Source organism: Ovis aries, chromosome 7, assembly GCF_016772045.2.
Source record: "Ovis aries strain OAR_USU_Benz2616 breed Rambouillet chromosome 7, ARS-UI_Ramb_v3.0, whole genome shotgun sequence".
NCBI classification, from domain to species: domain Eukaryota; kingdom Metazoa; phylum Chordata; class Mammalia; order Artiodactyla; family Bovidae; genus Ovis; species Ovis aries.
In genome coordinates, this window is record NC_056060.1 from 45,428,790 (window position 1) to 46,582,222 (window position 1,153,433).

General features: G+C 42.3%; 4 protein-coding genes, 2 long non-coding RNA genes, 5 other non-coding genes and 3 pseudogenes across 26 annotated transcripts; 8 read left to right on the plus strand and 6 right to left on the minus strand.

The window, feature by feature from the left end:
- Positions 1 to 1,863: 1,863 nt before the first annotated feature.
- On the minus strand, positions 1,864 to 500,329 carry TLN2 (talin 2). 12 transcript variants are annotated; one of them, XM_060417825.1, is made up of 61 exons: positions 500,194 to 500,329; positions 408,903 to 408,988; positions 325,567 to 325,658; positions 285,492 to 285,556; positions 230,879 to 230,925; positions 213,765 to 213,936; positions 211,367 to 211,464; positions 209,811 to 209,940; positions 208,769 to 208,921; positions 206,820 to 206,962; positions 205,103 to 205,230; positions 188,651 to 188,714; positions 187,543 to 187,647; positions 172,754 to 172,909; positions 169,623 to 169,724; positions 168,821 to 168,897; positions 165,917 to 166,097; positions 164,901 to 165,014; positions 161,830 to 161,938; positions 160,854 to 161,062; positions 158,482 to 158,580; positions 154,541 to 154,708; positions 152,842 to 153,136; positions 149,807 to 149,973; positions 146,236 to 146,364; positions 144,915 to 145,028; positions 142,794 to 142,907; positions 139,959 to 140,093; positions 137,186 to 137,314; positions 134,924 to 135,059; positions 118,555 to 118,763; positions 117,282 to 117,401; positions 116,011 to 116,208; positions 114,856 to 114,995; positions 105,646 to 105,739; positions 104,626 to 104,715; positions 99,874 to 99,996; positions 98,415 to 98,558; positions 96,594 to 96,755; positions 90,196 to 90,336; positions 89,587 to 89,768; positions 87,782 to 87,914; positions 85,293 to 85,394; positions 78,780 to 78,950; positions 68,659 to 68,805; positions 64,367 to 64,468; positions 61,794 to 61,913; positions 53,763 to 53,909; positions 48,247 to 48,413; positions 46,898 to 47,081; positions 43,414 to 43,539; positions 43,091 to 43,207; positions 39,815 to 40,000; positions 35,879 to 35,986; positions 24,017 to 24,122; positions 23,050 to 23,174; positions 10,544 to 10,669; positions 8,151 to 8,213; positions 7,877 to 8,059; positions 4,692 to 4,817; positions 1,864 to 2,731 (listed from the first exon to the last, which is right to left on the minus strand). In XM_060417825.1, exons 6-61 carry the CDS (start codon positions 213,898 to 213,900, stop codon positions 2,603 to 2,605), a joined length of 7,662 nt encoding a protein of 2,553 aa, XP_060273808.1. In that variant the 5' UTR covers positions 213,901 to 213,936; positions 230,879 to 230,925; positions 285,492 to 285,556; positions 325,567 to 325,658; positions 408,903 to 408,988; positions 500,194 to 500,329; the 3' UTR covers positions 1,864 to 2,602. The 12 variants fall into 12 exon arrangements, with proteins under 12 accessions (XP_060273808.1, XP_042108302.1, XP_042108299.1 ...); XM_042252368.1 differs by lacking the exon at positions 325,567 to 325,658; XM_042252365.1 differs by lacking the exons at positions 230,879 to 230,925; positions 325,567 to 325,658 and adding an exon at positions 243,317 to 243,400.
- On the plus strand, positions 316,906 to 325,570 carry LOC114115611 (uncharacterized). The gene is made up of 3 exons (XR_003589912.3): positions 316,906 to 322,981; positions 324,059 to 324,151; positions 324,979 to 325,570. It is a non-coding gene; the product is annotated as an uncharacterized LOC114115611 (long non-coding RNA).
- On the plus strand, positions 386,299 to 386,372 carry TRNAG-CCC (transfer RNA glycine (anticodon CCC)). The gene has a single exon. It is a non-coding gene; the product is annotated as a tRNA-Gly (tRNA).
- Positions 488,980 to 489,040, minus strand: LOC121820092 (U6 spliceosomal RNA; annotated as a pseudogene).
- A 118,401-nt stretch (positions 500,330 to 618,730) lies between the features above and the next one.
- On the minus strand, positions 618,731 to 634,157 carry LOC114115856 (uncharacterized; annotated as a pseudogene).
- A 26,302-nt stretch (positions 634,158 to 660,459) lies between these two features.
- LOC101102490 (C2 calcium-dependent domain-containing protein 4A) lies at positions 660,460 to 661,949 on the plus strand. Its single transcript, XM_015096998.3, has 2 exons — positions 660,460 to 660,541; positions 660,733 to 661,949. Exon 2 carries the CDS (start codon positions 660,773 to 660,775, stop codon positions 661,865 to 661,867), a length of 1,095 nt encoding a protein of 364 aa, XP_014952484.3. The 5' UTR covers positions 660,460 to 660,541; positions 660,733 to 660,772; the 3' UTR covers positions 661,868 to 661,949.
- Positions 661,950 to 683,991: 22,042 nt separating this feature from the next.
- On the minus strand, positions 683,992 to 684,063 carry TRNAW-CCA (transfer RNA tryptophan (anticodon CCA)). Its single transcript has one exon. It is a non-coding gene; the product is annotated as a tRNA-Trp (tRNA).
- A 29,245-nt stretch (positions 684,064 to 713,308) lies between these two features.
- LOC114115938 (small nucleolar RNA SNORA2/SNORA34 family) lies at positions 713,309 to 713,444 on the plus strand. Its single transcript, XR_003590043.1, has one exon. It is a non-coding gene; the product is annotated as a small nucleolar RNA SNORA2/SNORA34 family (small nucleolar RNA).
- Positions 713,445 to 730,612: 17,168 nt separating this feature from the next.
- Positions 730,613 to 730,711, plus strand: LOC114115916 (U6 spliceosomal RNA; annotated as a pseudogene).
- Positions 730,712 to 786,093: 55,382 nt separating this feature from the next.
- LOC101102735 (C2 calcium-dependent domain-containing protein 4A) lies at positions 786,094 to 787,849 on the minus strand. Its single transcript, XM_042252369.1, has 2 exons — positions 787,775 to 787,849; positions 786,094 to 787,320 (listed from the first exon to the last, which is right to left on the minus strand). Exon 2 carries the CDS (start codon positions 787,317 to 787,319, stop codon positions 786,168 to 786,170), a length of 1,152 nt encoding a protein of 383 aa, XP_042108303.1. The 5' UTR covers position 787,320; positions 787,775 to 787,849; the 3' UTR covers positions 786,094 to 786,167.
- A 14,165-nt stretch (positions 787,850 to 802,014) lies between these two features.
- Positions 802,015 to 983,198, plus strand: VPS13C (vacuolar protein sorting 13 homolog C). Of its 5 annotated transcripts, XM_004010549.6 has the most exons (85): positions 802,015 to 802,152; positions 815,885 to 815,928; positions 816,594 to 816,636; positions 820,958 to 821,053; positions 823,229 to 823,330; positions 826,759 to 826,821; positions 831,769 to 831,834; positions 832,134 to 832,243; positions 835,050 to 835,109; positions 837,208 to 837,267; positions 838,309 to 838,389; positions 839,267 to 839,324; positions 850,041 to 850,168; positions 851,717 to 851,823; positions 852,544 to 852,715; positions 853,837 to 853,899; positions 856,067 to 856,196; positions 856,759 to 856,853; positions 862,492 to 862,634; positions 863,800 to 863,992; positions 865,384 to 865,498; positions 866,406 to 866,542; positions 867,697 to 867,820; positions 869,134 to 869,251; positions 870,904 to 871,033; positions 873,736 to 873,814; positions 874,488 to 874,627; positions 879,010 to 879,163; positions 880,064 to 880,143; positions 881,665 to 881,724; positions 883,025 to 883,187; positions 883,930 to 884,046; positions 885,046 to 885,149; positions 885,337 to 885,504; positions 885,998 to 886,302; positions 889,770 to 889,917; positions 890,654 to 890,762; positions 895,451 to 895,587; positions 897,854 to 898,010; positions 899,381 to 899,460; positions 899,943 to 900,002; positions 900,665 to 900,821; positions 902,455 to 902,571; positions 906,290 to 906,393; positions 906,802 to 906,969; positions 908,411 to 908,715; positions 909,867 to 910,014; positions 912,471 to 912,621; positions 916,121 to 916,233; positions 920,415 to 920,584; positions 921,920 to 922,167; positions 923,162 to 923,391; positions 924,922 to 925,014; positions 927,320 to 927,685; positions 928,075 to 928,161; positions 929,791 to 929,946; positions 930,110 to 930,374; positions 930,991 to 931,151; positions 932,431 to 932,552; positions 933,055 to 933,349; positions 934,854 to 935,243; positions 936,665 to 936,769; positions 937,492 to 937,656; positions 942,265 to 942,393; positions 942,678 to 942,811; positions 944,826 to 944,952; positions 949,832 to 950,067; positions 952,104 to 952,245; positions 953,395 to 953,535; positions 956,731 to 956,812; positions 956,924 to 956,993; positions 957,607 to 957,718; positions 957,824 to 957,937; positions 962,084 to 962,223; positions 963,805 to 963,886; positions 965,069 to 965,182; positions 965,984 to 966,059; positions 966,470 to 966,633; positions 967,958 to 968,003; positions 969,488 to 969,611; positions 970,620 to 970,734; positions 975,938 to 976,026; positions 979,510 to 979,633; positions 980,987 to 981,070; positions 981,367 to 983,198. In XM_004010549.6, exons 1-85 carry the CDS (start codon positions 802,053 to 802,055, stop codon positions 981,466 to 981,468), a joined length of 11,262 nt encoding a protein of 3,753 aa, XP_004010598.3. In that variant the 5' UTR covers positions 802,015 to 802,052; the 3' UTR covers positions 981,469 to 983,198. The 5 variants fall into 5 exon arrangements, with proteins under 5 accessions (XP_004010598.3, XP_004010599.3, XP_004010600.3 ...); XM_004010550.6 differs by lacking the exons at positions 826,759 to 826,821; positions 831,769 to 831,834; XM_004010551.6 differs by lacking the exons at positions 975,938 to 976,026; positions 979,510 to 979,633; positions 980,987 to 981,070; positions 981,367 to 983,198 and adding an exon at positions 971,468 to 975,281.
- Positions 866,830 to 866,901, minus strand: TRNAR-CCG (transfer RNA arginine (anticodon CCG)). Its single transcript has one exon. It is a non-coding gene; the product is annotated as a tRNA-Arg (tRNA).
- A 58,321-nt stretch (positions 983,199 to 1,041,519) lies between the features above and the next one.
- Positions 1,041,520 to 1,041,591, plus strand: TRNAS-GGA (transfer RNA serine (anticodon GGA)). The gene has a single exon. It is a non-coding gene; the product is annotated as a tRNA-Ser (tRNA).
- A 31,435-nt stretch (positions 1,041,592 to 1,073,026) lies between these two features.
- On the plus strand, positions 1,073,027 to 1,075,011 carry LOC132660098 (uncharacterized). Its single transcript, XR_009601324.1, has 2 exons — positions 1,073,027 to 1,073,160; positions 1,074,342 to 1,075,011. It is a non-coding gene; the product is annotated as an uncharacterized LOC132660098 (long non-coding RNA).
- The last annotated feature ends 78,422 nt before the right edge of the window (positions 1,075,012 to 1,153,433 follow it).

Here is a 1,153,433-nt window from a genome sequence, read left to right on the forward strand (position 1 = left end):
CCTATACACCTACTCCCTCTTCACACAGAAAGGCATCTTTATGCTCCAGGCTTGGAACCATTTTTCATCTGAAAACACTCTCGTTAGGTGCTCTGAAATGAAAATTCACACCCGCTCCCCCCAAATTCATATTTCCCTTTGAAGGAAAACCAGAACCCTCCCTCCCTTGCTGCCATCCAGGCACACCTACAGGAGCACCTATTACATCACGCCCGGAGCACAGCCTTTCCCCATTTCATGAAATGAGGAGAGACCAAGCCAGTCACGAGGTGACTCACGTATGTGGTGCAGGGTGGATGGGGGAGGGGCAGATGAAAAATCAGCAACATGCCAGGTGGGGAACCAGCTTCCCCAATGCTCACAGCTGCAGAACATGCCGGATGGAGGATATTCACCCAGGTCCTACAAAATCAACTTTGTTCTGTACCTGTTTTTTGGAGTTGTAAAAAGGGTAGGCCTTCCACCTGGCTTTCTGATATCAAAGGGTTTTCTGATATCAAACTCAGGACGGGTTTTAAACGACTCTGAGGCAGAGACACAGAACTCACTGGCTGGCTCCTGCGATGCCAGGCTGTGACCCAGAACAGCTGGAAGGGAAGGAGCAATCACATAGCCTGGAAGACAAGGGGGTGATGGTGGGGCGTGGTGGGGCTCCCCAGGGGCCTGCTATGTGAGGCCATTAGCACATCTAGATCCTGAGCCTCTGGATCTGATTCCTAAGAGTCTCAGAAAGCATGCTACGCCCACCCGCAAAGGGATTCTTGGAGACAGCCCCTAGTCCACAGGCTAAGAAATGACAGGGTGCAGCCCAGAACAGCAGTGAAGACTTGTGCTGGCCACACTTTAGTAGGGTGAGCCACGAGTTTGTTAGCTTCTCCCATTAGATGGCAGGGCCTGGCCAGCTCCCTCTTCTTTAGGGTTAATTCCTTCATCCCTACCTCTCTACAGACTCTCTCCACTTGCTTCTCATTTATACTGTATTTCTTGTAGCTTCCTCCTTGCCTGGGAAAAAATTCTACGTGGAGCACTTACAAGTCTCTTATAAACAGGAGGAGCCATCCAAAGTTTAATTGCATTTTACAACCATGGCATGGGCCAGGGTCTGTTAAAGCAGGACCACTGGGCAAGGTCTGAAGGTGATACTTTTTGAGAACCAAAGCATCAGCTTTTCCCAGGGTGGAATATTCAAACTATCCTGCGAATGAAATATGAGATGTGAGACCACATGACTGGAGAAATGGAGGATGACTGCTGTCAACAGTTACCAGCTTTTAAAAAACCACGTACCTCCATCACCACTGTCTTCCCCCAATGAAATTTTTTTCAAAGACACCTGCTACCTGGCATTAGTATCTATCCCACAAGCCATTCATCCTTCACATACTGTCTTGGGATGAGGCTCAAAAAAAGTCTTAAAATGCCCTTCCAAGGAGAGGGCTCTGAAAAGAGAAAGGAGGTGGGGGTGGGAAATATAAGATTCTTGAACTGTGGCCTCCAGAAGACAAACTCTGAAAATATCGTATGTCATCACTTTTAAGATGGGCTAATTAGCAAAACTGTTGTTAAAAATTCGTAATGGTGTTAGAATGCATCTAGGTTTTAGGACTATTATGACATAGAGAAAACATCCATCTTGGGTTAGAGAGTGGGTGGCAGAGTTTTAAACAGGATTCTGAATGCTGACCATTTTGACAGCAGAAAATCTGATACGGGGCCTAGAAGACAGGGTCCCCAAGGAATGGCTTTACTGGAGCTGAACCCTCAGTTTGAATGCCTAAGGTGGGGGCTGTTGTATTGACTGCCACCTGGAGGACCTGGGTTTATGTGAATGAATTTGTATGAACTCAAACAGCCTCTGCAGAGTAAGGAGCCCACACATTTTATTACAGCCCCTGCTCACCGAGCCCTGACAGTCCCCCATGCCTCTGCCCTTTGGATTATGGAGGAAAAAAAAAACCATTCAATTTTCTGGGCCACAGGATACAAGTTGGATCTAGATTGTACAAGGAGCTTACACACTGAGGCAAAAAAGCGTGCAAACAGGAGCAGGTAAGGTTCACCCTCTGGGTGAACCAGTGCTAGAGACAGGCAGGAAGGCCTGAGCTGCCCTCCTGGAGTCCACACTGGTTTATGTTTCCGGCTTTTATGAACTGTGTCCAACTCCAATGTCCACCTTCGCCTGAGAGGGAGAAGATCTTTGAGTATCCATGGCGTTAGTGATTTCCCCCGAGCTGCTTTCGTTTTTTCTACTAAGATTTCACAGCAGGCCCAGCAGCAGGCCTAGAGAAGGACCGACAGAAGCACGAGTGTCCGAGGGCGACGTAATACTGCCTTCGTTTTGTAACAGTCCGTGAGCCCGCGCCCCTCTCTCCTGAGATGCGTGAGGTTGGGGGAGGCGGCGGCGGAGCTGTGGGTGGGGCTCACTGTACCGTGAGACATCACGATCATGCAGCCGGTGCCCGACGGCACAGCGGAGGGAGCCGGAGCGCCCAGGGCCCGGGCTCGCCCCAGGGGGAGGCGAGCAGTCCCCGGCCTCCCAGGACCACTGTCCGTCCAGTTCGCGCGCGGCCGACCCCTGGGGCGCGCACCCCTGGCTCTGGCCTTATCCTTCGTCCTCCCTCAGCTCGGTGGGTAGGAATTTATACTGTTGTTGGCGGATCTGGGCCAGTTTTTTCCTTGCTTCTTCCAGTTCTCGTTCCTTCTTCAGCATTTCCTCCTGGGCGGCGATGATCTAGAGGGAGAGCAACAAGCTGGAGGGGTGTCAAAGATTCTAGCAAACTGCCCTCCCCTCCATGCTAGCCTCAAGAGCTCCCACAGCCTCTGCTACCACGGCACACGGCACTGCCCCAGGAGTGTGTATTTTTAGCTCTGGAGACCCACCTCTGGGCCACAGTTCAGGGTTTAAGACTAGTGATCCAAGACAATAAGCTGATTTCTGGCCACGGATTTAGTAACCGACATGGCCTGCATCCCTACGATGCACGTGGCTCTGGTGTAAGCACTTTACATGGAGTGTTCCATCACTTCCGTGGTGACATTGTAAAGTTCGGCCTATTGAATGTCTCATTGTTCCAGAGAGAAATGTGAGGCTCAAGAGATGTGGGTCCACTTTCCCGAAGGGCCTCAGCTAGTGGAGTAGGGCCCATCTCAGGTATTCTTGAAGCTAAAGCTGGAGCCCTAAACTACTAGATGGCTTTCATATATTTATTTCAAGCCTCTAAGGTGTGATCTGAAGAATATTAGTTCATAGGTTTCAAGGGGAAAGGGTAAGCCTGTGCTCTAGAAAGCCACATAGATTTCTGAAAAGCAAAGGTCTTTCCAGAGCCTTGCTAGACTAACAAGCATTGTGGTATCTAAGGAAGGAGAACAGAGTTCAGCCACTTCCAGAACTGCTGGATCACAGAACCTTCTTCATGGAATTTCTCATGGAACTACTGTATCGAGAAAAAGACTCCAGTAAAAATGTATCCCGCTGCTGCTGCTGCTGCTAAGTCACTTCAGTCATGTCCAACTCTGTGCGACCCCATAGATGGCAGCTCACCAGGCTCCTCTGTCCTTGGGATTCTCTAGGCAAGAATACTGGAGTGGGTTGCCATTTCCTTCTCCAAAAAATGTATCCTGCTGCTGCTACTGCTAAGTCATGTCAGTCGTGTCCGACTCTGTGTGACCCCATAGACGGCAGCCCACCAGGCTCCTCCGTCCCTGGGATTCTCCAGGCAAGAACACTGGAGTGGGTTGCCGTTTCCTTCTCCAATGCATGAAAGTGAAAGGGAAGTTGCTCAGTCATGTCCGACTCCTAGTGACCCCATGGACTGCAGCCTACCAGGCTCCTCTGTCCATGGGATTTTCCAGGCAAGAGTACTGGAGTGGGGTGCCATTGCCTTCTTTGAAAAACATATCCTATATATTTCCAAATACCGGAAATCGTTCAGGAAGAGTTAAGAAGGGTGTGGGAATAAGTAAGTTCAGCCATGGAGCCTCAGTGCTCTGGGTGGAAAACCCATCTTGCATGAAGGATTTATATGAAGACACCCAAACTGCAAGCCCAGTTTCCTGACCTTTCCTCCTCACTCCCATGCACAAGAATGCAGGCCTGCGTAAGTCAGATTCCCATCCACTCTTGTAAAACTTCTGGGAGAGGATCATGGTTCATTCTTTCTTTCGTAGGGCCAAAGATCTGGAGTAGCAGCTCCAAATGCAACATTTGAAGATAATATTGCTGTCCTTAAACTCTCTTCTTTCCCTTTTCTTTAAGAGAATCCCTGATTTTTAGGTAGACACACTACTACTCAGAGAAGAATACTGCATTTCCTTGCATCCTTTGCAGCTAGGTTGGCCACGCGACCGAGTGCTGGCCAATGGCATGTGAATTAACTGATGCAGACAACTTCAGAGTCATGCCTGCCCTAACTTTTCATCTTCCTGCTGGCTGGAAACCTGAAGCAGTTATCAAGCCATCTCAGACCAAGTGGCCAAGGGAACATCTCAGGGATGGTGGAGTGATAAGGCAGATGGAACCTGCATCTCAGACACAAAGAAGCTGCTATACTGTCCCTAGACTGCTTACACCCAAGACTGTCTTACCAGGGAGAAATAAACTCCCGTCTTGTTTAAGCCACTGTTATTTTGTGTCTCCGTTATAACTCAGTGCTCCTCTTGGGAGTAAACACTGTCTGGGTTTAATCACAAACCTGAGCAATGCCCCCTACAAACTTTGTTTTCACTACAACATCGTCATCATCAGCTTTGCCAAATGCTGCCTTCTGGGCTGCACGAACAAGGTTGTCTGAGGCTCTTTTCACAGCATTTCCTGCTGCCTGGAGAGGGGACAAGACACACATGATATCATTAAAAACAGTCATTTGGATTCAGCAAGAACAGACATGGAGGCACAGTTCCTGAGACTAGGAATCTGTTTATCATCCAATTATATATAACACAGTTTCTCTCTAGGTAGTATTCATTTGTCTGTCTGTCCACTCATCCGCCCATCCATCCAACTATTTATCCATGCATCCATTGATTGCACTGGATACCATTGCATTGGATATGCATTGCATACCAGCACTGGCACCTACCTAAACTTAGCTCATTCATCAGATTGAGACACACTTCCTGGCTCCCATGGAACATGCAATTCTTATGGGAATTACAGTTACGTGAACACATGATTATAGCACTATGATACATAGGTTAACAGGAGCTTGCTCAGGAGCTGTCTCCTGGGTGAGAAATTCACCTCCTCCTGCCCCATCCAGCTGAGGCATACTTGAGGAACTGGCTCAGAGATCACTTTTTCTGTCTGCCTTGGCCTTACCCACACCCTCCCAAGCACCCCTGGAATGCTCTGTGCTGGCTTATCTGCAGCCCTTACCACACTTGTGGTTGCCTCTATCCCCCATGGACAGTAAGTAACTTGAAGGCAGGAGCTGTGACTTGAATCTTTGCATCCCCAGCACTGGGAGCAGTGGGTACCGGGGCTTGTGCTCACCTAAGGCTTTCTGAGGGAATGAAGGGAGAACAACCTACCCCCTGACCCCCAAGGGAGGAATGGAGCCCTGCAGTAACTAGGGCCTTTATAGAAGTGGTTTTAGAGTCACAGCTGGCCTTGGGTTGCAGGCTCAAGGAAGGGGCAGGTGGTAGAGACAGTTACAGAAGGGATGGTCCTCATGCAGCCTAGATCTGCAGCAAGGGTGGACCAGGGGACTTGACCTCTGCCATCTGAGGTCTGGAATTTCCTTTTCATTGTGGTTAAGGTTTTGTTAAATCTCCCATAGTCCTTGCCCAGCCCTCTTAGAGTCAGGAACTTGCACTTGAGGGTAAGCCATCAGAGTGTTGAAATTTTCTCAAAGTTAACTGGGGACTTCCCTGGTGGTCCAATGGTTAAGACTCCACACTCCCAAAACGTGGGGCCCAGGTTTGATCTCTGGTCAGGCAACTAGATTCCCACATGCTGCAACTAAGACCCAGTATGACCAAATAAATAAATAAATATGAAAATAAAAAGTTAACTGGCTCATCCGGTTGGTGGTCTGAAGTGGCCAAGGGGTTTAAAAAAAGAAAAGTGGCCAAAGGGGATCATGAGGGCTTGCACAAGAAGGGGAGTGTAGCGCAGTCCATTAGCACTAGACAAGCAGTCATCTATGCCTATTCTCAGAATAGCTTTATGAGGTCAGAAATTATTAGTGCACTTTTCCATGCAGAAAGTGAAGTTGAGTAATCTAAGATTCTGCAGCTGATAAACAACAGACCTGGGATTTGAACAGAGGTCTGTGTAGCCCCAGAGAACCACTGGGATATGGAAAGGGACATTGCAGCATACAGTTAAGTCAGAAATGAGGACATAAGAGTGACGCTCGGCTGCACCTCTGTAAATCCTTAGGACTTACAAAATCACTTTCACATTTCTTGATTCTTGTAAGAGCCAGTGCCAGCATCTCTATTCTCATTTTACAAAAGAGGCAACTGAGGCCTGAAACGTTTGAAATGATTTGTATAAGATCATGCACTTAATGCACTGTAGAGGCATTAAGGTCTTGAACCTAGGTATCTGCAGAGGTCTTGAACACAAGTATCTCTTAACTCAGGACATTTTCCAAAGAAGTGTCCCCCAAATCCATAAGTCACACATTCACAAACATGCAGCTCCCGACTTCCCCCCTGGGTTTATGCCAGGAGAAAAATGAAGGAAGGTGAAGGAGAGAGATGGACACAGGAGAACCAAACGACCGCAACGCACTTTACAACTTAGAAAATAACAACGAAAGTCTGGAGTTTCACTGGAATTATTCAAATATTTTGCCAGTTACGATCTTACATAAACATCTTCAGCAACATGAACCATGTGCATTACAACATTTATAACAGTGAACATCTAGAAAACTGGACACCAACACGTCTAATTTTGTAAAAAGAAATTCTGAGATAATTAGTTGATAGAATGTCATGCGATCATTAAAAATGAGACTCATGAAGAGTGAACCAGTTAGCATTGCATAGGGCCATTACGAAGACTTTTTTTCAAGGAAAAAAAAAAGTGTAATAAAATGTGAAGTGAAAAATGCAGACTGTCTCTGCTTAGGATGACAACTAGACAAAAGCATTTTGTATAAGATAAAAATAGGACAAGAAAAAACATAACATTGGACACATGAAGATGCTGAGGCTATCTTTTTCATTCCCACATTTCCTTTACTGTGTTTAAAATACTTTTATAATGAAAACAATCCGGAAAACTTAGATCCACTGGGCAGGATTCATGCGTCACCCTCATAAGTGTGTTCTTTGAGCTCTGGGAAACCTTAGCAGCATCTCATATAAATTCTTCAGTCCTTTGGCTCTTTTCTTTAGCAAACACTAAATGAGAGCCTCCACTGAAACAGGTACCATCTTAGGGGTGAGAGATGCAAAGATAAAGATCTGGGACCTGCACCCAAGAAGCTCAGTCTCATCAAAGGCAGACATACAGATAAATCTGGTGGTACAGGGTGACAGGAACCATAAGGTTGGTCTGATCAGAGGCTCTGGCAGGGCAGAAAAAGGACTGACTCCCCAAGGTCTAGGAGTCAAGGAGGGCTTCCTAGAAGAGGTGGCTTTGGAGATGAGTCATGAAGGATGAGCAGGAGTTCACCAAGATTGGTCTGGTGGGAGGAGGGCCCCAAGACATGAGACCAGAAGGTACACGTGGAGAACGTCAGTTTGGCGGGGCGGCAGGTATAGGATGCATGCCTCGCATGGCAGGAAATGAGAAACGTGGGACGGAGCTGGCTGATGGAAGGTCCAGTAGGTCATGCCAAGAAAGTTAGACTGCTTACCCTCTGGTGACACTTACCTGCTCCAACAGGAGTATTTTCCCACCAGCATCAGTGACCATTACCTGTAGCCGCCTCATGGCCTCCGAATCCTGATCAGCCTTCACCTTGCAGGCCACAAGCAGCTGAGCCGTGGATGCAGCTACCTGCTTGGCAGATGAGATGAGCTTCTCCTCGCTGGCGTGTCCCTGCACTGAGGCGTTGGCTGCCTCGCAGAGACTGCTGGTCGCGGCTGCCACCATCCGGGCCTGGCAACAGTCAACAGAGAAGTGACCCCCAGCCCAAACCTCCCTCAGGGGATCCAAAAAGCCAGTGGGGAAGAAGGAGAGAGTGACTCACGGCAGAAATCAGGCCCTGCGACCACTGTCCATCGTCCGCAGCATTGGCAGGAATGGAACCCACCTAGAGAGGAGCACAGAAAGGGTAAGGAGAGTGGGAAGGTACAGGGTGACTGCACCCCTCACGCCCTACTCATGACCTGGAACTGGACAGAAAAGAGGCTCATCAGACACTCAGCATCTCCCGGGGACCCCTGCCAATGGAACCTTTTCCCACGCGGGACCCTAGCAGCTCCAAGACTGCAGGTCCCGGCCAGTTTCCACCTGGGCCACAAGAAGGTGACTGGAAACGTCCTCAATGGCCTCCATTTAGCCATCAGGTACCACATTTCTGGGAAAATGGCTTAGGAACGATGGATGGGGCTATCTTGACAAGTCTGTTTCCTCTGCTGACCCTTCTCCATTTCTAACACGGGAGCCATGAAGGCCTCTTCATTCAAGAGGTGAGGGAAGTGGAAATCTCTCCTGATTCCTGACTCTGGAAGTCACACTGTGACTTTCTAGCAGATGATGTTAAAAAAGGAGTACATCTCTGTACAACTGAGCACAGATCCTTGTCTTAAGGAAATACAGACCATTTTGTCAGGGGTGGGGAGAGAAGTAAGAAGCTGGAAGTAGGATGGTCTCTGTTTCTATTTAGAAATTATGGCAACAAATAAAATGTTTTCTGACCAGATGTAGAAGGAGCTATGGGAGCAAATCCCTTTACTGGTGGGAGGTGTGTGGAGAGGCAACACATGAGTAGCTAAATTTGAATATGAAACTTGGGCTGTCTTAGCAATTACAGGCATCTCATCAGGGCTTGCTGAAGGTCAGATGAGGCCCCAGGGCTCTGCATATAGTTCCCCCAATCCAGCTGAACCACTGTTGTTGTTGTTCAGTTGCCAAGTCATGTCCAACCCTGAGAACCTCTGTTACCAACTTTTTAAATGCTTGAACATATAAGTTCCTTGGAGGACAAAGCCTTGGCCATACTCGAGTCCAGTTCTCTAGAATCTAGCCCTCTGTCCAGCATGCAGATGAGACTTCATCAAGATGCAGATGAACTGAGCTTCCTAGGTAGGATGTTCTTCTCAATGATCCATACTTGGTCTTTACGTATCAACCAGTTAACAAGTCCTAGGTGAGTAAGGATGGCAGTCTGCTCCCTCAATAGGGGATAAGTGAGAAGGGTAAAGGGACAGATTTATGCTGGCTGGGGAGATGTACATACATCAAATTGGGACACAGTGGTTTGGAAAGAGGAGCCAATGTACATAGGTTGGATTAAGACATGGCTAAGCTTCCCTGGTGGCTCAGTGGTAAAGAATATGTCTGCCAATGCAGGAGAAACGGTTCAGTCCCTGGGTCGGGAAGATCTCCTGGAGGAGGAAATGGCAACCCACTCCAGTATTCTTGCTGAAATAGTTCCATAGACAGAGGAGCCTGGTAGGCTACAGTCCAAGGAGTTGTGAAAGAGTAGTACACGATTTAGTGACTAAACAAGAACAAACAAGCTTATGAGAGGCTTCATGGAGGAAAATGGAAGGCCACTAGCTAAGCCTAGCCATCTCTATTGCAAGTTTTTAGGTCAAGACACAGTCACATCTGTCATCTGTACACTAACAGTAAAGGCCTTTTAATATCAAACAGAAGTGATTGACAGGTATGGTGACCAAATTTCCCCAACCTGTCAGGATTTCTGTGGCGCCTCTATGATTGAAAGTCTTTTCTGCAAGATGTAATCTGGATGGAGTGGTTCCATGCCATATGGGCATAACAGGACACATGGAATATTTTCAACTGAAAGGCCTTCCCACATGCAGGATTAGTCTAATGTACTATTAATCCTCTGGATCACTGAAAAAGAACTAGGCTTTCATGCTAATGCAGATGGAATGGGTGACTGGAGATAAAGCAGGTCGAAGAAATCTCAGCTTTAAAAACAGACCAGTTTTTGACCAAAGGACTCAGGAAAATGCTAACTGCAGAGCTGGATGGCATTCAGCTCAACAGTCCTAAGAAAATGAATGGAGTCACTGGAACTGAACAAGGTATTACAAAGCCCCTGACTACGGTGCTTATATAGCCATCCACCGGGAACATGTGACAGTTTACATCTTTAAATAGACTAATGGACAACAGGGAAATAAATGAATGTTCAGGCCCTGATGGCTGCCTGGAGTGGGAGCTCTCCTTAACAAGAAGCAGGCGAGAGCCCTGGAACCCAAATCCTTCATTCTGTCTGTCAAGCTGAAGCAGAGTGTGCGGTGCGACGGGCAGAGCGGGGTGGCTCAGTTAGGCACAGGGCGACAGGGCTTCCTTGCTCAGGACACACGCGGCACTGCCTTTCCCTCGGTCTGCAGAGGCTCCAGCAGCCCAACCTTCCTCACGTGGCCAGCGAGGTTTACAAACCTTTCCTTGGGCCACCAGCTCCCTCTGGGCTGCCGAGGCCGATTTGACCAGGGCACTCGTGGCAGCAGCAATGGACTTAGCAGCTTCCAAGATCTGTTCTTCAAAATCCAGGGTCTCGTCTGCTTGCTATAACCAAAAGAAAACAGCATCATACACAATTCATATGCCAAAGGACACTTTCTGCCAAATGACTTACTTCTCGGTCACCTGGCTCTTCAACTGTACGTGGCTTCTTATGGACAAACCATACCCAGGGTAGAAAGGCTTAAGCTGGCTGGAGGCCTCTCCATCTGCTGCCTCCCCCCACCCCCTCTCTAAAAGATAAAAATTACCAGCGTTGAGATTCTGTACACTTTTAAAATCAGGCCATTTTAAGACAGATGATTTTTCCAGACCAGAGTCTTTAAAAGGACATAAATTCACTGGGAAATAAAATATATACAAATATATACAAATGGTTTCATCAACATCAACAACTCAAATCAAAATAATCAATAATCAAAATTCAAAGACTAAGTGGTAGCACACTCTCGCCGTGTAAGGCTTGAAAAACGGGTTGAAAAAAGGAAGATGGCTGTCAGCTGTCAAAAACCCTTATTTCTCTTGGGTGAAAACAAAGGTAAAAATAGTATTTGCATTTCTGTGGTTGAACAGAGAGTCACATGCCAACCAGAGATCACACGTGGTAGCAAAGAAACCAGGCAATGTGCCATCAAGGTAGGGCTGGCCCCTTGGAAGCCTGAGCATGGCTCCACCTGGGGAAGAACACAGGCTCCACTGCCCTGGGGCGCTCAGGTCATCAGGGCTCTGCTTGAAACGCCATCACCAGGTCTCCTGCTGCCAAAACGCCTGGGTTGTTGAAGAGAAGCTTTTGGGAAGTTGGGCAAGTGTAAAGACCCTAGTCCCAGGCTCAGTGGGACAGAGCATCACCATAAAGGGTGGCCAGACTAGATAACCTGCAAGGTCCCCTCCAGCAGTGTTGCTCTGTGGCCATGAGCCAGTGTGGATATGGATAAGTGCCTCTTTGGTCACAGTACCTTAAAGACGTGGCTGGTACCTTTCAGGCATTAAGAGATGATGGTCAAGTATAGCAATAGTTTTCTTTGTGTGTGTTGGTAAAATAAACGTAACACAAAATTTACTCTTCAAATCAACTTTAAGTATACCATTCAGTGGCACTAAGTATATTACCAATGTACAACAGCAATACGTTTTTAAGAATGCCTACTATGCGCAGGTATTTTCTAAGGCACTTCCGTGCACACTGACTTAATTCTCACCAAAAAAGCAAACAGTCTTACACTGAAGTTATCTTTATCCTTATGTTTACATTGGAATGCTCAGGCTGAGGGAGGTGGAGTACTGGCCCAAACGAGGCCAGTGGAGGCGTAAAGAATCTAAATCTAAGCTTCTCTGCCTTCATCATGATAGGTTTTTCCCAGACAAGGCCACCTCTTAGGGCACCAGTACAGGGGAGACTTCAGGTCAGAGACTCCAAGTTGGCTCATGGATGGTCCCATGTGAACCACCAAACAGGATGGATAAACAGACAGAATGCTTTTCCAGTTCCCTATTCTTTATGGTATCTCTCATGATTCAAGATGTGGCCATTCTCATTTCTGTTTTAATAACTCATTATCAGAAAAATATTTCCATGCAAGTCCTGTGGATCTGAAGACGGACGGTAGCACTTGAGAAGTTCTGAGACAGAAGCAGTATATTCTCTATTTCTGACAAAGTCTTGCTTCAGGAGCATTCAGGATAGAAATGGGTTCAGTTCCAAAAGATCAAGTTTGGATTCCTGGGGTGGGGAAGCCTGTGGTAATCGTGGAATATAAAATTTGTTTATTGAAACATAAAACAACCCATCGTAACACACTCTGGCATAAAAGGTACTGTTATATTGAGTTGGCCAACAAGTTCATTTGGGTTTTCTGTAACATCTTTATGGAAAAACTCAACTGAATTTTTTGGCCAACTCAATACACAAGCCACGAAGAAATGGTACTGGGCTCTAATCGGTGTATTCAGTGACCTTGAATTAAGAACTTTTCTGGAAATTCGTTCTGCGAAAGTTAAGAAAAGTTAAGCTTATAAAAGATATAAGCACTGGGGAAACCACAGAGTTTCTGACTCCGAATGGAGCTCCTACTCATTTTGCAGATGAGGAGACGGGAGGCTCGTTGGTGGCTCCTAACATCTCCCAGGCCGTTTTCACAGGTGGCCTCAGCTATGCTATAGTTTCTAAGATCGAGTCCACTTCACAGGAGGTTTCTGATTTCCCAAATTTTAACATGCACAAAAATGGAATTTCCTTAAAACTAAGTGCCAACTCTAAGCATGGATAGATCTAAAAGAATATCTCGTTAGAATCAATGTAAAAGACCTTTCCCATATCTTTCGCTACCCTTGAAGTATTCTGTTTTGTTTTCATAAGACACATGGATTAACATATGCCATATGCACACTACTATATACAAGACAGGTAACCATCAAGGACCTCCTACTGTATAGCACAAGGAACTCTACTCAATATTCTATGATAACCTATGTGAGGAAAGAACCTGAAAAAGAATGAATATACGTGTGTGTGTCTGTATAAAACCAAGTCACTTTGCTGTATACCAAAACCAATGTAACACTGTAAATCAACTACACTCCAAAACAATCTAAAAAAACCCCACATACTTGAAATATATACTCAACTTGGAAATATTTCTTACACCACATATTTTTCTTACTATGGCAAGTGTTGTAACACCCTTTGATGAATATCTTTTCTTTTCTATAAGATCTCTAGATTTTAAAATAGACATGGCAGGAAGCCTTATCTCTGGGAGACATTTGCTCTGATTAAAAAGTATGAGAGTTTCCAAACAAAAGGCTTAATAAAGCTGACTGTGATGGAGAGTAAACATTTAAATGCTACAGTTGGGCACAGTTCCATGATGATATCTGCTTTCTATCTGCTGGATCAGTATCTTTCTGTGGGCCAGATTTACCATCAAGACTAAATGCCCACTGTATCTCTCCTGATGTTTCCTCACACCATACAACTTCTAGCCTAAGAGAAAATGGGATTTCTCCAAGTCAAGGAGAATTCATGAAAAGCCATGATACTGCAGTCTGAGTTCCTGTTGGCTTTAGCTCCTCCCACCAACATACAGGATGGACTCTGGGAGAGTGGTGTGAGGGCAGCAAGAAAAAGAAGGACATATGCTTAACCATGTTGCAAAAAAGGAGACAAGTGGAACAGGCGTAGTCTTTGAAGGCCTTCCCTAAATAAAAGAATCACAATTCAAATGCTGGGCTGTTAATGGAATAAACCCCACTGTAGCTGGGAGATCGAGAACAGTAACTTAGAGATGCTGCTAGGGAGCCCTGGGCAATAATTTGCAGACCAGGACACCTGGATATGAGGAAATGCTTTCACTCAGTGGGCCGGTAAATGGACAGCCCTTCCTTGCTCAGATCACTGAGGGTCTGGTGCAAGATGCAGGTGGCATAGGCTACCCTAGGGTGAATGCAGGCCTGGGCTTAAGACACCAGTGAGCTGAATCCTACATGCCTGTGATCTCCTCCAGGGCATGGGCTGATGTTTCACACAACTTATGTCTCTGGAGCATAGCATGAGGCAGAGATACCCATGCAGAAAAGGTTTGTTGAGAGAATGTATCCATTTAATATGAGTTTCTGAGTACTAGAGTTCAGCCAGGGGACAATTTACATGGTAAGCAAAGGGGAGAGGCATGGAGTAAGTGCCTGCATCAGTAACTTTCCATTCCTGATCTCTGGGGATAACTGGACATACATATCAAAGCACTGGCTTCTGCCCTGTGGAACACTGTGGGTTGTTAATTGTATGCCCTGCCTGTATCCCTCAACTGGCACTCACAGTCTGACACTGATTCACGCATATACAGATGCAAAACACAGCAACATGTTACTAAGAGGCCCCCTTAACAAAATAGTATAAAAGATGCTAAGCTAACAATCTGCCCTTAAGGAAGGTGCCAGCTGCAGCCTCTGAGATCTGAATCCACCTTCTCATCCTCTGTACAATACTCTTTCCCTGGTCTCTACTCCAAAAGACTATTGGCCAGGTCACCTGTAGTACTCAGCCATTGGTCTTTTCTGGACTGTTGAGTAGACTCTAGCTTTGAGAAAAGTCTAAGTACCCTTTTGCGGACACTTTTCCTGTGAGGTGATCTTCTCCAGAATTCCTTTTTTAAAAAGTTAGAGGTCTGGTGAGATCCTTCTGGGGAAAGGCCACACTTTGGGCTGACTCCCTCACTACCTGCTTCCCATGCACGAGAGAGCATTTGAGACTCTCGTACTGATGGAGAAGAGGAAAGAGGGGGAAAAAGAGGGCAGAAAAGGGAGGCCTCTACTCATTTCTGTCTTTCGACCTTTCAGGAATTCTTGTTCTAGGGACAAATCTGACTCTATATTGGATCTGTTTTTGTTTTTAAACTTTAATGTCTGTATTCTATTGTGTTTGCTATGAGTTAAGAATGTTGCCTAGAACCTGAAATATATAAAGTAGCTCACTGTCAAGGCTCTGGCCTCTAAAGGTATAACACTTCTATTCATTTAAAGACAAAAATCTGCAGAAGAGACAATAACATGTGTCACGTTTGAGTTTATTAGGAGTGTTGTGACCAAACCTACATGGACAGCTGCAAGAACAAAGGATCCCAGAACCAAGAAATCTGTACTAACCAAGCACACCCTTTCCCCTTTTAGTATTAAGGAAGCCTAAATCCTAACTCGGGGAAGATGGTTCTTTGGGACAGTAGTCCACCACCTTCTTTGTCAGCTGGCTTTCTGAATAAAGTTGCTGTTCCTTGCCCCAGTGCCTCATCGCTTAATTTCCTGTCATGTTGTGTGGCAAGCAGTATAAGCCTGGTCACAGTGACATTCTGAGAACATAATCTTTGTGGCAGTTCACTCATTTTCCTAACCTACCTTCCAGCCTACCTATCCAATAAGGCTGTTATATATAAATTATTAATATACACAGAGCATATAGTAAAATGCTCAATAACTCACAATTAACTTCATTTTTCTTTCTATCAATACACATACTTTTTGTGGTTTTTAACAACAGTTTTTGAGACTGTGACTTAAACTAGTTTGTTTCTCTGCCTGAGCCCTATTCTTCACCCATAATTCTAGTAAAGGTTCTAGCTGCTATCTCTGAATAAAACCTGCAATACAAACAAAAAAGAGAAATCAAAGATAAATGAAGTGTCAAACGTCGGCACTGCTTCTAGCTCCTCTTTTGACACCCAACCAGGAATTAGACACCTGGGCTTCAGGCCCTGCTCTGCCCTGTCTGGCCATGTGGCTGGGGAATTTGATGCCCTTCTCCAGACAGCAAACAAACATTTCATTTTCTGTTTATGAAATCTTTTCAAAAGAATGCATGAACTAAAATTAGCACAGACTCCATTTTTTCTTCCTTCCTCTCTTTTGGCCTCCTTCCTAAAGGATCTTTAGTAACCTCCACCCACCCCACCCTCCTAGACAGGTCCCTGGGCATGCACCTGGCAGAGGAAGAATGTGTCCATCTGTGGTCCTCTTTTTCCCCCTTTTCTTTGTGAATTACATCCCTGCAATATCGCATCCCTTCCCCTGATGGCCTTGATAGTGAAGGAGCTGAAGACAACCATAGGAGATGGTCTAAGGGTCACTAGCCTCATTTCTGCCTCCCTCCCTGAAAACCTTCTCCAAGGGATCACCTTGCTGAGTGCAGATAAGCATCATAGTCATCTCTCTCACAGCTGGCCACTAAAACCAGACTGCAACTCACTGTACTATCTTTCCAGTTAGGAATCATGCTGTGTTACTGAAGGCCTTGTAGATGCTTACAATTAAAAACAAGGTCGTAAATCACATCAGAAATTAAAAAAATATATCTGGGTATAATTTTTTAAAGTGTGAACATCTGCCTATAATTTAAATGTCCTCCAGGAAAAAAACCAGAAGGCAAACAACAAGAACTTCCATAACATGAGTGAAGCATTTTCCTGCCAGGTGGAAACCTGAGTGGAACAGGCAGTCTCAGGTTCTTCCCTTTTGGTCGTGAGTCTGGCCACTAGCAGTTTGCTTCTGATTTTGAGTTGAGAGGTGCTGGAGGGGAGACCTTACCTGAACCCAAAGACCTGAACAGTATGTGAGCCAGGTCAGCTTTTCTTCTGGAGGACCCCAGGTCGGTTGTCTTTAGGACTACCACACTTACTAGTCTTAATGAAAGGGAAACTTCTCAGAACCATGGGAACTGCCAAGAGACCAGAGCTGGTCAGTTGGCCTGGTCTCCCCAGGTTGATCTGGTCCTAGGGGAAACTCCAGGGAAACAGTCAACAGACAAAGCAGGTGCCAGAGAGAAAGTGCTGCCAAATGGTTATGCCAGCCCCCTGGGAAGGGACCAGCCTCTGCATCCAGGTGTGGAATAATTGCATGTGTCTGCAACATCTGATGGACAAAGTCCAAGCTTGTCCCATTAGTATTTTTGGAGCAGTTTTCCCACAGTAGCCACCACTCTTTCTTTAAATACCACTGGAATAATCTTTTAAATGCTATTTCTGTTCTTTTTTTCCTGTATGTCATTCCAGATTTATGCTACAGATATCTATCCATCCATCTATCCTTTATCAGTGGAGAAGGCAATGGCAACCCACTCCAGTACTCTTGCCTGGAAAATCCCATGGACGGAGGAGCCTGGTGGGCTGCAGTCCATGGGGTCACTAAGAGTTGGACATGACTGAGTGACTTCACTTTCACTTTTCACTTTCATGCACTGGAGAAGGAAATGGCAACCCACTCCAGTGTTCTTGCCTGGAGAATCCCAGGGATGGGGGAACCTGGTGGGCTGCCATCTATGGGGTCACACAGAGTCAGACATGACTGAAGTGACTTAGCAGCAGCAGCAGCAGCAGCAGCAGCAGCAGCAGCAGCATCCTTTATCAGAATCTACTAATTGCTATTTCTATTTGATAGAAAAATTCTTAAAGATGTGTCAAACTCTTAAAAACATATATAGGCACTCAAGTGTCTATCTAGGAAGCATGGATGAAGAACAGACGACAGAATTTTTCCAAAGATTTAATTAGGTAGAATTGTTACACTGTAAAGTCATGTGACATGAATCCTGTGTGTGTCTGAGGAGGGTCTGAGAGACCCACTCCTCTGTTTGGTGGGGAGTCATGTGGGAATACATGCTGACTAGGGTTCCCACTCACCTTTATTCTTCCGCCAAACTCATGTCTCCTGGCCTGGAAGCAGCTAGTGGTACATGAGCTCAATGCCCACTGCTTAGTCATAGAGAAAATGCTGTATCCTTTTCCTCCCTGAACATCTGGCTGCTTTTCCCCATTTGCTCAACTAATCAGTAGAGCCTGCTGGTCAACAGCAAAATGTACCCTAAAAAGATACATCAATTCTAATGTAGGGCTTCAAACTTCAAGTCCTTTTAAACAGAGCTTTTCATTGTTCAGAACAGCTTGCTGCTGCTTTTCCAAGACTATCTGTCATTTTGGCCAAACAACTTTAACTGGGCTTAAAACTCAAAACAACGCCATCTAGCTGCGTGAAGGTAGCATTAACTATGGCAGCATCTCGGAAACTGGCTGAAGGAGCTCCTGCTGGCACATGGCCACTGCTCTCTTCTCAATGAGGAGGATCCCAGGGACAGGCTCCACTTCCTAACTCCCAACACTGTATTGACCTTCCCTGTGTCACCACTTCTCTGCTGCTGTGACCTGTCACTAGGCAGTCCCTGCCAGCAGCATTGGGCTGGCTCTTAGATACACCAGAAGAGGCTTTCCTAACCCACCTGTACACACCTCTGGCTCACTATCTTCATAGAGCAGTGTCTGCATATTCAGGAGTGACCTTTACAAGAGCACATCCTCTTTGCTCCAAAAATCAGAGGTATTAGCACAATACTTCCCCTTTCAGAAAGCAGAGTTTTAACTCTTTTGTTGAAAGAGATCAGAATGAACCCGCATATCCTTCACAGGCTCTCCTAGGGGGAGGAGGTCAGAGCCAACTGAGTTAGGCTGTTATGAGCCAGGAAAAAATGTTTCACAATCCTGAACTTCCTGTTGCACCCAATTAGGCTATGGAATCACTTTCTGATTGTCGGCATATTCTAAATATTATCAACCTCTACTGACAAGTTAACCTACAACAGGAAACTCAACAGACAGAATATATTACACACTGCATTATCTTTATTAGATATATTTCGTCCCCAAAGTTTATATAAAGCCCAGTGACTCACCATCCATACATTTGGTTTGGCTGATTTGGTTTATACATTTTGTTACTGTGGGTGGAAAGCAACGTTACAGAGAGTTGATTTGTGTTTGAATTTTTTGCTGAGAGCTTGATTGTGAAAATTACTAATTTCTAAATTGAAGATCAGGATAAAACTGAACTGAAATGAAATGTAAATCTAGATGTGTCTGGAGGTTATAATCCTGACCCTGTATCACAAACATGGGTTTTATTCTCCCACATTGAGCACAGCCTTAAAGGATTCATCACTGCACAAAACTAAGCTATACAAAATATCTAAGCTCTTATGAAACATCACTAATTATGATTTGTTTCTATAATAAACAAAATAATCTAGCAGTACAAATACAGGTTTTAAATGCTACAAGAAGAAGTGGAATATAACAAAGAGATGTAATGAGTAATCTACCTCTGATTCTAACATATTCTTTCCTGTTGCCTTATGAGCTATATTAGGAACCCCCGGAGACAGGGCAAGACACTGTAGGAATATGTTTGATATATAGTTGGATTAAATAACAACCTAATATATCAAACATATCACACAGAGGCCTGCAGAAAGGCATCCAGGTCTGACTGAGCTGAGAATGGGGCACAGCATTGCAAGCTGCAGCCATGGGAGGGGGGAGGGGGAGGGAGCCACTGAGGCACCTCCGTTACCTGTCTGTGGAGCACAGGTGTGTCTGCAGGTATGGACACGGCGCCGCCAGCGGTATCCTAGGCACATGCACCTGGGCTCACTGACATTCTCATTTTGCCTTTATACCATCTTCCCAAGCAAACGGTGGATCCAAAGATGCCAATTTGTTACTTGTGTCTGGGCGATTCCCGGTAAAAACAGATGCTTACATTTTTAAGGGCCCAAGCTGGGAACATACCAGGAATCATCTTTACAAACCCTGGAAAATTTCTATTTTTAAAACAGGCAACCTGGGAATGTGGTGGGCAAAACACGGAGATGAAGACATTGCCCATCCCCCAGACTCCCTCAAAGCAGTGGAGCTGCTTGCCAGGTACAGAAGCAAAGCACATTCACCCAATCTTGGGTGCCTGGGGTTTTATGTAGAGTTATCAGGGACAGAGGTATAGAAGCAATGGCCTACTTACAGAACCCTGAGGATTTGTGATTGATTAATTGATTGACTTCCATTTTGGAAGGGGATGGGAAGAATTGGTTGGTCTCAAAAGACTGATTGATTATGATGTCAGATTGCGATTTTTTTTTTTTTTAACTGGGGAGAAATTCCTTCTTGAAGTCAAGAAAGATATTTTATTTCATGCAGGCATTAACCACAGAGCAGATGGCATTCCCAGACAGGCACAGAATCTGGCTTAGGGTGATGGGTTCTTCAGAACGGTTTTATAGATAACACAATCCATGTGGTGCGAGCCTTTGTCCCTGGCTGGAGTGAGATTTTTAATCATTTTAAAGACTCAGGAAGGGCCAAATACTCCCTCATATGAAGATGGGAGTGACACAGAGTAGGTACCCCCAAGGAAGGGACTCAAATCAACACTTATGTCAACTGTGACCCTGGCTTTCCTTATAAACCCACACTGTAAGCAGAAAGGCTGGGTGATCCCAGGGCACTGGGGGAATGCACACGGGCCCAGTTCAGCAGTCATCACTAACTTTTTAAGTGCTATTATTTTTAAAACATTGTCTTATGAAATTTTAAGACATAGACCCTCCCACCACCCCAGTCCCACCATCATCCTTGCACATTCCTCACCTGTCTCCTTCATTCACAAGTGTTTCTTTTAACAGAGTTGTGATCATACTGAGTACAGGACTCCACATCCTGTTTTCTGGCATAACTTAATGTTATGCCAGGAGCATCTTCTTCATGCTACACAGACTGATCATCCATTATTCCAAACAGCTACATACTTGTCCTTCGAGGAGACACTCAAGGGCACCTCCAAATTCTTGCTGCTTTGAATAGGATGAAAGGAGCAACTCTCTCATGCACACAAGACTTTTATCCTCTCTGGATTTCCTCCTCAGGACAGATTCCCAGAGGTGGGATTAACGGCTCAAAGATTATGGGTAAACCAAAAAACATCCCCCATGCAGCTGCACCAGAGTTCCTGATACTAGGTAGGCCAAGAGGACTGGAATGGGCTAAACTGCCACCTGGAGCCCATGCAATGCTGCTTCTAGCTCAGTCGAGGTCACCTGACTCTGGCAAGTAATTTGCCTCTGATTCCGCATCCCTAGAGCAGGGATGCTAATGCTGCTGCCTTGTGGACTTGTAAGGACCAGATGAGTTAATCTATGTAAAATGCTATGTACCTAGCATGTGCTTGGTACTCAATCAGTGTGAGTTTTTGTTTTTGTTTTGTTTTTTTTTAGCTAAGGCCATAAGCTCATGGATCCATGGAATAACTTTTGTTTCAGACATTTCCTAGGAGGTAGTAGATAAAAGTTCCAGAAGTGTATTTTTGGTGATAGTGATATTACTAAGTCTTGCGACATGTCAGGCACTATTTCTAAATTAACTAATATGTTATGTCAATAATGCTATGGGGCAGGAACTCTAATGACCCGGTTTTTCAGATCAAGAATCGTGAGATAAATCAAGAGCTGGACAGAGGGGAAGCAGAACTGACAGCAGACAGAGCTTGGGAAGATCCTGCCAAAGGACAACAGGACTGGGATTGAGACAGGAGCTCTTAGAGCTTGGGAAGTGGTGGTGTAAATTAACGCCAGGCTAATTCTCCAGCAGAAAGAGCAACTGACATGGCTGCAGCACTAGCAGACAGAAGCCTTCCCCAGAGGACGGGAAAGTACGTGGCAAATCAGAGAAGGAAAAGGACAATGAATTAAGTTTAAGCCTCAAAATCACAGTTAATGGCTGCCTGCTTCTTAGCTGAAAGAAGTTTTCCACTCACGCTGAACTTATTTTATAAAGCGGAAATAAAGTCAAGTCCAGAAGATGGAGTTGCCCTTACCCCTACACTTAGCTCTGAAGTTTGCAGAGAAAAACTTGGTTAAAATCTCATATCACCTAAGACCCTCAGGTCAAGGCCAGTAAAGAGGACCTTGACAAACTCAAAAACTAGAAGCCAAAACTCTGAACTTTTGAGTTCAGATGAGAAATTCTAAAAAAGGCCTTTACCAAATTTAGAGCGACAATTAGGAGACTGGCTCTAAGAATTCCAAGGTTTTAAGAATGTTTGCAAACTTAATAGATTGCCTATATGCCCATGTGTATTTTACACACATCATGAGCCCAAGAACTGCTTTTGAGCACTTTGGTGTATTTTAGTACTCAAACTCCACCTTTTTTTTAAAAATTATTTTTTTATTTAAAGGTACACTTTTAGGCATATCTAAACTGGAGATCCAACTTTTTTTTTTGAGAAGAGCCAGATTTTACTTCCTAATTGTATGTGGGTCCTTGGAAGGGAGGTGAGGTTATCAGCAGGGACTTGCTTGACTAGAAAGATGGCTCCCTTTGGTTCCACCATCTTCCTGGTGAAGACAGACATGGGGGAGACGGGATTATGGTTTCTTTACAAGGTTGGGCTTTGTCCCCCAGAGAGCACCAGCGCACCATCTTTTTACATATTAATTGTCCTCTCTACTGCACTACCTTAAAGTATCTCTTTCTTTTAAAAGACTTTCTCTTAACACACATTTATGATCTTAAGTTCTCAACATTTATCTAGATGACAACCATAGATGGAGAAAACATGCCAGTTAACCACAGTCTCCAGCATGTACTGAAAAGAGTCTGTTACTGGGTCCACTTTTGAGGTTCACATTACTCTCTGTTGATTTTTAAGGAAAGGAGAGGCCCAGCACTGCTACTTTTGGTAAAAAGCATTATGGAAACCAGAAAATTACAGGGTGACAGTCTCACATTCAATTACTGGGGCTTTCTATAGAAAACAGCCAATACCTGCTTCATATAACAGTGAAACGAAAATCACGACTTTGTTTCAAGAAACACCTGGATTCTTCCTCTGGCTACCCAAAGGTATCTCTTGGGGTGGTTAACCGGAAAGACCTACCCTTGGGTTTTTTTCCATACCAAGTAAAAAGGTGCTAGGCAGGCAGAACAGGTTTGCAGGTTACTAGTTCCCGCACAGGTAGGGACATGAGCTTGCTGAAGCCCACCTGGCTCCACTCACAGCCATCCAACTGGAAGACCTACTGGAAGACATCAGACAAGCAGCCACACGTGGACACTCACTTTCGGTTTTGCTCTTGGCTTCAGTTGCTCTAACTTCTTAGCAGCAGCCTCAATGGATGCTGCAGCCCCCAGTAATTCTGTTTCTGCAATGACGGTTGGGTCTTCGGGATCCACCCACTCTGTTCCTAAAATCAGTCCAAAAAGGGTCATTCTTGGTAGCTGCGGACCTCAGGGCAGTGACTTAATTGCAAACAATATCGGGATTTGCATGCAGGCACGCTCCATAAGCCAACCAGCTGCACTCTCCTAACGGATGTTCTCCCCAAGCTCTCGTAGAGGTCAACTGCGTGCAGTGGCCTCCTGTCTGATCCTCGTTTTCCAAACCAGTTGTACAGACAGCCCTACCACAGAAGCAGCCATCAATGAGAGCTGCAAAAAGCAAGGTCTTACAGACCAAAGCTAGCTTGAGTTTTACTCTGATTTGTAACTTAAAGCTCATGAACGCAAGTCAGCATCCACAGGAGAAATGAGATCATGCTGAGCACAGAGATTTGTCTTTCTCTTCTGGGAACTCATCCTCATGAGTTCCCAGAAGAGAACAACCACTCCCCTCAAATGCAAACAAAGGGAGATTGGTTAGAAAACCCTTCCCGGGTGAGCTGATTGCTTCCACGTACAATGTATCCAGATAGCACCATTTCTAAACATGAAGAGTATTATTTAAATAAAAATAAATATTCAAAGAAAAATACAGAAGAAAATGGATGGCAAGACCCTTAAAAGAGAAGTGAACAGTTCTAGATGGATTACACCATTTATGTTGAAGCACTTAATGCATAACTGGAGAGAAGACTTGTTTCAGGAGGATATCACTTTTTAAGTCTAACTCTACTCCTATTAGCCTTTAAAAATATCCTCACTCTACTCCTCTGGCTGTCAAGAAAAGGCCTGTGTTGGCCGCACGTTCTCTCTGCTCAGTCGGCTGTCCAGGCTGCCCCACAGGATGCCATGTGAGAATCCAGCCTACCTTTCATGGCCTCTGCTGCCTGGATGAGCTCGGTCACGGCGCCTGCCACGCGCTTGGAGAAAGCAGCCAGCTGGTGCTTGAGTTCTGGTGTTGGTTTCTGAAGAATCTGTGTGTGAAGAACACGCCAGACATGTAAGGAAGATGGCAGCCACTGTGACAGGAAGCCCACTCTTGCGGGTGGATGCAGAGCTGGACCCCCTGGTTTGAAGTTGCAACTCTGTCCCTGAGCGACTTCAGAAACTTAGGGGAAACACCTAAGACTCACTGGCCTCCAGTTTCCTCACGTGAGAAATGAAGAGTTGGGGAGCAGGGGTTTTCCTAAGGTCCTTCTGACATACTTCCCTGAGATCATAAGGGAGATCAAGTTCTTAGTTGTTCTTCTGTTTGTGCCTAAGACAAATCTACTCACATGAAAACTACCCAAGGTGAAAGAATGCTGAGTAAACACAAAAGCCCAGGGCCACAGGTCATCTGGTGCTTGTGACAAAGCAAATATGGGGCCAGAAGACACGTGTGGGACTTAGGTGGGATCTGGGAGGGAAAAATCCTCAAGAGGAGGGCTGCTCCTAAAAGGACAACTCATTTCCAGGGTTCTGACTGCAAGCTCTCCTGGGAGAAGTCCTACGGACTTCCCTTCTTTTAAACCTGGCTTCAAGGGGCTTTAAACTTGCTTTTTTTTAAATGGTGTTAAAAAAGATCCTAAAAAATATAACCCTAATCCAATTTAAAGGACATCCTCCAGCTGATTTCTTCTCAAATTAATTCAAGAACAGAACTATGAAATAGACGAGCATTCCCTACCATCCTCCCCCATGGATTTACATCTGACTCACACCTCCCTAATCTTGAAATTTCCTTCTTTCAATACTCTTTTCTGCACCTCTTACCCATGCTTTACAGGGGTCCTGCTGAGATTTAGAAATCCTCGGATATTCAGGAGGAAAGCACCACTGCTGATGACTATGGACAGTTTCGGAGCCTCTGAGCAGTAGACAAAGCGTGGGCATTAGCTTTGTCAAATCTGTGGTTCAAACTTGGCTCCACCTGCTCCTGGTTTGTGACAATGGGTATATTACTAACCCCCCTCAGAACCTGTTTTCTTATTTGTAAAACTGTAGTGATGTTTATGCCTTAGGAGTGGCATAAACATCAAATGGAATCACACACAAGAAGTATCTTACACAATGCCTGGAGCACAGCAGGCGTTCATGAAATGTTAAATTCCCTTTTTGGTGTCCTATACCCTTTTCACATGGCCAGGAATTGTACTCTTTCGCATGAGTTTGCAAAAGATGTCTTTTGAATCCAAAAATTATAAGAGAATTTAAAGAGAAGCTTGGTGAAAAGTCTGGGGTTGGGAGAGTTAACAGGGTTACACATTGACCAGTCCCAGACATACCAGTGCATAGAAGACGTTATGTTACACCCTTGAACTGATCAGTCAAAGATTCTTGAACATCACTTCCCAGGCATCTATCCCTACCCTCCTTCCTCTGGCACTCTTCTAGATTTTATACTTGTTACTGTTCTGAGTTCAGTTGTTCTGTTTTTCTCCTTCCCTCACCCTAGGACCTACCTACACATGTCACCATGCAGATATTAACTCAGTACAAACCTGTGAATGAGTGAACAAATGAATCAAGTACAACTGTCTTTGTTTACAAATAACATGAATGTCTACGTAGAAATTTCTGAGGCATTTGTTAAAAAATAAAGGAAAAAAAGGTAGAATAAATGTGTTTATTAGCAAGGTCACACGGTAAAAGGTCAGTCTACAAACACCAATTATATTTCTACATATTACCAGTGAGTAAAAAAGATTTTCACTGCCAATATGCTATTACGTATTAGCAGGGGGAATTAAAGTTTTAAAAAAGCAATACCACTTACAGTAGCATAAAGATCATGACAGACCTGTTAAATTCGATAACAAATGTGCAAGATGTGGATGCTAAAAACTATAGTGTTGAAAATATTAAAGAAGACCCACAAAAATGGATATAGTATATTCATTGATTAGAAGATTATTAAGACATCAATTGTTCTCAGATAACTCCATGATCCTAGCCAAAATCCCAACAGGATTTTTTTTTTTTTAAGATACTGACAAGATGATTCTAAGTTGTATATAAAATGCAAAGGACCTAGGACAGCTAAACCATTTTGAAAAAGAACAAAGTTACAAGTCTTATAATATCTGATTTTGAGACTCGTGATAAAGTTGTAATAGTGATCAAGACAACATGATATTGTACACAGACACAGATCAACGGACCAGGAGAGAGTCCAGAACTAGATTCAGTCGGCCATACTGGTTGACTGATTGAGAACAGGATAATTTTGTCAACAAACGATGCTGGAACAATTGGATAGCCATAGGTAAGAAAATGAACCTGGCCCTTTCCTCACACTATATGCATACATGAACTAGAAATGGAGTAGAAATCTGACTGTAAGAACGAAAACTGTAGAATACAGGAAAATAACCTTAGTGATCTTAGCTTCTTAAATAGGGGACAAAACACATAAATTATGCTTTAAGACTTTAAAAAGCAAGAACCTGCAAGTTTGTCTTAGAACCTTAAAAACATTATGCTACATGAAAGAAGCCAGTTACAAAAGACCCCACGCTGTATGATTGTGTTTATATGCAATGACCAGAACAGGCAATCCATAGAGGCAGAAACAAGATCAGTGTTGGACTTGGGCTAGGAGTGGGGCTGAAGGGAATGAGGAGAGCTAAAGAGCATGAGGTTTCTTTTTAGGGAGAAGAAAATGTTCTAAAATTATTATTATGGCCATAGTTGTACAACTCTTACATACAGTGAAGATCAAGGAATTGTATGACTTAACTGGAAAAGTTTGTCATATGCCAATTATATCTCAATAAGGTTGTTAACAAGAAGAGAATTAACTAGGCAGGCAAATGAAAGAAGCAAGCAAGGAAGCTGGTAGTAAAGCATGTCACTCCAAAATATACCTCTTTGGCATACAGATTGCTTTCAGTTGGTTATTTTGAGAAAAATCAGACACAGGAGATACTCTGAAAACAGGGAAGTTACCCTTTGAAAGGGAAATACACGTTTATAAAAGAAACCTCCTTCTCTGTACCAGTAAGAGAAAGCTGACTCAAAATCACAAGAGAATGCTATCAACGAAGAAGGCTCTGACTTGGACTTTCCCAGTGGTGTAATGGATAAGAATCTGCCTGCTAATGCAGGGGACATGGATTCTATCCCTCTTCTGGGAAGATCCCAAATGCCCAGAGCAACTAAAACTATGGGCCACAACTACTGAGCCTGTGCTCTAGAGCTCACCAGCCACAACTACTGAGCCTGCATTCCCTAGAGAAGCCACCGAAATGAGAAACCCATGCACCACAATAAAGAGTAGCCCCCACTTGCAGCAACTAGACAAAGACCATGTACAGCAACAAAGACCCAGTGCAGACAAAAAAGAAAAAACGCTCTGACTTAAATCTGCTAACAATCTTAACCCTCATTAACCCTGCTTTTCCTGACCACCTGCTCCAACCAGCCTCCTCGCACCATATACACCTTTGTTTTTTTTTTTTGTTTTGTTTTGTTTTTTTTTGCCTAAAGGCAGTATATAATTGGGTGGCTTAGGCCAGTTTGTGAATTACTCGTTTTTTTCCTGGGTAGCTTCCATTTATCCATGGGGTACACATGTGAATAAAATTTTGTTTCTTGTTCTCTGGTTAATCTGTCTTACAACATGCAATCTCAGGCAAGAACTCAGAGCAGAGGGAAAATTATTTTTCTTCCCCCACACTGGGATATAATCCTAAAAATAACTTGATAACCTTGGTGAACAATCTGCCTGCAATGCAGGAGACCTAGGTTTGATCCCTGGGTCAGGAAGATCTCCTGGAGAAGGAAATGGCAACCCACTCCCATATTCTTGCCTGGAGAATTCCCATGGACAGAGGAGCCTAGCAGACTATAGTCCATGGGGTCGCAGAGTCGGAGCCTGGCAGGCTACAGTCCATGGGGTCGCAAAGTTCGACATGACTGAGTGACTAACACACACTTGCAAGTAAACATTCAGTTCTTCCTAAACGTTTAATATTTCAGATAAAAGACATATATTAGTTGCACTTTCATTTTTACTCAAGTTCTATCTGCACTTTTTTGCTTTTGGTCTGCATTGCTGTCATTTGTTTTCTCTTTAAATATATATTTGTCTTCTGCTGCCAGACACTGTTGGACTTCCTTGGTGGCTCAGATGATCAAGAATCTGCCTGCAATGCAGGAGACCTGAGTTCAATCCCTCGGTTGGGAAGATCCCCTGGGAAGATCCCCTTTGGCCTCCTCGCTCCCCTCTAGTGTGCATTGTGCGTTTGCATTATACGTTAACAGATCTGCCCAAGAGCAGAAATAGCTGCTCAACCATAAAGATCAATTCTTCTCCTTCTGATGCCGCCATGTTACTCCTTAGAAGATGAAATCCCTTTCTCAGTCCTGTAACGGGTCACAATGACCCACTACTCACACTGTGTACATGCAGACTTCTTTGGTGAACTTTACGTACAATGTCAGCACACCATTTCCCTTAAAGACAGAGATGGATGCAGAGCAGACTGAAGAGATACTGGGCCACACCTAATGAAAGTTCTCAGCTTAAACACTTACAACCTTATTAATGCCACCAGCATTAATAATTACTTGTACTCTGCCTACTTTACAAGATTATTGTTTCTTGCATTACCAGATGTGTGACTGAGCTTCAGATAAAACTAATAATGACTAGGTGAGTTGAAATGATTGACCAGATATATAGTGCCAGGACATCAATGACTGTAACAGTGTAACTCATGCGAAGAAGAAACAAGAGGGAACTGTATCCTGGAGCATAACAGACTAGTAAATCAGGCGGTCCAGAGGCCTCTGGTTGGTTACCGTTAACAGGACCTGGTCCTATAATAGCACATTGAATGGCCTATCAACAAAATCCTGGCCTGACCTGCCAATGAGCATTTCTAGCGCAGTGGAACAAATTGGTCACAAACTGCCTTCCAACCTCTGGTTGCAATTAAAACTGAAAGGGAAGGGAGTGTAAAATAAAGAATGTTGCCCACCATCCAGGCCTGTAAGGATTAAGTCATTCTCCACTAAGTTACTGACCTACAATACATCCTGAAAGAAATTCAGGGCAAGGGTGAGGCCCTTTGTGTTCCAGGAAAACGACTGAACTGATCCTCAGAGAATTAGATATTTTCAGGAGATTTTGAAAATGAACCTGAATTCTTACATCTTATACTGTGAAAGTACTAAAACCTTTAACGAAGATGTCTGTTCCTAGTGACTAGCAGCAAGCTTCTCCCGAGATGAGTGCTTAATTGTATGTACTCTCTTCGCTAAAAGCACATATATTCTGATGCCTGCCTTCTCACTTACCTCTTCAAAACAGTTCTCAGAGCTCTCTGAGAGACTGTCTCCCAGGATATAATCCTCAGGTTCACTCAAATAAAATTTTTCATTTCTTTGATTGACTATTAATGTTTTTCACCGACATGACAAAGAACTCATGCCTAGAAAATACAGAGAACTCTAAAAGTTCAAGAAGACAAAAACCCAATTAAAAAGGGCAAAAGATCTGAACAGAGATCATCTGAGAAGATATACAGAAGGCAAACAGGTACATAAAAGATACTCCATGTTGTAAATTAAAACCACAGTAGACTTCCCTGGTGGTCAGTTCAATCCCTGGTCAGGGAACTAGATCTCACATGCCGAAACTAAGACCTGGTGCAGCCAAAATATATACATATTAAAAAAGAAACCACAATAAGATACCACCTCATACTCACTAGAATGGATAAAACTGAAAAGACTGACCATTCTAAGGGCTCACAAAGACATGGAGAAATGGGAACTCTCATATACTGCTGCTGGAAATAACCACTTTACAAAAGAATTTAGAAAAGAATTTAACTTTACAAAAGAATTTAACTTTCCTAAGAAGTTAAAAATGTACCCATCCTATGATATAAATATTCCATTTTAATACATTTATCCAAGAGAATGAAAACATATAGGCAGAAAGACATATATAGGATGCTCTTAGCAGCTTTATTTTTAACAATCAAACCTGGAAACAACCCAAGTATCCATCAACAGGGAAACAGATTAGAGAACACCATGTAACAATAAAAGGGGTCAAATTACTGCTACACATAAGAATGTGGATGGAATTAAAAATACTGGTGCTGAGTGAAAGAAGCTAGACAAAGAAGAGTACACACTAGGTGATTACTTTCATATAAAAGTCTGGAAAGGGTAAGCAAATCTATAATAACAAAATGCAGATCAGTGGCTGCCTGGAAGTTTTGAAGAGTAATGGATATACTCATTGTTTTGATTGTGGTGATGTTTTCACAGATGTATTCAAATATGAGCACTCAAACGGTAAACTTCAAATATGTGTTTATTGTATGCTAGCTATGCCTCAATAAAGCTGAAACAAAAGTGAAGGGTGTGGTAGGGAGATTCACTTAAATCACCCAAGTGGAGTGGTGAAAGCCTTCCGTCTTTAAAAGAACCTTGATGGAATGAGAAAACCACTTCTGTATACACTCTGGCTCTAAGAAAGTCAACGGCCCTGGCAACAAAGCACCCTATTTAGACAAGGCAGAGCAAAGGAGTTCTATTTTTATTCTGCAATTAAGTCAACATGATTTCTAATAGCAGGAAACAGAACAAAATTAAAGTGCAGCTAGTGAAACTGAGGGTAATTTTAACCCTGTTGAAGAGCTCTTATTGTGGGTTAGCAGCAATATTGAACTGTGGTCGCTGCAGAGGCCAACTGGCTGCCTCTCATCCTGCAGTAGAAATCCTCCACAACAAACCAGCTAACAGCAAATGCAGAAGGCCAAGACTGCTCAAACAGGCACAGCTAAAGCTACATAAAGTAGCTCCCAGGGCAGCAAGGACAGGGTTCTGCCTAAATTAGATCCCTCTGTTTATAGAATGATAACTGGATTCTCAACCAAACAAACAAAACATTCCCCAAGGAGGGGTTCTCGATTTGGAGTTTCTAAATTCCCAAAGGATCGAGGGGGGTGTCTGGGAATCCTCCTAACAGTTTAAGGACATTTATGTTTATGTGCTGATGTTTTTCTGATGAGGGTAGGGAGATGGCAGGAAATGGGCTTTTAGCTAATTCAGGGAGGCCCAGATCCATCAAAGGTTAAGAAAGCTGAAATCATGATAGTTATTTGTGCCTCAATAGAGAAAAATAGGAGAATGGTATCGGTAAAGGGTATAAAATTATTATTGAGAGTTTTTTTTAAACAAATAAGAATCTGAACCAAATAAGACAAAATTAACAAAGTTAGTTAATTATAGATGGTAGACACACAAATGTTGACATGGTTTTCTGTGTTTTAAGATTTTTTTTTTCTAAAGTAAAACTAAAATATACAAACCAGCCAAAACAGGTGAGGAATCCTTGACTCTAAGATATTTGAACTGAACAAGCCAGAGCAGGATACCTTCTCCCACATTTTCATGTGTCTAAATTTAAGAAAAACAGCCCCTGAAGAGGATGGCTGAACTCCTTTGGACCACTTAAAAGTGATCTCAGTTTATTCCTCTAAATTGCCAGACACTTTCTCAAAGTGAGGAGGAGGGCAGGATGGGGAGTATGGTGTATGTGTGTATGTGTGTGTAAATCTCTAGTTTTAACTGCTTTTTAATTCACCACCCTCAAATAGCTTATCTTAGTATTCTTTCCCTCTACCTTAAAGGTAATTTCCAAATAAATCTAACGTCTTCTCTAAATTTGCAATTTGGCTTTCTTTATCTGACTCTGAGTTCCCTCAGAAGTGAACACTAGTGTCTATGTCTGTGCATTTCCAATTTCTTCATTTCTTCTTGGGTCGGGGCTCCACCAGCTCTGTCCTAAGCGGTCTTACGGCTCATGGTCCTCTCATGTGGAGAGCTTCCCTGGTGGCTCAAGTAGGAAAGAACCTGCCTGCAGTGTAGATGTCGGTTCTATGCCTGGGTTAGGAAGATCCCCTGGAGAAGGAAGTTGCAACCCACTCCAGTATTCTTGCCTGGGAAATGGACAGAGGGGCCTAGCAGGCTGTGGTTCATGGGGTCACAGAGAGTCAGACATGACTAAGCAACTAAGCAGGCATGCCTCTCATGTGGAACAATCTTCCTCATACTTAGCATTGTATTAGCCCAGATTTCTTCCAAATCTGTTTGGAGAAGGAGTGAGGGCACATGAGGTGAAATGTGAGCTTATTTTCAGCTGTAGGACCAAGGAAACTACCACTGTCTGCAGCTTAGAGGACGGAACGCTGTCACAGAGGTTCCACCGTTTTTAGTTAGGAACTGTTATTTTTCATGTTTATGATAATGAACAATGTCTGGATGTTTCCTTTCTGTATTTTTATTGGAAAATATCCTTTATGGAATATGTGCAAGTCTCTAAAGAGACAAAAATATATGAGCTAATGTTTTAAAACAAATATTTGATGTGATTTCATTCTTATCTCCTTGGACATTAGAACCATCAGCACTTGTCACCATAAAAAGGCAATAACATCCTTCTTGCAAAGCATGAGACCATTTCTGTATGCAGTATAAAAGTTTTCATGTCATCTAGCTTTTCTTCCTATTAGTGATTTTAATTTAGCACCAGCGTTTTTCATACTGTAAATCTCAAAACAACCATGGGGAAACAGGACATTTATACTTCTACTTTACTTATGGGTTACAATGATAATAATTGTATAGAAAAATAAAAAGAAATTCGGGTGGCAGGCTTCTAACAGACACATCGACTACCACACAATCAACCAAATTAGGTTTGAAAACATCAGGTTTCAGAGTCCTGTCTCTTTAGTAAATATCAGGAAGAACTCAGAAAACACCAGGGAAGTGGGGTCCATGGAAAGAGGCAAGTGGTCGCTCCCCTATTGCTAACCTCTGGCCTCACACGAAACCTCCTAAATCACAGGTGATGTGGAGTCTCCCTGTGGAATGTGTGCTTCCTGTTCCAGAAGAACCTGCTGATTATCACTAGGGCTGAGGCCTGACAGTCATTGTGTCTGTGCTAAGTCGCTTTAGTAGTGTCTGACTCTTTGTGACTCCATGGACTGTAGCTCTCCAGGCTCCCCTGTCCATGGGATTCTCCAGGCAGGAATACCGGCATGGGTTGCCATGCCCTCCTCCAGGGGATCTTCCCGACCCAGGGACTGAACATGCGTCTCTTATGTTTCCTGCATTGGCAGGTGGGTTCTTACCACTAGCGCCACCTGGGAAGTCCGACACAGTCATTAAGTGGCCATAAAGCTGGGGTCTCTGAGTGTGTGGCCTGGAAACGGCTCCTAGGTCTTCCCTCATGTTCACTGAGACCCGGAATCCTGGGCTTCTTCTTGAGCAAAGAGGCTGACCATTCTCCCTGGCCCCCACCCCCAGGAGGCCTTGTCTGCTGCCACTAACACACGGTGTGCAGGGAGACGAGCTGCGGAGACAGGAAGTGCCTTGGTGGATGCTGCACCTGGTTCCCAGATACTGGGAGAGGGGCTACAAGTGGCTTGAGGTCAAGGAGGGGACCCTATGAGGGCTCCCTTTTCCTTCTCCCTTGGGAGAAACCTCTTAAAACAAGTGCGGGCACCTGTCCTTCCTCATGCAGACAGAACTCACCCTGGACTAGTGGAGAAGGAAACTCAACGTCTTCACTGTTTGCCTTGAAGGCTGCTGCAGCCGTTCCATGCAGCTTCATGGATTTGGCAGAGATGCCACTGCTGGTGGGCCCCAATGCAGTAACATTCTCATTAAATGGTTCACCAAGAGCAAAGATGTGCAGGGGCCTGGACCTGCTAACCCTGAGTCAGTTGTCAGTGCAACACAGATACGGACATAGGAGTGGGAAAAAATATGGATTAACCAAGAAACGGACCTGGAGGAAACAGGTGAAGTAAGGATCCCTCCTGTGAGTAATAAGAAGATACCAGAATTGTGGTGCTGGAGAAGACTCTTGAGAATCTCTTAGATTGCAAGGAGATCAAATTAGTCAATCCTAAAGGAAATCAACTCTGAATATTCATCAGAAGGACTGATAATGAAGCTGAAGCTCCAATAATACGGCCACTTGATGCAAGGAGCTGACTCACTGGAAAAGACCCTGATACTGGGAAAGATTGAGGGCAGAAGTAGAAGGGGCGGTGGAGGATGAGATGGTTGGATGGCATCACCGACTCAATGGACATGAATTTGAGCAAACTCCAGAAGACAGTAGAGGACAGAGGAGCCTGGCATGCTGCAATTCATGGGGTCACGAAGAGTAGGACACAGCAACTGAACAACAAGGAAGTTTTAAACGACCGAGACAGAAATCAAAGCATAGCAGAGACAAGGAGAAACAGGGGGTCAGGGGAGAGCCCCCACTTAGGAAGCAAGGTGGGCACTGTTGCTGCAGCCCCGCATCTCTGCACCTCCGCTCAGCCAGGATGGGCACCTTACAGAAGTATTTCAGCGAAGCGTGTAGCAGACGTGAGCTCAGCCAGTGCCCTGGCCTCCCCACAGTCTCACTTAATCCTGAATAAGCTGCCTGTCTAACATCTGAGCAAACTCAAGTCCAGAGAGATGGTGGTTGTGCAGCTAGTTTCTTGGCAGAGCCTGAATTTGAATTCGACGGTTCTAAACCTTAGCCTGTTTCCACTATGCTTTCTAATGTTTAGACATAACAAGATTCCATGTGTCCAGAACAGATTGTCTCATCAAGAAAAAGATACCTTTTGGAAGGCTTACTGGCTTCATTCTCTTTACACTGAATTTCCTGCTAAGTGTACTCATGGGCTGAAAACTTCAGTTTCAACACAGAGAGCTCGTTTGGCTAAGGGAGGCTCGTGCCTGCAAACGCTGACTGACCAAGATGTTCTCACCTGGCTCACAAGCAATATACTGGCTTCTGCTCACAAGTATTCAGGCTTTGGGAGCCCAGTGTGAGGAACCCCAGACTGGTCATGCTAACAAAAGATGCACTTTTGTACTGACCACAGTTACTGGTGGCTCAGCGGTGAAGAATCTGCCTGCCCATGCAGGAGATGTGGATTCGATCTCTGGGTCAGGAAGATCTCCTGGAGAAGGAAATGGCAACCCACTCCAGTATTCTTGCCTGGAAAATCCTATGGACAGAGGAGCCTGGTGGGCTACAGTCCATGGAGTTCCAAAGAGTTGGACACAACTTAACAACAGGACTAAACAACAACAGTTACCTGGGTGAAGAATGAAAGCGATGCTCCCTTAGGAAACCAAAAGTGCTTAACGTCAGAGGGAAATTTAAGTTAAAGAGAAGGCACTGAAATGCTAGGATGGGGACAGCTGAGAATAATAACTAGGGCACGGTCCCAGGTCTGTCATTAGTAGCTGGTAACCTCAACCAGGAGGCCAAACATCTTTGAGTCTTGGATCCTTCCTTTGCCCTGTGAGCCTCATGTGGTTGCATGAAAGGAGAAAAATTTCAATGCCCAGACAATCAAAAGGCTTGACAGTCTTTGATGGATTTTTTTGTTTGTTTGTTTGTTTAAGATTTGGGAAGAAGCAAAAGTAACGAAGGGAGGGGAGCTACCGTCAAGTCTCTCCTGGGGTGTTGTTTATGACTCCTGAACAAGCTCTCTTCCAGACCTCCCCCAGTTCTTTTGGATTTGAATGGCACCTCTCTCCAGGCTACACTTGTGAGTCGGAGCAGTGAATTGTGAGACGCTTTTTGGCTTAATCTAGTCCAAGCCTTGCAAGTGGAGCTTGCATGAAGCTCTAAGTGGGATTTTCCCAAGGAAAGGATGCTTAGCTCCTCCCCAGCCCCAGCCCTGCCCACGCCCCTCCTCACCACCAAAACGTGCTCCAGGAGGTCCAGGTAGCCGAGGGTGCACTCCGTCCCATACCGCAAGGCTCTGGTGCGCACCTCCTCACTGACGTCAGGGTGGAAGGAAGCTTGCTGGAGAAAGAAAGGAATGTCACCTTAAGACAGGGAGAACCAGGAGGCAAGTGGACCAGGCGGCCACGTGGTCCTGTACGTCCTACCCGTTTCCACTTTAGGTTCTCTGACAAGTTCGTGTCTTGCTTTTTCCAGTGCCGAGGGGCCAGACAAAAGCAAGTGAATCTGGCCCCTTTTTCCTTCCTTTCTCATCACGCCGACCCTCACATCTTTTATTGAAAGGAAGAAATTCCTCACTCTGTGACCAGACCACACTGCGGTCATAGCCAGTCTCCTGACTGGGCCCACTGGCTCCTGGGAACCTTCGGACAGCAAGCTCCCCAGCACCCTCAAGGTGCCATAAATAACTCACATTATACATGTCGAGATAAGCAAACCAGGACATATGGTTAACACAGCATCTGGCCCCCCTTCTTTTTGTACTTGTGACCTGCTGACTTGAGTTACTCAAGAGATAGCGTTTCACATGGCACGTCCATTCACAGGGCCACCAGATGAACTACATAACATCCAATGATGTTTGAATTAACAATGACAACTTTTAGCCTAAGGATGGGGCACCCTGGTGTGTGTGTGTGTGTGTTTTTTGCTCAGTCTGGCAATCCTACCCATTTAGCCTTTCCTGCTATAACTTCACTCTGGAAAGAACTTGAAGGGGCTTACAATACAAAAAACTGCAAAAAAAAAAAAAAAAAAATCACAAGTCAGGACAAACACAAATCACACATTAGGATAAAAGGTCAAGGCAGAAGGGGAAGAGTGACCTGTCTTCGTGCTTCCTCCAGTCAAATCCTTCTTCCCAGGGATTGGGGGCTATTTGGAGAATACCTGGGACTTCTCCTCACCTGCCCCCCAATTTGAGTGGCCAGCATCTATCATTTATGAGCCTGGTTTTATTCATCTGAGAACTAATAGGCCAGGCCTTTAACTCCTTCCACACTTTCATCAGCCTTGCTCCCCCGTGTCTCCAAGTGTGAAGACAGAGCCCAGGTCTGGTTCAAGGGGGAAGACAAGGGCTATGATGCTCCTCTAGTAGGTAATGCACAAGGCCCTCATTGAGAGCTGTGTGGGTGCTGGTCATCACTGCTGGTGACTCTAACTTGACAGAACCCTCGGGGAAAGCAACCTAGCAATAACTAGAAAGTCACACCATTTGACCCACTAATTCTACGTCTGGGAGTTTTGCCTAAGGATATTATCCAAAGCATAGAAAAAACCCAAAGATGCCCAAAGATGTTCACTGAAGTTGATGATTAAGGAAAGTGCAGATAATCTAAATAGCTAATAGTAGGGGAAAGAGTATATTCATTAACAATATATTTCATGCTCATTAAAGAATCAGTTATAATGACTTATAGTGACAAAGAAACAGTCTTGTAACATTAATCATAATTGGAGATATGAAGTTGTGTCTGATAAAGACATAGGAACATGAAAGCACGCTCAGAAAAAAAATATACACTGGAATTAACTGGGGGTGTAGGGAAGTCCGTGTCCCCATTGGAGCAATTAATGTAATCCTCCACGTCTGGGAAGATGAGTCAGTGTGGGTCCTACTACACTTCTGTTTCTGCCCTGGCTTCCCTGTTCAGCCCAAAGGTGGTGTTCAAATACGGCCATGTAGCCCTCTGCTTGGCACACAACTGTTCCTCCTTGGCCCACCAACTGGCATGCCTAATTTTCTATATATTTACTGCACACCGTTTCTGGAAAGCTGCCTCATTTCCTTTCTGCAAGGGATGGGAAATACCAGAGACCATAGGAAACGTAAGCATCAGTAAGTCCTGTCCTGAGAGGAGTCTCCGGGCTCAGCAGTGACCTTGTCATCAGGTCTGGTATTAGCATGTGAAGCTCTGGCTGGATGGCTTGATCCAGGGCGAGATCACAATGAAGAGTCAGGGCTAATACTTTAATCCTTAACCTCGTCCCTTGAAGATGGGAACCCAGAGGAGGAAAATCGGAGCTATCTTCCATTTCACATCTGTAACATGGAGACAGAGGTTCCCATTGTTCATCAACCATGGTGACCTTGATCTCTGTGACTGGGAGGCCACAAGGAGCAGAAACAGACTGGCCCGGAGCTCAGAAGGTACGATCTCAGTTCTGGTTCTGATTGTGTGACCTTGGTCATGCCACATCATCTCTCCAATCAAATTAGGAGAATTCCTAATTAGAAGAATTCCCTTACCCTTTCCATCTAGGATCGAATGACAGGCCATACACACCTGCCCCTCCAAAACTATGAGGTGCTCTGCACGTGAACCGTGGTGGGGCTCACCAGCCATATCTGGCTGGCAACTACTGCAGCGATGGAGGTTATAATCCAAGCAGAATGATCACTTCTGCCAGGATAGATCCCACTGAGTGCATCAAAGCTGTACTTGGGAGACTTCCCAGGTGGTCCAGGGGTTAAGAACCTGCCTTGCAATGTAGGGGACGTGGGTTTGATCCTGGGTCAGGAAACTAAGATCCCATATGCCAAGATGTCAAGGGGCAATTACGCCCTGATGCCATAGCTGTTGAGCCCACGCTCTCTGGAGCCCACGTGCTACAACTAGAGTCTGCGTGTCGTGAGGAAAGATCCCTCGTGATGCGACTAAGATCCAACACGACCAAGTAAATAAATAAAAAGAAATAAAGTAACAAAACTATACTTGGGGCCTGAGGAGAGAAACTCCCTGGCCCAGCACCCGTGGAACTTGTGACAGTGGCCCCACCCTCTTGTCACCCTCTCCTCCTCCCACCTGCCCTCCCCCACACCCTGGGGACCAGGAAATGCAGTGTTGTTCCCCACACCCAGCCCTTCAGCCTGACTGCCTCGCCCTGCCTCTGCCCAGGGACACCAGCCCATCCTATCCCTGCCGAAGAACAGGAGAAGCCATCGTCCGACCCCGCACCAGCTCTCCCCACAACTCACTTCACCACAGAGAAGGGCCCGTTCCCAAGGACCCCAAGGTGCAACAGCCGCTTTTCCCCTTCTGTGGTTCATCTCCATCTGCGACCAGGCGGGTGGGGGATGAGGGGGTGGGGTAGGGGTGAGGTGTCACTGATCCATCAGGGGGAGAAGTCAGGGTCCCAGGGACATGGCTCTCCCCAGAAGGGTGCAGGACGTGGGTGGGGCTGCTCAGTGGGAGACGGGGGGCCTCTTATGGCTCCTTGGCTTAACAGATGTAAAGTGAAGGTTATAAAGCTCAGGTCTCCCCAGCTCTCTCCAGCAGCACCAGCTCAGGGCAGCCGCCCCTGCTGTCTTCCTAAGGGTTGGAAGGGCTTCCCCAAGATGCCTGGTGCAGTTTGGTTCCTCTAACTCACTCCCTCACCCAATCATGGCAATACCCTTCCTGGCACAAAATGGCCGATCGAGGAAGCAGGTAAGGGCACAGGCTGACGAGGGGTGCAGTTTTCCTTTGGAGGGCCTGGGACAAAACCTCACAGTCCTGCTCCCCTACTGCAAGAGCAGCCTCTACTACAGCCCCTATAATAAGGTGTCCCCCACCTATTTAGGAAGAACTGAGAGATGAAGTGGGAGGGTAAGTCAGCAGACCAAGTCCACACCCTTTTAAATACGAAACTCCTCCAGAGTGTCACCTCCCATGGCTGACGGGCACACCTGCCATCAGTGTGCACTCTATCACACAGGCTAGGGTACTGAGCTGCTCACTCCTACACATGGCCAGCCCCTCTCCTTCTCCAGACTGACTGCAACAGCTCAGCCACGACAGAGCACCACCCTACCCACCCCAATCAACGCCAAGGCCTTTACCTTGCAGGCCATCAACATGTCTGACAGAGCACCACCCTACCCACCCCAATCAACGCCAAGGCCTTTACCTTGCAGGCCGTCAACATGTCCGACACAGCCTTCCGGCTCAGATTGGCAGTGGCTATCACGTCCTCCTGTCGACAAGAGTTCCCAGCGGCCACAGCTTTGGCCGTTGCCATGGTGATGCCTTTGGTCATCCTGATGGATTCTTCAGGTGATGATGTCTTTTCAGGTACCTCTTTTGACTGGAATACCTGGAAGTTAGAAGTGGAAGAGCTGAAAAAAGTCAAAAAGGGAAGGACGGAAATAACATATGCTTCCCCTACTGGCTGCAGTGCAGTGTCTGAAACTGAGCCAGCTATGGGAGGAAACTGGTCAAATGGCAGGAAATGAAAAATGTAACTGGAGTACAGTAATATCAGTCTTGCTTTCAAAATTCCAGCGTGGATAAGCCCCACACACCTGTCTGCAGCATTCCTGGGGGGAGAACATGGGGCGGAGAATGATCTACACCGTTAACACGCTTGCCTGCGGAAACTGACACTCCATGTGCATTAACTCTGCCCCTGGGGTGGTGGGTGGGGTGGACTGTGCAGCTTCCCAGATCTTCTGGCCCATTCCTGTTGATACCTCAGTGGTTCCCAGAAGCTCCACAGCCCTGATGCTGGTTCCAGAGCAAGACTGACCTGGATGAATCACTCTGGACTCAGCTCTCTCTCTTAAAGACAGTGTGAGGCTGGGGGAAAAATGAAGCATTCCATTTCTTCTATTCTCAGCCTATCTTACAAATATAACTGCCTAATTGTGTGGAGGTGTTCATGTTGAGCCTGCCACCGTGACATTGGGAATTATTTAACAATACTCATACACCTTTAGAGAAGCTGAAATATATTAGCCATGGTAAGTTGAGTATCTCACTTTAAAATTCCACCTGCCAGTCAAGCCAACCATTTCTGCTTCCAGCCCATCTGCCATGGTTCTACCGTGAGAGACGGGTCCCTGCATACAAGGACTCCTGAACCAGGCGGGGCCGCCCCGTCTTCAGTCCTTGTTATTGTTCAGTCGCTAAGTTGTGTCTCTGCAGCCCCATGGGCTGTAGCACACCAGCCTTCCCTGTCCTTCTCTATCTCCCAGAGTCTTCAGCCCTAGGCAGCCATGTTTGAGCCACGATTCAGAAGGGAGGACCCAGCTGACATCCCTGTCATGTGCCAATCAGGGTTGAACATCACTAACTTCCTAAAAATGAACAGCAGCAATCTGACTGCCCGGGACCAGCCCTTAATGCTTCAGTGTGATGAGCATGGACAGAGCCCTCCATGCTAACATGGGCCTTGGGGCCTCAGGCTCCTTTGGGAACCTCCTATGTTCATGGACATGCATCGTCTGGGTCAATTCTTTTCTTTTTTTTCGGATCTAGGTCAGTTCTAGTCTGACCATGTGTAATATCCCAGAAATTACAAATCTCTTCCATTGCCACTGTTTGGCCCACCCACACCTGTCAGAATGTGTCTCTAGACTTCTGACAAGAAACCCCAGCCCAGGGACTTCCCTGGTGATCCAGTGGTTAACAAACTGAGCTTCCAATGCAGGGGGTGAGGGTTCCATACCTAGTCAGGGAACTAAGATTCCACATGCCATGTGGTATGGTATGGCCAAAAATAAAATTAAAAAAAAGAAAAGAAAAGAAAAGAAACTCCCAGACCATGTAGGCAGGCAAGAGCCAGGCAGCGGTCTTAAGGATACTGCCTGTAGGTTTTCGTTTCTTCTTTGTGTGAGAACTAAGCACAATGGCAACCAAGGTTGGAGTCATTAAAAACAGGACACAAGAACCCAAGTCTTCGCCACTAAAACCCAACAGAACTGCTCATCTCTACTGCTTCCCAGATGGCACCAGTGTTAAAGAACTCGCCTGCCAGTGCAGGAGACAAGAGATGTGGGTTCGATCCCAGGGTCATGAAGATCCCCTGGAGAAGGAAATGGCAACCCACTTCAGTATTCTTGCCTGAAGAATCCCATGGACAGAGGAGCCTTGAGGGCTATAGTCTGTAGGGTTGCAAGAGCTGACATGACTGAAGCAACTTAGCATGCACACACTGCTGACCCTCAGGAGCTTGTGGCCTTTGCAGGTGACTCTCTGAAGACTCCTCCTTCCGAAAGAGAAGCTGAATCTGTGAGCAGATCTGCTATTAAAAAGGAACCTCACATGATGGCCCATGTTGCCTCTACATTTAAATTTTATTTATCTGTGATTCTTTGAAAAATGTCTTAAAGCTGTCTGTGTATAGTCATTTGGCCTACTAAGAATAAAGGTACATATAAAATAATGAAAATAAATAGCATTTGTAATAATAAATTAAAAAAAGAAGAATCTCAGTTTGAAGCTACTCATTTTCAGCATATTTGTTTTGAGGGATTAGGATGAGGCAATCCACAACCACCATGGAGTCAAAAGAACAGGAGACAATCACAGTAACCCCAGGATACCCTCGTTCCAAGACAGTGGAACTGGGCAAGAGTGAACACAGGGTCGAGTCTCTGAGACCAGACACCTCACGTGGAAGGCAGCCTGAAGTTAAAGGGAGGTGTCCCCGGTAAAAGCGTCTGGGTTTTCCTAACAGTGATCTCAGACTCCCACATCTATCTGTGTGCAGCAGGATGAGCTGTTGTTGATGGCCATGGGAATCAGGAGGGGCCATGTGTGGCCCCTCAAGGCGAGGACTTCCCTGGTGTCTCAGTGAATAATAATCTGCCTGCCAATGGAAGGGACACAGGTTTGATCCCTGGTCCAGGAAGATTCCAGATGCCGCGGAGCAAGTAAGCCCATGTGCCACAACTACTGAAGCCTGTGTGCTCTAGAGCCCACGCCTTACAACCAGAGAAACCACCTCAGTGAGAAGCCTGTGCACCGCAACAAAGAAACAGCCTGTTTCCTGCAACTACAGAAAGCCTGCATGCATCCATGAAGACCTAGTGCAACCAAAAATGAATAATAACATAAGTAAAATAAAAAAAAAAAGCATAAACTCAAGGCAAGTGCAAAGGGCCACGGTGAGTCTTCCCTTTGCCAAGGCTCTTCTGCAGTGCTTTCATTTTATGCTGCAATTTTAGTGGAATTAAACCTGAATGGTCCCAAGTCATACATTAATTCATTTAATTACAAATGCAAACTGATCCTAGCCCAACTCTGAGGTCAGTATCAGATAGGTTCTCCATGGCACAAGGCTGCCAACAGGCAGGTCAGTGGGCCTCTTTAGCTCAGGCACTCCAAGCAAAATCTCAGATAAGTTGCACTGGGGTTGGCTGTTGGACATAGGGCCCTAGGGAGGTGATTGGTGGCTCCTTACCGTGAGCTCCTGCTTCATGTACTCAATGGTGGCCTCTAGTGCCCGTGTGCCCCGAGTGGCCTCGTCCTCCACTGCCTTCACGGTCTTGAGGAGGGAGGTGACATTGGTCACCATCACCTGCATGGGAAGACAGGCCAAGAGAAAACAAAGTGTGCTGAGGTCCCATCCCTCTTAGTGCAGGTCTGGTGGCATGAGTGCCCACATCTCTACGTGAGGAAGGAACTCAGATGCACACTGCCCCCCTCCAAAACCCTGCAGTGTCATCTCAGTCTCTCACTGGGGCACCCCTGGCACACGTGCCCCTGGCTGGGGCTCCACTCTACCTTGGCAGCCCCCTTGAGCTGGTACATGGAGGGGTCATCGGCAGGCTTGCTGGCAGCTCCCTTGGTAGCACCAATGAGATCTGAGAGGGCCTTGGCCACGTCTTTGATGGCATTGATCAATACTACCTGAAAGAGAGCATGCACCCTGGGTGAGCAGCCATGCCAAGATCACACAGCACAAGAGCAGGGCAGGGGGGCACCTGGGAGGCAGGGCTCAGCATCCACAGCTCCCCCGCCCGCAGCACAGGAGGGTCCCCAGGGCCTGCCCTTGGAGACTCCGGTGTAGGAGTCTGGGTGGAGATCCAGAATCCATGCTTGAAGAGGCTCCCTGAGGGAGGCAGATGCTGAGCCAGCATGCAGAACCCAGGTACAGTCTATTTGGCAAGTTCAGAAACAGTCCTGGCCGACAGCTCTGCTGAAAAGCTGCCTGTGAAAGGATGAAGGCAGCTCGGCAGACACCCCGAGAGACAACACCACTCATCTGTACCCAGAACTGGTCACCAAAACCACTGAGAACAAAATGCATGCCCCCCTGGCCTGGCCTGCAGCTCCTATAGCAGCCCACCTGCATCCCCAGGTAGGATCCTGACCTACTCGCCATGCTACAGGCATGCAGGTCTATCTCTTTCCCCATTGCAAATCCTCCCCCACTGACCTCAGGGCCTCTGCTCTGTCCCCTTCTCTGCCTGGACCCCAGCTTTTTTCATCCTTCAGGTCTCAAAGCAAATGTCATATCCTCAGAAACCCTACCTGACCACTTGCGCCACAAGCCCATCTCCACCGGAATGCCCTCAGCTTGCCCTGCTTTATTTAATGCACTTAGCTGTAGTATAATAATGATAAAGTAATGTGGAATTACTTCATTATATACCATCTGCCTTCCTCAACTGGGATGGAAGCTCCAGGAGGGCCGGCCTGGACTTCTGTTGTGCTTTGCACTCAGAACAAGGCCTGGCGTGTGGTGGGCACTCAGCAAATCCTCAGGGAATGAGTGGATATACAAGTGTGAACCCACGTAACGCTAGATGGAACTCAGCGCCTTAACTCTTCTAACTGAACAGACAACAGATCACTTCTGGGTGTTAGACCTGGAATCTCAAGTACCAGGCGTCCTTAGGAATTCCATGATACTGGGTATTGCATTTAAGTCTTCTGGGTCCAATAGCTACAATAAAAACTCCTAATTCTTACAACAATAGCTTCCCTGCACAGAGGGCAGTGTTCCAGGTGCCAAGTACAAGGCACACGATCTTATTTAACCCTCATCACTACCTTTTCGAGTGGGAACTACAATAATTGTGTCCATACTTGAAGAGCCTGGGATCAGCTGGGTTGGGATTCAGACTCTGATCAGCGTGATGCCAAGGACACGGTCTTCACTTCCACACTGTATTGGGCTCCTGTGGCCCTGACTCCTTTATCTGCAAATGGGGTGAGTAGTGCTAGCTGGCCCCCCACCCCCTACCACACTGCCAGCAGGATGAACCAGATAACAAATGTGAAAACATCTTAGAAACACTAGCGTCCCAGACACTGCAAGCACAGCCATGGTGTGACTCCCAGCCTCCCACCCTCTTTAGCTTGTGGCTTCTCACCCACAAAGTGCATGGACCTCTGCCTGCCTCAAAAACCACAGGGCAGGCTGGGTTGTGACAGGGCTCCTGAGGAGGGGCTGCAGTGGGGACCACAGGGAGAGGCGGAGCAGGCAGGCGTGCTGCTGACACCTGGCACAGGCTGTCCCCTCCCAGTCACCGGACAGTGACCAGGAAGAAGTGGGTGTACCTTTCAGACGGGGCATTTTGCACTGGTGGTCTCAAAAGAAGATAGGTTCTGGGACATCTGGATCATTTGGGAGTTAAAGACTAAGCAATGTGATACATTTTGGATTTAAATCCAAAGATCTAAATCCTCCCAGCTGATTCATTCCAGGTCGAGCCAGGCTCGGGTTCCAACTGTACTGATGCATTTTCTAGCTTTTCCTTCCTGCATGTGGGTAAGAACAATGCCCAGGCAGAGACTTCTGTGAATGCTTTGAATTCCACAGGGCAGTCAATCTGGGCCCTGATATTATCAAAGAGAAAGCCAGCACAAGGAGTAAAAAGCCAACACACGGAATGTTTCCTTCAAGGGGCTCCGCTCCACTGGAAGATGTCAGGAAGGGAGGGCTCACAGCCATGGGGGAACAGAGCTGGTGGTCTTGTATTCATCAGCACAGTAGCTGTCATCAACTCTGGCACAGGACAGAGGGACGCTTTGTCTCCAGTGATGTCCAAACGGGCCTAACAGGATTGTTAACTGAGTTTAAGCAGTGGAAACTGAAGTGTTTACCATTTGATGGTGCTGGGGGGTGAAACAGCAGAGAGATGTTTAAATCTGGCACTCAGGAATGGGAAGAATCCATCAATGATGGCCATGGTTGGCTGTTAGTTCAGCAAGAGCTCAGCTACTCTGTTGGGTATCCACAATGTGTGGAAGCCATGTGTTTGTTTCAAAGATCAATAAACCATGGTTCCTGTCCTTGAGGAGTTGATGGTCTTGGCTGGGGGCTGGGGACCCAGCAGGTAACATCAGTGAAGGGGCTGAATCCAAAACAGAGAGTCACAGAGCCTGGAGACCATCTCTGCCCCTCAGTTCCTCTCTCTCTTCCCCTTCAGAGTCAGACTTCTCAAACGGGACATCTATACATCCTGCCTCCTACCTTCACCCTCATCTGGCCACTCCTCACTAACAGCCCTGACCGGGTGAGCACTGCCATCCATGGCCCTGGAGCTGGCTCTCACGTCGTCTCCTTTCTTGCCTCCTCGGCAGCGTCTCTGGAGGGCTGAAGCACTGCTTGCTCTTAACACCAGGCCCCCGGCTTTCTTCCCACCCGCTGCTGCCACTTCTTAGTCTCCTTGCGCACGTTGTTTTTCCTGAAGATGGTCCAGATGATGGATTCCTCAGCTTTGCCCTGACCCCGTCTCCTCATTCTCCTCTGTGGCTGTGGTCACTGTTTATTGGCAAACAATCCCTGTATCCACACCGGAGCCAGCTCAAGCCTACTCACTTGTTCCACCTGAGTGTCTCTCTGGAACTTCTAATTCAACACACTGCAATCTGAATTCATCTGCATCTCCACCCAGGCCAGTCCTCCAGGGAGCCTCGACTGGGTGCTGGGAGCCACTGTCCATTCACTGATGTAGCCTGAAACACACGGTTGTCCTGGCCAGCTCCCTTGCTGTTATCTCCAAACACTTAGTGTGACCAATCATTTACCAAGCCTGGCAGAGACCGCCTCTCAAATCTGTGCGCTTGTATCTATCGCCACGGCTGTGCTACAGTCCAGGCCACTCTCCTGCCTGGATAACTGCTTCCTACCAGTCCCTAAACCACAGACACACCCACACACACACTGCCTATTCCCCAAGTTCCTATTTTACCTGCAGTTTCTTCTAAGACCTGTGCATCGAGTCTGTGCGAACATGAGGCCTGATGACATGCGTACCTGGGTCTCAGGGTCATCAGAGCCCAGGCTGGCGGCCCCCAGCTTGACCACCTCAGCGAGCTGGGTGATGGTGGCTGCAGAGGACTGAGCTGCCTGGGCCAGCTTGTCTGGAGTGGATGCAGCCCCCGACACCAGCAACTTTGTGTCTTCCACCAAGGCCTTGGCTGTCTTCAGAATGTTCTCCCTGAGAAGGGGGGGGAGGGTATGGGAAGGGGGCAGACAAAGGGTAGACCTTGGTCACTGGTAGTCAGGAAGAAAAGAAATCCTGTGTGTGCTCAGTCATGTCTGACTCTGCAACCCCATGGACTGTAGCCCGCCAGGTACGTCTGTCCATGGGATTTTTCAGGCAAGAATACTGGAGTGGGTTGTCATTTCCTACTCCAGGGGATCTTCCCGATCCAGGGATTGAACCCCCATCTCTTATGTCTCCTGCATTGGCAGGTGGATTCTTTATAACTAGCACCACCCAGGAAGCCCAGTTAGGAAGAAAAGAAACCCTCCTAAGGGCTTTTATTAAAGAAGAGAGGTGATCCAGTTCTCCTCTTGTAATAGGAGGCTCTCATCTCCCATGTAAGAGAATTAGGATAGAGGAGAGGAAAGTCAACTCAGAATTCCCAGTCAATTAACCATAAAACTTCAATTACAGATTCAGGGCTATCAGTTTGGTCCCCTTTCCCAGCCCTGTAGCTTCCTCCCTGTGGTTCCCAGTATCCCTGAAAATACTTCATAGTGACAGGGGGCTATGAGGACACATGGGCAAGGGGACCTGGACGTCAGAGCCCAGGGGGCTGAGTTTTGGAAGGAGTGACGGGGCACTGGGAATCACCTCCTCTGCCCCGTCCTGGGGCTACGGAGAGAGGAAGAAAGGTGCTGGACGTGTGGCAAGGACATGGGGGGATGTATCCAGCAGCAAACGGAGACACTAGCCCCAGCCTCTGAAGCAGAGTCTGAAGAGCCAGCTTGGGAGAGACAGCAGGCTTGGAGCTTCACTCTCCATTTAGGTAGGAGCTAAATGCCTGGCCGGGCCACTCCCAGTCCCACTAGGGTTAGTGAAAAAATCAAGGGCATAGCTTTTTAGCTTAGGAAAAAAAAAAAAAAAGATGAAAAACTTGGAACAGACTGGATGTAGCCTGTGAAAGGCAAAGCTGGAACACAATTCTGTTTGTAATTGAGAAAAGGCACTTATTTGGATTACGTGGTCCATTTCCCCCATGTCCATTTTGAACATCCTTTCAAAATAAAAATGCATAACCATATTTCTGGATGTTGGGCAGCATCTCCAAAGTCCATCAGGCCACACTGAACTTCTCCCTGTCCAGGAGCCCCCAGGATGGCTGTCACTCCCATACCTGTGGTCTGCGAATGTCTCGTTGTTCTCTGCATTCAGAGTCCCTGCAGTCGCAAACATGATGGTGGTGTCCAGGTCGGCGATGATCCCGGATACGGCAGTGGCAGCTGTGATACATGCCTGGGTTCCCTTGTTCCCAGCCTGGAGAGCTGACAGCACCAAGGATACCTGAGGGCAGAGAGGGCACGTCAGCGGGCGTGGAAGATGGAGAAAATATAACCCCAAAGTTTTCAAACTAAAAAACAAAAAAGAACACAAAGAACACAAAAAATAGAAGAGGAGGAAACTCTTCCAAACTCACTTTACGAGGCCAGCATCACTCTGACACCAAAACCAGGCAAAGATGCCACAAAAAAAGACAGTTACGGGCTAACATCCTTGATGAACACGGAGCAAAAATCCTCCACAAAATATTAAGAAACCAAATTCAACAAAACAATAAAAGTATCACACACCATGATCAAGTGGGAATTATTCCAGGGTTGCAAGATTGGTTCAACATCCAGATATCAATGTGATATACCACATTTACAAAACAAAGGGTAAAAAATTAAATAAGTCACCTCAATAAATGCAGATAAAGCATCTGACAAAATTCAACAGCCATTTATGATAAAAACTCTCAACAAAGTGCATATAGAGAGAACACATCTCAGTGTAATAAAGACCACATACACCAAGCTGATAGTTAACATTCTATTCAAAGGTGAAAAGCTAAATGCTTTTCTTCTAAGATCAGGAACAAGACAAGGATGGCCACCCTCACCAGGGTGATACAATAGTAGAAGTCCTAGCCAGAGCAGTAAGACAAGAAAAAAAAAAAAAAGGCATTCAAATTGGAAAGCAAGAGTAAAACTGTCCCTATTTGCAGATGACATGATATTCTATATAAAAAACCCTGATGATTCCATAAAAAAAACACCAAACTTTTAGAACTAATAAATTAATTCAGCAAACTTGCAGGATACAAAATCAATAAACAAAAACCTATTGTGTGTCTCTATACTAATAATGAACTATCAGAAAGAGAAATTAGGAAATCAATCCCATTTATAACTGCATCAAAAAGAATAGAATACTTAGGAATAAATTTAACCAACGAGGAGAAAGACTCGTATACTGAAAACTATAAGAAGTCAAAGAAATTGAAAAAAGTACAAATAAATGAAAAGACATTTTGTGCTCATGGATTAGAAGAATATTATTAAAATATGCATACTATCAAAACCAATATACAATTCAACACAATTCTTGCCAAAATTAAAATGGCATTTTTCAGAGAAAATGAACAGTCCTAAAATTTGTATGGAACCATAAAAGATCCAAATAGCTAAAGCAATCTTGAGAAAGAACAACACTGGGAGCATTGTGCTTTTTGATTTCAAACTAAATCACAAAGCAACAGTAATCAAAACAGTACGGTAAAGGCATAAAAACAGATGTGTAGATGGAATTAGAGAGCTCAGAAATGAACCCATTCATATCTGATCAATTAATTTATGAAAACGGAGCCAAGACTATACAATGGGGGAAGAACAGTGTATTCATTGAATGGTGCTGAAAAAACTGAACAGCCAAATGCAAAAAAATTAAACTGGATCGCTATGATTCACCATACACAAAAATTGACTCAAACTGGGTTAAATGCAAGACTTGAATATAAGACCTGAAACCATAAAGCTCCTAATGAAAATATAGCTGGTCACTTCCTTGACAGAGGTCTTGGCAATGGATCTGACATTAAAAGCACAAGCAACAAAGCAAAAATAAACAAGCGGAACTTGTTTACATACTGATATACATATATATACACATATATATGAATATATACGTATATATAAAACCAAAAAGCTTCTGCACAGTAAAGAAAAACACCAACAAAATAAAAAGGCAGTCTACTGAAATGGAGAAAATATTTTCAATTCATATATTTGATAAACATAAATAGAACTCAAACTTATACAACTCAATAGCCAAAAAGTCATCATTTTAAAAATGGGCAGACTATCTAAATGGACATTTTTTCTGAAAAAGATACACAGATGGCCAACAGGCACATGCAAAGATGCGCCACATAATTATCAGGGAAATGCAAATCCAAACCACAATGAAATATCTATCACCTCACCTCTGTCAGAAAGTTTATTATCAAAATGAAGCAACAAGCATAGGCGAAGATGTAGAAGAAACGGAATCCTTATACAACTTTTGCTGGAAATAAAAATTGGTACAGCCCTATATGAAAAATTTTAAGGAGATTTTCAAAATATAAACATAGAACTATCATATGACCCAGCAATTTCACTTCTGGCTATGTATTCGAAGAAAATGAAAACACTAACTCAAAAAGACATATGCACCTTCATGTTCATTGGAAAACTATTTGTCATAGTCAAGACATAGAAAAAATCTAAGCACCCATCAAAGGAAATTAGATAAAGGAAATGTGATACATACATGCAATGGAAAATTATTCAGCCATAAGAATGAAATCTTGCCATTTTCAACAACATGAATGGACATCAAAGACATTATACTAAGAGAAATAAATCAAAGAAAGACAAATGCCACATATCCTCCCTTTTATGCGGACTCTGAAAACAAAGACAAAGACAAACACCGAGCCCAAAGGTACAGATCGGTGATTGCCAGTGGTGGGGGGTGAGGAGGAGGAGAAATGGGAAAAAGAGAAGAAACTTTTCGTTTTCAGTTTAAATACACTGAATAAAAATGAAGACAAAACAAAAAAATTCAATCAAATGTACAGAAAGAGAGATCGGATTTGTAGTTATGGTAAGGGGGTGGGGTAGAGTTTGGTGATGGTGAGACTGAAGGAAATTGGTCAAAGGCACAAACTTCCAGTTCTAAGGTAAATCCTAGGGCTGCAATGCACTAATGATGGCTATAGCTGACACTGCTCTGCGATCTTTATAAAAGATGCTGAAGTCCCAAGAGTTCTCATCACAAGGAAAAAATACACAGGCACAGGCACTTTTTGCATTTATAATGAAGTATGAGTAACATACAGTGTTATTTGTCAACTATATAAATCTCAATAAATCTAGGGGGAAAGTAAAAAACAAAACCAAACAGAACAGTGAATTTTCTCTCTGGGAGTCAGTATGGCTTGGGGTTGCCAGCAGTTTGGATCCAGCAGCCTGCCTGACTCAGCACTGCCATTGCTGGTGGCACCACCTTGGGCAGGGTTTCACCTCTCTAAGTCTCAGTTTCCTCATCTGGAAAAGGGGGCTATTACTTCTTACCAGTCAAGGCCAATGGGAGTAATAAGTGGGGGAAGATGCATATAAAGTACTTGGCATGTAATAAGGGTTTACTAGATGGTGCTGGAGAAGACTCCTGACAGTCCACTGGACTGTAAGGAGATCAAACCAGTCAATCTTAAGGGAAATCAACCCTGAATACTTATTGGAGGGACTGATGCTGAAGCTCCAGTATTTTGGTCATTTGATGAGAACAGCCGACTCATTGGAATGGGAAAGATTGTGGGCAGAAGGAGAAGGGGGCGTCAGAGGATAAGATGGCTGGATGGCATCACTGATGCAATGGACATGAACTTGGGCAAACTTCGGGAGATGGTGAGGGACAGAGAGGCCTGGTGTGCTGTAGTCCATGGGGTCACAAAGGGTCAGACACAACTGGGCAACTGAACAACAACAACAAGCTCTCGGCTGACACTTGTCACTCCTTCCCTTGGCTGCCTCTTGACTAGAAATTCTCGAGTGGACCCCAGAGGGGCTGGAGCCCAAAGAGGATGCCTTCCTTTAACCTCTCCACTCCACCACCGCCCTGCGCCACCACCTACCACCAGCACACCCTTATGCTTCTAGAGACATCTCCCCCACAAGGCAAGCTGTGTCTGCCCCAGCCCTGGGGATGGCTCCTCTGCCACGGTAGAGGAGCTGAGCTCCCTTCACAACCACCTCCTATCTCCCAGGCCTCCCCCCATGTTCCTGCCACACCAGCCCCCTTCTTCCTTCTCCACCCACCTGCTGTCTTCCTCTTATGGGTCTGTCCTCCTGGCTGGGGATGATCACAGACATACCTAGGCAAGTAAGGATGATGCTAGGTGGAGATGGGAGGGCAGGGAGATGCAGCAGGAATCTACCCGTAAGTCTAGATACTCTGAACAAGCCAACTCCCTGCCTCTCATTCCTCTCCTGGCATCCTGAGTCAGGGGTACTCTGCTTGGAGAAGCAGAAAGATGGAGGGAGGCCAGCTCAGGAAGATCAGGCTGCAAGGCCATGCTCACTGGCACCTCGCAACTTGGACCCCCTCCTCCCCTCCTTCATGCTCCTATTCCAAAGTCTCCTACAGGGGAACTTGGCAGGAGTAACTTCAACAACAGGAAGGGCTTTCAAAGGAGGGAAAATGCCTTCCTCGAGCTGAGAGATTTATTTCCTTGTCCTGGGGAAGCCTGGATAGTCCTGTGGGCTGCGGGAGACCGATGCCTGACCATGGTGAGAGACCACGGACAGAGGAGCCTCTGTCCCGGCAGCTTCCAGGGGAGGGTCCCCTGTGCACCCCTCAAGTCCTGCTGCCAAGCTTCTCAACAATGCAGAGCTCTCTGTCCTGCAACCCAAGCGAAGGAGAGGGCAACACCCGCTAAGCACGAGTGATGCTGCTGGCACCCCACGCGGCCTGTACAGCAGCGGCCCTGAAAAATAACTCTAAGAAACCAGCCAAGCAAAACCATCAGCAAACTGCAGGAGGGTCCAGGAGGGAGGGGCATTCAGAACGGGGTGCTGTGAACCAGGGAAAACCTCCTAGAAGAAGGGGTGTTGGAGAACAGAGTTGAGGAACAGTGGTTGAAATCAATCAAACCTTGAACGGTGTGCCTGGCATGGTGCCAAGCTCTTTGACACTGATCTCTGCATATAACCTGCACAACCCCTAGGCCAGATAGTCTACTTCTTCATCCTCCCTTGACTGACAAGGAAATTGAGGTGTGGCAGGGGCAAGGAGCTTAGCTGAGCCCTATGCTCTCTGCTATGAGAGTCTGTCTCTACAAACAGCTGCCCAGAGTCAGGAAATGTCCTGTGGCTCCTGTCCCCCTTCCCCACCATGTGACCTTGGGGGGCTTAACCCTCCTCACTGCACTGTCTCCTCTGGAAATAAACAGGTTACACAAGAGGAGATGTGGATCCTTCTTACCTAGTCTCAGCACTTGGGAGCCTCCTTGAAAAGGGAGGGTGGGGGCAACAATGTCCCCAGGGGCGTCAGGAGAGGTCCTGGCGCTGGCTGTGACTTGGACGTGGTCTGACCAGCCTGTCCACAGGTGAGCCCATCAAGGTGACCACCAGGGCCCTGACCTCGGTGGGACAGTCCCTCAGCTTCTCAGGACGACGGATCACCCCCAGCTGCCCTGGGGAGACCCTGGGTGGGAGGGAAGACATCTGGACCTGACCGGGCCGGCTGGTTTGGGGCTTGGTTGCCTGGTCTGTGCCTGGGCACAGCTGGGTGTCATTGTGCCTGCCTGGCCTGAGGGCTGCTCCTTACCTTCTCTGTGACAGCACGGGCACACTCGATCAGCTCCCTCTTGGTGTAGCTGTCCGTGGGGCACACCTGGAGGGCCCCCGCCTTCTGCACTAGGAAGATGCAGCCGTGGCCCAGGTCCTGTACCCGAGTGCGAATCTGGAAGCCGATCTGTGGAGGCAAGTCCGGGGTGGGGAGGCAAAGTATGATGGCCCTGCCGTCGAGGTCTTCCCTCCGTGGAAAATTTCTCCTATGTCCTAGGGGAGCCTGGCTAGGAAAATTCCACTGCTGTTAGGAGGCTGTGTTTGGTGAACTATGGAATTTGGTTGGGTTTGCTTCCCTTTTTAGAGACTGTAAAATGCCCACAGTCCCCAGTAAGCAAGCTTGGTAATATTTGTTACCTTTTCTGCTGCATTGCTTATCTGTATCCTGAGCCACTAGGTAAGAATGTTAATTAGATGAACTCTGTGGGATTATTCATTCAACCCGTGTTTATTGAGCCCTTCCTGTGTGTCAGGGCCTCTTTGAAGTAGGCAAGGCATTTAATTTCATTGATTCCTCACAAAAGCCTGGAGAGGGTAATTAGAAGTTCAGAATATACAGCTTTAGTATAAAGCATATTTTAAAGGGTTCAGATTCTTACAAAATTGCTGTGTTTACCAACCAGAACGCCTTTTTTCCTCAGCTGTACCACGGAGCGAGAGCAGCCGTGCTGGGCCCAGGCTTCCTTTCCAGCAAGCCAGGTTGAGGTTTCCGTAAAAAGTCACACTTTTAGAGCTGCTGGCCCAGCAGGCATGCATGCTTTTTATGACCCCTACGTTGTGTGATCAGAAATGGTAATTTGCTTAAAAAAAGCCAAATAAGCTCCACTATGGATAAGGTGCCAGCTGTCTCTTTGTGGTGTAATAAATTCCACCTCCATTTCCCAACTATGGTTTTTCTAGTAGTCATGTACAGATGGGAGAGCTGGGCCCTAAAGAAGGCTTAGTGCCAAAGGATTGATGCTTTTGAATGCAGGGCTGGAGAAGACTCTTGAGAGTCCCTTGGACAGCAGGGAGATCAAACCAGTCAATCTTAAAAATCAACCCTGAATATTCACTGGAAGGACTGATGCTGAAACTGAACCTCCAATACTTTGGCCACCTGATGCAAAGAGCCAACTCACTGGACAAGACCCTGATACTGGGAAAGATTGAAGGCAAAGGAGAAGGGAGTGACAGAGGATGAGATGGTTAGATAGCATCACTGACTCAGTGGACATGAATCTGAACAAACTTTGGGAGATAGAGGAGGACAGAGGAGCCTGGTGTGCTACAGTCCATGGGATCCAAGAGTTGCACAAAACTTAGCGACTGAACAACAGCAAACAGTCTCCCAAAGCTTCTGGCTTCGTTTCACAATTCCCACTTCGGTCTGATCAATACAGCCCAGGTAAGCAAAGGAACACAGAACAAAATACCCCTAAGCTAAGAGTTATTTTTAAAAAATCCACAATAATTAGAAGCTGGGTGCTTATCCTTCCAGCATCTCTCAAGAAGAGTTACTCAGAGTCCAGGTTTTATGAGTAAAACCTGGGAACTCACACACCTGGGAATTTGAGCTACCTGGATGCAGTCTTCCAACATCATCCCATGTGTCAGAGTTTAAGAAAGGGCGATTCTGGGCAGTGAGGAGGCTGCAACTGCTCACTCTGTTATAGAGAGACATAATGCTTTCAGGGGAAAATGTTATTCCCTTAACGCTCTGAGGCCCAAAGGATGTTTAAATCATTTGTAATGCATTCTCCTGCCTAGGAAGTGAGCTTCTGCTCTTTGGGGTGTCTTCTAATCACACATGAGCAGGTGCTACAAAAGCTCTGTAATTAGGCAGGGCTTCTTGCTGACCGTCTCCACATGGAATGAGACACGAGCATCAGGCCAGGATCGTGCAATCAGACAGCTCTGAAAACACATCTGGACTAGAGCAGCATCAGGGTCACCACTGAGAACGAGAGGCTTGAATTTAGCCCACACAGTGGCAATGCCATTGAAATGCATCTGTTTGCTGGGCATGTCTGCTGGTTTAAACATAAGGTCAAGCTGAAGCAGGGGGATGCCCCAGTAAAGACTATTCTCAGGCTGGCTCTAGAGGCTTTTCAGACCCATATGGTGTAACCCTAAGTTCCCAAGAGTCAGAGCAAGGGACTTCCCTGGTGGCCCAGTGATTAAAAATCTGCCTGCCAATGCAGGAGACACAGGTTCAATCCTTGGTCCAGGAAGATTCCACACGCCAAGGAGCAACTAAACCTGTGCGCCACAACTGCTGAGCCCTAGAGCCCATGCTCTGCAACAAGAGAAGCCAGTGCGCCACCACAAGAGAAAGCCTGTGTATAGCAAAGAAGACCCAGCACAGCCAAAAATAAATGAATAAATAGTTTACAATTAAAAAGAAAAGAGAGTGAACCCAAAGATAAGAGCTCTGCTGTCAAGGATGAGCACAGGTCTTCAAGGGCAAGATACTAACAGGGAAGTCAAGCAGGGGGATGGAGAAAGAAACAATCACAGACTTTCACAATAAAAAAAGACCTTATGAGTTCAGTCTTCCCATTTTACAAATGAGGAGACTGAGGCCCAGAGAGGTGCTGTGATTAGCCCAAGATCACACAGCCAATCCCTCACAAAGCCAAATGACAATCTAAGTCTTTCATCCCAAGCATGGTACACTGTTCATTAGATCACTGTTTTTCTAATTTGATTTTTTTTTTCCACTTAGCAGAACTCTTTCCCACTCCCCAACAAAATCTTTCATGGAAACTCAACATCTAAAACTTAAGGAACTTGTTATTACTATACTCTTTCTTTGGAGTTAAAATTTATATTCTTGGCCTAAATAGTCAACAGTTGAGGCTAAGTGATTCAAAGGTGGGATTATAAAGGCCAGTTACAGCCTTGGCCACCGACTTGTTTCTATATTTTTCCCTGGTTGCATGGTGTGGAGGATACTGGCCTGTGCATAAAGCAAAAGGGGAGCATTTTCTTACAGATACCTGACCACCCCAGACAGAGCAGACGCCATGCCAGTCAGAAGCCAGCACAAAACCACCCATGCCCCAGGGCAAGGCCCGGGGCGGTGGGAGGGCGGGGCGCGGGGTAGGGGGGGCAGTGTTATGTTTAAAAAGGGAAACTCAAGTCAAACATGTGCAGAATTCCAGAGCACCAGCTGCGTGGGGTTTCTAGAGAATGTGGTATGAGGCTACCGTGCCAGAAAAGACCTGGTTTCCAGAAGAGCCTTCTCCAGGCACCCCTCCTGCTCCCTGCACAGAGCCAAGCCTGGGCTTTCTGTTTGCAGAATGACAGGGCCCTGGGACAACCACAGGCCACTGAAATCACTCCCCAGTCACGTAGGGGTGGGAAGGAGGCGGCACCCACTCCTGAGCCATTCCAAACCTGAAATCTATGGGCCGACATGATAAATGGTGGAAAGACACCCCCTCAACCTCCGCCACCACGACCCACTCATGTTCTCTTAGCCCCCTCGGAAGGCGGTGCTATAAAAACACCCCCAAAGTCCTGGCGTTCAGCCTGCTTCCTGGAGATGACATCATGTTTGTAGCAAGCAATCCTCTAAATACAGCTATGGAGCTGGCAGTGGTCACCAGTGGGAAATTTCAGTTAGGAAGCCCAAGGAAGTCCAGCACCAGAAAGCAAAGGGATGAGACCAAATGAATTCAACAACAGAAAAGCTTTGGAGTCCTTAGTCAACCCTGGGCTTGGTCCTGGAGTTTGGGTCTGTGCTAGATCACATGACTATCTTCTATAGCCTGGTGCAGGGCAAAGAGCACAAACTGTGATTCCCAATAAACCTGGGTTCGAATCCTGACTTTTCTATCTACACAGTAACTTGTTACCTTCTTATTATACTTGAAACATTCACTTAGTCCAAAAAGTTATTTAAAAACGGGGCTTCGGACTTCCCTGGTGGTTCAGTGGTTAAGAATCCCCCTGCCAATGTCGAGGACACGGGTTTGATCCCTGCTCCGGGAAGATTTCACATGTTGCCGGGCAACTAAGCCCGTGCACCTGGAGCCCTTATTTTCAACAAGAGAAGGCAGAGAAATGAGAAGGCTGCTCATTGCACCTACAGAGTGGCCTCTCACTGCAATTAGAGAAAGCCCGCGTGTAGCAATGAAGACCCAGTGCAGTCATAAGTAAGTCAAATTTTAAAAGGAGGGTGGCTTTAACACGAACTGTTGCAGCTGTGTGGTCCTGGGCATTTCTCAGTGTTCCTTGAGTCTCCTTGGTTTGCTTATCTATGAAATGGGAAGGGCAAATGATTCTCGCCTTATACACTGCAGTTCAGGGAAGATGGGCCAGAGCCCATCACAGGATCTGTGCCTTATGGATTGGATAAACGGTTTGCATATTCCTATCTGTCTCCATGGGCGCATGGGTTAGTGAAGGACACCAGAATCAACACACTCAATGGTACTGCAATTTCATGGGATGTTTTGTACTGCTGGAGGAACATCCTAGAAGGGAACACATTTTGAAAGGCTGTTGCAGATAAGGGCTTTACAAATGCTAAGCTTCTCAAAGCAACACTAAACTTCTCAGCAAACAGCACTAACCCCTTCCACCTTCCACCCCCACAGTGATCCAACTCACCGCCAGTGTTTATTATAAAGGAATGTTGCTCTAAGACATAAAACTTGGAGTTTGAAATTGGCAACTTGAGTCAAGCAATACTTAAACCTCAAGAAAAACCCTCAATTCCCCATCCTGCCCAAATAAAAGTAAAATGGAGAAGATTGTCTCCTGGTTTTGTGCCTTGCGGGAAATTAGAAGCCTGGCTTTCATGAAGTTCTGGCTCTCATTTCAATTGGAAGGAGCCTAAGAAACACTGATCCATCATCTTTTACTGCCTCAAACTAAACAGAACGTACAGATTTTTCTCAGGCTTCAAGATCAATTACATCGGAAACCAGGTCAAGTATAATTTGCCTGGGAGAGCTTGTGGAAGTTGGAAAGGCAGTAATGGATGTTATCTGACAAACTACAGTTTCTCCTGAGACAGAAAACATGGCAGGGAAAACCAGCATGTGCAGGGCACTGCTTTCCCACCTACAAAAAGTGTGCCTTGGAGTGGAAAGTTTTAGGGACGTCTAGAGTGGACGCCCATCCCATCTGGGGGAGAGGGCTGTGGTTCTCACCACGGGCTCTTGACAAATGTTCCTGCCAGCTTTTAAGACACCCAGTGTTATGAGTGGTTACAGCAACGTGCTCTCAGACACGGCACTATCATCATGAAACCTTTCCCCAGTATTTACATTTAGAAGCCAGTGGCTCACGGGATATATCTTTTTCCTTCTTTTTTAAAACGAGGAAGTGTAGTAGCAGTGTAGTGTTAGTTGCTCAGTTGTGCCTCTTTGCAACCTCATGGACTGCAGCCCGCCAGGCTCCTCTGTCCATGGGATTCTCCAGGCAAGAATACTGGATTGCCATTCCCTTCTCCAGAGAATCTTCCCCTGGGTCTCCTGCATTGCAGGCAGATTCTTTAACATCTTAGCTTTTTAAAGGGAAGTCCCTTTAAAAAGAGGAAGTACATCATAAAATGCCAAGCTGTCAGAGGGTTTTAACTTTTCTGGAGAAGTTATTGCAGTGATGTTAGCAAAAGTTTTGAATTTCCCATGGAAAAACTAGCAGATACAAAGCTCCAGCTTGATGTTCAGAGGGCAGAGCCAGGACTTTTCCTGTCATTGTCACATTCTGGAAAAGCCCAAAATGCTGACTCGGCAGAGCAGACTGCAGGCCCGCAGTGAAGGGGCCAGCTTCTTACTTGCCCTGGATATAAATATTTTCACATGCTGTGATGTGGGGCTCTCTTGGGTATACACATAATTCCACAGGCTTGGGGAAAAAAACTACATTGCTTCAGGGATCTCCTAGCCTTCTCAGTTTTCCCCCAAATATCTGTCTGGCAAATGCACACAAAGAATTTTCCTTTAGCAAGCCACCAGTAATTTTATATTCTCTCTGCCCCTCTGCGCTCCAGGTCACACTGCTCGTGTGTCTGGAATGTAAAACACATCTCAAGATGTAACGGTGAACAGGGGAAACCTTAATGGAAACGTCAGCTGCCGCAAAGGCAGGGCCAGGATGTAAAGGAACTTGCTGCTTTGCTTTTAGCAATGCAATTTTTTTCCTGGCCTATTTTGTTTCAGTGGTCTGGGCTGCAATTAGAAAACTGTTTGCTTCATACACAGGGTGGGATTGCTAGCTCATAAGAACTCAGATATGAATACGTTCTATAGATCACGAGGTCTTCACTCAGCAATGCTGTTTAGGCTAGCACTGAAACTCCGGGAGTTGGTGACGGACAGGGAGGCCTGGAGTGCTGCAATTCATGGGGTCGCAAAGAGTCGGACACGACTGAGTGACTGAACTGAACTGAACTGAAACTAACCAGAGAAAAATCATGGAAATTCCATCTTTAAAGATTCCTAGAGACAAGAGATCCAAACCAAACCTCCCCCCACAATCATAGTCTCTTTTAGTTTTCAATCCTCTCAAAAAGCCAAACACTTCTTCCTTTTGTCCAACCAAGCTTTCCCTTACTGTAACAGAAGTTCCCTTATGCTTGTTTATGAAATTCAAAATTGCATGTTAATCAAATGAATTATGAGTCCAGTTGCTCTTATTAAAGGGGTGGGGGTTCTGTTTTTTGTTTTTTAAATGATGGGCCTGTGTAAAGAAATCAACAGAATCTTATGCGGGTCTCTGACCATTTTTCTTTCCTGACAGTGACTTGACAGACTCATGGCAAATAGAATTATTCATGCTGCAGTCTAAAAACTCAATCAATCATCCTAAAATCTCAAAACGCAGGCACTGTTAGACACTAAAGTCATCCCATGCTGGATATATATGTATGCAAGTACATATATATGTGATACTTCCATTTACATGCATTGTTACAACACACGTTAGAAAGTGATTTGGTTCTGGTTCTTCACTTTGGTAGTGTCACTGGGAGTCTTGGTGAAGACATGCTTAGACCTGACTCCCCGGAGAAACAGTAACTTGGGGACACTGTCTGTCATTGAAAGGAGAAGGGAAGACCAGCCACAACCTTCTGCCTTGACAGCCTGGTACATCTCAGAATCCCATGGACCATATCGTTACCTTGTTGTCCCTGGTCCCTGAAATTCACTCCACTATTCTTTACTGCAAGCTGGACTGTCTTTCTCTAGGGGGCCGTGCACTGGGTCAGGCCCCTTCCATGTGTTTAGCACTGATTCGGGTGTAATCAGGGGCCCCAGAGTTCCACCCACCCTGTGTGCTGGTCAATGGACCATTTGATTTCTCAGAGGTATGAGATATGGGACCTCTCAGAGAGTGGCCTCTGGAGTCAATCTTTTGCCTCTTTAAGCCTCCTACAGGTGTACGTGTTCCAAGGTGAGTCTGTGTTGGCTATTAAGGAAAGTGGCTTGGGGAAGACAGGGAGGGAAGGACAAGAAGTCCACAGGGATCCAAGGACAGGGATCCAGACCAATTCTTCAAAAGTTACCAACATTTGGGCAAGACTTTGTTTCACAAAAGCAGGCTGGCTACACAGGTTTTTCTCAAGGGAGGGGCAGGTAGATCCCATACTTGGCTTGTCTAATACTTCTGTGAGCCTTTGGAAAATACACAAATAATCAAGTGGGTTGCTAAGCAAGCACAGGAAGTACGAGGAGAATGGCCATGTGCGCCCTGCTCTTGGGATGGGCTGGGGGACAGGAGACGTGGCAGAAAACTGTCAACAGAGTCCTTCTGTCTGGAAGACCCCTCCCCAGATGGCTCCAGCTCTACGCCCAGCAGCCTGAGGAAGCCCAGCGAGCCTGGAACACAGGCGGGGCTACTGGGTGTGAACCTGCAGGGTTGGCAGCAGAGGAGAGGGAACTATCGGGATGCAGTGTTCTGGAGTGGAGCTGAGCTATGGAGACCGCCCGCCCCTCCCACCCCCACCATCGCCCGGCCGGGGGAGCGGGCACTAGTGTGGGATTGCGTCTAAACACAGGGACTTAAGGTGGCAGACCTCCTCTGGTTCCGCCGTGGCTGCTGCCAGCTGGCCCTGGAGAGCCAGTTGCCCATAGTCACTGGTCATTTGTGAAGCCAGTCCTCCCAGCTCCTCCGGGTTAGTAACCGACTTAGTCATCTGGAAAAAGAAAACAAGCAAGACACAAACACACACAGACACACAGAGAGAAGCATGAGAACCACGTGTTAATACCACTGGGAGCCAAAGGGTCTCATTCACTTTTAAGCTTGTGGCTCGCGTGTGGGGGCCGGACGCTGGAGAGCCCAGTTCAAGCAAAGCCCATGCTGCAGCCCACACGACAGGCCAGCGGGTCCTGGCTGGGTCAAGGCGACATGCTCGGGTGCAGGCTGTGCAGTGTGGAGGCCGCGCCAAGGGGTCCACTCTCTGGGAGGCGAGAGCGGTAGCCTCCACCAGCCCTGCCCTGCGGGTCACCAGGGGAGCTCCCCTGAGAAACCACAAGGGAGCCCAGCCCTGGGCAGGGCGCACCCCCGGTCGTATGGTCTCCCAGGCTGGTCTGGTCTCTGTGGACGCAGGAGCAGGTGCCATGCCACCGAGAGAGGGCATGAGGACAGGATCATCAGGAAATCGTGCCTGCGGTGATGGGTAAGTCTAACGTTTTGCTGGAAGGAACTCACAGAATACAGCTTTGTAATAACACTGCTCTGAAGAATAATGATGTTGCAGTCATAAATTCAATGAGGAGAATACTGTAGCCTAAATGGTCAAGGTCTGCCTTTTTTACTCTGAAGATATTCTATAGTTTTCTTCCGCTTCACAGAAAAACTCACCTCAGTGTACTCTACCGAGCTAATGTGCTTGCTTCTAGTTTTTCTTTTCGCCTCTGACAAAAATGCCTCTTAGGTCTCACAAGGGCAGTTGTAAAGTGCCACCGACACAGGTGTCGATGTCCCTGTGGGATCCAAGGCCTCCTCCCTCCGTCCCCCCTGTTCTCTCACTCTGGGTGACAATACTTCCTCACTCTTTGTGGCATTTGAAGTCCTTGATTTTAAAGGACTTGAAAAAAAAAATCTGTTAAATGACTACACAACCACTCAAGCTGGACAGGAACGTGGGCGCATCTAAGGCATGTTTACCAGGAAATGTCATAGGCTTTCGGGTGGAAGTGTGGGGTTGCAGAAATACACACTGCGTGCCCAGAGAACAAGGCTGTGCCCAGAGCTGATCCACGTGACCCTGCCATGAGGAGCACAATGACCCTGGGGACTGTCAGTGTTGGGGGGCTCTCACCCCCCAGGGCTCTTCACCCCTCAAGGCTCCAGCCAGCCCACCCAGGAGCAGCAATACTGGGCCCCTTAGGTGTGTGGACACTGAAGGTCAAGACGGGTGGGCTGAGAAACTTTCTTCCAGAAACTCCTGAGGCCACTGAAGATATTTTCACCGCTTCTGCGCTGAGCTCCCTGCTCAGAGGAGTCAGCGCTGCTGGGCTGCCGGATTTGAGCCATGGTGCCCCTAAGCACTCCTGAGCAGGGCCAGCTCAGGGCCAACTCCAGCCTTCTCCCCGTCGCCGAGACGGGTACTGTTCCTTCCTCTGCAGTCCAAGTCCTTTTCAACAACATCGAGCCTGGCACAACCACAGAGTTTCTAAGAATGAACAGCTGCCGCCAGGGGAGCCTCTGTAGTCCAAGCTCAACCTCTAGTGGACACTTGACTACACGACAAAACCATCCAGAGAGGCGCCTGGCTTGGTGGGGCAGGGACCATGCGGTGGCCTAGTCTGGTCCCTGCAACTCAGGCTTAGGTGGCAGCATCTAAGAGGCCATCTCTTAATTTTATCCTGTGACATCTGAGCCTTCAGAAGTTAAGAACTTTCTTACTAGGTCCTCATACTAATGCTCTGAGGACAATACTTTTCTTTCCTTGTACAACTTTTTAACCTATCAAGATAGTATTCACTGGATCTCAATGCCATTTTCAGCTAAATATCCATGTAATACAATTCTGAATACATTACATTTCAGAAAAAAAACAAAACAAAAAAGCCACCTCCAAAAGTTACATGCCTTTCTGTTGCCAGGAGAAAAAATTTTTCATATAACCACAGTGTTTCATTTTGCCTGAAAGACTGTCAATATTGTACTATTCATTATAAGCACTGTCCAAACATTTAAATTTGATTCCACCAGACAATCTCAGTTTTGTCTCCAAATGCCTTCTCTTGTACTGTAACTTTAATCGCTAAAAACATCTCAAGTTTTCTGTGAGATAAACAGGATTTTGTTCTTTCTCTGTAACTCGCAACTTCCATCTCATTTCCTCATTTTCTCCCTTTTCTTTGCTCCCCTGTCCTCATGCCCAACTCTCAGTCATTTTAATCTGGAGCTTTTTCATGAGAAGAGTGTCCACTGTGGCCTGTGTCCAGTAGCCTGGGGCTTTTAGACCACAGGCAGCCAGAAACACAGACCACAGACTGGGACAAAGCTGCGGCCTGGGAGGAACTAGAAATACAGAGAACTGATCTCTCCCCACCACAGACCCCAGATCTGAAGATCCAGTGGTGCAGCGGGTAAGAGGGCAACCAGCAGTGGCGGAGCAGCCCGTTTTCCTCTTACCATTTCCTGAGCTGTTACCGCGATAGCTTTGGAGTATTTAACCACCGTCGTCTGATAGTCGACAAACGTCCCCTTCGGTTCTGGAGGAGTACCTTCATCCAGCTACAGGGGAGAAGAAAAGAGCCCATGGGTCATCAGAGGCTTGTTCAATGTGAGCTTCATTTTTCAGAATCAGTAACTTGGAAAAAATGGAGAGGCCTGCAGAGTTTTTTGGTCCAGAGTCAGCAGAATCCCCCAGCTTCTGTGATAGGGACTTCTGTGATAGAGGTGCACACAAGTCACTCAGGGCACACAGACAAGGAGAGGCTCCCCATTTGTTGGAGGAGACTGGTAGGGCTGTCTGGAGGAATGGTCCTCCAGTCAAGTCTCACCAGGTCAGGGGTTTGCCATACACAAAAGGTGGGGAAGGAGTCTCAAGGAGCGGGATCAGCACTCAAGCACACGGGGAGGTGGGTGTGAGTCGGACACATGCAGGAAAGTCAGAATGGAGAACAAAGAGCGGGGGAGGATACAGACCCTCCATCACAAAGGGCTTTCCTAGAACAGTGTAGCCCAAAGATGTCTATACCCTAGAACCCTCGCTTCTGACCTACCTTGGGGAAGAGGAGGTGAAAACATAGCAGAACTTGTTTATCTGACTCTAGCGCCACAAGAATTGAGAGATCAGTGTGGAGGGGAAGGGGTAGAGGAGTGGGTCGGGGGTCTGCCCCTTGAAGGCTGGAGATTTTACTGGCTCAGAAGACTTGATTTGAAATCTGGTTCCAAGACTTGTGAATGGGCCTCAAGCTGGGTATTTAAACTGGTTCTCTGGTCTTTCATTGGAAATGTCAAAGCTCATCATAAGGCTGTAATAAAGATCAACTGAGACGACACCCCATCTACATGAAGAGAGTAGAAAGGATAAGCATGATAATGAAGATGATGATGGTGATCAAGTCCATGGTGGTTATGAGGAAGGCAACCCATCCTCACCACCACCACCATCACGACTGCCACCACTGGCTGCCAAACAATATTCTAGGCGAGGAGACAAGGTGAACAGAAATGGACACAGGAAGAGTGAGAGCAGTGAACGGGAGAGGGCTGTGGAGGGGGTGGGAATCAGGCTGGACCTATTTAACGAAGAACTTTGCAATCATGAAGAAAATGGTGGGATCTGCAGTAGGCGATGATCTATCTAAGATCTCCCTGGCAGCTCTCTGCTAGACAGTCTGGGAACACACTAGGGATCACAGCGCAATTAGGAAAAGGTTAGATGGAGTCTTCAGTGGGAGCTACATATCGTGAGCAGATCCCTGCTACAATGTGAGTTGAATGAATGCGTCACTGTAGCCTAGTATAAAGAGCTTGCATAAGCTGGATGTAATCTCTACTAAACCAACAACACAGACTCCAAGATGGATCTTTTTTTTTAATGTTTCTTTATCAGGAGATAGGGGGCCTCACTGGTCAAATGAGGATTGAGGTGTGGACTCACATACTCAGTATAAATTAACTGGGCATCTCGTAAGGGTCAGGCCATGTGCTGGGAACCTCCATATGAGATGTCATGTAACTGCAAACATGCCAGGATGTTAGAGCCAGACAGGAGCTTAGAACACAGTGTCCATGGGCCGCCATGATGAACCTTTTCCCAGTGTGAAGACAATGAGAGCAGTAAGAACAAAGAAGTGACTATTTTAAAAAATAGGATTTAAAATTCATTTAGTTGAAAGAACTTTCCATCATTCTGAAATTATAGCCTTTCTAATCTTTTTTTTTTTGGTGTTAACATGTCCTTTATTTTATGGAATATTACTGATGTAGATACCAAGGGTTTTGTTTGTTTTTTTTAATTACCTTCCTTGACCAAAAGGAAAAAAAAATATCCCCCAAACACCAAAGCAAACAAGGAAAAGTGACTTGACCATAAAATCCCAAAGATTGAGACTAAGCTGATTGAATGGAGGAAAACAAGGTTTAGAAAGCTTGAGTAATTTGCCCAAGGTTACCCAGAAAGCTTATTACTTCATGGTAACCTATTAATTCCCAAACCTTCTGGTGCTTATATACAGACAGAAAAGTCTCAAAGAGATCCTCCAGAGCAGAGGCTCTAAAAGTGTCAAGAATTGTACCCAAGTTAGAATTAACTTTATGTACACTTGGATTTTTTCGGTCACTCACTGCCTTTTGGAACTTCAGACAATGATTCTAATAGTATGTCAGTGTTTTAACCAAATAATCCAAGCTCAGAAAATGACATATTTATATAATATATATTTATATAATGTGTTGCTGCTTAGGTGATCAAAAGACCTGAGATATCACTTAATACAGAGTTCTCAGTGATGAGCAGGCCCGGGTGGGCTTAGCAAAGGAAAGAGACACTATATGGTACCTGGGATGTAAGGTCAGGGTAGATAGGAGTTCAGGAGCATCAGTGAAATCCCAATCATAGTAACTCCCCTACATATAAAGGAAATCTATTCCAAGAGCGTGTCTGTAAGTCCAGTTTGTTTTAACTCCAACAAAGTTAGCCTTGGTAACCAACTAACACAATCAACTATATAGCACTGTACACTGTATTATGTTTATAATACTTTTTACACAAATAATACATACAAACAAAAAATAAACATTTAAAATCTTACAGTACAGCACCTAGAAAAATACAGTAGCACTTTACAACAGCTGGCATACCAGGGCGGGCATTGAGTGAACAGGCAATTAGAGTTACTACTGGAGGAGAGAGAGGAGGTAGGAGATGGTAGAGCTGAAGGATCGTCAGCAGTAAGAGATGGAGGGCAAGCTGCAATTTCACTCGTGCCTGACGTTGATGGTACAGGTTCTGGTTCCTTGCTGGAACCAGATGCATGTTTGCAACTTGAAGGTTCATTCATATATAGGGGACTTACTGTATATACTTTGCAGAACTGAGGGGGGGGAAAAACCCTCTGCTCATAGTCTCGGGGGCTCATGTTATTAGCAGTTCCTAATTATTACCCTCAGGTAACACCAGGCCTATTCCCCAGTACTTCCAAAAGAATCCAGTGTATCCTGGGCTGAGAGCAGAGCTGTAACACCCCTGAAATCAGACAGTGCAAAAGCCACTTTCCTTCTTGAAGAGCTATCCCAATATGCAAGGCTCAAAGGCTATCAAAAAAGACTTCCCTCTTCCAGGAATTTATGCAACTCTTCCCTATAATAAGAGTGATGGTGAAAAGCACCTCCTAAGAAGGAAAAGATTATCATTTGACTTTCTAATTTGTACCTTGAGTTGCATTATTTAATATCTTTGGTAGATACAGGGCTTAATTTCAAAGTTTTGTTGTTCTGATTTTCTAAAAATCAAACAAGCCCACTAAGACTTAACTAAGGGCCTTGAGGAAGAGGAGAATTCCATTCATTTTCTGCCAAACTATCCAAAGCTGAAGCATGAGAAGCCCATAGCAGAAACTACTGGAGTGCTTTGACAAGGCAAGCTTGGGGGCTCTGAGGGATCCCAGCATCCCAGCCCAGCTTGGGATGTTATCAGTCTGATAATGTCTGTATAATGTTTAATGGGAATTATCCTAATGACAGTTTCAGGCTATCATCTCTTTACAGAGATACACACCAACCAATCTTCTCTAAATTAGCAATTAAAGACCGCTTATTATCGTGAAAAACCACATTAATGTATTCACATTAACAATGGACATTCCAAAACACAGATGAAGTCCACAGTTCTTGGCTATGCTATCAGAAAATGGCCATTAGATGCTGATGAAGAGTTGTTCATTCTAATGAGTTACTGGCATGACTAAGGAAGGATTCCTTGGGGAAAGAGCATGAGGTACTGTCCAGCCATCCTTTCCTACTGACCCAACTCAATTGAAGGGTCACTGAAGAAGAAAGGATACCTCTGACATCTCTGCTGTTCTCTGAGGGTTTTACACTTACCATTTCCATGGTCTCTGCAACGGGTTAGATGCCAGAACCATGGGGAGATTTTTTTAAATACTAGGATCCATGTTAAAAATAAATAAAGTAACGGAAATTAAATTAAATTAAAAAAATACTAGGATCCACCACCGCACAGAGATTCCAAGGGTTTAGGGCTGGGATAGAGTCGGGGGATGTACACTCTAACATGCTCCCAGGGGTTCCAAAGGAACCAATTTGAAGACCAGCACTTGGGAATTGCTTCATTACTTCATGTCAGCCTAGACTGCCAGCTCCTTAGAGAAAAACCTCTGGGACCAAGTTCAAGGGACATCTTGGAGGAAATGGAGTTAAGGAGTGCAGGAGGGCGTCTGGGAGCCCAGACCCACCTTGCTCATGGCTTCTGCGATGGCGTCAACCATACCTCCCACCAGTCCCACTTCACTGGCAGCTTCATTCAGCGTCACCATGATGTCGTCCACAGCCTCTTTCATGAGCTGGGCGGCCTCCGTGATGGCATCATGGGTGTGCTGTGCCTGAGAAGGAGGGGTTGGAAGAAGATGATAATTGTAAGCAGTTTCCATAAGCAGAACACAATGGTGCTCAATCTCTTATTGCTTCAATTTTTAAAAAAGATAACCTTAAAAAGCAGAATATAAAACTATACTCTCACTATGTAACACAAAAATGTATTCTCTACTTTTTCCTCTTCTTTTATTGTATTTGTATATATTTCTTTGCCAGATAAATAAAAACCAGAAGGACAAATAGAAAAAAATCTCTTTCTGGAATCAAAATGGAAAAAACCCCTGCAATTTCAACCAGCGTCTTATGACTAACTTTATGTTACTATGTTTAAAGTGAAAGTGAAGTTGCTCAGTCGTGTCCGACTCTTTGCGACCCCGTGGACTATAGCCCGCCAGGCTCCTCTGTCCATGGGATTCTCCAGGCAAGAATACTGGAGTGGGTTGCCATTTCCTTCTCCAGGGGATCTTCCCGACCCAGGGATCGAACCCGGGTCTCCTGCATTGCAGGCAGACGCTTTATCCTCTGAGCCACCAGGGAAGCCTAAGAGTTTACTAGATAAGAGATATTGTATACTTTGGTAAGTGAAGTCGCTCAGTCGTGTCCAACTCTTTGCGACCCGGTGGACTGTAGCCTACCAGGCTTCTCTGTCCATGGGATTCTCTAGGCAAGAATACTGGAGTGGGTTACCATTTCCTTCTCCAGGGGATCTTCCCAACCCAGGGATCGAACCCGGGTCTCCCGCATCGGAGGCAGACGCTTTAACCTCTGAGCTATCACTATGTTTAGGGTGGTAGAAAAAAAATGCCACAGATACCCTAAAAAACAAATTGACAGATTTAATAGGAAAAGAAAAATGATATAAATAAAAAATATGCTTACAACCAACACACTTCTATTCAAAGTTACCCAACACACTAGAATTCCATTTCTATAAACACGACTGGATTATGGAAATATAAGTACAGACAGGAGAGAGAAACCTGCAGAAAGCTACATGGGGTTTGAAACTGTGTCACACATTATATTTACATGAGGTTGGAGGATGAATGGTGGAAGTTCTCCAGGGATAGACACTCTGCAGGCAAAGCTGGAGTGCTCATGAGTTCCCCTAGACAGTCCTCAGAGAAGCTTTAACAACACGTATGCAGTCCAGAGCAGGCGCTGGCGAGTGAGTGAATGAAAGGCTGAAAGAATGGTGGTGCCAGCCTCCTTAAAGAACACCTCAAGTGATAGCAAGATGAAGGGGCAAAGAGCTAAGGTCCTGAGGTCAGAGAAAGTACTGGGGCTGAATTTTGTCTCCACTGCTAACTAGCTAAGTGGTCTGGGGTGAGGCTTCCTAAGTAAAATGGTAATGACTATAACCATGCTATGCAGTGAAGGTCTAATGAGGTGATATGGTTGCAGGCATCTTATCATTTATAATAAGAGCAGTCTAGTAGGGGACTGTGCCCTGACCCGGGAAATTTGACCTAACGCTGGGCAACTGGTGCCAGAATTCTATTGCACCAGGTACTGGATGCCTCCACACAGTGGTCAAAGCTGCCCTGATGCTCCTCGGAGGAAGATGAACCCTTGAAAAGGACCAAGAAACTGCATCTTTACTTTGGTAGATGAGAAAGTAAGGAAGCCAATAAGAGATGGCAAGTGATAACTCCTTTGCATGATTAAATAAAAGAGAAGAGTTCTAGGAAGAGGCTACATGAGCCACGTGAACTGGCTCAGCCTGTGGCATTGAAAAGTCATGGGAACCAAGAAGAGTCCTTTCAAATCAACATCTGATGAGATGTGAAATGTATTAATTATGGATGGTTATTCTCAAGGTGGGGCTTCCCAGGTGGCTCAGTGGTAAAGAATCCACCTGCCAATACAGGTTCAAGATGTAGGTTCGATCCCTGGGTCAGGAAGATCCTCTGGAGAAGGAAATGGCAACCCACTCCAGTACTCTTGCCTGGAGAATCCCATGGACAGAGCAGCCTGGTGGGCTACAGTCCACGGGGTCACAAAGTTGAACACGACTTAGCGACTGAACAATAACAACATTCTCAAGGCAATGGTGCTAGGACATAAACGTGAACTATTGACATTACTACTGAAATTACTTTAGAAGGTAATCATGACAAATAACCTTGAGGAACAAAGATTACTTTGTTCCTTTGACTCTTCCCCAGACCAGTGTCCACCTTCTCTATTTCTCAGGCCCTCCATGGGGTTGGGAGGCACCTCCCTTGCAGACAAATTCCATCTCCCTGGCACAGAGTTCTGGCTGCCACCTGGCTGGTTTACTCACAGCTCCACCCTCTCATGCTCTGCCTGCAGGGACTGGCTCTGTTTGCCTCCTCCCTCCTCCCCTCCATCTAAACCCTAGCCCTGTTTTCAAGGGCCAACCTCAATACCACCTCCTCCCAGAAGCCCTCCAGGTATGGTTGTATGCTCATCAACCTTCCTCTATATTCCTACAGCCCTGAGATGAAACACAGGAGTCAAAAAGTCATCAGAAGGCAATGGCCTCAAAGTAAAGAACTGGGTGACAAGTGATGCTGCCTGATTTCTGGTAATGGAAAATGATACAGCTTCTACCTGGCTCTCTCTGAGGATGTATGCCTTTGAAGTCTTCAGCCCCTATGTGAGAAGGCTGGCTATCTTGAGGCTGTATGCCTGGCAGACTGCATGGTGAGACCATGTAGAAGTAGCAAGGGGTGTTCCAGACCCCCAAAGTCTGGGTGATTTCCGCTCGGGAGCCAGACCTGGGAGTGACTGAGCCTTAGGTCCTTCAAGCCCCAGCGGCCATATGGCTACAGCCGCAGGAGGGACTGGGTGAAGACTGCCTCATGGGGCCCAGTGTACATTTGCCAGAGATAATACAAAAATAGCAGTCTTTTAAGTCACTTCATTTCAGGGTGGCTTGTTTGTAGCAACAGCTGAGTGGGACAGCACCTAAGAAGGGCTCCTAACCCAGCCTTGGCATCAGAGAAGACTTCTCAGACATGTCTAGGCCCTGGAGGAAGAATTCAGTCTCTCACCAGGTGAGGAGAAGGGGGGAATGGAGGAGGCTTCCAGGCAGAGGGCACAGCCTGTACAAAGGTCGAAGGGTGAGAAGGCATGTGCACCGAGAAGAGGAGTGGAGCCCTGTATGGGAAGAGTCTGGTATAGTGCCTGGCACACAACCCCTGCCCCTTCTGCTGTCTCTCCGCCAACTAACCTCAGCCCCATCTCTCCAGCCAGGCTCTGTGCTCCTTGCAAGCCATTTGTTCTGCTTTCCTCTAGAAGGTGGGTTTAAGGTACTGAAAGAGACTCATTTTTATTTTTGGAGGTATTTTTATAAGCATAACCTTCACAGGCCATTGGTGCAAATTTCTCCTCTGGAGACTCATTTAGAAATAAATGGAGCCATCTTGGGACTTCCCTGATGGTCCAGGGGCTAAGATTTTGCACTCCTCATGCAGGGGGCCTGTGTTTGATCCCTGGTCAGGGACTAGATCCCACATGCAGCACTAAAGATCCTGTATGCAGCAACTAAAAGACCCCGCATGCAGCAATAAGACCCAGCACAGCCAAACAGGTAAACAGAAAAAAGAGAGAAATGGAATCATTTGTTTTTAGGCTTCAAAAGAGCATGGGTGGCACAGTTCGGGGCAGAGATGTGGTGTGTGTGTGTAGCGGGGGTGGTCAGAACAGGACCTGGCCCTCCCCTGCCCCCAAGCCACAGACTGGGCTCACTGGGGCTATGATGACATGCCCCAGCTCCTCTAACTGGACCAAGAAAACCCAACAACATTCCTAAGGATGCTGGCAAGATGCCAAGGGCTAGCATGTATTTGTATACGCAAAAGCCAACCTGTGGACCCAGTGTGACTTTTGTTCAGTTTTAAAGTCTTGGTTCTTGTATCCTGGGCTGGGTATTTGAGCATTTTATAGACAATGCTTCATCTTAGGTGACAGAGAGGGGACCAGGAATAACAATAAACATCAAACCACAGAAGAGCGGCGATGCAAGGACAGCCGCTAATTTGCAAGGGACATTTCCAGGGGACCCTTCTGTGCTAAGCATTACGCTGAGCGCCATGCACCTTCTGAAATCCCGACAGCACTCTGGAAGGTGGGGACTGGATGAGGGCCCTCTGACAGCTGCAATCTGGAATGGGAGCTTAAGCACTTAGAGCTTACAGGCCTGGTAGAGGACAATCGCCACTGACCAGCTGGCCATTTGCTGAGCCTAGGCCACCAGTCAAAAGGGAAATGAACCTATGGCTAGATCAGGTCAGGCTTAACGGCACTCCTGAAAAAATAAACCTTAATGGAGGGAATGTACCATCTACAAGGGGGAGGTTTCAGCCTGTCCCTCTAAAAAGGGTGCTTTTAAACAAAGTGAAACAACCAGGTACCAGGTGGCAAAAGCAAGAGACCTCAGGATCAGGAGCTATCCATAAAGTTGGCTGGGCGCCCCTCGCCTAACATCCTGGCATCAGCCTGGCCCCAGCTCTCTCAGCCACTGTGGCCTCCATGCCTGACCATGAACTTGTTACCAGTTGCCCAGTTTTTCCCCTGGAGCCTCACTCCTTGCCTCCCAGGGCCTAGACTGCATGTGTCTTTCAACTCCAGGTAGCTGGCCACTGGATGAAACCCAGCCCTGGAACCTCACCCATTGCTGAAAACTAAGACATTTGGTTGATCTTTGTCCTCAGTTCCTAGGAACTTTTAACCTCTTAGTATTTCCCAAGTGATCACACAAGTGTCTGTTATTTATGGTGGCCACACAGTAGCTTATGCCAACAAGGTCTCATGGGGCCATTAGGTAGATTCAGAATAGGGCTGGCTGGGACTTTAAGCAACACAGTATCACTCTGACCACCACCTCTGGGGAAATGAGGGGGAATGATGGAATCGTTGGTCATATGATCGTGAAATCCCAATAAAAGCTCTGGACAGGAAGCTGGTGGGTGATGCATAGCAGTAAGCTGGGACGGTGATACATCCTGAGGATATGAGAGTTGCAAATTTGAGACCCTCTCAGATCTCACCCTCTGGGTTTCTTCTTTTGGCTGGTTATCCTCTATCATGGACTTCTCAGGTGGTGCTTGTGGTAAAAGAACCCGCCTGCCAATGCAGGAGACTTAAGAGATGTGGGCTCAATTCCCAGGTAGAGAAGCTCCTCCAGAGGAGGGCATAGCAACTCACTCCAGTACTCTTGCCTGGTGAATCCCATGGAGAGAGGAGCCTGGAGGGCTATATAATCCATGGGGTCATAAAGAGTCAGACAAGACTGAAGTGATTTAGCATGTGCACACATGCATCCTTTATAATAAAAGTGTGACTGTAAGCAGAGCAATTTCCTGAGTTGAGTTGTTTCAGCAAATTAACCAACTTAAGGAGTGGTGAGAACCCCTGAATGTAGCCAGCTGGTCAGAGTAAGAGAGGTCTAGGGAGCCTGGAGCTTAGGGCCAGTGTCTGAATCGAGGACAGTCTAGCAGGGGCCTGTGGTCTTACCTGGGGAGTCTGACCTAATGCCAGGTAGTGAGAGAACCACACTGCCCAGGTGCCATGCAGTGGCCGTGGCTGCCTTGATCCACCTTAGGGAGAAAGGAGCCTTCCAAAAGACCCAAGAAACTGCTTTGGTAGATGAGAAGGTAGTGAGAGACGGGAAGTGATAACTCTTTTGAATGATTAAATGAAATAGAAGAACTCCAAGAAGAGGCTATGTGAGCCACTGGAACGTGAAAATTGAAAAGCCACGGGAATTAAGAAGAGTCCTTCAAATGCAACGTCTGATGAGATATGACATATGTGATCACGGATGGCTATCCTGCGGGAACTGTGCCAGAATGCAGAGCTCTCTCCCTGAGGGATGTGATGGAGGGGAACTGGTCATTTAGGCCAATGGCGGATTTCACGGCACCGAGAAGGCAAAACACAAAATGTGCAGACTGCTTCATTTCGATGGAAGCCTGAAAAATGACATCTATATGTAACTCTTCAGAGAGAGAATCTCACATAAATATGATCTCATTGATTAAAAAGGTAAAATGTAAGGTGCAGTTCAGTTCAGCCGCTCAGTTGTGTCTGATTCTTGGCAACCCCGTGAATTGCAGCACGCCAGGCCTCCCTGTCCTTTACCAACTCCCGGAGTTCACTCAAACTCATGTCCATCGAGTCGGTGATGCCATCCAGCGATCTCATCCTCTGCTGTCCCCTTCTCCTCCTGCCCCCAATCCCTCCCAGCATCAGTCTTTTTGCATGTTTCTGTAATTCTCACTCAGACTGAAGTGACTATGGGTGGCAAAAACTCTGTGCCTTTATATTAAAGCAGGTACACATTCTGAGGGAGAAGAGAGCGGCTCGCCAAGTTATCTGGTTTCCCATAAAGGCACAGTAAGGGATCAGAAGCTAATTTGGGGAGTGGCAGAAGTAAATCACAAAACAGTTTTCTGAAACTCCCTAGAAAACATAAAGGACACTTTTTCCACACCAAGCATCAAAATCTACAAAAATACATCCTTGCTCTTGGCTGTCCCAGAAATGAATCACCCAGAATTCTCTAGAAGGTCTATTCTCCTTCACTCCACATATGAAAGTTTTACAGATACTTAAAGGGCCAGATCAGAGTCTTTGAAGCCTGCTCCAATTACTCTATGCCTCACCCAGGACCGCTTTGTCTAACTCCAATGGCAACCTCATCTTGATCACACTGCGGAGGCCAAACCCCACATGCAGGCTGCCTTCAGACAGGGAAAGACACAGCAGGCTCTCAATTAAGGCAGGCTTAGCTGGCCAAGGACATCAGGAAAGGGGGGCCCCCAGGCTCAACAATGAGGTCGTTACCTTAGAATCTGGAGGGGCTCCTTGTTATTGTTCCTCACAGAACAACACAGGAGAAAAATCAGACTTCACTCCTCTTTGGAACCAAGTCTGAAGTCCAATTCCAAGGGAGCCTTACTTCCTTATTACAATGTTTCAACTACAAAGCCCAGGAAAGCAGGCGTGGACATCACAGGAGTTTGGAAAATGGAAGAAAAGGCTATGGGGGCAGACCTCAACTTCAGTAGAAAAAAAAAAACCTGATAATGAGAACTGCCCAATGATGGACAGCGGGGGATATTTGTTGGAATGTTACAGGCAGAAGCTGAAAGGTCCCTTCAAGGAGGATAGGGGGCAGGGGACTGAGGGCCAGAGCCCTGGCGGTAGAGGAGTATAGAAGGGGCTCAGTGGGATGAGGGTGAGGTCATACACCAAATGCCTTGTACTCATGTGATTCATTAACACCAGGCTCTGGGCCTGCCTCTTTTTAATTTTTTTTCTTGCTAGATCAAAACCACTGAAAACCATTCAACCACATTTTAACCACATATCCTCTGCAAACAAAGACTATGACACCTAACACATACATACATACATCACCTAACACACAGCAAGTAACACCTAGTGAATATTTGCCCAAAGAATAGCAATCCCCTTAATCCAAGGGGATTAAGTCTGTATGTGGCCTCTTTGGAAAGGGGCTGCAAGCCAAGGTGCAGTGTCCCAGGCTCCCTGTGACAGGCTGGTGGAGTCAGCAGATACACGGGTGATTGCTATTGGTGAGAGGATCCACATCGAGTCCTGAGTTGCTGTCACTCATCACACATTCATCACCTGGTGCTTTAGACCTTTCACTGAAAGCTACCCCACGCTGGTCTCCACCACCTCCGATCAAAAGATGTCATTATCAAGCTTACAGTGCTGACTACAAATGCTCAACCATGAGTTTCCTTGGCAAAAAAACAGACTTCCATGCGGACCTCAGAACCCGCAGTCCCAGCAGATGTGCTAATATCGTAAACATGCAGAGGCATCCTAATTTGAGTTATCTCTGAGAACGAAACTCCCTCAGGTTAGGAGTAGAGATGTGGCACTTAAACAGCCCTGGAGAAAAGACAACCCAGAACTGAGTCTTGAAGGTGAGTCCTGGCTCCTCCAGTTCAGGGAGAGAGAAACGTGGGTGGGCCTGACTCTGGGACACCTATCACTAACCCATCACAGCCAAGAGGGCATTCTTGTTCTTGCTCCGCCCAGCACTTCAGTAACTAGACTTATTTTGCCAGAAGACTCAAAACAACTTGAGGGCTGAGGCTGGCTCGCAATATTTTTAGCATCCACAGAATTAGCCTCTTAAGAGTTGTCAGATGCATGAGTGAAAACCTGAACATAGAGGCTGCAAGTCAAAACATTATCCATGCTGTCTCCAGAATGGAGTTTCTAGACTATTGATGGGTTGTTATCCCACGCTGCTCACAATAAAGCCCCAGCTCCTCCGTGTGGGGAGGAAGCCAGTCACAATACAACCCAGACTCCCCTCCCATCATCCCTACTCTCCATGTCCTATACACACCAGCATGCATGTATGTGCTCAGTTAGGTCTGACTTGGTGCCGCATGAACTGTAGCCTGCCAGGCTCCTCTTGTCCATGGGATTCTCCAGGCAAGAATACTGGAATGGGTTGCCATTTCCTTCTCCTTTGATCCTTGACCCAGGGATCAAACCCGAGTCTCTTTGTGTCCCCTGCACTGGCAGGTGAATTCTTTACCACTGTGCCACTGGGGAAGCCCAGGCCAAGTGCTAAGAGATCACAATCCTTCTATATCTCTATCTCTACCTTTGCAGATGCTGTTTCCTCTTCCTTCCATGGCTCTAGCTACCCTTATATACCAGGTAGTTTCCTTTTGTTGAGACTCATCAGCCCTCCTCCCCAGCTCCACGCTGAGTCCACCTCTGTTTCCATAGGGTGCAGGCTCAGCCCTGTCCCCACAAGCGCCTCATCAGACATCTCAGGCAACTCAGCAGAGAAGTCAGCTTCCACATGTGTACAATGGGAACCACCTGTGTCACAGAGTGTTTATGAAGATTAAATAGGATGAGGGCATAAGATGTTGTAAACGACATAGAGTCAGCACTCAATAACTATTAGCTCTGAGAACACTATTTGCGATTCTGACTCAGTCTAGAGTTTTCTCTGCTATACCACTTGACTCATTTGAAGATCTGAGAGATACAACAAAACACACTAAGAAATACATATGGATCCCTGAAGCTTGTAGGTCAGTACCCTACAGAAATCTTCCCAGTAGTGTTCCCTCAAGTCAGTCTGCTTAGAAGAAGACATTCGGATCAGATGACTTAACGGAGGAACCTGTTAGAACAAAATCCGAGTGTCGTGGCAAGCCTCCACACCCTCTCCAGGTTCCAGAAACCTGAGGAAACTCAAGGTTCATGATGGACTTATAAGTCAAACAATCACTCGGACAAAAATCATTCCCAAGAGAAAAGAACATGCTGCCACCATCTCTGGCCACTTACAGTACCCGAGCGACACATCAGGCTGAAGAAACATTCCACTTGCAAACTGGTGAGGGAGATTTTCATATTAGACTGCTGTCCCCCAAGGCAACAGCAGCGTGTGCCACAGGTGACTGGGCACCATGTTACTCTTTGAACTTAACTACCAGGAATGGAAATGACACTTACTGGAAAACAGCAGAAGTTTGCTTTGTGTAAGCTGTGTGTCAACACCAAGTAGGTGCCCAGCTGGTATGGTTTTTATTCCTGTAATAACCACACAGTATATTTTTCTTTCCCAAGGACTCTTGCCTACACATGCCTGACCTCTAGAGCCTGTGAGCCTCAACTACTGACCCACACACTGCAGTTACTGAAGCCCATGAGCCTAGAGTCTGTGCTCTGCAACAAGAGAGGCCACCGCAATGAAAAGCCCACACACGACAACAAAGTAGCCCTCACTCCCCGAAAGTAGAGAAAGCCCATGCGCAGCAAGAAGATCCAACACAGTCAAAAAATAATAACAAAATAATGATAATAAAATGGCTAACAACAAAAAAAAAATATGCCACCATCCAAAATGCGGAGGTGCCTTCCCCCTGGAGGGACATGATACAGAGGAACTTCTGATGGCTTCTCAGCGTCCTCAGTGAGTCCCCAGCATCCTGAGTTGTACCTTGGGGTTTCCTCCGCCTTCCTTGGCCGCATATAGCATCTGCAGGGCAGACTCTGCGAGTGTCTTGGTCTGGTCCAGCACCGTCATCTGCTGCTGATGGTCCAGAATCTTGGAGGCGACACCCACTGCAGCTAAGATTAAGGGCTCAAAGTAGCTCGCCAGCTGTGTCACCTTTCAAGACAAAAAAAAACACCACATACAGCTCCTTTAGGAGTCCCACTGGTGAAGAAGGAGCTCCCTGGGTGGCTCAGTGATAAAGAACCTGTCTGCCAAATCAGGAGATGCAGGGGTTGAGGGTTTGATCCCTGGGTTGGGAAGATCTCCTGGAGAAGGAAATGGCAATCCATTTCAGTATACTTGCTTGGAAAATCCCATGAACAAGAGAGCCCAGTGGGCTGCAGTCCATGGGGTTGCAAAGTCAGCCACGACTGAGCATAGCACCATCACCGGTGGGGAGAGGACTAGGGCAGAGATGGAAGGAGTCGCAGGGAGAGGCAGATCAGCTGGACTCCACTTTTATTTTTCTCTGCTGTACGTCCAGTGTTATGAACTACAGTCACCATGTGACATTTATTAGATCCGCAGACCTTATTCCTTGTTCAGCTTCAATTTTGAGAGTACTTGTAATGAATGAACTCTTGCTTGGATTTTTATTCCTCTGGGAAGTTCTTTGTCTATCTCTGATCATAGCAGAAGTGCTAAGAAATCTGTCCTGAGATCCACAGTGAGGTGTGAGAATTTTACAAATCTTACAAAATTTTACAAAGATTTAACTTCACGAATAGAAAAGCCTTTGAAAGAACCAAAGGTGAACAAGTTACAGACTCAAAAGGAAGGGGGCTAGGAGAGGGGCAGGGGAGGAGGGGGATAAGAAAAGCAGCCTTGGAGTAAAGGCACACTCAAAAGGGTTTTAGAAAGTCAACCCGCTGCCCTCCACCCCCAAGTATTTTGACCAAACCATGGATTTGGGAAAAAAATGATTTCCCATCAGTCAAAATGTTCTGTTTATGATGAACCCAACCTGGGACAGATCATGGCACCTGGTCCCATCATTTCATGGCAAATAAAAGGGGAAAAAGTGGAAGCAGTGACACATTTTATTTTCTTGGGCTCCAAAAATCACTGCAGATGGTGACTGCAGCCATGAAATTAAAAAGACACTTGCTCCTTGGAAGGAAAGCTATGACAAACCTAGACAGTGTATTAAAAAGCAGAGACATCACTTTGCTGACAAAGGTCCATAAAGTCAAAGCTATAGGTTTTCCAGTAGTCATGTATGGATGTGAGAGTTGGACCATAAAGAAAGCTGAATACCAAAGAATTGATGCTTTTGAACTGCGGTGTTGGAGAAGACTCTTGAGAGTCCTTTCCAAGGAAATCAAACCAGTCAATCCTAAAGGAAATCAACCCTGCATATTCATTGGAAGGACTGTTGCTGAGGCTGAAGCTCCCATACTTTGGCCAGTCAGCTGATGTGAACAGCTGACTTATTGGAAAAGACCCTGATGCTGGGAAAGATTGAGGGCAAGAGGAGAAGGGGGCAGCAGAGGACGATATGGCTAGATAGCATCACCAACTCAATGGATATGAATTTGAGCAAACTTCAGGAGATAGTGGAGGAGAGAGGAGCCTGGAGTGCTGCAATCCAGGGGGTCACAGAGTAGGACATGACTTACTGGTTGAACAACTACGTGGGAGAACAAAAAAAAAGCCCATCAATACAGTTAGGCACTGCTACAGCAGAGCTCTGTCTCCAGTTGGTAACACTGTAGATGGTGCACACAGCCGTCCCTTGGTATGTGCAGGGGGTTCCAAGATCCCCACAAATACCAAAAATCCGAGGATGCTCACATCTCATATGAAATGCTGTAGTACAGTCGGCCCTCTGCATCTGTGGTTTCCACATCTGTGGATACATGGGGCTGACTGGACATGTTCACCAAAGCTCACCATCTACCTAGCATCTGTAGTATCAGATGTTAACATTTTGCTGTACTTGCTTCAAATGCCATCATCTATTCCCACTCAGATAAAATACACGAGGAGGGTGGTGGTGGTGGGGGCTGTGGCAAGGTGAGGGTCCAAAATATGAATGTTCATTACACTAATACTGTGAGACTTCCTTGGTGGTCTAGTGGTTAAGACTCTGTCTTCCTAACGCAGGGGGCCTGGGTTCAATCCCTGAGTGGAGAACTAAGATCCCACATGATATAACTAAACCTATGTGCTACAACTAGAGAAGCCTGCACATCACCAAGAAGAGCCTGTGAGCCACAGTGAAGACCCAGAACAGTCAAAATAAATAAGCAAATAAAGTAAAATTATATATATATATATATATATAAAGCTAATAGTGAGATAAGACTATCAGCAAAAAACAAACACTTTTACTTTTCTATCCCTAATTACAGTTTTCTTACACATAGGTTTCAAAGCACTTGAGCAGGGCTGCTGCTGGCCCTTATGGTGCTTTGTATGAATTTTAATTAAAGGAGCTCCCCATTCTCTGGGCAGACTGACTGATGCCAAGGCACGTGACTTGGCTGGATTTTGCCCCCAGGCTCCCTGCTTCTGGCAAAGACCTCTGTGTCAGGCCCAGTCTGCACGATCCAGGGCACATTCCTGCATGTTTGTATTGGATTTCATCTCCACTTCCCCAGGAAGGGCGCTGGTCTCACCACCAAGAGCAGTGATGGGTCATCAGGAGTCAGGGCTCAGGATGGGTCCTGTCAGTACTAAAGGAGTCAAAATATTTAACACGCTAGAATCCAACATGTTTTCTAGATTACTTTTACTCAGATAGGAAAGAATCTGCCTGCAGTGTAGGAGACCCAATTTCTATTCCTGGGTTGGGAAGATCCCCTGGAAAAGGGATAGGCTACCCACTCCAGAATTCTTGCCTGGAGAATTTCATGGGCAGAGAAGCCTGGCAGGTTACAGTCCATGAGGTTGCAAAGAGTTGGACATGACTGAGCGACTAACACTTTATTATTTTGAAAGTGCATTTTAGGGATTTCCCTGGTCCAGTGGCTAAGACTCAATGCAGGGCACCTGGGTTCAATCCCTGGTCAGGGAAGCAGATCCCACATGTTGCAACTAAAGATCCTGCATGCTGCAACTAAGACCTGGCACAGCCAAGTAAATATATATATATATATATATACTTTAAAGTACATTTTTTCAATGCAACTATAAAATGCTATGCGCTGAGCATAACTGAACACAGCTAACCACGTGCCTGACTGCCTCAGGGAGGGAGGGTGGTGGGGTGATGGGGAGTAAGCTGTAGCTGCAAAGCCTCTAGATTTGAATCCTCCCTACTGATTCCGTTTTAAGACATCTTAGGCAGGTTCCATCCTATTATTAATACTAAATTTTAGTTTTCTCCTTGGTAAAATGTAAGTAAGTTTCTTCAGATTTCTCAAGGATTAAGTCAGCATATCTAAAGGCCTTAGCACCGGCCTCCATATAGCATAGCAAGCACTAGGGGTCCTATTCCTCACATATTGTGGGGCAAAAGTTTGAAAGGGATGGGATTTTTTTTCTGTATTTAAGAAGTCTGGCAAGGACTTCAACACCTTCTGTTCTTAGAGACATGATAGAACAGGAAACCTCCTTATGTGAGTTAGCACAGAAGTTAAAATAAAACAGAATTTTGAGTATTTGCTACATGTTGTGAGACCCTAGGCCTAGGGAAGGTGAGTGGGTTGAATGGTGACCCCTCCCAAAGGTATGTCCATGTCCAAACCCTGGAGCCTGTAAAGGTGATCTTACAAAAGGGTCTTTGCATGAATATTTAAGGATCTTAAGATGAGATCACTTTGCCGATAAAGATCCGTATAGTCAAATCTATGGTTTTTCCAGTAGTCATGTATGAACGTAGAGTTGGACCACAAAGAAGACTGAGCGCCAAAGAATTGATGTTTTCAAATTATGGTGCTGGAGAAGACCCTTGAGAGTCCATGGACTGCAAGGATATCAAACCAGTCAATCCTAAAGGAAATCAGCCCTTCACTGGAAGGACTGCTGCTAAAGCTCCAATACTTTGGCCACCTGATGCAAAGATCTGACTCACTGAAAAAGATCCTGAGGCTGGGAAAGACTGAGGGCAAAAGGAGAAGGAAGTGGCAGAGGATGAGATGGTTGGATGGTATCACCGACTCAATAGATATGAGTTTGAGCAAACTTTGGGAGACAGTGAAGGACAGGGAAGCCTGGTATGCTGCAGTTCATGGAGCTGCAAAGAGTCGGATATGACTTAGTGACTGAACAACACAGCAACAAAGATGAGATCATCTTGGATTTCTTGGGTGGGCCCAAAACCTGATGACAAGTGCCCTTAGAAGAGACAGGAAAAGGGAAGGCAGAAAAGTGGGCAAAAAAGTGGCCAGGGAGAGAGACTGGCCAAGATTTAGTCAAGGAAGGCCAAGGACCACCACCAGCAGGAAGCTGCAAAGAATAGATTCTCCCCAGAGCCTGCAGAAAACTTGTGGCCCTGCCAACACCTTGATTTTGGGCTTCTGGAGTCCAGAGCTGTGAGAGATTAAATTTCTGTTGTTTTAAGTCCCCCAGTTTGTGGTACTTTGTCACAGCAGCCATGGGAAACCAAGCCAGGTGGGGTCTGAGAATCTGCCTTTATCACTCCAACTGGTACCGAAGCTGCTGAATTGGGGCCCCACATGAGCACCTCCACAAAACACTGGAACCAGGTGAGTATTAACCATCAGCCCACGATCTGTGTGGACCAAGGGCCCCTAGGCTACCTTTGTCTAGAACTCCCTTTCAGAAGATGAGCCTTGTTTAGCCAAGGGGCCAAGAATCAATTGATAACTCAAGTGACACAAGTAAGTCTTCTTCTCAGGCCACCCACTGACAGAGGAATTACCTTCCACACAAACAACATACAGGCAGAGATAAAGATGTTACCCTGGAAGTTTAGAAAGATTTTCTTATGAAATTTCTACTGGCATCAAAAGCAGCTGTCGAGGACTTTCCTGGCGACCCAGTGGTTACCCCACCTACCAAGGCAAGGGACACAGGTTCGGTTCTGGTCCCAGAAGATTCCATGTGCCACCGGGGCAGCTAAGCCCACAACTACTGAGCCTGCAAGCTCTAGAGCCCATGCTCCGCAACAAGAGAAGATACTGCAATGCGAAGCCTGTGCACCTAGAATTCCTCTGCAATGAAGACACAGCACAGCCAGAAAATAAAATTAGTATGTTAAATAAAAGTAACTGCTGAAACGAAGTTCAGCTCCTCTGCCAAACTTATTCTGCCCACAGTAGTCACATACACTGTACACCAGCCTCCAGGCCTGTCCTTCCACCCTCACAAACCATTTCACACCGGTGGACAAGCCCTTTCCTATCATAAAGGGGCTCAGTTGAGAAATGAAATTGACCACACTTGAAATGGCAGAGAAACACTGGCCATTTTAAATCTCAAACACCTCTCCTTATAACCGGCAGCAAGCTTAGTAGGCCCTTAGGTAATGTGAAAAAGCAGGAATATTGATTTTTTAAAATCAATACCTGCAGAGACGATTTTGGCTACTGGATTTCTTGATCTGCACATTGATGCTGATGGTGGCACTGAAAAATGCTAGGAAACCCTGCATGTTGTTAAAAATCCAATGCCTGTCCTCTCTCTGCTGAGGCACAGGTTGCTTGCTTGACAAGCCAATGCTCCCTGAAGGATCTGCAAAATGACCCCAAACAGGCAAAGCATTATGCGGTGCCTAAAACCACGTGGATCTGAGTGCTCAGTTGAAGGGCTGACAGAGTGGCCACACGGAAGTTTTAGCCATCGAGGGGGAAGTCTGAAAGTCTGCTTTGCTTCCTCATGTCTGAAAATGGACACAATACCAGAAACCGTGGAGGCACACTGTGTCCTAAACACACTGGGAGAGGCTGGCCAGCCAGGGCAGAAAAACGGCAGACACCAGGCCAGGAAAGCCAAGTTCAGTCTCTGGCTTGTTCCAGGGAAGATCAAGAGCAAGAAGTAACTGGAAGTGCCTTGTAACCTGCAAAGTCTGCCCATAGCTAAGTGCTCAGGCACTTCAGTCGTGTCTGACTCTCTGGGACCGTATGGATGGTAGTCTGTAAGGCTCCTCTGTCCATGAGATTTCCCAAGCAAGAACACTGGAGTGGGCTGTCATTTCCTACTCCAGGGGATCTTCCCGACCCAGGGACTGAACGTGAGGCTCCTGTGTCTCCTGCATTGGCAGGCGGGTTCTTTACCACTAGTGCCACCTGGGAAGCCGCAGAAAAAGTTCCCTGCAGTTTCTGTCTCAATGCCAAGTGAAAAGAGATCCTTGAGGGGGTCATTTTTGGAGAAGCTGTTAAGGGAGGCTGAGCGGTCTTTTCGCTAACGTAGGCCAGCACTGACCTGGCTCTAACACCGGCGAAGAACCTTTGAGGAACAAGAGCAACAGAATCAATATCCTCTCTCCCCACCACCCCTGCCTCCTTCTTGCACACTCTCAGCAGGGTCCCCGCACCCAGCGTCTGTTACCTTATGTCCCAGCTGAGCTGCTTCTCCCCGAGCCGCTGTGGCAATGGGATCGATAAGGTGCCCGATTTCCTGGACCACTGAAGTCAGCTGCTCCTGCAAAGCCTGATAAGGAGACAGATCTGTCAAGTTCACCCCACAATGGCTCCCCACGTAGCTGTACTGATTTAAAAAGGCTCACGTGAAAGATAAGGGAGGTCACAAAAAACTGGATGTCAAAATGCCTGGGCGTACCCTCCAGCCACTGTTCCACTCTAGCCCTCCCAGGGACCCTTGGATAGACCTGGGATAGACCCCCTAGTTCTACCTATAAGGGGCATGAGGTGGGCCCTAGGAACACTTTTGCTACTGGCTTCTCACTCAACTGGTGCTAGTGGTATCTTTATTTTGGGTTATTCAGCATCATTACTGGAAAAGTGGAACTGTGGTAGCTTACCAATAAGGGAAAACAACTATGTCCAAGTGGAAGGAACTGCCTTGGGGTCTGAGGGAATATTCAGGTTGCTGTGTCCTCAGAACTAAGAACCCCTAAAGCAGGGAATGGGGAGGAGGGTAACCTAAAAATGATATTGGCTCTTAAAGAAGGACTATTTCCCAGACACCATACAATGAAAATGCCAGATGAGGTGCCCACTAGGCTTTGGTCAGGGGCTCTATGACTGTACTTGGTGACGTGGATACCACTGTTGAAAATGGCACTCTCAAGGCATTTCTTCTCAGGTTTGAGAGACAGTTTAACTTCTCCATCCCAAAGAACTGAACTTGAGCTCTCAAGAGATGGGGAAAGGTGCCTAGATGATTCTGAAGTGTGAAGGGGGTGAGGAATTCAAAGAGGGAGAGTGCTAACTGGTGGTGGGAAAGATCAGATCCTTCAGTGGGAATCTTCCATGGAGCTCTCCGAGACAGACAGGATTTCTAGGTCAGAATGCTGGGTGTTTTAGGTCTGCACATGCCAGCACGGAATGGGGTGATTCCTAAAAAAGTGACAATGTCCTGCCTGTTAAATAGGACATCTGGGCTACTCTCCCACCCAGCAATGCTGCACATGGGCTGGTGAGCTTTGAGCAGAGTTCACTCAATGAGAGGAGCAACCTAACCCACAAGCTTGGAAACAAAATCCTGGGTAAAAAATAAAAAAAGGAAAAAGAGTGATAGAGGTGGGTGGAGAGAAACCTCCACACTTTCAAGGGTCTTATTTAGCAAATTACTTCTGGTCTTCCTACTCATAATGTAACTGCAGTTAAGAATGTAAGAATATCCAGGCAAGGTTGTCTTGTTAAATTAAATATGGTATAAATAGGAAGCACATGCATATAAAAGGAAGGGATTTTCTTCCCAAGGAGGAAGTCAAGACAGAGGATATACTTTGGAAGGGTGGTGAAAGAATGGGAGAGCAAGAAGTGGGAGGGGTGCTCATCATCTCAGTTTCTTGCTCAGGGTGCTAGTTACAGAATGTGCTTAGTTGGTGGCGGTCTATGAAGCTGTACACATATGACTAGCAACTGTTTTTATGTATATTCTACTTTAATAATAAGTTAACAATAATTCTAACATTCTACATGGAATGAGAATGGATATTATTTCTTTCTTTCCTTGGAAATGGGGAAGATGGGTAAAGTTGGAGTGAAATAGTTCTATTACTAAAAATAACTAATTATAACTAAAGACCCTGCTTAGAGACAGGCCAAAGTTCATTTTTTTTTCCCTATTCTTTGGCCATCCCACACGACATGTGGGATCTTAGTTCCCCAACCAGAGACTGAGCCTGTGCCCCCTGCAGTGGAAGGCAGTGTCTTAACCACTGGACCACCAGGGAGGACCCCAAAGTTTATTGTTGATGAGCTCTGGATCAGGAAGGAAACATTAGTCAATAGACCATCCATATTTATTAAGCACCTTGAGTTTCAGGCACTTTCACACAGGAAAAAAAGAAGTATGAATCAGGGGACTTTGTAATAAGTAATAGAAAAAACTCAAGGGAGCAAAGTAGGAAAGTCTATTCTCAACTTCAAAATAATGGGCAAGAGAGGGCAAAGTGACTCTGAATATTGAGTAATAAGGGCAGAATCTTTGATCTCTTCACGGACAAAACACAGAGCATTGAGTACTGAATTTGCCCATTAGTCCAAAAAGCACATTGCTGAAATATGACACGGAAGCACTCAAAATTTACATGCTTAGGTCTGCTCTACTGAGGTATTCAACTGAATATGGTAACTCCACTTACTGATATACTTTTCTTTGACAATAATCATTTCCTCCCAAATTTTAGCCGCAGTACACATGTTCTTTCACCAAAGCATTGTTCTCTGCTCCACATGTGCCCTACCCCCTCCCAACAACTTCCCAGGCTGGTTCCAGGGGAAGATGGTCCAATGATGAAACTCTCGCATCAACAATGTGTTGGTGCTATTCCCCCATTCCTAAAGCCTGGTGCTGGGATTCTTCAGTCCTTCCACAGGCTTTCAGGCTGACCAAACAGCCCCATATACCTCCACGGAGATGTCATCCCTCGTGGCCAAGCTCTGGCTGACGGCCGCCAGCGAGGCCTGCTCGATGTCCCGGATGCACCGGTTGATGCTGTCGATGGAGAAGTCACACTCTCTCTGTCCCGGGGCCTTGTCCCTAGAAGGGACAGGGCAAGTTGAACAAAGGCTCCGTGAAGGGCAAGCCCCACAGCCTGCTCTAGCACTAGAGGGCCTGGAGCCCCTGTCTACTTTCTACCCCACCAGACTTCCCTGGTGGCTCAGACAGTAAAGCGTCTGTCTACAATGTGAGAGACCTGGGTTCGATCCCTGGGTTGGGAAGATTCCTTGGAGAAGGAAATGGCAACCCACTCCAGTACTCTGGCCTTGGAAATCCCATGGATGGAGGAATTTGGTGCAGGCTACTACCCATGCGGCTGCAAACAGTCGGGCACGACTGAGCGACTTCACTTTCCCTTTCCATTGCTTTAGCAAGTGCATCCCTGACCTTTGCTCGGCAATGCTTCTCTGCAGAACCCAGGCATTTCTTCATTTAACACCTGTGCTCAGTCTGCTTATTTATGGTGGAAGGTAGGGTGCTGTCCTGCATCTCAGGCAGGTTGCCAGGCAAATGAAACAGTCTGGTATTGGATTCTCCATTCAGTGGCTTAAACATAGAAACATCATTTAAAACAAAACAAAACAAAACAAAAATCAGTGCATTTCCAGTGTAAATATACTATGCTCTCTACACTGCATACTACTCACAAAGTCCTGGGCTATGGCAGGAGTTAAAATGTTTAGTGGATCTTTCTTCGCAAGGTATTAGAAAGTTGATGTAATCCTAAGTTTTAAAAGTAATTAAAAGACAAAATATAACTGAGGAAAGGGATGAAATTCCATACTGTGGGCAATTAACTTTGGTCAACTTCAAAAATATTTTATCTACGCAGGGAATAACTTTTCAGGCTCCTGCTATCACCAAGGAGGGTAGGGATGCCAAGAGTTACTGTAGGACCTAGAATATTCTTTTTGTCTTATTAGCAAGGTAAGTTAACCATGAAGTGAAAGTGAAAGTTGCTCAGTCATGTCCAACTCTTTGCCACCCCATGGACTGTATAGTCCATGGAATTCTCCAGGCCAAAATACTGGAGTGGGTAGCCTTCTCCAGGGGATCTTCCCAACCCAGGGTCGAACCCAGGTCTCCCGCATTGTAGGTGGATTCTTTATCAGCTGAGCCACAAGGGACAAAAGTACAAAGTACAAAGTGAAGTCGCTCAGTCATGTCCGAGACTCTTTGCGATCCCATGGACTGTAGCCTATCAAGCTCCTCCATCCATGGAATTTTCCAGGCAAGAGTACTGGAGTGGGTTGCCATTGCCACAAGGGAATCCCAAAGTTAACCATGAATTCTGCTCAATATACAGTGGTGCTCTCTGCCTAAGCTCCTAGGTATAGACAATATGGTACAATGGTTAGAAGGACCTAGGCTAAAGCAATCAGACCTGGGGATGATCTTGGGAATGTTATCTAAATTTCTTTCTGAATTCTCTCATCAGGAAAAGGGAGATAATAGCAGCATCTACTTTACAAGGTTGTTATGATAAACATAAATTTAATACAGGTAAAATGCCTTGAATAGTATCTACCATATAACAAATACTTAAGCTAATATTTGTATTGTTGTGATAAGTGCTACCATTGGTCCCAAAGAAGAAAACAATGATGACAATAATCAATAACATTGCTATTAAATAAAAGTCCTGATGGGCTTATCCCCCTCCCGCCCTGTCAGATGCAGGCCGCAAGCAATTTCTGAAGGAGACACTAACCTGATGGACGTGATGAGACTCTTGATAGAGTCAGACACAGTGTGGGAATGTCCGGCTAGCACAGACCACGTGGGCGGGTCTTTGGGGTTGATGGCCAGTGAGCGGGCAGTGCGGATGAGGTACGATGAGCTTTCCAGCATAGTCTTGGCTGAGACCAGGATTGGTTCCTGTGCCTGGGAGCCCTGGAACCAGACAGCGGAAGTCAAGCACAGGGCACACAGATTAAGTGAATGAGTTTGACCCAGGAAGGTCATGTTCTTTATCAAGACAGAGGGAAGGGAACCATGGAAGCTGGCTCACATGGAGCCTGGATGGGGAGAACTTGGGGAGAATACGTCCAATCTTTAAGTATCATTTTTGAGTTTGACATATACCAAGAATCAGCCCCAAACTGCCCAGAGATTGTTCTCAACATATAAAACCACGGCATCACCTTTTGAGAGATATACCAACATAGTTTCATTAACTGCACGTGTCATCACTGACAAAATAACAGTGCCCTATGTGTTGACAGAGAGGGGTTTGGAATTCTTAACTGTTCGTTCCATTCAGGGACACACAAAACTAGCCACAGGCCTCAGTGTCACTGTTGCTGTGAAGACTCCCTACCTCGGAGCTGATCTGGGCAGGGACGCTGACAAACTCAGGGTTGGAGGCGAATGCCGTCAAGTTCTCCACGGCTGCAATCAGGGGGGCGGTGGCGACGCGACACTTGTTGCGGTTGTCCTCGGAGAAGTCCCCATCCAGGGCCTGACGCGGGCAGACACAGAGATCACTCCTGGGCCACGGCAATCACCGCCCAGTGAAAAGGTTCAATGGGAATACTCAAAAGGTCTGGTGAATTCATAAACAAGGAATAAGAACTGACGAGCAGGATTTCTGCCAGCAAGCGGAGTGGCTAATTGAGCAATGATAAGGAATAAAGCTGAACGTATATGGCTCACAGGCCAGCCAACCTCACAGTCCATCAACTCCCTGCTCACATGATTCAAAGGGTGCCCTGTTCTCCACTCCCCAGTCATGCTACCAAACCTTGCGGCTGAGTCACTTTCTTCCCTACTTTTGAAACTATGTTTTGGCCCCTCCATTTCCACTCCAGTTAATTCTATTCCCTCCAAAACTATAAAAATACAGGTTTTCGCACTGCGTAGCACTTTGAACTTCTAAGTTTACTCAGACATCCCTGCATAACTGACAGAGGGAGGACTTTTGTATCTGCTGTTCTGAAATGAGCAAAACGGAATGCAATGGAGAAAAAACAACTATTTTAAACTAGAGTTAGAACTAGTTTAAACTAGAGTTAGAACTAGTTTAAACTATTTTAAACTATTTAAAAAACTAGAACTATTTCCTAAAATATGGAAAAATCTCACAGTTGTAATATTTAGGTAAGGATGTCAGACACAATATGATATCCATGATATGATTCCATTTGTGCAAAGTACAAAGGCAGGTGAGACTACTTCTGAGTGTTGGCTGTCAGATCGCCCTTTCGAGCCAGCGAGACTAACGGAGCACAAAGTGGGCTTCTGGGGGCTGGCCATATTCTGTCCCTTCATGTGGCTGCAGTTACTTAGGCTTCTTCAGCCTAGGAAAATTCACTGAACTCTACACATATGGATTTCTTGGTCTATGTATCTTATGCTTTCAAAGCTTATTTCTTTTTAAAATTAGCAGGATTAATACCATACCCCTCTTCTCCTTTTGCCTTGGGTGTAAGATGAGATGGTTAGATAGTATCACCAACTCAATGGACATGAATTTGAGCAAACTCTGGGAGATGGTGAAGGACAGAGAAGCCTGGTGTACTGCAGTTCATGGGGTTGCAAAGAGCTGGACACGATTTAGTGACTGAACAATAACAACGTGACCAGAGCACTGAATGAGTCATCACATCACCGATTAACAGCCTGCCTGGAAACCAATCCAGGAAAGCAGCCTGTGACGCATGCCAGCCCAGCCCGCAAAGGGTTAACACCTGGATCCAAAGTTCCCCAACCCTGGATGCCACATTCTCAAGTCCAAGACTGTTAGAACCAACAGTCTGTGATCCAGTGACAGCACTCCTGTCTCACAGCAAAGGGCTACATTTGAGAAGGCAGTTACGCTTGTAGAATAACATACACTTCCTTGTTAAATGACCAACCAAACTTTTAATGTAACCATTATGAGCAGTATATAAAAGTCAGTTTAGACAATTAGTGAGCAAAAAGCCAGAGGCACCAGCATTAGGAAGTAAACTGGATTTGAGATGGGAATGTTTCTATTTTTCAACACGGCAAGAGGAGGCAGGCATGATTAGATTTAAAGGCTATTTGAATAACAATATTCCAATCAAGCCTTGGCAACTTGGGACAGTAATTATACATCCACCATGCTACTATTTTCAGAGGAATTCCCATAAGCCCGGTTAATTTAGTATCTTTGCTAATACTGTGCAGAGCTCACCTCTGCTCATGCCCTTCTCCACCAGACAGGCACTGACCTTGACCCAACCTTGCCCATTTTGTGGTTCTTCCAGGCCCAGTGGAAATCCAGCGTGCCTGCTACTCAGTCACACTGATGGCTTCAATTCTGACTGCCACATGTGCTCACTAAGTGTTAAGTTAGCACCACCCGTTACCTGCCCTGCAGCACTGCCCTGGTGATGTGGCAGTGAGCAATCCCGCTGTTCTCATGATCTTACACTATTACCATCACTGATTGCTTGAGGTCAGGCCCTTCCAGCTCAGTGGAAGATGCCCAGCTTCTGGGCGGTGCCACTTATTCCTCCTACTCTTGCCCTCTCTGCTCTCCTCCCATCCTCTTCTTTACTTTCGACAACGCCCTCAGTCTATTAGGAAGGCAGATTTCTGATCATGTCACCAAACTTCAGGTGAACTTATGAAAAATGTCGAGATGATTACCCCAGGTAAATTCCAAGGAATGGTTTTTCTAATTGTGCAGTTTCATCAACTGCATCAACAGGATGATGAAAAGTGTTTTTTTTTTTTTTGAGCATGGGCCCTAAAATCATAAATCATGTGGCCCATTGCAGGTCAAGGGCAGGACCCTGAATAGTATGGACTGTGGACTAGAATGGCAAGCTCCAATCCAGCACTGTTGTTCATCTTTAAGAGGGAAAAGCACCAAGTGTCAGAAAGTATGGTTTGTTTACATGGAGAGTTATTTCAGTTTTCATGGAGAGTTATTTCAGTTATTTTCAGTTCAGTTATTTCAGTTATTTCTGGGGATGGCTGAGACTCCCCAGTAAACTGAATACTTAGATCTGGCTACAGGTAAATTTTAGGCAGACATGACAGTTTTCATAGAGACATTCCACGTCACGTAATGACTAGCACCCCAGCCATAACAACAGCTCCACTGAGCCAAATGTGCAGTCCCCACCAGGAGAAGGGCACTCTCCACCCTGGGCCAGCAACTCTGAATTTTCTTATTTAGCAAAATCTCACAGAGATGGGGAGAAATCATTTCTGCATGCGCAACAGAATCAAGGCTTCATGGATTTCAAGGATTAGAAGGGATCTTGCTGCTGCTGCTTAGTCGCTTCAGTTGTGCTCGACTCTGTGCGACCCCATGGACTGTAGCCCACCAGGATCCTCTGTCCATGGAATTCTGCAGGCAAGAGTACTGCAGTGGGTTGCCATGCCCTCCTCCAGGGGATCTTCCCAACCCAGGGATTGAACTCGGGTCTCCTGCATTGCAGGCAGATTCTTCATTGCTCAGCCACCAGGGAAGCTCCAGAAGCGATCTGAAAGATCACTTAATCCCAAAGCTCCAATGTTCCAGGTGACAAAACTAACACCTAGAAAGTGACATGTGAGGCTAAGCTCATGCCTCAAACCAGAATCCAAGACCCCTGGCTCCCTTCCCTCCTACTGACCTTAGAAAAGGCAACAAGAAAAGGCATAAGAAGCCCAAGAGGTTTTTTTCTCCCTCCTTTTTATCTCAAGAAACCCACTTTACCAATTCAAACAAAAGGATGATCAAGAAAGCATACTTACAGCCGAGTTTAAACTGGTTAGTGAGAGCTGGACCTGGTATCTTTTGGACGCCCAGGAAGTACTTCATGGCAAAACCCTGAGCTTCAACTCTGCTGTGAAACGCAAGGTTGGGCTCCGGCTTCTCAGAGCAACAGAAGCCGTTGTTGCACAACTTCTACTTGGCATCCAAACCTGAGTGACTGCACATTTAAAATAACATTCCATTCCCCACATCTGATTTGAGGCTAAGTAAGAAGCTGACGGAAGGGAGAAGCCGGCACGGGTGCATGTAGGGACAAGCAGGTAGATGGCACCCACGGTTAGGGGTCCGAGTGCTTCCAACTTGGCCGGCATCGAGAGCAGGGCCTGGTCAGGAGGGTGCACACATTTATTCTTTCTGAGCCATGCTTTGGGATCACAAAGAATGCCATCAGTAGAGATTTATGATTCCTGGAGGCAGACATTCTAATGGGTGCTGATAACCCACTGTGATGTAATCTGCTCCCTGCTCTCCAATGCCCCTCCGGGAAGGGGGAGGTTCCCCCCTTTCTTCAGGACTAGAAAGGTGTGGTGCTTAGGCGTACCCTTGTGATTTAAAGGGAAAAATAAGGTTGATTAAGAAGTACAGAGCTTAGAGCAAAATGCAGCCTTGATGGCAGCCATTTCAGGCATTTAGAGAATTAAATATTTATTTGTTCTGCTATTTGGCAGAATTCTTAACCGCTCCTTAACTCAGGAAATCTATTCGATATGTAGTATGGTATGCTGCACTGAAAGGACCTTCACCATTTTCCTATTAGTAAATTAAAAGCAAAGTTTATTTTCTTCAGCAAAGCCTGCCCCCTGATGGGAATCGAAAAGCCAAGCTCACTTCAGCAAGCTGAGGGGTGAGTGGGTTATTTCTATGCCTCCTGCGCTGCTACTGATCCCTGGGGTACTGGTGGGCGAGGAGGCCTCAATCTCCCCCACGTTACAGCAGCCTGCATGCACAGGCCTAGCTTTCAGGCCATCCCAAGAGCTCACTGGCTATAGGGAGCTACAAAGAGGGTTTGCCACTGTGAGCAGAATCTGAAGAGAAGACGAGATCTTAAAGGAGACAGGTCAGGACTGAAAACCGAGGAACGGGGCAGCAAAGAAAGGTGACTGAGCGACTTCACTTTCACTTTTCAATTTCATGGACTGGAGAAGGAAATGGCAAGCCACTCCAGTGTTCTTGCCTGGAGAATCCCAGGGACGGGGGAGCCTGGTGGGCTGCCGTCTATGGGGTTGCACAGAGTTGGACACGACTGAAGCGACTTAGCAGCAGCAGCAGAATTTGTAAAGAAGAGTTTCTTACCTTTTCCCTTTCTTGGCCCATCTAAATACAGCCTGTTTTTTGACAATCGAAACAATCAGAAAATGGTCAAGTTTAACTGAAGTAAGTAAATTACATGGCAACGAACTATGATGTCACTACTTTTCAATTCTACAGCTGTCTTCCACCCCTGCATCTCCCCAAACTTGCACACAAGCACTCTAAACACACCCAGGGATTTCTTCCCAGGCTGGTGAGAGGGGTTAGTCTCTCCATGGTATGCACTCTGCAGGCCAAGAGCGAGAGCGGGTTTGGAAAGAGCAGGGGATCTGGGTTTGAATTCCAATCCCCTCCTTACTAGCTGAGTCACCCCAGGAAAGGTACTTAACTTCCTGTAAAGATGGGGATGATGAGCACAGGGTGGTTGGCTGTGTGGCCTGAATGAGAGATCTATACAAAATATGGAACAGGCCTTGCTCAAATTAAATATTAAAAAATGTAAGCTTTCTTCATTTCTAATACTATGGATCTTGATGCTCATTAAAGTGAGCTGCCACCAGGATCCTGGGGGCACCTGGGCATGAACTTTAATTTATTTATTCATCTTCAATCGATCCTATTATATCTTCAAATAGGTGCCTTTTACTTTTTAAAAAGGCTGTTTAAACAGCTGCACAGTCTCTCCTTGGCTTCTGCTTGGCCCAGCCTGTTGACTAATTTCTCCACAAGATTAAACTGGCTTTGTGGACAGAGGGGTCTCGTGGGCTAGAGTCCATAGGGTCGCAGAGTTGGACACAACTGAAGCGACTTGGCATGCAGGCACAGTGCAGGAACGAGGAGGGTGGTATCATATCCTCAGGAGGGAATAGGTGGTAGGGGAGCCCCGCTCCTCCAGGACTTGCCCAGCAACAAAGCAGCTCACCTCACCTCCACGACTGTGAAAACCCTTCAGTAAAGTCAAGCCCTCTGACACCCCTCCCTCCGGCAGGTCTGGTTTGCACAGAACTGGCAGCTTGCCTCTATGACAGTCTCCTTTGGAGGCTCTTTGCCTGGGGTCAACTGTCTAGACGGTGGCTGTCTCCCCACCTGGTCAGCTGCTTGCTCTCTGCTTGGTGTCCCACGTAGGGCAGGCCAGGTTTACAGTCTGACTGCCCAGATACAAACACTACAGCCCAGTTACGGCAAGTGCCTCCTCACAGGGCACCCTGACCTGCCACTCCCACCCCCGCACCTGTTTATGACCTCGATCACAAAGATGAACTTGTTATTGACACGGGACATTCTATTTTAAGAAGTTGATGCTCCACTGAAAATATTTAAACAACTAAAAATGGAAGAGATATCATAGGCTAGAATAGATTTTTTTTTTTTTTTAAGATGAAAGAGATTTTCCCAGCAATTTCCCATCCCCTTCTTCTTCCACCTTATCTCAGTCCAGAGATATGTAACAACCATGGTAAGGCCCCTCAAAACTGTCCCCCTCCACAAACACATAGCTTACCCCTCCCTACACACTATGCAGAAGGTTCGTAGAGACCAAGGCTGTTGGTTTTTCCTAAAAACTATGTCTATCACCAGTGAACTCCTCCTCAGTGACTGAAATCACGAGAACAAATGAGAAGTTGCCCCTCACTAGAAGCAAGTCTAGGAGCCGAGCTTCACTGCCATACCTCTTTCTCACCTGCAGCAGGTGTTACAAAGATTCCTGAGGTCTTAGCTCAGTGACCTACCTTTATGGTCTTCACCAGGTTGGCGGTGCTGTTGGCGACCTCCTTGGCGGACTGGACAAAGTGCCTCTTGGCCACGGGGTTGCCTGTCTTGGATGAGGCGATGCGGCAGGCGTTGCACAGGGCTGAGGTGTGCTTGGCGACAATCGTGGCAGCGGACAAAACCTACAACGCAGGCACTAGGTTGGGGGCCCCCCACGCTTCAGTGCAGAGGGGATCAGTTCAAAAGAAGTCCACCCAGGTCCCCAGCCCTGGATTCCCCCAACTCACACATCTAGGGCTGCTGTAACTAAAACCCATGTCTCTAGCTCTGCTACCCCCAGAGTCTCACCAAGAAAGGGGAGGGCGAGAATTATTAAGGTAAAAAGAAGAAACAAAGAGAAAGAAAGCTGGTGCTGCTGTGGTGATGGGAGTGGGCTGGGCTCCAGGTGGTCTTAGAGGAGAGGCTGTCAGTATGCTTTGCAACCTCTAGCCAGGAGGGATATAGCCCAGGGCCTAGGTTGGGGTTACCCAACAGAAATATAGTGCAAACCACATACCTAATTTTAAAACTTCTAGTAGCCACATTAAAATAAGTACAGAAACAAGGGAGGTTACTTTAAATGACATATTTAATTAAACCTCAGATATTTCACCATGTAATCAATTTAAGAAGATTAAACTTTTTAATCCTTTATCATACTAAGTCTTTGAAATCGGTCTGTATTTTATACTTACAGCCCATCATGGTTTGGACCAGTTACATTTCAAGTGCTTAACAGTTATGTGCAGCTGTGTGTCACCCCCACCCCCAGGCAGGCTGTAGGCGCCTTATGAAGGGGTCTGGCTCAAGAATTTTGCAGGCTCCACCTCAACTGCTTTTCTGAATCTGCCTGATCCACTTTGCTGAGGCTGGTAACACTCTTTGGCCTTAACTGGACAGGTGAGGCATCTCAGGTACACTGATGCTAGTTGGGGTCCAGGTGGTCCCTGTATTATCTTCTTTACTGGGGTCCTTCTCTTGCCTCAAGGATACTGGTCCCAGGGTCAAGCATGGACGAGTCCCTCATGAGCTGCCTCTGCTGGCCCATATAGGCCACTCTTGTTCCTTATAGTACATACTGCTGGAATTACTGGGCTTACCAGGTGGCGCTAGTGGTAAAGAACCTGCCTGCCAATGCAGGAGACATAAGAGATGCAGGTTCGATCCCTGGGTCAGGAAGGTCCCCTGGAGGAGGGCACAGGTCTCACAGAGTTGGATAAGACTGAAGCAACTTAGCACACTGGAATTACTGAATCTGATCCATGCCACTTGGGTATCAGAAATATCACAGAAAGTTGCAAATTCTACCTAGTTCTCAAATGTCTCTATGGCTCTTTTTGCACTGCAGGTTCTGACCCAGCTTTGGGGCCTGGCTCAGCACCACTATTTCCAGGAAGTGACCCCTGACAGCCCCTCAGAGAAACCACTGACAATCCTGGCATGGTCATCATACCCCAATCATTCCAGCATATTGGGTCTTACTCATGGTGACCCTCAGTGCTGAGCACAGAACAAGCCCTCCATGTATCTCCCCTGAACTGATGAATGGAACTGTGAGCCTCCTGATGAATCTCGCTGTGATTACACCACTGTGACTGCCTTCCAGCACTCCATTCCAAAGCACCTACCTGTATTCACCTTCATCATATTTTGCCATAATCCTCTAAGTCATTATCTGGCTGGCCTTGCAAGCTCTGAAAAAGCAGTAATCTTCATCCTCCTAGTCTCCTACCACCCACCTCCAAGAGCTCAAGGATGCATAGACCTCACATTCCTCACCCCCTTCCCCTGCCCAAGGTTACCTGTGATGGGCTGCTGCCGGGATCCACCAGGTTCTGGCACGCCATCTGGATAGCCTGGTTGGCCCTGGCAAACTGGATGGGATCCACAAGGCCCTGGTGGCCTGCCTGGCTGTTTGGATCAGAGATGCCGACCAGGTAAGCAGCCTGGGAGGGAGGAAGAAGGCCACAGCTCAGGCTCTGTGTGCACCTAGATAAGCCTGCGGGGGACCCTGGGCCCACAGTGTGCCTGCAGCAGTCATTCTCAGGCACTCCCAGTGCCAGGCGGTCAGAGTCACCTCATCAGTAAGAGTTTAGGGGCAGACAAGCTGATGCTCGCTTGGGCCAGGGAAGTGCCAGCAGGAGTCTGCTATGGGCTTTGGGGAACAAAGTCTCCTTGTTCTTCAGAGAGCTTCGAGAAGCTCTTCCAGGGGAACATGACGAAGGATGCATGTAGCCCTGGGTGCTCTGGCAGCCACCTTATGACTGAGGAGGCCCAGGCTCAGCATGAAGCTTTCTCTTTAGCTGGCAGACGGGAGAGGGAAAAAAACAACTGGGTGTAGACTGATGGTGTGGAATTGCTGGGTAAGCCAACCCTGGAACCTACCCTACACGAGGGCTTCTCATCTCATAGTCTAATGTATCTTAGTGTTTTGGCCAATTTTTTCGAACAGTAAGTAAGAATGAGTAAGACGGTTCAGGGAAACAAAATAAAGGTAATATTTAGTCTCCAACAGGACAAGAGGCTAGAAGAGAGGTATCTTCTTCAAATGCTTTGAGTGTGTTAGCCAAATAACGGGGAAGAGATGAATCTGTGAGGGAGCATTTTAACCTCAGCTCATTTCCCCTGAGATACGAGGAGCAGAATAGGAGGGAGGCAATTTCACTCCCCAAACTAGGGATGTTTTTCTTTGGTTCAACACCATCTTCCTGGCTTGAGGTAACTGTCAGATGATAAATCCTTCAAGGTAAATGCTGACATTTTTGAAAGTTCAGTGACATGAGCCCAGTAATTATTGGGAATGCACAGGACCTTCAAAGACGAGCCAGGAACATGCCTGATCACGTCTCTGAGTGATGGCATCTAATTTTTTTTCCCTCTGATTCTAAAAAAGAGCATGACTAAGATTTTTGCAACTCTAAAGCCTCAGAGGGAATTTGAATTATGTAGTACCCATCTCCCCTGACCCCAAACAACTTATCTGTAACTATGACCTTAAAAAAATGTTTTTTAAAAAGCTGGCCTCTGAACCCTTACGTTGGCTTTATAGTATTCAGGGTCCTCTCCAGTCTGGTCTCTTCCTGGGGGTAACTGGCTGATATTTTGCCTAAATGCTCAGGAAGCAAAAGAGCCACCACGGTTTCCATGGTTTAAGTGGTGGTGGTCGGAGTTGGGGCTGAAGGCCCCCGCACCTCCCTCGTGGACCAGGCACAGGATGGGCTGGAAGGCCTACATCATGGGGCATGGGGACCAGTCCCTTACCTGGGCTGCAGCCTCCGTCAGCCCACAGAGAGCCTTGGACGCAATCCCCACACACTCCCCAAAGGCAGGGAGGTCCCCGGTTTTGGCATTCTGCGAAATCCCTGCCATCGACTCTCCCAGAACCTGCAAAACACATCACCAGTGATAATGTGACCAGCATTCCTTCAGACCATGAGTTAAAGGGGCTACCCTTCCAAACTTGCATACTCAAGGACATTTTATTTATATTATTTGCATTATTTTCCTTTATTTGCAGTAAGAAGAGATTCAAGATAATTATATCGCTTCTATCTCATTAAAGAGAAGTACATAATGAAAGTATGAAGCTTTCTTTTAAAAGTTATCTATATCTCAAGGAGGTACAGTTAATATACACCAATCACTAAAGTAAAATCTATACAGGGTATCCTATGGGCAAATGGTCTAAACTGACCATCACACAAAATCACACATATCTATCAATGTAATTCACCACATTAACAAATTGAAAAATAAAAACCATATGATTATCTCAATAGATGCAGAGAAGGCCTTTGACAAAATTCAACATCCATTTATGATAAAAACTCTCCAGAAAGCAGGAATAGAAGGAACATACCTCAACATAATAAAAGCTATATATGACAAACCCACAGCAAACATTATCCTCAATGGTGAAAAATTGAAAGCATTTCCCCTAAAGTCAGGAACAAGACAAGGGTGCCCACTTTCACCGCTACTATTCAACATAGTTCTGGAAGTTTTGGCCACAGCAATCAGAGCAGAAAAAGAAATAAAAGGAATCCAAATTGGAAAAGAAGAAGTAAAACTCTCACTGTTTGCAGATGACATGATCCTCTACATGGAAAACCCTAAAGACTCCACCAGAAAATTACTAGAGCTCATCAATGAGTATAGTAAAGTTGCAGGATATAAAATCAACACACAGAAATCCCTTGCATTCCTATACACTAATAATGAGAAAGTAGAAAAAGAAATTAAGGAAACAATTCCATTCACCATTGCAACGAAAAGAATAAAATACCTAGGAATATATCTACCTAAAGAAACTAAAGACCTATATATAGAAAACTATAAAACACTGATGAAAGAAATCAAAGAGGACACTAATAGATGGAGAAATATACCATGTTCATGGATCGGAAGAATCAATATAGTGAAAATGAGTATACTACCCAAAGCAATTTACAAATTCAATGCAATCCCTATCAAGCTACCAGCCATATTTTTCACAGAACTAGAACAAATAATTTCAAGATTTGTATGGAAATACAAAAAACCTCGAATTGCCAAAGCAATCTTGAGAAAGAAGAATGGAACTGGAGGAATCAACTTGCCTGACTTCAGGCTCTACTACAAAGCCACAGTCATCAAAACAGTATGGTACTGGCACAAAGACAGACATATAGATCAATGGAACAAAATAGAAAGCCCAGAGATAAATCCACACACATATGGACACCTTATCTTTGACAAAGGAGGCAAGAATATACAATGGAGTAAAGACAATCTCTTTAACAAGTGGTGCTGGGAAAACTGGTCAACCACTTGTAAAAGAATGAAACTAGATCACTTTCTAACACCGCACACAAAAATAAACTCAAAATGGATTAAAGATCTAAATGTAAGACCAGAAACTATAAAATTCCTAGAGGAGAACATAGGCAAAACACTCTCAGACATAAATCACAACAGGATCCTCTATGATCCACCCCCCAGAATTCTGGAAATAAAAGCAAAAATAAACAAATGGGATCTAATTAAAATTAAAAGCTTCTGCACAACAAAGGAAACTATAAGCAAGGTGAAAAGACGGCCTTCTGAATGGGAGAAAATAATAGCAAATGAAGCAACTGACAAACAACTAATCTCAAAAATATACAAGCAACTTATGCAGCTCAATTCCAGAAAAATAAACGACCCAATCAAAAAATGGGCCAAGGAACTAAATAGACATTTCTCCAAAGAAGACATATGGATGGCTAACAAACACATGAAAAGATGCTCAACATCACTCATTATCAGAGAAATGCAAATCAAAACCACAATGAGGTACCACTTCACACCAGTCAGAATGGCTGCAATCCAAAAATCTGCAAGCAATAAATGCTGGAGAGGGTGTGGAGAAAAGGGAACCCTCCTACACTGTTGGTGGGAATGCAAACTAGTACAGCCACTATGGAGACCAGTGTGGAGATTCCTTAAAAAATTGCAAATAGAACTACCTTATGACCCAGCAATCCCACTTCTGGGCATACACACCGAGAAAACCAGAATTGAAAGAGACACATGTACCCCAATGTTCATCGCAGCACTGTTTATAATAGCCAGGACATGGAAACAACCTAGATGTCCATCAGCAGACGAATGGATAAGAAAGCTGTGGTACATATACACAATGGAGTATTACTCAGGCGTTAAAAAGAATCCATTTGAATCAGTTCTGATGAGATGGATGAAACTGGAGCTGATTATACAGAGTGAAGTAAGCCAGAAAGAAAAACACCAATACAGTATACTAACACATATATATGGAATTTAGAAAGATGGCAATGACAACCCTGTATGCAGGACAGCAAAGGAGCCACAGATGTGTATAACAGACTTTTGGACTCAGAGGGAGAGGGAGAGGGTGGGATGATTTGGGAGAATGGCATTCTAACATGTATACTATCATGTAAGAATTGAATTGCCAGTCTATTTCTGATGCAGGATACAGCATGCTTGGGGCTGGTGCATGGGGATGACCCAGAGAGATGTTATGGGGAGGGAGGTGGGAGGGGGTTCATGTTTGGGAATGCATGTAAGAATTAAAGATTTTAAAATTAAAAAAATAATAAAAATTAAAAAAAAATCACACATATCTGCCGAGCTGTAGATGAAGACACACCCAGAAAGTAGAAAACACACCCGTCCCTTCATTTATTTATTGGCAGTAAAATCTAAATATATCTTTAAGGAGTATACATGTAAAGAGGAAGATAGTCTGAAACTAAGGCTAAAAAAATTTCTTAAGGCTAAATTCTTAAAGTATTTCCCTCTACTTTGAAAATCACTGGTATATTCTCTTTTCAGAGGTCTTGAAAATAATAGCCAAAAGGGATTTTAGTATTCAGAATCCAACCCAAGGAGGTCAAGCACCCTGCACAAGGGGAGACAGAAGGTCACAGGGGCAGAGGCAGGGTGTCTGCCCCATATCTGGGGCTGTGTCTTCTACAGTCTCCTCACGTCCCAGGAAGGCAGGTGTTACTTTCCAGGGTCACAGATGGTAGAACTGAAGGATGTGCAAGGGACACTTTAGGGAGACTATCAAATTCACGTCTAGAGCACAACACAGAGCTCTTTGTTTGTCACGATGCCATCTTGGATGGGGAAAGAAAGAAATTCCCTGAAGTTGCCTAGATATACAAAATAATCCAGTTTACATAAGCACTTGCAAAGCAGTTGGTGGGTATTTTTATATACGGTATTTTCCTTTCCTTCTCCCTGCACCCCTCTCTAAGAAGAACAGTTTCTTTGGATCTAAGTGAGGGAAACACGCGCAGCCTCCGTTTAGACAATCCATAGTACCATAAAGGATGCTGGACAAAGCAAACTCTAGTCTTAGCCCAGCTTGAAGTAAGCCCTCCTGACACCACCAGTACAGCTGTCTCTCCAAGCAGGAGAGCCCGAGCCATTCTCATTGCAGGCTTGCTGTTGTTCCGTCGCTATGACAGGTTGGGCTCTTTTGTGACCGCATGGACTGTAGCCCACCAGGCTCCTCTGTCCAGGGGATTTCCCAGGCAAGAACACTGGAGTGGGTTACCATTTCCTTTTCCAGGGGATCTTCCCGACCCAGGGGTTGAACCTGCATCTTCGCATTGGCAGGCAAGTTCTTACCACTGAGCCACCAGGGGAGCTCTGCTGTCTCCCCAGAGCTAACGTAAACGTGACGTAAGCCAACGCGCAGGAACACTCCATGTACAAAGCCAAATGGCAACTGCTCAATATCCATTCAGCTGACTTGCATTTCATTTCACCTGGTCCTGAGACATTCTCAAAAACACTGGTGTTATTACCAAAGGTCAGTGTTTCTCAACCTTTTTTTTTTAAAAAAAACTTTTAAAATATTATTATTACTGCTCTGCTAAGAAGACTTTTTAGACTACCCTCCCTCTAATTGCCACGCATATTAAATTAAATACTAAGAAATCAGAATTTGTTGAGCAAGGTTAAGATTTGGAGAAGGGAGGATACAAACCATTGTATTATCTTGGATATTTTCACTGCTTGCACCCCCAAAACCCCCACAAATTTTCATGTCCCTTGAGAACACATGCCATAAACGGATGGTAACAGGAACATACAGGACAGTCTCGTATATGGTCGTTGATAGGCTTTCACCAGCATGCAGTCCCAGGTGATGGACATACATGCTTAGATTCACAGTAAGACTCATCCCTGAGAGGGTATAAGCAGTGGTTCTCAGAGTGTGGCTCCTGGACCACATGGCCAGACCTGGGAACTGGTCAGAAATGCACAATCTCGCCCATTTTGGGAGGTACTGAATCAGAAACTTAGGGGTGTGGGTGTGGCCTAGCAATCTGTGTTCAACAAGACCCCCAGGTGATTGCGATGCATGGCTAGGTTTGAGAAACACCCGGGCAAAGGCACCACGAGCCTTTTAAGACATGGGCATCCCCAGGCCTGTGCACACAAAGCATGATTCTTGCCCACAGTGCGGAGGGATGCTAACAGCAAAGTCAGGCTCACCTTGGAATTTTCCATCACACTCTCGATGCAGTCAAAGTAGGAGAGGTCACTGACGGGTTCATTAGGATTGTCCAACATCCCCTTAACAGTCTACAAAGGAGAACATGACTTAAAAAGCAACCCAGCCTTAGAACAAGGGAAACAACAAAAAATACCAATTATCACAGAATTCTGATCACAATCGCTCATTACACACATTCCTGGGAGGAATTTCAGCTGCATCAGTGGCCTGATCCACAACCTGGGTCTCAGTCAGGCCCTTCAGAAGGTGCAATTAACTCTCCTCTCCACCCCTAGCCCACCCTCTCTCACATGGTAAGTATTCCTATTTCAGAAAACTAAAGGTACATAGGGTATGACCAAGCCACATCTACTGAGATAAACAATACAACCTGAATTGGTTAAGACTGCTTTATGCACAAGTGGGCACATTGATTTTATTTTTACCCACACATACTCTACGGGCATAAATAAATTTACTGTGAAAAATAAACCCTAAGTATGAATATAAATTGATTAGCACCCCCCCCCCCCCCCGCCGTGTTCTGGGCCACCAGGGGCCTCACGGCCACCTTCATAGTAATAAGTGTTATTCTTGGGTTTTCTCTAATGTATCCTTTACATGCTACAAAATCAAATGTACAAGAAGACCATTTTTACTCAAAAAGTACTCTATCCTAGCTTCTCCCAAAAGCCCTAGAAAAATTACTCTCAAACTTTTTAGGTAGAAATTACTCATTCTCAGCCTCCATTCAATACCAGAGGCCTCTTCCTGTTTGAAATAAAGACTCTCTTAAAAAAACAACTCTTAGAGGAAATACGGAAGCAGGGGTGATAACCTCACCAAATCTAATTTTTCTTGAATTCCATCCCACTAGATAGATGGAATTCAAGATTAGAACTTTGGCCCCAAAAGTTTCCTAGGAAAGAAAAAAGGCAATCAAGGAGAATCTAACCCTGGAGGGAAAGGACAGATAGACACATGCTCTTAAATCCTCAGCAGCCTTTCCAGGGACCCACCTCGAGTTCCCGCAGGGCGTTATCACATTCCTTCTGGCCAGGAGCTTGCTGCGTGCACAGTGTGATGAGCTGGTTGATGCTCTCAGTCACAGCTCTGAGACAGAAACAGGAAGAGTGTTTTGGGTTGTGTTTTGTAAAGATCAACAGAAATTTACCCAGTGATGTTTTGTGGGTTCGACAGGACTACAATTAATTCACTATAAAGGCTGCGGTCCCCGTGAGAGCTCTTTCACAAGGCTCTAAACCAAAAATAAATCACAGAGAAGAGAGAATGAGAATCCACACCTTGCTTCTCATTATTTATTCACTGATTTAACCTTAAAAGTACTAATAGCTCTCTTAAGAAAAGCATCAGAGAAGGCGATGGCACCCCACTCCAGTACTCTTGCTGGAAAATCCCATGGACAGAGGAGCCTGGTAGGCTGTGGTCCATGGGGTCGTGAAGAGTCGGACACGACTGAGCGACTTCCCTTTCACTTTTCACTTTCATGCATTGGAGAAGGAAATGGCAACCCACTCCAGTGTTTTTGCCTGGAGAATCCCAGGGACGGGGGAGCCTGGTGGGCTGCCATCTACGGGGTCGCACAGAGTCGGACATGACTAAAGTGACTTAGCAGCAGCAGCAAGAAAAGTGTGGCCATATACTCACAAGAAAAGTCACAACGAAGTTGCAAATAGCAAAGAGCTCCTGTTAACACTGAAGTCAATATCCTTCACTAGCAGCCCATCAGGAATAGGATGATCTCAGCCAGGCTATTTTGGACAGCCTTTATGTAGTTTGAACTACTCTGTATATTTTAAAATAGTTACACTGTAAACTGTGCCTTATGATTTTAAAACCTCTTCTTTCCTTTCATTTCTACCTGATTGACCAGTTCCTAGAAGCTATAACAAAATCACTCTTTAAAAGAGCTATTTTCTTTGTTAACATCAATAGGAACCAGAGATTCTTAGATGACTTTATATGTGTTTCTATTCTTCCAAGAACTTAAGACACAGCCCAGAATTTTTTCTTCATTGGCAAGGGTTCTCCCTGGGCAGTTCTTCCTGGGCAGTCACTGTTTAGGTCAAGCCATGGATATATTTCAGAAAGGTATGGTCCATTCTGAGTTAATTCCTTTAATAAGGTGACTAATATGGATCCAGATTTTAATGGAGGGGGGATATATGGAGGTCTAATTATTCCATTACCTTTTTGATCCAGATTTTAATGGCGGGGGGAGTATCAGTTCAGTTCAGTTGCTCAGTCATGTGACTCTGCGACCCCATGAATTGTAGCATCACCAACTCCCGGAGTTCACCCAAACTCATGTCCATTGAGTTGGTGATGCCATCCAGCCATCTCATCCTCTGTCGTCCCCTTCTCCTCCTGCCCCCAATCCCTCCCAGCATCAGGGTCTTTTCCAATGAGTCAACTCTTCACATGAGGTGGCCAAAGTACTGGAGTTTCAGCTTTAGCATCAGTCCTTCCAAAGAACACCCAGGACTGATCTCCTCTAGAATGGACTTGTTTGGGGGGTATATGGAGGTCTAATTATTCCATTACCTTTTAAAATGCCAAAACACATGAAAAGATGCTCAACATCACTCATTATCAGAGAAATGCAAATCAAGACCACAATGAGGTACCATTTCAAACCAGTCAGAATGGCTGCAATCCAAAAGTCTACAAGCAATAAATGCTGGAGAGGGTGTGGAGAAAAGGGAACCCTCTTACACTGTTGGTGGGAATGCAAACTAGTACAGCCACTATGGAGAACAGTGTGGAGATTCCTTAAAAAACTGGAAATAGAACTGCCTTATGACCCAGCAATCCCACTGCTGGGCATACACACCAAGGAAACCAGAACTGAAAGAGACATGTGTACCCCAATGTTCATCGCAGCACTGTTTATAATAGCCAGGACATGGAAGCAACCTAGATGTCCATCAGCAGATGAATGGATAAGAAAGCTGTGGTACATATACACAATGGAGTATTACTCAGTCATTAAAAAGAATACATTTGAATCAGTTCTAATGAGGTGGATGAAACTGGAGCTGATTATACAGAGTGAAGTAAGCCAGAAAGAAAAACACCAATACAGTATACTAATGCATATATATGGAATTTAGAAAGATGATAATGATAACCCTGAATGCGAGACAGCAAAAGAGACGCAGATGTATAGAACGGACTTTTGGACTCTGTGGGAGAGGGAGAGGGTGGGATGATTTGGGAGAATGGCATTGAAACATGTATAATATCATGTAAGAAACGAATCACTAGTCTAGGTTCAATGCAGGATACAGGATGCTTGGGGCTGGTGCACTGGGATGACCCAGAGAGATGGTATGGGGAGGGAGGAGGGAGGGGGTTCAGGATTGGGAACTCATGTACACCCGTGGCGGATTAAAACCAATACAGTATTGTAAAGTAAAATAAAGTAAAATTTAAAAAAAAGAAAGTTAAAAAAATATAATAAAAGAAATAAAATGCCATCCTTCCTGATTTGAATTGCTTTTGTAATTTTGTTGACAATCAGTTGACCATATTTGTGTGGGTCTACTTATGGATTCTGTTCTATTGCATTGAACTGTGTGTCTAACCTTTCACCAATATCACACTGTTTGGATTACTACACCTTTACACTAGGTCTTAAAATTGAATTACCCTTGTTTTTATAAATGGAAAAAAGAGAGAGAGAAAGAGAGAGACAGAGAGAGACACGAGATAATTCCATAAGGAGATGTTACAATAAGGTGCAAAAACAAGACTTAAACCCATGCTTATCTGACTCCAGTGCCAGATCCAAAACCATTTTTCTGCCGGGTGATAACTGGTCTGTACCTTTGGCAGGACCCTGAATGCTATTCAGTCGGTAACCACTGCAGCTAATGGGCAACTTAAACTAACAAAATAAAAATAGGATGCACATTGCTGCTAATCATTAACACTGTCTAATATAAAAATGCCTCATTTTATTAGTTAAATTGGCTTTGCAGCTTCCCACAGAATATCAAATTAGATGGAAAGTGATGTTGCCAATGTACCAAGGCAATCAGCTTAATTATTTGATGAGGAGCTACTGCTATGAATTTTAAATTTAGCAAGAATGATGGGAAGAAGGAAAACATTCCTCAACTCAAGAAAGAATCCTCAAATAGTTTCTGTAAGATTGATTCATTTTAAAAAACAAAAAAGATTGATTCATTTATTTGGGGAAAAGTGCTTAACTATGGTGTCATGGGGGAAGCACTGTGTCTTCCAGGTGCAAAGCCAAACAAAGACAAGTGAGACAGCAGGACAGTCTCCAGTCGGGACCACCTTTGGAGGGTGCAGTTCATGACGTATTCATTGGCAGGGGCCCCCAAAGAGTCCAGCACCGTGTTGTGTGGCAGCCTTCAAGACACATTTTAGAGTGGGCAGGCTACATGTGTCAACACGGCAAAGGGTGCAAAAAGGCCCCAACTAGGATGACAATCATTTGGGGAATATTTCCACATATCACACAAGCTTTCCATTTAGCTTCTTTCAATGCTCCCCATTTATCTACGTTAAAAAAGCGTGGTCTTTATATAAAGATATTTCCATTAGAAACTAGGTGTTCATGGGAATTCCCTGGTGATTAAGCAGTTAAGATTCAGTGCTTTCACTGCTGTGGGCCCAGGTTCGACAGCTGGTCAGGGAACTAAGATCCCATAAGCCTCGTGGTGCAGCCGAAAAAGAAAAACCCCAAAACAAAAACACAGTATTATGTAGAAAATAGATAACTAACGAGAACCTACTGTACAGCACAGGGAACTCTCTCAGTGCTCTGTGGTGACCTAAATGGGAAGGAAATCCAAAAAGAGGGGTCTATGTATACACATGGCTGATTAATTTTATTGTACAGCAGAAACTGACACAGCACTGTAAAGCAATTATGCTCCAATAATAATAATAATAATGAAAACCCAAGTGCTTACAGTTGGTGAATTCAGAGACTATGTAGCTATTCATTGGCCTACGTCAAATATTTTTTAGAAGTAAAAAATTTCAAATAAAAACTTGGGGTTAAAAAAAAAACAACAGACTAAGGGTTTGTGGTTGGATAATCCATAACAGTGCCAGCATGGCACTGCTTGTCTGAATGAGTCACCTCATAATACTGATCCATGACTGAAAAGCATTATTTAGGTATCATTTATCCTCATAAATCATTTTAGAGTGTGAATTGCATAGCTAAATAAAAAACCTACAGAGGCAATTAGTTATGTAGATCTGACAATTGGAAATAGTATTTTTATGGTTCAAACTATAAAACATATTCATAAGAGCATAGGATTAGAGAAAACCCAAACACGCAACAATAAAGGATGACTAAACAGACAGTCTACAACATAATTCTGGAGATCTGTTAAGTCATGATATCATATTCCTTGTATCATAGAATATTCATGATATATAATAAGTTTATATTAGAAAAGAATATATAAGTATATATAAAGAATATATAAATGTGTAAACCATATGCACCGATACCAAAATGTTAAGTGATTTTACAATATTATTTTTAAAATTTATTATTACTATTTCTTGCCACTGATCGGCTTGCAGATCTAGTTCCCTGACCAGGGACTGAACCTGGGCCACAGGTGTGAGAGTGCCAAGTCCTAAGCACTAGACCACCAGGGAATCCCCAAACAATATTATTTTAAAGCAAAGGTTTTAGTAAATTGACTAAAACAATACGAACCAACCAACTCACATCATCGTAAAAATATGGCCAAAATTAGTTGCATGCTCCCTGTGTTACATGTAAATCCCATTAGGCTTGAATTGTAGTTATTTTTATGTTCCCCATAGTTTTTTTGGTAAAGAACAAAGCTATACAAATTCATTTTAAAAATACAAAAAATTAAATAACCATAATTTCATCATCTAGAGCTAGTGTTTTCTTATAATTCATTCTTTATCTAAGCATACGTAGCTACTCTCTGTCTTTAAACAATTGGAATCTACAACCTTAGATGTTAAAGGCTTTCTAACCTACAGCCAGTTAGTGTTCAGAGATACTAAATCGATTCAGGCAGGAGTTTGTGAGCTCTGGAAGGAGACTATATGTAGACAGACAATTGGGGCAGAGGTGAGAGAAGAAAATCAATCAATTTGTGCTCATGATGATCTATTAAGCATCCAATAGCGAGCGAGCTTGGAGGGAATAAAGCAACTTCAGACAATTCCCATCCTTAAAGGAGGATGTGCTTAGGAAGGCAGCAAAGAGCAAACCAAAATTTAACCTTTGTTATTCCCCGGGTCCTACCATCACAGGCATGGGGAGTAAAAAAATAATCCAGTTTAAAGCTCTCCAGGAAAGCAAGATGCTAGCAATCCAGTTGGAGAGGCAAGATAATGCACAGACAAGACATGAAGGTGCACCAAAGGAAGCAGTGATGGGGGTGTGACATCAGACAGGACTGGCGGGACACAGGCAGGACTCGCTGGGAGTGAAAGAAAAGTAAAGCCTTGACCACAGGTGTGGGCTCTGCCTATTAGGGAGCACCAGACAGGGACCAGAGCAATTGTTAAGTCAGGGCTCAGCAAGATCCCAATTTTGATAATGGGAACAGAACGCTGTAGAGGAGACTGAGAGACAGAAGGCCCAGTGTACATTTTTCTACTTTATAGCACAGAATTGCTATTTGCTGGGTCATCCTTTTTCACCATCTCTGGAGCCAGAAAGATGCCTGCCTGGCAGGAACCTCAAGGCAAAGGGCAGCATGGGAAGAGGCACCTCCTGCAAGGTCCTAGGGAGCCCTGGGGAAACCGGAAAGCCGCTGAACTCCTGGCTTAGGACGGTCCTGCTGCTGGCGGCAGTGGGCGTCAAGTCTTCAGCTCCCAGGAGGCCTTTTGAGCAGGGTGACTGTAGTCTGAGAAGCAGCTTGGGGGTGCTTGGAGGTAGAACACTCCTTTTTTTTTTTTTCACCACTGCAGATTGGCTTTTCACTTCCTTGACTAAGTTCAGGGAGCATCAAACCAGCCCCAAGTCACAGAAAAAGCTGATAAACAATTTACAGAGAGTCTCCAGCCCACCCAACTGGCCAGAAAAGAGCTGGAGCCAAGCATTTACATGGGAAGAACAACAAACCAGACACTCCACAGAAAATGAATTCCTCCCCATGAGGCATCAGAAACCAAGGGACCAGTTTGTACCAGGGCTCAAATGCAGAATGATAAGCAGAGCAAAAAACCCACATACTCTACTGCTCTCCCAGAAGTAAATCATTTTTTTTTCCAAAAGCAGGAAGAATCATGGTGACTAGAAAGAACAAAGAAAGGGTTCCAGTCTGCTGACATAGGAGCAGGGTGGAGCTGAGTCGGTCCAGGTGTGGGTCCCTACAGTGGCATGTCTGGGGTCTTTGGACACCCACACGGACAGGGAGGGCATGACTGTCTCGAAAATAGGGAGGCCAGTGGGACTGCAGATGAGGACAATAACCATCAGATTCCTGCTACCCAGCTCCAAAGGTGCTTATGCACAGGACTTTTGTGAGGCCCAGACAGAACGGCGGTGGTATGCCCTGGGTGGGCCTGTCCTGACTGGACCGGGGCTGTCCTTTCTTACTCACAGTGTGTGCCCACCACTGGGCCCATATCAGGCATGCAACAAAAATTGGATTAATGAACAAATGAAGTAACAAGAGAATGAATGATTGCACCCCAGTGGGCAGAGCTTTACCCCAAAGAGGAGCTGGCCTGACTCATGCAGGCAAGCTCCCACTGGGAAAATACCCCAGGGAGCCAAGCTTGCCAAGAAGCCAAGGAGAAACGGCCAGCAACTTCCTGCAGCAGTTCTAACCTAAGACTATCAATTCACGTGATGATTTCTGAGTGCTGACTTGGCTGTGGAACCATCAGGCTGGGAATTCTCCCTATCAACTGCTGAAAGCCAGGACAGACAGGGCAACGGAAGCTTTCTCACCTCACCTCCAGGGCCCTTCCTTAATGTAACCACCAGGGGGCGTGCAGACACTCACGGAGCAAGGACACCAGCAAATAAGCTTTCAGGTCCCAGAGTCCCTTTTTTAAGGGGCTTTCAAAATGTCCATTTATACTCTCCTCTCCTTCCCACAATTTATGAGAGATGACAACATGCCTCGAGTTGGAAACTGTAATTTTGAAAAGGGGCAAAAAATTGAAGATAACGAAAAACAACTGAGTTCAGTTACCTGGAAACATTAGCTGCCTTATCCAAAGGCTGTTCTTGGAAAAAAAGTAATTAAGAGGGTTTTATATCAGAAATGGAGAAGGCAATGGCACCCCACTCCAGTACTCTTGCCTGGAAAATCGCATGGACGGAGGAGCATGGTAGGCTGCAGTTCATGGGGTCACTAGGAGTCGGACATGACTGAGCGACTTCACTTTCACTTTTCACTTTCATGCACTGGAGAAGGAAATGGCAACCCACTCCAGTGTTCTTGCCTGGAGAATCCCAGGGATGGGGGAGCCTGGGTTGCCGTCTCTGGGGTCGCACAGAGTTGGACACGACTGAAGCGACTTAGCAGCAGCAGCATATCAGAAATAGCTGCTCAACAGAGAGGATATCACTGCTCCTCTTCATCCCCACCCCGAGCTCAGGAGGGCATGCACCTGCTGGACCAATCACAAGCAAAGCATAAGATGGAGGTGGGGAGATGTGAGTATGTATCTCAACACCTAGTGGCTCTCACTGTTGTTTGAAGGTAAAGTATGTTTGGGCCTCCCAGGGGGCACTAGTGGTAAAGAACCCACCTGCAGATCCCCTGAAGGAGGGCATGGCAAACCACTCCAGTATTCTTGCCTGGAGAATGCCACAGATGGAGGAGCCTGGAGGGCTACAGTCCATAGGGTTGCAAAGTGTCGGACATGACTGAAGCAAAGCACTCAAAGTATGCTGATGAGAATGAATAAAGAAACTCAAAAGTTTTCAAGGGAGTTGCTCTGAAATTATCTAAATCCCCCCATAAAAAATAATACTGCAAACAAAGAGGAGACCAGAGACAGGTACTAACCAGTGGTACTAAGATACCTTGTCTATTGGGAATGGAACAGAGCTCAAGGGTGATGTGGGCTATACACATTCCTATTTTGCGAATGGGGAAGTTAAGATGGGTTGAGTGGTCTGACCAAAGTAACCTACTTAGTCAAGCATTGAAGTCTGTACTAGAATTTGGGACTCCTGATTCTGACAACTTAAAAAAAAGCCAGGAGAGATAAAGACATTGAAAAACAAATAAGCAAACAAAACCAAATTTTAAAAATTTTAAGTAGAATTCAAGCCATGCTTTTTAACAATCACTCATCTGCACACTTTGAAAATGTTCCCCATTAGGCTACAGACCCTAACTGTCCTGCATTTAATCCTTCACTGCTGTTAGGCTTCCAATAAAGTGATACTAAGTAAGGCTAAGAAAACAGGCCTATACCACCACAGAATTACAGGACACTCTACCCCCTTGGTTCAGGAATACGAATGTGGGATTACCAACATAAAATCTTCCTTAGCTATCATTGCAGTTTCTCCAGATACCAGCATTTCATCACTAGTCACTAACTAAATTGCCAGAGTGGACCTGGGGCAGAAATTATATCGTATTACCTACTTGCTTGGGTGAAGACAACAGCAAAGAAGGACATTCACATCATCCCAAGGTCAGATTCATGTTTAAATATATTCCCCCAATTTACTCTCTTCACCACCCCATCCATCCTGACTTTAAGCCCTTCTGCACGTGACGAAGTGACCATGTTTAAATCCAGCTAATTAACATGGGTGCCAGGCTCATAGTAGTAAACACTCAAGAAATGTTGAATGGCTAGTTGAGTATTTTTTTTTTTAAACTTTTCAGCATCTTCTGATTTCTTTTTAAAGAACATATGGTACTTTCATAATCTGAATGATATTAGCACTACTTAAAAAAAAATCTGTTTACGCCACCATATTTATAAATCAATGGAGGCCTTCAGTCTAAACAAGTCCTCCTGAAAAGGCTTTAAGAGGAGACAGAAGGCATGTTTAGTGGAGAATGCGCATGCAAATGAGCCCATTTAATAAGACACCAGCATCTATGTCACTGTCGCTTCTAACTCTGAGAACAGAAGGTTAGCACCACTTCTTCGCTCAGCAAAAGCAGCAGGATGTTAGGCGGACCTCGCAAACACTGATGCTATTTAACCACACATGAAAGCCCATTTTGTTCCACACTTACCTTGCAGCTGCAGCCAGGAGATTTTTCGCGTTGGGGGCTCCTGGGTCTACAGAGAGAGATTTGGCAGCTAACAGTAGCTTGCTGGAGGCCATGGAGATATTCTTGAGGTTCCCTATGACTTGGATCTGGTCTTCTTTCGTCTGGAAGGTGAAAAGGAGCCAAAGTAATTAGGGGCTGTCCATTTCTCCTAAGCAGCATTCAGAGCTAGGAGGTCATCTGTACAGATGGCATGAAGCCCAATTAGTCTGCAGACGCCTAGCGTGTCGAGACTCTGCCCAGTGTCTACTGTTCCCCAAACAGATCCCAGACCAAGATGCACACAGAGGCACAGAAATCCATTCCCATGTGGGTCAGCCAAGAACTATGCTGTATCACAAGTGTGGGTATTAATGGGGGGTATGGGGTGGGGAGTGATCAGGCCACAATTCCAGCATCTTGTTCAACAGTGCTGGAGTTGTCCAGGGACTGGTGCATCCCAGCCTGGCACATACAACAACCATCACTGTCTGGACATTGAGAGCTGACTGCATCCCAAAAGCTTCTGACTCTGGAAATAATACATTGCTCACCTGGCTTCCCATCCGAGAAACAGATAAGAAACAGAGTAAGAAGCATGCTGGGTACCACTTTGAGGGAGTTCAAAGCAAATAAATAGCTCACAAATAAATAGCTCAGTGAGCTCACCCCAGACCAGTCATGCTCCCTTGTTCTAAAGTAGGGGTTTATCTATTCATCTGAAGGAGGTAATTTTGAATCACTTGATACTCAGGGTTAGACACAACCTTTTCAAATGGACTCACCAAACCTCAAATAACATGAGTTTTTAATAGTACCATACTACATTTGAAGTATAGGATGCAGGGCTCTCCTCCTTCTCTCCTCTGCCCTCCTTTCAAACAGTATAAGATGATCAATTCTATTGGAAGATCACGGGAGAAGTTATCGGTCATCTTTATCTCACACATAAGCTAACAGCATCTTTGGGAATGCCATTCCTGTAAGCTCATGAAGCTCTCTGAGCAGCAAAGATGATGTAAAGCCGTGGGCTGTTCACAGCTTCCCAGCTCCTATGTGCCGCTTAGCCTCAGGGGCTGACAGTCCACCAGAGGCAAGAGGCAAGGGTCAGCTCCACTCAGCAACAGCCCTCCCTCTCACCTGTGCCTGGCCTGCCATCTCAATTCCAGCATCGAGGAACTCGTCGAAGTCATCACTGAACTTCCCGGAGGCTGCGGCCAGCTCTCCACTCTGGCCCCGGGTGGCATGGACCACTTCCCCTGCAGACTGGTTCAGATCGGCGGCTGCTTGGTTCAGTTCACTCTGGGCTTCCTGGAAGGGCTTTGTGCTTGGAGGTAACTGTGGGAACGGAGGGCACATTGCGGAAAGAGTTTTTCTGAGTATAGGAAGAATGGTGGATGCTGCAGAGGGGAGACAGGCTCTCCAGGATGCATTTCTGAATCGTTTAGGTGAAAAGGCTCTGTGTGGCCTGAGCCCACGTTAAGCCTAACTTTCAAAAAAATACACCCATTCACTCATTCACTTAAATTTGTTGAACACTTATTCAGTGCTAGACAGAGTGGATCTAAAAATAGTTAAGGACAGCTTTCCACAGGGCTTCTGTGCTCCTAGCTGTACAGTCAAGATTTGTACCTGGACAACCTGACTCTGGGATCTGCTCTCTGAACCCACGCTCTATCTTGGCATTCTCAGATGGAAACTTGCAAAGTTTTAGCTTTCTGGAACTAAAAGGCAGACAGATGCTATTAACCTTTAAATCCTATTTTTCCAAACTAATAGCCACCAATTTTATTTATCAGTTGGTCTCTGCTAACAATATAGCTTTCCCTCAGAAGTGCCACTGGCAGAACTGTAACTGTTGGTAGAAAGTTCTAGAGAGTTAAGCTAGATTATATGAGTCACACCACACCTACTGTCTGCGTACCTGGTTATGTGCCAAGCACGCAGCAGAGAAGAAACAGAGATGAAGAAGACCAAGTCCCCCCAAAGCGGGCTTACAAAAAAAAGAAGGGAACAAGCTCCAAAATGAAATCCCACAGACCACTCACTCTTGCAGTGAGTTCCGGACACTTGCGTCCCTTTATCACTGATTGTCACGGCCTGAAATGTCCTGGGGAGAGGTCAGATGATCCAAACCCTCCCCCTCAACAGCCTGCCCCATTCTTGGCTCACAGGGACAACCCGAGATCGAACGGCAACGTGGGCTCAAGGAAAAAGTAAATTTTAGAAGCTCTACCTGGGAATTCGGCTGATCAGAAAGCAAAATAAGGAAAAGGCAAATAGGCAGGAAAACCAGGACCCCCTAAGAGAAGGCTAGCTACTCAAAGGGTCCCTGGAGGGGAGAAGACCCCACCTGCACCTGAGGTGAGCCCAGGCCCAAAGGTACCCCTTCCCGAGCCAAAACCTCTCACCGAGTCCACCAGCAGCTTCTTGCTTGACTCCCCAATGCTCTTCAAGGCCACATCCACATCCTTCTGCCCAGGGAGACAGTTCACACAGTTATTCAAGGAGTGAGAAACGGCTTTGGCCACCTGAATACACAGAGGGAGAAAAGCCCCGTCAGAAAGCAGCTTCCAGGGCAGACAGACTTGCACATGTGCTGGGAGTGAGCAGAGCTAAAAGAGACAGGGAAAGGACCCGCCAGCACCTACCTGACACTGTTTACCATTGCATCAGGGTATTTAGCAGAGAAGGCAATGGCACCCCACTCCAGTACTCTTGCCTGGAAAATCCCATGGATGGAGGAGCCTGGTGGGCTGCAGTCCATGGGGTCGCGAAGAGTCAGACATGACTGAGCGACTTCACTTTCACTTTTCACTTCGATGCATTGGAGAAGGAAATGGCAAGCCACTCCAGTGTTCTTGCCTGGAGAATCCCGGGGATGGGGGAGCCTGGTGGGCTGCCGTCTATAGGGTCGCACAGAGTCGGACACGACTGAAGCGACTCAGCAGCAGCAGCAGCAGCAGGGTATTTAGGCCTCTCACTCGGGGGAACATCCTGTGTCTTGGCACCAGGTGTGACTACAGCACTGGAGGCCAGGCCAAGTCCTGACTCTGACTCAAACACAAGCCTCCAATATTCTGTCAGGTTCTAAGACAAAGACAGCCAATACCAAGAGGAAGAGAAACAGTTCCCCGCTAGGGAGGCCTGCAGAGGGCCCGAGGTGGAAGGAGGCCCCGAGCTCTTTGGATCACCGTTAGGCAGGCCTGTGATGAATTTCTGCCCAGAGACCCTCTGGTGCCATCACCTCCACACCCTCCCCAGCTCAAGGGCTGGAGGGGCGCTCTGAGCTCTTCCAGAGCAGCTTGGAGTTTGCCCACACGCTGCCTTGAAAGGAGGTTGCGAGGCTCTACGTCTGCACTCTCTGGGAAGACTCATCTGAAGAAGCACTAGAGAGAGTTTAAAGTGTTGAGTTTCTAAACCATGTGTATCTACCTCACCTCCCAGGCCAGGAAGAGGGATATGTGTAAGCGCACTCGGGCCAAGACAAGCTTGCTGTGACCAGGCCCTTCAAGCTCCGAGCACAGGCCTTGACAAAACCCCTGTACTTTCTGTTGACTGAATTAAGAAGATCTCACGTTACGGGGGCTACCAGGCAAAGCTTTTGAAGGTGCTCATTATTGGGTGACAGCCTGTCAACATGTCACCGTGATGGTGACCTTAGCTGCCAGTTCTGGGCCTCACCTGTGCTAGTCTCTGCTGACTCTCGGCGTCTCCAGGTGCAATCAGGGCCTGCTTGGCCTCTTGGATGAGCATGGCCGAGCCCTCCATCACGTCCCTGGCAGAATCCAACATGGCGTGGGCAGCCGCCGGGTCACTTGTGGAGGCAGCCACGCCCCGGGCAGCCTGGGCCAGTGTTTTCAGAGCTTGGGCTGTCTCTCGAGCAGCCACCCCTGGGGATTGGGAAAAAAAAAAAAAAAAGAAGCCCACCAGACTTTCTATTAGGTTTCATCCAAAAGCCATACTTCTACTTGGGAGTAAATCTCTAGATCCTTCTAAAGGGAAGAGAATCCTCAGACAGTGCCTGGCACAGGTAAGCTCCAAACGGCTTTTTATAAAATTTGAATTGATGTGCTTCTCAAAGAAGTAGCCCATGCCACTGGCTCTGGGCTGCTCCAAGAGGGATGTCACAGCAAATGCCACACTAAAATCTATTTCCTTCCGCTTCTGTCCCCTGCACTGTCCCATCTGTCCTCAGACCTCAAATGCCAAGTGCACAGGATCCAACTCACAGATAAATCATTCTAAGTCACTTTTTTTCCCAGTCATTTCTATCAGGGCATAACTTACATACAACAAAGTGAACAAGTCTCCCAGGAAGACTCACTGAGTCTACAGATGTGTACACCCACGTACCTGGCATCCAGATGCAGACAGAACATTTCCATCACCTGTACTCCTTCCCAGTTAATAGACTCTCACACCGGAAGTAATCCCGATTCTAGTTTTTATCACCTTAGCCTAGTTTTACCTGCTCTTAAACTCCATGTTTTCTGAACCACACAGCAGGTGTTCTTCTTTGTTTAGTTTCTTTCTCTGACCATAATGCTGTGAGATCTGCCCATGCTGTCACACACAGCAGTCCATTTTTCCCTTGCTGCATAATGTTCCATTATGGGAACACAGCAACATCTGCTTATCCACTCTTGCTGGACATTTGGGGACTGTTTCCTGTGTGGATTATTATTAATGAAACTACCAGAAAAATTCTCATAGCAGCATTTAGGTAGACAAATGGAATTGATTCTAGCAGATTTAAACCTAGAAGTTGAATTCCTGGGCCACAGAGGAAGTGTATGTTTAGCTTTGGCGGGCACTACAAAACTTCTTCAGAACGTTTTTGCCATTTTACACTCCACCAGCACCATATGAGAGTTCAGATACTCTACATCCTGACCCAACCTTGCTATTGCTAGACTTTTTTCTTTTTAGCCAACTCTGAGGAGTGTTCAGCTGCATCTCACTGAGATTCTTCTTCTTTTTTGCGGGGTGGGGGGTGGCAATGATTGACATGTGGGATCTTAGTTCCCTAACAACAGACTGAATTCATATTACCTGCAGCACACAGTCTTAAAGTCTTAACTACTGAACCACCAGGCAAGTTCCTTACTGAGGTTTAATTCTTCTGCCCCTAGTGAGCAGTGATGTTGAACACTTTTCTCAGTGGCTGTTTGGACATCCTCTTTTGTGAAGTGCCTGATCATCTTTAAATTTACTTCTAAAGATGATGGGCGGAGAAGGCAATGGCACCCCACTCCAGTACTCCTGCCTGGAAAATCCCATGGATGGAGAAGCCTGGAAGGCTGCAGTCCATGGGGTGGCTGAGGGTCGGACACGACTGAGCGACTTCGCTTTCACTTTTCACTTTCACGCACTGGAGAAGGAAATGGCAACCCACTCCAGTGTTCTTGCTTGGAGAATCCCAGGGACAGGGGAGCCTGGTGGGCTTCCGTCTATGGGGTCACACAGAGTCGGACACGACTGAAGTGACTTAGTAGCAGCAAGATGATGGGATTTGGTGATAAACTGTAAATATAAACCAATTCTTAAAAAAATGATAGGACTTCCCTGGTGGCACAGTGGATTAAGAATCCACCTGTCAATGCAGGGGACATAGGTTTGATCCCTGGTCTGGGAAGATTCCACATGCCTCAGAGAACCAGTCCAGAGCCACAACTACTGAAGCCCACACACCTCAGAGTCTGTGCTCTGCAACAAGAGAAGCCACCACAATGAGAAATATGCACACTGCAACGAAGAGTAGCCTCCGCTTACTGCAACTAGCAAAAGCCCGCACATAGCAACAAAGACTTGGCACAACCAAAAATAAATAAATTTAAAAAACTTTAAAAACTATAGCACCTCCTCTCATAGAAAGGAGAGGTGCCACCCTACATGACACCTAGAACTTGGCACACCGAAGAAAAGGATGAAGACTGGAAATGCCGAAGCGTGTAACAAAAGGCTCCCAGAACCCAGGGGACTGCAGAATATCCAGCCTTAAAGCTTGTCTCATGAAACCATTTCAGATGAGGACCAGCGCTGCAAAGCCTCTTGTCTATGGACACACTTGAGATCTGAGGTTTCTTTCATCTCAGATGTGTAAGAAAGGGGTCAGACCCTGTACAGTGCTCTCTGGGACACAGAACCATGAGGGATTCTTGTCAGAACCCACAACATCCGCATGAAGAATTCGGATCATCTTCTCTTTCACCACAGGCTTCAGCTATAGGCCGAAGGCTTCATCTACAGGCTTTGGCTGGATGGTCTCCAGGCACCACTGAGCATGGCCTTTACTGCCGCTGATTTGGCTGAGTGGGCACAGATGCAGCAGGTGGTCCTTGCCTTACTGGGGACGAGGTGACCTAATACAATAAAGAATGTGAAAGGCTCCAGACCCGTAAAACAAGCTCATAGTGTTGCAGACTGGCTCATCTGTAAATATTTAGGAAGCCACACAGCTGGGACATAACTTTATAATCTAATCAAGAAAAATTACAAAGCTGCCAATCTACCCTTTATCACCTGGCACTTCTGAGCATAGCATGTGGAATGAGTGCATGTTTTTTAAAAAGTGTTTTTTATGGAAGAGGAGAAAACATAAAGATAAATAAAGCCAAGGTGAAGCAGACAGACACGCTGAGCAGAAGTCTGCATTTTATGCTGAAGTTGCCGGCACAGGGTGGAAGAACATCCTTGCTCAGAAGGGCCCCAGAGTGGTTAAGACCTTGTACAGCTCGGGGGTGGTGAGCTGTGTGGGCTAAACTCTTGCCACTTTTTCCCTCTGGGCATTGGTTTCCCACAGGTTGTAGGAGAGGATGAGACCACATCTCTGACCAGAGAAAATTCGACACTGTGATTCCTTAGACCTCGCCTCTTGACTTCCTACAGGGACTCTTGAATTTATCTGAGTTGTATGATTTTGGAAGAATAAAACATTTATCACATCCAATTAGAAAAGTCATGATCATGCAAAAATCATTCACGAAAACCTTTTATAGACTCAGACAGTTTTTCTAAAAGGCAGAAACCAGGAGAGTGGAATTCCAAAAGCTGAGGCATATCCACCCTATGGTGTTTTCTGCTGAGGACTCACTATGAAATCTCTAGGCACATCAAGAATCCTCTCTGGAAGGATTAGGTTTTGGAGAAAGCAGAAGCCACACCAACAAATGGATAAAAGAGGACCACCAGACGGCAGGGAGCCCAATAAACATCCAAGTCTGTATGGGGCTGAATTTATGGCAACGTTCTCAATAGTGATGTTGGTTATCATCAAGGTCATGTGTCCAAGCAATCACCACTCCCACCCACCCCAAATTATTCCTGTAGTCAAGCATGCAACATACCCCAAACTGCCAGTGGGAAACACTGAAGCAGGCAACTATTTCAATAACCACAATCCTTGGAAGACACAGATTACGTTCACAGTATTCCTGTCAGCTACTTCTCAAAATATTGGGTTGGCCAAAATGTTCGTTTGGCTTTTTCCATAAGCGGGAAGTGAAAAACCCGTACGAACTTTTTGACGAACCCAACATATTCAGCAACAGAGCTTAAGGAGGCACATTAATAATATGAAATACAGGGGAATTCTTTATCAAATTATCATTCCTGATCAGAATTCATGTAGATTGTGTGTAGACAGCATTAGATCACATATCAAACTCACAAGGTAAAAACCATGTATGCATACTCATAGCTGATTCATGCTACTGTAAGCAGAACCTAAGACAGCATTAGAAAGCAAATGGCAACCCCCTCCAGTACTCTTGCCTGGAGAATCCCATGGAGGGAGGAGCCTGGTAGGCTACAGTTCATGGGGTCGCAAAGAGTCGGACACGACTGAGCGACTTCACTTCACTTCATACTCCAATTAAAATATAAATTTAAAAATTCATGTATGAAAGATTTTTAAAATCTGCCCCAAAGGATCTGGAAAGGGTTCTGTGTAACTGTAATCAGACGAGACTAAATGCATTTTGAACACCATGCTGGCCAAACCCCGCCTCCCCACCCCCCACCCCGCCCCACCCACAGACACATACATCTGCATTAGAATACAGTCCAGGGGCAGCTTGTGTATAACTTCTGCATACCCCACACATCGCAGATGTGGAGAGGGAACTAACACCCAGGGAGAAGTCATCCACACTCACGTCCTCTCCCTGCTTCCCATCAACACTTCAACTTTATTGAAACGGCCTTCAACAGGGAGAATCAGTGACTTAGTTTTTCCTTAAGCCAAGCGGATGCTTCAGTCCCTCTCTTCAGTGTCTTTCTAGGCAGACACTGTGAGCTGAGAGACATCCCTCTCTCCTGGTTTCCTTGCTATAAGGATGCACATTCTCGTGTCTTTCAAAGATTTCTATTGCTCAGCCTTCTCCTTAAAGGGTTCTGCAGGGTTATATCTGATAAAATTTTTCTTATTGTACCACTACCCCCACCCCAGGGCAAACTTATCTACCTCCCTATCATGGTATCAACCAACACCATTTTATTCAAATTTTAAAAATATTTATCTCCAGCTCAGACTTCTCTACTGAGTTCCAGAGGCAAATATCTAGTTGCCTAATGAGTGCCTCTCTGTGGATATCCTGCAGACACTTCAAATTGAATCCATTTGAAGTTGAACCTGGAATCCTGAAATTCCAGCTCTCAACATGGCCGCCCATGATCCAGTGTTTCTACCACAGGGAGTTCAGCTATCAGGCTAAACTTAGAGCTGTCTATGTTACTTTTCTTAAACTTAGGAAACAATTGCCAACAATTGTCAAGTCTCTTTGTCTTTAATCCATCCCTCATCTCCAAGGCCATTTCTAAATACAGTTTTACATTTGGAAGTTCTCAGATCACGTACTGCTGAAGCCTGGTGTGAAGGATTTTGAAAACAATCTTGTCAGTGTGTGAAGTGAGTGTAATTGAATGGTAGTCTGAAAATTCTCTGCATTGCTCTTTTTGGGATTGGCATGAAAACTGACCTTTCCCAGTCTTGTGGCCATGGCTGGGTTTTCCAAATTTGCTGACATATTGAGTGAACTGGTTCCAAATAGGAAAAGGAGTTCGTCAAGGCTGTATATTGTCACCCTGCTTATTTAACTTATATGCAGAGTACACCATGAGAAACGCTGGACTGGAAGAAACACAAGCTGGAATCAAGATTGCTGGGAGAAATATCAATAACCTCAGATATGCAGACGACACCACCCTTATGGCAGAAAGTGAAGAGGAGCTAAAAAGCCTCTTGATGAAAGTGAAAGAGGAGAGCGAAAAAGTTGGCCTAAAGCTCAACATCCAGAAAACAAAGATCATGGCATCCGGTCCCATCACTTCATGGGAAAGAGATGGGGAAACAGTAGAAACAGTGTCAGACTTTATTTTTGGGGGGCTCCAAAATCACTGCAGATGGTGACTGCAGCCATGAAATTAAAAGACACTTACTCCTTGGAAGAAAAGTTATGAGCAACCTAGATAGCATATTCAAAAGCAGATATTACTGTGCCGACTAAGGTCCGTCTAGTCAAGGCTATGGTTTCTCCTGTGGTCATGTATGGATGTGAGAGTTGGACTGTGAAGAAGGCTGAGTGCCAAAGAATTGATGCTTTTGAACTGTGGTGTTGGAGAAGACTCTTGTGAGTCCCTTGGACTGCAAGGAGATCAAACCAGTCCATCCTAAAGGAGATCAGTCCTGGGTGATCATTGGGAGGACTGATATTGAAGCTGAAACTCCAATACTTTGGCCACCTCATGCGAAGGGTTGACTCATTGGAAAAGACTGATGCTGGGAGGGATTGGAGGCAGGAGGAGAAGGGGACGACAGAGGATGAGATGGCTGGATGGCATCACGGACTCGATGGACATGAGTCTGAGTGAACTCCGGGAGATGGTGATGAACAGGGAGGCCTGGCGTGCTGCGATTCATGGGGTCGCAAAGAGTCGGACACGACTGAGCGACTGAACTGAACTGAGTGCAGCACTTTAACAACATCACCTTTTAGTATGTTAAATGGCTCAGATGGAATTCCATCACCTCCACTAGCTTTGTTCATAGTAATACTTCCTACAGCCCACTTGATTCCAGGATGTCTGGCTCTAGGTGAGTAACCACACCATAATAATTATCGAGTCATTAAGACCTTTTTTTGTATAGTCTTCTGTGTATTCTTGCCACCTCTTCTTAATCTCTTCTGCTTCTGTTAGGTCCTTACTGTTTTCGGTCCTGTATCATGCCCATTTTTACATGAAATGTTCCCTAGATATCTCCAGTTTTCCGGAAGGGATCTCTAGTCTTCCCTAATCTATTGCTTTCCTCTATTCCTTGGCATTGCTCGTATCTCTCCTTGCTATTCTCTGAAACTCTGCATTCTGTTGAGTATACCTTTCCTTTTCTCCTTTGTCTTTCACCTTTCACTTCTCTTCTTTCCTCAGCTATTTGCAAAACTTCCTCAGACAACCACTTTGCCTCCTTGCATTTCTTTTTCTTTGGAATTATTTTGCTCACTGCCTCCTGTACAATGTTACGAACCTCCGTCCATAGTTCTTCAGGCACTCTGTCAGATCTAATCCTTTGAAGCGATATATCACCTCCTCTTTATAATCATAAGAGATTTGATTTAGGTCATATCTGAATGGACTAGTGGTTTTCCCTACCTTCTTGAGAGATTAAAATGCCAGTATTCTTTGGATCATGGAGAAAGCAAGGGGGTTCCAGAAAAACATCCACTTCTGCTTCATTGATTACACTAAAGCCTTTGAGTGTGTGGATCGCAACAAACTGTAGAAAATTCTTAGAGAGATAGGAATACTAAACCACCTTACCTGCCTCCTGAGAAATCTGTATGCAGGTTAAGAAGCAACAGTTAGAACCAGACATGAAACAACAGACTGGTTCCAAATTAGGAAAGGAGTACGTCAAAACTGTATACTGTCACCCTGCTTATTTAACTTCTATGCAGAGTACATCACGTGAAATGCCTGGCTGGATGAAGCACAAGCTGGATTCAAGACTGCTGGAAGAAACACCAAAAACCTCCAATATGCAGATGCCACTCTAATGGCAGAAAGTGAAGAGGAACTAAAGAGCCTCTTGATGAAGGTGAAAGAGGAGAGTGAAGAAACTGGCTTGAAACTCAACATTCAAAAAACTAAGACCACGGCATCTGGTCTCATCACTTCATGGCCAATAGAAGGGAAAAAGTGGAAGCAGTGAAAGATTTTATTTTCTAAGTGATTTTCAAAATCACTATGGATGGTGACTGCAGCCATGAAATTGAAAGGCACTTGCTTCTTGGAAGGAAAGCTATGACAAACCTAGACAGTGTATTAAAAAGCAGAGACATCATCTTGCCGACAAAAGTCCATATAGGCAAAGCTATGGTTTTTCCATTAGTCACGTATGGATGTGAGAGTTGGACCACAAAGAAGGCTGAGCACCTAAGAATTAATGCTTTCAAACAGTGGTGCTGGAGAGGACTCTTCTGAGTCCATCGGACTGCAAGGAGATCAAACCAGTCTATCTTAAAGGAAATCAGCCCTGAATATCCAATGGAAAGACTGTTGCTGAAGCTAAAGCTCCAATACTTTGGCCGCCTGATGAGAAGAGCTGGACTTACTGGAAAAGACCCTGATGCTGGGAAATATTGAGGGCAAGAGGAGAAGGGGGTGACAGAGGATGAAATGGTTGGATGGCATTGTCGACTCAATGGATATGAGTTTGAGCAAACTCCAGGACATAGTGAATGCCAGGGAAGCCTGGAGTGCTGCAGTCTATGAGGCCACAAAATGTTGGACACGACCTAGCAACTGAACAACAACAAAATCTCCACAACAAACCACTAACATTTCTATGTGGATAATTGCAACAGCCTTCTCACTGGTCTCAGTGCCCCCAACTTTGTTTCTCTCTCATTTATCTGCACGTGAAAGAAGGGTAATCTGCATTAAAGGGCAATCTAGACTGTGTCCATGGATGCAAACTTTTCAGTACGTTCACATGCTCGGAGATTAAATTTCAATTTATTGCTTTTAAAAATATGTATTTATTTGGCTGTATCGGGTCTTTGTTGCAGCTCATGGGCTCTCCAGTTGTCGGGCTTCGGCTCCAGAGTTGGCGGGTTCAGTAGTTGCAGGGCACAGGTTTAGTTGCCCTACCACATGTGGGATCTTAGCTCCCTGATCAGGGATTGGACCTGTGTCTCCTGCATTGCAAGACAGATTCTTTTTTTTAGTAAGTACTTTATTTCTGGCTGCATTGGGTCCTCGTTGCTGTGAACAGGCTTCCTCTAGTTGCACCAGCCGGGGTGTCTCTTGCTGCAGAGCACGGGCTCCAGGCGCACAGGCTGCAGTCATTTCGGCACCCTGGTTCCGTAGTTGCGGTACATGGGTTTAGTTGTTCCACAGCACGTGGGATCTTCCCAGAGCAGCCGTCAAACCCGTGTCTCCTGCACTGGCAGGCAGATTCTTATCTACAGGACAACCAGGGAAGTCCGAAAGGCAGATTCTTAACCACTTGACCACCAGGAAAGTCCCTCAATTTATTTAAATTGGCTTATGAGGCCTTTTGGGGCTTCCCAGGAGGCTCAGTGGTAAAGAAACTGCTTGTCAATCCAGGAGCCACAGAAGATGGGGGTTCGACCCCTGGGTTGAGAACATCCCCTGGAGGAGGAAATGGCCACCCACTTGAGTAGTCTTGCTGGGAAATCCCATGAACAGAGGAGCCTGGTGGGCTACAGTCCACGGTGTCGCAGAGTCTGATACTACTGATCGACTGAGGATGCATGCATGACGCCTTTCAGGATCTGACCGCAGCCGACCTGCACAGCCTTATCTTCTCACTCCCTACCTCCCTGCCTTTTACTTGGATCCTTCTCAGTTCCTTTGATTAGCCTTCTTCTCCTGCTTTTGGGACTTCACATATGCTGTTTCCAAGTCCACATAGTTGGTACCTGCCAAAACGAAATGGGGCTGTTCCTGGTCTGTTCTTCAGACACCAGCTAGACAGTCTGTCATTCTGGATGTTAATCAGTATCAGATGATACAACTTGTAAAGCAGTCCTTCCTTCAGTAAAAATCCATTTCATCATCTACATAAAATTTGGCAAGATTTCAGGAACGTGCAGAAATTCTTGAAACTACATCTCTATTATGCCTTACACTTTTAAAAATTGACATACACGTCTCCTTCTCCTTAGATAGTATGTGAGTTGTAATAATCCTTAAGACCCCTATCAAGTGTCAATTCTGCTTTAGTACCTTCCTTTAGCCTCTCATGAAGACAGAATTGCTCATTTTTACTGTTGTAGGTACTATATCACACTCTGCTATAATTCTTTTTGTGCTCTTGTTATGCTTTTATTTTCAAGGTAATAAATATACACAGTTTTTTAAAAAACCAAAGAGGCAGAATAACTTATTGCAGATGAATCCTCCCCTCCTGAGAGACAACTAGAAACACTGGGAAAAATATATGAAACATCTGTTTGAAGACAATGGAGAGATACCAAGGAGCCGAGGTAAAGAAAGCCAAGATCCTGAAGAGAAAGCAAGCACGTAGAAGTGAGGACAATGTTGCTTTTCCCTCAAGGCATTTTCTAATTTGTAAACTGCTGCCCAGAAGCTGAGAGGCTGAGCAAAACCTTCTGCAATTGCGTGGGGTTGGGATGCTAAAAACATAGTTCTGAGTTCAACTGTCAGAATGGCGCTCATAAACACCACAGGTGTTTGGACAGGTGGCACAAAGGGCTACATCATGGAAAGTAAATTGGAAGTAGACTTTACAATATCCAGTCAGTTTAAATCCACTCATATTATGGTGATCTGCTCATTTCTAAACCACCTGCTAAAATGAAAGAATAATCCTCTGTATCAAAGGAAGCACAATCTAGAACCTCAAATTATCTCTACAATGAAAATACCAATGATTAGCATTAAGTTTTTAAAATACCAGAAACATCAGGAGATAAGATCAGTAATTGAAAACAGAGGGAAAAAACCCCAAAACAGACAACAAGATGCCCATAGTTGATCTTGACATTGGATCCTCAAGGCTGGGACTTTGGAACTTTCCTGATGGTCCATCCAGTGGTTAAGACTGTGCTTTCAATGTAGGGAGCATGGGTTTGATCTCTGGTCAAGAAACTAAAACCTTACATGCTGCATGACAAGGCAGAAAAAAAAAAATTTTTTTTTAAACTTTTACCTGGGTTTTAGGTAAATGTGAAAAGTATGTTGAAGAAGTTAGATGACAAGATAGAGAATTTCTGCAGAAAAGGGGGAAGTATAAGAAAGCTATCAAAAGACTAATATAAAATATGACATTAAAATGTATAAAATATGACATTAAAAATTAAAAACTCAACAGAAGGTTTAAAGATAGAATAGACACAAATAAACAGAGGAATAGTGAGCTGCAGATTTAAAAAAGCCCACAAAATAAAGCAGGAAGAAAAATTATGCCCAACATAGGAAAAAAGCATAGGAGACACATATAGTGAAAATGTCCAATATAGGGGGTAACTGGAATCTACAAAGAGGAGAGAAAAAATGGGATGGAAGCAATATTAGAAGGTACAGTGGTTGAGTTTTTTAAACCTGACCTAAGAAAACGAATCTCATCCTCAAGGAGCACTAAAACCCAAGGCAGGATAAGTGGGCAAAACAGCACACAACAAAACTTCTGGGCACAGTGGTTGAAAATCAGACTGAGAAAATTCAAAAATTCAAAAAAAATTTGAGAAAATTCAAGTAGCAGAGGGAAAACTAAACCCATATTACCTGTAGAAGAGTAAAGTGACAGCTAACCTCACAGCAAAAATAAAGGCAGCCAGAAACCAAAGGAATAACATCTTCAAAAGCTAGAAGAAAACAACTGCTAACCTAAAATTTTATAGTACATCAAATTATTCACCCAAAATAAAGGTTACACAAAGGCATTTTTAGGCAAAAAACAACTGAAAGAATTGGTCACAGCAGACTCGCACTAAAGGAAATAATGCAGGGAGTTCTTTGGGCAGAAAGGAAATAAATAATCCCAGGTGGAGGCACACTGCGATCCGGGAGGAATGAACAACAGTGGAAAGGTCAATATGGAGGAGCACTTAATTATTCAGTTCAGTTCAGCTCAGTCGCTCAGTCGTGTCCGACTCTTTGCAACCCCATGAATCGCAGCACACCAGGCCTCCCTGTCCATCACCAACTCCTGGAGTTCACTTAAACTCACATCCATCGAGTCAGTGATGCCATCCAGCCATCTCATCCTCGGTCATCCCCTTCTCCTCCTGCCTCCAATCCCTCCCAGCATCAGTCTTTTCTAATGAGTCAACACTTCGCATGAGGTGGCCAAAGTATTGGAGTTTCAGCTTTAACATCAGTCCTTCCAAAGAACACCCAGGACTGATCTCCTTTAGGATTGACTGGTTGGCTCTCCTTGCAGTCCAAGGGACTCTCAAGAGTCTTCTCCAACACCACAGTTCAAAAGCATCAATTTTTTGATGCTCAGCTTTCTTCACAGTCCAACTCTCACATCCATACATGACCACAGGAAAAACCATAGCCTTGACTAGACGGACCTTTGTTGGCAAAGTAATGTTTCTGCTTTTGAATATGCTATCTAGGTTGATCATAACTTTCCTTCCAAGGAGTAAGCGTCTTTTAATTTCATGGCTGCAATCACCATCTGCAGTGATTTTTGGAGCCCGAAAAAATAAAGTCTGACACTGTTTCCACTCTTTCCCCATCTATTTCCCATGAACTTAATTATTACTATGACGCAACTTTGAGTCTGTATTGAGGAGGTTAAATATATATAGAATTAAAACACTCAACAAGGAACGAGTTGGAAGAAAGATAAAGTGTAAGTGTCCCAAGATTCTTGCACTGTCCAGGAAGAGGTAGACATACTAACCTATATTATACTTTAAAAAAAATTGTTAGAGAATAGGCAATGAGGGCTTTCCCGGTGGGCCAAGTGGTTAAGAATCTACCTGCCAATATAGGGGACATGGGTTTGATCCCTGGTCCAGGAAGATCCCACAAGTCAGGGAGCAACTAAGCCTGTGGGCCACAACCTTGCTCTGCAACCAGAGAAGCCACCACTATGAGAAGTCTGCAAGAGTAATGCCTGCTCACTGCAATTAGAGAAAGCCCACGTGCAGCAACAAAGACCCAGCACAGCCGCAAAAGAAACAAAATAGGCAATGAAAGTACAAAAACCAAATCAAGGGTAACCGATTTTAAAAAGCACTTATAAATCTGAAAGGAGGCAAGAAAGGAGAGAAGACAGGGTAGGTAGGACATATAGAAAAGAACTAGTAAGATGACAAATTCAAACCTCGATATAGCAGTAATTACATTGTATGTAAGGAGATCGAATACTCCAACTGAAACGAAAATACTGTCACAGCAACAAACAACTTCTCCCCCCATAAAAGGACAACTGCATGATATACACGGGACTCACATTAAATACGAACATAGAGAAAAACTGAAAGTGAAAAGGGAGAAGATTGATGATGCATACTATAGCGAAAACCAAAATACCTATGCAAAAAACTATAAAACAATACTGAGAGAAAGGAAACCTAAATGAATGTAGAGACACGCTGTATTTGTAGATTGGAAGTTCAGCGATATAAAAATGCCAATTATCTCCAGATTCAGGAAACCAAAATCAAAATCAAACCAAGAAAAAAAAAAAAAACTAAAAATGTTTTTATCGGTGGGAAGGCACAAATTGATAGGCTGCATCTAAAACAGAGTGGATATAAAGATTCAAGGAAGTCAGGACTAACTTGAGGAAGCACAGTAAGGTCAGGGCACTTATGTTATTGGATATGCTTAGTATAAAACTGCAGTGATTAGGAAAGTGTGGTGCTAAGGTAGGAACAGACAGTTAAAGCAATGAAAAAGAAGCAAAGTTTAGCAACTGATTCACACACATTGATTCGCTTCATTTATAATGAAGTGGCCTTCAAGACCATTGGGGAAAGGAAGTGCATGGATGCCCCAGGGCAAAAACAACTCCACTAGGACCCCGTTTGCCACATATAAAACTCAGTCCAGATGGATCACAGTTCTAAATATCGCAAGTCCATCACAAACGAACAGGTTCCATTCTAAGAGCACATTCATTAAGCCCAAATTGTAAGTCCAACAAAAATACTTACCCAACTGACACAATCAGCTATTCAGTACTGTAATCGGTTTAGAATACTTTACACACAAAGAATGCATAAAAACACACACACACAAATATTTTAAGTCTTACAGTACAGTACCTAGAAAAGTACAGTAGTACAGTAAAACAGCTGGCATACAGGGCCTGGCATCAAGTGAACAGGCAAGAAGAGTTACTGACTGGATGAGGGGGAAGAGGTGGGAGAGGGTAGAGCTGAAGGACTGTCAGCAACAGGGGATGGAGGGCAAGCTGCAATTTCACTCATGCCTGATGCGGATGGAATGCATACGTGCATCTTTCAAAGTCCACAGTCTGAAGGTCATATACAGGGGACTTAATACATGGAAACTGAAACAAAGCTTCTAGACTATAACAGCGAAGAATCTCTTCATGACTTGGAAAAGTAACATTGTTAAATGGGACACAAAAAGCACCAACCATAAAGGAGAAGTACAAATTGGACTATATTAAAGTTTAAGTTTTGTATATCAGGAAATACCTTTGAGACAGAGAAAATGCAAGCCACAATATACATGACAACTAATTCCTGCAAATATATGAGGAAAAGACAGAAAACCAATAGTTTTAAAAAAGCACAAAAGACATGAAGAGATGCTTCACAAAGAAGGTATCCAAATGGTTGATAAACTGAAAATATCCTCAACCACACTGCTTCTCAGGGACACACAAACTAAAAACCGTAATGTGATTCCACTACACACTGAATAGAAAAGCTAAAATTGACTGAACAGAGTGGGGACGAGGATGTAGAACAAGTAGAACTCTCAGGCACTGCAGGAAGGAGTGTAGCTGAGTAGCTGCACAGCTTTGTTTTTTCTTAAAGTTGCTAAGCCGTGTCCAACTCTTCTGTGACTCCATGGACTGCAGGCCACTAGGTTCCTCTGTCCATGGGATTTTCCAGGCAAGAACACAGCCTCAGTTCAGTTCAGTTGCTCAGTTTTGTCCCACTCTTTGCAACCCCATGAACTGCAGCATGCCAGGCTCCCTGTCCAACACCAATTCCCGGAGTCTACCCAAACCCATGTCCATTGAGTCAGTGATGTCATCCAACCATCTCATCCTCTGTCATCCCCTTCTCCTTCTGCCCCCAATCCTTCCTAGCATCAGGGTCTTTTCAAATGAGTCCACTCTTTGCATCAGGTGGCCAAAACATTGGAGTTTCAGCTTCAACATCAGTCCTTCCAATGAATACCCAGGACTGATCTCCTTTAGGATGGACTGGTTGGATCTCCTTGCAGTCCAAGGGACTCTCAAGAGTCTTCTCCAACAATACAGTTCAAAAGCATCAATTCTTCGGTGCTCAGCTTTCTTCACAGTTCAACTCTCACATCCATACACGACCAAAGGAAAAACCATAGCCTTGACTAGATGGACCTTTGTTGGCAAAGGAATGTCTCTGCCTTTCAATATGCTATCTAGGTTGGTCATAACTTTTCTTCCAAGGAGTAAGTGTCTTTTAATTTCATGGCTGCAATCACCATCTGAAGCAATCTTGGAGCCCCCCAAAATAAAGTCAGCCACTGTTTCCCCATCAATTTGCCATGAAGTGATGGGACCAGATGCCATGATCTTAGTTTTCTGAATGTTGAGTTTTAAGCCAACTTTTTCACTCTCCTCTTTCACTTTCATCAAGAGGCTCTTTAGTTCTTCTTCACTTTCTGCCAAAAGGGTGGTATCATCTGCATATCTGAGGTTATTGATGTTTCTCCCAGCAATCTTGATTCCAGCTTGTGCTTCTTCCAGCCCAGCACTTCTCATGATGTACTCTGCATGTAAGTTAAATAAGCAGGGTGACAATATACAGCCTTGACGTACTCCTTTTCCTGTTTGGAACCAGTCTGTTGTTCCATGTCCAGTTCTAACTGTTGCTTCCTGACCTGCATACAGGTTTTTCAAGGGACAGGTCAGGTGGTCTGGTATTCTCATCTCTTTCAGAATTTTCCACAGTTCATTGTGATCCACATAGTCAAAGGCTTTGGCATACTCAATAAAGCAGAAATAGATGTTTTTCTGGAACTCTCTTGCTTTTTCCATGATCCAGCAGATGTTGGCAATTTGATCTCTGGTTCCTCTGCCTTTTCTAAAACCAGCTTGGATATCTGGAAGTTCACGGTTCACGTATTGCTGAAGCCTGGCTTGGAGAATTTTGAGCATTACTTTACTAGCATGTGAGATGAGTGCAGTTGTGTGGTAGTTTGAGCATTCTTTGGCATTGCCTTTCTTTGGGATTGGAATGAAAACTGACCTTTTCCAGTCCTGTGGCCACTGCTGAGTTTTCCAAATTTGCTGGCATACTGAGTGCAGCACTTTCACAGAATCATCTTTCAGGATTTGAAATAGCTCAACTGGAATTCCATCATCTCCACTAGCTTTGTTCGTAGTGATGCTTCCTAAGGCCCACTTGACTTCACATTCCAGGATGTCTGGCTCTAGGTGAGTGATCACACCTTCGTGATTATCTGGGTCGTGAAGATCTTTTTTGTACAGTTCTTCTGTGTATTCTTGCCACCTCTTCTTAATATCTTCTGCTTCTGTTAGGTCCAGACCATTTCTGTCCTTTATCGAGCCCATCTTTGCATGAAATGTTCCCTTGGTATCTCTAATTTTCTTGAAGAGATCTCTAGTCTTTCCCATTCTATTGTTTTCCTCTATTTCTCCCAGCAATTACCCTGGGATGCCAAAAATCACAAATATTGATAGTTTTGGGGATCATATTTGATTAGTTTTTGTATGCTTAGCATCAAGCCCAGTAACAAGCATGCGGAATGTGCTTGAGAAATGTATGTTGAACTGCTGAAATAAAAACATCAGGTTCATTGTCAAATCAATGAACTCCTCCCACCAGCCCATGGTCTGTACCTGGCCTCAGGGCATCATGAAGGCGAGTCTCACCTGTGTAGTGCTCATTGCCTTGAGCAGCACAGGTCAGCAGCTGCGCCATGGAGGAGCCTACTGCTTTAGATGTACTTCCCAGGTCCTGAGCACATTTTTCCAGCTGTAAGAATATGCAATGGGGAGAAGAACTTAGAAGAACTGAATCATCCACAAATGTCTTAGTCCCCAAATAATGCAAATCAAACTGGGCTTCAACTCTTTCCCATCTAATATACCAATGGCCCTATGAAGAAGTAGGGTGATAGAGGGGAAAGAACCCAGGCTTCAGGGTAAACAAATCTGAGTTCACACCCTGCCCTCTGCTTCCCTCCTCTACTTGCTACCTGTGATAGGTTTGGGTAATTCACTGAACCTCTCCAAGTCTCTGTGTCCTGAGATTATAGTATCTAGCTCAAAGGTTTTCAGAGAATTAATGTAGGTACTCAACAAATGGTAGCTATTAGCATTATGCCTTTAGAAGCTAATTCAGAAAGTCTGCAACAAATCCTTAGTGAGAATTAATTATGCCTTGGCAGGAAGTGGGCAGACAGCCAGCTGTTCCACCTTCCTGGCACGTGGGACCATTACCATTGTTCAATTTGATCATAATACTTTTATGGAATTCTAACCCGAAGGAAATGCAATAGAAATAGAGGCTTGGAGTGGTAAATGAGATTATGAAAACGGGCAAAGTGCTTGCTTCCCATGACGAGCACGTCATCTTGCTTTGTCAACAGAATAAATAATTCAGAGAATAAAGTCAATAGAGGCCTAGGATATGAGTAATTGTTTGATTACTAGATGAGGACAACATTTTGGAAGAGAACTTTTGGGTGATCAGGAAGTGCATGCCATTTTAACTACAAAACATGTTTTCTAAGAGGCATTTTCTTCAAGTGAAAAACAGAGCCTGGTCCATTACAGGCAACCATATAATACAGTACACACAATAATTTCTTTAAAAATTACATGATGTTTCTTGCATTCTAACTAACCAGTTGTTTTATGTAAAGGCAGAATGGGCTTCTTGGAGCACAGAACTTTGCAAAGGGTCACCTGGACCACAGTGCAAAGCCGCTGGCCCAGGAGCCAATCCTGACCTCATCATTAGCTGGGGCACTTTAGGTAAGTGACTTAACCTCTCTGAGCACGAGTTGCCTAGTTTTTACAATGAAGGGTAGCTTGCCTTGATTATTTCCTGTGTGCTTCCTATGTACCAGGCATTGTTCAATGATAAATTAGTCTCTTTATATTCTTAACGTTTTTAGTTCATCCAAAGAATGGCACTAGTTAAAAGTTCTCAGTGTAAAATATCAAGGACATTGTTAGGGAGTCCTGTAGATCTGGGTTCAAACCATGATTGTGATGCTAATCCCAGGTAGCATGAAGAAGAACAGTGACCAACATACACCTCTGTTTTCTCAGCTGTAAAATGGGATGAACAACACTTGTTAATTAAGTTACTGTCAGGATAAACTAGATGGATTGTGTGTGTTTACACTGCTTAACAGGTGCTTAATAAATGAAGGTATCTTATCAGCAATGTTCAAGAGTAAGGGAAAGGAGGTATCTATATACAAACGAGGACAATTGGTAAAACTGTAGCCAAGAGAACCCCGGCATAGGCATTAGGAGATAGAATGTGATTAAGTTAGATTTCTGGTGCCATCATTCCATTTGCTGTTGTGGGTTTACTACAGCAAAGTGCTTTGTCACTGCCCATTATATTATGGAAAAAAAAATTTTTTTTTAATATGACTGTTGAAAATAATTTGCATTTATCTTTATAACTTAACTGCCACCCATTTCACAGATAAAATACTTTGAACACAGAGATCAGGACTTGCCCACAACTGGTGGATGATACATCCTGAACCAAGAAAGCCAGAACTTCTATGTGTAAACATAGTTCATTCAGCTGCACTGGGCATTCTTTTCAGAAAAAGGCACAGAATTAGAACCCTGGCCTCAACCACCAGCAGGTATTGTTTATGGAAAAGAGGGGTGAATATTAACAGATGCCTGGTCATCCCAGTCACACCCTAGGGGAGCACACACAGACCCATCACCACAGACCCCTTGGAGCCATCTCTACCCTAACACAGTTCTAGAGACACGGGGCCATCTTGGGCTTTGCACTAACAAAGCTTGAAATGTAGGCGCACTGACCTGCAACTTCTAAAAATGCCTTGATGTATCCTAATAGAAGGTGAAGCCCCACCCCTGGCAGCCACCGACATCTCCTACCGTCTCCCCGGGGAGTGGCTTCAGCTGACTCTCCACAGCCGCCATCTTGGCGTCCTGCAGTTCACTCTTCAGGGTCTGCACGGTGCTCAGTGCTGAATCGATTTCCATGGGACCACAGGCTTCATGGGCCTGTCAACAGAGATGGAAATATGTACACGAAGGTCTGCTTGGAAAAGCAACCCCAGTACCTTGCAACACATGAATGCTTTTCTGGATATAACCAATGACTCTCCTAATTTAGCAAGAGCAAGCAAAGGTAACTAGCATTTCCTAAGAGAACAAAATCATGCTCAGTTAAGACTTCAGTCCTAAGTTCCCTAAATAATCAATTGTGTGTGCTTCATAACAGGATATACCTAAAGTCTCCCTGAAGCTGTTTGTATCTGCAATACACTGCCTCTCAGACTAAGAGCATCCTTACTCACTGTGTCTGGGTTCTAGACATGGGGCAGCCAGCACAGTATGAGTGCACACAGAAACCTGGGAAGCATGTGGGAGCTGAATGAACAAACCAACAAATGGACCCAGGACTCTAGGGACAAGTCTATACCAAAATTCAGTTCAGTTCAGTCACTCGGTTGTGTCCGACTCTGCAACATGGACTGCAGCATGCTAGGCTTCCCTATCTATCATCAGTTCTCCGAGTTTGCTCAAATCATGTCCATTGAGTCGGTGACGTCATCCAACCATCTCATCTTCTGTCATCCCCTTCTCCTCCTGCCCTCAATCTTTCCCAGCATCAGGGTCTTTTCCCATGAGTTAGTTCTTCGCATCAGGTGGCCAAAGTATTGGAGTTTCAGCTTCAGCATCAGTCCTTCCAAGGAATATTCAGGACTGACTTCCTTTAGGATTGACTGGTTTGATCTCCTAGCAGTCCAAGGGACTCTCAAGAGTAGATTCTTTTTCAAATCTCTAGATTGTAAACCATTACCTTTTCATACTGAAGGTTATGAAAGATGCTTTTCCTTAGTAAAAACTTTAAAGAAAACTACTTTATTCTGTGATCTTTTAGAAACACTAGTCTCCAAATGCTTTAATCACATCCCCCCAACATGCTTATTAATAAATTATACACATACAAATATATTAAAAACAGGTAAATCTTAGCATCTTTCATTTTTAGATAATAGTAACAACAGCAGCAGGACACACTATTTGATTGATTTCTATGGTGAGTATTACTAGGTGAGGACGCTGAGACATAGAGAGGTTAATTAACTTGCCAGGTTACAAAATTAGTCGATAACAAAGCCAGAATTTGAATATTTAGATTCAAATTCTTTAAAAAAAAATTATTTATTTGGCTGAGCTGGGTCACATATGAGACCAGTTCCCTGACCAGGGATCGAACCCAGGCCCCCTGTGTTGGGAGCACAGTCTTAACCACTGGACCATCAGGGAAGTCCCAGAGCCTATACACTTAACCCTCACACTATATATAAAAGTAATTGGAAGCTCTCACAAAATCTTCATGAACCCAGTGCACAATCTTGCTTGAGTCCCACTTTGGGGCTCACAGCTCCAAAGCAGTTGTTGGAGGGGGGTGTATCACGGTCACTGAGGAAATTTGTTAAAATGCAGATGTTTGGGCTCTATAACCTGAGATTCTGACTTGGGTACTCAAGGGCAAGGGCCAGGAACCTGTATTTTAAGTGCTTCCATGTGATTCCAGTGCAGATGGCTTCGGGACCTCTATTTGAGAAACAGGGTTCAAAATAACTTTTTTATTAGATATAATCTAAATCTCTAGATTATATCTTTCCTTAGGTGATATAGTACACTGTTTATATTATAAATTCAAATCAGCTTCAAATCTTCTTCCCTTAGTCATGTATGAGGCTGCTTGCTTCTACAAAGGGATTGTTACAGTAAGGAACAATGAATTCATGCCAGAACTTCATGCTAATACCATATCAAACAGAACGGTAAGGAGGGTCTTTGGTAATGAATAAGTTCCAGAGACAGAAACTCCTTAATCCCTGCTGCTGCAGCTAAGTCGCTTCAGTCGTGTCCGACTCTGTGCAACCCCACAGACGGCAGCCTGCCAGGCTTCCCCGTCCCTGGGATTCTCTAGGCGAGAACACTGGAGTGGGTTGCCATTTCCTTCTCCAGTGCATGAAAGTGAAAAGTGAAAGTGAAGTTGCTCAGTCGTGTCTGACTCTTTGCAGCCCCATGGACTGCAGCCCACCAGGCTCCTCTGTCCATGGGATTTTCCAGGCAAGAGTGCTGGAGTGGGGTGCCATTGCCTCAATCCCTAATTCTGTTCTATTAAGAATCCTGGTAAGGTGAATGTTCCCGTTTAAGACATGGAAACCTTTCAGGACAAAGGGAATGCAGATGATCCTCCAGATTAGACCCACCACCTACATAATTTGTTACTAAATTCACAAGATAGTATCTGAATGATGTGATCACTTACTTTGCCCACAGTCTACCTGCATCAAGAAACAGATGACCAGTCTCCTCTAAGATTGTGAGAAATAGGTCATTGCTAGTCCCAGCGTAAGGGAGGAGGGGGGAGTATGTAAACTAGCATAGTTTAACCAAAGTCATCTGTAACCAGAAGGTGATAACTAAGTCGAGGAGACAGCAGTTAAGAGTGGTAGAAGCCAGTCCACACGAGCATATTTAATGGTCAAGCAAATGAAACAATTTCACCAAGAAACATGCCCAGCAATGTTCTGGCCCCAAGGAACACCCAGGTCACAACAGGTAGTAAGGAATTAAAAGCTTCACTTCTGGCAAGCTAACTGCATGACAAGGGTGCACTTGCCTTCTGTGAGGCGGTACGCAGCTCTGCCAAGCTGGTGGCGAGGTTCTTGGCACACTGGCTCAGTTGCATGGCCGCAGCCTGGTCGCTGACGGTGGGCACTGCAGCTTTGGCAGAGGATACCATCTTGCTTCCAGGCTGTAGAGAGAAAAACAGAAAGTCAGACAACTCCTGGGCAGCAAGAGTCAGAGAAGAGAGACCCAGAGAGCAAGGCCCCCGTATCAGTCACAACTCACTTTGGCCTAAAACAATGAATATTAAAACTATCTAGTTTCTCCCCAAATTTGCCACCCCAAATCAGATACTCTAGGGCAGGACATTCTAGGAATGTTTGAAACAAAAAGTATGTGTCTTTGTGGGTAGAGTGGGGAGTAAAATTAAAATTGGGATGGTGGCTTGAAATTCTTATTTAAAAAAGATTTGAAAGAGAGTTCTTTTTTTTTGAAAGAGATTTCTTGTTAAAGATATTGTGTTTCTTGGAATAGCTCTTGAATCTGTGTCTCAACTATATCTAATAGACTATTCAGAAAAATACAGGGATGTAATATGAAACAAATGACCTCTCACATCTCAGAATCCAGGAAAATTTCACCATGTGTGGGTGCTGTGTGCATGCACATATACTTTCCAAAAAAATATACTACTTATTCTGTTTTTCAATCTCCTTGTTCCACATATTCTATTTTTTGATAGCTGTTATAACACTCCAGTGTATGTCTGTTATGACTTTTCAATCCTGTATTGAGTATGTTTTCATATTTTCAAATATAATAAACAATAATGTGATAAATACTTCTGTAGCTAAAATTTTGTACACATTCATTTTAAAAAAAATAAATTCTATGAAATAAAGTTATCAGAGCAAAGAGTATACATAATTTTAAGGGTTTTGATATGTATGCTACACAACTGCTCTTAGCACAGCTATAACAATTTAAATGCCAGGTCATAAATATCAACAACATAGGAATATTATTAATATTTAAAGAATTCAAGAGGATTTATATGAAAAATTAGCATGAATATACAAAAAGCTTAAAGAGACAAGTTTATATAATAAAAACAAATAACTGAAACAAGACCAATGTTAAACACTGTGAAAACCACAGAAAGGCAAAATCAAACAAGAAAGCTTGACCAAGCAAATTGGTAAAGACTTTTTAATGACTGCTTTCCCAACTTGCAAGAGATGTATTAAAAAGTGTGCTCCATACACTGCTAGCTGTACATTTAGATTCATTCACCCTTCTAGAAAGGCTCTTTTATCACGCATAGGAAGAAAGTTTAAAATGCAAACTTGAAAAAAAGTTTGAAACTTGTGGTCTGTTGATTCCATTTCTATTTATTTCTGACTCTGAACTTATTCTTGTAGAAGTCTGATGCACAGCAAGATTAGAAGAACAAAAGAAACAGGAAAACAAGTGTAGGGGCTGGCAGAGTAAGCCTGGAACACATCCACACTGTACTATTCTAAGACCCCACAATCCTGCTGACCGTGGGGCAAACACGACTGACTCCAGGCCCGCTAACCACCTACAGCAGAAGACAAACAGCTTGTCTAAGCCATAATTCTCGATGTCCCAAGATAAAAATAAGCTGCTTGCAATCTGAGTTCTAGTAACTTACTCTGAGGAGACAATTTAGGAGGGGCACAAAGATTTGAGCACACATTAAGTCTTTTTTATCATATCACAGGTTGTTTATGATGGCAACTAATTGTAAACAACCTCTATGCCCAATGACAGGAGAACAGATAACCACTGAGTATAGGAGATGAGAGACTATGAATCAAAATCATCAAGGTTCTTAAAATAAATGTTAACATGAAAAGCACAGTTAACACACAGTGAATCCCAAGAGAATGCATACATACATAAATATGTTTACGTATGAAGTTAAAATGTGAGGAAGCACAAGCTTTTCATGTTCTATGCCTGCATGTCAGAGCTAAGGCACTTTAACCAAATAGATGTATCAGTGGGTCCTGTAAGCAGAGATTTGAATAGACAGGGATGAGTTAGAAACATATCAAACCAAATGGACTGTTTACGGAGTCCAAGTTGGCAAAGTGCTGAGAGATGTGAAAACAAGAAGTACAAAGGGAGTGTTCCCACAACTTAACAGTCATATTTTTTTGAATTAAAAAAAAAAGTGAACCTAGCCTCATTTAACAAAGACCAACAATACTTACTAATTCTACAACTGTCACAGAAAGCATGACACCTTTGGAGAGGATGTACTCACTGATTCTTGTTTGCCTGGCTATGAATAGCGGCAGGAGATATTCTGGAAACTTGTTATAGTGTTAGTCATTCAGTCGTGTCCGGCTCTGTGACTCCATGGACTGTAGGCCACCAGACTCCTCTGTCCATGGAATTCTCCAGGCAATAATACTAGAGCAGGTAGTCATTCCCTTCTCCAGGGGACCTTTCTGACCCAGAAATTGGACCGATTGAACTGGGGTCTCCTGCATTGCAGGCAGATTCTTTACCATCTGAGCCACCAGGAAAACTCAATGAATAATGGCATGACATATTCCAGAAACTAGCGAACCTAAAGCAATACCGAGTACTAGGCTGTTCTCAAAAAGTGGAACTGGTTACATGTGTTCCCTCAGAGAAGAGCAATATAGATAGAAAAATGGCAATTTCCCTATATGTCAGCATCTTGCTTTGCCAAGCTCCATCTCCCTCTCCAGGTCTGCTTACTATGAACACTTTGCTCTTGCTCTAGAATCTGTGAAGTCCTCTCCTAAAGGATAAAGGGAACCCGCTGCCCAGTGTGGGGTGGGGTGGGTTGTGGTCCTGGGGAAGAGCAGGCTGAATGCTGCTGCAGTACCTGGAGGAAGTTCTGGCTGGAGATGATGAGAGCCAGCTGGGCGCTCAGGTCTTCTGCTTGAGCTTGGCTCCCTCTGACCCCCTGGACCAGCTGAGGAATGTGATCGGCCACCGCCTGCAGGAAGCAAGGAAGATGAAAACTGAGCACATCCGGGATGGTGAATTACCAAAACAGCGTGTGGGGGCAAATGCCCCAAGTGATAATGCTCTGTAGGTGTGCCTTCACTCCTGGGGGGATGCCTGGTCCAGACCCTGCATTCACGCAGCAGCTGTAGCCAGCAGGGTCCCTGCCAACACTGAGTCCCAACACAGTACCTGTGGGTAGGCTCTTCCTGCACACACCCTACCCTGTGGTCCTCCAGGTCTCAACACACCCAGCACAGGCGATCCTCTGTAACTTGGCCTGAAAACAATTTCCCCAGTAGCACCTCACACCATCCTGACTCCTGAGGATTGAAAACCCTAGAATTAAAGAATCTCTCCAATTTATAGGTAAATTAGAGATTTATTCAGTCCCATGATCAGAAGAAAGTGAGAGAAATACTCAACTAACAGTATACTTGAGCATGTCAATTTCTGACTATGTGGTTATACTTTCTGTCCATCAGCTTTCATGTCACCATGGTTCCTCTTCCTCTGCTCTCATTTCTCAAATGGGGAAACCCACTGCCCAGGGCAGGGAAGGGAGTACAGCATCCTGCGGTGAGAGCACTTGAAAGAGGCCACGTCCACCGTGCAGAGGAGGTGACGGCCTTTCACTCCGAGTTCTCCCACATGCCCCTCTGTGCCCACGCCCCATCTGTCTAGCCAGGCCCTCAGAGCTCATGGCACAGAGGCCAGCACTCTCAGGAAGGGCCCAAGAGCAGCCCACCCTGGTGACATGCTCTTTTCAGGAGTCCATTCAGGCAAGAATCTAAAAACAAAAAAAACTTCGAGGAGACTTTCCGTGGATCCTCTCCAGGAATCTGGTCCACTTTCCTTTCTGCACGGCATCCTGATAGACAGCAATACTCTCATCCCCTGACAGGGATACCCACAGGCTGAGTATGTTCAGTTTCCTCATAAAATGTAGAGGTGAGGGGTTTCATACTATTTACCTGGACACAAGTGGCATGTGCTCTCTGAGAAGGGAAATGCCATTTTGCTCTCCCTACTGGCGGCTGATGCCAGGCCCCGATAGGAAACCATCTCCCTCCACAGCAGGCGCCTGACTCTCAGAAAAAGCCCTCCTTGACATGCACAGCCCCAAGGTCAGGGTCCTCCTGTATTGCTGAGACTCTTCTACCAGAGAAAACTTGCTCCCTAATGAGGGGCTGGGCTCAGAGACCCGGGATTTGGGACTTAAAGGGTCCCGGATGGTGTCCCTGCAGAAGTAAAGCCATTTCTAAAGCAGAGGCAACAACACCCCTCATGCACGCAGCATTTCAGAGGGGAGTTGAGCAAGGAGAGAGAGGGCTCCTAAATCTAACATGTCCCTACACCCAGGTCCCACAGAGGACTGCAAACACTTGCGGGAGACTTCAGTGAGAAACGGTGCCAAGATGTGGGCAACAGCTATGCAACGACAGCGTGCATCTGGCACTGCTCAGGGCTCTCCCAGGAGTCCACTGTGGGCCCTCAGGGAAGGCAGCAGCGGCGTGCTGCACCCTCGGCCACACTGCGGCTTCAGCATGGAATCAGGGCCTGGTCTCAGAAGATCAATCAGGCAACCAGAGTAAGCCCCAGAGCACAGCAGCACTGAGACCAGGAAGGATGAATAAATCCAAGACTGAAGGTACATGCCACTGTTCAAAGGGAGGGAGGCACTTGGGAAATTGATGCTTCATTACTGCTTCAGAGCCCAAAAATGGCCTCATCATCGACTGTCCTTGATTTGTGCTCACAAAAAGGAGGAAACAATGCTGGTAAAAACATTGTGCTTTCCTTCCAAGTACAGGCCATCCACTTAACAGACAAAAGCCAGATGTGTGTATGGGCGTGTACACCTGAAACATGGGAGCCAGAACAAACTGGATTAGGGGCCTGCATGATCGCTCTTAACTGAATTAGCTGGGCACCACGTGCTCTAATGCTATCAGGGTATCCTTCAGCAGACCTGGCTCTCCGGTGGCCAGAGCCTCACCTTGCAGCTCTGCACCAGCTGCTGCTGGGCCGCAGGGTTCTTGTTGGACACGGCTGCGTTCTGGGAGGCAGCGATGGTCTGTGTGGCTGCAGCAGCAGCCTGCTTGGCTGCAACCTGGGTGGGGGAGGGGGGTGGGATAGAGAGAGGAGGTGAGCCAGGGTTCTTGTGTGCAAACACACACACACATACACACTGACATCCATTCTCTCCACTAAAGGGGGGCAACGGGCAGCTATAAGAAAGGGAGCGCCAGGCACAGACTCCACCCTTTCAGCACCACTGACATCCTAACCTAGCTGAGTCCTGATGTCTTCCTTTGGTTTATGTTGCCTGGGACAAATGAAAAAGAGAGGCTGGCTTGAGTGTGCAAGTTCTGGTGTTCATTTGTCTTTCTACAAAAGCCAAGGGACAAGTCCTAAGACCATATGGAACTGATAAGCAGCACCAAGCCTAAATGTTTTAGGAAAAAGGCCTCTCTCTCACATGAGGCATGGGCTGCTTTCTGGGTCAAGTGCCAGGCACACACACTGGTGCTCCTGACTTGCCTGGGTTCAGAAGGGCCCAGGCCTTTCTGGGCCTGGCATACTTAATCATGTTGACTCTCCAGTCTCCTTCTGCGGACATGGAGGCCAGTTGTTTTCCGGAACCCAGAAAACTACACATGTTGGGATTCCTCACCAGACAGGCAAGTTCTGGCCTCAAATCCCCCCAGATTGTATTCTAAGAGTCTCCTGTGTACATTTGTAAGATTCATTTTCTAAAGAATTTGTACCTATTACTTTTTTCCCAAGAATAAATGGGCATTCTGAAAAATGACTAAAGTATTTATTAGTCCCTTTCATACCTCTTTATTCCCATCTCCAGTCTTCAAAAGTGATTACTTTCTATTGGAAGTCCTGAAAAAACATTACCTCCAACAAAATATTTACATTTTAGCTACATTTTTACACTTTTTTTCTGAACATGTACATCCCTTAATGCCAGGGGAAAACATAAAAACCCCAAAATCATGGTTCCTCCTGAAAGAAAATTTGAATTTTATTCAAGACTGTTAAACTTTGAAAAGATCTTGGCTTTGTGCAAGCGTGACCTGAAGCAGTTTTTCAAACTGTGTCAATGGATCTAAACCACTGGACCTAAATGTATAGTGGCCCTAAACCAGCTGTTCAAGCTGCTCATGGCATCTAATACCTTAAACTGTGTCATCCGTATTGATTTTGCTTCCTTTGGATGGGCATTGCCTTATGAATTCGATTGTTCTTTCAATGGACTTTCTGCAAATCTAAAGTCTAGCAAACCAGGCTCTTTACTCCTTACTGACCTCCAGTCGGTTGACGATTTTTTTCTTAATAGCATTCTGGGCCGCAGCATTGGTTGCCACCCGGAGACCTTCGGCAGCTTCTCTCAGCCTTTGCTGCTGGTCCTCGTTCTCAGGGTTGGCTGCAGCCCCCTGCCAAGGTGAAAGCAAAGATTCCAGGAGGTCCGGGGGCAATGTGCCAAAGACACTGAATTTATGCCTTCAATTTTACTTTTTCCTAGGAGTACAAGATATCTCGGAATGCTCCGAGCAGTATCTTTATGACAAAGATGTTTCCTCTCAATAAAAAAATATCTACCGGGGGATGGGATGTTTCAACAATGCATAGCTAAACAGGAGAAATCCAATGGTAACGCTTAAGATCATAGTCTTCGTCATCCATATCAATTACCTTGTGGTCAGAAACCCACGGTTTAAAACATGTTAAGTCCCTCCTGCTCACATCTCTTGGGAACTATATTTTAATTAGAGTGACAGACACATATCCTTGCTGAAAGGTTCTCCTGTCCTGCTGCACTGGCGAATGAGAATGGGCTAAGATTACAGTATAACACAGGGGCCCAGGTTGGGGGGAGGAGGGAGAGGAATGCCATTCAAAGTTCTATGAGGCAATGTTGTTCAAGAAAGACTATATCTAGAAATTACATTTCTAGAGAGCCTGAGTTGGCAAATGTGTTCACGTAGAATTGGTACCCAATTGTACTAAAGTAACAAGAGAAATTGATGCTACTATCCAGGCATGGAAAGGGGAGGGTTCCATGCACTGCTGATGGCCATGCTTCCCTTGTGTAAGCCCATGGCTCTTTTATCATGTTGCTGTAGAAGTCCAAGTGGATTTTACTTAGATAAGTAGGTAGAAGAGAAAGGCTAAAGATAATGTAGGGAGAAGATAATTTTACTGCATGATGAGTGAGTGTGTAAGTCTTAGTCACTCAGTCATGTCTGACTCTTTGTGACCCCATAGACTATATAGCCTGCTAGGCTTCTCTGTCAATGGAATTCTCCAAGCAAGAATACTGGAGTGGGTAGCCATTCTTTTCTCCAAGGGATCTTCCTGGCCCAGGGACTGAACCGTGGTCTCCTGCATTGCCAGCAGATTCTTTACCATCTGAGCCATCAGAGAAGCCCCAAATCAACAAAAACATAACGCTTATCCAGTCTTCTACCTCCACCGGCAATAAAAGCATCAATCAAGATTCTTTGCACAGGGCCTGGATGTTTTGTGACCAGCACTGGATGTATATACATGAACGAGTTTCTTTCCATGAACATTTTCAGGCTATAATAATTGCTTGCAAGGCAGAAAGAAACACACCACTTACTGAAAATCAATTTTTTGAACGTCTCCATTTCCCATATGGCCACCTAGCCAAGTTTACCAATTTGCAAAAATTGACTTCTCTGAACTATGGTATTTATAAGAAGCCATAGGAATTCACACTGAGTGGAACAGATCTAACACCTATGGCAGAGTTGTATTGGCAATCTTCTTGGATGGAATCTCCCATTCTTTCAAACTTAAAACCGCTTTTACTAGTCTTGATTTTGTGTTTCTAGCAACTAAAAAATTGAATCTTTGCACTTCACATGTGAAAGGATTGTTAGGGCTCCTTTTGCATTCTTCTGCTTTTATGAGAGTCATTTTTTCTGGTCACTGGGTATTTTTTATCAATGCCTCCAGTGTTAACTTTGTGTTCCAGCAGCAGGAAAGCACCATTTCTGTACTTTATACTGACATGTGTGCCTGGATCCTTCCTTAGCAATGTCTTTTATGATGAACATATATTAGATATGGGGTACTAATTTTGGCCTGCAATCTTAGTTACTGATTGTTTATATTTTTTTCTTCACATTAAATATATTTTTTGTAAGTCTAACTACCATATATTCTTTATCTTTCAACAAAATTCAGCAATTAAAATATTGCCATGACGACTTTTAACTAAAAGATTAAAATAACTTGGAAAAACACTCAACTTGTCCCATTTAATATAAATAATTCAAAATAACAAATACATGGGTAAGCTGGTATATGCAGTGAATGGGTCTGGGGACCACTACACATCTAGGAACAAATGTGCACATTGGTCGGCTTAGTCCTGGTTATGTGATAATAGGCTTAACTTGGCTCTTAGCTCTAATTTTCTCATCTGTAAAATAAAGGACGGACTAGACTTTTCACTCTGGAGGAGAGCATGGCAACCCACTCCAATATTCTTGTCTGGAGAATTCCATGGACAGAGGAGCCTGGCAGGCTACAATCCCTAGGGATGCAAAGAGTTGAACATGACTGAAGCAACTCAGCATGCAGACTTATCATTAAAGTTCTTTCCAGCCTAGCAAGCAATTTTTGTGAACATGAGGGTTTGCTTGAAATGGCTTTGTTTAAACTTAGAAAGAAGGGGGGAAAAAAGGAAACAAAACTAGTAACAACCTTAAAAAAAAAACAACAACTTACTATAATCCAAAGGTCTAATGTGTATTTTTGCTAAAAGGCATGGTTAGAAGCAGAGCTTCTTGGCAGAAAGAGGGATCAGAGCAGAGGAAGGAAGTTCAGACTCTGCCCCTCCCTGGGATTCTCTTCAGTCCTACCCAGGATATATCTCCAAGGACTCTCAGCCCCTCAGGCAATATAATGATGAGTTAGACAAGGAGGAAGGTCTATCGGATACCACTGCATGTCACAGACATTGGAAGTGAATGAAATTCACATACTTGGTTGAGATACCCTACTGTTCTGTTAGAAGCCAAGGAGACAGGCTAAGGTGTGGGGGATGTATAACGAACCTGAAAATACATAGAAATACATTCAACATGTTACCTTGGGGATATGTAGTTGAAGGTGGTTTCTATTTTCTTATTCATATATATACATGAATTTTATAAGGTATAAAATTATATAAGGTAATTACATATAAAATTATATATAAGGTAATTTGCTGAATTTTGCCTTTATATATACTCTTTTTCAGATTCTTTCCCCATATAAGCTATTATAAAATATTGAGTACAGAGTTTCCTCTGTACTATATGTGCTATACAGTTAGTTCTTGTTGTATAGAACTTGTAGTTCTATCTTATGTATAATAGCATGTATATATGAATCCCAAATTCCTAATTTATCTCTCCCCCACATCCCCTTTGGTAACCACAAGTTGGTCACTTATGCAAAATCTTGAAAGAAGTTTAGCTGAAAAGTCAAATGGAGGGGTAAAGTGACATTAAGGCTACAGGAAGAAAACAGGTCAAAATGAATTTACTGTTGAAAATCTCAACTTTAAATTAGTCATCATTTTCAATAAAGTCAATGGCAGTGACTCAATGGAAAGAACACATGCTAAGCAGGGATTCTGCTATCTATGGCTGAGTCAGCACCATCGCCCTAAAGAGTTTCATTCATGTGTTCCATGACTTCCCTGTTTCCCACTTGAAGAAGGTTAAACATTACAAAGCCACATAGACTTTAAACAAATAAAACACATATTCTGCTACCCACTCTCTATCCTGAAGGTAACTTTCAGATTCTTACTTTCAATAACGTTCACTTTTCAAGTGAATAAATCCAATGTACTACCTTTGCAGCCTCCACCATGCGAGCTGTGGAGTCAGCCAAGAGTTTAGCTGCTGCCAGGAGCTTCTTGGAATTCTCCATGTCGATTTCAGCTTCCGCGTCTGACCTCATGGCGTTGACGAGGTCTGAGGTGGCCTGGGCCAGGACCCGGGCCTGGCGTACCATTTCACCTAGAGGGTGGGACAGAGGATGCAGTCTGTGTGTCTGCCTCTTAAAGCTCAGGGGAAACCTCAGGGGCCAGTACATTCTCGTCTCTGTTCCTCTGGCAAAAAGGACAAAGAGAAATGAGCCTCCATGCTCCATTCGAAGCAATGAAGCCAAGTCAGACCCAGAACCAAAAACATTCCCTGTGGCTGCCAGGCCTGTCTACCCCAAAGGCATCCAAGTTCAGTCTCTAACTGTGCGGGATAAAGATGACATAAGTAACCTAAGAGGAACTTTTTATAAAGAGAAGGCAGGGAACAAGATTATGTGGATTTATTACGTGCATTTATGCTTAGTAAATACTTACATAAAAAATACTATTTTCCTCATATCAAGAGTCTCTTACACCAAAGCCCCTGTGATAAGCTCTTTGAGTAATGTGCATAGAAAAAAATTATCTTTTAATTTTGAGCCTGCCTAACATCAGATGAGTGGTATCACATAACCCACTCTATTTGTGTCTCTTGGCTCTAACTCACAGAAAGCTCAGACCCCAGTTTCATGCTCAGATGCCGAGATCTGCTTTGGCCCAGTCTCCCTCTCAGTTATTTCTTTGCTCACTCTTTCCTTCCCAGCATTGGTTTTGATCTTGTTATTAGGAACTGTGATTTTATTGAAATCTGTTTCAACTTCCTTTTGGAAGTGGGAGGGCTACCATCATATACATTAAAAAATAAAACGATTCAAATATGAGCAATATCCTCCTTTGGGTCATTTGTGGAGAATCTTGAAGCACTATCAGCATGAAGTGGGAACGGGAAACTTCATGAAAATCAAAATGTGCTTGATTCAAGGTATCCTGGATTAGCTCCTGGGACAATGAAAGGACATTAGTGAAAAACTAGTGAAATCTGAATAATGTCTGCAGTTTAAAGAACTGTAATGTACCAGTGCTCATCTCCCAGTCCTGACCAATGTCCTGTAGGCTGGGGGAGATGTTAAAGGAATCAGGGAATAGTAAAGGAAAAGTCTATTACTCCAGCAACTTTTCTATAGATATAAAAAATATTCCACAATATGAAGTTTATTTAAATAAAAGAACCAAAAGAATCTACTTCTTAAATCACTCAATAAAGATGGAGAAAAGCACAAGGTAGTTTTCTTAAAAAAACAACAAAAAACACAACTCAACTGCTCTGTGCTGATGAATAAGTACAAAAATAGATATCTTTCAAACTACTGGTGGGGTTGCAAACTGTAGAACCTTTCTGGGGAGAAATTTCAGACGTTTAAAATTAAAAATGTACATACTTATTGACCCAGAAATTCAAATGATGGGAACTTGTCCTATATATACTCCCCAAAGTAAACAGAGACATTTTTGCAAGAATCATTACTATATTAATTTTGTAAAACAAACAAAAATTTGGAAATTACCATTAGAAAACAACTGGTTAAGTAAATTATGATGTATTCTTGAACTGAATACTATGCTCCCATTAGAAAGAATAGTGTATAGGTCAACAGGCAGAAACATTCTAATATATTCAGTGAAAAATGTTGCAAAAGAGTATATGTAATAGAACTCCATTAATATGGAAAGAAAGAGGATGTTATATACACATACACCTATATCTAGGCAGGAAGACTGAACATTTCTGAACAGGTAAAACAGAAATTGGTAAGTGGTCATTTCCAGAGATTTAGATGGGATAGTAATGGGCTGGGTCTGCTGCTGCTGCCGCTGCTAAGTTGCTTCAGTCGTGTCTGACTCTGTGCAACCCCATAGATGGCAGCCCACCAGGCTCCGCCGTCCCTGGGATTTTCCTGGCAAGAACACTGGAGTGGGTTGCCATTTCCTTCTCCAATGCATGAAAGTAAAAAGTGAAAGTGAAGTCGCTCAGTCATGTCCGACTCTTTGCCACCCCATGGACTGCAGCCTACCAGGCTCCTCCGTCCATGGGATGGATTTTCCAGGCAAGAGTACTGGAGTGGGGTGCCATCGCCTTCTCCGGGGCTGGGTCTGGGGAGACTTAATTTTTAACTAATAGGCTGAAAAGGTTATATATACATATTTGTGTGTGTGTGTGTGTATGTATGTATGTATAGTGATGTTTGACATCTTAGGAAAACTTTTCTGGTTGGAAAGAAACTGCCCCTCACAAAGCTAGCAAATAGAGACAGGAAAAGGTCCAGCCAAGAGTATGGTGGCAAACTAACCAATCCAGAGCTATCCTCTATCTGGCCCCTATAGCCAGGAGGCAATATTTCTCTGCCTTCATCACCCCAGAGCCATGATCAGGCAACTTGGGATCACACCTATAAGCAAGAGCCAGCTGAAACTATTTAGTCAAACCTAAGTTGTTCATCTTGCTCCATCTTGCTTTTTCTACAGAAATCCCAATAAAGGCAGTGTCCTGAGCTCTCTCCTCAATCCTATCTCTTGCCATCTGGTCAGAACCTGATGCTTCCCTTGTGACCCTGTGTGATAGGCAGAGACACCCTGACTGGGACCTCTGAGTATAATAAACTTCCAAGCCTCATTCTTGCGTCTTCCTGTGGCTACACCAACTTTACCATAGCCAACATGGACATTCTGGGAACAAAAGGGATATACTGTGCACCTAAATTTTATATATATATATATATATATATATATATATATATATATATATATAAAACTCTAGATGACGTTAAGTCTCTTGGTGTTGCTTGGATGGACAGATTAGGAGCCGATCTTTCCCAGCTTCAGAAGAAGGCTCTGACTGAGAGTGATTAGCATTTGCCCTTTTACCAGGCGTCCAGGAAACCATCATCTGACTTGCTCACAGTCAATGCCATCAGGGAACCCCAAACCGCCTGGCCCACCCACAGCCCACAGCCCAACTCCTCACCAGCATCGCCCATGGAGCTGAAGATGCTCTCGGTGACACACATGATGGTGTCGGTGGCCTGGTCGTAGCGACCGATGGGCTCGCCTCGGCTGGCGAACTGTCGTACGTGCTGCAGGAGATCGTGGAGGGCCTGGCTGACCACGCTGGCAGCCGCGCTGACCTGCTTCAGCAGCTCAGTGTCGTCGGTGGCCGCCTGGCAGGCGCGGACGCAGTTTTCTACGGAGCGATCCACAAGCTTCCCCGCTTCAATCAGCTGCTCCTGGCACACAGGGGAGCTGATGGTGGGGCTCACGACCTGAAGCGAGACGGGAGTGGGTCTTGGGCACCACATCACAACTCTAGGTTCTCCAGTGCCCACTAGCATTTCTGCCATGTCCTTCCCTGCCCTGGGCCTCAGTTCCTTACTTACAGGACCAGCGATTAAACTGAACCATCACAGGAGGTTTCTCATACTCGACCATTTCACTTTGTGATTTTTAGATGCCCACTAACTTTCACCTCCATTAGTGCTCTATAACCACTGATACTACTGACTACTTCTATAGAGAGAAATTTCTGATATTTACCATTCACACCTCCTCCTCCTGGGAACCTCTGAACTGAGTCTTCCAAGCTGAGATAAAGACTATGTCAAAGAATTATGATTTTTTTCCAGATATATTTCCTGGAAGTCTGCTTCATGGTTGAGAGAGTAGAGTGGGTTGCATCAGCATCTGTGAAACTAGGCTGGTGAACAAGGAAAGCAGGAGGAGGGAGACCATCAATGATGCCTCCAACTGATGCTGCACACCCTCTCCTAGGACTGGAAATGCCAGGGGGAACCAGATTACAGAGCCATGAGTGTATGCTCGGTTGCTCAGTTGTGTCCGACTCTGTGATTCTATGGCCTGGAATCCACCAGGCTCCTCTGTCCATCCATGGCAGGAAAACTGGAGTGGGTTGCCCTTCCCTTCTCCAGGGGATCTTCCCGACCCAGGGATTGAATCCATGTCTTCTGCATGGGCAGGAGGATTCTTTACTGCTGAGCCCTGAGGGAAGCTCTTACAGATCTGTACAGTATGTTGTATCGTCAGGTGGAGAAACTAACACCTACCATCCTGTGATGCATTATCTCAGCGAAGATACACGTGGTTGAGTGCAAAGGGTATCTGAAGTTAGACCAGCCTGATTTGTAAGCCTAGTCCAGGCACTTATGATTTCTGTGGCTGTAATCACTCAGTAACATCTAAGAGCCTCAGTTTCCTCTTCAGTAAACCAGGGGTGATGGTGCTACATGAGGTACTGTGTTATACAGAGTGTGTACATCCTAATGACAACCATGAACTACATCATTATCCCTCATTCTGATACTGTGCAGCGCAGAAAGGGCTCCCACTAACTCTGCAGATAATGCTGTAACGGCATAATCCAAGAGCTCTTTGTGCACAGGGGTAAACAAGACATGCTGTCAAGTCCGAAGGGGAGATACAGCAATTTACATGTAGAAATGGCAATTAGACACAGAAAAGTACCATTGCTTCAGGGCTTGAGCAAGGAAAAAATTATTAAAGTGGAACTGGACAGCTTATGCTAAAATACTACCATTTCACCTGAAAGGCACCCGAAGCAAGCTCTGAATCTTAGGCAATTTTAACAAGTTCTGCCCCTGCTTCCTCTCACAAACACTCTGAAGAAAGGGCTGGGGTGCCCACCAGCTTACCTTGGCGCACGCCACTAGCTGGGAGGTAGAGAGGGCGCACTGGGTGGCTGCGGCGATCACCCTGTTCTGCAGGACCGTGTCCTCAGCCACTTGGGCAACATTCTTTGCCTTTAGTACCAACATGGCAGCAGCATTGGCAACAGCTTTAGCCAAACTCATTAAAACGTCCTAAGAAAATGAAAACAAAAAATAGTTATTTATATTTTCCCAGTCATCCATCAGAGCCGGAAAATAAAGCACTTAAATATTTTATGAAAATTCCATTTGGCCTTTTTCCTTCAGTACTTTAGAATAAAACTTTTTCCACTTATTTTACTGAAATGTCAAGTTAGTCTGAGAGCTAATTAAGGAAGGAGACTTAATCCTAATACTACAGTCTCCTATACTATAAGTAGCATAGGTTTCAATCTAAAATAGGTTAATTTGAAGGAAGGGCTTTTGTTTTAACCATTGATTCACATTTGTGCATTTAAACAACACTTAGAATCTTGACAACACCTCCTGAGTATGTGGTAGATCCAGCTGAAAATATATACTATGAGTGGTAGGAAGGATGAAATTCATGGCCCATGTCATCATGCCCCACTGTGACTTGAAAATTTATCTTTTGGATCTCTACTTTGCACAAGGATCCAAGCTGTCATCAGAAATTCAGCCACATCTTGGCCTCCAGAGGGCAACGTTGAACATGCATGGATAGGACCTCCAGCCCAATAGCTCATGAATTCTCTGAACATAAGTTATTCTCAGTGTTCTGTAGCCTTCTAGATGGAGATAAATTATTATGAAAAGTGGAAAGGGAGCCTATGTAAATAAACCAGCCTCAAGAAGCCCTCACCAATGATGCAAAGCACTCTGAGCCTTTAAAGATCAGTTTATGTTGCAGGTCAACATCAAGGCTTTCTGCCTGCAGGCTGGAGAATCCCTCGACTCACCCCATCAGGTTTGTCATCATTCTGTGACCTAAAGAATCACCACTGCTACATTTAATGCACTTCTTGGCTTTTAATATTGAAGGTCATTTATTTGGTTTGGAAATGCCTTCCCAAACATAGAGGCCAATTTTATTTTGAACCAACATGTCAAAGCTTTCTCCCAGAGGAAATGTGGTCAGAAGTCTTTACTAATTCATCAGATAATGAAAAGCACTTTTGATTCTCAATGCAAAGGGTACCCACAGAGTCTTTACAACAAGATAGTTTATAAGATATACTGGAAAGAGTGTTCTGCTTGTCCAATTTTATACAGAGCAAAGACTATGTTTGTTGTTCCTGCCACTCTTTTGTGACCCTATGAACTATAGCTCGCCAGGCTCCTCTGTCCATGGGATTTCCCAGGCAAGAATACTGGAGTGCGTTGCCATTTCCTTCTCCAAGGGATCTTCCTGACCCAGGGATTGAACCCATGTCTCCCACATGGTAGGAGGGTTCTTTACCACCGAGCCACTTGGAAAGCCCAAGACCATATATCTTACCCAGGCAAATCAGAAACCCATGAATCCACCAAGTAAGGAGATTTTAAAATGGACAATAACAAAGCCGTCAGAAAAGGGCAGTTTGATCCAGTCTTTCTTAGGTTGCTGGTGTTTACTCGATGTCCAGGGAGAGGCCACAGCCTGTGGTGCCAAGAGGTGAAGAGGCCTTTGGGATCTGACCGGCATTCATCTGCCACATAACTTCTATAAATTGATCCCAACACAGCCTGCAAAGTTATGGTTCCTGGCCCTCTATATCAATGCTTAGTGAAAGCAAAATTTGAAAGTCACAAATCATTATCAAGATTTTTAAAAGCAGTCTTTCAAAATGCATCAAAGTATTCTTTCCCTTGAAAGGAATCCATCTTCTCACCCAGAGACCAAGATTTGGTCACGGCTTTGTTAGACTGATTTAAAGAAATCCTGATTCTCCTACTAATTTTGTCCACCCCCCCACACACAAAAAATACAGTTAGAAAAAGAACATGATCCTGTGGCTATAGTTGCTGACAAGGCCCTTGTCAAACTTTTCAACAAGACCACTATTATGCAGCTCATGTAGAATAAACCTTTGTTAACTCTGGGAACATGCAGTACACTGAAAACTCAAGAAAAAGCTCCAAGATAGGATCTCAAGAACTGGAAAACCAAGAGAGTAAGAAATCCAATGTCAGTAAGCCAGGGGTTACCCACACCTAGAGGAGACTGTAGATCACCTTACTGCACTGGTGTTTACCGAGATACCTTAGAGAACAGGAAACATTCAAGCCAGGGCTTTCCTGCTAAGAAAGCCACCATGAGACCCTATCCTGAACTTGAACCTGCTTCTCTAGCCCATCTGAATGGAAGCAGACACTGGAGGCGGAGTTTATATTCACATGTGATGGAAACAGTTTGTCAAAGAATAAAAGGGGAGAAATCCATTTTTTTTAAAAAAACCCACAAAGCCACAAGGATATAGGAGATGCTTTAAAGAAGAGCTGTGACTTCCCTCTCAACTTTTCCCAGACATTAGAAAATAAGTTGACTGCTTCAGGATAATTAAGCCTAGTAAACCAATGGACGAATCTCGTATTTAACCAATTTCTAAGTAGGTACCTACCTCCAAAGAACTACTTGCTCTAATACAAAATCCACAGGACAACACATGTGTTTGGGGATCTAATCAAGGGGAAGGAAGGACGAGGACATAATTAGCTTGGCTTTAGCAGGTTGTATTTATGTGGTCTACAGTTAGTTCCGTTTACAGTTATTACTGGCCACGCTAGCACAGAAATGGCTTCCAGGAATACCCCTACCACCCATTCTGTGTCTCAGCCTCCCTGATCACATGAACGTTCATGCACTGAATGCTCAAGCCTTAATGCAGGATCTGAATGAGTCCTATGTCCCCAGCACTCCAGGAATGTGGAGAGTAGAGGAGAAGGGGTATGTTTAATGTATTCACAACATACATGATCTTATCTTAGATTAACTAACACATCTCGAGCTGATGAAATCCAGTAGTGCTAGATGAAATAGCAAGCAAAATTGCCCTCCTCGAGGCAACTGGAATGCTGATTGAACGCTGGGTGATTTTATTCTAAATTCTATAGAAATTCCAAACACTGAACCTGACATAGGATTTAGAAAAGGGTACCTTCCTGAAAACCTGGGCTTGACCTGCAGCAGTTTAATGAGAATGTATCTGTATGTTCCTTGTAAAATTAAGACTGAGGAGGAAGAGGAATGAAAGGCATCTGCCCATAAGTATGTGAGAAGAGGAGTTCATCTGGCCTGAAGATCCCCAGCAGAAGGCCTCCCCACCCTATTTGCGGGGGCTGGGAATGGAGGCAGACAAGTTGAGATCTTGTCTGAGCTGGCAGTGCAGCCAGCCAGCTGCAGACAGTGGCTACAGCTGGTCCCCAGAGGATATGTCTTTGGTATTGAAAAAAAAGGTGGGGGGTGACAAAAAGGACTTCTCTGCCACACTTGTGGTTTTGAATATGACACAGACATATTCAAAGCTCTCAACACAAAGGAATGCTTATGCTATGTGGGAGCAGAGTGTATGGGAGTGCATGTGTTTCCACTCTTCCATGCAGACTCAAGAATGATGCAATTCAAAGCTGCCCCAAATAGATAAAACAAGACTGGCCATGAGTGGATAACTGTAGACTTGGGTGGCTGATATAAGGATGGTTGTGACATTATTCCCTCCATGTTTGTGTTTAAAGAAAGTGCAGCATGCTGACTAGTGAGAACAGCCCAGCAGATGTTTCAGTGTGGTGATGTATGGTGTAAGTGAATTGAGTTTTTCAATTAAAATTTTTTTTTCGTTAACACATGAAAAGATCACAGTCTAAGATAATCTACCTTCACCTTTCTCTTGTCAGTTCAAGGAAGACTCCATTTTTCATTACCTTCTCCCTGCTTGGGTCTAAGACCATCACTTAGGTTCCAAGATTATGGACTGCAAATATCTCACCTGGAATCGCTCGTCAGTCTCATTCTCTCCAATCTGCCGCAGAAGATCCCCGCTGGCTTGTCCTATGCTTCCAGCGGCGGTCAAAACTGTCTGTCGAGGCTACAAACACAGAGTACATCTTAGTGGGAAAGAGAGCGCACTGCCTCCCCAGGGCCATCAGACAGGGCAGCGCAGGAAGAGGAGTCCTATAGGAGGGCTTCCTCCTGCAGCCCAATAAACTCTGGAACTGTCTGCCAGACAGGAGACATACACGTCCTTGTGGAATCCGTGCAAGAAACTGGTTGATGGCTCAAAACCAGCAATGTCGGAATAGATTTGAAATGATCAATTGACAAGCCTCATTCAATTGGTAGGAAATTGGAGTACAGACTTGTATTCCCTTTACACGTGTATTGGTAACGTGTGTGCTAGTTTCTCAGGCTGCATCTAATCAAGAAGCCTTGGGTGGGGGAAGGGAGGCTTCATTCCAAGAGCTTGTTGGTTGTTCAGTCGCTCAGTCATGTCCAACTCTTTGCGACCCCATGTACTGCAGCATGCCAAGCTTCCCTGTCCCTCATCATCTTCCAGAGTTTGCCCAAATTCACATCCATTGCATTGGTGATACCATCCAGCCATCTCATCCTTTGACACCCTCTTCTCCTTCTGCCCTCAATCTTTGCCAGCATCAGGGACTTTTCCACTGAGTTGGCTGTTCACATCAGATGACCAAAATACTGGAGCTTTTGCTTCAGCATCAGTCCTTCCAGCCAGTATTCAGGGTTGATCTCCCTTAAGATTGACTGGTTTGATCTCCCTGCTGTCCAGGAGACCTTCAGGAGTCTTCCCCAGCACCACAGTTGGAAGGCATCAATTCTTTGGTGCTCTGCCTTCTTTACCGTCCAGCTCTCACCGCATGTGACTATCAGGAAGACCATAGTCTTAACTATATGGACCTTTGTCAGCAGATTAATGCTTCAGTTCAGTTCAGTTGTTCAGTCGTGTCTGGCTCTTTGCGACTCCATGAATCTCCACACGCCAGGCCTCCCTGTCCATCACCAACTCCTGGAATTCACCCAAACTCATGGTGAAGAGTCGGACACGACTGAGCGACTTCACTTTCACTTTTCACTTTCATGCATTGGAGAAGGAAATGGCAACCCACTCCAGTGTTCTTGCCTGGAGAATCCCAGAGATGAGGGAGCCTGGTGGGCTGCCGTCTACGGGGTCACACAGAGTTGGACACGACTGAAGCGACTTAGCAGCAGTAGCATGTGCATCAAGTCCGTGATGCCAACCAGCCATCTCATCCTCTGTCGTCCCCCTCTCCTCCTGCCCCCAATCCCTCCCAGCATCAGGGTCTTTTCCAATGAGTCAACTCTTTGCATGAGGTGGCCAAAGTATTGGAGTTTCAGCCTCAGCATCAGTCCTTCCAGTGAACACCCAGGAGTGGTCTCCTTTTGGATGGATGGGTTGGACCTCCTTGCACTCCAAGGGACTCTCAAGAGTCTTCTCCAACACCACAGTTCACAAGCATCAGTTCGGTGCTCAGCTTTCTTCACAGTCCAACTCTCACATCCATACATGACCACTGGAAAAACCATAGCTTTGACTAGATGGAACACTGTTGGCAAAGTAATGTCTCTGCTTTTTAATATGCTATCTAGGTTGGTCGTAACTTTTCCTTCCAAGGATTAAGCGTCTTTTAATTTCATGGCTGCAATCACCATCTGCAGTGATTTTGGAGCCCCCCAGAATAAAGTCTGACACTGTTTCCACTGTTTCCCCATCTATCTGCCATGAAGTGATGGGACCAGATGCCATGATCTTCATTTTCTGAATGTTGAGCTTTAAGGCAACTTTTTCACTCTCCACTTTCACTTTCATCAAGAGGGTCTTTAGTTCCTCTTCAATTTCTGCCATAATGACGGTGTCATCTGCATATCTGAGCTTATTGATATTTCTCCTGGAAATCTTGATTCCAGCTTGTGCTGCTTCAGCCCAGCGTTTTTCATGATGTACTCTGCATGTAAGTTAAATAAGCAGGGTGACAATATACAGCCTTGACGCACTCTGAGTAATGCTTAGCCAGTATCAAAGGTTGCACCATAGCTTCTGCACACAGTTCAGCAACCCCAAACCTTGCAGTGTGGTAACGTGAACCACTGGGATGGAAGGAGCACCTAGGGCAGCAAGAGTCCTGTGGGTCCCAAAGGCTGCATCTACCTCATCAGAGCTTGAGTGACTTTAGGGGAGAATGGGTCCATGTATATACATGGCTGAGTGCCCTCACTGTCCACTGGAAATTACCACAACATGGTTAATTGTCTATACCCCAACACAAACTAAAAAGTTAAACAAAAGAACCTTGAGCGACTGCTCACCCCAACGCTCACCTCTCCAGAAGTCGGCTGCACAGCTTTCAGCAGATCTGACACAGCCCCGGCGAGGGTCCTCGCGGCTCTGAGCAAGTCCTCCCCGCTGCCCACCTCGTCATCCATGAGGGCGGCCAGCAGCTTCACGCCCTTGGACATCTCCGTCAGGTTGGAAGAAATGGTGGTGATGGCGCATCCCACGGCAGTGTAGTCGGTGTCCGCAGGATCACCTAGGACAGAGAAGGACTGACACCATCAGAGCAGGGCAGTGAAGGCTGCAGGGAGCCCAGGGTAACACACGACAGGTGGTGACACTGGCAGCAGACCCCGCCCCCTTGCGACATCCTGCAAGAGTCAGACGTCTCGTCTCCCCATCTCCAAGGCTGCTCTTCACGGGGTCCCTTCACCCCGAGGTCTCACACTTTGAGATTCTGAGCATGAACACCTTTAAAGCTAGCATCTCACGGTCCTTTGCAGAAGGCCTCTCCAAGGTCAGCAGCTTGGAGAGGTCAACTCTGTCCCTGAAACACTGCAAGGCTGCTTGGTGATGCCAAGATTGTCCCTGGCTCTCACTTCACAATGCAAGGCTGAGGGCCATGCAATCCAGAGAAGACCACAGCTAGACAAGACAGAGGAAGGCACCCGTGACGGCCAGTCATACAAAACCACTTTGAGACTGTAAGCTCCCAGAAGGCAGAAACTGGCCTCAGTAAACTTAGAAGTATGTCCAGCAGCTTGATGGACAATGAGCTGAGTAAGTGCTTTTCACTGAGGGTGCATGATAAAGTCACAAAGGCAAGAGAGGTTCCCCACATTTCTCCCGGGTCAGGGGGAGAAAATGCTTGAAGCATTGTGAGGGCCTAAAAATAGACTCTTCTCTCTGAATAGGAAAAATCTGTTGCTTCAATCAAAGAATAAGAACTTCTCTCGTTTTTTTTTTTTTTTTGAACAAAACCACAATACACCACAGATCCACAGGGACACCACAGGGACTTACCGGCTGTGAGGTTAACAACTGACGCGGTTCCAGCTGTGATGGCATCGACTTGAGAGTGGATTTCGTGTTTGGACTCGTCCACTTTATTCTGAACCCACACCCTAGACGCCTGCAAAACCAGATAACCGCATGACACAGTCACTGAGCAGGGTTACCCAGGAAACCAGAGAAGCCGTGCCATGAAACGAGACCAGCATTCTGACCACACTCCTCTCACTGGGCCGGCACCCATGAGGCCCTTACATCATCTTCAACAATGTCCTTAACAGGCCTCTTGCTCATTCATTCATGCCACATGGAAAGAAAATTCTCAATGCTTCTTACTCGGGTTACCTTTTCTTTAAGATTTTGGAGACAAAATCTCTCTGTGGTTTTACATAGGTAAATTCAGTTTAAAAAAATGGAGATATGTAGTATCTTATAATAATACTGCACAGTGGCACCAACATGCATGCTCAGTCATGTCTGACTCCTTCTGACCCCATGGGCTATAGCCCTTCAGGCTCCACTATCCGTGGGATTTCCCAGGCAAGAAGACCGGAGTGGGTTGCCACTTCCTACTCAATGGGATCCTTCCCCTCAACTCAGGGATTGAACTGCATCTCCTGTGTCTCCTGCAGTGGCAGGCAGATTTATTACCACCGAGTCACCTGGGAAACCCACTGGCACCAACAACTGTTGCTAATTTTCATCTTCATTTTTTTAGAGAATGGAGTGAGAATCAGGGTATTTTAGCTGAGTCTTCCCTCAGCATAGCAACTGTCTTTTATGACATGAATATCATGCTGATGTGCACCTTTCCCAGCAGGATTTTGAGGGGTGGTCTTCAAGACCCCTGCTCTGGATCCATAATATGTGATATGACCTTGAGCAAACTTCATCCAGTTCCTGTGCCTAAATTTCTTCTACTGTAGAAACTCAGTGGTCTTTTGAAACCTTTCTAGTTCTTATACTTTACGCTCATGTGACTCTTAGCAAATTCTGCTTTTGGCCATTTCTGGTCTTAGCCAATGAGTGCTAACACTAGCAATGGTGATCCCATGTTAACAGATGGTTCTGGTCTCCTTCCCCAAATAGTCCCCAAATATTAATCTTGGTTCAGAGTATGTCTAGCATTAAAATATTTTATATATGAATTCTTTGAAAATTGGTGAAGCAAGAATATCAAGTCCAGATATTTAAAAACTCCTTCTCCCAGCTGTGCTGGATATGGGAGGCTGCCATATGTATTTTTAGTTTCAAGTTCCTGAAAGCAAAATACTTAATAACTTCAGAGACTTGAGAGAAACAGCTTTGAGGATGCTACACCCTTCAGGTTTACAGGTACACAAGTGAAAAACACACTGAGCAGAGAGAACTTGGAGGCAGCTGTCCTGGCTGGATGAGGTGAGGCTACAAACTGTGTCTTGGTTCTGCCCCTATGATGTCCAGGCAGTACTATAGCCATGGTTTCCAACCCTGGCTGCATATGAGAATCACAAAGAGAGATGAAACACCATGGAAACCCAGGCCCCACCTCCAGCAACACTGATCTGCTTGGTCTGACCTGGGCCCTAGGCTTTGTCCTTTAAGCCTTTCAGGTGATTCTAATGTGCAAAGCAGGACAGAGAATGACAAAGGTAGCCGGTGCTTGGCAAACTTCCCTGTGGACACAAAACAGCTGGGAACTAAAATGTAGATTCTGATTCAGAAGGGTGGAGTAAGGCTTAAGATTCAGTACCTCTCACACGATCCTAGGTGCTGCCAATGCTGCTGGCCTGGGGATCACAATTTAAACAGCAAGGGACTAGATGATTTCATGCAATGGCAGCTATGGGAAGGCAGTTAATCGCCCTGCCTCACTGAAAAGTTCAGTAGTAGGAACCCAGCAGTTCACAAAGCATGGTTCCCAGACAAGCAGTAGCACCTGCGAACCTGCTGGAAATGCAAATTCTCCGGCCCCACCCCAGACCAACTGAGTCAGAAAAAATGGAGGAGGGGCCCATTTTTAGCCTCTGGATGACTCTGAGGTTTGCTCGAGTATGAGAACCACCGGTATTAACAACAAATCCAGCTAATACTCACTGGGCTTGCACTGTGTTAGGTGCGGGGCTAAGAACTTTGTGACGTGAAAGTGAAAGGTGCCCAGTCCGACTCTTTGTGACCCCATGCACTATACAGTAAGAACAGTACAGAGACTACAGAGTCCATGGAATTCTCCAGGCCAGAAAACTGGAGTGAGTAGCTGCTCCCTTCTCCAGGGCATCTTTCCAACCCAGGGATCGAATCCAGGTCTCCCACATTGCAGGCAGATTCTTTACCAGCTGAGCCACAAGGGAAGCCTGCACACAAGGGAAGAACTTTTTTCGTGATTGTATTGTCAACCCTCACAACAGCCTTTCTCAGGGATAACAAAGTGGACCTTAGAGAGAGTAAGTTGCCCAGAATGACACAGCCACTGAGCCGTGGGGCTGGAATTTGGGCCCCACTTGAGTTTAAGTTCTTAGCCTAAAGGGGTACTGCCAATAGCCCGTAGCATTTTATGATTCTTTCTTCCTGTGCTAAGTGCTAAATTGCTTCAGTCATGTCCAACTCTTTGTGACCCTATGGACTATAGCCCTCCAGGCTCCTCCGTCCATGGGATTCTCTAGGCAAGAATACTGGAGTGGAGATCTTCCCAACCCAGGGATCAAATCAGTATCTTTTATGTCTCCTGCATTGCAGGTGGGTTCTTTACCACTAGTACCCTCTTCCTTGGGTGCAGCTTAAAGACAGGGACTCCATCTCTTAAAAAATAAATGGATTGGGACCTCACCCAGCTGGAGACAGAGATTCACCTCACTGAATCCAGCCAGAGTGCAGAATCCCATTTTCTGTGAGGGCAGAGACATCAAATAAAAATGCTGAACTTCCCTGGTGGTCTAGTGGCTAAGACTCCATCCTCCCAAGGCTGGGGGCCTCGGTCCAATCCCTGGTCGGGAAACAGATCCCACAAGCCACAACTAAAGATCCCATGTGCTGCAAATTAAGACTGGCACAGCCAAATAAATAAATATTTTTAAAAAGTAAATCAAGTGCTGAACGACTCTCACCATATCCTGGCCGAGAGGTGGCAGGGAGTCGAGCTCGCTGAGGTCGTCCTGGGCCTGCTGGACAGCGTGCATGCTCGTGTTGATGGTCCCCATGAGGGCCTGCTGGGCTGAGGTCTGCAAAGGTAGATAATACAGGGGTCACATCATGCTCCTGGCCTGGCAACAGAGTCTCTATGTAAGCAAGGGAATTGGATCTGGGATCAAGACACAATGGTCCAGAGTATCTTTCAACAAATTGCCTGAACCACCTTCTATTTCAACTGGGGCTGGAAATAGGTATTGTAATACATGAATAGAATACTAAATAGGGGTGTTTGCAATAGAGTGATTATAATCAGCAGAGTGTAGTGTGTGTAATTAGCTGACAAGAAGGCTCAGAAAGAGTCCCCTGCTGGGAGCTCAGGGGACCCAACCCTTGAGTATTCAGAACAGAAGTTCCCCTGCACAGGAATCATGTGGGTGTTACATCTGAATTCTTGGTAAGTAGATAAAGATTTCACCCAAACCTACAATACAGTCAACATGCTTCTTTAGTCAAATCACTTCTGGGCTTTCAGGCTCTTCTGCTTTCAAAAAGTTCTTGTCCCAAAGCATGAGATTCCACAGAGACCCAGTCAGACGAGCATAGTGCAAGAAACCAGTGCTGTGCTCGGGGGATGTATGGAGTGGAACAGACTTGGACTGCTTCTGAACCTCTCTGAGGGGTACTGGGCTGATGAGCAAGTGGGCGAGCAGGGTCCTGGCCCTCACTCACACACCACGTGGAGAGGCCACTGGCTCTTGCCCAGCCCTTGAGGAAACCTGTAGTCCTAGACAGAGCACTGCCAGAGCCACCCATTTAAAAGAAAACACACTGGGAATTGGGCATTTGGGACCTCACAGCTGAAGAGCCAGGATGCAGACAGGAAGTAGCAAGAGTGGGGATAATACACACAACCCATCAGCAGGCTGGTATTGCTCCCTGGACACCAGGGGCAGGCTCGTGATGGGCAGGGCAAGGCCCCCGGGAGCCTCACCAGTGGGGGCATGTGGCCGCGGTGCATCTGCCCAACCATGACCTGCTGCTGTGGGGAGGGCATGCTGCCAACATTGAAGGTCTCAGGCCCGCTGGAGCCAGAGCGCATTACAGCTGGCAGCGCCACCGAACCGTGCTCCACCTTCCCGGTGCGATTGAACTGCTGCTGCAGGATGGTGGACCTGCGGGGAACAGACGCTTTGGTCACTGCGAGGTGGCCGCTCACGTGGAGTGTCATGTCACCTGATACCACAGGTGTCAGCAATGTTCGTGCTTCATGTTACGACAACCAGTTTAAAAGAGGCAAATAGAGACAGAATCACAAAGGAGGTAACAGCACTAAAATGCTCAGCAAAACCCTGAGATGAATGAATCTTTTTATATAATCAGTACTATAATTAATTACTGGCATTATGCTATTAGCTGTTCAGAAAGACACAGAAAACAATGATGTTCTAGGCCTAAGTGAATGATCTGGATACAGTGATGTAGTATTTGGTAAATTCTACCTGAAATAGCATTCATTCAACACAAATCTACTGCATGCCAGGTTCTATTCTAAGCCCTGGGGACAGAGATCAGTAATCCATAGTCTGAAGGAAGAAATGTGGAAATGAACTTCACATCTCCCTCAGCTTAGCTCTCTTTCCCCAGGTGGAAAGCCACTGACCACAGAGGATGTTTCAACATGTGTGGAGCCTTGATGACTGGCTGACCTTGGTACCTCGTCCAGATGATTTCAACTTAAGTCTGGGAAGACTCCCAGGGCATCTAGTAAAAAAAATTCTCAAGTTTTTACCTCTTGATATTTTCCAGGAATGAGAGGTGAGTGCAAAGGACTTTGAGCACATGAGCGTAAGAATCTGATAATCCAGAGGACAAACCCACATTGAATGCGGGAGAGTCTGTGTTGGGGGGTGGGGAGGGAGTGGGGCAGTTGTTGGTGAGTAGCTGTGTTAAGGCACAGGAGCCTCTGTCCCAGGATCCTGGAACCATCACAGTTCACTTCCTGTTGCCCAGGGCAACGGTTGTGAGTTAAGTTAGGGTACCAATCGACAGGTATCCATGGAGTGACATTAACATCTGCAGAGGAACTGGCACTAGAGAGGGGCTTCTCTCAGAGCTCAGCTGCATTCCAAGATCTCAGCCAATGTCTAATACAGGGAGAAGTCAAAGATCTTGTGATGAGGATCTCCCTGGACTATGATGCCCTCTGCAGTGGGGAGGGGCTGCAGCGGCGCCAGGCAGGGGAGGGTCCCAGCACTCAGGGCACAGACACTTACTGAGCTTCTCCTAGGAGAAGTTCAAGTGCAATGGAATTCTGTGAAGTGCACAGCTGACCCTATTAGGAAGCACTAGCTTACTAACGTTCATCTGACGGTCATTAATAACTCCAAGAAATTCAAGTCTTTTGCCAGAGGGTACCAAACGGTACTTGAAATGCTGCTGCTGCTGCTAAGTCACTTTGGTTGTGTCCGACTCTGTGCGACCCCATAGATGGCAGCCCACCAGGCTCCCCCGTCCCTGGGATTCTCCAGGCAAAAACACTGGAGTGGGTTGCCATTTCCTTCTCCAATGCATGGAAGTGAAAAGTGAAAGTGAAGTCGCTCAGTTGTATCCAACTCCTAGTGACCCTATGGACTGCAGCCCACCAGGCTCCTCCATCCATGGGATTTGCCAGGCAAGAGTACTGGAGTGGGCTGCCACTGCAGTACATCAAATTTGGCTCCAAGTTGTATACTAATAGGGGACAAATAGAGAAACACTTCCTAGGGGATTATGACGCAAACTGTGAGAAAGTGGTACACAGCAGCCAAGGTAGAGAAATAGTGACTACGCTTGGGCATCAAGATGCTGCCCTAGGACAGCGCCCTGGAGGAGATGTCACAGACCTGAATCGAGTCCTGGCTCGGCCCAGGTGTGCATCTCAGCTAAACTCCAGGAGCTTCAGATTCCTCATCCATGGTCTGAGGATGACCAGATCTAGCCTACCTCTTCCATGGGGGATGTTGCTGGGATCAAGTAAGACAGCAAGATGGAGACACTCAGTATAGACAAGAAGAACTGTCACTACAGTGTTCTATGAACATGAAGGGAGTGGGTGAACAGGCTTCTCAACAAGTCTTGCCTATTCCTAAATTTTAATAAATCTCAGTTTCCTCATTCACAAAATGGGGCTAAATTGAGACTGCTCTAAATTTAAAATAATGATAAAAATAGCAAATATGCATTATGTCCTGGAGATGGCTTAATGTGCTTTATTTGTTTTATAAGCATTATTAAGAACTCAAGCATCAAAATCAACTTATGAGGTAGTACTATCAATCATTATTCTCATTTTATAGATGAGATGAAGGCGACAGAGAAAACTCATAATGCCCTCAAGGCCACACACTGGAAAATAGACTCCAGACTGAAACCCACTAGCTCTGGCTCCAGAGTCCATGTTTTTACCACTTCCCTTTGCTACCTCATGACATGTGTATCAAGCATGGCAGCAACAAGCGTCTCATAAACGAAAATTCCCCTATTGGCTAGGTCCCTAGCCCCAAAGATACAGAACTGAACTCACTCTCTAGGCTTTGATAATAATGATGCAGCTTATGAGAAATAAATCAGAAATTCAAAACAGGACATGAAGGCTTACCATGTCTAAAGGTGGAATTAAGCCCTACATGGTCTTCCGTGTCTCCCTGAAATCCCCAGCCGCCCTCACCCCAACAGGACACCCTCAACAGTGACGACAATGGTCTGGGGAACCACACTTTGAGAAGCAAGACTCATCTGTCTCATCCATTGTCACCTCCTCCACGTGAAGGACTTCAGGGCAACCGGCCCAGAGTTAGCCTAGGAAACCTGCCCATGCTGGGAGAAGGCAGTTATCCCTGATCTTAAATACACTTACTTTTTAGGGGAAACGGACTCTTCTAACATAGTCGACTCCTCATCGCCCTCCAGTCCAAATCTATCTTTACTTTGTTTCTGAGGTAAAACAAGACAAACATGAAAGTTAGCAGGTCTTGACACAAGCTCCTTTTAAGGAGGCCTTTTAAAATGAGCCACATAAGCAGGTACATTAAGGTTTACCCCAAATTTCTTGTATGGGATATTTAATAAGTGACAGGTGAATAAAATCAATAGTTATAATGAAAAAGAATGTAATATTTAATAGATATATAAAATGCCTTTTGTATATACTATTGCACAGACAATTTCATATAGTTAAAATTAAGACACTAATACTCTACTAGAACTTGGCTATTTCAGTGGGTGGTATCTTGAAACCTTAGGAAAGGTTATTTTGTGTACCACTATGGTATATAACACCCTCCCTCTCATTAAAACTGGATGAGCGAGAAAGAAAAAAAAAAGAAAGAAAATCTTTAGGCCCTCAACCCAGTTTCTAGAGAGGAAAATGTAACAACTACTTAGAGAGGAAGATGCTCACGGGTGAGCTAGGCTCATTCATTAGCTGAATGATACACTAGTGCTCACTACCTGGCAGTCAATGACACAAATGTGAGCTGCAGCAAAATTAGAAATGGATATGTGGTCAAAGACTGCACACTCAAGCAATCTTAACGTCAAAGATTCCGTTAGTGCATCAAGTACTTTACATGAGTGTTTTTATTTTCCAGGTAGCTACATCATCTAAACTGAGACTTTTTAATAAAGAAGTGCTATCTAATCCGCACAGTATGAAATACCTTTTTGAGGATGATGTCAATGTAGCCTGCAATCAGCTGGGATATTTGCTCTCCTTCAGTGGTCTGTACGGAGTAGTAGCTTTCCTGATACTCCCCAAAATCCTAGGCGGGGGGTGGGGGGGAACGCACGTTAGAAAAAATACAGTCACATCACCAGTTTCAAAGGTGAGGGGGTCCAATCTTGGAACAAGTCCTGGTATAGATTCACTTGTTCTTGCTCATCTCCCCTAAATACAACACCCTAAAATGTATTCAATCAACAATGGAAGGGCTCTGAAAGCTGGAAAGTTGTATTGACTGGTGACCTCAGTACTCGAGCGACCACAATCTGATGAGTTCTCGAGTTTTATTTTATATCCCACATTTCCAAGGCTGGGTGCTGGAGAGGCCTGAAACTTGGAACCTCCAACAGGAAGTTTATGAAAGTCTGTTCTCTCTGGACAAGGGACCAGGAGATGGGAAGCCCAACAAAGACCTAATTGGGAGCCTCAAGCAGCTTCACAACTGAGTTGCTCATGGGCAGCTGCAAAGCAGTGAAAGCCTGGCCATCCCAGGCCCTTCTCCACAACCCAGGCAGGCAGGTGGTCTGATCGCTCTGCAGCAGTGGCCACAGTGAAGCCCTGTGTCTCCCTCCCCTCCACTCATCTTCTGTGTTCCTAAGAAAGGTCACCTGTTAATAGTAGGTGGCCACAGGAAGTACTTTCTTCCTTCATAGACAGCACTAGCAGGCTTTGAGCAGGAACCCCAGCAATGTCAGAAGAACAAGGCAGCCCAGAACATTGCCAGGGCTCAGAAAATAAATTTCCATTGCAACTCAAGTCCATAGAAGTATGCCAGAACACTGGACTATACACTAAACCTAAACAAGGTGACTGTCTACGAAAACAGAGGTTTAAAGAAGATCAGGAGTCTCCTAATACAAAATCCAAAGCATCTAGGATATAATTAAAAATCACTACTCATGTCAAGAACCAGGATGAATACCATGTAAGAAAAAAAAAAAAAAGATAATCAACTGATGCCAATACTAAAATGAATCAGATGTTGGAATTATCTGGTAAGAATTTTTAAATTTTGAATCATAAAAAATGTTTCAACAATTACAAAATCTCCTGAAAGAAATGAAAACAAGAGGGTTAAGTCGTAAAACAGAACCAGACTGAAATTTGCGAATAAAAAAATGCTATAATCTAAGTAAAAAACTCATGGGATAGATAAAATAGTACTGTGGAAATGACAAAGAAAAGAACCAGTCAGCTAGAAAATAGATTGATAAAATTTAGTCAATTGAACCAACAGAAAACAGGCAAAACAAAACAGAGCTTTAGGGATCTGTAGGACAATTTAAAAAAGACCTAATATCCATACCATCAGAAACACAGGAGAGGAGAGCCTCCTACTGTTGGACCAAAATATATACATATATATATATATATATATATATATATATAAAGAAACAATGATTGAAAACTTATAAAAAACAGTGAATGACCTAAGCCTGCAAATTCAAGAAGCTAAGCAAACCCTACAACAGAATAAGCCTAAGAAATCCACACCAAGAACTTATGAAAACTAGAGAAAGACAATCTTCAAAACATTCATAGAAAAGCAGCATGTTACCTATAAAGGAACACCAACACGATGACAGAAAGCTTCTATGCTGAAACGGCAGAGGCCAGAGAGAAGTGGAATGACATTTTTCAGGCACTAAAAGAACTGAGAATCTCAAATTCTGTATCTGGCAAAATTAATCTTCATGAATGAAGGGAAAATAAGAAGAGTCTCAGTCAGCTAAAGGAAAACTAAAGAATTTGTTGCTAGCAGATTTACCTTTAAAGAATGGCTTAAGAAAACCTCTCTGAACACAAAGAAAATGAAAACAAAAGAAAACTGGGAACTTTAGAATGAGAAAGAGCAATGAGATGGATAAAAACAGAAGTAAATTATATCCTTCACCTCATGCATTTTCTTCAATCTTACTATATGGTTGAAGCAGAAGCAATACCATCTCATGTAGTGGTCAATGTATAATATACAGAAGAAATACTTGAACAATTACACTCAAAAAGCATGGCAGGTAAGTAGACCTAAGTGGAAGGAAGGTATGTTTTCTGAAGATCCCTCCCAACTGGCAAGAGTATATCAATCAATGCTCAAATTAGATAACTAATATTCCCTCCAAGGCCCCTTCTTGATACCTTTTTTTGCTGATGCCCTGATGTAAGATCTTGCCTAGATACAGATATTTCAAGTGTTCATGAGAGCTGGAGAATAGTACAGTTTGGGAGTTCTGAAGAAACTGACAAATTTCAACACTTTCTGATTCTCTTATGGCTCAATACACACTACAAAATAATTGCACTACTGATTTTCGTATATCAGTGTGGCTGGCTATAGTGAGGGCCACACGGTATACTCTGCTAAAAGCAGATACTGACGTTGGGAGGAAGAATTCAGAAGTTTAAAGGTCTGGAACAAACACACATCCTCCCTACATTCAGTGTATTTCACGTTGAGCATTTTGTTATCATCGTCTCATCTGACTCTGGTAACTCTGAGAAACAGGTATCACTACTCCCATTTCACAACCAAGGACATTAAAGCTCAGAGAGGAGAAGTAACTTGAGCAAAGGCATAGAACTGGCTGATTTCAAACACTACCCCACAGTCTGTGCTATTTCCACTGGATAGCACGTTCTCTTCATAGGCAGGCTGGGAAAACACAGCTTGGCAAGATGTCACAATTCTTAAGAGCTTATTTAGAAACTTCTAAAACTAGAGATGAGAAGCATCCGTACGGCCTCACAGCATCATCAAATTGCTTTTTAGGGTATACTGGGGATGGCATCAGAACCACAGAAGAGAGAGAATCATCCTTGACTGGCTCTTTCTAATTAAGGAACTCAGACAGCCTTAGAGGACCAGAGAGAGAGAGGTGGCTAAGGAGACCCAGCTCTCAGACATCTCCCTCACTTATAGACCAGTGACTACCCCCATTCCCTGCCCTAGGGACCCCCACCATCTGTCCCTCTCCAAGGCCAGGGAAGCCCAATGGGCTTGTATTGTTTCCCCTACCCCATGGTATCACCCAGAATATGCTAGCCCACTCACTGCCCTCAGTCAGTCCCTACCAGTGTGAAGCTCTTGGGTGAGGCTGCCCAGCGCTTGACCGTGGTCAGTGGCCACTCCTGCAACACTTCCTTGGTCTTTTCATCCACACGCATCACTGAGTCTTTGGTGATCCCCAGCAGGCGAGGCACCAGCTTGTTCTTCCCTTTCATCTTTTCCTGAAACAGGAGGTACAAAGAATCAGTGCTCTTCCTCTGAATACATCTGATTTTTCCAAGTCATCAGTGATTTTGTGATAATTTACCTGCGGTCAACCTACATCACTGTTTCGAAATAGGCGGGGCTATTGGAAAATCAGAGTATTTTAAAAGACTGGATAAATCACTCGTAAACTAAAGAGATGGAAGCTAAAACAGAGCTATCAGAAGACTGGAAGGATCCACAGAAATTGGAAAGATCCACAAGTTTTCTCTGCAGACAGATACCGTCCAGAAGGTCAGGCTGCTCCAAAAACAGAGATTGTGACAGAAAAAACATATCCAGAGAAAAAGAAGTTAAAGTGAACTCCTAGTAGCCACCTCAGTGAGTAACACAAAAAGATTAATATAGAATTTAAATATGGCACTTCAGCTATTTAGAATTAACTAAAATTGCCAGAGTAGTATCTTCTCATTAATAAGCACCATTTTTTAAAATATTCCCTGAAATATATTTCCGTCTGGAGGCTTGGGTTTTGCTATTTTTAATGTGTATCTATGGACTCAAAATATTTTGATAGGTTTTAATAAGTTTTTATGTTTTTTTAAGTTTTTAAAGAAATAGTTATCATGCCTATTAAAATAATAATTCCTACCTCATTTCATGCAAAGATGAGCACAATAAAGGACAGAAATGGTATGGACCTAACAGAAGCAGAAGATATTAAGAAGAGGTGGCAAGAATACACAGAACTATACAAAAAAGATAGTCATGACCTAGATAACCACAATAGTGTGATCACTCACCTAAAGGCAGACATCCTGGTATGCAAAGTCAAGTGGGCTTTAGGAAGCATTACTATGAACAAAGCCAGTGGAGGTGATGGAATTCCAGTTGAGCTATTTCAAATCCTAAAAGATGATGCTGTGAAAGTGCTACAGTCAATATGCCAGCAAACCTGGAAAACTCAGCAGTGATCACAGGACTGGAAAAGGTCAGGTTTCATTCCAAACCCAAAGAAAGGCAATGCCAAAGAATGCTCAAACTACTGCACAATTGCATTCATCTCACACACTAGCAAAGTAATGCTCAAAATTCTCCAAGCCAGGCTTCAACAGTACCATGAATTTCCAGATGTTCAAGCTGGATTTAGAAAAGGCAGAGGAACCAAGAGATCAAATTGCCAACATCTGCTGGATCATCGAAAAAGAAAGAGAGTTCCAGAAAAACATCTATTTCTGTTTTATTGACTATGCCAAAGCCTTTGACTGTGTGGATCACAATAAACTGTGGAGAATTCTGAAAGAGATGGGAATACCAAACCACCTGATCTGTCTTCTGAGAAGTCACTGAGCAGGTCAAGAAGCAACAGTTAGAACTGGACGTGGAACAACAGACTGGTTCCAAACAGGAAAAGGAGTACGTCAAGGCTGTATATTGTCACCCTGCTTATTTAACATATATCAAGTACATCATGTGAAATGCTGGGCTGGATGAAGCACAAGCTGGAATCAAGACTGCCAGGAGAAATATCAATAGCCTCAGATACGCAGATGACACCATTATGGCAGAAAGTTAAGAAGAACTAAAGAGCCTATTGATGAAAGTGAAAGAGAAGAGTGAAATAGTTGGCTTAAAACTCAACATTCAGAAAACTAAAATCATGGCATCTGGTCCCATCACTTCATGGCAAATAGATGGGGAAACAATGGAAACAGTGACAGACTTTATTTTGGGGGGCTCCAAAATCACTCCAGATGGTGACTACAGCCATGAAATTAAAAGACGCTTGCTCCTTGGAAGAAAAGCTATGACCAACCTAGACAGCATATTAAAAAGCAGAGATATTTTCCTTTGTTGTACAGAAGCTTTTAATTTTAATTAGATCCCATTTGTTTATTTTTGCTTTTATTTCCAGAATTCTGGGGGGTGGATCATAGAGGATCCTGCTGTGATTTATGTCAGAGAGTGTTTTGCCTATATTCTCCTCTAGGAATTTTATAGTTTCTGGTCTTACATTTAGATCTTTAATCCATTTTGAGTTTATTTTTGTGTGTGCTGTTAGAAAGTGATCTAGTTTCATTCTTTTACAAGTGGTTGACCAGTTTTCCCAGCACCACTTGTTAAAGAGATTGTCTTTACTCCATTGTAAATTCTTGCCTCCTTTGTCAAAGATAAGGTGTCCATATGTGTGTGGATTTATCTCTGGGCTTTCTATTTTGTTCCACTGATCTTAAAAAAAAAAAAATAGTAGAGATATTACTTTGTCAACAAAGGTTTGTCTACTCAAAGCTATAGTTTTTTTAGTAGTCATGTGTGGATGTGAGAGCTGGACTATAAAGCTGAGCACCGAAGAATTGATGCTTTTGAACTGTGGTGTTGGAGGAGACTCGAGAGTCCCTTGAACAGCAAGGGGATCCAAGCAGTCCATCCTAAAGGAAATCAGTCCTGAATATTCATTGGAAGGACTGATGCTGAAGCTGAAACTCCAGTACTTTGGCCACCTGATGCGAAGAACCGACTCAGTGGAAAGGACCCTGCTACTGGGAAAGATGGAAGGCGGGAGGAGAAGGGGATGACAGAGGATGAGATGGTTGGATGGCATCACTAATGTGATGGACATGAGTTTGAGTAGGCTCTGGGAGTTGATGAAGGGCAGGGAAGCCTGGCATGCTATAGTCCATGGGGTCTCAAAGAGTCAGACACGACTGAGCGACTGAACTGAACTGACCTCATACTCATGATATAGCAAATTCAAGATAGGTTAATAATTTAGAAAGAATATACAGTTGGATATTTTTGTGATTCCAGCGAGGGATGGGGTGGGATGTGGAAATGTCTACCACAAATGCCAAAATAAAGGAAAAGATTAAAAGCTTTAACTATAAAATATATGGACTTTGCTATGTTTTTTTGAAAAGAGAAAGAAATGAAAGAAAGAGACCTCACCATAAAAAATTAAAAGACAAATGACTGGTGAATAAATATTTACAACTAATAGGATGATAAAAAATTTCATATGCTTTATATGTCACAGGTTATCATAAATCAAACATAAGTGGCAAAGAACATGATCAGAAAATGTTTAAAATTATAAAATAACTAGTCAATAAGCCATAAGAAGAAATTAGATAAATTTTCATGTATATATGATAGTTTATCTTTTACAAAATTAATGCTCAATTAAATAAGGTATGAAAGAGGAGCACTATTGATGGTCATTTAAAACAGCAAAACCTTTATGGAAGAAAATTTGTTAATAACGATTCAAAGCTTTAAAAATGTTCCTACTTTTAGTCCAACTTGCTGTTAGAAACTTATTAAAAAAGAAGTTACAAATGTGTATAAAAATAACAAAGCAAGAAGGCTCAACTAGAGTTTTTCAGAGCAAAAAAATACAAACAACCCAAAATGTCAATATAAGAGATTTGATAATTATGATATCCCGAACAGAAGACTACTCTACAATGGTGCACAATCATGCTCAGTCGTGTTCAACTCTTTGTAATCCCATGGACAGTAGCCCTCCAGGATCTTCCCTCCATGAAACTGTCCTGACAAAAAATACTGGAATAGGTTGCCATTTCCTCCGCCAGGGGATCTTCCTGACCTAGGCACTGAACCTGTGTCTCCTGCCTTGGCAGGTGTATTCTTTAGCACTGAGCCACCTGGGAATCCCTACTCTACAGAAAAACAGCTGGATCCATGATAATAAATTATTCACATTAAAAGAGTTTGTACAGCATGATCCTATGAAATAAAATTTTAAACACTTTTTTTTTTTTTTTAGAAAATTCACTACATGAGGAAATGGTAGCAATGATCATCTCACATGATTTGTATTATTGTCCTGTGCTTTTCCTTACTCCAAAAATTTAACTTAAAACACATTTCTAGTGGTCAGGAAAAAATAAACTTTTCAAAAATATTTGCAAAAATCTAGTCATTCCCACACCACCACTACAAAAGCAATATGCGTACAAATTAGCACAAAGTGTGCAAGCATACATGGAAGTGTATGCAAGAGGACAGGTACTTAAACCAGTAGTATGACCGATGCTTAATAAATATTATCATTAATTTTCAGAGCCTCCCTCAAATGTTACCATCATATCAGCACCATCAACTTCCCCACCTTGAAATGAAGGGGCCAGCGATAATAAGTGATAAAGCCAGGATTAGAACACAGGTCTGAACAAAAACATCCCTGACTTTAAAAGCAACTGTCTACCAGTTTACTACTTCTGAGGGAAACAATTAGAGAAATTGCAAAAATACCCCTCCCAGTCTCCGTGGGCGGTTCACAAACCATCGGACAGTGAAGGTCATGGCACACCTCCAGCTTCCTCCCAAGAGGAGGAGATAAAGGCAGTAGGAATCTGAGTGGGTGTCTGAGAAGGGGAATATAGCCCTCTGAGAACCTCTGAGTCCTTAGGGAAAACTCAGGGAAGAGTCAGATCCTTTGTAGAGAGGCTAGTTCCACCAGGGGTAAAATCAGTGCAGGGTGGACCATGCCAGTCAGCATCACTTGGCTTCGGGAGCCACTGGTTTAGTCATACAGGGTTGGCACCAGCCCAGCTGCAGGGCCTAGGAAGAGGATCAGAAATAAAATATGGTTTGCAGCTGTTGCCTTCCTGCTCTCAAATCTGCACCTCCCCAGTGAGGGGCTTTGGGGTGAGGCAACACAGGATCCTGATGGATTGCCCCAACTCCCGAGATCATTCTGGTCTGGTCAGTGAACAAGCAAACAACTTACAGTGGGCATTCCAGTACAAGTTCATAACTGGGGGTGGGGGAAGAGGGTATAAAAGAAACTCAGAAAATACTGTCACTCAGCAACAGGGACCACCATCAAGGGACACAATTATTTTTGAGTCTACCCACAAAATGCAGAGCAGCTGGGGAAAGTTAAAATAGCATGGGGCTTGGCTCTGTGCTAGTGATATAAGGGCTCTCCCAAGAGAGGATCTGCCTTAGAATTTTAGTGGCAGACCTACATAATAGGAGAAGGTACAGAGGCAATAAGTTTCCTACTTCCTCCCTAAACCTAGAATCTGAGTCCACCCGACACATCTCCTCTCCAGTATTCCAACTATAGACACCAGTATCCTTTTATCTCTGGGAGAAGACAGCAGCCTAGGCAGGGTCCAGTGAAGACCCAATTCTTTCGTGCACAGACACATGTAGACTCTGCTTGCGATTCTGTGAGCTACCTAGCAACTTCTATCTTGAGGCAATCCTCATCAGGTTGGTTTTGTTCTGAGGGGGTCGAGCTTGCATAACTTAGAGGCAGGAGAAGGTATGTTTTCTACCAAGGAGAAGTAGGATCCACTAATAACCCCAGCCTTTCCTCATTCAGGGGCTTCCCAAGTGGTGTGGAGGGAAAGAAGTGGCTCGCAATGCAGGAGCCGTTGGTTTGATCCTTGGGTCAGGAAGATTCCCTGGAGAAGGAAATGGTAACCCACTCCAGTATTCTTGCCTGGAGAATCCCATGGACAGAGGAGCCTGGCAGGCTACAGTCCAGAGGGTTGCAAAGAGTCAGACAGGACTGAGAATGCACACGATCCTCTTCCAAGCACCTCTTGGCCGTTACTGTGGATTCAGTCCTGGCAGCTGGCTGTGATTAAGTCTGCTTAGCCTTGGGCTCTTCTTGCAGGTGTGTGTGCTGGCTGATTCCTACATCACCTGTGCCATACATCAGGTTCGGACTGGGGTGGAGGGATGCCAGTGGGCTAAACTGTGGGCATGCTTTGGCTCTAAGCCCGACTTCAACGTGGCCTAAGTCCGTGAGCCTGCTGTGCTCACCAGAGTTCTAAAGTGGCTTCCTGCCAAACTGCTGCCTTGGTGCTTCGCTGTGTCATCAGTATGCTTTTTTTTTTTTTTTTTTTTAATCTTTTAGGCACATGGCAGAGAGGGATGGCTGCTCAAAAGCAAAATGGTGTTAAAGACTCTGCTTATTAGCGGTTTCTCTCCCTAAAAACAACTGGCAATTCATTTTGATTTAATTCATGATTCTGAGATGCTTTGAATGCCTTCTGTGATGCTTTTACAGTTCAGAGAGAAGAGGGCCAGTTCCCCAGGTTTCTCACCTCAAGTCTCTGGTTGTGGTTGCAAGGAAAGTTAAAGGCAAATTTATAAATCGGAAGGTTTACACAAATATTTCTTGCAAAGAAACAAGATCTTTTGCAAGTCATGGGAAATGCCTTACTGTTCCTTATGGGGTTTTGAAAAACTTATCAACATAAACTGCAAAAGATTTCAGTGAAAAAGGAAGACTGTAGATGCTTACAGCTCCCATCTATTGAAATCATTTGTACAAGCGTCTCCTTTTCTGTATTATTTCCTTTAAACCTCATGAAAAGTCAGCATCCTAGGTTAGCAAACTGAAGTTTAGACACGAAAGTAAAGTAACTTATGGAAGGTCAAACTAGGTGGCAAAGCCAGAATATGACACCAAGGTCTTTTGTTTCAGAGTGTATGTTCTTAGCCACTGAGAACACTGTCATGTAACAGGCTCATGAGAGTCATCCTCCCTATTGGGGCCAGCAAACTATGACAGGTACTAAAGCCAGTTTTCTGCCCCATCATCCCCTGATTTTTTGGCCTGAGAGCTAATAGTAAATTTTCTATTTCTACAGAGTTGAAAGAAAATCAAAAGAGGAATAATACTTCATGAAAAGTGAAAACATTATATTTCATAGTCCATAAATAAAACTTTATAGGAACATAACCAAGCTCATTTATTTACATACTGCTTACTGTTTCTGGGCTATAAGCACAGAGAGGAGAGGCACAGCCAGCAAGGTCTCAGACATTGACTCTCTGGCCCTTTATTAAAAAGGTTTTCCAACCCCTGCTCTGTATCATGATTCTAAAAACCAATTAAAAGTTGGAGGACTCAGGGGCCAGGAATTGGGAAGTTGTAAGGAGGGGTAAGGAGTTAGCTAACCTAAAATGTACTAAATATGCAGCTACTACATTTATTTACATACATTATCTCACTGAATCTTCATTAGAGCTCTGTGATGACCTAGAGGGGTGGGATGGAGGGGATACTCATAAAGCTGATTCATGTTAATATTCAGTAAAAAGTAACATAACATTGTAAAGCAATTATTCTCCAATGGAAACAACAACAATAAATGGGAAAAAAAAAACCCTGTCAGATTCTTCATCTGAACCTGTCAAGATACTACTTGGAGTGGGTTGCCATTGCCTTCTCCACTTAAAATGAAAAAGAATTATAATTCCCATTTTTCACATGAAGAAACTGAGGTTGAAGAAGGTTAAAGATGTCTCTCCAAGTGATGAGTTTCTGCTATTTCTCACAGAGACAATATTATATCAAGAATTCTAGGCCAATCTTCCCAGCTCCAACACCCAAGCACTTTCTATAATAACAATAGAAAATATAGCATGAAGTACAGCTGACCCTTGAACCACATGGGTCTGAACTAGGTTAGCCTACTTTTTTCAAAAGTTAATTCCATAGAACTACATGATCCACATTTGTTCAATCTACAAATGGGGACAAAGTGTTCACCAATATAGAAGGAAATATGACGGAAGGATCTATAAACACATCAAACTTGTTCTCTCACAATATATATGATTGATCTGAAGGCTGTGTGGTATAATTGTGTTCAATATCAATATATACATTTTGTAAATTATAATTTCATTGAGTTTTTAAATTTAGGATTCTGAATAGCCTATTCAAGTAATGAATGAATCACTCACTTTTAATTTACTTCTTAAATTATGCCAGTGAACTTCCTTCAAGATTTAATGGTATGTTCAAATTGAGGACCTAGAGAAATCTGTTATTTATGCCATTAAAACACATTCTACCCCTTACCCAAACAATTTTGTGTGTATGTCTGCCATTCTGTGTGTGATCTCTTATCACCATATATTCTAAATGGTTGCACATAGTTATACACACATACACATGGGTTATTTCATGTTTTTGACATATGTCATGTAAATTTACTTGATCTATTCACTGAATTTAAAATAAATCTAAAAATTTACAATGACTCTGTATATTGTTATAACATGTACAAGTATCTGCACACTGAAAATTACAAAATGTTGAAAGAAATCAAAGAGGATCTAATACCGTGTTCATAGACTGAAAAACTCAGCATAGTAAAGTTATCAATTCTCCCCCAATTGACCTATAATTTCGATGCGATGCCCATCAAAATCCCAGCTTAGTTTTTTTGTGTGTGTGCATACAGACAAGGTTTTTCTAACGTGTTCATGGAAAGGAAAGGGATCTAAAGTAGCTAAAACAATTCTGAAAAAGAAGAAAAAAGTGAAAGGAATCATTCAGGTTGATGTTAAGGCATACTATACAGTTAAAGTGATCAGGACAGTGTGATATCAGCAGAAGGACAGATATGCAAATCAGCAAAACAGATTAGGGCACCCAGAAATAGATCCACAGCAATATATTCAAATTAATTTGACAAGGATACAGACTCAATACGATGGGGAAAACACCTTTCAACAAACAGTACTGGGGCAACTGGACATCCACAGGTCAAAAATGAACCTTGATTGAAAACCTTCACACTTTATACAAAAACTCAAAATGGACCAAGGACATAAATGCAAAACCATAAAGTATCCAAAATCTTTGGAGCCTAGAGTTAGAGCTCTTTTTAAGTTTTTTTAATGTATTATTTGTTTTTGAGTTTTTCTGCTTTTAAAGTTCATTTATTTACTTAGTTTGGCTGCACTGGGTCTCCGTTGCTTTGTGTGGTCTTTCTCTAGTTGCAGCCAGTGGGGGCTGCTCGCCGGTTGCAGTGTGTGGGCTTCTCACTGCAGTGCCTCCTGTTTTTGTTCAGCACAAGCTCTAGGGCATGTGCACCTCAGCAGGTGCAGCTTGTGGCTCTAGAGTGTGGGCTCAGTAGATGTGGACATGGGCTTAGCTGCCCCACGGCATGCTGGATCTTAGTTCCTAGACCAGGGATTGAATCTGTGTCCCCTGCATTGGGAGGCAAATTCTTCACCACTGGATCACCAAGGGAAGTACCAGACAGAAACTCTTGGATGTAACACTTAAAACAAGATTCATAAAAAGGAAAACGATGATAAAACACTTGTCACCTAAATTAAGAATGTGTATTCAAGCCTGGCACGCTGCAGTCCAGGCAGTTGCAGAGTAGGACATGACTTAGTGACTGACTAAACAACAAGATTCTGTGAGAGACCTTGTCAAGGAGATAAAAACACAGCTACAGACCATGAAAAAATATTTGCAAATCACATTCAACGAAGGACTTGGATCCAGAATATATAAAAAACCCTTAAAATTCAACAGTAAGAAAAAATCTAACTAGAAAACTGGCCAAAAAAACTGTGAACAGATATTTCACTGAAGGGGATACACAGATGACAAATAAACACAGGAAAAGATGTTCAAAATCATTAGCCATTAGGGAAATGCAAAATATAACTGTAATAAGATTTCATAAAACATATCAGAAAGGCTAAAATTAAAAAAAAATGATAACGCCACATGCTGGAGAGGATGATAAGAAACTGGAGCACTCATATTTTGCTGGTAAGAACGTAAAATGGTATAGTCACTCTAGAAAATAGCCTGGCTGTTTGTTATAATGCTTAATGTGTTCTTACCATATGGCTCAGCAATTGTTCTCTTGGGCATTTATCCCAATGAAATGAACACTTCATTCACACAAAAATCTATACACAAATATTTATAGCAGCTTAGTTCATAATAGCCACAAACTAGGAACAACCCAAATGTCCTTCAGAGATGAATGACTAAACAAACTGCTACTTCCATACTACGGGATACTCTTCAGCAATAAAAAGCGATGGGACTATTGATACACATTATGACTTGGATAGATCTTAAGGGATTTCTGCTAAATGCAAAAAAGAAGTCAAAAATTTATGTATTGTATGATTCCACTTATGTGGTACTCTTAAAATAACAAAATTATTGAGACAGAAAAGAAATTAGAGGTTGCTACTGGGTAAAGAGACCATGGGAAGGGAGCAAGGTGTGAGGAGAAGCAGGAAGGGGTGGGAGGTGTCTATGGCCATAAAAGGGTAGCACAAGGTATTCTCGATGGATTACAGTTCAATATCTTGACTACAGTGGTGGTAACACAAGTCTACACTTGTGAGAAAACTGCATAGAACTAAACACACACACATAAATGAGTACATATAGAACACAAAATCTGATTAAGGTCTATGAACTGTACGTACCAAGGCGATTGTCTAGTTGTGACACTGTACTATTGACATGTTACCATTGAGGGAAAATTGATGAAAAGAGAACTCTCAGCATCTTTATAATTTTTAAAATGCTATTGAGATATAATTCACATAGCATACAATTCACCCATTTAAGGTATCTGATTCAGTGGATTCTGGTATCTTTACAGATATGTGCGACTATCACCATGGTCAATTTTAAAACATGTTCATCATCTAAAAAAGAAAGTTCCTGTACTATTAGTCAATACTCACTTATGTCCCATGATCCCACTCCACTCTTAAGCAATCATTAATCTACTTTCTGTTTCTATGGATTTTCTGTTTCTGGACATTCTATACCAAAGAAATCTTGTGATAGGATTTTTTGTTTTTCTTGTAAAGAAATCTTCCTTCACTTCATATAACAGTTCCAAAATTCATCCATGCTGTAGTATGAAGCAGTACACTTCATTACATTTTATGACCAATTAATATTTCACCTCATGGATATATGACTTTTTGTTCATCCCTTCATCAGATGATGAATATGTTATCTTTTGGCTAAATGCAGCTATATACTTTACAGTACAAATTTTTCTGTGAATACATGCTTTGAATTCTCTTAGGCATGTATACCCAGGAGTAGAACTGCTTGGTCATACGGCATTTCTATGTTTAACATCTGAGGAACTGCCAGACTGTTTTCTAAGGTGACTGCACCATTTTACTTTCCTACCAGCAGTATATGAGGACTCCAGTTTCCCTACATCTTTACCCATACTTGTTACTTTGACTTTTTGATTCTCTGCATTATTTTTCCAAGTTCCTGTGAATCTATGGTTATTTCAAATAGTTAAAAATATGATTCTGTTTATTTTTGCTAAAAGATAAACAAACATAGCAAATATTAATAATAATTTTTCTTCATTTCCTAAAGATATATGTTAAAAATTTTTTTTTACATATTACCACACTTCCTAGAATGCACAAAACAATGTTAAAGGGTAACTTGTTCTGATCTCAATTTCTGTAAGTTTCTCTCTAGCACTTCTCTGTTGAGTAGAATACTGTGATAGGTTTAAAACATTCTATCCTGTTGAGGAAGTATATTTGTATTCTAGAATTTTACAGAAATTTTTATAATGAATAGTTGACTTTTATCACACACCTTAGGAGTTTTATTTAAAATGATCACATGATGCCATCTTCTCTAATTTTATTTAGATAAAGCTGATTCAGAACATTATATAAGTTTAAGGTGCATAGTATAATGATTTGATATATGTAAATATTGAGAAAAGATTACCACAGAATGTTAAGACATTCATTATTTCACATAATCACCTCTTTTTAGCTGTTATGAGAGCACTTTAAGTGAGAATATTGAAAGCAACAAAGGAAAAGCAACAGATAAATACACAAGGAATTCCCATAAGACTATCTACTGATTTCTCAGCCAAAACTCTGCAGGCCAAAAGACAGTGGCACAATATACTTAAAGTAATAAAAGAGAAAAACCTACAACCAAGAATACTCTACCCAGCAAGGTTCTCACTAACATCTGATGAATAAATCAAAAGCTTTGCAGACAAGAAAAAGCTAAAAGAATTCAGCACCACCAAACCAGCTTTATAACAAATGCTAAAGGATCTTCTCCAGGTGGAAAAGAAAAGTCTACAACTAAAAAGAAGGAGGTTACAACGAAAAAGCTCACTGGTAAAGGCAAATATACAATAAAAGTAGGAAGTCATCCACATACAACTAGCAAGGAGGTTAAAAGACAAAAGTAGTAAAACCATCTGTATCCACAATAAGCAGTTAAGGGATACACAAAACAATTAAATGTAAAATACAATATCAAAAACAGTAATCACGAGGACAGAAGAGTACAAATGCAGAGGATCTAAAGTGTATTTGTAATTAAGAGATTAGTAACTTAAAACAAGTAGGTATACACATACACTGCTATACAAAAACCTCATGGTAACTATTATAGATACACACCGACAAAAAGAGAAAAAGGAATCCAAACCCAACACAAAAGATAGTCATCAAATCAGAAGAGAACAAAATAAGAAAGGGGAAAAAAAATCCGAAACAACTACTGAAATGGCAATAGAAATATGAAAGTCGCATAGTCATGTCCAAATCTTTGCAACCCCGTGGACTATACAGTCCATGGAATTCTCCAGGCCAGAATATTGGAGTGGGTAGCCTTTTCATTCGCCAGGGGATCTTCCCAACCCAGGGATCGAACCCAGGTCTCCCACATTGCAGGCGGATTCTTTACCAGCTGAGCCACAAGGGAAGCCCAATAGAAATATACATATTGATAATTAGCTTAAATGCAAACAGACTAAATGCTCTAACCAAAAGACACCAAACAAACAGCTGAATGGATACAAAAATAGGACCTGTATATACGCCACCTACAAGAGACTCATTTCAGATCCAGCGATACATTCAAACTGAAAGTGAGGAAATGGTAAAAGGTATTCCATGCAAATGGAAATCAAAAGAAAGCCAGAGTAGCAACACTTAGACAAAAAAGACTTTAAAGTCAAGAATCTTACAAGAAGCAAAGGACACTACATAATGATCAAAGGATCAATCCAAGAAAAAAATATAACAATTGTAAATATATATGCATCCCAATATAGGAGCTGCTGCTGCTGCTGCTAAGTTGCTTCAGTCATGTCTGACTCTGTGTGACCCCATAGACGGCAGCCCACCAGGCTCCCCCGTCCCTGGGATTCTCCAGGCAAGAACACTGGAGTGGGTTGCCATTTCCTTCTCCAGTGCATGAAAGTAAAAAGTAAAAGTAAAGTTGTTCAGTCACGCCTGACTCTTAGCGACCCCATGGACTGCAACCCACTAGGCTCCTCCGCCCATGGGATTTTCCAGGCAAGAGTCCTGGAGGGGGTTGCCATTGCCTTCTCCGAATATAGGAGCACCTCAGCATAAAACACAAATGTTAACAGGCACGAAAAAAGGAGAAATTGACAATGACACAATAACACAGGGGGAGTTTAACACCACACTTATATCAATGGACAGTTCATTCAGACAGAGAAATCAGTAAGAAAACACAGCCCGTAAATGAAACATTAGACCACATGGACTTAACTTGATATTTACAGAGCATTCCATCCAAAAGCAGCAGATTACACATTCTTTTCAAGTACACATGGAACCTTCTCCAGGATAAATCATATGCTGGGCAAGATGTAAAAATGAGGAAGTTACTGGAAGAGTTTCCTCATCAACTCAATAACACACTCTGCTTGTTCATAAACTGAATTCCAGACCCATCTCTGTCCTTCTAGGTTGGAAGGCCAGCAATTTGCCAAAAAAAAAACAAAACAAAACAAAACAAAACAGATCTGAAGGCCACATAAAATCTGCAAACGCATCTGCTGCTGTTAAGTCATGTCCGACTCTGTGTGACCCCATAGACGGCAGCCCACCAGGTTCCCCGAGCTCTGGGATTCTCCAGCCAAGATCACTGGAGTGGGTTGCCATTTCCTTCTCCAATGCATGAAAGTGAAATCGCTCAGTCGTGTCCAACTGTTAGCGACCCCATGGACTGCAACCTACCAGGCTCCTCTGTCCATAGGATTTTCCAGGCAAGAGTACTGGAGTAGGGTGCCATTGCCTTTTCCGAGCAAACCCATCTAACAGGATACAAATTAAGTACCATTAAGTTTGTGGTCAACAAACTTCCTAGTCCAGTGCACGCCTGATAACATAAGTGAAACATTCTTAGGAGAAAGCACTAGCAAGTAAAAGTAAAGGCACTCCTCTGGGGACTTTACAGTAGTGACAAAGAGCAGGGCCAAGACACAGCTGTTCTGAGACCTGAGGGCAGCCAGGCTCACTCACCAGCCTCATAGCTGACTTCACGTCTGTCCCACTGCTCAACTCAGGTCACAACTGCCAAGATGCTGCACGTGCAAATGCTAGGGGCCTGGGGACTACCTCTAGACTCTTGAGAGTCTTTTGGACTGCAAGGAGATCAAACCAGTCAATCTTAAAGGAAATAAACACTGAATATTCATTGGAAGGACTGATGCTGAAGCTGAAGCTCTAATACTTTGGCTACCTCATGGGAAGAGCCAACTCATTGGAAAAGACCACGTGATCCTGGGAAAGACAGACAGCAGGAAAAAGGGACTACAGAGGATGAGATGGTTGGAGGGCATTACTGACTCAATGGACATGACTTTGAGCACACTCTGGGAAATGCTGAAGGACAGGGAAGCCTGGCATGCTGCAGTCTATGGGGTCGCAAAGGGACAAGACTGAGCAACTAAACAACAACAAAAAAGGGACTACCACCAAGCTTATCTGTGAACACTTTTAACAAAAGAAGTGGTAAAGATAAATGCTCCCTCCACCACACCCAACTCACCTTCACCAGGAAGAAGGACACACCATATGTCCGAAGGGACCGGGCCAATTTGACATACTTGACTTTGGCTTCTATTTCGCTCATCTCTCCACAGTTCTTGTGCTCCTACAAAAGCGACAGAGGCAGGGACCAGTTACTGCAGCTCTGACCACAGGTGGACTTGGTGAGAGGTACTACTTCACATGGCATCTATTTATTTGCAGATGCACGTCCCTGCTGACCAAGGGTCAGAGCACACAGAAAGCACTAATGCAAGGCTTCTTAACTAGAATGCAAGCCCAAATTCCCTGTAGATTTTGCATTATAGGGAACAATTCATGCATGCGCAGTGTGACAAGAACAGGGGCTGTAACTGTAACCTAATTTTCAAAGCACTCTATGTTTCAAAAGGTTCAGGACCAATACTTCAAACGAGGACTAGAAAAATATTATTGTCCTGAGAGAGCTATCATTCTAATATACAGGCAAAAGATAAAATTTTCCAAACAGCATGACATATAAAAGCCTGGACATCTCAATGTGTGGAAACAATAATGGATTAAAAACTATGTTTTATACACATGAAATTTATCTCTTTCAATTTATATTTACATTTCAATGCCAAAGAAGACTTTGATATTTTGGATTCACTAGAGTGAGTGTTTCTTGGCAAAGTTGACGACAAAGCTTTTCTTACTGGTTGCCTAGAATAGATACCTCTCTGAATTTTAGAATAAATCTGGATTTTAAAAAGACACCAGTTCCCAGATTCTAAGGTGCAAAAACAAATCTCAGGATTAAAAAAAAGCTCCTTGTAGCTTCTTCCTTGGTACATTTTAATGGAAAATCACCTTGTTTCAATGCTTCAAAGATAATGTCTTTGAAATTAAATGTATGCACATTTTTCTCAGAAGGGCTAAGTAACCTTTAGCAAGAAGGTATGGATTAAGATAATAAATCTGCCCAAAGTAGAACTGTCAGATCCTTTCCTCCTGAGTCACTAATCATTTATTATATAAGTGGAGTACATGCTTGGGGTCTGAAGCTTTTATGTACAGAGGCCCCTCTCAGACTAATGAATGAGGACAGGAAGTGAGGAGAATAACAAAGTTCTGACCATTCCCAATACCTGAAATATTCTCTTTTCAGCTCCTCTCTGCTTGATGTATTCTTTGGGCAGGAATTCTTTTAGACTGAGAGAGAGAGAGAGAGTAAAAAAGGTAAGACATTTAATTGTACTCTATGATGAGAAGGAAAGAAAAAGAGACTTTTCATAAAACTCACAGTTAAGTCCCTAACTCTCAGTATTTTATGGTATAATTAATAACAGACGGCCATATCCCACAATGCACTTAAGTAGAACACAAATATAAAACTAGTCTGATAAAAAGGTCAGACTATTATAACATAGTTCAAGAAGAAAGAATGTCCTGAAATATTGTAAAGTAACAAAGCAAAGCACCCTAGAGTGTACAGTATGCTAGCTTTTGGGGAAAAAGGAGGAGAATATCCATTTTATACTTTTAATATGTATTTTTTAAACATTAGAAGGGTAATTCTAGTACAAATAAAAATGATTCTTCATGGAAAGAAAGAAAAAACAAGGAGAAGGGAACATGGATGGAAATTAAACCTTTGAATTTTCCTTATACGGTAGTCTTCATTTTAGAACCAAAATAAATCACAAAGAGGATAAAATGCAACACCTAAAACTCTAAAGCAAACTGAAACAAATGAACCGAACAGTGTTTGATAGAGCCTAACTCTGAAAAAGTCTTTGACTATATCCACCCCAATGAGAAATATCTTAAATATAAAATGAGCCATAGCAGACTTGTTAAATCATTATTTTTAAACTAATATCTACTCTCACTCTAAATATATACACAAATACACATACTGTAAAATTAGTATATTACATTATATAAGTAAGTAGATGTTAAAAATAACTAGAATAAAGTAAATGAGTAATTATGGTAGTTGTCAGAAATCAAGATTTTTAGCATAAAATAGAGCAAAAGAAGTTAAATGAAATCTTGCACTCTCTCATTTGAATGCAAATACTAACCTGAATTTTGATTCACTTTTCTTTTTCTAAAAACCTTTTCTAGTTCTGTCCACTGCAGAGGCTAAGGGCAAGGACAATGGGGTTGAGACGAGCACTCTAGTGGATTAGCCAGACGGCCTTCAATGTCAGTTCCACTAAAAAGAATCCTTAGAGAAATGACTGATTCTAGCTTTGGGACAGGAGATGTATAAAATGTTCCTGGGGCTTCCTGCGCCTGAGGATCAAGTGAGTGACGTGAAAGTCACGCAATTGTGTCCGACTCTTTGCAACCCTGTGGACTGTACAGTCCACGGGATTCTCCAGGCCAGAATACTGGAGTGGGTTGCCATTCCCTTCTCCAAGGGATCTTCCCAACCCTGGGGTCTCCTGCACTGCAATCAAGGAAGTTATCAGAATGAAAATGGACTGACACCAAGGGATAACCGATCAGACAGGAAGGAGCACACACTCCCCCACACACTAACACGATTTTTAAAACCTCATACAAAAGAAGAGAAAATAGAACAATGAACCTATTGCCCAGACTCAACAATTACAACTCATGACTCATCTACTTCCTTATCCACATTACCTCTAATGGATGATTTTGAGGCAAAGCCCAGACGTCATATAATTATTTTTATGTGAGGGGCAATTTGAGTGTCAGAAAGAATGAAGACCTCAATGGGTCAAAACACAGGTGTGTAAAATTCAGTAACGATTCTGAGAAATAATCACTGATCACCTTAAGAGGTTACTAGGGCACAAGTTCATACTGACAATTGACAAAGGAAAAGAAACAAAGCTAATAAATGCAGAAGGAATAACAGAAGTCCAAAATGATCATTTTACAACTCTACATGGGATAGTCAATAGCTCTAAGCAAGCATGAGTGGCTGCTAAAACCAGAAAGTGGCAAGTCAATGGGGGACTTTATAATAGATGGATGTCTGATCCAAATCAAATGGTCAGTTTCAGCATTAATGAAAGTGGGATAACCACACAACACATGCCTTCTGACTGAGAAACCAGTAAGTATACAGTTTCACCTAGAAGTATTCTTGGCAACAGAGAAAAAAAAAACAAGTAAATATATAACTGAATATAAATTTCTTTAAGAATCCAGATATAAATATAAGCTTACCAAAAAACCTCATAATAGTTTAAAAGAAGAGAGATAGAGAAACATGGTAAGTGATACTACCAGGATACTATGAGCCAAATCCCATCATGGTAAATATTATAAAAATAACCCAGGTTTTTCACAGATAAATGGCTTGTGGGTAGAGGTAAAAAATTTGACACACAAACAGATTAAGAGAGTTTTAAGAAATGTATTTATGGGGTGTCACTGGTGGCTCAGTGTTGAAGAATCTGCCTGCCAATGCAGGAGACACAAGTTCAATCCTTGATCTAGGAAGATCCCACATGCTAAGGAGCAACTAGGCTTGTACACCGCAACTATTGAGCCTGTGCTCTAGAACCTGGGAGCTACAACTACTGAGCCCACGTGTCACAACTACTGAAGCCTGCACACCCCAGAGCCCCAGCTCCGCAGCAAGAGAAGCCCAGGCACAGCAACTAGAGAGTAGGCCCTCTCACAGCAACTAGAGCAAGCCCGTGCAGCAATGAAGACCCAGCACAACCAAAACTAAATAATTACTTAGAAGAAGAGCTGAAATCTGTTAGTACAGAAAGAAAGAAGAAATGTATTGTAAAACCCACAGTTACAAAGATAGTGTAGTACTGACATTAGAATAGAATTGAGAAGCCAGAAATTAACCCTTGCCTTTACAGAAAACAGATTTTCAACAAGAGTGCTAAGATGCTTCAATGGGAAAATAACAGTGTTTTTAACAAACGGTGCTGTGACAGCTAGATAGCCACATGCGAAACAATGAAGTTGGACCTCTTATCTCACATGACACATAAAACGTTAGCTCCAGAACTTCCCTGGTGGTCCAGTGGTAAAAATCCACCTGCCAGTGCAGGGGATAGGGGTTCAATCCCCGGTCTGGGAAGATTCCACATGCAGTGTGGCAACTAAGCCCGTGAGCCACAACTACTGAAGCCTGTGAGCGCCAGGCCTGTGCTCCACAGCAAGAGAAGCCACTGCAATAAGAAGTCAGCACACTGCAGCTTGAGAGTAGCCCCTGCTGGCCGTAACTAGAGAAACCCCGTGCGCAGCAATGAAGACCCAGGGCAGCCAAAAACACATAAATGAATAAATAATAACTTAAAAAAAGATTGCTATAAAAAATGAACTCCGAATGGATCACTGACCCAAATGTAAGGGTTAAAAGTTTAACTCTTAGAAGAAAATAGAGTAAATTTTTATGACTCCGGGTTAGGCAAAGGCTTTTAAGATATAATACTAAAAGTACACGCAGCAAATGAAAAAAAGTAAACTGGACTAAATAAAAATCTGAAAAACTGAACTGCAAGAGAAATCACTGAAAAAAGTGAAAGGCAACCCACATACTGGGATAAAATAAGTGCAAATTATGTAGCTGATAACAACTTGTATGAAATCTCTTGCAACTAATGATTTTGTCCATCTCATGCAAAGAGTTGACTCATTGGAAAAAGACTCTGATGCTGGGAGGGATTGGGGGAGGGAGGAGAAGGGGACGACGGAGGATGAGATGGCTGGATGGCATCACTGACTCAATGGACGTGAGTTTGAGTGAAGTCAGGGAGTTGGTGATGGACAGGGAGGCCTGGCGTGCTGCGATTCATGGGGTCACAAAGAGTTGGACATGAGTGAGCGACTGAACTGTACTGAATGATTTTTTAAAAAACAATTAAAATGGTCATAGGGTCTGAACAGTCACTTCTCCAAAGAAGATATAAAAATAGCCAAAAAGTGTGTGAAAATATTCTCGACACCAGCAGCCATCAGGGAAACACAAAGAAAAACCACAATATCACACCAGTGCATACCCAGTAGGACACTACAATAAAAAAGACAGGTCATAAGGAGTGTTGGCAGGGGTATGGAGGAATGGGAACCTTCACACATTGCTGGTGGGGATGTAAAACGGCACAGCTGTTGTAGAAAATGATTTGGTAGTTTCTCAAAACATTAAACAACAATTCCACTCCTAGGCATATATCAAGGAAAAGTAAAAACATATGTCCACATAAACATCTGTACATGAACGTTCATCGGAGTATCATTTGTAATAGCCAAAAGATGGAAACAACTCAAATTTCCATCAACTGATGAATGGATGAAAAAAATGTAGTTGAGCCATACAGTGTAACTTTATTTGGCAATAAAAAATGTATGAAGTATGATATATGCCACAATATGGAAGCACTATGCTAAGCGAAAGAAGTTCATGGCAAAAGACTGCAAATTGTTATGTTTCTGTTTATATGGAATGTCTAGAATAGGCAAATCTATAGAGGCAAATAGGATTAGAGGCTGCAGAGGTTGTGGAATGGAGAGGGAGATCAGGGAAGTGACTGCTAAAGGACAGAGGCCTTATTTTAGGAGGGATACAAACATTCTAAAATCAGGTTGTGGTGATTAGGTTGTACACTCTTGTGAATACACTAAACAGTGCTGAAATGTAAATTGTGAATGGGTCAGTTGTATGGTATGTAAGCTCCATCTCAATAAAGCTGTTCTTCAAAAAGGAAAAACATCAACCACTTTAGGCCTTATTTGGCTCTTCATACAAACCAAGTATAAAATGACATTTCACATACTATGTGGGGGAGAATTTAACACAAACCGGGTATTAAATGTCATTAAAGAATTGCTGCTAATTTTGTTTGGCATCAGGATGCATTTGCAGTTAGGCGGGATTTTAATTATTTAAAAATTCTGTAATTGTCAGCAAAACATACTTAAGTATTAACATGTGAAATGGTATGCAGTCTTGGATTTGCTTTCAATCACACTAGCCAGAAAAAGGGGCAAGGGACTTCCCTGGTGGTCCAGTGGTTAGGAATCCACTTTGCAATGCAGGGGACATGGGTTCCAACCCAAGTCAAGGAGCCAGGATCCCACATGCCAAGAAGCGACTAAGCCCCAGCACCACAACTTCTGAACCCGCACACCATAACTAGAGAGTGTGTGCACCTGAAAGAAGGATCTGAATGACTCAACAAAGGTCTTGCATGCTGCAGCTAAGACCTGGTGCAGCCAAATAAACAAAAAAATATTTTAAGAAGGGGTCAAGTTAAAGTTCTGGCTACATTAAGACTTGAATCATGGTGCCTCTTCAACCTGTAAACTGCACTGGTACAAAAAAAATTCTGAATACATTTTCTGGAAGGTTGGGGAACTAGGTTTGAGCATCAGCAGAATACTCAAGCCTAATCAAGAGACCCCCATGTCAGTCCACAGGAAGTAACCTAGGGAACAACTAGGCGGCAGCACCTTAGATGCTGTGACTATTGTTAAGCAGCTTTGGGGACAAAAAGGTCTGATTGAGAGAACTGGAAGACTTCAATGTCACAGAAGAGGAAGCTGAGTCACAGAGAGGTCAGACGACTTGGCTGAGGCCACAGCAGCACAGAGCCTCTGCCCTCCAGTTCAAGAGCAGATGCATGTGAACCCAGGGCTGTTCAGGTTCCCCTGGAGCACACGAACAATGATAACCGGGAAGCATCAGGGTGGGCCACTGCTGTGAGCCTCTGGACGGCAGCCCCACAGTATCAACAAAGGAGACCTGGCAAAGGGGCCCATGCCAACCCCCTCACAAGAATGACTGTTACTAGAACACCAGATGGTGGCATGTTGGTCATTTATGGTGAGAAAGTTCTGTGGGGCAACAAGCTGCCCTCGACTCAGACTCTGCAAACTAACACTCCCGTTCTGTGGTAGGAAGAAAAAACAACTTCTAGAAGCTTGCACTGGAGGTGTGACCCCTGATGTTGCAAGAGTCAATTTCGGGGTAGTGTACTATAAAGTGCAGGCTTCCTTGGTGGTTCACATAGTGAAGAATCTGCCTGCAATGCAGGAGACCCGGGTTCAATTCCTGGGCTGGGACAATCCCCTAGAGAAGGGATAGGCTACCCACTCTAGTATTCTTGCCTGGAGAATTCCATGGACAGACGAGCCTGGTGGGTTACAGTCCATGGGATCACAAAAAGAGTCGGACATGACTGAGAGACCAACACTTCACTTACTGCATTTTCAAATATGAATTGAGGGAGCGTGCGTGTATGCGTGCACGTGTAGGGGATGTATTCTTCCCCAGTAAATCAACAGCATGCACAGTGTCAGCAGGAAGCCAGAAAGAGCAGGCAGCCTGCCATCATTGCTGCCTGCCAGCCCACGGGGGACCAGTTCCAGCTCGGTTGTTTTTTTTTTGATTACCAGACCCAAGTATGGAAGGTTCCTAAGCGTACATGTGAAATCTGTTGGCCTTCTCTGAGAAAATGGGTCAGATGGTCAAATCTGATTGGAAAATTTTCTCCTAATCAAGCAAGCACTGGCCAAGCCAAGTCCTACCCACTGCCTCCTGAAATATTCCCACCTTAAAAGGGCAGCCTGCAAACCCTCTGCCAGCCTCGTATGTATCTTCTTTTCTGAGTGCAAGAGTAACACTGATTACTAATACAGCAGACTAGTCAGAGTTCCTCTCACACTCTCAGATCCACGGCAGGCTGAAATCTGCAGCCAACAGACTCGTCTCTCATGAACTCTACTTTTGCTCTGCCTGAGTCAGTTGTCTTTCTTCTCCCGTTTGTATTGATCTGCATTTATTCTTCAATCTTACTGCTGGCTGTGTATCACATAATTATGCAATAAACCAAAGTAGCCCCTAACCTGGGGCTAAAATAGTCCCTAAAACAGTACAAAAGAGAGCTTACTAAATGCTTCCTAACAGTAAATATTTACAAAAAGTTATTAGATATAAACAAGACATGTGAACTACTAAACAGAAAAAAAAAAAAAAAAAAACATTGAAATTTAAAAATAGTCTGTCCTCAGATTGCTTCCTGATTGTCTTTATATTCCCTTATAGATGACATGGTATATCCAACAAAGATAATAGAGAGCCCTATCCAGGTGACCCACACCAGGAAAAAGTTGGTCCTGTATCAAAAGACTGGGAAATAAATGCCTAAGTTGAAAGTTAAAATATAGGGTTTCAGAGAGGTAGAAGCATAGATTCTGTCCTTTAAATTATTTTGGGGGATGATCCAAGAACAGTAAACCATGTCCATAGGGGGTTTTCCACTACCAACAGCTGCCATTTATTGAAAGGCAAACAATGTTTCAGGGGTTTTACATGCATAAATAGATTAAACTCTAACAACATTCTTGGAAGAAAATATTTCAACATTCCAGTTTTTTTATACATGGAACAGGAGGCTCAGTGATTCTAAGGAAGTTGCCCACAATCATAGCCAACAACTTAAGCCTCATCTGTGGGCTCCAGAGACCACGCTCTTAGCCACTTAGCACTCTGGTCTCCCCATGTTACTCTTCGGTCAAAAGACATACCATATGATAGGTATTTGAGAACCTTGGGACAAAGAAACAGAAACACCCAGTCAGACAATGGCAACAATGACCGCAGTGGTGGCAGTCAATATTTTAGAAATGCCAAGAGGCAATGAATAAGGGAAGCGGAATTTAATAAACACATCTCGGGGAGAGGGGTCTAGATTCAAATCCAGACACCCACTTAAAACTTCACTTTCATATATCAAATGTAAGCTGCTTCTATAAGTAATTCCAAAAGAGGCATTCTAAAGATGTTTTCTGGTCTCAAAAAAAGTGCACAAGTACATGGGAGGCAGCCATGGTTTGGGAAATGTTAACCGCTTCTCACCTGTCCCAGAACTCTCATCTAGAAATTGCACTACCACAGGCAACTCCCCTCTCTCTTAGCTGGTCTTATCACCTGGGAAGCATTTAAGATTCCCACCTAGGAATGGTGCTGCTCATATGAAAACAATGGCCGCCCTCTCATTCCTGGGGAAGGAGGGCAACAATATGAACATAAAGCAGTGAAGAGGGCTTCCCTGGTGGCTCAGTGGATAAGAATCCGCCTGCCAATGCAGGGGACACAGGTTCAGTCCCTAGTCTGGGAAGATCCCACGTGCCTCAGAGCAAACTAAGCCCATAGCCAAAACTACCCATGAGCCCTAGAGCCCGGGCTCTGCAACAAGAGAAGCTACTGCAACGAGAAGACAGCACCCTGCAACGAAGAGTAGCCCCTGCTCTCTACGACTAGAGAAAGCGCACTTGCAGCAATGAAGACAGAGTGCAGCCAGAGTTAAAAAAACAAAACAAAACAAAACGGGCAGCGACAAGTCTACCAGCACACAGCGGAGCTCTAAAGAGGACAGGAGGCATGGCACAGAGGTGCAGCAGAGACAGTGTCACTCAGGGACGCTAGAACACCCAGGTTTCCTGAATCCAACCTTTATGCTGAATCACCAAATGACTAATAACATTTCAATTTGGTATCACACAAAGTTTCAAAGTGTGGTCTGAGGACCAGCAGCATCGGTACCACCTGAAATCACGTAACACTCGCCAAGTTTTTAGGCTTTGCGCCAAACCCACTGAATAAGAGGCTTTGAGGTAAGACCCAACAGTGTGTTTTAACAAGCCCTCTGGATGGGCCTGCCATACGCTCAAGGCGGAGGAACCACTGGTCTAGCGGACTGAAAGCTTAAATGATGGAGTTGGATACACTGGATTTAAATCTTGGGTTTAAATCCAGACTTAAAGATGAAAATGTGACTTAAGAATATTGGTCAAGTCCTGGTTAATTTGAACTGATGAAGTAGGTGGAAGAAAACACTGGTCGAGCTGGAAAATAGTTACAGTGGCAAAAAAGCAGAGAGTGAAGATCACACGGGGAAGGCACAGGCAAGGCGCTGAGGACCTGTCTCAGTCACACGGCAGTTGTGTGCTCCTAAACCAAACCCAGTGCCCTTCAGTGTAAAGATGGGAAACCCCACAGAGGTTCAAAAATAGCCTAGGGTTAGATACATGCAGAGGTTCCTGGTTTGAAAGTTATGCAGTCTGAAAGTCGTTAGGGAGGGAGACAGCAACCTTAGGAGGCTGAAGCTAGGAGGAAACAGTATTGAGTGCTCATCACCACCCCAGACTGATGGGAGCACTCCCGGCTGTGAGGAGCATGGGACAAAAAACCCTCTTCCACTGCTGGTGGGAATGGAAACTGATTACAGCCACTATGTAAGATAGTATGGAGATTCCTATAACAAACTAGAAATAAAACGACCATATACCTGAACAACAGCATTCCTGGGCATATACCCTGAGAAAACCATAAATGAAAAAGACTCATGTATCTCAGTGTTCACTGCAGCACTATCTACAATAGCTAGGACATGGAAGCAACCTAAACGTCCATCGACAGATGAATGGATAAAGAAGCTGTGCATTTTTACAATGGAATATTACTCAGCTACAAAAAGGACCACATTTGAGTCAGAGCTAATGAGGTGGATGGACCTAGAACCTGTTAAACAGAGTGAAGTCAGTCAGAAAGAGAAAAACAAATACTGTATACTAATGCATATATATGGAATCTAGAAAGATGTTATTGATGAACCTATCTGCAGGGCACCAGGGGAGACGCAGACACAGAGAACAGGCTTAAGCACATGGGGTGGGGAAGGAGCGGGAGGGGCAAACGGATAGAGTAGTGTGGAAACATATACATTACCATAGGTAAAATAGACAGCCAGTGCGAATTTACTGTGTGACTCAGGGGGCTCAAACTGGGCTCTGTGACTACCTAGGGGGATGGGATGGGAGGCAGGTTCAAGAGGGAGGGGCATATCTATATCTATGGTTGGTTTATGCTGGTGAATGGCAGGGACCAACCTAATATTGGAAAGCACTTATCCTTCAGTTAAAAATAAAAATAATAAATAAATAAATAAAATGGCATTATCTCTGAAAAAATTTTAAAAAGCCAACTAGAGAAACCAGTGCATGGGCAGTGGAGAGGAAGAGGAGGGAAGATAGAGCTGGGAAGAAACAAAGCTGAAACTCTTGCTTTGCTGTGGGTTTGAAAACAGAATCCACAGCCAAATTATTCTGACAAAGCACACACAGAAGACCAACTACAAAGGAGGACTGTGTGTTTGAACAGATGCCAAGAAAAAAACCGACTTAAGACTTCGTACTGTGTCAAAAGCTTTGTTTGTTGACAGTAGAATTATCTTGAGTTTGTGGGGGAAAATTTCGAGGTCCGCTCTAAAGCCTTCCTCAGAGACTCATACCCTGGTTGCAGTGTTTTCTCAGTGAAACACTCCTAAGGAACACAGTAACAGGATGAGGGTGAAACCAAGAATGAGGGAGGTTCCCCCTGCCTGCCTGCACCCAACCACTGGACCACTCCTCCCCGAGGCATCCAGGGTCATGGAACCTTCGTGCCTGACCTCCAAGGTCTCTTAATTTTTTCCTTATTACATGGTATGTATCCAGCCTCAGTGATTACAAGCTTTTATCACCTCACACACAGACTACAGCAACTATCCTTTTTAAAGACATTAACTGTGGGAACATGAAATACAAAGCATACACCTCAACTTATATACCAATCACCAAGGATAAACACACGTTACCATATTGCCATATTCGCTTTATGATTGCGACTTCTCTGGTTTTAAAGAACAAATTACAGATTTAGCTGAAGTCCCACACCATCCTTCTTTCTCACCCTATAGGTAGTCATTTTCCTGAAGGTAATTTCCATGCATGGTTTATTACGTTCCTCCCTCTCCTTGCGTCTATAAACAATACATTTCTGTTTCTCTTTGTATTTTTAAATTCAACAGATTCATCTTCTAAACTATCATTTCCTCTGTGCTCTGGTGTCTTCATACATTAAAATGTGTGCCCATCTGAGAGGCATGAAAAACCTATATCCTTATTGATTTTGCATTCTAGATTGCTTACGAGGCTGAATCTCTTTCCCTATCTTTACAAGTAAGTTGAATTTCCTCTCCCCCAAGTGCCTGGGCATTATCTTGATCTTTTTCCCTAGTGAGGGTGCTCAGTCACTGTCATATTTGACTCCTCTGACTCCCTGGACTGTAGCCAATCAGGTTCCTCCGTCCATAGGGTTTCCCAGGCCAGAGTACGCCATTTCCTTCTCTAAGGGATTTTCCTGACCCGGAGATTGAACACACGTCTCCAGCCCTGGCAGGATTCTTCACCACTGAATCATCTGGAAAGCCCCATTTGGAAAACGTCTTTTGCCTGCTATATTAACTTTCATTAAGGCAAGTTCGTCAACCTTCAGAACTGTTACATCACCCTATGTTAATAATAGAGTGTTTAAATTACTATAGCTTTCTAAGAAATTGGGATTAGTTGTGAGTCTTCCATATATTTTCACACATACAAACATATCTATATATTTACTTTTCAGCCCTGCAGATGAATACCATGGTTGTCTGGATCTAGGTGATGATAAGCTGCTTTAATATACTGATCTTTCTTCCAGAGACTGCTTTCTCTTAACAGTTCTGATAAATTTCTTCATAGATTGAGTGAATTATCTCTGTAGATAAGCCCATCACTCACAACTGACAGTTTCATTTTTCTAATCCTGAAGTTGTTTCTTTTTCCTTCCTTATTTCATAACTTCTTTGTTACTTATTATCTCCCTCTACACTAGAACAAAAGTTCCATCAGGGAAGGAATGTTTGACTGTTTTACACTGCTGTCCTCAATGTCTAGAGGTTACCAGGTAGAAGACATGAAAAAATTATCTACTCAACAATGAATTTTGTGTTCCTAGAGAAATCAGTAATAACTTGCAGCTACAGATAAACAGAAGTAATGCTGGACTTTACTGATTTTTTTAATGAATTTTAGGTAGGACCCATATTGAATTTAAAATTTTATTGGTCTGTATTCAGTTCAGTTTTGCTATCTTGATCTGCTAGCTTCAAGGTAAGGTGAGGAATTTTTTTTTTCCTTTCTGTTCTCTGAAACAAACTGAGCCTACTTTTTTTTTTTTGATTCATTTATTTTATATTATGAAGACTATTTCTTTCAAGATCATAGATCCATCCAGATTTTCTTATTATCCATTTTTGTCTATATTTTCAATTTTTGGCTTCAAATTTCCATTTTATTTTCTTATGATTTTTAAAATCCTTATCTGAAGTTCTGCTGCTATAATTCATTATTAATGATTATTTTTTCCTCTTTCTTTTGTTTTACTTGACCAAATCTATCAGAGATTTATACATTTTATTAATTTTTTCAGAGAGGCAGCTTCAGGTTCTGTTGATTCTCTCTGAAATTTCTATCTCATTCTCTTGACTAAAACATTTTCTTTATATTATTTGGATCTTGTTCTACTTATCACTTCCTGAGGAAGGTACGTTAAATTATTCCACTAAATTTGTGTCTCTGAAATTACCTGTTTCTCTTGCACCCATTTTCCCAACAATAAAGCAGCTGGGGGGACACTAAATAATTCTTAAATCCCTGAAAACTCTGAGAATCGTTTAGTCTCTGATTTTCATTTTTCTCAATAAGCACCTTTAGTAAGGTGCTACTGAGTACAGAAATCATCAAGGGGTCTTAAGAAAGGTGGAAAAAAAAACACACCCAATACTCATAAAAAGGTCCATAGTAACTACCGTATGATCCAGCAATCTCACTCATTGGTGTATATCCAAATAAATTGAAATCAGGGTCTGCAACCCATGTTCATTGCAGTATTATTTGGAATAGCCAAGATAGGGAGATACCTTAAATGTCCCCTGATTGATGAATGGGTAAAGAACATGTGTGGTAGATATATACACTGAAATATTTTCCACCGTAAGAGAAAAGGAAACCCTGCCACTTGTGGCAACACAGGTGAACTCAGAGGGCAACATGCTGAGTGACACAAGCCAGACAGAGAGTGGCCAAAACGGTTCGGTATCACTTACACAGAGCTCTTTCTTAAGCCGTTCTCACAGAAACAGAAAACAGAAACGGTGGACACGAGGGTTGGGGGAGAAGGGCAAACGGGGTAACACAGGCCAAAGTGTATGAAGTTTACAGTAAGAATCTAGCACACAGCATTACAACTATAGTTAATAACATGGTACAGTGCACGTGAAAGCTGCTGAGTCAATAAGCATTCTCAACACACACACACAATGTGAGGTAATGGATACGTTGGTTATTTTGATCTTGGTAATCATTCTATATGTATATGGACATCATATCATCAAGTCGCATACTTTAAAATATACATAGTTGTCAATTATTCCCAATTATTCCTCAATAAAGCTTTTTTTTTTTTTAAAAAAAAAAAAAAGGTCCATAGTATGCTGACTTTGAGCACAAGTGCTACACAAATTTTCAAAAAATTAAAAGAAAATTAATTTTATAGTTAAAAGTAAAAAAAAAAAAAAAAAAGGAATTAAAGTCATTAAACATACCTCCATGTACCTTACCCAAAAGCTGTGTGACTAAAACCTCTGCCTGGCTTTAGCTTCAACCAGGCTGTGTGACAAGGCCAATCTTCTTTTTTTCAACTGTGAATTGTTCAAAGCAAACAGTATATATGACAGCAAGATGGTGAAAAACAAAGACTAGTGGACATGGTTTGTCATCAGGGACAGCACCGGGACCCTAACCCTGAAAGGTCTCAGACTATCCAACATGCAGTCAGGGAACTGTGACCTCGCTGTTTTGTTTAAAAGGAGATGAATATTCTCAGGCAAGTTTTTACCTGTAATGTGTGTGCAATAATATACATAATTAAACATCTACATTAAATAAAAATGCCTCATTACCTAGACTAAACTTGGCCTAATTAAAGAGTAAATCCAATTCATGAGAAAAATAATTTCTATGAGGCACAATAAGCTTGTTTTAATCTGGAACCTGAGTCAGGATACATATACCACCAGAGCCCTGAGCTTTATACCATAATCTCAGAAACAGGAAAGTTGAACACAATTGCTTAACCTTGGTGACCTCACACTACTAAGAGAAGGTACATCTTTAATAGAGTGTAGGTGTGCCACATTCGACAGCCCATAAGTCCCAGGAGACAGTGTATGAGCAATACCAGTGCTCTGATACTGCCTGTTATCCTCACACAAGCAGTTGGTGGTGTGATGACACTCACTGGGATGTAATAGGCACAACTTGTAACAGAGCAAAGAGACCAAAGAATCCTGTGATCACATTTTAAAGTACTTTCCTAACCTTGCTGCACACTGGGAGACCAGTGAAGGGGGCAACTTTGCCCTCCAAGTAGATATCTGTTTGTAAAAAAATGTAAATCCCAATGTGAGGAGTCAGAAGCTACCTACAGAAAAAGTCTATGTAACCATGGACAAGCCACTTCCCCTCTCTGCTGCTTCTTCTGCATCCATAGCATAAAATATACTGCTTGTTCAATTCACAAGTAGGCACTGAGGATAATCTGTCCAAAAACTCCAGAGAAAAGGCATAGATAAAATGATCAGGGTAGCATCATTTGAGGTACCCAATAAAAGGCTGAATTTGGATCACCTTCTGATCAGGGCCACACAGGCTCACAGGTATGAAAGCTTAAAAACTAAACATGTAAAACTTTTTGGTTCATAAATCTCTTCACTTTCTCCCATGCTTCATCAGTCACTCAAAGAAACAAAATACATTTCCTCCCTCCGGGGCTTAATTCTTTGTGTCGTCAGTTTCCGTGGCCATAATCCATAGGTTTATGATACCAAATGTATCTGAGGGACCAACTGTGAGGGCAGAATATGGGAGGGTGAGAGTAACTAAAAGCTCATGTGCACGTGGTTTTCTGGAAGGCATCTGAGGTATAAGCACAGAGAAAGGCAGATTTCCAAGGCTCCTGCAGGAAGGAAGTCAGACCAACTGGATACAAGCGGCCCTGAGGACCTTGGCCAAATGACTCATTTGGAGGATGCAGAACAAAGTCAATGACAGGACCTGCTTAGAGTGTCTCAGACTCAAGGTCGCTATGCGGAATACTGCAGGACAAAGCATCACTTTGGAAGGGCTCCCTGGGATTCATCAACCGAAGGGAAGAGTTTTTCTTTTTGTAATAACAACTCAGTTTAGAACCAACAGCACATGGCCGAGGCATTCTCTGCCACCTGGAGAGAAGGGCATGTGCTGGTCCCAGTTACTTTCCACCAAAGCAAAAGTGAGGTTAGGGGCCAAATAAACAGTTGTTATTGTCTCCTTTCAATACACTCAGATACAATATGATGAATGACCTACTTAATGCACCTCACATTGGTGTATCCTATAGAAAAGATGATGCCTACCCACCCCAGTCGGCATTCCTGTCAGGTCCCCACTTGCAAAGCCTCTACAAAAGCTCACTCTAGGTGAGAGGATGATTTTGACCAGGTTAAGACGTCCTGTTGTGATATTTTTGGCTCAGCCAAATATTTCATCGGATCTAAAAGGAACTGGAAGAGAGAAAGAAAAAGTGGGGGAAATCAGATAAGGAAAGAAATATTATCAGAGAAAGAAAGAGACAAAATCCTTGGAGAAGCCTAGGCCAAACCAGAGGGGAAGATGAGCTCTGACAAACAGCTGCCTACACATGGTGAGGCTTGTCTGCTGGACATCTCTAGGAAATCCAGTCCTAAGGCCCATGTTCAGTGGGGCCGTGATGAATCTGGAGGGTTAGCTTTCTCTTGAACCCATAAGTGTTGAGCCAGAAAAATCACCCCCATCATTTCATAAAAGCAAACCAAAGACCAGATGTGTGGGAAGTGTAGAGCCAGTATTTAAAAATATATACATCACACCTTTTCAGAGCAGTGACAATTTCACTAAATTATACTAAATGATGTGCAACTTTCTCTTTTATACTCTGTTGTTCTAACACTGGAGTCTTTAAAAGAAACGCAACATGACAAAATGCTGCCCCATATGAAGAAGTAATATTGTAAAGAGCAGAGATTTCAGAAGATGGGAAAAGTGAGTATCTCAGTTCTAGAGATAACCTGGATCAGGGGTCCCCAACCTCTGGTACTGGGTCCATGGCCTGTTAGGAACTGGGCTACATAGCAAGAAGTGAGCACTGATAGCTGCTCCCTATGGCTGCCATTACCGTCTGAGCTCCGTCTCCTATCAGATCAGCAGTGGCTGATTCTCATACTAAATTCTCATACATCACAATGTAATATAATAGAAATAAAATACACAATAAATGTAAAGTGTTTGAATCATCCTGAAGCCATCCCCCACTACTCTGTTCCTGGGAAAATTATCTTCCATGAAATTGGCCCCAGGTGCCAAAAGGTTGGGGACCACTGCCTTAGACAACAGCTTGGAGGGGTACTGCAGACCCGTGGTCCAGAGGAAAACACACCCTGCCCAAAAGTGGAACAAGCTATCTTCATAGTCATCCCAACACTGAATTTCTAGGCCCCTTGCTTTCTCCAAGGCCCACAAATGTCATCATATATTGAATCAAGTAAAAGCTAACAGTCTCACAACTGACCAAAACTACAGTGTGTATGTTGCATAACAAGCTCAAAAATAAACAGTGAAAACAAGAGAAAAAAGAAAACCAAATGGTCATTTACTCTAAGAATCCAGGCTTGTGTTTATGCTCCACATGAGGTCCGAATTGAATCTGGGCTTGAAATCCACCAAACTCACATGCTTTCTCGAAGGAGACAGGGTGGGAGCCATTCAGGATATCATCCCGAGCCTGCAACACAAGAGGAAGCAAAAAGCATCAGGAGCTTGGGGGGACCAACACAATTTCTCCAGTGCCATGTTCCTGGCACCCAAGCCTACCCTCTCTAGGGAAATGAGGGGAAGTGTGCCAGCCAACCCAGAGTGAGGCATTCATTCAGGACGCTGTGAGCGACTGCAGCGCTGCAGAATTAATGCAAAGGGAAAACAAGTCCATGCTCAAATTGCCTATAGATGGAGGGAATCAGCAATGCCCAGTATATTAAAACTAAAGCTTGAGTGCAATCTAGGGAGGTAGAAGTGATTGTGAAAAATAAAGGGGCAAAGGGAAATCCTTGTATAATGACCAGATTCATAGGGGACAGAAATGCAATAGATTTTTATGACCCTAAGTGATAAAGTTAATAGAAGAATTACCTAGAAGTAAAATCAACCCAATCCTCACCCCAAGATAAACAGAACAGACAAGCACTCAGTACTGCAGACATCTGGGTGAAATGATAAGCAAATACACAGCCCAGGAATCAGGAAGGCACTGCACTTGAAATCTTTCTCCTGTTTCCTGACCCCTCACTTGTGTTGCTATTTATTGTCTTTCCTTTCTCTAGTTAAATGACCCCCAGAACACTTTCAGATGTACACTCTGACCTATGGCCCTGAGCCTTAAACCAACAAGAATTTTCTTATTGTCTGGATCTCTCTCTCTCCCTTCTGGCCTACCAGCCTCATTTCTCCAAGCCCTTCCTCCATCCACTAACTTGGGGGCCAGCAAAGTTTTCCAGTAAAATGCCGGAGAGTCAACAAATTACATCTTCTGGGCCATGGGTCTCTGTCTCTACTGAACTCTGCCGTCAGAATAAGAGTGCTGCCACTGACAATACATAGACAATTATGTGATAAAGAAGAGTATTTACCAATGTGCAATATGAGATGTGGTTCCAATAAAACTTTAACATTTATAAATACAGGCGACACCATGGCTGCATTTTGCTGACCCTCCCCCTCCCACGTTATTTCTATGAGCCAATAGGTTGATAAGTAAAAGGAGAGGAAAGGGAAGGAACACAGGGAAGAATGGAAGAAGTAAGAGAGGAAGGAAGATGTTTTCCTTGAGCCAACAGAAGTCTTCAGGACTGTCTACTCAAAGCCCACATCTTACGTACTGGGTAACTACAACTCAGATGAAGATTCATCTGAGTTTAAACAGTTGGTTAATGGTAAAAATTTAAAATGTTATTGAGAGAATATCTTTAAGTTAATGAGAAATACTGATTTTCTGACCAATATCCACCCTTGTTTTCTAGATGTGAGGTAAGAAAGCAGTAGTACATGTGAATGGTGAGCCAGCAATTTCCTGCAAAGCCAGGAGACAGAGAGAGACTGCAGTGGCTACCAGAACCCCCGCTGGGAAGCCAACCAAAGCCCCTCTCAGGGTGGCTGGCAGCTCACAGTGGACGTCAACCTGCACCATAACTCAACATGATTGAAAAGAGAACGTCACAGACAGGGCAAGAACCAGAGCCCAGTTGCTGCCCTCCACCAGCCACAGCCGGAGTTCTGGAAAGCTCACCAACCTCAGGGTCTGAGCATTCGATACTGTACCTGAACATAGAGCAAGTTCAGCTGCACGGGGTCTCTTGAGTCCACATTCTGATCAGAGTAAAAGAACTTCCGTCTAAGCAGCAGTGTTTCATTTTCATCTACTCCTTGTTCTCTGAATGTTCGGCTGTGATCCAGCCAATTTACTGCAACACAAGATGACATATGAAAGAACTGTGTCTACTTTTCCTCTTAGTTCAAGGGGATTAACCAAAACAGCAGCATGATGCAGATGTGGATTTTTAATATGCTCGTATCCAGTTATAGTTGCTCCTTAGATTAAATCTGAGCTCTTTAACTTGGCAAAGTAATTGGATGCATACTGCATGACATATGAAAAAGCAAATGACAGAGAAGTTCATGGCTATTCCTAAGTTAGTAAAACCCTACAATGAATTTATAACATGCCGATTCCTTGAGTGGAGGAAGAAACAAGGAAAACAGTGCTTTAAGCCAAGACAATCAAGTCTGCATTTTCTTTTAAGTCAAGACTGGTCTTTACTCTGATCAGGTGAAATAATTTATAAACTCTGAGCATAGTGAGTTACTATCCTTGACCTTAGGCAGAAAAGAGGAGGGAACTGGAAGTAATGGGACCAGGAGAGGACGGGACACTGAGGGGTAGGGGAGGGCAGAACCCTGCACATGGCCCACCAGTAACCTCACCCATTTAGAAAATACTGGCCTGATACCTAGATGCATGGGGATGGATCGTTCCTCTACGCTTCCCACAGCTCTCATTCCTACACTCCTCCCCAGGCTTAACACACACACACATACTGAGAGCAAGTATTTATTAACAAGCTTTGACTTTAGCACCGGGAATGTATCGAATGGACCTCCTCTCCCACACTAGCCCAGAGAGCAACATGCACAGTATAATCCTCAGGATTTGTCTACCAAGCTCTCACCTGGAAAGAAGCATGCAACTGGAAATTGAATGAGGCAAAAAGAAAAAAAAAAAAAAAGAGAGAGAGAGAGAGAGACTGGAGAAAGGGTCAGAGGAAATGAAAGCCCCACTGAAGTCCAACGAACATAAGGACAAGGATGACATCTTCCCAATGCAACAGCAAGACAAAGAACAATGAAAGAAAGTAAGAAGTTGGGAAGGTCTGAGTGAAAAGTGCATAAAGTATGATCCTTCTGGGAAGGTGTGTTGGGGAGACGTCAGCCAGTGCACAAAACACAGGCTCTGGGGACACATGGTATACACATACTTGTTTTTCTGTATATTAACTCTGTAGCCATAGAAAAGGGTTTTCCTGTGGTGGAATTATATTACTATTTTGTAACCCCTAAGGAAATAATGGATCGAGCCAATAGTCATCCAAGGCTGTTAACGTCACAAAAAGGAAACAATCAAATTCAGCTTCCCAATGGACGTACCACATAGGAGTCGCTATTCTTAAACACAGATACACATATCTGATCAAGCCTCCAGAACTCAGGAATTAAAAGGGACCTATGAACATGTTAGATGACACTGCAGGCATCTAACAATATGCAGAATGTAGAAAATTTTATACAAGTAACAATCCAGGTTTTTCCCCTCAATAATTACAAGGCAGAAAAAAAAAAAGAGAGAGAGAGAGAGAGAGAGAGAGAGAGATGGAAAGAAAGCCTTGGGACTAAAAGAGTTAAGCAGCCTTTCATCCAAGCTTATTTGGACCCTAGTTCAAACTGCTAACAAAAAAGCTTTTTTTAGAAGACAGCAGAGAAACTGTAAACATGCATATATTTGACATTAAAAGATTACCTTTTAGGTGTCAAATGCTATTATCACTTTTTTCCCCCTTAAGGGTCTTTTTCTTTTAGTGACATAGACCCAAATATTCATAGATGAAATAAAACAAAGGAATAAAGACCCCTGTTCTGGACCATACAAATTATGGGAGAGGAGAGAGGCAGGGCAGCCCATGTGCCCACATCACACTTCCTCCCTGGACACTCACAGTCGTCATCCGTGTGAAGCTTGGCCTTCAGCTTCTCCATCTTCCTCTCATCTCTTAACAGTGTCCTGTCTTTTTTTAGCGTACCCGTCCCTTCTTCTTTCTTTTCTTCAATTGTTTCTTGGATTAAAGAGTATTCTTCATAGTTTGTAATTCCTAAAATTATCAATGAGTTTATCAGTTAGATTAGTGACTACATTGCCATCAGTCCCTTTCATCCTGGGGCCTGTAATACTCCAAGGAGTCCCTGGGAATGAAGGACAGAAAGAAGCCTTGCCAAGGTAGAAGGTCAGGGTCACTCCAGGGAGCATGCATCATGTACCTGGCCACAAAGGAGGGTCCTCCACTAGTTAAGTCACATTCCAATGTCATGCTAAAGTCTCCTGAGTAATTTTTGAGTAGTAAGAACAAAGTAGAAATAGAACAGAGGAAGGTAAGACAATGTCAAACAAGCAGTGTCTGAAGGACCTGGGCTTCATTTTCATGATGAGAAAAATAAGACAGGAAAGGCCACTTTCTACAAATATTCAAGCCAGTTCATATAGTGCAACATCTGTAAGACGTTACCAAAAAACAAATGAACATTTTGGCCAACCCAGTAGAAAGGAGACAGACTTGTTCTTTGAGGAGACGAATAGAAGCAAGGTCGGGGGTGGGGGGCAATGTCTAATATGATTGTATAGGCTGTCCCCATGAGTCTTTAGGAGGTAATGGGAATCAGTGATGCTTAGACAGAATCTCCCAGTCATGGGTGGGAGCCTGAACCATATGATTTCAGAAACATTATTTTCAACTGGAGAATTCATTTTATTTTGAAAGGGAAATAAAAGCTCTCACTTGTGACTCAGAGAGACGCTTAAGTGTTTACAATACCAGTTAGCCGGTTTGCAAATCAGGAAAATGAACACACTCTCTTGGGATTGCGCCAAAGTCAATGTGTTATGATATGTTTAAAATTGCCTAGACACCCAAAGTGGGTGAAAAAAGGAGAGGCATGTTATTAAAAACAAAGCAAAATCCAGAAGCTTGGCATGTGAACGCTCACCTATCCTGCTGCAGATAGTAACCAGGAGTTCCCCAACCGTCTTGGAGTCATCCACCATCACCGTTTTCACGGATCCATCGAGCATCCGAATTTTCTGAGGTCTCTGTTTCTTTTTATATTCCAAAATATCCTAGAGCAAAATCATGCAAATATTTCATGTTGCCTGGGAAATTAGTTAATAAACTTGGGCACTTCTCTTTAATAAAAGAATTTTCCCTAGCTCCCTCTGATTCCCTCCTAATTTTTCACAAGATTTTTGCCACTAATACAGAATCTCCAGTGCTAAACTGCTTACATAAAGATTTCTTTAAAATCTGATAGTAAAATTGCACCCCCAGAAGTACTACTTATAGCTCACAGTTACTGAAAACTAACCTCTATAAAGTCAAAGTAGCCTATGTCCTTCTGAAAGGATGAGAATGATCTGCTGTAATGAGAATTAGCAAAGGAAAATGCCTACTTGTTTTTTGAAAAGACTGTGCTTCTCCAATGGTCTCTTACACAGTAATAAGCGATTTGTATACATATGTCATAAAAGACATAAATAACGCCCCCATAATTCTTCATGTAATGGTGTATCACCGTAAAAGTGGTTTTCACTATAATGACAAAACCAAAAAGGTAATAAGTTTGAGAGTTATGCCTAAATAAGAGATTTCTCTTTACTACACTTCTTAAAAATAGAACTATGGAAGGAAAACTAACTGGCACCTCATACTTCACTCTCATTTATGGAATATTGACTAATCTGATACTTCGGTACATCAAAACCCAGTATATCTCAGAAGTTTGACTAATCTGATATGTCTATTCTGTACATCAAATCCCAGCATATCTCAGAAGTTAAGTTGAACAGGATATAACACGTTAAAAAAAACTGAAGTGTAGTTGATGTACACATTGTATTTGTTTCAGGTATACAGCAAAGGGATTCAGTTACAAACGTACATTTTTTCAGGGCATCTTCCATTATGTGTTATTATATGGTAATGAATGTGGTTTCCTGTTGCTCATTACTTTTCACTCTTTATTTCTTCCGCAACACAACCATTTCTGTTGTTAATATTACTGATAGTGATTAAACACAGCTAATATGAACTTTTTATAAAAGCAAAAACACTGGTTATGATTTAACCTCTGACAATCTTTAGGATTGATAGATAGATTGATGGCTTGATAGATAGAATGAACAACTTTTTTGTTCCCTCTGGATCCTTACTTTCTATCACCAGTCACCAGGGAACTTCCTACATACTTAGAGGAAAATGCTCTATTTCATAACTACCAAAGTCCAACAAATGTCGACATAGCTTACAATCATAGCCTCATGCTGCTTTAATTACTCTGTGAAGTTTCAAGAATTTGGACTGTTGATATTTCCTATCACTAACCTGGACAGACTTTACAAAATACATTACATCAAAACTATTAAACAATGCTCTGAAATCAAAACAGATTTTCCAATCTCTCCTTTTCTTTGAAGCATAATCATGTTGCCTTCTATGGAAGGCCTAGGAAGAAAGTGATGAAAAATCAAAGAAAGATCAACAGCATACCCCATTTCTCAACATGTAGTAATCCAGTGTTCTGCCTGCTTCCAGCCAAATTCCTTTCCTGGGGTCTTCATCCGAGAGAAATAGCCCATAGTCAGAAGCTGGAGGAAAAATAGAAGGAAAAATAAAAGGGAAAGTGATGATGAACCCATCACTGACTTCCAGGCCCTTAAATCTGCTGACTTGGCAGGATGGGAGGTGGGTCTGGGGGAGGCAGTCTCCTTCATCAGAGAAATACTTCATTCTCCAAACATGAGCAGCCACTGGACTAAAACAGATAGAGAAGAATAAGAGCTGAGCTGCAAAACCAGCACCCACATATGAGGTTCAGATTTCTTAAAACCAGTGGGCAGTAGGTATGTCTAAAATTTAGGGAAATGCCAGAAAACAAGCAGTCTAAATTTCTTGTTACTGAACTGGGCTTTTGTTTCCTACCATGTGCTTTAAAAGTCAGGCCAAGAACTTATGAGAGACTATGGAAATAATCACTCAAGTCCAAGGCCACTCAGGTAAAGAGGGGCTGATGGAGACTTTATACTTGGCATAATCCTTCCATCACCCCCACATGGCATTACAAAATAAAAGATGGAGTTCCCATGAGGTGAAGTCTCTGCTCCCCATACCATCAAATTATGAGTAAAGTTGGAGAGTTAAACCTTGTGTTCTTCACAGAAATCCCTTAATTTAACCCAGGAAGTACAAGATGGTGGAGGCAGGAGGAAAGTGGTATCATTTGCTGTCTCAAAAGCAGAGACATTACTTTGCCAACTAAGGTCCGTCTAGTCAAGGCTATGATTTTTCCGGTGGTCACGTATGGATGTGAGAGTTGGACTGTGAAGAAGGCTGAGCACCGAAGAATTGATGCTTTTGAACTGTGGAGTTGGAGAAGACTCTTGAGAGTCCCTTGGACTGCAAGGAGATCCAACCAGTCCATTCTGAAGGAGATCAGCCCTGGGATTTCTTTGGAAGGAATGATGCTGAAGCTGAAGCTCCAGTACTTTGGCCACCTCATGAGACGAGTTGACTCATTGGAAAAGGCTCTGATGCTGGGAGGGATTGGGGGCAGGAGGAGAAAGGGATGACAGAGGATGAGATGGCTGGATGGCATCACTGACTCGATGGACGTGCGTCTGAGTGAACTCTGGGAGTTGGTGATGGACAGGGAGGCCTGGCGTGCTGCAATTCATGGGGTCGCAAAGAGTCGGACACGACTGAGTGACTGAACTGAACTGAACTGAACTGAACTGAACTGAACTGAACCCAGGAAGTACAAGATGGTGAAGGCAGGAGGAAAGCAGTATCACTTCCTGTCTCAAGATTTGTCTCTTCCTAAATGTGATTCAAGGAAACCTCAGAGACCCAGATGAGGGCCAGAGCTCCTGTTGTTTCTTAGAAAAACAACTTCAAGATCTATAAAGGTTTGTATCTTCACCAGAGCTTTATAGCAATCCAACTCAAACAAAGTTTAAAAAAGTCTGAGAATAAACAGTAACAGAAAAGTAAAAACATCAGATATGATTGGATAACCAGAACTTGGGAACCCGGGCAAACTTTATTTTCTTTTTTTTTTTGGGGGGGGGTAGGTGGGTTAATCTAGAAATAACAGTGTTTTGAATAATATAGACATTGCTTTTGGACCAAAAGATTTGTGGTTTTGTGAGTAACAGAACTTTTCAAGAAGACCCATGCCTAACAATAACTGTCTTTGTTTGATTTTTATGATTCCAATTTTTAAGGAAAGTTTTACTCCATTTTCACACTAAAGGCTTATGAATTCGGGAGTAACCTCAATTTCTTATGCATCAGTCAAACACTAAATAAAGGAAGGATATGTAGAGAGAAGACAAAGGGAAATGGAAAATAAACTTGTATGACTGACTTGTTTAAACTCAGATTAACTGTGGTCAGTGGTTTAACCAAACATTAAACAAAACATGTATCACGATTTTTTTCTTTTTAAGGTTTGAGATAAAGATGAGAAGCCCCTGCAAAGAACTTGAAACATGATGCTTGCCCTGGGTCCTGATGGGAGTTCCAGTCTTCTTCAGGCTGCTGGCAGTAGAAACAGTGAAACAGGGCTCAGGACACACAAAAGCAATAACTGTCAGAGCAACTTCATCTGTACTCTACAGGCCTTTATACCAAACAGTGATTTGTAAACTGCGGAACGCGTTGCTGAAGTATGAAAGGGACATCATGAGGATGCCGATTCACTGGCAGAACCACAATGATGTCATTACAAGTTTTACATACAAGGTGAGTAAGGTCCAGGATAAGAATTACATTTGAAACATATACGCTAGCTGACCTGTGCACATATGCAGAGCCTCTGTTTCCTTAGCTACCAAGGGCAAAACATACAAACACACTTCAAGCAGCCAGCAAATAACCCATGACCTACCTTGGCCAGTTTGCGCCTCGGGCACCCTTTCTCGAATGACTCGACATGCATCGTACACAGCCGTGGATGGCTCAAACTGCATGGTCTTCACCACATTGCAGTGGCGGACACAAATCTTTAAGGACAGAGCCACCATTTTCCCAGGAGATTTGAGGACTCTCACTTAGAGTGTCTGGAAAATACAAAGGGACAAACTGTGACATTCATGATAACTGGCCAAAAAAAAGTTAGACCCTGAATCAGCTTCAGCTTTAAAAATCTAAAAAGAATAAAATGGCAATTAAAGAGAAGGCTTTGGACAGAACTACGAATTAAAAAAATTTAGAATAAGACAGCAGCACACAGTCTTGGAGTTACCACAGCGTGGCAAGGAGAGCCTCCCAGAAGGAGGGAACTATAGGCATTCACCAAGGCTCCTTCCTCAGGCTGCTCCCTACTTGGGGTTTATCCAAGTTTTAGTCAGTCATGTCCAACTCTTTGCCAACCCCATGGAGTATATAGCCCATCAGGCTCCTCTGTTCATGGGATTCTCCAGGCAAGAATACTGGAGTGCGTAGCCATGTTCTCCTCCAGAGGATCTTCCCGACCCAGGGATCGAACCTGCATCTCCTGTATTACAGGCAGATTCTCTACCGTCTGAGGGACTGGGGAAGCCGTTGGGTTTTCCCATGGGAGAGAGGAGTTTCCCAGGCGAATGTCCTTCAGCTGAGAGGCAGACCACCCACTGCGGTCTCCTGTAGACACCTGTCAGTACCCTCAACCACAGGGCTCCCTCCCCAGCAGCTCCTGGGCACAGAGAAGGAGCACCTCTGCCCTCTGGGGGTGCTCCTCACAGCCAAACCGCACCAGGTCTGTACCAGAAGACTTGGCTTGTAGACCCAGACCCATCCCCAGGAGACAGCAACTGGCCGCTCTGCTTCCATTTCCCCACAACAAGAGAGCTATGCTGTCTGCCCTGCATAATTCATAGAACTATAATCCTGAGCGGACATCAATGCCAGGCCAACGCACAGCCATCACTAATGAGGCCAGAGTGAGATATTTTAAACACTCAGTCTACCAGGCGGCTTCACACTCTTCAGGGGTCTCAACGTAGAGAAAAAGATGATTTAGTTGTTCTTTCATTCAGACAAAAGCCTGGGATATTTTACTTCTTACCCAGTTCAATGGCTTTAAAAATAGATAGGTGCTTAGGCTAGGTTTGAATTATTTCACAAAAGCCTTCTTTTGCCATTTTAAATCCAACCACTAGATGCACTTTCCAAGTTGATGGCTTCTAGGTTATTTCAATTACCTATTCTATTCCTTGGCCAAACTTACCCCTGACACCCAGCCCAGTCCAGTCTCTATCAATGCAGGCCTTGGGTGCAAAAGGGAGGCACTTCTCTGCACCTGAGGAGCCACCACAGACTTACCCAGCTCACTGTCATTTTGGCAACCAAAATAAGGCACTTCACAGCGAGTAGCTATTAGAATCCTAGAAAGGCATGGATAGCAAACCTTCAGGAGTGGCAAGCTCACACTCCTTTCTTATCTTTCACTAGATAAGATCTATAGGAAGTAAGCACCACAGCTCCCTCTGAGAATGGAAGCCCTGAACTGAACTGAAGATGCAACAAGGTGGCCACAGGCAGAGAGGACAACAGGTTGACCAGGCCCAGGCCTGGGGTGGGAGCCTCGATCTGCTTCTCAGCAAGCCTCAGTGACCACTAGCTTCCTAATATCAAGCAACTCTGGTCACTTGGCTATGGAGAACACTTTTAAACAGAAGCTCTGGTATCCAGGGGCAGGGTGTACACACACTCTCATGCAGCAGGCATTTGGTCTGTCCAACTGTACAGTCATTCTGACCTCTGCTTACCTTCTGCATGAATTCTGTCCATGAAAACATGAAAATATTTCTTACTTGAGAAATATCAAGATATATTTCTTAGCAAACAACAGTATTCACTGACAATCTGCTCTAAACAAAATTAATTGACTCGTCTGGTCACTGGCTAGACTGAATTATTCAGAATATCTGACGGCTTTCCATCTATAATACTGCGGTCTTACAAAGCCATATACGCAGGCATCCTTTGGAGATGTTGCAGATATGGTTTCAGACCACCACAGTAAAGTGAGATACTGAAATGGAGTGAATCACATGGATTTTTCTGGTTTCCTCGTGCATATAAAAGTCATGTTTATACAATAATGTGGTCTCTTAAGTGCACAATACCATTATGTCTGGAAAGAAAATACATATACTCTATCAGAAAATATTTTATTGCTAAAAAATGCTAACCATTCTCTGAGCTGTTAGCAAGTTGTGATTGTTTTGCTGGTGGAAGGTCATGTTGATGAATGCTGACTGATGAGGGTAGTAGAGCTGAAGATTAGTTTGGCTGTGGCCACTGCTTAAAACGACAGTGAATTTTGCTGTACTGACTGACCTTTCCTTTCACAAAGGATTTCTCTACAGTACTTCTAATTTCCTTCGAGAACTTTTCCTCTGCATTTACAACTTGACTGTTTGGCACAAAAGGCCTAGCTTTTGGTGTGTTTTGGCCTTTATCACTAACGAAATAAATCATTCCTAGCTTTGGACTTAAAGTGAGAGTCGTGAGACTCTTCCATTTATCTGACCACTTGGAGGCCACTGTAGGGTTATTTACTGGCCTAATTTCAATACTGCTGTATTTCGGGGAATAGAAGAGGTCAGAGGAGAGGGAGAGAGATGGCTGGTCAGTAGAGTAGTCAGAACACACATATCAATTAAGTTCCCTGTCTCCTGTATGGGTGCAGTTCAAAGTTCCCCCAAACAATTATAATAGTCACATCACAAATATAATAATGACAAAGCCTGAAATACTGTTAGGATTACCAACATGGAAAACAGAGATATGAAGCGAGCAAACACTGTTGGAAAAACGGTGACAGAGATAGACTTGTTTGACTCAGTGTTGCCACAAACTTTTGATTTATAAAAAAAAAAAAGAAAAACATGTGGTATCTGTAAAGCACAGTAAAACAAGGTGCTATGAAATGCAGTATGCCTGTAAAGTTCGACTCAACTCTTTTTATAGGCATATTTAATGAATCAACTCTCCAATTTGAGGAAATCAAAATGTATGGTATCACTTATACATGGAATTTTTAAAAATAATACAAATGAATGTATATGCAAAACAGAATCAGACTCATGGATAAAGAAAACATGTGTTACCAAAGGGGAAAAGAAAAGGAGAGGGACAAATTAAGGGTGTGAGACTAACAAATACAAACTACTATGTATAAAATAGATAAGCAAGGAAGATCTACTGTATAGCACAGGGAATTCCGGCCATTATCCCATAACCTGTAACGGAGTATCATCCACAAAAATACTGAATCACTATGCTGTACAGCTGAAACGAACATCATACTGTACTTCAACTATACTTCAATAAAAACAACTCGAGAGATAAATTGACAGATCCGCTGTGATGCAGACCACTCCATGGGTTAGTTTCTCCCCTGCGGCTGGTGACAGCTATGGGGATTCCTGAACCTGAGATCCATGAGCATGAAAATGAAAGTGCCTCAGCTGTGTCTGACTCCTTGGGAACCCATGGACTGTAGCCTGCTAGGCTCCTCTGTCCATGAAATTCCCCAGGTAAGAACACCGGAGTAGGTAGCCACTCCCTTCTCCAGGGGATCTTCCCAACCCAGGGATTGAAACTGGGTCTCCCACATTGCAGGCACATTCTTCACTGTCTGAGCCACCAGGAAAGCCCCATGAGCATGGCTGGTGGTAACAATCGGTGGGAAAGACTGTGGAACTCAATGATATCATGGATGCTGTTTATACAATACACCAGAGAGAGTGGGATGGTTAATATATTTCATTCCCTGAGAACAGGAAGCAGTACAATATAAGTGTCCCTGCATGAGTCATCTCTTCCCCGTCTAATCATTGGATTTTCTGAAGAGTAAATGAATGGTCTCTGCAGCCAAGCAGAGAAAGACTCAATCACAGAAAGACAGAGCCATGACATGGGGTGAGAGCAGAACTGAGCAGCAGGACAGACCACATGGGAGCTCAGCAGGAAGAAGACACTAGGGCAGCAGGGAGAAAGGGGCAAACGGAGGTCTGGGGGTTCTAGGGCAGATGGTGCAGAACCAACGAGCAACGTGGGAGAGAAGCCCAGAATACTGGGAAGAAGAAGGCAAGAAGAGAAGAAGAAAAAATTGACGGTGAAGGAACATCTCTATCCAAAACAACTGGGAAAATGAAAAAGCCATTGACTGAGGAGGAGAAAGGTGCTGGAAGGCACAGGCTGGGGTGAAAAGCCACCAATGAGTCTCTTTGGGATGTATTCAGTGAGACGTAGAGCGGAGTCCAATACAAAACTGGAGGTATGGGACCTCTCTGGTGGTCCAGTGGCTAAAACTCCACACTCTGCATGGAGGGTGCCCAGGTTCCATCCCAGGTCAGGGAACTAGATCCCCCAGCCACAGCCAAGAGTTCAAATGCCACAACTAAAGATCCCACATGCGGCAACAAAGATGGAAGATCCCGCGTGCTCCAACTAAGCGCTGGCACAGGCAGGTAGCTAGACAGAGAGATACATACATACACACACACACACACACACACACACACACACACATTAAAAAAAAAACTGGAGGTATAAGTCATCATAGTCAAATTCTTGGGGTTAGAAAGATCATCTAGGCAATGAGCAAGAGAGGAAACAGACCTCAGGTCTGGACCACAAGAAGGCCTAGTGGCAGGGGAGGGAGGAGTATGAGAGGGAGTGCAGACAGAGAAAGGTGTGTCACACAGGAGGGAGCGATCACCCGGGTTAAATGCTAGTCACAGTCCAGGAAGAGGGGCACTGAGCTAGGACAGCTGAACTGGACAGCTTGAAGGTCTCTAGCAGCAGAGGTAAGAGGAGATAAGAGGAGCGGGAAAGGCCAGAGCAGCAGCTTTACGAGACAGATGAGAAGGGCTGGCACACAGAGTATAGATGCCTGCTGGAAGGCGTGGAGGGACAGGCGGTAGCTCTCATTTATGCTTTGAAGGCTTTTTATCCAGAAGCAATTCATCACACGCTTGCTGCAAACTTTACAGAGTATCTATATAGCTCTGGCTGCCCCCTTATTACAGCCCAAGGGGCAGTCCCGGGATAGCTAAGTGCCCTTCCTGGAGACAGGTGCCTGACCACACACACTGCAGCGTGCATGTGTGTGAGAGGAGAGAGTAGGATTAGGTAAGCCTTGGTTCAAGCAAAGGGTGCTGGATGGGAGCAAGTGGTCCAGGGTCAATCCCAGCCCGTCGATACCTTGGACCTTCTCTCTCGCCTTTCCAGAGAGCAGGAAGTGACCAACTCCCATGAAAGGAGCCAGCAGACATGTGATGCTCAGCTAACTCCTCCCCATCTCCTTATCCTGATATCTCATGATGGAGGCCACCCTCCTTAGTTCAGGACAGATGTTCAACAGAATAAGGGACACCAGATTCATTACTTGATCCATGTTCAACTTTTCTACCCTCTCAAAACAATCACTGCAAAAACCATCAGTTTCACTACATGGGGACACATTACACAAAAATACAAAAAAATCCAATTAGTCACCCTGAAAGAGCTGTGCACAGTGGTTGAAAACTAAAGGGCTCAAATTTCTTCTACTAGTCTTGGCTCTCCCTTTTATTATGACTCAGTGTTCCCAACCATGAAAGCATGAAACAAGACAGACAATTTCCTACATGGGAATATTTTTTAATGTAAATTATGTATATAAAATGCTTTACAAATGACGAAATTCTGTATAAGGACATACTTACTACTAACACCCAAGAGGATCCCCCACACAGAAAACCCTCAGTGAAGTTTTGAAGCCAAAGTGCCTAGAGATTTAACCACCATTCCACCAGGAGCACAGCAGTGAGATGTTCCTAGCCCTACTCTCAACATGACAGACGTGCAGAATGGACGGCTGTTGGAATAAAGTGTCCTGACTTACAACAAAAAGAAAGTAGGCTTAAAGTATAAAGCAGCCTAGAGATGCGAGCAAAAGATGGGTATGTATTCAACACCCCTGAGAAGACTCTCTAGATCCACTCAAGCCCAAAGAAATTTAGGCAGCTCTGATCACACGTGATAAAACGTGACTTTCCCTCTCCACTGTGATGTTTTCAGGTCAGTGCAGCACTGACTCTGACAACATCTGACCCTCCTGTCCACTTCTCTGTATTCTTAGCCCTCCTGCTAATTCCTGGCCCTCCAGGATGGGAGTCTAGGAGACACGACCAGGCTGCTGCTTCTCATTTGGCTTCAGGAAGACAGAGAACTGAACATGTGCGCTATTTCTTTCAGTCCTGCTAGCGTCTGAGTCACCTCTATTTTATGTTCCTATCTGTGTTCTTCTTCTGCCCGAGGTGGAATGTCTGCTATAAAACTGGACCTTGAGTTCATCTATTTTTTGCTAAAACACAAGTATAGGAATTCCTGGCAGTCCAGTGGTTAGGAGGACTTGGTGCTTTCAATGCCGTGGGCCCTGGTAGGAGAACTAAGATCCTGCAAGCTTCGTGGTGAAGCCAAAAAAAAAAAAAAAGACAGGGTATAAAGGCATAAAACAGTCATTTCTCTCCTTTGCATCATCTCTTCTCATTCTGACCATTCTGGCCCTGACTGTGTGTGTGAAGGTTGCCTGGACCAAGACAGAAACCTTTCTGTGCCATCCATTGTGGAAGATGAGCCAATGGAACCAGTGGGGAAGCACAGACACTCTCTCCTTTTAAAGTAAACACTTTTCAGTCCCAGAGAGCTGTAAACAGCCCAGCGTGATGGCAGCGGTGCTGGCTTGAGGCTAGCTCCAGTACACCCTGGGACAAACAAGCCTGACTCAGCCAGACCTCCTCCTCTCTGAAAGCACACCCACTATTGGTCAAGATGAGCAATCACCCGGGTCTTGGATCTCTGCCCTGGTAAGTGAAGGCCACGAAGTGCTCCCACTGCCCCCTACCCCTGCCTTACCAGCTGCCACCCTGAGCTGGTCATTTAAGCGCCAGCTGCCTCAGTCTTCTCTCTGAACTAGGAGACAATAATAAAGTTACCTCTAAGATGGCTAGAGAACTAAAGAAGTTCATACATGTCCAAGGCACACAGAAAGTACTGGATCAAGGTTTGTTGTTATTATTTATTAGTCATGGTAGTTGGGAAAACACTGGAAGCAGCACACTATGTTCAGCCATGGCCTAAGCTGCAAACGTCAGTTAATTGTTTAGTTTGCATCTATCATACACTAGATATTATGATGTTGGTGCAAAAGTAATCACGGTTTTACATTGGTGACCTTTGCTGTTTGATACTGAAATACACTCATAAATAAATGTGGTTATGTTATACATCATTTTAATGTGTATTTCTCACTTTATGCTTTTTTGCTAATGACTTATTAGCTGCTGTGTATATTATATTTATCTTAGACTAGGAAAAAGATGTTAGGCAGAAAGTAAATTCAAGCAATTTTCTTATTTGAGTTCAAAATAGGATTTAGAGCAGCGGAGACAACTTACCACAACCCAATTGGCCCAGGAACTGCTAATGAACACACAGGGCAGTGGTGGTGGTTCAAGAAGTTTTGCAAAGGAGAGGAGAGCACTGGAGGTGAAGAGTGCAGTGGCCAGCCACTGGAAGTTGATAATGACCAACTGAGAGCCATCATCGAAGATGATCCTCTCACTACTACATGGAAAGCTGTTGAAGAACTCAACGTCAACCATTCTACAGGTCATTCGGCATTTGAAGCAAACGAGAGAGATGAAGAAGCTTGATAAGTGGGTGCCTCACGAGCCGACTGCAAATCAAAAAAATCGCCCTTTTGAAGTGTCATCCTCTCTTATTCTACACAATAACAATGCGCCATTTCTCTATTGGATTGCAATGTGCAAAGAAAAGTGGATTTTACACAACAAGCAGTGATGACGCGCTCAGTGGCTGGACCAAGAAGAAACTCCAAAGCACTTGCCAAACTTGCACCAAAAAAAAAAAAAAAAAGGTCATGGTCACTATTTGGTCATCTGCTGCCAATTGGATCCACTACTGCTTTCTGAATCCTGGTGAAACTCTCACATCTGAGAAGCAAGCTCAGCAAATCGATGAGATCTACCAGAAGCTGCAACACCTCCAGCAAGCACTGGTCAAGAGAAAGGGCCCAGTGCTTCTCCAGGACAATGCCCAACTGCACACCACACAACCAACGCTTCAAAGGCTGAAAGAACTGGGCTACAAAGTTTTGCCTCATTTGCCATATTCACCTGACTTCTTGCCCACTTCTGCAAGCATCTTGACAACTTTTTGTAGGGAAAATGCTTTCACCACCAGCAGGAGGCAGAAAATGCTTTCCAAGAGTTCAATGAATCCTGAAAAATGAATTTTTATGCTATAGGAATAAACAAACTTATTTCTCATTGGCAAAAATTTGTTGACTGTAATGGTTCGAGCAATTCTCTTATTTGAGTTCAAAACAGGATTTAGGGCAGCAGAGACAACTTACTATTTTGATTAATAAAGATGTATCTGAGCCTAGTTATGATGATTTAAAAGTCACGATCCGAAACCACAACTACATTTGCACCAACCGTCTAGTCGAGGCTATGGTTTTTCCTGTGGTCATGTATGGATGTGAGGGTTGGACTGTGAAGAAGGCTGAGCGCCGAAGAATTGATGCTTTTGAACTGCGGTGTTGGAGAAGACTCTTGAGAGTCCCTTGGTCTGCAAGGAGATCCAACCAGTCCATTCTGAAGATCAGCCCTGGGATTTCTTTGTAAGGAATGATGCTAAAGCTGAAACTCCAGTACTTTGGCCACCTCATGTGAAGAGCTGACTCATTGGAAAAGATTTTGATGCTGGGAGGGATTGGGGGCAGGAGGAGAAGGGGGCGACCGAGGATGAGATGGCTGGATGGCATCACTGACTCAATGGACATGGGTCTGAGTGAACTCCAGGAGTTAGTGATGGACAGGGAGGCCTGGCATGCTCCGATTCATGGGGTGGCAAAGAGTTGGACACGACTGAGCGACTGAACTGAACTGAACTAATAATACTTTTACAGGCATTAGGGAAGCAAAGACAGATATAATTCCTGCCTAGTTAGAACTTACTGTCTAGCAAACTTGTTCATCTTTATTCAAATCATACAACATGATTTTTTGAAATGTAGAACTATCCTGGGATGAGCTGTGATGTTGAACATTTTTGTGCATCAGATAACTGCTAGTACCTGGACTGTTGCTCTTGGGTGTTGGTTGAATTCCCTCATATCAAGAGCCCAAAGGGAAAAGAATCTCACCCTCTGGAGCAGGGTTGGCATCACAGTAGGCCCATGTCCTAGGGCTCGTCAATGTCCTCTGCCCAGAGTGATCTATATGAGGTGCCTTTGGCTCTGCACCCTGCTAGACAGTAGAGGGGTGGCAGTCAGCTGGCAGGACCACAAGGCCAGGCCACCACGCCTCAGTGGAGTCCTGGATATGAAAAAGAGTATGAGCTAACCAATCCCAGCCTCTTCCTCCAGCCACTGACTCCATTTTGACCCACTGGAGGACTGCTGTACCCAATTATGATTGCTGCACCTCACCCACTCTGTGGGTCTGCTCCTCTCTCAGCAGGCAAAATACAATTCTGTTTAGTAACAGCATGCATCACATAACCGAGAATGTCAGCATAAAATGTGGGTCTATACAAAAGCTATCACTCATCTGTGTTTATATCTCCTGTGAACGGTTCTGCTCTCAAAGAAATGCCCTGGAAACAGCTTCCCCTTCTCTCCACCCCTCACCTCCTCCTCCTCCTGCAAAGGAGGAAGGAGGAAAGCTCATCTGACAAGTAAGAACCCATCTGGGTAGTCGCAGCTACCCAGAGGTGCCTCCAAAGCAAAAGCCAGGGTCTTGTATTTCACCTGTTCTCCTGGGCTGTTAGGTACCTTAGGGCTTGCCTTGAACATTCAGACCCCATATAGTGAGCCTGCCAGGCACACAAGTGTCTATATCATTATGGCCACCTATGACTCTTAAGGTCATAGCACAGTACCCACAAGTATGTTTGATAAATGTTTGTGGAATTAATAGGTACACCATGGAAAGACAGATGTTTTTTTTCTAAATTAGTCATTAGGAATTATTCACACTGACAGCATGACTCAAGGATGAACAGAGGGCAAACATCCAACAGACCCAAATATTCCTACTCATCCACAAATGTTTACACTGACCACAGAAACTCAACCTCCATGGCTCACAAGATGAAGTTCTCCGTTTCAGAAAATGAGAAACAAAGAAAGAACCAAATCCACATCAGTTGGGAACAACTGGAAGATCCCTGGGGATCCCTTCTCAGGTACTTGCCAGAAAGGAAGGCTCAATACCTGTTTATTTAAAGCACTGTTGGAGATACAAGTCAGCATTTTTAATTTCACCAAGAGAACCAAAGAATGCCTACAATGGAAAATTCAGAAGGATGAGAAAAAATCTTTGAGATTATTTTCCATGTTTAGATGAAGAAACTATAATCTTGAGACCAACAGATTTTCTCAAGGTCACATTGGTAGCAAAGCACAAAGCAGAGCTCCCCTTTACCACAATGAACAGAGCTGGTTATGTACGTGGTATGGTCAGAATCCTCCGAGGATCCCTTCAACTTACCCTCCAATTCCCAGATGGCTCCTGGCACTGGCACCTGAAACTCCATCATTAAGTACATAGTTGGTCATAATGATTTGTGTCCAGCTAAAGTTTGCTGTAAAAGCAGACACCTACATTTATCACTGTATTAAAAAGCTACATTTCAGAACCTCTCAAGTAAATGAGATGAGAGCTGCTCATTATTAAAGAGGATGCCTAATTACCAGGAAATTCTGAGGAGGGAGGGATAGGTTGGTGCAAATCAATCCAGAACCTGACACTGTTGAAAAAGGTCAACGAGCAGAGAAGCACAGGAAGAGCTGCTAAAAGGAAGGAAAACAGACACCTACATGTTCACAGAGTTGTAATTTGCTTAGAGGCCATTTTTAATACATACAACATTTTGAACTATATGAGTAATCAGGCTCAACCTGCTTAGCTCAAAGGTCTGGGCCCCTCATTCACCCATCTGCACCCCCTACTCACATTGTAAGAACCCTTCATTTTAACGGAACAAATGTATTTTCAATCCCTGCATAACTTGATTCTTTTCACCTTGCAGCAAACATCTGTCTAAACGTGCACCACCACGCTTCTCCATTCTTCCTGGTTATTCACCAGCATCAAGCTTGGCTTTGAGGGGACTTCCTTGGTGGTCCAGTGCTTAAGAATTCGTCTTGCAATTCAGGGGACATGGGTTCGATCCTTGGTTGGGGAACTAAGATGCCACATGCAGAGGGGCAACTAAGCCCGTACAAGGCACTATGCGCCACAACTACTACTGAAGCCTGCACACCACTACTAGAGAATCCGTGCACTGCAGTGAAAGATCTCGCGTGATACAACTAAGACCGGACACAGCCAAAGAAATAAATCTTTTTTAAAAAATAAAAAGCTTTGTTTTTAGAAACTAGTCTTTCCAGAAACTAGAAACTATAGTCTTTCCAGTTGGCAGAAACCCTCTCCTCTCCTAGGCTCTCAGAATTCTCATCTGTAGCCCTCTTGGGGGGGTATCTGCACTGGATCAACCATGAGATGCTACGCCTTGTGTCCATTTGGCATGGAGCAGTCAATGGCACTTTCACAGGTGTCTTTTCACTTGATGTGCTCAACAGGTTACAAAGGAAAACAAGTTTGGTGTCGCTTTGCCTTTCACAGCATGGAGACAGAGGATCTGGGAGGGTAGTGAATTCCTGGCCTGTGTGTGGCATATACTGCTGTCTCCCATCAAACTGCTAAGAAGGCAGTGCTGGTTCTCCAGGAATTCCACTAGTCCACCTATGCTCACCAAGACAAGTAAGGAAGAAAGCTCGACATTTAAACAAAATACTTCTCTGTATTTATCTGGCTGCACAGGGTCTCAGTTGCAGCACACAGGAGCTTTAGTTGCAGCACGAGAACTTGTTAGTTGTGGCATGTGGAATCTAGTTCCCCGACCAGGGATCAAACCCAGGCCCCCTGCATTGACAGCTCAGAGTCTTACCCACCAGACCACCAGGGAAGTCCCTATAAGGCTCCACATTTAACTCTGATTTTGAATTCTTTTATATCCTAACTCATACAAATGATCTGAAGCTGTTTACAGAAATAGGACAGAGAAATGAAAGGTCAGGTCTAAGAAAAAAAAAAAATAGAAGAAAAACAAAAGTGAAGGTCAAGACCAGGAGAACTATGAATTATTTACTATTTATTTGGCTAACTGGGAATAAACACATCCTATTCTTTCTTCTGACCCTAGTGATAAGCCTGTAAAATCCTAAGAAAGGGATTCTTGAGGCTACTGCTGATGTTGATAAACACAAGCTTTGTAACTAAAGGTACACACCACTGGCATGGGTACAGATAGACTAGCTTTCACTTGGGAGGAAAAAAGGAGAGGGGTTTGTTCTACAACGATATGGAAAAAATACATATTCAGTGTGTTTCTGACTGAACCTGGAACAATGTATGAAGGGAACTGCACCAAGTTCCCCCTCAGGTCATCTTTCTCCAGCTTGTGCGGAATTTAACGCTAAAACAGCATACACCTGACTGCCGGCAGCTGCCAAGTGTGCCCTTCAGGTGTGAAGTGGCAGCACAGCCCATCATGCTTGGTTCACTTAAGACACGGAGGAAAATCTCCCACTTCCTGCTCCAGTTTCTTTCACTGACAGGGTTTTCACCGATGACCTCAGACCAGCGAATTCCTGGCCACAAACCCCCAGCATCATCCATCATTCAAAAAGGTAATAGTGCGTGGTTTTGGCAAGGATGGATTCTGAAGAAAAAGGAGTATTAAAAACATATTATTTCTATTTCTTTATGTTAATCCATTAACCATAAATCAGCAGTGCATTTGTGTTAGAGCCCAGACTTTAAAATCTGGCACTTATGTGGAGAATGGAAACAAACCAAGGATGTGACTAAAATGTACATTTCTGGAGAGTCAAAGTCCATCAGCATATTATCAGAGTGCCAATCTCAGCATTTACTCATGAGACTAGATTTTCCAAAGGATCTCCATTTTCTATGGTTATTCATTCCAAGATCACCCTTGTTTTATAACTAAGAATTGCAATGTTTCAGTTACACTTAATATAGTCTGTGGTATCCCAAATCTCAGCCTGAGACGTCATTCAGCTCAGCTCTCTACAAAATACATAAATCTTTGCTCTAACTTTCCCATTCTTCTGAATCCCTTGCCTTCATTTATTTTTTAAATTTCTTAAATCAAAGAGAATAGCAAGGAACATAGAAGCAATTATGTGTCTGGCACTGGTTCCAAGCCCTTTTCATAGTCATTGAATCTTTGCTGTGACCCCAAGCTAAGGAATTTAGGCTTCACCCAGGGAAGACAACCAGGACACAGTGGTTACGTGGCTTGACAGAGGCCACTGCTGAGGGCTCTGCCTCCAACTGTGTGCTTTTAAAACAGAAAGAAACAGGGAAAAATAAATGCAGTGCGTGTGTTAGAAGAGTGGTACAATGCATGAGCTGTGTGTTTTGTTTTTTACTAACAACTGGATTTTTACTGGTTGTAGTATTACATGTCATACACTGAACTAAGCACCTGACTTAGTCAATGAGAGAGTCCTTATTTACCCTGGAAAATCAGGCTTAAGAGGCTATGTCTCCTAAGCAACAGGCTCACAGAGGTGCAAGGGGAGGTTGAATCTAGACTTTCTGCCAGCTCTGCCTTACCCAAAGATGAGCACTGCTAACATTTTGACACACCTCCTTTCTTTGTTTACGCATAATTTTATGTAGGTTGGAATTCTGCATTCCAGCGCTCCCCCCATTTCAATTATACAATCATCATTTTCCACAGTATTGCAAAGTTTTTAGGAACACTGTTTAAATAGATGTGTAACACTGCAATGCAAGGCATCCTGATTTACTTTGCTCTATCTTCATTTTTGTGTACCTGTTTTTGCTATTATGAATAAGGCTGTGAAAATATTTTTCTATTTAAAAACTCTTGTTTTTTATTTCAGATTTTCTTAGGCTAGGTTTTTCTTTAAAGGAATCATCAATGTTTTTAAAAAGCAACCCAGAAGATGTTAAGGTAAGAAGGAAAAATGAAATCTGAATGTACAGATATTAGTGATTTGATTTATGGATTAGCTAAGTGAATATGCATTAACAACAGGAAAAGCCAGAAATCAATTTAGATTTTTATGGTGCAGTCCATCGCACAGAATGATTCTGCTAGCAAGGGCTCAGGGTGCAAAGGACTCTATCAAAGGACAAAGTAGACAAGAGGCATGAATGGGGGAAAAACAGCTGGCATGGGCAATAAACTAGTTTTACAGAAAAGAGGCGGAGGAAAGATGGATGCTTAACATACATTTAAAAATATATTGTGAACAGTGGAAATAACAGACAAAAGAAATAATTAAGACTTTACTAAAGAAAACAGCATGGATATGCATGGTCAATATCAATGTTCTGCTTTCTGTAAGCCCAGATTTCTAAAACCATCCAGTAGACAGAATCAGAATTACAAGAAAGATATTAACAAAACTGAAGCACTATGATGGAGCACCATTTTCCTATACTTAATAAAATAAGGCCAAATCAAAAGTCTTGCCAATTACATCAGTGAGTGATGGATAAGATTTACATTTACATTACATTTCCAAATGACAAAACTAAATCTAATTTTAAGTCTGTGTACATAAATATTACTTCATTAAGAGCATGAGAAAGAAAGGAACATGTCCCCGGGGTTATGACATGAAATGATGAACTCTTGACAGCATGGGTAAGCATAGCATAGTATTTTAAATTATGATTTTAAGATAGTGTTATAGTTCTCCATAACCTAGACTATTTGGAAAATAATTCTGAGAACATATACAAAACTTAAGCTAAAGGAGGATAAACAACAGAAGAAAATACAGAAACCAGTCAAGAGAGAGGGAAACCAAGGCTAAGGTTCTCTAAAGAAATGGCAGGACTGAAGTGTTTTCTGGCTTTGAAAGCGAGAGTGCCTCATCAACAGGAATTATGATACAAATTCTGTCATCTATCAGTATTGGCTTATAAAACTGATACTCATCCTGTCCTCCAACACAATACCTAACATATATTTATGGGTTGAATTGTGTTCCCACCTCTCCCTGTTCCTAAAACTCGTATGTTAAAGTTCTGATCCTAAGAATCTCAGAATATGCCTTTATTTGGAGATGGGGTAGTTATAGATATAATTCAGGTTAAAATGAGGCTGTTAGAGCAGGCCCTAATCCAAAATAACAGGTATGCTTATAAAGAGGGAAAATCTGAACACAGAGACATGGACAGAGGGAAGCTAATGTGAATAGATGCAGGGAGACGGGCATCTACAAGCCATGGAGAGAGGCCTGGACAAGACCCTTCCTCTCTAGCCCTCACAATGACATCTTGATCTCGCACTTCCAGTTTCCGGAATAGTGAAGCGTCAATTTCTGCTGCTTAAGCCACCGAGTTGCGGCTTCTTTGTTACAGCCGATTCAGCAAACTTACACACTCAGAATTATGGTTCAATTCAGATTTCAACTAGTACCATTTTCCTAAATAAAGGAAATTAGTATAATTTTGACACAAACTGACTAACATGTAGTAAATGCATGTTTTCTTTATGAACATGTACAGGTAGGCAGAGGCTTTCCTGGTGTCTCAGTGGTAAAGAACTCACTTGCCAGTGCAGGAGATGCAGGTTTGATCCCTGGGTCGGGAAGATTCTCTAGAGAAGGAAATGGAAACCCATTCCAGTATTCTTGTTTAGAAAATCCCATGGACAGAGGAGGCTGGCTGGCTACAGTCCATGGGGCTGCAAAAGAGTCGGACAGAACTTAGTAACTAAACAAGAACAACAAAGGAAGGCATGGATGCAGCTCCTGCCGTCTGCAGAGGCACATGGATATGCATATATTCTGTGTAAAGTCACAAGAGTAGCAAGTGATGGCAGGGGATGGGGCGACAGGAGGGGTAGGGGCTCTAACCTGGATACCCCTACCTCCAAGGCCTTGCTATAATACCACCCAACACATCTAGACTGTAATGTGGAAAGGACAGTATGATTGAAGACTAGAAGAACTTGGAATTCTTAGAGGAAAATATGGGAGAAACTATGTGTTTTATTGGAGTGATAAAATTATATTTTCTGAGTGTGATTTTTTTTTCTCCTTTAGTTATACACTTTTTCATGAATTTAAATAAATTCAACTACAACAAAACAACACTTTCAATTACTCTAATCTTGATGAAAGGGAATGGCTCTCTTCCTTCTAAGATCATCCCATCCACTGTACAAAGAGACAGAAAGCTCCCCAGGCCTTTTTATGTCAGGCAATTCCATTAAATAGTCCATCCCTCAATTGAGTTATTTTCACAAAATTCTGCCGGAATCTCTCTGCCATGTTCAACACAACTACCTTAAGTTGTAGAACTAACTGTCAAAGGCACAAGTAACTCATAGACACAGTAAAAGTCAGATGCCAAGGCTAGGGTGAAAGCATCATAGAAGGCTGATTAACTGGTCAATCAGTTACTAGTTACCAATCACTTATAATGTATAAGACACTGTGCTGAGTGCTTCAGGGAAAAATGGGATGAAACACAGCTGGACCTGTATTTAGTGGGCTTAACTGCTCAGGGGGCACATATGACCCACAACCAGAGAGAGGACTCCTCTGTGAGGTAACCAGGGAATTCTAGAAAAAGGGAGACGAATGACAAGTGGACCAGAAGTGTCCACAGGATGAAGATGGGACTCTGGGAAGAGCCAGCTGAGAATCCTGTTAGGCTGAGGGTGAGATGTGAACTTAGCCTTGAGCAAAGGACGGAATCTGAGTAGATGAGGGAGAGGATTTGAGTAGATGAGAAAGAAAAATAGCCCTCCAGATGGTGTTAGGAGAAGCTACCCTTTAACCCCAGAGGAAATTCGACTCTTCCTTCAAGAGTCAGCTTGTCACCCCCTCCTACTCTTCTCTCAGACTGTACTCACCTCCCAGGACTTCGTGACCACCATGCCTCCAGGCCCCAGCACAGACCCTGGGAGATAAGTAGATATTTCATAAAGACTGAACACTGAATCACTGTTTCTGAGCCTACTCTTCACACACAATGATGAGCTCCTGGAGGGCCCATAATTACTTGTTATCCACAGCACTGGGCAGACTTTCAGAACTATTTGATAAATAGTCGGATGCAATCCCTCCATATGATTTCCTTTTCATCACAAAGGAACAAGCATCAGAAAGAATTTATAGGTCTGTTAAAAAATTGGGCCAGTTCCTTCAGATTTAAAATAACCATCTTTCAGCCAAATTCAAGCATATCCCCTCCACTGTCTTGACTAATATTGAGAGAAACCATGTTATGGAGAAAACAAATTTGGTCTTGGAGTTAGAACACATGGGTTTTGATGGCAGTACCACCATTTCGGGCCTGTGTGAACTTGTGACTCCAGAGTTAAAAGGCACACTGAGTCTCAGTTCACACAAAACTCACTTAAAATAATAAAGATCTTGTTGTTGGAAAAGTCTAACCACAGTATTAGCTGCTACCATTTTTATTAATACCTAATATGCTGTCTCGATAAAAACAAAAAATGTGGAATTCTAAGTTATTCCACCTCCTAAAAGAGACACAAAGACAAATAATTGATAGTTATTTGGCTGGTGGACAGGGTAGGAAGGGTAATGGCTCCTCAATAAGAATTAACGTACTACACCTTGTTTGAATGATTCTTTCTCCCCCTTACCTAAAAGGTAGTCAGTGGGATAATTTTATGACTCAGATAGGTTTCAGATGTAGAAAATTTTTTGACAAGGCAGGGTGGCATCATGGGTACTCTAGTCCTTAAATCTTACATAGAACTAATTTCAAGAGAGAGACAACCAAGTTTCAGCCCTGGATCTGCTTCTCACTATGGCAGGAAGCCAACTACTGCAACTGAATGGTGTACAATAGGCTCGATCCTTAAAGAAGCATTCATCCACTTCTTCACCCACATAGACTCATTGAGCGCCATTTACTAGTCCAGACGCTCCTCCATGGACAAAGAGAGTCCCAACAAGCAATGCAGGGTGATGAGTCTCGAATAAGAACTGCTGTCACTCTGATCAGCAAAGTCCTCTCAGTGTTTAAGTAATTGTAGGATGAAGTAAGGGCTCTCAGTGGTTGTGAGTCCCTGAGGCTCCTGAAGAGCTCTAAGATTAGTCTGGGTCCTTGGCAGGCGAAATTTAACTGGGGGTGGTTCAGTTAGAATGGGAATGGCCTATAGCATAGGCAGGCAAGAACTGACCACCCACACAGCACTGCCCCACAGAGTGGCACAAGTCCTCAGCAGGACACTGTGTCCTCTTTGAATGGTCTGGGTTTCCCTGGTAGCTCAGAGATAAAGAATCCACCTGTTAATGCAGGAGGCCCGAGCTGGGTCTCTGGGTTGGGAAGATCCCCTGAAGAAGGAAATGGCAACCCACTCCAGTCTTCTTGCCTAGAGAATCCCCATGGACAGAGGAGCTGGGTGGACTACACTCCATGGGGTTGCAAAGAGGTGGATACAACTGAGCAACTAACACACACATAATGATTAAAGGCCTAAAAATAGCTGCTGGGGTTGTCTCAAAAGCTATGAGGAGGGGAGAAAACAACTTCTCATCAGCACTTATGTGACTACTGTGTGTTACTGGTGGCCCAATGGCGCATCCATTGTTATCCTCATGGCCTTACATCACCATGGCTCCCAATGCAGCTGCAACTGACAGGCTGTATCATTACCAACATTTCATATATAAAAATATGACTATTAAAATACTATCAAACTCTCACACTTAAAAAGAATGATAGATGGTTATTTGTGTTACAGAAGGTATCCTGACACACAGTGAATTCACTGAACAAGCCTTCTTGAAAATTCACATAGAGTCTCATTGTTTATCATCAAGTCCTCAAGGGACTGCAGCCTTTAACTCTGGGCCCTTCATCAAAGACAGTCTTAAGGGGCCCAGACATAGGAGTCCTGCTCCAGTCTGCTCTATTATTTCAGTGGATCTCAACTTTCTCTGGATTGGTTCTGATTTTATTTTTTTTTAATTTAAATTTATTTATTTTAATTGGAGGCTGATTACTTTACAATATTGTATTGGTTTTGCCATACATCAACATGAATCCGCCACAGGTGTACACGTGTTCCCCATCCTGAACCCCCATCCCAACTCCCTCCCCATACCATCCCTCTGGGTCATCCCAGTGCACCAGCCCCAAGCATCCTGTATCCTGCTTCGAACCTGGACTGGTGATTCGATTCATTTCCTATATGATATTATACATGTGTCAATGCCATTCTCCCAAATCATCCCACCCTCTCCCTCTTCCGCAGAGTCCAAAACACTGTTCTATACATCTGTCTCTCTTGCTGACTCACATACAGGGTTATCGTTACCATCTTTTTAAATTCCATATATATGCATTAGTATACTGTATTGGTGTTTTTCTTTCTGGCTTACTTCACTCTGTATAATAGGCTCCAGTTTCATCCACCTCATTAGAACTGATTCAAATGTATTCTTCTCAATGGCTGAGTAATACTCCATTGTGTATATGTACCACAGCTTTCTTATCCATTCATCTGGTGATGGACATCTAGGTTGCTTCCATGTCCTGGCTATTATAAACAGTGCTGCAATGAACACTGGGGTACACGTGTCTCTTTCAACTCTGGTTTCCTTGGTGTGTATGCCCAGCAGTGGGATTGCTGGGTCATAAGGCAGTTCTATTTCCAGTTTTTTAAGGAATCTCCACACTGTTCTCCATAGTGGCTGTACTAGTTTGCATTCCCACCAACAGTGTAAGAGGGTTCCCTTTTCTCCACACCCTCTCCAGCATTTACTGCTTGTAGACTTTGGTTCTGATTTTAAAACTCCATGGCTCCATGTTTCAGAAAGATTTTATGTACTCTCTAAACTACATACATTTGTAATAATCAACCTTCCACTTTCTGGTCACGAAAGACTTAGCTCTGATCAAAAAGCATAACCACCTTCTCCACACTGAGCTGCAGGAACTCAAACCAAGTGAAAGAGCTAGGCTTTCCCTGTGCTCACCTGCCTGCTTTCAAGATTTTCAAAATGCAGAAAGCATGCTCAAGGGCCTTCCAAGCAAAGAAGCATGGCTTTGCTTCAAGCTCCTTCTCAGGCTTCTACCTTCCTCATGAAAGGCAGGTAAGCACCTACTGGGGTTGGGCTCGGGGCTGCTCTGACGGTCTCTACCGTTTATGGTGGCTGCTGGACCAGGCACAACAGAATGACAATCCAGGAAGGACTGAAGCAAGGGCTGGGAGAAAGGACACATTAGGGAAGCCAGAGGGACCAGAACCAGAAAGGGATGGGAAGCTGATGGGAAGAAAGCTGGGGGACACATGGGAAATTGTTAGTCAAACTTATCTATGTATTTTGTTTTGGGGGAGCATAATTATAATCCAAGCTTCCCCTGATTGTTACTATCTTGAGTGAGAAGGGGTTGGCTAAATATTTCAATGCCTCAGAAAAAAAAATTATAATGAAAAATCCTTTTGAGTTTTCCCATGTACACACTTGAAAGGCATGTATAAAGTTGACTGTGAAAAACTCTCTTCATTCTCTGCCCCCTGCCCTAGTGGTGGCTATCTCTGTGAACCAGCCTAAATGTCAAAAGAAAAAGGCATCCTCTCAGGAAAATATAAATATTTATAGATAACATTACTCCATCAGTCCTGAAATGTTAAACAGAGCAATTTCTTCATTCTTCTCTTTATTGATTTAGGTATGCAGTACATAATAATCAGAAAGCAAAAAAAAAAAAAAAAAACCAGAATGCAAGTCACTAGGTCATGCATCAAATAAATGGAGACCAAAAATAATATTCATTAAATCTCTCTGTGATATATCCCCAGAGAGGTACAGAAACAAGAAATCAATGCCAAAAAAAAAAAAAAAAACCAGCCTCGGGCCATTGGAGATTGGCTGCTCAAGTACCACCTCCTGTGATGAGAGTGTCCAAGTCTGTGGAATTCCTGCCCCAATATATATGCTCTCAAGGGCTAATTTTTACCAGCTGACTGAAGGACCAGTGGGAAAGAGTGGAAATGCAAGGGGGATATCAAGTCTTCATTCAGCTCTAAAAATAATTTGGGAAAGTGAAGAGAAAGTAAAAAGCCTGTTGGTGAATGAAAGTGAAAGAAGAGAGTGAAGAGGCTGGCTTAAAACTCAACATTCAAAAAATGAAGATCATGACATCCGGTCATATCACTTCATGGCAAATAGATGGGGAAACAATGGAAACAGTGAGAGACTTTATTTTCTTAGACTCCCAAATCACTGCAGATGGTGACTGCAGCCATGATATTAAAAGACACTTGCTCCTTGGAAGAAAAGCTATGACAAACCTAGACAGTATATTAAAGAGCAGAGGCATTGCTGACAAAGGTCCATATAGTCAAAGCTATGGTTTTTCCAGCAGTCCTGTATGGATGTGAGAGTTGGACCATAAAGAAAGCTGAATGTTGAAGAGTTGATGCTTTTGAGGTGTGGTGTTGGAGAAGACTCTTGAGAATCCCTTGAACTGCAAGGAGATCAAACGAGTCCATCCTAAAGGAAATCAGTCCTGAATATTCATTGGAAGGACTGATGCTGAAGCTGAAGCTCCAATACTTCGGCCACCTGATGCGAAGAACTGACTCACTGAAAAAGACCCTGAGGCTGGGAAAGATTGAAAGCAGGAGGAGAAGGGGACGACAGAGGACAAGATGGTTGGATGGCATCACTGACTCAATGGACATGAGTTTGAGCAAGCTCCAGGAAATGGTGAGGAGAAGGCAATGGCAACCCACTCCAGTACTCTTGCCCAGCAAATCCCATGGATGGAGGAGCCTGGTAGGCTGCAGTCCATGGGGTCACTAGGAGTCGGACACGACTGAGTGACTTCACTTTCACTTTTCACTTTCATGCATTGGGGAAGGAAATGGCAACCCACTCCAGTATTCTTGCCTGGAGGATCCCAGGGACGGGGGAGCCTGGTGGGCTGCCATCTATGGGGTCACACAGAGTCAGACACAACTGAAGTGACTCAGCAGCAGGAGATGGTGAAGGACAGGGAAGCCTGGCGTGCTGCAGTCCATGGGGCTGCAAAGAGTCGGACACGACTGAGCAAACTGACCTGGACTGAACCTCAGTTTTCTTGACCTCTATTAGACCTCACATCTTCTAAAGTCTCAGGTCTGTTTTCTGGGTCCCTCTTATGCAACCCCAAATTGGGTTCTACCGGCACGACAGTCATCTTTACAAGTGATAGCCAACTTGGAATAAGCAAGGATTATGACTTAACAGTGTGATATCTGCACAGCTTTTCCAACTCAAGAAAGATGCCCCATTGTATTGTCAGTTAACTCTATCAACTAGCTCTATCAGCTTGACTGAAAATTTTTTCTTCAAAAATCAATTACTGTAATCTATCACATCAACAGGTTTTTTAAAAAATATCACACAATCATGTTAATAGATGCAGAGACAGCATTTGACAAAATCCAACACTCATTAATGATAAACTCTCACTAAACAAGAAATAGAAAAGAATTTTCTCAACTTCACAAAGATTATCTATGAAAAATGTAAAGCTAACATTATACTTTAAAAAGTGAGAAACTTAAAGCTTTTTCACTAAGATCAGGTAAGAAGCAGGATATTCCCTCTAACCACTTCTTTTCAACATCACTCAGGGAGTCCTAGCTAATACAATAAGCAAGAGAAAAAAATAAAAGGTATCCAGACTGGGAGAAAAGAAATTAAAGAGGATGACATGATTCTCTATGTAGAAAATCTAAAAAAGTTGACAAAAAAATTAAAACCCTTGAAGTAATAATTGATTATAATGCACATTTGGAACATTCAAGTTAATATGCAAAACTGAATTTCTTTCCTATACACAAACAATGATCAAAAGGAATTTAAAATAAAAAATTCCATTTATATCAGTTCCTCCCATAATAAAATATTTAGGTATTAATATAAATCTAAAAAAACACGTATAAGATCTCTATGTGGAAAACTACAAAATTTAGATAAAGAAAATTAAAGAAGTAAATAAATGAAGGGATAACCCATGTTCACAGAGAGGAACACACGATACTGTCAAGATGCTGGTTCTTCCCAACTTGATCCATACATTCAATCAACCCATGTCAATATCCCAACAAGATATTTAATGGGTATCAATGAAGTGATTTTAAAATTAAAAAAAATAAAATAAAATTTATATGGACTTTCATGGTAGTCCCATGGCTAAGACTCTGCACTCTCAATGCAGCGGGCCTGGGTCCCATTCCTGGTCAAGGAACGAGATCCCACGTGCTGCAAATAAGTTCACATGCTATGACTGAAAGATCCTCATGCTGCAACTAAGACCCAGTGCAGCCAAATAAATAAATATTTTTTTAAAAAAGCAAATGATTTGAATAATTTGTTTAAGTTTATATGGAGTGATAAAACTCCCTGAATAACCAACATGACATAGAAGGAAATAACAGTTGGACGACTGAGGATACTCATTTTAAGACTTATTTACTATTGTACTCCCATTCCACAGTAGCCAAGGTAAGGAAATAACCTAAGCACCTGTTGACAGATAGGCAGATAAAGACAGAATGATATATATATAGATACATACATGTAGCATATACTACTGTGGAATACTTCAGCCTTAAAAAAGGAAGAAAATCTTGTCATTTGTGACAATATGAATGAAACTGGCAGACATTATGCTAATAAGCTGGACAGAGAAAGATGAATACTACATGGTATCACCTATACATGGAATCCTAAAAAAAAAAAAGTCAAACTTGTAAAAACAGAAAGATGCTCAACACTGCTCATTATTAGAGAAGTGCAAATCAAATTACAATGAATGGAAACTGACACAGCCATGATGGAGAACAATATGGAGGTTCCTTTTAAAACTAGGCATAAATCTACCATATCACCCAGCAATTCCACTACTGGGAATATTCCCCAAGAAAACTACAATTCTAAAAGACACATGCACCCCAATGCTCACTGCAGCAATATTTACAAGAGCCAGGACATGGAAACAACCTAGATGTCCAGTGACAGATGAATGGATAAAGAAGTTGTGGTACGTTTATAATGGAATATTACTCGGCCATAAAAGGGAATGGGTTTGAGTCAGTTCTAGTGAGGTGGATAAACCTAGAGCCTGTTTATATAGAGTCAGAAAGAGAAAAACAAATATTGTATAGTAATGCCAATACATAGAATCTATGGTACTGATGAACCTATCTGTAGGGCAGGAATGGAGACACAGATGTAGAGAAAAGACTTGTGAACACAGTGAGGGAAGGAGAGAGTGGGAGGAACTGAGAAAGTAGCATTGGCATATAAACACTATCACGTGTGAAACAGACGGCCGCAGGGAAGTTCCTGCACAGCACAGGGAGCCCAGCCTGGCGTTCTGGCAGCCTAGAGGGGTGGGACGAGGGAGGGGAGGGAGGCTCAAGAGGGAAGGCATATATATATGTAAAATTATGACTGACATGTTATGGCATAGCAGAAACCAACACAACACTGTTAAAGCAATTTTTCTCCAATTTAAAAAAAAAAAGCTTGTAGAAACAGTAAACAAGTAGTTGCTAGGGAACTGAGGGGTAGGGAAAATAAGGACAGGTTGGTAAGATGGTACAAACTTTTAGATAGAAGATGAATAAGGTCTGAGAATGTAATGTAAAACATTGTGACTACAGTTGATACTGCATTGTAAAACTAAAGACTGCTGAGAGAGTAGAACTTAGATGTTCTAAGCCCCTGCCCCCCGCGAAAGGGTAACTATGTGAGATAATGGATATCTTCATAACTCAATGATGAGATCCTTTCACAGTGTATATAGAGTAGCAAATCATCACGTTGGCAGTTTTATTTGTCAATTATACCTCAATAAAGCTGGGGAAAAACAGACTTACTATAAAGCTACAGCAATCAAGAGTGGTATTGGCAGAAGAATAAACCAATGGACCAACGGAACAGAAGAGAAACTTCAGAAATAGATCTCCACAGATACAATCAGTTGATCTTTGACAAAGAAGCAAAGACAATACTGTGGAACAAAAAAAGTCTCTTAATGAATGGTCCTGGAACAACTAGACAACCACACACAAAAAACAAACCTAGACACAAAGCTTACATCCTATACAGAAATTAACTCAAAATGGATCAGGAATATAAATTTAAAATAAAAGTATAAAATTCCTAAGAAAATAACACAGGAGAAAACTTGGAATACCTGGGATACGACAATGCTTTTTAAAACATAACACCAAGTACATCATGTATGAAAAGAATCTATTGATAAGCTGCAACTGATAAAAATTTAAAACTTCTGCCCTGTGAAAAATAGTATCAAGAGAAAATATTTGCAGAAGGCATATCTGATAAAGGACTATTATCCAAAACATAAAAACAACTTTTAAAGTCAACAATAAGTATGGCAAAACCAGTACAGTATTGTAAAGTAAAATAAAGTAAAATTTTAAAAAAAAGTCAACAATAAGAAAACAAACCACTTGGTTAAAAGTGGGCCAAAGACCTTTAGAGACATCTTGCCAAAGATATGCAGGTGGCAAGTAAGCATATGAAAAGATGGTGCACACGATGTATCATCAGGGGAGATGTAAATCAAAACGAGATACCTACCTATGTGCCTATTAGGGTAGCCAAAATCTGGAACACTGACAATACCAAACGCTGTTGGTGAGCATATGGGGCAACAATAACTCTCATCCATTGCTAGTGGGAATGCAAAATGAAATAGCCACTTTGGGAGAGAATGTGATGATCGCTTACCATACAATCCAGTATCTATATTTCTCAGTATTTATCCAAAGGAGCTGAAAACTTATGTCCATATAAAAACCTGCACATGGATGTTTATAGAAGCTTTATTCATAACTGTCAAAGCTTGGAAGCAATCAAGCTATTTTTCAATGTGGTTTAGTTGCTAAGTTGTGTCCACTTCTTGTGACCCCATGCACTGTAGTCTGCCAGGCTCCTCTGTCCATGGGATTCTTCAGACAAGAAGACTGGAGTGGGTTGCCATTTCCTGCTCCAGGGGATCTTCTCAACTGAGGAATCAAACACAGGTTGCCTGCATTGCACACAGATTCTTTACCAACTGAGCTATGAGGGAAGCCCGTCCTTCAATAGGTGAATGAATTAATAAACTGTGGTACCTCTAGACAAAGGAGCATTGTGTGTGCATGCTCAGCTGTGTCCAATTCTTTGTGATGCTATGGACTGAAGCACACTAGGCTCCTCTGTCCATGGGCTTCTCCAGTCAAGAATACCAGAGGGGGTATTACTCAGTGGTAAAAAAAAAATATGAGCTATCAAGCCATGAAAAGACATAGAGAAACCTTAAATGTATATTACAGAATGAAAGAAACCAATCTGAAAAGGCTATGTACTATGTAATTCCAACTATGTGACATTCTGAAAAATGCAGAACTATGGAAACAATAAAAAAGATCAGTTATTTGGGGGTTGGGGTGGAGTTAAGTAGAGCACAGAGGATTTTTAGGGCAGTGAAAGCAACTGTGTATCATATTATAAGGATGAATAGGTGTCCCTATATGCATTTGTCAAAACCCATTGAATGTTCCACATCAAGAGCGAATCTTCAGGTGAACTATGAACTTTGATAATAGATTTGGGATCAATATAGATTCATCCTTGGTTTAAAATAACTTTTTTCTTTTTTTACTCTGTTGAGTGATGTTGATAATTGGGGAGGTTTTGCATATGTGGAACCAGGGGATATATGGGGACATTCTATACTTTTCTCTCAATTTTATATTGTAAATCTAAAAATTCTCTTAAAATAATGAAATCTTATTAAAAAAGTTTTTCCTGATAGATAAAATTCTCAAAATTCTCTTTTCGTGGGTCTATACCTAGAACTGTATATACCTAGGTATACATCTAAACATAATTCTATGTTTAATTTTTTGAGAAACTGCCTGCTGTTCCGAATCAGCTGTACCATTTACCTTCCTCACCAGACATGAATGAGGATTCTACACGTTCTTCCCAACACTTACTGTCTTTTCGATCATAGCCATTCTAACAGGTAAAGTGCTATCTTGCTGTGGTTTTGATTTGCATCTCCCTGACGACCAATTATGCTGAGCACATTTTCATGTGATTATCGACCATCTGTTTATCTTCTTTGGAGAAACAGTTATTCTAAACCTTTTGCTGTTGTTCAGTTGCTCAGTCATGTCTGACTCTTTGCGATCCCATGGACTGCAGCACCCCAGGCTTTCCTGTCCTTCACCATCTCCCAGAGCTTGCTCAAACTCATGTCCATTGAGTCAGTGATGCCATCCAACCATCTCATCCTCTGTAGTCCCCTTCTCCTCCTGTCTTCAGTCGTTCCCAGCATCAGTCTTTTCTAATGAGTCAGCTCTTCGCATTAGGTGGCCAAAGTACTGGAGCTTCAGCTTCAGCATCAGTCCTTCCAATGAATATTTAGGACTGATTTCCTTTAGGATTGACTGGTTTGATCTCCTTGCTGTCTAAAGGACTCTCAAGAGTCTTCTTCAACACCACAGCTCAAAAGCATCAATCCTTTGGGGCTCAGCCTTCCTTATGGTAAACCTTTACTCCATTTAAAAAACTGGATTATTTGCCTTTTTATTCTTGGATTATCTGACTTCTTTCTACACATGAAAGTGAAAGTCGCTCAGTCATGTCCGACTCTTTGTGACCCCATGGACTGTATAGTCCATGGAATTCTCTAGACCAAAATACTAGAGTGGGTAGCCTTTCCCTTCTCCAGGGGATCTTCCCAACTCAGGCATCGAACCTAGGTCTTCTGCACTGCAGGCAGATTCTTTACCAGCTGAGCCACAAGGGAAGCCCCTTTATATATATATAACATTTTGAAATATATATATATTATTATTGAAGTATAGTTGATTTACAATGTTGTGCCAATCTCTGCTGTAGAAAGTGACTCAGTTACACATATGTAGACAGTCCTTTTTCCATTTTTTCCATTTTGATTTATGACATGTTGAATATCCCTGTGCTATACAGCAGAACCTGACTGTTTAACCATCCTATATATAACAGTTTACATCTGCTAACCCCAAACCCCCAGTCCTTCCCTCCTGTTCCCGCCCCCTGTTTTAGCCACCGCAAGTCTGTCTTCTATGTCTGAGAATTGCTTCTGTTTTGCAGACAGGCTCATTTGTGCCATCTTCTAGGTTCCACATGTGAGTGGCATCATATGGTATTTGCATTCTCTCTCTAACTTACCTTCACTTGGTATGATCGTCTCTGGCTGCCTGCTTGTGCTGCACATGGCATCCTTTCTCTCCTCCGGATGGCTGAGCAGTATTCCACTGTATATACGTACCATACCGTCTTTGTTCATTCACATGTTGATGAACATTTAGGTTGTTTCTGTATCTTGACTATTGTGAACAGTGCTGCTATGAACACAAGGATGCATGTATCTTTTTGAATTCTAGTTTTATCTGGGTATATGCCCAGGAGTGTGATTGCTGGATCATATGGTAAATTTATTTTTAGTTTTCTGAAGAACTTCCACACTGTCTTCCACAGGTGATGCACCAACTTACATTCCCAACAGTATAGGAGGGTCCCTTTTGCTCCACATCCTCTCCTTATAGACTTTTTAATGATGGCCATTCTGACCAGTGTGAGGTAGTACCTTCCAGGTTTCATTTACATTTCTCTAATAATTAGTGATGCTGAGTATCTTTTCATGTGCCTACTGGCCATATGTAGTTCAGTTTATTACTTGTTTTTCTTTTTCTGCTTGTGCTAATGGTATAATAGTTAAGAAACTGTTTCCTGACTTAAGGTCATAAAGCATTACACCAATGCTTTCTTCTAGAATTTTATAGTTTTAGCTCTTACATTTGGACCTTTGATCTACTTTGAGCTAATTTTTTATATATGGTATGAGGTAGGAGTCCAACTTTAGTTTTTCTTTATCAGCTTTTAAAACTAAGAAATAGCTTTCTTCTAACTTTCACTGAATAGTGGACTTAGGGAGAAAGACTAGCTATTTCCAAGTCCAAAATTAACTTATGAATAAGAAGAGAAGACAGCAACTGAATTTTTCTTGAAGAGTCTGAAATCACCTTCAGTAATTGTAGAAATCCAGTATTTCAAGCATTGAGGTGAAGCTCAGTGCTCTGTGATTCTCCAATGACCAGCCAAGTAAAAAGACGACTTCACATGCTAAGGAATACCACGTGAAACCAACAAAATAAATGGAATTAATGGGTACCAGTAATATACCCTGCACACTGCTAGCCCCTAAGGTATAGTATACATATAAATATATGTAAAACACAATCACTTACCCTAATGGCTAAGCTTGTGAAATAATGTTGGTTTTCCAGGAAGTAGTTCAATTTCAATGAGTGAAGTAGTTCAATTATGTAAGCCTTTGGAGGAAAAAAAGGGGTCAAATTCCTTTTAGGAAATATATCCTATTTGCTCACATCAACAGGGCTGGTGAAATATTCAAACAGGGGCAGAAGGTTTTTATAAAAACAAGATATTACAATCTTGTTAATAACCATTCCAACAACTCTTTTATTGAGTATTAGACAGTGGACAACCATTTCATCAAATAAACAAAAAAAAAAAAAAAAAAGAAAGAAAGAAAGAAAATTTCCTGGTTTTGAAGACACAGATAGAAGAGATTCTCTAAATAGAGGATGATGGGAAGAAGGTAGTACAAGGGTCTCTGCATCCTCAATTACCTTTAGAATGAATGTGCATGTATTCATAAGAGATTTTTTTCAAGGCTTAAATGGATTAGAGCTTGGTTTAACTGAGTCTTTAAATTTTTTAAACAGCTTAATATTTGCCTTTTATTGGGTCTCACAAACACAAAGAAAGTGGAAAAAAAGGAAAATGTATTCAAAACCATGTTTAAAAGTATGTAGGAAGATAGAAAATACAGAAGATCAACATACCCATCATTCTCAAGGGAATGAGCCAGGCACCTGCAATCAAAAGAAAACTGTCTCCCTCTGACAGCTCATGGCTTAGCCTCACAGGGACCTACCTGAGAATGTCAAGAAAACTTCAGAAAGTGCCTCATTAGAGAGAAAGCCATCCATAAAACTAACAGATACCCATGGAGAAAGGCAGGCCAAAAATAAGAAGTTTTAAGAACAAAAATAACAGCTAGTAGCACTCAGATACCTTCTGATGCTCAGCTCAGAGTTCCTCTCTGAATCACCATAGAAAAGAAGAATCACTTTAGAAGCTGTACAGTCTTGGAAAGTGTCATGTAAGAGTGACATGGAAGTTACCTCTCACCATTTATGATCATCCATCATGCAGCAGATATATAATGATTATCTGACCTACGCCATCTAGGGACCACATAAAGTTGGTGACACCAAGGAAGTGATAGAGCCTAGATGATACCTACCTAAGTTTTGGTCTACCAGCATAAGCACTGATACGAAAAGTGGAAAATTGATAGTTTCACCACCAAATAGGTAAGTCACCAGGATTGTCTGGGGTTAGCAGGTTAGCAGGATAGGAAATTATTGGAGTAGAGCAAAATGTAGCAGAATATGATTATCATATGACTGACTGCTGCCAAGGCCACCCAGAACTCCCTGCTCTGGTCCTATAAGCTACAGGGAACTTTTTTGCTTTAGTGAGTAGATGGGTTCTCCTAGGGGCTTCCAAATTATAACTCCTCTCAAGACGTCTCCTTGAAATAGGAGACCTCCTCTATCACTTAACATCTACTTAGCTCCGATGAATAAGGCTTTATGAAAAGGCTCAATTTTCCATTTACTGTCAGACTGTCTTTCCCCATACTTGGTATACAGAAACATCCAAACTTTCTTCTAATCCTAGGTCTTAATTATGAGGATTAATTATCAAGACTTCATATCCAGACCTTCCTTTGAAAAATGTCTCTCTTTTAAGACAGGGTTAGAGAAAGCATATGGTCTCTACTATAACTCAGACATACTTAACAATAAATCCATTTAATTCAACAAATGTTTCTTAAAGATTCTACTGTATACAACGTTCTAAGTGATAATATTATTTCAACTTTTGCTCCTGTTGCGATGGCACTGTCTAATTGGGATTTTGCCTGTACAAGGCCCTCCAGGAAAACCATGAAGTAGAACCTGAAGTTGTTCCTTTAAAATGCCAAGGAAGCCTAGGTGGGTGTAAGGATAGTTTCAAAACTACAATCATTTAATCTTATGCCAGAATTATACAGTGAGTTATTAGTAAAGAAGAATGAAAATTATAGCCCTCAGCTTCTTCCCAAGACTAAATAACTGCAGCATGAGGTTTAAATAGAGCAACGACTAACAGTTAACCTCACTGTTAATCTTCAGTTTCTCAATGCAAAGACTCTTAGGTTGCCAGTACGATTACGAAGTTCTGATTCTGTATCGGAGCTATAGACAGGAAAACATCCACTTTCCTCATTGACAATCCATGTGAGATTGCATCCTGTTTGTAATTTTCCCTACTGGAAACTAAAGTCATCCAGTCTCAACCAGAATCTTAACGAATGAAGAAATTCCAGTGCCAAACACTTCAAAACTCCACATGACAAGGCAGAGCAAACAACATGACCCCTACCTGGAAAGAACTGAGAGAACAAAACCAGCAAGCTGGAAATAAAAATCATTCATTCTGGAAGTTTTTACAAGACGCTTTCTTAAAGAACCCAATGCTGGAGAAATTAGAAAAGGCAGAGAAAATTCATGTACTGCACAATGATACTGTAATGATGTTATAACCAATTTTTTAAACGCAAATAAGTAGAGGTAATTCTGGTACAGCTAAGAGACAAAACCCTTAGCATAGATTCAGTATGGCTCTATTTTTAAAATAATGCCTCTGACACACAGCAGTTCAATTTCTGTGTTAGCCTCTAAGAAGCACAAATCAATATTTCACAATATGATTCTGTGTATGACGAACCTCTTCACTTATCTCAAGGATAATTGCAGCTATTAAATATTATTCTATGAATACAAGTTAATAGCAGAAATGGAGACTTAGCTTACCTAATTCCCTCTTTGGCTGGTTCCCAAAATTCACCAACTCCCTCCATCAGGAGGGACAAAGAGACAGCAAGATAGAATGGGAAATACCTATTAAGGCTCCACATGATGAAAGCGACTGAGATATCTGGGATATGATTCTATATCATTCTGCCTTTGGCAGGGTAGAGGATTTAATATCAAATCTTTCTGCACATCCAAGAGGATGGATGAGCCCCTTAAGAATTCTCTTTTGCCAAGAAACAAAATGGTCTACCTACTAGCACTGCGTTAGCCTTTGGTGATGATGAAATTTTAAAAGGCATGTGTAATAAAGGTGTGGCTGGAATAAGCAAGCATAAAGCAAGTTGTTCCTTGCTTCTTTAACCACCAGCACTTACCTTAGTCCTTCCTTTCAACCCTCAAAATAATAAGCACACAGTCCTATTTTAGTAGGGAAGGGTTTAAAATACTTACGTTAATATAACTGAACGTCTGCCAAGAGGAAAAACACTAATATCTGTCCTTGTGCTAAAACTCATCCCACGCTCGAGCTTTTTCCCCCTCTATGTCCACCATTCAGTACCACACATGACTCGTGACATCTTTAGTTTCATCTATGTGTCAACTTCACACTAGTAACCACAGACTCCTGGTCTAACTAAAAGCTCTCCTTTGTAATTTCTCATATAGCATAGCAATATACAGGCCTCAAAGAGCTGAGTGTCCTTGGACAAGGCATTTATCAATTTGATTCCCACTTTCCTCCTATGTAATAAGTGGTGATCTCAAGAGTGGCCTGCCAGCATCCAATGCCATACGTCTGGGTGCACATCATTCCTGTTGGCTCATCCCTATCAGGAGAAAGCTAATGTCAGTCTTGGATCCTTGAGTCCATTTATCTCAAAAGACTCATGATTTGAAATTAGGAAAGAAAAATTTAAAAGGCAGTAGTGAGCACATTCAGAGAAGGCAATGGCACCCCACTCCAGTACTCTTGCCTGGAAAATCCCATGGACGGAGGAGCCTGGTAGGCTGCAGTCCATGGGGTCACTAAGAGTCAGGCACGACTGAGTGACTTCACTTTCGCTTTTCATTTTCATGCATTGGAGAAGGAAATGGCAACCCACTCCAGTGTTCTTGCCTGGAGAATCCCAGGGACAGTGGGCCCCTGTCTATGGGGTCGCACAGAGTCGGACACGACTAAAGCGACTTAGCAGCAGCAGCAGCAGCAAACCCCTATTTTTGAAATTTTTGATTGTTCAAATAGATGAAAATCAAGAAAATAATTGTTCATATTTTCATAAGCCACAGAACACAATTCTAGCAGATACAAGGTAGAACTATCACTCTGAAAATCTGAATGTCAGTAATTTTGAAAGCTTCAAATGCATGATCAGCTCCTGTTAAAACGTCTTCTGTGTATTTACATGTGCTAATGTCTCACACGTACTCTTCTGTGCTATCACCCAAATGCTCAAAAATCATTAGGAGCCACATGCTGTCCAACTCGCCTTGTGGCACATGGGAGAATGTGGACTCTGCTCACCTTTCAGAACAGAATGAGAATGGATTTTGTGGGGAATGCAGACCTATCCTCCCTATAGCCTCCACGTCCCCTGACTCCCTGCACTGCATAATCACATGGGAGCAGCCCATAATCGTCCAGCATCCATTCCCATCTGCTCATTCAGATCTCTGCTTTCTCCAGCAAAATAACATCACCAGAGTACAATCCACAAGCCAGGCTGATGACATGGAAGCCCAGATTGCCTGGATCTGAAAGAAGAATCTTATTGTCTAAAAAGACAACTGGCTCCATTTAAGATTCCTCCTTGCCCATCAGCTTCAGCCCATGCTCCCCCTTAATCCCCTGAACATATGCTGTGGCAGTTCCTGTCCTCTCCCTGCCCTTGCCAGGGCACAGGAGCCTAGCTGTTCCCAGCAGTTGGTGGCTTCCTCTTGGCTCACCAGCACGTACTAACAGAACGGATGCTAAAGACCAGCTCATGGCAAAAGGCATTTTCTCAGATTCTTACACTTAACCACTGCCTACGTCCACTTACCTTTCACCCAATTATGATCTCTAACAGTGAAATATCCCCAACTCACGCTGCAGCCACCAAAGCCCAACCATACCCAATGTAGGGGGTTCCACTACAACCCTACGCTTTGAAAGCTTCTAGTTGTGATCAGAACGGTTCCAACTAGGATGAGTTCTCTTAAAGGGTTCGCTTAGGCAGGCGTAACCAGAAAAGTAGGTCAGAGGACTGAGTTACGGTCTGGAGGCTTATATGCATGTTGGCTAGCAAAGCCAAGCCCCAGAGTTCTGGATGGTTTGCAGGATGCAAGCAATGCTATCTGCAGTTGGATCCTCCTGCTACTGCCCCCAATACTCCCACATCAGCCTTGATGACCAGCACATGACAAGACACACTCCTGCATCTTCCAGTTATCCCCAAAGCCCAACAACGCTTCCCTTAGGTGGCAGGAAAAACAAGTCACCTAGATGTTATTGGTACAAACAATTTTCCAGTCACCATGCTCCAGCTGTCCAAGGCAACAACTTCTGATTAAGACAGGCCTGATCTTGCTTAGTTGCAATGCTTTTTTCCTATTTGGTCAACAGATGTCACATTAACGTGGTATTTTTAGCTTTCATACTTACCTGGCTGTCTTCTTGCCTTTACTCCATCATGTACTTATGCTTATGTATGTAACTGTACACACACAGACATGCACACACACAACCACACACTTTTGACATAACACACCTGATTGTTAAGGGATTAAGTCAGCACTCTAAGCTCTTGAAGACAATCTGACAAAGCAGCAGAAGAAAACTGTCAGAGCTTACCCATTTCTTTGGTTTTTCCCTCATTACTGTGATAGTTGTTGTTGTTTTCTTCCCCTCTCTGCCCTCCAAAGAGAAAATCTTACACCTTTCGACAGACCAATTTCTGAGCCTAAGCTACAAAACAGCACTGTCCCATGTCCCATGTCATTTGAGACCTTCCCACTTCTAGGTCCTCCAGGATCAAAACACTCCACACCCTTTCTTGGGGCTCACAGACAGGAAGATTTGCTCAGAAGGGCAGAGGTGGCTTATTCTATCTGGTGAAAAGCAAAGAATTTCCTGAGTGTCACAGTAACTTTTAAATCCATCAGAAACTAACACTAAGTTTTTCAAACTTGGGAACAAATATGGAAACATGACCACTTACAAAGAGCAAGCACTGGAGGTTCAACAGTGTAAATCTTCCAGGATCTAAGGAACATTAAACCAGCCATTGAAAACCAGCAGAACTTATTACTTCTGAGTAGAAAACAAAATTCCCTCATAACTTTACTGTGAAACCATTTGGAGTAGGACCCTTAAAGTATATTCTTGGGCCCCTGCAGATATATCAAATCCTTCACTCTCCTCTATATTTAGGGGAACAGTGGAAATCCTGGACCTCAGCCATCATACAGTTGACAGCAAAGGAAAAATAATAATATCACAAGCCAAAAACCCAACTAAGGGTCAATCTAACAAGAGCAGTGAACTTGATGGGTCCCTGTTCAATGAAATGGCCAATCAACAGTTCTTATGAATGCAAACACCTCCCCACATACTTTACTCTTTTCAGCCTTATCTCCAGCCCCAAATGAAATACATGAACTTACAAAAAAAACCAAAAAAACCAAAGGTCTTATGTCAAATGAAAAACTGCCTAATGATAAGTCAACTTACTAAGAAGCAAAGTGTTAGAAGACAACTTATACTTTGAATTCTTGTCCACATTCGTATCAGCAGTAACCATAGAGCTGACTGTCTATACTGCACAGTGACCTCAGTTGGTACTGGCATGGATTAGCCATGATTTAAATTTAAGGTAAGATACATTTACATTCCATAAATGTATTTCATGCATGAACTACAGAATGAGCTTATGGCTGCTATCTTATCAACACAGCCACCAAAAACTCATTCACAAATTCATACTTGGTTTTGGTAAACAGAACCATCACTAGATCCCTGGATGAACTATACAAAAGATGCTCACTTTTCCTTTGACTTAAAGCTCTGAGATTTTTGAGGAAAATAGAACAAATGATTTTCCACATAGGTTCAAACCATTAGCCCTCTTCACGTTTAGTTGTGGAAAAACACACAGAAAGTAATTCTAAAATGCTAGACTATTTACCTAAACTCACCTGGTTTGGGACCCCCTTTCCCAAACAGCTCTGCTCCCACTGGTATCGTCATGTTTAATTCCTTTCTACTGTAGCACAGGTTTATTAGCAGAGGGCTTGCTAAAGTCTCCATTGTCCATTCAAACAGTCACTCCATATGGATATTAAGTAAAGAAAATCCACTTAGTGATGTGCCATGAGGAGGGGAGGTCATATTGATCATCCTGATTAGCACTGTCAGCTAGGGTAAGGAAGACGGGCTGGCGCTAAGGGCCAGCTGCACAGGGTACACAGACCAAGACAATGAGCAACATCGATGGCCTCTGAACCATCAGTCTAGGCAGTGATGGATGTCATGTGAACAGCTTATGGGGTTATTAAGGGTAGAGAACTGGCCCGAGAGAAACCCAAAGTCCATCTCCTTTCATTAAGATAAAGTTGGATTTTCCATGACACAGTGCAGGGCTAAGGTTTTGTCCCTTTTATCATGGACACACACAAAAAATCAATTCATATATTAAATAAGTAAAAACTCATGAGCCTGTGTGTAAAACAAATTATAAAACGCAACTTGTTTTATTTTAAATGAAGAACAAAATATATAAAATTCCTTAGTAGACACAATTATATTTTATTCAATTCTATATTATTTAATCTGCATTGTTTAATGCAGATTAATTGCATTTAATTGCATGGTCCAAGGGAAGAACAAGAAGCCGGGGCTTTCTCTGCATCGTTTTGTGCATGGAAGGGATACACGCTTAACAAGTACAGGTACAATATATCACACTGCAGTCTTCACCTTACACCTTAGACTGAATGGAGCCTGTTCCATCCTTCTAGACCAGAAAGAGTCCTTCCTAAGTTACAATTAAATAGTTGAAATCAGAAATCATCAGTAAAAAAATGTCCCTGTATTTACACATACATGTACATACTCACTTATACCCTTTCCCATTTCTTTCCTTCTGTGCTCCCCAAAGAAGTCTCTACTATTAATAATTACTTAATTGTATAACCTGGAGTGAATCATTTTAACTTTGTGGTCCTCAATTTCCAAATTAAGACTAAAAATCATTTTCACATTAAGAAATGTCTACAAACCACAGGAACACCCTAAAGACTAAATTGAGTAAGTAATGCCCAGTAGAGTTCATATTAGAAAGACATTATTATCCTTCCCTTTGCTCTCCAGCCCTTCCAGCACTTAGCCCTGTCAGTCCCAGAAAAGCTTGGCTCACGTGGAGCACCTCCCGGGAAGGACGACAGCAAATGCTTTCTTCTGGAAAGCAGCCAGATTTTCGTGAATGTGCACACATGACATCTAAAGCTAGCAGAGTGATTTTCCAATCCAAATTGGCTTCGTGTCCTGAGCTTGTCTGAGTCGGGAGGCTCTATTAGTAGGATCACTAGAAATTCTGTGTGGGGAAATCTCTGGGTTTTGCCCTTCCTTTTGAGCATCCAATAATGAAAATAAGAGGGACTTTTCCATTGGGCCAATTCTTAATGGTCAGGGAGCCCTTCAGAGCAAATGAGAAGCCTCCTGTTGCAAGAAATCAAGCCAAAGAACATCACGTGGAAGTGTAAGACTGCAGGCCCTTGGGGATGTTTCTCAGCCACTTTGCCACTTCCATCACCGCTCCAGGTGAACATATTACTGCTGCACAATCGAGTTCCACAGCCTGAGGACTTGACTCACCTTGATTTATGCTTCCAGAACACACTTGGGAATATGGGCCTAGGGGTACCACACACAGGGAGGCTGAATCAATGTCCTCAAGATAGTGCATTTTTGTCTCTATTGATCAAGAGTCACAACTCCCTTCAAAGACACTGTTTTCAGTAACTGCATATCGACTTCCCTTTCTCCTGATGATAACAATGTGGGGCAGCAGATTGTGCTCCCAATGCTGTGCTTCCCAGTGGACCTTCAAGAGGACCCCGTCATAGAGTGTAATCTTGCATCCTTCGTGTTTTCATCTTGTTTGTTGACACTCCAACCGGAGTCCTTGAGCACTGAAGGTGTGAACAAATACATCCTTAAGAGACACAATCGATTTCTATTCCTTTGCTACACAAGCAGGTTTAAGGAATTTGAAAAATCACCTTGGTGATGTAACAAAGGCAACAGGCATCTAGCCCCACAGACCACTTCCTACAGGTTAAGATTTAAAAAGCTCATGGAAGCTCCTTCAAGTGGCACAGGATTCCAGTAAGTTGCCTTTTATAATATATTGGCCAAATTAAAATGGAAGGCTTACCAGACACAGCAGCTTCCTGCATATGGAAAATTTCACTGCACTGAGTATAAACACTGAGTGTAATCGCAGTTCAAAACTCTGCTCACCTCACAGCACCTCAAGCTGGAGGTCAGTAAGAGGACGGCCTTCAGACTATGGCATTCTGTAGTGGCTGTTACATTAATTCCCTAGAGCTGCCATGTGCATGCATGGTGGGCTGTCAGCGTCTGACTCTTCACAATTACCATACGATGGGTATCTTCAAACCACTGGACTTTATTTTCTCACAGCTACAGAAGCCGGAGATCTGGAATCAAGAGTCTCTGGTGGGTCACCCTCTTCATGATGACTCTAGGGGGTGTTAGTTGCACAGTGGTGTCCACTCTTTGCAATCCCATGGACTATACAGCCTGCCAAGCTCCTCTCTTCATGGATTTTTCCAGGGAAGAATACTGGAGTGGGTAGCCATTCCCTTCTCCAGGGGATCTTTCCATCCCAGGAATCAAGCCTGGATCTCCTGCACTGCAGGCAGATTCTTTACCATCTGAGTCACCAGGAAAGCCCAAGCTGACTCTAGGGAGAATCACTCCTTATTTCTTGGAGCTTTCCGAAGGTTCCATCTCCACATAAGTCACCCTTCTCTGTGTATCTCTGTGTCCTCTCCTCTTTATATAAGGATGCCAGTCATCAGATTAACCCAGTACAATCACACCTCTGTCTTTAAGCAATTGTATCTACACTGAATATTTCCAAATTGGGTCCCATACTGGGGTTTCAGGTAGGCATGAATTTGGAGGTGACATTATTCAACCCACTGCAGTTATTAATGAAAACATCAAGTTGGACTCTTATGGGAAGGATTAGCTTGATATAAAAATAATACTTTCTGGGACTTCCCTGGTGGTCCAATGGTTAAGAATCTGGCTTGCAATGATGGGGACAAGGGTTTGATCCCTGGTCAATGGACTAAGATCCCACATGCCGTGGAGCAACCAAGCTCACACCACAACTAGAGAGCCTGAGCACCACAGTAGAAGACCCTGCATGGCACAACTAAGGCCCAATGCAGCCAAATAAATAAACATATTAATAAAGACACTTTCTGCAGAAATAGGAAAACAAAGACTATATTTAAAGCCACTAGAGCTGGATAATAGGGTATGTAAGCGACTCATCAAAGGAGATAAACTGAAGTTAAGCTAAGACAAGCCACAACTATGAGTAAGCCCACACCAAGAGCTTCCATACTTCTCTCTCACCCTTCTTTAAGGGGGTAGAGAGCTGTGTTGTCAGAGTCAAATGGGGAAATTATGTGACATTTTTCCGGGGAAAAAAAAAACACCGCAGCTCTGCTTCCTTCCCCGCCTCCAACCCAAGAAAGATTGTAGACAATACACGCCACGCTTGCACCTAGACTCATTGCTACCCTCATCTAAGAATCAAACACCTCAGCATCCAAGCAACATAACTAAATCCAAACTTGGAAAAAGAAAGCAGAGCACAGTATAGGCCAGTTAGAAATGCTTCCTTTGCTTCTCCAAGTTGCTCTGCAAAAATTAAAAAGCACAATTGTTCAATGCTAGTTCAAAACTAGCTTCGATGCTATGAGTCTAACTTGTAGGATTAACAGAAACTTCAGAAGAAAAGTCATTTTAACAATGCATATTTTCTAACTGAACCTTTATTCTCTATATATAAAGCTGGGAAAGGTTTTTAACATCTTCAGCATTACATTTCACTCTGAAAACTAACACATCAGGAGAAACGATCTAGAAAGCTTCAGGAAACTCCTACACCGCTGCAAGCTCTCCAGGTTTCAGGAACAACCACCTTCGTTGTGCCATAAAAGTGTTTCCAAGAGGAAGAATGTTGAATGACTAATTCTCCAAGCTTGCTGCTCTGCTTTGTTCCTCCTGCGGGTGGACAAAGCCTTGGGCTACCTTCAACATGCAGTCCTGGTGAGCGGTACCCTGTCCTGGCGAGTCCATGCCTCTGAGCCCCTCTTTAGAGCACATAGGAGTATTTTAATACACAACCAGTTCAGAGCAGTCACTCCAGTCCCCCAGCCGGGAGTTCCTGCAGGGTCTTCCGTCAACACTAGGGTCCATGGTCTCAGTAATCACCTCACAGTAACAGGCTCCAATGTCTGAGAGTCTTCCTTTGTGCCCTGGGAGTAGCAGGGAAGACTGGAAAGAGGAATGAGAAGAATGGAATAAAAACTTGCCCGGGACTTCCCTGGTGGCCCAGTGATCAAGACTTCATGCTTACACTGCAGAGGATGGGGGTTCGACCCCTGGCTGGGGAACTAAGATCCCACATGCTATGTGGCAAGAACAAAAAAAGAGTATGCAAGAATGTCATGATCAATGTACATGTCTGAATCTATCTGGGGAAAAAAAGTAAGCAGGAAATTAAAAAAAAAAGAAAAGAAAACTTTTCAAATCTTGTACCAGGAAATCGTTGATGAAGAGGGACATAGAGCTATCAGAGTATCTAAATATCAGAGTATCTAAACAAAAGGTGGAATAAAGGAATAGGAGGAAACGTTCAAATCCCACTTCAAATCCAGTGAAACTCTGTAGAACTGTTTCCCCAGGTCTTGGGTGACTATGGCCCTCTCTGCTGTTACTGAAGGAGGAAATGTGTATCTTAAACAGCAACGGACAGATGAACCAGCATGGATCATTAGACCTCCTTTACGATTCTCCTTTCATTTAGGAAAGGACTTTTCATTCGGCTGATGAAAAACCCTGCTTCCTAGTCTATACTTTAAATGCGACAGCATATGTTTTCACTCAATAGTAAAAGGTATACATTTCTTCCTTTACATCTTCAGCACTAAAATCTTTCTCCCTCCTCTATGCCTCTGATTTAGATGTTCCTAAAACCGAAATGAACAGAAACCTCAAAGGAGCGCCACTCAGAGTGACAGGCACTTCAAACAGTTCAGCAGTCAGAGGTGTGAAGAGGCATCGAGGGCCATGGCCGTGCCAGGCGGCCTTCGGGACTCAGGTGTGACAGCCCATGGCAGGCTGCTCGCAGAGGCCTGACACAGGCGGAGCAGCGAGTGTGTCTCCTGCTGCTGCTTCACTTGTGTTTCTTCTCTCTGCAGCTCTGCTAATAGCGCTTTATAAATGTGCAATCGATGGTAAGTGGGTACCTCAGCATATTAGATCAGGGAGGTGAAACGTTGGCGTCACTTAGCTCAGGGAGACAGAGCAGACTGTGAAGCCAACACCAGGAAGTGATCACCAAGAGGCCTTCAGAGGATGGCTCTCGAGGGAGAGCATGTCAAGGATGGCCACTGCATCACTCCCAGCAGCGGCAGAGCCCCTGCACTCAGCCTCGCTCAGACGCAGCAAGTGGACTTGGCCGGGCCAACTTCTGCCTTCTGCCAGACACGTTGCAGCCGCTGCGCTGTTTTCTTTAAATTCATAAAGCTGACAGGATGGAAGCAAAGCGGCTGACCTCACTCCAGAGAATGCCTATGCACTGTGATGTATAAACTCACAGTCCAAACAGTCTGAGCCCGTGAAGCCTTACATTTAAATCCAAACTCCAGTCAGGACATTTTATGGGCATGTGGCATACCACAGCCTTGTCCCCTTAGGTTAAAAAACCTTCCTGAGGGGATGTTTCTGTGGCTAAGACTTTGCCTTCCAATGCAGGAGAGTGTGGGTTTGATCCCTGGTTAGGTAGCTAAGATCGCATATGTCCCATGGCTAAAAAAAAAAAAACCAATACATAAAACAGAAGAAATCTTTTAACAAATTCAATAAAGACTTGAAAAATGGTCTACATTAAAAAAAAAAAACAACTTTAAAACCTTCCTGAAGATGCACACTGGGGTGACACCTTCTCACCTGCCAGAGCCAGTCCAGATGGCACAGGACACACAGGCCACAGAGAGGAACATGTCATTTCTGCACTGTTCTTCTGAAAAAGTCATTATTTGTTAAGTGCTTTCTAAGAAAATGAGATTAATGAGACAGCCCAGAAACTAGATGAAAAGGCAATAGCAAAAGCACCTTAATTACTGAAGTGTACTGGTGGCTACCCCCTCCAGGATTCTTGCCTGGGGAATTCCATGGACAGAGGAGCCTGGCAGGCTACAGGCCATGGGGTTGCAAAGAGTTGGACACGACTAGAGTATAATGATGTTAAGAATTCAAGAAACAAATGTTCTAGGGAGAGAGCAAAAGCCTCAGACTCACACAAGATTCCCTGTGAAATTCCCAGGTGGTGCTAGTGGTTAAGAATCCACCCGCCAATGCAGGAGATAATAATAATAAGATGCGAGTTTGATTCCTGGGTCAGGAAGATCCCCTGGAGGAGGAAATGCAACCCACTCCAGTATTCTTGCCTGGAGAATCCCACAGACGGAGGAGCCTGGTCGGCTACGGTCTATAGGGTCGCAGAGTCAGACATGACTGAAGCGACTTAGTAGTAGCAGCACACAAGATTCCCTATGAAATTCCGTATATAAGATGAAGACTCAGGAGAAACTTACAACATCCGTTAAGAGCTTTGACTGCATCTATCTAGAAACAGTTATTTTGAGAAAAAGCATAATGAAAGCAGTAAAAAATGTTGCAAAAGAATGAAAACTTACTCACCAGATTCTAAAACGACAATAAAGTTGAAATAACTACATCCTCACAGTTTAGAAGACTCGCAGATAAATTAGACACGATATAATGTTCATATGCAATAAAAGTGTCACCAAAATTTCAGGAGGAAACAGTACTTAAAAAGAGGGGCTATGAAAATTTGAATAAAAAGATCACACTTCATACTGTAGGCCATAAAATTTACATCAATTAAAAGTTAGATTTTTTTATAAAGAAAACATAAAACAGAAAGATCTATGCAATTTATCTCAGTCAGAATGGCAAGGTCTTTCTAAGTAAAAACAACACAAGAGAAGAAATCACAAAGAGATTTCACAATATAAATAGTAAAAACATTATAAAATAAACCCAGAAGATAAGTAAGTAATCAACTTTGAAAATATGCTTGCCGAATATTTGAGAGATATACATATCTGAGAGATACTAGCTAGGGCTGGCAAAAAAATAATTAAGAAAATAAAATGGGGGGAAGTTCATTCTCAATAACATGTTTAAAGTACAAATCCAAATAAGGCATTCTCTAATTATCATGTTAGGAGGTATCTGAACACTCATCAAGTTGGCAGGAAATACAGTGAAATACACACTTCTCTCTACAGGAGGTACAATTAAGGGGGACAGCCAGTATGGCCATATTATTTAAAGATTATAAATATGGTGGTCACATTCTTTAGACTGCTAACTTCCTTTGTAGATATTTAAAGGAAATAAAGATAAGCAGTTTTTAGGTTTGAGAACATTTTTCCCTCCTTTCATAAGCATGATAAAAAATGTTACAAATTACACATTCATACTGCACAAAGGATAAAAGAAAATCTTCCTAAATTACTTAATAATAAATTTTATTATCGTCAAATTCTGGTTTGTTAATGATTTATAGTTTGCCATGTTTTGATTTCCTACAATGTGCATATACAGCACATATTCTCATAATCAATTTAACTCTTGACTCAAAGCTACTCTTTGGTGGGTATGCTATACCCACTATGGAGTAGTATGCCAACAAGAGTCTGTCTGTTCTGAAACCTATTCAAGTCAGTTGTATTTATTATGTATTTGTATATTTAAATATCTGGGCTTTCCTGCTGGCTCAGTTGTAAAGAATCCATCTGCCAATGCAGGAGAGGCAGGTTCGATCTCTGGGTCTGGAAGATCCCCTGGAGAAGGAAAGGGCAACCCACTCCAATAACCTTGCCTGGGAAATCCATGGAGCCTAACAGGCTACAGTCTAAGGAGTCACAAAATAGTTGGATACAACTTAGTGACTAAACACCACCACCTGATCTCTTCACACATGGATGGACATGTGGTTTCATTTCCAATTTGGGAGTTGACAGTACTGGGCGCCTGTGTCTACTGTCCAGCCTGTGACATCTGTGTACAAGTCTTTGTAAGAACATAGCTTATGTATTTCTCTTGGGTGAACCCCAAGGAGTAGAATGTCTAGGACATATGAAAGGTGCTATATTTGTTCAAAAAGTGATGCTGGGCAAATTGTTTATTTGATTTAAAAAAGCTAGATCATAATTGATACTATACATGACAATAACATTTATAGGAATTGATAAGGATTTTAAAAAACTAGAGCATAAGACATGAGAAGCCAAAGAAACTGCCAAATGTTTTCCAAAGAGTTGTACCATTTCACATTCCTACCCTTAATGTGTATGAGTCCCACCTGCTCCATGTCAACTGTATGTATGTTTTGTAGGACACGGGATCCCTTGTTTATGAAATACACACTATACACAGCTGAGTCTACTTTTAAGGCATTAGAGTATAAGGTGACCAATCCTAATTAATTATGAGTAGGAATTTTTAATTTCTACCCTCTCCCGATAACACAGATGATAATGAAAAAAAAAGCACACTGATAACAATATACATCTATTGAGTGTTTACCATATGCTTGATTCTATGCATTCCATCTTGTAAATACTCTACGACCCGACAAAGCTAAGTATGTGTGCGTGCTAAGTCACTGCAGTTGTGTTCGAATCTTTGAGACCCTATGGACTATAGCCCACCAGGCTCCTCTGTCCATGGGATTCTCCAGGCAAGAATACTAACATGGGTTGCCATGCCCTCCTCTACAGGATCTTCCTGACCCAGTGACCGAACCTGTGTCTCTTACATCTCCTGCACTGGCAAGCAGGTTCTTTACTACTAGTGCCACCTAGAAAGCCCTAATAAGCCAAGGGCTAAAGTTAAACCATTAAACCCATCTTATAAGTGATTTAAGTATGGGGGAAAGACAACAAATAAATTATACATGATCACAGAGCTAATGAATGGCAGAGTCAGGTTCGGTCACTGAGCTTTAGCTCTTAACTACTATCTGTATCCTGGAATCCCTAGCTATCATTTACACATTCCTGAATGTTGGCTATTCATCTTTTTTAGTATTTATTTAGCCGTGCTGGATCTTAGTTGTGGCATGCGAGATCTTTAGTTGTTGCATGTGGGATCTAGCTCCCTGACTAGGGATCGAACCCAGGCCCCCTACATTGGAAGTATGGTGTCTTAGCCACTGGACCACCAGGAAAGCCCCTCAGTTATTTATTTTACAAAGCTATGAATGATTCCTAATATTTCTTTTCAGTTCTACCTCAGAAACAACTGATTTCAAGTCTTTAAGAAACAGATTGAGAAAGAAGCCCTGGAATATTATTTTGAGCTAAAGAGTCAGAACAAATGTTCAATTCTTACAATACCAACATTTCTACATAATATAAAATCAGCACAGCAATGACAGAGTGGATATTGATTAATTCAGTCCAGCACCTCACTAAGTAAATGCAAAAGTTGGTCCTAAGCAGTGAGAAAGTATTATTTCGAGGAACATGGCTTACTTTGTAACAGTGCTTTTCTGGTGCAAAGAAGAAAAAAAGGAATAAAAATAAAACCTCCTGAGTAGACAGACTCATTAGCCACTGTGTGCCAGACTGCTGTCCTGTTACTGAAAAGCCTGACCATAAAGACCCAGGGCTGGAAGATAACCAGGTCAGCAATGTGTTGTATTTTAAGAACTTCCTGGCATTTGTAGCCATTATTCTAATGGGTGAAAACAGAGGGTAATTGTACAGCCACTTCTTTGTCTAAGGAGAGCCTAGGAGTCCAACAGGGATTGAGGACAGTAGCTGCATTAAAGAGAAAGCGAGGAAAACGGCCCTTTCTAGCAGCGGCAGACTGTGATATTGACCATGAGATAGAGAATTTTGATTCATCATCAAAAGGAAAAGAAAGGTTAGAAAAAATAATCAGCATCTCCCCAGTACTGACACAAAAAAAGGAAACAGTTCTACTAGAGAGATTAACTCCAGGTAAAAGGGTCTTCAAGAGAAGGAGGATTGTTCGATGACAAATTAGATTTTTAATACCTACTGAGAGCACAGCATGCTGCTGGGGTTGGGGAACAGGAAGTTAGATGGTAGTTAGACACAAACAAGAAGTAGGAAACAGAGAATTTCCTGGTGGTACAGTGGATAAGAATCTGCCTGCCAATGTAAGGGACACGGGTTTGATCCCTGGTCCGGGAAGATTCCACATGTCACAGAGTAACTGGTCCCTGAACCATGATTACTGAGCCCATCGGCTGCAACTACTGAAGCCTGTGGGCCTAGAGCTCGTGCTCTGCAACAAGAGAAGTCACGAAATGAGACGCCAATGCACCACAACAAAGAGTAGCCCCTCGCTCACCCGAACTAGAGAAAGCCTGTGCACAGCAACAAAGACCCAGCACAACTGAAAATAAATAACTAAATTTTTTTTTTTTAAAGATGGCAGAAACAGAAGGGGGGTCTCGATGCCAGATTGTAGTTTATCATGCACTTGGGGGAAATGCCTATGATCCGGAAGGAACCACGACACACTCAGGGCCGGTCACTAGCTATTCACCACCACCACCTTCGCTAACACCAAATGCAGCCACACTGTCCAGTCCTCCCAAAATGCTGCCTCATTTAATTCTACGCAAAATCACATGAGGCAGGCAGTGCTCATCTCCATTTTATAGATTATTAAACAGATTGGGGAAAGTTTCGCTACTTGCATCCACCCATGTAGCTGTTAAGTGGTAGAGTCAGGAGTCCAGTGCAGTTCTGTTTGACTCCAAAGCTGATGCTTAGTTACTAGGTTATAAAAACTCTCCAGAGCCTTCAGAAACTCTTTCAAGAATGATCCCTCTGGTTAGTGAGGGCCTGGAAGGCTTCCTGTAGGAAGGAAAGCCATATGGCAGAGAGACTGAAGAAAAGGGGGCAAGAATATCACAGTGGGCATCCACTTGGTAGCATGTGGTCAAACACAAACATTCACCACTCACTCCATGTATGCCAAGCTCTGGTGACAGTGATGAGAAATTCAGGCCTGATCCATGCTCTCCAGGGACTCACTGTTTATCAAGAGAGGCACACACCTCCACGAGGGTGAGTCTACCAGGCAGGGACATACTCCTGAGGGTCTGCAACATTTGGCAAGCCCCACCATTTACACCTGATCTAAAAAAACAACAGTGAGCGCTCTGTTTACCAAATAGCATGGCACTGCCATAAATCAACAGCATAAAGTCAGTTTTCATGTCCTGGGACTCAACAACTTTGAAACTTTAATCTGTTCTTAAATTGGATGATACTTGCATTATTTCAAATTATGAGAAAACAAGGAGGCTTTTAAATATTTTAATATCAGCCTATCTGTTTTTGGAGTATAGTTGATTTAGAATGTTGTATCAGTTTCACTGGTACAGCAAAGTGATTCAGCTATAGATATACATATATTCATTCTTTTTCAGATTCTTTTCTCATATAGGTTATTCCAGAATACTGAGTAGAGTTCCATGTGATATACAGTAGGTCCTTGTTGGTTATGTATCTTATATATAATAGTGTATATGTGTGTTTATCCCAAGGTTCTGATTTATTCTTCCCCCCAGCCCCACCACATTTATTCTTCCCCCCAGCCCCACCACATTTCCCCTTGGTAACCATAAGTTTTTTCGATATCTATAAGTCTGTTTCTGTTTTGTAAATGAGTGCATTTGTTTCTCCTATTTAAAAAAAAATAGATTCCACATATGAATGATATATGATATTTATCTTTCTCTGTCTGACTTATTTCACTTAGTATGGTAATCTCCAGAATCCATCCATGTTTTTGCAAATGACATTATTTCATTCAATATCAGCCTATCCTAAAGTGACATAATAGATTATACATGTGATCATAAGATGCAGTCATACAACTCACCCTTTGCTTCCTGAAAAATTCGGCCTTAAACTCATTAGGTGCAAAAGAACAAGACAGGTGCCAGTAATGGGTATGGGAGGGGGTACCATGGTGCTCAGAATAAAGGAAAACTAGAAGGAACCCCACAGTGTAAATTGGAATTTAAAGCACAAGTGTCAGTTTTCAAGAGAGATAGGCAGGTTTTCAAGACAGACAGGCCGACAGATATACTTTTCCGTATGTCTGTAATACACAGACACACAAAGTTGTAGTACTGGCAAAGCAAATACACGTATGTACACACACACACACACACACAGAGTCAATCTTCATCATTTACTGATTCCATATTTCTGAATCCATTTACTCGGCAAAGTTTACTTGTAACCCTAAACTTGATACCTGCAGCAGTTTCCTGGTTATTCTTGGACACGTGCAGAGTAGGAAAAACTCTGAATGACCTGATATACATTTTCTCAGCTGAGATTCAAGAAGGCAATGTTCTGTCATCTTGTTTCAGCTCTAACACTGTAAACATGTCCTTATTGTGGTCTATTTAGTGCCATGTTTTTTGCATTTTCTGCGGTTTGCTTAGTAATTACATTGCTTAAAATGGCCCCAAGTGTAGTGAAGACCTGTCTTGTGTTCCTAAGTACATGGATGCTGCAATGTGCCTTATGGGGAAAACTGCTGTTGGTCAAGAGTTCAATGTGAATGAATCAACAATATATATTAAATACATTGTCTTTAAACAGAAACACACATAATACATGGCTACATACTGATTACTTAACAAAGATGTTGTGACCTGAGGCTGGCAAGAACCCAACCTTGTATTTCTCGAAGGAGCAATGGTTCAGTATTTGGTAATTCTATGTTCACACTGGCTTTATAAATCACAGTACTGTAAATATCAAGAACCACTGAGGAAGCCTGGGACGGATGATACCCCAGTAGCAAAGAGCACACTCAGTGCCCAGATATTGGCTTCAAATCACCTTTTTTCTAATAAAAGCTGCCAAAGCTCCTTGGAGAAATGGCTGATTCCAGGACTGGAGAAAGGGCAATATAAGATGAACCCGGCATATCTTCTTCTGTCAGAAAGTAAAGAATTGCTCAAAGAACGATGATGCATCAAAAAACCACAGGAACAAATTTGAGTGGGCTCCCACTGGCCACATCAAGAACAATGTGAACATAAAAATAATAGTTACAGATTATGTCTTGCTGAATAAAATATGAAAACATTAGTCCATACCAAAATAAATGAATAAACAAAATGAAAATTTGATAAGAAGTGGAATAGTTACACAGTTTCCAAAATATCTCCCAACAAAGTCGTCATTCATCAGAACAGAGAAAAACAAAACAACAGTCAAAACCTTTACAGAAGTAAAATCTAGCCAATACAACCTCAATCATGTGATGCCATGAACATCATCAGCAATGGGGCAAAACTAGATTGTGTACCACGTGTGTGTGTGCTCAGCCGTGTCCAAACCTTTGTGACCCCATGAACTGTAGCCCACCAGGCTCCTCTGTCCATAGGATTTCCCAGTCAAGAATATTGGAGTGGGTTGCCATTCCATTCTCCAGGATCTTCCCAACCCAGGAATCGAACTTGAGTCTCCTACGTCCTCCGCACTGGCAGGTAGGTTCTTTACCACTGAGCCACCTGGGAAGTCCAGCGACAGGACACAAAATGAACAGCATCATTCTTGTGATATTCTTGACCAAAGATGCAAAACTTCAATTTGTTCATGAGGTAAGACCATAACATTGAAAGATAAGCTACAAACTAATAGCGTTTTCATCTGCAATAGTGTCACAGTCATGAAAGTCCAGAAGAGACTCACAGACCATTGAAACTAAGGAAGACAAAAGACACATAAAAGACACATGACAAGTAATCACAATGAACGATTCTGCATTTGGTCCTCTTGCTATAAAGAACGTGAATGGGACATTTGTGGTGCAACTTGAAAGGCATCTGAGGATTAGATGGCAGTAATTGTGATGACTGCGCTGTGGTTAGTTCAAGGATGGCCTTTTCTAGGAAACATCTGCTCAAGTAAAATTAACCGAGGATGACTCTGCATTAGGTCAGCAACTTAAAATCAGAAGGTTCAGGGAATCATTCTTTGTGTTGTACTTTCAAGTATTTCTTTAAGTTTATGATTGTTTCTAAAAAATTACAAAGTTGTGGTTTTGGTTTTTTTTTAAAGGAGGCATACCAGAGCAGTAAGCTCGGAAAGGAAGCTAGTCCAGAGGAGCATTCCTTTCTACTAACTTTTCCTCTGCCTCTAAAGCAAGGAAATACCCGCCCCCACCGCCCTGTTACTGCACGCTCACAAACCCTCAGAGCTCCCACACTGCCTGTGTCCTCCCCCGACAGGCACAGTCCCTGCAAGGGTTCTCAGGGTACACTGAAAGACCTCTAATTGGTCATCTTCTGGTTTCTGCCCAGTACTCCACTGGAACTCATTCTGGCCACTTTTCACATCTCTTCCCTGCTGATAACATAGGTCTTCCCTTTCCAGTCTGCCCCCTGCACAGCACTGGACACCAGTGGGTACTCTAGTGGACCTCCCCATCTCTGATCTCCTCCCTCTCTGTCTCCTCTGGAGGCTCTCTACCTTGCCTAAATCTTATGATCCTTGAGTCCCCTCCTCCTCCTCTTCCACAGCTTTGCCTGGTGGATTTTATCTGCTCTTACGACGTGAAATCACCAGATCTGTAGAAAAAGGCCAGGCCTCCCTGTGTTCTCCTGATCCATGATGTCATCACATTTCCCCACAATCTTTCACCATATCAAATTGATGCTATCAACAAAAAATCACCAAAATGTATGTTACCCCCCACCCCTGGGTTTCTGATCTCACTGGCAGCAATTCAGTTCAGTCGCTCAGTCATGTCTGACTCGGTGGCCCTATGGATGGCAACATGCCAGGCCTCCCTGTCCATCACCAACTACCAGAGCTTGCTCAAACTCAAACCCATCGAGGTGGTGATGCCATCCAACCATCTCATCCTCTGTCATCCTCTTCTCCTCCTGCTTTCAATCTTTCCCAGCATCAGGGTCTTTTCCAGTGAGTCAGTTCTTTACCTCAGATGGCCAAAGTGTTGGAGATTCAGCTTCAGCATCAGTCTTTCCAATGAATATTCAGGACTGATTTCCTTTCTGATTGACTGGTTTGATCTCCTTGCAGTGCAAGGGACTTTCAACAGTCTTCTCCAACACCACAGCTCAAAAGTATTAATTCTTTGGCACTCAGGTTTCTTTATCATCCATCTCTCACATCCATACCCAACTACTGGAAAAACCATAGCTTTGACTACACAGACCTTTGTTGGCAAAGTAATGTCTCTGTTTTTTAAATGCTGTCTAGGTTGGTCATAGCTTTTCTTCCAAGGAACAAGCGTCTTTTAATTTCATGGCTGTATACACCACCTTCAGTGATTTTGGAGCCCAAAAATATAAAGTCTGTCACTGTTTCCACTGTTCCCCCCATCTATTTGGCATGAAGTGATGGGGCTGGATGCCATGATTTTAGTTTTCTGAATGTTGAGTATTAAGCCAACCTTTCCATTCTCTTCTTTTACTTTCATCAAGAAGCTCTTCGGTTCCTCTAAGCTTTCTGCCTTAAGGGTGGTGTCATCTGCATATCTGAGGTTATTGATATTTCTCCTGGCAATCTTGATTCCAGCTTGTGCTTCATCCAGCCTGGCATTCTGCATGATGTGCTCTGCATGTACATTAAATACAGGGTGACATATACAGCCTTGACACACTCTTCCCCAATTTGGAACCAGTCTGTTGTTCCATGTCCAGTTCTAACTGCTGCTTCTTGACCTGCATACAGATTTCTCAAGAGGCAGGTCAGGTGGTCTGGTATTCTCATCTCCTTAAGAATTTTCCACAGTTTTTTGTGATCCCCATAGTCAAAGGCTTTGGCATAGTCAACAAAGCAGAAATAGATGTTTTTCTGGAACTCTCTTGTTTTTCCATGATCCAACAGATGTTGGCAATTTGATCTCTGGTTCCTCTGCCTTTTCTAAATCCAGCTTGAACATCTGGAAGTTCTTGGTTCACATACTCTTGAAGCCTGGCTTGGAGAATATTGAGCATTACTTTGCTAGCATGTGACATGAGTGCAATTGTGTGGTAGTTTGAGCATTCTTTGGCATTGCCTTTCTTTGGGATTGGAATGAAAACTGACCTTTTTCAGTCCTGTGGCCACAGCTGAGTTTTCCAAATTTGCTGGCATATTGAGTGCAGCACTTTAACAGCATCATCTTTTACAACTTGAAATAGTTCAGCTAGAATGTTAGATCTATGAGTTAAGGTAAATTGAAAGTGGTCAAACAGGAGATGGCAAGAGTGAACACTGACATTTTAGGAATCAGTGAACTAAAATGGACTGGAATGGGTGAATTTAATTCAGATGACCATAATATCTACTCTTGTGGGCAAGAATCCCTCAGAAAAAATGGAGCAGCCCTCATAGTCAACAAAAGAGTCTGAAATGCAGTACTTGGGTACAATCTCAAAAATGACAGAATGATCTCTGTTCATTTCCAAGGCAAACCATTCAATATCACAGTCATCCAAGTCTATGCCCCAACCAGTAACGCTGAAGACGCTGAAGTTGAACAGTTTTGTGATGACCTACAAGACCTTCTAGAACTAATGCCAAAAAAAGATGTCCTTTTCATCAGAGGGGACTGGAATGCAAAAGTAGGAAGTCAAGAGATACCTGGAGTTAACAAGCAAGTTAGGCCTTGGAGCACAAAATGTAGCAGGGCAAAGGCTAACAGAGTTTAGCCAAGAGAACGCACTGGTCATAGCAAACACCCTCTTCCAACAAAACATGAGACGACTCTGCATGGACATCACCAGATGGTCAAAACCTAAATCAGGCTGATTATATTCTTTGCAGCTGAAGATGGAGAAGCTCTATACAGTCAGCAAAAACAAGACCAGGAGCTGACTGTGGCTCCGATCATGAACTCCTTATTGCAAAATTCAGACTTAAATTGAAGAAAGTAGAGAAAACCACTAGACCATTCAGGTATGACCTAAATCAAATCCTTTATGATTACACAGTGGAAGTGACAAACAGACTCAAGGGATTAGATCTGATAAACAGAGTACCTGAAGAACAATGGACGGAGGTTCATGACATTGTACAGGAGACAGGGATCAAGACCATCTCTAAGAAAATGAATGCAAAAAGGCAAAATGGTTGTCTGAGGAGGCCTTACAAATAGCTGAGAAAAGAAGAGAAGTGAAAGGCAAAGGAGAAAAGGAAAAATATACTCATCTGAATGCAGAGTTCCAAAGAATAATAGAGAGAAGAAAGCCTTCCTCAGTGACCAATGCAAAGAACAGAGGAAAACAACAGAATGGGAAAGACTAGAGGTCTCTTCAAGAAAATCAGAGATACCAAGGGAACATTTCATGCAAAGATGGGCACAATAAAGGACAGAAATGATATGGACCTAACAGAAGCAGAAGATATTAAGAAGAGGTGGCAAGAACACAGAAGAACAATACAAAAAAGATCCTCATGATCCAGATAACCATGGTGGTATGATCACTCACCTAGAGCCAGAAATTCTTGAGTGCGAAGTCAAGTGGGCCTCAAGGAACACCACTCTGAACAAAGCTAGTGGAGGTGATGGAATTCCAGCTGAGCTTTTTCAACTTCTAAACGAGGATGCTGTGAAAATGCTGCACTCAATATGCCAGTGGCACCAGCAACCACCCAGCTGTCAAAGTTGGAAGTGAAAGAGTCATCCCTGACAGGCACCTGTCCTCTGCTCTCACATCCAATCACCTGACGACTGAAAACTCCAGTTTCTAAGTGTCTCTCAATTCTGTCCTCTTCTCCAGCTCTAGAATACAATCATCTCCTGCCCAAATTCGTGCAAAATCATCCCAACCGGGCTCCTCACTTCTGTTCTTACTGCCCCTGAACACATACTCCACAACCTAAAGATCCCACTCACCCTAAAGCCTTTAGCGGATTTCCCCTGTTTTTAAGAAACATCTAAACCCCTTACTAGACACTAAAGATATCTTTGTCATCTCTATCTTAAATCCTCTGCACCAATTATATTACATTTTCCATCTTCAGCCTGCCAACGGTCCTGCTGCCAGCATCCAGCAGAATGCCGAGTACTCTGCAGACAGTCAATGAGTGCTTACTGAATGAACGAACGTATCGCTTAGATGAGGGGACAAGAGACTGACCTATTATCTAACACAGACTCAAATCTTCAGATATACAGAAGTATTAAGCATGTGACTAAAACCTCTGGCAAACGCTTCAAAATGTCAGAGAGGGTCTGCACAAAGTAATTAGCAGTTCAAGGTCAAGGTCTTTGAGGTTAGATATTAAAGTGGAAGAAGGGAAACACAGTTGCTCACAATCAAGTACAAAGTGGTTCCCTCTATCACATGCCACACTAGGACTTGATGCCACTTTATTTAAGGTGTGGGGCACACTGCCCATGGTGTACTGATAGTAGACTCAAATATAGTGGGGCAGTGGGCTTGCCCAGGAACAGACAGACAGACCCAGATACACACAGACACACACAGACACACACACACACACCCCCAAGGGCTGGGGAAAGTCAGATCTGCTGTACATAGGGGTCAAATAAACTCTAAGAAAGAAAGAACAAATGAAAACCAAAAACCAAATGAGGAACATTTATAGAAACTCACATGACACACAATGGTATGGAATGATCTTTCATTTATTATTTCTTATATTTACCCTAAAACTCTACTAAAATCTGGCCATTCTGGAGGCTTCACTAAAAATAGAGGCTATTAATAATATGGTCCCAGCTAGGGTCACCCACTTTAATTTAGGTCCTGCTGGGAGTCAAAGGAAACATGGAGTCAAGTAAAAGAAAACAAATGCAATGGAATTAAGGCAAGTTTAGCTAACAACCATAATTGAAATGGAATCAGTCATCTAATTAAGGGGTGGGGAGTGCCACCAACCTTTCCAGGCTCAGAAAGAGCACTTGATGTCTAGATGACAAATAAAAGGCTATCATGACTTCTAGTGACCCCAGGATGGCTCTGATGCCTACTAACCATTCACAGAGATCTTTCCCTGAGAGGAATGACAGTCTAAGAACACTTGAAGGGCAGGAGAAGGCCCACAAGCACAAAAAGGAAGCAATATTCGTGGGACCCAGGACCACAGGTGAGAACATCAGGAGATGAGAAGATCGAGGACCCTTCAGGCCCTGCTGGTACTGGTGATGCCACCGCACCGATAGCTGCAGCCCACCACAGAGTGCTGGCTGCGGGCCAGGCCTGTGCTGAACAGTATCTTACAACAAACATTGCGGGGAGGATACTATTATTTCCATTCTTCATAGCAGCAGAAAGGTCAATTACACCCAATTTGTAAATCAGGCAAATGGTGAAATAAAGACTTGAACCGAAATCTGCCCAACTTCCAAATAATGACCTTCTTTCTGAAGTAACATGTCTAGTTACTCCCTTATAAATGACTATTCTTATTCAGAAGAAGAAAGGGAGTGTCAGCTTAAAACACTCACAGAAGAACCTGGTAGTGAGGAAGCTAGCCGACCAAAGCATGGTATAAAATCATCCTGCTTCACTGATCTTATGTTCAGGTTAGAACAACCAATGCTAAAGTAATGGATGACCAAAACAATACTTTAATTCACCATCCTTCATGGGGAAAACGAAACACTGTCCTCCAGGCCTGGATTCCACCATCACTGAACTTCTCCCTGTTGAATGATAGGTGTTCCTTTCCTAATATTACTCAAAATATTAATGAAGTAAAGTGAAGCCCCTCAGTCATGTCCAACTCTTTGGGGCCCCCTGGACTGTAGTCTACAAACCTCCTCTGTCCATGGAATTTTCCAGGCAAGGGTACTGGAGTGGGTTGCCATTTCCTTCTCCAGGGGATCTTCCCGACCCAGAGATCAAACCCAGGTCTCCTGCACTGCAGGCAGATACTTTACCGTCTGGGCCACCAGGGATAATATCAAGCTAAAGAAAATCTTTATGACATTGCAGATGTTGCCTAAGTTTTATCAGTCACCAGCAATATTACTTATACTACTACTAATACTAACACCCAGGAACCCTGTGCAACACCAGTAAGACTAGTTACTATGATCACTATGCAAGTCTATCCAAACAGACACACATAGCCAAGGAAGGAAAAATCAGATATTCTGTCCTTTTACACCTAGCGGTGGTGGCCTATGTATCTGAAGAGGCATTTCCTGCAGTTTGGAACTGTGGCAAATACAGCAATTGGCTCACTTGTACAGAGAGGCTACAAAGCTAACATGATGCTCAGGCTCTTTTGCCACTGTGGCGCCCAAAGGCCCATAGACTGTGCCAATGAGACAGCTTCACAGGTGACTCAGCCTTTTTATGGTCCAACTCTCACATAAAGTACTGGGGCATAATCGATGAACAATGTTATGATAGTTTCAGGTGGACAGCCAAGGGACTCAGCCATCCATATGGGGGATTCATTCTCCCCCAAACTCCCCTTCCATTCACGCTGCCACATAACACTGAGCAGAATTCCCTGTGCTATACTGTAGGTCCTTGCTGGTTATCCATTTTAAATACAGCAGTGTGTTCAGGTCTATCCCAAACTCCCTAACTATTCCTTCTCCCGCACCTTCCCCGGCAATCACAAGTTCGTTCTCTAAGTCCACGAATCTCTTTAGAAGCCATTTCTTTTCACAGGAGGCACAGAGCAGGAGCCAGCCATTCACTTGAGTATCTACCGCTCACCCAGTACTTACTGGGTTCCTCATTAAAGACCTTCCCACAGCAGGAGCCAGGGCAGCTTTCCAGATTCTGGCAGGAGATGAGGATTCTTAAGGTGGGGTGGGGTGGGGTGGGGTGTATGCTGGGGGCTTAGCCTAGAACTCACTCCTCCAAACCTTCCAAGGATCCTAGAAGCACTTGCCTCCAGACTTAAACCTACTTCAGCTCTAACTCCCTGGAGGAGATCCTGTGTCTAATACAGGAAATGTGAGCAATAAGAAGAAGCTCATCACTTCTACTACTTTATTAAATTTGTAAAATATTAGGTATAAAATACTTAACCACAAAGGATAAAAAAACAAACTCAATCTATTTTCATTATATTTTGGTACAATATCATTTGGGCCAGGGTAATGCTTATACACCATTGTATCACACCATTTTATAAACCTGAACCTACATTGTAATTCACCTCATTCATAAACATGAGATAACTTGACCTACTTTCTAATATATTCAGCTCCTTCTTGTCTGCATTAATCTGCAGTGACATTTTAAAAGTTGCTCTAATAATTTCCATTATATGAAAATGCATTTTTCATTTACATCCTCTTTGATTTTCCTCCTACAAACAAAATACTGTGTTTTCAATGGTTAGCCTACAAATGTCATAGGAAACAAGATATACAGGACAGCTGATATAAAAGGTTCCACAATGAACTGGGCTCAGTTTTTTGGTGGGGGATGAGGGTGGCTGGAGGAGGAAGAGGCAAAGAATGGGGCAATTTTGCCCAAGTCCACATAATATGGGATGGTGGGTTTGGCTCTCTTGTTGTATAACCTGTGGCAAATTAAAGAGCACAGCTTTAAAAAGTAAATATGATTTCATATCAAATAATGTAATGCTTTCCAAATAACATAATGCATCCACTCATCCCAGTAATTCTCCAATCTCAGGTTATAAAGAAGAAATCCACTTCTACTCTTGTAGCCACTTACCAACTACATCCACACTTGACCATCAATAGCCTCTCAGACTTGGGTTTCTTCCATCTGACGGAGCCCTCTTTAAGTCCATTATCAACAATCCTTTCCAATAGGTCCTGCTGTGTTGGAGAACTTCCTCTGGCTCCCCAACACCGAGAGTAAAGGTTTGCAAACTACAGCCCACAAAGAATGGTTTTTACATTTTTGAATGGTTGAAAAAAATTAAAAGAAGAATTACACTTCATGACATGTGAAAACTGTGAAACAAATTTCAGTGTCCATAAATCTAGTTTTATTGAAACACTCATTTATTTATGAATTGTCTATGGCTGATTTTGCATTCTAGCAGCAGAGTTGAATAGTTACAAGAGAGATGGTAACTTAAAATATTTACAGCCTAGTCCTTTACGGTAAATGACTGCCAACTCCTAGCTTGGGGTGTAGCATCCATAGCTCTTGGCCTGGCAGTGCAGGTCATGGAAACTTGGATCTAACCAACCTTCCTAAGCCTTATTTTCTTTTATTTGAAGCCATAACATCTACTTCACTGAAATGCTCTTCTCCATTTGTCCCCAACTTAACTCCTTTTCCTTCCTTGCCTTCTCCAAAGCTCCACTTAATTCCAACAGCTTTTAAGTTTTTTTTTCTAAAATTTATTATTATTGCTCTTATTTTATTTATTTATTTAGTCACTTGGCTATAGGATCTTATTAATAGTTCCTCGACCAGGGACTAAACCTGGGACAGGGCAGAGAAAGCACCAAGTCCTGTTAGGATTTCCCTGTACCACTAGGGAATTCCCCCCACACCCCAGTAGCTTTTAGATATACTTCTCTTTCTCCATAAAAAGTGAGATCATGCAGATTTATATTCCATGAGGTTAAAAGAGAAAAGTCATTTTTAAAGTGCCCAAAGGTATTCTCCATAGCACTATTTACGGTAGTAAAAGATGAAAAATATCCTAATGTACACCAACTGGGCAGCGCGAACAAGGTCAAGGCAGTTCACACGATGGAGGATGGAACAGCTGTGCCAAGGGGTGAACTCCATCACTATGACCACTGCATTACACCACCATGACCACAACGGAACAGGAGCCAGGAGAGAGTAAGTGAAAAAAAGAAAGGTGGAGGGGAGTGTGCACAGCATACTGCTATTTGCCTAAGAAGTGGGTGAGACTTAAATATCAGTGTGAAAACATACAACCATTTGCTGAGACATTTTTTTCAAAGGTGCAAGAAGTCCTATCTTTTTCAATCGCTACATAAGGGGAGGGAGGGAAACAGGATGGAAATGCACCTGTGCTCAGTTCCTCAGTCGTGTACGACTTTGTGCAACCCTACGGACTGTAGTCCGCCAGACTTCTCTGTCCAACGATTCTCCAGGCAAGAATACAGAAGTGGGTTGCCATGCCCTTCTCCAGGGGATCTTCCCAGCCCAGGACTGAACCCTTGTCTCTTATGTCTCCTGCATTGGCTGGAGGGTTCTTTATCACTATCACGTCTGGGAAACCCAGGATGGAAAAGGGTGTTTGCATAAGCAAACACCTCTGAACATATACACCTTATGTTATCGATGAGACATAGAAACCTTGACCATGTTGTGCAAAATTATTTAAACTGAAACTGAAAAAGAGAATTTCCTAAAAGCAAAAAAAAAAAAAAAAAAGAAAGGAAGAAAGCAATGAACCTAACTATATATCCAGTTGGTGGTATAATGACAGAGAAGAATTATTCCAAATGTCTTTAAAATACTCTATTGTGCACATAGCATGATATAAAGCAGACGAAAAAATATAACAACATTAGTGAAACAGAAATCTGGGTGAATGAAAATATACAAAGTTGATAAAGCTAGGTAAAAAGCCTGTATATCTGAATTGCACTCAGAAGTATTAATATTAATTAATAATGAGTTTGTCTCTGTGTATGTACACATACACACAGACACACATTCATCAGTACCTACTCCCTAGTTCAGTTCACTGAGAGGATCCAGGAATAACAATAAATCCAGTAGTAATAAATATTCCTAGTTTCTACACTGAACCTTCTAAATACTCAAAAGAACTAGGGTTTTTTAGAGAAGCAGTGGATCCAAGTTTGAGGTATAAAATGGATAAGAAAAACTAATAACATTTTGTCATACAAGAAAGGACAAAAACACAAATTATGCCAAAATGACTTGGTCATTAGTTTCCACTGGTCAAATATGGGACAATTTGAGTATCAATAAGAATATTAAATTGAAAGACATCAGTAACATTTACACTGAAAAAAAGAAAAAAAAAAGAAAAAAAAAAAAAAAAAACCTCACTGTTAACTTGTAGATAACCCTACAAAAGAGAACTCATTGCTTTTTCAACAAAGTATCAAGGATTTATCCTGACATTTCTAGGTGAATCTCAGGGTAAACAGACAGTTGTGATTAAATGTCTCTCTTCCTTCCTTTCTATTTTTTTTGGCCACACCACACTGCTTGCAGGATCTTAGTTCCCTGATTAGGAATTGAACCTGGGGCCCCAGCAGTGAAAGCACTGAGTTCCAACCAGTGGACCACCAGGGAACTCCCTAAATTTCTTCTTATGTAAGTATTCTCATTTATAAATAAGGAAGGCATGACAGAATTGGCATATCACTATTTTGTAATCACTAATGAATTAAAAGACATAGGTAATAGTCATCAATGATCAACAGTATCACAAAATAAGACCACTGTTTACTGTCTTTCTTAATGAAAATAGACAGCCTGCCTATGATATAGTCTTGCCAAATAAAACAAAAGTCTGTATATGAAGCTGACCAAAACTCGAGATTCAGTGAATAAATTACAGCAAACACAAGGAACAGAGGAACATGTTAAATGGCACTATGGGGAATCAATGATGAAAATCCAGACTGTGAAAATTTCTACAGCACAGTTTCTCAACCTCAGCACTACTGACATTTTGGGCCACATAATCCTTTGTTGTGAGGGGCTGTCTGTGTACTGTGGGTTATTTAGCAGGACCCTTGGCCTCTACCCACTAGATGTCGGTAGCACCTCTGAGCAGTGACAATAAGAATTGTCTCTAGGCCAAATGAAGAGAGAGATCATCCCAGGTGGAGAATCTCTGCTGTCCAGGATAAACAGCCAGTTTCTCCAATAAATCACAAGGGTGGGACAAGATAGAAGGGTAACCTGTAGATCAAAAGGGGATTAGAGAGATGTCAATCAACTACAATGTATTTTTAAAAAAATACTTATTTATTTACTTATTTGGCTGCACCGGGTCTTAGTTGTGGCATGTGGGGTCTAGTTCCTTGACCAAGGAATCGAACCTGGACCCCTTGCATTGGTAGTGAGGAGTTTTAGCTACTGGACCATTAGGGAAGCCCCCAATTGCCATGAATAAACCTTATTTGGATTCTGATTCAAAGAAATTAAAAAAAAAAAAACAGGCAGTAGAAGAAATTTGAACACTTATTTGATATTTAATGATATTAAGGAAGCATTGGTAATTTCTATGTTTTTGGTGTGATAAGGTTTCGTAGATATGTTTTTAAGTCTTATTGATTAGGGACATATAATGAAACCTACTGACAGAGGAAAAAATTAAATAGCATAGCAGTGCCTCCAAGTAACTGGTGGGAGACAGCAAGGTATATGTGATGTAAGACCAGCTAAGAATTAATCATCATTGAACCTGAGTGATGAGCATGTAGCTCACATACAATTCTCTTAACTTTTGGATATGTTTGAAAGTCTCCATAATATAGAGGTATGAATAAATCAATCTGGCAGGCAATTTCATTCCCAGTCCTCACAGAGCACATAAGCCCCAGAATGACCAGCAGAGGGACGTAAGAATTTATAGCTCCCCAGGTTTTCCCAGTTTCTAAATGCCTCTTGGGGTCCTATTGGGATGCTGAAAGTAATCATATTGTTTATGACACAGCCCTTATACACAGGAGCCAACAGCTTAGCTGCAAGTTCCTTCAGTGCTGGGAGACTTGTGTTGGACTGAGCGGGCGCTAGAATTCTGGCATCTAAGGTGGCATCTGCCTAAGGGATATTCTGGGGCAAATTTGTCTAGAAAGGATTTTTGCCTAAGTCCTGGATACAGACGTTCACCTTCAAGTAATCCTGGAAGGAACCCAAGCTCTGTGAGCTGCCCGGCCCACCTCAAATCACCCTCCTGGGTAAGAGAAAATAAACTTCTATCTTGTTTAACCTATCAGGATTTATAGTCTTTTCCACTATGCACAGCAAAACTTAAACCAGTTAAGGCAGAAATAAATTCTCCTTTCTCTTGGAAGGCTGTTCTAGCCTATAAGAAATAGCCACATCTTTCTCTGAACTGACTCTCTTCCTGAACATTTGTCACTGATGCCTCTGCACTCTTTCTGGAACTTCTTTCTTCCTGGAAATTTGCAGACCAAACACAACGATGTCATTGCGTGCTCCAGGGCCAATTCTTATTTCTGTCTTTCCTAGCTCAGAGCATTGACTGTGTCTCCTCTGAATTCGAGTTTCTATGAACAGTGGCCACCAGAGAGGACAAGGGCCTTGCTCCTCACAGCTTATCCTCCAGGCCTGTGTTAAACTCTCCAGTGGGACAGAAAAAGGAACCAAGAATCCTGTGTGACCCAGATGCCTAAGCCAAATGCTCTCCTGTAGCGGAAATCAAGTCATTCTTCACTCCTTAGAGGTAAATAAATGGACAACTATAAAACGTACTTGGGGAATGTTTAGAATCAGGTCATAAAAGACTAATAAAAGAGACTTCTTAAATGTCACTTATTTCCCTCTCTTGCTCAAGGGTTGGGTTCTATCCCAGTCTTCTAGAAGCTATGTTTCTAGGCATGCGATAAAACATTAACCAAGATTTAAATTATCCTGAGACTTTTCCCCCAAATCACTTTTGCTCAAGTATCACTTGAATATAAAACTGAAGATCAATGATCTTTGTAAAATGGAACCAAAATTGTCTCCTGTGTATTACAGCTCTGTTCATTTAGCACACTTTCCTACCCTGACAACCCATCAATTGATAGATGAATAACAAATTGCCAAGTCAGAATTTATCTTTGCAAGATGATGGTAAGGTCATCTTGGACCCAGTTCAGTTAAGTTGCTCAGTCGTATCCAACTCTTTGCGACCCCATGAATCACAGCACGTCAGGCCTCCCGGTCCATCACCATCTCCCGGAGTTCACTCAAACTCACGTCCACCAGGTCAGTGATGCCATCTTGGAATAATCATTATCTAATTGAAATGTGAGAATTCACCTCTGATCACCACTGCAACAAGGGAAATATTGACCCCTCTCTATTCATTCAGTCTCAATGTCACTAAACTCAGATAGTTCCTCTATAAACAAACAAGCATGCATGCATGCTAAGTCATTCAGTTGTATCCAACTCTTCGTGACCCTAAGGATTGTAGCCCACCAGGCTCCTCTGTCCATGGGATTTTCCAGGCAAGAACACTGAAGAGGGTTGCCATGCCCAGGCATTGTTCTAAAGACATCTCTTTCATGCTTATTTCGGGAACGTGCACAAAACAGGTCAAGATGTTTGGAGAATAAGCACTATTTGCACTGAGGAGCCCATGTTAACGCCACCACCTTGACCTAGCATAGGAGACAGAGAGGAACTCCATCCGTGGCCACTGACACCTCAATGGGCTATGACACAGAAAGCAGATGACCAGCTCCATGGTAGACGGTGGAGAGACTGCTGGTTCCACTATTAAAGCTCCACCTGGGGTCTATTTAGTAAGTAAGGCAAGCATCCCAGAGAAGGGAGAAGGCCAACACTGTGTGGACCCAACAGCCATCCATCCGGTCACTGTCATAACAGGAACTCACTAAATACAGTTAAGCCAGACGATTTACTCCGACCAATGCATTCATGAGAGAAAGCAAAGTGTGTTCAAAGTACAACCCGATTGTCTCTCCAATCTTTCTAAAATAACTAACAAAACACACCTTATATTAAAATAATCGGAGAATTCACCTGGTGGTCCAGCGGCTAAGGCTCCACGCTCTCAATGCAGGGGGCACAAGTTCAAACTCTAGTCAGGGAAACTAGATCCCATATGCAACTAAAGATACCATATACCGCCACTAAGACACAGCACAGCCAAATAAATAATGAATAAATACTTTCAAAAAAGATAATCAAATGCACCTAACTCACACACAGATACTTGAAGGTCTAAGAAAACTCTTAGATCAATAACCACCATTGATAAAGCACCTTTCCAGTTTGCCAGCACGACAAAGAGTATAAAGCCCTCTTTATCGCTTTGAATTCACAAAAGGGACATTAGGCAGGTAAGTACTTTCCAATTTCCAGTCATTCTGTATAAAGAGTCCCTGATCACACAGTGCAGCCACAAGGTTGAAGATGGGAACTAAAACTGAGCTGATTCTCCTAGAGTAGCAGGAATTTTTGGGGGGAAGATAGAGGTTTGTTGAAGAAAGCATGCAAGAGACGGAAGTCTTTTCTTATCTATAAAATTACAGCTGCCACCATGCCCCCAGCCTGGGCCAGAATCTAAGAAGCACTTCCCAGTGGAGACCTTGGATAGCTCTCATTGAGATTCTCAACCTCATGGTATACAAAATGTCAAGGGTAACATCTGTTTCATGGGGCTGGCGTGAAGATTTCCATAGATACCAGGCCTCTAGTACCGAGCTACCTAACACATCAGGTCCTCATTAGATGGTGGTTAAGGTCAAAGATCAATTGGGCTTCACTGGTGACTCAGTGGTGAAGAATCTGCCTGCCTAGACAGGAGATGTGGGCTCAATCTCTGGTTCAGGAAGATCCCCTGGAGACGAAATGGCAACCCACTCCAGTATTCTTGCCTGGAAAATCTCACGGACAGAGAAGCCTGGCAAGCTATAATCCACTGGCTCGCAAAAGAGTCGGACATAACTTAGTGTTTAACCAACAACAACATCAAAGACCAGGCTACTGCCCCTTTATAGACACCAGAATCTGAAGCTACTTTCCAACAGCAGAAAAAACAACAACAACAACACAAAAAAAACTTCTCCTGGCCATCAGCACTAGCTCACAGGCAGGTAGCACACTCAGAAATCAGTTCTTGCTAAAGCCTGTGCCAGTGAGACCTCCAAAAATAAAGTGGGTTCCCAATAGGGATGAGAAGGCAGAGTCTAGAAGAAGACTCAAGACTGTTGGGGCTGTGTGCAAGGAAGGATCCACTCACATGTGCTGTATCGCAGGGCCTAGGCGTGAAGACATCAGGCTCAGAGAAGAAGAGATATAGCCACTACAAAATCTGACTGCCATGGGAACAGCAGCTACCTAATTATGACAGAGTAAACTGTTGCTTCTTGGTTCTAACATTCAGAGTCAAGTTATATGTAACTCATGGAAACCTTTGCAGGGATAAAAGAATATAATCATTACCAACTCCAAGAATATACAATTCAAAGGTACAGCTGCCCAAAATGGAAAGGTTGAGTGGAGGAGACACTCCATTCAACAAGAAACAGTAGACAAGAAACAGTGATTCTAGGACACAGAAATTGTGCCTCTAAGACTGGAAAAGGCTGCACGTGTCATCCACAGGCATAGAGGCTAAGGCTAAGTCACTTCAGTCGTGTCCAACTCTGTGCGACCCCATAGATGGCAGCCCACCAGGCTCCCCAGTCCCTGGGATTCAGGCAAGAACACTGCAGTGGGTAGCCATTTCCTTCTCCAATGCGTGAAAGTGAAGTCGCTCAGTCATGTCTGATGCTCAGCGACCCCATGGACTGCAGCTTTCCAGGCTCCTCCGTCCATGAGATTTTCCAGGCAAGAGTACTGGAGTGGGGTGCCATATAGAGGGAGGATTCAAAGCATGAATCAGCCATAGAAGGAAGAGAGGTGGGGAGGTCAGAAAGAACAAACCAGCCATCACAAGATACCAAAAAACTGCTTTTTAAAACTGATAAGGGAGAAATGGTGCTGCAAGCATAATATTTATATATGTGGAAATCACCGAACAAGCAGGAAAAATGATCCGTGGGGGTGGCGGGGACGGGGAGAGTGGTTACTTCTAAGAAGTAAAGCTGGTAAGTGAAGGAAGAGAGAGGGTGAGATACTTGTTCCTTTCCATGAGAAGCTTTTCTGTAGCATTTTCTGTTTTTAGCCATTTGCATACATTACTTTGACTTCTTTTTTTTTTTTTTTTTTTTTAAATGAAAGATCCTCTATAAGACCATTGTTTAGACCACAGCAAGAGGATTCTTCTCAGCTTCTACCAGGCCTGACCTTGGTGTGTTGAGAAGACTGCAGCTGGCTTTACGCTGTGTTTACTTTATTTTAATCTTAACGAAGTCATGTTTAAACTCTACAAGTGCAGTAGGCATTTTACAGTTCTGGAAAGCTGTCCAATTCTGGTTTGTTGTAAACAGAAGAGAAAGGCTTTGATGGTCATTTTAGATTGTCAGAATATGGGGCTTCACAGCTAAAAAAACAAGGGCGTCATTTTCAAGATACATGTTCAATAGGCACAAGTATTCAGAGCCTTGGAGTCCATGAAATACAATCAATTCTTAGACAGCAAAGGCTCAAATCTTGAGTCCTCCGGGAAGCCTTTTGAACTTTGAAAGAAATTAACTGATGAGCATAATTAGCCAGAAAGCTTAAGAAACAGCATATTCCATAACACCCATGGATTAAGTTTAATTACGAAAAACGATCTGGAAATGGTTATTGTTGTTGTTCTGCAACATTTAGGAAATACAGACAGCAGAGGAAGGACCCCATCACAAGTCTGGAAATCCTGATCAAGGAGATAATACTAATTAGGACTCCCAGGCACTCCAGGAGCCCACAGCGGGTGGCAAGGGGCAATGCCTACAGTCGACAGAGTCACCTCGGGAAACCAGCTAATGGAGATGGCAGGAAGACAGAAGTGCATAACAGATTACATTTTTAATGAAGAAAAGCAAGCACAGGAACAACTTATCTTTTCTGACATAGCTGTTAAGTGACTGATACAGAGTAACAAATAGCTATGTAGATCCTGCCTTGAATTTTACAGATTCAATCCTCTCCTAAACAGCACTGGGAACTAAAAATTCCCCAAGAGCCAAAAACAATGTTTTTCATTTAAAATCAGTTTTAAAATATTTTCTCTTACTAGCCTGCAGGGAACATGGAGATAAGTTCAGATTATTGCATCTATTCTCAAATCTGGAATATACCATGAGTCATTAAGTTAAACAGTAAACAAATCATTTATCACATGCTCCCCGCCATCTACTCTCCATCAATCTCTCTCATCTCTCTCACTTGCTTGCAATGCTTTAAAGCATCCCGTTTAGTCTTGTGAAGCATAGCTGTCTCACATTTAATAGCTTATCGCTACAACATCTCACCCAGCATGGCCTTGCCTTCTGAGAGGCTCACAACGTGACTGATTGATAACATTGCTCATTCTTTAAATTTTATTCAGAGTAGGACTGGCCCAGATCCCTACAATTCTACTTTCTCTCATTTATGTCAAAATAAAAGTCCCTCTAGCATTTATTCATGACTTCAGACACTTGCAGAAACATCAACATTTCACATCATCTCTCTTATTCCTATACATTTAAGAGAAGTGTTTCTGTTATTGTCATCATTGTTTGATACAGCTTTTCCCTTTAAAAAGGGGGGGTGGGGGGGGCAGTAAAATAAATATCCCTGGGGTGGAAGCAACCCAACTGAAGCATACAAATCAGGCAGTAAGCCAAGTGTCAGGCTGACAGAAGGAGAAACAGCCAGATAAGTCTGTCAGATTTCATTTAAGTTTCCCAGAAACCAGGAATATTAAAACACAAGAAAGCCAGACATCACTGGGGGGAAGAGTTTAAAAGGACTGAATCACCATGTTGCAATCAACAAAGGCCACAGTTAACAGCACAGCATTCCTGAAGCAATCAGGGTTAGGCAGCAGCATCCTGAACCATGCGTTAACGACTGCTCCTCCCTCCCTCTGTCTCACTGTCCTCATACTTCAGTCCATTATTGCCGGTGTCTTCCACCCATCCCACCCCTCCAACACATCCCCACAACTGCAAGGAGGAGTAAGCAAGAACCATACTCTTCCATTCTCTGCAGACCCACGGCATAAGAACACACCTGACACAGTGTTTTTGGATCTGAAATTGATGGGAAAGCCATATATCTGATGCTGGGAAAGACTGAAGACAGAAGGGGAAGGGGGTGACGGAGGATGAGATGGCCGGAAGGCATCACCGACTCAATGGACATGACTTTGAGCAAGCTCCGGGAGATGCTGAAGGACAGGCAAGCCTGGCATGCTATAGTCCACAGGGTCGCAGAGAGCTGGACACAACTGAGCGACCGAACAACAATGGTATATCTGATGTGTTTCCTGTCCACTGTGCCCAGCCCTTCACTGAGACTAGCCACCTAGTGCCGTCTGCACATCCTCAAAAGACAACATCCATCACAAGACATCCAGAAGATCTCAGGGCAGGATGGCTCCTTTACTCTTTCCTGTCCTGTATACATCTGGTCCCACTGCCCTCAGCTCTGAACTCTTGACCATGTCCTTGACCCGTTCCCAGCCTTACCTTCCTCGCACCTGGCATTTGCAATTGTCTCCACAGTTAGATATTCAGCCCTTCTCACCCCTAGCTCTCAGGATCCCTACAGTGCAGGCAGACACTTATCCGTCAAACATCACGTGTCCAGAGGCTGCCCACAGTGGCGTGAAGCGAGGATTCTGCACACTTTTATCAGACAACTCAACACACTGTCACATCTTCATTTTTCCACTGACTGCAAGGTGGCTCACAGATAAATTTAATGTTCACATGGACAAGCCATTTTCACTTAGGTTCCCCAGCAGAACAATCCCATGTCTTTTCACCTCTGACTTCTTGACAGAGAAGTCAACCATGCCAGCTGTCACAGTACTTTCTGAAAATAGCCAATGTATATAACTAGAGTATATTTCTTTTCCACTTTAAAGGAATGATGCCGTTTTAGAGGTAGAAGAGCTCTTATCAATCATGCACCCCAATATTTCCCAGAAATCAGTCCCCAGGCTGGCGCTAGCTGATGTTTAATGGTCAGTGGTCACCAGAGAAACAAGAAGGAGGAAGGAAATAAAGCTCTTTTTCACAATGTTAAACACAATCAAAAGGCAAACTCACGACACACCTACTTTTTCAGTAGTAAAATATTTCTTCTTTCATGAAATGATAGTAGCAGATGCTAGTTATTTTTGAAAAATATTTATGAAAAATTGTAAATACAAAATAAAGAGATTAGCATATAAATAGAGAACACTCATGCCCTATCCAGCTTAAACAATTACCAACCTCCTTTAAGTATAGCCTGAAAAATCTAGTAAAAATAGATCTTCATTTTCTGTTTTCCTCTTCCACAAAATCTAAAAGTGTGGGACTTATGAGGCTGGCCCAGCCTCTACATTTTACAGAAAAGGATTTGGAGACTAGCAAAGATTAACCCATCTAGAGTTGCACAGCTGGTCAAGAACTAATATATCTGTTATGCCAAGATATGGTTTTGGAGCAGAAACCAATCCTTTTTAACCTGTCAAACTTTAACTGAGTCACAGCCATGACTTGAAGAAGACCGCCTTTTGTCCCTGCCCAGGGCACTTCATACACACTACTTGGGAGCAGAGAGAAGGCGACAGCACCCCACTCCAGTACTCTTGCCTGGAAAATCCCATGGATGGAGAGGCCTGGTGGGCTGCAGTCCATGGGATTGCGAAGAGTCAGACACAACTGAATGACTTCATTTTCACTTTTCACTTTCATGCATTGGAGAAGGAAATGGCAACCCATTCCAGTGTTCTTGCCTGAAGAATCCCAGGGATGGAGGAGCCTGGTGGGCTGCCATTTATGGGGTCGCACAGAGTTAGACACAACTGAAGCGACTTGGCAGCAGCAGCAGCAGCAGCAGGCATAACAAGTACAACTAAATGAGGAAAACCAATAATCTGCAACCAATGCATACTTCATCTCACGCTGTAGCAACTGTGTCCCATCGCTGGAGGGCTCCAGGAACCACTCAACAACGATTACTGAAACTAGGTCCATCATTACTAAAGAAAAGGGTATCTTTTTAGATATCATGCTGCTGCTGCTAAGTCACGGCAGTTGTGTCCAACTCTGTGTGACCCCACAGACGGCAGCCCACCTGGCTCCTCTGTCCCTGGGATTCTCCAGGCAAGAATATTGGAGTGGGTTGCCATTTCCTTCTCCAGTGCATGAAAGTGAAATGTGAAAGTGAAGTCGCTCAGTCGGACACGAGCTCGGTGTCCGTAGCCTACCAGGATCCTCCGTCCATGGGATTTTCCAGGCAAGAGTACTGGAGTGGGGTGCCATTGCCTTTCTCCTTAGATATCATATGCATGAGTTAATATACAATATTTGACTTTTTCTTTCTGACTTGCTTCACTCTGTATAACAGGCCCTAGGTTTATCCACCTTGTTAGGACTGACACAAATACATTCTTTTTTATAGCTGAGTAATATTCCATTGTATGTGACTGAGTGAAGTCGCTCAGTCATGTCCGACTCTTTGCGACCCCATGGACTATAGCCCACTGGGCTCCTCCATCCATGGAATTTTCCAGGCAAGCATACTGGAGTGGGTTGCCATTTCCTTCTCCAGGGGATCTTCCCGACCCAGGGATTGAATCCAGGTCTCCCGCATTGCAGGCAAACACTTTACCGTCTGAGCCACCAGGGAAGTACCACTGTATAATGTACCACAATCTCTGTACCCGTGGAGACACAGACCTAGAGAACAGAACTGTGGACACGGTAAGGGAAGGAGAGTGTGGGACTAATTGAGAGACTAGCATGGAAACATATACATTCCTGTATGTAAAAGAGATAGCAGGCGGAAATTTGCTGTGTGACACAGGAAGCTCAACCCAGGGTTCTGTGATAACCTAGAGGGGTGGGTTGGGGAGGGAGACGGAAGGGGAGTTCGGGAGGGAGGGGACACATGTATACCTCTGGCTGATTCATGCTGATGTATGGCAGAAACCAACACAATATTGTAAAGCATCCTCCAGTTAAGAAACAGAAAAGCTTGCTCAGAGTTCTACATTGACTTCTCATCTAGTACTTCCCTCCCTATCTCCAAAATTATAAGGTAAATTTTTAGTGAGAGAACGACAATCCACACAATAAGGTAAAAAACCAGCCACTAACCCCTTTCTCCAAGCCGCACCATGCCCCCATCAAACTAGCAGGCGGGAAAAAAAAATCACACAGCAGTGGAGGTAATAAGACCAGGCAGCTACACTCCTATCTCACAGAACCGTGGTAAAAAAAAAATCAAACAAGACAGCATGAAGCGACAATGTTTTAATGCTCTGTAAAATTTTATCAGTGCAGGAAGGTGACCCATTGAGAATAAAATATCTTTTTTAACAGACTCACCTAAATTCTCAGTTTATGTGAAGTCGATTTCCCTGAAGCATCTGAGACTCCTTCAGCAGCAATACCTAAAACAGTTATGAAAACCATCAGAATCAACTAATGTTATAGACATCAGTTTTCAAAAAAAATAAAAAAATCTCAATCTATACATTTGGTCATTTCCCCCACACTAAGCGCGAAAGGAAATAACTCAGGAAACAATGAATTTCCGCTGCAACACATGGGCTGGGAATTTTCTTGACCAACAGGGAATCGAGGTCCCAAGGCACTTATTTCAGAGACCAACATTACGTTCCAGTTGGCAAAGAAGCAAAACACATTATTTTCTTCCCTGTGATGGGAATGTTTAATGGCTTTAGATTTAAACAAAGATCAAATATATACATTATCCTTCCTGCCCCCACCTATATTTAAAACAAAAATCACAGGCACTGCACTGATTGTTTTTAAAATCAGCATCCATGAGCTCTTGTCTTATTCACTTTTTTCCTCCGTAGTTCCTGAAACCTGTCTGTGAAGCAGTCCGGTCTTGCTTCCACTGTTCCCATCTCACTCCCAGTTCCCTGAGGCACTGATATCCGAGCATTTAGCACCTTATCCATGCAAAACCAATTTGAAAGAGAGAACCATAATCAATCATAGATTATGGCCAACAAAATGGGCCAGCATTAACATTAAACAATTAACGCTGTTAACAGTTAAACAATGGCCTGAGAACACAAATATGAAACAATCAAACAATAAACATGCAGCCACAGAAACAAGTTTCATATGAAATAGACCAAGTGCATGTAATCTCGTCTGGGTAAGTATGTGAGACTAGTTAATAAAAGATGTTGGCTGGCTGTATGGGAGGAGAGAAAAATCTAGCGCGTGCTCTTTCTCTCTATTTAAAGAGAATAAACTCAAAATAGAATCAAATGAGTACTAGAAAAATATACAGATGAATAGTTTTATAATATTAAGATAAAAAGGCCCTTTTTAAACATGACATCAAAATGTAAACCTTCGCAACATTTTTCTTTTTAATCTCCAATATAGGAAAGGCAAAGACAAGTAAAAAATGAAGACAAAAACCAACAAACTTAGATACTTTGGGTAAAATAAGAAACTAAGTAAAATATTCATGAGTGAAGTCACTCAATCGTGTCCGATTCTTTGTGACCCCATGGACTGTAGCCTACCAGGCTCTCAGGAGCCTCTCAGTCCATGGAATTTTCCAGGCAAGAGTACTGGAGTGGGTTGCCATTTCTTTCTCCATTAGAACATCATAAGTCTGGCATATTTTGCAGAGAGAAAAAGGGCAACACATAAGTTACTTCTACCCATTTCCCTTGTTTTCTACAGAACCGGTCTAATTGTAAAACAGTATTATACTTAAGAGACCCTCCATCCAGCCACCGTTCACCGTCCTCCAATGGATACCGTCCGTGGCCATGCAGTATCCCATAGGAAGACCAGGTGTGTCTTCTTTAAGCCCTGGGGACCAAATCTATCCCAGTTTTTCAGGATACAGTTCAAAGGAGTGAGGCTGGAATTGTTAGCTCCCTTGTCCTGAAGAATCCCGGACGAGGTCCCAAGATGAAAGGTTGTTGCTGAATCACGCAAAGACGCCGGGATTCTTGGCCTCCGGAGGAGAAGAATTCAATCTGGGGCCAGAGACGAGGCTTGATCGCTCAGAGCTTTTGTGTAATAAAGTTTTATTAAAGCATAAAGGAGACAGAGAAAGCTTCTGACATAGACATCAGAAGGGGGTAGAAAGAGTGCCCATACAAGAGCTAAAGGAGGGACTTCCCTGGCAGACCAGTGAGTGGTTAAGATTTCGCTTTCCGGGGAGCTAAGATCCCCCATGCCTAAAGGCTAAACAACCAAAACATAAAAACAGAAGCAGTATTGTAACAAATTCAATAAAGTCTTTAAAAAGGATCCGTATCCAAAAAACTCTTCTAAAAAAGTCAATAAAGAAATTAATACCTCAGCTCAAAATGGATGAAGCAAATTAATAAACTTCCCATGAGAAGAAATAGAACAGTGAACGATAACAAATGCCTGAAGCGATACTCAATTATACTAACAATGAGAAAATACAACTTCAGAAAACCGAGCTCTTTTTATCCGTCAGATTGGTGATATCCAAGACTGACAGGAGGTGTTGTTATGGCCACAGCTCACGATGTAGCCACTTTGGCAATTATATCAGCATGTAAACTGGCATGTAAACCTTTTGATCTAGCAATCTTTCTCTAAGAATCTGCTCAGATTATTGTGAAAGCAGAAAGATGGATACACATAATATGTTTATCATCACTGAAGGCAGAGGGAGTAAGCATCCTAAAGGTTTACAAATAGGAGATGTCAAGTAAACATGTATTCATTGGTGATATTTATTGGTATGAAAAGAGCCATGATACACTTCGGAGTGAATAAAACAGGCAAGACTTCCCTGGTGGCACAGTTGATAAGAATCTGCCTGCCAATGCAGGGAACACATGTTCGATCCCTGGTCTGGGGAAGATCCCACACGCTGCGGAACAACTAAGCCTGTGTGCTACAACTGCTTAAGCCTGTGTGCCTAGAGCCCATGCTCCACAACAGGAAAGGCCACCGCGATGAGACCTGCGCACGGCAATGAAGAGGAGCCCTTGCTCGCCGCAAATAGAGAAAGCCTGTGCACAGCAACAAAGGCTCAGTGCAGCCATAAATAAATAAATAAAAATTAAGAAATAAAACAGGTAAACTACCATGCAAAGTATGATTACATTTCTGCTTGTGCATGCCGGTGTTTCTAGATGTCCTTATACATGCTAGAAGGACGTTTATTAAAACAGTAATGATTGCCTGACTATCTGAATTTTAAAGCATTCCTGCTTTTCTTATAACTATTTGAATTTCATATAATGAGCATGAATTTCTTTTTTCCCAAAGAACACAGCAGAGCTGTTTTTTAATGTCACGCTTGAGTGTAAAGTAATACACTGCATAGATTGCTACTTTCCCTCCGTCACCTTCTCTCTCCTCCTTGCAATGTTTGTGTCACACATGTGCTTGCTGTGAACACTAATGAGAGAGGTCCCTTCCTTCTCTCTGGTTCCTGTTCATTCCTGAGGGCCACTTCATCCTTGCCTTAGGTTCCTAAGACAGACCTCTATCCTTATTATAAATCTCTCTCTCTCTTTTTTTTTGACTTAAGCTAGCTTGAGTTTGTTATCTGTGACCAAAGGAACCCCATGTAATATAGTGCTGCTTTTGATTTTCCACCTTCTCAATCATCCATTCCATTTGAAAACAGAACAGTAAATCTTGTAATCACATGAATGAAGATTTGTTGTATACAATGCCATGTATTGTTTATGACCTGCAGCCAAAGGAACTGAAGCAGGCAGCTCAAAGTTAGTATAACAAAGGCAAAAATACTATTCAATACTTCAAGAGATAGAGGAGCTCTTTCCTGACTAACATGAGAACCCATGAAAAGACTATTTGAAAAAGAATAAAAACAAAGGGGACATATTTGTCCAGATGGGCTATTTCTATGGTTAAAATAGTGTCCATTATCATGTTTTAACCACTTTGCAGATTTATTTTTATTGGGTTATATTTACATATGAAAAGCCTTTTTTCTTTCTATTTAGACTATAAAATACATAAATGTATTCCCATAATGGGCCCATTATGTTCAATTTATCTCTGGCAGACAAATTTACTCTTCTCATTGCCCTATCTTTAAAGGTTCAGAAGTTCCATATAATACAAGAATTCTCCTAAGACTATAATTACAAACCTGGCTAAAAAGCAACAAATATACAAATCCCTTCAGAGGTGTATTGGATGTCAAATACAAATCTAATTAATCCCCCTCAATCTCCCAAAGGGTCCTATCCCCAAAAAAATTTCTGTAGAAAGTAGCAAAAGGACTATCCAATTTCAAAGACAAGCCATCGAATGTTTAACTAAACATCTGCGCCTCCAGGGCATCACTCAGACAAACCCGCAGGCCACCCAGTGCCCACTGCTGGCCTCTGTTCTGACCGCACCCCCACCCAGGGCAGGGGCATCTTTCTAAGTAGATAGATGGGGGAGCCAGGTAAGTCCATATTTGAGGCTGAGATGCATTAGGATTTGAGATAGAACATGGCATTTAGGGGAAGAGCAATAGCACAGTGATTTACAGTGACTGATCCTGATTCTGTCATTTAGTAGACCTATTAAAAAGCAGAGACATCACTTTGCCAACAAACGTCCGTATAGTAAAAGCTATGGTTTTTGCAGTAGTCATATATGGATGTGAGAGTTGGACCATAAAGAAGGCTGAGTGCCGAAGAATTGATGCTTTCAAACCATGGTGCTGGAGAAGACTCTTGAGAGTCCCTTGGACAGGAAGGAGATTAAACCAGTCAATCCGAAAGGAAATCAACCATGAATATTCATTGGAAGGATTGATACTGAAGCTGAAACTCAATACTCTGGCCACCTGATGCAAAGAGCCAACTCACTGGAAAAGACCCTGAAGGTAGGAGAAGAGAAGAAGAGGAGAAGAGGCCAACAGAGGATGGATGGTTGGATGGCATCACTGACTAAATGAACATGAGCAAACTCCGGGAAATAATGAAGGACAGGGAAGCCTGGCATGATGCAGTTCCCTGGGGTCGCAGAGTCGGACACGACTGAGCGGCTGAATGACAACAACAATTAGTCATTTGGCCCTGGTGTACCTCAGTTTCTTCCCCTGTAATAATAATGCCCAGGAAAAGGGCTGTTGTGAGGATTAAAGGCAGTAATACATCTAAAACAATGAGGCAAGTTCAAGAATCAAACATGACCTTGCTTGATCTCCAGCTCAGTGGTCAGTGAGATGGCCACTGCCCACAGGCAGAAACTCACTGCCTGATCAGAGCAAGGTCCCTAGAGAACCCTAGGACAGAATATGTCTCTACATAGGATACTTAACTATTCAAAATGTTTATTTTCAATATGAATAAGACCCTTCCAATTAAATAGAAATTTATTCTAAAGGTATCAGGAGCCGGTTGTTTGAAGGAATGCTGCCTTTAAGTAGCCTTCTCTGGATAAACCTCTTGGCAGCTCCCATGTTCTACCTTTTCTGGAGTATTTTGAGAAGTGTTTATAGACGTGATGAAAAGGCAGAAAAGCTGCTGGCTAAAATGCTTGTCACCAACAGAAGGACCTAACTGTTTTGTTTTGTTTTTTGCACATCTTGGACCACTTCCTACTTCCTTGTGGAAACTTAGATATAACTCTCCAAGTCCCATGTCACGCATTACCAGAGAAAAGAGAGGAATACTTAGATACTTCAGATGCAGAAATAAAATGAAAATGGATGGGTGAAGTTCCTAACACAGTGCATGGAGCCCAGGAAGCATCGAGTAAAAGGTACATCTTTAAATGATTCATCTGAACAGCAGTAAAGAAGCAAAGCACATATTAAATAATCTGGGACTACATAAGGCGCTTTTTCACCATGAGAGTCTTATGGACTCTTTGTTTTCCACATCTCACTTGGCAAAATCCCCACAAGGAATGCAGGGCCAAGTTGAAGGGGGTTTTAAGCCATGAAGAGCCTACACAACGTATATGGCTGACCCAAAGGAGCCAAGAACACATCTGTCCTAATATTCCAACCAAAGATGGAAAACAGGGCAACACGACACTCAAACTTTACCCTGGTACCATCTACACGAGCATAAAAATAAGAAGATAGGCCTGTACGGGCAACATCCCAAGTGTTTTTGGTGCCCAAAGTTACAAAAGGGCTTTTATAAGGCAAGACCAAGCAAAGGGGCGGGAGGGCCACTAGATTTTAGCCAAACATGGGCAGAATATACTACTCTTAGCTTGAAGTTACCACTAACATTTGACCCATTTATTACTAATTGCTCAAAAACAAAATCCAAGAAGAAAGAGACCAACTGTGATGTTTCAGTAGCCATAAAATAAAGACAGGAAGAGCCAAAGAGAGAAAAGAGGACAGACTGTGAAAACAAAATTCTTCCAACTTCCCAACTTCCTCCAATTCTACCCCTTGCCAAGGATTATTTTTTTCTCCTCTGAAACCTTGAGAACATTTTCTTTGAAAGCACAGTTCAATAATTAGAGTCCAGCTCTACTGTGTCAGAAGGTATCTGACTCCAAGGGAAATGACAATTCTCTGTTCATGGCTTTCCTTGGCTGACTTTCCAGCTAGAGACTGGGTCCAGGGGTCAATATATATATGCATATCCTAATCTAATTCATTCCTCCCTCGGTGAAGCCAAGCTCCAAGTGTCAATGCTCATGGCCCTCAGAAGTAAGGAATGATACGTGACCTTGATCTCTACAAGCAGAAAGAAAGGCTCCAAAAGTCCCTCTAGATGCCTCTTCCAGCAAACCAGGAAGTAAGAGGTGTTATGAGTGAAAAAAGATTCTCAATATATATGTGTGAAATGCTGGTTTAAATCAAGGAGTTCCTTTAATGCAGAACATTTTGGACAGTTCAACGTGCTAATGTGGATATAAATAAGAGGCCCCAACCTTATCTATATACAGATTCCTTTACCTTTTGTGGTCTGCATCTTGGTACACATGTCCAGGTCAACAGTTTGGAAAATAATGTTATAATTAGTTCTTTTATGCAAATGACTATTGAAGGCTCACTCTGCCCCACGACACACGCAATGACATGACCCAGCACCATGCCCCTAAAGATCAGGTCACAGTGCAAACAATATTAATGCTAAGTACTGTGAAGCTTCTGTTTACTAGGAGGGTTAGAGAAGTGCTCTAATTACACTGCTTTACCTCCTTCAGTCTTTAGATGCTTTTCACAGCTGGACAACTTGAGAAATGCCCTGAATTCCCTGTCACGCTATAATACACTGTTTTCCATCTCTCGTTTATATATAAGTAAAACTAAAATAGTAACATGAGGTAGAATGTAAGCTTTCACAAGAACAGGGACTCCTCTTGGTATAGAGCTATTCCTCCAGACCTAGAATAGCAGGTACAAGGATGTTCCACAAATATTTGACTATTATGAATAAGTGTTAGTCACTCAGTAGTGTCAGACTCTGCAATCCCATGGACTATAGCCTCCAGGCTCCACCGTCCATAAAATTCTCCAAGCAAGAATACTGGAGTGGGTGGCCATTTCCTTATCTGCTATATGAATAAAGTACAGAATAAACTTATATAAGTGTATCAACTCATTTTATGAACTGGCCAAAATATATGCTCTACAGCTTTAAATTGATTTTGAAATGCTTACTGTGAAACAATTTCCTATTTCTTTCCTCAAAAGTAGTTTGCTTTGCCTGTATCATTCCTACTAATATCTCCCATCCTTTGTAATTCCCTCCCACAAAACCACCCCTCTAAAATAAAGGATATTTTTCCTTTGACTTTTGGATTAGAAAGAATTTCAATATTCTGAACTTAATGTATACAATAACCCTTGCAACACATTCAAAAGAATAAATTTTAAAAGTTTTTGCTAAACTCAATTAACTCTAACAAAATAGGATAATGCATTAAAATTTTTTAACAAGTTATTTTTTTTTCTTTAAGGGGATGAGGAGGAAAGAGCAGGAAAAAATTGTTTTAGTTCTTCCTTGGTCATTCAAAAAATTGACTAGACCTTTTCCCACGCCCATTCCTCTGACAAAACTATTAATGCCAGCATGTTTCTATTTGGCAATTTTCAACTTTTGGTTAGGCTATAGTCCCTTTTTTCTTTTTTTACTTTTTTAAAATTAATATCATGGCTTTACAATGTTGCATTCGTTTCTACTGTACAGCAAGGTGAATCAACTATATATGTTTACATATCTCCCCTCTTTTTTGAATTTCCTTCTCATTTAGGTCACCCCAGAGCACTAAATATAGAGCTCTCGGTGCTATATGCAGAAGGTTCTCAATAATTCTCTGTTTCATACATAGTATCAATGGTATATATATATATATGCATACCCTAATCTAATTCATTCCACCCTCCCATTTCCACCTTGTTATCCATACACTTGTTCTCTACATGTGTCTCTATTTCTGCTTTGCAAATAAGATTATCTATGCCATTTTTTCTAGATTCCACATATATGCATTAACATATGATATCTGTTTTTCTCTTTCTGACTCATTTCACTCTGTGTGGCAGTCTCTAGGTCCATTCATGTCTCTGCAAACGGAACAATTTCATTCCTTTTACGGCTGAGCAATATTCCGTTGTGTATGTGGACCACATCTTCCTTGTCCATTCCTCTGTTGACGGACATTTAGGTTGCTTCCATGGCCTGGCTACTGTAAACAGTGCTACAGTGAGCACTGGAGTGCATGTATCTTTAGGAATTCTGGTTTTCTGTGGGTATATACCCAAGAGTGGGATTGCTGGATTATAGTCCCATCTCTTGCAGCACCCCTGCCCTGTGCCCCCAGCATGCCAGCCCTTCTCCAGCCCAGAGTAAACCATCTAAGAAAGCCATTTGAGTCTATCCTCAGCTTCCCAACTGCGCGGATCTCCGGGGCCCCTTTCTGCACCCCCACCTCATCTGGCCTGGCAGTCAGTGCCTCAGCACCAGCGAGCCCACACTCCACCTGGAACCCTGCACTCTCTGTACTGCTTCTCTGCGGTGCCCTCTGCCCTCCCAGCTTCCATGCCTCAAGTGGCCTCCTCACACCCCTGCTCACCCAGCACCCCATCGAGTTCCACCTACTTCAGGGAGACTTCGTGGACCACATCTTTGTTTCTACATTTACCATGTCAGGTTCAAATAATCTATTCAAGTGTCTGTAGTCCACACAAGACAGTGAGCTGCCAGAGGACAGGAGCTATGACTTCCCCGAGAGTTCCCGCCTCAGCTGACAGCACTGTTCCTAACACCCATTATGTGCTCAGTAGGTATCTGAAGAATGAATGAGCGTGTGTAGTATGATTAATAACTTCGAGACACCAGGGACGAGAATAGGAAGCTTTAAGAGACTGGACTACTACAGCAGCAGGGTCAGGATGGGCTCAGGGGCCTGTGTGTATATGCGTATATGCACACACACACTGAAGACAAGGGGCGCCTCATTCCATGAACCTCCTTCCTGCTTCTTCAAGGCCAAACTTCCAGTTAACAAACCCTGACTCCTGCCGCCCCACTTTCCTTTTTTAGTCCCAGAGGTTTTGGTTGATGACTCACTCTCCTGCCACAAACCTAAGTGTCTTTGAGTAAGCGTCTCTCCTGTTTGGCCTGCTGTCAATAAGGGAACTACACCTTTTCATAACTATACTTTTCCCCCCATCTCAAAGCAAAGAAAGGCTTTGAGATTTAATGATTAGAGGATGGTATCAGATGTCCCCCTCTAAGCTATTCCCTATTGTAACTCCTAAAGAACGTCTGTTGGCTCACTCCAGCTTGGACCCTGTAGGAGAGTAGAGTCACACAGGGACCCACAGCGCAACCTGATGAGAGAGTCATTTCCTAGGCAGGTTGATAAGAAGTCTAGGGGTCCCCAAGGAGAGAGGGGTCTGGAATTCTCAAGGAGGAAGAAACGACAAACTTTTTTTCCCCTCGACATTCCTTCAGTTCAGTTCAGTCGCTCAGTGGTGTCCGACTCTGCAACCCCGTGAATCGCAATAATGTATCCTGCTTTGTGGGGCCCCAAGTGGAGAAACCTCTATGGGCCTAAGAGTAACATGCTAAGCTTGGGCTTAAAGAAAACATACGCATTGCGTTAGAAGCTAAGATGGTGCCTGCAGGAAGGAGTGAAGGCGTGGTCTATATTGTTTGTCAAAATTTTTGATTGGCCCTCTTGATTTCCGTGCTCGTGGACAACACGTGATCACCATAGACCCCTGTCATGGTGTAAGAACATGGTAATCTGACCTTTAACTTGATTGGTAGAACTATGGAAAGTCCCTCGCAAAAACCGCCCTGCTTGCCTTTATAAACCAAGAGCTTACGACAATAAAGCGGAACTGCTCAGACAGAACCCATCGCATCTGATTGTCTCTCGCTCGCCGAGGGGCTGGGATGGCGGACAGCAGGCTCACCTCTCCTCGGGACCCCTTAGCCTTGCTGAGGGAAGTTCCACGGCCTCTCTCTTTTTTCGGCGCGCCCCCCTGCACTGCTTGAGGACAGTCTCTGGAAAAAACCTTCTGGCTAATCCTGTTATCTTAAAATGTAAATTATGGGAGTAGGTCTAGTGAGGTCTTTACAACCTCCAGACATTCTTTTGATTCACTGTAATAACTAGAGAGTATATAATTCCATTGCTAACACTAGCAAGGGGGTACTCTTTCTGCCCCTTCTGATGCCTATGGCAGAAGCTTTCTCTATCTCCTTTATACTTTAATAAAACTTTATTACATAAAAGCTCTGAGCAATCAAGCCTCATCTCTGGCCCCGGACTGAGTTCTTCTCCTCCAGAGGCCAAGAATCCCGGTGTCTTTGCGTGGTTCAGCAACAACCTTTCACTGACGCACATGGAGACGCAAGTGTTAGTGATCAACCAGCAGAGCGTTTCTTTTAGGAAGGCAAGGTGGGAGACTACAGGTAAACAAAAAGGTTCACCTGTACAGTGGAATACTGTTCAACACTAAAAAGAAGTGAGCTCTCAAGTCGTGGAAGGACAGTGAGGAATATTAAATGTGTATCATAAGTGAGAAGCCAATCTAAAAAGGCTATATACTGCACGAGTCCAACCAAACGGCATTCAACAACAGAAAAGGCCACACTGTGGAGACAGTAAAAAGTTCAGCAGTGCCCAGAGGCTGGGGGCTCAGATGGGATGAATGGGCAGAGTACAGAGGACGTTTAGGGCAGTGAAACTATTCTATGTCAAGCTATTGTGGTGCATACAACTCAATATACACTTGTCAAAGCTGATAGAACATACAACAGCAAGAGTGGACCCTAATGCCAAGAATGAACCTTGGGTGGTTATGATTTGTCATTGGAGGTCCATCAGTTGTAACAAACATACCCTCTGGGAAGGAATGTTGATACTGGGGTGGGGAGGGGTGGTGGGGGTGGGCTATGCATGTGTGTGGAGAGTGGGCGTGTAGGAACTGTGCTCACTTTTTGGCCAATCTTGCTATGAACCAAAAAGTACTCAAAAAATAAAGTCTACGACAGTAGAAATAAAATGAGCAAGAAGAAAAGGGTGAGGTGTGATGTCATGGACGCCCCTCCCTTGCCCGGCACTGACGCCAGGGAAACTCCTATGGCAGAGCCTGGGGAGAGGCTCAGAGTGAGACAAAGTGGGCTTGGCCTGCAGAAGCAGTGGTGGAGGACCTGGGCTCCTCTGGCCAACTGGATAGCACTTGCACCCAGAGCAGTGAGGCTGAACTTGGGCTGTCCCACGTGGAGATCCAACCTGCTAGAAGTGACCCTGAGAAAGCCTCCTCCCCCACGTTTATTCTCACTGCCACCTCCATCTTTAACTTGTGGGCTACTCCTCCGTACTAGCTCCTCAAGAACTTCTTCTTCTGTACTGAAATCACTCAACTGAAGAACACACAGAGAGAATACTACTTTGTCAAGTGGTACACTATCTGAATTTCCATCAACAACAATGGAATATCCCAGGGCTAGGGAAAGGGGTGGCCTTCCCATAGAGGAGAAATATTAAACTTCTATGAATTCTTTTAAACACTTGTTCTTCCAGCCCTCAAAACCTGGCTGCCCAGGAGTTGTGAGTACCATAAAAGCAACAGGAAGAATCAAGGTGCATTGTGGAAATTCATTAGCTTCTGGGCAACTTAAAATAGGCGTTACAGACAAGAACACGGGGCCTTTTGGGAGGATGGCTTGGCTACTCAAGAACAAATTAGCTACTAAGGTATACATAATGTGAAATCAGGGACACTATTTTTTTAAATAAATAAGAACTTGTCATCACTTACAAGTAGCTATTGTATCCCTCATAATTCATCATTCAAAGGTAATTTTGCTGCCCTCATATCTCTTACTATGTGCAATCTGGTCTTCATGAACGACCACCTGATACATTTTCCAAAAGGCTGAATCCCTCTGATCTTTGTTCCACTGGCCAATGGTTCTCCTATATATATTCATTTTGGTACATTTCATTCAAAACCAAAATACTCCACAAGAAATAGTTCTTTTGCCACTGAAATTTCCTCTTCTTGTTACCACATTTCGAATGTCAATCCTCCTGAGCCATATGTGTCTTCCTTCTTTCCCTGACCTGTCATTCCAAGTTCCTCCTTTTCCCAGGAGCCTTCCTTCCATGTGGTTTCCCCTACTCTTGCTGTTCTCTCTGTTTTCACGGGTCTTGGTAGATTCTCGCATACTTTGGCCATTCATTATATCATATTGTATTCCTTCCAATTCTGGTTCCACAAGATTCTATAATTCCAATAGATAAGGTGTCCAGCTATTCCAACAGGTAAGGTGCCCAACTGCCCAACACAAAGCCTGGTGCCCAGTCACCCACAGCCAGTGGCATCCTGGTTCCCTTACACCCATGTTGAGTGCCCAGAGCAGTGTGGGTCCTCCGAGCTTCACTCCACTCCTCTATAAAAGGCAGGAGGAGGACCTCCTTCACAAGCCAACCTAAGGGCCACATAAGCATAAGGCCTGGGGTAAAAAACACCTGTAACCAACACTGACTTTTTCTCTGAAAGTGTTATCTCTGGGCTCTGGAACTGGAATAAAATGTCTGTAAGACAACATCAAGACTCACATCTTTCCTGTATTTCTTCAAGGCATCTTCACATAAAGGAATGTTCAATAGATGATTTTCAAGCTAATGGCACTTACTGTTGGATAATGGATTTCAGAGCTTTTGTTTTTTTTACAACTTCATGTACCATTTAAATACCTAAAGCTTTCTATTAACAATTTCAAATAGCTAATAAAGAGAATAATGAATTCCTAAGTAGTCATCAGTAGTCATGTATGGATGTAAGAGTCACACCATACATAAAAAAGGCTGAGCAATGGCTGAAGAATTGACGCTTTTGACCTGCGGTGCTGGAGAAGACTTGAGAGCCTCTTGAACAGCAAGCGGACCAAACCCTCAATCCTAAAGGAAACCAACCTTGAATATTCACTGGAAGGACTAATGCTGAAGCTCCAATACTTTGGTTACCTGATGCCAAGAGCCAACTCAATGGAAAAGACCTTGATGCAGCAAAAGATTGAGGCAAGAGAAGACAGCGACAAAGGATGAGATGGTTGGATGGCATCCCTGACTCAATGGACATGAGTCTGAGCAAACTCCGAGAGGTAGTGAAGGACAGGGAAGTTCATGGAGTTGCAAAGAGTCAGACGTGAATTAGCAACTGAATAACAACAACAAAACTACTTTTCACTCAGCTCCAACAATTACCAACTCATAGTCACTCTCATTTTGTCCAAACTCCCTCTTATTTCCTTGTGCAAATCTCCACTGGAGATTATTTTGAAGCAATACCAGCTATTATCCCACTTCAATATAACTATTTTCTAAAACTACAATTTTTAAATCTGAAAAATGCACAAAAAGAAGCCACTTTCACTTAGAAAAAAGACAAATTCTTATCCAATAATGTTATTGCCATCTCATCTTCTCTGTCCCTGTTGCATACTTTAAGACACAGATGACTCAAGACAGACCCAGCAGGCCTGAGTTCTGATTCCCGGCAGCACAGGAGCTATCTGGGTGACTGTGGGCAGGACAGTCACACGGCCCCTCCCTGTAGGCCTCTGTTCCCAAGGAGGAAATCAGAACAGGAGGGCTCTGATGCTCACAGTTCACCTGCTTGGGCACAGCTAGAACTTCCCCTTTTCTATGTTTCTTTGTCATTCCCAGCACCAGCTTCACTACCCAGAGTAACCTAGTCTCCGCTGCTGCTGCTGCTGCTGCTGCTGCTAAGTCACTTTAGTCATGTCCAACTCTGTGCAACCCCATGGATGGCAGCCCACCAGGCTCCCCTGTCCCTGGGATTCTCCAGGCAAGAACACTGGAGTGGGTTGCCATTTCCTGCTGCTAAGTCACTTCAGTCATGTCCGACTCTGTGCGACCCCATAGATGGCGGCCCACTAGGCTCCCCCATCCATGGGATTCTCCAGGCGAGAACACTGGAGTGGGTTGCCATTTCCTTCTCCAATGCATGAAAGTGAAAAGTGAAAGTGAAGTCGCTCAGTCATGTCTGACCTTCAGTGACCCCATGGACTGCAGGCTTCCAGGCTCCTCCGTCCATGGGATTTTCCAGGCGAGAGTACTGGAGTAGGGTGCCATTGCCTTCTCCGAGTCTCTACCTACTCTTTGCCAAAAACAGAATTAGCAAGTATACACTATTTAAATAGCAAAGTCTCTTCTAGGAACAAGTTTCCTACATAATAACCTTGCATTAAAAAAAAAAAAAAACAAAACATTCCTTATATATATATTAATTAAATCTCTCAAATAAAAAACAGAAACTATAAAGCAGTGTTCTGCTTGACTCTTTCCCCTGGCCTCTGCCCTTATGGAATAAGCAAAAGCAATTCTTGAGTTCCCCCCCTGCCCCTGGGTGAGACTGAGCAGCTAGTCCACAGAAATGACCTGCTAAAAATCACTGATACAAATAGCCAGATGCCTTTGGGGAGGAGGGGTGACTCCCCAGATTCCCCTACTATCCCCTCTAAGGTAACTATGAATTCTCTTGAAATTCTTTTGGACCGAATCCAAACTCAAATATAAAACTACTCACATAATTGTGCAAATTATCTACCTCTCTGCGGACTTCGGTTCTCAATCTACCTTACCCAGTAACACGACTACTAGTCATTCGTGGCTAATTAGCCCTTGACTGGTGGCTAATCCAAATCAAGAGGTGCAATGTGTATAAAGTCTACCAATTTTGAAGATTTAGTAAAACAGACTATAAAATACCTCATTGATACATTTTGTACTGGGACTACCCTGGTGGTCCAGTGGCTAAGACTCTGTGTTCCCAGTGGAAGGGGCCCAACTTAAATCCCTGGTCAGGGAACTAGATTCTGCATGCCACAAATAAGAGCCCACATGTCATAACTAAGACCCGGCACAGCCAAATAAATAAATACATATTAAAGAATAATGTGGATTACCTATGGATAGCATTAAAAAAAAAAAAAACTATAGCAAAGACACTTTTGAAAATAAACAAGTAAATTCCATATTACATTTTGAAATGTTAACACTTCATATGTACTCGGTGAAATAAAACATTAAAATTAATTTCACCTTTTTCAATGTGGTTAATGGAGAATTTAAAATTACATGCATTGTATAATATTTCTAGTACAGCGCTTCACTAGATTCTAATTCCTTTTCACAACAGCAAAAATAAGTTTCATGTTAACCCACCATAACTGGTGTTATTTGAATATAAGCCTAAAGCTAGAATTGATTTACTTGGACTTCTCTTTCAAATTATTTTGTACACTTCGCCTAATGGTTCCTGCCAATTCCCATTAACATTTAAATATTTAAGTGTTCCAGTAAGACAATCATCACTACCTTGAGCATAAAATATCACGTAATCACCAGATAGACCCCATCAGACTTCAAGTCAAAACATTTAAAGGCTGTGCTATTTAAAAAGCAATTCCCAATCCCTATTTTTTATCTCACAATCAGAATATAACATTTCTTCTGGCTGTTATGACCTTGAGTATTAGAATTTCACTGTATGCAGCTGAGAAAATACTCAAACTCACATTTCTACTATAAGACAAAGGAGAGCTGGGTATACTCCATAAATGAGCAGGAGGAAAGCCACTTACCTGCCTTCTACTGGTTTTCAATGGATGAAATAATTATGGATGAACATCTGATTAAACATAGGGTTGAACAGTGATTTTTTTTTTTTTAAGTCAAACATTCTACCTGATCTCTGAAGGTCAGTAGACTTTACAGCTCTTTCTAGCTGTGTTTCTTTGTTATCAGCAGAGATCAGAATAAGTTGGAGCAATTTCAAAAAAGTTTAACAAAAAAAATTGGACTCCATGGAAATTGATGAACGAAGTTAAACCTCCACTGTCAAGCCCAGCACTATCCACAGGGTGGTCTGCCCACAACTAGTTTATGACTGGTCTGCAATAACGCAAGTACAGAAATTGAGAGTAAACATTTGGAAAGTTTTATAGTAATTTGACAAAGTATTTATGTTGGTTGAATGTAATAAAAATAAAAGTGCTTATAGTTTATGTCTGTTTTAAATATTTCATCTTTATTGTATTTTTTATTGACACACAAAAGTAGGCCAGCCCAAAACAAATTATAAATTAAATTACTGATGGTTCCTTTCAGAAACACTAATCTAAACCAACCCACGAGAATCCTTCATTTTCTGATCATCTCATTCTTCATGTGTAGCACTTGGGAGGCATCAGGTAATAAAGGGGAAAGGGAGCAGAAACTACATTTTTAGGAAGGAAAAACCACCACTTACAAGAGGGTGAGTCAGGCAGAACTATGTCCAAGACACAGCTAGGATTAGGGTCTATAACACTGTCAGGGGAAGCTGACTGATTGAAACCACCCATCCCAGCCAGGCACCACAGTAACTATTTGTATGAGTTGTTTTAGGACAGGAGGTCCTGGTAAGGAACACGGAACTAATAAGCCACCATCAACCAGAAGAGTTCAGGAAAGATCAAAAGGAGACACCACATGTCTGACCTGACCTCCCAGAATCATCCATCTTGGCTGGACAAAGCGTGCACCACCAGGAAGGACTCTGAGTCAGAATGATTGGCTAAAGACAATCCGGAAACTAATCCCATCTCCATAAAACCTGAGACTATGAGCCACATGGCAAAATTGTTCTCCTGGGTTCCCTTATCCTACTGCTCTCCACCTGGGTGCCCTTTCCCAATAAAATCTCATGCTTTGTCAGCACATGTGTCTCCTCGGACAATTCATTTCCAAGTGTTAGACAAGAGCCCAGTTTCAGGCCCCGGAAGGGGTCCTTCTTCCTGGAACAACATGTTAATATTTCTACCTCTACAATACAGTGCCATTTTTCTTCAGTTATAGCTTCTTCTTTTTTTGGCTATACCATGCAGATTACAGAATCTTACTTCCCCAGCCAGGAATCAAACCCAATCAGTGAAAGCGCAGAGTTCAAGTCTTTGTGATCCCGTGGATTGCAGCATGCCAGGCCTCCCTCACCATCTCCTGGAGACTGCCCAAGTTTATGTCCATTGAATAAGTGATGCCATTCAACCTTCTCATCCTCTGTCACCCTCTTCTCCTTCTGCTTTCCACCTTTCCCAGCATCAGTGTCTTTTGCAGTGAGGCGGCTCTTTGCATCAGGTGGTCAAAGTATTGGAGCTTCAGCTTCAACATCAGTCCTTCCAGTAAGTATTCAGGGTTGATTTCCTTTCAGATTGACTGGTTTGATCTCCTTGTTGTCCAAGGAACTCTCAAGAGTCTTCTCCAGCACCATAATTCGAAAGCATCAATTTTTCGGTGCTTGGCCTTCTATTTTCCCAATTATTCTCCAATCCTATCACAATGTTGAGGTTCTTTTTTCCTGTTCTTTGATCTTAGTTTTGAAACAACAGTCAGTTTACTAAGGTATTGATAAGCCCTAATTTCTACCTCTCTTGCAACACTCTGGGATTATTTCTCTTTTACTTGAATACTTACAGCAAAAATATTTCCAATGCTAGCTTTTGGTGGTACATTTTTGAGGGCATATACCTGAACTTATTTTTATTTTGCCCTTGTATTGTTTTTCACTTTAACATTTAAATGATATTGTGCTAGATAGGAAAATTAGGGGTTTAAAGTTCTTTTCACATTTAAAAATTTATTTTTCAGCTGTGTTTCTGCAAACAGAAAAGTCTAATGGCAAGCTCCTTTCTTTGTAAAAGATCTGCTATGTCTATCTGGAAGCATTTAGAATAGTAGTTTTGCTTTTGTTAGTCTAAAAGTCACTATATGTATTTGTAGTATTTTTCCTTGTCTCTCACTCTGAGCCTTTTCAGTTCACGGCCTGTTATTTAAATTTTTGTGACTCAGAAAAAGTCACATTTTATAACATATAAATTATACCTTTATATATTTTAAAGCTTAGTTTGCATTTTAAAAATATTTATATATTTAAAAAATAAAATAAAATCCCATGGATTACAAATCACTTTGTGATATGATATGCAAGTGATGGGTCCTGATTGACTATTAAATTATAAACGAACTAAAGTTCATATGTGGAATGATTACAACTCAACTGAACAAAAATGTCAAGTGTTCATTAAACATGCACAGAAATCAAGTAATGGTGTTTTCAAAAAGCCTTCTAGGTTGAAGTTAAAAGCCAAAAATTTTTAGGTGAGTAAGGAGCTCATTAGTAAGCATCAACCACATACAAAAGGTTCTGAGGGACAGAAAACTGAAGAGGCAGCCTCTGAAGAATTCACAATTGAGACGACAAGACAGATGGTACCCAAAATATCAAGGAGCAGAGAGTTAAGCAGCTTAAGCATCAGATGACTCGCACTGACTGTCACTTCAATTACAATCAATCTCAGACTCCGTTTCCTAAGCACTGGGTCATCCCACAGAGAGGCTACTAAGAAGGCTGAGTCCTCCCCATGTCTGTGACCCAAGGTCAAGGGCTGAGCAAGGAGTCAGCATCCAGACACCCACCCCATGGCCAGTAGTCACCAGCTGTTCATGCCCAGCCAATTACTTCCCCTCTAAGCCTCAGTATCCTCATCTGTAAAAAGGGTTAATAATGCATATCCCTCAGGATTATGCGGATGCTGGGTTATGATGCTAAAAAACTCAGGGATTTGAATTTGTAGACAGAAGGAAAGAAGCCACAGCCCAGAGGAGGAGGGAGACTCCTGGAGAAAGGGAATTATGGGGGAGGGGGCAAAGGAAGCTGCTTCTGCCCCAGAGCTCTTTCCTCACACTGGACACTGGCCAGGAGGGGAGGGAAGTGGGTCAGGGGGCACCTCAGGGAGCTCCGTTCTCTATGTGGGATGGGAGGGGTGTTCTCTATGAAAAGTGAGTGCCAAGGAGGAGCTGGAGTAAGGGGACTCAAGCAAGGTGAGAAGTGTGCATGCTTCCCAGAGGAATCTGAGTATGTGTGGACCAGGGGCTCCTAAAATGACACCATGTGGGAAGGATCCCAGTGTGTGCAGGCACCAGCCTCAAACGGCTTCCCCAGAGGAAGCCTTCATTCTCTAAGCCCCAGGGCAAGGGCATGGGGGTCCAAGCTCAGGGCCCCAGTCAAGGAGGAAGTGTGAGCAGGGGATTCTAATCGAGTGGGAGGAAAGGAGGAGTTTCCATAGAGAGGTTTCAGTGAGGTCAGAGAGCGGAGATTCACGGTGTCACCAGGGTGCAAAGAAACTCTCAAGAGAGCTGCTATTCCTTGGGATGTGGCTATGGAAACTGGAAGGAAAGGCCTTGGCAGAGAGCCAGTCAAGGGTCAGCTGGGTTGTTAAAGGGCACACCTGCAGTGGGGGCCGGAGCTGCCAACCATGCAGGAGCCTGGGAAGGTGTGAAGGCCCACACGTGGGGGATTAGCTCCTGGGGGATGCCTGGCACTGAGCCCCAGGGACAGCACATGGTGGGGAAGGAGCCCCTGGGCAAGGAGGGTCATGGTAGCAAGAGGTGATGGACTTGCAGGAAGGGCAGCTGGGCGGTGGCAGCAGGGAGTCGACCCCTCCTCCAGATCCCGGGGTCCTGGGAACGTCCTGCCAGGGCAACAGGGACTAAGGCAAGGCAGGGGCTACGAAAGAGCCTGGAATCAAAGTGTCAGCAGGCAGCACTCCAGGCTCAGCCCTGTCACCACAGAAACTGCTCGGTCACTAGGTACTGCACTCTCAGGGACTTCCAGCTCTCTGGCTGTTGCCACACATTCTGGCATAGAAAAGTTTGGCAGAGGACTTCCATCGTGGTCCTGTAGCTGAGAATCCGCCTGCTAATGCAGGGGACACAGGTTCGATCCCTGGTCTGGGAAGATCCTGCATGCCACGGAGCAACTAAGCCCATCTGCCACAACTACTGAGCTGGTACTCTAGAGCGTGTGCTCTGCGACACGAGAAGCTACCACAATAGGCCCGCACCCCACAGCTAGAGTGGCCCCTGCTTGCAACTTCTGCTTGAAAGCCCAAGCAAAGCAACAAAGACCCAGGGCAGCCCCATAAATAAATCAAAACTTAAAAAAAAAATTTGGCAGTGAGTAGATTGAAAGGCTTCATTTAACTGTAGGGGAGGAGAGGGGAGGCTTACAGGCCCACCCAAGGGCACCTGTGTGCTGAGGAGAAGCTACAAAGCAATTTAAGGTACCTGCCAGCTGAGTGTCTTCCTTGAGAAAATGACTGTGCCCCATGTCAAGCCAGAGAACCTGAAAAGAAGAACTCACAGACTTTGAAGACAAGCAGGTACCTACTATGTTACTGCTAGGCCAGGCACTAGGCCTCTAACGCCTTCAGGTATCAATACACTGGAAACAAAGAGAATGAAAGATGGTGTCCAATACCTGATCTGCCCTTGAATATCATAATTAGATGAAGAAGAGCCCAGAGCAGAGCAAAAGGGACGGAGGAAACATATCAACCAAAGGCAACAGATATTTAGTACAAAGGCACTTTTAGGTGTAACATTGATTCGTTTATTTTTAGAGAAGATATTTATATTTAGGAAAAAAAAAAAAGCTTCAATCTTTTAGAGTTACATACTGAAATATATATATAGATGAAATGCAATGTTGAGGATTTAAACTAATCAAGTGAGTGGAGAAGGAGATCTTGATGAAACAAAACGAACTGTAATTAATAAGCACTGAAGGGGGGGATGGGTACAGTGGAACTCCTACTGTGCTCTCTGCTTCTGTAGATGTTTCCAATTTCCAATTAAAAAACAAAAACAAATAAATGAGAGGTACTACATGAAGGCACAGTACATTGTTTGTAACCTAACTGTGTTAATTTGATAACAATACTGCAACACACTCAAAATTCTGAAAGTATGTTTAAATGATAAATATGCCTCTGGCTTTAGAGGGAGATCAACAGTTTCATAGGGATGCAGTCTTTTCTGTAAGTTTTCTAAGGAAGCACAACTAGCCAGCTGTACATACAGGCAGTCATGCTTGAGAAGATCCAGGAAATACATCTGCCCAAACAATGTGTCACCTTGACATCAAAGTTTGGCACCTTCCCCTCCGATGACATGAAGTAAGTTTGACTGATTCACAGGCGTGATAGGCAATAGACTCCTGTCATGCTTTGCTGCCCAGGTGAGGAATCAAGCAATGGAAAGGTGCCAAGTGTCAGGCATCCTCGATGTGACTGGCATTCCCATCTTAAAGCCACCAGAGGAATGGCAACAAGTCGGGGAATAAGCCTGCTCTAAAAGCTAACAGCCGATAACGTCGATTTGATCAGCGGCCTACTGGCCTCACTTGTGTAAGACCCATATCATGACCAGACTGAGCACAACTAGGTTGAAAGAGGACTCCCAAGAAACAGGAGTCGAGGTTGAGGAATTGAACCACCACTCCTCCGTACCCAGCACACACATACCCTTATCCTTTCCACCATCAAATTCAGGACCCTATCCAGGGGTTGAACCTGCGTCTCTTGTGTCTTCTGCACTGGCAAGCAGATTCTTTACCACTAGCGTCACCTGGAAAGCCTCCTTTTGTGTTGTCACTTTGCAAAGGATTGGCTTAAGCTGGTGTTTCTCAGCCTCGGGTGATTTTGCCCCCCCTTCCTCAGGTAATGGGACATTTGGCATTGTTTGGATTGGACACTTTTAGCTGCCACAACGAACTAGGGAGAGTTGCTACCCACGTTTGATGGGTGGAGGCCAAGGACATTGCCCAGCATGCTCCCGTGTATAGGACCACTCCACATGACAAAGAATTATCTGGCCTAAATATCAATGGGCTCAAGTTAAGAAGTCCAGGCTGAAACAAGTAAAATGAAAAGTGAAAGGAAGATTCAGACATGTTCAGGGAGGGAGGGAGGGAGGGCAGGCGGGCAGGAGAATGCTACTATCTTCTGTAAGTCCTGTGTTTACATATTTCTACCACTGCTCTTCAGCCAGATGCGCTATCTGATGCCATGTCCTCTGCTGTAGCCCTTCTTCTTTTGTCCACTAACACGAGCGGGACCAGACACTCGAGAGACTACAACTGCCAAGACCAATATTTGCTCTTTTCCAACGGCCATGTTTACTCAAGATTACTCTGCCCTTGGTGAACTGGAAAGCACTTGGTTGTTGACACACTTGGAATAGAGCCAAGGAATAGTCTGACATCCTTTCTCATGGGTGGCGAAGAGAGAGTATGGTTAACAGATGAGCCGTCTCTAAAAACCACCTCAGCTTTGGGATGCAACCCCTTTGAAACCATTGGGAAACAAGTTCCTATCAACCGGGCAATCCTGTTAACATTCTCAACAGCACAGGAGACCTTCGAGAAGCAGAAAAAGAATGGCAGTGAAATTAGGAAAACGACACAGAGAGGGAAGGGAGAGGGAGTACAATTATCAAATAATTTAATGGCACTTTGACCTGAAGGAGACAGAAAGGAGAACTCATACCTAATTACTGCTCCATCAACTGCAGTTTTATAGCCAGCTGAGACTATATATATCTCTTGATTGTAAACCCAGAAATACAACCCAGCACTGACCTCCATGGTGACCAGTCAAAGATTCTCTCCTTGTTTGATTTTTATTATTTACATTTGCATAAGTGGCCTGTTTATATACTAGATACTTCTGGTAACTGAAATTCAGCTGCACCCGAACTGCACAATCACAGATTTTCTCTCACGGGCCACAGAGCTTCATTTTTCACAGCCATTCATGCCCCTTTAGCACAAAAATTAAACTGTGGTAACTTCCCTGGTGGTCCAGTGGTTAAGAATCCACCTTCCAGTGCAGGGGACGCAGGTTCAGTCCCTGGTCGGGGAAAATCCCACATGCTGCAGGGCAATGAAGCCCAAGCACCACAGCTAGAGATAAGCCCGCACACCTCGATGAGCACTTGCACACCGCAACTAAGACCCGACACAATCATAAATACATACATACATAAATAAATATTTTAAAAAATTAAACTGTGGCTACAATTACTACCAACCAAATTCACCTGCTAACATGAGAAGCCAAGAGATTTTGGACTAAAGACTGTACACATGCCACATGTGAATTCCAACTGCTATTCACTCCAAGAACGTCTGGGCAGAAGGTATGCCTGAGATGGCAATTCTGACATCCTGGCAACAGTGAGCACCCATGCCTGCTGATAGATTCTTTCTCAATCTCCCATGCCTGGACTAATGTGGGCACTGATGGATTCTTTCTCAATCTCCTCATTTCTGGGAAAGAGTTGAGGCGCTAGACCCACAAGAGTCCATGACTTTAGGGTACAGAGGCAAGGTCAGAGCAGACCCTTTGGTCATTTCAAGAGAACTCACACTCAACCTCTGCATGAAAGGGTTGAATATTGAACTCTCAAAAGATAAGTCCGTGAGTTAATTGTGGGAACCTGTGAATGTGGCCTGATTTGGAAAAAGATTACAGATACACATCCGGATAGATACTGACGATACTGGGTTGAGATGGCCCTTGGACTACACAGGGAAGTCCTAAATCCAATAAGAGGTGTCCTTAGAGGAGCCAGAGGGAAGACACAGAAGATAGAGGTCTATGTGTGGAGTGCGGAAGCCACAAGGCAAGGAATGCCCGGGCCACCAGAAATGAGAAGGGGTCAGGAATGACTCTCCCCCAGAGCCTTCCAAGGGAGCACGGCTCTGCCAACACCTTGATTTTTACTTCAGGCCTCCAAAACTATTAAAGAATACATTTCTGATGTAGCAAGTGAAAGGTGGCAAAGTAGGCCGCTTTGGTATAATGATTATTTTCAGCTGTAGGCAAGGGAGAAACAGCAAATGCAGGGAGAAGCTTTCTGTGATCTGCCCTTATCTGCCTCAAGATAAACCTCCAAAAGCAACTGGACTGTAAATCCCTACCCTGGAGTTTCAGCACCCAGGAGAGGAAATACAGCCCCCCACTTATTTCCCTATTAAGTACCTGTATTAAACAGATGCCCAGCCCCCTTCCCTATTACGATGATGTTGTTTAATCACTAAGTTGTGTCTGATTCTCGCTACCCCATGGATTATAGCACGGCAGGCTCCTCCATTCTTCACTATCTCCCAGAGTTTGCTCAAATTCATGTCCGTTGAGTCAGTGATCCCATTCATGGATCACAGCCTTGTCGTGGCAACGAGGCTTGTGTAACTCAATGAAGCTATGAGTCATGCCGTGCAGGGCCACCCAAGATGGACAGGCCCTAGTGAAGAGTTCTGACAAATCGAGGTTCACTGGAGGAGAAAATGGCAACCCACTCCAGTATTCTTCCCTAGAGAACCCCATAAAGTGGTATTTAAGCCAAAATTCTACCTCTACCTCTTAGAGTTACTTATTATACCCTATGTGTATCTCCCATTATACATGAGGCATACATGTCAATAAACTTCTGTTTTCCTCCTGTCAATCTTTTATTACAGGAGGTCTCAGCTGAAAACTCAGAAGGGCGGAGAAAAAAATATATTTCCTTTATACATAAGCCACTCAACTTGCAGTAATTGGCTAACATGGTCCTGGGAAGCTACTCCATGGCCCAACGCTGGGCCTGGCCAGCCTTAGCATCTCAGAGTGGCCAGGTCAGGGTACACCTGGGCATCTTCCAGAAGCTTCTGCCTGAAACTTGTGAAAAGCTCAGGTAGGCAGGGATGAGGATATGCCTTCAGCCCTGAAAGCCCAGGCCAAGGATGTTTTCCAAAGGATGAGCTCTGCGGAAACACAAGGAAGTGCTTCCATCCGTCATGGGCAGAGCACCACTCCCAAGAAACAACCCCTCCCAAAGGGATTGGGAGTGGGAGGGGGGACACCTACAACCTTGCGGGTTCTCAGATGAAGGGTTGTTCATCATCAACCACCTTTCCTGACACTTCCTGAGAACTTCCCACTGGCCATACCACCCAGGTTCCTACTTATTTTCGGTTTTGATTTCATCATTTTCTGCCTTTTCTTTAAATTGGTACCTCTTACATATGTTGCTGTTGTTTAGTTGCTAAGTTGTATCTGACTCTTTGCGACCCTATGGACTGTAAGTCAACAGGCCCTCTGTCCATGGGATTTCCCAGGCAAGAATACTGGAGTGGGTTGCCATTTCCTTCTCCAGGGGATCTTCCCAACTCAAACTCGAGTCTCTTGCACTGCAGGCAGATTCTTTACCACTTAGCCACTTGAGAAACCTGAAAATTTTCATTTAGTGTTGCACCTAAAAAGACATGTGCCCTATTGGTATGCCTCCTGAGAACACTGAAGCCAAGGGGATTTGAGCAGTTTGCCCCATATTGTGGGTTAGCTGATGGAGAAGCCAGAAGTGTGACTTGGAGCAGACTCCAAAGCGCACGTCTTCAGCCTTGGGCCACTCTGCTCTGCCTCCCTTGTGTCCAAGAGGCTTGTACTAAGCCCACCCCACCCTGTTCCAGCATGCTCCCTGCCTGGGCCCCCTGCCTAAGCCCCACTATGGCAAGGTCCCCGTTCTTCCCAGCCTGAGCCTCAGCCACGGCCCAGGCCCCTTCCCTTGACCCCAATACTTAATGGTGTTCAACAATAATAGGTACATAAAAACGCTCATGCCCGGTATCAGGGGTTCAGAGAAAATCCAGACAAGAACAGGGAAGTTTAAATAAACGGTTATGTCGTAAGAACTATAGGAGACCAGAGAAGAGGGAATTCCCGAGGTCCTAACTCACGCGTGTCATCTTCACCTACAAAATGACATCGGCTCTGGCTAAAGTTAATGATCCCCATAAAGGCAGGCACCTCACACTCAAGCAAGGTCCTGTCCCTCTGTCGGCAATGCCACCGCCCTCCGGGAGCCCACATGGCCTAACTGCTCTGACTCCAGCCTCTCTGTGCTCAAATCCACCCTCTGCCAAAGTGCCAGGAATCTCAAGGACACATAAAGCTTTACTACCTTTTCAGTCAGTGCTTCCTTTCGGCCAGGCATTCTGACAGTGCACTTCAGCCACCTTTGAAATACCTGGTCCCTTGAGCCAGCAATCACAATGGTGGCGCTCTATCATCAGGAAATACTCTTAACATGCAGAAATGCTTTCATATATGAAGACACTAAACCTTCCCTCTCCACCCTAATAAGAATTTGAAAACAATCTTATGATCCAAAAGAAGGGGCTAAGTTATTAACTGGGTTTGATTCTCTTGACTGGATATTAATTACCTAGCTAGGAAAAAAAATGTTGTTTATGGGATTTTGAGAAAATGCTTACTCTCTAATAAATAGAAAAACCAGAAAGCTAAACTGTACTTATGGCATGACCACAACCAATCCAGCCCATGGAAGAGAAACCTAAGGCAGTTAGTCAAAATACAAGTGTTTCCTGAGTGATGGGGCTCTAGGTGTTTCTCTTTTACTTTTAAATTTTGCCACACATTTTCTATAATGATAATGTTAAGAGCAGAGGAAAAATGAACTTTCTAGTTAAGACAAAAGATAAGGCTCCCACAGCTCCCCACTGCTGCCGCAGTTGTTCAGAAGGACACAGAAGGACACAGAAGACCCTCCACAAGTGAGCGCTACCTCAGCTTCCACAGCCCCTTCCCCCCGACCCTGTGCACCCCACCTTCCAGGCACATCTCATTACTTCATAGTCCTAGAAGCGCCCTTACACCCTCCACCTCAGAGCTCCACACACTGGTGTGTCCGCCCCCCAGGGAAACTGAAAATACAATGTTATTAGTCACAGGTCCTAAAAGATATAGGGGCATGCCTAAGATAAGAGAGAGGGAGTACAGATGTGGGTTCTGTCTTTAAAGGAGTGGAGGGGAAGGGTGACTAGCACTTGAAGAGTGCACTTTATATTGGTGAATTTAACACCTAGGAGCAAGAACTAGTGTGCAGGAAGAGAAAAATGGGGTCACTCAAGCAGTCAGTTATCTAGGTTACCTAGGCCTCTCTAAAAAGGGTCCTTAGTGGAAGGAGCAGCCTAGTTTTTGTCTGATTGTTTAGCTGGTAACTGTTATACAACCAGTAATAGATTCATCTGAGATGCTGAGATGAATGTCTTTGAAACAGATGCCTCAGCAATAGAAACCTAATGTTAGCCATTTACACTGTAACTTTTTAAATGCAAAGACATTCCCCCAGTTTCTTAAGGAGAAACTAACTTCCTCAACAAAAGAAGGGCCTTTTTCTGTCTATTAAGATGCTTACAGATCTGGTCAAAGTGTTCTCCCTCTTGCAATAATCCTTTACTAGAGAAGACTCTTGATAGTCCCTTGGACTGCAAGATCATCAAACCAGTCAATCCTAAAAGAAATCAACCATGAATATTCACTGGAAGAACTCATGCTAAAGCTGAGGCTCCAAATACTTCGGTACCTGATGCAAAGAATCGACTCACTGGAAAAGACCATGATGCTGGGAAGGATGGAAGGCAAAAGGAGAAGGGAGAGACAGAGGATGAGATGGTTGGAGGACATCACCAACTCAGTGGACATGAATATAAGCAAGCTCTGGAAGATGGTGAAGAACAGGGGAGCCCAGCATGCTACAGCCCACGGGGTTATAACGAGTCGGACACAATTTAGCAACTGAACAACAAAAACTAGTAAAGCAAGGGTAATCAAAACAGGTCCAAGTTCATTCGGGATTAATATACAGCTATGTAAGGAATTTAAGGGTGCAACTGTTGCCAGAAAGTGCCCCTCCAGCAATCCAGAAGCACTTCATTAACAAGTGGTATGTTAATTGTTGCTCACATACCCCTGGGCACAGATTCCCCTGAAATTCTCTACTGAGCAATGATGTCTTAAATTTGGGGCCGATCATATTTCAAAAAGCTCTTTAAGGCACGTCATCTGTCAGCCTAAAGCAATTTATTGTGAAGATACTTTAATGCTTTCAAATTTTCCTTAGAATTCTAAGTTAGATGACTTCTTGCTATTTCAAACTAATGAAAAATTTTACTGCACCAAAAGAATATTATGAACACTTCTCAAAATGATATTTATGAACTTTCTTCACCATGGCAAGTCAAGGGGAAGTTTGTGCCCTGAGTGTTAGCAGGGACCTCTCCCAGCATGCATACCGCAGTGTTTTAACACTTATTAGCAGCCTGTTTGGGGTTGCTGCTGAAGCTCTAGTAAGCAGACACACACAGATTATCAGGTCAGACATGCACCTCTGCTCTATGAGGCTAACTGCACAGGTGACAAGGGGATATTTATAAGCAATTCTGAGCACATATGTGTCAATGGGGAAAATGAAGCATCTTATACAGTTTGAGAAATTAACATGCTCAGGAAGAACAACATCAAAGTGAGATTTGTAAGAAAATCTATAAGGCATATAATCCAGGATGGGGCCAACCTAGGCAAAACCGGAAATGGTCACATAAATTTTTCATCTAGGTCTGAAATCTTCAGAGATTGAAGTGGGGGCGGGGGGAGTAGTTTGCTATCATGGGAAATAGCCAATCAGATCATCTTTGCTTTTACTGTGAGACCAGACTCTCAACCCCACAATAAGGCCAGGAAGTTGGGCTGCCTGATTCCTACCAGACTGTGACTTCCACTGAGTCTACAGGACTTTCCCCTAGTGGGGAAAAGTCCACCAAGCAAACCTCATAAGACTCAGGTCTCTGTCACTATCATGCCTCCCACAAGTCAAGTGGCTGCAGTTCTGAGGCCCTCAGACTTCCTTCCTCACTGGTGAAATAGGAAAAGACCTGTTTACAGCCTCAACCTCTGACAGTATTAGGGTGTGTGCAATCATTTAAAAAATTCAAACACCATCACTGAAGATGTGTATATTGTTATTAAAAAAAAAGTTCCCTATGAACTAATTTATTGGCTCAAGAAGTAGAAATTGCCTGCATGGAACTTGGTTAGGTGCTAGGAACCCAGGAAGGGTCACACCAGGCCTCTGCCATAGAGCTGTCCTCCCAATCCAGGGGAGGAAAGACCCAAACACAAAGGACTAGGATATAGTGAGGTACACAGTGGCAGGGCTGGAGGATTCATCCAGAGTGTTCTGGGGGTAGACTGGTGGGGGAACCAGAAGGAACCTCTTCATAAGGAGCTTCCCATGGGAGCTAGGTGGAGCTGGCTCTGGAAAATGACAGGGGCCACAGCAATTGGGTATCATGTACAAGAGGGGGCAGGAACGCCATGATGTTTCAGAATAAAGGGACATCTCGGGAAGGCTAGGCGAGGGGCGGACAGAGGGAGGAGCAGTCAGAGAGCTGGGCACCACCATCTCCATGACTGCATTTCACCCGCACTATTCTGCAGTGACCGTCACAAACCGCAAGTTAAATATGAGGACTGCTCTAAAGGATACACACACCTCAATGTTCACAGTAGCACTACTCCTAACAGCCAAGACATGGAAGCAACCTAAATGTCCATCACCATTTAGGATAAAGATGTGGCTCATAGGATACATGCACCACAATGTTCATAGCGGCACTATTCACAATAACCAAGACATGGAAGCAACCTAAATGTCCACTGACAGAAGAATGGATAAAGATGTGGCTCATACATACAGTGGAGGATTAGTCAGCCATTAAAAGAGAAAGAAATAATGCCATTTGCAGCAACATGGATGGACCTGGAGGGAGTCTCAGGTGGCTCAGCGGTAAAGAATCCACCTGTTAGTGCAGGAGAGGCAGGTTCGACCCCTGGGTCAGGAAGATCCCCTGGAGGAAGAAATGGCAACCCACTCCAGGGTTCTTGCCTGGAAAATCTCGTGGACAGAGAAGCTTGGTGGGCTACAGTCTGTGGGGTCACAAAGAATCAGACACAATTGAGCAACTGACCACTCACACAGGGATGGACCCAGAGATTGTCATACTGAGAAGACAGAGAGAGAGAAATATCATATAATATTTCTTATATGCAGAATCTAAAAAGAAATTATATAAATGAACTTACAAAACAGAAAGAGACTCACAGACTAAGAGAAAGAACTTACGGTTGCCAGGTGCGGGAAGGATGAGAAGAACGGATAGTTAGGGAGTTTGGGATCAACATGTACACACTGCTATATATAAGCTGGATAACCAACAGGGACCTACTGTATAACACAAGGAACCCTGCTCATTGTTATGTGCCAGCCTCGATAGGAGTTTGGGGGTAATGGATCCATGTATATGGATGGCTAAGTCCATCTGTTGTCCACCTGAAACCATCATAACATTATTAATCAGCTATACCCCAATACAAAATAAGAAGTTTTTTTTTTTTTTTTTTAAAAAAAAGCACTGCAACCCAGACATTGGGACTCAGGCAACTGTCTCAGCAACCCCTTGCTGCATAGTTACCACACTCCTGGCACATGTTAAGTTACATAAGAGATAAGACATATGGGTAAAAACAAACCAAAGTGGTTTCAATAAAAACACTTTTTTAAGATCAGAAGTTGTTAAGGCTATCACAGAAACGTATTTATGTAATATGGGGCTTAAACTGGCTCTAGAGAAAAATAAAATTAGAACATATCATTAGTTTAAAAGGAGACCAGATGCATCCAAACCACTAGGATGCAGCAGGTATCACCAATTTGAAGATTCATAAGACACCGTCCTTGGCATCTAACAGAGGGGTGGGGAGTGGGGGGTCAGCACAGGGAGGAGGAGTAGGGGGAGGCTTCTCAAGGGAGAGGATGTTTAAATCTGCAGATTGAGAAGAGAGGAGAAGAAAAGGGGACGGGGTGGTGGGATACTGCAAACAGGAAAGTTCTTGAGAGGGGATAGGAACCTGACCTAGTAGGAAAACTGCAAGCCAGAGGGTTGGGAATATTCTAGAAGAACATGAAGTAGCTGATCTGCAGACTGAGGACAGCAGCAGGCCACTGGACCTGAACACAGAGAATGGCACCCTTTTGCAAGAAAAGAGACCTTTTTATATAAACGTTTTCTTCTACCCCATACAAAGTGTTTGGCTCACTGGTGCTTGGAGATGGAGGCAGTGGTTCCTGGAATATCAGAAGCCTGTGTGCACTTTCTGCAGGAGAGGGTGGGGCGTTCAGCCACAGGACTCCCTGGAGGACTGTGACGTAAGGTAAACTCACCTGGAAAATGGTCCCCTGGCAGAGACCCTAAGGAGGGCCTCTGAATGACTCCGCACAATGCTCTCTCTGGCTCCTCTGGTGAATGCATTAGCTGTTCAGGAGAGGGTTTAAGGAAATGCAGACACACCCGCTCAGGAGGGGCCCGGTGGGGTGGGTCACATTCCTTTGAAAACAAGGCCCTGCTGTAATTTGTGCAATCAGACCAGAGATTGGACAGCCCAGCTTGGCTTCCCATTTACTACAATATCTCACTCCTGCCCAGGAAACCCCACCCGGGCTTTTGTTTGGAATTCTTGTTCCTTGATTAGGTGTAAGCCCTGTTACTCCCGCCACTCCAAAGTAGCACAGAAGTCTGATGGAGCCGCAATGCACAGCGCAGGCGGAAACCCTCTTCTGTGAATCAGGCAAGCGCGCTCTTTTCTTCTCAGTCATTTTAGAATGATGATTTCTTTTTCATTCCCTACTCAAGAGAGGAAGGTGGGGGAAGCAGGGACATTCTGTGCAACTGGAAAGGCAAATCGTTTTTGCTCTCGATTTAGAACCACGCGAGCCCAGGGGACACTCCCAGGCTGCACACAGAGCCTCTCATTGCCTCCTGACCTGGAGGCCTGGTACATCTCTGCATTCAGCTAGTGAGAGGGGATGAAGGGGACCAAGCCCTATCTGTGCACCAGATCTTTGCAAAGTCTGCAACGTCTTCCTCCCGGCAGGAATGGCAGAGCTGCACTGTGATGCTATCTGACCGCCTTCCTTATGTAGCTCAGCTGGGATCCAACCCCAAGGGCAGGCTGAAGAGCAGGGCGGGGTCAAGGGCCAGTCAAAGATAGATTCCAGAATGACTGACATTTCTTACAAGGAAAGACAGAATTTACAAGTAAATTTCATTTCAAAGCACCAAATATTAGAATTGGCAAAAAGAATAAATCGTTTCGTTAGTTAGTAAATACTCAGGTAATTTAGGAAGGCCTATCCTGTGGTCTGTCCAACCTCAAGTACCATGGGCCTACCTAACCTCCTGCCCTTCCCTCCACAAAGCCTTCTGGGGCAGGGGTGGAGGTCTGAACCTAAGGCAGCTAATCCATCATCAGGTCAGGGACCTCACATTTAGGTGATCTGGCTCTAACAAGCCAATTTTGGCCAAGACTGTCGCCCAGTCATTCTGAGTCTTTCTAGCTGATGGAATCCTAGCGGAGAGGTTGGAAGGTTAGAAGTCAGAAAAGCCAGGACTGGACCTTGCAAGTTCAAGTGCATGAAAAGAGGATCAAGGACACCTTGAGCTAGGCTCAGAGATGTGGGAACCCAGAAGAGCACCTTGAGTGTCTTAGCCCAACTCCCCTGAGCCTTGAACATCCTATTCTTCCCATCCTGTGAAGTCCAAGATGACACATGGAAACCTTCCCTGTTGACCAAACTGATGTGAACGGGTTTCTACCACAACCAAAGGCCCTTGCCTGAAATACTTGCCCAATGTGTGTCCAGTGCTATTTCAGAGCTAGCGTGGCAGATAAAACCTCCTACTGGAAAAACTGCAGAATGTGGCAGCAGAGCTGCAAGAAAATGCTAGTGAGATAATACACAAAGTCTGGCTCAAAAATGGGCAGCACAGCTCACTCTAGGTCGGATTTGCCAGAGAGCCCTCCTTAGGAGAGAAAGGACTCCACCTTGCCCAGGAAGAACAGGAAGGGTGTATCTGAACACGGAGGACAAAGCTGATAATCCCTCTGTGAATACGACTTCATTCTAATTCCTCTGGGCTGCAGCCACATCCGCTGGCCTCAGTCACTTAGACTGTAGCCCACGCAAAACGGGGAGAGGTTCTGCTGGCGAGCTCTCCTGCCCTGATTTTTGGTGATCCTAGTGAAATACAGCAATCCCTTGGGGTAGGCTACTTAGTGCTCTCTGGTTAACAACTGGCCTACAGGCTGAAAAGCAAGAGGCAGGTCAGGCTGCTGGGGAATCCTGCCTCTAAACTCCCCCCAACCTGCCTTCTGGTTCACATCATGAGCAGAAGGGCAAGGGGATGCTCATTCATAGTAGTCCAAGTGGAATCAGGAACTACATCCTGAACTTGTGAGAGGTATTCAGGGATGGGGATGGGAGTGGAGACAGAAAACAAACAAAGATGTCATAGCACGCCCTTAAGCAGCTTATCATTTATCAGGAAATATGACTTGTACACAGCGGACCCAGTCACAAGCATGCACACACTAACTGCTCACACTAAGTGCACACACCAACTCTTCATAAAATAGATGAGGAAATCATTCTAAATCCTGAATTCAAGGGAATTTTCATTAAGAAGTACAACTGAGTTGGAATATAAAATACTGTAGTTACGTAGGCAAGATGAGTATTACTGTAGAAACATGATTTAAATGAGTAAAATGAATGACAATGGTGGCTTTCAAGTTTTTTTTTTTTAAGCAGCCAAGTGTTTTCTTTAAATGTAACTTTACTGAGAAACCAATAAGCAAAGCAGATTCATCAAAGCAGAGCTCCTGTGGTTGAAATGGGGGCACAAGATCTGGAGCTCCTTTTCTGTAGGCTGCTCATGGGCCACCATAGCTGGAAAACCCTTCTTGTAAAATACTGGGGCTGATGTCTTTCAGGCACATGTGGTAATTTTAAAGTCACCTAGTGGAAGTGTGCCCAGGTAGCTGAATATACTTGCAAAAAAAAAAAAAGAGGTGATTGTTTACAAGGTAAGGGCTGAGATTTTTATTTTAACTGAGCCTGTGGTTTTAGTTTTAACTCTGCCAGTCTACCTCTGACAACCCAGAAACTTACCCCTCAAGCTCAGGGAAGGGCCAGAGTCCTGAGCTAACACATTAGACACCTTGTATGTCACTATCTGTCTCTTACACATCTGGTTCTTAAGTCTAAACTCACTCTGCTCCCGCACAACCTCCAAAGTCCCTCTGAATCTAACCTTCAGTAAGGATTTTCTGAATTTCAACCCTTCCAGTTTATTCTCAGGGCACACTGATAATGTGGCTCTGAAACCATTTACCTTAGCCTGAGGCTTGAACTCACATGCTGGGACGCAAACCCAGCCAAAACCCTGCCTGGGACTCAAACCCAAGTCTCTGGGACTCAAACCTGGCCAAAACCCACAGTCTTCCAGCTGAAGTCACACAACTGGTTTTAGGACCTAGTGAAACCCAGTTTCTTGACATCTCATGGCAGAAAGAATTCAGCGAAAGACAAAGTGATAGGTAAGAAGTGGATTTATTTAGAGAGAAACACTCCACAGACAAGAGCGTGGTCCTTCGCAGAGGGAGAGTGCAGCCTCAAAATGCGGTGCGGTTAGTTTTTATGGGCTGGGTAATTTCATAGGCTAACGTGTGGGAGGATTATTTCAACTACTTGGGGAAAGGGGTGCAGAGACTTCCAGGAATTGGGCCACCAGCCACTTTTTGGTCTTTGATGGTCAGCCTTGGAGCTGTCACGGCACCTTTGGCTGTGCTCTTTAGCTTGCTGATGTGCTACGATGATCATATATTGAGGATCAAGGTCTAGTCGAAGGTAACTTGTCAGCCATCTTGGACCCACTTGAGTCTAATCAGTTTAAGTTGCGTCCTTGGGCTATGTCATTCCTTCAAAAGTTGTGCCCCGTCCCCTTCCCTCCTGTTTCAGCTCCATCTGCTTAAGGAGAATATGACTATTATACCCCAAGATTTCACCCCAACTTGTGTCTATGCCCCCTCTGGCTAGACCCCCTCTACGGAACCTATGCTTTCCAAAAAATCTGATCATCAGGCTCATGTAAGTCAGCCTGGCCCAAAGCATGTTCCTAGGATTGCTGCAGAGGTCCTGTGCACCAGAAAGTCCTCAGAGGCTTCAGCAGCCTCCTATATGCTGTGAATTCCTTACAGGGGAATCAAGAAGGAGCACCTCAATGCATCAGGAACATTTCATGTGTGCGGCATATCCCACATCACTGCCATGTCCTTTGGGAAACATCAGTGACTTAAACATTTCCTCCAATTACAGTCAATTTGATATTTTCTCATAAATACTTTCCTCTAAAGATAACCAAATCAGAAATATGTGGAAATGAGCCAACAAATGGTAAATTACAAGCAATGTCCCATTAAAATGAGGAAGATGACAAGGATGCATGCTATTTCTCCTCAATATTTTACTTCACCCTCTAACTAACGCAGAGAAATGAAGTAAGATAAAAATACTAGGGAGGAAGCAGGATTTCTTCATTTTTTTGCTAATGAAATGCCTGTCTGCCTAGAATCTAGTCAATTATAGATGGCCAGATACAGTAACCATTTAGAAAATGCCATTTTAAAAAATTCCAGTCATTACTAAGAAGGAGAGAAAGAGAGGGAAGGAAAGCGGGGGGAAAAACCTAGAAATAAACTTACCTATAAATATAACAAATCAATCTTATCTTAAATTTTATTGAAGGACAGTAAAGGAAGATACAATAATGGAGATAACTACCATTTCCCAGATGAAATAACTCAATATTGTTAGACAGCAATTATCTCTCTCCCAGTTTAAAAAAATCAGTGTGACGCAACCAACAGAGCAACAGGATATTCTACAGAACTTAAAGCTGATTCTAAAGTTTAATTGGAATAGAAAAAGCTTCAGAAAGACTATGTTTTTAAAAAAGGGAAAACTATCTTGACAAAACTAAACATGCTGTAAAGCTATAGTAACTAAAATGGTGTGACATCGTCACACAAATAACTAAACAGGATACAAGAAACAAATACATAGATGTCAAGGCGACAAGAAACTTGTCATTTAAAGTAAAAACAACAAACTATTTGACACATTATGCTGCTGCTACTGCTGCTAAGTTGCTTCAGTCGTGTCCAACTCTGTGCGACCCCATAGACGGCAGCCCACCAGGCTCCCCCGTCCCTGGGATTCTCCAGGCAAGAACACTGGAGTGGGTTGCCATGTCCTTCTCCAATGCATGAAAGTGAAAAGTGAAAGTGAAGTCACTCAGTCGTGTCCGACTCTTAGCGACCCCATGGACTGCAGCCTACCAGGCTCCTCTGTCCATGGGATTTTCCAGGCAAGAGTGCTGGAGTGGGGTGCCATTGCCTTATCTGATTTGACATATTATAGTAGGAAAGTAAACAGTCAACGTAACAAAAATGAAGTTACAAGTCTACCACTGTCAGACACAAAAACAAATTCTAGGCAGGTAAGAGGCACAGATGCAAAAAATTATAAAGCCAGAAAAAAAAAAAAAAAAGTGAAGACACTCATTTATATATTTACAAAGCCCATGAAACAAAGAAAAGCCTACAGATGTAGTAACACTACAGGAAAACCTTCTACATCGTGTGAACAAAGCCAAAGGCATGTAAGAAAGAGACGTTATTTACAAATGATACTTTGAGGAAGGCGACGCGATTAGCCTCAAAGTTCTTATCGTGTTTAAGTATTTCTTAACATTTGAGAACTCAAATATTGTTAATAACACATATTTAAACTTTTTTTTAACCAAAAAAGTTAATATGAAGGACCACTTCAAGTAAACCCTTTCATAAATATTCACAAATTAAAAATTAGTACAGTAGAAAAAAATGTGTTTGCTATTTGTCAGGAATAAAATTAAGACAACTGTGGGCAATTATCTAAAATATTTTCCCTTAAACATTCTCCTTAGTGCCTCTCCCATAGATATTCTGGAAGAGAAACTATGTGCTCAACTGGGTGTGCGTCCTGGTTTTTCATGATTATCTGAACGCCTGCATGAGTAAACAAACAATCATCCCATAAGTAAACCAAGATTCTCCTAGGGAAGAGACCCTGTAACTCCCAACCTGTGGGAGGGATGTTCTCTTTTCTTTTCAAAAGGGATAGATTTTATAAAACTAAAGAGTTCTGTGAATTTTTCATAGCAAATGCATTGTAAAAAATTTAAAAAAAAATGTTTTAATCCATGTCTCTGCCAAATCCTTAAGTTTTCTCCACATCTACAAAGAGACCTACTGGAGTCTTGCTCAAGTGCTGAATTTGGAATCAAGGTGCAAAGTTACCATGTAAAAGACAAACCCTCTTTGCAAAGTAGAATCTTATGCCCTGCAAGACAGAATCTTCTAGGCCCTTTTCACTGTGAGGTGAGGAAATTCACACTCAGCCAGTGGCATGACCTTATCTTTTCCATTCTTTTCAGAAACCAGTCCTTCTTGGTAAAGTCATACTTTTTTATTTTACCATTTTCTAATAGTCAACTGGTAACCTTGCCTGCACGCTCACTCAGTCGTGTCAGACTCTCTGCAACCCCATGGACTGTAGCTCACCAGGCTGCTCTGTCCATGAGATTTTTCAGGCAAGAATACTGGAGTGCGCTGCCATTTCTTCCTCCAGGGGATCTTCCTGACCCAGAGACCGAACACACACCTCCTGTGTTACAGGTGGGTTCTTTACCACTGAGCCTCAGGGGAAGCCCCCCGGGAACCCTAAATGGGTGCAATTTCCCTGTCCTAGAAACAGCATATATCATTTATTGCAAAGGTCTGCAATTCTGGGTTTTTCCATCAATCAATGCTACTATTGTGTTAAGTCTGTCTTTCCTAGGAGCATTTTTATTATCTCACTTTAAATCATCCTTGGTGAAAACTATAATTTTCTGATAGAAATAAGGCTTAAAATTCTATCAAATGTTCATATCTAGTATCAACAGCTGGAACAAAGAGGTCTCACCTCCTCACCCTAGATTAGGGAGTTCTTATCTACAGGATTCCCAGTCACTCCTCCCTGTGGGCATGGAACTCATAAGTGAGCATCAGATGTCTTTTTTCCTCTAGTCATGGGGAGGGGAGGGGTTACAGAATCACTTTGACACAAAAGTGTTCCTCACATTGTAATCATTCTAAGAATATCTGTGTGCTAATTAGTATTATGCATTTTGCCTGATCCTGGGCAATGTTTACTCACTGGCATCCACTGATTAAGTACTTTTCTATCAGGAAATTAAATTATTTGAAATCTTCCATCAAGCCTAGTGATTTTAAAAAAAATCATAAAATTCCAAGACTGAATCTATGTTGTGTTCTGTAGCTTACGCTACTGGCAAAAAATTAAACACAAATTAGATTAAAAGACATTTATCACAAGCTCATTGCTTAGCACAAAAATTAAACTATCACTGTTAAATAGAAACATCATTTATGTAATTTTTCCTGACAACTTAAGTATTTTATAAATAACGGGAAGCATTTTTTACACCTAAATTATATGAATTAATAAAGCATAACACAAAAGAGGCAAATATTCAGTTTCATCTGTATTGAATTATGGGTATAAAATGCATTTATTTTCATGTGTGTTTATTAAAAGCCTTGAAATGACACATACCAAATTCTTAACACTCTTTAGGAAAGGGTGGGGAAGAGTGAGAAGAAGAGAGGATTTTTAAAGTTTATTTTCTAAGTATCTGTCTGTATCACTTGAATTCTCTAACATGTTCAATTCTGTCATTTTAAAAATAGGAAAAATGCAGAATAATGCTGGCACAGACGCACTGGAAACGGCACTGTGGTGAATTGCTATGGCACAGTGAACTGGTACAACATTTTCACCAGGTATGTAACGCCTTTAAATATGTTTGTGTCCATTGACTCTGCAGTTATTTCTTTTGCGATTACCATGGCTATCTTAATTTTCATAAAGAAAAGCAATGTAGGTTAACATATATATCGCACTAGATATTTAAAATACAAGCTTTTGAAATGTAAGCTAGACAAGTAACAGTAGAGTTGATTCTTACTATTTGCAGTACTTACGTTCTACAGTCACCACAAACACAGAACTAGTACGTACTTAACTATTGCTTCAAAAGGGAAACCCAGAGTTAGGTTCTTGAGAGCCTCCAGTCACAGCAGTTTCATCAGCTCATCAATACATAACCCTGTGTTATGTGTGTCTCCAGACAAACAGATTGATGGACAGATATGACTGACATTGAACTCATGGCCAACAGCACCATCATTCATGCCTCAACAAAGCTTATATAAAATACCCCTATTTTCTCCATAAGGCCTGTTACAGCCTTCCTGTGCTTAAACACTACACAGCACTATACTTAGGGGCTGTTTGAAATGGCAAAATCACCAATAAGAAGCACAAAAATCTGAAAAACGTGGCACTAAATAGACCATGAAAGGGATACTTGTTTACAGACTGAGAGTTGACACAAGGCACAGCATCACCTTGCTTGACCTCAGCTGGGAACAGATGCATCAGGTGACTCAGAGTTTTTTTGCCTCTCTGCACATGTGTGTATCCAAGACTAACTGTAAAGGAGCCAGCAGTATCGATTTTAGATTTACAAATGAATTTTAGCAAGTAGACCAATTTGCAAATATGTGATCTTACATAATAATCAATTGTACGCCTTTCCCTTTATTAGATGGAACAATATTCTCAAAAGATTAACAGCAGAGTCAAGAGAGATCCACGAAAAGCTTTCTCGTCTCTGCTCGGTGGTTCTCAACCAGGTGTGATTTTGCTCCCAGGGGACATCTGGCAATGTCTGGAGACGAATGTGGGTTGTCATGCTTGGGTCTAGTGGGTAGGGGGCCAAGGGTGCTACAAAACACTAGGAACGTACAAGACAGCCTCCCAGCAACAGGATTATCTGGCCCAAATTATCAATAGTGCCAGGAATAAGAAATCCTGTGCTAAGTGACCTTTATCTTTACACCTATCAAGATACACACTAATGCCTAAACAATAAACAATTAAATGTTAAGGACAAAGCAGTTCTCCTGCTTTATTGGAGCCCCTTTACTTTCAAGCTGCTAAGTTGCTTCAGCCGTGTCCAACTCTGTGCAACCCCATAGACAGCAGCCCACCAGGCTCCCCTGTCCCTGGGATCCTCCAGGCAAGAGTACTGGAGTGGGTTGCCATTTCCTTCTCCAATGCATGAAAGTGAAAAGTGAAAGGGAAGTCGCTTAGTTGTGTCCAGCTCTTAGCGACTCCATGGACTGCAACCTACCAGGCTCCTCCATCCATGGGATTTTCCAGGCAAGAATACTGGAGTGGGGTGCCACTGCCTTAAAGGAGCATCCCTCGTGGTAAAGAATTCACCTGCCAACGCAAGAGACACAGATTCCATCTTTGATTTGGGAAGATCCCACATGCCGCAGAGCAACTAAGCCCACACATCACAACTATCGTGCCTACACTCTAGAGCCTGGGAGCTTCGACTACTGAGCCAACCTGCTGAAACTACTGAAGCCTGTGCACCCTAGAGCTCATGTTCTGCAACAAGAGAAGCCACAGCAATGAGAAGTCAGCGTACCGCAACTAGAGTAGACCCCGCTCATCACAAGAGAAAAACCCACACAGCAATGAAGACCCAGTGCAGTCAGAAATAAGTAATAAATAAATGCAACTGAAAACACAAAACAGTTATAAGCTATATTGAGAAGTATTACTTTTCCCATCATTTCCACTTGAATGGGGAAACTCCCACAATAACATAAAACATGGCACCAGCCTGAAATTTTATTTCTGTTTCAACACTGCTACTGCTACTGCTGCTAAGTCACTTCAGTCGTGTCCGACTCTGTGTGACCCCATAGACGGCAGCCCACCAGGCTCCCCCATCCCTGGGATTCTCCAGGCAAGACACTGGAGTGGGTTGCCATTTCCTTCTCCAATGCATGAAAGTGAAAAGGGAAAGGGAAGTCAGGCAAGACACTGGAGTGGGTTGCCATTTCTCTCCAATGCATGAAAGTGAAAAGGGAAAGGGAAGTCACTCAGTTGTGTCCAACCCTTAGCATGGACTGCAGCACACCAGGCTCCTCTGTCCATGGGATTTTCCAGGCAAGAATACTGGAGTGGGGTGCCATTGCCTTCTCCAGTTTCAACACTAGGAAACTAAAAATCATTGCTACATAGGTAATAACAAAGTATAATCTGCAGTATACTGCTCATGAGATAGAGAAGTACACTTACTCCTAGCAGCCTTCAGATTAAGTTACAAGCCTTTGAGAAGGTTCTTATAAGTTACCCTGTCTGAGGAAGAAAATGAAACAGTCTTATGGCTTAATGATTCTATGAAAAAAGGCCCAGTTAAGTGTCCCCCAAATATCCTTACTGCACACTGAACCCATGTGCCTTTAATATTATATATTTATTCAGTCTTGAATCAATCATATTTTTAAATAGTGAATCAAGCAATTCGTAGAGTGGCCTCCAAGGTCACTCAAGAGCATTTCAAACCCACTGAGCTAACTGAACAAGGATAAATAATTCCCAACTGGGAGGCAGACTAGTAGACTAAGAATTGCACTTGGAGTTTGGAACCTGAATTCTTGGCTGTGTGAGTTTAGAGTCAAGTGATTAATTTCAGAGTCTTTTATTCTGGAAAGTTGTTTCAGCACAACTGTGTAAAAATAAGGCCAAGATACTGTTTCCTGTCCTAAGCATGCTCTGCTGGAGCTTACATGCTCTGCTGCCAAATGCTTTCAACTTCCTACAGGGTCCTGCTGACAACTCAGACCTAGAAACCCTCCATCCTTCTGCGACTTTGCTGGCCGCCCTCTTCCTCTCCTCCAGCCTGCATTTGCAGCCCCACACCCACATACCCCACTCCCGGCCAGGACTCTTCAGACCACCAGGATCAAAACCACCCAAGGAGTCAGAGATTAACATGTGATCCTCGGCCCACATTCCTGACCTACTAATTGAATCTCGGATGGAAGAGTCGGGAATCTGTATGTCCACTCCACCTCCCACTTATTTAAGAACGATGTAGCCCAGCCACAGAATAACACCTGTGGCTTCCTGAAAATGTGTCATTTCATCTTTGATTTATTGATCACAGTTTCTATCGCCTCACTCTATCCCCTAAGCCCACTTTCAGCATGCCAGTGGAGCTAGGAAATGTCATCTGCTGTTAATACATCCATTTAAGACAAATACCTCTTTTCTAAACTTTAATATGCTGCTTATGATATCCACCACATAACGTCAGAATTGTGCATTTACTGGCTTCCACAACCAGACCGAGAGCACAAGGGCAGAGATTATGTGCCACACCTAGCCTCATCCCCATTCGCAAGCACAGTCCATGGCACACAGCAGTTCTCATTTGTTGGACAAATGGATGGACAGATGGCCTGCCTCTTAATGGCACTACTGAACTTCAGTAACTTTACAAAATTTGTGATTAATGTTAATGTGAATAATCCAAAGACTCAATTGAGTACCCCACCCCTCAGAAGAATGTTGAGTGAGTGGACCATCTCTCAGAGAGCCTCACAGGAGAAAGGAGAGGTACTTCTCCGGAGCCATTCAAATCTGGCACTCTGAAGGGTCTTCACCAGAGAAGGCAGTGGCACCCCGCTCCAGTACTCTTGCCTGGAAAATCCCATGGACGGAGGAGCCTGGTGGGCTGCAGTCCATGGGGTCGCGATGAGTCAGACACGACTGACCGACCTCACTTTTACTTTTCACTTTCATGCGTTGGAGAAGGAAATGGCAACCCACTCCAGTGTTCTTGCCTGGAGAATCCCAGGGACGGGGGAGCCTGGTGGGCTGCCGTCTATGGGGTCACACAGAGTCGGACACGACTGAAGTGACTTAGCAGCAGCAGCAGCAGCAGGGTCTTCACAAGTTGGCTAGTTGACTGAGTAAGTATACTCCTAGCGAGGAGCAAAAGCAGACAATGAAGATGAGAAGGAAAACTGGTCACCAAAGGACTTTTCTGGGCATGAGAAGACTATAGTTAAGGCCAAGGGTAAACATTCTTATCATCAAAGATGAAGACAAATCTGTAATTAGCCCAAATGGATCAGCCCACAGGATAAAGTCTAGACTCATTCAAGGTTAATTATCCTGGGATTCAAAGCTGTCCATAATTTACAGGTGGAATGGACTTTTTTTTTTTCCCATTATTAACCCATTGATCAAACCTCCTATTCACTTCCACCTTTCTAGATTTTCCTTTGGGAAATCACTATGTGGCAGCCTCAGGATTTAGGTGCTGGTGGTCCTAAAAAATGAGCCCCAGAGGTTGACTCTTACTAGTATAAGCCAATCAGCACCATCTCATCCCCATTCTGACTAATTGTGAGATGAGCAGAAACTCAGGTCTAAGTACAAGGCATTCCCCTGGCTGCCTCGATGGTTAAGACTGGGCCAGTCAGAAAAAGCTCAGGTCTTTTATTGGATGGTGTGGATGTGAACAAAGAACCACGTAGCCATGCTGCTGGCAGCCATCTTGTGAACATGAGGAAATCGAAGGGAATCTTGAGGACCAGCTCTGCAACTTGAAAAGTGGGCCTTTCCCCCATAATCAAACCAAGGAGTTATCCAGTTTAAGCTAACTCGGGTTTTTCTGTTATCCAAAGCATCATGATGCATGCCCATTCCTACCTTTCAAGTTGCTCTTTCCCTTTCCTCTTAACACAAACACAGATCTGCTATTTCAAGAGCCTGTATATTGTCCACCAGCATAACTCATTCATTCCCACCTCCACACCTCTGTGTGTCATTTATGCCTAAAATGTTCTTCCCTCATTCTCTCTTATTCAAATTCAGTCTGATCTTCTAGACCCAGGCTGGCATCCTTATCTCTCTAAAGGCAGATATCCAGAACCATAGTTTTCTTATCGCCTCTGAACTCCTGACCTTGAGAACACCATCTTTATTCGTTGTCATCCATATCCCAACCTAACAATTTTTTTTAAATGTTCTTACTTTTAATTGGAGGATAGTTGCTTTACAATGTTGCGCTGGTCTCTGCCGTACATCAACAGGCATCAGCCGTAGGTATAGATACGTCCCCTCCCTCTTGAACCTCTAGTGCTCCGTGACAACCTAGAGGGGCAGGAGGGGGTGGGAGGTGGGAGAAGAGCCAACCTTACACTCTTAATGATCCTTTTAACATTTTATCCATTTTAAAAACAGAGTCGCAAACTGGAATTCAGGTACTCTATATTTTTCAACCCTTTCTGAACAGCCTCTTGCACAATGTCTTATGGTTCTCAGAAAACCAATAAATCTCTCCAGGCAAATTCAAACTGTGATTTAAACCTCTAAGTGACTGCCAGACATACCCTCTTATTTCACAAAGCAACACAGAACATAGCAAGGAATTTCGGCATTACACGGTTGGCCAGGGTCCCATTACATTTCACAACCAGACTGGCAGGAACAGCTGGATGAAGATGCGAAATTCATCAGGCTCCCTCCCCATGTGCAGATCACTGAAGGCCTTCCAGTGAAGATGCAGACTGACACTGCAAGGTCTAAAAAGTCAAGTCCCAGACCTTTCAAACACCTGTATAAAAATCATCCTAGGGGCAACGCCAGACCAGAAAACAGGAAAGCGCAGTCCAGGCTGTTCACAGAACAACAGCTCTGATCACCTCTAAGCCTTTCATATCCTCTTTCATGCTTGAAGTCTTAGGCTCCTTTAGAGCACCCAAGGGTGCATCTGTAAGATTTAAGTGAGAGTCACGCAGTAAACAGAGACTGAGATTTATCCTCCTTCACAGTGACAGTTAGGAGACAATGAGTAAGGTGAACAATGATGTCAGGATCTAGGATTATTTCCACTGAAGATGACAACAGAAAATGAGAAAAAAGGGAAGTGTGTGTGTGTGTTGTGTGTTCACACACAAGCAGCAAAGATGCGGATTCAGCCAAAGGATCAAAATAGTCCTGGCCACTCCAAGTCGACCCTTTGGTGCGTGGCATGACAGGCCTCCTGCACAGAGATTTTGATGCTTCAGTTAGGGTTTATATAATATCACTTGACCATATTTTGCAACAGGTTATAGAAATGGAAGGGCTGCCTGACAAAATTTACACCACCACTATAAATGATCTATAGCAACAGCTTTCTTATATGTATATACCCATAATGACTGAGAGCTTAGTGCCAGTTAATCCTCCCCTCCTAGAGACTAGTGGTTTCTTGGCTCAATGGCCAGAGTCATCCATTCAGTACTGCTGCTTCACTCTTTTTCCTGCCTGTTCAACACTGCCTTCTCTGCCTAGGTCCTAAATGGGTCCTGAAGAGGTTCACAGATTGCATTTCATTGATCAGCTCCTGCAGACAATGTTACAGATCAAAAGCTTGTCAACTGACACATTCCATGTCTTCTCACAGTCTCTGCATATCACAAGAATTACCGTGTCTTCTCACAGTCTCTGCATATCACAAGAATTACCGTGAGCAATTCAGTTCTACTAGTGGCTCAAGTTTGCAAATGCTCTCAAAATTGCCCTTTATTATTAGCCACGTGGCTACTAGAGATGGGTCTCAAATCACTCTCTGGTTTTGTTTTGTTTTGTTTTTGTATTGGGGTATAACCAATTAACAATGTTGTGAGAGTTTCAATTGAACACTGAAGGGACTCACTCAGCCATACAAATAAATGTATCCAGCCTCCCTCAAACTCTCCTCCCATCTAGGCTGCCACATAACATTGAGCAGAGTTCCATGTGCTATACCACAGGTCCTTGTTGGTTATCCATTTTAAACACAGTAGCAGCACTTTTTGTTCTAAAGAGATCTGCCTTGGCTTTGTGGTCAGTGACCAACCTGGTTTTGCTTTTCTATCCAGATTGTCCACGGTGTCAAGATGGTTTCATGAACTATCGCTGGCCCAGACTCTCCCTGGATCTGTATGCTAAGAAGGATCCTCTCTTCAATTCTCTAGACTGGACAGAAAGAACAAACCTTATGACTAAGTGAGGTTACAAATCCTGTCTCCTAAGAAGCCAGTCTAGAACACCAGTCTTTCTGCTTCTTTCAAAAAAAAAAGTCTCCCTAGCTCACAACTATGGGCCAAGAAATGAAATAACCAGAATAGGGCAAAAGTAGAGGAGTAAATCCAAATAGCTGCTGTTTCACCAGGGGAAGAAACCAACCAATCACCACCATAAAAATCCGTGCCCACACTTAAATCCCTTCTCTGAATCCCACAGAGGCAGATTAGCCATGTCCCAGTGCAACGGTCTAGCTCTGTGTTAAAGGGGAAGTCCCTGTCCAAAATCTACTTCAATGAAGCCATGTGGTTTGCAGCAACTGCTTTTCTTTATAATCAAGAGGTCAGGAAAAGTGCCCCCTTAGAGATGCGGGAGTCCATGCCTGCTTCCTTCCCCACACTGTGTGCCAAGCAGACCAGCTACATCTCCTATCAGAGGACCTGCTCTTGCCATAAGAAGCACAAATGGCTGTTCCCCTCTCAAGCTTCCAGTCTTTCAGAATGTTCCAGCCCCACCTAATGTCCTGCATGGCTGGCGCTACTGCTTCACAGAACCAACAGAATATGGAAACAACATCCCTTAGACCTGGGATGCACAGAGATAGCCAAGACTGTCCCTGGTAGTCTTTCCAAACCATATTCCAGGAACTGACAGGATCATTCTGGGACACAAATACCCTCAGCTTCAAGCTGCTATTCTGGGTATCCATTCAATATTTATTGAGTGCCCAGCTGGAACAAGGTACTGTCAGTACAGCCCAGCCGGGTTAGGCCTGCACAAGGGCTCACCAGCACACCCTGAGTGGTATGAATTTCAGGGCTCTGTCCAGGAAAAGGGAACTATTGTACTTTATTGATTTAGTTCAGCATAAAAGGATATGCAAATTTGCAGATTTGCAGGCTATGCTATGTCTGGAACACCACCAGAAAACTTGGAAACTAACACACACACACACACACACAGTAGGATAAGACATACGTGGCAGCTGCAAGGTTAAAGAGAGGCTTCCTCACTAGAAAGGTTTCTAATCCTATCAACCTGCCTTTTCCCCGCTGTTTAATTTTTCTCCTTTAAAGAAAAATACGGACTTCCCCCCAAATACCTTAATCATTATTGCAACAAGTAGTCTATGAAAGGAAGAGCAAAGAAATGTATTGTTTTCCATCCCCCATTTTCCCATACACATCAGTCAATAAAAGAAAAACAAAACACGTAATACACACAGTGAACTGCTCCCTGAGGTCACCCCCAAATCTCCACCGACTTAGGCTATTAATGCTACAACTATGCTGTCCCTGCTGATATGGGAACAAGGAAAACTATAATAAAGCTAACTTATCCCGATAATGTTTCTTTATTTCTACTACAACTCAGCATAGAAATAGCACACAGTCACTTTTTTTTGGTAACTCGACTCAAACTTGCTTTTAAAAGGTCTTTCTCTAGAGAAGAGTAGATGATCACAGGGCAGAGGGAGAGAGGGTGTAGGATGGTCTGGTGGCAGGTAAGTTAGGAACAGTTGTTCCAGAAAATGAAAAATGTTCCAAAGCAGATCAGAACCTAGAATCTTTGCAAGATTATGAAATTCACGTCTGTTCTCTTCAGGCAAATATGACCCTTCCTGTCCATACTTTGCAGGTGTTTCCCCAGATGTCTGGAGACAAGTTTTTTTAGAAATATATGATAAACCTCACATCTTCCTTTCTAGTTATCACTATGTATCATCTTTTGGAATGACCCATGAAAAAATGGCTGAGAATACAGATGCCCCACAGGAGGCAGGGACTATACGTCCTGAGAGTCTGGAGGAAGGGGTGCCCTAAACTCCAGGAGGTTGAGGGTACTGTGGAAGAGATATAGAACTAGGCTTGGACCACTCAATGCATACCTGTTACAGGCAAGAAACTTCCACAATACTTTTGAAGGTCTGGAGAAATAAGGAACATTGTTTTTTCAACTTTCAGGTATATAATATACTATTGACTATAATCACCTTACCGTACATTAGATCCCCCATATTTATTTATTTTGTAATTGGGATTTTGTACCCTTTGACAGATATCTTCACATTTCTCCCAACTGCCAGCCCCTGGCAACCACCATTGTATTGTTTCTGTGAGTTTTGCTATTTTAGATTCCATGCAGTGATATTACACAGTATTTCTCTGACACATTTCACTTAGCATAATACCCTCAAGGTCCACACTTCCATGGTTGTCACAAATGGCAGGATTTCTCTCCTTTTCATGGCTGAACAATATTCTATTGTGTATATGTACACCGCATCTTCTTTATTCCTTAAGGAACATTTTGAAGCAATCTAAAATCTGGATTACTGAACTTATTGAAGAACAGATTCATGGAGAGAGTAACCTTAAGAACACATGTAATTACAATAAAGAAAACTATAGATAACTTTTCGTATGGAGCTTGGAGAGAGAAGGATGACCTACTATGTAGCGCAGGGAACTCTGCTCAATATTACATAACAGTAAGAGCCTAAGAGGGAAAAGAATTTGAAAAAGAATAGATCCAGGTTTACGTATACCTGGATCACTTTGTTGTACAACTGAAACTAACACAACACTGTTAGTCAAATATACTCCAATATAAAATTTAAAGTTAAAAGAAAAAATGAGACTTGATGTGACCTCTCAGTTACCTCTTAGACTGTGGGGACCGGAAGGCCATCAGATTCCCTGAGGGCCAGATGGATTGCAACGTTCTCACCGGCCTTCACAGCAGCTACAGGCTCCAAATGTCACTCCCCTAAGGCCCCATCCTGGGTTCTTACTCACCCTAGTCCTCCTGTAGCTGCTCCCTATTTTTTTTTAAATTCATTTCAGTCGTGTCCCACAGACAGCAGCCCACCAGGCTCCCCCGTCCCTGGGATTCTCCAGGCAAGAACACTGGAGTGGGTTGCCATTTCCTTCTCCAATGCATGAAAGTGAAAAGTGAAAGTGAAGTCGCTCAGTCGTGTCCGACTCTTAGTGACCCCATGGACTGCAGCCCACCAGGCTCCTCCATCCATGGGATTTTCCAGGCAAGAGTATTGGAGTGGGGTGCCATTGCCTTCTCCTGGCTCCCTGTAGTAGAACTGAATATGGCTTAAAGTATGTATTTATGTGATTATTTTCATTAACTATTTGCTAAGGGCCAGGCGTGTGTCAGAACTCCATCTTACATCTGTCTTACCATTTAGTCAAAGCTTATCTTTTCCAATAAGCCCATAAGGGCAGAGGCCATGTGTACACTGCATATTGTTTTAACTGTAATCCCTGACATAGAACCTGGCATGACAGGTACTCAATATATACCGGGTGAATTAATCTAGACCAAACCTCTTATTTAAGAGTTGAGCATACTGAGTTTCTGAACAATTAGATATGTAACCTAAGTCAGACTCCTGGAGAGTAACACACAAAGGACTACGGCCTGAGACTTTCTGAGAAACAACACTGATAGTGAGGGTTATCAGCCATCAGTTAATAATCATCCTAGAGGAAGCAGCTTCAAAGGAGGTTATCATTTGGATGACAAGGTTCTGGGACTGGACGGAGTACTATGTTCAAACCCTAGCACTCAGACTTCCCTAGTGGTCCAGTGTTAAGAATCCACCTGCCAATGCAGGGGACACGGTTTCAATATCTCTTCCGGGAAGATTCCACATGCCCCAGGGCAACTAAGCCCGTTTACCACAGCTACTGAGCCATCCACCTAGAGATCATGGTCTCAACAGGAGAAGCCACCGCAATGAGAAGCCCGCATACCACAACTAGAGAGTAGCCCCCACTCTCTGCAATGAGAAAAAGTCCATGGGCAATAGTGAAGACCTAGAGCAGCCAAAAAACAAACGCCAGCCCTGTCTCTGTAGTGAACACCAGTGAATGGCCTCCCAAAACTCATTTCCTTCTCACTTCTTTCTAACAAACAGCCTCTGCTTGTATTTATGCTTCTCAAGAAGATGACATCACTTCTCAGCTGCAGGACATGTGTTCTAAAGTCAGAACAAGCAATGGAATCCTTTCCCCTGGCCACAGTGATCCATTTAGGGCAAACACATGACCTCAACCAGTCCAGCCCTTGTGAATTTCAAGACTTCTGCTTGCAGTGGCGGTTCAAAGTTGCTGGCTCTTCCTTGGTTGATGGAATTGCTCTAGAACTCTGAGGCTATTGTTGCTTCCATGAGCTGAAGGCAGAATGAAGGTGAGGCCTCGCATACAGAGAAGAGCAGAGCTGAAAGAGTCCTGCAGGGACTTCCCTGGTGGTCTAGTGGCTAAGACTGCATTCCTAATGCAGGGAGCTTGGGCTCAATCCCTGGTCAGGCACTGGAGCCCACATGCCACAGTGAAGACTGAAGATCCCACACACTGGGATCACAATTAAGACCTGGCACAGCCAAATAAATAATTAATTTTAAAAAGGGTCCTGTAGAGGTTAAACTAGATCCCTAATGCCAATATGAATCTCTAGCAAATCCCATCACTTTATTTCTTAGTCCCAAAACCACTGAATACCCTTCACCATTTCAATCAATCTGTGGCAGATTTTCTTTTGCTTACAACCCAAAGAATCCTAGTACATACTAGGTGTGTGACACTGGAAAGCAAACATGGAGGTAATGTTTACTTCGAAAAAGATATCTTACAAATCAATGGGAGGCAAGAAAGGACTTACTGCCGGGACAAATCTGGCACTTAACAAGTCCTAAATACTCTTTGCTTCTTATGAAGGGATTCACCAGAGTTCCTCTAAATAAGTCTTTTCACCCAGCATATTAAACAGACTGTTTACAAATAATCTACAACTTAGCAAAGCATCTAAAGTGGCCACAAGACACAAAGAGGTTGAAAGACACCGACAATCAAGGCTCAATGCAAAATGGAAACAAATATCCTTGAAGTTATAATAAACATCTATACCACAATGTCTACAGGCTCAGGGAGTGATAGACTTCACTACTGTACATACACATGTGTGAACAAAAATATGATGCCAGGAAAACCAAATGTTTGCAAAGCATTTCAAGAAGCCATCCTCTGTATAAAAGGGGACATTATCAACTGTGCCGTCTTCAGCACATTCTCTTCCCATTTCAAGCCCCTGTCAAACCTCCCCACCCTCCCTACACTCCAACACACAAACCCAATAGGTACCTGGGCCAATATGGTTCCAATCAAGCAGGCTGATCCCAGGCTGATCCCTGTGACTGGAGGGTGGGGGGTGTCAGCAGAGGTGGTTTTTCAGGTGAGATGAGGCCAAGGAAAGAAGTCACGTAGGCTTGTCCTTGCAAGTAGCATTCAGGGTCAAAACTAGAAAAGCTGGATTGTCCAAAACCCACAGGGCAAATTCCAGGCCACAAACAGAAGACAGCAAAAACTAACAGACCAGGAAGGAAAAGTGAAATTTGGCCAAGACAGTAGGCAATAATAGCAATAGTCAATTGTCACCAAGCACAGCACTGGGTGAGATGTTTAGTGTTAGATCTCTTTTTAGTATCACAAAAACCTGTGAAGCTCTTGTTCTCCCTATCTTTAAGATTATTACTGAATCCTATTTTCAGGGCAGAAGAGGAGACGTAGACGTAAACAACAGAATTTTGGTCACAGTTGGGAAGGGAGAGGGTAGGATGACTTGAGAAAGTAGTATTGAAACACATACATTACCATATGTAAAACAGATATCCAGTGGGAATTTGCTGTATGATGCAGGGAACCCAAAGCCAGAGCTCTGTGACAACCTAGAGGGGTAGGATGGGGAGGGAGGTGGGAGGGAGGGATACGTGTACATACCTGTGGCTGTTTCATGTTGAACCATCACAGAAACCATCACAATATTGTCAAGTAATTACCCTCTAGTTAAAAATAAAATACAAAATAAATAATAAAAACACCAAAACCCACAAAAAAGTTCAATGAACCTCATTACCACAACACAGCTACAAAAATCTACTCAGAGAGACCCTTGCTTGATCTGTACCCACATGACGCACTGCTCACCACTGCCCCACACCAGGAGGGCCAGGAAACCACCAATAAGTCATTTCAGCAAGCCCGGGTGAAAATTTGCAACTCTTAACTTTGACATCACAAACCATGGCCTGTTTCGTCAAGCCTGAATCTTCATTCACCTGGGCAGGTACAGAGTCCAGTTCTGTTCTGTAGTGAACTGTGATCACAGCACATATCGACAACAGAGTTGAGCTGCCACATGTCAAAGGTCAGGGAAATCTCCAATCTTCATCTTCCTTCAGAAATTCCATTAGGGACAGGGGTACTGGGACTGCCTCAACTCCTGGGTGATTTTCCCCACAAGTATATTAATTTTGTCTTTCCTACCAGATCATGCACTGTGACCTGGGAATCTACTGCTACACCCCGCTTCAGGATCAAATCCAAACTGATGCCCCCAGCTAGAAAGGCTCGCCACCTCTGGCACTTTTTCTCATCTCTCACATATGTCACCACCCCTAATACCCCAGAAACACTGAACATCTTGGAGTTCCAAAGTACAGCTCCCAGCCTTCTCCAAGGATTTTCTCATCTTTTGGCTGAAACGTCGTCCCTCTCCAAAATCACTGGCTATGGCTGACATTCTTTTCCTCACTTCCAGAAAGCTTTCTGGGATAACCTTTTTGTTGTTGTTCAGTTGCTGAGTTGCGTCTGACTCTTGGCGAGCCCATGGACTGCAGCACACCAGGCTCCTCTGTCCTCCACTATCTCCTGGCGTTTGCTCAAATTCTTGTTCATTGAGTGATGCTATTTAAGCATCTCATCCTCTGCTGCCTCCTTCTCCTTTTGCCCTCAATCTTTCCTAGCATCAGAGTCTTTTCCAATGAGCATTCCTATAAAGCCGCATCCATCTCTCACTCTCTGCACACCTACCCACATCATTTTATAGTGACTCCCAATTTTGTTAAGTGCTTTTTGAGGGCTGGGAGATTTAGCAATTTTCTGGTTTTATTTTTTTATGTTTAATGGAAATCTAAGAAATAATGATGACTTTGTCTGGACTGAGTTTGATGAGGAAATATTTACATGTACCTGCCCAATGTTCCTTTTTTAGTCTCTAGTGCCTAAAAGAGGCAGACAGTAGGTCTTCAGATAATGTTTATTGAATAAAACAAGCCAAGGAAAGAATGAGATGATGGCCAGATGGATAGCAGGGAACACACCTGAAACATTTAAAATTTTGTCAACAGCACTTCATGGCCAGATCTAGATATATCTGATGCACCAAGGTAATGAGCCTTTTGGGTTAACACCCAACAGACGCTGTGCCTCCCTTCCTTCAGCTCCTCGGGTACCCACTAATCCTAGTGCTCATTTATTTGACAGACAAGCTTGTGCTCACCCTGCTGACAGTTTTTACTATGATGCTGAATTTCATCAAAACTCCATCAGGCCCTTGTCTGAAACTGACTGCAAACTCGTCTCTTGAGCATCCCGCTCCCACTGAAGGTACACTATTATCTGGATCACTTAGCTGCACTTTCTGGACCTGAGCCCTCAGCAGCAAATTTCTTAGGAATGACACCATTACCACCACCAAAACTACTCAAAGCACAGTGGGTTGTCTTACCTACCAATCATACCCACCATCCAAGCTTGGCACATATAACAGGACAACCCTCTCTGTGCCCAACATCCTATACAGACAAAAACAAAAATGCTAGAGTCTAAAATACAACACACAACAAGACACAAACTGGGATTTCCCTAGTGGTCCAGTGGTTAAGAATCTGCCTTGCAATGCAGGGGACACAGGTTCACTCTCTGGTGGAAGAACTAAGATGCCACATGCTGAGGAGCAACTAAGCCCACACAACCACAGCTACTGAGCCCATGCACTCTGGAGTCTGCAAGCCACAACTAGAGAGTCCCTGCACCACAGCAAAAGATCCCACAAGATGAGACAAAGACCACGTGTGCTGCAACTAAGGCCCATGCAGCCAAATAAATCAACAATTTTAAAAAGTAAAAATCCTTAAAAATAATAAAATAAAATGTGACCGAAATGAACCTATATCTACGAAACAGAAACAGACTCGGATAGAGAGAACAGACTGTGGTTGCCAAGGAGGAGGGTGTAAGGGAGGGAAGAAGTGGGACTTTGAGGTTAGCAGATGCAAAATATTATATATAGAATGGATAAACAACACGTTCTGTTGCATAGCACAGGGAACTATATTCAATATCTTGTAATAAGCCATAACTGAAAAGAATATGAAAAAGAACATATATATAGTAAGTCAGCTCTACTTCAGTGAATTTTTTAATGCTCCTGAGATAGTGCATCTCCGATCAGAACTGCCTTGGAATCTGTCTTCTTATCTGAGGTGGGGGGAGGGGTACCATCAGAGAGAGGAAATCATCCCTACCTTTCCATGCAGGTAAGCTATGGTTTGTGCCTGAAGATTAGCCTTAAAATTTAGATTCTACAGGTAGTTTCTCTTTGCAAATCACAACTGAATCACCCTAAATCAGCCTCCACCAGAAATAAGGTACTGGATATAGTATTTTAAGGTCTATTGTCATTTTACATTCCTCTAAAGAATGAAAATGTTTTATTACGGTAATCAGCAGGTTATAAAGCATTCGACTTCTCTCTAAAGTAAATCAGATATATCTCTCCCCAAGATTTTTTTTAAACCATTCCATTTGTTCTTAGAACTTACAACAATTTTTCAGAGTGACGTACCAGGCTTACTGATTCACAAATGGTCTACGCGTGTCAAGTCGGTATATTACTCTTCAAGTAGAAAGGAGTTGGAGGGGAGAGTTAAACCTTCTGCTTCACAGGCAGAACTCACCTCCATTTGCCTCTTAGGTCATGTACATTGAACCCTGCGGACATAGAAATCTAAGACCCCAAATCTAAAACCAAGGAGGAAAAAATGAATACATAAAACCAAGGAGGCAACCTAAAAAGCTCTCCAAGACCAAACACTGGGGACAGAATTTGCTTCTATCAGTACGTGTCCCTGCAATGACCTTTCCATTTCACTATTTGGGGGGAATTTATTCATTTGGCATAGCTGAGTTGCAAGCTAACACTGAGGTCTGAGACCTTGGACAAGTTGCTGCTAAGTCGCTTCTGGCTACATCTAAAGCAGAGTATGGCAGAGTACTGATGATGAGAAAACTTTGCAGTGATCCCGTAAGAATTAGAGCTACTGGGGCAGAAGTACTCATATGAAGGTGTTAGTTGCTCAGTTGCGTCAGACTCTTTGCGACTCGATGGGCTATAACCCACCAGGATCCTCTGTCCATGGGATTCTCCAGGCAAGAATACTGGAGTGGATAGCCATTCCCTTCTCCAGGGGATCTTCCCCACCCAGGGATCAAATCCAGGACTCTTGCATTGCAGGCAGACTCTTTATGATATGAGCCACCAGGCAAGCCCATCCCATCAATGGCCATTATAATGTGATTCCTTAAACTCTTGATAAAGTAACAGAGTTAAAAACAAAGACTGGTGTTCTTCAAGGCTTTGAAGGATGACTGTTGTGACAAGAGGCAGCAGTTAACATTTAGGTCATTTGCAGTGATGTGGATGAACCTGGAGTCTGTTATACAGAGCGAAGTAAGTCAGAAAGAGAAAAACAAATACCATATATTAAGCATATATATGGAATCTAGAAAAATGGTACAGATGAAATATTCGCAGGGCAGGAATAGAGACACAGGCACAGAAAACAGTCATATGCACATGGTTATGGGGGAAGGAGGGAAGGAAGAACTGCATGGACATATATATACTACCATGCGGAAAACAGCTTGTGGGAAGCTGCTGTATAACACAGAGAGCTCAGCTCAGCGCTCTGGGATGACTTAGAGGGGTGAGATGAGGTGGGTGAGAGGGAAGCTTAAGAGGGAGGGGATATATGGATACATATAGCCGATTCCCTTTGTTGTACAGTAGACACTAACACAACATTTTAAAGCAACTTTACTCCAATTATAAAAAAAAAAAAAAAAAGGTCTTTCTGAATTCCATAAAAGGAAAAAGGTATCCTGATTAAATGTATGAACTGGACTCTTAAGATCAGGGTCTGCTGTAAAAGAGCTGGGCAATCAGTCAGGCTTGAACTTGATAGAAGTACCTCTTTAAACCTTCTCATGCATCATCTAGCCTCTTGAATGAATAACCAATGGGTAAACCATCCGGGGCTGTGGTCTAACAGTAGGAACCAGCCGAGGGACTGAGCAAACCCCCCACCACCACCTGCCCATGAGGCTCAGCTTCCTCAGCTCCAAAGAGTTGATTCTAAGCACCCCATGAGACCATCTTCTTTAAAGAATTTTAGAAACTTCATATAAAGCATGGCATTGCTCCACCTCCCAGGAGCTTAGCACCCCTGGAGAGCTGGTTCAGCTTCTGAACTAAATAAGCCCTGCTGGAAGATGAGCCCCTAGCCCCTGAATACCAAGGAGCTATTAGTCCCAGAGAAGCAGGCTTTCCCTGAATACAACTTATTTAGAAAACTCCTTTCCAGAACAACAACTACAGTATCTATTCTTGGAAACAGGTTAGTTGGGAAAGCATTCCACTGACTTCACATAGCCCTAGCAGGCAGCATGCATCCATCACTTCCCTCACTCCCACAGTGAAAGCACAGGTGAGCCTGGGACATCGCTCAGACAGCCTCCCGAATGCAGCTGCGTGATTACCATCAGCACAGTTCCAGCCCTGAGCACAGTCCCCATAGAGGAAAGACAAAACCAACGTGCTGTACCAGCTATTTCAGCACCAACAGGTGAAAATATCAAGTTGACAAACGATCAGTGAGCTCTAAGAAGTCATTTTCCTTGAATCCTTTTCAAAATTGCACCCAAATCGGTGCCACGGAAAGAAAAATGAAAGGTCAGAAGCATGTGATTTTGCTAAGAACCCTGACCTTTCACCTGCAGATACATTATATAAGACTCAGAAGTGGCCCTCAGGCCTGGCTGCCCATTAGTGACACCTGGGCAGTTTCAAAAAGGCCAATGCCTGGGCCTCCCTTAAACATTCTGTCAAGCTGATCTAGGGTGTGACCTGGGGTGCTGCTCTCCAACACTGCAACACACTGATTAAGAGGCTCTCCAAACTGAACCCACAACAACAGCAACAGTACACATCAAGAGAAGGCCATGTGTTTCAGTTTGTCATATTAAGGAGGAAAAATCAAAGTGCATTTGTGAAAACTAAATGCTAGCAGTCAATCATAAAGGAAATCAGTCCTGAATGTTCATTGGAAGGACTGATGCTGAAGCTGAAGCTCCAATACTTTGGCCACCTGATACGAACAACTGACTCATTGGAAAAGACCTTAATGCTGGGAAAGACTGAAGGCAGGAAGAAAAGGGGACGACAGAGGATGAGATGGTTGGATGGCATCACTGACTTAATGGACCTGAGTTTGAGCAAGCTCCGGGAGTTGGTGATGGACAGGGAGGCCTGGTGTGCTACAGTCCATGGGGTCACAAAGAGTCAAACACGACTGAGTAACCGAACTGAGGAGTCTTGAATGCAGTGGTGACTTGATGATTCTACATCTTTAAAAACTCACATGTACACACAAAGAGTTACTATATGGATTTAAAAAAAAAAAAAGAGAGAGGAAAAAAAATCAAATGATGGACTTATTTAACCTAGTAATTTTTAATCTTAGCTGAATAGTAAGAACCACCCAAATCCTGTTGCCCAGGCTACACCCCACATCAATCACATAAATCTCCAAGTATCAATAGTTTTAAAAACTTCACGGGTGGTCCAATGGGCAGCCATGTCTCCTCATTCCCCAGAGGAAGAACAGAGGCAAAGGTGATCTTAACACAGGTCCATAGAAATGTGCCTCCAAACCAGTGATCACACCTATACCTACTGTCCATGATCCAGGGAAGTCCACTAACATCTACTCAAGTGTCCAAAATTTCTTTTCTATCAGCTTTCATTAGGTTTCAAGACACTGGCATGATCCATAAGCCAAGTAAGAGCAGCGCTGGATATTCACTAGTAGAGTACTCAATTGCTTCAAAATGTGCTGACAAGGGACTTCCCTGGTGGCTCAATGCAATCCGTCTGCCAATGCAGGAGACACAGGTTCAATCCCAGAACCTGAAAGACCCCACATTCCACAGAGCACCTAAGCCCATGCACCACAGTTACTGAGCCTGTGCCCTAGTGCCCTGAACTGCAGCTACTGAGGCCTGTGCTCCCTAGAGCCTGTGCTCCCTAGAGCCCATGCTCCACAAGACGAGCCACCACAGTGAGAGGCCCATATGCCAAAACGAAGGGCAGCCTCGGCCCATCACAACTAGAAAGAGCCCACGAAGCAACAAAGACCCAGCACAGCCAAAAATAAATACAATGTTTAAAAATAAAAAACTATTGTGCAAACCAGGATGGGCATCACCTAGGACTGGTTAGAAATGCAGAATCTCAGGCCCTATCCCAAACCTGTGGATTCAGAAAATGTCTTAACAGGATTCTCGGTATTCCAGATCCATATTAAAGTTTAACAAGCACAGGTGCTGACCAATTCTCATGTTCATTCAGCAGAGTTACTGAGCACCTGGCCTACGAACTATATCTAGCAGTGAATAGAGCTGAAAAACTTCTGTCCTCTAGAAGCTTCTATGGAGCAAAGGATGGAACTAAAGCCCAGGGCTGTGGGTCACAAAGCCAGTTAGTGGTAGAGACAGGTTTAAAACCTCTGTCTACTAAGAATACAGGCAACTGTCTCTCTAAAAATCACAAACATAATTCCCAAAAGAGAGGTTGCCAAATAAGAAACCAGAAGACAGTCTCTATATATCAAGTTATAAAACGTGGGCATCAGAAATCTAGTTCCCATAAACCTCTACTCCCTGAGTAAACCAGCAGAGCCAGATTACAGCGGCCAACACACCATGTTTACATAGGTAAGTTTTTCTCATAGGTGTCTGAACAGGATGAAGAAGAGACAAGCGTTAAAAGGAAAAGCATCTTGACCACAAGCTAATACTCAAAGCCTTTCTTTCAGTTCAGTTCAGTTCAGTTCAGTCACTCAGTTGTGTCCAACTCTTTGCGACCCCATGGATCGCAGCACGTCAGGCCTCCCTGTCCATCACCAACTCCCAGAGTTCACTCACTCACGTCCATCGAGTCCGTGATGCCATCCAGCCATCTCATCCTCTGTCATCCCCTTCTCCTCCTGCCCCCAACCCTCCCAGCATCAGAGTCTTTTCCAATGAGTCAACTCTTCTCATGAGGTGGTCAAACTACTAGACTTTCAGCTTTAGCATCATTCCTTCCAAAGAACACCCAGGGCTGATCTCCTTCAGAATGGACTGGTTGGATCTCCTTGCAGTCCAAAGGACTCTCAAGAGTCTTCTCCAACACCACAGTTCAAAAGCATCAATCCTTCGGTGCTCAGCTTTCTTCACAGTCCAACTCTCACATCCATACATGACCACTGGAAAAACTATAGCCTTAATTAGACGGACCTTTGTTGGCAAGGTAATCTCTCTGCTTTTCAATATGCTATCTAGGTTGGTCATAACTTTTCTTCTAAGGAGTAAGCGTCTTTTAATTTCATGGCTGCAATCACCATCTGCAGCAATCTTGGAGTCCCCAAAAAATAAAGTCTGACACTGTTTCCACTGTTTCCCCATCTCTTTCCCATGAAGTGATGGGATCAGATGCTATGATCTTCATTTTCTGAATGTTGAGCTTTAAGCCAACTTTTTCACTCTTTCACTTTCATCAAGAGGCTTTTTAGTTCCTCTTCACTTTCTGCCATAAGGGTGGTGTCATCTGCATATCTGAGGTTATTGTTATTTCTCCCGGCAATCTTGATTCCAGCTTGTGCTTCTTCCAGCCCAGCGTTTCTCATGATGTACTCTACATAGAAGTTAAATAAGCAGGGTGACAATATACAGCCTTGACATACTCCTTTTCCTATTTGGAACCAGTCTGGTGTTCCATGTCCAGTTCTAACTGTTGCTTCCTGACCTGCATACAGGTTTCTCAAGAGGCAGGTTAGGTGGTCTGGTATCTCTTTCAGAATTTTCCACAGTTTATTGTGATCCACACAGTCAAAGGCTTTGGCATTAGTCAATAAAGCAGAAATAGATTTTTTTCTGGAACTCTCTTGCTTTTTCCATGATCCAGCGGATGTTGGCAATTTGATCTCTGGTTCCTCTGCCTTTTCGAAAACCAGCTTGAACATCTGGAAGTTCACGGTTCATGTATTGCTGAAGCCTGGCTTGGAGAATTTTGAGCGTTACTTTACTAGCGTGTGAGATGAGTGCAATTGTGCGGTAGTTTGAGCATTCTTTGGCATTGCCTTTGAGATTGGAATGAAAAGTGACCTTTTCCAGTCCTGTGGCCACTGCTGAGTTTTCCAAATTTGCTGGCATAATGAGTGCAGCACTTTCACAGTATCATCTTCCAGGATTTGAAATAGCTCAACTGGAATGCAAAAGTAGGAAGTCAAGAAACACCTGGAGTAACAGGCAAATTTGGCCTTGGAATATGGAATGAAGCAGGGCAAAGGCTAATAGAGTTTTGCCAAGGGAACACACTGGTCATAGCAAACACACTCTTCCAACAACACAAGAGAAGGCTCTATACATGGACATCACCAGATGGTCAACACCAAAGTCACATTGATTATACTCTTTGCAGCCAAAGATAGAGAAGCTCTATACAGACAGCAAAAACAACACTGGGAGCTGACTGTCGCTCAGATCATGAGCTCCTTATTGCCAAATTCAGACTTAAAGTGAAGAAAGTAGGGAAAACCACTAGACCATTCAGGTATGACCTAAATCAAATCCCTTATGATTATACAGTGCAAGTGAGAAATAGATTTAAGGGACTAGATCTGATAGACAGAGTGCCTGATGAACTATGGACGGAGGTTCGTGACACTGTACAGGAGACAGGAAGCAAGACCATCCCCATGGAAAAGAAATGCAAAAAAGCAAAATAGCTGTCTGGGGAGGCCTTACAAATAGCTGAGAAAAGAAGAGAAGTGAAAAGCAAAGGAGAAAAGGACAGATATAAGCATCTGAATGTAGAGTTCCAAAGAATAGCAAGAAGAGATAAAAAGCCTTCCTCAGCGATCAATGCAAAGAAATAGAGGAAAACAACAGAATGGGAAAGAATAGAGATCTCTTCAAGAAAATCAGAGATACCAAGGGAACATTTCATGCAAACATGCACGCGATAAAGGACAGAAATGGTATGGACCTAACAGAAGCAGAAGACATTAAGAAGAGGTGGCAAGAATACACACAGGAATGGTACAAAAAAGATCTTCACGACCAAGATAATAACGATGGTGTGATCACTCACCTAGAGCCATCCTGGAATGTGAAGTCAAGTGGGCCTTAGAAACCATGACTACTAACAAAGCTAGTGGAGGTGATGGAATTCCAGTTGAGCTATTTCAAATCCCGAAAGTCTTTCTTTAGATACTGTTAAAAATCTAGTCAACTGATAAGCCTCCCAATTTTTTCAAAATGTATTGTTCTGACACATTTAGATGAAAATCCAATTGTTGGTGCTCTTTGCTTCTTCCTTGTCTCATAAACAAATGTCTGGTTGGAAGACTGCTAACATTTGTCCTGCTAGGTCCTTACATAGAGTATCCCTCTCGATCACACTGTCTCTACCATGCAAAGAAGAAAACCAAGGCTGGGCAAGGCAACTCGAGTAAACAAAGACACACAGGTAGCACAGCTGAAATGACAGAGCCATGCTTTAAATCTAGATCTAATCCCTTCCAGGCAAAGTGAGGTCCCTAGACCTCCCACCTAGAAGATTATTGCAAATGTAAACTCCCTGGTCCCAGCCTGGACCTGCTAAATGAGAATATGTATTTTAATCCTTGGTGATTGACGCCCACACTGACATCTGGGAAGCATTGAACACATAATCACAAAGGCAAGTTAACTGGCAAACATCTTCTGTTCACTCCATAAGCAGAGAGCAGTCACTTACCTGGGACTTGAAGCCACTTGTCATATCACAAACTCACAGTAATTCACATGGCTTGGTGCAGGGGGTCTTAATAGCTCCCTACAGGTTGCTGCACAGAAAGACCAAGTTTTCTCTCCAGGCAGAATGCCAGGGATGCTTACAATGTCTTAAAGCTTATAATGGTCTATAAGTTTGATATTAACAGGCCTGGGTTTAAACACCCACAAAGAAATAAATACTGCCCTAATTCAAGCCCTGCTGGGCTTCCCAGGTAGTACTGTGGTAAATAATCTACCTGCCAATGCAGGAGATGAAAGAGACTCGGGTTCGATCTCTGGGTCAGGAAGATCAAATGGCAACCTGATCCAATATTCTTGCTTGGAAAATTCCATGGACAGAGGAGCCTGGCAGGCTATACAGTTCATGGGGTGGCAAAGAGTCAGACACGACTGAGTAACTGAGCACGCCCACATGCCCTCCTGGCATTAACCTCAGCAGTATGGCTCCTTATTAAATAGCTAACGAGGTAAGAAAGAAAACTACTATTATTCTCAGAATGAAAGTCAGCTAGTCATCTGTGTATCTCTGTCTCTAAATATACACACACATATATATATCTTAGTGTATATTTTTGTCACTCTGTCTCATTTTATACATATATATATATTTATATATACATGGCTGCATCAATGAAATTAAAAGACACTTACTCCTTGGAAGAAAAGCTATTACTGACCTAGACAGCATATTAAAAAGCAGAGACATTACTTTGCCAACAAAGGTCCATCTAGTCAAAGCTATGGTTTTTCCAGTAGTCATGTATGGATGTGAGAGTGACTTCTTGGAAAAGACCCAGATGCTGGGAAAGACTGAAGGCAGGAAGAGAAGGGGATGACAGAGAATGAGGTGGTTGGATGGCATCACTGACTCAATGGATATGAGTTTGAGCAAGCTCCGGGAGTTGGTGATGGACAGGGAAGCCTGGTGTGGTGCAATCCATGGGGTTGCAAAGAGTCGGACATGACTGAGCAACTGACTGATATATAAAATGATCCTTGTCTAGAGACTTGAGTAAGAGCTCTTACAACTAAATGTAGGCTTGATCCAAATTCACCATGAGGAGATAGGGAGGGAAGGAGGATGAAGCCTGGGAACACATCCCCACCAGCTTTCCTTGACTCACTCATTTCCAAGTTTTAGTTAGTTTTGAGTTTCTCGAATTGTGGATCACAGGCCGACTGCTTCAGAATTACTTAAGCAGTAAAAATGCACATTCCTGTTCTTAACACTCCACATGTTTAAGAATCTCCACCCCAAAGATTTCTGCAAGCATAAAAACTTTAGACACTTGCCCATCTGACCTAAGTATCAGTTCAGTGGCTCTGTCGTGTCTGACTCTTTGCGACTGATATGAGAATTATCAGACTCATTAATCCCATAAGCCATGAGCAGTTAAGCCCACAACTATCAAGTCTGAGTGCCCTAGAGCCCATGTTCCACAACAAGAGAAGCCACCACAATGAGAAGCCCGTGCACGGCAGCTACAGTGCAGCCCCCACTTGCCACAAATAGAGAAAGCCTGCGCCCAGCAACGAAGACCCAGCACAGACAAAACTAAATAAATATTTTTTTTAATAAATAAAATAAAACAGATAACATCCTGAGTGCCTCTGAACTTGCAGGTAATGATTCAGGGATGAAAAACAAACCCATAATAGTACTAGGGGAAAAATACTCAATAAAATGAGTATTTCATAATAAATCCAAAATACACTATCAAAGGAGTCCAATAATAAGTGATAAACTAGGATAAATTGTCTGCAGGTAAAACAAACAACCTCCTTAATATATTCAGAGTTCCAACAAATGGATAGGAAGTAGGCCAATAACCTAACAGAAAAGAAGGCACAAAACTACAAACAATTGTCAAAAGGAATTAAGACAGTTCTTCAACAAACCTATAAAAGGTACTCAACCCCACTTATAAGAGAAATGCAAATTACATCTGCAGTAAATCACTTGTTCATCTTTCAGGAAAGACAAAGATCAAAAAGATCCAGGAGTGGGGAAACAGAACCCCATACATCTTTCCCCAAAGAAAGAAATGTAGCAATAGCTATCAATTTTGTAAATTGATATTCATTTGACCCAACAATTCTTTTAGAGATTTCTTATAAATTCATGTATATTAGAAATGTTCATGAAGCTTCATTAAGAATAACAGAATATTAGAAACCAAAAAAGAAAAATTCAATTGTAGATGAATAACAGAATATTAGAGACCAAAAAAGAATAACAGAATATTAGAAACCAAAAAAGAAAAATTCAATTCCAGCAAATAGGTTATGGTGCATCCACATTACACAGAATACTAAGCAGTCATTGAAAAAAGGAACCTCAAACAGGCAGTTCTATATGTATTAATACCTATGTGCAAAGACCTACAAAATGTAAAGCAAAAATACTAAAGAGTAAATTTGGCCACCTCATGCGAAGAGTTGACTCCTTGGAAAAGACTCTGATGCTGGGAGGGGTTGGGGGCAGGAGGAGAAGGGGACGACCGAGGATGAGATGGCTGGATGGCATCACGGACTCGATGGACGTGAGTTTGAGTGAACTCTGGGAGTTGGTGATGGACAGGGAGGCCTGGCGTGCTGCGATTCATGGGGTTGCAAAGAGTCGGATACGACTGAGCGACTGAACTGAACTAAACTGAAATGCGGTAAAGCTATCACTTAAAATATATACAGTTATACTTGTGCCTTGTGCTCAGTCACTCAGTCATGTCCGACTCTTCGCAACTCCATGGACTACGGCCCACCCTCTGTCCACAGTGTATTTCAGACAAGAACATTGGGATGGGTTGCCATTTCCTCCTGCAGGGGATCTTCCTGACCCACGGATGGAACCCACGTCTCCTGAGTCTCCTGTACTGGAAGGCAGATTCTTCACCTGCTGAGCCATCTGGGAAGCCCCATAGTTATATATATACAAACACATGCATGCTTGTCTACATACAGATTATCTCTGGATGGACACATAAAATATGAGAGAAGGTTCCCTCTGGGTAAGGAATCTTGCGTCCAAGAGACAGAGGTAGGAAGGATAATTATTTTCCCCATGTATCTGCCCTCCATGCATGTACTGGCTAGTCAAAAAGAAATTTAAGAAAAATAAGAGAACAACTGAAAGAGGTGGGGAAGGCAGAGACTGGGGTAGAACGGAGGAGATGCAACCACCTGAGTATAAAATCAGAGTTCTCCCCACATCTTTCCTCAACAGTAATGGACAGTATGTGCTAAAAGCTCTAAAATGTTTCCTAAACCCATGTACTTCCACTTCTGATAATTCATCCTGAAACACTGAAAAACAGTTTCTGTGCAAAGATATACAGGAACTGATCAGGTCAATTTCTATATATTCACTTAAATTATGTATCAATTTAAACTATATTTACATAATCTGAAACAGCATTATCACCTTAGTATTGTCAACATTAATTGAAAAATGAAAATATAAAATTGAATAAGATATAAGCTACTTAAAATATTTCCTCATTTTATTGAAAAAATGTATATACACATGTTCATCTATAAATAAAGGAAAACATTATAAAGAAATGCACTAAAAGGTTAACAGCAGTTATCTCCACGGTAAATATTATATGCACATGATTTCATTTAATTATATTTTCCATACGTGTTATTTTTATAACCTAGAAAAATTTAAAACGTAAAGATGCACAGAGAAAGATACCAAGAGGAAATCTATCAAAATGCTAACAGCTGCTGTGAGTTTTAGAATATTAAGCTTATTCTTCCACTATTATAATACTTCCAGTAATGATCATTTTATATTTTATCATCAAAAAAACCACACTTTTCCCTTTGAGAAAAAGAGGCTGGCATCAGTTCTGGATCAGAACCCCCAGATAAAAGCTGGCCCAGGAATTGCGAGTTAAAGCCTTGCTGGGTTCAGGACGAGGTCTCTGGGTGCTCCCAGTCAAAATACCATCTGCAGAGACAATCTTCCATGTTACTTCCACAGTGAGGCAGGAAGAAATTTCCTACAAAGTTCCCAAGGCACATCTTCATCTTTGGGACTAACTGACCCCTAGTTCCTCAAGAGTGTAAGGTAACAAGCCAGGTGGGTTTTTCAACAAAGCAGGGTTTTTATTTGTTTGTTTTCTAAACATGCACAACAGGTCAACTGTTCCTTGAGGGAGAGCACTGGAATTTTTATCCCCAGCCCAGTAGTACAAGACAAAGGTACCAGCTCACCTAGGCAGGATTCTATGAGGGGAGTCAAACTAATGCCAGTGTGAAGAAGACCAAAAGTGTGCTCACGGTCATAATCACTTACAATGATCTCCGGGGAGCACTAAACAAAACTTCCGATTCTAGCACCAGACGCCTGACACCTTTCCAGTTCCAGCAGCTCCAATCTGTACTCCTCACCTACAATCCGAAATCCAGCCCACCATCCAGGGCCCACACTCCCTAAATTTCCATTGGAGGTCCAAGCAGCAAAGGAGACTCACGGCTCAGCATGTCTTTGGTACCAAGTGTGCCTGCGTATACTACCTGTATACACACGCAAGCGTGTATACCACGTGTGCATACTCAGTCGCTAAGTCATCCGACTCTCTGCAACCCCACAGACTGCAGCCCGCTAGGCTCCTCTGTCCATGGGATTTCCCAAACAAGAACACTGGAGTGGGTGGCCATTTCCTCCTACAGGGAGGAGGATCCCAACCCATGGACTGAATCCCAGTCTACTGCATTGGCAGGCGGATTCTTTATTACTGTGCCACTCGGGAAGCCCCTCGTATAATGCAGATACACATAGACACCTACAGACTCTAACAGACTCCACAGATAGACTGTACATAGGGGCACACATACCACAATGCCCACCCATACCCCTAAGTCTTACATCTGCTTTATAGCCTAACTTTTCAGTGATTCATAACTTATCTGTACCCACACACTCTTATCTATACACACATAAGCTCACTGAGAACAGGACCCAGACTCTGTAACCCTTGTATATGCTTTCACACAGAAACAGAACATTTCCAAATTTACCAACAGAAATACAGACCACTTGGGACAGGATCTGGGAGAGATCTACTTGGGCCAGTGTCCTAAGCTGATAGAAACAACATGAGGTTTTACAGTTTTGCTTCTATCTGGAGGCAGAACACTTTTAAGATCGCCAACAGATTCTGCCCAGCAGGGGATAATGCCTCTTAACCCCTGAGGGAAGGGCCCTTGGGACCGCTCAGACTGGCTAGACCACCCCAGAGATGAGGCCTGCACTGGAGCCTGGAGTGGTTGTCACTGGGTCTCAGAGGGGACTCTGACAAGCTTCAAAAGCAAAATCCCAGGGATGCACGTGTGCAAACTGGTGTCAGATCGCACGAGAATGGCAACTCTATATATGCATGTCTAAGGGAAAGGCACCCATGTCTCCACTGTCATCAGAAGAGAGTATTCCTTAACTATTCTATCAGGTTTAAGTTTATCATAATATAAGAAAAGATAATAAATGCACCAGCAATCCACATGACCAACCACACCACTGCCAACTCCCACACACCCCTCATGCCCTAGGACCACCATCAGTGCAAGACTAAAGCCTTTAGTTGTGGATTCAACACCACATTGCAAAGAGTTCTAACAAACAGATGATCAGAATTGCTCAGCAGGGCCTCCCTGGTGGTCTAGTGATTAAGAATCCACCTGCCAAGGCAGGGGACCCAGGTTTGATCCCTGGTCTGGGAAAATTCCACATGCTGCAGAGCAACTAAGCCCATGTGCCACAACTGCCGAGCCTACGTGCCACAGCTCCTGAAACTCGCGCACTCCAGAGCTTATGTTCCGCAACAGGAGAAGCCACAGCAATGAGAAGCCCGCAAGGCTCAGCTAAAGAGTAGCCTCCTCCCCCCTCCCCCCTACCCCGGCCACAACTAGAAAGGCCCATGCAAAGCAACAAAGATCCAGCCCAGCCAAAAAAAGGGAAAAAGAACTGCTCAGCAGGCTGGTGCGGACCAGCCTGGGGGAGTCGACGGAAGGCCTCAGCTACAGGCAGGGGTGTGCTGAGGAGCAGGGCAATGAGTGTCGCATCACTAGCCTCAGCCCCGCTGATGATCAACTTCTCTGGAACCTGGTCTCCTCAGCCCTTCACCTACTCTAAGGGTCCTTCTAGACAAAACAGCCTCAAGTCTAAGTCAGTGTCCCATCTCCTGCAAGGATTTGGCACTCTGTCCCTGAACATGTAATATGAAGCAACAAAGCAGAAGTCATCAAAATGGGCAAGAAATGGGTGATGGCATTAAATTTTCACCCGCTTCTGATACCCGAGGACAAGTTCAAATAACCTGTACATTAACACAGAAAAGAAACTGGACTAACCTTGAGTGCAATCCTGCCAATGACCTGAGAAGACGAGCCTGGGGGAGAGTGGGGAGGGAGGTGCCAGGGGACCCAGTGAATGGCCCCATTTCAGAAGCAAACGCAGGGATGTAGTCAATAAATTCTAGTAGCACCAAGTCACATGAATTGGATGCACAAATTAACCCCAGGCTGGCTTTAAATCATCTCTAAGAGACTGGTACACATTTCAGGGAGATCTGAGAATGCTGTACACATGATCCTCGCTTTGTGCAGGAAGATGCCTCACTGAAGGACACGTGGCTGCCTTTAGCAACTGTGCAAGCAGATTAAACACACCAAAGAAGCAGTGCAGAGTTCTGGATACCAGGATGAGACCTGCAGCCAGGAGGAACAGCACAGGAGCTGCGTAACCTTAACCAAGTGCTGCACATTCCCTAAGCCTCAGATTCCTTACATGGAAGACTGCAACCGCAGCAGCAGCCTCATAAAGATGTCACAACATGAATTAACACACAGGCACCATGCTGGTAACCACGGCAATGCTACAAGATCATTCCTGTCCTATCTAGCCAACTTTACGGCTTGAGGTCAATCATTTTAACTCTGTGGTCCTCTTTTCTCCCCTTCAAGTAAAAATTGAAGGGAGAAAGAGTCTTTCCAACTTAAAATCCTTTGATTCTAAGCTCCTGTCTGCTCATCTGCTTAGGAGACGCATCACGGAGAGCAGAAACAACTTGAACTTCTAGATCCTACCAGTTTCTCAATTATCTGTAAGAATGAGCGAAGAGGAGGCAACATGCCATGGATTATGAATGCAACCCTAGTGACTGCAAATTCCAAAGCTAGAAGTCTCAGTCAATGAAGCTGCAAGTAACTGTAATCCCAGCAGGTATCATTTACTCACTTACTACTCGATGGACATGGGCTTGGGTGGACTCCGGGAGTTGGTGATGGACAGGGAGGCCTGGTGTACTGTGGTTCATGGGGTCGCAAAGAGTCGGACGTTACTGAGCGACTGAACTGAACTGACTATATGCCAAGCACACAGCTGTCTAAAACACACAATTTCCTCTATTCTTTGTGAGTCTAATTCCAGGTAGGTTTCTTAAGCCCTACTTAAGAAACCTGCTCAGAGAGGGGAAACAACAGGCTTTTTTTTTTTTTTAATTGAAGTGTAGTTGATTCACAATGCTGTGTTAGTTTCAAGTGTACAGCACAGTAATTCAGGGGTGTGTATGTGTGTGTGTGTGTGTATATATATATATATATATATATATATATATATATATATATAAAATTTTGTTTTTCAGATTCTTTCCCTTCAATTCACTTTTATTCCCAGTGACACTGCTCTCCCGGGCTCTCAAGCTCAAGACCTTCTCTCTAAGCCATATTGCTACAAGTACCACTCAGCTCCAACAGGAACCAAAACAGCTTCCTACACACACACACACACACACACACACACACACACACACATCCCTCTGGGAATGAGAATTTCTACATTAAGAGAAAAATTTGCAGTATAAAATCCTCCATTTACAAAGCTCCTATTCACAGCTTTCTGAAAGCCAGTGATTTTAATTTACGTAGCAATAAGATATTTTAATTTCCCAGCCTTGAAAAGGCCATGTTATCAGGGCACAGGTATGCTGGAACAGCCTGGAATTCCCATAAACAAGGAGTCCCAGGTGGTTTTAAGGGCTCTCCCTTAAAAGAATAGAAGGGTAGGGATTTATATTTACAAAATGCCTCATTGGGAAGCGCAGAGGAGTGCCTGTGTCAAAAAAAAAAAAAAAAACCCTCCATCCTGGGCTCTTCAAAAGGAAGAGCAGCAGCATCTGATCTCTGTAAAACTGGGCTGCTCCACAACAGGCTGGCATCCACTGCCCTGCTGCCAGGTTACCCCCCAAAGCTGGGCTCTTCCTACCTGGGTCTGGATGCTCAACATGGGAAGGGAACTCAAGGGCATCTCACACCCACAGAGCACTTGCCTTTGTGGCTCTACGTTTTCACTTGATTTTGACTCTGAGTAGCCTAAATAATGGGCTTCCCAGGTGGCGCCAGTGGTAAAGAACCCACCTGCCAATGCAGGAGACAGTAAGAGACCCGGGTTCAGTCTCTGGGTTGGGAAGATACCCTGGAGGAGGGCAGGGCAACCCACTCCAGTATTCTCACCTGGACAATCCCAGGGACAGCGGAGCCTGGCAGGCTACACCCCACGGGGTCGTAAAGAGTCGGACACAACTGAAGCAACTTAGCAAGCACACACAGCCTAGCCTATGTGATACCGACTTTAAAATTTATTGAAGAGTACACCTTATCACTTTTCATAAATGTTCCATGTGTGCTTGAAAGTAAGTATGCTCCAGATATGGGAGTTGTGTTTTATACAAGTCCACTGCCTAAAGTTTCTATATTCTTCACTGTTTTATTGTTTGCCTGCATTCAATATATGAAATACTAGGAAAGTGGTATTAAATTCTCCCCATATGCCAATGGACTTGTCAACTTTTCCCTTTGATATCTGGCCAATTTTACTCTCTTTATATACGTACACATAAACATGAAAAGCCATAAATAAGGGCAAACAAGTTTAGAATTATTATATATTCCAGATTTACAGTGTTGCAGATTTATATTAGTAGTTTGAAGCCAGCCTCAGCATCTGAACAGAATTGGGTACGACTCCCAACTCCATAACCTGCTCTAAGCCTCCATTTTCTCATCCATGAAAAGAAAACACCACCTCAAACCTCATAAGGTGCTTGAGAGGATTAAGAAAGAGTATATATTGAGTTGGCCAAAAAGTTTGCTTGGGTTTTTCCATAAGATGTTAAGGAAACTTCTGGCCAACGCAATACACTTAGCATAGGTGCCCCATTCTGAGGATGCTGCTGCTGCTGCTGCTAAGTCACTTCAGTAGTGTCCGACTCTGTGTGACCCCATGGACTGCATCCTACCAGGCTCCTCCGCCCATGGGATTTTCCAGGAAAGAACACTGGAGCGCGTTGCCATGTCCTTCTCCAATGCATGAAAGTGAAAAGTGAAAGTGAAGTCGCTCAGTTGTGTCCGACTCTTAGCGACCCCATGGACTGCAGCCTACCAGGCTCCTCCGCCCATGGGATTTTCCAGGCAAGAGTACTGGAGTAGGTCGCCATTACCTTATCCGTCTGAGGATGCTAGCTACTAACAAAACGGTCTACGACTACTTGCCTGATATCATGCAGCTTGCCATCATATAGAAATGGAACCCTCTGACTCTTATTCATCAGAAAGCAGGATAGGGTGTGAGAGGAGGCAGATGTATTAAGTGTTTATTCCAGGGCCTCAGGGTTGGGGAAGTACAGGAGAACACTACCCAGTTCATACCTCACTGAGAATGTCAAGTCACATGGCAGCTGAACATGCCACCTGCCCCGTCTGAACTGCAAGTGCCTGGTTTAGCTAGTTCTCCTTGGGATTTATTTACCCTTGTTGCTAGCTTGAGGGTTCTGTTCAAACAGCTCTACAATCGTATACTTTATAAAATTCCAGCTCTGAGAAACATTTGGTAAATTCAAAGCAGGCAAGAATTAGTATCTAAGCTGTTGATTGCTTCTGAGTGTTTATCCCAGCCCTGAGATCCTTGGAATTGCATGTACGTGTATACCTGGAGTAGCGGGTAGAGGTTGTAGGGTGCCAGTATGTGAGAAAACAATTTCAGGGCAGACCATTCATTTCATTAGCAGCTTCCAAACCCTCAACAATATTCTCCCACTCCAGCAGGGTGAGCAAACCTCTGCCAGAGTCAAAGTTAACTGCACATCCGGGGGAGAAGATACAGCTTTTTTCTCTGGCTTTTGAACTCTGAAACTGACACTTGGGACTAGTTCTGTCCTGAAATTGTCAGCTGTAGGAAAATACCAAAAAAAAAAAAAAAAAAAACAGGATAAACCAGCCAGTAAAGCTGCCAAATGGAAGAACCATCTTAGAAAGCCTCAGGGGTTTTAGCAAGTCACAGATTTGCTTTAAAATAAAAAAAATAATTATAACAAAGCAAAATCACCACCAGTGCTGGAAAACAACTCCTTATGAAAGGTTTTTACCTCCAGGTCCACTGAAAACGGGAACTACAGAGAGCCCACAGGGTGTGCAGGGAGGCATTCAGGCCTGCTGCTGGGGGCCGGCACAGACCAGCCCACACACAAGCTGGGCAGCACCTTGACAATCTGACGAACCTGCACTGAGAAGAACTTGATAAGCGGACAACGCAGCCTAAAACAGCCTTACTCAGAAACCAATTCCTCAAAAGGTAGAAACCAACCAAGTGCACAGGGTGTCAAACCCAGGAACAACAAAAATGTAACAGGATTTACTAACAGAGTCTCCTTTATTTCTTGACATGTTCCCTTTAAAAGCGAGGGAGATAATGCAGCCACTTAGACATCCTGCTTTCTTTTCTTTGAGAGTCGCACCACTATTTGTCAAACGGGTGTCACCAGCGTCAACCACTCAATTCACACGCCCACAAGCGGTCCTGCTGATCTGACCCCAGGGCGCCCACATTCCACATCAGCCACTCTTTGCTTGCCTCAAAACCACTGCACAGACGTGAGAAACTCAGCCAGGGGGAAGGGAGGTAAGAGGGGGACATGATCTTCTGTGCAACAGAAAACTACATATGATCACCTTTCCCTTCAAGCTTTAGGCGTGCTCTTTAGGATCTCTGACCCAGCATTCCAAGGACCAGACACGCTTTCCCGTCAATCTCTTAATACATGAGATACAATAGTTTAAGGGAAAAGACGGGAGTGAGGTTTTCACTTGGGTACCCTCTCCCTCCTTCCATGCGAGCCACCAGGCAAGAGCTTCTAACTCAACCCTTTGCCTTGGCAAGGACTAAGTAGGGCGGAGAAGGCAATGGCACCCCACTCCAGTACTCTTGCCTAAAAAATCCCATGGACGGAGGAGCCTGGTAGGCTGCAGTCCATGGGGTCGCTGGGGTCGGACACGACTGAGCAACTTCACTTTCACACATTGAAAAGGAAATGGAAACCCACTCCAGTGTTCTTACATGGAGAATCCCAGGGACGGGGGAACCTGGTGGGCTGCCGTCTATGGGGTCGCACAGAGTCGGACACGACTGAAGCGACTTAGCAGCAGCAGCCCAGGGACTTCCCTGATGGCCCAGTGGTTAAGACTCTGAACTTCCAATGCAAGGGGCATGGGTTCGATCCCTGGGTGGGGAACTAAGATCCCACGTGCCTGGCAGTACAGCCAAAAAATAAATCATAATAAACTAAAAGTCTTATTTTAAAAAAATTTGAAAACTATAGAGCAAAACTAAAAGGTCTCTAGCCAAACAACCTAGCACAAGTGATAAGACAGCCATTACAGAGATGACTTTACACTTTGTTCTGTCTCTCTCAGATTTTTAAAAAATCTTGCTGATTTTATTTTCCAGCTAACAAAGGCATAAATGCTGGTAAAACAAATTCAAACCTCATTTCATCCCTGTTCCCCACCCTCCATCAAAATAATGTGAGTGTACAGTTTGACACACTTTACTCCATGTGTCTTTTCCATAACGATGGTTCCCATTAACTGAACACTTGCTGCATTCCAGTTACAAGTCAAACTCTCCACCGTGTACCGTTTGGCTTTCATCTTCATAACTTCTCTATTTCTAACCCACTTTATGGACAAGGAGACCGACTCAGAATGGCAGGTTATTTGCCCAAGATCACATCCCCCAATCCTGCTAATAAGGTCAACTTCTAACGTCGCTACGTACATACACTCTTTTCACCTGCATGCTGAACCTCTTAAGTACGCAATTTGTTGCTCCTTTTCCCACCTAACAATATACATGGTTATATTTTCATGTACCTCCTCAGTCCCCACACTGTAGCTCCAACTTCTGTTTTAAAGAAAGAAGACTCTGATTTATTGTTCTACTGCCAAAGGGACCAGGAAAGGGGGGGCAGGTAAGAAGTAAAAGCTACTACTCACAATTCCGTATTTTCCGTGCATTCAAGATGGAAACTGTGAAGGTTATCTATTTAGCCACTTCAGGAAGCTTGTGAGCCTGTGTACGCGAATACATTTTTGCACGTGTAAACACTGCTTGGTTCTTGTATCTTCCACATCAAAGTCAAATTTCAGCATGTAGACAGGCACGTGCCATTTCTCTCCAGAAGGGACAATTAATACATACACATTCGGGTGGCACACAAACCTCTACAGTGACAAAGATTTCAGATCCCCAAAGAAAGATGGCATTCTATTTCTCAGTTCCTGGCTCATTCCCCACCCCCCTTTTTTTATAGACACTAAAGACTCTTTTAAAGAGAAACTACAGGGATATTTTCCTAGAAATACAATTTCAATTTCACAAGCACATAACATACTCCCTTCTAGAGACTACGCTTTGCTGAGAATTGTGCAGCCAGTTTTATCGTCTTCAACCAAACGGAACTTGACGGCCACAAATTATACTCCTTCTACACCACTAGCCAGACACACTTCCCTTTGTTTCATCCCTTTTGCCTCCTGGCCTGATTCTAGGGGCTGGCACATCCTGCATCAGCTTTTGGAAATAGAAGAATACTGGAGTCATCAATTCCCAATTCTCCATTTTGCAAATGGACAGAACTTCCAAGGTTAAGCATATTTAATACACAATTATCATCTCCTGCTAATGATTCCTACTGAAAAGGTACAGGAAGCAAATACCCTCAGTGTCTCATTTATGAGCCACTAGGGATGCAGTTTTAAGTAAGGATGTAACAGGAAAAAAAAAAAAATCAACCTTGCCCACAGCAAGAATTCCTTGACTTGGTTCCTATTAATACTTAGGAGATATTTACCAACTAAGTGAGAAATACTTTACCCTCACTCAGGGATGCTGGGTTAGCACATCCCCAACTGTTTGGGTGATGTTTAGCTTTCATACAAAAAAGCACATTCAGAAACAGAAGCATTTTATCTGGCTTAATATCCCCAGCTCTGTGGTCAATACTGTGGGCTCTGGAGGCTTCAGACCAAGTTCACCCAGCTCTACCACTTATAGCTCTATGACCTTGGCCAAGACACGTAACCATTTTGTGTAATATGGGAACAATAGTAACTACCTCAGAATTGTTGAAATAAGTTAATACTTCTTTTTTAAATGTTTATTTATTTTTCATTGCAGGGTAATTGCTTTCCAATGTTGTGTTGGTTTCTGCCATTCGTCAATATGAATCAGCTTTATGTCCCCTCTCTCTTGAACCTCCCTCCCACTGCCCACCCCTGTAGGTTGTCACAGAGCACCGGGTTGAGCTCCCTGTGTCATACAGCACATTCCCACTGGCTGCCTATTTTACATATGGTAACTGGCCGCCTATTTTACATATGGTAATTGGCTGTCTGTTTTACATATGGTAATTTGCTATTTTACATATGGTAATGTATATGCTACAGTGCTGCGCTCTCAGTTCACCCCACCCTCTTCTTCCCCTGTTGTGTTCACAAGTCTGTCTGTCTGTTCTGTGTGTTTACGTCTCTATTGCTGCCTTGCAAATAGGTTCATCAGTACCATTTTTATAAACTCCATATATATGTGTTCATTTATGATACTTGTTTTTCTCTTTCTGACTTACTTCACTCTGTATAACAGGCTCTAGATTCATCCACTTCACTGAAAGCAAAAGTCGCTCAGTTGTGTCTGACTTCTTTGTGACCCCATGGACTATACAGTCCATGGAATTCTCCAAGCCACAATACTGGAGCGAATAGCCCTTCCCTTCTCTGAGGGATCTTCCCAACTCAGGGATCGAACCCAGGTCTCCCACATTGCAGGCAGATTCTTTACCAGCTGAGCCATACTAGAACTGACTCAAATCCATTCCTTTTTATGGCTGAGTAATATTCCATTATATATGTACCACAGCTTATCCATTCATTTGTTGATGGATAAGTTAATACTTCTAACCACACTTAGATCTCTGTGTGGGACATGCAAGTGCTCAATAAATCTTTAATATTATTATCTATTCTTTCAACATTATACTTCCATCCTATACTCAAAATGCCACACTAACAATAGCTCTGTACTGAGTACCATACTTTTCCATGCATTATCCCACTCTAAGGTTAAGCTTATTTAATAAACCATCATCATCAATTTTGGAGAAGGAAATGGCAACCCACTCCAGTGTTCTTGCCTGGAGAATTCCATGGACAGAGAAGCCTGGTGGGCTACAGTCCATGGGGTCGCAAAGAGTCAGACACGACTGAGCGACTGTCACTTCACATCAATTTATATTGTCCTCAAAACTAATGGCAGCTGAGGCAGATAGTAACTCAGTTTTCTGTTGAAGCATCTGAGATTCAGATATGCTTAAACTCTTACCTGACATCCTACATTAGTGACCTGAAAGCTGAACTTGAGTTTGTCTTCAGAAGCTACACTCTGCCTACCTCCCCAAGCCCTGGGCTCCCTTCTGCCTCAGGCACAAGTAACCACAAAGGAGTGTTACGAGTCAACGTCTACTGAGTCCTCACCAAGTACTGGGCCCAGAGTTGGTGCTTTATACACACTCCCACTCCGCACAGTAACCTTACGGATGGGTAAAACCACCACTCCCGTTTTTCAGATGAGAAAATTGAGGTTTAAACAGCTGAAGTACTATGTGCAGGGGTAAAAAAGTTACTAGGAAAGCTAGAACATGGGCTATAGAGTCTCACATAATTATTTTATTAACAAAAAGAAGGAGAAAAGGAGGAAATGTTCCAACAGACTCAATAAACCTCTGTACCATCAAATCAGTATGTTTTGAGGAAGAGTTAGCACATTTGTTTTCAAGATGGGCAATGTGGTAAGACACATAGCTCCTAATTCTCTTCGAACAACATGAACATATGTGACTATTTTTTTATTAATTAGAATGTAAGCAGAGTTCTCAAACAGCCTCTATGGCAGAGTTATTTTTGCTAAAAAACAAACAAACAATAACAACAACAAATACTGGAGCAACGAATAACTAATCAGATTCATTACACAACAGTGATCACCACCTCCTTTTTCTCCAGGGCCCTTAGGAGAGGGTGGGCTACATAGCCAAAACCCCTAACAAATTGAAAAAAAAAAAAAAACAAAACAGGCACAACTGTGCTTGGGGTATCTTTGCTTCTATAACAATGTAACTCAGTCATTTTTCCAAAGAAAACATGAAACCTCACATTTTATCCCAAGGGGAACAAATACCTCAAACTTTCCTGTGATTGTCTGTTAACAGCAGTTTGGGGTATGAAGAAAAGGAAGAGGACAAACAAAGAGGAGTGAGTCCACCGAGCAGGAAAGCGGGGGACAGACGAGGAGAGGAAAGGCAACTCTGGAGGTGCTACAGGAGGAGGAGGGGTCGGAAGACTCCAGGTTAGCAGCACCACCTCCCACTGTCCTCGGGGAAGGAGACACCCCCCCAGCCCCCACCAAAACCTCATTAGCACGCTCACCCATATTCACTGATCTTCAACATTCAATAAAACAGTGCCCGGGAGGGAACTGCTCACATGGGGAAAGACAAGGAGTGGATTCCACCATCTTCCCATCTCTAGCATCACAGCCAGAGCGATACCGTCACCTGATGGTCCAAAGCAGCAGTCCTTGAACTTTTTGGCACCACAGACCAGAGGACAATTTTTCCATGGACCAGAGGGTGGCGGGAGGGTAGTTTGGAGGTGATTCAAGTGCATTACATCTATTATTATATCAGTTCCACTTCAAACCATCAGGCATTAGATCCTGGAGGTTGTGGACCCCTGGTCCAAAGGAAACCCACATGTGACCCCTCTCTGTTCAATCTATGCCTTGGCAAGAAGGCTCAGGCCCAAGTTTGCTAAAACAGTATTCTGCCTCTTTATTATACAATTGCTCACTTCACCTCTTACCTGAAATTGCCAGCAAACTGTTCAAACATACCTTTCCACTATCCCAATGATGTGAGGCACAGATACTAAGAAAGATTTCATAGCATAAAGTAAATAAGTAGGGATGAGACTGATCACCTGCCTACCAAAGATTCCAACCAGCTTAATGCCAGGCAGGCAGAGACTGACAGTACCAAAGGCAGAAGGACACCAGGCCTTCAGTCATGGGAAAGTGAAACAGAGGGCAGAGGGGGAATTCTCTAGGCTGGAGCAGCTGTCTAAAAGCAAGCATGCTTCCCAAGTTGAAATCGAAGGACTTGAGATAATTACAGGTCACTGACAACTCCATACAGTGAGCGTATTCCCTCATCTGACAGAGAAATTTTGTCTTACTTGTAGTCAAAAGAAATCTCAAGTGAAATTTAAAATTCTTCAAGCGGAGGAGCACAACTAACTAGATGTCAGCATAATGTAATTAGGACCAAAATAAACCTACGACTCACATAAAAACACTGAGCATTTAAAGCGAGGCGGGTACAATGCTGTGTGTCACTTGCCAAGAAGAGAGAACAGAAAATCACATATTATTCTGGCCCTTTTTTTAAAAAAAAAAAAGCTTTCATTGCCCAAAACCAATAATAAATTCTGAGTACATCAAGTCCTCTTTCAATACTGCCTTAGCCTCAGCCAATAAATATTACTAGTTTAAGAGAAACTGCAACCCGAACTGCAGAAAAAGACATGAGTTCTATTTGGACATGTCACTTTCTCTAAACCCGCATCTCTATCTGTGAAAGGAGCTGGTTGGATTGGCTCACCCTTCAGGTGCGGGTGTGGCCTCCGGCATCTTGAGTTTGGGGATTTGTTGTGATTTCAGCTTTCTCACAGCCATGTCCTATTGGAGGTGCCCATTTCCACTTGGGATCTTGTTGGATGAGGACTACTGGCACGGGACTCAGTCAGGCACTGTACGAAAGTGCTCTGTTACCAGCACGGCTGGTATGGGCATGATAATCACACACAAAGGGAAGGCAAAGAGTGCCTACCACAGAGGTGCCAAGTATGTTCTGCTGGAGTTATTTATACTTTAGGGTCTCACCACTGCCAAAAGAATTCTCAGGAGTCTGATACGAAAACACAAACAATCATGTACACAGGGCAAGTAAAGTGAAGATAAAATAAACCAGAACCCGCAGGGCGTTCTCTCCTCAACAGCGATCACCGAGCCACTGGTAAGCATGTCCACACAAATCAGGCTAGAGATAACGTCTACGTAAGTAACAATCCTGCAAACCTTCGAAGCATCCTTTTCTTAAGTGAGAATGCTCATCAGAAAGTTTACTAAACTCCACAAATAATAGGACCCTGCATGAGTTATATCTCAAAGAAAAGAGGAAAGAAGGCTTAAATTCCGTGTATAGGTGCACCAGACACAAGACTATGGTCACCGGCTCTTGGGCACAGGCGAAGTCTGCAAACAATCCATCAACAGTAAAATGGATACATTATAGTATATACACACAAGGATTTAACACACAGGAATAAAAACGAACAAACCATCACACACACAATGGTGAGGAAGCAGTAGCAACAGCTAACTGACACAATAAATTTCCTTTTTTCAGGGGTCAGAATCATATTAGGAGAGAGTGACTGTGACCAGCCATCTACCACATAGATTTAAATAGGTGACCACAAAAATCTGAGAAATAAATACAGCATTCAAATGGGCCTTCTGCTGCTGCTGCTAAGTTGCTTCAGTTGTGTCCGACTCTTAGTGACCCCATGGACTGCAGCCTACCAGGCTACTCTGTCCCTGGATTTTCCAGGCAAGAGCACTGGAGTGGGGTGCCACTGTCTTCCATCTTCTCTAACTCAGCCCCATCATTTGAGGAAACAGAGGTGGAGTTCAAAGGCACACAAGTCCTTACATTCCAGGTCTATACTTTGTATCAGACCTGCTCCACTCCCTAAAAGGTTTGCAAGGTACAGTTCTGCTCTCCTCAGTGGATATGAGGTACATAACAAGACACATCTTCCTTTAGTAAAAGCTTTCACTTCCCCAAGTCGTTAATCCCACACTCCAAGATGATTAAACTCCTCTCATTAGCTATGCCCATTATTTAGTGACAATACCTGTTGAAGACTCACTTAAGGGCAGCTGAAAGATTAAACTGAGCTTACAACTCTGCACGTCTTTAACCCTTCAATTATCATCATAACCTGCCACAAAATTAACTTCCATGTTTTCAAATAATACACCAAACTGACATGCAATTTCTGTCCTCTTCCCTCTGTCAAATGTCTGCGCTCGTGAACTGTGAAATTTTCTTCAAAGGTACTTGAAGATCAGCTTATGTTTACATGCTAATGACTATTCTGAATTAATTACAACTCTTCATTAAACAACCTCATCTGCCTAATACAAGCTAGGAAAGACCTTTGAAAGAAAAAAAGCCACGTTAAAACTCTGTTCCAAAAATATCATACATAGTTCTAAAGGAAGACCACTGGGGTGTTCTCTTGAAGGGATCACAGTTGACCTTTTTAACAGAATTATATTTCACTGACTTGTTGGAGGAAGTTTTAGGGTGTTTTTTTTTTTTCAACATACTACCAACATAATGAAAGCAAACAAACCTCATTCATAGTCTGTTCAAAACTTTTGCTCTCAAGTAATAAAAAGAGGACCTCTGGGAAATTAATTACCAAAAAGAATTGAGAAAGAATTGAAGATGTGTTCATATTAAGCTGGTAGCCTTCAAGGGATTTGTGACAGGAAGGGAAGGGGCAAGTCACAGTGTGTGCTGTGCATGTAATTTAAGCAAGAAAGTGGAATGATAGGCCCTCCAAATTAGAGCAAAGATAACATTGAGGTTTCTGCCTGCTCCCTAACAGGAACTGTCATTCTCTTTTGCTTCAATAAGGAGGGCTGGGAGAGAAGAGATTAACATGGAAGAAATCTGGAACATTCTCTGTCTCTAGTAAAGACAGAATTTGGGGCTTCCCTCGTGATCCAGTGGTTAAGAATTCACCTTGCAATGCAACGCAAGAAACACGGTTCAATCCCTGGTCCAAGAAGACTCCATATGTTGCAGGGCAACTAAGCCTGTGTGCCACAACTACTGAGCCTGTGCTCTAGAGTTGCAACTACTGAACCCACGCGCAGCAATTACTGAAGCCCACACTCTCTAGAATCTGTGCTCCACATGAGAAGCCCCCATGCATCGCAACTAGAGAAAGCCCAAGCACAGCAACGAAGACCCAACATGGCCAAAAATAAATATACAAAAAAGTATTTTTAAAAAGACAGAAATTAGTGTGATAGAGCCTGACTCACAGCTCCCACACATCAGGCTACAGATTTTTATGCCAATTTGATCTGTAGCTGCAAAATACCCTACAGGCCCTGAGGGGGCCTGAAATTCAGTCAGTATTTACCAAGCACCAATTTCATGCACCACTGCTTCAAGACCCTGTTTGGACTGAGGACTGGGCAAGGAATCTGCACTGACCACATGCTTCTCATGTACAGGACACTCTTCAAGGCCCCTTACCTGGCTGTCCCATCTCAGCATCCATTCTCACAGCCATCCTACAGAGAAGAGTGATGGGCCATTTCCAGGGGCGGCTGGAGGTTAAATGACTGGCCCAAGGGCACACAGCTCAGGGACAGAAGCAGGAGGCGAACCCAGGTCTACATGGCCGTCGCATGTACTCCCTCCACTGCCCACACGGACCCCAGGCTACAGGACAGCTGCCCCCTCCCCTGCAAAGACGAAGGAAACCCAGCATCTACAACAGAGCAAGGAGCTGAAGACACAGTAAAAGGACACGAACACTGAGGTGAGATGACACGTCACAGGGGCCTGGGGAGGAAGACACCACCTCACAGGCAGGCAGTAAGTGGGCCAGAAAAGGTGCAGAGGCGGAATCGCTGCTGCTGGGCTTTAGGGAATGAGGCGGACACCATGCCTAGTGACAAGTGGACAAGTACAGCAAGGAAAAGAAAAACGTGGCTCAAGTACACAGGCCTGCAGAGCAGGTGCTTTACACAGGAGGTGGTATGGGGAGATAAGGCACGGACAGGAGGAAGACAGAGGCCACCCTTGAGAGTAGGGCTCAGATGACCAACTGGGTTTACATGTCATCCACTGGAGAATGTGGAGTCAGAGGGCATGCTAGCCCATTTGAGGTGCTATAACAAGGACATATGTATATGGATGGGGGAGTCCCTTTGTTGTTCCCCTGAAACTATCACAATATTGGTAACTGGCTATAATCCAATATAAAATAAAAAGTTAAAAAAAAAGCACTACAGACTGAGTCGCATAAATAAGGTATTTGTTTTTCACATTTTGGAGACTGGAGGATCAAGGCGTGAGCAGATTCAGCATCTAATGAGGTTCAGAGATGGCCATCTTCTTGCTTGTGTCCTCAAATAGTGGGAGGGCAAGGGGGCCAAGAGGGATCTCTTTTAGGTGGTGTTAGAAGTGGAGAAGGCAATGGCACCCCACTCCAGTACTCTTGCCTGGAAAATCCCATGGACGGAGGAGCCTGGTAGGCTACAGTCCATGGTGTCGCTAAGAGTCGGACACGACCAAGAGGGACGGGGGAGCCTGGTGGGTTGCCGTCTATCGGGTCGCACAGAGTCGGGCACGACTGAAGCGACTCAGCAGCAGCAGCAGCAGAGGTGAAGAGTCCAACTGCCAGTGCAGGAGACATAGGAGTTGTGGGTTCAGTCCCCGTGTCAGGAAGATCCTCTAGAGAAGGGGATGGCAACCCATACCAGTATCCTTGCCTGGAAAATTCCATGGACAGAGGAGCCTGTTGGGCTACAGTCCACAGGATTGCAAGAAGTCAGACACGAGTGAGAACGCAGCGCCTACAATCTCATTCATGAGGATTCTACCCTCATGACCTAATCACCTCCCAAAGTCCCACCTCCTAACACTATCACATTAGGGGTTAGGATTTCACCATATCAGTCTTGGGAGAACACAAACATTCAATCCATAACAGAGGATCTTGAAATGAAGGCTGGAAGAGAATGATTTGGGAAAGACTTGAGTATTCACTTTTGCTGGCTAAACCAATGGGGAAAAGATACTGTTACAAACTCAAGCAAAAGAGAACAGTATCCTAGGTTTGTAAGTGTCCAAAGTACCCTTTCCCAAGCATCCTTACCCAAACCAGCAGTACAGTACAGAAGACTTTTGAAGAATGGTTTCTTCTTCCAAGAAACAAAGATACTGTGGATAAATAATACATAAACAAATAGCTCCCAATTTTTTATTCACCTTAATGTAAGGAGAACCCAAGAATTATCAAGAGTTGGTTCAATGTCTATTCAGTTAACATAATCACTGAATTTAAAAAGTCATCTATTAAGAGAAAATATAAAATCTGAAAGGGAAAATTATGCCTTTGAACAATTATCATCTATATTTCTGAAGCACATGAATAAACATCTTGATAGGGAAGAGAGAGTATTGGTTTAGTTATGAAAAATGTATATAGCAATCTATGTTTCTGTGACACTTCTGGGTCTTTTTAGAAAGAGTTACCATGATATTCAGGTTTATCAATGTTATCAAGAATAAAGAAAAGCTTAGATGTAGAAAACAAAAAAAGATTTTCTGACCCAGAGACATTTCTGAATTAATAGGCCCAGAAATGAGCCACTCAAAGAGAAGAGACAGAGAAAACTCAGCCAGAGGGCCCTAGAAATGATGTTCTTTCCATGAAATGGAGGCATGTCACCATTAAAAGGTGAAACCTTTCCTTTGCTATGACAGACCCAAACCATGCAGAGACATCAGGGGCTGGAAGACTATGTGACACGGCCAACTGTGAAAAATTCATCCAGCTGTATTATGTCAGATTCCCCAGCCTCTAGTTCTGACTCAGGAGCAGAACCTGGCCATCAAAGAAGGGTATTCCTGTGGGCACTGACCAGGACTAGACACTGAAACCAGGGCACCAGGAGGAGGCCTTTAACTCACAGCCTTTCACAGAGAGGGGTAAAACCAGCCGGGTTGCTTCTGGCTCTTCGGTAAGACATCCAAAAAAAGACCATGTGAAGGCAAGTTAAAGATCTATTTTTATTTGAAGTAAAGAAAAGAAATCTAGAAAAATGGAGCTGCTCATTATTCAACCCTGGCTCAAGAGAACAGCTGGAATACATCCTGAGTTAGAAGTATTAATCTCTAGAAATTCCACGATGGTCAATCAATGAAACTTGAGTTGAATATTAAGAATTAGGAGTGAGGACTTCCCTGGTGGTCCAGTGGTGAAGAATCTGCGTGCCAATGCAGGGGACATGAGTTTGATACCTGGTCCAGGAAGATCCCACAGGCCGCGGAGCAACTAAGCCCACGCACCACAACTACCGAGCCCACGCACACTGGAACCTGTGCTCCCCAAGAGGAGCCACCACAATGAGACGCCCACGCACGACAACTAGTGAGCTTCTAGTGGGTTGCCCCCACTTGCTGCAAGCAAGAGAAAACCCTTGCAGCGCCATCAATAAACAAGTAAATGGAAGAATTGGGAGTGAAATTTTTGAGTATTAATCTCTAGAAACTTAAGAAGCATGGCTACATCCTCCCACAAGGCATCCTTCTTTTGGGGGCAAAAAGGCCTCTGCTTCTCACGTGTGCCCGCAGGGGTGCACTGCAGGCCGGGCAGCTATAGGATAAATGTGCCATCTCTTACAGGCCAGTCAATCCTCCACTAGGATTTGGGAAGAAAAATACCGTTTCTATGTTAAAAGAGATTAGATGTCCTACGAGATAGAATACTAAATTGAAGTATTCATAATAATAATTTAAAAAAGGACCATTTAAAGAAATTTTCACAAGCCTCTAGTGAGCAGTTTGAAGCTGGGCCCAACCTTTGAGGGGGTGGGTGCTGAATTTTTCATGTAGAAGCAGAGAGTACTTCCTATAATCTCATCAGCCTTTCTTTAACTTGGAAAGATGCCTGATGATGAAAAACAGGCTGACTGACCCCTCAGATGCCTGTAGGTTTTACTATTTTGATATGTCACAGGTACCAAGTTCTCCTAGCTGCTGCCTAATCATCCTTAGTGAATCACCCCTCAGAATCAGCTGGAAGCAGCACAACCAGAAGGAGGATCCACGGCTTGCGGTCACTCCTAAGTGAGGACAAAAGAAGGACTTGCTTCAGAGCCCAGCACTCAGCGGGAGATGGGCGACATACAATCAGCAGCCAGCCCACTGGCACTGCAGAACTTGTTATCAAAGTGCTTGGCAACAGGTGGCACTAGGGGTAAAGAACCTACCTTCCAATGCAGGCTCAATCCCTGGGTCAGGAGGAGGGCATGGCAACCCACTCCAGTATTCTTATCTGGAGAATCCCAAGGACAGAGGAACCTGGAAGGCTACAGTCCATCGGGTCACAAAGAGTTAAACACAACTGAAGCAATTAGGCACATAGACCTAGGGCCAAGGCCAAGGGACAACCAGTATATTTTAACTTTTACACTTCATTCCAAATGTGACTTACGTTTTCTGAACTTGGGAAGGGCATGTGGTATTACTTTATACCATACATTTGGATTCTCTAGAAGCTGTCCTTTCACATCCATAACAACACACTTTATCATTAATTCTCAAGAGTTGTTTCAAGGGCCTGGAGGCATCCAGTGGGCAGAGGCAGAGCGATGCTTGGTGCTCGGGCCCATCACAGTCTACCCTGCAGCTGCAAATCACCAACCACACCATTACCCTGAGGTGGGCAAAACATCACCACGGGCAGATCAACAGGTGAAAAGAAACAGGGTCTCCAAACAGGGTCTGGGGCTACAACAACCATAACTTACAAATTAAGTGACGTGCTAATTCCCTGGCCCAGCTCAAAGAAGTAGTCTTATTATGTGTCAGATAAGATCCATATATTTTGCATGTATCATCACCACATACCTATGTCTATAATATCTCATTACCTAAATTATCCCAACTCCTCTGTCCATGGAATTCTCCAGGCAAGAATACTGGAGTGGGTAGCCATTCCCTTCTCCAGGGGATCTTCCCAACCCAGGGCTTGAACCCAGGTCTTCTGCATTGCAGGCAGATTCTTTACCATCTGAACCACCAGGGAAGCCCAATCTCAACTCTAGCCTAAGATAAGAGCCAATACAGTCCCCATTTTACAGCTTAAGAAACAGAACTTCAGTGAGATGAAACGTTCGCCCAAAGCCACTAAGCAATATCCATGTCTGACTGCCCCTGAAGTCAGTGCCCCTATCCTCTGGGTCACTACCTCACAGGGCCAACACTTCTGCACCCACAGCCCTGAGTCCTTGAGAAGACAGCATGTTCTGGTGGATCCCTGGTGCTGACTAATGAGCTGACAAGACATGTCACGATCTGGGACACTGAATGTGGGCCATTTGGGGCCCTGGAACCACAACTTCCCAGCTCACTTTGGAAAGTGCTTAACAAAACCACCAGGGACAACATCAAAAAGAATGGGAAAATACAGTCTGTTGGTAGGATTCCAACCTGAAAATTTCTCCTATGTGTTAAGAACATTCTGCTTCATGTGGCTTACAAAAATAAGAGTTTTAAATACAGAATTAATTTGAAACTAACATCTCTATCCAAACCCCAGCCTTAAAGTTTCCTCTTCTTATTGGGAAACAACAGGATGTGGACACTGAATCAAAGCCATTGGATTCTCGCTTGCTCTCAAGGGAGCCCAAGGAGTAAGAAAGAGGCTGAGTAGAGGGAGTTCAGGCAGGGAGGTGGAAGGTGGCAGGGGCCAAGGCAGGCTGGTTGGTGGTCCTGCTGGGAAGGGAGGCATGTGAAAGGCCAAGAATTGACAAGCCCCCGCCACCCCAAACCCCTTTCTTCCCTGGCTTTGTGGGATGAGTGAGATGCTAGCAGGGTGGGGCTCAGAGAGCCAGATGGAGCCAGTCTTAGAGTTTGTGCGTTCCAGGCAAAACATGCCAAGGATCCAAGTGGGGATGGACACTCCACACCCGGCTGCTGAGTCAGAAGTGGAATCCCAGTGCTAAAACATTTTTGAAATCTAGATCCTATCAGAAGATCCCTTGGAATTTTGCTCAGACAGGTTTGAAGTGTCAACTGGTATGTCTGTATTTTATTACAATTATCACAAGCTAGAAATTCATAAGATAACAGAAATACAAGGTCATCAGTGGAATAGCATGTAACAAATGCTATTATCCATAACTGGTTAAAACAAACAGTCTTTACTATTGAACTGAGGCTTTAACATACAAGAGTCATTCTTCCAAAAAGGTAAACTCTTACTGAAAATAAAAAAGTCTATTTATATTAAATAGCTACTCTAAGATCCTGACCCACCCAAAACCACCCCCGTCAGCATGACCAGTATATGCAGACATGATGCACAGGATGATGGCTAAAATCAGACTCTAGAACCAGACCCCTTCGTTCAAATCCTGGCTCTGTCACTAAGTATCAGTTCAGTTCAGTCGCTCAGTCACGTCCAACTCTTTGCGACCCCATGGACTGCAGCACGCAAGGCTTCCCTGTCCATACCAACTCCTGGAGCTTGCTCAGACTCATGCCCATCTAGTCAGTGATGCCATCCAACCATCTCATCCTCTGTCGTCCCCTTTTCCTCCTGCCTTCAATCTTTCCCAGCATCAGGGTCTTTTCCAGTGAGTCAATACTTCACTTCAGGTGGCCAAAGTACTGGAGCTTCAGCTACAGCATCACTCCTTCCAAAGAATATTCAGGACTGATTTCCACTAAGTATGATGGGATCCTAAGCAAGTTACTTAACTAATCTGTAGCTTAGTTTCTTTATCTGTAAAATGAAGATAAGAACAGGACTTTGACCCTAGGGTTGTTAAAAAGGCTAAATAAAATTAAATAATAAAGTACTGGTATTACAGCCTGGTTTATGGTAAATCCATCCACAAGTGTTTACTTGTCATAGTTAGTTATTCAGTTCAGTCGCTCAGTCATGTCTGACTCTTTGCGACCCCATGAATTGCAGCACGCCAGGCCTCCCTGTCCATCACCAACTCCCGGAGTTTACCCAAACTCATGTCCATCGAGTCGGTGATGCCATCCAGCCATCTCATCCTCTGTCGTCCCCTTTTCCTCCTGCCCCCAATCCCTCCCAGCATCAGGGTCTTTTCCAGTGACTCAACTCTTCACATGAGGTGGCCAAAGTATTGGAGTTTCAGCTTTAGCATCAGTCCTTCCAATGAACACCCAGAACTGATCTCCTTTAGAATGGACTGGTTGGATCTCCTTGCAGTCCAAGGGACTCTCAAGAGTCTTCTTCAACACCACAGTTCAAAAGCATCAATTCTTCAGTGCTCAGCTTTCTTCACAGTCCAACTCTCACATCCATACATGACCACTGGAAAAACCATAGCCTTGACTAGACAGACCTTTGTTGGCAAAGAAATGTCTCTGCTTTTGAATATGCTATCTAGGTTGGTCATAACTTTTCTTCCAGTGAGTTAAGCGTCTTTTAATTTCATGGCTGCAGTCACCATCTGCAGTGATTTTGGAGCCCCCCAAAAATAAAGTCTGACACTGTTTCCACTGCTTCCCCATCTATTTGCCATGAAGTGATGGGACCGGATGCCATGATCTTAGTTTTCTGAATGTTGAGCTTTAAGCCAACTTTTTCACTCTCCTCTTTCACTTTCATCATTATTAGAGAAATGCAAATCAAAATTACAGTGAGGTATCAAACTCATACTGGCCAGACTGGCCATCAAAAAGTCTACAAACAATAAATGCTGTAAATAGTGTGGAGAAAACAGAACTCTTCTACACTGTTGTGTGTGTGCTAAGTCACTTCAGTCGTGTCTAACACTGCGACCCTATGGACTGTAGCCCTCCAAGCTTGTCTGTCCATGGAATTCTCTAGGCAAGAATACTGGAGTGGGTTGCCATGCCCTCCTCCAGGGAACCTTCCCAACCCAGGGATAGAGCCCTTGTCTTATGTCTCCTGCATTGGCAAGTGGAGTCTTTACCACTCACACCATCTGGGTAGCCCCCTACAATGTTGGCAGGAATGTAAATTGGTACAGCCACTATGGAGAACAGTATGGAGTTTCCTTAAAAAACTAAAATTAGAAATATCGTATGATTCAGTAATCTCACTCCTGGGCATATATGTGGAAGACCAAAACTCTAATTCTCTTATTCAAAAAAAGATACATTCATCTCAATATTCACAGCAGCATTATTTACAATAACCAAACATAGAAGCAACCAAATGTGCATCAGCAGATGAATGGCTACAGAAGATGTGGTATGTATACACAATGGAATATTATTCAGCCATAAAAAGAATGAAACAGTGCCATTACAGCAACATGGATGGACGTGTAAACTACCATACATACAGAGAAAGACAAATATTATATTAATGATGCCAGTGAATTTATGAAACAGACTCAGAGACACAGAAAACAAACTTATGGTTACCAAAGGGGTAAAGAGGGGAGAGGATAAATTAGCAGTTTGGGATTAACAGATATACATTATTATATATAAAATAAACAACAAGCACCCACTGTATAGCACAGGGAACTACATTCAATACGCTGTAATAATCCGTAATGGAAAATAACCTGGAAAAGAATAGTATATATATGTGTGTATAACTCAATCACTTTGCACCTGAGATACAACAGTAACACAACAGTGTGAGTCAACCATACTTCAGTAAAGGGAAAAAGTGTCACTCTGACCATCACATGCGTGTGAAGCAGCACTAAAGCAGACAGTGATCAGGAGCAACAGATCAGGACTTCTCAGGCGGTACAGAGGGTAAGAATCTGCCTGCCGATGCAGGGGACACAGCTTCGATCCCTGGTCTGGGAAGATTCCACATGCCTCAGAGCAGCTAGGCTCGTGCCCCAAAACTACTGAGCCCGCCTGCTGCAACTACTGAAGCCTGAGAGCCGGAAGCCTGTGCTCTGCAACTAGAGAAGCCACTGCAATTAGAAGTCCTTGCCCTGCAATCAAGAGTGCACGCCACTCCCCATACCTAGGAAAAGCCCAAACACAGCAATGAAGATTCAGCACCCAGCACAGCCAAAAATAAATAATTTTTTAAAAGGGAGAATGGCATTCTAACATGTATACTATCATGTAAGAATTGAATCACCAGTCTATGTCTGACGCAGGATACAGCATGCTTGGGGCTGGTGCATGGGGATGACCCACAGAGATGTTATGGGGAGGGAGGTGGGAGGGGGGTTCATGTTTGGGAACGCATGTAAGAATTAAAGATTTTAAAATTAAAAAAATAAAAAAAATTAAAAAATAAAATGCCATATAGCAAAAAATAAAATAAAATAAAAAGAATATTCTATTCACAGAAGGAAGGGAAAATAATGGCTAGATACAGATCTTTAATAGGCTAAAACTATCACAGAAAATAATCTACTGTAAAAGGGAAAACATAAGCCTAGACAATTTTAAACTAAAAAATTTATGCTCAAAGCTTGAACCCTTATTTTCGAGGGAAATTTAAGAAAGTGAACTAAGTTATAAAATTTTTACTTTTTATCACCTGTTCAAAGTTAAAATGTATTTTTAAAAAATAACTTATTTCCCTACTTTATAAGTTAAGTGTTAAGCAGCTAGCTCAACTAGCTCAGTTGTGTCAGACTCTTTGCGACCCCATGGACAGTAGCCTGCCAGGCTCCTCTGTCAGGGAATTCTCCAAGTAAGAATATTGGAGTGAGTTGCCATTCCCTTCTTAAGGGGATCTTCCCAACTCAGGGATCAAATCTGGGTCTCCTACATTGCAGGCAGATTCTTTACCGTCTGAGCCACCAGGGAAGACCTCCTTCTCTAAATTTCTTTTCAATGCAATACCAATTTGGCCACTTTTATTTCAAATTGCCCACATCTTTAAAAAAAATTTTTTCTTCAATGCTTAAAAATTTACTACAGTGCTTAAAAATTCATCTAGAAGAAAATACCATATTTTAAAATTTACCACCATAATTAAATGGTACTTTTATTCTTCTCTATCAAATATACGTACCAATTAAGGCTTACTCAGAGAGCCACTGTGAAGAATTTACATAGAATCTTATTCTCTAATGAGAAGTGCAAAAAAAAAAAAAAGAAATGAAAAAAAAAAAAAAGAAAGAAATCCAAAATTTACAACCAAAAGAAAGAGAGAAAGCAAGGCTTGAAATTTCACTAAGGATAGCAAGTAAACATTCTGCATGTCAAAAAACAAGTTCTATAAAGATTATTTCATATAAAATTATGAATCTGGTTTTCAGGTACAAATGATATGGGATTCAGCTCTTTATTTCAAAGAAATACCTCATCTATCTTCCTTACAAGACAAAAGGGCAAAACAGTCCAAAAAAAAACAGCTTGTTAAAGACATCTGTGCTTCTACTGCCTGGTGCTGCCTACATCCTTGGGAAGACAACTCAATTGCTTACTAGGCATGCCACATTTTATTATGCCTCAATTCCACAGTTCCTCTGATCCACCGTGTTAGCATTTAATTACCATCCAATTAATTCGTAGCAGTAACTCAAGCTCATGGGCATTTCTGCTTTAGTCACAGCAATCAAACCAACCACCCAAAGCCCACCCTGCACTTCCCGCCCACCCTGCACCTCCCACCCACCTGTGCTCTGTCTCCCAGGCATTTCTCTGGGCTACGACTGCAAAAGTCTACAGAACATCAATTCTTCTCCAGCCCTAGCCACAGCTGCCAAGCGGAGAACCTGTCTTGGGTTCCCAGTGCAAATATCCCTACGGGATGCGGACTTGGTAACAGGAGGAAAACTCGAGCATCCAATGGGGTTTCAACTAAATGAGTGGTGACCAAACTAGAGGAGTGGTATCCCTCAGCAGAAAATCCCCACTCCTCCCTAAGCTATGCTGATTGATAACTTTCCCTTCAATGTCCTCCCTTGAGAAAACAACCTCAAGCCATCATTTCATTAAAACCAGCCATTTTAAAACCTAAAAAGTAGGATGATATCTTCAATAAAAGATGGTGCTTTGAATACATTTATCTTAATAGAAAGTATCTGGATTTTTTTTTGTCCTGTTGACTTTCAGAATGATTCACGGATCAGTTCTTTGGGATACACCAGCTGAAATGGTTTTAAGGTTCCTGCTGACCCTTAAGTTACTTAAGCACAGCCCAGCAAGTGTTTTTAAGTTAAAGAGAAATGAAGATGTTTGATTATTTGTCAACAATAAATTTAAAAAAACAGGATTGCTGGGTCATATGGTAGTTCTATTCCTAATTTTTTAAGGAATCTCCATATGTGACAACCTAGAGGGGTGGGAGATGGGAAGGAGGTTCAAGAGGGTGGAGATATATGTATACCTGTGGCTGATTCATACTGACGTATGGCAGAAACCAGTGCAATATTATAAAGCAATTATCCTCCAAAAAAAATTTTAAAAAAATAATCTGTGGATCATTTCATATATGCTCATCAACAAACAGATATACAAGCCCAAAACAACAACAACAACAACAGGGAGCACCGTAGTATTAAAATGAAGCTTTCTGCTTTCCTGGTATAATTCCTAGGAAGATTAATATCCTGTCTGAATGTCATTCTACTCATAGGTGACTCCAAAAAGATGTTTTTCTGGCTCTACAACACAAGCAAAATCAGCTGTTTTAACTCGGGGCCCTAGAGTATAACTCTCCAGTTGCACAGCTATTTATAACTACAGAGAAATGCTTGCTTCTGCCACATCAAAGTATGCAAGACCCCAGGGAAAGGTCACAACACATTGTTACTTGTTTCAAACGCACTGCCAATTTAAGACTCCCTCAACCTTTGGGTGCACTTTCCTATTAAGAAAGCTCCAGGAACAAACTAGAGGGTTTCCTGGCAGGAGGGCTCTCATCTTACCTACATTCAGCAGATTTCCTAAGAATTCAAAAAGCTCGCCTGAAGAGCTGGATTCCAGTTGGCTGTTTGTAGGATGATCTGAGTGATTCTCCCATGCAGATATGAACTTGCTCAATAAATATTTGCTGAACATTCCCTGCTTAGAAGGCACCCCAGAGACTCTCCTCATTCTTCTCCTCCCTCCACACCCAAAAAAGGTCCACTTTTCCGGAGGGTAGCCTGGGCTCTTCCACAAAGTGCCACGATACGATGTGCTGTACAAATGCCCGCTCCTAGACCCAGCAAGGCACACAAATGATTTCAGAGGACAGAGGGTTCGCTTCCTCTTAGGGAGATGATGGTTGGCTGGATTTGAGCTGAACGCTTCAAGAAATTGACAAGGGAAAACATATGTCAGGAAGCCTTTAACCAGGAACTGGAATGTCAGCTCCACTAGGGCCGGATCTTAGAGGTCTTACTCAAAACGGTGTTCTCCACATCTTAGAACAATGCCAGAAAGTAAAGCTCTCTAAATATTTAAGAAAAATAGAGGAAAGAACGGTCCTAGGTCTATCACTGACTTAGCTATCATGTCATTCTCTTCAAAGCATTCAACGACCTTGGATTAACCTAAGAAACAAGTTCAGGATGCCTAAAGGGGCAAGTTTCTCCCCTCCACACTAAAGGGAAGAGGCAGACAAGACTCCACATTGTACATCAGAGACTGGCAAATGGGGTGCACGGAGAACTTCTTTCACCCTTCCTCACATCAGTCATGAATTCTTTAATTTCCACTGATGTCACAAAGCAGTCCTGAACCCAGCATGCAAAAGGGACTGAGTTGAAATTTCATTTAACATCTAATACTTGTGCCTACAAGAAGACAGAGCCAACACTGTGGTTGGGAGAAGTCCGGGCGGGGCCACCAGAGAAATCACAGCGCTGAGTGAGGGCTCACCCACCAGCTGTGCTCCCCACCCCCAGACCCCAAGTAGAGAGCAGGTGGGCCCCAGTGGGCAAAACCCCAGGACAGAACTGCCAGAAGAAGGCTAGCTAAACAGGAGGAGTCCTTGCTTCCTAACGTGACGCCACAGGACTGTTTAAGTTCAGGATTTCGTAGTACATTTTAAAATAGGCTTGTTTAAATGAACATAAACCAGGTTTGAGACCACTTTTCCTGAGCTCTGCATAAGCTAAAGTGAGATTCACTTGTGAAATAAGAGGAAGAGGACAATAAGAGAACCAGTCTACTCTCTGAAGGTACCACCAAGAACACGGCTTGGGGGTTTTGTTTTTTGCTTATGTTATCACCCAATAAGAACAGGGCAGTGTTAAGAATGCTCCAGAAGGAAAAGAGAGAAAACAATTTCTTCCTCTGTTACCCTCTCAGCATTTAGCACACTGTTCCTCCCTCATGATTACATGATTACAAGAAAATGTAGTTAGTCCTTTGATCACAAAAGAATCAACTATTAGGGTCTACCTAAATGAGCTATCAGAAATATCTGTTTATGATCTATCTCAAGTTCGTTTTTTTTTTAAATTACAGTATAGCCTAAGAATCAAAGTTCCCTTTTTTCCATCTAGATACACAATTGTTCTAGCATGACTTGTTGAAAAGCCAGCCTATTCTCCATTGAATTAGTTTGTCTCTCTGGTGGAAGTCTGTGGACCATTGATCTGTGGTCTATTTCTAGACTCTCTGGGCTTCTCTGGTGGATCAAATGGTAAAGAATCTGCTTGCAATGCAGGGTTCAATCCCTGGGTTGAGAAGATTACCTGGAGAAGGGAATGGCAACCCACTCTAGTATTCTTGCCTGGAGAATTCCCTGGACAGAGGAGTCTGGCAGGCTACAGTCCATGGGTTCACAAAGAGTCAGACATGATTGAGTGACTAGCAACAGTTTCTAGACTCTCTAGCCTGCCCCAGGGATCAAGTCTGTCTGCTTACAGGATGCTGTGCTGTCTTTTATCTATGCCATTTCATAGTAAGTCTTTAAATTATATAGTGTAAGCCCTCCAACTATGTTCCTCCTCAATTATTTTGGCTACTGTAAGTCCTTTGCATTTCCATGTAAATTTTACAGTTTGTTGATGTTCTTAAGATTTTTAAAAATACCTTTCTGGGATCTTGAACCTTTAGGGTAACTTGGGAAGGGGAATCTCTTAATGTTAAGTCTTCTGAACCTTAAGCATGGTATCCATCTCCATTTTCTTGAGGGTCTATCAGAATTAAGCACAAACATAAAATCTAGGGCATCTACATTGTGTGTCAGGAAAGAAAGAACAGTTGGAAAACAATCTCTGCAAATTTACAACTTTACAGTTTCTACACGAGCTCTCCATGTGATGAGTTATATTGATGGATAAATAAAGGCTCAAGAATGCAATTATCAAAAAAAAAAAAAAAACAAAACAAAACCCAGCCAGATGCAGAACCAAAATCAGGTACTCTTTCTCCCTCAATTCAGGTTCTTCAGTCTTAGATACTGCACAGCTTGCTGAGAACTAAGAGTCAAAGAGAGTTTTGTCAGGAGAGAGGATAACTGAGGAAGTAGTGTAAGCCCCACTACAGGACAGCCACCTGCTCCTAGAAGAAGCTCGGTGGGGCTTCTTTCCTCTTCCTTGTCCTCAGCCAAGCTCACAGGACAGAGGAGGAGGAGGAACCCACCACAATGTGAAAAGAAATTCAGAGCCAGAAAAAACCCTTCTAGAAAGGCTCCAGCTGGAAAAGAGCCAGGAGAGGAAATGGGCAGGGCATACTAGGGCAGAGCAAAGCTAAGGGCACATGCATGGTGACCAGGATGCCTGGGAATTTCTAAGAAGGGAAAACCTAAGGAGGAGGGTGGACACTATGATTTCCTTTTCACTCTACAGGAAAAGAAAAAAAAAATCAGTTGCCTAAGGAGCTTTAGAAGGTGGTGACAGTGAGTAAATCTACTAAGCACTCAAGAATTCTCTCAACGTATAAAAGCACATTTGGGTTAAGTAGACAAGTCCATGCTAAAAGGTGAAGTGGAGGATTCAAGCTCAGTGTAGGATAAACACAAATCACATCAAGATATGCAGTTAAGGGCTTCCTTGGTGGTCAGTGGTTAAGAATCCACCTGTCAATGCAGGAGACACAAGTTCGATCCCTGATCTGGGAATATCCCACATGCAGCCGAGCAGCTAAGCTTGTGTGCCACAAGTATTGAGCCTGTGCTCTAGAGCCCGTGTGCGGCAGCTACTGAAGCCTTGTGCCCTAGAGCCTGGGTTCCGCCACGTGTGAAGCCACTGCAATGAGAAGCCTGCGCACCACAACTAGAAAGTAGCCCTGGCTCACTGTAACTAGAGAACAAAGCCCAGCAGCAACGACGATCCAGCACAGGCAAATGAATAAATAATTTTTTTTAAAAAGAGAGCTTGTTAAGTCCTTACTGGTCCCCAGTGCCTGAGGATGGTGAGTTCAGACCTCAGAATCACAGACACAGAATTTAGGGTCAATTCTGTGCAGTCAGGCCATTTGTTTTACTAAGTGGGTGCTTTTTATCCTCTAAATGTTATACATTATCAGAGATTATCTACAGTAAACACATTACTTCTGAAATTAAAAAATAAGTAAGATGTCTTAAATGGCTATGGAGGGAGTGTATTTACTCTGCTGTAGCTCCAAAACCAGCCACATAAATCCAGGCAACATGGATGAGCATGGCCAGGTCACGAGGTATGAAGCACTTGGCCTGGGAAGAATGGGCAGCTAATAGGGTGGTATTTGACAACACAGCAAAAACAGCTGTAAAGTAAAAGCCTTTCAGGCTTTACCGTGTTACTTTCCTCCAACCCATCTCTAGGTTTTATGATATCTAAAATGAAAGGATTAGCCTGAAAGTTGTTACCAGGAATGCAAGAATAAGAAAGGGAGACAGAGGTGACATGAAAGTAAAGTCTAAGACCATTTATCACCCAGCTTTTATATTTCACACTGCCTTGCAATTTTACAAGTGGCAATTCTCACAGCCTGCCTGTGTGTTCATGTTTCCAAGTTCCATCTCCAAAAGCGGATGCAGAGCCATTGATCACACCCCTCTGTCTCATCCTCCAGCTGAGCCAGAAGCCAAGGAACAGAAGACGCAACAAGAGTTTTTGTGGATCAACAGAGTTGTGATGGGGCTTCCCAGGAGGTGCTAGTGGTAAAGAACCTACCTGCCAACACAGGAGATAAAAGAGACGCAGGTTTGATCCCTGAGTCAGGAAGATCCCCGGGAGGAGGGCATGGCTGCCGACTCCAGTATTCTTGCCTGGAGAATCCCAAGGACAGAGGAGCCTGGCAGGCTACAGTCCATAGGGTCACAAAGAATAGGACACAACTGAAACAACGTAGCATGCATACATGCAGAGTTGTGATAACAAACTTCTGAGTCCAGAGTGCATTTTCCTTTCCGAAATCCATCATTTCAGGAGAGCCCAGCCATCATGAGCCCAGTGCTCCTTCCTGGCAACAAACCTGACACCCTGAGCCTGGAATGTCTCGTCCAAGGTCAGGCACCAGCAGGCAGCACGGGCTTGCCACCCTGGCTGACCCCCTTACCGATTGCTTTTCCCGTCATGTCACAAAGACAACCTTCCTCAGAAACATCAAAGCCTAAAATCTCAGTTTATATCCCCTGAAGGGGAAGCTGGCAATCCAAGCTGGCAACTCTGTGTTCTATAACGGCACTTAAGAAAAGCTGTCAAAGTTAGAAAATTCAAGCTACAAGGTCTTTTCCAAGAAAAACAGGGCTTGTTTAAAACAAAAAAAGAAGAAGAAGAAGGAAGTAAACAGCCTTGTCAAGGGAAAATAGATCCCAAATTCTGTAAAGCTTCATGCAGCTAAGGAAAGCTGTGATTATCTCCCATTCAATGCAGTAGACTGTCCCATTCTTTTATTTAGTATTTATTTACTCATTTATTTATTTAGCTGTGTCAGGTCTTAGTTGTAGCACAGTAGCATGTGGGATCTTAGTTCCCGGATCGGGGATCAAACCCATGTCCCCTGCATTGCAAGGCAGATTCTTAACCACTGGACCACCAGGGGAAGAAGACTGTCCCATTCTTGAAGGTGGAGCCGTCTCTCACTGGGCCCATCACAGGCCTAGGACTAAGAGGGCAACACAGACCACAAAGCCATGCCATATGCCAAGCTGTCTGCATCCCACAGACCCTACTCTGTCCTAACCATGGTTCAGTGCTTTTCAGCCAGTGTCTTAGTACCTGACCCTCTATGGACATGATGCCCATTTATTAGTTATCTACCTTGGAAATCAACCTCTCCAAAATCAGCTGTCAGAGTCATGAGATTCTTTCAATTACATCTTTAAAAACTAACTACGGAGCCACCAGAGTCTTCATTAGATACAGCATAAAATCATTTACTACCCTAAAATCCTGCTAGTAAAACTAGGTGCAATCAAAGAAAAGACAACCACTTCCACAGGTCAACCCACATCAGTGTGGATGAATCCCGCTCACTGTGCCTTTTCCTTCCCAAGGATAATGTACAGTCACTTCTGTCACTTAGATATTCTGCACCACAGCAGATGGCTTTACAATGCAGAGAGTGGCTGAATCATGAAAAGCTCTAATCAAGAATTAAGGTTTGATAAAGTAGATACGGTATATACATATACATACAGTCGAATATTACTCAGCCATAAAATATCGTATATGAACAATGTGGCTTCCCAGGCGGTACAGTGCTAAAGAACCTGCCTGCCAATGAAGGAGATTTTAAGAGACCTGAGTTCGATCCCTGAGTTGGGAAGATCCCTGGAGCAGAAAACGGCAACCCACTCCTGTACTCTTGCTTGGAAAATTCCATGGACAGAGGAGCCTGGCGAGCTACAGTCCATGGAGTTGCAAAGAATTAGACACAACTGAGCAAGCACTCACTCAAGCATATGGACACACATATATGGAAAAAAATCGGCAATAGACTATCTTATTTACAAAGCAGAAATAGAGACACAGATGCACAGAACAAACATAGATACCAAGGGTAAAAGGGAGGATGGGATGAATTGGGAGACTGAGACTGCCATATATACACCATTGATACTATGTATAAAACAGATAACTAAGGAGAACCTATCTTACAGCACAGGGGACTCTACTCAATGCTCTGTGGAGATCTAAATGGAGAATTCACTCTGCTGCACAGTAGAAACTAATAACATTACAAGTAACTATACTCCAATAAAAATTAATTTAAAAATTAAAAAAAAAAAAAAGAATTAAGGTTTTCCCAGGGCAGTACAAGTACAAGCTTCATTTTGAGAAGAATCCTATCAAAACCTCAGGGTGTTGTATGGTAGAAACCAATACAACATTGTAAAGCAATTATTCTACAATTAAAAAAAATTTTTAATTAAAAGAGGCAAATGTACCAAGTAGGAGAAATGGGTGAAGACCAAAAAGTACAAACTTTCAGTTAAAAAATAAGTTTTAGGGGTATAATGTAGAGCATTGTGACTATAGTTAATAATATTATATTGCATATTTGAAAGTGCTAAAAGGTAGATCTTAAAAGTTCTCATCACAAGAAAGAAAAAAAAAATCTAACTATATAAAGTGATGCTGCTGCTGCTAAGTCGCGTCAGTCGTGTCCGACTCTGTGAGACCCCATAGACGGCAGCCCACCAGGCTCCCCCGTCCCTGGGATTCTCCAGGCAAGAACACTGGAGTGGGTTGCCATTTCCTTCTCCAATGCATGAAAGTGAAAAGTGAAAGTGAAGTCACTCAGTCGTGTCCGACCCTCAGCGACCCCATGGACTGCAGCCCACCAGGCTCCTCCGTCCATGGGATTTTCCAGGCAAGAATACTGGAGAACTAAACTTACTGTGATGATTATTTCGCAATGTATACAAATACTGAATCATTATGTTGCCTACCTGAAACTAATGTTGTATATCAATTATACCTCAAGAAAAAAAAAAAATGGAAAAAAAAAACCCATTTCAGGTTGGTATCCAAGCAACCCCACGGAAGGGTGACCGCTTCAGTACAAGCCTAGCAAGGACGGAACTGACGGAAGTTCTCAATGGCCAGTCATGAATGTCCACACTAGCCTTCCCCATGGCCTCTGCCAAAGGCTTGTTTGATAAATGCAGGCCAAGAGACACATGTGACTGGCTCAGGAGGAAGGGGAACAAAGGGGACTTTGTATAGTCCTGAGTATGCCACCCGATGGCCCAGCCCACGTCCTTCAGCCAAATGGAAGCCAGGAGTACAGACAAATCTCCTTTTCTTAAACAATGCATGGAGGGAAGCTTACCTGGCCCAGTCTCTCTCAGCCTTTTGAGAAAGGTCACTGTCTGCTCACTGGGATGGTCTCTAGCATGCCCATGGCACCCTGAACCTTTATTTAAACAGAATATATCTACACTTCCAAACGTACACAAAATGCCTTTCTCAGTGCCACTATTAGTGAGGAACACAAGTGCTTTGCCAAGAATGCAAGCCCCCTCAGGTTCCCAAATTCTGAAGATCAGGTTCAGAAAAGATGGCAAAGAACCGTCTGTGAGAACTGTCTTGAAACAATAATATCTTTCTTCTACATCTTTAACTGCTCAAGAAGACTATGCATGTTAAATAGCAAGACAAAGTTACTCAATTGAAGCAAAAATTCCTTTCCCAAGAGTGCTCCCTCAAGAAGGAATGTTACATTATGTTCAACTCCAAGTAAGAACTGGTAGAGCCTCCGATGGCCAGAGCAGAAATTCCAGGTCTTTCTCAGCCATTTCTAAGGATGTTCTGTTAAACATAATCTTTCTCCCCTTGCCTTGTTTTAGGTTTGCCTTCTGTGAGCCTGGCTGTGTTTTGGCACCATGAATACAAAGGCAAGTCAGGGACTTCCCCTGTGGTCCAGTGGTTAAGACTCTGCACTCCCAATGCAGGGGGTCTAGGTTCGATCCCTGGTCAGGGAACTAGGTCGCATGTACTACAGACCCTGCATTTTGCAACAAAGATCTAATGTGGTCAAATAAATTTAAAACAGCAACAACAAAAAGGCAAGTCAGACTGCCCTTGCCCAACTGAATCCCCATTTAATCCACAACAAAGGTGCCCTCTTGTTTTATGATACAGAAGCCAGCCACAATGCACCTCCCTATATAATGAGCAAAAGAGAGATAATGAATATTTGGTTTCCCAGTGTGGTCTGTGGCACCATCTTGGCCAGGAAGTCCTACTACACACACTTTAAACATGGAAAAAAAAAAACAAAAAACAAAAAAAAAACCCACGAATGGTTACCACCCATTTGGACATTCATTTTTCTAACTTTCACCAAAATTGCAATTTTGAAACAATGTGAGGAAAGACTGTTTAAGGAATGACAAAGTTTAGCAAACTATTTAAACTTTTCAACCACCTTTCTCTCAATTTCAAAATACGTTTGCTTAAAGGAAGCCTGGTTTCAAGTCATATCCAGGCCATTTCTCTATTCAAGTTTTTAAGTAAAAATAATGTCTGAGAGGAGAAAGATCAGACTGCAAATACAAATGCAGGCCCAGGGGGGAAAAACTGTCATCAAGTTATTCCTAGAATCTTCCATGAAGTTAGCATGGCATATCTGTAATTCTGTCTTAATAGGTACTAGAGCAAAGATCCCATCTTCTCTTTCACTGGTCATATCATCATCAATGACTTAAGACTCCACTATATTCCATCAATGCATTTCTTTTCTGTTTAACAGTAACCTTTAAACAGCTCTCCTCAGAGCCTATTAACTCCTTGAATGGTTTTGCCAAATTTCTCTTAACAATTTTTCATCTCTTCCACCAACTTTTCCCTACTCTTCCTAAAAGGTAATGGATCAGTAATGAATATTTATCCAATAAAAGAACTGAACTTTAGGAGAAAAAAATCTCCTAGAAAGTATAAGTTCTGTGGAAAAGATTTCACCAGGTGTTGGGGGTCATTTGACATCAGGATGCACCTTGTATTCCTGTGAAGTATACTCAGACATAGGTCAGACTTGTGGCCATCTCGGCTCTCCAGGATACAGCCACCAGCCCAGAAGCATATTTAAAAAAAAAAAAAAAAATCTCTTCAGGCAGATGAAGGCATTGTCCAATAGCTTAGCACACTTTGTTTCTTTTTAAAAAATATTTACTTGGCTGCACTGGATCTTAGTTGTAGTACACGGGATCTTCGATCTTCATTGTGGCATGTGAGATCTTTAGTTAGGGCCTGAGAACTCTTAGCTGCAGCATGTGGGATCTAGTTCCCCAATTAGGGATCAAACCCAGATCCTCTGCATTACTGCATTAGAAGTACAGAGTCTTAGCCACTGGACCACCAGCGAAGTCCCCTCAACACACTTTCAAATGAAAGCAAGTCTCTCTAACCTGAACTGAAAATTGTTGACCGCTGTGTATGTTTAATTCCAACAAGCTTGCCAAGTGGCCCTTCTGCCAGAGTAAGTAGCCACTAAGAAGTCAAGAAAGGACAGGCACAGTGACAGTGGGGGAACTGACCGCTAACCAGGAGGGAGCTTGAAAGACTCAAAGACTCAGCACTAAAACTGCACAGAAGGTTTGAGGACCTACTTTGTAGGATTCTACAGTTCCACTCAAATCACTCACTCGTGCACCACAGGAGTCATAAAATGACAACAATTCTGAATTATCAGGAAACATGTTGTTGTAGCACATGCTTGAAACAAAGAAGCAAAAGAACTGTTTAGACAGATTTCCAAAGGGTTTTAAATGAATTAAGTTCAAGAGCTTTCAAGGGTAAGAACCTATTCTCTGAATGAAAAGTTCACACAGTGTGAAATACACCTCATCCCACAATGAAGCTGGATAAAAGAAGGGTAGAGACAGTGTTTTGTTCTCACATTCAATAGTTAACCCTTCATAGTAACTTTACTACACTGTATGATTGCTTCGTATCATCCCAGCTCCTTGGAAAGCCAAAGGCCTTCCTGTCACTTCAACCATGTAGGGTTTGTGCACAAGCTTGTAAGAAATTTCAAGTAGTTACTGATGGTATAAAAAATAAATAGCCTATCAGCCTTTTAATGACCTCAAAGACAGAGTCTTTTTAACATAATCTCACAGGTCAGTGAATGATGCTAGGGGTTGCTCCACTGTGCCGAAAAAGTGCAAACAAAACCATAAACCTACATGAGAGATATTAAGAAAAGCAAGTTCAGGTTAGATAGAAGAGCCAAAGCATTTACTTTAAAATCTAATTCTGACTTACATTTATAAGAGGTATACAATTCTAGACTTAATTTCTCAATTAAGACACAAAGCTGGGGATGTTCTTAGTTTCAACACAGCAGTTGAAAAGCCATCAGGACTTGGGCATCAGCAAAGAGGGATCAGGTGATGTAGAATAGAGTCTTCTCAGACTCTCAGAGTCTTCTCACATGGCCCATTACCAAAAGAAGAAATCATACAGATACTGGAACGCATTTCTTTTTTCTTTTTATTTTCAACATTAATATGCCTTCTCAACTTAGTAGCTTATGGTTATATTAAGCTGACTATGGGGTCTCTGACATAAAACCGTTCTCAGGAAGAAAAAAAAAAATCACCTTGTGATAAGGTTTTTGAGTGACCTATGGCTACTTAAGGTCACTGGGTGGCTGCAACTTAAGGACAGAACTTTGTGAAATCATTTTAAAGTCATCAACCCAAAGATAAGGCTAGACCTAGAAACAAGCTTCTTCCCATCTAAGGATGCAAGAGCCATTGATTCATAGGAGGGCACTTCCAGAAGGAGCTGAGAAAAATACTAATAGGCTGTGAGTGACTCATTCTAAACAGCCATCCTAACAACCCAATTAAAGATCCAGCCATTTAGCCTAATTTTGTTTCACCTCCATAGGTTTAATCGTCTTAGAATCAAGTACTATGATCTCCAATAGAAACCAAAGTAACCCTCACTCTTGATGCCCAGATATGCTGAGGAAGAAGAAAGAGAAAAAAACACAAGTGCAGAGATAGCATCCACAGACAGAAGAAATACCAGAAGTCCTCTGTGCTCGATAAACACTCATTCATGTACTCCCCCAAAGAACTTTCAATGAATCCCAGGTATGCCCTAGACACGGGGGATGCAGCCATGCAAACTAGTGCCTCATTTTTGAAAACCAAAATTCCAACACACTGAGGAAGTGCGGTAACAGTCAGACACTAGAGAAAAAAATCACAGCCCGAAGGAAGAGCAAATCACCTCCGTGTGAGAGGAGACAGAGTCCAAGGCTGCTTCACGTCACAGGGAGCACAGGCAGGAATAATGAACAGAGAGCACAGAGAATCCTTCTTATTTGGCTACAGAACATTGTGCATTTTACAAGTATATTTAAATGAAACATTAATGAGTATGTGTGTACTCAACAATAACAGGCAAAACAATTAGACATTAGTCACAATCCATAGAGGTGATTCACATAATTTAAAAGAATTAGACCCATGCAAATCACAGCCCAATCCTTAGGAGGAAAGGCATTAGTCGACTAAATACATAAACGTATAGAATCAATATTCCACTGCCAGGGAACAATCAAGCAGTGATCACACAACACAACCACATGCGAGCAGAGCTTCTCAAACCCTAACGTGCACACACACAAGCTGGAAGCTGCGGTGGAGCCTGACAGTCTGCATTTCTAATAAGCTCCCGGGTGATGCACAGGGCTGGGCCCATGGCCCACTCTGAGTGATGAGGATGAGAAAGGTCAGTTCTGACTGAGCATCCTAGACATCTACAGAGGGGGCTCATACACGAGACAAATTCCAGTCCTCATCTGAAACCTAATGAGCCAGAATCTTAGGAGATGAGGTTCCCTGTAATTTCTCTCTAAGCTTTAAGGTGGTTCTCAAGTGCAGCCAGACTTGTGAAATCACAGTCACATAGACTTTTTGTATACCTCACCCCAGGAAACAGGTCAGGTCTCTTCTGTACACAGAAAATGCCAGCAGCTGTAGAAGACATCCATGGAGATAATGAGTAAGAAAGAGGAAGCCCAGCTAACCTGACCAGGCTGATCAACTCAACCATGGTGATGCCTAGAATCACAGCCTCCATAGCCTGATACCTGTGGTAGAATCTATCTTGACCCTTTACATCCACTGTAACTGCGCTCCAAAGCTAGTGCTTAGATCATTATCATCTCTTTAGCTTCATAAAACACACCAAAGAGGAAAAGGACTTTTTTTTTTTTTTTTGCCTAAAAATTATAGATAAGGGGTCATCCATGATGAAAGACTGGAAAGAAGCCAAAAGGCAAACCTGCAATTAAGCAGCCCAATGCCTCCAGGCTCCAGTCTTGAAAGGGCTCCTCAGCCACACATACCCTCACTACAAAGTACAATCCTGTTAATAAACGGGACTGAGTGGAATGTAGGCTTTCAAGGCTTTCATGCACAAAATCACTTCTGGAAAAAAGGAAAGGTAATAGTTTACCAGTAACAAAGGTAACAGTTCTCCAGTAGAACAGGTGATAGACCCGGGTCCATCTGAAACACGAGTATTTCATATTTCTGTATGTCCACTTTCCATCTAAGGAGACATTTCTGTTCCATGTATTCAGCCTCTTGCTCCCAATTTCTATTCATCTCATTAAAAGTTGTAAGCTATAATCCCCTTCTCACCCCTGCTTACCCTGGCAGAGGGCAGGAAAATCGGAAAATCTTCAACTAGGATGAAGACGTTCATAGCAGTACTAGTCACAATAGCTGAGATGTGCAAGCAACCTAAAAGTCCATCACCATATAACTGGATAAAGAAGATATGGTACATATGAACCACGGAATCTACCTCAGCCGTGAAAAAGAAAGCCATCTGAAATAATGCCATCTGCAGCAACATGGATTATTATGCAGCAACCACAGATTATTATGCCAAGTGAAGTAAGTCATAACAGAGAAAGACAAATACCATATGAGATCACTCCTATGTGGAATCTAAAATCTGACACCAATGAACCCATGTACAAAACAGAACGAGATTCACAAACGTAGAGAACAGAATCCTGGTTGCTCAGTGGGGCAGGAGTGGGTTGGGAGCTTCAGATTGGCAGATGCAAATACTTTCTATGGGATGAATGAACAACAAGGCTGTACTGTATAGCACAGAGAACTACGCTGACTATCTGCGATAAATCATAATGGAAAAGAGCCTGAAAAATAATCTATATATGTATTCTTTAAAGACGTGCTGTATATCCACAATGGAATACTACTCAGTCATAAACAGAAATTTCTCCGTATGCAGCAACATGGATGCACTTGTAGGGTATTATGCTAATGAAATTAAGTCAGGCAGAAAAAGTATTTATAATATCACTTATATGTGGAATCTAAAAACCATAACAAACTAGAGAATAAAAAAAAACCTAGCAGATTCACAGACATAGAGACAAACTAGTAGTTACCAGTAGGGGGTGTGGGGGGTACAGTACAGAGGTAGGGAGAAAAAAGGATTATTGTGGGATTATATGAAGTCATGTACGTGAAACTTTTGAAAACTGTAAAGCACTATAGAATTTAAAGAACTCTTCATCCAATTTTCTTTTTTAAGTGTTGTCAGTTCAGTCTCTCAGTCATGTCTGACTCTTTGTGACACCCTGGACTGCAGCACAGCAGGCCTCCCTGTCTATCACCAAATCCTGGAGTTTACTCAAACTCATGTCCATTGAGTCGGTGATGCCATCCAACCATCTCATCCTCTGCCGTCCCCTTCTCCTCCTGCCTTCAGTCTTTCCCAGCATCATGGTCTTTTCAAATGAGTCAGTTCTTCGCATCAGGTGGCCAAAGTATTGGAGTTTCAGCTTCAACATCAATCCTTTCAATGAACACCCAGGACTGATTTCCTTTAGGATGGACTGGTTGGATCTTCTTGCAGTCCAACGGACTCTCAAGAGTCTTCTCCAGCATCACAGTTTGAAAGCATCAAATCTTCAGCGCTCAGCTTTCTTTATAGTCCAACTCTCACATCCATACATGACTACTGGGAAAACCACAGCTTTGATTAAACGGACCTTTGTTGGCAAAGTACTGTCTCTGCTTTTTAATACGCTGTCTAGGTGGGGTTCCCTGGTGACTCAGACGGTAAAGCATCTGTCTGCAGCCCGGGAGACCCAGGTTCGATCCCTGGGTTGGGAAGATCCCCTGGAGAAGGAAATGGTAACCCACTCCAGTACTCTTGCCTGGAAAATCCCATGGACAAAGGAGCCTAGTAGGCTACAGCTCATGGGGTCAAAAACAGTTGGACATGACTGAGCAACTTCACTTTCACTAGGTATTGTAGTCAGGGTCAATAAGCAAGGCCATGTCCTCCTCCTCTCTATTTAATGCTCTGGGGAGAAAGATCCAAAGCTCCCTCAACTATACATGGATCACATCACTCAAGTGAAAAAAGGGGGGGCGGGGAAGCAGCAGCTTGCAGTTCCTACCACGTGCCACACACAGAATGTTTATCTTTCTATCTCAAGTCCTAAGAAGGTAACTGTATAAAGAAATTAATAACTGGATAAATAACTGGAAATAACAGGATGAATAACATCCTGTCTTCCAGGACCTCCATTTTCTAGCTGGAAGACCAGACAGCACAGTCTAACTGCAAGTGCCGTGAAGGAGGTTCCGGCTCAGAGTGGCAGCTAGGAGGTGGGGAGGCCTGCGTCAGGACTCAGGTCTTCCGATTCCATGTCACTTGCTCTGCTTTAGCCCATGTTGCATTCTTGCAAACAGATGTCAACAGCCTTACAGGAACAGAGAGGGAGGAGGGCTCAGCTGGGGGTGGAGTGGCTGGGAAAGGCAGCAGGATGGGGTGGCATGTGACGCAGGCTCAGGGGAGGAACCAAACTGCCTGGCTGTCAGGGGTCCTTCACTTGCACAGCTGTCTTGCGACGAATCTGCTGGGAATTGACTACCACTTACTGGTATTCAATAAGCATGGAGGGGGGATGGGGAGTGGAGGTGAGATGGGGGAGGAGGCAGGGCAATGTCTTTTTAAATGTATGTCTCTTTTCCTCTTCTTTAAAAAAAATGTTTTTTTTTATCCTTATCTGCTAGAACTAGGAAGGAAGGGACAAAAGCCTAGGATAGGAAAGAAATAAAGATTTTTTCCCCTTCAACCAAAAAAATACACCGTGGGGACAGTCAGAGGTTCCTGACAATTTATCCCATCTGTGGAAGCATGACTCTTAAAATGGAGAATCACCCAGAAAAATCTCCTATGGGGCCTGAACCTCTGCCATGTAATGATTTTTCTTTCTTAAGGGAATAAAGGTTAACAAAGTGCAACCTTTTTTCTAAATAAGGTCGCACAGTCCTTTTCGCAATCAGATACCTGCTCTGAGAATTAACACATCCAAATCCCCTGCTTGAATGGACATCTCTCTAATCTACTTCTGGAGAGGCGCATGCTTTTGTTTAAAACCCCGAAGACCCTGCCAGCTGAGGTCCAGCCATAAGCAGAGACTGTAATTTAATTTTGCCAAGAGCTCAGGACCTCAGCCCTAGGGAGAATCAGCCCTTAGTGAAGGCTCCAGGGCTAAGGCACCCCCCTGGCCATGCCCACCCCAACTATGAGGGAACACACAGACCCAGGGGGTCTCAGGGCCTTTGAGATAATTGAAGATGCTAGCTACAAACACTGAGGACCAAAATGCATGTGACACCTACTGGCCGCTCTGCTGTCCCTTGGCCTCCTACCATTTGTCTTCCTGGAAATAAAGGAATCCCAGTTATCACCCCAACAGAGGGCAGCTGCACACCTAATTCAGGCAGATCCAAAAACCACCTTCCTCAACAGGATCCTCCCTTCTTGCAGAAAAGCAGCTTCCGTGCTGTTTACTTAGATGTTTGATTTAGCCACCCTGTGATGGGCCTTACAATGTGGGAGAGTAAAGGGGGTGAGGCTGGGTAGATTTGGGAGAACTTTTGATAAGGCAAGCTTAGAACAGATTCACTCTGGACAATAACATGCTCAAATTCATCCTATACTTGTAAAAAAAAAAAAAAAAAGCCAAGGGTAGATGGGAAGATAGTTACTTGTTGCACAAATATTATGAGCCAGACATGGGGATGGAGGCTTCACCTGCATTATCTTGCTTAGTCCCCTTCTCACAGCAACCCTACCAGGTGGATGGGTTAGCAGCATTTCACAGGTAAGGAAACTGCAATTCAGGAGCTCTCTAACTGGCCTCCACTCATGCAGCCATTAGATGGTGAGGCAACATTTGAACCCAGATCTGGGTGCCCCGTATCGGGCAGTATGGCTCTGCCCTCTGACACAATTGAAGATTCTCAGATGAAAGTTTTCTGTTGAGTTACCAGTGCTGTAGCTGGCCAACAGCAGTTCAGAGACCAGACTTCCCACATCATGGTTTACGTGCATGAACTGGACCCTCCAGCTACAAACTACACACATCCTAACCCAGCGTCCCAAAGGAGGCAGAAAGGAACACAAGGCAAACGCAGACTTCCAATCCTTCTTGCACCCCAACAGGAAGGCACACAAACACTCCGAGTGCTCCAATGTCACACAGTGAGAAGGTGGCCAGAGCATCATCCTCAGCTAGCGCACTCTTTCCAAAGCACCACCTCAAATCACCTCCCAAGAGACTCAAAAGTGGCCATGTCCCCTGTGATTACATGAATTCCACCATAGGGCACTTATCCTGGTAGTCCAGGGGTTGCGAATCTGCCTGCCAATGTCGGGGATGCGTGTTCTGTCCCTGGTCCAGGAACTAACATCCCACATGGGCTTCCTGAGGCAGATGGCCAAATGAGATACAACACATCAGAGAGAGGGGAACAACCCGAGGGCTCTCATCAGTCTGGGGGGTTTTGAAGTCAGCACAGCATCCTGAGTCACAGAGGGGGAAAAGGTAAAACTGTGATACTCAGCTACTCCTTTTTAAGTGGGAAAGCATACAAGATACTTCATACATTTGCTAAAAAACACAGTAGTCTCACCTGTAATTGAAGGAAAGCACAATCACTTAGCTAAAACTTGCTAATCCTGAATTCCTCCTTCCTGGAAGATCCCAGAATAAATGAACCACCACTACATTCTCAGCGGGTTGTTTTTTTTTAAGATCTTTCTGATGTGGGCCATTTTAAAAGTATTAAATTTGTTACAAAGTTGCTTCTGTTTTATGTTTGGGTGTTTCGGCTATGAGGCATGTGGGATCTTAGCTTCCTGACCAGAGATCAAACTCACATCCCCTGACCTGGAAGATGAAGTCTTAACCACTGGACCCCCCAGGGAAGTCCCTTCAGTGCATTACTTTTCATCTATCCTAGCTCTTCTCAAAACCTTATTCTTCACATTTTCTGGACATCTTTGTTTGCATCCATCAACCTCACCTTCCCTACCCACACCTTCCCCAATACCTACTCCCCAGCACAACCACCACCAGATCACATTCATCCAGCATTTCTACATTAGATAAAGAGGATCCTATAAAAAGAAAGTGATGCTTACTTGGCCAAAGCCCTTTCCTCATACAAAAATACCATAGGCAGAAAAACTAATGATGCTCTATCAGTGTCTTTAAAACTTAAGAACATATTAACAACTCAGAGAAGCTTTTGCTGATACCAAGACACAAGACAAGGAATTAAATTATTAACATTCTTCTAGGAAAGATGGGCAAACGGCAGCCCACTCCAGTATTCTTGCCTAGAAAATCCTGTAGACAGGGAAACCTGGTGGGTTGCTGTCCATAGGGTCGCACAGAATCGGACAAGACTGAAGTGATTTAGCATGCGTGCATGCACTGGAGGAGGAAATGGCAACCCACTCCAGTATTCTTGCCTGGAGAACCCCAGGGACAGGGGAGCCTGGTGGGCTGCCATCTGTGGGGTCGCACAGAGTCGGACACGACTGAAGTGACTTAGCAGCAGCAGCAGGAAGGATGGACTGTCTCCAAATCTAGTTGCCCTAAGGCTGTCCATAATTTTTACTCAACTTCAGGTCTAAGCACAGCCTGAATATATAGCCTGGGAATATATGGCCAGGCATATTTATTTTTCCAAGCATCTGTCTCTGGGATGTAGTGAAGGTCTGCCTCACAATTCTTCTGATGACATGGACAGATGTGCTCTAAGTCATGCAGTGATAACCCCACAAATAAGTTAAGGCACTACAACTGCCTGGAACAAATCAAAACACTATTTAAGAAAAAAATGAATTCATAAATCAGTTTAATCTTTATAACAGTCCCTTTTTGAAAAGGGCAACATCCTTGAGGTCAGGGGTTGTGTCATCCTCCTTTATATGTTCCCCCTCTCCAATATTCAGTAGGATACTGTGTAGAATAGTCAAGATGTACTGTTACTCACGAGTATTTTTGAAACCTCTATGCAGGTCAGGAAGCAACAGTTAGAACTGAATAGGGAACAACAGACTGGTTCCAAATAAGAAAAGGAGTACATCAAGGCTGTATATTGTCACTTTGCTTATTTAACGTCTATGCAGAGTACATCATGAGAAACGCTGGGCTGGAAGAAGCACAAGCTGGAATCAAGATTGCCGGGAGAAATATCAATAACCTCAGATATGCAGATGACACCACCCTTATGGCAGAAAGTGAAGAGGAGCTAAAACGCCTCTTGATGAAAGTGAAAGAGGAGAGTGAAAAAGTTGGCTTAAAGCTCAGCATTCAGAAAACTAAGATCATGGCATCTGGTCCCATCACTTCATGGGAAATAGATGGGGAAACAGTGGAACCAGGGTCAGACTTTATTTTTGGGGGCTCCAAAATCACAGCAGATGTTGAGTGCAGCCATGAAATTAAAAGACGCTTACTCCTTGGAAGGAAAGTTATGACCAATCTAGATGGCATGTTAAAAAGCAGAGACATTACTTTGCTGACTAAGGTCTGTCTAGTCAAGGCTATGCTTTTTCCTGTGGTCATGTATGGATGTGAGAATTGGATTATACAGAAAGCTGAGCATCGAAGAATTGATGTTTTTGAACTGTGGTGTTGGAGAAGACTCTTGAGAGTCCCTTGGACTGCAAGGAGATCCAGCCAGTCCATTCTAAAGGAAATCAGTCCTGGGTGTTCATTGGAAGGACTGATGTTGAAGCTGAAGCTCCAATATTTTGGCCACCTGATGTGAAGAGTTGACTCATTTGAAAAGACCCTGATGTTAGGAAAGATTGAAGGCGGGAGGAGAAGGGGACGACAGAGAATGAGATGGTTGGATGGCATCACTGACTCAATGGACATGAGTTTAGGTAAACTCTGGGAGTTGGTGATGGACAGGGAGGCCTGGTGTACTGTGGTTCATGGGGTCGAAAGAGTCGGACACAACTGAGCGACTGAACTGACTGACTGACTGACTATATTTCACTTTTAAAAGTACTTTTCCCCCTGTTTTTATCTTATTTTGTATCTTATTTTATTGACCCTAGACTGCATGTTGTTATGTTGTTTGCTTCTTAATAAAAACTGGGATCAAGAGCTCTAGGGTTCAGCAAGATCAAATGTGCGGTGTCAGAAAACAGCACATAAAGTGGAAGAAGTTTGAAGCAGAAGTGTTAATCAAAGTAATACTGCCAAGGACTTCCCCGATGGTCCAGTGGTTAAGAATCCTTCTTCCAATGCAGGGGACACAGGTTTGAACCCTGGTCGGGCAACTAGGATCCCATGTGCTACAACTAAGACCCAATGCAACCAAATAAATGTTTTTTTGTTTGTTTGTTTTTTTAAAAAAGGTAATGCTGGCCACAAACTGAAATGCCCAGAGCTCTAAACAGCACATCTTTCCCACGAGGCAGTCTCCTGAGTCTTGAGTCACATCTACAAGGGATCCCATGATTGCTTAATGGGCTGGGAGCAACCATCCTAGGTCTTAGGAGTCCCATGATCAGCCCAGGAGCTTACACACCTGACATTCAACACCATGCAAGCTAACCAGACCCAAGCAGCTCAATGTCAGAATCCACGTCCGAAGAGATCATCAAAAGAAGAATGCAGCAGCAGCAGCCTGGATCATCCTCTTCTGTGTTTGGCAAACACATGTAAACAAGAGATTTCTCTACATCCTCATCGATCCTTCCCACTCCTACATAATTTGGAGACAGGCAGGACAGTCAGATGGAGTCAAAGGGAACTCAGGGTTCACAAGGCTTTTGTACCTCTGTCTCTAGGATTTACTCTTGCCGCAGGGCAGAGAGGATGCTCTGTTCCTGCCTCAGGCAAGTTTTTCCTATATGTGGGTTCTGAGGACATCAGCCTTTTCACCTGCATTCAGGAGCAGACCCTGCAGAGAACAAGAGTGCCCACTTCAGGCAAGTCCCAAGTACAAAGAGCACTTGCAAACCCAGACTTCCCTTTAAAGGAGGGCGTGGTCTTCTTTACATGCTCACCTCCTCTGGGAAACATAGATTAAATGACCCAAGCTCAATATTAACCAAAGGGTCGCAGCTAAGATTAGTGTAGGACAGAAAGACATCTTGTGCTTTCTGACCTGATATACTGAGAAAGATTCAAAGCATCATTTATGTGGCATTCCTGATGGAAACACATCCAATCATGAGGAATCTCCTAGCGAGGAATTATCATACAAATCCAAATTGCTAGAAGTAACTGACATTTTTTAAGAGTGTAAGTCAATGTCATCAAACACACACACACACACACACACACACACACACACACATAGAGGCACACACAAAGGCGGAGGGACTGTTCCTAACTAAAAGGATGACAGATATGTGACAACTGAATAAAATCAGCATGATCCTGGATGAATCCTAGGTCAGGGGAAGAGTTACTGTCATAAGTAGCAAAACTGGGGCATGAACTGCATATTCAACAACAGTACATCAATGTTATACGTCCTCATTATAAAGCAACTATACTTCAATGAAAATTAATTTGAAAACAATTCTTTTTTTAAAGAAAAAGATATGCAGATTGGGGAAAATGTTATATATGTCCTGTTTTACTAACTAAACTATAGTTACAAAGAGGAACGTCTTTGTTCTTAGGAAAGACATGCAGAAGCTATTTAGGGGTCAAGTGGCATGACGTGTGTAACTTCAAATGGTTCAAAAAAAATAATAGGCATCAATATGGAACGATAAAGCAAGTGAGGCAAAATAGTCATAATTGATGAATTAAGTTTAGACTATATAGGAGTTCTTTGTATTCTGGCAACTTTTCTGTAAGTTTATTTTAAAATAAAGCTTTTTAAAACAACATAAATTCAAATTCAACTTGCAAAGTATTTCTACAGTAACACTGGTTGAATGAGGCAAGGCCCCCATCCCATAGGAAAAGCACCTGTCACCATCCACCCACCCCCAGACCCAGGTGAGTGTGTCCCTCTTCCACCTCAAAGTCAATATCTGGCCAAGCTCAGCCATTGAGATTAATCTCCCAGGAATTTGAAACTGAGCCAGGAAGAGGTGAGAACACTGAGCAGAAGAAAGGGCAACTTCAGGTCTCCGCATAGAGTGGGCAGAGGAGCGGGTCTGGTTTTGACAAGGAGGACGTGGTGACACTGGACAGGACTGTCTCAGAGCACGAATGAGCACGTTGGTGGTAACGTCTCAGTACACAGCAATCCCTCAATACAGGCTGGCTGCAATCAGCAATCACTAGAGAAATGTCTCAGAGCATGAAAGAGCACATTGGTGGGTATGTCTCCAGTACACAGCAGCCGTTCAATAAAGGCTGGCTGCAGTCAGCAATTGCACTGAACAACTCCACAACTCCACCCCACCCCCACTTCATTTTAGCCACCTCAACTGTGTCTGTTCCTTGGCAACAGACTATCAATTCTACAAGATGAAGATCCCCATGAACTCCTGCCCACAAAGGTAGACTGGGGAGTGCAGCCACCCACCCCTCCCCTGCTCCCACGCTGCCGCCCTGTTTCCACCAAAGAAGGGATGGCTCCTTCTCTTCTCATACCCATAGCCTCTTATCCAGGGACAAAGTGGCTGCAGCAAAGGGTGCAGCCTATAACAGAGACCACTCAACCTCTACCAGGCACGACACACTGAGGCAAACAGCCAGAAGGAAAAGACTTGGGCCTCGACCACGCAGGAAACCTGGATCCTTGTACTACTAACCTCGATGAAAACCTGGTAAATTACCACTCTCATCTGACCTGCAGGTACACAGAATAATGGTACCCAAATTTGTCTATGTCCTCATCTCTATAACCAGTGTATATGCTACATTACATGGCAAAATGGACTTTGCAGATGGGATTAAGGATCTTGAAGTAGGGAGATTTTCCTGGATTATCCAAGTGGGTCCAATGGAGTCAAAAAGATCCATAAAAGCAGAGAACCTTTCTCAGTTACGGTCAGAGGAAGATCAAAACGTAGCAGGATTTGAAGATGGAAGGAAACAAGCCAAGGAAAACAGGTGGCCTCTAGAACCTGAAAAAAGGTAATGAGATGGAATTCTCATCTAGAGCAGGGGTCCCCAAACTCCAGGATCTAATGCCTGATGATCTGAGGTGGAGCTGATATGGTAATAAAATAGGAATAAAGTACACAACAAATGTAATGTGCTTGAATCATCCCCAAACTATCCCCACCCCCTGCCTGGTCCATGGAAAAACTCTTTCACAAAACCAGTCCCTGGGGTCAAAAAGGCTGGGGACGGCTGATCTAGAGCCCCCGGAGGAACAGAGCACTTGATTCTAGCCTCCTGAGACTCGTATCAGGCTTCTCAGCTGCAAAATTGTAGGATCAAATAGATTTATGGTGTTTTAAGTCACTAAGTTTGTGGCCATTTGTGACAGCAGCACCAGAAAACTAATACGGACTTTATTCCCTCCTCTGGAAATGAGAGGGTTTTCATCCTTTCTGAGAAGGGGGGTCAGGAGAACTCCTGGGGCACCCCTGGAGAAACCTTGGCCCTTGACCATAAGTTCTCTGGGAAGGTAAGTAATTCACAAAACCAACAACCTCCATGTCAGATGGAATTTATTTAGTATCATCCACCCTTGTTTTGTGTGTTTCCCAAGTGGCTCAGTGGTAAAGAATCTGCCTGGCAACGCAGGAGACTCAGAAGGCATGACTTTGATCCCTGGGTCTGGAAGATTCCCTGGAGGAGGAAATGGCAACCCACTCCAGTATTCTCACCTGGGAAATCCCATGAACAGAGGAGCCCCTGGCAGGCTATATATAGTCCATAGGGTGGCAAAGAGACAGACACAAGTGAGCATGAACATGCATGCCCTTGTTTTGTATTTTGCCAGTAGAACTCATTCTTTTTTTAGTAATAAAAATAAAACGTCTCCCAAGTTACTAAGTAATTGGCAAACCCCAGGGGCCCAGAACACCAGCATCCGCATTGTATCCGCTTGATCAGTTAACATTCCCCAACAACCACGCCCACCCCAGAGGGCTTTAGCACTGCCTCAGATCCAGTGGTGAAATCACCATGGCTGCCTTCCAGATTTCTGAGTCATCTTCACCACTGCATGTCCAAGCAGCAGCAGCTGGATTTTGACCTCAAGGCACCAAAGCCCAAACCCAGCCCTGGAAATTCAGCTGCTGCACAAGGCCCCCCAACCCCCACCGCCCTTCTCTAACATCTCCCCTGTGCAACTGCCCTGCAGTCTCCTGGGAGCCATGCAGCCGGCCGAGGGACACGCTGCCAAGTGTAATCCATGGGTGTAGTGATGCGCTCCAGCTACATCACGGGAGCTACTTAAACTGATGGCCTCTGTTCTCAGGAGGGTGTTTCAGGGTATTTCTTATCACGGAAATATTTCCAATGAATGAAACATCTGGGGAAGACAGCTACTGTCCTAACTCTGATGCAGTCTCACTAGAAAGGCCTGTGACAAGCCTTGTGGCTGTAGTGAGGATGGTAGTTTTTTTGAGCAGAGCCTATTTGTAGCTTCCACTTCTTTATTCTCCCAAGAGCTGGAGAGTGTGTGTATCCCCTGCAAGTGCAGTTCTAAGGACAAGAGGTCAAAGTCCATCAAAACAGACCCAGGAAAAAAAGAGCTGTCATTCCTTTTGACAATCTTTGCTGCATCTACTCAAAACTGGGGCCCACCAGGTGGGTTTCCCAGGGGATCTCTTCAAGTACAGAGAGCATCACCTCTAAAGCAGAGAGCACCTCGATACCAGGGACTAGTACTGGAAATGGCTCTGGCCCAAAAGGGAATCTGTTCTAAGCACCATGGTGCAGGAATTGGCCACACAGGGTGCCGGCTGCTTTACAAAAGGAGGAAGCCTGTTTTAGGGTGGGCAGGCCAACAAAGCTCAGCCACGGGGAATTTGATCACCTTTTTATCATCCTGTCATCGCCCACTCCAGTTAAACCAAGATCTGCCACAGATGCCTGCCAAATGACAATGCAGGACCATGGCTCTGCCTTGGAGGAAAGTGCTCCTGAAACGTCACATAGTCATTCTGGGTGCCCAGGAGACCCCAGCCACAGACAGCCCAGCACGGCCACAATAATCTGCCCAAGAGTCTCCCTCTGAGCAGGAGCAGAGGTGGGGAACTGGAGAAGGAGGTGAGCCCACAAATGCCTGGGCAGAAGGGAGCCGCCTCCAACCTGACCCACATCTTCCCTCTCCCACGTGCTGCAACACATGCTCCGGAGCATCCATCAACAGCACCACTGAGTGTAAACAGAAGGAGAAGGATGCAGAGAAAAGGAGCCTGCGGAGAGGAATGGGCAAGTCCAGAGCTGAGACCTCAAAGGCTGAAACACAGATCCAGAAAAGACCTCCTGGCAACCCTTGCTACTCAGTGACTTTGTTTGAAGCCCTAGAAACTCCTAGACCTGGCATGGCAATGATTTTTTTTTCAAGTCCTCTATATATTAAGCTTTCAAAATGACAAATTTTCAGGACTAACAACATTCTGTGCTAGTGACAGCTCTTAGGTCACTGGGCACCTAAGAGTATCTCATCTTTTTAGAGGTGAATTTTTAAAGGTGCATAACTTCTGACTTCAAGAGTCTATAGAAATGCCACATGGTCTGCAAATAAATATTTTAAAAATGCTCACTGCAGTATTACCAAAATGTGGGAAGAGGGAGGGTAGGAAGCCCAGCCAGCAATGAGAGAATGAAAGATCATACAACTTACATTTTCATGTTAAAAAATAAGACACAACAATTAACAACAACAAAATAATAATAATATGTCATCTTTCAATATAGGGTCGATTTTTTTTTAGCATGGAAAGTGTGTCCATAATAGTTTTTTAAAATACATTACACACATTATTATACCATATTAATTTAAAAGGAAAAAACAAGTTTCACATGTTTTTTAAATAATGTCAGGAGTATAGAGAGTCCTACTACTACTTTGAAAATACCTTCCCTTCTCACAAAAAGCGAAGGGTGTCAACAGTATCCTTTGTTGTTCTTAAAGCAGGTAAAGGCTCTGCCTGCAAGGAGGGAACAGTTGTAAAAAAAAAAAAAAAAATACTGCCGAATCCCCAGACAGTCATTCCTTTAATTAGACATATTGCTTTTTTAGGCTTTTCTTTTTTTAATAAAGAGAAACATGCCCCTAAGGGTCCCAAATGGGAGAAAGCATTGGGATTAGAAGTCACCATAGACCCACAACTGCAGACAAGGTCATACAACAGATCAGAACATTCCCGTTTGCTGGATAGGGGTGCCTCTGAGTAGTCAGCCACAGGCTGCGGGCGAAATCCTTCCATGCCCCAAACCCCATGTGCCCTGTGAGCAATGCTGGCTCTAGGATTGGCATGTTTTGAAATGAGGGAGATTGAGAGAATTCTGCATTGAGGCAGAGGCAGGAAGAACTGCAAATCACAAAGTATCTGAATGTTGTTTATTGCTTCATTTGAAGGTCTGTGTCTATCCTTCGGCATCCTAAAATTTATTACATTGTGATTTTTTTAAGTTTATCTGGTACAAAAAGGGGAGATAGTCCCAAATTTGGCAACCCTATAGCATGAACTGTGGTGTTGGATAAGACTCTTGAGAGTCCCTTGGACTGCAAGGAGATCCAACCAGTCCGTTCTGAAGGAGATCAGCCCTGGGATTTCTTTGGAAGGAATGATGCTAAAGCTGAAGCTCCAGTACTTTGGCCACCTCATGCGAAGAGTTGACTGATTGGAAAAGACTGATTGGAGGGATTGGGGGCAGGAGGAGAAGGGGACGACAGAGGATGAGATGGCTGGATGGCACCACCGACTCAATGGACATGAGTCTGAGTGAACTCCGGGAGTTGGTGATGGACAGGGAGGCCTGGCGTGCTGAGATTCATGGGGTCGCAAAGACACCACTGAGCGACTGAACTGAACTGAACTGATAGCATGAAACAGAGGCCCAAGAGGCTGGACAGCTTGACTGGGATTACCGGATGGGAAGAATGTCATTAGAGGGGGAGACATTCTCTTTTTTTCTACAAAGTTTTTACTCCTCTTCTTTAATTACATGTTGTAAATTACCTTTGTAACTTTGTAAAGTAAAATTACATTTTAAAGAAATATAAGCAAAACCTGTTACAGAAAAGAGTATACTTACTCTCCCTTTTTTTTCCCAAGACCCTCATCCAGCCTCTCCCCTATTACTGAAAATAATTGAAGAACCCAGAGAGGAGGACTTAAGTCCACAAAAGGCAAGGAAACACTTACTGTTGTGTTTACCTGTTAAGGCTTGCAATTTCCAGAGATTCCTCTGACTACTGTTACCAGCAGCCTGTTTGCTCAGGGGTTCATCAGCAGTGCTTATTAAGCCACTGCTCTTCCGATACACTGGCTTTAGACAAGCCAATGGAAGAGAGAAAATACATTGTTGGGTTCATTTAACACATGTTTATTGAGCCTAAGGCTGAGTGCTGGGCCCTGGGATACAGGATAGATAAAGCATAATCCCCCTGTCCTCAGGGGCTCGTTTCTACAGACCAAGAAATTGGCTTCAGACATGAGCAAAGAGCTCGACCAGAGGGAATACAGCCAGACAGCGGGGGAAAGGGGCACTTCAGCTAGTCTCCGAAGACAGAATGGCCAGGATGAACACACAGTGCTCCAAGAGCACCATAGCTAAAACCATTCTCTCGTCTCACCTCCTTCCTTTCACTGTTGAGGAAACAAGTCCAGAAAATAGAAGCCACTAGACATTGGTGCCAATATGAGAAAGTACATTGCAGGTAAACATTCTCAGGCCCAAGGTTACCCACTACAGAGCAAGGAGGTAAATCCAGCTCCCACTAGCTCCGAATCCTTAACTCTGGATGCAAAAGCCTAAAGAAGTGAGAAGGAGCTGCTTCCAAGATCCAATTTTCTGTCTTCATGGGTGGGCGGGCCCACCTTGCCACTCCAGTGGGGAGGTACAGGCATGAACTTGGTAACACAGAATTTGCAACCCAAGCCTAATAGTACAGTTCCTCCATTGCCTAAAACAGGAGAACAGGAGTGCACACCTTGCCTCGAAAACCTAGTTATAGGGATTCAGCTTAATTCTGCATTTGCTGAGTGGTTCAGTGGCTCAGAACGTAAAGCATCTGCCTATAATGCAGGAGACCTGGGTTTGATCCCTGGGTGGGGAAGATCCTCTGGAGAAGGAAATGGCAACCCACTCCAGTACTCTTGCCTGGAAAATCCCATGGACGGAGGAGCGTGGTAGGCTACAGTCCATGGGGCTGCAAAGAGTTGAACACGACTGAGTGACTTCACCTTCAGTTTCACTTTTCAGTTTATACACAAACTCAGCATATATATGAAGCCAAAATCAAGGAAACTCATTCAAAACTTAAAACCCATAAACTCTAGAATTGTGTACCTGATACAGAACAAACAAAATAACCCTGAGCAGAAGGAGGTTATTTGGAAATGGTCAGATACAGGAATCCCACACAGTGATCAGAAAATGGTCTTCAGAAACAATGCAATCAGGACTTCCCTGGGGCTCTAGTGGTTAACAATTGGCCTTGCAATGAAGTGGATGCAGGTTCAAGCACTGGTCAGGGAACTAAGATCCCACAGGCCTCAGAGGAACTAAGAGTCCACCCAGCCAAAAATAAATTAATTAAAATGTTTTTAAAAAATGCCTTCAACCTGACTTCTCACCTTCTGCCTCCAGCAGGAGCCATCAAGGATTAAGCTGTAACCCTGAATCTTAAGGCCAAAGGCAGTCACGCAAGCCCCCTAGAGACCTGCCACTGGCGGGGCTGGCAGGAGCTAGCAGGGGTGGGGTGAAAAGCCAGCCTCCCAAGTGTACTTTGCTCTTCTCAGTTCATTTCTGTGAAGCAATGAATGACCAAGTTCCTTCTATAACTCAAGAGGCCAAAGTGCTACAGAAGCAATATTTTAAAGCTGACACACAGGGAAGGGTCATACCCTCTATGGGTAAAATGAGGGTGAGATGGAAGGAAAATAGCACAAATAATCAGCAATTCAGTCTTGCCACCAGTAGTAAAGTTCTCTTTCTAGTTGTGATGCAGGTGATGAAAGAAAGAGGAGATAAAACCCTGCCCAAGGTCCAGCAGACCAGGCTGGACCCTCATCTTACTTCCTACGTGATCCCAGGCAGTGCCTTCACCCCCGACCTCAATCTTGTCCTCTATGAAATAGTCACTACCTGCCTCGTGAGTCGTCAGGAGGGCTAAGGCACAAGGTCATGTGCCAAGTGCTTTGCCTTAAACCTCGTATGTTGTAAGTATTCCATAAACGGCCACTGGAACTATTAACTACCCAAGAGGCAAATCAGTCTGGCTCCTTGTAAAAACGACACGACTTCTGAGAGGGCTGACTGCAGCTGTCCAGCAGTGCTGAGCCTGCAATAGCACACCCGCATCTCGGGAGAACAGCCCCAGGGCCAGTTCACCAGCTGGATTCAAGATGCCCTCTTTGGCAGCAGCGTCCTGAGCCTCCCCAATAGCCCCTTGAACCCTCTTTCTTCCTGCTTTTTCTGTGGTCAGTTCTCTGCTTCCAATATAGTCTCTCTTCTCAACCCACTTCAGTGCGTTAGCCTAGCTAAGGCAGCCTGCTCTTAAAAACAAGAAACAGCCTCAGTGTTTTCAGAAATGCTGACTTCAAAACAGGCACACTCATCCTATGAGGCAGAGACCTCATAGGATTCCACCTCAAGAATCTCAAAAGCGCAGAACTTCAAGGGAGGATTTCCCTGACAACATCATAGCACAGTATAACGAGGTACGAGCTCAGACACTGGTGAGGGTAGCTTAACAGGCTCACATACTCCCTGGTCGGGCTCATATCTCAAACCACTCAGCCTCACACCGTTCAAGAGATGAACCCACCAGAAAAATTTCCACCAGGTCTCTGGAGGTTTTGTAGACACACACCCTAGGCAGCTCACCAAGAGTCACACTCAAGGATAAGTCTCGTGGGCATCAGGATCCCCTTAGACCTTTCTTCTCCAAGTGTGAGATACAACCTAGCAGCTTCAGCATCACCTGGATCTCATGAGAAACACAGGCTCACAAGCCCCACCCAGACCTAGTTTATCGGGGTCCCCCTTTTAACTAGATGCCCGGGTGACAGTGCTTGAGAGTATTTAGAAAAAAGTATAGCCAGAATGGACTGTGATTATTGACTGAGGTTTTCACTCAGTCTTTTCCTTTCTTTGTGGAAGAACGGCAATATTAGCCACTAGCACATAGTAGATAATGAATATTCATTGAATGGATGAACAGATGAATGGGTAGTTTACCAAGTGACTCAAGAAACTTACCCTGTATTAAGTGCAAAGAAAGATGTAAGCGTGGGCCTGAGAGAGAGAACACTTGGGGGCAGGGAGAAGGGGTCTTTAAATGAGGTTGTCAGTGGAGGCCTCTCTAACAGGAGTTCACATCAGGAGCGGCATGAAGCTACGGTGTGATGGATGAGCAGGCGCACGCTGGGAAGAGGATGTCAGCCCTACCCGCACCTACACTTGCCACCATAAAGGGTCTCCGGCTGTAGGCCAGTAAGGATAGATAAGACTCGTAAGTTTCTTGGTCCAATGGTTAAGAACCCACCTTGCAATGCAGGGGACATGCATTCGATCCCTGGTTGGGGAACCTAGATCCCACATGCCGTGGAACAACTAAGCCTGCACACTGCACCTAAATCCATGTGCTCCAGAGTCCTTGAGCCACAGCTAGAAAGTCCGTGAGGCAGTGAAAGATCCCGCATGACTCGATGAAGATCCTGTGTGCCACAACTAAGACCCGACATAGATAAATAATTTTTTTCTTAATTTTTAAAAGAACCCTGGAACTAAGAAACTAAAGGGAAAAGAAAAAAATTATTTTAAAAAGACCCATAAGTTGGGCTCTGATGGTAGAAAAGAGCAGCTCTCAGGAGGCACATTCAGCAGGTCCCTGACTGTAAGACAGCTGGGGTCAGGAAGCCCGTGTCTGGAGTCACAGTTGCCATCTCCATGGCTCCTGGAGGTGGCTGTGCCAGAGGAGGGCTGAAGAGAGAAGCAGTCTATCAGCTAGACTCTGTTTCCTGGCCACAACCCCTCCAGCCCTCAGATTCCCAAGCAAAGACATGGAGATTACTCACTGTTTTCTCCAAGTCGATCCAGGAACTTGCAGCTGAGCATCCAAGGGTCCAGGAGCCCAGTCCAGATGTTACCCTGCAACAGCACGCTGGCCAAAAAGAGACAAATGACACAAGTCAGTGCAGGCGGCCACGTTAGTGAGTAAGCAACACTGTCTCAGCATGGAACGACACTGACGGGGTTCAGATGATAAAGAGCAGAAAAGGAAAGCATCCCCTCGGAGCCAGTGGTCTCAGAGTGCTGTGCAGTGATACAAATGGCAAACTCCTCTGCCCTCAGCATTGGGAGAAGCATCGGCCCAGCAGCAGCAGCAGCTCCAGAGCAGTCTCTCTGCAAATCCCCTGATATGGAGTCTAGACATAGAGCTGCAAAGGGCCCTTGGAGAGAATCAGGCCCAACCCCTCTCTTTACAGACAAGAAAAGCCAAGACTTAGAAAAGACAACAGGCCTTGTCTAAAATCAGCAGAGTATAAAGGCTAAGCCAGGAAGGGAATCGAGGAAGCAAGTCTATAAAAAAGCTTAAGTTTACCTGTAAATTACCTTCCTTCAAGAAACCTGGGTTCTAAATAAATGTTATTCTTATCTGTTCTGGCTCTTAACAGACAGATAAAGCAGCCTGCAATTCCAGATCTTAATGGTTTCCCGAGTTCTCTCTTTTATCCCCAAAGACTTTGAAGAGCCAAACTAAAACTCCTGGTTTTCTCCCAAAACAAAAGAAAACAAGGGAGAAAAAGAAAAACCCTGGGACTGTTCATATTTGAGTACAAGATGAAAAACCTAAAACTTTGGAGAAAAACTTGAAGACCTAAAAATTCCGAATTTATGAGATATAAACTGCACAGAACAAAAACAAAAGCTTCTCTTCCATTCATCAGGTTTATAGACCCAAGAGACTAGAACATTCCAGGGACATGCCTGGAGACCATAAGAAGTGGTACACTTCAAAGACGAGGGGGCTGTCTTGTTCAAATAAAATGGATGATCAAAATGCCAAGTCTTTAAAAAATGACGCTTCTGATTATGGTTTTTTTTTTAATGAATTGTCGTCTAATTATATATTTAAGACATAATTATGTAAACAGTTACCTCTTCTCCTGGGGTTCTAGTTCCAACTGACCTTGACAAATCAATGTAACCTTGGGCATATCACACCTAACCATGCACGTCTTCCATCAACTCATCCATGAAAAAGCAGTGATGGGATAAGACTTAGCTCTTCAGCTGGAGAATTCTGAAAATCCCCTGCATTGCTGAAACAAGCTGAAAGTACCTCCCATTAAGTCAGTTATACAAAGCATAGTTACTCGCCTACTTTGAAAAAATGAATGTCAGTCATTATAAATTTAAATTGCCATCTCTTAGGAAATAACTACAAAGTTGGTGTAACAGTCATGTTCTGTTTCCAGGGAGTTTACTTCGACAGTGACAAATATGCCCCCACCTGCACTAAATGGGGTATCGGGGTCTATTTCCCCAAAGGTCCGTTATTATTTATAAGGATGAAAGTTAGGGTTTCTTTCGCATGAAGTGGAATTTAGGCAGTGAGGTCATTTGTTTTGAAACTACAGCAACCATTCCAGTTTTTTTCCCCCATTTTAGCATTTCAATTACTCTGGGTCAAGAGTAAAAGATGAAGATTTCACAGAAAATGCAAAGCCTAGTAGGCCACCCACAGAATGGTCAAAGATTCTGCCCTGGACAGTCCAGGGCACAACTGGGGGGTTCCCTATCCCAAGTTAGGCAAGTTCACTGGTAAAAAGTCAGTGCAGACTTACACACAAGCAGACTCATACATATCTCAAAGAATGTTCAACAGTCCCAGGATTCATTTTAAAAAAATAAACAAAAAAACAGAACCTACCATACTGACCACGTGGTTCCTGATCCTTACAGGGCAGGAGGGTCCATAAACTCCTCTGGAAATATGATGAACCCTCTCCCCCAGAAGAAGGACCTGAGAGATTCAGTTTCAAATTTCCCCAGAAATTTCTCTGTACCTCTGGTTAAGGACCTGGCTTAATTAACACAAGGAATCCCTTTTCATCTTTCTCTCTGAAATTTGTACAAGCCCTTGGTAAAGAGGGTCATGAGTGACAACCCCATTTACAAAGTGATACACAAGGGTAGGGACCGGTGAGAAAACCAGCTTCGTGCAGCTCTTAGAATGGGGAGTATGACTCTGCAGCCAGCAATGCTAACAACTGTTCTTGAGGCCCTGGCTGTGCCTGGGAGCCTTTGCCAAACAGTTTCAACAGGGACCTTCCCAAATCTGGGTTTGCACTTGGTACTCAGTTCTTCAAAACAACAACAAAGAGTAACACGGAAACATATGTAATACCATATGTACAATAGCCAGTGGAATTTGCTGTATGGCTCAGAGAAGTCAAACCGGGGCTCTGTGACAATCTAGAAGGGTGGGAGGGGGTAGGAGGTGGGAGGCAGGTTCAAGAGGGAGGGGACATATGCATATCGATGGCTGATTCATTTCGATGTATGGCAGAAACCAACACAGTATTGTAAAGCAATTATCTTTCAACTAAAAATAAATAAAATGGTTGCAACAATAACAACAAAAAATAAACAAACATCTGCATTACTTAGGAATGCGTACAAAGGTACCAAGGATCAGTTAAAATGAAAAACCAAGATGCTTATCATCACTCTGAGGTGATAGGGGGTGATTCTTTTTGAGATATTCGTAATGTTGGCTGTTGGCTTCCCAGATGTTCAGATTATTCCTCTGCGTTGCATATATTATTCTCCATGTATGTCACAGAGTAAAGCAATCTTCCTTACAGAGAGATTCAGGCCAGGGACAAGGCTCTCCAGGACTTGTCATCTCAGCCCCAGCTCAAGACACAGCAGTAAAACTGTGCTGAGCCCAGCAATGGTCTGAGGGTGGGCCCACCAGGGAACAGTGACCAGCTCTGGCCCCTGGGACACCATCTATAAATAAGTCTTTTTTTTTTTTTTTAAACAAGTCCACGCCCTAGGACAGTCTGGTGTTCTGGGCTGAGGCCACGCTGACCTCCGATGCTGCCCATCACTCTGGGAAATGCTGGTGTTGAGTTTCTGTGAACTCACTGGTCTTCCTCTTCCATGCTTGGCAGGCCTATAACCTGGGGCACATTCTGTTACTGTGAACAATCTCAGCAAGTCTTCCTGAGCCTCTGAGAAAGGAACAAAGCCCAGACTCATGTGTGGAGCTTGCAGGACTGTTCAGCCATCTCCTTCCTCAGCTGGATACACAGGCAGGAGGGGCCTTATATGTTCTCCTTCAGCTGCCTCATTACTCCACCCTCCTGGTAAGAATTCTGCTCATTCAGTGAGTGGTCAAGACATCTACTGGCCAGAAAAAGAGGTAGACAGTGTAAGGAGTCGTGACCAATATGTTTAGATTCCTATCCCTTTTGTCGGAGAAGGAAATGGCAACCCACCCCAATATTCTTAGCTGGAGAAATTTCCTGGACAGAGGAGCCTGGCAGACTACAGTCCACGGGAATCGCAGAGTCAGACACGACAGCAACTAACACTTACACTTACTTATCCCTTTTGCACACTTACCAGTACTATCTTGATCAAATAAGGAAAGTATGCTCCTTGCCTAATAATCCGAGCAAGAGCCTGCCATTCCAAAAAGACTCTTCTTAGGGTAATCTTACTAGCAGATGAGGGGCACTAGTGGTCAAGAACCCACGCGCTAATGCAGGAGACATAAAAGACGCAGGTTCAATCCCTGGCCAGGAAGATCCCCTGGAGAAGGGCATGGCAACCCACTCCAGTACTCTTGCCTGGAAAATCCCATGGGCGGAGGAGCCTGGTAGAGACCATGGGGTCGTTAAGAGTCGGACACAACTGAGCGACTTCACTTTCCCTTTCCACTTTCATGCACTGGAGAAGGAAATGGCAACCCACTCCAGTGTTCTTGCCTGGGGAATCCCAGGGATGGGGGAGCCTGGTGGGCTGTCATCTACAGGATCGCACAGAGTCAGACATGACTAAAGCGACTGAGCAGCAGCAGCAAAGAGTCAGACACAACTGAAGCAACTTAGCATGCACATATGTACTAGCAGACAAAGCTCTGATTTTTTAGTTACAACAGCCAAATATTGACACCATGACATCACATGACATTTTAACCCGGTTTGGAATAACCTACACCCATACCTCGTGGCTTTTTCATACTGTTCATGGGGTTCTCAAGGCAAGAATGCTGAAATGGTAAATGCAGCCATGAAATTAAAAGATGCCTGCTCCTTAGAAGAAAAGCTATGACAAACCTAGACAGTGTAGTATTAAAAAGCAGAGACATTACTTTGTTCACAAAGGTCCATATAGTCAAAAGCTATGGTTTTTCCAGTAGTCATGTACAGACGTAAAAGTTGGACCATAAAGAAAACTACGTCCTAAAGAATTGATGCTTTCAAACTGTGGTGTTGGAGAAGACTCTTGAGAGTCCCTTGGACAGCCAAGAGGTCAAACCAGTCCATCCTAAAGGAAATCAACCCTGAATATTCATTGGAAGGATTGAAGCTGAAGCTCCAATATTTTGGCCACCTGATGTGAAGAGCTGACTCACTGGAAAAGACCCTGATGCTGGGAAAGATTGAGGACAGAAGGAGAAGAGGATGACAGAGGATGAGATAGATGGATGGCATCACCAACTCAGTGAACGTAAGCTTCAGTAAACTCCAGGAGACAGCGAAGAACAGAGAACCCTGGCATGCTGCAGTCCGTGGGGTTGCAAAGAGTCGGACACGATTTAGTGGCTAAACAAGAACATCCCCTGTGGAAGACAGACCCACAGTAGACCGTGCTCCAAAAAGGAAATAGCGCACTTCTTCATCTCTCACTGCGGCTCTTCCACTCTTCTCCTAGCTCAAGTCTGCAGTTCAAAAAGCAAAGCAAGGGACCTCCCTGATGGTTCAGTGGCGAAGACTCAGTTCAGGGAGCCCAGGTTTGATCCCTGGTCAGGGAACTAGATCCCACATGCCACAGCTAAGACTTTTACACATCTGCGCAGCCAAAAAAATGTTTTTTAAAAAATAAAAAAATTTTAAAGATAAATAAGCAATGCAATAGCCAAAATACAAAACCCACTCTCTAATATGTCACCTTCAAAAGTAGAACATCCCTCTGGATTCTGCCCTTTCTCCTGAGTTCAAGACTGGCATAGCTTGCTGTGCGCCTGGGTGTGTGTGTGTCTGTGTAAGCACTCGAAGACACATATGCATGCAAGCCCAACATTCTTGATGGACTCAAAACAATAGCTTACAGGGAAACTCTTGCTCAGAGCTCAGGAAAAGTAAAGGCCAGCCAATTCCAGAAAAACAAAGGGTTTTAGCAACTAACACGAGAACAAAATGATCTCATGCCCGTTTCCCACTGCGCCTGCGCCTAAGTGGGATCCTTCTCAAACTTGAAGTGCTCACTCAGAGGCAGTCACTGTTTCCACCCTAGGGAAACCCATGGGGAGGACGGCCAAGCCAGGAAGCAGATTCCAGAGGTAGCTTTTTGATGTTTAACCCAGAAAACCCTCAGACGGGGGCTCCTCAGCCAAGGGGGGGCTGGAACGCTCAGTGAGGCAGGAGACCTCATCCTCAGGGCATTAGTCACCATGTCCAATAGCCAGTTCCTTTACATCAAGGGCCTGGCCCAGGAATGAAGGTGGACCCTCCAATAATGGGCCTGAATCTCTGGGGCCCTAGAACGTGCTTAAACTTCCTTCCTTCCTTTTTTATTTTTGGCTGCACTGGGTCTTGTGGCTGCACATGGGCTACTCTCTAGTGGTGGTGCTCAGACTTCTCACTGAGACGGCTTCTCTAGTGTCAGAGCATGCGCTCCAGGCACACGGGCTTCAGTAGTTGCAGCACATAGGCCTAGCCACCCCGAGGCATGTGGGATCTTCCAGGACCAGGGATCGAACCCACGTCCTCCAAATTGGCAGGCAGATTACTAACCACTGGACCACCAGGAAAGTCCCTGTGCTTGCTCTTTCAGTCCTTGAGATTCTCTTACATCTCAGCGAACACAGACAGGAAAAGGCCATACTTACAGGGCCCCTAGTGCCTTCCCCCCATTATCATACAGAGTGGCACGCAGACTAAAGGGACAGGTAAAAGCAGTGAGCATGCTCTAGATTTCCTACACGGTGCAGACCCCACCCCCACCCCTCCACTCCACAAACACACCAGAATAGTTGTATTTCTGGTTCCCTTGGAGAGAGGAACCATCAAGACGTAAATGCTCTTAAATCAATTTTTAATTCATCCCAAAAGCCCCTACATGCAATTTTAAAGCAGCAAAAAATAATTCTAAGGCATTATTAATTTATTCTGTAAGCAAATACTTAATGCACATGGATTAAGGATCCCTTGAATGACTTCTACAACACAATAAAATAGCCTGTGTTCCACCTCAAAGTGGTGCTGGGGTAGGGATTGGGGGAGTAAAAAATAACCCCCAAAACACCGGCCATTCTGTTTGGAAGAAACTCTAAATAAGTCACGTGTGAAGGTATGAATTATTTTTGAAATCAGCCAAACCTGCATTGCCTCCTGCAGCTGGGTGATCTTTTCCAGCACACAACTCCCAACCACCGTCCCATGCACAGCTCTTTGCAATTCCCTTTGCAGGGACCCCACCACTGTGCTTTTGATAGGGCTCCAAATAATCTCTTCTCTGGTCTTTCTCACCTGGAGATCCCTGAGGGCACCCTTAGTACCCTGTACAGGGCACCCAGGAGATCAACAGTAAGGAACAGGTGGGAAGAGGGAGAGAGGTGATATCTTACAGAGGCCACTGCAGGTAACTAAGATGAACGATAATAAAATTTGGGGAGGAGGATGGGTATAAGTGTACCGTTCCCTGCCCCCAGACCAGCATAGCTCAGCCAATGCTCAATCAAGCTTGAAAACCCAGGACTGTAATAAAGATACAAGGAAACAGTCTTCCCAGAGGCCCAGCCCACACTGAGCAGCCAGCTTCCCCATCCATCAGCCTGACAGCAGCAGAGACAGAAGTAGGCTGGAAGGCGCTGGGTATCCTCTGCCTCCTGCCTTCAGAGCTGCATTTTCCACCTCCCTTCTCCCTTCTCTCCTGCACCTGACATTCACTGATTCCAGGGGCAGTTCAAATCTCTTACCCGGGGAAAAGGCCCTGCATACCCTGACCCCGTATTGAGCTCCCCTGGCTCAGCCACTGCCCAGAGATGCCCCTCCCCTCCCACCCCCACAGCCACAACCTAGCGCTGGGAGTGTGTCTGGTGTCTGGGATTCTCCCCACCCCACCACATCCCGCCTTCTCCTCGCCCCCTTTGAGGTGTGTCCCCAAGCCATTCCTTCCAGGAAAGCCCAATACCCTCATCTGATATCAAGCTACCTCCCCTCAAAACCCAGATCAAATGCCCTCAAGCCTCCAAAATGACCCCTCTGAACCTCCCAATCAAAATTAGTCTCTCCTTCTCCATATATGCCATGCCAGAGGCTTTTGTCCCCCTGTGAGACATCCAATATCCAGAGGGTTAGTTTCTGTGTGCCCTTTCACACTCCTCCCTAGACTGAGTTCCTGGAGGGCAAGAATGCTATGCAGGGAACACAGATAAAGGTGGCTCAAACAGTGAAGCCTCTTGACAAAACAGTCCAGACTCGGATACCTATGAAATGCCTATGCCTTGGTGTTAAAGATTCTTATGGGTTTCAGGGAGACAATTCTAGAATCAAATCAAGCACACAAATAGCCTAAACAAGGGTTTATGGGTTTGGGGTTTTTGTTTGTTTGTTTGGGTACAGTCTAGTAACTCAACCACATTAGTCCGTAAGTTCAGGCTCTATCTTCCCAGGAAACAGACTTCTTCAGTGTTCCTTCGGGACCAAAAAACGCTGCAACTTCAAAATGCAGAGGCACACTCCTCTTTAGAAAAGACACAGCATCTCAATAAGCAACATTATTAAAGAAGCTGAATTTATAAACTCACTCTCATGGCACAGATTTCTTTTTGAGACAGATCAACCCACACACTTTTTCTTCTGATTCATTGAATGTGTTATGCGGGTCTAGAATTCAGACACTTCCCTAAGTCAGAAAATCCATTTGCTTGTGAAGAGACAGAAATGGCAACGTCGTTATGCTGGTCTCCAATGAGAAGCCAGCTTACATGCTCCAAATAAAGTAAGGAGGCAATATCTAACCCCAGTCAAGAAGCCTCTGGGATCTATTTTCCCCTCAACACAAATGTTTCTCATTTGGTCCAAGCTCCATCTCAATTACATGCCAAGAAAAGACAAAGAAAAAGCCACTACCACCCACTCCTGCTTTCATGAAAACATTATAAATTATCTTTATTACGTCATATAGTAAAGTGGCCTCACATAAGGCAACACTGACAAATGGTTGCAGCAGCCGTTTTCCTGCCTGGTTCATAGGTGTCCCCCTGCTTGTCTGCCAGGCAGCAGCCTTTCCTCTCCAGAAAACAGCCCGGGGACATGCTGATGCCTTTGATGTTTGTTTCTAAAGGACTGTCATGAACATCAACAGAATAAAATAACTTCTGTGTAACATTAAATAATGTTTATTTCAGCAACAAAACTTGAATGAATAGAGTGTCTTAACAGTATCTTTCCTCAGCTAAGTCGATCCCAGCTTACAGCAGGGAGGTCAGTAGTTTTAACTTCCACCTAGAGCCCACAGGTTGGGTTTCCCAGGTGGCACAGTGGTAAAGAATGCACCGGCTAATGCAGGAGACATGGGTGATGCAGGCTCAATCCCTGGGCTGGAAAGATCCCCTGGAGGAGGAAATGGCAACCTGCTGTGTATTCTTGCCTGGAGAGGTCCACGGACAGAGGAGCCTAGTGGGCTACAGTCTGTGGGGTTGCAAAGGGTCGAACACCACTGAGTGAGCACAACAGAGCCCACAGGCCAACTCCCTTGTCAGCATTCGGGTACAAGCATTTCAAAGAAATTGAAATCACCAAGCTATCTCCTCTGGCACAGTCCTCAATTAAGTAAACTCCTAAGTGTTAAACTCTGAGGGTCCTACAGGCTCACACTCCAGAATGGACGCCAAAGCTCTCCCATTTAAACCAAAAAGCAAGGAAGGAAAACATGAAGCACCTGAATTCTAAAGACTAGCTGGTGATGGACAGGGAGGCCTGGCGTGCTGCAATTCATGGGGTTGCAAAGAGTCGGATACGACTGAGCGACTGAACTGAACTGAACTGAGACAACCTTTATTATCAGTGTCTAGTCTTCCCAAGGTCCTGGATGGTGATTGGTAAGAAGTTACATAAGATTCTATACTCAAGGTCTACCTTTTTCACTCCAACCAAAAGTTTTAGATGCAGTAGGAAACTTGGAAATTCCTGGGCCTGTGGTTTATCAAATTCTCCTGCCAGAATTTCACTAGACAGAAGAGGGTGGGCCACCAGGATCGGGAAGCCATTCATAGCAAGCATGAGATGCTGTTCATTTCATTCAAGTTCTATATCCTAGCTTCACTTCTTATCAGGCAGATTTTCCACTTACTCAATATGTACATGTGGCCAGTGCCTCTCATGGCTTGTTCCACCTCTCCCTTGAGATGTTCTTTCTGTCCCTTCCTTAACAAACTTGTTTAAAAATATGTATATTTATGTACGTGCTAAAGTACCTCATCTTCCAAATTCCCTGGGTGAAATTAAGGCTCCAGTAGTAACCTTAGGAGTATTCTGTGGTTTCATACACCCAGGCTAGGTTCACCACCCTGCACTTCGTCGTGGTCCAGGAAGCAGGAATCTCGGCTCCTCAATGTGTGACGACTTTATGAAGAGAGTTGGAGACAGCCCTAAGTATAGAACCCAGGTCTCCGGCCTCTGAGTCAGGGGCTTTTCACCCATTTGCATCCAACAGTTCATAGCCACCCAGAGTCAACCCTTAACTCATAAGGTCCTGGTCCACTTTAAAATCTGTCCCTACCTCTGCTTTATATTCAGGCAGGTTTAAGTGAATCAGTGTTTTCTTTTGAGCTTACCTCAAGGTTCACAAAATAGGAACTTGAATTTTCATGGGTTTCAGATTGCTAAAATCCCCTTGGCCTTTGGAAATATTTTGACTTCTCGCCCACTCACAGTGCACGGTGTCCCCATTGATACACAGTGCCTAAAATTAACAGTACAAGCTGCTTCATAAAGGACAAGTCAGCATTCAAAATCTAAAAAGAGAACCAAATCAAATCTACAAGGGAAAAGTGTCATCCCAAACACAATGCAATTCAGTTCAGAACCATGCTGACCACTCTCCTTTAAATGGCCTTGGAGCCAGTGTTATCTACTGTTAGAGATGGTTCAGATGGTAAAGAATCTGCCTGCAATGAGGGAGACCCAGGTTCGATCTCTGGGTCAGGAAGATCCCCCGGAGAAAGGAATGGCTACCCACTCCAGTACACTTGCCTGGAGAATTCCACAGACAGAGAAGCCTGATAGGTCACAGTTTATGGGGTCACAGAATCAGACATGACTGAGGGACTAACACTTTCACTTCACATTTAAAAGCAAAAGGGGAAAGGGGCCATGCCAATATAAAAGTTGTATCTGTCAATTTCAAGGGGCATCATATACATCTAAAGCAGTGGTTCTCCATAAGGAGCAATTTTAACCCCTCAAGGGACAGCTGGGGATATCTGGAGACATTTTTGTCTGTCACAATTTAAGTGGGAGAGGGAGATGCTACTACTCTAGTGGGTAGAGGCCAGGGTTGGGGCTAAACACCCTATCATGCACAGGACATCCCCCACAAAAAGAACCGTCCAGCCCCAGATGTGAGTGGCACTGAGGCTTAGTACATGTACCTAAAACACAGGAAGAATACTAGGGTGAAGTCACGAGTCCTGCTTCTTCCCCAGTGGGCTCTTGGTCTGGGCGAAGCACTTGAATTTCTGGGTCTCTGGTTCACTGTCACTCAAAGAGCTCAGCCTGTGTCAGAGATTTTGCAACCTCAGCACTGAATTCAAACATTACATCTGCAAGCCTTCCAGCATGGCAGCTCTCCAAGCCTTTGTGGCTACTGTTTCTCACCCTAACACCCTTCACCAGGGGCATTTCCCACCAGTCCTCTCTCAGGTCCATCACATTTCCCTTGGAAGGAGGAGCAGTGCTGAAAGCGACCTGTTTCTTAGTATCACCAAGCACCACACACATCCTCAGTGATCTCTCAGTTCACAGAAATAAAAGCAGAGAGTTCCTGGATACAACCTTCTTCCAACTCTTAAACCATTCTACGCAGTCAACAAACCAAGGACAGACATGTAAGCTACATTTTACATTCTATAGTCTGCTTTGAAAAAAATGCCTAAGCAAAAAAAAAAAGAAAGAAAAAAGTGTTATAATAAAAGAAAACAGCGTGGCTACCATGGTATTCAATGATGTAAAAGGTTTTTTTGCATTTTCATAATATTTGGCAGCCATCAATCAGCCTACCACCCCAACTTAAGGAGCAGACTGAGGATGAAGTCACAGTTTTGTGGACAGAGTCAACCTGAGACCATCTTCCCATTCTCAAGACCTTCTCTACTGGCTCCAGCTGTAGACACCACTTCCATGAGACCAGCTTAGCTAAGAGGCTGAGCCCCTCCATATGCAATCCAATGGTATCTAAAACCACAGAACCCAGAAATTGTTTTACAAGTAGAATTCTCATTTTTAGGAAAACAAATATAACCTGTCTGACTAGGGGGAGAAAATCAACATGTTAAACTGCCTCCATAAGTCCACATTGCTCTCTTTCTCTCAACGAAGGCAAAAGAGCAAACCACTTGTCCAGTCACGCTGCTTAGGAATCCTTGTCTCCACTGCACTCAAAGCCAGTGATTCTCCAGATCCCAAGCTGGGACACATACCTGGATTCACGGGAAAAGTAGAAGCCAACCAGAAGAGAAAAGAGGGAAGCGTAATTTCTAAAACTAAAACGCAATAGCACACACCCCTGCTGCAAGATGAAGGGTTTCCACACATTTCATTTGCCTCAAAAAACAAACAAACCAATACTCCCCACAAGTTTCCAACACATCCATTATCCATAAAGCAAATGTGAAGAAGAAATTCAAAAATCATTTAAGAGGAAGAACAAAAACTAGTGAAAACTCTACAGATGACAACAGAGAGTTAATGTCTTGTGGCAAGGCTTCCTCTCGGCAAGTGCAATCTGAAATCATAATAAAGATGCTGAAGGATTTAGTCATGAGCCCTCCCCTCTGCCATCAGAAGGAATGGCAAAAATGCAGAGTGAGTGCTGGGAGCCAGAACATTTCATTTCTTTCTAACTGTGCAAAGAATTTGCATTTAAAACGAGCATTTCATCAGTGCTTCTAAGAATGCTTGATATTACGCTGCTAAGAAGAATAAAAGTGGTCCTCCACAACATCAAATTTCTAATTATTTAATTGCAACACAAGTATCTGGGTTCCCTGGTGGACTCAAGAACACTTGTAGCTAATTACATCTTCCCAGTCAGGTGAACCTTCAAACACAGTCAAATACAGACAACACTTAAAATATACTCAAATCACATTACCAAACAGTAACAAGGATAAAAAGTACCTTCCTGGTGACTAAACACCCCATGAGTCAAACTTTACTTTCTATATAATTTCACATTTACAAGGAAAGTAATATCAAAGAGATAAAGATTTGTATGAGAACTAAAAACCATTAGGAAAGCAAAAGGCATTTTTTTCTTGAGCAGCTAAGTATTGAACATCTACCGTGAGAAGGATGGGGTGCTGAAGCAGGATCAAGGCAGCAGGACTCTGTGGCAGGAAAACCCAAGAGAGACACCCCCACTCCCACCCAAGCCAGGAAGGGGAGTGCTTATATACACAGGACGTGTAAATTAATAACCCTGATTCTCAGCATCTACATTCAAAACACAAAACTAAAATTTGATTTTTTTTTTTTAAAGGAAGAAGGATGAAAGAGAGAGATCCAGGGGGGAGACACCAGAGAGTGCCTCATTTCCTCCACCAACAGAAGTGGGATCAGGCTTCCCCGGTGGCTCAGATGGTAAAGAATCTGCCTGCAATGCAGGAGACCTAGGTTCGATCCTTGGGTTGGGAAGATCCCCTGGAGAAGGGAATGGCAACCCACTCCCAGTATTCTTGCCTGGAGAATCCCATGGACAGAGGAGCCTGGAGGGCAGCAGTCCACGGTGTCACAAAGAGTCAGACACAGTGGAGCGACTAACACTTTCACTTCACTCCCTTCAGAAGCAGGATCAGAAAATGGGGATGTCAGTCAATGGCTTTGTCCTAAGTAATTTGTTAAAAGTAGGAGGGGCTTTGTCTTCTTTACTCTCTAACAACAGTGCAGGGTAGAAAGAAATACTAGAAAAATATTATTACAAGTTTTAAAAAAGGGTTACCAGAGCCATGGGGCTAGAAAGAAGGCCAAGAGCACTCTGTTCTGCAGGGGAATAAACGCTCCAATGAGACACAATGCTTTTGTGATCATAGCCACCAGCTGAACTGAACGCCACAAAGGGAATTCTTGGGAATCTGAAGCTGTTTTCCCATCTCCTTCTACATCTTCCTCACGTGGGTGGCTGCTCTGTGGTCAGTATAGCTTTTCACCAGGGCTAGATGACTTCCTAACAAGGGCATTTAATTAAACATGAGACATGAGGCAATGCGAGCGAAAAGAACCCTCAGCTAGGGATGGTGTCCAGCCTGAAGCCTCCATGTGGCTCCCGTTCCGACCAGGGCCTGGCACCAAGCTGGCTTCATATGTGCTGGTTCTGAAGCTGGACAGGCGGCCTGGGCCTGCTGGCAAGAGCCACACCCGCAGCTTAGGGCCATTTCCTGCGCTGGCTCTCTAGTTATTTCAGCCTACTGCACTACCTCACCCTTCTCCCCCAAACCGAGTGTCCCCTCCAGTTAAGCAGACTTCCCCAGCATCCCCAAGGGGTGACACCTCTATCATCTGTGCCTGGAAAATTCCCAGGCTGGGGATCTGGACCATAAGGGTCCAGGGAGATGAGTCACTGGCTCAACACCAAGAACCCAGCGGGTAGTGCTGGTTTCCAAAACAGATGGCCCTAACGACTCATGGAGCAACCGGCCAACTCCATGGTGCTTCCCTTAACTGGACCGCCCAGGGGCCTTTCAGACTGAGGCCAAGGGCCAGCTGTGGACAGCTGATGCATGCCACCCCACTCTCTTCTGAGGGTTTCTGTGAAACAGCAACAACAACAAAAATCCAGCCCTCCTCCTCCTAACTCCTACAGAGACTGTCCCAGGCCATTACCTCATCAGCTTGGATAGGGTCTAGCCAACACTTGGACTTTCCTGTGCTGACCCGGTCATTCTTGAGCCAGCAGCAATCTCCCTCAGAGCTCTTGCCTGTGTTCTTCCCTCTGCCTGGAGTATTCTGGCCCAGGTGCCTCACCTGGATGGCAAACTTTCATCCTTCAAGTCTCAGCTTAAACGTCATCTCTCAAGAGGCTCATCCAAAACACCTACCCCCTGCTCCTCGGCTCCCCCCTCACTCCGCTTCGCTCCCCTTGCTCCCAGCTGTTGGCCCAGGACTGGAGCGGAGCTTGGCCCATGGTGGATTCCCAGGCATGATTTACTCCACGAATGAATGCCCCGGGAAAAGTAAATCAAAACCACATCTGAATTCTTGCTCCTCAGAATAAATCCATCCGTGTCCAAATGCACGTACAAGAATATTCGCATCAGCTTGTTTATAGGAGCCCAAATCTGGAAACTACCAAAATGTCCGTGAACAGAAGAAGAAACCCTATGAATAAAAGGAATAAACACTCGACAACATCGGGAATGACAGGCCTACAATTCACAGGGCAGCATGGAAGCATCTCACAACCGTCACGCTGAACAAAAGCAACGGGAAACAAGGACACACTGGCAGATTGCATTATAGAAAGTTCAAAGAGGTAAAAGTCAAATCAGGATAGTGATTCCAAGGAGGAGGCAAAGTCGCTGTTGAGGGCACCTGGGATTCTGGCTACACTCTTTCCTGATCTGGGCACAGGTTATACAAGTGTGCTCAGTTTGAGAATTCATCAAGTTGTAAATTTATGATTTGTGTACTTCAATTCTGTTTCAACAACGCTTCAAGATAACACGTGAAATAAACATGGGTTTCTTTTCCCTTTTTAAAAAAATATTTATTTGGCTGCACCGAGTCTCAGTTGCAGCACGACAGATCTTCAATCTTTGTCGTAGCATGTGAGATCTTTAGCTGGGGGCATGCAGGATTCAATTTCCTGACCAGGGATCGAACCAAGGGCCCCTGAATTGGGAGCACAGGGCACCAGGGAAGTCTCTGGGATTTTTCTCTTAAAAGAGCCAACTATAGACACTATTCTGTCACAGAGCCCAACATCCTACACCCAGGCTTGGATGGTGTTTTACGGGTGTGCAACACTAGCTCGCTCTACACACATCTAGCATGTTGTCCAGCTGCCGTGTGACTGCATCTAAGGCTTCCAGGGCTCAAATCCACCAGGACAATGCTATCTGCTACAATATTCTTCTTCCTCACAGTCCCAGAAATGCCAGACTGGGTCCTACCATTACTCACTTTAGATGGAAACAGGTGACAAGAATCACTGCCTGCATAGACTGAATACTTGTGTTCACTTGTCCCTGCCCCCAGAATTCATGTTGAAATCCTACCCCGCAGTGTGATGATATTTAGAAGACGGTTAGGTCATGAAGATGGAGACCTTGTGAGTGGAGTTAGTGCCCTTATAAAAGAGACCCTAGAGAGCTCCCCAGCTCCTTCTACCATACAAGGACTCAGTGCGAAGACAGCCATCTGCTTACGAACAAGGAAGTGGGCTCTCAGATACCGAACCCGTCAGCACCACGGTCACTGTAGACTTTCCAGTCTCCAGAACAGTGATACAAATTCCTTCTGTTTATACGTTGCCCTGTCTGTGGTACTGTTAGAGCAGCCCGAATGGCCTGAGATGCATTCCCCTACAATCATAGCACACGGGCAGACACGTGAGGCCACAACTCTGCTCAAAACCCAATGACCTGGACTTGCCTGGTGGTCCAGTGGTTAAGAACCCGCCTGCCAATGCAGGAAACACAGGTTCCATCCCTGGCCACGGGCATTCCACATGTCACCGGGCAACCAAGCCCTCACACCACAACTATGAGCCCATGCACCTGGAGCTTTTGCTCCACAGCTAGAGAACAGCCCCTACTCGCCCGGCTAGAGAAGGCCTGTGAGCAGCAGTGGAGACCCAGCGCACTCCACAACTAGAGAACAGCCCCTACTTGCCCCACGAGAGAAAGCCTGTGAGCAGCAGTGAAGACCCAGCGCACTCCACTAGAGAACAGCCCCTACTCGCCTGGCTAGAGAAAGCCTGTGAGCAGCAGTGAAGACCCAGTGCAGCCAAAATTAGTTAATTCTTTAAAAAACCAATGACCTGAGGCCCTGGGTCACACAAAGAGAACAAGAAGCATGGGTTACCTGCTATCTTTTTAGTAATTTCCTCTTCTTAAAGTTGTTCATGAAAACTGATCGTTCAAGGGAAACTCCTCTTAGGCAGAAAAAAAATAACCAATGAGTGACAAAGCTTAGGAGCAGAGACAGCTAAATGGCCCCAGGCCAACTATGATCTGGAGGACACACGGCCAGCAGAGACTCAGAGGGAGGAGAAGAGAGAACTGCGCCTGCCCAGGACATCTACTGAGACACAGTCAGCGACAGGTCTGTGCGTTCAAGGGCCCAAACCACAAATACCAGTCGGATCATGGTCCTACTGCCAACCTGCAAAACAGAGGCCCACACTCGACTTGCCCGGCATGCGTGCGCACTTTACTCACACACATTCCACACACTTGCACACACACTCTCACCTCCAACTTGAATTAACTTCCCTCTGTTGAAAATTAATCTCACCAAATATTCCGGCTTGAGGAATAGTGCAAAGGTATACAGTTACTAGGGTTTCCCTGGTAGCTCTGACAATAAAGAATCTGCCTGCAATGCGGAAGACAAGAGTTCGATCCCTTGGTTGGGAAGATCTGCTGGAGAAGGGAATAGCTACCCACTCCAGTATTCTTACCTGGGAAATGCCATGGACAGAGGTGTCTGGCAGGCTACAGTCCCTGGGTTCACAAAGATTTCACCTTCTGCTTTGCAGAAGACACAACTTAGCAACTAACATTTTCTCTTTCACACCCTGCTTTATAAAATATGTCCCCTTCCTGAATGAAGTACACCCCTGTTTTGTCATCCTATCTATCTATGCTTCTGCCCTGGAAAGGTAGAAAGAGCAGATCAATTGATCTCTGTTGCAATTCCTTTTTTTTAAAAGCAGACCCACTGGTTTCCAAAGGTAGCCTGTGAATGAGCAGACTCCTGGGATGGGGGTCGCACTACCATGGCCCCCACTCAGGTCCACTTGTCACGGGGAAGTGAAATGGGAGAGGAGGACAGTAAGAAACTGCCTGGCTGAACTCGTCTGGGCAAACGACAGGACCCTTCAACCCAGCACGAAACTCACATTTCTTAATGTGGAACCCCTCCCCCACCTATCAGTCTGGGAGCCGCTCCAGGAATGGTACAGACAACCAGGACCAGTCAGACACGGCTCTTTACTGACAATGAATCCATGTGCCGTTTCTCATTAGGCCCAGCTCGGAAGGAGAAATGAGACTCACACAAGGACCCGGGGCCCCAAGGTGACAGCGACTGCAAACTTGCCAGGTCTAATTCCCATCTCAAGGAATGCACAGCAGCGCGGGGGTAAACCCTGCCTCAGCTTGGGCTTGGAGAGAAAGTGGAAGGAGGCACAAGAGCAAGCTTTGTCCCCCATTGCCGGCCCCATCGGCGATGCCAGCAGAGCCACAACAGAGCTGGTCCGGGAGCTGCTGCGAATAAAGATCCCATTGTTGCCGCCTGTGAGGTTTTCAAAGCCCACGACACAGAAGCCAAGGCCTGACAACTGTCGGGGAGGAGCAGCAGGTCGGACTTGTCTCGTCACCATCATCTGAGGAAACCTTTTACCCATTTTCTGGCCGACCTGCCTCCCCACGACTGCTCTTTACACCAGGACAGGGAGCTCGAGACAGGGCAGGCCACAGGAGAGGACAGAACAACAGGGACTCTGTCCTGAGCGTGCAAAGCGGAAGGTGACAAATGAGAGAGGCTGGCTAAAGGCGAGCAGAGAAGGGGACCAAATGTGACTTGGCCACCATCCCTGTAACCCACCCAGGGTCCCTGCACCTGGCAACTGGCCCTCACTAAGGCCAGGCAAGCATGTGCCTTCCCAAGTTCCCACACACCTTCCTTTTGTCCAGTCGCTCAGCTTGTCACGGCCTTGTCCACCAAAGACGGCAAAGGCGCCCACACAAAGCAGCCAGCTTCCTGCCTCTCCAGATCCCACAGCCCTCAGTCCCGGCGGGATCCCTCCCTGGGCAGGACCACTCTCCCAGGGAGGCAGGTCTTTTGAAAAGCCTCCTCTGCCAGTAAGGCTGGACCACCAAGTAAGATGTGGCCCAGCTCCCCTGCACAGTCATCCACCCTTGCCTGAAATAATTCACAGCTCAAATATTCAGAGTTGCTCAGTTGCATCCGATTCTTTGCAACCCCATGGACTGTAGCCCACCAGGCTCCTCTGTCCATGGAATTCTCCAGACAAGAATACTGGAGCGAGTTGCCATTCCCTTCTCCAGGGGATCTTCCCGACCCAGGAATTGAACCCCCACTGCAGGTGATTCTTTGCCATCTGAGCCATCAGGGAAGCCCAAACATCCCCTGGAAATCCAAGGAGATCCCGTTATGAAGAGCAGACAGCACATGGGCAAGCTACAAGGCATGTCAAACACTCACAAGTTTTAAGACTTAGTTCGAAAGCATGATGTCCTACTATCAAACCCTCTCCTCCCCAGACCCCCATACCCACAGCCTAATCCTAGGGATTCAAAGAGCCCTGCACACCCTCTTTCCTGCCAGAAGGCAGCAAGAGGGGACAGAGCAAGGGAGAACCTCAGCGGTGAGATACGTTCCAGACAATACCCTGGGGCAATGCCAAGCCCCAGGAACAGAAACGGCCATACATGTCTGTACTTACAGTCTCCCAGGGAGATCAGAGCCTCTGAAAGCACCCTGACTATGTGATAAGCCCTCGTACCCACCCCAACCACTAAGAATCTAAAATTAGCCAGAAAAAGCAAGCACTCAGCCCCACTTCTCCCACACCGCACCTGATAAGTGTCACTACCTCCTCTGCCAATGACTTGTCTCGGGGAGTGCTATAAATACCACCGAGGCCTACCCGACGTGAATTATGAATACCAGGAATAGTTTCAGGGTTTCCAGGCACTGGCTATGTGACAGAGGTGTCAAATTCAAAGTCGCCTATGCAAGACGCAGATGCAGAGAACACACAAATCCCTTCCACCCCACCCTGCCTTCTAAACTTTGGGGAGGATTCCTCCAGCCCAGCCACCTCCCGCATGGCTGAAACCGCTGCCAGCAACACCACCCTAGGAATCCAGTGAGATGCTCTTCGCTTCTTATCAAATTGCTAGGAAGTTTGAGATGCAGGGACTTAAGTGGTTTGAAGTTATAGATAAAGACAAGTAGGATTTCAGCTTCCTTAGGTACTTAAATCTCAGAGCTTTTAAGGGGATGCATGTGTATACTCAGTCACTCAGTTGTGCCTGACTCTTCGCAACCCCATGGACTGTAGCTCGCCAGGCTCCTCTGTCCATGAGATTCTCCAGGCAAGGATACTGGAGTGGGTTGCCGTTTCCTACTCCGGGGGATCTTCCCGACCTAGGGATTGAACCCCCATCTCCTGCACTGCAGGAGGATTCTTTACCACTGAGCCTCCAGGGAAGCTCTTTAAAGGGATGAGGCCCTTGCAAACAGAGGCTGGCGGGGAAGCAGGTATTGACTGGATGACCCCAAGCGATTTCTGTCTCCCTTGCACCTTGCATCCAGAGGGTGTTTAATCGATGTCTGTGGAATGATCTTCAATTTGGGGGCTTTCAGGGGTTCAAAACTGCTGAATCCTAACCCCCGCGGTCTTGCCTGGTGCCACTGGCACAGATAAGGGAACTTGCTGAAGAGCAGAAAGTCAGCTAGGACACTGGATTGGGTGAGAGATAAAGCCCTCGGCACAGGGAGTAGGTGGGGAATGATTTGGGAAGACAGAAGCCCAGGGATGCAGATACGCATAGATGTAAGAAACAGGACTGATGGAGGACAAGAAAGTGGGTCCAGGCAGTACGGTGTTCCAGAGGCGAAAGGGAGAGAGAGTTTCAGAGAAAAGGATGATAAACAGCAGGGTGTGAAGGGAGGCCACGGATCCAGCTGTGACAGTTGGCCCCCAAAGGGCAGGGGGTGGGGAGGGTCTTCCAGAACAGTGTTCTGCTCAGTGGTAGCTGTGGAAGTTAAGGAGCAAGGGCAAGAGGTATAGGCTACGACTCTTTCCTAAAGTTTGTCAACTGATATCTAACTTGACACTATACTAGCGGTGAAAAGAAAAATAATCACTCCCCATCAATTTACAGCCCTAGGCTTTTAACACCCTTTCTCCCCAGTGTGCCTTCCCGCCTTTGCGTCTTTGTTCTTCCTTCTCTCCCAACCAGAACAGTCTGCTTTCCAACGTCATACAGAATCTCCAAGCTCAGCTGAGGCTGCACCTCCAGGAACCCTTCTAAGTTTCCCAGGTCCCCATCACTTCCTGTTCCTGTTGGGTACCACTCTCCTGACCTACAAATGGCAGAGACTGTGTGTCCTCTCTCATCACAAACTCCAGTAGACAGCGCCAAGGTCTCACTGTTTCCGTGTTCCTCTCAGTAGCTGCCATAATCCTTTGTCCATGAGAGAGCCTCGAGAAACAGCAATTGATAAGGCTGTTTCTTTAAAACCAGTTGTTTTTCTCCCTCCTTTGCCCAGATTCTTTGCACTTAGTAATAGTCGTAACTGCCCACACACCATCCCTATGTCAAATATTTCCCCAGCGTGTTTGATTCTGTCAGCCCCTTGGGAAGAACAGAACATGGCAGTGAATCTAAGGGACTGGAGCTGGGGGTGGAGGGAGAGACGACAAGATACTAGAGTTTCTCTCTTCTCTTCTCCAAGCACCGCCTCCCCCCAACCCCCACTCCATCCCACATGGTCAGAGGAAGCCAGGGCCTTGGGAAGAATGCTCTGGAGGCATCACTTCAAACCTTTATCCCAAGGAATTCAGGACTTATTAAGCTACCCTAGGTCATTTTTTTCTTTAAAGGGCTGAAATAATGGAAGTCAGACTTCTAGAGTCTGAGCTAAATACCTGGAGCTGGGATTTCCCAGATGGTCCAATGATTAGGGCTCTGCACTTCCACATCACAGGGCATGGGTTCAATCCCTGGTTGGGGGACTAAGATCCCACACACCTTGCCACACAGTCAGAAAAATAGAAGACCTGGACCTACATGCTCGGAACAAAACCCCTTTCCTGCCCCAAGCCCTGCCCTCCCAGGGTCAAGATGAGGTCTGACAGAACTGAGCCAGGAGGAGCCAGTGGGCCAGATGCAGCAAGTCTAACAACCAGACCTAAAAATGACCCGACACTCCATGAAGGTAACCCCACATGGTAACTCCCACTAAGGCTCCTGGACAGAGAAGCAACAGCTGGGCAGGAGACAGACAGACCTCCAGCGGCCACCACCCTCAGCCAACCACACTCCTCCAGTGAGCCTGGAAGCTGCAAGGATGGAACACGAGAATGTCAAGGCCTGGCCTCCCTCATGTGTGGGGGCAGCAGTTAAAGCCCTCTCTCCCTTGGGGTCCCAGAGGCCTCCCTTCTCTCTCCCATTTCTGCCTGCCTCTGCCACCAACACTTGCTTGAGGACTGCTCTGCAAACTGACATCAGTGGAAAGGAAACGTCCGGACTATAGTCACAGTTGAGTCATTAATTATGGCATTAACTTTCCTGGGGAAGAAAAAGGCCAAAATGAGCCACCAATTGCTAGGGCTTCGAAACACCAAAATGAAGTGCGTATGCCTTTATGGTGAACAAAGGATCGTGCATACCTGTGTCCTGGAAGTCTCAGGAGGCGTCCTCAGCAGGCAGCCCCCCTCAGCTCTCCCACAGGCTGCTGGGGGCCTGCGATCACATTTGTGGGTGGGCCTAGCCCCATAGAGAATAGCACCAAACACCGATTTTCTCCACCTACTCACCAGCAGCTCAGGAAGGGCTCACACTGTTTGCAAAGCCTGAAAACTATTATTTTCTGTCCTCCAAAACACAGCCCCAGGAAGCTAAATCCAAGAGGGAAGGGATAAGTGCAAACAGCCACGTGGAAAACACAAAGAAAGGAGAATTCACTGCCAGCTTGACTTAGAGCAAATAGTATCGGTGGCATTTTCATTGAATTCTTAAACAGAAGGCAGACTTCAAGTGCCACCAAAGAGAAGCAACCTGAGGACAGTTGACTGTTAAACAGGAAGGGACAAAAGGGAAACCTGGAGTCAAGTTTCCATTTTTCACACTATATAAAACCACCTCTCCGCAGCTGGCTCCATCCATCAACAAGAGAAACCCCAGCTGGGGCAGGCCTGCAACAGGCCCTGGAGAATCCCTCAAATACCCTCTCCGGGATCCCTGCAAACTGCCAGGTATCATAACACCTGCACGGGAATAATGAAAAACTGGAGATTAGACCTCCTACTTTTGACACCTGTCATGCACAGGTCGTATTTTGATCACCAGTGGGTACTTTCTGCCACTTTATCTATAGATACAATAGACAAGAGCCTACGTGATTACTGTAAAAATCCAACTTTTAGGAAACAAGTTTTTAATGTTGTTTAATATCCACCAAGAGTAAGTTGATGATGCCAAGTCACCTCTCCCCTACCAACAAATCTGCCCATCTCCTGAGATCTTTTTTACCCAATTATCTGACCTTCTACCCAAGAACCACTTTGTGTTTACCATGCAGTTGCCCAGACTTGGCAAACAAAAATACAAGATATTTTGTTAAATGTGAATTTCAGAGAAACCATAAATAATTCCTAAATACAAGTATGTCCCATGCAATATTCACGACACGCTTCTAATAAAATTATTCACTGCTTCTCAGAGACTTAAATTCAACAGGGCAGCCTGTATTGTATCTGGCAACTCTAGTTTGACATTCTAGAGAAAGCCTGACAACAGCTGGAAGCAAACTTTGGGATCCCCCAGCTGTCGCCTCATTCCACACAGAGGATTAGCTGAAGCGGGGCACTGGCCTTGCCACTCTGGGCAACAAGGACAGGCAGAGGGAGGCAGGAATAGTCTCTACCACACAGAAGTCAAGACCACTCTCCACTACTTACAGGGCTTACTGAAAATATCGATATAGGAAAAATGTGAACTTAAACACACAAGCCAGACACAAAGCAAGCATTTTATACTCCTACTTATATGAGGTACAGAGATTGATAGAGACAGGAAGTAGAACGGTGGTTGCCAGGGGCGGAGGGGAAGGAAGATACTGACAAATTACTGTTTAATGGGTACAGAGTTTCAGTTTGATGAGAAAGTTCTGGAGATGGATGGTGGTAGTGGTTGGGTGACTTATGTGTACTTACTGCTCCTGAACTGTACAGTTAAATGGCTAAAGAACTAAATTTTATGTTATGTATATTTTACAACTTTTTTCTTTTAAATTAGCCAATTTTCTTCTCATTTCCACATTAGCTAGTAGCTTTTCCCTCCCTTAAGCCTAATTTATCTCTAACTTCATGGAGTAGGTATCGTTGCTAAGATTCTCACAGTGTATGAGGAAATCACATCAGCAAGACAGGGGTGAAAGTCAAGATTGGTGAGGGCGGCGGGGTGAGTCCTTATACCCAGCTGGCCCCATCCATCTGGGCCTCCCAACCCCTGCAGAGGCACCTCACCCCCCCCCCCCCACTGCACCTGCCTTGCTCCTGCGTTTTCAGGCCTCGTCATCATCCTCCACTCAGCCTTCAGTAGGCTCTAGAAACCTCCCAGGAACAGAACTCAAGAGAGTCAAGAAAGATCATCTCCACGGCATCAGGGAGACCACTGGGTCTGTGGAAGCAGAGCCCTAAGCCCCACACCATCTCTGTAGTTGGGACACTTCTCTTCTCTGAAATAGTAACCAGGTCTTAGGGCTCTGAACTTGCCTTCAGGAAAGTGAAAAAGCCAAACAATAGCTGAAAGTCAATGAAGGGAGAAAAACCAAGTTTGATTCCTCTGGGATCAAGAAAGGGTTCTTTCCCATTTGCTCACACAGTGATGTCACACACACATCCCTCCTACCACCCGACTCCGAAGGCTCCAGGCCAGACACGTTCTGGTGTAAAGTTACAGGTCACTTGCCTTGCAAGGGCCAGACAAAACAAGATTTGGGGACTTCAGAAATCGCTCTAACATATACAGTTAAAAAAACAAAACCCAGGCAGAGTCAAGGGCTAGAAAATATTTTCAAAGGCCACAAACCTGTGCAAGGGTCCACACATTGTCTGGAGACAGCAGGCAGGCTCCCTCACTCAGTCCTGGTCAGTCCCTGGGTCGGTCCTCAGGGCTGTGTAGACTCTCCTTCCCAGGAACCCATATTCTTTTTTATTTTTTTTTTGCAGGAGGGGTGGGTTTGGGAGGGGGCGGTCTCTCACCATAAGTCCTTTAGGACTTCGGATTCTTCTCAGCTCTTACTTGCCCAATCTGACCCTGACCTGGCCAGACAGCTAAACAGCCACAATGACCCCTCATTCCCCACACCAGACTCAGCAGGGCAGACAGAGGGACAAGGGGGTGGGTCTTTAGCAGGGGTTCTCTTACTTTTCTGAGCCACAGAATCACAATGGAGATTCCCATGCCACCCCTACCCCATCCCCAGATTCCTCTTACCATCTAGTGCAGGGTCCAGGGATCACCAGGTTTGGCAAGTACCCCAAGCAATTCCAAAGGAAGGGGATCCTCAGACCATACACAAAACAGAGGCCAGATTTAAGCTTTAAAAAAATAAATGTTGGAGCAATTCAATGATACATAAGAATGCTGACAATATAATGTTTGGTGGGGAAAAGCTGAAGAGCCAACTTCATATCCTAGGGGTCCAAGTTGAATATTTATATGCATACTGAACTTGTTTCCAAGTTAACTAGTGGAGGAGATGGAATTCCAGCTGAGCTATTTCAAATCCTAAAAGATGATGCTGTGAATGTGCTGCACTCAATATGCCAGCAAATTTGGAAAACTCAGCAGTGGCCACAGGACTGGAAAAGGTCAGTTTTCATTCCAATCCCAAAGAAAGGCAATGCCAAAGAATGTTCAACTACACAATTACACTACCACACAATTACACTCATCTCACACACTAGCAAAGTAATGCTCAAAATTCTCCAAGTGAGGCTTCAACAGTATGTGAATCGTGAACTTCCAGATGTTCAAGCTGGGTTTAGAAAAGGCAGAGGAACCAGAGATCAAACTGCCAACATCCATCAGATGACAGAAAAAGTAAGAAAGTTCCAGAAAAACATCTACTTCTGTTTCATTGACTATGCTAAAGCCTCTAACTGTGTGGATCAAAGCAAACTGTGAAAAATTCTTAAAGAGATGGGAATACCAGACCACTGTATCTGCCTCCTGAGAAATCTGTATGCAGGTCAGGAAGCAACAGTTAGAACTGGACATGAACAACAGACTGGTTCCAAATTGGGAAAGGAGTATGTCAAGGCTGTATATGTCACCCTGCTTATTTCATTTATATGCAGAGTACACCATGAGAAACACTGGGCTGGATGAAGCACAAGCTGGAATCAAGATTTCTGGGAAAAATATCAATAACCTCAGATACGCAGATGATACCACCCTTATGGCAGAAAGCGAAGAGGAACTGAAGAGCCTCTTGATAAAGGTGAAGGAGGAAAATGAAAAAGCTGGCTTAAGGCTCAGCATTCAAAAAATGAAGATCATGGCATCCAGTCCCATCACTTCATGGCAAATAGATGGGGAAACAATGGAAGAAGTGACAGACTTTATTTTCTTGGGCTCCAAAATCACTGCAGATGGTGACTGCAGCCGTGAAATTAAAAGACGCTTGCTCCTTAGAAGAAAAGTTAGATAAACCCAGACAGCATATTAAAAAGCAGAGACATTACTTTACTGACAAAGGTCTGTATAGTCAAAGTTATGGTTTTTCCAGTAGACATGTATGGATGTGAGAGTTGGAGCATAAAGAAGACTGAGCGCCAAAGAACTGATGCTTTTGAACTGTGGTGTTGGAGAAGACTTTTGAGAGTCCCTTGGACTGCTAAGAGTCAAACCAGTCAACCCTAAAAGAAATCAATCCTGGATATTCATTGGAAGGAATGATGCTGAAGCTCCAATACTTTAGCCACCTGATATGAAGAGCTGACTCATTAGAAAAGACCCTGATGCTAGGAACAATTGAAGGCAGGAAGAGAAGGGGACAATAGAGGATGAGATGGTTGGATGGCATCAGCAACTCAATGGACATGAGTTTGAGCAAGCTCTGGGAGATGGTGAAGGACAGGGAAGCCTGGCATGCTGCAGTTCATGGGGTCGCAGAGAGTCAGACATGACTGAGCAACCGAACATACAGCTGCTGAATATACATACAGCCAATTAGTATCAATCAATACATATTGAACTTATTTCCAAGTTAACTAAGGAATAAGACTTCCTTCTATAAACATGGTGATTTTCAGACACCATCAGCTTCTGAACCTGCCTGCTCACTCAGCCATGCTCATGATATTCCAGTGCACCAGACTGATGCCAGCTTGTGGTCCCCTCACCATCTGAAAATAGGATCTGCTATCGAAGGGAAGAGACTGATCGGTGGGGAGAAGAGGGTTCCAGACCAGGGTCTTTTCTGATTCAGAGCTGAAGAGTGAGGACTCCAAAGACACGCGGAGACACCAGCTGGGAAACTGGCTGGCCAGAGCAGAGATTTTGCAGGAGATGGAAGAAAACAACGTTAGAAAACTGAGTTGGGGGTCCAGCTATATATGCAACTGGGGCCACTTGAGCAGCACTGGAGCCACAACAATGAACTGTGTGCCAGATCTTGACGACAAGGAATGCAAATTGTTCTACAACCAGGACAGGGAAGAAATAGCAAGAAGGAAGGGGAAAGGGGATGGGGTACGGGACAGTGGAGAGTAAATCAGAAAATGCAGACCGACAATCATCCAACTACCCACCTTTGACTATGAATATTAAGTCTGGAAGCCCAGCCACCTTCCAACTTTCTCTCATCTTTACTACGCATAGCTGTGGCAGAGGCTCTCTTTGCTTTTGAGAACTTGGTACTCCAGGGCCAGTGGCTCAAAACACTGGAGTGGTCCTGATAGCAGCAACTGTGATTTCTCAACCCCCTTCCTTGTGCCAGCTCACCTGCCTTTCAAGCATCCACCTCAGCCCCAAGGCTCCAGTAGCAGAGAGAGGAGTGAAAGGGAAGATGCCAGCATCAGGACCAACTCTGGCATGGAGCATCCTTTAGAAACAAAGGATTCCTATTATGCACAAGACTTTCACAGACCCCCTTCGTGAGAAACTACAATGCCAGGCACCTCCACTTATCACCCACCAGCCATGTGGGCCTCCTCCTTTAAGAGCTGGTCTATCTCTAAGGCTTCTCTTGGGAAATTAAGCCACTTTACTTCAGGCTTTGAAAACTAATGCTCGGTGACAAGTTATTTTTCCTACTGTCAAAGAATAATACCCAGAATTCAGTATTCTATATTAAAATCAGTTCTTTTGCTATACATCAAAAGCCCATCCCTTCCTACAAAAGGCAAAGCTGAGATACCACACCAAGGGATGTAAAAAGCAGCAGCCAGTTGCCCTGCAAAATCACGCTAATAATACCCTCTCTTGCCCTGAAGAAAGAAGCCCCCAACGCAAATAAAGGAGAAGAAACGAAGAGAATGTACCATCTTAGTCATCTGTTAGTAGGATAAACTGCATTTTAACATTTTAAACTAGGTCAGAACTTGGGCTCTGATATTGGGCTTTCTTTTATTTATTATTTTTATTTTTTGGCTGTGCTGGGTCTTTGTTGTTGCACACAAGCTTTCTCTAGTTGTGGCAAGCAAGGGCTGCTGCTGCTACTGCTGCTAAGTCACTTCAGTCGTGTCCGACTCTGTGCGACCCCATAGACGGCAGCCCACCAGGCTCCCCCGTCCCTGGGATTCTCCAGGCAAGAACACTGGAGTGGGTTGCCATTTCCTTCTCCAGTGCATGAAAGTGAAAAGTGAAAGGGAAGTCGCTCGGTCGTGTCTGACTCTTAGCGACCCCATGGACTGCAGCCTACCAGGCTCCTCCATCCACGGGATTTTCCAGGCAAGAGTACTGGAGTGGGGTGCCACTGCCTTCTCTGGAGCGAGGGCTAGCTAGTCTCTACTTGCGGTGAACAGGCTTCTCATTACAGTGGCTTCTCTTGCAGAGCATGCGCCCTAGAGTGCAGGCTTCGGTAGTTGTGGTGCATGGGCTTAGGGACCTCGTGGCATGTGGGATCTTCCGGCATCAAACCCATGTCTCCTGCACTGGCAGGCAGATTCTTTACCAGAGAGCCACCAGGGAAGTCCCTGGTACTGGGCTTTTAAAGTACTTTCTTACTTTATATTTGGAGTAACAGATTGGTGAGTCTAGAGACTCCTTCCTAAATTATGATGCCTAATAACCAAAGCGTATTTCTAATTTTTTGGATCTCAATTACAGAGCCTGCTGTGCTTAAAAAAAATTTAAAAATTCTTTGATTAAAACAGTTAGCTGCACCATAAGATTAAAACATAAATGTCTTCTCTTCCAATGGATTTCAAGTGTTTCGGCCTTTAATCAGAAGTGGTCAACCTCTCACCTCTTTGTAACAAAGAATTCCTCATGGGTTTTAGACAAGAAACACGTGACTGTGAGGGCACTAGAGGGAAGAGCAGACACACAACAGAATCAACCAAATGAGGAGGAGAGGCTCCTTCCAGCCTGCCCACTTCAAGTCTCATTCTCCCCTCCCTGGATGGCTCTAATATGATCATGCATTCTTATAACTATATTTGCAAATGACTGATTCAATTCAATAACTGCTACCTAATTATATCTAGACTTGGGATGTTCTTGTTTGAGGGAAGCTATATGGAATTAGGGCCTTAACCACCGGGAACTCTGTTGTTCTTCACTGCTGTGAGCCTGTCGTCTACAGCACTGGTGTCTCCCCAGGCCTCCCCAGGGCAATTATGGACCCAAAGGCTCCAGTGGAATCTAATGTAAGGTGAATATATAGGCTCAGTGGGGCCAAGCAGAGACAGGCTTCCAAGTGCAACTCCTAAATCCATGGCCTTGGGGGTGAGCTGAAAGTACAGATCCCTAGGACCCTCTGGAGGACTCTCCATCAGTACCCTGGGGAGGGGCAGCCGCAGGTGACAGTACAGCCTTAGCAGTTCAGCCCTGGCTTACTGTAGATAAGCAGTAGCAGTTCTGGATAAGTGCCAGCAGCCCCTCACAATAGCACATTAGCCAAGTATGAAGCTAGAAACCAACTTACTGTGGATCGATATAGCTGGTACAAAAACAGAAAAACACTGGAGTGAGGAGTGGCAGGAAGTCAGGTCCCCTAATACCCTCAGGGGATTTGGAACTTGAGAGGGGTTAATTTTATCAAAGGAACACTTCCAAGGATGACTGAGCCTTTGAAGAAAGGGTCCGGGGTCCTGTGCCCTTCCAGTCGCTTGTCTTGCCAACTCAGTCACAGGCTTTTTCCATGTATTTCCCTGGCCATCCTGCTTGAAGCCACCTCTCCCCACTTTAAACTCCTAATGTACATCACGAATACAACTTCCCAAATTGCATCCCACTCCACTAGTGAATAGTCCATAACCTTAAAAGAAAACAAAGGGTTTCTTGGACAATAAAGTCTGATAAACCAAAGATTATGCGGATGTGTATTCATTATGGAGACTATGATTCTGAGATTTTTAATAAATTGTTCAATTTTATTTGACCTATTCTAAATGCAACTGACCTACGAACCTGTTTTCAAGGAAAACCTATTACTGACTTGCTGAACTGAAGATCTACAGAAGATGTGGGGAAATGCTGAGCTATCCCATTCACGCAACAACTCATTATGTCACAACTTATAATATGCTATTTAAGTGACTTGAATAGTTATTTAATCTTTTGTTATTTAGTTCTGTATGCATTTGGGTATTATCTTAAGTAGAATATTCATTTAAGCTAAGATCACATCTTACATGCCTTTGAGTTTCCAGCAGCCCCAAGTCTACCTGCTATAGAGATACACTCAAATTCTTTAAAGCGTTTGCTCCGACAGTATAAAACACTTGTCTTAGAATATATGATTTTTAAAACCTCAGATCATCAAGTTTCTATATACATACGGGCTTCCCTGGCGGCTCAGTCAGTAAAGACTCCACCTGCAAAGCAAGAGACCCAGGTTGGATCCCTAGGTTGGGAAGCTACCCTCAAGGAGGAAATAGCAGCCCACTCCAGTATTCTTATCTGGGAAACATCATGGACAGAGGAGCCTAGAGGGCTACAGCCCATGGGGTCACAAGCATAGGCTGTGACTACACCACCACACTACCACACACACACACACGCACGCACATATAAAGGGGGCTTTCCAGGTGGCTCAGTGGTAAAGAATCTGCCTGCCGATGCAAGAGACGCTGGCTCAATCCCTGGGTCAGGAAGATCCACTGGAGGAGGAAATGGCAACCCACTCCAGTATTCTTATCTGGGAAATCTCACAGACAGAGGAGCCTGGCTGGCTACAGTTCATGGGGTCGCAGAGTTGGACGCGACTGAGCACAGCTACACGCGAACACATATATATGTATGTATGTATACCAAAGCCCAGGGATGTAAATGGGTTGTCCAGTGTCATAAAAAGTTAATCAAAGAACCATGAGAGGAACCGAGGTCTTCCAACTCCTTAGTCTTCTTCTGTAATTTAAGGAAGCCTTATCCTTTCAGGTTCCAGTTGGTTTTCCAGTAGCTAAAAGAATGAATTTCAGTGATTTGAGTACCCTAGGGAGCATGACATAATCTTACCAAGTAAAGAACAAAAATGAAAAAAGATTCAAGTAATACCAGAGGTGCAGGGGACTGCCCTGGTGATCTAGTGGTTAAGAATCTGCCTTTCACTGCAGCAAGTGTGGGTTTGATCCCTGGTCAAGGAACTAAGATCCCCACATGCCACAAGGTACAGCCAAAACATTGAAAAAAAGAAAAAGTATATGTGTCTTGGACACACATGTACATGTGCATCTGTGAATCTACTTCTTCCTAAAGGTGTCCAGTGATAAAACCATGATACCTCTTATTCCTCCACTAGTCTCAAAATGACATGGATTCAACCCAGCAGATCTATATCAGAACCACTTGGGATGAAAGCGGGGGAGGGATGTCAGCTGCTAATACAGAAGCAAGACCTCCAGAAGTGCAGGTCTCAGCATTTTCACAAAGCCCACAGGTGACGCCAGCCCACAGACACAGATGTGAACTACAGCTCTGGAGGCCTGGAGCCAACTGTCTTATTTGCAAGGGACTGCCCAACAGACATTTCAAGATTTCGCTCTACTCCTAAAGGTCAATTTCCTCCAACAAAGACTCTCCGACCCTCTCTTCCCCAAGCCTGCCATTCTCTTTCCTGTTCTAGAATCCCTCAGTGCTTGACCTGTACAGCTGACACTGAGCATTCTCCTGGTAACTCCAGGGCTATGAGACACAGTAACTGTGACTGTTAAAGCATACATTGCGGGACCTCCCTGGTGGTCCAGTGGTTAAGAATCCGCCTTCCAATGCAGGCGGACTTGGGTTCGACCCTTGGCTGGGGAACTAAGATCTCACATACCACAGAGCAACAAAGCCTGCACCCTGTAACCAGAGAGAGCCTTTGCAGTCAAAAATAAAATAAATGCAATTTCTCCCACACTTAAAAACAAAATAAAGCATATACTGTGCTTCTTTGTATTAAGACTGTTTAGTTCCTCACAGGGGCCCAGATGTTCTCAGTCCACGCACAGACACTGCAGATGTCAGGCAATGCTGTACAAGCATTGCGCTCTGCTTCTCCCCTTTCCAAGCCACTCCATAATGCGTATTAGAAACCACACCAGGGAAAACGATCTTATTACAAAGTGATCTTATCACTTTGCTTCCTACTTTCCAGTAGGTCATCCAAAAGGATGGTGTCTTAACCAGTGCTGCTGCTGCTGCTGCTGCTAAGTCGCTTCAGTCGTGTCCGACTCTGTGCGACCCCATAGACGGCAGCCCACCAGGCTCCCCCATCCCTGGGATTTTCCAGGCAAGAGTACTGGAGTGGGGTGCCATTGCCTTCTCCAGTAATCAGTAGCAAATCACCTCAAAATGGCTCACAATTGATTGTGACTCGCAGGAGTGAGTCAGGACACCGGGGTTAAGAGCTTTTGACTGAACTAGTCACTAATATCCTTATGCTGGTGTTGGAAATGAAGACAAAGAAAAGAGGACTAAGCAATGCTGGTTCTCTAGAAAGTAGAAATATCAATGTGTTCAAAATCTACTTTATTGCATTTAAGGGGATAAATTACTGACTATGGGAATAGTCCTCACAAAGCTGGTAAATCACAAAAGCTCCAAGACAATGGCCTTATAAAAATCTAAAGACTACTAATTAGGGAATTCCCTGGCAGTCCAGTGGTTAGGACTTGTTTCACTGCTGGGGCCCAGGTTCCATCCCTGGTCAGGGAACTAAGATCCTACAAGCCATGCAGCATGGGCCCCCCAAAAATGAATAAATAAAATTTTAAAATGAAAATAAAGACTACTATTACTGTACTTGCTTTGTGGAACTTATCCCTTACCTTATAGACAAGAACCCCAACATCGAAACTTCCCCGGTGGTCCAATGGAAGACTCTGTGCTTCCAATGCAGGGGGTACAGGTGGTCAAAAAATAAAATAAAATTATAATAAAAAATAAAAAGCACAGCATCCACAGAGCCAAGACCATATGAAGGCTCAGTCCGCATGAGGTTTGTCACCTCTGTGGACAGAGCAAAGGTAACCAACGACTTCATGTTGATAAAGACAAAGTCCATTTCTCAGAACCCCTCATCCTATCCTCTCATCAGCACCTAGAAGTCCTACCCTCACTCAGCTCCTCAACACCGCCCATCCCCTCAGTTTTCCTCCTCCTTCTCTGGCCATACCACCCTAGTCCCCTTTGCAGGTTCACCCTGCTCTACTACACCGTGAACTGGGAAGGGTGCTCCCAGGCTCATATCAGTAGGTACTCAAAGGTTTGCTGACTCAATGGTGAACTCTGTTTACACTGATGGATAAACTGCTGGAAACCAGACTCCCATGCTACAGGCACCCTACAGAATGATCCCCAGCCTCTCCAACCAGCAAGGCAAACAGGAAAAACCAGGGTTTGCATTCACACCCTACTCTCTCCTCCTCCCAACGCTCCTTTATTTTTTCATTTCAGGTTTAGGAACTTGCTTTTTTTTCATTTCTTTTTCTTGGGGATGGTCTTGATTCCTGTCTCCTGTACAATGTCACAAACCTCCATCCATAGTTCATCAGGCATTCTATCAGATCTAGTCCCTTAAAACTATTTCTCACTTTCACTGTATAGCCATAAGGGGTTTGATTTAGGTCTTGAGAGTCCCTTAGACTGCAAGGAGATCCAAACAGTCCATCCTAAAGGAGATCAGTCCTGGGTGTTCATTGGAAAGACTGATGTTGAAACTGAAACTTCAATACTTTGGCCACCTGATGTGAAGAGCTGACTCATTGGAAAAGACCCTGATGCTGGGAAAGATTGAGGGCAGGAGGAGAAGGGGACAACAGAGGATGAGATGGCTGGATGGCATCACAGACTCAGTGGACATGGGTTTGGGTGGACACCAGGAGTTAGTGATGGACAGGGAGGCCTGGCGTGCTGTGGTTCATGGGGTCACAAAGAGTCGGACACAACTGAGCAGCTGAACTGAACTGAACTTAGGAACTTGAGAGGATTTTGATTAGGTCTCTTCTGAGGTAGCTGGGAATAAAAATTGTTCAACAGGAAAATAACTCCTCCCTAACAGGTTTAATAAAGAGCTCCTTCCTAACTCAATGTATTTTCCTTTTGCCCAAGCTTTAACACTTTAAACAAAGAATGCAGACCTTTTATCAGTAAAGATCACCGTCCAACAGAAATTGCTGATGGAGGTAAAACAAATAGTAGTTTTATATTAGAAAACAGTTAAGGCAACAGGAAGGGCATGTATGAAAAGCAAACAATGTAGTCAGAAGAAATACTAGACATCATCTATAAGTCTGATCTTTTAAAGAATAAAGATAACATACTGGGGGCTTGCCAGGTAGCGCTAGTGGTCAAGAATCCACTTGCCAATGCAGAAGACACAAGAGACCCAGGTTCCATCCCCGGGTCAAAAAATCCCCTAGAGAAGGAAGTGTCAACCACTCCAATATTCTTGCCTGAAAATTCCATGGACAGAGGAGTCTGGCAGGCTACAGTCCATGGGGTTGCAAAGAGCTGGACACAACTAAGGGCACACTCATATAACACATGAACTGTGACAGGCTGAGTGATGCCCTTCCCCCAGAAGACAGTCTCCTAATCCCCAGAACCCGGGCAAACGCTACCTTACATGGCAGAAGAGTATGTGCAGATGTGATTAAGAACCCTGAGATGGAGACAACATCCTGAATTATCCAGCTGGGCCCAGTGTAATCACGAGGTCCTTAAAAGAAGTGTCTAAGTCAGAAGAAAGCAGAAGTGACATTGGAAGCAGAGGTCAAAGAGCAACCTTGGAAGATGCTATTCTGCTGGCTCAGAAGATGAGGCCACAGGCCAAGGAATGCCAGCTGCCTTTAGAAGCTGGAAGAGTCAAGGAAAGAGAATCTCTCCCAGAACCTTCAGAAGGAGCACAGCCCTGTTGATGCATAGTTTCTAGGACTTCTGACCTCCAGAACTATGAGGATAATTTTGTGTTGCTTTAAACTAGTAAGTTTAAGGTAATTTATTATACTAGCAAAATGTTTTTATTTCCAAGGCTTGAGTATATCACCTGAAATACTTAGGCTCATTTCTAATGAGATAAAAACATAAATTTCCCTCTGGGAAGTAAGAAGTATGAACACCCATTTTTCAAAAGAACAGGAGTGCTTTAAAATAATGAGTCCACCTCGCCAGCCTTTCATGTGAACGTGCATATGGGCTTCCCTGGTGGCTCAGTGGTAAAGAATCCACCTGCCAATGCGGGAGATGTGGGCTCAGTCCCTGGGTTGGGAAGATCTCCTGGAGGAGGAAATGGTCACCTGCTGCAGTATTCTTGCCTGGAAAATTCCACAGACAGAGGAGCCTGGTGGGCTATAGTCCATGGGGTCACAAAGAGTCAGACAGGACTGAGAGACTGTGCGCAAAGTCATTTATGCCCTTACTGTGAATAAGCATCAACTCCTGATAACTGCCCCAGGGAGCAAATAGAATAAAGTGAGAAGTCAAGTTCCAACTGAGGGCAGGTTTGCAGATCTCCACGGTGTAAATACTCTCACCAAAGCCAAGTAAAGCCACCAGTGTAATGTCACCAAATATCAACTTGAGAAGAGATGCAGTCAGCTCACATGAGTAGCTGTGAGACAGCTGGGCAGTTCATGCCCTAATTTTCTGATTCACAGTACTTAATATGTGTTTCCGGAGAAGGCAATGGCACCCCACTCCAGTACTCTTGCTTGGAGAATCTCATGGGCGGAGGAGCCTGGTAGGCTGCAGTCCATGGGGTCGTGAAGAGTCAGGTATGACTGAGCGACTTCACTTTCACGCATTGGAGAAGGAAATGGCAACCCACTCCAGTGTTCTTGCCTGGAGAATCCCAGGGATGGTGGAGCCTGATGGGCTGCTGTCTCTGGGGTCACACAGAGTCGGACACAACTGAAGCGACTTAGCAGCAGCAGCAGCAGCAGCAATATGTGTTTCACTTTGATGGGGCTACTATGAGATTCTTTAGCAAACAAAGTACTCTTTTAATTAAATAAATGTTTGGGAAACAGCACTATACCTTCCCTCAGATATTCATACATTAAAGGCTCTGACAAGTTCTGCAGGCTTTTTTGTGTTTTATTTTTTAAGCTCAGTTATCATAGTTCAACTCTGTGTTTTGTACTTGTATTCAGGGGTGGGGCCACCTGAAGCTTACTCAAGTTAGAAAGCTCTCTTTAGGAGAAAGGATACAAGATTAGGTGCAGACCCTTGGTAGCGACCCCCTATTTGAGGGATCCTGGAGCTTCAACCTCATAGCTTCATGGCAAATTTCATCCGTGCATGTGTTGAAATTTCCCTGCACTTACTAACACCTGACATTGCACTATTTCAAAGATGCACACACGTTAGGAAATGCTGTCCCAGAGCATGACTATGAAACAAGCCGGAAACTGAGAAAGTGCTTGCTGAACAAGGTGTCTATTCTACACCAATGTGACTATATCTGGACCCTAACTTTGTTTCCACGGGCCATCTTCCAAAAGATAGAAATACCCTTGTTTTATAGGCTGCTTCCTTCAGGAAAGTATTCCCTGTAATAGTCACTGATTCATGCTTTTAACATTTGCTATGCACCACATGGGAGGATACAAAAAAAGGTTGAAATAGCCTCAAGGAGCCAAACTGCTGAAAGAATAGCAGATGTGCACCCATACCGCAAGCTGCTTGGCATGACAGCTCCATTTGAGATGGGAGGTATCAATCTTAAGTAGAGGCACGGTGGTCAATAATTCTGCTGTGATGATCTAGGAGTCCATAGCCAAGGGCAAGATAGGGACAGAATGGGGATAGGAGGAGAGAGTAATGAGGTTGCTATGGAAACCCTCCCCAGAGCAGTGAAGGACAGCCAGCACTGCCCTCCCTCGTCCTTGGGCACAAGCACCACTCTGCCACCCTTCAGGCTATGGGTCTATTTCGGGGTGGGGGGGGGGAACGCTCTGCTATTCAGTTGCATTTACAGACCCACTGAGAGAACAATGCTCTTGCTAAGTTCCAAGATGCACCTCACCTAAGCAAAAGGATTTACCTTTAGGCCTAACCTACCTAAAAGATACAGGCTTCCTGGTGGCTCTGCTGCTGCTGCTATGTCGGGTTCTCTACCACTGAGCCACCAGGGAAGAAGGCAATGGCAACCCACTCCAGTGTTCTTGCCTGGAAAATTCCATGGACGGAGGAGCCTGGTGGGCTGCAGTCCATGGGGTTGCGAAGAATCAGACACGACTGAGTGACTTCACTTTCACTTTTCACTTTTATGCATTGGAGAAGGAAATGGCAACCCACTCCAGTGTTCTTGCCTGGAGATTCCCAGGGACAGGGGAGCCTGGTGGGCTGCCGTCTATGGGGTCACACAGAGTCGGACACAACTGAAGCGACTTAGCAGCAGCAGCAGCAGATGCTAAAGTCTAGGTTATTTGTAACCTCTGGGAAGTGGAAAGAATCAAGTTCATGAGAGGTCTAAACTGTTGTCCTTGTTGAAGGACAACAAGGCACACGAAGCTGGGGGGTTGGTGAGAAGGAACCCAGGACAGAGAGCTCAGTGTCTCACACACAGTAGGTTCTTTACTAACACATGTTGATTACATATGAACATGTCTGAACCTAGTGAATGAAGAGACCATCCCAGCTGTTCAGCTCACGTCTCAAATCTAGTCACTGGACCCAGAGCCCTGCCTTGCATGCTGTAAGCACTCCTGTCCAAGTACAGGAGTTCTTGTCCCAGTACAGGAGGTTCTTGTCCCTAGAATAACCTTGACCCTGGTTAACCCAGAGACTGCTGCAAGGGAGACCAAGTACTTTCTTGTCCCCTCGCTAAGGGCTCCTGACTTCATCCCAAAGCAACTTTTGAAATGCCAAGTTCACTGGAATCAAGGCCAAAAATCTCAGTGTTCCCACATGACAACTCATTCCCAAAGGGGAAAAGACCAACACTGACCAGAGGCTTTTACAGTCAGAGTCACTGACTCTGACCATTCACCAGAAATAAACATTTATTCCCACTGGAGGCCTTCCAGAGGCTGGTGGCATCCTGACCCATCATATAAAGACTGATCCAGACAAGGCAAATGGCCCATGCCTCAGGACTAGCTGTGCCCAGGATGAAACACAGGTTTCATCACACCTGCCAGCTCCCAGGGACTGGCAGTGGCTCCCTCTCCTAACAATATCTGCCGCGGGCACAAAGTGATAGCACAAGGGCTGTCTATTCACTGCCCTGATCCTGGTTTACTTACACTGTATGATTTTATAAATGCATATGCTAAACATATACACATATGTAACAATATAACCCATTTGTAAGTCCCCCTGATTAGCTTAAAAAAAAAAGTTTTATTACAAACAATTACATCTAAATTGCAACCATACTGGTAAATTCTCTGAAGGACAAAAGAAAAGGGAAAGAGTAGGAAGCATGACTCCAATCAGAGCTCCACATGTGGTAACACAACTCTTGCTGGGAGGATCCAACTACACAGGCTTGTCAGCCACAGGCCTTTCCCTCCCCAAGCAGGAAGCCCCTGGGTACAGAGAGAGGAGTCGCCGGGTACAGAGAGGGACTTCCTCCCATCCTCGGGATCACCAAGTGCCTGCCTTGGCTTGGGCCTTTCACAGTCAGCAGGGTGAAGAGGGCTGACCCTTGCAGACCTGCCATTCACTGCTCAAGGCTCTGTCTGGGGGACTTCCTTGGTGGTCCAGAGGTCACGAATCCACCTTGCAATGCAGCAGATGCAGGTTCAATCCCTGGTTGGGGATCTAAGATCCCACACACCATGGAGCAACTAAGCCCACGCACCACAACCAGAGAGTCCGTATGCTGCAATGATGCAACGAAGGTCCCATGTGCTGCCACTAAGACGTGATGGAGCCAAGTAAGCAAATAAAAATACATTTTTTAAAAAAGGCACTGTTTGGGGGTTTTCACATGGTCTCAAGAGCCTCATAATCATCCTTAATCCCAAGCTTTGAGCTAAATACAGTGAATGCTGGCTCCTCCTCACTTCCAACTTCCCTCTTTCTCTAGCTACACTGGATACCAGGACAGATCAGCTATGTATCCAACCATGCGAGATGAAATATAAACACTGCAAGGGCCAAGAAGAAAGGAGATCAGCAACTCCATAATGCTGAAAAGGATGGCATATGTTTAGAGCAACACTCTAGCACATAAAGCTAGGTTTCCACCTAAAGAGGAGAGAGGAATCAAATGGAATTTGTATAGGAAAGTGTAAAAGTGTCAGTCACACAATTGTGTCTGAGTCTTTGTGACCCCATGAACTGTAGCCTGCCAGGCTTCTCTGTCCATTGAATTTTTCAGGCAAGAATACTGGAGTGGGTTGCCATTCCCTTCTCCATGGGATCTTCCCAACCCAGGGATTGAACCAGTGTCTCTTGCATCTCCTGCATTGCAGGCAGATTCTTTACCATCTGAGCCACCAAGAAAGCCCAACTTTCCTTTCCTTGTATAGGAAAGGACTTGCCTCCTTTAGAGGCAAGTTTGTCTTTCACTTGCAAGGATATACCTGTTTCCACAAGGTAAAATGAAATAGTCTGTTTAAATATTCTGGCAAGTGCAAAAAAAAAAAAAACAAAAAAAAAAAGCAAGGAGGTGGTCTGGCTGCTCCCCAGTGTCCCCTCTGTTTTCCATGAATAACCACTACCGGATTAGGTCATGTTGACTATTTCTAGTGCAGCAAACAACGGCTCAGCGCCAGACATCTTGGAAGTAAGTTTGACTCTCTGACTAAGGCTGGCTTGTGATGCTTCTCTGAATACTTTCTGGCCCTGAGGTCATCCCACTACATGCTCTCTAATGCCTGCCTTCCCTGTGAGCTGTCAGGCCCGGGGCAGCTCCCACCAGAGGAGGGGTGGGAAAGGGGATGGACTACAGATGTCTGGTGCTCCCCCCAAACCCTCAAGCCTGCAAATCAATTCACTGCACCGACAGTTGTAGCATAAATGATTCATAGCTGTGTTAATCAATACATTTCTGCAGACACTGCTATTAACTCTGGTCATTTCAAGGGGAAAATACATTTCAGAAGCTGTTGTGCCAACGTGGTGGACACAAAATCCTGGAGCTTTGTGAAATTATCTAGTCACACAGGGGGAAAAAAGGCAACCTGACCTACAATAGAGATGTTAGTATTCTTAGGCAGAGGCTGAGATTAAAAGCTCATGCCAGTAAGGAGATGGCTCTATACATGCCCAAAGCAAGAGCTACAACTGTGACCCTTGCCCAAATTTACCTTTGCCAACAGAAACTGAGCAGCAGGGCAAAAGAGTACCTGTCTTTATAATTAACATTTCAGGTCACAAATGGCAAAAGAAACAGCACCATGATAGTAACATCCACGCCCAGTGCCATGACAGACATTACTAATCCATCACCTCACTCCGGGCCACAGAAGCCGGTTTGGCCTCATGACTTCTCTCACCTAAATCCTCTCAGCAGCCTCTCTAATGACTGGGATATGAAACTGAAGATGAAACCCATTCACATATCTGCTTAACTCCTGTCAATGATGTACTAATCAGGAAATACTCCTGGACTGCTGGCAGGCTGCACACTAGCATGGGAGCTGCTCTTTAATCTTGATGGTATTTTATCTAAAGCAGCTTATGATCAATAAGAGATAAAACAGAACCATGCAAAACAAAAAGCCAATGTGATAGAAGTCCACTGAACAAGCGTGCTGGCAATTCTGAGGAAATATTAGAGGATGCGCATGAAAGAGAAATCACAGAATCAAAGAATCGTGGAGCCAATAACCCAATCTGTAACACAGTCCACGAGACCCTCCCCTAGCAACCAGGCCCCTTGAGCCTCCTCTCAGAGACTTGCCCCAGCCACCGTGGCCTTCTCTGGTTTCTTTAATACAGTAAGCCCTCCTACTCCAGGGCCTTGCCCCGCAGCTTCCTCAACTTATAAGACCCCATGGCGCCACTCCACTGACACCCTGCCATCCACTCCCTTGAGTCTGAACAACCTCCACTCAGGCTACCGGCTTCCATTCAGACATATGCTCTGAAGGAAGCCCTCCTGAGCATCTTCATGACCACACCACCCCAGAGCAGGGTAGGACTCCCGGTCCTTCATCAGCCCTCATCTCAGTTTCAGTGACTCTTGGAGTGAAGCCCACATCCTGGCTAAGCTTTCAACTAGTTCTGTGAGGACAGGGCAGATGCCTGCTGTGTTTGCCAATACATCCCCAAAATACAGAGCAGAACCTGGAACCTACAGGGAACACTGAATCGAAGAATCGATAGAACAAGCAGACAATAAGGCAGAGAATTTAATACAGCTGAAGGTCAAACAGGGGTTTAGAAAGTCAGACAGACGGTGATGGAAGTCAGGAGAAAGGTGTCTGCCTATGACATAAGTTTGGAAACAATTAGGCACAAGAAAGACCCAGAGAGAGTAGAAAAGGCAGACAAAAGCAATATCATGAAGGATGATACAAAACCCAAGTCATGAACTAATTAAGTTTAACCACAAAAATTAAGTTTTCTGCAGGGAAAAAGCTAACAAAATCCAATGGCAGAAGTATGTGCATCAAGTAACAGAAGAATCACTTCCAGACTATGTAAAAACCAACTAGAAATCAATAAGTGATCCAACAATATAACAGACAAATGAGCAAAGAACAAAGAGATAGTTAACAGAAAAATACAAGTGATTTAAGCACAGAAAAATATGTTCAAGCTCACACATAATAACTAACATAAGATACCATTTTTTTTCCCAGCAGATCAGAAAACACCAAGAAATTTGGTAACACACTGTTCATAGGGTGCAGGGAAAAAGGAAAACCATGCACTGTTGGTTAGACAATTAATACCTTTTGGAGAACAGTTTGGCAAATATCAAATTAAAGATGAATGCCCTCTCTGACTCCATCATTTTACTTCTAGGAATTCACCCCACAAATGTGTTCACAATTGTGTGCAAATGTGTGTGTGTTTGCATCAATAGCATCGCGTAGAACAAAAGAAGACTGGAAACAAGCTAAATGTCAATTAATAGGAAGCCAGTTAGAAGAGCCAATGGAACACTGTACTGCTCTTCCAGAATGAGGCGCATCTATATAGTCTGATGTATTGGGCTGGCCAAAAAGTAAGATGTTACAGAAAAATCCAAACGGACTTTTTAGCCAACCCAATAAAATGATTTACAATGGTAAGTTTGTTGTTGTTTTTTAAGCAAGGTATATGGAAGTATATAGAGTACGCCATTCACGTAGGGGATAGGAAAGGGAAATGAAAGAAAGGGAGAAGGCCTACTAAATATTCACACACACACAGATTTTTCCAGACTATACACGACCACTGCTAAAAGTGGTCATCTTTGAGAAGAGACCTTAGCTTCTAAGGTACAGGGGTTGGAGGGAAACTTTTCATCATATACCCCTTTTTACAGTCTGAAATTTTTAACCACACATTGTTTACCTTTGTAAAAATTAACATTAAAAGCAGGGAAGGAAGACAGATGACTCCAAAATACAAATTACTAAGAAAGGAAGAGAAACTAGACAGGAGACCTGAGTCATCAAGATTCAAATATCCAGGCTGGAACCCAGAGGGGCAGGCTGAGATAATGTCCCTCATAGCAGAAGAGGGGCCCTTGGGTATAGAGGCTGTGGTGAGCGAGGACCTTGGAAGACAACCTTGACACAGAAGCAGAGCCCACTCTGCAAGCAGAGCCCAAGCAAGCAAACACAGGCATAAAACATGAAATTGAAATACCTGAGATCTGCCAATACCAAGCCTAGAATCTGAGGTCAGTTACACTGATGACAGTCACTTGGTATGGGGAACTGTCCTCTGGGTCTTAGCAGGCCCTGACAGTTTTTAGAACTTTGGAGAACTGAGTCTTCTTGAACCACAGGAAAAGGTCGGTCCAGAGGGTGACCACAGCTCTGGAGCTGATTTAATAAAGACTGAACAGAGGTTACAAAGTAGAGAGCCTCGGGCTTCAGTGTCAGGCTGTCCCCTGGGTTCCTGAGGCCGACAGCTACAGGTGACAGTCACTGAAGGAACTGCCCAGCCACAGCTGAAGGAGGGCTGCAGTCTTGCTCTCCGGAAGACAGCACCGTTTCTACTTAAAGTTTCAACTCCCTGGGTGTTTGGGTGGAGACCCTGAGTTCTTCACCCTAGGAGGACACATTTCTCACCACTTCTGTCCCGCTATTTGAGGCCTGTTTCCACTGCCTCTTTCAGCACGATTCTCTAAAATAGAAACCCGGTGACCTAGGCTGTGGTCTATTTCAGAAATCACGTTAAACCTCTCTGGACGGGAAAATGCCTGCCTGGCGGGGGCTTCTCCTTGGCACTTAATAAGCCAGAGCACAGACACGTCTCTGTCTTCTGCCAATCGTGAGTGATCTTTGGAGTCAGCGAGTTTCACAGGCACAAATATTTTGTAAATACACGTTTTAGTGAACAAACCAAAAGAGCTTACATTACTCACAGCCAAGTTCAGCTCAGTTCAGTTCAGTCGCTCAGTCGTGTCCGACTCTCTGTGACCCCATGAATCGCAGCACGCCAGGCCTCCCTGTCCATCACCATCTCCCGGAGTTCACTCAGACTCACGTCCATCGAGTCCATGATGCCATCCAGCCATCCCATCCTCGGTCGTCCCCTTCTCCTCCTGCCCCCAATCCCTCCCAGCATCAGAGTCTTTGCCAAAGAGTCAACTCTTGGCATGAGGTGTAGTAGTTTTAAATCTAAGTATTCAGATTAGCCAGCTGACTTCTAGGAAGTTGCCAGCAACCTAGTCAGAGCTCAATACGACACCTTCTGCAGTTTCTTGGACTCTGAGCATCTAAGCCTCGAAATGCCTAAAGGTAATGAACATAAAAACACCTAACTGAGACTGACTTCCTTGGCGGTCCAGGGGCTTAGACTCTACACTCCCAATACAGAGGGCCCAGGTTCAATCCTCAGTCAGGGAACTAGATCTTGCATGCCACAACTAAAGACCAGGCACAGACAAATATTTTTAAACACACACACACCTACCACACATTAGCACTCCTCTGCAAGCTTTTCAAAGTGCTCTCACACATTCTCATACGTATACAGTACACGTGATACATATGGTACCCTGGATGCTTCCAGCCCAAAGTAAGTGTGGCCGAAGCATGCTGCATGGTACCTAGTAGCCTGCTCAATAAATAGCAGAAAAGAACTATTTCTCTTCGAAAAGTAGTTTTCCAGAAACGTGAGACAAGAAAGTAAAGCAACATCTCAGGTCCAATTTCATACAGACAGATTACAAAAGTCACAGCACTCCACAGCTCAGAAACATTACTTTAGGGACTTTTAGAAACTTTTAACTGCTTCTCATTTTTCCTCACTGTCACACTAAACTCATTTTCTCTTCAAGTGGAGGATTATTTTTCTTTTGATCTTTATTGTACTTCTTTTCCAGCTATTTTCTCTTATGAAAAATCTAATAAAGGCACAGTATTAAAAAAATTGTTTTAATTAACCACACATATATACAGCCCAGCCACTATGATAACAGGATGAGGCCTGCTATGATTCTGAATCACAGGTGAATTTGGTATCCATATGTGCTAAGTTGCTCAGTCACGCCCAACTCTTTGCAACCCCATGGACTATAGCCTGCCAAGCTCCTCTGTCCATGGGATTCTCCAGACAAGAACACTGGAGTGGGTTGCCATGCCCTCCTCCAGGGGATCTTCCCAACCCAGGGTATCTTCCCAACCCAGGGATCAAACCCGCGTCTCGTAAGTCTCCTGCATTAGCAGATGGGTTCTCTACCACTAGCATCACCATAACTGGAGCTAAAAGAGCAATCTGTCCCTTCCTGGAGATGCTCCCTGACTGTCCCTCTGATCCATGGCAAGGGATGTACTTGCGGCCACAGTCAGAGCCTGAGGCCTGGATAGGTCTACCCTCTGTGTATTTTTATCCCAAACATTTTGTTCAGCAGAAATGAAATCCAAGAAAACAGTAACACCAAAACCATCAACAAGGACCAAAGAACTGGCCACCCATCAGTTTCAAGTCTCCTATTCTAGAACTTTCTCATTCCTCTATCTCTACCCAAATTTCTCCCAAAGCCTTGGTCACAGCCTGAGGGGACTTGTGGCAATGAATAGGCAGCTTTCCTCCTTGGACAAGGGAAAGTTCTTGGTACCTAAGAACCAACTGATGCATGCTCTCCTTCTCCCCTTCGCACTTTCTTCCAAATGGAGAGGCTGAAGAAAGCCGCACAAATTCCTATTTGCTGAGTTCTTAGGATCCCTTCAGCCTCTAAACTTGAACCAAACTCAAACAAGCCACTTGTCGATGTTTGGTTTCAAGATTCCAGAGTCTGAGACAACATGTGGTCCTTTTGGGCACAAACTCTGAGAAATCAAACAAGCAGTACAGTCACAGTTGTAGTTATTCAACCCTGGAGGGGGTTGTTCTGGTGTCCTGAGGATTCGGCACATGTCTCAATGGCCTAATTATGTAATTACCTAATTTCATGTTTAATATATCAGTGTGCGGTCAAATTATAGCCACAAATATGCAGGGGTGAATGCTGGGGCTTAACTAGGCATTTACCCCTGGGGCTGTGCTGGGTTCATGGCAGATTTAAAACCTTGATGCTATTGAACTAGGTCTTTTTTCAATGTTCACTTTAGACATATACATAAATGAACACACTTCCCTTGTCCAAGGGGGAAAGCTGCACACTGATTTCCACAAGTCCCTTCAGGCTGTGACCAAGGCTCAGGGAGAAATTTAGGTACCTACAGTCCGCATTTTTTTGGGTTCCAAAATCACTGCAGATGGTGATTGCAGCCATGAAATTAAAAGACGCTTACTCCTTGGAAGGAAAGTTATGACCAACCTAGACAGCATATTCAAAAGCAGAGACATTACTTTGCCAACTAAGGTCTGTCTAGTCAAGACTATGGTTTTTCCTGTGGTCATGGATGGATGTGAAAGTTGGACTGTGAAGAAAGCTAAGCACTGAAGAATTGATGCTTTTGAACTGTGGTGTTGGAGAAGACTTGAGAGTCCCTTGAACTGCAAGGAGATCCAACCAGTCCATTCTAAAGGAGATCAGTCCTGGGTGTTCTTGGAAGGACTGATGCTAAAGCTGAAACTCCAATACTTTGGCCACCTCATGTGAAGAGTTGACTCACTGGAAAAGACTCTGATGCTGGGAGGGACTGGGGGCAGAAGGAGAAGGGGACAACAGAGGATGATGGCTGGATGGCATCACCAACTCGATGTACATGAGTTTGGGTGAACTCCGGGAATTGGTGATGGACAGGGAGGCCTGGCGTGCTGCAGTTCACCGGGTTGCAAAGAGTCGGACATGACTAAGCGACTGAACTGAACTGACAGTCCTCTGCCTGGGCCTTGCAGAAAGATGCTGACCTGTTCAAGAAGAGGTTTTCCTTCAAACCTCACTCTGTAGACCTGGGGCGCTACAAGCAACATCATTGCTCAACAAGAATCCAGAGCGAGGTATCCAGTCTCTCAGTTCCTCCCTTGTGCTTGATCATCCATGTTACAACCATCATCTTGGGAAGAACTGAAAGGCTTCTTTCTCTTCCAGGAAGCCTTCGAGATGTTCATACAAAACCGATCTGTCTGCTGGCTAAAACTGAGGCATGCTCAACTGTGTCTGACTCTTTGTAACCTCATGGACCATAGCCTGCCAGGCTCCTCTGTCCATGAGATTCTCCCAGCAAGAATACTGGACTGGTTTGCCATTTCCTCCTCCAGGGAATCTTCCCAACCAGGGATCGAACCTGTGTCTCCTGCATCTCCTATATTGCAGGGAGACTTTTTACCACTCAGCCACCAAGGAAGCCCCTAAAACTGATGATCATTCAATAACTGTCCTGAGCAACTTACCCTGAATTATTCATGCTCCTTCATTACCTTGAAATTGCTGCCTCTAACAATCTTGCTGCTTCAAGTACTGAGCTATGTTTTATACTATGTTCATAATCCATATTGGTTTAAATACAAGGCAGGGCACCAGTACACACACAGTGAATACTTATTAGCTGTGTTGACTACGTCTCCAACAGTGGGACGGATTTTCTCCAGCACTCATCTGAACTCCTGCAGAAGCAAGCCACTGTGCCCATAATATGAGTGCAAATTAACTTACATGAGTACTAAACTTCCCAACACAAACTGCTTGCCCCCAGTAACCCAGATTAGTGCTATTTAGAAAACAAGGGTCTAGGGGAAAAAACAGCTGCCGCCCTAATTGGGGTCAACATTCTATAGGCAGGGAGAGCTTGGACAGGAAAAGGCAGCTGTAGAGTTGGTTTTGCTAGTTTTACTATGGCTTAAATTGAACCATGGATGACCCAATAAAACAGGTATACTGTTTTCAAGCTCACACTAATTTGCTCTCCACTTAAGAAACAAAGCAGTTGTTTAACTTTCCACACAATGGTATGTTTCCCAAAGTCAGTTAAAACTGTAATGGAACTGTCTCCCTTCAAAACACTAATCGTAACAATCACTGCTTTTGTTAGAAATCTAATAAAATTGTTTAGAATATGTAAATACTTGGGACTAACAGACACCTAATTTTTTTTAAAACCTGTACACTTTTAGAACAGAAATAATACATGTTGGGGACGATGTAGAGAAAAGGAACCCTGGTACACCGTTGATGAGAATTGATGTAGTCACTGTGGAGAACAGTATGGAGGGTTCTTAAAAAACTAAAAATAGAACCTAGCAATTCCAATCCTGGGTATATATCCTGGGTATATATCTGCAAAAAAGGAAAAAAGACCAATGCAAAGATACATACACCTCAGTGTTCACAGGAGCATTATTTATAAGATATGCCAGGATATGGAGGAAACCTAAGTGTCCACAAACAGATGAACAGATAAAGAAAGTGTGGTATATGTATACAAGGGAATACTATCTCAGACATAAAAAAAGAATGAAGTTTTGCTATTTGCAGCAACATGGATGAACTTGGAAGGCATTATGGTAAATCAAAGGAAGACAAATACTGTATGACATCGCTTCTGTGGAATCTAAAAAATACAACAATAATGAATATAACAAGATAGAAACAAACTCCCAGATACAGAGAATAAAATAGTAATTACCAATGGAGAGAAGGAACAGGAAAGAGGCAGCAGAGGGGGATTTTATTAGGTATAAAATAAGCTACAAAAATATATTATACAACATGGGGAACATAGCAAATATTTTATATAGTATAACTATAAGTAGGTTATAAACTTTAAAACTTGTTAACAACTATATTGCACACCTGTAACTTATATATATCAAAATATTCAATTTTTAAAACCTGTACACTTTTAAAATATTTCAAAAAACTAAAAAACCAGAGTAAATTAGCTTTTTCAGAGTATCACTAAATTAGAATTATTATAAAGTGAAAACGTTTTTGCAGTCAGGAACAGGATTTCAGGAAATTTCTGCATTTATATCAATTATGTAGGAATCCTAACCAGTGATCTTAGATCACTTCTAAGATGAAACAATAAAATCCTTTCTGGAAAAGTATCAGCATTTCCGTCCTGCACCATCCTTGCCAAGGAAGCTGAACAGAGGCACAAATACTCCAGCACTTAGTTATGTCTATTTCTATATCGTTTCTGGTGTTTCTGACATCAGTGTGCCCAAGGTTTTAGGAATTCACAATTAAAATAAAAACGACTAGGTCATCCTGCACACCTTAACCAGGAGTCAGTCAGAACATTTTCCAGCTTCTGCTGTAAAAACTAAGCTAAACTGCTGGCGCACCTCCAGAAAACTTCCAATGTGCTTCCTTTCTCTGGCTTTTCTGAAAGTCACTGATACTTATATACGCCGACCAGAGTGAAATTCCCCCTGAATTATGAACCTGGCAGCCAAAACTTACAGGATAACTAAACCGTGAACAATCAAGCCACGTCTAGAGTGAGCAGAAGCAGGGAACCATTCGTAACAAAGCCATGCTTGCCAGAACCACAATGAAGACTTAGCCACACGCAATTATAACACATGTGCTTCTTATAAACTGCAAGATTTTTTTAGATATTTAAAGCAACTGAAGGGAAGGGTTTGGGTATTTTCAAACCGATTAATCAGTTCACCCTGCTGGCTTCCAGCATAGCCACGTCATACCACCCCGGGCAACACCATCACACACATATAACCCTGCTCACAATTTGCTGCTACCAGGCATCTTCTCCACTACTTTCCTAAAATAGTACCGTCACTAGCACCACACCCCCAGAGGGGATGGGATGTTGATTGAGGACTCACCCCAACCCTCAGGACAGAGCAACATGGGTGGAGAGCCTGGAAACCTGTCAGGATAAATGACATGTTCTAGAGCCTGTCTTCACACAGAAGTCTCCCCTAGGAGACTTTGAAAAACAGGGTCCCACATTCCATGCAGAAAGGCTGTGATTCCCTGAGTCCAGGGGGGTTTAAGTCTGCATTTTCAGAGTTCCCCTAGGTGATTCTAGAAGGTCAGACAGGACCAGGAATCCATGAATATTAAATCCCTATTACTAATAACTTGAAAGAAAGTGAAAGTTAGTCACACAGTTGTGTCCGACTCTTTGCAGTACCATGGACTGTAGCCTGCCCTGCTCCTCTGTCCATGGAATTCTCCAGGCAAGAATACCGGAGTAGGTTGCCATTTCTTTCTCCAGAGGATCTTCCTGACCCGGGGATTGAATCCAGGTCTCCTGCATTGCAGGCAGATACATTGCCAACTGAGCCACTAGGAAAGCCCAAAAATATGATTATTACTCCAGGCAAGAATACCGGAGTGGGTTGCGATGTCCTCCTCCAGTGGATCTTCCCAACCCAGAGATCGAACCCATGTCTCCCACATTGCAAGTGGATTCTCTACCATCTGACCAAAGCTGACCTATAGGACATTGTGACACTCTCGGAATTCCCACACTTGCAACTTAACACAGGACATACAACACTTGGCAGGTCATCAATACACAAATGCCTCTTCCAGAGGGACCATATGCCATCCTTTTGGAGAAAAGAACACAATGCTTTGTAAAAATTTTTTCTCTTCTGAGAGGCACATTCAGTAGTGGGAAAGAATCTAAAGAGATTCTGCTGTGAATATGGAAAACCAAACTGAAGCAGCCCACTCTGGACACAGCAGGCAGGAGATGGAAATGGCCCTTGGAATGGTCAGCAGTCAAGGCAAATCCGCTTCTCGTGCTTTCTTTCTTGAACTAAGTTTACAACCCTGCTCCTACTGTTGTTCTTAAGATAAATCCCAGAGACACAAACATTCCGTCCACATTAAACACAGGCCACAGAAACCAAATGAGGAAGGAAATGTCTGTGCATCCACAAAGACAAACAAACAAAAAGTGTTTCAGGCTGTAAACCTTTACGGTTCCAGGAAACCAAGCTGCAGGTTAGTAGTCACTAGAGTTAAAGCCACCACCACCAGATACAAACGCCTCTCCCTCCAGCCCCCTCCCATCACTCCTCCACCGAACTCCTGAAATCCTCTGCAACACGCCAATCTACCAACAAAAGGGAACATCCCAAATTATTAAACATTAGAGACTTCCCTGGTGTTCCAGGGGCTAAGACTCTGAGCTCCCAATGCAGGGGGCCCAGATTTGATCCCTGGTTGGGAAACTAGATCCCATATGCTGCAACTAAGACCCAGCGCAGTTACAAAACAAACAAGTTCACGGGAGGGTAGCTAATTAAAATAAACAAATAAACATTATTTTGCTTCTAACAAATAAATGAATCTCCCACCCTTCCTTGGGAGCAGGCTGTGAAAATGGGTCTAGAAACCAGAAACCATCAGAATGGGATTAGGGGGAGATGGGGAGGGGAAGAGGAAAGTGGAGGATGCACATCGAAGAAAATGAAGGCTGAGCTTGACGTCTCAGCCACTTGCTGGCCCCATGAATTCTCCCCTTCTGAGAGCAGAGCTCATAAAACAGTGAGGGGCAACACATATGTCCGTCATCCCGCAAAGATTTAATGATGCCTTCCGAGTACCTGGCACCAGGCCCAGCCCTGGGAACAATCCTCAAAGAGCTTTGAGGAAATTCTACCGGTGACTGAAGGGTGGGCACCCTTCAGAGAGTGCCCAAAGACAGAGAGTCAGGGAGACTGCCACCAGGAAGAGACTCCAGGCTGAGATCCCGTGTACTTGTCAGTTGGTCAGTCAAGAGGGCAGGGAGAGATAACTTCCAGGATGTGGGCATGGAGGCAGCGCCAGACTCACCAGGGATCTGGAGCCCAAGGGGCTTGTCAAGCCTTGTCAAATGGTCTGACCCGACCTGCAGGTCAGAGAGACTCCTCTCCGACTGGCCTGAAGGAGGAAGCAGCAGGATCTTTGATGTATAAGAAGGCTGTGCCCGAGGTGGGGCACCAAGGGCAGGTTTCTGCTGGGAAAGACTGCCACCACCAACCCCCACGCCACCCAAAGGTTTGGTGCAGACTTTTAACCTGGCCACTTTATCAGAAAGAGGGACAGAAAGAACATACGAAAGAAGGAGACAAGACTTGATTTGTGAGTGTAGCAAGAAGGCAGTTCTTAGATAAAGCAGCATAGGCAGCAGCAGGGAAAACCCAAGCTCCCCAGCAGCACCGTGCCCTGAATCCCATTCCAGGATGGAGCCATGAGAGGGACACCTGCAGACAGGCCCGCACCCATCACACCAGTCTCCAAGCCGAAACACTTCTCCTGGAGGCCTAAGATCCGCCCCGTGACACTGTCCCTTCACCTCAGACTTCAGGGGTCTACCAGCAAAGTGACCTGGGCTGGCTCTGTCCACTGATTGACCCTTGGTGCCCAAAATGGAAAAAGGGCTCAACGTTGGTTAAGTCAATGGTTCTCAATGGGGTTATTTTACCCGCCATGGACATCTGACAATGTTGAGCATTTTGATTGTCATAGTGAGGAAGGAGGGTGCTGCCAGCATCTACTGAGCTGAGGCCACGGATGCTCCTAAACATCCTCCAATGCACAGGACAGCCTCTCTCCCCCTCAATAGAACTGATCAGCCCAAAGTGTCAGCTGTGACAAAGCTGAGAAAGCCTGGGTTAATGAAACCAATGTAAGACTGGGAGCAGCAGGCTCAGGGTAGACAGCACCTCCGAGACACCTGGGAGACTAGCCCTTGGCACCCACAGCACTGATGCTGCTAAAGGTGGGGGTGGGGGGGTGGGGAGTGCCCACTCACCTCCAACCTGGCAATGGTCAAGCTCTGCCAATCTTCCATCCCTACTTTCCCCCCACTGCTGCGCCTTCCTGCCACCTTCAAGCCCCACTTGGCGGTGGGGGTCAGGGGAGGAGGAGGACTCACTCCAAACCACTGAGGAAGTAGACGGTATCTCATAAGAGAGGCTACAACAAGGCCAAAGAAGAAGAAGCCTGGCCAAAGAGGATGTAAGCAAGAGAACCCCACACAGATCATTCTTACGGGCTCAGACATAAATCTGGGCAGCCCCCCCAAGAGTTCTGGGGAGACCCACCTTTCCCGGCCCTTGCTTCTCGGACCCGTAACTCCTCACATCTGTGGACACCAGCACACTCACGTGCACAGCCCTCAAGACCACGTGCACCGAACCCTCCCCTTCCCTCCCTGATACGCCGGTGGAAATGCCCACAAAAGCACCCCAGCCAGTAGCCAGGCGTCCTGCTCCACACCTGCACTCACTCACTCCCTCCTTTGGCTCTGCCCTGTGAACATCCCCAGAACCAGTCCCTCCTCTCCCCTCTCTGGCCCTTTTGCCACCACAAAACCCAGATCTTTGATATTTCTCACCAAAGTGGTGGCCATACCTCCAGGGCTAAGCTTTTCAAACTTTGCAGTAATCTAGGAATGTAGAGGTGGTGTCTGGGAGGCTTGCTTGAAATGTTGATTTAGTAGCTACGGATGGAGCAGAAGTACACGTCCCAAGTACACGGACGCAGTGCTCCCAAACCACATGTGGCCCAGCAGGCTTTGGAATCACCCCACCTCCACCCCCAGAGAGCTGGAAATGCCTCCTGAGGGAATTAACACATATTACACACATATACCACACACACACACACACACACACACACACACACACACAGATTGAAAACCACAGCAGACAGATAGGACTGAAGCACCAGCTTCTTTCTAGCATCCCCATGTGATCTAAGAGTGAGTTCAGACAAATGTCCAGCTTTGAGCCTCAGTCCCCATCATCCTAGAAGAACTCACTGGACCTGAAAGGCTCTTGTCCACATCTCCTCTTCTTCTCCCATCCCAATCCCTGCCCATGGCGGGTGCCCCCCCCCCAACTCTCCCAGACCCAGCCCACCTCCCTCCCAGTTAGAGTCCAGGCAACAGGGTACCAACGCAGGTCCAGGCCAGGCCAGAGGCCCCAGAAGGGCAGCAGCAGCTCTGCCGCTCTGCATCTCCTGAGGGTACAGGGCCTAGAAAGTGTTTGCTAAAATGGTAAAATCAAATGGGGGGAGAAGACAGCGAGCGGCTGCAAGCTGCACCTTTCCTCTCCTTTCACCTGTGGTACGGGCACTTGACAGCCCCACAGAAAGGCCTGGAAGGAGCAGGCTCGTGACAGCAGGAATCGCTTCTCGGACACCACGTCCCCGGCTTCTTCAGGCCTTTGCCAGGCAAGGTTTCGGGACCCATGCTTCCACACAAAAGCCTCTGGCCAGGTCATGTGCTGGACTTCCCACACCCTGGAGAAAGGCAACTCCCACCTCCAACTCTCCCACCCTCGCCCGGTAAAGGCACGGTTTTAACTGGTCTGGAGGCCCGAGAGGGAAATTCAAGACAGAAACAAACAGCTGGTGGTTTCAATGCCTCCCAGCAGTTCTGACACAGGTCTGGGTTGAAAACTGTCTGTGAACAATCATTTATTATATTTGCGCCAATGAAGAGTTCTCCCCAAAAACAGGGATGGGAAGGTAACAGCGGCAACTATCACTAAAAGCAATGTGACAAAAGTTACCTACCGGGACTTCCTTGGTGGCTCACAGATTAAGACTCTAAGCTTGCAATCCAAAGGGCATGGGTTCCATCCCCGATGAGGGAACTAAGATCCCACATGCTGGGTGGCATGCCAAAAAAAATTTTTTTTAAATAAAAGAAAAAAGCTACCTACCAAGTAGGTCCTGTAGAATGAAGGCAGACAATCCTGATGTACCAGCACTTTCATGAGGCTTAATTCAACCCAGGAAGGACACAGTCATGCACAAGTTAACACAACAAAGTACAAATGTGTCGTCCTGTCTCCAGGAGGAGACAAACGCCAAAGCAGGAACATTCATTCCCTAAACCACTGTACTGATGGATTAAGGCAACTGTATAAATGCCTCTTCCAGTCTTCTTAGGAACCGACCCTTGTGAAACCCGACCCTCTCCTATAAAAGTCCACCCAGCCTCTGGGATGCAAAGAAGGGTCTGTTACAAGACTACTGAAGTCAATGCCACTTTACCTCCACTGTGAGGTGAGGCCAAGGAGCCCCATGAGAGAAGGCAGCTGACCAGGCTCCTCAGTGGACGCACATCCCAAAAAGAGAGCTCAGAGCACATGCGGAGACCATGCCGGATCTGCATCAGCCCCATGGGCAATTAACCCAGATGCACATTAAAATCACCTGGAGGGGACTTCCCTGGTGGTTCTGCGGTTAAGACTTTGTGAGTCTACTACACGGGGCGAGGATTCAATTCCTGGTTGAGGAACTAAGACCCCTGCATGCCATGGGGCACAGCAAAAAATAAAACAAAACTTAAAAATAAAATCACCTGGGGGCTCTTGTAAAACAAGGATGCTTGGGCTGCAGCAGTGGCATTACAGATGACACTGGTTGGGGCAGGGCGGAGCGTGGGTGGAGTTTAATAGCTCCCAGGTGAGTGTAATCAGCAATCAAAATGGAGAGGCACTAGCCAGTCCCTGGGAGGAAGCCAGCTACGCAGCTGGAGGAGACTGGGTAGCTGGTACGAGAACAGCTCTCCTGCCATCTGCTGCACAGACTCCACCCTTCCAGCCCCTGCAGACCTCACCCAAAAAAGACAGGACCAAGGATGTCCCTGGTGGTACAGCGGATAAGAATCCGCCTGCCAATGCAGGGGGCATGGGTTCGATCCCTGGTTTGTTCCATCTGCTGTGGAACAGGTAAGCCCATGCACAGGAACTACTGAGTCTACGCTCTAGAGCCCAGGAACCGCAACTACTGAAGCCCTGAGCTTGTGCACCACGATGAAGAGTAACCCCTGCTCACCACGACTAGAGAAAGCCTGCGCAAAGCAGTGAAGACCCAGTGCAGCCAAAACCAAAAAACCAGAACCAAGCTTGTCTGAGGCCTCACCACTCAGTTTCTCATCCTTCCTATGATGACTCACAATTCCAGCCACCTCCCAGAGAAGCTCGATCTACACAGCCTTTAACAAGGTGTAGGGCACAGCAAACAGGATGTTTGTTCCTGTCCACCGTCCTGTCACTACCATCTTCAGGCTTAAGAGAAATAACCAGTGAGCACCTCCTCTGCCAGGCCTTGCGCTAAGTGCCTTATGTGCATTGGATCATTTAATCCCATCACAACTCACTGAAGCCAGTTAACTGTTATCATCTCCATTTTACAGAAGAGGAAAGTGAGGTGTGGCCAGTTAAGAACCAAAGCAGCAAGTTGTGCCGCTAGCACCAGGATTCAAATCCAGATGGTAGGGCTCTAAGTCTTTGCTTCCAGCCATTCTGCTACTCAGACAACATCGAGTTAGAATTACCATCGAGGTCAACCATGGCAGAGAGGGGATGTCACCCAGTGAAAGCAAAGAGTCCATGAAAGCCCTGAATTTGGTATCTTAAGAATTTCATCAGCAGAGATGGGAGATATCTGATTTTTACTGACAGTTCACATGGATAAGATCTGTGGTTTTAGGGACCATCCATTTGTTCTTACACATTTGCAGGGTACCTATCTATTATAGGTAAGATATAGAGATGGGGTGCTGGTGACATGGAGACACACAAACCACTCCCTCCACATGACTTTCTAAGCTAATGTGATTCTGGGCTACATCAGGACAACCTCCTCCTCATAGGAGAAGCCAGCCCCACGTTGCTCTGCACTGGGCTGCATAGCTATCTGAGTGATTGGATGGTTATTTCATGTTGGTTTTAAAGACCAGGTGCCCATACTCCACTCTAGACTCTAAACCAGTCTCTGGGAGAAGGTCCAGGATGTGCCAGCTTACAAGGTTCTCCAGCTGGGCTGAGAACCAAGAAGGTCAACAATCCAGAAACCACACATGTGAGGAGTTGTTGAAGATGGGTTGAATAAAAGGGACATTTAGCCTGGATAAAAGATGGCAAGAAGGGTGGAAATGGGACATGGGGACTTCCCCATGGAAGGCAATTCTACATTGCTGCTGGGGTGCCAGGGGATAGGATCAGGACCAACGAGGAGACAACAAGGGAGAGGAGGACAACTCCTAAGAAAAGAAATTCCAGGCACCTTCAATTTGGAGATGTCCAAGCCTCCTTCCAACTCTGGTTATCGTGCTCTGAAAAGCTGCAGTGTAAATGACCAGCTACTCAGATAATCAAAAGATAATTACAGTAATATAATAAAAACTGCCATTTAAAATTAACAGCAACTAACTGCTTTTGAAGTTCTAGACAAAAAACTTTGATCTCCTTGCAGTCCAAAGGACTCTCAAGAGTCTTCTCCAATACCATAGTTCAAAAGCATAAATTCTTCAGTGCTCAGCCTTCCAACTCTCACATCCATACATGACTACTGGAAAAAACCATAGCTTTAACTTACAGACCTTTGTCAGCAAAGTGATGTCTCTGCTTTTTAATACGCTGTCTAGGTTTGTCATAGCTTTCCTTCCAAGGAGCAAGTGTCTTTTAATTTCGTGGCTGCAGTCACAATCTGCACTGATTTTGGAGCCTAAGAAAATAGAGTTTGCTACGGTTTCCACTTTTTCCCCATCTATTTGCCATGAAGTGATGGGACCAGATGCCATGATCTTAGTTTTTTGAATGTTGAGTTTTAAATGGTCCACTGGAGAAGGGAATGGCAAAGTTTCAGTATTCTTGCCTCAAGAATCCCGCACATAGGGGTGCTCAAAAGATGCCTTCTGAATGACTGAATAACACACTGATTTCATTTTTAAGCCAGGATTGGTTAACCATTATCATCCAAAGTGGTATGAAATTCTATTGAAAATTTTATTCAACTCAAACTTCATTACTTTTTAAATGAGAGCATTTAAAATTGTTTACATGCAATACAACTAGCTGGCAGAGTACTTGCTGGCCCACAACTTGACTATGAATGCATCAAATTCCGGACCACATGGCTTTCAAGCATGCCTGCTATACAGTGTGACACTGTTTTGAATTTCCCAACTTTTTGACAGTTGATTGCCGTTACTGTTCTTTGAGTGGGGGCCTAACATAAAATCTGAAGAGGACTTTCCTGGTGGTCCAGTGGCTAAGGCTCTGTGCTCCTAATGCAGGGGACCCAGGTTCAATCCAGATCCCACATGCCACAATGAAGAGTGAAGATCCTGCATGTTGCAGCTAAGACCCAGTGCAGCCAAATAAATCAATTTAAATTAATATATATATATATATATATATATATATATATATATCGGAAGGAAGCCAAGTTGGATCAACAAGGAACCTCAAAGAGCCCTTGGGGAGAGCCATCTTTCAGGAAGTAGACCTGATGGAGACGAGGAGTCCCTGGAGCTGTCAGGAACCAAAGAGTTCAGGCTTCCCCATCGAACACAGCAGCCTTTATGAAAGGAATGCTCTCCCCATCTCGCCCCCAGGAGGACACACTATTGAGATCAGGAGGGTGCTCCAGTGGTTTAGAATTTTTAAGTGGCCAGCACTCACTGCTCCTTAACATATGCAGGTCACTGAGGAAGACCCCAGAAAGCATCACTCTACAGCAGCTTCTAGAACCAGGAGCTTCTTTGTGGCCTTCCAATTTGCTTCTGTGATAGACCAGGGTCTAAGCCTACAGAAATATGAGTCATACATTTTTTCATACAGAAATATACTTTGAGTCATACATGTGATTTTAAATTTTCCAGGAGCCACATTTTAAAAAGTAAAAAGAAACACGTGAACATGCTTTTAGTAGTGCATTTTATTTAACCCAAAATATGATCATTTCAATATTTAATCAATATAAAACATCATTAATAAGATATTCTACAGTCTTCCTTTTATGCCAAGTCTTTGAAATCTGGTATGTACTTTACATTTACTGCACACTTCTTAATCTGGATATAAAATCTTCACTGGAAATAAACGTGTGATCTATATTGTGAATTCATAACACTTACAGCTGAAAAGGCTGATTCACACACCCAAGTTATTCCAAACACACTTAAAAGTTTTCCTATCACCAAATTGAGAAACTGATTTTAAATTTACATTTAAGTGGATTACGTAAATTCAGAAATTCTATTTCTCTACCCCACTAGCCACATTTCAAGCATTCGACAGCCATATGGGGCCAATAGCTACCATAATCAGAGAGGACTAAGGGGTCTTCTTTCCAAAGCACTCCATATTGAAAGCTTTCTTTTCTTAGTCATCAGAAGGAACAAGGGCTGCTCACAGGGGAAAAGCATGAGGGATTTGTCATTGTGAATATTTGAAAAGTTTTTTTGATTCTAGATCAGTATATGCAGGGAATGGCCTCTCTTGAGGATGACAGGTTCAACCAGGAGACCACGAGGAAGAGAGTGAAAGCAGATTTCCGGAGCACCTATTATGAGCCAAGCACTGCGCTGAGTGGGACAGCCACTGTCCTACTTGGTCCCCACCATCCCCTGCGAGACACGTCATTAAGTAGATTGAACAGATAAACAATCTGAGACCAGCCGCAGTGAGGGAATTGCCCAAGGCCCCACAACTCTCCAGAAGGACCCTTCCTTTCTCCCCAAGCCACATCAAAATCCAAGGATTAGGGGTGGGGACATGCTGTGTCCTCTTTTTTTTTTTTTTTTTAACTCTTTTGGCCATGCAGCATATGGGATCTTATTTCCCCGACCAGGGATCAAAGTCATGCCCCCTACACTGAAAATGCATAGTCTTCACCACTGGACCGCCAGGGAAGTCCCTGAGTCTTCTCTACATTTAGTACCAGGTAGAATTCAAGACAAGCCAGAAGGCAGGTAACCAGAGACGACAAACCACACACTGGTCTGAAAATGAATGTGGAGGGGAAGGAAGGGGGAGCAAGAAGATAAAAGGGAGGGAAAAATCTGAAAACGCTACTTTTTACATTTTTGTCCCACTAAATACAAAATCCTTCAGTGGTGCCCACTCACTGGCCACTGGCACTGTTGTGGCCAAGAACTGGGTGTTCATTTCCCACCACCAGGCTTGGAGCCCTCAGAAGCTTTACTTAGCTCTAGCTTCACAAGTCTCCATCTAGACTGGATTCGGTTCTTGCAGAACACAGGTGCCAACTGTGAGGTTCCCACCGTAGGGCTGAATCAGGCAGGGAAAAGAATTTTCTGACTTGGTAAATGAAGGATGAGCAATTCATTGGAGCATCATCTGATAGGAAATTTCTGTACGTAACCACTGCCAGTCAACTCAAAGTTTCTTGGCAAGACCTCAGAAAGACCAAGGTAAAGCAGTTTAAGCTTCCCCAGGACTTGCCAGGTGGTGCAGTGGTAAAGATCCTGCCTGCCAGTGCAGGAGACACAAGAGAGGCGGATTCAATCTCTGGGTCAGGAAGATCCCCTGGAGGAGGCAATGGCAATCCACTCCAGTATTCTTGCCTGGAGAATCCCATGGACAGAGGAGCCTGGTGGGCTACGGTTTCCATGGGATCACAAAGAGCTGGACACAGAACTGACCACACAGGTGACTGTGACGTGAGGCTTCCTCAGGCATTAGAGGAAGGAAGCATAAAATGCTGGGGCTAAAAGGCACATAAAGTCTCACTACATCCTTTAGAGAAGAGCCAGAAAGTAAGCGGGCGAGGATTCTGATTGGAGGGGAAAAAAACACAAATGTATTGAAGGCAACAAATTGGGGAAGGACGGTGACAAATTAAGTGATTTTAATCACCTTATAATGGCAGGGTGAGTCAGATAATAAGCAAAGATTGAAACCGAGCAGAATCCTATGGGGGCCTTTCCAGGATAGAAGTCCCTCCTTGTCCCCCATTTCCTGTCTTTAAAAAAAAAGCTTTAGTCTCCTAGGGTTCCCTGACTTTCAAAGAGCACTCCGACTCAAACAGTTAATGATTAGAACAGTAGAGTCACTGGACTCCTAGTTCCTCTGAAAGGGATACAGATAGAAACACTGTAATATATACCACAACATGGTGTCACTATATTGACCTTGCTGTGGTTTCAGGCAAATTCTGTCTGCTACAGAATTATCCTTCAGGACCTTACTGCCTTGGGGGAGAAGGAGGTGGCTCTGCCCAGGGGTACCCCGAGACCTGATGCCCATCACCAAGGCACTCCCAACTGGAGCTCCAAAAGCTGGTGTGTAATTTGATTTGCACATATGTATCAACTGATAAGATCTCTTAGCCAGGCTGCAACTGCTGTCTGACCAGGCTTAAGAAGAGAAAAAATGGCAGCTTGGGGAAATGAAATGGGAACAGAGCCTCCAAATCATGAGACCAAAGAGCTTTAGTCCTACCTCTTTTTTCACATGAGAATCCTAAGGTACTCCTAAGAGGTACTTGTCCAAGGTCAATGTCTACATCAGTAGGTAGGAACTCCAATGAACTGAGGAAGATCCCCGATTCCAGGATACATAAGCCACTCTCACCAGGGAAGCGAGGCAGGGCTGCTCCCGTAAGATCAAATACTAAATAAGCCTCTCTCACAACTGCCTGAGAATCACCTCTTTAAAACATACTCATCAAGGAAAATAAAGCCCAGTTTCCTGGGAGGAATAGGACCTAACTTTAGTTGTCACCAGACTCCAAAGTGCAAGCCCTACCTCCAGTGGTAAAGTCTTGACAAACAGAACAATTCTATCTTGAAGGCGTGAATACGATGCATTGTACCCACCTAGCTACAGAAAAGACTGAGAATTCTTTCCACCTTTGTAATCTCTAGCTTTGTAGTCCTCGCAACAGGCTGCCTGTGATGTGTATCACATTCTGGTTTAATGTTTATTCAATAACAAAATGGTTTTCTTTCTCTTCTCTTTGTGGGGAGATGTTCTGGGCTGGGAGGAGATACTGTCTTTAATTGTATTTCCCTAACACTCCTCATAGAAATGCCCCAACCTGCACCCAGATCTGACCTCCTAGAAGTTATTTATTTTTTATTTTAGTTATCTCACACTAAAATGGGGTACTATTATGGCTTTAGGGCTTCCCTGGTGGCTTAGAGGGTAAAGCATCTGCCTGCAATGTAGGAGACCCGGGTTTGATTCCTGGGTCGGGAAGATCCCCTGGAGAAGGAAATGGCACCCCACTCCGATACTCTTGCCTGGACAATCCCATGGACGGAGGAGCCTGGTGGGCTACAGTCCATGGGGGTCACAAAGAGTCAGACACGACTGAGTGACAACACCATTATGGCTTTATGATGTGGTTGGCCATATGGGCAGGAGACAGTCATCTCCATAACCCGCTCAGAGATCCTAAAAGAAAAGGCAGATTGTAGCTTGGGGACAGTCTTTTCCATTAGCCCCGCATACCCCAAGGTCCAGAGAAACCATCCCAGCAGGTGCCAGAGCCCCTGAGCTATGGCTGACTCCTTCCTTAAACCATGCCCTCTGCCAGGAAAGACTGACAGCTGCCCCTTCCTCTGGGTAAACCCCTATCATGGCAGGAATTCTGTCTTACTCCACTCTTGCTGATGCCCAGCACAGAGAAGGCATGAATGAATGGAAACCTTTAACTCTCCTCTTTTCCCTCAAGTCAATACTATCTCCACACTCAGTTTGATTAAGTTGGAAACATTTGTTCCACAAGGAAATGTTTCTCAAACAGAGAGCTCTGTTTGAACTGATGGAATGAAAACATCCTTTCAAGAGACGAATGCTCATCAAACATTTGTGCTATCGCACGGCCAGCAGAAACACAGGTGAAAAACATCCCCCTCTTAACCCCGCTGCTTGTTGTGATGTTTCCACAGCTGAAACCTGTCTCTCTGCAAGGTCCTCAGCCAGCTTTGGCCCTCTCCTGTTCCTTCCTCCCTGAGACCTGTCCATCTCCGTCTACCCCTGACAGGAACACTGTCAAAGACATCCTTGAGAAGAAATATCCTGAAATTGACTCATCTAATTGCCATCAGAGCGTGCTTTTTGCAGAGACCGGTCTGAGGTGAGTTGGACCAACCTATCCATCCAGACTGTGGGCTATTGTTAAATATTACTGAGCACTAGTGGAAATCTAGCTCTATTAACCCCCCATTAACTTGGCCTGGGTTACCAGAACAAGAACCCAGCCCAATGGGAAGGCTTCGGGAAATGATCCACCAGAGTGCACATCCAAACAGTTCTTATTGCTTGAGAACTATATGGCAGGGACTTCCCTAGTGGTCCAGTGGCTAAGACTTCACATTCCCAATGCAAGGAATGTGGATTGCATCCTTGATCAGGGAACTGAGATCCCCATGCTGTGCATCACAGCCAAAAGAAAAATAAATAAACTTACTGTCTATGTTTAAAAAAGAAGAAGAACTACACAGCAGTGGTTCTCAAACCTTGCTGTGCAATCACTCTGCAGAACTTGTTTCAACACAGGCTCCTGGACCCCTGCCCCAGAGTTATGAATCAGCCGGTGAGGGAAGGGCCTGGGGGCTCTGCCTCTCTATCAGTTCCCAGGTGATAACTGAGCTGCTGGTCCCAGAAGTACACTTGGAACAGCTGAACACAGCACGTAAGTCACTGGTTCAATGACCAAGCTAGAACCTGCTTCTCACCAGACTGGCCAAGGTGCACACAGAAGCCCAGTGGTTCTCAAACCCAGGCCCCGCAAAACACTGGTATTCTACCACCGAACTCAAGGCATGGGGTTTCCCCTCAGCTTTCAAAACAAATTAAACCTCTGGCACTGACGACTTACTTGCTTCTGTCATAATTTAAGAGGATCTAATTTCTCAACACATTATATACTTTTGTTAATACTTCATTGATATATAAATAGATAACCAACAAGGATCTATTGTACAGCACAGGGATACACTCGGTATTTCGTAATAACCTACAAGGGAAAAGAATCTGAAAAAGGATAGACATGTATGTGTATATACGTATGTAAATATGGTGGGGCTTCCTGGGGGTCTCAGTGGTAAAGAATCTGCCTGCCAACGCAGGAGACATGGGTTTGATCCCTGGGTCAGGAAGATCCCCTGGAGAAGGAAATGGCAACCCACTCCGGTATTCTTGCCTGGACAGAGGAGCCTGGCAGACTAGTCGATGGGATCACAAAGAGTCGGACATGACTGGGTAACTGAACAACAACAATGTATATGTGTGTATATGTGTGTGTGTGTGTGTGTGTGTGTGTGTGGTATGTATGTATGTTGTTGACTAAACAACAATATATATATGTGTGTGTGTATATATGTGTGTGTGTGTACGTACATATGTGTGTGCGAATCACTTTGCTGTACATTTGAAACTAACACAACATGGTAAGTCAACCATACCTCAATGGAAAAAAATAACTTCATTGAGTTCAACCAATATGACGTATGACTGATAAGAGTTGTAACAGCCTGGCTGACACAGCCAGCACCACAAGGAAAGGCACCAAAATTCAGTGCACTTGGCCTCCAGCTCAAGTCCAGCTTCGCTAAGGCGTTTGTCTCCTCTGACCGTGGCATCAGGATGTTCTAACCACTTAGCATACCCCCAAGACTGCTGGACAAAAGAATGGTTTGGTTGTCCTCAAAATTCAATCTAGTGAAAAAAATGAAACAGGCACACGCATTACACTATTTTAAACCAAGGCAATGTGTAATCTATTTGCTAAGCCATCACAGGCTTCAGATTTTCCACACGAGCAATGAAGCATCACAGAAATGGCTACATCCGCCCCATGCCTGTGCACCAGGGCCTTTTAGGATTCCCTTCCTCAAGCCAAAGGGGTTTCCCAGGTGGCTCAGTGGCGAAGAATCTGCCTGCCAATTCAGGAGATGCAGGAGACTCAGGTTCGATTCCTGGGTCAGGAAGATCCCCTAGAGAAGGAAATGGCAACACACTCCTATATTCTTGCCTGGAAAACTTCACGGACAGAGGAGCCTGGCGGGCTGCAGTCCACAGGGTCACAGAGTCAGACATGACTGAGCACGCACACATGCACTCAAGCTAAAAGAGCCACCAAAATATTTCAGTCTTCCCACAATTTAATTTTAAAAATGTAATATGCATCTGTCCTTGGCAAGAGCATCTAAACCCATACTCCAGCTATGAACGTAAACATTCTGCCCACGTCCAGCGCAGAGCTTATCCCTGTCCTGTGTGCCACAGGTCACTCAATTTGATGCCTCAAGCCAAGAAAAACAGCCTGGTGTCATACCCCCAACCACTGGACACTTACCAGCTTGGGATTTTTCCTTCCTGACCTTTATCCCTTGAATGCATAAGGTGGACTAGCAAATGAAACCAGCAGATTAAAATATTCTGTTTCATTAAAAAAAAAAAAAAAACCCACTATGTTAGCTTTAAAGGGGGGGCAGGGCCAGAACATCTGGATCCAATCACTATAAAATTTCACATTCTTAGCATCTTCCCTCCCATAGAGAAGGCAGCAGAGCACAGATGGAATCCCTGGACCCTGACCCAAGCTTTGCCACTAACCCAACACATGACCCTGGATAGAGTCCATGACCTCCCTAGGGCTCAGTTTCCTAAAGAGTCTCCGTGGCCACACCACCAGTGGTAACTGGTAATAGGATTCAAATGCTGATGAATTTGTAACGACCTTCATTTTTCTGCTTAATTTTATCTGCAAAGATTCCAGTTCTCCTGGGAGGAGACAGAGCCATTGCTCCTTTCTCTCTGGGGCCATCACTTCCACTACCCTTCCTCCCCATCCTCCCCTCTCCCTGGCGGTCTCGGCCCTTCCCCAATTTAACTTCTCCAAGAGGGGGCTGTGATGAGAAGGAGGGCTCCTGGGAGAGATTCCCAAGTTGGCACTGAGCTCTCTTCGACTAATGTCTAGCACAGCAGGCCTTTGGTTCATCAAATAAGCTTCTAATTGTCTTTTTGGAAATGCGTGTGGACGTTTATTTCAAGCCATTTGGCAAGAGTCTCACAGGGTATTTTCTCTGACATTGTGCTTGGAGAAGAAGGATTAAAAAGCCTGGAGGAGCATTAGAAAAATTGCACTCCATCTGACCCTGACCTTGGATGGAGATAAAACAACTTTTTCAGGGATCCACCACCAGGATGATACAAACTTCTGCAGGTCTCTAAGAACTCAAAGGTGCTGACTTTGACGTTTGGACCTAAGTTTCTTCCCAGGAACAGCGAGAAGTGGTCTTGACAGGGTTAATGATGCCAGAATCTCAGCTTCTCTATACACCAGAGCCAAATCAAAACTTGAAGACAGTTTTGGGTGAAATAGTAAAGGATAGTTTTATCACTTTGCCAGGCAAAGGTGGACACAGCAGACTCCTGCTCAAAAAAAAAAAAAAACTTTGTTTCCCCATTTGGAGACAATAGTGAGGAGTTTTATAGTAATGGTTCAAAGAGGGTGTGATCAGATTGTGGACATTCTTCTGATGGGCTGGTGGTGAGGTAAGCACGAGTCAGCATCACCAGCCTTGAGGTTCCAACTGATCTAGGGTCTACATGCTTGTGGACAGTACACCATCATTAATCTTAACTTCTCCCACCTGGAGGGGGTTTCAGTATCTGCAGAACAATTCACAGATACTGCTCTGTGTATCCTTTGATAGGGAACCAGGGCCTTGACCCTCACTATTGTTTCTCTTAACTGTTTGTTTCTCCATTGTCTTGCGTCCCCTCCCTTCCCTAATTATCAACTGCTTGAATCTACCCATTGGAATTCTGGGAAGGTCATGGAGGCTGAATGAAGGCTATTTCCTATAAGCAAAGAAATGGAAGACACAGAAAGGCATCGTGCCCAGGGGCCCCACAGGGCCGACTCTGTATCATGAATGGATGCCAAGGACCACAGCACACTTCAGTGTTCCCAGCAGTCCCCTCCTGTCCCCAGGTGTCATTCTTCCCAGGGGCAACACTAACAGGCTGGTGAGGGCCCTGACATCAGGCTAGAGACACACCCTCAGAGTCTGTAAGAACCACAGTCAAGAGGGTGTGTACTGTTGTTGTTCAGTTGCTAAGTTGTATCCAATTCTTTGCAACCCCATGGACTGCAGCACTCCAGGCTGCCCTGTCCTCCACCATCTCCCAGAGGTTACTCAAATTCATGTTCACTGAGTCGGTGATGCCATCCAACCATCTCATCCTCTGTTGCCCTCTTCTTCTCTTGCCCTCACTCTTTCTCAGCATCAGGATCTTTTCCAAAGAGTTGGCTCTTCCCTCCCATCAGGTGGCCAAAGTACTGGAGCTTCAGCTTGTGTGTTCAGTTCCGTTCAATTCAGTCACTCAGTCGTGTCCGACTCTTTGCAACCCCATGAACCGCAGCACACCAGGCCTTCCTGTCTATCACCAACTCCCGGAGTCCACCCAAACCCATGTCCATTGAGTGGGTGATGCCCTCCAACCATCTCATCCTCTGTCACACAGCTTGTGTGAGGAGCACTCAATTTGGAATCAGAAACCTGAGTTCAAATCCCTGGCCTAGCATCTCTTCCCCACCACCTATCTGGTGAAAAATGTTGACAGGTGTCCCTGCCCTCTAGGCAAACCCTGCCCCAAATTGATTGTGGATATACACTCAAGTTGGGATCTTATTAAAATTCTGATTCTGAGTCAGCAGATCTGGATGGAACTCAAGAGTTTCAATGAGTTCCCTGCTGATGCTGATGTTGCTGATCCTCGGACCAACTTCGGGTGGTAAGGACAGAGAGATTTATGACCTCGTCCAGGGTTTCTCAAATATCCCCAGGAAGAATCACACGGGGTAACTGTTACATACACAGATTCTAGGGCCCCAATCCAGACCAGGGCAGGCCTGGGGAGCTGTCAGCTTAGCAAGTATTCAAGTGAGTCTTATTATCAGAGAAGTTTGGGAACTCTAGTCTATCATCTGCATCTCCCATTTACTTTATTTTTGGCTGTGCTGAGTCTTCATTGCTACGTGAGGGCTTTCTCTAGTTACAGCCAGTGGGGCCTCCTCTCCAGCTGCAGTGCATGGGCTTCTCACTGCGGCGGCTCCTCCTGTTGTGGTTTGCAGGCTCCGGGGCACACGGGCTCGGCAGTTGTGGCTCACAGGCTTAGCTGCTCTGCGGCATGTCGAATCTTACTAGAGTGTGGATTGAACCGGTGTCCACCGCACGGCAGGTGGATTCTAGACTACCATGGAAGTCCTGCATCTCTCATTTAAAACTCCCAGGCAGCCAGGGGCAGTCCTTACTTCCTTTACACTGTTCTCTTCAGTGAGAAGAGAACTTAAAAATCTAGTAACCTAGCTCCTGCTTCCGGGGGGTTAGGGTGAGAGCACATTTAGAAATGCACTCCCCCAAGCTTTTCCAAGTCTTGGCACACCTGGAAAATTATCCTTTGTCCAGCCTGAGCTCTGCAGGCCCTGAGAGCCAGAGGAAGGACGGGGGCATCACTATCTCAGTGCACTTATGATCATAACCCAGCACCCTGGCTGGAAAGAGCTGCTCCCATCTCAATCCCATTAGTCATTGAGCAAAACCAACTAACACAGCCCTCCAATACATTCCTCCATCGTTCTTCAGATGATCCAAAACACCAGAGAAAAAAATAAACATTCCAAACTCCCATTCTGAGGTTGTCTACAAGAGCCAGTGCAGCACAGTCGTGAGAAATACAAACATATTTACTCATCCTAACAAATTACAGATAATTACCATGTGCCCAGAAGCATGCATAGTATGCTGTACATTTATGATCTCATTGAATCTTTGCAACAAATCCTTGATTTGTCTGTTTTATTGAGGTCACTGACGCTTACAGAGGTTAGATGGCTCGCACAAGGTCACACTCTGAATAGTGGTCACCATATTCTAGGTTCCTACATGTAGCCCTTTGTGACACTCAACCCTGTCAACTACAAATTGTCCCTTGCTGAGGGCATTTGCCCTCTGCCTCTGTGGAGATCAAACCCTGTGTCTTGCAGCTGCTGAAGTTCGACATGCCCTGAAGGGAATTCAGGATGGAGAGTGAAGCACTCTGTGCTCCAGGGAAACTGGTGGAACAGGTCTTCAGACAGATGTTTTCAGAAACTGACTTCATGATCCCAATCCTTGCATCTCCTGGTATCGAGAAAAGCACTAAAAACCTTCATGATGATATCAGCTCTTTGTGACTAGCAGAAAAGTAAAATATGTACTTGATTGCACTGAAATTCCCCCTCACCAAAATCACATATATCAGTCTTCCCCCACGACCTCTTTGAAGCAGTTCCTCAGAACTATCTGAAGTGCTGTCTACCAGGCTGCAGTCCTCATTTTGACCCAGATAAAACTTAACTTGAAACTCTCATGTAGTGCATCTTTTTTTTAGTCGAAAACCCTCTTCTGATTTGTTTTAATGCCTCCTGCCCACACATACCCTCCCAAACTGTGCTTTCCATGAAAGCAGGGCTCCAGCCTGGGCCATATCCACCATGCACGCACCTTAGAGACACTCAGAAAAAGATTTGCCAAATTGATGAATGATTTCAAAGCCAGGGCTCCTCCATGATAACAGAATGCCTCCACTCTACAAGGCTACAAGTACACCTAGGCTTAAAACACCCCCAACTGATAAAACATGAATTTACAAGGCCTAAGTTGAAGAAACGATGGTGAAGGGCAGTGGTCTGGGAGTCAGAGGCATGAAGGATTCTTCTCCCATTTCCACCACGCTGCCCTCACATCTGGACAAACCACTTGGCCTCACGGAAACGAACCTCAGATTTCTCCATCAACATGATGGTTTTATTCATCCCCCAAACCTTTGTGAACTTCCACCATGTACTAAATGTGGCACTGAGATGAAAATGATCAAGATGGGTGGAAGGGGACTTCCCAGGGGGCTCAGTGGTAAAGAATCCTCCTGCCAGTGCAGAAGACATGGGTTCAATCCCTGATCTGGGAAGATCCCACATGCTACAGAGCAACTACTGAAGACCACGTGACTAGAGACCATGCTCCACAACAACAGAAGCCATCACAATGAGAAGCCCACACACCACCACCAGAGAGCAGCCCGCACTCACAGCAGCTAGACCAAAGCCTGCGCGGCAATGAAGACCAGGACAGCCCACACCCACAAGAATGGGTGGAAGGTAGATCCCATCCCTCAGTCCTGTGCCATCTCCACTCCTCCCACCAACAAAGGGAAAGCACACAGAAGACTTTTCAAACAGGTATGGAACGAAGACGAACACGGGAGTCATTTGCATCACAAACGACATCTTGAATTCAAAAATTAATTCATAAAAAGAATAGTTAAAGTGACAAGTCCTCCTGGCACATTTTTTGGAGACAGGTTCATTTAAGTATTATTATGTACAGTAAATTTCACCCTTTTCAAGTGTAGAGATCAATCGATTTTGACAAACACATGCAGTTCCTGCAGCAATGTTAAAAATAGATTATTCACCTCTAACTTTTCAAGAATATGTTACATAAACTAAAGAGGGCACATATGGCTCGATGACACAAAATTAACTCTAGCTTCTCTTTCTAAAAGTAATGGTCCCCATTCTGCCAGAAAGAAGAACCCAGAAGTGAAAATCTTATCTTTTGGGGGAAAAAATCAATTTGTAGATATATCTACAAAGCAAGGAATGGAAACTACCAAGATATACTGGTCAATGCAGTTGAATTTCCTTTACTAATGGGAGAGTCCCTCCCCTTGACAACACCCCCACTCATATGAAAGCATTTACCTTTTTTAAAAATATACAAATGGATACAAACCAAGAATACAAACCTATTTCTACCATAGGTCATCTTTAGCCACTTGTGCAGTTTAAAACCACAAAGCCTCCTTGAATTCATTCCAAAAATCTCTAATAAGTTTCACATGACTATCAATGCTCCAAAGGAATTTACCTGGACAAGGAGCATAACTTTCATTTTAAGACATATCTTAAAACGAATTGCATGAGCTTATGTACAAAAGGGAGGGAGGTGATTATTCAACTAGGACTCTAAAAATCTGTTAAAATTACATCCCAGATACAGAACAAGGTCCTGGTAACTTCAGACTACAAACAGAATTACAAGTCGGAAAATGGCAACAAATGCCACTGTAAACAATCAATCTAACAGTGTTTGTTAATTTTATTTTTGTGCATGTATTGTTGGCTACACTGGGTCTTCGTTGCTACACGTGGGCTTTCTCTAGTTGTGGTGAGCAGGGACTTCTCTCTAGTTGCAGTGCATGGCCTCCTCACTGCAGTAGCTTCTCTTGTCGCCGGCTCTCAGGCTGTAGAGCACCAGCTCAGTAGTTGTGGCACACAGGCTTAGTTGCTCCATGGAATGTGGGATCCTCCCAGACCAGGGGTCGAACCCACGTCTCCTGCATTGGCAGGTGGATTCTTAACCACTGGACCACCAGGAAAGTCTCTAACAGTGTTTTTAACCTTACTATTTGGCTGGACTCTGGTAAAAACCACAGGGTTTTCCAAACCCTGGCTGAGTGGCACTGAAACCTCAGTACCAGCGCCTAACAATCTTCTGATTACGAAAACGCCCTATTCTTGGGTCCCACACAGACCTACCAAATTAGAATACCTGGGGCCTGCGCAACTACAGTATTTAACCTTCATCCTTTAACCTTATTCCCGGGTAATTCTGATCATACTTGACCTAAGGACCACATTCTAAGAAATACCCTAAGAGAGCATGTGTTTTGTTATACAGTCATCAAAATAAAGTCGAGTTGGTGAAATAACTTGAACATTGATCCTGAGTATAAGTTACATAATCTACAGGCTAATGGCCAAGGCTTAGGAATGTTTGTGTGATTCAGAGAGAATGTCACTGGAGTATCAACAGATGAACCACAGAGGGACAACCTTTCATTCACACTGGGCTGCCAGTTCTGTGGCCCCCAGACTAGTATCTCAGAATTTTTGAATACCACTTTAGAAGACAAATCTCTAGGGCTGGAGCCTAGAAATCCAGGTTTCAAAATTTTCTCTAGGTGTTTCTTCTGTACTGGGCAGGCGCCACCCCTCTTTACTTGCTGTGAATCCATTTTATAACGATGAATACTTAACAGTCACAAAATGTTTCTTGTCCTCTTGCCAGCTCTATTTCTGCCTTGATAATGCATGCAATGCTTATGTGTTACCATAAAGGCAACAATGTATCTCTCACCCGCTCCCTACTCTGCAAGGTGTATCTGTACAGCACGGGAAGTTCAAGACACATTTGTTTTCCCTTAGATGAAAGAGTGTGCAAAGCCTGGCAGCCAGAGGCCCTCCTCATCAGTATGGTGGCAGGGGTATGATCTAAGAAGGTGCTTCTAGGCTCAAAGCACCCCAATTCCAGGGAGCGCCTTCTCAGGGTGTCTCCTAGGGCCTCCCAAAGCCGCCAACAGAAAAATGCGAACTTAACGGTGTTGGTGGGTTCCCTCCCTGCCAAAACTACATCCATGGCACACTGCACGTGTTCTCACACATTGCAGTGCATCAAAAAACCTCCAGGGGAAACAATAAAAATACTTGTCTGTGTGTGGCTGCACAATATGGTGTGTGCGATCTTAAGTTTCCTGACCAGGGATCGAACCCGTACCTTCTGCAGTAGAAGCATGGAGTGTTAACCACTGGACCTCCAGGGAAGGGCCCAGAAACAATAAAAATACTGCTTCCTTACTTGTAACCTCAGCTTCTGGTTCAGTAGCATTCCACAATCTTAGTATTTTCAACGAGTCTCCCAGGAGATTCTTATGCATACCAAGACTTGAGAAATCACCAGTGTTATGGGAGACATCTAAGCTACAGAGAAAATCTGAACTTGAAACAAATGTACCCAGTGTTTAGTGTGTAAACCTTGGAACGTATCAATTTTCTCAAAGTAGAAATAATTCCTGCCTGCCATGGCCGTTCTGATGGCAGAAAATACAGACAAGACCTTAGGAAAATATAAAGTCCCAGGTGTAGGTCAATGAAACTATCAGGTGCAGAATGACAGGCGAGGGTCCCTTAGCCTAAAGAGGTAACTTCAGTAACCATTCCATGTCAGAAGCAGACTCTGAGACACAAGTCTGTCTAACAATGCGTTACGCCTTGAATTGTATCCCATCAAAAAAGAAATGCTAGAGATTTCCCTGGAGTCTTCCCTGACAGTTCTTTCCCTGTCAAAGAGAAAGGCTGAGCTAGAACCACTCCGGCTCCCTTTTAAAAAAAAAAAAAAAAAGGGAGGTCCAGTGGTTACGACTGTGTACTTCAATGCAGGGGGCAGAGGTTCAGTCCTTGGTCTGGAAACTAGATCCCACATGTTGCACAGTGCAGTCAAAAGAAAAGAAAATGTTGGAGTCCTAACCCCCAGAACCTCAGAATGTGACCTTATTTGGAAATAGGGTCTTTACAGAGGTAATTAAGTTAAAATGAAACTGTTAACAGTGGGCCCTAGGCTCCCCTGGTGGCTCAGATAGTAAGGAATCCGCCTGCAATGCAGGAGACCAAGCTGAAGCCCTGGGTTGGGAAGATCCCCTGGAGAAGGGAATGGCAACACACTCCAGTATTCTTGCCTGGAGAATCCCATGGACAGAGGAGCCTGGCGGGCTACAGTCCATGGGGTCACAAAGAGTCTGAGCAGGACTGGGCGACTAACACTTTCCCTTTCACTCCCCTATCTGTTGTGACTCATGTCCTTATATTGATAAGAAGAGGAAAACTGGACACAAAAACAGAGCTGCCGAGGGAGGAGATGGCCATTAACAAACCAAGGAGAGAAGCCTGAAACAGATGCTTCCTCGAAGCAAAAGTTAGAACTGGACATGGACCGACAGACTGGTTCCAAATAGGAAAAGGAGTACATCAAGGCTGTATATTGTCACCCTGCTTTTGATGTACACAATATACATCATGAGAAGCACTAGGCTGGATGAAGCACATGCTGGAATCAAGATTGTCGGGAGAAATACCAATAACCTCAGATACGCAGATGACACCACCCTTATGGCAGAAATGGAAATCAAAGAAGAACAAAAGAGCGTCTTGATGAAAGTGAAAGTGGAGAGTGAAAAAGTTGGCTTAAAGCTCAACATTCAGAAAACTAAGCTCATGGCATCTGGTCCCATCACTTTATGGCAAATAGATGGGGAACAGTGGAAACAGCGGAAGGCTTTATCTGGGGGGGCTCCAAAATCACTGCAGATGGTGATTGCAACCATGAACTTAAAAGACGCTTACTCCTTGAAAGGAAAGTTATAGGCCAACCTAGACAACATGTTAAAAAGCGGAGACATTACTTTGCCAGCAAAGGTCTGTCTAGTCAAGGCTATGGTTTTTCCCAGTAGTTATGTATGGATGTGAGAGTTGGACTATAAAGAAGGCTGAGCGCAGAAGAATTGATGCTTTTGAACTGTGGTGTTGGAGAAGACTCTTGAGAGTCCTTTGGACTGCAAGGAGATCCAACCAGTCCATCCTAAGGGAAACCAGTCCTGAATATTCATTGGAAGGACTGATGTTGAAGCTGAAACTCCAATACTTTGGTGTTATACTTTGATATAACTCATTTGAAAAGACCCTGCTGCTGGGAAAGACTGAAGACGGGAAAAGAAGGGGACGACAGAGGATGAGATGGTTGGATGGCATCACCGACTCAATGGACATGGGTTTGAGTAAACTCTAGGAGTTGGTGATGGACAGGGAAGCCTGACGTGCTGCAGCCCATGGGGTCGCAAAGAGTCAGACAAGACTGAGCGACTGAACTGAACTAAACACAGCTCTCAGTAGGAACCAACTCTTGCAAGCACCTTGATCTCCAACTTCTAGCTTCTGAAACTGAGACAGTAAATTTCTGCTTTGAAGCCACTAGCCTGTGTCATGGTGATGAGGGGGCCTTAACAAACTCAATCTGTCAGGTTCCAATCCAAGAGCAAAGTGCTCTTCTCTGGCTCCTTCCACGAGGGACATTTGACCACCTTATGCATCTCAGATTCCACAGGGCTTGTTCTCATATCTTCATCAGGTATATTCATACAATTATATATACTCTACTTCTCAGGACCATCAGACACCCAGCTCTTGAGGGACAAGGCATCACAGTCTGGGACCTGTAGCAACTGTCACAAACTCAGAGCTCCAACACTTCTGGAAGTTCACCAGCCTGAGAGCAAGCAAGTGATTTTTCATTCTCATAAAACGGTGCAAACCCACCTTACACTGCCAATCACACTCCCTTTTTTTCTTCCATCAGCACCTATGGGCAGCTTTTCACTTCCAGTGGTCTGAGAGCTGGTAAGTTACCTTCAACATGCAGGCACCCAGAGACCCTAAACAAGAGGACCCATAAAAACCCTCGGGACATGATCCTCTCAAACCGAACATAGCTTTCATTCTTGTCTAAGTAGCAAAACACATTGGAAAATGCTCCCAAAGAAAATATACAGTCCTGCTAATATGGATTACAACCAGAACCCCACAAGATCACAGTCAGAAGCAGAGGGAGTGTGGGAGAGAGAAGAGCGGATTGGCCTGGTTGCAATGATTACACAGCCTCAGGAAGAAGCCACGCCTGTCTAGAGTGCAAGGCTGGCAAGCATCACCCCTGCGGGGCAGCTGTCCCCAAGGCCCTGGCTGCTTTTACCCCCTTCACACCCTTCCTGGGCAACCTCTCCTAGGAGGCTCCCTTTGTGGTTCAGCGGCTCAGTCATGTCCAACTCTGCGACCCCAAGGACTGCAGCTCGCCAGGCCTCCCTGTCTGTCACCATCTCCTGGAGTTTGCTCAAACTCACGTCCATCGAGTCGATAATGCCATCCAACCATCTCATCCTCTGTCGCCCCCTTCTCCTCCTGCCCTCAATTGTTCCCAGTATTAAGGTCTTTTCTAATGAGTTGGCTCTTGGCATCAGGTGGCCAAAGTAATGCAGCTTCAGCTTCAGCATCAGTCCTTCCAATGAATATTCAGGATTGATTTCCTTTAGGATTGACTGGTTTGATCTCCTTGCTGTCCAAGGGACTCTCAAGAGTCTTCTCCAACGCCACAGTTCAAAAGTATCAATTCTTTGGTGCTCAGCCTTCTTTCAGTCCAACTCTCACATCCATACGTGACTACTGGAAACAGTGTCCAGGTCCTGCTCGCCGAGATCCCAAATCGAGGGGAGTCTGGGAACTAGCAGAATGAGCATGCTTAAGGAGTTTTCTTGGTGACTTTTTAAAAATATTTATTTATGTATTTGGCTGTGCTGGGTCTTAGTTGCAGCCCTCGGCATTTCCAATCTCCACTGCACCATGCGAGATCTTCCAGTTGCAGTGTGTGGGATCTAGTTCCCTGACCAGGAATCAAACCCAGGTCCCCTGCATTGGGAGCACAGAGTCTTAGCCACTGGACCACCAGGGAAGTCCCCCCTGGTGATTATGACACACGCCTAGAGCCTAGAATCATAGTCATGAATTAAAGTGAGGGTCCACCTGGACATCCCAGAAAATGGAGGCTGTGGTGGTCAGGAAGGTGGGAATTCAGAGCCAGTTGTGCCAAGTGACCCCATCAGGGACATCCTCTGGGATTCAGTTCTGTCCCTGTCAAGGAGAAAGGCTGACCTAGAACCACTCAAGCTCCCTTTTAAAAATAAATAAATTAATATAAAACACTGATAATAAAAATAAAGATGTCCCACAAAGACATCATTCTTTCTTCCTGGAAGTACTAGACTCAAGGACCTTGTGGTCCACATCAGGCTGCTCGTGGCTGACATCTTACCCACAGGAAGAGCTCCTTCACCCCATGGGGAGGGCCCAGGAGTGACAGATGCTAAGCCCAATGCAGAGCCCTTCAAGGAGAAGATTAAGCCTCTTAAAGTGCCCTTGATGTAATCTCTCAAACCCAGGAATAAGCCCCTCTCTTCTTGGAAGATTTGCCATGCATGACCTCGGGCTACACTCAGGAAATATCTCCACTTACATCAAACTAGGTCCTGGACACGGATGCCAAGTAATTAAATGGGTAGTCGTGAAGCATGCAAATAGAGAGAAGACAGGGCCTTGATTTAAACACACAGAGTCTGGAGGCTGAGAGAGCAGTGCAGAGGGAAGCACAGAACCCTTCACCCATCTTCAGGAATTCACTCTGCGAGGGCCTCAAACACTGTGCGAGGAAAAAAGAGACGTCCTTCCGTGTGGTCGAGTGGACTCTGGGGACAAGTGATGAACCAAAACAATTCACCAGAACATTGAGGTCAATGATAAACACTTAAGACAAGTGAACTTACGTCTTCAACGCAGCGGCAAGTTAGCAAGCAGACCACTTAAGAGCCCCTCTTCAGAGATAAAAGGGAGAGGCAGCCATTTGTCTCGGTCTAGCTGTCCTCAGCAGGTGCCTTCCACCACTCAACAAGTATTTAATAAGGGTAGGCTTCATTCATTCAGCGCTTGAACTCCCTAACTCTCAGCACATGACCTAAGAAATACCGTCCCCAAGAGACGCCGCTTTCCTACCTCAACACTACTCTCTTCCTTAACTCCAATCTGGAAAACAATTTTTCCTCACACAAGGCTAACTCTATAATCAACAAGTTTTCCTCACCAATTACTCACATTTTTTTGTTGTTGTTGAATGAACCTATCTATGAAACAGAGACAGACTCACAAAGAACAGACTTGTAGCTGCCAAGTGGGAGATGGGGGGCGGGGGGAATGGACCAAAAGTCTGAGATTAGCAGATACAAACTAGTACAAAGAGAATGGATAAACAAGGTCCTACCACACAGCACAGGGAACTACAGTCAATATCCTATGATAAACCATAATGGAAAAGAGTATGGAAAAAAATGTGCATATATATATATATATATATATATATATATATATATATATAAAACGGAATCACTTAGATGTATAGCAGAAATTAACACAACACTGTAAATCAATTACATTTCAATAAAAAAAAAATTTGTTGTTGATCATCTACCATGTGCCAGATGTAGTTTGACTCTTGTGGACAGAGTACAATAGATGGTTTCTCTCACGAGCTTACATTCTAGTGCCATGAGACAGGCAAGCAGTGAATCATGTATGTAATACAGGCAGACCTCATGTTACTGCACTTAGCTTTACTGAGCTTTGCAGATGCCACTATTTTTACAAATTGAATGTCTGTGGCAACCTTGTGTTGAGCAAGTCTATCAGGACCATCTTTCCAAAAAACATTTGCTCATTTCCTGTCTCTGCATCACATTTTGGTAATTCTCACAATATTTCAAACTTTTTCCATATAATTATATTTGTTAAGGTGATGTGTGATCATTGATCTTTGATGCAACAATTATAATTGTTGGCAGGCACCATGAACTGCACCCAAATAAGATGACGAACTTAATAAATGTGTTCTGGCTGCTACGCCAACCAGCAGCTCCTCGTCTCTCTCCTTCTCCTCCAGCTTCACTATTTTCTGAGACACAATACTGAAATTAGGCCAATTAATAAGCCTACAAAAGCCTCTAAGTGTTCAAGTGAAAGGAAGAGTCACACATCTCTCACTTTAAATCAGAAGCTTGAAATGATTAAGCTGAGCGAGGAAGGCGTGTCAAAAGCCCAGACAGGCCAAAAGTGAGGTCTCTTGAGCCGAACAGCCAAGCTGTGAATGATTGCGAAGGAAAAGTTCTTAAGGGAAATTGAAAGTACTACTTCAGCAAACAGACAAATGATATGAAAGGGAAACAGCTTTATTGCTGACATGGAGAAAGTTTTATCAGTCTAGATAGAAGATCAAGCCAGCCACAACATTCCTTTCAGCCAAAGCTTAATTCAAAGCAAGGCTCTAACTCTCCTCCATTCCAGGAAGGCTGAGAGAGGTGAGGAAGCTGTAGGAGAAAAGCTTGAAGCTAGCAGAAATTGGTGAGTGAGGTTCAAAAAGGGAAAAAGCTGTGTCCATCACATAAAAGTGCAAAATGAGGCGACAAGTACTGATGCAAAACCTGCAGCAAGATAGCCAGACGATCTAGCTAAAATCATTAATGAAGGCAGCTACACTAAACAACAGATTGTTCAATATAGATAAAACAGTCATATATGGAAGAAGACGTCACTTAAGACTGTCGTAGCTAGAGAGAAGTCAATGCCTGGCTCTGCAAAGGACAGGTTGACTCTCTTTTTAGGGGCTAATGCAGAGGATGACTTGGAGTTGAAGCCAATACTCAGTTACCATTCTAAAAATCCTAGAGCCCTTAAGAAAAAGACTCAAGCTATTCTGCCTGTGCTCTGTAAATGTAGCAAGCAACAAAGCCTGGATTACGGCACACCCAGTTTACAACACAGCTTACTCAATATTTTAAGCCCACTGTTGAGACCTACTGCCCACAAAAAGAAAAAATTTCTTTTCAAATATTACCGCTCATTGACAAAGCACCCAGTCATCCAAGAGCTCTGATGGAGACGTACAGTGAGATGAATGTTTTTCATGTTTACAGCCATTCTGTACCCCATGGATCAAGGAGTCATTTCAACTATTAAGTCTTATTCTTGTAAGAATTGCATTTTATAAGGCTGCAAACGCCCTAGACAGTGATTCCTCTGATAAATCTGGGCAAAACAAACTGAAAACCTACTGGAAAGGATTCACCAGTCTAAATACCATTAAGAACATTCATGATTCATGGTAAGAGGTCAAAATAACAACATTAACAGGAATCTGGAAGAAGCTGATTCCAACTCTCAGGGATGACCTTGAAGGTTCAAGGTTTCAGTGGAAAAAGTAACTGCAGATGTGGTAGAAACAGCAAGAGAATTAGAATTTGAAGTGGAGCCTGAAGATGTGACTGAATTGCTTTGATTTCATGAGAAAACTTGAATGAATGAGGAACTGCTTCTTATGCATGAGCAAAGAAAGTGGTTTCCTGAGATGGGATCTCCTCCTCATAAATATGCTGTAAAGGTTACTGAAATGACAACAAAGGATTCAGAATATGACATAAACTCAGTTGAAAAAGCAGCAGCACGGTTTAAGAGAACTGACTCCAATTCTGAAAGAAGCTCTGCTGTGGGTAAAATGCTATCAAACAGCACTGCCTGCTACAGAAATCATTCATGAAAGGAAGAGTCAAGCAATGTGGCAAACTTTATTGTTGTCTTATTTTAAGATGTGGTCACAACCACCCCAACCTTCAGCCATCACCTCCCAAATAGGTTAGCAGCCATCAACATCAAGGTAAGACCCTCCACCAGCAAAAAAAAAAAAAAGACTTTCTGAAGACTCAGAGGATGGATAGCACTTTTCTGCAATAAAGTCATTTTTAATTAAGATATGTACATTGGTGTTTTTTAGATGCAATGCTGCTGCTGCTGCTAAGTCACTTCAGTTGTGTCCAACTCTGTGTGACCCCACAGACGGCAGGCCACCAGGCTCCCCCGTCCCTGGGATTCTCCAGGGGAGAGTACTGGAGTGGGGTGCCATTGCCTTCTCCTGATGCAATGCTACTGCACACTTTTAGACTATGAAAGTGAAAGTGTCAATAGCTCAGTCATGTCTGCCTCTTTGTGACCCCATGGACTGCACCCAAGCTCCTCTGTCATAGAATTCTCCAGGCAAGAATATTGGAGTGGGTTGCCATTTCCTTCTTCATGGGATCTTCTCAACCCAAGTATCAAACTCAATTGCTTTACAATATTATGTTAGATTCTGCCTTACAATAATGTGAATCAGTCATAAGTATACATATAGGCTCTGCCTCTTAATCTCTTTCGCCCCACAAGTCCCATTCTTCTAGGTTGTCACCAGGCTGAGCTCCCTGTGCTATACAACAGCTTCCTACTAGCTATTCTTTAAGGCCATGCTAATCTTCTCTGTATCGTTCCAATTTTAGTATATGTGCTGCCGAAGCGAGCACAGGTCTCCCATATTGCAGGCAGATTCTTTACCATCTGAGCCACCAGGGAAGCCTAATTACTATAATATACTATATACTACATATAGCCTATATACTATAATAGACTATCAGTTCAGTTCAGTTGCTCAGTCATGTCCGACTCTGCGACCCCATGAACTGCAGCACACCAGGCCTCCCTGTCCATCACCAACTCCCGGAGTTCACTCAGACTCGCGTCCATCGAGTCAGTGATGCCATCCAGCCATCTCATCCTCTGCCATGCACTTCTCCTCCTGCCCCCAATCCCTCCCAGCATCAGAGTCTTTTCCAATGAGTCAACTCTTCGCATGAGGTGGCCAAAGTACTGGAGTTTCGGCTTCAGCATCATTCCTTCCAAAGAAATCCCAGGGCTGATCTCCTTCAGAATGCACTGGTTGATTCTCCTTGCAGTCCAAGGGACTCTCAAGAGTCTTCTCCAACACCACAGTTCAAAAGCATCAATTCTTTGGCGCTCAGCCTTCTTCATAGTCCAACTCTCACAACCATATATGACCACAGGAAAAACCATAGCCTTGACTAGACGGACCTTAGTCGGCAAAGTAGTCTCTCTGCTTTTCAATATGCTATCTAGGTTGGTCATAACTTTTTTTCCAAGGAGTAAGCATCTTTTAATTTCATGGCTGCAGTCACCATCTGCAGTGATTTTGGAGCCCAAAAAAATAAAGTCTGATACTGTTTCCACTGTTTCCCCATCTATTTCCCACAAAGTGATGGGATTGGATGCCATGATCTTCGTTTTCTTAATGTTGAGCTTTAAGCCAACTTTTTCACTCTCCACTTTCACTTTCATCAAGAGGCTTTTAGTTCCTCTTCACTTTCTGCCCGTAAGGGTGGTGTCATCTGCATATCTGAGGTTATTGATATTTCTCCCAGCAATCTTGATTCCAGCTTGTGCTTCTTCCAGTCCAGCGTTTCTCATGATGTACTCTGCATATAAGTTAAATAAGCAGGGTGACAATATACAGCCTTGATGCACTCCTTTTCCTATTTGGAACCAGTCTGTTGTTCCATGTCCAGTTCTAACTATTTCTTCCTGACCTGCATACAGATTTCTCAAGAGGCAGGTCAGGTGGTCTGTATTCCCATCTCTTTCAGAATTTTCCACAGTTTATTGTGATCCACACAGTCAAAGGCTTTGGCATAGTCAATAAAGCAGAAATAGATGTTTTTCTGGAACTCTCTTGCTTTTTCGATGATCCAGCAGATGTTGGCAATTTGATCTCTGGTTCCTCTGCCTTTTCTAAAACCAGCTTGAACATCAGGAAGTTCACGGTTCACATATTGTTGAAGCCCAGCTTGGAGAATTTTGAGCATTACTTTATAGTATAGTATAAATATACTCTAGGAAACCAGAAACTTTGTATGACTCAGTTTAATATTCACCCTCCAAGGGGCTGGGACGGAAGCTACACTGTCTCCTAGGTATGCCGGTTATCAGGGAATGACACATGATATGAAAACAAGGAAGAGGCTGAGAGCAGGGACCAGAGGGAGCTGGGAAGACCTCTAAGGAGGTGATACTGGAACAGACTCCGAAGTCAAGTGAAGTGTGAGAGAACAGCCCCCACTTTCAGAAGCCAGGGGAGGAGATCCAGCAGCAGAGCAGGAGCTGGAACAGCCTGAGTGTAGGAGGACAACCAGGTGAGGGCCGTGGTGCAGAAGCCGAGTGAAGACAGCCAAAGAGAGAGCCGGCTCCCTGCTGCCGAGGCCGCAGGCAACGACAACTAAGCGCTGGCCACCAGGCATCACTGGCGCCTGGAGAAGCGTGCTTTCGCTGAAGGGATGGGACAGAAGCCAAACTGGTGGGTTCAAGACAGAATGAGAGAGGGAAATGGAACAGAATGGACGACAATTCTTTTGGAAGATACGGACTCCAAGGGAGAATAGAGGACTTGGGAGAACCGTCAACTGGGATATAGGGCTAAGAGTGTTCTGTTGGTGCTACTTTTCCCCTAAGGACGAGAGAGACTACAGTATGTTTCTCATGGAGATGATCCATCAGTGGGAGAAAGCTGATGGTGTGGAAGGGAAAGAAGATTCATGCACGAGTGAGAGCCTTGCATGCCGACAGGGAGCAGGCTCCGGTGCTGTGCGGCTACAGTGCAGGTAGGCTAGCAGATTTAGCATCAGGAAATGATGAAACGACTTCCCACCTTCTTCCTTTTTCTCAGTGAAATAAGCCAAGTCATCAGCTGCCAGTGAGGTGGGGACAGAAACATAGTGGGCTCTGCAGTGCCAAGAGTCCGTCTGGAGGCTTATGGTCATAAATAAAAAGTGAGACGATGCAGATGGCTGGTTTTCTCCAGCCAGGTTCATCAGCCTGAGGCAGGAGCAGGGTGGACAGAGGATGGGGTTTTCCTAGGAAAGTAAGATGAAGGGAGAAACAGTCAAAGAAGTTGGGGGGTGTAGGCAAGTACCTTGGGGTGAGGGTTGAGGGTGGGGCATAGTAGGAATAGATAATAAGGGTGTTAGAGGATGAAGAAGTGCAAGGGTCACCAGGTCAGAGCCCCTTGGAGGGTGCAGGCTGGGTGCACTGGGGTAATAACAGAAATCAGGCGAAAGAGAAAAGGCGAGGGTCAGATGGGAATGCTTATCAAGATTTTGACGGAGGTACAGTTATTGGTAATGATAAGGTCTACACTTGTGATTGCAAGTTTAGTGGGTAATAAAATCAATTTAGTGGGTCATGGCCAGCAATTTTTAATGAGACAAAATAAAAAGCATGTGACTACATTACACCTAGTAAGCGTAGACACTGTTTTGTGAAACTTGGTTCAGTTGTACGTATATTTGCATTGGGTCATCACATAAGATGTATTTCTCCTATAAATCGGGGTTTAAAAAATAAAAAACTCCCCCAGGACACCAGGGCAAGGTTTCTCTATCATGACACTGCTTACATTTGAGACCATGAAATTCTCTACGTATGTAGGGGGGCGGGTAGTGGGGGAGTGCATTATACAGTGTTTGACAACATCCCCGGCCTCTACTCACGGAATACCCGCAGCACTTTTGTGTCCCCTCAAGGTGTGACAGACAAAAATGTCTCTGCATGCCTGTGTGTTGAGTTGCTCAGTCGTGTCTGACTCTTTGAGACCCCATGGACTGTAGCCCGCCAAGCTTCTCTGTCCATGGGATTTTCCCGGCAAGAATACTGGAGTGGGTTGCAGTTTTCTCCTCCAGGGAATCTTCCTGACCCAGGGATCGAACCCAGGTCTACTGCGTCTCCCGCATTGGCAGGCAGATTGCTCATCACTGAGCTACCCGGAAAGCCCTAAAATGTCTCTGCTGCTCCTGCTGCTGCTGAGTCGCTTCAGTCGTGTCTGACTCTGTGCAACCCCATAGAAGGCAGCCCACCAGGCTCCTCCGTCCCTGGGATTCTCCAGGCAAGAACACTTTAGTGGGTTGCCAATTCCTTCTCCAATGGATGAAAGTGAAAAGTGAAAGTGAAGTTGCTCAGTCGTGTCCAACTCTTCTCGACCCCATGGACTGCAGCCTACCAGGCTCCTCCACCCATGGGATTTTCCATGCAAGAGTACTGGAGTGGGGTGCCATTGCCTTCTCCAAAATGTCTCTAGACATTGCCAAATAGCCTCTGGGTGGCAAAACTGCTAAGAACCAGCAGTCTAAGAATAACTGTGGGAAGGATGGCTGAAGTAGACAGAAGAAAGGATAACTAAAAGAGAGCTGGTCAAAGGACTGAGTTGGGTGGACAATCTATATAGATGCCCAAGTTACCAAAAATGTTTATCAGAGAAGGGACTGTGGTCGAGATGAACACCATCTTCAAAGAATGAGGCAAAGTGACCCTGAGGACTATAGATGCATATTCTCTACCCCAGCTACATATTAGAATTACCTGGAGAACTTACCCACCAATGTCCAGGCCCCATCCAGACCAACTAAATCAACATCCCCAAGTGATCCCAACATGTGGCTAGGGTGGAGAACCCTACAGAAGAGGTCCACCCTCCAGGGGTGTATGACGAAAAACAAAAAAACAGGAACCAGAGACTAATAGGCTTCTCTGCTCTCCTGTGAGAATCCACTACGGAATATTTAACATAAACCTGAACTCTGACTTTCACTGCTGATTAACCACACATCCATGGATGAAACATCAGTACATCCCCAAACACCTACAACGGATACAGACAACAGTTCAGTAAAGTAACTCAAATAATTCTTCTTCTCAGCTCGTTGAAACTGATAAAACTGAGTTAATCTGCCTCGATTGGCATTGTAACTTTCATCCATGAAAGGGTAGAGCACTGGCTGGACAAGAACATAACAGCTGCAAAACACAAGAAGCTGTTCCCCTACAACAGTGGTTTGCAGAGTATGGTCCAGGACCAGGAAGATCAGTGTCATCTGCGAACTTGTTAAAAATGCAAATTATCAGGCCCTACCCAAGACTTACAGAATCTAAAACTGTGGCTCAACAAAGCGGGTTTTAACAAGTCCTCAAGGTGATTCTTTTTTAACAAGTCCTCAAGGTGATTCTGGAGAAGGCAATGGCACCCCACTCCAGTACTCTTGCCTGGAAAATCCCATGGATGGAGGAGCCTGGTAGGTTGCAGTCCATGGGGTCGCGAAGAGTTGGACGCGACTGAGCGACTTCCCTTTCACTTTTCACTTTCATGCATTGGAGAAGGAAATGGCAACCCACTCCAGTGTTCTTGCCTGGAGAGTCCCAGGGACAGGGGAGCCTGGTGGGCTGCCTTCTATGGGGTCGCACAGAGTCGGACATGACTGAAGTGACTTAGCAGCAAGGTGATTCTGATAGTGAAGAATCACCATCTCCTGCCTGCAATGCAGGAGACCTGGGTTCAATCCCTGGTTTGGGAAGATCTCCTGGAGAAGGGAATGGCTACCCACTCCAGCATCCTTGTGTAGATATATCCTTCCCACAGATGGGGAAGCCTGGTGGGCTATAGTCCATGGGGTCTTACAGAGTCAGACATTACTGAGCAACTAACACTTTCACTGTCCAGGGGATTCTGAGGCATTCACACCTGGAAACCACTGAATCTAAAGCACAGTTTTCAAATTTGCAGCACAGCCCTGGCTTCCAAGCGGTTGAGATTCTGAGTGTCCCACCAGCATTCAGAGTCATGTGATATGTACTTTTAAAAATGTGAATGGAGGTTCCACTGCTTTTGAAAGTTTTATTTTTTTTTTGTAGTGACTGCCAAGAACTCAAATACTATCAAGTTTCAAAAAACACATCTAGGGGAAGAATTGAAAATGGTACACAGGTAGAACAATCAGCTAAGCTAAAGATAGTGTGGATGGAGACCGGGATTCAAATGCCAGTAGAATCATTTAGCAGCAACTCTCTGGGCTTCCCTGGTGGCTCAGACGGTAAAGAATCTGCCTGCAATGCAGGAGATCCGGGTTCAGTCCCTGGATCGGGAAGATGCCCTGGAGAAGAGCATGGCTACTCACTCCAGCATTCTTGTCTGGAGAATTCCACGGACAGAGGAGCCTGGCGGGCTACAATCCACGGGGTTGCAAAGAGTCTGACATGACTATGCAACTAACACACTCACGTCTCTCTCTCTCAGGCTCAGGAAAACCAAGTTTGAGGACATGCTCCTGGAAGACTCTCCAGTTGGCCAGAAGACCTCCCCTCTACCTTCTGAATGGGATCAAAGAAAGTCAAGGAAAAGGGTTTCACCCTCCTGGGAGGGTGGTAAATAGCTCTTCTGGAAGCCAAGGCTTATACTGAAGGATTTCACTTAAAGTTGGGAAATCTCAGAATTTTAGAAGATAATTGAAAGTTTCCAAAGAGACAAGAGATTGCTGCAGAATGGATCAGGAAAAAAATAAAAATAAAAACAGAATATTGCCCAGTTTTTGTTTCTAAAATGGTTCCAGACAAATTTCCTATTCATTAACCAAATAATACTTTTAAATGTTTTCATATAAAAAAAGCCTGAATGTTTAGGCAAGTAAACCATTCAAGGCGTATAGGGAGCAAATTAATCACCCCTCTGCTCCACAGCTAATTTTAAACAATGTTAGGTTTTATGTGTCCTTCCATATCTTTCTTCAAGGTCATACACATGGAGCTTCTTTTTTAAATCAGAAATAGTATCATACCACATTTGATACTTGGCAACTTGATTTTATTTACATGTAGTATATCATAGACATCCTTCACAAATAATCTCTCTATATATGGATGAGAGGGTCCATATATATATGGACCCTATATATTCATCCTACTGATGGAAACTCATACTCTTCTAGCTTATTTACTGTAGTAATCTGGCAACAAACATCCTCACACACAGATGCCTACATGCTGTTTCTACTTCTGTAAGAAAGGATTCCAAATATTCGACAGCATACACAAATACACACATTCCAAACTGTCACTGAAACTGCCTGCTTTCCCACAAGGTTGCACCCATTCAGACTCCCACCGAGAGTCTGAGGGTCGCCCCCAACCCACCTAACAGAGGATGTTACCAACCTTTTAAACACGCACTAATTGGATGAACAGAACACTAACAGTTCTTGGCTTTTTAATTTGCATTTCCCTGACCATGATGTGTTATGAGAATCTTTTCACATGGTTATGACCATTTGTACCCCTTGAGAATTGCCTGTTCGCATCCTTTGCATATCTTTGATTGTGTAATCCTTCAAGTACTGTTTAATCTCACACTATTACCCTCCCCCACCCCCCACTCTACAAGATGCATAAAGTATAAAAGATCATGCTCTAGGATCTGGATGTGTGGGGTGAGGCCAGGAAATGTCTAACTACACAATAAACCCTCAAAAGCAATTACTGAATAAGTGAATAGCACACTTAGAAAATTTTGTTAGGAGTGCAGCTAAAAGAGTAAAAAGGAAATACAAATATTCATGTCCTGTTCTACATATTCAGAACAATATCACTTTGGATGAAATTTAATTGTTGGTTAACGGAAAAACAAAACATTGTCCTAGCACTGACTAACAATCCACTGTGAAAGGGTGGCAAAGAAGCTGTCTTGATTCATAGCTCTGGGTGGTACATAAACAAAGGCTCTCAAAACCAAGTGCCACCTGCCACTAAGCCACAGGCTTGGTCAAAAGACAGATGAAGTCTACCTTAAACATTTTGTTCTTGTTGTCTCCACTGCCATCCAAGATTTTTTTGCCTTTGAAAATTTCCTGCTTATTGAGGAAGGGGATTGAGGACAGCCTACAGGAGTTTGATACAGTTCAGACTCCTTAACTCTTTTAACTTTAGGCAAAACATCTGGTTATACCCAGCATTTATCCCCATTATTTGTAATAGTTCTGTTTGGCTTATATTTTAACTAGTCTCCTTATTAAATATAAGAGTAATAGGATTAAAAAGTTCTGGGGGAAAGTACTGTAATTAAAAAGGCACCATTTGGGTATATGTTAAGCTGTAATTCTGGTCCTGCTTATTAAGTTTTCCTTCTTGTCTTTAATTTTTTTTTTAACCCATAAAAATAACTTTGAATTACTTAACTCTTTTTTAGTACTTCCTGTATTGGCTAATTCACCACCTCAAAACCTCCAAGAAAACACTATGACTCAAAAGTTCTGGAGTAGTAATGTCAGATGTCACAAGTTTTAGACACTGTCCCAAGAGTCCGGGCATGCCACACACACACACCACACCACACACACCACATAGTTACTTGACAGGCAATTTTCCAAAACGAATAGGCATTTCTAACCTCTTGAAGTTATAAAATCTTAATAGGAAAATATTGCAGGAACTTTGATCAAGCCAAGAAGTTATAATAAGAATCAGGCAAGAGGCAACAAAGCACAATTTGTAACCCTTTGTTAAGAGAGGCATAAAAAAAAACAAATATTGAGGCAGTAAATTTAGGAATGAAGATACAAGGGTTTATAATGAAACTTTTTTAATTTTTAATTTTAGCTTTATTGAGAACACTTCTTTTAGATTTTTATTATGTAATGTTTAGCACATGCACAAAAAAATGACATATATATAGTTATAAAGCACAATACTAAGATGAATAAATACATCTTTAGACTTTTTTTTTTCTGAGCAGTTGGTAAAAATTTAAATTGTTCACCACCTATAACCATCCGTAACTGCTCTTGGAAACAAATGATCTGCTGGTAACAGGGGGAGGAGGAATGGGGGAATCAGCATAATTTGAGCTATAAAAGAAACTGCTGCTGCTGCTGCTGCTGCTAAGTCGCTCAGTCGTGTCCGACTCTGTGCGACCCCATAGACGGCAGCCCACCAGGCTCCTCTGTCCCTGGGATTCTCCAGGCAAGAACACTGGAGTGGGTTGCCATTTCCTTCTCCAAATAAAAGAAACTAGACTAAAGCAAATAACACACACACGCCTCTAAAACCTGACTTTGCTTAAAAATACTTTAGGGAATACTGTTTGAAAATCCCCAAACAAGTAGATTTAACAGTAGGTGAATTCAAAACCCATATAAATAAACCTATGCCTATAAAGAATATTCCCAATACCTCAATGAACAGGGCCAAGTTTTAAAAGTGCACTTTCCCTTTGGAGGTAAAAGCACATCAATGCCAAAAACAGAAACTCTAATAATTCTTCAGTACTCCTTGATGACCTGAGTGGGCACAAAGGCAGAGAGAATCCAAGGACTTCCCCAATCTGAGGAGCCCTGTGCTTTCCGATTCAAGATACCACTTCTAAGACTGGGAAGTTTACAAAAGGGATGGAGGCTTTCAGCAACTAATTTGATTCTCTCCTAAATTAATTACGCTAATTCTAGAAAAATGTATCTTAGGCTTAGGTTGTTCTCCACAGTTCTAGGGCTCAGTGAAAACAAAATTAGCATTTCTGCAGGTATCCCTCCTCTCTCAAGGTCATGTGCCTTGTCACATCCACGGCCCCTTCCGGTTTTTGCATAGATACCCCAAATCAGCCAACAAGGAAGATAAAATGTTGGAAATTCAATGCCTGACATTCTCACTGGATAAGTATTTATTGAAGCGGACAGACGTAAGGGCAGCCTAAATCCTGACATCACAGGGCACATCTCTGAGATGAATGCCTCCCCCCTCCCCCACATGCTCTCAGTGATCCCTTGAAGCCTTTCCAATGATGAAGCCCCAAAGTGCTGACATGACCTCAATACTATGGCATCATTTCTCTCGCCAAGGAAAAAGGCTGGCACGTTCCTGCCAGTGAACTGTAAGTCAGCCAACTCGCCCTTCCCCTGCCCCTTCACAAAGCAGAGATCACAATCTATCTCAAAAGTAAAGATTTCCCCACCGCCCCCCTCCCGAGAAGTCGCCAACTCCAAGCTCTGAAGAAAGAATAGCGCTCAACCTGACGAATGTCACCACTCAGCACCCCGGGTTCTATCAGAAGCCAAAGTTCAGTAGTATTTAGAGCACCGAGCTGCTTGTAATTTATTATATCTGGGGGTCCAGTTTTCCAGAACACCCCCCTACTCTCGCGTCTTTAAATGCGTCTCGTACAACACCAACACTTCCGCTCATTCCCCTCTCATCGTCTAGAAATAGCAAGAGGTTAGTTTTCACCACGAAACAGGCATTCTGAATCAATCTCCTTTTCCCAAGTCACCTGGGTTCTTCACGGGCAGCAAAAACCCAAGTTTCCCCACGCATCCCCCTGAAACCCCAACTTCTGGAAATGTCCCCCTGACCTCGCCTCCGCCAGCTAGCACCGCGGCGAGAGCCGAGCACGCAGCCGCGGGCGCTGCTGCTGTCGCGGCCGCAGCCAGAGAGGCGAGAGGAGGCTCGGGCTGGTCTTCCGCCACGGGGTCACCGCAAACCATGGACGATAACCGGGGCTCCTCCTCTACGCTGGGAGTGAGCTCCCGCGCTCTGATGGGCACCCAGGAGGGTCCTGGCGCCGCCAAGACGGTCCGCACCGGCGCCCGGTCGGGGAAAGCGGTCAAGCGCACGGCTCCAGCAGAGCGCCCCGGCGGCCGCGGCCGCAGGAGAGGGGCGTGTTCCTTGCGCCTCGGAGCCCGACCGCGGCGTCTCGGCGGGACCGTGGAACGAGGCGAGCAGAGCGCGCAGTCTCTGACGGCGGCTCTCGGCCCTCAACCCCGGCGGGCCGGCCTGGCGACGCGCTGCAGCCCGCGCGCCCTTGCGAGGACAGGCGCGGTGCGCGCCCTGTGGAGCCGCCTCCGTGCCGGCCTGGGCGCACAAACTTTCCCGAGGAAAACCGCTCCAGCCTCTCCTGCCGGGGCGCCGCGCTCTCCCCCCGGCCCACCAGCTGTTCGCCCACTCCCCTCGGTAGCCAAGACCCACTGAAAATATGGCGCCCTCGAACGTCGCTCCTCGGTCCCCTTGGGGAATCCCGAAATGCCGGTGTCCGGGACCCCCGACTCCCGACGGGGGCGAAATTTCAGCTCCTGGGGCGAAGGAAGGAGAGGGCGCCCCTGGTCCAGCGCGAGGCCAGCGGCGGCACTGAATCCCAATCCTCCCCTCGCTCTTGGTCCCCCAGCTTCAAGCAGTTTGCTAGTGGCGAGATTGCCAAGTAAAACAGAATCGTGGAATCGGCAGGTCGGAGAGTCCGGGACTGGGAAAGGATCTCCGCACCGGCCGGCTCTCTTTACCCGGAGCCCGGCCGGAGACTTGTTTGCAAAGTGGCGCTGGAGTCGGGGCGACCAGTGCTGGAAAGAAGCCGCTCCGCCCGCGCCAACTCTCCCGGCGCGGGGGCCCGACCGGGGCCGAGGGGACACTCCAGGCAGGCGGGGCCGCTTTTCAAAGCCCAGTTACCGGAAACCCAGGGGGAGCCCCGCAGGGGACCAGCTGCCCACGGCTAGGAATCCGCTCTCGGGAGCGGGCTGAGAGGCTGTTTGCAAACCGCCGCGCTCGGGTCCAGTGCAGTGAAACATACATGTGCAATAGACAGGTGCATTAATTTCATTTTATTTTTATTTTCCTGCATAAAGCTCCCTAGAACATCAAATCTGGGAGCTTTGCGAGGTTTTTTTCTGCATTGGCATCACTCACGAGATGCAAAAGGAAGGGGAAAACCACCCACATTTTCCTTCTGTAAAGGGGAGGGAAAAGACACGAGAAATTCATGCAACGTGCATGCAGCTGGAGGAAGAGGAAAACCCGAGTGAGCCGTGCGCCTTACCGGGGGATGCATTTACTGTCTCATTGCAGAGCGCCTGCCTCGGAGTGCAGCCGGCGTCCCCCAGCGCGCCCAGCGACCGCTCGGCTCCCGCAGCCGCCCCAGCCGCTGCCGCCGCCGCTGGCTCCAGGCGCGGAACAAGAGCCGAGGGCGAGCGCGAGCGCACGGCCCGGGAGCGCCGGGAGGGCAGGAAGCGCGTCATCACTCGGGGACGGCGCGGCCCCGCGCGGCTCGGGTTCGGCCGCCGCGCAGCGCGGCACCGAGGTTGGGCAGGCACGGGCTCCACCGGGCATCTCTTGGGTCTCTAGCTAGCCGTCCGGTGCTGGGAGGTTTCGGGGGCAAAGGGAGGCGCCGGCCGAACTGTCGCAGAGCTCGGGTCTACTGTGTAAAGAGAGAGGGAATGCACCGTCTTGGGGAATGAGATCCCTGGGTCCGCAGAGCGCTTCCCCAAACCGCTGGCCCGCCGCGGAGGGGAAGCGAGGTGAGGTTCCGACACATGGAACCTGGTGGGCTCTGGGGTCCTATTGCGATGCTGTCGGTGGGAACCCCAAGCAGGATTGTCCCTGTCTCTAAGTGTTGCACACGCCGACACCAAAACCCACCAGGTCAGAGGTCATTTAGGGATTTAGAGAACGGCTTTTAGGGATGAGGGGGCGTAATCTATTAAATTCAGCAGAAGAAATTTTTCTCCTGCCTGCTGTGCCCTTAAAGTCAATGATATACCTTTGCAATTTACACAGCCATTAGGAAATGTAGGGTGACCTGAAACAATGAGAAGTTTTGGAGGTCAGGAGACCTCACAAAACACTATGTACTATATGGTGTCATTTTTGAAAATTGGTATGTGGAGAGGTAGAAAAGACTGGACGCAGAAACCAAGATGTTAACTAGGGCTCGGTAATTGGAGTTGTGGATGGTTTTTCTTTGTCTGCTTAGTTCTAGCTTGTGATTTTTCTGTAAGGGACACGTGAAAGTGAAGTCGCTCAGTCGTGTCCAACTCTTTGCGACCCCATTGTAGCCTACCAGGATCCTCGGTCCATGGGATTTTCCAGGCATGAGTACTGGAGTGGGTTGTTATTTCCTTCTCCAAGGGACACACATAACTTTTGTAATTACAAACGTTTTCAATAAGAAAAGACCTTGCATTTTTCTCCATCCCAATATAAAATAACCAGGATTAACTCCTTTTCCCAAAAAACAGGTAGCAAATCTCTTTACTTACTCCTAACTGAAACTACGGCAACTTTTTAGTGTTTCTCAGAGCATGAAACTTCTGCCCTTATGAATTGGAGATTATGTAAATTGATCTGTCTTGATGAAGTCTACTGAGACACTGGATAAGGCTGGATACTCTATAAGGAAAAAAAAGCATGTTCTTGTCAGGGCTGATGGACTTGACTTTACTATGACCACATGTTTATAACAGAGAACAGCTTTGTAACTTATTTCAGAGAATACACTTTATAAATCAAAAAGCACAGTTAGAGAACCAATGAACTGGCTATTTTAGAAAGTTCTCGGAGTTACACTGCACAGTTTCTAATTGCACAGGAAAAAATGGTTCTGTTCACCACACTTTAAATTTTAAACATTCCCCAGTCTAACAATAACTGGTGGTGGCAAGAAGCCACCTCAGGGGATGGTTAAAAAAGTAAATGTTTATTGATTTTTGTAAGAGATTGGTAATAAGGTCATTAAATTAATGCCACCTAAATTGTCCCTTGGTTTACAGACCATATTTTTATAGCTCAAATGACAGGTTTGTGTAAGAGGCTCTTCCAAGACAAAGAAAAATTGACTACAACTAAAGCCATTTTTCTCTTCTGCTTAGTCGTTAGTTCATGGGTCCCAATGACTTCTTGTCAAACGTCTCAAAATTAGATTTTTCCCCAACTTGGATTTAAAGATTTTCCATTATTTAATTCACCATTCTCAAAATATCCCATGTTCTCCCTCTCCTGCCAGTGAGAAGCTGTTGAATTTTAGAAAGTAATAGCAAAGTTCTTTCTTGTACTTCTGTACCTAAAAGGGCGTGACACTTCGTAGATACACAATAAATACTTGTTCCATGAAAACAGCATATTTGTTCACTGTCTACTTGACTAGTTCCTGAGATATTTGAAGAGTCATCTCTTCTGCTAGACTATCAGTGCAATCCTGGGATACCAACATCTTGTAGAGTTATATATAGCATTGGTTTAGTCCAGTAATTTCACTCGTTTCAAAACAGCAGCTAAGTCTGAGACATTCAGAGGAGAGAGGTGCAGGTGTCTGAGTATCTGTGCATTATGTGTTCAATTAGCCTATTTTGTGGCTCTCAGATCAATCAGACGCTTTCCCCCAGTGAGAACATCAGTCCTAGAATTCTTTGCTTTAGTCTGGGCTTCTAACCAACTGACTTTGAACACTGTACCTATTTTTATGATGTCTCAGTTTCTCTAACCTATCTTAATAACCTCAAAGCCATTTATTGTTTCTTTTGAAAAACCAACTCTATCCATTCAATGGCTAATTGTTTTTAAACAGTTTTCCAAATAAAAGTAAAATAGATTTTACCGGTAACCTACAGTAACTGCTCTGAAATTGAGACACCTTCTGTAGACCTTCCGTTCAGTCACTCAGTCGTGTCCAACTCTTTGAGACCCCATGAACCTCAGCACACCAGGCCTCCCTGTCCATCACCAACACCCGGAGTTTACCCACACTCATGTCCATTGAGTCTGTGATGCCATCTAACCATCTCATCCTCTGTCGTCCCCTTCTCCTCCTGCCTTCAGTCTTTCCCAACATCAGGGTCTTTTCAAATGAGTCAGCTGTTCACATCAGGTGACCAAAATATTGGAGTTTCAGCTTCAACATCAGTCCTTCCAATGATCACCCAGGACTGATCCCCTTTAGGATGGACTGGTTGGATCTCCTTGCAGCCCAAGGGACTCTCAAGAGTCTTCTCTAACACCACAGTTCAAAAGCATCCATTCTTCAGTGCTCAGCTTTCTTTATAGTCCAACTCTCACATCCATACATGACTACTGGAAAAACCATAGCCTTGACTAGATGGACCTTTGTTGACAAAGTAATGTCTCTGCTTTTTAATATGCTGTCTAGGTTGGTCATAACTTTCCTTCCAAGGAGTAAGTGTCTTTTAATTTCATGGCTGCAATCACCATCTGCAGTGATTTTGGAGTCCCCCAAAATAAAGTCAGCCACTGTTTCCACTGTTTCCCCATCCATTTGCCATGAAGAGATGGGACCAGATGCCATGATCTAGGTTTTCTGATTGTTGAGCTTTAAGTCAACTTTGTCATTCTCCTCTTTCACTTTCATAAGGGCGGTATCATCTGCATATCTGAGGTTATTTATATTTCTCCCAGCAATCTTGATTCCAGCTTGTGCTTCATCCAGCCCAGCATTTCTCATGATGTACTCCGCATGTAAGTTAAATAAGCAGGGTGACAATATATAGCCTTGACGTACTCCTTTTCCTATTTGGAACCAGTCTGTTGTTCTATGTCCTTAAAAGATAGTTATTTCTAAACTATTTCTATAGAGTCAGCTATTATTAGTCCCTCTCTTTACTAGTTACAGTGATCATAATTCATTGTAGACCAGCAAAAAACCTGATCTAACAAGTTCACATTCTTGAACTCTGTCTCCATCCAGCAGAGGAAAACATGGTGGCAATTTATCTTAGAGTCTAGAGCTTGTGATAAAACTCATTCCATTAAGCAATTTACCAAGTCTTCATATTGTCCCATGGAGAAGGAAATGGTAACTCACTCCAGTACTCTTGCCTGGAGAATCCTATGGACAGAGAAGCCTGGCTGGCTACAATCCATGGGGTCACAAGAGTAAGACATGACTTAGCGACTAAACCACCACCACTACCATATTGTCCCAGTTCCTGCCAAGCTGATCATTAGAAACTGAAAAAAATGCACATTTTGTGTGACTAAAAAGTATGATATTGGGGGAACTAAATCAAAGAGATAGCTTCTGAGTCAATTACAAATATATCTGGAACTAAAATTTATTTTTTTCACTAGCTAGACAGCATATTAAAAAGCAGAGACATTACTTTGCCAACAAAGGTCCATCTAGTCAAAGCTATGATTTTCTAGTAGTCATGTATGGATGTGAGAGTTGGACCATAAAGAAAGCTGAACACCAAAGAATTGATGCTTTTGAACTATGATGTTGGTGAAGACTCTTGAGAATCCTTTGGACAGCAAGGAGATCAAACCAGTCTATCATAAAGGAAATCAACCCTGAATATTCATTGGAAGGACTGTTGCCAAAGCTGAAGCTCCAATTATTTGGCCAGCTGAAAAAAACTTTCAAAGAAAGAACTGACTCATTGGAAAAGACCCTGATGCTGGCAAAGATCAGGAGGAGAAGGGGACGACAGAGGATGAGATGGTTGGATGACATCACCAACTCCATGGACATGAATTTCAGCAAGCTCCGGGAGTTGGTGATGGACAGGGAAACCTGGTGTGCTGCAGTCCACAGGGTCGCAGAGAGTCAGACATGACTGAATGACTGAACTGAACTGAACTGAGAGCTATAAAAACCAAACCATACTTTCTTGGTGCTACAGAAACTCTAAGAAATTGATCTATTCACCCATTGCCCTGTTAGCCATAACCTCTTAACTTCCTATCTGCACATGCTGCTAAGTCACTTCAGTCGCAACCGACTCTGTGCGACCCCATAGACGGCAGCCCACCAGGCTCCCCCGTCCCTGGGATTCTCCAGGCAAGAACACTGGAGTGGGTTGCCATTTCCTTCTCCAATGCATGAAAGTGAAAAGTGAAAGTGAAGTAGCTCAGTTCTGTCCTACCCTCAGCGATCCCATGGACTGCAGCCTTCCAGGCTCCTCTGTCCATGAGATTTTCCAGGCAAGAGTACTGGAGTGGGTTGCCATTGCCTTCGTATCTGCACATATACCTGAGAAAACTCAATTGTGTCCATGTTGAAAAGCAAAAAGAAATTCCACCAAATATTTTGTTCTACTTTTGTTAATACTTTTGTTCATATTTTGTGCTATATCTTCTGGAATTTCCTCAATACAATACACCAACAGTTCATGATATTTTCAAATTTGCCTTACCCACTCCAAGGAACAGGGTGGACAGGGGAACCATGTTTTCTGAAAATAGCCTGTTGTTCAGAACCAGAGATGGAAATGGGATGCTTGAGCTTCTATTTATTATCACTTGACACTTTTAGGTTTATAGAAATCTTTCCATCTGCTCTATAATTTTAAGATCTAAGAGAGATTACTACCTAATAATTATAGAGAGAATATTATCTGAGTTTCAGTACAGCATATAATTGATAAGTTACTTTCATTTTATTTGAAGGGCAGATCTTTGACATTATGCAGAATTAGTATATTTTAGCTTTGTAGCTATCTCCATGGATAGAGCCTCACCTTATTCCTGACATTTAGTGTGGAGTGGAGGATGCAGATTTAAATGTCTTTTTTAAGACAAGGAAATCATTCACATGGATTCAGGAAACAATTGTTATTATTATACCCAACACAGGAGATGCTTGAGATTTATTTTGTTTTCCTATGATGTATAAAACACACCACTGCAGGTTCTTTAAGTATCTCTGAAGCACATGCAGTCTAATTCCAGTAATTATGATGTTAAATTGGATTTATCTTTAATCCAAATCACATGGTTAATATCAGCATTATGTGAGACAAAATGTTTCCCTTTTGGTTGCTTGATAACTGAGTTGAGAAGACTTGTTTGGGGTTATGATACTGTGGCTAAAAACATTTTTAAATATTTTTAGTGTGGATTATCAAAACTCCTTTACTATTAAATATCTAACCTTATAAGTCTTTCTGGTCATTTGGGATTTTTTAAAATGGTATATGTATAAACATATTTTCATGAAATGTTCTCTAATACCAAGGTATTGTAGAAAGACTTTTAAACTGAAAAAAAAATTTTTTTATTTTAATCTGTGATCATAGTTAATTGAAAGAGAATGGCTGGTACTTCTTTAGCGGTGCAGTGGTTTAGAATCTGACTGCCAGTGCAGGGGGCACAAGTTTGATCCCTGGTCTAGGAAGATCCTACATGCTGCCGAGCAACTAAGCCCAAGTGCCACAACTACTGAAGCCCAAGCATGCCTAGAATCCACATTCAGCAACAAGAGAAGCCACTGCAATGAGAATCCCACCCACTGAAACTAGAGAGTATCCCCTACTCACCACATCTGGAGAAAGTCCACGTGCAGAAACAAAGACCCAGTACAGCCAAAACTAAATAAATTTTTTGAAAAGCAATGGCTTCTTTGGCTGTAGAGATGTATTTACTTATAGGTGCCAAAAATTTTGTTTAGGCATCAAACCAACTTTAATTTTAAAACCATGTATTTATGTTCATGTAGGGAATATTATTCTAAATCAACCTCAAATGAAATAGACTTGTTCTAAACAAATAAGATGATTAAATCATGGCTAAGTCATTGATTGTTTTTTATTACATAATTGAAAGTGATGAACTGAAATAGAGTAAATGTAGGTAGAAATTAGATATTTTTAATGTTTCTTCAGAGAGGTAAGTGCTGGCTTTGGGTCTACGTCAAAGACAAAATAAATATGACCAACACAATTGTTGCTTGCCTATTTCTTTAAATAGATTTAACAAATATTTATTGGATTAGTGCCAAGACCTATTATGAGCAAAAGACTCTCCCTCCCAGCTGCGCAGAATCCAACGGAATATAATATAGTCCTTGCCTTTCTGGGGGGCTTCACTGGTGGCTCAGGGATAGGCTACCCACTCCAGTATACTTGGGCTTCCCTTGTGGCTCAGCTGGTAAAGAATCCACCTGCAATGTAGGAGACCTGGGTTTGATCCCTGGGTTGGGAAGATCCCCTGGAGAAAGGAAAGGCTACCCACTCCAGTATTCTGGCCTGGAGTATTCCATGGACTGTAGAGTCCACAGGGTTGCAAAGAGTCAGACATGGCTGACTGAGTGACTTTTACTTTCATTCAGAGTGACAAGCTCTTAAGGTTTCATTTCAGTTCAGTTCAGTCACTCAGTCATGTCTAACTCTATGCATCCCCGTAAACTGCAGCACGCCAGGCCTCCCTGTTCATCACCAACTCCCGGAGTTCACCCAAACTCGTGTGCATCGAGTCCGTGATGCCATCCGGCCATCTCATCCTCTGTCATCCCCTTCTCTTGCCCCCAATCCTCCCCAGCATCAGAGTCTTTTCCAATGAGTCAACTCTTCGCATGAGGTGGCCAAAGTATTAGAGTTTCAGCTTTAGCATCAGTCCTTCCAATGAACACCCAGGACTGATCTCCTTTAGAATGGACTGGTTGGATCTCCTTGCAGTCCAAGGGACTCTCAAGAGTCTTCTCCAACACCACAGTTCAAAAGCATCAATTCTTCAGCACTCAGCTTTCTTCACAGTCCAACTCTCACATCCATATATGACTACTGAAAAAACCATAGCCTTGACTAGACAGACCTTTGTTGGCAAGGTAATCTCTCTGCTTTTCAATATACTATCTAGGTTGGTTATAACTTTCCTTCCAAGGAGTAAGGGTCTTTTAATTTCATGGCTGCAATCATCATCTGCAGTGATTTTGGAGCCCGAAAAAATAAAGTCTGACACTGTTTCCTCTGTTTCCCCATCTCTTTCCCATGAAGTGATGGGACCAGATGCCATGATCTTTGTTTTCTGAATGTTGAGCTTTAAGCCAACTTTTTCACTCTCCTCTTTCATTTTCATCAAGAGGCTTTTAGTTCCTCTTCACTTTCTGCCATAAGGGTGGTGTCATCTGCATATCTGAGGTTGTTGATATTTCTCCCAGCAATCTTGATTCCAGCTTGTGTTTCTTCCAGCCCAGCATTTCTCATGATGTACTATGCATATAAGTTAAATAAGCTTTTAGAATGCATCAAAAATGATGGTTTTTCCTACCAATCCTAGGCACAAAGGCTTAGCTGTAGTCCTTGTAGCCCAATGTTCTGTTGTCCAGAGCAGCTCAAAATAGACACCTTAGGCTATCAGCTTGGGATCATTATGTGTTCATTTAAATCTTAGCGATCAACTACAATGCAGGAGTGCTAATGGACTGGCACATATGTCATTTGTCTCACTGTTTTGAATATATTTTTACTACCTGCCAACCAGATCCATCTCCTGAAGCTTCCTCAGGTTAAGAAGATTTAATTGTTCTTACTTTGCCTCAAAGGTGATTCCATTGAGTTTTATCAAACTTTCAGCATTATATAAACTTGGAATTTTCAGCATTATAACCACCTTTGCAAAGACTGTAAAGCTGGCATTATACACAAATATGTGCAGGGTTAGGTTAGTGAGTCAGAAGAGAGCTAAAAAGAGAAGGAAATATCCATTCCAATGATTTGTAATGCATCAGCTCTTAACATTATTCTTTAAGTGTTTCCCCAGTGCAATATGAATAATACTAAAATTTAAAAAAAAAACCTCAAGCATCAACTCAATTAGCTTAATTTTTTCTACCCAAAGGTAAAATAGAAACAAAGGGATAACATTTCATCTTCCTTCATATCAGAATATATGCAAAAACATCATTTTGGTCTCCTGTGAAATTAAAAGATTTTAATTTTTTAAATGTATTAATATGTGGGTCAGAACCACAAGGCCACCATGGAAATACAGGGCTCTTTACAATAATCAATGGGATGAAACAGTACTTTAATATCATTTACCTCTCTAATTCTTCTCCATGCCATTCTAACTTTTATTAATAATCCTAGTTGTTAGAGTGAGTGAGCGAAAGTCGCTCAGTCATGTCCGATTCTTTGCAACCCCATGGACTATAGAGTTCATGGAATTCTCCAGGCCAAATTACTGAAGTGGATAGCCTTTCCCTTCTCCAGGGGATCTTCCCAACCCAAGGATCAAACCCAGGTCTCCCACATTGCAGGCGGATTCTTTACCAGCTGAGCCACACGGGAAAGTAGTTGAGTACAAAGTTTCTGACACAGAAACTTTCTGCATTCACTGGGCTTCAATCATACTGATATATCTCTTTCTTCATTATCCATATCACTTGGCACAGCTAAATAGAATTCTTAATTAACCATAAAGACAGTCAAAATTAAATAACAGTTATTCAGAGGTTCCTTCTTTTATGCCTAAAATTAAAAATAAAGCATTAGTGAAATTATGTTAAACACTATCAATTTGATGATGACAAGTGTCTGACTCATCTTTTTATCTCCTGAGACCCAGTGCCCATAGCAGCAGGCACTGAATATATGTTTATTAAATAAATTTCTCTACCATGATTTAGATAAATTAACTCCTTCAGCTGAATGTGGCCCACAGATACCCAATTTACAACCAATAAATGACTAGGGCACTGAGTCTCCCACATTGTAGGCAGACGCTTTACCATCTGAGCTACCAGGGAAGCAAACAAATATTCTAAACTAAGCTAATGAGGGCCAAGTCTGTAAAAACGAATTTTTCTCCTTTTGCAACATTGCATATGCTGTGCTGTGTGCTGTGCTCAGTCATGTCCAATTCTTTGCAACACCATGTACTGTGGACCTCCAGGCTCCCCTGTCCAAGGAATTTTCCAGGCAAGAATACTGGAGTGGGTTGCCATTTCCTCCTCCAGGGGATCTTCCTGACCCAGGCATCAAACCCGTGTCTCTTGTGTCTCCTGCATTAGCAAGCAGATTCTTTACCACTGTGTCACCTAGGATCTTCTCTTTTAAAAATTATTTGAGGAACTTCCCTGGTGGTCAAGTGGCTAAAATTACTTCAAGCTCCCAATGCAGGGAACCTGAGTTTGATTCCTGTCCGGAAACTAGATCCCACATGCCAAAACTAAAGATCCTACATGCCACAACTAGGACCCAGCGCAGCCAAATAAATTAATTAATTAATTAATATTTTTTACTATTTGAATAGCCTTCCTTCCATCCTTGTCTCCTAGTCACCTAGTTCCTCTCTTCAGAGGCAATCATTTTACCAGTTACTGGGGTATCCTTTCAGGCTATACAAACATAAACATATTTTCCCTTTTCCCCACTAATTGTAGTATACTGTTCTGCGACTTGCTTTCTTTGTTATTATTTATTGGTAGAATTTTTTTAAACCCGGTATTACGAAAATCTTGGAACATCTACCAAAAGTAGAGAGCATTATGTAATGAACCCCATGTACTGCCACATCTAATTTCAACCATCTCAAGGGATTACCATTTGCTTTGTCTATTTTTTACTTGTATGTGTATATTTTATAACAAATCTCATACATTGTGTCATTTCATCTCTGTTCCCTAAGTACCTTCTACTCTCTAAATCCTATGAACATTTTCTTGTATAAGTACAATGCCATTATCCCACATAATAAAATTAATTCCTTGGTATCATTTAGTGCCCAGCCTATACTCAGGCTTCCCCAATTGTCTTTATTGTTTTTAAATATTTACTTAATTAACAGGACCCAGTGTATAGCACATGGAACACTGCTCAATGTTATGTGGCAGCCTGGATGGGGGGGAGTTTGGGGGATAATAGATACATGTATATGGTTGGCTGAGTCCCTCACTGTTCACCTGACACTGTCATAACATTGTTGACCTGCTATACTCCAACAAAATTACAAGTTTAAAATCAATCAATAAATAATTTTCCATCTTCTTGCCTGTGCCAGGTCTTGCAGCACTCATGATCTTTGCTGTGGCAGGAAGGGTCTCTTAGTTGCGGTGTATGGGATCTAGTTCCCTGACCAGGGATCAAACTGCGCCCCCTGCATTGGGAGCGAGGAGTCTTACCCACTGGACCACCGGGAAGTCCCACCCTAATTGTTAAAATGACAAACAAACACTAGATTTATTCTCTGTGTTTGTTATGCCTCCTTTCATCTTGACATCTAAAGTAACCCATCCTTATTTTTCTGGGGGTGCTGACTTGAAGACAACTGTTTTCCATCCTGTAGAATGTTTCACACTCTGGATCTACCTGTTCTCCTTTATGCTGTTGCTTACTTCATCCTCTATCTCCCTATTCCTTGTAAATTGGAAGTTGTTTCTCTCAACTTAATGAGGTTCTGATTGAAATTTGGGCCAAGCAGATTTCACGGCTGGTACTGCATATCTCCTGCAATTCAGGAGATACGGGAGACTCAGGTTCATTCCCTGGGTTGGGAAGATCTCCTGGAGGATGAAATGGCAACCTACCCTAGTATTCTTACCTGGGAAATTGCAAGGACAGAGGTGCCTGGCAAGCTCCAGTCCATAGGTTTGCAAAGAGTCAGACATGACTGAGTGACTAAACACACACGCTGCAGGTCTCATACCACACCACACGAGGGGACACGTAATGGTCAGCTGTCCAGATTTCAGGAAACTGAGATTGACCAGTGGGTTCAGTAGGTGCCATCCGGATATTTTCATAAATTCCCCACAAGCCTTTTATCAAGGTGTTTCATCACTGATGATTGTTGCCTATATCAGTGATTCATTAAGGGCTATAAAATAGGAGTATTCTAGCAGTACTGGGTGGTGACAAGCACCTTCTTTACCTGAATGGATTCACAAGATCTTAGAATTCATTGTGAACTGGAAAATTTACAACCAAGTTCATGGAAATACATGACCCCAAGAATTAGCACTAAGAAGTTTCCAAATCTGTCTCAGTTCCATTCAAGTGAAAATTAAAAACCTGTAGCTTCAAAATCTTTGTTTTTAGGGTTTAAAAAGTCTAGATCCATTTGAGAGGAACAGATCTTATCACTTGGGTGGGGGGTGTTCTGCAGTTATATAACATTATAAATATAATCTACTGGGAATGTCTCCCATATGCACTAGACAGCCCAACATATCTATAGAAAGAATATTCTCACTCAATATGAAATTAATTATAGAATTATTCCCTTTATAGAATGCTAGAAAGATGAAAACAATCCTCTCTGGAGAGGAAATCTCCAGGGAGATGAATATTTCCAGAATTGCAGATAAGAGCCAGCAGAGAACTAATGTGTGGCTTCGAGGCCAGAGAAAGGGAGGACGTTCAAGCATTGGGCATTTCTCTAAAACGAGCGGCTATCTCTTGTCCAAACTTAGACTCAGTAGGCTTCTCACTCAAATGCCTATGCCCTGCTCCAAGAGATTCAGATTTGCTGTTTCTTCCTTTAAAAGCATCCCAGGAGAAAATGATGCAGTGTCCAGTGCCTTAGCAGCCTTTTCATATAGTAACTTAGATCGACATGATACGTGTCCTAAAATGTGTTAGTAGCTCAGTCATGTCTGACTCTTTGCGAACCCTTGGACTGTAGCCCACCAAATTCCCCTGTCCATGGACTTTTCCAGGCAAGAAAACTGAAGTGGGTAGCCATTCCCTTCTCCAGGTAGTCTTTCTGAACCAGGGATCATACCCAGGTTCCCTGCATTACAGGCAGATTCTGGACCATCTGAGCCACTGGGGAAGCCCGGTATGTGTCCTACCCTATTTTAAAGTTGAAAGTGTAAAGATCTCTTTAAAAAGAAAAGAAAGAAAGAAAAGAGGGGGAAAAAAAAGAAAGAAAACAGGGCAGTGGGTCCAGAGATCACATTCAGAGAAAAAACCCACAGTAAGTACTGAGGGTTCTGAATCTCACACCTGTACACATTTGCCATTGTCTAGCACACCTAGGAGGGATTGGGGGCAGGAGGAGAAGGGGAAGACAGAGGATGAGATAGCTGGATGGCATCACTGACTCGATGGACATGAGTTTGCGTGGATTCCAGGAGCTGGTGATGGGCAGGGAGGCCTGGCGCGCTGCAGTTCATGGGGTTGCAAACAGTCAGACACGACTGAGGGGCTGGACTGAACTAAACTGAGTGGATCTGCGTCCGTGTCACACTGTTTGTCTCTGAAGTGTTTCCTCAAGAACTACATCCCTCACACCACACTGGGAAGATACATGCATTCTCCATACTCCTTGTGCAGGTTCAGCAGAGCCCTTTTATTAGCGCTCAGCAGTGTACCCTACAGTTGTGGCTTTGCCAAACAGGACTCTGCTTGCCACTGAATTGAGTGTGTCCTACAATGATTACTTTTACTCTGCATGCCCTCCCACCCCTTCTGCCATTGTTTCTGTGCTGGAGAAGTTTTGACCTCTGATGGCTGATAAAAATGTGTCAAGTGATAGTGCAAGATCCATCATGGATGAGCAATGTGAGAGTGAGACCTTAAGCTGTCGACAGGCTCCAGGGCCTCCTAGGAAGCAGCCGGAGAGGGTAAAGAGCAGTGGTCAATTACAGGTTGGTGAAGGGAGATTTTCTGGAGGGAGAAAGGTAGTAAGGTATATAGCAGCAGGGTGGATGGGCCAATAAGAAACCAGGAGGGACGGCCTGAGACTTCAGAGGAGGTTGGAAGAGAAGTGAGGAGCACCTACCAGTGCAAAAGTTTGGAGACATCCATCTCCACAGAGACTAGTGATGACCTCGATCATCACTGAGTTCGTGAGGCAACCTCACCCTAGTCTCTCCCCCCGCAAATCCCCACAATACAGCTTAGTTTTGTGTTGGGCTTTGGGCTGGATAATGAACCATTTAAGAATGGAGAAATACCAAAGTGTAAGAGATGTGTGTGAGTGTGCCCATGCTCTCTGCAGAGACACTGAAGGGGCTGCTGCTGCTGCTGCTAAGTCGCTTCAGTCGTGTCTGACTCTGTGTGACCCCATAGACGGCAGCCCACCAGGCTTCGCTGTTCCGGGGATTCTCCAGGCAAGAACACTGGAGTGGGTTGCCATTTCCTTCTCCAATGCATGAAAGTGAAAAGTGAAAGTGAAGTCGCTCAATAAGTGTCCAACTCTTCATAACCCCATGGACTGCAGCCTACCAGGCTCCTCTGTCCATGGGATTTTCCAGGCAAGAGTACTGGAGTGCGTTGCCATTGCCTTCTCCCTGAAGGGGCTAGGGTAACTGAAAAAAGCCACGGTGGAGGGCTGGAGAGAAACACTGTACAGGATAGGATATTTTTGTTTCAAGAGTGTGTGAAGAAACTCAGGTTCTAGGGAAGTGAGCTAAGAGTAGAAGAACCACTAGCATGACTCAGGCGCAAAGAACTAGGAGAGTGTCCCAGTTCAGAAGAGTCAAAGGGCAGAGGTGCTGAAAAAGAAATACAGAGACCTGGAGTTAGGAAGAAGCGAAGCTCCAGTCTACTTGAGTAGGTCTGCGTAGGACATGATATGGAATGGATGGGGTGCTTGGGTTCCCTCGACATATGTATGCTTCAGAAAGCAAAGCACAACAAAATAGATGTTTTAATACATCAAACCCCTTCATTCAGTTCAGTTCAGTTCAGTTCAGTCGCTCAGTCGTGTCCAACTCTTTGCAACCCCATGAATCGCAGCACATCAGGCCTCCCTGTCCATCAACAACTCCGGGAGTTCACTCAGATTCACGTTCATCGAGTCAAGACCCTTCATTATTAAGAACATTATTAACAAGTCACTCAAGTAGGTGTACTTGAAGTATCTAGTGCTATACTAGGCACATGGAAATCCCCTAGTAGCTGTTTTTTAGTGAATAAACAAATAATAGGGCTTCACTGATTCAATGGATATGAGCTTGAGCAAACTCTGGGAGATAGTGAAGGACAGGGAAGCCTGGCATGCTGCAGTCCATGGGGTCTCAAAGAGCTGGACATGACTTAGTGGCTGAACAACGAAACAACGGGTGGGACTCAGGGCAAATGATGCTTCACATCAAACAAGGTAAATGGACTCTTTGTAGCACAGACAACTCTAGCGCCATCCCACCCTCCACGTCCCTGCTCTGGTTTTCCTTGTAGCACTACACTTGACTCACATTCACATCTCTGTCTTGTCTACCAGATCAAGTTTCCTGATAACTTGGCTCCTAAGGGGCCATATCTTACTCATCTCCAAGCCCTCAGTTCTTACAAGGTCACTTAGGACAGAGTAAGTGCTGGCAAATACCTGTTGAATGAGTGACTTCAGGAATGAACAGGTAGTTACTTACCAAAAGACTCAGATCTTTAATAATGACTTGGTCCTATGTCATCTAAGCTGCCCTTTCTGTTACCCCCTCAATGTACCTCACATATTTGTAGAAGTACCTTACATGGATGGAAAAAAAAATGAACTGGAAAGTTCTAGAAGAAAAGGAGACCCTTAGCAAGCCATGCTGTCATTTGGAAGACAGTGAGCACTACTACAGACTACAGTTATGGTTTACCAGATAACCTCAACAGAGGCCAGATAGCACCAGTGTGGTCTGGTCTTGACGCTGGTTTTCTACTTTTATGTTCTTTGGTGTTTTTTGGGAAATGATTCAAAAACTATTTCTCATTTCCACAAAATGAGCATAGCTGGGGCGGGTCATTTCTTCAGGAGAGATGGCGGCCTCCCACATGACCACAGTCTGGCAAGTGATAAAATGTGAAATTACTTGTAAGCTGAGGGCAGTCATTTCTAGTCCCATTTCTTGACTGACAGTTCTTTAGGTTAAAACCAAAGATATTCATTTTACTTTAATTCTTCTGGTGAGGACCCGTTTTGAGGGTTCTGCTTTCTACCTTACCTAGATCTAGTCACAGTTACATAAGATCAGTCCTGTCACAACTAACCACTTCTAAAGGCAGGGAGTGGGAGGTTTACTGAGGAGAAAAATGAGGATGGGAATGGGAATCAGGAAACCTAGGTGGCTCCTCGGCAGATATGTAAGCTTGGACATGTCCCCCCATTTTTCACATCACAGTGTTCTCACTTGGAAATGGAGCTGATTGGGTCCAATAATCCATAATTCCACTTCCAGCTTTCTGTCATTTCTCCACACATCTGTAAAACAGACAATCAGTGCCATTCACTTAACACTTAATAATCTATTGCCTTGTACTGTGGTTAATGTACACGGTCCCGCAGTAAGAGTGCAAGCTCCTTAATGGCTGACATGCATCTTTTATTTTGTGGTGTTTGCCCTGGTACATCCACTGAGGAACCTCTTCCCTCTGTTGCTGGAAGTGTTGTTGGCCAATAGCTCCTATCTGAGACCCTCTCCACCCTTCCTGGTATGAGGGAAGTGTGTGTGAGTGGCGTGCGGGGTAAAGACAGCCAGTATCCAACAACTAGATGGTTGATGTGGGAGGACCAATAACAGTGGCCAAGGGGGGGATGACTCTGAAGAGCTGCCGCAGGGCAGAGCATCCCTGGAGATCCCTGAGGTCTTTCTGTGACCGGCCTCTTCCTCCATTTATCCTGCTGTCTTCACTCCCTCACAGGTGTGGTTAATGAGAGCATTTCCTAGTTGACCTCCTGCACACAAAGCTGAGTCTCAGAGCCTGCCTTCAAGTGGCTGTAATTATGTGCCTGGCTAGCTTCCCGTCTCCACCCATGTACCCACCACGTCCCCTGTGTAAGGTGGGCTGAAATGAACTGGAGTCCGCAGGGGCCACAGCAGGTAGGAGACAAGCCCTGTTCTTTGTCTCCACAAGCGCTGAAACTCACTGTGTTTCTTCCAGGCTCCAAATCTCCAACAGCGAAGCCAAGAACAGACGAAATGCTCTCCGCGGGTAAGGCACCCAGGAATGATTTGTTCCTGCTCTTCTCTTTCCCTGTGTATGTCTAATTCCTGGCAACAGCTAGAGTGGAGTAACTGGGTCCTATGTGACACAACTAAGACCGACAGAATATCTAAAAGTTGGCCGGTCTCCTTGTGTTTCTAAAGCCAGAGAGAAGAAAATCCTGGTTTTCAAGCTGCTTCCTCTCCCAAATGAAAACCAGGAGGAAACCGATCACACAGGGATGGTCTGGCATCCATCAGCATAGATGGTGTCAAGGTGTTTAGCAAAGCTTGCTGCTCCCTTCCATAATAAAGGGGAAAATTGCTTTAGGCAACTCCTCTCCCCTCCACATATTCTAATACATTTACTTGGTTGCTCTTATGAGCGAGTTGTGTCATTTTTAACCAGGTTAATTACAGAACCTACACACACAGCCACACGCACACATCCACACAGTCTGTGGAACCAACTACTGTGCTTTATCATCTTGTGTTCACATAAACCTTTCAAAAGGATACTTGCTTTTAATATGCAATGTCATTTCCTTTCTGCTGTATGCTTTTCTTGGATAGCCAGGAGTATCTGTGCCTCATTTTTCCCCTTGCTTTTTTGGTCTGAATCTCAGACATTTGATATGATTTATAGAAGCACAGTCCTTTGAAACGATAAGACACCGAACTGCAGATTTGGGGCATATTTAAATAATTCAAACATTGTCGGAGACATTGTGATTCCAAGAGGAAAGGAGAACAGTCGACACCAGAAAATTTCCTGCTGGAATTCTGCCAAAGAATAGCTGGCCGTCCTGGGGAGGTCCGTCATTATGGGACTTTGCTGTTTGTAAATTTAATAAACGGCTCACATCTGCTTATAATATTATGGAAGTCTCTGCTAGCAGTGCTTCTTCCATAAAGCACATGGTTTGTTTTACAAATCAATCGATGCTTTCTATTTGTGGGATTTGTCAGAGTGGACAGTGGAAACGCAACACCTGTATTTACACAAAAGCACCTAGGCAGCTGCATCTGCATCCCGCTTGTGTCTGAATCACAGTGTGACCCCTCTGGAACCATCTAGTCCTTTCCCAGCATGTATAACCTAGGCCTGGGGAGGGACTCGAGGGCAGTTCATCCAGAGTTAGTGACAGAGTTAGGGTTCAGAGGGTGTCAGAACCCTCCCTCCCTCCCTCTATCTCCTTCATTCCTTCTTTCTTTTTTTTTAAATGTTTATTTTATTTATTTGTTTATTTGGCTGCCCAGGGTCTTAGCTGTGGCACGCAGAATCCTTCATTTGCAGCATGAGGGAGCTTTAGCTGTGACATGCCAACTCTCAGTTGTGGCATGTGGGAATCTAGTTTCCTGACCAGGGATCAAACCCTGACCCCCTACATTGGGATCGCAGAGGCTCAGCCTCTGGGTCCCCAGGGAAATCTCTTCTTTCTTGCTTCTCTTTGAGTGGCCACAGCGTACTTCTCCTCCCCATTCGGGGCACATTCACAGCATCCTTGATCTGAGCGTGGTCCCCCTCATATCTGATCCCCATGCACTGCATCCTCCCTTCAATCAGGCCACCCCTCTGATGGGTTTCACATGCCTCGTTTTCATTTTTATGAATCTTTAAAGTGTCTGTTTCTCCTCCCCCCCAGACACTGTGCTTTGAGGTCCTCCCACGTTGTTCCATGTGTGTTATGCATATGTGTACCTGTGAGAACTCTGCGCGCTGCAGCCTTCTCCAAGGACTCGGCTTCTCCGGCTGCAGCACCCTGCCCCTGCCATTCTGTCCCACCGTGGTTCTGCAACCCCATGTCTGGGCTCTCTTGCGCTCTTTCAAGCAAAAGTCATATCCCCTCCCCCCTTTTAGAAAACTTATTAGGCACAACAAATCCAACGAATATAAGCGATTTAGTAGTGGCTTCAGTAACCTCTCACCTCTAGATAAACGATTTAATACAATACAGACGGAAAGTGTTCAAAAACTGTTTTATGCAATCAAAATGGGCAGAATGTTCTGAAAATGTTTTCCCAGCACTAACTTCCGTTCTCAGGAGACAAATATCTTCATTGTTAAAAAGAAAGAAAAGAACTTTGGCAGGAGTACAGGGGGAAACTGGACCATTTTTCTGAAAGACATTTCTGCAATATGTATTAAAGGCTTTGATCCACTAATTGCATCTCTAGGAATTTATCACAAGGTAATAATAAGGAGTGGGTGCAAAGATTCATCAAAGAATGTTAGCTGAAGTATTATAACTGTGAAAAAACTGGAATCCATCTCAATGTACCATAATAAAGGATAATTTATTCTACTAATTAATACATTCTACTAATGAATTCATTCAACACATGTTTATTGAGTTCCTGCTGTGTGGCAGGCACGGTGCTAAAGGTTGGGCATATAGGATGATCAGAATAAACAGGGTCCCAGGGGCTTCCCTGGGCTTCTCCATTGGCTCAGCGGTAAAGAATTCACCTGCAATGCAGGAGACACAGGAAATGTGGCTTCAGTCCCTGGGTAGGGAAGACTCCCCCAGAGGAGGAAATGGCAACCCACTTCAGTATTCTTGCCTGGAAAAACTCCCATGGACAGAGGAGCCTGGCAGGCTAGAGTCCATGGGCTCGAAAAGAGTCGGACCCAACTGAGCATAAAACTGAGCTTAAGCACAAGTATGAGCAGGGACTTCCCTGGTCATCCAGTGGATAAGACATTGAGCTCCTAATGCAGGTACCCAGCTTCAGTCTCTGGCCAGGGAACTAAGATGACATGAATCTCAACTAAGCTTGTGCATGGCCCACACACCTCACGTAGATAAGCCCACATGCCACAAGAAAGGGCCTGCCTGCCCCAGAAAAATCCAGCACAGCCAAAAAAATAAAAAACAAGGTCCCATTCTAGAAAACAGTGAGCCATTCAACCTGGTGCACTGAAAACATTCATGATAGAGTAAATGATAAGAGCAGACTGAAAGAAAAAATATTATTATTACAACGTGTAGTGTTTATTATTGCAGAATATTATTTTTTAAAAAAACAAAGGTATTCCAATAAGTTAAATACGAAATAACAGATGTGATTAAGAAAAAAATTACTCAAGGCAGCACCTGGTCAGCAGAGCAGCCAGACACACCCTTGGAGGCAGTGATGACCCCCAGAGGCTCTTGTCCCTGGGGCGGGTTAGCACCGACTCCATCATTATGAGTTAAATAACCCTTAGTCTGCTGAGCTGGGGGCTGGGAGGTCTGAGTTCCACTTGGACATCATGAGGGCAAAGACAAGCTTCCATCTGCTCATGACTCTGTTTCTTACCTGTAAAGTGAAGGTGCTGGACTTGGAGGTCCCCTCTAGTCCCCTTCAATCTGAAGTTTTTCCTTTCCTCCTGATTGTCTTCCACATACTATCATTTTCTTATTTTTCCCCCCTGTTTTGTGACATTTGTGTTTTTTCAGCTCTGAGTGACTGAATTGGGTCACTGCTCCGTAAATCCAATTGTCAGCGTGTCACCTGTGGAAATGACTGGAAATACACGATTGCCTGTGCCGAGAGCAGCGTAGCTGGGCTGTACCCGTATGTCCTTAGGGTTTTCTTCTCCAAACTGCATGTGTCGCTAATAAAAGGTAAACCTGCTTCTGTGGTCACATACCAAAGAATCGAGATTTTATATCTCATATACTCTTCTTATTAAAAATGCTTACTTATAAAGTTAATCTTCTTCTAAAACTAGATTAATTTTTTTTCCTTCTCATTTTAGAATTTGCAGGTCAAGTGTTGCTTCACAGTGAGAACATAGTATTCCATCAAAACCTAGGGACACATTTACCATCTTTCTTTATAATACAGTTATTTTGAAGTATCCTCTTTGATGGCCACTGTGCAATGATTACATTTGGAACTGTGAAAAATTGAACTTAGTTGCGTTTTAGGAGATGGATAGTATTAGGAGGGTTTGGAGCAATTGACAGATCTGCTGGAAATGTCTGACGGGCACTTGTCAGGATGACATTTCACACTCAGCCTTGCTGTCCACCCTTTGCCTAGTATTTCTAGACATCCTTCCATTCATAATTTTAACAAATACAGTATCTGGTGACACATATTATGTATAGTAACTCAGTTTTTCTTAAACTTTGACAGTCAAAGCAACATATTATGCTCATTAAAAACACAGATTCCTGGGGACTTCCCTGGTAGTCTAGTGGCTAATACTTCTCACTCCCAGTGTAGGGGGTATGAGCTCCATCCCTGGTCAGGGAACGAGACCCACAGCTAAAGATCCCAAGTGCCACAACTAAGACCCAGGCAGCCAAATAAATAAATAAATGTTCAAACATAGGTGATTGGACTCAATCTTAGACCTACTAAATCCTAAATTTGAATCTCTGAGGTTGAGGCCTTGAGATCTGAATTTGCCTCCCCACTCCAAGTGATTCTCAAGTACACTAAAATTTGAGAACCCCTGAACATTATCATTTTATAATTAAAATTAGCCACTCTCGAGTATTTTATCTTATCACTTATAATCCCATGTTTCCTTTTGTCTAATATGTCATAATTCCTAAAACTTACCCTTGAAACAGTTTCCACAACTAACCTTTTCTTTTGGAAAAATTGGCCATTAACTTCCTCTGTTTGTGGCTGTAACTAGTTTTATCCAGGAAGATCCCAGGACAGGATCTCATTTCTATCCACTGTTACTATTTGGAATTGATTTTAAAGACACTAAGGTCCTTTGACTGTGTGGATCACAATAAACTTTTGAAAATTTTGGAAAATTTTGAAAGAGATGGGAATACAGACCACCTGACCTGCCTCTTGAGAAACCTATATGCAGGTCAGGAAGCAACAGTTCGAACTGGATATGGAACAACAGACTGGTTCCAAATAGGAAAAAGAGTACGTCAAGGCTGTATATTGTCACCCTGCTTATTTAACTTATATTCAGAGTACATCATGAGAAATGCTGGGCTGGAAGAAGCACAAGCTGGAATCAAGACTGCCGGGAGAAATATCAATAACCTCTGATATGCAGATGACACCACCTTTATGGCAGAAAGTGAAGAGGAACTAAAAGCCTCTTGATGAAAGTGAAAGTGGAGAGTGAAAAAGTTGGCTTAAGGCTCAACATTCAGAAAACAAAGATCATGGATCTGGTCCCATCACTTCATGGGAAAGAGATGGGGAAACAGTGGAAACAGTGTCAGACTTTATTTTGGGGGGCTCCAAAATCACTGTAGAGGTGACTGCAGCCATGAAATTAAAAGACGCTTACTCCTTGGAAGAAAAGTTATGACCAACCTAGATAGCATGTTGAAAAGCAGAGACATTACTTTGTCAACAAAGGTCCGTCTAGTCAAGGCTATGGTTTTTCCAGTAGTCATGTTATGGATGTGAGAGTTGGACTATGAAGAAGGCTGAGCACCGAAGAATTGATGCTTTTGAACTGTGGTGTTGGGGAAGACTCTTGAGAGTCCCTTGGACTGCAAGGAGATCCAACCAGTCCATTCTGAAGGAGATCAACCCTGGGATTTCTTTGGAAGGAATGATGCTAAATCTGATGCTCCAGTACTTCAGACACCTCATGTGAAGAGTTGACTCATTGGAAAAGACTCTGATGCTGGGAGGGACTGGGGGCAGGATGAGAAGGGGATGACAGAGGATGAGATGGCTGGATGGCATCACAGACTCAATGGACTCGAGTCTGAGTGAACTCCGGGAGTTGGTGATGGACAGGGAGGCCTGGCATGCTGTGATTCATGGGGTCGCGGGGAGTCAGACATGACTGAGTGACTGAACTGAACTGAACTGAAGGTCCTTATGAAGACACAGCTGACTTTGTTCTGTTGTAGGTTCTGGGATTAAAACGTCTTTTTTATGTCAAAAGGAAAGGAAATAATTCTTTGCTTCATTCCCACTCAAGTGCTCCTCCAGTATATTCCAGAAGTTTTAACCCCAAGTGGGATGTAACTCCAGCCAACACCAGCCTGCTTAGATTTTATCTATGGAAAGAAAGTAGAAGAGAGGAAAGACAGCAACAAGACCTCAAACCAAGGAACAAATTTTAAAATTGCTCTTTCGAAACACAAATAATTAAGAAAAAAATACAAAAAAAACCCTTAAAAAAGATTCCATGTTTCTATCTCCCTTCCCCAGCCCTTCACCACAACCCCCTTCTCTTTAAAATAAAAAATAAAAACCCCTTAATGAAAACAAAATAATTAATGTAAAGTATTCCAGTCTTCCCCCTCTCATTCCAATCTCCCAACTCCCTACTCTGGGAATGAGTTCAGCAGTTAGAACCTAGTGGTTAATTTTCTGACCAAATTTATGTCGTTTATTAGTGACATATTCAGGTGACTTTCTGTATTAGTTACCTACACTTATGTAACAAGTCATCCCAGGTTTGGTGGATTAAACTATAAATATTTATTATCTCACAGTCCCTGCCGGTCAGGAATCCAGGAGCAGCTGACCAGTGTGGTCTGGCTCAAGGCACCTCACGAGGCAGCAGCCAAGATGTCAGCCAGAGCCGCGGGGCAGACACTAGGCTTGACTGCGGCTGAGGGTCTGCTTCCAGAGGGGTTCAAGACAGGCCTAGCAAGTCGGTGCTGGCTGTTGGCAGGAGGCCTCAGTTCCTACCCACACTGATATCTCCGAAAGACTGTGGGAGGGTCCAACGGCTGCTGGTTTTCCCCAGAGGGCACAACAGAAGCATTTCCAGAGAGGCGTGAAGGTAACATTAGGGACACAGAGATGCTTTGGAAGATTTTCTCAAATTCTGGTTCTCTATTTTTTGTGCTGAGGTTGGTTAGTGTTCTTCTTTTTCCCCTAACATTATACTAGCAGTCATACTAGAATGCTGTAGGGGATATTTCTTTAAAAAGGAAAGTTAAGGAGACTTCCGGGGTGGTCCAGTGGTTAAGATGTTGCACTCCCAATGCATGGGGCAGCAGTTGGGTCCCTGGTTGGAAAACTAAAATTCTGCACAGTGTGGCCTAAAAACAAAAAGGAAAGTCACCTCTTTTTTGCTCCTGTGGCAGAAGGCTGCTGGCAAGGGTGAAATTAAATTTTTTTAGTTCTCCAGAGAAATACATTCACATGTAAAATGCAAGTATATCGAGAATACTAGAGTAGGTTGAGTTTCCCTGGTAGCTCTCATGATAAAGAGTCTGCCTACAACCCAGACCTGGGTTTGACTCCTGGGTTGGGAAGAATTGGCAACCCACTTCAATATTTTTGTCTGGAAAATACCATGGACAGAGAGCCTGGTGGGCTGTAGTCTGTGGGGTTGCAAAGAGTTGGATATGACTTAATAACTAACACGTTCAGAGTGAGTTGCCTTTCTTTTCTCCAGAGCATCTTCCTGACCAGGAATTGAACCTGGGTCTCCTGCTCTGTAGGCAGATTCTTTATTGTCTGAGCCACCAGGGAAGCCCCCACCCAGTATACCTGGGTTTGGCTAAATCATCTTCTAGGCTGAATATTTTGTTGTTCAAAATTGAGTAGTTGTGAGGCCCAGGATGTCATACAGAGTGTCAGGGGCCACATCAGATTAGAACTCTGGTCTGTAGAGCTCTGGTCCAGGGTTTTGTTTCCTCCTATGTCATTTCTCAACTAAACAGTTTATTAAAAGCCTCGATTCCCAGAGTCAAAGAAAGCTTATATATATAGTTCTGATCCATTTCAAAATATGTTTCCAATATGATAATCCCTGCCTCCTAGGCTTCCAATTCCAAAAAGACTTTCCTCATATCAGCATGGTGATGACTACACACCATTAGAGGACAATCAAAAGGAATCATGTACAAAGCAGATGACACCACCCTTATGGCAGAAAGTGAAAAGGAACTAAAGAACCTTTTGATGAAGGTGAAACAGGAGAGTGAAAAAGCTGTCTTAAAACTAAACATTCAGAAAATGAAGGTCATGGGATCCGGTCCCATCACTTCATGGCAAATAGATGGAGAAATAGTGGAAACAGTGAGACTTCATTTTGGGGGCTCCAGAACCACTGCCAACAGTGACTGCAGCCATGGAATTAAAAGACACTTGCTCCTTGGAAGAAAAGCTATGACAAACCTAGACAGCATATTTAAAAGCAGAGACATTACTTTGCTGACAAAGCCCTGCCTAGTCAAAGCTATGTTTTTCCAGTAGTCATGTATGGGTGTGAGAGTTGGGCCATAAAGAAAACTGAGCACTGAAGAATTGATGCTTTTGAAGTATGGTGTTGGAGAAGACTCTTGAGAGTCCCTTGGACAGCAAGGAGATCAAACCAGTCAATCCTAAAGGAAATCAGTCCTGAATATTCATTGGAAGGATTGATGTTGAAGTTGAAACTCCAATACTTTGGCCACCTGATGTGAAGAACTGCCTCATTAGAAGAGACCCTGATGCTGAGAAAGATAGAAGGCAGGAGGAGAAGAGGATGACAGAGGATGAGATGGTTGGATGGCATCATTGACTCAATGGACATGAATTTGAGCAAGCTCCAGGAGCTGGTGATGGACAGGGAGGTCTGGTTGTGCTGCACCCCATGGGGTTGCAAAGAGTCAGACATGAATGAGCGACTGAACTGAACTGAACTGAACTGAAAAAACAATTATGGCTCCCTTTGGGAGCCTACACTCTTCACCCATGTCCATGGTTAATGGGAGGTTTATCACATACTTTTATTAAAAGTTGGTCAGTTGGTCAATAAAGTATCCATTATAGTTTAGTTTCTTTACATAGGTGAATTTAATAAATTTGTACTAAAGTCCAATCTTTCACATGAAGTTTTTCTTAGTTCAATCTATTCCTAGAACTGATTTCTGACGTATAAAAACTATCTTTCATTTGCTAGGTCCCCATCTGAGATCTTTGTGGTACACTTCATCTTTTGATTCTATTTATCTATGCATTTTTAAAATCACTAAGCAATTAGGGACCATTTTGATGAAAAGCATTGAAACTGGTTAAACTATTTATTTGCTTATTTGGCTGCGCTGGGCCTTAGTTGCAGCACACAGGATCTTCGGTTGCACATGCAGGATCCAGCTTTCTAACCAGGAATCAGACCCGCACCACTGTGTTGGGATCTCTGAGTCTTCATCACTGGACCCCCAGGGAAATCTCAGTACTAAAGTTTTAATACTTCATCCCTTTGTGTAAGTCTTTTTATGTATTTTTTTCATAGTCCTTTTATGTATGTTTATGCATACATAAAGCAATGCATGACGGGAAAAGAGGAGCCCAACTCTGCCCTTGTGGAAAGTGTCAGTTGCTCAGTCGTGTCTGACTCTTTGGGCCCCCATGGACTGTAGCTCACCCCACTCCTCTGTCCATGGAATTCTCCAGGCAAGAATACTGGAGTGGGTATATTAGTTTCCCCTGCAGGGATCAAACCTGGACTTCCTGCTCTGGAAGGCTAAATTTTAATCACTGGACTCTCAGGCAAGTCCCCCTAATAATTTTTTAATTCTTTTAACAAATAATGTTCTAGAATGGACAATGAGCAGGCTTATGCTGTGTGGTGGAAGAAAATAGTAGAAAAGATGGTTCCCATTCTTGCTCTTGTGGAGTTTACAGCCTACAGAGGAATATAGATTTATAGCAGGTACTTAGAAGGAGGGGTGCCGAGTGCTGAGAAATCATGTGAGGAATTTTTTTTAAACAATTTCTTTCTTTTTAAAATTGCCTCTATTTATTTTTGGCGTGCTGCGTCTTTGTCGCTGCTCAAGGGCTCTCTCTGGTTGCGGCAAGTGGTGGCCACTCTCTAGCTCCGTTCACGGGCTTCTCATCGAGGTGGCTTCCCTCTTGTAGGGCACAGGCTCTAAGCCGCACAGGCTCAGTAGTTGTGGCTCACTGGCTTAATTGCCCAGCGGCTTGCGGAATCTGGGAAGATTCCAGGGATCTTGATTGATTCCAGGGATCAAACTTGTGTCCATTGCATCCGCAGGCAGATTCTCAACCACTGGACCACCAAGGAAGTCCTGTGAGAAAGTTTTTTCTGCTTGTATCCTATGCATCTCAAATCTGCAACTGTGTAGCTTTCATGATCTATAAACCCAGGAGGTGCTGGGCAATCTCAGGGCGGGACTGAAGTAGGTGGCAGATCTGGTACTGGGCTGGAAGCAATGAGTGAGGTCCCTGGTGACCTGACCCGGAAAAGGGAGAAGGGCCACACCTCACCCTCCTAACACATACTGCAAGATTTTTCTCTCTCGTGAGTGTTTATGGGGTTAGTTTTGTGCCCTCAAGACTATAAGCTAGAGTCAGCCCTCAATTTATGTTTTGTGTTTAAAATAACATGAGTTTATTCAAGTAAAATTGACACCTATAAATTCCATTCATTTGAAGTGTACCATTCAAGGATTTTTAGGAAATTTCCACAGTTGGGCAATCACCACCACAATCTAGTTCAAGAACATTTCCTGTCGCCCCTGAAAGAAACGTCCTGCCCTTTTGCAGTCATTCCCTGTTCACATGCCCAGCCTCAGGCAACCAGTAATCTATTTTACATCTTGATAGATTCGCCTATTGAGGACATTTCATACAAATGGAATTAAACAGCATGTGGTCGTTTGTGTCTGGCTTCTTTCACATGTCATACTCGGTGCATCCATGTTGTAGCTGCTCTCTGCACCCTTACTGCTGAAGAACTGTGTGTTACTTGGATGTTCCAGGTGTGATCCACTCACCAGCTGATGGATGTTTGAATTGTTTCCATCTTGGAGCTATTATCCTTGATTTCGCTTAGCCCCTCTGTGAATGGGTCAGATTGCTGGCAGAATTAAGCTTTTTTTGCCCTAAATGCAGAGTCACAGTGCCATTAAAGCCTTCAAGCAGCGTCCTCAAGAGAATGGGGCTTTCATCCTTGTGTTTTCTTGAGTCCTCTTTCCCTGCGTGGTCTCTGGCTTTTGCCTCTTTGCTCTGTCACTTCTCCTTCTTGCCCCTGCCTCACTGTCTCTCTCTCTCTTAGCTCGCCACGACACAGACAGCATGGTTCATTGGCAAGAGCCTTGAGGGGCAAGCCAGAACATCTGGATTTCAGCCTGCCGTTGGGTAGACCCTCTCTGGGCCCTAGTGACTTCATTTGAGGGAGATTACTAGATCTGGTGACCTATTGATCACTAGACTGGAACAATATTATTTTACTCATTTTTAAAATTAATCAATTCATTTATATATATTTGGCTGTGCTGGGACTTTTTCGCTGTGAAAGGCTTTCTCTAGTTGCAGTGATCAGGAGCTACTCGCTAGCTGTGGTGCATGGACTTCTTATTGTGGCGGCTTCTCTTGTTGTGGAGCAAAGGCTGTAGGCTCTCACACTTCGGTAGTTGTGGCTCACAGGCTCAGTAGTTATGATGCATCAGCTTAGTTGTTCCTCGGTGTGTGCAATTTTCCTGGACCAGGGATCAAACCTGTGTCCCTTGCATTGGCAGGCGGATTCTCAACCATTGGACCAGCAGTGAAAGTGTTAGTCGCTCAGTTGCATCCAACTCTTTGTGACCCCATGGACTGTATAACCCACCAGTCTTCCCTGTCCATGGAATTCTCCAAGCAAGAATATTGGTGTGGGTTGCCATTCCCTTCTCCAGGGCATCTTCCCCACCCAGGAATCTAACCTGAGTCTCCTGCATTGCAAACAAATTCTTTACCATCTGGGCCACCAGAGAAACCCATTGGACCACCACCACCACCAGGGAAGCCCTTATTTACTCTTTTAGTAGAATCATTTTCTTAAAATAAAATCTTAGTAGACTCTCATTGCATAAAAGAATAAGCTGCCACAATGTTTGCAGTGGAGGGTGGAGTTTGGAATCCTGTTAACTCTGTCTGGAGGATGTTATATGGACCTCAGAGCTCCAGGGTACCCAGCTTGAAATGCCCTGGGCTAGTTTCATTCTAAGCGTCTATCCGTGTTTTTAAAATCTCAGATTATCCTAGCCCTTCTCCAACATATTCAAATGGAAGGAACCAGGATAGTGATCATAGCAGTAGACATAAGAATCAGAAAAATAGACCAAGCTCTAACATTTTTTAAGTGTGTAAACTTGGGTGAATTACTAAGCTTGAATCTTAGATTCTTCATCTGTAAGTTGCAACTGGTAATAGATATGGTGATGTTACATCATACGCACATTTAACATACAAGCTGCTTCTGACTCCATTGTCTGCTGGCTGGCAGCTATGTTCCACTAAAGAGCGGAGCTAGTTGGAGACTAGAGAGAAGGAAGGAGAGGCCAGGGTATTTCTTCCTCACCTTATCTTGGCTGGCATCTCCTTTATGGCTCCACTTCCTTCAAAGCTGGCCCACCTTGTTCCAGTTTAACTCCAGTGATCCCAGCCCATAGGTCCTGGTTACACTTCTCCTTTCTGTTTTCCTACATCCAAGGGGTGGTAGAGGCATCCAGAAATTAGGAGACTTTTGATATCTTCATTGTCTTTTGTTTGACTTCTCAACTCTCATCTTCTGAGCATTTCTATCACCTATATACCAATTCCCTATCTTCAAGCCCATCTATTTGAATATCCAGAGTGGTTTTTCTTCTCTTGGTGAGACTCTGACTTTTGCAACTAAACACTTGGCAAAAGACAGAGAGAGATAACAAGAATCTAAACAGGTTGGGTGGGACTCCTCTGATGGGCCAGTGGCTAAGACTCCATGCTCCCAGTGCAGCAGGCCCAGGTTCAATCCCTGGTCAGGGAACTAGATCCCACATGCCGCAAATAAAGATCCCATGTGCAATAACTAAGACACAGCATAGCCAAATAAATAGATTAACAAATAAATATTAAAAATAAACAAATAAATAAATGGGTTGCTCACCTCCACTAGCCATTCATCTCAATGGCCTAGTGCCTTCAGTGAGAGTGAGTCAGAGATGTGAGCCCCTCAGTCAGGCTCCCGTCCTTATTGCCTACTCCCCACCACTGGGCTTAAAGTTGTGGAGGGTTTTAGTATATCCAGGCCTCTAAAGGCAAGCTAACTTATTTATATAGACGCCAAACGATGTGTTCAGCACTTTGTGATCAGGAGACGTTAAGCAGATGTGATTTGTCCTTTGCTAATGACTATAGATCGCCACCCTCCCTGCCCCCACTGCCACACAAGATAAAATTCTGCTGAGCATCACAGGACAATATGAGGATCAGACAAAATCGTGTGCGTGAAAGCAAGTTATAAACTGTAAAATTAAAAAAAATATATAGGGCATTATTCTTACTTATATTCCAAGGCTAGTTCTTCTAGCAACAGTGCAACTTAATACCGCCTTTTTATGGGACTTAAGAAGTCCTTTGTAATTCCGAAGTTATTTAGGACATTGTTCCAGGGTCCTTCATTGTTTTAAACAACTGTTCCACAGGGGAGATGAGGAGAAGGCATTTAAATTCACAGTTTTGAGACAAAAAAATCCCCAAAGTAATGTTCTTTCCTATTCTATAAAATTCATTGAAATTTACAGAATCATTCAAAGGCCACGTTGCTCTTTGTCTTGGAGATGAAATTGGTTTGGGGGAAAGTATGACATTTTCTTCTCTTTACCTTGCTAAGTGCTCAATGCCAAGTTAATGTTTCTTAGTATTTCTTTACACTTTCCTTCTCCAGTTACCTCAAAACTTAAATTAGAAAAGGAAAAGAAATTTAAATTCCATTTTCTTTTTTTCCAAGGCATAAAGGCGACTTTTGATAAACCACAGGATTTTCACATTACTGTACTAAATGACCTATGATACTAATGTGAACTAGGCCCCCATAAATTTTTTCCTCTGGAAATACGGATCTTAAGGGCACTTGTTTTGAACAAGAAAACATTTTTCTTAAGTTTTCATTCAAATCTTTAAATGCTTTACTGGCTTGTATTTTAGGAACAAAAACTGAACCTTCTGTTTGATTATAAGAGGTAATGAAGCTAATGAAACATTCATCCAAGTTGGACTATCAGTTACTAATCTCAATTTTACAAAATAATAATAATGATGATTACAATAAGCCCCAGGAGATTGCTGTCTTGGCTTTTTAAAATTAGAATTGAAAAGGAGTTACTATCCAAACAGCATACAATTTGTTCCCTGAATGCTGCATGTGAAAAATTTGTCTCTCTGGTGACACATACCCGGCTTGGACCCATAGAATGATGAAATATCCTTCTTATTGCCTGATCTTTGTTTTGACTGCAAATTCAGCAATAGATCTGAATTTTTGTATTCAGCTTTTAGATTACTCCAAGTGTCTCCAAAAATATAATAAAGAGCTCCAAATCAATTTTTTTTATTGGTTCAAAATACAGTTTTTCTATTGAGACAAGCGCTGATGGATATTGCTGGATTTTTACCAGCATGTGTATGGGGGTGGTGGAGGTGGGGAGGGGATTGGAGAAGGATGAGGAAGGACAAGCTGGGTCTGTCCTGTGTTACCCAGGGCTGAAGTCTTACAATACGTGCCATGTAATCAGGCTAAGAACAAATAATCCCCATGAATAAATTTACAGTGAATTGACCTACATTTCACATTAGATAAAGCACACTTAAGTCATTAAATGAATTTCTCCCTCTGGTTCATTAGTTCTCAGCGTGCTCTGATCCTTTATCCATTTGTCATATAGCTCATGAAAGCTGAATATGAAAAAGAAACTAAATCATTGTGTCCATCCCTTTACCAGGTCAGGACATGTTCCCCATGGAGGAATTATGACAATATCGGAGATTGACTGGCTCTCCTCTTGATCTTGGCTAAAAGACCGAGAAGTTACCTTCGATGTATGGGCCTTATGGCACTCTGCCAAGCACTGTGCCCATTAGCAATGATGTGCCCATGCTTGTGCTTACCCAGAAGTTATCTAGTGCTAAGAGCTTAGATTCAGCATTTTGAGAGCCCTTGAGAATGGATCTAGTGACAGTTCTGAGCATCAGAGTTGATGATTAAAGAGGTTGGCCTTTTAAAAAAAATCTCACTTGAAGCTCAAACACTCTCTCCTTCCTCCCTGAAGGTACTCACTGAGTAAAGGTGGGATAGAGGGGAACAATGTAGGGTTGCCTTGGGTAATATTTGCCACACCAAGTGGACCTACTTTTTTAAATTGAAGTATAGTTGATTTACAAATTGTGTTAGTTTCAGGTGTACCTCAGAGTGATTTGGTTATACTTGTATATGTATATATCTGTGTTCTTTCTTTTGACTCTTTTCCATTATAGGTTATTACAAGATATTGCATGTAGTTCCCTGTACTGTACAGTAATCCTTATTGTTTTTCTATTTTATGTATGCGAGTGTGCTTCTGTTAATCCCATGCTCCCTATTTTATAACCCCTTCTTCCCCTTTAGTGGGCTTCCCTGGTGGCTCAGATGGTAAAGAATCTGCCTGCAGTGTGGGAGACCTGGGTTCGATCCCTGGGTTGGGAAGATCCCCTGGAGAAAAGAACATCTACCCATGCCAGTATTCTTGCCTGGAGAATTCCAAGGACAGAAGAGCCTGGTGAGCTACAGTCCATGAGGTTGCAAAGAGTCAGACACAACTGAACAACTTTCACTTCACTTTTTTCCCTTTAGTGACCATAAGTCTGTGAGTCTTTTTCAGTTCTGTAAATAAGTTCATCTGTACTATTTTTTTATGTTCCACTTTTATATGATATAGTATTTGTCTTTTTCTGTCTGACTTACCTAATTTAATATGAAAATCTCTGGGTCATCCATGTTGCTACAAATGGCATAGTTTCATTTTTTATATGAATTATATATATATATATATATATATATATATATATATATATAACATCTTTTTTATCCATTCATCTGTTGACAGACATTTAGGTTGCTTCCATTTCTTGTCTAGTGCAAACAGTGCTGCTATGAACATTGGAGGCATGTTATCTTCTCGAATTAGAGCTTTTGTCCTTTCTGGGTATATGCCCAGGAGTGGGATTGCTGGATCATATGGCAACTCTATTTTTAGTCTTTTAAGAAACCTCCGTACTGTTTTCCATAGTAACTGTACCCATTTACCATCAACAGTGTAGGAAGGTTCCAAGTAGACCTATTTTTAAATGGCATTATCCTTTTTGGTGAGGGACTTGTGGCATTTCATGAAGCTGCTGGTCTGGCTTTGGAAAGTCTGAGAGACAAAGAGATGCTAACATTAGCAGCTGAGGGCAGTATTTTAATAAATAAGGTCATATATACAGTAATGCTCTAGGGTAGAGACAGGAGATCTGCAAAGAGAAAAAAGGAAACCAACACAAACAAGACTAATTATCTGTCATCAGTGGCTGCCTTCAGAGTTCATGGGATCTTGGTTGTCACTAGTTAGATACAGGAACAATGGAAGGAAGGAGGTACACTGGGGAGACTAAACCTATATTTGTCCATAATTTTGGCTGGTGCTGTAAGAGGTACATAGGAAAAGTGGAGTATGTTCAGAAGTGAGAAATACAAGAGAGGCCAGGACTTCCTGGTCCAGCGGTTCAGACTGCGCTTCCCCTACAAAGGGTACAGGTCCGATCCCTGGTCAGGAAACTCACATCTTGCTTGCTGTGCAGTTTGGCCAAAAAAAAAAAAGGGATGCCATAAAAAAATTTATTATATTAAAATAACATATGCTAAGACAAGCCCAGAGCTAGGGAATAGAGATACAGAGGTGAATGACACCCTCCCTGTCCTGAAGGAGATAGCAGCTTAGTAGCTATGATCTGAAGATTGCTAGCTAGGTGAAATGAAGACCCTGGTGCTCAAATTCTTTGAAAATCATCATCTAGTGGAGGGATTAGTCCTGTTTCGTGTGTTACTAAGAGTAGAATTAAATCCAATGGGCGGAAGTTCACTTCAGCTCAATACAACAATATCAGGTTGACATTTTTAACTTTTAGAGGTATCTAAAAGTATAATGGACAGCTTGGAGAAACTGTGAAGTCTGCATTCTTAGGAGGCCTGATGACCTACTGGCAGGAATATGGGGGTAATAAAGGTACTCACTCACTATTTATGAATCAGTACACCAGGTATGCTACTATGTCCCAAATTACATGAATTTACTGGTGAGCAAAACCCAGGATCCTTTTCTCAAGGAATTTGTACCTAGTAGGAAAAGACAGATATGAATTGAATAATCACAAAAATACATATAGAAATGCAACTGGGGAAAATATTTGGATGGAAAGGCACATGGCATTACAAGAATAAGTAAAAGAGTGCTTGACCTTGTGGTAAGGTCAGGGAAGACGATGTAGAGATCCAAGGACAAATAGTACAAGGTCCTATTGTGGGAAGAAACCACTGATGATGGCGTTTCTTGATGAGCTTTAAGGTCCTTTCCTTTTAAGAATTTTAATTATTTATTGAATGAGAATAAATAAATGAAACAAAATTCAAAAGTAGGGAAGGTCATCAAGTGAAAATAGATCTCTCTTTCCGCTCTTGACTTGCCGAAGACAGTAATTGTCACAGGTCTTTTTGATCCTTCTGGAGGTATTAGACACATCGGCCAATATTCCCTCCACAGAGTTGTAGCTCCCTATACACCATTCAGCATCATGCTTTATTCTCCAAATGGCAGATCTTGAGGCTTGAGAGAGTGTCCTTTAAAGCTACTTGGAAGTTTTTTTCTCTTTTTAATAGCCATTTTTATAGCAGCCCATTAAAGACGGGACCATAGTTTATTTAGCTTCTTTACTGAACCCATTTGAGAAGATGGCAAGCAATGTACCAATGAGTATCCTTGTATGCACTGGGTTGACCAAAAAGTTCGTTCAGGTTTTCTGTACCATTGTATGAAAAACCCAGATGAACTTTTTGGCCAACCCAATACATAATTTTGCACATTTAAAAATATAACTGTAATGCAAATTTTTGTTTTATTCCTTAAAAAAATTTTTTTAATTGATGTGGACCATTTTTAAAGTCTTTATTGAATTTTTTACAGTATTGCTTCTGTTTTATGTTTTTGGTTTTTCAGCTGCAAGGCCCTTCAGACCCTTCTGAACCCACATCCCCTGCACTGGAAGGGGAAGTCTTAACCAGTGGACCACCAGGGAAGTCCCTGTTTTATTCCTTTAAAAAATCTTTCATTTCTCTTCTATTGACTAAAATGATACCTGCTTATAGGGAGATATTTAAACATTGCAGAAATACATCAGGCAGAATGTGAAAGTACCCAAGAATTTTACCCTCCAAAAATAACCGTGATGACTATTAGTTTACCTAGATGATTCCTAATCTAGCGTAACTAAAAAAGAACAGACATGGCTCAAAGATCAGAGAGTAAATGCCAGAATATCTCTATGTTTGGGGCTCCCATGGGAGAGAAGTTGCCAGAAAGGACTGATGGTTTCCTCTATTATATTAAGGCTTTTCAATCTGTCTGGGCTCCATAGATGGCTTTGGAATGCAGATTAATTTGTTAACACAGCTGTATTTTCCAAAAAAGGGGTTTATAGCTTTCATCAGATTCTCAACAGGATCCCTTAAAAGTCATGTCTGACTCTTTGCGACCCCATGGACTGCAGCCCAGGCAAGAATACTGGAGTGGGTTGTCATTTCCTCCGCTAGGAGATCTTCCCGACCCAGGGATTGAACCCAGTCTCCTGCATCTTTTGCACTGGCAGGCAGATTCTTTGCAACTAGCGCCACCTGCCACCAAAAGAGAGAGGCCATTCTTGTTTAAGAATGATGCTAATCTTGGCAGAGGTCTCTTCCAAGGGTTCCTAAATTCTTATGGAATCTGAACAAATTATTTAGCCTCCTCTATAAAATAGGAATAATAATTGTAATTCTTAGGGTGGTTTTGAGGATGAATTAAGTTAATATTTATAAACATTTAGAAACTTTTCTGTCAAATATCAAGACTTACGTACATGTCCTTGAATTAACTCTAATTCCTGTATCCCCTGCCTTCCTAACCCCAATAACCAAGGTCTGTAAGTAAAGAACAATAGACTCTTGACAAGCAGCCCAGACCTCCTGAATAATTTCTACTACAAAATCCTCCCCAGGGCAGCATGCTAACCCTATCCAGGGATCAAAATGTATCTAGGTCAGTTGAGGAGGTGGCTAAGGCAAGAGGACAGTGAAACACTGCAATAAAACTTGGTGTTAATTTTGCAGCTAGTAGGATAGTCTTTTGGGAGGAGGGCATGGCAACCCACTCCAGTATTCTTGCCTGGAGAATCCCCATGGTCGGAGGAGCCTGGTGGGCTGCAGTCCATGGGGTGACAGAGAGTTGGACATGACTGAGCGACTAAGCACAGCACAGCACAGGATAGTCTTTTAATATAAAAAATGCAAATTAAATTATATGGGATAAATAAATATATACATTCACACATACATACATATATATGCCTTATTTCCATAAGAAATTATTTAATTCTCAATAGAGGAAATTTTTTCTCCAACAGCAAGAGAAGAAAGTACCTCTAAATCAAAATATCTAAAAACTCTCAATTAGGATATGGAACCAACAGGAATTTTGATTGCTCACTCTTTTCTCAACCATTACCCTCTTCACAAAAAAATAGAATACATACACACCCACACACCCTGTCCACATCCAGCAACATCTACTTTACCCAGGTGCAGGGCACATCCCATATCTGTTTGGTGGGCTTGGGACGCTGCTCTTATGTGGATCTGGGCTCTGTGGACAGGCCTAAGAACCAGCAGTTAAAAAACAGTCCCACTTGCCTGTTTCCTTAGGCCTGTGCCACTTGACTGGCAGCTCTGTTCTCTAGGCCGGAAGCTGGAGCCCAGAGCCTGGTCCACCTGAACCTCGCAAGAGCAGACCCTGAATTGTTCATTTGAAACTCCCTGAAGAAAGCTTCTTATCAGCTGAACTTGCTCTGTTTAAGGTTTTGATCTCAGCAAAGTTGAGTCATTCTAAGTGCTCCTGTGTGTGGTCTGGAGAAACATTCAGCCAGGGCTGCAGGGCCAGCTCCTCACCCAATCATCCAGGAGGCGCTCCTGTAGGGACCCACTGGAGGCCAGTCCCTGAGGGACATTCCCAAGAGTCATGATAACAAGCTGTGCTTGTTTATTTTATTTTTGGCAGTGGAACTAGTTTTCAAAGCACAGTCACACTCAGGCAGGTTGGGGCAGGTAGGACTGACCCTTCCTTACAGCTGAGAGAAGAGAGGACTAGGGGTGGGAACTCAGGGTTCATGGTACTATTAAGTTGCAAAGGTAAGACAGGAATGCAGTTTTCCCAATGCCAGGCCCTGTGATCTTCACATTCTTTCGGTCTCAGACCACCCTGTAGAGCCAACCAGGTTTGTCTTGGAAACTCTCTGCCCTTTTGGTGCTCCAGTATGCTGCAGTAGCCTGCCAGGACTCTGCAAACTCATTGTCAAGCTGAGACCTGCCTCCCCTCAGTGAAAGGCACACATTCTGAATTGTGCTTTTCTCCATCACCTCATCCGATCCCTCACTGTCTTTCTAAACAGATCACAGGTCAAAGGGGAAAGTAGGGGAATTAAGTGCATTTGTACATAGATGTGAATTAATAAATAATTAATGAGAGATCAGGGCTTCCCTGGTGGCTTAATGATAAAGAATCTGCAGGAGCCACAGGAGACGTGGGTTTTATCCCTGGGTCCAGAAAATCCCCTGGAGTAGGCAATGGCAACCCACCCCAGTATTCTTTTTGGGGAAATCCCATGGGCAGAGGAGCCTGGCAGGAGACAGTCCATGGGGTCTCAGAGAGTCGGACATGACTGAGCAACAATGTGCATGTCACAGTAAATATTTTGGAATCCCCAAAACACAGGCTTCTGGGAAAGTACAAGTTCAAATGCTATTGCTGGGCATAAAAAAGACATCGCAAGGTATCTGCTTACCTCTTTTTCTAAAATATTTATTAATATTTATTTGGCTGTGCTGGGTCTTGGTTGTGGTATGCAAACTCTTAGTTGCTGCATGTGGGATCTAGTTCCTTTGACCAGGGATTGAACCCAAACCCCCAGCACTGAGAGCTCAGAATTTTAGCCACTGGACCACCTGGGAAGACCCCGGTTACCTCTTTTTAAAAAATATTTTTATTTATTTATGTGGCTGTGCTGGGTCTTAGTTTCAGCATTCAGGATCTTTAGCTGTGGCATGAGAACTCTTGGTTGCAGCATGTGAGATCTAGTTCCCCTGGCCCCCTGCACTGGGGCACAGAGTCTTAGCCACTGGACCACCAGGGAAGTCCTGAGAGTCTGTTTTATACAAAGGTCAAAAACAAAGTCAGCATCCCTTTTGTGAGTCTCCTGAAAGAGCACCACAGTTTAAACCTCTGCAGCTCACTTCTGTTTGCACCAAGATTCTAGGGTCTCCACCACCGCATGTATCCTAGAGGGCTGCTTCTCAAACTTTGGAGTGCTCCAGGATCGCCCCAGGGTGTTTGTTCAACACGCACCTTTCGGGGCTGCTCCCCACACCTGCTAAATTAGAATCTCTGATGAGAAGGTAGGCTCTAGGTGGGAGTCCTGGGCTATAATCCTGCTTTAGGAGAGTTACTTAATTGATCTGTGCCTCAGTTTTATTGTCTATAAATTGGGACTGATAGCATCTCCCTGAGGGATTACTGAAAGGAATGAAGAAGGTTGTTCAGTTGCTCAGTCATGTCGGACTGTTTGTGACCCCATGGACTGTAGCATGCCAGGCTTCCCTATCCTTCACTATGTCCTGGAGTTTCCTCAAACTCATGTCCATGAGTTGATGATGTCATCCAACCCTCTCATCCTCTGTCACCCCCTTCTTCTCTTGCCGTCAATCTTTCCCAGCATCAGGGTCTTTCCCAGTGAGTTGGCTCTTCTCATCAGGTGGCCAAAGTATTGGAGCTTCAGCTTCAGTCCTTCCCATGAATATTCAGGGTTGATTACTGAACATATAATTATTATAATGAACAAGGAAATGTGTGCAGATCCAAGAATGGCACCTTCACCCACGTGCTTAATAAAATTATTCTTAAGCCCCCACCTGGAGGAGCAGGGGCTCCCAAGGTCCTGCCTGCTACAGTTAGGGGGTTTAATTTCTTCAACAGAGTCTTTTGTGATTGTGGCTGAGCAAGGCCGGAAGCAAGAGGTGATGAAATATTGCTTTGTGCGTCTCTCTAACTTTTCAAAACTATGTCCTCCCACTGACAGGCAGGGTCTCTTGCTTCGTTTCTCTGCAACCCTCCTGGCCCCCAGCAGAGCTCATGGGTGGGAGCTGAAGAGCTCAAAGAAGCTGATGCAATTGCCCTGGTCCCTTCCTCCCAGTGAGCCAAGGTCAAAGTGCTTCTCTATCGGTATCTGAATACTTGCTGAAGTAGCAATGCCTTCCCCAAAGACCCTTCTCTCCTGCCTCCTCATGGTCCAGACACTACTCGGCCCTCATTAAAATCCTGGACCTGTTTTCAAAAGTCACATGACCTGGCATAAACAAAGCACTTCAAACACATCCCCCCAGCAACTCCACAAGACAGGTAATGTCATTATACCTGTTTTTCTGTTGAGAGAAATAAGATTCAGGGAAGCCCTGTCACTTGCTTAAGTCCATGCAGCTTCCAGATGGGAGGGTGAGGATCTGAAGCCAGTGTCTGACCCCAGAGTCTACCCTTCACCTCCACCGTCCTCTGGAAAGGCACCTGTGTCCTCTTGTAGCGTCTGCCCTGTGAGCCATACTGCAGGAGGTCCCCTGCTTTTCCTCTCCACTCCTTCTTTCCAGTCTCCCCAGTCAGGTTCTACAGACTTGTCTAAGTGACATAACACTATCATTTGATCTAGACTTCAAGTGAGGCTGAACTCTTGGTGGCTGTGTTATCTTGGCCAAGTTAGTTAGCCTCTCTGGGCTTTCGTTTCCTCATCTATAAAAGAAGACTCAGAAGGTAACCTAATCATGGTGTTATTGTGAGGACTGTGTACTAGGCTCAGCTCAGAGCCAGCACTAGTCATTTCTATGTGATGTCTCTATAGTCATTTGTATTGATTACACTTTCATCTTTTAGTGCAAAAGCTGGTATTCAGTTTTTGTACCAAATCTGGCCCATCACACATTTTTGTATGCACAGTGAGATGAGAAGTTTCTACATTTTTAAATCGCTGAAAAAAGATTAAAAGAATAATATTTCATGACACATGAAAATTAGATGCAACTCAAATTTCAGTGTCCAAAATAAAGTCTTACTGAAATACACCATGCTCATTCATTTGTATATAATCTGTGGTTACTTTCCCTCTGTAAGTTCAGAGTTGAGTAGCTGTAGCAGAGACTGAACTGCATGGCTGGCAAAGCCAGAAATATTTACTATCTGATCTGTTATAGAAAATGTTTGCCAATCCCTGATTTAGGGAATAAAGAGCTTATTCTAAAGTCTTCTGTGCAGACCTGTCCTGGGCTGTAAGTAAGGAGGAACCCTCTTTAAAAAAACAGGTTTTGAATCCCTGGTGGTAAAGAAGGAGAAGTAAGGGACTTCCCTGGTGGTCCAGTGGTTAGGAATGCACCTGCCAATGCAGAGGACATGGGTTTGATCCCTGATCAGAGAACTAAAATCCCAAGTCATGGAGCAACTAGGACTGTGCGCCCAACTACTGAACCCAAGCTCTAGAGCCTGCGCTCTGCAACAAGAGAACCCTGAGCGCTGCAACTAGACAGCAGCCCCCCTCGCTGCAACTGGAGACAACCCGCGTGCAGCAATGAAGGCCCAGCTAGACCGAAATTAATTTATTAGTTAAAACTTAGAAAGAAGGAGCAATAAGACTCCTGTGTAACTGCTGACCCTGTTGGAAGGAGCAGTTATGTGGTACCACAATGTAGGTCTTGGACACAATGAGGCAGCCCACACAGAGTGTTGGCAGAAAAGGTATACAGTTGTTAGCTGGGATTCAAAGAGACCCACCCACCATCTTCTCCCAGCAGACACACCTGGCTTCCAGAACTTCTCAGCCTGCATTTCATCTAGCGGAGTCATGAGATTGAGCCCTGGACGAGGACCTATAAGCACAAAAGCTGTACCAGCTTCCAGAACACGTCCTTAAAAATAGTTAGCATGTTCACTCCTTCTTGGACCTTTCTTTTGCTTTGGTGCCTGGGAGAAGACTGAAGGTCTAGCATCCATGTCGGACCATGAAAATAAGAACCATTTTCTTGGAACGATGGAATAGTGATCTGGAAGCAGGCTAGAGCGCAAGGACTTTGACGAACAGGAACATTGCTCCCGGCCTGAATTGCTTACCTCCAGACTTTTACAGAAGGAAAAAAAAAAAACAACAACTTTGCTGTCACTTTGAATTTCTTTTTAAAAAATCTTTAAATTTTTTATTGACATATAGTCGATTAACAATGTTGTGATGGTTTCAGGTGGACAGCAAAGGGACTCAGCCATACATATTGGAATTCTTATCCCGAGTCAAACTTAATCCTAACTGATACACTCTGCAAGGTGTCTGCTGGTGATAACTTCCTCTTTTCTGCCAGTGGTTCTTGACCTTCATTTAAATTGACTTTCCCTGTGTCAGAGTGTGGGGAGCTGTAGAGGGGGAGACAGCCATCCCCTGTGATTGAAGAGGTGGAGCAGGAGGGTGGTGGAGCTAAGTAAGGGTCCTTCCTTTTAGCTGATTTCTGTGCTTGCCTTCCTCAGCCTGGAAAAAATGATGGCAGTTCCTTCCCTCATCTGAGCACCAAGCTAGGCACAGGCAAAGAGGTTTAAATTTATTTTTTTATTTCTTAAACTAGCCATCTGCATGCTCAAAATTTATCCTCTGGTAGTTACCCAAGTACTGAGGGCAAGCATTGCCATATCCAATGGACTGGTCACTTCCATCCATACTTGAGTATATGTGCTGCTGAAGCGAGTATACGTCCACCCTACTTTAAAACTTGTGTCGCCCAATGTTTCACATTACCTGTAAAGCCAAGAGCAACATCTTTAGTCCAGCCATAAACCGCTTCAAAATACGGCTGAAGCCAACTTCTTCGTATCAGCCCCTGCCTTTTGGAAAACGAGAAGGGCAGCTGCTGAGACGTTTTACTTGAATAAAAAGCAGCTTTCCAGTGGCATCCTGTTCCTCAGGATGTTGTGTAGATTGGCCACTAGAGAGACGCTTCTCAGAGTTGAAAGCTAGTGTGTGTGTGTGTGTGTGTGTGTGTGTGTCTGTGTGTCTGTGTGTCTGTGTGTCTGTGTCTCTGTGGTGGGTGGGCTTCAAGGCTTCACTGTCAGCTTCCTCACCTACGGGCAGGTAGTAGAAGATGCTGGCCTGGATGGGGCCCTGAATATGAACTCAGGCAGATTGGGTCAGGGAGCCAGAAGGAAGTGGGAGAGGGAGCACTGGAAAATCTGCTCCAGACACTCTCTACAAATCCAGGCACTGAACAGACTAGTATATTCTTTATTTTTTCTCCATACCTTGTGATATGTGGGATCTTAGTTCCCTGACCAGGGACTGAACCCATAGCTCCTGCAGTGGAAACTCAAAGTCTTAACCACTGGACCACCAGGGGAGTCCCTAGGATACATTTTTTTGAATCAGGACTCAAATCCTTTACTTTCCTAATTCAAGAACTTAAGAAACTCAGGAATTGAATGGATTTAGAGATCGCAATGCCCCTTTCTATCTCAATGCACTTTCCAAGCTCAGGAATCAAATAGATTAGAATGGCGAGGGATATTTAGACTTTGAGGAGAAAAAAAAATACATTGTATGTAAGGTGAAATATTCCCCCACTTGACACCCAATGGGTCATTATTTTATAAAAATATAATTATTAAGCTTATAGAACAGTTTATTTCTGGAGTCATGTTTATTAAAAGATTGCAACTTTTAGGCTGCTTATATATTTTTTCCTCTAGAACCAGAGTGATGACAAGATGGTTTATAACTCTCACTGTTTTCATGGCCATGGGTTGGCTGCTATAGCCTCAAGTTCAATTTCCTCAAAAGATGTTCAAGATCCTCCACAATATTAGCCATGTTTTCCTAACCAGCTAAACCATCTCACTGTCTACCCATATATGTTTGCTCATTTCTTGCCTTGGCTATCAGCTCTCTGTGCTAGGAACTTACTCTCCCTCTCCTTTGCCTTCCAAATATAATCCCTTTTTTTTAAGAAAGAAATACTGCTCTTCTGAACTGTAATCCTCAGAATGGATACCGCCAGTTCAAACACTGTGGAATTTACCTGTTTGCTTTCCTAAGGTGCATGTGCATAAGCCTCCTTCCATAACAACACCATAAGCTACTTAAAGATGAAGACTGGGCCAATGCTTTCTTTTCTTTCCTTTTTCACTTCTATATCCAGGGTCAGGCTGGTACCAGAATTTCAATAAGCATGTCTGGATCCCTGCTAAATGTGCCACTTGTTCAAAGGCAGACATTCAACTCAGAAGTGCACCAGGACCAAGTGGGAACCAGAGATAATAAAACTCCATAAAATGCAATTTCCTGTTTTCTGTGATGCCAGAGTCAAAGATTTCTCCCGTATCTCCTAGGAAATATAGAACGAATCAAAATTGAAAAATGGAAGGAAGCTGAACTGAAAAGCTGCTAAGGAAACAAAAACAAAGCAACGAGTTTTCCTGGCCATAGATTTCTCCCCCTCCCCAACCCAGGTGACCAGTTGCAAGGTAAGGCCATCCTTTCCCAAGTTCAGAGCACTGGGTGAGTTCAGAGCCTGCCCTACCTGGGTGGGTATGGCCTCTCATTCCATTCTGTCTTTTGAAACCTCTCTAGGTGAGAGGCTGACTAAAGGTGCTCTCCTAGCAGCCAAGGACTTCTCAGATGGCGCTAGTGGTAGAGAACCTGCCTGCCAATGTAGGAGACGACGGAAAAGACTCAGGCGAGATCCCTGGGTGACTTGTCTTGTTAGTGCTGTCTTTCTTTGGCTCTTCTCACTTGCCGGCTTTGGTAACACTCTTGTGAATTGCCCTATAGAGAGGCCCACGTGTCAGGAAACTGAATGTGCCCACTGGCCAACAGCCCACAGGGAACTGAATCTTGCCAACAGTCTCATGAAGAGATGCCTTCCCAGTTGAGTCTTGAAAAGTCTTCAGCTTCAGCTGACACCTTGAATGAAAGACCCAGCAAAGCCACACCCAGATTCCTGACGCATAGAAACCAGGTGCTAATAAATGTTGTTTTAAACCTCTGAGTTGTGGGGTAATTTGTTACACACCCTAGAGAGCTGATACAGATACTCAACCTTGAGTTTAGCCAAGATGAGGGTTTCTTACCCATTCCCCTCCTCTGTTTGCAAATCCAAAGCACGAGCCCCATTCAGCAGTGTGTGGACAGGGATAAACGACCAATGACCCCCTTGAAGACCGACCCAAAGGAGAGGCAGGATTCTTTGAAAGGAAAAGAAGCGTAGGAGATAAACAAACTAAGAGAGAGCAGTGGGGGTGTGGGGAAGGTGAAACTGGGGGAGACCTTGCAGAACCAAGTAGTCCTGACAGCTGAGAGCTAGGCCCACACCTGCAACAGGGGCTGGGTTACAAGTGAACTTTCATCAGGGCTGACTCTCAGCCACATACGTCTCTGTATGTACAGTCTATAAGGGTATATGCCAGTCTTTCCACAGTGGAGACCTCTAGCAGATGGGATTAGAGAGGACCTTTTTCTTCCAACTTTGTAGATTTCCATTGTGGATAATGATTTTTAAAAATTTTATACTATTTTTATAAACATAAAAATTATATTGGTAAGTACTATAGAACCTTCTTGAAAATTTGATTTGGATTGCATGAATTTGATAATAACATCATCTCTAGAATAATTTTCTTGTCCTGTACATTGTGTACAGTGTTACTTTTATACTTTTCAGTAACATTTGGGGTGTGTGTGTGTGTGTGTGTGTGTGTGTGTGGTGCATGTTAAGAACAGAATAACTAAAATGCATCAGCTGCCATCTCTGTGTTGCCCACTGTTTATTCATAGGCCTCACTTTAGTACTAAGACTGGGAAATAGGTATTTACAGATGAGGAAACAGGTTCCTGACTTGCTGGAAACTGGGCTCCCAGTCTGAATCAAGATGAAACAGAAGCATGATCTTTTCTCCAGGTTCCCTAAAGTCTAAAGCAGTGGTCCCCGACCTTTTTGGCACCAGGCACTGGTTTTCTGGAAGACAGTTTTTCCATGGACTGGGGGCGGGGGGTGGTGAGCTGAAAGGTGATAACGTGAGAGGCCGGGAACGATGGGGAGTAGCAGATGAAGACGAGCTGTGCTTGCTCATTTGCTCATCTCCTACTATGCAGCCTGGTTCCTAACAGGTCGCAGACCAGTACCAGGCCATGGCCCAGGGGTTGGGGACCCCTGCTCTAAAGAGCATAAACTGGGTGTACATGAGATAAGCTGTGTGATATCCTTTCCATAGTTTGTGAAGCTCTTTCTCCTTTGGCCAACCAATCACAACCTACAATGTACTATAGAAGCACTCATTAGTGTGGAGTTGTGAACTGTTGGGGTTTAAAAATATTAAAACTTAACTTCACTCTAATGACTGTACTAGCCTATATGAGACACTTTCATTTCAAGAACAGGATTTTCATCAACATTAACGGTAAGCATCCTCAAGCACTTTCAGAATGTACCATATATTTTTCCATTTCACACATCAGTAGCCATTTTTCTTTAAAGTTATGTGTTTTTGATGTGTTTTGTTTTTAATTTTTTTTTTATATTTCAGAAGAGGTTTTCCTGAAGAAAGCTAGGGTCAGATGAAACTCTTTTCTCTTGGAGGCTCTAGGCTGTCTGCTGAAAAAGCTCTTAGTGGCACAGGGCAGAGCAGGTGCTCTGGAGTCAGAGGAACTAGGTTTGAACCCCGAATCTGCCATTTCTCTTTTTTTTCATATTTATTTACTTATTTGGCTGTGCCAGGTCTTAGTTATAGCACACCAGATCTTTGATCTTTGTTGCAGGATCTTTAGTTGCAGCACGTGGGATGTAGTTCCTTGAACTACATTGAACCCAGGTCCCCTGCATTGGGAGTGTGGAGTCTTAACCACTAGGCCATCTGGGAAGTTCCTCTGCCATTTCTTACTGTGTCCTTGAGTAACTTACTTTACTCCTTTATCAGTTAGGAAAACAGAAACCCGTTGTTCTACCAGAGAGAATTTTATATAGGGAATTGATTAAATCAGTGCTACAAGGACTATAGAAGCAAAAAGGTAACCCAGCAAGAACACAAAATAAAATCACAGAAAGCAGCGGTTTTGTCCCCTCTAGGGCTGTGGAGTGTGGGGGGTGGGGACCGTGAAAGAAAAGCTGGGGTTCTCAGACTCTAGAAGCTGTCAGACACGACGCTGGAGTGGGAGCCCAGATCTCTGAAGGCAAGGGCCGTCACTGAGAGGGTGTTGACAGGCGCAGGAAGCTGGGGGAAGTGGAAATCCCTCCTTCCCTCTCCCTGCACCCCTTGTTGGCAGAACCTGACAAAGCAAAGAGGTTGCAGAATCCCAGCTCAGTGGTGCTAGTGGTAAAGAAACCTCCTGCCAGTGCAAGAGACGTAAGAGACACGGGTTTAATCCCTGGGTCTGGAAGATCCCCTGGAGAAAGAAATAGTAAGCCACTCCAGTATTCTTGCCTGGAGAATCCCATGGACAGAGGAGCCCAAAGAGCTGGAAATGACTGAGCATCTTAGCACACATATACGGCTCCTAGGGTCACAGTGCAGTGTACGGGGTAGCTGCATTGCCCACATCTGAAGCCTCAGCTTCTTCAAAGAGAATTAGAAATGATAAGAGTACTTACCAAAATCTCGCATTGTAACTGAGCAGAGCCTTGTGGGGCTCCTGGGCAAAAAGCCTTCTTGGTCCTCAATTTCTCATTTGTAGGAAATTGATTTCATTCTGTCTCCAGGATCTTCCCTGAGTTCCAAGGGGCAGGTTCAAGAAGCTGCTGATCAGGGAAGGGAGGGGATGCAGGGAGAAGGGAGGAATTATCAGGAAACAATAGTGCAGCCTTACTTTAGGGCCTCGGTTCTCCCCTCAAGGGACATACATAACAATATCTTTGAGCTATTTTGCGAATACTGAACCCCCCCCCCCCCCCCCGCCAGGTAGAAGTTAGTTGCATGCGGCCCACAAGGAGGTAGACCCCAGACCAGTTAGAATCAGAAGATTAATGATGCTGACTCCCAATTACCTCACCAGCAACCAATCAGAAGAACGTCCATGAGCTGATCATGCCCTCCTCTATGAACCATTGCTATAAAACTCTTCACTATTGCCTCCAGATAGAGACACACAGTTTTGAGGACATTATCCTGCTATGGCCCCCTTTTGCCTGGCAAAGTAATAAAGCTATCATTTTCTAGTTTGTCCAAAACTTTGCCTCTGAGAATAAATTTGTCACCCATGTACAGAGGCTAAATTTCGGCTACATTACGAGCATGAAATGAGACCACGACATTGAAGTGGTCAACCCAGTGCCTGGTGAATAGCATTGCTTCATTTTTGGTGACTTACTGTTTTATTGGAAAAGACTTTGATTATGGGAAAGATTGAAGGCAGGAGGAGAAGGGGACGAGAGAGGATGAGATGGTTGGATGGCATCACCGACTCAATGAACATGAGTTTGAACAAATTCCGAGAGATGCTGAAGGACAGGGAAGCCTGGCGTGATACAGTCCATGGGGTCAAAAAGAGTCGGACATGACTGAGCTACTGGACAACAACTATTAATAAACCACATTCAGTTTAAGACATATGCCATTGAAATCAGTGTCAAAGTGTTAGGTAGTTAGAATAGGAAAAAAGAGTTCAAAATGGCGGTAGCTAAAAGACAAAGAAGGAAGAAGCCTGCAAAAATAGAACAAAGGAAGATCCCGGGACCAGAGTGAGAACCTCAGGTGAAACAAGCAGCCCTCCTGGCTAGCCCAGTTTACATAGGGCAGGCTCAGGGAGAGGAAGCCCAGATGGATTGAGGCTCTTCTTTAGTGTTGGCCTGCCCTCACACCTCAAGGATGTATTTTCCTTTGCTTGCCAAATAAAACTGAGCTGTAACCGAGCTCTAACACTGGTCTGCTGTTTCAAATTTTCACTGTGACGAGACAGAACTGAGAGAATTACCCACTCCCCCAACAAAAGAATAAAAAACATTTATTTCATTTTTCAAATTACTTTTAAAATTTATTTTAATTGGAGGCTAATTACTTTACAATATTGTAGTGGTTTTGCCATACATTGACATGAATCAGCCGTGGGTGTACATGTGTCCCCCATCCTGAACCCCCCTCCCCCCTCCCTCCCCATCCCATCCCTCAGGGTTGTCCCAGTGCCCTGGCTTTGAGTGCCTTGTTTCATGCATTGAGCTTGGACTGGTGACCTCTTTCACATATGGTAATATACATGAAACTTTTACTTTTACGTGCAAATTCTTTAACATGTGAGGGTGTCGATTGGTAGAGGAGAGGAGGACACAGGAAGGGAAAGGAGGGGTGAAGAGAAGGGGAAAAAGTGGCTAAGCCTGGGAACAGTGACTTAAAAAAAAATTATTTATTTAGCTGCTCCAGGCCTTTATTGCAGCACACAGGATCTTCAACCTTCATTGTGGCCTGCAAAACCTTTTGTTGTGGCATGCAAACTCTTAGTTGAGGCATGTGATAGCTATTTCCCAGGCCAAGAATTGAATCAGGGCCCCACTGCATTGGGAGTGTGGAGCCTTAGCCGCCGGACCAGCAGGGAAGTCCCAGTAGTGACTATTGCTTGCAAATGTTGATTATACTGGTTACCCAGCAGCAAGCAGGGACATTCTTGGAGTAGGCTGACTAGGCATATCAATCTATGGATTTTCTAAATATCCTGAGGGCTTGGCTATGAGTGCACCAGGCAGACTCGTGTGTCAGCGTCCTTCGGCCAGCACCATCACCTTTGTTAGGTGAGGGCTGCACTAGTTCCCTCCTTGGGAGTTCTCACCTGGGTTGGTATGTCAATCTGGGTCTCACCCAGTGATTCTAAGCCTTGGCTGACCGTGTAATTGCCTGGAGCTTTGAGGAACTGAAGCCTAGCTCCATCTCTACCAATTGTGATGTAATTAATGTCGGGTGCTGGGTAGCAGGATTTCTAAAATTTCCCAAGGTGATTCTGAGGTGCATCCAGGTTTGAGAACCACTGCTGTAAACAAACAAAGCAATCTGAACTGATGTTATCTGAATTAACAAATCAATTCAATTTGTAAAAATAGGTCTGCTTAGGGACTTCCCTGGTGGTCCAGTAGCTAAGATTCTGAGGTCCCAATGCAGGGGGTTCGGTTTCAATCCTTGGTTAGGCAACTAGATCCCACATGAGGCAAAAAGGAGTTCACATGTCTCAACTAAAGTTCCTGCATGCCACAACAAGGATGGGAAATCCTGATCCCTGAGTGCTGCAGCTAAGACCCAGCATGAGCCGAATAAATTGATTAACCAATTAATTAAAAAATAAGGAAAATAAAAAGTTCGGCTTAAAGCAGAAATAATTGACAATAAATCAATTTGTTTAATTTAAGAAAAAAAAGGAAAGAAAAAAACATGAACTGTTTTACTAAAACAAAGTAAGAGATAGGTAAACACTAAAAGCAAGTGAAAGAGGAGAGTGAAAAAGTTGGCTTAAAGCTCAACATTCAGAAAACGAAGACCATGGCATCCGGTCCCATCACTTCATGGGAAATAGGTGGGAAACAGTGGAAACAGTGTCAGACTTTTTTTGGGGGGCTCCAAAATCACTGCAGATGGTGACTGCAGCCATGAAATTAAAAGACGCTTACTCCTTGGAAGAAAAGTTATGACCAACCTAGATAGCATATTCAAAAGCAGAGACATTACTCTGCCGACTAAGGTCTGTCTAGTCAAGGCTATGGTCTTTCCTGCGGTCGTGTATGGATGTGAGAGTTGGACTGTGAAGAAGGCTGAGGCTGAAGAATTGATGCTTTTGAACTGTGGTGTTAGAGAAGACTCTTGAGAGTCCCTTGGACTGCAAGGAGATCCAACCAGTCCATTCTGAAGGAGATCAGCCCTGGGATTTCTTTGGAAGGAATGATGCTAAAGCTGAAACTCCAGTACTTTGGCCACCTCATGCAAAGAGCTGACTCATTGGAAATGACTCTGATGCTGGGAGGGATTGGGGGCAGGAGGAGAAGGGGACAACAGAGGATGAGATGGCTGGATGGCATCACGGACTCGATGGACGTGGGTCTGAGTGAACTCCAGGAGTTGGTGATAGACAAGGAGGCCTGGCGTGCTGCGATTCATGGGGTCGCAAAGAGTCGGACACGACTGAGCAACTGAACTGAACTGAACTGAATAGCCCTTTCCCAGATCTATTAAATTAGAACCTTGGAGATCTGGTGGGAATCTAGAGGCTTTTTTTTTTTTCCCCTTGTTCATATTTTTTTTTCCCCATATGGTTTATCACAGGGTATTGAATATAATTCCCTGTGCCATACACTAGGAGGGAATCTCAAGTTTTGAAAGTAGTCAAAGTGATTCTGATGATCCACTAGCTTGGGAAACTCAGCAGGTAAAGTACAGTTCATTAACTTTTCAAAAATTCCTCTTGATATTAACATCTTCTTGGCTTAACCTGCCTTCATGTTGGATCCAGACTTAATTTGAATATGTCCTCCAAGTATATCCTGCATTTTTGCAACAGATCATCCCTGGACTCTCTCAAAGTCCCTTTGACTTAAAAACCCCTGCAAATTTTCACAGTTGTAGGCTGTACACACTTTACTAAAGGACAGTCTTCAGTGGAGGCCTTTGCCCACCTGATTTCTTCCTAATAGCAAATGCCGAAGGTTAGGTACAGTGTGACTTGAGTAATGAACAGTGCAGTCCTGGAAAATGAGCCTATTTGGGGCAGTCAGGAAGGCAGGGCTCAGGATGGGGAGGAGATAGCCCCAGCCCTTAGATTCTGAGTTGAAGAGGCCAGCATCTCAGCTGTGCCTTCATTCAGTAGCGGGAAAGGGATGAGAGACACTTTTTCCCAAACTGATCGAATTAACCACACCATGGCCAATTCCAGGGCCAGGGGCTGCTGCAGATTCATCAGCTGGCCCTGGGGCCCAGGTAGGGCCTATTATTACCTCTAGGTATGTGGCTCTGTTGGATGTAGAACAGAGCTTCCCTGCAGTGGGGTTGCCCACCAGAGTCCTGATGACTCACAGAGTAGGCTCAGCTGGTCATTTTGAAGGCCAAGGTATACAAAAACACTTAGCTAAGTGTAGTACAATTTGTGATGAAATGTGATTGGCATGTGTTAGCAGACCATTTCAGCACCCGCTTGGTCAGAATAGAGCTGTTTTCTTCTCTATCTTATAGATCAGTGTTGTGAAAATGCAAAGCGGGGCTGGGGTGGGGGGAATTAGAAAACAGTGTGTGCTATAAGATTCAGTTTATGTAGAAAAGTAATTTTATGACTAGAAAAAAGCTGGAGGGGTAGATTAAATAATAATATGTTAATAGTTTTCTTTGAGTGTGGGACTTAGCAGTAATTTAAAATCTCCTGTTAATCTGTATTTTCTTAAGTGTAAAAATGAAAATGTTAGTCGCTCAGTCTTATCCGACTCTTTGCAACCCTGTGGACTATAGCCTGCCAGTCTCCTCTGTCCATGGAATTCTCCAGGCATGAATACTGGAATGGGTAGCCATTGCCTTCTCCAGGGGATCTTCCCAACCCAGGGATCGAATCTGGGTCTCCTGCATTACAGGTGGACTCCTTATCATCTAAGCCTCCGGGGAAGCCTATTTTTTTCTAAAGTTTATACCAAATATATTTAGCTATCAAATTAAAATTTAAGAAGTAGGTTTGTCTTAGTCCATGCACTATTAAAAAAATACCACAATCTGGGTAGGTTATAAACAACAAACATTTATTTCTCATAGTTATAGAGCCTGGGACATCCAAGATCAAGATGCCTACAGAGTCAGCATCTGGTGGGGATAATTTCCTAGTCCATAGATGGCTATCTTCTCAACATGTCCTCAGTAAGGCAGAAAGATTAAAGGAGTTCTCTAGGATCTGTTTTATAAGCGCACTAGTCCCATTCAGCAGATGAATTCCGTGCAACACATTCGGTCTATAGCAATGACTTTATAGACAGGAAAGGAAAAGCTGTGGAGAAGCAGAGTCTCATGTGGGCTGGGGAGAAAGATGTTGGCAAGCCCAGTTTCCAAGTCATTGTGCAGACATAGGATAAAATTGCATAATGTATCAATATCTATTTGTTGGTTGACTTGTTTAAATTAGAAGGAAGAAATCAGAGGAGGAAATGTCTGAGGTGCACGTAAGGAAATCACATTTAAGTAAGTAAGGAAACCATATTTGAGTCTCCATGTTTCCCTGCAAAGTATCTCATAAAGGCTCTGCATATAGTTTTAGATGAAACACGTCTTTCATGTGTTTATCTATTGAAGAAGAGAGAAATTTTAAGTGGTAACCCTTTAAAGAGAAGGCCAATTTAATGCAGTATAAGTTAAACATTTGTGTCCTGGCAAGGGATTTTATTTTTCTGGAAGAAAAGAAAAAAAATCGGAGCAAACCTCATCCACTGTGACACTCCCCAAACAGATTTTGATCTTCATTCCTCCAAAAAAAAAAATTTTTTTTTCCACAGTTTAGTTCTCTCTCCATTACATTTTGAGGGCCTTTGATCTCCTCAAATCCAGCCTTTAGGAATAGCCAACTAATTAATCTTCTCCCAGAAGCAGATGCTTTGGAAAAAATGATAATTAGGAGGTGAATGAAAAAAGCTTTCATCTCAAATATTTACTAATGAGTAAGAATGTTCATCTTACCTCTGCCCCAGAAGACTACAGAGTTCTGTCCACCCCAAGTCTGGTTGCACAAAGGTCTTCTTGATTTTTTCTTTTTCATTTAAATTTCTCATCAGAACATCATGTTATGGTAAGCGCTGGATTTTTGAAGTGGTCTTTGTTTTGGGTTATGGTTTGGAATTCTAATTGTTACAATCAAGCTAGTCAACTCCATGCTACCAGATGAGAATGATCACATTCTACCATAACAAACTGGGTAGCACCTGCTAACCAGTTGGGAAGCCCCAGGAAGAAGTCCCTCACCCCTCTAAGGCCCAAAGATGGGGTAGGGGTGAGGTGGAATTACACAGTGGTACAGGGAGGTGAGTAGAAAATGGGTAAACCATTCTACATGGGAGGATTTCTTCTCCCAGCATTCTGAACAGGCAAAAAAATTAATTATTTTTTGATAGATAATACATGCACGAGACACAAAATCGAAAAGGTACATAGAGGGCAGCAGAGGATCAGATGCTTAGATAGCGTCGCCGACTAAATGAACTTGAATTTGAGCAAACTCTGGGAGATAGTGGAGGACAGAGGAGTCTGACGTGGTGCAGTCCGCAGGGCCGCAGAGTCAGACATGACTTAGTGACTGAACAATAGCAACAAAAGGATATACGGTGATGCGAAATGTGTTTCACGCAGGCACATAGCTTATGGCTATGCATGCAGCTCACTGTACAACTCCTGGGAAACTTAATTCATAGTTTAAAATTTTTATGTACTTATTTTTCAGGATAAACTGTTTTCTTATTATACAAACAGGCTATCTTGATGGAAAATACAGAAAAGTCCAAAGTACGTAAAAATCAACTGTCTTTCCAGCCAACTAGCGATAACATCTGCCTGCATTTGGATGTGGTTTCTTTCAGCTTTTTAAAAACACATACATTTGCTAAGTGCATTAAATAACACACTTGCATTAACTAATTGCATTTCTACTCCCATCTGCTAGTCACTTCAGCGTCTTCTCAAAGTCTAACCATAGCCAGGGCCCAGGAGGCTTCGTCTCATATAAATAAAATAATGTTTAGGTTGTGGATGCCTGGCCTACGCCAACATTTAAATTGTCCTGTCCTGATACCTGAGCCCCAACTCCAAGCCTATGATTGGCCAGGAAATGGAGGTAGGGCTTCTGGTAGGGTCAACAAAACTTTTGGCAATTTTAAGCAACTTCTGGACAAAAAACAAAACTTTTGGCAATTTTAAGCAACTTCTGGACAAAACCTACACTTTTCTTGGCCCTTCTGGGGTTTTTAAAAGGGAGTGGTTACCAAATGCCACAGGCCCATGAAAAGGTTTTCAACTATTCATATCGTGAAAACAAAAGAACAATGCAACATTTTTCAGAGTTAAATTTATTCAATATAAAAGGATTGTCTTTTATAATGTCTGACTTTTTGATGTTAAATAGGCTTTTCTTTTAGAGGCGGTGAATGTTTAAAACCGATTTTCTTAACAATAGCAAAAAGTTGACAACCTGGTATCAATGCCTTAAATTATTTTTAAAGTTATAATGACCTGTGAAATCTTTGAGCTCCATAAGAACCTCTTACTGGATGAAACCATTCCAGAGTAGGCTATGTTATGTATTCACTTCCCTTGCACACCCAAGGCACTCGGTGTATGTTTGTCATTGCTCACAAAGTGAGTGGGGATGAGGCTGGGTTGGGGAAGGGGAGGTTAATTGGGTTGAGGCTCCCTGAAACACTAGATCTGAGAAAATTATTCACATTTGCTGCAATGACATTATCGCCTACCCTAAAGAGGAGCTTTAAAGTCTTCATATCTCTGAATTGCTCCTGAGGACATTACAAGTATCAGTATTCTCATTTTATGGAAGAGGAAATGAAACTCTCAGAGACTGAATTGCCCAAAACCACACAGCTGCTGAGTTTAGACTGGAACCCAGGCTAGTTGGACTCCAGAGACCTGACATCTCCCCTATACAGCATCCAGATCACAGACCGCCAGTTCAGGACCCCTGAAATTTGAAATTTTCTTTATCTACCTCCCTCTTCCCCCAAAAGAAGAAAAATATTAAGGGGAAGGAAGAGGGGGAGGTGTCATCTTAATTCTCAGTAGCACTTTGATTGATAACTCTGAGCCCCTTAGACCTGAGTAATAATGGCTCCATTTAAAAATCAAATTGAAGAAAAATCATAAAGAGCTAATCCAATTTTATGCAAACATAGCAGATGAATGATCTGTATTCACCCTCAGGTTTCCTTTTTGCATTTTTTCCCCCTTCTCTAAATTTACTGTCTTGTACCCAGCCAGCCTCAATTTGATTTAACAGAATCCCTTAAGGCTGAGTCATGAATGTTTATTCACACTTGTATGTGCAAAGCATACAGTTAGATTCAAGCTTCTTGAACTTTAAGGTGCAAACAAATCACTTATGAATCCGGTAAACATGAAGCATCTGATTTAATGGGTCTGTGGTGGGGTCTAAGAGTTGGCATTTCTAACACGATCCTAGTAGATGCTGAAGTTGCTGGTCCTTGGATGACCCACTGAGCAGCGACATTTTAGGTAATAATAATGTTCCTAACTAGGTAATTTCTGAGCTGTATTCCACAATAAAACCTTCTTTCAGGAAAAATAGAGATGTGGATGGACCTGGAGTCTGTCATACAAAGTGAAATAAATCGCAAAGAGAAAAACAAATATTGTATATTAAAACACACATGTGGACTCTAAAATGGTAAGGATGAACCTGTTTGCAGGGCAGGAACAGAGACACAGATGTAGCGAACGAACATGTGGACACAGGGCCGATAGGGAAGGGTGGGGTGACTGGGAGAGCAGCGCTGACATGCATACAGGTATAATAGCTGGCTAGTGGGAGCCTGCTTTAAAGCATAGGAAGGTCAGTTCTGTGCTTTGTGGTGACCTAGAGAGGTGCTGTGGGGCTTCCCTTTTGGCTCAGACAGCAAAGAATCCTTCTGACAATGCAGCAGACCCTGGTTCGATCCCTGGAGAAAGGAATGGCTACCCACTCCACTTTTTGGCCTGGGAAAGCTCTTGGACATAGGTGGTGTGGGGCTCCCCTGTTGGCTTAGACAGCAAAGAATTCTTCTGACAATGCAGGAGACCCTGGTTCTATCCTTGGAGAAAGGAATGGCTACCGACTCCACTTTTTTGCCTGGGAAAGCTCTTGGACATGGGACCCTGGGGGGCTACAGTCCATGGGATTGCAAAGAGTTGGACACGACTGAGCAACTAACACACACACACACACACACACACACACACACACACACACACACACACGGGGGTAGAGGTGGGAGGGAGGTCCAAGAGGGAGGGTATATATGTATACATACCCCTGATTCATTTCGCTGTACAGCAGAAAGTAACACAACCCTGTAAAATATTTATACTCCCTGATTTCCGTCTGTGTGGATCACAATAAACTGTGGAAAATTCTGGAAGAAATGGGAATACCAGATCACCTAACCTGCCTCTTGAGAAACCTGTATTCAGGTCAGGAAGCAACAGTTAGAACTGGACATGGAACACCAGACTGGTTCCAAATAGGAAAAGGAGTACATCAAAGCTGTATATTGTCACTCTGCTTATTTAACTTATATGCAGAGTACATAATGAGAAATGCTGGGCTGGAGGAAGCACAAGCTGGAATCAAGATTGCTGGGAGAAATATCAGTAATCTCAGATATGCAGATGACACCACCCTTATGGGCAGAAAGTGAAGAAGAACTAAAGAGCCTCTTGATGAAAGTGAAAGAGGAGAGTGAAAAAGTTGGCTTAAAGCTCAACATTCAGAAAACGAAGATTATGGCATCTGGTCCCATCACTTCATGGGAAATAGATGGGGAAACAAGTGGAAAGAATGGCTGACTTGATTTTGGGGGGCTTCAAAATCACTGCAGATGGTGATTGCAGCCATGAAATTAAAAGACGCTTACTCCTTGGAAGGAAAGTTATGACCAACCTAGAAGGCATATTAAAAAGCAGAGGCATTACTTTGCCAACAAAGGTCCGTCTAGTCAAGGCTATGGTTTTTCCTGTGGTCATGTATGGATGTGAGAGTTAGACTATAAAGAAAGCTGAGCACCAATGCTTTTGAATTGTGGTGTTGGAGAAGACTCTTGAGAGTTCCTTTGACTGCAAGGAGATCCAACCAGTCCATCCTAAAGAAGATCAGTCCTGGGTGTTCATTGGAAGGACTGATGTTGAAGTTGAAACTTCAATACTTTGGCCACCTAATGCGAAGAGCTGACTCATTTGAATAGACTCTGATGCTGGGAAAGATTGAGGGCAAGAGGAGAAGGGGATGACGGAAGATGAGATGGTTGGATGGCATCACCGATTCAATGGACATGGCTTTGGGTGAACTCCAGGAGTTGGTGATGGACAGGGAGGCCTGGTGTGCTACAGTTCATGGGGTCAAAAAGAGTTGGACACAACTGAGCAACTGAACTGATTTCCTTCTTTACGATTATAGAGTTATAGGCTTCTGTGATAGCTCAGTTAGTAAAGAATCTGCCTGCAATGCAGGAGACCTCAGTTCAATTTCTGGGTCAGGAAGATTCCCTGGAGAAGGGAAAGGGTAACCACTCCAGTATTCTCAGGCTTCCTTTGTGGCTCAGCTGGTAAAGAATCCACCTGCAATGTGGGAGACCTGGGTTCGATTCCTGGGTTGGGAAGATCCCTTGAAGAAGGGAAAGGCTTCCCACTCCAGTATTCTGGCCTAGAGAATTCCATGGACTGTATAGTCCATGGGGTTGCAAAGAGTCAGACACGATTGAGTGACTTTCCCTCACTCATTCATGTCCATGGGATTCTTCAGGCAAGAATACTGGAATGGGTTGCCATGCCCTCCTCCAGGGGATCTTCCTGACCCAGGAATCGAACAAGCATCTCCTGTGTCTCCTGCTTTGCAGGCAGATTCTTCACCCTCTGAGCCTTCAGGAAAGCCCATTTGGTTATAGCTGATTCGTGTTGTTGTACTGCAGAAACCAACACAACTTTGTAAAGCAATTATCCTCCAATTAAAACAAAAATGAAATCATGCAGGAGCCTGGCTGACCACCTGCCCCTACATTTTAGCCTCCTGAACTTTTAGGACACAAAGAATCAGACTGATGAGCTTCCACTCATTATGAATTAGCACATTCCCAGAACATGAGCGATGGTATTCTGGTGGGTTCTATGTTTAGCGTCACATGTCAGGATATCTGGCAACTACTTTTTAGAATTTAAAAAAGAAAGTGCTTCAGAAAGAAAATTGCCTAGTGACAGAAGCAACTTTCAAATAATTTTTAGCTCTCAGAGTATTTTCTTCCCTCTAGCAATTATATAATTAAGCGCCTGTTGCTTAAGGTTTCCCTTCCTTCTTTCTGTCGCTCCCTCCTTCCCCTCCTTCCTCCCCTTCTCGTTCCTTCCTTTTTTCCTTTCTCCTTCTTTTCCATCTGTCTATCCATCCATCCGTCTCTTTTTAGATAACTGGGGATTGTCTACAAATACAGATGTGCTGGGAAGCAAAACGTAACTTATATGACATGCATGGAGCTATAGTTTTGGGGAAAGTAGAGTTTAACAAAACACACATCTTTTCTCAAAGTGTTTCCCACAGAACACAGATCTCATAGGATATGCTGGTAAAACCAACCAAATGAAGAGGTTCTGTGTGCTTAACTGGGAAAATTTCCTAGATGTTACACGTGGAATATATCTCTTGTAGATTTACAGTGCCTGTTAGTATATTAAAATCTCCGGGAAGTACTTTTGTAATACATTTACACTTCTTTAAAACTTAAAATATGGTCTGTGGATTAGGTCAGCTGAGTGTTGGAATTGTTTTCGTACTGGTTACTGATAAGTATTGAAATGAACACAGTAAGCATTTAGAAACTTTAGAGAAATTTGACAGAAAAATGTTTGTTGACTGTAATAAATTTCATTTATTTGGTGACTAGTTTTATTAAATTTGACAAAAAATGGCCTGAGAAAAACAGAATAAAAGAAACACTGGTCATTCATCACAGAGAGTTAGAGAAGCTTTGGTTTAAACCAATTTTTCCAGACCTATTTGACCAAAGAAACTCTGTTATCGACCACCCTGTTAGCAGCCTGAGGAATTAGAGTTTTGTACGCTGCATTTTGGGAAATGCTATGTAAAAATTTTTAACTGTACATAACTTAATATTCAATAACTTCAAAAGTACTTCAGGATTTTGAGGACCTCAAATTCATAATTTAGACAAACTTTTTTGCCCTGCTGCATATAGCTGACTGGTAGTTTTAATGACTAAACATGTGTACCACACAGATGACCAGCAGCATTTGCTCTGTGAAGAGCTTATAGCTCACATTAAGGATTAGAGACAGTTCTGACAAGGCTGTCAGCAAGGGGTGAAATTTGCAAAAGGTGAAAAAATAAAAAGAAGGAGCGACATGAGACGAAGTACTTAGTGCCAATTAAAATTTCATGCTTAGTCAAATCAACTGCTCATATTTTAAAGAATTTAAGACTGCCATATAAGTTATAAAAATTTTATTTCATTTTATCATTCCTTCAAAACTGAGTTGAAAGGATTTTCTCTTTTTAAAATGTCCTTATTTCCCCCAAATTACCTTAGCTCAATGCTAATTTAATCTCTTCATTATTCATTCAAATTTGCAAAGTTGAAGGAAACCATGATAGTGAAAGGAGGAAAAAAGGCTTTACTTAAGTATATATACGTACATATGTGCTTGCATACTAAGTCTTTTCAGTCATGTCCGATTCTTTGCGACCCTATGGGCTACAGCCTGCAAGGCTCCTCTATCCATGGGGTTCTCCAGGCAAGAATACTGGAATGGATTGCCGTGCTCTCCTCCAGGAGATCTTCTTGACCCAGGGATCAAACCTGCGACTCTTGTCTCCTGTATTGAAAGGTGGATTCTTTACCAGTAGCACCACCTGGGAAGCCCCATACATACATACATGTAAGTATATACTAATAAATAATACATCTATATTGTATGTATGTGTACATATACTAATTATGCAATACACTGTATTACATATGTACATATATATTATGTATGTTAAGACTGGCAGTTCTCTGGAACACACTTTGGGAAACTCTTATAAAACCCATTCAGAAAGCTAAAGTAAAAGACGCTCAGTCATGTCTGACTCTTTGCCATCCCATGGACTATGCAGTCCAAGGAATTCTCTAGGCTGGAATACTGGAGTGGGTAGCTTTTCTCTTCTCCAGGGGATCTTCCTAACCCAGGGATTGAACCCAGGTCTCTCACATTGCAGGTGGATTCTTTACCAGCTGAGCCACAAGGGAAGCCCCAAGAATACTGGAGTGGGTAGCCTATCCCTTCTCCAGAGGATCTTCCCGACCCAGGAATCGAACCAGGGTCTCCTGCATTACAGGCGTATTCTTTATGAACTGAGCCATCAGGGAAGCCCAAAATCCATTCAGAAGTGAAACTTTATTCAGAAGGGAAATACATTTTAAAACCCAGTATCACTATATACTATATATATATAGTGACTATATATATAGAAATGAAGATTTTTCACAATTGTACAAATTGTATAAAATATATTATGTACTACATCCCTGGGTTGGGAAGATTGCCTGGAGAAGGGGATGGCATCCCACTCCAATATTCTTGCCTGGAGAATCCCATGGACAGAGGAGCCTAGCGGGCTACAGTCCACGTGGTCACAAAGAGTCGGACACAACTGAGTGACTAACACATACTCACACATATATTATATATAGTACATAATATATTTTAATATCCAATAAAAACCACCCTTGAAAATATATTTAAAATCCACTGACAAGGCCTCCTTCTGCCAAAATTTGTACAATTGATCACAGACTAATGAAACAGACAAATAGACAAAAATAGCTAATTGTGGCAGGTAAATGGGAGTGAAAAATCTTCGTTTCATAAACTATGAACTGGTAATAGATACTGAGTTTTAAATGTATTTCACTACTGAATGAAGTTTCATTTCTAAATGCGTCAAATAAGAGTTTTCCAAAGTGTGTTCCAAAGAACAGTAGGTCTTTACATAAACAAAGGATTCTGTGTTCATGAGTCTCATTACACCATTCCTCTCCGAGTTCACAATGTATATTAATGTCTTAGCTGTTGGGGCTATTATAACAAAATACCACAAACTGAATAGCTTGCAAACAACAGTCGTAGAGGCTGAAATTCCAATGTTGGGGAGGAAGGAAATTTCCTCTACCCTTCTAGATTCTTCTGACTGATCTAAGTATTAAACTGACATGAGACAATTAACAGGAGAAAATAGAAGTTAATTTCATATGTACGGGAACCCCACATACATGAGGGATTCAAAGACAGAAAGGTAAAATGAGGTGTATGTGTCACGTGGAGCTAAGGAATAGGATAGGGGCTTCCTAGGACAGGAGGATCATTCACAGCATGATAAGAAGAGATATTTGGTATTAGATGTTTGCCCTGCCATATTGATGGGGCCACTTGGATAAAAATTTACCTCTGGAAATAAGTCTTTTTTGGGGATAATCCCCAACTGAAGTTCTTCCAGATTGTTAAGGGAGAGGCCATAGTTTCTCTTGAACTGCAGGGTCTTGATTGCCTCTAGCTCAAAATAATCCTCACGCAAAAATGACTTATTTTGGGAAGACTTGTTCTGAACCTCTACATCAACATCCCAGTGCTAGCGTGGTCAGGTTCTGGCTAAGATCTCCTGCCAGACTCCCAGCTTCTGGATGTATCTTTACTGGGTAGAAGGGGCTAGAGAGTTGTGTGTTGCTTCTTACGTAACAACAATAGCGTCATTTGAGAAGGCTGCACCCTCAGGACCCAATCATCTCACAATGGCCCCACCTCCTCACACTGTCTCATTGGGCATTAGGATTCCAACAGTGAATCTGGGGATAAAGCAGGCTTGAGTAGAAATTAGCATATAAATGACTCTGAGGCACGCTGCAGTAAAGATACTGCTTAATTTTGTTTAAATAAAACTTTGCAAAATTTAATTGACCATGAGACTTAAAAATATTTTATCCATAGTTAACTACCATATTTTAGAACTTATTGTGGCCCAGGCAGTTTGCAAGAATTATTTTCTTTAATCTCTTGCTTCAAGCACACACACATACCCCATTTCTTTTTTTTAAATTGAGATATAATTGATTTGTCATTGTGTAAGTTAAGGTTGTATAGCATGATGATTTGATACACATATATCGGAAGATGATTACAGTACATTTAGTTAACCTCCATTGCTGCTAATTTGCTTCAGTCGTCTGACTCTGTGTGATCCCATAGACGGCAGCCTACCAGGCTCCCCTGTCCCTGGGATTCTCCAGGCAAGAACACTGGAGTGGGTTGCCGTTTCCTTCTCCAATGCATGAAAGTGGAAAGTGAAAGTGAAGTTGCTCAGTCGTGTCCGACTCCTAGTGACCCCATGGACTGCAGCCTACCAGACCCCTCCGTCCATGGGATTTTCCAGGCAAGAGTACTGGAGTGGGTTGCCTTCTCCGAGTTAACCTCCATTATCTCATATAATTACCTTTTCCCTCTTTTGTGGTGAGAACATTTAAGATTTACTCTCGTAGCAATTTTCAAATGCGTAATGCAGTATTGTTAGCTATGGTCACCACGCTGTACATTAGATTCCCCAGAACCTATTCATCTTATAAGTGGAAGTTTACACCCTTTAATCAACACCTTGCCATTTCTCCACATTTCAGTCCCTGGCAACCACCATTCTATTTTCTTGGTTATTTTATTTTATTAAAAAATTGTTATTTATCTGACTGTGCTGGGTCTTCGTTGTGGGGTTCAGGATCTTCAGTCTTCACCGTGGCATGCAGGATCTCTAGTTGCAGCATGCAGACTCTTAGTAGTGGCATGTGGGATCATGCTTCCTGGCCAGGGAGGGATTAAACCTGGCCCCCTGCATTGGGAGAACAAAGTCTTAGCTATTGGACCACCAATCCAAGTTTGATTATTTTAGATCGCACGCATGAGTAAGATCACACAGGATTTGTCTTTCCCTGTCTGACTTAGTTTACGTAACATAATGACCTCAGGGCCTATGTATGCTGTTGTGAGCGGCAGGATTTCCTTCTGTCTCATGACTGAATAATATCTCATTGTTTGTACATGTGCCGCATTTTATGTGTTCATGCATCTGTCGACAGACACTTGTTTCCATGCCTTGTGAATAATACTGGAATGAACATGGGAGTAGAGATCTTTCTTTGAGATAGTAATTTCATTTCCTTTGGATTCATGTCCAGAAGTGAAATTGCTGGACTACATGGTAGGTCTATCATTCATTTTCTGAGAAACTTCCGTACCGTTTTCCATAGTGGCTGCACCAATTTACATTCCCACCAACAGAGCATGAGGGTTCCCTCTTCTCCACACACTCCTCAGCATTTGTTATCTGTCTTTTGGTAACAGCCATTCTAACAGATGTGAGTGATATCTCATTGTGGTTTTGATTTGCATTTCCCTGATGACTGAACTGAACTGATGACTAGTGATGTTAAACATATATTTAGCCATTTGGAAGTCTTCTTTGGGAAAATATCTATTCAGGTCTTCTGCTCATTTTAAAATTAGATTATTATTATTTTTTCTATTGAGTTCTATGAGTTTCTTGAATATCAGATAGATGGTTTGCAAAGATTTTCTCCTACTCCACAGGTTGCTTCTCATTTTGTTGATTGCTTTTTTTTCGCTATGCAGCTTTTTTTTTTTGCTATGCAGAAGCTTTTTTTTTTTTTTTTAAAGCTCAACATTCAGAAAACAAAGATGCCATCCGGTCCCATCACTTCATGGCAAATAGATGGAGAAAAAGTGGAAACAGTGGCAGACTTTATTTTCTAGGGTTCCAAAATCACTGCAGATGATGACTGCAGCCATGAAATTAAAAGGCGCTTACTCCTTGGAAGAAAAGTTATGACCACCCTAGACAAAAAAAGCAGAGACATTACTTTTTCAGCAAAGGTCCATCCAGTCAAGGCTATGATTTCCCCTGTGTTTTTTCCTAAGGGTTTTACAGTTTCAGGTCTTACAGTTAAGTCTTTAATCCATTTCAACTTAATTTTTGGAATTGATTAGTCTATTTTGGGCTGTGCTGGGTCTTCTGTTGCTGTGCTCAGGCTTTCTCTAGCTGTGCTGAGTGGGGGCTACTCTTCACTGTGGTGTGCAGGCTTCTCGTTGCAGTGGCTTCTCATGTTGCAGAGCACGGGCTCTAGGCCCGTGGGCTTCAGTAGTTGTGGCACGTGGGCTTAGTTGCTCCATGGCATGTGGAATCTTCCCAGACCAGGGACTGAACCCGTGTTCCCTGCATTGGCAGGTGGATTCTTATCCACTGTACCAACAGGGAAGGCCTCAACTTGATTTCTGTGAGTGGTGTAAAGCAGGGGTCCAATTGCATTCTTTTGCAGATGATTATTCAATTAGCATATTCAAAAGCAGAGATATTACTTTGCCGACTAAGGTCCTTCTAGTCAAGGCTATGGTTTTTCCAGTGGTCATGTATGGATGTGAGAATTGGACTGTGAAGAAGGCTGAGTGCCAAAGAATTGATGCTTTTGAACTGTGGTGTTGGAGAAGACTCTTGAGAGTCCCTTGGACTGCAAGGAGATCCAACCAGTCCATTCTGAAGGAGATCAACCCTGGGATTTCTTTGGAAGGAATGATGCTAGAACTGAAACTCCAGTACTTTGGCCACCTCATGCAAAGAGTTGACTCATTGGAAAAGACTCTGATGCTGGGAGGGATTGGGGGCAGGAGGAGAAGGGGATGACAGAGGATGAGATGGCTGGATGGCATCACTGACTCAATGGACGTGAGTCTGAGTGAACTCTGGGAGTCGGTGATGGACAGGGAGGCCTGGCGTGCTGTGATTCATGGGGTCGCAAAGAGTCGGACAAGACTGAGCGACTGAACTGAACTGAACTGATCCAATTTTTCCAACACCGTTTGTCGAAGAGACTGTCCTCTCCCTATTGAGTATTCTTGGCTCCCCAGTCAAATATTAGTTGATCGTCCATGCTTACTCACACATCATTTCATCATTATCCCTAAACAGTCAGTGCTGATTCTTTTGATCGAAGGAAATGTTAAGTGAGAAGATAAACATTTCATCACATATTATGCTTATCTCTTTATATATTTTACTCTATAATGTATTTGACTTCTTGGTATTTTAATTATAAACATTTCCTTATGTGATAAAAATTACATAAATAACAAATACATGGTTTCCCTTGGTTAATGCTGGCAACTCAAAATGATTAGCAGCATCTCCCCCAGAAACTGTTTTTCTTCACAAAATGTCCTGGGATTAAACCATGGAAAGGAATTCTTTGGTGCTCTCCACATTTGTATTTAAATGCTCATATTAATGTGATAAATAAAAATAACCAAAATCCTCAAGGAAATGAAAGCATAGCACAACATCTTTGTGCTTCGAGCTGCAGGGTAACAATTGAAGCAGTACAATATGTGTGCCACATGGCCTCCTGTGTATCCAGCAAAGCTAGGCCAGGTTCCAATTTGACCTCAGGAATCCTGTAATATTTCTAGTGTAAGGTATAGAAACACTACCACATCAGGGGAAAGTCTGTTTTCTTTTTTCCTCCTTTTTTTTTCTTCCTTATTTTATGTTGAAGTTAAATCAGCTATTGGAAAGAGAATTTTAAAAACACATTCATGTAGGAACAAGCTTCAGCACATTCTGAAGCTCCAGAAATGTAAACATAACTTGGAATTTGAATCTGGATGATTCCTGACAGGATCCGTGATTTGGACTTGACTAAAAATTCTCAGTCTGATTTTCCAGGACAGGCTGATGATGGCTGCTGGCCCATCAGGCCTGGCCTGGCAGGGCCTGGTCCTCTCCCCTCCTGGTTCCCCCACTCTGCTCAGGCCTTTGAAATGCGCTCCAGCTAACAGCTGCTGGAGGTGGGCAGAAGGGCCTGGCAGGGACAGGCGGCCCCACCTGTGTCTCAGTGGTGCCAGCCCCAACAACTGTTCACAGGGCCCGTAGAAGGGCAGAAGGACGGAAAGACAAATCCAAGGGCCAGAAGTCAAAGGAATCACGGTGACAGAGGGGTAGCTAGAGTCGGGGAGAGGAATTCAGGTGGGGAGAGGCCTGTTCAGTGGCTTTAGTGTGAGGGTTTGGCTTCTCTGAGGGATTTGTTGGAATCACATAGCACCAGTGAATTGGGAGGCCTCTCACGGAAGTGCAAATTAACAATAATTCCCTTTAAAAAACATGGCCACCTAGGTGGTATTCTTAAATCCTCTGATCCTGCAAACCCAAAGTTTGAAACGTGATAACCATTACTGATTCCATCAGAAGTAAACAGACCACACACACTCTTCAGACACGGAGGTGAGCTCCACTGGGGGTCTCCCTCAGGAGGGCAGAACATGCCAGGAAGCCCTGGTTTTCAAACTGCACCACCTCTGATTGGGACTTGAACCCAGCCTAAACCCATCGTGGGACTTGAACCCATGGTCTTCTAACTGAGATCCCATCTGGTCTTGGGACTTAATGAGACTCAGATTCTTTTTTTCAACCTTTAATTGGAGGATAATTGCTTTACAATATCATGTTGGTTTCTGCCCATACAACAACTCGAATCAGTCAAAGGTTTACATATGTTCCCTCCCTCTTCAACCTCTCTCCCATCCCCTACCCCATCCCACTCCTCTAGACTGTCATAGGGCACAGAGTTGGAAGCTCAGATCCCTGATGTCTCATTGAAGACAGAATTCAATGAGAGACAAAGTGATAGGTAACAAGTGGATTTATTTAGAGAGAAACACACTCCACAGACAGAGTATGGCCCATCTCAGAAGGCAAGAGGAACACCAGAGTATAGTTGTCAGTTTTATAGGGTTGGGTGATTTCATAGGCTAATGAGTTGGGGAATTTGGGGGAAAGGTTGGGGATTTCCAGGAATTGGGCCACCACCCACTTTTTGACCTTTCTGGTGGCCTTGGAACTGTCCTGACCCCTGTGAAAATGAACGTGTTAGTCGCTCAGTCGAGTCTGAGTCTTTGAGACCTCACGGACTGCTGTAGCCCACCAGGCTTCTCTGTCCATGGAATTCTTAGACAAGAATACTGGAGTGGGTTTCTCTAGTATTCCCTTCTCCAGGGGATCTTCCCGACCCAGGGGTTGAACATGGGTCTCCTGCATTGCAGGCAGATTCTTTACTGACTGAGGTACCAAGGAAGCCCAATATTACAATGAGCGTGTGTTGAGGCTCAAGGTCTAGTGGAAGGCAACTTGTCTACCATCTTGGACCTATTTGGTTCTAGTCAGTTTGTGTCGTGTCCTCAGGCTATGTCATTCTTTTGTGTGCTGTCCCCTTCCCTCCTATTTCAGTTTCAGACAGCTATGATGAAGGCCTCCTCGAGGTAGAAGCCAAACAATCAGGGGCAGCATCACAGCTGAGTCTGAGCACACTCAGGCTTTTTAGGGTCCCCAGCCCAGTCACCTAGAATACTCCTTATCATCTCTTCTTTTCAGGTAAGGCCTGAAGGGCAGGGCAGAACACCTCTGGTGAAAATGCTTTACCAGCCCCTCCGCAGCCTCCCAGGCTTCCCTGGTGGCTCAGAGGTTAAAGCGTCTGCCTCCAATGCGGGAGACCAGGGTTTGATCCCTGGGTCGGGAAGATCCCCTGGAGAAGGAAACGTCCAATTTTCTTGCCTGGAGAATCCCATGGACAAAGGAGCCTAGTAGGTTACAGTCCACGGGGTTGCAAAGAGTCGGACAGGACTCAGTGACTTCACCTTCACCTTCACCCGCAGCCTCAGCCTTGGCGGTTATGACTTCAGATATATGTGATTCACATGAGACTCTTCTTTGGAGGACTGCCCTGGGCTACATTCAGCCACCTGTGCAGAGAGCCTGAAAGACCTGGAAATTTCTGCCTGTTGGGGCTTTTAGCCAATGACACTGGAACTGGGTTCATTGCCTCAGATCAGGACAGACTCTGAGGCGCAATGTACTCTCTGGAGCTCCACTGCAATACCAGATTGAAGCTACCTTCTGTAGGATTTTGTATGAGCTTGCAGGTCCTTCATAGGGAAGGAGCTATAATTTTCCCTTTATCCTTCTAGGTTCTTGGCTGAGACTACCCTATAATAAAAGATAGGTTAACAAGAGAAAAACAATTTAAATTACATATGCACAGATACACCTATGGGAGTTCCACAGAGATGTGAGACTCAAAGAAGTGAACAGACCAAGAAACTTTTATACTTTCTAGACAAAGAAGCAATACATTTGTGAAGAATTGACAAGTGGTTTGGGCTAAGGATAGTAACCTGGTGAAGAGGTAAAAAGCTTTGTTTAGACAGCCTTCTTGGCCCTAGATTCCCTGTCTCTGGTGACAAGAATGTCTCCTTTCCTCCCAGCACAGGGAAGACACCTTTCAAAGGGAGATTTATCTCCTGCTTTCAGGGAAGAATAGTGAGATCAGAGCAACCTTCCTGTTTCTGTTTCTCAAATTCCTTTATCTTAAAGGATGAGATATTGTCAATGTGCTAAGGTGACATATTTCAGGGTAATAAAACGGGAGGGAAGAGGGCAGGGCAGAACCTTTGAAAGAATGATCAAGGACACAGCATAAACTGTTTAGAACCAAATGGGTCCTAGATGGTGGGCAAGTAGACTTCTCTTAGACCTTAAAGAAGTGTTAGCTGCTCAGTCGTGTCCAACTCTTCGTGACCCCATTGACTGTAGCCTGCCAGGCTTCTGTCTGTGGGATTCTCCAGACAAGAATACTGGAGTGGGTTGCATTCTCTTCTCCACGGGATCTTCCAACCCAGAGATCAAACATGTGTCTCCTGCATTGCCGCTGATAGCTTACTGTGAACGGTGTCAGATTCGTGATTTCCGAAGAAGATTTGGCTTCGAGACCAGGGATGAGGCTTGATCACTCAAGAGGTTTTGTGTAGCAGAGTTTTATTAAAGTATGAAAAGGGACAGGGAAAGCTTCTGACATAGACATCAGAAGGGGGACAGAGAGTGCCCCCCTCGCTAGTCTTAGCAAGGCCTTATTTACTTTTATCAGACCCACTCCTACAACATACATCTTAAATTAACAAGATTAGAACTAACAATAGAAAGGTCTTACCAGACCCACTCCCACAGTATACAAGCTTTAAGATAACAAGATTAGTCAGAAGGTTCTTGACAAGGAGAAACATATCTCGAGCAAGATACCTTGTTATATTGACTAAGACAAAGCAGTGTAGAAAAAAATGTTTGTCCTTTTCTCCTCCTTGAGATCCTCAGATCCTTCTCTCCTCCTTGGGAGCCCCAGACCCCATTCTTCACCTCGGGGACCCTGGACTTTTCATCAACCTGACTAGGAATTGACTCTCTCACAGGTAGATTCTTTTCTGACCTATAGCCTCAGTATACGCTCGCTGTAACACATCAGCAAGCTAAATGACACATTCACAGGCAGCACAACAGTTCCAAGGCAAGACCAGTCGGTTCAGTCGCTCAGTTGTGTCTGACACTTTGCAACCCATGAATTGCAGCACACCAGGCCTCCCTGTCCATCACCAACTCCCGGAATTTACGCAAACTCATGTCCATTGAGTCAGTGATGCCATCCAGCCATCTCATCCTCTATCGTCCCCTTCTCCTCCTGCTCCCAGTCCCTCTCAGCATCAGGGTCTTTTCCAATGAGTCAACTCTTCACATGAGGTGGCCAAAGTATTGGAGTTTCAGCTTCAGCATCAGTCCTTCCAATGAACACCCAGGACTGATCTCCTTTAGGATGTACTGGTTGGATCTCCTTGCAGTCCAAGGGACTCTCAAGAGTCTTCTCCAATACCACAGTTTAAAAGCATCAATTCTTCGGCGCTCAGCTTTCTTCACAGTCCAACTCTCACATCCATACATGACCACTGGAAAAACCATAGCCTTGACTAGGTAGACCTTTGTTGACAAAGTAATATCTCTGCTTTTTAATATGCTGTCTAGGTTGGTCATAACTTCCCTTCCAAGGAGTAAGCGTCTTTTAGTTCCATGGCTGCAATCACCATCTGCAGTGATTTTGGAGCCCCCCAAAATAGTCAGCCACTGTTCCCACTGTTTCCCCATCTATTTCCCATGAAGTGATGGGACCAGATGCCATGATCTTCGTTTTCTTAATGTTGAGCTTTAAGCCAACTTTTTCACTCTCCACTTTCACTTTCATCAAGAGGCTTTTTAGTTCCTCTTCACTTTCTGCCATTAGGGTGGTGTCATCTGCATATCTGAGGTTATTGATATTTCTCCCAGTAATCTTGATTCCAGCTTGCGCTTCCTCCAGCCCAGTGTTTCTCATGATGTACTCTGCATAGAAGTTAAATAAGCAGGGTGACAATATACAGCCTTGGCATAGTCCTTTTCCTATTTGGAACCAGTCTGATGTTCCATGTCCAGTTCTAACTGTTGCTTCCTGACCTGCATACAGGTTTCTCAAGAGGCAGGTCAGATGGTCTGGTATTCCCATCTCTTGCAGAATTTTCCACAGTTTGTTGTGATCCACACAGTCAAAGGCTTTGGCATAGTCAATAAAGCAGAAATAGCTGTTTTTCTGGAACTCTCTTGCTTTTTTGAAGATCCAGCTGCTGTTGGCAATTTGATCTCTGGTTCCTCTGCCTTTTCTAAAACCAGCTCGAACATCTGGAAGTTCACGGTTCATGTATTGCTGAAGCCTGGCTTGGAGAATTTTGAGCATTACTTTACTAGTGTGTGAAATGAGTGCAATTGTGTGATAGTTTGAGCATTCTTTGTTATTGCCTTTCTTTGGGATTGGAATGAAAACTGATATTTTCCAGTCCTGGGGCCACTGCTGAGTTTTCCAAATTTGTTGGCATATTGAGTGCAGAACTTTCACAGCATCATCTTCCAGGATTTGAAATAGCTCAACTGGAATTCCATCACTTCCACTAGCTTTGCTTGTAATGATGCTTTCTTTCTTTCAATTAATTTTTGTTTACTTGCAATGCTAGTGATAGAACCAAAGGCTGATATCTACATTAAACAGGAGAAACGTAATGGAAACTAAACAATTTTATGTAATAACATTGCCTTGCTCCTATACAGTCAAATGGACATTCAAAATGACATGATTTTTCTGAATGTTTCTTTCAGAGAGTTAGAATTGGATGCCTGCAAACAATAAAACTAATAATATATCAATACATAATGTTAATAATATACAGTTGGTCCTTCTTTTTCCTATTCTACCACACCTAACTGACTGGAAGTCAGTTTTAGTAGCTACTACTAACATAAGACCTTCATCAATAAGTGAAGATATATAGGAAAATCCATAATATATCTAAAAAACATCAAAGATTAAATGATGAGGAAAAAAATACAGTGACATTTTCATTGGTATAAGAGACAGGATGATTATGAAAGCAAAGCCCACGATCATGTCCAGGCCATGTAAGCCTGTGACTGTCATGAGTGTTGACTTCTCCTTCATCTGAGGTTGTAAAAAGTGCTTTGTAAAATCCTAAGGTTTGCAGCAGTTGTAACCTCCTGAAGAGACTGCAATAAAAAGGGTTTCTAGAATATTCTGACGGTTTCCACCTACCAGGCTGTGGTGAGCTCAAGCGATACATACTCCGGAAGACAGAAGGCAGACATGCTGGGAAGTGGGAATGATTTCTACTGCACTTAGGGAGAAAGGGGATGTTGCTACTCAGCCTAGCACAAGCGTAGAAGCAACACCTCAGTGATTAAACCTTTGAAGACTCTATACAAATGACAACGACTGGTAGGACTAAACCTTCAGAAGTGCCTTCTCAGACCTCCCATCACAAGCACAAGCATAATAAAAACACTGAGTTTTCATGGTCTCATACAAAATTAGACTCACTTATGACAATGGCCGGAGAGGCTCCTATAAGACATCGGGGCTGGGATTTACTGTAGGATGCACATTGGTTTTGTGCATCGCTATGTGTTATGGAAATATGTGTTATTGACAGGGTGAAGGCATATTCTTGAATAACTCAGCAAATAACACTACAAAGTCAAGGAACATGGCTGCAATGACAATAGCTAATTTCATGATGGCTACTACTTGGTAGAGCTAGAATTGCCTCTCCCATTAAGTACTTAAATGGCCAGCTGTGATATTAGCCATTAGTTTCTCACTGTAATTCTCATTTAGAAACTGAATCTAATACTTTCCATGTTTACTAGCACAAGAACAGTGAAAGATCCTTGTAGAAGAAAGTCAGACAGACATGCTTCTGTTTTATCACAGAAGCTGCTTATGACCAGTCCTGCTCACAGACAGATTGCTAATTCCAAATTTGTAGACCGTTAGGCAGATATTCTTTGCAACTGAGCCACCAGGGAAGCCCCAAGAGCTCAGTTGGTAAAGAATCCACCTGCAATGCAGGAGAGCCCGGCCCAGTTCCCGGGTCAGGAAGATCCCCTGGAGAAGGGATAGGCTACTCACTCCAGGATTCTGGCCTAGAGAATCCCATGGACTGTACAGTCCACGGGGTCACAAAGAGTCAGGCATGACCGAGCCACTTTCACTTTCACATGCAGATATATTAAAATAAATGTGGTAATAGATCTAGTACTTTTGTCAAGCTAGCGAATGAGTAATATGAATATGAATAATCAACTTCATCCTTCATAGTTATTACTGTCTGGTATTTGCTTTGAGAGGAGTTGAACTACTCATTGTTAAGGAGAAATGATCCTTTCCTCTCTGAAACATTTGTGAATCATTCAGTTGGGTGTGGTGAATAAAATACTTAAGGATCTAATACATAAAAATGCAATAGGCAAAGCACATAGATTTTTCGTTCCCTTTCTGAAAGAATGGAATATTTTGTATCTGCCCTGATTTTATGTCTTGACTTCATGTACAATTGTATATTGATATTTTTAGTTGAAATACAAGAGGACTAAAAATATTGATATAATACTAATAAATCATGTTGGTATGTGTGGTTGTCACATAGGATTCACAAGAGATTTAAATTCACAGTTGTCAACATAAAGGATTAATGCTATTTAGCTTCTTTATGAATCTATACCATGAATGAAGAGCTTTTCTCAACATATTTCACTGAGGGAACTACAAGGATGATAGGTATAATACTATGCTTCAACTCATGGATTTCTAAGCATTGCTCACAATACAGATCTGATTTTCAACATTAGGGTTCTTTCAGTGTCCTTGAACAGCATTTGTTTTTCTGTTCTGTTCAGTTCAGTTCAGTTGCTCAGCCGTGTCTGACTCTTTGTGACCCCATGAACCACAGTACGCCAGGCCTCCCTGTCCATCACCAACTCCCAGAGTTTACCCAAACTCATGTCCATTGAGTTGGTAATGCCATCTAACCATCTAATCCTCTGTCGTCCCCTTCTCCTCCTGCCTTCAATCTTTCCCAACATCAGGGTCTTTTCAAATGAGTCAGCTCTTTGCATCAGGTGGCCAAAATATTGGAGTTTCAGCTTCAACATCAGTCCTTCCAATGAACACCCAGAACTGATTTCCTTTAGGATGGACTGGTTGGATTTCCTTGCAGTCCAAGGGATTGTCAAGAGTCTTCTCCAACACCACAGTTCAAAGGCATCCATTCTTCTGTGCTCAGCTTTCTTTATAGTCCACCTATATATTTCAGATGAAGTTCAAGGGAAGCTGTGATACTCACTGCCCTTGAAGGAGTCCACATGGAATGAAGAAGTACCGTGGGAAGTCTATTAGTAACTACCATGTCTTGGGTCCTCTGGATGACCAGGCTCCTCAATCCATTGAATTCTCCAGGCAAGAACACTGGAGTGGGCTGTCATTTCCTTCTCCAGAAGATCTTCCTGACCCAGGGACCGAACTAGGGTCTCCTGCACTGCAGGCAGACTCTTTACCAACTGTGGTCCACACGCCTCTGCTCCCCTCACTGGATGCCGATCAATGGGGACCCAGGAGCCCACAAAATGGGCATTCCCAGCCGCAATGGCGACCCCTGAGAGCACAGCTGGGACCCCCGCCCTTGACGCCTGTAGTAATGCTTTCTAAGGCCCACTTGACTTCACATTCCAGGATGTCTGGCTCTAAGTGAGTGTTCACACCATTGTGATGATCTGGGTCATGAAGATCTTTTTTGTACAGTTCTCCTGTGTATTCTTGCCACCTCTTCTTAATGTCTTCTGCTTCTGTTAGGTCCATACCATTTCTGTCCTTTATCGAGCCCATCTTGGCATGAAATGTTCCCTTGGTATCTCTAATTTTCTTGAAGAGATCTCTAGTCTTTCCCATTCTATTGTTCTCCTCTATTTCTTTGCATTGATCACTGAGGAAGTCTTTCTTATCTCTCCTTGCCCTTCTTTGGAACTCTGCATTCAGATGCTTATATCTTTCCTTTTCTCCTTTGCTTTTTGCTTCTCTTCCTTTCACAGCTATTTGTAAGGCCTCCCCAGACAGCCACTTTGTTTTGCATTTCTTTTCCATGGGAATGGTCTTGCTCCCTGTCTCCTGTACAATGTCACAAACCTCCGTCCATAGTTCATCAGGCACTCTATCAGATCTAGTCCCTTAAATCTATTTCTCATTTCCACTGCATAATTGTAAGGGATTTGATTTAGGTCATACCTGAATGGTCTAGTGGTTTTCCCTACTTTCTTCAATTTAAGTCTGAATTTGGCGATAAGGAGTTCATGATCTGAGTCACAGTCAGCTCCTGGTCTTGTTTTTGATGACTGTAAAGCTTCTCCATCTTTGGCTGCAAAGAATATAATCAGTCTGATTTTGGTGTTGACCATCTGGTGATGCCCATGTGTAGAGTCTTCTCTTGTGTTGTTGGAAGAGGGTGTCTGCTATGACCAGTGCGTTCTCTTGGCAAAACTCTGTTAGCCTTTGCCCTGCTTCATTCCATACTCCAAGGCCAAATTTGCCTGTTATTCCAGGTGTTTCTTGACTTCCTACTTTTACATTCCAGTCCCCTATAATGAAAAGGACCTCTTTTTTGGGTGTTAGTTCTAAAAGGTCTTGTAGGTCTTCATAGAACCATTCAACTTCAGCTTCTTCAGTGTTACTGGTTGGGGCATAGGCTTGGATTACGGTGATATTGAATGGTTTGCTTTGGAAATGAACAGAGATCATTCTGTTGCTTTTGAGATTGCATCCAAGTACTGAATTTCGGATTCTTTTGTTGACCATGATGGCTACTCCATTTCTTCTAAGGGATTCCTGCCTGCAGTAGTAGATATACTGGTCATCTGAGTTAAATTCACCCATTCCAGTCCATTTTAGTTTGCTAGACTGTGATGTTCACTCTTGCTATCTCCTGTTTGACCACTTCCAATTTGCCTTGATTCATGGACCTAACATTCCAGGAAAAGACTCTGATGCTGGGAGAGATTGGGGGCAGGAGGAGAAGGGGACGACCCAGGATGAGATGGCTGGATGGTATCACAGACTCGATGGACGTGAGTCTGAGTGAACTCCGGGAGATGGTGATGGACAGGGAGGCCTGGCGTGCTGTGATTCATGGGGTCGCAAAGAGTCAGACACGACTGAGCGACTGAACTGAAATGAATTGAACTGAACTGATGCAATATTGCTCTTTACATCATCAGACCTTGCTTCCATCATCAGTCACATCCACAGCTGAGTGTTGTTTTTGCTTTGGCTCCATCCCTTCATTCTTTCTGGAGTTGTTTCTCCACTGATCTCCAGTAGCATATTGGGCACTTACCAACCTTGGGGAGTTCCTCTTTCGGTATCTTATCATTTTGCCTTTCCATACTGTTCATGGGTTCTCAAGGCAAGAATGCTGAAGTGGTTTGCCATTCCCTTCTCCAGTGGATCACATTCTGTCAGACCTCTCCACCATGACCCGTCTGTCTTGGGTGGCTCCACAAGGCATGGCTTAGTTTCATTGAGTTAGACAAGGCTGTGGTCCATGTGATCAGATTGGCTAGTTTTCTGTGATTATGGTTTCAGTGTATCTGCCCTCTGATGCCCTCTCGCAACACCTACTGTCTTACTTGAGTTTCTCTTACCTTGGATGTGGGGTATCTCTTCACGGCTGCTCCAGCAAAGCACAGCTGCTGCTCCTTAACTTGGATGAGTCGCCCCACCTGACCTTGAATGTGGAGTAGCTCCTCTCGGCCCTCCTGTGCCCGCACAGCCACCAAGGCAGACCAGAAAGGTCCAAAAGTTGGTGGTGGCCCAAATCCTGGAAATCCCCATCCGTTCCCCCAAATAGCTATAATACTCCTTCCACTCATTAACCTCTGAAATTACCTAGCCATATAAAAACTGATAACTTCATACCCTGGGGTCAGTCTCATCTTCTGAGATGGCCCAAACTCTGTGAAGTGTGAAAATCACTCAGTGGTGTCCAACTCTGCTACCCCATGGACCTTTTATGACTGAAGGACCTGCTAGGCTCCTTTGTCGATGGAATTCTCCAGGCAAGAATACTGGAGTGGGTAGCCATTCCCTTCTCCAGGGGATCTTCCCAACCCAGGGATCAAACCTAAGTCTCCTGCATTGCAAGCAGATTCTTTACCATTTAAGTCACCAGGGAAGCCCGATAGGTAAGAAGTGGATTTATACAGAGAGAAACACTTTGTTTCTGAATTCTTTCTGTGATGAGACATTAAGAACCTGGGCTCCATTAAGTCCTGAGACCAAGTGTGTGATTTCAGTTAAAAGACCATGGGTTCAAGCTACATGATTTCAGCAGCATGTCCTGAACCCCACCACATCTTTCACTCTTCTGCTTCCCCATCTCTTCACCAGTTTCTTCTGGAAGCACTTTGTTCATAAATCATTTGTTCCTGAATTCTCCTCTTGACATCTGCTTTTGAAGAAACCAACTTAAAATGGGCAGTTTTTAAAATCCAGGTGTCCCTGAGAAGAATAGCACCTTTGAGACACAAACGGGCCAGTTAATTATTTGACAAGTGCAGTCCCATTAAAAAACTGAAAATAAAATCACTCAGTCGTGTCTGACTCTTTGTGACCCCATGGACTGTAACTTGCCCATCTTCTCTGTCCTTGGAATTCTCCAGGCAAGAATACCGGAGTGGATAGCCATTTCCCTCTCCAGGGGATCTTCCTGAGCCAGGGATCGAACCCAGGTCTCCCGCATTGGAGGCAGACGCTTTAACCCCTGAGCCACCAGAGAAGCCCTCCTAAAGAAGGCTGAATGTGGAAGAATTGATGCTTTTGAATTGTGGTGCTGGAGAAGACTCTTGAGAGTCCTTTGGACAGCAAGGAGATCAAACCAGTCAGTCCTAGAGGAAATCAGCCCTGAATATTCATTGGAAGAACTGAAACTGAAGCTCCAATATTTTGGCCATCTGTTGCGAAGAGCCAACTCATTGGAAAAAACCCTGATGCTGAGAAAGATTGAAAGCAAAAGGAGGGGGCGGCGGGAGTGGGGGGGGAGACAAAGGATGAGATGGTTGGATAGCTTCACCAGCTCAATGGACATGAATTTGAGCAAACTCAGGGAGACGGTGGACAGATGAGCCTGGTGTGTGTGTGCTGCAGTTCATGGGATCACAAAGAGTCAGGCTTGACTTAGTGACCAAACAAGGCTGGCCAGTCAGGATTCTAGCCTGTGATTTCAAAGCAAAAGAACTGCTCACTTATCTGGCTACTTTTTAACCATTCCTCTGGTTCTCTGTATAATGAGAATGCAAAACAAGAGAAGTTCAAGGCTGTACTGTTTGTACTAATTTAAAAATTTTACCAATGTTTTACACTACCTTAAAATCATAACCTATAGAAATAATGCAAGAAAAAAAAGTTTCAAATGGTCTTTTCCTCTAGGCATCTAAAACCCAGGTGTTTGGGTTTTAACTCTACGATCTTGCTCCATTATGCATTTTTAAAAGTCACATGTAAACAGGCATCGTTTACTGAATATAAAGGGAAATCATTTGATTTGAGCAGGACAGGAAATATGAACAATTTATATGCCTTGAGGCACAAATGAGAAAGAATGGTAGAAGTTGTAAAGTCTGAATGAATGGAATCTATTCATGTTTTGTTAAATAGCCTGGGACCAAAGCAGAAAGTATGTGATATTAATTTAAGTAAGTACCTAGGGCTGAAAATACAGGGTTTTGTTTTTAAAACGTGAGGAGATCTAGACTAAGTTGGTTTTAAAGTCCTAGATGGATATGATTATTAATACTTACACTTTGTTGCTTAGTGTGAGATTGGGGAAAGGTAGGGGTGTTAATAGGACATGAGCTTTTTAGAAAACAAATTTTAAAAATTGTTCTTGTGGACTTCCTGGCGGCACAGTGGATAAGCATCTCCCTGCCAATGCAGGGGACATGGGTTTGATCCCCGGTCTGGGACGATAACACATGCTATGGAACAACAAAGCCCACGCGCCACAACCACCGAGCTCACACTCTCTGGTCTGCCGGCTGCAACTGCTGAGCCCCGGGCTGCAGCTACTGAAGCCTGCAGGCTCTAGGGCCCATGAGCCACAACTACTGAGCCTGTGGGCCCAAACTACTGAAGCCTGTTCAGTGCAGTTCCGTTCAGTTCAGTCGTGTCCGACTCTTTGTGACTCCATGGACCGCAGCATGCCAGGCCTCCCTTGCCATCACCAACTCCTGGAGTGTACCCCAACTCATGTCTATTGAGTCAGTGATGCCATCCAACCATCTCTTCTGTTGTCCCCTTCTCCTCCTGCCTTCTGTCTTTCCCAACATCAGGGTCTTTTCAAATAGGTCAGTTCTTTGCATCAGGTGGCCAAAGTATAGGAGCTTCAGCTTCAGCATCAGTCCTTCCAATGAACACCCAGGACTGATCGCCTCTAGGATGGACTGGTTGGATCTCTTTGCAGTCCAAGGGACTGTCAAGAGTCTTCTCCAACACCACAGTTCAAAAGCATCAATTCTTTGGCGCTCAGCTTTCTTTATAGTCCAACTCTCACATCCATACGTGACTACTGGAAAAACCATAGCCTTGACTAGATGGACCTTTGTTGACAAAGTAATATCTCTGCTTTTTATGTGCCTTCTAGGTTGGTCATAATTTTTCTTCCAAGGAGTAAGCGTCTTTTAATTTCATGGCTGCAGTCACCATCTGCAGAGCCTGTACTGCACAACAAGAGAAGCTGCCACAAAGAGAAGTCCACGCACAGCAAAGAATAGCCCTGGTTTGCTGCAACTACAGAAAGCCTGAGCACATCAACAAACACTCAGCACAGCCAAAAATAAATAGATAAATTGTTTTTGTGAAGTATATTACACCAGAGAATATATTATGCATGTATCGTCTGGAGAATAAAAATGGCATGTACCTGTGTACCCTGCACGCAGCATTGGAAATAGATTATATTAACACTTCTGAGGACTCTGAATCCTCTGTCTCTCCCCTGGCACTCTTTCCTCTCCTTTAAGGCATAAAAGTCAAACTATTAGTTGCTCAGTTGTGTCTGACTCTTTGTGACCCCATGGACTATAGCCCACCAGGCTGTATATGGAATTCTCCAGGCAAGAATACTGGAGTGGGTTGCCATTCCCTTCTCCAGGGGATCTTCCCAACTCAGGAATCCAACCTGGGTCTCCTACTTTGTAGGCATTTTTTTTTTTTTTTAATCATCTGAGCCACCAGAGAATCCCTTAAGGTATGACAGCTATCCTAAAATCTGTATCTATCATTTTTTGCTTTTCTTTATAGCTTTACATATATGTTTGGAGACTTTAACAATATTTTGTTAAGCTTTGTTTGTTGTAGAACTTTATATAACTAGAATCACATTGTATTTTTCTGTTAACAGCTTTTTCTTTCAATATTGCTTTTGAGATATGTTAACTGTAGTCCATTCATTTTCATTGTACTATATTATTCCACTGTACTCATACCATCATCCTCAATCCATTCAACTCTTGGTGGGATGTAAATTGTTTTTGATGTTGTAAAACAATAAATCTGGCTTTATGAATGTTTTTCTGGTGCACAATTTTTAAATTCTCTAGGGAATACCTTGGGCTTCCCTGGTGGCTCAGCTGGTAAAGAATCTGCCTGCAATGCAGGAGACCCCAGTTCGATTCCTGAGTTCTGTTGGAGAAGGGGTAGGCTACCCACTCCAGTGTCCTTGGGCTTCCCTGGTGGCTCAGATGGTAAAGAATCCACCTGCAATAAGGGAGACCTGAGTTCGATCCTTGGGTTGGGAAGATCCCCTGGAGGACAGAATGGCAACCCACTCCAGTATTCTTGCCTGGAGAATCCCCATGGACAGAGGAGCCTGGTGGGCCACAGTTCATGGGGTTGCAAAGAATCGTATATGACTGAAGCAACTAGCACACAAGGAATACCTAGTGGTAGAAATACTGGGTCCTAGGTGTGTGCATCTTTAACTTTTAGACAATGAGTGGGTTCTAATCAGATGAGGCCTGACAGTGTTTAGCTCCTGCTCTGGATGCTCAATTGGGAAATATGGAAGGACTTAGCACCTTCTGGGGCAAGCCTCTGACTGATGGTGGATGAAGCCTGTGGCTTCCCACCCTTTCTTTACTGCCAAGAGTCAGAGATGCACTTCCTCAAAGGAGGACCCAGAGCACCTCTCGCAGCAACACAAAATGCATCCTTACATCTCCCTCCCGCCTCTCCAGCTTCATTCCCTCTTTCAATTTTGCCCCAGGGAACACCCTCTCCAATAAATGCTTTCTTTTATTTGGCTGTACTTCCTGGGAAGTCCAAGCTAAGATATGCTTACTGTATTACAAACTTTCACAGCTATATATTTTCTTCTGATTTCCCCCACTAGTTGTATCTCAACACATTTTGATGCACACATCTTTTGTTGGAGGAATGGGAAAGTTCTTGCTAAGTTGCTTCAGTCATGTCCGACTCTGTGTGACCCCATAGACGGCAGCCCACTAGGCTCCGCCGTTCCTGGGATTCTCCAAGCAAGAACACTGGAGTGGGTTGCCATTTCCTTCTCCAATGCTTGAAAGTGAAAAGTGAAAGTGAAGTCACTAAGTCACCTCGAACTCTCAGTGACCCCATGGACTGCAGCCTACCAGGCTCCTCTGTCCATGGGATTTTCCAGGCAAGAGTACTGGAGTGGGGTGCCATTGCCTTCTCCGGGGAAAGTTCTTAGACTTCTCCAATTTTCACTAATTTTTTTGTCATTGATTATGAATTATTTATGTGTCTTTATATTTTCAAATATATAGATTTTAAAGTTATTTAATTTTTATTTTTTAAAATTTGTATTGGAATATAGTTGATTTACAATGTTATGTTAGTTTCAGGTGTACGGAAAAGTGAATCAGTTACATATATATATATCCACATATAATATCTACATATCTATACCTATATATATCTCCACTCTTTTTTAAGATTATTTTCCCATGTAGATCATTACAGAATATTGAGAAAAGTTCCCTGTGCTGTATAGTAGATCCTTTTTAGTTATCTATTTTATCTATAATAGTGTATATATGTCAATCCCAATCTCCCAATTTATTTACCTGCCCCCCCACCATTTCCCCTTCATGAAAAGTTATCTTTTATAAATTAATTTCTATCTCAATTGCATTGTGATTAGTGGATGGGTCCTGTTAGGCACTGATTCTTTGAAATTAATTATGAAGATTTGCTTTATGGCTTACTGTATGGTCATTTTTTATTTAACATGGCCATTTCTTAGTTTTTTTGTTACAGTGTTCTTCTCCAAATCTTCTGTATACTTGCCGATTACTGTTTTGTGTGTTTAACCTGACAATTACTGAGAGAAGATTACTAATATCTCTCATTATGATGGCAAGTCTGTCAATTTGTCCTAGGCATTAAGTTTTTATGTATGTATTTTTGCTTTATATAGTCAGCAAAAGAGGTTAGTCAGGCCTAAAAAATGTAGTTGAGGTCAGGAAAATGATTGCTTCAGCATCTCAGATTCTACTAGGCTGTTTTAAATGGAAAGAAATGGGTAAAACTCAACTGAGCTAATTCTTCTTAAAGTAATAGGTGAACAGATAAGGAAAACCTAATTTGTCTGTAATGAGTTGTTCTGTTTGAATATATATGCATTCTCCACACAACTGAATTAGACCAATTAAAGCTCCAACTAAATGACATTTAAATGTTTAAAATTTAAAAATATTTAACTGTTTTCTCTCCCTATCTTTTCATTTTGAAAGATTTCGAGCACGTGTGCACGCTCAGTTGCTTCAGTTGTGTCTGACTCTGCAACCCTGCGGACTGTAGCCCACCAGGCTCCTCCGTCCATGGGATTCTCCAGGCAAGAATACTGGAGTGGGTAGCCATTCCCTTCTCCAGGGAATCTTCCAGACCCAGGGATGAAACCCACGTCTCCTGCATTTCCTGCATTAAAGGCAGATTCTTTACCACTGAGCTACCTGGGAAGCCCTGAAAAATTTCAAACCTATATACATTTGAAAGAATAGTATAATGAAAGCACATAAAACATTTAAACTCTTTTTTCAGATTCACCAGTGTTAACGTTTTGCCAGATCTGCCTCCCCCTCACCTTACATATTTATTGTTAGTTGAACCATTTAAAAGTAAATCGCAGATGTCAGAACACTTCACCTGTATATGTTTTAGCATGTGTTTCTAAGAACAATGGCATTTTCCTAAAGAACCATGACACCATCATGTCATTGAAAAATTTAATATTGACTCAATAGAGTTATTTAGTATACATGATGGTGGTGGTGGTGATGGTTTATTCACTAAGTCGTGTTCGATTCTTGAGGCCCCATGGACTGTAGTCTGCTAGGCTCCTCTGTCCATGGAATTCGCCAGGAAGAATACCTGAGTTGCCATTTCCTTCTCCAGAGGATCTTCCGGACCAGAGACTGAATCTGAGTGTCCTGCGTTGCAGGCAGATTCTAACACTGAGCCACCAGGGAAGCCCTTATTGTGTGTGTCTATTTTTGATATTTTTTGATTGATATTTGATATTTTTCATATTCTTTTGCTTTATAGGTTATTACAGAATATTGAGTTCCCTGTCCTTGTTGGTTACCTATTTTACATACAGTAGTATGTATATGTTAATCCCAAACTCCTAATTTATCTCTGTATCCCTCAAACCAATGTTTAAATACTGCTCGATACATTAATACTATTCTGAGAGATTCACCATCAATCAGGACATATTAGAGGATCACAGAACAAATTTGTTTCAACTTTAAGTCAGCATTTCCTAAACTTAGTTGCCAATGGAACCCTACCCTTCTTTTTTTTGAAACACAATAAATACCACTTATTCCAAGTTTCCTTGATAATGAGGCCTGTTTTCCAGTTTTTTCCTGTCTCCTCCCTCCAGCGTCATCCTCACTGAATGCTGTTTCTGCAAGACTGCAGCCTCAAACACAGTTTTCTAACTCAACCGCAAGGTGGCTCTGCTTGTCTTACAAAAGAAGGCTGCAGGCACCTTCCAACTTCTGGGCGGGGCCTGACTCAGGCAGGGTTTGAGGCTGTGCTACCCAGGGTAGTCTGTTCTAGAGAAAATTGGGGTCTTTGTTACCTGTGAACACGGGTTAAGTTAGAACTATACTCCCCTGATCCAGATGGGTGAAGCTTTCAGAGGGACTTTGTAAGAACTGAGATTTTCTGGTTGTCCCTTCCAAGTTTCTGTTCTGAGGGTACATTTCTGTAGAGTTCATGAACAGGACGCTTTTCTCCCAGGTCAGTGATGAACGAAGCACGTGAAATCTGGAAAGAGGCTTCTCCAGCAAGCCACTGATTTCAACTAAGCATATTTTTGTTTCCTTTTAGGTCTTTAAGAACAAAGAGATCTTGAAGCAGGGAGATGTTGGTACTGAGCTCTATTGCTTCCTAACCTCCGGCTTAACCCTCGGAGCTGATGAGTTCATTTTAATTAGCAGCAGCAGGAACAATTCAGCGGTTGAGCCTATCCTGACTGAGTTGTTTCTGAAGAACTGCTTTTTGTGGATGTATGCATTTTTAATGAATGGGGAAAATCACTGTCCTTTAGGTCAGAAAAGTAATATTTCTCACTGTGTTGAAAGAGCTTATAATATGAGTTGTGCTGTGGGTAGGCAAGAAGGGTTAATGATTTCCAAGGGTGCCAGTATCCTCATGGTCACCGATTCTAAGAAGGTCTGTGTTCACAGATGTTACCTTCAGATATCTGTAGGAAAAATCTCTTTATATCAGCTGGTTCTCAGTTACCCATTCTGTTCTTTTTAAAGTTTTCTCTCACTCCAGGTTTTCATTCATTCATTCACTCACTCATTCAAAAGATTTAGTATCTATTCTTTGTAAGGCACATATGTAAAATGCTGTAGGAGGTTAGAAGATGAATTCTCTTGACATGGGGGTTGGGGAGGTGTGAGATAGACAAATAAATAAAAAGTAGCAAGTTAGTCTGTCCAGCATACCTTCAACGCTCACCTGCGCCCTGTGTTCAAAGATACCTGATGTCTGTAATTTGATGAGTCTATGACCAAAATTGTCCAGTCTCTTTTTTACCTTAGTTTTCAACTTTCTCACATCCGCTCAATCAGTTGCCACTTGTCCATTCATTTTCTTTTTTTTTTTTCAGTTTTTCATAAAGTTTTATTTCTGCATGTGAATGACTGTCTTCTGTTTTGAGATTCAGTTCAGTTCAGTCGCGTCTGAACTCTTTGCGACCCCATGAATTGTAGCACGCCAGGCCTCCCTGTCCATCACCAACTCCGGAGTTTACTCAAACTCATGTCCATCTAGTCGGTGATGTCATCCAGCCATCTCATCCTCTGTCGTCCCCTTCTTCTCCTGCCCCCAATCCCTCCCAGCATCAGACTCTTTTCCAATGAGTCAGCTCTTCCCATCTGGTGACCAAAGTACTGGAGTTTCAGCTTTAGCATCAGTCCTTCCAATGAACACCCAGGGCTGATCTCCTTCAGAATGGACTGGTTGAATCTCCCTGCAGTCCGAGGGACTCTCAAGAGTCTTCTCCAACACCACAGTTCAAAAGCATCAATTCTTTGGTGCTCAGTTTTCTTCACAGTCCAATTCTCACATCCATACATGACCACTGGAAAAACCATAGCCTTGACTAGACGGACCTTTGTTGACAAAGTAATGTCTCTGCTTTTTAATATGCTATCTAGGTTGGTTATAATTTTCCTTCCAAGAAGTTAGCATCTTTTAATTTCATGGCCGCAGTCACCATCTGCAGTGATTTTGGAGCCTACAAAAATAAAGTCTGTCTGACACTGTTTCCACTGTTTCCCCATCTATTTCCCATGAAGTGATGGGACCAGATGCCATGATCTTCGTTTTCTGAATGTTGAGCTTTAAGCCAACTTTTTCACTCTCCTCTTTCACTTTCATCAAGAGGCTTTTTAGTTCCTCTTCACTTTCTGCCATAAGGGTGGTATCATCTGCATATCTGAGGTTATTGATATTTCTCCTGGCAATCCTGATTCCAGCTTGTGCTTCTTCCAGCCCAGCGTTTCTCATGATGTACTCTGCATATAAGTTAAATAAGCAGGATGACAATATACAGCCTTGACGTACTCTTTTTCCTATTTGAACCAGTCTGTTGTTCCATGTCCAGTTCTAACTGTTGCTTCCTGACCTGCATACAGATTTCTCAAGAGGCAAGTCAGGTGGTCTGGTATTCCCATCTCTTGCAGAATTTTCCACAGTTTATTGTGATCCACACAAAGGCTTTGACATAGTCAATAAAACAGAAATAGATGTTTTTCTGGAATTCTCTTGCTTTTTCCATGATCCAGTGGATGTTGGCAATTTGATCTCTGATTCCTCTGCCTTTTTTAAAAAGCTTGAACATCTGGAAGTTCACGGTTCACGTATTGCTGAAGCCTGGCTTGGAGACTTTTGAGCCTTACTTTGCTAGCGTGTGAGATGAGTGCAATTGTGCGGTAGTTTGAGATTATGCCTTGCCTACTTTTTAGGTGCAAACATGTTAACAAGATGGTGATAATTGATGGTAAATTGCTTTATTAATGCCTTTTTTTCTTTTTGGCCAACCTTCAAAATCGTTAGGTTTACTAATTTGGTGGGGAAGGGAGGGGCCTTTTGACTGACCCACGGAGCCTAAATATCTGGAACTTGTGGCAGCTAAAGAAATATCTCTTCAGTGAGAGCGTCAGCACCCAATGGCCATGAGGAAGAGCCCAGCCTGGTCGACGGGCGTGATCCCCTCCTCCTCATAGTAGCTGACGGTGACCTTGTCGCTGCTGGCCTCAGGGCTCGCCTGGCTCATGGTGAGCCGCAGCGTGGTGCTGGGCGACAGGGGCCAGCGCTGCTTGCCGTTGGTGGCCACCTCCTCAGCCTGCCCATCGCGCACCACCTCCACCCGCACGCGCTCCGATTGCTTCAGGCTGAAGGTCTGGACCCCGGTAGGGGCCGCGCTGTAGACGTCGGTCCAGAGGTGCGTGCCCAGCACGTACACCGCCTCGACGCGGCTGCCGTAGTGCAGCCGCACCGTCCGCTCGCGCAGCATCCTCGCGCAGCGCCCGGCCCCGTGTGCGTCCTCGCCCGGCCGCTCCGCGTAGCACCTGCCGCAGGTGAGCCCCTCGCAGCCCTCATTTTCTAACATGTGAAACATTACTGCCATCTTTCCTCTGCTGTCATTTCCACTCAGCCTTCTGACTAATGCCCTTTTAATTTTGATCTGGTTTGTTTCTGCTGGAACTTCTTGGAATTTCCAGAGCCTACCCCACATCCACATTAGTAGTTGTCGCCTCTGAAACCACTAAAAGGGAGTCACAAAATGAGTACTGAGATCAGCTCAGCTCACAACAGCCTAGGAAACTTTCTTGGCTGCATGGTTAGCTGTATTGCTAGCCTTGTTCAAATGAGTACTCTTAGTAACAGGCTTAATGTAGCTGAAAGCCCGTGTGCCGTATTGAGTATTTCTCATCCTAGGGAAGTTCTCCTTCCATCGTCATCATAATCCAGACGCAATGATAAGCAAGGAGACATTATGGAGAGGGAAGTGGGGATGCGACCTTAATCCCTAATGCAGATGTATGTGTTCTTTCAGGTCTCATTTGGTGATTATTTTCTTTCTGTGGATATATATGACTTATCACATATACCTGCCTATGTGCGTTAAAAGTGCTTGTGAGTGTACTTGGTAGCTCCTGATATTGTGACTTCCAGGATAATTGCTTCAACATGTAGGTATCTTCCCAAGAGCCTCATATCAATTAATAAGACAAATACTGGAATGATAAAGCCTTCACTAGATAGAGTAAAAGGAACAGCCCAGCTCTAACTCCTGGACTATGCGTTTAATCACAAAGGAAGTCGAATGACCATTTCAGTTGTAAGATTTAAACAAGAAAGTGTTTAAATTGGATGCTTTATATACACAGCATGTTAGGATGCTGCGTAACTGAGACTCGGGGAAGGAGAAACACTGAGTAAGGCAGGTTTTATTCTGTATCTCCGTCTCCTTAAATTGAGAGCTTCGTTTGTATCTCTTACCTCAACCTAAGTTTCCTCCGCACGTCTCTTATCTAGTCATGTGATCTTGGTCAGTCATGTAATCAGGGGTGATATTAAAAATGTTTCTGCTGATGTGAGGCAGGCTCTGGCTCATCAGAAGCCAGTCCCCAAGTTTGCTGCTGTGCTAAGCATTAATCCTTCCTTGGTGGATTGTGATGAGGTCCAGGACGCCCTGGGGGAGGGTCTGGGACATCCGGAGCAAGAGAAGCACTTAGGAGTCTTGGGGCAATAGCTATGTACTACTTGGCTTAGAATTAGTTCAGATTAAATGAACTGATGTGACCACACTAGTGTGTATGATCTTCTTGAGGTAATGTTCCTCATCTGTGAAATGGGGATAAGATCCACTCTGCCTTCTTGCGCTATGTATATAAATATTCTCCGGGTAAGCTAGAGCTCTGAATAACTGAAATATGAGATCAGAGTTCTTGTTTTGTGGGTAAATGTGCTTCTGGTGGGGGAGGTGAGGCACTTTCCCAGTGGGTGAGGGTTCAAAGGGGCTGAGGTTGTGAGAGGGACTGACTCTACTCTGAGAGTACCCAGAATTTCAACAAAACTAAGAGCTGATTGTGGACATTGGGGTAGGCCTGCCAGAAAAGAACTTTCAGCAGCTATTGGAGCCAGACTACAGGCTACGTACGAGGAGGGCTGGAAGCTAGGGAAGACGAAGAGGTGAGGAAGAACCACCCTGCAGGAACTGTTTCCCATGACTGCTCTTCACCGATCCTTGAAGTGTGATTCTGGGGTGAGTGGACAAGGGATGGAGAGAAAAGGAAAACCATGTTTCAACTGTGACCCCATCAGGGGTTTTCTGCCAAAGAGAATATAATTAAAAGTGTATGGCTAGGGACTTCCCTGGTGGTCCTGTGGTTAAGATTCTGCACTCCCCATGCAGAGGGCCTGAGTTTCCATCGTTGGTGGGGGAACTAGATTGCACATGCGGTAACTAAGACCTGGTGCAGCCAGATTAATTTTTAAAAAGTGTATGGCTCATAAAAGGTACTCCATGTATGTCGATAAATAATTGCCTATGCAATGTATACTGAAACAATATTGTGTAGAAGATACTTAAAGTGTGCTTATTATTTATCTAAAAATATCAGAAGTATCTAAGTTACACGTCTCTGTAATTAGATTTCCCTGATGATTCCATTCTCCTTGATGGATCTTTGTTTTGCAGAATTTGCTTATTAAATTCCTTACAGTAGCAATCTAAATTCCACTGCATTGTAACACATCTGCAGTGATCACATCTAACTAAGTGCACTATTTTGTCTATTAAACATTCATTAATGAGCAAACACATTCAACAGTAACATTATGAGCCAGCTTACTGAGCATGTTCAGTTCAGTTCATGTACTGGCATATAAACAACTCTGAGAATTGTTCTTCAAATTTTATTTGTTGAAACACATAATACCATCTTTCATGGCCAAAGCTGCTTTTCCATTTTCTGGATTGCATTGCTTCTCTTGACCAATGACTTTTTAAAATGTCCACTGACCTAAAAAGAGCACTGTCACAAAAATTTATTCCTGTCTTCAACCCACATATGACTGTTTCTCTTGCTCCCATGTCAGGAGAATATTTAGTAACTCCATATAAAAGACAGAATTCTGTGAGGGATGAAACCATTTCAAAAGATAGTTATGGTAAGGGGTAAGTGCCATAATAATTATCCACTTCAGGTAGGAATTTCTTTATCTGTTCATAAATAATGTTCCTTTTAAGAACATCCTTGACACTTAAAAGGATTTTTTTTTTCCCAATACTTTCCTTATTGCTTTCAAAAAATTTCTGTCAGTAATGGAGTTCTTTAGTAAAGCCGTTTGTTCTTTCAGCATACATAATCCTATTGCTAAAGAGATATTGAAAATTATGAACAAGACATCAGTAGGTTTCACTCAATGGATTATTGGGGTCTTTTCTTTAACATTTAACTATTATTTCAGTACTTCAAATAAACTGATATTCTCACACCTGCAGGTTTTTTTTTAAAGATTTTTTTAATTTTTAAAATGGACTATTTTTGAAGTTTTTGTTGACTTTGTTGCAATATTGCTTGTTTTATGTTTTGGTTTTTGGACCCTGAGGCAATATGGGATTTTAGCTTCCTGAGCAGGGATCAAACCTGCACCCCCTGAATTGAAAGGCAAAGTCTTAACCACTGGACTGCCAGGGAAATTTCTTCACACTTGTATTTGTTACAGGCAACAGGATTTAAATAACAGAATGGAAGAATACTGAGTAACAACACAACTGTTAGGGGTATGCTGGACCACCTCCACACTCAGCGTTTAGTTGTGTTCCTAAGACTTGTTACATAGCCATAGTAAGGATACACAGCCAGGTTGGGAGGGGAGAAGACACCAGTGGAGTCTGGAAGAGTCACTGCCCTGGCTTCCCAGTGCTCTCTTCCTCTCACAGGGGTCACACTGAATATACTCTTCCCCTGGCAACACGTGTGTAATGTTCCTGCCCAGGGGAAGGCCATTAGTGTCTTAGTGCCCAAAGTTGCCTCTTTTTAAATAAATAATTTAGACTAGCTCTAGATTTATAGAAGAATTGTAGAGATAGGAGAGTCTCCACTTATCCATTTCCTCTATTATTATTTTGGCTACACTGCATAGCAGGTGGGATTTTAGTTCCCAGACCAGGGATGGGATCCATGCCCCTGGGAGTGGAAGCACAGAGTCCCAACCACTGGACCACCTGGCAAGTGCCAATTTTCCTCTGTTATTAACATCACATTCATATGGTATGTGCTCAGTCATGTCCGACTCTTCGTGACCCCATGGACAGTAGCCCACCAGGCTCCTCTCTCCGTGGGTTTCCCAGGCAAGAATGCTGAAGTGGGTTGCTTTTCCAGGGGATCTTCCCGACCCAGGGCTGAACCCAAGTCTCCTGTGTCTCTTGCTTTGGCAGGCAGATTCTTTACCACTTCGTCACTTAGTGGACTCTTTGGTCACAACTGGCAAATCAACACTGATACTTTATTGTTATCTATTTGGGCTTCCCTTGTGCCTCAGATGGTAAAGAATCTGCCTGCAATGCGGGAGACCTGGGTTCGATCCCTGGGTTGGGAAGATCCCCTGAAGAAGGAACTGGCAATCCACCCCAGTATTCTTGCCTGGAGAATCCCCCTGGACAGAGGAGCTTGGCGGGCTATAGTCTGTGGGGTCGAAGAGTCTGACTGAGTGATTAACACACACGTAGTTTATTCAGTTCCCTTTTTACCCAAGTCCCTTTTCATTCCAAGATTCCGTCCAGGACACCGCATTATAGTTAGTCATCACGCCTCCTCAGAGCCTTCTTGATTGTGACAGTTTCTCAAACTATCCTTGTGAATTGATCCAAAGTCACTGCTAATTATCAGTGATTATTTTCTTGATTTGGCATTTTGGCTAAAGAATAGTTTCTTTCATAAATATAATATAAATAAATGTTTTTACCTCTTAGTCCCTCCTTTTGGTCTTCCCTCAGCTAAATCTGCAGGAAGGATCACAGGAATTGTCCAGATCTTTATTTGGGAGGGATGTGTATGATTTTTAGCCAGTGTTGCCATTTAAGTGATGTAAGTACCAGTAATTGTGGCAGGAAAAAAAGCTAAAACAGCTCTTGCAATTTATTGAAAAAAGCTGAATATAAGACATTGAAGGCCTTCTGACATGATCAACATAGGATTTAGGGCAAAATTATGCAGGATATATTCTGCCTATACTCTGGTGACCCTATCTTGGGGTCACTGTCCTGGGACCCTCTTATGGCACATGGCTTGCTTTAACCCTGAGGACAGAGGCAGTCTGGGAACCAGATAATCCCACCCTGCCCCAGGGCCTCCACCAAAAGGAGCCTTCCTCCCTTGTTTCAAGTTTTCTGACCCTGGTTCGAACCTTGCTGGCACCTATGGGCTTTTAATATTTTGTGCTCCTGGCTGTTATACAATATTTCACCTCAAAAATATAGCCTCCCCCTCACCAAAGGACGCACCTCTCCAGTGAAAGGACCTGGCTAGGTAAGTGGAGGTGACCCACCACCTCTGGAGTTTGGAGGAGGCCCAGCCCAGCGCTGCAGAGAAAGAGGGGGCAGAAATGTCTCCCCATTTCTGGGGAGACAGAACCAGCTCCTGGGCCAGCCTGAGGCTTCCTAGTCCCACTCGAAGCCCCACTGGAAGCCCGGATACCCACTGGTGCAGGGGTTGAGGGGGAACCCTTCATCCCTCCCACTCACCCTCTGATCCCGATCAACTGGCTTGATTTCTCTGAGCCCAGTGGGGATGACAACAGTCCCTGCCTTTCAGGGTCCTTGTGAGGCTCAACTACCACTCATTCGGCTATCTGGGAGCTTTAAATCCCACCCTGTGCAACCCCTGGGCAGTTCTGATATGACTGATGTGGGCGCCGCAGGGACCACAGTGGTTTGTAAATGCAGATGATTCTCACAGCAGCCAGACCCGCCGCTCTGAGGGGACAGCTCTTCCTCCGGGGATGCTGGCCAGGCTGCTGCTCTGATGAGTGAGGGCACCACTCCCGCATGTTCCCGAGAATATGACCCCATGGATGCCTGAGCTCCACCGTGGAGGGAAAGCACTTGGAAAAGGCCGACAAGGGTCCTGCAGGTGTGCCCTGGGCTTTCCCTGCTGGCCCTGCCCGCAGCTGGATGCTTCTGAGCACCAGCCCAGCCCTAACACAGGCGGGGACCCGCAAACCTGCCCTGGTGACCCCTCTGCCAGGTGGCCAGGTCCTCCCCACAGGGACCCAGCCTCCCTTGCCCGACGCAGGCCCTGAGCCCGGAGGGGGTGGTTTGGGGTGGGGGTAGGTCACTCTACTCTGCCGCCTGTCACTGCAGAGAAGGGCTGTGGTCGCTGAGAGTGAAGGAGAAGAGAGCTGGAGGCCCTGGGGTAGGGGAGATGTCTGGGGACCTGGTAGAGCGACATCTGCTTTCCTCATCCTGAGGAGAGAGGATCCACAGAAGGTTCCAGAGCCCAGAGGAAGAAAATCCGGGGAGAGCCAGGCGTCCTGGGGTGGGGGTGGTGGAGTGGAGAGCAGGGTTTCCCAGGGACGCCTGCACCCCCGAGCCCGGCCCTGAACAGAGGCAGGAGAGCAGGTTGTCGCCGGGGGGGGGGCCGCAGCACGCTGGCTTGGGAGCTTCACCCAGAGTCGTTTCCCCAGTGGAGGCCAGGGCCCTCAGCCTCCCAGGACCCCAGTTTTCAACGGGTCAATAAACAGCCGGCAGGCTTGGGGGCTAGAGTCCCTGCGAGAGACTTCAGCCGTGGGAAGAAGAGGCCAGAGACCCTGTGGTGGGGTTTATTCAAAAGACAGGGTCCCAGGTGCCTAGCCAGAGGGAGGGAAGAAGAGAGAGGGAAGGAAGTATGGGGAGGGGGAGCGTGGTGCAGGGGCTTCAAACCCTTATGAAGGATGCTTACCAGTGATTAATTCTCAAGGGATGTTTTACTTTCACCTGAGAAGAGGCAAGTTAGGATAGGCACTTCTCTTTGCAGTGTATTGGGAAGTGGTAAATGCTTCTACCCCTAGCATCTATTTGGAGAAGGCTATGGCACCCCACTCCAGTACTCTTGCCTGGAAAATCCCATGGATGGAGGAGCCTGGTAGGCTGCAGTTCATGGGGTCACAAGGAGTTGGACATGCCTGAGCAACTTCACTTTCACTTTTCACTTTCATGCATTGGAGAAGGAAATGGCAACCACTCCAGTGTTCTTGCCTGGAGAATCCCAGGGACAGTGGAGCCTGGTTGGCTGCTGTCTATGGGGTTGCACAGAGTTGGACATGACTGAAGCCACTTAGGAGCAGCAGCAGCATCTATTCACTTAGAGCTCAGTCCTTCTGGGGTACCAGTATTATGGGGGGTAGAGTTTTACTAGGTCCTCCACCTTGAGCCCCCGGGGTTTCTCCCTTATCATCTTACCTCCATGAGGCTATGGAAATTGAAGTTCAAGTTCATTTTCAAGACTGGTAGGTCTGTTGCTGATTGGCTGACTTTGTTGTTGTTGTTCAGTTGCTAAGTCATGTCTGACTCAGGCTGACTTTACGAAGTCCTTAAGATAAAAGCTGATTGCAATGCATAGCTTACCTTGTTCGATTCTTGGGGTTTTGGCTTAAATATTTACTTTCCCTCCCAGCTCATCTGTGTGTTTAAGGAATTAAAAAATTTTAAATCAGCATTTGTTTTCAGAAGGATGCTTGTTCAGGACACTTAGCCCACCTTACTACCAGAGAGGGAATTGTTCTCAGTTTTTTAATCTAGAAATTGAGGTACTTGGACTAGAGAACAGGGTCCTAACATTTTTTGGGACAGACTTGAAAATCTGATGAAAGTTAGGGCCTGGGGACTCTCTTTCCAGGAAAATGTATGTGCTTACATACAAAATGTATGCATGCTCATTCCCCTGAAGCTGCAGGGGACTCAAGGTTAAGAACTCACAAACAAGCTGCTCTCTGAGATCCCAGCCAGAATTAACATGGGCTTGCTCTGTTCTCTGTCCTGGGGAGAGAGTTTCCACGTTTCCTCTTAATAGATCTGAAGAACAGAGACTTTCCTTTGTGAACCAGGGCTTCCAAGAACTTCAAGACCTGTCAGGACAGGGCAACACACTCACCAGCTAAGACTCACCTGGTGTTGAAGCAGGCCCCCTCTTATTCATTCATTCATTCAAAAAACATTCACTAACCTAGTTCCAATTATCTATTGCTGTAACAAATTACCCCAAAACTTGATGACTGAAAGTGAAAGAAACTGAAATGGCAACCTACTCCAGTATTCTTACCTGAAGAATCCCATGGACAGAGGAGATTGGGGGTCTCTAGTCCATGGGGTCGCAAAGAGTGAGACATGACTGAGTGATAGCACTTTCACTTCCACTCATGGTTCTGTTGGTGACTGGGCTCAGCTGTATGTTTCACTTAGGACTTTTTGTGTGGTTGCAGTCACACAGTGGCTGGAGCTGGAGTCATCTTGAAGACTTAGTGTCATGTCTAACAGTTGATATTGCCAACTAGAACCTCAGCTGGAGTCGTCAGCTGGAACCCCTGTGTGTGGCCCAGGTTTCCTCCTAGCAGGATGGCTAGGTTAGGGGGTGAGTATCCCAAGAGAGAGAAAGCTAGGCAGAAGTTCTCTTACCTCTCAAGACCTATCCTTGGAAAATATATGACACTCCTTGATGGTAGAAAAATTAAAGGATATGCAGGCATGTTTTAAAACCACGATGTAACCCCTCCACATCAAGCACTGGACAAAGTACTTGGGATAGAGAGTGGTGAGTTGTACAAATCCTTCCCTTATGTTGCTTGGTCTAGTGGCAGAGATAAACCCTAATAAATAGTATTACCAGTATGTACACAATTATAAACTTTGATGGTACTATGGAAGATGAGTACAGGGGAGCATGAAAAGTTGTATTACATATTTGTATGACCTGGACTAGAAACCCAAGGGAGAATTTCCTTAAGAGGAGACATTAAATTCTTAGCAAGTCTTTTTAAGTCTCAAAATATGTCTTGAATCTGTCCACTCCCTTCCACTTCCACTGTTGCCACAGCCACCAGCATCTCTCACTCAGATGGGTTCATCAGCTTCCTAACCACCTCCAACTTCTAACCCTACCTGCCACCCAGCCCTACTCAGTTCCTTCTCATAGCAGCTAGAGTGAGTTAAAATGTTAGATGAGGTTGCATGTTTGTATGGCTTTATTTATAGTTGACAGACAATGAACTACGCATTTTAAGTGTACTATTTGATGAGTTTTGACATATGTACCCATGAAACCATCACTACAATAAAGTTAATGAACATATCACTCTAAGAGTTTCTTCATGACCCTTTGCAATCCAAACCTCCCTCTCTCACTTCCCACCCCCTAAGTCACCATTAATCTGCTTTCTGTCACTGTAAACTAGCTTGCATTTTCTAGAACTTGGTGTAAATGAAATTATATAACATACTATCTTTGGTATGGTTTAATGATTTCATTCTGTTACCAATAGTTTGTTTCTTTTTATTGCCAAGAAGAAGGCAATGGCACCCCACTCCAGTGCTCTTGCCTGGAAAATCCCATGGACGGAGGAGCCTGGAAGGCTGCAGTCCATGGGGTTGCTGAGGGTCGGACATGACTGAGCGACTTCACTTTCACTTTTCACTTTCATGCATTGGAGAGGGAGGTGGCGGCCCACTCCGGTGTTCTTGCCTGGAGAATCCCAGGGACGGGGGAGCCTGGTGGGCTGCCTTCTATGGGGTCACACAGAGTCGGACACGACTGAAGTGACTTAGCAGCAGCAGCATTCTTTTATAAGGGCTTCCCAGCTGGCACTAGTGTAAAGAACCCCCTCTGCCAATATAGGAGTTGTAAGAGATGTGGGTTTGATCTCTGGGTTGGAAAGATCCCCTGGAGGAGGGCATGGAAACCCATTCCAGTATTCTTGCCTGGAGAATCCCATAGACAGAGGAGCCTGGCAGGCTATGGTTCATAGGGTCACACAGAAGAGGACATAACTGAAGCAACTTAGCATGCATACATGCAATCTTTTATATGGATGTAATGCAGTTTTTCATTTACTTTTTGCTGGACATTTCAATCATTTCCAGTTTTTAGCTATTAAAAATAAAACTATGGGAAGTCTTTGTGTGGATATATGCTCTCATTTCTCTTGGGCAAATAGCTGAGAATGGAATAGCTGGATCATGGACTTGGTATATGTTTAACTTTTAAAGAAATTATCTAAATATTTTTCCAAAATAATTTTACTATTTTATATCTCCTCTCCTGAAGTGCCTGAGCTTTTCTGTTGCTCCACATCCTCTCCAACACTAAATATGAGCAATCTTTTTATTTTAGCCTTTCTAATTGGTGGATAGTGATATCTAACTACGGTTTTGATTTGCATTTCCTGATGACTAAAGATAGCGCATTTTTATCATGTGTTTGTCAGACTCACACACACACACACAAGTCAAAGCCAAGGCCTGCATGGTTCAACCTGTAAGGATACCACGAGCCACTTTCAGTTTATACAGTTACTTACATAGGGAGTGAGCCGAAGAGCAGGCTAAAGGTGCCAGCTCCCATGGTTCCTCCCTGACACAACAGAAAGAATGAGATTGAGGCAAAAAAGGCCAGATGACTGTGTCACGAAAGAGGGGAAACCCCATCACTGAGGAGCCAGTTCTAAACTCAGCTCAGAGGTTTTATATTCAGCCAACTCTTCTGATGAGGTGGGGCCTCCCAGGGAAGATTGCCTTGAGTTTCTCACAAGCCTCCCATCCTCTCCTGTTCTCCCGAGACATTATGCCAAGACTCAGATAGGCTGTGATTCAAGCCTTTGCCTGTGGGGTTGCCAGACCATGCCAGGGTGAGCCTGTTTCCCTAGATTTACTATTTATGTTAGTTTTGAAATTTTTATTGAAGTATGGTTGATTTACTCATGTTCTCTTCTTTGATGAAGTGTCTGTTTAAAGTTTTTGCCCACTTAAAAAACTGGGCTGTCTGTCTTATTGAGTTATAAAAGTCCTTTATATAATCTATATATAAAATCCTCTCTTGGATTTTATGCTTTGCAAATAATTTCTCCCAGTCAGTGGCTTATTTTTACATTCTTAATGGTATCTTTTGTAAAATTTAAAATTTTAAAAGTTTAAAATTTTGATGAAGTCTAGTTTATAAAAATTTTCTTAGGGTTCTTGGTGATAACATATCTAAGAAATCTTTGTCTAGCCAAAGTCACAAAGAATATCTCCTCTATTTTCTTGTAGAATCAGTAAGTTTTATAGTTACAGGTCTTATATACAGCTTTATGATACATAGAGTTAATTTTTGTGTATAATGTGAGAAACAAGAGTGGAGGTGTTCCCCCTCCGCACAGATACCCAGCCAGTTGTGCCCGTACTGTTACTGACAGTTTCCAGTTGGGCTCCAGCAAGGGTCCTCCTGTCTGGTGAGCTATGGAGACTGAGTTGGGTTCAGAAGCAAAGGAAAGCATTCTTTGATTAAAGAATGGAGAGGTGGGAGCATAAGCTCTAGAGTCCAGACTCTCCTGGAAAGGCAGAACACCTGGCTGCTTTTAGGGGTCTTGGCAGTGGGGAAGGGGGCAGGTGCCAAGTTCTCTGCTGCGTCACACTCTCCAGATCTCAGTGCCCGGCACAGCGTCTCTGCACACAGCCCCCTGCTGGCGCCATCTTGAACTGAGGTGTCATGTGCAGCCCTTCTGCACACGCTCCTGGATCTGAGGCATCAGTTCGGCCATTTTGGAAGGAACTCTGTCGGGTCTGAAGTGCTGGGCACTGCAGTTGTGTGCTGGGAGAGCTCATCTGATGTGTTAGGTACAAGGCTTCTGTACACAGCACTTACAGGCAAGTAAAACTAAATTAAGCAAAAAAGAAGTTAGACCTCATCACCTAGATTCCATTTTATTCCCCTGTCCCTCCCCAACCCTCCCCAGTGGGCTTTGCTGGTGACAGCACCACTCCTTGAAAAGATTATCCTTTTCCTGTTGAATTACCTTGGGAACTTTGTTGGAAACTCATAGCCATATATATGTGGAACTACTTCTGTGCTCTCTTATATTCCATTGAGCTGTATATTTATCTTTATGCTGATGCTACAGTGTCTTTCAAAAAATATTTATTTATTCATTGGACTGCTTGGGGACTTGGTTGTAGCTCGCAGGATTTCTTATTTGCAGCAGGTGAACTCTTAGTTGTGGCATCTGGGATCTAGTTCCCTGACCAGGGACTGAACCTCAGCCCCCTGCACTGGGACCTCGGTCTCTTAGCCAACTGAACCACCGAAGAAGTCCTGGTACCACACTGTTTTGATCACTGTAGCTTTATACTAAATCTTGAAATCAGGCAGGGTAAGCTCTCTAATTTTATTGTTCACTTGAAAAATGGTCATCTTAGATTCTCTGCTGCTAATGTTATGCTTCCTTCAAAAAAATTTTTGGTAGCTTTTTTCCTTTTTCTAAGTTCTGGATATATTAAATTGTTCCCTACAGTTTGTTAAAATTACTCTGTGAAGTCATCTGGGCCCAGGTCATTTTGGGAGGGTAGGGATTGGTATCTGACAGTTTCCTGGAAAATCATCTGTTTCACCTACATTTGCAAGTATATTTGCCTGAGTAAAATAATCACTTTTGACTCTACTATCTTCTTTTCAGTTCAGTTCAGTTCAGCCGCTCAGTCGTGTCTGACTCTTTGCGACCCCATGAATTGCAGCATGCCAGGCCTCCCTGTCCATCACCAACTCCTGGAGTTCACCCCAACTCATATTCATCAAGTTGGTGATGCCATCCAGCCATCTCATCCTCTGTCGTCCCCTTCTCCTCCTGCCCCCAATCCCTCCCAGCATCAAGGTCTTTTCCAATGATTCAACTCTTTGCATGAGGTGGCCAAAATATTGGAGTTTCAGCTTTAGCATCATTCCTTCCAAAGAACACCCAGGACTGATCTCCTTTAGAATGGACTGGTTGGATCTCCTTGCACTCCAAGGGACTCTCAAGAGTCTTCTCCAACACCACAGGGAGGGCTTAATTTTTTTATGTTTCTTATTTTGGGTGTCTATACCTTTCTTTTCATTGTTTATGTTATATAATTTATTTTTCAAAGAGTTAACCTACTTTTTAAATTTAATCTTCCAAAGAACCAGCTTTTGTATTAGTTCTATCCTTTTCCTGCTTTATTTATTGTGGTGCTTTCTGCTTCAATCTCTATTAATAAGCTCTTCCTGTTTTCCAGAGTTTTGAACTGGATGTATAATTTATAATTTTTTTTACTTAATGGAAGAATTTACATCTATGAATTTTATTCAGGGAAATGCTTCTGCTGAAAGCCACAGGTTGTGATAGTTGATGTTTTCATCATTATTACGTTCTGGATGGTCTACAACTTTAGAATTTCTTTCAAGAGCAAAAGGAGTTCAGTTTTTTCCAGGTGATGGAATTTTAATCTCTTAATTTTTAGTTTCACTTATACAATACAATATTTCTACTTTAGGGAGTTTATTGAGTTTTTCTTTGTGGTATGATAAATGGTCAGTTTTGCGAATATTTCAAGGGGTTTTGAAAAGGTCTTTTTTTTCAAATGAACAGAGTATAATACACATCAGTGAAAATCTACCCATCTTTAAGTTTAAAAGCTGAGAAGATGTTTTTTTGTGTTTTGTGGTTATATACTAGATTTTTGCTTCATGGATATTTAGAAATCATGAAGGTTTTATCTGTTTTTCCTTACCTGTTTCCCCTTTCATTTCTCTTCTATTTATCCTATGTGTAATAAGTAAATTCATTTTATTTTTAAAATTGGATGTTTCACTGAAAATAGTGAATGTTCTATGCTAAATCAAAAGTCGTATGTTGAGTGGAATACTTTAGAGTTCTTCCTTTATAAGGAGAAAGCTTATAATGAGCATCTGTTTTAAATTTACATGATTTCCCATTCTTTTTTAAGACTAATGGACTTCACATGTACAAAAAAGTGGCCTATTTAGGCAGATGTGATTGTAATGATCACACTAGGGTAACAACCTAACAATCCATCAATATATTCATAGAATGACATGCAGCTCTCAAGAAATATGGGAAAAGACCTACATATACAGACATACAATTCTCTCAAAAAATGAGTGAAAAATGGAGTGTAGGTACATGCAGGCACGTATTGTAAACTCAAGAGACAAGACAAGAAAGACGGGCAAGAGGTTGTTGTTGATTGTTACTCAGAAGGACAGGTAGGAGGTACATGGGACATTTTGCTTTTTACTCTAAATTTATTCAAATTCCTTGATGTTTCATGAGACCATACAAATATTAAGTTTGGTTATTTTTTTTTCCAAGTTCTAGGCCCTCAAAAGTAGAGGATAAAGATGTTCTGTGCCTCTAGTCTACGTGTAGCATGTATGACAATACTGCGGATGAGATGTTTTCCTTTTTCCACTTGTCAAGAGGCCTTGCAATTTCTTTTCTCACATTCCCTTTCAGAAAGGTTGTGGCAAACACACTACTCCTTTTCAACTGTCCTTGGCATCCAAAAGGTATCCACCTTGATATCCTACCTCAGTGTGGCTAAAGGGCAGTGTTAAGATGCATCCTACATTTTCTCCAAATAGAATTTATCTGCCATTGTCCTTTTCCCCTAAAGTTTATTTCTTGCTAAGTGAAAATGGGTAGTAATGTATACTTAACGCTAACTTGAAACTCGTTACAAATAATAATAATAATCCATAAATATTTTGCAAAGGTAAATCATGAAACATGCTAGTTAGTAACATTACTCTTGGAAGATACACCTGACTCCAATGCTCATGACTGAACATTTCTCAGAAGATTCTGCTTCCCTTTCCCTCCAACTGGGAATTGGGTGCCAGCATTCCAGGCAGAAGCTGAAGTACAAGGGCAGGAGCTCTGCTTTTTCCCACCCAGGCCCTGCTCCTGCTGCATCCAACCCCCTCAGGCTTACCCAGCACTGAAGTGTTTGCAGGAAGGTGTCGGTGCTCCCCAGCCAGTGATTTACGGTACAAGTCTGAAGACGCATGCTCCAGAATATCTTCTGGCTCAGGAACTCATTCCCTGGAGATGTGTGAGATGAATCGGGGCAGCACAAACCTGCTCTGCTGAGAAGTAGCCCTGACAGTTCCATCCTGGCCCTTGGAATGGGGGGCAGGCCAGTGTTTGGTTTATCAGTTTCTCTGAGCTGTCCGCCTATTTCCTTTGGCTGGAAACTATCCAGGCAGCAGACTCACTGTCAGATCATTATTAGGGATGAAGTCTTAGAATCTAGAAACCTTGGGCACAAAGCCCTCTTTTCCCCTAATTCTTTTTAAATTTACAATAGGAACCAGGATCTGCTTTCATCTTGCTTCCTAAGAGAATTATATTATTCTAGAGTTATTGAGGGACTTGGGGAAACCATGCATTCATCCACTCATTTTACAGATACAGTCACTGAAGTTCAGGGAGGGGAAGGGTCTTGCTCAGGATCAGGCAGTTGACAATAAAACATCACAGACTTGAGTGAGTCTCTGCCTTGTCCTTCAGCTTGCAGGCAATCAGATACTCTTATGCCAGTGAGCACATCGCAGAATTTTCCTCACAGTTTCAATTTCAAATAGTCTGTTTCTCACAATCAGACAACACTGTTACATTTGCTAGAACCTTAGGCTCACTACATGTGTTTCTGTGGTTAAAATCAAAGGTTTAACTCTCAAATTCCAAATCTGAAACCCTTTAGATATTGGAATCTCTTTGGGAACCTGATGAAGTGCATGAAACCTTTTCACCAGAAAATCCTAGTCACATATACAAATATACTTTTACATGTAATGTCAAGAGGCCTACAGACAACTTAAAGCACACCAGCGTCTACAAAGTATAGGTTCAGAACACTGATTCACAAGCAGAAATTTCAGTATTGGTCAAGAGGATGGAGGCGCCATAATAGACAAAGGTGTGCAAATATGAGGTGGCAGCACTCAAATCGTAAGTACTACAGTGACAAGGAATATTTTATGTTCACACCTTAGAAAGATCCTTTTAACCTCCCACTACTGTGTGGTTAGTTAATAGCAGTAAACCAGTTTTCTCCATGAGGAAACAGAGGATCAAAAATTTCAGGGACCATTCCACTTTGCTGAGAAATGGCAGAGTCAGAATTAAAACAGGTCTTCTCCCTAGCACTGTCTCAGCTACACTACTTGCAGGTTTGTCTCAGGATCATTCTTGAACAATTAAAGGCAAGACTTCTTATTTTTTAAAGATGTGGGTCTTTTTAGGGTTTTGTAAAAATATCCTTAGACAGCAATATCAGTTAGAGGCTTACTAAAAAGGAGTATAAGCCTGTAGCTACCTTCTGAGCTTTTTCTAAGATCCCGGAGAAGTTCCCAGAATAGACTGGGTGTGACTCTGGATGAGCTCTTATAACCACCAGGGCAGATTCTGCAGAGGTGGTTGACCTGAAGCCTTACTACAGCTATATTTCTCCAAGAGATAGCCAAGCAATGATACAGCGGAGAGAAGACGGAGCCTCTGCCAAAATCTTAGAGAAGGAGAGCGATAAAGGGCACACAAATTTTACTTATTTCATATGTGAAAAGAATTCTAAAGCAGGATAGTGAGGTGACATTAGAAGTCCCTGTATAAGAATCAGGTTTCAAAAGAAGTAGCAGTGATCCTTGCTGTAGTACTTCTCACCCACCCCAAGCAAGCAGGAAAAGTTGAAAACCCTTACAAATGTGGGTCTTACTGGTGACAATCCCTGGACTTCACTTATAAAGCAACTCAAAGAGACACAATGGGGAGCTACATGTCTTTTTCACCCTAATATGAGTTACTCTGGCCTTGTGCCAAGGGACAGCTGAAAGATTTATCAAGAAGCGAGCATCCCAAGATGCCACAGAGCACTTGTTAGGAGAGTGGAAGACACAGAAGCCAGAACTTTACAGGAGGTGGAAGATCAAAAAAGCAACTTTCCGTATTTTATGAAGAGATCCAGGACAGTCCCCCAGTAGAGATTCTATAGAAATCTAGCGATTCTCCTCCCTGCAGAGGGTGGCAGTTTCCTAAGGCAGAGAGGATGAGGACCCCGAGTCTACCCATAGTCAGAAGTTTCAGAAGTGATGCCCGTCACTTGTGTCTTCAGAGAGGGGCAAAGCACAGGTTCCCGTGTATTTCAGGCCAGATTCCTGGGGACTGCACTCTCCCTTCAGTGACAGCTTGGAAAACGGGGAAGGAAAAGGGGTGTGGGATTTTGAGCATATTTTTCACGTTCGCCATCTGGTCTCTTCTCTAAGGATGAATGAAAAGTGGTTTTGATAGGGGGAGTGGGAGACAGAACATGAAGGTTCTGGGTACCTGAAGGAAGGCTAGGAAGATGGAGATCAAAATGGGAGATGGGAAGCTTGAGAACAAGCACCCAAGTCCTCTGTGGGTCTAGGGCAGGCTGAAGGAAAGCTTCAGAAAGTCCTCAAGATGCCCTCTACAGAGTACATGGTAAAGCTTTAAGCTTGCAGGACAAGATCTTATGTTTATAAATCAGATTATTTCAGAAATGATCACTATTAACCTCTCCCTAGAAGGGACAAAGTGTAGCTCGAACCAGTCAATCCTGGAAGAAATCAGTCCTGAATATTCATTGGAGGGACTGATGATGAAGCTGAAACTCCAACTCTTTGACCACCTGATGCGAAGAACTGACTCATTGGAAAAGACCCTGATGCTAGGAAAGATTGAGGGCAGGAGGAGAAGAAGACAACAGAGGATGAGATGGTTGGATGGCATCACCAACTTGATGGACGTGAGTTTGAGCAAGCTCCAGGAGTTAGTGATGGACAGGGAAGCCTGGCGTGCTGCAGTCTGTGGGGTTGCAAAGAGTCGGACACGACTGAGCGACTGAACTTCATTGCTCAACTTAGTAGATCCCCAAGGGCTTCAAGCTATGTTCCTGATCTGCCCTTGTTTCTCCCTTGGGAAGTAGGGAGGGAGCTGAGATCGTTACCTTAGTGAATTCCCTGCCCTCTTAGAAAAAATGACAACTTGGGAGTTAGCTTTGTTGCACAGGGGGAAGAAAGAGAATGAGTACCTGGGAGGTGGCAGCCAACAAAGCAAAATAATAATAATAATAAGTGCACAAGCAGTAGCTGGGAGAGCAAGAAGCAAGTGGTTATGGTTCATAACAAAGTCTAGAGCAAGTTGTGGGACAACTGGGTTTCAGACACTCCGGAAATACAGGCTGTAGAGGCTGGCATGTCTCAAAGCCGGGCAGGATGAGGACACAGAACATTCTTTTCTGTAAGCCAGAGCTTGCTGAAGGGGCATCGTCTACCTTTGCCCTAGACAGGGGAAACAGACGTGTGTAAGCCTGCTGTGAATCTGAGCCTCTCTTTCTTACTAATGGCTCAGAGAGGCTTGGAGAGGCATACGTGAAACCAAGGTGGTTTCTGAGGAGCTAGAGCTGGGTTAATGGCAGGGTGCCAAATCCCAATCTGTAGGAATGGGGAAGATCCAGGAAAAGGCTTTTACTGATGCGAGCAAGAGGAGAAAAGGTCAAACTGTATACTGACCTTTAAAGCCAAATGGTTCCTTTTGAAAATTTTTGCTGTATTCTTACAGTTAGTCCTTTCTAATTTTAAAAACTTTTGTTTATTTTTGGCTGAGCTGGGTTTTTGTTGCTGCACCCGTGGGGCTTTCTCTAGTTGAGGCAAGTGGGGACTGCTCCCTAGTTGAGGTGGGTAGGCTCCTCACAGCGGTGGCATCTCTTGCTCCAGAGCATGGGCTTACTCTCCCAGAGGCATGTGGGATCTTTCCGGATCAGGGATCGAACTTGTGCTCCCTGCATCGGCAGGTAGATTCTTAACCACTGGACCACCAGGGAAGTCCAGTTCTATTTTTCTGGTGTCAACATTTTTTTTTTTAAATGATCAGGGAATACAGAGTGACTTGGTTTTATGAATTTTTGTTAAAATGTTCTTACGAGGCTACATTAAAAGTGTCAAGCCTATATTATTTTTGTTTGTTTTGCTGTTGTATAATTTTGCTTGTTCTTGTCTGAGACATACTGGGCAAATTCACAGCATCCTCAGCTGACGTTTAACATCACATCAAAAAAAAAAAAAACCTGGGGTGGCAGGAAACGTTCTCCCGTATCAGCAGGCACCTGCCCTTCCCTTTGTTTTTCCGCTCCTATGGTAAATGGGTTTTCTGGGCACAGGCTCTTTTTTTTGGAATGCTTTTTAAAAAAAATATAAATGTATTTTAATTGGAGGTTAATTACTTTACAATATTGTATTGAAACTGGAGTCTATTATACAGAGTGAAGTAAGCCAGAAAGAAAAACAACAATACAGTATACTAATGCATATATATGGAATTTAGAAAGATGGGCACAGGATTATTTTGGAAACACCTACTAGTCCTTCAGACCTCTGGGGTGCTGCCCAAATATACATCCTCACTTCTTGCCCTTCCTCGTTGCAATGAGCTGTACCTGCTTTCCAAATTATTCCCCCAAACCTTCCCATATGTAGAAAGAGACAGATGCTATTTAATATTTTTTCTCTTTTCACAGGGTTGTTGGATGATGCAGAGATAGAGATAAGAAGAAACAGGAACCAAGGAGAGAAGGAGTAGTTCCATGATGTGCACCAAAGCCCAGCTGCCCCTCCCTGTATTTGCTCCAATGATTTGAAGGGCCCGTGCAGGGAGTGATACACACCCAGCTGTGCTGGAGCTCAGGCCACAGTAAGAGTACTAAGATGCCTTCAAATACCACCGGCAGGAGCAGGTAATATCAAGAGATTGATAAGGAAGGAGTTACTGGTCTGACTGCCTAATTATACAATTTTGTTGATCAAAACTGCCTCCTTTAGGCACCCCCTAACCCCTGACCATTGCTGCTATCTATACTCCAAACCAATTTATTACACAAAACTTGAGTCTCTCAGAAGACTGGCTTATGTGAACACCCATTTCACATAGTGCAAGGAAGTCTCACAATAGTATCTATCCCACCCCCAAGATTCTTCTCACATTGGGTGAAATCAAGTATAACTGTCCACCCCACCACAAGTTCCACCCCAATGGAATATTTCTAACTCTAAGAATGAACCAACAGGAACAAAAGTTTTTGACCAAGGGTCTGTATACAGCCTTAGGAGTTTAAGGACCTGCAAACAGGGCCCCAAATATATATACAGATTTTCTCCTTTAGAGTACTTTCTATTCCTTTTGGTGAAAACTGATTTTTTTTTTTTTTGCATTCACCAGGTATTCAAAAAATTTCCTTTCCTATTCCTCATTCAGGAAAGACCAAACAGTAGAATGGCCAAAAAGAGAAGGGGCCAGAGAAGAGGCAGAGTTTTGGGGACCACCCAGCAGAACAGGACATAACCAGGAATGGGAAAGGAGGCAGCATCGTTCCCTCTTCTGGTCTGTTTGTAAATAGGGAGTGAAAGCAAGAGATATCCATCAACCATCCCCTACTCCAGGTTTTTATTCAACAGCCCTAAATGTCACCCCAATCCCTCTAAAGGAGATGGCAGCACCTTTAGAGATTTGACATTGCAGCTAACACCTACATCACTTGACATCCTAAGTATTATATAATACTTATATTACCTGAAGGATATACTTGGGCCTCATCTGATGTCCTTCTGCCACCTCTGACACACACATACAAAGAAGGCCGTCGTGGGAAAGCCTTCACCCTCTACCATATACTTATTCTCACTTTAGCCCAAGTCATCTATCAACAGAGAGACGGGAAGGGAATCCAGCTATAATCTTGGTTTAAAAAAAAAAGAATAGAAGAAAAAGCTGTTATTTTTTAGCCATTTAGAAGGTTATATGTCTGCTTCCTAAAGGGAAACTGAGGGTTGGTTTGAATAAGGGAGAAGAGGACAGAACATGAAGGTTTTGGTTACCCAAGAGGAGGTCTCAGATTCACTGCAAGGGAGGTGGCAAGGTCGGAAGACAAACACCCTGACCTCATTGAAGTCTATAGAAGATCCTGGCGACATTCCTAATCCCCGGAGAATTCTCCCCTGGGAAACATGTTACTAGCGAAAATGGAGACCCATGGATGTCTCTGACCATAAGTGCTAATTATTTGCCCTCTTTTCCAAAGAGCTTAAAGGAGGTTTTGACAGGATGTTGCTGAGGCCATCAAGACACTGGGCATGAGGAGGAAGGCTATCAAGAATATGGAAGAGGGAGATGAGAGGAGGAGTGAAGGAGAGCAAGAAAACAACCTTATTTTCTTTCTCAGAGAAATTTAGGGCAAGCCCTGGTGAAAGATTCTAACTATGCTCTAGGGCTACATACAGTATGATGTGTCCCAGAGCAGACATGTAAGAATGCATAGCCCATCTGTATTTCAGAGGTTTCAAAAATGCGTTTCTTCTCTCTCTGCCTCGACGAGGGGGAGTGTGTAGGTCCCTGAAGTCCAGGCAACGTTCGTGTTGGCTACTGCACTCTCTCTGGGCTGTAGGTTGAATATCAAGACGAACTATGGGTCCTTTTCCCCTTGGTGTGATGCACCTGGTCCTTGCTAAAGGACACTTGATTTTTGGTTTTGCTAAAGGAGGAGGAGACAAAACACAAAGGTGTTTGTTGACTAAGAGGAAGCCTTGACAAATGCTTCATCTTCGAAAAGGGACGTGGGAGAAGTAGGAAAGGACCACACTTCACAGAAGCTCAAAAGAAAAGGACCCCTCTGTTATTTAAGGTCCAAGATACTAACAGTAAGGGAAAGGGGTGTGTCTGAAACCAGACAGAATGACAACTCTTCCACAAGCCAGAGATTGAGGAGTGAAGTAAGCCACCTCTGTCTTAAGGTAGGGAAGGCACATCTTTGCAGGCTGAGATCTCCATCTTTGTCCCCGTCCCCTCCCTGCAGCAGCTTGGAGAGGAAGCAGTGGGGAAGGTTTGATTTCACTTATAGTGAGTGATGTGACCTGTGAAGACTCACAAGGATGACTGTGAGCTTGTGTGGGCAGGAGGATATCAAGGAACTGGGTACTGCAGAGGAGCCTGCCGTGGAGAATACTGACAGCATCGAAAGGGCAGAGGAGGAGCTGGAATATACCACCCAAGCTCCACAGACACCAGGGCACATCTCAGAAAAAGCTCCAAAGGTAGGCCTAAGGTGCTACCCACCAATCAACTGAGTTCCCAAAAAAACGGGGATGTAGGTCCATGGTTTGGTGTTGAAATGTCTTTCATCAAATTACAGTGATGATAGACATGTGTGTACTTAAGTGTTGCTTAATCCCACTCCTAGTAGATACTGATTCAGGGAAACTAGAGGAACTCTCCGAAGAAGGCGATGGCACCCCACTCCAGTACACTTGCCTGGAAAATCCCATGGATGGAGGAGCCTGGTGGGCTGCAGTCCATGGGGTCGCGAAGAGTCGGACACGACCGAGTGACTTCACTTTCACTTTTCACTTTCATGCATTGGAGAAGGAAATGGCAACCCACTCCAGTGTTTTCGCCTGGAGGATCCCAGGGACGGCGGAGCCTGGTGGGCTGCTGTCTATGGGGTCGCACAGAGTCGGACACGACTGAAGCGACTTGGCAGCAGCAGCAGCAGCAGAGGAAGTCTCATAATTTCTCCCACAATATATATAAGTGAGGATGTAGCAGCCATGGGCCCAGTAGTCCTAAGGTACCCAACTAACACTTCCAGTGGTGCCAGAATCTTTATAGGTCTGAATCTTTAGCCACTAGCCACATCACTGGATCCCCATTCCAGTATAGTCTCAACCAGCACGGCACCTGTGGACCCAAATTTAGGGTCATTGAAATCAATTTCTGCCCAATATGCATGCAGAATGCCTTACCCCCACCAAACCTTGCATTCAACCACAGTCCAGCTGCAAGAACATTGGCATTATTCCTGCCTTTGGCAGGGTATCACATAATTCACTAGCAGGCAATTTAAGAGCAAGGAGCTGGTCTCACTCATCTGATTTCCCCTTGTTTCTAAGCCTAGTGCACAGAATAGTCAGCTCTCAATATGTATTTATTAAGGAATAAAGGAAAGAAGGGAGAGGAGGGCAGACTGAGAAAATATGCTTCTGGGAGAAAGGATACAACTATGTACTCTTCCTGTCCTCTCTTGAAGGACTCTAACCCCATGCCTTTTCTCTCTCCTTCTTCTTGCCTAGATCCTTCTTCCAGTGACCAATTATTTCTTTACTTTCAGTGTCACCTAATCTCTTCCTGTTTTTACCTTGTTTTTATCCATATTTACTTTCTCAACGTTTCTGCTTTTCTCTTACTCAGGTTTTTGCATATCTCATCTGCCTATTTTTTTCTGTTTGATCTCTTATTCTATCATCTGATAACATTTTATTTTTATTAAATAGGAATGTTGCAGCTTCAGGAGAGTAAAGGGGGGAAAGAATAGTTATAAAGCAAAAGTGTCATCTGGGGATTTTCCATATGAGTAGGACCCATTCATCCTTCTTCCCCTAGCCTGTCCCAAGGAATCAGAAATGACCATTCAAGGCTGTCCCACCCCCATCACCGTCTGGGCTCTATCTGGTCACCCTTCCGATCTACCAGTTACCATCAACAAAGGAACTAACCCTTTGAGGCACTGCCTAGCTTTCTGTCCTCTACTGCACTATCTCAAAGAAACAAGCCCCAGGTCCTATTTCTGAGCCTATATTCTACAATGAAGACCTATTTCTTCAAAATCCAAAAGAAATCCTTGTTTTTTTCCAGTCTGCTTTCCCAGAAGCAGGGATATGAGGGGACATCTGAGAACCCCACATGCCTGTCTAGCCTTGGTACTGAGGTTTCTAGGAACTTTGTTAGACATGCACAGAAACTGATTAGCTCTTAATGAAGGGATGAATCCCAGCTTCAGCTTTCAAATCCAGTTTATACCCTAAGATCAGCTACACTAATTGAAAAGAGCCTTCACAGAGTAGGGGCTTTGAATCTTAGCATCACCAGGGGTGACTCCCCACAGTAGGTTCTCTCTGTCTGAAGAATAAAATAATTTCCTTAAAGGCATTACAGTGTAAAAAAATTGATTTATTTATGGCTGTGCTGGCTTTTTATTGCTGCATGTGGGCTTTGTATAGTTGTGGTGAGAGAGGGCTCCTCTTGCTGTGGAGCATGGGCTCTGGGGTGCAGGGGTTTCAGCAGTTGTGGCACATGGGCCTAGTTGCCCCTCAATGGTAGGTGGGATCTTCCTGGACCAGAAATTGAACCCATATCCCCTGCATTGGCAGGTGGATTCTATACCACCTGACCAACAGGGAAGTCTGCCATTGCAATTGAAAGTTCAATTTTTTAAGCATTATAATAGCTCTTTCTCGCCCACGTGCATGCACTCTTTCTCTCTCTCTCTCTCTCCCTGCCCCCCTCCCCCCACCACGCGCTCCTCCACTCTCTTCTCTTCAAGTCTTTGGGTTGGCATGCCCTCACACTTCGAGGATGGATTGTCCTACTATCTTCTAAATAAAATAGAGCTGTAACACTGATTTGCCTAAGAGCTATAACACGGTTTGTCCAAGACCGGAGAGCTGTGACGTGCCGAGGGCTTTAATGTCCGTCGCTCCAAATCTTTGTTGTGATGAGACAAAGAACCAAGGAACATACACTCGCATGACATCTATGGTGCCATGACTCGGATGTAACCTGGCCAAAACAACCTCCACCTGGAAGAGGCCAGGCGCAGCAGGAGCCCAACTCAGCGAAGCTCCCGCGGTAGAGGCGGAACGTGAAGAGAATCCAGGGCACGGGAAGGCCCATCGTGCTGAAAACTGGGACAGCGAAAAACAAACTCAGCAGAAAGCTCACACGGCCCCGTCTCAGATCCCACAAAACCTCTGGTTAAGGTACAAGCAGCTTCTCAAGAGAACTTAGAGTAGTTACAAGAGAAGACTAATGTTTCCATAAGAAGTCAGATGGAACTCAGAAGTGAAGACTTGGAATCTGAACTCTTCAAGATGAAAAATTTGCCAGAAGATTATTATAAAGCAGAGTGGGAAAAATATAAGCAACTCTACCTAGAAGAACTAGGAGACAGAAAGTCATTGGAAAATAAACAACTGCTGCTGAATTTGAATCTGAGTCCTATGGCGTGTCTCCTCTAGGATCTACAGATGGGTCAAATCTGTATCAGGATCTACTTTTGAAAACATCACAAGAGTATGTACAGGTTTTGAAGAAAAAATATATGATCTGAAAGATAAATAGTAAAAATTTCCCTTCTGGACTATTTTCATGACATTTTAGTTGTTTCCCATTAAAGATGATGAGAAAGTCTTTATTAAAGGGAGATATTTTTGTTGTAAAAAAATAAATAAAGCATTATAATACACGTAAACATGTAAGGAAAAAACAGTTGCTTCCTTTACCGAATGAGGTAGGGGCAGGCAGAGATCGGGGTTACTATCTTGCATGGTGGAAAAAGCATGGCTTTATGTGGAGATTCAGATGGCAAGTGTTCAGATTGCAGTCAGTGAGTACCTGTGAAAGTTCGTGCATCTGATTTCTAATGACGTGGAGGGGAGCACACAAGGGCATCTTTCTCTTTTTCAGAATCCTGGCCTCTGTGCCTGGGAAGAGGATCTAATTACCCAGACACAAAATAAACTGTCTAGAGTCACCACCTGTCTGATAAAATTGCCCTCAACCAGTGACTCCTGCTGTTCAGATACCAGCCCCTTTATGAGAATTAGCAGTCTTTGATACAGTCCAAATTCTTTCAACTCTAAGAAATTTGAATGGCTTTGATGCCAGGGGTATTTCTTAAAATGACGCTTGTGGGTTTAAATCTTCCATTGTTATTATGTAGATTGTTGAACATTAAGTCCAAGATTTTGTTCCCCTTCAGCAGGGCTTAGGATTTGGTGTGCCCCACAGTACATTGTAGATGTGGGCAGGAATTGCATAACTGTTTCATCTGTTTCAACTCTGACCCTTGTGATTTAGCTCTTGTTCTTGAAATTGTTCTTCGCAGTTGTTCTTAAAATTACAGTGGCATCTGCATTTCTGTCCTCTTCGTATTTGCTTCTGTCTTGAAGAAACACCTATGTTCTTCAATCATCTTGCCCTCTGGCTCTGCACCCCCAAATTGGGGAAATGGTATGCATAGCCACATTGGAGTTGTTTTCTAATCAGTAGTTCCTCTAGAGTCAGCTTAGTCTAAAACTTTTCCTGACCTTTTTTTACATCCTACTTATTCAAGGCCTGTCCAGTTCTGGTTCTAAACAGGGTATGAATGTGCCTTAATGGTGGACTACTAGAGTCACCAGCAAAGTTTCTGTCCTTCCCCAAAATAAGGCTCTTAAATTCAAAGGCCTATGAGTGAGAAACTGAAATTCCATCATTATTCTGATTACCCAAGTTTAAGCAATTGCCTTTTAGCTCAAAGCAAATAAAAGGGTCCAAAAGGCAGAGGAGAGCAAGTTCTGAGGATAGAGATGGAAAGAAGGGACTAAAGAACAACAGGATACAAAGAAGGAATGCCAAAAGGGTGAGAGCACCACTGGCCTTCCATGGGCCTTGCCTCTGCTCCACTCCTCTCTGTTCAAGCTGTTGCTGTGAAGAGCTGTTTCCTGCAAACAACCCCCTGGGGACAGAGGGCCTGGTCAGCTACCTCTGGACTGTGTTTAGTCCTTCTGTGTTTATTCTCTTTATACCTTCCCCCCTCATCTGTCTCTCTCAACGTTTTGTGCTGTCCTCCCTTTCCTCTCATATTCTTCTCTTCATTGGTTATACTTGCTCCCTATTCTGTTTTCCTAGCTCGTCCTCAGTCTTTCCCTTGGTCTCCCAAATCATGCCATGACCCACACCTATAAGAACAAAGGACAGCAAGAGGAAGGAAATAATTTCTTTCTAATTTATGGACCGACCCTTTGAGCCAAATTAATGCTCTAGTTAATGCCCCATCCTTGTTTCCTTTAGAGTTCACACCAAGTTGTTTTGCATCCCCTCCAAATTCCATCATCATGGGACCTCTACTGTTTTTAGAAAGTGTAATCTTAGTCTCCCCCCTCCAAAGAAAAATGTTCAGTTTCATTGTAGAAGGCCACCACAGGAACTAGTTATTTAAAGGCTGATTTCTTCATACGCATCTCTTAGACAGCCTCTTAGACTGAGGTCATCTCCCCAAGTTTTTGTTCCAGGGACTTTCTCTCCAGATCCAGCTCAGCAGACTAGAGTTTCTGCTGGTTCCTCCACCCAACCCCAAGGCAAATGATCACGTGATGCGAAGCATTCCAAGGACCACTCTGAAGGCCACGTCAGATGTTGGCCCTAAAAATGGAAAATCCTCATGGCCATTGTATTGCATGTATATAAATAACAAATTACAGTGCTGTACACCTGGAACTAACAGTGCTGTAGGTCAACTACACTTCAATAAAAAATAAAATTTAAATTAGAGAAAATTTTAGAAGTATGCCATAAGGCTGATGTCTTAGATAGCTATTATTAATGTAATTTATCAAAGAAAGTGAGAATATTTTTTAAAAACCATTAAGTTATTTTAAAAAATAGACAACCTCAGAGTTTTATGCTGCCTCATACCAGGTGAACCCAAATGTCAAAATTCCTTAGCCCATTAAAAAGCAAAATTAGTTGCTTCACTGGACAGGGAATCTTTGGAGACCAAAACGCATCCACTGTTTCATTCATAATGCTCCAGTGAGCCTAGCACATGGTAAATGCTCCATAATTGACTAAAATGATTTCTCTAAATATACCAGAAAAAATCAGGGTTCACTCTCTATAGTGTGTCTAGATTTGATGACAAATAGAGGGGGGAAAGCATATGGTGGTGCTGTGTGATGCAAAGTGTAGAATGAGTAGGATTTGATTGGAACATGAGAGGAGAGAAGGAAAACAGGAAAATTCAAGACAGGAGATGCCCAAGGTTGTGATAGACTGTAAGCTGGGCACAGATGCACATTTTTTATGATCTCAATTGCATCCAGGAATGGAGAAATCTGTGACCTGCGGATCCCTAAAGGAACAAGAAGTAGATTTTCCTCAACAATTGTAATCAAGAAAGCTACTTATTAGGGAGAAATAATTGTCTCAATATTGAATTAAACAAACCATCTGCTCTCCTTGTGGTTCATATTCAACATCTATTAAATTCAACTGTACGTTTTCTCCAAATTGAATTATCTTTTATGTAATTCTTTTTCTCCATAATAAAGTTTGAGCTTGGAGTTTAATTTACAGCCACCATGCACTTGTCCTATTAATAGGCTTTATAGACTCTAGCAGCTCAAACCCACTCTCACTCTAAGGTCAGGTCTCAGGCCACAGCTTATGTGGGAAGTGTGGGCCCATCTACAGTTCAAGTTCTCAGCTACCAAGGTTTTTGATTTTCCAGTTTGCTATTTGCTAGCAGGGAATCCTCTTGACAGTAGTAGCTCCTTACAAAGTCAATTATCTTTACCATCTTTTGGACCAAATGTAACTAAAGTAACAGACATTTCTAGGTGGTAACACTCCCTAAGGTCTGACGGAAGGTCAGGGGTTGGAGTTTACTTGGCTTCTTGACAAGCTTCCTGGCAGGGGCCATCAAATATCATAGGGATATTGTCAAGTTTTCCATTTAGCATAAGGGGGCTTCTTGTCAGGAGTTCTGGGAGTGCTGGCTCATTCAGCAAGGACAGGCCCAGCCCCTCTAACAGTTCACTCTCTCATTCATAAAGCTTATGTATTGGAGCACCCACGACATGTCTCTCTCTCACTGAGCTTAGCAGTGGGCGTCCAAGAGGACAAAGTGTAGGAGCTAATGGTCATCACCGATAGATGTCCCCAGGGCGCTCTTCTGCCTGTGGCAGCTTCCGGAAGCTCTTCCTTCTTCAGTTCACAATGTCTACAGCGTCTATAGAAACTTTTCAAGTTTCTATCTTGCCTGACTGCTTCCTGCCCTGTGTTCCTGTATTTTTAAAAATGTGCTACATTCAGTATGTCTTCAAATTTGGAAAACCCAGCAGTGGCCACAGGACTGGAAAAGGTCAGTCTTCATCCCAATTCCCAAGAAGGGCAGTACTAAAGAGTGTTCACACTACCAGACAATTGCACTCATTTCCCATGCTAGTAAAGTTATGCTCAAAATCCTTCAAGTTAGGCTTTAGCAGTACTTAAATTGAGAATTTCCAGATGTACAAGCTGGGGTTAGAAAAGGCAGGAGAACCAGAGATCAAATTGCCAACATTTGCTGGATCATAGAGAAAGCAAAGGAATTCCAGAAAAACATCTACTTCTGTTTCATTGACTGTGCTAAAGCCTTTGACTGTGTGAATCATAACAAACTATGGAAAACTCTTTAAAGAGATGGGAATACCAGACCATCTTACCTGTCTGTCTTCTGAGAAGCCTGTATGCGGGCCAGGAAGCAACAGTTGACTAGTTCAAATTTGAGAAAGGAGGAAAACAAGTCTACAAACTGTCACCCTGTTTATTTAACTTCTATGCCAAACACATCTTGCTCAACGCTGGGCTGCATGAGTTACAAGCTGGAATCAAGATTGCTTGGAGAAACATCAATAATTTCAGATATGTGGATGATACCACTCTAACAGCAGAAGGTGAAGAGGAAATTAAGAGCTTCTTGATAAGGTGAAAGAAGAGAGTGGAAAAGCCAGCTAAAAACTCAATATTAAAAAAAAAAAAAAACTAAGATCATGGCATCCACTTCCATCACTTCATGGCAGATAGAAGGGGAAAAGGTGGAAGCAGTGACAAATTGCTGCTTTTGGGGCTCTAAAGTCACCATGGATGGTGGCTACAGCCATGAAATTAGAAGGCAATTGCTTCTTGGAAGTAAAGCTATAACAAACCTAGACAGTGTATTAAAAAGCAAAGACATCACTTTGCTGACAAAAGTTCGTATAGTCAAGGCTATGATCTTTCCAGTAGTCAGGTATGGATGGATGGATGTGAGAGTTGGACCATAGAATGCTTTCAAACTGTGGTTCTGGAGAAGACTCTTGAGAGTTCCTTGGACAGCAAGGAGATCCAACCAGTCATTCCTAAGGGAAATCAACCTTGAATACTCATTGGAAGGACTGATTCTGAAGCTGAAGCTCCTACACTTTGGCCAATTGACTTATTGGAAAAACCCTGATGCTGGGAAAGATTGAAGGAAGAATGAGAAGAGGGAAACAGAGGATAAGATGGTTGGATGGCATCACTGATTCAGTGGACATGAACTTGGGCAACCTCTGAGAGATGGTGAGGAGCAGGGAGGCCTGCTCTGCTGCAGTCCGTGGGGTTGCAAAGAGTCGGACGTGACTTGGCAACCAAGCAACAACAATAAAATGTACTTAATATAAAAGTTACTGTTAGTGACATTTAGTATATTCATAACTATCACCACCAGTTAGTTCCGGACAATTTTCACTACCCCAAAAAGAAACTCTGTCCTCTTTATAAATAGTTACTACCCATCCTCTGCTTTCTCCCCTCCCACCACCACCCAGCAGCCATGAATCTTCTGTCTCCACGGGTTTGCTTATATAGGTATTCCTTAAAAACTGAATTGTGCAACATAATAACCTATGTGTCTGTCTCCTTTCATTTAGTATAAAGCTTTCAAGGTCTATCCATATTATAGCATTTGTCAGTGATTCATTCCTTTTAATGTCAGAATAGTATTCTATGGCATGGAATATACCACATTTTATCCATTCATCAGTTGATGGACCTTTGGGTTGGTTTTACTTTTTGGCTGTTATAAATAGTGCTGTTCATCCATGTTGCTGTACATGGCATTATTTCATTCCTTTTTATGGCTGAGTAACATTCTAGGATACAGATAAATCACATCTTCTTTATCCATTCCTCTGTCTATGGATGTTTAGGTTGCTTCCATGTCTTGGGCTGTTTTTACTTTTGGGCTATTAAAAGTAGTGCTGCAAGTTTTTGTTTGACACCTGTTTTCAACTTTTCTGGTATAAACCTAGAGTGAGATTGATAAATTATATGGTAATTCTAATTCATTAAGAGATTTTCAAACTGTTTTCCACAGTGGTTGCACCATTTTGCAGTCCCACAAACAGTATATGAAGGTTCCAGTCTTTCCACATCCTCACCAACATTTGTTTTCTGTTTGTAATTATAGCCATCCTAAAGGAATGTGAAATGGTACCCTCTTGTGGTTTTTCTTGCATTTCCCTAATGGCAAATTATGTTGAGCATCTTCTCATGTACTTTTTGGCAATTTGTTTATTTCCATTCAAGTCCTTTGCCCATTTTAAACTGTGTTTTTGTCTTTTTGTTGTTATGAGTTCTTTATATATTTTGGATAATAGACCCTTATCAGATATATGAGTTTAAAATATTTTCTCCTATTCTGTAGGGTGTCTTTTTACTCTCTTGATGGTGTCCTTTGATGCGTAAATGTTTTAATCTTTTTACTAAAGTATAATTGATTTACAATGAAGTGCTAGTTTTGATATAGAGCACAGTGATTCAGCCACACACACACACACATTTTTCTTTTATAGATTATTATAAAACATTGAATATAGTTTCTTGTGCTACAGTAGGCATTTATTATCTATTTTGAGTGTATTAGTGTCTATTCTGAGTGTAGTAGTATTTATTTTGGGGAAGGCAATGGCACCCCACTCCAGTACTCTTGCCTGGAAAATCCCATGGATGGAGGATCCTGGTGGGCTGCAGCCCATGGGGTTGCGAAGAGTCAGACACGACTGAGCGACTTCACTTTCACTTTTCACTTTCATGCATTGGAGCAGGAAGTGGCAACCCACTCCAGTGTTCTTGCCTGGAGAATCCCAGGGACAGGGGAGCCTGGTGGGCTTCCGTCTATGGGGTTGCACAGAGTTGGACACAACTGAAGCGACTTAGCAGCAGCAGTATTTATTTATATGTTAGTCCTAATCTCCTAATTGATCCCTCCTCTCCTTTTCCCTTTGATAAACATAAGTTTGTTTTCTATGTCTGTGAGTCTCTGTTTTGTAAATAAGTTCATTTGTATCTTTTAAAAAAATAGATTCCACATATAAGCAAAAATCATATGATACTTATCCTTCTCTGGCTTTGTTGCTGTTCAGTTGCTCAGTTGCGTCTGACTCTTTGTGACCCCATGGACTGCAGCACACCAGGCTTCCCTGTCCTTCACCACCTCCTGGAGCTTGCTCAAACTAGTGTCCATTGAGGTGGCGATGCCATCCAACCATCTCGCTTTCTGTCGTCCCCTTCTCCTCCTGCCTTCAATCTGTCTGGCTTACTTCACTTAATCTCTAGGTCCATGTTGCTGCACATGGCATTATTTCATTCTTTTTTATGGCTGAATAATATTCTACTATATACAGATAAATCACATCTTCTTTATCCATTCCTCCGTCAATGGACATTTAGGTTGCTTCCATATCTTGACTATTGTGAATAGTGCTGCTATGAACACTGCAATACATATATCTTTTCAAATTAGAATTTTCATCTTTTTTGGGTATATACCTAGGAGTGGGATTGCTAGATCATATGGTAGTTCTGTTTTTAGTTCTCCGAGGAAACTCCTTACTGTTTTCCTCAGCTGTTGTACCAATTTACATTCCCACTAACAGTAGAGGAGGGTATATTTTCCTCTGCATCCCCTCCGCATCCCAGCCTTTATTATTTGTAGACTTTTTGATGATGGCCATTTTGACTGAATGAGGTAATACCTCACTATAGTTTTTATTTGTGTTGGTCTAATGAAGACTCTTGAGAGTCCCTTGGACTGCAAGGAGATCCAACCAGTCCATTCTGAAGGAGATCAGCCCTGGGATTTCTTTGGAAGAGATGATGCTTAAGCTGAGACTCCAGTACTTTGGCCACCTCATGCGAAGAGTTGACTCATTTTGGAAAAGACTCTGATGCTGGGAGGGATTGAGGGCAGGAGGAGAAGGGGATGACAGAGGATGAGATGGCTGGATGGCATCATGGACTCAATGGACGTGAGTCTGAGTGAACTCTGGGAGTTGGTGATGGACAGGGAGGCTGGGCATGCTGCGATTCATGGGGTTGCACAGAGTCGGACATGACTGAACAACTGCACTGAACTGAACTGAATAATTAGATATGTTGAGGGTTTTTTTTTTTTTCATGTATTTGTTGGCCATTTGTATGTCTTCCTTACAGAAGTATCTGGTTTTTGTTTGTTTTTAGAAATTATTGCTTTAGTTGAGAAACTTACTTCCAAATTACTTTTATGTGTTTTAAAAAGTCATAAGGAGCAGCCAAGAAAAAAAACATATATAGTTTCCATAGGAATAAGGACAAAAAAACGGGGTTGATGACAGCCCCAAATGATATTTCCTAAAGGAAAAAAATGTAATGTTTAACTGGTTTTTTTTTTTTTTTTGAGGTGGGTAAGTGAACTACACACGTCATAAATACAATTTTCTTACTTTACAAGGAGGAAGGACTGTGATCCTGTGTTTGATGCATATTAAATACAAAAATCCACTGTTCTGATCAAGATGAGAGAGAAAACATCATTTTTCAACACTTCGGTTCTCGTGCAATGAAATCCAAAGGTCTGTTGAATCCACCTTTTCCATTCATGTACTGCCTGTGCTTTCTCTTCTGAGACACATTTATGGCATAGGCATTTACAGAGCCATCCACCTTTTTCCCTCTAGTGGAGTCAAAGGAGGCAAATCCCATTAACTTCATCATTTCTAGTTCTTCCTCTGTTCTGTTGCTTACTCAGTTATCTCATGTCCTTTGCTCTTTGTTTCGTTTCTTTCTCCTCCCCATCTCTTCTTTCTTCTTTTTCTTTTCTTTTTTTCAGTCGAGAAGGGGAAGGAGGTGCGGATCTTTGTCGTCTTGGGGACCTGGAACGCCTTCTGTGCGGGGAGCAAGAGTGGCTTCCTCTCCGATCTCTCTCCCTGGACTGGGACCTTTCTTGGCGCCTGTGTTCTCTTTCCTGGGACGTGGACCGGACCAGACCGCCTATGCTCCCTCCTTGGGGAGTGGCTGCGGCTGCGACCTATTTGGAATCCTCCTCCAGGATCGAGAAATATCTATTTAGATCTTCTGCCTAAGATTGACTTGGTTGGTTTTTTGATATTGAACCACATGAGCTGTTTGTACATTTTGTAAATTAATCACTTTTTAGTCACGTCACTTGCAAATATTTCTTCCAGTTTGTAGGCTGTCTTTTGATTTGTTTATGGTTTTCCTTTGTTGTGCAAAAGCTTTTTCTTTTCTTTTTAAGAAATATTTAATTGGCCTGTGCTGAATCTTAGGTCTAGCATGCAGAATCTTATTTATTATTTTTGGCTGTGCTGGGTCTTCTGCATTACGGTGCATGGGCTCTTTGCTGTTGCACACAGACTTTCTCTAGTTGCAGCAAACAAAGGCTACTCTCTAGTTGCAGTGTGAAGGCTTCTAATTGCAGTGGCTTCCCTTGTTGTGGAGCACGGGCTCCAGAGCACATGGGCTTCATTAGTTGTGGTGCTTGGGTGCAATAGTCCAGGTGTGGACTTATCTGCCCAGTGGCATGTGGGATCTTAGTTTCCAGACCAGGGATTAAATCAATGTCCCGGCATTGGCAGGCAGATTCTTAACCCCTGGACCACCAGGGTAGTCCCAAGCATGTGGGATCTTTTAGTTGCAGCGTGCAGAATCTTTAGTTGCAGCATGCAAACTCTTTGTTGCGATACTGTGGGATCTAGTTCCCTGACCAGGGATTGAACCCGGGTCCTCTGCATTGGCAGCTGGGAGTCTATTTAGCCACTGAACTACCAGTGAAGTCTCTGCTGTGCAAAATATTTTAAGTTTAATTAGGTCCCATTTTCATTTTTATTTCCATTACTCTAGGAGACCAATCCAAAATGATATTGTTATGATTTATGTAAGAGTGTTCTGCCCATGTTTTCCTCCTGGAGTTTTATATTAACTGGTCTCACATTTGGGTTTTTAATCTCTTCTGAGTTTATTTTTGTGTGTGGTGTTAGAGACGTCTCATTTCATTCCTTTACATGCAAGCTGTCCAGTTTTCCCAGCACCACTTACATTTTTGCTGGTTTGTTTTCTGGCTGTGTGGCGCTCCTTGTAGGATCAGGGATCGAATCTGGGCCCACAGCAGTGAAAGCATGCAGTCCTAACCACTAGACTACCAGGGGATTCCCCCAGCGCCACTTACTGAAGAGACTGTCTTTTCTCCATTGTATATTCTTGCCTTCCTGTCATAGATTAATTGGCCATAGTTGCACGAGTTTATTTCTGGACTTTCTGTTCTGTTCCATTGGTCTATTTTTTTTTCCTGTGCCATTATTATACTGTTTTGATCACTGTAGCTTTATTGTATGATCTGAAGTTGGGGAGCCTGATTCTTGCAGCTTCATTTTTCTTTCTCTAGATTGCTTTAGCTTTTCGGGGTCTTTTGCGCTTCCATACAAACTAAAAAAAAAATTTGTTTAGTTCTGTGAAAAACACCACTGGTAATTTGATATGCATTGCACTGAATCTGTAGATTACCTTGGGTAGTATAGTTATTTTTACAGTGTTGATTCTTCTGGTCTAAGAATATGGTGTATCTTTCTGTTTGTGTCATCTTCAATTTCTTTTATCATTGTCTTATAGTTTTCTTGAGTACACTCTTTTGCCTCCTTAGGTAGGTTTATTCTTATGTATTTTATTCTTTTTTTAATGCAGTGGTCAACAGGATTGTTTCCTTAGTATCTCTTTCTAATCTTTTGTTGTTAGTGTATATAAATGCAGATTTCTATGTACTAATTTTGTATCCTGCAACTGTACCAAATTCATTGATGAGCTCTAGTAGGATTTTAGTATTTTCTATGTATAGTTTTCTGAGCTTTCCCAAGTGGTTCAGCAGTAAAGAATCCACCTGCCAATGCAGGAGACACAGGTTTGATTCCTGGGTTGGGAAGATCCCCTGGAGAAGGAAATGGCAACCCACTCCAGTATTCTTGCTTGGATAATTTCACGGACAAAGAAGCATGGCAGGCTACAGTCTGTGGGGCTGCAAAAAGTCGAACATGACTTAGTGACTAAACAACATATATAGTGTTCAATTATCTGTCATCTGCAAATAGGGATAGTTTTACTTTTCCAATTTGGATTCCTTTCACTTTTTCTTCTCTTAATTGGTGTGACTAGGGTTTCCAAAACTGTGTTGAATAAAAGTGGTGAGCAAGCGTGGGGATCCTTGTCTTGTTCGTGGATCTTTTCACCACTGAGTATGATGTTAGCTCTGGTTTTGTCATTTGTGGCTTTTTTTTGTTGAGGTAGGTTCCCGCTAGACCTACTTTCTGGAGAGTCTTTTTTTTTTTTTTTTAATCATAAATGGATGTTGAATTTTATCAAAAGCTTTTTCTGAATCTATGAAGATGATTATATGGGTTTTATTTTTCAACTTGCTATTAAAAAATATTTATTTGGCTGTACCAGGTCTTAGTTGATACACATGGAATCTTCAGTCTTCATTGCAGCATGTGAACTCTTGGTTGTAGCATGCGAACTCTTTGCTGTGGCATCAATTTAATATTTTTATTTTATTTTTAAAATTTTATTAAAGTATAGTTGGTTTCCAATGTTGTGGTAATTTCTGTTGTATATCAAAGTGACTCAGCAACATATACATATATATGTATATTCTTTTTCATGTATTTTTTCTCTATGGTTTGTCACAGGATATTGAATATAGTTCCCTGCAGTATACACAGTAGGACCTTATTGTTCTAATCTTCAGTTTGTTAATGAGGTGTATCACACTGTTTTGTAGATAATGAAAAATCCTTGCATCGTTGTAATAAATCCCACTTGATCATGGTGTATAACCCTTTAAATGCATTGTTGGATTTGATTTGCAAGTAGTTTTTTGCTTATGTCTATGTTCATCATTGATATTGGCTTGTACTTTTCCTTTCTGTGTGTGGTATATCTTTGATTTTGGGCTTCCCTGGTGGTTCAGTGGTAAAGAATCCAGCTGCCAATATAGGAGACTCAGTTCGATCTGTGGGTCAGGAAGACCCCTGGAAAAGGAAATGGCAACTCACTTCTGTATTCTTGCTGGGGAAATTCCATGGACAGAGAAGCCTGGCAGGTTACAATCCATGGGGTCACAAAGAGTGGGACACAGCTTAGTAACTAAACAGCAAAAACAACAAATCTTGGTTTTGGTTCCAGGCTGATGGTGGCCTCATGTAATGAACTCAGAGGTGTGTGTCCTTTATTCTCAAGCTTTTTGGAATAGTTTCAGAAGAATAGGTCTTAACTCTTCTCTAAATGTTTGGTAAAATTCACTTGTAAAGCCATCTGGTTCTGGACTTTTGTTGGGAGTTATCAAATCACAGATTCAATTTCAGTACTTATAATTGGTCTAATCATATTTTCCATTTTTCCTCAGTTCAGTCTTGGGAGATTTTACCTTTCCAAAAATTTATATGTTTCTTCTAGGTTGTCCATTTCATTGGCATATAGTTGCTTGTAAAGATTCTTATGGTCCTCTGTTTTTAGTTGTTGGTGTTGTTTTTTTAAATTTGAATCATACCTTTTTTTTGGCCACACCCCATAGCATGCGGAACTTCTTCAATCACGGAACAAACCCACACCCCCTGTAGTGGCAATGCAGAGTCTTAACCACTGATCGCCAGGGAAGTCCTCTCCTGTGGTCCTTCGTATTTCTGTGGTATTGGCTGCAACTTCTTTTTCATTTCTGATTTTATTGGTTTGGACCCTTTCCCTTTGCTTCTTTATGAGTTTATGATTCTGCCTAAAAGTTTATAAATTTTGTTTATCTTTCAAAGAACCAGTTTTAGTTTCATTGATCTTCACAAAAGTTTTAATTCTGATGAAATCCAATTTATCTATTTTTTGAAAATTGTTCGTGCTTTTGATATTGTAGCTAAGAAACCATTGCTAAATCTGATGTCACAAAGATTTACCCCTATAGTTTCTGCTGAGAGTTTTATGGTTTTAGCTCTTATGTTTAGTTCATTTTGGATTAATTTTTGCATAGAGTGTGGGGTAAGATCCAGCATCATTCTTTTGCATGTGGCTATCCATTTGTTGCACCATTTGTTGACCGGACTATTCTTTCTTCATTGAATAGTCTTAAAAAAAAAAAAAAAGAATAGTCTTAGCATCCTTGTCAAAAATCAATTAACATTCAATTCATATTTCTGGAATCTTAATTCTATTTTATTGATCTATATATCAATCTTATTCTAGTATCACATTGTCTTGATTATTATAGCTTTGTAGTAAATTTTGAAACAAGGAAGTAAATGTGAGTCCTCCAACTCTGTTCTTCTATTTCAAGATTTTTGTTTGTTTGTTTGCTTTTTGGTCCCCTTTCCATTCTCTATGAATTTTAGAATGATTTTTTTTCAATTTTTTCAAATAGATCTTTTTTTTTTTTTAATAATGATTGCATGGATTCTGTGGATTGCTTTTGGTATTATCACGATCTTAACAGTTTCAAGTCTTTCCATTCATGAAAATGAGATGTCTTGTCTTTTCATTTTAGATAACCTCTTTAATTTCTTTCAGGAATGTTTTGTAGTTTTCTTTGTATTATACACATCTTGTATCATCTTGGTTAAATTTGCTCCTAAGTATTCTAATCTTCCTCATACTACTGCAAACAGAATTTTAAAAATTAATTTTAAAAATTAATTTCCTGTTTGGACTGTTTATTGCCAGTTTATAGAAATACAGCTGATTTTTGATCTTATACAAAGTTGATGAATTAATTTAGAGGAATTTTACCTCTAACATTTCTTTTATAGATTCTTTATAGACTATTCTATATATAGGATTATGTTGTCTGAATAGAGAGAGTTTTACTTCTTTTTCAGTTGGTTGCCTTTTTTTTTCCCCCTTGCATGGTTGCTCTGGCTAGGACTTCCAGTACAATATTGAATAGCAGGGGTAAAAGTGAGCATCCTTATCTTGTTCTTGATCTTTAAGGCAAAGATTTCAGTCTTCTATGAATATGAGTATGATATCACTGAGCTCTCTCCAAGAGCTCACAGGCAGAGCTGCTCCTTAGGCTTTCTTGCTGGTGGGGGCTGCCACCATCTCCTCTTGCCTTTAACTCCCATGGGGTCCCTAGTCTGTATAGCCTTGGTTCCCTTCCAAGCTCAACAGTTCAGGGACAATCTTTCAGCTCCAAGGCTGGGGACCAGCTCCTTACAGAGTCTCTGGTAGCAGTCTGTTCCACGCTCTTTCAAAAAGTTTATGAACCCCTCCTTGGAATGGCATTGGAGACTGAAGAAATCTGTCATTACCACAGCAGCTGCAGTTCTCAGGCCCTCTCTGGCACTTCTCTGTGCACTGGGGGCAGTGGTCAGGCTCTTCAAAGAGCCTGTAAAGGCCATCATGAGCCCAAACCTCAGTCCTGCCTCAGTCTTTGTTGGTCTCGTAGCCACACTTTCCACCACATTTTCATATGTGTTACAGGGAATAGATCCCATGAGCCAAAAGAGGAATATAGTCTCTAATGAAATACACCAGGAATGGAATTAAGCCTCTCCCATCTTCAAGAGCCTTCCTCAGTCAGAACCTTCTTTCCACAATAGTGAGATTCCAGCCAGCTTCACATCTCTCTTCAAAGAATTGACCCCCAATAAAATCCCAGATGTCCGGCTTCCATCAGACATTTTTACAACCCTACACTGAGCAATCAGATCCCCTTCGAAAGAGATATAAGCAAGAGCTTGGATGGGTATGAAAAGACTGCAAATAGACTTCCCTTTGGAATAGCGGGCCCTCAGGCCAACCCTGAAAACAAGATCCAAACAAGATCCAAATAAGTACTGGAAGTGATGTGTACAACAGACACGCTCTAAGAGAGGCAAGACCAGAGCCCAGCTGGCATGGCAGGCTTTCAGGGGAGTGATGGGTCATCTCTCCGTTCTAAATATCCTCCTATACCCAAGATATCCCTTCTTGCTCCTTGTTTATCTCCTCACCGCATCCCTCCAATAGACCAGAAGAGCCTGGATGGGACTTTGAACGTATATGACATCACAAAAGGTGCCAGCAGGATCACTGGATAGAGGAATAATGGCAGCCAGCACTGATAGATGTGTAACATCTAACTACGCAGAGCATTCTGCTTATATTGAACTCATTTTACCTGCCCTACATCACGCTGAGGTTGGTACTAATTATTATTTCATTCTTACTTTACAGGTGAGGAAACTGAAACACAGAGATTTCAAGTAACTGGCCCAGTGTCACACAGTTGGTATAATAGCAGGACTTGAACTCTGACAGTCTAGCTATAGCCACTAACCTCTAGTGCCTGCGTCTTTCCAGGGTGACTGGGAATTTCTCTGGCAAGATTTCTTTTCTATCAGTGTTTTCTTCCTTTCACTTTCCCTTCCATTTTATTCATTTAGCTGCAGAACACCACTTTTGGTCACCGCAGTCCTCCTGGGACAACATTTTCTCTGACTTTTCCCATTCAGTCAACCCCTTCTAACCTGGACTTTGCTCTGCTACCTGCTCCCCAACCTTGAGGACTTGCAAATGTCTTTCTCCTTTTCCCTGCGAGCTGACAGAACTGAAGAGGAGGTCTGGTTTGGCAAGAGAGACTCCTTGCAAGGTCAGAGAGATCCTGTGTGGTCAGCAGGATCTGAGCTCCAGTGTCTAAATGTGCTCCACGTTCTTGGGGGAACCTGCTCTCTTCCACCCTCCCCTCCTGCTTTTTGATCCCTCTGTCTCCTCTGCTGTTACTCTCCTGGCCTGTGGCTCCTCCCAGCCCCAATAGCCATTTCCATTTTTTCCTTGCTTTATCTATTTTTCTCTGCATGTTCCCCTTCTCCTGATACATGTTCATCTCTGGAATATTTTTCCTCAGCTTACTGTTTCTGCGTATATCTCGCTGTGTCTGGTGTGTGTGTGTGTGTGTGTGTGTGTGTGTGTGTGTGACTGTGTCTAGTTTTTAATGCTGATTTTTTTCTTTTGGTCAGGTAAACCCAGAGGGGAGCAAGAGCTCACTAAGATTTTTTTTTTTAAATGATACTCCTATTCTCTCTTAACGTGGTTTAAAGGCCTTTGCCACTGTGCCCTCCAACATGATGCTGTAGCTATAAGCACCTTGGCTCTCTGCTCTACCCTTTGGAGGTACCATTCCCTTTGCTAGAAAGAATTTGCCACCCTGAACCCACTATTCAGCCAACTCCTGCTCATTTTTCTAGCGTCAAACACCGCTTCCTCCAGGAGGCAATCAATGACTACCCAGGTGTCTAAGATGGGCGTCTAGCGTGTCTTTCTGCTGTTAAAGCCACAGTCATGTGTACCGCATCTGCCTTTTTTCTTATATGTCTCCCCATTAGACTTCGCTCTTTGAAGGCAAAGATTTACTTCCAGACTTACTTCCTTTTAACGGAATAAAAAAAAGTCTCCAGTTCTTGGGCTTCCCTAGTGGCTCAGCTGGTAAAGAATCCACCTCCAATGCGGGAGACCTAGGTTCAATCCCTGGGTTGGGAAGATCCCCCTGGAGAAGGGAACAGCTACCCACCCCAGTATTCTGGCCTGGAGAATTCCATGGATTGTATAGTCCATGGGGTTGCAAAGAGTCAGACATGACTGAGCAACTTTCACTTCACTTCAGAAAAAAAGGCTGCTTCTGGCATGCTTCCCTACCAACTATTCTCTTAACACATCATTCTCTGAAACAGTGGCTCATTTCTGCTGATCTGGGGATTCTACAAGCCCAGATACTACCTGCATCCTCCTCCAAGTCTTAAGAGGTTTTGGTTCCTTGGGGGTGTTTCTTCTGGCTTCTCAAGTCAATCTCTCTCTCTCTTTTTTTTTAAACTAATCATGGAAGAAAGGTTAGGTGGAGGTTTTGTGGAGTCCTTCTAGTAACCATGTTGGTGGCTCCACTTCTAGGTAGGAAACTTAGGTGAAACCAATCACATATCAGTAAGCCTTCCCCACTGCTCTGTAACAAGTGTGCTTTTCTCTAAGGGAGGCACCATATCTTAGCTTTTTCCTCCTTCTCCCAACGCCCTGAAAAAACATTTGTGGAAATGTTTCATTCACATATATACATGTCTATACACGTGTATGTGCATGTGTGTATATACCTACATACAGATTATCCAGATACAGATCTTCTACGTAGATGTTTCTTTCATAATATATATATATATGTATATACACCTGAGAAATTGTGAATTTGGGCCATAAACTGGGTTTTGAGAGGACCCAATCATTTCCAATACCTTTAAACCTGAGCCGCGAAATCTACATATTCTCTTGAAATGGCTTCTCCAGTAGCTTGCAGCCGAAGGAAAACTGCATCATTGCTAGTATTCTGCCTGTAGTGTCTGTTTCTTGAATGAATGTTCAAACACTGGTTAGTCAATTCACATTTCTCTGCGTGTTCCCCAGTCCTAGAGAGGGAAATCTGAGCCACGGCAGATTTTAAATTTCCTGTTGCTGGTTTCACCCTCAATCAGAGCACCCAGCAGGGTGCACTCTGCCCTGGTCGCCCTCCTGGTGGTGGCAGCTTCCTCAGCTGATCTGCTCAGAGTCACCCTCTCCACAGCAGTGCCCTGGCTGAGTCCTTTCACAGACCTCTCTGTGGCCCACGCCCAGGCATTCAGGAGCTCTCCTGAGACCCTTATGCCACACCTCATAAAATACGCCACATCTTGTGAAATTCCTCGGTTGTCTTCCTTTATGTGATTTTCTTAGCTATTTTAGACATTTACTCTCCCACATGAATTCTAAGATCATCTTATCTGATTTTGGAACAATAAACAAAAGAACTCTTGAGGTATTTAAAAAATCTTCCATCATAACAAATATTTAAAGAAATCAAGTTCTCATCGCATGGCTAGTAGTTTTTGCTTGATACACATAGTAGCTGTATCCCTAGGTGTAAATAAGTTTGTGACATAATTTATTCAACCTAGCTTCTTAGTGATAGCATTTATGCTTTTTTGTTTATATATTTTCATTTGACTATTCTTTAAAATTTTCAGGCCTTTTGAAAGCATTTTAAGTGTATTTCTTGTTCAACAGCATATAAAGTTTGTTTTTTTTTTAAACTCAGTTGCATACTGTCTTTTAATAAGGAGATTCAGCCCATTTACATTTGTCTTCCCTGGTGGCTCAGAGGTTAGTGTCTGCCTGCAATGCGGGAGACCTGGGTTCAGTCCCTGGGTTGGGAAGATCCCCTGGAGAAGGAAACGGCAACCCACTCCAGTATTCTTGCCTGGAGAATCCCATGGACGGAGGAGCCTGGTGGGCTACAGCCCAATGGGGTCACAAAGAGTCAGACATGACTGAGTGACTTCACTAATAACTATATTGTTAATCTCCCTTTTATTCCTTTCATTCTACTTTATGTTCACCATTTAACAAGGGTATCCCCTCTCCACTCTTTTTTTTTTTTTTTTTTGCTTTCCTTGGTTTTCACTTTCTCCTGGCTAATTTAGAAATTCTACTGTGTTTATCCATTTTGTCATTTCCTTCCACTTTCTGACACACATGATCAAATGCATGTTTCTTTTCTGGGAAATAAAAAGATACAAATTTTCCTCCACTCCCTCCACAAATTCTATATATGTTGTCACAGAGAGAGGACTTTGTCCAGCCATGTTTGGCTGAGGAGGGGTAGGGCAGGTAAGCAAAGTGGGCTCACATCTGAAAATGGGACTCCAGGAGCCCCCATCCAACTCTGTCTCTATGGACAGACTAGATCTGACAGTTCCCAGTCAACATCCCCAAAGCCCTACTTTTAAAGCTGGAGATGCCTCTCTCAAGACTTGATGCACATGTCCTCAGACCCCTTTGGGGACTGATGTGGGAGAAGGAGATAAAGAGGCTGCTCCAGGAAGTGCGGAAGTGCACTGAAGGGAAGCTATGGGGCCCCTCTGTCTGCAGATTGGGTATGGAAGCTCCCCACACCAAAGCCAGCTGGGGTGCTGGGCAGCTGGAGTGCTGGGGGCTTCAGAGCTCATAGGGAGGAGGGTAAGGCGTGAAGGGGAAGAGTGTTCCTGGGGATCACGGCTCGGGGAGGGGCATATAAGGTAAACAAAGAGGCCCTGCTGGGGAGGTGGGACTGCAGAAAGACTGAGTTCTATGACAGGGGCTTTCCTGTTATGGAGGATATAATTTTAACCGGGGAGGAGAGGACAGTATCCTGGGTCTTGTGACTGAAATGTTTCTTTTCAGGGAACATAGAAGTTCTGGGGCAGTCAGTCAGCCTCAGATTGGGAGTGGGCAGGCCCCTCTGCCCTTGGCCCTCAGCTGGGCACTGCATATTTAAGAGGTTGGTTCAGAGCCTGCGTGAGACTCTTCATTCCCCATGGGGAAGATGGACTCTCCAGCTCTGGTCAGATTACTCCAAAGACCCAGGATCCTAGACCCTGGCACACCCTAAAGGACAGTGAGGGTTGGGGGTACCCTTTCTCAGGGTCTGCAAAGGGTTCTGTGAAAAGGAATGCATCTCAGCTCCACTATCTAATACTGGGTTCTCATAGAGTGTTGGGCATACAGACGAGAATGAGGTGCACACTAAAGGAGGCTATGGCGCCTTTGGTGGTGGGGAAGCAGGAAAAGGGCTACTAATTCTCATCTAAGCATGGACTACCTGACAGGCACTGTGAAGTATGAAAATCCTGACAACGAGCATTGTCAACACTCATTTAGAGATGAAAAACCAGAGTCTCTGATTGGATGGCCTGCCCAATGTAGCACACATCTGTGTGGAAAGCTTAGATGAAAGCTGGTCCTGTCCTATTTCAAATCCCAAGTCTTAACCTCTAGACGCTCTCAAATTGTTTTGAATACTCTGGTAGCCATCATTTGGAATCTGGCTTTACACTTACCAGTGAATGGGGAAGCTACCCAAGGATTGAATAAATAAGATACAGGAGATCCCTTGGTGACAGGGCAGTCTGCTCCCAATTCACAAGTATGCAGTGTGGGTTGTCCTCTGGTCCTTCTCTTAGGGGAAGGTATAATTAATCACTCAGTTCCTTTGGCCCCAAACCATGGTCAGAACCCCGCTAACCCTTTCCATACCAGTTCCTTGTTCCCTGCCCTAAGCTGCCCTTGCCTCCTCTTTCTGTTAGAACCATACTGTGTGGGAAAGGCCTGTGAGTATTAGAGGAAGTTCCCTGTAAGAGCAAACAGGTATCTCTTGATCAGGTTGTGAAAGGGCTTGGTTCTCTGTTCCCACAGTCTCTTCATATCTCTTAAAAAGCCTTTTAAAATATATTTGCATTGTAGAAAACACAGATAAAAGGAAAATGGAAAGCATTCATCTCATCACTACTAAATAACCACTGCTCCCATTATAGCAAATCTCTCTCCATCTGCCCTAGGAAGGAATAGGTCTGTGAAGCAAAGCTTAATTGTTGCCTTTGTGGAGGTTAGAGGTTATAAAGCCTATAGTTCTTGTAAGAAGTTGTGTTGGCTGTTTAACCCATTGTTCAAAAGACTCCACCATACTAACTTTATAATTTAGATAATATAGGTGATGTTTATTAAACCTGTTATCAACAGGTAATGCTCCATTAAAAATGTTTTTCAAAATGGTATTCATTAAATACCTGAGTTTAATAAGCCAAGCACAAAAGACATACAGGTATTGCTTGCCATGGGCAGAAGCCCTTTGGATCTGAAGGGTAGCCAGGTAAAGGACATGTGATTAACTGAGACCCAGGAGAGGGTGATGAAAGGACATAGAAATGCCAAAAAGACCCAGGAGAGGCCAGGAACATGGGAGTGACAGGAGCACAGATGCCTCAGATGCTTCAGAACAAGGGATTGTATGACCACCTTTGCTCAGCCAGAGCCCTCTTACCTGCAGATGAGAGCCAGAGAGCCGGTTGGGCAAAGGGGGCAGGGATGAGGCTTACACGCCGGCCTAAGAATCGAGTGGGGCAGGGAAAAGGAGAAATGGCTTCATTTCTGGGGAGGATTAGGAGGTGAGAAAGGGGCACCTGCCCTGCCCCCACGATCCAGAATAGTCAAAGACTGTTCAACCCCTCAGGTTAAAAAATTGAGACCAGAAGAGCTGAAGAGGGCAAGGAGAAGGCATACTGGTCTGTCTCCCCAGGTGCAGTGTAGAGCTGCTAATCTGGCATCCAGAGGGCCCACATGGGGTCTTGTTGCTGTAGGGGGGAGACGGGCAGACAGCCACCACAAGCGGGACAGAACCCGCAGCCTGCGGCCAGCCGAAGAGCGTCCATGTGACATCCCCAACGTCTCAGCGCGTGGTGTAGGGCTCGTGCACAGAACTCCAAGGTCACAGGAATGAAAGGAGGCGGGGCTGCCCAGGAGAGAGACCACCAACCGCTCACCTGGACATCAGCCCGGTCATTGGTCAGATCCCGGCAGGGAAGCTCTGAGAACCCTGCGCACCAGCCGCGCCCCTGCCCAGTCACCCGGGAGACTCCGGGGCTGGGCGGGGGAGAGGGCTGGGAAGGGCGCGAGGGGCCGGGCTGTCGTTGAAAGCCGTTGGCCGAGCTCCTCCGCAGCCTTCTTTCCGTTAAGCTCACTGCTGGAGTCAAGGTTGGCCACACGCCCTCAAGGCTGCAGCAGGCTTGCCAGTCGAGAGGCTGTGGAGGTTGGAGACTCGAAAAACTAAAGTGTTGCCCAGGCCTTGAACTGTAGCAGAGCCATATATTCTTGTGGTGACCGTGGCCTTAGGAAAAGAATTCTTCCTCTAGGATGATTAGGTTGGACCTGCGCAAGCCTTATTAATATAATGCAGCCGGCCTATGGGGTGGCCTTGGAGGAACCGCTGGAACATTTCAAACCTTGTCTTGGGCAGGGGGTTATATGGCGGATGTTAAATTGGGTAAAATTTGTAGTTACACCCATAAATACAGAGTTTGAGCTGATGACTTCTCTTTAGCTTAAGGTTGAGGATTTTTAGCCAAGTTTTCTGATTCCAAGAGGGGAGCAGACATGCCTCCTGCTATGAGTGACTGATGGGATCAATGCCATCAGTTTAGTGACACCTCCACCCAGTTAGGGTTTCATGGACTCGGCCTCTGCACCCAGATTCCTGTCACCATGAGACAAGCCTAGGGGTTCCTGTCGTCATTCAGGCCATCTCTATTTTCCTTCCGTTCCTTTCTTTTCCCTATCAAAGCCCTCTCCTTCTTCATCTCTTAGGATACAATAGTTTAACCTCTCTTCCCCTTCTTACTAGATATGAGGAATTCCCCAAATGACTTTTAAGTCACTTTGATGTCATTGGAGAAGTCACTTGGTTATGGTTAGGGTTACAGGTAGGGTTAACAGTGAAGCATGCTGTTAGGTTTAGGGGATGAGACAGAAGAATATTGCCCTCCAGTGGGTTCCCTCCCTAGTGGGAGGAAGAGTCTGGTGTCTTAAGCAAGGCAGACATTCTGGCTTATAGGTTAAGTGGGGTATGTGAGCTGCATTAAGGCTCTGAAGTTTGTCTGTTGATAAGGCAAAATTTGTGGTGGTCCTGCACTGGAGCCCTGAAATGATATTGGGCTGGATCTGGGTCTAGGCTTACCAGAGTTGCTGGGCATTATGGGATTGGGGATGGGTGTTTTTCCCAGAAACCAGAACTAGGGAAATAAAATAGATAATACCTGGGGTATTAAGAAAGGCTGCTTTTTTAAGGTCCTGTGGTGGGGCCACTCTTAGAACTTGTTTTATTTAGGTTAAGCCGGTACAGGAACTGTTCACATCCATGGTAACAGTCATTAGAAAAGACTTAACTGCAGTCCTCAGGGACCCAAAGGAAAAGAGGATGGCACATCACTGCTGATAGTTGTTCCTGACCTAAGATACATGTGTGGACTCACAGGAAGACTGATTTTTCCTTCCTGAATTATTACCCTGTCTCTGTAACTGGGCCTGGAAGATAGAAACAGTATTGCAGAGAGAATGAAATGGTAGTCAAATGCAATTTTAAGGGTTGTTAAGAGTTTGGGATCCAATCCTGAGATTGAAGGCCATTTAGCATTCAAGTTCTGGTAAGTGGGTGTCAAGAGTAGCAGGAGTCTGGTGGAGAAGGGGACTGGGGAAATCTTTTTTGGTAATTTGCTGCTTTGGTCTCCTAGCTCTCTCCTCCGTGTTTGTATCAGCAAAGTGCCTAAAGTTAGCCTGTGCTGTTGTTCCCCCACCAAAAACATGCCCTCTATGCTGTCAAACTAGACAAAGTTGGTGAGAGTGTTGGATTCTGGTGGGAAGCTAGGGTTGAATTTGTAAGGATTGTGAGTCTTGTCCCTTCCTCCAGTTGTGAGATCATCTGATGAGGCCAGACACTGTTGGAACTCAGATTAGAACTGGGAAGAGGGAGTTGGCAGAGAGGCATCAGCCCTGAGGGAGGTTGCATTTTGATCAGAAAATGGGGAGGAACATGGGATGCGTAGCAGTGGTACTGAGCCAAGGGCTCGGCTGCAGCGTTAGGATGCTAGCTGGGGCCTTTGCTGTCACTCAGAGCAGGTCCTCGAGCTGCCTCTTTGAGCAGTGTGCAGAAAAAGCACCTGGTATCCTTGTGCTGAATGAAGAGACATACCCCTGAAAGCATCAGTTCCTAGGTTGATGGTAACTAGAAGAGTTTTTGGGGTAACTTTGAAGAAGCCAGAGAATAGGTTAGAAAATACATGAATGGAAATGTCTTGTTCTTTGTGATAAGACAAAGGCAGGGGAAAGAATGATTTCTATTTACTGAACTCTTGGGCCTTGCTTTTGTGGGCCTCTTCTTTTTGGCTATTGCTTCATTTTTCATCATTTTGAGGTATTCCTCTTTTTAGAATGTTTTTTCTTCTCACTTGCTTTAGGTCTGTCAATCCTTACCATAAAGGAAAAAATAAATGAGGCCATGAATGAAGAAAAAACTAGAGTAAGGAGAGGAGAAACCAGAAAAATTGTAGAGAATAAAAACATTAGGGAATTTAGGTTACAACAGCAGAGAGAGGAGAAAAACTTGGGGGGAGGGGAATTAAGAGGAAAAAATGATTCCAGTTAGAGATTATGTAAAAGGAAAGATAGAGGAATATTGAGGAAAGGACAAAGGCTAGGGCAGAAGCATAAGAAACCTACACAGAAACCAGAAAGAACTAAACCTCCTTCCCTCTGTCTCTACTTTGCTGCTTTCCTCCCTCCTCTCCTTCCTACAGTGAGTGCTGACTACATGCCAAGTCCTGTATAGGTACTGAGGATAAAAGATGAGCAAGAGTCCTTCCCTGCTCCGTAAGAGCTCATATGTAGTGCGGAGATAATGTCTAGGCTGTCTGTAGGATTGTGGGGTGAGAACTAGGTTTCCAGGAACTCCCTTTTGCATGTATAGGTAAGGAGGGGACTAAGGAAATGAAGACTGCTGCCCCTGGAATGGATCCTGAAGTTTTCTCTGTTAATTGTTATTGGCCCGAGGGTGGAAGACCAGCTGAAATGTATGGTCTAAGGATTCAGACTCTCCTCACTGCTTCTTTTGGGGTTGTGTTTGGGGAAATGTTATAGGCAGCCGGCAGGGGTCTGAAGTGAGTCAGGGACAGGATGTTTCCGGTGTCTGGGTGCCATACCACAAGGCGCTGTGAGAGGGGTCAATGATCACATCTTTCCCTGAAGCCCTTCTGTGAGGTTGCAGGTCGTTTACCAGCAACGCACCCTGGGCTCTTGCTTGGCTGTCCTGCTATGTGCTAAAGAGAGCAAAAGAAGTTGTGGGAAAGTTGGGAAGTACAAAGAAGGAGGAAGAAGCATCTTTATCCCAAAATAGCAACAACAACAAAAATATTAATAATAATCTGAAGAAGAACAACTTGGTATCCAGTTTATGGGTTCCTAAAGTCCAGGAAGCCCAAAAACCAGAGAACATATACCTGCCCCCCCACCACCACTTTTGCAGAAGAGAGCGTCAATATTTAAGGGTTGTTAAGAATCTTTGCTGAGACTAGGGAGGAGACTGGGTGGGACAGAGGAAAGAGCTGAGGTTTTCACCCCTTGATGGGAGAGCCTTTTTTGGGGAAGTACTTTTATGAAGATATTTAAGATCTTCCATATCCTTGCAGGTGGAAGAGTATACAGAAAGTTTATAGAATGATAGCCTTCTGAGAGACTAAAGGTTTACTATGTATCTAGTATTTTAGTTTTATAAAGCAGACATTGAAAAGTAACTGAGTTTTTGGCAACAGGGTTGGTGGGTTTTGAGCGGATCTGGGAACTCTTTCCTACATGGTCTGTTTTGAAGGTATTCCCTTCTGTTGAAGCAAATTGAGAGAGGGTCTCAAGGTCCCCTGGCCAGAGTCCAAAAGACCCTGAAACTAATGTACTGAGTGGATGAACACTCTAACTTAAAGACACAAAGTCAGATGAAGGACATTCGCTGTACTACTGTCATTTTACAAAATATTTTAAAGAGGGTTTTGTGTACCAAGTCCTGTAATGATGGGTAGCATGTTAAGTGGGACAGATGTCTTCACTACAACAAGAGCAGCACCACCATATTTTGCTCCATTACCATGGGCTTTTGAAAACTTCCAAAAAATTGCCACAGTCCTTGGACAGTATTTAGTTTTCATGGACCCACCCCAGCAACAATGGCATGAAGTCACAAGAGATTCCCCATCTTCATTTCTTTGAGCAGATAGCCAAAGGAAGAGTTCTGGGTCATTAAGAGTGTGACCGGAGACTTTATGGAGATTCTGAAATCTCTTGACTTATGAATTGATCAGGGGTTCTCACCTTGCTTTGCCCTACTGGAGGCGTTTCTCTGGCCATTTAGCAAGTTTGCTGACATCTTAGTCTTCCTATGACTCTTCCAAGTCTTTTTCTAGCTCTCATAGCTCCCTTTTGGTATACTTTATGCCTTTCCTAAGATGTTATTGGCTGTTCTCACAACTAAGGTGTTCTTTGGGAAAATGCCAGATATTTCCAAACTACGGAAAAAAACAAAAAACAAACCTGTGTATCTTACCACTTCTGGCATCTGGTTTTGTTTTCCTTTAAATGGTGTTTAGTGTCTGGACTCCAAAGCCTATAATTCTAATGACATTTTCCTGGTAACCGTGCCTGGGAGTAGTGCTTGCGGAGTGTGGTGACCCAAGGACTAAAGAGCAGATAAAACCAAGGAGGGTCTTGGAATGTAGTAACCGAGAGACCAGACCCTTATTGTCCTTCCCTCCCCCATATTGTAACTATTAATGATTTCAGGTTCTCCTGAGCAGTACAACCTCTCCCCTCCTACCCGCCACAGGGAGAAGGTATTTGCCTTACTCTTCCCCCACCCAATATACGTGCCTCATCCAATCAGCAAATGACCCACAAGACCCCTGTCCCACTTGTACCCTGGGTATAAAAGCGGACTAGAGATCCCTGTTCAATGCCCGTTCTCCTTCGAGCTGCTAACAGCGTCTCCCATTCTAGTAAATTATTTCCCTCTCATTCTGTCTCAGGTCTGGAAATTCTTTTCTAACCTGTGCCTGGACCATGACACAGAGTGCAACTATAAATAGCACGATAGGGCGCCAATCTGCAGTCTCTTATGGTCCTCTCATACTTGCTGTTCAATCTTAAAAATAACTGCTTGTTGAAATGGGTTGCCAATGAGTTTTCCCTGGGCAGAACCTTCATTCCAGAATGGAAAATATTATATGTGAAACTGTTTTGAATAGGGAACAAAAAGCCTATGTCCTGGTCCAGGCTGCAGACTTATTAGCTGTGTGAATTTTGGCACATCTTCAGATTGCTTTGGGTTTTGGTTTCCTCATGGGTAAAACTGGGATATTATACCTACCTCACAGGGTTGTTGTGAGGATTAAATGTGCTCTATAATATGTCATACCATATAAATATTTGCAACTCTTTGTTAGGATATGAGTTCTTTAAGAATATTCCCTTGCCACATAGCAGATATGCTGACATTTCTGCTATCAGATTAAGGATTTTCATTGTCATGTATTGCATAGTTGTCTTTGGAACAAAATTTTATGTTTTCAGGTAAATATTTCTGGGTGGAAAGGATTCATAGCCTTCATGTTTCGTAAAGAAGGGATTCATTGCCCTAAAAATGTTAAAATTCGGCACTTTGGAATTGGAAAGTTGGATTCAGTAACAGAAATTTATTGCATCCAGAAGGTCGTCCCTTTTAACACGTCTGCAGTAGTATTTGCAGATAGTCAAATTCTTAATGTGGCCTGATGACTATACAGAATATTTGAAATCAGGGCTGAAAGTCTCGGACATATTGTCATGGTAGCAATTAGATTATCCAACGGCCTACAGTGTGAGGATAGGTGTAAAACAAATTATTAACTTATATGGCCCCATGAAAGTCACCTTACCTCATAGAATCTGTTACCTTATTTGTGAAGTAAGAGATTCGACCTTGAAGATTTTCAAGGTTGAATCCTAGGTTGAATTCTCTAGGAAAGTGAGACCAAAGTTTGACTTTGATGGAACCCTACTGAGAACGAAATGAACCAGAGAGGGAGTGTCCGAGTGAGCATCCGGGAAGCCAACCCTCCATAAAAGTGGAAACGTGGGCCTGCTGAGGTGAAGAGCCAGATTGATCTGGGCAGTGGAAGGGCTGGGGGCTACTTAAGATAAAAGACTCTGATGCACCAGAGGCTTAGCCTCACCTTTCTCCATGGGACTGACTTGCCAGAACAAACTGTTCCTCAACAAGAGAACACATCATCTCCCAGAACTTTCAAAACTTCTTCCAGTTCTCACAGGAGCAAATGCCTGGAGTCTTCCCACTTTCCATGTCAGGAAGTTTTACCTACTTCCAGAATATGCTGCTCTACAGACTTCTGAAGCTACAAGTAAGTCAAGGAATGGCAAGGCTGTTTGGAGTGATGAAGAGAACCCCAAGACTGTACTTTTTTAGGGTGCATTGGAATTCCCACTCCCACATGAGGAATTTTAAGCATAAAATCTTTATATTCTTAAATTTATTTATCAATACGTGATTATTAACTAAAGTATATAGTTTACATTCACTATAGGGTTCAGTATTTGTGGGTTGTTTTTTTCTTTTTTAACTGGCTTGAGGCTATTTGTGTCTCTAGGATGACTGTCTCATCATGTAGTGAGTGTATATTCAGCAGCCAAAGAAACTACCAAATTATTCTTTGAATTGATGGTACCATTTTACATTCCTACTCACAGCATGTGAGTATTCTATCCTCACCAACACTTGACATTATCCTTTTAATTTTAGCATTCAGATGGATTTTGAGATATCTCATTGTGGTTTAAATTTTCCCTTCTCCAATGACTAGTGATGTTGAATATCTTTCATTGTTTTATTTGCCATTCACATTTACTTTGAGGGCTTGCCTTGTGGCTCAGCTGGTAAAGAATCCAAATCCATGCTCTTAACCACTACCTTGTTTATCCTGCCTCAGAGGCCCCACTGCCCTGCAATCACCTGGCTTGAAAATCTAGGCTTTTATTTCTGAGCCGTAGTTTTCTCTTCACACACATACTTCATAGTTCGTTGTGAGAATTAAATCTATGCATGTAGAGTCCTCAGCATGGTGCCTCACTAGTAAACACGAGCAGTGTGAGTTATCTACAACATCATCATCATTACTATTCAGTTCAGTTCAGTCACTCAGTCTTGTCCGACTCTTTGTGACCCCATGAATTGCAGCATGCCAGGTCTCCCTGTCCATCACCAGCTCCCGGAGTTCACTCATACTAAGCGCCAAATGCCCACAGATCCATGTTTCCAGGTTTGCCTGCCCCTCACACTCTCCCTCACCTGTTGCCCTGCACTAAGGTAGGTCTCTGACACTCACAGTTGCTCCCAGGCTGTCTCCACCTTAGTTTTCAGGCTACTGTGTAGCTCAGTGGGCTTCCCTTGTGGCCAGCTGGTAAAGAATCTGCCTGCAATGCGGGAGACCTGTGTTTGATCCCTGGGTTGGGAAGATCCCTTGAAGATGGGAAAGGCTACCCACCCCAGTGTTCTGGCCTGGAGAATTCCATGAACTGTATAGTCCATGGTGTCTCAAAGAGTCAGACATGACTGAGCAACTTTCACTTTCTATTTTCTTTGAAGTGTCTGTTCAAATCTGTTGTCCTCCTCTCCACTTATTACTGAGTTTCAAGAATTTTAAAAATCTAGATATAAGCCCTTTTACAGATGTATCTGATGTTTTCTCTCAGTATGTTTCTTGCCTTTTATTTAGCAGTGTCTTCTAAAGAGCAGTAATTTACGATTTTGATTGTCTAGTTTATCAGTTTGTTATATATATATATATATATACATTGTATTTCAGGCGTAGTATCTAAAAAAAAAAACCATAGCCTAACTAAAGGTCACAGAGGTTTTATTTTGCTTTCACCTAGAACTTTTATAGTTTTAGATTTTACATTTTGAGTTAATTTTTGTGTATGGTAAAAAAAAGTTGTATATAGTACTTCAAAAATACGACTCAAAGTTCACTTTTTATTGGCATACGGGGAGTTCCAACATCACCTCCTGAGAAGATCATTTCTTTACGGCTTTGCAACTTTGTTAAAGATCATTTGTTAATATACGTGTATTTCTGTTTCTGAACTTTCTATTGTGTTTCATCGATTAATTTGTTCATCTTTGTGCCAATATCATATTGTTTTGATTACTACTACAGTAGCTTTGCAATAAGTCTTAAAATCAGATAGTATTATTAATCTCCTGACTTCTTCAAAGTTGTTTTGAATCTCCTAGGTCTTTTGCATTTCCATATGAGTTTTAGAATGAGCTCATCATCGGTTTCTCAAAAAATGCTTTCTGGAATTTTTATTAGGGTTACTTTGAATCTATAGCTCAGTTATAGGAGAATTGCTGTCTTAGTACTGAGTCTTCTGAACTGTGAGCTATGGCATAGCTCTCTATGGGTCTCCTGTAATTCAGGCAGATTCTTCACCATTTGAGCCACCAGGGAAACTTACTTGTTAGATCTTCTTTAATTTATTTCCACATTGTTTTACAGTTTCAACTATAGATCTTATACATCTTTTGTTAGATTTATCCCAAGTTCATGTTTTTCAATGCTTTTGTAAATGGTATTGTTTTCTCACTTGTTTGTTGCTGGTTTTGACAAATATAATTGAGTTTTGCATATTGATCTTACACCTTGCAAATTCACTAGGCTAACTCACTAGTTCTATTAGGTTTTTTTATTTTTAAGACTTCATCAGATTTTCCTGTTATTTCTGAATAAAGGCCGTTTTATTTCTTTTCCATTCTGGATGTCTTTCCTTTTTCTTGCCTTATTGTACTTGTTAGAAACTCCAGTACAGTGCTAAATAGAAATGGTGAAAGGGAACATGTTTTTCTTTTTCCTGAACTTAGGAGGAATGCATTCTATTTTATACTGACAAGTATGCTAAGTCGCTTTAGTCGTGTCCGACTCTGTGCCACCCCATAGACGGAAGCCCACCAGGCTCCCCCGTCACTGGGATTCTCCAGGCAAGAACACTGGAGTGGGTTGCCATTTCCTTCTCCAATGCATGAAAGTGAAAAATGAAAGTGAAGTCGCTCAGTTGTGGAAGACTCTTAGCGACCCCATGGACTGCAGCCTACCAGGCTCCTCCGTCCATGGGGTTTTGCAGGCAAGAATACTGGAGTGGGTTGTCGTTGCCTTCTCCGACTGACAAGGAGGTATCTGAGTCCTCTTTTTCTTCCAAAACCACATTCTGCGGTTGTTTCTCACTCTTAACTGATGTTCCCTACAGCGCCATCATCCTCATTCCCAACAGCCAAAACGATTCTGTGGTATTTTATTTTCTGAAGCTCACATTTGTCCACATAGAGCGAACTTTCTTTCACACTCTACCCTTGTTCCCCACAAGGAGGCTCAGACTCCCTCTTGACCCATGTCCGGCCTCCTCCTAAAACTGACCAAAGATAAGGCAGGGAAGGAATCTGCTAAAGACTCAGCATCTAGGAGGGAACAGCTCAGACCTTAAAAAAAACCTGGTAATACGGAAGGATGACTGCAGGGAACACTACAGCCCCCGGACACGCCCAGCTTCACTTCTCCAGGCCTCCTCTAGCCACGCTTCTTCCACACAAGTACTATTGACTATAGGAAGTTAAGTCTCCAGGTAACCCACTTCCCTTATTTTATCTTTAAAATTATGATGATAGCTATAGATTTTCTTAGATGTCCTTTATAAGATTAAGGAGGTTCTCTTCCATTATTGATTTGCTGAGAATTTTTAAGTCAAGAATGGATGTTGGATTTTGTCAAATGGCAGATGGCTGATTGTCCTCTGAGATGATTATGTATTGTTGTTGTGCTTATTTTGAAAAAATAAACTAGCTCTGTTGACTAGAAAAATTTAGGAGTAAAAGGTTACTATTTTAATAGTGATACCCTTATTTTATGATTCTCTAGCAATCAGCAAACTTTTTCTGTAGTTAATATTTCAGATAATATTTTAGGCTTTGTAAGCCACATACAGTGTCTGCCACTTATTATTTGTTTTTGTTTTTTTAAACTATTCTTAGCCTATATTCTAAAATTTTAGTCTGGCCACCTGAACTTTTTTACATTATTACATAATTGGCTATATAGTTATAAAAAGAAGCAACTTTAGTAGCAACAAAAATGCATATGATCACCAAACCAAAATTATCTATTGGCCCTTTGCCAAAAAAAAAAAAAAAATTTGTAAATCTCCTGTTCTAGAATATTGTTATAGAATACTTTTCAAGAAGTATTGCATTTTCACATATTGTATATGGCCTAGACTAAATTAAGCCAAGAGTGGCAGCTTCTCCTCATCTGTAATCCTAATCCTTAAACTGGGAATTTTTTTAAGTGTGATTATTAAATATGTGGCATGAAGAAGCAGCTGATAAAGTCAATTTCATTGTTAGTCTGGACATTAATTGATGGAAACTATGCTTGATTTCTCAGACATTGGACTACCTGGTTCCTACGTTTAGAAACAGCACTGGCTGAGACTTGCTTCTCTGGAAACAAACCAGGTATAGTCTTGATTGGCTGGGTGTTAAATACTCACTTTAACTGACACTTGCATAGCAGTAATTACATTCCAGGTATTGTGTTATGGGTTTTTTTCTCTGAGGATGTCTCCTTGTCTACAAAATGGGGATGATAATGATGTTAATAACAGCTTCCTTGTAGAGTTGCTGAGGAGGTTGCTTGTGTTTAAGTTACTTAGCTAAGATGCTTCAGTTCAGTTCAGTTCAGTTCAGTCACTCAGTCGTGTCTGACTCTGCGACCCCATGAATCGCAGCACGCCAGGCTTCCCTGTCCATCACCAACTCCTGGAGTTCACCCAGACTCACGTCCATTGAGTCAGTGATGCCATCCAGCCGTCTCATCCTCTGCCGTCCCTTCTCCTCCTGCACCCAATCCCTCCCAGCATCAGAGTCTTTTCCAATGTGTCAACTCTTTGCATGAGGTGGCCAAAGTACTGGAGTTTCAGCTTTAGCACGTTGTCACAAAGACTGAAAAGTTCCATTGACGCTAAATAAAGTGAACTACAAGATTTATGGTAGCTTTTAAGCAGCGTTCAATTTTAATTTGCAGTATAAAACAATGTTTTATTAATCTTCATTTCGGTCTGGACTTAATCTGTTCAAGAATTCAAAACCTTATGAGTGAGGAGGATCAGAATATTTTAGAAAGGGAGAAAGAGACAAGAAAAATGAAATTAAAGAATCTAAGAACTAGAAAAGCTTCCACCCTTTTCTTACCTGAAAATAGGATTGAAATTTGGAGGTAGTCAAAGTAGCTCCTCCCTTATTTGGCTTCATTTGGATCAATTTAACCAATTTGTGTGTTTTTGAAGGAACCTCCCTGGGGTAACCATCAACTGCATGTTAATCATGACACTACTTTCAAAGGTCAACAAACAAAATAACCCAAATCAAAATGACATGTCATTCATTATAAACTACATTGATTCATTCCTCATATCATGTTCATCTCCAGGGTTACTGGTTTTCTTCCTAGGGAATGGGCCAGGATGCACCTGTCTGATGGGGAGTTCCACACAGATCCACACTACTGATTCACTCTTGTGACTAGTTTATATCCGCTGCCCTGGGCCAGGCCTAATTCAGCTCTCCCACAGGCTCGTGGCCCTTGGTTTTCCCCTTTCAGCATAAGTGCATTGCTCTCTTACCAAGCCCCTAGACGTATGGCTTCAAATATACAGCAGTTAAGTAGTATGGGTCTTTCTGCCTGGCAGGGGCCCAGCATTTGACCTATAAGGGAATCAGGGAAAGCTACATTATTTTCAAGCTATAACATTTTCACTTTTTCTTGAGCTTTCAGTGAACTCATGTACTTTCCCATCTGTCTAAAGCCTTTTTATTTTACCCAGATCTGTCCTTCCCCAAGTTCTGGGGCTCTGAAGTGGCAACTATTACACTGACTATATTTAAAACTCCATCCTAATATCATCAACTATTACTCACATTCATTGTCTAAAGTAGCTTCATGTCCATCTCCCAAGAGAAGTATCTACTTCTTAAGGGACAAGGGTTCTATTGTGGAACACTATCATTTTGGTAATACTGGCAAGCAATGAGATAAAGATGGAATTATCTGCAACCATCCAGAGTCAGCTTGCTGGCAACATTTTAGTGGATCTCTCCACAGTGTTTGCCCTATATACATTTTTTCTTTCAGAAATGGGATCATGTAGTACAATTCTGTCTACCACGCTGATTTTTTAATGATCTTTCATACAAGTGTGCTTTAATTTAATTAACAAATCAACAAATCTGCTGTTGTCCACAGGCCCCATTCCAGGAGGATTTTCACATGGAAGGTGAATGGACACCACCTAGAGACTAGAGACATTGAGAACAAGGACCCCCTGTGTTGTGCCGTCTCCTGAGTGAGAGGACAAGTGTGCTTTTGAGTGTGGGATATTTGAGTTCTTTTGTGTGAGGTTTCTTTGAAACTGTGCATTTCCACTCATGAAACAAATGGTGCCATAGAATGCCTGGCACTAAGGTATATAAATGACTTACTGAAACCTTCTTGACATTTATGCTCTCTCATAACATATGTACTTCAAGGCGATACTAGAGCATTGTAATAAAGTGGACTTTTGATGACATATGATCTGACAAAGTGATTATTTGTGTGAAATATCTTTCAAAGATGATACAAATTTAGTAATATTTAGTACTATATGTTTTAGATAAGGATTTCTTCATACTACTTGGATACAAAAATGTCATATAATTTGAAGCCCTCACTTGCAAAGGGCAGCAATAAGTGTTATGTATTAGCCGTTGGAGGGCCCTTTACTATTTAGACTGTACCAGGGCCCAACGTCTTAACTCTGAGAAAATATTCGAGGGAATGTGGGGAGCTTTTGTTTTTTAGTCCATTGGTTCACTTTGAAGATGCCTGAACTCCACTGACCCTGGGCTGGGCTGGTTGCAGTGAACTTGCTTAGCACCGCTACCCTCAAAAGCTATGTCCATGGTATATAACTTCCCATGGGGCCATTATGTTTTCTCCCAAGATGCCTCTGTCTCAGGGATGCTGAATGTGAGTAGAGTGATAATATTATTATATTAGCTACCACCAAATTGGAAAACACAGCTACCTCAGTGGATCCAGAATCCATCTTTTCTTCAAGTTGAGCAGTTCGTCCTTAGAGCCTTGTTGGGTCTCTGTCATCTAGTCAAACAAAGTGGTGATGATGAAAAGGGTTATTCAAGCTGGTTTATCTGCACCTGGCTTGAAACATGCACACGGTATCATTCCAACTGTGAACCAGAAAATATGACTCAAGACAGATGTCAGACTGTTCTTCTATATGGAGAGACTTTCCATTTTTAACAAGGCACTCCAGTCATTTCTCTTTAAAAAGACCTCCTTCACAGCACACAGAACTTTAAAAAAAGGCACAGGGACATGGCAGATTATGCTAACAGTATTTGAATAAAATGTATTTAAGGGAAATGCTAATTGCAGAGAATGTCTAGCATTTTAAGAGAAAAAATTGCTCTTAAGTTGAACCAAGTTTTGTCCTTTATATTATGGAGAATGAAAAGTATTTTATAGCCCTTTAAATTTCCTTAAGCAGCAACTGTTCTTTAGCAAATCTGGAAAAGCTTCATGGATGAGGCAAGACCCTGGCCAAATTGAGAAATTTTCATGTTTCCCTTGGGAAACAGATTTGCATAGTCTTGCTGAAAAGCAGAGGTGTAGAGGTGATCTCTCTTTGCTATGCTGTGCACAATTGATTTGGTTCTTATGACGATTCCTGTCTGTGTCCCAGCACCGAAGTTGTGCCATCTTCTCAACTGATGAGAATGGATACTGCTGACAGTAATAATAGCAACAGGAATAACGATGGCACCCACTCCAGTACTCTTGCCTGGCAAAGCCCATGGAAGGAGGAGCCTGGTAGGCTGCAGTCCATGGGGTCACGAAGAGTCGGACACGACTGAGCGACTTCACTTTCACTTTTCACTTTCATGCATTGGAGAAGGAAATGGCAACCCACTCCAGTGTTCTTGCCTGGAGGATCCCAGTGACGGGGGAGCCTGGTGGGCTGCCGTCTATGGGGTCACATAGAGTCGGGCACGACTGAAGTGACTTAACAGCTTTGTTTGCCGTGTGGCTGAACCTGGCTATTATCATGAATCTCTAAAGTCTCAGGTCAAATACCACTGTTTACTATAATATTTTCTGTTTTCTCCATACAAAATTGATCCTCTTTGGGTTTTCCAAAATGCTTGTTTTTTGTGTGTTCCATTACATGTGAAAAGTTTTCTCATAAAACTTACAGAAAATGTACATAATTCCATAGCTCCAGAGGGAGTAGTTTGAGAAGCATGATGCTAAATAATAACTGATCACAGCTCACTGAGTGCCTACCTAGTAAGGCATCAGATGGTGTTCTGTGAAGAGGAATTTCTGAAACCTGGAATAAAGGGAGATTTGGGGAGCACCACTCAGGTAGCAATCACTTTATTAGTTGTATCTTACTATAACAAAAAGTTGTTGGGGCCTCCCTGGAGGTTCAGTGATTAAGACTCCATGCTTCCAACGCAGGGGACACAGATTTGATCCCTTGTCAGGCAACCTAAGACCTTGCATGTCACATCACAAAAAGAAAAATTTCTTCTGACTGGGCCTTTGGAATTAGTTCCAAGCTCAAGTTACACGTTACACTCTTTTTGTTTATTGCAGGTAGAAAAATACCTTCTAAATAGCTGAGAAGATGAAATGATAATTGAGATATATTTAGTGTTCTCTGAGATTTCTATAAATATTACCTAATATTCTAAAAGCGTTTACCTAGGTTTGGATTGATCTGTATGAGTTATAAAGTAGCTTGTGCTTTTCCATGTAAACATAGCTTGCAGTAACCACTGACTGTATCTTAATTTTGGGCATTGATCAGCATTAAAAACCAAGAATAAATCAATCAAAGACAAAACCGCACATGTCATGAAGAGTAAACCATTCTTCCTTAAAGCCACTTTTCCCAAGTTACTGCCTTGGGGATAGGTCAGAATCCTTCCATCACATGCTCAGTTCAACTCAAGTCAACACCTGGCATGCAGGTGCAATGGGCAGTTCCCGTGCAGTGTCCCATGACAGGCGTGGGGGCTTTTCCCACAGGAAGATGTTAATGTCTGTCTGCAACAGCATGTTGTTTCCTTAACTTTCTCTGAGCTGATAGACTTCGGCTGCATAGACTGACAGGCACACAGTTAGGTGGTTGCGTTTAACGGCCTTGCAGCACACAGAGCTCATCTGATGTGCTCTTTTGTCAGCCCAATGAGCCACCGCTTCTGCCACCACTCTTGGGTGGTGGCCCTAGGAAAGCCCCAGGTAAAACTGTAATGTTGGTGGGTATCTTGTGAGGCAATTACTTTTTCAAATTGTATATGCTTTGGAGAAGTATTTCAGAGAACTTGTGCTTCCCGACGAATTTCTAGACTAGAAAGAAACAGGAGAAATTATTTTTAATATTGTATATTATTTAACCCAATATACTCAAAATATCATCTCAAGGTGTAGTACTAAAATTATTAATGGGATATTTTACATTTTTAATACTAAATCTTTGAAATCTTGTACTTTACAGTTAAAGCACACTCCAATTTGAACCAGCCACATTTCAAGTGCCCAAAAGTCACATGTGGCTGATGGCCAATGTTTTGAACAGCAGAGGTCGAAAACTTCTTCTCTTACTCAGACCTGTCCTTTCCTAAATTTCCTGGGATCTGAAGTGGCCAGTATAATGTACAAATTCCATTTAAAGTCCTGTTCCTAATTTCTGCCCCTGGTGATTAAACAAATCACTACTTGATTAACATAGTCATAAGGCCTGCTCTTTCCAAACTGTATCTACTCTTCAGAGGAGAAACAGTTTTTTGTCCTATTACAGAAGTAACAATGCTTATTGGGTTGATCAGAAAATACCTTTAAGCAAGAGGAGAAAAATTTGAGCCCTCCATAATCCCACTGTCCAGAGATAACTACACACCCTGTTTTAGTGGCCATTCTGAAAGACTTCATATGTGTATCTTTACCCAGAAATGAGATCATATGGTGCACACTGTTATAATTATTGTCATCTATAACTTCAGTTTAAGTGATCTCTAACATAACGGATATTATTGTGTCATTTCGTTGCTATATTGTGTCTGACTCTTTTGTGACCCCATGGACAGTAGCCACTGCTGGGCTCCTCTGTCCATGGGATTTCCAAGGTAAGAATACTGGAGTGCATTGCTGTTTCTTTCTTCAGGGAATCTTCTCAACCCAGAGATCGAACCTGTTTCTCTTTCTCGGCAGGCAGATTCCTCACTACTGAAGCCACGGATGTTATATCTCAGTTTATTTAACCAGTCAGCCCAGAGGTTATCAGAAATGAGAACTTGCTCTAGACAAGAAATGAATGTTATCTGGATATACCTTAAGAGTAGTCCTACCACTCAGGAAGGACATGAGTGCGTTGGTGATTAAATGAGGGGTGGGTGAATTGTGTTAAGTGGAGGAATCTTTAGGATTGGATGTTTCTGCAGATGGAGTGAAGGATGCCAGCACGTGCAGAGTGTGCCCATGGTGTGTGTGTTTTGAATGTGTCAACTCTCTGGTAGTCTTTCCAGAGTGAGAATAGTCACGCATGAGGCTATGGTGTGTTGCTCAGACTACCACCCCCACTTCAGCTTCTAGGCACTCATTCTCCTAGCTGCTAACAAAACACAGATAAATTCTTCTCCAGGAAGGAACTGCCTTAGCTGAGGGACACAACCGTGATCAAGGTCATGCCCACTTCCCTGGGAGACCTCTTGGCCAATGATTGATCGATGAGGGCAGGAAGAATAATAATTGCCTGCCTCCTTACCCCACACTGAGATAAATCCTCAGGCCTCTCCCAGTTCCAGAGCTCTTTGTGGAATCTGCGGAGGCCTGTGTGGGGACTGCATCGCCACTTTCATCCCTTGGCCCAATCCTGCTCTCTTCACCCCCCACAGGCGTATCTCTCAAGAGCATCTTCCAATAATGCAGTTAACGTGCGCATCTCTAGTTTACTCTGTTTCTCAGGGAAACTAGTCTGTGACAGACACTTAAACTTTTATTGATCTGACAAAGAGTTTATGCGTATATTTTACAGAAACAACTCAACTATTCTAATTGTAATAGTTACAGATTTCTCCAAAATACTGGTGTTACTGGAAATGTCACATTTCCCTTCTAAGTGAGATCTAGCTTGGATTTCTTGCTTGAGAAGGCAACTGAAAGTGTTCTATATCTCTCCTTCTCTATGGCTCTTTCCAGGCTTCCCTGGTGGCTCAGATGGAAAAGAATCCACCCTGCAATGTGGGAGACCTAGGTTCAGTCCCTGGGTTGAGAAGATCTCCTGGAGGAGGGCTTGGCAGCCCATTCCAGTATTCTTGGCTGGAGAACCTCACGGATAGAGGAGCCTGGTGGCTACAGTCCATGGGGTCACATAAGAGGCAGACACCACTGAAGCTACTTAACATGCATGCACGGCTCTTTCCTTACCATTTGGGCTGTACCAAGATCCCAGGTCTCTGGTCTGACAAAAAGTTGACAGGGAGGTGGGGAGGCCCATGAATCAAGGCAAATTGGAAGTGGTCAAACAGGAGATGGTAAGAGTGAACGTCGACATTCTAGGAATCAGCGAACTAGAATGGACTGCAATGGGTGATTTTAACTCAGATGACCATTATATATACTACTGCAGGCAGGAATCCCTTAGAAGAAATGGAGTAGCCATCGTGGTCAACAAAAGAGTCCAAAATGCAGTACCTGGATGCAATCTCAAAAACAACAGAATGATCTCTGTTCGTTTCCAAGGCAAACCATTCAATATCACAGTAATCCAAGTCTATGCCCCAACCAGTAATGCTGAAGAAGCTGATGTTGAATGGTTCTATGAAGACCTACAAGACCTATTAGAACTAACACCCCCAAAAGATATACTTTTCATTATAGGGGACTGGAATGCAAAAGTAGGAAGTCAAGAAACATCTGGAGCAACAGGCAAATTTGGCCTTGGAATATGGAATGAAGCAGGGCAAAAGCTACTAGAATTTTGCCAAGAGAACGCCCTGGTCATAGCAAACACCCTCTTCCAACAACACAAGAGAAGACTCTACACGTGGACATCACCAGATGGTCAACACTGAAATCAGAATGATTATATTCTTTGCAGCCAAAGATGGAGAAGCTCTACACAGTCAGCAAAAACAAGACCAGGAGCTGACTGTGGCTTAGATCATGAGCTCCTTATTGCCAAATTCAGACTTAAATTGAAGAAAGTAGGGAAAACCACTAGACCATTCAGGTATGACCTAAATCAAATCCCTTATGATTATACAGTGGAAGTGAGAAATAGATTTAAGGAACTAGATCTGATAGATAGAGTGCCTGATGAACTATGGAATGAGGTTTGTGACATTGTACAGGAGACAGGGATCATGACCATCCCCATGGAAAAGAAATGCAAAAAAGCAAAATGGCTGTCTGGGGAGGCCTTACAAATAGCTGTGGAAAGAAGAGAAGCAAAAAGCAAAGGAGAAAAGGAAAGATATAAGCATCTGAATGCAGAGTTCCAGAGAATAGCAAGAAGAGATAAGAAAGCCTTCCTCAGTGATTAATGCAGAGAGATAGAGGAAAAAGACAGAATGGGAAGGACTAGAGATCTCTTCAAGAAAATTAGAGATACCAAGGGAACATTTCATGCAAAGATGGGTTCGATAAAGGACAGAAATGGTATGGACCTAACAGAAGCAGAAGACATAAAGAAGAGGTGGCAAGAATACACAGAAGAACTGTACAAAAAACGATCTTCATGACCAAGATAATCACAATGGTGTGATCACTCACCTAGAGCCAGACATCCTGGAACGTGAAGTCAAGTGGGCTTTAGAAAACATCACTACGATCAAAGCTAGTGGAGGTGACAGAATTCCCGTTGAGCTATTTCAAATCCTGAAAGATGATGCTGTGAAAGTGCTACATTCAATATGCCAGCAAGTTTGGGAAACTCAGCAGTGGCCTCAGGACTGGAAAAGGTCAGTTTTCATTCCAATCCCAAAGAAAGGCAATGCCAAAGAATGATCAAACTACTGCACAATTGCACTCAACTCACACACAAGTAAAGTAATGCTCAAAATTCTCCAAGCCAGGCTTCAGCAATATGTGAACCGTGAACTTCCAGATGTTCAAGCTGGTTTTAGAAAAGACAGAGGAACCAGAGATCAAATTGCCAACATCCACTGGATCATGGAAAAAGCAAGAGAGTTCCAGTAAAACATCTATTTCTGCCTTACTGACTATGCCAAAGCCTTTGACTGTATATCACAATAAACTGTGGAAAATTCTGAAAGAGATGGGAATACAGACCACCTGACCTGCCTCTTGAGAAACCTATATGCAGGTCAGGAAGCAACAGTTAGAACTGGACATGGAAAAATAGACTGGTTCCAAATAGGAAAAGGAGTGTGTCAAGGCTGTATATTGTCACCCTGCTTATTTAACTTATACACAGAGTATATCATGAGAAATGCTGGGCTGGAAGAAACACAAGCTGGAATCAAGATTGCTAGGAGAAATATCAATAACCTCAGATATGCAGATGACACCACCTTTATGGCAGAAAGTGAAGAGGAACTAAAAAGCCTCCTGATGAAAGTGAAAGAGGAGTTGGAAAAGTTGGCTTAAAGCTCAACATTCAGGAAATGAAGATCATGGCATCTGGTCCCATCACTTCATGGGAAATAGATGGGAAACAGTGGAAACAGTGTCAGACTTTATTTTGGGGGGCTCCAAAATCACTGCAGATGGTGACTGCAGCCATAAAATTAAAAGATGTTTACTCCTTGGAAGAAAAGTTATGACCAACCTAGATAGCATATTCAAAAGCAGAGACATTACTTTGCCAACTAAACGTCCGTCTAGTCAAGGCTATGGTTTTTCCAGTAGTCAGGTATGGATGTGAGAATTGGACTGTGAAGAAGGCTGAGCACCAAAGAATTGATGCTTTTGAAGTGTGGTGTTGGAGAAGACTCTTGAGAGTCCCTTGGACTGCAAGGAGATCCAACCAGTCCATTCTAAAGGAGATCAGCCCTGGGATTTCTTTGGAAGGAATGATGCTAAAGCTGAAGCTCCAGTACTTTGGCCACCTCATGCGAAGAGTTGACTCATTGGAAAAGACTCTGATGCTGGGAGGGATTGGGGGCAGGAAGAGAAGGGGACGACCGAGGATGAGATGGCTGGATGGCATCACGGACTTGATGGACGTGAGTCTGAGTGAACTCCGGGAGATGGTGATGGACGGTGCGGCCTGGCATGCTGCGATTCATGTGGTTACAAAGAGTCCGACACGGCTGGGCGACTGAACTGAAATGAACTGAACTTAACTGAACTGAACTGGGGAGGCCCTGCCCAGGCCTTAGCAATCTTCTCCCTGGAGGCAGGTGGCCCCCTTGTGGCACCCCTTGCCCTGTGCTGGCCTGGGCCCTTCCATGCTCTTCTGTACTCGTGTGGCTCCATAGCTCCCCACATGGAGGAAAAATGCTCTACAACCTATTTCCGTCCTAGAAATTCCAGGCTTTATTCAGTCATTTCCTTATTCATGATGAGCGGATTTTATTCTTTAAACAGCAACAGTTGGTTGTCAGCCAGTTGGAAGCAGCCTCAGGAAAGTGGCCGAGCCTTAAGTGAGTTGGCTAACTTTCACGTTTCCCCCGAAGAGGCAACAATTATAAATATCTCTACCCAAGAAGCAGAGGTGTGGAAGTAGCCTCCGGTTCCTGTGCTGGAAATAACGGGTGGTTCAATTTTTATGGGGATTCCTACATTTTTTCCTGTTTTAGAAATTCCCCAGATGTCATTGATGACAGATGGATCAGACATGGTATGATTCAGTCATTGTTGTGGGTTGAATTGTTTCTCCCCAAAATATATGTGGAAGATCTGACTCCAGTACCTCAGAACTGGAGTTCTTGTGACCAAGTTTAGAAAAATAGCATCTTTATAGATGAAACTGGTTAAGATGAAGTCGTATGGGAGCAGGGTAGACCCTTAACCCAATAAGACATGTGTCTTTTTAAGAAGAGGTGAAACACAGAGGCACAGACAGGAGGGAGAATGCCATGCCTAGAGGCAGGCAGAGACTAAGTTGCAGCTGTAAGCCAAGGAGCTCCCAGAGCTTCCAGCAAGTAACCAGAAGCCGGGAAGAGGCGAGGAAGGATACTTCCTACGCGTTTCAGAGGAAGCACGGCTCTGCTGACATCTTCATTTTAGACTTCTAGCCTCCAGAGTCAGGAGACAATTTCTGTTTTCTATTTCTCAAAAGGCATCATAAAAATATGAAAAGCAAGTCACAGGGGAGATAGGTGTAGTACTTAAAAGTGACCAAGAAGTAGTGTTCAATGTGTGTATATACGTACAAGAGAAAGAAATGACACAATAATATATATTTTTTTAATTTAAAAGAATTTTATAGAAGAAAGCTGCATGATTAATTACACGCAAAATTGCTACACCTCAATTATCAATGACAGGAATGCAAATTAAAATGATAATTTACTATTTTAAAATCACTGTATTAGTATCTAGGGCTGCCATAACAAGGAACTACAGACCACAGTTCTTAAATAATGGAAATTTATTTCTGCACAGATCTGGAGTTAGGAGTCCAAATCCAGATGTTGGCAGTGTTGACCTCTAAGGGACTCTCTCCTTGGCTTGCAAGTGACCATCATCTTCATATTGTCTTCCCTCTGTGCGTGTCTGTTCTAATCTAATCTCTTCTTATAAGGATACCAGTCACATCAGATTATGGCCCCCTCTAATGACCTCATTTAACCTTAAATACCTCTCTAAACTGGCAATCGTGGATGCTAAAGAAGGCTAAATGCCAAAGAATTGATGCTTTCAAATTGTGGTATAGGAGAAGATTCTTGAGAGTCCCTTGGACAACAAGGATATCAAACCAATCAATCTTAAAGGAAATCAACCCTGAATATTCATTGGAAGGACTGTTGCTGAAGCTGAACCTGCAGTCCTTTGGCCACCTGAGCCAACTCACTGGAAAAGACCCTGATGCTGGGCAAGATTGAAGGCAAAAGGAGAAGAGGGCAGCAGAGGATGAGATGGTTAGATAGCATCACCAACTCAATGGACATGAATCTGAGCAAACTCCAGGAGATAGTGAAGGAGAGTGGAGCCTGGCATGCTGCAGTCTATGGGTTTGCAAAGAGCTGGACACGACTGAGACACTGAACAACAGCAACTGCTTTAAAAGATCTTGTCCCTAAATATAGGCACATTCTGAGCCACTACAGGTTAGGATGTCAGATTGTGAATTTGGGGAGGGTACAATTCAGCCCGCAACACTCACCGTATTAGCAATATTTTAAAATCTGGGGCGTCCCTGGTGGCTCAGTGGTAAACAACCCACTTGTCAGTGGAGGGACGCGGGTTCAATCCCATATATTGAGGATCCCATATGCCGTGGAGCAACTAAGCCGCTGCACCACAGCTATCAAGCCTGCACTCTGGGTCTTAGGAAGCACCACTGCTACTGAGGCGGGAGTGCCCTAGAGCTGGTGATCCACAGCAAAAGAAGCCACTGTAACGAGAAGCCTGCACACCATGACTAGACAGTACCCCTGTTCACCACAACCAGAGAAAAGCCCACACAGCAACAAAGACCCAGCACAGCCAAAAACAAATAACATTATTTAAAAAAAAATCTGATCATACTACATGCAGTTGAGGATGGGAGCAATAGAAAATCTTATATACTGCTGTAAAGAAAGTGATTTCACATTAAAACTGAAGGTGCAAATACACTAGAGATGTACTCTAGAAAATCTTTGCACAGGTGACTGAGAAGACCTGTATACATGAGCTCATACCAGCTGTGGAAAAACTGGAAACAATCCGAGCATCCATCAGCATGAGAATGAAGCATGTTTACACAATGGAATAGTGTACATCAGTAAGAATGAATGGACTAGAGCTCTACATGTGCACTTACATGGATCTTACAATGTAGAATGAAAAAGCAAATTGTGAAAGAACGTTTCAAATTACTTTTATAAAAAAGGGAAAAATAAGTAAATTTTAGGGAGAAGTATGTATATATGTTGTTATTATTTAGTCTCTAAGTCTTCTGACTCTTTTTGACCCCGTGGTCTGTAATGCATCAGGCTCTTCAGTCCATGGGATTCTCCAGGCTAGAATACTAGAGCGGGTTGCTATTTCCTTCTCCAGGGTATCTTCCCAGCCCAGAGACTGAACTCAAGTCTCCTGCACTGGTAGGCAGACTCTTTACCACTGAGCCAACAGGGAAGCCTCCTTGTGTATATGCAATAAAAGTAATATTTAAAGAGGAGGGGAGGGACTTCTGTGGCAGCCCAGTGGCTAAGATGCCTCGCTCAATGCAGGGGGCCCAGGTTTGATCCCTGGTCGGGGAACTAGATCTCACACGTTGCAATGCAGAGCAAAGACCTTCCTGCATGCCTGCAACTAACACCTGGCACAGTCAAATAAACAAATAAATAAAATAAGGGGTGGGGGAGAGAGAGGGAGAGAAATGAGAGAACAATAGCTCCAAATTCAAAATAGTACTTAAATCTGGGGAAGAGACAAGAATGTGGTTAAGAAGTATTACCTTGGAAGCTTCAACTGTTTTGAAAAAAAAATTTTTTTTTTAAGCTGGTTGGTGAGTAAATAGGTGTTCACTATATTATGCTTTGGTCTTTACATACATGAAATGCATTTTTTTTTCTAAAACCTAGAAAAGAAAAATTGAAGAAAATGTGAATGGAATCTAGATAACATGGACAAAGAACAAAAATAAGTCTTCAACAGGAATGTTACTTCTGGTCAGCATTAAAGTAGTGATAGGAAAGAGAATGGAATATTTAAAAATTTGGTTGCTGTTTACAGAGAAAAGACAGATAAATCAGTGACTACCTAGGATCAAGCATTTGACTGGGGAGCAAGACTAGAAGAGTTTATTTTCTAGACAGCCCATAAGGAAGTATAAGCTGCTATGTATTAATTACTGTGTTCACCAATTTTAATAAGTCATATCAAGTACTTGATTTAATATGAAGGTATAATAATCACTATCATAAAGTAAATGTATGTACATGGTTAAAATTTTAAAAGACTATTTGACTTACGGAGATTGAAATAACATTAATGACACTGTACATAACTTGGATTAAGCAATAATTAAGACAAGCACCACCAGAAAAAACACACAACTACCCCAGGAAAGAACATACTAGCTTAGAGTGGAAGTGAAAAGTTAATACTACAATGAGGATCCATTGTATAGCACAGGGAACTATATTCAATATTTTGTAATAACTTTTAATGGAAAATAATTGAAAAAGAATATATATATATATATATATATGATCACTTTTCTGTACACCTGAAACTAACACAACATTATAAAACATCTATACTTCAATTGAGAAAAAATAAAGTTATCCCCAGCCTTCCACGGGGGCCTCTTTAACTGCTTTTCACACCTTGCTCTTCCCATTTTGGGATCATAGGTAGTGTCAATTAGTGACTTCACTCAGGGTTCTTAGCTAATTGCACGTCTTTTCCATTTTCACCACGTCAGGCTTTAGCTGACAATAAATTCTCTGGGTCTTTATTATGCGGATCACCGCAAATCCTATTTTGGAACCAAGGGATGGTATAAATAGAGAATCAGTACACTTCCCGAGAAGACAAGGATTCTGTCTGCAAGTGGTATAACTAGTGATTTCCTGCGTAGGACAATTGCATGTGTTAATCTTTTAGGTGCTGGTATCATCAATAAGGTGTGTAGTTTCAATGCAAGTCCTTGGGATAAGGCTTTCTTTTCCTTTTGTCTAACTACTTAGAGAGGAGATGGGTTCAGAGAAAGCAGCTTTGAGGGTGGCACTATACTGAAGTGATTAAAGTACACAGGGAATGAGCCGAATCGATCTGAATCTGAGTCCCAGCGCCAGTCTTACTGGATGGGAGATTTTGGACAATTGTTTACTCTCTACAAGCTGTAGTTTCTAAATCCCTCCCTTCTTTAGAGGGTTGTTTAGGGATTAAATAAGACCCCAGTATGTAGTGAGTATTCGGTAAACATTAATATCATTAATGGTATAGTTTCTTTAACAATTTCAGGGCCTGAATACAAGATGATGGTGAACCTTTCATATTTATTTGTTGTTGCTGTTCAGTCACTCAGTTGTGTCCGACTCTTTGCAACCCCAAGGACTGCAGCATGCCAGGCTTCCCTGTCCTTCACCATTTCCTGCAGCTTGCTCAAATTCATATCCATTGAGTCGGTGATGCCATCCAACCATCTCATCCTCTGTCGTCCCTTTCTCCTCCTGCCTTCAATCGTTCCAGCATCAGGGCCTTTTCTAATGAGTCAGTTCTTTGCATCAGGTGGCCAAAGTATTGGAGCTTCAGCTTCAGCATCAGTCCTTCCAATGAATATTCAGGATTGATTTCCTTTAGGATTGACTGGATAGATCTCCTTGCAGTCCAAGGGACTCTCAAGAGTCTTCTCCAACACCACAGTTTGAAGGCATCAGTTCTTTGGTGCTCAGTCTTTTTTTTGGTCCAGCTCTCACATCCATACATGACCACTGGAAAAAACGGTAGCTTTGACTATATGGACCTCTGTAGGCAAAGTAATGTCTCTTCTTTTAATATACTGTCTAGGCTGGTCATAGTTTTTCTTCCAAGAAGTAAGCGTCTTTTAGTTTCATGGCTGCAGTCACCATCTGCAATAAAGTTTGTCAGTGTTTCCATTGTTGGCCCATCTATTTGCCTTGAAGCGATGGGACCAGATGCTGTGATCTTTGCATTCTGAATGTTGAGTTTTAAGTCAGCTTTTTCACTCTCCTCTTTCATCTTCATCAAGAAGCTCTTTAATTCCTCTTTGGTTTCTGCCATAAGACACAAAATAATGAAATAATCGTGTAATCAGAGTTTCCACTGGGGGAAGAGGTTTTCACTTTCTACTATTGTGATTTAAGAATCAGGAAGGATACCAGGCCTCTAACTCTGGACTCAGCCTATAGCTATTGGTTTAGATGAATGAATGACTGAAGTGTATCCCAGTGTAAGTAATCTAATTGTCCTACGTCTTAGTTCTCTTCTGTAGAATATTAATCTATGGAAAACTAATTGTTTTAGAAAACCTTCTATATAGAGATTGTGTTTATAGATGTGCTTATGTTTTTCCATGAATATGGCTGTACTGGTAGCAGAATTTCTCAAATCTCATGTCCTGCTTTTAGTGGATTTACTCGCTAACAGAAGTTCTGTGTGTTCATGTCACAAAGACCTTCAGGAGAGGGAAAGCCATTTTCACTGAGGTCTCGTTGGAAGCGAGCTGGCTCCTGGGCATATCATGCAAGTGTGCTATGCTTAGAGAAGGCCATTCACCCAAGATTCTGCAGACTGGCCTGAAGAATCAATAGGAAATGATCCAGTCAGAGACCTCTGGGAATTCTTCTGCTTGCCATTCTGACGTCAGCAGGTATGGTTACTACCCCCTGGCTGCATACTGATTCACACTTGCCCTCTCAAAAAGCAGAACAACAGTGATCACTTTTAAAAGAAAGTATTAATTACTCATTTATTGAAAACATTCATTTTCCTTACCTTTAAAAATTTGGAAATAATAGTACTTAGTCCAAAGCAAAGATAATGGAAAATATTTAGGAGACCGAGTTGCTTTAAGAATGAACATTCTGGATGTTAAGTGCAATACAAAACATGCACACAGTCTCTGATACATAGTGAACTCAGTGAATGAAACTGAACTGAGTGGATGAATGGAAGGAGAAAGGAAAGAGAAGGAAGAAATTAGCAAAATGCTAGGATTTACAATACCTGGGCTGTGATTCATAATTTGACTGATGAGCCTCAGTTTCTTATATCGTAAACAGAAGCAATGTCCACCGCATTGGTTTGTTGTGAGAAATAAATTGAACAAAGCAGAGAGAGATGTGGTTAAAAGCACATGACAGTCATAAGACCAGATCAGGCTAAATACAACACAATATAATTCATCAAATATTTACTGAGTACTTATTATTTGCCTGGCATTGTATGTCCAGGCACTGAAAGTGGAGGAGATGAATAAGACAGCCAGGCTTGTCCCTTAGAGAGGTCTGCTTTGGGATGGAGGCACACCCACGTTCTAGACAGTAGCCCTTCTCTTTATTTTACGTATACTGATAGTAGGTCCCGCAGACTCCTCTCTGGTTGTCTTACCACAGTCCTTGCCTTCAAGAAACTCCTAGTTTAGTAGGGAAGCCAAACTTGTCAACCAAAAATTCCACAGCAGGCTGCTGAATGCAGCAGTGGTGGTACATAGAACTCATATGAAGGGAATAAGGAGACATGGAGAACTGTAGTGAAGGAGTCGAGTAAAGGATTCTGAACAGGTGGATGTCTGGCTGAAGTAAAACAAAAGGAGTTCTTTATAGAGGAAAAAAAAAAAGCAGAGAGGGGCATTTCAGATACCAGGAAGTGTCACGTGCAAAGGCAAACCGACAGGAAATTGCTAGTTTCAGCTTCTGCCATTAATTAGTTCTGTTGAACTGTTTACAGGATTTCATCAAGTCCCACTGGACTTCCAGTTTTCTCATCTTAGAAAATGAAGGTTGGGAGGGAGGTAGAGGTAAAGAGGCAATGTGGATTTTTTTGTAAGGTGCTTTCTAACTGGATACCTTCATGATGGAGCAGAGAGAAAAGGGAAGCTTTGAATTATGTTATGTTTAGGGCATGAGCCAAAAACCCATCATTTGTGACAATCAAGATGATAGGCAGGGAATTCCCTAGTGATCCAGTGGCTAAGATTGCATTCCCAGTGCTTGCGACCCGAGGTTCCAACCCTGATCAGGGAACTAGATCCCACATGCCGAAACCAAGACAAACAAATAAATATTTAAGTTGATAGGCAGAGCCGGTAGTCATTCAGATATTTTTGCATACTTTAATTCACCCACTCCACCAACATTTATGGCATTGACTGAGGCAGTCAGTGATACTCCTTAAGAAAGCCAAGGTCTAGCAGAGGGAGACAGACTCATAAACAAGTACACGAGTACCAGGGACACTATACTGGTTTACAGACTGCAGGTTCATGGGGGCAGTAAAACAGAAGCTCTTAGCGTGTGTTGTTCACATGCGGGGTTGGAGGTGAGGAGTGGGGTACAGGATTTAGCTCCCAGCTAAAAAGAACTTGCTTCCTTATCCTTCCCCTTTTCCGAGAAGCCGCCAGCATTTTCAGCCGCCAATTCTTCCTGGCAGGCCGACCCAGGCGTCCTCCCCCTACCGGCAAACTTTCGCAGGCTGGTGTGAGCGGTTCCCTGCACGCAGAGCGGATGCAGGCCCCAGGGCTGAGCAGAAGGGGGCTGGCCTTCGCCACAGCTTCGCTCCCACGCGAGCCCCAGCAGCTCTGGCTAGAAAGGGCCGCCGGAAGGGCGAGCCGGCCGGCGCCTCCAAGGGTTGGACTCCTGGCCAGCTGGGCGGGACTCAGGCTGCAATATAAGGGGGAGCGCCCCTGTCCCGGCTACAGTGCTGAAGCTGGAGCGTCAGCAGGCACCAGAAAGCAACTTGAAACTCACGAACCAGAGGGACTGAAAAAGAGGCAAAGGTCTGATTTCTACTTCTTTGTTTCATTAGCACCAATGAATGGAAGGCGGGTGGCTTTGTGGGCGCGAGCGAGCTCGCCGGGACTGGCAGGGGATCATTGGTGCGTTGATACCCCGAGGGGTCTGGATAGGTGTCTAGCCACTCTCGAGAGGCCCCAGGAGCCCAAACTCATTCGCTTCTCTCTTCCCGCAGGAGCGCTTCTTCCCACCACTCCCAGCCCCAGCCTCGGAGGATGCGGCTCCTCGGGAAACTGCGCGCCTCGGCGGCGAGCAACGCGCCTCTGGAGCCTGCCTTCTCCAATGTGCTCACCCCGAACCGCATCCCCGAGTTCTTCATCCCGCCGCGGCTGCCCACCCCCTATGCGCCCGAGTCCTCGCCCCCGGCCGCCGCGCTGCCCCGGAGGTGCGCTGCTGAGCCTGACCTTTGGCTTCGAGGAGCCGACGACGGCGCGGGGCGCACGGATTGGGACCCGCGCTCACAGGCCGCACTCTCGCTGCCGCACCTGCCCCGGGCGCGCACTGCCTACGGCTTCTGCGCGCTGCTCGAGAGCCCGCACACCCGCCGCAAGGAGTCGCTCTTCCTCGGGGGCCCGGGCTCCGTCGCGCTCCCGCCCGCGCCCCGTCCTCGGGCCCACACCTACGGGGGCGGCGGCGGAGACGCTCCCCTCGCTCCCGGGGCGAGATCCCCCATTGCGACCCCCGCAGCCCGCGGTGGTCCCAGCCCGTCCCTGGACACGCTCGCCCCGCCGCCCCGCTCCCGCCGCCTCCTACGCGCCCCGGAAGGGCTGCTGCGCCGAGCATTGCGGGCCGGGAGGAGCCGAGGCCTGACCCGCGCCCGCTCCGTCTCCAGCGGGGACGGGGAAGATGATGACGAGGACGAATGCCGCGCCAGCCCCGGGTCCCCGACGCAGGCCCCAGTCACATCCCTTTCGCCGCATCGCGACCCGCGTCCCGAGCGCCTGGAGGCCGAGGGCACCGTAACTCTGGGCCGCGCCGGGGGCGCCCTGCGCCTGGCGGCCGAATACAATCGGGCCAGCGGGCGCCTCCGTGTCCGGTTGCTCCGTGCTGAGGGCCCGGCCGGAGGAGCCGCCGAGCCCCGCGCCCCCGTCGGCTGCCGGATCAGCTTCGTCCTGAAGCCGCGGGGCGCCGTGGTCCGGCGAAGCCGCAGGGCCGTCTTGGAGCAGGACTTGTGCTTGGACGGGCTCTCGGAGGACGAGGTGCGCCGCCTGGCCGTGCGCGTCAAGGCGGAGAACCGGGGCCGCGGGCTGGAGCGGGGCCGCCTGCTGGGCCAGGGCGAACTGCTGCTGGGCCCCCTCCTGCTCCTCTGAGGGCGCGCTCTGCCGCCGGGCCTCTCGGACACTGAAGCCACTGATATTGTACAAAATAAATGTTATTTATTTATTTTTCTAATCATGTTCTTGCTTTGTTGCCGTTTTAATTCTTAGATGTCCGAATTTGCCATCGTTTATTGGTAGGGAAGGATAAAATGATGTCTCCCTCCTCTATTCAAAACACGCAATCCTTTTTTCCAGCCCCCCCCCCCTTTTTTAACGTAAGAGATTGGCTTGTGGCTGAACGAAAGGAAAAAGAGCGACACTCCATCTGCGTTGCTTTGTCATTCTTAATTTATTAATATAGCAATACCAAACGACTTACGGGTTAAAAAAAAATGGTATTCCTTCAGAATCATGCCCAACGCCAAGATGCACATAGACAGCTTTCCATGTTTGGTGTGTCGGTTCATGTTCTCATCCGTGACACACACCTCAGGGTGGGAACCTTCTGTCACACAGATACCTTGGTGAGAAAAGAATTCCTTTCCCATGAAGAAAGTACAGGATCTTTTTGAAAGTGGAGTCTTCAATAATGGCTAAGGAAAAAGAAAAGAGAGGAAGCAAAGGAACTTCCAGTGGATGGTATGTGGGCAGTAGATAACTCCTGGCCTCCCCTTCTGCCTTCTCCAGAAGGAGCCCTGGGAAATCAAGCTATTTCAGAAGGAAATTCATTCCTATCTCTGTAAACAAGGTGATATTTTGCTTTGTGGCTTTATTTCTACCTAACTATATGTACGGTGCTCCATCATTTCAGTCCTGTCTGACTCTTTGAGACCCCATGGACTGTAGCCTACCAGGTTCCTCTGTCCATGGAATTTTCCAGGAAAGAATACTGGAATGGGTTGCCATTTCCTACTCCAGGGGATCCTGCCAGCCCAGGGATCAAGTGTCTCTTGCAGGCAGACTCTTTACTGTTGAGCCACTGGGAAAGCCCTGTACATAGTAATTAATACTATTGGATTTCCCAGACGAGTTGAAATGTAAACTGCCAGTTTTTTGAAAACAGGATTCTAAGAGAGTGTTTCTTAATCCAATTTATTTTCGTTTGTTTATTCAACAAATAGACCTGAGTCCACTGGAAACTGATTATACCCAAGAAGGTATGCCCTTGGCTATAGGTATCTATGGTGTGATGGAGAGCAAGAGGAGGTTAGGGAGCGACCTAGATTTCAGTCTTTTATCTGCTGCTTGTCACTTGTCTGTACTATGGCAAATCAGTCCGTCTCCTGGAAATCAGTGAAAGGGGGAGTTAATACCTACCTCACCAGGTTTTGTGACGATATGCCTCAATGTCCAAATAACCCTTAAATACATCTGAAATATGCTAGCATCCCTGAAAAGACTTGAACTGTACTAGTGAACAGGTGCTCAATGATGTTCCATAAAATGAACTCCTTCGTTTATTCTCCTTTCTTTCTAGTTGTTTCTCCTCCATCCTGGAGTGGAAGCTAGCAGAATGAATGGCCACCTGAGACTGAGGATTTAGGGCAGCCCAGGTGGGGTTATAGAACTGTTCTGCATCCCCGTGGTGAATTTCCCCAGAAACAGTAGTTTGCACTCATGCTTCATCAAAATGCACTTCAACACTGTTATTACCAAAATGAAGTTCTAGGTACCAATTTGGTTAGAATAAACAGATAAAAATCCTGGATTTAAAACATAATTTCAAAGTTGACAAATTAGCCCTTAGAAATCAGCTAATCAAATGACTTCTGAAACTGATAATATATTGCAGAAGTGACAGGTCCAAAGCCAGTCACTGGGCTCAGACAAGAGCCAAGATGTCCTGACTTCTGCAGAGGACTGACCTACCCTTTGTTTTTTCCTTCAGCAATTAGATGTTGCGTTCTTACTCTGCATAAGAATTGTACCAAGGTCAGGGGACAAAGCTGTAAACAAGACAAAGTTCCTGTTCCCCCAAGAGTTACTTTTTGTAAGGGTACCAAACCCAGGCCAAATTTTGTTATTACAGTTTGAGGTGACTATCATGAAGACAATAAATTATGGAGGGTCATAGAGATCCTGAGGGTTGGGGAGGTGGCAAATGGGATGTTCTCAGGGACAGAGTGGTCAGAAAAGTCTCCGTAAGACCTGAGGGTGGAATCACCCACAAGAGAAATCTGACCTATCCAAATAACCACTTAATATGGACATATGACTCATCAATACCTCCAAACCAGAATTCTTTATTTTCTCCTCCCAAATCTCTTGCTCCCCCAATTTTCCTTATTTCACTAAATGGCACCATCCTTCTTTCTTTCACTCAGACCAGAAACCTGGAATCAGCATTAACTTCTCTCTCACACACACTCCACTTTTCTTAGATGTAAATGTCACCTCCTTAGAGCATCCTCCACTGGCCATCGTCTTTTTAAAAAGCATCATTGTCGCTGGCACTGCTTTACTCTTTTCCATATCACTTATCACTACTTACATTATATTATAGACTTATTAATTTTTGTTTATTTTCTTTTCAACTAGAATGCATGCTTTATAAAGACAGATTTGTTTATTTATTCAGTGCTCTATTTCCAGTGCCTAGAAAAGAGTCTGACATATAGTAGATACTCAACAACTATTGATTGAGTGTTGAATGAATAGAGGAAGAGATGGAATAAATAGAGGAGAGTGCTTACTCCTTGGAAGGAAAGTTATGACCAACCTGGATAGCATATTAAAAAGCAGAGACATTACTTTGCCAACAAAGGTCCGTCTAGTCAAGGCTATGGTTTTTCCTGTAATCATGTATGGATGTGAGAGTTGGACAGTGAAGAAAGCTGAGTGCCAAAAAATGGATGCTTTTGAGCTGTGGTGTTGGAGAAGACTCTTGAGAGTCCCTTGGACTGCAAGAAGATCCAACCAGTCATCCTAAAGGAGACCAGTCCTGGATGTTCATTGGAAGGACTGATGTTGAAGCTGAAACTCCAATACTTTGGCCACCTCATGCGAAGAGTTGACTCATTGGAAAAGACCATAATGCTGGGAAGGACTGGGGGCAGGAGGAGAAGGGGATGACAGAGGATAAGATGGCTGGATGGTTGGGTAGACTCCAGGAATTGGTGATGGTCAGGGAGGCCTGGCGTGCTATGATTCATGGGGTTGCAAGGAGTCAGACATGACTGAGTGACTGAACTGAACTGAACTGAGAGGACCTAGGACCAAGTATTAAGACAGTCCAACATTTGGAAATACAGAGGAGGAAATGTCAGTGTAGGGGACAGAGAAGCAGCAGCCAGTGAGGTAGGGGAGAGGCCAGGGTAGCATAGAGTTCTGGAAGGCAAGATAGGAACGTATTCCAAGAAGAAGAGGGTACTCAACTCATTTACATCCTGCTGGAAAGTCTAGATGAGTGAAAGCAGAGAAATGCCTATTGACATTGGGAAGGTGAAGGTCAGTGGTGAACTTGACAGGAGCAAGTCTAGGAGAATAGTGACATTAGGAACCAAACTAGAATGGATTAAAGCATGAGTGGAAGGAGAGAGTGGACAGACAAAGTTTTGGATGAGGAAAGGAGAGAAAAAGAGCTGTAGCAGGAAGAGAATACAAAGTCAAAGGATAATCATTGCTTAAAAAGTTTTTTAAAGATTTTTTTCATGTGGACCATTTTTGAAGTCTTTATTGAACTTGTTACAATATTGCTTCTGTCTTATATGTTTTGGTTTTTTGGCCTGAGGCATGTGGGATCTTAGCTCCCCGACCAGGAATTGAACCTGCATCCCCTGCATTGGAAGATGAAGTCTTAACCACTGGCCCATCACGGAAGTCCCACATTTTCTTTCAATCTGAAAGAATCCAACACATGTTTGGAATTTCCAGGATGGAGGGAGATATTGATAATGAAGAGAAAGAAAACTGGCAATAATTATGGAAGTACAGTCTTATAAAAGCAAGAGAGGGTCCAGAACACCAGTGGGTAGAAACAGGGTAAAGAAAACACATTCCTGGTGCATCTCTTGTTCCACAGCTCCATTCTGCCATCCATGCATCAGTCCATCCTGGGGCAGCTCACACTTGTAGTCCGAGGATGCCGGGACTACGCTCTGATTTCTCATCAGAGATCAGGCTAGAGAGAAGGGCTTGCTTCTACAAACATTTCCATAAGACTAAGAATGAATTTCCCTGGAAAACCCCAGTGAACTTCTCCACGCGTTTTATTGGCACAAATTGAATCTGTCGCTGAGTATGAGGTCAGTGTCTACTGAGGCCCATGGTTCTTCCTATTAGGAAATAAGACGGGAAATGATGTGGAGTATTAAAAGAAGCTGAAAGCCTGATGCTGGAAAGACTTCGCTTCAAATCTCGGCTCTGCTGCCAAGTAATTGTTTGATCCTGGGGCAAATGTTTTACTTCTTTGAATTGAGGTTTTTGTCTTTTCTAAAAACTAAGTGTGAAGACGTGTGTGTGTGCTCAGTTGCTCAGTCATGTCCAGCTCTTTTGCGACCCCATGGACTGTAGCCTGCCAGGCTTCTCTGTCCATGGCATTTTCCAGGCAAGAATACTGGAGTGGGTTACCATTTCCTCCTCCAGGGGATCTTCCTGACCCAGGGATCAAACCCTCATCTCCTGGATCTACTGTGTGAAGATAGCCAGGGTTAAAATAGAGAATTCCATTTCATCGCAGGAAGCTTTGCATTAACAGAGGGAGGGGCCCTTCTGAACACCCTTCTTTAGCGCTTGCTGATGAGTATCATTTTGCTGAATGGTTTTTATGTTCACCTATGGTTCTAGTCTTAAGTCTGTACAAAGGGCAGGCTACTGGGAACCTGTCTGGGTGGCTGCACTAAGTGACATAAACGCAAAGAATTGCATCTTTCCATTCCACTGGTCGTGCCCTTCAGACTCCATCTGCCGTGTTCCCAAGTGAGGAACAACAGCTCCGCTGATGCGTGCTTCTAAAATCCAGCCATTACCACGAGGAGGTTTCATCATTTGTGGACAGCAAGTCCTTGATAAATGTCCCCGGTGATCAGACACTGTTTGTCTTGATGTGGAAAATTCAAACTTTATTTTACTTGGTAAAAAGAATAGGATTTATTTTGCAGACTGCTAACGCTTTTAAAAAAAGAAGCAGTGTCTCCTGTCTTCACGTGTCTGTCAGGAAACAGCGCCTCGTTGGTCAGAACTGCCCTCACAATGCTCAGGATCCTTCTGGCTTCCTCCTCCTGGTCACCGCCGCTAAAGCCACCCTCTTTCCTTCGCTTAGGCTGCTCTGCATTGCCTCTTTACCATCATCAAACTTTTAATTTTTGTTTTGAAATACTTTCAGATTGACAGAACAGTTGCAAAAACAGTACTACAAATTCCCATATACCCTTCATCCACCCAAATTCTCCAAGTGATAACATTTTCCATATTTTTACCATTATCATTACTTATTTATAATATATTCTATGTATCCATCTGTCTTTTTTTTTTTTTTCCTGAAAGGTTTCAGAATAAGCTGTGTACATGTGCCATATTAACCCTCAAAGCTACTGTAAGGGCATAATATGCTGAAAGCGAGAAGGCCCTTACTCACCCTTCTGTGTACAGACCCCTGCTCTACTTCTTTTTTTTTTTTCTTTGGCTATGTCTCACAGTGTGTGGGATCATAGTTTCCCAACCACGGATTGAACCCTCACCCCCTGTGTTGGAAGTCTGAGTCTTAGCTGCTGGACGATCAGGGAAGTTCACCTCCGATCTTTCCTGAGAACCTCTGACATCTGGGCCAATGATGGGCACCACTGACAGTGCCAAAATTCTGTTGGTAAAACTTACTTTCCTACTTTTAAGATGAAAACATAAATAAGTATATTGATATCTTTTTCTCTGAAATGGATTATCTTTCCCCTAGGGTGCATAGAATCCAATCCTCTAGATTTTTAATTGTCAAGGAAATCAAGTACTCATTAGGAAGATGAATCTACTTATTCCTTGAAAGAAATTGCTTTGATCCTTAACAGAGAAATCAAAGAATTCTAACACAAACCGAGGAATTCATAGAGAATGAGCAGAGAGTGTAAATGTTAGCCTTTTTGAGGCTAGTAAACTGCTAACATTCATTGAAGCATAGAAAAAAGCAAGAGAATTCCAGGAAAATATCTACTTTTGCTTCATTGACTATACTAAAGCCTTTGACTGTGTGGATTACAACAAACTGTGGAAAATTCTTAAAGAGATAGGAATGTCAGACCACCTTACCTGCCTCCTGCGAAACCTGTATGCAGGTCAAGGAGCAATAGTTAGAACTAGACATGGAACAACAGACTGGTTCCAAATTAGGAAAGGAGTAAGTCAAAGCTGTGTATTGTCACCCTGCTTATTTAACTTATATGCAGAGTACATCATGTGAAATGCTGGACTGGAAGAAGCACAAGCTGGAATCAAGATTGCCGGGACAAATATCAATAACCTCAGATATGCAGATGACACCACTGTTATGGCAGAGAGCAAAGAGGAACTAAAGAGCCTCTTTATCAAAGTGAAAGAGGAGACTTAAAAAACTGGCTTAAAACTCAACATTCAAAAAACGAAGATCATGGCATCTGGTCCTATCACTTCATGGCAAATAGATGGGGAAGCAATGGAAACAGTGAGAGACTTTATTTTCTCGGGCTCCAAAATCACTGCAGATGGTGACTGTAGTCATGAAATTAAAAGACACTTGCTCCTTGGAAGAAAAGCTATGACAAACCTAAACAGAGTATTAAAAAGCAGAGACTTTATTTTGCCAACAAAGGTCCATCTAGTCAATGCTGTGGTTTTCCCAGTAGTCATGTACGGTTGTGAGAGTTGGACCATAAAGAAGGCTGAGCGCTGAAGAATTGATGCTTTTGAGCTACAGTGTTGGATAAGACTCTTGAGAATCCCCTGGACTTCAAGGAGATCAAACCAGTCAATCCTAAAGGAAATCAGTCCTGAATATTCATTGGAAGGACTGATGCTGAAGCTGAAGCTTCAATACTTTGGCCACCTGATGTGAAGGGCTGACTCATTGGAAAAGACCCTCATGCTGGGAAAGACTGAAAGCAGGAGGAGAAAGGGATGACAGAGGATGAGATGGTTGGATGGCATCACTGACTCAATGGACATAAGGTTGAGTAAGTTCTGGGAGATGGTGAAAGACAGGGAAGCCTGGTGTGCTGCAGCCCATGGGGTCACAAAGAGTTGGACACGACTGACCGACTGAACAACAACAAAGCATAGTAAATGTATGAGGCCTTGTAGTGGGTTGGCCAAAAAGGTCATTCCTGTTTTTCTAAACATTGTATAAAAAAAGGAAAAAATGAACTTTTTGGCCAACCCAATACTTGTGACTTGTCTGACAAGTGATTTCTGACCACTCTCTTCTAATGAGCACTCTGCCCTGAATTTGGATCAGTAGTGGATGTTTACTGCTAAGTAGTTACTCCTTGCGGCAGCGGTATCTTGATTTTCTTAAGTGGCATCACTCTACCAGTTCTCTCAGTTGGTATGTTTCAGGTGATTCTGCATTATTTCAGGGGTGGGCTGACTCTGGCCTGGCCAATGAGAGTATTTCTTACTCTTGGCCTCAATGATTGGTTTGAGGATGGAACTGTGATCCAGTGAGGCTCACGTTTGGTTCAGTGAGATTCAAACCCAGGAGTTGTGTTGAGAAATGAAAGTCACTCAGTCGTGTCTGACTCATTGCAACCCCATGGACTATACAGTCCATGGAATTCTCCAGGCCAGAATATGGAAGCTGGTAGCCTTTTCCTTCTCTAGGAAAGAGAGAGAAAGAGACAGACTATTTGCTACTGAATTTGAACCTGACGAGACGCAGGCCTGGAGCCCCTGCTTGCTGGTGCATTGAATGCAAGGATAAAGGCAACGTGAAGGGGAGCAGAATGATAAGTGGAAAGTTAGTGTCCCAGCGACATCACTTGCCTTCTGAATCTAGCTGTGGCTGTAGCTGGGTTACCCTTCATCTCTCTTCAGTTAAACTGGGTTTGAATTGGACTTTCTGTCACAGCATCAAAAAAGAGCTTTGACTGGATATGCCAGAACTTGAGCTCACCTCATTTCTCATCTCCTCCCCATTATGGACCCTACTTGTATCCTTGATTTCTAACTCAGGAAGTCAGTGATGGAGTGAGGTGAAGAATAGAGCAAGACTCGACAATGGGGTAAGTATGTATATTTCATGTGTTGATTGGTCACTCAAAAAGGAAAAAAAAAAAAAACATCTAAAAGCTTTAGATTTGTTTGTGGGCCAGGTCAAAACATGCCCATGTCAGGATGACCGTGTCAAAATATCAAAAACTTTCCAGGTAAGACTGTTCCTGCATTGAGTTGCATGCATCACATCTTGTAGGAAACGGGTCGTTGAAAAGATAATCTTGGAAATTTGAAGCTTGCAAAGGGACAAAAATCTGAGAGGTGCTGTTTGTGTTGTGAAAACATTTTATATGAATAATAACAAGAATTTCCTGCCTATCACTGAATTTATTGCTCTTGATCCAAACAGCAGCCCTTTAAGTCAGATGTAGATACTTTTACTGTTATAGCCAGTTGCCCGATTTTACAGATTAAGAATTGTAATAAATTACTCCTGCAAGCCCAGTAAGTGAGGGAACCAGGAATCAGTCCCAGGTCTTCTGATTATTATCAACATGTCCCAATGGAATTGTCAGCTCTTTGAATCAAGGTCCATTTCTCACATATCTTTACATGTCCCTGCCAATACCTACCGCCCACCGCCCCTCCCCTGCCCGCCCCCAGCCCAGCTGTATTCCATGAGGTAAGCCTGCAATGAATGCAGATGAAATGGTTCTGTGCTAGGCATTTGCTACTGCTGCTGCTAAGTCACTTCAGTCGTGTCTGACTCTGTGCGACCCCATAGACGGCAGCCCACCAGGCTCCCCTGTCCCTGGGGTTCTCCAGGCAAGAACACTGGAGTGGGTTGCCATTTCCTTCTCCAGTGCATGAAAGTGAAAAGTGAAAGTGAAGTCGCTTAGTCGTGTCCGACTCTTAGCGACCCCATGGACTGCAGCCTACCAGGCTCCTCCATCCATAGGATTTTCCAGGCAAGAGTACTGGAGTGGGCTGCCATTGCCTTCTCTAGCTGGGCATTTGGGGACCAAATCAAAAAAGGACAGGATAGAGAAATGTCACATGGAGCTTCAGGCAGTTGAGCAGATGTGAGAGGTCCCTCCGACCAAACCAGAGTTTTACCACCACTAGCCTTCCTTCCCTATTCTTCCTCTCACTTTCCACAACCCATATTCTAGGATGTTCTGGGTGTCAGTCACAAACTTCTAAAATGCTGTGTAAAATTTATTATAGGAAGTCCTTGTTTCTGATAATCTCAGCTTAAAAAAAATTAAAGTAAAAACAAAAACCAAAATTTGCCCCCCACCCCAAAACCTGGACTTGATGTGGTTAGTTAATGATAAAGAGGAAAAAAGAAACAGAAGTAAAGTTCCTATTTTAACTTTGGTTTTGATTTACAGAATACACTAATAAATATATCACTGGATTATATGCTTACATAATTTTAGCAATTCACCTAGAAGCTTGGCTACAGTGTAGTTTAGACTATAAAATAATGGCTCAGAGATATTAGTCATGGGATATAAACTTTCAGTTATAAGGTGAATAAATTCTGGAATCCTGTATACCATCTGTACAGCATGGTGACTGTAGTTAATAGTAATATATTACACACTAGAACTTTGCTAAGAGAGTAGATCTCAAGTTTTTCACCACAAATATACACACAGTTAACTGTGGGAGATGATGGGTGTGTTAACTAGATTGTGATAATCACTGCACAGTGCATACATGTATCAAAACATTACCTTAAACACCTTAGATATATACAGGTTTTAATTGTCAAAAATGCATTAATTAAAATATTTTTAAAACTAATGGCTGAAAGAGACAGAGTTGTCTCTAAAGGGACACTTGCTTGACTTAATTTTATATCCATGCTTGATTATGCTATTTTTCTCCCAGGGTCAAATTGGAGTCATTCTGGATTTGTTCCATGGTCACTGTAGAACCCCACAGTGAGTATTTCTGGGCTCCCTCAATGCTGTGATGAGGAGTGCTCTCAACCGCTCCACAGAGGCAGTCAATCGGGAGAAAAGTCAGTCTTTGCAGAGATAGACAAAACTCAGCAAGTAATACATATCATGAACATTACTGTAAATTAGGAGTGTTCGATTGTGGTCATGCTTTTCTTTATTCATAATCTTTTTTTTTCAAAGCTGAGTTTATAATTTAAAAAACAATTAAAACACCCCGCTCAATTTTACAGAGATCTGTCTTAGAACCTGAAAGAAGTACTTGAGCGCAGTACTTAATCTTGCTAAGCCTCAGCTCTATTTACATTCATGGTGATGATTTAGTCACTAAGTCAATCAATGTGACCCCATGGATTGTAGCCAGGCAGGCTCCTCTGTCCATGGGATTCTCCAGGCAAGAATACTGGGGTGGGTTGCCATTTCCTTCTCCAAGAGATATTCCTGACCCAGGAACTGAACCCTAGTCTCCTGCATTGCAGGCAGATTCTTTACCGACTGAGCTATGTGAGTGAGTGAGTTAGTGAAAGTTGCTCAGTCGTGTCTGACTCTTTGAGACACCATGCACTATACAGTTCATGGAATTCTCCAGGCCAGAACACTGGAGTGGGTAGCCTTTCCCTTCTCCAGGAGATCTTCCCAACCTAGGGATCAAACCCAGGTCTCCCACACTGCAGGCAGATTCTTTACCAGCTGAACCACAAGGGAAGCCCACTGAGCTACATAGTAGCCTGAAAACTAAGATGGAGACAACCTGGGAGCAACTGTGAGTGTCAGAGACCTACCTTAGTGCAGGGCAACAGGTGAGGGAGAGTGTGAGGGGCAGGCAAACCTGGAAACATGGATCTGTGGGCATTTGGCGCTTAGTATGAGTGAACTCCGGGAGCTGGTGATGGACAGGGAGACCTGGTGTGCTGCAATTCATGGGGTCACAAAGAGTCTGACACGACTGAGCAACTGAACTGAATAGTAATGATGATGATGTTGTTGATAACTCACATTGCTCGTGTTTGCTAGTGAGGCACCATGCTGAGGACTCTACGTGCATAGATTTAATTCTCACAACGAACTATGAAGTATGTGTGTGAAGAGAAAACTAAGGCTCAGAAATAAAAGCCTAGATTTTCAAGCCCTGATTGCAGAGCAGTGGGGCCTCTGAGGCAGAATAAACACGGTAGTGGTTAAGAGCATGGATTTTGGATTTTAACCATCTCTCTTCCACTTATGAGCCATGTGACCTTCAAAGATTTACTTTTTACCCTGTGTTTCCTTAGTGTGAAGTCAAGGTGTAACACCACCTACCCTGGAGAGATCTCGGGAGGATTAAATCAATAAATATGTTAATTATTAGCCTATTTTAGGCACCTCTCAGGTTGTTCCCTTTAGACCAGGGCTGAAGTGAAAGGATGTTTGCAGACGCAGAGTCGCAGTGGGAACTCCTGCTTTAACAAAAATTATTTGTTTATGTATTTGGCTGCACCAGGTCTTAGCTGTGGCACACAGGAGCTTAGACCTTCGTCGCAGCATGCAGAATCTTTCAGTCACAGCACGTGAAATTTTAGTTGCAGCATGTGGGATCTAGTTCCCTGACCATGGATCGAACTCAGGTCCCCTTCACTGGGAGTGAGGAATCTTAGCCACTGGACTGCCAGGGAACTCGTGGGACCACCTCCTTAGCTGGAAGTCTAGAAGTTCAGCTCTCCTGGCTGACTTTGCACAGGGTGGACTTGTGTTTCGGCCCCCAGCCTCGTCCCGCTGTATCCCTCCATCCTCTGACTCTGGTACCTCTGGGCCCACTCAGCCTACTCCCAGCCTGTGGTGGAGATGCTGAGGCTGACTCTGCATATCCTGTCAAGTCCCTGACTCTGGAGTGATCACCAGGGACTATAGGTGTCAATCACATGTGTGTGTGTGCCCACCTTTGGGAGAATGGAGTGTGAGAAGGGCACCTTTGTCTGCTCCCCACGCTGTCTGCATCAGGACCTCACACACTGGGTGGGGCTGGGAAGCGATGCTGGGAGAAGGGACGTTGTTGCTGGAGAAAACCCCTGAGTTAGGTGCGGGGCAGAGGTTCATCTATGGAGGGGTGTGATGAAGAGATAAAAGTACATTTACCTCTTTGGGGTGTCCTGGGCTGGGCCCCTCCTCAAAGCAAAGGGGGAAAAAGCGTCAACAATGAGAGACTCATGCGTGAAAATGAGCCGGTCTCTCGCCAGAATCTCAGCAAGGAGGGCTTGGACTCTGTCCCACATGGCAAAAGGCAACGCTTTTGCCTCTGGAAGTGAGGTTTTTTGAGTAGGGCAGGAGAGGAGGAGAAGGGCAGTGCTGCGCCATCTCTTGACTCCCAGAGAAGAACCAACCTTGGTCACAGAGGATCAGCCTTCTAAGTAGGAAGCCTGTCCCAAGATCTTTTCAAGGTGCTTGGGGCTGAAAGCCTTCTGTGGTGGGTACCTTTTGGGATGGGGCTGCTAGCTTACTGGTGAGCCTGGCAGGAAGGCCAAGCTGTGGTTGGAGAATGTAGCCCCTACCCAGAGCTGCCTGGGGGCAAAGAAAGGCGAGGAAGCCAAGGGTGTTAGGACAGGAGTGGGTGCTGCCAGCACTCAGGGATGTGATAAAGGGAGGGCTGATGGGTAGATACAGCCGTCCTGGAGCTGTGTCTTCCTGCAACTGCCAAGCAATGTGTGACTGGAGGAAGGGTGAGAACAGGAAGGAAAGGAAATTGTGATGGGGTGGGGTGATCAGGACTCTATTCAGAGGGACAATTCTTGACCCTGCTTTTAGAGGTTTTATTTGGGCAGAAGGTCACAATTTTTTAAAGTATTATTATTTACCATCTCATTCTGAGTGCAAGGCACTGTTCTAAGTGCTTGAAATTTATTCAGATATTTTATGCTCAAAGCCAGGGGTCCCCAACCTCTGGGATCTAATGCCTGATGATCTGAGGTGGAGCTGATGTAACAATGATAGAAATAAAGTGCAAAATAAAATGTAATGCACTTGAATCATCCCCAAACCACTGCCTCTTCCCCCACCCCCAGTGCACATGGAGAAAAACTGTCTTCCATAAGACTGGTCCCTGTGCCAAAAAGGTTGGAGACTGCTGCTCATGGCATTGTTGTTCCTACTTTGCAAATGAGCAGAATGAGGGACAGTAGAATCTAGTATCTTGCCCAAGGGCACATGACTAGGAAGGGGTAGAGCTTGGATTTGAACCCAGGCAGGCTGGCAGGAGAGGTCCAGTTCTTAACCTTAGTTCCTCTTTCTGGAAGACTCTAGATGTGGGCTACGGAGAAGGCAATGGCACCCCACTCCAGGACTCTTGCCTGGAAAATCCCATGGACGGAGGAGCCTGGTGGGCTGCAGTCCATGGGGTCACTGAGGGTCGGACACGACTGAGCAACTTCACTTTCACTTTTCACTTTCACGCATTGGAGAAGGAAATGGCAACCCACTCCAGTGTTCTTGCCTGGAGAATCCCAGGGATGGAGGAGCCTGGTGGGCTGCCATCTATGGGGTTGCACAGTCGGACACAACTGAAGCAACTTAGCAGCAGCAGCAGATGTGGGCTAAGGAGCCTGTTGCAGGTAGGAACGTTGGGTTGGCAGAGGAGGGAGAATTTGAAAACAAACTTCATCCATCTCTCAACCGTTTTACAGGCACTAACCTTAAAAAGGGCTTCCCTGGTGGCTTGGTGGTAAAAGAAAACATCCACCTGCTAATCCCAGGAGACCTGGGCAAACTAAACCCCAAACTGTTTAATCAGTTCTGTTCTTTGTGTTTCCATTCACTGTAATGTGGTCATGGTCACAATGTCATTTTTGTTCCCAGGAACAGAATTCCTGGAAGGGAAAGGATCAGGTAAGAAAAAAAGGGCATGAGAGCAGAGGGGTTTCCTGATACCCTGAGTTCACTGCAAAGTGCGTTAGTCTGGACTGAGTTCTCCTTGCCGATGGGCCACGATGGTTTGCCCTCTTCTAAAGAGAAGAGCATGATTGTGGAACCGTAGAGAAGGCTTGGGCTTCACTGGTAGCTCAAACAGTACAGAATCCACCTGTAACACAGAAGACCTGGGTTTGATCCCTGGGTCGGAAAGATCCCTGGAGAAGGGAATGGAAACCCACTCCAGTATTTTTGTCTGGGAAATCCCATGGACAGAGGAGCCTGATGGGTTACAGTCCATGGTGTTGCAGAGAGTCAGACATGACTGAGTGACTAAGCACAGACACAGCCTTAAAAAATCCTGTGGAAATAAGGCTTAGAGAGAATGTCCTAACGTACTTTACCCTGAGATATTAATGCTATAACTATTCTGGAAAGCAAACATGTGTCTACCTTCCAGAAAATTTTTCTGAAAATGGATATCTTAAGGACACTTAAAAAATAAAAAGTAGATACATTCTTTGAAAGGGGACAAATAAAAATAATTAGTAAAATAACTAATGCACAGAAAAGGCTAAAAATCTTAAAGAGATGTGAATAGAACATTTGATGTGGATTTGGTTCCAGGTACATCACGTGGCAAGAAACCCCAAACAGTTTAATCAGTTCTGTTCTTTGTGTTTCCATTCACTGTAATGTGGTCATGGTTACAATGTCATTTTTGTTCCTAGGAATAGAAATCCAGAAAGGGAAAGGACCAGGTGAGGAAAAGAGGAGAGGGTGAGAGCAGAGAGATTTCCTTGGCGTCCTGAGCTTACCCCAAAGTGCATTAGTCTAGACTGATGAGTCCCCATTGGTTCATCCTCTTCTAAAGAGGAGAACGTGATTATGGAAACTTAGAGAAGGCTTGGGCTTCACTGGTAACTCAGATGGTAAAGGGTCACCTGCAATGCAGGAGACCCAGCTTCAAGCCCTGGGTTGGGAAGATCCCTGGAGAAGGGGATGGCAACCCACTTCTGTATTCTTGCCTGGAGAATTCCATGGATGGAGGAGCCTGGTAGGCTACAGTCCACGGGGTCACAAAGAGTCAGACACAACTGAGCGATTTTTACTTCACTTCAGAGAAGGTTTATGAAGCGTTTCTTCTGGGCTGCCTTCAAGGAACTTATAATCTTGTGGAAGAGAAGGCATGTCTACAAGATAAGACAAAGTGAAAGAGTCCAATAGGGGCAGAAGCTGAGATGCTGAAGGGCTGGTGAGCCACAAGGCCCACTCCCAGGCTGGGCTAATCTGCGCTCTTCCTTCTGCTTTCTCCCTTGTGGCTTCCTGAGTGGGAACACAGCACCCAGGACTGATTCTGATGGAGATTAACTCAGTTCCCAGGGTACTTTCCTAGCACACACGGGAAGGCACCATGAAGTGAGGGGACACAGGTGGAGAGTCTGATTTTCACGGAGCCTCACCCAGAGCATGGGGAGGCACGGACTGGTGGAACAGCCTGGGATAACCTGCCTGTGCCTGGGAGCCTGGGTCCAGGGCCAAGACAGAGGAAGCAGGGACAGAGGGTGCCATCTTGTTGGAAGGCTGGCTTCCTGGGGGCTGGAGAGGGCTTGCTAAGTTTCAGGGTGTGAGGAACAAAGGAGGAGGGCACAGTGAGGATTTGGGTTGGGGGTAAGGACTATGGCAGTATCTATGCCCCCACACTATGCCTACACACCAGGCTTCCCTGGTGTCTCAGTTGGTAAAGAATCGCCTGCGGTGCGGGAGACCTGGGTTTGATCCCTGGGTTGGGAAGCTCCCCTGGAGGAGGGCATGGCAACTCACCCCAGTATTTTTGCCTGGAGAACTCTCATGGACAGAGGAACCTGGAGCGCTACTGTCCATGGAATTTCAATGAATCAGACACAACTGAGCGATTAAGCGCAGCACAGCACATGTCCACACAACAGTTGCCCTGGGTCAGCTTCCTTACCTCCTCCCCCACCTCCTTAAGATCTGTTCTCAGAAGCTTATATGGGACCTGCACATTTGCAAAATGGATTCTATTTTTACGCCGTCCTGTATTATACTTCCTAAGACATTTTACCGTTTCTGTTTGATCCTCAATTGTCAGTTTCCACAAACTTCAGATTTAACAAATGTTCTGTTTCATCCTTTCCTCTTCAAGCCAAACTTCTCCCTAATCCTTCCAGCTCACACGTGCACACTCTTAAACATAAAGGAATAGTTTTGTTTAAAGGAGCACCCCAAGAATTCCCACTTAGAATTTTGCTTTTCTTTCTATGCATTCCCCTACTATTTGTGCAGAGGCGGAGCGATATCAGACCGTCTGAGTTCCATTAAGGCTCAGCCACCTAATACCTAAGTGACCTCAGGTAATTTACTAAACTTGTATCAGCCTCAAGTTTATTACTGAGAATAACAACATCATCTAATTTAGGGTTGTACTGAGAATTAAGAGATAATACATGCAAAGACCTGGCATATAACAAACACTTGGTAATGGATAACTATGTTGTTGTAAAAGAGATCATTTCAGTGCTTTTAATACTTTGATAAATAATCCACAGCATGCACAGTCCTGGGAATTTGTAACTCTGACACCGTGAGAATTGCTCACAAGCATTTAGGTGTGTCCTGTTTCAGGGAAAGTTTAATATTTCATGGGTTGTTTGGAGGTAAGGATTAAAATAAGCTGTTTTCACAGTGAAATGTGTGTACGTGGTTGCTAAGTTGCTTCAGTTGTGCCCTATTCTTTTCGACCCTTTGGACCATAGTCCTCCAGGCTCCTCCGTCCATGGGACTTCCCAGGCAAGAATACTGGAGTCGGTTGCCATGCCTTCTGCCAGGGGATCCTCCTGACCTAGGGATCGAACCCTCATCTCTATGTCTCCTGCATTGGCAGGTGGGTTCTTTACCACCAGCGCCACAGGGGAAGCCTGTTTATTGTCTACCTTGACACGTTAGACTCTTAACTTCCATGAGATCAGGATTTTCATCTTGTCTTTGTTATTACTGTATCCCCAGTACCTAGAATAGTACTTGGCACATAGTGGGCACTCTATCAATAGTATCTGATAAATACATGTCAGATTATTTCCAGTAAACTGTCTAGGAAAACAAGAAGACATGTCTATGTGTTTTGTGTGTGTGTGTGTGTTTATATATTTTCTTTTTAGATTTCTGACAACATTGCTCATCACTTTTTTCTTTTACAGTTTTATTTATTTAGTTACTTTTGTCTGTGCTGGGTCTTCCTTGCTGCAGAGGCTTTTCTCTCGTTTCGGCGAGCAGGGCTATTCTCTAGTTTCAGCAGGGAGGCTTCTCGTTGCGGTGCCTTCTCTTGTTGCAGAGCACGGGCTTCAGGAGTTGTGGCACTTGGGCTCAGTAGCTGTGGCTCCAGGGCTCTAGAGCACAGGCTCCAGAGTTGTGATGCGTGGGCTCAGTTGCTCCTCCGCGTGTGGGATCCTCCCGGACCAGGGATTGAACTCATGTCTCCTGCATTGGCAGGCAGACTCTCCACCACTGAGCCACCAGGGAAGCCCCGGTCATCACTTTAAATGCTACTAGATGAATGTCTTGTCGTGGGGCCTGCATGGGTGGACGGCAGTGGCTTAGGGAGTAATGCCAACCTGTGGAGTTGGGGTAAGCTCATGTGTTGTGATAAGGCCCCAGAAAGCATATAGAATTCCCCAGGGCACCCCAAGAGGAGCTCAGCAGTGACTGAGAGCCAGTTGGTCCACCCAGAAAGGCCTGGTGTCAGAACCAAGAAGTAGAGTGTGTGGGCCCAGTGAGCAGGGACCATGATGAGACGTGAGCATCTATACTGTGACCAGTTCATAGGAATGAAGACCAGCTGAGGACGATGAAACCACCACTCAGCACAGCCAGGTACCTCTGACAACAGTTCTCTGTACGTATTCCTCCCTGTTGAAAGGAGGAATGAAAGGTAAAGAAAGGTGGGAAATCTTGAACTGATGGAGTTTAAACTCTGAATTCACCATGTTTAAATATGAGAATTATGGAGTTACCTAAACCAATACACACATACACGCACAATGCAGGAATCCCTCCAGACAAAAAGCTTTCATGATATCTAAAGTCAAGTGTTTAAAATTATGTGATTTCAAAAAAATGGCATGCGTAACAAAACCTCAAAACATGGGCTCTCTAAAATCCTTGCAAATTGGTTTGGCCTGGCAGGTGTCAGGGTCAAAGTTAACCTGATAACTAAATTGTTTAATGGAAATGCAGCTGCTTGTGGGAATTATAACTTGTTTGAACTTTGATCTAAGTTGGCAGTTTCTAAAGAAACAGGTGGCTGAGGTGAAAAACTAGGATTGGGTTACACAAGCCAGAGTCTGGCTTCACTCTTTCTCTTTTTTTAATTGAAGTATAGTTGATTTACAATATTGTGTTTGTTTTAGCAAAGTGATTCAGCTATTACTTTGTGATATATATATATTCAGATTATTTTCCATTATAGGTTATTTCAAAATATTGAATATAGTTTCCTGTGCTAATTCCCTATGCTATACAATAAAACTTTGTTGCTTATTAATTTTATGTTTAGTGGTTCATATCTGTTAAACCCATACTCTTAATTTATCCCTTCCCTTTCCCCTTTGGTACCTATATTTATTTTCATGTCTGTGAGTCTGTTTCTGTTTTGTATAGATTCATTTGTACTATATTTTGGATTCCACATATAAGTGATATCATATATTTGTCTTTCTCTGACTTAATTTAGTATGTAATCTCTGGGTTCATTCATGTGGCTGTAAATGGCATTATTTCATTACTTTTTAATGGCTGAGCAATATTCCATTGTATATACGTATCACATCTTCTTTCTTTATCCATTCATCCGTCAATAGACATTAGGCTGCTTTCGTGTCTTGGCTACTGTAAGCAGCACTGCAGTGAACGTTGCGGGGCACGTATCCTCTTGAACCATGGTTCTCTCTGCATATATACCTAGGAATGCTGCATCCTATGGCAGTGATATTTTCATTTTCTAAGGAACCTCACCGCTATTTTCCATAGTGACTGCACCAGTTTAAATTCCCACCAACAGCGTAGGAGGGTTCCTTTCTCTCCACACCCTCTCCAGCACTTATTACTTGTAGACTTTTGATGACTGGCTTTACTTTCAATGGGATATTATGACTCTGAGGGCAGTGCTCTGCAGCTGCCACAGTTGTTATCATGCTCACATGGGGTACGAGACCCTGGGGTCTTGATAGCTACTGTATCTTACCCTTTTGTCACTCTCACTTTTCCATAAGAGCCCCACCAGATTCGTTGTTTAGCTGTAGACAGAACATATGGACTGGGAATCTGGGTTGGGGGACACTCAGGAAGTCATGAGGACAAGTGGATGGTGTGAATAAGAGGCTGGGAATGGAGGAAACTTCCAGGCCTTTGAGGAGAGTGGGAAATACACAAGAAATGAGAGCTGAGTGAGAACTGAGTGAGGTGTTCCAAAAGGGGACTGGTGACACCAACAGTTATCAAATCCGGGGCTAAATTGGTTGCTAAGAAGACTTAACTTATACGCAGAGTACATCATGAGAAACACTGGAGTGGAAGAAGCACAAGCTGGAATCAAGATTGCCGGGAGAAATATCAATAACCTCAGATATGCAGATGACACCACCTTTATGGCAGAAAGTGAAGAGGATCTAAAAGCCTCTTGATGAAAGTGAAAGTGGAGAGTGAAAAAGTTGGCTTAAAGCTCAACATTCAGAAAATGAAGATCATGGCATCTGGTCCCATCACTTCATGGGAAATAGATGGGGAAACAGTGGAAACAGTGTCAGACTTTATTTTTTGGGGCTCCAAAATCACTGCAGATGGTGACTGCAACCATGAAATTAAAAGACACTTACTCCTTGGAAGAAAAGTTATGACCAACCTAGATAGCATATTCAAAAGCAGAGGCATTACTTTGTCGACTAAGGTCTGTCTAGTCAAGGCTATGGTTTTTCCTGTGGTCATGTATGGATGTGAGAGTTAGACTGTGAAGAAAGCTGAGCATTGAGGAACTGATGCTTTTGAACTGTGGTGTTGGAGAAGACTCTTGAGAGTCCCTTGGACTGCAAGGAGATCCAACCAGTCCATTCTGAAGGAGATCAGCCCTGGGATTTCTTTGGAAGGACTGATGCTAAAGCTGAAACTCTGGTACTTTGGCTACCTCATGCGAAGAGTTGATTCATTGGAGAAGACTTTGATGCTGGGAGGGATTGGGGGCAGGAGGAGAAGGGACAACCGAGGATGAGATGGCTGGATGGCATCACGGACTCGATGGATGTGAGTCTGAGTGAACTCCGGGAGTTGGTGATGGACAGGGAGGCCTGGTGTGCTGCAATTCATGGGGTCTCAAAGAGTCAGACTCGATTGAGCAACTGAACTGAACTGAAGAAGACTTGGTGCTAAACTCCACAATGTGTCTGATTAAACCTTTTTGCATCAGATCACGGTAGGGCCCAGGAACTGGGAATAAGAATGACCCTGCTGGTGCAGATTCTCCAGCTTTGGCCAGGAAAAAAGCTGGATCCAAGAATCTGTCCCAGCATCTGCTGTCTTGAATCATAGTATAACAGTGTGATAAGAGTCCTGTGTATTGTCATCCCAACTAGACCAGAAGGCAGGGACCACACTGCACACTTCTTCTTTTTTTTTTTTCATTTTTTTAAAATTTATTTTTATTTTACTTTACAATACTGTATTGGTTTTGCCATACATTGACATGAATCCGCCACAGGTGTACATGAGTTCCCAATCCTGAGCCCCCCTCCCACCTCTCTCCCCATACCTTCTCTCTGGGTCACACTGCACACTTCTTTGCATTAAGCACCTCATTCACCTTCTTGTTGATATTCAGTGAATGTATGCTCTGGATTGATGGGTCTTTGTTCCTTCAAGTTACAAAAAAAGACTGAAAAGTCATCTCCTAGGTAGTCTGGCTATGTTCAAAGAAGTTGTTTTCCTGGTTTCCTGCATGGAAAATGATGAGAGAATAATCATGGAGCTGGAAGCAGAGTCTAGGAGGCCTCTCTGGGGTAGGGGGAATTTATGAGGCAGGGTCAAGTCAGGGCACAAGGGACACTCTGGAGATGGTCTCGCTTTTCCCTACCACAGACTCACGAATGCAGACCCCATGAATGGGCTGCATTCCTCTGGAAGATGGAGCTAAAGGCATTGCTGGGCTCCAGGCCCCGCCCCATATCTCAAGTCTCCAGCAGTTAGAGTCTTGACACATATGCTTTTATTTTAGGTTTTGCTCACCAAATACTTCCATGTCCTCTGTTTCCCAGAATCCTCATGTTCAAGGACTCTCCCCTTCCTTGGAACTTCTGAATCCCACCAGTCTGAGTACGTAAAGCAAGGCCCAGGTGTCCTTGACTCCTTATGATTGTCCCTGTAAGGGAGGTCTAGACTTGGGCTTGGTGCGAGTCAGAGATGATGGGAGAGAAGGAAAGATTCTCTCTTCAGGCCTAGGAAGGCCAGAGAATTTGGTGCTGGCCTCTGCCCTGAAGCTCCTTGAAGGGACCAGAGCCAGAAATTCCAGAGCAGGGTTGGGGAGGTCAAGAGAAGCTGATGAGGACTGAAGTGCTAGAGGCAGAAGGAATCAGGGATTGGATGTTGGTTTTAGGGAGAGCCTGAGGTCAGACCAAAATTAGGATGAGGGTTGGAAAGGAGGGTGGAGTTGGTCAGGTAGAGTGGCTTGATTCAAATGCAAAAGATCCAAAGAGACACCAAAGCTCTGACAAGATCACGGTTGACTTTTGAAATAGCTCTGTCCTTGGAAGGTAGAAAGAAACTATATGAAAGTCCCAGTGGAGAATATAAAGAATTGTTCAGATCTATACCTGCCTCAATTCTTTCAATGTTTGTAGTTACCATGTAATTACCATGATAATGCCCGTTTATGCCCAGTGTAGTAATATGGAAAGAGTCCTAGTCAGGTTTCTGGGGTCTGGTCTCTTCAATAGAAAGAGACTTATCTCTCTGAGTCTCAGTCTTCTTATCTTTTAAATGGGACAATAATAATGCTCTAAATGTGCTGACAGGTGTAAGGTAAGGTGAAGTTATTCAGTCGTGTCCAACTCTTTGCAGCCCCATGGACTGTAGCCTACCAGGCTCCTCCGTCAATGGGATTCTGCAGGCAAGAATACTGGAGTGGGTTGCCATTTCCTTCTCCAGGGGATCTTCCCAACCCAGGGATTGAACCCAGGTCTCCTGCATTGGAGGCAGACGCTTTAACCGCTGAGCCACCAGGGAAGCCCATAACTTTGGAGGTAATTAAAGATGATGCTGTGAAAGTGCTGCACTCAATATGCCAGCAAGTTTGGAAAACTCAGCAGTGGCCACAGGACTGGAAAAGGTCAGTTTTCATTCCCATCCCAAAGAAAGGCAATGCAAAAGAATGCTCAAACTACTGCACAATTGCACTCATCTCACATGCTAGTAAAGTAATGCTCAAAATTCTCCAAACCAGGCTTCAGCAGTACATGAACCGTGAACTCCCTGATGTTCAAGCTGGTTTTAGAAAAGGCAGAGGAACCAGAGATCAAATTGCCAACATCCACCAGATCATGGAAAAAGCAAGAGAGTTCCAGAAAAACATCTATTTCTACTTTATTGACTATGCCAAAGCCTTTGACTGTGTGGATCACAATAAACTGTGGAAAATTCTGAAAGAGATGGGAATACCAGACCACCTGACCTGCCTCTTGAGAAATCTGTATGCAGGTCAGGAAGCAACAGTTAGAACTGGACATGGAACAACAGACTGTTTCCAAATAGGAAAAGGAGTGCGTCAAGGCTGTGTATTGTCACCCTGCTTATTTAACTTATATGCAGAGTACATCATGAGAAACGCTGGGCTGGAAGAAGCACAAGCTGGAATCAAGATTGCCGGGAGAAATATCAATAACCTCAGATATGCAGATGACACCACCCTTAAGGCAGAAAGTGAAGAGGAACTAAAAAGCCTCTTGATGAAAGTGAAAGAGGAGAGTGAAAAAGTTGACCAAAAGCTCAACATTCAGAAAATGAAGATCATAGCATCTGGTCCCATCACTTCATGGGAAATAGATGGGGAAACAGTAGAAGCAGTGTCAGACTTTATTTTTTGGGGCTCCAAAATCACTGCAGATGGTGACTGCAGCCATGAAATTAAGACACTTACTCCTTGGAAGAAAAGTTATGACCAACCTAGATAGTATATTCAAAAGCAGAGACATTACTTTGCCGACTAAGGTCTGTCTAGTCAAGGCTATGGTTTTTCCAGTGGTCATGTATGGATGTGAGAGTTGGACTGTGAAGAAGGCTGAGCGCCAAAGAATTGATGTATTCGAACTGTGGTGTTGGAGAAGACTCTTGAGGGTCCCCTAGACTGCAAAGAGATCCAACCAGTCCATTCTGAAGGAGATCTGCCCTGGGATTTCTTTGGAAGGAATGATGCTAAAGCTGAAGCTCCAGTACTTTGGCCACCTCATGCAAAGAGCTGACCCATTGGAAAAGACTGTGATGCTGGGAGGGATTGGGGGCAGGAAGAGAAGGGGACGACCGAGGATGAGATGGCTGGATGGCATCACAGACTCGATGGACGTGAGTCTGAGTGAACTCTGGGAGATGGTGATGGACAGGGAGGCCTGGCATGCTGAGATTCATGGGGTTGCAAAGAGTCAGACACGACTGAGCGACTGAACTGAACTGAACTGAAAGTGATTTCCTAAGAAGCCCAAAGGCCAATACCATTATAAAAGAGAGAGTTTTTATTGTTTACTATCCCAGCTATGGAAAGATGTGAATTTGGAGAGGTTGTGTGTGGAGAGTGTAGACAAAATACTAGCATTTTAAATTTATTTTGCATGTTATTTGTTTTTTCTCTTGGGCCTCTGAGACCAAATTTTAAAAGGTAAAGAAAGATATCAGTGAAATGTTGATATCCTGTAAGCAGAGCCCAGTCTCCTGATAAGATATTTACATTTCCACTAGATATTAATGGACATGTGTTTTAACAGCAAAAAAAAAAAAAGTCTTTTTCAGGTCTTGATAACAGTCTACTTGAACCGTATTTCTTAGCCAGCCATATTTTTGCTTTCCCAGAGAAAGAAGGTCTCTGTTGCTGTTGGTTAGTATTGATTTTTTGCTATGTTGATAATCCTGTTACAATTTCACCTCTTTTTAGTATTTTGTAAACAGTATCATAATGGTGTATTTCAAGCAAGAAGATTTCAAGAATTCTGATGACATTGCTGTGCAGCCAGTGTTTACAATGTGGACCTGTATCAAAATGAGGATTTATGATGGAATATGGGGTTCAAGGGCTTAATTATACATTGTCAAAATGCTAGAGATAATGAAAGAAATAGTCCATGGGGCTTCCCTCGTGGCTTGGTGGTGAAGAATCCACCTGCCAATGCAGGAGGATTCAATCCCTGATTCAGGAAGAGCTCACATGCCTCGGAGCAGCTAAACCCATGCGCCGATTATTGAGCCTGTGCCCTAGAGCTTGTGCATCACAACAGGAGAAACCAGTGCAGTGAGAAGCCTGCACACTGCAACCATAGAGCAACCCGTTTGCCACAACTAGAAAAGAGCCTGATTCAGGAAGAGCTCACATGCCTCGGAGCAGCTAAGCCCATGCGCCGATTATTGAGCCTGTGCATCACAACAAGAGATACCACTGCAGTGAGAAGCCTGCATGCTGCAACCATAGAGGAACCCGTTTGCTACAACTAGAAAAGAGCCCGAGCAATGAGGACCCAGCACAGCCAAAATGAAGTGTTCTTTTTAAAAGAAATTTTTTATTCTTAAAGAGCTGGCTTAACCCAAATGAGAAGCAATTTTAATGTGACACTAGGGGAAGAGCTGAGAAAAACACAAGGAATGGTAGTCAAAATTTGAAGATTTAAGAGAGTAAGAGTGGAAATAATGCCCAACAGAAAAGCTTACCAAACGGGATCAGAAGTCTCAAGGTCCTCAGTTGTAAATAATATGCCTTTGTCTGTACTGTTTTATCAAGAGTAACTTATTGAAATTATTTTAATTTGAATACTGTGCAAACATTTCAGAAAGTTAGGAAACAAAGAGGATACATCAACCACAATTCTACCACCTTATCACAACAGCTACAATATTTTCATATTTCCTTCCCTATTTGCTAACTTTTCAAAATTATGGTTGTACACTTCCTACAATGTTGTACATTTCCACATTTTACAGTCTTCATAGTTACGGTTTTCATAGGCATGTTTTGCTTGTTTTGTTTCCTTCACTGATTTCTTTTCCTTGTCTTACAAATATATTCAGATTTCTTTTAATTGAAATTTAGTTGATTTACAGTGTTGCGTTAGTTTCTATGTATACAGAAAAGTGATTTAGTTATACAAATATATATATTCTTTTTCATATTGTTTTCCATTATGGTTTATTACAGGATATTAAATATAGCTCCCTGTGCTAGCCTCAGATTTCTGCATCATAAAAAAGTATTCCTCATCTCTTTATTTTAAATAGAAAAATTCGATATATATATCTTGCCAAGTGGAAAAGAGTCAAGCTCAGGGAAAAAAATGTGTGTGGAATGCTCCCTGCTCCTTAGAAGTAAGACATCCACTTTGATTATAGCCAGTATAGAATTTTGAGACTCCTCCAGATAGGAAGGGTTATAATTTTACCAACAGTAAAGGTTTTGTGCTCTATTTAGCAGTTCTTGGGCAGCTTTCTCTTTCCCCTACAACCCTTATCTTTCTCATTTGCTTCTTAATTTAGTATTATTTCCATATTCTATCTGGGGAGCCAAACCTATAAAGTCACTGCCTCAACTTTATGATTCAACCTCTGTTAGGTACCCATTGTTAAAAGATAAACTGAAGCATATTAAAAACTCTAAGAGTTTATTTGAACAAAGATCAGTTTCAGTCGGGCGGTGCCAGAGTGCAAGTGGTTAGGAGCCCTCTGTGGACAGGAACTTAGAGAGATAAGTTTATAGAGGAAAGGCGGAAGCAAGGTAAGGAAATTATTGATGGGCTCTAACTGCAAGCCTCGGTGGCTGTTTGTGATTGGTGATCCTTCTGTTTCGATTTTGTAATCTTGAGACATTCACAGGCATAAAGTGTGGTTTGCTTACATGGGCTGCCACGGCATTAGGGCCACCTCAGTCTGATGACCTCCCTGTTTAATTAGCTTAACACCATTTAGAGGACCCAGGAAGGTTTGATATAAACCCCTTAGACCTGAGGCAGGACTTAGCCTTAATACTGTGTATTTACAAACTAATTTGCTTCCAGACTGCAGTCATTGCTCTGCCTTAGAGTCATTTTAAGCCTCAGAATTAATCTCTACAGACATCTAGGGCATGAGAATATTTTGCACTTTAATTTTGTATCCCATTAGTATATATACTTGGGGGCTTCCCAGGCAGTGCTAGTGGTAAAGAACATGCCTGCTGATGCAAGAGATGTGGGTCCGATCCCTGAGTCGGGAAGATCCCCTGGAGGAGCGCATGGCAACCCATTCCAGTATTCTTGCCTTGGGGATCCCATGGACAGAGGAGCCTGGCAGGCTACAGTCCCTGGGGTCGCAAAGAGTCAGACATGACTGAAATGACGAAGTATGCACGCAGCACATGCACATAGGTCAATATTTCTAGAAAAGCAGATATGAGCCAAGTATTTTAATGAGATCCCCCACCACTGAGGTTAATTATCATCAGTACTTGATAAAATCAACCAGGTGATTGCTTCAATTTTCTGAATTATTTTCCCAGTTTCAGAACCTACTCTTTGAGAACATCCAAAGCCCTTACTTTCTCTCACTTTCCTCTCTTTTTAGCAATGCATATTTCAGCACTCAGAATACTGCCCAGTACGTAATAGGGATTTAACAAATTTATCAAGTGAGTGAACGTAAAGTATGAATGCTTATAAAGCACTTACTGAGATGCTATGCAGTGTTTCACATCAGACCTTCTTTAAATCCTATAATCTTGCAGAGTAGGTATTATTATCCCCAGATACAAAGGAAAAAAGAAAGATTCAGAAAATAAAGTGACTTTTTTTTTTTAAGGTCACTTGTCCACTTGTGGTAGGTTGGATAATGGTCCCCCAGAGATATCCACATCCCAGTTCCCAGAACCTATGGATACACTGGGTTTCCCTGGTGGCTCAGACAGTAAATTCAGGAGACCTGGGTTCGATCCCTGAGTTGGGAAGATCCCCTAGAGGAGGGCAACCAATCCACTCCAATAGTCTTGCCTGGAGAATCCCCATGGATAGAGGACAGAGGAGCCTGGCAGGCTACAGTCCATGGGGTTGCAAAGAGTCGGACATGACTGAGCGACTAAGCAAACATGAAGACATTGCCTTACATGGTAAAGGCGACTTTGCCGAAGGATTACGTGGAGGATATTGAAATGGGAAGATTACGCTGGATTATTAGGAGAGGAGTGGTCAATGAATCACAAGGGTCCTTAATGAGGGAGGCAGGAGAGTCAGCTAGATAGAAGGCAACACAGTGATGGAAGCTGAGGGGGAACTAGAACCCATGATGTGATTTGAGACTGTGAGCCAAGGAATGTGGGCAGCCTCCAGAAGCTGTGAAGGGTGAGCAGACGGATCCTCCCCTGGGACCTGCAGAAGGGACACAGGCTTGATTTTGGCTTGTAAAACCCGCTTTGGACTTCTAACGTTCAGAACGGTGAGATTATACATTTGTGATGTTTTAATACACTATGTTTGCAGTCGTGTGTTACAGCGCTTGTAGGAAGCTAGTACACTGCTCTAACTGGTCATCAAGGGGGCAGGACTCATAGCGGCAATATTACAGAGACCTCATCTTTTCTCCCCCCGCTCCTGCTGTGGGGCTGGTTCTTTGGCCTGAGATGAAATCTCATGCTGGTGCCATAACTTCTCCTATGTGATAAAAGTCCCCAGTCACCTTAGCCCTTTAAAGCATCTCCAGTAATAATTAAAATGTCAACTACAATGTAATTTTTTAATTTTTCTTTTTAGCTATCCTGGGTCTTTGTTGCTGCTTGGCTTTTGTCTAGCTGCGGAGAGTCGGGGCTACTCTCTGGTGCCGTGCAGTTTCTCACTGCACTGGCTTCTCTTGTGTAGACCAGGCTCCAGGACTGGCGGGCTTCAGTGGTTGCAGCACGTGGGCTCAGGACTTGCAGCTCCTGGACTCTAGAGCACAGGCTCAGTAGCTGCGGTGCATCGTCTTAGTTGCTCCCTGCTCTTCCCAGACCAGGGGTCAAACCTGTGTCTCCTGCATTAGCAGGTGGATTCGTTACCACTGAGCCTCTAGGGAAGCCCTGTGTAATTTCATTTTCAAAACACAAACACACCCTGAGCTTTAAACATGAATCTTCTCTGTCTCCCCAGCCAGGACCTCTGGTGGGAACAAACCTGCCCTGGACACTGGCTATCCTGACATCACTGCTTCTTTCCACATCAGACTTGCTCTAAATTCAGATGACTCCAAAAGTTGCAATGGTGAGAGGAAGGAAAGGAAAAGACAGGAAGGGTCTTATTTGACCAGCCCTGGTCTGATTTCAGTTTCGTCTGACCTGGCAAGTGTCTAAGGATGATTTTCTCTTTGGTGGTTTTCTTGGAGATGAAGAAAAAAAGATGGATTTCTTTCTTCCAGGCTGAAAATCCTTTCCCTGCCATTCCCTTGGTGGTGGTAGATGTGTATCGTCTGGCTGGTCATTTAGTAACTCCTTCCTCTACCCCTCTGACGCTCAGTACCACTTTGGCCCTGTTCTTCCAAGGCAGACCCCTGGGGTGGGACCCCAAGATCTCCAGGCAAGGTCTTTCTACTAGGGCTCCCATCTGGACCTGGACAGACACCAACACATCCTTGGACCTCCAGGAGTGCACTGACACCATAACAGCAGCCTCTTCTACCGCCCCAGGCTGCTTCCGCCGCCTCTCCTCTTGAACTGTCTGTTTCACTGACAGATGCAGTCCTCTGAGCAAACATCATGGCTCTCCCGCCCCCTCCTTCCGGTCCACATCACACACTCATCTTCCTCTTTGGCATGAGGGCTGGGACTCACAGTGCCCTGGCAGTTCTCTAAAGAGATACTCCGATCTCCAGGTTCTCTCCAGCTCTCTGACTGGACTCACAGCGCCCTGGCAGTTCTCCAACGAGATGCTCCAATTTTCAAGTTCTCTCCAGCTCTCCGACTGTTAACTTTTGGGGTTTGCAAGTGGTAACAGAGTTCCAGCTACCTGGAAATTTGGAAGCAAAATCGATACTTTGCCTGGTTGCCATTTTAAGTAATGTGTACATCATTTTTTCAGAACCAAGGAAAACAAAAAAGTCAAATCAGGTTGCAACGGGAGATTAGAATAAATCGATCACTATGTCTGGTTCTGCTTCCCCAAATAAACAAAGCCTTGACCTTGTCCAGTAATAGGTTTCTAGCCACTGTAACTGCTTCCTCAGGGGGTAGAGCTGTCGTTTGATTCTTACCTGACTTGAACAAAAACTTTACCCTGCTGACATCTGACAGCAAGTTATGACTTTTGAAGTTATGACAAACACATGCAGCTTTTCTACCACAACAGCTAAGTGAAACTAGGTGGTTTTCCCTCTTTAAATGTCTCTATGGATTTTCTTTTAATTTTTGCCAACCTGTCCTTCTGAAGACAGATTCCTTTGAATCCTTTTTAAAGTAAACTTCTTTTCTTTCCTGGGCTTCCCCGGTACCTCAGCTGGTAAAGAATCCGCCTCCAATGCAGGAGACTCCGGTTTGATTTCTGGGTCAGGGAGATCCCCTAGAGAAGGGAATAGCTGCCCACTCCAGTGTTATGGCCTGGAGAATTCCATGGACAGAGGAACCTGGCAGGCTACAGTCCATGGGATCACAAAGATTTGGAGATGAAACTTCTTTTCTGTCCTAAATGCTTTTGTCTCTGAATCTTCTTTTCTCAAATCCACATGGGCTGCCATGCAGCCTACACGGTGAGCACCTATCATCTTGGACATTGTCTCATGTCAGCCAGAATTGAGACTGACATCACTCCACGGTCACATCTCGGCCCATGAGTCGGGTACTAGACTGGGAGTCATAACTGGGCATCGTGGAGTAAAAGTGCCCGAGCTTCTTTACTCTCTCTGATTGTGTTTAGACTTTCATCTCTCCTGGAGCTGGACAAAGCGGGGAGTTGTCATCAATGCCTCCGCTTCCTTTAGGTGAGCTGAGAGCTTCATTGCACACACGCCTTTGCTCTTAGAGCTATGTGCTGGAGGGAGCAGGGTGCCTTCAGGATGATGTACAGTAAGAGGACCCTCCCCTGATGGCAGGGCCACCCGCTGGTGACTTAATGTGGGTACCATGTTCTTTTCCTGGCCAAGGCTTCACCACTGCTTCTAACCATTTCCCATCAGCACTGCCATCTTTCAGGTTGGGCCTCTCCCCCATGCTCTCCAACATGTCTCCTGTTGAACTTCCTGTCTCAATACTGGCTGTGTCCTCTGAGACCTACCACTTGGCACCCAGTCCTGATGCCCCTGGTGCTGCTGGCTGTGTCTCTGCCCACCTCCATCAGATTGGTTGTACCTCCACCCGCCTCCACCAGACTGGCCTGACCTAAGGGTCTGTGAGCCGGCTAGTCACTAGCAGCATTAACATTAGCATAATAGCCCGAGCAAGGTGACCAACGTGACACCTTACCTGTCCTCATGCCTCTCATTCTCATTACCTTGTTTTTTTAATGTGCTTTCAGGATCAGTGGTGTGCTGAGGCCTGTGGGGACCTGAGTACTCACAGCCTGGTGCGGGGAGCAGACTTGCAAACACATGACTGCCATCAGTGTGATAAGATACTGTCAGGCTCGCTTGTAAAAATTGATGGTGGTCTTAGCGTGGTCTCCTACCCAGATGAAGGCACTCCGCTCAGTTCTTTGGCTCATTCAATGTGAGGTTCTTAAAGTGGAACAGGTGCCGTGATGGTTATGACTGTGTATGTGTGCGTGTGTGCACACTCACCACCCATCTCCTGGGGCTTCTCAAAGTGTTCCATCCTCTCTGTGATGCCAAGGATAGGGTCACACCCACAGGATTTAGACAGAATCATAAGCCTAGGTCCCATTTCTACCAGGTGGCCTGGGGAAAGCCATGTAAATACTCTGAGTTTCAGTTTCCTCATCCTTGAAACCAAAATTGGGTCTTGCCTCGCGGGGTTGTTGTGAGGACCAAGAGTTAATGTATATGACAAACGGAACACACAGGACTTGCAGAGACTCCAGCCAAGTTTGGGGGTGTTTGTTTAGAGTAGGCTGCAGGCTGGCTCCCCGTGCTGGACTTGTAAATGCCTCGGGCTCTTGGAGAGCTGGGAAGAGCCCCGCTGTGCCTACCATGGCGTCTCCTCCCACACCCCGGGTCCTGTACACACCTGGGCAGAACCTACCTGCTTTGCTGCTCAAGTTGCCAGGAATGTTGGCTGCTGCTGGGAAACTGAAATGAAGAAGGGGCAGCGTGCCAGGGAAAATAGGAAGCTGGCACATTTGAACAATAATGGGGATTTTTTTTTTTGGTTGGGAGATAAGGGTGTTTTTGTTAGTTTAAGAGAGGCAGGGGGCTCATAGCAGTTATCTGAATAGAATTTGTTTGTGATGGCTCCAAGCTGCAGAGCTGGCAAGTGCTGGCACTAGGTGAAACTGAAGTGTTTTGAACCCAGAGGAAAATCCCGAAGGCTCCTGATTATTGCTATAGTGCTAAAGTCTGCGGAATGGACCAATACTCAGGCCAACTTAGAGCCTCTGCGGAGGTCACAGAGATCCCGCTGAGATCCTGGGACTGGGTGTTGGGCTTGTGCTAAGATAAAACCAGGAGCTAGGGGGAGCCCAGAGAGGTCAGGGCTGAGGCCTCTCCTCTCTCTGGTCTGCAGTGAACAAGCTGCAATACCTAATCAGGGGACCAGGGACGAATTTCTCATGGCCCCAGGGGTGAATTCCTAGACACAGGCTCTGTAACCCTGTGCTTCCCAGTTCTGCATTCCAGGGTCAAAGCCCTCTGTGAGCTGATGCAGTCTAGCCCTCTCTCAACCTCACATCAACCCTCTTGGCTACATACCCTTCACTCTGAAATTCCCTGATCTTGCAGGTGCCCTTCTGTATCCCTGTAACTTTGCCCCTGCTTGACATCCCCTTTCCCACAGCCCGGAGCCGTCGCCTTTCTTATTTGCGACCTGGGGATGGGGCGGGGGCTGGAACATCTCAGTACTCTCAGGTGGAACTGATACTCCCTCTTGGGTTTCCTGAGGCTTTTCCTGGGTACAAACCTGCTTAATAACCTTTGCTGCAACCCCATCTAGGCATCTGTCTCCCCCAGTGAGGCTGAAGGCAGAGCCTGTGTCCCCTTGGTTTTCTTCATATCTTCAATAAATTAAATCTCTGATGTGCTGATGTGCTCAGCTGCTCAGTCATGGCCAACTCTTTGTGACCCCATGTACTGTAGCCTGGCAGGCTCCTATGTCCATGGGATATTCCAGGCAAGAATACTGGGGTGAGTTGCCATTCCTTCTCCAGGGAAATCTCTGATACATTAAATAAATTAAATTCCTGACACATTAAGCCTCCAAGTATCCTGAAGCTCCAATACTTTGGCCACCTGATGTGAAGAGCCAACTCATTCATTGGAAAAGCCTCTGATGGTGGGAAAGTTTGAGGGCGAGAGAAGAAGGGGGCAGCAGATGATGAGATGGTTGGACGGCATCACTGACTCAATGGACATGAGTTTGAGTGAATTCTGGGAGACAGTGAAGGACAGGGAAGTCTGGTGAACTGCAGTCTATGGGTTGCAAAGAGTTGGATGCAACTTAGCAACCGAACAACAATAACAAGAATCCTGATAAACAGTGAGACATATGGATAGACTTTTATCTTTTTTTCTATATGGCTATCCAGTTCTCCTCCAAATTGGAAATTCAAGAGTCCAGCTCATCCTCATTGATATACCATACCCCTCTACTCATTACAAAAGGATATTTATTTAGCAAACTGATTCTAATGTCCATGTGGAAGAGAAAATGTGTAGACTACTTTCCCGGTCTCAAGCATTTTTGCCAATAAAGAACATCAAACGAGGACTTCAGTTCAGTTCAGTTCAGTTCAGTCACTCAGTCATGTCTGACTCTTTGTGACCCCATGAATCGCAGCATGTCAGGCCTCCCTGTCCATCACCAACTCCCAGAGTTCACTCAAACTCATGTCTATCGAGTCAGTGGTGCCATCCAGCCATCTTATCCTCTGTCGTCCCCTTCTCCTCCTGCCTCCAATCCTTCCCAGCATCACAGTCAAGTCCAATGAGTCAACTCTTCGCATGAGGTGGCCAAAGTTTTGGAGTTTCAGTTTTAGCATCAGTTCTTCCAAAGAACACCCAGGACTCATCTCCTTTAGAATGTACTGGTTGGATCTCCTTGCAATCCAAGGGACTCTCAAGAGTCTTCTCCAACACCACACTTCAAAAGCATCCATTTTTTGGCGCTCAGCTTTCTTCACCGTCCAACTCTCACATCCATACATGACCACTGGAAAAACCATAGCCTTGACTAGACGGACCTTTGTTGGCAAAGTAATGTCTCTGCTTTTGAATATGCTATCTTTGGTCATAACTTTCCTTCCAAGGAGTAACCGTCTTTTAATTTCATGGCTGCAATCACAATCTGCAGTGATTTTGGAGCCCACAAAAACAAAGTCTGACAATGTTTCCCCGTCTATTTCCCATGAAGTGATGGGACCAGATGCTATGATCTTCATTTTCTGAATGTTGAGCTTTAAGCCAACTTTTTCACTCTCTTTCACTTTCATCAAGAGGCTTTTTAGTTCCTCTTCATTTTCTGCCATAAGGGTGGTATCATCTGCATATCTGAGGTTATTGATATTTCTCCTAGAAATCTTGAGTCCAGCTTGTGTTTCTTTCAGCCCAGTGTTTCTCATGATGTACTCTGCATATAAGTTAAATAAGCAGGATGACGATATACACCCTTAATGTGATCCTTTTCCTATTTGGAACTAGTCTGTTGTTCCATGTCCAGTTCTAACTCCTGCTTCTTGACCTGCATATAGGTTTTTCAAGAGGCAGATCAGGTGGTCTGGTGTTCTCATCTCTTTCAGAATTTTCCACAATTTATTGTGATACACAGTCAAAGGCTTTGGCATAGTCAATAAAGCAGAAATAGATATTTTACTGGAACTCTCTTGCTTTTTCCATGATCTGGTGGATGTTGGCAATTTGATCTCCGGTTTCTCCACCTTTTCTAAAACTAGCTTGAGTATCTGGAAGTTCACGGTTCACATATCGGTGAAGCCTGGCTTGGAGAATTTTGAGCATTACTTTACTAGTGTGTGAGATGAGTGCAGTTGTGCAGTAGTTTGAGCATTCTTTGGCATTGCCTTTCTTTGGGATTGGAATGAAAATTGACCTTTTCCAGTCCTGTGGCCACTGCTGAGTTTTCCCAATTTGCTGGCATATTGAGTGCAGCACCTTCACAGCATCATCTTCCAGGATTTGAAATAGCTCAACTGGAATTCCATCACCTCCACTAGCTTTGGTCATAGTGATGCTTTCTAAGGCCCACTTGGCCCATACCATTTCTGTCCTTTATCGAGCCCATCTTTGCATGAAATGTTCCTTTGGTATCTCTAATTTTCTTGAAGAGATCTCTAGTCTTTCCCATTCTACTGTTTTCCGCTATTTCTTTGCATTGATTGCTGAGGAAGGCTTTCTTATCTCTCCTAGCTATTCTTTGGAACTCTGCATTCAGATGCTTATAGCTTTCCTTTTCTCCTTTGCTTTTGGCTTCTCTTCTTTTCACAGTTATTTGTAAGGCCTCTCCAGACAGCCATTTTGCTTTTTTGCATTTCTTTTCCATGAGATGGTCTTGATCCCTATCTCCTGTACAATGTCATGAACCTCCATCCAGAGTTCATCAGGCACTCTGTCTATCAGATCTAGTCCCTTAAATCTATTCCTCACTTCCACTGTATAATCATAAGGGATTTGATTTAAGTCATACCTGAATGGTCTAGTGGTTTTCCCTTCTTTTTTCAAGTTAAGTCTGAATGTGGCAATAAGGAGTTCATGATCTGAGCCACAGTCAGCTCCTGGTCTTGTTTTTGCTGACTGTATAGAGCTTCTCCATCTTTGGCTGCAAAGAATATAATCAGTGTGATTTTGGTATTGACCATCTGGTGATGTCCATGTGTAGAGTCTTCTGGTGTGTTGTTGGGAGAGTGTTTTTGCTATGGCCAGTGCATTCTCTTGGCAAAACTCTATTAGTCTTTGCCCTGCTTCATTCTGCATTCCAAGGCCAAATTTGCCTGTTACTACAGGTGTTTCTTGACTTCCTACTTTTGCATTCCAGTCCCCTATAATGAAAAGGACATCTTTTTTGGGTGTTAGTTCTAAAAGGTCTTGTAGGTCTTCTTAGAACCATTCAATTTCAGCTTCTTCAGGGTTACTGGTTGGGGCAGAGGCTTGGATTAAGGTGACATTGAATGGTTTGCCTTGGAAACGAACAGAGATCATTCTGTCTTTTTTGAGATTGCATCCAAGTACTGAATTTTGGACTCTTTTGTTGACCATAATAGCTACTCCATTTCTTCTAAGGGATTCTTGCTTACAGTAGTGGATATAATGGTCATCTGAGTTAAATTCACCCATTCCAGTCCATTTTAGTTCGCTGATTCCTAGAATGTCGATGTTCACTCTTGCCATCTCCTGTTTGACCACTTCCAATTTGCCTTGATTCATGGACCTGACATTCCAGGTTCCTCTGCAATATTGCTCTTTACAGCATCGGACCTTGCTTCTATCACCAGTCACATCCACAACTGGATATTGTTTTTGCTTTGGCTCCATCCCTTCATTCTTTCTGGAGTTATTTCTCCACTGATCTCCAGTAGCATATTGGGCACCTACTGACCTGGGGGTTCCTCTTTCAGTGTCCTATTTTTTTGCCTTTTCATACTGTTCATGGGGTTCTCATGGCAAGAATACTGAAGTGGTTTGCCATTCCCTTCTCCAGTGGACCGCGTTCTGTCAGAATGTGACAGTCCTTTAGTAAGGAAGACTCAGTTCAGTTCAGTCGCTCAGTCATGTCCTACTCTTTGCGACACCATGAATTGCAGCACGCCAGGCCTCCCTGTCCATCACCAACTCCTGGAGTTCACTCAGACTCATGTCCATCGAGTCAGTGATGCCATCCAGCCATCTCATCCTCTGTCATCCCCTTCTCCTCCTGCCCCCAACCCCTCCCAGCATCAGAGTCTTTTCCAATGAGTCATCTCTTCACATGACGTGGCCAAAGTACTGGAGCTTCAGCTTTAGCATCAGTCCTTCCAAAGAACACCCAGGACTGATCTCCTTTAGAATGTACTGGTTGGATCTCATTGCAGTCCAAGGGACTCTCAAAAGTCTTCTCCAACACCACAGGTTAAAAGCATCAATTCTTCAGCACTCAGCTCTCTTCACAGTCCAGCTCTCACATCCATACAGGACCACTGGAAAAACCATAGCCTTGCTAATTATCAAAATGAAATGAAAAATTATAGCATGTGAAACCGTATGATACTGACACTGGCCAAGAACTAGAGATCAGAGAAATTAAAAACAATCCAAAACAGCTCTGCATAGTTGAAAATTAGGTTTTTGAGGAAGATAATATTTTGAATGTTTGAGAGAAGGATGGGTAACATTTATTAACTTTTATCAAGATAAATAGCTCTCCTTTTATACAGAAAATTTCTTCCTGATTTTTTTTTTTGTGTGTGCATATGAACTTGGGCAAACTTTGGGAGATAGTGAGGGAGAGGAAGGTCTGGAGTGCTGTAGTCCATGGGGTTGCAAAGAGTTGGACACAACTTAATGTCCAACTTAATGACATTAATGAACAACTTGATGAACAACAACGTATGTAACAATAGAGTCAGAGGCAATTTAGGGCTTTTCCTTTTGGTCCAGAGACTTACTGGTTTAAGATATGAGACTCCTTTTAGAGGGTCACTAGAATAAATTAGAAGGGTCTTAGGTGGCTTATAATACAAACAGTTTTTTGTTGATGATACATGATGTAAGAGTGAACACATAACTATGATTGATTGACTGGAATGGAGTAGAGAATGAGCTTGCTGGGCATGTTTGGTAGTAATCACAGTTACACCCTGATAAGCTCTTGACAAAACAAGTGCTTATCTTGGCAATGACCAGCTCTCTACCTGTGCTAAGTGCTCAGGGGAGCACTGTCCATGCCAGGAACTCCAGACACAAGTGCTCTATGTCCCCTGGAAGGAAGCAGCTCCTCCTTACCTTTATTTTATGTTTAGATTTATTTACTTCTTTGGCTGTGCCAGACCTTAGTTGAAGCACATGGAATCTTCCACCTTCATGGTGGCATGAGGGATCTTTTTTAGTTGTGGCAAGTGAACTCTTTGTTGCAGCATGTAGGATCTAGTTCTTGGACCAGGGATCACACTGTGGCCTCTTGCTTTGGAAGAGCAGAGTCATAGCTACAGGACCACCAGGGAAGTCCCTACCCCTTAGCTTTAGGGGGCCCGCCATTGGTCTGGCTGGGAACGCAGCTGGATGGGTATACCTGTGCAGGTGCCTTCTCACTTCCCTATTCCTACTCCTAGCTCTCTGGGTCAGGGGCAGGAGGAGGCAACAATAAAACACACCTGAGATTTATTGAAACTCTTGCTGTAAATGTGTGCTCTTTATACTAAGTCTAACCCACAGAAACAAAAGCTAGACATAGTGCAGTGCAACTGCAAAAGTTAGAGAATACAGAGAAAACCTTGAAAGGTGTAGATAGAAGGAGAGAAAAGAAAGAGGCTGATGATAACTGGAGAAAGGCTGTGGAAAAGAGATTTTTTGGCTTGTTTTCCTGGTGTTTGTTTCTAAAAATAAGAGTGATTTGAGGCTATTTATGCTGAGGGGAAGAAAGCCTTTTTAAACAGGCTTAAGATAGGGGAGTTCTGACAAAATGTGGTCCACTGGAGAAGGGAATGGCAAACCACTTCAGTATTCTTGCCTTGAGAACCCCATGAACAGTATGAAAGGCAAAAAAATAGGACACTGAAAGATGAACTCCCCAGGTCAGTAGGTGCCCAATATGCTACTGGAGATCAGTGGAGAAATAACTCCAGAAAGATTGAAGAGACGGAGCCAAAGAAAAAACAACATCCAGTTGTGGATGTGACTGGTGATAGAAACAAGGTCCAATGCTGTAAAGAGTACTTATTGCAGAGGAACCTGGAATGTCAGGTCCATGAATCAAGGCAAATTGGAAGTGGTCAAACAGGAGATGGCAAGAGTGAACATCGACATTCTAGGAATCAGCGAACTAAAATGGACTGGAATGGGTGAATTTAACTCAGATGACCATTATATCCACTACTGTAAGCAAGAATCCCTTAGAAGAAATGGAGTAACCATCATAGTCAACAAGAGTCGGAAATGCAGTACTTGGATGCAATCTCAAAAAAGACAGAATGATCTCTGTTCGTTTCCAAGGCAAACCATTCAATATCACCATAATCCAAGCCTATGCCCCAATGAGTTACACTGAAGAAGCTGAAGTTGAATGGTTCTATGAAGACCTACAAGACCTTTTAGAACTAATACCCAAAAAGATGTCCTTTTCATTATAGGGGAATGGAATGCAAAAGTAGGAAGTCAAGAATCACCTGGAGTAGCAGGCAAATTTGGCCTTGGAATATGGAATGAAGCAGGGCAAAACTAATAGAGTTTTGCCAAGAGAATGCACTGGTCATAGCAAAAACACTCTTCCAACAACACAAGAGAAGATTCTACATATGGACATCACCAGATGGTCAACACCGAAATCAGATTGATTATATTCTTTGCAGCCAAAGATGAAGAAGCTCTATACAGTCAGCAAAAACAAGACCAGGAGCTGATTGTGGCTCAGATCATGAACTCCTTATTGCCACATTCAGACTTAAATTGAAGAAAGTAGGGAAAACAACTAGACCATTCAGGTATGACCTAAATCAAATCCCTTATGATTACACAGTGGAAGTGAGAAATAGATTTAAGGGACTAGATCTGATAGATAGAGTGCCTGATGAACTATGGAATGAGGTTCGTGACATTGTACAGGAGACAGGGATCAAGACCATCCCCATGGAAAAGAAATGCAAAAAAGCAAAACGGCTGTCTGGGGAGGCCTTACAAGTAGCTGTGAAAAGAAGAGAAGTGAAAACAAAGGAGAATAGGAAAGATACAAGCATCTGAATGCAGAGTTCCAAAGAATAGCAAGGAGAGATAAGAAAGCCTTCTTCAGCGATCAATGCAAAGAAATAGAGGAAAACAACAGAATGGGAAAGACTAGAGATCTCTTCAAGAAAATTAGAGATACCAAGGGAACATTTCATGCAAAGATGGGCTCGATAAAGGACAGAAATGGTATGGACCTAACAGAAGCAGAAGATACTAAGAAGAGGTGGCAAGAATACATGGAAGAACTGTACAAAAAGATCTTCACAACCAAGATAATCACAATGGTGTGATCACTTATCTAGAGCCAGACATCCTGGAATGTGAAGTCAAGTGGGCCTTAGGAAACGTCACTACGAACAAAGCTAGTGGAGGTGATGGAATTCCAGTTGAGCTATTTCAAATCTTAAAAGAGGATGCTATGAAAGTGCTGCACTCAATATGCCAGCAAATTTGGAAAACTCAGCAGTGGCCACAGGACTGGAAAAGGTCAATTTTCATTCCAATTCCAAAGAAAGGCAATGCCAAAGAATGCTCAAACTGCTGCACTGTTGCACACATCTCACATGCTAATAAAGTAATGCTCAAAATTCTCTAAGCCAGGCTTCAGCAATATGTTAACTGTGAATTTCCAGATGTTCAAGCTGGTTTTAGAAAAGGCAGAGGAACCAGAGATCAAATTGCCAACATCTGCTGGATCATCAAAAAAGCAAGAGAGTTCCAGAAAGACATCTATTTCTGCTTTATTAACTATGCCAAAGCCTGTGACTGTGTGGATCACAACAAAATGTGGAAAATTCTGAAAGAGATGAGAATACCAGACCACCTGACCTGCCTCATGAGAAATCTGTATGCAGGTCAAGAAGCAACAGTTAGAACGGGACATGGAACAACAGACTGGTTCCAAATCGGGAAAGGAGTACATCAAGGCTGTATATTGTCACTGTGCTTATTTAACTTCTATGCAGAGTACATCATGAGAAATGCTGGACTGGATGAAGCACAAGCTGGAATCAAGATTGCTGGGAAAAATATCAATAACTTCAGATATGCAGATGACACCACCCTTATGGCAGAAAGTGAAGAAGAACTAAAAAGCCTCTTGATGAAAATGAAAGAGGAGAGTGAAAACGTTGGCTTAAAGCTCAACATTCAAAAAACTAAGATTGTGGCAACCTGTCCCATCACTTCATGGAAATAGATGGAGAAACAGTGGAAACAGTGGCTGACTTTAGTTTTTGGGGCTCCAAAATCAGCTCAGATGGTGACTGCAGCCATGGAATTATAAGATGCTTACTCCTTGGAAAGAAAGTTATGACCAACCTCAGACAGCATATTAAAAAGCAGAGATATTACTTTAACAACAAAGGTCCATCTAGCCAGGCTACGGTTTTTCCATTGGTCATGTATGGATGTGAGAGTTGGACTATAAGAAAGCTGAGCACTGCAGAATTGATGCTTTTGAACTGTAATTTTGGAGAAGACTCTTGAGAGTCCCTTGGACTGCAAGGAGATCCAACCAGTCCATCCTAAAGGAGATCAGTCCTGAGTGTTCATTGGAAGGACTGATGTTGAAGCTGAAACTCCAATACTTTGGCCACCTGATGCGAAGAGCTGACTCATTTGAAAAGACCCTGATGCTGGGAAAGATTGAGGGCAGGAGTAGAAGGGGATGTCAGAGGATGAGATGGTTGTATGGCATCACGGACTCAATGGAGATGAGTTTGAGTATACTCCAGGAGTTGGTGATGGACAGGGAGGCCTGGCATGGTGTCGTCCATGGGGTCATGAAGATTCAGACATGACTGAATAACTGAACTGAACTAAATTGAAGACAGGGGAGAAGATTGTCTCCCAAATATCATCAATGGCCACAGCTTCAATGACCACGTAAGCTATCATTCCCAGTCCCCTCCTTTAAAATTCTTATTCTCAGCTACCTCCCTGACTTTAGCCTTATCTGTAATATCTTCATTTCTTAAATGAAAAATCCATTAGAATCATTAATGAATAATTGGAAATTAATTTAAAACCCCCAATTCAGGAGGGAGGCAATTTCTTTTAAAGAATGAGATCCAATATATTAAGTTAACCTTAAAAATACATTCCAATATACCTGTTTCACATGCATGCTTCATGGACGTAGCCCACCAGGCTGCTCTGTCCATGGAATTTCCCAGGCGAGAATACTGGAGTGGTTTCCATTTCCTATTCCAAGGGACCTTCCTGACCCAGGGATCAAATCCATGTCTCCCGCATCTCCTGCATTGGCAGGCAGATTCTTTATTACTGTGCCACCTGGAAAGCCCCTGATTTAGGTGCAGACAAATCCTGTTTGATTCCACTTATACAAGGTACCTAGAATAGTCAAATTCATAGGGTCAGAAAGTACATTGGTAGGTGCTGGGTCCAGAGGGTGGGAGTGGGGTGGGGAGGGGAATGGGGAGTTAGTGTTTAAGGGGACAGAGTTTCAGATTAGGAAGGTGAAAAATCCAGGAGATGGATAATGGTGTACAACAGTGTGAATGTACTTAGTGCCACTGAACTGTACAGTTAAAGATGGCTAAAAGAATGTTTCATATTATGGAACTTTAACCACTATAAAAAAACCATTGGAAAAAAAAGGATGAGGTCCAGAGCATAGGTGACACAAAGTTTAAACTTGGATAGAGAGGAATGAATATAGTAATAATGAATCTTTAAAGACAGGAGCAAATGTGCGAAATACAACAAAAGGTAGCATCTTTCTCTAGGAAGTGGTACACACATCCTTTCACACACTGGGTACCAGTGGGAATGCCTTTTCCTAAACTTGGCAGGTTGGGGGAGGGTGTGCCTCAGGTTTCAAATAAAGGAAATGTGACCAGGCCCCACGTCCCATCTATTGGTCCATTGAATTTGAGGGAAGTGTTCCTTTATATCCATCCTGGTAACTCATTGTGCTAAATTGTGTGAATCCTCTTTCGAGCTGAGCCAAGAGAAGCAGCTGACAGGTAAGGCTTGCCTTGATGGATTGATTGACAGGGTCTTAATGTATGGGTGGGTCTACTTGGTCTAAAGGACAAGGAATAAAGTGAGCAAATTAGAGAGGAGATCAGTTGCTGAGCATCAGGAAGTGTGGAACAGAGAAAGGCTGAGGATAGTGTGTCAAGGAAGCTGCTGAAAGAATTGCCAATGAGCATCAAGGCCCTATCGGTCAGGAAGATCCCTGGAGAAGGAAATGGCAGCCTACTCTAGTATTCTGGCTTGGAGAATTTCATGGACAGAGGAGCCTGGTGGGCTAGAGTCCATGGGGTTGCAAAGAGTCAGAGATGACTGGGTGTGCTCGACCGAGTGTCCAAGCACACACATCAAGGCTCCAAGTGAAGTTCTTAACCTTCTCTCTGGGTAGAAAAGTGAGATAAGGAGTGATTTCCTGTTTCATTTTACCTAAAATATCACAGCTTCTTTTACTCACTAGTGCTTCTGCAAAATGATTGTTTGAGCATGAAAGTTGCTCAGTCATGTCTGACCCTTTGAAACCCCATGGACTGTAGCCCACCAGGCTCCTCTGTCCATGAAATTCTCCAAGCCAGAATACTGGATTGGGTAGCCATTCCCTTCTCCAGGGGATCTTCCCAATCCAGGGATTGAACCCAGATTCTTTACCATCTGAGCCACTGGTGAAGCCCTGCAAATGATATGGGTCTTAATTTTTCCAAGGACTTATGTATGCATTACTAACAGCTTGCCTGTAGTATCAGTGATTCAGAAGCAGTCAATATTTGTACAGCCTTGTGTTACTTGAGGTTGCAAATGATTACCTGTCAGTAGAACACAAGCAGTTTCCTAATCTCTGAACAGGCTTATTGTATTTTTCCCTATTGCAGACTTTTAGTCTTTGGTTGAGAAAAAAGCTAAAGTAGAAAGGCCACCTCAACATAGTGATTAAGAACACAGTTTCTTGAGAGGGGCTCTCGGTGTGTGAATCCTGATTATGGCCCTGTGATCTTGCAAGCTGCTTAATTTCTTTGGGTCTGTTTCCTCATTCTACATAATGTGAATAATAGTATCATGGGCCCCCTAGCATTGTCGTGGGAATAAAATGACATAATGTAAGCAAAGTGCCTTATGTAGTACCAGGATCCTGTAAACACTGAATGCATCCTGGTTGTATATAACACGTGTATGAGGAATGTTAAAAGGTCCTGGGTGGTCTATGAATGACTAAAAAATAAATCAGAAGTTTAGAGCTTGAAAGAGACGGTTGAGAACATTTCTGTGAGGATGGTAAATACCTAGGCTATTTTCCACCATGGCAGATAACCACTAATCAATTCTGAAATTCTTTCCCACAGAACTCAGGAGTCTGAGTCCTCCAACAAGGTATCTTATGTGATCACTACCAACTGATTGGTGTGGATCCTTGAAATGAAACCCATCTGCCACCCGTAGTTAAGGAAGTGACCTTTCTAGTGTGACCAGGTGATTAGTGTCAGAGTTGGACAAAAACAGAGTCTCTTGTTGCCTTGTTGACTGTATCCATGATTGTATGCTTTATAGCCTTATAGAATACAAAATCTTAAAAGGATCTAAAAAATAAATGCTCTTGGAAGGAAAAGGGTAGCTGGAAGTAAATTTGGGGGCTGAAGAAAATGAGAAATGGGAAGTTATTATTGTCTACACTTGAACGCTTTTCAATCTTGGCCGTTGGCGGATGATGGAAACATTTAAGATGACTGCAGAAATCACACATTCCACACCGTTCCAAAAACCTTTGTTTACTAATTCAACAAACATTATATTTAGTAGAAATGAGATTGTATGGAGGAAGAGATTCCTCTCTACCCTGGGGCAGAGAGAAAGAGAAAGAATTCCTACAAGAAAGATATGGACAAAACTGGGTGCATCAATAATTTCATTTCGGTAAAGACATGTTCAGGGTACCATGGGGAACAAGTGGTCAGTTCTACACAGGGGAATGGAAATCAGGAATACTGCTTGACCTGAATCTTCAAGGAAAAATTAACCTCTGTCTACTAAAGAAAATAGTCAAGCTAAAAGTTGAGAGTTTGTGTTTTAATTATTGAGAGTTTTTAGGACTGCAAGCCCAGGAGACAGCGTCTCAAGTGACCCTGAGAGAACTTTTCCAAGGAGGTGGTGGCGGTGGGAGGTGGGAGCAGTCAGGTTATATAGAAGTTTGCAACAAGGGGCAGGTAATCTGAACATCAAAAGATTATTGTTAATTAAGGAAAACCAGTTATCTTAGACTTAAGGAATTTAGCACTTTTCTATGTATGGGAAGAGTTTGGGCTTGCTGAAATCATTCCTTCCTATGCATCTCAGTTATCTGGGGCCAGTATCCTGGGTCTCAGTTGCTTGTGGCAGGGAGTGGAGGCAACCTGATGATCGCCAGAGAGTGGGCATTGTCTTCCTATGCATTCTCAATGCTCAAAAATTCATATTTGGAGGGCCAGAATCATTGATAGCTATGACATCTTTGTTTATTGATATGGCAGAAAATACTCTATTTCTCACCTCAACAACCCTGAGATTCTGAAAAATGTTAGTAACCATACTGGCAGGCTAGAAGTTGCATTTTGGGGTGATGAGATTTATGTGGACTTAAATTTACTCTGTTATAAATTACTCCTAATAGTCATATGGGCTTCCCAGGTGGCACTAGTGGTAAGAACCTGCCTGCAAATGCAGGAGACATAAGAGACATAGGTTGGATCCTTGGGTTGGGAAGATTCTCCTGGAGGAGGTCATGGCAACCCACTCCAGTATCCTTGCCTGGAGAATCCCCATGGACAGAGGAGCTGTCCATGCAGTCCATGTCTGACAAAGAGTCAGACATGACTAGAGCACCTTAGCATGAATAATTATATGGGTTTTTTTTAAGGGGAGGCCACAGTGAATGTTGCTGCCTGCCATAAAACTAATGTCACAAAGCAATGTTTGCCATGACCACATCTCAGGAACAGATTGCTTTGCATATTTACCTGAGGGCCAAATACACTTCCTAGTCTACTGGCCTCTCCTTGTGTGTCTGAATGGCCAATGTCAACGAGTTCACTGACACTGTGGGAACCCTATAGGTTCAAACCTACGTGAACTCTGTAGGCTTAAACCTGCAAGACCAAATTGATGCTTTACCCTGTTTGACATCATAGTCTTAAAATCAAATTTGCTTACCCTCATTCTTTCATTGTTAAACACACTCTGGTTATTGTTCTGCTGTTTCCTTAAGGGAAAAAGATAAAGAGGCTCTAAAATTCTAGGCTATAAGAAAAACTCAGGGTGGCTGCAAACCCACCATCCAGATGCCCTTTGGCAATTGGTGGACAATGAAACCTAGGGTCAAGTAGGTCACTCAGCTTGTTAAGGCTAAAGTTGGTAGACTGAAAATTCTGAAAGAGATGGGAATACCAGACCACCTGACCTGTCTCTTGAGAAACCTATATGCAGGTCAGGAAGCAACAGTTAGAACTGGACATGGAACAACAGACTGGTTCCAAATGGGAAAAGGAGTACATCAAGGCTGTGTATTGTCACCCTGCTTATTTAACTTCTATGCAGAGTACATCATGAGAAATGCTGGGCTGGAAGAAGCACAAGCTGGAATCAAGATTGCCAATAACCTCAGATATGTAGATGACACCACCCTTATGGCAGAAGGTGAAGAGGAACTAAAAAGCCTCTTGATGAAAGTGAAAGAGGAGAGTGAAAAAGTTGGCTTAAAGCTCAACATTCAGAAAACGAAGATCATGGCATCCAGTCCCATCACTTCATGGGAAATAGATGGGGAAACAGTGGAAACAGTGTCAGACTTTATTTTTGGGCTTCAAAATCACTGCAGATGGTGACTGCAGCCATGAAATTAAAAGACACTTACTCCTTGGAAGAAAAGTTATGACGAACCTAGATAGCATATTCAAAAGCAGAGACATTACTTTGCCAACAAAGGTCCATCTAGTCAAGGCTATTGTTTTTCCAGTGGTCATGTATGGATGTGAGAGTTGGATTGTGAAGAAAGCTGAGGGCCGAAGAATTGATGCTTTTGAACTGTGGTGTTGGAGAAGACTCTTGAGAGTCCCTTGGATTACAAGGAGATCCAACCAGTCTATTCTGAAGGAGATCAGCCCTGGGATTTCTTTGGAAAGAATGATGCTAAAGCTGAAACTCCAGTATTTTGGCCACCTCATGCGAAGAGTTGACTCATTGGAAAAGACTGATGCTGGGAGGGATTGGGAGCAGGAGGAGAAGGGGACGACAGAGGATGAGGTGGCTGGATGGCATCACCGACTTGATGGATATGAGTTTGAGTGAACTCCAGGAGTTGGTGATGGACAGGGAGGCCTGGCGTGGTGCGATTCATGGGGTTGCAAAGAGTTGGACATGACTGAGCAACTGAACTTAACTGAACTGATAATGAATGTTGCTGCCTGCCATAAAACTAATGTCACAAAGCAATGTTTGCCATGACCACATCTCAGGAACAGATTGCTTTGCATATTTACCTGAGGGCCAAATACACTTCCTAGTCTACTGGCCTCTCCTTGTGTGTCTGAACGGCCAATGTTAAGGAGTTCACTGACACTGTGGGAACCCTGTAGGTTCAAACCTACGTGAACTCTGTAGGCTTAAACCTGCAAGACCAAATTGATGCTTTACCCTGTTTGACGTCATGGTCTTAAAATCAAATTTGCTTACCCTCATTCTTTCATTGTTAAACACACTCTGGTTATTGTTCTGCTGTTTCCTTAAGGGAAAAAGATAAAGAGGCTCCAAAATTCTAGGCTATAAAAACCTCAGGGTGGCTGCAAACCCACCATCCAGATGCCCTTTGGCAATTGGTGGACAATGAAACCTAGGGTCAAGTAGGTCATTTAACCTGTTAAGGCTAAAATTGGTAGACTGACTTCTAAAAGTGTTTTTCCACTTTCTTTGCCAGGGATAAGAGGAAATGCATTCAGAGAGGTCAAGAAAATCAAGTTTGCTTGGAGCTTTGCGGCTAATGAAAGGCTCTGTTCCAATGTGGACCATGGCAAAATATCATTGACCCAAATCCTTTGTTGAATGAACACCGCTGAGAGACGCTGACCCAGTTTCTTTCCATATGGCCTTTATTTTCTCTTTTTATGTTTGGATTTAAGTTACTGTGGATGCCGAGAGACAAAGGTGTTTTTGGGTCAAAGACTTGGTGTGAATTGTGCAATCGCTCCTCTAAGAGCCACTGAAATGAAACTTGAGGCTGAGCCTGCGATGCCCTTGGATTATATCAAATGTAGATTGGACTCTTACAGAGGAAAGTTGGCTAAAACAAAGCTCAATATTTTTTTTACCCAGTGGTGTTAATAGCTCTTAACGCTTCAGGCCACCATGGAGTCAGGAGCAAGATCGGAATTAGGAGAAATGGCACGCTGCAGGGAACAGTATGAGGGAGGGGGCTGGAGTGAATGGAGATGCGTGGGCGCTGTGGGCAGGGTAACAGTCTAGAGCCCCTTCAAAGATTGTTTGACGTTATGTTGGAGGAGTGCTCTGTCTGGAAGGAAGAGAAATGAATAGTTCTCCTGGGTTCCCTTACCCTACTGCTCTCCACCTGGGTGCCCTTTCCCAATAAAATCCCTTGCTTTGTCAGCACATGTGTCTCCTCAGACAATTCATTTCTGAGTGTTAGACAAGAGCCTAGTTTCGGGCCCTGGAAGGGGTCCGCCTTCCTGCAACAGTACTGGGAAGAAAACCCAGGATGCCTGCTCTGAGCCCACACGCTGGCATGGCCACCAGAGAGGGGGTTCTTTGTCCAGCTGAGCATGGGTGGGCAGGACTAGAAGCTAAGTCCTGAGAATAGAAGAGAAGCCCGGAGGCTGAAGCAGCCAACTCTGACTACAGGGCTGGGCTCACCAAACAATGGTCCTGTTGTGCTAAATCTTAAAACATGATAAAAATATTATTTTGAAAGAAATGTTGAGTCTCAGTATTCAGGTCCTCTCATATTAGTGGCAAATTTTCTGTGTTCAGTTTTGGCCTCTGACTTCATGCCGCTTTCCCATTGTCATGAATCTCCTCTGTTTACTTAAGACATTTTTATACAGCATCTTATTGTTCAGGTACAGTTCTAGGCACTGGAGGTGGGGCTAGCTCTCTTCTCTTGGATACTACATTTTACTGGAGGAACAGACAGAAACAAAGACATAAGTATATACTACATAATACATGCTATATGAGATGGTTGGACGGCATCACCAACCCGATGGACCTGAGTTTGAGCAAGCTCTGGGGGTTGCTGATGGACAGGGAGGCCTGGTGTGGTGCAGTCCATGGGGTTGCAAAGAGTCGGACATGACTGAGTGACTGAACTGTACTGAACTGATATACTATATTATAACATCTCACATCATTCCATACCACATCACATCACGCATACATATATTTTTTGATGTGAACCATTTTTAAAGTCTTTATTGAATTTTTTACAATATTCCTTCTGTTTTATGTTTGCTGTTTTGGCCATGAGGCATGTGGGATCTTGGCTCCCTGATCAGGGATCGAACCTATACCCCCTGCATTGGAAGGTGAAGTCTTAACCACATACAAGTCCCTCATACATACATTTTTTTAAAAGTGATGCTGAGTCTCCTCCCTAAGGGAGAAGAGAAGGTGGTGTCAGAGAGGTGTCTCTTACACATTACATCTTTTCTGGCTTAGAGCACGAATTCCCTGCTATGGATGAAAACCCGGACTGGGGAATAAGTTTTCCCTTTAATAGGAGTCACACAGGAGGCAGGAAATGTGGGTGAGTTCCTCGAGCGACACTTCTTGCCCCATCAGTCAGAGGGACTTCATCTCTGGTGACCTGGCTGGTGATGACTGGGGGATTTAGGGACTCTGATTTAGCAGGAGGCCGGAAAGAGAAGGTGAGGGGTCAAGCAAGTCTAGGTGGTGTTGGCACACAGTAGAGGGCATGGAGAGTGACAGCCACTGGGTGTGCAGTTACATTCTGGGATGAGAAAAATGTTTTAGAATGAGAGAGGGGTGATGGTTCCACAACTTTCAGGATATACTAAAAACCACTGAATTGTACCGTTTTATAGGGTGAATTTTATGGTGTATGAACTTTATCTTTTTTTACACTTACTTCTTAAAATTTTATTGGAGTATAGTTGATTTATAATCTTGCATTCATCTCAGGTGTACAGCAAAGTGATTCAGTTATACATATAATGTGAAGTAGCAATTATCACAGATAACTTCAAATTCAGCAGAAAGGAGGGGAGGAAACTTGATTTCCTGACCTCACATCTTAATATTCTTCCCATCTCACCACAGCCACCTCTTAATTATGTTATAATGTTACCTTATTTTTCATCAAAGGAAAACATCATAAATTCAAAACCATCTGACCACTTTTGTTTATAAGCGAAATCATTTAATCCCAGCTCAGGCAAAAATAAAAGCAGTGCACTAACAGGAAGTCACGGCCAACACCTGTACACAACAGCACAAACATGAATTACCATAAGAACAGCGCGTTTCTGAATCATTGGTGTGATGAGTAAGTGAGAAGCCAAACAGGGTCACCGTATTGCTGAAGGCCTGAGCTGAGTTATGTCTCCCAAACTGTTGAATTGTAGAGAGGCCTAGGCAAGGAGGGCTGCTGTGTTCCTAATCCCTGAAACTGGCCTGATGGATGCTGGAGAATCCATCTCTTGAGCATCACTGGCTGGCAGAGAACCATGCCAGCAGTCAGGGCCAGCTCAGTCTGGCCCTGCAATTAAAATCAGGGGGTGGGGGTGGCGGGATGGGGGAGGGTCTGCCATTAAAATCAGTAACCCCATATCCTAAACACAAAATGACAGCACCACCTTGGTAGGTGAGAGAAAGGAAGTACATTGTGCAGAAGGTGGAAGCTTTGAGGGGAGAAAGTAGTCTTCCCCTTGCTTCCTATAACCACAGTAGCACCTTGAATCCAGTGGAGGTGGGAAGCCTTATAACCATCGCCCCTTGACTTACTGGGAAGATCAGCAAAGAACCCTCCTGCTTATGCCACTTCCACCTATAAGATCTAAGGATGTCACATGGCCTTCCTGAGCCTCGGTTTCTTCATCTGTATAGTGGGGATAGTAATAGTTTATCCCTGGTAAGGTTGATAGAAGGGTTAAATGGGATACTGCCTGTGTACCCTGCCTGCATACAACTAAGATATTAAAAATATGGTAGCTCTTCTTGGCCAAGGGGTAGTCAGGGAGGTGCTGTGGTCTGATTTAACAGACAGAGGAACTGCAGCCAGGAAGAGTGATTCATGGCCTTCCAGAGACAGAACTGAATAAATTCCTGTTTCATGGCCTAGCCTAACACACTGTCAATGTTATCTTAAAGATAATACATGAAAGAGGTAAGAGAGGCAAAACAGAACACAGAGCCTCCCACAGTCACTTCCCAGAGAACTCATGTTGCAAACTGTCTCCTGCCCTCTCTTTGTATGTGTATGTGCGTGTGTGTGTATGTGTGTATGTGTGTGTGCATGTGTGTGTGCATGTGTGTGCATGTGTGTGTGCGTGTGTGTATGTGTGTATGTGTGTGCATGTGCGTGTGTGTGTGCATGTGTGTGTGCATGTGTGTGTGTGCATGCGTATGTGTGTATGACTGCACCGATTCTTAGTTGCAGCACGCGAGAGCTTGGTGTGGCATATATGGGATCTTGGTTGCTGCTTGTGGGATCTTAAGTTGTGGCATGGAAACTCTTAGTTTTGGCGTGGGGGATCTATCTAGTTTTCTGACCGTGGATTGAACCCAGCCCCCTTGCATTGGGAGCGTGGAGTCCTAGCTCCTGGACCACCAGGGAAGTCCCCTTCCTTGTCTTTTGAAATCACATGTCAGATTATGACACAACTCATGTTAATTCCCCTTTCCTTTCAGGAGAAATTCTGGGCTTACTGCTGGGACGTTTCAGGCCCTTCAGTCAAGGGCCTGATTCTGCTGGCCGGACTTCCCTTCTGCTTCTTCCCTCAGTCAGTTCTTGGTGTTTCCGTGGCATATGGGTCACCCTACATGCCTTAGCACAAGTCAGAGCCTCTGTTCAGAACACCCTTTCATCTCCAACTCAGCCTTGAAGGTAAATTTCAGTTGCAGCTGCCCCAAGAAGCTTCTTCACTCGCTGGGCTTCACTTCACCATGGTTTCATGGGAGACTCTTCACACACAAGGGCTCGGTGTCAAAACCCCGTGGATGGGATGGGATGGGATGAGATGAGAGAATCTTACAGGTAAATATCTTAGAGCCCTGGGTCCTGAATCAAGGCTAGCAGTTTGCTGAAGCTGTTGGTTTCAAGCAGGAATCTAGAGAAGTCTCTTTCTTTGGTCTGTTGGCCTTTCAGAACTTAGGAAATGTAATAGTCAATTCATTAGAAAGAAACATCTCAGTCGTTGGTGATACATACAGGCTAACACTTACTTATAGTTGATTAATACTGGAGTTCCAAAATCGAGAGCTCTCTGATTTAACTTGTTCATTAGAATGATAATACTGTTAAATCTAATTACTGCCCCCCAAATTGCTGTGAATCTAAAACCAGTGGGATGATTCTGAACTGTGAGCTCTCTCTGAGTATTATCCTTTTGTATGGTCAGAGTCCTGGCCTGCATATTTTAGACTTCATTCAAATTAGAAACTTATATTTATTATTGGGCTGTAAAACATTTTGAGTTCTATATTGGACTGTGAAAGTGCATCCTTATTGTACTTTTGAGACAATCGAGACACTAATTGAGAAATTGGGACACTATTGTCTCTATTGACATAATTGTCTCAATTGGGACACGAATTGAGAAAGTTACTTACTTTCATAGTAAATGCACTTTTTAAATGTTATGATCTTCATTATATGAAAGGCATAAATCTTGCCAGATTTCATTTCCCTGGAAAGATATACAAATATTTGGATAGTAAAATGTATCTTTTTAATGCAAAGAAAGGAAATTTTTCTTGCTCTTTAGAAAGGAAAACTATTTTTTTTCTATTCTGTTTATTAAATATTTAACCAATTTAAATAAATAACTTAAGATCTTAAGTGAAACATAGAATTGGAGACACTAAGGTCACAGATCCACCAAAAACCCTTATTTTAATTTTTATGCTTAACTAACTAAAATAACAGGAACTATACCATTACTAAACCATTGGTAATATTTTTATACATATTAAGTAATAATTCCTTAGAAATGTTTCAGAATCTGCCTCCCTTGCAGTTTAAGCGAGAAGCTGATGTGAACATTTATATGCATGCCTAAAGATATTTTGTTTTCCTTGTCTGATTTTATGACTTGAAACTGGTGGTTCTTGTCATCAGCTCCCACCTTGTCCCCAAAGAAACCCACTTAAATGCATGCCTTAACTCTCCTCTCATCTCACATGCTAGTAAAGTAATGTTCAAAATTCTCCAAGCCAGGCTTCAGCAATACGTGAACTGTGAACTTCCTGATGTTCAAGCTGGTTTTAGAAAAGGCAGAGGAACCAGAGATCAAATTGCCAACATCCGCTGGATCATCAAAAAAGCAAGAGAGTTCCAGGAAAACATCTATTTCTGCTTTATTGACTATGCCAAAGCCTTTGACTGTGTGGATCACAATAAACTGTGGAAAATTCTGAAAGAGATGGGAATACAGACCACCTGACCTGCCTCTTGAGAAATCTGTATGCAGGTCAGGAAGCAGCAGTTAGAACTGGACATGGAACAACAGACTGGTTCCAAATCGGGAAAGGAGTACATCAAGGCTGTATATTGTCACCCTGCTTATTTAACTTCTATGCAGAATACATCATGAGAAACACTGGGCTCGAAGAGGCACAAGCTGAAATCAAGATTGCCGGGAGAAATATCAATAACCTCAGATATGCAGATGACACCACCCTTAAGGCAGAAAGTGAAGAGGAACTAAAAAACCTCTTGATGAAAGTGAAAGAGGAGAGTGAAAAAGTTGGCCTAAAGCTCAACATTCAGAAAACGAAGATCATGGCATCCGGTCCCATCACTTCATGGGAAATAGATGGGGAAACAGTGGAAACAGTGTCAGGCTTCATTTTTGGGGGCTCCAAAATCACTGCAGATGGTGACTGCAGCCATGAAATTAAAAGACGCTTACTCCTTGGAAGAAAAGTTATGACCAACCTAGATAGTATATTCAAAAGCAGAGACATTACTTTGCCAACAAAGGTCCGTCTAGTCAAGGCTATGGTTTTTCCTGTGGTCTTGTATGGATGTGAGAGTTGGACTGTGAAGAAGGCTGAGTGCCAAAGAATTGATGCTTTTGAAGTGTGGTGTTGGAGAAGACTCTTGAGAGTCCCTTGGACTGCAAGGAGATCCAACCAGTCCATTCTGAAGGAGATCAACCCTGAGATTTCTTTGGAAGGAATGGTGCTAAAGCTGGAACTCCAGTATTTTGGCCACCTCATGCGAAGATTTGACTCATTGGAAAAGACTCTGATGCTGGGAGGGATTGAGGGCAGGAGGAGAGGGGATGACAGAGGATGAGATGGCTGGATGGCATCACTGACTCGATGGACGTGAGTCTGAGTGAACTCCGGGAGTTGGTGATGGACAGGGAGGCCTGGCGTGCTGCGATTCATGGGGTCGCAAAGTCGGACATGACTGAGCGACTGAACTGAACTGAACTGAACTCTCCTCCTTCTCAGAAATGGAGGATGTGGTTAAAATACCAGGGTTTACTTTCCTTGTCTTGTTTCAGTTTTTAAAATTTTATGTATTTATCAGTTTTGGTTGCACTGGCTCTTTGTCCCTGCCTGCTGGCTTTCTCTAGTTGTGGTGAGCGGGGCCTCCTCTCTACTTGTGGTGCACAGGCTTCTCGTTGTGGTGGCTTCTCTTCTTGCAAAGCACAGGCTCTAGGGTGTGTGGGCTTCAGTCGTTGTGGCGTACTGGCTCAGTTGCCCCATGACATGTGGAATCTTCCCAGAGCAGGGATTGCACCCGTGTCCTCTGCAATGGCTGGCCGATTCTTAACCACTGACCACCAGAGAACACCTTGTTGTTTTTAATCTCTCCCCAAGATGCATTGTAAATACCTTTACTCCTGATCTGCTATATGGACTATAATTCTTTTTTTCTCTCCCACCCTTCCCCCAACATCAATTATATCCAAAGAAGTGACATCTGATAATCTGGGTGCTGAGGAAATGTGTAAAGAAACAAATAATGCATGCAAGTACCAAAACTTGGCAAAAGAGGAATGCGGCAATAGGATGTAATTAATTATCTTATTTGGGGAACAAGATATAGATTTCCTAACAAAAGTTCATCCGGTGGGTGAATGAATGAATAACTTTGTAAAGATAGAAACAGGATGAATAAAGGGCAGGGTGAACTTGGGCTTGAAGAACAAGAATAATGACTGCTTTTCTTTGGTTCAGGGCAGGAAGAACTACAAAGGCAGGAGCCTGTGTGGGGTAGATGATATCATGCTTACAAGTGACAAAGAGAAAACACACCTGCTTTTTAACATTGCCATTCTATCAAGGTTAATGATCCACACAATGCAAAACATGGGGACCAGGAAATGGAAGCCCAAGGTAGGGGAAGGAATGGGAAAAAAAAAACAAACACTTGTTTTGAATAAGTCCATATCCTGGTTCAGTCAAATTGCAGGTAAATGGACTAGAATGCCTATCAGTCATCTCTGAGGAATTATGAAAAACAGGAAGCATGGAAAGGCTCAAGGTAAGAAAACACTGCTCTAGACCCAGCCAGCCTGGGCCAGGGCCCCCATCCCCAGGCCTCTGGCTTCAGCCTTCCAGCCTCAGCTCCCTAGTAAGTGCCTTCTGTGTCCCCCTTCACCCCCCAGGCCCCGAGCACCCAGACCTGGGGTGGGAGCTGCCTCCCTCCTGGTGAAAGTCTTGCCACTGCCCAGCTCTCAGGCATGTTGGCCAGGTATGACTGGGATCCTGCAGGCCTCTGCCCACCATGGGCCCAGCATCCCCCAAGGCCTGTGGACCCCCAGGTGCTGCCTGCCTCCCTCAGGGAGATTCTCAGCCCCCATGTTGGCCTGGGACACTGCCTGGGCAGTCCATGCCGGCCAAAGCAGCCAGCCGGTGCCATCTGCTCCTGTTCCATCAGCCCCAGGTCCTGGCAGCTCCCCCCTGACCCCCTGCCTCCACCCTCTGATTGAGCTCTGCATGTTCCACTAACCCATGTAGGTGGCGGGTGGAGGAGCCCGGCTTTGGCTGCCCTGGAGGGCAGAACACTAAGCTGACCATGGTGGGCCTGCCATGCTCACCCCAATAAAAGCAATTCCAACCTAAGAAAAGAAAGAAAGAAAGAAAGAAAACACTGCCCTAATTGTCAAAAAAGGAAAGGAGATAGAATCAGGACTTAACCTGGCAGCCCAGTGGTTAGGACTTCATCTTTCAACGCAAGGGGTTTGGATTAGATTCTGGGTCAGGGAGCTAAGATCCTACATACATTTTGGCCAAAAAACCAAAACATAAAACAAAAGCAGTATTGTAGTAAATAAAGACTTAAAAAAAAAAAAAAAGGAAAGAAGGTAGAATCTAGAGACTCTCTAGGGAATTAAGTGAATGTTTTATGAATTCTTAGTTAAGCAAGTAGAAATTCACCAAGAGCCAGCAGTGGCTCGCTGTAAATCATACCCAGCAATCTTTTATTTTCCCTTCCAATGGGACTATTGGTTGATCAGATTGGGGGTATGTATGTAGCAGGTATGGTATATCTGGACTGTAAAGAGCCATTAAATTTATAAAATGAAGAAATGCTGATTGAGTTAGAAGAGAGAGCAATCTGTGACTTTTTAAAAGATGGAATCTAAAACATTGATTGAAGAGTGGGTGACAGACTGGAAGAAAGCTTCTAAATACATTCTGAAAAGCTTTGGTCTTTAACAGTCATGTTCAATGTTCATATCAGTGACTCAGATTCACACTATATGTCTTAATCAAATTTGAGATTTATAGAAAGACAAATGATAGTGAGTTTGATGGTAGAATTAGGGCCCAAAATAATTTCAGCAAGGTGAAACAGCTGCCTGATGTCATCAAGGTGGAATGTCATGGATGGAAATGTACGGTCTTGCAATGACTGATGAGTGTAGGAGAAGATCTGGGACACCCCTGGTAGTTCAGTGCTTAAGGCTCCGTGCTCCCAAGGCAGAGGGGCTGGGTTCAATCCCTGGTCAGGAAACCAGCTCCCACATGCCACTACTAAGACCCTGCACGGCTGAAAAAAAAAAAAAAAGACTGTTTTTGCTTAAAAAAATTAAATACAGAAGAAGACCTATGGGAAAATGAAGTCATTTTCATAAATCTGGGTAAGAAGATCAGGACTATAAATGCATGAAAATATTTGTGTGGTCTTGCTGATGATTGAGGGTTGTCTGGCAGTGGAAAGAGGTGGTACGGTCCCTGTCGCTGGAGCTATTAGGGCAACCAGGCTGAAGAACCCCCTACAGACAGTGATTTCCTGGATTGAATAAGGGTTGTTGTGCTCAGTGGCCTCTAGGGGGCGCCGGGGCCGGGGTCCGCTCCCACGCGGGCTAAGCAGGCACCAGCCACAGGGAGGAAGGCAGCAGAGGGGGCTGGGAGGGCAGACTTGCTGGGCTCCAGGCCCTCTCCTCGCTGCATGTTCTGTCCTCCAGCCCACTGTGGGATTGCCCCTTAGTGCCCATGAATTTCAGGGCAGGCGGTTCTGACAGTTTTGGTCACTGTGTGTTTCTTGTCTCTGTAGCTGTCTTCTTTGACCATTAGGATACCAGTGGAGTTGGGACCAGAGCAAAAGTGAGTGCGAGCAGGAGGTCATGGAACAGCCGGGGCCACCATATGGGCAGAGTAACTGGGATGCACGGGTGGTCTGTTGGCCTCAGGGACCAACATGGGGCAGCCGTCGGCTGACCACGAGCTGACAGAGCCTGATCTGTGTGAACGTGTGAGGGTGATGGTAATGGAAAGAATGAGACAGGAGGGAATTGCGGGGTAATTACTCCTTGACAGCCAGATAAGGAAAATGAGATAATCCCCAGCAGTGGGGACAGTGATGAGTGCTCATGAGCTTTAAAGGCAGAGAGCCTCAGGGTTGAATCTTGGCACTGCCACTAGTCAACTGTGTGTCCATGAGCAGGTCATTTAACCCCTTGAGCCTCTCTTTCCTCTCTAGTCTGAAGGGCACAGTATACCAGCCCTCGTGTTGTCAGAAAGAATAGTGGATTCTCAGGCCCGATGGAAAGCATGTGCCTGGCATGGAGGGAGTCTTTTGGTCTTATTTCGTTTTCTGACCTTGTCCTGCAGCATGTGGGATCTTAGTTCCCCAGCCAGGGATCAAACCTGTGCCCCCTGCAAAGGAAGCATGGAGTCTTAACCACTGGGCCCCCAGGGAAGTCCACAGAGGGGATCTTGAAAGGAAGTTCATCTGGGCTCTTCTCCCTTCCCTGGCTTTTCTGTTCTCCTTTTTTCTTTTTCATTTATTTTCTCAACTCTGATAGACTGGCCAAAGCCAATGCCCTATTTCTATGCAGGGTTGGGGCAAACACTCCCATAGGAAAACCTGACAAAGACGATAGGTGGGTCCAGGATTGACAGCTCCATGGCTGGCGGATCAAGGCCACTAGTTGTCCTTCCAGGGCCATTAATTTAATAGAAAATCTCCTTGTGCAAGAGATGAAATATCATCTCCAGAAAAATGGTGGTTGTACCTAACAAGCCCCCTACCCCTCAAGGAAGCTGCCTGGAGCTCCAGGGGTGTTGGTTCAAATGAGATTGGTCTGTGTTTCCTGTTCACATGGGCTTCCCAGGTGGCACAGCGGTAAAGAATTTGCTTGCCAATACATGAGACACGAGTTTGATCCCTGGAGTAGGAAAGGTCCCCTGGAGTAGGAAATGGCAACCCACTCTGGTATTCTTGCCTGGAGAATCCCATGGACAGAGGAGCCTGGTGGGCTACAGTCGATGGAGTCACAAAGATTCGAGCGTGACCGAGTGACTGAGCACGCACATATGCACGTGGCAAGTCATGCTTAGACACTAACCATCTTCCTCATGGCAGCAACCATTTAGGCCAAATTTCTTGCCCTTCCATGTCCTCTCTCTTCTCACACTATCCCCATATTCCTTGCCTGGTGGACAGCAGCGCAACTACTCTGCTTTCCTCCACTCATGAACATTCTCTGTTTATATTAAGTTGGCCAAAAGGTTTGTTACATAAGATCTTATGGAAATCCCAAACAAACCTTTAGGCCAACTCAATATTTTTAGGAGGATCTTGGAAAAATTACACCCATGTTTTGAAGAAACAAATCCTTAAATCCAAATGGATGCATGGGAGTCAACCTTCCCAGTGTGAGAAAACACATCACATCAACACTGGTATGTGCTGCAATTAATGATGGAGAGCTTCCTTTACACTCTATACAAGCCTTATGTCTTCCATTTTCGGGGCACTCATAGGGCAAGACTACTTGTACATGAAGTCATAAAATTGCCCCCTGCAAAATGAGAAGGGTGTGGCAAGCTCTTTAGAAACAGTGGAGAAAAGCAGAGAGAGAAGCTAACTAGATTCTAGGTACTTTGCTGATTTCTGGGGACCAGAGCATAGTCACTATAGCCCTGGGGAGCACTAGTCAGCCTGACCCTGAGTGTCTGATGAACCTGGGTCCCAGTTGAGGGCAGGCCTTGAAGTGCTGGTGGGTGGATATGGGTATATCATGTGCCACTGTTTGACCACCTTCTCTACAAGTCACAGATTTGACTATTGGCATGTCAGTTGTTAGATGGTTTCTATTGCTGTTTTTTTTAATACACATTACTCCAGTGATTTTTTTTTCATTTAAAAAATGGATTTTAAAGAGAAAAAATTGGGGGCAGAGATGTAAAGGATAGAAAATGCTGATTAAATGCAAATGTAAGCTGTCTTGCTAACTGTTTTATATCTACAACAAACTAGTACAGAGAATGCCCTGTACAAGACAATAAAATTTCAAAGATGGAGCCATTCTCTTACGTCTTGGGTATTTGGAATTTAGCCTGCAGTCCTTGTGTTCGGACGCATAACAGGGTGTGTGGGGCACAGTCCACGCCCTGAACCAGATTTGAACAGAAGAATGGCCACTTGGCACAGGTAGAAGTAGAGGAAGTCTTGGCTTCTTGTGCGCGTAATTACAGTTGTTCCTTCCCATGATGCCGTGTCAGGTGGCGCTGGACTTACTGTCAAACTCCTTGACATCATACTTCTTCCCCTAACCTGGCAACAGGAGCTCAGTGACCCTCCTACCCACATGTCTCCTTAAATTGTTAAAAATGTATCTCTTTAGAGAAGGAACTCTAGCTCTCCCAAGTATGTCCTGTCTCCTGACTAGCTCAGCTTCCTGAGAGAAACCCCACTTTCCTTCCAACACAGTCTCTGTTTGGGCTTTTTAAAAAAATGTTTATTTATTTGGCTATATTGGGTCTTATTTATGGCATGCAGATTTTTTAGTTGCAAATGTAGGATCTAGTTCCCTGATCAGGGATCAAACCTGGGCCCCCTGCATTGGCAACACAGTCTTAGGCACTGGACCACCAGGGAAGTCCATGTAGTGCCTGCTTTTTGCTGAGCTAGTTGGAGGAGATTTCCGTTCTTTTTGCCTAAAGGAAGGGGAGTCTGAAAGAAGAGGATGGGGCTCAGTTGCTTCCTGAGCCTGGGGCAGCAAAAAGATGCCTGTGGGTAGGAGGGGGAAGTTGACTTCACTGAAGCAGCACTAGAAAACCCTTTGAAATAGCTGAGGTGTGGACAGAGGCAGAATTTGTTAATTCCAAGTTTGATCATCATTTCTTTGTTCCATGACTAGAAAATGTGGATTGACCCTTTAACCACAGGGTTCCATAACTATCACTGAAATGCTTTTCATCTTGTTTTCCTGTTTACCACACCTCAGCTCAGCAGAGAGAAAACAGCCCATCGGTGACATTCATATTAACGTGGGTCAAAGAGACATGTGAGTAATGTTTGGCTCCAGGAAAGAATGTGCAATAATGATGAGAGGGATGTGAGTGAATTATTCTGACTGTGACTCAGTCATTCCACTGCCCCTCATGAATCATTTGTAGAGGCCAAACAAGTATTAATACAGAGATGTGTCCCAAACACAGGGACAGATCTGACATTCTGTAATAGCTCTTTGTCACTGATGGTCCAAAACAGATGAGTTTTGAACATGTAATTTTATTGCTGAAATCAATCAAGGCTGGCCTCAAGCCAGGGCTTAGAATAGCTGTTGCAACTGTCTGGCAGATGGAGAGACTGTTGCCTCAGGACTCCCGGGCTTGCCCTTCTGTTGGCCCAGACTCAAACCCAGTCCCCAACCCTCTATCTTCCACCCCAGCCCACGGATGCCAAATCCCTTCCCCGCAACACTGAGGGTCACAGCTCAGACTTAGCGTCACCACACCTTGGTGTGATGTAGCTTGGCCTCTCTCAGAAAGTAAACCAAACCAAACAAACCATTATTTTTCCATGGTCCACAGCACAGTCTGAGTCATAAAGGCCACCAGTCTTTTCGAGAATTTTCTCCCTCTTTTGGGAAAGGATTTCAGGCTTGGCTATGTGCTGACATCTGTCACTGCCCTTATTGTGGGGCACTAGGAACATCCTGGAACTCTGGTGTCTTGTTAAGAGCACTGACCAAGGAGGCTGAAGTTAAAGGTTCTCACTCTAGTGGTGTCATGAATGGGCTGTGTGAGTCGGGCAGGACTCCACATTTCTCTGGGCCTTATTCCTCCAACTATATTGGGCTAAATTTGGGCAGGGATCAGGGTCCTGCAGAGATGCTTCAGTTCAGTTCAGTTCATTTCAGTCACTCAGTCGTGTCCAATTCTTTGTGACCCCATGAACTGCAGCACGCCAGGCATCCCTGTCCATCACCAACTCCCAGAGTTTACCCAAACTCATGTCCATTGAGTTGGTGATACCATCCAGCCATCTCATCCTCTGTCATCCCCTTCTCCTCCTGCCCTCAATCTTTCCCAGCATCAGGGTCTTTTCAAATGAGTCAGCTCTTCGCATCAGGCGGCCAAAGTATTGGAGTTTCAGCTTCAACATCAGTCCTTCCAATGAACACCCAGGACTGATCTCCTTTAGGATGGACTGGCTGGATCTCCTTGCAGTCCAAGGGACTCTCAAGAGTCTTCTCCAACACCATAGTTCAAAAGCATCAGTTCTTCAGCACTCAGCTTTCTTTATAGTCCAACTTTCACATCCATACAGGACTACTGGAAAAACCATAGCTTTGACTAGATGGACCTTTATTGACAAAGTACTGTCTCTGCTTTTTAATATGCTGTCTGGGTTGGTCATAACTTTCCTTCTAAGGAGCAGGTGTCTTTTAATTTCATGGCTGCAATCGCCATCTGCAGTGATTTTGGAGCCCCCCAAAATAAAGTCTGACACTGTTTCCACTGTTTCCCCATCTATTTCCCATGAAGTGATGGGACCAGATGCCATGATCTTAGTTTTCTGAATGTTGAACTTTAAGCCAACTTTTTCACTCTCCTCTTTCACTTTCATCAAGAGGCTCTTTAGTTCTTTTTCACTTTCTGCCATAAGGGTGGTGTCATCTGCATATCTGAGGTAATTGATATTTCTTCTGGCAATCTTGATTCCAGCTTGTGCTTCCTCCAGCCCAGCGTTTCTCATGATGTACTCTGCATATAAGTTAAATACGCAGGGGGACAATATACAGCCTTGACGTACTCCTTTTCCTGTTTGGAGCCAGTCTGTTGTTCTATGTCCAGTTCTCTCTGTTGCTTCCTGACCTGCATACAGATTTCTCAAGAGGCAGGTCAGGTGGTCTGGTATTCCCATCTTTTGAAGGATTTTCCACAGTTTGTTGTGATCCACACAGTCAAAGGCTTTGGCATAGTCAATAAAGCAGAAATAGGTGTTTTTCTGGAACTCTCTTGCTTTTTCAATGATTCCGGGACTCTGCAAACTCTTGAGTCAAATTTCATTAAAAAATGAAAGTGGCTTTAAACAAGAATAAAAGACAGTAAGAATAATCAAACAGATCCAGTGTAATTTTAACCATAGGAGGTACGAGCATATGAATATATATTTACATGTGAACTTTTTTTGTGGCCCTGGGAAAAATCTTGTCGAAACATCTCAGCCGTGCATATATTGAAATCTCTTGTACATGTGTATTGATCTGGAAGCTTGCCACTCCTTGCTGGTCTTGTGTGAAGGTCAAGGCATATGTCTTAGCACAGCTGCGTGGACCTCACTGGATTGAAGGCTGGGCCAAGTGCAGATGCATCATTACAGAGTTATTCTCACCTAGGTGATAACTTGATAACTAGTGAAATACAAACATGTTACAACATGAAAATACTATGTTATAGATGATAAGCAACGATTGTCCATTCTTGGTGCTGATGGATATATATATATATACACACACACACACACGGATATATACATAAACATATATATATCTTCAAGCTTTCAGTTCAGTTCAGTTCAGTCATTCAGTCGTGTCTCTTTGCGACCCCATGAACTGCAGCACGTGAACTGCAGCATGCCAGGCTTCCCTGTCCATCACCAACTCCTGGAGTTTACTCAGACTCATGCCCATCAAGCCAGTGATGCCATCCAATCATCTCATCCTCTGTTGTCCCCTTCTATTCCTGCTTTTACTCTTTCCCAGCATTAGGGTTTTTCCGATAAGTCAGTTCTTCACATCATTTGGCCAAAGTATTGAAGCTTCAGCCTCAGCATCAGTCCTTCCAATGAATATTCAGGACTGATTTCCTTTAGGATTGACTGGTTTGATCTCCTTGCAGTCCAAGGGACTCTCAGAAGTCTTCTCAAGGGTCTATTGAACACCACAGTTCAAAAACATCAATTCTTTGGTGCTCAGCTTCATTTATGGTGCAACTCTCACATCCATATATAACTACTGGAAAAACCATAGCTTTAACTAGATGGACCTATATAGGCTTTAGGGATGTTTTTCTCAAAGTGTCTCCCAAGATTGACAGAAGAGCTGTTAAAAGACTGGGACCGTTAACAACATGCAGCCCAGTTTCCTAGATCCTGAACAACACAAACAACAAGTTATTGAAGATGATAGAAAATGTAACTGTCATCTAATGTCCTAATCTCAACACAATCTTCTTGTTGATACATTTTTGAGTTATAATGAGCAAAGTTTATACAATTGCACTGAAAATTTTTATATTGATGAAATAAGATATGTTCCTGTTTTATCAATATCAGGATCCAGGGTAAAATTTAGTTTGAAAGAAGAGAGATAGTTCCTACTAGAAATGTCTGCACTCTCCTAGGGGAATGATCATTCCTACCTTACACTGCCCTTCCAACCAAGGCCACCCCATAAGAGGAGGACACCTATCTGGTGTAATTGAGGCCACCAGGAAGGTCCTTGCTATTGATGTGGTTTTCTTCACCAAGAGGTAAAGCCTCTTTTTCCCCTGGTGAGGCTGAATAGATATCATGGCATGCTTCTGGATGGAATGTTCAGAGAAGTAGAAATTCACATGTGGTGGCAAAGACTGATGTCAGAGCCTTTCCAGAGAATAGGTTTTGGCTGCTGTGGCAGCTCCCAGGTACATAAAGGAGGTAAAAGGGGGAATTTGAAGGAAAATGGAAGCTGGAGTTTTTGGATTTCCTCAATGGTTTTGGCAAGAGAATTTTTGTTCTAACTCTAGAGAAAATAATTTGCTGATGATTGGGGTGGGAAGGCTCAGTATTTATAACATACCAACTATGAGCTCATAGTCGTAGGGGACATTCTTACTTCAGATGTCTGAATTCTCACAACAACTTTGCAGGGTAGTTCCTATTACTTCCAAATAATAGGTAAGGTAATTGAGATAGCGAGAGACTAAATACTTTGCTCCCAGTGGTCTGCCTGGTAAAAGGCAAGACAGAATTGAAAAGCCTGGTCTTTCCTTCACATTCTACATCAGGGGAGAGGATCGAGCCTTTAGCCCTTTTTCCCTTTGTGGAACTAGGAGGAGAATGTGCTTCCATGATATTGGAGGTTTGTGAACACAGCCAAGATGATAGCCACCAGATGAAACTGGAGGATGCACCGTGGGAATGAGCATGTTGGCACTGGGGTTTGCCGTTTGCAGGGAATCTCATGGCAGTCTGAGTTGAGTCATTTCTCCTGGTTTCAGCTGGAAGACGTGCAGATGAAGCTCCTAGCAAGGAAGAACTGAGGGGAAAAACAGGATGAATGAGAACCTCTGAACCTATCGTCATGGAACTTTATATTTGTTACTGATTGACAATAGTCATAACAAGTCCTTCTTGCCTCCAGCTGATTCTAGTTACTGATTTAACCAGGGCGTTGTAATGTGGCTGCAATTCTGTGCACAAGGCTTTTGAAGCTGTTAATTCCGTCTGCTGGCTTGGCGCTCCGGTGGGCAGAGGCTGTCCCATTCAGCACCCTCCCCACCCCAGCACCTGACACACCAGCTCTCAAGGACAGTGACCCCCTGCAGAGATGGGCCCAGAAAAATGCACTGGAAAACAAAATCTCTATCAGTAATTTTGTTGTCAGACAATCAAGGCTGAGACTCACTCATCTAGTACCTAATAGGTGGCCAATTTATTTTTCTTGAGCAATTTAGTAAATGAAGATCGAATGTCACAGTGACCATGGAAATATACCATAGATCTCCTGCCAGCAGTGGGATAATTAACTGAGGGCCCCAGCTGTGGCCTTTTTGAATCCAGCACAGTGTTTGCACAAGGCCATGTGTCTTGTGGGCTGGCTTCCAGCCAGGAACAGAACATGATGAGGATCCTCAAGGTGTCCCATTGCTGTGAGACAAATGGCTCCTCTAATGGGCACCTGGCTTGAGGACACCCTTCCTGCCTGTTACAGAGTGAATTACAGTCCCCCAAAGTTCATATGTTGAAGTCCTAACCCTGGTACCTCAGAATATGACTTTTAAGAGGTAATTAAGTTAAAATGGGGGCTCCTCATATGGCTCAGTGGTAAAGAATCAGCCTGCCAGTGCAGAAGATGTGGGTTTGATCTCTGGGTTTGGAAGATCCCATGGAGAAGGAAGTGGCAACCCACTCCAGTGTTCTTGCCTGGGAAATCTCATGGATAGAGGAGCCTGGCGGGCTACAGTCCCTGGGGTCAAAAGAGTCGGACACAACTTTATGACTAAACAAAAACAAGTTAAAATGAGGTCATGATGGTGGACTTTAATCCAATATGACTGATGTCCTTATCAGAAGGGGAGATGAGGGGGATTTCCCTGGTGGTCCAGTGGCTAAGACTCTATTTTCCCAATACAGGGGGCCTAGGTTCAATCCCTGGTCAGGGAACTAGATCCCACATGCTGCAGATAAAAGATCCTGCATGCTGCCCCCAAGACTCAGTACAAACAAACAAATCTGAAAAAAAGAAAAAAAGAACAAAAAAGAAGAGGATGTTATGATATAGACCTATACAGGGGAAAATGAAGTACAGACACAGGGGAGAAGACAGGCGTCTACAGGTCAAAAAGAAAGCCCTTGGAATAAAGCCAGTCCTGCCAACACCTTGATCCCAGAAACGTAGCCTCCAGCACTATAGGGAAATTTCCATTCTTTAGGTCTCCCAGTCCATGGTCCTTTGTTGTGGCAACCCTAGGAAACTGGTTTCAGTCTATCCGAAATGTTCTTAGAGCACCTACAGTCTGAGACCTTTCCTCCCCCACCTCCCAGTGTGGCCTTTCCCTTCACGAGTGACGGCCCTGCTTTGGGGTCTGGAGTCTCTCTCCCATCTCCCCTGGCTCCCACTGTGCCTTCTCCCTCACAGGTGTTTCCCTCAATAAATCTCCTGTATGTCTGAGCCCCTCTTGGCATCCGCTTCTCAAAGGAACCGAGCTATCACAAATGTGATATGTAACATAGTCCTGAGATTATCTTTAGACTTTAAAAAAATAACCATTTATTTATTTGTATTTGGCTGTGCTGGGTCTTGCTGAGCAGGCTTTTGTGTAGTTGCAGCGAGCAGGGGCTACTCTCTAGTTACGGCGCCTGGGCTTCTCATTGCGGTGGCTTCTCTTGTTGCAGAGTATGGGCTCTAGAGCGTGCAGGCTTCAGTAGTTGCAGCATGTGGGCTCAGTAGTTGTGGCTTCTGGGTTTTAAAGCACAGGCTCAGTACTTGCGGCACACAGGTTTAGTTGCTCTGCAGCATATGGGATCTTCCTGGATCAGGGTTCGAACCCGTGTCTCCTGCCTTGGCAGTTGGATTCTTTACCGCCGAGCCACCAGGGAAGCCCCTAAATTTTTAAAACATTTATTTTTATTCTGCACTGAGTCTTAATTGCAGTTTCTTCAATCTTCTATGCAGCATTCAGGGTCTTTAGTTACTGCATGTGATCCCTCTGTTCCAGCATGTGGCATCTAGTTCCCTGACCAGGGATTGAACGTGAGCCCCCTGCTATTGGGAGTGCGGAGTCTAAGCCACTGGATCACCAGGGAAGTCCTGACATTATTTTAAAATAAGCTCCAATAGTAAGTGACAGGGTTTTTTTGGGGAAAAAAAAAAGAAGTATCTTGCACATCAGTCTCCCTTGCCAGTATAGACAGGTTTTTAACACTCTGACCATGTTTTCTGCCATGGTCCTCTGGGCAACCCAGCTGTCTTGGGGCTGCCTACTTCTGCCTGGGAAGGGAAGGGAGGTAAATGACACCCATCTCGTAAGACTATAGCTGCCAGAGCTGGAAAGGACCTCAGAGATGATCACTCAATTTCTGCCCCTTAACTCCATTTGGAGAGACCGAGCACCCACATGGTTAAGTGTCCTGGTGACTCACCAAGGTCACAGAGCTGACAAATGGCTCTTATTGACATTTCCATGAATGTGTTTTTTAGAAGTAAATAGATACTGTTATTTAAAATGACATGTTTGGATCACCTATGCGTTACTAGTCACTTCTACTGGTTACCTGTGGTCCTGTGGAAATTCTGGCTCTCTCGTCTCACATGCAGTCAGAAGGAAGGATGCATTTTCCCCTTTCACCAATACCTGGGGCTGTTTCTAGGTACAAGCTTCTGACAGCATGCGACGGGGTTGATTTTTTATGAGCTGTCAGAGAAGATAAAGCCTAGCTCAGTAACTGAAGCCCACAGTGCACCCACATCAAATAGCAAGGCCTGCCTTGGGCTGGCAGCAAGCTGGATAGGGTCTGCCTGCCTCTTCCTCCATCTGTCCCCAGCAGATCTCATGTGGCATCGCCAGCAAGCTGGCTGAGCCTGCCCTCGTCAGCTTGGGGTTGAGGAGGGGGAGTGTGGGGCTAGAGCTGTAGGGCAGAGGCTCTGCTTGAGTCCAAGGCCTCCCACCAGTCTTCTTTCTTCAAAATCAAGTGAATGGCTTGTGCTATTAATATGGGAATGAGTGAAAGTCACTCAGCCACGTCCAGCTCTTGGCAAGCCCATGGACTACACAGTCCATGGAATTCTCCAGGCCAGAATACTGGTGTGGGTAGCCTTTCCTTTCTCCAGGGGATCTTCCCAACCCAGATCTCCCACACTGCAGGCAGATTCTTTACTAGATGAGCCACAAGGGAAGCCCAGCAATACTGGAGTGGGTAGCCTATCCCTTCTCCAGCAGATCTTTCCGACCCAGAAATCAAACTAGGCTCTCCTGCATTGCAGGCGGATTCTTTACCAACTGAGCTATCAAGGATGCCCAAGTTGCTCAGTCATGTCCAACTCTTTGTGACCCCATAGACTGTGTCCATGGAATTCTCCAGGCCAGAATGCTGGAGAGGGTAGCCTTTTTCTTCTCCAGGGGATCTTCCCAACCCAGGGATTGAACCCAGCTCTCCGGCATTGCAAGTGGATTCTTTACCAGTTGAGCAACAAGGGATGCTCCTAATTGTTAGGGAAATGGAGCATCCTCTGCTTTCCCACACCTCTCTGAATCAGGAAGCCAATTTAGGGCTGACTTATAGCCTGGTGGCTCCGACGGTAAGGAGTCCACCTGCAATGCAAGAGACCCAGGTTTGATCCCTGGGATCGGGAAAATTCCATGGAGAAGGGAATCTTCTCCAACCCATTCCAGTATTCTTGCCTGAAGAATTCCATTAGTAGAGGAGCCCAGTGGGATATGGTCCATGGGGTCACAAAGAGTCAGACACAACTGAGTGACTAACACAGGAACAGGTATAGGATAAGAAGGGCTTCCCTGGTGGCTTGGTGGTAAAGAACCCATCTGCCAATGTAGGAGATGAAGATTCGATCCCTGGGTTGGGAAGATCCTTTGGAGAAGGAAATGGCAACACACTCCAGTATTCTGGCCTGGGAAATCCCATGGACAGAGGAGCCTAGTGGGCTATAGTCCATGGAGTCACAGTCAGACATGACTTAGTGTCTGAGTACGCACGCACATAGGATAAGAGCACCTCACAATTCCTGAGTTCCAAGAAGCCCTAGGACCCAGAAAGTTTCTTCTAGAACTTCAAAAATTCCTAAGGCAATGGTGAGGCAGAGCCTAACTCCCCAGGGAGGTAGCCCAGACACTGTTATAAAAGTTACTTATTAATAAAAACGAAAAATGCAGGCAGGTGAGGGCAGCACGTATAGTAAGAGTGGAACGATTCAGAGAAGACTAGCCTGGCCCCTGCATGGATGACATACAAATTCCTGAAGCGTTTCATTTTTTTTTTAAGCAGCCAGTCTGCAGGCTGTAGTTTTCTGGTTCAGTTTTTTTTTTTAAGTGCATTAAAATATTATTTAACTTGCTGAGTTTTTGGTGCCCTCTTAAATTTTACACCCAATGCAAGTCTCAGCTTTGAGATACCTACTGCTTTCTGTCCAGCATCTCCTTCTCCTTGGTACCAGGACACCCAGTTTCTTTGGAAAATTACCCCTCTGTCTCTTCTTATGTGTGTGCTTTGGGTGGGATTGACCGTACCCCTAATCCAGGAATGGGCTGTGATTGGCTTAAACCAGTCAATATATATCTTTCCCATAGGCTGATTGGTTCAAAGGGAGGGCAATTAAGCTTGTCCAGGGACTTCCCTGGTGGTCCAGTTGTTAAGTTTGATCCCTGATTGGGGAACTAAGATGCTGTATGCCACAGGGCCAAAAAGATATACATATTTTTTTTTATATATACATTAAAAAAGGCTGGCCCAGGAGGAGTGACCTTGGGAATTAAGCTGGGAATGCAGAGCCACGGATACCTTCTCCTCCTTAGGTTTGTGGTGAAGGGATTTCTGGTCAGAGATTGCTGGCAAAGGAGCTTCCCTGGTGGCTCAGATGGTAAAGAATCTGCCTGCAATGCAGGAGACCTGAGTTTGATCCCTGGGTTGGGAAGATACTCTGGAGGAGGAAGTGGCTACCCACTCCAGGAGGAGCCTGATGGACTATAGTTCACGGGGTCACAAAGAGTCAGGCACAATAGAGCAATTAACACTGAAAGTAAGCTTGAAGCTCTGGGCCACTCTCTGGGTCCTTCTAAAAGGATGAATCCAGGGATAAATGCAGGTTCTGTGAGGTCTGCAGCTTATACAGTTTTGGTGATCTCTTTAAGAAAATGAACAATAATTATAAATACATAAGTACCTATGTGAATATTTAATTTGATAGAGAAAAGAAGACAAATAACATGCTAGAGAGACCTGACAAATAACCACAGACAAAACAAAATCCTGAGAAACAGCATGAAATTTTTATGAATGAATATTTGACACACCTCGAAAGTACTTTCCCCAAGTTTTAGGGTGTATACTATTTTATCACCTCTTTATATTACATTAATTTAATAATATCAATTTTATAGAGAGGAAAAATAGGTATCCTTCCCTTTAGTATGAATTATTTAAGTATTTTACTATTGATGGTTTGGAAAAGTTTGTTTCAGCATTATAATTCATTAATGGTAGTGTTGTGGAAGGTTTTTAGAATTGCTGTCACATATGGAAAGCTTAAGCTTCACTAGCTTTGTGGTAGGCCTACCTCTTTTTAAAGTTTTTATTTATTTGTTTGGCTGCTCTGGGTCTTGGTTGCAGGATCGTTGCGGCAACATGCACACTCTTAGTTGCAGCACGTGGGATCTAGTTCAATTCCCTGACTGAAGAGCGAACCCAGGCCCCCTGCTTTGGGAGCACAGACTCTGAGCCACTGAAGCACCAGGGAGGTCCCTAGACCTACCTCTCATCTTACTCTTTTCCCCAACACAAACTACATATTAGATGATGTCTTCCTGCCTCTTAAGATCTCTATAAGACTTAGTTCAAATTTCTATTCCAGGCTTTATTAAAAAATACAGTGCCCTTCCCAAGACTTCTACAATTTCTGAGTAGGGTCTTATATACTCATGGTAGTGGTTTTAGGGGAGCCCAACATCTATTCTCCCTGTTTCTAGTAACAGTATTTTTGGTCTTTTCTTCCCCCTGTATTGGTGAAATACACAGTGAAATGGGTGGTTGCTGTTTAGTCACTAAATCGTGTCCAGCTCTTTTGTGATCCCATGGACTATAACCTGCCAGGCCCCTCTGCCCATGGGATTTTCCAGATTTGGAGCACCTGTCCCATATATAAAGCCTCCTGGCCACCATCTTTGGTTCTGGAATGGGCATGAGCCTCAGTCAGAATTTATGATATTCAGTGAGTCTTTTGTTGAAACTATTGGGAAAGAGATGTTTGCTGCCTCTTAAGAAAGTTTTAGGTTAAAGTATTAAAAGTGTCCAAGTAATTGCAGGATTGTGTGAACTAGTTTGGAGAAAGGAAGAAAGCTGGGCTAAATATAGCATTTTTTGCTCCTTTGTAATATTTGGGAAAATATTGCAATCTAACATGTTAGATTTTTATCTAACACCTTTGTTAGACAGATGGATGTCATAGTTACTACCAAAGGAAAGAAGACACCAAAAAGGGAACTGAGGAGAATGAGCAAAAGACTGAGTTTGATTCTCTTAAGTAGAAGAAGACATACAGATTCTTGACTTTTAAGAATAAATAATGGGCCCAGCCAAGGGTAGGACAAGCTAATCTCTTTATAGCCAAAAGGGTTTTCATAAACCTTAACCCAGTGACCTATTTATTTTGAGTGTTTGAGTTGGGAGAACCCTTCTTAAAAGGCAGGGCTTAGAAATATTAGGATTTCAAATATTAGGATAAAAAATAAAGTTCATATTCAGTGGGAGCTTGGCTTGTTATTTTTATTAATCTTGTTTCTCAAAGCTTCAATGACACCAGCAATCCCCATATATAGATAGATAGATAGAAAGAACTCATAACAGAATTAGTCATTCACCCACTTGATCTCCCATGCAACTTGACTCATTCCGATCATGAGAGCCCTTTTTTTAGTCTATGTCAATGTGTTTATGTATCTCTCTCTTCCGCTAGACTTCAAGCTCCTTCAAAAGCTCTTTCTTATATTGCATTTTCCCCAACAATGCCTGGCCAGATTTTGAGTCTCAATTCTTTCCCTGGCTGATTAAATATCCTTGGACAAATTATTTTAACCTTTATGAAAGGTCTCAGCACATGTTTCATGCAGAATATATGCTCTTCCCTCTGAGCGAATGAGGCTGAGGGGGAAAAAAATGATGATTCCCAGGAAGCCATTAAGAATATGTGTGATAAGAATCCAAGAATTTTGCATGCTTGGCCCAAGGATCTTACTTGCAAATCTTTCTTCAGCTAAGAGAAAGCCATTGCTAGAACTCATCTTCCAAATCCAGGTTTTTCATGTTTGACAGGAGAACTGTAACCCATAGCAACTCCTCGCCATGATGGATAGAATGCTATACCAAAGGAACCATGTGGCTGGGCTTTGTGCACAGCTGATTAAATATTTGAGCAACTCATTTTATAATGTGACTTCACTAAGTGCATACTTATCACACCAAATCTATTGGCAATTAGAGGGCTCAGAATCTCCTTGAATGCAAAGGCATATCCTTCACTGCTTAAAATAGAAAAATCAGTAACCCTCTCCTGATGGATGTAAATAGAGATGTTGGGACATATGCCATTTTTTAATGATTCAGCCAGAGACAAGTCCCTGTCAATGGGACTCCTCCGAGGCTGCCCAAATGTTACATGACAAGCAGCTGTAAAGCATGATTTAGAACTTGTATTCTGGTGGTAAAACCGAGTGAGTGTGTAGTTAAGGTTGGGATTTACATTCATGTTAAGCTCCTGGCGAGCAATAACTGCCTTTTGAGTTGTCCATAGCTGCTTCACTTCCTCTGACGTCAATGAATTAGGCAGACTTCCTTCTAAACACATTAAAAAAAAAAAGAATCTAATGAGTTAGAATTTTCCATTCACTTGAAGCATACTGAGTCATGACCAGAATTTTTTTTTTTTTTAGTAAATGGAATAGAATGCCATAGAATAGAAAACCTCAGCATCTTTCACACATAGTAAGAGTAGGAGTGTTCTATGTATGTCTTAGTTTCATGCATGAAATGTATTATTATATAAATGTGTTACTTATGGTGGGTCATAAGGAAAAATTGAAAGCTACTGGATTTGAGGGTGCAGGATCTTTGTTTCCCAACCAAGGATCAAACCTAGACCCCTTGCGGTGGAAGCTTGGAGTCTTCACCACTGGACCACCAGGGAAGTCCTAGGACTCTTGTTTTTAAGATGATTTTACAATCATCATGGATCACTTTACCATCTTTATTTGTTTTCATCTATTAGCACAAATCTTTCAGTGAAAATTAAATACTGTCACCACTCATTTGGGTAAGAACATCCACTATTTGTTGGATACCTACTACATCCCTGACACTGTGGAAGCTGCTTCCCAGAACTTATTTGCAAGCTAAGTTTTAATATTCCTATTTTAGCACTTAGGAATCTAAGGTTTAAAGCTGATCATCGGGGACTTCCCTGTTGGTCTTGTGGCTAAGACTCTGCACTCCCAGTTCAGGAGCCCAGGTATGACCCCTGCTCAATGGCATCCCACTCCAGTACTCTTGCCTGGCAAATCCCATGGATGGAGGAGTCTGGTGGGCTACAGTCCATGGGGTCACTGAGGGTCAGACATGACTGAGCGACTTCACTTTCACTTTTCACTTTCATGCATTGGAGAAGGAAATGGCAACCCACTCCAGTGTTCTTGCCTGGAGAATCCCAGAGACAGGGGAGCCTGGTGGGCTGCCACCTATGGGGTCGCACAGAGTCGGACATGACTGAAGCTACGCAGCAGCAGCAGCAGCAGCAGCAGCAGCAGCAGCAGCAGCAGCAGCAGCAGCAGCAGCAGCAGCAGGGTCCTAGATCCACTACACCATAGCTAAGAGTTCTCATGCTGGAAACAAAGATGGGAGATCCAGCATGCTGCAGCTAAGACCAGGTACAGCCAACTAAATAGGTAATTTTCAAAAATTAAAAAAATAAAGCTGTTCATTTGGTGTGTCCATCATCACACCAATGGCAAATATTTCACTTTAGGACTCACCTTCTTTTCCTTATGCACATCATTTTAATGATAAAAGGATAAAGTACTCTAAAAATCTGCTAATTTGGGTTTAGAAGAGATTTGAACTCTTTGGACATGTTTGTTGGAGAATTTGCCCTGCACATACAAAGATCTGGGATAATACTGGGCAAGATAGAGGCAAAATAATGGATAGCCAACTGCCCACACTTCCTTGAAACTGACTCAGATGATCTAAGGAAGATAAAAATAGAAGACACTGGGCATCAACTCTGAAGTCAGAGAAAGTGTCCTCTATATGACCAGCTTGGAGGAATTTCGGTCACATGTTATCACCCAGGACTGAATCACAGCTCTGTTTACTGAGAAAGTAGTACTAAGTCATGGAAAATCCTAGTAGCCTCTCCAGTCCCTGGCTTAGATATCCTTAATTTGGAGGGTTGATAAACTGCCATCTGTACCTCTAATCTCCTCTCTTCCTCCTCCTCCCAGATCTTCATTCAATGCTTACCAACACGAGCAAAGAGATCTCAGGGTGGGTTTGCCTCTCCTGGGCTTTCTTGCTCTTAAAACACTTCCTTCTATTGGCTCCTTGTTTTCCCAACTCCTGTGTAATGTATTCCTTGCCTTAAAGCTCCATGATTTTAAGTACTCAGGGTCATTTCTGTCTTCCAGGTTAGACCCTGACTGAGTCACTGTTCTCTGAATCCCAGTTACATTCAGCTGGAACTCTCTGCTTCATGTCTGCGTGCATACATGTTCAGTTGCTCAGTCACGTGTAACTCTTTGAAACCCCATGGACTGCAGTCCACCAACTCCTCTGTCCGCTGAATTTTCCCGGCAAGAATACTGGAGTGGGTTGCCACTTCCTACTCTGGGAATCTTGTTGACCCAGGGATCGAACCTGAGTCTCCTGCATCGGCAGGAAGCTTCTTTACCACTGAGCCAGCTACGTGTTTACCTGAAGATAAGTATGGCCGAGTAAGTGGGTAAATAATAAAGTGTCTGAGAAATTACCTACATGCAGGTGAGATGGAGAATGTGGGCTCTGGATCTCAGGCAACCTAGCTGTGAAGCAGCATCATGACTGCTCTCCAGGTCTGAACCTTTGATGGTAGACTCCCATCACCTCCTGGAGCATGGAACTAGCTGGACCTTGCTAAGCAGGGGAAAGAAGGAAGGAAGGAAGGAAGTGCTCCCCCGCCACCTCCACTGCCATATACTTAATTCCTGTCTAATGACTGCACAGCAAATAAAGGTCTTGCCTGGTTGTAAAAAGGACAAAGATCCAAAATACTCAGGGGTTTCCAGCTAAAGTATATTCTTCACTTGGCCTTGGCAGTTGGTATCTTTAGATTTTATAGCAAATAAAATGGATCTGGAGATAAAACTCATAAATAAGAAAAACCTGCCTACACTTATAACTTTATTTTTATTTTTTTTGACTGCACCATGTGGCATGTGGGATCTTGATTCCCAGACCAGGAATCGAGCCTGCACTCCCTGTGTTGGAAGCACAGAGTCTTAACCACTGGACCACTCCAGGTAAGTCCATAACTTTATAAAAGTAATATGATACCACAACTATATGTGTGTGCTAAGTCATTTCAGTCGTGTCTGACTCTTTGTGACCCTATGGACTGTAGCCCACTAGGCTCCTCTGGCCATGGGACTCTCCAGGTAAGAATACTAGAGTGGGTTGCCATTTCCTTCTCCAGGGATCTTTCCAACCCAAGGGATTGAACCCATGTCTCTTATGTCTCCTGCATTGGCAGGTGGGTTCTTTACCTTTAGCACCACCTGGGAAGCCCACTACAACTATAATGGAGAAATAAAAGAAATGTAATAATGATAAAATTTATTTCAACATTTAAATGGTAGGGAACCACTTCACTAAAAGACAGTGAATTGATCAGATGGTTGTATATATACCTAATAAATGAGTCAGGCTTTAATAGAATAAAACAGATAAGATATCATCCAAAATACAGGATATAAAGGAGAATAAAAGAGCAATAGTAGCTGGGGAAGTCACTGCAGGAGGAACTAGTATGAAGATACATATTAGCAGAACAGAGTCATTTATCTGTGATAAGAGAAAGTCGGAAGTAACCTTAGTTGAAGTAGGGATAACATGCCAAGATAAACTACATACTAACATAGTGCAGAAAAAGAGGAAGGGTGACATCATCTCCTGAACAAACTCAGACTTACTTATAAATATAGTATCAGTTGTTGGTTTTGTTATGAGATTAACTGAGCAGGAACTGGGTTTTATGGAAAACTTCCTATTTTTAAATCCTACCACATGTTGAGTTTTTTAAATTCCATCTCTAGTGCATGAGAACAACTTTGGAGACCATATACTTCAGTAGGTGATGAGGGGTAAAAGATAGACTGGAAGAAGAACCACCATTCAGGAGTAGACATTGAAGGCTATTAGCAGAGTAAGATGGAGAAGACCCCAGGCAATCCTAAATGTTTAATCGCAATACTAGGTTTCTTATCACTTCTAAAAAATTACAAATAAGTGATAGCAAAATTGTGAATATTAAGAAAAGGTTTTACTAAGAAAATTCAGGACGTTTGTATAGAAACATATGTTCACATATAGCCATATTTTAATATGGAGTAGGAAATGGCAACCCACTCCAGTAATCTTGCCTGGAAAATCCCATGGATAGAGGAGCCTGGCGGACTACAATCCATGGGGACATGACTGAGCATATTTTAATAACATTTGGATATAAATCTGTTTAAGAATCTGCTGAAGGGAGTCTCAAACGTCTTTAGTTACATTTTTACATGCTGCTGCTGCTGCTGCTGCTAAGTCGCTTCAGTTGTGTCCGACTCTGTGGACCCCATAGACGGCAGCCCACCAGGCTCCTCCGTCCCTGGGATTCTCCAGGCAAGAACACCGGAGTGGGTTGCCATTTCCTTCTCCAATGCATGAAAGTGAAAAGTGAAAGTGAAGTCACTCAGTCATGTCCAACTCTTGGCGACCCCATGGATTGCAGCCCACCAGGCTCCTCCGTCCATGGGATTTTGATAGTTGTAAATACAGACTAACACAGGTGTGTGCAGTACCAAATCAGCAAGTGGACTGATTCTCCACAGTGATGAACAACTTTTGATATATTTCTGAACAAAACAAATTACTGATTTCCATAGTATTTACACTCATGAAAAAAATCAGTTTCTGTTAAGATAAATCCAAACTGACTTCAAGTTACATGTAAAAATAGAGGTAGGTTCTGTGCATGCTTATTTGCTCAGTCATGTCTGATTTTTGCATAATCCATGGCTCCTCTGTCCATGGATTTTTCAGGCAAAAATACTGGAGTGGGTAGCCATTTCCTCCTCCCAGATTCTGGGATCTTCCCAACCTAGGAATCAAACCCATGTCTCCTGTGTCTCCTGCATTGTAGGCAGATTCTTTACCCACTGAGCCACCTAGGAAACCCCAGGCTCATATAGTGATAAAGAGGTTTTTTCCACTATGTGGATACCTGCTGGAACATTTAATAGTCATGCCAGACTTGGAAAAATTCTTCCTCATGTGAAACTATCAAATTGCAGGCCACTTAGGATTCCCAGTATATCCACCACAGGTGGACAGTGTTCCTATGTCACCGTGCTGACCAAAATCCCTTCTTCAAATTACCAAAATACCTACTGAGATATGATATCATCCCATTAAGAACCATTGCTTAAGTCATGAAATGAGCTTATCTGACTCTTCCCCAGCTATTCTATCAAGAGCTTGTCTCCCCTCCCCACTCCGATGTTGGGGTGACCACAGGGGCTGAGCTGATGCCTGTTGTCCAGTGCACAGCTGATGTGGCTTTCCTGGGACATGGCCCAGCTGCTGTGTGTGGTACTGCATATAGGGCGAGCAGCACATAGTCCACCAACTGGGATGTGAGCCAGGGAGAGGGAGAAGGAGAGGTTTCTATCACATACCCCATCAGAGGATACATTTTGGCTCCTAAACTTTTACCATGAACTTAACAACAGCTTATTCCGCAGGATTCCTCTTGCTGCTCCTCCCACTTCCAGTAATTGAAAGATTCAAGATCTCTGGAGGATTGAATGCTGATTCATCAATTCCTCTGTCCAGGCCCTTGCTAGCCCATGTGATGGTGATGGTGATGCCATCCTATAAAGTACTAAAAGTCACCCTCAAGATGCTTCAGTAGGAAAATGCCATAATATGCTGATTTTGTTATAATAAATCCACAGATCTGTAGGGTCTACAGCGTGAATGCTCCCCTCCCCCACCCTCAGTACTCAGTCGGCTCAAACCTTTGGGCAGCCCTGGATTGTTCAGTCTGTATGAATCAGGCCATGGCTCCTGCTGGTCACTGCTTATTTGTAATCATTCTGGCATCGAATTAACTCAGCAAACGCCTATTTATCTCCTACTATGTGTAAGGCTCTATGCTCAGCCCTGAGAGGGAAACATAAAAGGGATTATTAAGACAGGGCCTCTTGAGGAACTCATAATTTAAGTTTGTGAAAAGAAAGTGTGCTGCGTATTTCCCTGGCTGCTGCTTCTGCATTAGTAACTTGAGGTAGATAACTCTCTGAAGTTTATTGCAGATGGTTTTCCAATAGGAATTCAACTGGTCTCCTACCAATATCTTTGTAATTGTGTGAGATATGAGGACTGGGAGAAAGAATCAATACCTTAGACATTTTAAAAATTGGGGTGTACATGACTTTCTCCTACATAAACATAATTGCTTTGGAATCTGCATCTTGCCAGAAACTGTAAACTCTTGCCTTGTAAGAGATTCAGTTTTATCTTGAGGCTAGTGGGAAGAGTCACTTTTTAGAGTCTGCTGAGCATTTTTTTTTTCTAGTGATTCCTGGTGAGCTGCTTTTATTTTTCAGCTGACAATGCACATTGGATGTGACCTTCCAAGGGAAAAACTGCAAGCTAAAAAAATTATATGCCTTTAATTAGCTCTTTGACATAAATACAAAAATCATATTTTCCTTTAGGAGCACTTCAATTCTGTTCTCATGATTAAAGTGCACTAATAAAGTCAAAGAACCACTCAGCAAGTTATAAGAGTTCAAGGACTAGAACAATACTGACTTGTTCACATTCTAGACTCTAAATGATGTCATTTAAATTGGTGGAAAAAATAACATAACTTCAAGAAAAATGTATTGAATCAGGCAATACAAATTTGACAAAAGATACAAGAGATATATTTCAAATAACTTGCACATCATTATCATTTGCCCAAGTTCATCAAAAAGAGAAATTGAAATTTTACGTAAATGTGCTACCATAGCATTACATACCATGAAATGAGGGCAAGGTTTTTTGAAGCATATTCTTCGCAAGTCTTGTTTTTGACAACTTGCATTACTAGCAGAATAGCTTCTCTCTTCCCAAATAAAAACTTTTTAAGGAACTCTGGAGGAAAAGAAAATTTAACAAGTTACCACAACTTAGAATTAAAAGTGCTTCCCAGGTGGCTCAGTGGTAGACAATCTGCCCACCAATGCAGGAGATGCAGGTTAGATCCCTGGGCTGGGAAGATCCCCTGGAGAAGAAAATGGCAATCCACTCCAGTATTCTTGCCTGGGAAATCCCATGGCCAGAGGAGTCTGGCAGGCTACAGTCCATGGGGTCGCAAAGAGTTGGCCATAATAGTCTCACCCTTATTAGCAACTAAACAACAAAAAAGCAGAATAAAAATGAAGTTATAAAATTATCAGTGATATGATTCACATTTTAAAGTTTGTTTTGTATTGACAGAATACCTTCTTTACTTTTTGTTGCTGGTGGTTTCAAATTTCCAAGTTGATAAACATAGTAATTTTTCCTTCAGAAGAAATAATGGTATTTGGTTATTAATAAAGATATGTTCCCATGTGTAACAAAGTAAGCCTATTTTTATGTACTAGGGGTGGGTATTGGAGGATGAACATCTGTTGTTTTTCCCTGGCATCCCTGTGCTCTCTCTCCTGGGATAGCACCCCCTTTCTTGGAGGAGCTGGCCCTCCATCACTCTATGAGGTTTTGGTCCCACTGCCAACAGTAGTACTCTTCCTAGGCCATGGTGACTGGCCCAGGGAACATCCTATGACTAGGCTATGCCAGTCAGAGGCTTCCCTCGGAATGGTGTTGCTCTTCTTTCCTCTGAGGTTATTAGGCTAGTTTAATATATGCTGAAGATGTTGGTAGCCATGGCCTCCACCCATGATTTTCTCCACTCCATGGAAGAAACCTGATCACTGTAGGAGAACTGGAGATGGAATGAGAGACAGAGAGAACCATAGACAGGTTGCTGTGGTTAAGTATCTTGTGATGATCCAAGTTCCCATCCTGCTTGACAATACCCTGTGCACCCTTATTGCCAGCATATAGCAATCGTTATCTCAACCTTGTTCCCAACTGTAAACAATATTAGTAATAGGAGTAACAGTGAATACTTACTGAGCTTGTTTGTTTAAGCTGTGCTAAACGCTGTAGTCCCAGTGTCTTATTTTATTCTTACAACCACTCCAGAATTATTATAGCCTAGCAGAAATACTACCTCTAGTTTAAAGTTGAGAAAATAGACACAGAGAAGTTAAGAAACGTGTCCAAGACTACATTTTCTAGAGACAGAGCTGACATTCAAAGTTAGGAAGTTGCACCTCACAGCCTCAGTGAGGTTTCCAAGATTCCAAAATGAGAGATGCAGACACAGGAATTCATGCCTCCTCCTGGAAGCCCTCCTGCATTACAGAGGTGATATTAAATTCCCTATTATCTCAGCTTTATTTACCCTTATAGCCACTTCTCCAAGTGGTTAACATAAGAGGCAACACAGAGTGTAGTTAAGAGTCTGGGTTCAAATTCTAGCTTGATCTCTTCTAGCGATCTCAGCTTTAGTTTCTTCGTTTGTAAAATGGGGATAAAAATATGGTACCTCACTCTTGACGTTGTTGCATGCATTAACATGGTAATATATGTAAGGCATTAAGAGAAGGATCTGTCTCTTAGTATGTAAGTGTTAGTTGTTATCATCCTAATGTTCTCCAAACGTTTTTGATGTCTACATTGCCTCTCTGGGTAGAGTTTAAGGTTTGTGAACCCTGAGCCCCTTGTTCCTCTAGCATCCTCCAAAGAGGCTTATGATACATCACACAGTGTGTGAAGAGGAACACCGAGTAGGCACTTATGGATTAAATGCCTGTGAGTGAAGCCTGCTATTTTTTGACTCAGTGTCCTGTCTCATAAGCAGTATTAAGGATGCATAAAGAAAAAAAAAGGGCTTCCCTAATACCTCAGTTGGTAAAGAATCCACCTGCAATGCAGGAGACCCCAGTTAGATTCTTGGGTAGGGAAGATCCCCTGGAGAAGGGATAGGCTACCCACTCCAGTATGCTTGGGCTTCCCTTGTGGCTCAGCTGGTAAAGAATCCGCCTGCAATGTGGGAGACCTGAGTTCGATCCCTGGGCTGGGAAAATCCCCTGGAGAATGGAAAGAATACTCCAGTATTCTGGCCTGGTGAATGCCATGGACTGTATAGTCCATGGGGTCAATCACTTTCAAGGCAAAAATGCTCATTTGGAATTTTGCTTTTCATGCCCTATATTCACATTATCTGTGACAGTGGAAACCTACATTAAATGTTGTTGTGTTAGTCACTCAGTTGTGTCCAACTCTTTGTGACTCCATGGACTGCAGCTTGCCAGGTTCCTCTGTCCATGGGATTTCCCAGGCAAGAATGCTGGAGTGGGAAGCCATTTCCTTCTCCAGGGGATCTTCCTGACCCAAGGATCAAGCCCAGGTGTCAGGCATTGCAGGCAGATTCTTTACCGTTTGAGCAACCAGGGAAGCCTTATGTTTCTGCCCTATAAAATCAGAAGACGTGAAAATTGGACATACTTTCTGGGAAGTTCCCCAGTCCTGGCTCAGCATTTGAAAGCTTGACCTTCTTCCCAGCAACCGTCCAACAGGTGGTGGCTTGGGGAGGACCAGGGAAGGGAGGGAACTGGAGAGGAAATATGAGCTCTGAGAAAACAGTCGTCTCTTTCAAAATATCACCGGCAGAATGAGGCGCGTCACATCCAGCTGACATTTTCATTTTATTGAAGAGATGCAAACAAAGGGTTGTGTAAGGGCTTCAGCATTTATTGAATCAGAGTTAATAGCCCTTGGGGCTTTACTTAGCGAAATCACAAAGATCACCAGGCTTACGTTACTAGAGTCATCTTGGAGATGAACAACTTTGTTATTTGTCAGCTGGTGACATCCATTAGTAGGTAATTTATCTCTGCAAATTATGTGCATGAGCTTAAAGTGCCAATTTCAAATGAAAGAAAGAACAAAGCATTGGAGGTGGATTCAGAACCTGGATCTTCTACCTGTACCTATGTGACAATCCAGAGTCTTCTATGTAAAACATATAACGGGCGGATTGTGGTGAGAAGTTGAGATAATATATGGCAAGTACCTAAACTGTGCCTTGAAAACATTTGGTGCTCAAAAAATAACTTCCATGAAAGAGATGATGTCAAAAGGCAATGGACAAAATGGCTGGGTTGAATGTTACCAGATTTTCATTCAACAGTTACTTCCTAATCAAACAGATTTGGACCAGGCTATATCCAATTTAAAGATTCAGATGCATGTGTGCATGCTAGCTAAGTTGCTTCAGTCTTGTCGGACTCTGTGCCACCCTCTGGACTATAGCCTGCCAGGCTCCTCTGTCCATGGGATTCTCTAGGCAAAAATACAGGAATGTGTTGCCATGCCCTCCTCCAAGCGATCTTCCCAACCCAGGGACTGAACTCACCACTCTTGTGTCTCTTACATTGGGAGGCAAGTTCCTTACCACTAGTGCCACCAGATACATACTTTAAAAATGGAGTTTACCCCCTTAAAACTAACATTTGAATGGATGTTCAACTGGCCTCATTACTGATAAGTTTCTCTTTGTATTTTAACTGGTACCTTGTAAATATAGGGCTTTTGAATATAAGAAAAAGGTTTAAAATAGGAATAAGATGAGTGACAATACCTTCTTACCACATTCATGGCAGACAGTATTGATCAATTACAGTTTTTCTTTTCCTTGTTGCTGAACCCAGATGTGGTTTCTCTATCTTTTTTAACACATTGCTCCAGATAGACTTTCCTAATTGATCACATTTGATATTTGAAATACATTCTATTTGTCACCCTGGCTTAAATTGGGATAATTGTAGAAATAATAGAAGCCTATGGGGTAAATAATTTAGCCAGGTGGGCCCTATGTGCCCGTCAAATTAAATCACAAACAACTGTCTATCAGGTTCAACTCAAGTGGACAAAACCAAAAATCCATCCTTCTTTATGACTCTGATTTTGCTGGTTATAATATAGTGGGGGGGGTTGTTTTTAATTATTTGGTTAATTTATTTACTTGGCTGCACCAGGGCTTAGTTGCAACATGCAAACTCTTAGTTGTGGCAAGCGGGATCTAGTTCCTTGACCGGTGATTGAACCCAAGGCCCTGAATTGGGAGTACAGAGTCTTAGCCACTGGGCTATGAGGGAAGTCCCATAAAGTAGTTTTTATGTAGAACTACTGGTATGGATTTGAATCAACACAACATGTTTCCTTTGAGACCTTGTGTGTGTAATACCTGGAGTTATCACCAATATGACACTGCAGAAAGCACAGAAGCAGTCTGCAGAGGGATCTGGGGGTGGTGGTGCCAAGTGCATGCTGTTCCCTTTCTGTCATCAGAGGAGCAGGAGGGATGGCCGGAACCCGCTCATGAGGGCCCACGGCATGCTGGAGGCCCTCACTGGAGCTCTTGCCTACAGCAAGGCACACGAAGTTATTCTCCAAGCCAGAACTAATGGTGTGGAGGCTTGAGGTCGACTCTGATGATGACTTAGAAGCCAAAGTATTTCTCATTATCCAAAATTTAGATGTTTAGCTTGGAGGAAAAGTTAGGTCCAGAGGTTCATACCATCCCCTAGGCAGTTCCTTTAACATTAGCGATTAGTGCTCTGGCTCTACTGGAGATGGGGACCAGAGCCAGTAGGGAAACCAGCAGGTCAGAATGGCCACGGATTTGTAAAGTGTACTCTTGAAGTCCGAGGGATTCCAGGAGGATTCTGGAAGCAGTTATGGGAGTGAATAGGAGGCTGAGAGGCAGGGCTTGAAACTATGTCCAGGTCCTTGACATATTTCTCACTCTCTCTAGTGCTTCTGCCCTGAATTCGTGTCTGTGCTTTCATCCTCATTGCCATCTAGTTTATTTTCAATGCAGTAGCTACAGTGTGTCTGTTAAAACAGAAGTCACGTCAGGCAACTCCTTGACTCAGAACCCTACAGTGGTTTCCCCTTTCACTCAACATAAAGGCCAGATTCCTGGCCAGACTCTTCGAGGCCTTTGCCTTGAAGGCCCTCCTTTCGCTCTCCCATCTCTTCTCCCATTCCTCTCCTCCTCGCTCACTGCCTTCCTGCCACCCGGGTATCTTTGCTGTTGCTCCATTGCGCCGCTGTGCTTCCATGCAGAGCCTTTGCTCAGGCTATCCCTCTCCTGGTGCTCTTCTCCCAGACACCGACTTGGTGGTTTCCTCACTTGCTTCTCAAATATTTGTTCAAACCTCACTTTCCCTATGAGAACATCTCTGACTTCCTTCTCTGTTGCAATTTTCCCCACATCAGCTGGGCACTCGGGATTCTCCTTCCTCTAGTTTACTTTTCTCTTTCCTTTCTCTTTCTCTTTCCTGTTTTCTTTATCACCTTTCATTTATAGCACTGTTTCACCATGATTTACCAATGTCCTACATATACTTACTATATGTTGATTTACTCTGTTTATTGTTCACCCTCTTGCTAAGAAGGAAGTTTCATAAGGGCAGGGATATTTATCTGTTTCGCTCACTGATGTTTTCCAGGCAGTTAGAACACTGCCTGACACATAATAGGATTTCAAAAAAATATTTGTTGAATTAGTGTATGAATAAATGAATGGGCTTTTGGGTCCCTCACCTCTTCATCAACCAGAGCTACTTCATCTTTAAAATGAGCATTGTGGATGTTAGATCTCTCTGTAAGATTTCATTGGCAGAGTCTCTTCATAAAATTTTTTTTGAAAAAGTCCATTTAGAAACCACCACTCTGGTCCATTTCTCCCTTTATGTATGTTAGGGAGACAGCGCCCAGAGGGGTCACTGGTTAGAGCAGAACCGGAAGAGGAACCATCTCTCTGACTTATAATCTCACCTTTCTTCAGTCTTTCACTTTCATCGTGCCTGCCTAATGCCTTCCCTACATCTTCCTTATCTCTTTACACTTGCTTTTAAAGAAGAAGCATTTCACAATTATTTCAATCAATAGTTCCACTGCTGAGAAATAGTAGCGGAGCTGCTCTCTGAAAACCCTCCTCCCCTGCTTCTTTTTAAAGCTCTGGTTACCATAAGTGACAGGTTTATAAGTATGTGATAAGCTGGGTTTTCTGTTTCCAGCTCAACCACCTCAGGTGTGATTAGGCTTATTGATGCTGTTATTACCAGCAATTAGCTTACATAAATATCTATATTCTTCTGGCTATGCCGAGTTCCTAGAAATTTCGCAAGCATTTCTCACATATGCAAAGGTTAATGAAGTGATAAACATCACCATCTGTTCTGTATTTTCCTCCCCAGGATTTTTTTTCCCCCCTTCTCTTCTTTTTTATGGTATCTTATGAGAAAAACAGTTGGTTAATCAGTCAGCCAGAGTTATAAAGCCTTCCTGGGCTTTATCCTGTTTCCAACTTTAAATAAAAAGGAAAAAAAAAATCCACAAAAGAATTGCTAATGCTTATCTCAGTGAGATTTTGATGTTCTGGAGTGAACAATTTGACCAGAAGGACAATATTAAGGTGCTGATGACAGAGCATTATAAGGGTACCCCTCCTTCTAAGATGGGTGGTCATGGCGGTTGCAGGGGCTCTTCCCTCAGTCCGAGATGCCCTGCCCCCAGGCCTACCACGGTTGGCCTACCTCGGTCTCCGTATCAGCACCGTCACCTGAGACAGGGCTTCCCTGTCGCCAGTCTATCACATCACTCTTGTGTCATTTCACGTTACTTCCCCTACCTTGTTTAGCTATTTTTTATTTTTAAAAAAATTTTATTATTTTTATTTTTTTTACTTTACAATATTGTATTGGTTTTGCCATACATCCACATGAATCCACCACAGGTGTACTCGTGTTCCCAATCCTGAACCCCCCTCCCACCTCCCTCCCCATACCATCCCTCTGGGTCATCCCAGTGCACCAGCCCCAAGCATCCTGTATCCTGCATCAAACCTAGACTGGCGATTTGTTTCTTATATGATATTATACATGTTTCAATGCCATTCTCCCAAATCATCCCACCCTCTCCCTCTCCCACAGAGTCCAAAAGACTGTTTGATACATGTGTGTCTCTTTTGCTGTCTTGAATACAGGGTTATCGTTACCATCTTTCTAAATTCCATATATATGTGTTAGTATATTGTATTGGTGTTTTTCTTTCTGGCTTATTTCACTCTGTATAATCGGCTCCAGTTTTATCCACCTCATTAGAACTGATTCAAATGTATTCTTTTTAATGGCCGAGTAATATTCCATTGTGTATATGTACCACAGCTTTCTTATCCATTCATCTGCTGATGGACATCTAGGTTGCTTCCATGTCCTGGCTATTATAAACAGTGCTGCGATGAACATTAGGGTACACGTGTCTCTTTCAATTCTGGTTTCCTCGGTGTGTATGCCCAGCTGTGGGACTGCTGGGTCATAAGCAGTTCTATTTCCAGTTTTTTAAGGAATCTCCACACTGTTCTCCATAGTGGCTGAACTAGTTTGCATTCCCACCAACAGTGTAAGAGGGTTCCCTTTTCTCCACACCCTCTCCAGCATTTATTGCTTATAGACTTTTGGATCATAGCCATTCTGACTGGCATGAAATGGTACCTCATTGTGGTCTTGATTTGCATTTCTCTGATAATGAGTGATGTTGAGCAGCTTTTCATGTGTTTGTTAGCCATCTGTATGTCTTCTTTGGAGAAATGTCTGTTTAGTTCTTTGGCCCATTTTTTGACTGGGTCGTTTATTTTTCTGGAATTGAGCTGCAGGAGTTCCTTGCATATTTTTTAGATTAGTTGTTTGTCAGTTGCTTCATTTGCTATTATTTTCTCCCATTCCGAAGGCTATCTTTTCACCTTGCTTATAGTTTCCTTTGTTGTGCAGAAGCTTTTAATTTTAATTAGGTCCCATTTGTTTATTTTTGCTTTTATTTCCAGTATTCTGGGAGGTGGGTCATAGAGGATCCTGCTGTGATTTATGTCGGAGAGTGTTTTGCCTATGTTCTCCTCTAGGAGTTTTATAGTTTCTGGTCTTACATTTAGATCTTTAATCCATTTTGAGTCTATTTTTGTGTATCATGTTAGAAAGTGTTCTAGTTTAGTTCTTTTACAAGTGGTTGACCAGTTTTCCCAGCACCACTTGTTAAACAGATTGTCTTTAACCCATTGTATATTCTTGCCTCTTTTGTCAAAGATACAGTGTCCATAGGTGTGTGGATTTATCTCTGGGCTTTCTATTTTTTTCCATTGATCTATATGTCTGTCTTTGTGCCAGTACCATACTGTCTTGATGACTGTGGCTTTATAGTAGAGCCTGAAGTCAGGCAGGTTGATTCCTCCAGTTCCATTCTTCTAAAACTCATTTACTGTCTGTCTCCAATCTCCTGGATACAGGACCCCTCTTTCTTGTTCCTTTCTGTATTCCAGTGCCTGGAAGAAGGCTTGACATGAGTTGCATACTTTCATATAACCATGTTTTAGAAGCTTGTACCTCATTTAGAGTTATTCATCTCTGGGTCACCTGAACATCTTTTTTTTTTTTTTTTTTCAGACACAGTCCTTCCCACCATGTGGAAGCAATTGGCTATATTTTCTTATCTTTGTTTGAAATACCTAAAGCAGTTTTATTTTCATGATTGGACCTGTCAACAAGTGATGAGACCACCACTCAATATCTGAAATGAAAAACAAAAGTGAGATTATTGCCCATTATAGGTAGAGGGCTGCGATGGTTAGGCATATCCGTTTTGAGCAGAGAAGGCTGCTAATATCTTTTAGGGGTGCTGGGGAAAGCATGGAGGTCAGGGATTTTGAAGCAAAACTGATGACGTTCTCTGCAGCTGCTGGGCTGATACAGCTGAGATCGTTGTTGACTGGTAGTCACTCAGAGGCAGGCTTATGGAAATGAGTCCACCTCTGATTGACTAGCCTCCAGAAGTGAGGGTTGATACTGGTTGGCTGGTTTTAGAAGTATGTTCAGTGCGGCAAGTTGTTGATCAATGAAACAGGTTTAATACCAGTTTTTGTGACTTCTCATCACCATAGTTATATGTCAATCTTTTCCTAAAGTTAATGGGAACTTATTGTAAGGCTCAGCCCTAATCAATACACTCACGTTAGTCTAGTTCTGAACTGTAGGTCTGTTTCCAACTATGCCCCTTATTAATGTTGTGACATTTCTTGAAAAAGTTACTTAACTTTACTAAATGTCTTGCTCCTGAGATGTGGCTAATGATAGCTACTTTTAGGGTTATTGTGAAGATTAAATGTTACAATGGTTGTGAAAACTCTGTAAACTTCTCAAAGCTCTGAAATCTTCTCAAAATTTGATAATGTATTCCAAGATAATGTGTAAATTCTAAAGTGCTATAATAAAAAGTATATCATCTTTTTTAGTATTTATATTATTATCATTTTGCCCTGTTCTTTAAGACTCAATTCAAGTCCTCTTTCCTCCAAGAAAATATCCCTGACTACTCAAGTCTGGAGAAGGAAATGGCAACCCACTCTGGTATTCTTGCCTAGGAAGTCCCACAAGCAGAGGAGCCTGACAGGCTATAGTCCATAGGGTCACAAAGAGTCAGACATGACTTAACAACTAAACAACAACAGCAACCCAAGGTTTAATTAATAAATTAATCTTTGTATTCTCTCAGTTTTGACATTTATCATCTATACCACACAAATTAGCCCTTATAATTTTTCCACCTCGATTTATTCAGTATTTAATTTCTGGTGGTTGGTCTTATTTCCTCGAGCAGATTTTAGGTTACTTAGGGTACAAATCTTATCTTCATTAACACCAAAGAAAAGCAGAGTTGGAGAGCTCTTGAGACCAGGGTCAATAAGTAGTAGCACAAGTATCCATACACAGAACCTACACAGACATAGCTAATCAATCAACAGCACTCTTTGCTGCTGAGTCCGATGTTGTCTTAACAATCATTTCAACATAGCCCTCCAGGCTACCACTATAAGTTCAGTGAAGCTTATGCCTGAGATGAAACCCACTTGCCATTCTGGATATACTCCAAGCTTCTCATTTTCCAAATGAGGAAATTAGGACCCAAAGAGGAAGTGACTTGCTCATGGCATGCATAGCCAGAACTAGAACTCGTGTCTCCTATTTCTTGTCATCTTCTTTCTTCAGTGTTGTTAATATCCCCAAGGGTGCCTGACACAGTTGCTAAGTTCATAATGGGTGCTCAACAAACACTTATGACCATATTTCTCAGGGTTAAGTTTACTCAGGTATTTGGAAAGCAGAGTATTTCACAATGTTATTGACATTGTAATTTAATATCATTGGCTCTGCTTGGGATGGCAGCTTAATTCATGATTGTGAATTATCTGACATCTCAGTTCAAATTTGTAGTTTTCAAACTCTTTTCCTCCTGTAATGAGATCCACAAAAGATATCCCAAATCTATTAAATACAAAACCCCTTTCACCACTTGCAACAGTCTTATATCAGTCATGCAAATGGAGTCTATAGTTGTACAAAACTTTCTTGGTTAAATTAGAAAAAGTATATCAATCGCATTCATAATGAATATTAGATTAAAAAAAGCTTAGGTCTAAAAACATATTTGCCCCAAAATCAGTTTATTCTCCTCCAAATGATTTAAGACTGAGTTTGCTGCAAATTATTCTTCCCAGTTCTTTTTCCAGGCACTTAGAAAGGTGTTTAACAAAGTGCAGTTAAAGGCAATAGGGTTTTTAAAACTCCACAGGAAATACCATTTTTGCTCTTTGGGGCCTCTTGTTGTAAACTAGACCCCGACATGGGAAAAAGGAGATTGGAAAGGAAGGTTTCCATGCTCAGAAGCAGTTCAGACCAGCAAATCCTCTGAGAAAATCCTTACTATCCATTAACATATGGCGATAGTTTTACCTACAACAGTAACCAAGCCGTACTCTTTCCTTTTCACTTGCTGTGTTATCTCTGAAAACACTGTGCCTTCTACAAATGTGTTCAGTTCTTTAGTTACAAGCCTATTAAATTTAGAGTTTTTCTCCTCAGAGTACTTCTCTTCCCCATTTCACTTTGTAAAAGAAAACATAGCAAACTGGAAAAGACAGTATATTAAGGTGTATTAGGATTCCCTGGTGGCTCAGGTGGTTGGCAAAGAATCCACCTGCAATGTGAGGGACCTGGGTTTAACCCCTGGATTAGGAAGATCCCCTGGAGGAGGTCATGGCAACCAACTCCAGTACTCTTGCCTGAAGAATCCCAATGGACAGAGGAGCCTGGCAGGCTACAGTCCATGGGGTCTCAAAGAGTCTGACACGAATGAGCAACTGAGCACACACAGGAGATATCACCTTGTTCATAGCCTTTAATCCTGAAATCACATCACTTAGAATTTATTCAAGAAAATAGAGAAAAAAATTGGGAAGAGTGAAAAATGTTCAATAGGGATAGTGTGATATTAATTATTATATGCCTTCTTCAGGAGCTTTAATACCAAAGACCAATGGCAACATGAACAATTCAAATTATAATCATAAATAAAAAAATAGGGACTTCCCTGGTGGTCCAGTGATTAAGACTTCATGCTCCCAATGTAGGGGGCATGGGTTTGATGCCTGGTCAGGGAACTAAGATCCTACATGCTTTAAGGCATGGCCAAAAAATAAATTAATTAAATGAAAAATAAAGTAAATTAAAAATAGAAAAAATTCTATGTGTACATAAACTATTCTTGAAACTATGTAAGTACTGGTATACTTACCAACAAAGACTGGCAAGTAGTGGATAAAGGCAAAAATTATTTAAATAGATCAGAGTGGCAGAAGAGTGGTTGCATTAAAAAAATTTTTTTTCAATGGAAGCATAATTGCTTTACAGAATTTTTTTGTTTTCCGTCAAACCTCAACATGAGTCAGCCATAGGTATACATATATCCCCTCCCTTTTGAACCTCCCTCCCATATCCCACCCCATCCCACCCCTCTAGATTGAAACAGAGCCCCTGTTTGAGTTTCCTGAGCCATACAGCAAATTCCCATTTGCTACCTGTTTCACATATGGCAATGTAACTTCCATGTTACTCTTTCCATACAGCTCACCCTCTCCTCCCCTTTCCTCAGGTCCATAAGTCTATTCTCTATGTCCGTTTCTCCATTGCTGCCTTGAAAATAAATTCTTCAGTACCATTTTTCTAGATTCTGTATATATGCATTAGAATATGATATTTATCTTTCTCTTTCTGACTCACTTTACTCTGTATAATAGGTTCTAGGTTCATCCACCTCGTCAGAACTGACTCAAATGCTTTCCTTTTTATGGCTGAGTAATATTCCATCGTGTATATGTACCACAACTTCTCTATCCATTCATCTGTCATGGACATCCAGTTTGCTTCCATGTTCTAGCTATCGTAAATAGTGCTGCGATGAACAATGGGATACATGTGTCTTTTACGATTTTGGTTTCCTCAGGGTACATGCCTAGGAGTGGGATAGCTGGGTCATATGGTGGTTTTATTCATAGTTTTTTAAGGAATCTCCTTATCATCTTCCATAGCAGCTGTATCAATTTACATTCCCATCAACAGTGCAAGAGCATTCGCTTTTCACCACATGCACTCCAGGATTTATTGTTTGTAGACTTTTTGACAATGGCCATTCTGACTGGTATAAAGTGATATCTCATTGTAGTTTTCATTTGCATTTCTATAATAATGAGCAGTATTGAGCAATTTTCCATGTGTTTATTAGCCATCTGTATGTCTTCTTTGGAGAGATGTCTGTTTAGGTCTTTTCCCACTTTTTGATTGGGTTGTTTGTTTTTCTGGTATTGAGTTATATGAGCTGCTTGTATATTTTGGAAATTAATTCTTTGTCAGTTGTTTCATTTGCTATTATTTTTTCCCATTCTGAGGGTTGTCTTTTCACCTTGCTTACAGTTTCCTTTGCTGTGCAAAAGCTTTTAAGTTTAATCAGGTCCCACTTGTTTACTTTTGTTTTTATTTCCATTACTCTAGGAGGTGGGTCATAGAGGATCTTACTTTGATTTATGCCATCGAGTGTTCTGCCTATGTTTTCTTCTAAGAGTTTTATAGTTTCTGGTCTTGCATTTAGGTCTTTAATCCATTTGGAGTTTATCTTTGTTTATAATGTTGGAAAGTATTCAAATTTCATTCTTTTACATGTCACTGTCCAGTTTTCCTAGCACCATTTATTGAAGAGGCTGTCTTTGCTCCATTGTATATTCTTGCCTCCTTTGTCAAAAATAAGTTACCCATAGGTGCATGGGTTTATTTCTGGGCTTTCTATCTTGTTCCATTGGTCTATATTTCTGTTTTTGTGCCAGTACATACTGTCTTGATGACCATAGCTTTGTAGTATAATCTGAAGTCAGGAAGATTGATTCCTCCAGCTCCATTCTTCTTTCTCAAGACTGCTTTGGCTATTGGGGTCTTTTGTGTTTCCATATAAATTGTGAAATTTTTTGTTCTTGTTCTGTGAAAAATGCCATTGATAATTTGATAGGGGTTGCATTGAATCTGTAGATTGCATTTGGTAATATAGTCATTTTCAAAATATTGATTCTTTCTACCCAGGAACATGGAATATCTCTCCATCTGTTTATGTTGTCTTTGATTTCTTTCATTAGTGTCTTATAATTTTCTGTGTACAGTTCTTTTGTCTCCTTGGGTAAGTTTATTCCTAGATATTTAATTCTTTTTGTTGCAATGGTGAATGGGATTGATTCCTTAATTTATCTTTCTGATTTTTCATTGTTAGTATATAGAAATGCAAGCGATATCTGTGTATTGATTTTGTATCCTGCAACTTTGCCAAATTCACTGATTAGCTCTAGTAATTTTCTAATACTATCTTTAGGGTTTTCTATGTACAGTATCATGTCACCTGCAAACAGTGAGAGCTTTACTTCTTCTTTTCCAATCTGGATTCCTTTTATTTCTCTTTCTTCTCTGATTGCTGTAGGTAGGACATCCAGAACTATGTTGAATAATAGTGGTGAAAGTGGACACCATTGTCTTGTTCCCGATTTTAGGGGGAATGCTTTCAGGTTTTCACCATTGATGATAATGTTTGCTGTAGGTTTATCACATATGGCCTTTACTATGTTGAGGTAGGTTCCTTATATGCCCACTTTTTGAAGAGTTTTAATCATAAATGGGTGCTGAATTTTGTCAAAGGCTTTTTCTGTATCTATTGAGGTTATCATATAGTTTTTATCTTTCAGTTTGTTAATACAGTATATCACATTGATTGATTTGCATATACTGAAGAATCTTTGCATTCCTGCAATAAACCCAACTTGATCATGGTTTATGAGCTTTTTGATGTGTTGCTGAATTCTGTTTGCTAAAATTTTGTTGAAGATTTTTGCATCTATGTTCATCAGTGATACTGGCCTGTAGTTTTCTTTTTGTGTGTTGTGTTTGTCTGGATTGGTATCAGGGTGACGGTGGCCTCGTAGAATGGGTTTAGAAGTCTCCCTTCCTCTGCAATGTTTTGAAAGAGTTTTAGAAGGATAGGCATTAACTCTTCTCTAAATGTTTGATAAAATTATCCTGTGAAGCCATCTGGTCCTGGGCTCTTGTTTTTTGGGAAATTTTTGATCACAGCTTCAATTTCAGTGTTTATAATTGGGTTGTTCATAATTTCCATTTCTTGCTGGTTCAGTCTTGGAAAGCTGAACTTTTCCAAGAATCTGTCCATTTCTTCAAGGTAATCCATTTTATTGCCACATAGTTGTTCATAATAGTCTCTTATGATCCTTTGTAGTTCTGCACTGTCTATTGTATCCTCTCCTTTTTCATTTCTAATTTTGTTGATTTGATTCTTCTCTCTTTTTTTCTTGATTTTCTTTTTTTTAAAATTCTTCTTGACAAGCCTTTAGTCTGGCTAAAAGCTTGTCAATTTTGTTTATCTTCTCAAAGAACCAGCTTTTAGTTTTATTAATCTTTACTATTGTTTCTTGCATTTCTTTTTCATTTATGTCTGCTTGGATCTTTATGATTTCTTTCCTTCTACTAATTCTGAGGCTTTTTGTTCTTTTTTTTCCCAGTTGTTTTAGGTGTAAAGTTAGGTTCTCTATTCAACGTTTTTCTTGTTTCTTGATATAGGATTGTACTGCTATAAACGTCCCTCTTAGAACTGCTTTTGCTGCATCCCATAGGTTTTGAGTTGTCATGTTTTCATTGTCATTTGTTTCCAGAAATGTTCTGATCTCCCTTTTGATTTTTTCAGTAACCTGTTGGTTATTTAGAAATGTGTTGTTTAATCTCCATGTGTTTGTGTTTCTTATAGTTTTCTTCTTGTAATTGATATCTAGTCTCCTAGCGTTGTGGTTGGAGAAGATGCTTGAAAGATTTCAATTTTCTTAAACTTACTGAGGTTTTGATTTGTGACCCAAGATGTGGCATACCCTGGAGAATGTTCCATGTGCACTTGAGAAGAAGGTGTATTCTGCATTTGGATGGAATGTCCTGAAGATATCAATGAGATATGTCTCATCTAATGTATCATTTAAGACTTCTGTTTCCTTAATAATTTTCTGTTTTGATGATCTGTTCATTGGTGTGAGTGGGGTGTTAAAGTCTCCTACTATTATTATGTTACTGTCAATTTCTCCTTTTATGTCTATTTTTCTTAATATAAATGTATTTATTTTAATTAGAAGCTAATTACTTTACAACATTGTATTGGTTTTGCCATACATTGACATGAATCCACCACGGGTATACATGTGTTCCCCATCCTGAACCCCCCTCCCACCTCCCTCCCCAACCAATCCCTCTGGGTCATCCCAGTGCACCAGCCCCAAGCATCCTGTATCATGCATCAAACCTGGACTGGCGATTCATTTCACATATGGTAATATACATGTTTCAATGCCACTCTCCCAAATCATCCCATCCTGGCTCTCTCCCACAGAGTCCAAAAGACTGTTCTATACATCTGTGTCTCTTTTGCTGTCTCGCATACAGGATTATCATTATCATCTTTCTAAATCCCATGTATATGTGTTATTATACTGTATTGGTGCTTTTCTTTCTGGCTTACTTCACTCTGTATAATAGGCTCCAGTTTCATCCACCTCATTAGAATGGATTCCAATGTATTCTTTTTAATGGCTGAGTAATATTCCGTTGTGTATATGTACCACAGCTTTCTTATCCATTCATCTGCTGATAGACATCTATGTTGCTTCCATGTCCTGGCTATTATAAACAGTGCTGCAATGAACATTGGGGTACACGTGTCTCTTTCAATTCTGGTTTCCTTGGTGTGTATGCCCAGCAGTGGGATTGCTGGGTCGTATCTAGTTCTATTTCCAGTTTTTTAAGGAGTCTCCGCACTATTCTCCATAGTGGCTGTACTAGTTTGCATTCCCACCAACAGTGTAAGTGGGTTCCCTTTTCTCTACACTCTCTCCACCATTTATTGTTTGTAGACTTTTTAACAGCAGCCATCCTGACCAATATGAGATGGTACCTCACTGTGGTTTTGATTTGCATTTCTCTGATAATGAGTGATGTTGAGCATCTTTTCATGTGTTTGTTAGCCATCTGTATGTCTTCTTTGGAAAAATGTCTATTTAGTTCTTTGGCCATTTTTTAATTGGGTCATTTATTTTTCTGGAATTGATCTGCAGGAGTTCCTTGCATATTTTTTAGATTAGTTGTTTGTCAGTTGCTTCATTTGCTATTATTTTCTCCCATTCCGAAGGCTGTCTTTTCACCTTGCTTATAGTTTCCTTTGTTGTGCAGAAGCTTTTAATTTTAATTAGGTCCCATTTGTTTATTTTTGCTTTTATTTCTAATATTCTGGGAGGTGGGTCATAGAGGATCCTGCTGTGATTTATGTCGGAGAGTGTTTTACCTATGTTCTCCTCTAAGAATTTTATAGTTTCTGGTCTTACATTGAGATCTTTAATCCATTTTGCATTTATTTTTGTGTATGGTGTTAGAAAGTGATCTAGTTTCATTCTTTTACAAGTGGTTGACCAGTTTTCCCAGCACCACTTGTTAAAGAGATTGTCTTTTCTCCATTGTATATTCTTGCCTCCTTTATCAAAGATAAGGTGTCCATAGGTGCATGGATTTATCTCTGGGCTTTCTATTTGTTCCATTGATCTATATTTCTGTCTTTGTGCCAGTACAAATGCTTTCAATTTTGCACCACTGAGGATAATGTTTGCTGTGGGTTTGTCATATATAGCTTTTATTATGTTGAGGTATGTTCATTCTATTCCTGCTTTCTGGAGGGTTTTTATCATAAATGTATATTGGATTCTGTCAAAGGCTTTCTCTACATCTATTGAGATAATCATATGGTTTTTATCTTTCAGTTTGTTAATGTGGTGTATTCAGTTCAGTTCAGTCACTCAGTCGTGTCCGACTCTTTGCGACCCCATAAATCATAGAACACCAGGCTTCCCTGTCCATCACCAACTCCCGGAGTTTATTCAATCTCATGTCTATCGAGTCGGTGATGCCATCCAGCCATCTCATCCTCTGTCATCCCCTTCTCCTCATGCCTCCAATCACTCCCAGCATCAAAGTCAATTCCACTGAGTCAACTCTTCGCATGAGGTGGCTAAAGTACTGGAGTTTCAGCTTCAGTATCAGTCCTTCCAATGAACACCCAGGACTGATCTCCTTTAGGATGGACTGGTTGGATCTCCTTGCAGTCCAAGGGACTCTCAAGAGTCTTCTCCAACACCACAGCTCAAAAGCATCAATTCTTCGGCGCTCAGCTTTCTTCACAGTCCAACTCTCACATCCATACATGACCACAGGAAAAACCATAGCCTTGACTAGACGGACCTTTGTTGGCACAATAATATCTCTGCTTTTCAATATGCTATCTAGGTTGGTCATATCTTTCCTTCCAAGGAGTAAGCATCTTTTAATTTCATGGCTGCAGTCACCATCTGCAGTGATTTTGGAGCCCCCCAAAATAAAGTCTGACACTGTTTCCCCATCTGTTTCCCATGAAGTGATGGGACCAGATGCCATGATTTTCATTTTTTGAATGTTGAGCTTTAGGCAACTTTTTCACTCTCCTCTTTCATTTTCATCAAGAGGCTTTTTAGTTCCTCTTCACTTTCTGCCATAAGGGTGGTGTCATCTGTGTATATGAAGGCAGATGTGTATATGGAAGCTTGATTCCAGCTTGTGCTTCTTCCAGCCCAGGATTTCTCGTGATGTACTCTGCATATAAGTTAAATAAACAGGGTGACAATATACAGCCTTGATGTACTCCTTTTCCTATTTGGAACCAGTCTGTTGTTCCATGTCTAGTTCTAACTGCTGCTTCCTAACCTGCATATAGGTTTCTCAAGAGGCAGGTCAGGTGGTCTGATATTCCCATCTCTTGAAGGATTTTCCACAGTTTATTGTGATCCACACAGTCAAAGGCTTTGGCATAGTCAATAAAGCAGAAATAGATGTTTTTCTGGAACTCTCTTGCTTTTTCCATGATCCAGTGGTTGTTGGCAATTTGATCTCTGGTTCCTCTGCCTTTTCTAAAACCAACTTGAACATCAGGAAGTTCACATATTGCTGAAGCCTGGCTTGGAGAATTTTGAGCATTACTTTACTAGCATGTGAGATGAGTGCAATTGTGTGGTAGTTTGAGCATTCTTTGGCATTGCCTTTCTTTGGGACTGGAATGAAAACTGACCTTTTCCAGTCCTGTGGCCACTGCTGAGTTTTCCCAATTTGCTGGCATATTGAGTGCAGCACTTTCACAGCATCATCTTTCATGATTTGAAAGAGCTCAACTGGAATGCCATCACCTCCACTAGCTTTGGTGGTAGTAATGCTTTCTAAGGCCCACTTGACTTCACATTCCAGGATGTCTGGCTCTAGGTGAGTGATCACACCGTCATGATTATCTCGGTTGTGAAGCTCTGTTTTGTACGGTTCTGTGTATTCTTAATGTCTTCTTAATGTATTCTTAATTCTCTTCTTAATGTCTTCTGCTTCTGTTAGGTCCAGACCATTTCTGTCCTTTATCAGGCCATCTTTGCATGAAATGTTCCCTTGGTATCTCTAATTTTCTTGAAGAGATCTCTAGTCTTTCCCATTCTGTTGTTTTATCACTGAGGTGTATTACATTGCTTCATTTGCAGATATTGAAGAATCCTTACATCCCTGAGATAAAGCCCACTTGGTCATGATGTATGATCTTTTTAATGTATTGTTGGATTCTGTTTGCTAGAATTTTGTTAAGGATATTTGCATCTATTTTCATCAGTGATAGTGGCCTGTAGTTTTCTTTTTTTGTGGCATCTTTGTCTGGTTTTGGTATTAGGGTGATTATGGATTCATAGAATGAGTTTGGAAGTTGACATTCCTGTGTAATTTTCTGGAAGAGTTTGACTAGGATAGATGTTAGCTCTTCTCTAAAGTTTTGGTAGAATTCAGCTGTGAAGCAGTCTGGTCCTGGGTTTTTGTTTGCTGGAAGATTTCTGGTTAGTTTCAATTTCCATGCTTGTGATGGGTCTGTTAAGATTTTCTATTTCTTGCTGGTTCAGTTTTGGAAAGTTGTACTTTTCTAAGATTTGTCCATTTCTTCCATGTTGTCCATTTTATTGGCATATAATTGCTGATAGTAGTCTCTTATGATCCTTTGTATTTCTGTGCTGTCTGTTGTGATCTCTCCATTTTCATTTCTAATTTTATTGATTTGATTTTTCTCCCTTTGTTTCTTGATGAGTCTAGCTAATGGTTTGTTAATTTTATTTATCCTCAGGAAGAACCAGCTTTTGGCTTTGTTGATTTTTGCTTTGGTCTCTTTTGTTTCTTTTGCATTGATTTCTGCCCTAATTTTTAAGATTTCCTTCCTTCTACTAGCCCTGGGGTTCTTCATTTCTTCCTTTTCTAGTTGTTTTAGGTGTAGTTAGGTTATTTATTTGACTTTTTTCTTGTTTCTTGAGGTATGCCTGTATTGCTATGAACCTTCCCCTTAGCACTGATTTTACAGTGTCTCACAGGTTTTGGGTTGTTATGTTTTCATTTTCATTCCTTTCTATGCATATTTTGATTTATTTTTTGATTTCTTCTGTGATTTGTTGGTTTTCAGCAGTGTATGTTGGAATACATATGTTGGCATTTTTAATAGTTTTTCTCCTGTAATTGAGATCTAATCTTACTGCATTGTGGTCAGAAAAGATGCTTGGAATGATTTCAGTTTTTTTTAATTTACCAAGGCTAGATTTATGGCCCAGGATGTGATCTATCCTGGAGAATATTCCGTGTGCACTTGAGAAAAGGTGAAATTCATTGTTTTGGGGTGAAATGTCCTGTAGATATCAATTAGGTCTATCAGGTCTATTGTATCGTTTAAAGTTTGTGTTTCCTTGTTAATTTTCTGTTCAGTTGATGTATTCATAGGTGTGAGTGGAGTATTAAAGTCTCCCACTATTATTGTGTTATTGTTAATTTCCCTTTTCATACTTGTTAGCATTTGTCTTATATATTGCAGTGCTCCTATGTTGGGTGTATATATATTTATAATTGTTATATCTTCTTCTTGGATTGATCCTTTGATCATTATGTACTGTCCTCTTTGTCTCTTTTCACAGCCTTTGTTTCAAAGTCTATTTTATCGGATATGAGTATTGCTAGTCCTGCTTTCTTTTGGTCTCTATTTGCATGGAATATCTTTTTCCAGCCCTTCACTTTCAGTCTGTATGTGTCCCTTGTTTTGAGGTGGGTCTCAATCTCTTGTAGACAATATATATAGGGGTCTTGTTTTTGTATCCATTCAGCCAGTCTTTGTCTTTTGGTTGGGGCATTCAACCATTTACATTTAAGGTAATTATTGATAAGTATGACCACATTGCCATTTACTTTATTGTTTTGGGTTCGAGTTTATACACCCTTTCTGTGTTTCCTGCCTAGAGAAGATCCTTTAGCATTTGTTGGAGAGCTGGTTTGGTGGTGCTCAATTCTCTCAGCTTTTGCTTGTCTGTGAAGCTTTTGATGTCTGCTTCGTATTTGAATGAGATCCTTGCTGGGTACAGTAATCTGGGCTGTAGGTTATTTTCTTTCATCACTTTAACTATGTCCTACCATTCCTTCCTGGCCTGAAGAGTTTCTATTGAAAGATCAGCTGTTATCCTTATGGGAATCCCCTTGTGTGTTATTATTTGTTTTTCCCTTGCTGCTTTTAATATTTGTTCTTTGTGTTTGATCTTTGTTAATTTGATTAATATGTGTCTTGGGGTGTTTCGCCTTAGGTTTATCCTGTTGGGACTCTCTAGGTTTCTTGGACTTGGGTGATTATTTCGTTCCCCATTTTAGGAAAGTTTTCAACTATTATCTCCTCAAGTATTTTCTCATGGTCTCTCTTTTTGTCTTCTTCTGGGACTCCTATGATTCAAATGTTGAGGGAGGTCTCTGAGATTGTCCTCATTTCTTTTAATTCATTTTTCTTTTTTCCTCTCTGTTTCATTTATTTCTACCATTCTACCTTCTACTTCACTAATCCTATCTTCTATTTCACTCATCCTATCTTCTGCCTCTGTTATTCTACTGTTGGTTCCCTCCAGAGTATTTTTGATCTCATTTATTGGGTTATCCATTATATATTGACTCTTTTTAAATTTCTTCTAGGTCCTTGTTAAACCTTTCTTGCACCTTCTCAATCCTTGTCTCCAGGCTATTTATCTGTGATTCCATTTTGTTTTCAAGATTTTGGATCATTTTCACTATGATTATTTGGAATTCTTTATCAGGTAGATTCTCTATCTCTTTCTCTTTCGTTTGGCATTTACCCTGTTCCTTTACCTGCTGGGTATTTATCTGCCTTTTCATCTTGTTTATATTGCTGTGTTTGGGGAGGCCTTTCCATATTCTGGCAGTTTGTGGAGTTCTCTTTATTGTCGAGTTTCCTCACTGTGCGTGGGGTTGGATGGGTGGCTTGTCAAGGTTTCCTCATTAAGGAAGCTTGTGTCAGTGTTCTGGTGGGTGGAGCTGGATTTCTTCTCTCTGAGGTACAATGAAGTGTCCAGTAATGTGTTATGAGATGTCAGTGGGTTTGATGTGTATATTGGGCAGCCTGTATATTGGAGCTCAGGGCTATGTTCCTGTGTTGCTGGAGAATTTGTGTGGTATGTCTTGCTCTGGAACTTGTTGGCCCTTGGTGGTGCTTGGTTTCAGTGTAGCTATGGATGGCAAGAGTAAACATCGACATTCTAGGAATCAGCAAACTAAAATGGACTGGAATGGGTGAATTTAACTCAGATGGCCATTATCTCTACTACTGCAGGCAGGAATCCCTCAGAAGAAATGGAGTAGCCATCATGGTCAACAAAAGAGTCCAAAATGCAGTACTTGGATGCAATCTCAAAAATGACAGAATGATCTATTCCTTTCCAGGGCAAACCATTCACTATCACAGCAATCCAAGTCTATGCCCCAACCAGTAACACTGAAGAAGCTGAAGTTGAACGGTTCTATGAAGACCTACAAGACCTTTTAGAACTAATACCCTCAAATATGTCCTGTTCACTACAGGGGACTGGAATGCAAAATTAGGAAGTCAAGAAACACCTGGAGTAACAGGCAAATTTGGCCTTGGAATGCAGAATGAAGCAGGGCAAAGACTAACAGAGTTTTGCCAAGAAAATGCACTGTTCATAGCAAACAGCCTCTTCCAACAACACAAGAGAAGACTCTACACATGGATATCACCAGATGGTGAACACCGAAATCAGATTGATTATATTCTTTGCAGCCAAAGATGGAGAAGCTCTATACAGTCAACAAAAACAAGACCAGATCATGAACTCCTTATTACCAAATTCAGACTTAAATTGAATAAAGTAAGGAAAATTACTAGACCATTCAGGTATGACCTAAATCAAATGCCTTATGATTATACAATGGAAGTGAGAAATAGATTTAAGGAACTAGATCTGATAGATAGAGTGCCTGATGATCTATGGAATGAGGTTCGTGACATTGTACAGGAGACAGGGATCAAGACCATCCCCATGGAAAAGAAATGCAAAAAAAGCAAAATGGCTGTCTGGGGAGGCCTTACAAATAGCTGTGGAAAGAAGAGAGGCGAATAACAAAGGAGAAAAGGAAAGATGTAATCATCTGAATGCAGAGTTCCAAAGAATAGCAAGGAGAGATAAGAAAGCCTTCTTCAGAGATCAATGCAAAGAAATAGAGGAAAAGAACAGAATGGGAAAGACTAGAGATCTCTTCAAGAAAATTAGAGATACCAAGGGAATATTTCATGCAAAGATGGGCTCGATAAAGGACAGAAATGGTCTGGACCTAACAGAAGCAGAAGACATTAAGAAGAGGTGGCAAGAATACACAGAAGAATTGTACAAAAAAAGATCTTCATGACCAAGATAATCACGATAGTGTGATCACTCACCTAGAGCCAGACATCCTGGAATGTGAAGTCAAGTGTGCCTTAGAAAGCATCACTATGACCAAAGCTAGTGGAGGTGATGGAATTCCAGTTGAGCTCTTTCAAATCCTGAAAGATGATGCTGTGAAAGTGCTGCACTCAATATGCCAACAAATCTGGAAAACTCAGCAGTGGCCACAGGACTGGAAAAGGTCAGTTTTCATTCCAGTCCCAAAGAAAGGCAATGCCAAAGAATGCTCAAACTACCACACAATTGCACTCATCTCACATGCTAGTAAAGTAATGCTCAAAATTCTCCAAGCCAGGCTTCAGCAATACGTGAACCATGAACTTCCTGATGTTCAAGTTGGTTTTAGAAAAGGCAGAGGAACCAGAGATCAAATTGCCAACATCCACTGGATCATGGAAAAAGCAAGAGAGTTCCAGAAAAACATCTATTTCTGCTTTATTGACTATGCCAAAGCCTTTGACTGTGTGGATCACAATAAACTGTGGAAAATCCTTCAAGAGATGGGAATACCAGACCACCTGACCTGCCTCTTCAGAAATCTGTATGCAGGTCAGGAAGCAACAGTTAGAACTGGACATGAAACAACTGACTGGTTCCAAATAGGAAAAGGAGTACATCAAGGCTGTATATTGTCACCCTGTTTATTTAACTTATATGCAGAGTACATCATGAGAAATGCTGGACTGGAAGAAACACAAGCTGGAATCAAGATTGCCAGGAGAAATATCAATAACCTCAGATATTCAGATGACACCACCCTTATGGCAGAAAGTGAAGAGGAACTAAAAGCCTCTTGAAAGTGAAAGTGGAGAGTGAAAAAGTTGGCCTAAAGCTTAACATTCGGAAAACAAAGATCATGGCATCTGGTCCCATCACTTCATGGGAAATAGATGGGGAAACAGTGGAAACAGTGTCAGACTTTATTTTGGGGAGCTCCAAAATCACTGCAGATGGCGATTGCAGCCATGAAATTGAAAGATGCTTACTCCTTGGAAGAAAAGTTATAACCAACCTAGATAGCATATTCAAAAGCAGAGACATTACTTTGCTGACTAAAGTCCGTCTAGTCAAGGCTATGGTTTTCCAGTGGTCATGTATGGATGTGAGAGTTGGACTGTGAAGAAAGCTGAGCGCTGATGATTTGATGCTTTTGAGCATCAAGCTGTGGTGTTGGAGAAGACTCTTGAGAGTCCCTTGGACTGCAAGGAGATCCAACCAGTCCATTCTAAAGGAGATCAGCCCTGGGATTTCTTTGGAAGGAATGATGCTAAAGCTGGAACTCCAGTACTTTGGCCACCTCATGAGAAGAGTTGACTCATTGGAAAAGACTGTGATGCTGGGAGGGATTGGGGGCAGGAGAAGGGGACAACAGAGGATGAGATGGCTGGATGGCATCACTGACTCGACAGACGTGAGTCTGAGTGAACTCCAGGAGTTGGTGATGGACAGGGAGGCCTAGCGTGCTGCGATTCATGGGGTCTCAAAGAGTCGGACATGACTGAGTGACTGAACTGAACTGAACTGAACTGATGGAGACATTTGATGAGATGCTGTTGTTTAATGTTCCCTGGAAGCAGGAGTTCTCTGGTGTTCTCAGGATTTGGGCTTAAGCCTCCTACCTGTGGTTTTCAGTCTTATTCTTACAGTAGCCTCTAGCCTTCTCCATCTATACAGCACTGATGATAAAACATCTAGATTAAAGATGAAAAGTCTCCACAATGAGGAATATCCAGAGAAGTTCAGAGTTATATGGAGAAGAGAAGAGGGAGGAGGGAGATAGAGGTGACCAGGAGGAGAAAAGGGGGAATCAAAAGAGTAGAGAGCAAGCTAGCCAGTAATCACTTTACGTGCGCTCCATAGTCTGGACCGCTCAGAGATGTTCACGGAGTTATTCAGGGAAGACAAGAGGGAGTAAGTAGAGAGAGGTGGCCAGAGGGATGAAGAGGGGAATCAAAAGGAGAGAGACAGATCCAGCCAGTAATCAGTTAGTTCCCTAAGTGCTCTCCACAGCCTAGAACACACAAAGAGATTCACAGAGTTGGGTAGAGAAGAGAAGAGGGAGGGAGGAGATAGAAGAGATAGTGGAGAAAAGGAGAGTCCAAAGGGGAAGAGAGCAGTCAAGCCAGTAATCTTGCTCCCAAGTAAAAATGGGAACTAAAGATTGGGTTCTTAAAGGTACAAAATTGATTAGCTCTAGTAATTTTCTGGTGGAGTCTTTAGGGTTTTCCATGTAGAGGATCATGTCATCTGCAGAACTATGTTGAATAGTAGCGTGAAAGTGGACACCTTGTCTTGTTCCTGACTTTAGGAAATGCTTTCAATTTTTCACCATTGAGGATAATGTTTGCTGTGGGTTTGTCATAGATAGCTTTTATTATGTTGAGGTATGTTCTATTCCTGCTTTCTGAGTTTTTATCATAAATGGATGTTGAATTTCGTCAAAGGCCTTCTCTGCATCTATTGAGATAATCATATGGTTTTATTTTCAATTTGTTAATGTGGTGAATTACATTGATTGATTTGTGGATATTGAAGAATCCTTGCATCCCTGGGATAAAGCCCACTTGGTCATGGTCTATGATCTTTTTAATGTGTTGTTGGATTCTGATTGCTAGAATTTTGTTGAGGATTTTTGCATCTATGTTCATCAGTGATATTGGCCTGTAGTTTTTTTGCGACATCTTTGTCAGGTTTTGGTATTAGGGTGATGGTGGCCTCATAGAATGAGTTTGGAAGTTAACCTTCCTCTGCAATTTTCTGGAAGAGTTTGAGGAGGATAGGTGTTAGCTCTTCTCAAAATTTTGGTAGAATTCAGCTGTGAAGCCGTCTGGACCTGGGCTTTTGTTTGCTGGAAGATTTCTGATTACAGTTTCAATTTCCGTGCTTGTGATGGGTCTGTTAAGATTTTCTATTTCTTCCTGGTTCAGTTTTGGAAAATTGTACTTTTCTAAGAATTGGTCCATTTCTTCCACGTTGTCCATTTTATTGGCATACAACTGCTGATAGTAGTCTCTTATGATCCTTTGTATTTCTGTGTTGTCTGTTGTGATCTCTCCATTTTCATTTCTAATTTTATTGATTTGATTTTTCTCTTTGCTTCTTGATGAGTCTGGCTAATGGTCTGTCAATTTTATTTATCCTTTCAAAGAACCAGCTTTTGGCTTTGTTGATTTTTGCTATGGTCTCTTTGTTTCTTTGCATTTATTTTTAAGATTTCTTTCCTTCTACTAACTCTGGGGTTCTCCAATTCTTCCTTTTCTAGTTGCTTTAGTTGTAGAGTTAGGTTATTTATTTGACTTTTTCTTGTTTCTTGAGGTATGCCTGTATTGCTATGAACTTTCCTCTTAGCACTGCTTTTATAGTGTCCCACAGGTTTTGGGTTGTTGTGTTTTCATTTTCATTAGTTTCTATGCATATTTTGATTTCTTTTCAATGAATATAGTAAAGTTGCAGGATATAAAATCAACACACAGAAATCCCTTGCATTCCTATACACTCATAATGAGAAAATAGAGAAATTAAGGAACCAATTCCATTCACCATTGCAATGAAAAGAAATACTTAGGAATATATCTACCTAAAGAAACTAAAGACCTATATAGAAAACTATAAAACACTGATGAAAGAAATCAAAGAGGACACTAATAGATGGAGAAATATACCATGTTCATGGATCGGAAGAATCAATATAGTGAAAATGAGTATACTACCCAAAGCAATTTACAAATTCAATGCAATCCCTATCAAGCTACCAGCCACATTTTCACAGAACTAGAACAAATAATTTCAAGATTTGTATGGAAATACAAAAACCTCAAATAGCCAAAGCAATCTTGAGAAAGAATGGAACTGGAGGAATCAACTTGCCTGACTTCAGGCTCTACTACAAAGCCACAGTCATCAAGACAGTATGGTACTGGCACAAAGACAGACATATAGATCAATGGAACAAAATAGAAAGCCCAGAGATAAGTCCACACACATATGGACACCTTATCTTTGACAAAGGAGGCAAGAATATACAGTGGAGTAAAGACAATCTCTTTAACAAGTCGTGCTGGGGAAACTGGTCAACCACTTGTAAAAGAATGAAACTAGATCACTTTCTAACACCATACACAAAAATAAATGCAAAATGGATTAAAGATCTAAATGTAAGATCAGAAACTATAAAACTCCTAGAGGAGAACATAGGCAAAACACTCTCAGACATAAATCACAGCAGGATCCTCTATGATCCACCTCCCAGAATGCTGGAAATAAAAGCAAAAATAAACAAATGGGATCTAATTAAAATTAAAAGCTTCTGCACAACAAAGGAAAATATAAGCAAGGTGAAAAGACAGCCTTCGGAATGGGAGAAAATAATAGCAAATGAAGCAACTGACAAACAACTAATCTCAAAAATATACAAGCAACTCATGCAGCTCAATTCCAGAAAATAAACGACCCAATCAAAAAATGGGCTAAAGAACTAAATAGACATTTCTCCAAAGAAGACATCCGGATGGCTAACAAACACATGAAAAGATGCTCAACATCACTCATTATTAGAGAAATGCAAATCAAAACCACAATGAGGTACCACTTCACTCCAGTCAGAATGGCTGCGATCCAAAAATCTGCAAGCAATAAATGCTGGAGGGTGTGGAGAAAAGGAACCCTCCTACACTGTTGGTGGGAATGCAAACTAGTACAGCCACTATGGAGAACAGTGTGGAGATTCCTTTAAAAATTGCAAATAGAACTACCTTATGACCCAGCAATCCCACAGCTGGGCATACACACTGAGGAAACCAGAATGGAAAGAGACACATGTATCCCAATGTTCATTGCAGCACAGTTTATAATAGCCAGGACATGGAAACAACCTAGATGTCCATCAGCAGATGAATGGATAAGAAAGCTGTGGTACATATACACAATGGAGTATTACTCAGCTGTTAAAAGAATTCATTTGAATCAGTTCTGATGAGATGGATGAAACTGGAGCCGATTATACAGAGTGAAGTAAGCCAGAAAGAAAAACACCAATACAGTATACTAACACATATATGGAATTTAGGAAGATGGCAATGATGACCCTGTATGCAAGACAGGAAAAAGACACAGATGTGTATAACGGACTTTTGGACTCAGAGGAGAGGAGAGGTGGGATGATTTGGGAGAATGGCATTCTAACATGTATACTATCATGTAGAATTGAATCGCCAGTCTATGTCTGACGCAGGATACAGCATGCTTGGGGCTGGTGCATGGGGATGACCCAGAGAGATGTTATGGGGAGGGAGGTGGGAGGGGGGTTCATGTTTGGGAACGCATGTAAGAATTAAAGATTTTAAAATTTAAAAATAAAAACTAAAAAAAAAAGAAAAAAAAAGGTACAAAATTGATAACAAACACCAAAAGGCAAAGATTAAAAATCTAGAGTAGAGGTTGGCTTCTCAAAAATACAATATTAAAGAAAAAACAAAGTCACAAAAATTATAAGATATATATATATATGAAGTTCGCTTTATAAAATAGGGTCTTTTTTTGCAAAGGAATACTAGGTTATAAAAATGAAAATTAAAGGAGTAATAGAGGACTTAAAAATTTTTTTTTCATTTAAAGAATGATAATAGTAAAAACATATCTAGGACTTTCTCTGGTGTTGTTGTGGACAGTGTGGGGTCAGTTCATTTTCACATAGTTCCTTGATCCGGCTTATACATCTCAAGAGCTATAGGCCCCTTCCTATGCAGTCACTTCTAACTACAGGGTTTTAATCTACTGCACCTATCACTTCCAAGGCAGTTCCCTCTGTTTGTTTTAGCTTCTGTTTGCTGGTCTCTTCAGTGTCTAATTTCCGCCCTGACACAAGTGGGTGGTGGAACACTGCAAACAAATAACACTGGTGTGTCCTCATAGTGTCTGGGCCACACTGGGTCCCCCTCACCGCCCCCACACCCCTCACCCCCTCCACTCACGACGTGTGTGCCTTCCCCGTCTACACTACTTAGGCTCTAGGTTGCTCTGCCAGGAACTCTCTGAGGCTGGCCCTGGGATGTATACACTTCCCAGGTCTAAGCCACTCAGATTCAGGTACTTGGGACTCCACAAAGGTGCAGACTCAGTTGGGCCTGAGTTTTGTGCTCTTCCCACGTCCAAGCAGCTCAGGTGACCAGGTGTTTGTTGAGCGCGGTCGCTGCGACTTATCGCCTCCGCTGTCCCTGCTGCTCAGTGTTCTGGGTGTACAACCGCCGCACCTTCTCAGGTGTACCCTGTGTCTCTTCTGGGGAGCTGATCTCTGGCTGCGACCCTCCCAGTAGATGTCGACCATCCAGAATCCCAAGAAGTGTTGGTTAGTAATGAAGCCTGCTTGCAGTTTGGTAGATAATGCCTCTCTGGGGCTGTGATTGCCCCTTCTGGCTCTGGCTGCCCTCACCTGTCTGTCTCCGGTGGGGGATGGGCCAGTCCTCAGCCGGCTAGCTTTGCTCAGTCCTTTATTCTGTGAGTGAGCCTGGCAGTGTCTTAGGTTAGGGCTTTTCGTGGGATAACTATCCCACATTCTGGTTTGCTATCTCAAGTTCGTTCCCTCAAATTGTCCTTGGGGCATTCGGGCCTGGTCCTTACTCTAAGCAATGCAGCCCACTGCAGCGCCCTGCCCAGCCCCCGCTTGCTAGTGGAGGATGCGGGCGTCTGCACTGCTTCTCCACTGGGAGTTACCTTTGGGCAGGTAATCTGTGGGTTTTAATTATTTATGTATTTTTTCCTCCTGGTTATGTTGCCCTCTGAGGTTCCAAGGCTTGCCACAGACTCTCCAGTGAGAGTGTTTGCTGGTGTTTGGAAACTTCTCTCTTTTAAGACTCCCTTCCGGGGACAGGTCTCCATCCCTATCTCTTTTGTCTCTCTTTTTATCTTTTGTACTTTTTCCTACCTCCTTTTGAAGACAATGGGCTGTTTTTCTGGGTGCCTGATGTCCTCTGCCAACATTCGGAAGTTGTTTTGTGGAATTTACTCAGCATTCAAATGTTCTTTTGATGAATTTGTTGGGGAGAAAGTGGTTTCCCTGTCCTATTCCTCTGCCATCTTAGGAACATCCACCCTTTTATGTCTGTTATAATGTTTGTTTTATGTATTGAGATGCTCCTATGTTGGGTGCATAGATATTTACATTTGTTATGTCTTCCTCTTTGATTAGTCCCTTGATCATTATGTAGTGTCCTTTCTTATCTCTTGTAATCTTTATTTTAAGGTCTATTTTATCTGATATGAGGATTGCTACTCCAGCTTTCTTTTGCTTCCTATTTGCATGGAATTTATTTTTCCATCCTCTTGCTTTCAGTCTATATGTGTCTTGAGGTCTGAAGTGGGTTTCTTGTAGAGAGCATATACATGAGTCTTGTTTTCATATCCATTCAACCAGTCTATGTCTTTCGGTTGAAGCATTTAATCCATTTACATTTAAAGTAATTATTGATATATATATTCCTATTGCCATTTTCTTAAATGTTTGGGGTTGACTTTATAGATCTTTTTTCTTTTCTTGTATTTCTTGACTATATAAGTCCCTTTAACATTTGTTGTAAAGCTGGTTTGGTGGTACTGAATTCTCTTAACTTTTGCCTGTCTGAAAAGCTTTTTATTTCTCCTTCAATTTTGAATGAGATCCTTGCTGGGTACTGTAATCTTGGTTGTAGATTTTTCCCTTTCAGCACTTTAAATATATCCTGCCACTCCCTTCTGGCCTGCAGAGTTTCTGCTGAAAGATCAACTGTTAAGTGTATGGGGTTTCCCTTGTATGTTACTTGTTGCTTTTCCCTTGCTGCTTTTAATATTCTTTCTTTGTGTTTAGGTTTTTCTTTGTTTGATTAGTATGTGTCTTGGCATGTTTCTCCTTGGGTTTCTCCTGTATGGGACTCTGTGCCTCTTGGACTTGATTGACTATTTCCTTTTCCATGTTGGGGAAATTTCCAACTATAATCTCTTCAAAAAATTTCTCAGACCCTTTCTTTTTCTCTTCTTCTTCTGAGACCCCTATAATTCAAATGTTGATGTATTTGATATTGTCCCAGAGGTCTCTGAGACTATTCTTAGTTGTTTTTACTTTATTCTGCTCTTCAAAAGTTATTTCCACCATTTTATATTCCAGTTCACTGATTCATTGCTCTGCTTCAGATATTTTGCTAATGATTCCTTCTAGAGTATTTTTAATTTCAGTAATTGTGTTGCTTGTTTCTGTATGTTTATTCTTTAATTCTTCTAGGTCTTTGTTAATTGATTCTTGCATTTTCTCCATTTTAATTTCAAGGTTTTTGATCATCTTTACTATCATTATTCTGAATTCTTTTTCAGGGAGTTTGCCTATTTCCTCTTCATTTATTTGGACTTCTGTGTTTCTAGTTTGTTCCTTTATTTATGTAGTATTTCTCTACCTTTTCATTATTGCTTTTAACTTATCGTGTTTGAGGTCTCCATTTCTCAGGCTTCAAGGTTGAATTCTTTCTTCCTTTTGGTTTCTGCCCTCCTAAGGTTGGTCCAGTGGTTTGTGTAAGCTTCGCATAGGGTGAGATTTGTGCTGAGTTTTTGTTTGTTTGTTTGCTTTGTTTTTCCTCTGATGGACAAGGCTGAGTGAGGTGGTAATCCTATCTGCTGATGATTGGGTTTGTATCTTTGTTTTGTTTATTGTTTAGATGAAGCATCCTGCACAGTGTGCTACTGGTGATTGTGTGATGCCAGGTCTTGTATTCAAGTGGTTTCCTTTGTGTGAGTTCTCACTATTTGATACTCCCTATGGTTAGTTCTCTGGTAGTCTAGGGTCTTGGAGTCAGTGCTCCCACTCCAAAGGCTCAGGGCTTGATCTCTCTCCAAGAACCAACCTAGGTCCCACCTATCAAGACAAATTTCATCCGAAATGAAAGGGCCTTTACTTCAATTCCAAAAGCCAGTGCAGAAGAACACAAAGGAAATCCCTGACTCAGTGGAAACTTGGTATCGCCTGCCATGTGGACTGGCCTCCTTGGATTGCAACAGATGACTAGAGGGTCTGTCCTTGGCAGTGGTCAGCAGAACTGTGGTTGTCTTTTGATGGTGATCATTTGTTAAAATGTTCTTTAATGATACTAAAACTTAACACTCTACCAGTGTAGTTAGTATTATGGCAGATGAAGGGAGAAGGGGTTCTAAATTGGGAGTCAAGATATGTCACTACCTGACAATATGATTCTGCAAAATCCTTTCACTGTTTGATCTCACTTTTTTCATCTATAAAACGAGGACACTGAGCAACATTTTTCTAAGTTGATCTAAATTCTATTATCTTCACAGACTTACCTTCTTCTTTATTTAAATTAACATTTGAACCTGTTTTGCTACTATGTAAAAAATAGATAACTAATGAGGACCTACTGTATAGCATGGAACTCTACTTTGTAATGACCTATATGGGAAAAGAATCTTAAAAAGAGTAGATATATGTATATGTGTAATTGATACATTTTGCTGCACAGCAGAAAGTAACACAACATTGTAAATCAACTATAGTCCAATACAAATTAAAACAAAAAAGTCAAATGTTTTAAAATGTTTGAGGATGGTAAATACTTGTCACATTTCAGGGCCTTGGTCCAATAAAGAACTCTCAAGCCTCAATCCCAAGTTTAGAGAAATGAGTTATATAACATAAAAAGTAATATACCTGTCTTTGTTCAAAATCAGTCATTTTTTCTTAAGTGAAAACCTTTGATTTGTCCTTTTTTTCAGAAAAGCTCATACTTAGGACCTACTGCTGAATATATAGTTAATCGTGCAATAAAATATCTTTAAAAGATGGAGAAATAATGTTGTCCATGGGCAACATGATATTATGAGCAAATAAATCTTGACTGCTAAAATAGGATGAGCTGTTCTCTGCTAATTGTTGCAAGGCAAAGTGGTATATATGTTTTAGTTCATTTACATGCCAGGACTTCAGCAAGCCAAAGTTCTCCACAGGTGGTACATGGTCACCAAAGATGCTCCCAGGGGCTATTGGGGATTTAAGAAGCAGTATTTCCAGAACACAGTTTACTTATCTTGGATTCAAAACTTAGTTCCTTTTTAAGGTTGCCCTTCTACCTTTCCTGTTTAAACCCAAATCCAATCCACCTCTTGGGTACCCAAAGTCTAGTAGAGGCCGTATGGTCATATGTTGCTGTTGCTTAGTCACTCAGTTGCATCCGACTCTTTGTGACCCCGTGAAGTGATCGTATGTACTCAGCTCCAAATCAGTGTCTTTCCTTTTACCAGCCATATGAAATGCATCTTTTCTGAGCATCAGAATCTATTTTTTTTAAAATGGAGTATAATTGTTTTACAAGGTTGTGGTTTTTTTTTTACAAGCTTGTGTTATATTCTGTTGTACAACAATGTGAATCAGTTGTAAGTATACATATATCCTCTCACTCTTGAGCCTCCCTCCCACCTCCCGAGGTTGTCACAGAGTACTGAGCTCCCTGTGCTATACAGCAGCTTCCCACTAGCTATTTATTTTGCACCTGGTATTGTATACATGTCAGTGCTACTCTCTCACTTCATACCAGCCTCTCCCTCCTCCCACTGCCCCATGTCCACAAGTCTGTTCTCTACGTCTCCATATCTATTCCTGCCTTGCAAATAGGTTCATCAGTAGCATTTTTTCCTAGATTCCACATACATGCATTAATAGACAATATTTGTCTCTTTCTGACTTACTTCACTCTGTATGACAGAGTCTAATTCATCCACATCACTACAAATGATCCAAGTTCATTCCTTTTCTGGCTGACTAATATTCCATTGCATATATGGTACCACATTTTATCCATTCATCTGTCAGTGGACATCTAGATTGATTCCATGTCCTGGCTGTTTAAAAGTCTTTTTATCACTTGGCAGTGGCACAAAGATATCTAACACTGATTGTGTCTCTAGTACAATGTCTGGAACAGCAGTGTTAAATAAAAGTCAGAGCCTTTCTCATTTCTCAATTCCCTTTTTTAAGAATCCTTGTCTAGAGCACTATTATTTGTGACATTTGCTTTGGCAATTTGTATTGTTCCTCAAATGATTCATATGAGTATAACTTATCTACTAAATCCCTTAGGTGTCAGGTTCCAGCTACAGGATAAGCAATTATTGAACATTCCAGAAACTTGGGAGAAAAGTCCAGAAACATCATCCATTATGAAGAAACCAAAAATAGAACTACTATTTACTGAGTGGTTCTACATAACAGGCCCTGTGCAGAGGACATTGAATTCATTATCTCCTTTAATCTTTACATAAATCCTATGTGGTAGGTAACATTATTATGTCTCTTCTAACAAAGAAATGACATTTAGAAAAGCTAATTAACGTGACCAAGAGACATGGATAGTAAACATCAGCTGAGATCTGGAATCCATGTCCCTCTGACTTTGAACATGAACTCCTCTTTTAAAAAGTGAATTTACTGTCAATGACCACCACTTGGAGAGTTGCTGCAGTCTCCAGGCCGATTTGTATGTGAAGTGGCACTTTGGACTAATGGCTGTCCGAAACTGGCTCTGCATCTGTGTTCTAGCTCTGATGGCACCAGATAGCTCATATTTCTGCTCCCCCAGCTTCAGGGTGATACAGAAAAGAAAGAAGAGATTGTCAATCCCTTGATAAAGATGATTTCTATTAACCTGCCTACCAGAGAAGTAACAGTGTCTCTAAGCTCCATCTATTCAGACTTTTCTCTAGTGATATAGTTATTTCCTTTAACTGACTCTCACAAAATTTGATCCTGATCTATGATAGTTCTCTTTTATCTGAATTGTTTTAAACGACTAAATTACAGGCTTTGGGAAAGAAGTTCAATGGTTCATGAAACTTGGAAGGAATTGTCATTGAATGTTTTAAAAATTCTGATGTTCTAGGATTCTTTTAATGCACCCAGATATTTTATAGCTATGTTATACCAAGATAATAATGGTTACATTACTTTGAAATTCTGCCCTAATTGAGACCTTTGCCTAATTATTAATGCTACATTTTAATTATTAAAGTAAAAATTATTAAAGTAAGACTGTCATCAAAATTCTTGAGGGGACTACATGGTTATAATAATACATAAGCAACAGAATAGAAACTTTGTAAACTGCAAAAAAATATATATAGAAACTTTGAATATGTGTTTCCTTCAAAAGATCTTTATATGTGCAAGCTTTGGTGAGGATGTAGGGCAAACAGAACTCTGACATGTTGGTGGAAAAGTTAAATGGTATAACCATTTTGTCACTTTCTTATATGATAATCCACTCTAGGTATTTACCTAAGAGAAATGGAAGTGTATGCTCACACAAAATCTTGTACATGAATAGTCACAGTAGCTTTATTTGGAATAGTGGAAAACTAGAAACAATCTAAATCTCCATTAATAGGTGAATGCTGGTTCTGGAAGTCTAGCTTCATAAACGGGGTCAGATTTTCCTTTAAAAAAAATTTATTCTATTGAAGTATAGTTGATTTACAAGATTATGACAATTTCTGCTTTACAGTAAAGTGATATTATTTATATGTATACATATACCTATACATACATACATATATATATATACACACATATATGTATATATATATATATTCATTTTCCATTATGATTTTTCACAGGATATTGAATACAGTTGTTCCCTGTGCTATACAGTAGGGCCTTGCTGTTTATCCGTCTGGGGGTCAGCTTTTCTCTAGCTGCTTCCCTGGTGACTCAGACAGTAAAGAATCTGCCTGCAATGCAGGAGACCCAGGTTCGATCCCTGGGTTGGGAAGATCCCCTAGAGAAACAACTGGCAACTCACTCTAGTATTCTTGCCTGGGAAATCTCATGGACAGAGGATCCTGGCAGGCTACAGTTCATGGGGTTGTAAGGAATCGGACACTACTAAGTGACTAACACACACACAAATAGTTGTAAATGTATACTGCAAGCAACAAGGCAACCACTAAAGAAATTTTTAAAAGAAATGTAATTGATATGAAGAGGGAGAAGAGAAAATGAAATCCTATAAAATGCTCAGTTAAAACAATGTAGAAAAAGAAGGAAAAGGGGTAAAAAAAACAAGTATGAGGAATAGAAAATAGTTACAAACAGGTGAATAAATAAAAGAGTTGTGGTTTATCCATTCAATAGCCCTTCATTTAGCAATATAAAGAAACACACTACTGATATGGAAAAAATATGGATATACCTCAAAATATTAATGCTACGTGAAAGAAGGCAATCCTCCCACTGACTCCAAATATATAATTTCTCTATTTACATAAAATTTTATAAACTAATCTGTAGTGAAGGAAGCAGATGGTTCCCTGAGGACCAGAGAGGGGAGGTGAAGAGAGCAGGAGAAAGGGATTACAAAGGAGCACAAAGAAGCTCTTAGGAATCAGGAATGTGTTCATCATCTTGATTTTGGTGTTGATCTCATGGGTGCATGTGTATGTCAAAACTCATGAAATTGTATACGTGAAACAAGTGCCATTTATTGTATGCCGATTGTACTTAAAATTTTTTTTTAATAGCTTACATGAGGAAAGATGATGAGATGTGAAAAAAGCAGTGAGCGTGGAGGTCTGAGAGGTCTGTAATTAAATTCATGATTTACTTAGTGCAACACCTCATGAAACTTTTTAAATTCTTCTGAGTAGAAACCAATACAATATTGTAAAGTAATTAGCCTCAGCCTCCAATTAAAATAAATAAATTTAAATTAAAAAAAAAAGGAATGTCCTTCTCTGTAAAACAGATATTGTCTGTATCAGTTAAGATTGTGTTCATATACATCTGAATACTTGACAATGGCTGAAACAGGTAAAGGATGTATTTGTCTCATAAACAGGAACTTTGAGTTTAGACTGTCCAGAGCTAGCATGGAGGATTGGTGATGTTATTGGGGAGCCAAGATCATTTGGGAAAGACTAGATATCTCTTCAAGAACATTAGAGATACTAGGGGAACATTTCATGAAAAGATAGATACAATAAAGGACAGAAATGGTATGGACCTAACAAAAGCAGAAGATATTAAGAAGAGGTGTCAGAATACAGAGAAGAACTACGCTAAAAAGATCAAGAAGCAACAGTTAGAACCAGACATGAAACAACAGACTGGTTCCAAATTGGGAAAGGAGTATGTCAAGGCTGTATATTGTCACCCTGTTTATTTAACTTCTATACAGAATATATCATGCTGGCCTGGATGAAGCCCATACAGAAATGCTGGGCTGGATGAAGCACAAGTTGGAATATCAGTAACCTCAGATAGACAGATGACACCACCCTTATGGCAGAAAGTGAAGAAGAACTAAAGAGCCTCTTGATGAAAGTGAAAGAGAAGAGTGAAAAAGTTGGTTTAAAACTCAATATTCAAAAAACAAAGATCATGGCATCCGGTCCCATCACTTCATGGGAAATAGATGGGGAAACAATGGAAACAGGGACAGACTATTTTTTTCCACTCCAAAATCACTGCAGATGGTGACTGCAGCCATGAAATTAAAAGACGCTCACCCCTTGGAAGGAAAGTTATGACCAACCTAGACAGCATATTAAAAAGCAGAGACATTACTTTGCCAACAAAGATCTGTCTAGCCAAAGCTGTAGTTTTTCCAGCAGTTATGTATGGATGTGTGAATTGGACCATAAAGAAAGCTGAGTGCCAAAGAACTGATGCTTTCAGACTATGGTGTTGGAAAAGACTCTTGAGAGTCCCTTGAGCTACAAGGAGATCAAATCAGTCACTTCTAAGGAAATCAATCCTGAATATTAATTGAAAGGCCTGATGCTGAAGCTGAAGCTCCAATACTTTGGCCACCTGATGCAAAGAACTGACTCGTTGGAAAAACCCTGATGCTGGGAAAGACTGAAGGCAGGAGGAGAAGGGGATGACTGAGGATGAGATGGTTAGATGGCATCAGGAACTCAGTGGATATGAATTTGAGCAAGCTCTGGGAGATAATGAAGGCTAGGGAAGCCTGGCATGCTGCAATCCATGGGGTCATAAAGAGTCGGACACCACCGAGTGACTGAACAGCAACAACAAAGGTTATTTTACTGTCCTGCATGACGTCTGCTATTTCTTAGGTACCTTGTGTCCTAGCAGGGAGAGGGAAGGGGCAGAGACACCATCTGCTGACTTCTCCCCATCTTTCAGTGGCCATATTAGTTGCTTGGCTGTCCTTAGCTGAAAAGGGGCCTGGGAAGGCAACTTTTTATTCCTCTAGCCTCTATAGCACAGAAATTAAAGCAATAAGGGTTTGGATTGTGTGTCGAAGGAGACAGACTACAGCATCTACCCCAGGTACACTATGAGAAACTAGCCCAAATTGTCTGCGAGAAGATTTAAGCATACAAGGATAAAAATTTGCTTGAAGTACTTCCTTGGTGGTCCAGTGGCTAAGACTCCAACTTCCCTGGTGGTCCAGTGGCTAAGACGCCATGCTTCCAATGCAAGGGGGCCTGGGTTAAATTCCTGGTCAGGGAACTAAATCCCACATGCAGCAACTAAGACTCATGCAGCCACATAAATTAAAATAAATAAATATTTTAAAATTTTTGTTTGAAAATTATAACATTGCAGAAAAAAATCATGTTGCTATTTGCTTCCCAATATCCTGAAGGCCTAATCTGACCAGAGTTTTAATCCTCTCAAATTAATGCCAGACTATTCATGGCACCATAATAAATAAATCCTTAGCTATGGGATTTTGCCATGCTAAATTATGCACTGTAGTGAAAATTGGGTTTATAAGCTCTATTGGCTGCCTCAAGTTAATTTCATCGGTTGAACTAATAAGCTTGGAGGCAGATCTCCTACATAGCAATGCTGAACCCCACAGGAAGTATTTCTCACTAGTGATAACTTACTAGCAGAATTCCTAGGAAAACACTTGTCAGGTGCCCTGGGAGGTCAGGAAGTCCTCAGATCAGGATATTGGATTAAAATATGATAGTAATATATATGTAACCATAAGAGGCTCAGTGTCAATATACAGGCCTTTCTTAACCATCCAATCTAAGGTACCCCTTCACCCTAGTCACACTCTTCACCATTAGCACATTTAATTTTCTTAAACACTACTAAAATTATTTGTTTATTGTCTATCTCTTCCCCTGGCTTTGGAAACTTAATTCCCTATGAACAAGGACATTTTATGTCTTATTTACATTTACAAATGTAGCATCTTGAACATGATAGATGTTCTAAATGAACCTGTTTGGTACCTTTTTATCCACTTATATATTTTTATTACTTTAATGTCATGCTGCTACAGCTGCTAAGTCGCTTCAGTCGTGTCCGACTCTGGGCGACCCCATAGACGGCAGCCCACCAGGCTCCCCCATCCCTGGGATTCTCCAGGCAAGAGTACTGGAGTGGGTTGCCATTTCCTTCTCCAATGCATGAAAGTGAAAAGTGAAAGTGAAGTCGCTTAGTCGTATCCGACACTTCATGACCCCATGGAATGCAGCCTACCAGGCTCCTCTGTCCATGGGATTTTCCAGGCAAGAGTACTGGAGTGGGGTGCCATTGCCTTCTCCACTTTAGGGATCACATAATACCCACTTCTTGCTCTGTCTCTCAAATATCTTTGACTAAAAGAGTAATTTTTACCTAGGTCCTGGGGATGGATTTAGGGAGAACTGTTGAAGTCTGGGTAAAAGAAAATTAGATTCTAAAGAAACAATATTCTAGGCATGTTTCAGTCATATTAAAGCTAATATTTTAGATGTAGAATGCATTGTCTTAGCAGGGCTAAGTGACCAAAATGTTGATTTGATTTTAAATTTGCACTTAATACTATTTAAATCGACATATTTCCCATTGTTGTACAGGTTTTTTTTTTTTAAATATGTTCAGATATTAAACCACAAAGAGACAGGATTGTGCTGTGTCATTCACGGGAAAGATATGCGTACCTAAAGCTCAACTGGAAACATGAGAACTCTTAAAGCAGTTTTCTGCAACCAACAAACTGTTGCCACACACACCCAGCTTCATTATTACTAGGAAAGTTTTTTTTTTTTTAATCTAAAATATTTTGTCACCTTTTATGCTCAGATAGCTATATTTAGTTATTTTTGTGATATGACTCTTCTTGTCATCTGGTATTAGCACACATCTTCAAGGTCATTGTGTTCTGGCATTGGATTGGTTGAAATGGTCCAATAGGAAGAAGACAGACCCACTGCCAGAACACTCTAGGGATCCACTAGAGGACAGCAAAATAGAAACCAAATTTGCCCCTAGAATGACTGATGTCCTCACAAGAATGAGCTTTAAATAAGATTCCTTAAATGCAAAAAATTCACATTAGATCGGTTGTAAAATAATTTATGCACAAGTATTTTTCCTTTCTTGGAAACACTGGGCCAACAGCAAAATGAAGACAGATCTGTGTGAATAGCTCCTTTGCTAATTGTATAATATGGGGCAATCAACAATTTGCCTCTCTGGTCCTCTTCTATGATACATGGGTTTGTACAAAATGATTCTCAGCATTCTTTTCAACTCTAACATTACATGGTTTTATGATTAATGATTCTATGTAAGTCATTTAAAATCTTTTTGATTAGGCTATTATATGATTTACTCAACTGTGACTTAACATTAATGGAGATTCTGTTTGAGTATTCCCAAACCGTTATTTCATGGAAAACTTAGGTCCCTGATTTGCCCTGATTTACCTTCTTAATAAAATTACACTTCTGTCCCCAAATTGTTACTTGTATATAATCTAGTGACAATCATGGTTATAATGTTTCCTGGAATAAATTTTATGATTTGAGCCATCAATGCAATCTGTTAGTATTAAAAAAAATAAACATGATGGTATTGTAAATACCCACTCATCTCACATGCTAGTAAAGTAACGCTCAAAATTCTCCAAGCCAGGCTTCAGCAATACGTGAACCGTGAAATCCCTGACGTTCAAGCTGGTTTTAGAAAAGGCAGAGGAACCAGAGATCAAATTGCCAACATCCTCTGGATCATGGAAAAAGCAAAAGAGTTCCAGAAAAACATCTATTTCTGCTTTATTGACTATGCCAAAGCCTTTGACCGTGTGGATCACAATAAACTGTGGAAAATTCTGAAAGAGATGGGAATACCAGACCACCTGACCTGCCTCTTAAGCAATCTGTATGCAGGTCAGGAAGCAACAGTTAGAACTGGACATGGGACAACAGACTGGTTCCAAATAGGAAAAGGAGTACGTCAAGGCTATATATTGTCACCCTGCTTATTTAACTTATATGCAGAGTACATCATGAGAAACGCTGGACTGGAAGAAACACAAGCTGGAATCAAGATTGCCGGGAGAAATATCAATAACCTCAGATATTCAGATGACACCACCCTTATGGTAGAAAGTGAAGAGGAGCTAAAAAGCCTCTTGATGAAAGTGAAAGAGGAGAGTGAAAAAGTTGGCCTAAAGCTCAACATTCAGAAAACGAAGATCATGGCATCCGGTCCCATCACTTCATGGGAAGTAGATGGGGAAACAGTGTCAGACTTTATTTTTTTGGGCTCCAGAATCACTGCAGAGGTGATTGCAGCCATGAAATTAAAAGACGCTTACTCCTTGGAAGAAAAGTTATGATCAACCTAGATAGCATATTGAAAAAGCAGGGACATTACTTTGCTGACTAAAGTCCGTCTAGTCAAGGCTATGGTTTTTCCTGTGGTCATGTATGGATGTGAGAGTTGGACTGTGAAGAAGGCTGAGTGCCAAAGAATTGATGTTTTTGAGCTGTGGTGTTGGAGAAGACTCTTGAGAGTCCCTTGGACTGCAAGAAGATCCAACCAGTCCATTCTGAAGGAGATCAACCCTGGGATTTCTTTGGAAGGAATGATGCTAAAGCTGAAACTCTAATACTTTGGCCACCTCATGAGAAGAGTTGACTCATTGGAAAAGACTGTGATGCTGGGAGGGATTGGGGGCAGGAGGAGAAGGGGATGACAGAGGATGAGATGGCTGGATGGCATCACTGACTCGATGGACATGAGTCTGAGTGAACTCTGGGAGTTGGTGATGGACAGGGAGGCCTGGCGTGCTGCGATTCATGGGGTCGCAAAGAGTCGGACACAACTGAGCGACTGAACTGAACTGAGGTTGTTCTCGGTTTCCATTTATTAATATTTTCCTTTAAAAGTACTGCATATGTGAACGCAGTATTAGTCACTGTACCAAAATTCCAAATGATTAAGAAGGTTTTATATATATTATATACCTGGGTCCCCTTCATTGCAGGTGAATTCTTTACTGTCTGAGCCACCAAGGAAGCCATATATATATATATTTCTTCTTCTTCTTCTTAAAGCATTGGTTTGAAGACCAAGGAAACAGTGACTGTGAGTAGATAAAAGAACGTGTTAAAGATATGAACTTCTGTAATGTCATCAATCATTTAGTCAATCAATCACTTTGAGCTTCCAGATGTGACTGATTTTGACAGTCAATAAATTCACACTCTTCCCATTTGTTCAGTGAATGTCATTATAAATATCTATCATAATAACCCATCTTCAGTTTATGCCTGAGCTATTATTAAAACTGAAACTCTTTTCTAAATAGCATTTTTCATGAGCACCAATGGATAAAACTGTCAGCAGCTTAGTAAAAGCAGAAACCATTTCCAAACCCAGACTGATAATGTAGTCATATTTTACAGTACACTACTTGTTTAAATATTTTCAGCCCTCACTTAGTATACATTTTCCTCCTATATGCATAAGAAAGGAAGTAATATTCCTGGCTGGCAATGAATTTGAGGAATGAAGGAAAATCATCCTTTAAAACTTAGTAAACCTATTACTGGGCTTCCCTGGTGGCTCAGTGGTAAAGAATCTGCCCATAATGCAGGAGATGTGACTTCGGTCCCTGGGTTGGGAAGGTCCCTTGGAGAAAGAAGTGGCAATCCACTCCAATATTCTTGCCTGGAAAATTTCACGGACAGAGGAGCTTGGTGGGCTACAGTCCATGGGGTTCTAAGAGTCAGACAAAACTTAGTGACTTAAAAAAAAAAAAGTGAAGTTCACACAGTCATGTCCAACTCCTTGTGACCCCATGGCCTACACTGTCCATGGAATTCACCAGGCCAAAATACTGGAGTGGGTAACCATTTCCTTCTCTAGGGGATCCTCCCAACTTAGGGACCGAGCCCAGGTCTCCCACACTGCAGGTGGATTCTTTTATCAGCTGAGCCACCAGGGAAGCCCAGGTGACTAAACCACCACACAAAACCTATTATTACCATCAGAAGCCAGAGGAGGAAGAATACCATTATAGGTACTCTTGACTCTGCCCTAGCACACTAGCTCACCTGGTACCAATGAGACTAGTATCCCTTTCTTCTATGACTCCGAGGTCCTTAGTTTCCACCTCAGTCAGTCGTAGACCCAGCTCATCTCAATGCCTGATGTCAGCAGCTTGAGATGATAAATCACTCATTTTAATGTATTTGCCTTTCTACTGGAGGGTGAGAAATGTGAGGAGACCTCAGCCTCAGAGTCAACAATTTCAGATGTAAGTTGCAGTTTCGCAACACTAGTAAGATAAGCTTTTCAGACATTGTAGTATTACTTACACAGCTTAATGAGGAAAATACTGATCACTTAGGTGCAAATTCTGCTGGTCTTTATTCTGTACCTCCATACTCTCATCTGTAAAATGGGGATATAGCCATACCAGTTTTTAAGGTTGTTTTAAGAATTAAATAAGTTGATTTTGTAAAACTATTACAATTATTATTTAAGCTCAGAATATTAAAATGGTTTCCATTCTTCCTATGTTTTTCCAAGATGTAGCCAAGAAAGAGTACGAGATTGGAGTTCCTACTAACAGTTCACTGTTGACCTTTAACAAGTCAGTTTCTCTCTCTCCATCTCATTTTCTCGATCAAGGTCTAAAACAATGCTTCAAAAGTAATTCACGTTCTAAGATGGTTTCAATGGATGTTGTAGAATGAACCAGCTTCAAAATGAGGATATTGGAGCAAACAGACCATCAGGAAACCCTTTAAAAATACTTCTTGTGATTCATTATCTCTCAATAAGACTCTGGGTAACACAGGAAATGCCATTGGTTATCCACATTGGGAAACACCACTGCAAAACTGCATACTGTTTACTGAAAAAGAATGTTGACAGTATATACACAAAATATCCACATAGACAAGTGTGTGTGTGTTAGTCACAGTTGTGTCTGACTCTGCAGCCCCTTGGACTCTAGCCTGCAGGCTCTTTTGTCTGTGGAATTCCCCAGGCAAGGATACTGGGGGTGCCATTGCCTTCTTCAGAGGGTCTTCCTGATCCATTGCAGGCAGATTCTTTACAGTCTGAGCTACCAGGGAAGCCCCCTCATAGCCAAAGCTATGGTTTTTCCAATAGTCACGTATGGATGTGAGAGTTAGATCATAAAGGCTGAGCACCAAAAAGTTGAGGCTTTTGAATTGTGGTGCTGGAGAAGACTCTGGAGAGCCCCTTGGACAGCAAGGAGATCAAACCAGTCAATCTCGAAGGAAATCAACCCTGAATATTCATTTAAAGCACCAATGCTGAAGCTGAAACTCTAATACTTTGGCCACATGATGCAAAGAGCCAACTCAGTGGGAAAGACCCTGGTGTTGTGAAAGATTGAGGGTAGAAGGAGAAGGGGCTGACAGAAGATGAAGATGGTTGAATGGCATCATTGACTCAATGGACATGAGTTTGAGCAAACTCCGGGAGATAATGAAGGACAGGGAAGCCTGGAGTGCTACAGTCCGTGAGCTCGCAAAGACTGCGACACTATTCAGCGACTGAACAACACAAAATATAGCATCCTTTATCATGGTAATTAATCCAATATCATCTCTGCCAATACTGGACCTGAGTAAACAAAGACCTGAGGAGAAGAATGAAAACACGTTTATTTTGTACAAAGCGGCTACAGTGTCCGAGAGGCCCGGCGGCAGAGCGCGCCCTCAGAGGAGCAGGAGGGGGCCCAGCAGCAGTTCGCCCTGGCCCAGCAGGCGGCCCCGCTCCAGCCCGCGGCCCCGGTTCTCCGCCTTGACGCGCACGGCCAGGCGGCGCACCTCGTCCTCCGAGAGCCCGTCCAAGCACAAGTCCTGCTCCAAGACGGCCCTGCGGCTTCGCCGGACCACGGCGCCCCGCGGCTTCAGGATGAAGCTGACTCTGCAGCCTACGGGGGCGCGGGGCTCGGCGGCTCCTCCAGCCGGGCCCTCGGCACGGAGCAACCGGACACGGAGGCGCCCGCTGGCCCTACTGTACTCAGCGGCCAGGCGCAGGGCGCCACCGGCACCGCCCAGAGTTACGGTGCCCTCGGCCTCCAAGCGCTCGGGAAGCGGGTTGGGAGTTGGCGAGGGGGACGCGCCGGGGGCCCGCGCCGGGGATCCGGAGCCGGAGGGGCCCTCGTTCTCGTCCTCGTCGTCTTCGTCCCCGCTGGAAACAGAGCAGGCGCGGGCCAGGTCTCGGTTCCTTTGGGTCCGCAGCACGCGGCGCAGCAGCTCCTCAGAAGCGCGCAGGAAGCGGTGGCAGCGGGGCCCGGGGCCGAGCGCGTCCAGGAGGGAGCCACTGCGGGCCTCGCGGGGCGCAATGGGCGCTCTCGCCCGGGGGGTGAAGGGGTCGTTTCCGCCGCCGCCCCCGTAGGTGTGGGCCCGGGGACGGGGCGCGGGCGGGAGCGCGGCGGCGCCCGGACCCCCGAGGAAGAGCGACTCCCTGCGGCGGGTGTGCGGGCTCTCGAGCAGCGCGCAGAAGCCGTAGGCAGTGCGCGCCCGGGGCAGGTGCTGAAGCGAGAGTGCGGCCTGCGAGCGCGGGTCCCAGTCCGTGCGGCCAGCGCCATCGTCAGTCCCTGCTTGTTCGCCCCAGGAGTCTCGGATTGCAGTCAGAGTCGGGCAGGACACGAGTCGCGGGGGGATGCAGAACTCGGGGATGCGGTCCGGGGTGAGCACGTTTGGGCACCCGGCGGGTGTGAGGGCCGTGGCTCGGCGGGCTCCATCCTGATAAAGCCGGTTTCTGCCCCGCAGGAGGCGCTCGGGTCCCAAGAGGAGCCGCTCCAGGCACCACATCAGGCAGCAGGTGCCGGTTCCTGAGGAAGCTCTGCTGGAGCTGGTCATCCTGCAACGCACAAGCACACACGGATCTCAGAGTGAGCTCTGCAGGGCGCAGGAGCTCCGGTCTCCGGTCTCTTCTACTTACGAGGTGCCTCCTCCTACCTCCCTTGGAACCAGGCAACTACCCCTCACGCTGCTATTGCAGATGTTTCAGTGTTTCTCTGATGTCTTCTCTATTCCTCAGTGGTGTACACTTTGGGTTTGTTGCCTTAATCTAGACCTGCCCTTGCTGTTCTAAGGCAGAGCTTTTCAAAGTGTTTGCCTCGCGTTGTCCTTGGTGCCAAGAGGCACTATACTTGTGCAATGGTTTCCTGAACCCTTGGATTATTGCACTCTAATCCTCAGATTTAAAATAATTATTATCCTTTCTAGAATATTCGGCTTGCTCCCCGCTTTTAAGCTCAAAGAGCCTCAGACGAGTCCCTGGGAGAGTTAAGCAAGGCTATAGGTCTCCGCACCGTTCTGCCTGGGGCACCAAACTGTAGAGGTGCACGGCCTCTGGGGAGATCAAAGTTCCTGCTGCGGGGTTCGCTAAAGTTTAAAGGCTATCGGCCTGAACCTTTATACCTGAGGCCTGGGAAGCCCGCCAATGGGCGGGCCGGATTGGCACTGCTAGGTAACCTGACGCCAAGCCTTCCAACTTTCGCTCTGCCACGTGGCTGGATCCGCAGTGCAAATTCTAGACATTCAGTTCTAAATGGGGGTGCTTCTGTTTACTTATGTGCAAAAGAGGGCTCAGTCTTTACTATATGGCAAAGTCATTATGAGGATCAATTGGCATACTGAATTGAATCACAGAAGCTCTCTATACCCACCATGAAGAGGATACAAAAGTCGAGTTTGTCTCATTCTTAGTTAATATCCTCCCCCAAATCCAGCCTTTAGTCTGCCCAGGTTTCAAAGTTCCCTACCTGCCTTCTGGCTTTCTGTTCTGATTTTAAATTATTTTCCTTTGTTGACTACAAACTACTGTGTGTACAGGGAACCTTATAGGTTGCTGGAAATATTTTGCATCTTGATCTGGGTGGGATTACTGGGTTGTATTCACATGTAAAAAGATAATCTAGTATGCACTTAAGATTAGATATAAGATTATGTATTTTATACCTCAGTTTAAAAAATAACAACCAACTTCTTAAACCTTGTGTGCTGATTTTTAAATTGGGAAATTATATTCCTGCACACATCTGGGCTGTTGGACCCATCCTTTGGAGGCAGCCTAAACACATCTGGCCTTTCTAGGCTGTGCTCACCTGAGAGGTCTTTTCCTTCCTTTGAAAATTGACCTAAGTTCACTTTCTAAGCGACCTTCTTCCAGCTAGCTTAGGATGAAAGAGATCTGAGGTGTTTTGTTTGGGTGTATGTTATTTCTGGGCTTCCTTGGTGGCTCAGTGGTAAAGAATCTCCCTGCAAAGCAGGAGATGCACGTACCTTCCTTAGGTCAGGAAGGTCTCCCGGAGAAGGAAATGGCAACCCACTCCAGTATTCTTGCCTGGAAATCCCATGGACAGAGAAGTCTGATGAACTACAGTTCATGGGGTCTCAAAAGAGTCAGTTGTCTAAGACAGCTAAGAAAAGAATCAGACAACTCACGAAACAGTTAGACAAAGCAAAAGAGTCAGACTTAACAACTAAACAGCAATATGCTATTTATGCTTAAGATTGAGTTCAGTCTCTCAGTCATGTCTGACTATTTGTGACCCCATGGACTGTAGCATGCCAGGCTTCCCTGTCCATCACCAACTCCCAGAGCTTACTCAAACTCATGTCCATAGAGTTGGTCATGCCATCCAACCATCTCATCATCTGTCGTCCCCTTCTCCTCCTGCCTTCAATCTTTCCCACAGCATCAGGGTCTTTTCCAATGAGTTGGTTCTTGGGTGGCCAAAGTACTGGAGTTTCAGCTTCAGCATAAGTCCTTCCAATGAATATTCAGGACTGATTTCCTTCAGGATTGACTGGTTGGATCTCCTTGCAGTCCAAAGGACTCTCAAGAGTCTTCTCCAACACCACAGTTCAAAAGCATCAATTCTTCAGTGCTCAGCTTTCTTTATAGTCCAACTCTCACATCCATACAGGACTACTGGAAAATACAAAGCTTTGACTAGATGGAGCTTTGTTGGTAAAGTAACGTCTCTGCTTTTTAATATGCTGTCTAGGTTGGTCATAACTTTTCTTCCAAAGAGCAAGCATCTTTCAATTTCATGGCTACAGTCACCATCTGCAGTGATTTTGGAGCCCCCAAAATAAAGTCTGTCACTCTTTCCACTGTTTCCCCATCTATTTCCCATAAAGTGATGGGACCAGATGCCATGATCTTAGTTTTCTGAATGTTGAGCTTCAAGCCAACTTTTTCACTCTCCTCTTTCACTTTCAACAAGATGCTCTTTAGTTCTTCACTTTCTACTCTGAGTGGTGGCATCTGCATATCTGAGGTTATTGATATTTCTCCCAGCAATCTTGATTCCAGCTTGTGCTTCATCCAGTCCAGCATTTCTCATGATGTACTCTGCATATAAGTTAAATAAGCAGGGTGACAGTATACTCCCTTGACGTACTCTTTTCCCAATTTGGAACCAGTCTGTTTTTCCATGTCCAGTTCTAACTGTTGCTTCTTGACCTACTTACAGATATCTCAGGAGACAGGTCAGGTGGTCTGATACTCGATCTCTTTAAGAATTTTCCACAGTTTGTTGCGATCCACACAGTCAAAAGCTTTGGTATGGTCAATAATGCAGAAATAGATGTTTTCCTGGAACTCTCTTGCTTTTTCGATGATCCACTGGATGTTGGCAATTTGATTTCTGGTTCCTCTGCTTTTTCTAAATCCAGCTTGAATATCTGGAAGTTCTCAGTTCACATACTATTGAAGCCTGGCTTGGAGAATTTTGAGCATTACTTTGCTAGCATGTGAGATGAGTGAAATTGTGTGGTAGTTTGAGCATTCTTTGGCATTGCCTTTCTTTGGGATTGGAATGAAAACTGACCTTTTTCAGTCCTGTGGCCACTGTTGAGTTTTCCAAATTTGCTGGCATATTGAGTGCAGCACTTTCACAGCATCATCTTTTAGGATTTCAAATAGCTCAACTGGAATTCCATCATCTCCACTAGCTTTGTTTGTAGCAATGCTTCCTAAGGCCCAATTGACTTCACACTCCAGGATGACTGGCTCTAGGTGAGTGATCACACCATCGTGATTATCTGGGTTGTGAACATTTTTTTGGTATAGTTCTTCTGTGTATTCTTGCCACCTCTTCTTAATGTTTTCTGCTTCTATTAAGTCCATACCACTTCTGTCCTTTAGTATGCCCATCTTTGCATGAAAATTTCCCCTGGTATCTCTAATTTTCTTGAAGAGATCTCTTCAAGAGAGATCTTTCCTATTCTATTATTTTCTTTTATTTCTTTGCATTGATCACTGAGGAAGGCTTTCTTATGTCTCCTTGCTATTCTTTGGAACTCTGCATTCAGATGGGTATATCTTTCCTTTTCTCCTGCCTTTCACTTGTCTTCTTTTCATAGCTATTTGTAAGGCCTCCTCAGACAACCGTTTTGCCTTTTTTTTTGTTTCTTTTTCCTGTGGATGGTCTTGATTACTGCCTCCTGTACAATATCACAAATCTCCATCCAGAGTTCTTCAGGCACTCTATCAGATCTAGTCCCTTGAATCTATTTCTCACTTCCATTGTATAATCGTAAGGGATTTGATTTAGGTCATACCTGAATGGTCTAGTGGTTTTCCCTACTTTCATCAATTTAAGTCTGAATTTGGCAATAAGGAGTTCATGATCTGAGTCACAGTCAGCTCCTAGTCTTGTTTTTCCTGACTTCAGTCTTCTCCATCTTCAGCTGTAAGGAATATAATCAGTCTGATTTCCATATTGAGCATCTGGCAATGTCCATGTGTAGAGTCATCTCTTGTGTTGTTGGAAGTGGGTGTTTGCTATGACCAGTGCATTCTCTTGGCAAAACTCTATTAGCCTTTGCCCTACTTCATGCTGTACTCCAAGGCCAAATTTGCCTGTTACTCCAGGTGTTTCTTGACTTCCTACTTTTGCATTCCAGTCCCCTGTAATGAAAAGGATATCTTTTGGGGTGTTCATTCTAGAAGGTCTTGTAGGTCTTCATAGAACCATTCAACTTCAACTTCTTCAGCATTACTGTTTGGGGCATCAGTTCAGTTCAGTTCAGTCGCTCAGTCGTGTCCGACTCTTTGCAACCCCATGAATCGCAGCACGCCAGGCCTCCCTGTCCATCACCATCTCCCGGAATTCACTCAGACTCATGTCCGTTGAGTCCGTGATGCCATCCAGCCATCTCATCCTGGGTCGTCCCCTCCTCCTCCTGCCCCCAATCTCTCCCAGCATCAGTCTTTTCCAATGAGTCAACTCTTCGCACGAGGTGGCCAAAGTACTGGAGCTTCAGCTTCAGCATCATTCCTTCCAAAGAAATCCCAGGGTTGATCTCCTTCAGAATGGACTGGTTGGATCTCCTTGCAGTCCAAGGGACCCTCAAGAGTCTTCTCCAACACCACAGTTCAAAAGCATCAATTCTTCGGCGCTCAGCCTTCTTCACAGTCCAACTCTCACATCCATACATGACCACTGGAAAAACCATAGCCTTGACTAGACGGACCTTAGTTGGCAAAGTAATGTCCCTGCTTTTGAATATGCTGTCTAGGTTGGTCATAATTTTTCTTCCAAGGAGTAAGCGTCTTTTAATTTCATGGCTGCAGTCACCATCTGCAGTGATTTTGGAGCCCCCAAAAATAAAGTCTGACACTGTTTCCACTGTTTCCCCATCTCTTTCCCATGAAGTGGTGGGACCAGGTGCCATGATCTTTGTTTTCTGAATGTTGAGCTTTCGGCCAACTTTTTCACTCTCCACTTTCACTTTCATCAAGAGGCTTTTTAGTTCCTCTTCACTTTCTGCCTTAAGGGAGGTATCATCTGCATATCTGAGGTTATTGATATTTCTCCCAGAAATCTTGATTCCAGCTTGTGTTTCTTCCAGTCCAGGACTTGGATTACTGTGCTATTGAATGGTTTGCCTTGGAAATAAACAGAGATCATCCTGTCATTTTTGAAATTGCAACCAAGCACTGCGTTTCAGACTCTTTTGTTGACTATAATGGCTACTCCATTTCTTCTAAGAGATTCCTGCCCACAGTAGTAGATATAATGGTCATCTGAGTTAAATTCACCCATTCCAGTCCATTTTAGTTCATTGATCCCTAAAATGTTGATGTTCACTCTTGCCACCTCCTGTTTAACCACTTCCGATTTGCCTTGATTCATGGACCTAACATTCCAGGTTCCTATGCATTATTGCTCTTTATAGCATTGGGCTTTACTTCCATCACCAGTCATATCCACAGCTGGGTGTTGTTTTTGCTTTGGCTCCTTCTCTTCATACTTTATGGAGTTATTTCTCCACTGATCTCCAGTAGCATACTGGGGAGTTCATCTTTCAGTGTCCTTTCTTTTTGCCTTTTCATACTGTTTATGGGGTTCTCAAGGCAAGAATACTGAAGTGGCTTGCCATTCCCTTCTCCAGTGGACCATGTTTGTTCAGAACTCTCCACCATGACCCATCCGTCTTGAGTGGCCCTAAACAGCATGGCTCATAGTTTCAGTGAGTTAGACAAGGTGGCTGTGTTGCACTGGAGTGACTTTGAGGAGATACCCCGTGTCCAAGGTCAAAGGAGAAGCCCCAGCAAGACAGTAGGAGGGGCAAAATAGCATTTAGAATCCAACCCCATACTCACCAGAGACACTCAGAGGGCTCAAACAAACCTTGTGTGCACCAGGACCCAGAGACCTCACAGAGACTGAGCCAGAACTGTGTCTGAGTGTTTCCTGCAGAGGTATGGGTCAGCACTGGATTGCTGCAGGGGCAGGGACTCTGGGTGCAGTAAACCTTGGTATGTCATAAGCCCTCTTGGAAGAGGTCACCAAATACCCCACTGTAGAGCCACCAGAACTTACACAGGACTGGGAAACAGACACTTGGGGGGCACAAATAAAATCTTATGCACACCAGGACCCAGGAAAAAGGAGTAGTGACCCCATAAGAGACTGACCCAGACTTGCCCCTGAGTGTCCAGGAGTCTCCAGTAGAGGCGTGGGTCGGCGGTGGCTCGCTGCAGGGTTGGGAGCACTGAGTGTGGCATGAGACCTTTCAAAGGAGGTCACCATTATCTTTATTACTTCCACCATAGTTCGGCCTCAGGTCAAAAAACAGGGAGGGAATACAGCCCCGCCCATTGACAGAAAATTAAGGATTTACTGCATCAGAACAAGACCCAGTTTCCCTCTCAGTCAGTCTCTCCCAGCAGGAAGCTTCCATAAGCCTCTTATTCTTCTCCATCAGAGGGTAATGGGATTAGTGAACTTAAAGACCCAGGAGAACTGCCTTGCCCCTTTTGGTAGTAATAATACCCATCTATCTATTGTTCTTGTTCTTGTTTATTCGCTAAGTTGTGGCCAACTTTCTGCAATGCCATGGACACTAACCTCCAAGGCTCCTCTGTCCGTGGGATTTCCCAGGCAAGAATACTGGGGTCAGTTGCCATTTCCTTCTCCCAGGGAAGTTCCCTATCCAGGGATCGAACCAGCATCTCCTGTGTCTCCAGCATTGCAGGAGGACTCTTTACCACTGAGCCACCAGGGAAACCCATACAATAAGATAATGCAGATGAAAAGTTTAGCATACAGCCTCATATACACAATGTCAGATATTTATTGTTAGTACAGAGGAGAGCAAATGTTCATTAGTTCATTTATTCATTCAAAGTGATATTTACTGGATGCCTCCTGGCTTCCAGCCAGTATGCTAGGCAGGTAGATCCTGCTGTACAAGATCATATTAGCTATGCCCTTCTGTCAGAAGAGGAATGAAATAATGAGGGTGGCATATTTGAACTTTGCTTGGCTGAGGCAGAAATGAGAAGAGACTACTGAACACTGTTTAGATATCTAGCCTGGGGGCAGAGTTGGTACATCCTTGAGTTTGCCATGCCCTTGACTACCTACTTCTTTGTCTTTACTTGAGCTCCACTCCTGGTCACATTTCTTCTTGTTGTTGTTCAGTTGCTAGGTCATGTCTGACTCTTTGTGACCCCATAGACTGCAGCATGCCAGCCTTCCCTGTCCTTCACTATTTCCCTGAGTTTTCTCAAACTCATATCCACTGAATCAGTGATGCCATCCAACCATCTCATCCTCTGTTGTCCCCTTCTCTTCCTGCCTTCAATCTTTCCCAGCAGCAGGGTCTTTTCCAATGAGTTGGCTCTTCACATCAGGTGGCCAAAGTAAGGTCACTTGACTTCATACTCCAAGATGTCTGGCTCTATGTGAGTGACCATACCATCATGGTTATTCGGATCATTAAGACCTTTCTTGTATAATTCTTTTGTGTATTCTTGCCACATCTTTTTAATCTCTTATGCTTCTGTTTGGTCCTTACCATTTCTGTCCTTTATTGTGCACAGCTTTGCACTATATGTTCCCTTGGTATCTTTAATTTTCTTGAAGAGATCTCTAGTCTTTCCTATTCCATTTTGTTCCTCTATTTCTTTACATTGTTCACTTAAGAAGACTTTCTTATCTCTCCTTGCTATTCTTTGGAACTCTGCATTCAAATGGGTATATCTTTCCTTTTCTCCTTTGCTTTTGGCTTCTCTTCTTTGCTCAGCTATTTGTAAGGCCTCCTCAGACAACCATTGTGCCTTCTTGCATTTCTTTTTCTTGGGAATGGTTTTGACCACCGCCTCCTATAGAATATTATGAACCTCCATCCGCTGTTGTTGATCACTCACTCAGTCATGTCTGACTCTTTGCGACCCCATGGACTGCAGCATGCCAGGCTTCCCTGTCCTTCGCTATCTCCCAGAGCTTGCTCAAACTCATGTCCATTGAGTTGCTGATGCCATCCAACCATCTCATCCTCTGTCATCCCCTTTTGCTCCTGACCTCAATCTTTCTCAGCATCAGGGTCTTTTCTAATGAGTCAGCCCTTCATATCAGGTGGCCAAAGAGTTGGAGCTTCAGCTCAGCATCAGTTCTTTCAATGAATATTCAGGACTGATTTCCTTCAGGATTGACTGGTTGGATCTCCTTGCAGTCCAAGGGACTCTCAAGAGTCTTCTCCAACACCACAATTCAAAAGCATCAATTCTTCAGTGCTCAGCCTTCTTTATGGTTCAACTCTCACATCCATACATGACTACTGGAAAAATCATAGCTTTGACTATATTGATCTTTGTTGGCAAAATAATGTCTCTACTTTTTAATATGCTGTCTAGGTTTGTCATACTTTTTCTTCCAAGGAGCAACTGCCTTTTAATTTTGTGGCTGAAGTCTCTATCTGCAGTGATTTTGGAGCCCAAGAAAACAAAGTCTGTCACTGTTCCCATTGTTTCCCCATCTATTTGACATGAAGTGATGGGACCAGATGCCATAATCTTAGTTTTGTGAATGTTGAGTTTCAAGCCAGGTTTTTCACTCTCCTCTTTTACCTTCATCAAGAGACTCTTTAGTTCCTCTTCATTTTCTGCCAAAGGGTAATGTCATCTGCATATCTGACATTATTGATATTTCTCCCAGCAATCTTGATTCCAGCTTCTGCTTCATCCAGCATTGCATTTCTCATGATGTATTCTGCACGTAAGTTAAATAAGCAGGGTGACATATACTCCCTTGAGATATTCTTTTCCCAATTTGAACAGGTCAGTTGTCCCATGTCCAGTTCTGACTGTTGCTTCTTGACCTGCATACAGGTTTTGCAGGAGGCAGATAAGGTGGTCTGGAATTCCCATCTCTTGAATTTTCTACAGTAAGTTGTGATCCACACAGTCAAAGGCTTTAACATAGTTAATGAAGCAGAAGTAGATGTTTTTCTGGAATTCTCTTGCTTTTTCTATGATGCAGCAGATGTTGGCAATTTGATCTCTGCTTCCTCTTCCTTTTCTAAATCCAGCTTGAATATCTGGAAGTTCTCAGTTCACATACTATTGAAGCCTGGCTTGGAGAATTTTGAGCATTACTTTGCTAGCGTATGAAATGAATGCAATTGTGCAGTAGTTTGAACATTCTTTGGCATTGCCCTTCTTTGGGACTGGAATGAAAACTGACCTTTTTCAGTCCTGTGGCCACTGTTGAGTTTTCCAAATTTGCTGGCATATTGAGTGCAGCACTTTCACAGCATCATCTTTTAGGATTTCAAATAGCTCAGCTGGAATTCCATCACCTCCACTAGCTTTGTTCATAGTGATGCTTCCTAAGACTCACTTGACTTCACAATCCAGGATGACTGGCTCTAGGTGAGTGATCACACCATCGTGGTTATCTGGGTCATTAAGATCTTTTTTTTTTTGCATAGTTCTTCTGTTCTTAAATCTATTTGTCACTCCTACTGTATAATTACAAGGGATTTGATATAGATCATACTTGAATGGTCTAGTGGTTTTCCCTACTTTCTTCAATTTAAGTCTGAATTTTGCAATAAGGAGCTTATGATCTGAGCCACAGTCTGCTCCCAGTCTTGTTTTTGCTGACTGTATAGAGTTCTCCTTATTTGACTTCAGAGAATATAATCAGTCTGATTTCAGTATTGACCACCTGGTGATGTCCATGTGTAGATTCCCCTTTTGTGTTGTTGGAAGTGGGTGTTTGCTATGACCAGTGCATTCTCTTGGCAAAAGTCTGTTAGCCTTTGCCCTGCTTCATTTTGTACTCCAAGGCCAAACTTACCTGTTATTCCAGGTATTTCTTGATTTCCTACTTTTGCATTCCAGTGCCGTATAATGAAAAGGACATCTCTTTTGGGTGTTAGTTTTAGAAGGTCTTGTAGTTCTTCATAAAACTGTTGGACTTCAGCTTCTTCAGCATTAGTGGTTGGGGCATAGCCTTGGATTACTGTGATATTGAATAGTTTGCCTTGGAAACAAACAGAGATCGTCCTGTCATTTTTCAGATTTCACTCAAATACTGCATTTCAGATTCTTTTGTTGAGTATGAGGGCTACTCCATTCCTTTTAAGTGATTCATGCCCACAGTAGTAGATACAGTGGTCATCTGAGTTAAATTCGCCCATTCCTCCATTTTAGTTCACTGATTCCTAAAATGTAGGTATTCACTTGTGCCATTTCCTGTTGACCACATCCAATTTACCTTGATTCATGGACCTAACATTCCAGGTTCCTATGCAATACTGTTCTTTACAGCATCAGAATATACTTTCACCACCAGTGATAGTGAAAGTCTCTCTGTCATTTCTGACTCTTTGAGACACTGTGGACTGTACAGTCCATGAATTCTCCAGGCTAGAGTATTGGAGTGGGTAGCCTTTCCCTTCTCCAGGGGATCTTCCCAACCGAGGGACTGAACCCAGGTGTCCCACACTACAGGCAAATTCTTTACCAACTGAGCTATCAGGGAAGCCCTTCACCACCAGACAAATCCACAACTGGGTGTCCTTTCCACTTTGGCTCAGCTTCTTCATTCTTTTTGGAGCTGTTTCTCTGCTCTTTCTCATTAGCACACTGGGCACCTACCGACCTGGTGGGCTCATCTTTCAGTTTCGTATCTTTTTGCTTTTTCATACTGTTCATGGATTTCTCAAGGCAAGAATTCTGAAGTGGTTTGCCATTCCCTTCCAATGGACCACGTTTTGTCAGAACTGTCCACCATGTCCCATCTCTCTTGGGTGACCCTGCACAGGGTGACTCATAGCTTCACTGAGTTACACAAGGCTGTGATCCATGTGATCATTTTGGTTAGTTTTCCTTGATTGTGGTTTTCACTCTGGAGGCCATGTGATTGTAATTCTTGCTTCTTCTGTCTGCCCTCTGATAAATGAGAAAAAGAGGCTAATGCAAGCTTCCCAATGGGAGAGATTGGCTGGGGAAAACTGGATCTTGCTCTGGTAGACAAGGCCATTCTCAGTAAATCTTTAATCCAACTTTCTGCTGATGGGTGGCACTGTGCTCCCTCACTGTAGTCTGACCTGAGGTGGCCCAGAACTTGAGCATGCAGTCTCTGCGTGCTTAGTCGCTCAGCTGTGTCCAACTCTTTTCGACCCCATAGACCCTACATAGCCTGCCAGGCTCCTCTGTCCATGGGTATTATGCAGGCAAGAATACTGGAGTGGGTTGCCATGCCCTACTCCAGGGGATTTTCCCAACCCAAGGATTGAACCCAGGTCTCCCACATTGCATGCAGTCTCTATGGTAGGGCTAATGACGACCTCCTCCAAGAGGACTTAGTTCATGCCTCTTAGACCTTCTGTGCTTCTGGCCCTGTGGCAGGCCATTGTTGACCCATGCTTCTACAGACCCTCCAACACTCAGAATCTCTTGTGGGGGTCACTGCTCCTTTTTCCTGTTTCCTGGTGCACATCAGGTTTTGCTTGTGCACTTCAAGCATCTCTGGAGGGTAGAGGTTTGATTTTAACATGATTGCTCCCGTTCTGGAGAAGGCAATGGCAACCCACTCCAGTACTCTTGCCTAGAAAATCCCATGGATGGAGGAGCCTGGAAGGCTGCAGTCCATGGGGTTGCAAGGAGTCGGATATGACTGAACGACTTCACTTTCACTTTTCACTTTCATGCATTGGAGAAGGAAATGGCAACCCACTCCAGTGTTCTTGCCTGGGGAATCCCAGGGACAATGGAGCCTGGTGGGCTACTGTCTATGGGGTTGCACAGAGTTGGACACCACTGAAGCGACTTAGCAGTAGCAACAGCTCCCCTTCTAATGTCACGTTACAGCTTTTCCTTTGTCCTTGGATGTGGGCTATCTTTTTTTTTTTTTTTTTTTGCCTTGGGTCACTGTTTAACCTATGGGAGAATGTTTACCAATTATACACTTAAGGGTCACATGATTGTGTTTTGACTCATCTTTTCTCAGGAGGCAAGATGCTGTTAGCTCTGCAAATGAGAGCCCAGAGAGCCCTGGATTAAAATAGTGAGACTCACAATCTGAGAAGCTGTCTGAGAAGTGGTTAAGCAAAGCTGTGTTGTGGAGGGAGAGATGAATTAGTGGTGAAGAAACATAGACTTTGGAGTTATTCATCCTTGGTTCAAATATTATGCAGCTTTTTAACTATGGAACTGTGGGCAAGTAAATTAACTTCTCTGAGTTGAAGTTGTATAATGGCGGTTACAAGGCCTACCACACATGATCATTGTGAGGGTTAAATGCACGAAACACCTGGTATATAGTAAGTGTTGGCTATCACTTAGCAGTTATTATATGAGTCTGCTTGATTAAGGATTAGGTGATTCACACATGGATTCCCTTAAAAACATTTCTCTTTCTGGCCAAGCCAAGTAGATTTGCTTTGTTTTTTTATTAATAAATCACCTTCTTCAATAACACTTTGGAAACATTTCCTATATAAGATGTCTTGAAAACAGCAGAAACATGCCCTTGCATGGGTGATCCCCTGTGACCACATTAAGCCTAATGTTTTACTTACCTCAGAAGCATGATTCATGCAGTACTTGGGTGGTTTGTCTAACAGGATGAGGCTCTGTTCATGGAACACCCAAATCTATTCAGAGGAAGACTGTCATTATCCGAGCCCACAGTTATTCATATATCCTTGCATTGTTTGGTTTCTCAACTTTTTCTGATGCACGCCTATCTCAGTAACAATGTATGGATATCTGTATGGACCTATCTATATATCTTTTTTTTTCATTCTTCCCAGTGCATGGTTGGTGTGAATGTACAAGGGGAGAGGGGTGGTTGGGAGCAGATTAGAAACAAGTTTGGGACAGGTTAGTGGGTGATTGTGCAGTTTGGGTGAGATATAAAGAGAATTTAGGAACTATGCAAAAGCAGAAGAGACATGTTTGGCTGTTAATTAGTTGTGGATGGTAAAGGAATGAAGTATGCAGTGCTTCAAAATACATCCTAGGTATTTTGTCAGGGTGACTAAGCTAGGAAAAACAAACAGTTACTGTTTTATTTTCTGTGGACTGGAGTGAGGGATGAAGGTGGTTATTGATAGCATTAGTACTGCTTAGTGTTGGTTCTTTTCTTTTACATCCATTTTATATAACACCAATTCTAGATATTTTGACTTTTTTCTCCAGGGAACTTTGTATTTAAGGAATGATTTTTCTTTTTGATCCTATTATTAGTCTGTTCAGGCTGCTATTACAGAATACAACAGGCTGGGTGGCTTAAAAATAATACAATTTTCACAGTTCTTGAAGTCAGGAAGTTCAAGATCAAGGTGCCAGTTGATTCAGTCTAGTGAGGGCCCACTTCCTGGTTCATAGATGTCAGTCTTCTTGCTGTATCTTCACAGGGCAGAAGCCGTGAGGGAACTCTCTGGGGTCTCTTTCATAGGGCTACTAATCCCATCCACGAGGGCTCTACCTAATTACCTAATGACCTAATTATCTCCCAAAGGCCCCCCACTTCCTAATACTCTGACAGTAGAGGTTAGAATTTCAACATTTGCATGTTGATGTTTGACAGAAAACAAAACTCTGTAAAGCAATTCTCCTTCAATTAAATAAAAAGAATTTCAACATTTGAATCTGGGGATTACACAATGTCCATAGAAGCTGTTTAAGAGCAATTCACACATAGTTTTTCAGACATGTGCAGTGAATCATTTAATAAACGCGTGACCACAAATAATCTCACTATTGCTCAGGTTTATGTTTGTAAACTATCTCAACTTTTTTTTAAAATAAATTAAAAAAAATGTCCTGCTCTCTAGAGAGAATTGGCTTGTCAATGAGTGGCTAAATTTTACTAAAAGTCCTTGAATTATAAAAGCCTCACTTTCAAAAAGTCTTGGCACACCAGAAATAGTTCAATGATTAAAAGAAATGAAATTAACAGCTAACCTACCCTTAAAGGGAAAAAAAAAGGAAGTACTACGTCGTTTTGTTCTTTATTTCCTTAACTTAGTATGTAATTAAGAAGTGACTCCTGAATTAACTAAGAGCCAATCAGGCACAGAGGGAGTAAAAGAAGGAGTTAACGAAATGCATACTGAGTTCCCTTCTGCCATCTTATGATGCAGTTCTGTTTCCCTTCCTCCCACTTGCAAATTACTGAAGTGTTTTCCGGACGCGAAAGGAGGCAGAGAGCTCGTGCCAGGTGCGGCTGATGTGTAGCAGAAAGACGGTGCAGGGTCTCCTATTTTCCCCTCCTGAACGGATGGTTCCTTATGAGGCTGCTCAGTGTGGACTGGAGGCCTGGGAAGCGCCGGGTAGCCATTCGGTCGGCTCCAGCGCCGCACAGCTGCTTCCCACCCCGATGACGGAGCCCTACGGTCCGCAAGTCAAAAGAAGGCGACTCAGAGGAAGCAGAGAGACCATCAAAGAGGTCCCCGTGCTCAGTAACTCCTGCCTCTCTGTTCTTTCTCTTAACATTTCTTTCCTCTGGTGCTCGTCGCTGAGGCAAGCGCCAAAGCAGCTTCTCCACCGCTCCGCTCCGCCCGCTGTCAGGTGCCCTGGCGGCCTGCGGCCATGGGGTCACGAGTTTGCGACGCGCCCCCGAAGCTCCAGCTCCGGGCGGCAGCAGGAGCAGAGCCAGCAGCAACAGCAGCGGCGGCTGTGGCGCGCCTGCGCACAGCCCAATCACGCGCGGTGCTGCGCGGCGCCGGGGCGGGTCGGCGCCCGGGGGGCTGTCATTCGCAGCGCTGGTCGCCGCCCTCAGCTGCGCCGGTCGGTTCCGGCTCCTCCCTCTCCTGTGCCTGGGTCCCACCATGGTGCTGGAGTCGGTGGTCGCGGACCTGCTGAACCGCTTGCTGGGGGACTATGTGGAGAACCTGAACAAGTCCCAGCTGAAGCTGGGGATCTGGGGCGGTAAGCGAGAGGGCGCGGCCGCGGGTTGCTGAGGGTTGCAGACGCTGGCCATGGGGCCCCAGCCGCAGGCTGCTGCCCTCCCGGCTCCAGCCCGGGCCGAGTTCCTTTTGCCGTCTGAGGCTCCGCCTCCGGGGAGGGCGCTCGGTGGGGCCCACTCCTTGGGCCGCAGGTGCAGGGCGTGGGGAGGCCTGTGCCCGCCTCCACCGCCACCGGGTCCTGGGTGCTCGCAGGGTCTGGAGAGGGGCGGTTGAATCGCGCCCGTCTTGCGGAGATTCCCAGCTTTCGTGTCCCTGAGTCCGAAGTCCCTGCTCGGTCCCACCTGCCCACCTTGGGGGGCCTCTGCCTGCCCTCGGCCTGGCGCCTTCGACTTCACGGAACCCTCCCTGTTCTCACTCCAGGTGGAGCGAAGCTGGCTGCGTGGTCACACATGCCCAAGTGGCATCAAGGAAGGAGAAACAGGAAATTGTGTTTCGCAGTTATCTTTTCTGGCAGTTGATAGCTGTCAGGAACTGGCTTTTCTCTAAAGGGTTTGGGAAACGGTTGGCAAGTAGGGGAAGATCATTAGGAAAGGCTCGTCGGTAGAAATTCTTAACTCATAATACTCTCAGCTACTGAGAAAGTGACTACTTCCCTTAGGATTGATTTTCCTCTTAATAAGAAGAGGAGTTTCAATTTTGTTTTGGAGCAACAGAGAGAAATTCAAGCCACGAGCTACATCATCATTAATTAGGTGACTCTGCGAGTTGGTGATGGACAGGGAGGCCTGGCGTGCTGCTGTTCCATGGGGTCGCAAGGAGTCGGACACGACTGAGCGACTGAACTGAACTGGTTGCACACTGAAGAACTGACACCAACGCTTCTATCCTAGAGGTTGTGTATAGTAGACTGTAGCGTGCTTCTCCATCTTCAGAAAGTTTGTTTGCACCATTTACCTGAAAAGCTCTGGGGACACTGGGGATACTTCCTCACTCTTCAGAAGAGTTTTGGGAATTTTGTCAGCTTTGAAAGGAAATCTAAAGTAGTACTCAAATGAATGCTCAGTTCAGTCGCTCAGGCATGTCCGACTCTTCGCGACCCCGTGAACTGCAGCACGTCAGGGCTCCCTGTCCATCACCAACTCCCAGAGTTTACTCAAACTCATGTCCGTTGAGTCGGTGATGCCAAATGGATGTAACTGCTTTTAATTCAGCCAGCAAGTCGTTGTAGCTGTCCTATAATATAGCCACTATAAGAACACTTGGAGTGTAGTTAGTGCAAAATAAATTGTGCCAGATGTGTTAAGTACACAGCAAGTTTTGAAAATACTCAGTAGGAGAAAGTGTAATATCTCAGCAATTTTTTATATTGATCACGTGGTGAAATAATATTTGAATATATTGGGTTAAATAAAATATACCATTAGAATTTATTCCATTTCTTTTTGAGCTTCCATGATGGCTCAGATGGTAAAGAGTTGGCCTACGGTGTGGGAGACCCAGGTTCCATCCCTGGGTGGGAAAGATCCCTTGGAGAAAGGAATGGCTATCCACTCCAGTATTCTTGCCTGGAGAACCCCGTGGACAGAGGAGCCTTGCAGGCTACAGTCCATAGAGTCACACAGAGTCAGACACAACTGAAGTGACTTGGTACTTGTACATTATGACTATGTCCAGCATCAACTTTATATTAGGCCCTGAGCAAATAAACCCATTTCTTTTAGGAAATGCTCCTGGTGGAAGTCCATTCAGGTTTATCAGACCACAGCTAAACATGTATAAAATTTTGCTGCCTTTTGTTTTTGTGATAAGCATAAAGAAAGCATTAAGTTATGAGCTTTTACAACTGTTGCTCAAATATTTTGTTTATAATGCTAATTCTCTCATTAAAATAGGTAAAACTGTGAATTGGTGATTTCTGTTCTTTGAATAAATTTATCTTACACTTTTTATAGTAAAACAAATGAGATTATTATTAAGTTATTATTAAGAAAACAGCTGATATTTGTGACATCTTTAACATTGACAAGCTTTTAAAGTATTTAAAATTTTATATAATAATTACTTGAACACTGTTTGGTTTAGCAGATAAGGTTTATGAGTCACAGAGTTTGACCTTTTAGTTTTTTTCTTAAATTTTCATGTTGAGAAAGGGAAGAATTCCATTTGCAAACATTTCGCAAGCTGATCTACTATTCGTTCCAAACAAGGGATAAATTGATACCCTTGACTAATCTGTGGCAGTGGTTTTCAACCAGGAATAACTTCACTTCCAAGAGAATATTTGCACATCTGAGACACTTTTGATTGTCACGCTGTGGGGAGATGTGTGCTTTTGGTATTTCCTGAGTGAACCCCTAAAGACTGTTATGTTCTACAATGCTCAGGACAGCTCCCCACAGCAAAAAGTTGTTGTTTAGTCTCTAAGTCATATCCGACACTTTGTGACCTCATGGACTGTAGTACTCAGCCCAAAATGCTGGTTGAGAAACCCTAGTCTAAGGGGAATATTGAGATTGTATTTTGCATTTATAGTAGACCTTCTGGTGCTGAATAGGTTGTAGTAGGAAATTAAAAGGTACTTAGAGGCATTATATGCTTCATGAAATTTTTAACTTAAGAAACAGAAGTTTTAAGAAGTGACTTGGTAGCATGTCAGTAAAAATGCACAATCTTTGCTTGGATGGTATCAGGAAGGAGTTTTAGAAATCAGAATGGTGTGTTGATATAATTTGAAAAATTTGCTGTGCATATATTCATACATATATAGGCATTCCCAATGAAATCCACAAGAAACAAAAAATGAGAGTGAGAAAGATGGGGAGAATTATTGGAAGGCCTAGAATCTGAAAGTTTATTGTGAATATTACCTTAAACTGCAACACACACACACATAAAAGCTTTGTCATCTCCTTCTGTTTTTATTCTTATAAAGATTTTTAAAAAAATGCCCAACAGTTCCTCTGTATTTTTAAAAGTGATTTACACATAATGATTTTTGAAAAATTCTTGCTGTGGTAGAAAAATGAAAATTTACTAGCTTTGGGATATAGGAGAAACATTTTAATTCTTAAAGCCTTAGTTTCCTTATCTCCCTTTTAAAATGGGGAAATAAAACTATTTGTAAGGTAAATCATGTGAAAAGTTTTTGTAATTATAATTGTTCAATTGTTAATACTGATAGTAATGGTGATGATACACAAACCTAGCCGAATGATGGAAACCAGCCTGCTTGTTTTATTTTATACGAATACCTTGAGAAATATTGAGAGTTTGGTTCCAGACCACTGCAATAAAGTGAATATCAAAAAAAGCAAGTCACATGAACTTTCTGGTTTTCTAGTGCTTATTAAAGTTAATGTTTGGAACATACATTAGTAGCCTTTCAAGTGTACAATAGCATTGTGTCAAAAAATGTACATACTTAATTTAAAATACTTTATTGCTAAAAAATGCGACCCATTATCTGAGCCTTCAGTGAGTCATGATCTTTTTTGCAGTAGGTATGTCAAAAATCACTGATCACTATAGCAAATATAATAATAATGAAAAATTTGATATATTGCAAGAATTACCAAAATGTGACACAGAGACATGAAGTGAGTAAATACTGTTGGAAAAATGGCACCAGTAGGCTTGCTTGACAGGGTTGCCGCAAACCTTCAATTTGTAAAAAAGTTGTAAAAAACAAATCTGTGAAGCTCAGTAAAGTGAAAGTGAAAGTGAAGTCGCTCAGTTGTGTCCGACTCTTTGCAACTGCATGGACTGTAGCCCACCAGGCTCCCCTGTCCATGGGATTCTCCAGGCAAGAATACTGGAGTGGGTTGCCATTCCCTTCTCCAGGGAATCTTCCCAACCCAGGGATTGAACCCAGGTCTCCCGCATTGCAGGCAGACGCTTTAACCTCTGAGCCACCAGGGAAGCGCAGTAAAATGAGCTATGCCTATATTTTCATAAGTATGACCTCTAAGGTTTTCACATTCTTCAGTGTAATAATTTTGTGTAGAGAACTAATACCACATTTCCAAAGATTGTTCTTAAAAGAAAAAAAACTATTTGCATTTGAGTTTACACTTAACAGTACTTATACCCCCTGCCAGGTATTTTGTAAGTCAGATTTTCAAAGGTTCAGAAAAGTGCCTGATGTGCATGTTGCTGCCTATGTAGGTGGGAAGGTTTATCTAGGTTTTTGTTCCCCATTAGCTGGTACCAGGAGATAAGTTGCACAGCCTTTGGCTATTTGAGGCATGTCCAGAATTTAATTGTTTTAAGAGTAACATATTTGAAAAGGTATGTTGAAACACCAGATCTTTTGCAATTTGGTTTAAGCAAGTTTGTGGCAATGTAGAACCTTTTTCAGTTTGATTTTTCAAGGTTACTTGCCATGAAAAGTCATCAGAAAATCTCCATTCAGAATTCTGCTCTCGCTTCCATTTGATAGGTAAAATATACATAGAGGCTGTGAAGAGTTGGATGCAGGAGGTGGCTGTGGTGACCTGCTGGCCACCAGTAGGAGTAGGAGCCAGGTGGAGTGCCCTCAGAGTTTTAACTCTGCAAACCAGGCCAAGCCTGTGCTGATTACTCTATTGTCCTTCACTCCACCCTTGACACTTTCGCCTCAGCTGCCAGATGTTCTTAGAGCTGAGCAGCATAAGGGAGGAGGAAACATGGGATCTAATTACATGTCCAGTACTGCCTGGTTCACTGGTTTTTAGCAAGTCATTGCCCAGTGACTACTAGCTTCTTATCTGTAAATGAGAAGGCTTTGAACTTTTGTGACTTGAACGAGGCCAGATCCATGTGTGCTCATTCATTAAGTACTCCCGCTTGCTCTGCATTCATGGAGAGAAATAATAGTCAGATCATGTTTACCTTTTTGTTCTTCACTCACTACTGGTGAGCAGAGTCACAGTCATGAAGTATGACAGGAAGAATGAAGTTCCAGTCTCATGCTGATATTTGCAAATCCAGATCTGTATATTACATTGTCTTAACAGATAGCTGAAGGGCAGCTTGAAAAAACAGGCCTCTGCTTCTTTCTAACCTTAATCCATAAAACATAGCAATATCTAAGTATTTCTAAACCTGTTGAGGAATTTTTTTTGTTTCTCTCCTCCCAAACAACACTTAGCCTAGTGAAAACCACACTTCTTATTAGTTTGTCCTGTCACATGTAAACAAGAAAAAAATTCAATATCGTAACATACTTAGGTATTTAAATATCATTATTTAAAACAAGGCTTTAAAATTTTATTAAAAACAACTTTCCACAAATTCGAATAGTATGATAAATTAAAACTTCACCCCTTTCTACAAATAGAGCTGGAAGTTGGTACTTGGGTAACCATTCTGCGAAGGGGCTCTGCCACACTACTTACTCTTATGAGAGCCCTGAAATGTATTTGAAAAGGAGAAAGTTCAGTGGTGACGTGGCAGCTTTCCAGCTTTCTTTGCTGAGACTTCCTGTTTCAATAGGGAAATGGAAGAGTGAGAGTCAGTTGTTTCTTCTTCCCCCAGCTTCCCCTCCTAAGACAGAGAGTTACTGTGAACTCCTATTAAAAGGACTCTAGATGAGGTAATTTGGGATAAATAGCTGGATTCAACTGAAATGAATTTATTTAATATTTTATTAAGTATTTTTACTAAAGCAATAGTTATCAAAATAATTTGATTTGTTTTAGAAATGTTCATTCATTTACTTTAGCTTAGGGCTTCCCTGGTGGCTCAGATGGTAAAGAATCTACCTGCAATGCAGAAGACCCAAGTGTGATCCCTGGGTTGGGAAGATCTCCTCGAGAAGAGAATGGCTACCCATTCCAGTATTCTTGCCCGAAGAATTCCGTGGATAGAGGAGCCATGTGATTGTAAAGAGTTGAACACAAATAAGTGACTAACACTTTCACTTACTTTAGCTCACGTCCTTGGGAAATGAATGTGTTTGAATATTTATATATACTTTCAAATAATCTTAAATAAAAAGTGCATAGCATCACGTATTCTCTTTTCACCATTTTATAATATGCAAAGCTAGTTCCCTGGATGAGGGCATTTTTGTTTACTGGTTGATTTTTTTGTTTTTAATCCCAGTTTTGTATTTGTCTGTGTGTTTTATATTAAGAACATTGACCAGGGAGTCGGGAGACATCGGGAGACATAGATTCTATTCTGAGCACTACTGCTGTTGCTGTTTAGTTGCTAAGTCATGTCCGACTCTTTGCCACCCCTTGGACTGTAGCCCGCCAGGCTCCTCTGTCCATGGTATTTCCCAGGCAAGAGTATTGGAGTGGGTTGCCATTTCCTTTTCAGGGGATCCTTCCTGACCCAGGGATCAAACCTGCAGTTCCTGCTTGGCAGGCATCTCCTGCATTGGTGGGCAGGTTCTTTACTGCTGAGCCACCTGGGAAGCTGCTACATATTAATTGTATAACCTTGTATAAACCACCCAGTCTCTTTAAAAGATTTCTTCATGTATAAGGTGAAAGCAGGTTAGGTTTTAAGGTCTTCATAGTCCTAAAAAGTTCTAAATCATAACTTATGAATTTCTTTTGTTTTTAGAAAAATATAGATTTTTAAAAAGTACTAAAATGACCCTTTGCAATGCTACCTCCTGCTTCTGTGTTTTCCGCGGAGACACATTTCTTTTTCTTAACATAAAGCTTGACTTTCCTTTCTGGTTATGTCTTTGCTAGTAATACTTGTAAGGCCGGACCCCCGGGGGCCATGATGGGCCGCCCTTCCTCTCCCTCCTGCCGGCGGGGTAGGTCCGTAATGGAAGGCGCTTCCCAGATCCTGGAGACCAATGACAGCACACTTCACCAGCTAAAACCGTCCCACCCCAGCCACATAGAAGGACCTGTCAGCCCACGACGCCTCTGCCTGGCAACCTATCTGAACCCCCATCCATCTTGCCTGACCATCCCTCGCAAGGAACGTATAAAAACCACCCCCAACACAGTCCGGCTTGTTCCGGTCCGGGAACCCCGCCCGGGAGCGCTTTGCCATTAAAAAGCCTGTTAGACACTCTTGGTGTCCTGGTCTTTTACCTAACAATACTGATTTTAGTTACCCTTTTTGGTTTTGGGTTTCTCAAGAAATTCTTTTAAAAAGCTAAAACCAAAAATGGCCCACCAGCTATCCATGCCTCTTAAGTGCAGGGTCCAGTTCTTATATGGCATTTGTTTTTTTTTTTCCCCAAGGAAGATAGAATTATCAGATTCTCTAACCCATCTGTGCTCTTTGGGATATAGTGTAATGCCGGGAGCCAGTGTGAGGAATCCCGCCCGTTGCAAGGTCATGAGGAAGGAAGCTGACATATGCAAGGCATGCTCAGACTTCAGGGACCCCTCTGGAAATTCCTAAGCATGTACCCCAACAAAAATCTGCCGGCTTTTGTGCTCTGCTCTTCCACTCTTCTGACATTTTCTGGAAAAAGTCAATTCAGGGCTTTAGTCTTCTGCATTTGAAAGAGTGTTTCAATCCAAAAAACCCTCTGATGGCTTTCTAGCCTGCCTGCAGGACTCGTACAGCTGCGCGTGTGATTGTTTGAGGCCTCCTGACCGCAGGAGGCACAGGAAGCTTAAAACATCCTAGGAATGTAGGGGCTTCCGAAGAGTCAAAATCTTTAGAATAGGACTGATTAAAAGTTTCATTTGTTGAGTCAATGCTTGCTGCTGAAATTTTCATATCCTTTATTTTTAGATATAGTTGGTATATAGAAAAACAAGTAGTAGACTTGGTATTAGCAACATTAGATCTTTGAGTTAAGTACCTTCTTTGTTATAACTCACTGCACCTTTGTTCTATAGAGATGTAACTTTAATGCTTTAAGGAGATGTAGATTAAAGAAAAAACACTTCAGGGGAAACAAAAATAACATTCATTAAGGAAGAGAGCCAAAAAGTGTTAACAAGCCTCTTGGCCAGAAGATAATGTAAATCACCTGAGACCTTTTGTATACAAAATGATATACGGAAAGAATCTGGGTTGTGAACGCTACATAATTTTGTGTTACCCATTGATCTCCATGTTTATCAAAAGTATAAAAGGCCTTCTGAACAATAAAGGATGGGGCCAGCTTCTCGGACCAGTTTCTCGAACTAGTCTCTCGGCCTGGTTTCTTGGGAATCTGGCTCCCCCCCCCCCCCCCGTGTCTTTCTCTCTCTCTTCTTCTCTCCGTTTCCCTCTCTCTGCTCTTTACTTTAACTTCAGGCTGAATCTCCACCTGGGGCGCGGAGGCTCGCCAGGTCTACTTACTTGCCCTGGCTGTTAAGACCCGCGCGAAAGGGAGCTTAAGGCGAGGCACCCTTAGATATTCAAGCGGGCGCCGGTGGCCCAACGTAGATGGTGCAAATTCCTTGTCCGGAATTTTATTGGTCTTCCGTGTAAACCAAGCTATTCAGCCCTCTTCTTCCACTTAATCTTCCTACTACGCTATAGTTTCTTAATCTAATCTTATATCAATCAATAAACAAGTCTTTCCACACCAATGCCGTCCACCCTTCGAATTCCCTGGATCCACCGGGGCTGGACCCCGGCAGTGTAATGTTTTTAATACAGCATGGGGCATCAGGAGATTTGAGCCCTGGCTGCACCACTTGCTATGTTCACATAGTGTTCTTAGGCCAATCATTTAATCTCTAAGCCCTGATTTGTTTTTACATCCTGCCTCCTTTTATACCCAGGAGGCTGTGAGGATCAAGTAATGTAGTAGATCTGAGAGTGTTTTCTATCAATAACATAGAAAGATTTATGTTCTTAATGTAGTCATTTCTATTTCAGTACAAATGGCAACCCACTCCAGTGTTCTTGCCTGGGAAATCCCATGGACAGAGGAGCCTGGTGGGCTACAGTCCATGGGGTTGCAAAGGTCGGATACAACTGCACACACACACAACACAACACACACACAAGCATTCTAATTAACTGAGTCTGTTTACTGAGTGCCTTCTATGAGGAGAATCAATGAGTTTGAAATTAGGTTGGGGATTTATATACCTGAGTGTTAAGTGCCATAAGAATACTGTAGTGAAGCTTCTGTGGAAGTTCAGATTATTTCTGACTGGAGGTATTTAACATCAGCACTGAATTTCTTACATTTATTCTGTTTTAAAAGCTATTCTTAGACTGAGGTGGACTTGCTCCACATTATATCAGTGGCATTTGATTTTTATTCACAAATGTACCAACTTTGTTATTTTCTATAATTTGGCAGTCTTGTCTTTTCTCTTGAAATTTTTCTGAGCTGGCTCCAATTCTGCCTCCTTGGTTTCATTTGCTAATTTAATGGATTTACTTTCATTTCCCTCTGGTTCATTCATAAAGATTATTAAATTTTGATTGAGGATTTACTCTTTTAAGATGCTTCTTTAAAATATCCTTCAAGATTAGCTTTGAAAGTTTTTTATTTTTTAAAATATAAATTTATTTATTTTAATTGGAGGTTAAATACTTTACAATATTGTATTGGTTTTGCCATACATCAACGTGAATCTGCCACAGGTATACACGTGTTCCCCATCCTGAACCCCCTCCCTCCTCCCTCCCTGTACCATCCCTCTGGGTCATCCCGGTGCACCAGCTCCAAGCATCCAGTATCATGCATCGAACCCGGACTGTCGATTCGTTTCATCCCACCCTCTCCCTCGCCCTCTCCCACAGAGTCCAAAAGACTGTTCTATACATCTGTGTCTCTTTTGCTGCCTGGCATACAGGGTTATTATTACCATCTTTCTAAATTCCGTATATATGCGTTAGTATACTGTATTGGTGTTTTTCTTTCTGGCTTACTTCACTCTGTATAATCGGCTCCAGTTTCATCCACCTCATTAGAACTGATTCAAATGAAAGTTTATGTGTGATACTCTCGTCGTGTGCTCATCCAGAATGTTTCTGTTTGTTCATGATTTACTTTCACTTCTTTCATCATACAGTGCGTTGAGAGGCCTGGGTAGCTGGTGGGCCATCATTTACTTTCATCATATAGGATCCAAATCAGAAACCTTGTCTTCTGAAGCCAGACTAACCTTTGCTGTCATCCTTAAGACTTGGCAATCCGTCATAGAAGGAAATCACTTCACAGAGCCTCTTTTATTCTTTCTCACTTGGTCTCCTTAGATATTTGTGGGATTAGACACACTTGATTATGGGATTGGCTTTAGTGCCTTCCTTGCTGGCAGAGTTAAGTTTACCCATCTCCAATTATTAGTCTTTCTTTCCTCTCTTTTTTTGGGGGGGGGTTGTTAAAGATTAGACACAAATATTTATCCTTCCTCTAGGTTTTCAGGAACTTCCTATGACCTCTGTGTTCTTAGCCCTGGGTGATCTGAGTATAGCTATTAAAGTTACTTGCATGTATATAGAATTATATTATCTTGAATAGAAATGGAAAACTAAATCTTAACTTTTGCCTCAGCAGTCAGTTAAATACAAAGTGGCTGATATTCTGCATCTGCAGAAAAGCATGCATTTTAGTGGAAGAGCACACTAAGTGTACAGTGCCTTACTTAGATAAGGCACTCATCTTCCGGTTGAAGGAATGAATGCACTTTCACCCTGGTGTTAATCAGAAATACGCTGCTGTTCCTCCCCTTTTCTTTGTGTTAGGAGTAGTGACCCCTCCTTCAGTGCAAATACTTTATAGAATGTATCATTCTTATTATCATTGTTATGGTTACTATTTGTTAGATAACATTTACATTTTTTCCAGAGAGGAAGTATACATTTGATTGCTAGACTCTTAAGTAGTAGAAATAGAGCTTTTATTTTTTTAATGGTTCTGTAGATAGTAAATAGTAAATATAGGAGGAGTTTAGATAAAACATATATAGGTCATATTGACATTAGAGTTTACCTTGTTTCCCCACTTCATATTGTAATTTAATAGTATTAACATAAAAGTAATATCTGTTTATTGTAAAAACTAGAAAGTACTGTAGAACATGAATTAAAAAATCCTTAATTCTGCCTCTTAGCAATAAACACTAGTACCTTTCTCTAATCTGCCTTTCTAAATGTGCTTGTTCAGCTCTGTTAGCCATATTGGCAGCTTTACTATTTAACATCTTAAATAGCATCTATCACTTCATTAAAGAACCACAGTGCCACTGTGGTAGAAAATGTGCTTTTTATGAGCGCACTTATATTTTTACATATATTATGGTAGTGCCTTAACAATTGTTAGAAAATGCTTCATATCTGCTGCAGGTTACTTGAGAGCATTCCTGATGACCCTTGACCCTCTAATTGAAAATCAAAGGGAAGAACAAGCAAAATTCATGAGCAAGTTTACAAGCCTCCCTAGAGGTCTTAGGTCTTGTTAAACTGGTGTGTATGGCTTCACATGTGCACTAGCTTCTGTGCGCATTACTTCTTTTGACTCAAATAGAATTCCCAATTGTAATTTTTTGTAATTCGTCATCTGACAGAATTAAGTCCAGGAATGTTCTCCCACTTTATGTAATTTTTATGCATATAATACTTTCTAAAGATTTTTTTTTCATAATTCTCAAACACATGTCAGTTTTCCATGACTACTATATTTATGTTTGGTCAGTGATGACATCTTGTCAGTTCTAGCCCCAAAATAACTTTTTCATCTGTCTCTTTGACCCTGAAGTTATTGCCTACTTCAGATTTTAATTTCTCTTCAGTATATTGTAGAAATTTTCCTCCTGTTATTATGCTGTAGTATTTTCTTCCCATTTGTGAGGCTTCTGCCTCCTACTTTCCTTTTCTTGCTGCTTTTAAATTTATTATAGAAAATTTACAATATGCATATATGAAGAAGATGAACTTTATTATACGGCAATAACAGCTGTGATTCTTATGGTGTCTAGTGTTAGAGTTGTTTGTTATCTATGTATATGTGCATATATGTAATTTTAAATATATAGATCAAGCTGGGCATTCTTTACCCTTATTTTAAACCTCACTGCTTTATGAGTGTGTTCCCATGTCTGTCTATACTTTGTTGCTCCGTTTTAGGTTATTATGATGTTTGCTGTCTTCCTGGACTTGGAGTTCTTTAGGTCCTACCCCCTCCCTCCCCTCCCTCCCATCAGTCCTTTCTGCTTTATAACCAATATTACAGTGTCTTTAGCTAAATTATTTGGACAGATCCATTTCTTAGAACAATAGCATAATGGTTCTAGCTCAGATTTTGTCACCCCCGTTGTACATATTTCATCTCTCTTTGTAACCAGTGTGAACTTTTCATTCTGAAGACTCTTGGTTAGCCTAGCTCCTGCCAACCTTTCCGGCTTTATCTCCCATCCTCACATCCAGCTGCAAAAAAACACATGTGCATTCTAAAATACATTTTACTCTGAGATGTCTGTTGCCTTCTTTTCTTGGTGGTGGTTTAGTTTTTAAGTCATGTCTGTCCGACTCATGCGGCCCGGTGGACTGTAGCCCACCAGGCTTCTCTGTCCATGGTATTTCCTAGGCAAGAATACTGGAATGGACTGCTCTTTCCTACTATGGGGGATCTTCCTGACCCAGGAATCAAACCTGTGTCTCCTGCACTGGCAGGCAGATTCTGTACCGCAGAGCCACAAGGGAAGCCCTTTGCTCTCTTTTCTTATCCACCCAATAAATATTTCTTCAGTCTTCCAGCCTGAACTTTTGTGTGAAGTTCTTAATCTCCCTTGGCTGAACTAGGTGGTTCCTCCCTTACATCTTATTACTGTTCTGTTGGGATGTCAATAGAGTATTTCCCAAATTTTAGAAATTTGCTCTCCTCTGCTAGGCTGTGAACTTCTCACCAGCAGGGTTGTGTTCTCTCTCTTTCCAGCACATGACTTGGAGTAGGTGCTTAATAAATGTTTGCTTGAATGAATCTGAGATCTGGGGAAAAGCGAATCTCTTAACAGTGGCATAATAGAGTTGAATATACTTTTTAATTCTCTTTAGAATACCACCAGGAAGAAACTGCTTGATTGAGAAATGTTTTGAGAGAGCATAGGAAGCATAGTATTTTTTGGAAAAAAAAAAAAAAAAAGAAATGTGTCATAAGTGATTAAGAAAATGCATGATTGAATATTTTATACTTGTATTTCATGTTGGAACTTGCATTTTACATGAAATGAAAACTTTTTTTGGCTTATATTTTTATGTTAACAAGAATGTTTACTTATTCTGTAAGAACGTATAGGTGCAGTGTTTAATATTTGAGTCATGCAATAGTGTCATTATGGCTTTCGTTCTTATAACTTAATGTCTGAATAAACTTTTAAAAAGTTGGACTAATGAGAGAATAGTAGAACCATAAACAATTGCTGGCAAGTAGGATCTTTGAAGGTTTAAAAGACCAGCACTGTATTCTTATAGAAATTATTCACTGATACTATGATTAAGGAAAAGATCCTGGGTTACAGGATAATTGATCTGTTCTAATAGTAACCTCTTTATTTCCTTCTTTTAGGATTTTGGCTTCATCATTCAAAATGATGGATATATAGATATTTTCATTTCTAAAGTTCTTTTGTCTGAAAGGCATCAGTTTCTTTCTCATTGTCTATTTAAATGTTAGCCAGTTTAAATATTTTATAATTTCTTTTGCATCGGGCTCACCTAAAGCATGCCATAACTAATACTTCCTGTCTGTATAGAACAACTCTTTTGTGCCTTAGCTTCGTAAATAATTGCAGTTTGCTTTGCTTACTTCTTAGCATTTAGTGTAGTGTTAGTGTTGCTTTAAGACAGGGTATACTAATGCTAATTGGTGTATTAACTTTATAATTTTTGTCTTTTTTTTAAAGGTAATGTGGCCTTGGATAATCTACAGATAAAAGAAAATGCTCTGGTAAGTTTTTTTTTTTTTTTTTTATAAATTATGTTGAAAGTAAAAACGTTAGTTGCTCAGTCCTGTTTGACTCTTTGTAACACCATGAACTGTAGCCCACCAAGCTCTTCTGTCCATGGAATTTTCCAGGCAAGAAAACTGGAATGGGTAGCCATTCCCTTCTCCAGGGGATCTTCCCAAACCAGGGATTGAACCCGGAATCTCCTGTATTCCAGGCAGATTCTTTACTATGTTGACTCCTCAGTTAATTTGATAAGCTCTTTGAAACCCTGGTTGCTGGGTACCTGGTACCAGGTACCAGATGAAGTGATTATTTGTTTAATGATTTATTCTAGGAAAATCTGAGATTGAAGATTTAGAAAAATAATTTTTTTCCTTATGATTGAAATAGTATCTCTTGGAAAATGGAATGTTCTTTACAAACTCTTTTTCTATTGTTCTTGTTTATATTTTGCTTCTCTTATGAATTCTTTCTGAAAAGTCAATTGTAAGTTAATAAAAACATTTTTTCACCTATGAAACATATCTTTTATGAGTTACTCAGATGTAAAAACTTTATGTTTCCTTAGAGATGATTGTGTATTTAAATAATTATTACAAAGATGATTTGGGGGCACTTAATAGTTTCAGATGTTGTTTAATTTTTTTTTTTCTTCCTTCTGAAGAGTGAATTGGATGTTCCTTTTAAAGTCAAGGCTGGCCAAATTGGTAAGTACTTCACTCTTCATTTGAGTTATTCTTCATCCTTTTAGTTTTTTTTTCCTGTTAATTAGTCTCAGACATCTTTCTTAGCTTGAACAAAATGTGATAGGTTTTTGGCTTATGTTGATTAGAGTTTTCCGAGTTCTGAGCCTAATGTATACTGTACATAGTATATGTATGGAAGTTTTTGAGCAAAGTGCAGAAAATTACCTTCTAAATCAGAAGGATATTTGAACTGCAGTGATATTTTTCAGGCTTTGGTTCCACCACAGAAAAGTATCTTCATTTTCAAAGTTGATATGCAGATTTTTTAAAAAAAATTTCTAAGTAGTATAATTTGCAGACTAGTAAAGAGAATTTGTTGTTTCAGTTGCTGAAAGTGAAAAGTGAAAGTGAAGTCGGTCAGTTGTATCATACTCTTTGAGACACGTGGACTGTAGCCTTCCAGGGTCCTCTGTCCATGGGATTCTCCAGGAAAGAATACTGGAGTGGGTTGCCATTTCCTTCTCCAGGGGATCTTCCCAACCCAGGGATCGAACCCAGGTCTTTCGCATTGGAGGCAGACGCTTTAACCTCTGAGCCACCAGGGAAGCCTCACTCAGAACTCAGTTGCTGAGTTGTGTCCAATTCTTTGCGACCCCATGGACTGCAGGACCCCAAGCTTCCCTTGCTTCACTATCTGTTGGAGTGCTCAGACTCACGGCTGTTTAGTTGGTGATGCTGTCTAACCATCTCATCCTCTGCCGCCCTCTTCTCCTTTTGCCTTCAATTTTTCCCAGCATCAGGGTCTTTTCTAACAAGTCGGCTCTTTGCATCAGGTGGCCAAAGTATTGGAGATTCAGCTTCAGCATCAGTCCTTTCAATGAATAGTCAGGGTTGATTTTCTTTAGGATTGACTAAAGAGCATTTAAGTATAGCTAATTTCCCTTATGTTTTATTCAGCCATTTCACTTGATATATTGTGCAGCAATGTGGTATAAAGGATATGTTCTGTTAAGTTGAAAGTCTGTGTGGCTAAACTAAGCATACATCTTTGTTGGAGAAATTTTTCAGTAGGAATTTTAATATATCAAGTCCTTTCAACTCTCCATGCTGCCTGGTTTTTACTTTTTAAAAACTATAAATTACAACCCTAGATGAGTTACTGTTACTTTAGAATTTTCACTTATGCCACCATCCTTCCTTTCATCCCTGTCATCCTGCTACTTCACCACATTGCTTTCCTTGTTCATTCATTATTTTGTATCCAGGGAAGGCTTTGTCTTTTACTGTCCTAGCATCTTTTTAGTAATTACTTGAATACTTCTGTGAATCTGCATTACTTCATAAATATGTGTTCCTTTTATATAAGTTAAAACATTTTAGTGTAAATTCTTTTTTTTTCCCTCTTGAAACAGGAGATACTCCCTTAGATTGAAAATATCGCTAGGGTAAAAAATTATATTTTTTGTTTGTCTGTTACACAGAGCCTTGTTTAGCAGTATTGTGGATGTATTGTTGTAGCCCTGCATGCTTAATTGAAATCCTCCAGTGAAGTTATAGCTATTAATTAAATCTTTTACCTTTGAGATACATAGCTGTGGGAGAAGCAAGGGTAAATATGGTATCTTTGTCCTCAAAGATACTAGAGAGATCTAAAATTAGGACAAAATATTGCAGCCTCATATCCAGGTTAATGGGTGAGTTATATTTGCCTAAATAACTTACATGTTATTCATTGTATTATTACAACAAAATTTATATTTTGAAGAGGTTTTCTGTGGTTCCAATTTATTTTCTTTGCTTTTACAGTATTATAAGAATTTAATGGCTTGCTTCCAGGTTACTCACTGAGTTAGGAGGGACACTTTGCATGTAAGGATGCAAAGCATATTTTCTTTATACTTATCTCTGTTTTGAGGTTTATCAGGCACTTATATTACTGTTAACTTATGAAGAGTTGACTCATTGGAAAAGACTCTGATGCTGGGAGGGATTGAGGGCAGGAGGAGAAGGGGACGACAGAGGATGAGATGGCTGGATGGCATCACTGACTCCATGGGTGTGAGTCTGAGTGAACTCCGGGAGTTGGTGATGGACAGGGAGGCCTGGCGTGCTGTGATTCATGGGGTCGCAAAGAGTCGGACACGACTGAGCGACTGAACTGAACTGAACTGAAAATTAACAGTTATTAAATTACTGTTAGCTTAAAATATTATACCTAACCTGTAGAGTTAGTGTGGCCAAGTACACCAAGGATGTTTTGATTTTCTAAGAGCTAGATATGTTTGTGGATACTGCTTTTACTTAAAAATTAAAAAAATTTCCTGATTTATAAAAGGAAGGCAGTGGAACTTAATTTCAGTGGAATACAGAATAGTCAAGGATGGGAGGATAATGAGTTACGGTAAAAGGAGAGAAAAAAGGCTTAGAGAACAGATAATTTATTTTTGGTATATTAAAGAAGCATTTCCTACTTTTTCAATCTCATGCTCACCAAGACGGCAATCAAATCAATTTTTAGGAGTTGATGAGATAGTTACAAATAAAACACTATCTATTATAAATATAGGTGGTGCTCACTATAAAATCAGCAGACTTAGAAATGACCCAGAAGTGTACTGCCCTTACCTCTAGGCTTCTCTGAAGTAGGAAACGTTTAAGGACCTCATTGGGGTTACAAGCTGGAGAAAATTAAAAATCTAGATTCAGAAATAATTCTGGATTTTAACTTCGGTAAGAGATTCCCAGCCAAATCTGGCCTGCCTCCATAGCCATCCAGGTGAAGCAAAATATCCTCCCTTACATTACATGATTTTATTTCCTCTTTAACTTTTTATCCTTTTCAACAATTCTTTGAGCTTTCAGCATCTTGATTTAAAAGTGCCAGTGATTCTGATGGTGTAAGTAGTTTAGTCACTCACATATTAGCATGACTTTGTTGAATCAGATTCTTTTGTCTTGAGAATCTGATTAGCAGTACTGAGAGAACTATAGCTTTTATAGGGTCATTATTTTTTAAATTGTGATGAGAGAAGGTATTTAATTTTGGAACATGGAAAACTATAGGGGTAAAAAGATTTGGGTAGAATTGCTCTGATACAGTTGAGGGTAGATTGGGACATTTGCTTCCTGGAGACCTGAAAAGAGGGCATACTAGTGATTGGGAAGAGAGTAAAGAAATAATAGTGTGGAAAGATGCCAAAGACAGATTTTTGCCCATTTCAAAATTTAGCTGAAAATATGCCCTTTTTGTTTTCTCTCTCCTGCTTTTTGTAGCTTTTTCCCGTAAAACTCCAAACTTGGCTTAGTGACACTTAGGGTAGTTCATCTACATTACGGGTGAGAAAGTTTCTGTAGGCCAGTCTCTGAAGGACTTGATGTCAATACCATTATTTCTAACAGAGAAGGTGTTTTCTTCCTTTCATGTGATTTATAGGTAGATATTTGGAATATAGCTAGTCTGAACTGCCTGTCACTTTACAATACTGGTAATCACAAAGCAGTATACCTTGCCTTCAGGGCTGGCCTCTTCTAGCTGTAGCAGCAGCATACTGTCCTGGAGGCGGTGATGCACCCTACTCCAGTACTCTCGCCTGGAAAATCCCACGGACAGGGGGAGCCTGGTGGGCTGCAGTCCATGGGGTCGCTGAGAGTCGGACACGACTGAGCCACTTCACTTTCACTTTTCACTTTCATGCATTGGAGAAGGAAATGGCAAACCACTCCAGTGTTCCTGTCTAGAGAATCCCAGGGATGGGGGAGCCTGGTGGGCTGCCGTCTATGGTGTTGCACAGAGTCGGACACGACTGAAGCAACTTAGCAGCAGCAGCAGCAGCAGCATACTGTCAAAGGTCTTTTCCTTTGGTGCTCTAATCTATATTGCGGGTTCAATTCCTGGGATCTTGAACAGATACTCTTTTACGCTGATGCTGTAGAGATGAGGTTGCAGGTGTGGCTAGAAGAGCATGTACTGTATTTAGACCATCAGTTCTGGTGCCATTGATGACTTGAGTGGACTTAAGCAAATAATTAAATGTGCCTGGGACTGAGTTTTCTTTTTTTCAAAACCAAAGTAATAGTTGCCTCATTTTCCTTATAGTTTGGGAATATTAAATGAAATAGTAGTTATCAAAAAGTTTGAAAAATGTAAAGCACAATGTGAATAGTTATTTCTAATAGTAATATAATATGAAAAAGATGTTTTAAACTGTTAGTTTCTTTCTTTCTGAGTGATGTTCATTCTCTATATCTGAAGGGTTTTGTATACTTTTTCTCTTAATGGAAAGTGAGAAATGTATATCTTCTTGAGCATCCAAATAAGAAAGTTGAAATCATGTTTATTTAGATAAATTAACTTTGAAGATTCCTTGGAAGAACCTTTATGGCGAAGCTGTTGTTGCAACTCTAGAGGGATTATATCTGCTTGTTGTCCCAGGAGCAAGTAAGTTATTTTAGATTATAACCATTCAGTAAAGTCATAGTAAAATTAAATTGTTACTTTGGTTAAATATTTTAATATGTTTAGTAAAACAGAACATAATTTAAATAAACTAATCATATTCATATATGTATACATACATGCATTTTACATATACATATATAGCCACATTTTGTATAAAATATTTTATACTGTTGTTAGAAAGAGTAATTTCAACCATTTGTGAAATTTATTATATTCTCTGTGAATAATTATTTTACAACTAAGTCTTCTGTTGAGATGCATTAGACAGATTTACTTTTGAGAATGAAAGTAAATACATTTTTTAAAATGTACTGTCATGTTAATCTACAGATTAGAAATTTTTTTCCCCCATTTTGTTGCTTCTGATTTTGAGTGACTGTTCTTTCAAAAGCATGTATAAAGTAGGTGATTTTCTCATTATACATTATAGTATTTTAATTTTTAATGAATGTTTTGAAGTAGTGATGTTTTTAAAAGTAATATCTTTCATTATTAATTTTTTTTCAGTTTGAGATCAGTATAATGTTAAGAAAAGTTCAGATATTTTAGGGAAAAGTTACTTGTTTTAGCAACCATAAAAGACAGTTTTTATTTTTATACTTTGTTTTCCAGTCTTTACTGTATACGTGCTTGATTTAACATAGTATTTATCCCGTTATATATGTAACATGCATCCGGCTTCCTTGCTTAGTATGTGTATATATATATTTTCCAAACTCAGCTTATTTTTAATTGAAGGAAAATTGCTTCGCAAGGTTGTGTTGTCCGCTGCCATACATCAGCATGAATCAGCCATCGGTATACACGTGTCCCCTTTCTTTTTAACCTCTCTCCTACCTCCCACCCCTCTAGGTTGTTACAGAGTGCTGGCTTGAGTTCCCTGAGTCACACAGCAAATTCCCATTGGTTATCTATTTTACACATGGGGTAGTGTATCTGCTTCCAAGTTACTCTCTCCGTTCATCCCACCCTCTGCTTTCCCCTACCCATGTCTGTAGGTCTGTTTTCTATGTCTGCATATCCATTGTTGCTCCGAAAATAGGTTCATCAGTACCATCTTTCTAGATGTCATATATATGTATTAATATAAGGTATTTGTTTTTCTCTTTCTGACTTAACTTCCCTCTGTATAATAGGCTGTAGGTGCATTCATCTCATTAGAACTAACTCAAATGTGTTCCTTTTTATGGCTGAGTAATATTCCACTGTATTTATATACCATGGCTTCTTTATCCATTCATCTGATGATGGACATCTAAGTTGCTTCCCTGTCCTAGCTAAATAGTGCTGTAGTGAACATTGGGGTACATGTGCCTTTTTCAAATTTGGCTTCCATGGGTATACCATGGGTATACCATGGGTATATGTCAAGTAGTGGGATTGCTGGGTTATATTGTAGTTCTACTCCCAGTTTTTTTGAGGCATCTCCATAGTGTCTTCCATAGTGGCTGTATTAGTTTACATTCCCACCAACAGTGCAAAAGGGTTATTTTTGATGAAATATGAAAACCACAGTTTCCATGGTGATAGTGACAATTTTGAAAGGCTATATGATATTTTATTATGGACTGCCAACTGGTTTTTGCTGTTACGGTGAACATTATAAACTCATCCTTCTTATAGATATCTTTCTCATTTTGTGTTTTTTCCTTAGGTACATGATCAGAAATGAAATTACTAAATTAAAAGGATATGATTATATGTATTATATGATTGTTGATACAGATTCTTAAATTACTTTCTCAAAGTCTTTTTTTAAATCAATCTTACATTGATACCAGCTGATATTGGATATTACATGTTTTTTATAGTTACTCAAAATTTTACCACTCAGTTATAATAACTGGAAATTTTTTGATGTATTTTCTGCCTTTTCTTTGTTTTTCCCTTTTACCTTCCTACTCACCCTTTTCCCCAATCATCCTGTATTCTTTCTCCCTTTAATTCGTTTCCTTCTTTCCTTTTCCTTTTGATATGAACTTTGTAAGTAGATAGGAATCATTTGTGTAAACTTCTTGTAAAACCAATCTAAAGAATATAAATGTTTTTACAAAGATTACCTGTTACACATACACACAATATTATAATGAGGCTGAACTTTGCTTATTTATTTATTATTGCCTTTCTTGATGTGTGAATTAACTATATTTTTAGGTATTAAATATGATGCTGAAAAGGAAGAAAAATCCTTGCAAGATATTAAACAGAGAGAGTTATCTCGAATTGAAGAAGCTCTTCAAAAAGCAGCAGAGAAAGGTACAATATGTTTATGTTTTAGAAAAATGTACATACACCTATGTTTTAGTACATTTAATACTCTGTAAAGAGGATTGTTTCATAAGCCTTCATAAGCTATTCCAAAGAATCTTCTTTTAATATCATATCTCATAATATTGATTGTAAAGATTTTAATGACACATTTAGGAATCATTGCCTTTGTGATTATTTTATCTCACTGCCAGTTAAATTTTCTTACTTTTCTTAACCAGTCATTTCTACTATGCTACTTTATGGAGACTTCTCAAATTCTTTGAGTTCTTGTAGTCCTGTTTGTTTTTGCCAAAGGTTAATGGTTTCTTTGTCTGCATTTTCACCTGTGTTGTTGAAAGATAATAAAGTTCAGCATATTAATATAGTGAAGTAATGTTTAGAGGAAATGGTGCTGTAATTCTTTTCCTTGCTATATCTTATCATATTATACAGAATATTTTTTAAAAATTGGTTTTTCAGATTTCAACATTTTAACATCTTAAGTTTTAATATTTTGTTTTTATCTAAAAATAAATCTGGTGACTATTTTAATTTGGTTTATGGAGCAAGAATAGGGATAGGATAAAACAGAGTAGTCTATAGGATGGTGAGTTAAAGGCATTTCCAAGCCTTTCCAAGTTTGTTTTTCTCTTTCAAGTCAAATCATACTCTGATTGCTGGTTAGCGTATGAGAATTAATACCATTTTACATCATTTTTGCATCATTTGGTAGCATGTTTATGTATTTCTGTGATGGAAGAAGATGGTACTAGAAATGCCTGAGGCATTTGTCTTTGGTCTCTCTTAAAAGATATGGCCAATGTCTTTTATAAATGACAGAAATTATATTTTGATATTATAATAAGATACTTAAGCTGCTGATGTTTAATTAAATCAAGAGAGAAATCTCTCTTAAAAATAGCTTATTAAAATTCTTTGTCAATGATTCTAATTCTTTTTTCCCCCGAGTGTTTTTCCCTTATTCAGAATTACTGATTCTTTTACAGAAAAGTACTAAAATATTTCAGATACAAAGGCTGTTTTAATGGTAGAAAATTTTAAAAGTCTAAACAGTATTTTCCTTTCTCTTTTCATATTTAACCATATCTTACATTTCTGCTGAAACTTAAGGATCTGTATTTCCATGAAAACAATTTTCTTAATTTCTATCACTTTTATCTGCCAAACAAAGCAAAGTGGTCGTGGTTTTGTTTTATGCCAGTTCAGTGTGAATATTTCTTTTTATTTAATATTGGTTAATTAGAAATAGTTTTATTAAAATGAGGAAAAAGGCTTAGAGAGCACTAGAATTTAATTTCTTTCTTAAATCAGTTCAGATTAAATCTATTTGTTAATACACATACATATAATTATATGTAATCATCAATTGGTATATTTATATATGGTTGGATATATTGCTGTTACATGTAATTATATACTTTTAATTTATAATATATATAATTTATATTTTCCCTTTTGAGAAACAAACCCAAAACTCATTCTTTTCTTTTTTTTGGAATAGAAATAACTGATTGCTTTAAAAATATTTTAGTGTTTCCAGTGAATTTTGTATTAAGTGCTTGTGAATTTTAACTACTGGGTTGTTAATACTTAGGAAACTTGTTTTTGGGTCTGGCAGAGAGACTGTTAAGGATGATTTGATAAATCTATAGAAGATCAACGTCTGTAGTACTAAGCTTGTGTAAATGGGGCTGTTAGGCTTATAAATAATCATTATATTGCCATTTCTTGGATGATAAGTTTAGTTTTTATTAGGATAGAACTAAGATTCAGAAATTAAAACTCAGTTTCATTAACATTATATTAGGTTTGTCAACAAAATGTTGGTTGTGTTTTTTGTTTGTTTGTTTTGTTTCAGTTCTGCTGTATAATTGTCATCCTAGAACTGATCTTCACTGCTCTTCTGCTTTTAATTCATTGACTCCCTTGCCTTTTGCTCTTAGTTTTGTTCCTTTGTTTAGCTGAAGCATTTCTGATGGCTTTTACAAAAGGATGCACTGGATATAATTTTTAAGATCCTTTCAAGTCTGAAAGTTTTGTAATTTACTTCCACACTTGTTTGATTTGGCTGAGGATAGAATATTGAGTTTAAAATTAGAATTTTAAAGATAAAAGTCTTTTGACTTCCAGGTACTTTTGAGAAGTCTGCTGCCAGTCTGTTCAACACATTGTTGTAAACACAAAAATTAGAAAATTCCTGTAGCCTACTGTCAGAGACCTCATGTATAGTAATAGAAAGGAGAGGGTGTTGAGTCTCATTAATGAGATGTAGTTAGAGTATTACAGAAGTTCATAAAAGGCTTATCATGTTCAGCCAGAGATCAGGGTGGACACTCTGAAGGTCTGTATTTCAGCTGAGTATGCAGAAGGGAGAGAGGGCATTCTAGGTTAAGGCGCTAGTGAAATGAGACTGTGTAAAGCATGTATGGGGAACTGCCAAGAATTTGGGACTTTGATAGTGTAGCTGGAGGGAAGTTGGAAAGCTAAGTTTGTATCAGTTTTGAGAAATTTGAATACTGTGATGGTGATGATGATATTGATAGCAGGTAACATTTATTGAGAATTTACTGTTTGCGGGTCACTCTTCAAAGTGGTTAATATCAGCTGACTCATGTAATAGTCATAATTCTATGATATAAAGGCTTTTATTGTTCCCATTTTATAGTTGAGAAAGCTGGAAGTTAAATAGCTTGTTCTACGTTATGCTGTTAGAAAATGATAGAGCTAGAATTTGAACTCGGTCTGGCTCTTGACTGCGTTATAATGGACTTTGTTCGATAGTCAGTGAGAAAGTCAGTGAGATTTTTTTCTTTAAAAATCTGGAGAGTGATGTGATCATGGCTGTGTTTTAGGAAGTGGTATATAAGTTGGATTTGGGGCACAAAATGGAAGATGGTGCTACTTAACCATCACTAACAAGAATGCATAGAAAGGATTCAGACAGTGTGTCTTGAGGAGAACATGATACTAAAGTAAGATGAATTCATTTCAGTTAACCCTAAAATTAGCATAAATATTGCAGCAATGTTTCCTTCTGAAAATGAACAAATGGTGGGCAGAAAGGGAACCAAAATAGCAGGTTTTTGCTCTCTTTGAAAATTGGGTAAATCAATGAGACATTAGCCATAATCGATATTTGTCTGTTTTGCTTAACTTGAAATTATTGTTATAATTTTAATTATTAAGAGTTTTTGTTTTAATGAATGAAAACAGAGCCTGTGTGTTGAAAGAATGGAAATGGTGTCACTTGAGAATATTTCCGTAGAAGTAAGTTGTTTTAGTGTCACTGGATTTTACTTGTTCTGTTATATGATGTCTAATTCTTTGAACTAAGTTCAGATGTATTTTACATATGAAATTAAAGATGTCTTAAAATGCTTTGCATTTTGGTTATTGCTGCCGTGCGGATGCAGGCGCACATTCAGGGGAGTTCATATATGGCTTGGAAAACTTGGTTTACAAGGACATAAAGCCTGGTGGGTATGCATGGTTAATTATACTGAGCTACATACAAAATTATGTTCTTACCCATGCTCGTGCTTTTAATGGAGTTTATATGGCATGTCATCCTTCGAGAAAATATGGAAATGTAATTCATATTTTTCCCCTTCACTGTCATTTCCTTTCTTCCATCTTCTGCAGCCATTTATTCACTCACCAAATGCTTAATGTCTTCTAGTAGGAAGACTATGCTGGATGCTCAGTGTTCATGGGGTGAAACAGACCCAGTCCACTGCCTTATGCAGTTTACAGTTTGATCTGTGGATAACTTCCAAATCTGGACTGCCTTTTTGACTTTGTTCTATAGTATAGTAGTTTTTCAGTTAAACAATTTCTCTTCTGTAGCAGTGGTTTTCAAACTTGTAAAAAGCAATAAAATGGAACCTTTTTTTTTTTTTTTTTGAGTGAGACTTTATTTAGGACCTTGATAAAAGATGTTTCCCTGACTTTTTTCTCCTATCCTCCCTGATTTGCTTCATCTGTGTAGTAGCTTTGGCAGCACATGTAGAGTACTATCCTGGACAGCCTCACAAAAAAGGCACATTTGAAGGCTGACTGTTTTAAGATTTATAGTAGGATTTTATTGTATCTTAGGAAGTTTACCAAGCACATTAAAATAATAATAATTTCTAATATTTTAAACAATATTTAAATATTTTGCAATATTAAAATATTTAAAATATATTTAAATATTTTAAATATATTTATCTATAACTTTTCAGGAACTTGTTATATTAACTTAGTCACACTTAAAGTTTGTTTTGATTAAGTGGCAAGCAAGTGGCATCTCTATCTCAAGAAATAAACAACAATAAGCATTACAATAGAATTACTTTTGCTGCTAGATACTTCTTTAATTTTTAGGTTCATTATGACAATTGGAAGGATGAGTTGCATGGCAAATTTCATAGCATGAATGAAATTACCCTGAAAGGAGTTTCTCTTTAAACAAATCTGCCCCTTGAGTAAGAGTGACTGACTGTCTTAGAATCACTTTGTTTAATATAAAAGATAACTCATGGTTCACTGTCCAATTTTGTGGGTTGTAATCGAACCAACTTTCTGTTAGTCTGCCAGGGGCAGTGTTTTCTGATTTTACTAAGTACAACCTGCCTCCAGGATACAAATGAGTTCTAGTGGCCTATTTAAATATGTAAAAAAAATCATTGGGTAGCAGTGCTTAAAAAACAAAACAAAACAGACAGAGGTCACTCTAAAGTAAAACTTCATGATTCAGAGTTTCTTTTTATTCCAAAAGTGTGTATTAGCCTGGATTTAAAAAAAAAAAAAAAGCAAAAAACTAAACTTGGCCTAGAGTTTGATGATGCTGAAATGAGAATAGTTAATTTTGTTGAAGATGTCTTTTGTTTAGTTGCCCAGGACTTAATGTGTTCTTTATAATGCCTTCATTTTTTCAGTATATTTGTGAGTGTATATTTGTTGTCGTTCAGTCGCTCAGTTGTGTCTGATTCTTTGAGAGTATATATTTACTCATTAAAATTTTTTTTCCAGAGCAATGATTTTCAAAAAGTCAAAACTATTTTCATAATAATTCGAAGACATTATTTTTTTTCCCCACTGTATTAACATTGGTACTGCTGGTGCAAAAGCAATCGTTGTGTAAGATTGCTGGCTGTCTTAGCATGATTTAAGGCAGTGGCACCAAACTCTACTGCCAGTAGCTATTGTATTGTTCCCTGCCAGTCACTCACAGTAAAAACCAAAATAGAATGGAAGAAGCAGCAATTTTGCTTAAGAAAATCATTGATGAAATAGAAACCATTTAATTTTAATAGATTACATCTCTTGAGTTTATGTGTCATTTTGTGACAGAAGAGGAAGCATACCTGTTGGACTTCTGTGGGCTGAAGCAGGATAATTGTCTCAAGGGAAAATACTTGTGCAGTTGTTTGGGTTTTCAGTTGCTTTTTTCATGGAAAGCCATTTTACTTCAAAGAATGGCTGACAGATGATTATTACTCAGATTTGGGTGTTTGGGAGACATTTCAACAACACAGCTTTAAGAAAAAAGAACTGACAGTGTTTGTTACCAGCAATAAGATTTGAGCTTTTGAACAAAAATTAGAATTTTGGGGAATTTGTATTTGCCACTTTGAGCTTCACAGCTTCCCGTACTGAAAGACTTTTCTGATGAGATTTTTGGTGGTATTAACAATGTGATTTTTCATATTAAAAAATAAAGTGACTCCACATTTGTAAGATCTGTATAATTCAATGAAGCAGTATTTCTGTATTAGTAAAGTGTGGTAAAATATTATGAATGTATTAAAGTGCATGGTAGACCGGCTTTAATTTAGATGAAAAATTGACTGATAGTTTCAGATTCCAAGGTGCAGCTTTAAGAAACTATCACTGGTTGAGTTTGATGTAGTATCAATAATAACATGAAAAGATGTTCATATGCAAAAGATGAAGATGTTCCTCCTGTTTCCTATTACATTTCTGTAATTAGGTCAGATTTTCCTCACATACTCCAATCTAAACAATAGATCCTAAAAGAGCGAAGGCAAAAGCAGGTATTTGTATCCAGCAGTCTCCTACTAAACCATACATTAAGGAGATTTGTGACTGTAAAACCATATCAGTCTTCTCATTACAAGTTTTTGTTTGGAAAACGTAGTTATTTTTCATAAATACACATTACCTGTGCTATTGCATAATGGGTTCTTTAATAAGTTAATAACCATTAAAAAGCTTTTCAGTGTTGATTTCCAACATGGTAAATATCAGTATCTGTAACCCACCCTAATGAAAAGCTGGTTAAGGTTCTTAAATTTTAAGTGTATTAAAGGGACCCTAAGACCAAAACATTTGAGAACGGCTTTAGAAAGTGACTGGGGATCATACATTTATTATCCATCAACTTAAATGAAGACTCTGTAGTACTCAGATTAGATTTTGAAACCATTTGAAACATGGTGCATCTAACATTGAGATCAAAGACGGAACAAGGTTCTAGGACAAATGTGAAACCAGAAGGATAATAGGAGGTCAGATGAGAAGAGTGAGTTATTCCAGACTCTAAACCCAGGCAGCTGAATCCTGTCTCCGAAAACTTTCTCCCTCAGTGGGATGGTTTTCAGGGCTTCTCTGGCTTTCTTAGCTATTTCTTTTCAAATAGTATTTCTCTGAGAACTTCGCTGAATGTTTAATTTGTAAATGAAAAAAGATTTAGGGAACCATCACTGTGACAAGAACTCCTGGTAATGGCAAAGTCCTGATTTACTAAACCTGTTACAGGTTTAGTAAATATTTCCTTCTCGAAACTTAGGGTCTTATGCTTAAAATCCAGGACTCGATAATTTGATTCTTAGTTCTTGTAGTGGCAGGATAATTTGCTTTAAAATATCAAGGAAGAACAAATTTAAAATTTCAAGCTAAATATCAGTATATTCTCTATAACATTAATTGAGCTTGTATATTTTATTTTAATGTCCAAGTGTAGATAATTTTGATTCAGTTGAATAGATACATATCATGTGCTTTGTGCCTAGATATTATGATAATTCTTGTTCTAGTGAAGGACTCCTCCTGACTAGAAACAAACCAGTTGTGCAGATACTTCAGATTCAGTGTATTCATTGCTTAGTGGAAGTCTGTATACGGTGCCAGGGTTGATGGTCTTGGAGATTCTTGGAAGATCTGAAGAAGGCATTACACAAGCAGTAGTGCTGGACCTGAGATTTGAAAGCCTCCTAGAAATTTGCCTGAAGAACTTGAGGGAGAGCAGACTAAGTTCAGGGAACCTACTATGTGTAGAGGCATGAAGGCATTAGAAAGTTATAGCTTGTACACATGGAACTCTGCTCAGTGTTATGTGGCGTCCAGGATGGGAGGGGAATTTAGGGGAGAATGGACACATGTGTATGTATGGCTGAGTCCCTTCTCTGTTCACCCGAAACAGTCACAACATCGTTAATCAGCTATACCCCAGGACAAAATAAAAAGTTTTTTTTTTTTTTTTAAAGTTGTAGCTTGTTTTGGAAAGTAGCAGTAGTTTTCTTGAAGTGTCCAGTGCAAGGATGAGTGGCAGAAGATAGACCAGGACAGGGGGATAGGGACTGGATCATAAAAGGACCTCTGTGTCATGCAAACACTTTCTCATTTTATTTGGCAGGCTACAAAGAGCCTTTAAAATAATTTTGAGCAGGGATTAACAGGCTGTGAATAGTATTTTGGAAGATGTGAATCTGGTAGTATTAGGTCAGAGGAGGTTAGATTAAAGAAAAGAGTGGAGGTTGGAGGCACGGGAGACTATACAGAGGCTGCCCCAAGAGTGAGGACTGGATTTGATGTGTAGTAGGCAGTTGAATATAAAGATTTATAAGTTGGGTAAGATAGGTTTGGGTTAATGCCATGAAACAAGGCAGTGCCAAATAAAAGAGATGCTAAAGGAATTATTAAGCTAAATGTAAAATTCTGTATACAGTTTTTTTTTCCCCTTTTTGTATTCTTTATATTCTCAAGACTGTAAAGGATCTTGTTTTTGTGAGGTGTGTCATTCAGAGGAAGTCATCTGTCAGCAGCCTACCCATTCATTTCATTTGTGCTCCTACCATACATATTTTGTCATTGTTACATTTCCAATATTTTGGCAATGTTGAAATTAAAAATTAAAGTTTATATTTTAAGCAGTCATAAATATTCTAATGGGGTTACTTTACTCAATTTTTGTGTAATTGCATCTGCTAAGTTACTTTCTTTATTACAGAAGGTTATTCTAGACTAAAAAAGGTTTGTGAATTTCTGCCTGTATTGAAGTAACAGGTCAGTTTAGAATAAAATAAGGTGAATTGTACCAGAATTTGCTGTCAGGAAGAAGTCTCTTGTTTTCTTTTCTGTCCTCTAGTCTGCTAACTTGAATTTTATCCTTTTCTCACTAAAATGCTTCCACTGAGAAGGACGTAAACGTAAAAAGCACAAAAAACATTTTAAGAAACCTTTTAAAGGTCTTGATCGCTCAAAAGGTAGGTAAAAGTGGTTTTTATGCCATGTGTTATTTATACACATTGCCACTTGATTTCTGTCTTCAAAGGTAAAATAAATGTTAGATTATGATGTAACTTCAAAATAAGTTTTAGGGATTTCCCTGTTGATATAGTGGCTGAAAAATAAGTTTTCAGTTGGAAATGCATATTAAAATCTAAAATAAAGCAAGGAATAGGTTGTAATTCCTGATAAGTAGTACTTAACTATCCTTTGATCATTGATTATGAATTATGTGATAATTTCAACTCTTGAACTTGTATTTTTCTATTTTTTATAGATAAACCAAAAGAAGCCAAAAAGGATACATTTTTGGAAAAATTGGCAACTCAAGTAATTAAAAATGTACAAGTAAAAATCACAGACATTCACATTAAATATGAAGATGATGTAAGTAGTTTACTTGGTGTAAGTTAGTAATTATGTATTTTATGACATTAATTATTACTAATTATTGATTTGCCCATACATGGCAGTTTTAAATCCAAGATTAAGTTTTTCCTGATTAGTACGCTACCATATCTCCTTACTAGCATTAAGACTTTTTCATTAAATGTATAAATATGTCATAAACCACCATATGTTTCTTTCTAAAGCTAATTTAAGAGATTTTTAGATTTTCCTTTATTATTTATTTTGAATTTTGTTTAAAGACTTAGACTAATAAAGCTTTAAGGAACTAATTTTTTAATTTTTTTACAAAGACAAAAAAATTGGTTCCCAGAGGTAATGAAGTAATCGGTTACAATGGTGGTTGGTAGAAAGGGGACTGAAACCCAGGTCCCTTGGCTGCTAGTCACGTGTACTTTATCTTCTCCCACACAGGATTTTAGCACACACAGCTACTCACATACATGTGGAGCAGTTTAGAAACCACTTCATTGATGGCTAAAAGCTTAATGTTAGTTGATTAAGAACTATTTGATTGATTAATTTTAATTAAAACATAGTCAATATTTTGAACTTAATGTGCATTGCTTTGTCTTAAAGTTTGAAGCATAAATGAAAAGGCTTGAATTTTTTATTTACGTAGCGGATTGGAAATGCTTTTTCATCTTTTCCAAAACTGAGTTTGCCTTCTTTTTTGTTTTTAGTTTAAGTTTAGATTACAGTTAAAGTCATACTGCCATATAGAGAATTTATATTACTTTCCTGATAAGTCCCTTTTTTCAGTTCATATTCAGTAAGATACACTTGTAGTTTTTCAAGATATACCATGTCCGTCTTATACCAACTTTATGTTTCGATTTTCTGTAGTCATTAGACTGAATTTTGCTAACGAACAAATGTCTGGAAAACCTAGCTCATCATTAGACTGAATTTTGTTTTGGGCTGTGCTGAGTCTTGGCTGCTGTGTGGCCTTTTCTCTAGTCGTGGTGAGCAGGGGCTACTCTCTAGGTGTGTGCTTGGGCCTCTGTTGCAGTGGCATCTCTTACTGCGGAACGTGGGCTCTGGGGGTTGCAGGCTTCAGTGGCTGCAGCACATGGGCTCAGTAGATGCGGCCCCTGGCTCTCGAGCACAGGCTCAGTAGCTGTGGCTTAGTTGCTCTGTAGCATGTGGGATCTTCCTGGATCAGGGATCGAACTCATGTCTCCTGCATTGGCAGGTGGATTCTTTACTGCTGAGGTACCTGGAAAGTCCAGTAGACAGAACTTTACAAACAAATGTCTAAAAAGCCTAATTCATAAATTGCCTTGTTTAAAACAAACTTAGAACTCAAGTTATCATGGAATTAAAAGAATTATTCTTAAAGCCAGGGGCATGTTGATGAATAATAATCTCGGCTTAAAAAAAATTTTTTTTTTTAATCGAAGGATAATTGCTTTACAGTATTGTGTTGGTTTCTGCCAAACGTCAACGTGAATCAGCCATAGGTATACCTATGTCCCCTCCCTCTTGACCCTCCCTTCCACTTTCAGTTTAAACTTAAACTAAGCTTTTCTACTGAGCAAGTACAATTTGAAAGGTATGTTATTTCTTTCTCTTTAATGAAAAAATACAGAGATGCACAGGAGTGGGACAAGTAATATCAATTACATTTAAGTTGGTGTCAGTGACAAAATATATTAAAATCATCTACAGAAAAAATTAAAAGCACAAAGGGATCTTCCTTGTATCTTGCCTCTTTCAGTGTGATTACCTTAATTATTGTGTGTGGAAGGATAGTTAAAAATACAGAAGTGAGGGTAGGGGAGGTACAATTTATCATAAAGATGCTCTTTGTATGAGAGCAGTAATTTATGGGTAGTGCATTAGCAGCTGAGGAGTTGTGCTTTATTAAAGTTCCTTCTGAAATAGCTGCAAGCTATTTTGAGCTTGAGATCCATAGGCCTAAAAAGATGAATATGGGAATGAAGGAAATATATTTTGCCACAAACCATAATATATCTGATATTAAAAACAAAGCTCACAAAGCTCATTCTTTACAGCTATACCAGATCATGGTTTTCCTGTTTGAGAAGGGTGTATGTGACTCAAGTCCCTGATGGATGATTTAGAACATTATATGATTTTTCTCTTGTCTCTAGTTTCCCTATTTTCTTTCATGACCAAAAAACACTAATTTTTGTACTTCTCTGAGATGTCGAAAACAAAGTCATGATACATACAATGGCACAGTTTAAGCACTGTGTATAAATATTACTTAGATATTGAAGATGAGAAATAGATCAGCTTAATAATGGCAGATTTTGGGTTAAGGGATTGAGGAAATTAAATATTAAGGATCTTGAGCATCTTCTAACAGACATTTTTTAAAAGTGTCATTGGAAATTAAAGGTACAGACAGACAGTTCACATTTCTAAATGTGAAAATCTTTTAAAAATACTTTAGTGGCACTGTTTTATCTGCAGCTCCTTGTTTTATTTATCTATGGAGAACATCTTTAGTGGTATACGTAAAGAGACTGTCTCTTAAACTATCTGGACAAAAATCTGTTTAGTCCTAGTTAGTGAGCGTTCTCACTTCTAGTAAGAAAAAATAGTTCCACTGGGAAAGTATCATGTTAGTGTCATGCCTACAAAATATGGAAGATCTCAGCCATGTTAGTGTCTTCCTTCCCTTTCTTCTCCACAAATCCATTTGTGTTGTGTAACTTACCTGTAAATTCATTGTCCTGTGTTGCCTGTTGTAGTGTGTAAAATGGGTTTACCTTCACTATGAGTGTGTTTTAATGTCACTTTTTGTCTTTGACAGATATCAGATCCAGAGCGGCCTCTTTCATTTGGTGTCACACTGGGAGAACTTAGTCTATTGGTAAAGTTGACCTTATTTAAAATTTCTGTGGAATCTGTAAAATATTATTCTCAGGGTGAATTTCCTAAGATCAGCTATTGCTGCAAATAGCTTTTTTATTTTTATGTGTAACCTTTCTATAGCTTTTCTAGAAATTTATAATTTTTAGTGATACTTTTATTATATTCCATAATTATTTTATCTTTGAATTTAACAAATATAAAAATATTAAGAACAAGTGTTTTGAAAGTCTTAAAAGCTGTATCTTAAATGTGTAGTAAATTAGGGGAAGATAGATTTCCATAGAGTCAAGTTCTTATCCACAGTATAATTTCCAAATAGCTTGTACATGTGTATCTATTTATATGTATGTATATGTGTTTATTATATTGAAATATACATAAGATAATTTATTTTGATTAAGTATTTTACAATGCAGTTTGTTTTTTCTTTTAAGATCCTTAGTGTATAGAGTAGGTATATCCTGGTTGGACATTTTTTTTTTCTATTATGGACAACTAAGTGGTAGGGACATGTTTTAAAGTTAAGGACAGTGAGTGGTAAATCACATTGGGTATATTTTTGCCTTTTGATTAGTTATGTGAAGAGGGCCTTAGGAAGGAAAGAAGACGAAGGAAAAAGGAAAGAGAAGTAGTCTGTTAAACAGAAAAAGGTCTTTGTTCCATGGACTCCTTAAGAATGATACATGCATACAGAAAGTAGAGATATACATCAGTTGAAGATCAAAGCAAAAAAAATTAACAGGTATTGGAGAAATAAAGGAAAGGGAGTCAAGGAAGCTAGTGTTTAATACACTGTTTATCCTCTGCTTGTCTCAAAAATAAATTTGAAGTAGCTTTCAAAAAAAAAAAAATGATACTATAATACTTTCGAAGAACCAGAATCTGTGTTCTGAAAGGTAGAGGCATAATTGTTCCAGAAAAATGAGACAAACAATATTAGTCATAAGAAAGGTCAGTATTTAATATTGAGCTTCTAGCAGACCAAATGAAAAACACAAAATAGTCCTGTGGCTGACTTTGGGTTGACTGATGGCAGGAGTACCAGGGTGTAAGGGTGATGTATAGTTCCCTTAGTGTGTATTGTTCTTTGATCCTATGTATCTTTCCTCAGATTTTTCATACGGTTTTCTTTGCCTGTGTTACTCTTTTCCCTTAAACTGCCTGGTGATTCTATTCGGGTTTTAATATTTCCTTGAGAGATTACTGTTTTTCTCATTTTTTTTTCTTCACTCTTAGAATTTACTATTCCTTTTTTTTTTAATACTCCCCTTTATATTTTATCAGAGTACCTGTGACACCTTACTGTTCTGGTTACCATGTTGGTTTCCTTCTATCCAACCTCCATTCATTGATACTATATTACCTGTATTTTAGTGTTTTTGTGATGATTCAATTAAATAGTTTGAATAAAGTATTTGGCACGTTGGTTCAATTTCTGCTTCGACTATTACATTGACTGTTATAACAACAATAATAGCAGACTCACCTCTTCCTGTATCTGTACCATTCCTTTTTTCCATCTTTTCAAATGCAGACTAACTCTTAAATCTTAGATAATCTCCCCACCTGACTGGATCCCGTCCTCACCCATGTCCTTAGGAGCCTTTCCCCGACTTTCTCTCATTCTCTTCTACCTTTTGTCCTTTCTTCCTTATTTCTGTCAATTTCCTTTTCTTTCCTAAATCTTCAACTCTTCTTCCCTGCCCACCTCTGTCTTCTAACCATTTAAGCGCATTCTCTCCTTTATATTAAAATTAAAAAGCCTCTCCTTAACCTCCTCTGACTCCACTCAGCCACATCTAACTACTGCCTAGCTAGCTCTTTGTTTTTTTTTATTCATACCCACTCTCAGACACATAATAGCTCAGTAATTATTTTCTGGATGAATGAACTGAATTAAATTAGAACCTCCTCAATTCTCTTTTTCACTCTTCCTTTGATTTTGTAATATATGTATTGAAAAACAGGTAACTCACATTAGCCAATGATAACTAGATGTCTTGTTATTTCTAAGTTATTTTGTTACGGTTATTAGAGCACTGTTTTATGATACATATACTTCATTTCACAGTTATTCTGTTTTTTTTTTGTTTTAGACTGCAAACAAAGACTGGACACCGTGCATATTAAATGAAGCAGAAAAAATTATATACAAGGTATTAGACTAGACTTTTTAATCTAGTTATTTTCCTAAGTACAAACGTTTAATGTATTTTCTTCAAGTAACCTTGATAGAGCAGAATATACCATTGAATGGGAGTTGAAAGTTTAGGATTTAGTTTTGGCTCAGCTACTTATTATGTTACCTTCTAAAATCACTTATCTTTCTTCACCTAGAATATAAAGAAACTGGATAAAATTAATATTTCCCAGATTGTATTTGATGGGGCATTAGATAATTGAGATAATATTAGATTTGTTGAAAAAATATTCTCTGGTCAAGTAAGATTACTGGCTAAAACAGGAAAGTATTCATAGTTAGACAGGTATATTTTATTTTGTTTTAAACTCCAGGATTTCACAATACTTTAAATATGCTAATAAACACTTTGAATCTTCCAAAGGGATATTTTGTATGTACTTTTATCCACCTTTGTTGATCATAGAATCCTCTTCCCTTCACCCTTCCTTTGAAACAGCCATTTGTATTCGTTGGAGGAATCATGTCTTTCTTATTCATTGAAATACTTACAGAGTCTGTTAAATACTGAATTCTCAATAAATATTTGATTATTGAATGAGTAAATCCCTTGGGGAACAGTGTTCCTGCAAGCACAATTCAGCAAATGCTAGATTAATAAGTGTTAGTCACTTAGTCACGTCCGACTCTCTGGGATGTAATGGACTATAGCCCGCCAGGCTCCTCTGTCCATGGAATTCTCCAGGCAAGAATACTGGAGTGGATAGCCATTTCCTTCTCCAGGGGATCTTCCTGACCCTCATATCGAACCCAGGTCTCCTGTGTTGCAATTAGATTTTTTGTACCATCTGAGCCACTAAGGAAGCCCAGATTAATAATAAAGTCTCTGAATAACATACATACGTTTTCCTCCACTTTTGCATTATCTTCTTCCCTTTAAAAGTTCAGAATGACAATTGGATGATTTTGTTATAGTGAGCGTGAGAATATTCTTTTAATATTGATACATAACTTCGATTTGTTAGTTGCCTGATCTTTTCCAATTTTTCTTTTATAGCTGATACGACTTGATAGTCTCAGTGCCTACTGGAATGTGAACTGCTGCATGTCTTACCAGGGATCAAGGGAACAGATCTTGGTAATTTCAGTTTGCCCCCTGAATAGCTGACTGTACTCCTGAGATTCATTTTACATACGTGGTCTCTAATGAAGACAAGATACTGGTCTTTTGCTTAAGTTGTAACTAAGTGTGCAACCCAGTTTTTGTGATTGACTGTATCTTAAAAATAGCACTTTTGTTTTTGAAGATCTTTGTGACATCTTTCACTTGACAGTGAGATGAGAACCTATACTATCAAAGTAAAACTGGATTTATGGTTTTTCACACTCTCATTTTGATGACATTCTGGTTGCATTGTGGAGTTTCATATGAGAATGATTACTTGAAGAGGATTGTAAAGACAGATGATACCTGTCAGATTTTTGAAAAATGTATCCATAGCATATGTTTTAAGCATTTACAGTGATACACATAGTGAATGATTGATTCAAAACTAAGTATGTTAAGTCATGTCTTAAAGCTAAGCAATCTTAGTCATATTTGCTTAGAAACGAACAGTTGAATTTTCTGAACTGAATTAATTCCAAGATTCTGTCTTTTATTTCTCAGAAAGATACTGTAGTGATTAATTTGCCTTTGTCTAGAAAGTGACTGAGATCCTAATTTATGAATGTGTGTGTCTGTACACATTATATACATTTTAAGTCAGAGTGGAACAGTCTTATGTTGTTTCTAGGTATTTAGAATTTATAAAAATTACCTACTGAAGTAATATTCTAAAGAAATATATCTGTAAATAGTGCTCAGTGTGTTTTTCTTATGGACTAATAATTACAAAGTTGGGAATAAAGATATTGATTTAGAACCATATTTTATGTGCATGTGTGTGTCAGGGGTGCTGAGAATGTATGCATTTTCTTTTTCATTCTCATATCATTCAAATTTTTAAATTTAGGATCAGCTGAAAAGTGAAATTCTTACAAGTAACAATATACCCCCAAACCATCAATACAGTAAGTAATGGTAAAAGTTTATTTTATGTTATAGGAAACGTGGAATTAAATACTTTATTTTAATATATTTTTTCTGATAAAGTTATTTTGACAAAGAGAAAGTATTGATTTCATATGTTAGTGTCATGATACAGCATATTTGGTATATATTTTAGTATTTAGAAATAGATTGTAACACTTACACCACTGGAGAGTGAGAGAGAAGGGCTCTGTGGCTATAGTTCACTCCCAACAACTAACCTCCTTAACCTTCATGTTTTTTCCCTATCTTGTTATCATCTACTTTGTTTTAGGAATTAGATTTTCTTTTTTTAATAGTGAAATCTCTGAGGTCTTGATATTCAGGTTACTTTGAACATGTCAGTATTGTAGTGTTAAGACAAACTACTCCAGAGATTTAAAAAAAGTGAAGTATAGATGATTATAGTATAGCCTCCCAGGCGGCGCAGTGGTAAAAAATCTGCCTGCCAATGCAAGAGATGCGGGAGTTGCATGCCTGCACATAGTTGATTTATAGTATTATGTTAATTTCAGGTATACAAAGTACAGATAATGTGTTTTTACAAATTATACTTCATTATGGATTATTACAAGATATTGGGTCTAATTCCCTGTGCTGTACAGTAAATCCTTATTGCTTATCTGTTTTATGTGTTGTAGGCTGTACATGTTAATCACATGCCCTAATTTGTCCCTTCTCCTTCCCTCTCCTCTTTGGTAGCCACAAGTTTATTTTCTACATCTGTGAGTCTGTGTCTGTTCTGCATATTCAGTCATTTGTGGTTTTTTTAAGATTCTGTATATGAATGATATCATGTAATATTTGTCCCTGTCTTATTTCACTAAGCATAATATTCTCTAAGTTCATCCATACTGCTACATATGGCAGTATTTCATTCTTATGCCTGAGTAATATTCCATTGTATATATGTACCATATTTCAATCCGTTCCTCTCTTGATGGGCATTTGGGTAGCTGGAATATCTTGGCTGCTATAAATAGTGCTGCTGTGAACATTTGGGTGCATATGTCTTTTCAAATTAGTGTTTTTATTTTTTCAGGATATACGCCCAGAAGTTGAATAGCTGGGTCATACGGTAGTTCTATTTTTAGTTTTTTGAGGAACCTCCATACTGTTTTCAGTAGTGACTGCACCAGTTTACATTTCCCACGGACAATGCACCAGGGTTCCCTTTTCTTCATAGTCTCTTTGTTAGAATATGTTATTTGTAAACATTTGTTATTTGTAAGCTTTTTGATGGTAGCCATTCTGACAGATGTAGGGGGTAAATTCACTGTTGTTTTGATTTGAATTTCTCCAGAGATCTTTTCTGTTTCTTGGCAGCCTTACCTTTATTTATTTTTGAGTAGATCTCTAACAAAGCTGCCTGTATATTATTTATCCCATATATTTTCTCTGCTATTCTTTTTTTAAATATAAATTTATTTATTTTAACTGGAGGCTAATTACTTTACAATATTGTATTGGTTTTGCCATACATCAACATGAATCTGCCACAGGTATACACATGTTCCCCATCCTGAACCCCCCTCCCTCCTCCCTCCTCCCTCCTCATACCGTCTCTCTGGGTCATCCCAGTACACCAGCCCCGAGCATCCTGTATCATGCATCGAACCTGGACTGGTGATTCGTTTCACGTATGATATTATACATATTTCCATGCCATTCTCCCAAATCATCCCACCCTCTCCCACAGAGTCCATAAGACTGTTCTATACATCTGTGTTTATTTTGCTATCTTGCATACAGGGTTATCGTTACCATCTTTATGAATTCCATATATATGCGTTAGTATACTGTATTGGTGTTTTTCTTTCTGGCTTACTTCACTCTGTATAATCGGCTCCAGTTTCATCCACCTCATTAGAACTGATTCCAATGTATTCTTTTTAATGGCTGAGTAATACTCCGTAGTGTATATGTACCACATATTATCCATTTGTCTGCTGATGGACATCTAGGTTGCTTCCATGTCCTGGCTATTATAAACAGTGCTGCGATGAACACTGGGATACATGTGTCTCTTTCAATTCTGGTTTCCTCAGTGTGTTTGCCCAGCAGTGGGATTGCTGGGTCGTATGGCAGTTCTATTTCCAGTTTTTAAGGAATCTCCATACTGTTCTCCATGGTGGCTGAACTAGTTTGCATTCCCACCAACAGTGTAAAAGGGTTCCCTTTTCTCCACACCCTCTCCAGCATTTATTGCTTGTAGACTTTTGGATCGCAGCCATTCTGACTGGCATGAAATGGTACCTCATTGTGGTCTTGATTTGCATTTCTCTGATAATGAGTGATGTTGAGCATCTTTTCATGTTGTTAGCCATCTGTATGTCTTCTTTGGAGAAATGTCTGTTTAGTTCTTTGGCCCATTTTTTGATTGGGTTGTTTATTTTTCTGGACTAGAGCTGCAGGAGTTGCTTGTATATTTTTGAGATTAGTTGTTCGTCAGTTGCTTCATTTCCTATTATTTTCTCCCATTCTGAAGGCTGCCTTTTCACCTTGCTTATAGTTTCCTTTGTTGTGCAGAAGCTTTTAATTTTAATTAGGTCCCATTTGTTTATTTTTGCTTTTATTTCCAATATTCTGGGAGGAGGGTCATAGAGGATCCTGCTGTGTTTTATGTCTGAGAGTGTTTTGCCTATGTTCTCCTCTAGGAGTTTTATAGTTTCTGGTCTTACATTTAGATCTTTGATCCATTTTGAGTTTATTTTTGTGTATGGTATAAGAAGGTGTTCTAGTTTCATTCTTTTACAAGTAGTTGACCAGTTTTCCCAGCACCACTTGTTAAAGAGATTGTCTTTTCTCCATTGTATATTCTTGCCTCCTTTGTCAAAGATAAGGTGTCCATAGGTGCATGGATTTATCTCTGGGCTTTCTCTTTTGTTCCATTGATCTATATGTCTGTCTTTGTGCCAGTACCATACTGTCTTGATGACTGTGGCTTTGTAGTAGAGCCTGAAGTTAGGCAGGTTGATTCCTCCAGTTCCATTCTTCTTTCTCAAGATTGCTTTGGCTATTCGAGTTTTTTTTGTATTTCCATACAAATTGTGAAATTACTTGTTGTAGCTCTGTGAAAAATACTGCTGGTAGCTTGATAGGGATTGCATTGAATCTGTAGATTGCTTTGGGTAGTATACTCATTTTCACTATATTGATTCTTCCAATCCATGAACACAGTATATTTCTCCATCTATTAGTGTCCTCTTTGATTTCTTTCACCAGTGTTTTATAGTTTTCTATATATAGGTCTTTAGTTTCTTTAGGTAGATATATTCCTAAGTATTTCTTTTCATTGCAATGGTGAATGGAATTGGTTCCTTAATTTCTCTATTTTCTCATTATGAGTGTATAGGAATGCAAGGGATTTCTGTGTGTTGATTTTATATCCTGCAACTTTACTATTTTCATTGATTAGTGCTAGTAATTTTCTGGTGGAGTCTTTAGGGTTTTCTATGTAGAGGATCATGTCATCTGCAAACAGTGTTAGTTTTACTTCTTCTTTTCCAATTTGGATTCCTTTTATTTCTTTTTTGCTCTGACTGCTGTGGCCAAAACTATGTTGAATAGTAGTGGTGAAAGTGGGCACCGTTGTCGTGTTCCTGAGTTTAGGGGAAATGATTTCAATTTTTCACCATTGAGGATAATGTTTGCTGTGGGTTTGTCATATATAGCTTTTATTATGTTGAGATGTGTTCCTTCTATTCCTGCTTTCTGGAGAGTTTTTATCATAAATGGATGTTGAATTTTGTCAAAGGCTTTCTCTGCATCTATTGAGATAATCATACGGCTTTTATTTTTCAATTTGTTTATGTGGTGTATTACATTGATTGATTTGTGGATATTGAAGAATCCTTGCATCCCTGGGATAAAGCCCACTTGGTCATAATATATGATCTTTTTCATGTGTTGTTGGATTCTGATTGCTAGAATTTTGTTAAGGATTTTTGCATCTATGTTCAGTGATATTGGCCTGTAGTTTTCTTTTTTTTGTGGCATCTTTGTCAGATTTTGGTATTAGGGTGATGGTGGCTTCATAGAATGAGTTTGGAAGTTTACCTTCCTCTGCAATTTTCTGGAAGAGTTTGAGTAGGATAGGTGTTAGCTCTTCTCGAAATTTTTGGTAGAGTTCAGCTGTGAAGCCATCTGGACCTAGGCTTTTGTTTGCTGGAAGATTTCTGATTATAGTTTCAATTTCTGTGCTTGTGATGGGTCTGTTAAGATTTTCTATTTTTTCCTCTTTCAGTTTTGGAAAGTTGTACTTTTCTAAGAATTTGTCCATTTCTTCCATGTTGTCCATTTTATTGGCATATAATTGCTGATAGTAGTCTGTTATGAACCTTTGTATTTCTGTGTTGTCTGTTGTGATCTCTCCATTTTCATTTCTAATTTTATTGATTTGATTTTTCTCCCTTTGTTTCTTGATGAGTCTGGCTAATGGTTTGTCAACTTTATTTATCCTTGCGAAGAACCAGCTTTGGCTTTGTTGATTTTTGCTATGGTCTCTTTTGGGTTTTTTTTGCATTTATTTCTGCCCTGATTTTTAAGATTTCTTTCCTCCCACTAACCTTGGGGTTCTTGTTATTCCTTTTCTAGTTGCGTTAGGCGTAGAGTTAGGTTACTTATTTGACTTTTTTCTTGTTTCTTGAGGTATGCCTGTATTGCTATGAGCCTTCCCCTTAGGACTGATTTTACAGTGTCTCACAGGTTTTGGGTTGTTGTGTTTTCATTTTCATTTGTTTCTATGCATATTTTGATTTCTTTTTTAATTTCTTCTGCGATTTGTTGGTTATTCAGCAGTGTGTTGTTCAGCCTCCATATGTTGGAATTTTTAATAGTTTTTCTCCTGTAATTGAGATCTAATCTTACTGCATTGTATCAGAAAAGATGCTTGGGATGATTTCAGTTTTTTTTAATTTACCAAGGCTAGATTTATGGCCCAGGATGTGATCTATCCTGGAGAAGATTCTGTGTGCACTTGAGAAAAAGGTGAAATTCATTGTTTTGGGGTGAAATGTCCTGTAGATATCCATTAGGTCTATCAGGTCTATTGTATCATTTAAAGTTTGTGTTTCCTTGTTAATTTTCTGTTTAGTTGATCTATCCATAGTTGTGAGTGGGGTATTAAAGTCTCCCACTATTATTGTGTTATTATTAATTTCCACTTTCATACTTGTTAGCATTTGTCTTACATATTGCGGTGCTCCTATGTTGGGTGTATATATATTTAAATTGTTATATCTTCTTCTTGGATTGATCCTTTGATCATTATGTAGTGTCCTTTCTTGTCTCTTTTCACAGCCTTTGTTTTAAAGTCTATTTTGTCTGATAAGAGTATTGTTATTCCTGCCTTCTTTTGGTCTCTATTTGCATGGAATATCTTTTTCCAGCCCTTCAATTTCAGTCAGTATGTTTCCCTTGTTTCGAGGTGGGTCTCTTGTAAACAACATATATAGGGGTCTTGTTTTTGTATCCATTCAGCCAGTCTTTGTCTTTTGGTTGGGGCATTCAACCCATTTACATTTAAGGTAATTATTGATAAGTATGACCCCATTGCCATTTACTTTATTGTTTTGGGTTCGAGTTTATACACCCTTTCTGTGTTTCCTGCCTAGAGAAGATCCTTTAGCATTTGTTGGAGAGCTGGTTTGGTGGTGCTGAATTCTCTCAGCTTTTGCTTGTCTGTAAAGCTTTTGATGTCTCCTTCATATTTGATGAGATCCTTGCTGGGTACAGTAATCTGGCTGTAGGTCATTTTCTTTCATCACTTTAACTATGTCCTACCATTCCCTCCTGGCCTGAAGAGTTTCTATTGAAAGATCAGCTGTTATCCTTATGGGAATCCCCTTGTGTTATTTGTTGTTTTCCCCTTGCTGCTTTTAATTTTTGTTCCTTGTTTATTTGATTAATATGGGTCTTGGGGTGTTTCGCCTTAGGTTTATCCTGTTTGGGACTCTCTGGGTTTCTTGGACTTGGGTGATTATTTCGTTCCCCATTTTAGGGAAGTTTTCAACTATTATCTCCTCAAGTATTTTCTCATGGTCTTTCTTTTGTCTTCTTCTTCTGGGACTCCTATGATTCGAATGTTGGGGCGTTTAACATTGTCCCAGAGGCCTCTGAGATTGTCCTCATTTCTTTTAATTCGCTTTTCTTTTTTCCTCTCTGTTTCATTTATTTCTACCATTCTATCTTCTACTTCACTAATCCTATCTTCTATTTCACTAATCCTATCTTCTGCCTTATTCTACTGTTGGTTCCCTCCAGAGTGTTTTTGATCTCATCTATTGCATTATTCATTATATAGTGACTCTTTTTTATTTATTCTAGGTCCTTGTTAAACCTTTCTTGCATCTTCTCAATCCTTGTCTCCAGGCTATTTATCTGTGATTCCATTTTGTTTTCAAGATTTTGGATCATTTTCACTATGATTATTTGGAATTCTTTATCAGATAGATTCCCTATCCCTCATTTGTTTGTTTGGTGGGCATTTATCCTGTTCCTTTACCTGTTGGGTATTCCTCTGTCTCTTCATCTTGTTTATATTGCTGAGTTTGGGGTGGCCTTTCTGTATTCTGGCAGTTTGTGGAGTTCTCTTTATTGTGGAGTTTCCTTGCTGTGGGTGGGGTTTTAAGGGTGGCTTATCAAGGTTTCTTGGTTTGGGAAGCTTGTGTCAGTGTTCTGGTGGGTGGAGGTGGATTTCTTCTCTCTGGAGTGCAATGAAGTGTCCAGTAATGAGTTATGAGATGTCAGTGGGTTTTGAGTGACTTTGCGCAGCCTGTATATTGAAGCTCAGGGCTATGTTCCTGTGTTACTGGAGAATTTGCGTGGTCTGTCTTGCTCTGGAACTTGTTGGCTCTTCGGTGGTGCTTGGTTTCAGTGTAGGTAGGGAGGTATTAGATGAGCTCCTGTCAATTATTGTTCCCTGGAGTCAGGTTTTCTCTGGTGTTCTCCGGATTTGGACTTAAGCCTCCTGCTTCTGGTTTTCAGTCTTATTTTTACAGTAGCCTCAAGACTTCTGTATCTATACAGCACCATTGATAACACATCTAGGTTAAAGATGAAAAGTTTCTCCACAGTGAGGGACACCCAGAGAGGTTCACCGAGTTACATAGAGAAGAGAAGAGGGAGGAGGGAGATAGAGGTGACCAGGATGAGATGAAGTGGAATCAAAAGAGGAGAGAGCAAGCTAGCCAGTAATCACTTCCTTATGTGCGTTCCACAGTCTGGACCGCTCAGAGATGATCACGGAGTTATGCAGAGAAGAGAAGAGGGAGGAAGGAGACAGAGGTGGCCAGGAGGATAAAGGGGGTATCAAAAGGAGAGAGACAGATCCAGCCAGTAATCAGTTCTCTAAGTGTTCTCCACCATCCAGAACACACAAAGAGATTCACAGAGTTGGGCAGAGAAGAGAAAGAGGAGGGAGGAGATAGAGGTGACCTGGTGGAGAAAAAGGAGAGTCCAAAGAGGGAGAGAGCAGTCAAGCCAGTAATCTTGCTTCCAAGTAAAAATGGGTAGTGAAGTTTGGGTTCTTAAAGGTACAAAATTGATAACAAATACCAAAAAGCACAGATTAAAAATCTAGAGTAGAGGTTGGATTTCAAAAATACAATATTAAAGAAAAAGAGAGAAAAAAGTCACAAAATTATAAAATATATATATGAAGTTTGCTTTTAAAAATAGTGTCTCTCTCTCTCTCTCTTTTTTTTGCATAGTAATAGTAGGTTATAAAAATGAAAATTAAAGGAGTAATAGAGGACTTGAAAAAAATATTGAATGATAGTAAAAATAGTAAAAACATATCTAGGACTTTATCTGGTGGTGTTGTGGTCAGTGTGGGGTCAGTCCATTTTCAGATAGTTCTTTGATCTGGCTTATATTTCTCAAGATCTATAGGCCCCTTCCTATGTAGTCAGTACTATCTACAGGGTTTCAATCTATTGCACCTGTCACTTCCAAGGAGGTTCCCTCTGTTTTAGCTTCTTCTGTTTGCTGGTCTCTTCAGTGTCTAATTTCTGCCCTCGCACAAGGGGGCAGTGGTGGACACTTTTTTAGGCTCACTTGTTCAGTCGTGCTGTGGGGAGGGAAGGACACTGCAAACATGTAACACTGGTGTGTGCTCGCAGTGTCTCGGCCACACTGGGTTTGCCCCCGCTCACGGCGTGTGTGCTTTCCCTGTCTACACTGCTGAGGCTCTAGGTTGCTCTGCCGGGAACTGTCTGAGGCTGGCCCTGGGTTGTATGCGCTTTCCAGGTCTAAGCCGCTCAGGTTCAGGTACTCGGGTAGTCCTCAGAGGAGCAGGCTCAGTTGGGCTTGCATTTTGTGCCCTTCCCAGATCCGAGCAGCTCAGGTGATGAGGTGTTTGGCGAGCGCAGTTGCGGCGACTTATTGCCTCCCCCGTCCCTGCCGCTCCGTTTTCTGGGTGTACAACTGGCTCACCTTCTGAGGCAGATGTTGACTGTCCAGAATCCCAAGGAGTCTTGGTTAGCAAGGAAGCCTGCTTGTAGTTTGGTAGATAATGCCTCTCTGGGGCCATGATTTGCCCTCTTCGGCTCTGGCTGCCCTCGCCTGCCTGTGTCTGGAGGACGATGGGCTGGCCTGCAGCTGGCTAGCTCTGCTCAGTCCTTTGTTCTGTCAGCGGGCCTGAGGGTGCCTTAGGTTGGGGCTTTTCATGGAGCTCTAGTCAGTCCTTTGTTCTGTGAGCGGTTCCGGCAGTGTCTTAGGTTATGGCTTTTTGGGTGATAGCTGTCCCACAGTCTGGTTTGCTATCTCAAGTTAGTTCCCTCAGATTGCCCTCAGGGCATTCAGGCCTGGTCCTTACTCTAAGCAATGCAGCCCGCGCCTCCCTGCCCAGCCCCCGCTTGCTAGTGGCGGGTGCAGGCGTCTGCGCTGCTTCTCTGCTGGGGGAATTACCGGTGGGCACATAATCTGTGGGTTTTAAATTTTTTTTGTCCTCCCAATTATGTTCCCCTCTGTGGTTCCAAGGCTCGCCACAGACTCAGCAGTGAGAGTGTTTCCTGGTGTTTGGAAAGGTCTCTTTTTGAAGACTCCCTTCTCGGGATGGAGCTCCATCCCTACCTCTTGTCTCTATTCTTATCTTTTATATTTTTTCCTACCTCCTTTCGAAGACGATGGGCTGCTTTGCTGGGTGCCTGATGTCCTGGGCAGGCATTCAGAAGTTGTTTTGTGGAATTTTCTCAGGTTCACATGTTCTTTTGATGAATTTGTGGGGGAGAAAGTGGTCTCCTCGTCCTATTCCTCTGCCATCTTAGGCCCGCCTCTGCTATTCTTTTGTATATATTTAGTGTACCTCTTTATGTTTCTTCTCAGTTTTTATGCCCATGTTCTTCTATATTCCATACTACTATGGTTCACTTTTGATTTTTTTTAATTCTTTTATAGCTAACTACCTTTATATGAGAGTTGGCACTTTCTCTTTATGTCCACAAGCATGCCTGTTTAATGATGGTAAAGCTTTCAGATCCTGTTAGTTTGTGAGAGCATTTAGTTTGATTCATGAAAGAACTTGTTCAGAAAAATCTGCAACTTTATTCTTGGGGATGTTTCAATTATAAATAACCTCTAAATAAGTTAAAAAATTTTATATAATCTTACACATATTATAAATACTATGAAGTGAAGTGAAGTGAAGTCGCTCAGTTGTGTCCGACTCTTTGCGACGCCATGGACTGTAGCCTACCAGGCTCCTCTGTCCATGGAATTTTCTAGGCAATAGTACTGGAGTGGATTGCCATTTCCTTCTCCAGTGGATCTCCCTGCCCAGGGATCGAACCCAGGTCTCCCACACTGTAGACAGACACTTTACCGTCTGAGCCACCAGGGAAGTCCTATAAATAAGATATCACAATTTATATAACTTTAATACTATTCACAATTATAATTTAGTACATTACTTTTTGCTCTGTCATATTCCCTGATACTCTTTTTTTTACTACTTAACTTCAAGAATATTGTCTTCTTTTGAGTCTAAAACTATATATGTAATAATCATTTTGAAAATTATAAAGTAGTAAACAATTTTTTCTGGGTAATATGAATTTCATTCATGATTCTGTTCCTAAATTCTAACTATGATTAAATAAGATGAAAATTAATCAAGTTTTATTTCCTGTCTTGTATTGGTATTTTTTTGTGGGGGCATCTCAGACAATAATGATTATCCACTTTTTTTAGATTCTTTTCCCATATAAGCTATTATAAAGTATTGAGCAGAGTTTTCTGTGCTATACAGTAGGTCCTTATTAGTTATGTGTTTCATATATTATAGTAATGTGTATATGTCAGTCCCAATGTCCCAATTTATCCATACCCCTGTATTAGTATTTTTAATGAATAATAAAATCATTAAATATCTTGCAGCAAGGAAGAGAAACATAATTTTACACGGACTGTAAATAATCAAGATTAGATTGTGTATATTTTGTGCATTTCTTAGAGGCATAGAACACCATATTCCTCCTTGGAGATTCTACTTTTACCATTGAGTTTGAGAATTCTTATTATGTAGATGAATAGATGCTTAAATAGTTTTTGGTGGTGATTTTTAAAAAAATATTTTTGAAAATACATTTTTGATCATTTTTCTTTACTTTCAAGGTAACAGTGTTCTCATAATTATTTACAGTTGTTCATAGGTAAGGGCATATAAACATATCTTATGTCTTCCCATGTTGTGTAAGTTTTTCAGCCAATATCAGCCTCCGCAAAACTTTACATGAATCCTTATGCAGAAACAGAGCTCAAAACACCTAAACTTGATTGGAACATAGAAGTACAAAATATTGCAATTGAACTGACCAAACCTCAGGTAAGATTCATTTAAGGACTTACAGCTTTGACTAGCCTTGAATCTCAACATCTTTTGTCCTCTGTGACTGTTCCTTCTTCACTGTTCTGGTGGTTCTTTTGGTTTGTTATTGTTGAGTTTTGATTCCTCAAAATAGATTATATGTATTATTTTAAAATAGAATAAATACCAAATATAAGAAATAGTTTTCTTTTTTCTGATTTTCACCTTATTGGTAGAGAATCCTACCAAATTATAGTACATGACATGGTTCCATTTAATTCCCAGTTCTTGATGGAAAGTTTTAATGGTTTTATTTTCTTTTCTCAGATTCTAATAGCAGACTCTTACATTAAATATTGTTTACTTAATTTTTAGAACAGCTGAGTTGGCAGTTTTTTTTCCTTTACTTGTTTCTCAAGTTTGGTTATGTGCCTAAGGAGTTTCAATAACTAATTTGGAGAACTGGAAGTGAAAGGAGGATGACAGGTTTATAGTTAATTGAACTTTTAGCTCAGTGCAGTCCAGTATACATATAATGAAAGTTATATGTGTAATTTTAAATTTTCTAGTAACTACATTATCAAAATAAGAAAAGAAATTAATTACTAAAATTGATAACATTTTATTTAACTTAACATACCCCAAATATTATCATTTCAACATGTGAAAAGTGAAAGTGAAGCCACTCAGTTGTGTTCAACTCTTTGCATCCCCACGGACTGTAGGCTACCAGGCTCCTCTGTCCATGGGATTTTCCAGGCAAGAGTACTGGAGGAGGGTGCCATTTCCTTCTCCATACGATCTTCCTGACCCAGGAATCAAACCCATGTCTCCTGCATTGTAGGCTTTACCATCTGAGCCACCAGGGAAGTGGTGATTACATTTCAACATGTAATCAAAATTAAAAATTGTTACAATATTTTATATCCTTTTATTTTTTCTTAAGTCTGCAAAATTTGGGGTATGTTTTACACTTACAAATACATTTAAGTTCATGCTATCCACATGATAAGTACTGGTAACTCTTAGGTTAGACCCCTCCTTTCTTTATCTTACTTCTCGGTGTGTGTGTGTGTGTGTGTGTGTGTGTGTGTGTGTGTTCCTCCATGTGAGTTGTTTTGTATTGGTGGTTAAATAATTTTGTCTTGCTTTAGTTATGCAGTAATTCCCTGGAGCAATTTAGAAACTTAGCTTATAGGTTGCCACTACTTGAAATGATGGTCCAGAGGAAAGTATGTTTACTTTTAGCACTAAGCCAGTTTCATGTCAGTAGTAACAGATACCGTATTTCATTGGTTCTAAGATTTACATTTATTTCACACTTTAATATATGTGAAAATAGGATGTGTATTATTATTGGTGGTATGATGTTTAATTGGCAGTGCTTAATATTATCTTAAAATTGGTGGTTTCTTAAATTTGATGAAATATATTATTGAATTGCCAAGCAACTATGGTATTCATTGTTCACATAATTTGAAATCTCACTAGGCAGAAAATATAATAAAATTTGGTGTTTATCCATGTTGTGATATAACAGATGTATCTTGGTTTTTGTTTTTATAGTACTTAAGTATGATCGACCTTTTGGAGTCAGTGGATTACATGGTTAGAAATGCTCCTTACAGAAAATATAAGCCTTATTTACCACTTCATACCAATGGTCGACAATGGTAAGTTAGAATTTAAAAAAAAAATTTTATGTAATCATATGATTAGAACTCTCAGAGCTAACAGACCTTTAAAAACATGTAACTAAGCCACTTTTTTATTTTTTTATTTTTTTAAATTTTAAAATCTTTGATTCTTACATGCGTTCCCAAACATGAACCCCCCTCCCACCTCCCTCCCCATAACATCTCTCTGGGTCATCCCCATGCACCAGCCCCAAGCATGCTGTATCCTGCGTCAGACATAGACTGGCGATTCAATTCTTACATGATAGTAAGAATTTTTTAATAGACGTTGGAGGGATAGCTTTTATATTATGTCCTTGTTACTTTTTTTTATAAGCACATTCTCTTGTATTCTTGCTCCTAGATTAAATTCTTAACTTAGCGTTCAAGACTTTTCAACATTTTTTGATCAGATTGCCCTTCAGTCATGCATATGAACTCAATTGGGATACTATTAATTTCACACAGCATGCCATTTTGTGTCTTTGTTATTTTGCTTTGACATACCCTCTTCCTGGAATGGTTTGCTTATTTCATAATGTATTTAAGTCAGAGAACTGAAGTATTGGTGAACTGAAATGTGATGGCTGAACCTTTGTAAGAATACAGTTAATAAGAACAAAAAAAGCAACAGTGTAGCTGTAAAATGTTAGCGCTATTTTCCTGCCTTTTTAAACCTTCATATTCCAATGTGTATTAACAAAATTTGGTTTGCAGGTGGAAATATGCAATCGATTCTGTTCTTGAAGTTCATATAAGAAGGTATACACGGATGTGGTCATGGAGTAACATAAAAAAACACAGGCAGTTGCTCAAGAGTTACAAAAATGCCTATAAAAATAAGCTAACCCAGACCAAAGTCCCAGAAGAAATACAGAAACAAATTCAGGTATATCTTGCATGTATTGGGAAGCTGTTATTTGTTAAATCATCCTTAAGTATTATTTTTTCTAGATATAAATTAAAAGACAATTTTAGGAGGAACAATACTGAGTTCTTTTTGAGAGAACTGTATGGAAAATGCAAAGTGTTTTACCTGTTTTTTTCCTTTAAAAATACCTTCCTAATATCAGCCTACTATAAACTGGAGAAATATGTTTAGTTTTTATAATAATATTTAGAAAATCAATATCAGAGCTGTTTAAATATGCAATTATTATTAGCTAAAAATGTATTATTTGTTTTTTTAGTGGCTTTTTTTAAAAAGAGTTCAGAGTATTTGTAAAAAAGTAGTTCTTATTCCTTAAGATAGGAGTCTTACCCTCTTTTGAAATACAGAAAAACACTGTATTAAATATATAATTTGCTGAATATCATCTGGTCTTGATTATATCACTATTGTTGCCACAAATTCATAATATAAAGAATTGTTATTCTGAAATATATGACAATCACTAGTATTATATTTTAGAAAAAGCATCAGTTTTCTCAGCATCTTAGATCTGTTATTCTCATATATAAAATGGAGATAGCATGTATCTTACACTGTTGTGGGAATTGCGTGAAATAACAGATAGAACATCTGACAAACAGGCCACCCAGTACATGTTAGAGTCCCCTCACATAAATTCCCCAACTCAGTTTCTGCTTTAGCATGCTTGATTTGAAGAATTTTACATTCTTAAATTTTGTATTTTATTTAAGTGCCTTTAGTTTAATGCTGTAAATAGCATAGAGAAGAGGGAGTCCAAAGTTAGCAACCATAAGGCTAATACCTAAAACAGGTCCCCCTCTTAAATATTTTTGCTTCCATTTCCATGTATGGCTGTCTCTGTTTTGTTGTGGTTTCATTAAAATTCTTACTTCCGTATTTAACGAGGATTTACTTTTTTGCAAAATTGTTCTCATATTGCAAAATATAAAAATGTAAAAGCCAAATATCTGTTCAAATTTATACTTACGCTTTCATTAGATCACAAATACTGTTTGTTCATAAGCCTAGAAATATAGCTGAAAAAAAATTGTTTAATGACCATTTTCTTTGTTTACAAGTGTCCCTTTGTTTTATAGGACTTGGAGAAGATACTAGATGTTTTTAACATAATTTTAGCAAGGCAACAAGCGCAAGTTGAGGTAATCATTTTTATTAGCTGATTTTATGTTTTAAATGGGTTAATGCTACTCCTTTAAACCTGGAATCAATTTAAGTTGCTTAGAGAGTTGTTTAGATTTACTCAAATGATAATAAAGGTTGAATTTTCATGGCTCAGTCTCAGGGAAAAATAAAATTGGAATATTGGGGGAAAAAAACCTCAGTAGTATGAAGGGGAAAAATTCCTAATTTTATAACAAAATTTTTGCTAATCCCGCAGAAGAAAGTAAGCAAAAGTCAACCATAGTCCTAGCAACACAGAATGCAGGTTTTAACATTTTGATATGTAGGCTTCCAGTTTTTCTCTCATGCATACGTACCTAGTTACTTATGCTTTGTAGCCCCTATTATTTCTCTTTATTTCCTCTTCCTTCCCGTCCTTCACCCATCTTCTTTATTCTCTCCTCTCTTCTTCTCTTCCTTCCTTCCTTTTCTTTTTTTCTAAAATTGGATTCAGTTTCTTTGTAATATTTTCAGTATTTACAGTCTCTTTGTAGTAATAATTACTGACTTATCTTACTTGATAACTTGTCATTTCTGTTATTCTGTAACATAACTTTTTTGATAATCAAGAGATAGTTAGGGAGATTGTGATGGATCACCAATAAGGACCCACTGTATAGCAGATGGAAATTCTGCTCAATGTCATATAGCAGCCTGGATGTGAGGGAAATTTGGGGGAGAATGTATGCGTGTGTATGTATGGCTGAGTCCCTTGCTGTTTACCTGAAACTGTCACAACACTGTTCATCGGCTTTGTTGTTGAGTCGCCCAGCCGTGTTTGACTCTTTGCGACCCCATGTAGTGCAGCATTCCAGGGCTCCCTTTCCCTCACCACCTCCCAGAGTTTGCCCAGTCCGTGTCTAATTTTGATTGGTGATGCCATCCAACCGTCTCACCTTCTGTCACCGCCTTCTCTTCCTGCCTTCAATTGTTCTCAGCATCAGGGGCTTTTCCAATGAGTTTGGCTCTTTTAAGGTGCATTTCAGCAAAGCGCTGAAGAACATGAGGGAGTCAACCAGAAAGATACCTGAGGAAAAAGTATACCAGGCAGAAGTAGTAGAGCCAGCTGCAAGGATTTGGGCTAGGAGCACATCTAACTCATTCAGGGAACTAAGTAGAGTGATGAAAGAGAGGAGACACCACTGGCTGCGGTTAATGAGGTCAGAGAAGTAAGGTGCTAGAGGAGGGCGGGAGGTGCTTGTCAGTACTGGGGAGGATGTCAGGTTGTGGAAGGTGTTGTAAGCAGTTGTGTGGATTTGGGCTTATATTCTGAGTTGAGGAGCTATTTTGAGAACAGAATGATACAGTCCAGTGTAGGTTTTTAAACGTTACTCTGGCTGCTCCTTTGAAAACAAAAGCCCATAGAGGGACAAGGATGAAAACAGAGAGGACATTAGGATGCTATTGAAATATTTGAGATGAGAGATAATAGAAGATTGGCTGAGAATAGTGGCAGTGGAGGTGATGAGAAAGGCTCAAACTCTGGAAATATTTGGAAGATAGAGCCAGGATTTCCCATCTAATTAGATACAGGTTTTATGAAAGGGAGGTTGGAAGTGACTATAGGGATTTTGGCTTGGAGCAGCTGGGAAGGACAGAGTTGCCATGAAATGGGATGGGGAAGACTAGATGGAACATGCTTGGGTGAGATGGGACAAGATCAGGAGCTCTTTCTGGGACTGATAGTTTAAGCCATCATACATTAACTTGGAGATTGGGAGGATGCAGTTGGATGCACGGATGTGGCGTTTGGAAGAGAGGTCTGTGTTGGATATATACACACATTTAGAAGGGGTCAGCACATAGATGTTATTTAAAAAGCCACGGCATTGGATGAGATCACCTAAGTTAGAGTACCTGGAGCTTAGAGTACCTGAAGTCCAAAGACCCAAAGTCTTTGTATTGTTTATAGGTCAGAGAAGTGAGAGCCGTGGTTACCATGGAGGAGTTGCCAGAGAGGTAGGCTGAAAGCTCTATGACAGTAATAACCTCAAAGTCAAGTCAGTTCAGAAGGAACTAGCTATATTGACTGCTTTTAACTTAGTGTAGTGTTAAAAAAAATGTAACCACTGTTCTTACCTACCTGGACCTGAAAGTGAAGAGGGCATTTATTCTTTAATTAAATTTTTGATTTTTAATTTTTAGGTGATTCGATCAGGGCAAAAATTGAAGAAAAAGTCTACTGACACAGCCGAGAAACGTGGAGGCTGGTTTAGTGGGTTTTGGAGTAAGAAGGAATCTAAGAAAAAAGACGAAGAATCTTTGATTCCTGAAAGTAAGTTCCAAGTCATATGACTTATTGCACACTGGTAAGGAAAAAATATATAAATTTTTGCTTTAGCTAGTTAGTTGAATTTTATTCTGTAATAATCTTGAAGTAAACGTAGCTCAGTATAGTAAACATATAAGCAGATATATCAGGATGAAACATTTCCACGTTTATTTAAAAGGAAGCTTTGAATTTTTGAGGAAAGTCATTTGTGTAAAAATTTGAAAGCTGAAATTCAGAAATCTCACATGTAGCATTCTTTATTGTTACTTTTTACATGGATATTTAATTAGATGTTTTACTTAATTTTCAAAATACTTAGGAAATTGTAACATTGCTGTTTGACACATGAATTGCCTTAATGTTATGTCTTCATTTTCTTGACCTAAATAAGCAAAATACATGATGTTTAACAAGTCAACATAGTATATTAGAGGAAATTACTTTGCTGCTTTTGCTTCAGTGTTTGTGTCTATAAATTTAGGCCACCTGGTAATTTGTTTTGATTTTATTCACAGTCTCTGTAAGACTGAAGCAGTTGATTTCTTAAAATATTGTCTTTTTATAGCTATTGATGACCTTATGACACCAGAGGAAAAAGATAAGCTCTTCACGGCTATTGGTTATAGTGAGAGCACCCACAACCTGACTTTGCCCAAGCAGGTAATTATTTAGGTGGTAATTATTCAGGTGGTTTCATTTTTCTGTATTATCTCGAATTGGATTAAACAAGTTATTGATTTTTAGAGTAGCTAATAAAAGTACGTTGCAGTTTGTTTCTGCTTTGCTGTTGTTCAGTCGCTAAGTCATGTCCGACTCTTTGCCACCTCACGGGCTGCAGCACACCAGGCTCCTCTGTCCTCCTCGACGTCCCAGAATTTGCTCAAATTCATGTCCATTGAGTTGGTGATGCTATTCCAGCACCACAGTGTGAAAGTTTTGCTTTACTGTTTGTTGAATGTTTCAGTCAGACCTTACCATTTAAAACTGTCTCCAACTTTTGATATACTTGCTTTAATGAGTGTGAGAATAACCTGATAAAAAGTACTTATTGCAGAGGTAATTAAGTTTTTTAAAATTTTATCCTTCTTGTGTGAGTGAACTAGAACTCCTGTATGAAAGAGTGAGCAAAATCAAAATATGTTGCTTATTGGGTTTGTCGTAAAGCACAACTATGTAATTACCATCCAGGTTAATTTATGGACCTTGCAATAGATAGGGCATTATTTTGAGATCTATTTCTGTTCTTTGACGAGTTGTATTTTGCTCATTTTCATTGCTGTGTAGGCATTTTCATTTGGAAATACCACTTTATTCATACTTTCATCGATTGGCATTTGGGTTGTTCGTGTTTTTTGGTTATGCTATTAACTGCTTGTAAATGTCTTTTAGTGGGTATATGAGGTTTTCTGCTCATTCAATCCTTTGTAATGGAATTGCTGTATCATATTATATGAGTATATTTAACTTTAATAGATTCTGCTAAATACTTTTCCAATGTGGAAAACATTTCTATCAATAGTATATGAGGATTCTCATTATTCCATGTCTTTACCAACTCTTATCATTATCAGTCCTTTAAATTTATCCATTCTAAATGGTGAGTATGTAGTATTTCATTGTGGTTTTAATTTGTATTTTTTGGATAACTGAAGAGGTTTTTCACTTTTTGTATATCTTCTTTTGTGAAGTGGCTTTTGAGTCTCTTGTTTCTTATTGGGTTGTCTTTTTCTTGATGATTTGTAGAAGCCTTTTATGTATTTGTTACATTAAATTACATGACATCCCTAGAAATTATTCATGTTATAACTGGAAGTTTGTAGCTTTGACTGCCTCCGTGTATTTCCCCAAAACCCTGCTCCCTGTTCCTAGTAACCACTAGTCTATTCCCTGTTTCTGTGAATCTTATCTTTTTAGGTTCTACATGTAAATGACTTCCTTCACTTAGCATAATGTCCTCAAGCTCCATACATGTAGTTGCAGGATTTCCTTCCTTTTTATGGCTAAATAATACACCATCATGTATATGCACACCACATTTTCTTTATCTTTTCATCTGTCCTTGGAAACTCAGGCTGTTGCAGTGTCTTGGCTGTTGTGAACAATGCTGCAGTGAACGTGGGGGTGCACATATCTCTTTGGGATATTGATTTTATTTCCTTCAGGTAAATATCCAGGTGTGGAATTGCTGGATCACGTAGTACTTCTCTATTTAATTTTTGAGAAACCTCCTCATTGGTTTTTATACTGATGATACCGATTTGTGGGGTTCCCAGGTGGCTCAGTGGTAAGGAATCCTCCTACCAGTGCAGGAGACTCAGATTTGATTCTTGGGTTGGGAAGATCCCCTCGGGAAGGAAATGGCAACCCGTCTCTAGTGTTCTTGTCTGAGAAATCCCATGGACAGAGGAGGCCAGTGGGCTACCTTTTGTGAGGTCACGAAAGAGTTGGACATGACTTAGTGACTAAACAACAGCAGTACCAGTTTACCTTCTCACCCACAGTGTACAAGGGTGGGAATGTAAATTGGGTAGAATGATAGCCATTCTAAGAGCTATGAAGGGATACCTCATTGTGTTTTCTTCTCCTAAAGTACATTGACTGTATTTTCCTCCATATAAAGCTATTGCTTAATCTTTTTAAATTGAAGTGTAGTTGATTTACACAATTATGTTAGTTTCAGGTGTACATCATAGTGATTTAATATTTTTATAGATTAGCCTCCAGTTAAAGTTCTTAGAAAATAATGACTATATTTCCCTGTGACATATAATGTATCCCTGTTGCTTATTATTTTATGTATAATAGTTTGTACCTTTAATTGGATTATTTGTTCTTTTGCTATTGAGTTATATGAGTTCCTTTTGTATTTTTCTTATTAACCCCTTATCAGATATGTAGTATGCAAATATTTTCTCCCATTCTGTTGATTGCATTTTCATTTTGTGAATTTCTTCCTTTTTCTGTGCAGAAGCTTTTTAGTTTGATGTTGTCTTGCTTGCATATTTTTGCTTCTCTTCCTTCTGCTCATATCCATTGAATCATTGTCAAGATTGCTGCCAAGGAGCTTTTTCTCTTATGTTTTCTTCTGGGAGTTATAGTTTCAGGTCTTATATTTAAGTCATTAATCCATTTCTAGTTATTTTTTTCTGAGTGGTGTAAGATAGGGGACCAATTTCATTTTTGAATATCCAGGTTTTTTTTTTTTAGCACCATTTAATAAAGAAAATCTTTGCCCTATTGAATATTCTTGATTATTTTGTCAAATATTAATGGACCATATTTGTATGAATTTATGTCTGTGCTCTTGATTAAGTTCTGTTGGTCTGTGTGCCTATTCTGATGCTAGCACCATACTGTTTTGATTTCTGTAGCTTTGTAATATAGTTTGAAATTACGATGTGTCATGCCTTTAGTTTATTTTCCCCTCAAGATTGCTTTTGCTATTTAGGGTCTTTTGTAGTTCCATGCAAAATGCCATTGCAGTCTTGTAGGGATTGCATTGAATCTATAGATTACTTTGGGTAGTATGTACATTTTAAGAGTCCATAAATAAGACATAGCTTTTCTGTTTATGTTTTCTTCAGTTTCATTCATGACTATCTTTTAGTTTTCAGTGTAGAGATCTTTCACCTCTTTGGTTAAGTTTATTCCTAAGTATTTTATTGTTTTTTTTTTTTTTTTTGCTGTTGCAAATGGGATCACTTAAATTTTTTTTCTCAAATAACTCATTAGTATATAGAAACACAACTGATTTTCATTTGTTAATTTTGTATCCTGCAACTTTACTGAATTTTTTCATTGTTCTTTTTTCTGATGGAATCAAGTGTTTTCTCTATGTAAGAGGATACCATGTGCAAAGACAGGAAGTTTTCCTTCTTCCTTTCTAATTTGGATACATTTTGTTTCTTTTTCTTGCCTGATTGCTCTTGCTATCATATCAGATACTATGTTTAGTAGTAGTGGTGAGAGTGGGCACCCTTGTTTTGTTCATAATCTTAGAGCAAGAACTTTTTACCTTTCAACATTGAGTATGATATTAGCTGTGGGCTTGTCATGCTGAGGTTCATTCTTTTTATGCCAAATTTCTTGAGAGTTGTTATTTTGAATGGGTGTAGACTTGTGTCAAATGGTTTTTTTTAAAAAATCTATTGAAATAGTCATGTGATTTTTATCCTTTTATTCATGTGATGTGTTATATAGGTTATTTTTATTTGTTGAACCAACCTCACATCCTTGAGAGGAATCCTAGTTGATTATGGTATATGATCTTTTTATCCACTCCCAAAACTCTGACCTGGAAAATTTCATGGACAGAGGAGCCTGGTAGGCTACAGTCCATGGGGTCGCAAAGAATCAGACACGACTGAGCTACTTCACTGCCTTTCTTTCTTTGATTATTCATTCAGTCTCCTTCATTATTGGTTTATTCAGATTTTTCTGTTTCTTGGTGATTCACTCTTGGTAGATTATATGTTTCTCAGTATTTATCAATTTCTTCTATATCTTCCAATTTGTTGGTGGATAGCTGTTCATAGTAATCACTTATGATCTTTGGTATTTTTATGGTGTCAGTTGTTATGTCTCTTCTTTAATTTATCATTTTATTTATGTGTTGTCTTTTTTTTGTTGTTCGTCTATCTAAAGTTTGTCAGTTCTACTTTTCTTTTCAAAGAACCAATTCTTAGTTTTGTTAATCTCCATTGTGTTTTTATTTTTCTATTGTATCCTCTATTTCATTTATTTCTACTGTAATCTTTATGATTTCCTTTATTCTTCTAACTTCGGGCCTAGTTTGTTCTTTCATAATTCTTTAAGGTGTGAAGCTAGGTTGTTTACTTGAGATCTTTCTTTTTTCTTGATGTAGGCATGCATCACTATAAACTTTCCTCTTAAAACTGCTTTTGCTGCATCCAGTAAGTTTGGTATGTTGTATTCCCATTTTTGTTGTCTCATAATAGTTTTTATTTTCCATTTTGATTTCTTTCTTGATCCAGGAGTATATCCAGGAGTGTGTTGTTAAATTTCCATGTATTTGTGAATTTTGTAGTGTTCTTATTATTGATTTTTAGTTTCATTTCATTGTGGTTGAAAGATGCTTGATATAATGCGTACTTTCTTGAATATTTTGAGGTTTTTTTTTGTGTGTGTGTGGTTGAATGTATGATCTATCCTAGAAGATATTCCGTGTATTCCAGAAGAATATTCTGTTGCTATCCGGTGGAACATTCTATGTATGTCTGATAAGTCCGTTTGGCTTGTAGTGTTGTTTATTTCCATTGTTTGCTCATTGTTTCTGTCTGGATGATCTTCTCCTTGTTGAGAATGGAGTATTGAAGTCGCAGTTAATATTATGTTGCCGTCTATTTCTTTTGGTTCTGTTAGTATATGATTTATATATTTAGGTACTCCAACAGGTACATGACATATTTGTAACTGTTTACTCTTGATAGTGTGAACGCTTTATCATTATATAATGGCCGTCTTTGTCTTTTCTGGCCATTTTTAACTTAGGTTTATTTTTCTTTATGGTGTAGGTATAGCTATCCTGTTTTTCTGGTTAATGCTTGCTTGAAATGTCTTTCTCCATCTCTTCACTCTAAGTCTGTGTGTGGCCATAAAGCTAAAATGCATCTCTTGTAGGCAGCATACCATTGTACCTTTTTTTTTTTTAATCCATTTTGCTGGTTTCTGTCTTTTGATTGGAAAATTTAATTCATTTACTTCTAAAGTAACTACTGATAGATAAAGATTTACTATTTATATTTTGTCAGTTATTTTTTGACTCTTTTATAGATTCTATGTTCCTTCTTCTCTTCTTGTGTGGTTTGATGAGAATCATTTTTCTGGTTATCTGTCCTACCTTTAGTCTTGACCTATCAATTTTGGGAGCAGGATTTATTTTTCTCCATGTATTATTAACTCTCCAAAGTCATCAAGCAGATGTTCTTTGAATTTTGTTCAGTTTTTGAGCTAGATGATTGATCTGAATTAATTTACTTTAGTGAAAGCTGCTGAATTGAATATTTAGGCCACAAAATATCTTATCATTTCATTTTTTATTACCTTAAAAACTAAGAGAAATTAATATTGAATCTTTTGTAAATGTCCTGTTTAAGCAGGCAATTTTGTATTATTGGGTTTTCTAATGTTCTTTTTTTTTTTTTATGGTAAACATATTGATGCAAAGACCAACCATGTTATTTTTTAGATCATTTTATAATTTAACAATTTTAAATATGAAGAAATTATTAAAGTATTTCTTAAAATTTAACCATTTTCATTCATTTTTTTCATTTAGTATGTTGCTTATATAGTGGCACTGAAGTTAGTAAGCACGTCAATTACAATAAGAGAAAATAGAAATATTCCAGAAATACTGAAAATTCAGATAATTGGTCTTGGCACCCAAGTATCTCAGCGACCAGGAGCACAAGCACTTAAGTAAGTTTTAAAAACACATTATTTCAATTTTTATTTCTAGGTGTGACTTCAGGCCAAAAAAATATAGTGTAGTTAGCATAAAAATTGGTTAATAGTAATTCCTCTCTGTTTTTTTCCTTTAGCATGTGAGTATGGTCATTTTATTTGAGTTTGTTTCGTTATGAAACTGTGTGAGAAGCTGATTATTTGTTCTCTTGCTTCTTTCCTTCACAAATGTTTCTTGTAGACTGTTCAGTTCATAGATTTGTTACTATGAAGACTGTGCATAAGAACAGTAACTTTTTGTTTTCAAGGTGTTTATGGTATAGTTGATAAGAGAAGAAGTACAGAAAGTTAACTTAAAATCTGTATAATAATTGGATTGGCCAAAATGTTTGTTTGGGTTTTTCCTTAAGATATTTTGGGCTTCCCAGGTGGTGCTGGAAAAGTGATAAAGAGCCTGCCTGCCAACGCAGCAGACATAAGAGATGTGGGTTTGATCCCTGGGAGGGGAGGATCCCCTGGAAGAGGGCAAAGCAACCCACTCCAGTATTCTTGCCTGGAGAATCCCATGGACAGAGGAGCCTGGCAGGCTCCTGTCCATAGGGCTGCATACAGTTGGACATGACTGAAGTGACTTAGCATGCACGCATTATGGAAAACTCCAAACGAACTTTTTGGCCAACTCGATATTTCAGAGCTCAGAAGTAATAGGGAGCTATAATGTTAAATACTTTAGGAATAATGCTATACAGACTCAGCTGTGGAAGAGAATAACTGGTTTCAAAGAACTGGGACATAGCTTAACTGATTGGAAGGACCAGCAGGAGCAGGGATGAGGGAGAACAGTTTTAGGGTTATGTGAAACAGGGAGATGAATCCCATGAGTTAAGTGTAGCATGTATTCACATGACACTTCTGTAGTGTTGTGAAGCTAGTCAAAGCGGGTTTTTCATGAGGATTAGGAGAACAAAAAAATAAACCAAATCAGGAAACAAACAGAATCCCAGATTCCGTGGGTGGTTAAATGCCAGGCTGAGGAGTTTGGACTTCAACTCTGGATGATAGATGTGGTCCTGATTCTCAAAGGAGTTTTTTTTTCTTTTAAGGGAAATTTGTACTTCAAGCTGTTAATATTGCAAAGGATCTTATTTGTAATACTTCTTTTTTCCTCATTGGATTGTAGAGTGGAAGCAAAATTAGAACACTGGTATATAACAGGTCTGAGACAACAAAATATTATACCATCACTTGTGGCTTCAATTGGCGATACTGCATCATCCTTGCTTAAAATTGAGTTTGAAACCAATCCAGAGAGTAGCACTGCTGACCAGACTCTGGTTGTTCAGTCTCAGCCTGTGGAGGTCATCTACGATGCTGTGAGTACAAGGAGAAAGTGAATCTTAATCAAACACATCTTAAGCTTCTGACATATGGTTTCTTGTTTTTCCATTTTCATATTTAACCTTTATTTACCTAGCAGCTCCGTTTAGTGATACTTTTTTCTTGTTTAAAGGGCAGTACGTGTTTAGTTTTTTATATTTATTTATTTGGCTGCATTGGGTCTTAGTTGCGGCATGTGGAATCTTCATTGTGACGTGTGAGCCTGTCTGCTCCATGGCATGTAAGACCTTAGTTCCCTGACCAGGGATCAAACCAGAGTCCCGGCATTGGAAGGTGGAGTCTTAACCACTGGACCACCAGGGAAATCCCAGCAGTTAATTTTGATTTTTTAATATACTACAGATTTTTTTTTTCTACTGTAAGGTATACTACCTATGCTTGTGTTAAATTTTTTAAAAATGGTAATATATTCTTAAAGAAGTCTTTGCCTTTTATACCAATTAACTACTCACAAATAATTATATACTGACTTTCTACTCCAGTTTCTTTTTGCTTATTCTTCCGTTGTCCTCATTGTTTGTGACCAATTTAAGGAACTTTAGGAGCAAATAAAAGAATTTTCGATACTGATCACATGAGAAAAAAGCATTGTCATTTCTGTGTTATTGAAAAAGCTGGCTCCAGTTCTGTATCTGTAGCTCCATCTTTATTCAGACTCTCGTAATTCATCTTGAGCTAGCCAAGACGTGGAAGGTTGTGGTTCATTATTCCATCACTTGTTGGTTGGCCCACTTTGTGTTTTAAGATCTCTGACTCATTTTTACTGTATAGTTATGGAAATAAATTCACAGTGTGGGTAAGAGGCAGAACTTACTGTCTTCTCTGATTTTTTTAAAAAATTTATATTGTGGCAAAATACATATAATTTACCATCTTAGTCATTTTTTAAGTGTATAGTTCAGAAGTGTTAAGTACCTTTGCACTGTTGTATATCCAGTCCCCAGTACTCATTCCTTCTGCAAAATGTCTGATTTTTAAGTTGAAGTTTTAGATGTAGGTAAGGGCAGAACAGTTTTCTTATTTCCTTTCTAAACTTTAGACCACAGAGGAATCCAATTGCAGTATACATTCTGGTGGCTAAGACTAGAAGTAATACCCCATTGGTACATCAACATGATACCACCAAACATACTCAAGGTCACCTTAATGATATGCACAGCTTTGTTGCCTTCTCAATAAGCTTAAATGGCGTATACCTTTTTTCAGGTTCTCTTTCCTTCCAGAAGGAGATGTAGGAGGGTAGCTTATCTTTGGAAGTGCCATCTCAGTTCAGAGCCAGATTTGATTAGAATTAAACTGTAACTTTAAAATTTATAATATGGAAAATACTGTGTATAACTTGCTTATATTTTCAATGATTTTACAGAAAACCATCAATGCAGTGGTTGAATTCTTTCAGTCAAATAGGGGATTGGATCTTGAGCAAATAACATCAGCTACATTGATGAAGCTGGAGGAAATTAAAGAGAGAACTGCCACAGGTAAAGAATTTGATACAGAAGCAACATCTCAACTCTCAAAAATTTTTTCTCTTCTAATGTAAACACTACATTTGAAATAGTGTAGGTAGCTTTTTCTTGAATATACCTGCCAGACTGGGTGAGAAAGAGAATGATATGGGGCATAGATGATTCTGTCAGCTGTTCAATTTAGGAACCTGTGCTGCAGAGTAAACTTGAAATGTAAAAGTTCCCTGTCTCAGTTCTTAAGCAACTGTTCACCATGCTGTGTGTGAATTGAGTTTTCAAGATACATACTTTTGTGCATCATGGCCTCTAAATTCCAGTTACCTACTATATCTGATTACTTAACTAAAGTGAAAAGTGAAAGTTGCTTAGTCGTATCTCACTCTTTGTGACCCTGTGAACTGTACAGTCGATGGAATTCTCCAGGCCAGAATACTGCAGTGGGTAGCCTTTCCCTTCTCCAAGGGATCCTCCCAACCTAGGGACTGAACCCAGGTCTCTTGCATTGCAGGCAGATTCCTTACCAGCTGAGCCACAAGGGAAGCCCAAGAACACTGGAGTGGGTAGCCTATCCCTTCTCCAGCAATTCTTCCCGACCCAGGAATTGAACCCGGGTCTCCTGCATTGCAGTCGGATTCTTTACCAACTGAGCTATCAGGGAAGCCCACTTAACTAAAGAAATAGCGAATTTTTCAATCTCTGACTGAAATACTAAGTGTGTTAGGTTTATTGTGTTACGCAGTGTGATTGTTTCCCATTGATCACATATGATTTAGACTTACACGCCAAGTGGAGGACCTAATCTGTGGAAAGAACTTCACCAACAGACTATTCAAGTGACATTCTTTTTCTCGTTAATAATATGATTATATTAATGTATTTAAATTTGGCTATTTTTCATCATTTCTTTTTCTTCTTGTAGGACTTACACATATTATTGAAACCCGAAAAGTTCTTGATTTAAGGATAAATCTGAAGCCTTCTTATCTAATAGTTCCACAGACCGGTTTCCACCATGAAAAGTCGGATCTTCTCATCCTAGATTTTGGTACCTTTCGGGTAGGTGTGTGTACTTTCCTGCCTGCCTGTGTTTGCTCAGCTTAGTAGCTAGCTGTCTGATAGTTTGCTGTTTTTCTCTCAAAGTTCACTTAAACTAAACCTAGACTGACTTCTTGTTAAGCATTTTGTCACGCTTAACATTGATTGTGTGAAAGTGAAAGTGAAGTCACTCAGTCGTGTCCGACTCTTTGCGACCGTGTGGACTGTAGCCTACCAGGCTCCTCTGTCCATGGGATTCTCTAGGCAAGAATACTGGGGTGGGTTACCATTTCCTTCTCCAGGGGATCTTCCCGACCCAGGGATCGAACCTGGGTCTCCCGCATCGGAGGCAGATGCTTTAACCTCTGAGCCACCAGGGAAGTGTTATATGTACTTTATGGCTATTCAAAAAAAATACCTTACATTTTCTGAAATGGTGGATGATTCGATATTGAAGGCTGGATTACTGCTGTCTTTTCCTAATTAAAAAGATGCACTTCTAGTTTTCAAGCGTTCCTAGTTTCCTAAAATCTAATTACATAGTTTTCTTTGTTGATTTATATATCTTGAGAATAGAGAATTATGCAAATATGATTATATATTTGTTAATCACTGACAACAACTATTAGAATACGAGAACTCCAAGGGCTTGGATGTTGAACCTCCTCCCAGCATTCCAATCTTCTGAGAAAAAGTGAAGATTTCAAAAAATTTGTCCTGAATTGATCCTTGATTCCTTTGGGCAGAGGGAAAAGGAAGTTGAGATTGCAGCTGAATTCTAATGGCCTAATTATTCATTTATGTAGTGGGGAGAGGGAGGAATAAAACCTCCTGTTTTATGGTGGAGCGTTTAACATGAATTGTAGGGGAACTTGATCCGCAAGTAGTGACAACTGCTGAGAGCCAGGAATTGTTGCATGTTTAGACAGATCGAGAGAGACTTGTTGTAACTCATCTTCTAATTAATGTCAGCATGCTGAGTACCTGTTATCCAAACATAATAGAGATACATGCTCATATGGTATATTCCAAATAAAATATTTGCTAATAACTATCAGAAACTGAAGCAAACTGTGAATTCATTAAGAGCAATATTTTATTTAGGCTTTAAGAAAACAACTTATGTTGATATATAGATTTTTCTGTTAAAAAATTAAGCTTTCTCTCCATTTTAGCTTAACAGTAAAAATCAAGGTTTGCAGAAGACTAGTAATTCATCTCTGGAAGAAATAATGGATAAGGCATATGACAAGTTTGATGTTGAAATAAAAAGTGTGCAGCTACTCTTTGCAAGAGCAGGTAAACTGTTGCTCAATTTTCAGGATCTTAAAATTATGTTGAATAGCTTTGGTAAATAGATGTGTATGTTCTCATGTATATCATCCCTGATGACATTTTGAACATGTATGCTGCTGGTCACTTAAGAGAACCAAATAGGAGACCCTCAGTGAAAATCTTTGTCACAATTCCAAATAGAGATGGTGGCTGTTCTTCGGGTACTTCGTACTGTTTGTATCTAAGTCCAGTCACTGCCTATTTTTTTTTTAAATGTGACATAAAACTCCCATAAAAGACAAAACAGAAGTTGCATTTAGCTCATGTTCCCCTATCCCAGGGTGTTTGGGATGTCTCAGTGTTGTTTCCCCTTGCTGCCTTCATTTCTAAAATATTTTACTATCAGCCTAGTTTTTATTTTGAGTAGCATTACATTTGATACTTGAGAAGTATGGATATAATCTGTAAAGGTAGTGAACTTATTTTCCAAAAGCTTTGGTGTTTTCTACTGCTTAAATGAAGATCAGTGGTTCTCTGTACTTCTTTAGTATCTAGAAGCAATATATATTTGCAAAATATCCTTGAGTATATATCACTCTGTGGAAGATCATTGGAGGAAAGGACGTGGCTTCTATGTGCAGAGTATATACTATAGTGGGAGTGCTGAGATTTTTAAAAATATAAATACATAGTGCTGTACTTAGTCTTATAGATAGAGCCTGAATATTAATTTCTTGAAGAGAAGTACCTGTACAGACCATTAAAGCTGCCTTTTCTTTTGTATATACTTAATAGTAATTGTTTGAATTATAAGCAATAAACAAGTTTATTTATTGCCATCAGTTAAGATGTAAGGTTCTATTAATCATTGGAAGTTTGTCTTTAGAACCTTCTTATTTGGAAGAGAAGTGACTATTGTACTTTTCTTGTCATAAAATCTTGCTTGATAAAACTCATTTTTCCTTTAGAATAATTGCCAGAAACCTGTTTTTTCTTTTTTTCCCCCCTGTTTTCTTCTTTTTCTTTTCCTGCAGCTCCCTAGCCTTGATCTCTAATTCTGGAATCAAAGGCAGTAAATTCCTAGATTTTTTTCTCTGTTGGCTTTAAAATGTAAGATGTTATAAAAAAAATTCTTCAAATAAATATTTAGAATTATTTTTATATCGTGGTCTTTGACTTTTGTTAATTAAATAAATAGGTCATTTAGCTTGTATGTTGAAAGAAGTAAAAGTCAGTATCATTGAATATATTTGTAAATTATTTCTGATCAGTTTTCCATAGAACATCTGATAATCTAAATAAATAAAAATAGTCATTTAAGTAAACATTTTTTAAAGATGAAAACTGGAAGGAGTGTCGATTTCAGCATCCATCTACTATGCATATATTGCAACCTATGGATATTCATGTTGAGTTGGCCAAAGCAATGGTGGAAAAAGATATTAGAATGGCAAGGTAATGTATGAGTTTTCTTTATATTATAAAATCAACAAGGTGAAATAATTCTGCATCAGTTACTGAATTTTAAGAAACCATAGCTAGGTTTCTAAAGGGCACAAAAAATAATGATTATCTTATAGCAGAAATATATTTTTAAGAAAATGTTTATTTGAATTATATATCACCTCTCTTACTTCAGAAGCATTTGGGCTTTCACATCCTGTAAAAGTTGGTTATCCCTGTTTTTTTTTTTTATTTTTATTAATTTTACTGGCAAATGGTTGCCTTACAGTGTTGTGTTAGTTTTTACTGTGCAGCAAAGTAAATCAACAGTATGTATACTATGTGTTTTTGGATGGATCAAATTCAAGGTTCTATATTAAAAAAAATCTTTAAAAATCACAAGCTGTTTTGATTATGAAGCCATAGAACTCTTGAGAATAATCTAAGGGAATGGGAAGTAGAAACTGAATTTTGAATTTAAGTAAATAATTATATTTTTTTGTTGCCTTTTTAAGAACAGTCTTATTGAAGTCTTACCGATATTCAATAAGCTGCATCTGTTTGAAACATACATTTTGATAAGTTTTGATAAATTTTGATGTAAGTGTTTTTCTGTGGAACCATCTCCTCAGTCAAGATCATTAACACATCCGTCATCCTCAGAAGTCTTTTTGCTGCTTTGTATTTCCTCCCTCACATCCTTTCTTGCCAACTTCTCTCCCCTCGGTCTCCAGGAAACATTGATCTGCTTTCGGACACTCCCAGTTTGTTGGAGTTTTCTAGAGTTTTATATAAATAAAATCATACAATTTCAGTTCTTTTTTTGTTTGACTTCTTTGATTATAATTGATTTGAGGTTTATTTGTGTTGGGTGGATCCAGTAGTTCATTGGTACTCTTCATCAGTTGGATGTTAAACCAGCCGTGCATTACTAGATAAACCTGTTCTAGTAGTAATGTATTATTCTTTTATTTTTATTTATTTATTATTTATTTATTTTTTTTGGCGTGGGTGTATTATTCTTTTAAAATGTTGAAATTGCTTGCTAAAATTTTGTCATGAAGTTTTAAAACCTTACATCTCTGTTTATGAGGGCTGTTGACCTGTGCCTTAGTTTCTTGTTTTGGCATCAGTGTATCAGGCCTCAGGGAGGGAAGTTATATAGAACTGGTGTTTTTTTCCTCCTTAAACGTTTGGTAGAATTTGCCAGTGAAACCTCTTGGGCCTGGAGTTTTCTTTCTGGAGGAAGCTTGATACTAAGTCAGGTGCTGACGAATGCTATAAAATCAGGTAAAGGGAGGTGAGGAGGTAGAGAAAGATGGGGTCGGTACTCTTTGATGTTTACAGTGACAGATCTTTAACACCAGCAAGTAAGTTATATACAGTGTTTCAGGTTTTAAAACATAGACAATTTGTGCTCACAGTATCTTCCTAAAAAATAAGTTTTCTTTAAGATAGTTTGGCTGCTTAAGAAGGATACACAACTTGGCTTACATAGAACTTCCTATTCCCTGACAGTGTTGAGACGTTAATGTAATTAGATTAAAACATATCCAAGGTAACTTTGACCCCACAAGGTAATCTCCTCTCCACTCCCTTCCCTCTTCCATAGTATAGAGAAGCTGGACCTTGAAACCTTGGAGTTTAATTAATTATGTTTTTAGATTTAAAGTATCCGGAGGGCTTCCTCTGATGCATGTGAGAATTTCTGACCAGAAGATGAAAGATGTGCTGCGTTTGATTAACAGTATACCCTTGCCACAGAAATCATCTGCACAGTCTCCAGAGAAACAGGTAAATGGAGATAATAAAAATTCTAAATATCTTTACATCTTTATGTGTGGTGAGTTTTTTCATCTTTTTGTGAGCTGTTTTGTTTTTCAGTATCGTTTACGGCCAGTTTCATTTACGTGATTTTTTTTTTTAAGGTTAATTGTAATTGATTCTGTACACTGAGTAAATAAATAAAGACTAGCCTATGGTTGCTCCTGTTTTGGAGTGATGGTATAAAGTCTTTTGTGGGGAATAATGAAACAAAAATGCATAAATGAAAGGAAAAATGTTTTTCACTTTCAGGAAATGTGTTTTAAGAAAAAGTAGAAACCAGACATGGTTGTCTGGGGAGGCCTTAAAAATTGCTGAGAAAAGACAAGACATGAAAGGCAAAGGAGAAAAGGAAAGATATGCCCATCTGAATGCAGAGTTCCAAAGAATAGCAAGGAGAGATAAGAAAGCCTTCCTCAGTGATCAGTGCAAAGAAATAGAGGAAAACAATAGAATGGGAAAGACTAGAGATCGCTTCAGGAGAATTAGAGATATCAAGGGGAAATTTCATGCAAAAATGGGTGCAGTAAAGCACAGAAATGGTATTGACCTAAGAGAAGCAGATCTTAAGAAGAAGTGGCAACAATACACAGAAGAACAATATTAAAAAGATCTTCATGACCCAGATAACCACAGTGGTGTGATCACTCACCTAGAGCCAGACATCTTGGAATGCGAAGTCAAGTGGGCCTTAGGAAGTATCACTAGGAACAAAGCTAGTGGAGGTGATGAAATTCCTGTTGAGCTATTTTAAATCGTAAAAGCTGATGCTGTGAAAGTGCTGCACTCAATATGCCAGCAAATTTGGAAAACTCAGCACTGGCCACAGGACTGGAAAAGGTCAGTTTTCATTTCAATCCCAAAGAAAGATAATGCCAAAGAATGCTCAGACTGCTACACAATCGCAGTCATCTCACATGCTAGCAAAGTAATGCTCAAAATTCTCCAAGCCAGGCTTCAACAGTACGTGAACCGTGAACTTCCAGATGTTCAAGTTAGATTTAGAAAAGGCAGAGGAGCCAGAGATCAAATTGCCAGCATCTGTTGGGTCATCAAAAAAGCAAGAGAATTCCAGAAAAACATCTACTTCTGCTTTATTGACTATGCCAGCCTTTGACCATGTGGATCACAACAAACTATGGAACATTCTGAAAGAAATGAGAATACCAGACCACCTGACCTGCCTCCTGAGAAATCTGTATGCAGGTCAGGAAGAAACAGTTAGAACTGGACATGGAACAACTGACTGTTTCCAAATTGGAAAAGGAGTATGTCAAGGCTGTATATTGTCACTCTGCTTGTTTAACTTATATGCAGAGCACATCATGAGAAATGCTAGACTGGATGAAGCAGAAGCTGGAATCAAGATCGCCGGGAGAAGTATCAGTAACCTCAGATATGCAGATGACACCGCCTTTATGGCAGAAAGTGAAGAAAAACTAAAGAGCCTCTTGATGAAAGTGAAAGAGGAGAGTGAGAAAGTTGGCTTAAAACTCAACATTCAGAAAACTAAGGTCATGGCATCTGGTCCCATCACTTCATGGCAAATAGATGAGGAAACAGTGGAAACAGTGACAGACTTTATCTTTTTGTCCTCCAAAATCACTTCAGATGATTGATTGCAGCCATAAAATTAAAAGAAGCTTGCTCCTTTGAAGAAAAGTTATGACCAACCTAGACAGCATATTAAAAAGCAGAGACATTACTTTGCCAACAAAGGGCCATCTAGTCAAAGCTATGGTTTTTACAGTAGTCATGTATGGATGTTAGAGTTTGGACTATAAAGAAAGCTGAGCACAGAAGAATTGATGCTTTTGAACTGTGGTGTTGGAGAAGACTCTTGAGAGTCCCTTGGACAGCAAGGCGATCCAACTAGTCCATCCTAAAGGAAATGAGTCCTAAATATTCATTGGAAGGACTGATGCTGAAGCTGAAACTCCAGTACTTTGGCCACCTGATGAGAAGAACTGACTCATTTGAATAGACCCTGATTCTGGGAAAGATTGAAGGCAGGAGGAGAAGGGGACGACAGAGGATGAGATGGTTGGATGGCATCACTGGCTCGATGGACAAGAGTTTGAGTAAGCTCCGGGAGTTGGTGATGGACAGGGAAGCCTGGCATACTGCAGTCCACAGGGCTGCAAAGAGTCAGGAACGACTGAGAGACTGAACTGAACTGGCGACATAGAAATCTTTAAAATATTGCCAAACATAATTATCATTGTCAAGTTTTCATATGTGTTAGGCTTAAAAGTCCTAGATCACTTTACTTGGAATTGATCTTTATAATATAAAATATATGTTGGGCTTCCATGTATTTTGAAGTGAAATTTGAGATGGCCAACTAATATTGATCTGTTTTCCAGAAACCTTGAAAAAGATGTAGGGTTAATATTGTAAGAGACAGCTACTGAATGATGCAATAATAGGCAAACTTACCTACTAGTTATACATGATTCTGCTCTTTTAATTGCAAGTGGTAGTCTTAATAATAAGTAAACTCCAGCCAACCATTAGTTAGTTGATTGTAAAGTGTGCTTTGTTGGAAGATTTGTGTGCTGTATAAGTGTCTTTCCAGCTCTCACTCACTTCTGTTACTTTTTAGGTATTTATCTCATTTATGTATATTTGCAAATTAGTACGTTTAAAAAACTTTTTGTATTATTTGCTAGGTATCCTCAATTCCTATTATATCAACTAGAACAAAAGGCCTACTTGGTACGCCCTTGTTGCTGGATGGCGTTGAATCAGGTAAGGAGAGTAAAATGTTCTTTATTAAACAAAATCTATAAATTAGTATATTGAAATACAATTTTGACAAAAGAATTGTGAAAGTGTTGTAGTATTTGACTGGTTTTATTTCTAGTTGTTCTACTAACCAACAGTGAGACTTTAAATCATTTATTTTTATTTATTCCTGAGTTTCTTTGTTTGTATGGAAGTGTTTTTGTGATTGATGGTGTTTAAGATTCTAAATAAGCTCCTTTTTTTTTTTTTGGCCCTGATCTCTACTTGAGTCTTTTCTTTATCTCTGGTCTAACTGATATTTTTTGATTTAGAACTGGAATGTGAACTTGATGAAGGCAAGGATAATGTCAGTCCTGGCCACTCTGGTATCCTTAGTGGCTGGTACAGACTGATATGTGATAGATGATACCCAATAAATATTTTATTGAAAAGTGAATGAATAAGCTGAAGTGAAAAGCAGTCAGAAATGTTGAAGAAGGAACTGGAAAGACAATTTGATTTTATATATGATTATCCCATGCCAGGTTGAGTTACTTTTTGGAACTTAGAAGCTGTATTATGATTCCGAATATGAAGGTTTTGTCTAATAAATGAAGTTGATTTTTGAGCTATTTCAGTTAGAGTGTTTTACGCAGTTTTCGATGGACATTCTCTCAAATCAGTTTTCTTCCTTTAGAATCTGATGATGAGTATTTTGATGCTGAGGATGGAGACATACAGCCTAGTAAAAGTACGAAAGTGTCAGATGTGAAAAAAGTTCCTGAGGCCCCAAATGAGGAGCTCATTAATCTTCTACTAAAATTTGAAGTTAAAGAGGTATGTATATTTGTTTGTCCATAAATATATTCTTGTTACTGCTGTCCTTATAAACAGTCGCATGCTAGACCCAAACATTAAATATATTTAAAATGTGGTATTCTATCTTCCCTACTCCCACACACACATGCATATGTGTATACACACACACACACATAGTTCTAAGAAAATAAAATGTTATTTTGTCAAAACTAATATGTGTGATCTACAGTATATCTGATGTATTCTGGAAAAGCTTGAGACTCTCAATTAGGATTTTCTTTTCTGTAGAAAATTTCTGTGACATATTTCCCTCAGTTTTTTCAACTTTTAATCTAAGTAACATTGTTTATTTTCATGCTTATAATTTAGAAAAATGCAAGCAGTCTAAATTTGCAGCATTGTCTGTACAGTCATTAAGTCATGGAATAATAAAAGGAAACATTGACATGGAGCAATGGTCACAGAATATTTTTATTTGGGGAAAAAAAGAGGTTGCAGTTCCAAGGATATAATTCCATTTAGAAATTAAACACGTGCGAACACACCTTTTTGAAATAAATGATAGTGTTCCTCTCTGTACGGTGAGATCATAGTTTTTCATTTTTGCCCCTTTGCTTTTTATGTACTAAGGAATTTTAAATGAAAATCTATTGCTTTGAAGTAAAACAGAAAAGGTATAAAAAAGGAGGTGTTTCTTAGTGACTGTTTTATACCTGAGTATTATTGGGATTTGTTTAAAGAAAGATGTGTTCTCCAAGTTCAGCCTTCTTTGAATTACCTGTCTCTCATATTTCCGTCTAACACATTAGAAAGCCCCTTGACTTTACCTTCATAAGATTCTCAAATGATTTCCCTTCTGTTCCATTGCTTCTGCAGGGTCCGACTCCTCATCATCTCTTGCTTGGACTATTGCAGAAGGCTCTTACCTGCCTCTCTGCTTCTATCGTGCACTCTGTTCTCTGCACAGTACCCAGAGTGATCCTTTGTTAGGGAAAGTCAGATCATGCCATTGCTTTGCTCATAATCCGATAGAGGCTTTCAATCTCCGTCATAGTAAAGGGCTAAAATCTTCCCATGACTACAGTGTTTTACATGATCTACAGGTCACACTGTGTGACTTCTTTGGCTTCATCTGCAGTTCTCTTTTGCCTTGCTCATTCTGCTCCAGCCACATTTCATTCATTCCTTCAGTAAATATTTATCAATGTCAACAAATACCAGGCATCATTTTAAATAACAGAGCTACAGCAGTGAGCAAATTTCTTGCCATGTGGAGCTTATGCTTGCTTTTTTGGTTTCTTATATGCACCAGCACATATTCTTTGTGCTTGCTGTTTCTTTTGCCTGGAAAACTCTTTTCCTGTATAACTTGATTCTTTACTTCCTTCAGAAATGCTGACTTACTAGAAAGGCCTGACCGCCCAACACAGGAGAGTAACCTTTGCTTTCCCCTAATGTCCCTAGAATGTAAGCTTCATGAAGACAAGGACCTTGTCTGTCCTGGTTATTTTGATGTTCTAATTGGCTGGCACTCTCTTATACATGGAAGATGGAGCTCAATAAATTTTTTTTAAAGTATTGAATTAATGAACTAAAGTGATAAGCAATCAAATCATCTAAGAAAAAATAGTAGTGCCATTTGAAATACTTTTCTCAGTTTGACCTTTTTTTTTTTTTTTTGCCATTCCAAATTTTTAAATATTTATATAATGAAATTTATCTAATTTTTTTCTTTATATTCTAGTCTTAGGGTGTGTTTAGCATTTCAGTCCCAAAGAAGGGCAGTGCCAAAGAATGTCCAAACTACTGCACAGTTGTGCTCATTCCACATGCTGGCAGGGTAATGCTCAAAGTCCTTCAAGCTAGGCTTCAATAGTATGTGAGCCAAGATCTTCCAGATGTACAAGCTAGGTATAGAAAAGGCAGAGGAACCAGAGATCAAATTGCCAACAGTTGTTGGATCATAGAAAAAGCAAAGGAATCCCAGAAGAACATCTGTTTCTGCTTCATTGACTACGCTAAAGCCTTTGACTGTGTGGATCACAACAAACTGGAAAATTCTTCAAGAGATGGAGATACCAGACCACCTTACCTGGCTCCTGAGAAACCTGTATTCAGGTCAAGAAGCAACATGAACATGGAACAATGGACTGGTTTCCAAATTGGGAAAGGAGTATGTCAAGGCTATATATTGTCACCCTGCTTATTTAACTTATATGCAGAGTACATCAAATGGCAACCCACTCCAGTGTTCCTGCCTGGAGAATCCCAGGACGGAGGAGCCTGGTGGCCTGCCGTCTGTGGGGTCACACAGAGTCGGACATGACTGAAGTGACTTAGCAGCAGCAGCAGCAGCAGAGTACATCATGAGAAATGCTGGGCTGGAAGAAGCACAAGCTGGAATCAAGATTGCTGGTAGAAATATTAATAACCTCAGATATGCAGATGACATCACCCTAATGACAGAAAGTAAAGACGAACTAAAGACCTTCTTGATGAAGGTGAAAGAAGAAAGTGAAAAACCTGGCTTAAAACTCAGCATTCAGAAAGCTAAGATCATGGGATCTGGTCACATCACTTCGTGGCAAATGGATGGTGAAACAGTAGAATCAGCCCATGTTCCTGGGCTCCAAAATCAGTGTGGACAGTGAATGCAGCCATGAAATTAAAAGACGCTTACTCCTTGGAAGAAAAGCTATGACAGACCTTGACAGTGTATTAAACAAGCAGAAATATCACTTTGCTGACAAAGGTCCATCTATTCAAAGCTCTGGTTTTTCCAGTAGCCATGTATGGATGTGAGAGTTGGACCATAAGGAAGGCTAGGCGCCACAGAATTGATGCTTTTGAACTGTGGTGCTGGAGAAGACTCTTGAGAGTCCTTTGGACAGCAAGGAGAACAAACCAGTCAATCCTGAAAGAAATACTCATTTCCTGAATATTCATTGGAATATTCATTTGAAGGACTGATGCTGAAACTGGAGCTCCAGTATTTTAGCCACTTGATGTGAAGAGCTGACTCATTGGAAAAGACCCTGATGCTGTAAAGATTTAGTGCAGGAGGAGAAGGGGGAGATGGTTGGATGGCATCATTGCATCAATAGACATGAGTTTGAGCAAACTCTGGGAGATAGTATAGGAAGGGGAAGCCTGGTATGTTGCAGTCCATGGGGTCACAAAGAGTTGGATATGACTGAGCAGCTGAACAATAACACAAATATTTACTCATGATTTTATTTATTATTATATGATTTGAATGCTTTCATTTAAATTACTGATTTATTTGAAATTTATTTTTGTATCTCAATTGTGTATTGAATGATCCTATAGAACTGTTTTACTGTTTCTATTTTTCAGTTGACACTCTGATTTTTCTTAGATATGTGTTTATATCACAGCTGATAATATTAGTTTTTGTTTTTTTCCTGGGATTTGTATTATTCTAGTTACTATGGCTGGCTTATAGGTTTTCCCAACATGTAGTAGTCGGAAACAAGTATTTTATCTTGCTAATGGTTTTGTGGGTTGGGAATTCTGGGAGAGCCCATTTAGTAGTTTTTGCATGTGGTCTTTCATGTGCTTTTAGTCAGATTTGACTGTAGTAGCAGTGACCTGAATGAACACTCAGAGGTGGCTCATTCATGAGGCTGGCAGTTGATACTGGATCTTGATTTGGTGGGGGGTTGCTCAGCTGGGATTGTTGACCACAGTGCCAACTCTTGGCCTCCTGAGCATGGCAGTGTCAGGGTAGTTGAACTTTTTATCTGGCAACTAGCTTCCCCTAGAATAAGAAAGCCTAGGTTGATGTTTCATGGCCTTTTTGACTTTGGAAATCCTTATAGTACTCTGTACTCTATTGATTGAAGCAATTATAACCCTGCCCAAATTCTAAGGGAGGAGACAAAGACCTCCATCTGTTGATGGAGATCAAAGAGCTTGCATGTTTTTAAAAACATATATGTTTTATTTTGTTGGCTAAGTATACTGACTGTCATTTCTGCAGTAAATCTGAATAGTAGTGTAATAGTAAACATCCTTGTCTTACTTTTTACATTAATGGTGATGACTCTTTTATCACCAAACATGACTTTTAGTTTTGAGGTATAGGTTTTAGAAAATCGTCTTAAGGAAGAATTCATGTAGTTCTATTTTTACTAAATTAAAGGAGTAAAATCAGTAAGGTTATAAAATTTCATCACAATTTCTAGATAGATGTAGTTATGTTCTCAATTATAGAGTTTAAGATGATAACATCCAATCATGGTAAATAGCTTGATGGTAATAGAAGAGTATAAGCAAAATTTCTGCTATTGTCTTGATGATATATATGAGGAAGGATTTTGTGTTTTTATTTTAAGTATGATTCAAAGTACTTTCTTTGGCTATCCTGATTGTTTTAGGTGATTCTGGAATTTACCAAACAACAGAAGGAAGAAGATACAATTCTAGTGTTTAATGTTACTCAGTTAGGAACAGAGGCTACAATGAGAACATTTGATTTAACTGCGGTATCTTATTTAAAGAAAATCAGCCTGGATTACCATGAAATTCAAGGTAATAACCATAAAATAGAAATAATAGACAATAACAGCTTTATTATCACTTTTGAGTATATGAAACACTTATATTTATTTAGTAATAATTATAATAAATAATAGCTAGAAGTGTTCTAAGCATCTTATAAATATTAACTCATTTAACCCTTATAACAATGCTATGAGATAGGCAATGGTATTATGTCTAGCTTTCACAAGAGGAAATGAAGTTGTAAATTGGTTACATAATTTACCCAAGATCACACTGCTAGGTAGTGGCTGAACCATGATTAAACCCTAGAAATCAGGCCCTAGGGTCTATATTCTTAACTACTATGATCTTCTGCCTCAGAGAGTCCATATAAATCCCTATTATATAGGTCATATTACTCCTATTTTACAAACAAAGGAAGGTTAAATAGAGAGAGATTAAGTGGCTTATTTAAGATTATGCATTTTATGAATAGCAAAACTTAGAATTTATCTCTGGTCTTATAATAGTGAAATCCTTGTTCTTTCAATTCAGTAGTGTTTGTATATCAGAAACAGCATCAGGTTATAAAAATTAAAATGATGGGACATAAAATTTATTCTCTCAGTAGCTTTTATGGTTTATTCGTTCCAGGGTACATCTTGTGTACTCATTGGATGTTTGAGGAATGAAGGAATGAATCCACAGTAATTTCCTAGGCTATTATTTCCCTTAGAGAAGATTATTCCAATGGAAAATTCTGAGCTATCTCATAAACAGGAGTTATAAGACTGCAAATAATAAAAGATGGATAAAACAGTGGATAAATCACGTCTCCCTCCCTGGCTTCTGGAGGCAGTGACTGGTATATCTTCATGAGGATATAGAGGATATCTGGCAGTACCTGTTAGCAGTTTATTTGAAAAATTTTTTTTTTCTTTAATTCAGGATCTAAAAAGAAGCCACTTCACTTGATTAGCTCTTCTGACAAACCTGGGTTAGATCTTTTAAAAGTGGAGTACATTAAGGTAAGGGTCATAGAATGTTTATATATTTATTTTAATACTCTAAACTATTCTCTGGGAGGGAAAAGATGAGAGTAGTTTATTAAAGGCTGTTGTTTTGTGTCATAGCTTTAAATCACAGGGAAATCTACTGTTTCTCTTTCCATTTGTACACCTTCTTTCTCTTTCACTCAAGTACAGGACTAGGATTTTATAAAGCCAGACTTCTTGTCTACAAAGATGGAAGCCTGGATGAAATAAATTCTCCTGTCTTCTGGGGGACATTCATCCACCTGCATTCATTGTTTGTATGGGTAATATTTGGCTGGGTATCCTACATCAGAAGGGATGCAGTCAAATTGGATTTGATTGAGTAGAGAACTGCCAGGGTTTGGAAGTGACTCAAAAGTATGATACATGAAGAATGCTGCAGGAACTGATGGCATTTAGTTTCATTCAAGATTAGTTGATTTGTTTGATCATTCAGTAACTATTTATTGAATGTCTTTTGTGTCAGATTCTGTTACACATTTGGGATACAGAAAAACATTCTCTATTCTTAAGGAATATGTAGACCAGTAGGGAGATAGGTAAACAATAATTAAAATATAATGTGTTTGATTCTTTAATAAGGAAGAACACAAAGCGCTGTGGGAGTGGGGAGGCAGAGATACTGATCTAGCCAGAAGGCTTCTCACAGGAGGTAAAACTTTGAATTTATGTATTCCCGAGGGACAGAACTTGAACCAATTGGTAATTATGATGGGAGATGGGTTTTTGATTCAGTGTGAAGACCTCATTAAATCAAAATTCTCTAAAGTTTGGAGTTCTAAGAAAATGAGATTTCTTTTCCTGGAGATATCCTAAAATAGACTTCTTGAAGACTTTCTAATGGGATTTAAACATTAGGTAATAGATGGGCTGGGCTTCCCTTGTGACTCAGCTGGTAAAGAATCCTCCTATAACGCAGGAGACCTTGGTTCAATTCCTGGATTGGGAAGATCCCCTGGAGAAGGGATAGGCTATGCACTCCAGTATTCTTGGGCTTCCCTTGTGGCTCAACTGGTAAAGAATCCACCTGTAATGCGAGATACCTGGGTTCGATCCCTGGGTTGGGAAGATCCCCAGGAGAAGGGAAAGGCTACCCACTCCAGTATTCTGTCCTAGAGAACTCAATGGACTGTATAAACCATAGGGTTGCAAAGAGTCGGACATGACTGAGCGACTTTCACTTTCTTTCACTTTCTAATAGATGAGCTAGACTACCTTGAAACCTTCTAGCCTTCATAGTTTATCCTTCTGATCCCTAGCCATTTCCCAAAAGTGAGTGATGCCATGTTCTCCTCTGTTTAAAGGCGGAGGACAAATTTATACTCTTACAATAAATAGATTTGGATGTAACTTTAAAATAATGATAATAAAATTAAATATATAATGTATTTAAAAATACAGTTGTAACTGAATATAAATAAATTAATGATTATAAGTAAATGATTTGTTTACTTTGGTCTTAATTCCTTCCTTAGAACTTTTTTTTTTTTTTAGGCTGATAAGAATGGACCCAGTTTTCAAACTACCTTTGAAAAAACTGAACAAACATTTAAGGTAAGAAATTCTATCGAAAGACTACATCCTATTTGGAAATAACCTACTCTGGAAGTCTTAAGTATCCTTTGAGGAGCCATTAGAAGTTATAAATTAACCTCATAAATGTCTTTCATACTCTGTATTTATGATTCAGGATAATAATGCTTTAATTTAAATTTACTGTATCACATCCAGATTATTTCTAAAGGAGGGAATGTTGTAGATGAGGGAACTTTAATTGACAAAGAACCAACAGGATTCTGAACAAACCAGACAATATCATTTAATGCAGGGCTCAGAAAGAATGTGAAATACAAGGAGAGATGCTGAGTACTCTGGAGCCACACTAAGGTAGTCAAATAGGGGAAGAAGAGGCAAAATGTTGTTTTAGGAAACATTAAAAAGAAAATGAGAGAAATGAGTTTCAGATTATATCTTGGAGACATGGGAAAATCTATTAAATATTGATTCTTCTTTTTAATAATTTTTATGTCCACTTAGTGTTTTGAAGCAATGAAAACAAATTCTTTTGAGTAAAAAGTGAGTTTTTTAAAAAAAAATTTCACTTTGGGATTTCCCTGATGGTCCAGTGGTTAAGACTCCATGCTACCTATGCAGGGGGTTGGGTTTGATCCCTGGTCAGGGAGCTAGATATCCTGCATGCTGCAACTAAGACCTGGTAGAGCCAAATAAATTAAAAACCAATCAGTTTGCTTTTAGAAAATCATATATTCTTTAAAGCAGTTTGTGTTCTATTTTAGCTTTTTGGAGTTATTGTTTTTAAAAATATATTTTTTCCTATGAGTTATGTATTCTTTTTTTAATGATAAGATCATAATTGTGGTAGAAGATCAGTGACTGAGTCACTCTTAATTGCATTTTTTATATTTAAATCTCATGCATATCACATTTGAAATAATTTCTTGACATATGGGTAACACATGGTGATTCTGGAGTTTCATGCGCTAACATATATTTTATATAATCATAATAAACAGTCATTGAAGATTCAGAAAAGCCATGTATATGTGGAATATTAGAATGACCATTACTCGCAGATTATATGCTCTATGATAATTAGGCTTGGGGAGTGGAGTAACTAGGTTACCTTGATCCCCAAAATATATTAAGTGTAATTTATTCTGCATATAGTCCCTGTTTAAGGATTGTGGGTTGTAAGTCTTCCTTTCCTCTTTCTTCCTTCCAAGCAGTATAAGACAGTGGTACAAACCTAGTTACGAGCCTTTTGCATTCATCATATGGAGACTACTGGTACAGCTGGCCTGGGAAAGTAATTTTCTTTCTAAAATATTTCTAGGTGGCTTTTTCATCTTTAAATTTGTTGCTGCATACACAAGCTCTTCTCTCTTCTATTAACTACCTGACAACCATTATTCCATCAGATGGCCAAAACATGAGTGATACCAAGGACATACAGGTTTCTACTGAAAAACAGCAAAAAAATTCAGCTCTGCAGAAGGGTATGAAAAATATGGTTTGTTTCTAGTTAGAAAGGGTTGTAGAATTGTAGAGCCAAATGGGGACTCTTAAAGACCATCTAGTTAGTCATTTACATGCCATTTCCCCTCCTTTTATTCTTTTCTTCAAATAAAGTCGTACGTGGGTGCCTGATATGTTAGATAAATGTGATTGATACTGTTTTTTTTTTTTTAATGTCTGTTTTTGTTCTGATTTTGTTGTTGATGGGCGATGCCTTTATGAGGGTACTAAGGGAAGAAGACCTGCATTGATTTTGAGCTCATCCTCCTCTCTTAGTGGCTCCTGAATGGGCTCCATTGGAGATTAATTAATCATATCTAACATTTTGCAGATAAGGAAATCAAAACCCACAGATGTGAGGGCCAGGATGCAAGGATATCATTGAATTAGAAAAGAGCCCGGCTTTTGAATCAGAAAGAACTCAGTTTAGATCCTGACTCTGCTACTTAAACTATGGGACCATGGGCACATTATTTAGCTTCCTTGAGTTTCAGTGTCCTTATATTTATTTAAATGCTTTCTTGCTTTTACATTATAAAAGTAACACCTCACTATTGGAAATGCAAACTACAGAATATATAAAGCAAAAAAGTGTTTGAGATCTTTAAGAACTTGAGAATTCTGTAATTATTTTAAGCAGAACACTTAATATAGGGAAGAAACCTTCATAGAATATGTAGTCCTAGAATCCCATTGTGATAGAATTGCTTTGTTTATTTGCAGTGGCTGTATCCTCTAAAGACAGTGACATTATTCACTTCAGGCTGTTTGCCAAATTGAATGCTTTCTGTGTTGTTGTTTGCAATGAGAAGAACAATATTGCTGAAATCAAGATTCAAGGTAAAAGTTCTCATGATCTTAAAAATCGTTGAAAAGATAAGGTTTCTTTTGCAATGCTAAAGCATATACACAAATGGAAGCCTCTGAGCTTTGAAAACTGGCTTATTTTATGACATAATTGGACTGCATACCTTCTTTTTAACTCTTCAAGAGCTGAACCACATATACTGGTGATTTGGACCTTTTTGAGAGTTGTCTCTGGAGAAGGAAATGGCCACCCTCTCCAGTAGTCTAGCCTGGAGAATCTCATGGACAGAGGAGCCCGGTGCACTGCAGTCCATGGGGTCACAAAGAGTCAGACACGACTGAGTAACCGAGCACGCACACACAAGTGTCTCAGAAGTGAAAGGAATACTAATGTCATTGTAGGGATGCTCTTGATGAGCTGAGCTAAGTGTCAACCCAGAATTCAGTTTAAGGTCTGTGAATATGCTTTAGCTTGGTACAAATACATAGCAACCTTATGAAGAACAAATCCTAAGAGCCCATTATGTTCTTTTAGGCAAAAGCTGCTAAAATGAGTCTAGCTTTTTTCTCTGACTCTGTCTTTACAACCTCACTGTGATCTGGTAAAGGTAAAGAATATGTATAATACAATTCTTGTAGAAATTAAAACCCAGAAAACTAGGCTTTTTCTGTGTTCCTTCTGAACTGGCAATACATCTACTAATCTGAAGTTGATTCATGTAACTTTTATAGTCTCCATGTAAATGACTGGATATAAGGTATAAAGAATTTACTAAAATCCTAAGATAATCTATTTGCACTAGATGTAGTTTCTTCATAAGGGTGAAAGTTCAAATAATTTTTTTTAATGACTTTATATGCTTCATTGTTTATAAAATCAAAAATATCTAATATTGCATGTATCAATTGGGAGTTCAGACATTGCTAAATTTATAAAAATATCACCTATAAAATAAAGTTATGCAATAGAAGAAGAATCTTAAGATCTTATTATGGTATCTATAGAAATTAAAATAATATGCTTCTTTTCAGGACTTGATTCTTCCCTTTCTCTTCAGTCAAGAAAGCAGTCACTATTTGCCAGGTTGGAAAATATTATCGTCACAGATGTTGATCCTAAGACAGTTCATAAAAAAGTAGGTGACAGTAAATCATTAATATTTTTTGGTGAATGAGAGATTTTATTTTAATATATATTTTATGTTTTTAAATACTAATGAAATATATTTTGATAGAAAAATGTTTCTATAATGATTATAAACACTTTTCAGTAGGGATTTTATTTTGTCATTGTCATTGTTCATCCACATTTCTGCTTTTCAGGCTGTGTCAATAATGGGAAATGAAGTCTTTCATTTTAACTTGGATTTGTATCCAGATGCTACTGAGGGGGATTCCTATACTGACATGTCCAAGGTGGATGGTGTGGTATCACTCAGTGTTGGCTGTATTCAGATTGTCTATCTCCATAAATTCCTCATGTCACTTCTGGTAAAATCACCATTTATATATAGATTTTTTTGACTTAGAAGTACTTAAGCAAGTCTGAGAGTTATGATTGCAATCTTAAAACTTTGAATTTTAGGATGTGCATTGATTTGATTATTGATGTCATTTATGGATTAATGTAGAGGTCAAAACCTCTCTTTAACAGTTGAAATCATTTAATGATTTTTGTCTAGCATTGCCTACAATGGAATTGTTTTTGCTGGAACACAGTGAATCTAAATTCTTAAGTGTAAAAACTATTATAATTTTTTTTCTCTGTTTCTCAGCCATATAACTGTATTTATAATTAGCCGTTGTCAGGTAGCTCATGCATATGGATGGATAGTCAGTAATTATTTCCTAACTTTAGAAAAATAGAACTCAACTGAAAGTTACCTATTGGGAAAACATTAGCACATAAATAAAAAGAAGATGGTGTTAGAAATGATGTGCTTATCCTCCTGTTTGAATTTCTCCTTTTCCTTTGTGTCTCCAGAACTTCCTGAACAATTTCCAGACTGCGAAAGAGGCTCTGAGTGCAGCTACTGCTCAGGCTGCAGAAAAGGCCGCCACAAGTGTGAAAGATTTTGCCCAGAGGAGCTTTCGTGTTTCCATCAATATTGATTTGAAAGCACCAGTTATAGTCATCCCACAGTCTTCCATTTCCACCAGTGCAGTAGTGGTTGATCTTGGGTTAATCAGAGTTCAGAATCAGTTCAGTCTGGTATCTGGTGAAAACTACTCAGACCCTCCAGTGATTGATAGAATGGATGTGCAATTAACAGAACTGAAGCTTTCTAGGTAATGCTCTTTCAATAATTATGTATTCAAGTGTTATTTAATATTGTCTATGAAGTTTTATGACTGTTGAAATTCACACTCAACATACTTCTGTTGCACAGAACAGTATCTTAAATCAGTTACTTTAAAATATTTATTAATTTTTTTGTCTGTGTTGGGTCTTAGTTGCGTCATGCGGGTTCTTTGTTGCGTCATGCGGGCTTTTCTTTGGAGTGCGTAGGCTCTCTGATGACGGCTTAGTTGCTCCGAGGCATGTGGGATCCTAGTTCCCTGACCAGGGATTGACCCATGTCCCATTGCATGGGTTCATGCAGTGAATATGCATTCTTTTTTTTTTTTTTTAATGTAAATTTATTGATTTTAATTGGAGGTTAATTACTTTACAATATTGTATTGGTTTTGCCATACATCAACATGAATCTGCCACAGGTATACACATGTTCCCCATCTTGAACCCCCTCCCTCCTCCCTCCCCATACCATCCCACTGGGTTGTCCCAGTGCACCAGCCCCAAGCATCCAGTATCCTGCATCGAACCTGGACTGGCGATTCGTTTCATATATGATATTATACATGTTTCAATGCCATTCTCCCAAATCATCCCACCCTCGCCCTCTCCCACAGAGTCCAAAAGACTGTTCTATATATCTATGTTTCTTTTGCTGTCTTGAATACAGGGTTATCGTTACCATCTTTCTAAATTCCATATATATGTGTTAGTATACTGTATTGGTGTTTTTCTTTCTGGCTTACTTCACTCTGTATAATCGGCTCCAGTTTCATCCACCTCATTAGAACTGATTCCAGTGTATTCTTTTTAATGGCTGAGTAATAAATACTCTGTTGTGTATATGTACCACAGCTTTCTTATCCATTCATCTGCTGATGGACATCTAGGTTGTTGCTTCCATGTCCTGGCTGTTATAAACAGTGCTGCGATGAACATTGGGGTACACGTGTCTCTTTCAATTCTGGTTTCCTTGGTGTGTATGCCTAGCAGTGGGATTGCTGGGTCATAAGGCAGTTCTATTTCCAGTTTTTTAAGGAATCTCCACACTGTTCTCCATAGTGACTGAACTAGTTTGCATTCCTACCAACAATGTAAGAGGGTTCCCTTTTCCCTATACCCTCTCCAGCGTTTATTGCTTGTAGACTTTTGGATTGCAGCCATTCTGACTGGCGTGAAATGATAGCTCATTGTGGTTTTGATTTGCATTTCTCTGATAATGAGTGATGTTGAGCATCTTTTCATGTGTTTGTTAGCCATCTGTGTGTCTTCTTTGGAGAAATGTCTATTTAGTTCTTTGGCCCATTTTGTGATTAGGTCGTTTATTTTTCTGGAATAGAGCTGCAGGAGTTGCTTGTATATTTTTGAGATTAGTTGTTTGTCAGTTGCTTCATTTGCTATTATTTTCTCCCATTCTGAAGACTGTCTTTTCACCTTGCTTATAGTTTCCTTTGTTGTGCAGAAGCTTTTAAGTTTAATTCTTAACCACTGGACCACGAGGGAAGTCCTTTAAATCAACTTTATATTTTGAAAAATCTCAAGCTTCCAGACAAATTACAAAAATAGTCCTGTGAGTTCACATATAGTCCTTCACCTGGATTCACCAATTGTTTGCCTTTGCTTTAGTTCTGTATATATACTTAATATTTTAAATTAAAATTTTATTTTTATTGAGATATAATTGACAAAGTATATTAGTTTCAGATATGCAGCATAGCAATTTGATGTTTGTATGTATTACAAAATGGTCACCACAGTAAGTCTAGTTAACATTTGTCAACACACATATTCCAGAAATTTTTTGTTGTTATTATGAGAACTTTCAATATCTACTCTTAGCGACTTTCAAATATACGGTATAGTAATATTAACTATAGTCACCATCCTATACATTATGTCCCCAAGGTTTATTTCATAACTGGAAATTAAAACATTTTTTGCTAAACTATTTGAGAATAGAGATCTTATCCTTTGCCCCTGTATGCTTTAGCATGTGTCTCCTACAAGCAAGGACTTTAATCCTCTTACATAATCACCACCATTACCAAATTCTGGAAATTTAACATTGGTATAATATATTATCCAATATGGGTTCAATAGGGCTTCCCCGCTGTCTCAGCAGTGAAGGATCCACCTCCATGCAGGAGTTGCAGGTTTAATCCCTGGGTCAGGAAGATCCTCCGGAGGAGGGCATGACAGCCCACTCCAGTATTCTTGCCTGGGAAATCTCATGGGCAGAACACATGGCACATGTAATCAATATTTAGATTTTACCAGTTGGTCTAAGGATTTCCCCTTTAGTCCATGGTAACATGTGGCATTAAACTGTATTTTGTACTAGTGAGGGGGATTTCTGTACTGACAGACATTTATTCTGTAATAGTTCTTTAGCCTTCTTTGTTTTTCATGACAGTTTTGAAGAGTATAGTCTAGTTGTTTCATGGAACGAGTCTCAGTTTTATCTGAGTGATTCCTCATGATTTAATTGAGCTTATACATTTTTGGCAGGAATGCTGTGTAAGTTATGATGTATCTCTTGGGCTCACACCAGCGGACATTTGAAAGTGTGTCAATTCATTTTAAAATCATTTTCTACCCCATCCAAGGATATTTAATGATCTTGAGTAAAAAAGGAATGATTATAAGGCATGTCAAGAAAAGAATCCTGGTGAAGAGCTTTATAAACTTAGAGCTTGCTTTTCAAATGCCGTTTTTTCCTCTAATCTCTGTACCAGCGTATGTGTGAGTCCTTGAACAACTGTATCAATAATTCCTCCATATTGCCAATTATATCAGTTTCTTTTTAAAAATTATTGTCATCTACTTTCTGTTCAAAGAAAAGTTTTTTTAAAGGCTAATTGTATATCTTATACAGTTGAGCCTTGAACAACATGGGTTTGAACTGCATGATTCTGCTTATAAGCAGATTTTTTTCCAGTGGTAAATAATGCAGTATTGACAGTCCATGGTTGTTCGGAGCCATAGCTGTGGAGGGACTGCATATACAGAGGAACCAAAATATGGAGGGCAAAGTATGTTACATGATTGCATGGAGAGTTGTCACCACTAGGGCCCCCCCACCCCCCGCCCCGTGGTGTTCAAAGGTCAGCTGTATTTTAATCTGTTCATGCTGGTGCATTGTAGATTAAATTAACTATAAATCAAGTTTGGGCTTCCCTGGTGGCTCAGAGGTTAAAGCGTCTGCCTGCAATGCAGGAGACATGGGTTTGATCCCTGGGTTGGGAAGATCCCTTGGAGAAGGAAATAGCAACCCACTCCAGTATTCCTGCCTGGAGAATCCCATGGACAGAGGAGCCTGGTGGGTTTAGAAAACACTAAAACAGCATTGTGTTTCAAATCAGCATTTAGAGCAACAACTTTGGACCTTCTGTTTTTTTTCAATGATATATTGCATTTACCCCTATGTTTATGCATATATATCAATTATATTTCCCATAAGGACAGTGATCCAGCCAGGAATCTCCCATCCTGATATTCAGCTGTTGCACCCAATTAACTTGGAGTTTTTTGTAAATCGGAATCTAGCTGCATCTTGGTACCACAAGGTGCCTGTTGTGGAAATTAAAGGACATCTTGAGTCAATGAATGTGAGTATATGAGTGGAAAAAACCTTGTTATTGAAAGTTGAGACTCTGAGATTTTCTCATTATAAATCCAAATGAAATGTGGAAATTTTTTTTTTTACTGATGTAAGAAAAATTTCAGTGTGATATTGTCCAACAGTATTTTCAGTAGAATTTAATCTTTAGTTAAGTGTTCTTTAGCTTTAAAATTTGTTATGTACACATTAGCAGAGATCTATTTGTAAATTATTAGTATCAGTATATTATAATTCTATTTCTTCTCTATTATATATACAACCTTTTATTTTAGGGATATCTAAGTACCCATAAGATAATTACAGCATTGAATGAACCCTATATTTTATAGATGGCCTTTCTATTACATTGAAATTGTTATTGTTTAAAAAATAGCACTTCATAGTAGCACTTATGTTCCAAAATTAATTTCTTTAAAAAAAAAGGTGATCTTATTTCTTTAAACATTGTTAACTTTCACTGAGAATCATATTAAGTAAGTAGATGAAACTAATACTGACTCATACATCCTGCTGTTTTTCTCAGACACTGTCTTCCCTTTGAAAATGAGATTTTAACATGAAATAAGTAGTGAAATACTTGAGTGTATAGTGATTATGTAATTCTTTAGTCAGCATTAAGATTATTTGGTCCTTAGTGTTTTGTTACTAAGGATTTATTTTCTGTATTAGAATTGTTTCATTAAAAATGAAATTATCTTTTCTTGGAACATTGTATTTCACAGGTTAATCTAAATCAAGAAGATCTTAATCTTTTATTTAAAATACTAGCAGAAAATCTTGGTGAGGCTCCTGAAGATTTGAATAAAGTAAAACCAAGAATACAGGAGACAGGTAAGAGGCTGACAATAGGTGGTATAATATAAGTTATTTACAATTTAGTAGGGGAGAAAGACAATAAAAATGAAGTAAATGAATACATATTTACAACTGTGATTTGTATTACCAAGAAAATAAATAAGATACTGTTGAATAAAATGACAGTTTGCTCTTAAGTTAAGCAAACTCTCAGTTATTTCTAAGTTGCATGAGATAGGAGGAGGCCAGAAAGAAGGGTTTCAGATCAGTGGTGAATTCCTGGAATAAGTTTTGAATTTGCACATATAGGAAAGAAAAAAATGTAAGTTGACTATGTAGCTATGTATGCTAGGTAGTATACTCGATCTGACTTTAAAATAAGATTCAGTAGTAATATACCTGGGGCTTCCCTAGAGGCTCAGTGGTAAAGAATCCACCTGCCAATGCAGGAGACGTAGGTTTGATCCCTGGGTTGGGAAGATCCCCTGGAGAAGGAAATGGCAACCCAAGCAAGTATTCATGCCTGGAGAATCCCATGGACAGAGGAACCTCATAGGCTGTAGTCCATGGGGTCTCAAAGAGATAACTGGGCATGCACACACTAGTAATACAGGTGTAAAAACTGAGGTGGTTGGTAAATTACCACTAAACAAAGATACTGAAAAAATTGTACTGCAATATAAATGCAAGAGAATTTAAATTATTAAGATATAGTGGCCCTTTCACTTGAGGCAGAGTAACTACCAGACCTATTTTCTAAGCTGTTTATGTATGGATATACACGTAGCCTAAAGGAGGGCGTGGTAACCCACTCCAATATTCATGCTTGGAGAATCCCGTGGACAGAGGAGCCTGACAGGCTACAGTTCATGGGGGTGCAAAGAGTAGGACACAACTGACATGACTTAGCAGCATATACACATACATAGTGTATCTTGGTGTTCATTCCATATCTGTATATATGCTATGTATAGATCTAACTCATTCTTTTTAATGGATGCTTGGTATTAAATTCTGTTGTAGTATCATGATTTATAAAGTCCCTATTAATGGGCATGTCAGGTTTATTTCAGTCTTTCAATTAAATTGTGTTGCATTAATTATTCTAGTGCATACACTTTTAGAAGTATATGTTTATCTGTTGGGAACATACCAGGACTAATGGATAAAAGAGTATTTCCGTTCAGTTCAGTTTAGTCGCTCAGTCATGTCTGACTCTTTATGACCCCATGAGTCACAGCACACCAGGCCTCCCTGTCCATCACCAACTTCCGGAGTTTACTCAAACTTATATCCATTGAGTCGGTGATGCCATCCAGCCATCTTATCCTCTGTTGTCCCCTTCTCCTCCTGCCCTCAATCCCTCCCAGCATCAGAGTCTTTTCCAATGGGTCAACTCTTCGCATGAGGTGGCCAAAATATTGGAGTTTCAGCTTCAGCATCAGTCCTTCCATTGAACACTCAGGACTGATCTCCTTCAGAATGGGCTGGTTGGATCTCCTTGCAGTCCAAGGGACTCTCAAGGGTCTTCTCCAACACAGTTCAAAAAGCATCAGTTCTTCAACGCTCAACTTTCTTCACTGTCCAACTTTCACATCCATACCATAGCCTTGACTAGATGGACCTTTTTTGGCAAAGTAATGTCCCTGTTTTTTAATATGCTGTCTAGGTTGGTCATAACTTTCCTTCCAAGGAGTAGGCATCTTGTAATTTCATGGCTGCAATCACCATCTACAGTGATTTTGGAGCTCCCCAAAATAAAGCCTGACAGTGTTTCCCCATTTATTTCCTATGAAGTGATGGGACCAGATGCCATAATCTTATTTTTCTGAATGTTGAGCTTTAAGCCAACTTTTTCACTCTCCTCTTTCACTTTCATCAAGAGGCTTTTCAGTTCCTCTTCACTTTCTGCCATAAGGGTGGTGTCATCTGCATATCTGAGGTTATTGATTTAGTTTTTGTTAAAATAATTTAATTAGTACATGTAATTTAATTTCACTTATTGTTTTGACAGTTGAACCTCATAGAACTTACATGCAAAATGAGTATGAGTGCTTTGTACTCCCATCAGGTTGTTTTTCTGTGCCTTCTCTAACACAGCATATTATCAGATTTAAAAATTTTTTGCCAGTTTGCTGAGTGAAAAATGGTATACCACTGTATTTTTTTTCTATTTTAAAGAGGTGTTTTTTTTTTTTTTTTTTTTTTACCTAAAACTAATACAATATTTTTAAATTCTAATTGGAGGATAGTTACTTTACAATATTGTGATGGTTATTGCCATATATCAACATGAATTGGCCGTAGGGATACATGTGTCCCCTCCCTCGTGCACCCTTCCCACCTTCCTTCCCACCCTGTCCCCTCCAGGTTGTCACAGAGCACCAACTTTGGGTTTGGGTTCAATAATTTAAGTCAGTTGTATCTCAGAAACAACAATAACAACAACAAACACACACAATGAAGAAACTACAGGGGGGATCTTTTTACAGTATGTTAATACATATAGTAAAATGTACAATTCAGTGAGCTCATTTATATGTGGCTACACTGGTACAATCACCATGAATAAGATAGAAAACATTTCCAGCACTGAACCCTAAAGCCCTCCCTATGCTCTTTCCTGGTCAGTACCAAACTCCCACCCTCCCCTAAGATCTACCCAGAATTTACTGCCATTCTAGTTTGTAATACCATGGATAGAGTAGTTTTCCCTCTTTTTGAATTTCATATAAGTGGAATCATACAAAAATTACTCTTTCTCTTTTGGCTTCTTTCATTCAATAGTTTGTTTGTGGGATTCATCTGTCGGAATATCTAGCACTAGTTTGTTCCTTTTATTCCTGTTTCCAGGTTTTGACTATCGTGAGTAAAGTTGCTATGAAAGTTATCACACAATCTTTTGGTACAGTTATATTACTTTTTTTGTTTTGAACATACAACTAAGGGTAGAATCACTGGCTTATACGTTAGCTTACATTTAGCTTCAGGAACTTGTGCCAGGTTATCCTGATCAGTTTTCCAAGTGGTTGAATCAGTTTACTTTGCTACCAGCTGGGTATGAGAGTTGCAGCTTTTTCACATTCTCACTGGGAAGGCCATTGTCAGTCTTTGGTTTTTATTTATTCCTTGGTAACTAATGAAATTGAGGATCTTTTCATATGCTTATTGGTTATTTGGATATTCTCGTTTTCGACATGATCATTCAAGTCTTCTCAGCCTTTTGACTAAGATCAAGTGTAGTATGGGGGCTTCCTAGGTGCTCAGTGGTGAAGAATCCACCTGCCATTGCAGGAGACGAAAGAGATGCAGGTTCGACCCCTGGGTCGGGATGATCCTCTGGAGAAGGAAATGGCAAACCCACTCCAGAATTGTTGCCTGGAAAATTCTATGGACAGGGGAGCCTGGCAGGCTACAGTCCATGGGGTTGCAAAGAGTCAAATACGACTGAGCGACTATGCACACATTCAAGTCTATTGACCATTTTTATTGGGTGTGGTCTTTTTTTCTCATTGGTGTATGGGAATTATTTATTCATTCTGGACAGGAGCCCTTTGCTGGTTACGTTTGCTATATGTATACATGTTAGTATATGTGTAAAAATGTCTTCTCTCTATCTGTGGTTTACATTTTCACTCTTAATGGGCCTTCTGTTTAATAGAATTAGTTACTTTTAATGAACTCTAATACATATTTTTTAAATGATGAGGACTTTTATTTTTATATTTAAGAAATCTTTGCCTATTTTAGAAATTGTTTTCTAAAAGCAAAATATTTGCTAGAATTATTTCCCCTGGATCACATTATGCCTGAAACAGTGCTAAAATAAGGTGATAGTTAAGAAACCTTGCCCTGTGTATTGCTTTCTCAAGGGTAGTAATTAACAGCAGTGGTTTTCCATATGGAAAACACTAAGCAGGGTACTGAGTCTGTTGGGACCTCAGTTTGCTCATCTGGGAAGTGAGAACAATGAAGTTTTTACCTCAAAGTATTGTTATGAGAGTTAACTGTGCTAGCCCACGCACATCTGTTAGCACAGCATCCTACACAGAGGTAAGTACTTAGCAAGTGATAGCTGTTACTAGTGTTGTGTGTTACAGTTTGGAAAGCAAATTTTGTTGTGTTTCAGGGTATGAATTTCAGGACAACAAGCCCATAGGTGTTACTTTTTGTTCTTGGTATGGCATAAGAAGCTTCAGCTTTCCGCTGCTTTTTTTCTTGTCAAACCTTCATTCTTGTTATTCTCCTCACGATTTAACCATATCAAACTCCATTCTGTTTGCAAAACCTGTCCTGATGTGTTCTTTCTCTGTGATTATCTGCTACCTCTTACTTTATTCTTAGAATGTCTCCTCTGTTTGAGGAGATCCTCCAGTTCTGCTTGAGTGATAACTCTCCTATGAAGACTTTCTTGATCTCATGGCAGTGTCTTGCCTAGTTACGTGGTTTCTATCCACTTACATAGATTCTGTCAACATTTGTCTATTTAATGTGTCTATTTAATAAGCAGTTGAAGCCTGCTTATTTTGTTTGTACTATATATGTATGTGTATATATGTATCTTCTACTAAACTGAGCTCTCTTAAGGGCTGGGGCTGTATAATTGTGATTTGTAGATTGTGAATGCTTGCACCAAGTCTGGAGTACTTGTCTAAGTCCTCATTGAGTATTCATGTAGGAAATGTGTGAATAGAGGTAAATGAATTTCTTTTAAACATCTTTAGGTGAAATTAAAGAGCCACTTGAAATCTCTACATTAAAACAAGATGTGCATATTTCTCAAGATACTTCAACAGCTGGAGTGGAAGAAATAAAATCTGTAGACATCATTAATATGCTGTTGAATTTTGAAATTAAAGAGGTGTGTAATTTTCATCTGTTTTTATAAAATGAGGTGAATAAATAATGGATATTTGGAATTAACTGTACTAAAAATATCTTACATAGGCTATTTGTAATTTGTATGTAGATGTAATGTTTATAAATTTGAGCATTTGTTAAAGATGAGTTATATTTGGAGGATATAATATTTCACAGACAAAATGGTAGTATGCCCTCTAACACATTTTTCAAATGAATTTAGGACAGATGGAATGTGGCTTGCTTTGGGTTTTGTATAGGAAAGACAGGAAAAGGACTGAGAAAATTCTTTGCAAATTTTAGTAACCATTAATACAATAGAATAAAATGTGTATAAATTTAAAAGATGTTATCTTATTTTTAGTCTGCTGTCCATCTGCAGATTCTTAAGGAAAGAGTAAATGAATTTTCCTCTTCTGTATTCACACATGTATCAAATACTCATTGCATGTGCTGAGTGCTAAGGAAACAGAAGTAAAAGGCATAGACTCAACTCAAACAAGAAAACTATTAACATTTTTGTAATATTCCCATTAAATTACATTCCCAATAATTACATTTTTGTAATTCCCACTAAAAATGTACTTAGGGAGCTTGTGGCAGTGATAGTGTTACAGGATGGGGGACCCTATCCAGGGTTCCAGAGTGGGCTCTTGTCTAACACTCAGTAATATATTGTCTGAGGAGACGTATCCTGACAACACAAGAGACTCTATTGGGAAGGGGTGCCTGGACCAAGAGCCGTAGAGTAAGGGAACTAGGAGTCGTGTTCCGTCACATGGTTCCCAGTCTCTGGTTTATGGTAGTGGGGTTAGTTTCCAGGCTATCTCTGGTCAGTCATCTTGCCCACCAGGTACGTTTGATGACTCAGTCTTCCTGATGGTGCGTGCGTGACTCAGCCAGTGTCGATCGCAGTGTGAGGGCTTCTGGGAGGTTGGCTGGACGTATTGGCTCCTCCCTCCTCCTTTTGGCCCTGCCTGAGTTCTTCTGGGCTCATTCACTGGCGTCTCCTTCCTCCTCTTATCTGCTTTTATCCCGAATTCTCTCCATTAGTTTTCGGGGGAAGCTCTGTTTTCTTTATTGGACATTCTGTTGTGAGACAGCTCAGGCAAGCGGTTATCATCATGATCGGCCAAGGCAGGTGGTTTCCATTCTTGGTGCCCTCATAGTGGGAAGAGGGCATCTAAGCAGTCTAAGAGGATCAGGAAAGTTTGCTGGAGGAAGTGAGATTTGGGTTGCGTTTTTAAAGAGTAATAATATGGAGTCTGAGAAACAGGATTCAGAAAGGGGACTGGGACCAGGTAGAGACAGGAACCAGACATAAACATGTTTATATGTGGGAAAGCGTCACACATAGAGGGACTTGGAAGAAAAAAATTTCCTCTAAAAATCCCTTCATCATTAAATAGTTGTGTAGAGGTTATATTCTGTCTCTTGAGTTAAGCATAATAAATTTTTAAACAAATGAATGCTACTTTTAAAATCTGAAATATATGCTTTGAAACAAACTTACTTAATGTTAAACCTCTGCTGCTTTTCTTGTGATATTAAGAGTTATTGAAGATTTTTAAGCTTTGATAATTGAAACATTGATAGATGAATCATTCTATTTGCAAATGGGCTTCATTAACATATGTACATAGAAAAACCCATAAATCCTTTTTAATATCATTTGTGATACATGTAATTACAGTTGTCTTTGCGAGGACAGTGATTAGGGTGGGAGGAAGCAATTTGCTGATAATAGGCATCATCTGGAGAGATTTTTGCTTGTTGCCATCCAGAGAGAGGGGGCTACTGGCAGCCAGTGGGTAGAGGCCAGTGATGCCACTGGACAGCCTATAGTGCTTGGGACTGCCCCTCCCTGGAAAGGATGATCCAACCCCAGATGTCATTGTGCCAAGGTTGAGAAACCTTGCCTTAGGAGTAGTTTAAAAATTGACTGTATATCTCAGACTTTGAGATTTAGTCTGACACCATCCATCAGACTAGGACTTCTGGGAATTAGGCAGAACCACTTTTTTTTTTTTTTTTCATAGCTGTCTTGAAATCCACTAGAATATGTTGGCTATGCTTTAAAAGTCTGAACGGGAAAGTGTACCTCCAAAGTAAATAACCCTAGGCAATTTCCAGACACAAATAGAAGTGCGCATCTTTACATTGGGTGAATTACTTATTATATCACTCTGGATGGTTATTAAATTGTTAACATATCTTCATTGTATATTAGTGAAATAGTTTGTGGTAATACTTGTGTCTTTTTCTAGGTTGTGATTACTTTGATGGAAAAAGCAGAAAAGAAAGGAAGGCCTTTACATGAACTAAATGTCCTGCAGCTCGGACTGGAAGCTAGAGTTAAAGCCTATGACCTGACTGCTGAAGCTTATCTAAAAAAGATTAGCATGCGATGCTTTGAGTTCACTGGTAAGTATGAAGTATAGTCTTTGTAAATTGTACATGTAGTAGGCAGAGGTCCCTACCTTTTTATAAACTTTAAGCATATCTATTAGTGTCACTGTAATTATTTAATTAGTTTAAATTTATTACATTTAATAGAAAGTAATTTGATATTTAAAAATTAAAAGTTCATTATCTGTGTAGTAATTGATCATAAAGTAAGTCTATATCTAAGTATTTAGCACAAAGTAGAATATGTCTAAAAGAAGAATGAGGCGTATGTCTCCAGTGTCTATACAAAACACTTCAGAACTTGTAAAAGGCAACATTATATTATAACTGTTCTCTGTGAACTGACATATTAGGAAATCACAATCCAAGTACAATACCCAGGTATAGAGCCCAGGGACCCTTTTTGAAAGGTGAGTTAGTTTACTAGAAAGTAAATTTTTTGTTTGATTTTTAAATTTATTTTTAAATTATAATACTAATATATACTTCTAAAAAATAACAGGCAATACAGACATATATAGAGGAAAAAGTTTGTATTCTTTTGTAGTCTCTTCAACCTTTCAAATTCACTTTGTAAATTGCACCAAAGTAACTTTTAAAGTTAATACGGATATTTAAAGTTCATTGGAATTCTATGGGGTCACTTAAAGTAAAGCACACTTGTATTGAGAATAATCCCTAGTTTAAGTATTTTATAGCTTTGTCCTTTAATATATTCTTATTTGTTGAAATAAGTAATACCAGTAGTACCAAATATTATATCATTTGTAATTGGCTAGGGCTGTTTTTTTGTCTTTGTGGAGTATCTCGGATTTTATTTCAAAGCCAGTTTTACTGAGATATGATACATATAGTAAAAGTCACATTTTTAGCATACAACTCTTGAATTCTTTAAAAATTTATTTTCATTATTATTATTTTTTTTTGTCTGCACTGGGTCTACATTGCTTTGCTTGTGCTTTCTCTAGTTGGGGTGAGCTGGGGCTCCTCTTTGTTCTGGTGCATGGGACTTCTTGTTGTGGGGGCTTCTCTTGTTGCAGAGCACAGCCTCTAGGTTCAAGGGCTTCAGTAATTGCAGCCCGCAGGCTCAGTAGTTGTGGAATGCGGGCTCTTGGGCATACAGGCTTCAGTAGTTGCAGCACATAGGCTCAGTAGTTTTAGCTCAAGTGCGCTAGGGTGCACAGGCTTTAGTTGCGCCACAGCATTGTGAAATCTTCCCGGACCAGGGACGGAACCAGTGTCCTCTACACTGGCAGGTGGATTCTTATCCACTGCACCACCCAACTCTTGGGGTTTGAGAAATGTATATCTTGTGTATCTGGCTGATCTGTTTTTAATATATTTGAAATATCTAAAAGACTTAATGATCTCTCTTTCTCTTCTAGACTCTAAAGGAGGACCTCTTCACATTATTGACTCTTCCAATGTAACAGATGAACCCCTTCTGAAAATGTTATTGACAAAGGTACCTAGTTTCATTTCTAAAATTGTTTAATATTTGAATGTATGAAGTTATATAGTTCCCCCATATTTAATGTCTCAGTTTTTTCCCCTAAAATTTTTTATTCTAAAACTGGTTGATTATAGTGCAATATGCAAGCATCTGACAGTCCTAGATCATTTCAGTAACCTTCAGAGTTAATCGTATGTTTTTGAATAAGTGAAAGTACGCAAAGTTCCATTGTCATTTGAAACAAAATATAATCCAGATGAACTAGCATTTTCCCTACCTTTAGCATTTCTTCCTAGTTTGGGATTTTGCTTTTACAGAACGTGACAATTACTTATGTGGTCATGTTTTGGGCGTAGTCTTCTTTGCTTTTAAAAATATGTTTATAGTGTTTTCATAGCATGCTTTGAAAAGTAAAGACTATATGTATATATATTTTGCAATGTGTGAATTTTTATTGTTTCCAACCTGGTGATTTAATCCTCTATTATTTGTAGGCAGACATTGATGGACCAGAATTTAAAACTACTCATGACAATACCAAACAAACACTTGAGGTATGTCTTTTCTAACTCACTATAAGGCTAGGGTATCTGTTAATGATTAAATATAGCTTCAAAGCCATCTTTAGCTGTGAGATTGTGAGTTCTAAAATTAGAGGAAGAGTGGTAATAATAATAAAAGATCTAATCTTGTAGATGGAAGAAATGAATATAGAGCTGAGATAAAATTATTACAAAAGTTTATTTGATTTCCTAAAAGATTATTTGTTTCCCAGGTACAAATTAATGATTCCTTGTTGAGGACAAAATAATACATTTTTAAGGGATTTGACATCCTATTAATGGAAGCATTAAGCGCTTGAATTGTTAACTGACTTTAGGATTAGAAAAAAAATTAAGGGTCAGGCAGAAAGTATGGCTCAGTACAGAAATTCTTTGGAACCATCTGTAAGGGGACTGAGCTAAGGCTGATAATACTTCTTAAATCTTTACTTAAAAGTTATCAAGTTCTGTTGAGGTTAGAAGTATGGTCATGTGTGGAAGTTGGCAGTGTTAGTTTATTGTCTGGTAAAGGATTAACAAAGTAATAGTGAATTCTTTCTCAAGTAAAAAAGGTCCTTGGTTGAACTGTTCTTGGGCTACTTGCATATGTTGAAGTTTGACATAAAAATATTTCCATATCTGAAATTTGCCTCTCTAATTGTTCATTATCTTAGGTTTCATTTTCGTCTTTAGACTTAGTTCTTCATTTGGAAGCTTTACTGTCCTTCATGGATTTTTTGTCCTCTGCTGTTCCATCCTCTGAACCTTCTAAGAAGGACTCGGAGCTGAAACCACTTATGGGGGAGTCCAGAAGTATCATTGCCAAAACTGGTATTAACTTTTGAGTCATGGTCTCATACTTTCTACCTGAACTTTAATAATCATGTGTAATAACTGAACTGAACTGAATAACTTGTATTTTTAAGCTAAGATGACCATTTAGCACCTTAATGTTTCCTGTGCTTTAACAGATTATGTTGGTTTCAAAAGAAAGCAGATTTTACTCTTATGGTATTGATATAAATTTAGTGAGAGATTTTAAGTAAGTGTTTAATATTAATCATATATTCATATTTGATTTCACTGCCTTGCTTTTTCATAAAATAAAGTATATACTTTGCATTGATGTGCCCATAGCCTTCACTCTAGTGAAAGTGAGAAAGGAAGAAATTAAAGTATGATCACAGTCATGCATAGTAACAAAGGCCCGTTTCAGTCAGTTAAAACTACCTGGTACTCAACAGGTTTAAGCTTCGCAAGACACAAAAGGAGCAATCTCATGGCAGAGACAGACTCACTTTGGTTTCAAACCAAAACTGTATTTAAGTCACATAGAGATACGGGCACGTGCCAGGACTTGTGCCTGGAAATGTTAGATGTAGTGTAGCCTGAGTGAACATGTGCCTATTTTTAAGTCAAATGTTATTTTAATTATTTTTCTTTCATATCATACGATGTGAGTATCTAACATCTGGTCACTTAATTTTCAGACCATTATCTGTTTGCATTGTATCTATATTACTGGCATCTTTAAAGTATAAAGCTGTTAGTAATACTAGGTCTGATACAGGGACTATTTAAGCTCACAGTAAACTATAAAAAAATCCTAATCCAAAGAAACAATATTCTAGTTATGCTGTATAGCTGTTTTTTTATGGTTTGATTATGCTACTTTAAATTTTAAGGGAGAAAAAAAACAAACTCTTTTATCATCTTGGTGATTAAGGACTGATGTCCCCATACTTTTACAGTTTTATAAGAAACATTGTTTACTTTAGTCAAGACACGTCTCTAAGAAATTATATTTATCAATCAGGACTTGAACTAAAATAGATTAAGGGAATCCATTTGATTGTGTTTCTTAGACACATGTACACAGACACAAATACATGTTATAAAGTAACTTTTTGTTCCTTAACTTTAGCTCTTTATGTTCATTTCTTACAGACTTTATCTTAGGATTCTTCATGGAGAAACAATACAGTCTAGAGAAATTGGCTGTGTAGTTAATAACATGTATTGTATGTGTCATAGTTAATAATACATATTTTTACTAATTTACCATTTCAGTTTTTCATGAAATATTTTTCTTTGATCTAATATATGATGTGAAAAGATGTTCCAAATCAAAATTTATGTCCGTTGGAATCCTAGAATTCTATTATAGGGATTTTTCTTTGTTTCCTAGGAGAAAAGTTATAGTAAAGTTTCCCATCTAACAGAGTTGTACTTACCAGGTGCTAATAAAGGTTGCCTTTATTTTTAATTTGGACAGAAAAATGCTAGTTTTTGTCTGATTGGCATTTGAAAATTGATTTAAAAATAATATTAATTATGTATAATCTTAATGGAGACCTTTTTGGTTCTTCACAGTTCATATTGTACTTTTAGTGAATTTGAGATTATTTTATGTGCTATATCATCTTTACGTTTTGCTGATCACACGGATTTTTTTACTTTTCAGTATCCAGCAACTCTTCTCAAGATGATGTGTTTGATTTAAAGGTCACCGCTAAATTAAATGCATTTAATGTTTTTGTCTGTGATCAGAAGTGTAACATTGCAGATATTAGAATACATGGTAAGTAGTTATTCCTTGGTATAGGTATTTTTGTTTCTTTACATAGACCTTCAGGAAGAATGAGCTTGTTGCATGGTAGATTTCTCATGGCTTGTCTTTTTTTTTTTTCCCCAAGATTTCAGTAACAGTAAAATGATATTTTCCCCCTCATCTGATTGGCTATTCCACATTCTTTGCATTTCCATTTAAATTTTACCATTAGCTTTCCAACTTCACAATTGTGAGAGCTGGACCATGAAGAAAGCTGAGTGCCGAATAATTGATGCTTTCAAATTGTGGTGTTGAAGAAGACTCTTGGTTCCTTGGATTGCAAGGAGATCAAACCAGTCCATTCTAAAGGAAATCAACCCTGAATATTCATTGGAAGGACTGATGCTGAAGCTAAAGGCCCAATATTTTGACCACCTGATGCAAAGAGCCGACTCTTGGAATAGACCCTGATGCTGGGAAAGATTGAAGGCAAAAAGAATAGGAGACGGCAGAGGATGAGATGGTTAGATAGCATCACCAACTCAATGGACATGAATTTGAGCAAACTCCAGGAGATAGTGTAGGACAGATGAGTCTGGTGTGCAGTGGTCTATGGGGTTACAAAGAGTTGAACATGACTTAGCGACTTCAAGGACAGGAGCCAATTGCAACAAAAAGCTTTGTAGTTTTTTTTTTTTTCTTAGCCTTGTAGTATTTTTATTGGAATTGCATTGCATCTGTAGACCAATTTAGGGAGAATTGATATCTTAATGATACTGAGTTTTCTCATTTATTAACATGATATGACTTTCCATTTATTTATTTTCTAAATGGTAAACTTCACTATGTATTGTTTAGTTGCTAAGTTGCGTCTGACTCTTTAGAGACCTCATGGACTGTAGCCTGCCAGGCTTCTCTGTCCATGGGATTACCCAGGCAAGAATACTAGAGTGGGTTGCCATTTCTTTCTCTAGGGGATCTTCCCGAACCAGGGATCAGACCCATGTTTCCTGCACACATATCCTGCATTGCAGGCAGATTCTTTACTGCTGAACCACCAGGGAAGCCCTATTTATTTATTTTAAAAATATTTCATTGGAGTATAGTTGCTTTACAATGTTGTGTTAGTTTCTGCTGTACAAAAAAGTGAATCAGTAGGCTTCCCTGGTGACTCAATGGTAAAGAATTAGCCTGCTAGTGCAAGAGACAGGGGTTCAACCCCTGTTCCAGGAAGATACCACAGGCTGTGGAGCAACTAAGCCATGCACCACAACTATTGAGCCCGTACTCTGGAGCCCGGGAACCGTAACTACTGAGCCCTTGCACCAGAACTGCTGAAGCCTGTGCACTCCAGAGCCCGTGCTGTGCAACAAGAGAAGCCACTACAATGAGAAAGAGGCCCTAGCATTGCAAAGAAGGGTAGCCCCTGGTCAGCGCAACTAGAAAAAAGCCTGAATGCAGCAGTGAAGACCCAGCACAGTCATTAAAAAAAAAAAAAAAAGTGAATGCGCTGGAAAAAGTGAGTGTGTTAGTTGCTTAGTTACATCCAGACTCTTTGCAACCCCCTGGACTGTAGCCTGCCAGGCTCCTGTGTCCATGGGATTTCCCAGGCAAGAATACTGGAGTGGGTTGCCATTTCCTTCTCCAGAGGAAGTTTCCAACTCAGGGATTGAACCTGGGTCTCTTGCATTGGCAGGCAGATTCTTTACGATCTGAGCCATATGTATACATATATCCCCTCCCTCTTGAACCTCCCCCCACCACCATCCCACCCCTTTAGATCATCATGAGTCATCTTTGGGTTTATTTATATTGAAGACTCCTGTAAACTTTTCAGAGATATGCTTTGAAATGTTAGAAGTAAATTTGTTATGATTCATGACTGATATAAGATATACATGTTAGAATGCCATTCTCCCAAATCGTGTATCTAAAGTTTCATCCATCTCATCAGAACTGATTCAAATGAATTCTTTTTAAAAGTAATACTCCATTGTGTATATGTACCACAGCTTTCTTATCTATATGATTGCTTCATGTAGTGATTTATGTTGAGCATCTTTTCATGTGTTTGTTAGCCATCCGTATGTCTTCAGAAATGTCTATTTTTAATGATTGATCTTTTGAGCTGCAGGAGTTGCTTAGTTGTTTGTCAGTTGCTTCATTTTGCTATTAAGCAGAATTCTGGATCATAGAGGATCCTGCTGTGATTTATGTTCTCTAGGAGTTTCCAGTTTCTTGTTAAAGAGATTCCTCCAGTTCCATTCTTCTTTCTCAAGATTGGCATTGAATTTTGTAAATTGCTTTGGGTAGTATACTCATTTTCACTATATTGATTCTTCCGATCCATGAACATGGCATATTTCTGCATCTATTAGTGTTTTATAGTTTTCTATATATTGGTCTTTAGTTTCTTTAAATATCATAAGAGACTACTATCAGCAGTTGTATGCCAATAAAATGGACAATGTGGAAGAAATGGACAAATTCTTAGAAAAGTACAATTTTCCAAAACTGAACCAGGAAGAAATAGAAAATCTTAACAGACCCATCACAAGCATGGAAATTGAAAATGTAATCAGAAATCTTCCAGCAAACAAAAGCCCAGGTCCAGACGGCTTCACAGCTGAATTCTACCAAAAATTTGAAGAGCTAACACCTATCCTCCTCAAACTCTTCCAGAAGGCCTTTGACAAAATTCAACATCCATTTATGAATGAGACAAGGGTGTCTGCTTTCACCGCTACTATTCAACATAGTTCTGGAAGTTTTGGCCACAGCAATCCATTCACCATTGCAACGAAAAGAATAAAATACTGAGAAGTGTTTTTAAAAATCATACCTTTAGAAATCATGAAAACGACAAGAAGCATTTTTTGGAGAGAAATTGTGTTTAAGATAAAGTTTGTTGTAGAAAGAATAGTATTTATTCATCAAATTATATTTATTCTTAGTTTTCATTATATAATGTTTATAAAATGACTGTTCAACATATGTTAGGTGTTGTCCTGAATGACTGATTTTGTTCGTGCTAATGCCCAGGACTGAGAAGGCAGTGGCACCCCACTCCAGTATTCTTGCCTGGAAAATCCCATGGATGGAGGAGCCTGGTAGGCTGCAGTCCATGGGGTTGCGAAGAGTCAGACACGACTGAGCAACTTCACTTTCACTTTTCACTTTCATGCATTGGAGAAGGAAATGGCAACCCACTCCAGTGTTCTTGGCTGGAGAATCCCAGGGACGGGGGAGCCTGGTGGGCTGCTGTCTATGGGGTCGCACAGAGTCGGACATGACTGAAGTGACGTAGCAGCAGCAGCAGCAATGCCCAGGATACTTGTGTTTGGAGACTTGTGATTAATTGTCTTTGAAATTTGGTTACTTTTGTTTTAAAATTTCCACAGATGTGACGGGTGAGATGCTTCTAGCACTGAAAGATATTGTAATATTTATTAGGTATCTCATACGTAGCAGTTGTTACCTTTGGAGCTTCCCTGGTGGTCCAGTGGTTAAGCTTCTGCGCTTCCAGTGCAGGGAGAGCTGCTTTGACCCCTGGTTGGGGAACTGAGACCTAACATGCCACATGGCACAGCCAAAACAATTTTTAAAAGCTATTAAAAACCAAGTTGTAACTTTACATATGTCTAATAGCAATTTTATCTGTTCTCTATCTTGGTAGTATATTATTGAATTTAAATAACACTGAATTTGTGCATTCGGATTAGATTAAAAGTGTTGTATTTCCCACCAGGAATGGATGCCTCTGTCTCTGCGAGGCCAAAGCAGACTGACATGTTTGCCAGACTTAAGGATATCATCGTTATGAATGTTGATTTAACATCCATTCACAAAAAGGTAATTTAGAAAATATGTTTCAGTATTGAAATTTATTTTTGTTTTTCTGTGTCTGGAGATGTCTTTAGTCATTTGTTCAGTGTATATGTAGTATCTTTCATGTGTCAGGCAGTTTGTTGGGAATTGGCCATGAATATGGTCATTGTCTGCTATCCCATTGTATATAGACTAGATGATGTGTTAAAGTTATTTTTGACCAATTAAGTGATTGGTATCTCCATTGATAAACCTTTTTCTTATAGGTTTAGGAAAATGTTATTGTCAAGTTAAATGCTTTTAACTAGTATTTTGTTGAAGCTTGGATACAAATGATGCTTCTTTATATGTCAAGGACTCTGTAATAAGAAACCTTGTAATACAGTGATACAACTCTTTTGATGTAATAATGAGTTAATTTAATACTTCTAGGCTGTCTCTATTTTGGGAGATGAAGTCTTTAGGTTCGAAATGACTCTTTATCCAGATGCCACAGAAGGAAAGGCCTATGCTGATATGTCTAAAGTAGATGGCAAACTTAGTCTCAAAGTGGGTTGTATTCAGATTGTATATGTTCATAAATTCTTCATGTCTCTTTTGGTAAGTTTATTTTAAAAATATATTTGTTTCTCATTGAAGCCTAAATATCTTTGCCTGTGTATCTGAATCTAGCTAGTCAGAATCTTTACTAAATAGGCTTGTGTGATAAACTCCCAAATGCTGAATAATTATTACAGTTATCATTAAGTGAAGTGAAGTTGCTCAGTCATGTCCGACCCTTTGCAGCCCCGTGGGCTGTAGCCTACCAGGCTCCTCCATCCATGGGATTTTCAGGTTATCATTGGTTTGAACCAACTACGAAGGATCATTCTTTAACTTTAACATAGTTACATAGTTTGAAAATACTTTCTGATGTTTCAGTTACAGCTTTTCAGTTTTAGTTGTTTTGAGAGATACCCTTAAAAGATGTTTAGCTAAAAGAATGCTTTAAGGAGATCATTAGGCATTGGAAGGGCTAATACTGGAACTGACAGGTTTGATTATAATTAGCATCAACAAGGCCATAGAATTCTTTTAATTATTTATTTCCACGTAAGTTTCATGGAGTGAAGAGTTTAATTTGCCTATGCCATTCTTTTAGCAGGACTGTTAATCAAAGCTTTCAAATCACACATTTCTGTGTAAACCATCATGTTTTATTTTTCTGAAAAGTAATTTATTTGGAGGAGGGTTAGTTAAATAAGCAGCTAAATAAGCCATCTGTTTTATTAATGGATGTGCATCAAGAATACACTTCCAGTTCTTTTCTCTACTGGGAAAAGTCTTTCTGTTTTTAGTTGAAATTGAGATGAATGGTATCTTACTCTAAATAAATAATTTTTGATTCTTATTAGTGATAGCAAGATTGTAAACAGTTAAGCACCTTTGGTCATGTTGAAGTACACTTACGAAAAGAATCTTCAGAAATAACCAGGCAAAACCTTAGTTTCTAAACTTTAGTTTCATAGACTTTATTCCTATGACCTAGAGGTACAGATTCAAAGCTACTTTGGGAGTCATAAAGCTTTCTTCTCCATCTTTTTATGTAAATTTTGGTTAAAACGGCCAACATTCATGAGTAAAAGGGAGGTTTTAAATGAGTGAAAGGGAGGTTTCCTGTCGATGTATGGCAAAAACCACCACAATATTGTAATTAGCCTCTAATTTAAATAAATAAAATTTTAAAATATGAAACAAACAAAAACATGTAAAGCATTTAGTAAGTCCTCAATAAACATTGTTATTTTCACACCCACACAAAAGAATTGCTACCAAAATTTGTAAATAAACAAATAATTCTGAAATACATAAGATGAAGGGACTCTTGTTCATGTTAATATCTCAGAGTGTATCTTTCTAAACTTTATTTCATGTACACAGTCGTAAATAACATCTCCTTTACATCACCTCTTTTATTTAGCTTCTCTTTTTTAAAGTTTTTCCTTTAAGAAATAAATCCCTGTTTTTGGGGAAACTCTAAATTACCAGTATTTTCCCACAGAACTTCCTCAACAATTTTCAAACTGCCAAAGAAGCTTTGAGCTCAGCTACGGCCCAGGCTGCAGAAAGAGCTGCCTCCAGCATGAAAGACTTGGCCGAAAAGAGTTTCCGCCTTTTGATGGATATCAACTTGAAAGCACCAGTTATTATCATTCCTCAGTCTTCAGTGTCACCTAATGCTATTATAGCAGATCTGGGTTTAATCACAGTTGAAAACCATTTTAATGTAGTTTCTAGGGGACATCATTCTCTACCCCCCGTCATTGATAAAATGGACATCCAACTCACTCAGCTAAAGCTGTCCAGGTATAAATATATAATCCAATTACATATTGTTTAGTTGCTAAGTTGTGTCCGACTCTTATTCCATCCCATGGCTATAGCCCGCCAGGCTCCTCTCTTCGTGGGATTTCCCAGGCAAGGATACTGGAGTGGGTTGCCATTTCTTTCTCCAGGGAATCTTCCCTACCCAGGAGTTACCTGCATGGCTTGCATTTTAGGTGGATTCTTTACCACTGAGCCACCAGGGAAGCCCCAACCATGTATTACTTACTAGAAATAGAATTTTCATAGAATCATTGCCAGGGTAAAATACTCTAGTGATTCTTAGTTCATATTCCTTATTTCTTCTAATCATAAAACTTTGACCATTGGTTTTTGGTTAGTGGTTGACAGTGATGGACCTCATAGAATATATACTTTGTCTTAATAAGTTTGTGATGTGTTTTTTTAATCTATAAAAATTTCCTATTATAAGATTATGGTTAATACTTAATTTAGATATTTATTTATTTGCTTTGCCCATAGCTGTACATGGACAAAGCCTTCTTAAAAATGTAATACAATTTAAGATTTATTTCTCATTTCCAAAGCATGTCACATTTAGGAATTCTCAGTAAGATATCTAATGGATAATCAAATCAAAATGGGGAAGTGTTGGCTCTGTTGGATGACAAGAATGAATTATTTGGTGGTTCAAATATTTGTTGGCTGGCAGGCTAGAAATGACTATTACAATATGCTTGTTTAACTTCTAGGTTTGGTGAGCTTTTCCTTTTGAGTTTGGAGAAGTACTAATAGCATAAACCTAAGGGCTTAGTACAGCACCACTTTCTTTGTCCTTCAGAGATGTTTTAAGAGGATGTAACATTTGTTTGTGTGACATTGGTTAGTAGCTATTATTAGTCTTTGGGAAAGATGGTAAATAGTGCAGTAGTCATACTCAAGCAGTTTGTTTCTTTGGAATCAGCATTGCATGGGCTTTTTTTATGTAGCTCTGCTTTATAAACTTATTCTGATTGATTTGTGACAAGAAGCATGTTCTAAAAGAATTCTGATAGCAGCCTTTAGTGTTTGGAAAAATGCTGTGTGGAAACTGGTACACATATGATTGATAGTCTTCATTTTAAAATCAGTATATTTTAGAAATATAAAATAAATTCTTAATCATCTTTCAGAACAATTTTGCAGGCTGACCCACCACAGCATGACATTGAAATTTTAAAACCAGTCAACATGCTTTTATACATACAGCGAAATTTAGCAGCATCATGGTACGTGCAAATTCCAGGAATGGAGATAAAAGGAAAGCTAAAACCTATGCAGGTAGGTTTATGTATAAAATAATTGCTCGCTGGCTGGACTTTTATCATTGATCACAGTGTAGTTCTAGTGTACATCAGAAGTGATAAAATGTTTAAAAGGGAATGCTTTGTTAACTGAAAATGAAGGTGTCGTAATTTTTCACACTTTTCTTTATTTCTTATTAGTTGGATATTTGTTGAAGCTAGCAAGAAACTCTGAGGTTGAAAGCTAGGGAGTCTACTGAGATTATTGTTAGTAATTTTAGAAGATTCTGTTCAAGTTTTAAGGTAAATTATAAAAGAAAAGTGATGTTTTAAATTTTATTAAAAAATTTTTTTGACCATGCTACATGGCATGTGGGATCCTAGTTCCCCAGCCAAGGACTGAATCTGTGCCCCCTGCATTGGAAGTATAGAATCTTAAGTATAGAACCTCCAGGCAAGTCCCTGTAAAATGATATTTAGCTACCACATCCAAAGCACCTTAAATAGTATTTTTACTGTATAGAAACACTCTTTTAATTAGAAAAGCAGACATTTTCAGTAGGTGAGTATGTTTCGTTGGTAAGCATATAAACAGGAGTATTTTTAATATTGTAGTTAGCAGGTCGTAGGTAGGCTCACAGGAAGAGATGATACTGGTCAAAGATGGTCACCAAAGTGTAGGAACCTTGGGATTCTTGTGTGCCTGTGTGTGAAACTGCTGAAGCCAAGCAGTACGAGATAGGGAAAGAGGGAGTGACTAAACAAAATGTGTGGAAGATGAGTGAAAATTCGGTAGTGTAGTGGGTTTTGATATCTGTGACTATTTCAGAGTTAGTTCTAAGATAAAGCAAGAAGGGTCAAAGGACCTGAGTTCTACTGGTGAGGATGTTAAAATTGAGGCTTGTTGTAGGAATGAGAGATCCCTGTCCGCAGTATGAATAAATACATAAAGAAGAGCATCTGTTTATTGAGAGTATTGACTTTTCTATTCTAGGACATAGTACTGTTCTCTTAAATTCTCCCTTGCTCAGATTAGATCCCAGAACTAACATTGGATCCTTTTCCAGTACTAGGAGGTGGTGAAGTTAGCTGTTCTTCGGGAGGCTCTGATATCTCAGTTGGTAGCATAAGTAGGAATGAATATAGAAAGAAGTTCTGGGGAGTTAAAGTGATAGCTGTTTTCTAAGGACTGGGACTTGGAGCAAATAAGAAATCCCTGGTTGTCATCTCATGCTAAAATATGGCCACACTTTCATTTAGGCTGGGAATCAGGTGTTGTCCTTGGTGATAGGGGCACAATTTGAGGGGCATGGGATACTGTGGTGTTCAGAAGAAAAGGTACTGTGAATGCACCTGTTTGGATTGGCTTTAGGTACTTCAAAAAGACCTTTTAGACCACTATTGCTAGGTGTAGGTTATCACTGTTATTTAGTTGCTAAGTCGTGTGTGACTCTTGCAACGCTATGGATTGTAGCCCATCTGGCTCCTCTGTCCATGGGATTTCCCTGGCAAGAATACTGGATTGGGTTGCCATTTCCTTCTCCAGGGGATCTTCCTGACCCAGGGATCAAACCTGAATCTCCTGCATTGGCAGGCAAATTCTTCACCTCTGAGCCACCAGGGAAGCCGCAATATGTGTAGGGGAAATGCACAAAAGATGGAAGGATGAAAAGGTTTAATGGGTCTTAGCAGCCAGTAGCATCTTTGTTTATTCTAGCAGCTTCATGTTGTTCTGCAGCCACTGATGAGGAAGATGATATTATTCCTATTTTAAAGATTAAGAAAGAAACTTAGCCAACAGCACAGCTTGAGAGTGGTATAGTTGACACATATCTACTTGACTCAAAATCTCTTGCTTTTTTTTTTTTTTTCTTTTTGTCACATATCCCCTTTTTGTAAAGGTTGGAGATTAGCAGGATGCTCATCTTGGCCTGTGTTTTGACTTTTAACAGTTCCGTGCAGATGCATTTGTTACTGTTCTAGGAGGCATCATCTTGATAGGTTAAATGATTTAAGTATATGCAGACGCACATCTACTGAGAATAAGACTACACTGCAGGAGCGCATCTTTTTCCTTCTTGATGGAGACTGGAAACTGAACAGCGTTCTTCCTATTTTGAGTTTTGGGGAGAGTAAACAATGTGGAGGACGCCAGTACTGGATAAGAAGAGATAGAAGCAGAATGGAGATGAGCTAGGGAGAGGGGAGAGGAACGCAGGTCCAGAACAGAATGAGTTACAGTAACAGTTAAGGCAGCAGGAGGGGCGTACTGGAAGCAGGGACTTGGATGTGAGTGGAGGCAAAAATGTGTTTACACATAGGAGTAATGTCTAATACTATACAAGATAAAATACTTTCATCCTGCTATTTATGGTCCCAACTCGCTTGTTTTTTTTAGTTAGATGAACAGTTAATTTGACAGACCGTAAGTTAAGACATAGATATTTTGCATCATTTATTGTTTTATATTAACAGTAAATTGTTGGTTTCTAGGTTGCTCTCAGTAGAGACGACTTAACAGTTTTAATGAAAATTTTGCTAGAGAATCTTGGAGAAGCTTCTTCACAGCCAAGCCCTACGCAGTCTACCCAGGAGGCTGTGAGAGTCAGACAAGACGTTTCCAGCAGACCTGACCACTTCAAAGGTATAAATTGATGGAGATTTTTGCTTTGATTGTTGAGAAGAATTAGATGTTAATGCCATATTTATATTTAGTGGGTTTTTTAATTGTCCAGTGTAATGTGGTATGAACTGATCCAATGCTGTATTATTTACTGTGGAAGATCAGAAGGGGCTGAGACTGTCTTGAAGCTCCCAGGGGAAGGAAGTGGGCTCATTACTCTAAAGGGAGGGCCCACCTCTTGTTGCCTGCATGATGCATGCTTGCCTTTTATTTGTGAAAGTTGAATTTGCCCAATTCAAGGGGCACTGAGGTAGTATCACTACGAACAAAGCTAGTGGAGGTGATGGAATTCCAGTTGAGCTCTTTCAGATCCTAAAAGCTGATGCTGTGAAAGTGCTGCACTCAGTATGTCAGCAAATTTGGAAAACTCAGCAGTGGCCACAGGACTAGAAAAGGTCAGTTTTCATTCCAATCCCAAAGAAAGGCAATGCCAAAGAATGCTCAAAACTACTGCATAATTGCACTCATCTCACACACTAGTAAAGTAATGCTCAAAATTCTCCAAGCCAGGCTTTAGTAATACGTGAACTATGAACTCCATGATGTTCAAGCTGATTTTCGAAAAGGCAGAGGAACCAGAGATCAAATTGCCAACATCCGCTGGATCATTGAAAAAGCAAGAGAGTTCCAGAAAAACATCTATTTCTGCTTTATTGACTATGCCAAAGCCTTTTGACTGTGTGGATCACAATAAATTGGGGAAAATTCTGAAAGAGATGGGAATACCAGACCACCTGACCTGCCTCTTGAGAAACCTGTATGCAGGTCAGGAAGCAGCAGTTAGAACTAGACATGGAACAACAGACTGGTTCCAAATAGGAAAAGGAGTACATCAAGGCTGTATATTGTCACCCTGCTTATTTAACTTATATGTAGAGTACATCGTGAGAAACACTGGGCTGGAAGAAGCACAGGCTGGAATCAAGATTGCTGGGAGAAATATCAATAACATCAGATATGCAGATGACACCACCCTTATGGCAGAAAGTGAAGAAAAACTAAAGAGCCTCTTGATGAACGTGAAAGAGGAGAGTGAAAAAGTTGGCTTAAGGCTCAACATTCAGAAAATGAAGATCATGGTATCTGGTCCCATCGCTTCATGGCAAATTGATGGGGAAACAGTGGAAACAGTGGCTGACTTTAATTTTTTGGGCTCCAAAATCACTGCAGATGATGATTGCAGCCATGAAATTACAAGACGCTTACTCCTTGGAAGGAAAGTTATGACCAACCTAGAAAGCATGTTAAAAGCAGAGACATTACTTTGTCAACAAAGGTCTGTCTAGTCAAGGCTATGGTTTTTCCAGTGATCATGTATGGATGTGAGAGTTAGACTGTAAAGAAAGCTGAGTGCAGAAGAATTGATGCTATTGAACTGTGGTGTTGGGGAAGACTCTTGAAAGTCCCTTGGACTGCAAGGAGATCCAACCAGTCCATGTTAAAGGAGATGAGTCCTGGGTGTTCATTGGAAGGACTGATGTTGAAGCTGAAACTCCAATACTTTGGCCACCTGATGCTGGGAAAGATCGAGGGCAGGGGACGACAGAGGATGACATGGTTGGATGGCATCACTGACTCGATGGACATGGGTTTGGGTGGACTCCGGGAGTTGGTGATGGACAGGGAGGCCTGGTGTGCTGCGGTTCATCCGGTCGCAAAGAGTCGGACACGACTGAGTGACTGCAATGAACTGCTCTGAACTGAGGTAGTATACTTTGAGAGAAAAAGCAAAGTAGGGATGCAGCACAGTAAGATCCCAAAATAATTAAGAGCGAAAAGGAACTGGTGTCATACTCAGATGACTAGTCCATGAAATAGGAAGATATTCTTATTCAGTAACAGCTTTGCTTATCTGTCTTCACTGGGGAGTGATATAGTCAGATACATAAGGGAATTTTCTAGATTATTAAAATTGTTATCTTTCAAAGGCACTGAACCTTTTAAATTCAGCCATTTTTAAAAGACAATTTTTCTAACATACAAGGTTCCTTTTTCCTTTCTTGGCCAAGTATATAGAATAATTTTATAATTTCACTGTTTTTCATCATTTAAAATTGTTATGTGAATATCATGTTTTATTTTAGACTGTGAATAAATTAGTATTTTCATGGCTAAAGTGAGATGGAGTATTCCTTGTCCATTTAATAAAGGACCCCAGACTGCTGTGCTTTTATCATGCTAAAGTCATTGACTGTTAGTTATGGCAGCAGTCAATTAAGCTGCCAGTAAGTATACTAAGCCAGCAGTGCTTCTCCTGTAGTTAGGTCTGGTGTGTTTTGAAGTCATAAACAAATGCCTAGAGCAGTGTGCAAAATAAGGTTTTTGGTTGAGGATACTTATGAGCCTATGAATTTAGTGAGTCCTCCCTGCATCTCTCCCCAGGCTGAGTTCATGCCGCCGTGCAGACAAATGCTAGATAAGTAGGCTGTTGCTGTAGTTAGACAGGAACTGTGTACTGTATGGATGAATAAACTGTGGCAGACAAGCTTTATGTGGTTAACAATCTCACTATATTCAGCTCTGGTCAGTTTGTGTCCCTGGTTCAAGCTGTATAGTTACTGTGGTACTTGGGAAAACAAAAAAAGTTCTGATGGAAAAACTACAGAGATAATGAAGATGGGAATGTAACTTATTTTCGGGAAAGGTAAAGGGAAAAAGCCTGGCATTTTCCGCCTTGGAGAAGCCTTAATGTAGTTAAAGTTATGCTGTGTTTGCTCTTGCAGTAACATGTAAGAATAGACTTTCCTATAAATGACCAAAAGAATAGAATCCATCTGCAAAAGAGACCGCAGAATCACTTTGTAAGCAGGATTGAAAGCATTATGTATTCTTTGTCTAAAAAGTTTCTGTCTAAAGGTGAGGGATAAGACTGCATTACTTCTTGAAGTATCTTTCACCTCAAAATACCAGAGACTCCCTGTCCCACATTATATTTGAGGGCTCTTCAACTCTGCTTTTGAGTTATATTCTGTTCTATCAAAGGGAATGGATTGGATGACATAGGTAATTAAAGATAGTGAGACGTGAACTACACTAGCAGAGGACCTTTTACTGACAAGCTGTCTGTTCTTGGACAAAGTATTTTACTTTTCTCTGCCTCCAATTTCATAATCTCTTGGGAATGGCCTGTAACCAGTTAAGGGAAATGCTTTAATAATTATAAACTACAATGAAGTAGACTTGCGTTTGTAGGGCTTTTTAAAAAAAGTTGTCTTACTAGTCTTTGCCAGGCCGTCTTTTTATTTTTAATGTAGATAGTCTGTGTACATTTTTCCCTGTACTAAATATTTATGGAATATATTGCCATTTTTGTTCCTTGTTTCATCATGATTTAAATAATTCTTGAAAGTATCATATAAATTTAGAATAATAAATTATTATCCTAGCTTTCAAAATATGTATAAAGTCATATACATACTTAAAAGCTTACTAATCTTCATATTTATGTTTGAACCATCAGAACAAGAAGATGTGACAGACTCAAAGCTTGCTTTGGACCAGAGTGTCACTCTCCAGTTTGACTTTCACTTTGAATCTCTTTCTATTGTACTGTATAACAATGATACCAGCCAGGTATGTAGTTAAAGTCTATATCTAGGAGAAAGTCCTTGGCTCTTGGTATTCAATTTTAGAATATTATCATTTTTTTGGATGTGATTTTTCTTCTCAAGATTGATGTCTGTTAAATTCTGTTTGGCCTACAGAGTATGCATTGGTCTTGTTTTCTGTTTGCACTTACTGTTTTTAATCTTTTTAGGCTTAGGAAAACTTTTTACTTTTTTCCAAGTAATATCAGTGCTAAAATATTTAGACCTAGCTCTAGGAGAAATATTTTATATGTGGATAATTAGCTATATGTACAGTTTCATTACATAGTTATATATATGTACATATTCAACTATTTAAGGAAAATAATTTAGTGGCTTTGGAACCTTAGAGGGTTATTTTAAAATTTATGATTATCCATGATATATAAGCATTAATTATGTTTTTCTTCAATAAACTTTTTATTTAGTAGATAATATGGTAAGGATACTGATGAGTGAATTGAGGAACCAAGGTCTAGTGCCATTATGATTTGAACCACATAATGTGTCATTGATATTTTTTTCAGGAGCTTTTTTATATAATGTCTTCTAACAAATGCTTTTTATTATGTCAGTTAATTAATATAATATTCATGCATGTAATATAATAATAACCATAGTAATCACCTATTGTAAGTATTATATCTATTGTTTATGTCCATGTATATGTTTTGTTATGTTTTATATTGTTTTCTAAGAGTTATACACTATTCATATGTTATTATTTTCGGACCTTGAGCAATTATCGGTCATTTGTGCAATAGACAACATTAATTATTTTTTTTCAAATTTTTTTGAAGTATAGTTGATTTACCATGTTGTATTCATTTCTGCTATATAGCATAGTGATTCAGTTATACATATATATATTCATTTTTTATATTCTTTTGCATTATGCTGTATCATGAGATATTGAATATAGTTCCCTGTGATAGACAGTAGGACCTTGTTGTTTATCCATCCTGTGTATAATAGTTTGCATCTACTCCTCCCAAACTCCCAATCCTTGCAGCTACAAGTCTACTCTCTACGTCTGTGAGTCTGTTTTTGTTTTGTAGATCCATTCCTTTGTGTCACATTTTAAGATTCCACATGTAAGTGATATTATATGGCATTTGTCTTTCTGACTTTCTTCACTTAGTACGATAATCTCTGATTCCATCCATGTTGCTACAGAAGGCATTGTTTCATCCTTTTTATGGCTGAGTCATATTCCATTGTATATATGTACCATGTCTTCTTTATCCACTCAGTGGTTGTTTCCTTATCTTGGCTATTGTGAATAGTGCCGTATGAACATAGAGGTGCTTGTATCTTTTCAAATGTATTTCTGTCTGGCTATGTGCCTAGGCATGTGATTGCTAGATCATGTGGCAACTCTATTTTTAAATTTCTAAGGAACTTCCATAGTATTTTCCATAGTGGGTGCACCAGTTTATATTCCCACCAACAGTGCAGAAGGGTTTCCTTTTCTCCATACCCTCTCCAGCAGTTTGTTATTTCTAGATATTTTAATGATGGGCATTCTGACTGTTGTGAGGTGACATCCTTAATTTCTAATGTTTAATGTTAATGTTAATAAAAGATCAGGAAATGATGTAATGCAAAATGAACAATTAAATATATTCTTCATTTGGATTAAGGTACTATTATTCTACTGGCTGCCCAGCCTTACAATCTTGTTGTTTTCTTTTACTTCCTTCTTTGTTGACATTCTTTATTCATTTGGACACCAAGTGCTGTCAGTTTGAGTGAACTTCTGTTCTTTCCTGGAAGTTCTTGCTGCTGCATTATCTGAGACTTAGCTCACACAGTACTGCAGTGGCTTCCTTGCTTGTTGTCATTCAACTTACACATTGGCACAGGTTCACGTTCCTCAATGTCATGTAGCCATTTACAGATTCCCATTCTACTTAGAAAACGTTCAGTGTTACATTATGTGAATTTTAACTTATTAAAAAAGAACATTCACTTTAGTTCAGTTCAGACCCCATGAATCGCAGCACACCAGGCCTCCCTGTCCATCACCAACTCCCGGAGTTCACCCAAACCCATGTCGATCGAGTCAGTCATGCCATCCAACTGTCTCATCCTCTGTCGTCCCCTTCTCCTCCTGCCCTCAATCTTTCCCAGCATCAGGGTCCTTTCCAGTGAGTCAGCTCTTTGCATCAGGTGGCCAAAGTATTGGAGTTTCAGCTTCAACATCAGTCCTTCCAATGAATATTCAGGACTGATTTCCTTTAGGATGGACTGGTTGGATCTTCTTGCAGTCCAGGGGACTTTCAAGAGTCTTCTCCAACACCACAGTTCAAAAGCATCAATTCTTTGGCGCTCAGCTTTCTTTATAGTCCGGCTCTCACATCCATACATGACCACTGGAAAAACCATAGCCTTGACTAGACGGACCTTTGTTGGCAAAGTAACGTCTCTGCTTCTTAATATGTTAAGTTCGTCATAAATTTTCTTCCAAGGAGTAAGCATCTTTTAATTTCATGGCTGCAATCACCGTCTGCAGTGATTTTGGAGCCCAGAAAAATAAAGTCAGCCGCTGTTTCCACTGTTTCCCCATCTATTTGCCATGAAGTGATGGGACCAGATGCCATGATCTTCGTTTTCTGAATGTTGAGCTTTAAGCCAACTTTTTCACTCTCCTCTTTCACTTTCATCAAGAGGCTCTTTAGTTCTTCACTTTCTGCCATAAGGGTGGTATCATCTGCATATCTGAAGTTACTGATATTTCTCCCAGCAGTCTTGATTCCAGCCTGTGCTTCCTCTAGCCCAGCGTTTCTCATGATGTGCTCTGCATATAAGTTAAATTAGCAGGGTGACAATATACAGCCTTAACGTACTCAGTGCCTCCAAATTGTCTACATCAGTAACTGTACCAGAAACTCTTATTATATTGTGATTAGTAGATGTGTCATTGGTTATTTCTATTAATAGTTACTAATCACAAGTTTGTGAATTATCTGTATTTTTATAAATTAAAGGCATTGCAAGTTTCCAATAATAATTTCATCCTGACCCATTTACATGCACTGTACTCTTTTGAGTAAGTGAAGATAGGCAGTTACAACCACAGTGCCAAGAACTGCCCATCAGCGGCACCCTTATAGCAATACACTCACTGGTCTGTAGTGAGCAGTTACTGCTAAACTGAAAATCCTACTTCCCCAAAGATTTTCTCTGTGTGTGTGTGTGTGTGTGTGTGTGTGTGTGTGTTGTTTTTTTTTTGTTTGTTTGTTTTTTTGCTTGGTTCGTTGGATTTTGTTCTTTTAGTGTCTTAGCACAGAAATTTGAGCTGTGTGTTATGGTGGAATACATACTGAGGTCGTTTTTCCTTAAAGTTTAAATCTTGAGGATTTGAGACCACACTTAGGCCTCCACGTTTCTTTCCAGACTTCTTTCCCTACTTTTCTTTTATTGAAATATTCAGGCCTAAGATGCCAGCCTGTACCTTGTGCCCCAGAGCATCTTTTTGTTTGCTCATGTTCTTTCTCCATCTAGAATGCCTTCTACCCCTCATTGCCTGATTCTAGTCAATCTCTGAAGTTCAAAGTTTTCATGTTCTTCATGAATTTTTCCCAGCCCAAAATTATCTCTTTGACCCTGTGAGCTTTTGCTGTTTTTATTCTTTACCTAATCTCTTAATATTCTTTGTGGAATACGGGAAGATGTACGTATGAATAAATAAGTGACAATATATCATTTTTAATAATTTACAAATTATAGCATCTTCTTGTGATGTTCCTTGTAATAAATTTCCATTTTATTTTTTTCAATTAAGATATAAGCTTACTAAGATCATGTACTGTGCTTTATCCTTTCTCATAAATCCTTTAGTTTCTATCACAGAGTGTTTTACAGAAGAGCTCATTAAACATTGTAAGTTAGAGTGATTGATTGACAGTTTCCTGATTTTCTTTTTGCATTGAACTGTATATCAGAAAATTTCATGTATTAACCCTTGTTGAATAAGAGCACACACACTTAGGTATTTATTTGCATGTGCATATACAGTCACAAACAGGCATATTATTCTTTGTTCCAGTCTTAATATCCGTACTTTAAAAATTTGCTTTTAATCTTTGAGTTAAGAAATATGTTTAAAAGGAATTACATAACGCTGAAGATAATTGATTCTTTTGCTTGAAAAATATACCGCAGGAACCCAAACTTGCATTTCATAATGATAGTTTCCGGCTCGGTGAACTCAGGCTACATCTTATGGCCTCTTCAGGGAAGATGTTTAAGGATGGGTCAATGAATGTCAGTATTAAACTTAAGACCTGCACTCTTGATGATCTCAGAGAAGGAATTGAGAGAGCAACATCAAGGTTTGTCATTTCTCAATTTGCTGCACATATAAAGGGTTGATGCGCTTGGCATTGTTAGCAGGCATTGATTGCTTGGCTTCAGATTGTCAGAAGGGATCTTTCGATCATCCTTTTTGGGATTCTGTTCCTTGGGATTATCAACGTAAGTCTTTCGTCATATTTCAGTTTGAAGTGCTTCAAGAAATAGTGCTAATTTCAGGTTCAGTTGCTTTTATGTTTGAATTAAAGGGCAGTTTAATAATATTGTCTTAAAAGTGGGAACCAAGAAAATGTAAGAATTTTAATAGTGAAATCCACGTGTGTGGTTCATTAGTGGTACATTTTTGTAAATTGTTTTCAGTAGGCAGAAACTTGTTGCAAAAAAGCCTTCAATTTATGGATCTTTCTTTTGTCTCATTTATTTTGTATATATATTTTAAAACAGTTCTGTAAAATTTCTTTAAAAGTTTTAGTAGATCAACTCTACTTAAATTTAAAGAAAAGACTCTACAGGATTAAAAAAGTTTTAGCAGAAATAGAATCCCTAATTTTCACATTTATCAACTCATTTTTGAAAGAGTAATTCATATTACCCTATTGCAAAGTGAGAGATATGCAACTTTAGTGGCCTAATTATATTTTTATTCCTTTCACAAATAATGAGATATATAACATTTTTGTTCTTGATTATTTTTGGAGAAAAACTGGTCTGCTGCTTGAGCCCTTTGTGAGCCCTTTGTCCTTCTAAGAGATGAATAAATGAGGGAAGAGTGCTTTCATGCATCCAGCTTTTCTAGTTTGCAAACTTTGTGTCTTGGCATAGCAGTCTAAGCAAGGGTGATAAAGTCCATGCTTCTGTTTCATAGCCTGCTTTTTGCAGCATGCTTGAGGCTGTGTGGAAACGGTCATTACAGACCCTTGATGAACACTGCCAGATTTGAATTACGTGGACTAACTTGGGAATCAGTTGTATAGCATGGTCTTTGGTGATAAATTCCTTCAAGGAGGTTTTATTTTCTAAAATAAAGAGGTTGTCTTTTAAATTTTGTGGGGCTACAATAATGTGTTTTGTTAATTGCCAAACTTCCTTTCAGTGGTCATTGATTTGTTTTTCTAGTATTGCATTATAATTATAAAATGCTCTTATGATTACTTATTACCATGAACCTTGGCTGTGGAGACCCTGTCTTGATTGCTGATTAGCTAATTAGACTGCAGTTAACACTGACCTGTTTTCTATACAGGTTGGAAACTGAAAGGTGAAAGAAAAGCTGTTAGAAGATACTTAGAAAATTTTTCATCTTTTTAAGTGTTTTAGCAGGAATAAAATAATGACTGTACATAAATTTTTTTCAGAATGATTGATAAGAAGAATGGTCAAGAGAACAACAGTTCTATGATTGACATAAGTTACCAACAAGGCAAAAATGAAAGTCATATTGATGCTGTTCTTGACAAGCTGTATGTATGTGCCAGTGTGGAATTTCTGATGACTGTGGCAGATTTCTTTATCAAGGCTGTACCTCAGAGTCCAGAAAATATGACTAAAGAATCACAGATCCCACTGCGACAGACTGCCTTAGCAAAAATCAAGATGGAGAAAGGTTAGCAGAATTTACTTGTCACAGATGATAACTTGTCTTATATTTTACCAGAATTACAAACAGGAAAAAAGAGAAATGGAGAGTTTAAGAATGTAAAATTACTCTTTCCAATTTAAATATGTTCAGAAGAAAAACCTTAGTAAGCGTCAATTTTTGAGAGAGAGGTAGACCCTTAGAGAAGGAAATGGTAACCCACTCCAGTATTTTGCCTGGGAAATTGTATGGACAGAGAAGCCTGGTGGGCTACAGTCTGCGGTATCAGACATAACTTAGCGACTAAACAACAACAGGAATAGAAATGTGTATTGGATCAGGGGCCAAGAAGCCTCTGCTCTGGTTCCAGCTCTGCTATTAACATTTGTTTTCTCTGTTAAATTGTAATTGTCTAAGGTCATGCATTTTTCTCTCTAACGTGCATTTGAACAGTATTGGAAAACTGCTGTTCACTGGCAAGGTCAGAATTTTATTTTTCCATTTGCCTTTCTTAAACATAAGGCATATGGTATCTCTGTATTCATATATACATGTAATATATTTATACTATAGATTTATGACACTGACTATATACGTCAGGGTAAAATCAAAGTAAAGAAGTAAAATGGTCTGTGTGCTTTTAGCAGGTCTCCTGTCCTCTTCCTGATGTTCCCCTCACCTGTTTTCCCTTCCCTGCTCTTGCAGCATAGTGCACACTCAGATGTATATACATGCATTGCATATGCGCATTAATTCTGACAAAAAGAACTTCAAAACAAGATTATTTCTGTTAGGTCAGAGTCTTATAACAGGGATCAAGATTGCATTATCCCACATAATCAGCATTAGTTAATAATTATTTATTGTTAGTCCTAACCAATCAGTTATTTATATTGTTACTTTCACCATATCCCTAACAGCAGGATATTAGAAGCAATTTAGAAACTTACAGATAACATATACACACGTGACAAGGTTTACTTTACTAGAACTTTTATGGTTCCCATTTATGTTTCTTCAGATGACTCTCTAAGACCAAATATGATTTTAAATGCCAAGATCACGGATCCAGAAGTGGTTTTTGTTGCCAACTTGACAAAGGCTGACGCTCCTGCTCTAACAGCCTCATTCCAGTGTGACTTCTTTCTATCAACATCCAAACTTGAACAGATAATGACAGCTTCTGTGGGAGATCTTAAAGTGCTTGCTTGCCCTTTTCTCAGAGAAAAGAGAGGAAAAAATATTACCACAGTAAGAATGACCTTATATCCTAAGCTTGAAAATGGTTGATTCATAGAATCCTAGAATATGAGGGCTCTGTGTTTACTCCAGCTTGAGATGATACAGATAAAGATGTTGAATTCCAAAGATGCTAAATGATTTACCCATGTTTGTAGTGACAAAACTATAGACTACCTCCAGACTAATTTTCATTATACCATCTTTTGCTGAACAGTATTTGAATTTTAGTACATACAAATCAATATTCCTTTTCAACTGTTGCTTTTATTCACCACTGTATATCCAGTGAATGAATGAATGGATGAATGAACCAAACATTCAGTGGAGTCGCATGCCCAAAAGAGATTGTTTTTCTTTATTACAAATTAACTTCAATGGTGCTTTCACATTGTTGTCAAAAAATGTGATTTTGGTTAAATGAATTAACTATCACACCATTTGGTTTTTAATATTAAATTGATTATTTTATGTTAAAGAGCATCATTATATAATGAGACTTATTTGCAGTGTTATTTTAAGTTTACAAAAAAATTGATAGATAAAGTGACTTGTGTAAAGAAATACAGTGCTGAGCTTAATCTGTACATTACCATGAAACATTCTTAAGCAGAATCGTCTTGACATGTCACAGAAAGTTTATATTAATCATCTCTATTTAAAGCTCATCCTAATTTTTTAAAAATGAAAGCTGTTTAGTATTAATTCCCTCATTCAGTTCAGATGTATTTTGTTTCTTTAATGATATTTAACAATATAGGCCTCATAGTTTTAATAAATCATTGAATTTGAAGATTTGCAATCTGTTCTAATAAGGACATTACAGGAAATTCAAGGCTGACCTGTTGTTAATCATTGGGAAACTGTTCATTTACCTACCTTACCATATAGTCTTTTTTAAATAAAAATGTTAACAGAACTATTTATTTAGAATAACAATTTCAGGTAATTTTGTGATCATAAAAATTATAATGAAATACCTTTTTCATTTTTTCATTTACCTCTTTGCAAATGTAAGACCTTGCTTAGCTCATTTTTATAGATATTTTTAAAGTATATTTTACACAGGGCATTATTTAAAAGATATTTTGGGCTTCCCTGGTGGCTCATATGGTAAAGAATCTGCCTGCAATGCAGGACATCTGGGTTCGATTCCTGGGTTGGGAAGATCCCCTGGAGAAGGGAACAGCTGCCCACTCCAGTATTCTAGCCTGGAGAATGCCATAGACAGAGGAGCCTAGTGGCTACAGTCCATGGGGTTGCAAAGAGTTAGACACGACTGAATGACTTTCATTTAAAAGATATTTTAGACTTCTGCTAGTAAATGTGCATTACTACTTAAGAATTTGGCATAAAGGAATTCATCACAACTGCTGAAAGTCCTTTATTGTGATCATAGACTTGCCATAGTTTGGAGGAGCCCTCATGAGAGGTTTTCAGATAATTTAATTTGCCTTCTTGCTTTTAGTAATAGGTGATAGTTAAAGATCTCAAATTAAGTAAGACATGTCCTTTAAGTAAATTTCATTTATCTGTTTGTAGGTCTTACAGCCCTGTTCTCTATTTATGAAAAAATGTACACAGACATCAGGAAAAGAAAATATAGATATTAAAGTTGAAGAATTTATAATTAAGGTTAGTGCCTATCATATTATTTGGGTGAAAATCAGTTTTTATTTTTCTTATATTTTGATTTGTCTCATGTTTAGAGCACTATGCTAGTCACATATTTAGTAATCAGTAAATACCCCTAATCCATTTTTCTTTAATGCAAATGTTTGTTTCTGTTTTCTTGGAAAGACTGCAGTTGACCCTTGAGCAATGTGGGGATTAGGAGTGCTTAACTTTATAGTCAAAGACCCTGATGTTGGGAAAGATTGAAGGTGAGAGGAGAAGGGGGCGACAGAGGATGAGATGGTTGGATGGTATCACTGACTCAATGGACATGAATTTGAGTAAACTCCCAGAGTTGGTGATGGACAGGGAGGCCTGGCATGCTGCACTCCATGGGATTGCAAACAGTCGAATACGACTGAGTGACTGAACTGAACTGAACTTTATAGTCAGGGCTTGGTATATGCAGTTCCTCAGATTTTCCATGTCTGAGGTTCTAAATCTGCAGATGCAACCAGATGCAGATAGTGTAGTCCATAGTATTTACTATTGAAAATTGGCATATTTAAGTGGACCCTCATGGTTCAGATCCATGTTGTTCAGGGTGAACTATACTTTTAAATGTATACCGATGGTCAGGATAATTTTTATCTAGTATATTTGCTTGTGTGTTGGAGATTGGGTTTAGGTGGGAAGAACAGAGATGAAGTGGAAAGAGAAGGGAAGGATGGAAAAATGAAGTTGCTGTTATTTTACTTACAGTGTTATTTTTAGGCTTTTATTTGGGGTGCTATTTGGTTGAATTTAATATTTATGTGATTAAATGTTTTATATGTCTATAAAATATTTTAATGACATGTATGCTAGAAATAAAGTATTAGAATTTTTTATCTCTTACATTTAAAGTATTGAAAAAGCAATCTGTTCTCCAATGCCTTTCACATTCTCTAAGTATGACCTCTTGGTCAATTACAAATGGAAAGTACAGAACACTTTCCAAAATCTGTTTCTGTCTAAGGGACACAAAATTGAGGTGGTTAATAGCAATTCTGATAGTAGCTTTATTATTTAGGTAAATAGCAAATAGTGAATAAACCAAGGTTCAAAATTACATCATTTGAATTACCATGTAAATAACAATTTAGTTTTCTCTCAGCGTAATTGGTCTTAGGTGGTATTTTGTTGAGACTTATACTACTAAGTGGGGAGAAAACTTGAATTTGTATGCACTTTGTCTGAGACACGGGGTTAAGATGCTGAGGGATTGTTTTTCCATGTCTTTGTATATCATTTTACTTACATATATATAAAGGTACAGGTTTGAAAATCCTTTAAGGTCTTGAAGGGGTGATCCCATATGTCTGGGGAGAATGGTATAGTGGAGTTGGGACTAAGAGCACTCGTTATAGGTTACATTAACAAGGCAAGGCAAGAAAGGATTTGGTTGACAGATAAGTTTGGGAAGCACTACATACTGGATCCTTCTTTTGGTGATGTAATCATATTTATTTAGCATATTAAATAAGTAAGGATTGTAAGAAGTGAACATTGAAGGAATCCACTTAACTTATTGCTCAAACTTTGGAAAGTCGTGGGTAACTAATTGATGAGGCATCAGGTCACAAGAGGTTTGTGTCCTTAACTTAAAGAGAGATTTAATCTTATCCTGAAAGTGAGGGGGAGGTGTTGAAGAGTTTATTAAGCATAGGAATGACATGTTCAGATTTGGGTTTTAGAAAAATCATGTGAAGGGTGGGCTGAGATGGTGTTCACCAGACATGGAAGACATCATCGTGGAAGACGTAAGAACTAAGGCACAGTGATTCAAATGAAGAGATGAGCAAAGAAACTGTCCAAAGGTAGTAGGAGGTGGACTTTTCATGTCTTCGTGTGACAGGGGTTCCATGGTGATTCTCAGATTTCCTGTTTCAGTGAGACCAGTGAAAACCATGTGTGTGTATCTTGGTGAGGATCACACAATTTGGTTTAGTTAATGCAGTTGGTTGAAAAGTTCAGTTACCCTTCTGCATTTTTCTCTTCACATAACACTATTTGCCTCTGAATTAATTGATTTAACTTTAGGTTTCGACAGTTGACATGCATGTTAGTTACTTAACTCTAGAACAACTTGAGCAGAAATCACTGGTTTGAGGTCAGTTGACTGGATTTGTGATTTTGTGTGTGCTCTCTTTTGTATTCCTTAGTTGTAAAGTTGATATATGTAAATTTTTAATTAGTCACTTAAATTTTTTTGTATTATGTGTTCATTCTTCTCATCTGGGAAAGAATTTACTCTGAATTTTTTTTCTGCTTTCTTTTTTTGAAGATTTCACCCATAATTCTTAATACTGTGATGACAATAATGGCTGCTATGTCCCCAAAGACAAAAGAAGATGAATCCAAAGATACATCTAAGGAAACAGAAAATCTTTGGGACATCAAATCTATTAGCGATTGCAACTCTTGGTTTCTTGGTGTTGACATGGGCACAGAATTAACAGAAAGTTTCAGAGACGTTGAAAATCAGTCGATAGAGGAAAAGTGTGCTGTTGTTGTCCAGTCAGTTCAAGTTACCTTAGAATGTGGCCTTGGGCATCGAACTGTACCTTTATTATTGGCAGAGTCTAAGTTTTCAGGAAATATTAAAAATTGGACTTCCCTAATGGCTGCTTCTGCTGACATGACGTTAGAGGTATGACCACATTAATTTTTACCTTCCTGCGGAGGCAATTTCTTAAAAGTACGACTGATGAATTAAGTAGAGAGCTTTTTGTGTGTGCATGATCATAGCAAGCATACATATGAATAGAGAATACAGTCTAATATTTAATTTGTTGATGTATAATTCTGTTTATTTGGCCATCATTTTTAAAGGGTTCTTTTGCTAAATAATTTATGAAGCCAAGTAACAGAGTAGAATAAAATACACCCTCTTTATGTATATTCTTTGTGTCTTTAGGCATGTTTTTAAAATGGTTATCGACATATTACATTACTTAGTATTTTTATACTGGTTATGGAAATATGTAGTTAAAGTTTAAAGACTCTCATTATAATTCTGTTAATTCTGTGCCTTTCCAGGTTCATTATTACAATGAGACCCATGCTGTTTGGGAGCCACTGATTGAGAGAGTGGAGGAGAAAAGACCATGGAATTTAAGCCTTGCTGTAAGGAAATCATAAAATATCATTGTGTACATTAATTTATATATATTCTTTCAAAAGGTTCAGAGATTCTTAAAATGTAGTCCAGGATCCTTGAGACCCTTTTAGAGGATACTGGGATCAAAATTCTTTTCATAATAACATCCAGTCATTGTATGTCATTTTCATTCTCATTCTCTCATAAGCAAACAGTAGAATTTTCCAAAGAACATGTAATTTTGCAACAGATTGTATACAGAATTAGAAATGAGAGACCACCTGTCTTCTAGTTTTTTAAAACTTTTTATTTTGTATTGGGGTATAGCCAAGTAACAATGTTGTGATAATTTCAGGTGAACAGCAAAGGGACTCAGCCATACGCATACATGTATCCATTCTCCCTCAAACTCCCCTCCCATCCAAGCTGCCACATAACATTGAGTAAAGTTCCATGTGCTATATAGTAGGTCCTTGTTGATTATCCATTTTGACTATCCATCTGTCTTCTCCTGAGGTTTGCCCTAAAGAGATTTGTAAATGCCCTTCTCACTATGTATTTTTAACAGTTATTTTTCATTAAAATATTATTAACATGTAATTGTTAGTTTTAAATGAATATTTAAAAATGTCTCAGTTTTTAGTTTTTTTTCAAATCAATTGACATGAATGTGGGCAAACTCCAGGAGATAGTGAAGGGCAGGGAAGACCGCTGTACTACAGTCCATGGGGTCACAAAGAACTGGATGTGACTGAGTGCCTGAGTAGCAGAAACAGCTTTAGTTTCTCATAGAGTACATACTGATAGATAGTAACCCACATAAGTGAATCTCTATCGTTTTCAGACACGGAAAGACTCAAGAACTGCTCTCCTGGTTTGTGAATTCTTTATGTTACCTCGTTATGGTACTTCTTGAAAACCCTTCAGAGTCCTAGATACTGAAGCCCGTCTTTCTAGATTAACAGGAGCATACTTTTATACCTTTCACAAGTGATCCCATCACATCTCTCTGGGGCAGCCTGACTCAAGTGTGAGGCATTGAAATTGGTTCAGCCATTTCTTATTTTAAAGATGAGCAGTCACTTAACCTATGTCCCAATTTCCTCTCAGTAAAGTAGAAATAATATTTCTGACCTAGCCTTCTTTGGTGTGGGTGGGCTCACAAAGTTTTATAAGATTTTTGAAATGCCTTTAGAATAAAAGCTATGATGGAGTCTGATGACTGATTGGAAGCTTATTGTATTACTTATTTATAGGTATTACTGGTGAAAAGTAGAAGAAGTTCCAGGTGTTACTTCCAGTGCAGATCAGTTTAGATTTCAGTGTTCTCTTAGGATGTTCATCAGCATAAAGTGACCAGTCAGTCAGGTAGCACTAGGCAAATAGCTTTCTGTAGAGGACAGACGAGTGACAACTATCGTAACTTACTTGGAGTGCTTCCATGGCACAGTTCTAAACATTTCCCTGCGTGTGGATTACACACTGGAAGAAAGAATGTGGATCTGTGCTAAGTCAAGGTGAAGTGCTGAATATGTTTGAGAATTTTGAGGAGCCTTGATATTAAGTGACAAAGTTAGAAGAATTTAACTCTATCAAGAGTATTTTAATTTTATTATTCATTGGCTGAGAAGTTTCTAATGTATTTACCCTTGTAGGTAAAGAAGAATCCAGTCCAAGATAAAACTTTGATGCCAGGAGATGATTTTACTGCACTTCCTGAGCCACAAACAGAAGTTGATATTTCTTCAGGAGATACAATGAATATAACAATATCCAAAAGCTGTCTTAATGTTTTCAACAATTTAGCAAAAGTATGTTTAGTTCTTGGTCAGATGGAATTTAGATTGAAACGTGGGTGTTATTTTTGTGTGTCATCAGCATTAGTTTCTAAAAAACACGTAGTCATAATTTAGTTTTTGAAAAAAACCCCTGTAGTTTACAAACATTTAATTGTGCTGTTGTATTCCTTTGCAGGGTTTTTCAGAGGGCACTGCTTCTACTTTTGACTACTCTTTAAAAGACAGGGCTCCTTTTACAGTAACAAATTCTGTAGGTGTTCCCATTAAGGTGCAGCCCAATCATAATCTCAGAGTGATGGGCTGCCCTGAGAAAAGTGATGTGTGTGATGTTGATGCTGGTCAGACTCTGGAATTGGAATATGCCACTATGGAACCTTCACGTCAAGGGAAACTGTCTATACTCAGCCGTCAAGAGAGCTCCCTCTTCTCCTTGACCTTTGGTATGCTGTATTATTTTATTTTTAAGGGCGTCTTTAGAAGTAGTGATATCAGCCTGTTTTTGGTAAAATATGGAAAAATATTTTGCTGCAGATTTCTAAAGGCTTGAAACAAATAGTTGAAAAACTTTTGTTTTCTTTCTCTAAACTTGAGAAAATTAAACTTTATTAATTTAAAAATTACCTTAAAGAACTAAATTATCTCTATATGCTTAAATAGTGCAGTATGTCGTATGCTTCAGAAAGGTTGGGAGTTCAGTGAGGAGTGAAAGTAACTATATTCAGATGTCTCAGAATGTTGGCAGTAATTATCACCATTTCAGAAAACAAGATGATATTTATTGTTTTATAGAGTTGGGACAATAAGGAACGAACTGGGTCTTGTTTGTTTTAATGCATACAAAACCTCCCCCTCAGGAGAAATTGTTTTGGGTCAGAAAATGTTATAACAATAAATAGTTTCCTTTCTGTGTTAGCTCCTGTGTCTTAGACAAGAATTTTGTGTAGTCATCATTTCTAGTCATGAGAAAAAATACGCTTGCTGTTATTTTGAGGTGCTGCTGTTGATTCTGTCTTATAAGAGCTTATGTAAATTAGTATTTGGAATGCTCTGCCTTAGCACCTCATGGATATACAGAAGTGACCAAAGTCCCAGTTGCCAGACCTGGACGGCGGCTGTATAATGTATGGAATCCCAATACCAGTCATTTTGACTCACTCGTGGTACAGATTGATGCAACTGAAGGGAATAAAGTAATTACCGTTCGTTCGCCTCTCCAGGTAATGCGTTAAGTGAATTGTGTTCCTTATAGTATATCAAGAAATATTAAATCACTTGGCTGACCATAGGAATATAGTAAAACTTCATTTTATTGTAGGTCATTACTGATTTTCAGAAATAAATAATAGTTTAAATTGGCTGCTGATTCCTGTCCAACTTACTTTTGTAACATTCTTCATTTTAAATAGCTCATAAAATGCTCTTGTTAGTTTAAAGTCGATTATTGTTGTCTCCTGTGTTTAAAATTAATGAAACTTTTTGTCTATTCCTTGAAAGATTCAAAACTGGGGAGTATTATAATAATAGCTAGTGGTCAAATAAGATTATATTCCATTCTCTTTGTATTGTATTTTTTAAGTATGTGTGAAGGAATATTGGAATGATCTCCCCAGGAAAAATAATTTAGCATGTTAATCTGTATAAATATTTTTTTCACTTTTAAGACTATTAATTTTTCTTTTTCTGTGTGTTGTAATAGATTCAGCATATGGTCAGCAAAAGAACATTTCTTCTTACCTATAAAATTAGATGAAAATGAAAGGGTTTGAACTTCTGGTCATTGTTGTCTCTCTCTTGGCTATTAGGTCCTACCTATATTGCATTGAGGTTAAGGAAGAACTATACCATATTTATTTACCTCATTTTTCCTTTGCTATCCTTTTGTGTTTAGTCATATAGTACTTTGAGAAAAGGTTATAATGAAGAAAATATTATGGCTAAAGTCTTCAACGATTAATATATGTTTGAAAGATTATAATATATACTAAAATTCAGCATGTAATATGTGAACATGTGAATATCCTAATAATTCTTAGCTTCCATTTAACAGCAAGTTTCAGATATATAGCACTTAAATAAATAAAAGTTTTCAATTACCATAAAAATATCTTCCAGTTTGGGGCTTGAAATTTTTTAGATCTAAATATAATTGTGTGCAGCTCACAGTTTTCTTTTTGAATGGCTACATCTTTTTTTTTTTTTTTTAGTTTTTATTTTTAAATTTTAAAATCTTTAATTCTTACATGCGTTCCCAAACATGAACCCCCTCCACCTCCCTCCCCACAACATCTCTCTGGGTCATCCCCATGCACCAGCCCCAAGCATGCTGCACTGAGTCAGACATAGACTGGCGATTCAATTCTTACATGATAGTATACATGTTAGAATGCCATTCTCCCAAATCATCCCACCCTCTCCCTCTCCCTCTGAGTCCAAAAGTCCGTTATACACATCTGTGTCTTTTTTCCTGTAACAACTTGTATGTTTTTTGTCCAACAGATTAAAAACCATTTTTCTATTGCTTTCATCATCTATAAATATGTTAAGAATGTGAAGCTGTTGGAGCGCATTGGAATAGCCAGACCTGAAGAGGAGTTCCATGTTCCTTTAGATTCATATAGGTAGATACTTCCTTGAATATATTAAACTAGATTCATTATATATATTTTTAATTTTGTGAATTAGCATCTATATTCTGGGAAAAAAGTAAAACATCTGTATTCTACAATAACAATAATTCTTACTATCTAAAGATCTATAAAATCCAATTTTAAGACATATGGAGAAATATATTTATATTATTATTGAATTTGCCAAATGAAACTTTTCATTGTGTATTTGATGTTTCAGAATTTTTATGAAACTTATTAGATTGTCTTTGTATTTGAAATTAACTATTTTTTTTAGTTGTCATTTTTTACAGAGCAGTTTTTCTCAGAAAGTGCCTCCAGAGTCAGCTGTGTGACTTTGGGCAAGTTTCTTAACTTTTCTTAGCTTTGTTTTTCTTATCTATAGAAATAGGAATAAGAGTACTTGTCTTGTAGAGTCATCAAGAAGAGTCAATTGAATTCTTTTTCTTAAGTTCTCAGTAAAAATTTTTTCCCACTTTGTTTTTTTCTTTAGATGTCAGTTATTCATTCAGCCAGCTGGTATCTTAGAGAATCAGTACAAAGAATCCACCACTTACATTTCCTGGAAGGAAGAGCTTCATCGGAGCAAAGAAGTCAGATGCATGCTGCAGTGTCCGTCGACAGAAATGAACTTCTTACCTCTCATAGTCAACACAGTTGCTGTGCCTGATGAATTGAGCTATATAAGTGCACAGGGGGAAGACTGGGATCCAGCTTACATCATTCACCTTTACCCTACTGTCACCTTGCGAAATTTTCTCCCATATTCTCTAAGATACTTACTCGAGGTATATCTTCTGCATTTTCAAAAAATTTTATTTATTTTTAATTGAAGCATAGTTGCTTTACAATATTATATTGGTTTCTGCCATACATCAACATGCGTCAGCCAGAAGTATACATATATGCCCTCTGTTTTGCATTTTGTTTGACTTTTATTATTGCATGGAGTGAATTCTTTTTTTTTTTTAAATGGTATTTTTGTTGAGGTCAGTGTTTTACATCACATACTTGTAATGCTTTGATAGTAATAATAATAACAAAAATTGGCATAGCATCTACTTTGTGCCAGCCACTAGTTCATGTATTTTACATGCATTATTTAGTCCATACAATAACTTCCCAAAGAAGTTGCTATTACTTGACCCATTTTACAGATGAGGAAACTGAGTCACAGGGGGGTTAAGTGACAGACTCAGAATCCTGTACCTAATAAATGGTAGAACTGAGGTTTGAACCGAAGCAACGTGATTCCTTGTTCTTCACCCCTGAACTCTGCTGCATCTGCTATAAATTAATAATTATAATCATCTCTTTATTATCTAAGTACAGTTCTCTTAGCTAAAGTACAGGAAAGCACCAGTGAGAAAATACTTCATCTTAATTTATTATGAAGTTAATCTTAGTTTTTAAAGTGATGATTATTTAGTTCAAATTTATTTTAAAGTGATGACTATTTGGGTCAAGATGAACCAAAAAATAATTACTGTCTGTCCTAAGAAATATTAGGGAACATTTTCTAGTAATGAAGTATAGTAAATGCTTTTAAATTTGTTCATGCCGCAACATTTCAAAATACAAAAATCTGAAAAGTGTTTGGAACCTAAATTAATTTTCTTTGTGTAACAAGAAGCCACGCTTGTCTTGTGGAGACTAAAATTAACTAGATGAACTAGGTAGTATTTATTTAGTAAGCTCTTGCTCAGACAGTGAAGAGTCTGCCTGCAGCACAGGAGACCCAGGTGTGATCCCTGGGTCAGGAAGATCCCTTGGAGAAGGAAGTGGCAACCTGCTCCAGTATTCTTGCCTGAAAATATATTGCCATTACTCATTTATAAAGTAGTTGCACCTTAGATAGCTTGTCAGAATAGTTTGACATCACTTTCCTTCTTTTATTTGTATGAGAACCATTAAGTGTAGAATGTGAATAAAGGATGAAGCTGAAGCACAGGCTGTTATGTGGCTCGTGTAATGACATATCTCTTAATGGAAATAGCCAGTGTTCTTGCATCCAGCCTTAGATTCTTGACATGGGTCTGACTTTTTCTCAAAACTAACAGCCATTGGCTTGCTGATGGCTGAATGACAACTTCTGCCTTTGGCTATGATACAGTGTTTTCTTTTTAGTCCTTAGTAATTGTTGGATATTCATAATACGTAAAGATGGTACCTTGAAGACTTCTCAGTTAATGTGAATCTGGTAGGTAATTTAGTATTTGTATAAGATAGGGAAGTTATTGCAGAGATTTTTTTTAAAATTGGTAAGCAAATTTAGTTTTTGTTTGTTTTTAGGGAACAGCAGAAACTCATGAGCTGACCGAAGGCAGTGCAGCCAATGTTCTACATTCACGAATCAGTGGAGAAATAATGGAATTAGTTCTGGTGAAATATCAGGGCAAAAACTGGAATGGACATTTCCGTATATGCAGTACACTTCCCGAATTCTTCCTTGTGTGTTTTTCTTCTGACTCCGCAGAAACGTTGACAGTTGACCTGTCAATACATGTCAAGCGAATTGGCAGCCAGATGGAGCTCTCCATTTTCAGTCCCTACTGGCTAATCAACAAGACTTCTCGGGTTCTCCAGTATCGTGCAGAAGATACGCATGTGAAACATCCAGCTGATTTTAGGGATATTGTTTTATTCTCTTTCAAGAAGAAGAACATTTTTAGTAAAAATAAGGTGTGTTTTTGTTGATAAAAACAAATTATTCAGTGTCATTGGTATGTATTAGATCCAAGACTACTTTTAAGGACTACATGATTAAGTGGGCTATTAGGAACTAACAACAATAGTGTCCCAAGGCTGGGGTATCTTTTTCTCCAGTGCCCCTAGAATTACTTCTGTTCTTGACATAGTGTCAAGTGGAAAGCTTGACTTTATGTAGGTTACCAGTGATGCAATGGGGTTTCAAAAGAGAGAGCCGTTGAATTTGGTTTATTTTAACTGAGCCTCATATGTATGAAGGATTAAGGCGGGCCTTCGAGAGAAAAACAAAGCCTAAGGCCTGATCTGATCCTTTTTGCTCTGGTTGTTTCTTTCCTTTGCAAACTCACATCTTTATATTGCTCACCTCTGGGCTTTTGTGTAGCTGCACCTGCTTAGAATGTCTTTTGCCCTACGCTTTCCCTGTCTGCTTCTTGTTTTCCCGTTATCACTGTTCATGCTTTGACATTCTGCTCCAGCCTGACATGTGTGAAAGATTTTCTGATCCTCTAAAGCAGAGCTAGATATCCCATGCATGTTCTGTTAGAGCAGTGCTTTTCAATCTCAATCTCAATGTGCAACAGAGTCACCTAGAGGGCTTTGAAAACAGACTGCTGAGCCAGGCCCCCATAGTGCAGTTCAGTAGTCTTGAGTAGGGCCTGGAACCATACTTTGAGAACCTCTGTCATAAAGTGTTGATTAATGCTTGATATTGTACCTGTTTATGTGTCTGACCTGTGGTTATACTCAGGTTTTTATCATCTGCTGGGTAGATGGAGGTTAATAGAGGAGCAGAATTAGATTTCTTCTGTATAACTTTACCTTTTCCCATAGCCATAAGTAAGCTTTTTATCCTGTCAGTTTGATAGGATTTTATCCCTCTTATGTGGCTGTTATCACATTAAGTCTTGCCTTATAATTATTAGTGTGTATTTTCTGTCTCTGTTTAGTTGGAAGCTTACTGAGGACAGGTATTGTGTCTTCCGTTCTCCTTATCACAACACTTTTCGTTGTTTGCTGAATAATAAAAGCATAAATTCCCTGTGTGTGCTAAAGTTTTAAGAATTCATTAGCTCTATATCAAAAACCTGACACTGCAAAATATCGCTTTACTTTTTAATTCCTTCCTAAGTAACAGAAGTTCTCATTGGTATACAGCTTTAAATTCATTATACTCATCGCAGAGGTGAATGCAAAGGAAGTTTAGAGCTCTGCTTTTATTGTATTGTCCCCTAGAGTTCCTGTGCTTCTTTACCCACTTGCAGCATGCCTTTGATAATACTTTTCTGTGTCTCATGTTATTAAATAAATGTCTAGTGGTCTAGCACCTATCCATCAAATAAAATTAATACAGTGTTTTAGATTTCTTATATGATTGTCTGTGTTCTCTGGTGTAGGTACAATTAAAAATTTCAACTAGTTCGTGGTCCAGTGGTTTTTCATTGGATACAGTGGGAAGTTATGGATGTGTGAAGTGTCCTGCCAACAACATGGAGTACCTGGTAAGGTTTTTGCTGGCTTATTTACCTCTGATTTCATTCACGTTTTCTTCACTAAATAAGCTGGAAATCCTCAGGGGTATAGAAATGTGAATTCAGAGTATTACATGGAGGATGTCTACTATTACGTTATGTCTGTCTATTTATTTCTAGTACAGTTAGTATCAAAGCAAAGCCTAAATTTGTCAGAGTTTAAGACAGTGATTTGAATACATTTAAGGAAGGAATTTAGTAAATACACAGAATTACTAGAATCCACATTCCATACCACTCCCTGCCAAAACGTCATAAATCTTAAATTTCACTGCAACAATTTAAATAATCTGATACTAGTTGTTTTATTACCTCATTGAAATTTTTATTTCATTTTATTGATAGCAGAGAGAATAAAGCAGCAAAGGAAAGGGTACACTGATTTTAAAACAATTTATTTTGGACTGTGAAAAAGTAAAGGATTTTTAAATATTAAGTTTGTTATTATAAGTCATCATTAGTTAAATTACTGATAGATATTTCTTGAATTGGTTTCTGCTGGTCCCAGACTAAGGATCTGAAATTTTTCTTCTTAGTGAGAAGATAGTCATGGAATATGGTTCTTTTTAGTTACTCTATTTAAGAAATCCTATTTTAAAATACTTGAAGAAGACTGTGAGTGAATAGCTGTGTGTGTTTCAAGCTGTGTAAAGTACTGGGAAATGATAAACTTGTTTGTTTCCTTTCCACAGGTTGGTGTCAGCATCAAAATGAGCAGTTTTAATCTTACACGAATAGTTACTTTGACTCCCTTTTATACCATTGAGAACAAGTCATCATTAGAACTAGAAGTTGGTGAAATTGCATCTGATGGCTCACTGCCAACTAATAAATGGAACTATATTGCTTCTTCAGAGGTAATAATTTTCCTTTAATATAACTGGCTCCTAAAATGTACAATTCTGCGGTAGTTTGAGCATTCTTTGGTGTTGGCTTTCTTTGGGATTGGAATGAAAACTGACCTTTTCCTGTCCTGTGGCCACTGCTGAGTTTCCCGTTTGCTGGCATATTGAGTGCAGCACTTTCACAGCATCATCTTTCAGGATTTGAAAGAGCTCAACTGGAATTCCATCACCTCCGCTAGCTTTGTTCGTAGTGACGCTTTCTAAGGCCCACTTGACTTCACATTCCAGGATGTCTGGCTCTAGATGAGTGATCACATCATCATGATTATCTGGGTCGTGAAGATCTTTTTTGTACAGTTCTTCCGTGTATTCTTGCCACCTCTTCTTAATATCTTCTGCTTCTGTTAGGTCCATACCATTTCTGTCCTTTATTGAGCCCATCTTTGCATGAAATGTTCCCTTGGTATCTCTAATTTTCTTGAAGAGGTCTCTAGTCTTTCCCATTCTGTTGTTTTCCTCGATTTCTTTGCATTGATCGCTGAAGAAGGCTTTCTTATCTTTTCCATGGAAAAAGCAAAAGAGTTCCAGAAAAACATCTATAGCTGCTTTATTGACTATGCCAAAGCCTTTGACTGTATGGATCACAATAAACTGGGGAAAATTCTAAAAGAGATGGGAATACAGACCACCTAACCTGCCTCTTGAGAAATCTGTATGTAGGTCAGAAAGCAACAGTTAGAACTGGACATGGAACAACAGACTGGTTCCAAATAGGAAAAGGAGTACATCAAGGCTGTATATTGTCACCCTGCTTATTTAACTTATATGCAGAGTACATCGTGAGAAACGGTGGACTGGAAGAAACACAAGCTGGAATCAAGATTGCCGGGAGAAATATCAATAACCTCAGATATGCAGATGATACCACCCTTATGGCAGAAAGTGAAGAGGAGCTAAAAGCCTCTTGATGAAAGTGAAAGAGGAGAGTGAAAAAGTTGGCTTAAAGCTCAACATTCAGAAAACGAAGATCATGGCATCCGGTCCCATCACTTCATGGGAAATAGACGGGAAACAGTGGAAACAGTGTCAGACTTTATTTTTTTGGGCTCCAAAATCACCGCAGATGGTGACTGCAGCCATGAAATTAAAAGACTCTTGCTCCTTGGAAGAAAAGTAATGACCAACCTAGATAGCATATTCAAAAGCAGAGACATTACTTTGCTGACTAAGGTCCGTCTAGTCAAGGCTATGGTTTTTCCAGTAGTCATGTATGGATGTGAGAGTTGGACTGTGAAGAAAGCTGAGCACTGAAGAATTGATGCATTTGAACTGTGGTGTTGGAGAAGACTCTTGAGAGTCCCTTGGACTGCAAGGAGTTCCAACCAGTCCATTCTGAAGGAGATCAACCCTGGGATTTCTTTGGAGGGACTGATGCTGAAGCTGAAACTCCAGTACTTTGGCCACCTCATGCGAAGAGTTGACTCATTGGAAAAGACTCTGATGCTGGGAGGGATTGAGGGCAGTAGGAGAAGGGGACAACAGAGGATGAGATGGCTGGATGGCATCACTGACTCGATGGACATGAGTCTGAGTGAACTCCGGGAGATGGTGATGAACAGGGAGGCCTGGCGTGCTGCTATTCATGGGGTCCAGAGTCGGACACAACTGAGCGACTGAACTGAACTGAAAATGTACAAGTAAATATCAACATGTAAATAAGAATTATATATCTCTCTGTCATAATCACTTTGCTGCCATATTTGTGTGTTAAACTATGACAGCCAGCTTTGAAAGACTTTCCTTTAATACTATAAACATACGTTAAAAAGAAAAAATTGTTGATAATATTTATCACTAGTCTAGTCTAGACTGTTAACACTCATTTTATGGTTCTTCCTATGTATATAAATGTGGATATGTGCTGTAAAATGTACATAAAAATAATTTACTATTCTGTCAGTAGTCAAGATAATGTCTTTATATTCAAGAAACATCCAATCTTGGAAGGCGTAAGACTCTCTTAAATTAATACATAGAGAAGAAGATAATATATGGCAAGCTACTGGAGGCAGGGTACGTGGTCTGATACTCCCATCTCTTAAAGAATTTTCCACAGTTTGTTGTGATCCACACAGTCAAAGGCTTTGGCATAGTCAATGAAGCAGAAGTAGATGTTTATCTGGAACTCTGTTGCTTTTTTGATGATCCAGCAGATGTTGGCAATTTGATCTCTGGTTCCTAAGCCTCTTCTAAATCCACCTTGAACATCTAGAAGTTCATTGTTCACGTATTGCTGAAGCCTGGCTTGGAGAATTTTGAGCATTACTTTGCTAGCATGTGAGATGAGTGCAATTGTACGGTAGTTTGAACATTCTTTGTCATGGCCTTTCTTTAGGGTTGGAATGAAAACTGACCTTTTCCAGTCCTGGCCACTGCTGAGTTTTCCAAATTTGTTGGCATATTGAGTGCAGCGCTTTCACAGCATCATCTTTCAGGATTTGAAATAGCTCAACTGGCATTCCATCACCTCCACTAGCTTTGTTCCTAGTGATGCTTCCTAAGGCCCACTTGATGAAGCAACAGTTAGAACCGGACATGGAGCAACAGACTGTTTCCAGATTGGGAAAGGAGTACATCAAGGCTATATATTGTCACCCTGCCTATTTAACTTATATGCAGAGTACCTCATGTGAAATGTCAGGCTGGATGAACCACAAGCTGGAATCAAGATTGCCAGGAGAAATATCAATATCCTCAGATACACAGATGACACCACCATTATGGCAGAAAGCAAAGAAAAATTAAAGAGCCTCTTGATGAAAGTGAAAGAGGAGAGTGAAAAAGTTGGCTTAAAACTCAGCATTCCAAAAACTAAGATCATGGCATCAGGTCCCATCACTTCATGGTAAATAGATGGGGAAACAATGAAAACAGTGACAAACTTTATTTTTTGGGGGTAAAAAGGCACTGCAGATGGTGACTGCAGCCATGAAATTAAAGGACGCTTGCTTCTTGGAGGAAAAGCTATGACCAACCTAGACAGCATATTAAAAAGCAGAGACATTACTTTGCTAACAAAGGTTGATCTAGTCAAAACTATGGTTTTCCACTAGTCATGTATGGATTTAAGTTGGACGGTAAAGGAAGCTGAATGCTGAAGAATTGATGGTTTTGAACTGTGGTGTTGGAGAAGACTCTTGAGAGTCCCTTGGACTACAAGGAGATCCAACCAGTCAGTCCTAAAGGAAATGAGTCCTAAATATTCATTGGAAGGACTGATGCTGAAGCTGAAGCTCCAATACTTTGGCTATGTGATGCGAAGAATTGACTCATTGGAAAAGACGCCTGGTCCTGGGAACTGCGAGGTTTAGGGGACAACAGAGGATGAGATGGTTGGATAGCATCACTGGCTCAATGGACATGAGTTGAGCAAGCTCCGGGAGTTGGTGATGGACCGGAAAGCCTGGTGTGCTACAGTCAATGGAGTCTACAGAGAGTCTAACACAACTGAACGACTGAACTGAACTGACTGATAGGTGGTTATAGGATCTCTGAATAGATGAACTGGAAGTTTCCTTGAAAAAAATCCCCAAAATTCAACCACCTTACTTTACAGAGAAGGAAGTTGAATCTCAGTTTTTTTTTTTTAGGTCAGTAAGGTTATTGGAGATTGAGATCATTGTGGCCTAGATCAAAAGAAAATGTTTCATAGAAGAGCTGGTATTTGAACAAAACTTTGCAGACTCAACAAGAGGTGAAGTGAAGAGAATAAGGAAAGTGGGGGAGAGGGCAGATGCAACGACAAGCATTAGTGCCTGAATTTGCCTGAGTTTTCAACCAAACCAGCTGACTGAAGGATAGGACTGTTTTTCTGTACATCTAAAAATAATTCGAAAATTCTCTTTAAAATTGCTTGGCCAAAAGTTTAAGAGGAGGGACTCCACTTACAATACAAAGTTAAACCTCTAAGAGGCATGGGCTTTCTAAGGCACTTAGAATGATCTCCATAGACTTGGCAGCAAATACGTGTTCCTTATCTTTTTGTCTTTGATGTGGGTTTGATAGTAGCAGTATTCTTTTCAGAAATAGAATTTACCCAGTATTCTGTCATGGGTGAGGAACTTTTGTTTTATGAAGTAAAATCTCAGTTTTACAGGTGAGGAAACTGAGGCTCAAAAAGGTCAAGATTAAGATCAAACAGCTGTGGGGGGTAGTGTCAGGAGTGCCAGCAAGGTCTTCTGCCTTCAGTTGCCTTGTGGTTTATCTAGGACAAGATACTCTGGAAGAATTCATAGTGCAATTCATAAAAGCAAATATTAAGATTATATTTTTTAAATATTTAAGATATTTGAGATGTTCTTAATAGCACTTCAGTTCCTCATATTGTAATTATTCTGTAAGTATGAAAAGACTAATACATCTGTATTTCTGATGGAATTTCTTTGGGTTCATAAATAATCATTATATTGTCAATAATCTCAATATGAAATGTAAAGGAGCTCTTTTAAGAAACAGTGATAATTGAGTTATGATCTGAATTAGAATTTAAAACTTTATTAGCCACTGTTTTATTTACCATAGTATTGTTTTAAGACTGATATTTGACTTTCATATTTTCAGAACCTTCCATTTTGGCCTGAGAAATTTTCAGGCAAACTTTGTGTGAGAGTGGTGAGCTGTGAGGGATCATCCAGGCCATTCTTTTATAACCAACAGGATAATGGCACTTTATTGAGCTTGGAAGATCTGGTACGTTATCCTGTTTTTAAAATAAAATATCTTTGATTTTTAAAGTTTACTTTACAATATTTTATTAAGACGTTCTCTAAAATATCCTGATAATTAATAGAAGGTATACTAACTCTAACAGTATATAATGCTGCACATATGTTTGTAATAGATCAGAGCCAGTGTGATTTTCTGTAGGAATTTAAGAAAACAGGCTTTTTAATATCTGTATGAGTGATTGAAATTCTAAATGTCACGTGCAGTTTAAACCAATGCTTCAAACGTACACCTTTTTTCTGCAATAGAATGGGGGTATCTTGGTGGATATAGATACTGCTCCGCATTCAACTGTCATCAGCTTTTCTGACTACCATGAGGGATGTGCACCTGCCCTAATAATAAACCACACACCATGGGACGTCCTCACATATAAACAGAGGTATGAAATAAAAAGGTTCTTAGAAAATCTGATTTGTTTTCGGTGGTTTAGTTGCTAAGTTGTACTCCACTCTTGCACCCCGATAGACTGTAGCCTGCCAGCTCCTCTGTCCTTGGGATTTCTGAGGCAAGAATACTGGAGTGGATAGCCATTTCTTTCTGTAGGGGATCTTCCTGACCTAGCAATCGAACCTGGGTCTTGTGTGTCCCCTGCATTGGCAGGCAGATTCTTTACCAACTGAGCCACTAGGGAGGCCCCTGGTCCACAGTTCCTTCTAGGAAATCTTTGGGTCTAGATGTGTTTCACCTTCCATGTGTTTTCAGATTTTAGAAAGGTTATAGGGATGTGTATTGCTAATAGCCCTAGCAAGTTCTGAGGCAGTACTCTGTAACCAGCACATTAGTATTCCTGTAGCAAAACGTATAAACGTTCATAATAAGTGAGATAAATGAAAGTATTAATAGTTTCCCATCAGTTCAGATCAAGTTTTGCTGCCACATGAGTTTGGACACCAAACTTAAGAACATTTGGGATTTTGAAGCTTTTTACGTTTCAGAACTGCATGCAAGGAACTGTGAACTTGTTTAAGCAGTACCGTTCTTTTGCGGTCTCGTGATGCTCAGTGAACCTCTCTATAAATCGTATTGTTTTTGTAGGAGAGTAGAATATTAAACAGGAGGGCAGAGGGCTGAAGACAGATAGAAGTGGAAGATTAAATAGTGATATTGAATGTGTTGTAGTACAGACTGACAGGAATTTTGTTGTCCTTGTGTGTGCTGTTGTTTAGCTTGGGTGATGTCATTAAACAGGCAGCTTTAGATTCTTAAAATATGTAATAATATATTTGCAAAGAATTATTATTATAAATCTTCAGGGCATTATTTTTATATATATATTATAATATAAAATAATAATACCCATTATATATATGTATACATACACACGCATATAAATATATAAAAAGTAATGCCTTGCTGGGACTTCCCTGGTCATCCAGAGGCTAAGAGTCCGCCTGCCAATGCAGGAGATATGGGTTCGATCCCTGGTCTGGAAAGATCCCTCATGCCTCAGAGCAGCAGAGCCCATGTTCCACAATTAGTGAGACCACGGGCCATCACTGCTGAAGCCCAAGCGCTCTAGAGCCTGAACTTCACAACAAGAGAAGCCACCACAGTGAGAAGTCCACACGCTACAGCAGAGGACCCGCTACTCCCTGCAACTGGAGAAAGCCCTCAGACAGCAGTGAAGACCCAGCACAGCCAAAGATAGATAGATAAATTTTAAAAAATTAATGCTTTCCAGGTTTAACGTGTTCTTAACTCTCATGGCTTGAATCTGCTGAGAGATTTGAAAGTATAGATTAAACCCTAAATGGGTTACTTTTTGTTTTAGTTCTCTGCAAAGTCTCTTGTGTTATCTAGACCAATACTCCTTAAACTTAAATATCAGCATTAAGATCTCCTAGAAATCCTGTAAAAATGCACGTTCTGAGTCAGTTGGTTTTTGGTGGGTCCCGGAATATTGCCCTTTCCAGCAAGCCTCGAGGTGATGCTGGTGCTGCTGGCCCAGGGACCGCGCTTGGAGTAGCAGGGGAACAAACCGTTGTTTTCTCTACTGAGACTCTTACTTCTTATGCATTGCTTTTGATTAAAATCTCAAATTTGAGTACCAAGTAAAGTTCTCTGCTCCTAAAAAGTTTACTATTCACAACCTTTTCTATAGATGAATTCTGAGGTACCAGTCTGTTTACCTTCATGAATTTTGTTAGTGCCATCTTACCTGGATCAGTTCAGAGTACACTGCAGCTTCAGAAAGAGCAATATTCTTTGCCCTCAAGCTTCAAGATCATTAGTTATTTGGACATTTTAGGGTACTTATCTTTAGGCAGAGTTGTGTTTTATTAACAAAGGCAGTTTTATAACATGTTTATGCCAGTCCCCTCCTCAGTAAACCACAGGTCTACGTTTCTCAAGGCCAGGGTATTTTAATCTTCCCTCTGTCACTTGTGTTTCAGCGGGTCAAAGGAAGAAATGGTGTTGCTGCCAAGACAAGTTCGACTCTTTGCCTGGGAAGATCCCACTGGTACCAGAAAGCTTAAATGGAGTTATGCAGCAAATGTTGGGGAACATGATCTGTTAAAGGTATCATCTGATGTGAATGGGTATCCTATGAAGTGTGCTGTGCTTCGGTCGGTCAGTCGTGTCAGTCGTGTCCGACTGTTTGCGACCCTATTGACTGTAACCTGCCAGGCTCCTCTGTCCATGGGGATTCTCCAGGGAAGAAAACTGGAGTGGGTTGCCTGCCATGCCTTCCTCCAGGGGATCTTCCAACCGAGGGATCGAACCCAGGCCTCCTGCAGTGCAGCAGATTCTTTACTGTTTGAGCCACCAGGGAAGTGCCTGATAACAAAGGAAATAGACAAGTTAGCTTCACACTGTCATCTTTTTCTTTATTGAACTAAAAATGAATTGCAAGTATTTTCAAAATAAGTTGCTTTGGGGCTTTAGTTGGTAAATAGTTCACACCAATATTTTGTCCTAGATCAGTCAAAATACTATATTTGCATTAAAAAAAATTGGCCTGTTTCAGCTTGCATAAGACCAGTACTTTTTTATTTACTTTTTTTAATAAGGAAAGAGTTTTGAGGCTAAAAGTGAAAAACAGCTTTATTTTGTATACCACTGTTAGCTGTAAGATTTTTTAAGGCAAGTTTTCCCTATCAAAGCCATATGGTTTTTTAATTAAAGGAGTATGACAGTAGTAAACTGTCCATATAAGAAATAGAATGAATTACTTATTGAAATACTATTTAGATAGCTAAATTAATTAAACATGTTATTTCCTAGACACTTAGACTTTGGGAAGGGATTAAGAATTCATCTGCCAGGAACTTCCCTGGTGGTCTAGTGGCTAAGACTCCATGGTCTCAATGCAGGCTGCTCGGGTGTGATCCCTGGTCAGAGAACTAGATCCCACATGCTACAGTAAGAGTTCATATGCCTTAACTAAAAATCTCACATGCCACAACTAAGAACCAGTGCAGCCAAATAAATAAATACTTATAAAAGTAAAAGAATTCATCTGCCAGCCTCCCTCCAATAAGACACTGGTCCTCCATGAGTGGTACCTAGTTTCTGTAGGATTATATTCTATGCTGAAAAGTTCATATAGTGTCATATTCCACTGTCTGATAATGCCAGTTGTCATAAAAGCTTTCTTGGTTATTTAAAATAGTAATTGGCCAAGAGTGACTGAATTATCCTCTCCTATATTCTCTCTGAAATACCCATAAAAGAGATAGAGTTTTGAAAAATCAGACTGATGGTTATGAGATTCTTGGAGTGATTTTTGCCATGACAGTTTGATGGAGCTCTGTTACTTGCTTATGCTTTACTTTTTACAACAGAGAAACCCTCAAGGGTTGTAAGTGGTAGAGAGGAGCTTAAGTTCCCTGTTACAATGTCTCTGACTCAGAGACATGCTAGCTTGACCAGGGGTCCCTGTACTGTGCTGGTGTTATTTTCATTCTCCTCACATTTCATGCCCCTCAGCAACCACAACTCCCATAAGGCAGTACACAGATACTGGAGAAAGAATGGTGTCGCCATCCTGAAAGAGTATGTCAAGGTCTATAAATTAAGGCAGAATCATAAAGAATCCTGGCAATAGTGTATTGACAGGCTTGTGGTTTTAAATATTTCTGTTCTATTTGGTGTTAGAAAACCAGACAGTAAGAAATAGATTATTGTGCCTTAGTCAACTTGTAATCTTCCAGGTTATGAAAATTAAGCTAGAAATAAGACAGTTAGCCATTTCCTTGTCTCCTGGCTGATCTGAGAAGGGAACTCTGCCGGGGCTCAGGTGTACATGAAAAGGGAATTCAAAGAAAATCCACACAGTACTATAAAGCACTTTCCTCATTCAGTTCAAGTCAGTCGCTCAGTCTGTGTCTGACTCTGTGACCCCATGAATCACAGCACGCCAGGCCTCCCTGTCCATCACCAACTCCTGGAGTTTACTCAAACTCATGTCCATCAAGTTGGTCATGCCATCCAGCCATCTCATCCTCTGTCATCCCCTTCTCCTCCTGCCCCCAATCCCTCCCAGCATCAGGGTCTTTTCCAATGAGTCAGCTCTTTGCATGAGGTGGCCAAAGTACTGGAGTTTCAGCTTCAACATCAGTCCTTCCAATGAACACCCAGGACTGATCTCCTTTGGCATGGACTGGTTGGATCTCCATGCAGTCCAAGGGACTCTTAAGAGTCTTCTCCAACACCACAGTTCGAAAGCATCAATTCTTCGGCGCTCAGCTTTCTTCACAGTTCAACACTCACATCCATACATGACCACTGGAAAAACCATAGCCTTGACTAGACGGACCTTTGTTGGCAAAATAATGTCTCTGCTTTTTAATATGCTATCTAGATTGGTCATAACTTTTCTTCCAAGGAGTAAGCGTCTTGTAATTTCATGGCTGCAGTCACCATCTGCAGTGATTTTGGAGCCCCCCAAAATAGTCAGCTACTGTTTCCACTGTTTCCCCATCTATTTGTCATGAAGTGATGGGACCGGATGCCATGATCTTCGTTTTCTGAATGTTGAGCTTTAAGCCAACTTTTTCAGTCTCCTTTTAACAAGAGGCTTTTTAGCTCCTCTTCACTTTCTGTCATAAGAGTGGTGTCATCTGCATATCTGAGGTTATTGATATTTCTTCCGGCAATCTTGATTCCAGCTTGTGCTTCTTCCAGCCCAGCGTTTCTCATGATGTACTCTGCATATAAGTTAAATAAGCAGGGTGACAATATACAGCCTCCTTTTCCTATTTGAAACCACTCTGTTGTTCCATGTCCAGTTCTAACTGTTGCTTCCCTGACCTGCATATAGGTTTCTCAAGAGGCAGGTCAGGTGGTCTGTATTCCCATCTCTTTTAGAATTTTCCCCAGTTTATTGTGATCCACACAGTCAAAGGCTTTGGCATAGTCAATAAAGCAGAAATAAATGTTTTTTCTGGAACTCTCTTGCTTTTTCAGTGATCCAGAGGTTGTTTAAGTGTGAATAAACAGGAAACAAACAAACAAACATGGAGTTTACGAAAAAATAGTTCAGGAGAAAACTGTAGCATGATCCTAAAGATTCAGAAGCTGATCACACTTCTGAAAAATTTTTTTTCCACAGAAGGACCAGAGAAAATTTTCAGAATGTATGCCTGAGATTCCCAAAGTTATAAACATACGACAGCTATGATAGGAGAAAGTTGGTGAGATAAAAGACAAGGACAAGAAAATAAAATGAAAGGGGGAGCAGGGAAATAGTATGTTCTGAACATAATATATTAACACCATTTAATCCTAAATTTTAATTACAGAAATATAGATCAAAGATGATTTTTTAAAAAGGATACCAATTAATAGAAGCAAAGTGAGTAATAAAAGAATTCTAAATCAATTGAGAAAATGAAAATAAAGAAAAATTTGCTCTTACAGTAAAAGAAGGAAGCCTAAGGAAGTATATAGTAAGTGGCAAATGTCAGTGCATTTTGTTGAATATATCATGTTAATGCTTATTATATAGTATCATAAATTCTTATGGTTATAACTTAGAACTGCTGGTTAGAACTCAAAACCAGATCTTCTTGACTTCATAGTCACTGGATTTTCCCCACTAAACCATGCTTCCCATCAAGCATGTCAGTAAATGAAAGTGGTTTAAATTCTCCTATTAAAAGATCACATTCAGATTAAGTTAAAAAGTAGTTTCTAACCAGATGCTATTTACATGAGATCTGCGTTAACTGCACAGAAAGTTAAAGGCATGAAGAGATGATAAAGATTTAACAAGTAAACAAAAGTAAAAAACAATTTAACTATGATTCAAAGCAAAAATCATTAAATAGAATATGATAATGTGACACAGGAAGGCATGATAGCCATAAACCTTCATGCAGTGAGTAATATTGCATCAAAATGTATGACCGAAAATGTTGGAAGTCAACTGAAACATTGTTGCCTGGGGATATTTTAAAATGTACCATATTTAATTTTTAACAGATCCAATAGATTGAAAACAAATAGAGAGCATTTGAATAATAACCAAGATTGAACCAAGATGCATATCAAATTTTGTAGTTTACAAGGAGAAAATACACCTTTTTTAGTAGGTATCTCTGAAACATTTATAAAACTTAATCATGTTAGAGTAAAAAAATTGGGCCGTCTACTTTGATATATGTTAAAATCTGTAGATCAGTTTCAGAGAATAGCAAATAGCAACCATTTCTGTGCTTTTGGCGACATCCTTTGTTTTTGGCTTCTGTGTTCCAAGAAAGCTTGAAAAGCACATATTAGGTACTTATACTGCCTGTTGAAGTGAACTGTTGTTTTATTTATGTTGAGTCCAGAATGAAAAAAAATCATTATTTAAATATCTGAAGACGTGCACCAAATCAAACCTAATATTTTTAAATGCTATAAAAGACTGTCAGCCAAGAAGGCTCTTCTTAGTGAGAGTTAATACAAACTGATGACCATAGTTTGACTATTTAACAGTGTGATTTATATAAATACTTGCAGCATTATAAAGTATTAAAACCTAATTTTACCTGAGACTACATTTCCAGTAAAGTTTTAAACCATTCTGTTCTCCATCTGGGAGACAAGTAAGCATCTTATGCCATTGGTGCCTTTGAAGGAGATTCTTGTTCCTGCTGAGTATCCTTTGAGCCTAACTAGGTAACGTAAAGTAAGGTTTTAGAAAAATAAGCACTATTGATCTGTTACTGTTTGAAAAAATTGAGGATGTTTCAAAACACATTATGGGGAACAAGTGTGTATACCTGTGGCGGATTCATGTTGATGTATGGCAAAACCAATATAGTATTGTAAAGTATAACTTTAATTAATTTATGTTATTTTGATGGTTTTCTGATTTATAGTCATGTTTTCTTAGCTACTGCATGCAGTTCAACCTTCTGTAATAAAAGCTTACTGTTTGTGGTTTTAATATGAAGTCTCTTTCCCACAGGATGAATGTGGACAGTTTCCCTATGATGCAAACATCCAGATACACTGGGTATCATTTCTCGATGGGCGCCAGAGAGTTTTGCTTTTCACTGATGATGTTGCCTTGGTTTCCAAAGCTCTGCAGGCAGAAGAAATGGAGCAGGCCAATCATGAAATAACTTTTTCTCTCCATAGTCTTGGGCTTTCACTGGTCAACAATGAAATCAAGCAGGAAGTTTCATATATTGGGATAACCAGGTATGGGAGAAGAAAGATAAGGTATCAGAAGTCTTTAAAAGGCATTAAGTTCATAATATCAAGTTTGATGAGAGTAGAGAAATACCTATTTTGAATTTGATGTACTGTACATACCTTTCAGCAAAGCTTACTGAACAGCTGCTTTCACTGCTAGTTGAAAAGCCCCTAAGATAAAATAATGTCTTGGCCCTTATGACAACACTCATTAGTTGGTGGGAGAAGAGGTTTGTTTCTTTCCTTGTTGTTTGTATGTATTTTTTAAATGAATTACAAAAACACTGAAAAAAAAGCTACAAAGAAGTGTGAACATGTTCTGTGGTTCTGTAGAGGCTGGAGAAACTGGTGTCGGTTGGGGAAGCCGAGAACAATGAATCACATAAATTGGAAAAAAGTTTCACGGAGGCAGTATTTTAACCTAAGTACATGATCTTATTGGATGGTTGTGTAGAACATTTTAATAATGATGGACCCAATTCTTTTCTCTGATTCTGCTTATACTTATATAAGAAAAATATTTGAATTTATCTATTTTGGGTTTTCAATCACACTGACTTTGGTAAAAGACTCATTCTTCTTTGGAGGCTATTGAGGGAAATAATTATCAGGTATAAGCAGTATAGGGTCTACGGATAATAATGTGTTTGGTGAAGTTCAAAATGAAGCAGAAACACAGAGATCAGATGTGTAATGCTCTTTGTGCAGCACCTGGCAGTTTAATTTTGTGAGAAGTGGCTCACCGTTTGGTAACCATGCCATGAATGAATGAGAGATTCCCGTTGTTCCACATCCTTGCCAGCTTTTAGTATTGTCAGTGTTGCAACTTTTGGCTATTCTAATAGATTTGTAGTGCTCTCTGTTTGTTTTAATTTGCAGTTACCTAATTACATATGATGTTGAACATCTTTTCATATGCTTTTTTGTTATTTGAACCTCATTTGATGAAGTTCAGATCTTTTGCCCAATTTAATATTTTTTGCTATTGTTGTGTTTTAAGAGTTCTTTGCGTAATTTGGGTACAGTAAGTCTCCTGCATACAAACAAGTTCTGTTCCAAGAGCATGTTCATAAATCCAATTTGTTCTTAAGTCCAACAAAGTTAGCTTAGGTACCCAACTAACACAGTTAGCTATATAGTACTGTACTGTAATAGGTTTATAATACTTTTCACACAAATAATACATAAAAAACAAAAAGTAAAATGTTTTTAATCTTACAGTGTAGTACCTTGAAAAGTACAGTAGTACAGTACAGCGTCTGGCATTTCTTGTGTACCAGCTGCATCACCCCTGCTTTTATGTTTGCTTCTGGGCATCCTGGCTTGAAATAGAGATACTGTACTACTGTACTCTATACTGTGCACAGTGAGGCACTCAAAAGCACAGCCACTGGTAGAAGATGCACACGTGTGACAGCGTGTGCCAGACACGCAAACTGACTTATGTGATTGGACATGTGGACACCTGTTCATATCATTGCAAGTTTGAAACTTAAAGGTTTGTAGGTAGGGGACTTACCATATCAGTCTTTTATCAGATGTACGTTTTACAAATATTTTCTCCCAGCCTTTTCATTCTTTTAACAATGTCTTTCACAGAGCAGAAATTTTCAATTTCAGGAAAGTCCCACATCTATTTTTCTTTCATGGATTGTGCTTTTAGTGATGTATTGTAAAAAGTCACTGCCAAACCCAAGGTCACTTAGATTTTCTCCTATGTTATATCTAGCAATGTTGTAGTTTGATGTTTAATATTTAGGTCTTCCATTTTGATGGGTTTTTGCCTAAAATATCCCCATATGAGAAAATTTTGCCAGTTCCGTAGTTCATTGATGTCAGTGTTTGATACAAAAACATATCCCCTGCCTCTTTTCCTTATGCACTTTTATATAAAATGTAGGTATATTTTGGTGTTTAAAATCTCTTGCATAAATGTGATTTTTCATAGGAGTTGTCAGTTGTGGCAATTTGGAGTTGACTGAAAATTCCACAACCTAAAGTATGCATTTAATTTAATTAATTTTCTTTGTGAATTATTTTAGTTCTGGTGTTGTTTGGGAGATGAAACCAAAACAGAAGTGGAAGCCATTTAGTCAAAAGCAAATAATTTTATTGGAAAAGTCCTATAAGAAATATCTAGAATCAAGAGACTTTGGCTGGATTAAACTAGATGATAATTTTGAGGTATACCAAATTTGTTTTTTTTCTTATTTATGTATTATGTTGCCGGTGGTGGTAGTAAATAAAATTTCGCTATCCAAGTAAATACATCTATGCAGAAACTAATTTGTTAGTAGCATTAGTATGACTAAGAAAATTTATTAGCATATTTTAAATTAAAATATACTGTTCATCATATACTGTAAAACATTATTTAAGCATGTTTCTTATCTGCATTTTTATAATTTTCTCTATTTGCAAAGCAGATAGTTTCATGTAACTTGTTTTCAGGAAAATTATGGAGAAATCAACATTACTAATTGAAACTTCTATTCTGAATGATAGCAATATATTGCTGTAGGCTGTGCAGAATTGTGTATCTCAGTGATGAAAACCCTATAAAAAACTTGCCCAATTAAATTCATTAGATGTAAATTATTTTAGGACATGAGTAGAGGTCCACAAATAAACATGTGCTCTACACAGGGCCCTACGTTATTAAAACTGAAAGTCACTTTTGCTTCGGGAAGAGCCCGGAAGCCTGACCGAAGTTTCAGCCGTGTGGTGTGGGCTCCTCTCTGTCTCTGATGGTGGCATTTGCATTGTCACCATGCCTGCTTGCTTCCCACCCCCACCCTCATCCTTACGAATGTTGGTCATGCTAAAACGAAAGAACACCATTCAGTGACTGTCAGACATGAGTAAGCTAGTGACTATTCACTGTTTAACTTTGTTAGAGCATAAGTGTTATCTGGAATTATTCATTACTGTTGAGGTTTTTTGGAGAAGGAAATGGTAACCCACTCCAGTATTCCTGCCTGGAGAATTCCATGGACAGAGGAGCCTGGCAGGCTACAGTCCATGGGGTCGCAAAGAGTTGTATTCAACAGAGTGACAATCACACACTCGCTCATTGAGGTTTTTTAAAAAATAAAAAGCATGGCTTATGTTCTTTAAGTACAGTTTATATCACTGAAAATATATTTTCCATATAACCTTAGTTATGTAATGATTCTGCTTCAAACATCTCAGCTGTAGATCATCTTAAGGTAGATCTTTTGATTAGACCTAGAAATGAGCATTTTTCTTTTTCAGTTTGTGAGTGAGTGGATATTTAAAATGGTCTCCACTGCTAATACCAGTTCATCACAAGCACATCTGCTTTTTTCCCAGGTGAATTTTGGCAAGGACCCAATGGAAATGCGCCTCCCTTCTCGGTGCTCTATAAGGCGACATTTTTTATCAGGAATTCAAGTTGAATACAAGCAATCCCCTCACCAAAGAAGTTTAAGAGCCAGATTGTATTGGCTTCAGGTAACACTGTCATCCTATTCAATCAGTTTTGGAATCTTGTATCTGAATTTTTTTTTTTTTCCACAAGGTTCTGTCAAGGGATTAGATCTGATAGACAGAGTGCCTAAAGAATGATGGATGGAGGTTCATAACATTGTACAGGGGATGGTGATCAAAACCATCCCCAAGAAAAAGAAATGCAAGAAGGCCAAATGGTTGTCTGAGGAGCCCTTACAAATAGCTGAGAAGAGAAGCGAAAGGCAAAGGAGAAAAGGAAAGATATACCAAGCTGAATGTCGAATTCCAAAGAATGGCAAGGAGAGATAAGAAAGCTTTCCTAAATGAACAGTGCGAAAATACAGAGGAAAACAGCAGAATGGAAAAGACTAGAGATCTCTTCAAGAAGATTAGAGATACCAAGGGAACAAAGATCCATCTAGTCAAAGCTATGGTTTTTCCAGTAGTCATGTATGGATGTGAGAGTTGGACTATAAACAAAGCTGAGCACCGAAGAATTGATGCTTTTGAACTGCGGTGTTGGAGAAGACTCTTGAGAGTCCCTTGGACTGAAAGGAGATCAAACCCGTCCATCCTAAAGGAAATCAATCCTGAATATTCATTGGAAGGAATGATGCTGAAACTGAAACTCCAATACTTTGGCCACCTGATGCGAAGAACTGACTAATTTGAAAAGACCCCGATGCTGGGAAAGATTGGAGGTGGGAGGAGAAGGGGACGACAGAGGATGAGATGGTTGGATGGCATCACTGACTCAATGGACATGAATTTGAGTAAGCTCCGGGAGTTGGTGATAGATAGGGAGGCTTGGCTTGCATGCAGTCCATGGAGTTGCAAAGAATTGGACAGGACCAAGTGACTGAACTGAACTGAACTGAAAGGAACATTTCATGCAAAGATGGGCACAATAAAGGACAGAAATGGTATGGACCTAACAGGAGCAGAAGATATTAAGAAAAGGTGGAATACAAGAATACACAGAACTATACAAAAAAGATCTCCATGACCCAGAAAACCATGATGGTGTGATCACTCACCTAGAGCCAGACATCCTGGATTCCAAAGTCAACTGGGTCTTAGGGAGCATCACTAACAAAGCTAGTGGAGGTGATGGAATTCCAGTTGAGCTGTTTCAAGTCCTGAAAGATGATGCTGTGAAAGTGCTGCACTCAGTATGCCAGCAAATTGGGAAAACTCAGCAGTGGCCACAGGACTGGAAAAGGTCAGTTTCATTCCAATCCCAAAGAAGGGAAATGCCAAAGAATGCTCAAACTACCACACAATCGCACTAATTTCACATGCTAGCAGAGTAGTGCTCAGAATTCTCCAAGCCAGGCTTCAACAGTACATGAACCCAGAACTCCCAGATGTTCAAGCTGGATTTAGAAAAGGCAGAGGAACCAGAGATTAAATTGCCAACATCTGTTGGATCATGGAAAAAGCAAGAGAATTCTAGAAAAAACATCTGCTTTATTGACTATGCCAAAGCCTTTGACTGTGTGGATAACAACAAAATGTGGAAAATTCTGAAAGAGATAGGAATACCAGACCACCTGACCTGCCTCCTGAGAAATCTGTATGCAGGTCAAGAAGCAACAGTTAGAACCAGACATGGTACAATGAACTGGTTCCAAATTGGGAAAGGAGTATGTCAAGGCTGTATATTGTCACCCTGCTTATTTAAGTTATATGCAGAGTACGTCATGTGAAGTGCCGAGCTGGATGAAGCACAAGCTGGAATCCAGATTGCCGGGAGAAATATCAGTAACCTCAGATATGCAGATAGCACAACCCTTAGGGCAGAAAGCAAAGAGAAACTAAGGAGCCTCTTGATGAAGGTGAAAGAGGAGAGCTTGAAAGTCAGCATTCAGGAAACTGACATCACGACATCTGGTCCCATCACTTCATGGCAAATAGATGGAGAAACAATCGAAACAGTAACAGCCTTTATTTTCTTGGGCTCCAAAATCACTGTAGATGGTGACAACAGCCCTGAAATTAGAAGACGCTTACTCCTTGGAAGAAAATCTATGACAAACTGAGACAGCATATTAAAAACCAGAGACATTACTTTACTGACAAAGGTCCATATAGTCAAAGCTATGGCTTTTCCAGTAGTCATGTATGGATGTGACGGTTGGACTATAAAGGAAGCTGAGTGCTGAAGAACTGATGGTACTGAACTGTGGTGTTGGAGAAGACTCTTGAGAGACTGCAAGAAGATCAAACCAGTCAATCCTAAAGGAAATCAACCCTGAATATTCATTGGAAGGACTGATGCTGAAGCTGAAGCTCCAGTACTTTGGCCACCTGATGCAAAGAGCTGACTCACTGGAAAAGACCCTGATACTGGGAAAGATTGAAGACAGGAGAGAAGGGGATGACAGAGGACGAGATGGTTGGATGGCATCACTGCCTTGATGGGCATGAGTTTGAGGAAGCTCTGGGAGATGGTGAAGGACAGGGAAGTCTGGTATGCTACAGTCTATGGCATCAAAAAGAGTTGGACATAACTTAGCAACTGAACAACACAAAAATCATAGGTCAAAATTGATTTCTTTCTTTTTGTTATAAGTTATTCTCCTTCTTCCATATATCCTGTAGATTCACCATACTAATTATCCAAGGCTAAATGACCATTGAGACTTTAATTTGGCCATATGTTTTCTTACGCAAATTGTTATTTTTAATATTTCTTTGACTTTGTCATCGAATCCCAAATAAAGATTTTCTTTTATTCTTCTATATGGGAATGATTAGGGCTTTATTGGAGGCTGTTTGTTTGCTTTCTCCCTTCCTGCCTCCCACCATCTCTTGTTTTTAACTACGGATTACTACTTTTTAGGACATTTTCATTCTCTTTCTCTTAATACCTAACCTGTAATTTCATACGCAGTCTTCACTTACATTTTTATTTAAATCATAGATAGTTGAAATGTCACATGATCCATTGATACAAATATTTCCATCAATGGTGTTCATGCTCCACAGTTCTAGTGCAATTATGAGAATGTTGATGTATGTGGAAACTTGCCCTTGGTGAGATATATAAGAAATTTAGATTTAAAGAAAAACTTTTAATAGCAGCACATACAAATACGGATATTATTTATGATGTAATTAGTGGCTTCTTCTGTAATACACCTCTGAAACAAAAGTTTAAATTAAGTACGGCTGAATCAGTTTTCTTTTCTTTAGGTTGATAGTCAGTTACCAGGTACAGTGTTCCCTGTTGTATTTCATCCTGTGGCCCCTCCAAAATCTATTGCTTTGGATTCAGGTAAGAAAAATTTACGCTGAGATATACTCTATACATAAAAGTTGAATAGATATCATTTTGACCTACTAGAAAGCTTGATTGCCTTTTTCCTGTTTTCTTTCTTCCTTTTAGAGCCCAAACCTTTCATTGATGTGAGTGTCATCACAAGATTTAATGAGTACAGTAAAGTCTTACAGTTCAAGTAAGTAAAGATGCCCTTATTCATCTAAAGGAATTTAAAATGAGAATCTCTTTTGAAAATACATTATGTTTTGGAAGTGACTTTTGTATGAAAATTATTTCCACCTGAACGTATCAATCTACTTTATAGTCAACTGATTTTATATGTTGAAACTTATTTTAATAATAGCTTCTATATATTTTAAAGTATAAAATTCCTTCAACCACTTCTCCCCTTTGTAACTTCCATTAGAATATAAAATAGTGAAATATAAATGATGTGTTTGAGAGATATGTTCTTTAATTCCTGTGGACTTTAAAAATTAGATAATATATGCTACATCATCATTGTTCTTATATCTTCCATAACATGGTAAATAGAGCATTTGGAACTTTAAATGCTAAGTGTTAATATAGCAGTGAAACTTTTACTTTAATTTAAAAAAAAAGATCTCAGCCTAAATAAACTTTGATCTTGCTAACATAACCCTTGTTTAAGAGATCATGGAACAAGATCTTGCTGTGATTTTTGGGGAAAATCAAAGTTTTAACATGGAAAATTACAAGGTTTGATAAAATGCCTTTTTCATCCTTAAGAAAGCTTTTTCTATTAAAAAAATTTTTTTTTCCCTTAGGTATTTTATGGTTCTCATTCAGGAAATGGCTTTAAAAGTTGATCAGGGATTTCTAGGAGCTATTACTACGCTGTTTACCCCAACAACTGACCCTGAAGCTGAAAGAAAATGGGTAATAATTTTTATTTCTTGGGAATATTATGAAAGATCAACCATTCTTTTCAATAATTGTTGTAGAAAAAAATTAAAATAGAAAATCTTGATTAATTTTTTTCAGACAGAGTTAATCCGGGAAGACTCTGATGCTATAAACACAGAATTAGTGGGGACCTCAGTGACTGATACATCCATTCTTAGTTTCTTTGAACATTTCCATATTTCTCCTATAAAGGTTTGTTGTAATTATTACTTTGAAAATTTGACAGAAGTATTGTAGAACTTTTAAAGGCTATGTATACAAATGTGAGTTTTAATTTGTTATATCTAATATTTGGAGGGGAATTTTGTTTGATTAATTGAAATAATTAAGACAGTTCTCTGTAACATATGTACAGCCACAATTCCCACAGAGAAACCACCAGAGCATGATCTCTAGTCTTGAATTAATAACCCCTTTCTTCAAGGAAGAAGCTGACAAAAGCATTTCTTAATTAAGCAAAGAAGTGCTCACCAACATTTAATGTTGTGGTTGCGCTTTGTAACTCCTCACTGTCTGAATAGAAAGCTATAATGGGTGTCCTAACCAGAATGTGAAAACGCTGAAGTTGCTGTTACACTGTTGATGTGGTATTTTTCACCCTTCCAAAATTTGATTGTAACTAGGGGAGTGGAAAATTGGATACCTTTCACTTGCCTGATTTTGTCCTTTATGAACCCATTTCCTTGTCTCCTTTTGTTATTCTTTTTAGCTGTTCTAGGAAAAGGTGACTGCTTAGAGAATCCACAAATGCTATCAGCCATAAAGCTCTAAACTTGTGTAATGGGCCAGATTTACAATTAAGTAACTCTTTAAAAATATTGATGATCCTTTACATTCTCAAAAACTGTTAACCGCACAATATTGTCAGTTGCATTCACCAGTCCATTCAGCTGAGGGAATGGATTTATAAAATAAAATTATTATTTTAATTAATTAATTAATTAATTTTAAGTTGATATATTAGTTTGGTGATATCAAATATATTGATAGTGTTAGGTTCAAAATTGATATTGTTTTATGTGATGAGTTATACACAATTTCTTTTTCATTATTAAATGAAAATCAGTTCTTTATGAGATTGGACAATACCTTCAACAAATTCTTAACTGAAGACCTGCTATTGAAGTTGCTGTTGAAGATATAAAATGACTTCATGGGGTTTATAATCTCCATGGGGTATTACAGGTTTATAATTTACCTATACATATTGTGACTCAGTGGTAAAAATCCTCCTGCCAAGCAGGAGACACAGATTCAATCCCTGTTTCGGGAAGGTCCCCTGGAGAAGCAAATGGCAACCCACTCCAGTATTCTTGCCTGGGGAATCCCAAGGGCTGAGGCAGGTTACAGTCCGTTCAGTCACAGAGTTGGACTTGGCTGAGCGACTAAATGACGATGTTTTTAGGCACACTGGGACTCGCCCCATAATGTTGAATAACTAAAATCATGGCCGTCGTGGTCATTTCTTACTCTGTAGGAAAAGGCTGGATCTCTTTTCACTGAAGATTGCCCCTCATGGATCCCAGCCCTCTCTAAGTCTGCAGATGGGCAAAAGTCCACATGAGAGAAAAAATTCAACAACCAGGCTTCCCTGGCTTTTCCATAAGTCCCCTCTATTGAGCTCTCTATTGAGGGAGAATGCCTAGAGAACTGGCAGAATGAGAAGGCAGAGTTATCTGCTTTACTTAACACATATTGAATTACCTTCTGCCTGTATCTTCTGGCACTATCTCACTAATGTTAGTGCAGCACGAAGCAGAAGAAGCTAAATGGGAATGTGAAAATCCCATGGTTAAGTCCTGAGTTGAAGGGGTTGTGGAAGCTGAAAACCTTATTTTTCTTTTCTTTTTTTATTTTTTTAATTTTAAAATCTTTAATTCTTACATGCGTTTCCAAACATGAACCCCCCTACCACCTCCCTCCCCATAACATCTCTGTGGGTCATCCCCCTGCACCAGCCCCAAGCATGCTGTATCCTGCGTCAGACATAGACTGGCGATTCAATTCTTACATGATAGTATACATGTTAGAATGCCATTCTCCGAAATCATCCCACCCTCTCCCTCTCCCTCTGAGTCCAAAAGTCCGTTATACACATCTGTGTCTTTTTTCCTGTCTTGCATACAGGGTCGTCATTGCCATCTTTCTAAATTCCATATATATGTGTTAGTATACTGTATTGGTGTTTTTCTTTCTGGCTTACTTCACTCTGTATAATTGGCTCCAGTTTCATCCATCTCATCAGAACTGATTCAAATGAGTTCTTTTTAATGGCTGAGTAATACTCCATTGTGTATATGTACCACAGCTTTCTTATCCATTCATCTGCTGATGGACATCTAGGTTGTTTCCATCTCCTGGCTATTATAAACAGTGCTGCGATGAACATTGGGGTACATGTGTCTCTTTCCATTCTGGTTTCCTCGGTGTGTATGCCCAGCAGTGGGATTGCTGGGTCATAAGGTAGTTCTATTTGCAATTTTTAAGGAATCTCCACACTGTTCTCCATAGTGGCTGTACTAGTTTGCACTCCCACCAACAGTGTAGGAGGGTTCCCTTTTCTCCACACCCTCTCCAGCATTTATTGCTTGCAGATTTTTGGATCGCAGCCATTCTGACTGGTGTGAAGTGGTACCTCACTGTGGTTTTGATTTGCATTTCTCTAATAATGAGTGATGTTGAGCATCTTTTCATGTGTTTGTTAGCCATCCGTATGTCTTCTTTGGAGAAATGTCTATTTAGTTCTTTGGCCCATTTTTTGATTGGGTCGTTTATTTTTCTGGAATTGAGCTGCATAAGTTGCTTGTATATTTTTGAGATTAGTTGTTTGTCAGTTGCTTCATTTGCTATTATTTTCTCCCATTCAGAAGGCTGTCTTTTCACCTTGCTTATATTTTCCTTCATTGTGCAGAAGCTTTTAATTTTAATTAGATCCCATTTGTTTATTTTTGCTTTTATTTCCAGAATTCTGGGAGGTGGATCATAGAGGATCCTGCTGTGATTTATGTCGGAGAATGTTTTGCCTATGTTCTCCTCTAGGAGTTTTATAGTTTCTGGTCTTACATTTAGATCTTTAATCCATTTTGAGTTTATTTTTGTGTGGGGTATTAGAAAGTGATCTAGTTTCATTCTTTTACAAGTGGTTGACCAGTTTTCCCAGCACCACTTGTTAAAGAGATTGTCTTTACTCCATTGTATATTCTTGCCTCCTTTGTCAAAGATAAGGTGTCCATATGTGTGTGGATTTATCTCTGGGCTTTCTATTTTGTTCCATTGATCTATATGTCTGTCTTTGTGCCAGTACCATACTGTTTTGATGACTGTGGCTTTGTAGTAGAGCCTGAAGTCAGTCAAGTTGATTCCTCCAGTTCCATTCTTATTTCTCAAGATTGCTTTGGCAATTCGAGGTTTTTGTATTTCCATACAAATCTTGAAATTATTTGTTCTAGTTCTGTGAAAAATATGGCTGGTAGCTTGATAGGGATTGCATTGAATTTATAAATTGCTTTGGGTAGTATACTCATCTTCACTATATTGATTCTTCCGATCCATGAACATGGTATATTTCTGCATCTATTAGTGTCCTCTTTGATTTCTTTAATCAGTGTTTTATAGTTTTCTATATATAGGTCTTTAGTTTCTTTAGGTAGATATATTCCTAAGTATTTTATTCTTTTCGTTGCAATGGTGAATGGAATTGTTTCCTTAATTTCTTTTTCTACTTTCTCATTGTTAGTGTATAGGAATGCAAGGGATTTCTGTGTGTTGATTTTATATCCTGCAACTTTACTGTATTCATTGATGAGCTCTAGTAATTTTCTGGTGGAGTCTTTAGGGTTGAAAACCTTATTATTCTTTTAACCATTTATTTGGAACTTGCTAAAGTGTTGCCATAATTGTCATGCTGTTGTTACTTATCCTTGTGTAATTATACTGCAGTTATTCTTAATTGTTACTAAAAGTTATTTATCTTGTAGAAATGATTATCCATTATTTTGAGTTAGACTGCTGGTAGGCCAGTTGACATTTTTTTCCTCTTAAAATGATTATGCTGTTTTTGCAAAGTGTTTTTTTGGTTTCCTCCATATAAACACAATGTTATTTATAAAGTTTGAATAAAATTATGGTTCAGTTTTGGGGACAAATTGATTTGTATTTTATTAGAAAGTAAATATGAGGATCAGAACTGTTCTGTGTAATATATTGAATAACAAGTAATAGTTTTCTTTAGGATTCTAATTGAAAGGTACATTTGTTTGTGTCTGGACAATGTGGTGTCCATGTATGTAGATATTTTTGTTTTTAGTTTTCATTTACTGAACATTATTTTCCTTTTAGTTGCACTTGAGTTTGTCTTTGGGTTCTGGTGGTGAGGAATCAAACCAAGAGAAACAGGAACTGATTCCAATTCATTCTGTCAACCTGCTATTGAAAAGCATCGGTGCTACTCTGACTGATGTGGATGACCTTATATTCAAGTAAGAGTTCTGATGAAGTGTGTTAGGAGGTTTTTATACCAGGATGCTATTTCTGGATATTCATTCTTTTCATTTGTGCTAGAAGTTACCTTAGAAAAGTGGTAATTCTACTACTTACACTTTTAATAGTTTGGACCCATTCTAGTTTGGACTCATAAAGACAAGGTAAAGAGTCTAATATTTTTTTCAGTTATCAGCATCTAGATAATATATGAATATAGTATAAACATTGAATTATTTTAGTAGTATGTTATAAATGGACCATGTTTTAAGTGAAATTATATTTAAAAATAGATAGCAGTAGGATTAGATTTCAGTATAATTTGTGGCAAAGTATAGATAATAGCTCCTTGCTACCTTTCATATAAGAATATTTGTGTGTGCCAGATACATATAAATTCAATGAATATTTATTGAATTGATATTCAACAGTGGTATTAGAGAAAAAAATTCATTAATATTATTTTTACCTTGTATACTATCAAATTTTATAGGAATCAAAGGCTTAAATATTAAGTTCAAATGGAAAGAAAAAGACTAAGGAAAAATAGAAGTTATTTGCTATCAAATCTCTAAATAAAAGGAAACCTTCCTATGTTTAAAAGCAATGGAAAAAATCCTGATGGAAAAATAAAAATTAATTTGACTACATAAAAATTAAACTCTTAAAACAAAATCAATGAAAATAATTAAAAAAACAAAGAACTGGGATGATATAAGTATAGCAAAAGGTTAATAATTTAATTTTTAACCTAAAAATTCAAATGCCATAGGTACTAGAGAACAACGTGAACTAATTCATAAAAGGGAAGATACAGTGGCTAATAGATATTAGAAATGTTTAGTTTTATTGTTTATCAAAGAATATATGCAAATTAAAGCAAATTATCAAAGATTTCAAAATATGAGAAATCCTAGTACTAGAGAGAAGTGCATCTAAGAAATGGACATTTTTTATTTTTTTAATCATATGTACAAGTGGAAAGGGGTATATATCAAGAGTCTTAAATGTTTTTGTAGGCTTTCACTCAGTAATTATTTTGGGTAGGAATTCAGTCAGAAAATAATCTTGAAATGCAACCAAAGGTGTATTCAGAATACACATGGCAACTCTGATTATTACGTCAAAATTTGGAAATAATCTGATCGTGAAAGAATTGTTTGACCTATCCACATGATGGAATGCTATGTTATTGAAAATGGTTATATCAAAATTTGAAAACCTAAAAGAATATTTATCTAAAATGTTGAGTATAAAAATGCATACAGAGTGTTTTAATATTTTTCAGTTGCATAGAAAAGAAAGAATTTGAAGTGGAAAACGAGGAAAAGAAAAAGTTTAAGAAAAAAATTCACTGTGTAGTGGGATTATGGTCAACTTTTTACTCTGTGTGTGTTTATGAAAGATTTGCATGACAATGTACTATTTTTATCATAGTTTTGGCATCCTAATATTTAATATCTCAAATTACATGTACAAACCTAATTGTGACTTAGAAATTATTATCACTGAAATTTTAAGTCTTTTTTTTTTTTTTCCCAAAAAATAATCTTAGTACTTTTGACTCTTTCTCCTCCCAGACTTGCTTATTATGAAATTCGGTATCAGTTTTACAACAGAGATCAGCTCATGTGGAGTGTTGTTAGACATTACAGTGAACAGGTAACTTCCTGTTGTATTAATAGTAGCTCATTCGGAAGATACTTCATAATATAAAAGCAAAGCATTTATGTGTGACAGTAGTGGGTGACATTTACCTAACTTAGTGCAGTTCACAATCTCATTACTTAGTAGTTTTCTGGAATGATTAACTTCTGTTTCTTTAATTCCACCCCCCTCCCGCCCCACCAACTATATAAACCTTTTAAAAAGTTTGCTTTAGTGTGTTTTCCTTTTGCAATTATACATTTACCACTTTGAGAAAGAATAGTGATTTAAGGGTCATTACATTTTATTCCTTCAGTGACTATAGTTTCTAAGCATAGTATAGTAGAATTGCGAGGAAACCAAGTTCCTCTTACTGATGCCTGTTCCTCCATGGTTTGAAGTCTGTGCACAGAGACACAGTAGCTGTTTTGGGGGCACCAGAGTGCCATTGGGCTTGCCAGGTGGCGTAGTGGTAAGGAACACACCTGCCATTGCCGTAGATATAAGAGACGCAGGTTCTCTCCCCGAGTCGGGAAGATTCCCTGGAGGAGGGCATGGCAACTCACTCCAATATTCTTGCCTTGAAAATTCCATGGGCAGAGGAACCTGGCGGGCTACAGCCCATGGGGTTGCAAAGAAGCGGACAGGACTTAAGCAACTGAGCACACACGCACGAGTTACCATTGCTACGCACGTGTACCATTGCTGTGGGTGACATTGCTCTTGCCTTCCTCTGCTGAAAGGTCTTTTCTCTTACGGTGTTTAAACTTGATTTTTACATGTTCAAATAAGGATATTTTTTCATTTGCCTTTTTGTTTTGGTTATCAACCCATTTAGTTCATAGCAATAAATATATATCCATTTAATATGCATACTCAGCCATGCAAGGTCAGTATAATAGACCTCCCAGTTTACAGATGAAAAGAACAGGGCCTATAGAGACTACGCGACTTGTCCAAGGCTATGTAACTGACAAAAGGCTGACTTTGCCTCAAACGTGAGTTCTATCCCATTTGAAAGTCCCATGTAAAGTAGGACCATAGTGCCTGGAACATAGTAAAACGTCACTGCAGAGTTTTCCTTTAACAACCTAATTTAGTCAGTATCCCACTTTTTCCACGTTGGTTCATGATGTATTTTCTTACAATGGTTGCAAAGAACTTCATTCATTCATTTATTTATTTATTTTCCTGTAGTTCTTGAAACAGATGTATGTCCTTGTATTGGGCTTAGATGTACTTGGAAACCCGTTTGGATTAATTAGAGGTCTATCTGAAGGCTTTGAAGCTTTTTTCTATGAACCCTTCCAGGTATTGGTCTTTTATTTATTTTAAGTGTAGTATAGAAAAACGGATGTTCTACTTTTTATGACAGATAATTCATATTTTAATTGTATCTTGGAACTGAATAATGTTCAAATACCAAGTATATCAATTTTATATATTTTAAAAATTACTAGCGATAACATCAAAAGATTGTTTTAGAACTAACTGAGCACTTCTAGTATCTGGGTAATAAAGCATGCCTACATTTTCTAGGATTTAACGTAGTTGTTAGGAAGAGTGCTAAGTAGACAGAACGTTTCAAAACTGTGTCACCACCGTGTAAAGAACTAATGGGCATTGAAAGCTGACTTTGTTTCATAGTCAAGCTTTCCTCTAACCTGTTCTCCATTTAAAGGATGCAGGATCCCAGTGTGGTGAGGGTTTCAGAAGGACAAAGCAAAAAGAATAAATGGGAAAACAAGAGAGCCCAAACTGTGTGGGCTGCTAGTCTTGCTTTCAATGTGGCTTGCTGTAACAGTCTGATGGCACTTGGTCCTGGAAGGCCAATTTCCAATTTTGACTGAAGCCAATGATTTATTCCTCTCCAGTTTTTGTCATCTTAAAGAGTTGACATCTTAAAGGGTTGCTAAGATCATGTGGGTTAAAAGTATCTTCAGACACAATAGGTGTTCCATCAGTTTGGGGATTAGAAGGTGAAAACTGTCAGCACAATGCTGACGCATCTTTGAGATTTCGTATCTTCATGGAAATTCTGAAATACTAGATTCAAAGTCTTAAACGTATTTAAATTTTAAGTAGCAAACTTTTCTTTAAATTTTTGACCAGGGTGCTGTTCAAGGCCCTGAAGAATTTGCTGAGGGGTTAGTAATTGGAGTAAAAAGTCTCTTTGGACACACAGTAGGTATGTATTACATATTTGTGTGTGTATGTGTATAAACATAATAATTTATATTTTTATGTTATTAAATTCATTGTTTATAAAAATAAATGACTATGTTTCAGAAAAGAGGGTTTCGCTGTATAATAATTGTTCTGAAAGATGAGTTCACTTGTTCTTAAATGGAAAATAATTTGACATTGACCTGCTGAGGTGTTTTTTTTTTTTTTATGTCGTAGATTTGTTAATCAGTGTACTTGCAATAGTTTTATTCCTCTTCTTGCTAAGTGGGAACTGAATACAATCAATATCTGCCTTTTTGTATAGGAGACAGAATTTTAAGCACCTGTTGGTTTCAAGCAGCCACATGCTCTGTATTGCGATAATGCTCTTCAAAGAAACAGTGTGATTTACTTCTCTGGGTCTTTTGACAGGTGGTGCAGCAGGAGTTGTATCTCGAATCACCGGCTCTGTTGGAAAAGGTTTGGCAGCAATTACAATGGACAAAGAATATCAGCAAAAAAGAAGAGAGGAGATGGGTCGGCAGCCTAAAGATTTTGGTGACAGCCTGGCCAGAGGGGGAAAGGGCTTGCTGCTTGTAAGTCTCCTGCAGAATCTTCAAGAAATACTAACTTACAGATACACTTTAGCATATGTACTGGTTGTGTGGCACGTGGAACACTGCTTGTAAGTAAGTCTGTCAGAGCAACAGTAGTGATAAATTGCACACTTTCTGTTTCCTTTTTTGTTCTTCTTTCCCTTTATCACCATCAGTCTACCCTAACCGCCCACCCCCACTCCAATTCCTAGACTTTGGCGCTTGGGCTGGAGTGAAAACTATAATGATGGCAGATTAGCACTAGTGTGGAAGGTGGGGAAGTGGAGCAGAGGAACGTGGAGGTAACTGGAGGGAGAGAGTTGGCTTCAGGTCATCATCAGTCAACCGTTTCTATAGAAGGCAGGTGCACAGGTTACGTGTTACAAACCAGGAACTACCTTTCATTACTTTTCAGTACTATACCATTCAATTATACAGGTGATACATGACTATCTTCCGTACAAGTAATTATAAGAACTTCTAAGTTATTTTTTTAAGTGAGTAATGGGAACCTAGGTAAGGCTATAAGGTACTCTTTGATTATCCTTCTCCTCTTCCTAGAGGTATCTGATCTTTTCAGTTTAGTATACATCCTTCAGTTATTTTTCTGTGTGATATACAGCTATTTTTAGTTACTAACACTACTTGAAAGTTATGTAAAGAATGCACGAATATTACTTTTTAACTTTTGAAATTAACTCAGTAGACTGTTCAACTGCTGTGTTTGTGCCTGTGATTTCTAATGTGTATCGTCTCCTCTAAAGCGCTTTACTTGTCAGGTTAGTTGCTGTCCATGAGAGGTCCCTTCATTTTCAGTTTTCCACACTTGCACTAAATTATGGAGTAACTTCATTGGAATTGATAATTAGATCTCTAATTTTGTCAACTCAATAATTTTACTGATATGGAAACTGAGGCTTAAAGAGATTGCATCAACTAGAGAATCCCATGGACAGAGGAGCCTAGTGGGCTAATGTCCACTGGGTCACAGTGAGTTGGACATGACTGAAGTGGCTTAGCATGCACGCACACATATCAACTGGTGATTGGTGTCAGAGTCAGATGTAAAAAATTTTCACCTGCTTTACTCTTCTGTTATAAAGTTCTGCTTCTATAAAGGGCTTCATTTAATATATGCTATGAGGTAATATTTTAAAAATCAGAGAACTCACTTATATGCGCATATTCTCTGTCAAGTCCTTGTTTGTTTTTTTTTTAAAAAAAGTTATTCCTGTAATAATATGTCAGTAGAGACCTCTAGTGGTTGGTTTAAAATTAAGCACCTTCCATTCAGGCTTGACTTGATCTATGATTTCTCTCTTAGGGAGTCGTTGGTGGAGTGACTGGAATAATAACAAAGCCTGTGGAAGGTAGGTTGAGAATGTTTCCTTTCTGTACAAAGTCTGAAGAGTTGATACATGGTAAAAGTAATACATATTATTGTTAGACTGGATTCTGTTGGACTCTCAATAGCAATTGACTTTTTTAAAATCCTAGTTTGAAAAGCACATTCTTTATTCAGTACAATCCCTATCAAAATCCCAGGAGCTTCTTTTTTCAGAGATTGAGGAACTGATTCTAAAATGTATATGGGAATTCAGGGGAACCCTGGATAGCAAAAACATCTGGGGAAAAAAATAATGAAGTTGGAGGACTTATACTATCCAGTTTTAAAACTTACTGTCAAGTTAAAGTAGCTATGACAGGTGTTGCTGGCATACAGCTACACATATAGATCAATGGAGTAGAATTCATATTCAGAAATATATGTTTATTGTTATGGTCGATTATGTTTTGACAGGGGGGCCAAGATAATTCCATAGAAAAAGAATAGTCTTTTCAACAAACAGTACTGGGACAACTGGATATAAAGATAGAGCTTATATATGTGACCCAGCAATTCCACTCTTAGGTATATATCCAAGGGAATTGAAAGCCTCTGTTTGGTCAAAGCCTTGTACAGAAATGTTTATAAAAATATTACTCATAATAACCAGAATGTAATAGCAAGCCAAATGTCCATCTACTAATGCATGGATAAACAAAATGTGGTATACGCCATGCAAATGGGTTAGCATCCATTTGTAAAAAGAAGTCAGGTATTGATACAAGTACAAGATGAATGAACCTTGAAAGCATGAATCCAAGTGAAGAAAAGCCAGTCACAAAAGGCCGCATATTGTATGATTCTATTTGACTAGAATAGGCAAATCCATACAGATAAAATTAGGTTAGTGATTGCCTAGATCTGCAGCGTAGGGAGGAAGGAGGTAAACTGCATAGAATTGGGAAGAGGGTTTGGGGAAAAATGGGAAATGATTGCTAATAGGTATGGGCTTTCTTTTTGAAATAATGCAAATTTTCTAAAATTGATTATGGTGATAGTTGCACAGCTGTGAATATACTTTAATGGGTGAATTATATGGAATGTGAATTATATTTTTATAAAGTTCTTATATTTTTTAAAAAGTACACTTCTTGAAAAATCTCCTGATGGTTGGCAATAATAATAATAATAATAATATTTTCTGGTCAATTCTTAGATCCTCCAGTCATAGTTACTAACTAAACTCCTGGATCACTAGCTGTAAAACTTGAGTATGCCTTGGGATTACCTTGGGGGTTTGTAAAAATGCAGATTACTGGCTGGGAGTGGGGCCTAATAATTTTGCATTTTTAATATACTTTGAAAACCACTGTTTTATCACAGGTTAGGACTAAATTTAACCTCTTTAGAATGTCGAATTCTAGGAGCTTCCTGGGTAAAACCATTCGGTATTTGACTTAGACGTTTGTTGAGTTCGAAGTTGCTGATTTTAAAATCTTTATTCTTTCATTGTCTGGTTTTATGAAGGTGCCAAAAAGGAAGGAGCTGCTGGATTCTTCAAAGGGATTGGAAAAGGGCTTGTGGGTGCTGTGGCTCGTCCAACTGGTGGAATCATAGATATGGCCAGTAGCACCTTCCAGGGGATTCAGAGGTGATTAAATGTACACCATGTACAGGCCATGTGTTTATGTGCTGATTGTTGCTGCTGCTGCTGCTGCTAAGTCGCTTCAGTCGTGTCCGACTCTGTGCAATCCCATAGACGGCAGGCAGCCCAACAGGCTTTCCTGTCCCTGGGATTCTCCAGGCAAGAACACTGGAGTGGGTTGCCATTTCCTTCTCCAATGCATGAAAGTGAAAAGTGAAAATGAAGTCGCTCAGTCGTGTCCAACTCCCAGCGACCCCATGGACTGCAGCCCACCAGGCTCCCCCTGTCCATGGGATTTTCCAGGCAAGAGTAGTGGAGTGGGGTGCCATTGCCTTCTCCGCTGATTGTTGCTAGGAGTACATAAGTATGCTAAATACTCTGCCTGCCCTTAAGGACCTTAAAGTCTGATTGAGAGCTCTTACTGGTTCACAAGGTAGAGCTCCCCCAGAGAGGAGTAAGAAGAGGCTTTTTTATTTATGGCTCAGTTTCTCTTTTATTTGACAAATGGTTATTGGTCCTTACTATTTGCCAGGCACTGTGCTAGACACCAGGGATACAAAGAGTGGATGGCCTACTCCCTGCCTTTATTATTAAGAAAAGGTGAGGGAACATGAAGTCAAACTGACCTGGTTTTAATGTTTGTCACATTATTTTGGCAAATTATTTAAAATTACTGTTTATCAAATATTGATATATTGTGTTACATAGTGGAGCTTCCCTGGTAGCTCAGTTGGTAAAGAATCTGCCTGCAATGCAGGAGACGCAGGTTTAATCCCTGGGTTTGGAAGATCCCCTGGATAAGGAAATGGCAACCCACCCCAGTATTCTTGCCTGGGAAATCCCATGGACAGAGGAGCCTGGCTGGCTACAGTCCCTGGGTCAGGAGAGTCTGACAAGACTCAGCACAGTATTCATGGTTCATGTGTTACATAGTATAGTGGTTGAATCAATACAATGGTACGTTTATGTTATTTTAAGAGATTCTCATGTGTTTTCTTATATGTACTTACACAGGGTGGCAGAATCAACAGAGGACGTGTCCAGGCTCCGTTCCCCTCGCCTGATCCATGAAGACGGCATCATTCGCCCTTATGACCGACAGGAGTCTGAGGGCTATGACATATTTGAGGTATAAATTCTATTCTTTACCGTCATGAGTGAAATTGAATTTTAAAGATTTCTATGGTCAGAAATCTTCATGGCTGGTTCCTAAAGTTCCTGATTCATGAACTTCTTTAAAGATTACACAGGAAACAATGGTATGCAGGGTAGAATTGGATTATTTGTTTTATTTTATTAGCATAGTGTATTAAATAGGAGTAACTCATCATTTAGTTCTTTTCTGCACAGGATCAAAGCTTTTTAGTGTAAAAAGGATAATGTTGAAAGTAGTCATAGGCTTTATTACTGTTTGTATTGAGCACTTTTCATTTATGTTGTTAAACTTCAGTCCTCTGCTTATAGCTAATTATTGGAATTTCGCTGCTTCCTTTTCTCTCAACCAAATTAATTTATTTGGCCTGTATTGTAAATCTAGATTTATTCAGTAAACAGAAGCTGGAGGAGAGAAAAAAAGATTCTGTATAGTTATAATCTTTTGTTAAAACCTTGAAACTTTTTTGGAATTTTTTTTTGGTGTATATTTTAATTTTAATTTTGTAATGTAAACAACACATACGTAAAATGCTATTCTCTCATGACTAGCTTTCCTCCAAAGTAGAATTTTTAATATTTTTCTACTTTGACTTTAAAATAAAACGATTCTTCATTGTTCTTAGCCTTTGGTTTTTATAGTATGTGATTGCATTTTACCTTTCTGCATGCTTCTAACTTTATTTTCTTTCTTTTTTCTGCCTACACAGCAAGAACTGGAAATACAGGAGTAAATGTTTTGTATACTACTACTTGGTTTCATCCTTAAAAATCAAAACAAATTGTGATATTAATTGACTGTCCTGATTTATTTAGAGTGAGAGTCCACATTCTGATGAAATTATCTTTACATTTCTTACCTCTCTCTGAACTTTTTATTGTAGTGGTTTGGCTACAGATAAAAACTATGATATTCCTGGTAATATTGTACAGGAATAAGAGGTCAATATAAAAGATGAAAAGATACAGGAAATCAACTTTGTTTTACATTTAGTTGGAGGGATACTTTATTGAACTTTTACCATCATCCTGAGAATTTCACCTTTTCTTATGGTATTCATATGCATTTCTGGTAAAGTTGCAAAAAAAAAAAAAATAATTGTTATGTCCAATCTGTGTGTTCTTTATATTTATGAGTCCTGCTGATAGAATTACATAACTGTGTTTCATAAATCACCATAAATTTACTCAAGTTATGAAAATAGATTGGGGCATATATTTTAAGAAATGAAGTATCACTTGCTCTGGGCTTCCTTGGTGGCTCTGTGGTAAAGAATTTGCCTGCCAGTGTGGGAAACTCATGTTCAGTCCCTGGGTTGGGAAGATCCCCTGGAGAAGGAAATGGCAACGCACTCCAGTATTCTTGTCTGGGAAATCCTGTGGACAAAGGAGCTTGGCAGGCCACAGTTTGTGGGGTCACAAAGAGTCAGACACAATGGAACAACAACAGTCAGTTGCTCTGGATCAGTCCCTCAACCTCAAATAAGTATTGGCGCATCAGTTTTGAGAATTTATTCCCTTGTCTCTTTTTCTATTTTAACTTCTCTATACTCTTGCTAGATAAATCGCAATCATTTTCTAATTATGTTATGTACAGTCTTAGCCCTTCGTATTTATACTTTTTAAAAATTAAGTCTTTATTGGTTATGTTTATTTCACAATTATTAGTTATAAAATAGAAGTTGAACATGTAATTAAGCAGATTACTTATGTGGCTTTTGGATTGATAGATGTCTTTATATTTAAAAACCAATCTCTTTTGCTTTTAAATCCTTCAAGAGGATGCATAATCCTAATGGAAATTTTAAAAATATAAACTATGATTTTGAAATTAGCATCCCCAGAGTAAATTTTCAACATGTTATATTTTGATTTCTCTTTTTTCTATAATTGATAAAAATGTTAGATTTAGCAGTATCTTATCTAGCAATTTTCGTGTTTCCTCCCAAAATTGGAAACAAATTGTGAACTTAGATTTATTGTGTTTTACACTTAAAGAGAATAAAGCTGTTAACATACAACTGTTCAGTTTCATTATATATTTTTAAACTATAGTTATCAAAATAATAAAGTAAATGCTTCATATTTGAAGCAAGCACTTTAAAGAAGAATTTGCGGCCCCACCAACTGTACCCCACCAGCCTCCTCTGTCCATGGAATTCTCCAGGCAAGAGTACTGGAGTGGGTTGCCATTTCTTCTCCAGGGGATCTTCCTGACCCAGGGATTGAACCCAGGTCTTCTGCATTGCAGGCAGATGATTCTTTACTGTCTGAACCACCAGGGAAGCTTCCTATTTGAAACAAGCACTTTAAAATAGAAGAATGACATCCAAAGACTAGCCTAAAATTGTAGCTGACAAACTTTTTTTGTGCCTAGATAATTGAGGGTTGGCAGAAATGGCGCCTCATATACAGTTTCTATGAGAATCAAGCACAGTAACTAATTCAAGATTCTGTCTTAAATCATCACTAATAATTATTCTTTCTTCTTAGGTAAAAGTAGTATTTTTCAGTTTTCCTGGAAATATTACTTATACAATCTTAATGAGACTTCTGGGAAATTTTTCCTTTATTGTTTACATTTTGATTGTGTAGCTCTTTACAGTGTTCCTTTCCTCACGATTTCCCTGTTTTCCAACCGCATGTCAGTAAGCACAGAACTTCAAGAAACTCTATTATTTTAGCTAAGTACAGTCATTGTGTGTGATTTAGTAGTTTCGTTAAGATATGAGAACTGGAAGAAATAGAATGATTATACATTAAAAGAGCTTGGTAACTCTTTTCCACGAGTAGCAAGGGTAGGCATGGATAGTTAAGAAATTTAGGCTGTTTCATCCCTTACTATCTTGCTGTAATCAGTTAGTTAGGAACAAAGTATTTGATTATCTACACTGTGCTGGATATCCAAATGAAATGAAACTTCTGTCCTTAAAGGGACCAAGTATAACAAAATGTGTAAATACTGAAGAGCATTAGAGGGTAAAATTATGTCCTCCTTAGTGCTTATTATAATATGGGTACATTCTAAATAATTTGGAATAATTTGGGAATCTTTGGATTTACCCCCTTTTCTTTTCTTCTGAGTATTGCTCTGCATTCTTTAAGAGTGAGCTTTGAAACTTACTGAATTATATTCTGTGTTTTCATAGAAATCAATATACTCTTCTACCTATCCTCTCTTCTCCCAGGATAATTGCCATCTACACACATACACACACTTACATGTATAGCCAGTTTTTAATATTTATCTTGCTTCCCATAGTTAATATTATATAATATTTAAAATGGACTTCCTTGCTTTTTTGTCTTCATTATATTTTTCCTGGTTCTTAGAAATGCTTCATTTTTAATTCTTGCATTATCTATTGAGCTAACTTTACCTCGTATATTTGACTATTCTCAATTCTTGACATTAGAGCTGTTACCATTATTTTACATTAATGACATTATGATACTATATATATGTTTAATATATTTTACATTAATGATACTATGATACTATAATGATGTAATAAACATCATTATACACATTGCTTTTTCATATCTTGTATTATTTCCTTTGAATTTACTTGAAAAAATTGAATGCTTTTGCTAAATATTATAAATTATTCTAGTTGCATTTTTGGGAAGGAAGAGTGAATATTTTATAAACTCATCTGCCATAGAGACTGAATCTCAGAGTGTAGTGGGTTTCAGAAGTGCTGAAAACTAGGTTTCTGTAATGTGTTATGGTGGTAAAATATACTTTAAAAGCTTTAGTTTTTTAAAGTACAAAGTTTATAACTAATGAAAATGCATACAAGATGGTAGAAGATGGAAAGTGAGTAGTATTGTACATTTCATCTCAAATCTAAATATTTTCACATATTTAAACTTCAAGGCTGAAAATAAACATACTAAATGGTTACATTCATTTATATTCATTTTAGAGGAATTAAGGTATAAATATGCAAAGATATTAGTTGGTTCACACAAGGAAGATGTGAAACAAGTAACTGGTAAACTTTACTTCTCTCTGAGATTCGTTCTGGAGTTGAGACGTCCATTCTGAGGTTGAGACTCCCTTTCTTTAGGGATTCATCTTTGTTGTTCATGGCTTTTCATAATTGGTCAAAGAATGACTGGGAACCAAGGATCTTTAAAAAAAAATTGTGTATTTTACTATTGAATATGTGCTTTCTCTGCTTGTGATTATTATTGATTATATTATCCTTTTGATAATATTGATGTATTCTTGGTTATAAATTGTTGTTATCTTATTTGTTAGATATGTTTATGTTTTATATTTTCATATATTTTCTCTTCTAATTTTTAATTATGCATTATATATAATGTCAATAATATTTCATTAGCGTTAATTGTAAATGTAACTTTATTGATATTTAATGTTTGTTGATTGAGGTCACAACAGTTTTGAGATAATTAAAAAATGTATTTTAATGTGCTACTATTTATACTTGAATTATTTTATGCTTGTAATTGTATTCAGTAATAAATTGTGCCAGCTGTTTGAAATCTTAGAAATTCTTCATGTTTGTATTAAGATTGCCTTTAAGTTTTCTTTTCTACCAGGAATATAATTCTAGTACATACTTGTACTCCTCATGTGTGTTTAATATATAAGACCAAATATTCAACAATATTATCTTGAAATTTTATTATTTTTATTATTGTAGATCAGTGGTTCTTAACCTTTGAGAAGGATAACAGACCCCTTTAAAAATCTGATGAAAAATATGAACTGTCCTCTGGAAACAAGTTCAGAAAAACATTTTCAAAAGTTTGTATTTTTTTTTATAGTATTTCATAGGCCTTCCAAAGTCCTTCTAAGGACCCCAGCTTAAGGACCTCTGGAATGTTAATGTCCAGTTTTATACTAGTGTTGGTTCATATAAATGAAATTTGTGATTATTTCTGGTAAAACTATTTAAAAGTTTCAGAATTATCACGCAACAAAGTATTTTATTAGAAGATTGCTTAGTAAGCATTTAATAGTTACTTGACTTTTAAGGCTCAGTGAAAGTTTATTTATAGAAATGCTATGAACATTTTTCTAGCTTCATGTAGAATTGTGCTTTTGGTTTTAATAATTTTTTCCTAACTGGCACTAATATAGAGTACTGGAAATACTGTTCAGATGCATGTTACAACACAAATCTTGAGTCTTCTTTTCTTTTCAGAATCATGTCAAAAAGTTAGAAGGAGAGACTTACCGATACCACTGTGCTATTTCTGGGAACAAGAAGGCAAGCCTTATGGTTACAAATAGGTATTGACTTCAAGTGACATCTTTTCAAATGCTAAATGTATATATTATAAGAATTTTGGAGACGAAAATGACAGTGGATTTAGATAACTATGCTTCAGCTGCAAAATGTTCACTGTTGTTGTTTAGTCACTAAGTCATGTCTGATTCTTTGTGACCCCATGGACTGTATCCTGCAAAGCTCCTCTGTCCATGTGATTTCCTAGGCAAGAATGCTGGAGTGGGTTACCATTTCCTTCTCCAGGAGATCTTCTTGATCCAGGGATCGAACCCGCATCTTCTGCATTGGCGGGTGGATTCTTTACCCCTGAGCCACCTGGGAACCCCTGTTCATTGTCATAGAATCACAGAAATTCAGGTCTGGATGGTTCATTCGAGATCATCTGTTCTGACCTTCTCGTTTTGGAGATGCTGATACTGAGACTAAGCATGGTTTAGAGGCTTAACCAAGTTACACAACTTCTGAGAGACAGAATCAATTAGAGTTTCTAAGTACAGTAGTGATACTTTTGTATGTTAACTGTATATCTAGTTATGGAGGATGAATTTACTTTTTCTCACTAGGTTTTATTTTGGATGTTGAACATACCTTTTTAAAAGTATGTTATTATATCTTTGTGTTCCATTTTCTTTCTAAGTATTTTGGGAGTGGTGGATAATTTTTCCCAATAAAAGAACTTGGACTAAACTACTAAGTTTATTTTCCTGAGATCTACCCTATATCACGTATTCTAATTATAGATAAATAATTTTCAAAACATTTTAAGTTATGTATTTTTTAGAACTAAAGCAAAGCACTTAGACTAGGTAACATTTATATATTAGATTTCTTTCTACTGCATTTAAATGTATTTAGGTGAGAAGGAGAGAAAGGAAAACTTTAGAATTCAGGCTTAAATCAACAAACTGTTTCTAAGAGAGAGTTAGCTAGTCCTCTGATTTGCCCATTAATTAAGTCAAAATATTCACAAAACAATCTAAAGAGTACTTTTTATGTAATTCCATACTAAGCAATGGAAACCCATCTTTTGGGGATTGAATGTAATATTTTAGTAGTTGTTTGATTTAGGCATTTGGTAGGAATATTAACATGTACATTATACAGCTATATTTCTTCAAGTAAGTTGAAAAATCATAGTAATTTCAAATCATAAGTAGAAAAATCATAGTAATTTCAAATCGGATCACTTGTAGAGATTTTCAGGAGATAATTAGTAAAATAACATTCCTGACCAGCGCAGTGAGTTACTCTCCCTTAGGTATGAAGAGGCAACCTTTAGAGACCAGGGTTGGATGACTGGATATGAAAGAAAAGGGAATACCAGATGACTTTGCTGGTTTGGGGCTTGAGTACCATTTACAGTAGTTTGGCAGAAAAGATGATGACTTGTTTCCATTTTGAACTTAATAAGTTTGACATAGCTTTGAGATATCAAAGTAAAGGTCAAGGAGAGGTGTAGAAATAGGTATAGGTGTAGATACTTGGAGTTTGGATAAAGATCTGGAGTTGAGATCCAAGAGACCACCCTGAGAGAATGTGGTATTCAGAAGACCAAGATGTGGACTCCGGGAATCGTGGTGCAGGAGGGAAGAAAGTGAAGGAGGTTCAGGGCAGCAGGAGGACAGTAGCATTGTCGAAATGGTCAAGAGCAGAGTTTTAAGACAGTCAGTGGTGAATTGCGTTTGATGCAGTGATTTGTGTTAGTTATCTTTAACTCTTATCTCTCTCTTCTGATTCTCTACTAGGCAGGAGGCTGGGGGTAGGGGAGCTGGAGTCCACTTCCTAAAGACTGTTTGGAATGGGTAGGGGTGTTGGAGGTTGTCACAGTGATTGGAGGCACTGCAGGCACTTGGTAGGCTGAGGCTCTGAATGCTGCACTTCCTATAGTGCTCGACACAGTCCCAAATACACCCACAATTTCAGGAGTACCTGTGCAGAAAGATACAGTGTCCAGGGTCTATATCAGTCCTTACCCCATCAGTCACTGAGTTCATTCACCCCTACCTTCTAAACATCTAAAATCTATCTTTTTCTTCTTCTCACAGCCACCACCTTAAATGAGGCTCTCACTGTTTCCTAACTGGACTATTACGGTCCCTTCCCACCTTCGTTGTCTACCCCATCTCTTCTGCGCTGGCCATGACTCTTCAATAAGAAAATGTATCATATCATTTCCATCATCTGTAGATTAAAGTCAGAATTTCTTAACAACCTCTGCTACCCGCTCAACCCCACCTGCCAAAAAAGAAAAAAAACCTTCAAGAGCTGGCACCAAGCTAATTTTCTCGCCTCTGTATATGTCTGGTGCCCCAGCTGCAGACCTCTACATTCCTCAGATAAATCTTGCTGTGTTGGTACTGCCGTACATGTTACTGCACTCTTCCCTCTGTCTAAAGTTTCCCTTTCCTACCTGGAAGACTGCCTCCTTTCAAGAATCAGCTCCTCCCCTACCCACTTTATCAACAGTCAGTCCCTCCCTCCTGTGCGCCAAGAGAATTTTCCACACCCTCCATTAGTATTCTTGGGCTTCCTTTGTGGCTCAGCTGGTAAAGAATCTGCCTGCAATGCAGGAGACCTGGGTTCAATCCCTCGGTTGGGGAGATCCCTTGGAGAAGGGAAGGGCTACCCACTCGAGTATTCTGGCCTGGAGAATCCCTTGGACTGTGTAGTGCATGGGGTCACAGAGAGTCGGCCGTGACTGAGTGAATTTCACTTCCCCTTTTAGCCTATAAATACCTCTCAAGTAGAAAGCTGGGTCTTTGTTTCTCCAGCACCGTGCACATTCGTAGATTCAACAGCTCTCCTTTCCTAGTTTTGCTTTCTGTTACAGAAACTTTGGAATCAAGTATAGTTATATCAGTACCTAATCTGAATCACACACTGGGAAATCAATGTGGATGCCCTTTAAGGATTCTGTGATTTTTTTTTTCTTTAATTGCTGTTGAGTAAAATGAGCTCCTCACTCTGTGATATAGTGCATCAATATTAAAATGTTCAAACCTGATATTTATTAGTAGGCCTAACGTGAATCTTTGCTGACGTTTGAGGTTTGTGACATTTCTTTCCTGATTAGAAGGCATACATGATTGACAGTAAAAAGCAATTAATAATTTTCCAAGTAAAACATTTTCAGGGGCTTCTGCCTTTATTACTTCCTGGATGAAAGTACAGCCTGTTCCTTATGTGTTTTAAAGAGAATGATTTCAGTTTTCTGCTCAGTTTTTTAAAAATGACACTTTCCTGCATTTTGCAAGATTGGCAGAAGGGGGATTTTTGAAGTTCTGCTATGTTAGTTGTGCTATGTTTGCTCTTTATTTGACAGTTATCTTTTTTTGGTTGTTAATGTGAAGCATACTTTTTTCAGTGTGCCAGGTTATATTGCTTACTAAGCAAGTAATATCTATGGCATCTAGTAGAGGGAAATATTAGAACAATTAACTGTCTTCATCAATACCTATATATTTCTGTTTCCTTTTGCAAAATAGGCGAGTTTTGTGTATAAAGGAAGTTGAAATCCTAGGCCATATGTCCGTAGACTGGCAATATCCATTTGAAGATTTTGTACAGTCTCCCACTGTCGATGGAAATCTGCTCAAAATATCAGTTGAGGTAAGGAAACATGAATCACACACCTTTAGAGTAAAAAATTTGTTAAATGAATAGAAACCAGGAGTGCTTTCTGACTCTTGTTTTACAGTTAACTGCATAAAGTATTTGAAGGATTATTATTATTGTCATATGCTGAAAAGTAAAGGAAAATGTAATTTGTGTTCTGTACTTCGTTTTCTGGCAGTCCTTGATTGCACTGAGTGAATTAAATCTGTTCACTAAAAGAGTTAGGTTCCTTTTTGGTAGAAGAATGGAAGTGAATTGAAGTGGGGTTTTTTTGTTTGTTTGTTTTACTTCATATGGATAGGATTTTGCTATAATATAAAATACTCCTGGGAAGATTCCCTGTTTTAGGATTTAAGGAGATTATTATAAACATTATGTCTAGAACACTTACATTTAGTAATGTTTGGCATTTATAGAAGACAAATGCATTTTAAGTATATAATAATGCTTTCATGTCTTTTCCTCTCCATTTTCTGTGGAAAAACTTTTTAATTGTATAGCAAGTAATTAGCAAAAATGATACCCTATCTTGTGCTTAATTCTCAAACTCATTTTACTTTGTAATGTATAATTTTTCTTATATGTGATATAATTCTATTTTTACCCTTTTTAAAAAAAAGTAGAAATTGTTATTCCAAAGATGGTAATTTCTATATTTTTCCCTAAGCAATAATTATGTTATCTCTATTACTGAAACTATCTGAAAAATGCTTACTGAATTATAAAATTCAATAGTTAGAGATGTAAGTACTATTATCCTTTATGTTTCCTTTCTTTTCAAAGAAGTTTACAAGTAAAAGAAACCACTTATGAAACCACACCATTTTGTATTTCAGCCTTACCTCATTGTAGAGTTTCAGAACTGAAAGAGTACCTTGGTATATGAAACATAGTTTTCAGACCACTGAAAGACTGTTTCTTTCCTGTCAGTATGCATGTATATTACAGTTCTCTCAGTTATCACTTTCCTTTCACATCAGTGGTGAGAATTGACTCGGTGTACAAATTTTATTTAGCCAAGGAAATAAAGGGAGGGTTTTTGATTTGTCAGATGAGATGAGTTATTAAGTGGTATCTCTGTGTGCTATTTATCATAACCTGCAGAAAGCCATCATTTTATGCAGATAGATGTATACTCATCCAATTTCATAAATTCTAACAACTCACATATGGAGTCACTATCCTTGTATCAAAAATGATTTATTTCTTATCAGACCTGAATATGTGTATTTGGTTAGTCTGCTGATTATAAAATAGAATTGACATATAAGTGCTCAATTAAAGGTTATAGGTTTTTTTCCTTTCCCCATAATAATTTCTTTCCTGTCATTATTTGTTTTAAAACAGAGACAAGGTCTGTTCCAAAAAAAAGATAGTGCCAGTCAAGGATACATTCAGAAAATTTACCTGCGGGATACCGCCACAGCAGAGGTAAATGATTTATTTTAAAGAATGCCCCCTCCTTTTTTTAGCTGAAAGACAAAAAAAAAAAAAAATCTGTTATAATTAGCAACAGTCATTACTTTTCCCAAAAGATCTTCAAGTTAAAGCTTTGGATGGATATATAAACTTGGAATAATATGTTGTGGGCAGACTGGTCTTAGCATGACATGTACTGACTGTATTCTTCCTTTTGGACCTGTGTGGGCAGCTCTGTACCCTTAAGCTCTCCACCATGTGAGCCTGTACTTGTGTTTACCATTTGTGATAAATATTTTGTTTTCCAGAGAGCATGTCGTGCCATTGAGGAAGGACAGTCAATGAGACACCAGCAAAAATTGATGAAGCAATCATCACTGAGAATTCTCAGGCCCAAAGTACTGTCCTAATCACAGATCCTAGGGGCTGCTGCTGGGAGAAAAACCAATCACCATCTTGTCTGTACACCACTCTTCGTTATCTTGCTAAAGAGAATTTTTCACGGAATCCTTTAATTTTGGAATTCTTTTCTAGAGTAATTCATTTTCCATCTCCCCTAGTTTTGGCTCCCAGTTTGGCTGTGTGTTTGATAGCAGTCCATGTCTATACTTAAAGAAATACCACTTTAAATTCAGAGTGAAATTTCCGTGAATGTTAAAATTGTGGAACAAGGGTAATAAACTTGTTTTTAATTAAAATCCCTACTGAAAAATAAGAAAGGAGCTTAGAAGGACTAGTTTTCTCTGAGAGCTTTTTAGACAATTGTGTCTTTGGACAAAATGTATATTTTGTTCAGTAATTAAACTGATGTAACATTTTTGGTAAACTGAGTGGTTGACTTAAGAAAAACCATTGAAGGGAGAAATGACATGTTTCTTTCTTTCTTTTTTTTTTTTCCAGGAAAACATTACTTTCTCTTAATACAAACATGTCTTGCTCTGGTGCTTACTTTTCTTCCTTGCACTATAATATAAAGACAAATGGAAATAAAACCTTAAAATATCTGTACTCTGTTCTCTGGAAGTTTGAGGTATTATTTACATGAACTTATGTGGCACAATTGTAATGTGCTGATGCATGAAAATATCGCACTTTAAGTTTTTCAAGTCAGGCATGACAAATTGAATATTTTTATATACCTAGAACTTGTTTTTATAAGTTGAAAGATTTTTAGGGGCATCATAACTTAACACTTAATTTTAACACATACCTAGGAATGTATTTTTGAATACTTTTGTAGGAAGAATGAAAAATCTCTAGTTGCTTTATATATGAATGAGGCATCTGGCAACACTGTGGGGAAATCATTGGTTGATGCTCGCTCAGTTCCTTTTTGTTCTTTCTGCACCTTGTTTATGCTGGTTAGAGATGCACTGCCTATTAAAGCTTTTTTAAAAATGCTCAAAAGTTTTTCATTTCCGTGGATGAATCCTAAAATTTACTCATGGTTTTTAACGTGACGTTTACTTAAAGTCACTGAAATGAAATGAAGGTGTGCGCAAACTTGGTTTGCTCTGTTTTGTTGAGATGTGTGGTAACATTTCTACTATCCTTATTCATGTGTTTTAAGACTGGCCTTAAAACTTTAAGAAATTTTCCTAAACTTACTGTAGGCTCTAAAACAAAGGGTATAATAACTAATGCCCTAAATATTTGATTCAGTATTGTGGTCTTGGCCTTTTCAACATCACTTTTTTTCTGTCAAGAAACTTTTAACTTTAAGCAGATACTTTTTGTATCAGTGATTAATTGCAGTGTGTTCAAGTGTACTTATATTTTGTGTCTTTAAAAGTTTAATCAGGAATTTGCGATATCTAGTTATATTTTTCATAAATCACAGCTATTCACAATATCCTGAATATTAAAGTAATTCTATTGTATTGCTGGCATGTACAAAACATTGAACTAAGAAAAATTAATTTATAGAAACCCAGAAATTCATCATCTCAGTTGGCTTAGAAATAAACTTCCAAATATTTGTACTGTTTTTGTTTGATTTAATCCCCTAGGTGAGAAGTAATTCATTAGTAAAGTCTAATAATGTCTTTTGTGTTTTTTAAAATGCTTTGGGAGTCAACTGCTTGTATATGAACTATTGAGAGAAATTAAACATTTGGTACATTGTTTGCAGGTGTGAAAACCTTGTGGGTTTGTGTTTCATATTCAATAATATTTGCGTTTACTTTTTGTGACATATTAGATTAATAGTTATGGGAAGCTTTTTAAAAATTTTTATTGAAGTATAGTTGAATTATAATGTCATGTTAATTTCTGCTGTACAACAAAGTGACTAAGCTTATATAGATACATATATATTCTTTTTCATCTTCTTTTCCATTATGGTTTGTCATAGGATATTGAATATAGTTCTTAAGAGCTTTCAAAGATGCTAAGCAGGAGAAGGTTTTTCCTGGGGATATGGATCTTCAGTGCTGAGAGAATACAGAGAACTGATGTGACCGTGGACCTGCCTGCCACATTGAGAATTTATAGCTTCATTTGCTCTGTCCATGCTTTCTATCAGTCACCAACTGGAGATGCCAAGGATATTGGGGCTCGCGCACTCCTGGGAGACAGGGAGGTCCTCTGATAGCCGACTTGGGCTTGAAGACTCCTCAGTGGCTTTACAGAACCTTTCTTAGACCACTCGGCAGTCTGGGAGGCTTCCACACAGTCTGTCTCTGTCTCTCTGTTTTTGCTTTTTTATCTCCCACCCTTCACCCCATCCCGCTGGGATCTCAGACTACAGGTCTGAAGGCTCTCGCAGTACTGGGTTATCCACTATGAAGAACAGGTGCTGGCTGAGGAATGTAGCAAAACCGGGGCCATCAAAATGAAAAAAAAGGACAAAAGATTCAAGATTCATAGGAAAAGTGTGATCTAGGATATTAACGCATATATATGAAATATAGAAAGATGGTACTGACAATCCTAGGGTGGACTTCTTTACATGTGTTTCGTGATTTAGTATTGTTTTTATTTTGAATTATGTGTAAGGGAGGGGACTGTCACCCTTTTGGTGCTGTGGGTCTCTAAGTGCATTGATGTGGTGCTCCCTGGACATCTGTATTTTTAACAGGGCTCCATGTGTTATTTCTAAGATGTAACTGGGACTAAAAAAATTAATACTGTGGATTTAAGTAATCAAACTGTTGAAGAACTCTGCAGGTATCAATGCCAGTTAAATCACAGAACTGCAGTTACTGCCAGAGCTAGAAGAATCATCTCTTTACCGGGGAGAAAACCAAAGTTGGTTTTAATATATAAATTTTTATTTGTTTTTGGTTGTGCTGGGTCTTTGTTGCTGCTTGGGCTTTTCTCTAGTTGGAGCATGCAGGCTTCTCATGGCGGTGGCTTCTCTTGTTGCAAAGCACAGGGTGCAGGGAGCATGGGCTTCCGTAGTTGCGACACATGTGCTCAGTAGCTGCGATTCCCAGGCTCCAGAGCACAGGCTCAGCAGTTGAGGCCCGCAGGCTTAGTTGCTTGGTGGCATGTGGAATATACCCAGATCAGGGATCATACCCATGTCTCCTGCACTGGCAGGTGAATTCTTTACTAGTGGGCCCCCAAGGAAGCCCAAAACCAAAGGCTTTTAAGGGGTAGGAGATTATTCTGGAAATTTGTAAGGATTTGGAGATTATTCTAGAAAGCTAAGCACTGAAGAATTGATGTTTTTGAACTGTGGTGTTGGAGAAGACACTTGAGAGTCCCTTGGACTGCAGGGAGATCCAACCAGTCAATACTAAAGGAAATCAGTCCTGAATTTTCATTGGAAGGACTGATAACTGAAGCTGAAACTCCAGTACTTTAGCCACCAGATGTGGAGAACTGACTTGTTGGAAAAGACCTTGATGCTAGGAAAGATTGAAGGCGGGAGGAAAAGGAGATGACAGAGGATGAGATGGTTGAGTAGTATCACCGACTCGATGGACATGAGTTTGCGTAAGCTCCGGGAGTTGATGGACAGGGAAGCCTGGCGTGCTGCAGTCCATAGGGCTGCAAAGAGTTGGACACGACTGAGCGACTGAACTGAGGAGATTATTCATATTAAAATGATACATCCTTGAGGGGCAAGCCCCTGTGGTTGAGAATCACTGCAAGGATGACGATTAATACTGATGAAAGTGGGTTCTGTATTGTGTGTGTATGTTGGCTCTGAAAAGAAATTTGAGACTCCCTGGGCCAGAGGGAGCCCATTTATCTTAGTAATTGAGCATGTAGTAGAACTTATGCTTACTGTTTCTGAATTTAATACTCAACACTGAGTTTCTTTTTGAACTGAGAAAGCCTTTGGAAACAAATTTTGTATGTTTTTTACATATTGCAGACCTTCAGTCCCTTACCTACATTCACAAAGCTCTGAAAGACAAAAAGTTTTTTTATGAGTTTATAGCGGAGACATTTGACAGCAAAATCTGAACTGAACTGATATGAGGCTATTGTGGTCTTAATTCTATTTATGTCAATGAGTTTGTCTGTAGCAAAATTAATGTATTTGATTATGGGATGCCACTCCAGACTTTCTTGGAGGTATACCAGCTCTGTGACATATGAAACATACTGCCTTTCTAAAATTTGAAAAATTCTGTATTGTGAGATACATCTGGTCCCAAGGGTTTCAGATAAATTATAGGTCTGTATAACCTCAGAATTATCTGTTTATTAAAGCTCCATCCCGAGTTTTGGAAACATCATACAACAATAGGAGAAGCCATGAAGAATCACAGAATTTTCTTCCCTCTTCAGACCATGTCAATGTTGCATTTCAGTTTTGCTGGCAAATTGTTTTGGTGAAGAATTCAAAGTAATTGGTGTCATCATATAGGAGATTGGAACATTACTATGGTTTCTGTCCCCTTCTCTGTTAATTATGTAAACATCTGGCGAACAAAATGTTTTTAGGATTGACCCCTATTGCAAAAATAATTAGAATGGTAATGAAACAAGCCAACATGATCCTTTAGGGTGATAAAGGAGATAGGGCAAGAGGAGAAGGGGGCAAAAGATGATGAGATGGTTGGATGGCATCACTGACTCAATGGACATGAGTTTGAGCAAACTCTGGGAGATGGTGAGGGACAGGGAAGCCTGGTGTGCTGTGGTCCATTGGGTCGCCAAGAGTTAGATACAACTGGGCAACTGAACAACAAGGATGATAGCATACACTAAGATAGTAGTGAACACACACTTTACGCTTCACCAGAGATTGCTGCTGTGAATCAGTTAAGCATGCACTTACTGAGGGTTTAAATTAAGAAGCCACACTTGCACAGGACGCATCTCCCTTCTCTATGGAGCTCTTTTAGAGATTCTTAACCCACTTTGACACTTCTGATCAAATCTTACTTCATTCAATTCAGGCTGATTCACACTTTCAAAAGTAGTAGGGAAGGAAAGGGAGGGGGGCACGAATTAGATATTAACAGAGTTAAATTTTCATTAAAGATTTCCTGGACTCTGCAGTCATTCAAGTATCAGCAGCTGTGTAATGTAAGTAGTAGATTTTTTTTTTCTTTAAGCCAAGATAAGGGAGTCATACTTAGTTGTAAGGTCTGTATGACATTTTAATATATCTGGAATTATTGACTGTGCAGGAAATAACTGCTTGCCTGTGTAAAGATTCCTTTGTTTAAAGCTTAGAGACCTAGAAAATGCTCCTTTGGAACTGACCCCAAATGAACAGAGTGGAAATTTTGCATGATGGTTATTACAGTCCAGATGGTGAATGGTTACTATTAAAAACACTGTTTTGTAGAGGTCATGAAGACTGATCACCCATGACTCAGACTGGTGAATAAGAATGTATCGCCCCTTCTATTTAAAATTAATGACTCAAATCAATTAATGTTGAATTATAATGCAGCTCTTTTAGAAGCACCAATAATGCTTGCTTTTATGTCAAATGGATTAATTTTTAATTAGTATTATCATTCACTTTTTAGAAAAAGTAATTCCCTTGGCAGTCTTTGTTTTAGTTGTACTTAAATGTGCACAATTATAATAGTCCGTGGTTGAAGGTCCTTACATTAAGCATAACTCTGCTTTCCTGTGGCTTCCGTCTGTTGAACTCAGTCCCAATCCTTGGGGCCATGAGAGTAAGAATGACTTTTTATATAGACAAAGCCCAGTTAATAACTAATCTTTCCTCTCCTGGCTGGTGTCCTTCTCATGGGATGCATTCCCCCCAGCAGTACATACGTATTAATATTTCAGAGAGAAGAAATACAGGTTTGTTTTCTGTGAAAGAATGTTCCTTAAACTCTGAGAACTTTCAATTTTACAATAGAAGACTTGGGAACCATTTACTGTCTGTCTGCTGTGTGCTAAATCACTTCAGTTGTGTCCGATTATTTGTATCCTTATGGACTGCAGGCTGCCAGGATCCTCTGTCCATGGGATTCTCCAGGCAAGATTACTGGAGTGGGTTTCCATGCCCTCCTCCAGGGGATCTTGTAGCCCAGGGATTGAACCCACTCCTCTTAAGTCTCCTGCACTGGCAGATGGATTCTTTATCACTGAGCCACCTGTAAAGCCTGCTAGTTCCCTGACCAGGGTTCAAACCCAGGCCCCCTGCACTGGGAGCATGGAATCTTAGCCACCCATTTATTGGGACCACCAGGGAAGTCCCAATAAGTGATTGTTTAAAACAGTGACTGTTTATAAGTGGAAGCCTGTATATGGAGGCACTGAGTAATAGAATTGAAGGCTGATCTCAGGTCCATTCATTCAGCACGTCATGTAAGTCTTCAAGTTCTCATCTCTTTCTACCTAAACCATCCCTAATTAGACATAAATTCAGGTCATCCCATCATCTTGATGGCCCTCCCCTAAACACAACAGTTAATCCATGTCTCTCTCAGATATTGTACCTGTTGCCAGAGACTACTTAGGCAGAGTGGTACCTGGGCAATCCCATATTTTCTTCCACCTTTCTAATAATAAGTATCCCAATCTATTAGAGTAATAACTTACCTAAAGTAAAATGACCCCATTATTGTACGTCTTTTCCTCATGATTATAATTTATGAATCTCATAACTTTTACTTGAGAATATTGTTTTCCCTTTTATCTTTTACTAAACATAACAGTGGATTTGTGTGGTACTATAAATTTAAAATCAAAAGATCCCTGCCCCTGCCCAATCCCTTTACCTTTCTCAGCCTGTTTCTTCATTTGAAAGTGAGCCCTCTGGACCAAATCTGCCTTTTTGTGCTCTGTGTGGATTTTATAGATATGGAAAAAGTGATGGGTTTTATCATTGTTAATCCAAAGTGTGAGATGTGTGTCTGGAAGGTATTCTTATTTCCTCTTTCCCACACTATCCCCATAGAACTTAAATATATGAGTGAGTTCTTTAAACCACGAAGCCTTTAATAGGAAAGGAAGAGGAAGTGTGTAGTGGTGTTGCTAACTGTGTGTGAGAATGGTCTGGAAACAGAGCTGAAAGAGAGCCCCCTGGATGGTCTGTGAAGAGGAATGGCTTAGTCTAAAGCCTGCCTATTGCTCTGCAAACGGAATCTTGATTGTATTTCTCAGAGCCTTACCCTTAATAGTGCCCTTTAGTTGTCTGACCATCCAGGCTGTGTAATGTAGGCATTATATAACACCAGGCCAGCCTATGCTTTCCAGGAGGTAATACTGTAATGGACTGAATGTGTTATGTTCATATCCAAAATTCAGTTGTTGAGACTGTAACCCACAAGGTAATAGTATTAGAAGTTGGGGCCTTTGGAAGGTAACTAGGTCATGAGGATGTGGCTCTCACAAATGAGATTAGTGCCCTTATGAAAGAGACCCTAAGAGATCCCTTGCCCACTTCCTGCATGTGCAGACACCACAAGAAGGCACCATTTGCCTATGAAGAAGTGGGCTTTCACTGGACAGATCTGCTGGCACCGTTATCTTGGACTTTCCAGACTACAGAACTATGAGAAATAATTTATTGCTTATAAGGCACCATGTTTATGGTATTTCTGTTACAGCAATCCAAATGGACCAAGACAGTCATCCACTCAGAAGATTCCCTTGCTGCCCATCCCTGTCATCTGAAATTTTGTTGGAGTTCTTCCTTTGGAGAAAGGATTGCAAATATTACCTGTGGATGAATTTGCACAAGTTAATTTACCAAATTAGCAAAACAGTAGGGTTGAATTACTGGGAAATTAGAAATATCCAGTAAAAAATGCTACATCGATATAAAGGATTAAAAAGAAGACATTATTTTGAAAAAGGAAGAGGTAAATTAGAATGAGAACCACATCTTCCAGACATAAAAATAATCAGTGGGCAGCCACAATACAGCTAAAGGAAAAATTAGTGAATTGGTAGATAGAACTGACTCACTGTATTCCCTGGAGTGCAGCAGAGAAAAAGAGGTGGAAAATATAAGACGGAAGTTAAACAACATAGAGGACTGAGAATATCTAACGTAATTCTAATCTAAATCCTAGCAAGAGTATAAAGAAATGGTTGATACATTCCAGAAGAATATAAGAAAGATTTGATTTGATAATTGTAGGAAATAAGGTGAGTCCAGGGCTGGATAAATAAAAACAAACCCAAACCTAATACACATGGGGTTGAGACTAGCTGTGCAAATACAAAGAGAAAAAATTGAAAAAAAAAAAAAAAAGATGACTGACACAGAATCAGCAATTAGCAGAGTTCTCAATGATGGTTCCCTGGAGGCAATGACGTATCTACAAATTGCTGAGAGAAAACCAACTGTGCGCCTGTTTTTATTTTTGTTTTAATCTTTTGGCCACACTGTACAGCATGTGGGTCCTTAGTTCTCTAACCAGGGATCAAACCTGTGGCCACCTGCCTCAGCAGCACAGTCTTAACCACTGGACCACCAGGGAAGTCCCAGTGCCCAGTTGTCTTTAATCTGCTAAACGGTCATTCAAGAATGAGGGTTAAATAATCCCATTTTTCAGAGGGAAAAAAAAAATGGAATCCTTTCTTTAAAAGTCACTAAGGGATGACCTTCAGGAAAAAGGAAGTTGAACCCAGACAGGTGTATCTGCAATGATTTGTTCCATCACAAATAAAAGAGAGATTGTTGGCAAAAAAATGCAAAATGTTGATATTTGTTCAATCCAGGTGATAAGGACATGAATGTTTATAAGATCGTTTTCCACACTTCATGTACACAAAACATTTCACATTTTTAAAAAAGGAAGTGAGGGAGGAAGGAAAGGGAGAGGAGACAAGCATGGCTTGGTGGCCATCATAATATTTGGACTGGAGGACTGCTAGCACAGCTGGAGAAGCTGGATGCCCTCATCCCTGGATGAAGGGAGCCCAGAACACAGCTTTCTCTTTTGGGAGCCCCATGCGCTCTAGAGAAAAGATAGACCTGCAAGGGTGGGGCCGCTCCTGGTGAGACTGGGGGCTGTGAGCAGATATTGAGTGACTCTGGGTCTTGGCAAATGGCAAGGAGGGAAAGCAGGGAAGAGGGGGTAGGACCAAATACACCGTGGACCCCACGCCTGGGATGTCTTAAAGCAAGATGAAACCTGCATGGAGGTTCTCTCCTTACTGTCCCACCCAGGTAACTAACGAACTGGCAATGGAGAGAAAAAGGAACAGACCTACCAGGGAAGGGCAGTGATGGAGATGTGACAGATTGGACTGTGCCTGGTTTAGCAAACCAGATAGAGCTCCGCTTAGATGGTTTCAGGAGGGTTTGCAGGATGCCAACAAGGAGAGAGCAGCTGGCATTGAGGAGCACTGGAAGCCTCAGAGGATAAAGAAGGCCACGCTTGGGGTGGAACTGAACAGAGGAAACTGCATCGGAAGTCTTAAAATGAGTGATTCCATCCCCATCTCGTCTCTCTAGGCTCTCAGAGCTGGCTGATCTTTCTCTGGACGTTGAAGGAGGCAGGTGTGCAGGGCTATGATGCTTGAGGCAGTTAGTGCGCTGGAGAACTTGACCTCAGCTTGTGCTACAACGAAAAAGGGAAGCTGTTAAGGGGGAATTAACATTTTAATGAAGCAGACCCACATCTGCTTCCCCTTCTTTCCTCAGGCTCCCCAGACGCTGAATGGACGTTCTTTTCCTCTGGAGAAACTGATTTCCCCAAGAGGTTTCTAACATTTGGAGGTGTCAGCATTAGGAATTTCTGACATTGGAGGGTCTCCCAGCAAAAGTGGCTGGGTCTGATTTGGACACGGGACGGCAGCTGCAACAAAGGGGACCCATGAACTTGGGAGATGGGGTCCCTCGTTTTCCAGAGCAAGGAATGCAGTCCCAGGGAAGGCGGGCCTGCCCAGGAGAACACGCAAAGAAGTCAGACTGCTGCTGCTACACATAATGCAGGTGCTTGCTCTCTTGAAGACAGAAAGGCTGTAAAATTAAAGTGCACAAAAGTCAGACCGGCCGAAGGCAGCATCTGAGCAAAGTCAGTTCTTTTACTTTCAGGTACAAATGGTTCAGTCATTTAAACTAGGCTATCAAGGTATGGTCTAGCCAAGGCTCTGGGGAAGCCACTTTAATGAATTAGATAAAAGTTGATTCATATCTCATATAGCGATTGGTTGTCAATTGCTGCTTCCAAGGTAATTGAGAATGCTTGAAAGGTAATTTAAGTGATACTTTACCCTCTTAATTAGCTCTACCTAACTTTTTAATTTCATTGATAGAGCCCAGGCCTGGCTTGAATCACTTCAGTGATCCATGCTAAGAAGGATTTCTGGGTAAGAAAATTTTTCTGGATCTGGTATGGTCTGACTGGAATCGGACTCAAATCTGGAAAACTTCTGGCCTTCTGCGGACCTTCATTAGTATTTCCATTGGCAGCCCAGCCTCAAGCTTATCTCAGTTTAGCTACTGATTAAAACATTTCCACTGGAAATATCTACCTCTTTCAAGCAGAACCCACATATTGGAAACAGACATGTCTTTGGGCTGAGCTGATTAATTAATTAAGAAACCAAGGCTTTGGGTAGTTAGCTTGTTGCTTCTAGAAACATTTGCTTTTGATTCAACTTCTTTGTCAAAACAGAGATAAACACGGATAATGTGGCCTCCTGTAGAAAGATAATCTTCCCCTCATTTGCTCTATGAGGAAGCTTGCCGTGCCTTTTATTCTTCCTGGGACAAAAGACACAGGGTGCAAAGAAATGCTGCACATCTACTTCAACAGTGGTCCTCGTCTTCATGGGCTGATCATCCAAATGGGAGTCCCAGTCCAGAGACCCAGTCCAACACAAGGCCGTTGCGGAGGGTATGATTAGGGGCGACGCTGACAAATCTCCATGACCTGCGTTCAATTGCCCTTTAAAAAAAAATTCATCATTATTTTTATTTTATGTTTTGACCATACACAGCATGCAGGATCTTAGCTCCCCAATCAGGGATCAAACCTGTGCCCCCCACAGTGGAAGCCTGGAGTCAACCACTGGACCACTGATTTTCACTTCTGTTCCCTGAAATTCCCCTTTTTAAAATCTGCCCCCTTTCCCAGTTGCCAGCCTCCAGAGAAGACACTCTGCACTCACCTACCTGGACATGAAGCAAGGCCCATCACACTGCTTGTTGTGTTTGCCTGGGCTACCCCACTCAGAGAATGTGGCAGCTGGTCAGCCATTGTAGAAGAGAAGAGCTGCTGGGATTTACCTTGAAGATGCTGCTTTTCTGGGAGGTGGGCACGCTCTGAGGCCCCAGCTGCACAGGCCTGAGAGGAAGCACTGGAATACAGTGGGAAGGCCTGCATAGGGGACTTGGGGCTGCCCTCACCTCTCTGAGCCTGTCCACCTGATGGGGACCAAACAGTTTGGTTCTGAAAGCCCTTATTTATTGCCAGATTGCAATAAGCTTGGAGGTATGTCTGTCCTTGGTGATATTTAGAGGCCTTGCTAGGGATCAAACCTGCACCCCAGAAGTTGTTATTACAGGTGCATTAAAGAAACTGAGCCCCAACCATGGGTCAAATCCTGTGCTGGGTGGGGATGCAGGGGTAACCAGTCTCTGCTTATCAGGGCCATTTGGCCAAGAGAAGCACCAAGGTAAGGAAGAACAGTCAGATCTAACAAGACATCATTTTCATTGCTCTTGAAATTTTGAGAATAGTTTCCCTATTTTAATTTGTTGCCATAAACATATATTAATATATGCATAATTATCATTAATCTAAAGAATTGTACACTTCAGAATTAAATTAGGAAGCACAGTCTTACTAATACAAAAAGAAAATGGATGGGCACGCCGACAGAGTTACCTTTTATAAATGCTGAATTGGCTTCTTGAGTTAAAATAATCATATGTGTCTCTTGAAGAGATAGTTACACTGACAGTTCATAAATGCTAACGAAATTCCTCCCAGATCAAGCAGCCAGGCCCTTAGGTCGGAGGCATTTATTTTAGGAAAGGTGAAGTTTAAGATTAATTAATCCTTTTAAGTTATTTTTACATTATTTATAATGTTTTAGTAAGTGCTCCAAAGAAAAGCCAAAGGCATCTTTTTGCAAAGAGCATTTGTTGATGCTTTCAAATCTGTTATTTAAAAGTTGTGCTTTTGGTGAATTTGGATGCTGTGTCCTCTTGGGAATATGTGCCGCTGTTTTGTGTACCGTTTGATTTTGGTCTTAGTTTCTGAGTGTGATTGTGTAATTTGGGTTGGAGATACTATTTAGGACATTTCTAAAGACACCTTTGTATGAGAACATTTTGCTGAATGTAATTACTGCAGTCTTTCCCTTCTAAGCATTTACTTTATATTTCTGCAGTATTGTTTATTCTTTCTCCTTCGTTTCTTATTTCGTTGATTTGGGTCCTTTCTCTCTTCTTCTTGGTGAGCCTGGCCAGAGGTTTGTCAACTTTGCTTATCCTTTCAAAGCACCAGCTCTTGGTTTTTAATTTTTTTCTAGTTTCTTTAATCTGTTTTATTTATTTCTTATCTGATCTTTAACATTTTCTTCCTTCTGTTGACTTTGGGTTTTGCTTTTTCTTCTTTTTCTAGTTCTTTCAGGTCGAGTTGTTTGAGATCTATCTTGTTTCAGGAGCAAGGCCTCTATTGCTATGAGCTTCCCTTGTTTGAGATCTATCTTGTTTCAGGAGCAAGGCCTATATTGCTATGAACTCCCCTCTAAGAATTGCTTTTGCTGCATCCTGTAGGTTCTGTATGTTTATATTTTTATTGTCATTTTTCTCAAAGTAAGTATTTTTAAATTTCCTCTTTGATTTCATTGTTGACCCGTTGGTTTCTTTGTAGCTTGTAGTTTAGTCTCCGTGTAATCATTTTTTCCTCATTTCGTTTTCAGTGGTTGATTTCTAGTTTCATGCCGTTGTGGTCAGATTAAGCATTACTTTAATCTGACTTTTCTGAGTTGAAATTCTATTTGTCTTTAAAAATATTTTTTATTCAGTCAGCTTCCTCTGGTTTAGGGTACTTTGGAAGTAGGCTGTCCTGTCCTTACCAGCAGTGATAATACTTACAAAGGAGGCAGTAAAGCAGGGTGGAAAGATCCCAGGCTTTTCCACCAGATGGGTGTGGTGTGAATCCCTGCACGATCATTTAGTGGCTCTGTTTAGTGTCCTTAAACAATAAAATGGAAATAATAATCCTGCTTCATGGAGGTGTTGGGAACTTTAAACAAGATTATGTATGTAAGGAGTCTGACAAGGTGCTCAGTGCTCAGAGGAACCAAGTAATAATGAAATCCCAGTGGTCTTTGATCTTCTTATCTGATCCAAAATTCCTGTTAACTATCCATATTCAAATACTGTTATTACATTTAACTGGTTGTATCAGTATTGAAAAACCATGAAAAAAGTATAAACAAAAGATTAACAAAAATATAAACAAAGATTAATAACACTTATATAAATAATTCCATTTTGATGACAATTTTAAACTTCCATGAAAATGTAGGCTTACCTCCGTGCATGCCCACAAAATAGGAAGAGTGCGTCTGCCTGAAGCATTATTGGAATCTATTTCACAGGAATGGGTGTGCGCGGCAGAGTGGATTTTATGCTTTAAAGGGACAAATAAAAAGACCAAAACGCTTTGCAAATGAAGTGATGTGTTTTAAAAAGAACAGCCACTATTTGCCTCGGTTTTCAGAGCTTCTATTTGAAAGGGTTGTGCCTGCATTAGATGCCCAGACTTGAAAGTTCCCTAAACCAGGAGAACCATGTGAGAAACACATCAAGGGAGCCAGCCTTCCCCAAACCCAACTTCATTGTTTTTCTTGGAGGTGGAGAGAGCTGCCGTTCAGAAAAATTTCCAAGGTTTCTGTGATTTGTTATGGATTGAAGGTCGTTCCCTGGACTGGATCGTAGGCGGGCCCGGAATCTGCTTGCCAGTCAACGTGGAAGCAGATGTGTGCTGGCAGTTTCGTAGCGGAGGAAAGAAAATCTGGGAGAAAAAACTCAACTTGGCTTGTGGGTGGTTAGGTTTCATTTTGCATCTCTCCAGACGGTCTTCCCCTCATCGTCCACTAGAGGGCGCCCAGCTATCAGCTGTGCCTGTGCTCCAAGGAGGGGTTTTTACTCGTCCTGGTCCAGAGACAGTTGGGGTCAGCTACAGACTTGAGAGGATTCTGGGTCCAGCCTCGGGTCCCTTGCTTCCTCAAGAGGTCACCCTCAGACTCCCTAGTGAGGGTGGAGACCGTGAGAGCCCTACACCTCAGGACTGGGATTTCAGAAACCCCAGTGAGGGTTTTTCATTTGTAGTTGTCTCTTTGTTTCAGAAGGGCACTGCAGGGGTGAATTATGACAGATTCCAGGGCTTCGAGGACTGTATTTCCTGCACCCCAACTGCCAGACCCCTCCAAACACATATGTCCTTATGGGAGCAATAGACTGGAATGTTTGAAACCAGAACTCCAGAAAATCAAGAACAGATGTTTTCCCTGATCAGGGCAAGCCCTCTGTCACGGAGCCCCTGGGTCTCCCTGCCCCCTGCCAGTGTTGCTGTGGGTGAGGGTGATTACTCTTTAATTAACAGGTCACTGTTTCGTAAGTGGGCTCCCACTCTGCATGCTTTATGAACAGGAGGATATGTGATAAATGTCTCCCCACTTCTTTGTTTCTCCTGGCTCTGTTTGAGGACCTAATTTTGAGCCACCTGCCCCTGTGTGAAACACTTCTGCCACTTTGCAACATTTGATGAGAATGACCGGGAGCCTAGTGTCCACTGAACTTCATGCTTTACAACATGATTTTGCACACATGTTGTTTGATACCACCATTAGGCATGACTCTGGAAGCCCTCCCACTTCACAGATGAAAAACACAAGGCTCAGAGCAAGGAAGTGCCGACACTCCAACCTGAACTCACATAATCTAATTTGAAAGGGATTGCTCCTGTTTGGGGTTGACTTCAGAGAAAACCTCTGCCTCTCTGACCTTCACCTGTGGTTAGCAAGAGATTGTGACACCCCTCCAGATCCTCTTCAGAAACGGCAGCGATATCTTTTTCCTGAAAAGGTTGAAGGACATCCTTCCTTGAGGCAGGAGGGTTAACTGGACAAACCCCGGAGGTAGTTTCTAACCATACTGATACGAATCAGCCCCTTTTAACGCAAGAACATTTATGGATAATTGTATGAAAACAGGCAATTTCCGGTCCAATTAATAACTACTGTGGACCCTTTTATGAGGTGCTCATCCCTATGATAGATTAAAAAATTCTTTTTGGCTCTGAGACTTCATTGTTTTGGAACCAGCTTCTGACCCATGTGGAAAGTGCAGTTCTCTCAGTGGCCACGGGGTAGCGGAGTAACTTAAGCTTCTTGCTCGCCTTTCAGTGTCAGGACATAAAACTAGGTTCTCATCACAGGGAGCAAAATGGAGCAACTAGGAGTTTGTTTAAAGTAACCTGGACTTTTATAAACCTCTTAAAAAGGAAGCAGAAAGATCTCTGTCTCCAGAACATCAGTGTCAGGAAGGAGTGAGATCAATCTACTGCTTGATTCTGAAGCCGTAGAAGGGGATCTTGGAAGGAGCTCCAAGTAGCCAAGTCAGACACACCTGCTGACCCTTGACCTGGAGGATGCTGAGCAAGCTCTGTCCTGGAGAATTCTGGGTTCCCTTCCAGCTGAGCTTTTTAAGATTGTTGGCTCAGGTGGTAAAGAATCTGCCTGCAATGCAGGAGACGCAGGTTCGATCCCTGGGTTGGGAAGATCCCCTGGAGAAGGAAATGGCAACTCACTCCGGTGTGCTTGCCTGGAGAATCCCATGGACAGAGGATCCTGGAGGGCTACAGTCCATGGGATGGCAAAGAGTCAGACACAACTGAGCAACGAACACTTTCATATTTTTAAAATTTTTACTTCTTTTACTTTTGGCTGTGCTCGGTCTTCATTGCTGCTTGGGGCTTTTCTCCAGTTGAGGTTCTCAGGCTTCTCATTTCAGTGGCTTCTCTGTGGCAGAGCGCAGGCTCGAGGGAGCGTAGGCTCTAGCAGGTGCGGCCCCCGCGCTCTTCAGCACTGGCCCAGCAACTGTGGCCCGTGGACTTGGTTGCTCCGCGGCGTGTGGGCGCTTCCCAGACTAGGAATGGAATCTGTGTCTCCTGCATTGACAGGTGTATTCTGTTACCACGGAGCCACCAGGGAAGCCCTGTCCCCATTTTAAAACTCATTATTTATTAAAGGCTAAAGTGTGTCTAAAGTAAGGAGGGAGGAGAGTCCACAGTCCAGCCGAGATAGAGCGACAATCCATCTCTGAATCCCAAATTTGGATCTATGTTTATAACATGCACGGCTGTATTTAAGGGAATCATGAGAGAATCTTTAAATGTGGGACTGCTTTGGACTCCCTGGGACACGCACGCATGCACACACGCACGCACACAATGGGAGCATGGAAGCCCCTTCCACCTGCGCGCCTGCTGTGAGCTGCACAGTGAACGGTGGGAGCCATTGTCCCTGGATGCTTCAGGCCCTACTGGGCTCCCACAGGTAGATGGAGAGGACAGGAGCCGGACGGATCCCACGGAGGCCTGCGGAGAAGCCCTGAGCTCTCACCTCCTGCAGCTTCACCAAGCCCAGGTGCCACTATATAAAGACAGCAGAGGTTTAGTGCCATTAGCTCTAGTCCTCTTAGCAAGATTAGCAGAAGCAATGTTGAAATTCACCATGGGAACATTTTTCAAGCACAACTTGAAGGATGGAGGAGTCTCAAACCTTTTTTGTAGAAGTGATTAATATTCATCTTCTCAACTTTGAGATCATAGACTTGTGTGTGCGCCTGCGTTTGTGTATGAGACACACACGTCTGTAACACACACATAGAACGGGGGAGGTGTTGCTGCTGAAGTCTCAGAACAGAGACTGTGTATATTTAGCTTCTTCCCTCCTCCAATATTTGCTTTTGTGTCCATGTTTATGTCATTTGTTTATTACTCATTTATAGATATTCAGAGAACACCTACTGTGTGCCATGCAAATTAAAATGAATCAGAGCCATGCTTATTTTTAGAAAAAGCCCCGTGGGAATTGGTCCTTTATTTGGTAGGAAAAGCAGAGCTGTGCCGTGCGGTGAGCATGTGAGGCTGGGGCGAGGCTGCCTGGCTGTGAATCCGGCCTAGACTCTTCTTGTCTGTGTCACCCCCTTAGTTCTCTCGTCCCAGCATGTGGATGAGAGCAGTCCCCACATCGGTGAACTGCTGTCAGGACAAATCGATGAGCATAAAGGGCTTTTCATCATGTGCGTACAAAGAACTCAGTGAATACACAGCCTTACTAGTCTTCCCTCTCTTTGTCACCTGAAATTTTCTGGGGTTAAAAAAAAATTACGTATTTATTTATTTCCCCTGGAAAAGGGAATAGCTACCCACTGCAGTATTGTTGCTTGGAGAATTCCATGGACAGAGTCTGGTAGGCTACAGTCCATGGGGTTGCAAAGAATCGAACATGACTGAGCGACTAACACTTTCACTTTTTATTTATTTAGTTGTGCTGGGTCTTAGTTGCAGCATATGGGATCTAGTTCCCTGACCAAGGATCAAACTTGGGCTCCCTGCATTGGGAACATGGAGTCTTAGCCACTGGACCACCAGGAAGTCCCCTGGGATCCTCTTTAACAGACATCTTCCATGTGCTTATGGTCCAGTTAAGGGGGACTGCAGATGAACTGGGCACAGGATCTCCTGGGAGCTGGGAGAGCTAAGGCGATCCATCTTGGAGGCCATCAGGGAGGGGTAGGTGGTAACAGAGTGAGCTCAGAGATGACCCCGTCGCTCTGGCCAACTAGGTGAGGGGTGAAGGAGGGGGCTGTGGTCCCGGATGTGATTGAGTGGCCTGGCTGGAAGCCTGCATCCTTCTGAGGCATCGCTTCTGTGTCAGAAACTGAAGTTCCCTATGGAGAGTGTGACCTTCAGGTACTCTGCTGCTGCTGCTAAGTCACTTCAGTCGTGTCCGACTCTGTGTGACCCCATAGACGGCAGCCCACCAGGCTCCCCCGTCCCTGGGATTCTCCAGGCAAGAACACTGGAGTGGGCTGCCATTTACTTCCCCAGTGCAGGAAAGTGAAAAGTGAAAGTGAAATCGCTCAGTTGTGTCCGACTCTTAGTGACCCCATGGACAGCAGCCCACCAGGCTCCCCCATCCCTGGGATTTTCCAGACAAGAGCACTGGAGTGGGGTGCCAGTGCCTTCTTCAGGTGCACAGAGGGCCCCTTCTCCTGCCACCAGGATGGTAGGGCATCAGGGGCTGTCCTTGAGAGCTGGGCTGAGCTCACGTTTCTGGGAGAGCCCCAGGTTAGGGAGCCCCATGTGGCCTTCCATGGCCTGGTATTGGGGACACAGACCCACAATTGGAACCTGTGGGGTGAAGGCACCCCAATAAGGTGCTGTGTGCACATGTGAGCTGGAGCTTCCTGGGGCTACACCTGCCCCAGGGGCTGAAGGTGTGTGTGTGTGGCGGCGGGGGAGGGGGTTGTGTCCTGAGTTCCCTGGCTCAAGAATGGGGGACCCAAGCTCTGGGCAGAGGATGGGCCAGTTCCCCTCAAGGCAGTTCGCAAGGACTATGAGCTGAGGCCCACGGGACTTTCCTCTGGCCTAAGCCCAGGACCACAGCGGCTGATGGGCAGTGAGTGACCCTGTGGGCAGAGAGTGCCAGGCGCCAGGGGTGCACCCCAAAAGTATCTGTTGGACAGAGATGGAGATAGGATGAAGGGGACAAGGCCCAGAGGGATGGGAAGAACCCCTCCCCACCCCCCCACCCAAGAGGGCAGGGACCAGGCCTGAGTGTCCGGTTACTCTTTGCTGGCCAGGAGGCCTTGAACAGCTTCTCTCACCCTTTGGGGCCTCAGTTTTCAAATCTGTAAAATAGGGAGAGAAATTGCCATGCTGCCTCCCTCACTGGGCCTGGCCAGTGTCAGTGCGTCCAGCTGGTGTGTCTGGGCAGTGTGATCCCTGAAGAGAGGATCTAGCCTGTGGGGCTGGCTTCCAGCAGTGACCAGCCAGGCCTTCCCACTGTGTCCCCTGCCTGCCTCCAACTCCCTGTCTCCCTGGGTGAGAGCACCTGGAGTGTCCCCAGGTTGTCCATTCTCATTACACAGCCAAGGCACAACCTCCAGGAGCCAAGTTCAGGTGGGTTTTGAACTTGGCTGGCTCTGATCTCAGCAAACTTCTCAGCGCGCTCCCCAACCATGTCCTGCTGCCTTACAGAGGGCTTTCTGGGGCCTCACGTTCTGTGACACCCTTTCCTTCAGCCGAATACATAGACTCCTCAGTTTCCTGTGCTGGCCGTCTAGTTGACTGGGCGTGCTGACATCCTGGGTAGAAGCCCTTAAGCCTGGGGCCTCTCCCACCCATGCCCAGTCCAAAGCACATTTTCTCCAGTGCCTGGAGCTTAAAGTCTGCATAAAGGGAGATCTGTGGTGCTCATGGGCTCCCCTTGGCTCAGCTGGTTAAGAATCCGCCTGCAATGCAGGAAACCTGGGTTTGATCCCTGGGTCAAGAAGATCCCCTGGAGAAGGGAAAGACTACCCACTCCAGTATTCTTGCCTGGGAAATCCCATGGACAAGAGGAGCCCGGCGAGCTACATACAGCCTGTGGGGTTGCAGAGTGAGACACGACTGAGCCAGTAAGCACACAGGTACGGTGGGGCTCATGGCAGGGCCACGGGGGCCCGCCACTCCTCAGGAGGCTCTTCCCTGACATTGGTCATGCTGCATCCGTCCCCTCCTTCCAAGCTCACGGTGACAGCCCTGGCTGTGTCCCTCTCCCTGGATTCCTCTCCAGAACCCCATGTCCTACAGGCCCTCTGACACAGGCAGATGCCAGGTCCTGGCGGGTCTAGAGGACCCAGCCGTGACCAAGATGTGTGGCCATCTACCAGGCACTCATTGGTGGGTTGGTGGCGAAGGGCAGAGACTGCTTTACCTCTGGCCTCATTCTTGCATCCATAAAGTGGGTTTTCCTCTGGCGCCCTCAGCTGAGTCATCCCAGCCATCCTAGTGTTCCTCAGGTCTGCTGATGCTGGACCACTGCTTATCTCTGTTGGTGAGTCTTTACTTAGCACTTCCTGTGTTCCCCATGCCGGGCTGGTGCTGGGGGAACCTGCAGTGAGTGAGGCCATTTCCCCACGGAGTTTCTGGTCTAGAAGAAATCCAAAACAACATAAATATTCATCAGAGTGGGGGCAGCTCCATCATTGTTACCTTTGCTTCTGTCCCGTGGCCCCGCTGCTTCTTGGGAAGTCTGGGTCTGTGTGTGGATGAGCCCCTTCTGCTTGTTTGAATGGTCTCATGTGGCCCCTCTCCACTGGGTCCCTCCTGGGAACCACAGAACACAGATAATAATCTGAGTGACAATTTTCTCAGCTCTGCCCAGGATGGTTCCTAACGAGGACTGTTCCGGGTGCACAGGAGAGCAGTGAGTTCACTACAGGCAGCTGATGCCTTAGGGCACTCGGCTTTTTCTTTTCTTCTTCTTTGCTCCTTTGTGACACATTCTTCCATTCTCTAAACTCTGAACGTTGGTTTCCCTCACTTCCTGCCTCTTCTGAACCTTGTAATCTCCCTGCTTGGATGATTTCTTCTTTCCTTTATTCCCCTGAGCACAGAGGGAGAAGTGGAAACACAGGGCCGAGGTGGGGTACTTTCATTAGTGATGGGTGGTGATTCTGCTTGATTTGAAAGTCTGCACACGGAGGGGGTGGGATCTAAGACAAACACACGTTGCCATCTGTAACTCAACCAGGATTTTTTTTTTTTTTTTTTCTGGTTAACCATGAAGAACCTAAAATTCAGCGAATCTCTGTCTTTTGCCCCTCCCTCCACAGTGGCTGACTTTGTAACAGAACACAGTTCTCTGTCCCGTTTCTCTTAAAGGGAACTTCTCCATCCTGCCTTTAAAGCATTTGAATTTTAGCTTTTTTTTTTTAAACAAATAGATAATATATTGCCCCTAACCCAAACGTCAGCAAGATGCAAAAGTGCAGGCAGACCAGAAGCAAGATGCCCATCTTCAAGCAAGATGCCTTCCTTGAAGCTGAGTCTGGCCTCAGACTCAGAAACAGAGATTTAATTTTGGGTGAAGTATTAATAGAAAAGAATAGCTTTATTTCTCTAACAGGCAAAGGGGACCACAGTGGGTTAATACCCTCAAAACCGTGTGTCCCAGCTGGTGTGGGTAGTGAGGAGTTTCAAAGTAATGGTCTGAAGAGGGCGTGATCAGCTCGTGGACATTCTTCTGATTGGTTGATGGTGAGGTAATTGGGAATCAGCATCATCAACCTTCTGGTTCTGACACTCTGGGGTCTACATGCTTGTGGGCTGTATACCCATCTTTAACCGCTCACTTCTCACACCTGGAGGGGGTCTCAGTCTCAGCAAAACAGCTCAAAGATATTGTGTGTATCCCTTGATGGGGAACCAGGACTTTGCTCCATGGCTACACTATTGTTTTTCTTGATTATTTCTCCCTGTCTCGAACCCCTTCCCTTCCATAATTAGCAATCGTTTGAACTCACCTGTCGGAACTCAGGGAAGATCATGGAGGCTGAACGAGGCCTGTTTCCTATAATCAAAGAGATGGGGGACACAGGAAGGTTTTTGTGCCCAGGAGCCCCACAGGGTCCTGCTCTGTATCATCTTGGCTTCCCAAGCCACCTCGCTCCCTTCTCCCAGGAAATCACCACCCACCACCAACTTCCTTCTTGGTTCAGTTCTCCAGACAAGTATGAGTGATGGATCAGAATTGACAGGTGATATGAAATGAACTGGCCCTCCTGGGTGGAGGGGAGGCCAGGGCAGAATGGTGGCTGGGCAGATGGAGGCCTTCTGGCTGATGGTGGGGTTCGTGGACTGACTGTGGGACTAAGAGTCTCTGGTGGCAGTCCTTGGGGCCACTGCTGTGCTTCTTTCTCATTCCTCTCTGGGTGTCTGCCCACTTCTGCAGGGGCTGGACCCTGTCCAGTGTGGGCCAAGGCCATGGTCCATAACCACTGTAGCCTAGCAGCTCTCTGGCCCTGGGTAGAGTGTTGGGAGGAGAAGGAGCTAAGCAGAATTTCCTTCCAAAAATGCTTGACGGAGCTCTGGTTTTGGAGCTGAAAGGGGGCTCTGCAGGTGGAAGACAGTGATTTGTTATTGTTATTGTTTAATATTCATCAAGTGCCTGTAATATGTTGGACGACATTGAAAAAGATTCGTGGCTCGTCAAATTAAACTGAGCTCAGAACTGGCCTGGTGCCTCTGGGTCTCTGGCAGGCCAAGTTCTGGTTTCTTCTCTTTGTCCACAAGAATGACCTCACAAGCAAGAAATGAGAAGCTCCCATCAACACAGCCCTGCTGATAATTCTCCTTAGAAAAGACATTGTTTCTCATTATTTTCTCTACCTCAGGAATGCCTTTACCCTCAAGAATGAGAGAACCTGGGACTTTCCCTGGTGGTCCAGTGCTTAAGACACCACACTTCCACTGCAGAGGGTCCAAGTTCAGTCCCTGGTTGGGGAATTGAGATCCTGCATGCAACAGGGTCAAAAAAATATATATCATAAAAAAGAATGAGAGAACCAGAGAGGGAAGGTGACCTGAAAAAGCAACAAAGCAAATCAGTGCAAATGACATCCTTGAGCCAAACCTGTGACATCAGCAAAGCTGGCCTGCAGCCCTTCCCTCACCTTCTTCCTGATTGGGATGTTTCCTCCTTAAGACACACAGGCTCCTCATTCTCCCTCCCCTTTCAAGACCGTATGTCAGAAAAGGGTTACACACACGTTCATACTAAAGAGTAAAGGACTGAGGCATTATGCTAGGTATTTTTACCTCCATTATTTTGTTTAATACTCCCAATCACCCTTCGTGGAAAATGCTGGCATTCACCACATTTTACAGGTGAGAAGACACAGCATTCAAAGTCATCTAGTCAACAGGTAGGAGGGGCCAAGGTGCATGACCACTGCCCTCTAGGTGCCACACCTGGGCCGTTTACCTTCAGCAAAGCAGAAGAGGGTTAGGCCTGTGAGTTCAGCCCTAGCTGAACATTAAAATCACCTGGGGGGGTGCTTTCACTCTTACCTATGCCTGAGTCCCTTTCCTGCGACTCAGACTTAACTGGTGGGGGCAGGGAGGATGCCTAGAGCTGAAAATGCCTGCTAATGAGTGGGGGAAGGGACGGGCATGCTCAGTAGCTCAGTCGTGGCCAACTCGTCACAACCCCATGGACAGTGGCTCACCAGGCTCCGCCGTCCGTGGGATTTTCCAGGCAAGAATACTGCAGCGGAGTGCCATTTCTTTCTCCAGGGGCTCTTTCCGACCCAGGGATCCAACCTGGGTCTCCTGCTCCTCCTGCGCTGCAGGTGGGTTCTTTGTCTCTGAACCTCTGGGGAAGCCCCGGAAAGACAGAGGCACAGCAAACTCGGGGAGGAGGTGAGGGCTGCCTTTGGGAAGATTGTCTCCAAGAGAGGAGACAGTGTCTATTAAAGAAAGCCAGTCTCGAGCCCTGGGGGATCATGCAAACGGATTAATTGTGCTTCCAGGGAGAGGATAAGGAGCCGGGGCTGGGCCTGCTGAAATTCTGGGACCCAGAGACCAGTTTATCAAGGCATAGCCCCTAGGGTGGCCTCAAAAGAATCTAGCTAGAGAGGGACCTAGAAGTCTGAGATCATTTCAGGGACCCCCCGGGGCTTGACTCCTTTCCCCTCCAACACGCAGCAGCTGGCTTGACTGGAGGAGCCATTCTCCAAGGGCCTGAGGTGCCGAGGGAGAAGGACCCAGGAGCTGAGCCAGCAGGAGAAAGAGGTAACGGTGGAAGGAGAAACATGGGGGAGATCAGATCTCAGAAGGCCGAGTTCGCCTCCTCCCTGTGGCTCCTCTCTAGGGCATGTCACGTGTGCCTCCACCAGGGAAATGCTGTCTAGACGGGGCTGGTTGCTCAGGGCACTGGACAGTTTGAGACTGTTCGTCTTTATAGCCATCTCCCATGCTGAGCACAGAGCCAGACGTAATGGGTGTTCAAAAAGACAACTCACTGGCCAGGGTTGCATGGGACTTAAGAGGTAGCCGTGTTGTGGAACTTTCAGTGCTAAAATGGGGAAAGCCTTGGGCAAACTGGAATGTGCTGGTCACTCCAGTGCCCCAGGAAGCCTCAGAAGCAAGAGCCGAAAAGTGGCTGCTCCAAGACTCCTTGTGTTAGAGCTTCTGTTTATGGAGAGTATTGGTGTCACCTGGAGCTCGGCTGTCTTCCTAAATGACGTCGCTGATGCGGCATGAAGTCTTTACCAAAGTCATTGATCCAACCAATTGTCCCCCCTCCCTTTCTTTTTGGTGGGAAAAAAAATGCACCGACGCTATGGGTGGTGCAGAAAGGGAATGGAGAAGGGGAAGCAAAGTCTTAAGTCAGAGACTGAGCATCTTCAGGGAGAAACTGACACTTGCCACTTACTAAGAAGACAGTAGTGTTTGGAATACAGCAGCTGACCAGGTGAATGGTGTAGAAGGATGGAATCGTGCTGGTATGAGACGACACATAATGGTCAAAAGAATGGCTACTCTCTTTTGAACACCTGTGTTATGCCAGGTACTGTGGTAAGATTTTTTAATAATTTGAAAAATAGAGAAAAATACCCTAAATTAAAAGGTCCTGTAATCCCCAGCTCTTCCGGGGTGGTGGGTATGATTCTGTGAAGTTAGATAGGAGAGGCCCCTACCTTCATCTGGCCATCTGGTATCATGCTCCAAAAGGGGATCTCAGGCAGCAGTTTGGGTTTTGAACTTCCTGACTTTCCCCAACATAACACAGATATATTTATGTCAATAACAGACATGTCTTTCAAACATATGTTTGGTCTGCAACTATTTTTATCTCGTTTTGTTTTAGCATATATAGACATCCTACTTTCCAGATCGTTGAATATTGATCTTGATACTTTCAACTTCTGCTTAGCCTTCCAGTGTGCAAATGCAACATAATTTTTCTACCTCTCGCTTATTGGTAATTTACTTGTTTCAGGTATCGTTATTATTATCATTTTGCTATTACAATGCCTTATTAAATCTTTTTTACATATGTAAAAAAATCTTTACATATCTTTCTGCTCAGTAAATTCTTATACATGGGGGCATCTGGACCAGAATTTAGCTACAGTTTGATCTTCATAAATACTGTAAAGTTGATGTGCAAAAAGATACTACCAATTTCTATTTGCAATTCTATTTCCCTAAGACCACAACATTATTGGACGTTATCATTTTCAAACAGATCTGCTGAATTTGTGAGTGAAAACTGGTATTTTGCTGAATATGCATTTCAATGATCTTTTTAAAAATGGAAGTATAGTTGATTAACAATATTGTGCTGGTTTCAGGTGTACAGGAAAATGATTCAGATAGGTGTGTATTTTACATTTTTCCCCACAGTAGTTTATTATAAGATATTCAGTATAGTTCCCTGTGCCACATAGTAAGTTTTTGTTGCTTATCTATTTTTATGTACAGTAACTTGTATCTGTTCATCCCGTATTCTTAATTTATCCCTTCTCCCCATCCCTTTTTGGTAACCATCAGTTTGTTTTCAATGTCCGTAAATGTGTTTCTGTTTTGTGCATAGATTCATTTGTATTATTTTTTAGATTTCATATGTAAGTTATATAATAATTGTCTATCTTTGGTTTACTTAGTGTGATCATCTCTAGGTCTATCTATGTTGCTACAAATGGCAATATTTTATTTTTTATGGTTAAGTAGTATGATACATGATATGATAATAATATAGTATATACCTGCGTATCTCACATCTTCTTAAGCCAGTCATCCATTGATGGCACTTGAGTTGCTTCCATGTCCTGGCTATAGTACACAGTGCTCCTGTGAACACTACAGGGCACGTATCTTTTGGAAGTAAGAGTTTGCACCTTCCCCAAATATATACCCAGGAGTGGGATTGCTGGATCATATTGTAGCTCTATTTTTAGTTTTTTAAGGAACCTCCTTATTGTTTTTCCCTGGTGGCTCAGTTGGTAAAGAGTCTGCCTGCAGTGTGGGAGAGCCGGGTTCGATCCTTAGGTTGGGAAGATCCCCTGGAGAAGGAAATAGCAACACACTCCAGTATTCTTGCCTGGAGAATCCCATGGATGGAGGAGCCTAGCAGGCTACAGTCCACGGGGTCACAAAGAGTCGGACACAACTGAGCGACTTCCCTTTCACTATATTGTTTTTGGTTACCTTTTTGACATGAATTAGAGCATCTTCTTATGTGTCTACTGGCCATGTAAATTTCCTCTTCTGTTCGTATCCTCTACCTAGTTTTTCTATAAAGTACTTTTATTATACATGTGTTACAGATCTTTTCGTGCAAGATGTATAAACACTTTGAGCATTATAATCTATTTTACTATATTTTTTACTTTTCAAATAAGGTTTTCATTTTGATCTGGCAAAATCTGTTAAGTCATTTCAGTTTTCTCTATTCCTGAGTTTTTATATAATGTACCATCCTTGCTGAATTCTTTGCCCATATTCTTGTATTTAAATTAATGCTGCAGAAAGCTAGGAAAAATCTGTAGGACCTCAGAGATACCAGTAAATAGAGATTGAGTGACAAAGTGGAAAAAAAATGTAACAAAGTAGAAACATACATTTCATAGGTGTTGCCAAGTAGAAGTCTGGCCAGATTTTGTTATGGGGGAAGTTAATGCAAAAAGCCCTCCAGTCTTTTCTTACCTTCTCTATTCATCCTTAGGGTTGAAAAGACTAATTTTGGAAACCTTGGCTTGACTCTTCCAACTGTGAGCACCCTATCTGTCCTCCTTTAGGCTATGCCACTGTTGTCAAGCCCTGGTGAGAAAAAGTCATTTTGAAAAAAAAAAAAAAAAGGAAGGGGCCACAACAGGATGGCAGAAAGTGAATTTCTAGTCACTGAAGTGCTCAAATCTCTTAATGTGTTGTTTTGTAAAGTTGAGTTTTTATTGGCTTTGATCGACATGTCTTGGCTGATGGTAGAACCTTACTTCCAGTGGAAGACAGCTCTTTATTTTTATATATTTATTTTTGGCCTCACCACATGACATGTGGTGTGATACTAGTTCCCCAGCTTGGGATGGAAGTATTGGAAGCATGGTAGTAGCTTTGGAAGTAGCCCTGGAAGCACAGAATCGTAACCACTGGACTGTAAGGGAAGTCCCTCCTGTTTTTGTTAAAGGTTGTTCTTTACTTTTAAAAAACATTGCTATTTATTGATTTTGGCTGCACCGACTCTCCATTGCTGCACTCGGGCTTTCTCTAGTTGCGGTGAGCAGGCATCATTGCTGTGCGTGGGCTTCTCACTGCAGCGCCTTCTCCTGTTTTGGAGCATGGGTTCTAGGGGCGCAGGCTTCAGTACTTGCAGCGTGTGGGCTCAGTAGCTGTGGTGCCTGGGCTTTGTTGCCCCATGGCATGTGAAATCTTCCAGACCCAGGGACTGAACCCTTGTTCCCTGCTTTGGAAGGGGAATTCTTAACCACTGGCCTACCAGGGAAGTCCCGGAAGTCCCTCTTGATGGGGTTTTAACAAAGGAGATGGAATCCCAGGGTCTGATGACTGTAAAACACCTTCTAACCTTGGGGTCCTCTGATTCTGGGACTCAGCAATGGAATACTGGGAAAGAATATCATATAATGTGTTTAACAGTAATAGAATCGGAACTCAAAGAAAGGGAATGGGAATCTAGCAAATTTTCACCGGAGCGCACATCCCAACCTGGAGGGAGGGTGCTGGTGGAGAGCAACAGGAGTCCTATTTTCAGAGACTATGGATCATACTTTTTAAAGGCCTAACACAAAGCTGGCATAGAGGCAGGATCCAGGAGTGAAGGAAGACTTCAGCCATCTGGGCATCAGCCGGAGTCTCAGGCAGCTAAAAACAGATAACGTCTTGTCTTGCCTTGCTGACAATTTCATCTCCAAAGGGAGAGAAAGCAAAGAGAAAAACTGGTAATTGGGACAAGAAGGAGTCTATTTGGGGTAGGAGAAGACAACCTTGAGGACTGTGGCCCCAGCCTTGGGGTCCATCTAGGGGGAAAGAGAGGCTGAGAAGGGCGGGGCATGTTAGTCATGCGTGAGCAGGACCTGGTGCAAAGGTGTCAGAGAGAAGGGTGATTCTTCTCCCTAAACTATTAAAAGGTGATCCTGGTTGCAAGTGCAGGAGCCTCTCGACTGCCATTCTGCTTATGTAGTTGTAAGTGACCTAGAAAGAAAGAGGAGGAGAAGGCTCGCAAAGAAGCCAGTACGGCCACATGGAAAAGGAGAGCAGGAGCGTCTTAGTCAGAGTTCTCCAAATAGGACAGACACGTGTGCACGCAAACCTGCTCGCACACCTATATACACACATCTACATAATTCTTTTAAGGAGTTGACTCCTGTGATTGCGGGATTGGAAAGTCCAAACCCATAGAACAAGCCAGATTGGAAGTTCAGATGAGAGTTGATTTTGCAGGCTGGAGTCCAAATTCTTCAGGGCAGCAGGTTGGAAACCCAGGCAAAGTTCCTACATGGGAGCCTGGGAGAGAATTCCTTCTACTTTAGGGAACCTCAGTCTGTGCCCTTAAAGCCTTCAACCTATTGGATGAGGCCCATATACAATACTGGCAGGGGGAGAATCTCCTTTCCTCAAAGTGTATTGATTTAAATGCTGCTGCTGCTGCTAAGTCACTTCAGTTGTGTCCGACTCTGTGTGACCCCATAGACGGCAGCCCACCAGGCTCCCCTGTCCCTGGGATTCTCCATGCAAGACCCCTGGAGTGGGTTGTCATTTCCTTCTCCAATGCATGAAAGTGAAAAGTGAAAGCGAAGTTGCTCAGTAGTGTCCAACCCTCAGTGACCCCATGGACTGCAGGCTTCCAGGCTCCTCTGTCCATGGGATTTTCCAGGCAGGAGTACTGGAGTGGGGTGCCATTGCCTTCTCCAGATTTAAATGTTGCTGCACTAATCTCAAAAATATACAAGCAACTCCTGCAGTTCAATTCCAGAAAAATAAACGACCCAATCAAAAAATGGGCCAAAGAACTAAATAGACATTTCTCCAAAGGAGACATACAGTTGGCTAACAAACACATGAAAAGATGCTCAACATCACTCATTATCAGTTCAGTTCAGTTGCTCAGTCGTGTCCAGCTCTTTGCGACCCCATGAATCACAGCATACCAGGCCTCCCTGTACATCACCATCTCCTGGAGTTCACTCAGACTCACATCCATCGAGTCAGTGATGCCATCCAGCCATCTCATCCTCTGTCATCTCCTTCTCCTCCTGCCCCCAGTCCCTCCCAGCATCACAGTTTTTTCCAGTGAGTCAACTCTTCTCATGAAGTGGCCAAAGTACTGGAGTTTCAGCTTTAGCATCATTCCTTCCAAAGAAATCCGAGGGCTGATCTCCTTCAGAATGGATTGGTTGGATTTCCTTGCAGTCCAAGGGATTCTCAAGAGTCTTCTCCAACACCACAGTTCAAACGCATCAATTCTTTGGCACTCAGCCTTCTTCACAGTCCAACTCTCACATCCATACATGACCACTGGAAAAACCATAGCCTTGACTAGACGGACCTTAAAGGTCAGCAAAGTAATGTCTCTGCTTTTGAATATGCTGTCTAGGTTGGTCATAACTTTTCTTCCAAGGAGTAAGTGTCTTTTAATTTCATGGCTGCAGTCACCATCTGCAGTGATTTTGGAGCCCCCCCCAAAAAAGTCTGAGACTGTTTCCACTGTTTCCCCATCTATTTCCCATGAAGTGATGGGACTGGATGCCATGATCTTTGTTTTCTGAATGTTGAGTGAGCTTTAAGCCAACTTTTTCACTCTCCTCTTTCACTTTCATCAAGAGGTTTTTTAGCTCCTCTTCACTTTCTGCCATAAGGATGGTGTCATCTGCATATCTGAGGTTATTGATATTTCTCCCGGCAATCTTGATTCCAGCTTGTGTTTCTTCCAGTCCAGCATTTCTCATGATGTACTCTGCATAGAAGTTAAATAAGCAGGGTGACAATATACAGCCTTGACAGACTCCTTTTCCTATTTGGAACCAGTCTGTTGTTCCATGTCCAGTTCTAACTGTTGCTTCCTGACCTGAATACAGATTTCTCAAGAGGCAGGTCAGGTGGTCTGGTATTCCCATCTCTTTGAGAATTTTCCAGTTTATTGTGATCCACACAGTCAAAGGCTTTGGCATAGTCAATAAAGCAGAAATAGATGTTTTTCTGGAACTCATTATTAGAGAAATGCAAATCAAAACCACAATGAGGTACCATTTCACACCAGTCAGAATTGCTGCGATCCAAAAATCTACAAACAATAAATGCTGGAGAGATTGTGGAGAAAAGGGAACCCTCTTACACTGTTGGTAGGAATGCAAACTAGTACAGCCACTATGGAGAACAGTGTGGAGATTCCTTAAAAAACTGGAAATAGAACTGCCTTATGACCCAGCAATCCCACTTCTGGGCATACATACCGAGGAAACCAGAATTGAAAGAGACACGTGTACCCCAGTGTTCATCGCAGCACTGTTTATAATAGCCAGGACATGGAAGCAACCTAGATGTCCATCAGCAGACGAATGGATAAGAAAGCTGTGGTACGTATACACAATGGAGTATTACTCAGCCATTAAAAAGAATACATTTGAATCAGTTCTAATGAGGTGGATGAAACTGGAGCCAATTATACAGAGTGAAGTAAGCCAGAAAGAAAAACACCAATACAGTATACTAACACATATATATGGAATTTAGAAAGATGGTAACGATAACCCTTTATGCGAGACAGCAAAAGAGACACAGACTTTTGGACTCTGTAGGAGAGGGAGGGGTGGGATGATTTGGGAGAATGGCATTGAAACATGTATAATATCATATAAGAAACGAATCGCCAGTCCAGGTTCAATGCAGGATACAGGATGCTTGGGGCTGGTGCACTGGGATGACCCAGAGAGATGGTATGAGGAGGGAGGTGGGAGGGGGGATTCAGGATTGGGAACATGAATACAGTCGTGGTGGATTCATGTTGATGTATGGCAAAACCAATACAATATTGTAAAATAAAGTAAAAAAATAAATGTTGCTGTTGCTAGTGCTGCTAAGTCACTTCAGTCGTGTCTGACTGTGTGACCCCATAGATGGCAGCCCACTGGGCTCCTGCATCCCTGGGATTCTCCAGGCAAGAACACTGGAGTGGGTCACCATTTCCTTCTCCAATGCATGAAAGTGAAAGCAAAGTCGCTCAGTTGTGTCCAACCCTCAGTGACCCCATGAACTGCAGGCTTCCAGGCTCCTCCATCCATGGGATTTTCCAGGCAAGAGTACTGGAGTGGGGTGCCAGTGCCTTCTCTGGATTTAAATGTTACTCTCATCTAAAAACCAGGCAACATCAAGACTAGTGTTTGACCCAAAAATGGGGCACCGTACCTTAGCCCTATTGACAGGTAAGTAACCATCACCAGAAACATGTAGCTAAGGACTGATTCAAGAACACTGCCTGGCCGCAGGACAAACCAGGAAGGCTATGGTGGGGACACTGAGAATTAGTGTGCGGTGGATAGAGGGGGCACTGAGTATAACAGAATGCGAATTACTTTCTTCTTGGTTGAGGAGTAATCTCTGTAACCTGGATAGGGAAAGCGAGAGATCTGATATCACATAAGATGGTGAAAGTTACTCATCTATTTCCAATGCACTGTCAGAGTTGAAAACCATCAGCTTCAGCTTGTATGTAAGAATGACTGAAGATCTGGGAAACAGGGTGTTTTTTGTTTGTTTAAATTACATTTTACTAATATTACACAGTCCTGAATTTCTCCTGAGGGAGTCATCATGGATATGTCCAAAGATTTTGTTGCAAAGCCTTGTGTATAATAGTAAGACTGGCAGAGAACCTAAACATCTTAATAAAAGGATATTAAGTGAATAATTATGGGATATTGTCACAGTGTAATACTATACTGTGCAACCATTAAAAATGATGGGAAGATTTCTTAATGAATGGATGTTGTCTACAACATTTGGGCAAATAAACAAAGCAGGTTATAAAAAATGAGAGAGATCTGAGGCTGAAGATAAGGAGAGAGACCTGCACACCTTGAAGTCTTCCATCCCCTCAGCTGAGACCCGTTATGACTCAGACTGCTGCAACTTTCTGGAGATGTGCTTGGTGAACTCCTGTCGAGAATTCAGAGAGATCACAGAGAGCCCAGAGGGGATGAGAGGGATGCAGGCTAGCATTCAGCTTTTCATGCAGGGAACATAACTGGATATAAATCGTTAGCCAATTTCTAAAATAATTTACAAGCCAAATTGCTCAGAAACTAAATTCTGAGCATTTAGAAATAAAAGTTGCAGAGGGAGGAGGTAGCCTGGGGTAACAGGTTTGAGATGGATCACCCACTTGTGCACAGGGACTCCTCACCCTGCCCTCCCAGCCCTGGGCACGGGGCTGCCTTTCTTTATTCTCCTTGGTATCCCTTCTGGGAGCCAAGAACAGTCAGAGGGCAGGGACGGACACAGTCAGCCTAAGATCCCGCAACTGACATTTAGGACCCAGGACATCAGTAGAGCTTATGTTCCCTTTTCTTACTCTCCACCAGGGCTGGCAAACTATGGCCATGGGCTGAATCCAGGCCCCTGGCTATTTCTGTATGTTCTGTGAGCTAAGAATGGATTTTATAATGGTTGCGAAAAAAATATTTTGCGACATGTGAAAATGATATGAAATTCAAATTTTGGTGCCCATAAATAAAGTTTTGTTGGAACACAGCCATGCCCTTTGTTTATATACCGTCCATGGTTGCTTTGGGGCAAGAAAAATGGAGTCGAGTAGTTGTGATAGAGATGATCTAACCTGTAAACTTGAAATATTTACTCTCTGGCCCTTCACAGAAAAAATATGCTGACCCCCGTTCTCTAGCCTAGTGGTCAGTTCTTTTAGGGTCCCTATGTTAATGATGATTGTCCTACTAGAGAACATTTATGAAACCATGTCAGAACCTGGGAAACAAAATATAAAAAGCCCTTTTGATATTGGCATAGCTGGTGGGGGGGGGTGACACCATGCAGCGTGGGAAGACAAGGGGAGACAGGACACGTGGCATGGTGGAACTTGCTGGGATTTATTCTAGCTTTTATTTGTTGTTAGATTTTTTACTCATGGAGGACATGAGTAAAAATCAAGCTTTTATATAATTTTTGCAAGCCTTTTATTTTGTATTGAGGTATGCTGCTGCTAAGTCACCCCAGTCGTGTCTGACTCTGAGACCCCATAGACGGCAGCCCACCAGGCTCCCCTGTCCCTGGGATTTTCCAGGCAAGAACACTGGAGTGGGTTGCCATTTTCTTCTCCAACGGAGGAAAGTGAAAAGTGAAAGGGAAGTCGCTCAGTCGTGTCCAACTCTAGCGACCCCATGGACTGCAGCCCACCAGGCTCCTCCATCCATGGGATTTTCCAGGCAAGAGTACTGGAGTGGGGTGCCATTGCCTTCTCCATATTGAGGTATAGCTGATTAATAACGTTGTGATGGTTTCAATGCACGGCAGAAACCATCAGTGTTTCTGCCATCAGTGACTCAGTCGCACACTTACATGCATCCATTCTTGCCCAAACTCACTTCTCATCCAGGCTGCCACATAACACTGAGCAGAATTCCCTGTGCTCTACAGTAGGCCCTTCTTGGTTGTCCATTTTAAATATAGCAGTGTGTACATGTCCATCCCAAACTTCCTACCCTGGCAATCATTACTTTTTTCTCTAAGTCTGTGAGTCTATTTCTGTTTTTGTAAATAAATATACTTGTATCATTTCTTTTCAGACCCCACACATAAGGGATATCATATGATATTTCTCTTTCTCTGTCTAATCTTTTAGAGATTATGATCCAGGCTTTCAGTAGGGCCTTTGCAAAATCTCTTGTGATATCCTGTGTATCCAATAGTGAAAATGTGGATTTGATGATAAAAATTAGTTACAGGTGTTATAGGATGATGAACTCCCATAGGATGTGGTTAATGAATTGCTGCCATCCTAAGATCTCTAGTATTGTGCTGTGGGGTCAAGTCTTGGAGCCTGTCTTAGCTAGCATTTACATCAAATCTTTGAATAAAGACAGAGAATATGGCCATCCAGTCCAGTGTAAAATAAGCCTGGGCATCTTAGCAGTTCAAGGCAGAAGGCTGGGAGTATCACACCAAGCAGGAGATGATTGTAAACCCTGAGTGTGGTGTCATGAAAGACTAGGGAGAGAAGTGTGTGCTCAGGGCATGAGACACCCCAGGGCTTGCACTGTATTGGAGAGAGGTCCTGGGAGCATCGTGTTCCGTCCCAGCTCCGCATTGTAGGAGAGAAATTTGCAAGTGGAATGGTCAGCAAGAAGCTTGGCCAGGGTAGTTACAGGTCTGTAAACAGCATCACATGTGGAACAGGAGAAAGTCTGAGGGCTGTTCAGCCTGAGGCAAAGCACTTAAATAGAGCATCATTTTAGTTGAGTTCCCCAGGCATGGACCATGAGACAAGCACTGGGTGTGTGTACCATATTTGAGAAGCCCAGAAACCCCAGAGGGAGTGGGGAAGGGAGACAGTGAAGGTGAGGCAGCTAGTGATGGATGTCAGGCAGCCAGCTCCCACTGTGGGCACCTGGGGCGTAATTCTGCAGAGAAACTGGGAAATGGCATAGAACATACATCTCAGTGATCCCACCTAGCGGGGTGAGTTCTCTGGGGCATGTGTCATTGACTGGGGGCTGTGCTCAGGGCCAAGCCAAGGCTTCAGACAGAGCCCCAGGCCCACAGTTGGGACACCGATAGTGGGAAGGCTCTACAGACGTGGTACAAACACGTGTGCCGTACAGACATCCAATCATCCTTGGATGTTTGAAGGGCTGTGATGTGGGTGAAAATAACAGAAAGCAAATTTGAGGTGAAATGAACAAGGCCTTTGCTGGCAGCTGGAGTGCGATGCATTGGTGACGTCACAAGTCGGTGTAGCACCCAGCATAAGGACCTGAGGGACTTGATCTGGGAAATGCTGTGGAGACTTTCTAGCTTTGATCAGGGTGTTGGAAAGAATGACACACTATTCCTTTCCAGGTCCAAGATGCTCTCGTTTTATGAATGAAATTCTAATGATGTTAGAACGCCCAGTATTGGATGATGGGCCTGGCGGTGATGAAGAAGGGTTAGAGACCTGTGAGATCGTGCTGTGCACACAGTCCTCCAGGCTCCCTGGGCTAGGGCCAGCCCTGGATAAGACGGGGGGAAACTGCAGGCCATTCGCATCTAGGGCTTTGATCCTCTGATTCCCAATATCAGCCCTGGTGAGCAAAATTGAAGCACAATTGAAGAGTTCAAAATCAGCCCCTTGGGCAAAAAAATTAGCACAGGAGACAGTGTGCGGTCCCACCTGTCTGCCAGCCTAGTGGCCCCCAGCTTTGTTTCAGAGGTCTTGGAGCCCTGGGGCTTGGTCCCCCTTCCTACCTTCCCTCCCAGGCCCTCTGAGCTGGAGCTCAGCCGCGCAGGGCAGAGGCAGCTCATTATTTTGCTGCAGTTGACTTGCAATCTGAAATCAATTGGGTATCAAATATGCAGGCCTCAGTTTGATACCGTTTTTCAAAGGTGCAATAATGTTCAGAAATGACACTGCATTTCCTAATTATGAAATTCTGTCGTTGCCGCTCAGTCTAGGGTGACTTGGCTGCAGGGTTTTCTCTTTCTTTCTTCTTCTTCTTTTTTTTTTTTGTTAAGGGTTTAGCACACACTACAATTATTTTAAAATTGCTTTGGAAGAATATATTTCATCAGCGAACTACCAGCGTGCTTATTAGGGAAGTTTGGAGGCAATTTGAGAGGAAGGATAAATTAGCACAGACTCTGCAGGCCTGGGAAAGCAGTGCCCTCCCTGGTCCCCACCACTGGCTTCTCATCACAGTTAATAAAACCTTTCACCATCAGCGGCTCCACATTCTTACCCTCCTTGCTCACAGCACATGCGTCAAGATCCTGAACTACTTGGGGATCGCAAGAGGCTGCTTGGGAAACCCCTGCTCTGCATCAGAACTGGGGAGCGGCCGTGGGGAAGGATGAAGAGGCGGGGGGAGTTAATGACAGAAAGCCAAGGTTCCTAACATCCCCATGAACTCCACAACTAGAATTGCTGCTGCTTCTCGGAGCTCCTGGGATGTCACGGCTTTGCTCGGGGAACGCAAGTGCCTCTGCGGTCAGTGGGATTGTCTAGTGAGCTCTCAACATTTACAAAGTCGTCCAGAGCCAATGGCTGACAGATTCCAAGGCACGGTGAATCTGCAGACATCATGTTGAATGAGAGAAGTAGAGATACCAAGAGCACAGGCGGCACGATTTCACTGACGTCACTGTTCTAGAACCGGCATAATGCATCCGTGGGGATAGATATCAGAATGGTGGTGCCGGTGGAGAGGGGGAGATTGACCAAAAAACGGCACGAGGGAACATGCTGAGCTGATGGGAACATTCTCATGTTGTTATATGAACATATAGACTTGCCCAAATTCACTGAACTGTGTGCTTAAAAAAAATCTTGGGCTGACTTAATTCTACTTAGGTGCTGTAGCTGGGGGCTTTCAGAACAGTTGCGGCCCATCCCATATGGGTACTGACGACTCCTCACTCTCAGGAGGGCATGGCCTCAGGGGTTTATGCTTTCTGCTATGAAATAGAATCACAGTGGCTATCCATCCTTGCCTGGGGCTCTGCCCTGTTATCCTAGCCGTGAGCTAAATATGCAAATACTGCCCCAGTCTCTGGGGAAGCAGCCTTGGTTAGAAATATATGCCACTTGCAGCGCATACCATCCCTGTCTTGACAAAGAAGTGACTGCCAGGGGCAGAGCACAAAGTCAGATGCTGATAACACATGGGAACCTCCGGGGTTGGGGTGAAGGGGATTGTATGAGATGATACTTCCCAAGGAACTTTGTTTCATTCTTTCTTCCTTTTTTTGGTAACAAAGACCTCTTCACATTGGTGAATTATGAATATGCAGAAAAGATGGTATGAGACCACTCCGTGTCTCTGAACTGAGGCCAGTTTAATTCCTAGGGCTCTAGTCCCTGGTACTTTTCCTGCATTTTCAGCAGCACCTGAAATAGATTTCACTTCATATGAAATGCAAAACACTGCAGAGTAGAAAGCTCACCCTGGTCTGTGATCCAGGCGAGTGTTCTCAAGCCTGGTGTTCATACATTTTTTTTTCCTCCCTTTCTTCAAAATACTGCCTTGCTAAAGCCCACAGATGGGGATCATAGGATAAGTAGATGCATAATATATTACCCAAAATATCCCACCAGGCATCTTCTTTTACAGGTCAGGAGGACTTGCAAATGGAGTCTTCTAGGTCACCACATTTCCATCTGAGAGACATTCTCTCTCATAATTAAGATTAGGTCAGCATTTCCATTACAGAACCCGGTGGTAACATCCATTCTGAAGTGGGGCTTGGTTTGAAAGCTCTTGGAGACAACTCTGAAAATGGTTATATAGCACTTTTCCCTTTAGGAACTAGAGAAACAAAAGTGCCCAGTGAGTCGGGAGCAGCAGGGTCGATGGGGTGGGGAGGTCGCCTCGGCCGCACGGTCCAGCGACACAGGACCTGGGAGGAGTTTTCGAGTCCCAGCCAGGGTTCCCCAGACTTTTCTCTGTCAATCCTCTAACAGAATCACCTGGGCTCTACCTGTCCTCGGTGAATGCAGATTCTTGCCCTCCTGTGGCACAGGCTACCTGCTCCACCTGCTCATCGGTTCCACCCACACAGAAAGTCCAGGGTGGGGCCTGGGAATCTGCATCTCATAACTAGGTTTTCCATCTCATAAAGAGGTTTTCCAGGGAAAGGCAAAGCCTCCTAATCTAGGTTTTGCTACTTTGCTGCTGGTAGCCTTGGCGAAATATCTCTACATTCTGATGCCTTGTATCCTCATTTATAAATAACAGCTGAAAGTAAATAACATTTACTGAGTGTTTCCCATGTGTCAAGCATGTTCTTAGAGTGTCTCATGACTTAGCTCATCTGAGTTTCACAGCAGGCTTATAAGATTGGTACTGTAATTATCTCTCTTTTTAGGATGAGGAGTAGGAGACCCAGAGTAGTTAAGTAAGTTACCCAATAACGCAGCTCAGCTAAGTGGCAGAGCTGGGCTTTGAGATCCAGTCTGGGGTGTCTCTGGTGGCTCAGACAGTAAAGAATTTGCCTGTAATGTAGGACACCTGGGTTCGATGCCTGGGTTGGGATGATCCCAGGGAGAAGGGAATGGCTACCCACTCCAGTATTCTTTCCTGGAGAATCCCCATGAACAGAGGAGCCTGGTGGGCTTCAGTCTGTGGGGTCGCAAAGAGCTGAAAACAACTGAGTGACTAGTACTTTCTGGGCCTGCCGTGTTGTGCTTCTCTTTGGAGGATAATATAATTCTTGCCATCCTGGATTTAGAGGGGCAAATGAAGTAGAGAATGGCAAACTACTTTGCGGTTATTTTTTTAGGACTCAAAAAAAAAAAAACAAAAAAAACTTACTTAGTTGGCTGAGCTGGGTCTTAGTCATGGCACATGGGATCTTTTAGTTACAGCATGTGGGAACCAGCTCCCTGACCAGGGCTTGAACCTAGGGCCCCTGCACTGGGAGTGTGGAGTCAGCCCCTGGACCGCCAGGTAAGTCCCTATTTTTAGAATACTTCTCTGAACTCTGGGTCCACATCTCCTCCTGGTTTCCTATCTGGAATTGTCTGGGTTCTTCCCATTCTCCAGTCATCTTTCCTCTCCCTTTCTGGTACTACTTGAATCTTTGATTTGTGAACAGCTCATCTCATCGGCCAATCTACAGTCCAATGTTAATAAATGATGATAGCCTAGCGCGTTTGCTTTTCTCAGATCACACACTTCCATTTTAGCTGAAGTTTTAACTCATGATTTCCTAATCTGCTGACACTAAGGATCCCCCTCTCCTTCTCCTCATCAGCCCCATGCTCTATGAGATGTTTCTGAAAGAAGCCAACTTTGTAGGAATTGGTTCCACACACATGAGCATCTTTATAAGATAAAAGAGAATTTGTGGGCCTTATTTCTGTGTCTTACTTGAAATCTTAAAAAGTTCAGAAGAAATCCCCTTCACTGCCATCTGAATGGGTTACCCTTGTAAGAACCATTGTCTTGGGACTTCTCCGGTGGTCCAGTGGTTAAGACTTCACCTTCCAACGCAGGAGGTGCATATTCTATCCCTGGTAGGGAGCTAAGACCCCACATGCCTCGTGGCCAGAAAACCAAAACACGAAACAGAAGCAATACCGTAACAAATTCAACAAAGACTTTAAAAATGGTCCACATCAAAAAATCTTAAGAAAAAGAACCACTGTCTCTCCCCAAGGGCCACACAGCTGGGCAGAGTGGAGGCTGTCAGAGTGGGGTACGGAGGGTACTGTGTGTGATAGGTGATGTCCCACACTGTCTCTGGGTCAGGCTGGCCCTCCTGCTCAGCACTTTTCCTGCAAGGAGCTGGTGGACGGCAGACTCACTAAGAGGGTGGAACATGGAGCCCACGGGGATGGGTTGGGGCTGCCGCCCAGGGAAGGGAAAACATGCCTGGAAGTTGCTGAGAAAGGTGAGTGCGTTTGCCTGCGGTTCATCGCAGCCCTTCATCTTGTGTGCCCTGTCTTTGTTAATGGGTGTATTCTCTGGGTTCTGGATACATACCTGACACAGGGCTTCATTGCTCGGGGCCATGAATGGCTCCAGGGCCCGTGGAGCATGTGCGCTGCCTCTTCCCCCACCGCCAACCCCATTCCCTCTCCTCCAGCCACACTGGCCTCCTTGGACACATTACCCACACTCCTGCCTTGGCCCTTTAGCTGGTCTCTTAGGCTTCTCATTCTGACAGACTTACATCCTGGAAAACCCCTCAGTCCTGGGCAAACTGAGGCCATTGATCATCCTGCATTTCTCTGGAATGTCCTTCTCCAACATTCCAACTAGGCAAACAAATCCCTTTGTTCCCATCAGGTCTTTGCTTAAATCTTGCTTTCTCGATGAGGCCACTGCTTCCTACTCTCATGGTAAAATGGGAATTCTACCATTTTCCCAGAATTAAGTGCGCTGAGGGGCAGTCTGTCTTGTTGGCTTCTGACTTAGCCTGAGTGCCTGGAACAGTGCCTGGCATATAGTAGATGCTCGATAAATAAGGAATGAGTGAGCACTCATATTTTCTCTGCAGATGTTATTAGATATCACAGGAAGGAGGATTTAAAAAAGCACGGCTGTCCTCGCTTTCAAAGAATTTACAGTGTCGTGAGAGAAATACAGCAAGAAGTCAAGTTCTTTTCATCTGAAAAAGATTTATCCTTTATCCTGAGGTCCACTCTTGATATAATTTAATTCCTTCCACCTCTGGCCATATAAACTCTGTGAAAGGAGGTGCTCTTTGAATGAGAGCCATTTCTTCATTGTCCATCAAATCGCACACTATTTGACTTTCTCTTCTCCTGCTCCATTGAAATCCTTCTCCTTAAAGCCATTGATAATCTCTTTACTGGCAAATCAGTGACTAGCTCTTATCCTTAGGCTACTGAACCCTCAGTCTCATCAGCCTGAGTTGGATGCTTCCTCCATCGTCAAGTGCTTCTGGCCCTTGCTTCCGTTGTATCCCCTGTGGAAATCTTTCTTTTACAGGTCTGTGATCCTCTCTGCACTTCCCCAGTGCTGCTTCTTTCGGAAGGTTCTGTCCTTGGACTGCTCCCTATTCCGTGTACAGTGTCCCTGTGTGAACTCACTCACTCTCGGGGCTTCGGTGGTTTTATATTCCTGATCTCCACTTCTCTGCCCCCAGCTCAAATCTCACTACCAAACCAGCCTCATGGACACTGCCTACTATGTATCTCCCTTTGGATGACACCCAGGCACCCCCTGCGGGCCACATCCCAACAGAACCAAATGCCAGCCACTCCTAACACCCCGCTTCCTGTTTCCTTGATTTCTGTTAATGCAGCACCATTTAGTTAGGCTTTCAAGCTGGACAAGCAGGACTCATCCTTGACTTCTCATTTACCGCCTACCACCCCCGCCCCCCGCCATATTCATTAAATTATCGGGCCCTATTAATTTTACTTCCAAATCTTATTTTCAAGTATGTCATTTTTACTCTATACCAACAACCATCCTCTCTCGCTTGCCCCTCTCAGCAGCCAGCAGCCTCCCAACAGATCTCATGCCTCTGGTCCTTGCCCTCAAGCCCATCGTCCACAATGTTGTCGTTCTTTCCCTATTGACCACTTAACGTGTGCCAAGAATGGCGATAGGTACTAGGAATACAACAGTGAAAAAGACATAGACCTCATTTTCATAAATCAGCAAGATCCACGTAAATAATAAATCTCACCCTGGCCCTGGTTTACAACCTTCCAACATGTTTCAACCCTTGTCCCAATTATCCTTCGCATGCTTTAGTCATGAATCCCTTTCGAAATCTGATAAAAGCTGAATTCATGCATAAAACTTTGTAACAGCTTCAAGGGAAAGGACTCTGACCCTGAAGGCCAGCCTTCAAGAATCCTTGACCTGTGGGATGAGCGGATGCAAACCATTATACACAGGATGGATAAACAGCAAGGTCCCACTGTATATCACAGGGAGCCATATTCAATATTCTGTGATAATGGAAAAGAATATGAAGAAGAATGTACATATCACTTTGCTGTACAGCAGAAATTAACACAACATTGTAGATCAAATTATTTCAAAAAATTTAAAAAAATTCTTGACCTGAGCGATCAAGTGTAAGCCTTTCTGAATATACACCTAGCCCTCCATCGTGGCCCTGCTGCTTGCCTCGCCTGTAGTCATACCCACCTGTCTCACTCTCTGGTGGCACAATAGCTTCGACCTTCCTGAAACTCCTCACATGCCTCATCCATTTACCTGGTGACCATTTATGAAGAAGCAAACTTCTTAGATTCTGAGTCACAAAAGCACAGAGGTGAAAAAGAATGGGACATGAGCTTTACATTCCCCATGGCTTTCTTTTGCTTTGGCAATGCCCTCTCGTGGTGTCTCTTGGGTCCTTCCTTGATAACTGGTCATTGCCCACTTTGAAATTCAACTTAGGCATCTTTATTCCTGGAAGATTCTCCTAGATATAACCTCCTTCTTCGGATTGAATTCCTTCTCTGGGTTCATGGGTCTGCAAGTATCTGTCTCTGAGTCTTAATACATTATAATGGCACTTTTTTGTTTATGTGGCTGTTATACTAAATTACGAACTTTGAAGGGCCTTCCCAGTTGGCACTAGTAATGGCACTCGTTCTTTCCAGATGGTAAAGAACCAGCCTGCCAATGCAGGAAACATGAGATGTGGGTTCAGTCCCTGAGTCAGGATGATTCCCTGGATGAGGGCATGGCAACCAGCTTCAGGATTCTTGCTCGGGAAATCCCATGGACAGAGGAGCCTGGCAGGCTACAGTCAATAGGGTCGCGTAGAGTCAGGCACGACAAAAGTGACTTAGCACACACACACAGGAGCTTTACAAGGGCAGACAGAGTTTTGTTCTTGAATGCTTTATCCTTTGGTGCCTCCTTCGATTTACTGCTCAACAAATATTTGTGGAATAGATGAATGAAGAGGAAGAATGAATAAGGCTAGAAATACTGTATCGAGCTGCACCAAAGGAGACCGCTGAATGCTGGCCTAGGCATTTTGTTCTTTACTGAATAGCTCATGGGAGAGTCATTGGACACATTGAGCAGAGCATGGTGGGGTATAAGTGAGCCGTAAGTGCATCTCTGTGATGGCAAATCCAGCAATGTCTTCCAAGTGGATGAACAGGCTTCTGTCAAGGGCAGGCTCTAAGTATCAAAGAGGCAACGTGGAGGAGGGAAGAGCCCTGCTGGAAAAGCTGGGCTGGGGGCTCTGGCTTTAGCTGCACCGCTGTTTAAGCTGCGCTTTATTTTTACTTCCCTTTCCCAGCCCTAGTTTCATCACCTGTTAATTTAGGGAGTTTAATTGGATGTGCTCTGGGCTCCTGTTCTATGTCTCTAGGTCTTTCCTGCTTGATGGCACCTCTCTGTTGCAGACCTAAACCTGCAGCTTCTCTAGGAGCTCGGGAGTTACAGGGTACTGGCTAAGAAATGGCCCTTGGAGTCCACTGTAGCCACCTCGTTTGAGCCTTGCTTAATTTGGGTGCCTGGAGAGATAACTCAGACTTGGAAGGCAGCAGCGGGTATTTCAGGGTTGATGGAGAAGGCAATGGCACCCCACTCCAGTACTCTTACCTGGAAAATCCCACGGGTGGAGGAGCCTGGAAGGCTGCAGTCCATGGGGTCGCTGAAGGTCAGACACGACTGAGTGACTTTACTTTCACTTTTCACTTTGATGCATTGGAGAAGGAAATGGCAACCCACTCCAGTGTTCTTGCCTGGAGAATCCCAGGGACAGGGGAGCCTGGTGGGCTGCTGTCTATGGGGTTGCACGGAGTCAGACACGACAGGTGAATAGCAGCAGCAGGGATCTCAGATGTCACCAGGGCTTTGACCACTGGATAATTAGGCCCCAAGCTCTGGCTGGCTACATCTCCAGCCCCTGTGTCCTGTGTCAGCCTGGCGTTGGCTCCCTCGTTTTCTCTCCTTGGTTAGAGAGACGGCCCCTGACTGGAATATTTCTGCGAGGAGAGGCCTGTTGTCAGAGCTGGACGAGGTCCCTCAGAAGAAACTCCGTGCAGGTGAGAGGGGCCGGTGTGTGCCCACCCTTCGCTCTAACAGGCTGAGGCTTCCCGTCCGGTTGCTGCTTTAAACACACCCCAGGTCCCAGCAGGAGGTGGGCATCTGACAGGGACTTGTGAGCACCCCATCCCCCATGCCTGTGCACGGCCTTGCTGGGGTGTCAGGGGTGTCATCCAAGGGCTTTGCAACAGCCCGGGCAGGTGGCGTTTCTGTCTTTCTTGAGGAATGAGGGACTCAGACCCAGAGAGGCTGAGCAACTTGCCCTGGTTTTAACTCCAGAGCCAGCAGTCTGCTCTAACCATACAGGTGTGGGGAAGCAGTCTTTCCACCCCACAAACTGCCCGCACAGGGACTTTTTATACTGTGCAAAAATGGAGGAAACTTGGAATCCCAAGGTAGGTTTGAGTCCTGACTCTGCCATTTGCATGTGGCCTCTTGTGGCTCAGTTGGTAAGGAATCTGCCTGCAGTAAGGGAGACCTGGGTTCGATCCCTGGGTTGGAAAGTTCCCCTGGAGAAGGGAAAGGCTACCCACCCCAGTATTCTGGCCTAGATAATTCCATGGACTGTATAGTCCGTGAGGTCGTGAAGAGTCAGACATAACTGAGCGACTTTCACTTTGGGAAGTGACTCCACACACCTGTGAGCTTTGTTTGCCATATACAAATCAGGGGCCTCTGATTCCACTTACTGTAGAAAGTTGTGAGGAAGAACTAGGGTAACAGACATGGGCCCCATGCTTTCTGGGAAGTGGCAGGATCCCTGCGGGAGAAAGAGGCAAGGGGCAGCTCTCGGGCCCCTCTACCGTTCCTTCAGGTGGGACTGAGGTCTCAGGGGCTGGAATGCAGGAGAAGCGAGGATGAGGGAGCCCCCTGCTTGGAGACAGTTGCTGAGGAATGGAAGCCCAGCTTCAGCACCTGCTGGCTGTGAGACTTCCCGTAATGAACTCGATCCCCCTGCACCCCAGTACCTGCATCTTTGACTCTCAGTGTACCCCACAGGTTGTTATGCAACTTTTAAAAGGCAAGGAAGCCAGCCAAAGGATGAATAAAAATATGGAGGCCATATAGTTCTTTAAAAACTAGCTTATCATGAATTTGTTTTTTCTAATTTGTGAATATAATTCTGTGAAATGTCTTATGAAAGGACAGAATTAAACTGTATTTTGGTATAATTTAACAAATAATCTTTGTTTCAAAGACTCAAAGCATTTTGGAATATTATGCCAAAAAAAAAAAAAAAAAAACCTCTAGACTGTTTGATCACTGTTGATAAGGAATCCTTTTAATTCTTTTTTACTGATGTCAGTTGCAGGAGGCTGTAGGTAGAGATCGTGACAAAAGCAGCCGGGAAAAGCAGAACCTTCTCTGTCCCTTATGAATATTTTGAACACGTTCATAGAAAATATTTTTACCTGTTGACTCTTATTCCCCAACAAGGACAAACACTCCTCCTCTCATGAATGCCTTTTTCTTTCCATTTTCAATATTAATTCTCCCTTTGATGCCCTTTTCTAGAGACCAAAGTAAGAGTTTGCTTGATATAAATAATGACACAGTGCGTGGTCCTGGACTAACACAGAACACCAATTCAGGCCTGACGTTTCCCTATTATTTATTGTGCCATCAGCACAGCTTCTCAATTGGATCCTGGTCTTAAATCAGGGATTCCATCACGGAACCTAATGTGAGAAAAAACCAGATGCCCTAGGAGCCTGTTTTATTTATCCTCCCTGGCTTGTCAAGCAGTCAGAAAACGGAGACTTGACATTAAAAGGTATGTGCTGAATAACTCTGTCTGGTTGCTAATGATACTGTGATGTGGTGAAACACCAGGTATTGCTAATGCTGCTCCGAGCCATCTGCATTCTAGTGGAGTCAGACCCAAATTCCTTTGTCTAATAAGACATTTAACATTTAGAACACACAGCTAGAGCATTCTCAAGGCATTTAAAATTTCATTTGAGTCTTATGGGAAATGCAAAAGGGTTGAGGAATTAAGAGAGTTGTTTGAGCTTCAAGGTGGACTCAGTAGGTTAAATTCCACTGCAGCATTGCTTGGACTACCTGGATTAAGTATGGGACAGTCCCCCGATGAGCTGCGTCGGGGTCAGGTGGGTGTTGTTCAACATACACAGGCACTGAGTGCCAACTCTGTAACAGCTGTTTCTAGAGATGAATACAGAGGTCAAAAACTGTTGGTCCCTGCCCTAAAGGACCTACGTTCTCAAGAGAGGTGGGGAAAAAAAAATATGATTGCAGTCCCTAGGTGAAGCTTCTGCAGTGCTCTCTGTGAGGGTAACTGCCAGGCCTGTTGGACTTTGGCTTTGGGGCATCAATTATGGAAAACAGTTCCAAAACTCTCCCATCTGACCTTTGTCTCCTAGAAAGTGGTGGTGACCCCATGTTTTCAAAAGGGCAATTTTCAAGGGTCCTTGTTCATTCTCTCACAATAATTAACTAAAAGGCAAGGAAAGGGATTTCAATGAAAGGCAAGAGGTATCAGGTGAGATCCTGGATGAAGTCCTATGATACAAAGATGGATATTTCCCTTTGACCACCCACTCTCAACTGAGAGGCAGGCCATATGTTACAATGGAAAAACTCTACTCTTTCCCGGAAACCTCTGGCCAGGCATGGAACCTATAGGTCTCAAAGGGGAAAGAAATAGCCTTGATTTATAATGTTTGCCAATTTCCATGGTGTAATACTTCATCATGGCTGATTTCAAGCTGTCAATGGTTTAAAAACTGACTTGAACATTTTTTTGAAAATTTAGTAGGTTCTGGTGAGCTTCTATTCACTGCTGCATGGAATACTGTTTAATCTTCATTTCCACAGAGGTAATAATTTCTGCCTTGGAATCTCCAAGGTTATGGTAAATATGGGCATGAGGTAGGCTGTGCCATGGATTATCATGGAGGGTCTTAATAAATGTTGTTTCCCTTTTTCTGTACCTTCAGAACAGCAAAGTGAGATATGAATTGTCACACACTCATTGATTCATTTGTTCAGTATTTATTGATCAGCTACTACGTAGGCTATGCTTCTAGGCCCTAAAGGTTTAAAATTGACCCTGATGCTGGGAAAGATTGAGGGCAGGAGGAGAAGGGGACGACAGAGGATGAGATGGTTGGATAACATCACCAACTCAATGGACATGAGTTTGGGTAAACTCCAGGATTTAGTGATGGACAGGGAGGCCTGGTGTGCTGTAGTTCATGGGGTTGCAAAGAGTCAGACATGTCTGAGCAACTTAACTGAAGATAAGAGTCTTGTCTGAGTGCATCCTCTAGACCAGTGTGGGAGATGGAGCCATGGGTCAGAGTCATAGTTGGGTGCACAGAGGTTAATGCTGTGAATTAGCTGCATGAAGATCATGAGGGGAGCAAAGAGGAGGGCCAAAGGGGAATGGGGGATCAATTGGGGAAAGTTTCTTGGAGGCAGACATATTTATTAGTTCTGACACGTGAAGTAGATGAGAAGGGGAGAAAGTCACTGTAAGCCAGTGTGGACAAGTGACTTTCTTTTCATTATTTCTCCTCTAAGGAACTGGTGGCTCAGAGGGTAAAGCGTCTGCCTACAATGTGGGAGACTCGGGTTTGATCCCTGGGTTGGGAAGATCCCCTGGAAAAGGAAATAGCAACCCACTCTTGAACTCTTGCCTGGAAAATCCTATGGACTGAGAAGCCTGGTAGGCTACAGTCCATGGGGTTGCAAAAAGTTGGACACGACTGAGCGACTTCACTTCACTTCAACGAACCTTTTCAGATGTCTTTTTCTTAATCATTCTGACCTTCCTTCATGGGAAGTGAAAAGAACCTGCATATCTGTGTACGTACTGCATGTAAGCTTGGGCTTCATACGTAAAAAGTGTGATATTTTTCTGCTCCCCAGAACCAAAGGGCAATGCTGCCTCTTATTGAGACTCTTCTTGCTAACTCTTGAGCCCATAATAAGCTGTCGATCATATTTGCAGAATGAATGAATGCATAAGTGTGTCCCCACCAGTAGAAAAAGCTACTGCAAGAAATGGGGCAGAAAAACAGAATATAGCATAGGTGGATGAGGCTGCACGGCTTTGCTCTCGTCTACAAATTTGGGCTTTCCAGGTGGCGCTAGTGGTAAAGAGCCTGCCTGCCAATGCAGGAGACATCAGAGTCACAGGTGCAGTCCCTGGTTCAGGAAGATCTGCTGGAGGAGGGCATGGCAATGCACTCCAGTATTCTTGCCTGGAGGTTTCCATGGACAGAGGAGGCTGGCAGGCTGCAGTCCATAGGGTCATACAGAGTCAGACAACGACTGAAGTGACTTAGCACACACAAATTGCGAAACCAGGCTCAGAGAGCAGTAAGGGATAGGATTGGATGGGTCAGTTGGGTCCAGTAATTAGGTAGGTCTTCAATTCCCAGCCTGAGATGTCCAGTCTCAGTGACCTATGAGATTCTGAACCCCTTGGCTCACAGGGAAAGAGTTACCTGTGACTCTCAGGACTCCTCCTAGTTGTTCCTTAGCAATGAGCCAAGTTGAGGTCTGTGGACAGAGACGCACAACCACTGGCTAACTTATTACGCTCCAAAGTTTTAATGAAAGAGCTACAATTACCAAGCTCCCTGCCTTTGGCACTTGAGAATCCATCTCAATTTTCCCTTTCTTTCTGAAGCGACAGTGATTAAGGATTCATTCTGCACATAAAACAAGTGATCAATGGCTCCTGGCAGTTGCCATTGTCTGTCCCCCCCTCACCCTCCCATCAGTAGACAATGTATCTTGGGGAGCTGCCGGGCCTGAGAAAAATGAGTTTGCCAGACACAATTCTATTTTGATTTAGATCACAAATAGCTCAGCTGAGTTTTTACACTGATAACAAGGAGATGGGCTCTATTTCCTGAGCCCTGAGATCTGAGAGTAGGTTCCATCTCTTTTGAGAGAAGGGGAGACTTCTTGTGGCTACTGTAATAAACTGGATCCAGAGTTCTGTGATCAAGAAGGTGCCTAAGGGACTCAGTCTGACTGATCTGGCCCCTTTCCTGGAACTTGGGTTGATGGGATCACCAAGCCTGTGGTCTGGGTTCTTCCTAGGCCCCTCAAACCAGGGCTCACCGGGCATCAGCCTTCGAGAGAGGGAGAGGGGAGGCCAGCCTGTTAGCTACTGGTTCAGTGTCTAGGTGGGGCAGAGGCAGAAAATCCAGGAAGAGCTAGAGGGTGAGGAGGGGTATCTTGGGCTAAGGCTGCTGGGCCCGCCCCTCGTGTGCTTGGAGGGACGTCAGCCAGGAAGAAGGAGGGGCTCTTGAGGAGAGGAGATTCAGCCTCCCTATCCCATACTCTCCCACAAATTCTCTCCTTCCCTTCAGCTCTCCTAATGGGAATAAATCCTGAATTTGTGCTTGAGGAGCCCAGGTTAGGGTCAGAAGCCAGTGGTAGGAATAAAGAATATCAGTGACAGAAGTACCAATAGAAACAAATGCTGAAGACTGCAGGGAAACTTTTGCTGAGAAGACTTTAGGGCAGGCAGTGAGGGAAAAGTGGGGAGTTTGCAGCTAGGTGATCAGGGGAAGGGGCTTCCAGTCAGAGGACACTGTCTAGATTAGAACACGGTCCTCAGGAACTAGTGCGGCAGGGTGGGGACAAAGGCTGGACTATGTCTCTAGGGACCAGAGCACCTAGGGTTTATTCCGAGGCAAGAAGTGAATTCAGGTGAAACAGTGTCCGCCTGTAATTTCAACTATTAACATAACCATTGAAAATAAATTTTGGAAGGAAAGAAACCAACATGTGAGCAACACTTAGCTCTGGTGATCGTGAGTGCCTTCTCTGCCCTTTGTTACATTTTTCCCTATATTTCAACTGTCAGTGAGCATGTGCTATTTTACATTAGAATTTTTGGGCCTATTTTTAAACAGCTTTATTGAGGTACAGCTCATATACCATATAATTCATCCATTTAAAGCATATAAATCAGTGTTTTTTAGTATATTCACAGAGTTGTACAGTCATCACAATCCATTTTAGAATATTGCATTATCCCTGAAAGATGCCCTGTACCCATTGAGAAACATTTCCTGTTTTTTGCATCCACCCCTCTCTCCCCACTCCTACTTTGCATCTCTAAGCTTGTCTATTCTGGACATTTCACAAAAATGGAATCATATGATAGGTAGGTGCTTTTATGTGACTGACAATTCTCTCCTGAAATCATGTTTTCAAGGTTCATCATGTAGCATGTATTGATACATCATTCCTTTCTGTGGCTGAATAGTATTCCACTGTGGGTACACCACATTTTTTCTGTCCATCATTGGTTGATGGACATTTAGGTTGTTTCTAAATTCTGGCTGTTATGATTAATGCTTCTATGAACATTAATGTGTAAGTTTCTCTGAATATCTGTTTTCAGTTGTCTTGGGTATATTTACGTGTATGTGGAATTGCTGGATCGTATCCTGGAGAATTCCATGGGCAGAAGAGCCGGGCAGGCTGCAGTCCGTGGGATCATAAAGAGCTGGACATGACCGTGTGACTAACTTTCGCTTTTCATGGTAACTCTCTATTTTAAGTTTTGAGGAACTGCCAGACTGTTTTCCACAGCAGCCCTACACTTTACATTCCCACCAGCTATGTATGAGGGTTCCAATTTTTCATCTTCTCAACACTTGTTGTTATATATCTTTTTTACTCTAGCCATCCAAATGGGTATTGAGTGGTATCCATTTTGTATCTGTGATTCCCTAATTTGCATTTCCCTAACGATTAACATTCTGAAAGAGATGGGAATACCAGACCTCCTGACCTGGCTCTTGAGAAATTTGTATGCAGGTCAGGAAGCAACAGTTCGAACTGGACATGGAACAACAGACTGGTTCCAAATAGGAAAAGGAGGCTGTATATTGTCACCCTGCTTATTTAACTTCTATGCAGAGTACATTGTGAGAAACACTGGGCTGGAAGAAGCACAAGCTGGAATCAAGATTGCCAGGAGAAATATCAATAACCTCAGATATGCAGATGACACCATCCTTATGGCAGAAAGTGAAGAGGAACTAAAAAGCCTCTTGATGAAAGTGAAAGAGGAGAGTGAAAAAGTTGGCTTAAAGATCAACATTCAGAAAACAATGTTCATGGCATCTGGTCTCATCGCTTCATGGGAAATAGATGGGAAAACAGTGGAAACAGTGTCAAACTTTATTTTTGGGGGCTCCAAAATCACTGCAGATTGTGATTGCAGCCATGAAATTAAAAGATGCTTACTCCTTGGAAGGAAAGTTATGACCAACCTAGATAGCATATTAAAAAGTAGAGACATTACTTTGCCAACAAAGGTCTGTCTAGTCAAGGCTATGGTTTTTCCAGTGGTCATGTATGGATGTGAGAGTTGGACTGTGAAGAAAGCTGAGTGCTGAAGAATTGATGCTTTTGAACTGTGGTATTGGAGAAGACTCTTGAGAGTCACTTGGACTGCAAGGAGATCCAACCAGTCCATTCTGAAGGAGATCAGCCCTGGGATTTCTTTGGAGGGAATGATGCTGAAGCTGAAACTCCAGTACTTTGGCCACCTCATGTGAAGAGTTGACTCATTGGAAAAGACTCTGATGCTGGGAGGGATTGGGGGCAGGAGGAGAAGGGGACGACCGAGGATGAGATGGCTGGATGGCATCACCGACTCGATGGACGTGAGTCTGAGTGAACTCTGGGAGTTGGTGATGGACAGGGAGGGAGGCCTGGCATGCTGCAATTCATGGGGTTGCAAAGAGTCAGACATGAGTGAGCAACTGAACTGAACTGAAGGTAAGGTTCCAACTTCATTCTTTTTCATGAGTATGGGCTTCTCTGGTGGCTCAGATGGCAAAGAATCCACCTGCAATGCAGGAGACCTGGATTCAATCCCTAGGTTGGAAAGATCCTCTGGAGGAGGATATGGCAACTCACTGTAGTATTCTTGCCTGGAGAATTCCCCTGGACAGAGGAGCCTGGAAGACTACAGCCCATGGGGTCCCAGAGTCGGACATGACTGAGCGACCAAGCATAGCACAGCATCTAAAAGTCTGTCTTTTTTCTCCCTTTGAATTGTCTTGGCACCTTTGTCAAGAATCAACTTCCTTTTAAAGGTGTGGATTTTTAAAAAAAATTTTATTTAAGGATAATTGCTTTACAGAATTTTGTTGTTTTCTGTCAAACCTCAACATGAATCAGCCATAGGTATCCATATATCTCCTCCCTTTTGAACCTCCCTCCCATCTCCCTCCCCATCCCACCCCTCTAGGTTAATGCAGAGCCCCTGTTTGAGTTTCCTGAGCCATACAGCAAATTCTCTTTGGCTATCTATTTTAGGTATGGTAATGTAAGTTTCCATGTTACTCTTTCCATACATCTCACCCTCTCCTCCCCTCTCCCCACGTCCATAAGCCTATTCTCTATGTCTTTTTTCACTGCTGCCCTGTAAATAAATTCTTCAGTACCATTTTTCTAGATTGCATATATGTACATTGAATATGATATTTATCTTTCTCTTTCTGACTCACTTCACTCTGCATAACAGGCTCTAGGTTCATCCACCTCATCATAACTGACTCAAATGCTTTCCTTTTTATGGCTGAGTAGTAGTCCATCGTGTATCTGTACCACAACTTCTTTATCCATTCATCTGGTGATGGGCATCTAGGTTGCGTCCATGTTCTAGCTATTGTAAATAGTGCTGCAGTGAACAATGGGATGCATGTTTCTTTTTCAATCCTGGCTTCCTCAGGGTATATGCCTAGCAGTGGGATTATTTCTGGATCCCTAATTCTGCTTTACTGATCTCTATGTGTATTCTTATGTTAGCACTTTATGTCACACAGTTTTGATGACTGTGGCTTTATAGGAAATTTTGAAGTTGTGAAGTGTGAGTTCTTCAACTTTGGGTTTTTTTTAAGCATTATTTTGGCTTTTCTGGGTCCCTTGATTATTATACGAATTTTAGGATCAGTTTGTCACTTTGGCCAAAAAAGTCTACTGGGATATGATCAAGATGGCATTGAATTTATAGATCAATCTGGGGGCTTTACTTTTAAAAAAGGCAAGTGGTCTTGAAGTGAGGCTGTATGGTATAGAAGAAAGAATGGATGGAAGTTTCAAAGTCAGGTGGACATCAGTTCATGTCTGACCTCCCAGCACTGGCAAGCTCTTGATCTTGGGTAATTCAAGTCGTCTTCTTTGAGCCTCACATTCCTTATTTGTAAATCAGATCTAAGGATACTTATTCTAAAGCTGTTTTGAGAATTAACCAAGCTTATCTGAACAGTGTATAAGGACAGTGTCTAGCAGTGTCTATCCATTTTCTGGGGTCTTTGGAACTCACCCAACTAACAGGAGGGAAAGTATCAGATCATAAAAAAGTAAAGGCTGGGAAGGACCTCAGTGATTAAATTAATGCATATTGAAACGTCTTTGTCTGTGACCTTAATCTTTCCTTTGCCCCTAGAATACTTTTCTCCCTATAGTGCTGACAAAATTCTGTTCCCTCTGATGGCCTAGTTGGAAGTAATCTTCTCTTTTTGAAAGTACCCAGCACTTTTTCTTCTCTGACAGTATCTAATTCTGTTTGCCTATTTTCTCTGGATTTGTGTATGAGTTTGGCTCCACTTTTAAATTGTAAGCCTATAAAGGCAGAATTGATCATGCCCTCCTTAACAGATCAGTGTGGCAGGGTGGGATGAAGCATGGCCTTGTTCACAGTCAGACAATGTGTGTATCTATGTGTATATGTGTGCTGGGGGTATCATTCCCTCCACTCCTCTCTTCACCCTTCCCATACACATACCCCCTCTCATGCTCGTCAAGGCTCTGCTGACAGTGAAGTGTTTAAGGACAGATGAGTTGACTTGAAGACCTTTGAAGGGGTACTGAGATTTCTTCTGCCCTGGGGTATGGGCGCTTCCTTCATCACCCACACTCGGCTCAGCTGGGAGGCGACTGACATCCTCTCCTCATTGATCATTACTTTTAGCTTTGCCAATTTGATAGATGAAAAATAATATCATGTCCTAATTTGTATTTCTTTCATTACTCCTACAGTTGAATTTTAAAATATGTTTATTAGCTATTTGTATTTCTTTTTTGGTTAACTTTTCTACCTGAAGTATTTCAACTTTTGGATTTGTACTGCTAAGGAGTAGACTGGAATTAGCAGGAGATGCAGTTTAACAACCTGTTGTGGGCCAGTCAGTCAGAAGTTTGAAACTGACTCATTCTGGGGTGTGTGTGGGGTTGTGTGTGAGGTATAGGGTATGTCTTGGCGGTTGTGTGTTTGTGGGGTGGGGACACAGCCTTAGGGAACTGAAGACTCACCTCTGATATCAGTCTGCGGCACTCTTAGTTATGATAGAACGATTCTGTCATGTGGTCCTTATTAAATGCAAATTTTAGCATCATAGCCCTCTGTGTAGAGCTCCAACTGAGATCTGTTTCTCTTAATTCTTTTATTTAAGCCTCCTTGCTGACTTCAGATGTTGGTGACTCTGTCAAAGCGTCTCTTCTGTGCACACAGGCTTCTGATCACTGCCCTTAGAAAAATAGAATGGAACATTACACGCCCCCATTGGGGTGAGAAATTGCTTTTTTGTATCTGTTGCCAGTTGTCAGTTAATTACGTAAATGTTGGATGAAGGCTAGAAGTGGGGCAGGCTGGAGGCAGAAAGGGAGGGGGAGTTTCTGCGCTCCCTGGCCACATGGAGGGGTCCTGATGCCTGGAGTGGGCTGTTGGAGCAGGAGGATCACAGGAAGGTCCAGACAGGCTGTCCTGGTGAGGCCCTGGGAAGCTGAGGGCAGAGACATCAGTGCCCTGTAAGGCTCAGAACCCAAGAGAGAGGTTTTGTGGATGGCTTCATGGAGCAGGGGATGTTTGGGTTAAAAGTGGGGGAACAAGGGATGATGGTGCTTTGTGCGGAGGAACTAGCAGGGAAAAGACCTGGGGCCATGAGAGCCCCACTTCCCATGTGGGAAGAGGCATGTGATGGAGACCAGCTAGGGATCCAGGGCTCTAGGTGTGGATGGTGGGAGTGAATGGTGGGCATGGAAAGGTGGACACGAAGCGCCTGGAGGAGGCTTGGGGCTCTCTTCTGTAGGTGGCGGGGATATCAGGTAGGATAGCCTCAGGGCTCTCAGGAGGCAGAATCTGCCACATTCACTGAGGGGCTGTGAGATGAAGTGACAAGGCCTTGTAGGGCCAACTCTGACTTCTGGGTGGATGGTGTTGCCAGGAACAGAGGTGGGGGTATAAGTAGTGAGTTCAGAATCAGTTCATTTCAGTCGCTCAGTAGTGTCTGACTCTTTGAGACCCCATGATCCGCAGCACACCAGGCCTCCCTGTCCATCACCAACTCCTGGAATTTACCCAAACTTATGTCCATTGAGTCGATGATGCCATCCAACCATCTCATCCTTTGTTGTCCCCCTCTCTTCCTGCCCTCAATCTTTCCCAGCATCAGGGTCTTTTCAAATAAGTCAGCTCTTAGCATCAGGTGGCCAAAGTATTGGAGTTTCACCTTCAACATCAGTCCTTCCAGTGAACACCCAGGACTGATCTTTAGGATGGACTGGTTGGATCTCCTTGCAGTCCAAGGGACTCTCAAGAGTCTTCTCCAACACCACACTTCAAAAGCATCAATTCTTCAGCACTCAGCTTTCTTTATAGTCCAACTCTCACATCCATACATGACCACAGGAAAAACCATAGCCTTGACTAGATGGATCTTTGTTGACAAAGTAATGTCTCTGCTTTTCAATATGCTATCTAGGTTGGTCATAACTTCCCTTCCAAGGAGCAAGCATCTTTTAATTTCATGGCTGCAATCACCATCTGCAGTTATTTTGGAGCCCAAAAAATAATCTCAGCCACTGGTTCCACTGTTTCCCCATCTATTTCCCATGAAGTGATGGGACCAGATGCCCTGATCTTAGTTTTCTGAATGTTGATCTTTAAGCCAACTTTTTCACTCTCCTCTTTCACTTTCATCAAGAGGCTGTTTAGTTCTTCTTCACTTTCTGCCATAAGGATGGTGTCATCTGCATATCTGAGGTTACTGATATTTCTCCCAGCAGTCTTAACTCCAGCTTGTGCTTCCTCCAACCCAGCATTTCTCATGATGTACTCTGGTTATAAGTTAAATAAGCAGGGTGACAATATGCAGCCTTGACGTACTCCTTTTCCTATTTGGAACCAGTCTGTTGTTCCATGTCCAGTTCTAACTGTTGCTTCCTGACCTGCATACAGGTTTCTTTGGAATGGAACATGTTAAAATGTGGAAATTGAGCTGGGAGTTTGGGGAACATCAGGGTTTGTGGGCAGAACAGGGAGCGTCTGTGAAAGAGATCAGGGTGAGAGGAGACTCTGCCCAGGCCAGTTTCTTGGAGGCCCATAATGGAGGAGGCACTTCTAGAAGGCAGGCACCAGTGATAGCGTGAGTTGCTAAAAGAGTTTAGATCAATGTTTGGATGGATCAGACAGAGACGCATTTGGCAAAGGGTATGGGCTTTGGGTTGAGGTGAACTGGGGTTCAAAATTTTGTTCCAGTACCTAGTATTTCTAGGGTCTTAGAGATATAATCCCATTCCAGTACTCTTGCCTAGAAAATCCCATGGACGGAGTTGCCTGGTGGGCTGCAGTCCATGGGATCGCTAAGAGTCAGACACGACTGAGCGACTTCACTTTCACTTTTCACTTTCATGCATTGGAGAAGGAAATGGCAACCCACTCCAGTGTTCTTGCCTGGAGAATCCCAGGGATGGGGGAGCCTGGTGGGCTGCCGTCTGTGGGATCACACAGGGTCGGACATGACTGAAGCCACTCAGCAGCAGCAGCAGCAGAGATATAATACTAAGCCTGAGTCTTAGCTTCTGCATCTGTAGAATGGGGAGATGGTAGTAGTAGCCAATATAGGATTGTTGCAAGAATTAAGTGAACTGCAGGTGAGGTAGTAGGCGCACATCCTGGAACACTGAGCAGACAGTAAATATTACTCATTGTGGTTATGATAGGTAAAAGTGGTAACAGTATCTACTTACAAAACTGTGCTAAGAATTACATGAGAACATGCATGAACGCGAACTTCCCAGGTAGCGCTAGTGGTAAAGAACCCCCCCTGGCAATGCAGGTGGGTGTCAGAGACAGAAGTGCAATCCCTGGATTGGGAAGATCCCCTGGAGGAGGGCATGGCAACCCACTCCAGTATTCTTGCATGGAGAATTCCCCTGGACAGAGGAGCCTGGCGGGCTACAGTCCATGGGGTCACATAGAGTTGGACATGACTAAAGCGACTTAGCATGCATGCATGGTTGCTGTCTCTTGTCTAGTCCCTGATGTTTGGGTGTGATACTGTGATTTGTAAAAAATGTATATATATTTGGTCTCTGTAGCCTTTGCAGGCACATATCTCTCCAAACCCCTAGAATTGTGTGTGATGAGGACCATAAAGGTGTCTTTTGTTATGTTAATGAGATGGCTTTTGGAAAGCATCTAAGGATGGGGGCTGGTTCCTGGGGGAACCAACCTAGTGATTACAGGGCTTGAACTTTCAGTACCCCCCACCACTCCGCCCCCCTTGAGCCCACCCCCAACCCCTGGGGAGGGAAAATGGACTGGAGATTGAGTTCAATTGCCAAGGCCAGTGATTTAATCAATTGTTGCTATGTGATGAAGACTCCATAAAACCCCCCAAAGATGGAGTTTAGAGTGGTATGCCTGGAGGGGGCATGGAAGCTCTGTGACCCTCCTGATACCCTGCCCCATGCATCTCTTCCATCTTCCGGTTGTTCCTGAGTTATGTCCTTTTAGAATAAACCAGTAATCTAGTAAGTAAAGTATTTCTTTGAGTTCTATGAGCTGCTCTTGTAAATTAATCAAACCCAAGGAGGGGGTCATTAGAACCCTTGACCAGATTGAAAGTTGTTCAGAGGTATGGGTGACAACCTGGACTTGAGATTGGTGTCTGAAGTAGGGTGGGGGCAGTTTGGTTAGGACTGAGCCCTTCACCTGTGGGATCTAATCCCATCTCCAGGGAGGGAGACAGTGCCAGAACTGAGTTGAATTGTAGGACCCCCAGGAGGTAGGGAGGCTTCACCAGTGACTCAGCAGTAAAGAACCCACCTGCAGTTCAAGAGCCGCAGGAGATGAGTGTTTGATCCCTCAATGGGGAAGATCCCTTGGAGGCAGGCGTGGCAACCCACTCTAGTATTCTTACCTGGAGAATCCCATGGACAGATATCTATGGGGTCACATAGAGTCCGACACAACTGAAGCAACTGAGCACAGATGCACGCAGCTGGTGGGGAGCATAGTTTGGATGTGTGGGAACTTCCACACCCTCCCACCACCACCCCCCCAACACACAGTGTAATTGGGTGTAGACATCTTCATGGGAATGAGAGCTACCAAGGGAAAGCATCAGCTAGGACCAGGCCAGGAGGAGTATAGTGTGAGTCTGAGAGAAGGCCTGGTGTCTGGACCAAGGCTGGGAGTAGTAGATTCAAGTTCAGTGCTCTAGGGGTGTGTCCTGAGAGGTCCTAAAGGTGATAATATTAAGTGGGAATCTTTTTTTTTTGAGAGTCTGACAAAATCCAGACAAGGCTAGGCAAGAGGGTGAGGAGAGTGAGCCTTTGGGGCAGACTTGGGCAACGTGGGCACAAATGCTGTGTTCCTGCTTTGTGGATGCTGTAGCTGAGTTCTCTGTGGGGTCTTGAGTTGGCTCCACCTTGAGGAGCACAGGCAGGAGAGCTGGGGACTATTTGCAGATGATGCTCACTCATGGGTAGGGCTCTGTGTGTTTCCAGGTCTGGCTCTCACTGGCCCAGTATCAAGACCTGGAGAACTGAGCATATAGGTGACTGGGTACATCTTGGTCATCTGAGGATCATTTCTTATGGACTCACTGACCCTGTGAAAATGTCTAGACTGGGACTTGAAGTCAAGACGGTGTTGGGAGTTCATGCTTGAAAGTTCCCTTGATGTCAAACACACTGCAATGTGAGATGAAATATTTAAGAACTCAAACATAGCCACATTCAATAAGGTGAACATCTCTGTGAGCCAGAAACAACACATTAGACTTACTGGGCTCTTGGGCTTGGGAATAGGTAGAGGAGGCTTGTAGTACACCTGCTGTGAGATGACCGGGACCAGACGTTTCAGATTCATGCCTGGGAACTAGACCCGAGCTCACTGGGTGAAACTGAAGTGCTCCCTGCCAACTCTTCAGAAAGGACTAGAAGAAACTGGTTACTGCTTGGAGATGCAGGGTGTTGCAGAGCCGAATGCCTGGGTAGAGGGAAGAAGCTGAGGAAGCCACACCCCAGGACCTCAGGAGCTACTGCTGGCCCAGTGGCTAGACCTATGATTCCCCTACAGTCACCTTGGAAATGGAAACCTGAGCCACCATTACCAGAGCTGACTCTGGGCTAGGAGTCCTGGGTGGCGGGGGGGGGGGGAACTGATCAGCTTCCAGACAGGGAGGGATGAGAGGAGACTGAGGGATGATGGGAGGGAAACATTCCAAATGAACCTACCAACAGACTTCCCAAAGCCCATGAAGTAAACTAATATCGAGAAAGACAGCCAACAAGCTCGAAAATCAGCAGAATTCATCTGCCTTGAAACTGAATAGAGCAATATGAAAATTACTTTAAAATGAGTATGTTTGAGATCCTTAAAGATGTAAAGGAAGGAAGAACACCTAAACAGCAGGAAATCATGAAACAAAAACAGGTAGGTAGAAATCAAGAACAGGTGTATGTGAAAATGAACAAATTAGGGACTGGAAGTGTAAAACCAAGCAACTGGAATACGATATATTCAGGGGACAAGATCGACCCTGGACTGGATGTGCCCAAGAGAGCATCAGTGATTTGGGAGGTAACACTGAGGTGATCGCCTGAATGTGGCACATAGACAGAGAGGTGGAAGCTGGAAAGAGACGTGGAGGACAGAGTTTCCCACAGATGGGCTTCCAGAGATAGGGGATTGAAGGAACAGGAGAAAAGCAGTTTTCAAAGAAAAATAATAGCTCAGAAAATTCTGCAATTGAAAAAAGATACAAACCCTCAAATGAGAAGCACACACTAAACACTGAACAAATGTATGTCTGGCACAGGACTTTGCACACAGATGGCAGCTGCACAGTAGGTATTAGTTCCCTTTCTTTCCCTGTCCCTGTTTCCTCTTGTCCTTCCTTGCCTCTTTCTAGAAACCATTACTGACCATCTGGCATGAGCTTGACACCGTGCTGGACACTGGACATACGAAGATACAGCAGTCCCCCCTAACAAAGAGCTGAGAATTTGGTAGGGAGTACTGACAAGTAATACTTCCCTGGTGGCTCAGATGGTAAAGCGTCTGCCTGGAATGCGGGAGACCCGGGTTCAATCCCTGGGTTGGGAAGATCCCCTGGAGAAGGAAATGGCAACCCACTCCAGTACTCTTGCCTGGAAAATTCCGTGGACTGAGGAGCCTGGTAGACTACAGTCCATGGGGTCACAAAGAGTCAGACACGACTAAGCGACTTCACTTCACTCACTGACATGTAAGCAAGTATTTGCAACAGAGTTTACAGGGTCCTTGACAGAGATCTGTATAGAGTCTGGAAGATACAGAAGGGAAGGAAAGGTGTGTTTGTGTGTATGGTTTGATGGGGTAAGTGATACTTCCGGAGTGTCATGGGGGGGACGAGCAAAGGAGAGGGGGCAGCATAAACGAAGGCACAGAAGCTCACGCTTTTGCACGTTAGGGAACTGCAAGCAGCTTCCTGTGGTTGGAGTGTGCGGTTTGAGGGGTATGTATGTATCTTCTCTTTATTGGCTCCATGTATCACAAACTCCCCAACAGTAGGCTCTGTGGGGCCAGTGTCTTTCCAGATCCATGAACAGCTGACCTGTAAAAAAAAGAGTCTTACTGACCCACCTGCAGAGGTACAGAGCTATCTTCATGGATGCATTTTATTGGCACATTCTGGAAAACAGAGGTTTGATGCCCTCCACACATGCTCCGTGGAGCTCACATTCAGGCCCTTCTCAAGCCCAAATCCCTTAGAGGAAGAGCTCTGACAGCCCAGGGAGGTGTTGCTGACTCCTTGGAGATGGGCTGATCTACCCCCGTGGGTCCCTGGCTGATTCACTAGGGGAGAGTTTCTCAGCTTCTCTGTTCTTTCATCTGACACCGGGGGATGACGGTGCCCACCGCCACTTCCGTGTTTCACAGACGTGTCATTAGCAGGAACATTGGCAACACCCTTTGATATATGGAGATGAAAGATGCTGGATTAATTCAAAGCTTTATTTGTTGTTTTTCACTATTATTACTAGTTAAACTGCTGAACACACTTTTGACAGTCTTGTCAGAAGCTCTCCCATATGGCCTCTCCCTGGAAGAGTAAACACTGCCTTCAGAGGCATGACTACTGTGTTTTTTTTCCCCTTTCTTGGCAGTGAAAAATAACTTCAAATCACAGTATTTAGGATGATGATATTTTTGATGTACTCTATCTTCTTTCAAGCTCTTACTCTACTCTGCACTCCTGTGTAAAAATGAAAGGACAAAAGAAAATTTAGAAGCTGGCCTTGCCTTGGCCTCCAGAGCCACCTAGGGGTCAGTGTGAGGAGGCTATCTGTTGGTGGATGATGGGGAGGAGTGGGCACTCAGAAACAAAGATTTCACAGGGGCTGAGTTTCATGGAGGCTTCCCTGGTGACTCAGATGGTGAAAAATCTGCCTGGAATGCAGGAGACCCAGGCAAGAGAAGGGCTCTACCCTCATACAGGGGCCTCATGAGACACTCTGAACAGGATCTGCCTTATTTCCTAGACCACAAGCTCCTTGAAAGCCTGGATTTCATGTAGCCATCTGTCTTTTGGGTGGAAAAGAATTCTTTGGAAGTAATGAAGTGTAAGCTTTGATAATCCTTCGTCTCAGATCTCATCCAAGGCCCTAGGAGAAGCCCTAACAACACGTTCACATGTTTTTGTAAAATTTGTAAAACTAAGACATTTTAACAGCCATTGGTTAAAACCAGTCTGTTTCCATTCAACTTCTCTATCACACTTCCCTTTGTGTCCAGGGAGCCTGGGGTGGCCATGAACACGTTGGGGATTTTGCTGAAGGAAAGTTGTCTGGAAATATGCCAGTCTGACTGCAGTTTGCAAAGATCATTTGGAATATGGCAATGAACGAGAATTTACAGATTCCAGATTTGGGCCTATAAGAAGCATATCTTCTTTTGTATTTATTTATTAAAGAACTATGAGAAAATTCAGATGAAGATTAATAGACTGGGAAATGAATGCAATAAGATATATAATTATATCAATAAAAATTCTCTACTTCCTGATGTTAGAATATGCAACACACACACAAAAAATCCAGATTCTATTAATAGGATATCTGTAAGAGAAAGAGATATATTTTTGAGTTTAATGACAGTTGCTGCTGCTAAGTCGCTTCAGTCATGTCCGACTCTGTGCGACCCCATAGACGGCAGCCCACCAGGCTCCCCTGTCCCTGGGATTCTCCAGGCAAGAACACTGGAGTGGGTTGCCATTTCCTTCTCCAATGCATTAAAATGAAAAGTGAAAGTGAAGTCGCTCAGTTGTGTCCGACTCCTAGCAACCCCATGGACTGCAGCCCACCAGGCTCCTCCGTCCATGGGATTTTCCAGACAAGAGTACTGGAGTGGGGTGCCATTGACTCATAGGTCCATATAATTCTTATCTGTAGCTCTCCTGGGCATTATAGATGGTTCAAGTATTCCTGGCCTCTGTGTGTTTATGTGTGCTCACTCACTATAGTCGTGTCCAACTCTCTGTGACCCTGTGGACGGCAGCCAACCAGGCTTCTCTGTCCATGGAATTGTCCAGGCAAGAATACTGGAGTGGGCTGCCATACCCTCCTCTAGGGGATCTTCCTGACCCAGGGATCGAACCTATGTCTCCTACACTGCAAACAAATTCTTTACCTGCTGAACCATCAAAGAAGCCCATCCTTGGTCACTACTCACTAGGTATTAGTGTCGCTTCCCTGGTTGTGATCACCTAAAATATCTCCAAACATTGCCGCATGTGCCCTGGGGCAAAATAGCTCCTTTTGAGAACCACAGACATAACTACACTGAAGGGGTTTTGAGAAGAAAGGAACTGACTTAAGTACTTTAGGAAATCTGTATTTTTGACTTGATACTGTAAAGTTAAAGACAAAGTATTGCTCATACACATGGGGTTTTCCCATGGAGATTTGGGTTAGCAATTCTGAAAGCGCTTTCTGTGTACACTAGGGTATGAATAAGTAAAAGTATTGTCGAGAACAAGAGCTTTCTTACTGTAAGAGGAAGAAGTTAAAAGTGAGGAAAGTATAGATTGAATACTGTGGTATCTGGATTGGATTCAGAAAATTATTAGTAACTCTTGGTGTGCATATAACATACACATACACATGTAAATACACAGATACACAAATATAGACGTGTGTGCGCACAAGGGTTAATGTATATGCATTTAACTTTGTGGTGCATGAAAAGGGCCTGGAAGCAGAGCAGTGACATCCCAGGAGCAGTGAGCAAACCTGCTATCCACATCGTGATTTTTAAACACTGCTCCACGGAAAGAAGTCAGAGTTCCTTGGAGAAGTGACAGATTCCAGAGCAGGCGTGGGGAACAGACAAGATTAGCCTATAACAAAAAGTATGGAAGTCCACCCCCCCACCAAAAAAAAAGGGGGAGTATGTTGAAGAGCACAGAAGTCAATCTCAAAGAACTCCCAGTGGTCAAAGCTGGAAAATTTTGACAAAAAGAAGATTAGGATAGCACTGGATTATATCCTAAAGAGTGAGATAAATAAGCATGAGTCCATAATCACATGAAAAGCAACTGATAAATGTGGGGAAAAAAGTCTCTCATAGGGAAGAATTCCACTTAATAAATAAAGAATGAGAGAAATAGAAAGTCATGTTTAAAACCACTGTATTGCCACAATAATAAGTTCTAAGTTCCACCAATGGATAATAAAATTAGAGGGGGAAAGTTTAAAGAGAACCAGGGTTTCTGCATAATCTCAAAGTATCTTCTTCCCAATGTTTATTTTTTTTTATTTTTATTTTTTTAGTTTTTATTTTTAAATTTTAAAATCTTTAATTCTTACATGCATTCCCAAACATGAACCCCCTCCCACCTCCCTCCCCATAACATCTTTCTGGTCATCCCCAGCATGCTGCATCCTGCGTCAGACATAGACTGGCGATTCAATTCACATGATAGTATACATGTTAGAATGTCATTCTCCCAAATCATCCCACCCTCTCCCTCTCCCTCTGTGTCCAAAAGTCCAAATGAAGAAATAGTTACTTTTCAGTGGAGAAGTCTGGCATGAGCCACCTTACCCAAGAATCAAGGTTAATATCACCTGTAAGGCAGAACAACTCAAGTCCCCCTGATGTGATACACCAGGGATATCACCTCTGTGGAATTCTTTCCAGTAAAGAATATGCTCAGTTTAATCATGAGAAAACTCCACAAATTCACATTGAGGGACCTTCTGCAAGGCAACTGACGAGTACCACATAGAAAGCTCAAGGTCATGAAAGACAAGGAAAAGCTGAGAAACTGCCACACGTGGGAAGAGACTAAAGGAACAGCTGCTAAATGCAATGTGGATTGAATCCTGGGACAGAGAAAGGGCATAAGTGGAAAAACTAGTGATATCCATAGTTTATACTACTGCTAATTTCTTGTTTCATGATTATCCTATAGCTATATGGACTATTTACATTAAGGGAAGCTGGGTGAATGCTTTGTGCTGTTTTTGCCACTCTTCAGTAGATCTAAAATTATATCAAAATAAATATTTTAAGTTTTCAGTAAACTACATCAGAGGAAATGTTGAGTTACCTTTGTAATCTTTAGTTAGGAAATATTATAATTGTTCCATGAAGTGGTAATGACAAAATATGCAGTCAAAACTGCAGGAAAAACAATATTATAGAGTGTGTAGAAAAATACACCTAAGTTAAGCAAGAAAACAGTTAAGTAAGAAAACATTGTTTTTTTAAATGAATTTTCTGGTGCTTTGTATTTGTCAACTTCTTATAACTTACAGTGATTTCTCTTATTTTAATATTCATTTTTGTACTTAAATTTGTATTCTTAATCTTGTAGTCAAAGGCACAGAAAGGCTGTCTATTATCGATGTTGGTTTCCTGTCCCATTCTTTCCTAAGAAACTGTTTTCTCTGCAACTTTACCCCCCATTCTCCTCTACATAATGGTGAGGGCAGCAACCTCTAGCTCCCTCCACTGATAGTTTAACACAGTCATGGTGTGTCTGCAAAAGAGACAGACTTGGGGGTTAAATAAAGTTCTTGAAATCTTCTTGATTTGAAGACCCTGCTCTTCATTTTCCTAAATTTCCTGGTTGTCTGTCCAGTGGTCCCAACTTGCATCTCTTTCTGTGTTTCATCCTCTATATCCAACCGAGCTTAATTATTTGGGAGCTCCATTGATGAGAAAATATATTTGCTTATTGTCTTTTTTTTTAGGTTATTATTTTCAGTCCTAAAAATAAATAAATATTCTCTCTTTGAAAGGAAGGAAAAAGAATTCTTTCCAAGAAATTCTAATTCCAACCCAATCAATGTAAATATTTTAGTATATCTCGCTCCTGTCCTTTTCTTATGCAGGAGGATATGTATGTTTTAAAACATAGTGGTGATAATGTTGTATGTGTCATTTCATTTCCTGCTAACAGTACAACGTGAATATTTTCTCACAGTACTTTATGTACTATTTATATACGCCATATTAGTAACTGCACACTCTTCCGTAGAATGAGTATCATAGTTTACTTAACCATTCCTGGGTCACTGGATGCAGCAATGGACTTTATACACAGAGTGCGTGTATTTGCATGCGTGTGTGTCACTTTTACAAGGTACACCAAGAAAAGTGTCAGTCGCTCCGTGATGTCCGACTCTTTGTGACCCTGTGGACTGTAGTCCACCAGGCTCTTCTGTCCATGGGATTCTCCAGGCAAGAATACTGGAGTGGGTGGTCATGCACTAGGGGATCTTCCTGACCCAGGGATCGAACCTGGGTCTCCTGCATTAAAGGCAGATTCTTTACCATCTGAGCCACCTGGGAAGCCCTAAGGAAAGGCAACCAGAATATCTCAGCAGGGTGTAAGCATATTAGGCAAGGACATTGTCTCTGCGAGGTCTCTGGACTCTTTCCTCAGACGATGTGAGAGGTAGGGGGACCATACCAATTGAGAGACAAGTTTTGGTTCTAGTCTGAGTCTGGAATTCAGCTTTTTGGTTGAACTAGATGATTTCCTTCTTCTAGGATGAATGCCTAAGAGGATGTTTATTAAGCACCAGGAGAAATGAAAATTAATGCAAATGTCTATGAGCCACTAAAGCCCAAGGAAGGACAAGAATGAGACATTGCAGCAGAGAGGAAACGCAATCCATAATAATGGAGCAAATAGTGTGTGTGGACTTCCAATGAAGACAGAGACTTGCAATGTAATTAAATCAAGTCCTTGGACAGCTGAAAAACAGGGCCGTTAATGCAATGAAGCCCACTCTGCAGCAGAGGTGGCTGAGGATGCATTAGAGATCAGAGCCTTGGCTTCTAGATTCTGGATGCCACACTGATCTTGTGGTCCAGCATCTCAAAGAGAATAATTGTGCTCCCTAGTAATGTGAGTGATATGGAGGGCCCCGAATCTGCAGATTTGCCCAAGGTAACAGAATGCAGATGGTCATTTAGGAATTTGGAAAAAGAAACACTCTTTTACCAAGAGAGGGCATTATTTAGTTAATAGAATATTGTGGACAATTGCCTCCCTCAGTAGACCATGTACTTTGAAGGATATTGGTGACATTCAAAAGTCCAGAAATGCTTGGCATGGAAAGCACAATGGGAACTTAAGACCCGTTGGCCCAGGAACTCTGTAAAAGCCAGCTGAGTGCTTTGAAGCCAGCTGGTATTGGAGATAGTCAACGGTCTACCAGAGGAATCCCGAGAATTGTAGGGGCTGCCACTCAGCACAGAGAAAGGGCTTTGTATCAGAAGCCTGAGCTCTTGCCATCAATGCCGCACTGATGCCCGTGATTTCCCACAGATGTTTCTAAACAAAGCAAAGAATGCTATTCTGCACATGTCTGTAGATCCTGCCAAGTCAAGAGAGTCAGGATTCTCCCAGGGGCCTGCTCAGCTGCTCCACAGAGAAGGGAAGATGAAAGAGGGGAAATTGTTCTTCTGGTGTAGACTGGAGCAGACTGTGGTGATTCCATGTACCATGTTGGCATCTGACAGGGTAAGAGTTGTTTCTGAGCCAAATGTACAGGGGATGTCATTGCCCTTTTAAAAGTGACTTTATTTTTTACTCATTATGAGGATTTATTTCCAGTAAGGCAATGGTTTTCAGAAGGAGAAGATAATACAATTTCTAGCCACAAAAATAAGTAAACAATTTTGGATTCTGTTCCTGCCCCCCCCCCCCGCCCCCAGGATGGCATCCCATGTGTTGGCACGGAGTCTCTTTGTGATCTATGCTTTTCCCAGTTTCATCTTCCATCATGTTCCTGCCAAGATCATGCCCCAGCTAACTTTGTGGTTTCTAGAACATATTTGGCACTGTCAGTCCTGTAGGCCCCAAAATGCTGATGAAATAGATGCTTTTCTGTCATATGCACTTCGTCCTGGTGATCTTCCATGCACCCTGAAAGATCCATTCCAACGTTCATCTCCTCAGGGAAGCTATATCAGACAAGACTCCAAAAGGAAACAAAGGGTGTACTCACATTAGGCTAATTCCAGGAGGGCTTAATAAAGTTCCTAATAGAAATAGAGGTACTATTCAGAGAGGAATTGTTGCTTAGTTGTTCAGTCATGTCAGACTCTTTGCAACCCCATGAACTGCAGCATGCCAGGCTTCCCTGTCCTTCACCATCTTCCGGAGTTTGCTCAAATTCATGTCCATTGAGCCCGTGATGCCATCCAACCATTTCATTCTCTGTCTCCCTCTTCTCCTCCAGCCCTCAATCTTTCCCAGCATCATGGTCTTCTCCAATGAGTAGGCTCATTCAAAGAAAAATGGACAGCATATAACCATCCCTAAGTCCAAAAGGATGAGGAAAGGGAGAAGCTCCCAGAATTCAAACCTAAAAGCATAAAGTTATGTGTAAAAGGCCATCTAGAGAGAATCAGGCCTAGTTAATCAAATAGACACTCTGGATGCCCTCTTTTCTCTTCCTGTGATCTCCTGCTAAAGCTCCCCATTAGTCAACACCCAACCACATGTCAGAAGACAGGGGAGTCTCGTTGTTGAGATACAAGTGGATCAGCTTGGGGCAGAGAACAGGGCAGGTAGAGGAGGAGGGAGGGTAGATCTGGAGGAGAAATGGAAAATGCTAAGTGCAGTCCACCTCTTTTGTCCTGCAGAATCCATTCTTGTTCTGTGCGTGTGTGTGAGAAGTTAATATTCTTCAAGGAGCAAATGCGAAAATTCATCAATTCAGTTTTACTTACGCAGGAATCTTAACCCACTAGCCACTGCTGATATTCTTTGTATGAGGTAGTTTTGGGCAGGGGGAGGGAGAGACATGAAATATTAAGTAACCTAAAACCAGTCCTTGCTTCTGAACTAGTCTTCAGGCTTACAATGATAATCATAGTTATTTTCTCTCACCACAGTTCCACATTCCCTTTACCCTTTTCCAGACCCATAGGTTAGATGAGATTCTTTAACTTACTTTATTGCTAAAGATACCAGAACCTTTTTCCTGTAAGATCATAAGCCTTGGCAATCTTGTTTTTATTGTGTTCCATTGATCAAGGCCACTGCACAAGGAGTACAAAATGGCACTCCAGTGAGTGCTTTGGATTTCAAGCCTACTCCTCTTCATTTCTTTTGGGTATCAGCAGTCTATTTTACTCCCAGCTTTTGGGATCATGCACATGTATACTGGCCATTAGAACTGCCCCTTAAAATTCCTTTTCGTTGGAAATGGTAAAAAGTTTTGTTTCTCCCAACACATAACTGCCTGGGAATAAAAGCTTCAGACTTTGCACAGATGGTGCTTCTGTGTACCTGATGACGCATCTGCTTTTGGTATATAGTGAAGCTAGAAGCTCCTTTCATTCGTGTCACTTACTCCTTTTCACACAGATAGGTATTTATGTCATGTCTGGATTCTTCCAGAAACCCTGAAAGGAGTTTGGTAAATAGCCATAAGGGCACCAGCTTTATCAGGAGCAGGTCTCTAAATCACAGTAGTTAAAAGACATTTTATCCAGAAACAGGAGCAAGATATGAAGAACTCTTCTCCCACAGAGAGGTGCTCTGGGCGAGAGAGAGAGAGGGACTGCTGGCCACGGCTAATGAAGTAAAGCCAGAATTTTAAATGCTTTTCTCAAGGAAAAAGAAGAAAAAAGAAAAAAAAACACACCCTTGAAACTTTCTGAAAGAATTTCATCCATGAATTAGCTTAACCCTGCAGATATGTTTTCCTATATAAATAAGAGAAATCTTTGAATTCAGGGTCTTGAAGTTATCATTGTAGATGCTACTGAAAAATCGGAAAAAACTTTCTTGCCTTTAGCTACTCATACAGAAAGAAAAAAAAAATGAAGGCCAATGTCCTTGTAAACTTTCAATGGCTGGAGGAGTTGCTTTCCCAAGGTAAAACTGAGATACAAAATTTTCTGTCAATTTCTTTGAAAAGAAATCAGAAAACACCTGGAAACATTTCAGAAGCTTTGCAAAATGTGTCTCTGTCTTGATGGCACTAAAGTTAGGGATTCATAATCCTTCTCTTTCTGATATAAAAGTATATTGATGATGTGGTCAAAACTAAGCCCTTCTACTCTTTGAAAGCATCATTAGAAATAGAAGAGAGACAAGCCACAGTATCGAAGAAAATATTTGCAAATAACTTGTCATAAAGGACTTGTATTTAGAATACATAAACAACTCTTAACATTCATTATTAAAACAAACAGCCCAGTAAAGAATGGGCCAATCAATGGAATAACCCTTACCAGAGATATGATCTTATAAGCATGTGAAAAATCGTTCAACACCCTTATTCATTAGAGAAATGCAAATTAAAACCACAATGAGGGACTTCCTGGTGGTTGGATGGTTATGACTCTGTGTTTCTACTGCAGAGGGTATGGGTCTGATCCCTGGTTGGGGAACTAAGATGCCACATGCTGTGGCCAAAACAAAAAAAAAGCAAAAATTACAGTGGGACATTACTGCATACCTATTAGAAGGCCGACACAAAATACTGACAATACTAAGTTTTGGTGAAGATGCGGTGCAACCAGAACTCTCGTTCATTGCTGGCGAGGGTGTGGTGTCACACGTACCATGGAAAGGTTTGGCAACAACTTACAGTTTTAGATATGTACCTCTCATAAGACCAAGCAGTCCCACTTCTGGGCCTTCACTCATGAGAAATGAAAGCAAATGTTCATATAGCCTTGTACTTGAGTATTCACAGCAGATTTATTTATATTAGCCCCAAACTGGAAACAGCCCAAATGTTCATCAACTGGTGAACGGATAAACAACTTATGGTATATACAATGGCAAGCTACACAGCAGTATAAAAGGACAACCTGTGGATACAAGCAACAATATGGATGAATCTCAAAAGCATTATTTTAAGTGCAAAGGCAAACAAAAGACTGCATACTGTATGATTTCACTTCTGTGAGATTTTGGAAATGCAAATAACTGTGAGGATAGAAATCAAATCAGTGGCTTCAAGATATGGGCCAAGGGAAAGAGAGTGACTGCAAAGAAAGGCAATGGGAATATTCTATAACCTGATGGTAGCGGAAGTTACATGACTGTCTATGTTTGTCAAACCTCAGAACTGAACACATAAAATGGGTGCATTTACTACATGTAAATTATACTTCAATAAATATTACGTTAAAATTTTAAAAAAGATTTTTTTAAAGTGTCTCTCTGGCACCTCCAAATGGCTTCTCCTCCTGTGTTTTCTTTTTCAGGAACTGGTTCCACCTTCCAAACTGGATCCTAACCCTGATAGCTGTATTGTAATTGATTCATTGCCTACACCACCACTAACAAGCAGTTGCAAAGTCAAACAAATTGTTCCTGTTTTAAAACTCCTACATGTCTCTTTACCTCTGCGTGCCTACTGTTTCTCTTTGGTCCACACCATCACTTGCCTGTATTATAGAGACAACCCTGATGGTTCTCTCTGATGCTAGAATGGGTCTCTCTGATGGGTCCTGATGCTTCCACTGCTGCTGAGTGGACCTATGAGAAATGCACACATCCTCATGGTACTGTCATGCTCAGAAATGTTCAGTATTCCCCATTCATTGCCTATAGGATTAACACCACCCTCTCCTCATGCTCTGGCCTTTGTTTACTTTTTTATTCTCACTTATCATCACCCTCCTATAAACACCCTGTGCACTGTAATCTCATTGTATTTCTTCAGCTTGTGTGAAAAATGTGTGGTTCTCAGCATGAGTTATGCAGAACTCTCCACTGTATCATGCATTCTCCTGCTCTACTTTTCACTTAGCTAGTGTAGCCACACTTACAGACACTGTTCAAGCACACCATTGGGAAAGGCTTTCCTGAAGTTTCTATCTGGGTACACTTCCTTCTGTGTCCTTATGGTACCCCTTGTATGCCTTGAACACAGAACTTGCTGAATATTAAATTGTAAGTCTTAGCTTATGAATGCAGGGCCCATGTCTTTTTCAGTCACTAGAAACTCAGCATAGTTCTTGTTTCATAGTTGAACTAAATTCTTGTTGGGCAAGTATCCAATAGAAATGTCTGCTGCTGCTGCTGCTAAGTCGCTTCAGTCGTGTCCGACTCTGTGTGACCCCATAGATGACAGCCCACCAGGCTTCGCCATCCCTGGGATCCTCCAGGCAAGAACACTGGAGTGGGTTGCCATTTCCTTCTCCAATGCATGAAAGTGAAAAGTGAAAGTGAAGTTGCTCAGTTGTGTCCGACTCTTCGTGACCCCATGGACTGCAGCCCACCAGGCTCCTCCGTCCATGGGATTTTCCAGGCAAGAGTACTGGAGTGGGGTGCCATTGCTTTCTCCAACAAAATTGCTGGACACACAGCATGAAGGAATACTACTGAAATGGGGGTAGTTAAGGATGACAGAGGGAAAATCTGAAGTTGTAGATTTCCTGGTGTTGGTACTCTCTGCCTCCACAGGCTCCTAGGACCTCGCTCACTCCCTACTTCTGCCACCAGGGGGTGATATTCTACCAAGAAGCTTCTGAACCAGTCCTCATTTCTAGGCCCACATGGATTTTTTTCTCTGACGCAGGTTATTTCATGTCCAAGATTTCATAAATCATGGTGTGAAACTTGCATTTGTGCAAAGTTCCTTGAAGAGGACTATTAGAGAAATAATCCAGTGAACAGGATGTTTTAATGGAAAAGGGTAGAAATTTGATTCTACTCCAGCTCTAGAGGAGTTTTTACTATCTGCTAGCCTGACCAGCACCAAATTTTAACTTGAAGTGTAGCATATAAAGGGATCTACTTTTAAGCACTTATTGCTTGTGAGAAACTTCCATTAATGCTATTAGTGATTCTGTGCCCTTGTGAAGGAGAGAAGTGAAGCCCAGTGCATGCGTATGGCTTTGGGAAGGGCTTACAGAGTGCCTTGCAAGTCAGCTTTCTGGGTTTTTCTTCCAAAGCCAACTCACTTCTCCCCTATTAAGCAAAAGATTCTGACTTCTGAGGAAATGTGTAAGTAGGTGACTTTGAAGCAAGGCAAGAACAGGGCTTTGTCCTGGATAAAGGTCAATTGGGAAGATAAATGCTCCCTCTGTGTCCATACTTCACACTGGTGAATAGAGTGATAGTCAACCTGTTTATTTCCCAGCAAAAGGGAAGTGGCCCTGTGACACATGGAGAGAGAGCCTGCATTTGCCTCCCAGATATTTGACCCTGTCCTTCTGAGAGCCACTGGGCATATTTCAAGTCTAAATGCACAGGAGAGTGTTTCCAGAGCACACAGCCACAGCGTTTAAACAGAGATGAGGAAACAACCTGGGCTGAGGCGCAGTGAGGAAATCCGATTCCATGACCTTCATCTGTGTCGAGTACAACACCCGCACCTCGTGTGGTTTTTGCGACTTCACTGTCATTTTTCTTCCCACCATACTTCCTACCTTAGGAGTTCCTGTAGGAAGTGCACGATTAATCTTTCATAGACCTATTCACCTGGGTTTGAAGGGAGTTTGTTTATGACATTGTCATTCCATGAACTCTGAGTTCCCCTGGGGTATGTGTTTGTTGAGCCAAGGTCCTGGCTGAAAGGAATAATGGGTTCAGTTTTAGTTTGAGAAAACATTTAGAGCTACTTGGTTTCAACTCAGAGGGGGTGATTTTTAGAGCTAGAGTTAGTGACTGATAAAAGTGTATTTTCTTTATGGGAATTTCGACGCTTTGTGTGTCTATCTGTATTTGTGTGAGAGACCATGTGCCCTTGAGAGGTGGAGGATGGGCACTCTCAGCCTGAACAAAATTGTCCTTTTTTAGTGTCATGGGTTTCCAAGATTTTTTTTTTTCTTTAAGTAGCAGAAACCTATTGCCAAAATCTCATAAAAAACTAACATATTTAACATACATTTGTAAGTATTTTAATAGCAAAATGTATTTTTTAAGGACATTACTTGATATATAGTTCATCAGTGAGAGCAGGAATGTGTTTGGGGAACACGGAAATTTGAAACTGCTAGTGACTGATGACAGTTACAGCCTTTTATCAGTTTCAGCATCCACTTTACTCCTATTTTTCCATATTTAGGTTATACTGCATCAAGAAAAGCCAGATTTACTTAGGTCAGTAATTGCAAATTGTAAGTTTTCTAACAGCTTACTTTACAATCTCAAAATACTCTTTCATTAAAAGAAAAGGTCAGGGAAGCTTTATTCTGAGGGCTCAATAAAAATGAAGTTACCTGGAAGCTCCAGTGAATATGCTGGTATTTTCCTTCAGGTTAAAATTTGGGATGTAGCATATTTGCATGTCAACATGCTTTACAACAGTTTGATAAATAAAAACATTTAAAAAATAAGATTTGTGAATGTTGGTCCTATGGCATATGGACTTAACACACTCTACCCTGTCTCTGCCACTAAAAGCAATAAGAAATCCTGGGCAGAATACATAAAGCAGCTGTTGGAAGACTCTGAAAAGTAAATGGGAGCAGAGAGATTGTGAAAGAGACCAGAACTTGAAGTTCAACCAAACTGGTGGTGAGGGAGTTTCTCTTTATTTTCCTCTGATATCAACACATTTGGATTCAAAGGCAGCCACACACCTAGAGATGCAGACTAGGTGTGGAAACAAAAGCTGAAGAGAGCTCTTCTCTTCTGGTCTGAAGAGCAGGAAAAGAGAACCTTCAGATTACAGAAAGTGGGAGAAGTCTTGGGATATCACCCCTTTTTTGCATGCCCCATCTCTAGAACTACAAAATACAATATCCCTTCCCTATGAAATAGCAGAGTGGCCTTGTCAGAGAAAAAAGCCAGTGAGCTTGCTAGATCAATAGAAACTACCCAGTTTGAATAATGGAGAGAAAAAAAGATAAATATATAAACAGAACCTTAGGAGCCTATCGAACAATAAGAAAAAAAATGAGATTTGGATCACATATTTGTGGATCAAAGATATTTATAAACATTAAGTCAAACTACTAGTTATATGCAGGGGAAAAGTTTTCCTTTCCTTGAGGAATTGGTATGTTACTGCTTAAAGACAGTGAGAGAAATGCAACATATCACTGCATATTTCCCTTGTCACTTTGGTTGTCAGAAAATATAAGTTAAATTTCAGGCCCAAATATAATTGTTAGTTTGATACCTTCTAGACAGTTTTTCTAGAGAAGGCAATGGCACCCCACTCCAGTACTCTTGCCTGGAAAATCCATGGATGGAGGAGCCTGGTAGGCTGCAGTCCATGGGGTCGCGAAGAATTGGACATGACTGAGTGACTTCACTTTCACTTTTCACTTTCATGCATTGGAGAAGGAAATGGCAGCCCACTCCAGTGTTCTTGCCTGGAGAATCCCAGGGATGGGGAGCCTGGTGGGCTGCTGTCTCTGGAGTCGCACAAAGTCGGACACGACTGAAGTGACTTAGCCGCAGCAGCAGAGGACAGTTTTTCATTATTTATTTCCAGTGCAAAAAGCCAGGAAAAAAATAGAAGGGGTGAAATTAGAAAAGAACAAGCAAAATTTATTAGCAGATGACATGATTGTCTTCATAGAAAACTCAAAAGAATCTTAAAAAATGCTAAAACCAGTAAGTGAATTTAACAAGACTGGTGACTTCGAAGTCAATATACAAAAATAAGTTGTATTTCTAAATGTTAGACGTGACCAACTGGAGAAAGAAAATTTAAAAGAATTATATTTTGTAAGAGCATCAAAACAAGAGGTATCTAGGAAGAACCTTAAGGAAAGGTGTAAAAGACCTGCACAATAGGCACTACAGAATATTGCTGAGAATGGCTAAATCAAATTGAAACATAGAATTATACCATGTTCATTTTGATTTTCAAACGTTGAACCAACCTTGCATTCCTTGTAGCAAACCTTCATAGTCATGATGTATTAACCCTTTAGGTGTTTCTGGATAAATTTCTTCAAATTTTATTAAAGATTTTTGTTTTATGTTCATGGTTTGTGCTTCACTTATAAAACTCATTTTTTTGATATCTGGGTTACACTAATCTCATAAAATGGTTTTATGGGGAAAACTGAATTCTTCTGTGGTTTCCAAAAGAAATCATGTATGGTTGGTGCTCTTTTATTTGTTCTTTAAATGTTTGATAAAATTAAACTTAGAGGGTATCTGGAAATGGTCTTTTTATTGTGGGAAGATTTCTAATAATTTAATTTCTTAAATTAAGGGCTATTCAGATTATTTTTGCATCTTCTCATGTCAGTTACACTGATTTATATCTTTCAAGGAATTTGCCCATTTCATCTGATTTATCAACTTTATTGGTGTGAAGTATTCCTAACATTCCTTTACTATTTTGCTTCTTTAATATTTTATGGCATCAAAGATGATGTCATCTTTTATTTTAAATACTGGTAACTTGCTTTGTTTTTTTATTTTTGGTCAGTCTAGTTAAAAGGGTTATAACATTTCTTATATTTTTAGGAAACTAATATTTGTTTATATTTATTTATTGTCTACTAAGTGTCGCTTCAATCGTGTCCGACTCTGTGTGACCCCATTGATGGCAGCCCACCAGGCTTCCCCGTCCCTGGAATTCTCCAGGCAAGAACACTGGAGTGGGTTGCCATTTCCTTCTCCAATGCATGAAAGTGAAAAGTGAAAGTGAAGTCGCTCAGTTGTGTCCGACTCTTTGCGACCCCATGGACTGCAGCCTACCAGGCTCCTCCATGCATGGGATTTTCCAGGCAAGAGTACTGGAGTGGGGTGCCATTGCCTTCTCCATCATTGACTTCTATTCTTCTTTATTTTTATTTATTTATTTTTTCATCATTTTAGTTTTTTATTTTTTAAATTTTAAAATCTTTAATTCTTACATGCATTCCCAAACATGAACCCCCTCCCACCTCCCTCCCCATAACATCTTTCTGGGTCATCCCCATGCACCAGCCCCAAGCATGCTGCATCCTGCGTCAGACATAGACTGGCGACCCAGCAATCCCACTGCTGGGCATACACACCGAGGAAACCAGAATTGAAAGAGACACATGTACCCCAATGTTCATCGCAGCACTGTTTATAATAGCCAGGACATGGAAACAACCTAGATGTCCATCAGCAGATGAATGGATAAGAAAGCTGTGGTACATATACACAATGGAGTATTACTCAGCTGTTAAAAAGAATTCATTTGAATCAGTTCTGATGAGATGGATGAAACTGGAGCCGATTATACAGAGTGAAGTAAGCCAGAAAGAAAAACACCAATACAGTATACTAACACATATATATGGAATTTAGGAAGATAGCAATGACGACCCTGTATGCAAGACAGGGAAAGAGACACAGATGTGTATAACGGACTTTTGGACTCAGAGGGAGAGGGAGAGGGTGGGATGATTTGGGAGAATGACATTCTAACATGTATACTATCATGTGAATTGAATCTTCTTTATTTTTCTTCATCGTTTTACTTATATTGGTTTAAAATTGCTTTTCTTTGCTTAGTTTCCTAAGGAGAAAGTTCAGATATGTGGCTTTATACTTTCTCCCCTTTCTGATAGAATCATTTACAGCATTAAGTTTACCACAAAGCACTGTTTTATTTATATCTCACAAATTTTCAAGTGATATATTTTAATTATGATTCAGTTTTAAATATTTTAAAATTTCCCTTGAATTTAAGATTTTAAGTCAGCATTTAATACAAGATTAAATTTCCATAAGTACAGAAATTAGACTACATCCTCAACCCAACTTTTCTAGCTTTAGGAACTATTACATAGGTATGTAAACTGCAGCAACCCTGCTGCTGCTGCTGTTGCTGCTGCTAAGTTGCTTCAGTCGTGTCTGACTCTGTGCGACCCCATAGACGGCAGCCCAAATGTAATTCTTCCATGTCTATCTCTATAGCCTTAAAAATATTTAAGTCCTTTCAACTAATTATTTTAGTACCATCCTTTGTAAGTAATATGAAAGAAAAAGCATTAGCCATAAATCCATTCATGCAGAGTTACAGACATTTTAGAAAACCTGAAACAGTCAATATATCCAAAAAGAAGGACATGATTTGTTGAATTACAAACTCAAGAAATGATATATTTGCACTGGTAAATGAATATTTATCAAGAGTTTATAGTAAGATAGGAAGATGCATATATTATATCTAGGGTAAATCTGGATATAGACATATATATATATCTACTAAAATAATTTCTTTGACCGACGTCATTTAGGAGTGTGGCTTAATTTCCAAATATTTGAGGACTTTCTGTATATCATATACTATTTTCTAGTTTGAGTCCATTGTGGTCACAGTGTATATTGTGTATGATTTTACTTTTTAAAATTTATAAAGCTATGGTTTATGACTCAACATATGGCCTACTTCAGTTACACATTGACTTGTAAAGAATGTGCATTCTGCTGTTATTCAGGTGCTGCATTCTATAAATATCAGTTAGGCTAAATTAATTGATAATGTTGCTCAATTTCTTTTCTTACTGATTTTTGTCTATTTCTGTTGATTTACTGAGAGAGGTGTGTAAAGATATAAATTTTAGGTGGTATGTTCAGTTATGTCTTCATATACCATCAGTTTTTGCTTCATATACCTTGAATCTCTGTTATTGGATATACACATATTTAAGACTATTATGTCTTCTCCCTGAGCTGAACCCTTCATCATTATAGAATGTCCCTTTTTATCTCCGGTCCTTGTTTTAAGGGCCACTTTGTTGCCTACAAAGCCACATGAGTAGGTTTGCATGTGTAATATTTTCCATCTTTTACTCTGAGCTTTTATGTATCTTTATATTTAAAAATATAAGCAACACATAGCTTGATCCTTATTTTTTTATTTAGTCTGATACTCTCTAACTCTAAATTAGAGCCTTAATCCACTTTCAGTCAATGAGTTATTGACATGATTGCCTTTAAGTCTACCATTTTGCTATTTGTGTTTATTACTTGACTACATTTCAGTATTGGGCTTCCCTGGTGGCTCAGACAGTAAAGTGTCTGCCCACAATGCGGAAGACCCAGGTTTGATCCCTGGGTTGGGAAGATCCCCTGGAGAAGGAAATGGAAACCCGCTCCAGTACTCTTGCCTAGAAAATTCCATGGATGGAGGAGCCTGGTGGGCTACAGTCCATGAAGTCGCAAAGAGTTGGACAGGACTAAGCAATTCACTTCACTCACATTTCAGTATTACATTTGACTTCCTTGATTAGCTTTTTTTAAAAAATTAATTTATTTATTTTAATTGGAGGCTAATTACTTTACAATATTGTGGTGGTTTTTGCCATACATTGACATGAATCAGCCATGGGTGTACACATGTCCCCCATCCCAAAGCCCCCTCCCACCTCCCTCCCCATCCCATCCCTCTGGGTTGTCCCAGTGCACTGGCCTTGAGTGCATCACAGTCCAAGTGCATCACACTTGGACTGGTGACCTCTTTCACATATGATAAAATACATGTTTCAATGCTATTCTCTCAAATTATCCCACCCTTGTCTTCTCCCACAGAGTCCAAAAGTCTGTTCTTTATATCTATGTATCTTTTGCTGTCTTGCATATAGGGTCATCATTACCATCTTTCTAAATTCCATATATATGTGTTAATATACTATATTGGTGTTTTTCTTTCTGGCTTACTTCACTCCGTTTAATAGGCTCCAGTTTTATCGACCTCATTAGAACTGATTCAAATGTGTTCTTTTTAATGGCTGAGTAATATTCCACTGGGTATATGTACCACAGCTTTCTTACCCATTCATTTGCTGATGGACATCTAGGTTGCTTCCATGTCCCAGCTATTGTAAATAGTGCTGTGATGAACATTGGGGTGCACATGTCTCTTTCAATTCTGGCTTCCTTGGTGTGTATGCCCAGCAGTGGGATTGCTGGGTCATATGGCAGTTCTATTTTCAATTTTTTAAGAAATCTCCACACTGTTCTCCATAGTGGCTGTACTAGTTTGCATTCCCACCAACAGTGTAAGAGGGTTCCCTTTTCTCCACATCCTCTCCAGTGTTTATTGTTTATAGACGTTTGGATAGCAGCCATTCTGACCAGCGTGAGATGGTACCTCATTGTGGTTTTGATTTGCATTTCTCTGATAATGAGTGATGTTTAGCATCTTTTCATGTGTTTGTTAGCCATCTGTATGTCTTCTTTGGAGAAATGTCTGTTTTGTTCTTTGGCTCATTTTTTGATTGGGTCATTTATTTTTTCTGGTATTGAGCCTGTGTGAGCTGTTTGTATACTTTTGAGATTAATTCTTTTTCAGTTGCTCATCTGCTACTATTTTCTCCCACTCTGAATGCTGTCTTTTCACCTTGCTTATAGTTTCTTTCATTGTGCAAAAGCTTTTAAGTTTAATTAGGTCCCATTTGTTTATTTTTGCTTTTATTTCCATTACTCTGGGAGGTGGGTCATAGAGGATCCTGCTGTGATTTATGTCAGAGTATTTTGCCTATGTTTTCCTCTAGAAGTTTTATAGTTCCTGGTCTTACATTGAGATCTTTAATCCATTTTGAGTTTATTTTTGTGTATGGTGTTAGAAAGTGTTCTAGTTTCATTCTTTTACAAGTGGTTGACCAGTTTTCCCAGCACCACTTGTTAGAGAGATTGTCTTTTCTCCAGTGTATATTCTTGCCTCCTTTGTCAAAGATAAGGTGTCCATAGGTGCGTGGATTTATCTCTGGGCTTTCTATCTTGTTCCATTGATCTATATTTCTGTCTTTGTGCCAGTACCATACTGTCTTGATGACTGTGTCTTTGTAGTAGAGCCTGAAGTCAGGCAGGTTGATTCCTCCAGTTCCATTCTTCTTTCTCAAGATTGCTTTGGCTATTCGAGGTTTTTTGTATTTCCATACACATTGTGAAATTATTTGTTCTAGCTCTGTGAAAAATACCATTGGTAGCTTGATAGGGATTGCACTGAATCTATAGATTGCTTCAGTTTTCACTTTCATGCATTGGAGAAGGAAATGGCAGCCCACTTCAGTGTTCTTGCCTGGAGAATCCCAGGGATGGAGGAGCCTGGTGGGCTGCCGTCTATGGGGTCACACAGAGTCGGACATGACTGAAGTGACTTAGCAGCAGCAGCAGTTGGGTAGTATACTCATTTTCACTTTTGATTCTTCTGATTCATGAACATGGTATATTTCTCCGTCTGTTAGTCTTTGATTTCTTTCACCAGTGTTTTATAGTTTTCTATATATAGGTCTTTAATTTTTTTAGGTAGATATATTTCTAAGTATTTTATTCTTTTTGTTGCAATGGTGAATGGAATTGTTCCCTTAATTTCTTTTTCTACTTTCTCATTATTAGTGTATAGGAATGCAAGGGATTTCTGTGTGTTGATTTTATATCCTGCCACTTTACTATATTCATTGATTAGCTCTAATAATTTTCTGGTGGAATCTTTAGGGTTTTCTATGTAGAGGATCATGTCATCTGCAAACAGTGAGAGTTTTACTTCTTTTCCAATCTGGATTCCTTTTATTTCTTTTTCTGCTCTGATTGCCGAGGCCAAAACTTCCAAAACTATGTTGAATAGTAGTGGTGAAAGTGGGCATCCTTGTCTTGTTCCTGACTTTAGGGGAAATGCTTTCAATTTTTCACCATTGAGGATAATGTTTGCTGTGTGTTTGTCATATATAGCTTTTGTTATGTTGAAGTATGTTCCTTCTATTTGAAGATTAGATTCTTAAAGGTACAAAATTGATAACAAATACCAAAAAGCAAAGATTAAAAATCTAGAGTACTCTCAAAAATACAATACTAAAAACGCAAAGCAAAATCAATCACAAAAATTATTTTAAAAATATACATGAAATGTGCTTTAAAAATTGGGTCTTTTTTTGGCAAGGTAATAGTAGGTTATAAAAATGAAAACTAAAGGGATAATAGAGAACTTAAATTTTTAAAACAATTAAAAAGTTAAAATAGTAAAAATGTACCTAGGAATTTCTCGGGAGCTATTGTGGGCAGTGTGGGGTCAGTGCAGTTTCAGATAGTTCCTTGTTTCAGCTTGTACTTGTTCTCAAGGTCTATAGGCTCCCTCCAGTGCTTGTTAACTATAGGGCTTTAATCTGTGGCACTTGTCACTTCCAGAGCAGTTCCCTCTTCTTTGTTTATTTTGGCTTCCTCTCTTGGCAAGTCTCTAGGGTGTCTAATTTCTGCCCTGGCACAAGAGGGCAAAGGTGGTCACTTATTTATGCTCACTCGTTCAGTTGTGTTGTGGGGAGGGAGGAACACTGCAAACAGATATCGCTGGCATGTGTGGGGAGTGCTTGCAGTGTATCGACCACACTGGGTTTGCCCCTGCTCACAGCAGCATGTGCTTTTCGGGTCTACACTGCTCAGGCTCCAGTGTCCAAAGCAGGCCCTGCATTTTGTGCACTTCCCAGGTCTAAGCTGCTTGGGTTCAGGTTCTTGGGCACTCCACAAGGGCACAGACTCGGTTTGGCATGTGTTAGGTGCCCTTCCCAGCTAATTCTTCTGTGGTACCCTGTTCTACAAATCAACCTATTTCATCAGCTTTGAATTCCTATATACACCTTTTTAGCTCATCAAGGTCTCCGAGTTCTGCTTGGGAACCACCTCTCTTCTTCATTTTCCAGAAATTAACTTCAAGCAGAAATGTGGGGTGGTGGTGGCAATCATCACATATATATTTCTTTTCTCAGGGATGACAAGTCATATGCCTTCTGTTTTCCAATGACTGAAAATAACTTACTCATGTATTTTGTCTAGTTTGAGAGTTGTTTACAATAGTAAGGCTAGCCTGGTACCAAGTACTCTCTCATGATTACAAAAACCTGTTATTTAAAGTAGTTGATGTTTAACTAAATCCAACTGTTATTTATTTTATAGTCCTTAAAACAAGAGCATATATGAACAACTAAAATTTCAAGGACTAATACGATGATAAAATATGTAATGAATGCTACTACACTAATAAATTCTACTATGAAAGTATATATTGGCATTTAAGCTTGAATTTTGACTTTGGCATGATAATTTTTGAAACTCTTTCAAGGAAGAATTTTTAAAAGGTGACCCAACAGCTTTCTATAGATTGAATATTGGAATTGTGTTTTTTTCCATTTGGAAGCATTGATTTCTTCCTTGCATTGATTTTTATGTAATGCACTGATTGACGTGGCTGCCTTAGGATAGTAAGTCTGTTGCATTTCATTTTTTATCATCTCCAAACATCTTGATTCAAGCCTTAGAGTCATTGATTGATTATAGTATTGTTGTCCTGAACATTGCAATGGGTTGTTTTTGTTTTAAAATTTAACCCCTGTAGGTAAAGTGAAGAAGAGGGTTCTATTATTTTTTATCCTGCTTCACACATTTACTTGGTGACAGTTTATTCAGATTCATGTAATTGGTGATTAGTGGTTGTTTAGGAAAGTGCTGAAAGTTAATCTTTCTTATCTATATCTTGCTTTTTAGTAGAGGCAACAAGTTTTCAGGAAGCAGAGAGGTCCCTCACTTTCCCCAGGTCTCACTGGCACGTAGAGTCATTCAGGCTTCAGTATGTCACACAACAAGGCTCTGAAGAGTTTTTGACGTTGTTTGACTGTCATTAGCGCACCAACCAAGTGGAACAAGAGCTGAACTGAGGATTGTGTTAGTCCCTTAATTGTGCCCGACTCTTTGCAACCCCACACACTGTAGCTTGCAACGTTCCTCAGTCCATGGAATTCTCCAGGAAAGAATACTGGAGTGGGTAGGCATTGCCTTCTCCAGGGGAGCTTTCTGACCCAGGGATAAAACCCAGGTCTCCTGCACTGCAGGCAGATTCTTCACTGTCTGAGCCACCAGGGACTTGATCTCAAAGATTATCGAAACAGAACACTTGTAGGTATCCCCACTCATGCTCTTTAGTTCTACTTTGTTGCTGCCAAAGATTCGTTTCCTTAGTTTAGAGGAAAGGACTACTTCCTCAGCCTCTCACTAGCCGCACATCTAAGACTGGGTATTTCTTAGGTCTAATATATAGAGCATCTCAGTTTTTATTCTCTTATTGAAGTAACTAGGAAGAGATGTGGAAATATACAAATTATTATTATAATGTTTATTATACTTTTAGACTAGTTCTTAAAATCATGGACTTGCCATACTTGTCAGGTTTGCTATTTTCTCTATCCAAGGCTGCTGAAGCTACATTTCTCTAAAGAATAGTTCCCAACTCAGACTTTTTCCTGAGTTAATCTGCTTGAATTACTGACGTTTTGGTGTATTTTAATAGGGGAATTAAAAAAATGTTTTTTTTTTTCTTTTCAGTTTTATTTAAAAAAATATTTATTGCTGGCGGTGTTGGGTCTTTGGGGATGCTGCATGCTGCGGGCTTTCTCTAGTTGTGGCATGCAGGCTTCAGTAGATGCTGTGTAAACAGGCTCAGTAGCTGTGGCACACAGGCTTTGTTGCCTTGCAGCATGTGGGATCTTCCCAGACCAGGGATCGAACCCATGTCCCCTGCATTGGCAGGCAGATTCTTAACAACTGGACAACCAGTGAAGTCCTCAAGTTTTCAATGTAAGTTAGATTTGTTACATAGTTGTTCAAGAAACTGTATTCTGTATTTAATGTTAAAAATGCTCCAAGACAATGTTCAGGATCTATTGTTAGAATATGTTTATTTGCTTTTAGAATTGTGTTTTCTAATCCCATGTATGAGTAATCCACAAATATGAGAAGCTCGTGCCTCCATCTATGTTGTGGTATCCTTAACTCCCTGTCCTGGGATACACTCTTGGGAATAGCTTTGTATGGAAAACAGTGGAGTGGGTGGACTAAAGAATTCCTCTAATTTTCCACACTTAGGAATATGTGATCTGTCATACCAATTTGCCCTTTGGAGATCTTATAATGACCTGGCATCAGGAGGAAAGTAGAGAATTTCCTGAATCCTCCTGTCTTTATACATTTCTTCCTCTTTCTACTATGAAGGTTTGTTAGGACTCTTGCTTCGGACCAGAGGTTATCTAGTCTTTTAAAAAGATATTTCTAACCTGGAGCTGGTAACAATCTTTTTCTTCCTTCCTGCAAAGAAAGAAGACTCTTTAATAACAAAATAATGATAACTAAATTTAGTACAAATCAGACTTTACAATGGACTTTCTGAGAAAATCCTCCCAGCAACTCTGGGAGGCAAGCACCATTTTTATCATCAGAACTGTAGACAAGATGAGAGTGGTTTGTAGCCATATGATAGAAGGGATTCATATGGAATGTAAAAAGGAGGATAGCTTGACAAATGAATGGAGAGTTTTGAAATTTTGAACATTAAATTTTGGTTTTGATTGAAGTATGGAACCAGAAGGGATCTATGAAGTCCAGCTCAATAGGCTTAATTTTCATACATAGAGACTTAGACACAGGGTGCTAGAGGTCAGTGGACTCGCTGCTCTCAGAACTGGAACAGGGCACCCTGTCTAGAAGAGCAGCCTCTAGGGCAGAGCTGAATGTTCACCTTCCCAACAAGTTGCTACCTCTTAATTATTTCTCAGCACTTCTATCCAGACTCAGTGTAGAAAGAAGGCCTCACTTGCTGAGGGTACAGTAAGGACTTGTCCTGAAGTCACCTTTAAGGCAGAGTTCAAGACCCTCATTAAAATGCATCTCTGCAGGGTGGGAAGGGAAAGACATGTGGGCAGTAGGCTTCATGAGCCCACTAGCATGAATTAGCTGGTTTAATTGGTATACTGTCAACGTGCAGTCTGACATCCCAAGCTGGCTGGGATGGAACCTTTTTATTGGGCAATCAAGGAAATGAAAGGCTATAGAGCACAGAATTGGAGAAGATGAACCTGAATGGGGCACCATGATGGACAGTCCTGGAGAGTTCAGCGGGCCTTGGGCAACTGGATTTGGCAGGTTGGGAATACTCCAGACTGCACTCAGTTCTGCACAGGACCAATTCTATCTGACTCTTTCAGTGTGATCCCAGGGGTTCACTGATCATTCCTTCATTTATCAAATATCTGGACTTTTTTTTTTTTCTCATGGAATTTCACTGAGTTCATTATAGTTAGAGGAGATTAATTAATGAGTTAAGCCAATGTCACATTGTGTTCCAAATACAGAAAGGCCTTGGTACCTCAGATGATAAAGAATCTGCCTGCAATGCGAGAGACCCAGGTTCGATCCTTGGGCTGGGAAGATCCCCTGGAGAACAAAATGGCAACCCACTCCCATATTCTTGCCTGGAAAATGCCATGGACAAAGGAGCCTGTTTGTCCCACGGGGTCACAGAGTTGGACACTACTGAATGACTAACACACACAAATACAGAAAGGCATAGTCATTGAGAAGGAAAGGCTAGACATTGAGAGAACACAAAGGTGAAAGTGACATAGTTCTTGTCTTCAAAGGGTCTACAGGCTAGTACACAAATCAGTACTGAGTACAATGAGATAAAAGGGAGGCAGAGATAGGTACTTAAGAAAGTATACAGAAAGCATTGTAAAATACACGAATGGAGAACTTTTGTGCAGCTGAGGAGGATTAGAGAAGGGTCCATAGAAGAGGTGGCATTTGAACTGGCCCTTGAAAGGTTGAGAAGAATGTCATTCCCAAATTCATATCTGCATGCCGCAAGTCTCCCTTGAGCCCTAACTCATAGGTATAACCGCCCTGCCCACTTTCTCATGCAAATATCAGATAAAGTATCTCACACCGGACATGTTTATAATTAGACTTGATTTTACCACCCTAAACTGGCTTGTCCCCCAGTTTTACCCAACTCCATCCTTCCAACTGGACATATCCTTGCTCTGCTCCTCAATCTACCCCTTTCATTTTTGGCCAGAGTCAAGCTCTGTGCATTCAGTAGACGATTGCTTTGTGAGACTTAGATTTTTGATGTGTTGATGAGACTGATAAATGGCTCAAAGAGACTCGATAGTATTTATGTACCTTAACTTTTTGTTTTGTATTGGAGTGTAGCTGATTAACAATGTTGTGACTGTTTCAGGTGAACAGTGCAGGGACTCAGCCATACATACACATGTGTCCATTCTCCTCCAGACTCCCCTCCCATCCAGGCTGCCACATAACATTGAGCAGAGTTCCCTCTGCTATACAGTAGGTCCTTCTTGGTTATCCATTTAAAATATAGCAGTGTGCACATGTCCACCCCAGACTCCCTAACTGTCCCTTCCCCCGGCAGCTGTAAGTTTGTTCTGTATGTCTGTGAACACTAAATACTATTTAAAAAGCTCTAATGAAAGATGACATTTTCTGTTTGTAAGACAATCCACCTAGTGGAGTCTGTCTGATCTGTAACCATGACTTAAAACTTCCTTATATTTTAGAGGAATGAATGCATTCATAAGATTTGTGTCACCCTTAATTAACCAAGTATGATCTCACTGTGCATTTTCATTTGATTTCACAGCAAGAATATTGACACAGATGTCTTCACTTTTCTTATTCTACAGATGAGAAAACTGAAGGAGAATGAATGATTTACCTGTGATATAACAGGTCATTCACAGAAGAGCCTAGGAGGTGGCTTGGAGCCACTAGGCAATCAGTGGTTCAGCCCGAGGGGAGGGACAGGCGTAGATTACACTAGAGAAGTTTGGGACTTATTTGTAGAGAGCCTTGCATGCCCCTCTTCAGGATTCTTCTGAAACGGATTTCCAGACTAGGACCGACTCTTTCCGGGAGTATGCTAGGTAATCCTCTCAGGCAAAGCAAAATACTAAATCCTGTATTCAGACTTGAAAAACCTCTTCTTTCAAATTAATTATTTTTGTTAGTGTCTTATAATATGGTAGTGCATTTTCAGAGAAAGACAGGAATACACAAAAGCACACATTTATAGCTCAATTTTTTTATTGGCAAAGTGAAATTATACTTTTTGACCAAGACAGTTTCATGGTGACCGCAGTTGCCTTGGGAAAATTAACTGTGGGTACCATAGCTGGGAACTCAAAGATAGCCCCATGCCCAAGGGTTCTTGAACACGCCAGTTGGTCTGATTTGTATAGGAGACCAAGGTGAGATAATACAAGTAAAAGTACCCCAAGGATGTAAAATAAATCAAAAGGATGCCAAAAGTTGCAAACAGAATTTGTCTTTAAAACTGCCCCACAGCTGATGTTAGATTCTTGGAAACCAAGGTCTGTGTTAAAGGTTAAGAGGAGAATCTTCAAAAGAAAGATGAGCAAGTTGACACTGATGCTGTGGAAACTTTTTCAGATCTGACTGAGCAGATTTGAAATTGTTTATTTACTTGGCATTCCTACTGTCTATTCTAGAATCCTTAAAGCCTTATCTGTGGGAAAATGGAAACACTGTAGAAAGTGGAACTGTGTTTTGAAATACCCGAACGAGTTTTTAAGGCACCTTTACCTTTTTATATGGGATGGCGTTTATCATTCTGCGGTCCAGCATTGATAAAACACTAGCAGGAAGGCTCGTGGTGAAGGAAATAGCCGGGTGAAGAAATTGACTACCCAAGCATTAATAAGTAGGAGGTTCCATTTGTTCTCAACCCCCCTCCAGCTTCAACATGTTTTCATGCCCAGCCAGGGAGGTGGCATTTTTCTGTTTTTCAGAACTGAGCTGAACCTGTGTTTCAGGAGCTCTGGCTTGACAAGGTTTTATTCTACGAGGAACAAAGTGGCAAACTTTCTAATTTAGTTAAAATTCCTGTAACTTAAGAACCAGCTCAAAAGGATCTTGGTGCAGAATGGTCTGTTTGCCAGAGAGAGGACTCCACTGGCGTGACAACTATTTTTAGGGAGAATGCTGGCAGGCAGCATCCTAATGAAAGGCACAACAGAGGTAGCCTAAATGCTTTCCTGCTCTGTCCAACCTCGACTGGAGAGAAGGCCTTTTTTACAACCACAGTTTTCTGAGTTCAAAGATTTTATGTGTCTCTCTCTGCATATTGCATGTGCTTCAACCACTGCTAAGTTCCATGGAGAGGGGGGAAAAAAAAAGATGCCATTTGCAAACCCACAGCTTAATGGTGGATTGTTGGTCAGGAATGATCAGTTTTAGGGCTTGAGGAAGGGCATATTGAGAGATATAAAATCTGAAGTGTAACCAAAGAAAATGCTGGGTAAACCTGAGTAAGGCAGGGAAATCAAACCTTTTCATGGAGAAAATAATGGTTTTTTTTGTTGTTGTTGTTACAAATGCCTTTGTTGAAGGCAAGAGTTATTTTATTAGAACAAGGGAGTCTACTTAAACAACAGGAATATAAACAGGACCTTCTTTTCTGTCTGCTGACAGTTTTCGGTTTCTTGTGGGAGAATTTTAGCTGGGAGAGTGGAGGGGAGCAGGAGCCCTGTGCTGGCTGGAGGTCAGGAGACCTGGCCTGGCTTGTCTATGTCAAGAAATGACTTTTGGGTTTGACCTTGAACCAGACCTTCTGCTCTCAGACCTCAGTTTCCGCTCCTGTAAGTGGTGCTTCTTCTATTAAGTGGTGCTTCATAGGCACACCTGAATCACCTCCCAGCTCTAAGAGTGTGACTCTATACCTGTTGGTTTCCATGCTTCTTCTTTCCTCACTACACATGGGAATAATTTCTTTCTTCCAACAATGGAGCCCTGTTCTGGTTTGGCCCTGTGTTCTCCCACTGTGGTGGGCAGATCAGCACCAAGTACCATCTTCCATGGAGTCTAACCCACGTTTGTGCATATGCTGCGATGTTATGTTACCTACCACTTAGAAAAAACCACACGACAGTTCTACCTATGTCATTGTTCAGTCGCTCAGTCCTGTTTGACTCTTTGCAACCCCATGGGCTGCAGCATGCCAGGCTTCCCTGTCCTTCACTAGCTACCAGAGCTTGAGCTCATTTCCATTGCATCAGTGATACCCTCCAACCATCTCGTCCTCTGTGATCCACTTCTCCTCCTGCCCTCAATCTTTCCCAGCATCAGGGTCTTTTCCAGTGAGTTAGCTCTGGATATCAGGTGGCCAAAGTATTGGAGCTTCAGCTTTAGCATTAGTCCTTCCAATGAATATTCAGGACTGATTTCCTTTAGGATTGACTTATTTGATCTCCTTGCAGTCCAAGGGCCTCTCAACAGTTTTCTCCAACACCACAGTTCAAAAGCATCAGTTCTTCAGTGCTCAGCTCTATTTGTGGTCCAACTCTCACATCCATACATGACTACTGGAAAAACCATAGCTTTGACTATATGGACCTTTGTTGGCAAAGTAATGTCTCTGCTTTTTCGAACACTGCCTAGGTTTTTCATAGCTTTTCTTCCAAGGAGCAAGTGTCTTTTAATTTTGTGGCTGCAGTCACTATCTGCAGTGATTTTGGAGCCCAAGAAAATAGTCTCTTACTGTTTCCATTGTTTCTCCATCTATTTGCCATGAAGTAATGGGACCAGATGCCATGATCTTAGTAGTCTGAGTGTTGAGTTTTAAGCCAGCTTTTTCACTCTCCTCTTTAACCTTCATCAAGAGGCTCTTTAGTTCCTCTTCACTTTCTGTCATAACAGTGGTGTTGTGAGAATGTCTGAGGTTATTGATATTTCTCCTGGCAATCCAGCTTATGCCTCATCCAGCCCGGCATTTCATGTGATGTACTCTGCATAGAAGTTAAATAAGCAGGGTGACAATATACAGCCTTGATGTGCTCTTTTTCCAATTTTGAATAAGTCTATTGTTCCATGTCTGGCTCTATTTCTTATTGACCTGCATACAGGTTTCTCAGGAGGCAGGTAAGGTGGTCTGGTATTCCCATCTCTTTAAGAATTTTCCACAGTTTATTGTGATCCACCCAGTCAAAGGCTTTAGCATAGTCAATGAAGCAGAAGTGGATGTTTTTCTGGAATTCTCTTGTTTTTTCTATTTGGGTTGTCAGCTGTGGGATGCACCTTGAATTCAGAAATTGATAATAATGTGCACCTCTTTGATGCAATGCAGCCACTAAAGGCAGTGTAGTGATTGGTAGAACAGGTAGTGGGGGACACACCAGAGAGATGAACATGGGAAGGATGTTCCTGAAAGTCTTTCCAAAGACTACTAGGTCTGTTGAGGGGATTGGTGGCATTAAAAGCCAGACTGCCTGCCAAAGTTTCGTTCTCAGCTCTGCCACTTATTGGCTGTGTGACCCAAGACAAGTTTCTTCACGTCTTTGTAACTCAGTTTGTTCATCTGTAAAATGAGTGATGAGGATAGCAATTGCTTCATAGGAGTGTGGTAAGGATCATGTTAGTGAATGAATGTAAAGTATGTGGAACAGAGCCAGGCACTTGGTAAGTACTCCCTGAGTGTTCTGATTAATGTGGATGTGACTGTATGGTCAATGCCCAGATCCCCCTCCAGGATGTGAGCTCTGGGAAAGCTGGAGACAGGCTTATTTGCTCTCTCATCATAGCTCCTAGTACCTGCCAGTACCTACTATATAATTAAGTGCTCAATAAATATTTGTGAAAATGAATTTGCTCTTTATTATCTCCTAGGGCTTCCCAGGTGGCACAGTGGTAAAGAATCCGCCTGCCATTGCAGGAGATGTGGGTTCAGTCTCTGGGTTAGGAAGATCCCTTGGAGAATGGAATGGCAATCCACTCCTGTATTTTTGCCTGGGAAATTCCATGGACAGAGGAGACTAGTGGGCTACAATCCATGGGGTCACAAAGAGTTGGACATGACTGAGCCACTGAGGGTGCGTGCACTCACACACACAAACATACTGGACATTAGCCAGTATTCACTGACCTCACAACACACACGCACACATTGGACATTAGCCAGTATTCACTAACCTCACAAGGCTCTTTCATGTAATGAGCATGACAAAAACCCGTTGCAGGTAGTTTTTGTACAGTTAGCAAGTGTATCAGAGACCTGTACTCTTAGGTCCTTCCTTGCAAATGAGGGGTGTCTTTGTCTTATCAGCCTGTAGATTCTGGCCTCCTAATAAGGACAAAGTAGATGCTAGAAATAAGTGAGTAAGAAGACCCATTGTTCACATAGCTCTACTTTCTCAAGGCTCTGCTGATTGGAAGGCAGATGATGTCCTTGAGCGACTCCACAACCCAGATAAGGCTGTCTTAAGACAAAAGGACTGTCCCTGCTTTGACAAATGGGACTGACCTTCCAGTCCTGGTGAAACATTCTGGCTTCAACAAAGTCTGTATCAGGTGGGAGATGATATATGGCTGGAAATATGTAAATCCACAGGCAGGTGTTAACTGGCTGCCTTGTTATGCAATTAACCCACAATTTACAAGCACCTCCAAATAAGTAGGTAAGTTGTATTTGCTGTCTCTCCTGCCTTTTTTTTTTAATTTATTTTTTTACTGAAGGATAATTGCTTTACAGAAGTTTGTTGTTTCCTGTCAAACCTCAACATGAATCAGCCATAGGTATAGATACATCCCCTCCCTTTTGAACCTCCCTCCCATCTCCCTCTCCACCCCAGCCCTCTAGGTTGTTACAGAGCCCCTTTTTGAGTTTCCTGAGCCACACAGCAAATTTCTGTTGGCTGTCTACTTTACATATGGTAATGTAAGTTTCCGTGTTACTCTTTCCGTACATCTCACTCTTTCCTCCTCTCTCCCCACGTCAAGTCTATTCTCTATGTCTGTTTCTCCTGGCTTTTTAGTGAAGTGTCCACATTAAGAAACATTCTGAGAAAGATTCATTAGTCTTAGATCCTAAGAGTCTCTCTCTGAATTAAGATTCTGTAATTTAGCTTCAAATAACACTTACTTAAACACAAGATAAGTCAATGAGTAAAATTGGAGGGATTTTTTTTTTCTTTTTTTTTCCTTAGTATGTTTGCCTTGGTACTACCTCCAGCAGTCAAGGAAGGTAACTGCAGAAATATTCTGATTCTATCAGGCTGGAAGTGAAGCAGCAACCAAGGAATGAGAATTTCACAGTTAATCTGAGCCCAAGGAAGAAAAGATATCTTCTATTATTTGGTCCTCTGTCAACAGTTTCAGATAGGAGCTTGCTTTTCCATCCATTATCTTTTCCTCTGATCCAACACATTAGCTTGGTTCTCTTTCTCTGAAGTTAATCCAAATTTCTGTATTTTTCCAAAATACAGAAACTTTCAATTCAATGTCACTCTATTTTCAGATACTTGAACTTTTGAATTCCTAATTGAAATTTTGATTCAATTTGCAAAAATGAGGACTGGGAGGGCACGATAATTATCTTCAAACAGTTGAAGATCTGTCATGGGAAAAATGAAAAACATAGTTTTATAAGTATGTAGAACAAGGGATGCATGCTGTAGAGGGGTTTTTTAATTTATTATAAAGGTGTGCTGTTTGTCAGTCAAGGATGAGCAAAAATGAAATTGGTTATCCCAGGAGATAGTAGGTTTCTCACACCAAGATACTCCATGGATTTGGCAGGGTTTGCAGATTTGGTGGACATTCATGCTCTTTTCCAGTATCTGACTCTTCTCTCATTCAGGTCATGTAGAAGACTGAAATTCCGGGCCCACCTGTGCTCCAGTGAGACCATGTGACTACTTCTGGCTCTTATGTCTAGCCCATGACGTTTAATTATGGAACTTTCAGGAGGCTCCTCCGTGGCCAGTGTAATCTGAAAATCACATGGAGCTTCCATCAGCTTGACTCCCAGGGGGGTAACCAAAAGCAGAGACCTCTTGTGTCCTACAGTGGGCATGTAGCAAGAAGGAGAAATAAACACTGCTTTTAAGCCACTGTGGCATAACTGAACTCGTCCTGTTAGGGGAAGCACACTGAAACCTGCCCACCCTGGCCAGGCACCATAGTAACCATTTGCATGAGTTGTTTTATGACAGGAGATCCTGATAAGGAATACGAAACGAATAAGCCACCACCAACGGGAAGAGTTCGGGAAAGGTCTAAAGGAGACACTGCGTGTCCGTCCACTTCCCAGAATCCCTCTCGCTAGCATCCATCTTGGCTAAGGGATGCGTGTGCCACCAGGAAATACTCTGAATTAGAATGATTGGTTAAAGACCACCTAGAAACTAGTCCCATCACCATAAAACTCGACATTGTGAGCCACGTGGCAGAGCAGTTCTCCTGGGTTCCTTACCCTACTGCTCTCCACCCGGTGCCCTTTCCCAATAAAGTCTCTTGCTTTGTCAGCACATGTGTCTCCTCGAACAATTCATTTCCAAGTGTTAGACAAGAGCCCAGTTTTGGGTCCTGGAAGGGGTCCTCTTTCCTGCAACAATCCCAAACAGGGATTGGGTTCCCTTATTCCTGGGTAGCAGCAAGCTCAGGAAGATAGTTTCCTCCTCTAGCCTCAGGGTTGGATTTTGGTTGGTCACAGCCAATCATGGCTATTTAATTTCTTTTTTTTTCAGTGGGATAAAACCACCCATGGCTGGTCACATGATCAGGTTCCAGCTGATGGGACTGAAGAGCGGTCATGGGTGGGAGCAGCCTTTGAAGAAGGTTTTCTTTCCTTACAAAGAGAGGGAAAAGAACAAGGAGAGAAATTATTTTCTTTCCACTGTTGATTGTTTTGTGTGAGACAGATATTTGAGTGGGGAAAGCTATTTCAGACAGAGTGTGTGGAGATGATGTAATAAAAATAGAAATAAAGTGCATAGTAAATTTAATGCGCTTGACTTGAATCATCCTGAAACCATTCCCCTCATCCCAGTCCATGAAAAAATTGTCTTCCATGAAATCATTCTTTTGTGTAAAAAAGGCTGGGGATCACTGCATTAGAGTCTTCTAAGAATTAGAAGGAAAACAGACACTTGTCTCTTGACTCCCTTTTGTCTCAGTGGGGCCATGGTGGCCTTCACAGTCATGTTTATAATCTCTATGACCAGGCCTTTGCCCTCCTCCCTCCAAATGCCAGTGGAGGTAACTTGTGGAATTCATTATTCCAGGAGATAGTGCAGTTTGTGTTCGACAAAGTGAAGTTCCCACTTCCTAAGTCCACAGCCAGGCAACTGATACTTCCACTTGCTTGTCTCATAGGTTCCTCAATCTCAGCTTCAAAACCTATTTCTCCTCGTGGGGTCCCTGTCCCAGTGAAAAGAATCGTAGACTTTGCTGTTACCCAAATCAGAAATCTGGGAATGACTCACTTCCAGTAATCACACTAGCTACCACAGGGGTCAATTACATTATCTTTGTTTTCATTTTATGGAATGAGACTTGTCTTGGGTGACTCCCACTCCATTGCTTGGTCACTTGTTGGTGTTTTCTGTGTATTTTTACTTAGCCCTGGGTTTTCTTTTCAATAACAACAAGCCTCTTCACAGAGGCATAAAGATTAAGCAGTACACCATGGTGGGTGTGCACAGATGTGGTGTATGCTCTACAAATGCTTTTTCCATGGATACTCGAACAAGGCAGACTTTCCAATACCACTGAATTTAGAGTTTTGAGTCTTCTTGTCCCCAGGAGAATTTCTTTGCAAATATTACCTAATATTTGTTTCCCCTTGTTTACGACTTTTAAAAAAGATGTACTATTTTGTTTCTCATGCAGCTCATCTTATTTTCTATTGTCCTTAAGAATAGCATGAAATCTCTCCTACCCCACAAAGACTTCCTAACAAGTGAGGCAATGTTTACCCATCCATCATGGACAGTGATACAGTCTAGGCTGAGAGAAGCCTGCTTATGAAAACAGAATGGCCAACCTCTAGCCACCAGGCCTTCATGGTGTAGCCACTGGGCCCACGTCTGCATTTGTAGAAAAGGCTACACCGTCTGGAGAAATGAGCACTAGTCAAGAGACAGGAAAAGGAATTAAGTCTACAAAGTACAATTTGTCACCTAACACATCACTTACATCAAAGGAGATCTGAGCAGGGATATCAGGGTAAAGGCCAGGGTGATGGGGACCCTTCCCTCTTAGCTGGGTGAATGGGCTGCAAGGACCCTAGCTCTTTAGTGTGAACACTAACGAAGGGGCATGGACCCAATCATAATAACAACAAAATACAGCATCAATAACAGATGGTCTGTTCTGTTTTGAGAACATTACATGTTTCATCTCCTATAATCCCTTCAATAACCCAACGAGGTGAGCAGTATTATCACACCCATTTTATCCATGAAGGAAGCTGGGGCACAGAGAAATTGAAAATGCCTGAAAGTGACTGAGCCAGGACTTGAACCCAGGCAGTCTGGGTGCAAAGCCTGGTGCACTCTCGCTTCTCCACACACAGAATGAGCCTGAAGCATTTACTTGGTAGTTAATTTTCTGTCCCAATGTCAAGCAGCTCTCTCTCCACTTGTAAATGTCTGTAATGACACTCATGTTGTTTGAACACTCATGGATTTGGTGTTTGGGGGGAATCCCAAGAGGATAGTGGTAGACATGGCGAGTTGGCCTCAGAATGAGCTGAGCATAATGGAACTGATTTTCTGAAGTCAGTAGAGCCCTGAGACCAAAATAAAAATGGGGACCCACTGACTCACAGGCACTCAGACTCCTCACCTCAGGAGTTTCTCTCCCACCCACGCCTGTCCAGCTGGTGACGTTCAGGGCTGTGTGCTTGATGAATGAGGGAAGGAATGAGTGAAAAGAGGACACTGGAAATGGATAAGAGCATGGCCCTCTTGCTGGGGTAGAGCAGCCAAACAAGAGGCCCGACTACCCTCCTGCTCAAATCCCTCTTGCACAGTCTTGCTGAGCCTTGGCTTTATTGGGGGTGCTCCCTCCCAGCATTACAGCTGCCAAAATGCCACCATCTCCTAAGGCCCAGCTCTAGGCTGTACTCCCCTACAATGCCCTGCTGGGCCCCTAGCCCTTCCCACCTTGTCCTTTCCAGACTCCCTTAGCGTATGGTCTCATTCAAACAACCCCCAGGCATAGTTTTACTCACAGTTGTTGCATGAGTCTTCTGCTCTGTATCAGTACAGAAAGTACTAGAAGATGGAGGCTCTCCTCACTTTACCATGCTCCTTCAGAGCCCCCACTATACTGGCCCACTACCTACTTGTGCATTTCCTTGTAACCCACACATTTCAGTTGGATTTGCAGGGGAAAAAGACAAAAGGGAAGCTCGAGAGAAAGAAGGTAGTTTGCTTTTGAAAGAGAGAGATGCTTCCCTAATAAAAGATAAAATGGCCAAATGAGGGTAGGCTTGTGCCCCTGAGATAAGAGGAAAGGTCATTTATTTAAACAGTAAATGGCTAGAAATGCAGAATGGATTTATAGGGTGCCTACAAATCCATAAAAAAGCCTGCACACAGATGCATGCATATTAATCCCGAATTGGCTATGAAATTTATCTTCATGAGTAAAGAGAAGAGGGATTGTTGATCCTGTTATGATTTTTACCCCCATCTTTCCAAAGAAGACAGGATTAATACCAGGAGAGATAAATCATGATGTGATTTTTGTATATATGCACAAAGCAAACACAATGAATATTTGATTTTCTCCAACTTCTGCAGGGCTAAATCAATTTGAAGAGATAATGGTAGAGGATTAAGTTATTGGAACGTGTGTAACTATAAAGTTTTGAATACAGTTAACTCACAAGTTATTACAATTTCAGTATAACATCTGTTATCATTGAAATAACAGATGTGTTGTGTATTGTGAAACTAAGGGAAAATTGGATATGCACACATTTTTCAAAAGAAACCAGACTCCTATTAAATTGTTTGTGAAATGCAATACTGTAAAACTTTTTGCAAGAGTAGATGGGGTGTCCTCAAAAGGAGGCTATATCACAAATAATACTATTAATAGAAAGTCATCTTAACATAGGCGGCCACTGAAATGTTATATGAACTCCTGCACTTCGGCAAATCACAAAAAAGGGAAGTTACTGTACTTAAGGATTTAGAAAAATGTCACGCTGGAAAAGAGAAAGTAGCAATCTGTAAAAGTGAGTTTGGTGTAATGAATGATGATTTCCCAACTCTGCGATCCACGCTTACTGCCTTTGTTTTTAATCTTTTACTGCATAACTCTAGTGCTAACTCCTTGTGCATGGTGAGTTATGTCCACCATCCTTTTCAGCAGTCATATTTTCTGAACCCAGATTTGGGACTTGTTCTTTAATGAGACCATGTTGATGTGAAGAAATGAGGGAAGAAAAGATTTGACATTTGAAGTTTTTCTCATGAAATCTGGAATATATGGTCAGTTTCCCTGTGTTGCCCAGTGGGTGCTAGCCTCAAAGCAGAGACTCAGAAACTATTTCCTCATGGGTCTAAATTGCACCATGCTCCTCACCCAGTACCACCCTGAGGCACCTCTGTGAGTTTTCTGATCACAGTATTGTGATTACATGGTTGGTAGCATTCAGCTAATATTTTGTCTAGAGTCTTTGAAAGCTGTTGCTACATTTTTCTTTCTCTACCTGTCCACGATTGTGCTTTTCTTTTTTGAAAGGTCTGGGGAGACTAATTCCAGTGTATTATTATTTATCAAGTTTCATGGTCAGCAAAGAATATACCAGAAATGTGAGGTTGGAAGTAGTGGGGGGGGAGATCTAATTAAGCTTGACTTGCTCTGGTTTTCAATTCTCCCACCGTTGACAGCTCGCTCCTAGGAGAAAGATGTCCCAGTTGGTCTCCACCACAAAAAAGGTTTCTAATAAAATATTCAAGATAGCTGAGGACCTTCAGAATGGGTAATTTTATTCAACATACACTATGATCTGCTGCTGGTTGTGGGCTCTAGACCAATACCCAGGAGCTTCTCTTGGAGTGCCTGACTGTTATGCATTATGCTAGAGTATTCTGTGAAAAGTCAATTTACTTGGAGTCAGAGACACGATATTTTAACTTGGAGACTAAAATTGTCCCTGGGGTTTAGTTTGCTGCCATGATTAACTTCTTTCTGTTCTGCAAATCCTGGATTTATTTTTAACTGCTTCAGTGCGGCATTTTTTAAAGACACATGAATGGTTAAAAAATAGAGAAAAAAATCATGCAAAAAATAAATCTAGGACTCAGGAAGAATGCTCTGATAAAGTGCAGACTTTCATTAAATAATGCCTGTAGTGAGTTTACCTGCCTTTGGCTTTGCCTCTGGTTTTGAGAGCCTGCCTAACCAGGCCTAGGACTTAATGAGGTGGCTCCCTTCAGTGTCTTAGACACTTAGCTCTCAAAAATCTCTATCTACAAACCAATTTTTCCCATCCATTACAAAACGAGCAGGAGAAATTGAATGCGTGTGTTGAAATCCCTGTTAATCAATTGGACGATTCCCCTTGGATTGTGGTTGAAGAGCAAGTTTTCATTATCTCTAATAATTAGCATCATCTTTTTTGAAATTAGCTGAATGGACTGACATAGTAATCTGTGGTGGATATGTCATGTGTCTTTCCATTATTAACTTTTCAGGGAGGAGGGAAAAGTGAGTTGGGAAAAAAAAAATGGACTCTGGGAATTTTTTTTTTTTTTCTTATCTCAGTGGCATTTAACATGAGCATGTTGCAGGTGGGGTCTATTTCAGATGTTCCAGAAGTGTAATGAGTGTGAGCTTTGGGAACATAACAACTTGAGTCCTGTTCCTCCAATTTACTTGCTGAGTAAAACTGGGCAAGCTACTTACCTCCCTAAGTTCACATTTCTGCCTCTGTAAAGTGGAGATAATAATAACGCCTTCCTTATAAGGTGACTGTAAAGATTAAATGAGAGACTGCAATAAAGCACTTAAGAATTTACTGGCACTTAGTAAATACCCAATACATTGTAGCTACTCTTACTGCAGCTTTATTACTTTAGGCAGCTGTCACATTAAATGGAAGTTCTTTTTATTCATCAGATATTGATGCATTCACTTAACCACTATGCTGAAGGCTGCTGATGGGGCCATGAGAGGCATAGAGAGACAAATCACCCATTCATGTAGGGGGATCACATGTGGTCAGAAATGTTCCTGGCAGAAGGTGGGAGGTGACAAGTGTCCTTGAAGATGAACAGGGCAGTGTCTGGCACACTGGTGCTAATGAGATGAGTCCCCTTCAAGTGGTTGACAGCAGAGGTTATGGGACAGACCTACAGAACAATTCTGTGGTTTCTGACAGCAGGACTGCCCCCCCCCCCAACCAAACCTAGCTCTGTTTTTGAGGCTATTGTGGAGTGAATGTTTATGTTCCGATCCACAGATTCATATGTTGAAGCCATTCACCCCAGTGACAGTATTTGGAGGTGGGACCTTTGGGAGGTAATTGGGTTTAGATGTGGTCATGAGAGTCAGCCCCTCTGAGGGCCTTAGTGCCCTTGTAAGAGGAAGAGACAAGATAGCTCCCCCCTACCCGGCCATGTAAGAGCACAGCAAGAGGGTGGCTGTTTGCAAGCCAGGACTGGGTTTCCATCAGGAGCCACATTTGCAGGCACCTTGGTGTTCGACTTTCCATATGAGAAATGAATGCCTCTTGATGAAGCCATCCGGTCTATGGCATGAAATAGCAGCCCAGGCTAAGCCAGAGGGCTTCTGTGAGCTCTCTGCTATCCTTTTCACAGATCTCTTTCTTGCTTCAGTCAGCCAGGGTCCATCTGCTGCTTGCCACCATCCGGCAGCTGACCGGTGTGCCTGTCAGTGGTGGGATCTGCATTCCCACTGAGGCTCAGCCTGTGTCTCCAGTCCTCTCTGCCTGCCTTCTTCTTTTTTATCCTGCTCCAATAGGCTAATTCCGTCAAAGCTCCCTCATTCATCTTCCAGAGTGAAAGAATCTGAACGGCCTAGTTAATCACAGGGGGCACAGTGTGGCATCAGACCACCCCAGTGGAATGAAGTCAGCCTGGATATGGGGCCACCTCTGGTCTAGTTCGGGGAACAGGTGTACTCAAGGCAGAGCTTGGGGCATCTTCCCTCTGTGTGGGGCACAAAGAGGGCATGCCCCTTGAACAGAGCTGGTGAGTGCGGTAGGCACCATGACTGACGTTTCTAGGGCAGTTTTCACCGTGTGGCATAAAGCGAGGCCCAGCATCCTCACTGGAATGGGATAACTGGGAGAGATGCTAGCTCCACCCCTTCCTCTACTGTCACTATTTCTAATGGCTTTTCCTGACTTTATGCTTCTAGCAGTCTTCTCGTGAAATGGTAGACATTCTGCTGTTGCAACATTTTTGTATGCTATTTATGTTATTTACCTCTCTCTTTTCCCTCTTTTCTGTGCATTCTTTAAGGTCAGGAACCAGCTTATAAACACAAAACCTGGTGTAGAGGTGGATGTGTCAAAGTTCATGTTAGTTAGGGTGTTGATGGCTGTCGCAATAAACAGACTTCCAGGTACAAATATGATGGTTTGAAGTCTGTTTCCTCCTTACATGGACCCACATAGGAGTTCCTGATCAGCGGGTGATCTTTCAGTGATCAGGGATCAGGACCATCTATCAGATGGCTTCACTGCTTCAATCTGTGGCCTGCCAGGGCCCCATGCTTATCTGCCTCAAACTGGAAAGAGGAGGCCATGTTCAGTGTTTCATAAGTGAGGACTGGAGGTGGCACATTTCACTCCTGTTGACCTTCCATTAGCTGGAGACTGTCGCATAGCTGCCCTTAAATGCAAATGATTGGGAATTATAGTCTTGCTGTGGACCTAGAAGAAGAGGAAATGGTTTGGCATGCAGCTGACTAACCTCCTGAGTCTTAAACTGGCATACGAAGAAAGAGGAGAATCTGAATGGATAGAGATGAGGGAATGGTACATCAGACAGCAGTGGGCTTGAGGACTGGAGTATGGAGAGGGTTGGTTGTGAGGAACTCAGCATGGAAAGCTAACCACTTATCCCCAAAGTCCCTGATCTGAGATTTCAGAAACAAAAATGAAGATGCTTGCTGAGGACCCAGAATGCCTGGTTCAAATCTCAGTTCACATACTTATCAGCTGTGTTATCTGGCTTATGCTCTCTGCACTTCATTTCCTTATCTGTGAAATGGGGACAGAGAGAGTTTCCACCTCAATAGTTATGTTGCCAAGATTGAATAAATTAACACCTGTAAAGGAATATGGAAAAGAGCTTGGCATACAACAAGGAGTCAACAAATGTTACTACTTTCACTCTTCCCATGTGTATGAATATAAAGTGTGTGTGTGTGTCTGTAAATTATAACACCATGAGGTCATAGATATAGAAATATGGGGTAAGGGAGAGAGAAGGGAGGATGGTCAAGGATCTAATTTCAGCTTTGTATTGATACTTTGGTCACTAATAATGCCATGATACTCACCCTTGTTAATCTTAGTACTTCAGACAGTAAGTTTTTTCTTGTGATGGCCTTTTCTGTCCCACCAATTATAAGCTGGTTCTTCCATGACATTTGGTCATATATTTGATATTTTGTATTATGACATAAATCTCTTCTCTCTCCCAGCTTTTGTCTGAAGTTTGGCTCATTTGTCCAAGGGCTATAATGATGCTCATTAGTATTGGAAGGACCTAGCTACTGCCGGCTTCTTTAGAGCAAAGCCCCACTCATGCCGGCCTTTATTCCAGTGGGGTGTGCTGCCCATTAATGCAAGGTCATTGCCAGTTCCTGCTCTCATTTCCCCCTGCCTTTCTGTGCTCCTCTGGCTTGCCTCTCCTATTCCCCAGCGGGTTGCCTTCCATGGTCAAAGGCCACTTCCCATCCACTGTCTCACTTGGGCCACAAGTTCTTGGGGTTCTGTGGTGCCACCCCCAAGACAGCAGCTGCCTTGAGCTGACAGCTCCCCCGACCAGAAGCCAGGAGGGGCGGAGCAGCAGCCTCTGGAGAAGTGACGGGTACTGGCCACAGGCATCTGATGAACTACCTCTCTGCATTCTTGCTTCATGGAGAGGCCCAGTGGAGCGGGTTTGCCAAGTTCTCAAAGAAGAAAACTCTGTGTTTCCACTCGACTTCACATTTTGGAAGTAAACTCGCCAGGCAGCTTCTTCCATGAGGCTCATGTAACTTTAATGCCTCGTCCTGGCATTGTTTCCTGGCCTGGCTGGTCCTGGCCCCACTGTGTGGCCTCCTGGAGGACAGGATTTGTTCCGTGCCTCGAGGGCATGCTGTCCCAGGTCAGCAGATGGCCTTCTGATGACTGTTTCCATCCTGTCTTACCTGACCATTCCTTCACTGTATGAACAGATGTTTCCTTCACTTCAGAGCTGCCCAACCGGATTGGTGATTTTTCTTCTGGCCTTTTGTTTGCACAGTACATAAATCTTTCTCTTTTTCTGACCTGGCCTGCAGTTCCATCCACCTGTGCCCGCCTGGAGCAATGTATAACTCTTGCCAGTTCTGTTTCCTTTGCTCACTTCAGCCTATAAACCAAACTTTCTTCTCCCTTCCACCCACCCCCTCTTCTGGGCTGATTCAGCACTCTCTTAGCACCTGGCTGCCGGTTAACACTTAACCACAAAAAAAGACATTTTATGGGTCTGACCTGAACTGGAAACTTCCAATAGAATGAGATATGCAATAGAAATCTCTGTCCCATTGGCCTCCTTTCTCTCTTTTTCTAGAGTCTGAGAAGACTTAATTTACACCAGGTTAGCAGCAACTGTGTTAATTGAAAATGAGTTAATTAAATAACTTGATACTTTGAGCTGTCAAAATATAGCGAGTCAGTTGAATCAATCCAGTTAAATGTTTAACAATGATCCCCCAAATCAGATATGAATGTAAGAAGAAAGGAAAGGGACTGTGTTCCTAAGAGGGCACTCTTGTGGAGTCTAGATTATTATGAGGCAAATACTATTGACTTTTCTAATTGCTGCAACTGCTTCAGTGGTGCTTGGTTTGAGACTTTTATTTCGGTTTTCTGGACTAGAGAAGAATCCCTCAGCATATTTTCTTGTTGCCTTTTTTTAAAATTGCAGGTGTAAAATGCTCTCAAAACATTGTTTCTCACCTTCAGTTAGAAACCAAGAATGTGAAGTATTCATGTTGTAGCAACAGGCTGGTCAGAAAGTGGCCTCAGTTGGGGTTACAGTAAACTTTGCAATAGAATGAATGAGATCCTTTGCCTCTAGAATGTACCAGCCACACACTCACTTGTATTACTCTTCGTGGATGGCTGCTGGTTGGGAATGCCTGGCTACATTTCTATTTCTTCAGGATGTTAGCTCGTGAGTTTTTTTTTAAAAATGGATCACACATACTCACTCTTTGTAGTTTTTACTTTGCAGCAGGTCAAGATTTGTTGGGTAATTAAAACCTAAGTCTTTTTGACAAGGAGTGTAGGTAGCATGAGAGAAGCCTTCAAGACTTAGGCTGAATTGACAGAGCAGCCAGCATCTGGGTGGAAGATTCTGGCAATCCATCCGTTTGATAGGTCTCTTCACCTCAAAGAACTGGTGTGCTGAATCCATCCCACTTGAATTAACTGATCATTCCATGTCTTTGGATAACAGTTTATAGCATGTGTATCCTGGTTTTGGGGCTTCCTAGGTGGCTCAGTGGTAAAGAATCTGCCTGCCAGTGCAGCAGACACAGGAGACACAGGTTCGATCCCTGGGTCAAGAAGATCCCCTGGAGAAGGAAATGGCAACCCACTCCAGTATTCTTGCCTGGAAAATCCCATGGGCAGGGGAGCCTGGCAGGCTACAGTCCGTGGGGTCGCAAAGAGTCGCACATGACTTGAGTGACTGAGAACAGCACAGCATGAACCGTTGATTTTCCATTGTGTTTTCGCGTCTATTGTGTCTTTGGATCCTCACCTCAGTTTACATGGAGGAAAAGGAGATTCAGAGTGGTTTGCCTGGCTTGGCTAAGGTTCTAGAATTTGTTAGTACCAGACCCAAAATTATATGCTAAATAATATTGTGATTCTTACAACAGTGAAACATTTTCATTTCACATATACCTTCAGAAGTACACTCTGAATTTTAAAAGTGCTAACACATAAGGGTAGCCCACTTAAGCTTATGTAGAACTCTTTTACCCCCCCACAGCAAAGTTCACACTTTGTGGTGTAGTTTTATGTCTTTTGTCTTTAATAACCAACATCTGGCATTGCCACATCCTCAAGTATCATGTGAGTCATCCAATCAAGAGTTCATTATGTACACTCTAGGAGTCTTGATTCTAAGACCAAGCCACTCTGGATGAATAACATCCCTTGAACATTTATCATTCATATATGGTACTTATGTTATTTGTAAAGTAAATAGAACTTTCAGGTGTTCAGGATGGCAAATATTTTGTTGTTGGTGGATGGAGTATAAAACTTGGGTAGTGATGGGGAGAAGAGAACCATCTAGTTGTGTCTTTTCATTTTAAAGCTGAGGAACTCAAGACCCAGGGAAGTGAAGTGACTCTATCCAGACTTGTGCTATTTAACACCAGACTCAGGTCCTCTACTTTCCAGCCTGGTACCTGTTCACCGTGGAGTTATGCCAGTGATGGGAGCCTGACTGCCCAGCCTCATGGAGGGTGATAGAAGCCTTCCCACCGAGACCCCTGCCTCTCACAGTGACCATGTATATAGATAAAACCTTGGCATAATTATTGTTTTTTTTAAAGCATGGGACTTAAAGAAGCAATTTATTATCAAAGTATTTGAATTTCTTATAGCTGCATCAGTGTTCTTCTTGTTCGACTCCTCTGTATTGAGCCTTGTTCAATAATTTGTAAATTCACTAGAAGTTAGGATCACACTCTATTTGGTTTATTGGTAAGGTTCCTGAAACCACAAATATTGCATATTTAAAATAATGATAGCAAATATGTAATGAGAGCTTCCCCTATACAGGTATTTTGATTACATTTTCCCATTTAATTCTGTTGAATACTCTATGACGCTGCTCCTCTTATGATCTCATTTTATAGACAAGGAAACTGAAGCCCCTCTCCCCCAAATGGTGACGTTTTGATCTGTTCACGTGGTCTGATTCTCAAACCTGCATTTTCAAAATTGCTGTTTAGCCAACTCAGTCATATTTCAAAAAGAGATTCAGGAACTTCTCATGCTGTTTGATTTCTTTGATAACTACAAAATGAACTGCAAGTTAAAAACATAATTTGCTTAACATTCTCAGCTAAGAACTTCTGGATTTGGTAACCAGGGAATGCCAGGGTGGATGCCCTCCTGAATTCATTCAAGAGGGCTTTCCATGGGTGTTGACTACCCACAAACACCTTTTAGAAGGACTCTTGGGGATGAAACTTCTCTGGAAAGTTCTGTACCACTAAACAAATGTCTAAGCATGCATAAAGAGCAGTTTGTATAAGAATCTCTTTTATAAAGCAAAGTAGAGGTTTAAAGTGTGGCTTTTTCCATCACAGCAGAGGTGCTGGGCTCAGCCACTGGGAATGGTCTGAGAACCAGTCCACATAGAAGAAATCTGAGCTGAGCCAGGAGATGACAGGAAAAAAACGGATTTCTTTTATAATGTATTAAAAATATTTCTTCTATTTATTTGACTGCATTGGATCTTAGTTGTGGTATGTGGAATCTAGTTCCCTGACTAGGGATCAAACCCAGGCCCCCTGCATTGGGAGCACAGAGTCTTAGCCACTGGACCACCAAGGAAGTGCTAAGAACCTCTTTTTATAATCTTGACACTTGTTTAAGAAGATAATGAAGACATTGCGTTAAAAAGATAAGCAGTGTGGAAATAATTATTAAACTAGTTGAAGCCCAATTTATGTTTTCAGCTGTTTCTAAATTAGGAATAGAGTAGTAAGTTTCCGTATATTTTTTCCTGCTTTATTCACTCTCTAGGTGTCATCACCCACATTTTACCTGCCCATTGGTGAAGATTCAGCGGTAATCATCACAGCCCAGGCAGGCTGCCCAACTCAGGTGAGAATATTGGAATAATTAGCTTTTGATTTTGAAACCACACCGATTTAATAAGGAAGAACCCACAGAGAGCTGACGCAACCTCCCGGTGTCCCTTTCACAGCTCCATTTTCCCTGGGCTTACCACCAGCCCTTTTAATAAACATGAGCTTTGAAAGAAAAAGCTACATAAAAATTTATACTTCTCAAACTCTGGTTTTCTTTTTAAGTTGCAAACTCAAGCCTGATTGTACTGTACTGCAACCAAAAGACCCCCTCAGGCAAGAAACACATTATGGGAAGCTATTTATAAGGTTTAAATTATCCATATTAACATACTTAAGATTCACCAGTGTGGTTTCTAGATGCCAGATTCAATCCAAAGTGATGTCTCAGCATCGGTTAGATAGTTGACTATGTAGACTTTCTCCAAAGAAAAATGCAGAGCAAAACCACAGGGCTTGAAGACCCCTGGAGGAGTTAACTAATCTATCCCCCTGCCTCTGGCAGAACCACAAGCAAAACCCATTTAGGTATCAGCACAGGCCTATATGCCTGTTTTGTTTGCAAAACCTGATTGGTTCCATCTCTTTCCATTTTTAAAGTGAAAGCTGTAGGCAAAATACAAGAAAAAAAATTTAGTATATATATGCATACATATATACAGGCAACCCTTGATCATTAAGTATTTATTGGAATTCTCCTGTATTAAAAGGACAGCATTAGGCCCAGAGAGTTAACCCAGTGTAGGTAACAATACAGTGTACGCTCTCAGAAACTTACAATTTGGTTAGGAAGACATGATATACATCAAGACAGCGCTGGATCATGTTGACGTAAGTGTTAGAGACCTAGTGTGTACCAGCACAGACAATTCTAATCACATTTACTTGAACTTCAAGTTCCTTTATACTTTTAGGTCCTGGGAATTCATTCATAGCATTTTGAAATTACAAAAACTTGACTTTAAGGAGGTTGAAGACATCCAATTTTTCTATCCTGAATTTTTGCCCAGAAACGTATCTGTTCCCTCTCTTTCCAACCCACAGCTGGAAATCAGCAGTGTCACCAACTGGACTCATGTGAGAGAACTAACGATGCAGGACCAACATTTTCATGTAAGGTTTTGGTTCCTGGCATATTCCCCTGGGCTAAGGGGAGGATTTTCAACTGGACAGAAATGGTTAATGGCTCCCTCACTCCTGTCTTCCCTCAAGTGGGATCAATAGCCTCCTACCTGGGTCAGAAAGTGTGGAATTAAACAGACAGCTGGGTGAAAAATCCACCTTCCATTGCTTCATGCACTCATTCCTTGGGTTGTCCTGGGCTAGACTTGGGAGCTACAGAGATACCTGGCTCTGATTTTTGAAGAGCGCGCAGTAGACATATAATCATGAAGTCGTGGCAAAGGTCAGTAACAGAAGCAGGTACCAGGTGTACTGTGGGAGCCAGGAGGGAAAAGGATTATATCAGCATGAGGTCTGCAGACTGTTTTATAAATTATGCCACATTTAAACCGAGGATTAGAGAATAGCAGATTTCCTCAGCTGGAGAAGGTGCGAGAATCATTCTAGGCAGAGGGAACACTCTGTGTGCAGAGCAGCGATCCTGGAACACGGTGTAGGCCAGAGAATGACAAGAAGAGGACCTGCACAGAGGGCTGAGGGGCGGAGGCTGGAACTGCAGTTTGGGGACCACGTTATAAAGGGCCTTTAGAAAGCTTGTTTTGGGAGTTTGCATCTGATCCAGAGAGAAGGATGGGGACAAGGAGTGGAATCAGGTAAAGCTCTTAGACAAGAAAGGACAGGTCTGGGTTCTTGCTTTAGGAAGATCATTCCAGCAGCCAGTGAGTGCAGGGAATATTGAGGTGGAAAGCAGCCCCAAAGAGCGAGACTGGCTCGGGGACCACAAGGCAGTAGTCCAGGTGAGAGGAGATGAGGGCTAAGTCAAGGGGGAGACGGAGAGAGTGGCCTCAGGGGATGGGGGCATCATCAGAGATGACAGGAGTTAGAGACTGGATCTCGTAGGCAAAGGAGAGAAAAATCCAGGAAAGCGCTCAATTTCTCTCTGCGGCTGCTGCTGCTAAGTCGCTTCAGTCATGTTCAACTCTGTGCGACCCCATAGATGGAAGCCCACCAGACTCCGCCGTCCCTGGGTTTCTCCAGGCAAGAGTACTGGAGTGGGTTGCCATAGCCTTCTCCAAGTTTCTCTCTAGATAAATGGAAATAAATGTGAGAAGAGGAGAAAGTCTGGAAGGGGTGAGTGTAGAACCGATGTAGACGTGTTTTTGTAATGATATTTGTGGGACAAGTTGTTGGCAATGTTTAGTTCAGTTGAAAATATAAGATTACAGAGCTGAGGACTGACAGAGGTGGGACATGACAGTTAGACTCTCCACGGGTGACTGAGTGGGGATTGTATTTTGGGGAATCGCTGCCATTGCTACAGGTGTCTCCCTGTCTACATCCCCAGAGATGGTTGTGGGCCCGTTAGTCTAAGCCCCACTATGGTTCACACGGGTCATCCCTTCTCTGGGATTTTTTTAAAACCGAGATGCCCTTCTATCACACAGAAGACTGGGGTCTGAGGGCAATGAGAAATTTTCTTTCAGGCGTCTGTTTAATCTGAAAAATATATTAAAGTCTGAATTCTGCCACATATGTTTGTTCTGGTATAAATTATGTTTTAAAATATTTATTAGTTAGATTATGTGTGTTAGCTGCCCCTGCCCCGTACCCAAAGCTCTGTGTATCCTGGGAGATGCGCCATGGTTATCCTGTGGCCTCAGGCTACCCTCGCATGTGACCATCCACATTCCTTGGTTTGTCAAGCAAACATCTCATCGAGATCTGACCATGACTGTGGTCAGCCTTCTGTTCGGAATGAGTCTCCTAGTTTCCACATGCTCGAGTATCAGGTTGTGAAATTTCAGAATTCTGGAGCATAACTTCAGGCAAGGTGTGAGCAGATGCCAACTTCATAGCAAGAAAAAACTCAGAGCTAGTCCTTTTCGTTTCTTTTCTTCCTTTAAAATTTTTTAAATTTTATGTTTTTATTGGATTATAGTTAATTTACAATATTATGTTAGTTTCAGGTGTACAGCAAAGTGAATCAGTCATATACATAAATATATTTACTCCTTTTGGATTCTTCTCCTATATAGGTCATTTTAGAATACTGAGCAGTGTTCCCTATACTATACAGTAGTCCTTATTAGATTATATATTTGCCCTTTAAAAAAAAATTACAAAGATAGGACACAAAGGTAAAAGACAAACCGTACATGAGCAATTAACTATCAACTATATGTTTCTACTTTCCTCCTAGTACCTGCCCCACCCCCACCCCCACTCCTCAGGGATGACCTAGCTGAGTAGGTGGGTTGTTCTGTTTATTGCCTTGCTACTCCGAGTAAACAGCACTCAGCAGCACTAGCCTCACCTGAAAGCTTGTTAGAGTTTCAGGCCCCACCCTGGCCTCCGGTATCAGAATCTGCATTTTAAGATCCCCAGGTGATTCCTATGCACCTTCAGGTTTGAGGAGTGGGCTTTTTGTGGACCAAGGAGAAGGGAAAGTTTATTTCCTTTCCTTTCATCTAAGAAGGTCTGGATTTTGAATCTCCAGATGCTGTCCCAGGAGAGGTTCAACCTGCTGTGGAGCATCATCTCTACTCTATATGGGGTTGATCCCTGCCTAGGTACTTAAGGGGTCACCAGCCAACCTGACTGTTGAAAGAGCCCATCCATTCCGTCAGCTCAGACTTCCAGGAAAATGAAACAAAAAAGAACAATCCCCAAGCTGTGTTTCCTGGTGAACCCCTATGGCTGGTCACACCCTTTTGAACAGAACCGTCTCTCCTGGTGTTACTTGGAAACCACTGGGAAAGGAGGAAGAGTGGCTTCTCGTGACAGATCACCTAGTCCATGGGTACCATCGTGGCTGCTGGGGAGCTTATGGTGAGGTTGCTGGTGGAGGTGTTTCTCTGGAGCCCCGTGTGAGGAGGTTTAGCATAGATGTCATAGAGAAGACACCCAAGTTCACTACAAAATTTTACAGACTGGACACCGTCCTTCCAAGGAGAGAACTGAGTTTGTATATGGTGGTGCTGCTGGCTCGGATCAGGGCACCTGGGTTGTAAAGATTCGAGTCAGTCCCTCAGGTCTCCTGCACGGTGTGGTCCCTTCTGCTGCTTGCTGTGGTGGTGCGTCTTGGGATCAGGCACGATAGCCCGCCTTTCCCCTTTGTGTGGTGTGCTGGCTGCCCCAGAAGCGGAAATATACTGGGTGATCTAAAACGATTGTACAGGGGCAAGCCGTGATTATAGCCACCATGGCTTGGTCCTTTGGAGATGGAGAAGGCATAAGAGAAGGGATCTGGCAGTAGGAAAACATGTATGAAGTCACTAAGAGGATGACGGACACTTTTATTCACTCATTCAACATGTAAACTGAGAACAGAACAGGGCAGTCTTTTCCAGTATTTTCAGGCTTGTGTTTTATTTTGATGTATCTGAAATGTCCTCTTTTTTTCCCCCCCACTGCCAGGGTTATGAGATATTCCTTATTCCCTCTGCCTTGCTGCTACCATCTCCATTGAAAATCAGCATCTTCTGTCTGTCTTCATCAGGGAAGATAGTCTTTTCTTTTGGACTTTAGTTTCTGTGCTATGAAAATGATGGTTGTCTTTTCATGTTTAAACTATAAAAACGTAAAACTGAATGTATTTTCTCAAATTACTTATGGTCTTCTGTTCCACCTAGGGGTTTGATCTGCCTCTTTAGGGATTTCTCTAGCCTCGGAGAGAATCACTATGCTAGGAATTGACTGCAGGTGAACTTCTAAAAATAATTACCTTGTAAAGATCATGCGAGAGACATCAGAAAAAAATGAAGAGGGCAGCTTCTTCCCTTAGATAAAGAAGACAAGATACAGGAGAGGGCACACCGTGAGGTTTGGGTTATAATTGGCCTTTCTCAAATATGCTTTCCTCCATCTCCCTTCAGCTATGATTCTGGGAAGGCACTTTAGCTGTTTTTAAGTTATAATTTTAGCTGTGCTTGCCAACATCTCCGATTTAAAAGATAAGGAACCAACTTATTTTTCCCATTGGAAGTTGGTTTTAAAAGCCCTGGGAGAGGCCTTCTCAGACAATAAAATTCCTACTGAAGGGTGAATGATTGATTGATTGAGGTCTTTCTTAAAGTAAATTCTGATATAGGAGGAGGCAAAGAGTATGGGAGTTTGTGTGTCTGAAGAAAGAAAATGGAAAGGGCACAGAAAGAGACGCAGGATGTGGAAGACAGATGTGGCCAGGGCAGCAGTGACTATAGGAGTTTTAGGGTCTTGATGTCTCTAAAAACACACATACATAGTACTGAAGGGCCAATGTGATGTTTCTACTCAGTACTGTAGGATAGCATCTGACATATAGCAGATATTCAGTTAATGTTGAATGAATCAGTCAATTCTTAAAAATATTACTCAGTAACTTCTTTAACTCTTTTTACCTGTCATAAGGGAAATAATACTGGTGAGCGGGATGGCTTGTAATGTCCCAGGGGATTCACTGATGTACAGAGTTCATCTGGGTATCTTAGAACTTTACAGAAAAATATAATTTTCACAAAATATCTGTAAGACACATGGAACGAGTCTTAGCTTTGCTACTACTACCCTTGTGAATTTCTCCGTGCCTCAGCTCTTCATCCCTGAAGAAAGTTAGCAACGAGTATTTCAGAGTTGTCATGAAGATTGACATAGGTAGGGTATGAGGCATGTTGATGGCCACTATGTCAGTGTAACCTCAGATACGCAGAGGACACCACCCTTATGGCAGAAAGCGAAGAGGAACTAAAAAGCCTCTTGATGAAAGTGAAAGAGGAGAGTGAAAAAGTTGGCTTAAAGCTCAACATTCAGAAAATGAAGATCACGGCATCTGGTCCCATCACTTCATGGGAAATAGATGGGAAACAGTGGAAACAGTGTCAGACTTTTTTTTTTTTGGGCTCCAAAATCACTGCAGATGGTGATTGCAGCCATGAAATTAAAAGACGCTTACTCCTTGGAAGAAAAGTTATGACCAACCTAGATAGCATATTGAAAAGCAGAGACATTACTTTGCCAACAAAGGTCCATCTAGTCAAGGCTATGGTTTTTCCAATGGTCATGTATGGATGTGAGAGTTGGACTGTGAAGAAAGCTGAGCGCTGAAGAATTGATGCTTTTGAACTGTGGTGTTGGAGAAGACTCTTGAGAGTCCCTTGGACTGCAAGGAGATCCAACCAGTCCATCCTAGAGGAGATCAGTCCTGGGTGTTCATTGGAAGGACTGATGCTAAAGCTGAAACTCCAATACTTTAGCCACCTCATGTGAAGAGTTGACTCATTGGAAAAGACTCTGATGCTGGGAGGGATTGGGGGCAGGAGGAGAAGGGGACGACAGAGGATGAGATGACTGGATGACATCACTGACTCGATAGACATGAGTTTGAGTGAACTCCGGGAGTTGGTGATGGACAGGGAGGCCTGGTGTGCTGTGATTCATGGGGTTGCAAAGAGTCAGACACGGCTGAGCAACTGAACTGATGTCAATGTTAAAAAATTATCTTTACCCCAAAGTGATTCATAAGTGTACAATTAAAGTGAAGATCTGAGTTCCCTACCAGTTTAAATTCCTTTGGAGTAATGACTTTTAGGACTGTGGGTTCTTGGGAAGTGGTATATTTCAGAAGCATGGAGTTGTCCTTGGTGGAGACATTGCCTGGTTCTCAGCAGGAAGAGAGTGTTGGTTTTTGATCAATGTGTTTACATATGTGACTCAAACCAAGGGTGTAGCTCAGAGGCACTAGAACCTCCTTAGGGATGATCCTTGGATTTAAGGCCGATGATATAGCGGTGGTTTCAGGAGCCATGGCTTCTTTTAGAGCTTGACCTGGTAATTATAAAACTGAGTATTCAAATGCATTTGAACCATAGGCTTATTAGGGGCAAAAGATTGTGACTTTTTCTTGGTACCTGCACAGCTTCTAGCCAAAGCCTTCTAGTAGCTTGTAAATATTTGCCGAGTAAATTAATGTATGTCCAAAAGAAGGCCAACCAGAGTAACGAGCTAGAAAGGTTGAGATTGCAGATAGGGACCTAACATAGAGGGAGGGTGGCTAGTGATGGATGGAGGCAAAGTTGGCAGGTCAAATACAAGCAGCAAAGTAAAAGATAGGCCAAACTCAAGCCATTTCCTGCAGAGGTTTTTGGGTTGATGTTCCGCTAAATTTCACATTTTATAGGGCAACTGTAGGTTTTCTTGGAGGATCTCCCCACAGGTAGCTTTGTCCTGGCCTCAGAGCATCCTGGGTCACTATGGGAAGTTGACTTGAGTCATCTTTGGTGCCAAGGTTTCTTAGTCTGACTTGCATGACCACTTGCTTCCTGTTAGAATGGGGACGGAAGACCTTGGCTGCCTGGGATACAATCATGTGGTATGAGTCACCTCTGGGCAATAGTCCATTGTTTCTTTCTGTGATAGTGTGGAACTATTGCGGAATACTTTTGATCATGTCCTTAACAGTGGTTCTTCTTAAGATCTATCTGTCGGCACTGGAAGCAAGCCCTTGTGACTCAGCCTCAGAGGTCCAGGAGAAAGATGTGATGAAAAAAACAGCTTGTTTTTCAGAGTTGCCAACCCTCCTCACACCCAGAGCCTGGACATTTAGATAAGGCCTTGCCATCAGTTCTTGCTTTGCTTTTCCTAGAGCCCCGTTAAAAATAACCACCTACAGTAAAACCCACAAAAGTGAGTGACCTCCGCCCCAATGGTACCCGTTGTCTTCTCCCTCAGGACCTGGCACGGTGGAGGCCTGCCTTTCCCCTGACTCATTGTGCCCTCTGGTGTCTAGGATCTTGTGATTCGACTTCCTTTGTGTGGCTGTATTGACATTGTGCCCTTAAAATGACCCCATGCGTGGTTTCACTTCCCCAAAGTGGGAGCTGGATGCTGAGGGAGCTGTCTGCCTCCCACTTGTGAACGATGTATGCTCCCTTCCTCAGTAGGTCACAAGCCACATATTCTTAATTCAATACCCCTGCTCTAGCTCCTCAGCACAAGAGGTGAGCACGGACTCTGAAGCATTTATTTACCCTTAAGGACTTCTTATGTACAGCATGACACTCCATGTACTCACCAAATGAATCCAACAATTTTCAATGTAAATCCAGACAAACATTTCATAGGCTAGGGGTTCAAAAGTATCATTATTACCATCATTGCCACCACCATTCCCATCATATCATCAAAGATTCCTTTGAGAATCGAATAAAAATTATAGACTTTCTTCACCAGAAAAATGTACCCACACACCTGCACCCCAAATCCTGCGTGCTATTTATATTACAGGAGATTCACAAAATGCCGGAAACCCTGCCAGAACCTCCATGTTAAGGAGCCCTGCTTTGGGCTGAAGTGGTCAGTTCTGGTCTTTGTCCTTGGACGCCCATTGGCAAGAAGACTGTTGATTAACACAAGAATGGTGTAATGTTCGGATGCAGAGTGGGCAAGGAGAGGTGCTTACTGAGTTGAAGTCCATCCTGATTCATTACTTTAGACCATCTCGGAGGTGTCACTTGCATTAGTATGAGGTACAAATTATTATTTTCAATGAAGGTGGAAGTAGCTCAAAACCTTTAGAAAGTAATGCTTATGAATGTGTAATAAAAAGTTAGTCTGGGTTTATTGAAGTAGCAGATACTTCCAATGAATATTAATAAGGGAACTGAGACAAGAAGAGATAGAGGGTTATAATGCCAATGCACTGAAATTGAGAAAGATAAATTTTAACAAAAATGATTAAAATAATTGATGCTAATATAATTTTTATATGTTCCAAATTTTTAAGGGATAAGAAATTGCTTTGGAATTCAAGGTCAGCAGATTACATGTTTAAATGCCAGCTCAGCTACAACTGTGCCATTACTAACTTTCACTACATATTGAAAAATCTATGTGGGGTGTACTTCGATTTCCCGATTTTGCTCTTTTTAAGAGAGAAAAGTTAAAAGGCGAATCCATCACCAGGCTGGTATTTAAGCTCATAATCAAGATAACCAGAATAACATTTAAGATACAAGCTACTGAAAATAATTGATTATCTCGTGTACAGTCAATCTCATTAACATATGGCAAAGATTACAGCATAAATATGAGAGTCAGCATAAATCCACTTGCTTGAAAGTACAAAAGATTATATTGGCAGGTACCAAACAGATGTCTTCTTAACAAGGCCTGGGAATGATTCCCTCCCACTTTCACTGGCTGCCTTCTCTTCTGCAAACCCCATCTCTAGTTCCTCTGCCGTGTTGGTCACTCCTTCTTATTACTTAGTGCTCTCCTTTGCCATTTAGAGAGACGGCCGTCACTCACTTAACTACCATGGAAGTCTTTCTGGTGGGGATCTGAGCTCATCTTTTGAGATCTTTACTTGTTTTCTGCCAGTCTACCATCTTCAGCTGACTTTATATCTGTGGATTGAGATTAACCTTGCTAACTTCTTCAAAAAATTTTTATTTATTAAATTATTTCTGCACTGGATCTTCATTGCTATGTGCAGTCTTTCTCTAGTTGTGGCAAGCCAAGGCTAATCTAGGTACAGCGCATATGCTTCTCATTGAGTGGCTGGCTTCTCATGTCGTGGAGCACAGGCTCTAGGCGTGCAGACTTCCGTAGTTGTGGCTCTTGGTGTCCAGAGCACAGGCCCATAGGCTTAGTTGCTCCACAGCATGCAGGATCTTCCTGGACCAGGGATTGAATTGGTGTCCTCTGCATTGCAAGGTGGATTCTTAATCACTGGGCCACCAGGGAAGCTGGCAAGATAACTTCTGACTTGACTTTAATATATATATATATATATATATATATATATATATAGAGAGAGAGAGAGAGAGAGAGAGAGAGAGAGAGAAATGGAGAGGAGAGGGAGGGAATGACTGTGTGTGTCTGTGCATACACTCTCAGTTTTTTTCTCCTTTGTATGAGCTCAGATTTGCATTAAGAAAATAATTCATGTCTAACATACCTAGCATTTCTATGTATGTATAGCAGGGGTTTTTTCAGGCTATCCTTAGCCTCCATCATTCTAAAACTATCAGTGTGACCCAATAACTTTCTTTTGCAGCTTGTCCTTGTCCATTGTTCACTCTATCCTCAGGTTCCACATCATGGTTTCTAGAACATTCTAGGCTTCACCATCATGGTAGCAACATGTTCCGGAAATTCAAGGCATTGATGTCTAGTAGGAAGGGGTATTGGGGAAGGCAATGGAACCTCACTCCAGCACTCTTGCCTGGAAAATCCCATGAACGGAGGAGCCTGGTAGGCTGCAGTCCATGGGGTTGCTAAGAGTCGGGCACGACTAAGCGACTTCACTTTCACTTTTCACTTTCATGCATTGGAGAAGGAAATGACAACCCACTCCAGTATTCTTGCCTGGAGAACCCCAGGGACAGAGGAGCCTAGTGGGCTGCCGTCTATGGGGTCACACAGAGTCGGACACGACTGAAGCAACTTAGCAGCAGCAGCAGCAGGAAGGTGTGTCAAACAACGAAGAAGCAAACAATAGATGTCCATTTGACTTTCCCTTTTGCTTTTACCTGGACAGGTGTTTAATGAAATGTGTTCAGGTACTTGTTATGCCAATGTTTGGTGGTTTGCAATGGCACAACCGTCACATAACGGCAGGAGAAGGGTCCGCCATATCTCTAGGTGGAGGCAAATAAAATTGCATTATCATGCTGTTTAGGTGAGGAATAAATCTGTTAAAAGTCAAAAAGTCTTGCAGTCAAGGTAAAATCCAGAGGGTTTATAACATCAGCAATTGATGGTACTAGTAGTACTACCATAAATAACAACAATAACATAGTTTATAGCAATCTACCTTTTAAAGGATGCTTTTGCATTCATTTACATTTAATAGTACATGTAGGCATGTGTGCTCAGGAGATTCCGACTCCTTGTGATCCCACGGACTGTAGCCCACCAGGCTCCTCTGTCCACAGAATTTTCCAGGCCAGAATAGTGGAGTGGGTTGCCACATTCTACTCCAGGGGATCTTCCTCATCCAGGAGTCGAACTTGGGCCTCTAGTATCTCGTGCATTGGCAGGTAGATTCTTCACCGGGGAAAGCAGTATTATATGTAAGGCTGGTATAAATTTCATTCTAGCTGCAAAAGGGTCAGACACAACTTACTGACTGAAACAACAAAAAAACTGAATCTCACAAACATACCAAATAACCGGTGATTTGTAGAAGTAACAACTTGTTCTAAAACTAAAATGTTATTTTACTCTGGTAGTAAATATGTGCTCAAATGACAACACATAGCTACTCAAATTTTTATGTAGAAAGATGTTTATAATAGCAGAAAATGGAAGCTACATGAATATTGAACAGTAATAGAACAGTTAAATAAATTATAGTATATCTATTTGCTTGCATTATTAGTAACTGATTTTAACATGATGCCCTCAAAGAATGTCTGATGGTAGGAAAAGTTCATTATACATGATAACAACAATTAAAAAGTATGAAAAAACCAATATTCAGTATGTTTCTCATGTAATTAAAAATAAACGCACAGGGATGAAATATACACACAAGCATAGGAGCAATATTCAAAACAGATAACAACTGTTAGGGGAGGCACTAGCCAATCAGAACGGCCACTTGCTCTTCTCAATTGGTCTGGCCATGCCAGTGCTTACGGCTTAGTGTCTCATCTCAAAATAGCAGCAGTGTTATGATAATGGGAGTGAATGTTCTTCTTTTTGTCTTTAAAATGTTCCTGTACATTTTCCTGTTTTCTAAATTCTGTACAATGAGGATGTAAGAATTAATAGAAAAGAATATAATCCCTTAATATTCTCTTTAGAGGAAACTATAACTTCTCAGAGTTTTACAGCGCTGGTTACTTTCCTTCTTGTTTCTGTGGTCCCTCCACCCGCCCCCTTCAGTGCATTGTCTCCCTTAGTCCAAGCAATTCACAGAAGATACTTACAATGGGTCCATAGACGCATTCTTTGAAATGCCCAATGAAACTAATCGGCTAACTAACTCAGTCAACACCATATAAAAGAGAAGTCTATCATCTTAAGATTATTGGTGTAAAACCACAATGTAACCACTTACATTTTTAGTGGAGGAGTCATACTGGTTACCTTTATGGTTTAGTCTCTCGTTTGTGTCCTACTCTTTATGACCCCATGGACTGCAGCACATCAGACTCCCCTGTGCTTCATCATCTCCTGGAGTTTGCTCAAACTCATGTCCATTGATAATCCTCTGTCATCCCCTTCTACTCCTGCCTTCAATCTTTTCCAGCATCAGGGTCTTTCCAATGAGTCAGCACTTCACATCAGGTGACCAAAGTGTTGGAGCTTCAGCTTTAGCATCAGTCCTTCCAGTGAATATTCAGGGTTGATTTCCTTTAGGACTGACTGGTTGCCTACCTATTGACAATTAAAAATTAAGGTTTATTTAACTTTTACTATGCACCAGGCACCATTCTAAGCACTTTCCTTAGATGATCTCCTTTATCCTCACAACCACCCTATTAAGTAGGTATCATTATTATTTTCATTTTATAGATGAGGCTAAGAGAGGTCAAGTAACTTGTGCAAAGTCACACAGCAAGTAGCAAGCATAAACTTGATCCGAGAGCATCTGACACCACAGCTTGCCCCTTAGCCAGTTTACTGCTGCTGCTGCTAAGTCGCTTCAGTCATGTCCGACTCTGTGTGACCCCATGGACGGCAGCCCACCAGGCTCGCCCATCCTTGGGATTCTCCAGGCAAGAACACTGGAGTGGGTTGCCAGTTCCTTCTCCAATGCAACCAGTTTACTACCCTGTACCAATGTTTCACATATGAGTCAGCTTGACTCCAAAAATAATAGAGTGAAAATACACTATGCTTTCATACACACCCATCCCAAATGAACATAATTGGTGCTTATTAAATGATCCATAACGATACTAATTATTATTGAGGCTGTTGGCATTTGAAAATCCTTCTAGCAGACAGTGCTCATGGTATAGGACATAGGGCCTCTGATCTGCAGGGCTTGCTGGCTCTCTGTTCTTTGCAGTGATAGCTATGTTCTTAGGCCTCAGTTTTCTTTCCCAATAAATGAAGATAATAATTATACCCACCTTTCAGGCTGTGCAGTCTAAGCAAGCTAAACGTACAAAGCTCTTAGCTCAAAACCTGGCACATAGTAAGAACTCAGTAAATGTAAGTTGATGCTATGTCTTCTTGTCATTTTTACATTTAAGGGACAAAATACCTGCCTTGGAGGGATCTGCTTTAGGAGGTTTGAACTAGTTCATCATTAAGGCTCCCATGACACAGAGAGGCCAGGCACAAATGCTTAAATCATAAAGGTCAACAAAGAACAGGCTTTAGCTTTTTTTCCAGGCCTAATGCTTGTTTGCACTGTGTGGTCCAGATTCCTGTCCCTGTCCCTTTCTCCCCACTAAATAACCAACCTCCTCCTCAAGACTCTGCTTTGCTCTGTAGTTTGGTTAAGACCCTCCCTAGTCAATTTTGCATACACTGGCCTTGTGATGTTGATTTAAGATTAGAGTGAATTTCAGCCAGCATGGATTTCAACCATTGATTGTAAGTTCATTCATAACATGGCTGAGATGAAGTGAATTTTGTCCAATGGTTTGATGTTAAGAGAGTATGAGGCTAATGGAGTATTCATTGAGCAGTGAACACCTAATTAGGAATCACAGAGAGCTTGTGCTGGCAGCCTGGGTAGTGAAGGTGTCCAGTGAAGGCTAACTTATGGATATGGGGAAAAGGCTATGTTTGGCTGTTTCTGCACTTTTCTTACAGCCTAAAGGGCCTTGTCCTTCTGAATTTTCTGGGCACCTGGTAGCTATAGGGACAGGAATTCGTGGCAGCTGAGTGGATGGTAGGACAAAGCTCTTATTCTTCCTGTGGATGGAGAAGAGAAGCAGTGGATTTCTGGGGCAGGCGATCTCTAAATGATTATGCGCACCCTGATAATTTGGGGAGCTGCTAACATTTTTGGAAATGGGAATATATTTGAAATTCTAACATACAATTTCTAGCTATTTCCAACCTCCCATATGTGAATCGCCAAAAGTGAATTCTGAAAACGGTAGTGGGAAAATACTGCCTGGGGATAAAGAAAAGTTACCGCAGGAGTCTGGTTTCTATATTAATTTATTTCACAATAAGAGCAAATTCCTTTCCCTAGGGGAATATTTGACACAGTAATTGCACTAGGGAACAGTCATTATTTCATTTCATTTTCTTTCTCTTTTAGACTTTCTTTGTAAAGCAAAGTGTTATAAATCTTCCTGAAAGAGCCACTTAAACAAGATTTGTGGGCTGTGAAATATGTGTTTTATGTGTGTGTGTTTGTATATATATATATAAAATGAATATTATAGATGTATATACGTATATTCATTCATTCATTTGTTGTTGGGTCTCACAATGACATTTTGACTGATCAAAAGAGAAAATTAGAAGTACATGAGATCTGGACACATGAAACACATTTTTCCAGATTTAGAGAGTGAACAGGAGAACACATGCCATCTATCATGAGCGAAAAACACAGACCTGAGTTCAACTTACATTGCTTTTATGGAACCAAACTCGGGCCTGCTTGCCTGTGCGCAGTAAAGCCAATCTACTGATGCCAGACGATGGTTTTCACTGCAGGTGCCAAGCAAGGAGTCCAGGGCAGTCAGTGCTTAGATGTCCCAAACACCCTGAAGACTTTCAGGGAAAAGTTTATAAAGACAGGGTGAGGGAGGGAGCTTGTGATACATGTGATCAGTTTGTGGACATGCTTCTGATTGGTGAGGTAATCAGGAGTTAACATCATCAACCTTGTTCTAACTGGTCTGGGGTTTACATAGTTTGGGGTAATAGACAGTTAACTTCTTCCATCTGGTGGGGGTTTCAGCATCTATAAAACAGCTCCAAGGACCTGACTCAGGATATCATCTACAGCCTTGAGGAGGGACTAAAGTCCTCGACTTTGTTTACCAGCAGAACTATTATTGTTTTGTTTTGTGTGACTGTTTTCCTTTCTTTCTGCATCTTCTCACTTCTCTGATTAAATTTATTTTTGGCTCAAGTTTTTCTACAGACAAAAGGCAGGTGGAAGACATGGGGGTGGGTGGGTGGAGTCCTGTTTAAATTGTATCTATAATACACATTGTAAGTAGTGAAGTCCTGTGAATATGATGGTTTTGATGGTTGATGCATCTCCAATTTAAAACCTTGTGCTTTGAGATAGAGGAATTTGAGAGGTACATCATTCTGTATTTGAGCTTCAGTTGGGACCAGACCTCTGGAATCCTTTGACAATTCAGCAGCCTTCCTATTCCAAGCACTTTCTTACCCTCCTCTGGGTCTTGGCACTCACAAAATACTCTTGTAGCTTCTGGGAAATCTATAATTGACTCAGATGCCCCAGCATTTGGGGGCTTAAGCTGCTGTCCCTCCCAGAAACATTTATCACAGAAAAGACAAATGAGAGCCATAGATGCCACTGTTAGAAAAAAAGATGGGCTTTTAGGCGTGAGGAGCTTTCATTTCTTTCAGGTACACCTTAGTCATCGTCAGGGCTTCTCTGGTGGCTCAGCTGCTAAGGAATCTGCCTGACATGCAGGAGACTTGGATTCAATCCCTGTCGAGAAGATCCCCTGGAGAAGGGAATGGCTACCCACTCTAGTATTCTTGCCTGAAGAATTCCATGGACAGAGAAGCCTGGCAAGCTGCGGTCCATGGAGTTGCAAAGAGTCAGATACAATTAAGTGACTAAGGCTTTCATTTTCCCTTTTCAGTCATTGTTTGGAACTAAACACGTGCACAACACACATACACCACTTTCTGCTAGACAGAGCCACTTACCAAAATAAATCAATAAGTTGCATTACTAAAACTTCCAAAGTAAGAGAGGAAATCAGAGGCAATGGAAAAATAAGAAGAGAAAAACAAGTGGATTCTAAGGAGATGAACATTTCAAACAGATGTTAAATCCTTTATTCCTACTATTATTGTCATTATTAGAAAGATGATATAACCCTATAAGAAGTGGAGAAACGGACAAGAATCATTCCCATAATCCTTTCGCCAGTACAGAAGTTACTTTTTCAAAAATCTTTTGTTTCAACAATCTGATTGTAGAGATTAAGAAAACTTTATTTAGGAAAATTAACTTGCTTACCATGACGCAGCTCATACAGAACTCCTCAAGATCTGCAAAGAAGACACTCATCTAAGGATGGCTGATGAATTATATTGGACTATTCTCGACTGATTTTTAAGTGCCATCAAATCATGTAGCCTGTGTCTAATAAAGACTCTATGAACAGTACATTCCATTGGGCTTTCTTTAGGAACGACAACTCTTCTTGGACTTCTCTGAAGTTCTAGAACAAATTATAAAAGCAAGACTAGGCCAGACTCCAGGGTTCCAGTGTCTAAGCCCAACCTTTCCCCTCCTGCAGTCTGCTACTTTATTCAGTTGTTAAGTTTAGAATGGGTCTTGTTAATAGTTTTCTCTGATTGATTTGTTCTCTCAGATGAGTATAACAGCTTCTTTTCTCATGAAAATAAATTTAGGTAGGGAAAGAAAAGAAACAACTCCTTGAGGCAGTTGGTATTTTGGTCTTTGATTGTAGATAAGAAAACCAAAGCCCAGAATATTGAGTGGAGCAGGCCTTATTACAGGTCAGTGAACCTCCAAAGCCCATGTTCTCAAACCCTGTGCACGGTTAGAAAACAAAAGGGAGTGATGCTACTGCTTCTCAATGCTGTGTCTTGTTGGATGCTAATTAAGCACAATACTCTTTTCTCTGAGTCCACACTCAGCCTCAGAATCCTTTACAACACGGGACTCTAGGCAACCACAGCCAACCAATGGGTTTGGTAGAATGTGAAACTTACTGGCCAGCCTGGCAAGGCAATATATTCCTTCCCTGAGCTAGACTCATGCTACAAGTAGAGCCCGGAGTGCCTGCCTGCACCACCTACGTGAGTCTGTGAGCAAATCCCTTAGACTTTCAGAGCCTCTTTCTCTACCTTTCATGAGTGGAGGGAACAGTACTAACCACTTTCTATGGTTGATGTGAGGAGCACACATGAGAAAATACGTGCAAAAGCACTGGGTAAGCTTTTTAAATGTGGGGATGGACGATTATATTTAGTTCTACAGACAGGAAAAACTGATTTTACTCACAGAATTCATCATCACTTTAGGTATTTATTCTTCTTAGTGCACTTTTAAAAACCGAGTTTGGCATACTTTGATTGTTAATTATCTCACTTATACCCTGGGCACGCAGAAGAGGGAAACTTGCTAAACTGTGTTGTGAAGCTCTATTAATGATTTTTTCCCCCAATTTTTCCCTTTCTTACAGTAATGATATTGTTACCTGCCCTAACACATGAGGTTGCCTTCAAATACTGTGAAGGTGCTCTGGCGTCTAACAGCTTTTTCATTTCTTTTTTTAAAAAAATATTTTATTTACTTATTGATTTTGGCTGCACTGGGCCTTAGTTGCTGTTTGTGGGATCTAGTTCCCTGCCCAGGGATTGAAACTGGGACTCCGGCATTGGGAGTATGAAGTCTTAACCATTGGATCGCCAGTGAAGTCCCCTTTTTCTTTTCTTGATTGGCCACGACACCATCCTTGCCCCTGCACCCAGCACTGGGAAACTGAGGAGGCGCATGAGTTACGAGGGTATGAGCAAAATGAAAGGGCAAAAAAAAAAAAAAAAAAAAAAAGGCAGCCTACCCCTTTTAACCAAGGTTAAAATTGATGGGGAAGCCCACCTAGGCTTGCAGGAGCACAGGCGATAGTGGTTACTGGAAACTGGGGTGAATGGCCCTGGCAGGGGCTGCCGGTGAGGAGCTGGAAGCTTTAGCATGTGAGTGAGTGTAGCCTGTGGTACTCTGTGATCCAGCAGAAAGTGACCAGACCTTGAAAGGCAAGGAAGCTTTTGGTGAGGCCCATGTGCTCTGATTTTGGGGCACAGAGAGGTAGAGAAGGGGGAGGAGCCCGGGGTGCACAGAAGACACCCAGAGCAGCAGACATTCAGAAAGATAAGTAAAGTAGTATTTGGAGGAATGAGATTTATTTGAGGCTATGGCAGAAGAGCAAGAGAAAAGGAGGAGCAGGACACGTGATCTGTAGCTCTTTTTAAAAAAATGCATTTTATTCGAGTCTAGTTGATTTACAATGCTGTGTTAATTTCTGCTGTACAGAAAAGTTAAGAGTATCCTCATATTTTGGAGAAGTCACCACACTGTATATTAGTTCCTTAGAACTTCTTCATTTTATAACTTCAAGTTTATACCCTTTGACTAACATCTCCCCATTCACTCCACTTGTCAGCTCCTGATAAAACCAGCCTACTCTCTGTTTTTATGGGTTAGGCTGTTTTAGATTTCACATGTACTTAAGAACATAAAGTATTTGACTTTATTTATCTGACATTTCACTTAGCATAATGCCCTTCAGGCGCATCCATGTCATCCCCAATGGCAGGATTTTCTCCTTTCTCATGGCTGAAAAATATCCCACTGTATATACATTCCATATATTCCTTACCCATTTATCTATTCCTGTACACTTGGTTTGTTTCCATATCTTGGCTGTTGTGAATAGTGCTGCAATAAACATGAAAATGCAGATATCTCTTTTATTTGCTTTGCATATATACCCAGAAGTGAGATTGCTAGATCATATGGCAGTTCTGTTTTTAATTTTTTGAGGAACCATCATACTGTTTCTCATAGTGGCTGCATGAATTAACAGTCTACCAACAGTGCACAAGGGTTCCCTTTTCTCCACATCTCTGTCAATTTGTCAATTTCTCCACATCTTTGTCATTGTGTCTTTTTGATGATAGTCATTCTAACAGGTGTGAAATGATACCTCACTGTGGTTTGGATCTGCATATCCCTGTTGAATAGTGATGCTGAGAATTATTAGACATTTGTATGTCTTCTTTGAAAACGTCTATTCAGTTCCTATGTCCATTTAAAAAAATTTTTTTTAGTTTTTGTTGGATTGTGTGAGTTCTTTATATATTTTGGATATTAATCCTTAACTAGAGGTATATTACTTGTAAATATTTTCTCCCATCCCATACATTGACTTTTCTTCTTGTTAAGTGTTTCCTTTGTTGTGCAGAGACTTTTTAATTTGATGTTCAGTTCAGTTCAGTTCAGTCACTCAGTCGTGTCTGACTCTTTGCAACCCCATGAATCGCAGCACGCCAGGCCTCCCTGTTCATCACCATCTCCCGGAGTTCACTCAGACTCATGTCCATCAGGTCCATGATGCCATCCAGCCATCTCATTCTCGGTTGTCCCCTTCTCCTCCTGCCCTCAATCCCTCCAAGCATCAGAGTCTTTTTCAATGAGTCAACTCTTCGCATGAGGTGGCCAAAGTACTGGAGTTTCAGCTTTAGCATCATTCCTTCCAAAGAAATCCCAGGGTTGATCTCCTTCAGAATGGACTGGCTGGATCTCCTTGCAGTCCAAGGGACTCTCAAGAGTCTTCTCCAACACCACAGTTCAAAAGCATCAATTCTTCGGCGCTCAGCCTTCTTCACAGCCCAACTCTCACATCCATACGTGACCACAGGAAAAACCATAACCTTGACTAGACAGACCTTAGTCGGCAAAGTAATGTCTCTGCTTTTGAATATACTATCTAGGTTGGTCATAACTTTCCTTCCAAGGAGTAAGTGTCTTTTAATTTCATGGCTGCAGTCACCACCTGCAGTGATTTTGGAGCCCCCCAAAATAAAGTCTGACACTGTTTTCACTGTTTCCCAGTCTATTTCCCATGAAGTGATGGGACTGGATGCCATGATCTTCATTTTCTGAATGTTGAGCTTTAAGCCAACTTTTTCGCTCTCCTCTTTCACTTTCATCAAGAGGCTTTTTAGTTCCTCTTCGCTTTCTGCCATAAGGGTGGCGTTATCTGCATATCTGAGGTTATTGATATTTCTCCCAGCAATCTTGATTCCAGCTTGTGTTTCTTCCAGTCCAGCATTTCTCATGATGTACTCTGCATAGAAGTTAAATAAGCAGGGTGACAATATACAGCCTTGACGTACTCCTTTTCCTGTTTGGAACCAGTCTGTTGTTCCATGTCCAGTTCTAACTGTTGCTTCCTGACCTGAATACAGATTTCTCAAGAGGCAGGTTAGGTGGTCTGGTATTCCCATCTCTTTGAGAATTTTCCACAGTTTATTGTGACCCACACAGTCAAAGGCTTTGGCATAGTCAATAAACCAGAAGTAGATGTTTTTCTGGAACTCTCTTGCTTTTTCCATGATCCAGCGGATGTTGGCAATTTGATCTCTGGTTCCTCTGCCTTTTCTAAATCCAGCTTGAACATCAGGGAGTTCATGGTTCAAGTATTGCTGAAGCCTGGCTTGGAGAATTTTGAGCATTACTTTACTAGCATTACTTTTAATTTGATGTAGTTCCATGATTAATTTTTGTTTTTTTGTTGCTTGTCCTTTTGGTGTCATATCCATTGCCAATCCATGTCAAGGAGCATCCACCTATGTTTTCTTTGAGGCATTTCATGGTTTCAAGTCTTATGTTTAAGTATTTAACTCATTTCAAGTAAATTTTGTGAGTGGTGCAAGATACCCATGCTTATACATGTGAGTCTTATGTTTAAATCTTTAACCCATTTCAAGTAAATTTTGATAGTAGTGCAAGATGCTTTTTCTTGTGCATGTGGGTATCCAGTTTTCCCAATGTCATTTAGGGAAGACACTTTCCTCATTGAGGAATTATGGCTCCACTGTCAAATATTAGTTGACTATATACATGAGGATTTATTTCTGACTCTCTATTCTGTTCCATTGCTCTACAGGTCTCTTTTTATGTTAATACCATACTGTTTTGATTACTGTATCTTTGTAATATAGTTTGAAATCAGGAAGTGGGATGTTTGCAGCATTGTTCTTTCTCAGGAGTGCTGTGACAATTCAGGGTCTTTGTGGTTCTATACAAATTTAGGTCTTTTTTCTATTTCTATGAATAACACCACTGGAATTTTGAATGGGGATTGCACTGAATCTGTGGAGGTTTTGGATATTATGGACATTTTAATAATATCAGTTCTTCTGGTGTATTAACATGAAACATCTTTCTATTTGTGTCTTCCTCAGTTTCTTTCATCAAAACCTTGTAGCTTCAATGTACAGATTTTTATCTTCTTGGTTAAATTTTTCCTAAATATCTTATTATTTTTGATGCTAATATAAATAAGATTGTTTTCTTTATTTCTTTTTATAGTTAATGTATAGAAATGCAACTGCCTTCTGTGTATTGATTCTGTATCCTGTGGCTTAATTTGTTGATTATTTCTCACAGTTGAGTCTTAAGAATTTTTTATGTATAACATTCATCTGGAAACAAAGACAGTTTTATATTCTTGTTTTTCAGTTTGGATGCCTTTTGTGTCTTTTTCTTTCTGATTGCTCTGGCTAGGACTTCCAGTACTATATTGAGTTGAGTAGAGACAGTGGACACCCTTGACTTATTTCTGATCTTAGAGTAAAAGGTTTCAACCTTTTATTGTTAAGGAAGAGTTAGCTGTGGGCTTGTCTAATATGGCTTTTATTATGTTGAGGTACACTCCTTCTGTATCAAATTTGGTGAGAGTTTTTTATTGTAAAAGCATGTGGTGCTTGGTCAGATGGCTTTTCTGCATCTATTGGGATGATCATATAATTTTTTTTCTTTTATTATACAGTAAGTTCCTTGCATACAAACCTTCAGTTTTTAGACTTTCAAAGATGCTAACATGCATTTGCCTGCCCAATCATGTAAGTTAGTCACATATCTAGCATACATTGTTATATGCATGCATATCCTATAAGTGGTTGTATTCTTGTGCACTTTGCTATACTGTACTGTATAGAGTACAGTAGTACAGTATCTTTATTTGAAGCCCAGGATGTCAGGAAACAAGTGTAAAAGCAGTGGTGATGTAGCTGGTAATACTATATTTTTCAAGGTACTGTACTGTAAGATTCAAAATGTTTATTTTATGTGTTTGTTTTTATGTATTATTTGTGTGAAAAGTATTATAAACCTATTACAGTACAGTACCATATAGCTGATTGTGTTAGGTGAGTATCTAAGCTAACTTTGTTGGGCTTAATGAACAAACTAGATTATGAACACATTCTTGGAATGGAACTCATTCATATGTAGGGATTTACTGTATTAATTTGGGGTTTCACATTTATTGATTTGCATATGCATTCCTGGAATACACTCCATTTGATCACGGTGTATGCTTTTAATGTAATGTTGAATTCAATTTGCTAGTATTTTGTTGAGAATTTTTGCATCTCTATGCATCAGCAATACTGGCCTCTAGTTTTCTTTTTTTGCATTGTCCTTATCTGGCTTTGATATTAGGATAATGTTGGCATTGTAAAATGAATTTAGAAGTGTTTCCTTCTCTTCAATTTTTGGGAGGAGTTTGAGAATAATTGGTATTAATTACTTGGATGTTTGGGCTTCCTTTGTGGCTCAGCTGGTTAAGAATCCACCTGCAATGTGGGAGACCTGGGTTTGACCCCTCAGTTGGGAAGATCCCCTGGAGAAGGGAACGGCTACCCACTTCAGTATTCTGGCCTGGAGAATTCCAAGGACTGTATAGTCTATGGAGTCACAAATAGTTGGACACAGCTGAGCGACTTTCACTTCGTAGAATTCACCGGTGAATTCATCTGATCTTGCTGTTTTCTTTGTTGGGAGGTTTTTGATTATGGATCCATTGTCCTTACTTGTTGATATGTTCTGATGTTTGATTTTTTTCATGAATCAGTCTTGGTAGGTTTTATGTTTCTAGGAATTTATCCATTTTTTCTAGGTAATTCAATTTGTTGCCATATAACTGTTCAAAGTATTCTCTTATGACCCTTTTATTTCTATGGCATTAATTGTATCATCTCCTCTTTCAAATCTGATTTTGTTTGAGTGTTTTCTCTTTTTTCATAGTTAGCTTGGTTAATATTTTGCCAGTTTTGTTTATCTTTTCTAAAATTAGCTTTTAGTGTTGTTAATATTTTCTATTCTTTTTATTCTCTGTTTCTTTTATTTCTTCCTTGACTTTTATTATTTCCTTCCTTCTGCTAGATTTGGCCTTAGATTCTTCTTTCTGATTTCTTGAGCTTAATGTTGGCTGTTATATGTATAAGATGCTTTATGTAGCTACAAAACAAAATCCACCGTAGAGTTTCACAAGCTAAAGGGAAAAGAATCAAACATACCAATGTGGAAAATCACCAGTTCATAAAAGTAGCAAAAGGTAGACAAGAACACTAAGAAACCACAAAATATCCAGAAAAATTTAATACGATGGTACTAATAAGTCCTTATCAATAGTTACTCTAAATGTAAATAAATTAAAGTCTCCAATTAAAAGGCATAGAGTAGTTGCATGGGAAGAGAAAAAATACAGGCTCAATCTTTATGCTGCCTATGTGATGTTTACTTAACTTTAAAGGCACAGATAGGCTCAAAGTGAAGAGATGGGGAAAAATATTCCAGGTAAGTGAAACCAAAAGAGAGCATGAGGAGCTATAATTGTATTAGAGGAAATAGATATTTAGGTAGAAATGGTGACAAGAGGCAAAGAAGATCATTATATAATGATTCCTCAAGAAGCTGTAACAATCATAAATATGCATGTACCCAACATTGGAGCACCTAAATATCTTAAACAAATACTAACAGATCTGACGGGAGAAAGGTGGATTCTTTGGCCCTGGGCAAAACCATCTGAGTCAGAATTGCAGGGGTATCCCAGGAAGCTGTTTTACACAGGCTTACCAGGTCATTCCTAGGGACCCTGCATTTTGAGAACCATGGTTTTAGAGTTTTGCACTAGAAAAAAAATTTCTGTAGACTTAAGTGATTGTGATTATCTTACACGATTTTAAAATCTTTGGTTTTGCAGTTCAAGCCTGTAGCTTGGCCATTTTCTTCTCCAGGAGATCTTTCTGACCCAGGATTTGAACCCGGTCTCCTGCATTGTAGGCAGAGGCTTTATAGTCTGAGCCAGCAGGGAAGTCCCAGTCAAAGAATAAAGTTCCCCTGTAGCTCCGTCGGTAAAGAATCTGCCTGCAGTGCAGGAGACCCGGGTTCAATCGGGAAGATCCCCCGGAGAAGAAAATGGCAACCCACTCCAGTATCCTTGCCTGGAAAATCTCATGGACAGAGGAACCTGGTGGATTGCAGTCCATGGGGTCGCAAAGAGTTAGACACGACTGAGCGACTAACACAACACATTATAAATAATGGTCCCCCACCTCCTGCTGTTGTTGATTCATATATTTCTGTTTCAGACCATGCTGGGTTTTTTTAATGTGAATTTTTACTTTTGGATAAAGTTGTTTGAAACTTAAACTGTTCACCTAAAATTTCCCATTCTGACTCATCCATTTGCACACTACAGTTCGTGTCTCAGCCTGCATTCCCAGTTATCTACAGGTCATTACACTTATATTTAAAAATGTGTTTTATTTTCTAGGGAACTTCCTCAAGGCTTGTAGGGGGACCAATTGTGAGTACAGAAGGCAAAGGTCACTGGGGAAGTGTTTCCAGAGAGGCCGAGTATTATTACCAAAGATCTAGCACCCTGGCTTGCTTTACACCAAACGCATTTCTCAGGGGCTCTTGCAAAGGAAAGATGCAGTGAAGACATTCATCTGTTCTTAGTATCTGCCAGACTTGGTTTCAAGTCCTGGCTTGGTCACTTACTGCTATGTAACTAACTCTGCATGTGATTCTTAACCTCTGAAGCTTTGGTTTCAGAGACTTAAGTAGAGGAAATAGCAGTGCTTAGTGAGAGATTGGATAAAACAGGTGAAGATGAGGAATGCAGCCAAGATGATGCTGAGAATATTGTTTTGAAGGTCAGGGAAAAGGGTTATTCCCAGGAGCACTCTCTGAAGGTTTTAATATGTTTGGGCACAGCACAATAATTGGGCTGGTCCCAGTTTTAGCATCCTCAAAGCCCTTTTCAAATTGTCACTCACTTTCCCTTTATAGCTCTCCACTGACCGGTCATAGTGGGGATCTCTGATACAGTGGTTAGCAAACCACAGCCAGCAGGCCAAGTCTAGCCCGCATCCCATTTTTGCAAGTAAAGTTTTACTGGAGCACAGTCACATCCATTCATCATTGATTCATGCATCTTCTATGGTTGCTGTCATGCTGCAATAACTGAGTTAAATAATTGCGACAGAGACCAAATGGCCCACAGAGCCCAACACATTTACTGCTGAGTCCTTTACAGAAAATGTTTGCTAATTTTGGTTCCAAGACAAGGTTTTCTAACCCCATCCGTCTCTCCCCTCAGAACCTTTAGAGGAGATTGGCTGATCTGAGACATTCTCTTGACGATGTTGTTCCTGGTGTCAGTCCTCATCTATAGCATTTTCTTTTTAGCATCAGCCTTTAAAAGCCATGTCCTAAGAAAGAAGTGATGTAGAAACTGAAGGCAGAATCAATAGAGTACATTTTGGAATGTGGAAATTTTCTCTTCACTCAAGTCCTACTGCACTGGCAAAACACCTGCAGAGATTGGACATACTTTTGCAATTGGTAGAACTGAAAACAGCTTTTGTTAACAGGCCTCCTTCCTGGTCAGTAATACTAGCGTTCTCAAATTAGAAGGAAGGCAGAGATAGAGGTAAGAATGGGGGGTCCAGTAGGGCAATTTTTGGGCTACTGCTTAATCTTCTTGGGCCCATTATGTATTTTCTCTTGGTACTGAAGACTTGACCATTTAGGGGTACAGACAAGTTTTGCAGGCTAATGAAAGCTGAGTCCCGCTGCTGCCTACTTAAGCCAGATATTAACCAGATCTGATGGGTGGGCTGCCTTGGAGGACCCCTGAGCCCTCCAATTTATTGTGGAGACCCAGTGACAGAAAGCATTGGTGTTTCCTGAGGTTGATGCCCCTGCTCCTGATCCAGCCTCCTCTGCCTGGGCAGGACCTTCCATCCCAGTGGTGTTTCCTCCTCCTCTGCCTGCTTTTCACACTTCTCCTCCTTCCAACATGCAGTTCTTTCTGCCCTGGCTCCTTTCCATTTCCTTTCACATTTTGGGGCCAAACTCCCATTTCTCCTTCAAACTCCATTTAACTTCTCTGCTGTGAATCTTTGCCACATGGAATCTCTTCTCTCTGTGACCCCAGAGTCTCTTCCTACTCCGTTGTAGCCTCATTCAGATGGTGTATTTGCATTTTTATCTCTTGCTACCTTCCATAGCGTAGAGGGACTACATTTTTTTTTCAGTTTCGTATCCCAGTTTCTACCACAGTATCTGGCACCCAGAGAGCACCAGTGAATGCAAAGCGATTATGCTTCAAGGTGATGAGCAGGAGTAAATTACTTAACCTGTTTAAGCCTCAGACATAGCATTGTTGTGAGGAGTGAATGAACTGCTTAGGTATGGTGCTGAGGGTGGTGTCTGATACACAGCGAAGTCTCAGTGTCAGCTTCTGTGTTAGTGATAATACCCTCCAACTCTTTAATTATCTAATATAATAAGCAACAGTACTGATAGTGACAACATGATGACGGAATAACTTGATGGGTGAATACTTCTTTCATTCTCTCGCATTCCCTCAATGGGGCTGTTGACAAAGGCCAGCCTGCTACCTAAACGGAAAAGCTGTGCTTAGTAGTGAGGGACCTGGTTTCTTCCAAAGCTTCTTCCCACTTGAACAAAGTTTGAAGTCTCTGAACTTTTCTTCAATCAGGTCAAGCGATCCCGGGCAGGGGGGAACCAACACCAAAGGCCAAGGAATGGGCTCCAACACCCCAACTCATTAATATCATCAGCATCCTAACAAATGGGAGGCCGGAGAGCCAGACCGAGCAGCCACTTGGTCACATGGCAGGGGTCTGCCCCGGGGCCCTGCGCACATTGAGCGGATGGGCACAAGTGCCATCCATATTTCTCTGTGCAGCCTTGGCCCCCACCTCCCATGTCAACCTGCTGAGCGGGCTTGGCCCAGGTTCTCATGCTTCACAGAGAAGATTTATTCCTCAAGACTGACCTACATGGATGTATGTATCTAAATTCACAAAAGCTTGAGTTTGATGGCAAGCAACAAAAGGTCAGAGGAAAAGCAGGCAAGGCGTTTAAATCAAAATGATGAAACTGGGTAATTTCATTAGCAACAGTTGTATTTACTGGAAGTCACAGATGGCGCAGTTTAGCTCATAGCCAAGTTTTTAGGACAAAATAAGAATGAAGAAAGAAATATTTCAAGGGAGAGGTGGTTAAAAATTAAATAGGCGCCAGATGGCTCAAGACTGTCCTTCCTATAAATTTGGTGAACGAAGGCATGCTGGATCCAAAGGCTTTCTGAATGGGATTAGAGCTTGGAAAGGGACTTTAAGAACATATAAATAAGACCTTTAAGAGAGAGAGCGATTGAGAGTGGAATTATATAGAGTGGAGGTGACAACTATATAAACTGTATTATGTTTTATTTATTTAGCATTCATGGAGAACCTACTGTGTGCCATGTCCTGTTTTTAATCTCTACTGTGATGCAAAGGAAGGTTGTATTTTTCTGGAATATCGGAAAGCTCCTTGCCTAAGCTAAAAGATAAGGAGAAGATGATTTTGAAATGCATCTGGTTATAGAGACACACTTGTTTCTTCTTTGGTGCCTTTACTGAGAAGTACTTAATGATTTCTCATCTCTCAGAGATGAAAATCTGAACTCTTTACTGTGCATGGAGCCCTTTGTGAGCTAGTTTACCTCTCTGTGCTTGGAATTCTCAAAGCTGCTGTGTATCAGACTGTACAAGGGATCTGCATTTTAGTGAGTGGCTTGGTTCAGGCAGATGCAGACTAAGGGATGAGAAATGCTGTTCTAGACTCTTCTCTCACCTGTCTTCATCATGCCTTCTGCTGTGTTGCCTGAATTCCCAAGTCTCATGCTATTACACATTTGCACATGGTATTTCCTAATTCACCTCTCCCATTTTGTCCTCATCTTCTCAGCTTAAGAAGGAAATCTCTGGAAGCATCTTTCTTGCTACCAGGGGCCAGATCATGTAGATCCATTATAAGGCTTTTGACTGTTACACTGAGTGGATTGGGAGTCTTTGCATGATTTTGAGTAGAGAAGTAAGAGGTGATGTGTGTTTAGTAGGCTCATTCTGAGAGCTTCAGTTCTAGTAATAATTGTCTTTTATTAGACTAACCCTTCCGGCTGGTATAAACTGTGGACACTCTGTGAAATACTTGTTTGAAGGCACTAGAAAGCAATGGATAGCAGGCAGAAGTTGAAAGGGACTTGACATTTGAAATAGAGGGGCAGTATTGTGTGAGGCTCGCTTCCTGAATCTTTTCTCCTGAGGGCACTTCTCAGTCTGTGCTTTGTGTGCTGGAGGAGGTCAAGGGGAAAGCCACTCTTACTCTCAAGGCTGTTAGAGTAACTAACTGAGGCAGGATATACCAGGAAGTGATGGCCACCAAAGCTGCATACAAGCTTCCCTCCATTCCTGAACTGTCCCCTGAATTAAGCAAATATAGGATGAGATTTTAGGAGCCCAGGGGAAAATTAAGAGTAGCTCACTAGCTCAGTTGGTAAACAATCTGCCTGCAGTGAGGGAGACTTGGGTTTGATCCCTGGGTTGGGAAGATCCCCCGGAGAAGGGATAGGCTACCCACTCCAGTATTCCGGCCTAGAGAATTTCATGGACTGTATAGTCCAGGGGGTTGCAGAGTCGAACACAGCTGAGTGACTTTCACTTCACTATAAGTGCTTAGCAGAAATTTTGCCTTCTGGAGAGAAGTTGCATTGGGAGTTAAAAACTGCTGAGATTGAGGGGAGCTGGGTAAACCCCTTGGGCTTACCATTAGAACTCCCAGAAAGACTGCATGGTACAGTAAAGATCACATTTTAGGACTAAGGTGCTGAAATAGACCTGCTCTAACAAAGCCTACAATGAAGCTTCCTCTAGTTCAAGGTGATTCACTGGTAATTTAAATGTCCACAGGGGCAAAACTCAGCACTCTCTAGAGAAAGATATACGATGTATCGTTCAAAATGTCTGTATACTTTTAAATGATAGAATCCCCCAGGTAGAAGAGGCTGGGAATGTATGCATTTGAAGATTTTTATATCCTTTGCCTGTTTCTTTGATTTCTTATGTATTGGAAAGAAATCTCTATCCTTAAATTATCTCATGTTACGCAATACCTTACTATGGAGAAGGGAATGGCAACCCACTCCAGTATTCCTGCCTGGAGAATCCCGTGGGCAGAGGAGCTGAGTGGTTTCAGTCCATGGGGTCACAAAGAGTCAGACATGACTGAGCGACTAACCTAATACCTTACTATAGATGCTTTTTTGATCGGCAGAGTTTCAAGATCCAATACCCAGTGATGTTTCCAGTGTTACTGTCTGGTGTAGTGGGAATCCATTAATCTTGGAGTCACCATTCATGTTTTCTCTGCGACTTCAGCTGTATTTCCCATTACACTGTCAGGCATTATCTCAATTCTTGACAATTTTATTATAGACCTATGTGATGTTTCCAGTATTTTGGCCTCCCCATTCCCTGAGCTCCCATTGCTGATGATTCTGCCCTACCCTAATTTAGTCACTCACCATCAAGGTGAAACCCCAGACCTTGTCCTTATTAGTAACTGCAGCACCTTCAACAGTCACAGTTGTAAACATCCACCTCTTTGATGGTGACTTTCTCTCTTTTTAGCTCTTTCTTTCCTTTCCTACAGCAGCTCCAACCTCCCTTCATCTGTTAGTCATAGATCCACCTACATTAGGTTTCTCTCTGACTTCCCAGAAGTCGTCTCTTTCCTTACCATCACAATTCTTTTGCATAGCCACCTCCCTGGCCCATCTCCTCCTTCTTCATTCTGCCTCGATTCACCCCAAACCTGATGAAATGTAATCTGTCTCCTACAGCCCTGTGCCTTTGCAGCTGGACAAAACCACAAAGCCAGAATTGAGGACCTCAACAGAGCACTCTGCACTGTTTCCCCTTTCCTGCTGTGAGACAGCTGTTTCCACCTTTCTCCACTAAGCCTCCAGATGCCCTCTTCCTCCTTCCTTTCAGACCTTGTGTCCTATTACACTGAAATAAAATGAAAGAAAGAAGGAATCAGCCAAGAACTTCCATAGGCTCTTTACCACATCTCCTGCCTTCTGTTCTGTGCTCATTTATTCTCCAGGGGATCAAGACAAAAAGCTCATAAATTCCATTCCTCCCCTGGGGCACTACCTCCTGAGCCTACTGCTCCAGTGCTCCTCTTATTTCTCAGAACATCAGCTGTTTCCCTCTCTGCTCAATCATTTCCAACGCATACTATTACCTTAAAATTAACGGTATGAGGAGTTCTAGTGGCTAAGACTCCACACTTCCAAGGCAGGGGCCCAGGTTCAATCCCTGATCAGGGAACTAGATCCTGCACACCACAACTAAGACTTGGCACAGCCAAATTAAAAAAAAAGAATTAGAAGTCTGTTTCTACTTTTGTCTTTAACTGCTATAGTATGACTCCTTATTACAGCTACTCTGCTCCAAAGCGCCATGTCTGGTTGCTGCCCCATGTCTGGTTGCTGCCCTATGTCTGATGTAACTTCTGATCTCCGTCATCTTTGCAGTAACCCCAGAATTGTATATTAGGTGATTTAGTCTGTTGTCTTTTTATTGTTTCTTTAAACAGCATTGCATTTCGATGGAGTATGGGTGATCATGATTTTCTTCCTTTTACTTATTTGTTCTTTCTTTCTAAATCTTCTATGATGAATATGCAGGACTTTGGTTAAAGTGGGAAACAATAAAATTATATATAAAAAGAAACACCATATTTTGTGAATAATTTACAATCAATTTTTATAGCAAAAATTGGCAGTGGGTTGGAGTGGAATGGGCATCGGGACTGGGGCCAGTTCTACTCCTGACTTGCTCCTGAGAAGCCACTTAAATTCTCTGAATTTTGGATTCCTCAGCTGTGAAGAGGAGAAACTGCCATTTTCCCAATCTTCCTTTCAACACGGGATCTTAAAAGAAAACTGGATAAGAATATGCTTTGGGGGCTATACCAGTGCAGGCCCTTATCCCTCTTTCCCCAGGCATTTGTAGTGAGATCTATGGACATCTTCCATTTACTAATGAGGACATAGAGATAATAAGATTGCACCAGTTTAAAGCCCCATCAAAGGAGAACAGTAACAGGATCAGCTTTCATGCTTCTTGGTCAGGTTCTTCTCTATGTCCTGATTTCTTCATCCATCCCATCTCCAAAATATACAATATCGAGTCTTCTCTCCATCAGAGATGACCATAAGGGCTGGTTGACAAAGAAGAGTGCTGTGAAGGTATATTGGACCACCAAATGCTATAGAGATATTGCCTGAAAGCCACTGAAGGCATCTGGGTTTTTAACATCTGTTAGAAGGCGATGGCACCCGACTCCAGTACTCTTGCCTGGCAAATCCCATGGACGGAGGAGCCTGGTAGGCTGCAGTCCATGGGGTCATGAAGCGTCAAACACGACTGAGCGACTTCCCTTTCACTTTTCACTTTCGTGCATTGGAGAAGGAAGTGGCAACCCACTCCAGTGTTCTTGCCTGGAGAATCCCAGGGATGGGGGAGCCTGGTGGGCTGCCGTCTATAGGGTCGCACAGAGTTGGACACGACTGAAGCGACTTAGCAGCAGCAGACCATGTGGGACCTTCGCAGATATTGGCTAATAGTTTTGTTGTATGCCAAAGCTGTGATCTTGGATTCTAGCACTGAAATCTGCTTGGGTGAGGGTACTCTGACTCGTGTGTATGCAGAACATGGAGTGTGTGTGTCAGTTGTTTTATTATTACTCTGTTCTTTATTTGCTTCTTTTTCTTCTTCTGACTCGCCTTACATTTCTAATAAGTTGGCAGAGGAAAGCTCATTGATACCTTAAAGGAAATGGATTTGGTGCATCCCTAGGCATGACCTGTTCCCCATGTTAATAACCTGCTGGGTGAAGAAGTACTTCCTTTTCTTTTGTTGTGGAAAAAATATGGTGTAGGAAAGCATGGCTCTGTCCCAGATCTGGGGTGATTCCCTGGGACAGGCTGCCAAGCGAGGGATCTTGGCTTTGAGCAAGAAAGGATTCAAGAGTAAGACATCATAAAGTGAAAGCAAGTTTATTTATTTAGAGAAATACGTACTCCATAGACAGAGTGTGGGCCATCTTAGAAGGTGGAAGAGGCAGCCCCAGTCCCTGGGGTTGTCTGAGAAAGTGATAGCCTCCTGAACTGTGGGGCTGGTTAGTTTTTATGGGCTGGGTAGTTTCATAGGCTAATGAGTGGGAGCAGCATTCTATTTGGAGAAGGGGTGGGGATTTCCAAGGATTGGGGCACCATTCACTTTTTGAGCTTTTATGGTTAGCCTCTAATTTGTCATGGTGCCTGTGGGTGTGTCATTTAACTAAGGTATTACAGTGAGCATGTGATGAGGTTCAGGGTCTACTGGAACTCGAATCTTCTGCCATCTTGGACCTAGTTGGTTCTAACCACTTTTTGTGGTATCCTGCTCTTAATGGCTGTATCATTCTTTTTATGCCCCTTCCTTCCTGTCTCACTTTCACTTGTCCTTAAATTCAGCCCTGAGTCTCCTCGTCCAAGATATGATAAAAGCACCACTATTTTCACTGGAGCAAGTGACTCTCAAGACATGGAACCTGCGTATGAACTCCCTCACTGCCCAGTCCTCTATGCGTTGACCCATAGATTCTCACATCCCAGGGAGAAATTAATCTCTGTGTTTCCCCGCAGTCACCATCCCCATTCTTCACAAAGAAGGGCATATTATTTATTGAATGTCTGCTTTGTACTAGGGTTATTAGTATACCTTGCTCCATTAAATATCAAGGCATCCTTTTAAGGTACATAATAACACAGTTAATGAATCTCTTTGACCCTGTTGTGTAGAGATGTATAGATAAATTGAAGCCCAAAGGCTAAGAAGCCACAGGACTGGGAATTGAAAGAAATCCTCTGTAATTCTAGAGCAGAGATCTTTCTACCATCCCAAGAGATTTTTCCAAGGCTTTTGCTCCCTAAAGTTTTCCTGCCAAGCTCTCCCTCTACCCTTTAAAGTGAAAGGACCCTGTATTTCCTTAACCTTCATCTTCCCCTCCTGAAGAGAGCCTGTATTTTGACTTTAGTCCTCAAGCATACTGAGATGCTGACAAATCCATCCAGACGGGGGCACCTAGAGCTGCTTCCTGCTCAACAGAGGAGTTTCCTGGGGGAGAAGAAGGACTCCGCCCAAAAAGGTTTTCTTGATAATTGGATTGTTAGAGTTTTCAGGGAAAGAGTCTGAATCCAAATAAGCACAATCTAAATGTAAATGAATGTTTACATGGGTATTTGGAGGGACTCTGGGGTTGGAATACTGATGCGGAGGTATTTAGTAAGGCATAGGGAGCTAGCTGACTTCGGAGCTCAGTTTGGGAACTCCTCCTCCTCCTGTTCTGATTGAAAGAGAGAGAGGGAAAGAGGAATGGATCTGGCTTAAAGACCTCACTGAGCCTGTTTAAGCCTTATTGTCAATCAGTTGATGAAAACACAATAAGGGAAAAACACTTGTTGAGCAGTAACAGGAGCTGCAGAAATGGCCCCAGTCTCCCAGTAGTTACAGTCCAACCAGACTGCCTTCAGGGAGTCTGTCTTATCATCCAAAGTGAGTGTCGTCTTTGTCCTTGACCTTCCTGCTGCACTTCACATTATAGATGGCTGTTCTTCCTCATTTGTTCAGATCTCAGGGAGCCCAGGACTCAGGTCCTGAGCTTTTGCTCTTGGCTCTGTTTCTTCTCTTTCAGATAGCTCATCTGTCCTCTTTGCTCTGGTTGCTCCCCTCTACTGTTGATTCTTCCCCAAGCCTGAACTCATGGGTAATCAACAGTCTCCCACACAAGTGCTCAGATCCTATCCATAGAACCTGCTTGTCTCCTTGCAGGTAGAGAGTATGTCTACCACTACTATATGCTCTGTAGGGCAGAGCCTGTTGTCGCGGCTTCAAACTTGTTTTTTAATCCTTGCACACAAAACCCAAGAAATATTCATTCAACTTGTAACAAACATGTAATAAACATGGCATAATGAATGGTTTTAAGATTAACACAGTAAAACAGAAAACATGTGGAATCCCATGATCCTTCCTCCACCCTTCCCTCTACCAGACTAGAAGATATGAGAAGACAATCGGTTTTTCCTAGGTGGGGAGTAAGTATATGCTTAAGAACACTCTTTGTTTTCCCAATTCAGTTAATTCAATTAAAAGCTATTTATTGAGCCTCTACCATGTTCCAAGTTGGCTGTGAGCTAGATGCTAAGATGTCACTATAATCCCCTCTGCTCTCTGGGGTTTAGACGAAGAGACAGGTATAGAAAGTTGACAATGCAGTGTGACCAGGGGATTCACTCCATGTGAGGAGATGTGGCTTCTGAGAGGAAAGAAAGATATCAGAAAAGCATCCTAAGAAAAGGAAGCATCTGAGTTTTTGTTTTTGTTGTTTTAAATAAAGGCTGAATGGAAATGGGCAAGGCAAGAATAAGGAAGGGGTATACTGAGCAGAAAGTTCTGTGTGGGCAAAGCTGGGAATGAGCAAAATCCAGTGGGCTGGAGATCTGAGTGGCTTTTCATCAGAGCATAACTCAGTGCAGGGGAAATGGGAAGAGATGGGGGCAGAGGGAGGAAATAGGCCCAAAGGGTCCCTGCAGCCCATCTTAAAATCTTACTCTCTTGCAGCTATGTATAACAAGTGGGGGTTGTGGCAGAAGAGAGGCATGGCTGTGAACTGTGTTAAGAGACAGGAGCAGTGTGGGCTGTAGGCCAGAGACCAGCTTGGAGCCTAGGAAACAGTGCGGAAGGGAGATGATGAAGGGATGGATGTGAGAGAAACGTGACATGTGCATTTTTCCTTCAAAAATGGGGATGCCAAAGATAAGGGGTGTAATTCAGCCTTGTTATTCCCGCTAACTCTCTACTGCAAGAAACAGCGTTTGATATATCATAGGCTTTTAAATGTGTAAATGACTGAATGATCCCAAATAGTTATCTAATTCCTACTGCTAACATTTAAAAACAAATTCATAAATAGAAACAGGATCAGGGTCTGGAAAGTACGGGTGGAACAGTGAAAGAAAGAAAGTGAAAGTGAAGTCTCTCAGTCGTGTCCGACTCTTTGCTACCCGATGAACTGTAGCCCACCAGGCTTCTCTGTCCATGGAATTTTCCAGGTAAGAGTACTGGAGTGGATTGCCATTTCCTTCTCCAGGGGATCTTCCTGACCCAGGGATCGAACCTGGCTCTCCCGCATTGCGGGCAATCAGACGCTTTACCATCTGAGCCACCATGAGTCAAACTTGGTGGGATGGTTTCAGCCAACAAAAATCTAACAAGATGTTTGTCAGTTGCGAAAAACTGGAAGAACTGGCACCAGATGCAGTTTGATTAACTAAGATCGACTGGATTCTTTAGAGTAAAATGTATGGCCTTGAATGATACATTTTAATTATCCAAGCTCTTGTTTTCTTATCTGTCTTTATGATGGGGATGATGGTATTTTCCTCACAAACATGTTGCGAAGATCAAGAGAGAAAACTTATGTCAATGTATTTTGCAACCTATAAGGGCTGAAGGTCAGAGTTCTTAAGGATGTCTCTGGTTAGGGAGCTAGACACTCCCTGATTGTGGAAAGTCAACCAGATGCTGATAGAGCTTTCTCCATGTCCAGCTCTGGCTGGTGGAGAAACCAGAACCATAAGAGGCCACAGTTCCCGGAATATTGCCCTCTCCCTTCTGAATTCTGGTGTTGCCTTTTCTGTTTCTTTCTTTCTTTTTCCCTGCCCCTACCCTTTCCTGGTATCCACTTCCTAGGAAGCATCCAGGATAGTGTCATCCTTCTCCTGCTCAAACACTTAAGCTCCTCTAGGTAAGTAGGTATGGCTGTGAGTCCCTTGACAGCATCAGGTCACTGGAAAGGTGATGGGGTGCTGGGGAAGTGGCAAGGTCCCCAGTGGCAGAGTATGGCCTGGCAGAGGAGTTAGTGAGAGACAGTGGTACTTAGGGTTCTCTTATACCTAAACATACTGTGCATGGGTGCATCTGAGAGCAGAGGGCCGTACCCAGTACCCGTGCCATCATGATAGAGCAAATAAAGCTAGATGAAGTTTAGATAATATCAATACTTGAGTTTGCTCTTCCATCACATTGTGCTGACAGTATCTAGGTGAGGTGGAGCTTTGACTTTTATCAATGTTTGTCCAAAAGCAACTGAAGGCTTACAGTGCCTTTTTCAAGCTTCCCTGACTGGTGGCTGGAAAGGGGCGAGCCCAGAAAGAGCTCTCTGACTCCACGTGTGTTCATTCTTGGCTGCCCTTGGTGGATGAGCATGGATGTGGTGCTGGTTTTGATAGGAATGTTTCAAGAAAATTTTAAAAAGTTAACCTTCTTTCACACAAAAGTAAAAGGTGCTTTGTAGAAACTGCAAACATACCAAGAAGTCTAAAGAGAGATCTACAAATTATCTGGGATCTCACCATTTAGAGATAAACACTGTTAACATTTACTGCATTTTTTCAGTCTTTCTTCTGTGCCTATCTTATATATAGCTGAGATTGCAATTTATATGCAGTTACATATCCTGCTTTTCCACTGAACATTCTATCACAAGATTTTCCCCATATCATTAAAAACTCTTACAACTGTGATTTTTATTGGCATCACAGTATTCCTTTGTATTATAGGAATCCTAATTGACATAAGTATTCTTTGACTGTTTAGGTTAGGGAGGCATTTCTTGTTAATTCATTTCTCAGGTCCTATAGACACCAAAGCAGCATCTCAGCCGAAAACACCCTTTTAGAAGTTTGACTCATCTCAGAGATTCTCATTCCTTTAGGTTGAAGCAGTTTGTCTCTAAGTAAGCCAGTTACTTATTTAACACACGATAAATACTCCTTCAAAAAGAGTGTACCATTTGAATTGGATGGGAGGAGATGACCTAGGAGGAGTCCCTCCCTATTCATGAACCGTTTGCATTATTTTAAGGCTTAGAAAATTAAAGCACAGAAGTAACTTAAAACAGATGCTCATTGCCAGGCTGTGGTGCTCATGGCCACACTTCTTAAGGAACGGGTTTGCAGAGGAAGAGCCACGTGGTCAACATAGAAGTGGCTCTCTTGCCTCTCTGACACTTTCCTTTGGAAGTAGGATGGAACCTCACAGGTTTGGTCCCAGGAGTGAGTCTTATGCTGAGTGGTTCTTTTCGTGGATAAAACCTGGTAAATTCTGAGAAGTGTGTGTTTGCTGAATAGTTTGGGTATGAATGTCAATTAGAGCAGCTAACATGTATTGAGTGTTTTCTGGGTCTAAGCACCTATGAGGTGCTACCTAAGAACATCTGTATCCTCCTTTTACCAGAGGTTCTGTAGCAGAGGGGTCAAAACCACAATAAGTAGGGGCAAACTGTTTGCTCACTGTGTAATATAACCTAATTATATTTCCCTGTCTTCAACTGTATGAACATAGAAAAATGTCCAACTTGTAGGATGGTTAAGAGGATTAGCTTAGTTAAGACAGGTCAAACACTTAATCTAGTGATTGACAAATAGTAGTCATACAATAAAGGTGACCTCTTATTACATAAACCTCCCAATAAACTTCCTGGTACCTCCCATTTTTATTCCATGTTATGGGAGGCTGAAATTGAGGCACAGAGAGGTCAGGTGCCTCATCCAGGGTCACACAGACAGAATAGGGTCCCAACAACTGGACTGCATAGACTGTACTCTGATTACCATGCTACATTGCTCTAATTTTCAAGAGCCCTGCACAGAAAAGCAGGGCACACTAACTTTTGAATGTGGTAACGTCTTCAAAGGAGCAAGCAGAGCCTGAAAAGAAATGAGAAAACTAGAGATGTTTGTGTGCCCGGATCTCAGACAATAATAGACTTCTTATGACAACCGAAAGTCAGGGAAGCCAGCTGTAGTCTTTTGGTACTTATAAGCGGAGAAGGTTGAGAAACTTTTAAAAGATTTCTGGGTGCAACAAATTGGCCCATAGGATATAGATGTAATAGGTGCAAACAGTTCAAATTTGATGCAATAAAACTGTCTCTTAACTGCATAGACCCTGTATGCGGCGCTAGCCTGGACAGAAGGAGCTGGAAGGAATTCGGTTTTGTTTCAATCTTTGACTCTCTTTCTCTCCAGGCAAGCTGAAGTTTCCTTGTACCCCTTCTCACTCCCATTCACTTTCCTTCCTCTCCACTCACAGGAATTTCATGTGATGTCTATTTATCTATTTACTTCTGGTTGCTACAAATCACAGCATAGCAACCTCAGGGTTCCCAACTTTCTGTTTTCACTCATTTTTGTGTTATTGCAATTTATGTTGCTCAGTAAATAAATGCACAGATAGCTCAGTGCATTTAACAGCTGTATAGTAGTTCATTGTATGAGTATTCTATAATGTGTCCAGGGCCTTCCCAGGTGGCACTAGCAGCAAAGAACCTGCCCGCATATGCAGGAGACCTAAGAGGCATGGGTGTGATCCCAGGTCAGGAAGATCCTCTGAGGAAGGAAGTAGCAACCCACTCCAGTATTCTTGCCTGGAAAATCCCATGGACAGGGGAGCTTGGCAGGCTACAGTCCATGGGGTCACAAAGAGTCAGACACAACTGAAGTGACTTAGCATAGGTAATGTGTCCATTTCCTTGCTGATGAATGTTTCTGTTTTGTGGACATTGATTATTTCAGATGATAATGCAGTGAGTATTTTTTTTTTTTTTTTTACCATTCTCTTTGTAAAAATGTGTGAGGATTTCTGGTTTCGGTATCAAGTTATATAAAATGAACAGCATAATTTTCATTTTTTTCTCCAGTTTCTTGAACCTGGAAAAATAAGGATTATATATGAGAATTTATTTCTGAGGATTTGATAAAACATGTAAACTATTTGGATTAGTTTTCTTTTTAAGGAGAATGGAGATATGGTAATACTGAAAAGTATTAGATTAGGAATGGAATTGTTGAGCTAGATAGATAATTGCTAAATTGCTCTCTAAAGTGACTATAGCAATCTATACTTCTGCCAGCAGAATTGTGTTAGAGCTACTGCTTTTCCATATTTTCTCCAGCACTTGATTTTAAGTTACCTGATCATGTCTTTGGTTTTAAATGTGCATGTAACTTATCATTAGGGACACTGTGTTCCACCTTTGGTGAATTGCTTAACCATATATTTGACATTTTACTAGTAGCATATTTGTCCTCTTCTTAATGATTTTAGGAAGTCTTTATGTGGCCTGCGTTCAGATCCAAATAGCTAGCTTTAACTATTATTTCAAAATATATTCTGTATTTCATCATAATGATTTCAAAAGTTTGATTTTTTTTTTACATACAGGCATTTAATTTATCCAGTGTTTATTTTTGTGTGGAGTTTGATCCAGGAATTCAATTCACTTTTTGTTATGTGCAAAGCCAATTACTGAGTTGCAGTTCAGTTTATTTGTTACTGGTTTATTGTTATTCTAGTTTTTCTTGGGTTTTAATGTGTGTATGGGTGTGTATGTGTCTAAAAACACACAAATCTATTTCTATAGCCATGTCTATATCTCTTTATCATCTGTCTATAATTTTCTATGTATCTAATTTTTTGAATTTATAGTAATTCAATTCTTTCATAGGATACTCTTTGCAGGTACAATTTATCACTTTTTCTTTACTTTTTCATTGCTTGAGGTTTTCTTTTCCTGATTGGTCACTCAAAAATCAGCTTTTGGTTTTATAGACCATTAATATATTTTTCTATGATATTTTGTTCCTATCTTTTAAGTTTATTCTCTTTTACTTTCTCTGGGTTGGCTCTGTTCTTCTTTTCCAACTCCCTAAATTGAATATTTAACTCATTTATTTCCAATATTTAATCCATGAATTTAAGACTACAAATTTTCTATAATTCTTTCCTGTTGTCAGGTAGCACAATTTTGATATATATTGCTTTTGCTTTTATCCAGTTCCAAATATTTCATAACCTCCAAGTCTATATTTTTTTCTTTAACTCATTGGTTACTTAGCAGTATGACTTTCATTTTCTAAATTTATGTCTTTTATCTTTTTCTGCTTAATTTTTTATAATTACTTTAAAGTAATATTGTGAATTCTTAATGACAGACTCCATGGGGCTTCTGGAAACAACCTTTATGATCTAGTAGGTAATCAACTTACGACGTTCCACATACGTGAAAAGAATGTGCATTTTCCATATGGGTGACAAGGCTCTTTGTATTACTATTAGACTGAAACAGGCATTGCTACTGCTAAGCCATGGAGAAGGCAATGGCACCCCACTCCAGTACTCTTGCCTGGAAAATCCCATGGGCAGAGGAGCCTGGTAGGCTGCAGTCCATGGGGTCGCTAAGAGTCAGACACGACTGAGCGACTTCACTTTCACTTTTCACTTTCATGCGTTGGAGAAGGAAATGGCAACCCACTCCAGCTTTCTGCTAATTTGTGGTTTATTTGATCTCTTACTGGGCTTTCCTGGTGGTTCAGATGGTTAAGAATCTGCCTGCAATGCAGGAGACCTGGGTTCGATCCCTGGGTCAGGAAGATCATCTGGAGAAGGGAATGGCTGCCCACTCTAGTATTCTTGCCTCAGAGATCACATGGAAAGAGGAGCCTGGTGAGCTACAGTCTATACGGTTGCAAAGAGTTGAACACAACTGAGCAGCTAACAGTAATCTCTAACTGGTGTGTGAAGAACCCACACGCGGTTTCAATCTGTCAACGTATCAGTGTAACTGTCACTTTTTGCATTACGTGAGAAGAAACTGCTGGGCACACGTAAAGTCGTGAATGTCACATCTCGTTGGTGCTGCTTTCCCTGTTAGGATTATCGTGTCCCCTCTTTGTGGCGTGTGTAGTTTGTGCTCCGCATCCTTGCTGTTAGCTTGGGGCCATCTGATTAGTTCTGGAGATCATCTTGGGGACCATATGTTCCAGGTGACATAGGCCTTGTCACTGATGTCAGACTTTACATATTACACCATTGGGATTTTGGGAATTGGTCAGTCATAGCAGCTTGCGTTAATTATCCTGAATTACATTCTTATTTTCATGCGTTTTGCTATAAATTATGTTTCCCATTTTGCTAATATCTTTTTACTATACATTACCATCTTTCTTTGTTCTGTATCCACAAGCTATTTCTTTGCTTCTGTTTTCCCCCCCCTTATGTTTTCAGTAGGAATGCTTAAGTTTCCTGTCTTGTCTTTGTTTTTATTCTTTAATGGTACTCCTAAAATATTGATATGGAATCTTTTAAGTATATTTTTATTTCTTAAATTTTATAATAATCTCAGACTTCCAGAAAGTTGCAAAAGTAGTACAGCAAATTTTAGCATATCCTTCTTCTTCACCCTCAAATAATCACAGTAAAATGATCACAACTAGGAAATTAGCATTAGTATAATACTCATTGCTGTTCTATAAACCATATTTACATTTTTTCAATTGGTCCTAAGTCATACTTTTCTAGGATCTAGATTCAATCCAGGATCACCCACTGCATTTAGTTAATCTTCATCTACACCAGTTTGGGGCAGTTCCTCACTTTTCTTTCTCTTTCATGATCTTTACATTTTGGAGAGTACTAGCCAAATATGTTTCATAGAATTATAGGAAAGTCCCTAGTATTCATTCTTGAATGGTGGTTTAACTGGATAGCATGTTCCATTGTCTTCTAGCATCTGCTGTTGCTGATTGAAGTCCTCAGTCAGCCTAATTTTTATTGCTTGTTCATTTATCTTTTTGTTTTTGATGGCTTTTAAAGTTGTCTCTTTTAAATAATATACTGTTTTATTACAGTGTGTATACTTGTGCATTTGCTTTAATTTAGTCTTCTCATGATTTTGTACATTCCAACAATATAAGGACTTTGGTTTTCATTTCTAGGCAGTTCTTGAGTATTATCTCTTTGAATATTTACTCGTTTTCATTCTTTCTGTTTTCATGTTCTGAAACTCATAATGTGTATGTTGGAAATCGGTACCTTTCATGTGTTTTAACTCTTTTTCATATTTTCTCTCTGTGTTGCATTCTGAAGTGTTCTTATATCTATTTTTGTATTTCAGTTAATCTCTCAGTGGTTCTGTCTAGTTTTCTGTTCAACTCTTTCATTGAATTTTTTTTCACTGACTTGATATTTTTATTTCTAGATTTTCTATTTGATTCTTTTTCAAATATTTTCTTTTTCATACTGCCCTATTTTTGGCATATAACTTCTGTTCTTTCTGTTAGCTTTTGAACCAGGGGGAGGTCAAGGATTTGTGGAACCTGAAGCATTTTTGACGGCCCCTCTTTAAGAAAACAAAATAAACAATTACAGATACAAACTTAAATATACTAGGTAATATTTGTTTGGAATGAGAAAAGAAACCACAAAAATTGTTAGTTTCAAAAAGCTGCCAAATACCACAAAAAAGTCCATGAAAGTAAAATACTTTTATTAATTAAGTGCCCAACACAGCTCAATCCTTGACTTCCTCTTCCTATGACACATTTATAGCATTTTTAAAGGGAGAACAGAGAGATAATTCAGTCTTTTCTCTAGTATACTTGAGATTAGTATTAAATTTGAATGTAACTTATTTGTGGTTTATAAAAGTTAGTTTCAGCTTCACACATAGCTTTTGGCAATATAAGAATCACTGTCAAATTTGGGAAGAACTCTAATTTCTTTCATATATTATCTCTAAGAATTGAAAGAGTTTTCTACATATGAGACTCTATAGATTTCAGTTGTGTTTTCTTTTCTACATATTTGTGGTGCAAGAGTACTCCAGGATAAGTCTATAGTAGGATACAATCTTTGGTCTTATACCTCCATGTCACTACACAGAAATGTCTATTTTCCTCATAAATACATCCCAATAACTCTAAACAATACATTTTCAAAATACATTTCGACTCCAATCTAATCCCAAAGATGTCCATTGCCATTCTCGTATCTTCAGATAAAAATAGAAGTGTGAGTGAGACAGAACGGAAAGAGACAGTGGTCTCAACTAATTAAGGTTAAAATATCTTTTGTAAATTTTATAACAACATGAGGCCCTGTGAGTACATTTCTAAGGTCCCTCCCAGGGCCTTGGAAAGGGCCTGTGCCCGTGAGAGGCCCAGAAGAATTAGCTTCATTAACTGTGCAGTAAATTTGCTTCTGCTTTGAACATCTAATCATAATTATTTTAAGACCTCTTTTAAATTGCCTTTTTATTTATAGGCACAATGGTTGCATTGGCTGACTCTTTACATAGTGTTGTTTTAGCTTGCATTATCTGTAATCTTGGGTTATGGGTCAATTTATATGGGATTTGCTTTCTGTGGGAGTCTCAAGTGGTGAACTTGGTGGTTGCCTTTGCCAGGGCTCCCTGGTCCCTAGTCCATGTTAACTTCTCACTTAAGGGTGGAGGTCACACAATATGCAAGTCATGATTATAGACTCCATACATTTATATGGCACAGATGGGGGTCCCAACTTCTTGCACGCGACTCTTTTTATCCTGGTTCGGTGGATGTCAAGCTTCCTTTCTGCTTCCCAAACCAGTCAGTGAAGCTCTTCCAGACTCTGTTCCAGATCTGAAGAAGCCCTCCTTGAATTCTGGAAGGATCACTTTTAGCTTTTCAAGGTCATTAAGCCCTTGGTCTCTCTCCATTCCCTGCCCACATCAGAAATCCATCTCCCAGCTATTAGGACTTAAGTTCAAATACAAGAGTCCCATGGGCCATTTTAGTTGACTTTTGTCCATAACGGTGGCTTTGTTTTGTCACCTTCTTCCTTTTTAATTTTGTCACCTGTCTTGAGTTTGAGCTCCATTACATAACATTCTTTCGTTATATTTTATCTCACGCATCTGCATTTGGAAATGAGGGATGATCCTTTGAGTTAATCTAGGCAGATCAGCTTCAATGCTGTATTCAGCACAATACTTCTGATATGTGTCTACACTTTCTAGAGTACTAGCTATGTATCAGTATGTAATTCAGATTCCCTGTTGTTGTGGAGTTTACTTTCTTATAAACTGAGAGTAACTCTTTGTGCTAGGGACTCTTTCTTTTCCCCCCTGCAGAAAAGGTAAAGGAGCCTAGCTTCCCTCTCTCCTTTTCCCTGAACGTATCTGAGGTTACATAAATGCTTAAGCAGCCCTGTGACTGTAAGTATTGACTTAGCATTTGAGGATATTTAAAGTAAACTCTGGCTTCCCTGATGGCTCAGTGACAAAGAATCTGTCTGCCAGTGTGAGAGACCTGGGTTCAATCCCTGGGTTGAGAAGATCCCCTGGAGAAGGAAGTGGCAACCCACTCCAGTATTCTTGCCTGGAGAATCCCATTGAGAGAGGAGCCTGGCAGGCTATAGTCCATACGGTTGCAAAGAGTTGGACATGACTGAAGCAACTTAGCACGCAAAGTAAACTCTAGGTCTTTCCTATAGTTCTGTGTGCCCAGAATTTTCTACCAACGTGGATCACTTTTATTTAGAATTTGTCTAGTATCTGCATTGCAATAATAATTAAGCATTCATCCAACTTCTTTTTGTATTCCCCACAACATAATTCTTTAATTATTTGAAAAGAATTTTTCCTTTTTTATTCCCCTAGAAAAATTCACCCTTTTTGGTGTATAGTTCTAAGCGATTTGACAAACTATATCCAGTTATGCAACCATCACAGAGTCATGATACAAAATAGTTTTATCACCTCCAAATATTCTCTTATCTTCTTTTGTAGTCAAACCATCCTTTTGCCCTCAGTCTTTGGCAACCACTAACTGATCTGGACTCTGTATCTTTATTTTTCCAAGAATACTGTATAAATGAAATCATACTGGATGTAGCCTTTGTGTCCGGTTTCTTTCACTCAGCGTTTAAGTTTCACTCAGTGTTTAAGATTCAGCCACATTCTTGCGTGTATTAGTAGCTTGCTCTCGTTCTCCCATTTAAAACCCATGTCTTACTTAGAATCTTTTGTTTGTAAACGCTAATTTTGGTCAATGAAAACTGATTGAGATTTATTTCTTTTTGCTTAAGATACCGTCAAAGAATTCTATGTAATATGTATCACATTACAGGTTTTTAGAGAAAAATAAATAATTGTAATCTTGTGCTTAGCTGCTCAGTCATGTCCGATTCTTTGTGACCCCATGGACTGTAGCCTGCCAGGCTCCTCTGTCCATGGGGATTCTCCAGGCAAGAATACTGGAGTGGGTAGCCATGCTCTCCTCCAGGGGATCTTCCCAACCCAGGTATCCTGCATTTCAGGTGGGTTATTCACTGTCTGAGCCACCAAGGAAGCCAATAATAATTGTAATACTTCTGATTTAAAAATTGTTAAAGTGGGAACAAACATATTGTTTGGTGTTAGGTAATACTGTAACTCTGGGCCAAGCCAAAAGAATGTAGTGATATTGTTTTTCATACATGTGGGAAACCTGGCAAGTGGTACATATAAGATTTCAAAATCTGCTTTAAAAATATTGAGACTAGCAGGTGCTACACAAATATTTGAATATGTGAAGGGTAGAAAGGTGGAGCCTAACTGAACCTTAGGGGTTTCCTGAAGCATGGAGACTCTCAGGTTGGTGATTATTTACACTAAAGACCATCTGCCTGCAATCCCAAACCTATAGGCTGCTGCCTGCAATTCTCCCGGATGTTGCAGTAGTAAGGGCTTTGGCATGTTCTCAGCCTTGTGGGCTTAGGAGGCAACACAAAAGAGCAGCCAGGTAGCACACGGCTGTTGTTGTCCCATATCCTTCCAGAAGCTTGTTCAGGGCCTGCCTGCCAGGCTGCACACCTGCTGCAGCTTGCTGAATCACAAGTCCCATTGAACAGTGAGTTCTCTGATGTGAGGGGGCCACGCACCTGCTTTCTTTAGCCAGGCATGTAAATAAGTTCAAGGCATGAGCCAGATTTCACCTTCAGATATGTGCTTGGTGGTCCCATCACAGGTGACAGGAGGTGATTGCACCTCTAGGACAGGGCTGGGGCCCTGTGGCTGCCAGGGGTGGCCTCTTCCCACACCTGTGTGCTCCCTGCTCAAGCCAACATGATATAAAACATGTATTAAATATAATCACTGCTTCAAAGTAGCTTACCACCATTTTGGAGGCAGCATGCCATGTTGGAGAAGGTGTTTTGTTGCATGGTGGCTGAAGGTTGGCACATCCCTGTCCTTTTAGGCAGGAGGTATAGGTGTATAGCATCTCAGTGTGGGGAAGACTCTAACAATCATACACAAAGTCAAGCGAACCAGGTACCACAGTTGCTTGGACAGTTCTCTCCTCTTCTGTGTCGCATGAGACAACATGAGTGGTTGGGCCTCCCACGGGCATTTCCAGATATTCTCCCTCAGCAGCATCAGTGAACTGGGCTCCTAGCTAAGAATAACTCATCCTGCACTATCTGGAAATGAGGGAGAGAGGCCCTGGTATTTTTCTGGTGATTTTTAAAGCTTGAGTTTGGCCGGTTTCTTGACAGACAAAGATCTGGTTTAAAATTCCAGTCCTTTTCTTTGATTCTTATGGGCAAATGCTGTATCCATAAGAAAGATTTTGTTAGTTTCTTTTTTTTTTTTCCGCTTTTGTTTTTGCATAGGACTGAGATTTATTCTTGCCTGAAAAATCCCATGGATGGAGGAGCCTGGTAGGCTGCAGTCCATGGGGTCACAAAGAGTCGGGCACGACTGAGCGACTTCACTTTCATTTTTCACTTTCATGCACTGGAGAAGGAAATGGCAACCCACTCCAGTGTTCTTGCCTGGAAAATCCCAGGGACGGAGGAGTCTAGTGGGCTGCTGTCTATGGGGTCGCACAGAGTCGGACACGACTGAAGCGACTTAGCAGCAGCACCAGCAGAGCTTTATTTATTAGAATTTTACAGTGTAAATTAATACTAAGGATTACTAAATTTGGTAACCCAAACTGAAACTGCTAATTTACCAAAAGTTGGAGTCGGGACTCTTTTCCGTATAAATATAGAACTTTGGGTGTTCCTTCAATTTGCCAAGCTCATTTGCACCCTAGGATCTTTGCCCTTACTGTTTCCTTTCAAAACTTTTGGACAACTATGACTATAAAAGAAACACCCAGTTTTCATTAGGGCAAAATCTGTTTCTAGTTGTTTTTCCTTCCTTGGCTCCATTTATCCCACTGATGCCAATAGCATGTACCCTTGGCAGAAGAAGAGAGAGACAGGGATTGCTGGAACCAACCTTGCCTCCCAAGTGCCTGGGATGTGTGATGTAATTTTGCCCCTGGTTAACTTGAACATTTTTCTAATGTTAGTTTTGAGCTTTGACCTTCACTTGGATCGAGTAGGTCAGAATTCAGTAATATAAAAAATTTGATTGTATGCTCTTTGTAATCATCATGTAAATGGTCATATATATAGATTGCATGTTCTCGAGTTTACTAACCTTCTCTTACTTTGGAATGTTTAGATTAAAATTGTTTTCTGTAATTTTTACAGATCTGTAAAATAGGAAATCCACTCATCCATCACCAAGAGGTGGCTACATTTGCTGGCCTTTGTTCAGAGAACAGAGTCTCCCTTGGAATTAAGACAGTTGACTAATTTGCATTGTTATATGGCAGAAACCAACACAAAATTGTAAAGCAGTTTCCCACCGATTAAGAAAAAAAAAAAAAAAGTTGAAATCTACAGTCCAAGAAGAGGGCATTCACATTTTAGTTTAGAAATCTTAGCTAAGGGGCTGGGTAAACACTGATCAAAAACACAACTTGTTCAACAAAAGAAATTCATAATACAGCTTATGTGTGTATTGAATCTTATTAAAGTATCTTGGCTTATTAAATGCCATATGTAAGGAGGCTTTCCAAATACAGTTTTAATAATGATCATAAGTGTACTGCAGGGTAGTTTGTGCATCCATGAGAAGAGAGAAATATGCTTACACCGTGTGGTCATAAAACCTGTAAACTGCCATTTAATAAGTGGCTAAGAAGTGAATTGCCACAGAAACCAAGACTTGTAGCAGCTGCAAATAAAGGAAAGAAGTTTCTAAATGCTGACACTGGTCATGAAGCTGATATTTTATTTAGATGTCCTTGCAGCACAGAGCTCTCAGAAATCATGTTTATAGCCTTCATGCAATAGAAATACAAGCATTCGTGTATATTTTGGCAGATAGTGCCCGATTTAGTTGTAATAATTCACAGCACTGCTTCGGGGCTTCCATGTTGCTCCAGGCAAAAACCTGTATTATAAATTATAGCACACAAAGCTGAATTTGACCTACCGGTTGATGCATGATCAACTGACTTAATTCTGAATATTAACTACACATTGTGGCCTAAAGGTTTTATGCTCTCTAAACGTAACAATAAATTATACAAAAATCTTCCTCTTGGGTGAAGCCTAAATATAAATAAATCCCCAGTCTTCATACTATGCCACAAGACCAGTTACTATAGATACCAGAGAGAATATATTAATCTTAAATATTATTGCCAAATAAAATAACTTTAGAATATCACTAAGTACCTGAACTAATTATAGAAACTTTGGGGAGAAGTTTTAGTACTTTAATAAAACACTTTCCCATTTGCCTCATTTCTTTAGTGGTAAATTGAAAGATATCACTTTGCTCCTATGATCAGCATGAGTAAACTATTTCACTTTAAAAGATTCATCCCAATCTCAGGTTCAGGGTATGGTCCTTATAAGTGCTTGGAAAATACCGTTCTATAAATGGATGAGTTAGGAATGTTTTAAAGCATCATATAGTCTGATCAAACCAGTCTTGAATTTGAAAAATGTGTATTTCTAGATTAAGATATTTTGTTCTACAGATGACTTCCTGTGTGATACTTTCTGAGCAAACCATGTAGCTTCTCTGAGCTGCTTTACTTGCTTATTAAAGGGAGATGAAGGGGAGAAAAATGACCCATTACTATCTCACAGGATTGTGATTTATGAATACTTGAGACCCATGTCTGTGAAGTGTTTTGAAACAATTATCTCTAGTAAAGATGTTTTATTCAGGTAAGAAATGATCTTCTTTGCCATGCTTGTGTCATGTAACCCCAACCCCTCCCTGGCCACAGTTGACTGTACCTAGGGTAGACAGATCTTCACTTTTAAGAATCTGAATTGAGAGATACCCAGAGAGTTGGTTCACAATTGTCCCTAACCTAGAAGTTCCTTCCTGGGGCCTGATTCTGTTTCCTGGCCCCAATTTTCACGAGCTATCTTTGCATCCTGATAATAAACCTCCCTTTCTTTGAGTTAAATTGTGTGGGATTCTATTTCTAGCAATCAAACATTTCCAAGTCAGCATTGTACAAGTCCCTTCACTCATTTCTTCAGCACTTATCAAAATTCAAACTCAGGAATTTTTGCTTTAATAGTGAGGGGATAAAACATAAAATTGACTGTAATATGAGTCAAAAATGCCAATACATAGAAAAATACAAGTAGTGGTTCAATAGCAGAAAGAAATAATATCTACCCAAGAATAGATAAGGGGTAGATTAGGAGAGTCCTAATAGATAAAGGCCTTGCATGTATTCTTCCTTTTAAAAAAAGTTTTTTATTTCCTATTGTTGTTCAGTTGCCAAGTCATGTCTGATTCTTTGCAATCCCATGAACTGCAGCGTGCCAGGCTTCCCTGTCCCTCACTGTCTCCTGGAGTTTGCCTGAGTGCATGTCCATTGAATCAGTGATGCTATCCAACCATCTCATCCGCTGTCGCCCTCTTCTCCTTCTGCCTTCAATCTTTCAAAGCATCTTTCCCACAGTTTTCTATTGCTGCTGCTGCTAAGTCGCTTCAGTCGTGTCCGACTGTGTGACCCCATAGACGGCAGCCCACCAGCCTCCCCCGTCCCTGGAATTCTCCAGGCAAGAACATTGGAGTAGGTTGCCATTTCCTTCTCTAATGCATGAAAATGAAAAATGAAAGTGAAGTCACTCAGTCGTGTCTGACTCTTAGCAACCCCATGGACTACAGCTTACCAGGCTCCCCTGTCCATGGGACTTTTCAGGCAAGAGTACTGGAATGGGGGTGCCATTGCCTTCTCCAGTTTTTTTATTGGGGTATAACCAATTAACAATATTGTGATAGTTTTAGGTGAACAGCAAAGGGACTTACATGTATCCATTCTCCCCTCAATTCCCCTTCCAACCACGCTGCCACGTAACATGAAGCAGAGTTCCCTGTGATAGACAGTAGGTCCTTGTTGATTCATCACTTCTTTTTTATGAATACCACTTCTATCATGGTGCAGCTACCCATTCTGTCATCTGTGGACTGTAAGAATAGCTTCTCAACTGCTACCTTTGCCTTCAGGCTGCCCTCTATACCGCTGTCAGAGTTATCAGGTAACATCAAACATATAATATCAGACATTGATCCTAAAATGACCCTTAAAAGACTCCCATGCCTATGGGTTAAGGTCCATGGTCTGCACAATGCATTATATGTACTAGCATAGGGCATTTTAATAGATAACTATTTAAGTGTCTGTCTTTTCTTCCTGAAGTAGCAAGTAGAGTGCCAGACAGGTGCTACTCATCTTTACATCTCCAGTGAGCATTTGGAAGGAGCTCATGGCAGGGGCTCAGGGAAATTATTGTTTAATTGGATGGCGATGAGATTTGAATTGGTCCTGGAACAATGGCTTCAATTTTGAAAGGTGGATGTGGTATAGAGGCTTTAAGGGCCAGAGAATAAGAGCCTGAACATGAAGAGGGCAGGAAAGTTCAGAGCAGATTCAGGGAGAGTGTGTCATCCAGTTTGGCTGGAACAAAGGGAAGAGATAATGAAGATAAAGACAGAAGAAACTGTTGGAAAAATCAGTTGGGATCCTGTCATGGAGGATTTTAATTTAAAAGATGTGAGCTTAATTTTGTAGGCACCAGGGAGCCATGTCCACTGAGCATAATGGTAACGTGATCAAAACCACATTTTAAGGAGGTGAACCTCAGGGGTGCCGAAGGTGGACTGGAATGGAGATCCTGGATTACTCTCATCATGCTCCCAGGGAGGAGGGCCAGGCATGATCCCCCATGGTTTCCATCTTCTTAACTGTTTCTTTATATTTTACTGTTCTCTTTTTAGACATTTTTTTTAAAGAGTCATCTACCATGGCAGTCTCCTTTTCCTTCATCTCAGGTGTAGCAAGTATTTGGGGGGCTTTAAAGCATCTGATAGACGTGAACAAGGGCATATCATCCCCATCCAGATGATCGCCCTTTCATTTTTAGTAACGCTGGGGAGATGGAAATGGTTTGATATGGAGACACGCTTGACCTGTTCTATTTTTGCCATGCTTTCAGGCAGCTTAACAAGAACACTGGATTCCTGCTTCAGCGAGGGAATTGGAAGGTTTCACTTTCCATCAGTGGCACTGGTTTCCCTTCTGGCTCCCCAAACTCAGCAAAGTTCAGGAAGCATGACCTCCAAGTCTCAGCTAACTTCTATCACAAATATCACTTCCTCCTTGAAGCCTTCTTTGATTTGTTACCATTCCCCAAGCCTGAGGTAACCCCCAAGTTCTATGGTATTTCCTTTGTCTACCTGAAATTATGATTATCTGCAGTGTGACTCTGTATGGCTCTTGGCCTGAAATTTCCTTGATAGTAGAATCAGGCCTTATTCATCCTTAATATCCCCCTCTCCCTCATTCAGTTTCATTGATGTCCATGTGTCTTGTACAAAGGAGGATCCAGTACTTTTTATTTGAATAGCACTTAATATTTTGCTCTTTCTTTTTTCTTTTGAATTTTCTATATATCAGCAAAGGAAGGCTTTACCATCTTCACTTTCATTTTTCAAATGAGAAAACTGAGTATTTGAGTGATGTACCTAAGGTTGCATAAAAATACAAAAAAAAAGTTTTTTCCTTCCAAAGTCATCAGTACTATTTCTAGTACACCATTCTACCTCATGCTGCCTGATGAATGAGAGGACTTGAATTTTCGTTAGGGGTTTTTTTTTTTGAGGGGGAAGGGGGCGAAATATGCAGAATTCTAGTGAGGAAAGAACCTGTTGAGACACCATCACAGTATCTCCAGCATCCTGGGGAGGCCCACATGACAAGCAGGGGAGTGTATGAGAATTTTTTGATCTGTCTAAAATATTTAAAATTCAGCCATTAATCATAACAGCTGCATTCTGACTTCAAGTGATCAGCTACTAATGGTTTCGACATTCTGAGTTTGAGAAATTCCTATTAATTGTCCTTAAAAAAGGGCAGGAATGAATAATCTTGACTTCATTTGTGAGAAAAGAATCAATCTCTCTCACTCTTAGGAGCCCCTCCCCCCCACCCCCCATTTTTTCCCTCTTCAAAATGTTTTGATCTAAAATGCAGTGTTTTTTTTGTTTTTGTTTTTGTTTGTTTGTTTTTTTTTTTCTGGGCCTGTTTCTCTGGGTCTGACTTTGAATGGCTTCATGTTCTGAGAGGTTGAGGTTTGGCGGTCAGAATCACCAGGGAGGATTGGGACTGATGATAACAGGTGCTCCTGGATCAGTTCCCATGAGCTGGCTAAGCTTTAGGACACAGCCAGCCAGGGAGACAGGCAGAACTCCAGGCCAAAGAGGATGAACACCCAACACATACTTACGATGATAGATTTCTTTCACATCAAGAAGACTATATAACTTTAATGTGTGAGTACATACATATACCTGTGTGTATGTGTATATGTGTGTATGTACAAATGAGTAGGTGTCTATATGTCATCTAAATATAAATACCCTTTGCCATGTCTATGTAGGGGAACAGAATTTCCCACTCCCAAATATCTCTCTTTAGTATATTAATTTTAAGCTGCTTATTTTCTGAGAAACAGCAGACATGGGAAAAACTCTGAACACCAAACAGGAGTTTACCCTTTGTAAGAAAAATTTACATTTACAACAGAAATCTCCATTTGTGATGATGTTTCATAGATATACCAAGAAGAGGAGGATGACCAAATCTTTAGACAGTCTTATCAGTGGAGAAGGCAATGACCTAAATCCACATATTAACCTCACCTTTGTTTACTATGCTTTTCCTGGTCACCTCCCATAATTCACCTTGCCTAACTACTCTCCCCACCCTCAACATCCTCTTGTGTCTTTAGCTGAAGATGATATTTAAGGTGAGGGTTTCAGCCATTATGACAAGTTGCTCAATTTTTTTGAGTCTCTCCCATGTACATGTTATTACTGTTTGACTTTCTCCTGTTAATCTCTCTGATTTCAGTTTAACTCTTAGATCAGCCTGAAGAACCTAGAGGGGCAAAGAAAAACTTCTTCTTCCCTGACACCTACTTTCTACAAAAGTTCTTGAGCTCTTTTTTTTTTTTTTTTTACATTTATTTATTTATTTATTTTGGTTGTGGTAGGTCTTCAATGCAGCTAGCTGGCTTTCTCTAGTTGTGGTGAGCATGGGCTAGTCTTCCTTGTGGTATGCAGGCTTCTCATTGCAGTGGCTTCTCTTGTTCCAGAGGACAGGCTTTAGATGTACGGACTCAGCAGTTCTGGCTCATGAGTTTATTTGCTCCATGGCATGTGGGATCTTCCTGGATCAGGAATCGAACCAGTATCCCTTGCATTGCAAGGTGGATTTTTAACCACTGGACCACCAGGGAAGCCCCAGTTCTTGGGTTTTATTCATAGGTCCTTTTAGTCTTTGCTCATAAATTCACTGAATTTGGTATGAAAATTAGGATGTTTTCAAATGGGTTAATTCTCATCTTAATGTGCTGTACAAGGTTATCAGTCCATCTTTAATAAATCACTAATGATTTCAGAAATACCAAACCAGTCCGTGTCACAGCATTCAATTACTAATAAATGAAGAGTTCAATTTTTTATCTGATGGGAACGTTTAAAAAATGTTTTTAGTTATTTGTGTTTAGATGTTTAGTTCATACTAAACGTGTGTATTAGTTTGCTATGGCTGCTGTAACAGACTACCCCAAACTGAGTGGCTTAACAGAAATCTATAGTCTCCCAGTTCTGGAGGCCAGAAGTCCAAGGTCAAGATGCCAGTATGGCCATGCTCTCTCTGAAGGTGCTAGAGAAAGCTCTTTTCCGGGCCTTTCTCCTAGTTCCTGCTAGTCCCTTGGCTTCTGACAGCATGACTCCAATTTTCACATGGCATTCTCCCAGTGTGTGTGTCTGTGTCAACATTTCCCCTTTTGAGAAGGACACCCGTCGTGTTGGATTAGAGGTCCACTCTATGCCAGTTGAGATGAGTATGACCTCATCTTAACTGATTACTGTTTGCAACACCCTAATTCCAAGCTACCCTGCGTCTGAGGTCAGGGGTGGCGGCCAAGAGGAGCTACCCTGTGTCCAAGGTCGGGGCGGCCGGAAGAAGCCACCTCACACCCGAGGCCAGGGGCGGTGACCCTGATGAGCCACCCCAAGCCCGAGGCCAGGGGCGGCAGCTGGGAGGAGCCACCCACACCAGAGGCCAGGGCGGCGGCCAGGAGGAGCAACCCGAGGAGTGGTGGCTTCGCAGGCACAGGAGGGCCTAGAGGAGCTATCCCACGTTGAAGGTCAGGAACGGCGGCAGTAAGGAGATACCCCTCATCCAAGGTAAGGAGCAGCGGCTGTGTTTTGCTGGAACAGCCTTGAAGAGATATCCCATGCCCAAGGTAAGCGAAACCCAAGTAAGATGGTAGGTATTGCAAAAGGGCATCAGAGGGCAGACACACTGAAACCATACTCACAGAAAACTAGTCCATCTAATCACACTAGGGCCACAGCCTTGTCTAACTCAATGAAACCAAGCCATGCCTGCGGGACAACCCAAGACAGGCAGGTCATGGTGGAGAGGTCTGACAGAATGCGGTCCACTGGAGAAGGGAATGGCAAGCCACGTCAGTATTTTTGCCTTGAGAACCCCAAGAACAGTATGAAAAGGCAAAATGATAGGATACCAAAAGAGGAACTCCCCAAGTCATTAGGTGCCCAATATGCTACTGGAGATCAGTGGAGAAATAACTCCAGAAAGAATGAAGGGATAGAGCCAAAGCAAAAACAATACCCAGCTGTGGATGTGACTGGTAATAGAAGCAAGATCCGATGCTGTAAAGAGCAATATGGCATAGGAACCTGGAATGTCAGGTCCATGAGTCAAGGCAAATTGGAAGTGGTCAAACAAGAGATGGCAAGGGTGAACTTCGACATTCTAGGAATCAGTGAATTAAAATGGACTGGAATAGGTGAATTTAACTCAGATGACCACTATATCTACTACTGAGGGCAGAAATCCCTTAGAAGAAATGGAGTAGCCATCATGGTCAACAAAAGAGTCTGAAATGCAGTACTTGGATGCAATCTCAAAAACGACAGAATGATCTCTGTTCATCTCCAAGGCAAACCATTCATTATCAGAGTTATCCAAGTCTATGCCCCAACCAGTAACGCTGAAGAAACTGAAGTTGAACGGTTCTATGAAGACCTACAAGACCTTTTAGAACTAACACCCAAAAAAGATGTCCTTTTCATTATAGGGGACTGGAATGCAAAAGTAGGAAGTCAGGAAATAGCTGAACTAACAGGCAAATTTGGCCTTGGAATGCGGAATGAAGCAGGGCAAAGACTAATAGAGTTTTGCCAAGAAAATGCACTGGTCATAGCAAACAGCCTCTTCCAACAACACAAGAGAAGATCTTCACATGGACATCACCAGATGGTCAACACCGAAATCATGTTGATTATATTCTTTGCAGCCAAAGATGGAGAAGCTCTATACAGTCAACAAAAACAAGACCAGGAGCCGACTGTGGCTCAGATGATGAACTCCTTAGTATCAAATTCAGACTCAAATTGAAGAAAGTAGGGAAAACCGCTAGACCATTCAGGTATGACCTAAATCAAATCCCTTATGATTATACAGTGGAAGTGAGAAATAGATTTAAGGCCGGAGATCTGATAGATAGAGTGCCTGATGAACTATGGAATGAGATTCGTGACATTGTACAGGAGACAGGGATTAAGACCATCCCCATGGTAAAGAAATACAAAAAAGCAAAATGGCTGTCTGGGGAGGTCTTACAAATAGCTGTGAAAAGAAGAGAGGTGAAAAGCAAAGGAGAAAAGGAAAGATATAAGCATCTGAATGCAGAGTTCCAAAGAATAGCAAGAAGAGATAAGAAAGCCTTCTTCAGCAATCAATGCAAAGAAATAGAGGAAAAGAACAGAATGGGAAAGACTAGAGATCTCTTCAAGAAAATTAGAGATACCAAGGGAATATGTCATGCAAAGATGGGCTCGATAAAGGACAGAAATGGTATGGACCTAACAGAAGCAGAAGATATTAAGAAGAGATGGCAAGAATACACAGAAGAACTGTACAAAAAAGATCTTCACGACCCAGATAATCATGATGATGTGATCACTAATCTAGAGCCAGACATCTTGGACTGTGAAGTCAAGTGGGCCTTAGAAAGCATCACTACGAACAAAGCTAGTGGAGGTGATGGAATTCCAGTTGAGCTGTTTCAAATCCTGAAGGACGATGCTGTGAAAGTGCTGCACTCAATATGCCAGCAAATTTGGAAGACTCAGCAGTAGCCACAGGACTGGAAAAGGTCAGTTTTCATTCCAATCCCAAAGAAAAGTCATGCCAAAGAATGCTCAAACTACCATACAATTGCACTCATCTCACACGCTAGTAAAGTAATGCTCAAAATTCTCCAAGCCAGGCTTCAGCAATACGTGAACCGTGAACTCCCTGATGTTCAAGCTGGTTTTCGAAAAGGCAGAGGAGCCAGAGATCAAATTGCCAACATCCGCTGGATCATGGAAAAAGCAAGAGAGTTCCAGAAAAACATCTATTTCTGCTTTATTGACTATGCCAAAGCCTTTGACTGTGTGGATCACAATAAACTGTGGAAAATTCTCAAAGAGATGGGAATACCAGACCACCTAACCTGCCTCTTGAGAAATCTGTATGCAGGTTAGGAAGCAACAGTTAGAATGGGACATGGAACTACAGACTGGTTCCAAATAGGAAAAGGAGTACGTCAAGGCTGTATATTGTCACCCTGCTTATTTAACTTCTATGCAGAATACATCATGAGAAATGCTGGACTGGAAGAAACACAAGCTGGAATCAAGATTGCTAGGAGAAATATCAATAACCTCAGATATGCAGATGACACCACCCTTATGGCAGAAAGTGAAGAGGAGCTAAAAATCCACTTGATGAAAGAGGAGAGCGAAAAAGTTGGCTTAAAGCTCAACATTCAGAAAATGAAGATCATGGCATCCGGTCCCATCACTTCATGGGAAATAGATGGGCAAACAGTGGAAACAGTGTCAGACTTTATTTTGGGGGGCTCCAAAATCACTGCAGATGGTGACTGCAGCCATGAAACTAAAAGACACCTACTCCTTGGAAGAAAAGTTATGACCAACCTAGATAGTATATTCAAAAGCAGAGACATTACTTTGCCGACTAAGGTCCATCTAGTTCAAGGCTATGGTTTTTCCAGTGGTCATGTATGGATGTGAGAGTTGGACTGTGAAGAAGGCTGAGCACTGAAGAATCGATCTTTTGAACTGTGGAGTTGGAGAAGACCTTGAGAGTTCCTTGGACTGCAAGGAGATCCAACCAGTCCATTCTGAAGGAGATCAACCCTGGGATTTCTTTGGAAGGAATGATGCTAAAGCTGAGGCTCCAGTACTTTGGCCACCTCATGAGAAGAGTTGACTCATTGGAAAAGACTCTGATGCTGGGAGGGATTGGGGGCAGGAGGAGAAGGGGGTGACCGAGGATGAGATGGCTGGATGGCATCACTGACTCGATGGACGTGAGTCTGAGTGAACTCTGGGAGATGGTGATGGACAGGGAGGCCTGGCATGCTGCGACTCATGGGGTCGCAAAGAGTCGGACACGACTGAGTGACTGAACTGAACTGAATCCCAAACTAGGTTACATTCTTAGGTGCTGGTCCCCCTATTTATTTGGAGAGGGCTGCAATGTGTGGCTTATAGGATCTTAGTTCCCTGACTGGGGATCAAACCTGTGCCCCTGCAGTGGAAGTGCAGAGTCCTAAATATTGGACTGCCAAGGAATTTCCTAGTCTTTCCAAATTTATCTCCTTCTTATATGCAAAATACAGTCACCCCAGTCCAATGTCTCCAAAGGACAACCCATTCCAGCACCAGTTCTTAAGTCCTAAATCTCATTCAAACATCATATAAATCAGGTATGGGTGTTACTCAGGGTATGATTTTTATCCTGAGGCAAAATTCCTTTTACTGGTGAACCTGTGACTATAGACAAAATTCAACGATGGGACAGGCACATGATAGATAATCCATTCCGAAAGGGAGAAGTCAGAATGAAAAGGCAAGCAGGTCTGAAATCCAGCAGTATAAACTCCACTGGATTTTTTGGCTTGAGAATAATCCTGCTTGGCCAGATGCTCTGTCCTCTGGGCCCATACAGGCAGCAACCTCACCCCCTCAGTTCTGAGCAGCGGCCCTTGCCTCTGGAATGGAAGAAGTAGTTTTTCTCTGAGGGTCATTTCCCCCTTTCTTGAAGGATCACCCATTTGCAGCCAAACAGCTCTATTTACCCATTTCCTGCCCGTAAGATACCCAGAGTCTGACAGATTTCCTTCATTTTTGTCCTGGCTCTGTACCTTCTGGTTGTTGTATCCACAAATGACCTTACTGTTATCTGTAGCAAAATGTTATTATCTGGCCATGCCCCTGGTGCTCCCTCCAGAGCATGTGGTGGGTGCCAGTTTTTTCTTTTGCAATATCATAGGATGAGAATTTTCCAGATCTTCAAGTTCCAGTTTTTTTTTTTTTTGCTTAGCAGCTCCTCGTTCAATTTCTTTCTCTCTTCTCAGCTTTTACTATAAGTAACAAGGAGGAATCAGTCCACACTGTCAACACTTGAGTTGGAAATCTCCATGAAATATCCAGGCTTATTACTTTCAAGTTGTATTTGCCACAAACAGAAGAATGCAGTTCAGTCAAGTTTTCAGACACTTCATCACAAGTATTCCCTTTTCTAATTATATCTGCAATTACTCTGTTTTTTTAAAATTTATTTTTTATTGAAGGATAATTGCTTTATAGAATTTTGTTGTTTTCTGTCAAACCTCAACATAAATCAGCCATAGGCATACATATATACTCTCCCTTTTGAACGTCCCTTGCATCTGCCACCCCATCTCACCCCTCTAGATACATATAGAGCCCCTGTTTGAGTTTCCAGAGCCATAGAGCAAATTCCAGTTGGCTATCTATTTTACATATGGTAATATAAGTTTCCATGTTACTCTTTCCATATATCTCACCCTCTCCTACCCTCTCCCCATAGTCTATTCTGTATGTCTGTTTCTCCACTGCTGCCCTGTAAATAAATTCTTCAGTACCATTTTTCTAGATTCTGTCTATAAACATTCAGTTCAGCTCAGTTCAGTCACTCAGTCATGTCTGACTCTTTGCGACCCCATGAATCACAGCAAGTCAGGCCTCCCTGTCCATCACCAACCCCCGAAGTTCACTCAGATTCACATCCATCGAGTCAGTGTTGCCATCCAGCCATCTCATCCTCTGTCGTCCCCTTTTCCTCCTGCCCCCGATCCCTCCCAGCATCAAAGTTTTTTCCAATGAGTCAACTCTTGGCATGAGGTGGCCAAAGTACTGGAGTTTCAGCTTTAGCATCATTCCTTCCAAAGAAATCCCAGGGCTGATCTCCTTCAGAATGGACTGGTTGGATCTCTTTGCAGTCCAAGGGACTCTCAAGAGTCTTCTCCAGCTCCACAGTTCAAAAGCATCAATTCTTCGGTGCTTAGCCTTCTTCACAGTCCAACTCTCACATCCATTCAATATCACGGTAATCCAAGTCTATGTCCCAACCAGTAATGCTGAAGAAGCTGAAGTTGAACAGTTCTATGAAGACCTACAAGACCTTTTAAAACTAACATCCAAAAAAGATGTCCTTTTCATTATAGGGGACTGGAATGCAAAAGTAGGAAGTCAAGAAACACCTGGAGTAACAGGCAAATTTGGCCTTGGAATGCGGAATGAAGCAGGGCAAAGACTAATAGAGTTTTGCCAAGAAAATGCACTGGTCATAGCAGACACCCTCTTCCAAAAACACAAGAGAAGACTCTACACATGGACATCACCAGATGGTCAACACCGAAATCACGTTGATTATATTCTTTGCAGCCAAAGATGGAGAAGCTCTATACAGTCAACAAAAACAAGACTAGGAGCTGACTGTGGCTCAGATCATGAATTCCTTATTACCAAATTCAGACTTAAATTGAAGAAATTAGGGAAAATCACTAGACCATTCAGGTATGACCTAAATCAAATCCCTTATGATTATACAGTGGAAGTGCAAAATAGATTTAAGGGCCTAGATCTGATAGATAGAGTGCCTGATGAGCTATGGAATGAGGTCTATATACATTAGAATATGTTATTTATCTTTCTCTTTCTGACTCACTTCACTTTGTATAATAGGCTCTAGGTTCATCCACCTCATCAGAATTGATTCAAATGCATTCCTTTTTATGGTTGAGTAATATTTCATTGTGTATATGTATCGCAACTTCTTTATCCATTCATCTGCTGATAGACATCTAGGTTGCTTCCATGTTCTAGCTATTGTAAACAGTGCTGTAATGAACCATGGGATATGTGTTTCTTTTTCAACTCTGGTTTCCTCACGGTATATGCCTAGGAGTGGGATTGCTGGGTCATGTAGTGGTTTTATTCCTAGTTTTTAAAGGAATCTCCATACTGTCTTCCAAAGTGGCTGTATCATTTTACATTTCTACCAATGGTGCAGGAGCATTCCCTTTTCTCCACACCCTCTCCAGCATTTATTGTTTATAGACATTTTGATGAAGGCCATTCTGACTGGTGTGAGGTGATATCTAATTGTAGTTTTGATTTGCATTTCTCTAATAATGAGCAGTGTTGGGCACCTTTTCATGTGTTTGTTAGCCATCTGTATGTCTTCTTGGGAAAAATGTCCCTTTAGGTCTTTTCCCCACTCTTTGATTAGGTTGTTTGTTTTTCTGGCATTGAGTTGTATGAGCTGCTTATATATTTTGGGAATTAATCCTTTGTCAGTTGTTTCATTTGTGATTATTTTCTCCCATTCTGACAGTTGTCTTTTCACCTTGCTTAGCATTTCCTTTGCTGTGCAAAAGCTTTTGAGTTTAATCAGGTCCCACTTGTTTACTTTTGTTTTTATTTTCATTACTCTAGGAGGTGGGTCATAGAGCATCTTGCTTTGATTTATGTTATTGAGTGTTCTGCCTATGTTTTCCTCTAAGAGTTTTATAGTTTCTGGTCTTACATTTAGGTCTTTAATCTATTTTGAGTTTATCTTTGTGTATGATGTTAGTGAGTGTTCTAATTTCATTCATTTACATGTAGCTGTCCAGTTTTCCCAGTGCCACTTATTGAAGTGACTGTCCTTGCCCAATGTATATTCTTGTCTCCTTTGTCAAAAATAAGGTACCCATAGGTGCATGGGCTTATTTATGAGCTTTCTATCTTGTTCCGTTAGTCTATATTTCTGTTTTTTTTTTTTTTTTGTACCAGTTACATACTGTCATGATGATTGTAGCTTTGTAGTATAATCTGAAGTCAGGAAGATTGATTCCTCCAGCTCCATTCTTCTTTCTCAAGACTGCTTTGGCTATTTGGGGTCTTTTGTGTTTCCATATGAATTGTGAAAATTTTTGTTCTAATTCTGTGAAAAATGCCATTGATAATTTGATAGGTATCGCACTGAATCTGTAGATTGCATTTGGTAACATAATCATTTTCACAATATTGAGTCTTCCTACCAAGGAACATGGAATATCTCTCCATCTGTTTATATCATCTTTGATTTCTTTCATCAATGTCTTATAATTTTCTGTGTACAGTTCTTTTGTCTCCTTATTGTTAGTTATAATTCAGTCACTCATTCATGTCCAACTTTTTGCAACCCCATGGACTGCAGCACACCAGGCCTCCCTGGCCATCACCAATTCCTGGAGTTTACTCAAACTCATGACCATTGAGTGATGGACATCCAACCATCTCATCCTCTGTTGTCTCCTTCTCCTCCTGCCTTCAATCTTTCCCAGCATCAGGGTCTTTTCCAGTAAGTCACTTTTTCACATCAGGTGGCCAAAATATTGGAGTTTCAGCTTCAGCATCAGTCCTTCCAATGAATATTCAGAACTGATTTCCTTTGGGATGGACTGGTTGGATCTCCTTGCAGGCCAAGGGACTCTCAAGAGTCTTCTCCAAGACCACAGTTCAAAAGCATCAATTCTTTGGTGCCTAGCTTTCTTTATGGTCCAACTCTCACATCTATACATGACTACTGGAAAAACCATAGCTTTGACTAGACCATACTTTGCCTTTGTTGGCAAAGTAATGTCTTTGCTTTTGAATAAGCTGTCTAGGTTGGTCATAGCTTTTCTGCCAAGGAACAAGTGTCTTTTAATTTTGTAGCTGCAGTCATCATCTACAGTGACTTTGGAGCTCCTCAAAATAAAGTCTATCACTGTTTCTATTGTTTCCCCATCTATTTGCCATGAAGTGATGGGACCAGATGCCATGATCTTAGTTTTCTGAATGTTGAGTTTTAAGCCAACTTTTTCACTCTCCCTTTTCACTGTCATCAAGAGGCTCTTTAGTTCTTCTTCACTTTCTGCCATAAGCGTGGTGGCATCTGCATATCTGAGGTTATCAATATTTCTCCTGGCAATCTTGATTCCAGCTTGTGCTTCATCCAGTCAAGCATTTCTCATGATGTTCTCTGCATATAAGCTAAATAAGCAGGGTGAAAATATACAGCCTTGATGTACTCCTTTCTCGATTTGGAACCAGTCTGTTGTTCCATGTCCAGTTCTAACTGTTGCTTCTTCATCTGGATACAGATTTCTCAGGGGGCAGGTCAGGTTGTCTGGTATTCCCAACTCTTTGAGAATTCTCCACAGTTTGTTGTGATCTACACAGTCAAAGGCTTTGGCATGGTCAAGAAAGCAGAAGTAGATGTTTTTCTGGAACTCTTGCTTTTTCCATAATCCAATGGATGTTGGCAATTTGTCTCCTTAGGTAAGTTTATTCCTAGATAATTAATTCTTTTTGTGGCAACGGTGAATGGGATTGATTCTTTAATTTTTCTTTCTGATTTTTCATTGTTAGTATATAAAAAAGCAAGTGATTTCTATGTATTGATTTTGTATTCTGCAACTTTGCTAAATTCACTGATTAGCTCTAGTAATTTCCTCATACTATCTTTAGGATTTTCTATATACAGTATCATGTCATCTGCAAACAGTGATAGCATTACTTCCTCTTTTCCAATCTGGATTCATTTTATTTATTTTTCTTCTCTGATTGCTGTAGCTAGGACTGCCAAAACTATGTTGAATAACGGTGGTGAAAGTGGACACCCTTGTCTTGTTCCTGATCTTAGGGGGAATGCTTTCAGTTTTTCACCACTGAGAATAATGTTTGCTTTAGGCATATCTTATATGGTCTTTACTCTGTTGAGGTAGGTTCCTTTTATATCCATTTTTTGAAGAGTTTTAATCATGACCATGTTTCTAAATAAGGTCACATTCTGAGGTACTGGGGTTTAAGACTTTAACATGTGAATTTTGAAGGGGCACTTTTTTTTTTTTAGTTTTTTTTTTTTTTTCTGCATCAGGTGTTAGTTGCAACAATTGGGATCTTTGATCTTTTTTGCAGTGTGTGGGCTCTTTAGTTGTGGCTTGCAAATTCTTAGTTGAGGCACGCAGGATCCAGTTCCTTGATTAGGGATCAAATTGGGGCCCCCTGGATTGGGAGTGTGGGGTCTTAATCACTGGACTATGAGGGAAGTCCTTGAGGGGACACTATTAAACCCATGAAAGTGAAAGTCCCTAAGTTATGTCGAACTCTTTGAGACCCCATGAACTACATAGTCCATGGCATTCTCTAGACTAGAATACTGGAGTGGGTAGCCTTTGCCTTCTCCAGAGGATCTTCCCAACCCAGAGATCAAACCCAGGTCTCCTGCATTGCAGGTAGATTCTTCACCAGCTGAGCCACAAGGGAAGCCCTGTTAAACCCATAACAACCTGTTAAGTTTTCAGTTTTTTAGAAAGATCTAACTACCCCCTCACTCAAGTTCCAAATTCAATTTTGACATAGGTATCCTTATTTGACAAGACAGCCACCAGAGATATCAGTAGATAAACTAGTCAGTTTCTGTGGAATCAAGTTCAAGGCAGCATGACTGCCTAAGGCAAGGTCTATACTATATCAACCCAGCTATACTGATAATCACTAAACAATAGCTACCCTTTACCATATTTCTACAATATGTGAAAGACTATCCTAATAGTCCTAATAGTTATTATGTAATCTTACAAAAACACTTCAAAGTACTATTTGTAGTGACCATTTTATAGATTAGAAAACTCTTGCTCATACTGACCTGAGTTTGACTTACTTGCTCATGGTCACAGACTGCAGATCCATGCCTTGCACTGTTTCAGAAACTTGTCATGACTGGGTCAGTCTTAAATCATCTGTAGACCTGATGTTTGACTTGCTTTGGCTGACTCATCTTCACATCCTCACCCCTGTCAGGGGCCTAGGTCCAAGTACCCAGGGATCTTCCCCTTTAGAAACAATTCACAAGCATTCTAATATCCTTGCTTGAGAAAATGATTAAGTTGGAGGTAGAGCTCATGTTTTGTCTATGCCAGAGGCCAAAATTTGGAGATACCCAGGAGAGAGCGTGTTGTGTTTGTGAACGTCATCTGTCTCGTGTGACATGGAACAAGAAATTTGATATCTGCACATTAGGTCAGTTTCAAAAGATTATGGCAAAGTCTAGTCACACATTTGGACTTCTTCTCAGTGACACACAGTGGATCTCCTATTCCACAAATTTGTCTCACTGTGCTTTGAGTATGTTTATAAGTGGCCTCTACCACCTCCAGGGCTAGTAAGTCCCCAAAGTTTCCTACCTGCTGTGTAAAGTTACATTTCCTTTTAAGTGTTCCCTCATGGCTTTCTTCCAATTTGGAGGCTGCTGCCTAGTTCGCATGTGTAGGGTTAGCTGAACAAGGCCATGTACAACTTCTCACTTCCCTTCATCATTATCTTCGGAGACTTTGATAAGATTGTTTCCGAGACCTGGTCTTTTCAGGCAGAGGAAGCCGTATTGTTTGAAACCTTTCCTAACACTGCAGAGTCTGCCTCCCCTTCATCATCCTGGCTTTCCATCACTCCAGGTCTGCTCCAGCTGTTAATCTCCAGAAATGTGGTACCCAGGGCAGCAAGGGTCCTCCCACGCAGGACCCCTAACTGCACCCCTTGCCAGTGATAATGAAATCTCTTGGCCCCATCTTTTTTGTTCTTATCCCCCTGAAGGTTCATTCCACCAGGTGTCTCCCTCGGAGAATTCTAAAGCGACAGATGTCCCATGAAAAGGAAAGCAAATTTCCTCTGGGGTCACGTCATGTGCTGTCATTCCAAGTGTCTGATTTTAGATTCTGAGGTTCTGAAAGCTCCCGAAGAGTGGAATCTCCTGCTGTGAGGCTGCATGGCTGGCTGGGGCGAGCTCTTAAAGTGGGCTTTATTTCAAGCATGAGGACCCGGTTTATTAGAAGCCAGGGGGAGAAAAACCCACACCTGAGACTTCTCACATGCTTGTGAAATTCAGATATG

What these genes read in the sequence shown, in the direction of transcription:
- LOC101102735 (XM_042252369.1), bottom strand. Translation starts at nt 787,319, where the DNA reads ATGACCAGCTCCAGCAGAGCTTCCTCAGGAACCGGCACCTGCTGCCTG.
- LOC101102490 (XM_015096998.3), top strand. Translation starts at nt 660,773, where the DNA reads ATGCGGCTCCTCGGGAAACTGCGCGCCTCGGCGGCGAGCAACGCGCCT.
- VPS13C (XM_004010549.6), top strand. Translation starts at nt 802,053, where the DNA reads ATGGTGCTGGAGTCGGTGGTCGCGGACCTGCTGAACCGCTTGCTGGGG. An exon ending in TTAGACATTACAGTGAACAG is followed by an intron (nt 963,887 to 965,068) that starts GTAACTTCCTGT and finishes ATTTTCCTGTAG; the next exon opens with TTCTTGAAACAGATGTATGT. An exon ending in AGGGCTATGACATATTTGAG is followed by an intron (nt 970,735 to 975,937) that starts GTATAAATTCTA and finishes TTTTCTTTTCAG; the next exon opens with AATCATGTCAAAAAGTTAGA.
- TLN2 (XM_012181406.3), bottom strand. Translation starts at nt 213,900, where the DNA reads ATGGTGGCTCTGTCCTTAAAGATTTGTGTCCGCCACTGCAATGTGGTG. An exon ending in GTGTGATGGAAAATTCCAAG is followed by an intron (nt 99,997 to 104,625) that starts GTGAGCCTGACT and finishes TGTGTTTTGCAG; the next exon opens with GTTCTGGGAGAGTCGATGGC. An exon ending in GAGACATTCGCAGACCACAG is followed by an intron (nt 47,082 to 48,246) that starts GTATGGGAGTGA and finishes CCCCCTTCTCAG; the next exon opens with GGAGAACATTCTGAAGACAG.